Source organism: Ambystoma mexicanum, chromosome 2q, assembly GCF_040938575.1.
Source record: "Ambystoma mexicanum isolate Mex_15411 chromosome 2q, UKY_AmexF1_1, whole genome shotgun sequence".
Lineage (NCBI taxonomy): Eukaryota > Metazoa > Chordata > Amphibia > Caudata > Ambystomatidae > Ambystoma > Ambystoma mexicanum.
In genome coordinates this window covers 1,177,560,113-1,178,713,545 of record NC_090924.1, presented here as the reverse complement: position 1 = coordinate 1,178,713,545, position 1,153,433 = coordinate 1,177,560,113, and the positions used below count along the sequence as shown (strand labels likewise).

Sequence of the window (1,153,433 nt, the reverse complement as noted above, 5' to 3'; positions counted from 1 at the left end):
AGGTAAAGCTGGGATTCATACCCACTCTGCAATTTCTGCTCTTTACCAATTTATTTTCTATTTTTTTCCCTGAACTAAAATAATCCCATTTAACAGAACTGACGTGGAAAATATGAAAATCACATAACCCAATATAAACATTTTAAAAAACAAAACGTTATAGAAACATATTATGCAAAATGGGAACGATTCTAGCTTGATTGTCTCCATCATCAAGGAAAGTGTATAATTGCCAGCATACTAATAGTGTGATCTTAAAAGATTTCAGATAGGTTTCTCTTTTGTATTTTAAAGCTTTAAATACACCCCAAACACAGGTTTGGGCAATGGTATTTAGAAATGTGCAGAAATACCTTTGAATTGAACAAAAAGCAAACAGTTTTGTTGTCACATAAGCAGACCTTAAAATATGCTTGTAAGAAGGCTGCAATATCTGGTCTGCTCTCTACTGTCTAGAACTCCTTCCACTCAAATGGCCTACATGATAGGAAAGATCAGATAATTGGCCAAACAATGCCACCAGTATGTGAGAAGAAAACCTTCTCATAGAAGGCAGTGCAGCTCTGTCAGTGATATAAGATTTGTCCAGGATCACTTTATCATCTGCTGGCAAAGGCAGGATGCAAGCATGAACGCTTTGGTTCGACAGTCTGAAATTTGGATACATAAACTCCTCTAACACTTTATTGTCATCATTGGGGGTGTCTGCCTAGGTTTTACAACTCCCCATCTAAATAAACCAATTTCTAGACCTTCACCATACTGACGCTGTGTTAGTTTCTATAGCAACCACTATCTGGTGCAGGTACATTAGTGATGATAACACCTCGAGTGCTATAAAACAAAGTACATATACATACAGGCTTAACAACTTCATACATTCGAAACGCCGAGTCGAGATTGCTGGAATTTGGTATTGTAATCTTGCATATGAACGCATATCTCTGCAATGAGTGCTTAACACACTGAGCTATCCTCTGAACCATCAGGGCACTCAAATGTATCAATATGTATTACAACTCTGGCTATTGCACATGATCAATATAACCCCCACGGAAAGGTGAGAATGCTACAGGTGTTGTGCCACGCAAACTATGTATACCACATTGAACATAGCATTACAGGATGAAAAGATCAGAATAAAATGTACTTGTCAACAACAGACCGAAAATAGGTTTATCCTCAGCAGCACACCAAAGAAAATCCTGATGTGTGATACTTCATTTTCTTGACTTAGGGAAACTGACTTTTTTTTTTTTAATAAGGCTCCTTCTTGGGGTCCCCTCCAGGGTAGGGGCCCGGGGCAAGTGCCCCTTCCGCCCTCCTATAAAGACGTCTCTGGCCATGTGACCATCAAAAGGGAATACTATTGGACAGTAGTGAAATGAGTGTCAAGAAGGTGAGAGAACAGTGAATCAGAGGACACGATTCTACTAATGAAGATGACAAGAAATACGCCACATTGAAAGTTATTTTTTTTTCTGCACCATTATATTAATTTAAACCAATACAGAAACTGGGGCAAAATGAGACAAGCCAGATTGCAGAAACTATGCACCAGTGCAAGTGCACGTTTGCATGGTACTAGCACTAAGGTAAAGTTTGCCCTGCTTCTGAAAACACTGAGACATATTAGAAAACCATTCCACCATGAAAGGTGCAGTTTGGCATGGTATAAGCACCAGGGCAAAAGTTGGCCTTGTGCAAAAAAGATCAATTTTCAATACATTTGTGCACCAGGGCAAGGTTACCCCTAGTGCTAATACAGAATGGTATTAGCACTAGGGCAAACTTTGCCCTGTTGAAAAAATGCATTGAAAATTGATCTTTACGGAATACTATTAGCACTAGGGCAAACGAATGAGCACCAGGCCTTAATAAATGGATTAAGCATATATGCTGATGTCATGAGCAAATCAGGATGACTTTTAATCACATTTATTAATTAAGACAAATGATGCAAATGTTTTTATGTTTATGTAATTGTAAGTCAGTGATGAATGTATTTTCTTTTTTTGTTTACATACCATTGTGTTAAAACTTTATGTTAACCCATTGACACAGATGAATACATACAAAATAAAAACATCTATATGATGCATTGTTGCTGTACTACTAAGAGACCAAAATGAGTTATTTCACAAAGATCATTACACTACAATTACTTTTATTTAATCTTTGGTTAACTTTGGTTGTGAAAAGGTGGAGAGCTAATAATAAGCATCATTTCTAATATTCTCAAGAGCAGCTATATAGGAGTGGTTCTGTGCACCATGCATTATGTACAGGCCATGAGATAAGCTGCACACAAGCCACTTTTACTCCATAAAGCAGGAAAATATTTCCAACAAATTCTCAACGAAGCATATACCTTTAGAGTTTAAATATATGTTACATTTTCTGAATAATACCTCTATTGGGAATGGGAATTACATTTTTAGTGCCAAAACATCCATTTACTCCCAAATTCCAAACATGGGAATCAAAATACTCCCTTTTACAAAATCTTATCTGGGGCCCTAATTAGGTGCTATTAAAGGTGACACTGATATGGTCTAACTTACAGGAACTAAGAGGTTTCCTTCTGAAATGGTTCTGGCAAATGAGTATATAATGACATTTAGCACCCTGCAGGGTGCCAATCAGATGGCTAGGAACTCAGGCTTGAACCGCCAGTGCAAACCCGCGTTCCATGTCGTCTAACGGCTGGCTCCCCGTCATCTTCTTCCCCCCACCCTCCGTCCCTGTTTATTTTATTTGTTGAATCCCCCCAAATTACCTTATTCCGGCTGCAGCGGCACTCGCCGCTGCATCCACACCTTACACTCTGCTCCCAATGGCCGCCAAGGAAAGGAAAGAGGGGCTCTGCAGGGAGCCGGCCTTCCCTTTCCATGGCGGCCATCTTTGTAAAGGATTTTCCTTCCTTCAGCGGTGAAAAATCAGTTTCTGGCCAAGAGTCAGCGGTCATTAAACGTGTGTATTAACTTAGGCTGGAAAACCCTTAAAGTCAAATTCAATAGTTATAAGTATAAGAATAATTGGTAATTTATAACATGATTAATACCGAAGAGGTTTCTAAGCACGGACCCGGGAATAGGCTATAGGGATAGAATATAATCATTCGTCCATTTAGCACGTATCAGGATTCATCACTGATCAATTACCCAATTCTCAATTGATTTGATATTAGAAGATTGTTTGGAATTTTTCTGGTTGTTCTGTTTTGAAATGAAAAATATTGTCAACAAATTATAATTGTATTTAAAAGACACACAGCCAGTGCCGATTGGGGAATACGTAATAACACTGACAAACGAAATAGCCGAAGAGGAAAAACATAATTTGAGAGGCCTACTATATCTAGGTAATATTTTAGCAGTTGGTACGGAGCATGAATGCTTCGTGTAATATGCATCGAATGCCCTCAACGGCTTTACAGAAATAACAGAAAGAAGAGAAAACATTGTAACATCCTTTATACATAAGATCTGATTTACCGAATCACAGGAAACATTTGTATTAGTTAGGTCTGATGTTATTGTAATGACACATTACAAATGCATTATAGCTGAGAAAAGATAATTTAATTAAGATCCCCTTAAATAAATGCAATACGTGGCTTCAATGGACGAAAAAGAAAGACAGCAATGGCCACTGCTCGTATTAACGAAATGTATGAATATTCGGGGTAGCCCTTGCTGACACAGTGAAGTGTGTTTTTATCCCTCTGGTCACAGAGGCAGTGTCACCAGACTTTGCCACATTGAGATTTCTGCGGACTTCACCAAGGGATTGACCATGCCGCAGTGTTGCCAGTGAACAACTAGAAATGAGCAACTGGCTTCCAGGCATCCATTTTGAACATTGATTGAAGCAAGCAAGAGCTGGGTCTCACTGTGCTGTAATTAGAGTCGGGGGCAACTCAATTGTATGTTTCATTTTTAGTTTTGGCTATTAGTTTTAATTTAAGTCCCACACATATGTGGAAATAATTGCATTGGAGGAAAGCTAAGAGAGAGGCGACATGTAAAAAGGAACACCCGGTTTATGGGTATTGTTCGGTTATTTAACCACTCACTCACTACTTGCCCGTTCCTACGCAAAACACATCCACCTGGGATTTGTTTAAACCTGCTCTTCTAAACAGTGACACCAAACCTTAGACTGCCAGTGGTATTTCTAGTCTGCTGCGACTCAATGTCTTACTTGCAGCTGTAAATAATCTACTGTTCTAATTAAAATGTCTTAACAAAGGGTGCCTTCAGCCATTCGATGTATGTCTCTTCCCTGCACTGAGGTCCAAGCATTGACAAAGCAAACGTTTTTACTTGTGTGTAGGTATTTGATAGGCATTTGCTAGGCTTTGATAATCACACCATTTCCCAGTTGTCGCCATTGAATGGCCACGTATTATTGTTTAGGCAGTACCTGGCAAATGAGCATCCCATGACCACACAAAAACTACTGCCTTTGACAATGCTTGTTTTGCAATGTTCTGTGCCTTTGTGCAGAGGTACAGACAATGATGGCGTTGTGGCATTGTGAGGCTCTCCTCAGCCCCCGTCCGCAAGAAACATAATATTACTACATTGCTTTGAGCGTCGCCAGCAGCACAGTCTCTTGCTCCAATCCACTTTAATCAAGTTCTCTTTAACTGGGCCAGACTCAGCCTGCCGCTGCAGCATGGCGCCAACTGCCAAGCACACAGCAAAATGTTTGGCAGGTACATTATAACTTCAGACTTCAGGAAATGGTGGCACTGTGTGTGAGATTACATGCTGAAGCTGGAGCAAGAAGCGAGGCAATAGGGGAGGGAGAGAGAAGATAGTGGGGGTGCAATACGCCATGGGAACAGTGTAGGCTATTTATTTATTGTATTTGTAGAGCGTGTCAAACCCATAGGTATCAGGGTGCTTAGTAGGTAAGGGAGGGGTAATGGGAGGAAGACAGGGGGAGAAAGGAAAAGGGGAGTTACAAAGTAAAGTATCAGTGATTAGAGTACAGTATCAGTGATTAGAGGCAGCAGTGAGTCAGTCCGCTGAACAAGGTCGTTTTGAGATGTTTTGCTGAAAGGCCAATAGGAGAGTTCAGAAAGTAGGCGCGAAGGTAAGTTGTTCCACAGGAGAGCAACAATGGCTGGCAAGCTTGAGCCCCAAATCTGACGCATTTGAAAGACAGGACAGTGAGTCTGTGGATGTAGGAGAGTCTGGATTGTCTGGTTGAGGTGATTTGGGATATCCTCTGCGACAGGTAAGGTGGAGTGTCAATCCAACACAACCAGGGGGAATGACTGCCTTGCCCTGATCTTGGTTACCAGGAGAATGACTTCCTTGTCATGGTATTTTGGCTTAAGAATTTGTACAACGTTGGTTACTAGTAGAATGCCTCCCTTGCCTTAGTACCTTGATAGTTCCACACAACCAGGGAGAATGACTCCCTTCCCCTGGTCTTTTCTCACAGTTCACCACACCAGGGAAAATGCCTCCCTTCCCCAGGCCTTTTCTCAGCTGTATTTCACAGTTCACAATACCAGGGGGGATGTCCTCCTTCCCCTGTCCTTGTCCCAGGATTATTTTTCAGTTCACAACACAAGCGAGAATGTCTTCCTTCACCTGGCCTTTTCACAGACTTATTTCATAGTTCACAACACCAGGAGGAATGAGTCCTTTCCCCATGTCCTTGTCTCATGTAGCTTCAAATACATAGTTCTCAAATGTTAGAAGAACTCCTTGACCCCAGCTTCTCTCTCTGTTTGGCTGGATCCACTTGGTTCACTCTCCTGCCAAGTATGACCCTGAGGAAGATGCCTTGCTTCCTGGTTTGTGTCCCAGACCCTTGTTTTTCGCTTTCTCTTTGGCTCAGCTCGCTTGGTGCACACTCTCACCAAGTTCTGATACAAGGAAGATGCCTCACTCTTTGATGTGGGTCCCTGACCCCTGTGTCTCTCACTATCTGGTTCAGCTTACTTGGCTTACTTTCACCGCAAGTACATGAGGAAGGTGTCTTGTTCCTTGATGGGGTTCCCCGACCCATGTGACTCTCACTCTCTAGTAGTCAGTGATTTTCGTTAGGCCACTTCTACGAGGAAGTGTTCCTTTGATGCAGGACGGCTTTGCCACCTGTCCTGCATCCCTCCTGGGCCTTCTGAACTTCCCCGTACCTGCAGTTGGGATCAGATCGCTCTCTGGTTCTTCCTGGGATTGGGTGTCCTTGCGGCAGCACCAGCGTTCCTTCACCCTTGGCTCGTCGGCTGCTCGGGTCTGCGGTCTGCTTCTCACTGCCTCGCCACTGCATAGTTTGTCAGGACTGGTGGGGAGGTTGCTTCCTTCTCAGCTGCTTTAGATGTGATTCAAAACTTCCAGGTTTTTTATGGGCTTGGTACAGCAAGTCCTTCTTTGGGTTCACTTTTGTTATGTGGGCTCCACCCTGGTGCAATGTCTACAGCTGCATAAGTGGCTGTCATGTCAGTCCTTATTCCTCCTATGGGCTACCATGTCCCAGTACTTGGGTCAGGCACACCCGCAGGGCTCTCAATAATCTTCTTCATTTCAGTACTTTTGGTTAGGTTAACCTCACAGATTTAACATAAATCTATTCTCTATCTATGGCAGTCTGTATTGGAAGAGGGGGTCTAAGGACTGTAGGAGTGTATAGGGCATGGGTGGAGGATGGGGATACCGTGTTCTCCCGAGATGGCCGCTAGTCTCCAGACGGGAGGTCTCTTCCTATGAGATTCTCCCGCTGAGTGCCACCCCCAGACTACTATTGGGTTGTGGTCTCACCACTCTGGCCTCATGGGAAGGGGCTCCCCCCTCAGGGAGTAGTGACGAAATCTCTGGATGTGTCACACTTTATTGTTAGAGTTTATCCTGCCACCATCATGGGCTATTTATTATTTTCATAGTTTTGGTACAAGGGTGCATCTTAAATGCAGCTCCTGCACTGCGGAGACACCTTTTACAGCACCTGCATTACCAGTGGCACAGCAAAGGTTCAAATCACAGGTGCCCTTTTGACAGATGCAGTGACAGTCAAGTATCTGCAGCACAGAGGCTGAATTTAAGATAAGCACCCCTGTCCCAAAACAACCTGCATAACTCTGAGGAATATGTCCTTATGGCACATTAAACTGTAAATATAGGCCATACTTGAGTTAGGGTGTGGTGGCCAACATCTGTCATAGTTATCCCAGTCACATTAAATTAATATCACACATGTGTCTTCCCAGTGGGACTAATTCAGCTGTAGAAGGGTTATGTGTATTCGTTCCAGTCAAGGCTTCACCTGCACACTAGCACAACTGTAGCCTTGGGGACTGCCTCTATTTGTTCCTTTCTAAGGGATGGTAACACCTTTTCCCCAGGGACAGTCAATCCACAGAAGGCTGGACTGGGCACAGGAATCAAAGGGCACACCCATTCACAAAGGGCTAGGCCTCACAGCAGGGATCTGCATTCCTAAAGCCCTTTGATTCTATTGAAAAGGAGGGGGTGGGGTTAGTGTAGCCAGGGAGATATCTGTATAGTTGAGGAAGATTTCCACCATCTTGTTCCTCTCTCCCTCTCTCTCACTCTCTCTCTCTATCTCTCTCTCTCTATCTCTCTCTCTCACTCCTTCCTGCCTCCTCCACTTACTATAGAACAAAGCACGTTCGGTGTGATGTAAGAAAGTCAAAGCCCACGTCTATGAAGAGCAGATATTGGACCCCTAAAGCAGGCTAGCTTTAGTACAATCACTGGTGGAATTTTACCTTTGAAATAAGGGGGTCTCACACCACTTCTTTAAATCATCTCCAGAATCTAACCCTGGAAGACGATTTTGCTGGACCCTGCTGAGAGAGCAGTCCTTTCTAAAGGCCTCCATTTGTGAGGTGAATGTAGGGGTTCCAAGGCAGAGGATAGCTCTGTCCCTAACCATCCTGAGGGACCATTCAATTCGCCCAGGGACTATTCAATTTGGGATGAATTCTGCTGCTGGACAAAGACCTGCATCCCTGCCAGCTACAATGTTGCCTAGGACCTCATTGTGTTACAGAACCCCTGAAGTACTGTGCTAGCCTCCCCTGTGTTTGGGAGCCCGGGAAAAAGACTAACCTTGAGACCATGTAGTGGGACTCACACTCATAAAGCCCGAACAGACAAAATCCCTGTGTTTTTGACACTGACCAGCTGTGAGCCATGATTCATGTGTGATGAATGCCGAGCCAACCTCCAGGACTCTTCGAAAATGCATTTAGCGTTCATCGCTCTCTGTACCACCATTTGCTGTTCAAATACATTTGCCACCTCACCTCACCAGCTCAAGGACGCCATTGCCTCAGAACAACCAAATACTACAGCCTTGCATTTCTTCACAGTTGCCCATGTAGTTCGATCATCCCAACCCTGCTGTCTCCCAAACAGAAACCTCCGAGCCTCCTCTTTGAATTTACTTGCTTGAACATCCTGGAACAAGCTTGACTGCTGTAGATCCTTGACCACAGAACCAAACTTGGTGTCCGCCCAATCCACACAGCTCTAGTAGACACTTTGAGACCGCAGCAACCTTCCGCTCAGCCCTGACTCAACTTCAGCTTGCCATCTCGAATATAATGATAATAATTTGCATTTATATAGCGCTACAAACCCTTGGGCATCTGAGCGCTGCTTATTACCCATGGTGTGTGTTAGGCAGAATCATATGCAATACCTTTTGGGAACACCACACACAATTAAGACTACAAGTCACAGTACAAATTCACCTTTGGTACAAGCCTGCACTACACAGTAAAGGGGTAGCGAGGGCTGAGCAGCCAGACTTATCTCAAGAGTAAGGTGAGCAGTATCAATAGTTACACAAAGGACAGCAATTACTATGGTTCAAACAAACACTGACTCAAGGTTTCTGAGTAAAAGAATATACATTTATTTACACATCAGTTGTAAAACAATTCACTAAATTAAAGCAGCAGAAAAATCACATTCTTAATATACTACACACCACCTAATAGATTCCGGACAAGTTAAGCTCAAAATGAAGTGTGAGCAAAATGGCACTCCAGCAATTTAAAAGGGAGGGAAAGACAAGGTTAGACAAAATTTAAGCAGCACCAACAAGTAAGCAGGGCTATCTAGAAAAGGCTACTACAGTGACGAAATCAAATCAAGAGGTCTGAGCCAAAGTCAATGGACCAGAGTCTTTGCAGAGGATCACACAGTTCAGAGTAGTTTGCATATAACTCTTTGCCAAGAGTTTTGGAGTAAGTTGGTCGGAAGAAAAGTTACTCTAAAGAATAGAGAAGGACAAGCCCTCGGATTGGCAAAAGATTTCAAATACTTTCACTGCGTTCAGACGGAACGAACAACCAGGTTAGAACAGTACCTTAAATGAAGGAGAAGGCTGTAGCTGAGGCAGAAGTTCCTGCCAGGTCCTGCAGGCTCACGGTTCCTGAAGCAACTGTTGGACTGGCACGAAGTAGGAAGACTGGAGGGTCCTGCACTGCCCAGGGAAGAAACCAGCAGCAGAGCAAAGCAACAAATAAAAGGTCCGCTCCTTAAAACCCAAGCAGGGTCCGATCCTCCTGGCTATCCGGTTCACTGTAGCTGTGCACAGCAAATTCGACCAGAGGAGGGAGGCCTGGCTTGTAGTTTGGTGAGGTTAGTCCCACCAGCTCAAGGGGAGATGATTCCTTGCAGATCTTTCCTGTCATCGAAGTTTGGAGATTCGGACCTGCAGCAGGGCTTCACCAGGAGGTTCAGTTATAGAAGAGGTCCTCTTCTGTCAGCTTCTCTTCGGTTCTCTCGATCCAGTGGCGACTCTGCCTTCTCACTCCCAGAGACCTGCTTTTTATGCAGTTTTCCCCCATTCACACAGCCTGGCTGTCAATCACACAGCAGGGTGGCTGTCCCGGCGGGACTGTTACCTCAGCCAATCATACAGAGTGTGACATGGGTCTCCAAGGAGACCCTGTGCAGAGAGTCTCAAACCCCTCCCTCACATCCTGGCCCCCTCAGACATTCAGGCGCATAAGGAGGGCTTCTGTGCAGAAGCCCGCCAAAGGACGTCGAACAAAGGAACCAAACCTAGTTTGGCGTGCAGAGTAAAACACGAGAAAGATCTTTACAAAAAGAAATGGCAAATAAACCCTGCCGGAACCAAATAAAAGTAAATGGGGTCCAGCGGATTTAAGTTCGAGGCTACTAACTTAGCCTAAAACAGTACCAAGGCTATTTAAATAGACCGCAGTAGAAAAAATAGGGTAGATACAACTGCCACCAGCCAAATCTTAAAGAAACGGGAACAAAATAATGTTCTATGAGAAACAGACAAAAAGGGATAACAATTAATCCTTTCCAGAACTCTATGTAAGATAGTTTGTACTGGGTCTGTGAATTTAAAAAGACTTATAAAGTCAATGGCAACTTTACATGTTCTGGGGGACAGTAGTCAGTCCCAGAAAATGGAGTTTAAAGTGGGAAGTCTGAAAAAGACAACCCTGTGTCACTGCACTAAAGGTGCTGTGCAACACAAAGTAAAAAGATGATGCCTATTGAGTAGATGAAGCTCCACAGTCTATGAACACAAACATGTTAAACACACACTGCAAAACACATGTAAGAGTGGGAAAAAAGGCTCACACTCTTACCAGGTGAAAAAAATAAATCCTAGAAATCCAGCAAAGCTGCGGAGGGACTCAGTAGGTAAGGGAAATTAGCCATTCTGGAGAATTTTCCCTAACACTGTATGGTGCTCATTTATCGACCTCTGAAGGACGAAAGGCTGATTTTGGCCCTGCCGGGTTACGAACCTGCACCAGCAGGCTCTGCACGGATGTCAAAGCAAGAACTCTACTTGCTGTGCTATCATATACTCAAACTGAAACAAACCCACGAACGAAACCAAGAAACCTGGTACGACATCATCAAATCACTGAGACATTTACAAAGGTATTCCTGACTGATATCTGCCCCCTTGTTCATTTTTGGGACCTGGAGACTGGCTGGGTAATTTTTATTCCTTTTTGCAACCTCAAGAAATATCCTTTTTGTACATTGTGGTTTTTTAATTGCCTTTTCCTCTGCCTGTCTCATTACCTAGAGTGCTGCATCTCTTCTATCTTTACATATTCTATGTTACGCTTACAGGGGTGGGGTTTTACAGTGTTTTCTAGTTCGTTATTATTGATCATCATGATGTGTTTGACTAAAGTAATATATATATATATTTATAGAACCTTGATTGGACATTTCTTTATTTCTGACTTTTATACTTCGCTATTTGTGTTGCTACTGAACCACATGTACACCCCTCTTGAGAATATAGGCTTCGCTCAGGCCATATTACCACAAAAGGTGAAGGAAGTATATCTTTTAACTGTGCTTATTTTGCCTTTATGATTGTGTTGGCTCTTGGTTCGTAGAGGGGTAAGGTCTGAGTGGGCACTTTAGCCTCTGATCATCCTTGTACTCCTGAAGAGTAGAAGTGAATTCATCACATTTTCGAATTCAGAGTAAGTATCTATGGCCTTCACAGATCACAAGTTATCAAGTACATCTTCATTAATCTATGGCAGCGACGTTTTCATATCATAGTTCAATGATAACTATAACCGTTAAAAATGCTTTGAGTACAATTAATGAGATTATTATTTTCAAAGGGCTGCATGCAGACTGCATAGAAATGCTATTGGTGTCACACTACGCACACAACCCCGAAATATATTTTTGGGTTGGATTGTAATGGCATCTCACTTGATTGTACATGCAGTGAGAATTTACTTTTTATTTCTCATTTAAAACAAATGTATTTTGGTATCACCTTTCTTGACCACTCCCTTTCCGGGGCTTAGAAGAAAAATGATTCTAAAGTGCATTTATCATTTCTTTTCATTTCTCATGCCCGCTTTGAAATGATCCTTTCAGATTTGGGGATCAGAAGATACACTGTCAGATTGGAAATCATCCAGTCAGATAAGCCCCTGGAACAGGAATTAGCCTTCAACAACCCTTATGGAAGCTACACTCTTCAGTTAGTCTCTCTTATTAATCCATCCCCTTTGGAACATGCTTTTTCCTTTCCTGCAGCTTTTAATTCAAGAGTCATAGTCTTATTCCCTATGCATTCCTGCTTTCTAAAATGTGCAATATTCCCATACTTATGTCATGAAAATGTCACAATATATAATTGGTAGAGTTTCTCCATTGTCTTATCTAATAGTCAACACTCCATCCTAAAAACAGCCTTCAATCTCCATTTGATGTTCTTCGATCTGAATAAGTAAAGGTGGCGGGCAACTTTCTTACAGTGATATGGAATTCTACATAGTTGTGTTATATGATATGCTTTCTTAATTGTTCTTATACCATGCACTGTTGCCACCTGTGTGGTTTCTTGGCACACTGACGGATCTGTAAGGAAAGGAGGGATGTGGGAAAGTTAGTAGGACTGAGTGGGATAAAAAGAGCAAGAGACGTTTGATGTGTTGTTGGTGGCTTCAGTTCAGTGTCACTATTCAATGAGCATAGGTGTTTTTTGGTTGGAATCCCCAATGTAGTGTTGGTCGACATTTTGGACCTCATTACGACAATACTGGGTCCGGATTCCCTGAATGGGGAAATATCGGGCCATTCCGACCTTGGAGGGCCCGGTATTTCCCCATTCAGGGACCCCGGACCTGGTACATCCCCATTCTCATTTGAGCCCCCGTAGGGCTCAATGGGAATGGGGAGGATGCTAACAACTGGCCCGTTAATGATGAGCCCGTTGTTAGCATCCTGGTCTGCTAGCGGGTCCCGCTAAGGACTGCTGGTTTTACCATACCTCCATTGCGGGACCCGTGAGCAGACCTCGTAATGAGGCATTAGAGGGTTAACGGCGCCGGCAGCTCTACCGGTGCCGTTAACCCTCTACCGCCTTCCTCGTAATGAGACCCTATGTGTGGTTTGTATCATTGTGGTGGTGTTGTGAAGTGCGTATGGTTTGTTGTGCTGTAGAGGTCTGGTTTAATTCAGAGTTTGACGAGCGTATCCAGAAAGGTGAGATTTTAAGTAGGGTTAGTTAGTGGCATTACCTTTCCTACCCTTGCTGTTCTGACGGAAGCCGTTCAACATTTCAGAAAAAAATGGTTGCATGGTAGAATTGTTTGCTTATCAGTTGTACTAAAATTACGTACCAGCAAAAATGTCTAACAATTATACCATATGATATGATATATGATATGATATGGCATTTATAACAAGCCTATATACAAGTGTTTCAAGGCGCGACGAGGCAAAGGGGGGGAACAGAGGGAAGACAGACAACAATCCTACTAGGCCAGGTGTCATTCAGATCGCTAAAGTGCATGGGTGGGGGAAGGGGAAAGTGCAGGGGGAAGGGGAGGGGACAGTGCAGTACATAGGATAATAGAATAAATAAGCAATAAGTGAAAGGGTGGCCAGCATGTGGCAAGTGCAATGGTAAGCACAGACATCAGTGTCAAGTGCTAGTAGTGGGACTGTGGGGATACAGAAACAGTCTCCAAGTGCGGGGGTTGCAAGGAAGGCAGTGCAGTGTGAGTGACTGGAGGTGGGGGGACGTGGGCCCAAGATCAGAGGGTGTCCAGGTAACCAGTGCAGTTTTAATTTCAGCCACAAGGTCAGCAGGGGAGAGGAGGAAAAAAAGCAGAAGCAAAGAGAAAGATTTGGAGGTGCTTCCGGAACTGGAGATGATTCTCTTCAAGTTTCAGAGAGGCAGGGAGGCTGTTCCAGAGGGAGGCACCAGCCGAAGAAAGAGATCTGCCACCAGCTTGGAGAAGCGACTGACCCTGAGGGAGTTGGAGGCGGCTGAGCGAAGAGCTAGAGAAGGAAGATATTTAGGAAGAGAGAGTTGAAGGTATTGAGGCCCCAGGTCCCAGAAGGCCTTTTGGACAATGCAGAGGGTTTTGAACTTAATCCTTGCAGCCACTGGGAGCCAGTGCAGAGATTTCAGTCCTGGAGAGAGACGATCCCTGGGTCTCGCAGTCGTGTTCTTGATGAGTTGTAGAGGGCGGAGAGTAGTAGCAGGCAGATTTAGAAAGAGGATGTTGCAATAGTCCAGCCTAGAGAGAACCAGCGCTCTGGAGACAGTGAGCTTCTGAGAGAAGCAGAGGAAAGGAAGAATACCTCTGAGGTGACTTCTTAGAGATGTCAGAGATGTGAGGAGCGAAGGAGAGTGTGGAGTCGAAGATGACCCTGAGGTTTTTGGCCTCACAGGTGGGGGCAGGAAGGGTGCCAAGAGAGGCCGGCCAAAGAGAGTGACAGGAAAGGAGGGAGTGGGTGTGCAGATGAGGAGAATCTCGGTCTTACTGGCATTAAGGCAGAGATCATTGGCGGCACACCACTCCTGGATAGCAGACAGACATTCACGGTCCCATTATAAAGAACAAGGTGAGCGGGGATTGCAGGGGTGTCGCCTGCACCTTTGTTGTCTATAATGGGTATAATGGGATTGGGGTTGTTGGGAGGGACTCCCAGGTATGCCAGAGTATGGCTGGGGGTCTGTCTGACTTAGAGGGCCCAACACCCTCCCCAGAATAAATGGTGGACTCAGCCAACCACAAGTTAGTACTGTGGTTTATTGCAAATAAAACCAACAGGGATCAATTCAAGAAAATGGGAATTCTCTGGTATATCTCAGCTCTCCGTGGCATGCAGCACAGTTTTGTACATGGATGTCATCATCACTTGGGCCCCTCCCCGAAAAACCTATCATTACAAGGTATTTAGAGTACTATTACCTATAGGAGAACCCTATACGTGTTAGTCTACTTGTCCTTACATGTCCTTGGGGCCTGTCCCTAGTCTATTACATTGTTGAAGAGTAGTGTGCTTACTATTGGTCCGTACCCTTTGCCATCCACCTCTGGCGTTCTAAGCTGTAATTGGTTAAAGCTGATCTCCACAGGCCTGGGACTCGATTGAGTTCTCAGCCCTCTGTGCACCTCTTCAAGGTGATGTGAATGATTATGTGTCTGTATTGTAACTTGTGCGTACCACCTTTACCTATGAGAATGCGCTCCTCACGTTGCAACACTTGCCTTTGCATCTGACTTGCTGGGATCGGCTCTGCTTTCCCACCACGGATGACTGTCCACTGTCATTTGGCTGTCATTTGGCTGTACCACGTGTACCAAGCACGTGGCTGTACCACGTGCTTGGAGACCACAGCATTGATCTCTTCAGCTTACATTTATGAGGATTTATTCCACTTCTCCGCATCTGGTTCTCTTGTCATCTGGAGATTGGAATGTGTCTGCATGTCTCTGACCTTGGCTGTGAGTATGTCTTGTATGTCTTGCTCTCTGTGAAGCCTGAATCAGCTTTGCTCATCTCATGTTCCATGAGTTGATGCCTGCTGTAATATTCCTAACCCTTATAATGCGGTTTATACATTTTCCATGTTTTGCTAGGTTCCCTATAGGTTAGTGATACATGGTTCTACCAGGCTCCATATATACTCCTGTATGTCCACTCAATCATTGTCATAAGCATCTGCAAGCTCGCTCAGGATATCTCGTGGCTTGCGGTTTTGCGTTACTGCATTTGACTAGTGTGAAAAACAATTGACAGTATGAATATGTATCTGTCCTCTAGCTATAGAACTGGGTAAGCATGTTCTTCATGTATAGGTATGTATGTTTGTGTGATGCGGTGCAAGAATGCAAAGGTGCTTTATGTCTAATGCTGCTACGTCGTGGTGTCAAAAATGTAAGCATTGTGGCTTCTTGGTGCTTTACTCGAGACTGTCCATAAGGGTATTTCCGTCCACAATCTCTGTCTCTTCCCCTATACCTGTGAAGATGTGTACAGGATTCGGTCTGAATGGCTGGCTGAGAGGATACCTTTATGTGTACTTGCCAAGCATTGGTGCACTCGATATTCGTCCAAAATAGGATGGGTGCCTGGGAGCATTTCTGGCTCTTCGCCTTAAAACGAATCTGGGGGGTGATGAGGAGCAATTAGTATTCTGAAGGGTACCTGGTTACTGCCTTGCTCTGCCCAAGTTGGTACAATAATATCAAAAAACGAATGAGCAAGGTCAGGTCAATCTCTGCTGAAGAGTAACCACTGCTACACCCTGAGTGGGTGACCCCCTGTGTGGGTGGTCACAGAATTCTCATGAAACTGTTCTTCTGCACAAAAGGGTTTTATTTTGAAGTGCAGTGGTGTAATAATACACTGGTATTTTTCAAAAAACATAGGACATTCACATTTGAGGACATACAAAGTGTAGTACCTAAGTACGAATGATCAAGTAGTCAATATTTGAGACATCTACTTGTACAGTTTGTTCATTCTCTATAGGTTCCTTGGGAAGGAAGCTGAGAGAATTCAGTGGAATCATAAAGAGGTGGGGGGCCCATAGAGTGTGGGCACAATCAAGAGTTGAACAACAACATATAATACATGTCAACACGACAGTGTTTCGGCCATTTTGCGTGGAGCTAGGTGAGCTCTAATGGTGTAGGCCTTCATCAGGACAGGAGTGTCTTTACGAGTGGAGGGTCCTATGTGGTTTGTAGGAGTGAAACAGACAAAGAACGTGTCAGGATGTACGTGGTCAGCAAAGATCTAGCAGAGAAAAGTTATGAATACTATGTAGGGCGGATGCCGATGCTTACCGAATCCGAGGAGCTTAGTGGCTCAGATTAAGAGGTGGAAGGATCCACTTCTTTAGGATGCAGTCGTCATCTTGTCAACAGGCGTGGTCACGTCTGTAAGGGGATGAGGAAGTAGGATTACTAAATGGTACCCCAGGGGTGCGGTTCCTCTCTAGCCCATAGTTAGTGTGTGACTAGGGAGGTGGTGGTGTAGGTCTTACCTAGTGGTGGTCCCACTGAACGTGGAGTGCGCTTAAATGGGATAAAAAGGGCTTTGTGGAAGTGCACAGAAAACTTAGTGCAAATCTGTATTTAATGTGATTAAAAAGAGTGCCCCTTCTCATCAGCCCTGGGAGAAGGGTGGACCGTGATCTATGTGGGCTGTGCAAGTTCTGGATTACGGTGCCACAACACGTGTCATGCAGCATATGGTGTAGGTGGCATGAAGGGCTATGGGTGTTTAAATGTGCAGACTCATGCTGTTTAGAAATTCCTTACAGTGAGGGTAGGCCTACCAGTTTCTGTGCATGAAGCCGCGTGCAGTAAAGCTTACCTATTGTCAGTGCATTCAGCTGCCAAGATCGTTGAAGCAGCAGTGTGACGTCTCAGATGTCGAGGATGCAAGTGTGTTAAGTGCAGGCCAGGGCCATGTTAAAGAACAGGGACCCTGTGGTGGGGTTACTACCTAAATGCCTGTTTGGAGTTGATGCAGGCAGTCAGTTGGGCCAAAATGCAAGTCATGCAAGGTGACTATCTAAATGCCTGTTTAGAATTGATGCAGGCAGTCAGTTGGGCCAAAATGCAAGTCATGCAAGTTGTGGCGCATGATGATGATGTCAGCCACTGTCAATCCCATTGGGTGTCAGCTGTCATGTAGTATAGAATAAGGCCTGTGTTACTTCATTCCCACATGTTGTTCATGACAGGTATATGACATCAATGATTTATATCAATTTACAGATGTAATTACTTTAAATAAAGATTTGACAGACAATCAAAAAACAAATTGTTACACAGTGCAAATTCTTGTTTTTAGAAAATGGAAAGTATCTGTATGAAAGTCTGGCCAGATGCAAGGTGGATGTGGTTTCTCAGAGAGCATCTGCAGCCATATTGTATAAAACACATTGCTGTAGACGGGTGTTCTGTCATAGGACATACAAACTGTCGCCATGTTTTACAGGAAATGCTTCCACTCTACAGTTATGTTCAAACCTTCTTTGACAGTTCGTAGTTTGTGGACCCATTTCTGTTCTAGTCTGGTCAGGGTTTTGTCAACGTCTTCACCTCTATGCGTGATGTTCACTTTCTGTAAGACACACCACTTTATATCCATGTTGGTGTGGTTCTTCTTAACATAGTATTCCACTAGTGGTTTGTCTGGTACCTTGTTTTTTATACAAGACCGGTGCTCGCCAATTCGGGTCTTCACAGCTCTCATGGTTTTCCCAACATATAGAAGTCCACATGGGCATTCAATGGTGTAAATAACTTGTTTGGTATTACAGTTTGTGTGATCCTCTAAGGTCCACGAGATCTCTTTGTGTGTGAATACTTTGGTTGTCTCAGTGAACTGGCAGGCCATGCATTTGCCACATCGGTAGTGTCCTTGGACAGGTGGTAAGTTCCATAGAGTATTGGGTTGTTTTGGAGTTTCAAGAAACGTATGGACAAGTGACTCTTTGATGTTGCGGTTTTTCTTGAAGGCAAAAAGGGGCACTTTGAGATCCAGTGTTCTTGATCAGTGGCCAGTGCTGCTTGATTGTCTTTTTTATCAAATTGCTGAGGGGACTGTAGATTGTCACGCATACCAGTCTGTCCAGTTCTTTTTTGGTGGTTTTGGTCAGGCAGATAGTACGGTCCGTGTTTGCTGCTCGTTTACTTGCGTGTTTCACGGATTTCCTCGAGTTGCCTCTGTTGAGATGGCGGTTTTGTAGATCTATGGCGTGTTTCTCAAATGTGTCACGGTTGGTGCAATTCCTCCTAATTCTCAAGAACTGTCCGTAGGGCAGGTTATATTTCAGACCTTGAGGGTGATAGCTTCGAAAGTGTAGTAAGGTGTTCCGCTCTGTAGGTTTCCGAAATAGTTCTGTGTGTAGATCGTCTCCTGACCTGTAGACGTGGATGTCTAGGAAGTCAATCCCGTGGAAGTCCCAGTGCATCGTGAAGTTGATGTGAGGATTGAATAGATTGAGCCATTACTGGAATGCAGTTAGGTCTTGTTGGTTCCCATAAAAAAAACAAGGAGGGTTGTCCTGACTGAAACAGTCAAAGCTAATTGCAATTTGTTTGGATGCAAATAAAATCTGATGTGTATCTGATCCCCTGTTATAACTCTTATTTGTACATATCCAGGGGATAGGTGTGAAAGCACCAAGGAGAAAAAATATACCACATGCACTTAGTTAGTATAAAACTTGGAGTCTTTTTTATTTACTCTCCTCAGTCAAGTGTTCACTTTTAGACAAACAGAAATTGCATAAACCCATATGGAATAGTACAGGAATTGCATTATACAATACTTCAATTGCTCCGCATATTCAGAAAACCAATGATGTATGAAGAATTATGCGGTCAGCATTAAACAGAGCAGAAACAGATTGATGCATGAATATACCATCAGGTGACATTCTTAGAGGAAAACCTATGTACAAGCAGATTTCTTCTCATATTTAGTACATTTCATGTTCTTCTCATTAATCACCTTAGATAGACAACAGGTAAGTAACACGTTTACCTCAATTTAGTAAGACCAACAGAACATTTTGTTGCTCTAAACACAGAACCTTGGATAGGTCTGACAGAAGCCAGGCTAGAGGGTGACCAAAGTGGATCGACGTCACTGACATAAATCAAAACCAAGTTGTAAAGGGAGACCTAACAACCCAAAGGGGTGGAAGGGTCCCAGGATGTTTCGGCTAAACAGTGCGCCACAGCCTTCTTCATGGAGCCAAGGTTTGGAGAACCCCTGTGAAAGAGGAAGGGGTGCTATGGTTAAAACACCTTATGTGATGGCAAGGCATGGTATATAAGGAATAGTATATAACAACTCCATATATAGAGCTAGTATTTTACTAGCTCTATATATGGAGTTTTTATATACCATGCCTTGCCATCACATAAGGTGTTTTAACCATAGCACCCCTTCCTCTTTCACAGGGGTTCACCCCTTTGGGTTGTTAGGTCCCCCTTTACAACTTGGTTTTGATTTATGTCAGTGACGTCGATCCACTTTGGTCACCCTCTAGCCTGGCTTCTGTCAGACCTATCCAAGGTTCTGTGTTTAGAGCAACAAAATATTCTGTTGGTCTTACTAAATTGAGGTAAACGTGTTACTTACCTGTTGTCTATCTAAGGTGATTAATCAGAAGAACATGAAATGTACTAAATATGAGAAGAAATCTGCTTGTACATAGGTTTTCCTCTAAGAATGTCACCTGGTGGTATATTCATGCATCAATCTGTTTCTGCTCTGTTTAATGCTGACCGCATAATTCTTCATACATCATTGGTTTTCTGAATATGCGGAGCAATTGAAGTATTGGATAATGTAATTCCTGTACTATTCCATATGGGTTTATGCAATTTCTGTTTGTCTAAAAGTGAACACTTAACTGAGGAGAGTAAATAAAAAAGACTCCCAGTTTTATACTAAGTGCACGTGGTATATTTGTTCTCCTTGGTGCTTTCACACCTATCCCCTGGATATGTACAAATAAGAGTTATAACAGGGGATCAGATACACATCAGATTTTATTTGCATCCAAACAAATTGCAATTAGCTTTGACTGTTTCAGTCAGGACAACCCTCCTTGGTTTTTTTCTCACTGATAGCCCTTTGTCCTGAGCTTATTTTGGGCTTTCCCTCCCGTGTACCCTTGTTGGTTCCCATGCCAGATGAGGAGCACATCGTGAATGTACCTTTTCCACAGCTTGATGTTGTTTCTGTAGGGATTAGTGTCTGCCATGTCACCCATAGCCCTTGTTTCTGTAGGGATTAGTGTCTGCCATGTCACCCATAGCCCTTCAGGCCACCTACACCATAGGCTGCATGACACGTGTTGTGGCACCGTAATCCAGAACTTGCACAGCCCACATAGATCACGGTCCACCCTTCCCCCAGGACAGATGAGAAGGGGCACTCTTTTTAATCACATTAAATACAGATTTGCACTAAGTTTTCCGTGCACTTGATAAATGGCATTTTGTTATTCCACAGAAGCCCTTTTTATCCCATTTAAGCACACTCCACGTGCAGTGGGACCACCACTAGGTCTACTCTCACCAAATCTGCTAAGACCTACACCACCACCTCCCTAGTCACACATTAACTATGGGCTAGAGAGGAACCGCACCCCTGGGGCGCCATTTAGTAATCCTACTTCCTCATCCCCTTACAGACGTGACCACGCCTGTTGACAAGATAACGATTGCATCCTAAAGAAGTGGATCCTTCCACCTCTTAATCTGAGCCACTAAGCTCCTCGGATTTGGTAAGCACCGGCATCCGCCCTACATAGTATTCATAACTTTTCTCTGCTAGATCTTTGCTGACCACGTACATCCTGACACGTTCTTTGTCTGTTTCACTCCTACAGACCACATAGGACCCTCCACTCATAAAGACACTCCTGTCCTGATGAAGGCCTACACCATTAGAGCTCACCTAGCTCCACGCAAAATGGCCGAAACACTGTCGTGTTGACATGTATTATATGTTGTTGTTCAACTCTTGATTGTGCCCACACTCTATGGGCCCCCCACCTGTTTATGATTCCACTGAATTCTCTAAGCTTCCTTCCCAAGGAACCTATAGAGAATGAACAAACTGTACAAGTAGATGTCTCAAATATTGACTACTTGATCATTCGTACTTAGGTACTACACTTTGTATGTCCTCAAATGTGAATGTCCTATGTTTTTTGAAAAATACCAGTGTATTACTACACCACTGCACCTCAAAATAAAACCCTTTTGTGCAGAAGAACAGTTTCATGAGAATTCTGTGACCACCCACACAAGGGGTCACCCACTCAGGGTGTAGCAGTGGTTACTCTTCAGTAGAGATTGACCTGACCTTGCTCATTCGTTTTTTTATATTATTGTACCAACCTGGGCAGAGCAAGGCAGTAACCAGGTACCCTTCAGAATACTAGTTTATAGTACAGCCCGCGGCTGTGGGTTTTTGTTGCACTCCCCTGGAAACCCAGGGTTGCACCTAAGAGACTATCCAGTCTACAAACTCTGTCTCAACAACATCAAGATGGATAAAGTGAACATTGTGTCATACACAGACGATTACTTCAAGAAACTCCTGGGCACTACATCCACCCTGAGTAATGAAGACGGCATCCTCACACAGGGTGTGGCCAAGGACGGACTTGAAAACATTAACCAGAAAAAGAAGAAACTCATACGGACCGAAATGCATGGCAAGTTTATGCTGGAGTACCTCAAGGCTGGTATTATCCCGGAAGGACTACAGGTAAAGAATATCCCACGGGTATTCACAGACAATCCTAAATTCACTAAAAAATTTAGCAGGGTCGGAAACAAATGCAGCCGCGATTGGCTAATCCTTGTCATAGACACAGCAGACGAAGAATGCAAAAAACAAGGATCAGAAGTTCTAGAAATAGAGAGGAAATCCCAAGACGATGCCACAATATAAGACGCAAAGGCCAAGCTAGAAAAACTAGAAGCCGATGTCGTGAAATTCAAAACAATAACCATTGAGAGAAAAGCCCAAAAATTCAAGAAGGACCTCCAAAATTACGCAGAAGAAAAGACATATCCTTACCTGCGTGATAACTACTATACTGAACTACAGCAACAAGGAAACTACAACAGAAGAAACAGAGGAGTAACCTTCTTGGGCACCTCGTCAAGCAGAAGTGGTAGGGCATCGGGAGGTTCAGGCAACCAACAACAGCCACAACAACCTTTTTTTCCCAGGGGCATGCAACGAGGGCGACCCAGAAGAAGACCACCAGCCCAGGGACAGCAAATGAGGACCAGGCAGTGGTACTAAAACCAACCACAACAGAGAGGATACCAATCTTAAACCTATCCGACCATATAATTTCCGCCGCCGAACAAAACCCGTTGGAAAAAGGGTTGTCCTTCGTACCGGCAGCAAAAGCTCATGCTTTCAACACTGAAGTCGAACTGAAACGCTTTTTCCGGAACATTTGCTTGAAATACTTCTTTGAGGTTTACTTACCAGAACACTCAAATACTATCATGGAACTGCCCGAAAGAGGTAGAGACAACACCACAGGCCTCAAAATGAAATCAACATTTATGCCTCCTCCCCACACTTTCCCTTGTGAATTCGAAGCATATGAGAAAATGGTCACCAAAGCTGTCCAGAAGGGACTCACACAGCACAACTTCTACGCAGAAAACCCACAAACAGATGAAAGAACAGAGTTAAGTTCCCTTAAAGACAACCATGACATCACCATCAAACCCGCGGATAAAGGCGGTGGCATCATCATCCAAAACACCAAGGACTACGACCTGGAATGCCCGCGCCTACTGAGTGACATCAACGCCTACCGCCCTTTACAAGTGGACCCCGCCAAGAGTCTACAGGATAAGATTCGCAGCCTAACAGACCACGCACTTCGAGAAACTTGGATCTGCGAAGATGAGCATCTTTTCCTCAATAAAGCTCACCCGTGAATCCCGGCGTTCTACATACTGCCAAAGTAACAAACATCGCAAACACTGAATCCTCAATGTAACCAAAGGGCATCCATTTTGTGAACTATCCGCCATTTGCTTTTTTCTTTCTGTAAAAAGACACTTCGCAAAATGTATTCTATGTTTCAAACTCATGCACGGTGCAAGGCCACGGCCTGCATGTTGAAAGACCAACCCAGACAGGAATGCCAGACGATACCGAAATACATTGTTTTCCTCCCTCACAAAGTCCTTGGAGGCGAGCAGAAACTGCATCTAATCAGCGTACCAGGTGCCGGCCTGTCTTACAAACACTATATCAATAGGCAGTTAAAGCATGAATTATATTCTTATAGCGGTACTCATTCACAGAGAACGGTATTTTCTGCCTCAGAATTGTCTGACCATTGGTTCATGAATAGAAACACATAGATAATGTACTAAGGAATGTTTCTCTCCTATGAACATGATATCCTTGCTGAACTAAGAGCTTTATGTTCTCCATAACAAAAAACTGTCTCTGCTACTGTTGCTAGAGTAAGTATATTTAGACTGAATAGAGACTTGTCATAATGTGTCATAATTGTCATGATTGTCAATCACCGAACCCTAGCCTAAGAAGATACATTATGGGCGGTCTGAATTGCCTTCAAAGATTACATGTTATTTATATATATTGTTGCTTGACCGTTGCTTGCTCTCTTGCATCTCACAAGGTCTGGGTACACATGTTGCGAGACGTTAGACCCCAGTCGGCCAACTGAGCATACTTTGAAATAAACCAGACTTGTTTGGAAATCGAACCCTGTGTATGTCATGTCCCTAGTATATGGTTATTGTGCCTAGGTTTCCATATGAGGGGTCTTTTGGCCTAGCAAAGATGGCGCCCGATTAGGGACCCTCCCCCTTTTTGCTCCATCATATACGTTGAATTTGAAGAAGGTAAAAACGAGTCGAGGACGAAGCCGTTAAGCCAGGATTGAGAGGTGTTCAGGACGCCCCTGTGGAAGAGATGAGAGTCTCTTTTGCAGATCTGTACACAGCCGATCCCTGATCGACGAGCAGCACCCAGAGAGCATCGAGGCGAGGGTCCTGAAACGAGGCAGATTGAGCCAGACACGCAGTCACACCGATTCTTGGGTGCGCCTGTATACGGACAAATTGTGTCCTGAGGGACGAATTGATTGATCAGGTGAGCCATGCCCTGATTCTTAAACGTCCTGATATTGATTGAGTGTTGCTCTTGCAAGATCAAACGCCCAGGGTAAGAAAAGGGTAAGGATTACCGATGCCTGGGAAATTGTCTTCCTGCTTAGTGGGATTTTTTCACTGCGATAGACAATCTTTGGAAACTGGCCAGGCCGCGCCACCTGCAGGGTCGCCGGCATATAAAATGTATATAAAATACAGTATAGGGGCAATAGTGTTTAATGCGATTTGGCATAGGCAAACCAGACATGTAGCAGACTAACAGTGCCTAATGATGGGAGCTTTGAATTAGAACGTATAGAACACCTAGAATCAGTATTGTTACATAAAAAGGCCAGACCAGCGGTGTTCAACGTCGTGAGAGACTGGAGGAAGGAAGCTAATCTCCGTTTGAGAAGTAGAGAGAAACACGCACGCAGACATAAAACGAACGCAGAGAAAGCGCTAGAGCTTGATCAGCATCAACATACAGAGGACCTTAGGCACATGGATAGGGCGTTCCAATTAGGAGTACAAAAAATATATACACAAGATTTGCGTACATCAGATGAGCTAATAAATAAAATATTGGAACAATGAAGAAATTAACATCAAAATACTGACCCAGTTGCATCTCCTCCTTATGTAACTCCCATTCCTGTTGTCCCGTCTGCACCAGTGGCACCTCCACCTGAGCTAATGACACCATTCCCTCCACCGCCTTCAGGGCATGAGTTAGCCGCTTTGATAGGCAGTTCTACAGAGGTGGGGACAGTGCAAGGAAGCAGTAGAGTGACTCGTAGTAAGGTTAGTAATGACAGGAAAGAGGAGTTGAGAAATTGGGCAGAAACATATATTGAAGATGGCGATGAAGCAGCCGTGCAAAGTTCCATCTCTGACCATAGAGGCCTCGGTCAACAGCAGGTATTGCTAGAATGCATGGGGAATTATCTTGTGAAAAAATGGAGTAATTTGACTGACACATTGGCACTGCAACGGTTGCGTGATTTGTTCTCTCTCAATTGCGGGATAATGCGTCGAAAGTACGAGAACATATAGGCCGAATATTTGTGTTTAAGCACGAGCTTGATCAATTGTGTAGAGAAATAATGAAGAAAGATAAACAGTATATGTCAGATTTCCAGCAATGATTTTTTTCCACCGTTGAAAGGAGATGAGAATTTGTACGCGAGATGCGCTTGGATGGATTTCAGATGCCGCCATCTCCCCAATTGAAGTGCATGTTACGTTTAGTGAGTATACACCAGAAATGCAGAGAAAGGTATTACAGGTTATGGTAGATTATTTGCAAGATGAATGTATGAAGAATAAGACATGTCCCACTAATTTAATGATGATTTATAAAAGAGCTTTTTAGCCTGAAACTGGAGTGAATGCATTTTCTCTTGATTTAGCTTTATTGCTTAGTAAACGAGTAAATGTAGAAACACCTAGTTTGCAATTACCCATGAGGGAAGTGCCTCCCACATTTATCCCGAAAGTAGAAGTTGCTGCCACTGGAACGGTTGTAGCACACATGATAGAAGCACATTATATTGCACAGTTTTTACATGTCCCTTTTTCCAGACAAGAGATAAATAATATCAGGCAGACGATCCCTGACATTAGAAAATAATCATCAGGGTTCTATAAAGAAATTGAATCTGTTTTGAATTCATCTGTTTTTACATTAAGTGACATTGATTTATGGTTTCCCGTGATTCTTCCTTTAGACATATGGAAAAAGGTTAGAAATGTAAATGACACTACGATGTTAGGTGACACATGGGAGAATTTTATTAGAATTGAGGGTGAGAGAAAGGCTGGAGAAAAACCGCCGCAAATCATGTTGGTTTTACAATTGCGAATAATAGCGAAATTAAAAACTTTGGTGCCTGAGAAGAGAATAGTTTGGGATAAATTGACTGCTTGTTTACAGGTCAAAGATGAAGGAGCGACAGATTATTTTAATCGATTTGAAGAAGTATTTGCAGATTTTAGTGGTCAAGACTTGAGTACTGAACCCGGGAAAAGATTGTTTGTTGATAAGTTTGTGCGAGGGTTGTTACTGAAAATTCAAAATTTAATGATGACATCTGAAAGTGCATGGTAAGCAAAAACACAAAGTGAGGTATTACACATGGCCCAGTATTACGAGAACAGAGTAAATGCAGAGAAGGACAAGGAAATAAGGGACAAAGGGAATTTGAAAATGAGAGTATTGGTGCAGCAAGTAGCAAACAATAATGGAGGTGGCAGGAACACACAATCCAGAGCCCAATTTTCCAACATGCAAGGTGGTCCAATAGGGATTAAACAGTGCGCCTATTGTAGACAAGAAGGCCGTTGGCGAGCACAGTGCCTGCAGATACAGTATTGAAATGTGGTTTTCCCGAGAAGACAGAATAGAGGTGCCTGGGAACACAAGGACATATAGAAACCAAAGAGCGCCACAATTTCAGAATAACCAGGGGAATCAGAATCAGAATCAGAATCAACAGCGAAACTGCGCAAGAGATGGAAATGTTTTTGACAATCAGTCCAATGCATATTACACTGGCGGTTTTACATCTGACGATGTATTGTTTTACTAGGACAGCCCAAGACAGGGGTTGGAACCAGTATTTATTCCAGTAGACCAGAAAGGACCCTATGTAGAAATTAAGGTTGGGAATAGGGAACACATTTTTCTAGAGGACACAGGTGCACAAAAATGGTTGATTGACCATCAACAGGTTCAAGATATACCACTGTCAGGGCATGACAATGTCTCAGTAGGGTTCTCAGGTACACCAGTAATTTGTCCAGTGTCACAATCAGTACCTTTAACACTAGGTCCATTCACTGAGTCTTTCCCATTCCTTTTGACAAAAAAATTGCGGTGAACATTTGTTGGGATTAAATTTGCTGAAGAAGTTGAATGCGGTTATTTATTGTTCCCCTGATGGAGTGTATTTGACGATAGCGCCACAAAAGAGACCTATATCACAATTTTTGTCTAAACCATTACTGACTGAATTGAGTAAAGTACCGGCTTGCATATATATATTTGTTTATTTATTTGGATTTATAAAGCGCTCACGGCCCAGGGGCATCATGGCGCTGTTCCAAGGGAGTTTGCTTGCAGATTCAGTTGTTTATACATAGACGATACATTTCTGGGTCTAGAGCAATCATGTCTATACAGGGTACAGTTGTTTATACATAGACGTACATCTCTGGGTCTAGTGAAGTCATGTCTATACAGGGTATAGTCGTATCTATACAGGGATAGGTTTACATAGTGGTTTAGTAGGCATAGTATTCATGAGATGGATTAGTATACGGAGTACAGGATAGTATGAGGTATTGATAACTAAGACATTCTCTAAGCCTATGTGCCATAGTGGCATGTGTTCATTAGAGTGTTATTGGAAAAGTTGCGTTTTGAGGGCCTTATGGAAGGTGGTGATGGAGGGTTCTTTTCTGAGGGCCGGAGGTAGAGCGTTCCAGCTTTTTGGGTGCGAGCACTGTGAAGCTGGATCCGCCAGCTTTTTGTCTTTTGAAGGTCGGGACGAGAGTCGGTTTCAGTGTTGGGTACGTTTGGGTCTGGTGGAGCTGTCTCTGTGTATGGTTTCTGAGAGGTATGGTGGTGCTGTTAGTGTGAGTCAGGCGTGGGTGATGGAGAGTGATTTGAAGAGTGTATGCTCTCTAACAGAGAGCCAGTGAGCATTTCGTCTTCCTTGGGATATGTGTTCTCTTTTAGGGATGCTGAGGGCGGTCATCAGAGCGTTGCTTTGTGTGGTTTGAAGTTTTTTTAGGTTTTTGGTGGAGTTGCCTAGAAATAGGACGCTACAGTAGTCAAGCTTAGCTCCTACAGTGGCTCTTGTGATGGTAAGGCAGTTTTTTGGGGAGAGGTAAGGCTTAACAGCATTTATGACCTTGGTCGCTAGGGCCGCGGAGGATGCAATAGCATTGACTTGGCAGGACATGGAGAGCGAGGCATCTAGGTATACTCCTAGGGTTTTAGCCGCGGCTGTGGTGGTGATGTTTGTGTTGTCTATGTTGAAGGAGGCGTATTTGCTGTCAGGTTTGCTGAGGACTTGTTTGGGGCCTACTACGAGTATTTCTGTCTTGTCTCCGTTTACTGCCATCCATGCCTGGATAATGGCGTAGATCTTGTTGAGGGTGGCTGCGTCCCTGTCGTAAGAGCGAGTGAGTGGGAGGAGGACCTGAGTGTCATCAGAGCAGTTGGTGTAGGCTATGTTGTGATCATCGAGGTCGTTGAAGAGGGGGAAGGTGAAAATGTTATAGAGGGTGGGAGAGGTGCACAATCCCTGTGGGACTCCGCAGTGGATGGGAGTGGGGGATGCGCTGTCCTGATCGGAGAAGACTCTCATGAGCCTGTCTTCGAGGAAGGATGTGACCCAGGTGGTGGCTTGCTGGGAGAATTGTGCTGCGTTTTTGAGGTGTTTGCATAGTATCTTATGGTCTACGAGGTTGAAGGCGGCGGATAGGTCCAGGAATAGGAGTAGAGCATGCTTGCCCTGGTCCATGCTTTGTTGGAACTGTATCTTTAAGTCAAGTAGGGCTGTCTCGGTTCCATGGTGAGGCTGGAAACCAGATTGTCTTTTGCCTAGGATGTTACTGGTTTCCAAGTGTTGTTGGATCTGTAAGTAAGCTGCTGCTATGTCTAATATTTTTATCAGGAAAGGTATGGTTGTTATGGCTCTGTAGTTGTTGGGTTGATCAGGGTCGAGCGAGGGTTTTTTCAGAAGCAGGCGTACCCAGGATTCCTTCAGGGAGGGTGGCACAACTCCAGAGGAAAGGGATGCGTTGATGAAGGCTGTTAGGAATGGGGCTAAGGTTTCAGCGCATTCTTTGATCAGTGATGCTGGGCAGGTGTCCCCCTTGCAAGAGGAGGATTTAATATTTTTCATGAGCGCTATGACTTCTGATTTGGTCACATCATGGTAGGAGAATGGAAGGTAGTTGTTAGTGTGATTGTTGTTTTGATCTTTGGCTTTGAGGGGAGAGTTGGTTGTGGAGATGGCTTTGCAGTGGGTTTTTATTTTTTCTTGTAGAGTCTTAAGTTTGTTTAACATGGCTGTTTGGATGGAGTTGCACCAGGCTTGGTCTTTGACTGTTTTTTGGGTATTGGTAGGCAGGGATGCCAGTTCTTTGTAGATGGCAAATAGTTCCTTGGATTCTGATTTGGCGTTGTCTATTCTGGAGTTATAGGAGGCTGATTTGGCAGTGGTAATTTCTTTTTTGTACTGGGAGGCAAGGGTTTTGTAGGCTTCCAGTGAGGAGGGAGAGGGGTGAGATTTCCACAGGGAAAGGGCTTCTCTTTTTTTGGCTCTGAGTTTGAGTAGCTCTTGTGAGAACCATGAGTTGGCATGTTTTTTGTATTTGGCTTTTTTAGGCAGGAGGGGAGTGATGGAGTCTATGGCTGAGGTAATGGTTTTTTTGTAGAGGTCTGCTAATTCTACTGGGTTAGCAAAGAAGGGTGGTCTAAAGGCTGTGGCTGCTTCTAGATAGGAATTAGTCTTTCTTTGGTAAGTTGTCTGGAGGACCTAGCCATGGCTGGTGGGCAGGGTTTAGTGGGTTGAGGCTTGATTTCTGTGGGGATGTAGAAATGTATTAGGTGGTGATTAGTCCACGGGCATGGGGTGTTGGAGCTGATGTCGATGGAGCAGTTGTGGTCGGCTATCCAGTTGAGGGTGTGACTTTTGTTGTGTGTGGGATTGGTTACTCTCTGGGTCAAACCCATGTCAAGGAGGGATTTGTTCAGGGGTTTGCTTTGCTAATCTTTGGGGTTGTTTAGCCTTAGGACGAGGTCGCCTAGGATTATGGCTCTGGTGTTGGTTTTCAGGTTGTCTCCAACTAGATGGACAAGGTTGGCTTGGAAGTCTAGAGGTGGGTCGGGGGGCGGTAGATAATGTGAAGGGTGATGATATTATTCAGTGAGAGGGCTAGTTTGACTGAGAGTGAATCGGTGTGGTCATCGATAGTGGCGTTGATTAATCTGACAGCGATAGTGTCTCTTGTGATGAGGGCTACTCCTCCGCCTTTGCTGGAGGATCTGTCTTTGTGAAACAGGGAGTATCCAGGAGGGAGGGAGAGGTTGATGGAAGGGCCTGAGACATCATGGAGCCAGGTTTCGGTGAGTGCAAGAATGTTAGGGTCGAGGTTAGTGATTAGGTCATGGATTTCGGTGGCATGGGCAAGAAGGGAGCGTGCGTTGATCAGAGCGCAGTTGAGTTGAGTGTGGGTGAGTGGGGGTTTTTGGTTTGTTTGTGTGTGAGGGTGTGTGGTGTGGGGGGTGAGTATGGTAGGCATGAGTGTGGTAGTGTGGGTGTGGGTGGTGCATGTGCTGAGGAGTAGGTTTCTGAGAAAGGTGGGCCTGGGGAGTGTGGTGGGTATGGTGGTAGGTACAGGAGGAGAGGGAGAGTCGCTGGAGGGTGTGTAGTTGAGTGAGGTGGTCGGGTGGGGGTGTGCCGGGGCGAACTTGTGTGGAGCGGGCGGGGGCATGCAAATGGGGGCAGGAAGAGTGTGGGAGGTATGCTGGTAGGCATGTTGCAGAGGCTTTTAGATAGGCGAACAGGGCAGAATCGAAATTGCTAGGTAGGGTAACAGGCAACCGGCATGTAGCACAGGGCAGATTTTGAAATTGCTAGGCAGGGCAGCAGGCAACAGGCATGTAGCACAGGGCAGATTCGAAATTGCTAGGCAGGGCAGCATGCAACAGGCATGTAGCACAGGGCAGATTCTAAATTGCTTGGCAGGGCATCAGGCAACAGGCATGTAGTACAGGGAAGATTCATAATTGCTAGGCAGAGCAGCAGGCAACATGCATGTAGCACAGGGAAGATTCTAAATTGCTAGGCAGGGCAACAGGCATGTAGTACAGAGCAGATTTGAAATTGCTAAGTAGGGCAACAGGCATGTAGCACAGGGCAGATTTGAAATTGCTAAGTAGGGCAATAGGAAAAAGGCATGTAGCACAGGGCAGATTTGAAATTGCTAAGTAGGGCAACAGGCAACAGGCATGTAGCACAGGGCAGATTTGAAATTGCTAGATAGGGCAACAGGCAACAGGCATGTAGCGCAGAGCAGATTTGAAATTGCTAAGTAGGGCAACAGGCAACAGGCATGTAGCACAGGGCAGATTTGAAATTGCTAAGTAGGGCAACCGGCATGTAACACAGGGCAGATTTGAAATTGCTGAGTAGGGCAACAGGCAACAGGCATGTAGCACAGGACAGATTTGAAATTGCTGGATAGGGCAACAGGCAACAGGCATGTAGCACAGGGCAGATTCGACATTGCTAGGTAGGGCAACAGGCAACAAGCATGTAGCACAGGGCAGATTTGAAATTGCTAGGTAGGGCAACAGGCATGTAGCACAGGGCAGATTTGAAATTGCTATGTAGGGCAACAAGCAACAGGTGATTCAAAATTGTTAGGTAGGGCAACAGGCAGGTGTCCAAGGATGACGTTGCTGGGTAGTTGGTACAGAGGTGGTTGAGCGGGTTTCCTGAGGGTTGGGCGTGGGGCCACAGGAGTGGATTAGCAGATGGTGGGTATGCAATCACATCTGGAAAAGTCAGGGGGCGGGATTGCACTTACCCATGACTGGCGGCACAACGAGGAACTGTTTTGTCCTGCCCGGTCCGGCCAGAACCAGACAGGTGATGGCCTTGGCTTGAAGGGCCTTTGATTGTGGGGGCGTGGCTCACACCTGCCGGTTTCCTGTGGCTCGTAAAATAGGCGTGTGGAGGATTGGTTGCTAGGCAATTGGACGCGATGATGCGGCGGCCATTTTGCAGCAGCTGATCGCGTGTGTAATGGCGCCGGTGGATCATGCTCAGGTATTGAGCTGTGGCTGCTCTTTCTGCGGGGGGTGCAGGCTTCTTGGAGCTGCAGAAGCGTGAGGGGCGGTGCGCGAGGCTTCAGATTCTGTGTGTAGCTGCTCCTGCAGCGTACATGTGCCAGTCTGAGGAGGAGGTACAGCTGCTCCTGCAGCGTACAAGTGGCGAGGGCTCCTGCCCTGTGGGTGCATCTGATGTGAGGTCCAGAAAGGTGATGGCCTTGGCTTTAAGGGCCTTCACTCGTGGGGGCGCAGCTCATGCCTGCCGGTTTCATGTGGCTCATAAAATAGGCGTGTGGAGGATTGGTTGCTAGGCAATTGGACGCGATGATGCAGCGGCCGTTTTGCAGCAGCTGATCTCATGTGTAATGGCGCCGGTGGATCATGCTCAGGTATTGTGCTGTGGCTGCTCTTGCTGTATGGGGTGCAGGCTTCTAAGAGCTGCAGAAGCATGAGGGCTGGTGAGCGATGGTTCAGATTCTGTGTGTAGCTGCTCCTGCAGCGTACGTGTGCCGGTCTGAGGAGGAGGTACAGCTGCTCATGCAGCATATGTGTGCTGGTCTGAGGAGGAGGTACAGCTGCTCCTGCAGCGTACGAGTGGCGAGGGCTCCTGCCCTGTGGGTGTGTCTGGTGTGAACGACAATGATGTTGGTTGTTTAAAAGTAGAGCCAGTGAAAATTGTTTTGAAAGAAGGAATTACTTTGCCCCGTAATCCACAATATAAAATTTCGGCCGAAGAGAAAAAGCATTGAAATGCATTGTGTCGGATTTGAATAAAAGAAACGTAATTGAAGACATTTCTGGTAGCACTTGCAATAGCCCGATTCTTCCAGTATGTAAGAAAGGAGGTAATGACATACTGTACCATTTCATAATTGATTTGCGGGGAGTGAATAAAGTTGTTGATCCACAATTTCCATTAGTCCCGGATGTGATTACAATTTTGACTATGATCACAGTATCTGCATCATACATTAGTGTTGTAGATTTGAAGAATGCATTTTTCAGATAGCAGATATTTATTTGCTTTTACTTTAGGAGGACGTTCATTCACATTCACACGAATTCCGCAGGGTTACACTGAAAGTCTGAGTATTTACAATAGAGCATTAAAAGAACAATTAGATATGCTAGAACTACCAGCAGGTTGTGTTCTGTTACAATTCATAGACGATTTATTGATAGCAGCAGACACAGAAGAAATTTGTAAACAAAGTACTGTTGCACTATTGACACATTTAGCAGAAGATGGACATAAAGCTTCATTAAAGAAATTCCAGTATTGTCGAAAGGAAGTAGCCTACTTGGGCTACCTCCTTTCGAAGGAGGGAAGAAGATTGACACCAGAAAGGATAGAAAGCATCTCTGATATGCCTATTCCAAATATGCAGAAAGAAGTCAGGGCTTTAATTGGCATGGCTTCACATTGTAGGCAGTGGCTTTCCAATTTCTTTATGATTGTGAAACCAATAGTGACATTGACCAGGAAAGATATTTCCTTACCTATGCCATGGAACATGGAATGTCAGGATTTAATTTGACCTGCTCAAAGCTGCATTATGTTCAGCTCCAGTTTTTGGCACACCAAATTATGACAAGAGTTTTAAGTTATTTGTGCATAAAAATAATGGTTGTGCTTTGGCTGTTTTGACTCAGGAACAAGGAGGGAGAAATAGACCATGCGGCTACTACTCTTCCACGCTGGATCCTGTTGCATCTGCTTTGTCCCACTGCTTGCAAGCTGTTGCTGCAGCTGCTGTGTTAGTAAAACAAACAGAGGGTATTGTTTTAGGTCACGCTTTAACCGTCATGGTGCCCCACTCAGTGGACGTTCTTTTAAATAGAACGCAGACGCAACACCTTACATCAGTTAGATTAACAAGGTATGAAATTGTCCTGTTTGCACCGCATATACAAATTAAGAGGTGTAGCGCTTTAAATCTGGCCGAGTTAATGCCCCCACACAATGAAAAAGGGGACAAAAAAGAATTCCTCCATGATTGTTTAATGGTTACTGAACAAGAGACAAAATGAAGAATTGACTTAACTGATACGCCACAGAAAGAGCCAGATGGAGAATTGTTTTGTGACGGTTCTTGTTTCAAATTACCCGATGGTACATCAACTGCTTCATATGCCATTACTATACTGATAAGTGTTGTGGAAAGCAAGAGAATCCCATACAACTCAGCTGCAGAGATAATAGCGTTAACCAGAGCATGTGAAATTTCTGCAAACCTAAATGTAAACATATATACTGACAGTCAACATGCATTTGGGGTGGTACACAATTTTGGTCGATTATGGGCTGAAAGGGGTCTCCTGACATCACACGAAGCAAAAATCCAACATGGCACTTTGATAGTGAGACTGTTGTCTGCACTTGCGCTTCCCAAACGATTAGCAATAATGAAATGTGAAGCGCATAAAAAGGTAACATGTAACGTTGGAAAGGGAAACATATTTGCAGACAGAATTGCAAAACAAACTGCCACTGATTTACACACAAAAATGTACGTTGAAAAAATGAAAGACGTACCCTGCATGATAGAGAATGGGATTGGCACAGTTAAGGAAATGCAAGCAGAAGCTACTTTAGATGAAATAAAAGCATGGTCTGAAGGTCCGGCAGAATTAGACGTTGAGGGTTGTTGGGTGGACAAGGAGAACAAAAGATGGATGTTGCCAAACGCCTATGTAACAGCGCTGGTCACTATGACCCACAGCCCAACACACATATTTGCTAAGAAAATGGTTCAATATCTAGATTCTCTATGGCAGAATCCACATATTAGAAAGACTGCTGACAGACTGGTCCAAAATTGTATGACTTGTTTATAACACAACATTGGAAAAGGGACAGCAACGCCAACAGGAAGTTTTGGCCCCACCACTATGCCATTTGAAGTCATCCATTTTGATTTCATAGAAATGGAAAGATGGCACAACTATAAGTATATCCGTGTGGTGGTCTGTGCATTCAGCAAATGGGTATAGGCATATCCCCTGAAAGATTGTATAGCTATCTCCAAAGCTAAAGTTATGCTGAAAGAGTACTTTTCCCATTTTGGCCTACCCGCTTTATTAGGTCAGATATCGGCCCACACTTTATTGCAGCCGTGATAATACAGATATGTGCAGGCCTCCAAATTGACAAACAATTCCATTCGGCCAGACACCCGATGAGTGCCGGTTTGGTGGAGCGACCGGAACGGTATTTTGAAAAATAAGATCAGTAAAATCTGTGAGGGAAGTAATTTGAAATGGCCCGATGCATTGCCTCTAGCTTTGTTGTGCATGCATACCTCTGTACAAGCAAGGACTGGACTCTCCCCCTATGAAATAATCATGGGGAGACCAGCAAATATTCGAAATGCCCCGCAGCCAAAACGTCTGCGAGACGTAGCGCACCCTTTGCTTATTAATTACTCTAAACAGTTAACTCAAAACATGTGTTTGATTCATCAGCAGGTGCAGGAGGCTCTTCCTGTCAGATATACTGGCCCAGGACATTGTCTGCAGCCTGGTGACTGGACACTCATTAAAGATTTTGAGAGAAAATCTTCACTCGCACCGTCAGTCAGAGTGGACGCTGCAAGTCCTGGATCCACGCAACACACACAAAAAGAATTCTGTTTCCTTTGAAAGAGCTGCATGATCCTGACATCGAAAGAAATACAGCCGCACTTGATCACAAAGATACAATTGCCAGTTCTTTACCGAAAGTGCTTCCCAAACCCGAGAAAGGGCCTGGGGAGATTGCAACAAAGATTGAAGGACAAAAAGTGCCTCAACTTCGTTCGAGTACTACCGCGTCATCACTCATTGCATCGCAAGCTGACACGGATTCTGCATCTGCAAATGAGAATGCATTGTTCATCGATCACGCTGTACCTGGAGCAATAAGGTACAATCTGCATTCACAAAATCGGAAGTGATCTGTTTTGTTTTGCCTCTATTCCCAATATGGATGAAGTGGGAAATGGAGGCCTCGAGAAAAGGAGTGTATGAGCTGTATCAAGCTGCATCAAATTGAAAGCTCTGACATGCGGTTTCCCGGTGCTACCATTGAAAAGGAGAAGGACCAGTGCGACCTTGTAAGGACAAGCGAGGGGCATATGGTGCCGACACAATTGATGCTTGCTCCTGCCTTTTTGGAGCCCTGTGCGAAATCACATCAGCTTGCTGTCATTCATTAATCAGGCTAGCCTGAACTGGCCTCAACGCTTTGCTGCAACTTGGACGCTTTGCTTTTAACGTGTGTTGCTGTGGAGAACATTTCCACGACGAACATTGAAACTTTTCCTGAGGTAAGCGTTACAGATAATGCCTACATTCACTCCTGCTCCCTCCTGCACCAATGCTGATGATATTATAGAAATAGAGACAAAGCTTGGTCCTGGAAAAAATTGGTCTGGAAAGAATATGCCAATAATTATGATACTGCTTTGCATTTTGATTATACAGGTCCCTATCCCTATATTCTGGTATCTGGAAACTGTGCATCCTTTGAAGTCTCTTTTGCCTGCTATCAATTCTCCTACTACAAGCAGCCCAGTACACGTGCTCTCTTACACTCTCCCGTCACAAGAAGTGAAACATAGAAAAGGTTATATCAATAATACACTGTTATTGATTATGAATATGACACATGCTATCTTGAACAGGTCCAACTGTTGGGTCTGCTCTCATTTACCCCAGCATGGTGGAAAAGGAATGGGTTGGCATATAGAGCCTTTACCACTTAATACTGCATGTTATGCATCATTACGAGCACTATTTTATGGAAAATGGATCGACAGTGATACTGGTCAGTTGGATGGAAAAAACATATATGAGTTTGAAAGGGTGGTATTGGAACCGGTGGGTTGTTCCATATTTAAAGGTGCAAGCAAAACAAATATGGTATCAACGAAACAAGTAGATAGACTTTTTGGGCCTCACAAATTGGTAATCACTTTTAACATGGCTCCAGTAGGGAATAAGGATGCTGTGCCTCCCTCCTATACTATTAATTACAGTCCACGTTCAGTCACGTTTTGCTTATGGAAAAAGGGTTCTTATCCCGTGGGAACATTTACTAGATGCATGAATACTGCAGTACTAAAAAAGGAAGGGGAACCATTATATATAGGAGATTCTGTTTATTTTATATGTGGAGATCAGGCCTATCTATGGTTACCTAGGAATTGGGGAGGGATGTGTTATTTGGGTATACTTTTCCCTGGTGTATTTCTCTCCAAAACTTCAGAAATATCACAACGCTCCAGATCTAGGCCACAGCAAGATGATGCAGCAGGATTGATTGCAAGCGATATAGCAAAGTCATTCATACCATTTTTGGGACAAGCAATAAATTCATGGAATATAAGGAAACTGTCCAGGGTGTTAGAACAAATTCTAAATTAAACTACACATATACTTTATAATATGACGCTGGAAGAAAAAGCTGTCAGATTAATGACACTTCAGAATAGAATGGTCCTTGACATAATTTTGGCTGATCGTGGGGGGTATGCAAAATCATGGGATCAGCGTGCTGTGTATTCGTAAGTGACTCCTCCCCCACGATATTTGAAGCAATCAAGAAATTGTATGTCCTGAGTTCTGATATTCATGTCCCCACAGGTGGTTGGAATCTGAATATAAGTTTATGGTATTGGAAACTGCTGCAATCATGGGGATGGAAACTAATCACAATTTTAATCATGGTATTTGGAATTGCTATGTTCTGCTTTTGTTGCATACAATGCCTGCCAATCCTCTGCTCTCAAGTTGCAAATGAATGTGTACATGCAATCAAAATGAAACCCCTTTGCATGGTGGGTGAAGGTGCCCAACACGAAAATGAAACAAAGAGTTCATGACAATTAATATTTCAGATGATGATTACAGTAGTATGGGTAGTTCAGAATTAGACACATGGTCAGATGAAGATGTGATGTATGGATGATGCTCTGGGTTTACGGCCAAAAGGAGGGTTTGTTCTACCAGAAACAACCCTATAGTATGTATAGTATGTATATTATGTTGGCCAAAAACCAATTGCATCATGTGATAAACATCGCAAACACAGAATCCTCAATGTAACCAAAGGGCATCCATTTTTGTATTCTATGTTTCAAACTCATGCACGGTGCGAGGCCACAGCCTACATGCTGAAAGATCAACCCAGACAGGAATGCCAGACTAAACCGAAATACATTGTTTTCCTTCCTCAAAAAGTCCTTGGAGGCGAGCAGAAACTGTTTCTAATCAGCGGCCCAGGTGCCAGCCTGTCTTACAAACGTTATAGCATTAGGGAGTTAAAGCATGAATTATATTCTTATAATGGTACTCCTTCACGGAGCTGGTATTTTCTGCCTCAGAACTGTCTGACCCTTGGTTCATGAATAGAAACACGTAGATAACGTACTAAGGAATGTTTCTCTCCTACGAACATGATATCCTTGCTGAACTAAGAGCTTTATGTTCTCCATAACAAAAAACTGTCTCTGCTACTGTTGCTAGAATAAGTATATTTAGACTGAATAGAGACTTGTCATAACGTGTCATAATTGTCATGATACTCAATCACCGAACCCTAGCCTAAGAAGATACATTATGGGCGGTCTTAATTGCCTTCAAAGATTACAAGTTATGTATATATATGGTTGCTTGAGCGTTGCTCGCTCTCTTGCGTCTCACAAGATCTGGGTACACACGTTGTGAGACGTTAGACCCCAGTCGGCCGACTGAGCATATTTTGAAATAAACCAGACTTGTTTGGAAATCGAACCTCGTGTCTGTCGTGTCACTAGTATATGGTTATTGTGCCTAGGTTTCCACATGCAGGGTCTTTTGGCCTAGCACCGTGGTATAATCATGTATATCCGTTCCGACTAAGTTCCGCCCATATCCCTTCATGTTTAGTATATTCTGGCGTTCAGCAATTACCAACCCCACAAGTTCCTTCAGGGGGGAACCGTTCCCTCTGCCCTGCATTACATCCGTGTGAGAGCAAGACACCTCATATTAGGCATGTGTGAAAACCTTACATACAATCTCTCCCATACCATGTTCTACAACCAAGTATATTTTCTTTACAGAAAAAGAAACACATGTTCTGTTACCATGTCCAACTAAGCGAACTATTGCACCCATTGCCAGCAACCACAGTGATGTAGATATTCGACCCAAATTAAACATACTAATAGCCAGTGGTCAGATTGTTTGAGGAGAGAAGAAAACATTACTTAGCCCTGGTAATGTTCTTTTGACGGGATGTCCCATGCATTTCCCATCCCCATCTGACCAGGATGTCTTTACCCACTCGGTTGTAGCATTCTCACATGCAAAGGATATTCCAGTGGGACAAGGTCTGCTTGGTTAAAGCAAAACCTAGCTTGACTGGCATAACCCACAAAAAGCTGGTAGTCTTGCCTAAGATTTGCCATTCTAGGGATGTAAAAGCTTAAGGCACTCTAAGGATCAAAACTAAGTCTGTCCTCCTTGGAGGGATGTGGTGGCAGTTAAAAGATAGGAAGAGCAATATTGTGCTAGATGAAATTATGAAACTACCTTTAAAAGAAAGCAAGGGCGGACACTCAACACAATCCTCTCCTTGTAAAAAGTGGTAAATGGAGACTTAGAAGAGTCTCTAATTCACTAACTCTACAAGCCAAGGCAATGGCTGTTAAGACAGTTTTGGGGCTCAGCATCCTTTAAGGACATGATTAAAGGGGTACAAACGGAGTGCCCATGAGAAATTTTAACACCAGGTTCAGATCCCATACAGGAACAATGAACAGAACAGAAGGGAAAACATTAGTTAGTCCATTCAGAAATTGGACCACAATAGGGATCTTGAAGAACAATCCCTGCTCTGGCGAACATTTAAAAATAGATAGCACTGCCAGGTAGCCTTTTGCAGTCGCAACATGCAGCCCCTTATTGGTCAAATGAAGTTAAAAAGACAGCACCACCAGGGTGTCGTAGGTGAAAGAGTTTACATTCTTAGCTCTGCACTAACTGCAACATTTGTTCCAACAGCAGCGGTACAGAGACTTTGTTGCTGGTCTTATGGCTGAAAGCAACTCCTCCATTACATCTTGTGGAAGGTCCCAATCTGTATCTTAACCTCTCATACACTAGGCATGAAGGTTCAGTGTCCTGATTTCTGGATGAAGAATGCAACTCCTCTCTTGCGATAATAGGTCCTCTCTTTGGGGAAGATGAATTGGAGCGCAGATGGACATGTCTAGAAAATCCAGGTACAACGCCCTCCTGGCCTAATATGGAGCAATTAGGAACATGGTTTTTCCTAACTTCCTCAAACTCCTGATGGTGAAAGGAATGACGGGGACCAGAGGAAACTTGTTTAGGAGTGGAAAGTCCCAGTCCACTACAATATCGTCTCCTAGAGCTCCTTTGAGGAAAATCCCTTGAGCAGAACACGTAGCTCTTCTCGTTGACACTGGATGTCGACAGATCCACTTGAGGGGTTCCCCAAAGAGAAAAGATCTATTGAAGGATTTCATGAGCTATCTCTCATTCGTAAGAGACTGTGCTCTGCCTGCTCACAGCGTCTGCCCCTGTTTTCTCCTCTCTGTCCAAGTGAAAGGTGAGAATCCTGCTTGCAATGCCCAAAACCACAGCTGCATTGCCTCTCTGCACAGTGGTAGTGACCCTACACCCCTCTTTTTTTGAGGTAACGCATGGTCACTGTGTTGTCAATCATTATCAGGACATTCTTTCCGTATCAGGTAATATTATCCCCACCAATAATATCACCATATATTTGGTTGTGGGGTAAGGCCATAGGCGATAATATTAGTGGGTATAATTTATGGGGTTATTGGGACCGGGGGTGGGGTGTCCCCCGCTCCATTAAAAAATTATGGGGTTTGCATGGGTGTCTTCCGCAGGTTCCATGACTTAATATCGCCACAAAAATATGGCGATATTCTTGTATGGCGATATTATTGCGGGGATATTAACACATGGAACCATTCTTTCCCCGTACATAGGGCAGACAGGCCATCATCACCAGTCTGATTGTCCTCAGCTCAAATAGGTTGATGTGTAGTTCGAACAATGGCCACTGATTGCCAGATTGCTGGTGTGGGCTCCAATGCTGTGAGGGATATTCTCTGCTACTGCCAGAGAAAACCCTCTTGGCCAAGGTGTCAAATCTTTTGTCATCCCTGTCGGTGGTATAGTCGGGTAGGCGGCAGCCCTAGATGATGAGGTGGCAGCCTACACTAGCAAACTTTCAGGGAGGGATGCTCCGACAGTAAGTCAGGATCCACACTAGAAGGCTTATACTTCGTCGTGAGATGTTTACGACCTGCAGAGTTAGTATCTGGGTCTTCCCAATTGCTCATCACTGTACTCTTTAGAGCAGTATGAAAAGGTAGGATGGGATCTCTGAGGACTTTAATCAAAAATATCAGTCAGGTAATCCTGCTCATAAACTGCAGCAGGCCACCCCCAACCTAGATATTCTGTCACCCTACTCGTAAGTGCTCTGTAAGAGGCATCTGCATGAGCAGAGGGCTCTGGACTGGCAACCTCCACCTCAGGAGAGGTGTCATGGCCACTTGCATCCCTCGAGGAGGGATTTAAAAGTGAGAAGGGTCAGACATCTTACCCAGAGCACAGAAGACAAACCAGAAGCTCCAGGCAGAAAATAAGTGTGACAAAAGATGTTACATCAAAGCTTTTATTTGTCCTTATAATGGAAGCATCTAGATGTGATGACAGATCTGTAAGGTTATCAGGTGCTGCAGGTACCCTCCATCGTCAATCATTCTGGTAACACATGAGATAAAGTGTACTTTCAGTTTTTACAAATCGTACTTCAGCAATAAGCAGTCTTTGCGTTATTTAATAAACCCCTGTTTTCATTGACATGTGTTCCCATCTGCAAGCCCTCGTAGGTTTGTGAAGCTTGGGTGTGTGTGCATGTTTTATGTTTGTGTGTGTGTGTGTGTGTGTGTGTCAGTATTACTTTGGGTCTGTGGCATGGTGTGACTGTGTGGTGTTTTCTGTGGATGGCTTCTTATATGTATTTGTTTGTTTGTTTGTTTTATTTATTTGTATAGCACTCCAAAACCGGAGGTAGAAGGGCGCTTAAAGAAGACGGTTACATAGTGTGATGTATACAATTTCAATATACAACAATTTACAGAGTGCACAAACATAGTTAAGCAGAGGGAGGTGTACTCACATGTCTGGAGGGGCACTTCAGTTTCAATATACAACTGTTTGCAGAGTTCACAAACATAGTTAAACAGAAGGAGGTATACCCACATATCTGTGGTGCTACTCTTTAGTCAGGAGCCAACCGATAACATGTTTCCTGAAGATCTAGAAAGACTCAACAGTTTTAATGTCGAGTGGTAAGGTGTTCCAGAGTTGGGAGGCAAGTACTGTGAAGCTGGCACCTCCAGTTCTTTTTAAGGAGAATCTAGGCACTGTCAAGCATAAAGTGTTGGAGGGTCTAGTGGTTCTGGTGGCTGGTTTCATGGTAAATTTATTAGTGAGATATGGTGGGGCTAGGTGGTTTAATGCCTTGTATGTGAGGCAGATGGTTTGCAAATAATTTTTTTGTCATATGTAGAGCCATTTGCAGGATTTCCTAGCAGTGGAGATGTGCTCTCGCCTGGGGATGTTAAGTGCTGCACGTAGTGCGTTGTTTTGAAGTACCTGCAATTTGGTAATTATAGATTGGTTAGCACCTAGGTACAGGCTATTGCAATAGTCCAGTTTGGACTGTATGATGGCTCTAGCAAGAGTGAGGCAGCTATTAGATGATAGAACGGGTCTACTGGCCCTTATAAGCTTGCTGGTGTAGGCGGAGGCTAAGGCAATCATGTAAGTTTGTTTGGAGAGGTTAGAGTTGGTATAAAGGTAAACGCCGAGAGTTTTCACGCTTTTGGCAATAGGGATGATGTGACCATCGATGATGATGTTGTTGTAATTAGGATTAAGTTTAGACAGGTTACTGGGAGAGCCGACAAGGAGGAGCTCCGTCTTCTCAATATTCAGGCAGAGGCCATAAGAGGCCATCCATGCCTGAATGATGGAGAATATCTCATTAATCCGGGTGGCGACTGCATGGTAGGTGCCTGTGATGGTGAGGAGTATCTGGGTGTCATCTGTATAATTCGTGTAGGTGACACCCAGACGGTCCAGCTGGTCAAATAGTGGCTTTGTAAATATGTTATACAAAGTGGGGGAGACACAGAAGCCTTGTGGGACCCTGTATGAGATAGGGATGGGGTCTGCTGCAGCTGTTGTAGAGAAAACCCACATGGTTCTGTTTGTCAAAAAGGATTGTATCCATGTGACGGCAGAGGAGGAGAAGTGAGCTGCAGTGCCTAGTTGGCTGCAGAGGATTTTGTGATCGACCAGATTGAAGGCCGCTGAAAGGTCTAAGAGGAGTAGGATCGCGGCGTTACCTTTGTCTTTGATTTCATCAATCTGACTTTTGAGGAAAACAAGGGCAGTTTCTGTTCCATGTTGAGGTCTGAAGCCAGATTGATGTATTGCTAGCAGTGGTTGGATTCCAGATATTCCTGAATTTGGAGGTAGGCGACTCTGTCCAGGATTTTTAATAGGAATGGGACTGTGGTGATGGGTCGGGTCTGTAGTTGGTGGGTATGGCTGGGTCTAGTGATTGTTTTTTTCAGAGTGGGAGAACCCATGATTGTTTTAGGTTGCTGGGGACTGAGTCATTGCTGAATGATAGGTTGATAAGTTTAGTGATGAAGAGGGACAGATCTCTAGCTGCGTCTTTTATGATCTGGGCGGACAGCTGTCCCCTTTGCAGTTCGACGGTTTTAAGGAGGTGATAATTTTTTGAACTTCTACTGTAGTTACTTTCTTGAATGTGAAGACCGATTTGGTATCGATGGGTGTTAGTGAGCTAGGGTTGGTAAGCTTGTTGTTGGAGAGTTGTTGACGTTTGTCCTCAATTTTAGTTTGGAATCCTGTGATTTTTTTGTTAAGGGCGTTTTGGGTGCTGGTTCACCAAGGTTTGTCTTTCAAGCAGGTTTCTGTAGGTGGATTGGGATTTTCTAGTTCTTTTAGAATTTTAAATAATTCTTTAGTGCAGGACCCTGCCTGATCAATCCTGACGTTGTATGCATCTTTTTTGGTGCGAATTATCTCACTTTAATATAAAGAAGATATATTCAGAAGATTTGATTTATTTTCCACAGAGGGGTTGGTTTTCCATAGGAGTTGTGCCTTAGTTTTCTTTTTTTCTGAGTAACTTAAGTTCGGGGTGTACCACGAGTTCAGATGAGCTCTTGGTTTATCTTTGCGCAATTTCAGAGGGGCAATGGTATCCATTGCATTGGCCATGGAGTCATTGAAGGTGTCAATCAGTAGGTTTAGATCAGCATTGGCTGGAAGTGCGTTGAGGGTGGGTAGGACCAGGTGTAGTAAGGCCTCAGCAGTAATGTTGCGTTTGTTTCTGGTAGGTCAGGCTGGTGCCATGGGTCACTTTTTGGGTGCTACATGATTAATGTTAACTTCAAGAAGGATGAGATAGTGATCCGTCCATGCAAGAGGTTGGGGGTCCTTACAGATTGTGTTGCAATTGTAGGTCGCTACCCAGTCGATAATTCTGCCTTTCTGGTGGGTGGGGGGGACATTAAGTTGTGCAAAGCCATGTTCTGTTAGGGCATTAGCTAAGGATGCAGCAGGGGCATCATTAGGGTCGTGTTAACCAAGGTTAAGGTCTCCAAGCATAATAATTTGTGCTGATGGCTTGGAGTTTTCAGCAATGAGAGATGTGATGTCTTCTTCAAAGACCCCAGGGAGGCCTGGGGGTCTATATATGAGGTGAAAGGTGATTGTGCTTGTGGGGGAGGTTTGCAACTTGACTGTAAGTAGCTTGCAAGACTTGAGTGACACTGAGGAGACTGATCTAAAGTCTAAGGAGGATTTGGACATGATCGCTACGCCTCCTTCCCTGGCGTTGGGTCTATCAGCTCTGAGGATAGTGTATTTGTCAGGGATGGCTAGCGATAAGTATGGTCCGGACGATTCATGAAGCCAGGTACTGTTAAGGCTAGGAAGTCAAGATCATTAGTTAGAATGATGTTGGCGATTTCTGTAGGGTGGGCAGCAAGTGATCTGACATTAAGTAAGGCTCCGTTTATTGTGAGTAGTTTGGGGCTATTGGGTGCCTTGTGCTTCTTGTTAGTTTTGGTGTTGGATTTGGCAGTAGGCCTGCTAGTTGTAGCGGGGAGCCTAGTGCCTAGTCTATTGTTGCGGGCTGTGAGGTTAGGAGTGATAGTGGGGGTAGGTCCAGGAGGCTTGGGTGGGGCAGGGGGTTTAGTGTTCAGTTTGGTGTGGTTAGGCTTAGTAATGGGTGAAGCGCTGCCTGGAACACTGGGTCTAAGGTGGCTGTGGGTTTTGTCAGCGTTCGCTGGGAGGCCAGTGTTTATGGGGGAGGTAGAAGGCAAGTGGTAAATGGGTGGGAAGGGGGGCAGAGGTGGTAGGAAGGGCGTGGGGCAGGGGATGGGGTAGTGTCTTGGACATCCAAGTTTGGCTAGGCCGTCCTTGAAGGCTATGTAGTTATTACCGCTACAAGGTACGTTGTCCAGCGTGACACTGAAGGGGAACATGATAAGAACGAACCAGGTGATCATGGTCTGGCTACAAGGATACGCAGTGCTGGTGGCCTGAGTTGTAGAACAAGTTGAATGAGCAACAGAGGCTGTGGCTTGCAGATAGCTAGTTTGACCTGGGAAGGGGGCAGGCCTATAGGGCTGCACCTAGATTCAAAATAATACACTTAATCTAAAATGCAGTGGGGCAACACCTAGAATCAAGTAAAACACTTACACTAAGATGCAATGGGGCAACAGTTATGGCAGCAGACTCTGTCTAGATTCGAAATGCACAATATGGTTTAAAATGCAGAAGAATAAAGTACAGTATGCAGTCATGTATGAACAGTTATGGCAGCAGGGTCTGTCTAGATTCGAAATACACAAACTGGTCTAAGATGCTGAGGAGTAAAAAACAGTGTGCAGCCAAGTAGGTACAGTTATGGCAACAGGGTCTGACTGTTAAAAAGGGGTAGGCAGACAGGTATGAGCGATTGCAGTCACGTTTAAAATTAGGGGCAACAGATATAGAGCCTGACTTTAGCATCCTAATGTGCGCTTGTTAATGATTGGGAGGTCACACGTGGACAGCACAGTGCGGGGAGCACAGCGCCTAAGTACAGGAGGTCGGGTCACCTAGATTCAGAAATCACAGTGTGAGTTAAAAATGCCTGAAAATGCAGTATCCAGACAGGCGGGTATAAAATCAACAATTCGGGTTCACTTAGATTCAGGCGTTGCAATATGGCTAATAATAATATAGGAGGTGCAATATCAATAGTAAACGTTCACCAAGGTTCCAAAACACAATATGAGCTGTGTGTAATGAGTACAGTTTCAATTACCGTAGTGTGGTCTACGGGTTGTATGTGTATTCGGGTTGCGTGAGTACTCTCCCTAGCGAGTGCAGACCACTGTTAGTTTGTTATTCCAGCGAGTCAAGCAGATTGTGATCAATAGCAGCCATGGACATGGTGACAGGGGTGGTAAGTGAAGCGTACAACATGCAGTACCGAAAAGTAGCAGGCAGAGGCGTCTTAGGTAGGACAGTAGTCTAGGAGTGTGCATACCGTCCCAGGCTCATGTAGTTTATAGAGGGCGACAGTGCAAGGTGACTGGATTAACATTGATTGGCTATGGGGCTGTTAGGGCAGCGTGACAGGTCGACGGTCCGGACGGCTCAGGACAGACTGGGGCAGGTGATGGCCTTGCAGAAGCAGGCCTTTCGTGAGGCGGGCCGGCTCTCACCTCCGGTGCTTGATTGGCTACAAGAAAGCAGCTGTAGCCAATCAGAAGGCGCTGTGGGCTGGCTGTTTGTGCATTTGTGTGTATGCGGTTTGTGTGTTTGGTTGTCTGTTTATATGTGCATGTGTGGGTTCTCTGTCTAAGAGTCTGTGTGTATGTACATCTGTGAGCACGCCTGCATATTTGTACGACATAAGTATGCTACATGACAGGATACACCATGTTTGGGCTGGTGTCGTTGTACTACATGTCTGCCCCAGATCTCTTCTTTGCAGGGAGCAGAAGATTGCATATATTCCACATCCTCAAATTCTCACAACAGATCTCAAGTTACGTGTTCTCATCTCACATGTGGCCAGAATGCACTTCAGGTTCGAGTCTCCAGCACTGTCAAATCTGCTTTTCATCCTTCCAAGTTTGATAAATAGAGCATTATTAACTAGGGTAATAATAACACTTGTCATTACAACGCAAGTAGGAAGGACTACGGAATAAAGCATTGTGTAACAACTTTCATTGCTATTAAGAGTAAATGACAGATCTGAAAGATATGCAATGTGTTTCAGCAGCCTGGGCAACAGGTACTTTAAATAAACCCAGTAGTCGTTTTTGCCAGTGATCGATATCTGGAATTTTGCAAATATCATGTTTCATGTGTCACCATGTACCAGTAAAATAATAAAATATGCTGACAGCTTGCCGATATTTCCTGACAGGTTTTGATATAAAGAAATCTAAGCTGTATTAGTTTTCAGTGTTATGAAAATGTACGTGGACAGTATAGTAATGTTTCATCAGGTGTGCATGTTTTTTTCAGTAAAATGAAAATTACCATCCAGTTCTTGGGGCGAGTGCATTTCTCTAAGGTTGAGTAGATAATCTATGTTGCTCGACCTGCAGCTCTAGGTTTTTTAAGATCGAGGCCTGCATACTCCAGGTATGTTTTGATTTTCAAAAGTAATATTTTATACCATGTTTTTTTATAATATACCTTTTATCAAGTGCAAAACATACTTCAATGAGGCAACTATCAAAATACTTAATGCTTTAAAATTATTTCCCCATACATAGTGACTCACATGTACTAATCTCTGTACCTCTATAAAGTGCTCTGTTGTGCATCTGTATTGTTGTAACCTCTGTAAAGTACTGCGTCGGTTCCCGAAGCTAGGTCCGTGCTCAATAAATACCATAATAATAATATATTTTCCTGAGCAACATTCCACATCAATAGAACATGTTTTACTCTAATCTTCTGGCCCCCACCCACACATCTGGGTATGTGGCACACATGTTGTCATATTTATTCATATACACATGGTTATTAATAATTATATTAATTTTAATAAACATAGACCATTCTAATGTATACCGATTAGATGGAGAAAGCATATTGTCATAACGTGTCATAAGACCATAGACCATTCTAATGTATACCGATTAGATAGAGAAAGCATATTGTCATAATGTGTCATAAGCATATTGTCTTTTTAAACCACTCTAGCAAATGCCATGCAGTGCAGAATTCATCACCTGCTCAGCTCACATGAAGCAGCAAACAATTACAATTCTCTGCATTTCAAAATGTTTCTTTTTACAAGCATTTTGATGAAAGTTGAAAAATGCATATGTGCATCTACAGCAGCACTGTGTCACTTGTCCATAAAATAAGGGAATAACAAATCAAATAGAACTGTACACCATTTTGAAATGCCACTTAGTGTCTCACAGTTTAATATCTTGGCCGCACATGCATACTTCCCAGCATCGCCCATTCCAATGTATTGGTGCGCTTCTAGTCTTTCTTTTTTCCTTTGCATTCTGTCAGTTCCAATTGACTTCAATCATTATAAAATGACAAGTCCCAAAATGCATAGAAAAAACATGAATAAACTTCACAATTCTAAACTGTGACATGTATATCAATATATATGTCACTTTTTCATAAAACAAAGGAAAAGCACAAAACATTCATTTGTACACCACTTGTAATTAGAGCTCAGTTTCATATATTAACAGTCCATGCATACTTCCCAACAGGACCCAAAACAATCCTCAGCTGCTTATGCAGTCCTACTTTTTTCTCTGCATTCTGTGAATTGTACTCCAACTTTCACAATGGCAAACGTGGAACTATAAGTCCCATAATGCAAACAAAAACTACATAAGCACCTACAGATTAGAATGCATCATGTTGGCAAGTATGCATATACTCCTAACACACTAAACGTATACACCAACTGCCATTTAATAGTGCACTACAACTCTTTTCCATGAACGTTTCTTTGCTTTTACAAAATGTTGTATAGCTTCCACAATACACATATAGATTTCTTAAATTTCCTGAAAATGCCTTTAAATGCCAAAAACTTTCACAATCCACCAATTTTATTAACATTTTCCCCACCACTCCTCCTTCCATTGTAAATATGAACTTTGATTCTTAACAGTACTTTGCCATTAAAGCATATCCTCACTATCTTTCTTTTACAATTAGAGGAAAGGAACACATCACTGCAATAAAGAACCGAAAAATGAATAGCCTTCGTATCTGACAAAGTAAGTGCATTAATGGAACAGGTATATGTATGTTATTTACTCAGCACAGTGCCACTATGTATATTTTACACCAGGCTACTTTTTTCAAACCAACATTTCTTTCACTATACCCATTATATTCCACCATTCACACTCCTACTATTCCCATCTACACACCATTGAAACACCCACTCTCTTTCTCAAAACAGCACAATCACCATACAGATTCCATCGCACTACCACTACCTACCTCACTAACTCAACACCTTCACACCTCACAACCTTTCCAACCACACCTAATATACCACCACATAATCAAACAGTACTCTATTCATCTCTAAAATCACACCCATGCACCATACATGCATATACATTGCACAACTTTCCAATACAACCTTTCTCTTTTCCCAACAGACACAACACAATGCATACTAAACAGCAATTGCATAGAAAAGAAAGAAAAAGTAGAGCTGATATGACTAAAAGTACACCACATAGTCATCCACCTCTAAAACAATTTATAGAAAACATTAAAATGAAAGAGCTAGTAACCTCACTCAAAAAAACTAAACCAACCATGACTAAAAAAGGTAAGGCCCCTCTTGCAAAAACAAAAAGTAAAACAATATATACAATGAAAAGCAGACCTACTAACAAACCCAATACTCTATCAACCAGTGTTAACATGGTCACATTGAAACAATCCAAACAAATGATGTTACAAAAAATGTCCACTGTAGAGTTCTTCAAAATCTAATCCTGCAAGCTCTAATTGACAGCGCTTTTCTACTGGAGAGAATATTGTTTATATTGATTTTAAACAGAATGAAACCACTCACTAAATTAATCAATAAAATACTAAAAGTACTTCTAATCATGCGCAGTCTCAGTATAGAGACCTTTTCAAACTTCTCTGATGGTGAATGGATTCACACAAGCAGCACATAACCAGACTTCAATGAAGAAACTTCTTAACAAGAACAACAACAATCAACTGTCATAGACAATAATGGTTAAGAGTATGACATGGTGGAACAAACCATTATGGCAAAAGAAACCCCTATAGAAAAAAATCCCCACCAAACTTTGAACCAAATGCTCCTTTCACCCAAACAAACTATCCAGTGTACAAATGGACATGCAGCTCAATGTGTAATGTATGCCAACAAAATCATTATGACAATTCCTCAATCACTATGTGAAACTAAAAGACAAAAGTCAAATGAAAACTTTACAAACCATATACTCCTTTCCAGTGTGCAGCCACACTGGTTTGCAAGGACATGCATTAGCCTGCATTTCAGGAACTGCTTGCAAAACCACTTTCCATCACATCAAAATGTTAGTGACATACAATTTTACTATACGAAATCTTGTGCATCGACTATACTATGTAAAAAGTCCTGCTCTACAACTGGAAAATTTAAATAAAATTCTCCTACATGGACCAGCCAACAAACTCCTTCAAGAAATAGAGCTCTTCCAATGTAAATACTTAGAGAATTATGTACCTTCCAAAAACATTACCGAAAACTTCATAAACACCAACCTTCTAATAACAGCATACAAAAAAGAAATAGCCAATTTTCAGAACACATCTGGTGGAATACCAGACCAAATATGTGTCTGTTGCTGCAGAACTTTTTTTTATAAAAAAGAACACACAAATAGCAGATCTAGTCTATAAAATAGAAGAAAAAGAAGAATCCCAATGGTTCCAATTAGCTTTATATCTAACAGTAGAAGCTAAACACAAAAGAACTAACCCCTCAAGAGTGTGCACGTACTGCAACACAAAACTTGACAATAACCAAATGCCATTACGTGCTGTCACTAATAACTTAGAAATATTTCCACTTCCGAAAGCTCTCCAACAGCTTAACTTGTACGAGAGAATTATGATACAAACAGTGCACCCATTTCAAGCTACGATACGCCTTCAGTCAAAATCAGACCAATTACCTTCATCCGAGCTAATAAAGGGCATCCGTGGCAAAGTAGTATATTTACAATTGGATCTAAAAGAAAAAGTTCAACCTCTAGGACTACAACAGACAATAGATCAATCTTTTATTGTACTAATTAATGTGTGTCAACAAAAGGCAAACAAATCTGGCAACAACTAGTAGACTTAAACAAAGTTAGACAAGCCCTACAATACCTAAAAGAAAACAATGAGTACTACAAAGATACAAACATAGAGGAAAACTTAAGAGAAACCACCCACATTATTCAAGAGTCACCAGAAACTGGCCAATTTCAATGTGTAGATCCTTTTACAGTGGGCAACATTTTAAACCAGTATATCATTCACCCACTGCACTCCAAATAAACAATTGATTATGCATTAGAAACATTTGGTTGAGGACGGAAGGTAAGATCAGTGCGCAGATCCCAAAGTTCTTATTAGAAAGTCTGTAAGACAAAGTGTAGATTTGGCTTCAAGTCCCAATTTATTGGTCATTAAACAGCCGACACGTGTTTCGACCTTTCAGGTCATTCTCAAGCCTGTAAATTAGTCCACACATAATATATTCATGTATTGGGATAAAGGACCAAAAACAATAATTACAAGCAAGGTGAAACAAATAACAAAAGAAAAAATCACATACCAATATTTCAATGCAAGGTTGAGGCCATTGGAAAAACAAAATAATAATCCAAAATGAGACAAAAAGAAATCAAAATTAGAATAAGCTATTTTAGCATAAGAAAGAGTATTGCACTCTAGTAAATAATGTACATGTGGGAAGTTACAACATACCGTGATTCCAATGTCGTAGTGCATAGAATGGTATGTCAAGCAATAAAGTTGTTGCCTGAAATAATGATAAGGTAGCCCTTAATAATAAAATCTCTGATATTGATCAAATAACAATGGATAAATATAGAGTCAAGGCAAGGATGCCTATTGTATGATTAGGTAAAACTGACTTACCCTCCAATGGGTATGTATCTTTGTAATGATATAAAGTATCTAAAAAGTAAAATGAATTCCAGATGTAAATACTGATAAAAGTATTCTTTAAATCTGTAAAGGCTCAATTAACCCAAAAGCGAAATGTACCTGATCTAGGTAGCTCCGAGATGATAGAGGGGTTAAATCCCCATCTCCAGGTAGTATTTTGTAAATTAACACCGGCGCCGTGCGGCAAGCACAGTGTAAAATGGCATTGCAAATGGGATTTGTGGCTGCGCGCGTGACGTCATGCGCACATTTGCAAATGATGTCACGCGCGCATGCAACCGCACTGACGTCATTTCGTGTCATCTGGTGCGCCCCGGATCTCTCCTAAAGCTGAATATTAATATTAAAATTATGAAGCCCTCATTTTCATATCGTGTGGTACACATCAAAGTTGAGTGAATACAATCCATGTGGTCAAATGTACTCGTGATATACTCTGTGTTATAATGGTGAAATGCTAAATGCACATTGCGTAACTTATTAAACTGTTATGTAGCAAGCTCATTCTCATGACTGGTTAAGTTAGCATGCTGAAAGTTAAATAAAATCAAGAGAGATGAAAATGCTTTCCAAGGTGGATGTGCAAGTTCCCCCAGCACATTATAATTTGTTGAGAAAATTCTCAATACAGCATTTGCACAGGTTAATTTATAGCAAGGTAAGCAGGGGCTGCTAAGGCATTTCCTTAGATCTGAAAATAGTATTAGATTAATGGCAAGTAACTAATAATAGGTTCTAATGCTAAACACTGCAAATATATATAAAATAATCAGAGAAGGACTTCTAATGTGACATCATTACATCATTGCCCCGTTGCCGTAATAGGTGCTAATGCCTGGTGATACAAATATATATCTTCAACATTGACAAAATTGAAAAGCTTGAATGCAAATATATAAATTATACAGAATTGATAATATTGAAAATCAAAGCATATAACATCAGTTGGCAAGGCAAACAAAGTATGCAAAGAGATAACAAAAATAATCTCAAAACAGTAACAACCGATAGATCTTCATAAAAAGACTTCCATTTCATGGTCCAAATTCAATCCAACTGTGGTACATCTAAAATGGCAAATACGTTTACACTCAAGTCTCCTAAGTTTCATGCAAAGATTGCCACCGCGTTTACCAGTGGATGCCTTGGCCAGACCCAAAAACCATATGCCTGATTTATTGGCTAATTGATTTTCTGTTTGCCAATCCAAGGCTAATGGCAAGTTAGCACCAGTTTTGTTAAGACTTGTCAGGTGTTCTCTTATACGGATTCTCAATTGCCTAATAGTGCTTCCTATGTAAAGCTTATCGCAGACACATATGATTGCGTAAACCACAAATTTGGTTTTACAATTGATGAAGTCTCTAATTTCAGTTTGAATCCCATTAAGTTCTACAAAAGTCTGACAACTCTGATATGCATATTCTATATTTAGCTTATTCTAATTTTGATTTCTTTTTGTCCCATTTTGGATTATTATTTTGTTTTTCCAATGGCTTCAACCTTGCATTGAAATACTGGTATGTGATTTTTTTCTTTTGTTATTTGTTTCACCTTGCTTGTAATTATTGTTTTTGGTCCTTTATCCCAATACATGAATATATTATGTGTGGACTAATTTACAGCCTTGAGAATGACCTGAAAGGTCGAAACACGTGTCGGCTGTTTAATGACCAGTAAATTGGGACTTGAAGCCAAATCTGCACTTTGTCTTATAGACTTTCTAATAAGAACCAGTGTGCAAAAAATGACAAGTACATAGTTTGATGTCTTCTGTTAGACACAGCATAAAAGGCAAATCCCCTAAAAATACATGCAACATTAAAAGGGAAGAAGTATCCAATACATAAATGATTACTATGCAATCATTGCCTTCTTGTAGAATAAAAACTTAGAGATACATTACATTGCAGGCAATTCCACTGCAGTTGCACGATTGTCACAGCCTAGATCGCCAAAGCTGAGAAAACAGAGCTAGACGACCTCTAAGATGACGTATCATCTGACAAAATCCTATCACAGAAATTGTACAGCTTTGGTATAAAAATGCTCTCCCATAGAGAATGCGGGTCCTACGAAGCTTCAGACCGTTTAACAGGTAACGCATTATATGGCAAATCTGAGCACATTGTCTGGCTGAACCTTAGACCAGCCTCTAACCGAAAAAGAGTACCAAAATCCTACCAAGAATACATCGCTGCAAATGATCCCAACAGCCAGGACATTTTAAAAAATGATGTACTTGACACGTACTACCCAAACAGAAGTACTGCTTTGGAAAACATGTGTCTGTATGATATTGCCCAAAACTACACCTACAAAAACAATGCCACACCATATGAGACAACTGGCAAATATTCAGTTTCAACTTGTGAAGGAAGCCTAACCAAACCCAGTCTAATTAATCATGTAAATGTCTCATTTAAAACTCCACAACATAGAGAACTGTATTACCTGGCCCAGCTCGAACTTTTTAAACCTTGGAGAAAAGAAAAATAATTATTAGATGACTGTGACTCATTTGAAGCTACATTTAAAGCAATGAAAGCAGTATAGCACATGGCAATTTCAAACAATACAAACAAATGTTGGACAACGAACGCCACCAAGAGGAAGAACTTGAAGCTCAACTAGACAAAGACACTCCTGAGGATAGTCAAACTTCCCTTACAGGAAGCCAAGACCCACCTGGAAAACCACTAATTCTAAATAAAGCAGAAATAGCCATGACTGAGGTAGAAAATACCATGTATCAATATAAACAATCTGAGGAAGACTTGTCAGTACTGGAATCTGAGCTAAATGATGAACAACACACTATTTATCTAGAAGTCACTCAAGAAATTGAGCATGGTTTTAAACATGAAACTAAAACCTGCACCTGTAAAAATGATAAACCTCTGCTCCTGTATGTAAGCAGTGAAGCTGGTTCAGGGAAAACATTCTTAATTAAATTAATCGGCAGATTTCTACAAAACTTAACAGCCCCCACAGGTTTAGCTGCTTACAACACAAGTGGTGGCACTTTACACCGACTACAACTCCTCCCTATAGAATACCAAAACAAATTAGAATACTACAAATTGTCAGCAGAAGCTGCTACTGAGGTACTCAGAATTCTAAAACAAATGAAAGTGCTCCTGATATATGGAGTAAGCATGGTGTCCAACATAATGTTGGCTTTATTTAATCTCAGAATGCAAGAAGTCCTAAAAACCAACTACGAGGAACTGTTTGGAGGAAAACATGTTGTTTTTGGAGATCTCATCCAGTTAACGCCAGTGAATGGGCAACCTATTTTCACAACATTAGGACACAAGAATGCCGTAATGCTCTCGGCAGCAATGGAAATGTTCACTACAGAAACATGCGTCAGTCTGCAGACCTAACATATGTTAACATTTTAATAAGCATTAGAACTGGGCTGCTTACTAAAGATGCAAAATCCATCTTAAATAGTAGACTAGTCCATGAACTATTTGGGCGAAGAGCATCTACTCCTGATGTCATGGCACAATTAACTCAACAAAATCTAAAATGTATCTCCTTAAGGCCAACCCTTGCAAGCTGCAGTCAATTCAATGAGACAATTTTGGAAAAAGAAATGGAACCTATACTGTATATCAGCTCCAGAGACAAACTAGAAGTGCATGGCATGACACTTCCTATGTGTCAACACGCAACAGCAAGACTAAATACCTCAGAAGAATGTATCTCCAACACAGCCGGATTGGAGAAAATATTAACATTGTGTCTGAACTGCAGAGTAATTCTAAAACGTAACTTTGACTTAGAACAGGGCTTAGGCAATGGAGCAATTGGAACCGTTGTTGGCTTCCAAACATATCCGCATGACAACAACATTCAATTCATCAATATCCACTTTGACAAACTTGCAGAAGTTAAAATAATTGTACCCGAACAATAGGACATTTCCTTCTTTTCTAAGACATGTACGCACGCATAGAGCAATTTTCTCTGTCACTTGTAATATGCTGTGACTATTCACAAATCACAACGTCTAACCCTAGATCAAGCATTGATTGACATTGGCAGCACAGTCTTTAAAGAAGGTATGAGTTGCGTAGCATGCTCACGTTTGTGTACACTCAATGGTGTATTCCTAGTTCACTTTGATGCAAACCAAGTCAATGCTGACATTCTTTGCATCCTAGAATACAACAGGCTACAGGCACTATATACCCCCATCTAGATATGTATCATGTACTTCAAAAAAAGAAACCTTTTAAAAGACAAATAATAGAAACAGAAGATGTTGCAGATTTCACAACAATACCACAAAAAAATTACCAAATCCTGCATCAAAGAATCCAACCACAAAACTGTCTAGTGTCTAGTACAAAGTCAACTTCACATACATCAGAAAAGAAAGACACAAATGTCTCTTCTGCAGAAAGATCTGCGGGCCCATCTAATGATCCACAAACAGAACTCTCTGGTCCATTTAAATTCAGAAACCCAACTGGAGTAAATTGTTATGCTAATGTGACAATGAATGTTCTCTTTCAATTGCCACCAATTGTTCACAACATTTACTTAAACAGCTCAGACCAGTTGTGTTTGCAAATGCTCGCCCTTCACAGAAATGCCACAAATAATCCTGACAACACTTGCAGTGTCTCAGGTATAAGGCAACAATTAGACTACTGTGCAGGAATGGTAAAATGTAGCATAAGCACACAAGAAGATCCACAATAATTCTTAATGTACTTACTACAAGCACTGGAAACCAAACACATCCCTATTAATGAAATCTTCCAGATTCCATACACGTGGAAGCATAGATGCAGTCGCTGCAACCATGTTTCACAAGACCACATCCCTAATGAATGATTTCTATATGTATCCATACCAAATTGTCATCTATTCATTTCAACAGCTTCTGAAGAATGCAAATTGTGGCATATTATGCCCTTTTTGCAATTCAGACAATCGTTCCACCATACAAATAAACTCACATAGCCAATATATCATACTAATGCTTCTAAGGTACAATGCAAATGGTGACAAAAATAACTGTAAGCTTACTAGCTTCACACACAGCCAAGTATCTCTTGGAAAGAAAACCTTCACAACAGTAGGTATAATATACCATGCAAGTCCCGCAACTACATCAGAGCACTACACTGTGTATGTGAAAAACAAAAGTCATTGGTTTGAATGTAACAATACCTCCATTACCCCAAAATATAGATTGACAGCAAATTTAACAAATGCCTGCTTAATATTCCTTCAACCCAAATTTAGTCACTAAATTATAGCACAATTAACAGTTAGAATATGCCAGCAGGTATCTAACTACTGAAAGTGAGCATCCCCCAAAAAGGCATTTAAAACTCCACAATGAGAGTCAATAATGGACACACCCAGCAGGGAATGAGACCAAGACCAAGTGCAAGTGAGATTAAAGAGGTTTATCCAAACCAATATAGGGCAAGCAGAGAACTCTGCAAACTCTGAGAGCGCTCTACCATACAATTGCAAACTTTCACATTTTGTTACAAATCCACGTCTTCTATGATGTGGGAGCTACGGATTACATGAATTGATGTGATTGGGCAAAAGAGAAGGTTCAGTATAGAATATGTAGGGTCGGCGCTCCTGGTTGGTGAGACTCTGCATGGTGTCGTAATGATGCTTCTGGGTCAGCTGGGCTCATCAGGGTGGAGTGTCAGGTCAGGAGCTGTCCGAGTTGATACATCTTGACTGAACTAACATTTGCCCTTGTGGCCACACATACCCGCTCAACAAACATTATAGTTTATGCTGTCCTGTAAAAAATATGGGTTGTTAATCTAACATCACACAAGAAATAGCACATAACTCTAAGTGCTCTCAAGTCACCATTATAAAGACGTTTTTCTAAATGGCAGTATTATGAGTCCAGGTGCCTTATCAGGGGGCGCGTGTCAGGATACCTTTATCATTCCGCTGTGTTAGATTTAGGGGGAGACCTCATTATAGTATGTTAGTACAAGAGAGAATAAACTGCCACCATGACCAGTTAAGGTTGGGGTGAACTGGACTACCATTGGGTCAGGGGGCACATAGCTGGTACATCAAAAGGCAGCGGAATGTGGGGCCTTGCTGACCATGATTCTTTTAACCAGAGCATGGAGGCGCACAGTGGTTTTATGGTGGCATGTTGTGTCAGGGGGATGAGCGGGGCAAATACTTTGTGCGGGTTCAGCAGGAAAGCAAGGAGGTGTACCTGTGTTATTTTAACATGCATAAACCAAGGACCTTCAATCACCAGCCGGGCCTTGGATGGAGGAAGGTGGGGCTGAGTATGCAGCTCTCCAGGGGAAGGGAGAGATGGCCTTGTAACTTTGCATGCGTCTACGTTACAGGGTTGCATGCACATCATTATAAATGAACAGCGGTATACAACAGTATAATTGCATGTATATATATATATATATACTACATGGCCGCGGTAGCGGCCATGTAGTTATGGTTCAGTTGGTGTTTCCATAGGAAGAGCACTTTTTGGGTGGCTTATAACTTCGCTCCCCCTAGACGGATCCTCACCAAACTTTGCAAAAAAAGTATATGGCCCACTCTGATTTCTTTTGCAAAGTTTGGTGAGGATTCGTCCAAGGGGGGGAAAGTTATAGGGGGGGTCCCAAAACTTTTTTTTTTCCCATAGACTGGATGGGAAAAAACTTTGCGCACGGCTACAGCCCGAACCGCTGGACGGATTTACACCAAATTTGCGGCAGGAGCGGCGGCCTGGTCCCGAAAGCGTGCTTTTGCAAATTTGGTGTAAATCCATCCAGTAGTTTTTTTAAAAATGACCAAAATGTAAGGCAAAAAAATGAGTGATATCTGTGTTCGCTTCGCGGACGGACTTCCCTGTTCGCGCCGCGGACAGCACCCTGATTGGCCCAGCGGCTTGCATCATGTCCGCGGACATGCGACGTGTTCGCTGATTGGGCGGCGTGGTGCGTGATGCGCGTCAGATTTTCTGTCGCACCCGCCATCTTGCATTTGCGGACGTCCGCGGACAGCGCAGTGAAAGTTTGTTCAAAATGTGTATTTAGTAGAGTGTGTTGGTGTGTAGAAGTCTTTGGGGAGGATGGGGAGTATGCGATAGGTTTAAAGTTGTATTTTATTTATGTGCTAGATGTTTTTGTTGCATTCGATTTGTCCGCGGAGAACACGGCTGTTCTGACATTTTGTAAATAAACTAAATGGTGGGGTGTTTAGAGGACGGAGTATGTGTCATTTTTGTTCGCAAGGAAGGTAAAAATGAGCTATGAACACTCGCGGTGTACTTAATTGTTCGTAAATACACAAACTGGGGGTGTCCTCAAGACGCTGTCCGTATTGTAATCTGTCTGGTTGAATGTGTTCTAAGAACACTAGCGGTGTCTCGAAATGGTTGCAATTACACAAAGTGGGGATGTTCTGAGAACGTTGTTTGTATTGTTCGTTGTCAGGGTGAAAGTGTTTTAAGACCACTCCTTTTGTCCGCTAATAGTACAATTTCCTATGGGCGTCAACCGACTTTTTGTCCACTTAAGAAACGATAAATCCGGCTGGTGTGTGCCAACATTATGTGATAATCCTATGACTGGCGCTATTGACCTGGCTGACTTGCTTTTGCGACACTAAATCATATCTCCCGCCCCTAAACCTGAGATTATCAAAGCATTCATATTCCCCGCCTCTCTCCGTGACGTTACAGAGTGCGTCATCAAACGCGCCCAGTCCTCTCCAGTCCTAAGTGACTTTACACAGAACCCGGAAGACAACACATATCATGTCACAACACAGCGCGCCACAAATCAATTCGGAATATGAAACAGTGATTTAAAAGCAAACAGCAAGATTGTAAATTTTGTAAAGTACATTTATTTGACAGCAAATGTTTAGAGAATATTCAGCAATTTGCATTTGTCTTTGTTGTCGATCCGCAAAAGTTCATGTTGAGGCACGCGATGTTCCTTTGCGGTACAGAGGGTGTTAGATCAGCTTACAACTCCATGCGCCACAATTCGGAATATGAAACTGTGGTTTAAAAGTAAACAGCAGGATTGTACATTTGATAAAGTACATATATTTCACATGAAATGTTTAGTGAATATTCAGCGATTTGCTATTGTCTCTGCTGTCGATCAGCAAAAGTTTATTTGGAGCCACGCGTTGTTCCTTTGCGGTAGATAGGCTGTTGGTTTATGATAAAAGCAGTAAATGGTCGCTCTGATAATCGGAAGGTTGCTGCAAAAACGAGCCATTAGACCACCCTATTGGTTGGTATGTTGTTTGTAGCCGCTAGTACTGCGTAAGGGCATATTGGTCCTTGGCGATTGTCCCATAAAATGGTGAGGGTCATGAAGTTGCATATTTGGACCTGCACCTGGCAGTTGAAGACCCCATCCGCTGGAGTCTGTAAATCGTGACATAGGCAAAATGGGGCCACATACCTGTTTTAAAAAACATAAATTAGTCTCACCAGCCGATCTTCATTAAAAATCATAATTTTATTTATTAGGGCATGAAACTATTTGCTATCGAAGATAGTGCAACGGAGTATGTTAATAATAAAATAATAATATTTTCCCATTCATATAGCGCTAAGAACCGTGAGGTATCTAAGCGATGCTTATTATTAACCATGGTGGTGGTGCTCATTTATCGACCACGGAAGGATGAAAGGCTGAGTTTGGCCTTGCTGGGATTCGAACTTGCGTTAGCAAGCTGTGCACGGATGTCAAAGCGAGCGTTGTACTCTCTGTGCCATTTGACAGGCTACAGTGAAGTGGCACAGCGGGTAGAGCGCTTGACCGCCTATAGACCGGTTACATTATTTGTATTAACCCACCCTGTGTCGTCTGCCTTTTTCAGAGCCCTCTAAACAACCGTGTATCAATTCGGCGGTGATAGTGCGCGGTAGAAAACATTATGCCACTTTCAACGAACAAGTTCAACTTGAGCGGTCTTTAATGCTACGCTATTGTAATTATATTTGGTATAAAATAATCTAAAGGGTTACTTACAGTACAATTACAATTTCCATTGTCTACGAGTGGTGCAGTCCCAAAATACGACTCTGCTTGTGCCAACGATCTTTCGCATAGTGATATAATATATAAAAGTGGTTTCGTTTCATAAATTTCATCCTTATCTTCTCTTACGTTTTAGCAACACTCCTTCAAGAGAAGTCTTTCATCACAATCTCTGTCTGTCAAGGTCAAAACACAATACAACCTTATAGTCCGCTTCTTGAGCCTCTCCGGGGCCCGAGAAAAAAATGGAAGCAGCTGACCTTCACTGTGAACGAGCATAAATTCTTACTTTGCAACATTCTGTGTAAAGCCATCTGTGAGAAGTTGGTTTTTGCATGCCATGTTTGTATATTTTTTGCGTGATATTAAAAAAAGTTTGTTTAAAGGAAGTTATGGTTTTAAGTACAGCCGAAAGACCCGTGAAAATCGCAAGTTATGGTAAGCTATGAAAAATAACTCGCGCCACCACCGTGCACTGCTAAGACTAACACCCAGGACATCAAAGATGACATCGCAAATGTCATTGATGAAATCACTGATGACATCACATGTGTATGTACTTTTCATGGAATTTGTGTACTAGGGATTTTTATTATAATGTTGCGAAAAAAGATTCAAGGATATTGCAATAAATATCATACCGTTATTAGTGCTTTGAACGATGAATTGATATAAATAGCATTGTATTATGGGATTCTATCTAGTATACTGAGCTACTAATGGAGAAACATAGCATTGTGTGCAGAGTACAAGGTGAAAGTATAATATTTGTAATGTTAATATGTTGAATAAAGAAATGATAATTGTCCTGAAATGTTCGAAAATTCACAAAATGGGGGTGTTCTGAGGACGTTATTCGTATTGTGTGATTGCTTAGCTGTATGCAATGAGGGAATGGCACAGAAAGTAAAGTGGACGCCGTCCGCGGACACCGCGGCTGTTCGTGGACAGGGCGTGTTACATCTGGGTTTTTCCAGGAAATCCAACATGGAAAGAAGACTGTACGGATAAGCCAATCAGATGTCGAGGTTGCGGATTTGTGTTGAAAGAGACTGTGTGTGGTGAAGATGGCAGAAGTGGAGAAAGTCAGGGTGTTGGTGCTCGGAGATATGTTTGTGCAAGGTTTACAGCAGTACGCTGAATGCAGGCATGTTGCAAAGAACTTTGATGTGAAAGGAGTGGAGGTGGTGTGGCGCACTGTGCCTGATTGCAATGTACAGGGAATTGTACAAGTTTGTGAGGATATAGCCACGATGAACAGTCCGCATGTGGTAGTTTTGCACTATGGTGCTTTCCATTTGGGCAACGTCAGTGCCCCTACTTGTTGGCTGATTTGGAACGCTTGGTTGAAGCCGTAATGAAGATCCTTCCAAATGCGAAAGTAATTTTTTATGGATTACTACCTAGGGCAATATGGGACAACAGTTCAGTTTTTTGTCCTCAGCAAAACATTGCTAGGTGTGTCATCAACCGAGGTATGTGTGCCTTCATGCTTAGAGCTGGTATGTTCTTCTGTAACAATGAGAATATTGATGCCAGTAATGCTGTTAATTTTATAGAAGATGGCATTTCTTTATCTTTTATGGGAAATGCCTTTCTATTTTGGAATGTAAGGGTTGCTTTGGAGAAGTTTATGTAAAGATTTTAGGAGTAAAGTAAGAAAAAAAAACAAGAAAAAAAATACAAAATAACAGGTGTCTGTCAAGCATCTGTAAAAAAAAAAATATTGTGCCCCATTTCCCCTTTGAAGTTGGCTCTGAAAAAAGCCGTTTTTTTCAGAGCCAACTTCAAAGGGGAAATGGGGCACAATATTTAAATTTACATTCGCCACGCCCAGATTTTCGATGTGCCCGCGGACATGGCGGTAGTCCGCGGACATGAAAATCACTACGAGGGGCTTAGTATGTTCTATGTTACATGTATATGAAGTCAGAGATATTATGGTTAAGTTGTGCTACTAAAAACCTATGAAATTCAGTAAAAAAAACTTTGTTAAAGGGACGTTATGGTTAAGTTGCGTTACTAAAAATCTATGAAATTCAGTGAAAAAACTTTGTTAAAGGGACGTTATGGTTAAGTTGCGCTACTAAAAAGCTATGAAATTCAGTAAAAAAAACTTTGTTAAAGGGACGTTATGGTTAAGTTGCGTTACTAAAAATCTATGAAATTCAGTGAAAAAACTTTGTTAAAGGGACGTTATGGTTCAAAGTAAAACCGAAAACCCCCTGAAATTCGGCAGTTATGGTAAGATAAGCAACCATAACTCGCGCCGCCACCGTGCACTGCTAAAACTAACACCCAGGACATCAAAGATGACATCACAAATGGAGCCTAGGTGTACCATAAAATGGGGTCGGTATCATGCTACAGGGTGAGCCGTGCAGTCCCATGCGTCGGCCCACAGCCATCCCACATCCCGGGCCCAGGTGCATAGATGGCTGATTGCGAGACATAGGCCCCATGTAGGTGAGAAATGTAGGGGTGGGGGGTTCTAAAGACCTTTCCTCCCATACACTAAATCCATAATACTGCAAGAACACTTTTGAAAGTCAATCTAGTTAGACTATGCCAACAGGTATCTAACTACTTCAAAAACACCCTTCATTGCAAAGCACTTGAAATACGCCATCTCAATTCGTATATTACAAAACATCTTCTAACATCTAATGTACTTAGAATTTGCCAACAGGTATGTAACTATTTCAAGCATTCCCTTAATTTCAACATACTTCAAACAAACATACTATCACCTTTACACTCACTTGTACTCAGTACAGATTTCTTTCTCAATGTCCCAATGATTATATAATAGCAAAACAACAGAAGTGTGTCATACACTAATGTTGTACCAAACATAGAACTTATGAGGGTCTTAAAAAAGAAAATGCATATTGAAAACTGTATAACACTACAGCTGTTGAACGATCATGCTTAAACAATTGTAATGTTTATTTTCCACAGAAAAGAAACCAGAGATTGCATCTGCATGATACTACAACACTAGGAAGCCACTGCAATCTTAATCAACTACATATTCTGTAAGCACAATCCTCAATTGTTCTACAATCAGCAGTACTGTATACAGTTCAATTACATAATTCCTCCATATTACAAACACGTTGTACTACCACCACATTACTACTGTGGTGATTGTGCCCAGTGCACATATGAATGTGGCCACTGACCACAACTCAATTAACTGTATAACAAGTATGTGTCATACACGGTCAACTAATAAAACTCACCCCCACGCAATCTAAATAATGTCGACGGACACCGAAATTGATGGCAGAATTTCCAAAACCCTTTTAAACTATAAAACAGCTCCACATTACATTCATTCCACTTCCCTACCTATTCTACACCCTCTTCCAGCCATCAAGTAACCCCAAATGTCTTTTCCAAGCCATCCATTCACTGTGTTGCCCTCAAATTACTGCGGTATCCGCGGACAGCTGCAGCACCTGTCCAGCCTTTTCAACCTACAAAAATACCCCCATATCATCATTTTTTCCACTCCCCCACTCTTCCCAGCCCCTCTTTCCACCACCAAAATGTATTTTCCAGACTTTTTCCCCACCGCTCCATCCGTGGTCACCTGTGGCGTCCGCGGATCCAACATGGCGGGTGTTTCCAAAAATGTGACGCACCTCATGTTTTGTATTGACCAATCAGTGAGCGCAGCCAATGTCCGCAGACACCACATCGCCCCCTATGCCAATCAGAAGCACGTCCGCGGACTGAACAGGGAAGTGAATCTGCAGACCAAACCCAGATCAGATATCACTAATTTATTTTTACCAACTTTTTGGCCGTTTTAAAAATAAACACTGGACGGATTTACACCAAATTTACAAAAGCACGCTTTCAGTACCAAGCCACTGCCCGTGCAGCAAAACTGGTGAAAATCCATCCAGCGGTTTGGGCTGTAGGCATGAGCAACATTATTTTTCCATTGCATCCATGGGAAAAACCACTCATTTTGGGACCCCCCACTATAACTTTGCCCACCCCCCCCTTGATGAAACCACACCGAGCTTTGCAGGATCGATCTGACAGGGCCATATACTGTTTTTGCAAAGTTTTGTGAGGATTCGTCGGAGGCGAAGTTATAAGCCGCCCAAAAAGTGCTCTTCCTATGAGTTGAGAAATGTAACCAAAATTACAGGACTGCTACCGCAGGCCCTGTAATATCAAGGAAAACACTTTACTTGCAGGGACTATAAGGTGGGAACTTAATGCAACAAAACCCCCGAAATTCATCTGAAGCCAACTTAACTTTGCACCCCCTGTTGAGCAGCCTATGACCACATTGATGACATCACTGATGACATCACTGATGACTTCACTGATGACATCACTAATTACATGTTTAGAAGATCACTGATGACATCAGAAAATACTTCACTCGTGACAACACTAATTACATTGTACATAAAAGATTACATCAATAATGACATTAGAGATAACATCATAAATTAGCCATTAAAAAATGTGATCATCTTAATAATAATTTAGGCCAAGGACTTGACCATGACGAAGGATTTGGTCACTGGCCATTGTTAGGTGGAAACCTGTGCAGTTCCCTCTGGGACCACTGCAAAAGATTTAGGACTACAGGTGTTGCGATGAACCCACTTGGTAGCAGTCTGTACCACACAGATTCAATTGGTAGCTGTGGCTGAGCAGTCAGACTTCTCTCAAGAAAAGTTGGTCAGTATAGGGAGCATACAAGATAGGGTAATTCTCTGCAGCAAAACGAGTAAACACGCAACCAGGCTTTAGTATAAAGATAGTAAGTTATTTATTGATAACAGCACATCTATGAAAAATACTAAAGCGGAACACGGCAAATAATTCAAAATACAATTACTCTGCAGAATGGAATAAGCTCAATCCCCTGAACCACACTATCGACAACTCTAGGTTCTACGGCACCACTTATTTTCAGACAGAGGTGTATACCTCAACCCAGATGACACTCGAATATTTAGTGAGGAAGGGAGAGAAGAGAAAGGCAAGTAACGAAGTCAACACGGTTCGCACTGAAGCGGGTAAAAATGCACGGCAAGAAAGCATTAATCACACTAGATCATACAGTTCGGCGGCCAGGCCCACTCGGTGAGAGGCAAGGCACGATGTCCTGGAAAGTCTCTACGGGTGATGCATTCAAGTCTCGTTTAGCAAATTGGTTAGCGACAAGTGGAACCAGTTCAGAACAAAGAGTGAATAAAGCTTGGAGGCAACCCAACGGAACGGAGAGGAATCAGATACCTCACACGAACCGATCGAAAAGGGAAGCCAGGCGGTTACGGTACCTTGTTGTGGAAGACAGCTCCGACGGGGGCAGTTGTTCCTGGTGGTGGATGCACGACGGGTCTTGGCCAAGAGAAGAGATGCTCTCATCGTCGAAGAGAAGATGTCCGGTGCACCACCAGGGAAGAAACCAGCCGCGGAGTGCTTCGTCACAAGGCACCACCTTTCGATCACGGTGCAGGAGTAGTGGCTATTCGGTTGCCGGGTGCTCTACACGGGCAATTCGACCACTGCGTCCTGGGCGACCAAAAAGCACAAAGAAGAAGAAGACTGGTTGTTCCCACCAGCCAGGGAAAGAGCCTCTCCGGCAGGGAGATCTCTTCTGTCGTCGGGAGATTGTGAGACGATTCCGCAGGGCTCCACCGGAGGTGTCGTCGTGCAGGTCGAGTCAACGTTACCCTCGTCGGATTCTTTAGGTCCAGTGGCGACTTCCTGAAGATCCAGTCCCAAAGGCCCTGCTTTTATGCAGACGTCCCCCTTTCATTCAGCCTAGCTTGTCAATCAACACATGCTAAGTGGTGAGCGGGAAGGCTCACCACCTGGGCCAATCACTTCAGAGTGCGACCTGAGTTGGCAAGGCAACTCGGTCCAGGGTGTCTAAACCCCCTCCCACACCCCTGAGGTAACCCAGACAGAATGGCGCCACCTTCGCGGGTCTCTGTCCAGAGGCCCGCCAAAAGTGGAACAAAGGGCTCAACCTTTGGTTTAGGAGTCACAGAGAAAAACACAGACGCCATTTTACAACCCGAGTTCTGGCAGAAAATACCACTCGATAAACCTATTTAAGATAAGTAGATCGGTGGTACGTTGGAGATTAACGAAAAACAGTATCAATCTTCAACAATGGGACGAATCCCATAGGGTTATGCTCGGGGTCGAACATAACAAGTAGTTTCCACTGCCACCAGCCAAAACTCGACGAGGAGGGACGGGACAGTGCCCCCTCGAGTAACAGATCCAGGAGTAATCGTATTACCCCTACTAGCACGTCCACAATAAGATGGTTGGTACTAGTTCTGTTAGTAAATTTAGGTCTAGTAAAGCCAATGGTGACTTTACATGCCCGGGGAGACAGTAGTCAGTCCCCGGGTATGGAGTCTATGGTGGGGGGACCCACTAGGGCGCCCCCGTGTCACGACACGTAGGGTGCAGAGTGACACACATAAAAAAACTTATGAGACCCTATGGAGTAAAAGACCCCATAGCCCATCGAACACATTGACATCTCAAAGGAATTACACACATTCATGTCCAAGAGTGAGAGGAAAAGGGTCACACTCTTGGCAGGATGGGAAAAACAAACTCCAGAAATCCAGCAAAGCTACTGGGGGACTCACTAGGTTAGGAAATTCAGCCTAAACAGAGAATTCTCCCTAACACTCGCCCCCCCCCAGACTAAGGGACAGGAGGATTTAATCCACTCCTGGATGAATCTCATACCTCTAGTCGATGATATACATCCTAGAGAGACCATCAGCATTTTGGTGGTGACATCCTGACCTGTGCTCAATGGTGAAATCGAACCCTTGCAGGCAGATCGACCATCTCAGTAGTTTTGGGTTTTCCCCTTTCATTTGCATTAACCATCTCAAGGGTTGGTGGTCCGTCTGAATAACAAAAGTAGAACCATACAAGTACGGCCTAAACTTCTTCAGAGCCCACACGATAGCAAAGCATTCTCTTTCGATTGTTGCCCACCTTGTTTCAGGATCCTTCAGCTTGTGGCTGATGTAGCAAACGGGGTGCTCCCTACCTTTCCCATCCAGTTGACGGCACCTATCCCTACATTGGAAGCGTCTGTCTGCACAATGAAGTGTTGGCGGTAATCAGGAGCTCTGAGTACTGGGTGTTTGGCAAAGAGCCTTTTTCAGGTTTTCAAAATCCTGATTGCACTCCTCGTTCCATTTAACCTTTTTAGGGAATTTGGGCGAGGAGATGACATTCAGTGGAGAAGCTATGGTCCCATAGTTCTCTATGAAATTCCTGTAATACCCGGTGAGGCCTAGGAAGGCTCTCACCTGAGTCTGAGTAGTCGGTGTTGTCCAATTTTGCACAGCTTCAATCTTACTGAGCAAAGGCCTTATTTCGCCACCGCCTACCTCATGCCCAAGGTAGACTACCTTACTCTGTCCAATTTGGCATTTACTCGCCTTTATGGTCAGATTGGCTCGTCTAAGAGCCTGCAAAACATCTCTCAGGTGGGTTACATGTTCGTCCCAGGAATTGCTGAACACTGCTATGTCATCCAAGTATGCCATGCAGAAGTCCCCATCCCGGTTAGAACTTGGTTTACCATCCGTTGAAACGTAGCAGGTGCATTTTTTAGTCCGAAAGGCATTACCGTAAATTGGTATAAACCAACGGGGGTAGAAAATGCAGTTTTCTCCTTGGCATGGTTGGTCAAGGCTATTTGCCAATAGCCTGACGTCAAGTCAAATGTGCTGAGGAACTTGGCGGCGCCAAGTTTATCCACCAACTCATCTGTTCTTGGCAAAGGGTGGGCATCAGTCGTGGTGACTGCGTTAAGAGCTCTATAATCCACGCAGAATCTAAGTTCTTTAGATCCGGCCTTTGGTACTAACACAACTGGGCTAGACCATGGACTAGTAGAGGGCTCTATTACCCCGAGATCAAGCATCTTGCTGACCTCACCTTTGATGTGGGTTCTTACGTTTTCTGACATGCGATATCCTCTGCTTTTGACAGGCAGACAGTCACCAGTGAGTATCTCGTGCTGGCCCCAAGGGGTCAAGCCTGGTGAGAGCGAGAACAGAGAGGCAAACTGATTCAACATAGACTTGCACTCTTCTTGTTGCTCGGGTGTCAGATTGGAGGAGAGATTTACTCCTTCAATGTTTTCATCTAAAGGTAAGCCTCTGAGGAGATCCGGAAGAGCTTCACTCTCTTCTTCTTCCTCGGCCGATGCTAGAAGCAACGCTCCTACATCAGGTCGTGAGACATACGCTTTAAGTCGGTTGGTGTGAAAGACTGTCGGAGCCTCCTTGGGGTTACCCAAGTCCACCAGATAGTTCACCTCGCCGAGCTTACCCACTACTCGGTAGGGTCCCATCCATTTATCTTGCAAGGCCCTCTGCCTTGTGGGGATCATAACAAGAACAAGCTGGTTTTGAGCGAACTCAACCATGTTAGCCTTTTGATCGTGCCAGTGCTTGACCAATGCTTGTCCAGCTTTCAAGTTATCGCTTGCTTCTGTCATCAGGTGCGACATTCTCCTCCGGAGACCTATCACGTAGCCAGTCACTCTGACTGGCTTGGGGGAAGGAGCACTCTCCAACCCCTCCTTAATCAGGGCCAACGGACCTCTGACGGGATGACCATAGAGTAGTTCGAAGGGAGAGTAGCCTACTCCCTCCTGAGGGACTTCTCTATAAGCAAAAAGAAGGCATGGTAATAGAAGGTCCCACTTACGCTTAAGGGGTTCTTCTAGAGCACCTATCATGCTCTTCATGGTTCGGTTGAACCGTTCTACCAACCCATTTGTTTGTGGGTGGTAAGCCGTTGAGAACTTGTAAGTTACTCCGCAGGTTTTCCACATGGCTTTCATGTAGTGGGACATAAAATTTGACCCCCTGTCAGAGATAACTTCCTTAGGAAATCCGACCCTAGTAAAAATACCAAGGAGGGCCTTAGCCACAGCCGGAGCTGTAACAGTCCTCATAGGAATTGCCTCAGGATACCTAGTAGCATGGTCTACTACAACAAGTATAAACCTGTTGCCTGAGGAGGTTGGAGGATCAAGGGGACCAACGATATCAATCCCTACTCTCTCAAATGGGACTCCCACAACGGGAAGAGGCACTAACGGTGCCACATTCTTGGACCCAACCTTACCAGAGATTTGGCAGGTATGGCAGCTTCTGCAGTGTTTTTCTACTTCGGCCCCCATTTTTGGCCAATAGAAGTAGAGTGAGAGCCTTTCCTTAGTCTTCTTGAAACTCAAGTGACCAGCCAAAGGAATCTCGTGGGCTAACTGCAAGAACTGTGGTCTGTTCTCTTGGGGTACTACAAGGCGTTTGTAGTCTCCAGGTGCAGACTCGGTTGGTTCACTATAGAAGAGGCCATCTTCCCAGTGTAACCTATGTTTCCCAGGCTCTTGCCCTTCAGCCTGAGTTTTTGCCTGACGGCGAAGACCTTCCAGAGTTGGACATTCTCTCTGTCCCTTACTGAAGTCTGCCCTGCTGGGTCCACCTTCTGCCAGTAACGACTGCAGCTCAGGATGGTCAACAGGATCCAGATCTCCAATGAGTTCCTGGCCTTCCATTAGCTCTTCTTCAGAGTCTAATTCTACCATACAGGGTTGTACTTCCCCCTCAGCCGCAGCTGGAGGTGGAATTACGGGTGTGACGTTGAACAACCGCGGGGAAGTCCGTGTCGGCTGCATCGGAATGTGGGCTGTTGGTTTCGGTTTGGAAGTTTTAGGTTTCCCTTTTACTTCTGTGTTCCTAGAGACAGCGGCCGCCATTTCCAATGGAGCAGGAGTGATTTCTTTCTTCATCATCTCCCCGAGAGTACCGCGCAGGGTCCTCTCTCTTGCAGGTCTGGTTAGCTCCTGTAACCGTTTACTAGGAGGTCTGGGAGTATGCGATACAACTCCGAGAGTTTTCAAATCGTTACCCAACAGTACGCGTCCTGGTACCTCACTCTGTATGCTGACAGGTATCTTTACAGTCATGTCGTTACACTGGATGAGAACTGGTAATTGGGGAAGCATCTGCACAGGCCCTCCAGCTAACTTGGTGAGGCGTTTGGGTGCCTTAGCAACATCCTCAGCCTGAAAAAACGATTTATCCACCACAGTTATGCTGGCCCCAGTGTCCCTAATGGCAGGCGTCTCCTGACCATTCACCTGGACACTGTCCTTATAATACTCTTTAGTATTATCGGGGATAGAATTATAGACATCTAAATTCTGTTGTTCCCACAACCCCAGAGATACTAAAGAAACACTGGCTGAGACTCCAATGGGTTCGTCAGCTAGCAGTAGAAAGTTTCCACTTGCCATTTGGACTTCCTCCTCTGGAGCGAAGGCTAAGGAGACAAGCTGGACCCCTGAAGGTTTACCCTTACATCTGGGATCTCCTTTCACGTGATCAGTCGAGCCACAAACAAAGCATTTCCCGAATGCTTTCTGGAATGGTGGCTTGTTCTGACCTCCTTCCGGTTTGGCACCAGAAGACACACTATTCTGCTGTGGTTTTCCCGGTGGCTTACCCTTCTGGTTTTGTTTGGGGCCCTCTTTGGAATGTGAGTTATTCAAATTCTCTTTTGAGTCTTTTTTAGGCTGTTTTCCCTCGTCCTTTTTCTGAGTTGCCCCAGAATCCTTGTGAGTAGCCCTGTTGGCAACCCACAAGTCAGCAGCCTTAGCTAGAGCCCTGGAATCTAATTCCTTCGAATCAGCCAAGTGCTGTCTGAGCTCAGGAGAACAGGCATCATAAATCGACTCCAACATAAAAAGATTTTGCATACCCTCGTAAGTGTCAACTTTGTAACCCTTAATCCATCCCTCTAAGTTTTTCAACCCTTCACTCACCCAGGTAGCCCAAGGGGTACCATCATGCTTTTTGAGGGTTCTAAACCTCTTAAGATACTGGGAAGGGGTCTTCCCGAATCTAGCTATCAAAGCTAGTTTCACACTTTCGTAATCCGTCTTATCCACCTCCCCCAATTCCATTACCACATCAGTCGCAACAGGAGGAAGCCTAGAGAACAACCAGGGAAGCAACGCATTCCCGGTGATGTCCTGGAGCCCATGATTGTATTCAAACAGTTTCAACCAATCCAACACATCCAATCTCGGTTCGTACATACCCACTAATTCCTTCGGCATCCGGGGTCTTTTGGGACTGGAGCTCCTAGAGGAACCAGAGGAGAGAGAAGCATTTTCCATAGACAACTTTTTCATTTGTAACTCATGATTAAGCTCTATTTCCCTGAGTCTTAACTCAGCTTGTTTCTGCTCAGCCTGGGCATTCATTCGTCTGAACTCGAGCTCTTGGTTTCGTTCAGCTTGAGTCAAGAACCGTTTATATTCTAATTCGAGCTTCATTTTTTCAAGTTCAAAATAAGCAGAATTACTCGTGGGACCTGGTATTGGCCCCGTAGGCACAGTTGGTAAGGCAGGTAGAGGAACAGGTGAGACAGTTTCGTTAGCCTCGCCGTCCTCGTCAGCCTCTTCATCGCTATCATCAGAATTACGATTCAGATCAACACCATTACTGTTATCTACAGTTGCTGGAGAGTTTGGTTCCTCTGAACCAGTACCCAGACTTTGGTTCGCCAGCAATCTCTCTATCAGTTCTAACTTCTTGCCTTTTACAGGAAGATTCTCTTGTCTACAGAGAGCTCGCAGACTCTCAGTATTTTTATCCGACAAAGACTCTTGGCTGTAAATTTCCATTGTAGACATGTTTTTTGAAAGTTGCTTTTGTAACGTTTTGTGGTTAGTCGTTCTACAGCGTCGAAAAACACTCTAAACTGTATACTCAATACTAATCCCACCGCTGTACACCAGTGTTAGGCGGAAACCTGTGCAGTTCCCTCTGGGACCACTGCAAAAGATTTAGGACTACAGGTGTTGCGATGAACCCACTTGGTAGCAGTCTGTACCACACAGATTCAATTGGTAGCTGTGGCTGAGCAGTCAGACTTCTCTCAAGAAAAGTTGGTCAGTATAGGGAGCATACAAGATAGGGTAATTCTCTGCAGCAAAACGAGTAAACACGCAACCAGGCTTTAGTATAAAGATAGTACGTTATTTATTGATAACAGCACATCTATGAAAAATACTAAAGCGGAACACGGCAAATAATTCAAAATACAATTACTCTGCAGAATGGAATAAGCTCAATCCCCTGAACCACACTATCGACAACTCTAGGTTCTACGGCACCACTTATTTTCAGACAGAGGTGTATACCTCAACCCAGATGACACTCGAATATTTAGTGAGGAAGGGAGAGAAGAGAAAGGCAGGTAACGAAGTCAACACGGTTCGCACTGAAGCGGGTAAAAATGCACGGCAAGAAAGCATTAATCACACTAGATCATACAGTTCGGCGGCCAGGCCCACTCGGTGAGAGGCAAGGCACGATGTCCTGGAAAGTCTCTACGGGTGATGCATTCAAGTCTCGTTTAGCAAATTGGTTAGCGACAAGTGGAACCAGTTCAGAACAAAGAGTGAATAAAGCTTGGAGGCAACCCAACGGAACGGAGAGGAATCAGATACCTCACACGAACCGATCGAAAAGGGAAGCCAGGCGGTTACGGTACCTTGTTGTGGAAGACAGCTCCGACGGGGGCAGTTGTTCCTGGTGGTGGATGCACGACGGGTCTTGGCCAAGAGAAGAGATGCTCTCGTCGTCGAAGAGAAGATGTCCGGTGCACCACCAGGGAAGAAACCAGCCGCGGAGTGCTTCGTCACAAGGCACCACCTTTCGATCACGGTGCAGGAGTAGTGGCTATCCGGTTGCCGGGTGCTCTGCACGGGCAATTCGACCACTGCGTCCTGGGTGACCAAAAAGCACAAAGAAGAAGAAGACTGGTTGTTCCCACCAGCCAGGGAAAGAGCCTCTCCGGCAGGGAGATCTCTTCTGTCGTCGGGAGATTGTGAGACGATTCCGCAGGGCTCCACCGGAGGTGTCGTCGTGCAGGTCGAGTCAACGTTACCCTCGTCGGATTCTTTAGGTCCAGTGGCGACTTCCTGAAGATCCAGGCCCAAAGGCCCTGCTTTTATGCAGACGTCCCCCATTCATTCAGCCTAGCTTGTCAATCAACACATGCTAAGTGGTGAGCGGGAAGGCTCACCACCTGGGCCAATCACTTCAGAGTGCGACCTGAGTTGGCAAGGCAACTCGGTCCAGGGTGTCTAAACCCCCTCCCACACCCCTGAAGTAACCCAGACAGAATGGCGCCACCTTCGCGGGTCTCTGTCCAGAGGCCCGCCAAAAGTGGAACAAAGGGCTCAACCTTTGGTTTAGGAGTCACAGAGAAAAACACACACGCCATTTTACAACCCGAGTTCTGGCAGAAAATACCACTCGATAAACCTATTTAAGATAAGTAGATCGGTGGTACGTTGGAGATTAACGAAAAACAGTATCAATCTTCAACAATGGAACGAATCCCATAGGGTTATGCTCGGGGTCGAACATAACAAGTAGTTTCCACTGCCACCAGCCAAAACTCGAGGAGGAGGGACGGGACAGTGCCCCCTCGAGTAACAGATTCAGGAGTAATCGTATTACCCCTACTAGCACGTCCACAATAAGATGGTTGGTACTAGTTCTGTTAGTAAATTTAGGTCTAGTAAAGCCAATGGTGACTTTACATGCCCGGGGAGACAGTAGTCAGTCCCCGGGTATGGAGTCTATGGTGGGGGGACCCGCTAGGGCGCCCCCGTGTCACGACACGTAGGGTGCAGAGTGACACACATAGAAAAACTTATGAGACCCTCTGGAGTAAAAGACCCCATAGCCCATCGAACACATTGACATCTCAAAGGAATTACACACATTCATGTCCAAGAGTGAGAGGAAAAGGGTCACACTCTTGGCAGGATGGGAAAAACAAACTCCAGAAATCCAGCAAAGCTGCTGGGGGACTCACTAGGTTAGGAAATTCAGCCTAAACAGAGAATTCTCCATAACAGCCATCACCAAAGGCCATTGCTGGTGGCTGGTTAGTGTTGTAAAATATACAGTGGGCATGACTGAAAGCCATGCTTAGTGGGCCGTTACTGTTTTAAAATACTTAGTGGGCAAGGTCGAAAGTCGTAGCCACTGGCCATTGCTAAAGTCAATGGCTAGTGGCCCATTAATATGTTAGAATATACAGTCAGCATGGCCAAATGCCATGGTTAATGACTGGTTAGTGTTGTAAAATATACAGTGGGTACGGATGAAGTCAATGCCCACAGGCCAATATCGAATGCCATGGCGTGTCACACGTTCGCATTTTAAAATATACAGTGGGCACGTCCGAAGGCCGTGGCCCATGGCCATGGCCAAAGGCAATGGCTAGTGGATGGTTAGTATTGTATAATATACAGTGGTAATAGTGGCAAGTCACTATTTTAAAATATACAGTGGGCATGGCTGAACACTGTAGCCACTGACTACAGTCAAAAGCCATGGCTAGTGTCCCATTTGTATGTTAGAATATACATTGGGCACGACAGAAAGATGTGGCCACTGTTCAATATTGTGCTGAAGGCCGTGGCTAGTGGATGGTTTGTGTATATAATATACAGTGGAAATGGCTGAAGGCCGTAGACACTGGTGAAGGTCAAAGGCTATGGTTGGTGCTCTGTTAGTGTTTTAAAATATACAGGAGGCATTGTTAAAGGCTCTGGCCAGAGTGCATGACCTTAGGCCATGACTAGTGGGCCATTAATATGTTAAAACATATTTGAGCATGCCCACTGACCATGGTTGAAGGCCATGCTTAGTGCTGGTTTCTGTTGTTATGTAATTAGTGACATCATCATTGTGGTCATAGGCTGTGCAACAGGGGGTGCAATGTTAAGGTGGCTCTGGTTGAATTTCAGCAGGGGTTTTGTTGCATTAAGATCTCACCTTAACAACCATGCAACTAAATGTATTCCTTCAATTGCAGGGTTTTGTTACAATGTATTGCTCACCTTAACGTCTCTGCAACTAACGCTCATTCCTACAATTTCAAGGGTTTTCTTATTCCATATATTTTTTATAGACAGGGCTGAGCACCGGCACTCATGACACTTCTGTATTCTGCATTGTGTGAGGTATGCAGTGCAAGCTGTCCTATCTGCCACTTCTAAGCCTTTGGGCCTGTATCCTGCTTACATGAACTCATGCCCCATCTTTGCTCCTTTCCTTTTTCAGTACACAGGACTCTTTTCTACTTGAAGGAATGTATTAATACTAAGGCTGATGCTGACTTGGTCTGTGCAACTGAACCTTGCAACACTGGAGCCCATGGTGACATGTTTGTGAGGGAAACATTCACTTGTACTACCCATGTTGATGTGCACTATTTGTACAAACTTGCTCGGCTGTGTCCTGTTCTGTACCTGTTCTGTTTGGGAAAATATTGTTCTACTGAGCACTATTGTGACTCATGCTATTAAGGTACCTATGTTGACCTAGTATGTTTTTGTGTGTGTGAAAAAATGAGAAGCACAGTTCTTCTGCTCATGCAAAGCTTATGTTGCTGTGGTACAAGCTATGTCTGGTTGTATCAATGAAAGTTGAAGTACTGCAGCTCACAATGTCCCTGCTCTATGTGTGATAAATAATCTTGCGTTGCTACCCCACCAAACTCACAAGATTACAAACTAAATGTAATAAACCCTTTCTTCACCTCTTGCCAGTAGATCAGCCTTAACACTGCTGAGGTCGAGCCTGCAACCATTCTATGTGATGGACCATTACACTGCTGATTCAATCTATTCTATATGATGAATGTTTGCACTTCCATGGCTCATGGTTACATAGTCTGTGTTGAGGGAAAGTTATGTTATGTTAATTGTGTTTATATAGCGCTTTACGTCTTGACCAGTGCAGCCACTTGGGGAAATGTCTCAATGCACAAATTAAGCAATAGAACCCGAGCGTTGGGGGCATTACCGTCCCAGGTAATGCCCCGGGGCCCATAGGTAATGCTCCGCTCTGAGTCTCCACACGGCTGGAGTTTCCCTCTTCCCCCGCCGGACCAAGAAGGTAAGTTTTAGGGAGGGAAGGGATTTTTAAAAAAAAGAAAAAAGATTTACCCGAGTCCCCGAAGGGGGGCGAAGGCAGCCTCTCAGCCGCGGAGAGGCTCGGAGTGGGGATGGCCCTGCTTCGAGCCTCCTCATTGGCTGAAGGGCTGCCACGCCCCCCGCTGGGGACAAAGGCCGTGGAATCCCAACGGAGGGATTCCCGGCCAGGTAGGGACCTGGCGAGAGCCAATCAGAATGCTTGTTGCATTCTGCTTCGCTCTTGCCGGGTTACTAATAAAAAATGTTGACCCCGGCAGATATATTTTGTACATATTAAGCAAATTTAGCAAAACAATAACAAAGAACAAATGAATGCAATCCATTTCTCTCATAGATAACCATACGGTAACATGCACCTCAGCATAAAATCTCTTTTTAAAACACAGACATTTTCAGATTACCACTCAAAACTCTTTTAAAAACACTAGAAATAGTTACAAAACCATTGTGAAAAAAACACATTTTGACTGCTCGGGATCATTTATTTTCCACTTGCATATGTATGCTCAGTGTTTCTATACCACGCACCTCAATGTACAGCCTAGTTATTCAAAGTGAAATCTGTTTTCTTTCCTAATCAACAACTTCTAGTGATTCTTGCCACACATTGTTTTGATATGCAGCAGTATCAGTGTATTTTTAACAATTTCAGCAAGATACAAAAGAGAATTTCTCAAAGCCTCATTAAAGCATATTATTAAAAGAAACATTCAGCAAAACAGTAAGAAAAAACTTATAAATGCTAAATAATTTCTATCACAGATAACCATAGCTTTAACAGCACTGATGCTTGATCACTTTCCTTAAAAGACCAAGGCCCTCATTACGACCCTGGCGGAAAGGGGTTTACGCCGGCGTAACCCATGGCGTACCTCTCCGCCCGACTACGAGTTCCCGTAGCGCCATGGTGATTTTTACGCCTGCTTTTTGCAGGCGGAAAAATCCATGGCGCTACGGGACTTGTCGTTAATTACGCCACCGTAAATTACAGTGGCGTAATTAACGCCTTCCCCACTCCCATTATACCCTATGGGGCAAAAATGGGAATGGGGAAGGGTAAATGGGGATTGGGGACTTACCGCCCCGCCAAGGTCGGAATGGGGCGGTAAGTCTGCCAACCCCCATGGCGGAGTTGGCAGCTCTGCGCCATGGACCATGGTGCAAATTGCACCATGGTTCTCCGCCAGGGTCGTAATGAGGCCCCAAGTAAACAAGAAAAGCCCTGCTTTAAAAATCAAAGTGATAACCTTACTAAATAAACTTACTTAATATACCTTAAATAAAGCACAGTGCAAATAAAGCATCACATTTATTAAAATGTACGGTCACTCACCTTCAACTAATCCAAAAGATCATCATATCAGCCGCAGACTCAATGTCTGCATAGTGTGGGTTCTGCAATCAGATTGTCAAAAGTTTATAAAAGGGTGTATATGATACTTTAAAAAAATCCATGGCACAAAAACAGGGCTGAAGAAAGCAAACTAGTAAAATGGCTGACCCATGTTCACTGCAACCTATCAAAGGCAAATACACAATTCCAATAGCAACACCAACCAATTGCAAACACCAAAATACACATATCATGCATCCCCCACTCCTACTATTAGTACACTTTCAAACTAAGAATCATTTTCCTAGAAACTGAGAAGGAGAACAGATATCATGGCTGGTTTTAAAAATGCGGGGCTGATCGGAGATAGTTGGCTCATTTGGTTACTGACTTTTTATGAGAAACCAAATGTTATTAGCACAGGGCGGGGTAACAGCACTGATGCTTGTTACAAGCAAGCTCATTGGCCCTCACCTGGGCCTTACCTTGCTGAGAAGGCTCTGAAGCCTCTGTTTCACCACCGTGGCTCTGGGGTTCCTTCCGTGGCGGGCCGCCATGGAATGGGACAAGGAACTAAATGTAGTTCCTTCTCCCTGTTCCATGGCAGCAATTATTTTTGTTTACTTTTTTTCCATTCAACTGAATGAATGCCATGGAAAAAGAGAAGGGACTATGTGGGGACCCTTCTCCTGATCCCCGGCAGCCATTTTTGTAACAGTTTTTTTCTCAACTCGAGAAACGGTGACAGCGCCATTTCATTGACTTGAGAAAAATTGCAATTAGTACCCCAGTACAACCTGCTGTACTAATGTCAATATAACCCTCGGATGGGTGCCATTACCAATCAGGTAATGCCCCTAGGGCTCCGTTAAAGCCCCTGATATGCTCCAGCTTCTAACTATTGCCCCCCGGGGCATTGACCGACTGGTAAAGCCCCCCTCCTTAGGTCATATTGCCTAAACATGGACCTTGGATTGACTGATTTTAGAAATAAATGGTTTTGATTGTAGGGAATGCAGTGATCCCACATTTTTCATAATTTATTCAGTCTGAGAAGTACAGGGCAGCCACACATCATACTGATTCATTTTGGAGGCAATGATTTGGGTAATGTGCAAGGTATGCCTCTTGATTTAATGATGAAACAGGACCAAACACAATTATGCATATCAAACAACAACATCCGGTTCTGCATGTCTAATCTGTGTAGAGATGACAGAGTACAACTAACTGATAAATGAAATACAGTGTTCCTTTATAATATCAAAGCAGTACACCAAATGTGCTAAAATACTACACTCAATGTACCCCAACACAGTCCTTTTAAGGACTACCTGTTACATACATAGGCATACATATAATAACATTAACAAAGTTTTTTTTTTTTAAATAAATATTTTTGATACCGCGGCTATGCTATGCTACTCGAGGCTATGAACAATCCCTTGTAGCTGCTGCTACACGTATATTATTTAGGGTAGAGGTGAGGACATGAGATCTGAAAGATCAGAAAATGGTGTGGTGCAAGATCCACATAATAACATGATTACTGCACAGAAATGCCTGTGGCTACAAGAAGGCATTCATACCCGCAACTACACAAACCCACCAAAATACACTGTGTTCCATTGGCTTGATGATAGCAACTGGTATGAAATGGCGCTTGTAGCCTTCAGCTGAACCTACATTTTCCACATACTCAAAAAAAACATATTAATTAGGTTTCAAAGTTCAGATGACACAAGGGTACAGTTGGGGGCATAAAATCAGACAGACATGTAAATATGTGTGCTGTAACATCCATGAAATAATATGATTACTGCACAGAAATGTGCATTAAAATAGCCGCGGCCAGTGGTGGCTGATGAATTTGAGGGGTGTAAACATTTTAATTTTCTCTGATTTGGGCTGAGCGAGCAAGAGCAGCAAACAAGCTTTTTAGGATGGTTTGGGATTTAGGAGGGTTTGGGAGGCGAGGGGGTAAACCCCTACAAAGAATGATTTCATAATGGGATAAAATTGTGCATTTTACAGCATACATTGCAGAAAAATAGGATCAAAAGCCATATAATTTACAATGGGTTCTGTAGGGGAACACATGAAATACGCAATAGGAGATGTGATCTGAAGCAGTCATAGGAGCATTTCACAATATATGTCTTATAATGGTTAGGTCCAGAGAGACAGCATGAGGCTTATCTTGAGAGTAGCTGTCTGCATTGTATTGTAAAACAAATGTTCATGCTGCAAGTGCTGAAAATGATATGCCAGTGCTGCCCTGAAAAACACATTTTTTATAGTCTGCGTGTGCACATATATGCCAGTATGGCTACGAAAAAATACAATTTGTGTGGCCTGTGCCTAATATATTGCAGATTTGTATGGGTAAAAACACATTTTCCTGCTGCTTGCAACCAAAGCTAAACATGAGGCACAACGGTACTATATGCCAGGACTACACCACTTTCGTGCTGCCACTCCACTGAGCTATAAGGTAACTGAGGCAATTAAAGAAGGCATCAGTGGAGATGTATGCATAGCAAACACTGAACCAAATCACTGCTGTCCGATCCCTTCATGGTAGCTAAAGGAAAGGTGCAGTGAGGTCAAGTGGGTTTTCCAAGAGCACACTGTTTAGTCAAGTGTGTGAGTTGGGATTTGATGCGGATTTCTTGGCCATATAGTATTTTCAATCCCTTCCTCCCCTCACACCAAGCAATATTCAGTCTTTCACCAACGTACGCTTCCTGAAACCGCACAGTTGTTTCAGAAGTTCTTTTTAGTTATGTCACTTTAATCAATGAATTGAACATACAAAACGCCAAACAGCATGGTAAGGCAACCTGAGAAATTACCACTAATCTTCTCGAAACATGTTAGCCACAACTAAAGTGATTCACTCTCATAAGAGAATGAGCACAACAGAGAATGCATACCTGCCAACGAGACAACTTCCTGGATTAAACGTTCATCTCTGTTGCTCACTATATGGTAATCGTATAGAGAACAACAGTGATGGATGTGCTATTTTTGTTTTAAGCCAGGTAGTTTGCTGATGTAAAATCTTTTCTGTGTAGCGAATACACCTTTCAGAGTATTCATGTATGCTGACTTTTTCCCTGATCTGCGCCTGTTGTCGAATGTCGACACAGTACGCATCCCTTTGCGTCCCCAAGTTGGGTGAAAACACCCGATTTTTCCTTTCTCGGGCGGGTGAGAGCCCTTTGAAGTGAAAGGGCATATATGGGGCTTGGCTATTGATTGCAAGGTGGGAAAGACCCACCAAAAGCGTGATAGTAGAGAGTTATGAGCAAATATTAGTTCACAGTTTCCCCTTACCTATTAACTAATAAAAAATGTCAGCCTCGGACTAGCAATCAAGGAGCAGAATTAAAGAAGAGCTAGACCTGTCACGATTAGGGCCGATTAGCTTTGCTTCCAGTAATCCTCTAACAAGGGCCCCCCTCTAAGCCGCCTGGATGCTTTAATAAAACTGCACCATTACAAATGATGCGCCCTACTTTGTAATTTACAGATTCCCATGGCCCCAAAACTAATACGGTTGCTGCCAAACTCCGAGAACGCTAGTTGTCGATATACAAAATAGGAATCCGTTTTTTAAACCCGGCGGCCTAATTTGAAAGCATTCAGGCAGAGGGACCCGGCAAACCTCCTTTTGCAATTTGAATAAGACAGATTTTCTTTTTAATTAATTTGCTTCTGTGAATTTCGCCTTATACTAGATTTCCCTCCGTATAAAACAAACTGAAGTAAAACCTACTCATGTCGCAGTTAATAAAAACCAAAACCTGTCGTCTACACTACACACCTTCTTTAAGCAAATTTTAGCGTTATTATGTTTGCAGGCCTGACAGATTTATTGAGCACAAATGTATCGCCAGGTCCTCTGATAAACGAAAAACCCTGGGCTGGTGCTGCTGAGAGCTCTAACAAGGACTTGAAATGATCTACCAGTTAAGCTGAGACAGAGGGGGCGATCTAGCATCTGAAGGGCTATCAATAGGATTGACCGATTATATAAACACACCAAACTACTCACATCTTTCCACAGCTTCCTACTTAGCGGCCTGAGCTGGCTCTGACCTGTCATCTATCTTCCTAAAGTGGCTGGATTGACATTCAAATATGCTCTGCACACTCCTGAGAATGGTGTAACAGATTTGTGGATTTCCAGGTCCGTCTACGCACAGCAACAGAAGAGGGAGGCCATAGGTGGGGTCGCAGCTTGAAACACAGAAGTGAATGTCATTTCCCTTGGCCTCACCCCCATTACAGGGAGGTAGGTCAGGGGCCGATTAATGGCAAGCTATGCCTGGGGCGCTAACATTTCACTGCCTCTGGCAACCTTTTGAGCCCCGCCTGGGGGGCCTGTGCTCCTCCACCAAGCTGGCAGTCCGAACTGTGCATGTATGATGCGGATGGTTCAGACGTGAGCGCCCAATTTCACATCCACCATTCCTCCACCATATCTATAAGTGAGAGAGGCCGAGTTCAGGGGCATCAGTCACTGACAGACATAGCAGGATGTGGCCCAACTGATGGGGCACTGCACCCAACGCTCCAATAGACCAGCCGCCTTTGGGCGCGACTCTGCTGGCAGTTATACCCGCGGATGCAGAGAAGTTTACACTACAATAGCCATGGCTCTGGTGACAGTTATAACCGCAGTTACACAAGCCGCCAAAATACATGATGTGTGGCTCTTAAAAGGTCCTTTATGGCAATATATAACCCAAACATATCCTTTCATTCAAACAAACACTCCTCTCCTCTATTACAATTTCCAAAATCTAGCAACATTTCTCTGTGACTTACTAATTTTCATTCCCAAAGACAAAATATTGTGTGCTACCAGTCTTAATTATTTTTCCACAACTTGAACACATACCTCTCATTTCAAATGCTCCATCTAAAGTAATATTATAGAATGGCGGAGTGGCGGCGAGTGGCAGTCCTGCAGGTTACTGTGCAAGCAGATTCTGTCCTCCCTGCCTCTCATTGTTGGAGGAGGAGCTTTTCACCTAATCTACCTACAAGAACCCCCGCGGAACGCGGACGCGGAGTGGCGGCGAGTGGCAGTCCTGCAGGTTACTGTGCAAGCAGAGTCGGCCCTCCCTGCCTCTCATTGTTGGAGGAGGAGCTTTTCACCTAATCTACCTACAAGAACCCCCGCGGGACGCAGAGCGGACGCGGAGTGGCGGCGAGTGGCAGTCCTGCAGTCATGGCAGTCGTGTCTGCAGGAGTTGCGTTCGCCGCCAACTCCCCCCCATTGAGGAAAAGCGCAGGTTGCGCAGTACACGTCCCAACTGGGACTCTGATGAACCGCTGCCTTTGGATTTGCCAAACATCAAAAGAATTGTAGGCGTGAACAGCCCAAAAGGGAAACGAGGAAGACCCACTAAGCATGATATGCTTAAATCCCCAAATGACATTTTAACTGAAATTCACCTTAATTCTCTACCGGCAACTGTCTTGACCTCGGCCGAGGCCAAAAACGAGTTAAGGAAGAGTTTCGAATCTCCTTTAAGAATAACGACGAACTCGTGCATTTCAAATATGGAAACGCCAACAACAACCATGACGAACTTGGGAAACTCCCACCCTTTGTCCCGCTTATCTGGTGCCCCCGGTGGGGGACCGGGTTGGCCTTGTCTGGTGGTGTGGTTCCCGGTTTGGCTGGTTCGGCCGGCGGAGGCCCTGGTCCGCCGGAGATCTTGGGAAGTGCTGTGCTCACGACATCGGCCGCCGTCGCGGGGGACGGCGGGGGTCGGCCGCTGGAGGGAGATGCGGTGGAAGCGGGGGAGGGGCGGGTAGTGGAGGACCCATCCCCCTTGGTTGCCATGCAGGCACAGGCACAGATCCATGGCTGCATGGGAGTTGAGCAGATGGAGCTGCCGGAGGTGTGCCCGGTCCTGCCCGGGGGCGGGGAGGAGTCGGGCCAGTCGAGAGAGGCGGGCCAAGGAGTCGGCGTGGACGCTGGGCCTCTGAGATCAGTAACTCCAACTGAAACTGACTCGGCGGCCCCATGTAATGCAAAAAAAAGACCAAGGGCGTCCGTCCCCGCACCCAGAGCAGAATAAACATTTTTCGAGGAAAGAAACACCTCATAAAGAAGGGACGACCATTGACAAATTAGATCCTCAAAGAAAGTACTGGCAGAGAGACTGAAGCCTTGAACATGAAAAAGGGGAAAGAGAATGAAAAACCCCCCTCTCAGCCGTCTTTAATGAGCTTCTTCAAAGGCATTAGTGTCGGCCGCTTCTCCCCTGACATTGAAATAACTGATTTGGAAATATTGGAAGCCATCAAAGATTATCCGCCCTTATCAAAACATAGGAGGTTGGAACGACAAGCGGCATTTGACCCGCCATCAACTTCTCAAAGCTCGCTAGCCCCGGAAGCTTTGCCAAAAGAGTCAATCAACTTGGGGGCAAAGGAGCAACAGATCTCCTCGAACACGAAGAAATTGCAGGACAGAAGGAATATAGGCCCGCCCACACAAGAGCAGGAAAGTGAAACATCGCCCTTAGCGGCAGAGAAAATGCAAAACATGGAACAAGTTTGTGAATCCCAAAAAGAGCCCAAAACGTTAGCAACTAGCTCTAAATGCGACAGAGACTGGAGACAAACTGATGAGTATGTCCCCTCCACAGCGATAACGAAACAACCTCCAGATCCTGCTCTTAAAATCATTGATCCCAGTTTAATAGCTAGGCAAGCATCCAACAGCTCCCTACCTACCAGACCACCCAGTAGGAAATGGGCGCCATTAAACCTGTTGGAAAAGGGGACGGCTGGAGCAATTGCAAGAGAGGCTACCGGGTTCTCTCCCATACTTGACTCTTTACCCATAATGGTCCCAACCACATGTCGCACAGGGCATATAAGATGCAAAGGTCTGGAAGAAGGACCGGTTGGCATGCATCAGCGACCCCTACATAGAGGCCTCTCACTTGATAATTCTTTGAACAATCCGCAACAAAAACCATCGAGCACGACAAACTCTCTCTTTCTTACACCAAGGAAGATTCCCGCCCAGGGCTTACTCCCAGCGAAGGAGACCCCGACGAAAAAGCCCGACATGACTACCATCATGTCAGCCATCACAATTGCACTAGCTCCTTTCATAAAACTCTACGAGTCCATGAATGATACCTTAAAGGACCACACGTCACTGCAGGCCACGATACTTACAAAATTGACGTATTTGGAAGGATATGTAATGGCCCAGACCGACCGGCAAAAACAGCTTGAAGAAAATCTTCACTGCAATTTACCTACTAGTTCTTCAGCCGCGTTACCACTTTTATTGAATGATGGTTGTCCGGCAGACAAATTAGTAAAGGATAAGTCCCATGAACAAATGTCACAAATTGATCTAACAACCTCAAGTCATCGAACTTTATCTTGTAAGACAAAGTCTTCATTAACAGCAAAAAAATTTGTAACAGCAGCAGAAAATTGTAGAAGCACAGAAGTTCTTATAATTATAGACGAAAACAACACTACACAATCTGCCACTACGGCCCAGCTATTTAAAATCTTTACAAAAAAGACTCCTGACCTAGCAAAAGCATCATCAACAGAGAGGAATTCCCCTGGTACAAAAAAGACTCAAGTTCCCACTACGGGCACAAAGAAGAAACTGTCTGATCCTCAGCCACTAAGACTGGGACCGCAAGAAAGCAATTCTCCCAAGCAGCTCTCAGGTAAAGCCCAAGATCCAGTTACACACTCACCGAAGGCAGTGGATGAATTTATGAGAAATGAAAGCCTAATGAACTTATCTCAACACTTAGAAGATTTGGACGGCTGACCTTTTTAGGCGAGCCTTATCTTTCACCAATTCGAAAAGTGACTTTTGGAGTTTCCCCCGATAGCCCAACAACGACTTCTTTCATCAACAACAGGGTCCAAAGCCCTGAAGTTTTCTTGACACTTGAAGAATGTCGTAAAAAAAACGTTAAGAACAGAGGCGGCTGAAAAAGAAGGAGTTAGAACGGAGAATAAGCCTTGCAACGTCCAACAGTCCGCAGAAAAAAGACAACGATCGTCTATGCTGGGAAGTCCAACGAAGAAAGCTCGATGGTCAAATTATAATACTGAATCGCCTAGACATTCATCGAAGCAACGAAAAAAGACAAGAAATTCGCCATCTAACTCACATACGCAAAAGCCCTATGCTCCAGACCATCGATACCTCTCACAGACAGATAAATATCATAAAGATCAAAAACTAAAAACGGAATGGCGATGGCAATTAAAGCTGGAACAAATTAAAGGAAACTTTGATGACATAATTCTGAATAGGAGATCAGTGCTAACTTTGCTCCACCATGTTCGCAGCTTGAGAGTAATAACAACTGATGACCTGAAGATTGTGGACCCTAGCCATAAAAGGGCAGAGCACAAACTTACCTCTACATCTCATCGGAAACGATAAAAAATCTTTTGATTAACGAAGCCGACGAGTTGCTCCGACTAGGATACGATCTCACCATTCCGAAAGAAAGCAGAAAATTGTCCAAATCAGAGAACGTGGAACGACAAACCTCTGAGTTCCTACGACCTCGGCATAGACAGCATGAACTGCCAACAACTTCAAAGAGCCACATGATAAAAAGTGAAAAGTCTTGTTTAAAAACAAATAAGACAACTACGCAACGATTGGCCGAAACGGTGCCACTTCCCTCTGGTTTGGGGAAAAATATTAGAGAAGAAGTGCAACATGGTTCCAGGGACGAAAAGTTAAAACCTAAATCTACGTCTGTTTCGAGTCTCTGGGCCTGGCTGCCAAAAGCTCTTATAGAAAAAAAATCCTCATAGCAACAAAGGCCCCCTCTAGATGTCAGCGAGGAGCGGCAATTACCTACTGTAACTAACTTAAGACTTGGCTCATGGAACACCAGAGGCTTCCACCATCTAACTGTTTCAGGAGACGTAAATTTGGGCGATTTTGACATCCTGTGTCTACAAGAAACATGGCTCACCAAACCACTGAGACTAGATGGTTATGAAATAACTCTAGCCCCGGCGAAAAAGATCATCAAGGGCCGCCCATCGTCTGGTCTATTGACGGCAATCCGTATAGGCCATGGATTAAAGCTGGAAAAAATACTAACGGCAAACCAGTCTTTACTAACTGTGCTCCTAACATGGACACATAAGCTAGCCACTGACGACGAAACGCACACATCGCCGGTGGCAATCTTAAACACCTACTGGAATCTGGCCAAAACTTAAAAGAAACCGTACGCCAGCGGATCAGAGAGGAAGGCTATGGCAGAATTTAATGAACTCTAGAGAATTACACAATTCTCGAACTGGTCTTCCCTAATTCGGATTGCATCGCAACATGGTCAAATGGAATGATGGAATCAACAATTGATCATATATTTACCTCGAGAGCCTTTTTGGATCTGATTTCAACCTTCGAGGTAATTAAAACAAAATACAGCGATCATAACTTGTTGACAGTTACTTGGAAAACCTCAACCGATCCTGTGGAGATCTTGGATTTTCAATTGGAAACGAATAGGCAAGAAAACAGACTCCGTCTCCCAGCAGCAAACATCAAGGAGCTGACGGATAATTACAAAATTCTTGAACTTGAAAAACAGTCCAACAAGACCGACTATGGACCTTTACTCACATTGTACAAGAAGGCCTGTACTAAGATCTATTCATCACCAAAGTCAAAAAACCATAGTTACGATATCCAGGCTTATCCATCGAAAAGCGACGGATCTATCGGAAAACTGTGAGAAATGCATCAAAACAAACTTCCGCCAATGCTGAAAATCTAAAGAGTGACGCAAAAATCGCTTATCGTTCATGGCTGCAAACTCAGCGATTGAACATGCATCAACAAGACGCTGAGGCAATTATCAAATCTATCTGTTCAAATAACTCAAAAGAAATCTGGTCCCTGTTAAACGCTACATCATCGACGTCTTCCAGAAGTATCCAAAACACAATAGGAGAAAGTGCATGGAGAATACATATAGAAAAAACCTTCAAATCTCCTCTTGATAGACAACCTACCAACTCTATGGAAAGTGTTCATATGTGGGATAGATTGGATGGCAAAGATGAAATTTTCAAACTAATAACGTTGTTAAAAGATTCGAGAGCACCGGGGCCGGAGGGCATTACCAACATTGACCTGAAAGCTCACCCGGCGGCTTGGACAACATTTCTCAGTGAAGTCTTCGCAAGATGCTCGGATTCCAGAACGATTCCTGTTTCGTGGACGTCGGCTATCATAGTGCCCATCTACAAAAAAGGAGACCCAAATAATCCCGCAAACTATCGGCCAATAGCCTTATTGAACCCAATTGGAAAGGTTTACGGTTCTCTACTTCTGAAACGATTTCAAACTTGGGCCAACGAGGCTCTGTGTAATGACCACTTTCAATCTGGATTCAAGAAGAACACGGGAGCCACAGTTAACATCTTGTCTCTGAGCCTTCTCAAAAGTAGAATGATGGAAGGAGGTTCTGGGCTATATCTGGCGTTTATCGATTTTACTCAAGCTTTTGACAGAGTCGATAGATTACTCCTATGGAAAAAACTTGAAGCATGGGCATGTCCAAAAGAAATCTTGGACCCCATTAAAGCTCTCCACACGAACACCACGGTCAGAATTCAATTAAATTGTAAAGGATCCCTCTCTACAGCTATCGCGACACACAGAGGAGTTAAACAAGGATGCCCCCTGGCACCTTCAATTTTTTTGGCATATATTGGAGATTTTCAGTTAACAGAATCTTCGGTAAGATCTTTCCCACCAAAATTGGGGGTGCAAAAAATAAGTAGACTCCTTTATGCGGATGATTTAATCCTGATAGATCAGACTCCAGTGGGCTTGCAACGCCAGTTGGATAACCTCGACTCCTATGTGACAGCAAATAACCTGGAAGTAAACAAGGAAAAGACAAAAATCCTTGTTTTTGAAAGAACAGTGAAGAAATCTGACAACAACAAATGGTACTACCGTTCGTCTCCGATTGAAAAAGTTCAGAGCTTCAAATATCGAGGTGTGATATTGGATAGTACAAAAAAAGAACTAGCCATGCAGGAAGCGCTTCATTCAAAAATGAGGAAACTAGCTACAAAAGGCAAAGCAATCGATAGAAAATGTGGACGATTCTCGATGATCCCAGCTTTGAACTTTTATAAATCTAAAGTAGTGCTTTCTGTAACATATGGAGTGGAGGCTATGTTACAGCTTCCTACCATTATCTGGCACAAACTCGAAGCCTACTACTGGAGAACCGTCCTGGGATTGCCCCCCTCTACGCCTGTTGCCTCGATCCGCAGGGAGCTGAGCTTGCTGTCCCTGCTAGGGTCAGTAAACTGTAGCTCTCTAAGACTGTACAGAAAATGCTTGATACCAACGATTCCCAGCTTGTTTAAACTAATAAAGATAGAACTGGACTTGGGCACCAACAAATCGCTACAGTTTTGGAAAGAAAGGATGCTGACACTACTTGAATCAATCGAGAGTAACGAAGAGGAATTGCGGTCAAACCCATCGAGGATCCTAAGAAAACTAAAAGATCTTGACCTGATTGAGACATTGGACAAAACCTCAGAAAATAAATTAACGCTTCATCTGCCTCCAAATATAAAATAATTGAATGATCTCCAGGGTTACGTAAAACAATTCCCGAACAGGCAAGCACAAAACTGCCTTCTGAGAGCTAGGCTAAATCTACTTCCAACAAACGAGATCAATGTTATCAGAGGCTTATCAGTTACCAGCGACTGTAGACTTTGTAAAAAGCCAAGCGTAAAGGAAACAGTAAGGCACCTTCTCCTCAACTGCACAGAAATTGGGAAAGTTAGGTCTAGCTACATGCAATATTTTGCATCTGATCTAACGCTTGAATCCGAACTATGTTGGTGGTCAAGGATGATTAGTGGAGATAGATCAACCTGGCTAACTGCGACTACTAAAATACTTCAGTATGCTCTGAGTAAACGAGAAACCAACTCAGCATAAGACGGCAAATTCAAAGGGCCACTAGTTGACTGAAGATTCTAGTGAATTCGAATAAAAAAACTTTTAAATCTTAAAACACAGAAGATAACTTGACACATCGACAAATGAAAAAGTTTTGTAAAAATCATTTGTTTGATTAAAACAAAATAAAAAAATATATATATATTATAGAACCAGAAAAACATACTAAGCCAATGCTTTGAAAAGACATCACCTATGTTCTCATCTTCACTATTAGTCTCATTCTCAAAATTCTGTATTGCTCCACAATCCTCTGAGCAATGAGATTCACCATCTGACAGTCCGCATAATGTATCGACACAATGGGCCTCATTAGGACCCTGGCGGAGAGGGTGTTACGCCAGCGTAGTGCATGGCGTACCTCTCCGCCATACTACGAGTTCCCGTAGCGCCATGGCGGCCTTTTCCGCCTGGTTTTACCAGGCGGAGAAAACCATGGCGCTACGGGACCTCGTTGTTAATTACGCCACCGTATTTTACGGTGGCGTAATTAACTCCTTCCCCACTCCCATTATACCCTATGGGGCAAAAATGGGAATGGGGAAGGGCAGAATGGGGATTGGGGATTTACCGCTCCGCCGAGGTCGGAATGGGGCGGTAAATCCGCCAACCCCCATGGCGCTATCGGCGGCTTTCCGCCATGCTTCGCGGTGCATTTAGCACCGCGAAGTCCGCCTGGGTCCTAATGAGGCCCAATCTCCTTTAACTCCACAATCTCCTAAATCACACCTCTCTCTCAGGAAATATCACCTCACTATATAGAAAAACACTTAAGGTTATGAGACAATAGAACCTCCAGTTTAATTGGTACACATAAACCTCCATTAATAAAATGAAATTGCCTTATAGGTTCAACAGCTAAACAGCAGCTGAGGTACTGGTGTCCTATTACCAACTGCAAACCATAGAAACAATAAAGACCCAATTAGAAGGTAAATGCAGAGAAACCCACCTTCCTTCGTCATGTCATGTTTCTCCATTGTTGAATCTAACAAATGAGAGGATAGACACTGTTTTTTACTCTCGTCCTACAATGGACAACTACAAGGAGTTTCTAGAAGAAAATTATTCCACAGAGGTGAAAATGCTGGAGAAAGATGCTGAAGAGAAGCAGCCACAAAAAAGTGCAGGATACTCTGAAATGTGTGAGTTTGTTCTTTATGTTCATGTAACATGTGAAAAACAATAATATTTGTGAGTAATGGATACCATTCAGCATATATATATATATATATATATATATATATATATATATATATATATATATATATATATATATATATATATATATATAATTTCAATTTTTTCTGCGCCGACTTGTCGGCGTAGTCCTGAGCCGCACTCCCGGAGTGAAATTCCAGTCCAAGTTCCAGTGTGTTCCACAAATTGCACCGCAATCCAGTAGATTTAAAATATCCTTTAATGTTCAAACAAATGGTTTTAAAAACATGAGTACTTCCAACCCTCACCCAGCCGGAAAGGATGACGTGTTTCGCTACTGCTCGTAGCTTGGTCATTACACAGCCACAGAAGTGGCTGTGTAGTTATGGTTAAGTTGCTGTTTCCATAGGAAGAACCCTTTTTGGGCAGCTTATAACTCTGCTCTCCCTAGACGAATCCTCACCAAACTTTGCAAAAACAGTATATGGGTCACTCTGAATTATTTTGGTCTGGTAAGATTTGATCGGGGGGCAAAGCTATGGGGGGGGGTCCCAAAACTTCTTTTTTCCCATAGACTGAATGGGGAAAAAACTTTGCGCACGCCTACAGCCCAAACCGTTGGACGGATTTTCACCAAATTTGGACCAGGAGCAGCGGCTTGGTCCCGAAAGCGTGCTTTTGGTCCAGTAGTTTTTTTAAAAAATGACCAAAAAATAGGTCACAAAACATTAGTGATATCTATGTTCAGTTGGTGGACACACTTCCCTGTTCGCTCGGCGGACAGTGTCCTGAATGGCCAATCGGCTTGCGTCATGTCCGCGGACATGCAATGTGTTCGCTGATTGGACGGTGAAGAGCGTGAAGTGCGTCAGATTTTTGGAAACGCCCACCATCTTGGATTCGCGGACGACCGTGGACAGCGCGGTGTAACTTGGTGGAAAAATACTATTTAGTAAAGTGTTTTGGTGTGTAAGACTGCTTGGGGAGGGTGGGGGAATAAGAGATGGGTTAAATGTTGTATTTATTTAGGTGTCAGGCACCCCTGTTGTGCTCGTTCTGACCACGGACAATACGGGTGTCCTGAAATGTTCGTAAATAAACGAAATGGGGGTGTCCTGAGGACACTACGCCTGTCCGTATGGTTCGTAGGCAAGTTGAAACTGTTCTAACAGCACATCAAGTGTCCTGGGTTGTTCTAAATAAATGAAATGGGGGTGTCCTGAGGACGGTATACCTGTCTGTACTGTTTGTAGGCAAGTTGAAACTGTTCTAAGAATACATCAAGTGTTCTGGGATGTTCGTCAATGAACAAAATGGGGTTGTCCTGAGGACGCTATGCCTGTCCGTGCTGTTCGCAGGCAAGTTGATATTGTTCTAAGAGCACATCAACTGTCCTGGGATGTTCGTAAATAAACAAAATGGGGATGTTCTGAGGATGCTAGAACTGTCTGAATTGTTTGCAAGCGCGCTGAAACTGTCCTAACAACACACGCGGTGTCCTGAAATGTTCGTAAATAAACGAAAGGGGTGTGTCCTGAGGATGCTATGACTGTCCGTATTGTTCACAGGCAAGTTGAAACTGTTCTAAGAATACAAACGATGTCCTGAAATGTTTGTAAATAAATGAAATGGGGGTGTCCTGAGGACGCTGTCCGTATTGTTCATAGGCAAGTTGAAATTGTTCTAAGAACATGTGTCCTGGGATGTACGTAAATAAACAAAATGGGGGGGTCTTGAGTACGCTATACCTGACCGTACTGTTTGTAGGCAAGTTGAAATTGTTCTAAGAACACATCAAGTGTCCTGGGATGTTTGTAAATAAACAAAATGGGGGTGTTCTGAGGATGCTATGAAATTGTTCTAAGAGCACATCAAGTGTCCTGGGATGTTTGTAAATAAACAAAAGGGGGTCGATCTGAGGACGCTAGAACTGTCCGAATTGTTCGCAAGCTAGCTGAAACTGTCCTAAGAACACACGCGGTGTCCTGAAATGTTCGTAAATAGACGAAATGGGTGTGTCCTGAGGATGCTATGACTGTCCGTATTGTTTGCAGGCAAGCTGAAACTGTTCTAAGAATACAGATGATGTCCTGAAATGTTCATAAATAAAAGAAATGGCGGTGTCCTGAGGACGCTGTCCGTATTGTTAGTAGGCAAGTTGAAATTGTTCTACAAACATGTGTCCTTAATGTTTGTAAATAAACAAAATGGGGGTGTCCTGAGTACTCTATACCTGTCCGTACTGTTTGTAGGCAAGTTGAAATTGTTCTAAGAACACATCAAGTGTCCTGGGATGTTTGTAAATAAACAAAATGGGGGTGTTCTGAGGATGCTAGACCTGTCCGAATTGTTCGCAAGCAAGCTGAAACTGTCCTAAGAACACACGCGGTGTCCTGAAATGTTCATAAATAAACAAAATGGGTGTGTCCTGAGGATGCTATGACTGTCCGTATTGTTCGCAGGCAAGTTGAAACTGTTCTAAGAATACAGACGATGTCCTGAAATGTTCATAAATAAACAAAATGGGGTTGTCCTGAGGACACTGTATGTATTGTCCGTAGGCAAGTAGAAATTGTTCTAAGAACACATTATGTGTCCTGGGATGTTCGTAAATAAACAAAATGGGGGTGTCCTGAGGACGCTATACCTGTCCGTACTGTTCGTAGGCAAGTTGAAACTGTTCTAAGAACACACCAAGTGTCCTGGGTTGTTCATAAATAAATTAAATAGGTGTGTCCTGAGGACGCTATGCATGTCCGTACTGTTCGCAGGCCAGTTGAAACTGTTCTAAGAACACGTGCAGTGTTCTGAAATGTTCGTAAGTAAACGAAATGGGGATGTCCTGAGGATGCTATACCTGTCCGTACTGTTCATGGGCAAGTTGAAACTGTTCTAAGAACACTCGTCTTGTTCGCGGACATTAAAAGTGCCCAAATGGCATAGTTAAAATGTTTGACTCTATGGGTGTGATATGCTGTGGTGGTTGTGGCCAGGGCATAGAGTCTTGGGAGCATGGCTGTATGGCCATGCACCCAAGAATCTATGCCCTGGCAACAGCCACCGCAGCATATCACACCCATAGTGGCTTATCCAGTCTTAGGTGTATGGACAAGACCAAATTTATAAGCACCGAAGTTATAAGCTATTATGGGTGTGGTATGCTGCGGTGGTTGTGGCCAGGGCCTAGAGTCTTGGGTGCATGAGCAAGACCAAATTTATAAACACTGAAGTTTTAAGTCACTATGGGTGTGATTTGCTGCGATGGTTATACTTGTTATAATATACTTACTGTTTGGTTTAGTAACTGGAGTACATGTATTCCTTGTTAATTTCTGTGATAAAAGAAAAGATCAAGTTAGTATTGGTATTTTGTAACAATTTATAACATTGAATAATCAACATTTTTTTTTACCCTCATATTTAGTACATTACAAACCAGTGTACTGTGCAATTTGCTCAGTTTCTGTGTTTGTTGCTAAAATCATTGGGTCTGTGGGAAAAAACAAATCCATGTTGGATTAAAAAAAAACTTTTTTTGTTATGCTACAGTCTATTTGTTTGTTTGTTTGTTTGTTTTCAGTGTGCACTTGTTGTTTCTGGCTAATATTCTATATGTTGGCTTGTTGCAGATTTTTGGAGCGGTTAGATACCTATTGACATATTGTAACTGTCTATTTTTTGTTATAATGAAGTGGTATTGATTTATCTGTTTGGATATTGTAAAATCTTTGGGCAGTTAGATACCAATTGGTGTATTCTAACTGTCTATGTTTTGTTATAATGTTGTGGTATTGATTTATCTGTTTGGTTATTGAAAATCTTGGGGCAGTTAAATACCAGTTGGCGTATTCTAACTGTTTATTTTTTGATATAATTCAGTGGTATTCATTTATATTTTTAGTTGTTGTAGAATGTTGGGGCAGTTACATACCTGTTGACATATTGTAACTGTCTATTTTTTGTTATAATGAAGTGTGTTGATTTATCTGTTTGGATATTGTAAAATCTTGGGGCAGTTAGATACCAGTTGGTGTATTCTAACTGTCTATTTTTTGTTATAATGTAGTGGTATTGATTTATCTGTTTGGTTATTGAACATCTTGGGGCAGTTAGATACCAGTTGGCGTATTCTAACTGTCTATTTTATGATATAATTTAGTGGTATTCATTTATCTGTTTAGTTGTTGTAGAATCTTGGGGCAGTTAGATAGATGTTGGCATATTCTGACAGTTATAGTTTTTTAATAGAAGTTTTGTTAATGTTTAAGTACAGTTTAGTTAATACATTTTGGTTTTAAGAAGATTCAATAAGCGTTTGTAAGATTTGCTGGTAATCTCTGCTTTAGAGCAATGGTACTATCATTACATTCGAAACATCCTTTTTTTATATATATATGTAGTATAGTGACCTGCATTGGTTGTGATTCCTGTGTGGTAGATTATACCTATTGTTGTGAAGGTTTTCAAGTGATACTTGACCATGTGTGAATCCAGTCAGCTTGCAGTTGTTTTTAGAACCATCTGCATTGTAACGTAGAAGCATTAGTATTACGTATTTACTATGTGTTTGTATTAGTAAGGTGGAGCGATTATCCGAATTGCAGGTAGTACATAATCTACCATGGTTTGTATTTTGTAAAAGTTGCTGAAATGGAACGGATTCACAATTAGGTATTGATACATAAACAAAGTGCTCATTGGGGATTTGTTCTTGTGTCACATTGTTGCAGAGAGTGCATGTATGTTTCCACATGTATGAAATCTGGAAGATTTCATTTATAGGTATGGTTTTGTTTTCCAGTACGTGTAGTAAGTACATTAGAAATTCTTGTGGATCTTCCCATGAGTTTATAGTGAATTTCACCAGTCCAGCACAGTAGTCCAATTGTTGTCTTATTCCATAAACACTATACGTGTTGTCAGGATTGTTTGTTGCGTTTTTATGAAGTACTAACATTTGCAAACACAATTGGTCTGTACTGTGTAAGTAAATGTTGTCAATAATTGGTGGTAATTGAAATAGAATATTCATTGCTACATTTGCGCAGCAACTTACACCAATTACATTTGAAAGTTTAAATGGACCAGGTAGTTCTGTATCTGAGTGCTTTTTTTTAGTTTGTCTTCCTTTTTTGAAGAAGTACCTGGTGTACTTTCCCTAATAGTTTCTTTTTTGCTTGTGGTACTTGATGAAGTATTAGTTTTTTTTTTACTCTCTTTGGAGGATTTGCAGTGACATCCTGTTGCATTTCTGTTTGATCTAGTTTTATTTTACAACATTTTACTTTTTTTGGAACAGTATATGTTTTTAGATGGGGGTGTATAGTGAACGAAGTCTATTGTATTCTAAAATGCAAGAAATATCAGCGTTTACTTTACTTGCATCAAAGTTCATTAGAAATAGACCGTCAAGTGTAAGTAAGCGTGATAGTGCTACGTAGCTCATGCCTTCTTTAAAGGCTGTGTTACCAATGTCTAACAATGCTTTGTCTACGGTAAGACCTTGTGATTTATGAATGGTGACTGCGTATGCAAGAGTTAGAGAAAATTGTTCTCTGCGTACATACATGTCTTTAAAGAGAAGGATTTGAGCTGTTGAGCGTCATATCCTTTTCACTTCTGAACGTTTGTCAAAGAGAATAGTGACAAACTGAATGTTGTTGTCACGTGGGTATGTTTGAAAGCCAACAACTGCTGTGTTGGAGATTGAATTTTCTAAACTATTTAAGGGGGTAATTCATAGAATTAAGTGCACAAGTGGCGCACGCGGCACTGTGTGCGCGTGCAATAGTCTGCGCCAGCCGCATGTGCCAAAATCCATTTCGGCGCACAGCGTATTCATGGATTGTAGCCACCAAAAGCAGCCGCGGCGCAGAGTGGCGCAGCGACCTTGCAGCAGCGCCAGGAACGCCCCCAAGAAAGCCCCTCGCGCAAGGAAAAGCCATCAAAATCCCCAATCCAGTGCAAAGTGCTGGGCTAACCCTGGACCAGTATACTGGGCCGCCACACAGCACACGACAAGCGGGGAACGTGTATTGCTGGGGTTTGCGGGAAGTTTCACCCGCGATTTCAGCAGGGTACGTGTATTTCTGGGGTGCGGGCAAGTTTAACATGCAATTTCAGCAGGGTATGTGTATTCCTGGGGTGCGGGGAAGTCTAACACGCGATTTCAGCAGGGTACGTGTATTTCTGGCGTGCGCAGGAAGTTCCACACGCGATTGCATCAGGGTACGTGTATTTCTGGGGTGCGGGCAAGTTTAACACGCGATTTCAGCAGGGTATGTGTATTCCTGGGGTGCGGGCAAGTTTACCACGCGATTTCTGCAGGGTACGTGTATTTTTGGGGTGCGGGGAAGTTCCACACGCGATAGGCCCTGTGGGAGTGGGGTATGTGTATTTTGGGGGTGCAGGGGATTCCTACACGTGAATTGGTAGTGTGGGTCCTCCCAGGTGTTCCCTCTACACCCTCCACGGCCCCTGAAGGCAGACCACACCACAGGAGACTACCCTGCACCCCTGGTCATGTCCCGCAGGCAGCCCATCCACCATGGGCATGCCCCCCCAGCCAAGCCACATGTCACCTTGCACTAGTGATCACCTACGCATTACCCCCTTGGCCACCCACCCCCCAGCAGTGCGGGGCACCTGCCTGCAGGCCCCCACTCATATCCCCCAGCACCCCCACCCCCCAGCAGTCAGGGGCACCTGCCAGCAGGCCCCCACTCATGTCCCCCTGCAGCCCCACCCCCCAGCAGTGCAGGGCACCTGCCAGCAGGCCCCCACTCATGTCCCCTTGCACACCCACCCCCCAGCAGTGTGGGGCACCTGCCAGCAGGCCCCCACTCATGTCCCACTCATGTCCCCCTGCAGCCCCACCCCCCAGCAGTGCAGGGCACCTGCCAGCAGGCCCCCACTCATGTCCCCTTGCACACCCACCCCCCAGCAGTGTGGGTCACCTGCCAACAGGCCCCCACTCATGTCCCCTTGCACTCCCAGCACTGAGGGGCACCTGCCAGCAGGCCCCCACTCATGACCCCTTGCACCCCCAGCACTGAGGGGCACCTGCCAGCAGGCCCCCACTCATGTCCCCTTGCACCCCCACCCCCCAGCACTGAGGGGCACCTGCCAGCAGGCCCCCACTCATGTCCCCTTGCACACCCATCCCCCAGCAGTGCGGGGCACCTGCCAGCAGGCACCCACTCACGTCCCACTAATGTCCCCTTGCACCCCCACCCCCCAGCAGTGTGGGGCACCTGCCAACAGGCCCCGACACATGTCCCCCAGCACCCCCACCCCCCAGCAGTCAGGGGCACCTGCCTGCAGGCCCTCACTCATGTCCCCTTGCACACCCACCCCCCAGCAGTGTGGGGCACCTGCCAGCAGGCCCCCACTCATGTCCCCTTGCACCCCCAGCACTGAGGGGCACCTGCCAACAGGCCCCCACTCATGTCCCCTTGCACCCCCAGCACTGAGGGGCACCTGCCAGCAGGCCCACACTCATGTCCCATTGCACCCCCACCCCCCAGCACTGAGGGGCACCTGCCAGCAGGCCCCCACTCATGTCCCCTTGCACACCCACCCCCCAGCAGTGCGGAGCACCTGTGAGCAGGCACCCACTCATGTCCCACTAACGTCCCCTTACACCCCCACCCTCCAGCAGTGCGGTGCACCTGCCAACAGGCCCGACACATGTCCCCCAGCCAACACATCATCACAATCTCGATCCCTGGCCCTTATCGGCAGCCTCCACAAGCCAAACACCCACCCAAGTATTGCATCCACCCACATAGAAGTGCCAATTACATGATACAACCTCAATGCCAATTATGTAAATGAAGACATGTCCCTCACACACACAAAATGGGTGCAAGTGAATCTCAAAACCCATATCATGACATGCATGAAACCAATGAGATAATACCACACATCGAAGTTGGAAGAAAAAAATGTATTAAAAGCAACATGAATGGAATTTAAATCAAACAACCGGCAATGGAAATTAAGAAAGAAAAGCTGCATGTCTGTAAAATAATGAAAAACAACAAATCATAATCCAAAGGAAAGGTGTCCAAAGTCACAGTTTCAAAAATGAAATCCAAGGGCAAAACAAAAGTGAAAACCATTGCTCCATGGGGAAATCCAAACAAAAAAGTAGAATCCAAAAGTTAACTATATACAGATGAACAATCCAGGGTCCATGATCCCAACTGAAGAAATGAAACCTATAAAAAACTCCTACCTAATAAAAAAAACTATATACAAAAATGTGGTCCATTGTCCAAAAGGTCCAAAATAAAGAAAAAACCAAAGGAAACCTAATACTAACCAAATAACTATTTACAAGGGCAGCGGGCAAGTCCAACGGCTCACATGTTGATGTCCTGGGCCAGGGCATCATCGAACTCCTGCTCGATGTCCCGGAGGCGGTCCTCTTCCATGGCTCCGAGGGTTCGCAGGGACGATGACATCTGGAACTCCAGGTCCCTGCGAATGGCCTCGAGACACTCGGCCCGCCTCAGGGCCCTATGCATGGAGTTCTCCGCCCTGACCATTGTGAGCCGTGCCTCTTCCGCCCGCTGACGCTCCGCATCTATCGCATGGCCCAACCGCTGCCACACGGAAGACACTTCCCGTCCAGGGTCCTCCTGCCCTCCGGCCGATGCCTGACCCTCCGATGATGAAGGCCCCGAGCCATCATGTTTCCCACCTTGTTGCTGCTGCTGCTGTGCCGCTGCCTGTGCCCTGGCTCCTGCTGCCTGCACATCCTCCTTCAGCTGGGGTGCAGTTGTTGAGGTGGCCACCCCTGCTGGACGTCCGACTCCCGAATGTGGCAGGGATCTGTTGTCCACCAGCCTGGCCGCAGGGTCAGAGGCAGCTCCACAGGGCACCCAGGTGATACATGGGTGGGAAGATGGCATGGAGGACGACTTGGGCATAGGGGGTTCAGTTGAGGAGGGGGTCGGAACAAGGTCCAGAAAACTAAGGAATCCGCCCCTGGTGAGCTGTCCCAGTGGGTCACCGCGGTCAATGAGCCATGCAAGAAGATGTGCAGTCTCCTCATGAAAAGACTGCTGGTCACCTCGCATGGCACGTTGACGCAACGCCACCCCACCCAGGACAGGCTCAACCCAGTGCCAGATAGCCACATCCAGAGGGAGAGGAAGGCCAGTTGGTGTAAGCCACTCCCCTCCCTGAGAACGGGTCTGGACTTAGGCATCCCTGCTGGTGCAAGATGATGCAGTGACAGGATCAGGGACAGGATTGCACACAGGCACCTCCACGGCGGCCTGTGATGCCTCCTGTCCCTGGTCCTGCACTGCACCACTAGCACCAGTGGAATCCCCACCTCCAGACCCCGTCTCTGTCCCTTGCACGGCCTCCTCCTCCACCAAACCCCCCACCAACCTGGATGACTCCATGCCATCTTCCTCCGTTGGGCCCTGTGGGGTCTCAGCTGCCCCTTCTGCGGCCGAGGAGACCAACTCCGACCTCTGCCTCTTGGACCTCCCCTCAGCAGCTGCAGCCTGGGTTGCGGCACCAGACTCCTCACTCCCCGACGAGATGAAAACCTGGGAGGTGAGCAGGGCCTTGCGTCTCCGACTGGCGGTGCGATCCGTGCCGCTGTGCTCCACAGCACCTTCTCCGCCCTATTCATCAGTTGACACTGCAGACAGGGAGAAATAATAAAACACAGGCATCGGGGCACTGTACAATGGACTCATACACACATGACAGTTGTACATGAGTGGCATTGTCAAACTTCAGACATGGCATCACAATCCCCAACACACATGTCATTTCGACTCACACACATGAGCTATTCCACAGCCATATTGCAACAGCCAGCACCATCCATACACATACAACAGCATGAGCAGCCAAAGGTGAGCCAGACATCACATGAAACACAGGGAGTGCACTACACATGCACACACGCCACCATACTTGCATGCATGTGTACACCTCTGCCAACTGTCGCAGTGTTGAGATCGGCATCCATGTCACATCTGCCAATCAGTCTTCCACATATCAGTGTCACATGCATCCATGTTGCATCACTGTTGCACCCTTGTCAAATAGACACACATGCACATGTACACGGTGCAGATACATGCAGCTGGAGCCAACATCCATGTGTGACACCACAACCATGCCAACTGACATACACAGTAATCCAAACATGTGTGCTCACACATCTGCATTTGGCTTGCATGCTTACCCACACATACACCATCCATGTGTCTCACACATGAAAGGACTTGCATGTGTCTGCCTCACAGCCCTGTCCATACACATCCATACATGGCCCTAGAAAACCATATGTACAACCTGCACACTACTGGCACACCACCACACGCACAGCTTCAAATCAGTATGCATGTACACTTACCGCTCGACTCCAGACGGGTCTGCCTCTCAATGACCTGGATGTGGCGCTGGGCATATGCGTTCCAAGACCCTCATCTGATGTTCCGACAGGTGGCCCCGGCGCCCCTTAGCATCCACTGCCTTCAAGAGGCGCCGGGCCTTGTTGAGGGTCCTGGACCTGAAGTCCTCCCAGCGCTTCTTGACATGTTGGAAGTCGCGGACTGCCACCCCCTCCGCGTTGATGGCAGTCACAATGTCCGTCCAGATCTGAGTCTGTCCTTCCTTTTTGGCGCGTCTTGTTCCGAAGAGGGCATCATACTGCCCCAGGACTTGCTCCACCAGGACACCAACTTCGGTGGCAGTGAAGCTGGTGGCCCTCTGCCTCTCTGGCTGGGGGTTGCCAGTGGTGCCAGATGGTGTAGTGCCCGACATGGCAACCCCAGAGGCAGGAGTGGGTGGGCAACTGGGTCCTGGGGCTGGGCTGTGGAGCGATGGTATCCCAGTCGGGAGTCTTTTGTTCCAGCAGGGGTGGACACAGCAACTGCACCCCTGCTGATGTGCAGGCAGCAAATAGCAGGGCACGTGGTCAGCATGCAGTCAGGCAGCAGCAGATGGCAGGTGGGAGCGTGCTCTGGGTTCTGGGGGGCAGTGATTTGGCCTTTTGGGCAGGAGCGTGGTCTTCCGTGTGTTTTCGTGTGGCCAGCTTGATACGGAGTGATTTGGCACGTGAAAAATGTGCACGTCAGCGTGTGATTCGAGGAAAGGCCCCTAGTACATAAGCGCGTCGGCACTCGTACGCGCTTTCATTGGACCAAAGGCCCTTCAAGCGTAAGCGCCTCTGTGACGTGACGCGCGCGGGCGTGCGCGGGTGTTTCCCTCGTGACGTTAGCATAGTGGTTCAGCGCGCATGAAAAAACTGCACGTCCGCGTGTGAATGCGTGTAATCCGAGGAAAGGGCCCATGCGCGTAAGTGACGTGACGCGCGTGGGCGTTTCCCTCAGCACGGGTTAAAGGTGAGCGGGGGCAGCAGTTCGCTGTACGTGCCTTTCATGGAGACCGACGTGTGTGGCTGCTTCCTGTTGTTTCGCGCGCCATCACAACTTCCCAGCTATCAAGGACGTATCTCTTCTTTTGGCAAGGGTATTGGCTACGCGTGTTTTTCTGCATCGCGCTAGTCAGACGGTGAGTCGCACACGCTATTTTTCCCACTGCGGGTGCCCCTGTGTATCGCACCCATCTTCGAGGTCATAGTAGCCTGTGTGTCCCACGCGTACGCGTTATTCTTGTTACTGGGTGCCACCATGTACTGCGGGAGGTTGATTCCACGCACGTAGGCAGCAGGGTTGTGTGCACAGTTTTGCTGCAGTTTTGGGGTGCATGAGCGTTGCCTGACCCATTACTACATCACCGGGGTCACATACAGCCTTGCAGGTGCAGGGGGGCTGTTAACATCTTGCTTCCCACCCCCTTCACCCCAATTGCCCAAGTCAATTGTGCTGTACACCTCCCATTGGCACTACTCCATCTGTGCCGGCACTACTACATCTGTGCCATGGTTGGGAGGCCAGCAAAGGTGAGGGGCGCCTCAGATGGGCGTACTCCTCGTGGCGGGCGTGGTCGCGGACGTGGCCAAGGTGACCAGAGAGAAGGGGGACTCCAGGGTGTCCAGGGCGGCCACAGAGGGGGAAGAGGCAGGGGTGCGCCACTTGAGCACAATGTTGTGCCATGTGTCGGTGCAGTCATGCCACCACCCCCTGTGGTTCCGGGAGATGCGGCTTCTGCATCTGGCACTGGCAACCGTGTGACCTGGCAGTCCATTCCATCGACTGCCACAGGCCCAAGGGTAGTGGTAGCTGCAGGTGCAGCTGTGGACACCGCCACCCAGGATCAGGGTCTGCCAGCTCATGCTGCGTTTGTCACTTGAGGAGCCCTTGGAAGATTTACAACAGGCCAGGAGGGAAACCGTAGGGGCATGCAGGGCTGCTCTGACCAAGACATGTGTCCATGGGGCAGTTATGTCATCTGCTGCCCCGAACAGCCGGGTGTTGGCAAGTGCAGGGTCAGATGCACCCAACAACACCCCGGTTGTGAGTCTGCCAACCAGGATCGTTGCGGTCAATGACCCTGCCACAGCGGATGTTGCTGCGCAGGGTCCATTAGAGGGCACCCAGCTGCCACTGACACAAGTCAGGCCTTTGGTCGCCCGTCCACCTGCCACTCCCTTGGCTCAATCAACCGAACCCATTGGCCATACTGGTCAGGGCGGCATTAGCCAGCCAGGGTCTGCGCCACAGTCCAAGAGGAGGAAGGTTGCACCTGCAGCACATGCTGGGACCCCACACACAGCCACGACCTCCTGCACGTCGAGGAAGAAGCCTTTCTGCAAGCAGGAACTAGACTTCCTCGTGGACTACGTGCTGTGGACACCACCACCCAGGATCAGGGTCTGCCAGCTCATGCTGCGTTATTCACTTGAGGAGCCCTTGGAAGATTTACAACAGGCCAGGAGGGAAACCGTAGGGGCATGCAGGGCTGCTCTGACCAAGACATGTGTCCATGGGGCAGTTATGTCATCTGCTGCCCCGAACAGCCGGGTGTTGGCAAGTGCAGGGTCAGATGCACCCAACAACACCCCGGTTGTGAGTCTGCCAACCAGGATCGTTGCGGTCAATGACCCTGCCACAGCGGATGTTGCTGCGCAGGGTCCATTAGAGGGCACCCAGCTGCCACTGACACAAGTCAGGCCTTTGGTCGCCCGTCCACCTGCCACTCCCTTGGCTCAATCAACCGAACCCATTGGCCATACTGGTCAGGGCGGCATTAGCCAGCCAGGGTCTGCGCCACAGTCCAAGAGGAGGAAGGTTGCACCTGCAGCACAGGCTGGGACCCCACACACAGCCACGACCTCCTGCACGTCGAGGAAGAAGCCTTTCTGCAAGCAGGAACTGGACTTCCTCGTGGACTACGTGCGGGGCCACAGCCGTGACATGCTAGTGGGTGCCAATAGTCAGACTACGGCTGCCCACCGTGACATCCACTGGAAGCAAGTTGCGGAACATGTCAGTTCATTCGGCCATGAGGTGCGCACGGCGCAAGAGTGCAAAAAGCGTTGGAATTACCTCAAATGCAGCGCTAAGGCTAAGCGTGCCTCAAATTACAAGTTGACTCTTCTGGTGACTGGCGGTGGGCCTGCACCAGAGAAGGAAGAGCTCACTCCGCATGAGTCACTCGTTGAGGAGTTCATACCACCTGAATCGGTCGAAGGAGTGGGAGAGATGCTGGACTTTGATGCCCAGTCCAGTGAGTGTTGTTGCGTGTTTGTTGAGGACGTGTGTGTTTTACTTGTGGGATGTGTTGTGCATGATTGCCACTACATGTGACGTGTACATGGTTCTGATGTGCAAGTAATGCAATGCTTCGGTGATGCATGTCTGCTCTGCTGGATGGTGGACATGTGGAGCAGACAGGGACTGTCCGCATCACCACTATTCGACCCTACTCACATGCTGGTTACCAGTATACCCCTGCGGTCCATGTTCCAGCTCACTGGCCCTTCTGAATGTGGCGTGGGGTGACCTTCCTCTCAGCCCAGGCACAATGTCATAGCATGACTGACGTGCATGTGTCCTCTGCCTGCATGCGGGTACTCCATGTAGGCATGCTCCCTTGCCCCTCCTCTGCCACTCTGCACCCCAGTTCCACCTTTGCACTGGTCTGCTTCAATCTTGCCATTGGGTACTTTCCTGTTCATGCGTCCTGTGTACATGCTAACTTCCAGTGGACAATCTGCCAGACATATGCTGTGTGGTACAACCTTAGTACTTGATGCAGGGTATCTCACTTGCACTGTGCATAGGTCAGATGCCCCGCAGGGACATGAGTGCCCACTCATGGTCCATGTGCATTGCACGCATTCCCCTATGTGTCCTTGACTGGATGATCACTGTAATACAAGTCCTGGGAGACATACAGTGCATGGCATCTCATCAGCCTTCCCATGTCAACTGTGGCTCAGTACTGCGTTGCACACATGTTTAGGGTCTGACAATCTGTGTGGGTCACAGGCCTCAGCCTGTTTAATGGCCAATGACTCTGGTCGACTGTTGTAGTGTCTTCTTCACACGTGGGCAGCCTCCAGTGTTTTCATCATGTGTCCTGCTTACTGTCCCATCATCATTTGCAGTGTTGTCACTTGAATCACATTAAGCTGTTGATGCCAGTCAACACTGCCTGTCAATACACAGGTCTATGGTCAGCCTTTTGTTACCATGCTAGGCATCCCTGCTTTTGCACTTGGGAGGAGGGGTGCTTTGCTTGTAGATATGCTACCCATTGAATGCACATTGCATGTAATGCCTGAATTTGACCTTGCAATGCCTTCACATTTCCTGACACACACCATGGAGTCCTTGTACATGTAGGTAGTGAGTGACATACACATTTGCTGCACTGCATTGACCCACTTCTATGCAAAATGCCACCTTTCAACAGGTCTGATCACAGAAGCAATTCAAAGTTGACCCAGCATGCATGCCAGGTTCTATTTTGTGTGTCACATGTCTGCCTGATGTGTTTGTTGTCAGTGTGTGTGTGTGTTGTGTGCTTCTGACATGTGTAGTGACCTTTTTTCTCTCTATTTTTCGGGTGATGACGCAATGGAGCCGGAGGATGGTGTTGTCATGCCAGACACAGGGTTGTTACCACTACATCAACCCGGCACAAGTGGGGGTTGTGGGGTGGTAGGCCATGAAAACCCCCAAGTGCTACAGTCCATCTTGTCTCTGGCTGCCTATGAGTCCAGCCCTGATGACGACTCTGACGTCCATGTCGAGTTGGATGAGCATCAAGTCCATGTGTCAGGGGTGAGTGATTCTGATGTGGACACTCCTCTGTCCGCGACACCTGCAGTGAGGGGTCAGACAGTCTTGGTACCTCCGCCCATGGTGGATCGGGATGCAGGGTCACCCTCCACATCAGTCACTGATGTGGCTGGGACATCACGTCGACGGGGGCATGTAGTCGTGCAGCCGCGGGCGGTGCCAACTCAGCGAGGACACCCGGTCCTTGGGTCCCGCAGGGGTCAACCGCAGTATACTGAGTGGGAGCAAGACATGACTGCCAATTCAGAACGGCAGGGGGCAGCAATGGAGAACATCGCTGAGAGCATGGAGCGTGTGGCCCGATCTGTGCTCCCCCTTGCTAGGCAGGTGCTTCTCCAGCAGCAGGCGGCACGGTCCACGGCCCGCTCGCTCAGGCTGGGCATGATGGCCTCAGACAGGGCACGCCAGGCTGAAATGTCGTCTCTGCGTCAAGCAATTGCTGCTCACGCAGAGGCGCACATGGATGCACTGAGGGAGGAGTATGCTTCCCTCATATCCACTCTGGGTGTCCTTCTGATGTCCCAGAGGCAGCGGGCAGAGGAGAGGTTTGCACAGCTTGAGCGTACCATCTCGGCTGAGGCTGAGCTACAGGCTTGCCGGGAGGTGCAGCTGTTGTCCAGCCAGGCCTTGCAGGAGGAACTCCGTGTTACATGTGCTACCTTGCAAGAGGAAGCACGTGTATCACGTGAGGTTCTGCATGCAGACCTACGTCACATCGCCACACAGAACCAGGCTCACCCATCTGGCAGACTTGCTGCCGTCGAGGGGCAAGCTGCGGCTAGGCATGGCCAGGCTACTGTGCCACATCCTCCTTTCCAGGATGAGCCAGACTCGGACGACCATCTATCTCCCACATAGGTCGGGCTGTGCAGGCGTTGAGCCCATGGAGGTTTTTTTTTTGGCTCAGCATCATCGCATGTGGGTGTTGAGCAGCACCCTGTACCTCCCCCCTCCTTGGTGTCTCCCGCCCGGGTCGTATGTGGCCATTTTTGATTTTTCTTTTAGTTTAGTTAGTTAAGTTTCTGTTTGATAGTTATTTTAATTAGGTAACATAGGTTTTTCATAGTTAGTGTAATTAGTTAATATAGTTTAAAATTGCTTGTCTATTGTGCTTTCATGTGACGGTGCGGTGCTTTGTGGCTTTTGAAAGCATCCACTGTCTGTTCCAGCTGGGCCCTTCAGGCTTGTCTTGTGTATGTGTTTGCTGCTTGGGGTCCTTGACTCACAAATGCCACTCCTGCTTCCCTTATCCATGGGCTCGCAAGGATGGTTCGGTGTAACAGCCTATTACACAAGGGCTTTGGACTGTCATATCTGTGGCATGTCTGGTGCTGTGTAACTTGTGTTAACACCCCTAGTGGGGATGATTGTGGTGTTATTGACCACTGTTCTGCTTTTGCTAGATGGGGTGTTTCATGATTAATGTGTACATTCATTGCTATGCATTGTGTAGTATGTTTCTTATCTTTACTGTACACATGCTTGTTGCAATTCATGCCGCAGATAGTGTGTTCCACACTTTGGATGTGAAAGACGGACTGATGGTGTGATTTCTGATGTACGTCTCTGACATGGTCCAGTAATGAGATGCCTGAAGAGACACACACAGATGACTCTAAAGCATTAATCATGTGTTTCATGCCCTTTCTGCAGGGGGATGAGCCTCCAGACCACCTTTGCCAGCAGACATGGCCCATTGGACGTCTGGATTCTGGACACGTTTCTTGGTGCCCACATGCACATGTGTGCGCAAGCAGAGGCACAGGGATTGCAGACATACATCCTAGAACTGCTGACGTGTTTCAAGGAACTCCAGGCAAGGTGAGCAGCACAGGGGGGCCACAACACAGCAAAGCTTCCACCAGGCCAGTTGCACATGCAGGCTTAGTAGCAGCACTGACGGTGAGCTTGGGCGAATATTGGTGTTGAAGCACACAATACAGCTCAGATGTGTTGGTGGACCGATGGCTAGTTGATTGTAAGGTTGTCTGGGGCACCTGCATGGGCAGTGGCACATACCCTCCGGTCCACCATAGGCCATTGAGGCACTTGTATCACCCATGTTGCCTTCCGAGACATGGAAAGGAGCAGCTCACAGTGACATACAGCAAGGGACAGACTCAGGTGCAGTGCATTTCATTTCCATGTACATTTTGAAACATGCACTGCCTATTTTTTTACGGTTTTTCTGAAGTCATACCTTGCTATATGCGTCTGTCTGCTTACCCAGGGAACATTGCATGTTGTGTGAATCGTGACACATTGGTGTTCCATTTCCACGCACCCACCGGCGCCTGACTTACTGCATTGACTGTGTATGAACCATCACAGGGGGAATGTTACGTATGGGTACGAAGCATCCAGACCAGATTGTCTCTTTATAGAGTAGTTTGTTGCTATGGGGCATATTTGGTGGTGTGTTTGTGTGTTATGGGCACACACAGATTATTAACTGTTGATCTCTTTGCAACATTGAAGTGCTCCTGTAACCGGACCTGAGAGTGCGCAGGCAGGAGGCCAGCACTCAAAACCAGAGCTATGTGTCTTGTTGTTTTTCTTTCAAACTGCTCTACATAGGCTTGCTGGGGGGTGCACTGATGCATGGATGAATGTGTAATTCAATTTGGTATGTTTTTTTTTCCATAATCACCCCGAGTCCTATCCAATTCTAAACCCGGTACCCTCTACACGGTGTTCCTGCTTCCTGTACCTATCCTACCAACGTTCCCTAACCCTCTTTCCCCGCTGGGGTTGCGGATTCCTGTGTAAGCCCCAAGCTTGCAGGCGCCAAAACCCTAGAGGGGGTGGTTGGTTCGTGCCACTCCTGCGCCTGGACTCCGGAAGGCCCTGACAATGATGTACAAGTTTGTTACGATTGCGTATGTGTTAATTCAAGTACTCCATTTTAGTGCATTCCCTACTTTCACGTGTCATTCCTACTCCCCTCTCCTGCCCCTCATTCCAGTTATCCAGTATGCCACCGGCTGTCCCAACTGCATATCCCTGACCCTCCTTCCCCACCAGGGTCTCAGAGGCCTGTGTGAGTTTGACCTTGCAGGCACCCAGGCCACGGTGGGGGTGGTTGTTTCGTGCCACTCCTGCGCCTGTACACGGGAGTTGTGACAGTACACATCCGTTCGTAGTGCATCATTCTATGTTATGTACCACACATGGTTCACATCCTGTTGTGACATTGTTTTACTGTGCTACCTTGGTTGTTACATCATTGTGGTAGTACTTGGACTTTGTGAGGTACTGCTACTTCAAGTCATCTACTGGAGGCTGTTCTGGTTTGTTTTTCTGCCTTGGATTTTGTGTCTTTGCAAATGAAGGTGGACTCTGAGGGTGCAGGCAACTTTTAACACACAAGGTGGGAGATAGTGACGAAGGGGAAGGGTGATCCTGTGGCCAGGTGAAATTGAGGGTTGAAGGCTCCATGACCCAGGTGCAGTTGTTCAGTGGGTCATGGTTATTTGTGAGGGGGGGTGTTTTGTTGTTGATAGTTGGCTTGCCCTGCAGTGTGATGGGAACCCTGACATTGTAATTGTGGTATCCTATGTACATGATGTGTTCTGCTGATCAATGCATGTTCATGTGTTGTGTTTACCTTTCAGGTGTGAGGGGATAGTTGTGGTTTGACATGCTGGGGTGTACACATGGTGAATGCTCACATGTGATGTGTAGAGGACACTGATGGTCAATTGATTGCACAAGCATATGTTGAGTGCATGTCCTTGCTGACCCGCACACTCACACTATGATGCACTACATGTACAACCACCCTTCGATATCCACATGTACACTCTGTTTGCCTTCTGCTGCCCACTGTGTCACTGCAGCACATGTTCTGTGACCAATTATGGATCCTGTACATGCCTATTTTGCTTTTTGATGTGGTTTGTCGCTTAGATGTGATGCTCAGGGTGTGCATCACACACAATGGCTGTTCACTGTGCTGTGCGCTGAGCAGTGTGTTGCAGGAGTTGGACACAGCACACAGAAGCTGCAGTGTTGATTTTGCAATGCACAATGTGCATGTAGACAGGCATTCTTTGTTATGATGCGGCTACTACTTTTGTGATGCATTTGGGAATTACTTATTTTGGGTGGGAGGTTGTTGGTCAGTCATTTCATCTGATTCCATGTTAGACATCATTGTCTGATGCCAATTTACATTTTTCACATGGCAATGTGTACCTTATTGGTACTGTGTTGGTGTATGGCTATTGCTTGCCATGTCATGTTATGGTTTGGGAGGGTTTGAGTGACATAACAGTGATGGTCATGGCCTGTTTTGCAGGTGTGTGTGATTCACACCTTGCATGTCAGGGTCAGCCGCTTCTCGAAGCAACGAGCTGGGGGTAGATCTATCTCCGCGGCAGGGGCCTCCCTCTGGAACAGCTTTCCTGCCTCCCTGAAACTTGAGGAGAACCACCTCCGGTTCAGGAAGCACCTCAACACCTTCCTCTTTGCTTCTGCTTTCTCTCTCCCTCTCCCTTGCTAATTTCTTCACTGAAACTGCACTGAATCTGCAACTGGGCCACTCTCACCGACCTCAGTCCCTGGCCCAGCCACTCTCCATTTGTACTGCCTCCCTGGCAACCCCTGCACTGCGGGACTGTCTCTGTATCCCTACAGCCCCCCCTTCCCAGCACTTGTCTGCACTTACCTATGCACTTGCCACCAGCTGGCCTATTTATTTATTTTTTATTCTACTTACCCTGTACTGCACTCCACTCCCTCCCCTTCCCCTTGCACTTTTCCCTTCCACCTACCCCTGCACTTGCGCGATCTAAATGACACCTGGCCTAGTAGGATCGTTGTCTGTCTTCCCTTGTTCCCCCCTCCCTGCCTCGTCGCGCCTTGCAGCACTTGTGTATAGGCTCATTACAAATGCCATATCATATCATATCATATATCATATGTGTGCCTTTTGGTCACACAGGATAGCTTGTGTTTAAGTAGCTAGGGATGCACACAATGTGGCACTTCCATGGCAACAATCTCAGGGTGGTAAGGTTGTGACAGTTGACTGTCTCTTTGTCATCATCGATTGTCACCTGGTATGTACCAGGCCTGTGTGCACTCCGCAGGGGTGGGAGTTTAGGTGAAACATGTGGCCACAAGCTGGGTCCGGGCTTCCTCGCCACGTGCCCTATCCCCTCCCATGGGCAGCGCCTGTGCCTGTGGTTGGAGATGTGGGGGCACCACCATGTCCACCGGTATGTCCTGCAGTGTTACAACATTGTGCAGGACACATGCTGCCACAATGATCCTGCACACTACTGGGGGTGCATAGAGTAGCTGCCCGCCAGAGCGGTCAAGGGAGCGGAAGCGTGACTTGAGCACTCCGAATGTGCGCTCCACTATGGCCCTGGTTGCAATATGGGTGCGTTGTATCTTACCTGGGGTGGTGTGGTGGGGTTCCGGATTGGCGTCATCATGTGGTTGCTCAGAGGGTAGGCACTGTCCCCTGGGGAGGTGATAATAGTTGAGATTATTAGGGTTTGGGTATTTGTCTGTGTGTGACTTGCATGCATGTGCACAGGCATTTGTACTCACCTAGGAGCCATGTGTCGCCATGCTGCCCAGCTTCCAGGGCCCGGCTCAGGGCGGACATTCTGTATATGAAACTGTCATGGGTGGAGCCAGGGTAGTTTGCATAGACAGAGTTGATGATTCCCTTTGCATTGCATACCACCTGTACATTGATGGAATGCCAGTGCTTGCGGTTTCGGTAGATGTGCTCAGTGGCCCTAGGTGGACGTAGGGCCACATGGGTGCAATCTATGGCACCAAGCACTTTGGGGAAGTGTGCCACACTGTGAAAATCCAGAACAACGGCCTGCCTTTCTGCGGGTGTTCTGGGCATGTATATGTGCCTGCGGACTGAGGGGCGCGCTGTCATGATTGCCAAGACCTGGTGTAGGCAGCGTGACTGCGTGGCCTGTGAGACTCCCCCCCACTATGGCAGTGGTCCGCTGAAATGACCCAGTGGCCAAAAAATGCAGGACATTGAGCACCTTCTCCAAGGGGCTCAATGCTTGGGAGCAAAGGGTGGGGGATGTAAGGTCATCTTCCCACTCCCTGACCAGGTCTAGGATGACATGGGGTGGAAACCTATAGCTGCCGTAGACCTGGTCGTCAGGCATCCCAAAAAGGCTTGTCCGTGGTGAGAAAAGGCGTGCCCTGGCTATTCTCCTCCTCCTACGGTGTCCCACGATCAGTGCTGTGACAAATGGGGCATTCATCGTAGCTGTATATACGTGTTTGTTGTTTGCGCGCACTTTTATACTGTGCACGGGGACGCTTCCGCCTGCCTTCGTGTGGCGGACGCGTTGACGCCTGTGCGCGTCTTTTGCCGTGTGCGTGTTTCCCGTATTCGAATCCATGAATATGGGTTGTTCGCGTGCGTGTGGGCGTTCCGTGTAGTTCCCTGCAGTACTTCCCCAGTTACACCTTCTTTTTCACGCGTTGTTCCCCATTCCGCGTGTTACGTCCACTGTTCCGCCCACTTTTGTTCTGTGTGCCGCGCTATGTGCGCTTTTGCTGTGCGCGTAGTGCACGCCGTTCAATGACATGTGTGCCCGTGTGCGACATGCATGGATTTGGCGCACGACCAGTGGGAAACTAGCACAGCGCCTTCCTTGTATCGCACGCGTGCGCGTGTGCTTGATTTCTTACGCTTGCGCAACCTTGCGCCTGCTTGCGCTGGGATTTTCGGCGCACGTTTGTTCCATTAATCGACCCCTTAGTCTTGTTGTGGCTCGTTCACACAAGGGTAGTGTCATACCATGTATGTCTAGTTTGTCTGTGGCGCTAATTTCAATTATTGGTTGCATTTCTTTTTTTAACATTGTTTCATTGAATTTGAAACAGCTTGCAAGAGTTGGCATTAAGGCCATACAATTGACATTTTTGTGGGCTAATTGTTCCATAACATCTGTAGCACATGCATTATTGCCATAAAGTCCATGAATGTGCTTGGTTTTCAATATTGCTTGTACTACTTGAGATAGTATACCAACTCTAATACTTTATAAGATGTTGGCATAAGTGAGCTCTGCAGATTGCTGCATGTTTTCTGTTAATTCTCTATATTGGAAATGTTGCCAAAGTTTGACATTTCCCATGCTGCCACCAGTTTTACGGCAGAGTTTGTGTCCTAAGGTTTTAAAAATAGGCTCACCTTTCACTGGTGTCAATTGAAGAAGATCTCCGAAAACAATAATGTGTTTTCCTCCAAAGAGCTCTTCGTAGTTTGTTTTGAGTACTTCTTGTAATCTGAGGTGAATCAAAGCCAACATTAGGTTGGAGACCATGCTCACTTCATCTATTAGTAGCATTTTCATTTGTTTTAATACTCTGCGTAGTTCCATTGCAGCTTCTGTAGAAAGTTTGTAATAGTCTAATTTGTTTTGGTGTTCTACTGGCAGGAGTAGTAATCGGTGTAAAATGTTGTAGGCAGTTGAACCTGTGGGGGCAGTGACAACAGCTGACAGTTTGTTGTTTGCCAGTTGTTGAAGGAATTTGTTGATGATTTTGATTAAGAATGTTTTGCCAGAACCAGCTTCACCACTGACGTACAGTAGTATAGGTTTGTAAATTTGGCAGGTGCATTCTTTGTTTTCATGTTGTACACCATGTGCAATTTCTTTTGTTACTTCTTGAAAAATGCTACATTGCTCATTGTTTAGTTTTGATTGTAGTATAGTTAAGTCTTCTTTATCTTCATACTGACACATGGTGTTTTCTACTTCCGTCATAGCTAATTCTGCCTCATTTTTTATTAGTGGCTGTCCCAGTGGTTCTTGGCTTCCTGGTACAGAAGGTTGACTACTGTCAGGAGTGTCCTTATCTAGTTGGGCCTGGAGTTCTTCTTCGTGTTGCTGTTCATTGTGCAACATTGTTTTGTAGTGTGTAAAGTTTACATCAGTTATAGTGCTTTCATTTGCTTTCAAAGCGTCTTCGTAGGAGTCATAGTTATCTAGTATTTCTTCTTTTCTCCATGGTTTAGAGTTGTAGCAGGGACATGTAATATAGTTCTTTATGTTGAGGAGTCTTTAATGACAATTTGATATGATTAATTAAATTTGCTTTGGTGATTTTTACTAATCTGCCTTCACAATTTGACTCTCTGTATCTACCTTTTTTTTCATCTGGTTTTATCTTATTTTTCTATGTGAAGTTTTGGGCTGTGTGGCATAGACACTTGGTTTCCAAAGTGGTACTTCTGTTTGGGCAGTATGTGCCCAGCAAATAGTTTTTTAAAATGTCTTGGCTGTTGGGATCATGTTTGGCAATTGTTTCTATGTCATCGTATGATTTCAGAACTCTTTTTCTAGATTTAGCAGGACCAAGACTTAGCCATACTATATTTTCAGATTTTCCATACAAAACAGTACCGGTTAAACGAATTGCTGCTTCATAGGAGCCACATTCTCTATGGGAGAGCATTTTTATGCCCAAGCTGTATAATTTCTGAGACAGTGTTTTGTCTGATGACAGGTCATTTCAGAGGTCTTGGAGCTCTGTTTTTTTTACTTTGGTTAAGTATGCTGTAACATATCGTGCAACTGCAGTGGAATTGTCTGCAATGTACTGCACATCTATGTTTGCATTCCATAAGTGGGCAATGATTGCATTGTAATCATTATTATATTTTTCTTCTTCTGTTCATTTCATGTAATATGTATTTTTAGGTGATATACCTTTAACACTATGGGCCTCATTACGACTCAGGCGGTAAGGGTTTTACGACGGTGTAAACAGCGCCGACCCTTACCGCCTGAGTACGAGGTCCCTTAGCGCCATGGCGTATTTAACACCTGCTTCTAGCAGGTGTTAAAATCCATGGCGCTAAGGGACCATGGAGTTAATTAGGCCACCGTAATTTACGGTGGCGTAATTAACGCCTTCCCCACTCCCATTATGCCCTATGGGGCAAACATGGGAATGGGGAAGGGTAAATGGGGATTGGGGACTTACCGCCCCGCCAAGGTCGGAATGGGGCGGTAAGTCCGCCAACCACCATGGCGTAAACATAGTTTACGCCATGGTGGTAAAGTCACGGCCCAGGCGGTAACTTACCGCCTGGGTCGTAATGAGGCCCTATGTCTAACTGAGGACATGAAGTTGTTTACTTGATCTGTTTTTGTAACTGGTCTAGGGAAACCAAAGCAGCATTTGGTGTAGTATTTCCCTTTGTTTTTGTATTTGTGATGACAATATTTGCCACATTTGTGTCTTTGAAATTGTAAAATTTGTGCATGAAGATCACTATTTGTTGCTTCCGATGGAATTTCACAAGTGACATATTTTTCGATAAACTGTAACACAGTGGCATCATTGTCTTGACCAAATTTAGGAGCATCTTTAATACATAAAAGCATGTGGATATGTGGTGCTCCTCTGGATTGGTATTCTTTTCTCCAAAAGAAGTGTTGCACTTCTCCGAGGGGAGAAACAGTTTTATTACAAATAAAGTGTAGCCTAGCAATGAAGCGATGGTGAAAATATCTTGAAACATTAACAGGATCGAGAGAACAAAGTTCTCCAGGTGTTAGTATATCTATGCTTGTTTTCTTTTTGTTTGATATGCGTAGGAAATCATGTAAATCTTTCCATGCATATTCTGCACAACTTAATGCAACAAACCAAGTGGGTGGGCCAAGGTTTCTTATCATACAACGTACATCTCCATGACATCAGAACCAGTACTCTTTAGTACCACGCATGTTTGCTAATAGATTTGTAATACTTGATTGTAAAACCTCATCCTTTTGTTGCACTTTTTGTAATAATTGTGTAGCTGACATATTTTGAAAGTGGGTTCCTGATTTTAATGTGTGTGCAACTCTGTAACAGAGAGTTGCTAGTTCACTTTCAAAGAGTAGGTGGAATATGTATTCCACATTTTGTCTAAATCTGGGATCTTCAGGATACATCCGTATCGAGCAGTAGTCTGATGCTGTTTTTTTAACAGATCTATCACGTGCTTCTATACTTTTTATCCCATATGCTGATTGGTGATCCTTTGGTTTGTCGCATTTGGTACGTTTCTAGTGCATCTTCTATGGTGTCATTAGAGTGCAATGGATGAATTGTATAATGGTCTAAAGTATTGGATAGTGTAGCAGGATCTAGAAGCTCAAATTGACCAACTTCTGATGACTCTTGAATTATTTCAGTGGTTTCCTTCAAGTTTTCTTCAATATTAATTTCTTTGTAGTATTCATTATTGTCTTTTAGATATTGCAAGGCTTGTCTAACTTTATGTAAATCTGCCAGTTGTTGCCAATTTATTTTCTCTTTTGCAGGTACACCATTTACTAAGATAATTAAAGATTGCTCCATTGGACGTTGCACTCCCAGAGTGTGCAGATTTTGTTTTAGATGCAATGGTAAATACACTACTTTTCCACAAATGCCTTTCACCAATTCAGAGGGAGGTAATTTTGCTGTTTTTGGTGGAAGGCGTATTATTGCTTGAAAGGGGTGCACTGTTTGAATTATGATGCTCTCATATAAATTGAGTTGTTGTAGGGGTTTTGGTAGTGGAAATAATTCAAAATTATTTGTGATAGCACGTGTTGGTTGTTGTCAAGTTTTGTAGTGCAGTAACTGCAAAGTATTAAGGGGTCAGTTATTTTGTATTTGTTTTCTGCTATAAGGTAGAGAGCTAATTCAAATCATTTAGAATCTTCATTGTCTTCTATTTTGTATGTTAGGTCTACAGTTTTTGTGTTACTTTTATACAAAGTTCTGCGGCAACATACACACACATGGTTTGGTACTTCAGCAGATGTACTTTTAAATTTCAGTATTTCTTTTTTGTATGTGTGTAGTAGAAGGTTGCCATGCATATAATTGTTGCTAATTTGTTTTAAAGCTATTTCATTCTGTAAGTGGCTTTCACTTCCAAAATATTTTTTCTGGATATAGTCGATTTCTTCAAGTAGGTCTTTTGCTGTACCATGTAGAAGAATGCTATTTATATTGGCTAGTGCTAAAGCAGGACTTTTAGCATAGTACAGTTTATAGACTACATTTCTTATAGTTGAATGATGTGTTGATATCATTTTGATATGATGGAAGGTGGTTTTGCAAGTAGGTTCTGAAATGCAGGCCAATGAATGTCCTTGTAGTCCTGTGTACTTGCGCACTGGACAGGTATCCATATTTTGCAGTAGTTTAATTTTGATTTTGTCTTTGCCTTTCACATACTGATTGAGGAATTGGCGTAAAGACTTGAAAGATTTTTTGGGAATGTTATACATTGACGTGCATGGCCATTTGTATACTAGACGTTCTGATTCAGTTGAATGGAGAGGTAATTCTAAGTTTTATGGGGGTATTTTTGTAAGCAGTATTTCTTGTTCCATTATGGTATTATTAACCTTTTCATAACCTCGTCCACTGCTATGCATGGCAATTGTATTTGTTTGCTTTTGTTTGTATGCTTCTTCATTAAAATATGGTTCTGTGCTTGTAGTGTGACTCCACTCACCTCTACAGATATTTAAGAAGTTATTTTTGATGACATTTCGTTCATTGAGAAGTCTTTTTTGTAATTTAGTCATTAGTTTTGTTAGTGGTTTCATTTTGTTTAACTCTAAAATAAATAACTTTCTTTTGAGAAGGATTGCACTGTCTATCAAAGCTTCTAAGATTAATTTCCTACGGTAGGTTTTAAGGGTTGTGCATGATTTCTCTTCTGTTTTTGTAGGATTTTGAAGGACTCTGTGGCAGAACATGTTTGCTAAAATGATTTTTTTGGTATGCTTACTTGGCACTATATCAAAATTTATAGGAGCAGTTTTATCAGTAGTGGTAGCTGAATTCTAGTTCATTTTTTCTGTTTCGTTTTACATTTTGATAGAGGAGGCAAAGTTTCTGTACTTGAAGCTTGTTTTGTTTCGCTAAATTACTGTATTAGCTGTTTCGTTTGAACTTACAAATTCTGCTACATATGGATGCTTATTTTGGACACTTCTATTTTCATTTGCTCTACTTCTGTGTTGCTTTCTACGGACTTGATCTTTGTTAGGCATTCTTTAGGGTCTGTTGAAAAAAATAAAGAAGGTATGGGTTGGGGTGTTCTGCAATGTATGTGTGCTGTGTGCATGAGTGTCTGAGTATGATGATAACGATGTATGTGATGGTGTGTGATTGTGCATTAGGCAACTACAACTAGTTGGGATGGGTATTCTTGAATTTATGTGCTACTAAACTGGGGTTCAGATGACAGTAGAAAGTAAGCTAGTGGTGAGGAGAAGCACAAATAGTAACTCTAATAGTATACAACTAAGACAGTTGTTTGTTCTATAATATACAAATTCTAGGGGCTGAGTTGTGTCATTTGTGCGCTGAAAAATGGGAATTTGTGCGCCATTCTGCCTGTAAATCTCTGTTTAAAAAATGGGGATTTGAGGACAGAATGGTGCACAATCTCTGTTTTTAGGTGCAGAAATAGCATGAATTAACTCTACAGGGTGTTTGAGTAATAGTACAAATATTATGGTGGTATTTAACTTACTTTTTTGTGGAATGGGCAGGTTTCTTCTTAGTTGTTGTTTGTACTTCAACTTCTGCTGCTACTTTTCAGGAGAGTGGTCTTCACTGCAATTGTAAAGGAAACAAATTAGTAATTTTGTTTGTATATAGCACTGATGTTAATTTAGACATTGAGTTTTATGTTTTTGTACATGTATTGTTGTTTGATATTTGAACATAGTGTGTGCATGCAATTTTGTTTGACTTTGTGCACTCTTTATATTTTACTTTAAATATGTTAGACCAACATGCTTTACAAATGTGTGTGTAAAAAGAAATTAAATAGCAGATAGGTTTGGAAGTGACAGTTGATTATAGAAGATGGGAAAAATGACAGTAAATTCATTTTATAGGTTATACAAGCTAAAAGTCAGTAAGCCTGTTTATATGAATGTATGAGAATTGTACATGTAACATATAGACAATATGCATACCTGTAGTTTGCGTTCATGCATATGGATATGCATGCAGCTGCAAGTAGAAATCATGGAGACTTGTACAGTATTTCTTGTAGAAGATGGTTTCCAATGATATGACACTTGTACTCAGAGTGATTAACAGTACATTTAAATTACTGATCTATGATGATGGAGTTAGATGTAGAGGTCTTGGATGTGATTGGTGGATGGTTGTGTGACTGCTCAGCTATATCCAATGAGGGAATGGCACAGAGAGTGAAATGGAAATGGTAGAAGGACTGTCCATGTTACGATATGTCCGCGGACATGGCGGTAGTCTGCGGACATCACGTGTTACATCCGGGGATTTTGGGGTGGGGGGGCATGCAAATGAGGATGAGCAGAGCAAGGGATTGGTCAGTAACGTTTAGTGGGTGTGTTGTGCCAGGAGAGAGTTTGTCAGATACTCTTTTTCCTGAGAGAAGAACAGATAGCTATGGCTGTGTGTTTCAGAAAACAGATTGTTTGGATTTTGGGAGACTCCTGGATACATTGGTTGAAGGTGCATGCAGAAAGCTGTGGAGTAGCTGTAGATCTTGGATTCCCACATGTGGAAGTGCACTGGCATGGAGTACGTGGAATGAAGTGGTTGGACTTGCTACCTCTCTGTGCTACTTTGGAGACGGAGCATCATCCAAACATTATTGTAATTCTTTGTGGAGGGAACAGTTTAGGACATGTGTCTGGAATTTCTTTGCAATTTGCAATGAAAGAAGGACTTGGGAAGGTCATGGACATGTTTCCAAATTCTCAAGTAATTTTTTGTCGGATTGCGCAGAGACAAATGTGGCTGCATTCTTCTTCATTTGGTCCACAAATGGAGAAAGCGAGGCGCAATGTCAATAAGGCTGTTTGTGCCTTTCTAAGAGATGTTGGCATGTCCTCTTTTCACAATGAAAATATTATGTTTCGTAGCTCATACATTTTTCGCAGAGATGGAGTCCATCTTACTTATACTGGCAATCAGATTTTTCTGAGAAATGTACAAAATGCATCGCAACCTTTTTTGGAATTACAGCATCCATTTTGTAGTAGGTGTTGACCATTTCAAGTTTTTCAAACACAAACAAACACCACCAAAAGGCTCTTTTCAGAGCCACCACTTCCTCCCAGACAAAACTGCAATGGTAATGATAGGGCAGCACCCCAAAATTTTGATGTTCTCGGACTCTCTGCGGACTTCTACAAAATACACAAGGCCTTACTTCATTTATTTTCACTTCTATTTTTAAACTGTGAAAGGTGGCTCTGAAAAGAGCCATTTTGTTTGGGATTTTTGTTTTTTTATATTTTCTTTTGGTTTTTTACACACGACACACTAGGAGAGGAGGGAAAAGGAGGGTAAGGGGGACACACCAACCACAGGGATGAGAAACGGCGAGTGGAGAGAGGAAGATGTAGGGTGGGCCTTACTTAGGTAGTGAGCAGGTCTTCTCGTGCTCTGAGACCAGAGTCTCAAAAGCACTTCAAAGTCTCTCCCCCCTGCTGAGTACTGCATCACAGTACATACACAAAACTGTGTCCCTCGAAAGGTAAGGGTCATCAGCATTGCGAATGGCCTGTGAGGCAGCTGGAGGAATACGCTGACCCACAGGAGTGTTCCTTGTGGTGACAGGATTGGAAACGGAGGATGTAGTAGAGGAAGTCAACCTACTACGCTCTTCGCAAGGTGAATATCCCCAGCGTGGAACGACCTTAGGTGTCGCGTCATAGTAGTCATACCAAAGCTGTATGAACCAAGCCTCCCGCGACTGAGCACCATTTTGCTCTCTTTGAAGGTGACTTGGTTCACACGCGCCTTAGGTACGTTACCATGAATGGTAAATAACCGCTACACCCAAGACTCACGGCGAGTGCTGGTAGTAGGGACTTCCACTACCTCATTCTTGTCATCCTCTTCATCCTCCTCTGCATCCTCACTTCTGTTCCCCTCTTCAGGCCCTTGGGGAGGTGGTGGTGGTGGAGGAGTTGGGGGTGGTGCTGACGCAGGTGTAGCACCAGGTAGCAGTAGTGCAGCCATGGATGCCATCAGGTTTCAGAAATAAATCTGGAAAATTGGCAGCAGCATGCACTGTGTTCTGTAAGATAGTTAGAAACACAATGAGGATGAGCTCTGGGGTGTGGCCTTTTATAGGGGTTCTTGTGCGCAGTTCGCAGACACACGCGCTGTCCACGGACAGATCAAACACCAAAAAAAGGTTCAAAAAGTCCCAAAAAGTATGTAGAAAGTCAGGAATGCTGTCTGGGACTTGTGCTATGGTGATTTCTTATTGAAAAATATTGTGGATTGCCTGAAAAGATAGTTTTAAATTGTTCTGGGACACGAACAGTGTCCGCAGTCAGAACACACGCTCAGAGTGGGCGCCGTCACATGATAGCTTCTCATGATAGAACACTGTTCGGGTCCTGAAACTAATTAAAAGTGCGACACAAGCGAAATGAACAGTTACGAACAGGCGTTTGTTCTTAGAACAGTTTCAATCCGCTTGCGGACAATACGGACAGGCATAGCGTCCTAAGGACACCCCCATTTTGTTTATTTACGAACATGTCAGGACACCACCTGTGTTCTTAGAACAGTTTCAACTCACCTGTGAACAATACGGACAACGTCCTCAGGACACCCCCATTTTGATTATTTACAAACATTTCGGGATATTGCCTGTGTTCTTAGAACAGTTTCAACTCGCCTGCAAACAATACGGACAGACATAGTGTCCTGAGGACACCCCCATTTTGTTTATTTACGAACATCCCGGAACACTTGATGTGTTCTTAGAACAGTTTCAACTTGCCTACGGACAACACAGACAGGTCTAGCGTCCTCAGGACACCCCCATTTTGTTTATTTACGAACTTTTCAGGACGCCGCGTCTGTTAGTTTGATTACGGACATCCTGGACACCGAATGTGTCCTTAGAACAGTTTGGACTTGTTTGCGAACATTACAGACAGGCATAATGTTCTTAGAACATGTCCATTCTGGTTAATTGCGAATATCCCGGACATCTTGTGCGTTCTTAGAACACTTTCAACTTGCTAGCGTAAAGTACAGGCAGGTATAGTCTTCTTAGGACACCTCCATTTTCGTTTCTTTACGGACATACCAGACACCCGCGCTGTCCACGGACCCCTCAACTGCTTTTAAAAAAAAAACAAGAAATGAATAATGACACAATATAATAATTTTACTTTATTATATATGGATGTTAAATTTATGACAGAGAAGGTGAAGCGGAAACTGAGACAAACACAGGAGAATTGGGGGTTTCAAGAGGATTCATATGAGGTGAAGAAGGGATGGAAGTCTCAACAAAACGTTTTTTCATGGAGAGGGTTTGGGGATAATTGACTGGGATATGGTGAGGGGGGACAGGTACATGTGGGACAATGGTATCTAGTTTTTTGTTTCAAGTGATCCTCCACAAAGTTTTTTGAATTGTTGAAATTTTCCATCAGTAGGTCCATTTTTTCTTCCATGTGCTGCATAGTCTTATCCAATATTTCTTTTTTTTACTATTCTCAATGTCTGTATGGTCTGTACAAAAAAAATGTATATGTTAGATGTATATAAAATAATAGTTATTCATTGGTTTATATAGAAAAGTGTCTACCATTAGGTTCACTATCTTCAGACATTTGCTCACGTGGGAAATGCTCCTCTAGCCACTCCAGAGTACTAGACATTTCTGTGAGAAAAATAAAATATCACTTTTTTTGTATCTAATACAGACATTTTAGAAATATATGAGTAAAATGAAGTACACTTGCTAGCTTCTGGTAAGGTGTGTTCTTACTGGTCTGTAGATCTGCTGTTGCTCTTAGTTGTGGAGTTTCTGTGAGGTAATCATGTTGGAAGCCTATCTTTCTTCTTTTGGTATATTCCATTTTAGAACATATTGTATTTAAATGAATGGTTGATGTGTTATATATATATGGGTTACACTTCTTATTTATTACTACATAAATGTGTATGTGTGCTGGTTTGTGAATGTGTGCAGTGTTCATATGTTATGATATAACAATTTAAGATACCCCCAGACTTTTTGGGTAGTCCTGCTGTTGTCCGCACATGTCCCCGGACATTAGAAGAGTTCACGGACATCAAATTTAGTAGAGGGGGTTCAGTATGTTCCATGTTACATGTACATAAAGTCAGAGATATTATTGTTAAACTGTGCTGCTAAAAACCTATGCAATTCAGTAAAAAAACTGTGTTAAAGGGACGTTATGGTTAAGTTGCGCTACTAAAAACCTATCAAATTCAGTAAAAAACTTTGATAAAGGGAAGTTATGGTTAAGTTGCGCTACTAAAAATCTATGAAATTCAGTAAAAAAACTTTGTTAAAGGGACGTTATGGTTCCAAGTAAAACTGAAAAACCCCTGAAATTCGCCAGTTATGGTAAGTTAAACAACCATAACGCGCGCCACCACTGTGCACTGCTAAGACTAACACCCAGGACATCAAAGATGACATCACAAATGTCATTGATGACATCACTGATGGCATCACATGTGCATTTTCTTTTCATAAAAAGTCTGCATTCTTATTATAATGTTCACAATACTGAAATGATAACTACTTTCTTATTACAGTTTTGCATAATGTTACACATGTAATAAGTAGCTAATAAAACCTATAGACAAAACACAAATAAATAACAACACATACAAACATGAGTATATACATGGAAAGTGAAATAAGCAAAAAAACAATAGCAGTAGCAGAAAGTGTTCATAACCTAACTAATTATCTTTTTGTAGAGAAATGATTATTCGGTTTCAAAGGTGCAACTTACCCTATGTATCACATGATGTAACTGCACCCTAAAGTAAGTAGTGTGAGTAAAATGTGTACAAATATGAATATATACAGGGAAAGTATAGTAATAAAAAAAATATCAAAAGTGCTGATAACCCTAATGATTCTCTTAATGCACAGAAATAATTGCTGTCTTTCAAGCCTATGTCTTCCATTATGTATATGTTTCATATGATATTACTGGACCCTAAGAGAATTACTGTAAAAAAAACCTTGAGGGATAACTCTACTAATATAGTACCTTTTCAATTGTTATTTCCTGCCTCCTACTGAAGAAAACCATGTGCCCTAGATATGTCAGTAAAAAGGAATAAAGGGGGAGCCAGACATGTGATGTCATCAGTGATGTCATCAATGACATTTGTGATGTCATCTTTGATGTCCTGGGTGTAGTCTTAGCAGTGCACAGTGGTGGCGTGAGTTGAGGTTGTTTAACTTACCATAACTGGTGAATTTCAGGGATTTTTCGGTTTTACTTGGAACCATAACGTCCCTTTAACAAAGTATTTTTTCTGACTATATATATACCTTAGCTCACTTTTTAAATGTCTTTTATACCAGCAAAAATACTTTAAAGTCAATGATGTCTTCAATTGTTTAAAAATATTTGAAATATTTTCAAACTGATGAAGAAGAAGTAATTCAAGTATCTAGAAGGATTAAGCACCAGCCACCGGAGGAATTCCCTACACATACAACCATGGATACTTTAAAAGAAATGGAAGACAGTTTCATTGATTTTCAAAATGAGATGCAATCAATGAAAAAGGACGTTTAAGACCTTAAAGACCTGAAAAGAAAAATGGACAGTACAAATGAAGAAAATTTGGCAGATGAAAATTACATATTTTGCGTGAATACTAAAAGAAAAAAAATCCCACGACCACTTCCCCTCTGAATAAATATTTTGTAAAAAAACGTTCTTTCCATACTTATTTACCTTTTTAAAATGTTTAGAGATATGTGTTTTTGGTGAAGAGAAAGTCTTTAAAGTGCTACTATAACTTTGCACAATTATACTCAATGTACCTGAAAAGAGAACTTTCCAGGAATACCTTCTACACACATATATATATATATATATATTTTTTTTAAAACATGTTTTTATAATCGTGGTTTAAAACATCCAATGCGGGCAAACCGAACCGTATGCTTGATTAATCTCAGTAACAATTGGAGGATTCGTAAACACAACTATTAAAATAATCACCAAACATTATACCTGGGGCTACAAAGAGAAATTCGATAAAATATATTTCATCATCACATACTGAATAAAATAGATCACCTAAGACGTAGTGATCTATTTTTTCTGTTTCTGTTTTATTTTGTCTATTTTTACAGGGGACCCTGGGGAGTTTTGAGGGACAGGGAAGTAGGAGGTTGAAACTGGGAAGGGAAGAACATTAGGGTTCACATATTTAACTATGGGTAAAAAAAAGGGAACTTTTTTGTATTTGTTAGTTTTTTGATTTATTTTAGTGTTTTTCATTTTTTTTTTAAATGGGGTACAAAATTCCCACTTAAAAGTGTATATATGTTCCTAGTGGCAGCAATTGACCTAATGTTCTAAAATGGCCCTTCTTAAACACCTGGGGTGGCATGTTCCACCACAATACAGTTTTGACATTCCAAACATATTACCTTGCAGTCCTTCAGATCGGGTGCAGGCAGTATGGCATGAGGTTGTGTGGTGGTGGATGGAACTGTGGAAGCAACAGAACTGGAAGACAGCTGTGCATGTTTGCATTCGTCAGGCAGATACCTTGGGATTTCACCTTATGATGCAAATGAACCTTCATATAGGGTTCCACCACATCATCCCAATGTACCCGGACGAGGTGCGAATCATAGTGCAGTTTCCCAAACTTTGTGATGGTTTATTGGAAGGTCCCCTCTGTAACACCTTCCACTGAAAACACACTGAACTTCCTCAACCTCCTTCTTACTCCATTGCTCCTTGCCATGAGCAACAGTTTTCTGGACACACTGCTTCTTCCATGGAGGTATGGAAGTACACTCCTGAACAACTTCTTATCACTGCTGGTCGCAGACATACTTAAACGAGGCACCGGGGAGGGAAAAACAAAACCGTAAAAACCCTCAATACAAAAAGGACTCTGCCACGTAAAATGGAAAAAATAAAAACAATATAACAAGCTAAAATAACATAAACTACAAATGACTGGGCAAAGGACAACGGAATAGGAACATGAGTGGTCAAAAGGGAATGGAAAAATGAGGATACTGCTCTTTAAACGTTTCTGGAGGTTCACATGCAAGGTCAGCCATCAAGAGTCAAAAAGCAATGAGAAAAAACGAGAGGTGTCTTTGGGTGTGATAAATAGCCACTGCTACACCAACAAGCCAATCAGAGTGTGACTTTCATACATGCAGATATGTATTCGTGCCTGAACCATCGACCAATCAGATTACAAGCTGCGCTTATGCACATACACATGACTCGTAGCTGCGTCAATGGGATGTCCCGATCCGGTGGCATGGTTCATTAAGGTGGCTACACGGATATGTGCCTCCCATGCCAGCCAATCAGATTGCGTGCACTATATATCTGTGTAAATGAGAAGGCCCAATCAATCAGCATAGTTTATTGACAAAGCTATCCGGTATCCACACGTATGTCAGTGGTTAATCATACTACACGCTGTGCTTCCATGCCTACACATGACACATAGCCGCATGTACAAAATCAGCCAATCAGGTGATGCAGTGCATTAATGCAGCTACGCCCAGGCCCAATGCCATATTGGCTTGTGCTTCATTGACTGCGCTGGGGTAACACAGGGACACATGACTCATAGCCCCGTCTATGCACCCATAATTGGCAGGTGGGCATAGCCGCAGTTGTTCACCACACCCAAACACAACTCCTTTACTTTTCCTTATTGCTATTTCTTCAAACTACTGAGCAGGTTGTCTGTGAAGTATAATGTGATTTTGAGCAATCTCCTCATTTTTTCCCCATCCTTTTTGCCCTCCCTTATCCATGTATCTCTTTCCTTTGTCCTGTCACTTGTTCTGTTTGTTCCTTATTTTAGTTAGTTATTTTCCTTTTTAAATATATTTATTTTTAGTGGTACAATCCTTTTGTCATGTCTTTTCTGATTTTATACATTTTCCTCCCAGATCAGACATTGTCCAACATTTCTGAACATGACAGTAGCAGCAATCAGGTCATTTGGGATCCAAATTCATCCCCCCACAAAAAAATATGAGACATGAAATAAAATGCAGACAGCTGGAGGTACTTCATGGTGGTGCAGCATCACTCGCTAGAAGAGTTAGAAAAAGTGCAGTGCAAGTTTAGCTAAATCAGCTACACTGCGGACCTTCAGATGTGCTATCACAGAATTTGGGGACTTTGCTCCTAATACAGCACTTAGTCTGCGTACACTGGCATGATGTTGATGACGACTATCGCAAGGCCCATGAACACCACAACATAAAAGCACATGGAATGAACTCTGTATGTCGTCGAACAGCTGCTGAAGCATCAACCTCTACACCAGCAACCACCACAGCAAGCCCCACACCATCCACCTTCACCCCCATACCTCCCATGACCTCCACCAGGACCCAACCTGCCCTACTGCTGCCCACATTGCACCAGAAAGACCGCAACATTTTGTGCTGTCAATGTCACAATTGGGTCACCGTGCTGAGTGCAAATAGGACTATATTATTTTGTTTTAATACAAAAACATACAAACCCCAAAAATACAAACAAAAAGAAATGTTCCCTTTTTTACCCATTGTTAAATGTTTGAACCTTATTGTTCTTCCCTTCCTAGATCCACCCTCCTCCTTCCCTCTCCCCCAAAATGGCCCTTTTCAAGTTATAAAAATAGACAAAAAAAAACACAAACTGCACTAAAAGATCAATCCATCTCAGATTATCTATTTTATGCAGTTTGCATTGCTGAAATGTATTTCTCAAAATTGTTCTTTGTAGCCACGGGTATGCTGTTCATTGACTAGCTGCGGTTACAGGATGATAGTTAAATAAATCAAGTTTTATATGTTTTTATACATATGTACATATTTATTTAATAGTTTGTCCTTAAAAGATCAATTTTGAGGTACACTAAGTGTAGTATTTCAGCACATTTGGAGTACTGCTTTTTTTTATTTTTAAAATAGATCACTATGAGGTCCATTTGAGGATTCCAAAAACAAATTCCATGTGTCTCTGTACACTCTCCTTAAATGCTGTATTAAATGCCTTTTCCCAAAAATAAAATATCTTGTACTACCTAGCAAAAATTGCTCTCCACAAATCATACATCCATCTAATCTTCCAACATCGCCAACCTCAAACCAAAAAAATGAATTTAGCCAATGCTTTTCAAGATGTTCCACAATTTCTTCCACATCACTTTTTAATGTTAAGTCAAAATCACCTATTGCTCCACAATCTTCTGTAAATGATTTAGGACCTGAGAAATCAGTAGAAGAAATGTCAGTGTCTTCTTCAATATTTCTATTAATTTCAACCTATAAAGATGTTACACAAATAGCCACTCAAATATCAAATGTTATGATATGATATGATATGATAAGGCATTTGTAACGCGCCTATACACAAGTGTTTCAAGGCGCGACGAGGCGGGGGGGGGGACAAGGGGAGACAGACAACGATCTTACTAGGCCAGGTGTCATTCAGATCGCGCAAGTGCAAGGGTAGAGGGGAAGGGAAAAGTGCATGGGGGAAAGGGAGAGGGGAAAGTGCAGTACAGGGTTATAAGCATACAGCATACAGGATAAATAACAAGGGCCAGCTGGTGGCAAGTGCGAGGTAAGTGCAGACAAGTGCTGGGAAGGGGGGCTGTATGGATACAGACACAGTCCCGTAGTGCAGGGGTTGCCGTGGAGGCAGTGCAGGGGAGAGTGGCTGGGCCGAGAACGGTGAATGGCCCAGTTGCAGATTCAGTGCAGTTTCAGTAGTATTAGCAGGGGAGAGGGGGAGAGAAAGCGGAGGCAAAGAGGAAGGTTTTGAGGTGCTTCCGGAACCGGAGGTGGTTTTCCTCAAGTTTCAGGGAGGTAGGAAGGCTGTTCCAGAGGGAGGCCCCTGCAGTGGAAAGAGATCTGCCCCCAACTCGTTGTTTGGAGAAGCGGCTGACCCTGAGGGAGTTGGAGGCGGATGAGCGAAGAGCTTGAGAAGGAAGATATTTAGGAAGAGAGAGTTGAAGGTATTTTGGCCCAAGGCCCCAGACGGCCTTGTGGACAATGCAGAGGGTTTTGAACTTGATCCTCGCTGTCACTGGGAGCCAGTGTAGTGATTTCAGTCCTGGAGAGATACGGTCCCTGGGCTTGAGGCCAAGGACAAGCCTTGCAGTCCTGTTCTGGATGAGTTGCAAAGGGCGGAGAGTAGAGGCGGGCAGATTAAGATAGAGGCTGTTACAGTAGTCCAGCTTAGAGAGAACCAGGGCTCTAGAGACAGTGAGCTTCTGGGGGAAGGAGAGGAAAGGAAGGATACCTCTGAGGAGGTGTAGCTGGTAGTGTGACTTCTTAGATACGTCGGATATGTGAGGAGAGAAGGAGAGTGTGGAGTCGAAGATGACCCCAAGGTTTTTTGCCTTGCAGGTAGGAGTAGGAAGAGGGCCCAGAGAGGCCGGCCAGAGAGCAGCAGGGAAGGAGGGAGTGGGAGTGCCGATGAGTAGAATCTCAATCTTACTGGCATTAAGGCAGAGGTCGTTGGCGGCACACCATTCCTGGATAGCAGAAAGACAGTCAGAGATGAGGGAAGGAGAAGAGGAGGCCGAGGGTAGCCTGAAAATGAGTTGGGTATCATCCGCATAGCACTGAAGGTAGGGGCAAAGAGCGGCGATGTGGTGGGCGAGAAGTGCCAGATACTGGTTGAACAGCCAGGGAGAGAGGTTAGATCCCTGGGGGACACCACAGGTAGAGAAGAAGATGTCAGAGAGGAAAGACCCCAGTTGGACCTGGGAGGGTCGATTTGAGAGGAAAGAGGTCAGCCACGCCAGAGCCTGACCAGTGATACCGAGGTTATCACGGAGACGGTTGAGCAGGATGGTATGGTTGACAGTATCAAAGGCAGAAGAGAGATCAAGCAAAATGAGAACACATGGAATGTTAGAGTCAAGGTTCGAGAGCAGGTCCTCATGGATGTTCAGGAGAGCAGTTTCCGTGCTTCTGGCAGCTCTGAAGCCAGACTGATGGTCATGAAGACTACCAACACATTCAGCATGGAGATTAAGCTGGGAGATGGCCAGTTTCTCCAGGAGCTTGCCCAGGAAGGGAGTGATAGAGATTGGGCGATAGTTATGTAATGGTACTTGGCGCACTTGGCGTTTATATAGTGCCTTATGTATCATTGGTATGGTCTCAAAGCGCTGGTAGGTTGAACGCCCTCCAGAAGTCAATAGTGAGAGATAGAGTCATAAGGAGCATGTGTGCACCCGATGTGTGCAGCCGGTCGGGCAGTTGCATGATAGCTGCTTCTTAGCGGTAGGTGTAGCGGTTGGGAGGTCAGGCATATGTGTTCATTCTGGAGTGATGACGCCCAGATTGTTTTGTGGCTGCGTTAGGCCTGAAGAGACGCTGAAGCTGGTGGTGTGCTCCGCTGGTGTTTAGTTAGGATGATGGGGAGTATGTGGCGGATGTTAGCATGAGAACAGCTATACCGAATGTGTCATAGTATCGCTGTGTTCTAGATGAGTGTTGGTGTATAGGAGAGAGAAAGTGTGGTGGTGTAATATGGTGGTTATCAGTTATGTGCTTGAGGTCGAGCACTCCATCTATACCGTCCACTCCATCTGTTCCATCCACTCCATCCGGTCCGTCCACTCCATCCGTTCTGTCCACTCCATCCGTTCCATCCACTCTACAAGTTCTGTCCACACTACAAGTGCCATCCACTCTACCTGTTCACTCTACCTGCTCCCGTCCTATGGCCTTTGAAAGCGATGCCGCCACCACCACCTCGAGGGAGGGTGAAGGTTTCACCTGTTGCACCTTGGCCTTCACTGTGAGGCTGGGTGCCTTGTCTTTCCTGGCCTTTTTTAAGGCTGAATCAGAGGTCTTGTCCTGTTTTGGCCTTCTCCTTAAGGGCTGCATAGGACCCTTTTCCCTTGGTCTTCTCCACCGCGGGTAGGCTGGACACCGTACCCTTCTCCGTTGGCCTTCTCCAGGTTATCCCGTAGTTTACCCAAGTTATCCTACTTTCTCTTGAATGAGGAACCAGAGCGTTGACAGGAGATTGATGTAGATTGAGATGATGGGCATGCCCTAACGGTCACGGGACCTGCATCAGTGGCGACTCCGACGGATTTGGGCCTTCTTGTGTAGTCTGGCTTTCTTCTCCTCCATTCGTGGATTCTCAGTGTTCTCCCGCAGCTTGGCTGGGTTGGACGAATTCCTTTGAGGAGGAGCTCGATTTCCGGCTGGCAATGGAGGTGAATGGAGCTTTTGATCGCGCCCTGCCTACCGCAAGACCCTGCTTGCACGGCTACCAGGTGGACCCGGACTTGCGGTTCTTGGCCTTGTCTTGGGCCCCCATGGATGAGGTGCCCTCAAAGGACTTAGAAGACCGCTCCTTGGACCGGCCGGTCCTGGGTGAGGCATGACGCTGCTCCGAACACAGGGCAGAGGTCTTGGCATTCAGCCATGCCACCAATCTACTGTGCCTATCCTTCGTCGTGTTGGAGAAACCAGTGCATATCTCGCATTCTCCTTGTGGTCTGGATGCAGACAGTAGAGGCATTGCAGATGCTTGTCCTCAACAAACATTCCGTAGCCCGCACTTGGTGCAGGACTTTAAGAGGGATCTTCCTTCTCCTTTGTTAGGCAAGATTGTATGTGGTACCCTGTGGGGACTGCACCAGCCTTGTCCTCCTGGCAATAGTTAACCCAACCTTTGATAGAAGCATGTACTACACAAGTTGGTAGAGTGACTGAGCAGCCAGGCTTATCTCAAGAGGGGTCAACGTGAGCTGTTGGGTTATAACAGAGATTCACAGTGACAAGTATCCAAATAAACACTTACAGTCAAGGTTTCTTGATTAAACAATGATTTATTAATTTAACAGTCAGTTGAATAAGCCTCTTTAGAAGGGAGCAAATATATGTAACAAAAATATACTTCTAAATACACACTCAGTTTCTTTAAATCAGTAGATACCCATTTGGGATGAGACACTCCCAAATGCCGTTGTTTGTTTCATAGCCACAGCTAACCGGAAAAACAATGAAAAAGAAAATGTTTTCCTGCTCTCCCAAGTCCTCACCAAGTGTCCCCAACATCTATGCCAGCTCACCCTCTCACCCGATGGCCTCCTCACCTCCCCTGCCATCTCCCATTACCCCTATAACACTTGTTTCTGTGACAAACCTTCAGTAGAGATGTCGGAAAGCTGTGGCTATTCTTTCTGATAGCAGAGGCTACTGAAAAGCTGTGTGTTGCAAACTCAGTCCCTACACCCTCTCCAACTCCCAAATTTCACTTGGTGTCCGCGTCCCACCTCTAGACTGTTGGCATGTGCATGTTTTTTGATCTGCAAATTACTTTTCACCAGCGTTTCCTTTTCCGATACCCTCAGCTATAACTGCGACTATCTCTCCCATCAAGAAACAAAAGATGACAGCTCTTATAAACACTGGCTTCTTGGCAATTTACCTTTTCATCAAATATTTAAAAAAAAACTACTGGACAGAATAACCCCAAACCACAAAAGGATTGTGAGTCAGTGCTTCAGGCTGAAGTTGTTTTGGACCAGGTCCATATCCGTCCAGCCGTTTGAGCAGTGCGGTGGAGCAAAAAATGGTCATTTTTAGTCTATGGGGTAAACGAATGGGGAGTATACCACATCTTGCTTCTTTTTTTTATTAATAACTTTCTGATTTTTTCACAGATCTTTCCCACGTTATGCAGTCTGCGAGGGCCTGTGCGTCCCTAATTGTGTTCAGAATTTCGACCAAATCCGTTGCACGAGTTAAAGGTTATTAGCAATTATTTTTTGGGGGTTTTCTATGGGAGTCCGACACACCTTATCTATAGATCGGCAACAGAAACACACGCAACAAATTGGCAACACAATAAAACGTTATTGCAATACGTGTTGATTTTTAATTGAGGCAGTCTCCATTTGTCTTTGAGTCTCAACTACAGATAATAAGAAAGTTCTGCATAATGCACAGATACTTGTAAAATATAAAACATAAATGTTCTTGGCATGTTACACAATATATACTACTGGCGCTCAAGTGACTAACACACAGTTTAGTTAATTGAAGGACCGACTTGCACACTGAGAGACGTGCATGATACTGGATTCAACTGATCAACTGATTGTACTAATTGAGTGCGAGTTAAGTGCTTGCTCTTGGAAACTGTTTCAAGCATTTAGGTCATGGTTTCAATTGGATGCATCACTAATGCAGCAGCTCACCTTTTCTGAGCTTATTACATTAATTATCGCTTCATATTTAAGAGATCACCTATTATTTACTTGACAGAAAACACTCTTTCAGCAAGCATTTTAAAGTAACACGTTTTTTTTAATTGAGTCTGAAGATTTATTGTGCAAGTGATTTTGTAAAATCTGTGTGGAAAGGATATACACATACATGTCGACAGATTCAGTAGTGAGGTCAAGGATCGAGAGGCCTTCAGGTCTCAATTCCTCCTTAACCTCCGGAGCCAATGATAATCCAAACGGGTGTGAAAGCCTCGACAAACTCTTCAACGACTGACATGCGGTAACAGAGTTTTTTAACAGGTTTTTGGCACGGACGAATTCTGGATGAACATACAGAGGACTACCCTGTCTTATACTATTAGGGTGTTTATTGAGTATGGACCTAGTTTCCGGAAGAAACAGAGTGATTCTCAAGTGCTGGGGGAAGTAAACAATGAAGGAAGCAGAGATACAAAGGAGTGGAGAACTAGAAAAAGGGGACATCTATGTCTCTCGTCTCTTACCTGTCCCTCGCCGTGAATTATTGTTCAATCAGGACCCATGGATCTAGGAAAGAATAATTGCCTTATTTGTCAGATTTTATCTAGATACCCCTTGGGAGAGTCATTGAATTTGCTCAAAGTTGTTCATTCAATCAGCCCACACATCTCCTAATGGAAATGTAAGCCCCTACACAAGGCTTCCCTCAGTTCCGTTTCCGTTTTCACTGCGGAGTACTGTGTAAGTTCCCCATATAAAAAGAAAAAACGTGATCATTTCGTCTTATGCCTTTCCTCTTTTGTGTCTCCTTATAACTTTTAAAAAGCCCAAACCTGTTCTTACGCCGAATTGTCTCAACAAAAAAACGAAAACATTAGTTACCCTTTCCACATTTTCTGCCTGAGAGTTTGTAGTATACTCGTTTGTACAGTACTGTATTAGAGTAGTATTGTAATAGTTGCATTTTTTATTTTAATTTTAGTAAAATTGGTTGTTCACTTGATTGTTCAAAACAAGAGGTTGTTCTCCGGTTCTCTTTGGTTTGTCTCTTAGCTTCCTGTAATACACATTTTTACGTTCTCGGGTTATGTACATCATTTTGGGAAATTTATTATGGCACACATGCAATGCTGGGATGGGAATGAGTAAAAGGGTGTGAGGAGAAGGAGGAGTTCCATTTCCTCTCATAGGAGGAGGATACTTTCTGATGGATGCTGTTTATTGGCAACTGTTCATGGACTAGGCTACACCGCATCACCGACCCTCTAAATCTGTGGGGGAGGCTCAGGCATTGGGAGAGTCCTGAGTAGGGTGGGAAGAGGCAGGCCATCAGATGAGGCTCTGATCACAAGTAGCAGAGAGGCAGAGTTGTCATGACCTCTTGTCATCACCGCCTTGGATTCAGTGGTTGCAGGGTTGGCAGGGCCTCTTGTGGATGGCCCTCACAGAGGCACAGAAGTATATACCCATGATGTCATTTCCTGTGATGTAGTTGCACTTCCAGGAAGGGGCCACAGGCAAACATAGGGGGCCACCTATAAATGGATGTGAATGTTTTTCCCAAATTGACATGGGCAAAGTAGTCCAAAGTGAACCTGGGGAGGTAAACATGGTGCATTTCTACAGTGGAATGTTTGAGAAAAGTTGGATTAAAAGACATCTATAAGCACATTTGCAGGAACAATTACATAGTTGAATACCTCTGATGCCACGGTGTGAACTGTAAGCACATTGACAATTATGTATCATAGGTCAGTACAGATGACACCAGTTTTAATACTGTGTCAGGATATCATGCAGCGCAGAGCATTGACCCGGTAAATACCAAAACTTAGCAGATTTAGTTGTAAGGTGTTACCAACAAAATGCCAGGTTACTTCAAAGGATACCTTAGTGTTGCCCAAATGCTGTAGTCAGTTCAGGGTGAACCGTGTTGCTCTATTGCATGGAGTGGCATCCTGACTGAGGTAATGTTTAACTACAGTATGGTTCCCTTAAAAACTGCAATGTTCAATGCAATGTGCCAACCTGCCTGTTAAGCATAGCATTGCCAATTTCAAGCAAGTCTACTAAATCTCAGTCAACATAATGTCAGTTCCAACAGTATCATGCCATCCTAGCCTAAGCCTGCCCCATGTTCTTATATAAGTGAAGCCTCAAATCCACCAATAATGCCATCATATGCCTGATCAGTCACCATATGTAATGTATTGCCTTGTTGCAATAATATGGCAAGTGCAGCTGCAAATGCCCCAATAATACCATGATATGGTTGGTAGAGCCACCATATGCAAGACAGAGCCCCACAAGACCAAACTCAAATGCCCTAACACCACCACACCCAGAACACAAGCCTCATACCTGCCATCCTGCCCCACCACACAGAGCACAGGCTCCATACCTGGCATCCTGCCCCCACCACCCAGGGCACAGGCCCCATACCCAGCATCCTGCCTCAACACCACCAGAGCACATGCACAATACCTGCTATCGGGCCTCCACCACCATCAGAGCACAAGATCCATACCTGGCATTCTGCCCCCACCACCATCACAACACAAGCCCCATAGCCGTCATCTCTCCTCTTACCACCCAGAGCACAAGCCCCACACCTGACATCCTATTCCCAGCACCCAGAGCACAGACCCCCTCTCGGGCATCCTGCCCCCACCACCCAGAGCACAAACCTCATACCTGGCATCCTGCTCTACCACAACTGAGACCATAAGCCCATACCTGGAATCCTGACCCCTACCACCAACACTACAAGCCCCATACGAGGCACCCTGCCCCTACCACCCAGATCAAAAGCCCCATATCATAGCTTGTATCCTTCCCCCTATGACCCACAGCACAAACCCCATACCTGCCCCAACACTACCAAAGCACAAACCTCATACCTAGCACCCTGTCCCCCGCCACCCAGAGAAAATGTCTTATGCCTGGAATCCTACCCCACCACCAGAGAACAAGCCCCATACCTGGCGACCTGTCCCCTACCACCCAGAGCATAAGCCCCATGCCATACCTGGCATCCTGCCCCCTACCACCCAGAGCACAAACCCTACACCTGCAACCTGCCCCATCACCACCAGAGAACAAGCCCCATACATAGCACCCCATCCGCTGCCACCCAGCGCAAACACCCTATACCTGGAACCTGCCCCACCACCAGAGCACAAGCTCCATAGCTGGCATCCTGCCCACACCACCCAGAGCACTTACCCCATGCCTGACACTGTGCCCTGACCACCCAAAGCACAAGCCCCCATTCCTGGCACCCTGCCTCACTATCCAGACCACAAGCTCCATACCTGGCATTCTGCACTCCACCATCCAGAGCACAAGCCCCCATGCCTGACCTCCTGCCCTGACTACCCAAGGCACAAGCCCCCATTCCTGGCACCCTGCCCCACTATCCAGAGCACAAGCCCCATGCTTTGCATCCTACTCAACCACAACCGAGACCACAAGACCCATACATGGCATTCTGCCCCTCTCCACCATGATTGCAATCCCCATACCTGGTATCCTGCCACTCTACCACCTAGTATCCAGGCCCCATATCTGGCACCCTGACTCCATCTCCCAGAACACAAGCCCCATACGTGGCATCCTGCCTCCTACTACCAGAGCACAAGCCCCATACCCGACATCCTTCCTCCACCCAATGCACAAGCCCCACACCAGGCATCTTGCCCCCATCACCAGAGCAAAAGCCCTATATATATGGCATCCTGGCCCTCCACCACCCAGAGCACAAACCTAATACCTGGCATCCTGCCCTCACCACACAATGCACAAGTCCTACACCTGGCATCATGCCCCCACCAATGAGATTGCAAGCCCCATGCCTGGCATCCTGTCCCCCACTTCCCAGAACACAAAACCAATACCTGCATTCTGCCCCCTCCACCAAGAGTACAAGCCATATACCTGCCATTAAGCCTGCTACCACCAAGACTACAAGCCCCATGCCCAGCATCCTGCCCCCCAAAAAGTCAGAGCAGGAGCCTCATACCTGGCTCCTGTTGGTCCTGAAGCTTCAGTCCAGAAGTGTATTCCTCTTCTGTTCTATGCTGGTTCTCTCCATAGAGATGCAACAAGCACAGCAACCCAAGCCCTCACCTGTCTCCTATGGAGGGGGATGCAATGGGGGGGACAACATTTTGTAGGGGAAGCAGGTGCCCCCTATTCCCGGCCCTAGCAACACCACTGCTGTGATGTCATTGTAGCCCACATTTGCGTGAAATCTTATGTAACTTCCACTACTCCTGGCATTTTGGTGAATTGATGTTCCTGATAAAGAATGCAGGCGACAGGCTCTTAAAGGAAGAACATTTTTTTAAATAAATACAGTTCAACATGTAAAAGGTTGTTTTTTTGTATTTTATATGACATGCCCCTGAGAACCAAGGGGAGAAGGGAATTGGCACTCAGAGGTGATTGTAATTTGTAGTGAGAGAATACGGTTTCAAGCAGAAACACGTATAGAATACAACAGAGGGCTGAGCAATCCCACAGAGGGTGCTACACAAAAGAAGGTTAGAAGTTAAGAATGAACAAGTTAAGTGATGGGGTACTGATCAGGCATGACCAGCATACATGGTATAGCAAGCCAGATGGGGGTGGGAGGGGCGGTGCCCGACCGACAATGCGACCATCCTTCCCACTATGTCCACAAGTAACAGAAAAATCCTGTCACCGTTATAAACGGTGCCGGTGCAACCATGCTCCCAACCCCCATTCTGCCCTATGGGGCAGAATGTGGATCGAGAGGCCGGCCATACCGGCACCCGCAAATGTGCAATTACCGGCCCATTCATCTCGTAATGGGCCGGTAATGGCCCATTCGCGGGTGCCGGGGCCAGTAGCGAGTTTGGAGTAGCCGTGCCCTTTATAAGGGCACGGCTACCGCCAAACCCGTAATAAGGCCCATAGCCCTCTGTACTTTGCAGACCCCACCCCAGGCTGCAAGAGATAGGACGAGGGTGGGGAGCTGAGAGAGGGGTCAGTTCTCCGAATCAGTTCCAGCCTCTGAGCATTGCTCCTCCTCTAATGAGGAGGGTCAATGCCCAGAGACTGGGGAGGAGGGTGTGATGTCACTGGGGCCCCACCAACATGCGGGAACTTGTGAAAGCCAAACAAAACCAAAGCTCTGTTTGGTTTTCTTTCCCTTTCTCAACAACACACTCTACAGACAGAGACACACACATGAGGAGGAGCACCAGAAGGAAGGAGGCCGCTGTCCAACTGCACGCCATTTAGGTAAGATATGTTTTAATTATTAATCTAATCGCCTTTTCTAATTAGTTTGAAAGACTTAGCTTTGCAGGCTAATTGACAAAGATGTGCCTTTATTAACTATCCAGCGAGGCTAAGTCTGACAAACTAATTAAAAAAGGCATTGCCATTTCGAATGCCTTTTTTTAATTAGCCACAGTATGTCAGCCTTGCAGGCTAATTATTAACAAAGGCACTGCTGATCTGGCAAAGCCTGTTAATTAACCTGGGTCACTCTGACACAGGTTAACTAACAGACAGTTGCCGAATCCGCAGTGCCTTTGTTAATAATTAGCCTGGAAGGCTGACAGTCAGGCTAATTTAAAAAAAAAGCATTGCCATTATGGCAAATGCTTTTGTTAATTACCTGAGTAAGAGACTCAGAGTGCCCCCTATGTTACTCTGGAACAACTACTCTAGTAGTATGTAGAGTAATGCAGGCTGCACTCTCAGGCATCATCTGTTAGGACTAGAAGCCTCTACGAGGGTCTGGACTCCCAACCCTGCTAGAGGCTAGATGCATTCTACATCGTTATCCCTGAAGACAGTGAAGATGTGCCATCTTATGGGATAATATGAATATAATGCAAGCACCTGGTATGTGCCCCCTTCATCACACTAGCCATGCACACTGCGAGGCTTGCAGTGTCCAGGAGAAGGTGATGAAGAAGTGTGAGCAGTGCCGGTTTAGGCATTGGTACCAAAATACTATGCGTTACATAAGCACCATAACTCTGCCACATCAGGAGAGAGAAGCCTTTAAAAAGCCCACATGTGCTGCCGCGACAGTGGCTGTGACACCTATGTAAAATAAAAGGTTCCTTATACTAGTGCTCCAGTGGTGCTCTACAGAGGAGAAAAGTCCTCCCCGCCCCCGCCCACGTGAGAGGACCTATTCACTTGTATTGTACGCTGATGCTGTGCCAGCATGTGAAGTGAAATTTCTATTTCAAAGAGTGCCACAGCCATGCCAGCTAAGTGCATCCCCAAGCTGGCGTGGTGGTGGCGCCCTATTAAAGTGAAAAGCTCCCTGCTCCCGTGTTGGAGTGGGAAGCTTTTCACTTTAATAGGGCGCTGCTGCCAATGCCAGCACACGGCAGCGTTTGAAAGACTTCCCCGTGCTGGCATGGTGGAGCCACCCTATTTAAGTGAAAAGGTCCCATCTACCATGCTGGTGCCAGCCGTGCCTTCAGTGGGGCAAAACACATTTTTTGCCTGGTGCGCTGCCAAAGTTAAGGCCGGTCCTGGTGCAAAGTAAATCTTGTTTAATTTCTGAACAGGAATGAAGCAACATTTGCTGCAGTGACTGTTCACATGCCTGCCAGTGCCATGGTCTGCACAGTGTTGCTGCTGTGCGGATACACCATGAAACGTTGCTGTGAATTTCAGAGCACAGCAATGTGTCATGGGATGACAGCACAGCAGCAACAGTGTGCAGGCTCAGTGGCACTGGCAGGAAATGGCGAGTCAAGGCAATAGGGCTAGGGTGATGAAGGAGGGACAGGGTCAAACCGCTTTGGGAAATTGGGAAATGAGTTTCACGTTGCTTGCAGCAACTGCTTTCCCAATTTCCCAACGACCCTGTCCCTCTTCATCATGCTGCTAGGTAAATCTTGTTGCATTCCTATAAGGAATGAAGAAAGATTTACTGCAGCTACTGGCCACCTGTCTGCCAGAGCCACTGTCTGCACAGTGCTCAGGCCCTATTGCAGTGGCATAGCACATAATCTGGGAGGTGCCCCGCACGCCATGCTGAGGGCCCCTCCCCCCAGATCGGCAACAAATCACAGGCCACACTCTGGGCCGGCCTAGATTAGCACGCTTGCTCAATACGCATGAACGTGCTGCTTCAGGGGTACGCCGCACACTGTATTCGGAGAAGGATATATGAGTTTTAAAGCATTAAACTGCACACTTTCTGAGAAAAACTGGCTAAAAAGCCACAGTGTTTACAATTGTTTTGTAGTGTAACACCAGTCCAAAAATTCAATGCATTATAGACCAGTCTAGACACGTAATATCATATTACAGTAAAGCATGCCAGGCCACATTTAGACATACCCAGACTAGTTGCACCAAAATGCCAGTCAAAGAAATAACACTTATCATGGTTGTTTTATCACAGATGCCCAAAGAAATATACAATTCCACAGTATGAAATGGCTAGACTGGCAGCACTAAAATGCCAGTATAGCCAGGTAATTACACTTAGAAGGACTTCTTTATCAGAGATGCCCAGTTTAAAAAAGTGAAGCCAAACTAAGATATTACTAGACTGACTCCAACAAAATGCCTCTCTAGCCACTAATACCACATATCATGCCTGTTTACCCTGGAGATGGATTACCATTATGATTTATTACACAATCTCACTCCCTCCACACAGCCCCTCTCCCTCAAACCCCCTGCCCAATCCCTGAAATCAGCAGCTCGACCCAGAATTACCTCCACGTCCCCCTTCCTTGTCCGAGTGCTTATGTATGAGGCACCTTGCCTCATAGGTAAGTATTAGGGCAAAGAAGAGGCGGGCTAGGAGTAATGCAGATTACAGGTAACTAAACCATGCATTACCTCATGCCCCGTTTCGTCATCCCAGTACTTGTGTATGAGGCAAAGTGCCACATACACAAATTCTGGGATGAGGGAGAATGGGGCCATGAGTAATGAAGATCAACAATAAATAATCATGGCATTAAACACATGCAGTGACACAACACCATTGATCTGACTGGGCTTCAGTCTTCTCCCCACCCCCTGACATTTTCGGCTATGTTGACTCGGCCTGGCTGACCTACAAAACCATTGCCGGATGTAACAGGACACAGATGTTAAACGGCGCCTGGGTTTCACCATTAACAAAGGCCCGGTAATTACTAACGTAAAGCATTTCACTGTTAGTTATTAGGCAGTTGAAATTGTGATGTGGGTTTAGTACTTCCATGCCAGGGGAGTGATTGGAAGGGTAGAAAGGGGACAGTCCATAGGTGGGTGCTTTCAGACTTAAAGGAGAGAGTTAAGTGCTTGTAACATTGAAGTTGCACTAGAATAGTCTCATTAGAATGTGTAAAGAAGTTTGATGCCCACACACAAATATGTTTGCCCCGCCCCCTCCGACCGTGAAGTCGCACCTCTCCCGACATTTGAATGGTTAACCTCCAGGGCATGTAGATTTTGGTCAGCCCCTGAACACAAGCGTACACCATTCACCATACACCAGCCACCCATGCATTTAAGTGAGTACCCTTTCACCATACAGGCACACCCAGGCATCCACCCATACATTTAAGTGTGCATCCTTTCACCATCCAAGCACATCCAGGCATCCACCCATACATTTAAGTGTGCACCCTTTCACCATACAGGCACACCCAGGCATCCGCCCATACATTTAATTGTGCACCCTTTCACCATACACTCACACATGCACACCGAGCCAGCCATACATTTGTGTGTGCACCCTCTCACCCTCCCTCATTGATACACACACACAAATATATATATATATATATATATATATATATATATATATATATATATATATATATATATATATATATATATATTACACTTACACAGCCCGCGTTAGCGGCTGTGCAGTTATGGTTAAGTTGCTAAACTCATAGGAAGAGCACCTTTTCGGCACCTTATAACTTTGCTCCCCCTGGCCTGGACGAATCCTCACCAAACTTTGCTAAAAAAGTATATGGCAGGCTCTGATATTTTTTGCCAAGTTGGGCGAGGTTTGATGTGGGGGGGGCAAAGTTATAGGGGGGACCCACATTTTTTCTTTACATAGCCTGAAAGGGGAAAGCTTGCGTCAGAAAGTGTGCTTTTGTGTGTTTGGTGGAAATTCGACCAGTACTTTTGTTGCAAAGGATGAAATGCATGTCCCGAAAATAATTAGTGATATCTGGGTCCGTTACTCTGACCCATTTCTCTGTTCGCTCCACGGACAGAAGTGTCATTGGCTTGTGGTACGGCGTGCTGTCGGGGAAGGTTTGACGCGGCTGGTTGTTGGCTGGAGGGAAGCGTGGTGTGCATCAACAATTTTTGGGAAAGACACCATGGTGTATTGGAGGACAGTGCAGCAGCAATAAGGGAGGAAACTGGTGGGGGTGTGAGAAGTGGTTCATGTGACATATGTAGGTGAGAACTTTGTGTGGTGATTGGAGGCAGCTGTCCTAATGGCACCATAGCTTCTGCCATGAGCTGTTTGCGGCAACCTCTTTTCGTGGTGAGTGGTGGCAGGTGAATTTCAGAAGGGGACTGAATTGCACATGACATAGGTTGGGTGGGAGCGCCGGTGGCTCTGCGCTGCAGATGGAATGGACACATGGTGGCATGCATGGGTGAATGAAGGTGCTTTGGGTCTGTGGAAGTATTAGACTATTGGGTGCATGGCCGAAGGCCGTAGGCCATAGGATGTAGGGCATGCACTCAAGAGCGTAGAGCTGCAAAATACCCACCGCAGGAACGCATGTTTGACTCTGCATTCGGTAGAGGGTGGTGCTTGCATAGTGTGGTGTGTTCAGATTGATTGCAGTAGGGCCAGTGTTGCGAAGAGAATGTGGGTAGGTTGGCAGTGACATAGTACTTTTTGAAGGGAAGTGAGTCCACCCATAGTATGTGAATGAAAGTGCAGAGCGGTGCAGGAGAGATTGTATTTTTTGTGCATTACGTTAACTGTTGCAATTTGTTGCCGCATAGCTGCATGGCGGTGGGCAGGTTGGGTAGGAGTGCTGGTGAAAGTGGTGTGTATGTGGATGGTCGTAGTTGGTGACATGCTGATATGCATGATGACATTACATTGCTGTGGGTGTGTTCAAGGCCTATGCTGTGTGCAGATGTGTTGGAGTAGGCCCAATGTTATGAACATGTTGTGGTTAGTGACACACTACTTTGTGAATGGCTGTGGGTAGGGGTGGTGGAGGCTGTGGTATGTTTGTGGATTCTGCTAATTGCAACCTGTTTTTGTGAATGGGTGTTTAAGTGCTGCTACCTACGTATGTTAGGTTTGTGCATAATGTTAGCTGCCCACATGTGGGTTATGTTAACTATTGCAATTTGTTGCTGCATAGCGCCATGGCGGTGTACAGGTTGGGTAGGAGTGCTGGTGGCATTGGTGTGTATGTGGAGTGTCGTAGTTGCTGACATGGTGACATGCATGGTGGCATTACGTTGATGTGGGTGTGTTCAAGGCCTAGACTATTGGGTGCATGGCTGAAGGCCGTAAGCCATAGGGCATGCACTCAAGAGCCTAGGCCTTGAGGACACCCACGGCAGTAATGCATTTTTTATTGTGCATCAGTTAAAGGGTGGTGACATGTAAGGAATGGTTGTGGAGCACAGGCCAGTGTTGCAAACAGAATGTGGGTAGGTTGGCAGTGGCACAATACTTTGTGAATGGAAGTGGGTACACCCATAGTATGTGATTGAAAGTGCACAGGGATGCAGGAGAGAGTGTTTTGTTTGTACATTATGGTAACTGTTGCAATTTGTTGCTGCATAGCTCCATGGCAGTGCGCTGTGGTTGGAGATGCTGCAGTGCTGCAGTGAAAAGTCACGGAGTGTGGGCACTGGGCACAGTGTTTGCATACCGTCAGTATGGTTGAGTGTATGGTTGAAGGGCAGCTTTTATGTCCTTGGATAGTGTGCTGTGTGCATAATGCTTGCAGTATGGGCAATGTTGTAAACATTTTGTGGTTAAGTTGCCAGTGACAAAATACTTTCTGAGTGGAAGTGGGTAAGACAATAGTATGTGAATGAAAGGGCATAGGGGTGCCAGAGACAGTGTAATTTTTTATACATTATGGTAACTGTTGCATGTAACGCTGTGCATGTCCATTGCGCTGTGGAGGTTGGTTAGGAGTGCTGGTGCCAGTGGTGCGTATGTGTATAGTGGTAATTGGTGACATGCTAACATGCATGGTTGCATTACAGTGTGGGGAAGGTGTGCAAGGAGAATACCCACTGGAGCAATGTAGGTTTGACAGTGCATGAGGCACAGGGTGGTGATCTTTAGAGAATGGTTGTGGAGCACATTGTTGACGTGTTACAGCACCATAAGTGAGTTGCAAAACGTGTATTGTGCATTCCATGGTTGTGGTGATATTTGCAACATGCTACAGTATTTGGTGTGCGTCAGGAGATGGTGCAGTGAGAAGTTGTGTAGTGTGGCCACAGGGTGCAGTGTGTACTTGTTTAATGTGAGTATGGAAGTGGGTATGGTTAAAGTGCAGCTTATATGTGGTTGGTTACTCTGCTGTGTGAGGATATATTGAAGTAGGCCCAATGTTGTGCAGCTGTTGTGCATAGGTTGCCAGTGACACAATACTTTATGAATGGCAGTGCCTAGGGGTGGTGCAGGCTGTGGTATGTTTGTGGATTCTGCTAAATGAGACATGTTTTTGTGAATGGGTATTTTATGGTGTGGGGGAGTTGGGTAGAAGTGCTGATAAGTATGTTACGTTTGTGCACAATGTCAGGTGCCCACATTGTCGCTTGCTTGGATGTATAGTGTTGTGGTGGGTGTGGAAAGGGCTGCAATGTTGTGTTCATGGCCAAAGGTGTGCTTGGTGCATCTTAGGATCTTTGTGGATGCTGCAATCGTGCATTATTTAGTAGATGTTTCTGCTGGAGGGGCTTTGCAATCAAACGGCACATGCACTGAGAGTATTTAACAGTAAATATGGAGTGGTGTATAGAAATGAGAGTGTGCAATGCAGAGGTTTTGTATGTCATTGCTGCATGCATGCTTGAACATTTGACAGCACCCAATGGGGGAGTGGGCAAAAAGTGACTGTGCAAAGGGAATAAATATTGTCTGATCTTTACTGGGCCGTGGCCCTCACTGTAGATGGGAAAGCACATGTGCCCATCCTGCCATTATGAGCAGGGTGGAAAGGGAAATGGAATTGTGGGAAATAGGCAATTAGGAGTTTAGGGCGTGGTTCACAGGAAGGGACGGTACCATTTCATCCCAATACTGTGTCATGAGGGTGGTCGAGAGGGAGAGACGCACAGTGCTTATCATCGGTGATACCTTTGTGTGCCATCTGCACAGGTAATATGTGCAAAGAGATATTGCTGGTAATTTCGGGCTGGAAGGAGTGAACGCTTTCTGGGCATGTCAGGGTGACTGCAGTTTCGGTGGGATTGTTCACCTTTGCAGATATGTGGTGCCCATCACAAATGTTGACTTTGTCTTGGTGCACTATGGAAGTCTACATTTGGGTTACATGTCGTGTGGATGAATAATCCGTCACCTGAAGAGGTTGCTGACCGCAGTGATGCATATTTTTCCTACTTGCAAGGTCGTTTTCTCATGCATAACACCAAGAGGATTATGTGTCCATGATGGTGTAATTTGTCCCCAGCCAGAGGTCGGAAGGTGTGCTATAAACAGAATTATGTGTGAGTTTATGCAGACTGCTGGCATGTTCTCCACCCACTATGAGATCATGAGGTTGGAAAATATGCAGTGGTTCCGTAGAAATGACATTTATTTGAGCGCCATTGCCAATGCCCTTTTCTTTTACACTGTGCAAGAAGCATTGACCAGAATGTGGTAAAAATGTGAGGAGAGGCAAACAGAAATGCATATAAAGAGAAAATACAAAAAAAGGTTCTCGCACACATGTCAAAAAAACAAAACCAAAAAAGAAACTTTATACATATACGATGGAAGACTGAATCCCCTACGAAGTTTGATATTGTTTACACTATCACGAAAAGGTAGTGGATTATGCGGTACTTTCAGGATTACACATGTCACATCCTGGGTGGCTATGTGGATGTATGCGGATGGAGAGATTGTTCATACTTTCATTGAACTTTGTAGTGGACGTGCTTTGGTATGGCACGACATGTGTACTGTAAATGTGTAACTGTACATTTCAAGTGTTGTACAGGAGTGACAGTGTTGGATGACGGTGGCTTCAATGCGATTGCTGGATGCGTGTGTACCCATTTACGTGTAACACAATGAAGTATAACTGCAGAGGGAAGAAGGACTGCTCCAGCTTTACAGGAGTGCGGCCCTTGCGCTACTTTGGGGGCGCATGTGCCAAAATCTGCCCTTTAAACCACCTTGCCCAATTGCCATGGCAGCGTGGGGATTCGCCTATCATGTAGTGTAGGTGTGGTTAACAGGAAGGGGAGGTGAAACTGTTGTACATTATACTCTGCGTACTAAGGGTGGCTGACATGGCGAAACACATTCTGTTAACTGTAGGTGATCCCTTTGTCATAGATTTGCACAACTATGCCCTGCAAAGACACTTTGACAGCAATTTTGGTTTGGAAGGAGTGGACGCATTGTGGCACACTGTGTATAAGTGCAATTTCACTGATATGCATGCACTTTGCAAAGACCTCGCCACTTTCCAGTAGTAGATGTTATCGTCATCCATCACGGCGACATGCATATGGATTACCTGGCTTGCTTAGATTTGTTCTGTAGACTGAGGAGATTGCTGGATGTCGTGAGGACGCTTTTTCCAACCGCCAAGGTGCTTTTCTCATCCATAATACCATGAAGAGTATGGCCCACTGCTCATGGATGTTGTTCCGAGCCAGACGCAGGAAGGTGTCTCATCAACAGAAGCATGCATAATTTTTTGTCCGCTGGTGGAATGTTAGTTGTGGAAATGCAGAGTTTTTCCAAGAAAATGGCATTCTGTTGTCACCCATTGGCAATGCAGTTTTGTTTGCTAGTCTACAGGATGTAGTGAAGAGTTTACTGTACTGATGTGAGCACAAGAAAACACAAAAAGCTAATAAAAACCAAAACAAAAGATGTTTGTGTAGAAGCATCTAAACAAAAAAAACCAACAGGATCTTTTAAGAGTTGCCCCATACCACAAAGTCCCTCTACCCTGGTTGCAAGTTATTCCCCAATGCCCGCACGCAGCACAAAAGCTACATCTGGGGATTTTGTGGGTGGCAGCCACGAAAATGGAACTGTAGGGATTGTCCAATCAGATGATTAGGGTGTGCGGCAATAGGAAGAGGGACTCCTGCTTCACTCGTGCCCGGCCCTCAACGTACTTGGGGACTCGCACATGCCATATTTGGCGCTTCTCACCATGCTGGCCTATGGAAATGGGACTGTAGCGATTGTCCTATCAGGTGGTGCTCAGGGTGTGCGTCACAGGAAAGTGTGCCAATAGGGAGACGGAGTCCTTCTGCTTCACCGGGGCGTGGCCCTCGTGGTACCTGGAGAAAGGTACGTGGCACATTTTGCGCTTCTTACCATGCTGGCCAATGGGAATGGAACTATGGCCTTTGGCCAAACAGGTGTGTGTGTCACAGGAAAGGGCGGCATTCACTTTTTCCATTACTTTGTGTACTGCGGCTGGCAAACATGGCAAGACGTAAGTTTTTGTTGTGGGGGATGGCTTTGTGGAAGATCTGTGCGTGTATACCCCCCAAGAAGACTTGTCTGGCAATTTTGGTTTGGAGGGAATGGACGCTTTGTGGTGTAGTGACGAATTGTGCTGTTTTGGCGGACTGCTTGTAGAATTTCGACGCGTGGCCTTTTTGGCAACTGTACATTTTGTGATTGCGCACTTTGGAGCCTTCCTTTTGGGTTACATGTCTTGTTCCCGTGTGTTCTGTCAACTGAAGATTATGATGAAAGCAGTGCAGCGTATTTTTCCTACTGCCAAGGTGCTTTTCCCATGTATACCCCTGAGAATAGTGTGGAAGTATTCAAATGATTCCTGTCGCCAACCAGAGATCGGAAGAGGTCTCATCAACAGAAGCATGTGTGACTTCTTGAGTGCTGCTGGGATGTTCTCCAGTGAGAATGAGAACATTGGTTCGCGATACATACACCTTTTCAAGGCAAATGACATGTCTTTGTCACCCAGTGGCAATGAAATGTTCTTTCACAATCTACAAACTGCACTGAAGACCCTATTGTAAGAATGTGAGTTGACGTTGAAAACCCACCTTTACGTATGAAAACCGAAAAAAGGTCTTTCTAGGGAAGCACCTTTAAAAAAGAAAAAATAGGCCCCCAAAGGCGCTTTTAAGAGCCACCACAACTAACACCGTCAGTAGAAATGGGCCTGCAGAGGCAACAGGATTGGGCAATAGAGTGTGTGGGTGTGGTGTGTATGGACAGATTGTGCTACACAGTGCATTTGTCGACAGAAATGCACAGAGTGCGGTTATGGCTGTGTGTTTCACCAGGCACAGCGTGCAGGTTTTAGTGGTTTCCGACATACATTGGGCCTCATTACCAGGTGGGCGCAAAGGGATACCGGGCACCATTAAGGACATCGGTGCCGGTAATCCCTTTGCGCCCTATTCCAAGGTCCCTTTGTGGGTCCCGCTAAGGCCGCCTGGTATTACCAGGTGGCCTTAGTGGGAGCCGCAAAGGGTCCAGGGAGCAAATAATGGTACCACAAATTGCGGTACTGTTATTTGCACCTTCCCTATTCCCATTGAGCCCTATGGGGGCTGAAATGGGAATGGGGAATGGTATTTTCAATGGGGACTTACCGGTCCCGCAAAGGTCCGACTAGACCAGTAAATCCCCATTGAATGAAGGCGGACTCGGTACCGTTATTGGAGGCAGCCATGGCGCTATTAGCGTCATGGCTGCCTCCAATCTCGGAATGAGGCCAATTGACTGAAAGCGAATGGAAAACACTGTGCAGTGGTTACTCATTTTGCAATCTATCATATGCATGTGTTGTGCCATGGAGTAGCTACAAGGAAGTGCCTTATTTTGATTTCTCTGTGTGACACCTTGGTGACACGCAATCATGCTGATATTATTGTTGTTCATTGTTGTTCATTGTGGAGGGAATATTGCACAGCATGTTACACAAGTTTCAGTGCCGTTTGCGATGAAGGGGGAACTTGCCCAGTTCATGCATTTGTTTCTGATCTCTTGCATACGTTTCTATCGCATTATGCAGCCTCCAATGTGGCAACGTAGTTTTCTATTTGGTCTGTGAATGAAGATAGCGCGGTACATTGCAAAGAAGTATAGCTCTCAACTCACATGCTTTTGGCTGACTCACCTACTAAGCCTCCTGCACGCTCATGTATTTCAATGGGCTCTCACCCGCCAAAAACTAAATCGGGTGTTTTCACCCGTCTGTGCGACAGAAATGGTTGAGAGCTATGAAAGAAGTGTATTTGTGCCTTTTTTCGACATGTGCCTATGGCATACTGTGCCCATCTGAATATGACGTTTCACACCACGGATACTTTTCCCCAGCTATAGTGTTCATCTTACTATGCCAGCAATCCTGATATCTGCACACCCCATCTAAATTGGCTTGGTGCCCTTCTTGAAAGTAGTGATTTTTTTTTGTAGTACGTTTTGCGCACTGACTCTCTTGAAAACGCTCTGCAACACATGAAGAAACCTCTTTGTACAGCGACCCCCTTTCTAACCGATTGAACTACAGTGTTTACCACACTGACACGCCTCCTGCACTGCATGCGTGCACTGGCAATTCAGTTGTTGATCTGTGAAAGCTGCTTTCTTTATTTACCTTTTTTCCTTTCCCAGTTCATTTTAATTTATTATGGTGTTCTCACACATGCCCCAGAAGGAACGGCAGGAAAGGTCAGGTACAGAAGGGGCAGTACTTGTATGGATACTATAGGGGACATGCCGGGAGACAGAATTATTGGGTGTCCCTCACCTACATAGGCGGCAGTAATTGTAATGGTCCCATAAGGACTGTTCCCACCCACTTCCAAGTACCTTCCCTCTGCAAAGTAGCGTGTTCCAGTATATGCGCAATACAATGCCCTTTGCTGGGTAAGGGTCTGTAGCAGAGCATGTGGTTTGCAAAGGTTGTTTTACACCTCTGCTGCTCTGCAGGAGTGCCCCTCTTGTTGTCTGCAGCAGATGTGGCAAATGCTGTACATGAAAGTACCCTACATAATTGTTGGGAGGGTGGTAGCCTACCTACTGGTCCCTTGTGCTTTCACTTCAGTTGTCGTGACATGCAGTACAAACACTTTATGCTACGCCATTAGTCTTAGGGGTAGCATTCACGGATATACATACATTGTGGAATACAAGAATGTTTACAACAATGCCAAATAGAGCTTTATTACGTCCAGCAGGAAACCATTTATTGTGTGCGACCCATGCAGCTACAGCACTTTTCTAACCACCACTAAGATTGTTTGCGCTCTGCATATTCTGCTGTTTCCTTACTTGCCATTTTGCAGACTTACTACAAACTGTCCCACCTGCAGTCACATGTTTTCTTCAACTGAACGATCAGGAAGGCAACCTCTTTATACTTTCCGTCAGAGTGCTGAGTGCAGACAAAATGTATCTGTTTCACATGTCATGGAAAGACAAGCAGCAGATAAATCAAAGTAATGCGACTTTTAACACGCCCACCTGCCACTGCAGGTTGCTGTTCCTTGATTACCAGTGGCCGTTATACAGTTAGGAGTGCTTTAGCCACACATTGGTAACTTTGCAGAGCCACCCACAAAGTCGGCAGCAGTTCCTTAAAAGCAGTAGCCTACTGCATGAATCTGTAGAGTTAGCAACAGGGGCGGTGTTACCAGCATACAGTGGAGGACCTATGCATGGGTCTAAGTGTGGAACGGAAACATGTGCGCTTCCACAACTACTTAAAAGTGCATTCGAAGATGCGGACATGCGGTCACTAAAGGAGTCCTACGGATACTTGCAGTGGGATTGCACATATGCCAACCAGGTGCAGTCTCCCTAGGAAACGTCCATATTGCTCATCTGTAGTCATCTCAGTCAGTAGGGTGCGGCACAGATTTACCATGCACTGTTAACACAAAAAGAGAGCCTACTGACACACTAAACAACGTTTACTATGTACATCTGTAATTGCTACGATACACCAACACTATTTAGAAAAGTAAGGGGTAGCGCAAATGATTAAATACACCAGACAATTTGCCCTTTCTGCACGTTTATCATGAGGGCAGCCAAGGAATCAGTAACAAACCATTGTTAACGGGACGCTATGGTTATGTTGCAGTACCAAATAACTATCCTCTTTACAGAAAACACTATGCTAAAGGAACGTTCTGCTTGCAGTGCCCTACTTAAAACCTACGAAATTCACTAACAAAAACATGGTTAAAGGGACATTATGGTTAAGTTGCACTAGCAAAAACCTATGAAATTCAATGGAAAAACATTGTTACAGGGATGATATGGTTACTGGTAAAACCAAATAAAACTGAAATTCATCAGCTATGGTAAGCTAAGTAACCATAACTCGCGCCACCAGTGTGCACTGCAAGGACTAACACCCATGACATTAAAAATTCCATCAGAAATCTCATTCATGACATCACTGACCTGATGACCTGGTGGGCAGAAAGCACAACTCGTAGTTTGCCGGTCCGGGAACTACGGTACCGGCATGCTTACCGGTACCATAGTTCCCGGAATGGCAAATTATAATGAGGCCCAATGTGTTTTGCTGGGGTTGACACTGACATACCATTGTTTTCGGGGCACAAGGTGGATACCAACATGCCAGTGTGCTACAAGGGTCAACATTGGCATGCATGGCATTGCTGGAATTGCATGGCAATGCTTAACTAACTGGGCTAACACTAATATGGGAGCACGGTTTCAAATGGTATGGCTTTAACAATGTGTTATTAACTGGACTGGGAAAGCTTAAACTGGCTTGGCAATGTAAAAAGGTGCACAGCATTTCTTTTAGGGCAAAGCTGGTGTATTGAGCAGGTTACAGGCACATTTGGGAGTACTCTCTCTCTTCCTAAATATCTACCTTCTCGAGCTATTCGCTCATCCGCCTCCAAATCCCTCAGGGTCAGCCACTTCTCCAAGCAACAAGTTGGGGGTAGATCTCTCTCCGCGGCAGGGGCCTCCCTCTGGAACAGCCTTCCTGCCTCCCTGAAACTTGAGGAGAACCATCTCCAGTTCTGGAACCACCTCAAAACCTTCCTATTTGCTTCTGCTTTCTCTCCCCCTCTCCCCTGCTAAATTCCTGATTGAAACTGCACTGAATCTGCACTGGGCCACTCTCACTGATCTCGGTCCCTGGCCCAGCCACTTGCCCCTAGCACTGCCTCCCTGGCAACCCCTGCACCGCGGGACTGTCTCTGTATCCCTACAGCCCTCCCTCCCAGCACTTGTCTGCACTTACCTTGCACTTTCCACCAGCTGGCCCTTTATTTATTTATCTTATTATTCTACTACCCCATGTACTGCACTTTCCCCTCTCCCTTGCCCCTCGCACTTTCCCTTCCCCTCTTCCCATGCACTTGCGTGATCTGAATGACACCTGGCCTAGTAAGATCGCTATCTGTCTTCCCTTTGTCCCCCCTCCCTGCCTCGTCGCGCCTTGAAACACTTGTGTATAGGCGCGTTATAAATGCCCTATCATATCATATCATACTTTGGTATATTTAAGCATCATCCAAGGGAATTGGCACATTACATATCCTATTAGGAACTGACCGACTATGTGAGCAAGACTGGAATATACTTTATGCTCTATCGGGAGTTGTGTGGTATCCTGGTGGTAAATCCGCCGGGATACCGCCCAATGCAATTAGCATGACCGCAACTTGGTCCGGTGCTATTAGTGTCGGATCACAAGTTGCGGTGGTGGGGTAAATCCCCATTTTTTCAGAGTCAATTACTGCGCTGGTAATTGCATTACGGTAATTGCGCCAAAAATTGGGAGAAGGTAGACACATTCACCTCCATCTCAGAGCTGAGGTGAATGCTCCGAGTTTCCCCCAAGCTCGGGATTGGGCGATGCTGTAATGCAGTGATAAAAGTGTTACCGGTGCATTTTTACTGCTCCGTCCAACTCCTGATGAGACCCTTTGTGTGGTATCCTGATGAGTTGCAGCAAATTCGGATTGTATTTTTTAAAACCAAAACCAGGAAGAGTCATGTGCATTATGACATCTTCTGCCACATTATTTAAGATGTAATTCCTGCAGGAAAACTATATAAGTAGGAATATTCTTAAGCTATGGCAGTGGCAAACTTTATCCAGCACTTGCCTTAATGATGGACGCATATTCATACCCTATATGTATGCCTCTTAGTAGGAGATGGGCACATAAGTGATTTACTGCTGGAAAATGGCCCTCTATACGCTTTACGGTTGGCAGCCTGGCAACTGTGGTAGTAGAATACTGTGTGGGTTCTCCTCTGACAACTGCTTGTATCCCAGGTCTTTTTGTACAACGTTTTTTAAAAATTGTGCTGTAAAATGTACCCCTTCCACTACTCATTTCAAAACAATTTTGCAGGGGACAATTCCCCAGCATCCTCGTTTTAAGAGTCATCTCACTCGTGATTCTCTGGAACGTATGTTTAAACCCCACCACTTTAAAAGTTCATCAGATGCCAGTGCATCCAGGAATATTTAAAGGAGTAGGTGAAATGTAATACTTAGTGGGTAGCAGGGGAGGGGTGGCTCATGTGTGGGGACGATTTTCTCTGACATTTCAGGGACCAGTTGAAGGAGGAGGAGGTGGCACTTAATGACCTTGAAGCAAAATTAACCTGAACTTTGGGTCAAACGGTTGAAAAAAGATGAATGGTTGGTTGGGACTGTAATGAAGGAATGTAAGCATGGTTAAACATGTTTAGCACCCCAGCACTACGATAATCAGGTCAAAATGGGATAGATGATTGTATTGGTGGCAATAAAAGGGAAGTATTATGCAGGGCTGAATCGGACTTATACACATAATCATAGGAAAAAAGAAAAGACGAGCAGACACAATGTTGAGGGACAAATATCACAAGGAAACCTAATAAAGAAAATGAAACCCATGTATGATAAGATTAACAAATTAACAGTTATATGAATTTCCTTATCAGCTTTCTTACACAGGCAGAGAAAAATATCAAACGTGAACAATTCACTCCTCATCAAAGACAGTTAATCAAGTAATTTGTCATTGAATGTTTTCTTCATGCTAATAGAGAACTGGACATGCCTCACATCTTTGGTAAATACCAATGAAGAAAAAACGAAACTTTTCGCTAGCAGTGAGAAGGATGCTATTTGTGGTTAGCCAGTTGATGCTAACTGGTGAATTTACTTCTACCCCATCAAATATTTGATGATTTATTAATGTCAAAAGACCATGGCACAGCCTAACAATGTTATCAGATCTCTGGTTCAACATGTGAGCATACTGTAGTCAGAATTCCAGATCCTTGTAATGTAAACTTCTAGGCAAAGTGGCTATTTTATGGACTTTATAAATCAATTTTTCAATTTTCTCTAGCTCAAAGGCATAATTGGCGGGGACTCATTGACGAAGAGAGATGATCATGCATTCATATTTGACTGCCTAAGATTCTGGACTCATGTGCAGATGATATTGGAAGTTAGCAAGGAATGTGTACTCCCTCGTGCAGAGATTGTGAGGCCAAATCTCAGCCATTCTTCCTATTCATTGTATTGTGATATATTGGTATAATGAGGGTGATGATGTTGTATCAGTATTATAGGTTAAAACAAATCATATTATACTTATAATTAATACCAAAACATATACCACAGAGGTTCCTTAAATCTCATCCTCCAAGTGCTTGATATTATATTTGAGATGTGTTTAATTAGAAATATTTCAATATTACTTGATGGGGTCTGCAATGGTTTGGGTAAGTTCTCACCTGTCCCGACTAAATTAGGGAAATCAAAAAACGACCAAACCCTATGTGCTCCCTAATTGACATAAAGACAGACACTAAATAAATGATTTAAAAAAGACAAATGTTTTAAGAAGTAGATTCTCAATGTTCATCACATCAAAGTTACTGTATCTCTTTTGGGACAAGGGTCATGACAAACAGAACTAATTCACAGAGTGAAATATTTTAAAAGTTAATGAATTTGTGTTGCTCAAACTCGAGTCCTAACACTTGCTTCTTAGAACCAACATGTGTTTTGCATAGGCTTCACGTGCAGTATTGTGGAGATTGGTGAGCTTCTTCCAGGCCAAATGAATACTTGCTTATGTTCAAGCTGTATACAAAATAGCATAAATGCTGAAATTATTTTTTCCATTGTTTGCTTCCTTGTTATTACCAATAGAGTATATTACAGTATTTTGCATTTGTCTATTGCTAAATAGAAGAGCCTTTTGATGGACAGTTTCCAATAACCACAATTTTTCTTTTATAGAGACTGCATTGTTCTCCAAAATTATTAACAGAACATCAGTGCCAAGTCCATATTTCATGGGAAGCGTGCATAGCACCCTGACCATACCATGGTCAGCGTGTAAATAAACCAAATACCTTCTTCAATTAAAAATCTTTATATCTATAGACAATCACCAATTATTGTGAAGTGCTTGCGGCCCAATTTCTTGAATCAACGAACTTAATGTATTGATGAAACAAAGTAGTTCACTCAATCTGGAACAACAACATATTTTCTGCTATATTTCTAATTTTAACTCTGTTAACTTGATGTACCTCATCCTAAATTAGTCAAACTGTGCATTCACTGATTCCTTCGGTCATACCTATCTTCTGTGGATCTCTTTGTTACACAGTAGCCCTCCAGTGCCTCATCAGTGGGGCGTCATTATTTCCGTTTCTAATCATTATATATTTCTGACAGTGTTCTTCAACCAACGAAAATATATAGACATAAACTCAGTCCCAAATGTAGGTAATGACAGAGAGTGTGTGTAAACATATCCACAACTTCCTTAGTGTCCTCCAGTAGATGCCTGTCTTTCAGGCTATCATTTTCGAGCACAGCAGCATTTCGGCGTTCTGCGTGAACTGCGCAACGTTCATTAGTGAGCTTTAAATGCTATGTGTATCTTAGGAAAGCTTAGCAATGGAATCTGCCATCTTAAGACGGTAAAACACCCATGTTTCTTCAATCTTTTCGAACCAGTTACTTTTCAAAAACCGCTTGTGTCGCTCTCACTGAATGTAATCTTATTTACTAGTCATTGTTTTGCTGTAACATTTATTGTAATGATACTTTATCCAAGAAACATATTTCCACAGTGATAACGTTCATGACGAAGATTTAATTATGTCTTTTTGGATAATCGGCCCGCCATATTTGTATTTGCTCGTATCGGCTTCCACCGGTCTACATATTAAACTAATAGTTGTAAATTACATCATTAGATTTATCAATACAATTGTGTGCTAACTGTTTTTGCTATTACATTATTGAAAAATGCATTATCTTATATGTGATTGACAAATATTTAGTTGTCTTATCTTTATTTATGTATTTATTTTCTTATATATCAACTATTGATTTCTTCAGATTTGTATGCTTCTCCTCACTTGCCAATGTGGTTTTTCAAATGCTCACAAACGTAGCAAAACTATTCTCTTGAATATCTCAGCGAATAGCTCACATGTACAAGGTCTTGCCTTAAGTGCCAACCTTAACATTTTTGTATTTAAAGTTCTTGTTCTAAGGCATACAATTAAGTGTATAAGGATTCCATTAAATGTCCAATTTTCCCCACCTACAATATTGCCTTTTAGGTACTGAATGATGGCGTATAAATCTGCACATACATGTTTCCAGTTTTAAGTGGTCCCCTGTATGGCTGGATGTGGGTCGCAGATATAGTTCAGTGATGAAGTCTGTCATGAGTGACATGACCTATCTGTTGAACTGGCTTTATCCTAGATTTAGACTGTTTTGCACATTTTGTTCTTCTCTAATGGAAGAGATTAATTAAAGAAAACAATGGCAAAAATCTGCTCAGAGTAATACCCAATGATTACGTTGATTACAAACCTTTCCATCCATCAGCTTTTGGTTGTTCCAGAGAGTATAGTTTCTCAGCCCAACCGTGTGGTAACGAAAAAAATGTCAGTCACAAAAGAGAGCACCTGACGTTCATGCTGCGGTAACAGAATGAGTATTCCACTAGCCTCTCAATGACAGATTGGGCAGCAGATCACCAGGAAGAAAAAATGCCAGGAAAATGAGATTCCAAATCCGTGAACGGTGAACGTTTAAGGAGATAACAAGATCCCCACTGTATTCTGGATTGATTCCTGTAGGATTTAGGGTTTTTGAGTATTAGGCAAAAGGTATGGTGTACATATTGTGTAGGCCGACGGATGAGTTCCCGGAATCCCAATTGCCTATCCCCGCTGTTGTACTAATGCTGATTCTACACTTTGGAAGGCCTTCAATTTGTGTCCAGAATATAATATCACTGTGAGTAATGTGCAGCATGGTGTGTTATGCTCCTTTCTCTCATACATCTCATGACAATTGGTAACAAAACATAACCCACCACTGCTTCTTCTCAGAATGGGTGCAGAAGCACCCTTTCACAATGGCTGAGAATGAGTCGTTTACACAGATGGTACACATTATGGCTTTTGGTGGTGTATATTGCCAAAACATTTCTAATGTAAAGAACTGTAAAGGGGAGTTTGGAGCAGTGTACGGCGTTGGCATGGCAACTTGCCGATGAAAGGGCTGAAGCACCATTTGGGCCAGCATCCTCTCGCTCACGTCTGGCGGGATGCTGCTGTTCTTTTGGAAGCTGTGCAAACTCCGAAGTAGAATCAAAATTACTGCGCATATGCCATCTTTTTTTCTCATTTGTATGCGACCATTTTTTTTTACTTAATCTCTTGTCGGACTATGTTTAAAGATGGCGGAGTGATCTAGTTCTTGCAAGTAGATGGTGGCGCTGGCATACGCGCTGTAGTCGTGGGTTGGCGCGCTGAGATGTATTGCACAGTTTATCTGTGCAAGTGTTTGTATCGCAGGGGTCCGATGTGAATTTAAGTGACGGTAGGGATCTGGCAACTGTGGGCAGAGGTTGTTTGAGCCAGTACTTTTTTTCTTCTTTGCCATTGTACTTTTACCTATAGAAAGCTAGTTGTTGAATTCTTGGAAGGAGCGGCAAGCAGATTGGCTACCCACATGACTCTCATTCATTGAATTGGTTCATTTACTCCTGTGCCCTCTTACTAGAAGAGAGGCTAATTGATTGGCCGCCCACATGACACTTATTCATTCCATTGGTCGACCAAACTTCGAGCCCTCCCTCTGGAGGAGCAAGCAGATAGGCTGCTGATACGATATTCCTATGTTTGCCTCTCAGCACTGTCAGGCCAGCCTGCACAGTTGGGAGCCAAAGGCCAGCCGTCCCTGTAGTGCTGGTGTTTACGCCCCACTTCAGCCTGGGAAGGGTGTGTGGCCTCCGTGTCCTCCATATACTGTACAATAAGGTGGCAGACGACAGTCCACCTCTCGCTGTTCTGCCACATTACCATTTAACGTCTCTGAAAAATGTGCAATAAATATATATATATATATATTTTAATTTATTTATAGTGCAAATTGGTTAATTAAAACCTTTTACATTTAACATCTAAACATGTCAAGCATTATTAAACCAATCAGAATTAAAGTTAAAAACATTAATTAACAACATTACATTTGCAAAGAACCATGTCAATCATTACATTACGTTACATTCTCGTAATACCCATAAGATCATTTTACTAATTTCACAGATTTTTTTCATTCATATTTCATAAATAAAAGATACATATAAAATGATCATATAAAAATCATGAGAGGCATATTTTCCAACCAACAACCGCCTACTGGTTAAATGCAGTAGCCTTAGGTTTTTTATAATAGGGAGATACCTCACCAAGAAATCTTATCCACGCTTTTATTATTAAAGCTGACTGGCTTACTATTCAGCGTTTCTACTCGCAAGATCCTCCGGTTGAGTTGGAGGCAGCTTTTTTTCAATTTCTTCCCAGATATAATATGCCGCACACACATATACTATCGTTTCAGCTGTATATATTGCATCCCAAAATTGGTCCAATGGTACCATTCTTGGGTCGCTCACCAGATCTCTGTACCCTTTATTATAGTATTCTTGGCAGTTTATACAGTTGGTCAGCAGGTGTCTGCTGGTTTCCACCTCCTTTTGGCACAGCTGACACAGCCTATCCTGGTACGGTACTGCCTTCCAGCTCCCCAGGTGTTCAAAACAAGGAAGTACATTAAACCGGAGCAGTAGTATAAAGCGCAACAAGCCAGGATTACAGATTTTTGTAATATATCTCTCTGGTATCCCAATTTCATACCCCATCAAAGTATATTGAATATGCCTTTTTTTCCTACTGAGTATACTCAAGTTATTACACATATCCCACTCCATACTTCTCTTTTTAAGGTGTTGGTGGAATGTAACAACCTCAGTATCGTCCCCAGGCATCGGTATCCCGATGTCTTGCATAAACACTGTCAGATTTATTTGCAACCCGGTTACGAATTCATTCATGTTTTTATCGTCCATGTTTGTGGCAATGATGCTCATTAGACTTTCACCATTCTGTGCCAACAATTTTACTCTTACAAGCAATTTACAGCACCGTATTTTCCATAGGGGGTTTAGGGAGATCAAACATAATTCACATTTTATGGCTTCGATAGGAATCGTATTGGTGATCTTATGTACAGGGCGCCATATTTTCCCTTCTAGTTTATCAATCCATGACAGGTGTTACAGCTCTACAGCTCTATTGTCTCTAGAGCATATACAATCCCAGGCACCATACTACTTTTGTAAAGTTGTATGAATCTCTCAAGGGAATAACCCCCCTTTTTGGCCATATACTGTTTGATAACGTTCCATCTGCCCAGCATTGTATTCTTTAATGAGCATTCATATAATTTTTTTATGGGAGCATTCATAATTGGGATGACCAAATAAGGGTGCATGTTCACCACTTCGATCACCTCATCAGTTTCCAAGTGTATCTTTGCTTCTTGTTCCAGTTCGACCTGGAGCCCATGATCATAATTTTGGTTTTCTTTACATTTATCTGCAATGTATTTGTTTTAGAAAACCTTTCCAAAGCATTTAGCAAACTAGAAGCATGAGCTGCAGGCCTGCTGTGGTTTTGTCCATGATGACCGTGTCATCCGCATTGGATAGCCAGCCTACTTTAAAGTCACTGATTTCTGAATATACAAAGGCAAACGCATGCAAAGGAAAGAAAAGTGGCAAGCCATTCTGTAGACAAAGTTCTATTTCAGAAGATGCAAAATCAAATGATGTTGTCTTTTAATTAAAAAAAACCTTTGATCTATCATGTGTGGTTTTAAAGTTTTTACCACAGCTTCACAACTCATCCCACTAGATAGGCTTGTAAATAAAAGCAGGGGTATATCATTGCTATCCCCAAGAAAACAATTGCTAAAGTGTGAGGTGTGATGATGTGCCATTGTAAGGTGTTTTATTCTGCTGTGATGTGCTCAAAGGATCAATCATCAGAAATGAATGCGAGCGTGGATCTAGCATAGTAAGTGAGATCCAGGTATCACCTCTGAGCCTGCGTTCTCTCTCTAGCTCACTTATATCTAAAACGTTTGCAACGATGACGAAAATGATGGGACTGCCTCCTGGGAATTCGTTTTGTTCTATAATGATGTAGCTGCAATTGTGAGGCATCTGGGATGCGTGTTTATTGTTTTTAAAAGACGGCATTCGGAGGGAGTGCTTTGCGCAACGGAATGCTTTTTAAATTGGTTATGTCTCCTGTTTGTGTTTGGAAAGAGATATATTTTCTATTTTATGTTTAATGAATGGCTGATTTTTTAACTTGCAATGCGTTGTCTAAAGTAATGAAAAGAGATGTTCAGCTCGCCTCTTGCCCGAAATATATTTAAAAAACTGTGTTCCTTAAACACTGAGCCTTTAAATTAATCTTCCAGAAGGGTATAGGAGTGGCAAAAATAATCTGTTGATTTAAATGATAGTTTGAGCTCATTGTAGACACAGATTAAGCATGAGTGAGGGATGTCTGTAAAACATAGCTTCTATATAGTACAACTTGTTTGTAAAAGGTGATGCATTCTTTTGCCTATTTTCAGGCCAGCATTGTGGGAGAAAAGGGCTTAATTTTAGGAAGTTGCCAGGCTGCTCGTGGAAAGCACCCATGTTTGTGTTGTGACGTTGCTCGTCGATTTAAGGTTGCTCGCCTTTTAATAATATGGTTACTACGTGCAGAGTGTGCACAGGAGAAGCCTGGTATTGGGTGTTGCATATCATTTTGTCAATTTGGCTGACTGTGTTAGTTAATCAGTCCCTTTCTGTGTTGGAGTTTGTGGTGTTTGTAACAGGAAAGGCCTGGGTTCAGGTGGGGCCATACAAATGGCAAAAGACGCTATAAAAATGACCAATACAATACTATACCCTAGCTCCACCAACCACCCTGCCCCTTCTGTTTTCGCACCCATCCTGCCTCTCACACTCTCGCTTTATTTCTTGCCCTCTCACTCTCACCATCTCGCTCAAATATTCTGTTACTCATTAATGCCATCCTCTGGCAATGGCGTCCTCGTTTGCTCTATTCCATTTCTCATTATCAATCCATTGCACACATACAGCCCGTACTGCAGTCTCCTTTGAAACGTTGCGCTTTCCTCCTTACACCCATGTGCCAATAAATGCAACATGCAAAGAACAGCATTAAACGCCAAAACTATTGGCATTGCCAATGCTTGTTTACATTTGTGTGCGCTTCTGAGTCTTAGTCCTATTGATGATTCTAAGACAGGCGGAAGGCAAGCTAAATGCACGAGTCTAGCCATGCAACAAGGATCTTTCATTAAATGTTAATTATTTTACATAATTTCAACCTACATCCAAATTAAGAAACATGACATTTCAGTACATTGTAGTTTCTCCTATTCAAACTCTTCACTTTATATGGAAACCCTGCTAACTCTTTAAATTTAAAAGACATGATATCCCCTCTCCCTATCTACATTTAAAACTGTCCTCTCACCCGGAAATGTTTGTTTGCCCATTTTCATGATTACAGCCACCATGCCGCAGATTGGGAATGTCTGACTTAGTCCAACTTCACCTGTTGTTGACATTTTAATACAGCAATACAAACATTCCTATGCCATGTAATGCCCTTTGAACTGGAAAGTTCTCTTATTCTTGTTCACAACCGAGGAGACCACAGTGGTTTTGAAATGTATGTATCATGTATCTTCGAGGTGGAAGAGAGGCGTTATATACTGGGCAAAGTGAATAAGGATGTCCCTAGCGGAAAGAGCCAGGACTGTGGAGGTCTGACATTCCTTGGGTGAGCTCTTTCAGACACGCTGAGTTCCTTCAATGTTTGCTAAACTAGCTGGCGGTCTTTCACTCTCCCTCAGTTCCTTACCATGTGAGATATGTGACAAGGGTCCGTGGTAAAATGGGCAGATGTCCCAGCTACTCTTCTCTCAAATCCTTGCCCCAGGCATTCAGAGTAACCCCTCATCTGCAATGTTTTGTGGGTCTTTAAAAAATAAAGGGTACCTGGTAAATATCTAAGGTCCTCCAGGTGAGTATACACATGTAACAAAAAATGGACCAATAGATCAAAGATGACAGAGCACAACTTTTTTAGCAATTTAACAGCAACATATTTATTTCATTTCATATCCATATGCAATTTATAAAAACGTAGCTCAAAAATGTAACCCATCAATCATACTCATCTATTCTAATTCACACAAATCAATTCACTCAAATCTTCAAAAAACATGGTATCTAATGTTACCATATCAAACAATCTAGTACAAATTTACACTTGAACTCATACTATTTTACAGATGTGTCCCTCTGTATCTATTAAAGGAGGTCCAACTGTCGACACATGTTTCGGTTGATATTCAATAGGGCAGTAGATCTCTTTCCCATGCAATTCTGCCAACCTTCATCAGGACAGAGGTCAACTACCAGCTGTGTGTTGCCTCGCAAATGGATAGGGTGAGCAACATAATCTAAAAAACAATAGTAAACTAATTACTCTCTTTTTAAAACAATGTAATCTTAGCCAGTTTACAAAACATACTCGATGTGAACACGGTAACACCTTCTAATGTTACCAATATCTCACTCACCTCCACTACACAAATGTGGGGGGCGAGTATTGATATTCTGGGATAAATCCCTTTTAAAGCACAATCTTGGTATACATCAAATTATAGATGCTCCTGCAGAGAAAGAAACAAGCAAACAGAGGGCTTGGTATGTAAATATACGTATGGTCCAATGCCAGTAGCCTCTCATATATAACTTGAAGCCGAGGGTAATGCATACTCACTATGTGCATTTTATGTAGAAAGCCAATAGCCATTAGGCATCATCTGCGCTGATTAATAAGGAATCACCAACATAATGCTAAATGACCTAAAACACAAATAAATGCCTGTTTTAGTACAATGTGGTTCCTATTCCTAGTATCTAGGCTATTCTTCTAGTGCAACTGTCAAGCGTTTCTTACCAAGCACAGAAGTAAATAAGCACTGGTAATCTGTGTGTATGTGGTAGCCCCGCCACTTGGGAAATAATTACTTTCGTCTCAGCGAGCGTGATGTAATCACTGAAACACAAAATAGAAAACCTCTTATGTTTCAAATTCCAATCTCCAGAGTGGTCATTTAAATAATCCAGAATCATCTGGCTGCGCATCAACTTGCCACAAAATAATTATGTGTATATCTCATCCGGGACCAAATCCACTGTTCTTAAATGGCCTGTCCCGCTGTGCTCACTTCATTTGTCAGGCTAGTTAGTGTTGCGCTCTCAACCATAAAAATATTTCTTGTTCTCAAAACGTGCGTGCTAAGGTCTCAGAGTTTGCCTAAGCTCGCAGCAACTGATGCTCTGTAGTAACTAGCTTATCTCGTGCATTTTTTTTACATTCTAGAATTGTAAGAGGATTCAATTCAACACTACAGCTAAGTCAACGCCTAGTCTATAATACTGAATGAAAACCCTTATTGATATATCTTTATGTCCAGTTCATGCGTTCTGGATGACTACCCCTATATAACACCCCTCTCTTGGAATCCCCCTGACCCCACTGAGCCAAGAAGTAGTTCTGTTTTGCAAGTTAAAAGGTTTATTTGATAATTTAAACAATAGATATATATATGTCACACCTTATAATAAATTAATAATTGAATATCACACTTAATCTGATATGATAAAGATTAACAACGGAGAATCTGGCACTAACGCACTTCTCTATAATCAATAAGGAGTTGACATGAAATGGATAATGTAGCACAGTGGTAAATAGGTACAGAAGTATAATGTGGTAGAGAATGCTTTATAGAGTTCAAATGGATGGAATGTTGAATGAATGAAATGCAGTATAGAAAATACTCAATATGATTTCAACAAAACAATGTAATCACTTTTCTCTGGCAATCCCCTCCCCCCTTGATGCAATGCAAGGAAATGGAAGGAAGCACACAGTTCTCAGAAATGCAATCAACTGTAATTCAGTTCACCCCAGCAAGCTTAGACAACAGAAGTTTAAAACACAGGCAAATGCTTTTATATGTGCTAGCAATGGATGAGAAATATGCTGGAAATGCTTTTAATTCCCTTTCAGAGGTTCAGGGTGAGTGGTATCTAGTTAATATTAGTCCAGGCTCACACTAGCAATGATGCAGTGATAGTTAGCAGGTTAAACGAATTTCTGGCAAATGGAAGGCAAGCAGCAGCAGTTTTTACATGTGAAGAAATTTGCAAATCGCGGTAAAATTCGCGAATGCGTGTTCTGCGATTGCAGTAAAACTATAAGGGGTAGTAATGCAGTTCCAGGTTCGTAGGAAAGCCACGATTCTAACCTTTCAGATGAAAGTTATTGCAAGTCTCTAGCACAAACGGTTGCAGAGATATGAGCGATTTTGTGAAGGTCGTTTTTCAGATTTGAAATTTTAAAGTTCAAAAAGACAAGTGCAGCTTGCAACTAGGAAATGACAAGTGACAGCTTTACAAATGACAGGTGACAGTTAGGAGGCAGTTCTACTTAGGTTAAATAGATTGAATTATATTATTTTAACTAGGAGATTGGTTCTGCACAGTTTTCTAGGTACTCACACTATATTCTTGAGTGAAATGGGCCTCATCACGGATCTGGTCAGGGTTTTAGACTCGCCTCTGGTCTCTGCACTTCACAGTGATCTGGGTCTCTCTCTTTCTGGATCTCTGGTCTGGGTCTCTAGTTCTGGATAGATTGAAGTCTCTAGTTTGGCTCTCTGGAGGTTTGATGGAGGTAAATATGGATTTTTCCGGCAGAGCGTCCCGCTGCAGATGGAATTGAAGGTCCCTATCTGTCCTGTCTGTCTGCTTTTATGTGTTTAGAATGTGGGTGTGTTCTAGCATCACTGACCCTACCTCTCTCTCAGCTTCTAATTGGTCAAACTTCCATTTATCATTTGATTGGGGAATGAACTGTGAGTCAGAGGGATGTCATTTTATGGCTTGCAGATAGGACACTCCTCTGTCAGATTGCACACATTCTATATTTGATAATAAAAGACATATTTCACAGTTACACAGTTGCTTGAAATTACATATACATGGTGTGGCTGAATTTAGCCATGTCTCTGTCCAAATCTGTTGTTTCTAAGAGCTTGCATTCAGAAATGGCACATAATTGACTTTTTAACTGATTTTTCAATTTCTGACATTGACCCAACTTTACATACATGTGCGCAGGGAGTATGGACATTAACTGATGAAGTTTCAGATTTTTAACATGCATACATTTAGAGTAATATCCACTTTTCCGCTAAAACCCCCCTGAACACGCCACCGGGTCGAAAAACCTCTTAAAATGTGGGCAGAAAAATCACAAGAATTATGGTATCATTTATAAAATTTTCACATGTCCGCTCTATGAATGATCCATCTTTTTAAAGTTATGTTCTGGCTCCAAAGGGGTGTGGTTTCCTCTCAGCACAAGGTAGAAATACTGGTTTATCCAGTTCTGCCAAGCCAGCTTGCTCTCACAGGCAGTGCTCCTCCCAGCTTCTGCCAAGAGGAAGCTACATTTTACGACTGCTGTAATAAAACCTTTGCCTGAGTCAGGAGAGGCTCATTGTTCAAGAGGAAGCCATTTATGATCTTCTCAATAAACCCTCTGCCTGGGTGAAGGGAGTTGCATTGTTCACTCTCCTGCAGAGCACAGGTAATTCAATTATCAGATAGATGGCATATCCTTAGTGTGAGCAGCAAAAGGGCAGCTAGGCCTGGGAACACAGCTGTGACTCAAGTTTCACTCCTGATGGGGGTAGTTGCCAGGCAAATTGGAATCTCTTTAAGCTGTCATTTCTGTTCCCCAGTTTCTGCATTCAACTAAAACTAAACATTTTCACATATGCAGCTAGAAGGCTGATTCTAAGTGCAAAACTATGACATTTCAACAGTTACAAAGGCATGTGACACCAAACATAGGTCACTCATTTAATCTAAACATTTTCGATTTTAGTGTCTTTAAATCCAGTGCAATTTAAACTGCTGCAATCCACAGCTCAGCCAGTCTTGTTATAAACCTTCAAGTCACTTCAGAATATCACTTTACATTGTATCCACCTCTCAGTAAGTCTTTCTTTAGCCTGCTTTGGGTTCATTCAGTTTTACACAAAAAAGTAAAATCTGGTGTGGTTTTAAAATGCCGGCTTTTGGATAGTGGTGAGTACTGGTACTGCACCCATTTTTGGGATTTAAGAAAATGAATTCCCAACAGTTATGGGTTTGCTTTTGGCAATCAGCATTGCCATTCCCAATGGTTTCAGACTACTGTGCGGGTAGTCCAATGGTGATTTTAAAGCGCTTTGAAGCTAACCGGTGCTACTGTTTTTCCTTTGGCAACCCATTTCCCTCATGGCAACCCGGCCTTTCATTCTCGCACTGGTGGGTGGCAAGTGAGGCAACCATTTCGGTGTGCGCACAAACTGCGCAGCTTTCCTGGATTTCGGCGCACATGTGGGTTTTCCGCCATCTTGAATTTTCTAAGCCCACAGCACCAAATGTTGTGGCATGATAGCTTAAACGTGGGTCAGGACACCCAACAAGCCCCCCCACGTGACTGCACTTTGAATTTGAGTCGATGGGGAGTCGCGTGCCCAAGGGTTTTGACCCACGCACCGGTCTGTCCGCATAATCTTCTTCCTCTTCTGTAGATGGCATAGTTCAGCATCCTCTTCTCCATCCGGTACTGATCGATCGGTTCTCCTCGCCGGTCCTGATGGGAATATTGGGCGGTCCACTGGGCCCATTGGATCTTCGTTCCCGGTCTCCGGATCGCCCTCCTTGGCCCGTCTTCAGGTTTTCTTTCTCCTAGGACGACAAAGGAAGAGCGGCAATACCTACTCATAGACGTTTTTCCACCACTGTTGAGATAGTGGGGCAGCATATGCATTTCATCATAACGAAACATTACATTCTTATTTTGAAAAAAAAACAGTATAACTAAGAGACAGTTTCATGCAAATCACAATATTTTAGAGACTAGATGTGGTATGTTTTATGATTGGAACAGAGTTAGTCTGAGACAGTACCCGCTAGGATTCCAGAGGATTCCTCCAGTTGTTGCAGTGTGTGCCTGGGATGGCAACATTTCAACTGGTTTATGTGGACCCACTTGTCTTCTCCCTCTGCCAAAGGACCTTTGGGGATGTGTATTTTGTAGGCCACAGGGGAGATCTTGTCGATGATCTCAAAGGGTCCCTTCCATGTAGGCAAAAATTTGCGCTCCTTGGCCTGGTTCCTTTGGAAGTTGTATAGATAGACCCGGTCCCCCACCTGATATTCCTTCCTGGAAGTTTTCAGGTCATAGTGGGTCTTCATGCTATCAGCTGATCTTTCTAGATTCCGCTGAGCATAAGCAAAAGCATGTTGGAGGTGTTTCCTTAAATTCTCTACATACTCATGAGTAGTGGAGGCATTTATCAGTGTCTGCTCTTGGGTCCTATAGAGAAAATGCTGAGGAAGCACCATCTTGCGCCCAGTCATCAACTCAAATGGTGACATTTTGGTTGCAGATGAAGGGGTAGATCTGATAGCCATTAGGACCAGAGGTAATCGGATATCCCAACTTGGCCCAGAATCTGACACAAACTTCTTTAATATGCTCACAATGGTTCGGTTATATCTCTACTGCCCCAGAAGAAGCTGGCCGATAAGCAATATGCAGCTTTCTCTTGACCCCCAGTATCTCCCACATCTTTGTCATTACTTCACTGGTGAAGTGGCTACCTCTGTCTGACTCAATCCTTTGAGGTAGACCAAAACGGGAAAAGATGTGGTTAATCATCAAGGCAGCTGCAGTTTCTGCCTTGCAATTTGGGGCTGGGAGACATTCCACCCACTTGGTAAACAAGCATGTCACAGTCAACATGTACTTATTCCCCCTAGCCGAGTGAATCACAGGGCCTACAAAGTCGATTTGTAAATCTGACCATGGCAGTGTCATCCCCCTCTTTTGGAGAGGCGCACGGTGCGTGAGGGATGATGGCTGAAATTGTGCACACACAAGACACCCCTTCAAGTATTGGTCGAGGTCCTGCCCCATGTGTGGCCAGTTTGCAACCTCTCTTAAGATTTCCAATGTTGTGTGAAACCCCCTATGACCGGCAGTGGCCGCATCATGGGCGTGACTTAACATCAGGCTTCGGAATGAGGTAGGAACCACCCACTGATCGTGGCCAGCTTTGGATTTCCTTACCAACAAACCGTCTTGGATCCGGAACATTTTTGGACATTTCATCAACACTCTTAGGTCCTCTTTCCCAATGTAATCGGTATCCGTCAGGGGAAAGTTCTCAGGGTCCTCAAGGTGCTGGTAAAATTTACCAATTATTGGATCCCCCTTCTGAGCTGTAATCAAATCAGCATCAGGGGTCTCCTTACTCCATTGTGCAATTGAAAGGTCGTTGTGAGCATTTGTCTGGGACCTAGTGATGGCAGTGACCTGGATTTCCCCCAACAGGGACTCAATCTCAATTAGACCCCCTTGGATGGCCCCAGTTTTGGCCAGCTGATCAGCTAAGTCATTTCCAGTTTTGTCTGGTTCCTCTACTTTGGAATGACCCTTGATCTTTTTCCAGTAGATGGTCATCCCATTCGATGTGACCAGATCATCAATGTTTTGGATCAACTTCCCATGTTTCAAGGGTTTGTTGTTAGCACATAACATGCCTCTGGTTTTCCAATTAACCAGGTGCTCCACGAACCCGTTCCGTACATAATCCGAATCTGTGATTATGACCAGTTCGTGGAGTTGATGCTGGACAGCAGTGAGGATGGCCTGATGCACAGCCATCAATTCTGCCACCTGACTACTTCGGGGACCAATTTTGTATCCAGCGGAGGGTTCTGGGGACTCATTCACCCATGCATTCCCTACGCCAGCCACCAGTTCTTTCTCCCCGTCGTTGTCAACATGGTAAGAGCATCCATCCACATAGACAGTGGGCATTCCCTCACACTTGTCTTCTTCAAAGACTTTGTGTGGGGAATTAAGGTATGCCTCCATGTTGTCCTTTATTTTTAGACTTTCGTCCTCGAGACAGTTTTCTCTGGCACAATCATGCAAGTCAGCCAGACCTTGCACGAGGGGACTCTTCTTGTTTTGGCCATATCTGACCTCCACAGGAAAGCCTTGCATTGACAGAATCCAGGAAGTAATTCGGGAATTACTCACATTTCCGGCCCGGATTCTGTCACTTTGGAGATATTGCAGAGGCTGGTGTGGAGTCTCCACTATGATGTGTTCCCCCTGGATAAGCGGGCGGTAATTCTTCAATGCCCACACCGTTGCCAGGAGTGCCTTCTCACAATCGTTGAATTTTTCCTCCACAGAGGATAAAGTTTTGCTCGCATAGGAGATTACTTTATTGACCTTGTCATGCTTTTGATATAATACTGCCGTCAAGCACGTATTAGAGAACCCTGTCTCCAGGAAGAACTCCTTGTTTCTGACCGGGTAAGCTAGGCAAGGCGCTTGTGAGAGGCTTCTTTTGAGTTGTTTTACTGCCTCGGCTTGTTCTGGACCCCATTCCCACTTGACCCCCCCCTTCAGGAGATGAATCAGGGGTCTGGTGATCTCTGCGTAGCCCTCAATGAACTTTCTGCTGTAATTAGTCAGTCCAAGGAGGCTCCTTAGTTCCCGCAGAGTTGTGGGGTCTTTCAGTTTCTGAAGTGCTTCCACTTTCTTTTCCTGGGGACAAAGACCCTGAGGAGTAATCTCATGCCCCAAGAAGTTAACACGGGTTTTACACCACTGTGCTTTCTGAAAGGAAAGTTTTGCTCCGGCGGCCCTCAACTGGGTCAGAACATAACGGATCTCCGCTATGTGTTCCTCCACAGATGAACTTTTGATGAGGACATCATCTACATAAGCCAGGTTACCCCTCGCACCCAGGTCGGGCATGGCCTTATGTAGGAAAATGTTGAATTCATTGCCGGAGTTGAGGTATCCGAAAGGAGTCCGGGTCCATGTGTACTGCTGTCCCCCAAAGGTAAAAGCCAGTTTGTATTGGTCTTCCCTACTGACAGGCACGGTCCAGTATCCATTGGTCAGGTCTATTGCAGTGAATACCTGTGACCCCTGAATCTGGGCCAGCCCTTGGTCAATGTAGGGCAGAGGCCATCGGGAAGTATGGACCCGTTTGTTGAGCTCCCTAAGGTCGGCGCAGAGTCTCCACTGGCCGTTTGGCTTCAATATTCCCAGCACCGGATTATTGAAGGTGCTGTGGACGGGACGGATTATTCCCAGGGACTCAAGGTTCTTAATTATTTCGGTAAGGGACTCCATTGATGCGAGAGGCAAGCGATATTGCTTCACAAACACAGGAGTCATGCCAGGGTCCGTGGGGATTGTTGTTGTGTGGATGTCAGTGCGACCACAGTCATATGAGTCTACCGCAAAGAGATCTTGGTAATCCAAGAAAACTTGTTTCAACTTTTGCTTTTGTTCCAGAGTCACACAGGCATCAGCTAGGTTGACTCTCTCTTCCACCATCTGCCTGAAGCCTGGAAAGACTTCTGGTTTGGCTATCTCCGCGGCCTCCTCCAGCTGGGTGGAGAAGTCCCTGGTCAGAGTGCTGATTTGGACCGGAGGCTTCAGGTGGGCAAGGCAGCCTTCATGAACCTGGAAAATCACCTCATCCCTCCTGAATTCACAAGTCACATCTTCCTTACCATAAGGGCAGGAAGTGTACACCAGGAAGTTCCCCCCATGCCGGGTAAAAAACCTGTCTGGTGTTGTATTGTCCTCACTGTCACTGTCAAAACAGTCCTTGGGGATTGGTCCTAACAGTTCATTTCTAAGATCAATGGAGAAATGTCGGTCATCAACCGCCATTCCAATAATGGTGCCTGCGGCTAGAGTAATACTCTTTAAGTCGCTGTTATCCACCTCTATTGGAATGGTGTCATGTTCTATGTTGACTAATGGTGTTGGGTTTACCCCCAACCCTTGCTGTTGGAGAGAAGCATTTAGATGTATGTAAGCATCAGGGTTTTTCAACTCTTGTCCCCTTTTAACTCTCACTTCCAGGGAGAATTGTCGGGTCCTTTCTGGGATGGTGACTTCCTCTTTAACCTGAATTTCAACTGCATAAGGTAGCAATTGAGCTGACCTAAATGCTTTTTCTGGATCATCAAAGCCCATGGGATTATCCGCTAATCGAGACCAAGCTTTGAAGTTTATTAGGTCCAAACTAATGGCAAAGCGATTGAGAATGTCACTGCCTAAGTAAAAGGCGGCAGGGACGTCTCGCACGACCCAACAATTGTGGACTATGCTCTTGTTGCCAATGGAGATGTTGAGCATACACCTGCTTGGCAGGAGATGTTTGGAATTAGGTGCTTCCAGGTCCATTTCCCATTTGTCTATCAGTTTGAAGGTGGGAATGGCTGGATCTTTTGGGAGTTGGCGAAACATGGCTTCGCTGATGAAGCTCTTACCGTTGTTCACACACACTCGAGCGAGAACAGAGTCCTTCCCATCATTTAACTGAACAGGGATGAACAACTGCTCTCCAATTTGCTGAATATCAGCCAGGCTCTGAGCTGATTTCACATCTTTCTGGACTATAGGAGTGGGAGTTTCTGATTGTGGATTAGTATAGAATCTCAGAGTGTTTCCTTCCAGCGTGGAGTACCACTTTAGACTGGAAGGAAGGTTGATTTTCAGAAATAGAGAGGACCCCCCATCACCAGTCTGTTGTCCTACTGCTATGACTGTCACGTCTGGAATTTGGTTGTTCTGGAAGTGAAATTCTACTTGGTCAGATTTTTGTTCAACCATGTGGCAGGTGCCGTTTAAACTAACATGGTTGACACTCTGTTTTAATTTTATCGGTCGGCTAGTCTGGGTCCAGAGGACCTTGTTTACGCAATCTATTAGGGGTGACAACCTTCTCAGGAGGTCATTCCCTAGTAAACAAGGGGTGCCCTCTGGGGTCACAACTATGACCGGGTGTTTCAACTTATGTCACCCAATTTTAATGTCCAAATCTGCCGTCCCCTCGACGGGAATTTCCTTCCCGTCAAAGTTCTGTAATTGTCCAGGAAGAGAGGTGAGAGGAATTTGGTAATTCTCTCCCCTTCCTGCATTCAGTTCGTCAAAGGCCCTTCTGTTCAGAAGGGTAGCTTGAGATCCCGTGTCCACCAGTGCCGAGATTGTACCCTGCCCCTGTACTTGTACCGGGGCATAATATCTTCCCTCCTTCTCCTCAAGGGGGCACAGATAATGCACATTTTTGGACAACTGGTGGGCTAAATTTCTGGTTTTGGACATCGATAGCGAAGAGATTTGGGCAGAATTCTGTGGAGAGTCTTGGGAATCTGAAAGAAAAAGTTGGCAACTGGAGATCAGAGCCATTGTGGGTTCCCCTGGTTCCGGTTCTGGGCTGCCCCCCCCTTTTTGGAGGCAGTCCCCAGGATGGGTTTGAACCAGGGGATTTTCTTGCTGTTGGTTCTGGGATGAGATGGTGGGCGGCGGTAGCTCAGTCTCCACATCTCCCCAGTCTGGATTTGCATCCCTAGGGACCCATTTTTCTTTGGGGGGAGTTCCCCCCTCTCTGAAGGAGAAGATCCTTTTCCCAGGATCCTCTGAGGATCCCTCTCCCTCAAATTGGAAGATCTGTACCTCCTCCTCAAACTGAGTCTGTTTGGGTCTTTTGTTTCTCCTACCCCCCCTCTGCTCCTTAGGAGGCAGACTTTCAGGGGCAAGAGATTTCGTTTCCGGTTCCTGGGTTTCCAGGGGCTGTTTACAAGTGAGGAAGGAAGCTTCCTCCAAGGCTTTACACCCCCCTTCCCTTTGTGCCTCCTCCCTGGGAACCGGTGAGTTATCGGGGTGCTGCCCCTGTCATTGTTCTGGAGCACCAGGTCCAGAGTTGGGTGCGTTCTGCGCCGGCACGCCCATCTGAGGGTTCTGCTGAGCCCTCAGTATGTGACCCAGATCCCGCGCCATGTTTTGAACCTGGCGCTCTAACTGGGAAACCCGCTCAGGCTGATACGGGGCCCTGTTTTCTCCCCTGGGCTGATCCCGGGAAGGGTAGCTGTCCCTCCTCTGGTAATACCCCGGGTTGGGAAGATTTGGGTACCCCTCCACCCTTGGCCTCCCCTCTCCCGGATTCAGTGGTCTGGGCTCAGGGAATTGGGGAAAGAAGGATGGATGGTTTTGGGGCTGGAAGTCGGGTGGATATCTGGGGAAAAAGTTCTGCCCAGGGTTTGGTAAATTTCTGCCCTCCTGTGGGAAGTTTGGAGGGAAGTTCCCTGGGTTAGGTGCTTGTCTGGATCCCCCTCCTTGGGCTGGAGGAGTCCACACATAACCCAGGATGGGTCGATTTCCCTTGTAACGGGGACTTACATAATCAGGAGAGCGAGGGACCCCATTTGTGGGGCTGCCTCCTTGGCTCCCTGTCTGTGACTGGCCCGAGGACCTTCTGGGCCTAGCATTATTAGGTGCAGGTAGGTTTTTAGGCCCCCCCATCTCCAAATCTAAAACGGGGGTGACCTTTACCTCTGCCACCTTGGCAGCAGCAGGGGTGGTGTTGGCTTTGGGGTTTTTCTGGGCATTACTTTTGCTATCTACCGGTTTCTGCACCTCATAGATCCGGGTAGCCTGTTCAATGACCCAGTCTAAAGATCTTTTCTCGTGAAAATCCCTCACGAGCTGGGTCATGATATATTTGGGCAAGGCATGGAAAACGTATTAATAAATTCCCTGCTATCCGTGCGCACCCTTCTTGTGGTCTGTGCAAAAGCACGCTTTAACTCCTGCACAAATTCTTGTGGGGCCTGATCCTCCCCACATTGCAAATTGTAGGCTGCCTTGCGAGCCTCTTGAGGATTTCTGTGAACAGAAAAATGTTTCAAGATGGCCGCCTTATAGGTGGACCATCTTACATGATTTTGGTCCTCCAGCCCCGCAAAGAAACTGGAGTATTCCGGGGAGAAGGTCCACTTTACATATTGAATACAGCTTTGGCTGTCCTTCAAATGGAAAGTCTCCATCATTTGTTCAAACAACTCTAAGTGCTCCCAAACAGAATACTTAGCGTTCTTATGGTAAGGCGTGATGACGCTCCTGATCGCCTTAATCTGCTTTAAGGGGTCCTTAAGCAAGGCCCTTTTTGCCTTATTGGCCTTTTTGGTTCGGGTAACCCTTGTCCATTCTTCCTCAGACTCAGAGGCACTGCTCCCAGAGGTTCCCGTCTGTTCTTCCAGGTTTTCCCGGATTCTGCGAGCCTGGGAATGGCTGGCAGAATGTGGGGACCTGGTCTCCTGTGTCCTGCACAGTTCAGAGGAGTCTTCAGATTCCTCCTTGCTGCCAGGATTTGATGGGTACCCCCTCCACTGACCTAACTGGGCAGAGGTTTTCAGGATGCCCTTAATGGGCCTACTCTCCTGGGGTTCCCCATTGAACTGTACTGTACTTGGGTGCCCATACCCGGATGCCCACCCCTCCATTCCTGAGTGGTACTGGCCTATGAGCCCCATACTCTTAGCTGGATAGTAATCTGCCATCCCTGTGGCCCTGTGCTCCTGTGCGCCAGGGGACATGGGGGTGGTAGAGTCCAGGGACTGGGGGAGATGAAGGCCCCTGGTGGTAGGGCTCCTGCGGTTATGGTCAGGAATCTCTCTTTCCCAGCGGACCTCATCTCTATCCGCCCCTCCTCCCTGTTGCAATGCAAGAGCCTGCATTTGTGCTTTCAGTTCCTCTGTTAAGGCCTTACTCGACTCTATCAGTCTCTCCTGCATCGCTACCTGTTGTTGGAGCCTATCATTGTGTTGACAGAGGGCCTCATTTTCCCTCTGTGCTTCCTGGTTGGTCCTGGAGAACTGGGCCAGTCTTTGCTGCAGGAGGGTTGCCTCCTGATTCCCATCCCTACTGGCCTGCTCCTTTCTTGCCAGAGCATCTTCCACCCTTCTGGTGTGCTCTAACAAGTTTGCATGCTCTTTTTGGAGATCACCCAGCCCCTGGAGGGCCAAGTGATTTTCTTCCATTTTTCTTTTTAAATGGCAGACTTCCTGGCCTAAGGTATCCCTTTCCTGACTGAGAGCCTGCATCTGTGCTGCCAGGTCGTCCCTTTGCCTTTGGAAGGCACCAGCATTCTGGCGCTCCTGATCAAACTCTGCCTGGATATCCAGATCTTTCAGAATTAGTTTGTTGCTCTCTGCCTTCACTCTATCTAGGTGGCCTTGCAGGGTGACTACCTGCTCAGCACATACCCTGTTGAAGTCCAGTTGTTGCTCCAGCTTTTTCTGGTTTTGCAGTAGGGAGTCCAAACCTTCTTGGTATTCCTTCTGCAAGGCCAGAAATCTGGTATCCTGTTCTACCTTTTCCTGTTGCAGCACATCCATATCCTTCTTTATTTTAATGATGTGCTGCCTACTATCATCTTCTGACTCCTGGCTCCTCTGCAGCCTCTGCTCAGAAGAGACCAGGTCAGATTGGACCTTCTCTAACGCCATCTTTTGCCTATTTGCCAGATTTTGGCTTTCAGCACATCTATCCTGCATGTCTCCCATATATAGGTACAGGTATGCCGCTATCCTAACAATCTTGTCGTGTTCATCTTTGGCCTTAGGAGCAATATATAGTTCACTCAGGGCCACATGTAATGGACCCTGATCTCTCCATAAGTCTGACCCTGTTTCAGTGACCTGTCGCGTGATGGCCTGCAACCAGGCATCCTGGCCCTGTTCGGTCCATTCACCTCTCACAAATAGCTTATGCAAGAGGTGCTCTCTGGCTATTTTCATATCTACCAAGGTCGTCATTCTAGAGATTGGTCTCTGTCCTGACTTACAGAAGTTAGTATTTTATTTTTGCAGAACAGAACTTTTCTTGGAGTGTCCCTTTTGAGGAATGCTTCACAGCGTAATGCAGCGTGGTGATCCGACCGGATGTATGTATCCCGTCAGTTAGCACACTGTATTAAGCTGCACAAGTGGTAAATCTAACCCAACGTCCCGGACGAGCCCCCAATTTGTAAGAGGATTCAATTCAACACTACAGCTAAGTCAACGCCTAGTCTATAATACTGAATGAAAACCCTTATTGATATATCTTTATGTCCAGTTCATGCGTTCTGGATGACTACCCCTATATAACACCCCTCTCTTGGAATCCCCCTGACCCCACTGAGCCAAGAAGTAGTTCTGTTTTGCAAGTTAAAAGGTTTATTTGATAATTTAAACAATAGATATATATATGTCACACCTTATAATAAATTAATAATTGAATATCACACTTAATCTGATATGATAAAGATTAACAACGGAGAATCTGGCACTAACGCACTTCTCTATAATCAATAAGGAGTTGACATGAAATGGATAAGGTAGCACAGTGGTAAATAGGTACAGAAGTATAATGTGGTAGAGAATGCTTTATAGAGTTCAAATGGATGGAATGTTGAATGAATGAAATGCAGTATAGAAAATACTCAATATGATTTCAACAAAACAATGTAATCACTTTTCTCTGGCAATCCCCTCCCCCCCTTGATGCAATGCAAGGAAATGGAAGGAAGCACACAGTTCTCAGAAATGCAATCAACTGTAATTCAGTTCACCCCAGCAAGCTTAGACAACAGAAGTTTAAAACACAGGCAAATGCTTTTATATGTGCTAGCAATGGATGAGAAATATGCTGGAAATGCTTTTAATTCCCTTTCAGAGGTTCAGGGTGAGTGGTATCTAGTTAATATTAGTCCAGGCTCACACTAGCAATGATGCAGGGATAGTTAGCAGGTTAAACGAATTTCTGGCAAATGGAAGGCAAGCAGCAGCAGTTTTTACATGTGAAGAAATTTGCAAATCGCGGTAAAATTCGCGAATGCGTGTTCCGCGATTGCGGTAAAACTATAAGGGGTAGGAATGCGGTTCCAGGTTCGTATTAAAGCCACGATTCTAACCTTTCAGATGAAAGTTATTGCAAGTCTCTAGCACAAACGGTTGCGGAGATATGAGCGATTTTGTGAAGGTCGTTTTTCAGATTTGAAATTTTAAAGTTCAAAAAGACAAGTGCAGCTTGCAACTAGGAAATGACAAGTGACAGCTTTACAAATGACAGGTGACAGTTAGGAGGCAGTTCTACTTAGATTAAATAGATTGAATTATATTATTTTAACTAGGAGATTGGTTCTGCACAGTTTTCTAGGTACTCACACTATATTCTTGAGTGAAATGGGCCTCATCACGGATCTGGTCAGGGTTTTAGACTCGCCTCTGGTCTCTGCACTTCACAGTGATCTGGGTCTCTCTCTTTCTGGATCTCTGGTCTGGGTCTCTAGTTCTGGATAGATTGAAGTCTCTAGTTTGGCTCTCTGAAGGTTTGATGGAGGTAAATATGGATTTTTCCGGCAGAGCGTCCCGCTGCAGATGGAATTGAAGGTCCCTATCTGTCCTGTCTGTCTGCTTTTATGTGTTTAGAATGTGGGTGTGTTCTAGCATCACTGACCCTACCTCTCTCTCAGCTTCTAATTGGTCAAACTTCCATTTATCATTTGATTGGGGAATGAACTGTGAGTCAGAGGGATGTCATTTTATGGCTTGCAGATAGGACACTCCTCTGTCAGATTGCACACATTCTATATTTGATAATAAAAGACATATTTCACAGTTACACAGTTGCTTGAAATTACATATACATGGTGTGGCTGAATTTAGCCATGTCTCTGTCCAAATCTGTTGTTTCTAAGAGCTTGCATTCAGAAATGGCACATAATTGACTTTTTAACTGATTTTTCAATTTCTGACATTGACCCAACTTTACATACATGTGCGCAGGGAGTATGGACATTAACTGATGAAGTTTCAGATTTTTAACATGCATACATTTAGAGTAATATCCACTTTTCCGCTAAAACCCCCCTGAACACGCCACCGGGTCGAAAAACCTCTTAAAATGTGGGCAGAAAAATCACAAGAATTATGGTATCATTTATAAAATTTTCACATGTCCGCTCTATGAATGATCCATCTTTTTAAAGTTATGTTCTGGCTCCAAAGGGGTGTGGTTTCCTCTCAGCACAAGGTAGAAATACTGGTTTATCCAGTTCTGCCAAGCCAGCTTGCTCTCACAGGCAGTGCTCCTCCCAGCTTCTGCCAAGAGGAAGCTACATTTTACGACTGCTGTAATAAAACCTTTGCCTGAGTCAGGAGAGGCTCATTGTTCAAGAGGAAGCCATTTATGATCTTCTCAATAAACCCTCTGCCTGGGTGAAGGGAGTTGCATTGTTCACTCTCCTGCAGAGCACAGGTAATTCAATTATCAGATAGATGGCATATCCTTAGTGTGAGCAGCAAAAGGGCAGCTAGGCCTGGGAACACAGCTGTGACTCAAGTTTCACTCCTGATGGGGGTAGTTGCCAGGCAAATTGGAATCTCTTTAAGCTGTCATTTCTGTTCCCCAGTTTCTGCATTCAACTAAAACTAAACATTTTCACATATGCAGCTAGAAGGCTGATTCTAAGTGCAAAACTATGACATTTCAACAGTTACAAAGGCATGTGACACCAAACATAGGTCACTCATTTAATCTAAACATTTTCGATTTTAGTGTCTTTAAATCCAGTGCAACTTAAACTGCTGCAATCCACAGCTCAGCCAGTCTTGTTATAAACCTTCAAGTCACTTCAGAATATCACTTTACATTGTATCCACCTCTCAGTAAGTCTTTCTTTAGCCTGCTTTGGGTTCATTCAGTTTTACACAAAAAAGTAAAATCTGGTGTGGTTTTAAAATGCCGGCTTTTGGATAGTGGTGAGTACTGGTACTGCACCCATTTTTGGGATTTAAGAAAATGAATTCCCAACAGTTATGGGTTTGCTTTTGGCAATCAGCATTGCCATTCCCAATGGTTTCAGACTACTGTGCGGGTAGTCCAATGGTGATTTTAAAGCGCTTTGAAGCTAACCGGCGCTACTGTTTTTCCTTTGGCAACCCATTTCCCTCATGGCAACCCGGCCTTTCATTCTCGCACTGGTGGGTGGCAAGTGAGGCAACCATTTCGGTGTGCGCACAAACTGCGCAGCTTTCCTGGATTTCGGCGCACATGTGGGTTTTCCGCCATCTTGAATTTTCTAAGCCCACAGCACCAAATGTTGTGGCATGATAGCTTAAACGTGGGTCAGGACACCCAACAGAATTAAAGAATACGCCTTCCAAAAACCCTTCTATCATTCTAGTTTGTGTTGTGCTTTGAACCATAAAAAATATTTCTTATTCTCAGTGCATGCATGCTAAGGTCTCAGTATTGGCCTAAGATCGCAGCAGCTAATGCGTTCTAGTCACGACATCATTGTAATAAAGATGAAGTGAGGAAATATAATGATTTACTAGTATCAAGTTTATTCGTAGAGCCCCCGGAGCTAGCAGCCACCACGGATGCCTCAATCAACTCAATGGTTCTGGAATACAGGCATTCCAAAACCATTCAAAACAGTGACGCGATTGTAACATGAAATCCCATATAACATCTTTCCCCCATAAACAATAAAACAACAAAAGATCATGGGGAAAGAACAGGGATGGATGAACAAAAGATGAAAGAATATATGTATGGCATAAACAAATATGAATCATGCAATCCAAGCAGATTAATAATAAATAACATCTTTATCAAAGTTATGAATCACTCTGCGGTTCCTCCCTGACAGCGTGTTTCCAGGACTAACACTTTTTATTTTAGAACCTTCAATCCTTGTGCTAACTCCACATTCCTGTGATTTACTTCCACCGTGACTTGTCAACTCCTGCATGTTTGAGTTACTAGTACTCTCTCCCATTCTCATCACGTCATCACAAGACCACCTTTTTCCACCATTCAATAATACTGATTTTTCTGAACAGCTTATTACTTTTTATGGAGACCAAAATCTGGACTCCCCTTTCATTACTTTACTTGGCTCCTTTATACAAACCATATCCCCTTCTTTGATCTTACTTTTCACCACTCAATTTCTGTGATCATAGTACTCTTTATACTTGTTTTGTTTCTCTCTCACTTTTCTTGAAAACTCCCCCATGTCAATATCCATCACAAGCATTGGTGAACATACACGCTGGTCTCAAGTGATTTGATGCTAATCTACCCTGTATCATGGTAAATGGCTCCACTTCTGTCAGAGAATGTGGGGTTGTCCTGTATGTGCTCAAAGCTTCCTTCAAAGTGTCCCTCCATGGAAGCGTATTCGCCAAAGCCAATTGTATGATATTCTTTATAAGACTATTCATTCTTTCAACAAGGCCATTGGCCATGGGATGATATAGTGATGTGATTATGTGTTCAACTGCACTCTCCCTTAAAAATGAAATTCTTTAGATATAAATTGAGCTGCATTGTCAGACACAACTTCTTTGGAATCACCTTCTCTGTTAAATATTTCACTCAAAAAACATATTATCTTCCTGTGACATTCTCTTCAACAACACCCCACTCCACCCATTTTGAGGTGTAATCCATCAGCACAACAATGTAAATGTTATCAGCACCCAGATTCTCATAGGGCCCCATTACATCAAATGCTAATTTGGACCAAACTTCACTTGGTAATTCTACAGGCTGTAAAGGGGTCTTTCTCACTTTCTTCACTTTGTCGCTGGCAGCACACGTAACACAGTTCTTAACACTTTCTTCCATAGCATCCCACATACTTGGCCACCAAAAACTGTTTCTCACCCTCCTTTTAGTAAGGCTTCTGCCCACATGCCCCTCATTAGCCAAAGATATTATCTTCTCTCTTAAACGTGTAGGAGGAATAACTCGGTCACCTCTACATACGTATGATGAATCCATTGAAATTTCATCCTTTTTCTGTAAATAACCTTCCACACTTTGCTCAATATCACTTCACTCACTACTTATAGCCCACCTGAGACATGCTTGTTCTGGATCGCCCTCAGCGACATTACACCATTGCTCCTTTGTTATACCTGGATTCACCATAGCTACAATGTCAATTGACCTAGAATCCACACTACACTCATTGTCACATTCTGCACAGTCCCAAGGCAATCTTGAGAAACAATCAGCCACCATGTTTAATTTTCCTGGTGTGTAACTTATATATATGTTATATTGCATGATGTCTAACATCCATCGCCGTATTCTTGGTGAAATTAAGGGGGTAATTCATAGAATTCAGCGCACAAGTGGCGCACGCGGCTGGCGCACAGTGTGCGTGTGCGAATCCCTGCGCCAGCCGCGTGCGCTGAAATCCATTTCCGCGCACAGCGTATTCATGGATTCCAGCCACCAAAACCAGCCGTGGCGCACAGTGGCGCAGCGACCCTGCAGGAGCGCCAGTTACGCCCCCAAGAACGCCTCCCGCGCAGGGAAAAGCCATCAACATACCCAATCCAGCGCAAAGGGCTGCGCTAACCCTGTACCAGCACAGCAAGCGGGCTACGTGTATCACTGGGGTGCGCAGGAAGTACCTCACGCGATTGGCCCCGTGCGAGCAGGGTACGCGTATTTCAGGGGTGCACGGGAAGTTCCACACGCGATATCAGCAGGGTACGTGTATTTCAGGGTGCAGGGGAAGTTTTACACGTGATTCCAGCACGGTACGTGTATTTCAGGGGTGCGCGGGAAGTTCCACACGCGAATAGCCTGGGCGCGTGTATTTCAGGGGTGCGCGGGAAGTTCCACACGCGAATAGCCTGGGCGCGTGTATTTCAGGGGTGCGCGGGAAGTTCCACACGCGAATAGCCTGGGCGCGTGTATTTCAGGGGTGCGTGGGAAGTTCCACACGCGAATAGCCTGGGCGCGTGTATTTCAGGGGTGCGCGGGAAGTTCCACACGCGAATAGCCTGGGCGCGTGTATTTCAGGGGTGCACGGGAAGTTCCACACGCGAATAGCCTGGGCGCGTGTATTTCAGGGGTGCGCGGGAAGTTCCACACGCGAATAGCTTGGGCGCGTGTATTTCAGGGGTGCGCGGGAAGTTCCACACGCGAATAGCCTGGGCGCGTGTATTTCAGGGGTGCGCGGGAAGTTCCACACGCAAATAGCCTGGGCGCGTGTATTTCAGGGGTGCGCGGGAAGTTCACACGCGAATAGCCTGGGCGTGTGTATTTCAGGGGTGCGCGGGAAGTTTTACACGCGATTTCAGCAGGGTACGTGTATTTCAGGGGTGCGCGGGAAGTTTTACACGCGATTTCAGCAGGGTACGTGTATTTCAGGGGTGCCGGGGAGTCCTACATGTGATTTGACAGTGTGGGTCCTCCCAGGTGTTCCCTGTACACCCTCCACGGCCCCTGCAGGCAGCCCACACCACAGGGGACTACCCTGCATCCCTGGTCATGTCCCGCAGGCAGCCCACCCAACATGGGCATGCCCCCCAGCAAAGGCACATGTCTCCTTGAACTAATGAACACCAACTCATGTCCCCCACCACCCCTACCCCCCAGCACTGTGGGGCACCTGCCAGCAGGCCCCCACCCATGTCCAACTCATGTCCCCCACCACCCCCACCCCCTAGCACTGTGGGGCACCTGCCAGCAGGCCCCCACCCATGTCCAACTCATGTCCCCCACCACCCCCACCCCCCAGCACTGTGGGGCACCTGCCAGCAGGCCCCCACCCATGTCCAACTCATGTCCCCCACCACCCCCACCCCCCAGCACTGTGGGGCTCCTGCCAGCAGGCCCCCACCCATGTCCAACTCATGTCCCCCACCACCCCCACCCCCCAGCACTGTGGGGCACCTGCCAGCAGGCCCCCACCCATGTCCAACTCATGTCCCCCACCACCCCCACCCCCCAGCATTGCGGGGCACCCTCCACCAGGCCCTCGCCCATGTCCCATCCATGCCCCCCTGCACCTGGGTCCCCACAATCCCCAATCATGTCCGTAATGGCCATCCTCCCCTGCCAAAAGGCCCAACCAACTATCACATCCACCCACATATCAAAGGCAATTACATGTTACACACCCAATGTAAATAATGCAAATGAACACATGTCTGTCACACACAATGGCTGCAAGTGAATGTTAAAACACCCAACATGACATGCATGAAAGTAATGAGATGATACGACCCATTGAAGGATGAAAATGAAAATGTATTGAAAATCAACTAGAATGGAAATGAAATTAGAAAAACCACAAAGCAAAACAACAAAAAGAAGATGAATGTCCATGAAAAAAATCCAAAAAATCAAAAAATCCATAGAAGAACTATATACAAGACAATCCCGGGTCCATGAGCCCAACCAAATGAAACCTAACTATGTCAACTAACTAAAAACTGAACTATATACAAAAAAGTGGCGCATTGTCCAATCGCAACCAAATAAAAAAAATAAATAATTCAAAGGAAACCTACCACTAACTATATAACTATATACAATGGCAGCGGGCAAGTCCTGCGGCTCACTCTTTGATGTTGCCGGCCAGGGCATCATCGAACTCCATGTCGATGTCCTGGAGGCGGGACTCTGTCCTGGCCCCGAGGTCTCGCAGGGATAACCCCATGTTCACCTCAAACTCCCTGCGAGCTTCCTCGAGGCACTCGGGCCGCCTCAACGCCCGACGCATGGAGAACTCCGCCCTGACCATGGTGAGCCACTCCTCTTTCGCCCGCTGCCGCTCCGCACCTATCCGCTGGACCAACTGCTCCCACACGGAAGACACTACCATCCCAGGGTTCTCCTGCCCTCCGGCCGATGCCTGCCCCTCTGATCTTGATGGCCCGAGCAATGATGCCTCCCACGTCGAGCCTGCTGCTGCCTCCGACGCCACTGCCTCTGCCAGCACGACGGCATCCAGGATGATGGAAACCACCGACGCCGTCGTGCACGTGCCCTGCCCGATGATGCCGTCACATCCTCCATCTGCTGGGGTCCAGTTGCTGTGTTGTCCACCCCTGCTGGACCTCTGACTCCCGACTGTGGCAGGGATGGGATCCCCACCGAGCTGGCTGCATTGGTCAGGGCAGGTCCACAGGGGGCCCTGGTGGCATCTGGGCCGGAAGACGGCAAGGAGAACGACTGGCGTATAGTCTCCACAGAGGAGGAGAGGGCCGCCAGATTGGCCGACACATGCAGGAAACCCCCGAACATGGCCGATCCCAATTGGGCCACGTCGGCACGGTGTTCTTCGTGATGACGTGCGTGCTCCTCCTGGAAAGCACGCACGGCATCACGAATCACAGCCGTGCGCATCGCGACCCCAATCAGGACCTTCTCCACACGGCCAGGGGTCCCCTCGTCCGCAGGTGGAGGGGAGTCAGATGACATGGACATCCCCTCTACCTGCGGACGGGCCTGGGACGGGGCATCCCTGCTGGTGCAAGGTGGTGCACCCACAGGTTCAGGGACAGCGACATGCACAGGCCCCTCCACGGTGACCTGTGCTGTCTCCTGCCCCTGCCCCTGGACTGCACCACTTGCACCAGCAGGGATGCCCCCACCAGGCCCCATGTGCGCCTCAGTGGCGGCCTCCTCCTCCTCTGTGGAAACCACCAACCTGGATGGCTCCTCGCCGTCTACCGCCGTAGCAGGCCCCTGTGGGGGCTCACCCACCCCTTCCGCTGCAGCTGTGGGGGCATCCCCGCCGCCTTGCTCCACAGCGCCGTCTCCGCCCTCTCCTTCTCTAGCCGCTGCGTAGAGGGAGACATAGAACACAAGCATCAGGGTACTGTACAATGGTCCCCTAGACAGGAAGCAATAGCAGATGAGTGCCACTGTCAAAGTACACTTCCATCATGTCACACCACAACACATGTGTCAGTCCAGGCAAAACACACACAGTGACAGTCATGGTGCGTGCCATGGACATTTCAATGCATGTCCAATGGACTCTCGAATCATACAATGTAATGGGACTCACATGCATCATGGGTCATGCCTATCACATGCACACACTTCACCTCAGTCACATCCATCTGGCCCCGTACACCCCAATCACAGTGCATACAAGGATGACTAGGCTGCATCAGTGAATCTGTACATTGTCACAGACATGTGTCATGCATCCATGGCACTCACAAGTCACAGACACGCAGGTCAGGCACACAGACATGTGTGTTCCTGCGCCTGTGCCCCATTCCTGCAAGCCTCGCCGAGGGTAGAGGGCAGGAGCCCCCCCTCCCATCCCTGAAGCTGCCCACGCACACGGAGTGCATGCAGCACCATCGCCGAAGGGCCTGCCTGACCCTGTCTCTAAAGGTGCCTGACTCCCACATGCCGGGCGCCGCGCGGCACGAAAGCGAGGCTGATCCTCGCTTGATGCAGTTTAAACCTGCATCCATCCGCCGGTAGGCGGAACCGCCGGTGGCCAGCACTAAGGCCACACAAAGGCCTGTTCCTGCGCCTGTTACGCGCACAGGAGCGCGGCGTGGCCACCCCCCCTGCACAATTTTTCCACTCTCCAACCGATAGACTACCACCCGGACAATGAAAACGTACTGTAAGTACATGCTAGCACCGGAGACACTACTGTATGATTATAATCCTAACCGATTCTATTGAAATGTGCTCCCAGTCTCTAACACTGGTCGTCTACAGACCATTAGACTGCTGTATTGTGCCCCTTGGTCGCCTACAGACCACCTAGACTGCTGTATTGTGCCCTTTGGTCGTCTACAGACCATTTAGACTGCTGTATTGTGCCCTTTGGTCGTCTACAGACCATTTAGACTGCTGTATTGTGCCCTTTGGTCGTCTACAGACCATTTAGACTGCTGTATTGTGCCCTTTGGTCGCCTACAGACCATTTAGACTGCTGTATTGTGCCCTTTGGTCGTCTACAGACCATCTAGACTGTTGTATTGTGCCCTTTGGTCGTCTACAGACCATCTAGACTGTTGTATTGTGCCCTTTGGTCGCCTACAGACCATTTAGACTGCTGTATTGTGCCCTTTGGTCGTCTACAGACCATCTAGACTGTTGTATTGTGCCCTTTGGTCGTCTACAGACCATCTAGACTGTTGTATTGTGCCCTTTGGTCGTCTATAGACCATCTAGACTGCTGTATTGTGCCCTTTGGTCGTCTACAGACCAAATTAGACTGCTGTATTGTGCCCTTTGGTCGCCTACAGACCATTTAGACTGCTGTATTGTGCCCTTTGGTCGCCTACAGACCATTAGACTGCTGTATTGTGCCCCTTGGTCGCCTACAGACCATTAGACTGCTGTATTGTGCCCCTTGGTCGCCTACAGACCACTTTGAGGAGCTAGCGCGGCACCTTATGGTCGCAGCTCGCCCTGACACTAATCCAATATGCAAATTTGGTTGCCCCTCATCATGTTCCCGTTTTGCATTCTCCCCAGCCTCACACCTTGCTTGGGCCACTACTACCGGCCCCATAATAACGGTCTCAGCAAGCCGGCTTGCCCCCGGCATCACCCTATCCCTTGTCCTACACCATTCCTTCCCTCTACTCCCCCATTCCCAAATAACGCAAGTCTCACCCCCAGGACCTATCAGAATACAAGTTCACACGTATTGCCCATCTCAGAGTCACCTCACCACAGCCATACTGAAAAATTCTCTAACCCCGTGATAGGTGTAGCAAGACACTACCGATTAAGGTCTCGTACCTTCAACCACCCCAACCCAGTCAAATATGAACACACACCTCCCAAACAAACTAGGCCCAGAGCTCTTCCCCCTCATCAAAACCATACTCCTAGCCAGAAACCCAATACTACTTCCAAACCAGCTCCAGACACCCCCAACAAATCACTATCCACCTTCAAAGGAGCGCTCATCAATGCCCGCTCCTTAGGGGCACATGCTATAGAAGTGCACGACCTCATTATGGAATCACAGCTCGACATACTAGTAATCACAGAGTCCTGGCTCCATCAAGCATCAGGTCCCCTACTAACTCTGGCAATCCCACCCGACTACACCATATTTAGAACAGATAGGACCCACTCACAAGGAGGAGGTGTCGCTATTATAGCCAAGACTAAATTACAGCTTAGATCATGTCCCATCGAAAGTATAGAAGGGTATGAAACACTACTCGTAAAATTTCCCATAAATGCTAAAACTACTATTAATTTAATAGTAATTTATAGAGCACCTAGCCCTAACAACCACCCAGAGACTGAAATTCCGTTGCTATTAGCTCCACTAATAAAACCTAGCTCGAAATACATCATCCTGGGTGACCTCAACCTAGGTTTCAATGATAGCCAAGATGCCAAAGCAGAATCACTTCATTCCGCCCTGAAGGACATGGGTTTCAGCCAACTAGTTAATGCACCCACACATATCAAAGGCAGGACCCTTGACTGGATTCTCTCCCTTAATACACCCATAACCATTGACGCCATCTCCCCTCTCACTTGGTCCGATCACCATAATATTGTATTTACTATCAATCCCTCCGAACCCATACAAAAGAAACCTAAAACCATGATTACCTATGAAACTAGAAACGCCCGCAAACTCACGCCAGAAAACCTCACGCCTCCTCTTTCAAAAATCCTAGATTCCACCTCGATCACTAGTGACAACCCCTGTCTCCTAGCTGACATATATCACAACTGCCTCACTGAAACCATTAATGCCATAGCACCGCTCACCACCAAGGCAAAACGCTCAGACAAGCGATCTAGCTTCTGGTTCAATGAGGATCTTATCGCCCTCAGAAGAACCAAACGCGCGCGTGAACATACCTACAGAAAGCATCCTACTGCAGAGGCAGAAAAAGCCTACCAAGAAATAAACAAAACCTATAAAACAGCTACTATTACTTATAAATCTAATGCGTACAACAATAGGATCAACAATGCCACCTCAGACACCAAGGAATTATTTGCCATTTTAAAAGAATTGGAAAACCCCACCCCAGCCATAAACCCAACCATCCCCAGCAAGGAATGGTGCACCACTATTCAAGACGCACTAACAGCCAAAATTGAACTACTCCAAATAAAAATCACATCTAAAAAACAATCACTAGCCGATAAACCTGCCCTCCTTAATCTAAATCGACCACACCAGGAATTCACCAGCTCCCCATTCCAGTTCACACCAGTATCCCAAAACGTAGTGTTTGACACCATCGCCAAACTCAAAGCCTCCAATTGCAGAGGCGATTCTGTCCCCGCATCAGTAGTCAAATCCTGTGCCCACACCCTCACCCCTATTATCACCAACTTCGTGAACGCTTCCTTCAATGCCAACCTAGTACCAGCTAGCATCAAAGAAGCCTGGGTCACCCCTCTCCTGAAAAAACCTACCCTAGACCCTACGGTGCCCACTAATTACAGGCCAATAACAACTGTCCCATTTCTCCTCAAAATATTGGACAAACTAGCATACAACCAAGTCCAAACTCACCTCGAACAAAACCACCTCCTTGGCACGAGGCAATCAGGTTTCCGCCCCAACCATAGCACAGAAACGGCGCTCCTTGACTTAAAAATCCAGATGGATACCATCAGAGACTCAGGAAAACTCTGCATCCTCCTCCTACTCGATCTCTCCGCAGCGTTTGATTTAGTAGACCATAATAAACTGTGTGCCACACTAGCGAAAGACTTTAACTTCTCCACCGAAGCTACTACCTGGATCAAATCTTTTCTTGCTGACCGCACCTCCAGGGTCGCCATAGGTAAAGAAGCCGCCAACCCAATCATAGTACCCATTGGTGTCCCCCAAGGGTCCTGTCTCTCACCAACATTATACAATGCATACACTAAACTCCTCTTCTCAGCGCTAGACGACATGGGTGTCATCTACACCAACTTTGCAGATGACACCCAGATCCTCATCCCTTTATCGGGAGATTACACTGAAGACACCGACACTATCAATAAAATATATGCCATAATCCAAAATTGGATGGCACTAAACAGCCTCTGCCTCAATGATGAGAAGACTGAGGTTCTCATTGTGGGCTCCCAATCCAAAATAGAAGCCTTACACCCTGATTACTCATCCATCAACATTGATGGCACAAACATATCAGTACTCAAACAAGTCAAAACACTAGGTGTCTACCTTGATGCCAACCTCACCATGACCAAGCACATTAACGCCCTTTCCTCCTCTACTTCCTACACCGCTAAACTTATTGCTCTCAGTCGCCAATTCTTGACACCCACTAACTGTATCACGCTGGCAAGAGCTTTAATCTTATCCAGACTCGACTACTGCAACGTACTCTACCTGGGCACCTCAAAAGCCAATCTAAACAAACTACAGCTTATTCAGAATAAAGCCCTTCGGGCGGCCCTTGGAATAAGGAAGTCAGATCATATCTCAAATATTAGAAGAAACCATCACTGGCTCCCCATCAAAGCCAGGGTCACATTCAAAGCCCTGTGCGTCACATACAAATGCATCCACTCATGTGTCCCCATCTACCTCAACCACGCCATCACCAAAAAAGTATCAAAGAGAACCCTCAGATCTAACAGTCAACTACTCCTAGCCATCCCCCGATACAAGACTACCAAGGCAGGAGGCAGTAGTTTCCAATATCTCGCACCCACATATTGGAACACTCTTCCCCTCCCCATCAAAAATGAGCAAACGTTCGCAGGCTTCAAGAAATCTCTGAAAACGTGGCTATTTAACCAAGACTAAAAGCCTCTTCCATGCTTCAGGAAATATCACTGTATTTAAGCCCTGCATTTAAAGTTTTCATGTATGATTATTTTGTATTCACATGCACTGCGCCCGACTGGCAATTTCCAAGAAATGTTTTAACTAAGCTGTCTGTAACATCGCCGTGGTACCTAAGGGTTTGGGCGAGTAACAAATGCAATAAATAAATAAATAAAATAAATACCACATATGTATCTGGCATCAGCACCCATCCCTCGCCCCCACCCATGTCCAGGAACAGAGACTGCCATGCTCTCATCTGCACAGGGCTCCCCATGTCGCATTCAAACACATGCAACAACCGTGCGGTTCACACATTACAGGTCGCACATGCATTCCCATGATGTCCCTGCACACATACATGCGTACATGGCCTATGTCACACATGCAGGCAAGTATCAGACAACCAGCACACTGCAACATGCCGTGTCTCACACAGCAATGCTTGGCCACTTACCGCTCAACTCCAGACGGGTCTCCCTCTCAAGGACCTGGGCGTGGAGCGCTGGTTGTGCGCGTTCCAGGACCCTCAACTGGATGGAACTCATGCGGCCCCGGCCCCCCTCCACGAGGCGCCGGGCCTTCGTGAGGGTCCTGGACCTCAAGTCCTCCCAGCGCTTCTTGACCTTCTGGATGGTGCGGGTTGCCACCCCCTCTGCGTTGATGGCAACCACACAGTCGGCCCAGATCCTATCCCGTCCTTCCCTGTTGGCGCGGGACGATCCGAAGAGGGCATCATACTGCCCCAGGACTTGCTCCACCAGGACACCAAATTCGGTGGCAGTGAAGCTGGTGCCCCTCTGCCCCTCTGGCCGGGGGTTGCCACTGGGGTCAGATGTGGATGTGCCCGACATGGCAACCCCAGGGGCAGGAGTGGGTGGGCAACTGGGTCCTGGGGCTGGGCTGTGGAGCGATGTTATTCGAGTCGGGAGTCTTCTGTACCAGCAGGGGTGGACACAGCAACTGGACCCCTGCAGATGGCTGATGTGCAGGCACCAAATGGCAGGGCACGGTGGCAGCAGGCAGGCAGGTAGGCAGGCAGCAGCAGATGGCACGTGGGAGGCTGCTCGGGGCACTGGGGGGCAGTGATTCGGCCTTCTGGGCAGGAGCGTGGTCTTCCGTGTGTTTTCGCGTGGCCAGCTTGATACGGAGTGATTTGGCACGTGAAAAATCTGCACGTCAGCGTGTAATTCGAGGAAAGGCCCTTAGCGCGTAAGCGCGTCAGCACGCGTACGTGATTTCATTGGACCAAAGGCCCTTACAGCGTAAGCGCGTCTGTGACATTTTGCGCACGGGCGTTGCCCTGGCAGGGCTTGGAGATCCCGCGTGCCTTTATGTTCTGTACGTGCTTTTCGTGCGGTGCATGTGTTTTCCATCCGTTGGGGTTCACACGCTATTACTTCACAGCGGGTGTTGGCTACGCGTTCTACTACACGCAAGGCAGACGGTGAGTGGTACCCCGCTCCCCCAGGCCCGATCGCGTGAGAAACTTCACGCGAACCCCTGAAATACACGTAGCCCGCTCCCCCAGGCCCGATCGCGTGAGAAACTTCACGCGAACCCCTGAAATACATGTAGCCCGCTCCCCCAGGCCCGATCGCTTGAGAAACTTCACGCGAACCCCTGAAATGCACGTAGCACGCTCCCCCAGGCCCGATCGCGTGAGAAAGTTCACGCGAACCCCTGAAATGCACGTAGCACGCTCCCCCAGGCCCGATCGCGTGAGAAAGTTCACGCGAACCCCTGGAATACACGTAGCCCGCTCCCCCAGGCCCGATCGCGTGAGAAACTTCACGCGAACCCCTGAAATACACGTAGCCCGCTCCCCCAGGCCCGATCGCGTGAGAAACTTCACGCGAACCCCTGAAATGCACGTAGCACGCTCCCCCAGGCCCGATCGCGTGAGAAAGTTCACGCGAACCCCTGAAATGCACGTAGCACGCTCCCCCAGGCCCGATCGTGTGAGAAAGTTCACGCGAACCCCTGGAATACACGTAGCCCGCTCCCCCAGGCCCGATCGCGTGAGAAACTTCACGAGAACCCCTGAAATGCACGTAGCCCGCTCCCCCAGGCCCGATCGCGTGAGAAATTTCACGCGAACCTCTGGAATACACGTAGCCCGCTCAATCGCGTGTGTAACTTCCCGCGCAACCCCGAAATACACGTGCCCCGCTCGCACAGGCACTATTGATGTATGTTGCCACTTTTGTAATGCGCAGGGACGCTACCGCCTGCCTTCGTGTGGCGGACGTGTTTGGGCTTGTGCGTGTCTTTCGCTGTGCGTGGCTTTGCCCTATTCGATTCCATGAATACGTGTGGTTCGGATGCGTGTGGGCGTTCCGTCTGCTTCCCTGCAGTACATCCCCAGTTACGCCCTTGTTTTCGCGAGTTGTTCCCCATTCCGCGCGTTATGCCCCGTGTTCCGCCCACTTTCTAGTGTATGCGCAGAGGTTGTGCGCTTTCACTGTGTGCGTCGCGCACGTCTTTCGGGATGTTGCAGTGACGTGTGCGCCATGCACAGGTTTAGCGCACATCCCGAGGAAGACACGCGCAGGGACTTCCATGAATCGCACGCGTGCGCGTGCGCCTCTTTTTTTCCGCTTGCGCCTGCTTGCGCCTGCTTGCGCGTAGATTTTCGGCGCACGTTTGTTCCATGAATCGGCCCCTAAATGTGGTGTCTTGGACTGCAACACATGTACCAGGGTTTTATGATCAGTTTTTAGTAAAATGGGCAACCCCAACACAAGATTCCTAAAATGTTCTAAAATCCATTTTACTCCCAGCGCCTCCCTCTGGATCGTGGAATAATTTAATTCTGCATCTTTCAATGTCCTTGATGCGAATGCAATGGGAACTGGCCCTTTGTCTTGAAATTGTTCCAATACACCTCCCAAACCAATCTTGCTGGCATCCACAGAGATTACAGTCTTAGCTTTACAATCAAACATTCTCAATGTGGGAGCATTATAATCTCTCTTTTCATTTGTTCTAATTCCAGTTTACACTCATTCGACCATGTACATTTTGCACATTTCTTCATCGACTCTCTCATACATTTGGTCTTATCTGTGTAATTTGGCAAAAATTTGGAATAATACTCAGTCAAAAACTCCTTCACTGATCCTTGTTACCAGGTTCTGGAATGTTCATTATGGAGTTCCCTCTTAGGATGTATTCCCTTGGCACTTATAAAATGGCCAAGATATGACACTTCTTCTTTCTGAATCTTACACTTTTCCAGTTTTAATGTCAGCCCCCTTTCTTGAATAATTTGTAACACTCCTACCAACTTGGCGTCAAGCTCCTCCTCCATCTCAACTGATACTAAGATATCATCTTGGAAGCAAATACTCCCTTTAGGCCACCAAATAAATGTAACAAAAGTCTCTGGAAGACTGCTGCAGCCGAGGCAAGACCAAAAGGCATTCTCTTGAACATAAAATCACCAAGTGGAGTGACAAACGATGTTAGGTATTTGGATTCTTCCTCCAATTCTATCTGATGGTATGCTGAAGACAGTCTAATGTAGTGAAATATCTTGCCGGAGCCATGGTTGTCAATAATTCCCCATTATCCTTCAACACACTCAGGATCGGGACTTCCTCACCAGGATGGATTCTAACTCGCAGAGTGGCTTGCTCCTCCCATCCGACTACTGATGACCCATTTTTCACTACATATAACTTACAGAAAATCTCTCTATCTTTAAAGTGCAGTTTTATCCATGTGTGGCCAATAATGTCTATAGGTGTTTTACCATATCCTGTTGCTCTCACACTGGTACATCGAAGTTCATCAAGTTTGCTTGCCAATTCCTCAGTAAATGTACCAATGTCATCATAGTGTACGGCGAACCAGTATCTACCATGATAGGTATAGATATCCCATTTATTTGCATGCATACCCAGGGTCCTTTATTGCTTTCTTTGGCAGTAACTGTAAGAATCTGTACATGCTGCGCACCCTTGCTGTTAATGGACAACATGTTCCTCTGCACTCTACTTTCCTAGACCATATTAATCATATTCTTTGGTGGTCTGTTCATCATCTGTTGTCCATATCTGCCTCGCCCACGAACATTTTTACACGCCTTTGCAAAATGTCCCATATGGCCACATCTGTAGCATTCAACTGCTGCTGCTGGACATTCTTTTTCTATGTTGGCATGTTTGTACCATCCACATTTCGTACAACGATTCTGGAACTGTCCTTTGTAAATCGTTTCCTTCCCTTTTTTAGGGTTAGTTCTACTGTTGCTGGTGGTCACTCTTCTTATCAATAGCACTAAAGATTCATCACCATCTTCTTTTTCTTCTTCATGGAGGGATTTGATTTCTTTTATATAATTTTTCTCAAGTCTTTTCTTCACACAACGTTCTCCCATCTCCATTGTCCTAGCAATCTTCAGTGCCTGTTCCAACGATGGGTCTTTGGCTTGCCATAGCCGATGTTGGATGCGAGAGTCAGCTACATTAAGTACCAGTTGGTCTCTCAAATACTCATCAGCGATACCTGTAACCTTACACGTGGTACATGTGGATATAAGGCTCCTTAATGCAGCCATGTATGTGTCTATAGATTCTTCTTTCATTTGTCACTGTGAGAAAAAACGATATCCCTCCAAGACAACATTTACTTTGTTTCCAAAATGTTTGATAACTTCCCTAGGGCATGTTCAAATTTCCTGGTATTATCTACCGAACCACTTTCAGTGCCATCCAGGTCAGGTAAAGCTCTAAATATCCTTAATGCCTCTGCTCCTATGCAATTTAATAAAGTCTCCTCCTTAAGATCATCATTGTACTTGGCTCCTCCAATGGCCCTTAAGTATACCTGGAACCCATCTATCCACTGTTCACATGGACATATGGGGTTCCCTGGTTGAGGAAGGAACTGTATTGGAGCAGTCACATGTTGCATGGCCATGATACCTGTGTAATTATTATAGTATTTTTTTTAATTGGACTAAAATAGTGTATAATCTGTTTCTTATTGTTTGGCCAGCAACGTTTTGTGTTTCCGTGTGTTTCCTGTAGTACCAAAAGTTCACTTTCCTTCAGCAAATGATTTATCTTTGTACAGTTTTATTATTTCCAGTTCCATACGCGATTGCCATGGTAACCTTTAAACAATGTCCAAAATGACTGCCACGCTTGGGCACGTTGAGAGGTCCTGTCCTCTAATTTGCAAGCGTGCGCAATGGCTTATCCTGTTCATAATATGCAGCTGCTGCCTGCTGTGTGGCTTCTCGTACTCGCGTGCCTTCCCCAATTCAGCTTGAAAAGGTACTTGCCGTTTTCTGCTTGTGTTCGAAGCTCTTCCTCTTTCACCTGCGACTTTCTAATGTATTGGCGCTTCTATGGGCAGCTGTATAACACAGTGGCTCTTCCGCACACCATTGACAATCTTCTGCACGCCGTTGACACTCAAGCTGATCAGTGCGACATGAGTTTCTTCCTCCATGGGGCTCACTTGATCATCGTCGCCAAATGTAATAAAGATGAAGTGAGGCAATGTATTGATTTACTGGTATCAAGTTTATTAGTAGAGCCCCCGGAGCTAGCAGCCACCAGGGATGCCTCAATCAACTCAATGGTTCTGGAATACAGGCATTCCAGAACCATTCAAAACAGTGAGGGAATTGTAACATGAAATCCCATATATCTTGTGTATTTTTTACATTCTAGAATGAAAGAATACGCTTTCAAACAACCCTTCTTTCACGCTAGTTTGTGTTGTGCTTTGAACCATAAAAAATAGTTCATATTCTCAGTACAAGCATGCTAAGGTCTCAGTATTGGCTTAAGATCGCAGCAGCTAATGCGTTCTAGTCACAAACTCATCTCTTGTATTTTTTACCTTCAAGAATGAAAGAATACAGTTTTAGGAGTCTATTCCATTATGGTTTCAGCAGTAAATGCTGCCAGGTTCTCGGGGCGTAATGGTGACCACTTCTCATTACGGCACCTGTTGAACTCAAACCTTAATGGTAACGAAAAGGGACTGGTATTACAACTGCCCGTGTCACATTGGAAAGAGTGTAAAGAACATCGGGTATAAATTGCATATTTCTATGCAATGCAAATACTGTTGCTGTTAAATTGCTAAAAAAGTTGTGCTCTATCATCTTTGATCTATTGGTCCATTTTTTGTTACATGTTTTGTGGGACAACAGTTTGTTCTTACAGCCACCCACCTCCCACTGCTGAGTGCAGGTGTTGCTACTGTTGGCCCCCAGCTTTTCTGAACCTGCTATCTAAAATGATGTGTCATCATCACTGTGCTAATGTGGTTCTTTAATTATGTTGATATTTTTTATATCTACATACTAGAGAAACAAATCCCCTCCAAACCCAGACCCAACAAGCTTGGAGCTGGAGTGGCCCTCATTTTCACTGCGTGGGTCCCTGCCACTATCATACCTACTCAATCTTACTCCTCTTTTGAATGTCTCATCTTTAGGCTCGGGGTCTCGCCTACTCTCTCCCTCACCATCACTACCATCTACAGGCCCCTTGGCCCTATCTCTCTCTTGTGCTCTGAATGGGCCGACCTTCCCTCCTCACTCTCAACCTCTTCTTCCAAACTTCTCCTCCCTGGTGTCTTCGTCATTCATCTTGACTCCCTTGAATCGGCCACTTCACAGTTCCATGTCCTCTGTGAGTCCCTCTCTCTCACTGTTATTTCTTCCAGGCCGACCCACTCAACCAGACACACTCGGGATGCCCTTGTCACTGGGGACATCCCTATCTCTAACCCGGTCACCACCCCCTCTCGTGGTCTGACCACTCTATGCTCTTCTGCCGCTTGGGGGCCCTTGGCCCTCTATCTAAGCCACCCTAGCACTGCCAGCCTTCTTTTCCGTCATTCGACCGATGAAGCTAGTGTCAGTCGCTGCCTTTGCTTCCACTGTCATCCTCCCTCCAACCCCTGCCTCTGCCTTCCCTCTGACACTGTCCTTACTTACCTGCACCTCTCTATCTCTCACACCCTCGATATCCTTGCCCCTGCCATGAGGATCTGCCTAAAACCTGGCTCCAAGCACAATGGATCGTGTGATTCTGATCTAAAATACCCAAAACATAAGTGCACAGTTGCTGAAAGGAAGAGGCAGACCTGGTGTTCATCCTCAACAAACTGACCTTCCACCTGCTCCAAAGGCAATATCGCTCTTCTATCCGTTCCAAGACGAGGGCCCACACCCAAGCCCGTATCTCTGGAGCTACTAGCAACATGGATGAACTCTTCAAAACCTTCAAGGAACTTGCCAACCCAACTGCAGTCTCTACCTCTCCCCTTCCTTCTGAGGTTCTCTGTACTGTATTTGCCTTCCATTTCACATCTAAACTCAGGACATCCTGTCCTCACGCTCCTCCACCCCATCTCTCCTCTTGTTCCTGCTCTCCTGCCTCCCTTGGCTCCCCTCGTTCCACCCCCGCACTCTCCCCCCTTCTGACAATAGCACCAGATGACATCTCTAAGGTTTGTAAGTGACTCCAATCAAGCAATCCCACTAAGTCAGTGCCTTGTCTGGGATGCCCAAGGGAAGCCCTTATTTATATATTTTTATGGCAAGTTAGAATCTGGATGATGAACCCTTGTATAACACCCCTCTGTCAGAATCCCCTGACCCCGCCAAGAAGTAGGTTTGTTTTGCAAATTTAAAGGGTTTATTTGAAAAATTAAACAATATATATTTATCACACTTTTATAATAAATGAATAATTGATATCACACTTATGAATATAATGTTGATAAACAATGGGTAATCTGACACTAGCACACCTCTTTACAATCAATGAGGAGTTGGTATAGGATGGATAAGGCAGCAAAAATACTTTTATGGTTTCAAGGGAAAAGCAATGAGGAATGAAATGCAGAACAGAAATAACTTGATATGATTTTAGCAAAAGGTAATATAGTCACTTTTTCTCTGGCAATTCACCCCCCCCCATGCAATGTAAGAAATGGAAGGAGGAGCACACAGTTCTCAGGAATGCAATCAAATACAATACAAAATTCAGTTCCCCCACCAGCAAGCTTAGAGGAAAACAGGTAGAAGTTTGAAACACAGGCCCACAAATGCTTTGAATGTGATGACAATGAAGTGAGAAATGTGCTAAAAATGCTTTTAATTCCCTCTAGAGGTTCAGGGTGGGTGATATCTAGTTTATATTAGTTCAGGCTCACTTTAGCAATGTTCTATGAGTAACTAGCAGGTTAAAACGAATTTTAGCAAAGGAAAGCAAGGAGCTGCTGATTTTTACACGTGGCTGAAATTGTGCAAAATGTCAAATCATGGCAAATTTAATCGCGCGCGTCGAGCGTAATTACGGAGGCACTATAAGGATAAATTTCGCTCCTAGCACAAACGGTTCCGGAGATACGGCCGATTTAGTCAAGGTAGTTTTTCGGATTTGAAATTTTAAAGCTCAGAATGACAGATGACAGTTTTCAGTTTTAAAGATGACAGAAATACACGATTCTAGGAGGCAGTTCTAATAGGCTAAAATAGTTTGGATTAGATTATTTTAAACTAAGAGATTGGTTTTGACACAGTGAGTACTCACACTATATTTTTGAAATAAGCCGTCAAGGTCTGGTCAGGTTGGACGGGACTTCCGGCGGGTGGTTCTGAAGTCCCGGCTAGCTGGGTCAGCTCTGCTCTCTGGGTCTGTCAAGCACCGGTTCTGCTCACAATGGTCTGGTCTCTGGTCCTGCTCTCAGCACTGCACAATTCTGGTCTCTCTGGATCTCTGGTCTCTCTGGATCTCTGTATCTCTGGTCTCTCTGGTCTCTGGAGGTTGATGGATTTGAAGTCTGGAGTCTCCCGGCAAAGCGTCCCACAAGAAAGTGGAAAGTGAATGTCCCTACCTGTCCTGCACTGTCTGCTTTTATGTGTTTAGAAAGTGGGTGTGTGCGTGGCATAACTGAGCCTGCCTCTCTCTACTTGTCATTGGCCCAATTCTCCCCTCTCCCATGATTGGGGGAAGGAAATGGATTGTCATCATGATGAGGTCTGTTTATGGGTCAGAGGATCCTCCCCTGGTCAATTTACCCACAAATCTATATTTGATTCAAATACATATTTCCCAGATACACAAGTGGTTGACATTACATGTACATATTACAGATGAATTAAGACAGGTCTCTGTTCAACCCCCATGTTCCTGCGAGCTGGGATTCAGAAATGACAACATTTTGCGCTTTTTGGTCGGTTTACCAATATCGGACATTTATCAAAAATTACACAAATGTACGCAAGGAGTATGGACATTAATTGATGAAGTGTCAGATTTTTAACATGCAGACATTTGGAGTAATAACCTTATTTTTGCTACTACTCCCTAGAACATACCACAGGATCCCAACACCTCTTAAAATGTGCACCGAAAATTCACAAGAATAATGGTATTAATTATATAATTTTGACAGGCCCGTACTATGAATTATCCATCTTTTTAAAATGATGCTCTGGCCCAGATGGGCGTGGTTTAGGTTCCAAAGCACATGGGGGAGGCTTCTGTCTGTCCCCGCCTCCAGCTCAGGTGGCTCCCAGAGGCACTGACCCTCCCAGTTTCTCCCAAGAGGAAGCCATTTTATGACCCCCCCCAAATATAACATTTGCCTGAGTCCAGGACAGGGCTTTGTTCAACTTCCTGCAGTCCCCAGGTGCCCCTCCCCTAACCCAATCAGAGAGGTGTCATCTCCTTTTGGTGGGGCAGCAGGATGCAGCCAGGCCTGGGAAGAGTGGCTGAAGAGGTTTCTCCTGTCGGGGGTAGTTGTCAGGCAGAATTCAGCTAAATGTCACTTTAGTTCCCAGTTTTCTACATTCAAATCCAACTTACATGCAGCTATTTTTTATATATACATTAAATAATTACTTCCTTCAAGTCATTTCAGAATATAGTTTTACATTGTATCCACCTCTTAGGTAGTCTTTCCTTGGCCTGGTTTCGGTTCATTTGTTCAGTTTTACACAAAAGTCTGGTGGTTTTAAAACGCCGGCTTTCTGATAGTGGTGAGCACCAGTACTGCATCCATTTTTGACATTAAGAAAATGAATTCCCCACAGTTCTGGGTTGCTTTTTGCAATCAGCATTGCCATTCCCAATGGTTCCAGGTTACTGCGTGTGTAGCCCAATGGTGGTTTTAGGCAGTGCCCTCCTGTGCTCACAACATAGGCAAAAATGGGTGGCAGCCTATTCTTCATGTTTTCCCTGTGCACTCTCTGGGGAGTTCTGGCCACCATGATGTTTTCAAAGCCAGTAATGCACAGTTTTATGGTAGGCCTTGGATGCATGGGTAAAAACATCCCACAGGTTGTCTGCTCTTTGAAGGTGCTTCCCTGTTCTCCAAAAACTATTGAGGACAACATTTCCTCTATCTGCCCGGCTCTAGCTGACTTCTGTAACCACTCCTTTGCCTCTGGCACTTTCACTCAATCCCTAAAGAACTCCTTTGTGCACCTGCTCTTAAAAAAGTCATCTACTGACCCCTCCTGCCCAGCTAATTACTTCCCTATCTCCACTAGCACCTTCCTGGGTAAACTCCTGGAGAAGTTGGTCCTCCCCCAATTGACCCTACACACTAAACTTGTTGGTTGCCTCCATGACCATCAATCTGGATTCTGGTCATCTAGAGGCACGGAAGCTGCTCCCCTGAACACCTGTGAAGACATGCTTGCTAATCTTGACTCTTACTCTCATGCTGTTCTTATTCTTTTTGATCTCTCCTCTGCCTTTGACATGGTCAACCATTCTATCCTCATAAAACGACTCTGTGATACCCTTGGCATCAGGGACCGGGGCACTGGATTCGCTGACCTCCTTCCTCACTAACCATCCTTCCCAGTTTCAACTGGTCCCTTTTTCCTCCACCAACACACTTTCTACCCGCGGCGTCCCCCAGGACTCTATCCTATCTCCTTGGCGCTTCAATATCTATCTCACCTCTTTTACTCACCTGATCTCCTCCTCCTTCTCTCCTCATTTCCAGTGTTATGCTGCTGACACACAGCTTTCCTTCAAACCTCCCTCTACTACCTCCTCGCTCAGCCCTGATTGTCTGACTGCCATCCAGGCCTGGTGTGCGGCTAACGATCTCTGCTCCAATGTCAGCAAGATGGCGATCCTTGTCATCGGGACATCTGCACCCTGTTTTCCTCATACCCCCTGGCCGACTTCCCTTGGCACTCCACCGTCTCCATCCTGTGAGGCCAGAAACCTCAGGGTCATCTTTGACTGTTTTCTCTCCTTCTCCCCTGACATCTTGCACCTTGCCAAGAAAGCCCACTTCCAGCTTCACCTCCTTTGAGGCATTCTCCCTTTCCTCACCTTCGCCCAGAAGCTCCATGTCTCCAGAGCTCTGTTCCTCTCCAGGCTGGGCTACTGCAACAGCCTGTTCCTCAATCTCCCACATTCCTCCCTACAGCCCCTCCAACTAATCCAGAATAGGGCTGCAAGACTTATCCTTGGTCTCAAGTCCAGGCACTGTATCTCTCCAGCCCTGAAATCTCACCACTGGTGACTACTAGGATCAAATTCAAGACCCTCTGCATCATCCACAAGGCTTTCTGGGGCCTGGTACCACCCTATCACCAACTTTCCCTACAAAATACTCCCCTGCTAGAGCCCTCCCCTCCTCCAACTCTAACTCTCTGCTGGTCAAACGCTTCTTCAAGCAGTGAATGGGGGCATGTCTATCTCTTCGGCTGGTCCCTCCCTTTGGAACAGCCTTCCTGCCCATCTCAAACTTGAGCCAGACCTCCTTAAATTCTGGAAACTCCTCAAAAATCTGCTTCTCACCTCCTCTTTCTCTTCTTTTCTTTCGTGCTAATCACTCTACTGCCGCTGAGACTGGAGGCCTGGTCCTTATGATTCACCGAGATTTCCAGGCCCTCTACCCAGTTGACACCAGCACTCTCCATCCCCACAGCACTCACCCTGTGGTATCCCTGTCTGGTGGCTGCACATCCCTCCTGGGGTTCATCCACCCTAGCACTTAGCCGGATGCCTCCTTCCTAGCTCCCCTTGGCACTTCCCTTCTCCGGGCCCAACAGCACTTGTCAGTTGCTTCCCCCCTTTCCCTCTCCCAACCCTATTTCCTGTACTTCTCACAACTGCACTTGCACGTCCAAATGCCACAAGGCCTAGTAGAGCCATCATTGTATTTACTGATTTTGCCAATGTTATTTACTCCCATTGTTCCCTCCCCATTGGGCCTTGCAGCACTTGGAAACACTATTCAGTTGTATAAGTGCCTAACAGATGCTCAATAAATACAAATTCAAATCCAAATTTTTTAAAACCTTGTTTCTGGGTTTCTTTGACTTTGAAATGTGGTGGCTGAAAATCTGTCCCACTGCTTTCATTCTCCCACTCCACTGGGCAAATGCAGCAATGAGTACTTCTCAATAGTATAAAAGTCACTGTTAGACATGGGATAACTGATCAGTGACTTTAGTGCACTTTGTCTACTCTAGCTCTGAGCTCAGATGTATCAGTTGATAGATTGGCTGGCTACTTAAACCACCACACACTGACTACCTTGTAATCTCCTGTGTTTTGTCATTTTGGGAGGAGTCCTGCGCCCGCTCAATACTGTGTATTGACCTGCTACTTTTATGTAATTTACTCTGTAATCCATGTATAATCCTATGTATCATCATGTAACCTTTGCATTCCTCCTAAATCATGCACCCAGATGCCTTAGGGCAAGGTGCGCTATACTCATAAAATAAATACAAATAAAAAATACAAATATTTATGGCATATTTATATTGGTGAATCTGTGTAAAATACCCTCTCCAGATATCATATAGTTACACTTACATGTGCTATACTGTTTCCAGGCTCCTCGGATATTATATAGATTGGCAAAGGTTTGATGAGACATCTCATGTTGGATAGTGTTGGGTTACCGATGCATGGAACTACTACTCATTTGGAATTCCTGCACGTTTTTGCCAAATTTCCATTTCAATTGCAAGCGAGGAAGCTTCTTAAAATGTAAGAAAGGGTAGACTCTGACATGGACAGCTGGGCTAGGGTGGGAAGGGGGTAGAGTAGAAGAAGGGCGTTGGGAGGCACATTAGAAAATTGACCTCTTTGTTGTTTACTAACCAATCGGGACCTCACATCACATTATCATGCTCTATGAAGTCCTTAAAAATGTTCCCATATTCTTCATTATTGTTCGTGTGACTTGTGTGGGCTTTTATTTAATCGACAATATTTTTCTAGAGCTACGAATCCAAATAATTCCACTTATCACATTTCAACTTCTGGTTAGCTTTCAGATTTCCAAAGCATCAGTATGCCTCTTGTAGAACACGTCATTTCCGGAAGAAGGTATTGAGTTGTGTCCCCTGGGATGTATATGAGCACACGCATTGCTTCAGTGATTGCATTGAATTGATTGAGGATTGCATTTTTTCAATCGCCATGTTGTTGCCTTAGTTCAACAACATTTGTGTAATGTTGTCCTTGAGGACCCACAATTTCAAAAGCAGTCATAAATTCGTCATGCCCACTTTAAATACATTCTTTGATGACCAGTAAAATAGAAAAAGAGATGTGTGTCCCACCAGTCTGCTATTGGGCTCACATGAACAACTCCTGTGATGTTTTCCCACTTTTCTTTTAAGTAAATCATGGCCTATTCTTGGGCCATCATCAACAGCTTCCTTAAGCATCATTTTCTAAGTACTCTGATGCTTAAACTCGGCACAATCAGGAGAAGTGCCAGATTCGATCGGGGGTTCACATTATATGTGTTGTATTCTTTCCCAGTGGGTTACTCCAGAGTATAGAAACAGGTGTTCAAGGGATGGGGGACCCCTGAGAGCTCCAACAGTTCTCGCTTTGTTCACCTAAGTTTCAAGTTCTTTTCTTCAGTATAGGGACATTATTTTTCAGATGTGGGTCTCCTTATATTGTCTCGCCGTTGAGTCTCATTCTTTTTTTTAATTGTAAACAGGTTGACTATCAGTACTTTTAAGTGTATAGCAATTGTGCCTTCTTGTGTGTGTGTTTGTGTGTATATGAGTCATTTTAGTAAGAAATACATGTGTTGAAAGTATTGCTCAAATGTCTTACCTTGTTGGTTGCAGGTAAAAACAACACGTCTTTACCACATTTTTTGCAGCAAAGAGGTAAATGGGAGTATTGGGGTTAGGTATATCAAAGTGAGGTAGGGGTAGGTGAGGTGGGCGCAGGTGGGCTCTCCTTGCATTTTGTGGTAAAAAAATGGTTAAAAAAAATCCTTGTTTTTATCCGTGATTATAAAATTACATCTGTCCATTTAAAATGTATGGATTTCCGCATTTTCAACAGAGCTATGTTTTTATAACTTCCTGTTGTTCAAATAAACTGTCCATCCTTCAAAAGTAGTTATCAGTGTATAATCAGCTTGTTCTGAGGCATTAATCACCGTGGAGGTAGTTCTAAGGGTTTTGATCAGGCTGCACTTTATCCGGAGTGGGACCCACTCATCTCTGACTCTTTATCAGTATTTTGTAGTACTTCTGGGGCCAGATTACAGAAACGTTGCACTGGTGCAAGTGCAAGACTTGCACGGTATTAGCACTAGGGCAACGTTTGCCCTATGTTTAAAAACACTGGGACACACTAAAAAACAATTGCACCTCGACAAGTGCAGTTTGGAATATTAAAAGCACCAGGGCTAAAATTGCCCTAGTGCGAAAAAGATACATTTTTGATGCATTCTTGCATCAGGGCAAATATTGCCCTAGTGCTAATACTATTGCGTATTAGCACTAGGGCAAACTTTGTCCTGGTGCACAAAAATATGATTTAATCCAAAAATCCTATACATTTATTTATACTAGGTCTTTCGAAAGCAATGTTTCATGTTTCCATTTATGAATTGCTGCAAAATTAAATAAGTAGCAAAATCAGTTAAAATTTAATGAAATATGACCTTCCACTTCACTGCAATCCAATAAAATAAGACACTTTTTTCTTACAATAATTGCTTTATATAGCATAACATGCTCACAAACCTTTTAAAACGTACACCTCTGCTTAATGAAGTTAGAAATATTCAGAAACAATGTATTTCTTTAAATGATGCACATTTCATGAAGATCAAACAATTATGGGAAAGATGTCTGACAAACAAATTCGTCATAGCATGAGTAGAATGATGAATGGTTCCTTTAACAGGAATGTCTTTAATGCAATGGTCCTTAACCTCGATAATGCTCAAGGTTTTGCAACAGGCTGAGCATCAATGTGCAATTCTCACACCTTGTTTCAGTTGTTGAGAGGCTGTGGCTCTGTCATGGCACAGGTAATATTACAGTCACTGAAGAAGACTGTGTGTAATCAGCTAAACGGAGTTCAATAAATACAAAATACAAATATATGGCAGTATTTATAATAGAGGACAGCATGCAGCATACTTTAAAATGGAGTTAACGCATCCCTTAGGAAATAGTAGGATATGGAGACAAGGGTCACCATTATAGAATCTTTGAACCAGTACAAGTGCCATTTTGTGCGCATTGGAACTAGGTCAAAAATTGCCCTAGCACAAAAACGTATTATTTCAATGTATTTTTGCATCAGAGCATGATTTGTCCAAGTGCTGATACGGAATGTGTTAGCACTAAGGCGAACTTTGCCCTATTACAAAATGCATTACTACAATACATATTTTCTTATTTGCATATTCGCAGTAGGGTCATTTCTGCCCTCGTGCAAATACCATGGAAACGTGCACATGCAAAGGTGCAATGGTTCTGCAATGAGGCCCCTAAAGCAATCTTGGAGACATCTTGTGAGGAATGCAACTGACTTTAGCCCCATTGTATTACTCGCCCATCAGTGTTGATATTACAAAACGGCCTACGGCTACTTTTAAGCCTGCTTCTGTAAATAGGAATGTGTAGTGTTAGAAAGTTTACACCAATGCATTTCACAAAGAGGTCCTTTGTTTGGATAGGGGCATTTTTCGGGCAAGCATGGAGATCTACCTTTGAACTTCCATGTGCTGGAACTACAGAAGCATGTAGACGTGTAGAGAGGTCCAAATGAGAAGTTCTAAACATCGAACCCCCACTGCCTGGATGCCATTTTTCAGCCCTCCCCCTAGGGAATTTAGAAATAGAGCCAGAGGATCCCAAGGCCCATACACTCCCTCAAAATGGCGGTGTGCCGCTTACCACAGCCCTGATGACGCTGGTGCCCTGCCTGCTTTCTCACTGAAGGCAGGGCCTACATGTCCAAATACTGTAGAGACTTGCGCATGTGCTCCCGGAGTGCCGCCGCAGGACTTCACAAGGGTGTGCAAAGTTCCAGGCTCGACACACCCTTGAGGAGTTCTTCAGGCATTCCCACATATATCTGGCAACCACCTATATGTTTTTTTGAAGTGGTTGGGGAACCTGTTGCTCCATAATGATACTTTGGCCAACCCATCAAGTCGACTTTATTGCTTTGCGGCAGACTGTGCTATTTTCACACAACGCTCCGTTTGGCCTATATCGTCTGCAATCGGCTGTCTCTTGGCAGCTTGTCTAATCTGGATCTTCGTTTGTAAAGATCAAAAGTATGGTGAGAAAAAAAGGCCACGATGGAAGGAAATGTAGTCAAGGACTTTGATTCCTGCTTAACCACTTCAGTGCCCTTAGGTTGTAAAACAACTTTTGGAAAAGGGGTGGCTGATTGGTGGAGGCTTGCTCCATATGCCCCAAGCACGCCAGTGGGCAATACAGTACTGAAAAAGGCCCAGCACTGGGAGGTTTCACAAGCTCGATCTATTAACTTTCTTATAATGGTTTATGTTGATTTCTTGATATGTGCATAGTGTTTTCCTATGTGAACTGAAAACAGATTGACTCCATGCAAGGTCCTATGTGTACAAATGCAGCACGTTTTGTATTCACAATTCCACATTACAGATTCCTAAATGCTCCTCTGCTGAGCAAACAGCATATATGGGCACATGGACTGCATGCATGGCCATCCGGTACCCTACAAAAGACCATGGCCCTCATTACGACCCTGGCGGAGGTCCATGGTGCAATTTGCACCATGGACCATGGCGCAGAGCTGCCAACACCGCCATGGGGGTTGGCGGACTTACCGCCCCATTCCGAGGTTGGCGGGGCGGTAAGTCCCCAATCCCCATTTACCCTTCCCCATTCCCATTTTTGCCCCATAGGGTATAATGGGAGTGGGGAAGGCGTTAATTACGCCACCGTAAATTACGGTGGCGTAATTAACAACAAGTCCCGTAGCGCCATGGATTTTTCCGCCTGCAAAAAGCAGGCGTAAAAATCTCCATGGCGCTACGGAATGTCGTAGTCTGGCGGAGAGGTACGCCATGCATTACGCTGGCGTAAACCCCTCTCCGCCAGGGTCGTAATGAGGGCCCATGTGATGTTTGTAACAGAGAGGAAATGATACATATTACATCCATAGCTGGAAAAGAAGAAGGCCACTGGAAATCATGCAATGCTTATTAGGTTGCAGTTTACTTTCTATAATTTGATTTTATGTTCATAAATAGCCAGAAGCAGTAGAGAGAGCCATCCCAGTACTAGTCCAATGTTTTGTAGAAAAAACATCAGCCATGGTCTTCGTGTCTGTATATGAGTCATTTCAGGCAGCTGAAAAAAAAGCAAGACATGTGAGTTCAAAAAGACACAGCACAACTCATCCTAACTCAGACTGAAAAGGGTACTGGTGGCCATGACATTGGATAAAACAGTGAATTCCATTATTTGCCCTCAGAGTTTTCGTTTCATAGCATTGCTCACTGATAAATTGATATTGATATTTTATTTGCATCGCGCTCATACACAAGTGTTTCAGAGCGCGACGAGGAACAAGGGAGAACCAAAAACAACTATCTTACTAGGCCCAGTGACATTGAGAACACGCAAGTAATGGGAGAGGGAAAGGGGGAAGTGCATGGGAAGGGGGGAGAAGTGGAAAGTGCTGAGCAAAAGCATACAAATAAATAAAAATAAAAATAGATTATAAATAAGTAAATAATAAAAGCAACACACAATGGTAGTGCAGGCAGCAAGTGGCAAGTGCTAGCTTTAAGGCAACAGAAAGGGTGTGTCTGTAAAGTGCAGAAAGAAAAGAAAGGGGAGGGGAATTATAGGGTTACAGATCCAGACCCCAGTGTAAGGTATTGCCAGGAGGCAGTGCAGGTGTTTGGCAGGGTGAGCAGGTAACCATGTCCGAAAGTCAGAGGGTGATCAGGTGCACGATGCCCAGACAGGACAAATCAGCAGGGGAGAGGAGGAGCAAAGGCAGAAGCAAAGAGGAAGGTCTTGAGGTGCTTCCGGAGATGGTTCTCCTCCCATTTCAGAGTGGCAGGGAGGCTGTTCCAGAGGGAGGTCCCCGCCGAAGTCCGAGATCTACCCCCAGCTCATTTCTTAGGAAAGCGACTGACCCTGAGGGAGTTAGATGTGGAGGAGCGAAAAGCTCAGAAGGAAAGGTATTTACGGAGGGAAATCCTAAGGTATTTTGGACCCAGGCCCCAGAAAGCCTTAAGAACAATGCAAAGGGTCTTGACTTTATTTTATCCTTGCAGCCACTGGTAGCCAATGGAGAGATATCAGGGTTGGAGGGGTACGATCCCAGGGCTTGAGGCCAAGGACACGTCTCTAAGTCCTGTTCTGGATAAGTTGCAAAGTGGGGAGAGTAGAAGCAGGTAGATTTAGAAAGAGGTTGTTGCAATAATCCAACCTAGAGAGAACCAAGGCTCGAGAGACAGTGAGCTTCGGGGGGAAGGAGTGGAAAGGCAGAATACCTCTGAGGAGGTGCAGTAGGAAGTTTGACTTTTTAGAGACGTCGGAGATGTGGGCAGAGAAGGAAAGCGTGGAGTCTCAGGAGGAAAGCTCAGGGGCAACGTGCTCGCCTTGGAAGCAAGAAGACATGGATCAACACAGGTTCTATCCCCGGGTCCGCACTTAGAAACCTCTGGGCATTAAGCGCGTTATAAATAACCTATCATATACATATATCACATATTGAGTCAAAGATGACCCAGAGGTTCTTAGCCTCGCAGGTGGGGGAAGAATGAGGGCCAAGGGAGGCCGGCCAGAGTGTGACAGGAAAGGAGGGTGAAGGTGTGCCAATGAGGAGGATCTCTGTCTTGCTGGCGTTCAGGCAGAGATCGTTGGCAGCACACCAATCCTGAATGGCAGATAGGCAATCGGATATGAGAGAAGGAGAGGAGGTGGCTGAGGAAAGCCTGAAAATGAGTTGAGTGTCATCAGCATAGCACTGAAAATTGGAGCAGAAAATGGCGATGCGCTGGGCGAGAGTTGTCAGGTATTGGTTGAAAAGCCAGGGTGAGAGATTAGACCCTTGGGGAACACCGCTGGTAGATTGGGAGATAGATGAAAGGAAGGATCCAATTTGGACCAGGGAGCATCGATCATAGAGGAAAGAAGTCGGCCAGGCCAGCGCCTGATCAGTGATACCCCGGTTGTCACAGAGATGGTGGAGCAGGATGGTATGGTTGACTGTGTGGAAGGCAGAAGAGAGATTGAGAAGAATGAGGACTGAGGGGATGTTAGAATCAAGGTTGGAGAGCAGATCTTCGCGGATCTTCAGGAGAGCAGTTTCTTTGCTTCTGGCAGCTCTAAAGCCAGACTGATGGTTGTGGAGACAATCAACAGAATCAGAGTGAAGGTTAAGCTGCGAGATGACAAGCTTTTCCAGAATTTGCCCAGAAAAGGAGTGATGGAGATTGGGCGATAGTTAGCCAGGCAAGAGTGGTCAGCAGTGGGTTTCTTGAGAAGAGGGTGCACCACAGAGTGTTTCAGAGGGGAGAGGAAGGTTCCTGAGGCGAAGGAGAGGTTACAGAAGTCAGCCAGGGTAGGAGTGAGGGTGTCAATGCGGTCCTTGATGGTTTTGGAAGAACAGGGAAGAACCTGTTTTGACAAGACTTTCATAGATCGGACTTGTCTAGCGACCTCATCAGGGGAGAAAAGACAAAAGGATGAGAAGAAGGGCTGACAGGGTGGCTGTAGGAAGACCAGAGTTCACAGAAGGAGAGGGGAGAAGAGGGAGAGGGGATGAGAGGGTGGACAGGATATCCTGCTTTTGTTTGATGAAGTGAGAGGCAAGGGCCAGGCAAAGGGGCTGGGAGGCGACAGGAGAGGTAGAGAATGCAGCAGGGTTGGTGAGTTCCTTGCAGATTTTGAAATTTCGGCTGAGTTGTTAGATGCTGCAGAGACACAGATTTAGATGCGGGCTATCTTCTTAGTGTGGACAGAGAGTCGGTATTGCCTTTGGAGCAGGCGACAGGCCAGTTTGTCAGAGGATGAGCAAGAAGTCCTCCATCTCCTCTCAGCCACCCTACACTTACGTTTAAGTGTAGCTAGGTCAGAGTCATACCAGGAATTGCACTTAGCTTTGGGCATTCAAACATATCCTCATGGCAAGGGCAAGAGCATCAAGAGCATCATAGATAGCAGAGTAGAGCATAGACAGGGCTGTGTCAGCATGAGAGTCAGCCAGAGGTGGAGGGGGAAGAAGGAGGCGTGAAAGCCTCAACTGACAGATACTTCATGGGCTGTATGTGTGAGAAGGTAGGTGGCAGTATTGGGGTAAGCTTGGCCTGGGGGGAAGAGAGGGAGAGATGAGAGGAGTGGAGGGAGTGATCACTCCAGGAGAGAGGAGTGGTCAGAGGGATGGAGAGGGGGGGGTCAGCAGAGATCAACACATCTAGTGTGTGCCCAACAGAGTGAGTCGGGACAGAGGGGAGGATAGAAAGGGAGAGGGAATCACAGAGGTCATGGACGAGTACAGAGGAGGAACAAGGAGAGTCTAGATGGATATTGAGGTCACCAAGAAGGAGGAGTTGAGTCGTTGAGGCCTGGAGGGAGGAGGAAAGGTCTTCTCACTCAGAAAGAAATTAGGTGATCTGACCAGGAGGCTGGTAGATAGTAGCCACGGTAAGAGAGTGGCTTGGAGAGAGAGAGAGCCTGAAGACAAGGTACTGGAAAGAGGAGTATGTCTGCGTGGGAATGATAGAGGCGGTAATCCACTCAGGAAAGATCAGGACTACACAAAGCTGGCCGTGAACCATGTCTCGGTGAGACTGAGGACATCGAGGTCGAGTTCTTCCAGGAGGTGGCAGACATCAGAGGAGTGTTTGACAGCAGAGCGAGAGATGAGAGTGACAAGATGAAGAAGGTTTCCAGCCTCAAAGGCCTCCCGGGGAGGGGTACAAATCAGAGGTACGCTCTCTGGAGGTGAAGAAGGAACACGGGGTGGGGTAGAAGAGGAGGGAAGAGGGAACAAGGTAGCCAAGGAGGTTTGAGGGGGCAGCAGTAGATGAAAGGAAATATATGAGGTAGGGGAAACGCCTATCAAAGAGGAGGATATTGACCTGAGGACCTTGGACCATGACTGTGCCATTAAGGTAGACATTAATGATGACTCTAGAGCTATCGAAGGGAGCAATGCGAACTTCCCAGCGGGTGCCACATTAATGGGAGAGGAGGAGACTGGACAGAGCACAGAGATCATATGAAGAGTTCATAGATCTGGCGAAAGAACGACACAGAGGAAGTCAGTGAGTGTCTGTCTGGACGAAGCACTGGAATAGGTGTCAGCGATAGGGAGACCAGGGTTGGAGGCCAAGATATACTTTCTGAACTTCTTCCTTCCAGACTCAGTGAGAAGGGAAGGCTAGTCAATGGAGAAGCAGTTGGAGAAGATAGGAGAAACTGAAAGCGCCATGGGTGTGCTAGCCAGAGAAAAAGGGGGGAAGAAGCAGGGGGAGAGGGGAAAGCAGGTAAGAGTGGGTCAAGGAAAACAGTGAAGTCACTGGGCCAGCAAGTTACAGAGAAGCAACAATACAAGCAGAGTGCAGAGCAAGTTAGCAAAGCAAAGCAGGATTTGACTTTTAACCAAAAAGCAAAAACAGCAGGATTTGAAAAGAAGTGTTCATAATTTCAACAGTTGAAATTACTACTGACAAGCTGTACATGGCTTTCCGTGGGTGCAACTTAAGTCTATGGGCCTGATTTACAAAGCATGTTCCAATGGGAATTACCCATTCACACGCTTTGTAAATCAGGCTCTCTTGGTATTTGGATATCGCACCATATATGACCAGAAGAAATTGCAAGGAAATATTACGTCAGGAGTATGGAAATGAAATGTTAACCTGTTGGCGTTCCATTATAATCAGTAAACAATAGTACAACATCAGCTAAAGTTACCTCTGCAGTGAATTCAGGAGAGGTTAATCCAACTGTGTACCAGAAACAGGCTCCCGGAGAACGTTTAAATGGAATTACCATTAGGCTCCTCAATAATGTACATTCGTAAATAAAGAGACAAATCTACACTATGTTTCCCAAATCTTTGTAGTCCCTACTTGTACATTTATCATCTGTGCTACATAAAGAGGAACTGATCTAGGGCATCAGGGCATTAATTGCCGACATGTCTTCTAAATTACCCAAACAGACATTGCGCACATTCTTGTCTGCTGTGTTCAAATAACTTAATCCCAAATGTATTTATTTATTTATTTATTTATTTATTTGGGTCCAGCTTTATAGTACACCATATGCAGAAGACATCATGCTTCTGAGTCCTGACACTTCAACCAATAATCGACACGAGTTTACCACTAGAAGCAAAACAATCATGGCTGGTAACATGGTTCAGTGCAACCTGGAGGAGCCAGATCAACAAAGCATTTTTATGGCCGCAAATGCATTGGGGTGGTGAAAGAAATGCACACTTTGTGAAATGAAAAGTGACTACCTGTGGCTCACCAGGTATGTGATGCAAATGAGGATCACGGATGGCACAATCCAATTAAGCAAAACGTACAAAAAGAAGGTCACAAGGCACTTCACCACTGGAGTATGTCAGATTTGGGACGCACACAAATCAAAGGGCGAGAACTTGACTTTTTTAAAATTATTCTCTGAAAGTGATTAACTTTCTGAAAAGTTTGAACCACTGTCATTGTGACCTCCAGGAATTTGTGGTTATTTTGCTTAAGAACCAAATCAATTTGCAGGTACAAAATGCATTATTCTTTAATTGACACAATGATTCTGTGTGAATCACCATGCATGTGCAAATTACGCCGGTCGGAGTCGCAATTTGCATCCATTGCACCTTTCACATGCAATTTCTTCCTTTTGGGAGGGGTGGTATTTGTAGGGATTTAAGAGTAGTGGGCAATGCTTGTTGGGTGAGTGATGTCTGGGTAATGGAGGTCATCAGAGTAGGAGTTAGCTTGAGAGGACACTAGGATGTTATTCGTGGCCTTAATTTGATAGTTGGCCTCTTTTCTGTTTCATAATGTGGGATGAATGTGCAATGTGGTTGGCGTCACTGTTTGGGTCAATCTTGTAGATCGTGTCAATAAAAAGGTTGTTGATGATTACTTGATGGAATGTGGCATTGTCGGGTTGGGGAGAGTGTTGATACACCCTTAAGAATACTTTGTTTTCCTTGCTGTCTCTGGGTGTGGTTATCTGGCAGGAGGAGATCTTCTGCTGTGCTCATCAGTTGTCTGTGCACAGTGCATAGTTCTTTAAGTCAGGTTAAAATCAGATAGGTTTTTGGACTTGCACCAGGTTTTCTCTTGATTTCTGATGACTCAGTTGCTGAATTTAAATTCTTGCATGCACCAGGGGGCTGATGGCTTATGTCTGATAGCTTGTTGTTTCTTTGGGGCATGTATATTGATGGTGCTCTTCAGGATTTTGTTGAGAGCCTCTAGTCTGCCATTCACGGCCTTGCACTGGGGTCCAGATAGGGAGGGGATGAGGTTGGTGAGGTCATTAAAGAGTGGTTTGAAACGGAATCCTTAAAGTAATGGAATGTCTGTGTGATAGGCTTAGGATGTGTGCAGTGTGCGGTTGGAGCAGCTCAGTCGATGGTGAAAGGAATGGCAAGGTGATTAGTTTATTCAAAGGTTATAGGTGTCTTATAATGCATGGTTGGCATGGCAAAGATGATGACATCTAGGATGTTGCCTTATTTTCTGGTTGGGTAATTTGTGTACTGGGTGAGGTTCAGTGATTCTAATAGGCTGTTGCTTCCATCATCACTTTGATAGCTTTGACACCAGGTAGGTTGAGGTCCCCAAGGAAGATGTCACAGTGGTGAACAAGTTGGTGAAGCTGCAATGAAGAAGGTCCTAGGTTTCAGTGACCTATCGGTAAGGGTAACAGTGACTTTATAAATGTGTGAAAGGGAGGAAGTGGCTGGAGAGTGCTTTGAAGTAGCTGGTAGTGGTTATTTTTGGCCTGGTGCAGGGCCAGGAACATTTGTGGATTATGGTGTGTACTCCACCAGTCTTGTTCGGTCTGTCCCTGAGTTGAAAACTCGAGGCTTCCATGGTGAGGCTATCTGAGCTGTGGGTTTGGAAGGGGGTTAGCCAGGTTTTAGACGTGACTAGTGCTTGCAGGACATGGCTTTTTATGGTGTCTGCAGTGTCAGCTTCATTTACAATTGCTAAGTGCACATTGAAGAGCTGCAGCTTCTGTGTGTTGGCAGCAGATGCTGTGTATGTTTTTTGAGGGGAATGTGGATGAGGGTGATTTGATGTGGAGTCCATGATGGCGAGTGGTGGGATCTGTGCCATTTGTATTATTTGATAAGAGTCGGGGTGGGCTCTGAAAAATGGGGAGTTAGAGACATAGTTTGTGGCTTCCCTGGTGTCTGTGTGTACTCCAGGCACAAGCAGGGTCAAACAAGTGGCACCCTTGTGAGCTTAAGGCCCTTTAGGAACATGCATATGCAATGGATGGGAACATACAGAATAATTCTGAGTCCAAATAACCAAACCTACGCTGGAAGATGGCAAAGTAATGTTTTATTAACAGTTATCTAAAACTGGGAGTTTACAACGAACATCAACGGACGGATGCTCAGTCTCTCAGCGTTCTTTTCACAAAGCATAGACTTTATACCAAAAATATGTCAAAGGTGACATCATACTACGTGGCAATAATGAAAAACCTGTCAAGGGTCGGGATTGGCTAAGGGGAACATCTAAGTACACTATCAGGTGGACAACATATGCCTACCTCTAAAGCATGGTTTCACCAATTCTTGGCTATGTTGGTCCGGTCTAACATGGCGACATGTTCATTCAAGTGTGTATTTTGGTTCAACTTAGTTTTTTTCTCTATGGTCGCGTCTCACTGGGTTTGTGGTTTAGCCAAGAAAATACCACATATAAACATAAAGTGAGAAAAGAGAGACCCAGGATGAGACTGGGCCCAGTTTTTCAAAAAGTAGTTTAATATATAGAAATGCCCCTTCTGATGACAGGTGTTTCGGTCCTCTAGACATTTGGCTGCACGCGATTGAACGCGAGACAACTACTCAAGGGGATCTAACCCGATATTGGAAGAGTGGATACTTTCTGCTATACCTAATAAGGGGCATTAGAGAAACCAAGTGATATACTTTAATTAGCCCTGATTTTAGGAAGGTCTCTAAGGGGACCGAAACATGTGTCATCAGAAGGGGCATTTCTATGTATTAAACTTCTTTTTGAAAAACTGGGCGCAGTGTCATCCTGGGTCTCTCTTTTCTTACCGCTAAAGCATGTCAGCTTCAGAACCATTAGATACACAGTTTCTCATTATTCGTATTCTAAGTATAAGGTCCTTCATTATATGGACTAATACAATTGATTGGCACGCTTGTGCCAGGTCTGGAGCATTGCGTTCACTTAGCACAACGTAAGCCCAGATCCAGGTGCAAGGAGATGTGGCATGACGCTACCCTACCACCCAATTAGCCCAGCATCTCTCATCGCCCATGCCTTCTGCAATGAAGATTGTCTTTGAACTTGGCCTTGCAAAGTATTGTTTCTTTTAGAATACACAGGAGTGAGAGCACTCACTATCGTATTCTGGGACTCCAAATTCGAACTCTATTTTCAATCTTGGCACACATGACAGGAGACCGTGATTTGGTCCATTTTGCAACTTTTAAATGTTTTAAATGAATTAAACTTGACACTCTTGGTGTTCTTCCTTTGTACCTTAACAAGGGATGATTCATCCTCCACACGTTCGCTCATTTCCAGAATATATAGCTGACCTTGGCTGCTCCAGTCTTGATTCTAGGCCAGACAGCCTCTTCTTGCAGCTCCATGATTCTGCTTATTCTTGCTGCAACCCAGTTTTCCCTTCCCGTTTGATGGGCCCTGGCTTACTAAATTCATGATACCAATGTCCAGATTCTATATAATGGCGGCTTCGCCTGATTCTATTCCCTACGTATGGCCAGCTACTATGATGACTTGGTCTACCATGCATCTGTACATTTATTGATCAGTTGATTTTCTGAAGCACTTTGTGCTCATGTAATCTTCTTTTTCGTATTTAAAAGTTCACTTGATTCTTTACTTCGTCATTCGTTTCTTTAGGATCTATACATCCTCTTCAGTCAGTATCCTGGGAGGTTGTGTATACTTTTTGTGACATCACTAGCTGCTTTTCATTTTCTCATATTCCTTCAGTGAGTTCATCCCTTAGGGTGTCATCACTTTGGGGTTACATTTGGTAGGGTTGTCTCAACGGGTATCTTATTTCGAACACACGCTGCAGTATTAGCACAAAGGCTGGTGTCAAACACGGCACTGTCTCATCTCTCCATGGGGGGCAGGGTTTCCCGCAGAGGTATGCAGCTGCTCCTCTATACTTGTCTTTGTCAGCCTTTTTGTTTCTAACACCCATAAGCAGGAAGGATTAAGAGAAGGGAGAAGAGAGAAGCTGCATAGAGGGTGGGAGGAACATGGTGGAAGAAAATATAACAGAAGACAAGCAAAATCAGTAACAGAGAGGGGAGAGCTGCATCATGTGCTGGAGGCAGAAAGATAACACAACAGAAAAGGACCGCCAGAAAAGTGGAAGGGTTGAGGGGAGGATCTGCATAGAGGTTTGGAGGTGGGTTAGGAAGAAAACAAAGAAAGAAACACCAGACAATTGGGAAGGGTAAGGGGTGTCGCTATACAGGGTGCTAGAGGACAACAGAGACCTTTCAGGCAACAGTGGGCCAGCAGCCTATTGCTAATGATCCCAGGTCGGCGATAGAGAAGGCACAATAAAAGTAGGGTGTGAAGGGGTTGGAGTTACCGAAAGGGCAGGAGGGAGGTGGGGGAAGGAAACATAAAAACACCAGAACAGCTGGAAGTGGGTGGGTGGAACCGACGGTGGACAGGGCACAAAATTCTGCATTAGTGGGGCCAGTACAGAGGCCAAAAGATCTGTTACTACTTAGCCCAGGAGGCATACGAGGCACAGATAAAGGTGGGGAGAGAAGGAAGCAGCATGCTCTAAGGTGTGGGAAGTTGGTGGAGCAGAAAACAGAGAAATAAAACAACCAGAAATGTGGGAAGAGAGAGAGGAGGAGCTGCACACAGGGCTGGTGGTGGGTTAGGTAAGAAATAGAAAAAGAATACCTCCACAAACGCAGTAAGGGAGAGGGGAGAAACTGCACAGATGGCTAGAGGCAGCTGGGGGACCATAACATAAAAAACCAGGCCACAGTGGCACAGTAGCAGAGGTCAGGTGTACTGTTGCAGAGGAGGCAGAGGCAAAAGTGGGTAATGGAGGGGGAGTCGCCTAGCGAATGTGAACCGGGTGTTGGAAGACAACTGAATAAAAACACCAGAAAATCTGTTAGGGACAGGAGGCCTGTGGTGGAAGGAAATACAGAAAAAACACCAGAAAAGCAGGTAGTGGGTATGGAAGCCGCACTGAAGGTTGGATGAGGGTGAAGAAAACAAATGAAAAAAAACACCAGAAAAGTGACAAGGGAGAGGGAGGAGCTTCAAGGATGGCGGGAGACTTGAGGGGAAGAACACATAGAAACACATTATAAAAGTGGGAAGCGAGAGTGAAGGAGCTGAACACATTCATGGAGACTGGAGGGGAAGAACACACAGAAACATATCAGAAAAATGGGAAGGAAGAGACGTGGAGATTCATAGAGTGCTGAAGGTGGGGAAGATAAAACAGGCAAAAGCGTGGTAGAGGTTATGTGACCTGTTGTTGATGAATGGAGGAAGCAGCAGAAGCACAGATAAAGGTGAAGTGTGAAAGGGACGCAGTCACAGAGGGTAGGAGGTGGGTGTGGAAGAAAACAGAGAAAATCGATGCTGCAGTGGGCTAGTAGCAGATGCCACGTGACCTATTGCTACTAAGCGGTGGGATGTGGGTGGGAGAGAAGACAGAGAAATGAAACTGCCATAAATGTAGGAAGGGAGAGAAGAGGAGCATCAGAAATGCCTGGATGCAGGTAGGGAGAAGAAAACAGCAAGATGCAAAACATGTGGGGAGGGAAGGAATAGTACACAGTGCTGGAGGTGGGTAAATGATGGAAACAGTAAGAAACAGGCAGTAGTGGGCCCGTAAAAAACAGGCAGTACTAGGCCTGCAGCAGAGGTCATGTGAACTGCTGCTACTGAGCCCGAGAGGCAAAGGAGGTACAGATAAAGCTGGGGATGGGAGGGTGTGCTGTCTGCCACAGGGTGAGATATGGCTGGGGGAAGACACCAGAGACCATTAACGACCAAAAAAGCAGGCAGGGAGAATGCAGGATCTGTACAGAGGCAAGAGGTGAGCGAGGAAGAACACAGAGAACAAATCGCAGAAAGGCAGAAAGGGAGACGGACGGGGGTTGCACAGCTTGCTGGTGGCAGGTGTGGGTTGAAACAGAAAAGAGCCTGGCAGCAAGCAGTAGGTCAGTTGCTGAGGTCAAAAGTCCTTTTGCTCTTGTGACCTGTTGCCGTTTCAAAACTTTCAAATAGATCTAAGGGTGCTTCTTTGGAATCTGTGAACATAAGAATGAATGAAAGGAAGAAGGAAGATTGATTCATTTGTAAGGAAATGTCTGACACTGGGGAAGATCCACAGTCCTAGAGGCTTTGTGAGTGATTAGATGGTGGATTCACATATGTGGTGCATCCCACTTTGCAGGATTTACTGGGAATACTTTCATTAAATATTGGGAGACTTAGTTAATAATATAAACATATCACTGAAAAAACCTTAGTTAAGGTGCAGTTAAGTTGCGCAGATTTAATGCAACAAAACTCTTCAAATTCCACTAATGCAGGAAGTCATGACTAGCTTAACTCGGCACGCAACCTTGATGTTCCCCATAATGCCATTTTGTGTGTCATTGTGACTCCCTTCTCTTATAATATGTATGTGCTCATGGGCTTTGCAATGGGAACGCATTGAGTTAAGCTGTTGATGACTTCCCACATCAGCGTGAGCCCATCTCCCCTCACTGTATCTGTTAAAACTGCTAAAAACGTTTTTTTAATTACTTCAGACCAATCAAAGCTTGGACTGGTGGGCTGTTAAAGCCCATGTCTGCCCACCAGCTGTGGCATGAAAGCGATGATAGTTGCTAAAAGAACATTCATTGGCACTATTCTCGACTCGAAGTATGGATAGACTGCTAAGGATGACCCTCTCATCTGGACCGATATAGACCCTCAATGCAGACTGTTTACAGTGTTGTAATGGCTTTGTGAAGTGACATTTGAAACCACCGTATTGAGTGAAGAGTGGCCACCCAACAAATGAGGGCTAGCTACACAGAGAGACTGCGCTCTTTGCCTCATGCTTCAGGAATAGGTAACCAATGGCATGGCAGGATCATGGAAGATATTTAACTAGTTGCATGACAGCAGATTTTGCCCAGGGAATGAGAAAGGTTGAGTGTGATATTACACATTGCTGTACCTGGGTCCATCTTTTTGTCAGATTTGAATTCTAAGAGGACTTTCTCGACCAAGGATGCCCTGAAAATTGCTCCAATATACCTCTCTCCCTAGACAACACAGGAGATGACCTGGCTAAATTTAAGCGAACATCATATTTCTGCAAGTGACACTGGGGGTCATTACGACCCAGGCGCTAATTGCGCCAACTTTACCACCATGGTGTAAACTACGATTTACCGCCCCATTCCAAGGTGAGTGGGGCGGTAAATCCCCATTTCCCATTTTCCCTTCCCCATTCTCATTTTTGCCCCATAGGGCATAATGGGAGTGGGGAAGGCGCTAATTACGCCACCGTAAATTACGGTGGCGTAATTAGCATCATGGCAGGTTAGCGCCATGGATTTTAACGGCTGCTAAGAGCAGCCGTTAAAATCAGAATAGGCGTTAAGGGTTAACGACGGCGTTAACCCTTAACGCCTGGGTCGTAATGAGGCCCACTGTCTCTGCTTATGTTGAGGGGGCTGAAAGACACTTATCTAGACATAGGTGTACTATAGTGTCCTCTTCATTCATAATGCTCACCAATGGAGCCAAGTTTGGACACATTAGATGAGTAAGAATGATTGGATCCAAAAGATGGCATCCTGCATGTGCAATGCAGAAATTACTTTCCAGGACAGATAAGGGGAATTAGTACCCGGCGAGGGCGCAATCAGGATGAAAGAGCCATTTGATTGGCCCTTGCCGAGTCATTACCAGGCAGAGAATCCCTCTTTCGGGATTCCACGGCCTTTGTCCCTGGCGGAGGGCGTGGCAGCCCCTCATCCAATGAGGATGCTCGAAGCGGGGCCATCCCTGCTCCGAGCCTCCCCACGGCTGAGAGGCTACCTTTGCCCCCCGCCGGGGACCGAAGAAAGGCTTTTTTTCCCTCCCCTTTCCTCCCTCCTCCCAGCCCTCCCGACCCCACTTACCTTCTATGCCTTGGTCCCCGGCGGGGGAAGATGGCAGCCTCCTGCTGTGTGGAGACTCGGAGCGGAGCCATCCCCGCTCCGAGCCTCCACATGGCTGGAGGCTTCCACCTTCCCCCGCCGGGGACACAGGTACGTATTTTTTTTTTTTCATTTTTTTCCCCTTTCTCTCCCTTCCGCCCTCCCAACCACACATACCTTCTTTTTTTTGGGAGCGGACGCGCTGGAAACGCTTCTGTTCCCAGCGCTTCTGCTCCCGATGGCTGCCATCTAAAGGGAAAACGGACTCCGTTTTCCCTTTCCCGGCGGCCATTTTCTTTGTCATTTCTTTGCCGCAGCGTTTCGGGGCAAAAAAAAACCTTTTAGTGCACCGGTCACGCCGTTTTTGTGGGCCAGGTTACTAATAGGTAATCCCCCCGCCGCTCGGGGCATATTGCTTTATTATGTGATGCAGAAAATACATTTGAAATAAAAGGCTACAAATAAACCAGTTCACACTCTACAGCTTTAGATTCAGACAATAGTCCCCCAAGCCTGTCAGGAGCAGCAACACAGGTGAGGAAATATCTTTGGAACATTTTGACTGTGGGACTGGAGTTAATGCATTTTTGGCAAGTTGAATTTGTATGCTGTCCTTGCAACTGTTTTTATTTAGCAGATCTTTGTGCTAGAGACTGACACATGGATCAGAATCCATGGAAATGCAAAGAAGCACTATCACACTTTCACTCATTATTCCAAGAGGGATATAGGTAATTTATTATCAATTTCTTGTGACTCGCATCATTCACCTAGAAAATGAATCTTGAAATTGACACAGCTGTGAGTTTAATATTACTGTTAGTGGAATTAGTGTGAGTATAAGAGGAGTATTAAAATGCAAATCTCAGCACTGTGATTCTTTAGAAGAAAGTAGCAAACTCCTCAGACTTACAAGAAGACACTCTTCCCCCGTGTTGAGACTCAGGATGATGAAAATTTGTATAATGTGCAGGAAGGTGGATTGCAGAGTCAGAGAAGTTTTAAAGTTGGGGAGCATCTCATACATAAATGTGGCTCCTGCCAGTGGTGGGCTTGACATGTTACCCAAAATGCATTGAAATGAATTCTCAATTTGACTGGTAGCTAATAAAGTAACCAGAGAACAGCTTTCATGTGCCCCTGGTGGGAATGTTTCAGAAGTAAATTCTTTTCTACTTGTAGGCTTACAGTGGAATCTTTGAGACCATCACATTAGACTTCACTAGAGTGATGTAAGAATAAATATACAACCTCATTGATACCTGTTGGGCGATGAGAGGAAATGATGTACTCCTAAAACGCATCTCAAATGAAACCATCACCTATTTAGCATAAGGGTAGAAATAGATTAGAGACATAATCAATATTGAGTCTATCATTATGGCACTGTTAGTGGGTGTGTGTTAAGCTGTGCGTCCCATGGACGATGTGTACCTGAGTCTCCAGGAATCTTGCGTACTAGGGTAGCCAGGTCGTTGTAGGCGTAGGCTGACAGCAGGCGGTGGAGTAATCAGCTGGACGAAGAAATGTGGAGCAAAGAACCGGCCCGGCTCTGTCCTGATAACACAGGATTGAATGGGGACCAGCTCCTGATGCCACAGATGACACCTCCCTTATTTTAACGTGGTGCCAGAACAGTGCAAGCACTGGTAGGGAAGGTCTATGGTGTAAACCAGCAGGCTGTGAGCGAGATGTCCAAGGCAGCAATGCAGGCAGAATTGCAGATGTAGATCTTCACAACAGCTGGAAAATAGAGTTCCAAGGATTCCGGTACCCAAGCAAGAAGGCAGTCAAGGAGCAGGAGGGAGATCAAGGAAGGAGAAAAGGACCAGGAAGGGGCAAGCGGAGGGGAGCCTGACAGAACTGGGCAAGCGGGCTGCCGTCTGACAGAACAGGGCAAGCGGGCTGCAGCCTGACAGAACAGGGCGAAGGGGCTGCAGACCAAGGCAGGGACCAGCAAGGGGAGACCAGGTCAGGACAGGACCCAGCCCAGGAAAGGACAAGGGAGGAAAACCCTACCTCAGAAATAGGCACCAGGATGGGGAACCAGGAGACAGCAACAAGAAGCAGAAGGTTGGAGCGAAGCGGAAGAAAACACCAAACTGCGTTGAGACGTGGCGATTCCTAAGACCGGATCACTAAAATAGCGATCCGGCACGAAAATGAGGTTTGAGGCATAAGCAGGTGAGCGCATGTGCAAAACGGGTGACGCAGTGAGAACGAGGCTTGGAACACAAGCTTGTTCTCAATGAATGTTGAAGTGGGAGAATGGAAGAACAGGCTCCCACCCTTCCCCTCTCGCGCTTGGCCTAGAGGATCACGGCCTAGACACCCGCCACAAGAGGAGTTTGCCTATCTACCAGACGACCAAATACCCTGGTACAGGAACATACGGATGTGCCCATCTACCTGCCCAGCAGCCCGCCCTGTCCATGCCGACACCTGCGGCATGGATCAACTCGACTAAACCTACACGTCGTTAGAGATGCCATGACGACCTAGCCAACGGTCAGCACACCTCTGCAAACATGCACACCGGACACTCCCACACCAATCCACACGAAGAACATACTCAGTGCTATGACGTAGGCGACAGACATACCCACGGACGTGCATCTTTATTATTTTCCACATAGGCTCTCAAAATGCAGAAACTCAAGACGCATAATGAACTTATCTAATAAGGCTTGCTCACGCTTCTTCTAAGAACCATGTACCATAATGAAGAATATAACGGAGACACGATACTGAGGATAGAGCACTATGATACCGTAACCTAAAGCGCTCTGCATCAAATGGTTCCACCTATGCACCAGGCCCAAGTAGGCCGCAAGCAAAAGCTTCCATGAACATTGAATGAGCAAGAGCTCGGTTGCTGACCCTGCAGAATGAGCCCGGCGAAAACACACCGCCAAGGGCACGATGTTGCAATCTCGCACACTGCAAGCCGACGCCAAGGTCGCACCTGCAAGATAAACAAGGCACACAGTGGGAAAAACAATATTAATTGTGCTGAATTTCGCCTCAAACACGGTCCCACCTCACGTGACAAAGCCAACCCTGACAGGATGCCAAGCCCAGAAGGAAGAAGACGCCCGAATCCCACGTTTCAAGACACAGGCAGATACAATTAAAAGACTCATTGGACATCTGCAGCAGTGGGAGTAGTCGACCTCCAAACATATGAATAAATCCTCACATTGTTTACACCTACCCATAGTAAAACATTGTTGCAAATGACAGGTGCACCGCGAGCTGGGAACAGCGATAGTCTCAGACTGGGAGGCTCGCGAGCGGACCAATCAGAACATGGGGCGCTTATCACTGACGCCATTAACATTGACCAATCCTCAGAGGTCTTCATGTAACAATTTTCATGTATCAAATTTAAGGGACAGCCCAGGTATACCACCTGACTAACCCTTAACCACTAACATCGTTCTCTATATGTATGCTATACTAACCCTACCACTCGAGTATCCAATCCAGAGTGGAAATAGGTTTTTTGCTAAACTTTCTAAGGTGACGCAGGTAGCGGGTCATACTAAGGTAAAAAGGGCCTGCGAGCCCCACGATTGTGTGTGTGTCAGGACGGACGCGTACGATCCTTGACCCATCCCTGCCGTTTTGTCTAATAAACAGCAGAGTCACCTTGCTTCTTGCGTGTGTCTCATACTCTATCTCTTTTGGGATATACGGGAGGAGTTGGGGCCTCCCTGCCCGGAGGTCTACGGACGGCCCGGCCGACCCCGGCAGAATTTCCCCCCGACAAGTTGGAGGCACTGCTGAGATCTGTTTAAGATCTGCTTTTTTATTTTTATTTTTTCCAGGTACTCCCGTTGCGAGGAGGCCCGGCGGCGCGGCCCCCTCTGTCGTTGCCCCCTTCTGAGGACTACAGGACCATCGCGGAACTGCGAGAAGACCGGACAGCGCAATCCAGATATTGGCCTTCGGGAGCCGGTTGAGAAGTATCCCGCCCGCGGTTGGCGAGTGTCCAGACGTGGTCCAGACGAGGGGAGGTGGCGAGCCGCTTGGAGGGGTGCACGCAGTCGAGCGGCCCCGCATCAAGAGAACTTGGTTAGCTTGCCACGCACAACAAGCAATGTGAAATTGTGAGGGAGGGGGGAGGAATTAAATACGGGAGGTGGGAGGTGTTGCACAGGTGCGCGGCGAAGGTTTGACAATTTAGTGTAGGCAATGAAATGAATGGTAGCCGAACGAGTGCGAGAGCAGTCGGCTACGTTACGCGAGAGAGGGAGGTGGAGCACGAAAACATCACGTGCGGCCGCTCGTAGACACTGATTGGCCTAGGTCGCGACTACGTGTAAGGGTGTGTGTGTGTGGTTTCCTATGATTTGGCATTTATTGATCAATGAGTAGATGAGGATCCCTATTGTTCGAGCAAGAAACTCGATAGGTAGATGACGTTTCCCTGTAGACGGTAGCTAGCTAGTTGCCCAATACGGAAGATAATTGGCTGGTTAAGCCCTCCTGTCGAGGGGCGTATCACACGCAAGGCGACGCAGCGTGCGCAGTCCGATTATATTATTGATTACCTTGTTCCAGGAGTGACAGGAAGACAGCTGTGGGGTTAACGGGGGTAGATTGCAAGTGTATTTTGGACTTAAAGAATATATGAAGAACTTACCAGTAGTTCGAAGAGATCGGTGACGTCAACAGCAGGGCTTACATAGGACATCTCCAGAACCAGGCATCTTTATTTGAGAGTGGTGGGGAAGAGAACTGTGGTAAGGGAGTGGAAACGGAGATAAACGGTAATGAGTTGATCGGGGAAAGGCGAAACGGGGGACGTGGCTGCGCACGGAGAACGCCGGCCACGGCAAGTGTAGAAGAAGGAGGAGGAGCAAATGAAAATAGGACGACTGTATAAGAATGTCACAAGGGGTACGCAGCCGCAGGGGGCTACGTGTGCCTCGGCCACAGGGGGCCGTAAGGGTGTTGTGTAAAGGAAGAAAGAAAGAAGAAAATAAGAAAATATACAAATGTAAATACTATATTTTACTAATTTTTCCTTAGTGGACTATCGCAAGTCCCCAAACTTACGGGGCCAGGTAAAGATATAAGGCTGTATATTGTAAACTGCTAGTGAGATAACCGCTACCAAATAGGGGAAGGGTAACAAGTGGAGCGCTACTATGTCACACGGGACAGGATCGGGAGGGTGGGGGAACACCCTCACTACCCCACTACAACACATATGTACAACACTGTCACCCCATAGGGAGAAACTGATCAAGTATAGCATAGAATGGACACAGGGGAAGGACAACAAAATGATAACACCATGGCCGCCTAATGGTAGCTTCGATCCATATACCCAACATTCACTATTAAACCATCTGCATAATACATACAAAGGGAAGAAGTTGACAAACCACGTGGAGGTGTTTAACTTATGGAGGATGTTCCAAGGGTCCCGACCAGGACCAAATGGAATGTTCACTGTGGGGGAAATACCGGAAGAAAAAGAGATTAAGGAGGAAGGAGAGAATGGGAAGAAGGGGAGTGAAGACCCAAAGAACACGGGGAACGGACAAGAGGGAGGAAAAAGAATAATAACTCGAAAGAAAATGAAATAAAAAAGGAACAGAGCAACGATATACCCCTAGCAAAGGTAGTGAAAACAGAGGGAGGGGGGTTGTACCCTTTAAGAGAATTAGGAGAAATAGAAAGAGGACAGTTAAGGCAGCTGAGGGGTACTCGAACCCGGCATACAGCCCGCCACCATATGTGGCTCATAGGAAGATGCCAGCAGGGGAGGGGAGGACTGGAGAAGAACAAACTGTGGAAATAGGACCTGATGAGTGGGTAGCTGCGCAGATACTATTAAAATTACGAGGTTCATTAACAGGAGAAGAGAAGGAGGTAGCAAGGAAAATAGACGAGGATAATACCAGGGAGAGTGGAATGAGAGGGGAAGAGCTGCTACGACAAAAGGAAGAGATTTTGGAGGAACGACTAGCAGAGTTAAGGGATGAGCAGAATGAATTGATCAAACAGCTCGAGAGGGAGGAAAGAGAGAGAGCGAGGGAAAGGAAAGAGGGTAAGAACGAATTGGAAAAAATAAGGGAACGAACTGAGGAGCAAAGGAGAGAAGCTGAAAGGGTAAAAGCAGCAGCAGAAAGGGTATCAAGAGCAGTGCTACGAGAGAGGAAAAGGGAAGAAGAAGAGAAAGAAAAAGAAATGGCAATGTGGAAGAAGAGATTACTATCAGAAACGACTAAGAAATACGAAGAAGGGAGGGTGATAGAGAGTATATTAGAAAGGGAGAGGGTGAGATGGGAAAAGAAGAAAGAGGATGAAAGGATATTGGAAAAGGTGAGTAGTGAAGTAATGGAGGAATTAAAAAGGAAAAGGGAGGAAATTGGTAGAGAGATGGAGGAGAGAAATGAAGGGGAAAGAGAAGATAGGAGAAGGGAGAGTGAAGTAAGGGGGTATGTATATGGAGACACAGAAGTAGCAACAACATCAGCGCAAAGGGGAGCGGGTGGTAAAGGAGAAAAGGGAGAACCGGACCTAATAGACTTAAAAACAGTAAAAATCAAGGGAAAAAAGACAGAGTGGGGGCTGCCGTTTATGACTGACTTTTGCAGTGGGAGATGTAAAGGGCCTTCTAATATCGATATTAGGGGATGCAGCGGATGACATTTGGAAGAGAGCGGGATTCCCTGGGGTAACAATAGCAAACACATCGCACGATGGGGCACCATTCGCAAACTGCAGACATGCACTATGGCAGGCACTGAGGGTACAGTACCCGGACACATCAGACATAGGAGCAATTACCTCACGCAAGATGCGTGAGAACGAAGATCCTGTTGATTATATCCAGGAAATCCAAGAGAAGTGGCGCATGGAAACTAGAGAACGATGGGACAAAACACCAGCAATATTTTATCATATACTAGTACAAGGGCTCCCAGAAGGAGTTCAGAAACAACTGAAGAAAGTAGTGGGAATGGAAGCAAAAGCATGGCCAGAAATACAACTGAAAATAGTGCATCATTGCAGGACATGGAAAGGAAAAATGAAACAAAAGGAAGAGGACAGGAAAACGGAAGAGGCTAAACTAGTACAGAAAAAACTTACTAAATACACAATGGAAGGGGCACTAATAACTACACCTACAACAATGACACAAGTAGTGGCTGCACAAGATCCCTCCCAAATACCACCCTCACAGACTATAACACAACAGGTGCCGCCACTCCAACCATACACGACCAAAATGGGAGGAGGATACTCAATGCCAGGAGCTGGGTATTATAATTACAACAGGGGAAGAGGAGGAATTATGAGAGGGAGAGAATACGGATATAACACACAACAACAGGTGGGAGGACTTAGAAATTCCTACCCCACCGGGCAACCAGTATACCAGGACAACACAGGAAGCTTTCCATGGCAGAGTAGGGAACCACCGATGTGTTGGAGTTGTGGATTAGTAGGGCACATGTCACGCACGTGTAGAGTAAGACCAGGAATACCATCATGGAGCGAACAGGGACAACCAAGGCCCACACAGGAACAGCAGGGCATACAGCAGCAGCAGACGTTGCAACAGGGAAATGAACAGCAACAACTGATAACACAACAACAGCCACAGACATATTCACTGCCACAACAACAGGTAGCGATAACACAACAACCCCAAGCACAACAAACACAACTGGGTAGGGTGACGGTCCTAGGACACAACCCTTACACAGGAAATGGTCAATCATTGTACCCTCAATAGGACAGCCCACAGACGGCCTTGGTGTGTCCCATCCTGTCGGTAACACCTAATAGTGCGGAGGAACCACGCATAGAGGTAACGATAGGTGACAAAAAATTATCATTCCTTGTTGACACCGGGGCGACCCGGTCTTGCATAAGGGAAGGTAAATTTAAGATGTCGGGCGAAGCCATGAACACCCAAGGGTTCTCTGGGGCTAGAGGATTGGTTCCTTTTACTGATAACATTCCCTTATCTATAGGAGATTATGACATGTCAGTCCCACTTTTATGTTATAGTGCCTCACCAGTAAATATACTGGGGAGAGACATAATGAACAGGTTGAATATGACGATCTCCTTTACGGAGGACGGCATAATTTGCTCTACTCCAGGAATTAACATGCTCACAGCATGACAGATTATGCAAGCATATTGCGGACAGACAGCGATTAGGGCTGAGCCAGTAGATGGCAAACTCTTCCAGTACGGGACAGACATGGCATTTGCATGAATGCCAGGGATAGAGGGAAAGATCTGGAGGAGGCCAGCAGCCTATTTGTTCAGACCAGAAACACCAGTCAATGAACCAGAAGGAAAGGTGGTTCCAGTGGACATTGAGAGCATTATAGCAACAGCTGATTACATTGCTGTACATGCCCAAGACAGAGAAGGAAGAGCATGGAGGGCAGTGATAGCACTAGCAGAAGGATGTAGACTCACCCAGGTGTCAGATGAGGAGCTGTTCTCAGAAGAAAAGGAGGAAGGTGAAATGGTGTTTATGATGAGTGTGGAAATATGGCTAAGAGTGGCGTACAAACAAGTAGCACAGAAAATTGCAATGGCACTTGAGGCACCCACATCCACCCCAGTTCCCTTCTTTGAGGAGGATATGACAAAAGTACCCACATCATTATGGACTACTAGCCCCTATGACGTGGGGTGCATAAAAAGTATAGGGGGAGTAAGGATAAAATTGAAGAAAGGTGCAATACTCCCCAGAGTGAAACAGTACCCACTATCAAAAGAGGCAGATGAGGGCATATATGAAACCATAACGGCCCTTATAGATAATGGCATATTGGTCCCCTCAGAATCACCATGTAACACGGCTGTATACCCAGTGCGCAAGACTAGAGGGGGGTCTTGGCGCTTCATACAGGATCTCAGGCCCTTGAACAACATAGTAGAAGCAGAATACCCCATAGCCGCAAACCCGGCCACAATATTGTGTGGCATTCTAGCAGAAGCATCACGATTTACAGTGATCGACCTTAAAAATGCTTTTTTCTCAATACCATTGCACCCAGACTCACAAGATTTGACAAGCTTCACTTACAGAAACACAAAGTGGAAACACACCAGATTGCCACAAGGGTATTGCGAATCACCCTCAATTTTCAACAGAGTAATACAGATGGATTTGGGTAACATTGAAGTGGAAAGCACAGTGTTGCAGTATGTTGACGACATAATAATTTGCAGTACAAATGAAAGAACATGCAGAGAGGACTCAGTAAAGATGCTGACAATATTGGCTGAAAAAGGTTACAAGGTAGACATGGAAAAGTTACAGTACTGTCAAGAACAGGTACTTTACATTGGTCAGCTCATATCCCAACATGGAAGAAAGATTGCACCACAAAGAGCACAGGCCATTTCAAAAACACCAGTGCCACAAACAGTGAGGGAACTGCAGCAGTTCCTGGGTCTGTGCAACTACTGTAGAGCATGGGTATTTGATTACAGTTCATACATAGGACCCCTGCTTGAGGCGTTAAAGGAAGCTAATAAAGGGGAGAAAAAGTTGGGGTGGACAATGGAAATGAACGAGGCTTTTTATGAACTGAAAGATGCGATATCAACTGCTCCGGTACAGGCAACCCCAGACTATGAGCGACAATTCTTTATATTTTCACATTGCGACTCAGCAGTAATGAAAGCAGTGTTGGCTCAAAAAACAAGCATGGGCTACAAACCAGTAGCATTTTACAGCGGCCACTTAGATCCTGTGATGTTAGGTCATTTCCCTTGCGAACAAGGTCTCGCCGCAGCTGCCTTTGCGGTAGAGAAAGCATCAGCAATCACCATGAGGTGCCCAACTACACTGTTTGTGGAACATGCACTATTTGCAATATTGAATAAACCTAAGTCCACCCTAACCACACAAAGGGCATCAGGTTATGAGATCATTTTATCCAGAGCTGAACTATCAATTGTTAGATGTAGCACGGTCAACCCTGCAAGGTTCCTAGCAGAAGTAATTGAGGAAGGAGATTATGCCCACGACTGTACGCAAAGAACTGAAATGTACTCATGTACTAGAAAGATTGAAGAGAACGCATTAGAGGGAGGTGAGCTCCTGTTCATTGATGGGTCATCAACTATCGACCAAAGGGATGGTATAAGGAGGACTGGGGCAGCAGTGGTAAAAATGATGGAGGTACCGGTGTGTGTGGCAATGAAATGTGTACAACTACCACAGCATTATTCCGCTCAAGCAGCAGAATTAATTGCACTAATATTGGCGTTGAAGGAAAGCTTTGACAAACGAGTGACCATATATTCCGACAGCGCATATGTTACGTCCACTGTCCACTCAGGGCTGTCGAAATGGAGAAGAAGAGGGTTTAGAAGAGCTGATGGCACTCCAGTGCAACATGCCCTCCTATTGGCTGAACTAATTGAAGCAATAAATGACCCCCAAGAATTAGCTTTGGTCAAATGCACCGCACACACCAATGGTGAAGACCACATTTCAAAAGGGAATGCAGCAGCAGACGCACATGCGAAGTATGCTGCATATTTTGGTGAGATATGGAACCCCCCAGAGTCAAAGAGAGGGGGAGGAAGGGGAATGGCTAAGGAGATGTTGATAAGAGAAGGGTACACCCATCTCCCAGCCACACAGATAATGGAGCTACAAGCGGCTGCACCAATGGCAGAAAAAGAAATATGGGTAAAAAGAGGATGCACAATGTCACCAACTGACGCACTATGGCGCCAGGGTGACACTGGAAAGATTGTAATACCACTGGCACTATTGAACACCGCCCTGAGCCAACTGCACCACCCAGCCCACACAGGCAAGGAAGTAATTGCAGCACGAATTAGGGAAGACTGGTTCTGCCCCGAGTTAAATTCTCATGTGTCAAATTTTATCAGCAATTGTCTCACATGTCAACAGTTTACGGCCGGTCACACTCTGAAGGTGATAAGAGGTACTATACCCCGGCCAGAGGGACCCTTCCGACATCTCCATATTGACTATGGTGATATGATCAACGTATGTCAAGGAAATAGGTATATGATTGTAGTAGTATGCCCATTCTCGAGGTGGATTGAAGCAGGGCCCTGTTCTCACCCAGATGCATTCAGAGCAGCTAAATTCCTAGTGAGGGAGGTCTTCCCCAGGTGGGGAGTGTGCGAGGTACTGCGGTCAGATAATGGCCCACATTTCGCAAACAAAATGTTCCAGCACATCACATCCTTACTGAACATCAAGCATAAATTTGCATGTGCATACCACCCACAGGCCAACGGTATATGTGAACGCCTGAATGGCCTATACAAGGAGGCAATTGTAAAAATACAGCAAACAACAAAGAAGAGTTGGTTGTATTGCCTTCCACTAGCCCTATTTGAGCTAAGGAATAGACCAGGTTCTGACCACCACCTCACCCCTCACGAGGTGGTTACCGGACGTCAAATGTGCCTTCCCCTAACGCCAACATCAAGAGCATTTACCGACCACGAGAGTACTGCAAATGTCCTTGGCGATGAAATGTACCAATATGTGTCTTCTTTGATTACTAGTGTAGTGTTTGTGTCTCAACAGCTCGAGCGCACGCGGGGCGGGTCTAACAGCGATCAACAAGAAGACGCGGATAAAGAATTGGAAAAGGAAAGACTGTGCAAAGTTGCTAAAGGTGACCACGTGCTACTTCGCAATTTCAACAGAAAGTGGAACAGCCCACGCTTCACTGGCCCCCATCTGGTAGAGGAGGTATCAACGAGAGCAGTAAAGCTACAGGACAAACGTGCCTGGAACCACCTACACGACGTAAAGATCTACAAACCCCAGACCCGCCCCAGCGCCACCGACAGAGCCACTGGAAGAACAACAACAGCGTCACCAACGGAGGAAGAGACTTCTACCACAACTAACGGCCTAAGTGTCCCCATACCCTGCCACCCCTCAGATTCCCCAGAGACAACTACTAGAAAAGAAAGGGGTGATCCCCATACCGCCCACCCCATGGTTACACGATCAAAGAGTAAAGAGACTTCCGCCAGTTGAGCCCCAAACCCTCTGCCCATTGACCCCCTACCCACTGTAGTAATAACTGAATTGAAGGACATTGTCTTACACATATACACATGTAAACACCTGAATGTTCTCTTTCTTTTCTCTCGCACATGCAGGTACAGCGTATTATTGTACTACTAAGAAAGTAGATAACTAACCAATTCACTGCCCAGGAGTAGATGGTACCCTCAGACGATAATTACCTGGAAGAATTGTCACACCAATTTGTATATGAAATAAAAAGGCCAACGTACCTGAAAAGAAGGAGGGTACGTGTCTACTACACAGCATTCCTCTTGGCCATAGAACATTCAATGCCCCACCTCCAACCATACTTGCCTGCCCTGAGAGATAGATCGCTTAGATTGGCGTGGGAACAGCTCTTCGCCTGGGCACTGAATGACCACTTGATAGGGAGAGCTTAAAAACGACAACTAACACTAATAACAAGCATATTAAGAATTTTCAGGCGGGCAACTGTAACGTTGCAAGAATAAGCTGCCGGACTGCAGCAAGGTAAGAGCAAAATGCCGGTGAAATTAGCATCTGTAATAAAATTGATAGGGATTTTAATGATCACCGGGTTCTTGGCTGCCTCTGTATGGCAGTACAGCTATGCTATCAATATTATTGCTGTACCCAAACCTAATACACCCCCACCCCCAGCTGCAACAGGTGTTACGTCAGGTGGTACTAGTAAAATCCCACACAAGGAAAATAGAGTTAAACGCAGCACATACTCAGATAATAAAGGTATTGACAACTACATACAAGATTCAGCACACATCTCAAACAACATATGGTACCAACACATGACCCACATAGGTAAGCAGACAACAGAAGACAGCTGCTACGTTTGCTCATTAATCCCATACGCTATGAGCGCTTCTCGAACCTTTGTTGCCACGGAGATAGATGAAAAAATAGCACAATGTATAATATACCTGGCACTGTTCCAGACGAAAGGAAGATTTCAAGGGACAGTGGTGCAACTGGTGTGGAAAACACGAGATACATATCCATATGAAAACAACTTCCTCAAGACTTATTTGAGTTACCACAAGAGCAGTTTACATGCTGAAGCATTCAGATACATAACAAGTGGCCGTGAAAAAGGAGAAACAAAGAAAGTAACACTACAGTACCTACCATGTGATTGGTACGCCACTGAAGTTCCTGGTAAAAACGGATGTTGGGAAAGACCACTGGTGATAATAACAGGGAAGGTGTACATGAACAACAAATGGGACATAGGAGTGGTTGGCAGCAACATGGTAACAAGAGAAAATATTTCAACTATTGATGGACACAGCCATAGATGTTGGATGACTTGGGTCAAGTACGTACCCATGCTCACGTGGATGGAGAAGGATGAAGACCCAATAACAATACTGCCGCTAACTGCGCCTAAGGTATGCTACCAACATAAAGAGGAGGTGGACGTAGGATACAACACCAACTGTGAAAGCGTGATGGAGTAACCTGAGGGGGGAGCAGGAACAGCAGTAGTAATGGACCATTACTGGGCCTGTGGAGACAAGGCATACCACACACTGCCCCCTTTGTGGAATGGTATATGCTCAATGGTGCACGTTAATGTACCATCACTAGTGGTGCCCCAGAAACATGTGAATATGGCGAATTTCCCCAAAATGGATGAAGGAAACAAGAGGAAGAAGAGATCTGCACAGCTTCAGAAGGGGCCAGAGAACAGGAACAACGGCAACAACACTGTCCTGAATAGGAAGAAAAGAAAAGGAGAACCTCTGACAGGAAATTACCTGTGGGGAAGATCGGAAACAGCACTCACTTCAATTCCGCCAGAACACAGACTATTCAGCAGAGCAGCAATGTTCTTCTCTTCAATAATACATCCGGGACTACAGGCTTACGCAAACGCAAAATGGCTCCAGATAACTAGATGGGAACTAATGATGACAATTAACTCTACAGTAAATGGATTCAACGCAATAAAAGAGGAACTGCGAGCTGTGAGGATGGTGGCACTACAGAACAGATATGTACTTGACCTCCTCACAGCAATGGAAGGAGGAGTTTGCGCTAAGATAGGACAATCATGCTGCACATTCATCCCTGCCAACGATGCTGACAATGGTACACTGACAGAAGCAGTTTTACAATTGGCCCAGATGCACTCAAAAATGATGGATGAAAGTAAAGGTGTGAAAAAGGATGAGAGCTGGTTTTCAATATTATGGTCATGGATGCCATCTTGGCTGTCAGATGGACTGAAGATTATAGTTGGATGTACTATTTTGGCTGGAGCTACACTGATCATAATAAGATTTTGGAAGGTCCGGAAGACACGCACCACAGACGAGATGATCGAAATGGTTGGTATGCACCTCTTGATGCCAACAGATGACGGCAAACACACAGGCACAATCATAAAAGAGAGAGAGAAGTTGCGTAACCAGATCATCACCAACCACCTGGACCCACCATCTGTGAAGCTCGAAAACCCAAGAAACCCAAGGAGCTACATAGGGAAATGGGTATACTGCACTCCTGGAGGAACCTGTGCATATATGTATTGGTCATTTGAAGACCATGTTAGCCACTATGGACATTTGGGAGGAATAACTAAAATATGGAGAGTAAGAGGAGATAAAGAAAAGGATATCTTTGTGGTCGACCAGAGGGGGGACTGAAGTGGGAGAATGGAAGAACAGGCTCCCACCCTTCCCCTCTCGCGCTTGGCCTAGAGGATCACGGCCTAGACACCCGCCACAAGAGGAGTTTGCCTATCTACCAGATGACCAAATACCCTGGTACAGGAACATACGGATGTGCCCATCTACCTGCCCAGCAGCCCGCCCTGTCCATGCCGACACCTTCGGCATGGATCAACTCGACTAAACCTACACGTCGTTAGAGATGCCATGACGACCTAGCCAACGGTCAGCACACCTGTGCAAACATGCACACCGGACACTCCCACACCAATCCACACGAAGAACATACTCAGTGCTATGACGTAGGCGACAGACATACCCACGGACGTGCATCTTTATTATTTTCCACATAGGCTCTCAAAATGCAGAAACGCAAGACGCATAATGAACTTATCTAAAAAGGCTTGCTCACGCTTCTTCTAAGAACCATGTACCATAATGAAGAATATAACGGAGACACGATACTGAGGATAGAGCACTATGATACCGTAACCTAAAGCGTTCTGCATCAAATGGTTCCACCTATGCACCAGGCCCAAGTAGGCTGCAAGCAAAAGCTTCCATGAACATTGAATGAGCAAGAGCTCGGTTGCTGACCCTGCAGAATGAGCCTGGCGAAAACACACCGCCAAGGGCACGATGTTGCAATCTCGCACGCTGCAAGCCGACGCCAAGGTCGCACCTGCAAGATAAACCAGGCACACAGTGGGAAAAACAATATTAATTGTGCTGAATTTCGCCTCAAACACGGTCCCACCTCACGTGAAAAAGCCAACCCTGACAGGATGCCAAGCCCAGAAGGAAGGAGACGCCTGAATCCCACGTTTCAAGACACAGGCAGATACAATTAAAAGACTCATTGGACATCTGCAGCAGTGGGAGTAGTCGACCTCCAAACATATGAATAAATCCTCACATTGTTTACACCTACCCATAGTAAAACATTGTTGCAAATGACAGGTGCACCGCAAGCTGGGAACAGTGATAGTCTCAGACTGGCAGGCTCGCGAGCGGACCAATCAGAACATGGGGCTCTTATCACTGATGCCATTAACATTGACCAATCCTCAGAGGTCTTCATGTAACAATTTTCATGTATCAAATTGAAGGGACAGCCCAGGTATACCACCTGACTAACCCTTAACCACTAACATCGTTCTCTATATGTATGCTATACTAACCCTACCACTCGAGTAACCAATCCAGAGTGGAAATAGGTTTTTTGCTAAACTTTCTAAGGTGACGCAGGTAGCGCATCATACTAAGGTAAAAAGGGCCTGCGAGCCCCACGATTGTGTGTGTGTCAGGACGGACGCGTACGATCCTTGACCCATCCCTGCCGTTTTGTCTAATAAACAGCAGAGTCACCTTGCTTCTTGCGTGTGTCTCATACTCTATCTCTTTTGGGATATACGGGAGGAGTTGGGGCCTCCCTGCCCGGAGGTCTACGGACGGCCCGGCCGACCCCGGCAGAATTTCCCCACGACAATGTGCTCACCGCACCCGTGCCCCGCTTTACACAGGACAGATGGTACACCCGAAGAGAGTGTGCCCAGAAGAGTGCATCTCCTCCATACCCTGAAGCGGGGATATATCCGCCAAGAACGAGTCCACCCTATAGGACCCAACTGTCGCCCTGTACAGGTAGGTGTCATAACACTGTGCTATGTCATCTTGCCAGAAGGGTAAAGACCAAATTATGTGAAGGTAATCGGTTGTTAGACCTTTTTTGTGATTGACTGTAACTGTAGCCTTTTCCTATTCAGCTATGGTCTACATTTATTGTTATTTATTGTTATTTGTATTATTGTTATTTCTATTATTAATAGAAAATGTGACAGTTGATGACTGGAAGGAAGGTACAGTGATAGATTGATCCACGAGGAGTAATGATATTCTTTGTCTAGAAACACCACTTTTCAACCATGGCCTTTATTATGCATAAGCTTTCTTGTCTGCTGCACACCTGTCTTGAAACTCTTTGCCCTTTCAAATCCTTCTTTTGACTTATCTTCTCAGGTTTAGAAAAGCACTTACAACCTATTTGTTAAAAATGTTTTATTTTTAAAATATTCTGTACAGTGATGAGTGGCATGCCACTTCATTCCGTCAGTGGTGGGCAGTATAGTCCTCTGTGTGCTTTATTTGCATGAGGGACTGTGTTGCCTGCATCTGAGCCTTTTGGCTCCTCAACAAATTTAGCACATAATAATGGAAGACTGTCCCTACCACCTCTCATTATTGTGCTATCAGTACAGACACGCTGACTGACAGCCAAGGAGTCCTCTCCTGTCAGTAGCCATGTTCACGTTGGAGAAACGCGAAGATCCAAAACTTGAACACAATGACTGCCAGTCAGCATGTTTAAACTGTGGAGAGGAGGGGAGAGCCATCCAGTCCTCCCTGTGGATGTGTGGGCATGCATGGAGGGTGAATGCAGGTAAGGTAGGTTTTTGTTTATGTACTGTGTATGTATGTATGCTTGCATGTAAGTTGGCATTTTTGTTTATGAATGCGTGCATGCAAGGAGTTATATGAATGATGTGTGAACACGTGGGTGAATGTGTTTGTGTGTGTATTTGTGTCAGCCAACACACCTAAATTCAGGAACCTCTCTCTATGGTACCTAAATGTAGGTTTGGAATCAGCTTGGGACATGGCATCCTTTTTGCTTTACCCTTGATCCAAGTGAAGTGTTATTACAAGGCTAGACTGGCCTACACTGAGTGTAGGCCTGTCTAGCCAAGTAGTAATAGTTAGGTGTGTTTTGCCCTTGATGCACAGTGTGCATGAAGGGTTTAGCAAAAATAAGTGTTATGGGGATAGGCTGGCTTACATTGAATGCAGGTCTGTCTACCCAGGTAATACCACTTATCTTTGATTTACCTTTGTTGGATATTTACTGTGAATTAATGGCAAAGCAGACATGACACGTGTTATCACTGCCTTACATTCAATGTATTTCAGTCCAGCCAGGTATTAACATATACTGTTGCTTTAACCTTGATGCACAGTTGTTATGCACCAAGGGTAAAGCAAACACGATAAGTCTTATTACCTGGCTAGACTGACCTACAATGAATGTAAATCTAGCCAGGTAATAACATTTATCATGTTTGCTTTACCCTTGATGAACAGTTACTGTGCATAAATGGTAAAGCAAACATGACAAGTGTTGTCACCAGCTTACATTCGATGTAGGCCAGTCTAGCATGGTAATAACATGATATTCCTTGGTATAGCCAGTCTGGATATACATGAATTCTGTGGCATGGCATTTTTGTACTGGCTGGGAGCCCTTTTATGATAATACTGGCATATACTGGTGCAGCACGCATGGCCATGAATGGGCACAGCTAGCGTGAACATTTGGTATATACTGGCATATGTTGTGGGCAAAGGGTAATGCAAATGCATTGGGAAATGGTTCTGTGCACTGTTGGTGACTTGCATATATTGGTTTTCATCATGTGCTACCATACACACTGGTTGCAAACTGTGTGGCCTTTTACCCAGAAAGTGATCTAAAATGCACAATTGTAACCCATTATTATAAAACCCCCCTAATGCCCTCTTGTTTATTTTGGGCTCACTTGCTGTGCTCGCTCACTCCTCCATATAAAATACATACATTTAGACCCCCCCAGTTCAACAATTCAGCATTCACCACTGGTCAGTATTATTTTTAGATGATGTACAGTTGTATCTATGTTCTTTCTTATTGTGTGTTAATAATTAATTTTGTAATTGTATGTATATGTTGTTAACAAGGTTTTATTGTACAGCACACCATTGCTTTCAGGCCAGGGTTCTTATGTGCTTAATAAAATTAAGAATATATATATATATAATCAAAAAATTATATATTTAAGAGGTATACACTGTTAACTAGGGTGCATTGTATTGGAAGCTAACGAATGGTGATCTTTTGAGAAGAATTGAGGGGTTGACTTTGTCGAAGGGTGCTGTAAATTGTAGAAGTACCTAGACCCCAGAGTTGACGTCTTGCATCAATCTCTGGATGCCATCCATAATTGACCCTTTGTCACTGCCCAAAAGAAGGGCTAGGTGAACAATGTGTGGGAAGTTATTGTACTCGAAAAGAGCCTGCAACATCCTAAGGCTACCCTACCTATCCAGCGTTTTGACTGGGTCAGTCAATATATTTTATTCAACTTTTACAATTATCAAAATTAAAAATGTTAAATGGCTCATAATTTCCATAAATCACTCAAGTAATAAAAGATTCGGCCAATTAGCACTCATTGGGGAACGCTATGGAGCACTGCTTGGCACAGTAGCTGAATTAGCCTGTGGTTGATAATAACTTGCTGAGGCCATTCCAACATTTGGTTTCATGCAAGATACAGCACTGAGATTGATTTTCTTCAGGTTCTTGATAATTCCAGGACAATGATGAATTAGAGCATTGTCATTCTACTGTGGTGCCGACTCTGGAAGTTGCTTTTTCACACAGTGAATGATTCTTTAAAAATACTCTGTAGACCCATATGGAGTTGTGAGTATGGGGCTGTCATAGTTTGTAACCTAATTTGCAGGAAAACAGGTAGTGACGGCTGGAGGCCAGGTTTCAGTGTCCCACCCAAATCCCTTCAGCATTTCAGAAGCACCAATGTGGTAACCTTGCCTCGTCAGTCTGTACTTGGAACCACTAAGCATCACTATTCTACTCCAGCTGCATAAGCGCTTCACTTAGAAGGAAATAAGGGAGTGCATCATGCTTGTGTGAGTTTGTCATTCGGCTAATGAGGACAAGATTACTTGCCATCACCTAAGACCAATCGTTTGTTTCTCTTCCTCCACTTGTTCAGCTCCGGTTCAGCAGTGGGTAGGGAACTTGGCAGCCAATGGAATTAATCCAGTGTTTGTCCCTCATTCCAGTTTTTACTTTCGATAACATACTTCCAAGTGTATTTCCAATATCACTTTCCATTGAGAATTTAGAAAAAAGGGCCCATGTTTTCGTCATTTCCGTTCTGGGTAACAGAAACTCTGTGTTGCTTATTGTTGCCAAGTCTGTAATGACTTCTCTGAGATCTGTTCTGTACTCTGATGTTCACCTTGTGCTGGAAAAACCTTGATCATAGCTTTAGCCTGTTCCCTTTTGTCTCTACATGGAGTAGAGATGATTGTTACTTAAGCAATGTTGCTGATTCTTTAAAGCTAGACATCTGACACAAAGTACACATAACCTGTGTAAAGGGAACATTTCAGGCGAGTAAAGGACATCCAAAAGTCACCAGACCGGCCAGTTAGGGACCCTTTGCTTCAGATAAAGTAAATCCCTGAAGCAGTCCTTCTCTTGTAACACAACTGCACTGTGAAACTGCCTGCCAACTAGGGTCCCACAGATATATACCTATCCTGTTGTAGGAAAGGTTGAATGCCCCTTTTATACTATGGTACTGTCTATGTAATATAGTTCCTTTATGTTCTGGTCTTATTGTTACTAATTGTAGACTTGTATGTGTATGATTTTCATATATTGTTTGGTTAAAACATTCTGTTCATTGCTCAGCTACCAATGGCCTAGTTTGCACTATAGAATGATGGCTACACAACTAAAACACATCTAATGTAAAACTATTTGTGTTTGTTTCCATCTCGATAATGGCACACTTCATGTTCTACCTGGCTGTTTTAACTCATGTTTCATGAAATGTGAGATTGACGATCGCGAAGCAGCCCCAATCATTCATTGCAAACCTAGTTTGAGTCTTAATGTGTCTGCAGAGGTGCCTTAGCTCCAGCACAGAACTCATTAATTTCTTCTGGTTCGTACATGGCTCTAAACGATATTGCTGTAAACTACCTGTACTACCTGGGTCACCAAGAATAGGTGTAATCATTTCTTTCTCTCAGCCTGATTAAAAAAAATATATATTATTATCCAAGGACACTCTGTGAAACAGCCATGTTCAATTTTCTGGCTTTAAAAAATTGAGACTGCTGTTAGTGCTGAAGAAAGCAGAATCGTGACTCCAGCAAAATGGTGATGGGTAAGGCTTTATTGAAACAGGAGCAGCACAGTATGACTGTGGCCACTCTCCACACAGTTCTTCCTCATCTCACTCTAGGATTCTCTCCATCAAGTCGTCACAAGTTGAGCCACATGAAGAATATGAAATCACTGCATTCCAACCTAGTCACAGCTAATCTATGTACAAGATAACAAACTGTGCCAACTATGTAAACAATGAATATTTATGCAGCACCTAACATTCAAGAGGCAGAATAGGATTTAACATTACAACACACCTCCTTTACTCTGCAATGTTGAAAAAGGTAAAATAGAAATCACCTAAACGTAGCCACCCGTTCTTTGTTCCACACTTCACCACTGCATACTCTCACAGCACTGCCATAATCCCTTTAAAACACTTCCTAGGTGGAAAAGCTCAAATCACATTTCCTTTCTTTTCTTGGTAGCAAAACCTCCCCTTTGTTACCCCTTGCAAACTTTATGTGCAAGCAACCCTGCATCAGGTCATACCTCTCCTTTGTCAACTCCCCACACCTGACACTGCAATCTCTTCTCCTCTCGGAATCTAACTTTATCAATCTTGATCTATAGAGCCATCCAGGTGTTAAAAGCATATAAGGCATCTGTCCACTAAAAGGTACCCCTGTCGTCTCATGCGGGGTAACCCTATATTGGAACACCCTCTGCAACAAAGCATACTTCCTGACTTCATTATTGGCAACTGCAATCCTCACACCATCCCTGATGGTCCTATTAAATCTTTTGATGCATCCATTACTCTGTGGATGGTACAAAGAGGTTCTTTTGTGCTCTATACCCAGAGTTGAGCCACTCCTCAAATTCTAGTTGTGAACTGAGCTCCATTGTCACTGACAATCCTGGAAGGGAAACCTTCCCACAGTAATACTCCTTCAAAAAACCTAATCACAGTTGTAGTGATTTCCTTCCAAACCCCCAACTCAGGCCGTTTGGATAACATGTCTACAACCACGATGACATAGTTGTCCCTAAAATTTGGTAAATTCAAAGGTCCTAACAAATCAATGGCAATGACCTCCCACGGAACACATGGTATGGTTGGCACCAAAATGGGAGGCACTTTCGTTTTCAACACCTTGTCACTATCCTTACAAACTTTGCAGTCCCTAACTTGTTATTCAATGTCAGAATCCATTTGTGACCCCTGCAAATGTGGCCTTATGACCGACTTGATCTTAGAGATCCCCAGGTGACCTTTGTGTCCAAGCTCTACAACAGCATCCCTCATGCCTTCCGGCACTAATAATCGTTCTCCTCTGCAAACCAACTCCCCTATTATGCTTAGCTCATCCTTAATGCATTTCATATACTTTATGTCAGGGATGACTCACTACGCCACTTCTCCTAAATAAGGTGTTTAATAAGGTGTTTAATGCATTGATATACCTCGTCTTCTTCACACGCTTTGGACCATTTGTCTTCAGCTAAGCATTCATTGACATCAAACATATCTTTGATATGTTCATCAACCCTATCATCACCACTAGAGTCTTCATCTAAAACAGCATTGCGGGAGAACATGTCAGCAACTACATTTCTCCTTCCTCCAAATGTTCAACTAAGAAATCCAAACCTTGAAATCATGTCACCCACTTCATAATACAACTAGAGACGTAATCCAACCCTACTTTGTTAAAGATGTTAACAAGAGGTGTGTGATCTCTTCTCAATGTGAACAATCTATCATATAGATAAACGTTGAATTTCATAATGGCCCAATTCATGGTCAACACTTCCTGATCCATTACAGAGTACTGTTACATTACAACAATTGCCATTCAGCAAAGTCTAATATATGAATCCCTAATTACATATAGTCGACAAGCAGTTCCACAACTTCCCTGCTCCTCTTTCCCTAAGGCACAGCAGAATGTATGTCAACCACTTTTAAAATGCAGTATCTTTGTTTTTTGGCAAGTTTAAGATTTCTTTTATCAGACAAGTCTTGGTGATTAATATTCAGAATTGAAGGACGCAGATTGATTTGAGTTTCATTGAAGGAGAGAATTTCATCGGTTTTTATGCAGTTATCAGCATAAAGTAGGGTGCTGTAATATCACTGTGTCAGAATTTGGTAATTTTCACCCTTTTTGTCATTAATAAAATCAGACAATTGAAAAATAAGAGGGGAGGTAATAAGCAGCCATAAATTCGCTCTTCACTCGATTTTAGCTCACAGTTTTAGCTATCATCACCATTGCCTTTTACAGCTCCTTACTCAAATTCTCGCCCCTAAACCCCCTGACCCCTTCCTCTCCCCTTCAGCAACTCAGTTTACTAACTCCTTTATCTCTAAAATTACTAATTTCTGCTCCTCGTTCTCTGAGTCACCCTGTCTTCCACTCCACCCTCTGCACCGGCTCTCTCTTCTTTTCCTCTACTCTCAGACTCAGACACAGCCACCTACCTGCATCATACTCATACTACTGCTTCACCTTTTGACCCTCTCCCCTTATCTCTGATACCTTTCATCTATCTGCACATCGTTCCCTATAGGTCCCGATCTCATTTGTCTCTTCAATTTCTCTTTTCTGCTCTTGTCCCTTACTCATTCAAACATACTATTATTAGTCTAATTCTTTAAAAGAACACAATTTAACCCTCCTCTTGTTCTAACTATCACTCTATCTCTCTCCTTCCTTTTCTCTTCAAACTACTGGATTGTTTATGCTCAAGTCTTTTCCTACCTCAACATCTATTCCTTGATCCATCCTCTGCAATCTAGCTTTGATCCGGCCCACTCCATGGAAATGGCTCTTCTTCACGTTACCAACTTTACTCATTACAACCGACACAGCAATCATTCTTCAGTTCTTATCCTTCTCGATCTGTCAGAGGCATTTGACATTGTGGGGCACCCCACCCTCCTATCTTACCTTACTTCACTTGATCTTTCTGGCACTGTCCTTCATTGGATCACCTCCTATTTTTCTAATCACTCCTTCGCTGTCTCTTGGGCCTGCTCTACCTCTGACACTTGTTCTCTTGAATTTGGTGTTCACAGGGTTCAGTTCTCTGCCTTCTTCCCTTCTCTCTCTATACCATCCCTCTCTCAAAATGTATGTCTTCCTTTAATCTGTCTCCCCATTTCTACTCAGGTGATACTCAACTATTTTTCTATTTCTCTACTTTTTCTGACTTCCTGCAGGTTATGTTTCCAATTGCCTCTCAACCATTAAACATTGGATGCATGCAGGCTTTTTTCATTTAACTCCCTCCAAAACTGAACTTTCTTTCCCGGCTCCACCGTCCCATTCTATGCCTACCCCTCTGGTGTCTGTTTCTGTCCTGCCTTCCTCCTCTTTTCACCCTCAGCTAGAAATCTTGGCATCATATTTGACTCTCCCCTCTCCTTTAACACTAACATTACCACTACTGCTTGTGCCTACCGCCATCACCTTTATAACATTCAGTGTGCCTGTCCCTGTCTATCCCATCATGTTACTGAACTTCTTATCTTCTCTCTTGTCTTTTACCAACTGGATTACTGCTCCTCCCTTCTGGCAGCCGTCCGGCTTCCCATCTCGTCCCCCTCCACTCTGGTTTCAACATTGCTATCCATCTTATTTTCTTTCTACCTGCTTGCGCCTCTATTACTGCCTCATCTATGTTCTGCTTCTCTTCTATCATTTGGCAACCACCTTCTTTTTCACTTTCTCTGCACTATCAATAAAAGACTCCTCGGTCCTTCCCCTTCCTAGATTGCATGTTTAATCTCTCTCTCTCTACAACTCCACCCGTTCCCTCAATTCTGGGCACCTTCAACTTCCCTCTGTCCCCAAACCCCCATGTGCCACATCATGATTCCATTAATTTTCGATACTTGCTCTGAAATTCTTTAACTCACTCTCTCTGCCTATCTGCTCCACTCCCTCTTTCCATCTTTTCCATGCTGCCCTGAAAAATTATTCACTCTCAATACTGTAATGTTCGATCACTGTCTACCTTACACCAGTCGTATTACAATGTTATACCATTGTTGTTATTGTTCAGCGTTTTGACGAAAACGCCATACAAATTAAATTAAATACAAATGCATCTACAAATAAGTGGAACTTTAGTGCCCCCTGTGCCATTGTAATCATTATGCAGTCTAGATAAGGGGGGCACATTCCTGGCAACGCAATGTGTTGCTAGCAGAGTGAGCATGGGTATGGGGGTGTGTGTAGGTCTATCTGAAGAAAGCTTTGCCTCTCTGCTAGAGCACTCAGAGAATTATCTCTAAGGTTCCTGGTGTCAGACGACCTCTGAATAATACTTTCGTGGCTTCTATCTTGGAAAGCAACAACATGACTGTTAATTACATTTTTTGCAGTGCTTATATTGTGCTAACAAAAAGAAACTAAAACTAGCCTGTTTTACTTGAGTTTGTTCCAACGTCCCTGTACTCAGTAGCTCACAGCTTGCATCAATGCATTTTAGCCAGTGGATCTCTTCATTATTCTTCACAGAACATTTTGCTTACAAAAGTAATGTGTTTGCTTGCATTAAGTTTTGGAAAGCTGCTGGGTGGAGGTATGTGGCATGAATCGCTTCTGTAAGGCAGTTGGTATTATTTCTTGACAGCCTGTTGTTTTGAACAAGCATTTCTAAGGTAGAACACATTTGCATGAATAGCACTGCCTAGCATGTCGATAGTCCACAGAGTAGAACTGTGTCTTTACAGGCTCTTTGATAGTTCACATAGGGCAGTGATGTCTCTTGAAAAGTTCTTGCAAAGTGCAAAAAGAGACAGAGAGGACACTACTTTTATTTGTATTAGTATTTTATTGTTGACAGTGCAGAACTAATTCGAGAGCAGCAAAGGGTGGTACAGAGTGTGGGTAGCCAGCATTTGGACTGGCATCTTTTAACAGTAGCCCAGTACTGTGAGTTAGGGTCTGTGCGTTGGTATGTGCGTCCATTGGAATTAGACCTTGATTAGGTCTCTTGAGCTTTTGTATTGTGCTCACAAGAAGAACTCTTGCAGTGTTATTCTCTATTGTAAACTGCGCTGGGATGTCTTGTGAAATGTCTTTAACTGTACAAGCAGAAGTAAGTGTCTCGGGAGGATAGCTCAAGGGCAACATGGTTGCTTGGAAGCAAGACGACACAGAGCACCACAAGTTGGATCCCTAGGTCCGCGCTTAGAAACCTCTGGGTATTAAGCGCGTTATAAATAACCTATCATATCATATCAAAGATGCCTCTTGCAAGGACCTAATTTACAAAAATGTTTTAACATGGGTTAAGTCCCATTTAAAACATTTCTGTAAATCAGGACGAAAATGTTTCTTGTCAGGCTCTTAGATAATGAAAACAACAGAGAAGACTTTCCCGTTGCAATCATTTACAGTAATACTTCCAGAGCAGAGGTTTATCTTGCATATCTCTTTGACCGTGCCCACAGAAGAGAAATGCCTCTTTAAGGGCTCTAATAATACAGCTAGAACAGTGATATCTCTTCATATGCTGTTGGAATGTGAGCAGATATGTAAACTATTATTCATAGCCCAGAAATTTCTCTTGAAAAGGAAGGTATGTCTCCTGCAAGGTTCTTCAATAGAGTAGTGAGTCACAGCTCAGATATCCCTTCTTGTTGATCTCTACTAGTCTACAAGGGGCAGAGAAGTCACCTCTGCTTTGAATGGTCCATTGCATCGCAATAGAAAAGTCTGCTCTGTGTTTTCATTTTCTAAGAACCTGATGGGAGACAATGTATCTACAATGTCAAAAAAAACGTGCAAGAGACATTTTCTGCGTGCACAATTAAAGATAATTCACAAGGCATACCAGCTCTATATAAAATAACTGCAATAGTTCTGCTTTTGAGCACAGTACAATATCTCTTCAAGAGACCTGATCAAGGGATCATTCCACTGGAAACACATACCGGTGCACAGACCCTAACTCACAGTACTGTACTACTGTTAAAGGATGCCAGTCCAAATGCTGGCTACCCACACTCTGTTTAGGATCTGCTGCTCTGGAGCTAGGTCTGCGCTTTAAAGAATAAAATACAAATGAAATTGGGGTCCTCTCTGTCTCTCTTTGCGCTTTGCAAGAGCTTTTCAAGAGGCATCTCTGTTCTCTGTGAACTATCAAAGAGCCCTGCAAGAGACAGGTCTTCATTTTGTGGATTATCAACAAGCTATGCAGTGCTATATATGCAAATTCTTTCTACCTTTGAAATGCTTGTTCAAAAAAACAGGCTGACAAGAAATAATACCAACTGCCTTACAGAAGTAATTCATTCCACACCCAGCAGCATTCCAAAACTTAATAGAAACAAGCGCATTACTTATGTTTGTAAGCACAATGTTCCCAGAAGAATAATGAACAGATCCACTAGCTAGAATGCACTGGTGCATGCTGTGAGCTAGTGAGTACATGGACGGTGACTCAAACTCAAGTAAAACAGGTTAGTTCAAGTTTCTTTTTGTCAGCACAATATACGCACTGCACAAAAGCCTTAATTAACAGTCCTTTTGTTGCCGTCCAGGATGCAGCCATGAAAGTAGTATTTAGGTGCGATCTGACACCAGGAGCTCTGGCATAGGGGAAACTTCCTCTTTAGCTAGACAACAGCCTGTCACACATGCTCACCCGGCTAGCAACAAATTACATTGCCAGGAATGTGTAAAGGCTGAAGTGCCTTCCTTCCCTTTCTACACTACACACCACAGGGGGCACTAAAGTCCCACTGATTTGTAGCGTTATTTGTATTTTATTGAATTAGAAAAGTGCTTTGCCCAAAGCTCTGAACAATTATAATTGTTCTTTTATAACGTGCTTAACAGCAGAGATTAGTTTCTAAGAGCAGGATTCGGATTCAAACCTGTGTTGTGCTACATTGTCTTTCTTCCGAGATAAACACATTGCCCCTGAGCAATTCCCCCTCACTAATGTTACAATAACAAAAATGGTACAGCAAAATTGTAATATGACAGGTATAAGGTAGATAGCGATTGAACATTAGGGTATTGAGAGTAATACATGTTTTAGGGCAGCACAGAAAACATGGAAGTGAAGTGGAGCAGATAGGCAGAGGAAGTGAGTTCCAGAATTTAGGAGCAAGGTCCAAAAATGAATGGAAACATGATGTGGTACATGGGGCTTTGGGGACAGAGGGATGTTGAAGATGCACAGAATTGAGGGAATGGTGGAGCGGTAGAGAGAGATTATACAGGCAAGATAGGAAGGGGCAAAACCATGGAGGGATTCATTGACAGTGCAGAGAAAGTGAAAAAGAAGGTGGTTGTCAAATGAGAGACGTTAAGCAGAACGTAGATGGGGGTAATAGAGGCATGGGCAGGTAGGGAAAAAATACGAGATGGGCAAGATGGAAGGCCACCAATGCCATAAGGGAGGAGCAGTGTCAAGTTGGGAAAAGACAACAGAGAAAATAACCTCAAACGTGTCCTTGTGTATAGAACACAGACATATGATGCAACCTTCATGGATACCTTCACTGAAGCCATCACCAACCTAGCCATCGAGCAGGACACCTGATAATCCCCAGATACTTCAACATCTGGTTTGACGAAGAAACCGCTAACACACAAAAATCACTAGCCAAACAACTGAAGACAATGAATCAACATCAGCTAGTCAAAGGAGCAACTCTCGCTGCAGGACCTCATCACCACGGCACCACCAATACAGATCCTCTGGAGTGACCACCTCATCATCCCCTTCGTGATCATGCTAGCCAAATCAACAGGCAAACAACGCGAAAACTGCCGCCTAGCATGAAAAGAAACTGGAGGACCATCAAAAATAGCAACTTAGTAGAACTACTGGAAATCAACAAACCACCGGCAATGACTCTGGATGAAGTTGACCTTGACAGAAAAACAGAACTACTGAACACATGGATCACCAGAACAACAGACAAGATATCCAAGGAAAAATCTTTCACCCCCTCACGCAAAAGAGTGACAGCAAAATGGTTTACCCCGATACTCAGCGCCATGAAAAGAAAAACCAGGAAGCTTGAACCAGAAAGGAGAAAAAAAAATGACCAGGTGAATAAATTACAATTCCAACAACAAATCCGCTCATACAAAAATGAAATCCATAAGGCTGTAGAGGAGCAGCCAAATGCCTCTGCAGGAAGTCCCACCTCCCCTCCCACCTGTATGTTGGAGACCTGAGATTGTGCCATGCTTGACACCAGCAGTTGTGACCATTCTGCAGCAAATCTTTGAGAAAAGGTATCAATTAAGAAAACCCTATCAGATGTACTCTTGAAGAGATGACAATCTAATGGAGGAAATCCATAAAGGAATATGAAAAGAGTAAGACAAGGAGCGGGTGATGTCACAAGAAGCGAAACATGACGCATAGAGAAGACAGGCTGAAGAAGGTGCAGGACCCTTACAGAAACTAATGACGAAATAAAGAATCATAAAGAGTGCACGTGTGAAGAGCACTGCAGAAAATACAGGCTGTTTAATAACTGTACAGATGCAGCAACACAAGTAGACTAAGTGATCATAGATGCTGGATATACGTAATGAATAGACTGCAGGTGGAGCTTGCATTCTATAGAATCTGGACATCGGTGTCACACATTTAGTAAGCCCAGACCCATGGAGAGAAGGTCGAGAGCTGTGTTGCAGTAAGAATTAGCTGGGATCGTGAAAATGAATGGCAAAGCTGCCTGGTCTGGTGTCAAGGGTGAAGCAGCCAAGACTGGTTATCTATTCTTGAAAGTGGTGAATGTGAGATGCTGAATAATCCCTTGTTAAGGTGCAAAAAAGAACACCATGTGTGCCAAGTAGTATTCATTTAAGACAATTAAATGCACCAAAATAGACCCAAGGATAGACATTTTTTGGGCAAGGAGTTCTAGACGATGATAGTGCGTGTCCGCACTATCATCGTCTAGATATTCCCAGAGACAAGAACACACTCCAAGGCCAAGTTCAAAGACAATCTTCCTGACAGAAGGCATGGGTGATGAGAGACTTTGGGCTAATTGGGTGGGAGGTACAGTCAAGTCCACCTCCTGGCACCTGGGGTATGAGTTTACGTGCTGCTAGTGAGCCGAATGTTCCAGACTAGCATGAGTGTGCCAACCAACTGTAGTGGGCCATATAATGAAGGAGTTTATAGTTTGAGAGACAATGATATACTGTGTACTTAATAAAGTTGAAGATGACTTGGACTAGAAGATGTCAACCTAACAGTAGAGACCCAATCACAACCCTACCCCTTACAGAAAGTATAATTAGATGTTCCCCTTGAGCCTAACACAACTTGTTGCAGGTTTCTTGTATTTTCCACATAGTATGACATCACATATTATGATTCTTTCTATATAAATGTGATTTTATGTGAAATGCAATCAGAGCTCGAGCGAATGTCCGTTGATGTCTGTTGTAACTCCCCGTTTTAGACAATTGATAAAAAAACAGACATTTTTGCCATCTTCATGAGTTGGTTCAATTATTTGGTGTCAGAGTTATTATGCATCCCATCAATTGCATGCGTGTTACCAAAAGGACTCTAAAAGCTCACGGCCAAAAAGAAATACTACAACAACAGAATCACCAAAGCCGCACACACCCAGAAATAACTTTCTAAAACCATAAATGAAATGAGAAACCTCCTTGGCTACAACAACACACCAATACCTTCACTGAAATTATGCAACGACCTTGCAGACCACTTCAAAACAAAATCAGCACCGTGCAACAAATCATACAAAGCAGACCAAGCAACTACAACATGCAACCCAACCAGCCATCCCAGGATCACCAGCACAAACTCTGAAGCTTCCCCCAAATATCAGCACAGACATTCATCAAGATGGTAAGTTAAAGCAACAAAGCAGGCTCCCCCATGGATCCCTGCCCCCCAGACATAGACAAATCAATCCTCACACAAGGAACACCCATGGAATAGTACAGAAACCTTTTCAACCAGTCACTTTCAACAGGGAAAGTACTGATATCATTCAAATCGGCAATACATCAAGAAACTCCTCAAGGACACAGCAGGAAACGTGGAGGAACTCTCCAACTACAGACCCATCTCCAACATACCATAACCAGCGAAACTATTTGAAATATACGTCTATAGAATAACACAAGAATTCATAGAATAACACCTATTCCTGGATCAAGCACAAGTAGGCTTCAGACTGATGAGAGGAATGGAAACAACACTACTTTCAATCTGGGATGATCTAAAGGCTAATGCAGACTCAGACAAAACCACAGCTTTAATAATTCTGGATCTCTCTGCAGCATTTGACACATTCAACCATGACATCCTCAATGGGAGATTCGAACAAATAGGAAACTCTGATCTAGCCCAACTATGGATTCAATTCTTCCTAATAAACAGAACAGAAATCATATGGATCATAACTTCCAAATCCACTCCAAGGGAATCCACCTGTGGAGTACCACAAGGATCCTCCTTATCCCCATTTGTTTTCAACATATACCTGATGCCACTAATCAAGCTCATTAAAAAAACACAACCTCACTTGCTACAACTATGCTGATGACACACAGTTCATCTACAAAATACAAGATACACAGGAAGGAAACACAACGTGGAAGGCTGACTACAAGAACTCTACAGCTGGATGAACACTAAAAGCCTCCAACTCAACCCGGGAAAAACAGAAATAATGAACATATACAAAAGCAGGGAAAACAATCACTACATCCCATGGCCGATGGAACTAGGAACAGCACTGAGTCCATCAATGATAGTAAAGAACCTGGGAGTATTGATGGACAACAAACTAACACTTGAGCCACAAGTAAACGCTATAATCAAGAAATGTTTCTTCCTCCTACATGTGGTAAAAAGGATCCTATCATTCCTCTCTTTCACCCACAAAACACTCACTATCACTGCACTCATTATGTCCAGAGTAGACTATGCCAACAGCCTTTACCTAGGAATGCCGGAACGCCTAATAAAGAAATTTGTGCACATCCAAAAGGCTGCAGCCTGTTACGCTCACTTGGTATCCACGGGGACGCCACCCAGCCCTGGTTGGATGATTTGCACTCTCGAACCCTCTCCCGGTCCCTTGGTAAGGCCTCTGGTTAAAGATGGGTCTGCAATATAGGAGATCTGGATTCAATACCAGATTGTCTTTATGATTTCCCACCTCCCTTGGCATCAACTCCTTCCTCCCCCTTGGGCCCTCTCCTCACCTTAATATTGCAAAAGGTGGATTCTCCGACCTGCTCCCTGTGGCAGGGGCATGTAGATGTGGGGGGCGAGTAGCGACCAAGTTACTTCACTGGTGCAAGCCGACCCTGTGGGAATCCAGGCCTGCTGCGACTCCGTAGGTTTGCTGCTTTACAGTCTTTATATGAAGTTCTTATGCTCCTCTTAGTTTAAATAATAATGTCTTGCTTCTTTCCTTTTAGGTATGGAAAGGTATTTTGGTGTTGTCATGCAGTTTGAAGATGAGCATGGGCCGGTAGGCGAAAGCGTTGGGTGCGCGATGCTGTCCGGTGAGTAATGTGCGATGCGCGGCTCTGTTTCACCTTTTATATTGCTAACCTGTGTCTTTTCTATCCTTGAAGGTTGCGATGTTCCTCGCCGAGCGCCGTAGTGCTTCAACAATGATACTGACCAGGAGATGAATTGTGTGACTTTCTTCATTCGGGAGGAAACGTGAGTAAACGCTTACTAATGCTGTCTTTCTTTCTCCTCTTTCCAGGTTATGGTATTCCAGGATGCATGCGGTGCCGGATGATAGAGTTCGTACCTTCAGGTGAGGGGAACTGAAGTCGGCGATGGACTGAAGATAGGATACTGTTCCAGGTAGGTTTCGTAGTGTTCTTTCTCTCTCTGGAGGTTCTTGGTTTCAGGTAAGCTGGCATCAAAGAACTGGACACGGTGAGTGTTACGCTGCCCACAGCAGAATAACGCAAAGCATGTTCTGCTGTTTGGGTGCGGTTTAAATAGTTTCAGGTAAAGTAGTCCAGGTAAAATAGTCCCAGGCCTGCCACACCCAAAGTAGTCCACTAGACCGCATAGCTCAGTTCCTTGTAACTGAGCTATGTGTGTGCCTCCATGTTGGCTGAACCCACCCAAGTTAAATAGTCCCAAGTAAATAGTCCCATTCTAATGTTGGTCTTCATGATGGTTATGAGCCTGGCACCAAAGGTGCCAGGACTGACTCCAAGAGAGTCTTGGATGAGGCTTTAAGGCCTGTGACCTGGCCCTAACTGGAAGACCGACTTGCCAGTGAGGGCCAGGGGCAAGGGTCATGACACAACCAGACTCCTGCTCAAGCTACCACGAAGAGAACACATTACCCCAGCGCTGATGAAGCTACACTGGCTACCAATAAAACAGCAGATACCTTTGGGTCTGGTGAGCATTATAAATGAATAAACAAAAAACAAACAAACAGCAAATAAATTAATAAACGATGTGCATAACGTAAAGAGCAATCCACGGCCAAGGAGCAGAGTTCCTAAATGAGAAAATAACCCCCTACCATCTGACTAGACTACTTAGATCATGCACTTAGATTTGCTTAGAACCAAAACCATACAATAAAAGAAAATGTCTTTCAGCTGGCAGGAATAACCTGGAAGGACCTACCAAAAAACATATTCACCACAAGGGATCATCTAGAATTCAGAAAGCTACTCAAAACTCTCTTTGCTCCAGAACCAGAAGGAAACAAATAGGAAGCATAGACACAGCGGGAAACAAGAATCCAAAGGAGTAACCCATGACCCCTAACTTAATATTCCCCAACCGGAGGGCCGGGGGAGGATGCCCCAACCACCCATGTCCACATACAGCTAGTGCACAGAGGAAACCTAGGTAGGTAAGGACCCCACACAGGACGGGCAGTGAGTGACCAAAACCCTCTAGCCCAAACATCGCCAGCCCGGTGTGGGGGAACACGTCTGCATCAGCCAGATAAACACACCACAAGAGTAACACAGAAGAAAACTGGCAGCCCTCAAAGTGCCTGCCAACTAGGCAGACAAAATACAATCACACAGGATAATCATAGATGTTGAGAGCAGAAATGCAAAGTTAAAGAGGAAAGAAAACCGCTGCTAACTCAACTCTAAAACCTCAACTTTCCACATACACTTCTCATACAGAAACTCACAGAACCACAGCTCTGCACAGCAATCTGCACATATTTCACCATTTTGCAACAACAGATAAACAACAAATAACTCGCCACAATAGTACACTGGGAAGATGGACCGACCGGAAAACCGCACTTAAGCTCATCCAATGGTGCAAACCGAACTGAAGCTGCCAACAGGACATCAAAACTCTCACTTTCCTATTCCCACTACACCCTACTAACCCCTCCCCCCCCGTACATTTCAGATCTGCCAGAGCACCTGGGGACCACTCCGGTGGTGGCAGTGCATGGTACAAATACCTTTAACATTAACATAAGAAGATGCGTTTATTAGCATGAGGGGACAGGAAGGGATGGGAACATCGAATGTTATAAAGGTTACGGTGGCAGGCACAAGCAAGAGTGGAAATGTTAGTAGTAACGGAAAGGGGAGAGTCGAGGATGACACCAAGATTTCTAGCTGAGGGTGAATGACGGGAGAAAAGCAGGAGGGAAAGAGATACCGGATATATAGACAGAGGGAGAGAGGGTGGAAGCAGGAAAGAAAGGAAGCTCTGTTTTTTGGATGGGTTTAAATGAAACAGTGTGTACGCATCCAATGTTTAACAGTTGAGAGGCAAACCGAGATATTAACATGAAGCAGAAAAAGTAGATAAAAAGAAAAATAGTTGAGTTTTATCTGTGTAGAAATGGGAAGAAAGATTAAAGAAAGATATACGTTTTTAGAGAGAGATTGTATAGGGAGAGAAGACAGGAAGGCAGAGAACCCTGGAGAACACCAAATTCAAGAGGACGAGAGTTATAGGTAGAGCTGGCCCAAGAGACTGATAAGGTGGGATTAGAAAGATAGGAACTGAACCAATGAAGGACAGTGCAAGAAAGATCAAGTGTAGTAAGGTAACATAGGAGGATGGGGTGCCCCACAGTGTCAAATGCCTCTGACACATCAAGAAGGATATGAACTGAAGAATATTTGCTGTGCTGGGTGGAATGAATTTGGTGACGTGAAGAAGAGCCATTTTGGTGGAGTGGGGCTGGTCGGAATCTGGATTGTAGAGGAGGGAGGAATAGATGCTGAGGTAGGAAGAGACTTTATCACAAACAATCCACTCCATTAGTTTGAAGAGAAAAGGCAGGAGAGAGATAGGGTGATAGTGAGAACAAGGAAAGGGGTCAAGGGTGTTTTTTAAAGAATTGGACTAATGATTTTATGTTTAAAAGAGGAAGGACAATGGCAGAAGAGAGAGACTGAAGAGACAATTGAGATGGGGAACAATGTGAGGATAAATGAAAGGTATCGGTGATGAGGGGAAAGGATCAAAAGGTGAAGATGTAGGGTGAGCACGATGCAGATAGGTGACTGTCTTAGTCTGAGAGTAGAGGAAAAGAGGAGAGAGCAGGTGCGGAGGGGAAGGTGGGAAGACAGGTTGACTCAGAGAACGTGAGGCAGGTTCGTAATTTTAGAGATTAAGAAGTCAGTAAACTGAGTTGCTGAAAGGGGAAAGGAAGGTATTAGGGGGGTTAGTGGAGATAATTTGAGTAAGGAGCTGGAAAAGGCAACAGTGATGATAGCTAAACATAGAAGCTAAAACTACTGAAGAGTGACCTTAGGGCTGCCTATCAACTTCTATCTTATTTTCAAACTGTCTAATTTTGATAATGACAAAAAGGGTTAAAATTACCAAAATTTGATACATTGATATTACAGCACCTTACCTAATGCTGATGACGGAGTAAAAACTGATGGCACCCTGTCCTTCAATCAAACTGAAATCAATTTGTGTCTTTCAATTCTGAATATTAATAACCAAGACTTATCTGACAATGTTGACATACATTCTGCTGGGCCTTGGGGAAAGAGGAGTGGGGAAGTTGTAGAAATGGTTGTCTACTACATGCGATTAGGGATCCATATATTGGACTCTGCTGGGTGGCAGTCTCACTTTTTGGAAGCCAAAAATTAGATCATGACTGTTTCACAGAGTGTCCTTGTATAATTCTTTTTTTTTTTTAAATCAGGGTGTGAGAAAAAAATTATTACACATACTCTTTAATGAGTTCTGTGCTTGAGCTACCCCAAGTCATCTCAGCAGACACATTAAGACTCAAATTAGGTTTGCAATGAATGACTGGGGCTGCTTTGTGAGTGTTGATCTCATGCTCCATGAAGAATACGTTAAAACAACCATGGGAGAACATGAAGTGTGCCATTATCGTGCAAGAAGCCTCCACAGGCAAACACGAATATTGGCACAGAATGTTAGCAGAGAATCAACACACCTTTAACAGTGGATAAGGCCCTCTGCTGAACTATTACTTACACTACTTCACCAGCATTCAAGTTTGGACAGGCTCATACACAGAAAGTGCCTTTAAAAGGTCTTTACCAACTAGAATGGCCCAGAGGGGCATTGATTATAGCCATTAGCACCATGGCATAATGCCTGGGGCGTGAAATGCTTTTATGCCAAAAAAGGAATAACTGGTGCAGTGAGAGTGAACCACTTTGTACCTAAAAAAGGCCACCATAGGAATAGAGAAGGGCAATCCAAGAGACTCTTGTACATTTCAACGGCAGGGCCCATGGCAGAGAAGGAAAACAGTGAGGAAGGAGATGTTGCCAGCAGATAAGTTGGTAATATAGGAATATAGGGTAAGGAATCAGTGGGAATTGTGTTTAGCCTGACAGGGGAGCTTAGGGGAAGTCTGAGTGGGTACCAAGCAGATGGGGTAAAGTTATAGGAAGCACAAGGAGATTTCTTGCAGTGCAGATATATTGGCCTCATCACCAGTTGGAGTGGTAGCCCTTAAATGCAGCGGTAACGTTATTACTGCCTTTACCTCTAGCTTTTTACTAGAGGTGAAAATCCCATTTAGCGCTCTGTTTTTGGCGCAATTACCACCGGCTGTATTAGTGCACGGTATTTACGCCAAAAATGCCCCATTGAGTTCAATGGACCCAATGGGGAATGGGGATTTACGGTTAACTCCCAACGCATGATCCGCTGCTGATAGTGCCAGACCGGTTGTCTCTAATGCAATTACAGTTGGACGGTATTACATCCGGGATAACGCCCAACTCGTGATAAGGCCCTTTTGTTCGTGAAAAGAGCGTGTGCCCTTAATCAGATGAATGGTTAATGTTATTCTCAGGGATACCGATGAAGATTAAGGGCCTTAATCACTGCAAAAAGTTGTGCTGATTTTCTACCAACATTCTGAATCCTGTAGCTGATATTCCAACTCAACAATGCTACCAGCAAGGATCTAGGCACGTCCTCCAATTGTTTTCTTTGGTTTCTTTATGTAATAATGCTGCATTGTGAGGGTATTAGCAGGTGGTAATGAGCCTTGACGCAAGTTAACAGGCCCAAACAACAAGGGTCTTTAACGAGAGCCATGGTTCGTTACCTGCATGTAATGTCCTGAGGAGGGGTGATTCTTTGCTATGAGAATGTTTTAATCAATGAGTGGTAGAATGTTCTGTTTAAAACAGGCAAGGTTAAGGGAGAAAAATAGGAATGCTGGGACAGAAGCCCTATTTCACATATCATTTTTTTACCTTCTGCCACTGCATTGTCTGCATTGAAACTGACAACATTGCAATGTTCCAACACCTACTTACTGTCTTGATGTAGCCATATTATAACATCATTACACTCATTGGTGACCTAGGCAATCACATCGCCCCCAGTGTCACCTGATTCGCTATAAGCCGTCTGCCCCTCTGCTACCCGTCACCCTGTACAGCTGTCCCTCTCCTCTGTAACCTTCTGTATCCTACACCCTAAGTATATCTGTTCTGTTGTTACCTCTGAACAGCACTCCGTTATGCATCTGTACTGTTGTATACCTTTGTAAATCACTCTGTTGTGTATCTGTATTGTTTTATACCTCTCTAAAATGTTGTGTCACGAAGCTAGGTCCTCGTTCAATAAATACAAGATTAATAATAATAATAATAATAATAATAATAATAATAATAATAATAATAATAATGTAAGGCTTTAACAGGTTTTATTTATTTGTATGTTTATTTATTTATTTATTTTAATGTGTGCTTAGCGCTATCCCTACCCAGAGGGTCTCGGAGCACCTTACATGGTTTAAATATTGAACAGGTGGGACTGAATAAAGAAGTGACAAAATGTTTTCAGGAAAGTATAAGAAGTTTAGGATAGACAAGTGATAGCAGCTGAGGAGGGCAGGGTTATGAGTGGGGAAACAGGTATGTTTTGAGCCGTTTTCTGTCATGATCACTTACCTTCATGCTGTGCCCTCGACTTCATCACTGAACATAAACTGGGTGTGGGCCAAGAATACAAGTGACAGCTTGCCCTGGGATTTAATGACACATGAAATAGCGCATATGCATGAAATACTCTCATATAGGTACTTTTCTTAATGCCTTTTTGTGTTCTGAATCCTGTACATCTCATATTCTACAAAACTATTTGAGCGCTAGGAAGAGAATTATATGAATGCAAACTGCTCACCATTTCAACCAATGACAGGTACAAGAACATTCCCGCAGTGACAGTAAAAATCCAGTTTTGTACACTGGGATCTGTTGATACTGAAAGCCCAATGTATAGTCCAACAAAGGCAGTAAGTGCACTCAGAAAATTAAATAGGAAGGCAATCTTTGCAGAGAGTCCTGTATTTAGAAGCACTGCAAAATCTCCTGTTGATATAAAAAAAAATAAGATTAAGGTTAACAATAAGGTCTCATAAAAACATTTACATTAATAAGATGTTGTAACCGGTCAGGAAAAACCGCCTATGCATGCACCCTCATTCTGTCACATTTTCAGGGTAAACGCTCTAAAAAGGTTGGTGCATTTTCTCTGCATTACTGCTAACATGATGTGGGTGACTGGAGAGAACCTGCATTTTGCATGAACCCTATGCGGAAATGCCACACCAGAGATCCCGCACAGGATTCACATCCTGTGCAGGAACTTCTCATGACTGCACTTAGGATCAGCGTTCTGGCAGGCAGGATTCCAATTGATTGTTCCTATTTTTCCTTCATTAGAAAAGTAGGTGCAATCTGTTGAAATCGGCATAACTATATTAGCCTTTATGTTTGCCATGGCGGCCACCACTGCAGAAGTACCTTAGTGTGCCTTTGTGCATTGCACATTTCAAATCAGACTCACAGCGAAAGTCGGACGGGGCAGGGCATACATTGGATCAGGCACCAGTGAAAAAGTGTCTCACAATATCAAATGGCAGGTCATTCCTTTTGTAACAAACTGTTTGAGTAGTGGAGTTTGTGGGGAAAATGTGGTACAAATGAAAGAACATTTGTTCAATTAGAGTGTACATGGCCAGTCTGATTTTGCTCACAACATGTATGCCAAAACACGTGTGCGTGTGTATGTATGTACACAGCACACACCCGTTTAGTTATGGTGCATTTAAAAAAGGATGGAGAACCCTTCCACCTGAAATGTGAAAGTTGCATATTCTATTTGAGACTAGTGACACGTGCCACAACCCCACCTAGTAACCATCGCTGGAAGTTCACCTCCAGTTCTGAGCCACATCAGCAATGTATTGTGGTTATGCAAATTACCTAAAAAGCAAGCCCTTTGCACAGACAATTGCATTTTTCTCATAGACCAGTGCTACTTTATAACTAGCTTAATCAACCCAAGACAGACTTTTCTGACATCTAGGTGGCGCTATGACATGTGTTACTTGGCTCAAATGGAACATGCTACTGTCACATTCCAGGTACAAGTTTTTTTTTCAAGCCTTTTTAATCCTGTGCGTTTGTTAAATATACCCCAACGCTCCAACAATAAGACGGTCGGCTATGATACACTGATGATCCCTAATAATTGTAGATATTCTTTGATCAACAAAAGACAGGTTTCTGGTCACCAAACGAAAATGCGGTGCAGAGTTATATCCAATTTCCCATTTGCAAGTGCAATACAGTGTCTGGTGGGACTATAAAGCATTAATCAGTCGAGATATGTACGTCTCATCAAAGTCTGAAACACAAACCCATAACTTTGTGTTTCTTTCCCTATTTTTGTTGTTGATTTCAGGAGTTTGGCGAATGCCACAACGTTTTTTCTTACCCATTTCATGTGGTATTTCATGACACAGGATTGCCACCGTGGTTGCCACTCCAGTTTCTGTTGAGGATGAAAAAGCTGCCCCAAGAACCAGTCCATCAGCAAAGTTGTGCAGACTGTCTCCGACCAAAACCATAATCGCTAACAAACTAATTCCTTTCCCTGAAAGTATAAAACAATGGGCACATTGAACTGAAGTCAGGCACTGATTACTGAAACATGTTAATGGCTTATTGTGTAGGTAGAAATACTAGAACACTTCCAAGTTTGAACCCGCTGCAACAACAAGATGAAATTCAGCTCTAGAATAAAGCTTTATAGATCTGGCCCTGAAGTCCAAGTTAAAGGCCCAAGTGCACAAAGGGCATTTAACAAGATCATCAGGGACCATAATTCCCAGGACGGCCAAAGAGAGTGGCCCATAAGGCTATTATGCACTGAAAAATGGAACCCACGTTCCCAGCAAACACTTAACAACATGATGAGGTTGGCAGAACTTAGAAAGTGGCCCGGCCGCTGCTAGGTGCGGCCCAGCAAAGCAGCAGCAGGGATTATTATGAATGATGTTCATCTTCCAGGTGTGGCCCAGTGAACATTTTATCTAGTGAGGGGAAGGGCAGAGCCATCTGCCCCTCACCTCATGAAGGCAAAGAGAGGGGGGAGGGCTGCTTTTGTTTCTGAACTGCATCTGTCAGGTGCAGCCCAGGGGAGGAGCACCATGCCGCTCCCCTCAGACCTCTCATCGCTGCAATCCCTCCGCAGCTGGGGGGCTCTTAATGCGGCACTCCCTCTCATCAAGGGCACACCGTACTGACAGCCATGTCGCTGTTCTGGTGGCAGGGCTCCTGAGTGCCCTTACACCAGTGCAGCACCACTGGGGGAACAATGCGGCTTCCACTAATTGGCCATTCTCTGGGCCAGATGAAATTTCCGAGCCATAATTGATCACATGGCCTGGAAATTGGCCAATGGGGCAGTGCCATGTCACTCCCCCAGGACATAATGTGAATTAAACACTTGGAAAACAGAGACAATGTTTGTACCCTGCAAAGAGAGACAGTTAAAGCTCTGTGCCGCAATACTGTTAACACCTATTTCTACTGTAATTGAAGGACTATGTTAGTGCTCTTTTCCAGAGACTCCTAAATTCTCAACATGCAGCAGATAAGGACTTGTGACACACTGAACTCATTGCAGGACCTCAGTCATCAGAGTGAAGCTCATTTATCTGATGAAGCCATTGCAGGCTCCTTTAAAAAATGTATACTAAATATAAAACCAAGTGACCCAATACATTATATTGGGCATGACATTAGTACTGTAAAAGGAATTCTAAACATTATTTGTGGTGCTTTCTAGGCTTTAGATTGGTGGTAACAACCTTATTGTTTCTAAATTGTTTTCCAATCATCGGGTCTCACTACGAGTTTTCCGGTAATGTGCTGGTGATTCGGTGAAACCGGTGGCAGCATTTCCCGCAACCTCAACCACGGAATCAATGGCACATCACATCCCTGCAGGAGCATACAATCCATCATGCCTGTAGCATTGCGATAGCAGAACGGAAAAACCGCCATTAACCACTGCATTCGGTGTAACCGTCACCAGAAATGTCACTGGCACCGTTACCGGCATGTATCTGATGGAAACACTGGCAACAGAAACACCGGGACTGGAAACAACATCCTCGCAGAAACTGGAAGCTTGCCTGCGGCCACTTTGAGGGTCTGCAACCTGCTCTCAGCTCACAGGAGGGAATATATGGCCACTGGAGGTGGGACAGCCTCCCCAACCAAGCTGATGGCCTGGGAAGAGAAATGCAGCAGTGTACTGCAATTCAAAAGAATCGAAGGAGTGGGAGCGGCAGAGGCCGGTGCAGGAACACATGCAGATGGCTCTGAGTACAAAGTGCCACACCAAAATAACAATACACAGTGGACAGGGAAATGCAGCACACACTACATGGAGACATGTCCAAATGCATGCTACCAAACCACATCCAACCCATGGAATGGCCAAAATACCATGGCCATTACCTAGGGGTACCCAGGCATTGCCCCCAAAACATCCAAACACATATATCTCTACATGAGTACATGTCATGAGCACAAAGTGACAACATGAGAAGCAACACATGTACAAGGCATACACCTGACCAAGGTAGCGTGCATGCACCATGGGCAATGTGCTCCCTTACCACATACACATGCATGCATCAAAGCCATCCTGATGTCATGACTCAATGCACAGCCATCATGTCACATAAAGTTAAAACTGTATTTTGCAAGGCATAGGATGTCACAGAGGTGACATGTCATGCCCATCTCACCCCCAGAGGCACCATACCCCGCAACACTGCTGCCAAGGCCACACCAGCCCCACCGATGTAAACTGCGGGCCCTGTGACCAAGCCATATGCCCCTGCAGCTGGCCCTGCACCCATGGAGGCACAGCTAGCTGCCCCTGCAGCTGCATGTGCACCCGGGGGGGCAAAGCCAGATGCCCCTTCAGCCGCAGCTGCACCTATGAAGGGACAGCAGGGTTCCACAGACACACAGCTGACTGGCCAACCAAGATGGCTGCTTCCTCCCCACCAGCCTCCCAGATACCTTGCCACATCCAGAGACGACAATGCCATGCAGGAAGGCGGGACAGCGCAGAGGGGTCACCGGACCACACCCCATACCTGCACAGACCACCACCACCGATCCCCAATATCCGGGAAATGGATGCGTGCATCATGAGGATTGAATCAAGGCACAAGGAGATGGCTGGACACGTGACAATGCAGTTTGAGGAAACACGCCTGATGCGTGAAAGTGTGCAAGCCACCAGCCGGCATTGTGCCCATGACCTGGGCCGCTCTACTTCTGCAACAGTCCTGCTGGCACAGAGGGGACAAGAGGGGAACAAAGCCATCTCTGCACTAGCAGAGTCCCTTACCCGTTCCCTCCGGCTGGTTCTGACCCTCCACCCCTTCTACCATCACCACGCCTGCCAGCGCCCAACAAAGCAGCCCAAGGCGCTGCACCCTGCGCCTATCAGGGTCACCAAGGAAGGGCAAGTCGGGTGACAAGAAGCCACAGAAGTAACCCTGAACAACTACATCCTAGGGAGTGTGTTTGGGAGGGTTTGTTTGGTAGTGTTAGTTGGGGAGGGGGTGGTCAGGAGGGTTAGTTCGGGAGAGGGTGGTGGGATGGTTAGTTGGGGAGGCTGTGGTGGGGAGGGGATGATGGGTCACACATTTTGTGATGTTGTTTCCTTCAAAATACATATAGTTGTGAAAAGGCATTTATGTCTGGACATTCCTTTTGTGAAGTGGTCTGCTTTAGCATTGCACTGTATCACATGCAATGTGTGCCATGGGTTATGTCCAGTGGATGGGTGTCCAAAGGTAGTTCTCAATTAGATCCTGGTCGGCTCTTCCCCATCCCTGACATCCCTACGTTGGTGTTGTTGCATATCTACAACTGCATCCCCCTCACCATCATCATCAGTGTCCGCTAGAGGCATGCCCATGTCCGGGGAAAGGGGTATGTTCCGCCTGATGCACATTTTGTGCAACATTGCACAAGCCAGGACTATCTTCGCCACCTTCGCTGGCCGTACATTAGTGCCCAACCAGAATGGTGAAGGCACCAGAAATGTGTCTGCCGACTGTGTTCGGATGTGAGCACGATTGTCGGCTTTCTCCTGCTGCATCTGGGGATCTCTCACAGGGGTCATCAGCCATGGTAGAAATGGATAACAGGAATCACCTGCAAGGAATGGGACATAGGGAGTGCCAATACATGCAAGTAACTGGACAGCGCATATATCTGGGAATGTGAGTGTGTGACAGATGCATCTGGGTCTGTGCACTTGCAGACCCTCATTCGCCCTGATGCGCCCTGTGAAAGGCATTGCTGGTCAGGCCATGTGTAGGGTCTGTCTCCCTAAGATTGGTAGATAGGGGGGTAGGCAACTGAGTTGGGATTTGCTGGGTATTGTGACATGGCACTGATGCATTCTGGTACCTGTAGTGCATTGCATTTGCCTGTCCATCAATGTTCAGATTGTGATGGTGTGTCCATCCATTGACACATGTGGTAGATGCCAGTTGTGGTCACCCACTTTTGCATGCTGATTGTGTCCCTGCATTGGCATGGTGACTGTGGGACATGCACTGATGCCAGGCAAGGAACACTTGTGCCCTGTTTCCCAATCAACTAGGTGTGTGTGTTTATGCTTTCACTCACCCCATAGCCAGGTCCGTTGTCCCCATTAACGCACCATGTACGCAGGGAGGGTGATGTTCTGCAGGACCATGAAGTTGTGGGTTGATCCCGGGAAGCGGGTGCAGGAGTGGGTGATTGTTAGGTCTGCATCACAGACCACCTGCACATTCAATGAGTGATACTGCCAACGGTTTCCATACACCTCCTCTGTGTTGTGAACAGCCACATGCTCTATATGTGTGCAGTACACTGCTCCCAATAGATTAGGTATGCCTGCATGGAAGCAGACCTTGGTGGCGTTGACCTGTGTCTGGATGGTAGCTAGGGTGATGTGCTAGGACACATGGCGCAGGAGGGCATCCAGGACCTGCACCAGCAAAGTTGAAAATGCAGGCTGCGTGATGCCATGCAGCTCGCCGACTGAGTGCTGGAATGTGCCCGTGACAAGAAAGTGCAGCACTGATGCCACCTTCAAAAGTGGTGGTATGGCAGTCCGGATGTCTATGATCCTCAGGATGTCATCCTGGATAAGTTCAGGCAGTTTAGGGTGTGGATCTGCCTGTCAGTCAGGGCCCAGGGTGTGGTCCTTGTGCGTGAATTGGTGCACACCTCAGGGGCACCACTTGCATGCCATTGTTCATCAGCATTCACCTATTCATCCTCCTCCTCCTCCACTCCCTGTCGTCCTGTTGCCACTGATGCAGATCCAGAAACATGGGGCCGGAACGGGAAACAGCACGCCGTACACCTATAAAATCAGAATCCCAACACAACCATCAAAAATCCGACCCTGAGACACATCCCAACCCGTTAGCCACCCTAGTTAAAACAATCAAAATGGGAAAAGTTGCTAAAAAAGCGTGCGACCGCAAGCGGCAGGTCCACTTCTCCCATGAGGAACTCACCGTGCTCACAGAGACCCTCCAGGAGAATGCTGCCGTCGTCTTCTCGACGCAAATGACCAGGACGGCACTTGCGAACAAGAAGGCCATATGGGCCCTGGTGGCACAGCGGGTAAGTGCGGTGGGGACCACACCCCGCAACCCACAGCAATGCAGAAAGCGATGGGACGACTTGCTGATACGCGTACGGAGCATACTATCAGCCAACCGTAACATTGCCACAGCTACCGGGGGAGGATCGGAATCACCCATCAAGTTGACCCCCTGGGAAGAAATCTGTGCCTCCACCATTGGAATGGAGAGTATAGAGGGAGTCGGAGGGATGGAGAAAGGTTTGCAGACAACCGAAGAATCAGGTAGGTGGGCCAAATAAAACAATGCTAAATCCACAATGTCCAATCATGTGAAGTGCCATGTGTCCACATAGTGCAACAGAAACACATGTCCAGGAGAACGTCCACATACATTGGCCTGATAGCGCACTCTAAAAGTCACATAAAATACATAAATAATTAAAAATCCTAAAAACACCCTCTACACGTGCAGCATGCACACCCTAACTGCAGGCTGCAAAACAACTGCATCCTCAATCCACACAAAAATGAAACCACCTCCAAGGCCCTGACCCAAATCACCCTCAGGTACCACCCCAATGCATGTGATACATTGCCATTCCAATTTCCACAGACCCATAAATAACGCTCGCCCTCCTTTACTCCACCACAGGGTCCAATTCAAACGACGAGCTTCAGGACACCCCTACCAGCACACCTGCAAAGAGGGCCAAGACCAACGGACAAAGACCCTCCACCTCAGCTGCACGGACCAAGACACGGCAGCAGCACAAATCAAGTGGCAGCACACAGGAGGGGTCTCCAACAGGCACCACAGCAGCCAGCATGCCCACAACAGCAGCACCACAGGTCCCCCCAATGGATGCCACAGAAGGCACTGCTTCTAGTGGCAGCAGCACCATAGGTGACACTGCATTAATGGCAGCATGCTCCGACACAGAAAACGGTGCTGTCGATGTAGGACCCATCCATGACCTGTCTCAATCCCCCTGTTTGTTCCATCCCGTACACCATGAGGATACCACGCAGGGGCACCCACAAGACGACGACTGGCCATCCCCCACAAGCCCTGTGGCAAGGCAACATGAGGTGATCAGCCCCTCTGTGACACCACCGCAAATGGGCATGGCCCAGCAGAGGCAACAGTCCCTCGACCAGGTGATCGTGCAACAGCAGCAACTGGCCACGCTCCTCAAGGAGCATGCTGATGAATGTGGGGGTACTAAGGCAGCCATAGAAACATCTACTGAGACACTTAGGGCACAAATGGAGCGAAGTACAGAGACACTAAGGGTACAAATGGAGAGAAGCACCGAGAGCCTGAGGGGGGAACTGCATGCGACGTCCAAAGACGTATGTGGTGAACTTGCCGCTGTGCGCCGTGTGCTCACTGAGCTCTCACAAACCCTTAGGGACATGCATGGACGTGAGCAGGCAGAGACATCATCCGTTGCAAGTTCCGTCCAGGGCAGCCCCCAACGTACATCTGGGAGGAACCTGCGCTCCACAGGCAGGGGTGCCCCTGATACCCGGAGAGGGGGCTTGCAATAGCGTCTGCCCACTGACAATGAGCATCTTTGGACACTGGTGTTCGGGGGGGAGGTAGGAGGGTGGAAGGGGGGTGTTGGGCTTTCTTGGGTGCGGGTCGATGGGGTGTGTAACATAATTTAACATATGCAATGAACATTTCATAATCACCCAATGAGACGTGTGGACATTGATCATTGTGTACGAGGCCTTTATAGGCGTACAGTCCATATTGTGCATGTTCCAGACACACACAGTGCCACAAGTCCCGTGTCCATGTATCAGCCACCAGGCGTGAGTGCTAGAAGCATGAATCTATGATATTCTGACGAATTTCACGGGCCTCCTGTGCCTCGCGGACTCCTTGAGGTGCTGCCACATCCCCACCCTCATCATGACCATCTTCAGGTGCTTCCAGTTCTGCGTCAGGGGGCATGGGCACATTTCTACGTACGCACATGTTGTGTAGCATGACACATGCCATGACCATCTTTGCAACCTTCTCATGGCGGTACAGGAGTGCCCCGCCAGACCTGCTGAGGCAGCGGAAACGAGCCTTCAGTAGGCCGAATGCCTGTTCTATGACTACACGGGTACGTGAGTGGGCATGGTTGTAGTCCTCCTCATGCTGGTTCTGTGGGTTCCGGAGTGGTGTAAGGAGCCATCTCTTCAGTGGATACCCGGCATCACCTGTATGTGGACAATAAAGGATGTTTGTGGAATGACATTGCTACGTACGCATCCCCCCCCCCTTCCTGCCAGGTCATTGCCGCATCACATACCCCACATCATCATGCATGAAATGAGACTCACCGAGTAGCCAGGATCTGTTCCCTGCGTGTCGCTCCATGTAGCGTGGTATTGTGGAGTTCCTCAAGACCATAGAATCATGGGTTGAACCAGGTAATCGGGCACAACAATGTGTAAAGATCCTGTTGGAGTCACACACCATTTGTACATTAAGGGAATGATATTGTTTCCGGTTGCGGTACTGGACCTCCATGGCATGTGGGACAACCAATTCCACATGGGTGCAGTCGATGGCACCAATGCAACCCGGTATGCCGGCAAGTGCATGGAATCCCACTTTTGTGTTTGTGATCTCATGCTCCGAGCGTGGTAAAGAGATGTAGTCGTCTGCGTGCTTCAGGAGGGCATCGAGCACTTGCATTAGTGTCCGTGACAACAGTGGCTGTGAAATGCCATGCAACTGTCCGACTGTGTGCTGGTAGGTGCCTGTGGCCAGGAAGTGGATTACAGACACCACCTTCAGTAGGGGTGGGATGGCGGTTGGGCTATCTATCATGCTGACAAGGTCAGCGTGTGTCATGTCCACAATGGCGATTATGGTGTCCCGGTCCAAACGGTAGAGGGTGTGGATCTGCTCAGCAGTGAGGTTGAACGGATGAGCTCGGAGGCGTGGGATTGCGGGCTGCCTGCGTGGTGGTAGTGGCTGTGCTGGTGGGCCTTGCTGGCCCTGCCTTGCCCTCCTCCTCCTCCTGCGTCTCCTCTGTGCGGCCGGTTGTTGTAGTAGTTGGTGTTCGTCTTCTTCTTGAAGTTGGAGTACTTGCAGTGCTATCAGGTCCCCCAGGCCCAACATCGCTAGTCCCGCCGGTAGCATTTTGGAGTGAGTGTGGTTGTGGGAGGGGGTTGGGTGTGCAATTTATGTGTTTTCAGGCTGTATTGCCTCCACCTGTGGTGATTCATTCCACCTGTGCCAGCTGCAATCCCCTTTGGGCGAGCACGTCCCGCACACAACGCTGCAGTGTGACGCATGGCATCTTGCTATTACAATCATGTATTTGACCCCGATGGCAGTGTAATATTGGTTTATATGTTCATTCTGCTATGGTCCCATTGTTTCACATACAATCTTTGCAGTCGTGAACAAACTTGTGAAGGGTCAGTGGAATGTAGTACTCGATTAACGGTGGACCCTCATGCAGCACTGTACCGAGGTTCACCGACGGGCGGGGCGTCCCATTTGTGAGTGAAGCCAGTTGCCATTTTCACACACTGCCGCACTACATGGATGAATTTGTGATTTCGAGCGGTCACGGATGCCTTTTCGACGTGATGTTGCAAATGAGGAATTCGAAGGACAGCGCTTTCGGTTTTCAGCTAGCGGCGAGGGGACGCCCACAGGTCTGACTGCAAATATAACGTTCTATTGTTTAATGTCCTTGGGACAGGGGCCATGGCGAGAATGCAATGATTGATATGAATAGTATGGGATGCGCAATAGCGTAGTGGACGATAAGGCAGGACGTTCCCAAATACATGTTGATTCACATCACTAGAATTCCGGGCTGGAGCACAGTGGATTTTGCAGACTGCATTACGCACAGACTCAATGGAAATTTCAAATGTTATGTGAGTAAATAATCAGGCGTTTTCATACCGGGATGAGGGAATGATGTATGGATGCATGGACAGATGATTTAATTGAGAGTTTGCCATGTACATGGCTTTTTGGTATCTATCCCCTTCCCCTGCGCTATGTGATGCAGAGCTGCCATAGTGGGACCATCGTCTATCTGCCCTTGTTGAACCCTCCCTGTCTCGACGCGCCTTCATACACTTGTGTCTATGCACGTTACTAATCCCATCTAATGGATTCTGTTTTAACAGACGCATGCACACAAACACTCGTTTGTAATAGTGTTTTCACCTCGATTTATATGGTTATGAATCGCAAGTGATTTTTGGGTGGAATTAATCCTTTTGAGTGGGCTAGCATGCATATGCCTGTAGATTTAGTGTGATCATTGAAGTGAGTAATACAAATGGAGTTCTGATGCCCATACTATTCTTTTTCATTTCATTTGGGTGACAGGTATCTCCTACCCTTTTGCCGCTGCCATCTGTATGCCACTCCTGCAGATGGCTTTTACTCCCGACACCTGCTGCTTCGAGTTAATCAGTGGAGCACCATTACGATCTTATGGGGCGATCGCCAATGGGCCACATGCCCTTACGCTGTACTAGTGGCTAGGAGCAACATATCAACCTTTCAGCTGGACTAGTGCCTACCTAATGGGACGGCCCTGCGGTTCTAGGCGCTTCCATGTTGCCTTTTTGAACGTGGATGTAGCCCCTGTGTACCATGAAGGAACAGGGCATCACACAAGAAGAAGCTGGTCATTAATTGCGGATGCAGCCCACAGTAATGAATAATATTTTGGAGTTTATGACCTAATAGCTGTATGGGCTTGGTGAATTTGATGTGCATTAATATTTTATTCAGATATTAACCGTGTAGCGTTATTCTTTGCAAGTAATGTAGCATATTCCTATTTGTGGAGCGATGTATTGTGAGAAGATCTGCATTGGGTTCCGGCTTCTGAGTATAGTTGCGTGGTACTGTACTGGCCGCGTTTGCCTACGATGCCCAGTAAGGTCAGGGATAGGGGCAGCCATTTTGACTGTTTTCATGATGTCATGCTCAGGGGCGGGGGATTAGCTTTTGTGTGCCAGATGCCGGTCAGCCAGGTGGATTGGTGGATTGATGTGATTGTCAGAATATGGCTGGTCACAGGTGCCTGTGTTTGCGTGCGTTTCTTGGAGGGAGACTGAGGTCATGTCCATTGGAATAGCTTCTGTATTCGTGCCATCTGTGCCCTGCAGCTCCCATTGGCCCCTCTTGGGGTGGGCCTGGCTGCTCAGTCACTCTGCCAACTTGTGTGGTACATGCTTGTGCTGATGGTTGGTTTGTTTACTGGCAAGAGTACAGGGCTGGTGCAGTCTCCCTCAGGATACTGCTTTGAATGTTGCCTTACACTGGTGTCAAGCGATGGGGGCCTGTTGTTGTTTTGTCTCATATTTCAGTTCATATTGCTGTACTTGTACCTTCACATGCCTGTGCTGCATCGGTACGGCAATGGTGACATGCCAGATATGGATGGCCACTCACAAGGCACTTGGAGCCCCTACATTCATTTGTTCGTTGGCATGCATGGGTGACTTGTACATTTGACTGGTTGCATTGTGTGACTTCATTGCACCTACGGGGAGTTGTGCAATGTGGGCAGGGAGTGGTGTACAGGCACTCAGTAGGGCCATTTACGGTTGGTTCACGATGCCGTAATTCTCACCATGGCGGAATGGTACTTTCTGCCATGCTTGATGGCGTTATGTAAATGTCCGCTAGGGTCAGAATTCGCGTACCGTTGCGCCATGGTGGTAATTACGGTTTTGCATGGCGCGCGTCCGCGTACTTGGTGCAGTTAGCGTTGGCGTTCACTACGGTGTCGCTAATGGCATCGTACTTTGCGGTGACGGGTCATAATCGCACCGAGCGGTATTTGATGGCGGTATTACATTTCCGCCATCGTTTTTCGATTTCCGCCAGGGTCGTAATGAGGGCCAATAACTGTTGCAATCAATACGTGTGCACTAGGCACTGGGCGTCGTCTGCTTGTCCAATCCATTTATAACCAATCCATCTGATTGTATAAAATGTAAATGGTTCTTGCGGGAATTTGCACACTATATTGTGGCTCTTGTGCCTGAACAAAACTCTCAGCACAGTCTGGAAACAAGAGCCTAGCCTACCGGGCACAGGGTGTTGTATGTGGTGCTCTGCTAGACTTTACAAGTAGGCATGTTCTCTGATTGAAGTGAGCTGAAGACATGGGCTCTGCCTGCCCCAAGGCCCACCTGATCTTACTTTGATAGAGTTCCAGATACCCAACACCAATGGTTTGACTAATTGCATTCCTTGACCCTGGGGTCACCTGGAGGGAATATGGGACCCTTCCGGCTATTTGCCAAAACATCACACAAAGGTGGATTCAAACTTTGCTGTGTTCTCGAGCAACATTTCCCACTGGCAAAAGTTCGCCGTGCCCCCACAATATTATGAGTACCTGACTATGGAGGAAACAGAGATGCTCTGCATACCATGTCTTGACACAGTGAAAGTGAATTCTGCTGAGGCAAAGGGGAAGCAGCGTTCACAAAAGAAGGTCCACTGCTAGAGGAATATGCACAATCTCCTTTAACAGTTCCCGAAGGCGTATGCATCAGAAGTGTCGGTCTAAATCTAAACCTTCTACACGTTTTCAGTTGATAAAGGAGCAGTGGAAGTTGTTGGAAGTTTATCTGCTGCGCCCAATGAACTCAATGTGATTTACAGCCGCAGAATTGTTTTCAGCCAGTGACAACGGGCTCCCCACCCAAAGTGACAACATGAGAAGCAACACATGTACAAGGCATACACCTGACCAAGGTAGCGTGCATGCACCATGGGCAATGTGCTCCCTTACCACATACACATGCATGCATCAAAGCCATCCTGATGTCATGACTCAATGCACAGCCATCATGTCACATAAAGTTAAAACTGTATTTTGCAAGGCATAGGATGTCACAGAGGTGACATGTCATGCCCATCTCACCCCCAGAGGCACCATACCCCGCAACACTGCTGCCAAGGCCACACCAGCCCCACCGATGTAAACTGCGGGCCCTGTGACCAAGCCATATGCCCCTGCAGCTGGCCCTGCACCCATGGAGGCACAGCTAGCTGCCCCTGCAGCTGCATGTGCACCCGGGGGGGCAAAGCCAGATGCCCCTTCAGCCGCAGCTGCACCTATGAAGGGACAGCAGGGTTCCACAGACACACAGCTGACTGGCCAACCAAGATGGCTGCTTCCTCCCCACCAGCCTCCCAGATACCTTGCCACATCCAGAGACGACAATGCCATGCAGGAAGGCGGGACAGCGCAGAGGGGTCACCGGACCACACCCCATACCTGCACAGACCACCACCACCGATCCCCAATATCCGGGAAATGGATGCGTGCATCATGAGGATTGAATCAAGGCACAAGGAGATGGCTGGACACGTGACAATGCAGTTTGCGGAAACACGCCTGATGCGTGAAAGTGTGCAAGCCACCAGCCGGCATTGTGCCCATGACCTGGGCCGCTCTACTTCTGCAACAGTCCTGCTGGCACAGAGGGGACAAGAGGGGAACAAAGCCATCTCTGCACTAGCAGAGTCCCTTACCCGTTCCCTCCGGCTGGTTCTGACCCTCCACCCCTTCTACCATCACCACGCCTGCCAGCGCCCAACAAAGCAGCCCAAGGCGCTGCACCCTGCGCCTATCAGGGTCACCAAGGAAGGGCAAGTCGGGTGACAAGAAGCCACAGAAGTGACCCTGAACAACTACATCCTAGGGAGTGTGTTTGGGAGGGTTTGTTTGGTAGTGTTAGTTGGGGAGGGGGTGGTCAGGAGGGTTAGTTCGGGAGAGGGTGGTGGGATGGTTAGTTGGGGAGGCTGTGGTGGGGAGGGGATGATGGGTCACACATTTTGTGATGTTGTTTCCTTCAAAATACATATAGTTGTGAAAAGGCATTTATGTCTGGACATTCCTTTTGTGAAGTGGTCTGCTTTATCATTGCACTGTATCACATGCAATGTGTGCCATGGGTTATGTCCAGTGGATGGGTGTCCAAAGGTAGTTCTCAATTAGATCCTGGTCGGCTGCACGCCCATCCCTGACATCCCTACGTTGGTGTTGTTGCATATCTACAACTGCATCCCCCTCACCATCATCATCAGTGTCCGCTAGAGGCATGCCCATGTCCGGGGAAAGGGGTATGTTCCGCCTGATGCACATATTGTGCAACATTGCACAAGCCAGGACTATCTTCGCCACCTTCGCTGGCCGTACATTAGTGCCCAACCAGAATGGTGAAGGCACCAGAAATGTGTCTGCCGACTGTGTTCGGATGTGAGCACGATTGTCGGCTTTCTCCTGCTGCATCTGGGGATCTCTCACAGGGGTCATCAGCCATGGTAGTAATGGATAACAGGAATCACCTGCAAGGAATGGGACATAGGGAGGGCCAATACATGCAAGTAACTGGACAGCGCATATATCTGGGAATGTGAGTGTGTGACAGATGCATCTGGGTCTGTGCACTTGCAGACCCTCATTCGCCCTGATGCGCCCTGTGAAAGGCATTGCTGGTCAGGCCATGTGTAGGGTCTGTCTCCCTAAGATTGGTAGATAGGGGGGTAGGCAACTGAGTTGGGATTTGCTGGGTATTGTGACATGGCACTGATGCATTCTGGTACCTGTAGTGCATTGCATTTGCCTGTCCATCAATGTTCAGATTGTGATGGTGTGTCCATCCATTGACACATGTGGTAGATGCCAGTTGTGGTCACCCACTTTTGCATGCTGATTGTGTCCCTGCATTGGCATGGTGACTGTGGGACATGCACTGATGCCAGGCAAGGAACACTCGTGCCCTGTTTCCCAATCAACTAGGTGTGTGTGTTTATGCTTTCACTCACCCCATAGCCAGGTCCGTTGTCCCCATTAACGCACCATGTACGCAGGGAGGGTGATGTTCTGCAGGACCATGAAGTTGTGGGTTGATCCCGGGAAGCGGGTGCAGGAGTGGGTGATTGTTAGGTCTGCATCACAGACCACCTGCACATTCAATGAGTGATACTGCCAACGGTTTCCATACACCTCCTCTGTGTTGTGAACAGCCACATGCTCTATATGTGTGCAGTACACTGCTCCCAATAGATTAGGTATGCCTGCATGGAAGCAGACCTTGGTGGCGTTGACCTGTGTCTGGATGGTAGCTAGGGTGATGTGCTAGGACACATGGCGCAGGAGGGCATCCAGGACCTGCACCAGCAAAGTTGAAAATGCAGGCTGCGTGATGCCATGCAGCTCGCCGACTGAGTGCTGGAATGTGCCCGTGACAAGAAAGTGCAGCACTGATGCCACCTTCAAAAGTGGTGGTATGACAGTCCGGATGTCTATGATCCTCAGGATGTCATCCTGGATAAGTTCAGGCAGTTTAGGGTGTGGATCTGCCTGTCAGTCAGGGCCCAGGGTGTGGTCCTTGTGCGTGAATTGGTGCACACCTCAGGGGCACCACTTGCATGCCATTGTTCATCAGCATTCACCTTCTCATCCTCCTCCTCCTCCACTCCCTGTCGTCCTGTTGCCACTGATGCAGATCCAGAAACATGGGGCCGGAACGGGAAACAGCACGCCGTACACCTATAAAATCAGAATCCCAACACAACCATCAAAAATCCGACCCTGAGACACATCCCAACCCGTTAGCCACCCTAGTTAAAACAATCAAAATGGGAAAAGTTGCTAAAAAAGCGTGCGACCGCAAGCGGCAGGTCCACTTCTCCCATGAGGAACTCACCGTGCTCACAGAGACCCTCCAGGAGAATGCTGCCGTCGTCTTCTCGACGCAAATGACCAGGACGGCACTTGCGAACAAGAAGGCCATATGGGCCCTGGCGGCACAGCGGGTAAGTGCGGTGGGGACCACACCCCGCAACCCACAGCAATGCAGAAAGCGATGGGACGACTTGCGGATATGCGTACGGAGCATACTATCAGCCAACCGTAACATTGCCACAGCTACCGGGGGAGGATCGGAATCACCCATCAAGTTGACCCCCTGGGAAGAAATCTGTGCCTCCACCATTGGAATGGAGAGTATAGAGGGAGTCGGAGGGATGGAGAAAGGTTTGCAGACAACCGAAGAATCAGGTAGGTGGGCCAAATAAAACAATGCTAAATCCACAATGTCCAATCATGTGAAGTACCATGTGTCCACATAGTGCAACAGAAACACATGTCCAGGAGAACGTCCACATACATTGGCCTGATAGCGCACTCTAAAAGTCACATAAAATACATAAATAATTAAAAATCCTAAAAACACCCTCTACACGTGCAGCATGCACACCCTAACTGCAGGCTGCAAAACAACTGCATCCTCAATCCACACAAAAATGAAACCACCTCCAAGGCCCTGACCCAAATCACCCTCAGGTACCACCCCAATGCATGTGATACATTGCCATTCCAATTTCCACAGACCCATAAATAACGCTCGCCCTCCTTTACTCCACCACAGGGTCCAATTCAAACGACGAGCTTCAGGACACCCCTACCAGCACACCTGCAAAGAGGGCCAAGACCAACGGACAAAGACCCTCCACCTCAGCTGCACGGACCAAGACACGGCAGCAGCACAAATCAAGTGGCAGCACACAGGAGGGGTCTCCAACAGGCACCACAGCAGCCAGCATGCCCACAACAGCAGCACCACAGGTCCCCCCAATGGATGCCACAGAAGGCACTGCTTCTGGTGGCAGCAGCACCATAGGTGACACTGCATTAATGGCAGCATGCTCCGACACAGAAAACGGTGCTGTCGATGTAGGACCCATCCATGACCTGTCTCAATCCCCCTGTTTGTTCCATCCCGTACACCATGAGGATACCACGCAGGGGCACCCACAAGACGACGACTGGCCATCCCCCACAAGCCCTGTGGCAAGGCAACATGAGGTGATCAGCCCCTCTGTGACACCACCGCAAATGGGCATGGCCCAGCAGAGGCAACAGTCCCTCGACCAGGTGATCGTGCAACAGCAGCAACTGGCCACGCTCCTCAAGGAGCATGCTGATGAATGTGGGGGTACTAAGGCAGCCATAGAAACATCTACTGAGACACTTAGGGCACAAATGGAGCGAAGTACAGAGACACTAAGGGTACAAATGGAGAGAAGCACCGAGAGCCTGAGGGGGGAACTGCATGCGACGTCCAAAGACGTATGTGGTGAACTTGCCGCTGTGCGCCGTGTGCTCACTGAGCTCTCACAAACCCTTAGGGACATGCATGGACGTGAGCAGGCAGAGACATCATCCGTTGCAAGTTCCGTCCAGGGCAGCCCCCAACGTACATCTGGGAGGAACCTGCGCTCCACAGGCAGGGGTGCCCCTGATACCCGGAGAGGGGGCTTGCAATAGCGTCTGCCCACTGACAATGAGCATCTTTGGACACTGGTGTTCGGGGGGGAGGTAGGAGGGTGGAAGGGGGGTGTTGGGCTTTCTTGGGTGGCGGGTCGATGGGGTGTGTAACATAATTTCACATATGCAATGAACATTTCATAATCACCCAATGAGACGTGTGGACATTGATCATTGTGTACGAGGCCTTTATAGGCGTACAGTCCATATTGTGCATGTTCCAGACACACACAGTGCCACAAGTCCCGTGTCCATGCATCAGCCACCAGGCGTGAGTGCTAGAAGCATGAATCTATGATATTCTGACGAATTTCACGGGCCTCCTGTGCCTCGCGGACTCCTTGAGGTGCTGCCACATCCCCACCCTCATCATGACCATCTTCAGGTGCTTGCAGTTCTGCGTCAGGGGGCATGGGCACATTTCTACGTACGCACATGTTGTGTAGCATGACACATGCCATGACCATCTTTGCAACCTTCTCATGGCGGTACAGGAGTGCCCCGCCAGACCTGCTGAGGCAGCGGAAACGAGCCTTCAGTAGGCCGAATGCCTGTTCTATGACTACACGGGTACGTGAGTGGGCATGGTTGTAGTCCTCCTCATGCTGGTTCTGTGGGTTCCGGAGTGGTGTAAGGAGCCATCTCTTCAGTGGATACCCGGCATCACCTGTATGTGGACAATAAAGGATGTTTGTGGAATGACATTGCTACGTACGCATCCCCCCCCCCTTCCTGCCAGGTCATTGCCGCATCACATACCCCACATCATCATGCATGAAATGAGACTCACCGAGTAGCCAGGATCTGTTCCCTGCGTGTCGCTCCATGTAGCGTGGTATTGTGGAGTTCCTCAAGACCATAGAATCATGGGTTGAACCAGGAAATCGGGCACAACAATGTGTAAAGATCCTGTTGGAGTCACACACCATTTGTACATTAAGGGAATGATATTGTTTCCGGTTGCGGTACTGGACCTCCATGGCATGTGGGACAACCAATTCCACATGGGTGCAGTCGATGGCACCAATGCAACCCGGTATGCCGGCAAGTGCATGGAATCCCACTTTTGTGTTTGTGATCTCATGCTCCGAGCATGGTAAAGAGATGTAGTCGTCTGCGTGCTTCAGGAGGGCATCGAGCACTTGCATTAGTGTCCGTGACAACAGTGGCTGTGAAATGCCATGCAACTGTCCGACTGTGTGCTGGTAGGTGCCTGTGGCCAGGAAGTGGAGTACAGACACCACCTTCAGTAGGGGTGGGATGGCGGTTGGGCTATCTATCATGCTGACAAGGTCAGCGTGTGTCATGTCCACAATGGCGATTATGGTGTCCCGGTCCAAACGGTAGAGGGTGTGGATCTGCTCAGCAGTGAGGTTGAACGGATGAGCTCGGAGGCGTGGGATTGCGGGCTGCCTGCGTGGTGGTAGTGGCTGTGCTGGTGGGCCTTGCTGGCCCTGCCTTGCCCTCCTCCTCCTCCTGCGTCTCCTCTGTGCGGCCGGTTGTTGTAGTAGTTGGTGTTCGTCTTCTTCTTGAAGTTGGAGTACTTGCAGTGCTATCAGGTCCCCCAGGCCCAACATCGCTAGTCCTGCCGGTAGCATTTTGGAGTGAGTGTGGTTGTGGGAGGGGGTTGGGTGTGCAATTTATGTGTTTTCAGGCTGTATTGCCTCCACCTGTGGTGATTCATTCCACCTGTGCCAGCTGCAATCCCCTTTGGGCGAGCACGTCCCGCACACAACGCTGCAGTGTGACGCATGGCATCTTGCTATTACAATCATGTATTTGACCCCGATGGCAGTGTAATATTGGTTTATATGTTCATTCTGCTATGGTCCCATTGTTTCACATACAATCTTTGCAGTCGCGAACAAACTTGTGAAGGGTCAGTGGAATGTAGTACTCGATTAACGGTGGACCCTCATGCAGCACTGTACCGAGGTTCACCGACGGGCGGGGCGTCCCATTTGTGAGTGAAGCCAGTTGCCATTTTCACACACTGCCGCACTACATGGATGAATTTGTGATTTCGAGCGGTCACGGATGCCTTTTCGACGTGATGTTGCAAATGAGGAATTCGAAGGACAGCGCTTTCGGTTTTCAGCTAGCGGCGAGGGGACGCCCACAGGTCTGACTGCAAATATAACGTTCTATTGTTTAATGTCCTTGGGACAGGGGCCATGGCGAGAATGCAATGATTGATATGAATAGTATGGGATGCGCAATAGCGTAGTGGACGATAAGGCAGGACGTTCCCAAATACATGTTGCTTCACATCACTAGAATTCCGGGCTGGAGCACAGTGGATTTTGCAGACTGCATTACGCACAGACTCAATGGAAATTTCAAATGTTATGTGAGTAAATAATCAGGCGTTTTCATACCGGGATGAGGGAATGATGTATGGATGCATGGACAGATGATTTAATTGAGAGTTTGCCATGTACATGGCTTTTTGGTATCTATCCCCTTCCCCTGCGCTATGTGATGCAGAGCTGCCATAGTGGGACCATCGTCTATCTGCCCTTGTTGAACCCTCCCTGTCTCGACGCGCCTTCATACACTTGTGTCTATGCACGTTACTAATCCCATCTAATGGATTCTGTTTTAACAGACGCATGCACACAAACACTCGTTTGTAATAGTGTTTTCACCTCGATTTATATGGTTATGAATCGCAAGTGATTTTTGGGTGGAATTAATCCTTTTGAGTGGGCTAGCATGCATATGCCTGTAGATTTAGTGTGATCATTGAAGTGAGTAATACAAATGGAGTTCTGATGCCCATACTATTCTTTTTCATTTCATTTGGGTGACAGGTATCTCCTACCCTTTTGCCGCTGCCATCTGTATGCCACTCCTGCAGATGGCTTTTACTCCCGACACCTGCTGCTTCGAGTTAATCAGTGGAGCACCATTACGATCTTATGGGGCGATCGCCAATGGGCCACATGCCCTTACGCTGTACTAGTGGCTAGGAGCAACATATCAACCTTTCAGCTGGACTAGTGCCTACCTAATGGGACGGCCCTGCGGTTCTAGGCGCTTCCATGTTGCCTTTTTGAACGTGGATGTAGCCCCTGTGTACCATGAAGGAACAGGGCGTCACACAAGAAGAAGCTGGTCATTAATTGCGGATGCAGCCCACAGTAATGAATAATATTTTGGAGTTTATGACCTAATAGCTGTATGGGCTTGGTGAATTTGATGTGCATTAATATTTTATTCAGATATTAACCGTGTAGCGTTATTCTTTGCAAGTAATGTAGCATATTCCTATTTGTGGAGCGATGTATTGTGAGAAGATCTGCATTGGGTTCCGGCTTCTGAGTATAGTTGCGTGGTACTGTACTGGCCGCGTTTGCCTACGATGCCCAGTAAGGTCAGGGATAGGGGCAGCCATTTTGACTGTTTTCATGATGTCATGCTCAGGGGCGGGGGATTAGCTTTTGTGTGCCAGATGCCGGTCAGCCAGGTGGATTGGTGGATTGATGTGATTGTCAGAATATGGCTGGTCACAGGTGCCTGTGTTTGCGTGCGTTTCTTGGAGGGAGACTGAGGTCATGTCCATTGGAATAGCTTCTGTATTCGTGCCATCTGTGCCCTGCAGCTCCCATTGGCCCCTCTTGGGGTGGGCCTGGCTGCTCAGTCACTCTGCCAACTTGTGTGGTACATGCTTGTGCTGATGGTTGGTTTGTTTACTGGCAAGAGTACAGGGCTGGTGCAGTCTCCCTCAGGATACTGCTTTGAATGTTGCCTTACACTGGTGTCAAGCGATGGGGGCCTGTTGTTGTTTTGTCTCATATTTCAGTTCATATTGCTGTACTTGTACCTTCACATGCCTGTGCTGCATCTGTACGGCAATGGTGACATGCCAGATATGGATGGCCACTCACAAGGCACTTGGAGCCCCTACATTCATTTGTTCGTTGGCATGCATGGGTGACTTGTACATTTGACTGGTTGCATTGTGTGACTTCATTGCACCTACGGGGAGTTGTGCAATGTGGGCAGGGAGTGGTGTACAGGCACTCAGTAGGGCCATTTACGGTTGGTTCACGATGCCGTAATTCTCACCATGGCGGAATGGTACTTTCCGCCATGCTTGATGGCGTTATGTAAATGTCCGCTAGGGTCAGAATTCGCGTACCGTTGCGCCATGGTGGTAATTACGGTTTTGCATGGCGCGCGTCCGCGTACTTGGTGCAGTTAGCGTTGGCGTTCACTACGGTGTCGCTAATGGCATCGTACTTTGCGGTGACGGGTCATAATCGCTCCGAGCGGTATTCGATGGCGGTATTACATTTCCGCCATCGTTTTTCGATTTCCGCCAGGGTCGTAATGAGGGCCAATAACTGGTGCAATCAATACGTGTGCACTAGGCACTGGGCGTCGTCTGCTTGTCCAATCCATTTATAACCAATCCATCTGATTGTATAAAATGTAAATGGTTCTTGCGGGAATTTGCACACTATATTGTGGCTCTTGTGCCTGAACAAAACTCACAGCACAGTCTGGAAACAAGAGCCTAGCCTACCGGGCACAGGGTGTTGTATGTGGTGCTCTGCTAGACTTTACAAGTAGGCATGTTCTCTGATTGAAGTGAGCTGAAGACATGGGCTCTGCCTGCCCCAAGGCCCACCTGATCTTACTTTGATAGAGTTCCAGATACCCAACACCAATGGTTTGACTAATTGCATTCCTTGACCCTGGGGTCACCTGGAGGGAATATGGGACCCTTCCGGCTATTTGCCAAAACATCACACAAAGGTGGATTCAAACTTTGCTGTGTTCTCGAGCAACATTTCCCACTGGCAAAAGTTCGCCGTGCCCCCACAATATTATGAGTACCTGACTATGGAGGAAACAGAGATGCTCTGCATACCATGTCTTGACACAGTGAAAGTGAATTCTGCTGAGGCAAAGGGGAAGCAGCGTTCACAAAAGAAGGTCCACTGCTAGAGGAATATGCACAATCTCCTTTAACAGTTCCCGAAGGCGTATGCATCAGAAGTGTCGGTCTAAATCTAAACCTTCTACACGTTTTCAGTTGATAAAGGAGCAGTGGAAGTTGTTGGAAGTTTATCTGCTGCACCCAATGAACTCAATGTGATTTACAGCCGCAGAATTGTTTTCAGCCAGTGACAACGGGCTCCCCACCCCATTTCCAGTGGACCAGACCATCACAATTCTGCTTAGAAAGGTGAACAATCTCTCAACACCAACCTGGTCTATGGAACATTGATGTTACATTATTTTGAGGCTCCTTTTATCAAACTGTGGTCCATTTATATGTTATCAAACTGCGGTCCATTTATCCATGACTTACATTTATCATCAGGAGATTGGGAGGGTCTATGTGGGCTGAAAAAATAGCATGAATTGATCCTGAGGAAACTTTCCAGCTCACCATTTAATTATCCATCAGTGCTCATGAACAAAATGTTCATACATATTGTATTCTTTTGACAAAATAATCCCCAACCTGCCTGCTTACTACTCAGAACCACAATGCAGAGTATTGATGCACCTGGTCCGGGTGTTACATCGGTTCTGTGTAAAACGTGAATTCATGACATATCTTGAATGTAATGACTAGGAAGCTATACCTGCAGTAAAGAAGAAAGCAACTTTCCAGCACTTATTTAAGCCTGATGGGCTGGATACATGTACGCACCGCCCATCCATGGATGTGGCTGTGGTTGTTTTGGAAACTATGGTTCCTTTAATGGACTGTTTGCCCCCAATTAAAGTAGCCATGCAGAGGCACTAATACTACATTAAAGGGCAACAACAAGGAGAACATATCGCCGCACATCACACCATAGCTACAACTTGTAACTTCAATTGATTTCTAGATAAAGTTCTCAGGGGACAGCTAGACAGTTTTCAAAGCACACAACCCCATGGTTGGGATTGGATTCTTCACTTGTGTGATAGTCTTGCACCAACCCATCATCCAACTCTTTAGCTATGTTAATGACCTGTTGCAACTTTGGATTCAAGGAAGACCATACATGTTTTGATCACAAACAATTGTGTCCACTTGATCTCACATGAGTTTGGAAGTTGGGCATCAAGCTGCTGTTTTATGTCATCTGCAAGGTAATGGGCATGTGGAACATACAAAAAGAGGTCAGGGCGCCCCTCCGCAAGAAAGAACATGGCATGATAATCTGTTCTGTGGGAATGTTCCTTTTCATAGTCCACAGCCACTGTTTTAGCTGACTGTACCTTTCACAAAGGAGGAATTTCCATTTGCATCTCAGTCTTTGTCCTGCCCACTTGAGCAGTCCAGTACTGGTATGCCTGTGGGATGTTTTTACCCATGCATCCAAGCCCTACAATAAAACTGTGCAGTACTGGCATGGAAAACATCATGATGGCCAGAACTCCCCAGAGAGTGCACAGGGAAAACATGAAGAATAGGCTGCCACCCATTTTTGCCTACGTTGTGAGCACAGGAGGGCACTGCCTAAAACCACCATTGGGCTACACACACAGTAGACTGAAACCATTGGGAATGGCAATGCTGATTGCCAAAAAAGCAACTCAGAACTGTGGGGAATTCATTTTCTTAATCCCAAAAATGGTTGCATTACCAGTACTCACCACTATCAGAAAGCCGGCGTTTTAAAACCACCAGACATTTGTGTAAAACTGCACAAATGAAACAAAAACAGACCAAGGAAAGACTTGCTAAGAGGTGGATACAATGTAAAACTATATTCTGAAATGACTTGAAGGAAGTAATTATTTAATGTATATGTAAAAATTGTAAGTGATTTAAACTGGGAACAAAAAGTGACATTTAGCTGAAACCTGGCTTAGTGAAACGGGATTCTGCCTGACAACTACCCCCGACAGGAGAAACCTGTTCAGCCACTCTTCCCAGGCCTAGCTGCATCCTGCTGCCCCTGGCCAAAAGGAGTTGTCACCTCTCTGATTAGATTAGGGGTGGAGCAGCTGGGGACTACAGGGAGTTGAACAAAGGCCTGTCCTGGACTCAGGCAAATGTTTTATTGGGGGCGTCGTAAAAGTGGCTTCCTCTTAGGGGAAACTGGGAGGGGCAGTGCCTCTGCTAGCAGCTGAGCTTGGGGAAGTGGATAAACCAGTTATTCCACCCAGTGATGTGGGAAGCCACACCCCTTTTTGACCAGGGCATAATTTTAAAAAGATAGATAACTCATAGTGCGGACTTGTCAGAATTATATAAGTAATATCATTATTTTTGTGATTTTTCTGTGAGCATTTTAAGAGGCGTTAGGACCCTGTGGTGTATTCTGGGGGGTTGCTAGCGGAAAATAGGGTCTCACTCCAAATGTATGCATGTTAAAAATCTGACACTTTATCATCTGTAACCCATATCCCTGGTGCACATTTGTGTAAAATCTGGAAAGGTTTAGAAGTTGTTATCTGGATGAAAAGGGGAGAATTCTGTCATCAGTGGACACTACATCGTACAAAGACAGGGATCGGATGGTTTGGTGCTACAGAAAATATGTTAACTGGACCTATAATATTAGAAAAATGGTGCATAGATAAATATGTATTTGGGTCAGAAATAGATTTGTGTGCAATCTGACAAGGGGAGGTTCCTCTGACCATAAAACCTACAACATCACTCTGACTCACATTTCCTTCCCCCAATCATGGGAGAGGGGAGAATTGGGCCAATGACAAGTGAGAGGGGCAGGCTTAGCTAGGCCCAGGCACACACCCATTTTCAAAACACATAAAAAGAGACTGGGACAGGTAGAGAAATTCAATTCCATTTGCTGCGGAGCATGCTGACCGACGACTTCACATCCAGAGATCCAACACTTAGACTTCCAAGCTAAACAGAGACTACAGAACTTTGAACCAAGAAGGCCCACTGCAAGCAAAAGTATTTGTCAGCAGGCCTCAAAATCATTTGCAAACTCTTCCACAGCCGAGCGAGCTGTTTGAATTCTTTTGCCAAGAACAATTGCCAGAGACCAGACCAGAGATCCAGAGTGACCCAGACCGCTGTGAGCAGAACCAGAGAGCTGACCCTTATACTTTTGCCGTAATCACGATTCACGCACTCGCGAATTTTGCCGCGATTTGCGATTTGGCCTGATTTCTTTACCTGTAAAAAGATAGCAGCTTTTTGCTTTCCTTTGCTAAAAATTTGTTTGCCTCTTAATAACCATCCCTGAATCATTGCTAAAGTGAGCCTGAGCTCATCCCAAGTATCTCTCACTCACCCTGAACCCTGAACCTCCTAAAGGGAATTAAAAGAATTTTCAGCATATTTCTCACTTCATTGCCACCACATTCAAAGCACTTGGGCCTGTGTTTTAAAACTCATACCTGTTTTCTCTAAGCTTGCTGGGGTGGGAATTGAATTTCGTATTGTATTTGATTGCAGTCCTGTGAACTGTGTGTGTTACTTCCATCTCCTTCTATTTCTTACATTGCATAGGGGAGTGGGGTGAATTGCCAGAGAAAAAGAGATTATCTTATCTTTTGCTAAAATCATATCAAGTATTTCTGTACTGCATTTTATTCCCCATTGCTTTTCCCTTGAAATCATAAAAGTATTTTTGCTACTGTATCCATCCTATACTAACTCTTCATTGATTGTCAAGAAGTGTGCTAGTGTCAGATTACCCATTGTTGATTAAAATTATATTTATAAGGGCGATATCGATTATTAATTTATTATAAAAGCGTGGTATCTATATTTTGTTTTATTTCTCAAATAAACCTTTAAACTTGCAAAACAGAACTACTTCTTGGCTCAGTGGGGTCAGGGGGATTCTAAGAGAGGGGTGTTATATAGGGGTAGTCATCCAGAACTCATGAACTGGACATAAAGATATATCCATAAGGGTTTCCATTCAGTATCCCAGACTAGACATTGACTTAGCTGTAGTGTTGAATTGAATCCTCTTACAAAGTGGGGCCTCGTAGCCGGGGATTCCGGATTAGATCTATCACTTGTGCAGATTAATACAGTGTGCTAACTGACAGGAGACATACATCCGGTCGGATCACCACGCTGTGTTACGCTGTAAAGCACTCCTCAAAGGAACGCTCTAAGGAAACGGTCTGTTTTGCAAAAAAATAAAATACAAACTTCTGTAAGTCAGGAAGGAACTCAAATTCCAGAATGACGACCTTGGTAGATATGAAAATAGCTAGAGAGCACTTCTTACATAAGCTATTTGTGAGAGGTGAGTGGACTCATCAGGAGCAAACGGTCTGGTTGCAGGCAATCGCGCAACAGGTCACTGAAACAGGGTCAGATATATGGGGAGATCAGAGTCCCCTACATGTGGCCCTGAGTGAACTATATATGGCCCCTAAAGCCAAAGATGAACATAATAAGATTGCCAGGATAGCGGCATATTTGTATCTATATATGGGAGCCATGCAGGACAAATGTGCTGAAGGCCAAGATCTGGCAAATAGGCAATAGATGGCGTTAGAGAAGGCCCAATCTGATCTGGACTCTTCTGAGCAGAGGCTGCTCAGGAGCCAGGAGTCAGAAAAGGACAGCAGACAGTACATCACTAAAATAAAGGAGGATATTGATGTGCTGCAACAGGAAAAGGCGGACCAGGATACCAGATTTCTGGCCTTGCAGAAGGAGTACCAAGAAGGTTTGGACTCCCTACTGCAGAGCCAGAAAAAGCTGGAGCAACAATTAGATTTCAATAGGGCATGTGCCGAGCAGGTAGTCACCCTGCAAAGCCACCTAGATAGGGAGAAGGCAGAGAGCAATAAACTGATTTTGAAAGACCTGGATACCCAGGCAGAGTTTGACCAGGAGCGCCAGAAAGCTGGTGCCTTCCAAAGGCAAAGGGACGACCTGGCGGCACAGATGCAGGCTCTTAGTCAGGAAAGGGATACCTTAGGCCAGGAAGCCTGCCACTTACAAAGGAAAATGGAAGAAAATCACCTGGCCCTCCAGGGACTGGGTGACCTCCAAAAAGAACACCAGAACTTGTTAGAGCACACCAGGAGGGTGGAGAATTCTCTGGCAAGAAAGGAGCAGGCCAGTAGGGATGGGACTGAGGAGGTAACCCTCCTGCAGCAGAGACTGGCCCAGTACTCCAGGACCAATCAGGAGGCACAGAGAGAAAATGAGGCTCTCTGTCAGCACAATGATAGGCTCCAGCAACAGGTAGCGATGCAGGAGAGACTGATAGAGTCTAGTAAGGCCTTAACTGAGGAACTGAAAGTGCAGGCTCTTGCATTGCAACAGGGAGCAGGGGCTGATAGAGATGAGGTTCGCTGGGAAAGAGAAACTCCTGAGCATAACCTCAGGAGCCCTAGTACCAGAGGCCTTCATCTCTCCCAGTCCCTGGACTCTGCCACCCCCATGTCCCCTCGCGCACATGAGCCCAGGGCCACGGGGATGGCAGATTACTATCCAGCTAGAAGTATGGGGCTCATAGGCCAGTACCTCCCAGGAATGCATGGGCGGGCATCCGGGTATGGGCACTCAAGCATAGTGCAATTTAGTGGGGAACCCCAGGAGAGTAGGCCCATTAAGGGCATCCTGAAAACCTCTGTCCAGTTAGGTCAGTGGGGGGGGGGTACCCATCAAATCCTGGCAGCAAAGAGGGGTCTGAAGACTCCTCTGAGCATTACAGGAAACAGGAGACCAGGTCCCCACATTCTGCCAGCCATTCCCAGGCTCGCAGAATCCGGGAAAACCTGGAAGATCAGACGGGCACCTCTGGGAGCAGCGCTTCTGAGTCGGAGAATGAATGGACCAGGGTTACCCGAACCAAAAAGGCCAATAAGGCAAAAAGTGCCTTGCTTAAGGACCCATTGAAACAAATAAAGGCAATAAGGAGTGTCATCACGCCTTATCATAAGAACGCTAAGTATTCTGTTTGGGAACACTTGGAGCTCTATGAGCAAATGATGGAGACTTTCCATTTGAAGGAGAGCCAAAGCTGTATTCAATATGTAAAGTGGACCTTCTCACCAGAATACTCCAGTTTCTTTGCGATGCTGGAGGAGCAAAATCATTCAAGGTGGTCCACATACAGGGCGGCCATCTTGAAACATTTTTCTGTGCACAGAAATCCTCAAGAGGCTCGCAAGGCAGCCTACAATTTGCAAGGTGGGGAGGATCAGGCCCCACAAGAGTTTGTGCAAGAATTAAAGCGTGCTTTTGCGCAGACCACCAGAAGGGTGTGCACGGATAGCAGAGAATTTATCAATACGTTTTTCCATGCCTTACCCAAATACATAATGACCCAGCTCGTGAGAGATTTTCATGAGAAAAGATCTTTAGACTGGGTCATTGAACAGGCTACCCGGATCTATGAGGTGCAGAAGCCCATCGAAAATAAAAATAATGCGCCGAAAAACCCCAAAACCAACAGCACCCCTGCTGCTGCCAAGGTGGCAGAGGTAAAGGTTGCCCCCGTTTTAGATTTGGAGATGGGGGGCCTAAAAACCTGCCTGCACCAAATAATTCACAGCCCAGAAGGCCCTCGGGCCAGTCACAGACAGGGAATCGAGGAGGTAGTCCCACAAATGGGGTCCCCCGCTCCCCTGACTATGTAAGTCCCCGCTACAAGGGAAAACGACCAATCCTGGGTTATGTGTGGACTCCTCCAGCCCAAAGGGGGGGATCCAGCCAAGCACCTAACCCAGGGAACTTCCCTCCTAACTTCCCCCAGGAGGGCAGAAATTCTCCAAATCCTGGGCAGAACTTTTTCCCCAGGTATCCGCCCAATTTCCAGCCCCAAAATCATCCATCCTTCTTTCCCCAATTCCTTGAGCCCAGACAACCTAATCCGGGAGAGGGGAGGCCAAGGGTGGAGGGGTACCAAAATCTTCCCAACCAGGGGTACTACCAGAGAAGGGATAGCTACCCTTCCCGGGATCAGCCCAGGGGAGAAAATAGAGCCCCGTATCAGCCTGAGCGGGTTTCACAACTTGAGCGCCAGGTCCAAAATATGGCACGAGATCTGGGTCACATACTGAGGGCTCAACAGAACCCTCAGATGAGCATGCCACCGCAGAATGCCCCAAACTCTGGACCTGGTGCTCCAGAACAATGACGGGGGCAGCACCCCGATAACCCACCGGTTCCCAGGGAGGAGGCACACGGGGAAGGGGGGTGTAAAGCCTTGGAGGAAGCTTCCTTCCCAACTTGTAAACAGCCCCTGGAAAACCAGGAACCGGAAACAAAATCTCCCGCCCCTGAAAGCCTGCCTCCCAAGGAGCAGAGGGGGGATAGGAGAAACAAAGGACCCAAACAGACCCACTTTGTGGAGGAGGTACAGGTCTTCCCATTTGAGGGAGAGGGTTCCTCAGAAGATCCTGGGAAAAGGATCTTCTCCTTCAGAGATGGGGGAACTCCTCCCAAGGAAAAATGGGTCCCCAGGAATGCCAATTCAGACTGGGGAGATGTGGAGACTGAGCTACCGCCGCCCATCATCTCATCCCAGAACCCACAATACCGAAATCCCCTGGTTCAAACCCATCCTGGTGACTGCCTCCAAAAAGGGGGGGGCGGCCCAGAACCGGAACCAGGGGAACCCACAATGGCTCTGATCTCCAGTTGCCAACTTTCTTTTTCAGATTCCCAAGGCTCTCCACAGAATTCTGCCCAAATCTCTTCGCTAGCAATGTCCAAAACCAGAAAGTTAGCCCACCAGTTGTCCAAAAATGTGCATTATCTGTGCCCCCTTGAGGAGAAGGAGGGCAGATACTATGCCCCGGTACAAGTACAGGGGCAGGGTACAATTTTGGCACTGGTGGACACTGGATCCCAAGCTACCCTTCTGTCCAAAAGGGCCTTTGAGGAACTAAATGCAGGAAGGGGGGAGAATTACCGAATTTCTCTCACCTCTCTTCCTGGACAACTGCAGAACTTTGACGGGAAGGAAATTCCTGTCGAGGGGACTGCAGATCTGGTCATCAAAATTGGGCGACACAAGGTGAAACACCGGTCATAGTAGTGACTCCAGAGGGCACCCCTTGTTTACTAGGGAATGACCTCCTGAGAAGGTTGTCACCCCTAATAGATTGTGTAAACAAGGTCCTCTGGACCCTGACTAGCCGACCAATAAAATTAAAACAGAGTGTCAACCATGTTAGTTTAAACGGCACCTGGCACATGGTTGAACAAAAATCTGACCAAGTAGAATTTCACTTCCAGAACAACCAAACTCCAGACGTGACAGTAATAGCAGTAGGACAACAGACTGGTGATGGGGGGTCCTCTCTATTTCTGAAAATCAACCTTCCTTCCAGTTTAAGGTGGTATTCCACACTGGAAGGAAACACCCTGAAATACTTTACTAATCCACAATCAGAAACTCCCACTCCTATAGTCCAGAAAGATGTGAAATCAGCTCAGAGCCTTGCTGATATTCAGCAAATTGGAGAGCAGTTGTTCATCCCTGTTCAGTTAAATGATGGGAAGGACTCTGTTCTCGCTCGAGTGTGTGTGAAAAACGGTAAGAGCTTCATCAGCGAAGCCATGTTCCGCCAACTCCCAAAAGATCCAGCCATTCCCACATTCAAACTGATAGACAAATGGGAAATGGACCTGGAAGCACCTAATTCCAAACATCTCCTGCCAAGCAGGTGTATGCTCAAAATCTCCATTGGCAACAAGAGCATAGTCCATAATTGTTGGGTCGTGCGAGACGTCACTGCCGCCTTTTACTTAGGCAGTGACATTCTCAATCGCTTTGCCATTAGTTTGGACCTAATAAACTTCAAAGCTTGGTCCCGATTAGCGGATAATCCCATGGGCTTTGATGATCCAGAAAAAGCATTTAGGTCAGCTCAATTGCTACCTTATGCAGTTGAAATTCAGCTCAAAGAGGAAGTCACCATCCCAGAAAGGACCCGACAATTCTCCCTGGAAGAGAAAGTTAAAAGAGGACAAAAATTGCAAAACCCTGATGCTTATATTCATCTAAATGCTTCTCTCCAACAGCAAGGGTTAGGGGTAAACCCAACACCATTAGTCAACATAGAACATGACACCATTCCAATAGAGGTGGATAACAGCGACTTACAGAATATTACTCTAGCCGCAGGCACCACTATTGGAATGGCGGTTGATGACCGACATTTCTCCATTGATTTAGGAAATGAACTGTTAGGACCGATCCCCAAGGACTGTTTTGACAGTGACAGTGAGGACAATACAACACCAGACAGGATTTTCACAGGTCCATGAGGGCTGCCTTTCCCACCTGAAGCCTCCAGTCCAAATCAGCACTCTGACCAGGGACTTCTCCACCCAGCTGGAGGAGGCCGCTGAGATAGCCAAACCAGAAGTCTTTCCAGGCTTCAGGCAGATGGTGGAAGAGAGAGTCAACCTAGCGGATGCCTGTGTGACTCTGGAACAGAAGCAAAAGTTGAAACAAGTTTTCTTGGATTTCCAAGATCTCTTTGCGGTAGACTCATACGACTGTGGTCGCACCGACATCCACACCACAACAATTCCCACGGACCCTGGAATGACTCCAGTGTTTGTGAAGCAATATCGCTTGCCTCTCGCATCCATGGAGTCCCTTACTGAAATAATTAAGAACCTTGAGTCCCGGGGAATAATCTGTCCAGTCTACAGCACTTTCAATAATCCAGTGCTGGGAATATTGAAGCCAAACGGCCAGTGGAGACTCTGCGCCGACCTTAGGGAGCTCAACAAACGGGTCCATACTTCCCGATGGCCTCTGCCCTACATTGACCAAGGGCTGGCCCAGATTCAGGGGTCACAGGTATTCACAGCAATAGACCTGACCAATGGATACTGGACCGTGCCTGTCAGTAGGGAGGACCAGTACAAACTGGCTTTTACCTTTGGGGGCCAGCAGTACACATGTACCCGGACTCCCTTCAGATACCTCAACTCCGGCAATGAATTCAACATTTTCCTACATAAGGCCATGCCCGACCTGGGTGCGAGGGGTAACCTGGCTTATGTAGGTGATGTCCTCATTAAAAGTTCATCTGTGGAGGAACACATAGCGGAGATCCGTTGTGTTCTGACACAGTTGAGGGCCGCCGAGCAAAACTTTCCTTTCAGAAAGCACAGTGGTGTAGAACCCGTGTTAATTTCTTGGGGCATGAGATTACTCCTCAGGGTCTCTGTCCCCAAGAAAAGAAAGTGGAAGCACTCCAGAAACTAAAAGACCCCACAACTCTGCGGGAACTAAGGAGCCTCCTTGGACTGACTAATTACAGCAGAAAGTTCATTGATGGCTACGCAGAGATCACTAGACCCCTGATTCATCTCTTGAAGCGGGGGGTCAAGTGGGAATGGGGTCCAGAACAATCCGAGGCGGTAAGACAACTCAAAAGAAGTCTCTCACAAGCGCCTTGCCTAGCTTACCCTGTCAGAAACAAGGAGTTCTTACTGGAGACGGGGTTCTCTAATACGTGCTTGACGGCAGTATTATACCAAAAGCATGACAAGGTCAATAAAGTAATCTCCTATTCGAGCAAAACTTTATTCTCCGTGGAGGAAAAATTCAACGATTGTGAGAAGGCACTCCTGGCAACAGTGTGGGCATTGAAGAATTACGGCCCGTTTATCCAGGAGGAACATATCATAGTGGAGACTCCACACCAGCCTCTGCAATATCTCCAAAGTGACAGAATCCGGGCCGGAAATGTGAGTAATTCCCGAATTACTTCCTGGATTCTGTCAATGCAAGGCTTTCCTGTAGAGGTCAGATATGGCCAAAACAAGAAGAGTCCCCTCGCGCAAGGTCTGGCTGACTTGCATGATTGTGCCAGAAAAAACTGTCTCGAGGACGAAAGTCTAAAAATCAAGGACAACATGGAGGCATACCTTAATTCCCCACACAAAGTCTTTGAAGAAGACAAGTGTGAGGGAATGCCCACTGTCTATGTGGATGGATGCTCGTACCATGTTGACGACAACGGGGAGAAAGAACTGGTGGCCGGCGTAGGGAATGCATGGGTGAATGAGTCACCAGAACCCTCCGCTGGATACAAAATTGGTCCCCGAAGTAGGCAGGTGGCAGAATTGATGGCTGTGCATCAGGCCATCCTCTCTGCTGTCCAACATCAACTCCAGGAACTGGTCATAATCACAGATTCGGATTATGTACGGAACGGGTTCGTGGAGCACCTGTTTAATTGGAAAACCAGAGGCATGTTATGTGCTAATAACAAACCCTTGAAACATGGGAAGTTAATCCAAAACATTGATGATCTGGTCACATCGAATGGGATGACCATCTACTGGAAAAAGATCAAGGGTCATTCTAAAGTAGAGGGACCAGACAAAACTGGAAATGACTTAGCTGATCAGCTGGCCAAAACCGGGGCCATCCAAGGGGATCTACTAGAAATAGAGTCCCTATTGGGGGAAATCAAGGTCACTGCTATCACTAGGTCCCAGACAAATGCTCACAATGATCTTTCAACTGCACAATGGATTAAGGAGACACCTGATGCTGATTTAATTACAGCTCAGAAGGGGGATCCAATTATTGGTAAGTTTTACCAACACCTTGAGGACCCTGAGAACTTTCCCCTGACGGATACCGATTACATTGGGAAAGAGGACCTAAGAGTGTTGATGAAATGTCCAAAAATGTTCCGAATCCAAGACCGTTTGCTGGTAAGGAAATCCAAAGCTGGCCACGATCAGTGGGTGGTTCCTACCTCATTCCGAAGCCTGATGTTAAGTCACGCCCATGATGCGGCCACCGCCGGTCATAGGGGGTTTCACACAACACTGGAAATCTTAAGAGAGGTTGCATACTGGCCACACATGGGGCAGGACCTCGACCAATACTTGAAAGGGTGTCTTGTGTGTGCACAATTTCAGCCATCATCCCTCACACACCGTGCGCCTCTCCAAAAGAGGGGGATGACACTGCCATGGTCAGATTTGCAAATCGACTTTGTAGGCCCTGTAATCCGCTCGTCTAGACGAAACAAGTACATGTTGACCGTTACATGCTTGTTTACCAAGTGGTTGGAATGTCTCCCAGCCCCAAACTGCAAGGCAGAAACAGCAGCTGCCCTGATGATTAACCACATCTTTTCCGGTTTTGGTCTACCTCAAAGGATTGAGTCAGACAGAGGTAGCCACTTCACCAGTGAAGTAATGACAAAGATGTGGGAGATACTGGGGGTTAAAAGGAAGCTACACATTGCTTACAGGCCAGCTTCTTCTGGAGCAGTGGAGAGATATAACCGAACCATTGTGAGCATATTAAAAAAGTTTGTGGCAGATTCTGGGCCAAGTTGGGATATCCGATTACCTCTGGTCCTAATGGCCATCAGATCTACCCCTTCATCTGCAACCGAAATGTCACCATTTGAGTTGATGACGGGACGCAAGATGGTGCTTCCCCAGCATTTGCTCTACAGGACCCAAGAGCAGACAATGATAAATGCCTCCACAACTCATGAGTATGTGGAGAATTTAAGGAAACACCTTCAACATGCTTTTGTCTATGCTCAGCAGAATCTAGAAAGATCAGCCGAGAGCATGAAGACCCACTATGATTTAAAAACTACCCAAAAGGAATATAAGGTGGGTGATCGGGTCTATCTATACAATTTCCAAAGGAACCAGGCCAAACAGCGAAAATTCTTGCCTACATGGAAGGGACCGTTTGAAATTATAGACAAGATCTCCCCTGTTTCATACAAGATCCACATACCCAAAGGCAGTTTGGCGGAAGGGAAAGACCAGTTGGTACATATAAATCAGCTTAAGTGTTGCCATCCCAGGCACACTCTGCAGCAACTGGAGGAGTCCTCTGCAATACCAGAAAGGACCGCTCCAGATTAATTCAGTTTCCAACCCTATAATATTCCACATATCAAAAATATAGTAACGTAATGCAAATGTGCCCTGTTATATATTGTTTTTAAAATCAGACTGCAAAATGCATTTGGATGTATAAAATGTACATGTTCGCCACACCATTAATAGTGGTGGAAAAATGTCTAGGAATGTGTATTGCCGCTTTGCTTTATCATCCCAGGAGAGACGAAACCATGGAGACTGACCAAGGAGGACGACCGGGGACCTGGAGCAGAGACCCGAGGGGCCCAGGGTACCGCCCAATCCTCCCATCAGGACCAGCAAGGAGAACTGATTGATCGACTGGAGGGAGGAAAAGATGCTGAACTGTGCCATCCATGGAATTGGAAGAAGAGGAGGTGAACATCCCAGATCTTGCGAGTTCCATCAGTGAAAGGACAGAATGGCCATCGCAAGAGGGGGGGCTTGTGGGATGTTTTTACCCATGCATCCAAGCCCTACAACAAAACTGTGCAGTACTGGCATGGAAAACATCATGATGGCCAGAACTCCCCAGAGAGTGCACAGGGAAAACATGAAGAATAGGCTGCCACCCATTTTTGCCTATGTTGTGAGCACAGGAGGGCACTGCCTAAAACCACCATTGGGCTACACACACAGTAGCCTGAAACCATTGGGAATGGCAATGCTGATTGCCAAAAAAGCAACTCAGAACTGTGGGGAATTCATTTTCTTAATCCCAAAAATGGTTGCATTACCAGTACTCACCACTATCAGAAGGCCGGCGTTTTAAAACCACCAAACTTTTGTGTAAAACTGCACAAGTGAAACAAAAACAGACCAAGGAAAGACTTGATAAGAGGTGGATACAATGTAAAACTATATTCTGAAATGACTTGAAGGAAGTAATTATTTAATGTATATGTAAAAATTGTAAGTGATTTAAACTGGGAACAAAAAGTGACATTTAGCTGAAACCTGGCTTAGTGAAACTGGATTCTGCCTGACAACTACCCCCGACAGGAGAAACCTGTTCAGCCACTCTTTCCAGGCATAGCTGCATCCTGCTGCCCCTGGCCAAAAGGAGTTGTCACCTCTCTGGTTAGATTATGGGTGGAGCAGCTGGGGACTACAGGGAGTTGAACAAAGGCCTGTCCTGGACTCAGGCAAATGTTATATTGGGGGTGTCGTAAAAGTGGCTTCCTCTTAGGGGAAACTGGGAGGGGCAGTGCCTCTGCTAGCAGCTGAGCTTGGGGGAAGTGGATAAACCAGTTATTCCACCCTGTGATGTGGGAAGCCACACCCCTTTTTGACCAGGGCATAATTTAAAAAAGATAGATAACTCATAGTGCGGACTTGTCAGAATTATATAAGTAATATCATTATTTTTGTGATTTTTCTGTGAACATTTTAAGAGGCGTTAGGACCCTCTGGTGTATTCTGGGGGGTTGCTAGCAGAAAATAGGGTCTCACTCCAAATGTATGCATGTTAAAAATCTGACACTTTATCATCTGTAACCCATATCCCTAGTGCACATTTGTGTAAAATCTGGAAAGGTTTAGAGGTCGTTATCTGGATGAAAAGGGGAGAATTCTGTCATCAGTGGACACGACATCGTACAAAGACAGGGATCGGATGGTTTGGTGCTACAGAAAATATGTTAACTGGACCTATAATATTAGAGAAATGGTGCATAGATAAATATGTATTTGGGTCAGAAATAGATTTGTGTGCAATCTGACAAGGGGAGGTTCCTCTGACCATAAAACCTACAACATCACTCTGACTCACATTTCCTTCCCCCAATCATGGGAGAGGGGAGAATTGGGCCAATGACAAGTGAGAGGGGCAGGCTTAGCTAGGCCCAGGCACACACCCATTTTCAAAACACATAAAAAGAGACTGCTGGGACAGGTAGACAAATTCAATTCCATTTGCTGCGGAGCATGCTGACCGACGACTTCACATCCAGAGATCCAACACTTAGACTTCCAAGCTAAACAGAGACTACAGAACTTTGAACCAAGAAGGCCCACTGCAAGCAAAAGTATTTGTCAGCAGGCCTCAAAATCATTTGCAAACTCTTCCACAGCCGGGCGAGCTGTTTGAATTCTTTTGCCAAGAACAATTGCCAGAGACCAGACCAGAGATCCAGAGTGACCCAGACCGCTGTGAGCAGAACCAGAGAGCTGACCCAGATCACTGTGAAGTGCCTAGACCAGAACCGGAGTCCAGTCCAAAACCTGACCAGATCCGTGGCGAGGCCTATTTCAAATTAATATTGTGAGTACTTAGCAGAACTGTGCAGAACCAATCTCTTAGTTAAAATAATCTAATACAAACTATTTTAACCTAAGTAGAACAGCCTCCTAGAAATCGTGTCATCTGTCATTTGTAAAGCTGCACAACTGTCACCTGTCAATTCTGAAGCTGCAAGCTGTCACCTGTCATTTTGAGTTTTACTTTAAATCCGAAAATCTACCTTTATTTAATCGTCCGTATCTCTGGAACCGTTTGGGCTAGGAACGAAATTTAACTTTCATCTGAAAGCTTAGAATCTCAGCTTTCCAACGAACCTAGAACCGACTTATACTTTTGCCATAGTCACGATTCACGCACTTGCGAATTTTGCCGCGATTTGCGATTTGGCCTGATTTCTTTACCTGTAAAAAGATAGCAGCTTTTTGCTTTCCTTTGCTAAAAATGTGTTTGCCTCTTAATAACCATCCCTGAATCATTGCTAAAGTGAGCCTGAGCTCATCCCAAGTATCTCTCACTCACCCTGTACCTCCTAAAGGGAATTAAAAGCATTTTCAGCATATTTCTCACTTCATTGCCACCACATTATAAGCAATTGGGCCTGTGTTTTAAAACTCATACCTGTTTTCTCTAAGCTTGCTGGGGTGGGAATTGAATTTCGTATTGTATTTGATTGCATTCCTGAGAACTGTGTGTGTTACTTCCATCTCCTTCCATTTCTTACATTGCATGGGGGGGGGGGTGAATTGCCAGAGAAAAAGTGATTATCTTATCTTTTGCTAAAATCATATCAAGTATTTCTGTACTGCATTTTATTCCCCATTGCTTTTCCCTGGAAATCATAAAAGTATTTTTGCTACTGTATCCATCCTATACTAACTCCTCATTGATTGTCAATAAGTGTGCTAGTGTCAGATTACCCATTGTTGATTAACATTATATTTATAAGGGCGATATCGATTATTAATTTATTATAAAAGCGTGGTATCTATATTTTGTTTTATTTCTCAAATAAACATTTTAAACTTGCAAAACATAACTACTTCTTGGCTCAGTGGGGTCAGGGGGATTCTAAGAGAGGGGTGTTAGTCATCCAGAACTCATGAACTGGACATAAAGATATATCCATAAGGGTTTCCATTCAGTATCCCAGACTAGGCATTGACTTAGCTGTAGTGTTGAATTGAATCCTCTTACATGCCAGGCAATCCTCCTTTGAGCAAGTGTACCAAGAGCGACCTCAGACAAGTGTGTTGGCCTAGTCGGGCCTCATCAGTGAGCTGGAACTGTCCCTCTCTTAGCACAGTGAGAAAGGGGTCCATAACTGGAAAACCCTAGATAATTTAGGGTGACCAACCCCAAGTTCCTTTTACATACAAAAAGAGGGCAGGGTGTTCCTCCTTTGAGCAAGAGTACCAACAGCAACCACAGACACGTCTTTCGGCCTACTCGGGCCTCATCTTAGAGTTGGAGCTGTGCCTCTCTGAGCACAGTGAGCAAGGGATGCATGTCTGGATAACCCTAGCGAATTTAAACACGGCATGATAACCTGTTATGTGAGAATGTACACACTCAGAGTTCACAGCCACATGTTCCAGCTCACTGTACCTTTCACAAAGGAGGAATATCCATTTGCATATCAGTCTTTGTCCTGCCCACTTGAGCAGTCCAACACCGAAATGCTAGGCAATCCTATTGGCGGGGCAGGCACACCATAATTCATGTATGGAAGCTCACTTAAATTTTATGTGCACTTATTTGGCAGGTTCACATCTATGCCATCAAATCCATCAAATGGGGTTTCTGTGATATTGCCGAATTTCGAAACATCATAGGTGCCTTGGACTTCACACATTGTCGATTGGTGCCAGAAAGCTGCTCTACAGAAACCAATAGCAACAGAATACCCTGAATGTGCAGATGCCTGCAATGCCAACTTCACTATCAGCCACTGATTTACACAGTGTCCACGTTCCCCACTTAACGACATGATACTACACAACATAAACCTATCAGCTTACACAGCTACCCACAGATGGACGTAGCAACTATGTAGGTCTAAAGGAACATTCACAAGGGTGTGTGTGTGATGTAGTGATTCCACAGCCTCGTCGTCTGAGCGAGAGGGCAGGAGCCCTCTCCCCCACAGGACCGCCACCACTACAATCCACATGCCCTCTACAGCATCCACCACGTTATTGCATGGCATGATATTACAGAACGGCGAAGTTCCTCATTTGTGCTTGCACCTTTATCTAACTTCACGACAGAGAGCGAAGAAGCTACAACAGCGCTCAGTCTGCCCCCAGCACTCACCTTATTTCGGTGCTTTACAGCCGATGTCCCCGATTCCCCTCATTGTTTGGCCTAGTTGCTAGGGGACGCCAGTAATGGCAAACACGACCGTAGCATTGCCTCGTTTCTTCCTGCTTCCTGTTTTTTGAAATATTGCCTGCTGATTGTCCCAACCGTAGCTATTTCACCCAATCACCTGGACCAACAGGCGGAAACCGGCAGAACGATGAAGGGCCGCAGAATAAGGGACAGTCTGTGCCTGTCGCTCATTCCACAGCCTCATCATCTAAGCGAGAGGGCAGGAGCCCTCTCCCCCACAGGACCGCCACCACTACAATCCACAAGCCCTCTACTGCATCCGCCACATTATTGCATGGCACGATATTACGGAACAGCGAAGTTCCTCATCAGTGCTCGCATCTTTAACTTCACATTGGTGACTGGAGAAGCTACAGCAGCACTCAGTCTGCCGCCAGCCCCATATCTCGGTGCTTTACAGCCGTTGTCCCTGATTCCCCTCATTGTTTAGCTTAGTTGCTAGGGAGCAACAGTAATGGCGAACACAACCGTAGCATTGCTTTGATTCTTTCCGCTTACTTTGAAAGACTGCCTGATGATTGACCCAACCATAGCTATTTCACCCAATCACCTAGACCGACTGACGAAAGCCGGCCAAATGATGAAGCGCCACAGATTAAAGGCTGGTCTGTGCCTGTCCGGGCTGAACTGCGGCCGCAGGACGCCCTACCCTGCTCACTTCACAAACGACTTGCCCTCCGATTTGATCACAGCAAGCCACATCAACATAGGGGTAAGCAAATATTGCACGCCTGGCTCCCTGTACCTAACCCTAAATTCTCTACAACATTCCCCACCGGGAATCTCACATGTGCTGTAACAAACTGTACCTCGCTGTATATGCCGCTCCACTCGCCTAGAGCGCTATGCGCTCTGCACTGACTTTGATACCCACGTCAGCTTCACCTACCTGTCACATACTATAACTCTAGCGAAGTGTATACTCACAAGCCATTGCTGACTGCCATTGCAATCTTGCAACTGTACAGTTGCACAGGTACGCCGATTACTACTATGCACAGTAAGATTGCCATATCACTGAGCTAAACAACAGCAGCCACTTGCAAATGTTAACCTGCTTAAAGCCGGACTATAACGCTGCCTAGTACTCTTCAGGAACACACTAGCTTATCTTTACCAGCCAGTAAAACAGCTGCAGCCTCGCAAATTGCCTCGTTTGATTTCCCATGCTCAAGTAGACTGTCAAAGTGCCATATTTTAAAATATTTGTAGCCTCGTGAATTGCCTCCTTTGATTTCCCATGCTCAGCTAGACTGTCAAATTGCCATATTTTAAAACAGTTGTAGCCTCGTTAATTGCCACAGCTATGCTCATTAGATTGTAAAATTGTGCCACGTCTAAAACAACAGGAGCCTGCCTGTTATGTCTATATGCATTAATTCACTCTGACTACCAAGCCTCGACATTAACCCTAGCTTATTACCACATGCACTACACCATGTATTTGCACTCCATAATATATTACAGACCGTGATGGTTCAGTGATTTCTTACAGCCCAATATGGCCATGAATGACACTAGGAACCACTCATCACAGCCCATCAGTATTTCAAACAATACACCCAGAATCCCCAGAATTTCTCTAGCCATGAGCAGAAGGCTCCCTTCATCGGATAGTGTAGCGCCATCAGCTTTACTACCTTCCTGCCTTCACCTTGCCTCCAAACCTATACCAATCATAATAACCTCACCTAGCAATCCCTACCAAACACACCAGCCCTTTGGGTCAAACAATTTGCCACAAGACCTACACCTAATCAACCTTGTTCACTCAAATACAGGAATGATAGACTAGGCTCTAGATTCCTGCCAATCCACTCAGCACCTAAATCCAAAACCTTCACCATTACCAAAGGCCATACTACCATAACTAAGTCAGCGGACCGCCCCAAGAACATAGCGAATAAGTGCACCTCGCCTAGGAAAAACACCATCCGTGGAAACAATAAATGCAGTAACGACAAGGCCGCCCCACCTATCAAGGGTGCTCTGATCAACACCAGATCACTACCAGCCCATCCCTTAGAAATCGCTGATTACATAACGGCACAAGACCTTGACTTCCTAGCTATCACAGAGAGCTGGCTCCATACTGCAGTTGGGCCTTTACTTTCCCTCGTTATCCCAAATGATTACTCCATCATCAGACTTGATAAAGACTCTAGCCAGACCAAAGGTGGGGGCATCGCCTTCATTTCCAAAACCTCTTTAGTCCTCAGACTCATACCCAGACAACCTTTCCTCTCAGCAGAATTACTGTCTGTCAAGCTAGTGGTCTCAGCCGCCCAAACAATCACCATGCACCATACAGGCCACCTTGGCCGGCATCCACCTTTTAAGAAGATGTTACTATCCTCCTCACCACTAACCGCAAGCTAAGATCTCAAATTATTCTATTGGGCGACCTCATCCTTGGTTATCAAGACACAAAGGATGCCAAGGATCTGGAAATTGCCAACACGATAACAGAACTTGGTTTTCTTAATCACATCTGTGAACCTACCCATAACAAAGGTAGGACTCTAGATTGGCTGGCAGACCTCAATTGCAACATTAACATCCTATCCAACACACCCTGCGCCTGGTTAGATCATCACCTGGTCTCTTTAACTATCAGGAATGATAACCAGCGCACCAAGCAGAACCTCTCCCCACCCATATGCATGAGGAATAATCGGGACATAACAATGTCAAAATTGCTCCTGTTGATTCTACCCATCATCAACACCACTATCGAGTTGCACAAAGACCCCACTGTGTTAGTGGACCTTTACAAACAAACCCTCCTCAATGCTATTAATACTCTTGCCCCACTTAAACTACATAAACCTAAACCTTGCACACACCCAAACTCTTGGTTTATGCCGTACCTCAGAGCCCTATGCAAGACAAAAAGAAATGCAGAGGCCCCTTGGAAAAGCCTCCCCATAGCATCTAAAAAGGATAACTTCGTCATAGCATCCCTCAACTACAAAGAGGCGATACTACAGACAAAAAAAGACACGTATAACAACGAGATCATCCAAGCAAAATCGAGTACCAAAGATCTCTTCAATATACTCAGAGAACTAAAGTCCTCATCAGCTCCTCCTGACACCTGCAGCAAAGCCAGCACTTGGTGCTCCAACATCCAGAAAGCGCTTCTAGATAAAATAACTACCCTTCATGACAAAACAGAATCCCAAAAAACTAGTCTCTCCATTGCCACACCACATCACACCCCTCGCGCTCCACATCGGAATACCTGCAAGTTATTTAACTTCTCTCCACTCTCTACCAAAGATGTAGAAGACCTAATCAATAAGCTGAAACCATCAAAATGCTAGGTAGACATCTGCCCGGCCCCCATCATCAAGGAGGCAACTAAGGAAATGGCTCCTTTTATCACCTTCATAACAAACGCCTCATTCAATACAAGTATAGCCCCAATAACCTAAAAGACGCCCAAACTTAAGAAACCGTCACTAGACTCTAACATCCTCATCAATTACAGACCCATCACTACGGTCCCCTTTCTATTGAAAAGCCTGGATAGAGCAGCCTACCTGCAGATTCAGGAGCATCTAGAAACAAACAACCTCCTCGGCCTCAGGCAATCAGGCTTTAGACAGAGACATGGTACAGAGATGACTTTCATTGACCTCAAAGCACAAATGGAAGAACTAATAGACAATGGCAATCTCGCCCTCCTTTTACTGCTAGATCTGTCGGTGGCATTCGACTTGGTAAATCACAAAGTGCTATGTAACCACCTAAACTCCGAAGCACATTTCTCAGACAAAGCTTCTACATGGATCCAGAAATTTCTAGAGAATAGATCAATGAGGGTCTTTTCCCCATCAGCCTCTGCCGAGCCTGCACCAGTCACGTGTGGAGTCCCCCAAGACTCCTGCGTGCCTCCAACTGTATATAATTTGTTCACAAATGCTCTCTTTGATGACCTTGACCATTTGTGGGTCACCTACACTAACTACGTGGATGACACCCAAATACTCATCCCCATCACTGGAGACCATGAAGTAGACGCCAAAGCACTCAATGACATCTACCTTGTCATACAGGCCTGGATGGCAAAACATGGCTCTGTCGTAAAACAACAATAATACAAAGCTACTCCTCCTAGGATCTCAATTCAAACCGCGGCCGCAGGACGCCCTACCCTGCTCACTTCACAAACGACTTGCCCTCCGATTTGATCACAGCAAGCCACATCAACATAGGGGTAAGCAAATATTGCACGCCTGCCTCCCTGTACCTAACCCTCAATTCTCTACAACATTCCCCACCGGGAATCTCACATGTGCCATAACAAACTGTACCTCGCTGTATATGCCGCTCCACTCGCCTAGAGCACTATGCGCTCTGCACTGACTTTGATACCCACGTCAGCTTCACCTACCTGTTACATACTATAACTCTAGCGAAGTGTATACCCACAGGCCATTGCTGACTGCCATTGCAATCTTGCAACTGTACAGTTGCACAGGTTCGCCGATTACTGCTATGCGCAGTAAGATTGCCATATCACTGAGCTAAACAACAGCAGCCACTTGCAAATGTTAACCTGCTTAAAGCCGGACTATAACGCTGCCTAGTACTCTTCAGGAACACACTAGCTTATCTTTACCAGCCAGTTAAACAGCTGCAGCCTCGCAAATTGCCTCGTTTGATTTCCCATGCTCAAGTAGACTGTCAAAGTGCCATATTTTAAAACAGTTGTAGCCTCGTGAATTGCCTCCTTTGATTTCCCATGCTCAGCTAGACTGTCAAATTGCCATATTTTAAAACAGTTGTAGCCTCGTTAATTGCCACAGCTATGCTCATTAGATTGTAAAATTGTGCCACGTCTAAAACAGCAGGAGCCTGCCTGTTATGTCTATATGCATTAATTCACTCTGACTACCAAGCCTCGACATTAACCCTAGCTTATTACCACATGCACTACACCATGTATTTGCACTCCATAATATATTACAGACCGTGATGGTTCAGTCATTTCTTACAGCCCAATATGGCCATGAATGATACTAGGAACCACTCATCACAGCCCATCAGTATTTCAAACAGTACACCCAGAATCCTCAGCATTTCTCTAGCCATGAGCAGAAGGCTCCCTTCATCGGATAGTGTAGCGCCATCAGCTTTACTACCTTCCTGCCTTCACGTTGCCTCCAAACCTATACCAATCATAATAACCTCACCTAGCAATCCCTACCAAACACACCAGCCCTTTGGGTCAAACAATTTACCACAAGACCTACACCTAATCAACCTTGTTCACTCAAATACAGGAATGATAGACTAGGCTCTAGATTCCTGCCAATCCACTCAGCACCTAAATCCAAAACCTTCACCATTACCAAAGGCCATACTACCATAACTAAGTCAGCGGACCGCCCCAAGAACATAGCGAATAAGAGCACCTCGCCTAGGAAAAACACCATCCCTGGAAACAATAAATGCAGTAATGACAAGGCCGCCCCACCTATCAAGGGTGCTCTGATCAACACCAGATCACTACCAGCCCATCCCTTAGATATCGCTGATTACATAACGGCGCAAGACCTTGACTTCCTAGCTATCACAGAGAGCTGGCTCCATACTGCAGTTGGGCCTTTACTTTCCCTCGTTATCCCAAACGATTACTCCATCATCAGAGTTGATAAAGACTCTAGCCAGACCAAAGGTGGGGGCATCGCCTTCATTTCCAAAACCTGTTTAGTCCTCAGACTCATACCCAGACAACCTTTCCTCTCAGAAAAATTACTGTCTGTCAAGCTAGCGGTCTCAGCCGCCCAAACAATCACCATGCACCATACAGGCCACCTGGGCCGGCATCCACCTTTTAAGAAGATGTTACTATCCTCCTCACCACTAACCTCAAACTAAGATCTCAAATTATTCTATTGGGCAACCTCAACCTTGGTTATCAAGACACAAAGGATGCCAAGGATCTGGAAATTGCCAACACGATAACAGAACTTGGTTTTCTTAATCACATCTGTGAACCTACCCATAACAAAGGTAGGACTCTAGATTGGCTGGCAGACCTCAATTGCAACATTAACATCCTATCCAACACACCCTGCGCCTGGTTAGATCATCACCTGGATTCACTATCAGGAATGATAACCAGCACACCAAGCAGAACCTCTCCCCACCCATATGCATGAGGAACAATCGGGACATAACAATGGCGAAATTGCTCCTGTTGATTCTACCCATCATCGACACCACTATCGAGTTGCACAAAGACCCCACTGTGTTAGTGGACCTTTACAAACAAACCCTCCTCAATGCTATTAATACACTTGCCCCACGATAAACTACATAAACCTAAACCTTGCACACACCCAAACTCTTAGTTTATGTCGTACCTCAGAGCCCTACGCAAGACAAAAAGAAATGCAGAGGCCCCTTGGAAGACCCTCCCCATAGCATCTAAAAAGGATAACTCTGTCATAGCATCCCTCAACTACAAAGAGGCGATACTACAGACAAAAAAAGACACGTATAACAACCAGATCATCCAAGCAAAATCGAGTACCAAAGAACTGTTCAATATACTCAGAGAACTAAAGTCCCCGTCAGCTCCTCCTGACACCTGCAGCAAAGCCAGCACTTGGTGCTCCAACATCCAGAAAGCGCTTCTAGATAAAATAACTACCCTTCAAGACAAAACAGAATCCCAAAAAACTAGTCTCTCCATTGCCACACCACAGCACACCCCTCCACATCAGAATTCCTGCAAGTTATTTAACTTCTCTCCACTCTCTACCAAAGATGTAGAAGACCTAATCAATAAGCTGAAACCATCAAAATGCCAGGTAGACATCTGCCCGGCCCCCATCATCAAGGAGGCAACTAAGGAAATGGCTCCTTTTATCACCTCCATAACAAACGCCTCATTCAATACAAGTATAGCCCCCAATAATCTAAAAGATGCCCAAACTTAAGAAACCGTCACGAGACTCTAACATCCTCATCAATTACAGACCCATCACTACGGTCCCCTTTCTATTGAAAAGCCTGGATAGAGCAGCCTACCTGCAGATTCAGGAGCATCTAGAAACAAACAACCTCCTCGGCCTCAGGCAATCAGGCTTTAGACAGAGACACAGTACAGAGACGGCCTTGATTGACCTCAAAACACAAATGGAAGAACTAAAAGACAATGGCAATCTCGCCCTCCTTTTACTGCTAGATCTGTCGGTGGCATTCGACTTGGTAAACCACAAAGTGCTATGTAACCACCTAAACTCTGAAGCACATTTCTCAGACAAAGCTTCTACATGGATCCAGAAATTTCTAGAGAATAGATCAATGAGGGTCTTTTCCCCATCAGCCTCTGGCAAGCCTGCACCAGTCACGTGTGGAGTCCCCCAAGACTCCTGCGTGTCTCCAACTGTATATAATTTGTTCACGAAGGCTCTCTTTGATGACCTTGACCATTTGTAGGTCACCTACACTAACTACGCGGATGACAACCAAATACTCATCCCCATCATTGGAGACCATGAAGTAGACGCCAAAGCACTCAATGACATCTACCTTGTCATACAGGCCTGGATGGCAAAACACGGCTCTGTCGTAAAACAACAATAATACAAAGCTACTCCTCCTAAGATCTCAATTCAAACTATCAGGATAGATGCCAAGTTTGACTCCTTCATTATAGATGGTAATTCTATTAGGGTCTCTAAGGACGTGAAAACCCTTGGCATCCATATAAACTCCACCCTAACCTTATCCAGACAAATCAACGCAATAACCTCCTCAACGGCCTACACATGCAAATTAATAACTGCATGTAGACCCTTCCTAACAACAAATAATTGCACTGCCATAGCCAAAGCTTTAGTCTTATCTAAACTAAACTATTGCAATGCGCCATATCTAGGGACTACTCAACAGAGTACAAAAAAGGTGCAAGTCCTACAAAACAATGCCATCAGGGCAGCGATGAACATCCTCAGAGCCCAACATATCTCGGAATTCAGACAGAGCCTAAACTGGCTATCGGTCACCAAAGGATTGCCTTTAAATCACTGTCCCTCACACATAAGAGCCTCGCAAACTTTGCACCAAGATACCTGACCAACCTATTCTCACACAACACTTCTGATTGCCCCGCTAGAGCTTCCCAAGCACACTGCCTTAAGATCCAGAGGTTCAAGCTTCAGAAGGCGGGAGGTAGCAGCTTCCCTGTGCTTGCCGCAAAACCTTGGAACACACTACCTACTTCACTAAGAACAGAACCCTCCTACCACTCTTTCAGAAACAAAGTAAAAAACTGGCTCTTAGTGTAAGAGCAATAGTCTGCCCAATCTAGGCCAGCAAGTATGCACACCACTAACGCTGTTGTCCCTTTCTACCTGCTTGTTAATTATGCAACCCATATGTATCTATGTAACTATGTATCTAGGCTTAATGAATACCCTATGTAACATGTGCGAAATGTATGCATGTAACTTAAATGTGTAACATCAAGAAATGCGCCGAGATGCCTCAGGGCTTGGTGCGCTTTACAAATAAACTAAATAAAATTGTAATCCTGCTTTGATGGGTTGTTTAATGAAGAGAGACCAGGGGCCCGGATTAGCAAAGGCAGCAGGGGCGCACAACACATTTGAGCTGTGTTGTGCGCATGGTTGTGCGCCCTCTTTTATTAAGGAGTGAGGCTGCGGGTAGCGAAACACAGGGCAGAGGCGCGCACTAGAGATGTGCAGCAGGGCCAGTGTTAATTGGGGCCCATGCACAGTGTGAGAAGGGGCCCGGAGTGGAGGGGGTGCCGGGAGGGGTAGCGGGACTCCGCGGGATCGCGGCCTGGGGCCGCGATCCAGAGAACGCAGCCCCGTCCCGCCCGCTATCCCCGGGACTCTACGGGATCGCAGCAACGAGCCGCGACATGAAAGGAGCGGCCCCCTCCCGTCCAGCCTTACCTGAACCCGCCAAGGGTAACGCCGCCGCGGCCTGCAGCCCGGGAGAGGGGTTGTGACGGCGAACCCGCAGGAGGTACAGGCGGTTGCGGGGAGCCGGCCCACACGGCCCGCCGAGCGTCTCTCCCCACCAGGAAGGGAGAGAAGGGAGAGACGGCTTGCTCGGCGGGGCGGGCCTCTCTGGGACGGCCACGGAGACAGACACACATGGCGAGAGGGAGAGACTTCAAAGGGGGGGAGGGACTTGCAGGATGGAATGGCCTGGGAGCGGGACTCTTCGGGCAGGCAGCAGAAGCAGCCACTCTGGGAAACCACGGCAGCCTTTAAAGGAGGCGGGACATGGCAATACCAGCCAATGAGAAGTCTGATTGACAGGGAAGCTTTCCATTGGGGGGGAAGCAAGTCACTCACATCCTATAAAAGCCCGGGAACTAATCCAGCGTTTGTTGTTGATTTTCCTAGTCATACGAAGAGGACGAGGAGAGAAGGAACAACTGGTGGGCCTATCCGGACAACAAGGAGACTTAGGAGGGCTTAATCCTATACCTGGAAGACTACCTAAGAGTGGAGTAACTCTCAAGGAGTTCATGGACTATATTTTCATTAGTTTAAAATCACATGAGAAAAGTATAATTTCAGCAACCCATCCCTGGTCCGGGTCTTGATTTCTACATTGGCGACGAAGGTGGGATCAGCGACAACGCAATGGATAACCTAATTAAAACCCTGACGGATGGCCAACAGCAGCTGCAGCAATTAATACAGCTACAAACACAACAGGCAGAGGCTGATCGCCAGGCGTTCCAGCAAGCCATCCAGTTACAGGGCGCCCTACAGACCACGGCCCAGGACAAACAGCATGAGAATATTATCAGGCTCACAGATGCAGTAACCAGCACGAGGAACCAACCCATGGTACCGTCCACCCTGCTCCAGAAATATAAGGAGGGAGAGGATCCAGCCTTTTTCTTCACAAGTTTTGAGAGGATTGCAAGAAATGCGCAATGGCCGCCTGAACGCTGGGGACAGTATGTGGCTCCCTTGTTATCTGGGGTAATGCAGGGTGCATATCAGGCTGTGAACCCCAATGGTATCACTCCATATGGGGAAATTAAAGCAGCTGTACTGGACCGTCTAGGCCTGGATGAGGAGGCCTATCGCCTTCAGCTAAGGGACACCAAGTTGAAAAACGGGGAGAGTCCCAGGCAGTTATATTACCGCATTAAAGACCTGACGGAGAAGTGGATGCAATCCCCTACCCCAGCCAACCAACCCCTCCTAGATAAAATAATCCTGGAACAGTTCGTAGAAGCCTTGCCAAGCCCAATGCAAAGATGGGTTAGGCAACACCACAGGCCTACATTGGCGGAAGCCGTGGACATTGCATCGGCTTATCAAAAGGCCGGGTACAGTCGCTTCCCCTCAACAAGTATACCAGGAAGGATGACGTTGCCGAACTTTGAACATCAGATACAAAAAGGCCCAAAAGTGGCACATACCAGATGGAGGCAACCGGAGGAGGTCTTCAGGAAACTAGAAGAAAGGAAGACTGGATATGAGGAGAGACAGCCACCCATAATCCCGGGAGTTCGACAACCCCAGTGCTTTGAGTGTGGTGAATGGGGTCACATTGCCTGGTTTTGCCCCAGAAGGAAGACCACAGAACCTATGGAAATCGGCTACATGAAGCCACACCCGGAAGTACGTAACCCTGGTCCATACATAGTGGATATAAGAGTGGATGGACGACCGACCCGGGCGCTGCTGGATAGCGGAAGTCGACAAACAGCCATATCTCCCACCGTGAGTAATAACCCTAATTTACCTAACCTTTCTGTACCGATAAAGTGTATACATGGGGACATTAAAACATACCCGATGAGAGAGGTACAGATAGAGGTAAACCATGAAACCACCCAATTAAAGGCTGCCGTCCTTCCTACTCTACCCACCCCAGTGGTCCTGGGAACTGACCTACCCCACTTTAGTAAAGCACTGGATGAAGAAAGAGCAAAGAGCAACAGAACCTCGAACATAGGTGACTCTAGAAACCCCCCCGGACATAAAAGACGGAACAGGCTAGAGTGGTGCCAAGCCAGTTACATGACCCGACCCATTAACTGGCAACCCGAGGATCATGAGGACTCCCTGAGGGGGGAAACCCTAACTGATCCCACCCTTCGGGTAGCCCGTGAGAGAGCGGCCAATGAGAATGATCCAGACGTAACAAAAGGACCTGGCTTCCTGTTCCGTCATGGACTATTGTACATAAAATATAAGGCGGACGATGGGACTGTAAAGGAACAATTGATATTACCAAAACCCCATAGAATGGTCATAATGCAACTGGCACACAACCACCCCTGCGGCGGACATATGGCCTCCCTGAAAACGCAGCAGAACATACTGAGACGGTTCTACTGGCCAGGCATATACGGTGAAGTATCCCAGTTCTGTAAGGCGTGTCCCACTTGCCAGCTAACAAGTGGCGTCTTACCAGCAAAAGCCCCTTTGCAGAAAATGCCCCTCATTAACGTTCCTTTCCAGCGGATAGGCATGGACATCGTTGGCCCTATAGAACCCGCATCCCGTGGATACAAGTATCTACTAGTCATCGTTGACTATGCTACGCGGTATCCAGAGGCTTTTCCCTTGAAGGGAACATCAGCCCGACAACTATGCGACCAGCTCATTCCCTTCTTCGCAAGAGTAGGCTTACCCTCGGAAGTTATCACAGACCAAGGGACCAATTTTATGTCCACCTTACTTCGGCAGGTATGCGAAAGACTGCAGATACATCAGTTACGCACCTCGGTATACCATCCCCAGACCGATGGCCTTGTCGAAAGGTATAACAAAACGATCAAGAAAATGATACGGAGAGTGACCGGGTCCGATGGGAAGAACTGGGACCGTATATTACCCTTGGTCTTGATGGTATTACGCGACACCCCACAGTCGTCTACCGGTTTTTCTCCATTCGAGCTCCTTTTCGGAAGACAACCCCAAACCATCTTGGACCTTGTAAAAGAAGAATGGGAGACTTCGGATGAGATTTCTTTAACAGAGTACACCGAAGAGTTGAAGGAACATTTGACAGCACTCCGCTCGATGGCCGAGACGAATCTGGGACACGCACAGACAAACCAGGAGAAAAACTATAACAAAGGAAGTCGGATGAGAACTTTCCGAATAGGAGACCAAGTACTAATCCTACTACCCACCAGTACTAACAAGCTATTGGCCAGATGGAGAGGTCCTTATGAGGTTAAGGAGGTACTTAGCCCTGTGACGTATCGGATCCACCAACCCGATCGTGCCACACCAGACAAGGTATACCATGTGAACCTGCTAAAAGCATGGAACGCGCCTGTATTGGTAGCCACAATGGATGCTGGTGAGGATACCTCAGAACAAAACGTGAATCATGAACAGGGCAAGCTAGAAGACGTGCAATGGGGAACCATCTTGACTCCTTCCATGAGGTCAGAACTTTTGACCAGGCTGTCTCCCTTTGGAGAAGCGTTCTCGGCCTTACCAGGGAGGACCTATTTAATCGAACACGAGATCAAAACCGATCCCGGACAGATTGTTAGACTAAGACCCTATCGTATTCCAGAAGCACGAAGGATGGTTATCCGAAACGAAGTAGAAGAGATGCTCCGTATGGACATAATTCAACCCTCAACCAGCCCGTGGTCATCCCCGATAGTGTTGGTACCAAAGCCCGATGGTAGTGTTAGATTTTGTATGGACTACCGACAATTAAATACGATCTCCAATTATGAAGCCTATCCTATGCCACGAATGGACGAGCTGTTGGAAAGGCTAGGATCTGCCAACTTCCTAAGCACGCTTGACCTAACTAAGGGTTATTGGCAGATTCCCTTGAAATCCACGGACCGGGAAAAGACTGCCTTTACCACTCCCCAAGGTCTATACCAATTCAAGGTTTTGCCATTCGGGCTACACGGTGCACCAGCCACATTCCAGAGACTGATGGATGTCATACTACGTCCCCATGAGAGTTATGCTGCGGCTTACTTAGACGACATTGTCGTGTATAGCACGACCTGGACAGAACATGTACGCCACTTGGAACAGGTGGTGTCTCAGTTGTTTAAGGCAGGCCTACACATTAATCCGAAGAAAACAGTGATAGGGGCACACGAGACGAAATATCTGGGACACTTGGTAGGCGGAGGCACGATACGACCGCAATTCTCGAAAATCCAGGCCATCCACGAGATACCTACTCCATCCACGAAGAAACAGATCCGTGCCTTTTTGGGTTTCATATGCTACTACCGTAGATTTATCCCAGATTTCTCCTCGGTGGCAGCTCCACTAACTGACGCTTTAAGGAACAAAGGGTCTCCCGATTTGACCAAAAACACTGCTGCTTTGGAAGCCATCGATGTCCTGAAGCAGAGGATCACCTCAAATCCAATACTCCGGTGCCCCGACTTCCATAGACAATTTTTCCTTCAGACGGACGCGTCAAATCAGGGGCTGGGAGCAGTTCTTTCACAGGAACAAGGGGGCGAACTTCAGCCCATCTGTTTTGTGAGCAGGAAGCTCGTACCTCACGAGGAGGCCTATTCCACTATTGAGAAGGAGTGTTTGGCCATCAAATGGGCGGTAGAGACCCTCAGGTATTTTCTCTTGGGTCGCTGCTTTACGTTGTATACTGACCATGCCCCCTTACAGTGGCTCGCAAGGCATAAAGATACCAACGAGCGGGTACTCAGATGGTTCCTGTCTCTTCAACCGTTCGATTTCATTACCTTACACAGACCTGCGGGTTTCCAGCTGGTGGCCGACTATCTGTCCCGGAATCCTCCCTTGCCCGATCGGCCAGGGTTTGTGATGGGGAGATGTGAGAAGGGGCCCGGAGTGGAGGGGGTGCCGGGAGGGGTAGCGGGACTCCGCGGGATCGCGGCATGGGGCCGCGATCCAGAGAACGCAGCCCCGTCCCGCCCGCTATCCCCGGGACTCTACGGGATCGCGGCAACGAGCCGCGACATGAAAGGAGCGGCCCCCTCCCGTCCAGCCTTACCTGAACCCGCCAAGGGTAACACCGCCGCGGCCTGCAGCCCGGGAGACGGGTTGGTGACGGCGAACCCGCGGGAGGTACAGGCGGTCGCGGGGAGCCGGCCCACACGGCCCGCCGAGCATCTCTCCCCACCAGGAAGGGAGAGAAGGGAGAGATGGCTTGCTCGGCGGGGCGGGCCTCTCTGGGACGGCCACGGAGACAGACACACATGGCGAGAGGGAGAGACTTCAAAGGGGGGAGGGACTTGCAGGATGGAATGGCCTGGGAGCGGGACTCTTCGGGCAGGCAGCAGAAGCAGCCACTCTGGGAAACCACGGCAGCCTTTAAAGGAGGCGGGACATGGCAATACCAGCCAATGAGAAGTCTGATTGACAGGGAAGCTTTCCATTGGGGGGGAAGCAAGTCACTCACATCCTATAAAAGCCCGGGAACTAATCCAGCGTTTGTTGTTGATTTTCCTAGTCATACGAAGAGGACGAGGAGAGAAGGAACAACTGGTGGGCCTATCCGGACAACAAGGAGACTTAGGAGGGCTTAATCCTATACCTGGAAGACTACCTAAGAGTGGAGTAACTCTCAAGGAGTTCATGGACTATATTTTCATTAGTTTAAAATCACATGAGTAAAAGTATAATTTCAGCAACCCAACCCTGGTCCGGGTCTTGATTTCTACACACAGTAATCGTATTAGCGTGTGCGCAGAGGATGTATGCGCACACGCTAATACAGGAAATGGAGCGCTGGAGGCGTTTGCAATTAGGCACTTAGCTTTACGACGGACACGCACACCAAACGGCGGCTGTGCTTTTCGCCAGCATGAAGGAGGCGCAAAGTCTTGCCGACATGTAGAAATGAAAGGTACGCAGCCGTAATAATGTTTTTCATTTAGACTGGGAGTGTTTTTCAGGCATGCCTAATGTTTCTTTGTTTTGAGCAGCTGGGAAGCCCGATTTACAAAGAGTTCCTTTAAATGGGATTTTCCCATTGAAGAAATGCATTTCTAAATCAGGCCCAAATATGTGTGCCCGTTTGTACAGGGCTTAGTATTGTGACAGTGAAATGTTCTGCACTCATCACGTGTTAGGGTTGATGAGCTTGCTGTCAGTGTAGCATCATTCGGGGGACACATGTAGGCAGACTTGAGGAGAACGTGGAGAAGGCACGATGTAGTTGCTGTGCATTTTACTGTAGTGTGTTTTTGTAGCAGGCAGTCATGTTTTAAAGTGAGCTAACTATTTTCTTACAATGCAACATTTTTTTTGTAATGTGTTGATGCAGCGTGATCTTCAGGGAAGATAGTAAGGGGACAGCTCCAACAGCCAGTGCCACATGTCCCTCTCAACGTGTATGGGATACACTCAGAAATACACCCGCCCCTTTGCGGAGGAAATACTGGGATGCTGGTAATAGGCGAACATCACAAGTTACGCGGGCATGCATTTACCGGCATCCCAAAGGCAGTAATTAGGGCCTGCACAACAGCGGCTATACAGGCATCGCGGACCACCCGTAAATAGCAACCTGCAATGAAGGCAACTGCCACAGGTGCACACAATCACCACAGGTGGAGTCAATGGAGACTGTCCCAGTATAAAAGAAGCACAATACACCCCTTCCCACACCAAAATGATACCACTAGCTGCTGCAATCATGGGGCTGGAGGACATGCCTGTACTGCTACAACTACAGCAACAACAGCAGCAACAACAACAACCACAGCCACAGCAATAGGCAGCACAGAGGAGACGCAGGAGGGGAAGGAGGGTGAGTCAGGGCCAGCTATTACCACCAGTCCATCCAGTAATACCTCGTAGGCAGCCACCAATCCCTCGCATCAGACCCAGTCCATTCAATCTAACCCCTGAGCAGATCCACACCCTGTACCGGTTGGACCGGGACACCATCACCGCCATTGTGGACATGATACATGACGACATCGTCAGCCTCATTGAAATACGCACTGCCATCCCCCCGCTACTAAAGATGGTGTCTGTGCTCGACTTCCTGGCCACAGGCACCTACAAGCACACAGTGGGCCAGCTGCATGGTATATCACAACCACTCGTTTCACGGATGCTGAGCCAAGTGCTGGAAGCCCTCTTGAAGCACGCTAGCACCCACATATCACTACCACAGACTGCCCAGGAGCTTGCCGACACTAAAGTAGGCTTCCATGCACTGGCAGGCATGCTTAATTGCGTCGGTGCCCTCGACTGCACCCATGTCAAATTGGTAGTCCCTCATGCCATCGAGGCGGTGTACCGCAATCGCAAACAATACCAGTCCATCAATGTGCAGATGGTATGTGACTCCAGCAACATCATCACACATTGTTGAGCCCGATATCCCGGATTGACACATGATGCCATGGTGCTGCATAACTCCACACTACCCCTTCACATGGAGCGACATGCTGGACGAAGTGCCTGGCTGCTTGGTGAGTTGCCTGACTGGCCCATGGCAGTTCATCGTGGTTGTGATGTGGGGGGATGCATACTCCACCAGGGTGGGAATGGGAGGGGATGCTGCTCCACCAGGGTGGGAATGGGGAGATGCATACTCCACCTGGGTGGGACTGGGGGGATGCATACTCCACCAGGGTGGGAATGGGGGGCTGCATACTCCACCTGGGTGGGACTGGGGGGATGCATACTCCACCTGGGTGGGAATGGGGGGGGATGCATACTCCACCTGGGTGGGAATTGGGGGGTGGGGGGATGCATACTCCACCTGGGTGGGAATGGGTGTTGAGTGGACAATGCACTCAGAGGTAAACACTTCTGACCTGAACCTCACAACCCGAACATGACACATCAATGCCACACATTAGACCAATGCCGTACCTCAATGACAACATGCAAGACTCACAACCAGGCCACCATGGGTATGTCAAGTGATGCATGACTAAACATGATTACAACTGTGCCAATGTCGCTAGTGTGATTAGGCACAGAGTTACATACACTGCAATTATGGGAGGCAAGACATTGTTCTGCATCCACAGTACATCCGCATCAACATGCAAGTGAACACCCTGCATCATCTGTGCAACGCTATCCAGACTAGCAGACAATATTGCAGTGCACAATGCATCCAATTAATCTGTGTGCATACGTACAGGGACATGTTCATATCAACACCAAATAGCTGCAGCCATGGCCGCGAATCCTAAAGGTGGCAGCTCAGAATGACTCACACAGACCTTTTTGTACTCCCATGCAGGTGACGGAGGCTATCCCTTGAAGCCGTGGCTACTTACCCCTGTGCGGAACCTGCGGAACAGGCACGAAGAGGAGTACAATCGGGTTCATACCGTGTCATGATTGAGCAGACCTTTGGCCTGTTGAAGGCGCAGTTCCGCTGCCTAAGCAGGTCTGGTGGAGCACTCCTTTATGGGTCTCAGAAAGTGGCAAAGATCACCATGGCCTGTGTCATGCTGCACAACATGTGCATCCGTAGAAATGTACCACTGCCACCTGACATTGACATGCATGCACTGGGTGAGGATGATGAGGATGGTGATGGAGGAGAAGCAGCACCCCTGCCAGAACGTGATGTACAAGATGACTGTGCTGTATGCCAATCACTGACTGATGAATACTTCTGAACCACAGGGCACTGTCATGAATGAAATTAATACACACAAAATGAACAATGTCCAGGCATTAAATGATTTTTCACACAACAGGTGTATTAATGAAAACTAAAGAAAAGTGCCTCCTCTCTCCACCACTCACACACCCTCCCCCCTCCCACAACACACCCAAACTCCCCATACCCCCAAGGAACTCCCCATACCCCCAATAAACTCCCCCTTACCCCAATGAACTCCTCCTTACCCCAATGAACTCCCCATTACCCCCCAATGAACGCCCCCTTAACCCCCAATGAACTCCCCATTACCCCCAATGAACACCCCCTTATTCCCCTATACACCACCAACACCACCTCCCCTCACTTCCATTGTTGTCCCGCACTATTTGTGGGCCTTCTTTGTGTACGGGGGCAGCATTTCGGACTGCCTTGAACTCTGCCTTGTCAGTTGCACAGGGCTGGAGGGTGCGGAGGATGCGGGTGAGGCGGATGGGGTGGATGCCGTAGGGATTGGCATGGCTGGTGCAGGTTGTTGTTGCTGCATGTGTTGCAGTATGTTGGTCAGGACCTGCATGACCGCCCCCAAACTGTCACGGATCATTACAGCACAGGCATTGATTGCGGCAGTGTTCCCAGCAATGGCCTGACGGATCTCCCGCCTTGTCTCCTCCCCGTCAGCCACATATTGGCGCACAATGTCAATCATGGTGTCCTGCCTTGCTTCCACCCTTGACAGCCGTGCCTCCAAGTCAGTGGGAGCAGCAGAGGTTGAGGGCGCTGCGGCAGGGCGTGCCATTGCAGGGCTGGCCTCTGGGGTGGTACTGAGTTCGGGGCTGTGCAGCTGAACTGCAGAATCCAGCATGGGGCTGGAGAGTGAGGCCTGAGTGGCGTGTTGGGGTGTGGACAGGGGGCTTGGGATGTGTGGACATGCCACATGGATTGTACCTTCTTGGTCCACGTACTCCTCCGCTCCTATGTGAACGTCACTGAATGGGGCTGTGGCTGCTGCCTCACACACTGAACTTGTTGCAGCAGAATGGGTTCCACTGGCCTCCCCTTCCACTGTTGTTGGCAGCTCTGTGGTTGCAGTCTGATCCCTCATTTTTCTTCCTGCACTTATCAGACCTACCCTGTCTGCTGCCTTAAACCTAGCACTTGCAAATTGCTGGCTGCATTACAACTGTTTGTTGCCTTTATTATTTATTTATTGTTATTTATCTGTTTCTCCTCTGCTTCGCACTTTCCACCTCTCCCCCCTTCCATGCACTTTCCCCTTCCCCCCTCTCCCATGCACTTGAGCGTTCTCAATGTCACTGGGCCTAGTAAGATCGCTGTTTTTGTTCTCCCCTGTTCCCCTCCCTTGCCTTGTCGCGCTCTGAAACACTTGTGTACAAGCACGATAGAAATAAAATATCAATCAATCAATCAATCAATCCGCTGCTGTGGGCCCTCATGTGCCAGCATGGCCTGTGCACTCCCCCTGGCTTGTACTGTGGGCTGTGATGCTGCCGCGGAGGTGGTTTTGCCAGTGCCAGGTGGTGGGACGTGGATGGCCTTGTGGCTGGGTCCTGACTTCCATCTTCTCCATCGGTGCCTGGGGGGGGAGAAGAGATGCAGGGCATCAGTGATGGTGTTACATGCAAGATGTTGCGGTGGAGTTTTTCATTTCTCATGCATTGATAACTTACAGGTGTTTCACACAGAGTAGTTTGAAGGGGGGGCATATTGGCATTAGCCGTGACGTCTCAATTTGGCAATGATGCATGCCAGGTGGTATGACGTTGTATTGGGGTTTGTGTGATGCATGACATGGGAATGGTCCCTGTGTATTGGGTGTATGTTGGTAATGGGATTGGCCCTCAGCATGCATTTCAGTGTGGCAGGGTTTGGGCCTCCATCTGGACATGGCTATGTTAATGTGTGTATGATAGGCCATACATTGCCTTGCCTAGGCTCTATTCCATATCACTTGTGCTACGTCATGGTTTGCCCTACTGGGGTTTGCAGGGTCACTCACCTCGATCTCCAGATGTTGCGGCACCCGTCTCCATCTCCCCAAAGCCCTCTATCGACTGCTTCTGGATGGATGTGCTGCATGTTTCCTCCCAGCGCATGAGTTTGACCGGGGAGTGGGCACCCCTGCATGTGGCCATAGCCTAAAGACGTTTGCAGGCCAGGATGTTCCGGACCCTGAGGTGGAGGTCGTCCCATCTTTTTTTGCAGTCTTTGACTGTGTGTGTGGTGGTGCCAACTGCAGACACCTTGCGTTCTACCTCCTTCTATATCTCCTTCTTCCTCTGCTGCACCTCCCTTTTGAGGTTATGGGTAATGACCTCATCGGCATGGGCAGCAAGGGTATCTGCCAACATATTCAATTCCTCAACTGAGAAGCGCTTCTTGCGCAGGCGGGGGTTGGTTTTTCGGGTAGCCTTGGACATGTTCTATTCAATGGCCCTGGTCTCTCCTATGCAGCACTGATGATTGGGAGGATTGCAATGGATTGTGTTTTTAAAGATGTCCGCCGGCGCATTTCCTGTTCCGACGCGATGACGTTACTTCTGGGTCCGGTATTACAAGCACAGTATTTGCATGATGTTATTACCGGGTCGGTATTAAGGGGTGCCTCCTAGGCGGAGGCGGTATTGGGGGGTCCCATGATGCCGCTTTAGCCGCATGGAGGTATGGCCATTACCGGCATGGGGGTTCGCGCGTGCTTGGGCACTCGTAATCAGCTGCTATTAGCGGCGTCAAATGAGCACGGACCCGCTGCTTCCTCCATGCCGGTAATGGGCCCGTTTTTAGCGGGATTCTTATAATGAGGCCATATGTGTCTGTAATCTGATGAAGTCACACCCATTGCGATTGCGCAGCTGCCACAGCGTGTCTTTTGTTTTTGCTGCGCTAAATGCTTTGTTAATCCGGCCCCTGGTTGTGAAATCAAGTGAGCCCAGAGAGGGTTGTGTAACGAAGGGAGCCAGGGGAGCTGTTGTATAAGGAAGCCACCTCGGGGGCTCGACATTGATGAATCACAACAGACCGCTCCACCAAACCTATGCAGCACTGAATATGTGCCCATGCGCATTGGTCATAAAAAATGATGTACTACTCCATGCATACATGTGATATCCCCTTCTGTTGTAGCTCTACCCCACAAATGCCTGGAGGAAACGACAACCATTGAGAGGGCCTTTGGACTTCTCAAGGCCAGATTACATACTGTTGGTACGCTTATGTATGTACTGCAAAAGGTTGGACATATCATGATTGTGTGCTGCATGTTGCATTACAATTGCAAGCCAGCATCATGTATCAATTACCATGCAGCAGAAGAACGCACCAGAGAGTAAGGCTGATGATGGTGGTCATGATGATAGTAGACATGGCAAATAACACATACGAGATGAACACTTGGTGGACACCTTTTGATATTAACTTTGAGGGTGTGCTGGCTCCTATAAGTGCTCTTTGGCATTCCATTTTTTGCACCTGTTACCACTGTGAACATTTGAAATCTAGACTTTTTTAAAACTGTTGTGGTTTTGTTTATGAATTTTAAACTACGAATACATTGTTAATGAATTTGTATCATTTTTGGATAATTCTTAGTATTATTGTATTTCTTGGATTCTAATACTGTGTGTTTATATGAATTTTAAACTATTTATGAATTGTTAATGAACTTGGTTAGTTTTTAGTAACATTGTATTCTTGAATTTTAGAATTATGCTTGTTATATTCTCCTTTGAGTACCTGCAGCTAAATTTTTGATTTTAGACCCTTATACTTTATAATACCCCCTCACTCTCTATTGCTGTATTTAGATATGAACTGTGAGAACACGGGTAATATATCTGTGTAAAGGTGTTTTATTTGCGCTGGGTTTGGGGTTTCTTTAAGAGGCTTGATTTGTGATTTCGTTATGGATTTCTTCTCCCGTGAGAGGTCATTCATTTTATTCAGTGATCCCCTGTTGGACGATTTTTTCTCCTTCTTCTGTTCTTTCTGTATGCATATCGAATTATTATGCTGCGTAAAGGTCTTAGGAGCCAATTAAATGCTGATGATTCAAGTCAATATATTAAGGATATCGCAGTTAAAAGTATTATTGAGAAGGATATGATGTTGCAAGGAAAAACAGACGTAGGAGAACCTATTGTAGCTACCAAGGCGCTCTCGTTTGAGAATATTGCCCGACCTAATGAGAAAGCCTCTTCTCAGGATGCAGTTAAAGCATATCCTCTCAAACTAGGTACTGTTATAGTTTTAATTCATAATGTAGAGGAAAAGGTTATGGCTGCGTACACCCTTGTCTCCCAATTAGGGGAGGCAATTATGGAGCAGGAAAAAGATGTAAGTTGAAAGGTTGATGTTCCTGTTACCAATTGTGACATTGGTGTTGTGGAGAGTGAAATGCCTATTGAATTACAGGAAGATAGACTAGTGGCAGCTCTTGAATATAATTTTTGGGAGTAGGTGTTGGCAGCTCTTGAATACAATTTGGGGGAGTAGGTGTCTCAACATGTGGAAGTGCATAAAAAAGGAGATTATTATTGTGTCCAACCCCTCTGAAATGAATGACGGCTATACGCCCTACAGGGAAAGATACTCTCTGATGCTGACGTTATTGGGGATAATCCCTTTAAAGGGAATGAAGGCTTAATTGCTCCAAATGTGAGCATTCCCCACAAAAAACTGTAGCAGCTTACACTTCTTAATGGTGAATTTTTGGGGTCAGTTACAGGAGGTGCACCGGGTAAAGATGAGTCTTTACTAATCCCTAAAGTAAGCCTTTTGAACAGAAAAAGTGTCAAAGGCAGCCTAAAGTTAACCCCCGCCCACCCATTGCAGGTGTGCAAATTAAAAATAATTTAGAGAAAAACATACTTCTACAAGCACCAAAATTGGTATTGCAAGACTTGACCACTCTACAGAGGTTGCTAGGAAGTTGGGAGACAATGAGGCATAAGATAATGCAATTCATGATTTAAGTATTATTGAATTTGCAGACCGTGCAGTGGAAGATAATTTGAAGGCTCATCTGGAGGGCTGTTCCAATAGCGTGATACAGCAGACTTTTGATGCATCACGTGTAGGGTCCCCAACCGAATTAATGCATTTTATTGATGAATATACAGAAAAGCTAAATTGTTTAAGAGAGAGAGGCATCCTGCCGGAGGTCCCATGAGAACTGTCAGAAGACCCCTGATGCATCACACATTAAGAGAGATAGATGATAGAATTAGACTTACACAACCCACTGTCTCTGCTTTAAATATGGTTCTGAGCTCCTTTATAAACCTCTATGATAACATATGGGTAGAAGTTAGTTCTCATTCGGAACTCCTAGTCGAAATTTATAATAGACTGGAGGGAATTAAAAAAATCTTGTGGGATGGGTTGCAGCAGAAGTAATGTGAGGGTATGGGGAAGCCCTCTGTTGCCCCCTAGAAGCTACCCGAATCAAGTTCTGAAAAATTGATTCAACCAGGTTTAGGGTTAGGCCCCTATCAGGCAAGGGGGGTGTGGTCCCTGAAGTGATTACTATGATGGTGGTCCTGGTCGAGGATTGCAATGAGAATGGATTGAGAATTCCGATGTGCAACCCTCCACCAGAGCAAGCTGTTAGCGATCAGGGTTGTATTATTATAGATCTAATAACAGATCAAACGCCTAAGAAAGGAGTGGTAACAAAAAAATGAAAGAAACACCAATAAACAAAATGTAATGTCATGAAAATATCTCCAGAATCTTACTATTCCAGATACCTTGTTGAAAAAAGGAGTCGTGGGCAAATGCCAGAGTAAAAGAATCGTACCGGCCCAAGAAGATAGAGTTGACATTTCAATATTGGTCGAGGATAGAATAGCTGACGAAATTAGCCCTATGTACAATACTGGACGAACAATTGATCGGGGTGATTCTACACATTGTAAGAAAATAATATTAGAGAAAGAACTAAGCTCTACAAAAGCAGATATGTGTATTCAGATTGACCATGTGGAGAATTCAGCCATGATACCTGATGAAGTTAAAAAGACTGGAGTAGCCACTAATTTGGAAGTGATTGGAATTGAGGGACATAACAACCCAGTTGATCTGGGAATTACAATATATGGGGATATAAGATCAGTCCTAAAATTACATATAAATGGATTTGATCCATCTGAAACTACTGCTGTTATAGTAAAGAAGTCAGTGCTGAGTAACAAACCAATCCTCATGGAAGAGCCTCTGACATTCATTAATATTGAAACAGCTAGAAGACTGTTTGAAAATGTACAATCTACTTTGCCCAATCTGGTAATTGATCCACCCAAGGGGGCTATTGAGGTTCTCTGTGATCCCCCTCCCATGCTAAATTACTGGGGGATATGTATGCTCCAAAACCTATACAAAAGCAAGGGCCTGATGATCGCCCAATAAATTCTTTCATGCCCCAAGATAGAAGACCGGTGGGCTTGGGGAGGCTGGCCTCTAATAGTATCCTAGGTGCATCAAGGAAATTGAAATCCAATTTATGAAGGAGGCTAACTATAGACTTGGGGGTTAGTAAATGATCTTTGTGAAAATCCTAGAAGGGAACACTCCAACTTTAAAATTATACAAATAAGGAGCCTCTGGGGACAAAGTATTCCAATAAGTCTAAATTAGGGGGATGTCTTGAAAATCTTTTCAGAAATACCGAATTTTGGGCTTCTCGCCACATGTGATCTGGATAGGATACAATTCCCAGAAAGAGATTGTTGGAAGATATGCAATGTACACCTATAGCTTTTAAACCCGCCCCCACGTACACGTCAGATACGCGTGTACGCGGGCGCTTTCCTCCAATTACACGCGATGACACTCAGACGTGCAGTTTTTCCACGTGTGCTCTGTCATCACATGCTATGAGGGAAACGCCAGCGTGCGTAATGTAACTTATGCGCTTACGCGCTAAGAGCCTTATGTCCAATGAAATTGCGTGCGTGTGCTGACGCGCTTATGCGCTAAGGCCCTTTCCTCAAATTACACACTGACGTGCAATTTTTTAACGTGCCAAATCACTCCGTATCAAGCTGGCCACGCGAAAACACACGGAAGACCACGCTCCTGCCCAGAAGGCCGAATTACTGCCCCCTAGAGCCCCGTGCACGCTCCCACCTGCCATCTGCTGCTGCCTGACTGCCTGCTGCCCACGTGTCCTGCCATTTGCTGCCTGCACGTCAGCCAGGGGTGTAGCTGCTGTGACCACCCCTGCTGGAACCGAAGACTCCCGACTGGGATTCCATTGCTCCACAGCCCAGGCCCAGGACCCAGTTGCCCACCCACTCCTGCCTCGGGGGTTGCCATGTCCAGCACAACACCATCTGGCAGCACTGGCAACCCCCAGCCAGAGAGACAGAGGTCCACCAGCTTCACCGCCACCAAAGTTGGTGTCCTGGTGGAGCAAGTCCTGGGGCAGTATGATGCCCTCTTTGGAAGTTTACGCGCCGACAATGAAGGACGCACCATCCTCTGGATGGACATTGTGACTGCCATCAACGCAGAGGGGGTGGCAGTCCGCGACTTACATCATGTCAAGAAGCGCTGGGAGGACTTCAGGTCCAGGACCCTCAACAAGGCCCGGCGCCTCGCTAAGGCAGCAGATGCCAAGGGGCGCTGGGGCCAGCTGTCGAACCATCAAATGAGGGTCCTGGAACGCATATGCCCAGCGCTCTGCGTCCAGATCCTTGAGAGGCAGACCCGTCTGGAGTCGAGCGGTAAGTGTACATGCATGTTGATAGTACGCTGTGCGTGTCGTGGTGTGCCAGTTGTGTGCAGGTTGCACATGTGTTTATGTAGGGCCATGTAGGGATGTGTATGAACATGGGCGTGAGGCTGCCACATGAGTCCTCTCAGTTGTGAGACACATTGATGGTGTATGTGTTGGTAAGCATGCTGGGCAAATGCAGGTGTAGGAGCACGCATGTTTGAATTTCTGTGTATGTACATTGGCATGGTTGTGGCATGGATGGTGGTTCATAATGCATGTATCTGCACTGTGTACATGTGCATGTATGTGTATCTGACAAGTGTGCAACTTTGATGCAACATGGATGCACGTGACACTGATATGTAGAAGGATGAATGGCAGATGTGACATGTATGGCGATCTCATCACGGCAACAGTTGGAGGAGATGTCGACATGCATGTAAGTGTGGTGGCGTGTGTGCATGTCTAGTGCACTCCTTGTGTTTCATGTGATGTCAGGATCACCTTTGGCTGTTCATGCTGTTGTATGTGTATGGATGGTGCTGCCTGGTGCAATATTGCTGTTGAAATGTTCATGTGTGTGAGTTAAAATGACATGTGTGTCATGGAGTGTGATGCCGTGTCTGAAGTTAAACATTGCCACTCATGTGCAACTGTCATGTGTGTATCAGTCCATTGTACAGTACAGTGCCCTGATGCCTGTGTTTTATCTCTCCCTGTCTGCAGCATCAACTGAAGAAGAGGGCGGAGAGGGTGCTGTGGAGCACAGCGGCAGGGATCGTCCCACCAGCCAGAGAAGAAAGGCCCGGCTCCCCTCCCAGATTGTCATCTCGTCGGTGAGTGAGGAGTCTGCTGCCGTGTCCCAGACCGCAGCTGCCGAGGGTAGGTCCAAGAGGCGGAGGTTGGAGGTGGACTCCTCGGCAGCTGAAGGGCAGCTGAGACCCCACAGGGCCCGACAGAGGAAGATGTCATGGAGTCATCCAGGTTGGTGGGGGGTTTGGTGGAGGAGGAGGCCGTGGAAGGGACACACACGGGGTCTGGAGGTGGGGATTCCACTGGTGCTAGTGGTGCAGTGCAGGACCAGGGACAGGAGGCAGCACAGGCCGCCGCGGAGGTGCCTGTGTGCAATCCTGTCCCTGATTCTGTCACTGCATTATCTGGCACCAGCAGGGTTGCCTACGTCCAGACCCGTTTTCAGGGAGGGGATGAGCGCACAACAACTGGCCTTCCTCTCCCTGCGGACGTGGCTATCCGGGACCATGTTGAGCCTGTCCTGGCCGGGATAGCGTTGCGTCAATGAGGCATGCAAGGTGACGTGCAGTCTTTCCGTGAAGAGACTGCAAGTCATCTCGGGTGCCTCTTTGACCGCGTTGACCTGCTGGGACGGGTCACCAGTGCTGGATTCCTCGGTGTGCTGGACCTCCTTGCGACCCCCTCCTCACCTGAACCCCCTACGCGCCAGTCGTCCTCCATGCCATCTTCCCACCCATTTATCACCTGGGTACCCTGTGGAGCTGCCTCTGACCCTGCATCCAGGCTGGTGGAGGAAACATCCCTGCCACAGTCGGGAGTCGGACGTCCAACAGGGGTGGCCACCTCAACAACTGCACCCCGGCTGGAGGAGGATGTGCAGGCAGCAAGAGCCAGGGCACAGGCAGAGGCACAGCAGCAGCAGCAACAAGGTGGGAGCCATTATGGCTCAGGGCCTTCGACATCGGAGGGGTAGGCATCAGCCAGAGGGCAGGAGGACCCAGGACTGGAAGTGTCTTCCATGTGGCAGCGGTTAGGCCATGCTATAGATGCGGAGCGGCAGTGGGCAGAAGAGGCACGGCTCACGATGGTCAGGGCGGAGAACTCCATGCAGAAGGCCCTAAGGCGGGCCGAGTGCCTCGAGGCAATTCGCAGGGAGTTGGAGGAGAACATGTCGTCGTCCCTGCGAACCCTCGGTGCCATGGAAGAGGACCGTCTCGAGGACATTGAGCAGGAGTTCGATGATGCCCGGGACATCCAAAAGTGAGCCGTCGGACTAGCCCGCTGCCCTTGCAAATAGTTTTTAGAGTTGGGTTTCCTTTTCGTTTTCCTTTTATTTGTGGTCAATGGACAATGCCACACAAATTTGTATATAGTTATATTTTTAGGTAGTTTGTTAGGTAGGTTTCATTTGTTTGGTTGGGATCATGGACCCTTTACATCCTTGGACAATGGATTGTATATAGTTTCATCATGTATTCATTTTTGATTTTTTTTTGCATTATGGACATGGAGCAATGGATTTATTTTTTCCGGACAATGGATTGTAAATAGTTGGACTATGGATTGATTTCTCTTTTTTTTTATTATGAACATGAAGCAATGGAGATTTTATTTTACATTTCCTTTGGATTTGCGTTGTTGGAGGGTGACTTTGGACTGTTTTACTTTCTGATTTTTTTGGATTGGTTATCATTTTAATTCCGTCATCTTTTTCACATGCTTTTCATTTCATGTTTCATATTTTGGTATGCTTTTTTTATGTACATAATACATTTTCATTTTTTAGTTCCATGTGTGGGATTCGCTCATTGGGTTCATGCATGTGAAAATGTGGGTTTAATGCCAACCAGTGCATGTGTGTGACGGACATGTGTTGATGTACATAGTGGACTTTTGGTTTGTGTCATGAGATCAGCATTTCACAGCTGGGGGGTGGGGGTGCAGGAGGACATGATTGGGGGCCTGCTGGCAGGTGCCCCTAAGTGCTGGGGGTTGGGGGTGCAAGGGGACATGAGTGGGGGCCTGCTGGCAGGTGCCCCTCAGTGCTGGGGGGTGGGGGTGCAGGTGGACATGAGTGGGGGCCTGCTGGCAGATGTCCCTCAGTGCTGGGGGGTAGGGGTGCAGGGGGATATGAGTGGGACATGAGTGAGGTCCAGCTGGCAGGTGCCCCTCAGTGCTGGGGGGTGGGGGTGCAGCGGGACATGAGTGGGGGCCTGCTGGCAGGTGCCCCTCAGTGCTGGGGGCTGGGGGTGCAGCGGGACATGAGTGGGGGCCTTCTGGCAGGTGCCTGTCAGTGCTGGGGGGTGGGAGTGAAAGGGGACATGAGTTGGTGATCAGTAGTGCAAGGTGACATGTGGCTTGGCTGGGGGGCATGCCCATGGTGGATGGGCTGCCTGCGGGACATGACCAGGGGTGCAGGGTAGTCCCCTGTGGTGTGGGCTGCCTGCAGGGGCCGTGGAGGGTGTAGAGGGAACACCTGGGAGGTCCCACACTGCCAATTCACGTGTAGGACTCCCCGCGCACCCCCGAAATTCACGTACCCCGCTCTGACAGCAAAATCGCGTGTGAAACTTCCCGCGCACCCCACAAATACACATACCCGGCTCCAATCGCGTGTGAGACTTCCCGCGAACCCCAGTTATACACGTACCCCACTCGCACAGGGCCAATCGCGTGTGAAACTTCCCGCGCACCCCCGAAATACACGTATCCTGCTCCAATCACGTGTGAGACTTCCCGCGAACCCCAGTAATACTCGTACCCCACGCGCACAGGGCCAATCGCATGTGAAACTTCCCATGCACCCCCGAAATAAACGTACCCTGCTCCAATCACATGTGAGACTTCTCGCGAACCCCAGTCATACACGTACCCCACTCGCACAGGGTCTATCGCGTGTGAAACTTCCCACAAACCCCAGTAATACACGTATACCACACGCACAGGGCCAATCGCGTGTGAAACTTCCCGCGCACCCCAGGAATACACGTACCCAGCTCCAATCGCGTGTGAGCCTTCCTGCGAACCCCAGGAATACACGTAACCGGCTCCAATCGCGTGTGAGACTTCCCGCGAACCCCAGTTATACACGTACCCCACTCGTAGAGGGCCAATCGCGTGTGAAACTTCCCGCGCACCCCCGAAATACACGTACCCTGCTCCAATCGCGTGTGAGACTTCCCGCAAACCCCAGTAATACACGTACCCCACTCGCACAGGGCCAATCGCATGTGAAACTTCCCACGCACCCCTGAAATACACGTACACTGCTCCAATCACGTGTGAGACTTCCCGCGAACCCCAGTAATACACGTACCCCACTCGCAAAGGGCCTATCGCGTGTGAAACTTCCCGCAAACCCCAGTAATACACGTACCCCACTCGCACAGGGCAAATCACATGTGCAACTTCCCGCGCACCCCCAAAATACACGTACCCTGCTCCAATCGTGTGTGAGACTTCCTGCGAACCCCAGTAATACAAGTACCCCACTCGCACAGGGCCAATCGCGTGTGAAACTTCTGGCGCACCCCCGAAATGCACGTACCCTACTCCAATCGCGTGTGAGATTTCCCGCAAACCCCAGTAATACATGCACCCCACTCGCGCAGGGCCTATCGCGTGTGAAACTACCCGCGAACCCCAGTAATACACGTACCCCACTCGCACAGGGCCAATCGCGTGTAAAACTTCCCGTGCACCCCAAAATACACGTACCCTGCTCCAATCGCGTGTGAGACTTCCCGCAAACCCCAGTGATACACGTACCCCACTCACACAGGGCCTATCGCGTGTGATACTTTCCGCGAACCCCAGTAATACACATACCCCACTCGCACAGGGCCAATCGCGTGTGAAACTTCCTGTGCACCCCCGAAATACACGTACCCTGCCCCAATCGTGTGTGAGACTTCCCGCGAACCCCAGTAATACAGGTACCTCACTCGCACAGGGCCTATCGCGTGTGAAACTTCCCGCGAACCCCAGTAATACATGTACCCCACTCGCACAGGGCCAATCGCGTGAGAAACTTCCCGCGCACCCCCGAAATACACGTACCCTGCTCCAATCGCATGTGAGACTTCCCGCGAACCCCAGTTATACACGTATCCAACTCGCACCGGGCCAATCGCGTGTGAAACTTCCCATGCACCCCAGAAATACAAGTATCCTGCTCCAATCGCGCGTGAGACTTCCCACGAACCCCAGTAATACACGTACCCCACTCGCACAGGGCCTATCGCGTGTGAAAATTCCTGCGAACCCCAGTAATACACGTACCCCACTCGCACAGGGCCAATCGCGTGTGAAACTTCCCGCGTACCCCCGAAAAACACGTACCCTGATCCAATCGCATTTGAGATTTCCCAGGAACCCCAGTAATACACGTACCCCACTCGCACAGGGCCTATCGCGTGTGAAACTTCCTGCGAACCCCAGTAAAACACGTTCCCCGCTTGCTGTGCTGGTACAGGGTTAGCGCAGCCCTTTGTGCTGGATTGTGGATTTTGATGGCTTTTCCATGCGCGAGGGGCGTTCTTGGGGGCGTAACTGGTGCTGCTGCAGGGTCGCTGCGCCACTGTGTGCCACGGCTGGTTTTGGTAGCTAAAATCCATGAATACGCTGTGCGCGGATATGGATTTTAGCGCACGCAGCTGGCGCAGAGATTCGCACGCACACACTGTGCGCCAGCCGCATGCACCACTTGTGCGTGAATTTCTATGAATAACCCCCTAGATCAAAAGCGGCCAAACAAAGGTTTAAAAATTACTGACACTCTAGAAAGGCATCTATGATGCATAAGGATGCAGAATTGATGTTGCGTATCCTGGTGAAAAGAGATCTATGGGCTTTTTGGGAGTTGATTAACCATCAAGACCTCCCGGTTATAGTTGGCCAGTTGAACGTGGTTTCTGAGGCTCAATGGGTTACTTTTTTTCAGACTTGTATGGGGTATCGGCACCAGTGAAATTAGAGAACCATAGAGACCCGTCTACCAATAAGGTGAAACCATGGCAGCCGATCATTGATTACGAGGATGTATTCAAATTAATAAAAATTGCTAAGAACTCCCGGGTGGCGGGACAAAATGGCTTGACCAGTAATACCTTTAAGGGACCTCGCTGCCTGGGGCCAGACCCTTACTACTCTTCATAGGAGCATTGTAAAAGATGCCGTTATTCTCAACAGTTGGAAAATGGCTTACTTAGTACCCATTTTTAAGCGGGTGAGAAAGACCAAGCCAGCAATTACTGACCAATATCATTAACAGATGCAGACTGCAAGAGGTTTGCGTCTATTTTGTTAAAACATGCGAATAAATGCATGGCTGGCTCCCACTGTCTTAACAAACTTCCGACAGGATTCAGAATAGGCCATTCAACTAACTTGAATGCGTTGGTAATGAGGGCCCTGCAATAATCTGACAAAGACTGATATGCAAATAGTTATTTCCCATCTGTGAAAGGTTCGGTGAGCAAAAAGCGATGGTTGCGAATTCTCAAAGTGGGAGAAAAAACACTGACAGGTTATCATGCCATGTTCTTTCTGGAGAGGGACGCCTGCTACCTTTTTTTGAACATTTTTCGCAAGGAACTTGGGGTTGGTCACCCTGAGTTATCTGGGGGAATCCAGACGTGGACTCCCTGCTCACTGTGCTCAGAGAGGAACAGCTCCACCGCTCTGATGAGTCCCAACAAGTCTGAAACATGTGTATGAGGTTGCCGTTGTTACTCTTGTTCAGAAGGGAATTGCCATAGCATTTCGGTGCTGGACTGCCCATGTGGGCGGGACAAAGACTGATCTCCAGATTGATATTTCCCATCTGTGAAAGGTACAGTGAGCAAAAAGCGATGGTTGCGAACTCTCAAAGTGGGAAAAAAAAACACTGAACATGTTATCATGCATTTGTTCTTTCTGGAGAGGGGCCCCTGCTACCTTTTTTGAAAATTCCCTGCAGTAATCTGCCTGGGACAGTTTTGGAGGCGAAATATATGCAGCCTCAATAGATTTGTCAACAGCATTTGATTGTGTTATTCATGGATGTCTTTGGGCTAAATTAACAAAATGGGGAATGCCAGGTGGCCTGTTGAATCTGATTATGGCTCTCTATGAAAATGCGGGAATTTGTGTCTGAATTAACCTTGAGGGCAATTTATCCTGGCGTATTGAAACATATGTAAGTTTAAGACAGGGATGCTCTTTAGCCCCCTGTCTCTTTAACCTATATGTATCGGACATTGGGGAGTTTTTAGAGGAGGCCGGCCTGGTGATGCTGAAACTCGGGAATCTTCGTATTCCATGGTTGGCCTATGCCGATGACTTCCTGCTACTAGATCGCACCAGGGTAGGTCTTATAGGTCAGATTATGAGTTTACGAACGGATTGACTGTGAATCCAAGGAAGACCCGTATTATGGTGCTCTCAAGAGGCACTTGCCTTGATGTGCAAAGACCCACCCTGTCACCCAGGTCATCCTGCAGAACAAGACCCCTCAGCCCTGTACCTCATAAAATTCCTAATGAAGGATGATGTAGTCATGTGTATACAATGTATAGGTTTTCAAGATTTACTCAAAAGGTATAATAATGATTGTTGTTTATTATATGTCTAGTGGTAGTTTCTCATACCAGCTTAGTCAGTGTCAACTCTACCTCGCCATGACCTAACCCTCACCCCTCCCGGACACAGGCAGCTGGACCTTGTGATGCTCACCCTCCTGCCATCTGGGCAACTTATCCGGAAGAAGCAGCGCCTACAACGACAAATGTGCCGTCACTACCCAGCCAATCCTACACTGTTGTAGTACCCCATGTTAGTTGCGTCATTTATGACGCTGTTTTACTTTATAACTCCTTGTAACTGTATTGCTTGTCAGAGTGCCCTCGAGGCAGCAGAGTTCTCTGGATGCCAACTTTATATAAACTTACTAAATCTTGCAACCTGTTCTCCTAGTCTCATTCCCCACTGGGGCGTGTTGCATTTTATTATTCTATACTGGTAAGTCGGGGAGTGGGCTTTTACAGAGGTCTGGGTTGAATGGCGACTGATGGCATTGTTATGAAACATGATTGCATCTTTAAAGAACACTCTTTATGTAGACCTGGGAAAACTAGTCCCATTGGGCGCAATGGGGAATTCCCCCAGTATATACATGGCTACTATTCGGGATATCTGTGATCAGTCGTTGCTACACTTGGGTTCAGACAGGATGACTTTGATAAACAATCCTTAGAAAGTAAAACAGCTGCTTTATGAAAGGGATTGGATCGTAACAACAGAGCAATTCCATTCATACCCCTCCCTAAGCTATCTATAGTGTGACCATAAAAGACATGGCTCTACATCACACTTACTCACCCAGTTTCAGAATCGACACTATGGAACTTTACTCCTTAAACTACGTTGGAATATTAAGCCAGCAGGGGAGGTCCTCTGGAGAAGGAAAACCATAGGTTTGGCAAAGCCCTGGTGTTGATTTTGTGAGAAAACTGTGGAAATAGAAACAATGAAGCAATACCTGTCCAGGATCACAGGCAAGGAGATTGAGTTACTTTGAGAAGTTTGTAAAGTGGGGAAAGAGGGGTGATGATAATTATATCTCGTCCAGATGTATTTCCATTCAGAATAATTTATTAAATCCCTAAACCATTTTATGGACCAGGATTTTGAGTTGTCGATTGGCACTTTCCACACTTGTGGGAGACCTATAGGTCTCTATATAGAGAACACATTTTATTGATATCTAGGACTTATATTGCTGATAATTGAGTGAGGTAAATATTTGGCTTAATATTAACTCCTACCGATTTTTAGTACGGGCATAATGTATGTATTTCTGAAAATCTGCAGTATATCTATTTATTGTGGACCAAGAATCAATTTATTAAGTAAATCTATTCTTTTTTTTTTTTTTAGTTCTTGTGTATTTTTAATGCTATCTTCAAATGAATTTGTTTTTGGGTTGTAGGTGTTTAAAACGAGGAAAATCCGGTTTTAACTGATCAAATGAATTTTGTGAAATGTTAATTATTTTTTTCATTTGTTTTGCTGTGTAATTATTGTGGTACACTGTTAAATTGTGGAAATTATGCGAATTTTAATTGTTTTAGCAGATTTATCTGTATTAACTGAATGTTTGAGCTGTAAAGGTTTCTTTGTAAACCGTATACAATAAAAAAAATAATGTGGCACTTACGTTCTTGTTGCAGACTTATTAGTGCTTAAATATATGTTACCCAATGACATTAGAGCTACTGTTAGCACCCTAACAGGAATTAAGACTAGGGCTACAATTCTGCTTAGTGTGACAGCACTGGCTTTACTGGTCCTCCCCTCTTACATCCTCTCTCCTCTTAGGTATTCCTAATGGAAGACTAATATTTGCGTTTTTACGGATGTTCCCCTTCAGAAGAAGGGGCTATCATGTGAACACAAAACATAAGCACCGATAGTTGCCTTCTTTCCTGGGCATGGCCTTCTGTGGAATAACTGCCTTTGGACCCAGCATCATAAAGGTCACGTTCAAAACTACAAATCCCAGAATCCTAAATGCTGTTTGTTAAAAGGCCAGGACTAGCTGTAGGTGGCACTCGTGACATAGGGCCAGTTGGCAGGTAAAGGCCAGTAAGATTTACTACAGTTCTCGCTGAAATGTATCTGGCTCTGTTAGAGGACAGTGTTTGTTTGAAAAGAGAGAACACTATAAAATGGACTGCTCTCAGATTAAAGCTCGTGGCTGACTTTCTGTCAGACACAATGACAACGGGATTGTAAAAACGAACGCGGAGATGGATGCCTAATGAGAATTCCCCAGCAGTACAGTGTGTGCTTTCATTTTCCTAAAGTCAACGGGCCAGGCTTGAAGCCTTCCAGCTCATTAAAGGCGTCACGTGGTGCAGGCAAAGCCTTCCAAATTGCTTGCAACCCCTGCTCTTTCAGAGATTTTGGCAAACGCCTCCTCTTCAGTGGACTCTGCTTTGCATCTCCTGTTTTCAGCCACGGTTTTAACACTGTAGTATATTTCATGTAATTTACGTAATACGCGACGCAGCTGGGTGTTCGGCAGAGCTCTTTTTAGATCAAGTCAAAAGGAAGCTGCACTCTGCTGCTTTATTAAAGTCAATAGTCGTGCATGACCATTGCACACATTAGTTACAGTCCAGGTGTTTTAGTAACAATGTAGTGGCCAATTACTGCCTGCATCTGTCCTAACTAAAATCTTCATATTACAATGCGTAAAATGCACAATAGTTTTATGACAATAATTGAAAGGTTAAGTTTTATGACAATATAGGAAAGGTTAAGGCTATGTCTTAAAAAAACAGCAAGAGGTGCATTGGGCAAGCAATGTTTCTGGGGCTAAAGTACTAATCTGCCGAGATAAGCCCTCTACCACTGTGATTCGAAATATGTTAACTCACCACCAGCATGGGAAGCATGCTTTGGGTTTAAAAGGTGAAAGCGTGGTATGACTACTCTTAAGAGGGATATCCAGAAACAGCCATATGGGAGGGTTCTGAGAGGCCAACCGAGGTGGTAAACCTAGCATTGGACACTTAGTCTAGGCAAACTCAGGCAAGGTAGTATAGCTGGGCGGTAAAATTCATAAAGAGCTATAGGTATAGTGTGTAAGTAGTTAACCACACAAAGACACAGTAAAGTAAGAGTCCCACAAGGATGAGTAAAAATATACAATGTTATTAGGCCTGAAAACACTAAGCAAGTAAAACTCAAGAAAAACATACATCAAAGCGCACACATTACATGGCCTGTGGTAGGGGCCCTAAAGTTATGGTTCAGTTGTTCACCTCATAGAAAGAGCACTTTTTGGGTGGCTTATAACTTCACCCACCCCCGGGATGAATCCTCATCAATATTTGCAAAATAAAAGTGTATGCCCCCCTCGTAATGATTCTGTGATGATTGGTACAGCTTTTTCAAGGGAGGGAAATGTTATAGGGGGGGTCCCAACATTTGAGGAAAATCCTCATAGACGCAATAGAAAAAATAATTTGCTCACGCGTAGAGCCCAAACCGCTGGACAGATTTACAGCAAATTTGCACCAGGAGCGGTCACTTGGTCCCGAAAAGCATTGTTTTGTAAAGTTGTTGTTTTTAAACGGCCAAAAAGTAGGTTAAAAAAATGTGTGATATCTGGGTCCGGTCTGCGGACTCATTTCCCTATTCGGGGCCAATCACGGTCTGGCATGATGTCCACAGACATTGGACACGCCCACTGATTGGACATTGAAAAGCGTGAGGTGCATCATGTTTTTTGAAACAGTGGCCATGTTGGATCCGCGGACAGCCGGCGGTGTCCGCGGATAGCGTGGTGGGGAAAAAGTCTGGGTTATTTGGTGGTGGAAAGAGGAGCTGAAGGCGATGGGGATGGGGGGGTAGAATAAAGATGATATGGAGCTTTTTTATAGGTAAAAAAAGTGGGTGCGGGTGCCGCCCAGTCCACGGACACTGCGATAGGCTACGGATGCCTTGAACAAACAGTTTGGAAAACACATTTTGTGTTATTTTATGGCTGAAAGAGGGTGTGGAAAGGGTGGGGGAGTGGAATGAAGGTAATATGGAGCTGTTTCTATAAGTGAAAAAGGGGTATTCAGGTGCCGCCGAGTCTGCATCATGAGGCCTTTAAACCTATTTTTTCCACAGAACGCGGAGCAGACATGTAGTGCGGCAAAAATGATCTGTGGTGGCGGATTTCTACAGTGTTTATTGGAAGGAGGTGTGGCTTAAGCCTGTGTGCTGCCTTTGATGACATTAAACCCCATTTTTCTGCAGAACACCGAGCGGACAAGATGTGCAGCAAAAGTGGTCTGTGGTGGTCCGTGGGGGCAGGTGGAGCAGTGGGGGTGAACCCCTGATTCACTATTGAGGTATTTTGGCACAGTGACTTTCTTTTGGTACATCTCATCAATTTCATGTTAAATGCTAAACTATCGATGTTCACGTGGCAAACCAATGCATTGGAGGCCGCTGTAAGCTCCTTCTTGTGTGAAGGAGTGAAAGAGTCACAGTGGTTAAGAAAATACTGAGGCGACTGCAGGGGTTGTCCCTTTGAGCCTTGGCATTGTATTACACTCTACGGAGTGTGGCGGGAGTGCTTACAGTGTTCATGGTGGCTTGGTGGCCTGTAGTTTAATACGCCTGGTATTACACCTGGTAATTATTGCTCAGGAGGATAGCTCAGGGGCAACATGCTGGCCTTGGATGCAAGACGATGTGGAGTAACACAGGTTTGATCCCTGGGTCCGCGCTTAGAAAACTCTGGGTATTAAACACGTTCTAAATAACCAATTACCAATTACACCGCGCTATGTAAGTGAGTCGCAGGAAGCGGGTGAGACCGATGTCTTCCTTGAACATTTGAACATCTTGCGCTCCTGATCCCCCGCCTGGAGGGAATCGGGTAGGAAGATCAGCTATTTACAAACCCACTTCCTTTTCTGTCCATTGATTAATATCGTTTGAACTTTTCTAACTGGTGCAATGCACTCGGGTGTTCTTGAATGTGTAGATTCAACAATGCCTGTAAAATTAAGGCCTAGGGTGAATAATTACAATTTGAGAAAAAATGCACCGTATAGAAAAGAAAAACCTGTTTCTTGAACACGTGAACTCTAGAAGGACAAGAAAAGTGTGAATGTGACTCAATTATCTACAAGCTCACCCCAGGGGAAACATATGAATGAGGGCGGTGTGGAAAAAATTAAGGCATACTTCCACCCAGTAGTATCCACTTTGCACACTGTGCCATTTGAACCTGGGACTGACATTTTACCATCTATCTATGGTGAGGAGCAAGTTGTTAATAACACTGACCTCTCATTTTCTGCTATCGATAATAACAACTTCCTCCTAGATTTGTGCTATACGCTACGCAACACCCTGACATCTGAAACCGCCCCAGGCTCGGCTATATCAGCGTGATATCTGAAAGATTTATACATGAGCCACTTCCTGAGGAGTTAGCAGCAGTTTCAGTTGAAGGATCTGAGAAGAGACACTCTGCGTCCCCCAATATGTGCCCCCTTGAAACTGCCTCAGAATCGGCTGTAGAGGCATTAGTCTCATTAACAGACAAAATGACGCAAGATGGAGAGACGCAGGCACAATTATCAGTCCTGCAATTTTCCATGAAGGTCCTGTTGCGCATGAGTGGGAAGATTATGAAGGATGTAAAAAGTCTGATTAAAACTAAACGCTAGTTCCGTCCCACTGAGGAAACGCTGCTGCGTCTAACCAACTCGGCTCATACATGGCTTACATATATGCTTGGAAAAGAATACTGAACTGAGAAACAAAATGACACAGATGATGTGAACACAGAACCCCAACAACACAAAAGTGTATTTACCCAATTTGAGACTCACTGAAGTTTTCTCTCAGGAACAAGGAATAAAACGGAAATAGTCTGATGTATATATGTACAAGTCTATACAACTTTGTATCACTGAATTGAAATGTATGCACTGAAATGTAAAGTTTAAACACAAAACGGACACAATACCAAGTAAAGTATGTGCCTTGACAAAGCCCAAGTAAGGGCCGAAACAGTAGCACATGCAGAGTAATTGGCCCAAATGGTTTTTGTAAATAAACAAAGAAATAACGCATCAACCACCAGAAAAGTCACAAGTTATTGTCACAAAAGAATGCACAAAGTGAAATAATTTGTGTGATACTGATATCTGTTGAATGTAAAAAAAGTAAAAACTAAGTGAATTTACTTATGTGGATAATATGATTGAGAAATATAAGAAATAAAGTGTTTAAACTATATTCAAACACTAAAAAGTGTGTACCTCACAAAATATTATATAACTCAGAAACCTGGGGGACACCTAAAATACAAGCGCAAAGGCTCAATAGAAAAATACCCTATCCTTTTTAAAACTAAACCAGAGCTGGAGGCTGGCGATAATGACCTAGAGGCCCTTATTGCAGAAGTAGAACTGGAAGCTGACATTAGTGCCGAGCAACGAGTAAGGCAAGAACAATTGGGGGCTATTAACATAGAGGGTGAAGATCACGCGGGAAGCGTTGATTTAACAAGTGATACCTCGACCATACATTTATCCAGGAAACAACATAGGAAAGTTCTATAAATATAGGATACTTTAATTACATTAATAATACAAACACTCTAATAATATCACTATAACCCGCCACTGTTAGAGAAGAACCAAAACATGCAGAATTGTAATGTAAGGGGACATTCTGGGACTGAAGACGGAGGTGCACACAGCGGTGTGACACAAAATGAGGGTCCCCCCTGAGAGCTGTGCTGAGGGGCCCTCCACCCTTAAGTTCCTTGAAAAAGAGTATTCTGCACCACAGGCTTGCGGGCTGGCCTGTGCCACCACTTATACCTACTAATTTAAATGATAATGCTGCAACAATGGCATGATCCGGACTATACTAAATGAAAGATATAAGGTTTTGAATACAATCTCACATCTTACTTACACCTAACATAGAAACAATGGTGTAGTGCCTGGTCCCTGGAACTCAATTGTTCAAGTGACGTTTTTGTGTGACTAGTAACATTATTATGCCAATGGCAGTGACAGAGGCAACTTTTGGAGCCAGGTGATTGGGCGACTCCTGAGGCAATACTGGAATTGTAAATGACTCAAGAGCAGTGGTGAATATCTTTAGTGCAGGGGCTTTACGAACTTCCACAAATTAGCACAAGAGAACAAGCATAGCAAGAGAGCCCTAAATAATGTAGGGGAAATGGGGTGTTTCTCCAGAGAACATTTTTAAATAATGTGTTGAAATAGTGCATTTTGCCATAGCATATTGTTTGAGGAAAATGTGTTGGAAAGTCATACAATGTACAGTTGGTACTGTAGGGTAATGCATGAAAAAATGAGTAGATGCAATGTAACTTCTGTTAGTTCTCTTTTTTGTCATTTGGTCACATGCTGCGCTAGATGTTTAGCATGTTTAGCAGGTACTGCGGTGAAGACTGAAAATACCTTACCCTGTGACTTTTATCATTAAAGGGATAGCCTGGCAGAATAAAAGGTTCATAGTCATAATGTCGAATTCAATAATTTCGAAAGTCAAAAAGTCGAATCCAAAAAGTCAAAAACAAAAATGTTTTCCCCTCCAACCCCCTTTTTTTCATTATTTTTTTTGTTTTACCCCTTTTTTTTACCATCGGAACCCAAAAAAAAAAATATAAATAAAAAAATAAAAAATTTGACATTTTTGTTTTCGACTTTTTTGTAATTCGACTAATTTCATTCGACATTATGACTGGACACCAGAATAAAAATACCGGCCCCTGTGTACATGACCAAAATAATAATGGTGGGTAAGAATATTGGAACAACTAAAAGCCCCGAAGGAGAATTCAGAAGGGGATATATATAGTGATGTAAGATATGTTTGATGTCTCCCACTACAGGTTTGACACAGAAGAGATATGACTTCTGGCATACATAGAGAAGAAGCTTGACTAAACCTTCTGTTTTAGAAAAAACAACTTTAGGCTGTTTTTGGTCCTGAAGAATGCGGCAAGACTTTTGCATAATCCGCTGAAAAAGGAAGACCGAACATAAGTGTTCAGGTGGTTTCTCTGAACCCCCAAGACACTCAGATTTACTGAGTACCAGGGCTAGAAAAATCATTAGTAGAACAAATGCAGAGAAATCTGCAATTTTAACACACTGCAGAGTGTTTGGGTTTTTTAGCAAACCGAAAGTAGGAGGAAAGTAGTGAGCTAGATTAGGGTCAGGTTCTTATCTATCCTCTTTCTTAAATAGACGGCACATCAACGTCACCTAGGAACAGAATATTATTCGGGACAGGGATAGATAGACTTTCCAATAGGGCAATTTAGCGAGCTGTAGGTCACTGCCCTAATAGAAGTTATGAATAGAACCTCAACAAAAACTTTCATCTGCAAGAAGTACATATCTAGACGAATTATTTTAATTGGAGTAAGAATCCTTCTTTCCTTATACACTGAAGACCTAATGATCTATGTCAGAAATCTCCCTGAAAATATCTCCCCGATAATTGCAGAGGTCTCTAACTTTGGGTATGTATCAGATTTGCGAGAAAACACAGCCAAATCTGAGGTGTTCGCTAACACAGACTGTACTTATGATGATGGCCATTTATTACTTCAGCAAACATCTATATGTTATTTGGGTATAAATATTTCTCAAACACAGGAGCAGCTGTTGACCTTGAACCACTTCGCTTTAAAGAAGCAGCTAGGAGAAAAGAGGTGGGCTGGTGGCTTTTGGTGGACAAGACCCGGCTCACGTGGGAAGTAGGTGGCTCTGGGGGGTTCGTAGGCTGCACTTGGCCACCTCTGTGAGTTGCTGCATACTATATATAGCTGGGTTGCTGGTGAATGGTCTGTCTTAGGCTCCCAGCCGGTCTGTACCCCTGTTGTGACATCTGGGCAGGCTCCTCAGGCTTGGCCTCTTCTTACATCTCTGATCCAAATATGTAGACGGACAAACTTCAGAAAAATCTCTTATTTGAGGGAGGCTTGTCTGCCAAGATGCCACGAATCTCGTTTCAGCAGAATGATGGGCCTGATGGGGCTGATCGGGGAGAACTGACCCTGGAGCAGGATACAGACATCAAGGAGATCCTATTGCAGCTCAAGGTCGGAAAAGGCAGACTGTATCCAAGTTTGACTCTCTTTCCTCCAAAGAGGATATGTTTCAACACTGCCTGGATAAACACAGTGACCGCCTGGACAATGTGGAGCACAGAGTCTCCGGTCTTGAGACATCACTACATCATTGGTAACCATGGTGTCAGCTTTGGAGACTCAGCTCAAGGTAGTCTCAGCTATAAATAGAGATTTGGATGGTCGAGCTCGCATGAATAATATCCGGCTAGACAGGATAAGAGAATGACAGGTTAAATCCTGGATGGACGTTTTGTGGAATCCCTCTGCGAAACAACCTTTGCTGGAGATTAACTATCCTCCCTGTTTGTAGTCGAGAGGGTGCACCAATTCCAGAGGCAAGGCCGGTGCCCGGAGTTCCCTCACATCCCATCATAGCGCTCCTCTTGAACTGTAAAGATTGTGATACCATCCTTTGATTGGCATGGCAAAAGGGGAACTGCATTATGACAGAGACAAGTTCCAGGTTTTCCCTGACTTTTCAGTGAATGTGCCGACATCCAGGAGATCTTTTGTGGGGGGGGTCAAACACAGACTCTGTGACAAGGATATAAAGTATTCCATGCTCTTCCCTGCTAAGCTTCGAGTCCAGTTTGAAGGGCAAATGCTTTTCGTTACCTATTCATAGCTTGCTACCTCCTTCCTTGACAAGATCGACAGAATGGCTCGAAAACAAAACTTGCGGCCTGGTAGTGGAGTCCGAAACCACGGCCTAGAAGGTCAGCAGGTCCTCTGAGAACCTAGTGGAGCCAAACTAGGTCGCACCATGGATGCTGATCTGCTTGATCCTATAATGATGGCAGCCTTTATCCTACTGACCTGTCCACTCAGTGTCTGCTTTGGTTGCCTGATTATCGGTTTTGGTTTGGGCTGGTCTACATAGGGTCGGGCACTAACGCCCAAGCACAGAATATGTTTTATGTTGGTACCTGGGGGAGGTTGAAGGGGTATATTCTGGGTGGATTGGGGTTGCCTGTGGCATGGTGGTGGGGGAATTTATTGGGGGAAGGGGCATTGTTTTGGCATCCAAGATCTATCACAGTGACTTACCTGTGTATTGGCTCAGGAGACTTCCTGGCACAAGAGCTAGTGCTGTTGCTCTTCCATACAGTGATTCCCTAACTCTATGGGATGGCCTTCAAGGTAGATACATGGAAAATTAGGGGGGGCAATCAGCCATCTAAAACCAGGAAGATTCCACAATACTTGCATAGACATGGGATTGATGTGGCATTTATTCAACAGACACACCTCACCTCCTCCACAGAGTCTCACTGGGCCTCTCCCTGGTGCTGCCACAGGTATTACTCCTCCTATTTGACTTATTCCAAGGGAGTGGTGAATCCGTTGGACAGGGATCCTTGCCGCCTTTGCTGTGTGAAGCAACCATTACCTTGTTACATAAAAAGTGAAGCCAAGTGAAGATTGTGCTTTCTACCGGCCGATATTGTTAATGAATCTTAAATTAAAGGTTCTGGCCAATCAGCTCCTCCTGTTGATGCCCGGGCTGGTATTAGCAGATCAATTGGGTTTCATAACTGAAAAAAATACGACATGCAGCTTGCATCATTTCTTTCATATCCGTTCAGCGTTGGAGCCGACCCCCAGGCAATAACAGTATTAGTGGATGCCGAAAAGGCATTCGACTCTGTTGAATGGCCCTACCTTCATTTGGTCCTCCAGAAGTTAGGCCTGGGTGAACGATTCATCTCACTGGTTTCACTTTTTATACTGCTCCAGTGCCAAGGATTGTAGGGGGGTGACACCAATCCGAAGCTATAGAGATGGGACGAAGGATGAGACAAGGATGCCCTCTGTCCTCGCTTCCCTTTGCTCTTGCAATGGAACCCCCGACAGCTATCCTGCAGAAGCAACATATACAGCAGGGTTTACAACTTGGTCCTCATAGGTTGATTATTTCTTTATATGCTGACGATGTGGTTTTATTTCTTAGTGACCCCACCCATAACCTGCCACTGGTGATGTGCCTGGTGTTGAAATTCTAGAGGTTACACGTTAACCAAATTAAATCTGTGGTTTTCTCACTCACCAGCGAGGTGGTGGCATTCAATGATAATTTTGGGTTTGCATGGGAGTTTGCTAGTATGCAATACCTTTGAATTGAGTTCTCACGGGGCCCACCCACCCACATTGTTTCATAAAAACTATGATGAGTCATCGACTCTCTTCGGGGCTGGGTGGCGAGATGGCAGGCTCTTCCTGTCTCCCTGATGGGCCGCATGTTAATAGTTAACATTATTGTTTTGCCTACATTCCTTTGTTTGTTTCTTATTATTCCCCTATTCCTTTCTACAAGCTTCTTTCTCTGTTTGGGGTGGATCATTATAAATGTAATCTGGACTGGGAAACAGGCCAGGGTGGCCTAACGCACGCTGGCACAGACTTATGAAAAAGGGGGTCTGGCAGTGCCATATTTGGAATGGTATTACTGGGCGGTACAGGCCCATTCGTTTCTGGTACACCACATGCTTCGTTCAACCACATTTTCAAGTGGATAGGGCGTTGGCTGCCCCAATCCCATGCGATCTGTGATCCTGGGTGCCTCAAGTTTGGTATTGTGATCTGTACATATTGTGAATGTCACTTGTGCAATTTGGCGCAAGATGGCTCGTAAGATGAGTGTTGATATTCCATATTTACTGTAACCTCCGGTTGGTCATGTAGCTGGAATGGAGATTAAGGGGGAGCAGGTCTATATATGGTGGGTGGAGAAAGTTAGCATACAAATCTTTGGGGATTACTTTGTGGATGACACATTCATGTAATTGCAACAAGTGAAGGGCAGGGTTGGGACCACTTCATTAGATTTGTTCATCTATTTTCGAGTAGAGAATGCTCTAAAGGCTGCTTTTTCCTTGTCCCCGAATCAGCCATGTACATGGGCGCTCCTGCATGGACAGATTCGTGTGCAGGGGAGGTCTGCTTGGTCTCCCGATTATCCTGCAGTTTCATGTCTGATATTCCTTGGGAGGGTGACATTTCTAAGCCACGCTGGGAAAAGGCTTTAAATAGGGAGATTGAAAATGACGATTGGAACTATGTGGTGTTTCAAACCCAAAAGGTCTCCCTGAAAAATGTTGTGCACCAAACATACCATACCCTGGCAAGACCCCTTAAAGACCCCTTAAACACTTCCATTTACTCCGTACAGTTGCACCAGATGTGGTTTTAGTCCTGCTGATTTCATACACTTAGCCTGGGACTGTCTTAGTGTATCTCAGTACTGGGGGGATGTGATGTCTAGGGTCTCACGTATTGTTGGTGAGAACATCGATCTGGATGCCATGTTGGCTTTGTAGGGTTGGAAGAGACACATACCCCGTTTGGTCCGGATGATGACCGGCCTTCTCTTGGTGTTGACCTGTAGAAGGGTAGCTATGTCATGGTGGAAGGGTCCTCCACCCAGTATGCAGGCTTGGCTGGAAGATGTGGCATGCTATCATGATATGGAAACGGCATTCATGCGCACCACGTCCTTGCATGTCCGTCCGCCTGAAGTATGGGTGCCATATGTACAACATTTACTTAATGTCTAGTGACTACCTTAAGCTGTAATTGAATGCTCACTGCCTCTCTTGGTCTAAACAATGCTGTCAGGATTTGTTTCATGATTACTGTGGATTGCTGTGTGTTCTGGATGCCTAGGTTGTTGGATGTTGTTATTTTAAAATCAATAAACAAATTGTTTAAAAAAGAAAAAAGAAGAATATGGCAGTATTATCCCTATAATACTGCCAAAGTGTTTTCTAATATCTGCTTGCTTGGGCTGTTGCTATGGCACCCGAAGCATCGTGAAATAGGGGGTGTTGACTCAATCATTAGTAAAGGGCAATATTAGGATTCCAGATTTAGAAGTCTAGTATTCAGTAGCACAGTTTGCATTTGCTCAATATTGGTATACATCGAAACAAATGCCACAACACACTCACCCGGAAAAATCTCTACACTGTCCACATTGTCTGAATAGTGTGCTGATTGGAAAGCTGCCAGGTTCTCTCATGAGATAGATGCTTCAGAGATGATTGTGTGGGCTTATTGGAGTCTACACAAAAGTTTAGAATGAAATAGATCCTTCGAAACCAAATAATCCTTTGCAGAGAATCCATGGGATACCAATTAACTTTGAACCCTCATTCTGTAGAGGCTTTGCGATCCTGGGCCGGATTCAGTTTATATATATTTGCAGGGGGAGTTTATCACTTATAATTATATCAGAGAACTGGAGAGCTCCCCAACTATGTATACTCTCTGGTATAATAGTCTTCGTGAAGCTCTGAAGAAGTTTATTGATGGCTTTTCTGAAATGGCACCAGATAGTCCCATAATTAGCTTAGTGCTAAAGTCAGCGGAATACAATCATGTTGTATCACAGTTATGTAAACGTGCTATATCTTTGCGCAAACAAACTATGCCGCTCAGGGATAGATGGGAAAAGTAATTTTCAAAAGTGCTGATGCATTCACAGGGGTCTAGGGCTATGAAACATGTATGCACTGTGTCTACGTGCTGCTCCCATAAGCTTATTCAGTTCAAATATGTACAGCAATACTACTGTACCCCCTACAATTGGTTTAGCTACAATGTGTAATATACGGTTGAATTTTTGAGGTGCCAGGCCCCTTCCCCCTCTGTTTACTCATTTAGGGAAGGGATTTGCTGACTGTGCTAAAGTCCTTGACTCGGATATGGAAATGTCTACTGAGATCTGTCTATTGGGGTGCATTGTTAGGCTCAGTACAAAAAGAAGCTAGATTTATCGGTATGGGCTGTTTGATTGCTTAATCACTCATTTCTTAATCTTAGTTTAAAGGCCCCATACCAACATTTGGGCATTGGTTTAGAACATTACTTTGGTGTAATGACCATTCATTCATATTGAGGAATGTTTTGTCAGACGGTGCACACCACAGAGACTATTGGACTAGACTTCACTCTTATTTAGATAGAAGAGGATAAAAGTAGAAGAAGATAACATTGATGAGTAGACTTCTATTGCACCACTCTTATCTCCGAAAGAACAATTTGTAGATGTTTCTTTAATTACTGAAGTATGTTGTGCATACTATGATTCCTGGATCTGTTATGAAATGTGAATTGTGATCTCAACTGTGTTTACATTTATTTGTTAATTTTAATTAAAATAAGCTCAAAACACTGCTATGCATGCTGGGGGCAGTCCCTGCCTCTCTGGGTGGTGATTATAATTTCCAGGGAAAAGACATACTTTTTTTTTTAGACCCATCTCCACTGGTTTGTTTTGGCTGCAAGTCAGTCCCAGACAGTGATACACAAGACACCCTCCCTGACCAGGAAGGTCACAAGTAGCCAAGCTGATAATAACATGATTTCAACATGGGTTATATTTAGATTTCTCATCTGCCACCAGGTCCTCGTGCCCAAAATAATATAGTTTAATTTAGGCTCAATATTGCTCAGAGTTAAAGGCAGATGCTGGCTGCTGGACTTTTGGTTCGAAAAGTTGCTGGCAGGAATGCGCATGTCACTCTGTGACTGTCATGTTGCCATCCCACAAAGCAGCTGCTCAGAGTCAGTAGACAACCTCAGCAAAGTCACATGTGGGCACTCTACTTTTCTATCATGGAGGAGACAGAGCTTTATGCATTGGGTTATTACTAAAAATAAAAATAAAAATCTCTGTTTATTCTACCCTGCAAATGAAATTCTGTCACAAGTACCTACCATTTCACGAAAAATGCAGGGAGTACTAATTGTCCTTAATAGATCCCAAGTCCAACTAAGACGATAAGTCGATTGCCGCATAACGAAAATAAAGGTTTCATCAATGGTTCTTTCCTGGAAGAGCTGTCTTATTTTAGAGTGACTTAAAGAATGGATGATGCTTTTCAGCCATAGGATTATTTTGGCAATCAAGAGCATTACAATCCTTTCCATCATACTCAAAATTTTATTTGCCATTAGCCATCAAAATTTCTGAATAAAATTCGCAAAAGAGTTTAATTCTTGTTCTGAACAACAACTCACTGCACCGAGTGTCAAAATCCAGATATACTAAGGCCTCTGATAACTGAACTAGTTCCAGGTGTCTTATTTGCGATTTCTATCTGTCCGGAGACTCTCTATGTGCCTACTCTCGCAGTAATAACCCCTGTATCAATGTGCTCGACTATGGCTGTCACTCATTATCGTAGCAGATTCAAATCTAAAAGGCAACTTGTTGGACTACGAGGCAAGACATGATGATTGATTTCTTATAGAAGTGGAGCGTAGCCTGAACATCTTATGATAACTCTTCAAATGGTAAATATTTGAGTGCTGAAACAAAGCCCTCAAACCCATTGGGTGTTAACCCCATTAACAGTCTCCTGGTTATTAAGATATTTCTTCTATAGTGATGAACCTGAATGTATTCAAACTTGGCCATTTTAACACACCCTCTCTTTATAGCACTGTAAAGACGGTCCACATTCCATCTGAATGGTTTGGATTGAACCTTTTGATTTGTTTACAACTATGGTCGCTCAAGTACACTTGACCTGTGGTCTTCCAGGTTCATGGGCAACATGAGTGACAAGTACAATAATATATACAAATACCTTGATTAAAGAATTAATCAGAATTGAAAGGCTACCATTTATCAAATACAACCAACCTCATCACACTTTTTGATCTAATTTGTAGTCACAGTGAAGCTTAAGTAGTAACAATTATTACACATAGTGCCAGGCAAATGCTGCAGATGTTGGGCATGTTTATGTTACATGCCCATCAAAGAAGTGTGTGCCGCTTGGAGATGTTTTCATTTGGGTCTCTTCTCTTTGAGCTTTTCTCAGTAATTGCAAATGTTATGGCGCCGTTCAGTACTGTTATGGTTAACCGACTGGTTGTGATTGCTCTTTGTACCCAATATGATATTACAGTCCATATCTACCAAACTGTAAGAATGTATGGGCAGATGTTTTGCTAAGGAGCTACCAGAAAAGGCTAATTGTGAGAGTTCACCAACTTTAAAGATTGTTTCATGTGGAATCTTGATCTGGCATGCTCTTATTCGGTGCGAGACAAGGTGAGCTGGCTTTTCATATTAAGGTATCATCTTTTGTCCTGTCCTTTCAAGGTTTACCAAGATAGTCTAGCTCTTTCAATTAGGATATTTTCTTTTGTGCCAGGTCCGCTACTTTAGTAATATGTGCTGGAGATGTGCCATAAAATGACAACTACCTGTTGCTTATTTTGCAAGATACATGTTTGTCCACCATTCATTCTGGTGGTATATATTGGGAGCTGGCATTCAATGGCCTGTTTAGGATTGCCTGCTCTGTGTCCAGAGTACATTTTTTCACAGCCTCCTGTGATACGATTAGGACCTCTGAAAGTTTCTCCAGTGCCTTGGCCACTGACTAGTTCAGAATCGCTATTGTAGAAATGTTATGCAACTATATATGTAACCATAAAAGATATTTCTAAGATGCTTCTTCATCCCACTGAAGGGTTTTTTAAATGCTATTCACCTGGCTCGAATTCGCAACTTTTAGAATATCAGCTAAAGGAGGCCCAGAAGTATGTACTGCCTGATAGTAAGTTGGACCTAACTGTTTAGCCAGATATTATTTTCCTTCATAGTATGGATCCTAAGTAAAGTTTTGATCAGGATTCAAATTATGTTTACAAGATATGTCAAGCTTTTTGTAAGGATGTGCACTATGAAGGCACCCTTTATTCTGGTTATCATCCGCAAAGCAAAGGTCAGACAGAAGGAGTTAATCAAATGATGAAACTGTATTTACTTTGTTGTGTAAATGCCTCATAGACTAATGGGATTTTTTGTTGTCTTGGCGGGAATCGCATATGATAAATATAACCATTCTGCTACTCACGTAACAGCTTTCTTATACTGAAATGACATGCACCCATGAGTTTATCAAGGTGGCATTATAACCCAAAACCTCATTAACCTGCTGAAGGCCATGAAGCCCATGAAACATTTTGTCATCATTTTTCATTGATCTACCAAATGTGGTAGTTGCTAAGGTTAGGTTTTCTGTGCCATTTTGTGCTATCTGTTTTTTGCAGGTTAAACATTAGCTCTTTTTTTATCGATTTTTTTGCTGGATCGCATTTATTTGCCAGTACTTGGACATTTAAAGTGTTTAATTGGTGGAACATGATGCTTTGGGCCATTGCCATTAACCTGAATCTGTGGTGTGGATTGAATGATGTGCTTGAGCTGCCTCAGATTATGTGTAGGAAGTTACAGTATCTAGAGTACTTACAGGAATAATCATTAAGTGATTGGTTCTAGAACCAGATTAATTTGTGGATTCCATGTTGTAGGTGCAATGGTTTTACTACCTATTTTCTGACAAACCAACAACTCCTTAGACAGGTGGACGTATACTGCTATACGACTGGGTCATCATCATGGTCTTAGATATCAAGGTGGCCTGGTGGTGGTTAGGATTTGGGTCCCGGTAGGGGGAATCATGGCATCAATTGTGTCCCTCAGCATGTGTAATGGGGTGCTGCAGTGAGCCATACCTATTATTGTGGTAGGAACTGTCATCTTCATAGGAGGCGCAAACCAATGTTATGGTGGCATTACAATTGCCATTCTAGGATATGTAAGCTCACTGCTGATATTCATAAGTGTTCCTTCCCTTACAAGTTGGATAGTTGAAAGCTTTCCCAAACATTCTTCCTAACAAGTAATTGCAAGCTAGTATATACAGACTGTGCATTGCATTTGTTCTGGGTGCCTGGCCTCCATGAGAACTGTTGGTGTCATTGTAACTTGCTCTTCTTAAAAGGCTAATATGAATGGAGTCTTCTAGTTGGTATTTAATTTCTTTCTGGTATGTTTTACCCATAAAGTCTTGTCTCCAATGAGCAACACTGTACATCTGTGGGTCTAATAACAAGATGGTACAGTGGCTCCGGGAAGCACACCCTTTATTTTGTTAGCACGATTATGAAGGACCTGTATTACCTAAACCAGACAAAGCACACCTTAGAATAAAAGAGAACAATTCTCTGTTCACGGTTTTGATATTGTGAGCACGGCCACATATCCCACCCCATCCCATCCCATCCCTGACTAGAAAGCTTTCAAGGTTTAGTAATGTTTTTCAGTTATCTGCCTATTGGAATTCTGTCTAGGAGTTCTCATCGCTCTCTACAATTATTAACCCAATACCTTCTACTGAACTTGACACCTTTAGCAAAGAATTGCTTAGAACGGCAGTCAGTCATGGGTTCATGCTGCTTTGAGATATTGTCTGCAATACTGAAGATGTATTAGTTATTTCTATGCATTCAGTTATTTCTATTACTTTGGACTCTGTGGCTAGATAGTTTGTCCTAGCTTCAGCTGAACACCTGAACACATATTATTCTTTGTATCTATATCTATATTCCATCTAGACATATCTAATGTATCTATATTGTTAATTTCTTTTTCTTTTTATATTTTATCTACTGGTTGCTCAAATACAGATGCCATATTGTCGAATTCATTACATTTTCTTTGTCGACTGTCTATATGACACTTTAAACGTCTGTTGGTGTCCTTTAGATATCATACTTGTTTATGTATTTAGACCCCCTACAATATCCTTCATCTGAGAGGAGGCAGTAACATATACTATCTTAAATGTTCCCTGAAACATCACGCTGTCATTTATTAGTGAATTCCCAGTGAACACAGAATCTGATGACCTTTGGTTGTTGAACCTTCCACACCTTGAGGAAGCTGATCTAAATAATGCTGATCTCATTGAGCATGTATCAATGTATCAATCAATTCTATGAGCATGGGGCTAATATATATATATATATAGTTTCATTTTACACCCTAAGCCAGTAGGGAGGAGGTTATTTACATCATACGGTCCTTCACAAGTAGAAACCCTCCCCCTATAAAAAGCTCACACTTTTCAAATGCAGACACCTTAGTGAAAACAGTGTGAACAAAGTCAGTCTTCCCAGAATTAGGAGTGTATAACAATATGACTATTATTTCTACTCCTCCTATGCATCCCCTGGTCATTACACAACTATCCTTAGGTCACTCACTCTTAATTGTAAGTTATTGTGCAAATAAAAGTGAAATCTTTCTTATTTTGAGTTTTGAATTTGTAGTGACCCTACCTAGTCTATATTTCCTGTGAAGGCACATTTTCTACCTACAGGCAGACTTTCACGTCTTATGGTGCAAAGACGTTGCAATAACCTGACCCTCTTATTAGGAGAATTGAATCCTGTAACATTCTTGTTTAGTAATTTCAACTTTATCAATAATCAAGTGAATTTCAGCAATCAGCCCTCTGTGTAAATTCTTTAATACTCCTGTTCCACTGGAGGTAGACAAATTTGACAATTTGCCCCAAGGGAGCCAACCACTATTATGCAGCAGATCGACACAGCTCTGAGCACATTGCAACACTCAGGTGAAGCTGCCATGCCCCACCACGTCAAATGGGCACCTGCTATGTTAGGAGTTTACACCCATCAATGTAAGAAAGCACCCTTAAAAAGGAGAACAACCTCTGGCCCCTTTAAAATGCATCATATGAATATCTACAACAAAACTGAAATTAGTCAGAAACACAGGGGGATATGATTAAGTATAGAAAGGGGGTGAAATAAAATGGACTTCTAGGTTATGTGGGGGGAATAAAGGCAAAGAGAAGGCATGCTGTATTACAATAACAAAACATAGAGAAGGGACAGCCTTCTTGAAGGCACCATGTTAGGTAGCTCGGCAACTGTAGAACCTTGTGACTAATGGAATCCATCACTATACAGTGCTTGTTCATAGCACCAGACAGAACCTGGTTCTACTACCATTCTATCTAGATGAAGTAACAGAAGTGGATGACCAGCATGAGATGAAAGCCTCCAGATGGGTTTGATAGGTTAAAACCCAATACAAACGTTTTAAATGCTTTTATTTATGCAGGAAGAGAGTTGGGCACAGGTGCCTAAGAGTGGAAGGCAGTTCAATACAAGTACATTTAATGCAGAATGTGTGCTTGAAAGAAAGAGGTATACAGTAAATAGCATGCCAGTGAGGGTTCTACAGAGAGACGTAGTGAGCACAAGCTACACACTATAAAGAGAAGATACTAGGTATAGGTCATGCGATGTAGAGTCAAATTGGACACATAAGGCGCTATGCTGAAAGTGTACAGAATGCATACACAGGCAAATAAAACAGGAGCAATGTGCAGAGTAATCTGGGTGAACAGTGATGCATACCCAGTACAGAGGGTGCTATTCAGGATTGTTTTTTTCACACACAGATGATATTCATAGTGGAGGATTTAAATTCTAACATTGGCTGATGGTGACTCCACAACATTATAGAAAGTGGGTACTGGGCTCAATTGCATATTGTTGAGACAGCATGCAGAACACACAGAGTAAATGCTAGCCCCAACAACTCTGACCCTTATACATTAGTTGATACATTTAACATCTCCATGTCTAAAGCCTTGGATAACATTGCCCCTATCAAATTACGTAAAAGCAAAAAAGAATCACACCTCAACTCCTGGTTCACCCCCCATCTCAAAGAACTACGAAAAACGCAAACTCCAAGCTATCTGAATGCACTCACCCTCAGCTGAGAATAAAACTCTACTTACCAATTTTGCTAACAATTACAAGAAAGAAATAATCCAAACCAAACAAAAATACATTCAATGAGAGTTTTAGTAAAGCCAACTCTAATTCCAAAGAACTCTTCTCCATCCTCCGAGAAACGGAAAACCCAATAGCTCCCATGGATAATATCCCCAAGGACAAACAATGGTGCATTAGCATCCAAAATGCATTAGCAAATAAAATAATAACTTTACAATCCAAAATCACAAAGAAGAAGGCTACCTTGAGTTCCACAGAAACTTAAACCACAACTCTGACAAATGCATCAAGTACAGATGTACCTAGCAGCTGTAAACTATTTAAGTTTACCAACATTTCCATACTGGAAACTGAAAAGGTTATCTTATCACTGAAACCATTGAACTGCCGGGGCGACAGCTGCCCGGCACAAGTAATTAAGGATGCAGCTAGAGATTTAGCACCCTTCATTGCTAAGTTAATTAATGTCTCCTTCAGATCTAGCATTGTGCCCTCTAACCTCTAAGAATCATGGGTACTGCCTCTCCTCAAAAAACAGACCCTTGACCCAGCTATCCCCACTAATTACAGGCCCATTACCACGTTCCCGTTCCTTCTTAAAATCATTGACAGAGTAGCCTACCTCTAGATCCAAAATTACCTGGAGACGAATCAACTATTAGGATCACGCCAATCTGGATTTAGACCACAACATGGCACTGAAACAGCTTTAATTGACCTGAAAACACAAATCGATGATTTGAAGGATAAAGATAAAACAGTTATGCTCCTTCTCCTTGACCTATCGGCGGCCTTCGACCTGGTTGACCATGCAGTGTTATGTAAGAATCTAGTGTCTGCTGCCCATTTCTCAAGGGAAGCCATAGCCTGGGTACAATCCTTCCTAGCCAACCGTACGATGAGAGTGTTCTCCCCTTCAGCCTCAGCGGACCCAATACAAAGCACCTGTGGTGTTCCACAAGGTTCATGTGTCTCCCCAACAATGTACAACAGCTTCACTAAGCCGCTCTTCGACAAACTTGACAGATTGGGGGTAACTTATACAAACTACGCGGACGACACGCAGATCCTCATACCACTATCTGGCAACTTTGTCGCAGATACAGCTCTAGTAAACAAGATTTACCTCCTCATTCAAGCATGGATGGCCTCCCACGGACTCTGTCTGAATGACGAGAAAACAGAGATACTGATCCTGGGCGCCGAATCTAACCTAAAAAAACTCAGCCCTAGCTACACAGCCTTTAATATAGATGGTAATGTAATTAAGGTGGTAACCGAGGTGAAAACACTAGGTTTCTACCTTGATTCCACACTATCTCTCAAAAAACAAGTCAACTCTTTGGCCTCATCTACAGCCTATACCTGCAAATTAATTAGGGCTTGCAGACCCTACCTTTCCAAAACTAACTGCATCACTCTTCCCAACGCCTTAATAATGTCTAATTTCGATTACTGCAATGCCCTATATGCAGGTGCCAATAAAACCATCATAAACAAAATGCAAATACTACAGAACAATGCTCTTAGAGCAGCCTTGGACATACCCTGAAGAGAACATATATCTAATATCAGGAAAAACCACCACTGGCTAAAAATAAGTGACATAATTCTCCTCAAGACGCTCTCTATCACCTACAAAGGACTGAACAATACCGCGCCACCATATATCTCGGCTAGACTGACTAGAAAATCTTCCAGTCACCATACCAGAGCCGCCAACCATTTCCTACTAGAAACCCCCAGATTCAGACTCACAAAATCGGGCGATGCGAGCTTCCCTGTTAGAGCTGCCCACGCCTGGAACGCACTCCCTTCTGCACTAAGAGATGATCAGCCATACGCTAGATTCAGATGTAAAGTGAAAAGGTGGCTCTGGACTACCGACACCCACCAAACTGCTCTCCGGTACTAGACACTGGACTTCTGCATGTAAATACCTTTGAAACCTGTAATACTTTAAAACCTGCACTAGTGGAAGGGATGTACTGTCAACCTGTATATTTGTACTGTAAATACTGTAATAACATGTAATGTATTCTCTGTATGTAACCAAGCTTAAGTATTCTCGTTACTGCTGTGCCCGGCTACCCCAAGGTTTTGAGTGCATTATCAAATAATAAACTAAACTAAACTAAGGAACACAAGAACGGATTTCACTGAGAGGACTGATATGCACAGTGGATGCTTGACCCTAAAAAATGGCTGGGCCCAACAATGTGATTCTAATCACACACAAATATTATGCAGATAGTGAGCATGCTTTGTTAAAAGGGTGTTGGGTATATGGGCATACTAAAGAGAGGCATAGTACAGAGAGAGGTTTCTTGTCACACTGAGATTCCCTGGAGAAACAGAGACACCAGGGTGAAATTCAGAATAGATGTCAGGTGCTGTGCACATAGGTATCCTGCACTAAGAGCAGCTCGGCTACAAGCAGATGTTACAAATAAAGGGTGCAGGGTATACGGGGTGCTATGAAATGTGTACGAGAGTATTAGGGAGTCGCTGTCCCATTCATAATTCAATAAAAGCCCTTTCAGAGACAGAATTGTGCAAACAGCAAAGGTTTTATTTTCAGCTAGCAGGGAGCAGTTACACAAGCCATAGTTGGTCAATTAGCAAGGCAAGGACTCAAAGCCTGCCCATTTTGAACACATTTTTATAGATTATACAGCATTGCACAATTAGTTTATGCTAATCTGAATCCTATGTTTCAATAGAATTGTCATTGGTAATTTTACGTAAATGTCAAATACATCAATTGATTTCTGCTGACATAAATACTTCCTGAAACAAATGGCTTCCTATGCACATTAGCATGACTCGGTGCTTTCAACATTTTCTGAATCATCGACATATGTCGCATCCTTAAAGCCGGACAAAAATAAGTTTCCAGAAATGACGTCTTCAGACTTTTCAGCACACTGTTTAAGACATAAAAAACTGTTTGGTTTTCTATTGGTTAATGTCCCTACCTTATCTTTTCTGACTGTAAGCCAGTTTCGTTTTATGAATCACACCACTGAAAATCACATATTCTGCTATTTGATGTTCCTTCTCACTGTACCTTGGCTTTTTGCCCAACATACCCCCTTTTCTGCACACAGCACCTTTTCTTTGCTTCCAGCACTTTTAAATACTTGTAAACTTCTATCAGACTTGAAGCCTTTATTAATTTGCAAGGCAAAATGTGGAGTCCATTTTAAGATAATGGACGTCTGCTGTGGTCATTTTTCTGTTGTCAAGGAATTACTTTCCTGCATATATTTGAGCACTATCAGTTTACTAATGTCTAATGTCTATTGAGTTTGAGTGACATCCTTCATATTTAAACACAATGGGCCTCATTACGACCCAGGCGGTAAGTTACCGCCTGGGCCGTACCTTTACCGCCATGGCGTAAACTACGTTTAAGCCATGGTGGTTGGCGGACTTACCACCCCATTCCGAGGTTGGCGGGGCGGTAAGTCCCCATTAACCCATTTACCCTTCTCCATTCCCATTTTTGCCCCATAGGGCATAATGGGAGTGGGGAAGGCGTTAATTACGCCACCGTAAATTACGGTGGCGTAATTAACAACATGGTCCCTTAGCGCCATGGATTTTAACACCTGCTAAAAGCAGGTGTTAAATCCTCCATGGCGCTAAGGGACCTCGGAATCAGGCGGTAAGGGTCGGCGCTGTTTACGCCGCCGTAAACCCCTTACCGCCTGGGTCCTAATGAGGCCCAATGTGGCCTAATGTCTGTGCTATTCTATTCTAAATGCATGTTTACCCTGTCTCTTATGCAACTATATGATGTCATAGATGAAATGACATCACTTCTATCATCCTTGGACCACCTCATGTTTGTCCTTACTATTTCTGCTTATGGTATGGATAATATAGTTGGCTGAGTGTACAATTCTTCTCATATCTGCACTATTGGACCAGGGGGCGGGACACAGCCCCTAAATGGCATAGTCACCTGTCTGTTTATCAGAGAGTGGTGGAGAGGCTGCTCCTCTACAATAGCACTGACCCTCTCTTTGAAAGTTGATTCCTTACATGGTGTGTGATGTTCTTCCTCCTCCGATTTTGAATTCTGGGCCTCTATTATCTACTTAAGCTTTGCTTCCACTTGCAGCTGGCCTCCAGCCCCCGTATAACTTATGTCTGCTATTCAGGTCTGGCTGCATCACTTGTACAACACTGTATCCTGCAGAAAATATGGTTGCCTAATTACTCTCATAGAGCATATCTGGAAAGGAGTTATTATCTCAGCCACACAAGTGAGTTCCCATGTCTTCCAACACTGATTGCTTCAAAGACAAGAGTTTCCTATTCTGCTTTTTCTTGGTCATCTCTCCAGGTTGTGTCTTCACCTCTGGTCTACTTCCTCTAAGTCTCTAGACTCCATGCTCTCTACTTGCCCATAACAGGTACCTTTCCTGCAGTATTCTTTCCCATGGTCATGCACGGATCACTTACTCTCTGCCTCTCGCATGGCATGTTTTTCACCCTCGCTCCAGCCTGCCTTCCTCTGTGTGCATTGTTCTCTCTCATATTGCCTACACCAGAGGTATCACCTCTTCCTGCATCATACAGTAATGCTCTGTTCCCCTTTCTATAGCCTTTGTACACCCTTTTCCTATCTGTATTTTCAGCCTTCTTCTCTGCTCTGGGACCCTTCCACTCAGTGTCTGCTCTTTGGAAAGATACTAGTCAATAGTACCTGGTGCTGGTCTTAACGGCTCGACAACAGCAAACCAGGCTTCAATGTGGTGTTTGTTTGGATCGAATGCAGCAGTCATATTGTTCTAGATAGAGAGCGGAGTCAAGCAGGGTTCAAACTAGAGCTCTTTGCTGTTTGAAGCAATGCTTGATGAAAGGCAGATTGTGAGAGCCACCAGGGTCTGTTCGATGGTCAGTTTCACTGTGAAGATGCTGGTGACTGCATGTGCTGTTCTATGTGATCGGTTCAATGAGGAGCTCGAGGGAGTGCAGATCTTGAGGGCCACCATGGTCGATTGGGCAGTCAGTTCAATGGCAAAGATGCTAGTGATTGGATGTGCAGTTTGAGTCGAGCGGTAAGATGCAGCGTCAAATGCTTGTGGTTCAATGAGCCACCAGACTCGGTTTGACTGGTGATGAAGATTGGCACCGAAGATGCTGGTGTGTCGAGTGGCAGTAGATGCAACATGGAGCTTCGAGTTTGAGCTGAAACAATGATGCACACAGTGGGCACAGTACATTACCAGACAGGTTTGAATGTGTAGTTAAATGCAATCGAACAGGCTCGTATTCAGGCCTGAAGCAGTACCATGGTGGGAAATGCAAGGATCCTGGCTGTCTCGGTTCCCAGGAGCTGTTAGTCACTCTCAAGGTTCACGTGTGCTCCTTTTTCTCCAGGTGATTGGATAAGCAAGCCTTCTTTAAGGGTCCAATCCCTTTTACAGGAATAAGTGGACTTTGTCTTCTGACATTACTCCCAAAATGCTTTGCGTTAAAGGAAGTGGAGGAAACAGGGATGAAGAGAGATAAATAGAGAAAACTAGATGGTGGAACTTTGCTCCAGTTGGCCTGAGATCCCTTTGTCTAAACTAATCCTGCTGCCTTCCATTGTCATTAGCATCAAAGGCCATTTTGGTATACAACATACTGGTGTAAGGCTAGTCCTTTTAGGAAGATTGTGCCCTTTGATTCCTGTTCCCAGGACCGTTTCCTGTGTAGTGGCTGTCTCTCTGGAAAGGGAGTTACCTGCCCTCACAAAGAATCAACCAGAGGCAACTCCAGGGCTACCGTGTTGCTGGGAGCAGCAGAGGCAGCCTGGCTGGGGGAAATGCACATAACCCTTCACAGCTGATATGGGCTCACAGTGCGGACACATGTGTGATATGAAATCGAGGTGGTTTGAAGAATTTTGAAAGATGCTATCCACATAGTCTAACTCAGATATGGCTTATATTTAAAATTGAACATGCCACCAGGACAGTAATACTCATAATTATGGGGTTTTGGAACAGAGGAGCCTATCTTAAATGCAACTCCGGTTCTGTGGTGACTTAGCTGTCACTGCAACTGTCAAGAGGGCTTCTTTGACCTAAACCTGCTCTGTGACACGGGAGGGAGAAAAGGCAGCACACCAGGCTACTGTTTCAGTCGACACCGGTGTACACTGGGCATTTGGCATGGAGCTTTGGGGGAGGGGGTCGGGTCAGCAAAACGGATTCTCTCAGAGACCATTACCTGCATCATTTTATATTTAAGAAAAATCAAAAGAAGCCAGGGCTTCTACAACCTTTCCTGATGGCAATCCTTCACATTCCCACATTACAGGTCTATGCAACCATCCCTGGGAGACAAATGGCTGTGGCACTGACATTGAGGGGAGGGAATTCAGATTAAGATTATTTGCAGTCTCCCAGTTAACTTCAAAATACCATTCTCTGAAGCCTATACTGCACTTACTCTGGAAGCAAAAACATATGATTGATTTTACATGACTAGTACAACTTTCAAACATAGTATTGATCTAAACCACTAAGGGTTTTATGAATGGATGTGTTTCAATGTACCGGTAAATGAAATTGCATTCAATTCCCTCACTTATGTTCATTCATAACATAACAGATATTTAGATTGTATGACACAACAGGGTAAGAAGGATACCTGAGAGGATCGGTGCAACTAGTAAGGACAAGGGGGTACCCAGAGGAAAATGAAAGAAGGTCACCCAAAGTTGAGATGATAGGAAGGTGGGACGAGGTGATATGGCCATGTATGCAGGAGGGAAAGATGAAATGGATTGGAAGGCAGCCAACATATAAGGGACACATAAAGGGCAGCATTTCAACACTGACTGGTGAGACACAGTGCAAGAGCTGATTAGAGAGAACATGGAGTGCCTGCTGATGAGTCTCCAGAGGGAATGCATGCAGGCAGAGAAGTGAAAATCAATTAGGGACACCCCTGGAGTGACCTCATTCAGCAACCCAACCATCAGATGGCAGTTTTGTCTTCCTTTCTACTTCAAAGGGCTACCTCTTCTGAAACATGCCAGATCACATTAAGGCTCCTGCTTTGGACATGCACAATGTGGGATGCACAGATTGGTGCTCAAGAAATCTGTTTATTTCCCATGAAGATAAATGCAATGCAATTGAACTTTATCATTAACATTTCATAGTGATCTGCAGTGAAGTGCTCTGTGTGACAAGGCCTGTGACCCGGCCATGTCAAGAGGGGGATAGAGAGATCTGCTGCATACTAACCCAGACCCGCTCCTGGCCCTAACGGTGGATGCAACAGTAGAAAGGACCCCAATACTGCCCCCTTGTGCTAGAATGCTTGCTTGCAGACATTTGACGCCAACATAGCCTGCACCTTTTGATGTTTGTCAGAATTTCTATTTAAAGGATTTTCCAACTCCAGCAGCAGAATACACCCAGGAAAAGAAGCAGCATCCATACCTCAAGTCTCCAGTATAGCCGAGAGATGGAGCAAAAACCTCCAGGCACTTCAGAAGTGAAGAAGAAGGCAGGGCAGAGCTACCCAGCAATCGAGAGAATAAGAGAGAGCTGCTGGGGAAACCACAAGTCAGCATGGGAACCTTGAAGCGAGCGCTGTCCTGGTGAATAACACCTGTAGAGGCCAATGCATGAAAAGAGAACCAATAAACCAATAGGGATGTCATATAATACTTACCGGGGTCCACAAGGAGGCATCAGCACGGAGCAGGAATGGTCCCCATGAACTGCCTGCGATGCCACAAGCTGGGCTTGATGAGCCCATGCAGAATGAGGGGGCTGGGTATAAGCATCTTTTAAAATCTCTCACCCATACATAGCCTTCCCATGGGGTAGCAAGTCGCCTAAATTGAACTGTGGAAGATGGCCATTATAAAACAAAGGGGGAGTATTTAGAAGATGAACAGGAAACACGTTTTTTAGGTTAGCAGGGTGAGATCGGAGGAGGACATCAGGGCAGACCAAGAGACCAACAAGAGGATGGAAAAACAAGTGGATCATGGCAGCTTTTTGAAAAGGTGAGCTATTGGTTGAGGAGTGATAGCGGTAGTGTAGTATTTGTATTTTATTTGTATTTTATTTATTTGTATAGTGCACCAGGCCCGAGGGCAACCGGGCGCATATCTTAGGTCCACAGGTACAAAGAAGGTTTACATCAGTCAATTATATTTACAGTACGAATAAGTTACATCAATCAGAGAACATTCAAAGGTGAAGTACATGACATTGTAGGAGGGATTAGGTAGCTGGTGCTGGCAATTGTTTGCATGTAGCGGATAGCCAAGATTTGACTTTGTGTTTGAATACGATGGGAGATGGTAGGGTTCTAATGGTGAACCATTAGGGTTCTAGTGTGTGTGATACAAATGTGTATGAAGACAGGATAGTGTGAATGTGAGAACAATGGTGCAGAGTGAAAATAGGGTGTTATGTGGGAGAGTAATAGTAGTGGTGGAGGAAGAGTAGTAGTTGCGGTGGGAGGAGAGTAGAGGAAGCATGGGTATTGGCAGAATGAGAATAGTGGTTTGAAGGTGGAGAAAAGGATGGAAGTGGCAGTAGTAGTTTGAAGAAGAAGAGTAGAGGAGAAAGATGAGGTAACAGCAGAGGGTGAGGTGAGATACGAAGCATGAAACATAGTAGGGACAGGGAAAGGAGACTGGCAGGAGGAGTAAGAGAAGGGGTTATTATAGAGAGAAAGTGGTAAACATGAGCGTGATTAATCTAGCTTACGTCCAGCAGAGTGAGTTCAAGGCACAATACAGAACCCTACTAGAACACTAACCTATGGTTAGGTTAGGGAAAGATAGCAAGTCCTGAATGTATTCAAACAGCTGGCACTTAGGGAGCCACCATTAGCAACAACAAAAGGAATACAGCAGTAAGGGTTACCAATCAATATAATTAACTTGTAAAATTACATAAGCCTGGTTTAGGGAGGATATTCCACGGGGGACAATAGAGACAGGGGAGGCCATGGAGCCCACCTTTATTTAAATGAAAACCCTTGGACCTTCCTTGAGTCTCTGGTTTTTGTGCCATCTGAGACATTTGACTGCTAATGCATTGGTCCTTTCTTACTGATTATGCCACCACAAAGTGTCAGCAAGGTGAGAGGGTCTGCACAATCCCAGATGAATCCTGTACTTTCCCACAGAGAGAAATACAGCCAATGTACAAATTAACGCAGCAGACATGCAATGTCATCAGATGAAAGTGGGAAGGAAGGAGTGGGGCATGCATAGCAGGCCACTGTATATTTCCTAGTGGAAGGCCCATAGAAGTAAATAGCAACAAACATGCCTTTCCTTCATGTGGCATTTTATAAAGCTCCATTCTAAAGTGCAGACAGGCACTCACAGTTGTGCTCTTGCTTCCTGGTTGTTGAGCTAAATGTTGCATCTGTCAGCTTCTCATTGTTGATCAATAGGTGAAATCTGCTCTACATGTTGAAATTTTTTGTGATATTTGTGTAGGTGCTGCTTTCAAGCAAACAACAAACAACTGCTATTCAAGCAAACAGCAAACGACATGACTAGCTCACAGTGTAAATCAGCACGGCGGAAGAGGACCACCAATGAAACAGAAGACGGACGAATTGGTGTGTAACCAAGTGCTCATATCGTAGTCCACAAACAATGGCATGTCCCCATTTTGTTATGCCATTCATGGCAAACATGTACACCATATCAGAATGGCAAAAGATCATCGTATTGCTATGGACGCACTGTCCAAGGACCCAGTAAACTTCAGGGGGAATGCAAGGAAACACACACAGCAAATCAACTTGAGAGCAACCTGGAGATGTTGCCACTGAATCAACAAAACACTAACTCAAACAACTACAGGTCTGAGCGTCAAAGGTTTCAGGCCTGTCCTTATGATTCATGATCTCACAGTTGCATGACCTTGTGTGCAAAATGTACTGCTGTGTACTTATGCATGCTCATTCATGATCCTACACTTGTGATAGCTTCACTAACAAAGCGCCAATATATGGTGCTGCAAATGTTCTGTTTCACCAATGCCTGCACGGCGTAAGTGTGGAGAGAGCTTGGTACAGAGCCAGAGCACCATCCCTCCACAGATGGCACCCGTCGCGCACCACTCTGTATACCTTAGTTCTTGCTTACACAAGTGGTACTGACACCACATCTATGAGACACATTTTTGAAAAAATATATTTATTGCAATTATTCTGTTCCATTAGTCACACCTTTGAGCCAAGACTAAATCATTATTTGTGTGAATGGTCAGTTTTATTTAGTATGTCTCACTTTTATATAAAAAGGTATAGGGGTTGTTATGAGTTTGCGGTATAATGATTATGATAAGAGTCATGCAGATCCTTATGTTAGTCCCCATTTTGGATACCAATGGACTCCATTAAGGACATCGGGTGTTACGATAGTGCAATACTGCATTTTACATGGTATGGTTTTTGTGTGTAGGAACTTTCCTCAAAACAAAAGCAGGCAGAAAAGAAAAGTGTTGGTACAAAATTGCGAATTTGGTGGTGTGGTAAAACATGCAGTATTTCCAAATGAAAGATATTTTAACACTACCACCAACCTCGCCATGACCCCTAATGCAGAGCATTTGATTTAAAAAGTGCTTATTCTCAGGGCAGTTCCTAAAAGCAGTTCTTAAAACTTGTATGTTTAGTTTTAAAATGGGTACTGTAATATCTGCGTGAGCAAAGAACATGTTAAAGTCAATAAGGTTGTCATGCTCTATAAAGGTTCTTATTTTGTAGGGAGCACAAAATCAGAAGAACATTGAATTTATTGTGCCAAGGAACTAATGTCTCCAGAACTAGAATTTCAATCAATATCACAGTATGGAAGGGCTTCAGAAAGTGATGTTTCACAGCACATCTTGCATTAGACTAGATGTGAAGTGGGTCCTCTCTCATCTTGAGCCATGTAAAGAGGGAGGTGATGGATCCTGTGGTGTGTGTAAAAGAAAAGAGAAATGGAGACTGATTGAATCTAAATCTCCAATTTTGCAAATCTCTCTAAACATGGCTCTTTCAACAACACCTGATAAAGGACTAATTCCAATGGACACACATACCGATGCACAGACCTCACAGTACTGCGCTACTGTTAAAAGATGCTAGCCGAAATGCCAGCCATCCACAATCTGAACAGTGCTCTGCAGTGCTTTAATCAATAAAATTAAAAAGTGAGCCAGAATGGTGCCTTGCTGTGCTTATACATGGTGTTCTTTTATCTCTAACCATGAGCAGAAAAAGTGACACTTTACTGCTTTAAAACCTTACCGAAGTCTCCAAACAAGACATATGTAAACTGTAAAACCAGAGCAACATGTTAGATAAATCAATAGTAACACCATCCCCTGCAAATAATGTGTGGCCAATACACAAGAAGACCCAAAGACTGGGTTCTAATAAATGTTTAAGTTAACAACAAGAAATGCTGAAAACCTTTTTTCTAAACAGCACTTTCTGCATTTAATTGGCACGAGTATGCCCTGTAATTTCAAATCAAGCATCACATTGTACAAGGCTTTGCTTTAATGTTGTAGTCCATTTAAATCAGAGCTTGTCAAATGATGTTCAAAATACAATTATGCCAATAATCATAGAGAGAAAGCTACCTTAAATGTACTGAATGTCCATAATTACATAATACACTTTTAGGTAATACAGGGGATAAATTACTGGTTAAATATGCATGGATAGAGAGAAGGTATGTCTTTTGTTTGGCCAATGCTTGTTGTTGATAATTCTACAGGGAGTGTGATAAGCTCAATAACTGTCCAATATATATGAACAATTTCAGATGGGGGAAGGTCTATAGCGTCATTGGGATTAGCTCAGGCAACTTGAAACCAGATCCTCTGATTCAGCAGTCAAAGGAATGTATTGAGCCCAGCACTAGCATAACATGATGTGCTTTAGCTTACCAAAAATGCAGTAAAGAACTGAGAGAGAACTCTGGGATTGAGAAGGCTGCAGAAAGGCAAACATCTGCCGACTGGGTGAGTGCTGCGCTTGAAAAATGTCGAGATGTGCCTTCTCCAGGCGGAAGCTTGAAGCAGATTTTACCTGAGTCAGACCTGATTTCTTAGAAGCGGGTGCATTGGCCTAACTCACTGAGGAGAAATGCCCGGAAACCATTATCCAAGCTGGCTCTTTGACTTAAAATAATTATCCAAGGTATAAATATTGCTCAATGCAATTAGTCCCCTAGAATAGCATGTATCCTGCTAACTGTCTGTAACATACTAAGCTGTAACCAGTGCCTAGACTCCAAAGGGGTAAGTGCACTATACAAATGTATAAATAAATGTACAAAAAAAAAAATAATGTCCTTGCTAAGTCCCTGGAGTGGGAAGAACTGGGGATGGCAAGGAGTGATGGTATTCCATTAGTGGCAACTGATATCAAATAGAATGCTTTAACAGTTTAGTGTGAAATGCAACATTGCTTTCACACTCTATTTAAGCCCAAGAAAGATCCAATTGAATGCAGAACAAAAAGGATGTTACTGTGCACAGTGTGCAGTGTCTGACAAATTACAACTAATAGAATGCAAATAAAATATTGCAGCATGCTAGTGTCAAATGCCCTTGGCCTTCTCATGTAGTCAAAGCCATGTGGGATTACATTTAAATAAAAAGAAAACACATTTTTCAGCATTCCTCTGTGCCATGTGTGCATTATAGAACAGATCGCATTTCATAGCACAGAGAGTGCAGCATTTTGTAAATCCTAGCCAAATAAATTGAAACGTATGTGTTTTGACAGGTTTAGGCTGACACTGGATTTGTGGCATGCCTGCAGTTGTAAAATGTATTCATAAATTGTGACCTGGGAAAGCCATGGATATTTAATAAAAACTTTACATTAAACTTTAATAAAAAAGTTTAGCTTGGCCATTTCCAAACCAAAGAAAATATGCGATTTCAAATGAACAGTATAATTTCACCTATGACATTGTGTTGAAGTGAGAGGATCCTGAATTAGATGTGCATATTATCATCCAGGGGAGTTGGGGAGTTAGTTGTCCTTCAGAAAATCATTATTTTGAGTTGATACATAGTCTAGATAAGTCAACAGTTTGTGCCTTAATAATTGACAGCACAGCTTTCCTAAACTTATGCATGGACATTGTGATGCAACCCATCAGAGCTTGTATTTCTTTTACATGCATGTGCTAGAAAAAAGCACACCACATTGAACAATCGGATCACATTGCTATACTCTAGCGAATGCATTTTTCTGTGTACCTTTCTCTGAAACCAATACTTTGTTTTTTGATTTAGGAGAAAATAAATTATTCTATTGCATCTGTTATTCATTAAAATACATGTGTTTTTATGTATATGTTGTACGAAGTATTTAAAAAACATTAGTTGATAAGGGGTGATGTAAGAATTTAATTAGATTGTGTTTTTTACAAAAAATAGTGATTTTCCTATTAGAGTTAGAAATTTAGAATTATAATTAGTTGATTAATGGAATGACAGTATGTGTATTGGACCTTAGTGAGATTTTCATAGGCAGGTTGATTTTCATCTGTAGACAAGCTGCCTATGTTATGTATAAATACATATATGTACTGTGTTCACTTCCCCAGCATAAAGGAGGGGACCAACTTTGAATTGATTTTTACTTTAATAAATAAAAATAAATATTCCTAACACAGCCTGTTTTTGTCCCAGAATTGTGAGGTGGAATTGTCTACTAAAGTCTTTTGAATCAGAGGTTACCACTTAGTGAAGAACAATTATGACACACCAAGATATTGGAACACATGGCAATGCTGCAGGGTGGATGGGTGAAACATAATATGTATTTTAATATGTGTTTTAACATCAACCATCAGAATAAAACACACATCATAATGAGGTTCATCATTATGAGTATGCTGGTAATGGCAAAACCAGAAATCATTTGCAAATGTTGCCTGTTTTTCACCACGTGTCATGCTACAGTCCATGGGGTGTTGACAACATGACGTCGGGAGGAATAACGCATGTAGCAAATACTGCCGTATTGATACCTCACATATCTTACTGCAATTTGTACCTCGATTCAAGAGGAGGAAAACATTTTAACATTTCTCCTGAAGTTGAAACATGTTTTAATGAAGTGAATAGAAGTTCAAGTGCTTCCCTTTAAAAGAAAAAAAGTTCAGTTCTGCATGGGAAGAAACAAAGAGAAGGTGGCTATCTCTGAGCGCTTTAGGGGTGACAACTTCCTTGCCACCTTTGTATACTGAAGAGAAGGGTAAGAAAATTATCCTGTTTTTATGCATTATAAAGAATTATAGAGTGGAAGTGTGATCCCCTACTATAAGTAATCGATTACCATCCTCCAAATGAGGGATACGATGAATGAAAAAAAAGTTGAAAATAAATCATGCAGAATTTGAGAAATATTGCATACGGTATTTCTGGAAATCTGTTTCTGTTAGCGCCAACGCGGCAGACTTCCCTTCATCAGACAGATTTCAAGAATTACTGAATGAGGTAACAGAAAATACAACATGCAGTAATTGTTAAAAACAACCATGCACACAATGAAGTGTTTAGTATTTTATATCACAATATTGGGTTTTTTTTTCTTTTTATTTTAAGAGTTACTTTCTATTTTCTTCTCTTCTATAGCGCAGCATTGACACAATGGTGACGTACCGAAGAGCAGAATATACTATCCTGGTGTGTGGTCCGGCGGAAGTAGACTGACCTGCAGTGATCAGATTGCATTTGACGGTGACCGCAACGTGTTCGGCCCTATCTCAACCCTAATCATAACAGATTGGGTTGGAATGCAATCATGGGTGTGGATGGAAACCCTATAAGAGGTGGAGGAACCAGTGCGATACCTGAATGCATTTCAAAATCCTTGTGTATAGTTATATATTCAAAAAGACACACTTTGCTAATCTTAGGTAACAATAAATGCTTCAAAACAGGTTCATCCCTGTTCCCCCAAAATCATCAAGGACCACATTGACTCCCTGGCTCCTGCCCTCGCCGACTGGATTGAAACATTATTTCATTTATTGTTTAATTCATGCTGATACTTGTTTACCCAATGGTACTTCACCTGCTGTGATAAATCGTAGGTTCCTAGGTGCTGAAAACATTTGCAACATGAAGAGAATACTAACTTGCAGGGCAAGGTATACGAGGCACAAACGTGGTTCATACGAAAATGCTGATACGATAGGCTCAGTATAATCATAACCATATTCATTAACAAAAAGTATTCAAGCATTTTTTGGAGCATTGACTGAGACCTCAAGATATCATCAAGGGGCCGTATTTTGAAAACACTTCCCGTGTACGGGAAACAATGGATAACTAAGTGGGAAAATGTGTTGCTCTGCTAAACAAATCTGAATAGTATGGTACATGTGAATGTGTCCCCAAAGCTCTGGAATCTGCCCCCACCCCCATTTACCATGGATATCCAGCCTGCTGGAATGCCAGGCAGTTGACCACACCACACAAACAACCAGGAGAATAACCAGTATATTACACACCAAACACATTAATGCACTGCAATGTAATCCAAATATTCCGGGTCCCTGACATCCCCAACAGTACATAAATGTAAACAATTAAAATGGAGTAATTTGATGGAAAAGACTATTAACAATATAACACATAATATGCACCAACTATTAGTCACAATATTAGTACGTAGAGCAGGCACAGCAGCCAATTAGATTTCTCAGATCGCAAGCTAAATCCCTTGATCCAAGCTTGTATAGCAGGCAAGCTGAAAGCTGCTTTCACCCGCCCCACCAGCTTCTCCCTTATAAACCACTGGCCTCCGGTCCCTTTGCATATCCGTAACAAATCCCTCCCACTCCCCCTCCCACCTGTTCCTTCAGCAGGGCACTGCCACGCCGCTCCTAAACAGTCCAGATAGAGCACCTCTTCCACTTCAATGGCATCCACCTTAGATGACTATTTGTTTGAATGAGCGGGTCTCAGCGATTGAGCAACCTGCTCTTGGTTTGAAAACCTGCGATGCTAATTTAATAATAACACCCCATTTGGACTTCAGAGGTTGATAATGGATCCGGGCCCTGATGTTAACTTGGCTCCTGGGCTGGTACAGCCCTGTGAAGCTTGTGGGAGGGAGGGTAGGCGTTATGATTTATATATTCAATATATTGCATGTTTCATCAATAATAAAGAATAGAAAGCTTCAAATATTAAGGAATGGCAGGTAGGACAAAGAAATTAGAGGGGCACATGGGATAAAATAAATCAAGAGACACCATGTCCCCAGATGCCTGGCACAACATGGGTTTTGGCAGTGTCACCAAACAGTGATAATGAACACAAGTTGGTATGATCCTAATAATTTCAAATATTAAATAGTGATTAATTCATGCAGTGACTTTGCCTGCAGAAATGTAAATGTGTGCATGACTGTTCATTCTTGGGTGTAATTTGAACACATGCTCTTTGCCGCTATCACTTTACTTACTTTCTCTTATGGCTGCAATGTTTGCTGGTGTAATATTAGCTACAGGAATGTCTCCAACTTCTGAATCTTCAGGGCTTCTCTGATATAAAATAGATATAAAATGTACATTAGAACAGTTTTTCACATTTTCACATTTTGTGATATAATCAAGTAAATATTTAGGTAAGTCGATTTTAGACTTATGTGAGCCATTGAATTGAGAGTAGTTTTCATATGAGACAACCTTAAAATATCCACAGACGAAAACATCACAACCCACTCATACTCCTTGACATCTCAGTAGCTTTGATACTGTCAACAACAGTACATAAAGTTGAGGAATCGAAGAAGCAAGACTCCCTAACACCCCTCCGCAGTGAATGGAATCCTGCTTACATGACAGACTGAACTAACCTGACTTCCTCCTTTCAGCTCAAATCCATGGACCATAACTTGTGGGGTCCCTCAAGGATCATGGCAATCACCTCTTCCTCTTCAACATCTATATGGCATGACTGATGAAGATCATAGAATAATAAGGGTTCATCTGTTACAACTATGTGGATGACACTCAAGCCATATACAAAATGACCATCAAGAAAACCTGCAGCACCACCCTCAGCAACTGCCTCAAACAAGAAGGGAAATGGATGATAGGCAAAAATATAAAAATCACCCAGGTAAAACAGAAATAATGATAGTCTCAAGATATGTTGCCCCAGAAAGACCTTTAAAATGAAAATAGTAACTGCATTGGAGCCTGTCCAGTCATCAAGAACATTGGCATATTAATGGACAATGCTCTCACTATGGTATCGAAAGTCATTGTAATAGTCAATTACTTCTATCATCTACAGAGGGATTATTCCCAATCTCACTTTCCCGCACAGAACGTTAGCTGTCATTTCCCTGGTTTTCTCACAAATTGAGTATGCCAACAGCATCTACCTAGGTATGCTGACTACAAAACAAAAGAACATAAAAGTATCCAAAACACTGCAGCTACTCTGCGTTAATACGAAGGGACACAGAACACCAGCTCTTACAGATTTGCACTGGTTACCAGTTAAAAAAAAGAATCCACTTCAAGACCCTCTGCGTTATCCTCAGAGCCCTCCAAAGTCAAGGAGCAGAATGTATCCAAAGTAAAATCTCACTTTACCAACCAACTAGAGATCTAAGATCCATCATCGACATATGCTATAATATGGCATTTATAACGCGCCTATACACACACAAGTGTTTCAAGGCGTGATGAGTCAAGGGAGGGGAAACAGAGGGAAGACAGACAATGATCCTACTAGGCCAGGTGTCATTAGGATCGCGCAAGTGCATGGGAAGGGGAAAGGGGGAGAGTGCGAGGGAAGAGAGAGGGGACAGTGCACTACATGGGAAAAAAGAATAAATAACAATAAGTAAAAGTACGGCCAGCAGGTGGAAAGTGCAAGGGTATGTGCAGACAACAGGTGTCAAGTGCTGGTAGTGGGACTGCAGGGATACAGAAACAATCCCCATGTGCGGGGGTGAAAGCAGTGCAGGTGTGCAACTGGCAGAGGAGGGGACCTGGGCTCGAGATCAGAGGGTGCCAAGGTAACCAGTGCAGTTTTGGTTTCATCCAGGAAGTCAGCAGGGGAGAGGAGGAGAAAAAGCAGAAGCAACAAGAAAGGTTTTGAGGTGCTTCCAGAACCGGAGATGATTCTTCTCAAGTTTCAGGGCGGCAGGGAGGCTGTTCCAGAGGGAGGGCCCAGACGAAGAAAGAGATCTACCACCAACTCGTTGCTTGGAGAAGCGACTGACCCTGAGGGAGTTGGAGGCGGATGAGCAAAATGCTTGAGAAGGAAGACATTTTGGAAGAGAGAGTTGAAGGTATTGAGGCCTTATGCCCCAGAAGGCCTTGTGGACAATGCAGAGGGTTTTGAACTTAATCCTCGCAGTTACTGGGAGCCATTGCAGAGAATTCAGTCCTGGAGAGATATAATCCCTGGGTTTGAGGCCAAGGACAAGTCTTGCAGTCCTGTTTTGGATGAGTTGCAGGGGGAAGAGAGTAAACGCAGGGATACTCAGAAAGAGGCTGTTGCAGTAGTCCAGCCTAAAGAGAACCAGAGCTCTGGAGACAGTGAGCTTCTGAGGGAAAGAGACAAAAGGAAGAATACCTCTGAGGAGATGCAGCTGGTAGTGTGACTTCTTAGAGACATCGGAGATGTGAGGAGAGAAGGAGAGTGTGGAATCGAAGATGACCCCATGGTTTTTAGCCGGACAGGTGGGAGCAGGAAGAGGGTCAAGAGAGGCCGACCAGAGAGTGACAGGAAAGGAGGCAGTGGGTGTGCCGATGAGGAGAATCTCAGTCTTACTGGCATTAAGGCAGAGATCATTGGCGGCACACCAGGGTAGCCTGGAAATGAGCAGAGTGTCATCCGCATAGCACTGGAAGTTGGGGCATAGCGCAGCAATGCAGTGGGCAAGAAGGGCCATGTATTGGTTGAACAACCTGGGAGAGAGGTTACACCCCTGGGGAACACCACGGGTAGAGATAGAGGTGAGGAAGGACCCTAGTTGAACATGGGAGGCTCAATCAGAGAGGAAAGAAGTCAGCCACACCGGGGCCTGACTGGTGATCCCAGGTTATCACAGAGACAGTTGAGCAGGATGGCATGGTTGACTGTGTCAAAGGCAGACGAGAGATCAAGTAAGGTAAGATGAAGACACAGGGGGTGTTGGAATCAAAGTTGGAGAGCAGGTCTTCATGGATGTTCAGGAGAGCAGTTTCCATTCTTCTGGCAGCTCTGAAGGCAGACTGATGATCATGGAGACAGCAGACAGATTGAGTGTTGAAGATTTTCCAAGAGTTTGCCCAGGAAAGGAGTGATGGAGATTTTCCAAGAGTTTGCCCAGGAAAGGAGTGATGGAGATTGGGCGATTGTTAGCTAGGCAGGATGGGTCAGCAGAGGGTTTCTTAAGAAGAGGGTGCACAAGGGAGTGCTTCAGGGGGGAAGGGAAGACTCCAGTGGTGAAGGAGTGGTTGCAGAAGTCGGAGAGGGCAGGAGCCAGGGAGTCAATGTGGTCCTTGATGGTTTTGGGGGAACAGGGATGAACCTGTTTTGACGAGACTTTCATATATCAGACTTGTCTAGAAACCTCGTCTGGGGAGAACAGGGGAAAGTCAGAGAAGGAGTAAGGAGCAGTGGCCAAAGAAGGGCCAGAGGAAGAGCGGGGAGTAGAGGGAGGAAGAGGAGAGGAGGAGAGAGAGGACAGGATGTCCTGAGTTTTTGACATGAAATGAGAAGCCAGTGCCCTGCTGAGGGCCTGGGAAGGGACAAGAGAGGTAGAGACTGTGTCAAGATTGGCCAGTTCCTTGTAGATTTTAAAGAGATCTGACCAGGTGGCTGATAGATAGTAGCCACAGTAAGGGAATGGCTGTGGGAGGGAGAGAGCCTGCAGACAAGGCATTCGAAAGCGGAGTATGCCTGCGTAGGAATGACAGAGGCAGGAATCCACTTGGATAAGATCAGGGCTACACCGCCTCCGGAGCGGTTGGACCTGGACACAGAGAGGATCTTGTAGCCATCAGGGAGGAGAGTGTCAAAGCTTGTGACAGAGCTGGCCGTGAACCATGTCTCGGTGAGACCGAGGACAATGAGATCAAGTTCCTCCAGAAGGTGGCAAATATCGGAGGAGTGTTTTACAGCCAAGCGAGAGTTTAGAGTGGCAATATGGAGAAGGTTGCCATCCTTGAAAGGCTTCCTGGGAGGGGTACAAATCAGAGGTATGTCCTGCTGCGGTGTAGAAGAAGGCCGATGGGGGGGGCAAAAAGGGAAGAAGGAGAGGGCAAGGTATCCAAGGAGGAGGCAGCAGGGGGAGGCGAGGAAGCCGTGGAGGGGGGGAGAGGGGACAGCAGGAGAAGAAAGTAAATTGATGAGGCACAGGAAGCGTCTATCAAAGAGGAGAAGGTTGGCCTGAGGGCCTTGGACCAAGACAATACCATTCACATAAACTTTAATGATGACCTTAGAGCAGTGGAAGTAGGCAAGGAGAGCCTCCCACCGTGTGCCGCCATTAATGGGAGAGGAAGAGAAGGGAGAGAGCAGAGACCATATGTAGAGTCCATAGGTCTGGCGAGGGAACGACAAAGAGGATGTGACTGAATGTTTGCATGGAGGAGGCACTAGTATAGGTGTCAGCGATAGAGGGGCCTGGGTTGGAGACCAGGACATCCTTTTTAAACTTCTTCCTACCAGATTTTGTGAGGAGAGCAGGATAGTCGATAGAGAAGCAGTTAGAGAAGATAGGAGAGACAGGGAGCACCATAGAGTAGGTAGGGAGAGGAGAGAAGAGGAAGGAAGAGGGAAGGGGAGAACACTACCGAAGGACACTGGGCAGGGTGCAAGCAGGCGAGAGAGGTGAGACAAGTTGAACAATTGGACAAGACGACAGACACTCAGATTTAAAATACTGACACAATGTAATTTTTAAACAGGAGAAAAAATACACCTAGGTTTGAGAGTCCTGAATAGTGGGAAAAAGGCCTAGGTTTCACAATGCAATTTTAAATACTGTCACAATGCAACTTTTTAAACAGGAGAAAAACACACCTAGGTTTGAGAGTCCTGAATAGTGGAATGCTAATAGGAAACAGGTGGTTCAGCAGAGAAAGACACAGGGGTGTTTCTGCTCTGGTGGTCAAATTTTGGAACATGCTAAGAAGGGAAATCTGCACACTACAGGCAACATCTAACAACCTGGCTTTTCAATGTGTAGTCAACAGTAGTCAGACAACACTAAACAGTAGAAACATCACCTATCCATGGACCATTTCCCACATACAGACACAGCCTAAGGAAATTCCATAACAGCTCCCTACTCTCCGCATCTAAACCTGCTCATGGCACTCAGACAACAATACAAATATGACAATAGCTACGGGCACCTCTAAAACTCCAAGAGAACTCCACCACTTTTTTCTTTAATTTCAAAAACACAACACAAGACATGAACCCACTAAAACTACAAAGAAGCGCAACACCTTTCACTACAACGCAACCAACAATGGTGTCATGAGCTCGCACTACATATGGAAAACATGAAGAACCAGGCCCTACCTTGTAAACTAACCCTAACCTTTGCCAACGTACTCACCATACGTAAAATCAACTATCCCCCAAAGCATGGCATTTTACTTTAAAATGCCTTCTCCCTAGACTCTGAAAAACACACCACTACACCCCTAGAACCAATTGACACACCCATCCCCTCACCAAAGCATGCCAATGCTGCAAACACGAGATCTTCTCTCTGGCCACAAAGCTCCTGGTGTCCCTAATACATCATAACTAGAAAGTTGTCATGGTACTTCTGTTCTGCACCACTGACACAAAGCAGCACCATCCTGCTTTTCCTCTCTTCCCGCTAACTAACCAAACGCGCCCACTCTCTTCCAAATCTGCCAGAGTGCCTGGGGTCGATGCAAATGGCAGCAGTGCATGGTACACATCCTAATAACATAACCAAACATAAAATGCACAAGCCTCTCATATCATTTTCATAATTCACTTTCAACTTTCAGTTACAATCCAGGTCGAAATATGATGCAGAATCATTATAATGTCGGAAGAATGGATAATGCATGTTTCTGAGCGAAAAGCAAAGGTGTGAAAATGGTGTGTAGCATAAATAATATACGGCCCTTTATACAAGATCGTCAGTGATGGAAAAAACGAATTGCCACCGTTTTTCCCACTGCACCAAATTTTGAATTTGCAGGTAAAGAGGAGGATTAACGCCAGCAGAAATCTGCCACTTAACCTCCAAAAATCGGTGGATTTACAGCATTGTAAATCTGTCGGCAGTAAATATGTCAAGCATCCCATGGCGCCCTATGGGACCAGTGGAGAAATCTTGAAATGGGCAATTATCACCACTTGTAATCCTGTGGTAAACCCATGGGTCCATTGAGCCTCATTACAAGTTCTTCGATGCAGGAAGAAATGGGTGGTAATTCCATTACCCCCAGTTTTTTGGGTGGTTACTGAATTACTGTCATTTTTACAGCACTGGTGCATTTGGAATTCGGAGGTTAAGTGGAGGACTCAACTCCAGCAAGAAGCTCCAAATTCAGATTTACCACTGAATTACCAACACACCCGTAATGATGCTGGAAGTGGCAGTAACGCTAATAGAGTTTGGGGGTCATTTTCCTGAATGTACCACCAAACTCTTAATGAGTCCCTTTACCTTCAAAAATTGGCAGATTCACGTCATGGCAATCTGCCATCGGCAAATTCACCAAAAATCCCTACGTATTCCTGTGGACTCCAGAAATATGGAATTACTCCATCCTACCACTACTTGTAATCCTGTGGCAAACTCACAAGACCTAGTGGAGGTACAGTAATCGAGATTTCGAGTTTGGTGGTAATTCAGCAAATTTACTGCTGAATTACCACCAAACCCACAATGAGGCCCATATTGCTCAGAGACACAAACATGTGGTTCAGACAATATATCATTATTGATGATCCAAGAAATAATACTTCTGTGTGTTTCATGAATTTTTGAGCGTTTTCTGTAAATCAAATCATATCAAATGCATTCCAAATAAAACTAGCACACAATCTGATCTGATCTGCACTACAAAACAAGGAGCGTGTCATTTCGGATCTCATCCTATATTGCACATACAGGGTCAGACACGTTTTTTGCAGTCCATTTCGTGCAATATTGCTGTTTGAACATTGAGGTGGCAATCCCATACAAAGAAATCCAGGCAGACCCAGGTTTGCTGGCATGTTTACACCTCAATTAGCAAACAATCGTAAATATATGTACATGCAAGGTGGGGACATTTATATGGATTGCACTTGCTTTTTGCAGGTGAAAAAACATGCAGAATCTATAGAAATGCAAATAACTCAGATGCAGGCAGAAATGTCAGGTTGTTAACACTAACTGGATTGGTGGAGTCAGTAATACCCATTTGAGCCCCTGCTCCATAATACAAATGCCGGCAAATGGCATGGTGCATACATCCTATTTGCGAATTCTTGATTTTGTAGTATGTGGTGGCATTTTAGAGCCACTATGTTGGCCACAACACATATACAGAGTAGGAATAAATAAGGCAGGGTGGGGGTGAGAAGAAGTGTGAGTTTGCATGGCATCAGGAAATGCGTGTGGCATGCATTTTCCAGTGTGCCTGTTAGAATTATTTTGTGTATTTCTGCAATATATCCACCCTAGCTCACTGCAGCCTACCTAACCTCACCCTGTCTACCAGCACCCATAAATCCATGCTTAGACTTGCCTATCTCCACCCGCCCACTGTAGCTCACCTTTGCCTATCCCCACACACCCAGCACATGCCTGCCTGCAACCCTGCTTCCAACCATAACCCACACCTGCCTTTAGGTCACCCAACCCTTTCCCACCCATCCTCCCTAAATCACCCCGGCTTAGCATCAAAACTCACCCTGCTTGACCCTGTATACCCGCCAACACTATTCCTGCCTGCACCCAAATTCACTCCTGCTACCTCAGCCCCGCATATCCTCATTCACCCTAGTTTAACCCTGCCTATCCACACCCAGCACAGAACACTCTTGTGTTCTTCCAAACAAGCGACTGAAACTTTCTCATGCCTGCCCATCCACATCCAACCCCCAGCCACCATACATTAATGTCTTGCTCCACTTACCCAACATAGTGCTCCACTACCTAACCCCACTGTCATTCATGCTTTCTAACACACACACATCCCATAGAATACCTGTCTACTCTAATACACCTTCGTCTTAATACCACCCTCAAATCGTATCTCCTCTACCCACCCATAGAAATCTTAGCTTTCCCTTGTCTACCGCATTCACCCTAACTCACTCATGCCTAATAACACCCACCCTAGCTCTCCCTAAGCCCGCCCATCCAGCAAGCTCACCCCCTGCCTTCCCATGCCAATCACTCTAGATCACACCTGCCTACCGTAACTCAGACACCCTAGCTCAACCCTGCATATTCCCATGCACTCACCTTAGCTCACCCTTTCATAAGAACGCTCGCTGACCCTATCTCACCCCAGCTCACCACCACTGACTAACACCAACACTATCTCACCAGCAACCCCAAACACCCACCATTGATTACCCTTGACCATCCCCACTGGCATACCCTTGCTTGTGCATAAAAATCACCATGATTACATAACAACTACTTTAAACGTGGCAAATGTCTTGAAGTTAATGCTCGTAAACGCATACAATTAGTAATTGATATAGTGAAAGGGCTCTGTGCACCGCGGTAAACAGATGTCTTTCTACCACGTCATTCTTGGCATGTGTCTGTGGAAAAGATCATGCAGACATGTTTGGGATTACTGTAGACAGAGGGCCAAAGTATTTACCGCATTTTTTCATATACATGTAAAATTCAATGAAGAGCTTAGAACACCAACACCATTGCCTATTCCAATGCCTGTTATCCCAATCCTGGGTGCTTGAAGCTGTGCGTGGTGCATGTTGAGGGTGATTGAGGTCGGCCTGATTTAATCTCTAGAAAGTCATTATGGCTATCTGTTCCTCAAAGAGTGTTTTACAAAGGGATACTGCTAACATGTTTCTTTTTATGATGGGTACTGTGCACCATAGATGTGAATAAGTTACCTGCAGTGTGGTCACTCGAGGATTAAACAATGTTTATGTTATGTTATTTTTATGTCTATTGTGTTTATATTGCGCTTTACGCCAAAGCGCTTTACATTATAACAACCACAAGGATACAAAAAAATGATAACATTAGAAGAAATTCCAAAATATGAATCAAACCAGTAACACAGTAATTAAAACAATTTACCAATGAAAAAACAAGAACGGGGGGGATGGAGAAGGGGAGGGAAGTGGAAGACAGGAAGAGGAATAGACTGAGGATGAGAGAGGGGGAGAGGGGACCAAGAGGAACAGAGCAGGAAGAGAAAGGTGTGAAGGGGACGGTATAAGGAGGAGAGAAGAAGGTGAAAGGAGGGGATAGGAGTGTCAGGGTCGGGAGTGGAGAAGAAGAGATTTCAGGGAAACTGGAAAGCAGGAATAGATGGGGAAGGAATAGATAGAGAGAGGTAAGGAGTTCCAGTGTAGAGGGGCAAGGAGCTGAAAGGAACAGAAATGAGAGGAGAGACATGAGGACAGGGGGAACAGAGAGAAGGAAGATAATAGCGGATAAGAGAAAGTGGGTGGGAGTGTAGAATGAAATGAGAGAGGAGAGATATTGGGGGAGCAAGATCATGAAGAGATTTAAAGACAAGACATAGGAAGTGGAATTTAAGTTGGGAGTGAAAGGAAAGCCAGCCAAGATGAGAAAGCAAGGAGGAGATGGAGTTGTGAGGAGAGAGAAGACAGAGGATACGGATGGCAGAGTGGTAGAGGGATTTGAGGGGGGCGAGGTGGGAAGCTGGGAGTCCAAAGAGTAGAGAAGAGCAGTAGAAAAGACGAGAGAAGACGAGGGAGGAGGTTCAAAGTTTAGTGGCATGGAAGGTGAGAGAGGAGCAGACTTTACAAAATTTGAAAAGGTGGTAGCGACATGCGAGAGAAGTAAGAGAAATATGGTGGGTAAAGGAGAGGGAAGAGTCAAAGTAAATGCCTAGATTACGAGTGTGGGCAGAGAAAGGAAGATTAGAGGGGGGGGGAAATGAACAAGGAGGGGGAGGCAGAGGGGGGAGAGTGTTTCAGGGGAAGAATAAGATTTCAGTCTTTTCTGTGTTGAGAGAGAGAAAGTGGGATGACGTCCAGTTTTTAATGGCAGTAAGACAAGAAGAGAGATTAAGATGGAGGTTAAGAGTGATGGGAGAATAGGAGAGGAAAAGCTGGGTGTCATTGGTGTAGAAATGCTGAGAAATGCCAAAGGAAGACATGGTAGGGGCGAGAAGGGAGGTGTAAAGAGAGAATAGAAAAGGGCCAAGAACAGAGCCTTGGGGTACATCGTAGTCCAAGGGAAGAGTAGAGGAGGTACGACTGCCCCAGGAGATGGTAAAAGAGCGGTAGGAAAGGTAGGAGGAGAGCCAGTTGAAAACAGAGCCTTTGAAACCAAAAGAGGAAAGAGTGTTGAGAAGTAAAGGGTGATCAACAGTGTCAAAGGCAGCAGAGTGGTCGAGGAGGATGAGGAATGAGGATTGCTTAAAGTAGCGAGCAGTGAGGAGGGAGTTGAGAACATGAGTGAGAGCGGTCTGGGGAGAGTGTTTTGGGCGAAAGGCAGATTGAAAGGGGGAAGGAGCGAAACGTTAGCAACAAAAGCAGAGAGCTGAGAATAGACTAAGCGTTCAAGCATTTTAGAAAGGAATGGGAGAAGTGAGATTGGATGGAATTTGGATGCAAGATGGGTATTAGCAGAAGGTTTATTCGGAATAGGGATGATAGTAGCGTGCTTGAAGGCAGAGGGGAAGGTAGCAGAGGAGAGACAGATATTGAAGAAGGAGGTTAAGTAAGGAATGACAAGAGGGTAAATCTTAGGAATAAGGGAGAGGATCAGAAGGGGCATCAGTAGGATGAGATTTGGACAGGAGAATGGAAACATCAGAGGGAGTGACAAGAGAGAAGTCAGACATACAAGCTGAGGGGAAGTGGGGGAAAGGGGTGGGAGTGTAATAAGAAGGGGAACAATTTATGTTTTGGCGAAGAGAAAACATTTTGGAGGAGAAGTCAGAAAAATCAGGGTGTTCTGATATGTTTTTAAATGGGCCTGTGCGCTAATACATACTGGCTTTGATGTCATTGAAAGACAGAGTGCAGTTGGGGGTTGCCACACATGTGTAACGTTGATTGCAGTGGCAAATAAAACATAGGTTAACTGGCAATTCAAATGTGTGGTAAACCTAGGCATGAGCTCTATCTTTCAAATATGTCAGCTTTACTATTCACCTTTGCACATGCACACTGCAAAGATGGGTTTGATTTCCTTGGTGTGAAGCACAGTCTGTAAATCGAATGTATTGCCTGCCTTAGTTGGTGATGTGGGCCCATGACAGGGGCCGCGCCTTGTCCTTGTGAAGGTGGCAGCGCACTTAAAGCACCCACCACAAAAGAATACAATAAATGGTCCCATTGATTGAATTGTGTATTATGCAATGCACATTCCATGTTTCATCAGGAAATGCATTACTATGGACACCATAAATTGGCTGTGCCAGTAGAGGATTTTGATTCCTGTTTGCTACATATTTTTAAGTAATCACATCACAGGCTTGCTTAATCCATTTATTGTATGTGTTTCTTAGAGAGTATTTTATTTCACGTGGTATGCGTGTTCCGGAGTCTGGATGGCATTCCATTCAATTACTTCAAAGAATGATACTATTGTGACATGTTTAAGAGATACACATTATTTTTAGTAGAAGAATTCTAACCGGGAGGGAGATTAGGGCTCTGCATTCCTACATTAACAACGGTGCAGGTGCTTCCGAGTCCCCACTCCCATAGAGTCCTATGCGATTGTATGGGAATGGGGACTTACATTTTACTGGCGTCTGACTTCCCGACCCATCGGATATGTAATCTCCCAGTGGCACTGGGAAGTCAGTCGCTGGTAAAATATTACGAGTCTGGAGGCAACCTGCCGGTAGTGGGTTTGGGGTTATATCATAGCACCTTCTCCCACTTTTCATGTAACTTTTTGTTACACTGTCTAACTTAAATGGCAGGTGGTAATGGTTACTTTTTACTACCTTTTGTGAAGGTTACTAGCTGGCTGTTTTCTCAGCTGCAGTACAACACCCATCGGTGACCATTTTCTCAAAATGGCCGTGTCTTCTTTTTTCCACATTTGTTAATTTGTCAGTTCCTTTTGGGCTTTTCTTCTATCGTTCACAGTAGATTTGAGTCCTTTATGAGTTTTGCCATTGGCGGGCTACAGCCCTGAAGCCCAACCAGGCTCCAGTGTGTCTAGAAAGGCATGAAGTGAGGGAGGAGCCTGACAAATAACTGTCCTTTCTTTGTAGATATGCCTGGCTGAAACCAGTTCTAACTGGGTGGCTGGCTGTCCTGGAGCACAGCCAACCTCCAGGTGATTGACTGCTCTATGAGTGTGAACGAATGGGTTCCAGCATATAAGGTGAGGATTTTGGGACCACAGACAGAGTCGACCACTGGAAAAAGGAATCCACAGCAGAAGATGAGCAGAAACACCAGCTGTACCTGCCAGGACTACAGAAGCACCAGTGAAGCCCTGCAGCTAAACTGACCCTGTTTTCACATTACCAGGAAAGACCAGCCAAGGATGACTTCCTCCCTTAGTGTAGTGGGACCAACTAGCCTCAAGACCTTCTTCATGTCGGGCCATCCCCCAATGTCCTATGACTTTCCCGGGCTGCAGAACACCAATACCCGGGGCACCTGGACTGTTTTTGAGTGCATCATCTTCTGAAGATCGGATCTGGCTGAACCTTTGAAGGCATATGTGTGGACCTCCAGAGGCAGGAATTATTCATCAAAAGTCTCCTCACCATAGTTCAGTACCGATTAATTGAAGAGAACCCAACCAGCAATATTTGTTTCTTCTTAGCACTGAGAAAAAGGCACCAGCACCACAAAGAGCCAATGAAGTGACCTGCATCCATTGCTGGCTACCCCTTCTCCTGAGCGTTGATGCAAAAGCCTGCCAAAGGTCCCCCTTTACTCACCATAACCAAGGAACAGGAATCAGGGTCTGCAACGTTGCATCTAGAAGGAAGCTAGCAATTTTTTCTTTATCTTTAAGGTACTGTGGGCTTTGGGTTGTAATTACCTTGTGCCATTTCCAGTGCTTCCTGGCTAGGGCTAGAGAAGTGCTGAGTTATTCATGTGAGAGTTGATCTCAACACCTCTGTGCAAGCCTTACAGCCTGTGTGTATTCAGGAAGGCTCCTCTTGGGCTCCTGTGTTTTCTTCATGAACCACTGACTGATTACTAATCTTTCCTCTGAAGATCTTCATCTGAACTGGAACTGTCCATTTGTCTTTGGCTATGCTGGTTTCCCAAAGGTCCATATTCTTGATCGTACTGGCTTTGGCAATGCTGGGTCCTCCATAGGCTATACTTTTATTGCTAGGAAACTGACTGACTATATCCCTCTGGGAGAGGGCACTTGTTATTAACAGTTGCTAGCTGTATTCTGTCTTACTTTTAACTTTCCCTCCAATTCAATGTTGCAAAGGTGATACATATAAATGCTGATACTGACCTTAACTGACGTCACTCTGTGTGCTGGATATGTAAAGCATAGAAAGGTTACACACCTGAATTATTGTTCCTGTAATCATTTGATTCAATTTCTAATTGCATGTTAATAATAATAATAATAATTAGGCTTTTATATAGCGCTACAAACCCTCAGGTATCCGAGCGCTGCTTATTATTACCCACGGTGTGTGGTGCTCATTTATCGACCTCGGAAGGATGAAAGGCTGAGTTTGGCCCCGCCGGGATTCGAACCTGCGTTAACAGGCTCTGCACGGGTGTCAAAGCGAGCGCTCTACTCGCTGTGCCACTTGACCTTACTGTTAGTTGCTGCATTTTAGATTTACAGGTGTGCCTTGTGTGTATATATAAATAAATATATTTTAATATAACGTTAAGTGAGTGTTTTCTTGGGTCTATGTATGTACTGATTTCTTTGTACTGCTCTACAGCTCACATAATTCCCTCCTAGGATAAGCCTGGCAGCTCAGCCACTCTACCGACGTGTGTAGTACAGGCCTATATTAAGATTCGGGTGCTTAATACCAAGAGAGAAGTCTTATGAAGTCCTACACCAGTTGGACTTTAGAAAAGCACACCTAACACATAGAGACCCAATACTCCTGAGGGACCACTCAATTCTGTGGAGCCTAAGGAGTAGATGGTCAACTAAAACATCATATGTATGCTGTCCTGCTCTATAACATAGCAACCAGAAATCCTGCTGAGTACGATTTGAAATTAATAAGCCCATAAACCCTATCACCACCCTATTACTCACAAAACATGTACTCCTTCAAAAAGAAACATTACTAATTATATTTGCATAGGGGCTAACTGCAGGTGGTTTGGAATCAACTATGTATTAACATATATTACTTCTATCATCGGGAACCAAAAGAAATGTATGCTGTAATTGTGGCTAAGCTCTGACATATTCAGGGCGTGCTAAAAATCAGTTTAGTCACTGAGGTCTGGACTTCTCACTGGTCTAGGGCTAATGTCACAGCTTGCCCAATGCCGAAATATCACAGGGTGGCCTGGCCAGAACCCCACCAGCATCAATGCCAGCCTCTTCATACACCAACTTTGCAATAGGCAAACCACTGGCAGCACCAGCACTGGGCCCTCTCAACCTCCTCCTCAAAATGAAGCACAGTCCCCAGCACTCAAAGTGCTCCTTGAATCCTCAGACCAGATCACCACAACAGTCACAGTCAGGATACATGACACGGTAGCCCAACAGCAGATGTGCAATCTACAGTAGCAGATGCAGTCATAACTATCCACTGAGCCTTAGGTCTGGGAGCAGTGTCCAGAACAGAATCACTCACAGCACATGGGTTGCAGCCCAACCACACATCAACCCAACTGTAGCCAAGAACCCCAAGACTCAGAGGTGCTGATAGTGGGTGTCAGCTAATTTGCAAGAATGTAATTTCACTAGATTAATGTCAGCACCAGATGGGGCATTAAGGCTATGCAGCCATCTGGCATGGCTGCTCAGCAGCGCCACCCAGTAAACTGATGTTTTTTTACCATTTTTGCTTTGGGAATCCAATAATTAACTAAACGTTGTTACTTTTTAAAAAAAACACTCAATAAAATAAAACACATATTAAGTGGAACATATCATAAAGTATACTTCAGTTTGTATAGTTTTCAGGTATGAAAAGGTCTAAATGCCCACTAGAAGTTAGTGCTGACCTTGCTTCTGACTTTCGTTTTAATGCAGGAAATCATGTGCCGCAAAGTCAGCGCTCCCATCTAGTGGATATTTTTGGAAACACCCTTGAAAGGGAACATTATTTCCTGGGGCGGTTGAGGGGCAGGAATCAGATTAACTTGGATTTGACTGAAATCCAAAAAGCCTCATTACAAGTATGGCGGTAAGGCAACAACCTATTGGGCTCAAATGGGAATGGGGATGTACCGGGCCCGGCATCCGCAAAAGGGCAATTACTGGGTCCAGCTTGGCCGGAATAGCCCAGTAATTGCCCATTCATGGGTGCCGGACCCGGATGCGAGTTTGGAGGTAGCCTTGCCAGTTTTACCGGCAAGGCTACCTCCAACCTCGTAATGAGGCCCACTGTGATTTGAACATGGAGTAAAAATGGGTCATTGAATGCTTCAGCCAGCACAGCCAGCACAGTAGGCAACATATAATATGATGGAATACTTTAAAAATCTAAATAAAAAATGATCCAGTCTAATTCAACCTTTTCTAAGGTAAGATACGTTATGTGTGAGGAAATTAAGCATTGGCAGAACTATTTACTGTTGTAATGGCTCCTGCCTTACTATCCTTTCAAGGTTCAGGACACTGAACATGGAAAATTTGCATGACAAATGCTTCCCTATTGAACTTTTGGTGTATAAACATATATTGCATTGACAAAGACTTCTTTGAATGCATCGTCTATAGCTCAAATATTCCTAAGAAATTACTGAATGTTCTTCAAGAACAGTGTACCCTTCTCTGCTCTTATGTGGCCAATAATGCCATCTCAGTTGCTTTGTGATAAGTTGTTCACTTTTTTCAGACAAAATCTGTAAGATATAATCAATATTTATCCTTGCTTCTTGGTTTGGTGACCCTGGTGCAATCATCCATATTGCTAATGATAATCATAGCTCTAACACTGGTCCAAATTCATCCTGGTTTCAGAAAAAGAACCCTATCTTTTAAAATGAATGGTTTCTCACCATGTGAGTTGATTGCCACACAACACTTGCCCTCCTCAAATTTTATAGATGCTTAATCATTGGTGGTATAAGATCTCTGTACCCTTATTAATGCCTCAATTTCCCGTGGATAATGTCGCCTCAGGTGACAGCAACAGCGGCAATTCATTTGAAAAAAGTCTTCTCTGGACTCTAATATTCCCTCTAATTTTCAAACATTCTCTCAGCTCATTTTTGTTGTAAAGATGATGCAGACGTCCATACCAACAAACTTCAGGCATATGTGGAGGCCTTTCATCTCTATTAAACTGTTTAAAATGATGTAAATATAAAGTCTTATGCTGAATGGCGAAAGGAGGTTTGAAAAACTGAATATAGATCCAATAGCGAAAGTTTGCAACTGACCCAAGAGGTCTAGAACTTGCATCCATCTCGGGCTGGGCAGTGGTTCAAGGGAGGTTGGCCTCAAAGGTTTTCATTATCAGTCTTATAGCAAAAGGAACATGAGAAAGTTGCTAGGATAGTTGAGAAAGAAGTTCAACACTGAAAGTTCATTTAAATGTAAACAATGGCCAGCTTACACCTGGCTCCTGCAGGTTTGAATAAGAGATCAATATTTTCAATCTTTCTTGCACTTTGTTTGACATGCTTGTGCAGTCTCTTCCGACTATGCATGTGCAGCTGTGAATACATGTGTGTGTGTGTGTGCACTGATTTCAATCTATCTACTTCTGCAACCGTCAATCTATGTATCCCTTTACAGCTTTTAATGAGCCTGTGTGAAGGTTTTTGCCTGCATGTGTTTTTGTGTTGGGTATAAACATTTCTCCAGTAACATGTACAATGTTAACTCCCTCACCCTTCCACATTACATGAACGTCTATTTGTGCATTCAACACTTGACACAATTGTTATTGAATAGAAGTAATTCCATATACTAATTTCTGTTGCACAAACATCTAATGTATGACTAGTGTGCTGAATTGCGGGATTCAGTCAATTCTCCCCAAGTGGAGCCTTTCCATGTGAGGCTATAGAGGTGAGCCCACTAGGCAATACCTTCCCTAGGGGTAGAGGCAAGCAGGACCTCACTGGGAGAACCTCCCACCTTGGGAACAAGGACCTCTGTTCTGAAGAGGAACTTCCTAAGTTACTCACCCACAATCTTCCAATAAAAGCCAAACTGCAAAGAAGCCAATAAGAACAGGCTACTGTCTGCTATTGTGATATAAAACTAGTGGTTTAGTATGAAGAAACCTTTGTTGTTAATACTGAGAAGAGGAAGAGTTCTCGAGGGATACAGAATGCTCAAGCAACAGAAGGAATGGACTTTGATCCTATGCTAGGGAAGTCCCAGCTACAGGTCATTAAAACAGAAGGAGGTGCCCTAGGGACGAGAGAAGCCCGGGAGCTTCAATTCAGCATTGCCACGAAAGCTGAAATAAGCCAGGAAGTGCAGCACATGGACTGGGAGTACAGCTAGTTTATGAAACTGACATGAGAGAAGGTAGAACAGGGAGACATTGGGGAAAGAGAGTCCCAACAAAGAAACCGACCAGTGAGTAGTGGCATGATTGAGACTAATTGGACTGTTCAGCTCAGCAATGACGCCGAAACCACAAACCCTCTCACATCACGGAACGATTGCCGTGGGAGTGAGCAGACAAGTAGCAAGACCGAAGCCAATGGGACAGAGTGAGAAGAATTTCCAGTCCTGCAGATAGGCCCGGTAATGCTAACCATAAAGAAAGAAGGTAATGGGGACAGCAGGAGACAAGGGAGCGATAATGAAAATAATGAGCATATGAACCATACTACTCTCAGTAAGAGTAAAGAGTGGAAATTAAGTTATAATCATTACTGGCACAATCATACTCATCCTAGTAAGGGTGAAGAGTTGAAATTAAGTGATAATCATTACAAGCAAAATCAAACTCATCACAATAAGAGTGAAGAGTGGACATCAGGTTTTAATCATTACTGGCAAAATCATACTCATCCCAAAAAGAGTGAAGAGTGGCAATCAAGGGATAATCATTACTGGCACAATCATACTTGTCCCAGTAAGGGTGAAGAGTGGATATCAGGTGATAATACTGTAACAATCCTGCTCATCCCAGTAAAGGTGCAGAGTGGAAACCAAGTGAGAATCATTACTGGAACCTCCATACTCATCCCAGTAATAGAGGCGAGAGGAAGCAAATTGAGAAACCTGATGAAAGTGTTATTACCTGGCCCAGCCAGGGAAGAGGGTGGACATTAAGTAAAGAAAGAGCAATAAACATATTAACTCAAGAAAGAGAGAGAGGGAACCCAGAAGGGAAAGCAAGGTGTTAAAGAAACATCGAGAAGCGGCAGAATCATATTTCTGAACTGTTTGAACTGATAAATGTAGTTTCCAAGAACTGCCTATGAATAAACTACTAAAGTGACGTTGCTGAGAAGCAGAACAAAGGAGAAAGGAGTCATTCTCCTGTACCTTAGTTATTTGTGACTACGGGTAGGGACAGACGAGATTAGATTTGGACAGAGGACAGTTCTTTCTTTTGTACTGGCGAGCATCGTAGTTAGTTTTGTGTTAGGCAGGGACAATTAGGAGTTTACATCTTTTCTTTTTGCAAAATAAAACACTTGACATGGAAATGCTCTTATCTGTCCTTCTCCTGATCCACCACACCAGTCATACACTCTCTACTTTGATGCATCATATGAAGGGTAAGGACCACAAATCAGTAAATACAAATATTCAAATGAGCCAATAAAGTGCAGGGAATCAAGGAACGTTTATTACATGCAACCACAGCTGGGTCCAATTTACAAATCATTGAACATTACTTCATTAAATGGCGCTATATATAGTAAGAAGCGGAGTTGATTCTTACACAATGTTTCAAGATGCATGGAAAAAAATATTCGCTTCTTGGACAGTGTCGGTTGTGCTAAAGGTGATTCTATACAATAGCGAGCCCCTGATTGGACAGTTGATACGTTAAAATGCTTTACGTTAAAATGCTTCACATAGAACTTCGTTGCTCATTGGCTTTGTCTCTTCGAATGTCCTGGGGTGGGTTGTATCCATCATAATTAGTCAATCATAGTGTGAGGTGTACACAGTGTGGCAACAAAAAGGAATACTTTGCATCCTTTCTCATGGGACTCAATGGTTGGCACTGACTTACTATCCTCACCCTTATGACTGTTCAACTGAAAGCTAGTATTGCAAATTCTCATTCGAAACATCTTACCCTACGCCATCCTTTCTCATGATGTGTCTACATGACTTCATGTGGCATGCTTCTGGGTCTCTTGCTCCGGGACCATGTGCACATCTAAATTATGTATTTGTACATGCGTGAAGGTGAATGGCCCTGTTACTTATGAACAACTATAATTCAGGGGTTGTCAGGAATCAATATGTAACTGTTAATATATTCCCTATTATGTACAAGGACCTCTTGGCTTCTCTTGGTCCTGCATACAGATATCTCCCTTGTTTGGGGTGCTCACATTGTTCTGTATTTCTGTAATTCTACTCCTCGGTGGATTATTTTGTACAGGGGCAGGCAGTGTCTTCTCCCTGATCTACTTGTCTAATGCACCCTTCTGCACACTTTTGAAGCTGTGACCTTTGTCTAAAGCACTGGATACACATATCACTCCAGGCCTGGTAACCAGCTGCCTTTCTGCTCGTAGCCCATCCCCTGTGAATCTCTTACATCCTCATGTGCTCTTGGCAAAGTTTTAACACCTGATTAAGTCACTGCTCCTCGTCCGGAGCCTGGGAATGAGCTTTGCCGCTCTGCTCTGACCAATCGCAATGCGACTTTACACCCTGTCTGAGGCTGCTGACCTTGTGTGTGCGTCTTTCTAGTGCAAGCTGAAACTGGATGCGTTTTGCTGTGGGGAATGACCATGTATTTCCGAGGCCTATTAAACCTAAATGGCCTATGCAACTACCGCTATTCGGAGGCCTACTCTATTTGTTACGCACCTAAAGGATGTTAGATATACTTATGTCGTGCTTTATGTTTGCTACCTTTTAGTGTTTCTAATGGGTGCTTAAATTACCCCAGTGTATTTTCCTGCTCACCTGTGTGTGTGTGTGTGTGATTAGACCTAATGTTTTCTTACACATTATTCATCTTTGCCATCATTCTACATGAACTAGATTCATAGTGCATGTGTGTGTATTGCTGGTTACTGTCTCTCTTATGTCAAGGAGGGTTCTCGGAAATGAGTCTATTTTAATGTCGACTTCAGCTTGTGTGTTATGCATGCTGTCTGGGCCTCTGGCCTTCAGTGTGGTTTCAGACTCGTGTTTATGGGTGAATTCTCAAGAATGGCTAATTTCCCTTATCTACTGAGTCCCTCAGCAGCTTTGCTGGATTTCTAGGATTTTTTTGTTTCACCTGCTTAGAGTGTGAGCCTTTTTTCCCACTCTTACATGTGTTTTGCTGTGTGTGTTTAACATTTTCTTGTGTTCATAGACTGTGGAGCCTCACCTACTCCATAGGCATCATCTTTTTATTGTGTGTTACACAGCACCTTCAGTGCAGTGACACAGAGTTGTCTTTTAGACTTCCCAACTCAGACTCCATTTTCTGGGGCTGACTACTGTCTCCCAGAACATGTAAAGTTGCCATTAACTTTATTAGTCTTTTAAATCCATAGACCCAGTACACCCTATCTTACATAGAGTACTGGAAAGGGTTAATACTTATCCCTTTTTGTCTGTTTAGCTTGGAGCATTGTTTCGCTCCCTTTTCATCAAGACTTAGGGCCTCATTACACGGTAGGCGGAGAACCATGGCGCTATTAGCGCCATGGTTCATGCCGGTAAAATACCGGCACCGCCTTGGTGGAAAGGGAAATTACCGCCCCATTCCAAGGTTGGCAGGGCGGTAATTCCCCCTTCCACCATTGCCCTTCCCCATTCCCATTTTTGCCCCATAGGGCATAATGGGAATGGGGAAGGTGCTAATTACTGCAGCGCAAATTTGCGGTACCGTAATTAGCACACTGGTCCCTTTGCGGGTTGGTTTTTAACGCCTGCAAAAAGCAGGCGTTAAATTCCCCAACCCGCAAAGGGACCTCGTAGTAAGGCGGTAAGGGTTTACAGGTACCGATGCCCTTACCGGTACCGGTTAACCCTCACCACCGTCCGTGTAATGAGGCCCTTACAGTGATAACTACCCTATTTTTCCTACCACGGTTATCTTAAATAACCTTGGTATTGTTTTAGGCTATCTTGGTAGCCTCGAACTTAAATCCGCTGGACCAGATATGTTTTATATGGTACCGGCTGGGTTAATTCACCATTTCTTTTTGAAAATGTCTTTCTCGTGTTTTACTCTGCTCGTCAAACCAGGTTTGGTTCCTTTGCTCACCGTCTTTTTTCGCGGGCTTGCCCACAGAAGCCCTCCTTAGGCACCTGAAAGTCTGGGTAGGCAGGATGTGAGGGAGGGGTTTTATGACCCCTGCCATGGGTTCCCTTAGTAACCAAAGTCACCCCTGTTTGATTGGCTATGTGACTGTCTCGGCGGGACAGCCACCCTGCTGTGTGATTGACAGCCAGGCTGTGTGAATGGAGGAAAACTGCATAAAAAGCAGGTCTCTGGGATTGGAAAGGCAGAGTCGCCACTGGAACAAAAGAACCGATGAGGAGCTGACAGAAGAGGACCCCGACAACGACTGAAGTGCCCGGTGAAGCCCTGCTGCAGGTCCGAATCTTCAAACTCCAACGACAGAGGAGATCCTCCAGGAATCTTCTTCCACTGAGCTGGTGGGACCAACCAGTTCGCCCAAACTGCAATCCCGGACTCCCTCCTCTGGTCGAATTCGCTGTACAGAGCTACAGTGGGCTGGATAGCCAGGAAGGTCGGACCCTGCTTGGGTTTTAAGGAGCGCACCTTTTATTTGTTGCTTTGCTCTGCTGCTGGTTTCTTCCCTGGGCAGTGCAGGACCCTCCAGTCTTCCTAATTCATGTCAGTCCGTCAGTCGCTTCAGGAACCGTGAGCCTGCAGGAACTGCCAAGATCGTCCACCTCAGCTACAGCTTCTTCTCTATTTAAAGGTAATGTGCAAATCGGATGTTAATTTCGTCCAGGGCGGTGAAGGTGTTGCGAAACCTTTTGCCAATCCGAGGGCTTGTCCTTCTCCACTCTTTAAACTAACTTTTATGCCGACCAACTTCATCCGGAACTCTTGGCAAAGACTTAATGGCAAACTACCCTGAACTGTGTGATCTTGAGCAAAAGACTTTTGTCCTATTGACTTTGGCCCTAAGCCTTTTTGATTTGATTCCATCACTGTAGTTCCTCTTTCTAGATTGACCTGATTACTTACCTGTTGGTGCTGCTCAATGTTAACCTAACTTTATTTTTCCCTCCCTTTTTAAATCGCTGTAGTGCCATTTTGCCCTTACTTCATTTTGAGTTTAAACTTGTCCAGAATTTGTTGGGAGTGGTGTGGTGTATTGGTAATGTGATTTTTCAACTGCTTGACTTTAGTGAAATGTTAAACAACTGATGTGTAAATAAATGTATATTCTTTTATTCAGAAACCTTGAGTCAGTGTTTGTTTGAATCATAGTAATTGCTGTCCTTTGTGTAACTATTTGATACTGCTCACTTGCTCTTGAGGTAGGTCTGGCTGCTCAGCCATCACTACCATTTCACTGTGTAGTACAGGCTTGTACCAAAGGTGAATTTGTACTGTCACTTGTAGTCTTAATTGTGCGCGGTGTTCCCAAAGGGTACTGCATATAATTCTGCCTAACATGGGCTTCCTTAATTTGTATTTTCTCTCACGCTTGGGACGTTGGACGTTCATCCCAACAGATATTTCTCAGACAATAGTGTGTCATGTCTATATTATGATGCAAAGAATACTACACCGGTTGCAGCCACATATTGTTTTATAAATGGTACTTAATTTTACAAAGGCAATTGTGTATTAAAGTGGCACCAAAATTAATTCAGTTTTAAATGTTGTCTCTCAAGACAAAATACATTGGGCATTAAGGAAATAACATATCACTTTGTGTTAAATATAAATGGGAGAACATGGGGTTTAATACACTGCACCTGTGTTCCTGATCTAAAATTGCATTCCCCTGTATTCCCAGCCCTCTAGTCCTACAGATTGACTGTGGTCAATCTATAGGGACAGTTTCCTATTTATTGGGTGTTAATTCACCTTTTTATGTGGTGTTTTATTTTAGAGAACATCATCTTGTACCCTCTCAAGATGGAGCTGCTACACCCAGCAAGGTCCTTGTTCTTCTCATCTGTCTCTCTCCAGATTGACTTAGGTCAGTCCTTCAAAATGGTGTCAGTTCTAGACTCGCATCTTGAGTTGGTTCCAAAATCATCAATATTCATCTCCTCGTATTCCATCATTTATCATTCTACGAGCATGAAAATATATATTGTTTAACTCCCAGAACTTGTCACAGAGGTGTGGTTTCCAATCGTCCTATGACCTGGAAGGGAGCAGTGAATCTAATCCAAATGGAAAATAGCAATTTCGTTTGGGGTCTTTAGTTTGAATGTTAGCTTGTGAGATTATAAAAACGTACATAATCAGTTTCTGTATATCGATGCATACAATTAGATGTGTGAATGATCCGTCGGTGATAAAATTTGCAGGAGTGACGTGTTTTTGCTTTTTTCCCCTAATGATTATTATTATTATTTTTTGTATTTATTTAGTGCATGTAGTTATATAACAACTTTAGCACATAAGAACAAGTAAAACCATTAACAGATCAATAAACTTTATATTTGACAATTGTTAAAGGGTAAGATGATAAAACATGTTACAAAACCAATCTTAAGATTACAATTCATTATTAATAAAAATGTAATTTGTTACAAGGATCATGAATTAGCCCTAAAATGGATAGACAAGATGCAACTATCCCCACGCTAAGAAAGACCAAATAACTTCATGAAACCAAATTTGATTAAATTAAGATAAGTGCTTTTTTCCATACATGGAAGGCAGCTCCTGTGATCAGGATGGATTCAGCACCATGGAGGCCACTCCAGAATTGGTCGGTCTCAATGAAATCCATAGGGGGCACAATCGATGCATAACCCTTGAAAATAGGCACTGTACAATACAAGGCATGCCATTAGAATGTGGTGAACAGTTTCAACCTCTATTTCACAAAGACAACACTTACGATCATCATATGCGATACCAGACCAACTACCAACGCACTCCAGGGTGGGGAGGATGTTAAAACACACACCGGTAGTGAATCTTCTTAATTGCCCATTGAAAACCTTTGAGAGATATTTACATTATAAATTACGGCAAAAACCTTGAAAGATATATTCTTTATAATGTTTCTTGTGATGCAATGCATTCAAGCTATTGTTCACATCCGATGCCCTGGTTTTACCCTTTAATATGGCTGATGTATTAGGAAGGGTGGTCAAATGTGTCATTGTTGTCCCAAGATTTTCCAAATGAGCAGCAACTGTGTCCTGTAGTTCAGCAATAAAATGATTAGTTTGCTCAGAATTGCATTGTCATGCAATAAGTCCCAGCAGCAAATCTGGGTTCAATAGAGGAGAGACCAAAGACAATACAAAATTGCAGCGTAGCAGCATCTAAGAGGATCTCAAGGATGGTAAGCCAAGTTCTAATCATAGTGCTTTAACTGGGACTGATGAAGAACTCCCAGGTCGAAGCAAAGGAGTTTACCCTCTAATCGATCAATCCACCTCATTTTTTGTTCTGGGAGCACCACAAGACTGTACAAGATGCTTGGTACAAAAGCTCTTCTTATAAATATTGACATGGCCTTTAATATTGTAAATTATTTCATAACCAACCATTTCCTTAAAACTATAGGGACTATGGTGTTGCCATAGTAATCGCATATAGGGCTCAGTTTCATAGGGACACCGCGATACATATAAGATTCAACCACATCAAGAGGTTTATGGTTGATCTTTCAGGTATAGCATAATTTCATTCTGGAGCGATGTCCAATAATTAAAATGTTAGTATTTCAGATGTTAATGCACAGACAATTGTGTTTGGTGTTTGCTGCCTAATCATTATGTGTCATGATATGGCACAATATATAAATGTTAACATGGTTTGGTAGATCTAATTTATAGCTACAAAATGCAATGTGTTTCGTGTTGATCAGAGTTACAATGCATCACAGAGTTACAATGTTTTAAAGATTAAACTAGTGGTTAAAATAAAAAATAAATTGCACCTATGTCATTTTCTGTTCGTTTTTTAAGTCTGAAGTTGCTGACTTTGGTCACTAGAGGTTACTGCTGACCCTTCCCGAGTACATTCTCCTTCTCAAAATGAATACATGTAAATTCAAGGATTCTTCAATGTTTGCATTAAAGTCAACAACCTCTCCCCTGACCCGTGCCTTATGAGTTTTTAGGAGGTCTGGAATTTGATTGATCTTGACAATCCCTTTGAAGTCCAGGGCCCAAACCTCTTAGTTGCTAAATGGCAACCGGTTTACAGGGATGTCTCCTTAGAAGCCACCTTCAGCACAATAGCTCAATGGTTCTGTGTGAGTTCATGGAATTCCTGAGCTGGGTTAGGTCCGGAAAGGTGAATCTTGAGAGGGTTTCAAATTCACCTTTGAGTAGTTTTGAATTCCCTTTAGCAATGGAAATATGGATGTGCCAGAATTCACAGTAAATTTTTTCATTCACAATTGCATTTGACCAAAAACAAGAGAGTGATCCACCTTAAACAGCAGATACATGTTCTTGAAATATGGAATCCGAATGATAAGCACATGTTCGTCCCGGGAGGAGAGGCAATGTGCTCGCCTTGGAAACAAGATGACACGAAGCAACACAGGTTTGAACAACGGGTTTGCACTTAGAAACCTGTGGGTATTAAGCACGTTATAAATATGCAACTAAGACATATTCCTATAACAGCGCCTCGATGCCCCCGGGCTGTGTGAGCACTTTAAAATGCAAATAAATAAATAAAATAAATAAATGTTAACACATCCAGTTCTTTTTAAGCTTCACAATTGTGGGAATTCATCTTTTGTCACACAGGCTGGGTTCTTATGTTGATAGCATGAGTTTTGGGCCTTCCCTTTAGTATTTCCAATCACTGTATTGAAAATGAACTTCAAAATTCTCACAGCTGATAACGTTCTGTTGCTTTGTTGAACAACATGTCCACAGGAGCACACATATTTTACACTTTGCAAGGGCATCCTATTTAAATATGGCAGTGAGCAAAACGTGCAATTCAATAGGAATTATACTTTTGTGAATAGCACATCACTCATGCCTTCAGAGGGGCTTTCTCAGTTCAGTTTATTTTAGGCCGTCATCCTTCACTCCAAAGTTCTTACAGATGTTATAAAACGTGGGAAACAAACGGGAGCCAAACCAAACAGAAAACATGCGTATGAGAAAGAGGTGATGTTTTGATGTGCTTGCATTGCTGAATAGACCTCTATCTGTTTCTTTCCCTTTGGGGATGAGCACTAGTGTCATACACAAACGGAGCACATTCAAGGCATTTATGGGTATTTCCTTGTATGTTTCCCACAACCTGGCCACCTAGCACACTCCACAGGAATGGAGCTCCCTGCACCAGCATGGTCAGCTTTCTCACCCTCCGTATCTGCTGCACCTTCTTCTTCTCCCCACATCTGTATCCTCTCCTCCTCCTCCTTTGCATCTGCATCCGTGTGCCCTACCTCCTGTTACCCGGCCTCCTGCCCTTATCCACCTTCTAATGGTACAGCTATTGGCTGTACTATTCCTGCCATGCATTCCCTCTCCAAGCTGCATAATACTCTGTCCTTATATTCCTCCCGCTTCACCATTCACCTTCTTTGTTCCCTCTCCTGCTTCCTGTCCACCTCTGCATTCTCACTGTTCAACCTATTGCTCCTTATCTCATCTTGCCCTGCATCAGCATTATTATCAGCTTTCTATTGTTTCTCCTCACTATCAGCTTCCCACTGCAACAACTCCTCAATTGCTTTTTCCTCCCTTCCCCCACAACGACCTCCAACATTGTGTAATTGTGTGGTAGGTTTATTTTCTTCCATATTAAACGTTGAGAAATGATGGCAGAATCTTGCCAATTTGCCTTTGTTAGAATTTCAGAAATTAAATGTCCTTTGGATCGATGTATGATTATTTAGCAAATTCGATAACATTGGAGCAGGAATAGCTAAAGGCATAGATACAGATATCCAAATGGACAGGTGCACATTTCTAGTGTGTTGCACAAGAGGCATAAGGTAGCCCATGAAGAGTGTGGAGAAGTGGTGTGGTCATTGGATTACGCAATTATGCATTGTGCTACATCAGTTTATGGCTCTATATGTGCGCTCTGGAGTATCTTATAAGCAAGTCTACCGTTATCTAGTTTTCACATCACACATTTGCACTTTAATAATTTCCACATAAGAAATTACTCCCTCCTTGACCTCAGCAAACAGGCGGGTGATGTTGATGATATCTGTGATTTGCTGCTGATTGACACATCAATTGCTTTTGACCCTGCCCACCATCGGATTTTACGAGGCAAATCCTTGGCTTCAACACATTAGCCTCAGCCTGTGGTGTCCCCCGTGCTCTGCCCTGTCCCCCACTCTACAATCACTGCCCCCTGCCCACAAATTACATAATGTCTTTCTGTTTATTCAACATTTACATGTAAGCTGACAACACGCAAATTCTACGTTGCATGCATAACATTTACTACCTCAGTGATGCCCCTCCCTGCATCCTTTGCCTCCTATTTTCATACTGTGAACTCCTGGATGCGATCCAATTGGCAGATGCTGAAACCGTCAAAATCTATAATCCGAGTCACAGATGAAGGTCCTAAAAATAGTAACCTTACGGTCCTCCTTTAACATTGACGAAAGACTTTGGAACTTTCGCAACATCGCACTTCAACTGGAACTCAATCTCCTCAGATTTAGGAAGTGTTACAAAAAGGTTCTCATCATCATCTAATTTACTAGTCTGACTCCTGCCCCATAGTGTTCTTCTACCTTCTGCTCTAGCTCTGGAGCATGTACGAAGGATGGACATAATTAAATAATTAAGTTAGCCTGCTTACATACCGGGAAAAAGGCTCTATCTTAGTCAATACGTTGTGCGTTTGCAGTTGGAAAGTGCACCCAGAATTTTGTTGGACCCTCTGGTCACCCAGGACAAGTGAGGAAATCAGTGACTTCACCTCATCACAGTGGTCCAGTACATACACATTTAGTAGGATCTGCATCTGTTAATAGGTGTTAACATGACCTGCAATTGGCTTGGAGCATGGCGGCCCACAAGGGGGTAGAGCGCAAGGGGCGTAGCTAAAGAGTTCCCAGAGCTCCGTGAAGCACACCTTTTAAGAAAACTCAGATTGATTGTGAACATCTGCTGGATTGGGGAGGAGCTTAGTCTTTGATTTGTGTACTTTAATGACATGTTTGTCATGAGCAGCAGGAAGGTCCACATTTGAATGGGAAATGCATCCTTTTGAGGGCAGCATTGATCCTAGGCAACTTTATATTAGTATTAAAAAGGGGCACCCATGTGTCTCTATGGAACACGCAGATGCTAACGCGGATAATAGATAGCAAACTACTATTCTTAACTAGGCATGACGTGCTGCTAATCGCTGCGACTACCCACATTGCCAGGGATTTGCCCATCAATAAGCTCACATTGTGTGATCTTTGGTGTTTGCATCAGATTTGCAATCGATTAAATATTGAGTGAATCACTTCAATACAAAAGATATCATGTGCTTTCCGAGTCTGAACCACAGATCACAAGCCTCCAAGATCCACTTCTCAATTAGCATAGACACAGGACAAATGATTTGAGAAAGGAGTCGATTAAATAGCTTACCAGTTGTATTGTCGATGTTGATTTTCCCCTCCCAGCTTGACCGCTTAATTCAGATTCTAGCACCATGTCATGTGAATGGTCTAGGTGGCCATTGACAAAAGACAGTCCCTGGAAAACAAAATGTAGGTTGTTATCATTAAGAATACTACCAGTGTATTTTTTAAGTGCTCCAGTAGCTCATATTTCATTGAAAATGCTATTTTGCTTTCATACAACAAACAAGAAATGTGCAAAATTAATCATAGGTCATGTGAATAGCATAAGGGCAAAGATGTCTGTGCTTTATTTTACGCACCAACATTTGGTGGGTAGCGTTAGCGCCTGAAGTCAGTAGTTGGAGTCTGAACATGCTCTGGAGTGTAAAGCATATCCTGAAGCATATGTTGTGTTGCTGTTATCTGGTTTGTAGGTCTACATTGATCTTGCTATCATCTGTTTATAGTGCCTCCTCCTTCCATTGGCTAAGACATAAATCCTTCTGCCAACCCAGCCTCTTCTTTTCAAAGCCCTTTCCATTTTCTATCCTGAATATCTTCAATGAGATCTTGATCCTGCTCAAGGTACCTTTCAATAGCAATTCATCTGCTGATTCCATGTGTTCTTCGTCAGTGGAGAATCTGGGGCTTGCATCCTGAGTCCCTTCAACTTTAAATACTTCCAGACATCTTCTATCGCCTAGCTGAGTTTTCCCATTAAAATGGAGAAAGACCCCACCTTCTGCAATAGCTTCAATATCCACTGGGTCCCAAGTAACGTTTTTCATTTACCAATTACATGGGGATTCAGTCATATTCTTGCATTTATTGACGTATAATAAAGATTTGGATTCGAACATTGCTAAACTCATTTGTAAGTCCAGGTAGGTTTTGTCCTGACATTTTAATACCTGTCTAACTATGATGCTAGGGGGCAAAAACACTAATAATGATTGTCCTGTTTACTTTTCCAAAACATTTCTGGCATGACATTGTTACATCAAACAGTTTTCCATGCCCTAGAATTGAACCTGAACCCCTGTGTGTCATCATGAGGGCTCTAGCTCTTAAAACACCAATGTGGATGGAATATCAGAATCATTTTCGCGCTTTGAAACACTTGTGTATGAGCGCGATATAAATAAAATATATCATATTTTAGCTTTTGTGTTGAATGTAGGGATTTGTATACTTCATTGTTTATACGAAGGTTCAGTGTCCTCTCATATTGCTGTATTAACACCACTGCTCAGCTGCGCCTATGTGCCTCACTGCACACTTGCATAATCTCCTAGACCATGCCAAAGGAGATTTGCACTGGAAATGTTGCACATCATTTGCGCCAGGTCAACAATTACTCTTGCAAATGCATATTGTCTCAATGCATGTTTGACTTGGGCAATTTTCTAGACTGCTGAATATACTCACACAAATGCACTGCGCTGGTGCAAATGTCCCGTTACAAATATGGCTGTACTATCCCGTTGACACCCTGATCAGAAATGGATATGCTCTTTCATTACATTTTGTTTGTTCTCAAGACATTTCCGGTATTCTATCAATAGAAAGTAAAAGGTGCTGTAGGCCAAAGATGTATATGTCTGCATTTAAACCATGTATTTATGGGATTTAGAATGGTTACCTTTCTGTGTATTTCCCTTCAGCTACTCCAGGAACATTATAGATTGGCATTTACATCTTATCATGTAAGGACTAACATAATGGCATGGCTGTTTTGCAATGGTTTACAGTGCACACTCTTCAGCTTGCCTAGTAGATGTATGCGTGCCAAGCAGCTGGAAAAGGGTGATGCACAGGGCAAATGGCAGTCGTGTGGATATTTGGGCAACATCATAATGCGCAGAATTTCCAGTTCCATCAGCCCCACATTTTTCGATTTTGACTCCTTGCTGTTACAAAGGAATCTAACATGTATAGAAAAGGGACTCATGCGAGTGTGAAGAGAGAAGAATGGCATTCTCAGATGGATACATTATGCCAGTTAGTTGGTCTTGTCTCTCCACCTCCACACTTATTCTGTGAGGGCAACAATGGCCAACGTCACAAGACACCTGCAACATCATTCATTGGCTGCTTCATGCTGCCATTCAGATTTTGCAAGCGTACAGCTATTGAGCAAAGCTGTGTGGTTGACATGTACCTCTTCTTATTTAACATCTGAGCTCATCCAAATTATGTGTGTGAAGCTAATTAAGTGTGCAAGTGGGAGCAGTTTATTTTGGACGGTGATCTAATAATACTTTCCCCTTTTAATTTTACATCCAATATAATTCACTTTGTTGCCCGAACTGATTCTTTCATGTTCCTATTCTTGTCAGTGTTAAGCAGGGGCGTTGCTAGGGGGGGGCTAAGGGGGCTATAGCCCCTGATCTTTTGGTTGTAGCCCCGGATAGAATCTCAGGAGCTACAGCCAAAAGACTAGCTAGCCCCCAGTCCCAACAGTTCCGACATCAGCTTAGCCCCGGGTCTTTTCCAGACCTAGCAACTCCCCTGGTGTTAAGAAAGGCGAAACATGCCTAACGGGTGCCTATCCATCTTCTGTTTCACAAACAAATAAGTTGTTGTCTGTTCCACCACAGTGAGCATTATGTAAGTATTTATTTATTTATTTGCAGAGCTTAAATAGCACATTTATCCAAAGAGCTTTACAGGGGAAAACTAATTGCAGTAGAGTACAATGTATACAGGGCAACCAAGCATAATCCAGAAATGTTGTTCAAATGACAATTCAGGGAAAAGGAATTCTGTAAAAGATGATTTTTAAGCCTTTTTTGGGAAAGACAAGAGAAGATATTTATAGGTAGAGCATTTCAGAGTTTAGGAGCAATGAGTTAAAAGGAGAAAAAGTGAGAAGTAGCACAAGGAAACTGAAAAAACTCTGAAGCAGAACGAAGATTATGAGTAGGCTGTCTAAGAGAAAATAAAGGGGCAAAGAAAGGCCATGGCCAGAGCTTGAATATATTTGAAAACTAATGAAAGTGGAATTCACAACACTGATGAACAGGTAACCAGTGGAGACAAGCAAGATAAGTGGAAACATAAAAAGTAAAATGTAGACAGGAAAGAATCCTAACTGCAGATTGTAAAATTGAACATAAGGGAAGAAAGGCATATATTGTAAGACCTACTTAAAGTGAGCAACAGTAATGGAGATGGGAAAGAGCCAGATATTGAAGAAGAGTTTTAGCAGAAGAAAAAGTAAGCACATGACACATTTTCTAAATATTAAAAATAATGATAATGACAAGAATGAACAACATTTACAATTTGCGCCCCAGATTATGTGCCTGTGTAGAAAGAAGAAGCTGGAGTAGTGGAAAGGAAATAGCTTAAGGGGAGGAAACCCTTGATGATGCTGTAAAAATTAAATACATTTTTTATTTTGCATTAAGACAGAGAAAGCTGGAAGACATCCAAGAAGTAATAGCAGAAAGACAGGAGGAAAGACTACAATTAATAGTATCTTTAAAAGAGGGGAATGACAGCAGAATCAGATGGACCTGAAAGCTAAAATCTGACATTAAGGAGGAATGAGAAGAAGTATAAAGAGTAAATAATACAGGAACAAAGACTGTCCCTTTGGAACACTGTAATAAGGAGGAAAGTGCAAGAAGTAGATCCCTTCTATGGAACAGTAGAGGGACTATTAGAGAGAAGGGAAGATAAGCAACAGAAAATCCCAGAGAAGAGAGAATTGCAAGTAAGGTGCGATGATCGACAGTGTTGAATGTTGCACTGAGATCAGGCAAGATCAAAATAGAGAGAAGTTTAAGATGACAGGCATGATGAATAGAGTTAGCTACAGACAGAAGTGCCGTTTCGGTGGAAAAACCAGAACGAAAAACTGATTGAGTATTGAGATAAGAAGAAGGTTGGACGTGTACTAATCATTTCAAACATTTAGCTGGATAAGGAAGAAGGTAAATTGTCCAAAAATTAGATGTATCATAAGGATCAAGAAAGGGCTTTTTAAGCAATGGAACCACAGTTGCTGTTTTAAAAGCCTAAGGGAAAGATCCTGAAAATAAGGAGAGATTAATCAAGATAGTTAGGATCACAGCAAAAAGAGGAAAAATAGACTTCACTGAGCAGGCCGGAAGAGGATCAAAGGGTAGCAGCAGTGGGGTGAGCTTGAGAGATCATAAAAGTGACACCCTCAGAAATTGGTGAACAAGAAAGATAAAGAGGATTGATCCAACAGAGAAGAAGGACCAGAAGTAGAATCTGAAAAGACCAAAGAAGCATAATTATTTAATGAAGATCTAATGCTTTCAAACTTAGCAAGAACGAAGTTACCAAAATCTTCTTGAGAAAATCTAGAAGACATTGCAGGATCAACAAGGGGAGGAGCAAGACTCTTATTAAGAGTACTGAACAGTATTGGGGAGTTAGCCTGAGATTCAATATGTGTTTGAAAGCTATTGGCTTTAGTCTGTTTAAGAGAAAATAATACAAATGAGATGTATAGTTGGTAGCTGTAACTGGATTTATTTTTTAACCAAAGTAGCTTGGCTCTACAAGCTTGAATCCTTAGAGATTTAAAAAGGGGGAAAACCAGGGGCCACCCTAAGAGGAGAAGACGTACCCTTAGGCAAGAACGGTAGCAGGCACCCCTCTCTCAGAAGAACATGGCATGATAACCTGTTCTGTGGTTTTTACCCACTGTGAGAGTCTGCAGCTTCAAGAGAGGGGCGCCGGCTACCTTTTTTGCATGGTTGCTCAGTTAGAGAGGCTAATTTGAAGAGAAATCAGAGGCTCCATGCTCCTACATTGGCGCGATATTATAAAGCTCAATGCATACACAGGGATACGTATAAATATAGAACCAACGTTATTTAAAGATGTTCCCGCATTTATTAAGCTATGCTGGCATATTTTAAACAATATTTTAAACAAAGGCTCCCTTGACTTTATAATCTTCAGTTTAGAGGAGTTGTAGAAATCTTTGAGTACCATTGAAGAAGATATCAAACACAAAATCGTCTTTAACATCCATGCTAAAAAAGAACAAATTACAACAGTATTGGAAGATATCAATACAAAACGTATAAGAAATTGAGTCTAACAAAATCAGAAAGTAAGATGAGACACCTGAGATTATAAACTAAATATGGTCTATATTTGGAAAGAATATTTTCATCTAAAAGATAACTAGAATAACCAGAATAATCAAAGAAACCCGCGCAGAGGTGCCAAAACGTGCGAATCGCAGTGCAAGTGCGAAAATCGCAGGGAAACCAGCGCACATCAATTCATGGAAGTCTGTGCGCGAGAAAAACATTGGATGTGCGCTAGAAATGTGCGCCGCGCACGCCGGCGCACAGGTCATCCAACAGCGTGCGCCACGGGCAATGCGAAATCGCACATAGCGCGGCGCACATCACAAAAGTAGGCGTAACACGGGGCGTAACACTCGGAATGGGGAACAACACGTGAAAATATGGGCGTCACGGGGGAAGTACAGGAGGCAAGTGCGCGGAACGCCCACACGCTCGCCTACAACCCGTATTCATGGAATTGAATAGGGCAAACCAGCGCACGGTCAAAGACGCGCACAGGGCCAAACAAGTACGCCACAAGAAAGCAGGCGGTAGCGCCCCTGCGACTGAAAAAAATGTGCGCCAAAATGTGTGCTAACAAAAAGCATCCATATACAGCCATGATGAATGGGCCATACAGTGGCTCTCTAGGAAAAATGAGGTGCAAAGGGGCACCGACAAACACGGACACCCGCTGTGTGAAAAATAGCGTGTGCGCGTGTTCCTTGGTGCGCGGGAAGTTCCACATGCGATTGGCCTGGGTACGTGTACTTCGGGGTGCGCGGGAAGTTCCACACGCGATTAGCCTGGGTACGTGTACTACGGGGTGCGTGGGAAGTTCCACACGCGATTGGCCTGGGTAGGTGTACTTCGGGGTGCGCGGGAAGTTCCACATGCGATTGGCCTGGGTACGTGTATTCCGAGGTGCGCAGGAAGATTCACAAGCGATTTCAGCAGGGTACGTGTATTTCGGTGGTGCCGGGGAATGCTACACGTGATTTGGCCATGTGGGTCCTCCCAGGTGTTCCCTCTACACCCTCCACGGCCCCTGCAGGCAGCCCACACCACAGGGTACTACCCTGCACCCCTGCTCATGTCCCAAAGGCAACCCATCCACCATGGCCATGCCCACCAGCCAACCCACATGTCACCTTGCACTGCTGATCACCAACACATGTCTCCCATCACCCCCACCCCCAGCAGTGCAGAGGCAGCCTCCACCAGGCCCCCACTCATGTCTCCCATCACCCCCACCCCACAGCAGTGCAGGGGCAGCCTCCACCAGGCTCCCACCCATGTCCCACTGCACCCCCACCACCCAGCAGTGCAGGGGCAGCCTGCACCAGGCTCCCACTCATGTCTCCCATCACCCCCACCCCCCAGCAGTGCAGGGGCAGCCTCCACCAGGCCCCCATCCATGTCTACCACCACCCCCACCCCCCAGCCACCAGGGGCAGCCTCCACCAGACCCCCACTCATGTCTACCACCACCCCCACCCCCCAGCCACCAGGGGCAGCATCCACCAGGCCCCCACTCATGTCTCTCATCACCCCCACCCCCAGCCACCAGGGGCAGCCTCCACCAGGCCCCCACCCATGTCTACCACCACCCCCACCCCCCAGGGGCAGCCTTCACCAGGCCCCCACTCATGTCTCCCATCACCCCCACCCCCCAGCAGTACAGGGGCAGCCTCCACGAGGCTCCCACCCATGTCTACCACCACCCCCGCCCCCCAGCAGTGCAGGGGCAGCCTCCACCAGGCTCCCACACATGTCCCCCTGCACCCCCACCCCCCAGCCACCAGGGGCAGCCTCCACCAGGCCCCCACTCATGTCTCCCATCACCCCAACCCCCCAGCAGTGCAGGGGCAGCCTCCACCAGGCCCCCACTCATGTCTCCCATCACCCCCACCCCCAGCAGTGCAGGGTCAGCCTCCACCAGGCCCCCACCCATGTCTACCATCACCCCCACCCCCCAGTCACCAGGAGCAGCCTCCACCAGGCCCCCACTCATGTCTACCACCACCCCCGCCCCCCAGCCACCAGGGGCAGCCTCCACCAGGCCCCCACCCATGTCTACCACCACCCCCACCCCCCAGCCACCAGGGGCAGCCTCCACCAGGCCCCCATTCATGTCTCCCATCACCCCCACTCCCCAGCAGTGCAGGGGCAGCCTCCACCTGGCTCCCACACATGTCCCCCTGCACTCCGCCCCCCACCCACCAGGGGAAGCCTCCACCAGGGCCACACCCATGTCTCCCATCACCCCCACCCCCCACCCACCACGGGCAGCCTCCACCAGGCCCCCACTCATGTCCCCTATCACCCCCACCCCCCAGAAGTGCAGGGGCAGCCACCACCCAGCCCCCACTCATGTCTCCCACCACCCCCACCCCCCAGGAGTGCAGGGGCTCCTGGTGGCTGGGGGGTGGGGGTGCAGGGAGACTTGAGTGGGGGCCTGGTGGAGGCTACCCCTGCACTGCTGGGGGGTGGGGGTGGTGGTAGACATGGTTGGGGGCCTGGTGGAGGCTGCCCCTGGAGGGTGGGGGTTGGGGGTGATAGGGGACATGAGTGGGGGACTGGTGGAGGCTGCACCTGGTGGCTGGGGGGTGGGGGTAATAGGGGACATGAGTGGGGGCCTGGTGGAGGCTGCCACTGCACTGCTGGGGGGTGGGGGTGGTGGTAGACATGGGTGGGGGCCTGGTGGAGGCTGCCCCTGGTGGCTGGGGGTGCAGGGAGACATGAGTGGGGGCCTGGTGGAGGCTGCCCCTGCACTGCTGGGGGGTGGGGGTGATGGGAGACATGAGTGGGGGCCTGGTGGAGGCTGCCCCTGGTGGCTGGGGGGTGGGGGTGCAGGGGGACATGTGTGGGAGCCTGGTGGAGGCTGCCCCTGCATTGCTGGGGGGTGGGGGTGATGGGTGACATGAGTGGGGGCCTGGTGGAGGGTGCCCCTGGTGGCTGGGGGGTGGGGGTGCAGGGGGACATGAGTGGGGACCTGGTGGAGGCTACTCCTGGTGGCTGGGGGGGTGGGGGTGCAGGGAGACATGAGTGGGGGCCTGGTGGAGGCTGCCCCTGCACTGCTGGGGGGTGGGGGTGGCGGGAAACATGAGTGGGGGCCTGGTGGAGGCTGCCCCTGGTGGCTGGGGGGTGGGGGTGATAGGGGACATGAGTGGGGGCCTGGTGGAGGCTGCCCCTGGTGGCTGGGGGTGATAGGGGACATGAGTGGGGGCCTGGTGGAGGCTGCCCCTGCACTGCTGGGGGTGGTGGTAGACATGGGTGGGGGCCTGGTGGAGGCTGCCCCTGGTGGCTGGGGGGTGGGGGTGCAGGGAGACATGAGTGGGGGCCTGGTGGAGGCTGCCCCTGCACTGCTGGGGGGTGAGGGTGGTGGTAGACATGGGTGGGGGCCTGGTGGAGGCTGCCCCTGGTGGCTGGGGGGTGGAGGTGCAGGGAGGCATGAGTGGGGGCCTGTTGGAGGCTGCCCCTGCACTGCTGGGGGGTGGGGGTGGTGGGAGACATGAGTGGGGGGCTGGTGGAGGCTGCCCCTGGTGGCTGGGGGGTGGGGGTGATAGGGGCCATGAGTGGGGGCCTGGTGGAGGCTGCCCCTGGTGGCTGGGGGGTGGGGGTGATAGGGGACATGAGTGGGGGCCTGGTGGAGGCTGCCCCTGCACTGCTGGGGGTGGTGGTAGACATGGGTGGGGGCCTGGTGGAGGCTGCCCCTGGTGGCTGGGGGGTGGGGTGCAGGGAGACATGAGTGGGGGCCTGGTGGAGGCTGCCCTTGCACTGCTGGGGGGTGGGGGTGGTGGTCGACATGGGTGGGGGCCTGGTGGAGGCTGCCCCTGGTGGCTGGGGGGTGGGGGTGTAGGGAGACATGGGTGGGGGCCTGGTGGAGGCTGCCCCTGGTGGCTGGGGGTGCTGGGAGACATGAGTGGGGGCCTGGTGGAGGCTGCCCCTGCACTGCTGGGGGGTGGGGGTGCAGGGAGACATGAGTGGGGGCCTGGTGGAGGCTGCCCCTGCACTGCTGAGGGGTGGGGGTGGTGGGAGACATGAGTGGGGGCCTGGTGGAGGCTGCCCCTGGTGGCTGGGGGGTGGGGGTGATAGGGGACATGAGTGGGGGCCTGGTGGAGGCTGCGCCTGGTGGCTGGGTGGTGGGGGTGAGAGGGGACATGAGTGGGGGCCTGGTGGAGGCTGCCCCTGGTGGCTGGGGGTGCAGGGAGACATGAGTGGGGGCCTGGTGGAGGTTGCCCCTGCACTGCTGGGGGGGTGGGGGTGGTGGTAGACATGGGTGGGGGCCTGGTGGAGGCTGCCCCTGGTGGCTGGGGGTGCAGGGAGACATGAGTGGGGGCCTGGTGGAGGCTGCCCCTGCACTGCTGGGGGGTGGGGGTGGTGGTAGACATGGGTGGGGGTGCAGGGAGACATGAGTGGGGGCCTGGTGGAGGCTGCCCCTGCACTGCTGGGGGTTGGGGGTGCAGGGAGACATGAGTGGGGGCCTGGTGGAGGCTGCCCCTGGTGGCTGGGGGGTGGGGGTGATAGGGGACATGAGTGGGGGCCTGGTGAAGGCTGCCCCTGGTGGCTGGGGGGTGGGGGTGCAGGGAGACATGAGTGGGGGCCTGGTGGAGGCTGCCCCTGCACTGCTGGGGGGTGGGGGTGGTGGTAGACATGGGTGGGGGCCTGGTGGAGGCTGCCCCTGGTGGCTGGGGGGTGGGGGTGCAGGGAGACATGGGTGGGGGCCTGGTGGAGGCTGCCCCTGGTGGCTGGGGGGTGGGGTGCAGGGAGACATGAGTGGGGGCCTGGTGGAGGCTGCCCCTGAACTGCTGGGAGGTGGGGGTGGTGGGAGACATGGGTGGGGGCCTGGTGGAGGCTGCCCCTGGTGGCTGGGGGGTGGGGGTGCAGGGAGACATGGGTGGGGGCCTGGTGGAGGCTGCCCCTGGTGGCTGGGGGGTGGGGGTGCAGGGAGACATGAGTGGGGGCCTGGTGGAGGCTGCCCTTGCACTGCTGGGGGGTGGGGGTGCAGGGAGACATGAGTGGGGGCCTGGTGGAGGTTGCCCCTGCACTGCTGGGGGGGTGGGGGTGGTGGTAGACATGGGTGGGGGCCTGGTGGAGGCTGCCCCTGGTGGCTGGGGGTGCAGGGAGACATGAGTGGGGGCGTGGAGGCTGCCCCTGCACTGCTGGGGGTTGGGGGTGCAGGGAGACATGAGTGGGGGCCTGGTGGAGGCTGCCCCTGGTGGCTGGGGGGTGGGGGTGATAGGGGACATGAGTGGGGGCCTGGTGGAGGCTGCCCCTGGTGGCTGGGGGGTGGGGGTGATAGGGGACATGAGTGGGGGCCTGGTGGAGGCTGCCCCTGCACTGCTGGGGGGTGGTGGTAGACATGGGTGGGGGCCTGGTGGAGGCTGCCCCTGGTGGCTGGGGGGTGGGGGTGCAGGGAGACATGAGTGGGGGCCTGGTGGAGGCTGCCCCTGCACTGCTGGGGGGTGGGGGTGGTGGTAGACATGGGTGGGGGCCTGGTGGAGGCTGCCCCTGGTGGCTGGGGGGTGGGGGTGCAGGGAGACATGGGTGGGGGCCTGGTGGAGGCTGCCCCTGGTGGCTGGGGGGTGGGGTGCAGGGAGACATGAGTGGGGGCCTGGTGGAGGCTGCCCCTGAACTGCTGGGAGGTGGGGGTGGTGGGAGACATGGGTGGGGGCCTGGTGGAGGCTGCCCCTGGTGGCTGGGGGGTGGGGGTGCAGGGAGACATGGGTGGGGGCCTGGTGGAGGCTGCCCCTGGTGGCTGGGGGGTGGGGGTGCAGGGAGACATGAGTGGGGGCCTGGTGGAGGCTGCCCCTGCACTGCTGGGGGGTGGGGGTGCAGGGAGACATGAGTGGGGGCCTGGTGGAGGCTGCCCCTGCACTGCTGGGGGGTGGGGGTGGTGGGAGACATGAGTGGGGGCCTGGTGGAGGCTGCCCCTGGTGGCTGGGGGGTGGGGGTGATAGGGGACATGAGTGGGGGCCTGGTGGAGACTGTGCCTGGTGGCTGGGTGGTGGGGGTGATAGGGGACATGAGTGGGGGCCTGGTGGAGGCTGCCCCTGCACTGCTGGGGGTGGTGGTAGACATGGGTGGGGGCCTGGTGGAGGCTGCCCCTGGTGGCTGGGGGGTGGGGGTGCAGGGAGACATGAGTGGGGGCCTGGTGGAGGTTGCCCCTGCACTGCTGGGGGGTGGGGGTGGTGGTAGACATGGGTGGGGGCCTGGTGGAGGCTGCCCCTGGTGGCTGGGGGTGCAGGGAGACATGAGTGGGGGCCTGGTGGAGGCTGCCCCTGAACTGCCGGGGGGTGGGGGTGGTGGTAGACATGGGTGGGGGTGCAGGGAGACATGAGTGGGGGTGCAGGGAGACATGAGTGGGGGCCTGGTGGAGGCTGCCCCTGGTGGCTGGGGGGTGGGGGTGATAGGGAACATGAGTGGGGGCCTGGTGGAGGCTGCCACTGGTGGCTGGGGGGTGGGGGTGTTAGGGGACATGAGTGGGGGCCTGGTATAGGCAGCCCCTGCACTGCTGGGGGGTGGGGGTGGTGGTAGACATGGGTGGGGCCTGGTGGAGGCTGCCCCTGGTGGCTGGGGAGTGGGGGTGCAGGGAGACATGAGTGGGGGCCTGGTGGAGGCTGCCCCTGCACTGCTGGGGGGTGGGGTGGTGGTAGACATGGGTGGGGGCCTGGTGGAGGCTGCCCCTGGTGGCTGGGGGGTGGAGGTGCAGGGAGACATGAGTGGGGGCCTGGTGGAGGCTGCCCCTGCACTGCTGGGGGGTGGGGTGTTGGGAGACATGAGTGGGGGCCTGGTGGAGGCTGCCCCTGCACTGCTGGGGGGTGGGGTGGTGGTAGACATGGGTGGGGGCCTGGTGGAGGCTGCCCCTGGTAGCTGGGGGTTGGGGGTGGTGGGAGACTTGAGTGGGGGCCTGGTGGAGGCTGCCCCTGCACTGCTGGGGGGTGGGGGTGATAGGGGACATGAGTGGGGGCCTGGTGGAGGCTGCCCCTGGTGGGTGCGGGGTGGGGGTGATAGGGGACATGAGTGGGGGCCTGGTGGAGGCTGCCCCTGGTGGCTGGGGGGTGGGGTGCAGGGAGACATGAGTGGGTCCTGTTGGAGGCTGCCCCTGCACTGCTGGGGGGTGGGGGTGGTGGTAGACATGGGTGGGGGCCTGGTGCAGGCTGCCCCTGGTGGCTGGGGGGTGGGGGTGCAGGAAGACATGAGTGGGGGCCTGGTGGAGGCTGCCCCTGCACTGCTGGGGGTGGGGGTGGTGGGAGACATGAGTGGGGGCCTGGTGGAGGCTGCCCCTGCACTGCTGGGGGGTGGGGGTGGTGGTAGACATGGGTGGGGGCCTCATGGAGGCTGCCCCTTGTGGCTGGGGGGTGGGGGTGGTGGTAGACATGGGTGGGGGCCTGGTGGAGGCTGCCCCTGGTGGCTGGGGGGTGAGGGTGCAGGGAGACATGAGTGGGGGCCTGGTGGAGGCTGCCCCTGCACTGCTGGGGGGTGGGGGTGGTGGGAGACATGAGAGGGGGCCTGGTGGAGGCTGCCCCTGCACTGCTGGGGGATGGGGGTGGTGGTAGACATGGTTGGGGGCCTGGTGGAGGCTGCCCCTGGGGGGTGGGGGTGGGGGTGCAGGGATACATGAGTGGGGGCCTGGTGGAGGCTGCCCCTGCACTGCTTGGGTGTGGGGGTGATGGGAGACATGGGTGGGGGCCTGGTGGAGGCTGCCCCTGGTGGCTGGGGGTACAGGGGGACATGCGTTGGTGGGCAGTAGTGCAAGGTGACATGTGGGTTGGCTGGGGGGCATGGCCATGGTGGATGGGGTGCCTGCAGGACATGTGCAGGGTAGGCCCCTGTGGTGTGGGCCGTGGAGGGTGTAGAGGGAACACCTGGGAGGACCCACACGTGTAATTAACGTGTGTTGCTCCCCGCGCATCCCTGTAATACACGTACCCTGATGGAATCGCGTGTGATACTTCCCGCCCACCCCTGAGATACACGTACCCTGCTGCTTTTGCGTGTGATACTTCCCGCGCACCCCTGAAATACACGTACCCTGCTGTTTTTGCGTGTGATACTTCCCGCGCACCCCTGAGATACACATAGCCTGCTGCTTTTGCGTGTGATACTTCCCGCGCACCCCTGAAACACATGTACCCTGCTGCTTTTGCGTGTGATACTTCCTGCGCACCCCTGAAATACACGTACCCTGCTGTTTTTGCGTGTGATACTTCCCGCGCACCCCTGGAATACACGTACCCTGATGGAATCGCGTGTGATACTTCCCGCGCACCCCTGAGATACACGTACCCTGCTGCTTTTGCGTGTGATACTTCCTGTGCACCCCTGAAATACACATACCCTGCTGCTTTTGCGTTTTTTACTTCCCACGCACCCCTGATGCACACGTACACAGGACAATCGCGTGTGGAACTTCCCGCGAACCACTGAAATACACGTTCCCCGCTTGGCATTTGCTGTTTGCCAGCCCTGTGAACTGGTCCAGGGTTAGCGCAGCCCTTTGCGATTATTTGGGGATTTTGAAGGCTTTTCCTTGCGCGAGGGCGTTCTTGGGGGCGTAACTGGCGCTGCTGCAGGGTCACTGCGCCACGCTGCGCCACGGCTGGTTTTGGATGCGAAAATCCATGAATACGCTGTGCGTGGAAATCGATTTTAGCGCACGTGGCTGGCGCAGACATTCACACGGGCACGCTGTGCACCAGCCGCGTGCGCCACTTTTGTGCGAATTTCTATGAATTACACTGTAAGTGATTAACATCTCTAAATAGCATTTGTCTGCATTTGAACATAAAACATGAACCACAATACAGTAGTACTTTGTTGAAAGAAAAAATTGACTTTTTCTGCTTTACCCAGAAAATGAAACGTAAACTATTTTTGGAAACCATTGAACATTCAGAATCCCCAGAAGAATATGACTATTTGGAAATGAGGCCTAAAAGTAATTATCATGACTATGGGATTATTCTGAAACCAGACAATGAAGGAGTAGCCTTGGTAATAATGGACAAAGATAAATATCATCAAGAGATAGAAACACAGCTAGCTGATGAAGACACTTACATGGAAATCTAAGTTGATCCCACAGAACAAGTATGATCTTAAATAAAGACACTCCTCAATGATGCTGAGGTTAATGGTTATGTTTCAACCCACAAAAAGGCATTTTTAACAAAACTTCTTCCAACAATGCCAGTGATGTATGCAATATCGAAAGTCTGTAAAAATCTCCAGAATCCACCTTGAAATGCAATTATTGCAACCAGTAATAGTTTACTGGAGCCTCTTGAACAATATGTAGATAAAGTGGTTCAATCCTTCATACAGTCTTCAAAAGCATGCATCAAGGATACTACTTATTTTTTTTTTAAATATCAAGCGGCTTCCTTGATGAAAATCACGACATCCTGTTTGCAATAGATGTTTCCAGCTTAGATACAAACATCAAGCTGGCTCGGATGCCATTGAATGGTTATTTTTGTTTAATAATCGATGGATTGCAGATAGAATTTGTGTACTGAGTGTATTTAAAATTCTACAAGCAAAAACTTTTTTAAGATTTGAAGATAGATTTTTTTTATTCAAATTTCGGGAACATCCATCGGGGCAGTTAAGGCGCGAAGTTACGCAAATACTTACATGGCGTACCTAGAAGAGAAACATGTTTTGAATTGTAAGAGATGGGCTTGACACCTTAAAATGTTTCTACAGATACATAAATTATGTATTTGTGATATGGAATGGTACACTTGAACAATTGATTAACTTCTTACATGAATAACTTCGCACCAAGGATTACATTCATGACTAAATTCAGCACAACCAAAATAGTCTAGATGTGGAGATGTATAACAAAATGTGGTATTACATACTACGGTTTATTATAAACCAACTGACAAAAATAGTATTATATTTGCATCGAACTTTCATCCAAGGAGAACGATTGAAAGCATACGATTCAGTCAGTTTCTGCGATATAAGAGCATTTTTTCAGAAGATAAAGAATACAAGGAAAAGTATGATGAATTACAGGACACATTCTTGAAGGGGGATATTCTCAAGAATTAGTGAGGACATGTGCTGACAAAGCCACAGTGGTTACATATGAGGTAGCTTTAAAATCGACACATAAATAATCTTTGTCTAATTTAGTTTATGTGACAACCTACTCACAACATAGTCTAAAGATTGCAAAATTTTTGAAACGCAATTGGAACATGTCACAGCTAGATCAATTTCTTGCTAAGTTTTTTCATGAGCCTCCAGTCTTTGCATATCGTAAAAGTACATATTTAAAGGACTGTTTAATCAGGGCACATTTCTGCCCCAAAAAACATCAAAACATCACATATAATGGCACACACCCATGCAAACACGCCAACACTATCATTATGTCATTAAAGGGAATTTTGTTAACCATCCATATAGTGGAAACCAGATTCCATTGAGACATTCTACAACATGTGATTCTCCCAACGTTGTCTACAGCATAAGGTGTCCTTGTGGAATTATTTATGTCTGTATGAACACCAGAAAGGCTAAAACACATTGGATGGAACACAAATTAAATGTGATGACTAGATCGGAGAGGTCCACAATTGAAAAGCATTTCACACAAGCCCCACATTCTGTGGCTCAAATGCAGTTTATAATATTGGAACAGGCTTTAACTTCAAGGAGTGGGGGAGATTTAAATACAATACTTTTACAGAAAGAGATTTGTTGGATAGAACCTCTAGATGCATTGGTACTTCGTGGAATGAACACAGAATGGGATCTTGCTTGTGGTCTGTAATTCAAATACATTCTAGTGATTTAGAATTAAAGCACTTATATTCTTCTGTCACCTGAAAACAAGCATGGTAACCTTATGAGTGAGTGCATTATGTAGGTTTAAATTCTTTGATGCATTTGTAAACTGAGGAATTTGGCTTTTGAATATATTGTACTGTGAACAGAATATGTTTAATTGAGGAATTGAAACCTTACTGTCAAATGAAAACAAGTATGGAAATGTTATGAGGGAATGTGCCAATGCTGTTTGAGTTTTTTAATGTGTTGGCAAATCTGAGTAATCCAGTTGTTGAACATGTTGTATTGTGAACATCTATTTAGACTGATCTACTGTGTATTGTTAATTTTTCATGTATCAAGTGACACGATTGGCATGTGTAGTATTCATTAAAATAACAATGTTAAAGGCATGATTGTTGAATTGGGAAAGGTGATATGTTTATTTATTGATTAACCATATATGAAATAACAATGTTGTGTCTGTAAATTCACCTATTTATCTTGAAATTGAATGCTTACGAGATGTCACATGAAAAAAATGAGGATCTTCTTTATATAATATTTTAAATGACATTGTGATAAATGAGATAATGAGAAGATTTCCCCATTAATCTGATTATTTATTTTAGAGAGGATAGGGATATTTTAATTTGCTGTACTGAGCCATTTCACTAGGAGTTTTCATATATTAGTACTTGACTTTTTTAAGCACTGTTACAATGAGACTTTATAAGTAGGTTTAATCGATATACTTGAGTTTGCATACAACAGGTTTTGGATTTCCAAGATGGTGATCAAGTTTGTTGTAGGACCTGCCTTATGGCGCCTGGTCATCATGGGACCGAGCTTAGTGATATTTACTTTATGTAAACCTTCTAATGACATCATAATGCCTCTGGGCGTGTGATACATCATGTGACCCATTTTAGCAGTACAAATGCGGGCACGAGTCTGGAGGTATGACAATAACTATGCATTTGTTCTGTGGTTTTTGTCAGTCAACTGGTGATTTCCTTTCCAGGTCTCAGAGATTCAAAATATTGAAATATTGTCTTACGTTATCACTCTGCTGCCTATTTTCAACTTGGGTTTCAGTTTATGCTGCACATTCCATGGGATTAGCATGTGCAGGGTTTATATCCATGTCCAATCCCTCACGACTGATACTATGATCACCTGCTGTTCCTCTTTCAGAAAAAAAGTTGTTCATTTGAGGATTGATCAGATTCTGATCCTCTCTCCCTCTCTTCTGTGGTTTCAGACATTGCTACATGTTTAGTTTGCAATTTATCAGTAATGGGAACCGCTTCTTTGGTTGTTATTTGTCTTACAGCACTATTACGTATAGGCCTCTCATTTACAGATGACCCAATTGTTGCAGAAATGCTCTTGACACCTACTACGCCAACAGTGAAAGAGCCTTCTAAACACATGTTCACAAGAGCATGTTAAGCGTTTAGTTCATCTGACATACCTTTAGCAACTTGCTTAGGCACACGTGCTGTCTTCTGCAACCGGTTAATGCCCTTCTGTTTACCAACAGCTCATGATTCTGTCAGACCAGCTCTTCAACAAATGTGGATTTTGTAAAGCTCTCTCTCACAGAAAAGGAAATCCCGTAAGAATTGTTAATCATTTTGAGATTAACAGTAAAGCCTCTCTCTGTTGAACAATGTGCTCTTGTGCTCCCTCACAGAACAGCAGCGGGAATGGCTCTCCTTTCGAGAAAAGCCACTCTGTGAAAAGTTATAATGCCCACCCCTTACAGAAAAGCTGCACTCTCAAAAGTAATATCGACACTCCGATGCAGAAATGCTGCTCTCTCAAAAATATGAATGCTTTTCCATCCCTTTCTTTTACACTTTTCTTGCCAGTACCAATCTTTGGAATTATATTTTTTGTTCAAGCAGCATGGGACTAGGTCACAAAATAAAAGAAAATAGATGGTACAAGGAAATAAACTGCCAAATTAATAAAAAATGTTAACTGAAAAACGACTGTACTGCTTATACAGAAAACTGCAATAAATTGATATTTCCATGAAAAAAGGAAAATGCAATAAAAAAAGAAATTAAAATTGAAATCACTATTCTAGACAGCTGGAAGGTATTCAGTCACAAAACAATGGCTTGCATACACAATTCACTATATTTGAGAATACATCAATATATATACAAATGGCTACAAAATAAACAATTAAAACACATTGAACAAATGGACAAAAAATCATGTATTTTTAGAAAACAGTTAAACAAATCACAGTTGGAAGTAGATTAAACAAAATGTTATATAATTCTAAAGTGTCATGAAAATAAAGGAACTGAAAGCAGAAATTATGCATATTGTTCAAAGAAGCTATGAAACAAAGTGTGTTATGTTAGAAAATAAGGCATTGACTCATCCAGCAGGTTCCTGCCTGCAAACTGGTTAAATGTTCTAGGGCCTGGTTTATTTTCTTTTTTTTATAACTTTAAAGTACACCAGTGTAATCCAAAAAAACTGGGCTCTTTGCATTAAATGATGGCCATGTTGTATAATTTTCTTAGGGACTAGTATCCCAGAATCCGGTGCCACAGACCAGAGTTTTAGTTGAGCTGAGTTCAACCATCACATGATCAGATCTAAATTAGATTAATTCATGTTGGCAGGAAAATGTATTTATGGCGATGTTTAAAATTCCTGGGACCACATCTCGGCATAGGGTTGACATGTAGCTGGGTACTTGTTTAGTGAACTGACAATAGGAAAAAGGAAATACAGGTTAGAAGAGCAAACCCATGATATATGGTTTGTTGTATCCTTGAAAAGAGCAAATCATATAATAAATACATTCCCAAATTGTTATCTAATCCAGCAGGCAATTGCAATGGTTTCAGATAAGAGGATACATGTATTTATTGTTTTGAGCGTTCCATGCATTACACTTTGGGATATCATTTCAGAAATTGATTTGGTTAAGTGATATATGTAAGCCAAATCTGATTAAAATTGTTCAATGGGTGGTGGGTTGATAACCATCGATAGGATTACTTCCCTGTGCAGCTCGATCAAAGATAGTAGTTCTTCTAAAAAGAAATTATTTCTGAGTCTCGGGAGCCCAAAAAGTCAATTGCTCCAAAATCCAGGCAGAAAAGGGGAGTGATCCCCCTCCTCTCTCCATAGCGCATAACGGAGGGAGCATTTACACCCTGCTTCTGGTCCTCCATCTCTGCTATCCGGTCAGACAGTATTCCTCTAGGCTTCTCGAACAGCATTGCCTGGTCCCTCCTAGAAACTTGGCTTTTATAGCCATAGCACAGTTGTTTACCAGCAACCTGGAGCTTTTTTATCCCTAAAAGCCTGAAGCTTTTTAAAATCTCCAAGCCATCAGTCAACAATCTCCCTTACATCTGAACCAGCCTGGAAGCCTTGTAGTCCATTGTAGTTTTTCAGGAATTAGTTATTGTTTATCAGAACATTGGGTACTATTTAACAAAACAAAAAGAACTATTGGAACATTTCCCAGACCATTGGATTGCAGCCCAAAATCTATGTTAGCTATGGTGTACCCAGGTTTTCCAAAACAACTGATTAACCTAGCTCGAAGCCCAGACGTTCACAGTAAATGGAAAATCTATACATACTTGTTGAATTGTGTTCAATGCATGAATACATAATAAGTAATTGTACTCATTAAATGCTAAAGGGCCTCCAAACGACTACACAGCTTGAGATCATGCTCAATCTCCTGCATGGCTAAGATACACAAGAGGGCTCTCTAGCATTGGATACCCCTTTGGGTACCTCCCGATCAGCATATTCGCGCATCCCTTTATGATGACAAATCTCTGAACTGCCTTTCAAAGCAGCCAAGCTGTCCTTGGGGTTAAGCTGATGAGGACAAAGTCTTCCTCGCAGTCCAGAACCCAGGATTGCTACAAGTGTGTGACACACAAGCACTACTATGCAAATTGTAACTCTAGGGGATAGTGTTTGTTCAATCCTGGCTAACTATAAACTCATGTCTCCACATACTTAGCTACTCTATGTCCTCACTTCTTTTACTTGGATGCTACACCCCTAAACAAAAAAGGCAATGACTTTCAGTCAGTGGAAAGAGGTTCTCGCAGTGACAGTCTCTTCCCAAAAGGGAAACCATCTGCACAGGAAGTGGTGAAACATACTTTGAGTGAATCTAATCCGGTTTGGCTTCGTGGGGGAACAATACAGCATAGATGTGAATGGTGTAACACGTCCATCCCTGAATGGAGAGAGTTCTTGTACTTTAATGTTGTTCTTCCCGACATTTATAGCCTCTATCCTTTTCTGGTTAGTAATCAAAACTCTTTTTAAAAAACTTGTTTTTTCACTGATTATCTCTTTGTTAAAATGTTTGTTTTTCTCTGTTCATACTGAATGGCATGTCTGTGTATGGTGGGTCCATGTTTTTGAAATTCTTGTCTAGGGTTGATGTGCTGCCTGCTATTCTGCACACAGTGTGGGTCCAAACGTTCATTCTTAGCTGTTTATTTGTACCTTGGTTGTCCTTACTCTGTATTTTTGCTTGTGGTATTTCAAAGTATATCATAGTTATAAAGAGTGTATTTACTGGTTCTTTTTGGTCTGTTTGTGTGGGCATACTTCAACTGTCAGGCCCATAGTTGGGATGTTGGTCTTCAAGTGGATATATTTATTGGTTAATCACTTTTTCCCAATTGTAAAGTGTGTGTATTGATGGCTCCCGACCTACTTTGGATTTGCTTTGTATTTCTCCAAAACACTTGTGATGGTGACATTGGACCTTCTTGTGCAGTTATGAATATCTCAATGAATTGTTTTTTCTTGAAAAGTAAATAAATTGAATGTTTGTAGAGTGTTTGTCCATATGTTCATTCTGCACATGTTTTTTCTGCAAAGTTTTTGTTTTTTTCCATGCATATTGTGCATTAGAACGTGTACTGGTGACTCTGAACATAGAGTGCATCTGAAAAAATATCAAATAAACCAATTTTGGCTGATTCAATTTTCCCAAAAAAAACATTACTGAATGCCAAGGTTTCAAGTAAGGGCTAGTAGTATACCGAAAATCTTGAAAATCTTGAAAATAGACGTGGACAATTTGGAACCATTTGTTGGCTCCAGGCCTACACTGGATGAATTTGTGGATGCCTTGTATTCCTCCACAACACGTGTGATAGTTTTTTTTCTAGAAAAGTGCATATATCAGTGTTTGTGGAGTGTTTGACCATATATTCACTCTACACATGTCCTTTCTGCATAGTTTATGGTGGATGGGAAGTTTGTTCTGCGTGGGGTTTTGTTAGTGATGGTTAATGTGTGGACATGCTTCATCCACAAAAAAAAGCACATTCGTGACTCTGAACCTACTGTGCATCTGAAGATATATTGAATATCTCGAGTGTGGCTGAACCCTATTTTGTGAGGTTTAAGGATAAAGGTTAGTAGTATAATAAACATCTCGAAAATAGATGTGGGCAATTTTGATACATTTTAATAGTCTATGGAAAACTCAATAAAAGTAACACTTTTTTGTCAACATTATTTTTTCGCCTTGAAAACGTTCATGAAACTATACCATATCCTGCCTGAGATTTCGGGTGCAGACAGATAAAATACTTGTCAATCCTTTTGAACTTCCATGGACAAGATTAAAAGGTAAAGGCGCCAATTTATTCTCGTAACCTTAACTACATTTTGCTTACCCACCACTATAATGTCCTTAAAATGCATAACAGATACCCATAGATCACAGCCCTGAAATGCCATGAAAGAAAGAGCCATAATGATGACCTAGACGTCAAGCCTCCCTGGCCTCACTTCAGCAATTGTATTCTACTTAACTCACATTACATTTAAGAGCGTACTATATTTAATGAGGCATGTATTATAATGTCCTAAAACTGTACAACATATATCCATAGATTATGGCCCTGAAATGTCGTGAAAGGAAGAGCCATAGTGATAACCTAGAATCCAAACCTCCCTAGTCTCACTTCATCAAAAGTATGCTACTTAACTTGGACTACATACAAGAGTTGGTTAGATTGAATGGGGAATACACAGATGACACAGGCATCTAGGCGATGGTTACAGGACAGAAAAGACATAATATGCAAGAGGTGAGGCAGTAGGGATAGGAGGTTAGTTGAACAGAGTTTTTTATTTTTATTTTTTTCATGTTTTTATTGGAATTTGTCAAATATACAAATCAAACAGATTCATAGCATTAGCATTGTAATATCATTGCCTTCTTTTTCTTTTAAACTGTCAACAATTAAACAACAACAAACATTAACTGTCTTCGTTCCTCCAGTTATGCCTTCAGTTTTTCCTTTGCGTGTGGGGGAGTGGGTCTAGATCAACCTCTTGCAACGTAGGGGTAGTAACATGTAAAGGTTTTCTGTCCTATGCCCTCTTCTGATATATTAAACATATATATTTCTCATACATTATCAGGGTGGCATATCATCAGTTGGGAGAAACATGTCTCTTATCAGTGCTTTCCATTCCTCATATGTGATGCTTATCTCTCCCTCCGCTCCAGTGAGGCCTGCTCCCCAGGTTTCTGTTTCTGCTGCAGCCCAGCGCTCCATTTACCTGCTCCATCCAGCAAATTGCGGGCCTGCCTTTGATTTCCATGCCTTTGCGACCACACCATGGGCATATTAGCATTGCCTGCTTGTTGAAGCCTGCCACCCGGAGTGGGGTCATATATGTTCTGTATAGGACGTTTATCTGTATCAATCAGAACCTGATGTTAGGGTGCATCAGTGCCCTCTCCCATTCTTTGTCCGTAATAGCTTCTCCTAGGTCTTTTCCCCAACTAGTCTTGAGTGTGGGGTTGGACCAGGGGCGTTGGTAGGTTTGTAAAAGATCCGGGGCTAAAGCCCATTGCAAGTTTGTACTTCACATAACTACATGATCTGAACGTACGCGCCATGTTGCGATTTCAAGTGTTAATATTGCACACTATACTGCTCTAACTGCTCATGCTCATTTGGAAGATTTTTCACTCCAAAACCTGAACATTCATGCAGTAGTGCTATACTTTATGAGGTTATATAAGACAAAGAAAAGCCTTTGGACAGGACAGCCAAAGACTTGGCATAGTTTGAGAAATTGTATTTAAGCAGCAACTGGAGAGATACCTGTTTGCTACATTAACCATACAGTCACCTACTGCTGTTGTTGCACTGACGGGATAGCTAGTGGGCTTACGAAGTGGTGGGACATAACAAATGTAATTATGTCGCGAGCGAGCCTCAACTTGACCTGGGTGGTACAGGGGTGGGGGGTTCATTCTTATTGATCATGTCTCAGCTCTGCAGGCCTACACATCACCAACTTTCCACAGTGGAGCTTTTAGGAAAGAAAAGAAAAGGAAACAACGGAGAATGTTGCAGAAAAAAGCACTATTTGGCACACTGGCACTTTTCGGATTCTGCACGTATAACCACTAAAAATAAAAGTGAAGACCCACAATTGTACTTCCGAAAATCTCCCTTGGAATGGTAGAAGCATATTGATGCCAAAACGCCACCCTACATTGTTATCAGTTGTCCCGTCCGACACCAAAAAGAAAGGTCTGACATTTTCCTCAAAAGAAATAGCAGTGATTTTAATGTGGCTTTTCATCTGTCGGGTTGTGTACAGGCGCGTTATAAATGCCACATCATATTATAAAACACATGAACAAAACGGAAGATGGTGGTCATTGCATCAGGACTAAGGAGCTCGCAGACTGCAAGGCCACACATCAGCAGATACTGGCGGGGTCATGCTGGAGCTGGGGGGGCATCAGAAAGAGGCTGCACACATTACAAACAGGCACACATGGTGACACCGATCATGGCAGTTCCACCGAGTCTCAGCCAATCAGAAAGGGTGGAAATACTACATGCTTTGACTCCGAGTGCGAGTACCTACCTGGAACATACTGGGAAAGTCACACCAGCACGAAACCATGTATGACCAAGCCACCCGGACCAAAACACTGTGCTAGTGGGACTCAGAGTGAGAGTACCTGGCAGGAACCTCCAGTTCCAACAGAGCGAGTAGCCAACAACAATTACAAGGAACAACTGTGTACGTTTGGCATACAAAACCAAAAACACAGATCAGCATGTGTCTAGACACGATCAGCAGTACCACGTAGGTTTTTTGAATGTTCGCTGCAGTCGACTCCACCCATCACACTTTTTTCTCTTTCTTTTTTCTTTTTAATTGAAAGGATATGTCAAAGAACTGCAGGAGAAGAGACGTGTTTCAATGTTGAGGGGTGGGCTATGGCTAAGGAAGAAAGTGTGGTAGGGCGGTGATGACGCAGCGAAGTGATGTGACTGGGCCCGAGTGAGGGTATTCTATGATGGACACGTTTTGCAACAAACATTCTAAATGCAGGTCAGCATGGTTCATTTAATGTTTAAACGATTGTGCAGCAAATACACATGCGCCTGCAGGCAGAGGTGCTGGAATCCATTGAGATTCACATAATGGCCCCCTCGTGTGCTCATTCCACTCCCTGTCCTCCTGGCTTTTCAGAGCACTCGCCTTTCTGCTCTTCCGGGGAAGAGCATCCTTGTGAGGAGATGGTTCTAGCTTCTGCATGTACACACGAGCCCTTTGAACTGATGTGTGTCGGATTGGCAGCCAACACGTTTAAATAGAAATCCAGCTCTTTGGGCAGGAGCAGGGACTATGTGTTACCCCCACGGGGCCCACAGGTCTCGCTTTATGTGTCAAGTAAGTTATTATTGACATTTAGTTAACAAGCTGAGCTACCTTAAATCACACCCAGGACACGATATCCTGTATCACTTCTGCCTTTAATCCCCCCCCCCCCACCACCACCCCGTCACGCCTCTGCACCGGCTTCCCGCACTGCCCCACAATGACTGCAAAGTGTCACTGTTGCAATAACGAGCAGCAGCGTGGCTGCGACCGTCTGAGCTGTCCTTGCAGCCTGTCTTTTTCTGATGACAACAGCTAGTTTGAAACCAAAGACTCGGCAGGCCTGGTGCTCTGAAACACGGTTCCCAGGAAAGCACCTGCAGCTACTGGAGAAAGAAAGAATATCGCTCAAAACACAGACTTTTTACACGTTTATGTTACTTGATATCATAGTGCCTCCCTGCCATCATTATAACTTCAAAGCGGTTTGAGCTGAGTAGTTTCGGCAGGCGAAACTGTAATCGTAAACATAAACAGGGCATTGCATTGCATGAGATTGGAGCATTTACAATAGCAGGCAGGCGTCCAGTTATTAGCAGATGTCTGTGTGCGCGAACCGTCCATCCGACATTATTTTAGACAGTTCACTTGACTCAACTGTCTAAAATAATGTTGGTTCGGTTCCAAACTTTATGGCTGATTCACATTGAATAGACTGGCAGGTTTTCTGCAGCTTTGCTGTTAGTTGACAGTGCCCACCCTACAGGGCTTGTTCTGTCTTCCAGGGACAAAAGGCATGGAGGGTCGGTGCCCCAACACCATTAGCAGAGGCGCTTGGATGTAGAACCTGCAACCTTTGGCTCTCCAGGTGTCTTGGACTACCACTCCCATCAGCCCTAGTCGGCATGATGAATGAGGGATGATGGGAGTCGGAGTCCAGAACTTCTGGCGAGGTGCAGGTTGCAAAACTGTGACCTAGAATATATAGAGCATCTGAAGGGCCTCCGCATGGGGTCTTTGACTCCATGGTAATTCACTTCGATGCATTTGCGTCCCATTTTTTTCCGGGTGTTTCTAATGGAGCAATCCTCCCATTGGACAAAGCTCTGTGGATTGGGCCTTTAATGTATAAGGAACACATATAACCACAGCGGTTTTAGGTGTTTTGAAAGACTTTCAAGTGAAGCATCAGTTACCATCCACATGACACACTGCTGCTGAGAACTAAAACCCTTCCAGTTGCAAACTCCAATTGGCATCTTGGCGCTACACAAAACGCAGAGAACCAATCAAAGAACCCATCAAAGCAAAGCGATTGCCGTTTGCGTGTTTGTTTACCTGTAAACCAAAGAATGTGTAAGCGGACCCCTGCGTCTGTGAAATACTTTGGTGGACCTTGCCAGAGAAGAGCCTGAATTCATATGTTAATTGCTACACAGCGAGCCCCCAACCCTCACCTACGGTAAGTTCCGGGGTAGACGTGGATCAGCACCCCCTTGTTATGGGTACCCCTGTCTCCATGTGCATCCAACTGCCTCCGGCTGCTTCCTCCCAGAACTGGGCCATTAACCGGCGCGTGCGCACTGAGGCCATACCGAGACCCCTTTACCATAGCCTGCCCTTGGACTCCTTCTGCCCCCGTTTGTAGGAGGACAAGCCTATTATACAACCAGTAAGCAGCGAGGAGGAGGGACTTAGTTCCGCTTATTTCTGGCTACTAACGCATTGCCGAGACATTGTGTAAATGGCTTTTTTTTATTTATTAGTGGTAACTGAATAATTGCAAACGAGAACGTAGGCCGCGGCTATTACCGACCTACCTTAGCTGGCGCCGGTGCACCTGCCGTCGCTGGCATGGGGCTCGGGCCCGGCACTGCAGCTTTATAGGGGGACAGGTAGGTGACGCAACAGGGGGGTCACAGTAGATGGTGGCGTCATCGTGGCAGCTCGAGTTACTCGCAGCAGGGGCTGGGAGCACATGCATCAGTGTCTGCAGGCACGGGGCCGGGCGTGACCTGCTACTGGCTTCTGCGGAAGTGCGCATGCTGGGAAAGACCCTGGGCATGTGCGTTTGTGCCTGGGCGGTGGCTTGGCTCCCTGCGCAAGCGCAGACTGTTCATCCCCATGAGTCAGCACGAGTAGCAGCCCAGCAGGCAGCAATGTTCGTGTCACTCACCATTTTGTATACAAATCACAAACGTTGCTGCTGCCTCCTGGGCTGCATGCTGCATCTAACTGTGCCGCCCACCCGCCTTTCTAGCACTGCAGGTGGCAGCAAATAATGTTCGGCTGTTCGGAGCTAGCCTTTGCTTGTAGCCCCGTGTTCTTCATCCGGGGCTACAAGCAAAGGATCCAGGGCTATAGCCCCTTTAGCCCCCCCCAGCGACGTCCCTGGGTTGGTCCTATCAGTTAGCTGACGATACAGCCTGGAGACAGGCTTCCATCCATCACTCAAGCTATATAATTCTGACAACAGGGGGGTCACCTCTGGTTCTTCCGGCCACTCATCCCATTTCCCTTTGGCCATTTGCCTTATTCTCTGGTACCATGAAAATTGCCCTTTTGGTAGCCCTGCCTTTTCATGCAGTGATTCCAATTCTCTGAACGTTCCCTCCTCGTACATGTCTAGCCAGGTATATGCTTGCTGAAGACATTGTAGGAGGATTGGCCTCTCAGGTGTGGAGAAATCTTGTTCGATAGTGACGGAGCCCAGACTGGGAAGCTGAATATGATAACTTAATTTTTGTAAAAATAAGTCAGATTACTGAAATCACATGATGCCACGTGGACACATTTTTAAATGTGTACCACCCATGGTAGAGAGTCAATTCAGGCACCTTGTCGTATGGTGGCATGGCGTGAAAGTCCATTCCTTCATGGAATCTCTTTGGCTTTGGAGAGCCTCCTGCATTGTGATTTAACTGGGAGCAAACGCAGGACCACATGAGGCTAAGCTCCATGCAACGCTGTCCTTGCAGTTGTTAACTTGAAGACTCCAAAGGTGCACACTAGCATTTCTCCTGCCCCTGGAGGCATGGGTGTGTATCCCATCCTCGTGCCCAAGTGTTCTATTCCCTCAGGCCTACGTCCATTCACTACTGAAGTTGTGCTCTTTATGATAAGCTGATAAGATCATCTGGTTTCATGGACATTTTGCTCAGCTGAAACACCCATGCTTCCATGCTTGGCACCATTCCATCTCATACTCCCGGGACCCACTCAGATTTCATACATTCAAGAAACAAAACAGCTCCTCCTTACGCTACACCAAAAACACACTGCTTCTTGCAGACTTATGCCTACCCTAGTCTAATAACATGGCATCTACCCGTGTCCACCTGTGCAGAACCGTGATACCTTCCTCGCTCCTTGAACTAAGCAAACAGATCTCCAAAGAATGCTGCTTGGTACTTGCAGCCATGATCCAGTCCTGCAACGGTTTCTAAAAGATGTTGCTACCGAGCCACCCAGCGTCTCAGGCCATCCACCAATGAGGGCCATTTCGAGGGCGGATGCCTCCATATTCAGTGATCTCAGCACTCCCTCTGGATGCTTGTTTGTGATTGCATCACAGTACCTGCAAATTGATTAATGCGGCTTTACTTGACTACATTCACAACTGAAAACACATTTGCTGCTTGGCGGGGAGGGGCAGTGTAATATGGCTACATAGCCGATGATTTGCAGTATTTTTTATGAGCCTAGAGCTCGGATGGCTTATGAGCTCTCCTCCAAAAGGCCCCATCCCTGCTTCCACCTCCACCAATATTTTATAAGAAGTGTTGCACCGCTCAATGGAGAAATCAGTGTTTTTGAAGAGAACACAAAAATATGGCACGTAGTAAATTATTTTCAAAACCATGTGAAAATGACCTTTCATTTTCCCAATGTTTCAGAATGCTACGCCTAAAGTCACGCGCTGGGAAGATAATCGCAATGCACACCATGGGTTCTTTTCTCACTTGTTTTGATAAATGTCTCCCAATTCAACTTCATTTGAAAGGAAAAACACCAAGTAAAGCTCTTGCCTTTGCCATTACTTCTAATAGCACTGCCTGCTCATGTCTCTGGACTGTTATCAACCATTGTGACTAACAAATACTACTGGGAAATGAAGAAGCCTACAGTGTGGTAAATGGGTGTATGTGTACAGGTAATGCAGCTGCAGGTGGCTTCCACGCTGCGGTAATGGATGAGAGTTTTCACCGAGTTGCACGAACACCCATTGATCCCACGAAAAATGCACAATAGCTGCAAACATGAGAGTTAATGGGTTTACAGGAAACATATGAACAGGCTTTAAAGCAAGCCACACAGTTGAGCTAAAATACGGATTTACACTTGTTTTAACATTCCTTTGAGATAAGCCACTGCAGGCAATTTGGTGGTTTGTTAAAAACCTTTTCATAAATGTTTAGCTGGACAGTGTGTCTTACAGTGTTTTGGAATGTACCGAGGGTTCTAAATAGTTACCTTACAATTGTCCTAGCGAATCTATGCGAAAATGTGAACATCCTCCATAAGTTCAACACATATGTGAATTGTTTCTTGTGTGCAGTATTACACACCAATCTTAATATGTTTGGTATAGTATCCTTAGATGGCATGTGTACACAATAAAAGAGGCTGTGGTAAAAGAAATGGGGTTTCTTAATTGTAGACAAAGATGCAAGTATAATTGCACATTTTAGGAGGGACCTCGTTTGTATGTTGGCAGGTTATTTAACAACTGAGTTGTTGATCTCAGAGTCAGTGAGGGCTTTACATATTGTTTTACTTACATAGCTCCAAAAATGTTGAACAATGTCATCGTATCTAAAATATGTGTGATCTCCTCCTGTACTTTGTGACAGTGAAATGTTTAGATCAGAGTAGCATTTATAGTGTCTCTCAAACGTGGCAAACAAATGCCATAGGTGAGGTTTGTGCATTTGTTATATGCCCTAGTGCTTACTACTGATGTTTCTTTCTTGTTTATTACTCAACCAATCAGGTTTGATTCTGACCATGAAATGGCTGTCACCAACACAACCTGAATGGGAAAAAGCTTAATGGCTCAACTGTCAGAGCAGTGCTTTGACTTGCTTTCTTCCTAAGGTGTGTGTGAAGGGCTCAGACATGCTGTATATGATGCTAATAGTGTGAGGACCTGTGCTTTCAACGGCAATACATGGTATAAGGCAGGAATACACGACATATGTTGTGCACACGGCAAAATATCATACCGGCCATGGCAAATGATGGCATATGATTTCAGTGGTCTGCAAATGGTTTATTGTATTGAACTGCAATGTATTTGTATTGAGGGGGCAATCAATGTGCTTTGCACAGAAAGAAAAACAGCAGTCATTGGGTACACCTCTTTCAGGTGCCACACATTAGACGGAAAGGTAGAGAGCAACTGACTGGTAGATGCGGGGGATACTTGGCACATGCCAAAACATCTAACAGATAGACGCCCAAGGGAACTAAGTATTTACAATCCTGTGTTTACACTGGAGTAAGGGTCAGGGTATATAAGTATCTAGGCAAAAATATTGTCTAGGTCACCAGCAGGTGCCCCGTCTTGCTTGAGGAGGCAGGATTGAAGATGAAGGGAGGTCTTGTGATGGAGGCTACTCAGTGAAAGGGTGAGGAAGCCCAGAATGGTTGTGGCACACAGAGATTCGGGAGGGTACTAGAAAAGACCTTGGGCCTCATTACGAGTTTGGAGGTAGCCATGCCGTCATTACCGGCATGGCTACCCCCAAACCCGGGTCCGGGCCCGCAAAAGGGGACTTACTGGGCCATTCCGACGTTGGAGTGCCCGTTAATTCCCTTTAGCGTGACCCGGATCCGGTACGTTCCCATTCCCATTGAGCCACTATAGGGCTCAATGGGAATGGGGAGGATGCTAATAACGGGCCTGTTAACAACGGGCCCGTTGTTAGCATCCTGATCTGCAAGCGGGTCCCGCTCTGCACGTCTGGTCTGGCCAGGCATACAGAGTGGGAAACGTTGCAGAACCCGTAATGTGTCTCCCCGGAATGTACGGTGCCGGTCCCTTCCAGGCACCCTTCATTCCATGGCCGCCACAGTCCTAATGAGGCCCGTTGTGTGGAGGGGAATAGTTGGAGGTATAGAGGGCTGGCCAGGTATGCAAACATGGATTTGAAAACAAGCAGAACAAATTTCAAGAGGGGCTGGTTTTTTATGGCAAGTCATCTAAGATACAGCCGGTGTTTAGAGATGGGAGAAGAGTGGAGAATAATGTAGATGGTATGAGTGGTGGCATTGAGCATTTTGCCATGCAGGGAGAAGGAGCAGAGGGCTAAGCTAGATGGAGGCTGGCACAGTAGCCAAGGTGACTTAGTCTTAGGGTAAATCTGATGTTTTGGTAGAATTGTGAGGAGAAGGCAGGCTTTCCTGATACCATGCAGGTTAATCATGGCTGCAAAAGAGATAATACTAATAAAGCTGTGCATGTTGAGATTGCTATCAAGAAGGACCACACGTTTGTATGTTTTAGGGAAATGTAGAGTAAATCAAGTGCAAATGAGATGGGTGAAAAAGGGAAGGGCTACTGGAAGCAGGAAGTTATCAGACTTTTATCTTGGTGGAGTAATGCATTAGGAACTGACGTGCCATCCAGTGCCACATTACTGAAAGGTCAGCAACAATGCGTTTATTGTGATAAGGTATAAGTAGAGGGGAGAAGAAAAAGATGTGTGTGTTGTCCACAAAGAGGTGGTAGGAGAAAGCACTGGTGAAAATCAGCTGACCAAGGAAGTGCATGTAGAGGATTATTAGTAAGGAAGGTAGAAGGCAACCCAGTCAGTCGCAGTGTCCTTGATTTGATGTTTTTCATGCGTTAGAAGGCAAGTGTTACAAGAGGAAAGGAGTGGTCCACCATATCAGGCTGAGAGTTCCAGGAGGATGAGGAGAGAAAATTATTTTAGATGGCGAGCAGAAAGTTGGAGAAGTGGGAGAGGGTGTTCCTTAGAATTATAGTTACGTAGTCCAGATTGAAGAGGTTATTAGTGTTCAGGTAAAAGGAGATTCTATTGACGGTAAGTTCAAGGATTTTAGAATAATGAGAGTGAAGGGATACAGGCCGTTAGTTGGCAGGATTATTGGTTCAACCAAGGTTTGGTTGCACAGTGGCTCCTTTGAAGCAGGCAGGAAAGATGCCAAATGAAAGATAGAAATTGAAAAGGGAAATGACATATGAGCAGGTGAGAGGTGCATGTTCCTTGACCATCTCTGGGGCAAAAGGAAAACAAGTGGCACATGAGGGAGTAGAAGTTCTAAGGATGGGTGTCGATTCAGAGGGTAAAGTAGGGGGGAAGTAGTTTAGGTGCGAGGTGGTGGAAATAGGCGAGGTGCAAGTGACAAGGGGGAGAGAGGGAGTGGCGGGCAGTGTGGGTGTCACACATGTTTTATATCGTATGTGATAAGTAGTAAACAAAGTCGTTAGCATTAAGGGTGGAAGCGATTGCATGTGTACACGGTGGATCCGGCAATGGATTGTTATGTGGAGGAGATTTGAATTGGGGTAGCAGGATAAATTGAAAAGCTAAGAGAGGTGGATTTGTCATTCAAGCGCCTAAGATTAAGAATAGTGAGAGATGGTGGAGGGAAGGAATGAGTACTAGTGGAGGGGAGAGGGATAGATACAAATTAAAATAGATGGGTCGTACTAGATACCGTTCACGTGTCAGGTGAATGACAAGGAAATTAAATGAAGAGGGGAGAATGGGGAGGAAGAGATGAGGGATGCAACCACTGGTTCTCCAGATGTTTTGGTCTACAACTCCTATCAGATCTAGCATGGACAGTAAATAGTGAATGATCATGAGATACAAAGTCCAAAACATCTGGAGTGCCACAGGTTGTACACCCCTGCTGTAAAATGTATCACAACATTTCTGAGGGACATTGTTAGCTCACATTGTTTGCCGATCATTATCATTACAGATTCAGGTTAGTAGTTTATTGTTTGCTCTTGTTCAGCATTCTGAACGCATTGTGTGTGGCTGGTCACAAGTGATCAATTGCCACTCAGAGTTTCAGGGTCAAACAGAATTGCAAATGAAATCCTGAAGCAAAATATTTGTTTTCTTCTCGGGCATAAAGTAAAATGATGACTTGGCTCCCCATGACACACGAATGTACAATAACTTGGTGCACTCGTCTAAATTCATCTCATAATATTCCTCCACATAGAATTCACCCTAATATATCTCCTCCGAACTTGGCCGCTGTTATGATTCCTGCAGTGTACACTTTAGTGTGTTGCTTACATGTAATCTAACAATGAGAGATGTTGAACTCCTTTGTTGATAAAGCAACATACAAGATATTGTTTGATTATCAGTGCGGCTCACTACAAAATCCTTGCTTGCTTCTTAAGTATTTCATATGAGGGTTGTTGCATTGTTTGGTGAGCTCATTCAAGATAACTGAAGTCATTGAAAGGGTGGCGTTGCAATGTGGAGTCTGTGAAGGCTTAGATCCTCTCTATCCTACACCTTCTCTCTACTATGCCCCCTCTCCCCTCCAAAGTAAATATGTTTGTGAATGGTGCCTTACTAAATAACAGTACATACATAAATACATAAATAAATAGGTTCCTCAATATGCATACTTTCCTTGATTAATCCTGGCTTCTGCAAGCAAGTGCATACTATGTAATGCAACAACAAACAAACCACACATAGCCTACACAACAGCACACGATGGATACCGACCGTATACCACACCAAGAAGCTCAGCGAATGGTGTTAACCGAACTGGAGCCGCCAACAGCACATCACAGCTCTCTTGCTCTTTCTCCAAACTTTGTCCTACTAACGTACCCCAACCAATCCCCTTTTTTTCAGATCCACCAGAGCGCCCGGGGAACACACTGCTGGTGATAGTGCGCAATATAAATATCCTTTAACATTATCATTACTTCAAACAAACTCATATTTTTTTTCTCTTCAATGTAGTTAGATCATTCAATCAAGATTATGAAGTCAGGCACTCCTGCAGGCACAGGCAGAACACGTTCACAGCCTCTTGAAGAAGCCAGCTTCAAGACACTTTTCACTAAGGCTACCATTCCTTTGCACATTTGTAAAATGGGATGCTGGCCAAAATGTTGGCAATTCTTCTGCCCTAAAGTTCGGCGGACACTAAAGAATTTGATGACGCTATTTGTTAGAAATATTAGATAGGTAGCTGCACATATTGCTTCACAGTTGCTATTCCTGGTCTATATAGAACCCTCCTACATAAAAATAACAAATCACTGTTGGAGATTGCTATTAAAAGACACCTTAACAAGCTTGAATCATCCAATGCCTTGCTGCAAGAAACTTGCTTGAATTTTAAGTAGCCTAACTCAAACTAACGTGGGTTAAGGATGTTATTGTCGCCACTACCTCTAATAAGGAGAGAGTGGTGATCTTTGTAAAAAAAATCCTTTGATTTACTCTTTGGTTGACTTGGAGTTGGATGGCAATGGGAGTTGGGTGATCAACCCAGAATAAGCTATGGCCATGCTTAAGTAGAAGTTAATAGGGCATGATAGAAACAAGTTAATAGTAGCTGGGAATTGCAATCAGCCAGTCAGTTTATTCTTAGACAACAGCCCAGGGCAATGCGTTATCAATGTAGGATGATGAAGTTCTGGCCTATGTGGGTGACGCCCAGAATACCTAGCACAACTTTATCGAGTAAGTCTCAAATATTCCCCATTTATGGGTATCAATTGAATGTAGACAAGATGAAGATCATGCCCTCTACTAAATAGTGCTCTAACCTGGAGTGGTTTAGAATCCTAAAAAGATCAAATACCTTGGTTGTGCCGATGATCTCACAGACAGTTCAGATGACTACTGGACACATATTGGAAACATTTGGCAAGTTACTTCAGGAATGGGGAGGATAGGTCAGGGGCAACGGGCTTGCTTGGAAGTAAGATGACACGGAGCACCACAGGTTCGCTCCTCAGGTCCTTGCTTAGAAACCGCTGGGATTTAAAGGCATGGTCTAGTAAAACATTTTATTGTCCCTACGGGTCGGCCATGTTTTTTTAAGCCTAAGTGGCTCGATTTTAGAAAACTTTCCTATGGACCTTTCCCGAGTTTTCGCCCATTGAACGCACGTGAAAACAAGCACCAGGGAGCCGCCATTTTCTGATAATCCTATCTTTTCCCCGATCGCCCTGGCTGACCTGCTTTTGCGGCACTAAATCAATTCCCCCGCCCCTGAGCCTGTCATCAGCAGACTCGTACTGCCCATTTCCCAACGCCAAAGCACGTCTCGTGTCAACATTCGCTGCGCTTCAGCTAATGACGTGTCGCCATGGAAATGGCAGGACGCCTCTCTCCTCAATAAGTATAAACAGACCGTTTCACAACACACAGCAGCTGAATTTCGATTCCATTCCTCTCTCTGTGTTAATTTGAGTATCCTGTGACTCGTTTCAGTGCTCTGGTCAGCTACCTTCGCCGCTTGTAGCCCCATTTGAACAGATACCAGTACCACCGCTATAAATTATTTTAGTTTGTTTAACACACAATGGCTACAATAATGCCCTACATGTACGAGCCCGAGTATACCGAGGAGGAACTACTGGAAAGGGAAGCACGCGAAAACGATGGGGATTCGGACGGCAGTTGGCAGGACGAATCAACAGATGAAGAGCCTGGGCCTAGTCGAATGGACGGCGTCTTCACCTGGTGCAGATGCAATCGGTGCGAGCTAATGCCAACCGAGGACGAGAACTGCTGCTGCCGAGAAAACTCGGGATGCCTGGCCTACATTTCGGAAGGCGAGCCACGACCGCAATGCATCACCAAGCTGCCAGACTTCAGGGCAGCCTGCCTCACACGGGCCGTGTTGAGAATAATGATGGTGCTTATGCACGAACTTTGAGCAACTGTTCGTCTTCGTAATCCGAGTAACGAGTAAGTATACTCTGCTTGTCATGCCACTCCTATTTCATGGTCTTCTACTATATCCAAAATTACATCTACATATCATTGTAACGCATGTAAGTCGTTGAATAGTGTGTATTGTCTAGACAGCATTTGTCCGTGTAAAATGCCATTAGTTACAAGAATTGTCATTGACAAAAAACGTTTATTAAACTTATCTTGGTAATTTAAAAACAGTTTGTTTCATTCCTTTTCACAGGTGGTACAGGCTGGTGGCCTATCGTTCCTTTACATGGTGGCTTCATGGGAGGCTTGGACACCGCGTTCGAAGAGTGATACCCGCCTGTGCCGTTCGTGCCATTAGAGAAACGTTCCCGAGTGACAGCAGTCAGTACAGGGGATTTTCTCTCGCTGTGCTGCAACCTGACCTGTATAATCTTTAAAGTCTTGTATTTTTGTGTCATGAAAATAAAACACCACATATATTTTAACAACGGTTGTCTCGATTTTTTAAATGAATCAAGTGTATCTCCATTCAAGGATGGACGTCAGACATCTGTGCTCCGAATGGGTGAAGGTCTGGTTGCTGTGAAGCAGGGTGGTCACTATCTATCTAAGCTAACATAACATATTCTCGATAATGCATGCACTAAAACACACTTGTTCAAAGTCTTTCAGTAGGTTATGTCTCTATAAAAGTCACACATATATCTATACTAACATTTACGTTTGGATTATACAGTCTTGACCACTATAATACACCGGTTGAAGTGTGGGTCTGTGCTCACAAGAATCTCCGGTATGTGGCATTTGTTATTTATAAGCAACGATATACTATCATTGATATAAAGGCAATATACTGTATATTGATATAAAGGCGGTTCGCGCCGGTGGATGCGCGTTGGCATGGGGGGCTGTGACGGGCGCAAACGGCCAAGGTGCCAAACTACATGTAAACTTCAAAAGGTGGCCCACGCCAAGGGGCCATTGTTCACATGGTCTCCTCAGACCCCGTGTCTCCAGGCAGGCCTCCCCTGAGGCAGGTCGCCCCCCTGCAATCCACATAAGTGTGTCTCCATTCAGCAGTCTTCCTGTGCCTTATCTGCACGCCCTAGGGCCATCCATCCCACCCCCTTGTATCAAAGGCGATTCACACCCGGGGATGAGCGCTGGCATGGGGGGCTGTCAGGGGCGCGAAAGGCCAAGGTGCCAAACTGCATGTACACTTCAAAAGGTGTCCCACGCCAAGGGGCCATCGGTCACATGGCCTCCTCAGACCCCGTGTATCCAGGCAGGCCTCCCCTTCAACCAGGCCGCCCCCCTAATACCACGACATACATACGTCATTCATTCACAAACACACCCCAGTTTCTAATACTTTAAAAACCACTCGATATGTCTCATGAGAATAGTTTTACAAAGGTAGCGGGCGCCCCTCTCTCGCAAGAACAGACATGATAACCTGTTCAGTGGTTATTAACCACTTGAGAGTCCGCAGCCACTGCTTTTACTCACTGTGCCTTTCACAGATGGGAAATATCCATTTGCATATCAGTCTTTGTCCTGCCCAGGGGCAGTCCAGCACCGAAATACAATGGCAATTCCAATCTGAACGAGAGTACCACCAGCAACCCCATACACGTGTTTCACCCTTGTTGGGGATCATCAGTGAGGTGAAGCTGATGCCTCTCTAAGCACAGTGAGAGGGAGACCACGTCTGGTTGCCCCCAGGAGACCTAGGGTTACCAATTCCAGGTTCCTTAAAAAATAGTTTTACAAAGGTAGCGGGCGCCCCTCTCTCGCAAGAACAGACATGATAACCTGTTCAGTGGTTATTAACCACTTGAGAGTCCGCAGCCACTGCTTTTACTCACTGTGCCTTTCACAGATGGGAAATATCCATTTGCATATCAGTCTTTATCCTGCCCAGGGGCAGTCCAGCACCGAAATACAATGGCAATTCCAATCTGAACGAGAGTACCACCAACAACCCCATACAAGTGTTTCACCCTTGTTGGGAATCATCAGTGAGGTGAAGCTGATGCCTCTCTAAGCACAGTGAGAGGGAGACCACGTCTGGTTGCCCCCAGGAGACCTAGGGTTACCAATCCCAGGTTCCTTAAAAAATAGTTTTACAAAGGTAGCGGGCGCCCCTCTCTCGCAAGAACAGACATGATAACCTGTTCAGTGGTTATTAACCACTTGAGAGTCCGCAGCCACTGCTTTTACTCACTGTGCCTTTCACAGATGGGAAATATCCATTTGCATATCAGTCTTTGTCCTGCCCAGGGGCAGTCCAGCACCGAAATACAATGGCAATTCCAATCTGAACGAGAGTACCACCAGCAACCCCATACACGTGTTTCACCCTTGTTGGGGATCATCAGTGAGGTGAAGCTGATGCCTCTCTAAGCACAGTGAGAGGGAGACCACGTCTGGTTGCCCCCAGGAGACCTAGGGTTACCAATCCCAGGTTCCTTAAAAATAGTTTTACAAAGGTAGCGGGCGCCCCTCTCTCGCAAGAACAGACATGATAACCTGTTCAGTGGTTATTAACCACTTGAGAGTCCGCAGCCACTGCTTTTACTCACTGTGCCTTTCACAGATGGGAAATATCCATTTGCATATCAGTCTTTGTCCTGCCCAGGGGCAGTCCAGCACCGAAATACAATGGCAATTCCAATCTGAACGAGAGTACCACCAGCAACCCCATACACGTGTTTCACCCTTGTTGGGGATCATCAGTGAGGTGAAGCTGATGCCTCTCTAAGCACAGTGAGAGGGAGACCACGTCTGGTTGCCCCCAGGAGACCTAGGGTTACCAATCCCAGGTTCCTTAAAAAATAGTTTTACAAAGGTAGCGGGCGCCCCTCTCTCGCAAGAACAGACATGATAACCTGTTCAGTGGTTATTAACCACTTGAGAGTCCGCAGCCACTGCTTTTACTCACTGTGCCTTTCACAGATGGGAAATATCCATTTGCATATCAGTCTTTGTCCTGCCCAGGGGCAGTCCAGCACCGAAATACAATGGCAATTCCAATCTGAACGAGAGTACCACCAGCAACCCCATACACGTGTTTCACCCTTGTTGGGGATCATCAGTGAGGTGAAGCTGATGCCTCTCTAAGCACAGTGAGAGGGAGACCACGTCTGGTTGCCCCCAGGAGACCTAGGGTTACCAATCCCAGGTTCCTTAAAAAATAGTTTTACAAAGGTAGCGGGCGCCCCTCTCTCGCAAGAACAGACATGATAACCTGTTCAGTGGTTATTAACCACTTGAGAGTCCGCAGCCACTGCTTTTACTCACTGTGCCTTTCACAGATGGGAAATATCCATTTGCATATAAGTCTTTGTCCTGCCCAGGGGCAGTCCAGCACCGAAATACAATGGCAATTCCAATCTGAACGAGAGTACCACCAGCAACCCCATACACGTGTTTCACCCTTGTTGGGGATCATCAGTGAGGTGAAGCTGATGCCTCTCTAAGCACAGTGAGAGGGAGACCACGTCTGGTTGCCCCCAGGATACCTAGGGTTACCAATCCCAGGTTCCTTAAAAAATAGTTTTACAAAGGTAGCGGGCGCCCCTCTCTCGCAAGAACAGACATGATAACCTGTTCAGTGGTTATTAACCACTTGAGAGTCCGCAGCCACTGCTTTTACTCCCTGTGCCTTTCACAGATGGGAAATATCCATTTGCATATCAGTCTTTGTCCTGCCCAGGGGGAGTCCAGCACCGAAATACAATGGCAATTCCAATCTGAACGAGAGTACCACCAGCAACCCCATACACGTGTTTCACCCTTGTTGGGGATCATCAGTGAGGTGAAGCTGATGCCTCTCTAAGCACAGTGAGAGGGAGACCACGTCTGGCTGCCCCCAGGAGACCTAGGGTTACCAATCCCAGGTTCCCTAAAAAATAGTTTTACAAAGGTAGCGGGCGCCCCTCTCTCGCAAGAACAGACATGATAACCTGTTCAGTGGTTATTAACCACTTGAGAGTCCGCAGCCACTGCTTTTACTCACTGTGCCTTTCACAGATGGGAAATATCCATTTGCATATCAGTCTTTGTCCTGCCCAGGGGCAGTCCAGCACCGAAATACAATGGCAATTCCAATCTGAACGAGAGTACCACCAGCAACCCCATACACGTGTTTCACCCTTGTTGGGGATCATCAGTGAGGTGAAGCTGATGCCTCTCTAAGCACAGTGAGAGGGAGACCACGTCTGGTTGCCCCCAGGAGACCTAGGGTTACCAATCCCAGGTTCCTTAAAAAATAGTTTTACAAAGGTAGCGGGCGCCCCTCTCTCGCAAGAACAGACATGATAACCTGTTCAGTGGTTATTAACCACTTGAGAGTCCGCAGCCACTGCTTTTACTCACTGTGCCTTTCACAGATGGGAAATATCCATTTGCATATCAGTCTCATGAGAACATCTTTGTGCTTTGCAAGTCAACTCCTGAACGTGCTACCTGGGAACCACTGAGATCTATGCTAATCTGCTCGTCGTCGTGCTATCCGTTAACTTCTGTGACCGCTTCGAGCATACCCATCAGTGCGCTACCTGTGGCCATCCACCTATTCTCCTGCAACATACTGCTCTGCTTGCTGAATCCAACTGTTTGTTGGTCAAGGTAAGGCCATGTATCCTGGTCATATTTCGCAGATTTTTAAATTTCTATCTATTTTCGAGTAGAGTACACAATAGTGCTATGTTCATTGGTCTCATTGGTATTGACTTGAGTTTCCATTGCTATGCTATCAATAGATCTATTTATTTTCATCTGTGTCTATTGTCATTGAATTGCATCCTTCGGGGGTCCAGTCAATAATGTAAGCATGTTTCCTTCTCGTGCAAGACAGAACATCCAAGGGACGAGTCACATGTTCAGATTTCAGTCACATCAATTATACATTTCTGCAACTTATGCAAATACTAAGCAGCACATAATGAACTGGTATAGTTCCTGCGACCAAAACAAACCTTGCATTGATCATTGTATGATTCATTTACTTTTGTATCAAATCTTTACTCTTGAAGATTGTATAATAATGTCAATATTTACTTTTCAGATTTATCAACAATGCCTGCCTGTTCGATTAGCGGTTGCCCTTCGAAGACCCATGCGAAATCTGAAGGAACTACAATGCATGTATTCCCGAAAACTGTTGATCGAATAAGAGAATGGGTCAGACATTGCGGATATCCACTGGATGAGCTGCAAAGTAGAGTCCAACAAGTCTTAGAGGACAAGAGGGGTGATCGATACCACATCTGCAGCCGGCACTTTTCCTTGAACATGTACACAACTTCTTGGGTAACAAAGAAGAATAAACGGCGAACGACACGGAAATTGCGCGAAAACGCTATTCCCACTCTATTCGTCCACATTCCGCCACCGGTGAGTCAAGTGTACGGATTTAGCTTTCGGCCTTGCGGTAGTGTGTAGCCGAACTGATTAATAGATATTGTAGGTGTTCTATCCCTTGTAATAATTTCGATATTGATATGAGTGTATAGTTTTTTGAATAATGACATTTATCAATATATTCTTTTTCGATTTCATAACCCACAAACGCAATGTATATATATATGGGGACAGGGAACTGTGCTGTATTGAGCATTTTTCAAGTATTCTGTCGGCTTACATGGCTATTTTTAATATTGGCATTTCATTATCAATCATTAATTGACCTTTACAACTTCTTGACTATCCCTTGAATCTGAAGCAAGAACATTCTACATCCTTGACGTGGTCGCAGTTATCAACCACTTCTAGCGCGTATCAGGTAATCTTACTAGGCTAATCCGCTACATACTTGTTTTATGCATGTCAAGTAATAGTTTTATTCTATCGTGTAATTATTTAACCGAATGTTTGGTTACTGCTTTCCAATTGATATACCTTAGTTATCGTCCACTGGTGTTTGTTTTCAGTTATAATTAGTGTTATCCATACTAATGCAAGTACTGTCTTTCAGGGAGATGCTGAAGCGTCCGCCACATCATCTACAACATTTGTAGATGTTTTTCAACATCAGGAGGTATGGATACTGACAGCTCCATCGAGCATCATCATCAGAGCTGGAATTCTTGTTGTTTGATTGTTCTACACAATGTTTCATTCGTGGTTAGCCGTTGATATGTACCTGTGCTGTCGACCCCAGGTGTGTGTTATGTTTTCACAATTGTAATCCTCACTAATGCAAGTACTATGTTTCAGGCAGTTGATGGAGCGTCAACCCCTGCACTTGATGCAGAGCCTGACATTCAAGTATACGAATCGGTGCAACAGCTTTCGGAAGTGCGCACTACATTTGCAACATCCATAGATATTCTTCAGCAGCACGAGGTATGGATAATGACAGCTCCATCATGCGTGATCATATAACGTGATTCCATTTGCTATACTTTCTTCCCTATTAACGCAAGTGCTGTGTTTCAGGGAGACGACGAAGCTTCCACCACAATCACAACATCTCATTTAGATGATGCAGATGTAAAGGAATCATTGAAATAAGTCGATGAAATGTGATCATATTTGGATTTTCCTTGATTCTTTTGGACAATGCATCTTTCACGGTTATCTCTTTATATGTACCTGTGCGTTCGACCCCAAGTGTGTGTTATGTTTCCAATATTGAAAACCATACTAATCCAAGTACTGTGTTTCAGGGAGACGACGGAGCTTCCACCACAATCACAAAATCTCATTTAGATGATGCATATGTAAAGGAATCGTTGAAATAAGTCGATGAAATGTGATCATATTTGGATTTTCCTTTATTCTTTTGGACAATGCATCATTTGCGGTTATCTCTTTATATGTACCTGTGCCGTCAACCCCAAGTGTGTGTTGTGTTTCCAATATTGAAAAGCATACTAATGCAAGTACTGTGTTTCAGGGAGATGCGGATGCCTCCTCTCCAATACAACCATTCATGGCAGTCCATGCAGAGCCAGAGGTATGGATACTGACAGTTCCATCGAAATAGATCATCACTGGTCGAATACTTGTCGTTTGATTGTTGCACACAATGTTTAAATCGTATTTGGCTATTCAGATGTACCTGTGTGTGCGTCCTCACGTGTGTTTTATGCTAACAATATTTTGATACATAGTAATGAAAGTCCTATGTTTCAGGTAGACGATGGAGCCTCATTCCGTGCTGTCTATGCGGATACAGAAAATATAGTCGTTGCAGCGCAAGAGGAAGGGAGGACATGCGGAAACGAATCGGAGCTACAGCGTGCAGATGTTGAAGGTCCAGTCAAAAAAGTTGCAAAGAAAAAAAAACAAAAAAAGGTTAGTTACAAACAGTTCATAACTTTAAAAAAATGTTTGTGCTGGGGACTATTTTATGTTTTTTTCCAGTCAATTCTACTACACTCCATCTTGTGTTTAAACTGAACATCCCTTTTCCAATATCTCCTCCAGTTACCCGTGGGTGTCAGAACTATACACACACAGACAGTGAAGCGAATGAGAGATGTGGCTTGCCAGACCGTGTACACTATGGAGGAACTATTAATTGAGGCGAGGCGTGTTCAGGCTCGAGATGCTCATGTCCAATGGCCAGAACATGAATTAATTGTGTTTGGAGACTACAGCAAAGTTGCATTGGACCATAGCTACAGTGCGACCGCACCACCACAAGAAGATGTTATTGAATGTATTGAAGATAGCTCTGAAGTAGTTGCAGATCAATTTACACAATCTACACCCGCCAAAAATTTGCCACCAAAAAACCTGTCGACATTGTTGTGTTCTCCCATCAATGTAGAAGTAATAGATGTTGAAATGACAGAGAATGAACCAGCCGCAGCATCCATAGATGCATCAGAACTTGATATCAGCGATATTACTTACCAATGTGTTGAAACCTCCACAACGTCAAAGGCCGAAACAACGTTGGCGCAGAATGACAGTCTAATGAAAGAGAGCAAATACATTGTATTCGACAGTTGTTTGATGGAAATTATAAGTATGCTGAAATGTGTGCATTCCATTAGAGGGAAAGTATGTGGGAAGCCATTGATTAATGTAACTCGTCAAATAAAAGGCAGTAACGTCAAAATAAATGCCGCCTGTAGATTAAATCATAGGTTCTCATGGTCTGCACAACCGATGCTGGGGAAACTGCCAGCAGGCAATCTACTGTGTGCAGCTGCATCACTTTTTAGTGGCTCCAGTTTTAGAAAGTTAGAGGCTTTCTTTCAGTTTGTGGGACTCCATTTCATTTCTAAAGCGCTGTACTACACATACCAGCGTGATTATCTGTTTATGGCCATTAGTGATGCTTGGAAAATTGAACAATTGTCTCCAGCAAGTACATTCGAAGGCAAACGATTCAGGCTAGCCGGCGATGGACAGTGCGACAGCCCTGGATTTTCTGCCAAGTACTGCACCTACCACTTTCAGGACATGGATAGTAAGAAAATTGTGAGTTCGGTGGTCGTGCAGGTAACACAATGTACATCCTCAGTGGCCATGGAGAAACTAGGTTTTATAAAATCAGTGGAATATCTACAATCGAGGGGAATGCACATCGACCTCATAGCCACGGATAGACACGTTTCAATTGCCAAGACAATGAGAGAGCAGTTCCCACATATTAAACATCAATTTGACGTATGGCATCTTGCTAAATCAATCAATAGGAAAATCTCGGCTGCAGGGAAAAAAAAAGGTTTTGAAAGTATTTTGCAGTGGTCACATTCTATCACCAACCATCTTTGGTGGAGCTCAAAAACCTGTGAGGGGTCAGTGGAAATACTACTTGAAAAATGGCGGTCACTGATGCACCACTGTACCAACGTTCACCGCTGGACAGCAAATGAACATTTCCACCAATGTGAACATGGCCCTTTGTCCCCAGAGGAGGCACGGAAGAAGAAGTGGTTGATTCCATCTTCACCGGCACACAAAGCCATTGAGAATATTGTTTTCGACAAAACTCTATCAAGAGATTTGAGAGGACTGACAGAATTCTGTCACACAGGAGATTTGGAGGTGTTCCACAATATGTTCCTAAAGTACAGGCCAAAGCGCTTGCATTTTAGCTTTCGGGGCATGAAACATCGCACTCTGCTAGCGGTCTTGGCCCATAACAGCAATGTCGGACGTGAACAATCTAGGACTAGGGGTAAAGTAAGGATGCCTCGCTACACTAAGGTGTTTTCAAAACGAAGTAAGCAATAGGTGATCAAACCAGTCTATGATGAAATGCAGTTCGACTTTGTGAAAGGCCTTATTGTTGCTGTGTTAGAGAAGCACAGATAAGGAATTTTGGACGTTTCTGTGCAGAGCAGTGATCCATTGCCACCGAACATTGCGACTGTGCCATGCCCACCCGAAGCACAGTTTAAATAATTGCAATACAATTGTCTTTTTGTAAATAAATGTTATTGTACAGTGTACCTGTAACCCTAACCCCTACCTTCACCATCATGGGTGGCGAACAAGCTGGGTGTCATCTTTGAATTCTCTCTATTCACCTCATATATGTGTGTGTATATATTTTTCTCATGTCTCATCTCATGTAAATGTAAATGCTGCACACTGTTAACGGAGTGGAGGCTTGCGTATTGCAAATAATAAAACAAACAAACAATAAATCTCACTTTTAACTCAACTCCTGTGGTACTTTATACTTTCCCTGACCTTCCGCCAAAAATTAAATGTCTCAATTTGGGCTGCAAAGCTCGCAGACAACGGGGACAAAATTGGGGCACTTAGAACGCCCCAGCCAAGCGGCCCGTGGCATTTGGGAGAGAAGCCAGTTTGCATTTGCACATTGAGGCGCACTACATAGACGGATTCTAAACTTCATGTTCTCACAGATGCCTATACTACGTGATGTTGCAAATAAAGAATGCGAAGGACAGCGCCCAGATGAGGCCCACAAGTCGCACTGGAAGTATAAGGGTCTATTGTTTTTTGACCTTGAGACAGGGACCATGCCGAAAGAACTACATTTGAAGGGAGTGCGCAAAAACATAAGAGACGATAAGGCAGAAAATTCAGAAACTAGACCGAGTTTCAGTTTTAGGTCAGTATACGAAAAATCATTGTCAAGAGCACGGTCCGTTTTACAGACTGCATTACGAAGAGACAGAATGGAAATTTCAAATATAATGTAAGTAAATCTTTACACGCTTTTATACTGGAATGAAGATTTAATGAATGGATGCATGAATAAATGAATGAATGAAGAGCTAGGAAAAGCAAGTAAAACTGTTCGTAGTGGGCACATGGGCATGCAGGTCCATTGGTCTCACCGATCTCGGTCCTTGGCCCAGCCACTTTTCCCTGCACTACGGGACTGTCTCTGTATCCTTCAGCCACTTCTCCCGGCACTTACCTTGCACTTGCCACCAGCTGGCCCTATTATTTAATTTGTATTCAACTAACCATGTACAGCCCTTCCCCATGCGCGATCAGAAAGACACCTGGCCTAGTAGGATCGTTGTCTGTCTGCCCTTGTTCCCCACCTGCCTCGTCACGCCTAGAAACACTTGAGTATAGGCGCGTTACAAATGCCATATCATATATCATATCATTCCTCACGGATGTAGACTGTCGTTTATCATTGTGTGTTGGCCTCGATTTATCTCGTTACTTTTCGCATTGATTTTAGAGACGAACATACTCCATTGAACTATCCTTGCAAGCAAATAGTTTCTGATCGGCCGTAATAAATAAAATGAGTAATATTAATGAAGTTCGGCTAGCGAGACTAATTATCATTTTTTTGTTTTCATAACAGGTATTTGATCCCTTTCTGCCACTGCCACCTATTTGAGACACCGGCGGATGGATTCTTCAGCAGACACCTGCAGCTTCGTGTCAACAACTGGAGCACGATCACCATATTATGGGACGATCGCCAAGGGCCCACATGCCCTTACGCTGTACTAGTGGCTAGAAGCAACATATTAACCTTTAGGCTGGACTAGTGCCTAGTTGATGGAACAGCCTTGCGGTTCACCGTGCTTCCAAAGTGATTCTTTTTACGAAAATGAACACCCTGTGTACCATAAAGGAACAGCGCGTGACTCAAGATGAAACGGAACAGTTATTGCGGATACAGATAAAAGAAAATAAATGGCTTCCGGAGTTCATATGTCAATTGCTGAATATTCTCTAAACATTTAATGTCAAATAAATGTACTTTATCAAAAGTACTGTGTTGCTGTTTCATTTTAAAGTACAGTTTCATATTCCGAATTGTGGCGCGCTGTGTTGTGAGTTGATCTGTGTTGGTTTCCGGGTTCTGTGTGGGGTCGCGCAGAAGACGACTGGGCGCGTTTGCCTACGCAGCACAGTAACGTCACGGAGAGAGGCGGGGAATATGAATGTTTTGATAATGTCAGGCTCGGGGGCTGGGGAATTGATTTAGTGCCGCAAAAGCAGGTCAGCCAGGGCGATCAGGGAAAAGATAGGATTATCAGAAAATGGTGGCTCCCTGGTGCTTGTTTTCGCGTGCGTTCAATGGACGAAAACTCGGGTAAGGTCCATAGGAAAGTTTTCTAAAATCGAGCCACTTAGGCTTAAAAAAACATGGCCAACCCGTAGGGACAATAAAAATGTTTACTAGACCATGCCTTTAAGCGTGTCATAAATACCGTATCATATCATATCATGGTTTCGCTATTGCTGACGTAGTGGAGTAGGATAAACACAGTAAAAAGACATTGGTGGCCTCAATTATATTATATACTTCATGGGCATTAACAGGCAAATTCAGAAAACAAAAAGAACACAAAAATGTGCACATAAAAGATGCAAGTAATGGCATATCAATGCAATGTGCATGTTTGTGATGCATGTTGTAAGATGTGCAAAAAACAGGCTCAAATGATGGGGACTGTCCAAAATGTGTGTATCATGCAACATACAGCAACACTAGTTGCAAATGCCTATACAAAATTGAGGAAACCAGCAAGTTCACAGAAATAGAGAAACACAGAGGGACACTGGCCATCAATGAGCATCCTCTTTCATCCTGCACATTGACATGGTATCCAGGAAGAGGAATGCTGATGATAAAGGTGCCAAACCGCGGCAGGACACATATTCAATAGTGGTAGAGGTCATGATGAATTATTTTGTTGTTGAGATTTTTTTAAATCACAGTTCATTATAATTCCATAACCAAAGTGAACATAGCCAGCACAATTAAAAGAAGCTAACAAATCATCAATTAATGTATGAAATTGTCAATAATCAAAGACCCAATGCCCCCTCCTAACGCCCTCTGTGCATATGTAAAATCGTCCAAGATAGCTCATTGCAACTGTGCCCTTATCAAAGTCCAGGTCTGCAGGGCTACAAAAAGGCATTTTTTTTTTAATGAGAAGTTTATGGTACAACTGTTACTGGAATTATAATACAGTGATTACCAGGAGCCGGGAGCCATAGAAGGCTTATTATGTGCTATTTAGGATTGTATTTAGGATTGTAGTGATCTTTTCCATGGCAATCAGTGACCAAATCCTAACCCACCATTGTGCGATAACCGGGTCCTCATGAACCTCCCATGAGTGTGCCAGCATCAATCTGGCCGCCATCAGAAGGTGTGTGACCACTTTTCTTCTTGGCCCTCGTAATGGATATATGCCTTCCTAGTCTGAGTCGTCCAAAACTATTACCTTAGGATCCCATGGTAGAGTTATCTTTGTTAGCTCTTTTATGTGTTAGAGCACCTCTTTCCAGTAGATTTGTGACACCATGACTGACCACCACAGATGACCAATCGTACCCCTCTGCCTGCAGCCTCGCCAACAGTCTGCCAAGATGCTCTTGTCTATTCCATTTAGCCTACTCAGGGTCATGTACCATCTGAGGAGGATTTTTTAAGCACACTCCTTTATATTAGAGCAACGTGATGATTTATGCGCCCCTTCCCAAATATGATCCGACGATGTTCTCTGCATTTTAATCCCTAAATCTCTTTCCCATTACTTTGCCATTTCTTCATGTATGGCTGTTTATCAGCATTGTCTGTAGGATCTAATAATGTATAGCACTGTGCCATCCACCCTTTTGTTGTCCCCTCTCCTAGAGATAGCTCTAACCCTTTGGGAGCCCTTGTAACCCTTTTCTTAAATTCGGGGTTAGTGATCCAGTGCCAGATCTGCCTTTATTTGTATCTCTCATTCTCTGATAGCAAGCATGTATTTTTGCACACCTAATTTTACCTCTTGCTTCCCATCCGTTGAAGGCCTGCACTTCTTTTCCTGCTGAGAATGCTGGGTTCCCGGTGATTGGCGAGAGTGGGCCTAGCCCTGCAGGGATCTTTAACAAGCCACACCCTCTTTCCCAATATAGGAGGGAGATATAAAGGTAGGTTGTTTAGAGGTAGCATAGTAGCTCACTTCCACCCACTTCTTCCTATCAGATTGGAACCAATCAAATATCATGCTGATTTGGGCTGCTATCAGGTATCTTTTGACTGAGGGACCCCCAGACCAAATAGCTTTTTCCTGGAGACACTTGGGTGCTTTTTGCCCCAAATAAACACTGATATTTTATCCTGTAGCAATTCTTTGCCTTTCATAGAAACCTGAACTGAGAGAGCTTGGAAGGCATAACGCAATTTTGGGATTTGTGACATGTTTTCTGCTGTAATCCTACCCAGCCATGAAATACATTGATGGTGCTACCTCTCTAAATCTTCTTTCCATTCCTTAAATAGGGACGGGAAATTGGCCTTAATTTGGTCGAAGTTAAGGACACACCTAGGTAATTCAGTTTATCATTGGTTCATCTGATTTGTGAAGTGGATTGGATTGACCTCAGAGTGTGCTCAGATTTGCTAATGGCCACCCCTACAGATTTACCATAGTTTATTGAGAATCCCGAGGGCTCCCCAAATCTGTCTATTACTGTAATCGTCCTTGGTATAGATTTCTTGACATTACCCAGGAACAGGATAATGTCATCCGCATATAGAGCAATTTTATGCTGCATTTTCTGGAATAATATACCCGTAATGGTGTCATCGTTCCTAATCTTGTGTGTCAGGGATTCAAGAGATAGAGCAAATATAAGCACTGACATTGAGCACCATGATGTGTTCCTCTTCCAATTCTAATCGTTTTTGTGTAGTTTTGATTTACCTTGATTTTTGTGAATGGGGATTGAAAATTAGAGAGAACCCACCTCGTGAATTTAGGACCAAACCCATATGCTGATAACACCTTCGCTATGTAGGCCCAGTTTACACTATTCAATGCTTTGCTCACGTCGAGTGATAGAAGGACCGTTTTCTGCTGTTTGTGGGCACTCCAATCTATTAGATTAATTGTATGCTGAATGTTGTCAAATGTAGATCACCCCTATATGAAATCTGTTTGATTAATTAAGGGCTAACCTCCATCAAATGGTTGGCAAGGAGTTTAGTGAATATTTTCACATTGCTAGTTAGAAGTGCAATGGGCTTATACGAGTTGCTCTCTAATGGGTCCTTTCTGGGCTTTAATATGAGTGTAGTCCTCTATTCTATCATGGATTCTGGAATTGTCCCAGATTCCAGAAACAAGCTAAATACCTTTGTCTTTTGGGGTGTTACTTTGGAGAGAAATGTTTTCTAGAATGAGTTAGGGAACCCTTCGGGTCCCGGTGCCTTGTTGTGCGCGAGTGCATGGATGATGCTGTCTACCTCCTGGGGACAGTTTGTGCCCTCCAGAAACACCCGATCAACATCTGAGAGTTGTGGGATGTGTGCGGGGCTACTGAAATCACTGGGGTCCACTCGAAACTCCCCTCCTCCTTTTATAAACCCAGTTAAAAGGATTCTATGATTTTGGTTTTAACCCTTCCACATGTTGTATTGTTCTCAGAGGATCTCGCCGTGCCTCAATGTGGTTGCGTGATTTGATCTGTTTTAGTGTGGCCACCAGTATTCTATTCGCTTTATCCTCTTTTGAATAATAGAATTGCCTAGCATGTAGGACTACTTGTGCCAATTGACCCGCATGTAGCACATCCAGCGTTAATGGAGTTATTTGTAGGTGTCAGAGCGTTTTCAAGGAGTTTTGAAATGTGTGTTCTTTCTCTTTATCCTTGACTCCCTGTTCAAGGTCTTTGCATATTTGGTCTTTAGCTCTCGTTAGTGCAGCAGTCTGCCGAATCAACTCCCCCTCTAAATATGGTTTTAGCCACATCCCAGATCAGACCCGATTCCGGCAATCCCAGGTAATTTTCTTTAAAGTAATTGTATATCACCTCTGCTATATGTTGCGCAGTCACCTGGTCTCTCAGTGCTACACTATTCAATTGCAATTGTGTGCATTTCGGGTGGGGTGCGCTAGATCCACTATAGTCAGTGTGCTTCTTGCATGGTCTGCAATCGCCATAGGCTCTTGTGACAAATCAAGCCAACCCCTTTGAGGCTAGCGAGGTGAGCCTGCTCAAGTGGGACCTCACTGGGAGTGACACCCCTTAGGGGAATAAGACAAGGACTCTAATTCCCACGAGGAACTCCCTAAACTGTGCCCTCCTCCTATTTGACTTCAGGCAATGTTGAATCAAACACGTCATCTGCAGAAAAAGGGAATACTTCTTGACGATTGGATTACAGAGGAGGAGAGAGTATGGTGTGCAGGGGAAGCCCCCTGACGTAATTACGCTTTGGAGAGATGTATGTTTATTGTTATATAAAAGTGTTGCTCACCCTGCCCCTGCGACTGCGGCTTGGTGGGCACTTGTAGGGATACCCCACCAAGGGCTTGCTTCATTCGTACTCCCCCTTTGGGGAACTGGGAAGTTGGACAGTATACCAGAAAACTTGGAGGAATGTGGGATGGAATGACAGCAGACCCATATCTTGAGGGCATACAATGACCCCAAGTCAAAGCGTCACGGTACCGTCACTTACACATGTACATCACACAACGTAATCAGTCAATATCAGTCAATTGCAGTTTGGACAGTACACCATCCAAATGGGTGAAATATGGAACGGGATGACACCAGACCCATGTCTGTAGGATGTACAATTACCCCCCCAAGTGAAAACGTTCCAAAATAGTGTTACAGAAAATTGTCACTCATACATAACTTCAGCAGTGAATTCACTCCATATGACTTAGGAATGGCAGAGTTGGACAGGATACCATTGAAGTGAGCTAGATTTGGAATGGAATGACACCAGTCCCAAGTCTGTAGGACATATGTTGACCTCAATTTCAAGTGTTACATAAAACACTACAGGAAAACGTTACGTGAAACCTTCACTTATGATTTTATGTTATAGGGTAGATTACAATAATCATATGTATTACGCCAATATATTAGTTACAATTTGACCATGAAAACTCTAGGTTAGTGTTACTTGCTTGGATATTCATGGCAATCTTCAGGCCTTGATGTTTTTCTGCCTAAATGATGACTGTATACATTGTTTAGTGTATTTTCAAGATTTGACGACCAGCTGATGTTTTTGAACATAATGCACTACATTATTGTGGAGAGCCGACCAATTGTCATCCTTGTCCAAGTAGAAGGGTCTCTCTCACCTTGCATTAGAATTCCAGCAAGTTGCAGAGACTGTGGGCCTGATTAACAAAAGTGTTTTATAATGGTGTAATCTCACTGAAAAACGATTTCTAAATCATGCCCTTTAAAACGGATCAAGGTTATATTTTCTTACTATTTTTCTAGTAGTTTCCTCTGGATCGTTCTGTGATTAATCTCAATAAGGAGAATGGACTCACTCATGACTACTGCATACAAGAAAGCCTGTGATATGAGGTCAATGGCTAACATCAGCATCATCAAACGCTTTTGAAGATTTCAGTTGCTACTATAAGTTATATTGGACACAAGGGGCAATTCTAATTTGACTTCCACTAGAGCTAGAGGAATCCATGTTGGCTACTGCATTGTGTGTTACAAATTCAACACAAATTATTTGTAATAAAATAAGATGCATGAATGAGACACATATTTCGCAATTCACCTCAATAAAACTTAGGCTCCTGTCAGGGAAAGCTACCAAAAAAGAAGCACACAACTCCTAGGTACAGCACTTTTTAATTTTATTTTATTGTGCACTTGTAAGGCACTTATACTAAAAGAAATTGTGTTTCAAAGCGCCCACAGGGCAAACGGGGAGGGAACATGGGGGCAAACAGATATAAGACTGATGAACAGGAAAGAGGCGGTCCTACTAGGCCTTGTGAGCATTCAGAACGTGCAAGTGCAGAGAGAGGTGAGCAAGTGCAGCATGAGATCGGGAGTAGCCAAGCTGATCCGAGACACACATGTTGTGTACATGCCTGGATCATGAACTAAAATAATAAAAAAAAAACCCGTACATGTAGGAATGCAGCTTTTGAAATTATGATAAATGTGATTTAGCCAATAATAAACCAAAACATTGTTTTCATTTTTACTGAGTGTACTTTAGCAACAGGAAACTGTGCAAATGAGGTGTGCATCTAAATTCTTCAGCACCGTTTTTTTGTGAACTGCCCCACACAATCACATAAGGCACATACTATTTAGGTTTAAAGAGATTTGGCCGGCTATTTCATCCTCTACATAAATGGTGAGCGCCAAATCTTTGCTGTTGATGTAAGCGGACATTTTTTGGGACAAATTGCATTACTTGTTGGGGGGGAACGTTGCACACAACCCTGAGCTCAATGCATCTAAAGATACACCAGTTTATCCCCCAAAGAATTTTGGTGTTCTCAATTGTTCTTTAACATTTTTTGTGTATTACAGCCTGCCTGTCTGTGAGTGGAGCCGACTTATGTAAAGGACTTATGTAAAGGAGACATACTAAAGCTCCTTCTCATAGAGGTTTCAAAAGCTGGTTGGAGCCCAGCCAAGAGTTCCTATGCTCTCCAATAGAACAATTATCTTCCTTCCCTCCCGTGTGAATCATAGAATTCCAAGAGCTGAGCTATCCAAGGCCACATTATCAAAGAAATTGCTCACAACGCTTTTTGGCACTGATTTGCATGTGGTCACTTTTTTGCAATTGTCGCACTTAGCGCTGTTTGTAGCACACTGTGACCGCAATGGAAATGCAAAAATCAAAGAGGCGCTAAGTACTGTTTTCATAATTGGCAAACTTAGCACCTCTTTGATAATGAGAAGGGCAGCTGACCCCTTGCAGCGTGGCAAAAGCTCACTGCAGTGCATTTGGCCAGTGAAACTTTTTTTTTCTTAACAACTGACACTGAATGTCAGCATGCTTAAAGCTTTTTGAGGGCATTGTTATACTTTGGCTACAAACATCATCAAAACGAGTGCAATATTCTTCCCATCTCTCTCCTCGTTCAGTTACTTACAGTAAAGGCTGGTCTGGCTTCTGTGTACTGTGCATTGGCAGCGTGTCTCTCAGCGTAAAAACAAGAGCAAAGAAGGCATGTGGCCCTTTCTCACATAGAAGGCATGTGGCACTTTCTCACAAAGAAGGCATGTGGCACTTTCTCACATGGAAGACATGTGGCACTTTCTCACATCGAAGGCATGTGGCACTTTCTCACATCTAAAACCGATTTGCAGCCCAAATGTTGGCAATGTGTTCTGTGTTTACCTATGCTGTAGGCTGGCCACTTATTAGCAGGCGGCATTACAGTTTTTCTCTACAAATTTAAGAGAGTGCACACGACCCAAACGCGTTTACATTCAGTGACCTACGAACACAGGTTTTCCTATAACATTTATGGCTAAGTATAAAAGGTGCACACCTTTTATATCTTTCAAAATTCTATAACAAAACATGTTGCTTTTAACAGAATGTCAATAAGCTGTTTCCCCCTTTCTGGAATAGATATTCCTGTGGTAAGTCCCAGGCGTCACTGCGAAGTGATAAGTGTTCGAATCCTCGTCCTTGTGCATTAAGTAACATGGGCCTCATTCGAAGTTTGCCGGTCCGGAAACATATAATAAAGTGTTTGGCCATTGGGGGTTGGTGAGCAGGGGGTGATTAGACGTGGGAAACATTTCCAATCAGAGTTTCTTTGTTCTCTATGGGCAGGACATTGAGCAGCATGGGATTCCCTGATGAGGAACGAGATTTTCCATCATTTTGTAATCCTCCCAGCAAGCTTTGCGTTTTCACCAAAGCAACTCCTCTAGCAGCAAGGTTCTCAGGACAATGCTGTGAAAGAGGGAGGACACTCTACTTAGAGCACTCCACATTACATTCTAGAAGATTCTTGAAAGCCACCAATCCCCTGCTAGGATTTAGCTTTGCATGGAGCAGGCTCTCCGTAATCTGTTGATTACTGAGCCAAAGAGGGTGAGAGACCCTTCCCTTAATGCCCTTGAGAAACAGAAAGACACTGCGGAAAAATGTTTAGATCTTGCCTGCACTGCTGACCCCTTGCCCACGACAGTTAGGCACTGCGATTTGAGGAAATGTACCTGTAGGGCACTCAACATAACACCTCCTGTGATGGAAGTGCAATGCAGGTCCTCCAGCTCTAAAGGGTTCTTTTTGATATACACTCCAGTGTTGAGGCATTGCCGATGGCACATGCTGCATCTCAGCAGACAGAGACATCGAGCTTCCATTGAGCATTTGTGAACCAGCACTTCTTCATGCTTCATGCAGCAAACCCACTGACTGAGTCCACAAGCCATTTTGCCTCTTCAAACCAACTAATCAAGCTTAACTGAACCCACCCTTTTAGTCAAGCCACAGTGATGATCCTGCTGAGCTGTATTCTCAACTTTGAGATACTAACCCAAAACGTATGTTTCCTCCAATAAATGCTACCGATCAGCACCATCAGGCCATGTCGAAGCAGTGACTTGTAACTTGAAATGAAGGTTGAACCATCAGAAAGTGTCTAGAAAACCTACTCACCAATGTTGATCCTTTTAAAGAGACTAAAATAGATATTTTGTGGGGTAGGCATACTTTCCCAGGCATTGTGGGAACAGTGACTTTCCCCAGGCCTTGCCTGGGGTCCCAAAGACTGTTCAGGGCCCAATTTTCCGGCTTAAGCCAAAGACATTTAGGTAATTATTTTCAGTTTGTGTTTCCATTCTTCTGTCAACTGTTTGCCTACTTTTGATATCTGTGGCAGATAAACAAAGCATGAGATATCAAGGTTAAACATGCTTTATTTACAAGTGATGAGTGGTTGGGATAAACGTTGGCGAGTTAAAGGAATTTAGCTACAACAGAACTTAGGATTGCTCTGTGCAAAGAGGATCAGAATGAGTCAAGTCATAAAGGATCTATGTTTTCCTATTAGGTGCTGCTCTTCTATAGCTTTGCTACATCACAACAAGGTCTCAGGGCTAAATTGACCCGAAGCTTCTGGGCACCTATAGATAGTGGATGGATGGCGTGAATGCCTCTGTGGTCTAAGGGATTCACCTGCAATAGCTGAGGGGTGGTTCAAGACAGCAAAACAGTGTCTCCCTCCTTGGGACTGGTCTAACAGATGAATATAAGGATGGCCCAAATATGAGATTTCCATAACTACGGGGATACTGGTAGATCCTGGTAGATACCAGGTTTAATAAAGCATACACAGTCTCAGGGCTGTAGTCCACAGTCGCTCTTTGGCTAGGAACTCAGTCACACTGAGCCACTTCTCTCAGCTCACAGCACAGGGAGACAGCATAGTGCCCAGCCATTTCATTACCATGCATCCTTTTCACAGGGCTATAGTGCCCTGCTTCCTATTTGTAAGCTCCACCATGAGGGTAGTGTCTGTTTCTCTTCTTTCCTCACTTCACTATAAATGATCTACCCTTCTCACCTATAAGGGTGTGGTGTCCTTATCACTGCTACGGGATTGCTCAACCCTCTCTGTAGTAAAGTGATATAGCATCCTTTCAGGTATAAGCAAGGTAGTCATAAGCCTGTTATCCTTGTATAGTGCTCTCCACCTTCTCCCAGGGTTCTCTTCCCCTCACTCTTGCACACTCCACCTTCATTCTCAAGCACTCCAGCCTCCAACCTCCTTCTACGCCCACACCTACTTTTCCCTGGTCCACAAATAACCGACTTCAAAGGCATTGCCTGTTTCCTGCTTGGTGAGTAGTCCATTATGACGTTCCTATGTTGGAGGTGATTATAATGGTGGAGCTCAATGTCAACCTCAACATGGCCTCTCTCTTTCGGTCCACAGCGCTGTGAAGTAGTGTGAGGTTGCTGGCTGTAAAAGAGGCCAACAAAATCTTAACTTCCTTTAAAGTGGTGGAAACAGCTTTGGTCTCAGACCCGGGAGCATTGGTGCCTTCGACCATTATGGACGAGGAAATGCTGGTAATTCAAGGGGATCAAATGGGTCAAGTTAATTTGCCCATAATCTTCTAGGGCCATAGCTCAGGGGATGACAGTTTTTCTATTTCATCATATGCCTCTACTCCTCATCCGGGGAGGCACAACCAACCTTTACCCCCAAAAGCAGACTTAAATGTGGACAATGATAGAAATGCTCAAACTGCTCTAGTCGCATTAAATGATATCCTGTCCTCTTTTGTTTCACTTTATGACAACATAAAGGTTGAGGTTACAACGCAAACCATTATCGTGAAATCCATTTTGTCCAAGTTGGAAAATTCCAACAAGGAAGCCGAGTTGCGTGAATTGTTAAACATGGACCAAAACCCAAAGTTTCCATCCAGCAAAATGCTACTAGCCAACAAATGGGTATGGGTCAGGATAACCTTAATTGCCGTCAGCTGTCAGCAGTTCATGAAGATGTTGCAATTGTATCGGGAAAACAAGCAGATGATGGGGGTAAAGGGAGAGTTGAAATTTAGTCAGTACTATCATGTGCAGACAGGTGACACAAAAAAGGAAACATTTTGTACCAATGCATGTGCAAATAAATCAAAATGCAAAAGGGTGGAATAATAACAAGACCTCCTCTCGTAAATGTATGTGTAATCTCACAATTCGAGAGGCCGTCTCTTCCTCTAAACCAAAGGTTTTGACTACAATGCTCACTGCTTCTGGGCCCCCCAAAATTTTAATAATGGACAGCTTCTCAGAAAGCGATTATAGTTTTTCAGAAACGGCTGTCTCAATGAGCTCCCTTCAACTGTGCAACAGTAACTCTTTGCTAGCCCAGAACAAAGAGAGAACCACCTCGACATCAAGGTGTGTTAATAACGTTAGTTGTGTGCCTAAGTCTACTAAAACTGTGAATTCGTCGGTTCCAACAGATCTTAACCCACTGAGAGTAGAAACAAGTCCATTTCTGGGTTGCTCTGTCCAACTCCTGTGGAAAAATGAATAAAATCCTCTGGAGCACTTGATTCCAAACCTCTGATCACCATGGCAACACAAACATAGGCATCAGTATATTGGATGGAGTCTTCTTCGGGGTGTAATGATACCCTGTCACGAAGATGGGCGGACTCAAATAGAGATACGCCTACAGAGGCCCATGAAGTCCCCAACGAGTGGAAGCTTTTGGAAAAATTGAGTAAACCTCTTAGGGTATGTGGGAGCTTTAAGACTGACATTAAAAATAAGTGGAGACAATTTCACCTACAGTATCCTGAGAGGCACTAGCAACAAGAACCCCCTCCGTTTTAAGGACGAAAAACGCCCCTCACCAAAAACATATGAGGCAAAAGAGGTGGTTAATCCAGCCATGAAGCAGCTTTTGCAGATTCAAATGGGTTCATTTAAGATCATTGTGAAGAGCCTCTTTAACGACGATCAGTGCATAATGTTGAACAAAGTAAATATTCCTTTCTCAGAGATTCCCAATCTGTGCTTAATTTCGACAATGGACATTGACTGGGTCGAATTTTATGATAAAGATCAAACAGAGAGAGTTGTTTTACATTTTAACTCTAGAATTGTGTTAGAAATTATTATGCGAGAAGTTCATTCATTGAGGTAATTGGGCAGTGTTTTCAGGTAATATGACTTAATGTCCAGTAAAGGTGGGGAAAGGTACAGTTGGGAGGAAGTCACGGCCGAAGATATACTGGAAATAGTGAATAACGATGGCTCCAAAATGAGGAGTGTACATTTCGTTTTGGAGAAGGACGATGCCTCTATGGAAGTACAAGAATAGTCGTGGTTGGCACTGCCTCTCCATGACAATAAGAGGACTCTGTGTGGCCCTGGAAACCTCTATCCTTGAAAGTACATTTGTCCATTGTTTGCAGGAATCCGGGGGCGGGAGGCTTCCCTTCAACTAAAATCAAATGCAGAGGTATCTCACACATTGAGACAGTTTGATTTTATATGTATCCAGGAAACGTGGTTGGTATCATGTCCATGATTGGATGGTTGCACTTCTCACTTTCAGGCAGCCTGTAAAGGTAGTGATGGATGCCCAACAGGTGGCTGGTTACTTTGATTAAATCAGGGGGAGGTACCTCTTCCATCAAGGAACTCCCTATACATCCAGGTGTTCTTGCCTGGAATTAGTTATAAGTGACAGTCGGAAATCATATTGCTTCAAAGTAATTAATATTTACTGGCATAAGGGAGTTTCCCTGTTCGATGGGTTCGCGGATGGATTAACGCGGATGGATTAACCTCATTCCTCGCCGACTGGAATGGAAACAATATAATGGGTTACGTGGTTGTATTTTGAGACTTTATCTCCACATGCCCTGATAAAGAGGTAATGGCTGATGGTAACATGCATCTGCCCGTAAGCAGGGGAATCAAGAGAAAAGACAAACATGATGTTAAATGGTCCTCTTCTCTGAAATCCATAAACCTGGTTATGTTGAACGGTGCGGTTGATGGTGATATAGCCGGCCAATTAAACTGGCAGCGAGGTTCGAGTATGTCCACATTGGATTACATATTCGTGGACACTGCCCTGTTTAGCACATGTATTCAGATGCGAGTAGCAAACAACATGGGGAGTGATCATAACATGTTGCAATCTTGATTTGTCTGGGGTCCCTTTATTAATTCTGGATTTGCACAGATGGACTTTGAAGTGACTAAGAGCAGGTGTAAAATATCAAGGAACCTTAGTTACATGAAGAAATTCAATGACAAATTACTCATATTATGACCTCTACACATTTTTTGGGGAAAAGGAACACATTTATGGTTGACCTCATTGAAAGCTTTATTGGTTATAAAGTTGAGGACCCCTTCCCACAGAAAAAGCCTTATATCTCGAAAAATCATTCTAAAAATCATAGATATGATTTAGAATTGGTCATAAAGAAAAGAGATATGAGGGCTGAAATACAGCCTCTTGGGAAACAGAACTTGGATGCAGGAGAATTTAAGAGTTTGACTCAAAGGCTGAGGTTGAAATATAAGAAATGGACTAAACGGCACTGTGCAAAGTTACAGCAATGAGATGCTGAAGCCATGCTTGAATTTCTGAGGACTTGAGATGCTGACAAGTTTTGGCATATATTAAAAGATACTGTGGTCAGCATCAAACACAGTTAAGTACTATTTCTGAGGGGGACTGGGTTAGTCATATGAAAAATCTGTACTGCCCAGCAAGATTTAATAGCACTTCCTTTTTTGAGGAGTTAGCCACTCCTCTTAATGTCGGTAAAATTGTATTTATCCTTGAGAACGTTTACAACACCATCAGAGGTGCCAGCAAATCTAGGGCATGCAGGCCAAATAATCTTTCCAACAGCCTCTTCAGGGGGAGTCCGTTTACTTGGGCAGGACCTTTTATTTTTCCTGTTTAATGATATATTGTGAGGAGGGTGTTTTCCCCTGACTTGGGATACTGTTTATATTAGTCCAATGTACAAGAAAGTTCCTAGATCAGATCCTAAAAAGTATCTGCCCATTTCTATACTGGACGCGGATGGCAAGATATTCACATCTCTCCTCCTTGGTCATCTGGAGAACTGAGCATGTGGTATCCGTCCCCTAAAACCAACCCAAACACGTTTTAGAAAACATCAAAGCACTAACACTAACTGATTTGTCTTGAGATGCTGTCAGGAACTTGCATGGGCAAATCATTCACTCCAATTCATGTGGCAACAACGGACTTAACAGAGAGAAGAGAACTAGAAGGGATTCTAGTTCAGGGAATGCTCACGCTTTGCTCTTATAGAAAGTTGCCACTGATATTTATGTTCACTTATCATATGTACTTCAGATTTGAAAACGTGAAACATATCTGGAAAGAAGTGCTCGTCCTTTAAACGGTTTACATCTTTCACCTTAACGATGAACACTTCGATATGTTGAAAGGCTTTCCAGCCAGCATATTATTTAGTGTCCAAGCCTTCGTTCCGAAATGCATTGGAACACAAAATTGTGACACCTGACATCCGGATGCATTTTGCCTTTTTCATCCAATTAAATAACCGAAAAACTATTCGAATCTCATATTTTGAAACCTGAATTACATCTGATAAGTGAATATAAATATCAGTGGCAACTTTCTGTAAGAGCACAGCATGAACATTCCTTGAACTAGAATCCCTTCTAGTTCAATTCTCACTGTGGTTTACGCAACCTTGTGCCAAGGCTGTAAGGTATGCTCTGATTATCTGCTTTATCTATGTAACAACCATACACCTGACTTCGGTGGCCACCATCCTAATCATCCCAACAATAGACTTAACCTCAGCCTTTGACTTTCTAGAAATGTACTATGGTATAAACTCCAAAAACGCGTATCCCAGAAGATCTGCTCATGCTAATAATTGGTATTCATGAAAATTCATATGTCCAGGTACGACTAAACCTAGTAGTCAAGATAACCAGGAAAATCAAACTGAAAATGGCTTGAGACAGAGGTGTATTTTGGCCCCTGTTTTATTTCTGATATTGTGGATTTTATGAAACAAGCCTCATTTGTTTCACTTAGATTGAGTGCTTGGTGACCGATATGGATGGCATATGCCAATGTTTCTTTAATTGCTAGATTGTACCATGGTGGGCTTAAAGCGCCCTCTAAGTTCTTTTCATGAATACGCCTTATCCAACCGCCTCAAAATAAATACAGCAAACACAAAACTCTTGACCCTCTCGAAATCTAAGAAGAAAGATGTAGGATTTCAGTGGTATCTTGAAGGTTCGAAACTGGATAAGGTGGATAATAAAATTTACATTGGTTTCCTGATTATTGGATGTCCTAGAAAAGCACCTAGGTGTGCTTACCTACGCCAAAGGGCTGTTTCTCTCATCTATCAGATGAGATTTATTAAGAACAAATACTTTTGATATTTATTGTCACATGGCTAATTTTCAAACCTTTGACACATAACATTGAAAAGGATATAAAACATATAGAAACATATCTTATAAACATGGAATAAGAACAGCATACATTAATTACATTTGTAAAATACAGCATCAAGTAATGCATTCAGGAAGTTTGTTTGTAGAATAGTACACATGTGTATCTTTAATTTTGATTCAAGCTTCAATGAAAATAGAACCCCACAACAGCTTTCAAAGTGATAAACACAGATGCCAAAAGGAATGGTTGCCCTCAAAATCTCAAAGTGATATATAGTTCTTGAAGTACACCTTGCTCTTTCTGTCAGATTCTGGGCCGTATACAATCAGGTGTTCTAGAGTTTCTACCCTTAACGGATGATTGCAAAAATGATAAGAGTTGACAATTGAGAGCAGTCATTAAAGTGGGCCAGTAGTTCACGTGTCAGGATCGAATTCCATCTGAAATGGATGAACATTCGCCTGACTGCTGCTGGGTAGGGATAGAGTGTTAAAAAAGGAGCAGCAATTCTAACTTTTTTGTGATCAATCTTTAAATGACTCAGGGATGGATAAGAGTGCATTGTGTCCACTGTAGAAGCCCAATCATGTCTATATAAAAGACATTTGACTTTTATGGAATTTTCATGCAAATCTGTAACCGTCAATTATAGGCCGAAGAGAATAGAAGCACATGCCTCACAGTGTGCGTTAAAAAAAGGATCCCAAGCATTTGCTATGATCATCTTCAAATCAGTGTATAGGCAGGGCTCAATTTCCGATGAGAGAATTTTATAGTAAAGAGCCAAGAGCATCCACTGAGCTCTACATTTCAAAGAACAAATACTGTACATTCTCATGCGTCCCTCTGATTAGGTTCTACAGAGCAAAAGTCATCCCAAAGTTGATTTACGGTATTGAAGTCTTGGACTGTGGGTGTTGGAATTTCTGACCAAACATGAGAGCCTTATCTGGCGTAGAGTTTGAACATTCCTAATGCTGTTCCTACAATCGCAATACATTACGAGTTTGGGCTCAGTTCTTAATGCGTCTTGGCCATTTGGAAACACATGGCCTAATACTCTGTTTAAAAAGCCTAATGGGATAGTGTCTTCTTGAATGGTCAAGTCTATGAATGAGCTTAAGGAATTCTGCATAAAAGCACTAATGGATATTGAACTAATCTTAGCTGTGTATGAACATGGGGTGTAGAGCACTAGAATAAACAGATCACAGCGCTGATCATGGTAGTTAGAAGTGCATCCTGCTGCCGGTGAGGGTTTCTTAGGAAATGGTGCTCTTCCATCTCGGCGAGTAATATGGTGGTTTGTTTTTAAGAACCACGTTGACTTGGGCGCTGGAGCCCAAATAATGCAGTTTGTAGAATCAGCTCAAGCGTATCAAGCAATAAATGAGAGGTCTTGTCACTTGGGTTTGGAGTTTAATGGTGATTTATTACACACAAAAGCAAACACATATTTTGACCCAACAGGGGTCGTTTTCAAGACTGTGGTGATTTAAACATGGTGAGGTCTTTATTGTTACAACATTATTAGGGCTCCAGCGCCCAGGTGAACATGGCTCTTAAAAACAAACCACTAATAACCTTTGCTGATCTGAGGAAATGTCCACAAAAGATAAAGGTGGCACTGTTTAAAAGGGATTGGTGTGTCACAGTTGATAGCTTCCACGAGTCGGGCTCTATGAAACAATTGTCAAAAGAACATACACAGTTAGGGGTAGTGGCACCTCATTTTCTCTGTTTCCCTTCCCCAGAGGCCAGGCTTAACCTTAGTAGGCTAATATGGAACTAATTACCTACCAAGGAGACACCGTTGAGGTACAAAGAAAATCCTTCCCCACTTAGCATTGTGTATGTTATGCAAGAAAGTAGATGACTTGAGTCTCTGCAGCATATTGTTACATTGTGTCCTGCTCTGTCTGAACTTAGGACCCTTCATCTTGGCCAACATCTTTATAATCTAGAGATGTATGATTCTGTGCTCTTTTGGAGGGCCTGGTTGGGTGGGGATTCCACTTCACTCACTTTGGCAGATCGTTGTTTTATTAACTGTTTGAACTTGGAAGAAATGTAATCTCTCTATATCAGTGAAAAAACTTTGTTAAAGGGACGTTATGATTAAGTTGTACTATTAAAACCTATCAAATTCAGTGGAAAAACTGTGTTAAAGAGATATTATGGTTACAAGTAAAATATTCATCCACCTCTAGCAGAGTTTATAGCAAATGTTCAGACAAAACAGCTAATAGAGTCACTCAACAAAACTGAACAAGCTAGCAGTAAAAAAGGTATGGCCCCTATTCCAAAAAGTAAAAATAAAAAGAAGTGCATTAAGAAGAATAAAATGTCCAATAGTGCAAGCACTGCATCTACCAATGTTAAAATAGCCACAGTTAAGCATTCCAAAAAATTAATTTTACAAAAACTATTACACCGTAGAATACTTCACAATCTTATAAAAACAGCAGAAAATCACACTCAACCCTTAAAAATTACTGCAGAAAACTAATCCTGGAAGCCCTCATTGACAGTGCAATGCTCCTCAAAAGAACATTGTTTATATTAAATTTAAACAGAATGAAACCACTAACAAAATGAATGAGTAAAATACAGAAAGTAATTTTGCAACATGCACAATGTCAACATAGATACCTTTGCAAAATTCTGTGCAGGTGAATGGATTCACACAACCAGCACAGAACCATAGTTCAATGAAGAGCCATATAAACAAGTGGTGAAAAACTCAATTGCCATACATAGCAGTGGCCAAGGGTATGAAATGGTAGACCGCGCCATTATTGACCAAGAAACTCTCATTGAACAAATTTCCCCAACAAACTTACAATCAACTCTCCATTCCACCGAACCAATCCAGTCTACAAATGGCCCTGCACCTCAATGTGCAACGTATGGAAACAATCCTTCAAATCTTTACGGCAATTCCTTAATCACTATGTGACAGTAAAAAAGAAAATTAGAATAAAAACTTTGCAAACCATGGACTCCTGTCAAGTGCGCAATTACACTGGACTGTGAGGACATTCATTAGCCTGCATTTCAGGACCTGCTTGCAAAAGCACCTTCTTCCACATCAAAATGTTAGCAACACACCATTCCACTATATGGAATCTTGCCAGAGACTGTAGCATGCAAAATGTTCTGCTTTGGAACTGGAACATTTTAATAACATTCTTCTACATGGCACAACCAAATAGCTCCTTCAAGAAATAGACCAAATTCAAAGAAAATATTTTGGAAGTGAAGATCACTGTTACGCTCACCTGGCTCCCACATGGGCGTCGATCTGAACTGGACAGCTGCGGTCTCCACCAATGTGGCGCATAATGCCGAGATGACAGACTGGACTGGCCCACCTAGCTTTGTTTGCTTGGCCCGTAGGAGTATTCTTCTGCAAATGGAGAAAGGGAATTAACCACCCGTGGAGTTGAGTGTTAACCCCCATCCCTGCTGTTCCCCCCACTGATCACCTTTAATGTCCCCTCTTATAGTCTCACCTGATGGTTTGGAAAGATGAGCTCTCCATCCTGCATTGAGCGCAGGGGCGCGTAGATAACCAGTTGCTTCACTGGTTCGAAGGAATTGGTGAGTTCCAGAACAATATTGACTCTGAGATTTCCGGCGAGACATCATAAGTATATAGTTCATAAGAGTTCAAATGTCTGACTTTCACTCTTGTCCGATTCCTTGCAGGTTGCAGCTTGACCCTAGCGAAGAGTTCCTCATGGCAACCGGTAACATTCAGGTAAGGATTTGTTTTATCCAACACTGTTCGATAAAATAATGTCAGTATGTAACCTGTTGCTTTCTCCCTTATTCAGGTGCTGAGAGAAATTATGATGTCTCGGGGAATAATGCCTCCGGCGGTAAAATTAGGTAAGTCTATTGTGGTGAGAAGGATTCCCCTTGTTTTGTCCCTTTGTTTCACCTTGCTGTCCTTTTGTTCCCCTTAGGGGCCGGGGTACGGCGAAAATGCGGTGGAGGCTGCGCCGACCCGTGAAGAGGAATAGTCCCCCCGGCGGTAAAATCAGGTAAGTCTATGGGGGGTAACTAATATTGCCTCTGTTTATTCCCTTGGCTCACCTTGCTGTTCTTGTGTTCCCCTTAGGTTCCGCAGTGCGGCGGGAACATGCAGAAGGATGCAGTGGGTAGTGAAGATGCTGAGAAGGCCGGCGAGTTCAGCGTGGCGCTGCAGCAGGCTAGGCGACGCGCATAAAATAACTTCTTTCTTCCAGCTCGAAGGTGCGGTGGATCGTAATTCAGGTAAGGATCAAAGGTATTGCTCTTGTTCTAACCTTTTCTCCTTCTTTCTCCCTTTTCTAGGAGCTCCAGACTCGAGGCGGGTGTGGCAGAAGACTGGATGCAGACTTGCAGGCACGGTGAGCGTTACGCTGCTGGATGCAGAATAACGCAAAGCGTGTGCTGCTCTTTTTTCTAGGAGCTCCAGACTCGAGGCGGGTGTGGCAGAAGACTGGATGCAGACTTGCAGGCACGGTGAGCGTTACGCTGCTGGATGCAGAATAATGCAAAGCGTGTGCTGCTCTTCAGGCGTGGTTTAAATAGCCTCCAAAGTAGTCCCAGGTAAGTATTCCTCCCCGACCCCACCCGAGTAAAAAAATAGTCCCTAGGTAAAGTAGTCCCTTCCAAGCCTCTTTTGGCTTGGAGCTCTTGCAGCATGGTCTGCATCAGGTAAGTTTGCAGCATGGTCTGCATCAGGTAAGTTTTTATCTATGAGCCTGACGCCTATGGCGCCAGGACTGACTCTCCATATGAGCCTGGCGCCATAGATGCCAGGACTGCACCCAAATAGCCCCTAGCAGGGGTTGTTGGGCTTGCTTGGAATAACTTGATGCCTGCTTCCGGGGTTGCTGGACTTGGTCTGGATCCCGGGGGGTAGGCATCATGACAATCACTTAGAAAATCCAGTGACTTTAGAGAAGAGTAGTGAAAACCTTACAAATGCCAACCTTCTAATAAACATGTACAAAAAAGAAATAGCAAAGTTTAAAAGTACATCTGCTGAAGTACCAAACCAAATATGTGTGTGTTGTCGCAGAACTTTTTTATAGAAAGAGCACCAAAACTGTAGATATAACGTAAATAGAAGACAATGAGGAATCCCAATGTTTCACATTAGCTCTCTATCTTATAGCAGAAAACAAATACAACATTACTAACCCCTCAATACTTTACAGATACTGCAATACAAAGCTTGATAATAACCAAATGCCTTCACGGGCTACCACAAATAACGTGGAAATATTCCCACTTCCAAAACCTCTCCAACAGCTTAATTTGTATGAGAGCATTATAATCCAAACAGTACACCCAGTTCAAGCAATAATACGCCTTGAACCCAAAATAACCAAACTACCTCCTTCTGAATTACTTTAAGACATCTGTGGCAAAGTCGTTTATGCTATCTATCTACCTCAAGCACAAAATGTTTTTAATATTTTTTTTTATTTTTATTTTTTCTACCATCACACTTGATTTTAAACCCTGACTCATCTACTAGGATACCAATGGTAGGGACTACACACCCCACTTACATACAGTCTTTTCTTTCTTTCGCACAATGAACACCTTTTTACTTCATTTTTCTTGCAGAACTCACCAGCCCTGATGAAGGTGGAATATTAAAACTGGTCCTCAGCCGTTAAGGGACCGGCCCCCGCCGAAACGCAAGAACGTGAGGGGAGTGTGGGGATCACTTCAGCCACACACACATCCTTTTAAATCCATTGGAATAGATTCCCCCACTGCATTGGCAAACCTTGGTAACAGAGACATACCTGAACGGTATTGTCAGGATTTTTTCTGTTTGATTTAACCCTTCCAGACCTCCATACTGGGAATATTAAGGACACACTCCCTGACTAGAGCAGCACAACAAAAGGTTGTTTGTCTTGGAAGTCTTTCCCCGAGACCGTGGCAGGACAGGCAGACGCATCCAGGTCCTACCACTCTGCTGCTAACACTAAACCGCATTTCCGGTTATACTTTTTCAACCTATCACTCCCTTACTTCTTTTTTCTTTTCTGCATATCTGTCGCCTTTTGGACACCACCGCTTTGACTTAAATGCATCTTTTTCTGTGATGAAATAACAGATTAAGTTTTGGTGTGTGTCACACCACACCAATGTGTTTTATATGGTTTGAGACTTATATGTTTTTATTGTTGTTTCTTCACTGTTTTTTCCCTGTTGATTCATCACTTGTTGATTGCTTTACATACAATAAAAAAAACGCTTGTTATGTGATATTTGCTTCCTTTTGGTATCTTACATATTGGGTCAAGAGGATTTATTTTCTCAAAATACATTTCTGCAGCATTTACTGCTTAAACATTGAGCTACCTAGGGGAGCCATGGGAATCAAATGACCCCCATTTCAGCTCTAAACCCCTGGCACAGCGACACTTCCCTTCTCCATGATTTAAAGTCGTTTATTTGCCATTAGATCTTAAAGAAAATGTAGACACTCTAGGAGTGCAACGGCCAATAGATCAATCTTTGATTGTCCTAGTGAATGGTGTACCAACAAAAGACAGAACCATTTGGCAAAAACTAGTAGACTTAAACAAAGTTAGAGAAGCCCTACAATATCTTAAAGAGAACAATGAGTACTACAAAGAAATAAACATTGAGCAAAACCTAAGGGAAATCACCAAAATAATTCAGGATTGCTCATCAACTGGCTAATTTGAGCATCTAGATCATATTAGACCAGAATACAATTCACCCACTGCACTCCAAACACGCCATAGAAGATGCACTAATCAGCATATGGGAAAAAAGTGTAGAAGCACAAGCATTTCCTCTTCTCTTTCCTACTGGAAAAGAGGGAAGATATGATGGAAGATGCAGACAAATAACAGCATCAGAAAACTGCTCTTTACGAATGTATTCTGAAGACCCCAGATTCCGAGAAAAATTTGAATACATATTCATCCTCCTGTTTGAAAGTGAACTAGCATCTCTATATTACAGAGTTGCACACACATTGAAAACAGGTTCCAATGTTTGTAAACATGTCTGCTACCCAACTACTTAAAAAGATAAAAGATAAAGATGAAGATTTGCTGTCAAGTATCACAAATCTCTGGGCAAACATGCGTGGTACAAAAGAAGACTGGTTCTAAAGTCACGCTGATGTACGGTGCATGCTACGAAACCTTGGCCCACCCACATGGTTTGTCACTTTAAGTTGTGCAGAATATGCATGGGAGGACTTGCACAACTTCCTACGCACAGAAAACCAAAACAAAGAAAGGATAGGCATAAAAACACCAGGAGAACTCTGCTCTCTTGACCCTGTAAATGTATCAAGATACTTCCACCACTGCTTTCTTTCAATGCTGCACTTCATCTGTAATAAAATAATTCCTCTCCTTGGAGAAGTGGAACACTTCTTTTGGAGAAAATAATATCAATCTAGAGGAGCACCACATATCCACATGCTTTTGTGGATAGAAGAAGCTCTTAAATTTGGTCATGACAGTGATGTCACTCTTTTGCAGTTTATTGACAAATATGTAACTATTAGGGAGAATTCTCTTATAAGGCTAATTTCCCAAACCTAGTGAGTCCCCCAGCAGCTTGGCTGGATTTTTGGGGTTTGTTTTTTTCTCCTGCTAAGAGTGAGACTCTTTTACTCCCACTCTTAGGCATGATTTGAGGTATGTCTTTGGCTTGTTATGTGCTTATGGGCTATGGGGTTTCTTTTACTCCATAGAGTATCATCTGTTTTTCTGTATGTGTGGTACACAGCACCCTCAGTGCAGTACCACAGGGGTGTCACAGTGACCCCCAAACATAGACTCCATACCTTGGGACTGACTACTGTCTCCCAGGGCATGTAAAGTCACCATTGGCTTTACTAGTCCAAAATCGTGAACAGAACCAGTACAAACCATCATATTGTGGAAGTACTGGTAAGGGGAAATTCGATTGCCCCTGGGTCTGTTTTCGAGGGGGCACTGTCCCGTCCCCCCTCATCGAGTTTCTGGCTGGTGGCAGTGGTCTATGGGATTTTCCCATTCATTTTAAACGCACCACTTTTTGGTGCAATGTTAAAGATACCGCTGGTTTATTTATTTAATATTAAATCACGGGTTGGGTCTTTTTGCCAGAACTCGATTCTAAAATGGCGTTTGTGTCCGTCTCTGTAACTCTGACCAAGGTCGAGCCCTTTGTTCCACTATTTTGGCGGGCTTCTCCACAGAAGCCCTCCAAGTGGTGCCACTCTGTATGGGTTCCACAGGAAGGGTGGAGGAGGGAATTGGCACCCTGGACTGTGCTGCCTTAGCAACCCAAGTCGCATTCTACTCTGATTGGCCCAGTGGTGAGCCGCCCGGCTCACCACTTAGCATGTGTGATTGACAGTTAGGCTGATGAATGGGTTTTTTTCTGCATAAAAGCAGGGCCTTTGGGACTGGAACTTCAGAAGTCGCCACAGGACCTAAGAATCCGAAGAGGGACGAAGCTGAGACATCTGCAACGACGACACCACCGGTGAAGCCCTGCTGCAGCTACCTCACCACTTTCCCGACGACAAGAGAAGATCTCCTGCTGGACGAGTCTTCTTCCTCTGAGCTAGTGGGACCAACCAGTTCACCCTTTTTCACCTTTCAAAGACGGCCCTTGGTCGAATCACCCGTGCCAAGCGTCCCGGCGGCCGGATAGCCAAGCTCACCACTTTTACCGCGAATAAAAGGACTGCACCTTTTAATCAGGAACTCCGCGGCTGGTTTCATCCCTGTGCAGTGCAACATCTCCAAGTTTCCTCCTCGACGAGATCCTCTCTTCCCCTGGTCGGAACAACAAACTGCAATCACTGCCAGGAACAACTGCCCCCGCTGGAGCTTCATTTCTCTTTAAGGTACTGTGTCCTGCCTGGCCTCCCTTTCTACAGATTGCTAAAGGTGACCCTTAAATCCTTGGCTTCAATACTGGGTTGGCTCCAGACCTCTAACTATGGGCCTCATTACACGGTAGGCGGTGAGCCATGGCGCTATTAGCGCCATGGCTCATGCCGGTAAAATACCGGCACCGCCTTGGCGGAAAGGGGATTTACCGCCCCATCCCAAGGTTGGAGGGGCGGTAAATCCCCCTTCCGCCATTGCCCTTCCCCATTCCCATTTCTGCCCCATAGGGCTCAATGGAAATGGGGAAGGCGCTAATTACGGCACCGCAATTTAGCGGTGCCGTAATTAGCTCCGAGGTCCCTTAGCGGGTTGGTATTTAATGCCTGCAAAAAGCAGGCGTTAAAACTCCAACCCGCTAAGGGACCTCGTAGTAAGGCGGCAGGGATTTACCGGTACCGGTATTTTACCGATACCGGTAAATCCCTACCGCCTACCGTGTAATGAGGCCCTATATCTTTTGAATCACCCCAACCTCTTTTGAACACTCTGCAAAGACTTTCAGTGCATTTTAAACCGTGTGATCCTGGGCACATTTCGCTTTGCTCCATTTAAAGTGGGCCTGGCCTATGAACTTTGGCTCTACAGTATAAACTGCCTTTCTCCCCTTGCTATGAACTCTTAAAAGTGTTGGAAACTGTTTTATTTTATGCTCTGCCTTTTCTCTCCCTTTTTAACCTAAACTATTAGAGTGCCATGTAGGTTAAGCGCTCGCTTCTGTCTTAACAAATAGTTGTGCTTTAACCCTAACTTGTCTGATAGTTATCAAGGGAGGTGTAGATACTTACCTGACTGTGTTTTAGATTACTTTTCATTGAGAGTGCTAGTGTATTACCTAAAGTGTGTTTTAAATAAATAACTATATACTTTTTATACAAAGCTCTGGTCAGTGTTTGTTTGCTCTACTGTGTTTTGACCCTATTGTGTATACTCTGCATACTGCGCTACTCTTCTTGAGAGAAGTCTGACTGCTCAGCCACAGCTACCAGGTAAATCTGGGTGGTACCAACTGCTACCAATTGGGTTTACTGCTGATCCTGTAGTCTTAATTTTTTTGCATTGTTCCCCAAGCGAACTGCACAGGATTCTGCCTAACAACGGTGTACAGCGGTGGGATTTGTATTGAGTATACATTTTAGAGTGTCTAAATACCTTAGTGCAACTAACCACAAAGCTTAGCACTAAAAAAAAAAAGCTATTTCTTTAACAAATCAACTATGGAAAGTTACAGCCACGAGTCCCTTTCTGCAAAAACTGCTGATTGTTTAAGAGTTCTTTGTAGACATAAGGATCTTCCTGTTAAAGGCAAGAAAATGGAACTAATAGAAAGATTGTTAGAAAACTAAAGTCTGGGCAGTGTTTCAGAGGAACCTACCTCCCCAGCAAATGTAGACAACAGTAATGATGGTAATATGGATCAAAGTATTGATAATATTGTTGTAGATTCAGAAGAGGAAAGTGAGACTAATGTAACTGTCCCCACTGCCCCTCTGCCTGCTCTAGCACCTCAAGCTATGTCTACTGGACCTGTGTCAGGTCCCACATTAAGTCCTGAATTCATTGAACTAGAAAAAATGAGACTTGAATTAGAATTCAAAAGAATTAGTGCCCAATCCGAACAAAAACACCAAGAACTAAGGCTCAGAGACATGGAGCTCAAGCATGAGCTAGAGATGAAGAAATTGTCTGTTGAAAATACTTCTCTATCCGGATCCTCTAGGAGTTCCAGTCCCAAAAGACCCCGGATGCATAAAGAGATTCTGGGTATGTATGAACCTAAGTTGGATGTGTTAGATTGGTTGGCTATGTTTGAGTATAATCATGGGCTACAGGACATCACAGGGAATCAGTTGCTTCCTTGGCTGTTCTCTATGCTCCCCCTGTTGCATCTGATGTAGTAATGGAGTTGGGGGAGGTGGATAGGATGGATTATGAGTGTGTGAAGCTAGCTTTAATAGCTAGATTTGGGAAGACCCCTTCCCAGTACCTTAAGAGGTTTAGGACCCTCAAAAAGCATGATGGTACCCCTTGGGCTACCTGGGTGAATGAAAGTTTGAAGAACTTAGAGGGATGGAGTAAGGGTTACAGAGTGAACACTTATGAGGGAATGAGAAATCTTGTGATGTTGGAGTCAATATATGATGCCTGCTCTCCTGAGCTCAGACAGCACTTAGCTGATTCAAAGGAAATAGATCCTAGAAAGCTAGCTAAGGCTGCTGACTTGTGGGTTGACAACAGGGCTACTCACAAGGATTCAGGGGTCACTCAGAAAAAGGATGAGGGAAAGCAGCCAACAAAAGTGCATCCAGAGATTTCTAATACCTCACCATACCAAAGAGGGCCACCAACAACTGAATAACCAGGGTAAGCCACCAGGGAAACCCCATCAGGCTAGTGTACCCTCTGGTCACAAACCGAAAGGAGGTCAGAACAAGCCACCATTCCAGAGAGCATTTGGAAAATGCTATCTCTGTGGGGCAACTGACCACATCAAAGGAGATCCCAGATGTAAGGGTAAACCTGCAGGGATCAGCACAGTCTCCTCAGCCTTCACTCCTGTGGAGGAAGTCCAAATGGCTAGTGCTCACTTTGAAGTCTTTGCTGAAGAACCTTTGGGTCTTCAAGCAAGTGTATCCTTAGGGTCCATGGGTCTGGTTAGTAATCAGAATAGGAGTGTGTATGACTCCATACCAGAAAACTCTAAAGTTTATTACATGGACAGTGTTCTTGTCAATGGCCAGGATACTCCTGCCAGGCAAGACTCTGGGGCCAGCAGAACAGTAGTGGATGAAAGATTTTTCAGGCCTTGAGGATGTTGCTAAGGCACCCAAAGGTCCCACTAAGATGTCTGGAGGCCCTGTCCAAATGGTTCCTATTCTACCAGCCCTCATACAGTGTAACAACATGACAGTGATGATTCCTGTCAGTGTTCATACTGAGGTGCCTGGGAGAGTCCTGGTGGGGAATGATCTAAAACCTGTAGGAGTAGTATCCAGTACCCCCAGGCCTCCCAGTATGGAGACACAGAACCTAACCAAATTGGCTAGAGAGGCCACCTTAAGGGACCACTCTAAGCCTGTGGGAACCTCTACTGAGGAACCCACTACAAGCCCTGGTGTTGGTAAATTGACCTCTGACCCAGGCACATTTCAGGCTAACATGTTAGGGAAATGGGAGCCCGAACCAGGCTCCATCATTGTTCCCCCAGTTTTAGAGTCTCTGACTCCCCCTGCTTCTGAGGAAGAGGTGGATACACCAACTGGACCCCTACCTAGGCCTAAGAGAACTGGTAATTCTCAGTGCTGGTGGAAAACCAGAAAAGAAAAGTCTAAGGCCAAAACCTCCAGACTGTTGGACCTTCTACTGAAGACTCCAACTCAAATCCTAGTATTGGGAGTGAAACTCCTAAAGTAGGTAAGGATAGATCTAAGAGGAATGGGAAGCAGGTAGATTGCCTAAACCCAACCCCTCCAACCAAGAGGCCTGAGACCCATCCTGCTCCCAACAGAGAGGTAGTGAGGAACCTTGGAGGCCCCTCTAGATCTAAGGGAATCCTTTATAAGGACCCCTTGAAAAAGCCTAACACAGGTTCAAAAGTTGTACCAACTTCCGAGGGACTGGTCAACCAGATCCCCTATACATCTAACAAGAAAGATGTTCCTCAAAGGGTTTATAGGCCATATAGCTTACAAAGGAAAACCTTTGATTTATCCATTGAACACAGGTCAAGGTGTCACCACCAAAATGCTGATGGTCTCTCTTGGATGTTCATAACCGACTAGAGGTATGAGATTCATCCAGGAGTGGATTCAATCCTTCTGTCGCTTAGTCTGGGGCCGGGGGGGAGAGTGTTGGGGAGAATCTCTTATAAGGCTAATTTCCCAAACCCAGTGAGTCCCCCAGCAGCTTTGCTGGATTTTTGGGGTTTGTTTTTTTCTCCATCTAAGAGTGAGACTCTTTTACTCCCACTCTTAGGGATGATTTGAGGTATGTCTTTGACTTTTTATGTGCTTATGGGCTATTGGATTTCTTTTACTCCATAGGGTATCATCTGTTTTTCTGTATGTGTGGTACACAGCACCCTCAGTGCAGTACCACAGGGGTGTCACAGTGACCCCCAAACATAGACTCCATACCCTGGGACTGACTACTGTCTCCCAGAGCATGTAAAGTCACCATTGGCTTTACTAGTCCAAAATTGTGAACAGAACCAGTACAAACCATCATATTGTGGAAATACTGGTGAGGGGTAATTCTATTGCCCCTGGGTCTGTTTTCGAGGGGGCACTGTCCCATCCCCCCTCGTCGAGTTTCTGGCTGGTGGCAGTGGTTACCACGCAAAATATTCCACCGGAATATTCTCTATGGGATTTTCCCATTCTTTTTAAACGCACCACTTTTTGGTGCAATGTTAAGATACCGCCGGTTTATTTATTTAATATTAAATCACCGGTTGGGTCTTTTTGCCAGAACTCGATTCTAAAATGGCGTTTGTGTCCGTCTCTGTAACTCTGACCAAGGTCGAGCCCTTTGTTCCACTATTTTGGCGGGCTTCTCCACAGAAGCCCTCCAAGTGCTGCCACTCTGTCTAGGTTCCACAGGAAGGGTGGAGGGGGGAATTGGCACCCTGGACTGTGTTGCCTCAGCAACCCAAGTCACACTCTACTCTGATTGGCCCAGTGGTGAGCCGCCCGGCTTACCACTTAGCATGTGTGATTGACAGCTAGGCTGATGAATGGGGTTTTTTCTGCATAAAAGCAGGGCCTTTGGGACTGGAACTTCATATGTCGCCACAGGACCTAAGAATCCGAAGAGGGACGAAGCTGAGCCATCAGCAACGATGACACCACCGGTGAAACCCTACTGCAGCTACCTCACCACTTTCCCGACGACAAGAGTAGATCTCCTGCTGGACGAGTCTTCTTCATCTGAGCTGGTGGGTCCAACCAGTTCACCCTTTTTCGCCTTCCAAAGACGGCCCTTGGTCGAATCGCCTGTGCAAGCACCCCGGCGGCCGGATAGCCAAGCTCACCACTTTTGACCGCGAATAAAAGGACCGCACCTTTTAATCAGGAACTCTGCGGTTGGTTTCATCCCTGTGCAGTGCAACGACTCCAAGTTTCCTCCTCGACGAGATCCTCTCTTCCCCTGGTCGGAACAATGAACTGCAATCACTGCCAGGAACAACTGCCCCCGCTGGAACTTCCTTTCTCTTTAAGGTACTGTGTCCTGCCTGGCCTCCCTTTCTACAGATTGCTAAAGGTGACCCTTAAATCCTTGGCTTCTATACTGGGTTGGCTCCAGACCTCTAACTATATCTTTTGAATCACCCCAACCTCTTTTGAAAACTCTGCAAAGACTTTCAGTACATTTTAAACCGTGTGATCCTGGACATATTTTGCTTTCCTCCATTAAAAGTGGGCCTGGCCTATGAACATTATCTCTACAGTATAACCTGCCTTTCTCCCCTGGCTATGAACTCTTAAAAGTGTTGGGAACTGTTTTATTTTATGCTCTGCCTTTTCCCTCCCTTTTTAACCTAAACTATTGGAGTGCCTAGTAGGTTAAGCGCTCACTTCTGTCTTAACAAATAGTTGTGCTTTAACCCTGACTTGTCTGATAGTTATCAAGGGAGGTGTAGATACTTACCTGACTGTGTTTTAGATTACTTTTCATTGAGAGTGCTAGTGTATTACCTAAAGTGTGTTTTAAATAAATAACTATATACTTTTTATACAAAGCTCGGGTCAGTGTTTGTTTGCTCTACTGCGTATACTCTGCATACTGCCCTACTCTTCTTGAGAGAAGTCTGACTGCTCAGCCACAGCTACCAGGTAAATCTGGGTGGTGCAGACTGCTACCAATTGGGTTTACTGCTGCTCCTGTAGTCTTAATCTTTTTGCAGTGTTCCCCAAGGGAACTGCACAGGATTCTGCCTAACAGTAACCTGCAGCATTCCTTCAGAAAGCACGCATAGTGAGCTACAGACACACATGTTACGCTTCCAAAGAAATAAATGTGGCAAATATTGTTGCTGCAGATATAAAAACAAAGGCAAATACTATAACAAATGCTGCTTTGGTTTCCCTAGTCCAGTTTCAGCAAAAGGACAAGTAAACAGCTTCATGTCTTCTGTTAGACACAGTGTAAAAGGCAAATCGCCTAAAAACACATACTGCATTAAAAGAAACAAAGCTTCAAAGTACATCAATGATTACAATGCAATCATTGCCCTCTTTTGGAATGCAAACATAGATATACAATACATTGCAGACAATTCCGCTGCTGTTGTAAGATATGTTACAGCCTACCTAACAAAAGCTGAAAAAACAGAGCTAAAATACCTCTGGGATAACATATCATCTGACAAAACACTATCACAAAAATTGTACAGCTTCGGCATAATGCTCTCTCATAGAGAATGTGGATGCTATGAAGCTGCAGACTGTATAAAAGGCACAGCCTTATATGGCAAATCTGAACACATAGGGGGTCATTACGACCTTGGCGGTAAGGGGTTAACGGCTCCGGTAATGGTGCTGGAGCCGTCAACCCCTACCGCCCCATTAAGAGTCTGCTCGTGGACCTGCAACTGCTCACGGGACCTGCAAAGGTCACCTGGTAAAACCAGGCGCCCTTTGTGGGTCTTGCTAGCAGACCAGGGAGATAACAACGGGCCCATTATTAATGGGCCCGTTGATAGCTCCCTTCCCATTCCCATTGAGCCCTATCGGGGCTCGAATGGGAATGGGGATGTACCAGGTTTGGGTTCCTTGAATGAGGAATTACTGGGTCCTCCAAGGTTGGAATGGCCCGGTAATTCCTCATTCAAGGAACCCGGACCCGGTACCCGGTAAGGGTGTAACCATGCCGCAAATTGCGGTATGGTTACCTCCAAGGTCTTAATGACCCCCATAGTCTGGCTAAGCCATGGTCTTGCTGCATCCATAAAAAGAGTTCTGAAATCGTATGAACACATAGAAACAATAGCTAAAAATGATCCCAACAGCTAGGATATTTTGAAAAACTATTTATTAGACACATACTACCCAAACAGAAGCAGGGCTTTGGAAAACATGCGCCTATACCACCCAAAGTTTCTCATACAAGAATAATATTAAACCAGATGAAAAAAAGGAAAATACATAGGGCCTCATCACGAGTTGGGCGGTAACGCTGGCGCTATTAGCGCCGGTGCTAATATCCCTACCGCCAAACCCCCCGGCGCTATTAGCCGGATCATGGGTTTGGCGGAAGGGTTATTGCCCATTCCCCATTGGGCTCCTTCGGGAATTCCTCATTCCCCATTGGGCCCAATGGGGAAAATTCGCGCCGTTGAAAATCGGCAAATTTGCTGCGATTTCCCCCCAGCTCAGAGCTGGGGGGAAATCCGCCAAAGCCATGATCTGACGGACCCTTAAATGCGGCAGTGATATCGCTACTGCCGCATTTAAGGGTTACCGCCAAACTCGTGATGAGGCCCATAGTCTAAACTTGTGAAGGCAGCCTTGTCAAACTTACCAAACCCAGCCTTATTAATCATATGAAGCTATCATTGAAAACTCCTCAACCTAGAGAACTGTACTACAACTTTTTAAACTATGGTTAAAAGAAGAAGATTCATTAGGCACCTGTAGAGGAGGAGCCAAGTTCCTCTACTGGAAGTCCCGCCCCATTTTGCCTATATGTTGGAAACTGGAAATTGCGGTTTGCATGACACCAATAATGTTCCCTGTACCGCGAAGAGTCCTCGAAACAAGGTATCAATTGAGAAAACCCTATATGATGTACCCGCTGACAAATGGCAGTCTTTTAAAGGAGGTTCTGGAAGAAGTGTGAAGATGAATAAAAGAGAAGACTGGTGACGTCACATGAAGGCAAAATGACGCACCCAGAAGAGATGCCAGTGAAGAGAGCATATAAAACGTATAGAACCATATAGGCAAAGTAAAGAATTGAACAACATTTCATGTGCGGAATGAAGATTGCACATGGGGAGAAAACTGAAGAAAATGCAATCCGTTTTATAACTGTACAGGTGCTGAAATTCAAGTAGACTAAGTAATCATGAGGCTGGCAATACATAGTGAATAGACTGCAGGCGATGCCGCCAATATATATATGTGTATAGAATCTGGATGTTCCACAATGTGTTTTAGCAAACTAGGACCCCATGACCAGAAGGGCTGAAAGTGTGGCGCAGTAGAAGAAAACAGCTGACGACGAGGGAATATTCGAGAAAGGTTGTCTGGCCCAGTGTCAAGAGTTGGGGGAGCCAAGAAACTCATCATCTATTCGAGAAGAAACAATGAACGTGAGAAGCAAGACAAGTTCCTGTTGAGGTGTAATGGAAAAACACTAGAAATGCCAGGTTTTATACATATAATATTGTTAAATGCGAAGATGGAGCTCAAAGCACGGTCTCCTGTCACATGGTCAAGATAAAAATAGACTTTGGGTGAGCTACACCAAGACCAGAAGATAAGACCATGCTCACACTCCCTTCTATTCTCTGGCGCAATGATACTTGGAAGGCCGAGTTCAAAGACTAATTCGAATGGAAGACAGTAGGAGTGATGATAGCTGTTGGGCTAATTGGATGGGGAGGCATGGTCAAGTCCAACCCTCTAGCACATAGGGAAGCAACTTGCGTGCTGCTAGCGAGTGGAATATTCGAGAAGGGTACAAGCATGCCAACCAATCATGGAGGGCCACATAGTGAAGAGCCCTATAGTTTGAAATTCGATGAAATGTTGTGTATTTCACGACAGCGAAGATGACTTACACTAGGTTCACTAGGGATTACTTGCACTTCAACACATCTGCTACTACTTGCATCTAGGAGCTGCTCCCACCCGTGAGTGCCGTATCCCGTGGTATCATATTTATCACGCAGTTGTCTTTGGACAGGCTTGCATAGTGTTTTGGGAGTGGACTCTCTTTTGAGGCTTTATAAGCAGTTTTCCACTTAGCTCATCTTGCTCTTTTTGGACTACGGCTTTTCCATTACACCTTCACATATTTGGTGTGATTGTTTTTAAATGTTACTAGCGCACATGTCCTGTTGTGCTATTATGGGCATTTTGGAAGTTCTGGAGGTTATAAATGCAGCACGCCGGAAACTTGAAGCTAACAGCGTCTCTCCTGTTCATCCAAGGAGTTATACTCCTTTAGAAAAATCTCCTATGACTACGCCTATTGCTGTAGGGAGTAGCATGCGCAGTGCTTGTTTCTTGAGTCCGTGCATTGAATCTCCTAATGATAGTATATGTTCTAATGTTGTCAGTAAGCACAGTGCGTTGCATAGCCATACTCATATACATCCGCCGCTATCGCACCCACTAGCCCTGGACAGGAGGTTGCTTTTAAGGCCCATGTGAAGGGTTGGGTGGAACACTCTGCAGTGGAGGCTGATATAACCCCAAATAGCCAGAAGCATAATTCTCTTAGTGTCTTGGTGAACAGCCCAACTGATCCCCTAAGTATGTGGAGGAAGCAAGATGACGAGTGCAGTCATACAGCTCAGGGGTATGAAAGATCGGGTTTGGACCAAACGTCTCTGATTCTGCCTCTTGAGGTAAGCATACTCTCCTCCCCAACATTTTTACATCCACCAGTTGTGATAAACTGGATATGACATGTACTGTAACTAAGAAGTGTATTGTGCGGGGTAAAGTGAAGTGCATGCTGATAAACACTAGGTCTTTGGTTAGGCATGCTACAGAGGTTGCAGATTATATCCTGGACCATCAAGTAGTTCGTTGTGGCTCCATGATGCAGCTGGACCTTCTCTTACTTTGACGGTCCTCATTGGTTACAATATCCTTAGACAAGATCGCATGAATGCTGGGGGAGGGGGTGTTGCGCTAATCTATAACCAATCTTTCAATATTCGTAAAATCGAAACACTGCAGATTTTGATTGTGAGAAACTTTGGGTTAAGTACCAAGTTAACCACAATTCAACCATTAATGTTGTGATTGTCTATTGGCTGCCCCATAGTTCTGAGGATTTTGTCACACGTTTTGGTGATTTCATAGCACCAATGTTGAAATTCAATAGCAAAACTATAATCTTGGGGACTTCAATTGTGGTCATTTTAATCTACTGGATGCTCCAGCTATGTTGCTGAAGTCGTTGTTATCATACTTAGGATTTGAGCAACATGTTACATCATCTACACATAAAAAAGGTAGAGCCCTGGATTGGGTCCTATCACAAAACATCTGTATTGAGGATGTACATAACCGTCAATGTCCATGGTCTGATCACCACCTTTTGGATTGGAAAGTGACTATCCTTCCAGTCCAAAAAAAAGTCTCCAACGAAAGATGCCGGGCAACTTTCAGAAATACCTGTGAGCTTACCCCGACAGCCATGGCCCCTTTTCTCGCATCCATGGCAAATGACCTGGCTGCCCTTAATTCAGCAGAAGAAGTTTCCAACACCTTTGGTAAAACATTGCAATTAGCTGTGGAAAGTCTAGCGACAGAAACATTGTGCGTAACTATAAAACCACCTGATAAAAAATGGTTTACGCCTGATATATGACTCTTGAGAAAAAATGCACAGATGGCACTAAAACATTGGGATAAAACTAAGACTGATGAGGATGAACTCATTTATGTGCAAGCCGCTAAGGCCTATAAGTTGGCCATTTTTCGAGCCAAGAGAAACTATTATGACCGCTGTATCTCTAGGCAGCCTCCAGCTCTAAGGAGCTTTTCTGGATCCTCAGGGAGCTGGAAATGCCTGTTTCACCACCCGGTCAGGTGGTTAAGGATGCTGCTTGGTGCAATAATATCCAGGAAGGTTTTCTGGATAAGCTTGAAAAAATAAAGAAAACATCAGGCAGGAAAATATTGATCACCCACTGGACGGGATAATCACTTCAGGTGAAGCTGCCCCCAAATCTTTTCCAGAGTTTTCTTTTAAGCCTATCTCTGAGCAGGATTTGTCTGAGATTCTGGCCAAACTCAATCCTACAAATTGCAGGGGTGATATCTGCCCGGCAAGCACCATCATGACTTGTGCTTCATATTTGGTACCGTTGATTACCAAGTTTATTAATGCGTTGTTCAGGGAAAATGTTGTTCCTAAAAACATAAAGCAAGCATGGATTTCTCCATTTATCAAGAAGCCATCTCTTGACACTGGTATAGGAGGCAATTATCGCCCTATCACGAATGTGCCCTATCTGCAGAAGATCTTAGATAAGGTGGCACATCTACAGATTGAAACATTTCTGGCCACTCATGATATCCTGGGGGTCAAACAATCAGACTTCAGAAAATCCCACAGTCTGAATCCACTCTGCTTGAGCTCAAGATGACTATAATGCAAACAATGGCAGAAGGCAACACCACAATGCTTATGCTGTTAGATCCCTCTGCAGCGTTTGATCTTGTGGATCACTCTGTGTTGCCAGAGAGATTACGGATATCCGTGCATTTTTCTAAGCCAGTGATGGAATGGGTAAAATCCTTTCTCGCGGTTCGCAGGGCAAGGGTATTTTCCGATAATATTACAACTGAGGAGTTCTCTGTCCTATGTGGGGTTCCTCAGGGTTCATGCGTGGCACCCACCCTGTTTCATTTTTTTATGATTCTGCTTTTTGAAGAACTTGACAAACTAGGTGTGGTGTATGCAAATTATGCAGACGATACTCAGTGTCTGGTGCCCTTGACTGGTGACCATGCATGCAACGCTGTTTCTCTTAATTCCATCTATGAAATATTTCAGACCTGATGCAAGTAAACAAATTACCATTAAACAGCTTTAAGACTGACATTTTGATACTGGGTACTGTAAAGCACCTAAAAAAAACGATTTCAAAATTGCAGATTGTGTCATTCATACTCAAAAACAAGGTCAAGACCCTTGAGGGTGTTCTTGGACCAGAAATTGCACATGAAAAATCAGGTCAATTTCATTGTGTCCAGCACTTGTTATCACCTTAAACTGCTAGCACAGTTACAGCCCTTTCTATCTTCAGAAAACTGTGCCACTGTGGCGCGTGCCACTGTAGGTGCCAAGATCAATTATTGTTCAAAACCCTCTGCATTGTCCACAAAGCCTTCTGGGGCCTGGGGCCTAAATACCTTCAACTCTCTCTTCCTAAATATCTTCCTTCCCGAGCCCTTCGCTCATCCATCTCCAACTCCCTCAGGGTCAGCCGCTTCTCGAAGCAACGAGCTGGGGGTAGATCTCTCGCCGTGGCAGGGGCCTCCCTCTGGAACAGCCTTCCTGCCTCCCTGAAACTTGAGGAGAACCATCTCCGGTTCAGGAAGCACCTCAAAACCTTCCTCTTTGCTTCTGCTTTCTCTCTCCCTCTCCCCTGCTAATTCTCGACTGAATCTGCACCTAATCTGCAACTGGGCCACTCTCACCAACCTCGGTCCTGGGAACAGCCACTCTCCTCTTGCACTGCCTCCCTGGTAACCCCTGCACTGAGGGACTGTTTCTGTATCCCTACAGCCCCCCCCCCTTTCCCAGCACTTGTCTGCACTTACCTTGCACTTGCCACCAGCTGGCCCTATTTATTTACTTTATTCTACTTACTTGTACTGCACTTCCCCCCTCACCTTCCCCTTGCACTTTTCCCTTCCCCCTCCCCCTGCACTTGCGCGGTCTGAATGACACCTGGCCTAGTAGGATCGTTGTCTGTCTTCCCCTTGTTCCCCCCTCCCTGCCTCGTCGCGCCTTGAAACACTTGTGTATAGGCGCGTTACTAATGCCATATCATATCATATCATATCATATCATGTCTGCTCCTGTCTATCTCTAAGCAGGCTATGACCCGGCTGCAAGTGATCCAAGATAAGGCTGTGCGCATTATGGCAGGGCTCTAGAGGAGAGACTATGTTACATCAGCAAGGAGAGCTTTACATTGTCTCCCTATTCACAGCCGGATCATTTATCGTGCAATGTGTATTACGCACAATTGTCTCTCGGGGCAAGTCCCAAGTATCTGGCTGGTCGTATTTCGCACCTGTCGGCACGTAGAGTATTAAGGTCTAACTCTAGTAGCCTTTTGGAAACGCCAAAAACATGGCTGGTCTACGTGGATTGCAGATCTTTCCCACATGGAGCTCCACGGTTGTGGAACATGCTTCCACTAAACGTGAGGTCATGTACCAATCTTCAAGTTTCAAGAGTAGACTGAAAACACATCTCTTTGAATAATGTCTGACGCTTATCTGACTATGCTCCTCTGGCCTTGAACCCTTCCTTCTGTCGCTCTTTGCTGCACAGTCTTTCTATGTTTCCTCCATGTCTGTTTGCTCATGTTATGTGCTATTATGCCTTTGGGCGCGTCTGCCAGCGTGGTAGAAATAAACTAAACTAAACTAAACTAAAATACGGGTGGGCATAACTGTCCACCTGACCTTAGAGACGCAATCACAATCCCGTTCCCCATAGAAAGTATACCTAGATGTTCTGCCTAAGCCTATTACAACCCCAAGTAGGTTTATTTATTTTGCCACGTAGTATGATGTCACGTATGATGAGTTTTTGCTATAAAAGCAATGTTTTCTATGAAATGCCTTGAGACCTATGCCGTTGACACCTGTTGTACTCCCTGTTTTAGACAATTGCAATTGAAAAGAGTTATGTTTTGCCAACTTCCTGAGTCGGTCTGATTATTGGTGTCAGAGTAAAATCTGCATCCCCATCCATCCCAGATAGCGCTGCCTCGCTTAAAGGGCCTACGGTTTCACACCCATGACTCATTTGAAGATGCTTTCAATGCAAATGATGGTTTCAATGCCAATGCAAGTGGTCTTAATTCTTCTAAAAAATAACAAGCGTTTTTAAAGCGGTCTGCAATGCTTTGATATGTTTGTGTGCCTGTTTGAAAAGCTCAGCATACTGTCCAACATGCTACAAACCTGACATTTGGCATGTGGGTAGGTTCCATGGTGTAGACAATGTAACAAGTATAAAATATCCCTTTTTCGGATTTGTATTTTTTTAAGTGGTCTGCAATGCTTACCCCTGCCATATGGCTCTTCGCGCCATAGTTCTGCCGTAGTCCCATGTTCATGTTTCTTAAATTCAGCAGTTCATGAAAACCTTAGCAGTCATTGGGCCTCATTACGAGTCCGGCAGTAACCGTGCATGAAATTCCGGCAGGTTACCGCCAGACTCGTATTACCATTCCGCCTCCGTGATTCCCGGAATTACCGGGGCATTACGACCCCGGTGACCTGGGAATTCCGGAGGCGGAATTCGGTAAATCCCCATTCCCATTGAGTCCCATAGGACCCATAGGACTCAATGGGAATGGGGAAGTGGAAACACCGGCACCATCTCGTGATGGTGCCGGTGTTTCCACGTCCGCCTGAAGGCGGGTGGTGTTAAACCTGCCTGGTCAGACCTGGCGGGAATGACACCTCCCGCCTGTAGAACTCGAGATCACCCGGTCGGAAACAACTGTGGCGGCGGGTTTACCGCCACCGTTATTTCCAGACCGGGTGACTCGTAATGAGGCCCATTGTTCCTAAACCTTCAACACTATCAGCATTCTAGCTGACATTAGCAGCACTCACTTTTGAAATCATGCGGGTGACAGGAAACTGCATGTCTCTTCAATAGTGTCCGCAATGACATCGTCTGTCACATCATTGCAAACCTCTCATGATAATTACAGAAACTTCATTTCCTACAAAAGTTGATGAATGTATGCCATCTCAACAGTACAAACTTACATGCTTCAGCCGTATAAGTATGGTAACACTGCAAGCTTACAAGCTTCAGCCCTACACGTATGGAACTTATGGTGAGGTCGTTGCTGCTTCGGCTGTGGATCGGGACACCAATTATTTTGCTGCGCAATCTCAACGCTCCAACTCAAAATAGCTGGAACAGATTTACGGAATTCATGCTTTTCTCATGGTCAGCTTTATGTGGTTTGCTCCAGAGTTGGAACTAAAGGCAATTTGTACACACTAGCTCCTACAGGAAAGACTAGCAATATTGCCTACAAAGAAGCATTGGTTTAGTTCATTAAATAAATTTTAAACTAGGACTGAAGTAGGGATTACTGTGCAAAGCACGGGTACACCAGCTAGTATAATATAATGGATGTGATTATTCCAATTGATGCATTTTTTTTAAACAGTTTTAAGCTATTTGGTATTTGAAATACTGTTTTAGTGATTGATTTTTTGTGTTCTTATTGTCTTTTTCTTTTTTTTTTAAATCTCCTATTCTTCTCCTCTAACAGGACGAAATGTATGATGTGTTTTACGTTTTTCTTTTTATTTTGACATTATTGATGTTAAATAGTTTTGTTTAGCCAATAAACAAATATTTTTAAAAAAAACCTGAGGATTCACTGGACCTTTTTTGGGAGAGTTGTACTTTCCAAAGCCCTCAACCAGTGAGGTGAAATAAAAAGCAGTGCAAGGCAGGGCAGAGCTCTGCCCTCTACCCACTCCCAGGGCACATTGCGGGTGACATTTTCTGTGAACCAGGGTCTGTCATTCTGAGCCAGAATCACCATAGGCTTGGAGAGCGGACCCTCAAAGGACTCACCCTGTCCTCAAGCCCCTGATTTGGGTCTCACAGCACCTGGAGGACCAGATCTGCTAGGGCTTTCTATTCTGCTGCCTCAAACCGGTTGGACAGCAATCAAAGCAAACTTGACTCAGAGGAATCTTGCGGGGGCTACTTTTTGGGACCCTGCAGAACCTTTGAACAAATTCTTGCACATTGAGCCCACTCAGCGCCCCGTTGTGGCCTTGCTGATCCTATCACCTGCTAGGTTCGATATGAGCGCTCCATACCGGGAACCGACTCGAACCGCTGCAAACTTGAACCACGGATTACGCCATGACTCGACCCGACCCACCCCTTGAAACTGCTGCTTTGCCGAACTGCACCTTGGAGCAACAGGATCAACATTTTGACCACCGTCGCCCACCGACTTGAACCGCTGGAGCCTCACACATCGACCCTCCCTGGCAGTCACACCCGACTCGGCTCAACCTCAAAGAGATCCTGGTAAACGCCCTGGCCTGCATTGCAGAAAGCTGCCTTCAAGAGGCACAGAACTACTGCATTTGAACCATTCTGATGGCTATTTGCTGTGTGGGCCCACACGATCCCCCATGTCCAAACTAAGCTTGATCTGCTGGCATTACTGCTCAAGGCTTGGTTGGATGCCATCAACCACCGAAAGACCCGAAATTAAGTATTGTCGGCAAATTACTGTACCCTTGGTCCATTTGGGCAGTTGTAGGTCACTTTTGCACTATTTTTCACCAAAAGACATATCCTTTTTGTGCTTAATAATTTGCCTATCACCCCTTTATTCATACTCAGAAGGCTACATTTTGCATCTTCTCTGTTCTTTCCACAGGGGTGAATATTGTATAGTGTTTTCTGGATAGCTCTATTGCAGATGATGGGCCTCATTACAACCTTGGTGCTAAGTGCACCAACTTTACCACCATGGTGTAAACTCCGTTTACACCATGGTGGATGGCGGATTTACCGCCCCATTCAAAGGTGAGTGGGGCGGTAAATCCCCATTTCCCATTTTCCCTTCCCCATTCCCATTTTTGCCCCATAGGGCATAATGGGAGTGGGGAAGGCGCTAATTACGCCGCCGTAAATTACGGCGGCGTAATTAGCACCATGGCAGGTTAGCGCCATGGATTTTAACGCCTGCTAAAAGCAGGCGTTAAAATCAGAATCAGGCGTTAAGGGTTAACGGTGGCGTTAACCCTTAACGCCTGAGTTGTAATGAGGCCCGATGTGTTTGATTAAAGTATGCATATTTTTATAGAACCTGCACATTCCCTTTATTTTGGAGTGCATTACCGTGTTCATACCCCTCACATTCACACCCCTCTTATGAACATAGCCTTCCCTCTGGCCACGTTAGCACAAAAAGTGAAAGAGGTATATCTCTTAACTGTGCCTTTTTTATCTTTATGATTGTGTTGGCTCTTGGTTTGTAGAAGTGTGAGGGCTAAGTGGACATTTTCGCGGTCTACTCATCGTTGTACTCCTGCAGAGCAGAATCAATGTTTTCACACCGTTCCTACACCTACTCAACATGTCCCAAGCTCAACCACCAGTTCAATCTAATTTTGTGTGTTCACCCCTCTTTTTGCCATTGTTCATGGCCTGTGAATGTACTGAGAATCTTTGGTAGGCCCACTATTGTATTGATGAGAGGTTGCATTAATTTTCTCTGTGGAGGACAGGCCATGTTGTCCCACACATTATTTGCTGATGATCTGCAAGATTCCTACCACAGCAGTATCTGTAGGGAGCCAGTAGGACCAGCATTCACAGCAGGTGTAGGTTCTAATTGTAGAAAGGCTGCAGGGGACATCCCAAAACCACCACTTCTATATCGAATAGTGCTATTGCATATGATATGATATGGCATTCATAACGCACCTATACACAAGTGTTTTAAGGCACAACGAGGCAAGGGAGGGGGACCAGAGGGAAGACAGACAATGATCCTACTAGGCCAGGTGTAATTCAGATCACGCAAGTGCATGGGAAGGGGAAGGAGGAAAGTGCAGAGGGGGAAGGGTGAGGGGACAGTGCAGTACATGGGATAATAAGATAAATAACAAAGTAAAAGTACAGCCAGCAGGTGGCAAGTTCAAGGGTAAGTGGAGACAACAGGTGTCAAGTGCTGGTAATGCGACTGTAGGGATACAGAAAACAGTCCCCAAGTGCAGGGGTTGCCAGGAGGGCAGTGCAGGAGTGCGACTGGTGGGGGAGGGGGCCTGGGCCCGAGATCAGAGGGTGGCCAGTGTAAGAGGATTCAATTCAGCACTATAGCTAAGTTAACGCCTAGTCTAGAATACTGAATGAAAACACTTATTGATATATCTTTAGGTCCAGTTCATGCGTTCTGGATGACTACCCCTATATAACACCCCTCTCTTGGAATCCCCCTGACCCCACTGAGCCAAGAAGTAGTTCTGTTTTGCAAGTTTAAAAGGTTTATTTGATAACTTAAACAATAGATATATATATGATACTTTATAATAAATTAATAATTGAATAGCACACTTAATCTGATATGATAAAGATCAACAACGGAGAATCTGGCACTAGCACGCTTCTCTATAATCAATAAGGAGTTGACATAAAATGAATAAAGTAGCACACTGGTGAATAGGAACAAAAGTATAAGGTGGTACAGAATGCTTTATGTAAGCTCAGGTGGATGCAATATTCAATGAATGCAGTACAGAAAATACTCAATATGATTTCAACCAAACAATGTAATCACTTTTCTCTGGCAATCCACTCCCCCCCTCTTTATGCAATGCAAGGGAATGGGAGGAAAGCACGCAGTTCTCAAAAATGCAATCAAATGTGATTCAGTTCAATCCAGCAAGCTTAGACAACAGAAAACAGATAGGAGTTTTGAAATCACAGGCCCAAATTGCTTTGATATGTGCTGGCAATGAATTAAAAAAATATGCTTAACGCTTTTAATTCCCTTACAGAGGTTCAGGGTGAGTGGTATCTAGTTAATATTAGTCCAGGCTCACACTAGCAATGATGCAGGGATAGTTAACAGGTTAAACGAATTTCTGGCAAATGGAAGCAAACAGCAGAAGTTTTTACATGTGAAGAAATTGCAAATCGTGGTAAAACTATAAGGGGTAGGAATGCGGTTCTTGGTGCGATTCAAAGCTACTATTCTAAGCTATCAGAGGAAAGTTACTGCAAGTCTCTAGCCCAAACGGTCGCGGAGATATGAGCGATTTAATAAAGGTCGTTTTTGGGTTTGCAAATTTCAAAAGCTCAAAATGACAAGTGCAGCTTGCAACTAGCAAATCACAGGTGACAGCTTTACAAGTGACAGGTGACAGTTAGGAGACAGTTCTACTTAGATTAAATAGATTGAATTAGATGAATTTAAACTAAGAGATTGGTTCTACACAGTTCTGCTGGGTACTCACACTATATTCTTGAATTAAATGGGCCTCATCACGGATCTGGTCAGGGTTTTAGACTGGACTCTGGTCTCTGCACTTCACAGTGATCTGGGTCAGCTCTCTCTGCTGGTCTGGGTCTCTCTGGGTACAGCACTGCTTTCTCTCTGGTTCTCTTAGTTCTGGATAGATTGAAGTCTCTAGTTTGGCTTTCTGGAGGTTGATGGAGGTAAGTATGGATTTTTCCGGCAGAGCGTCCCGCTGCAGATGGATTTGGAAAGTCCCCTATCTGTCCTGTCTGTCTGCTTTTATGTGTTTAGAATGTGGGTGTGTTCTAGCATCACTGACCCTACCTCTCTCTCAGCTTCTAATTGGTCAAACTTCCATTTATCATTTGATTGGGGAATGAACTGTGAGTCAGAGTGATGTCATTTTACAGCCTGCAGAAAGTCCACTCCTCCTGTCAAATTACACACATATCTAGATTTGAAACAAATACATATTTGCAGAGGTACATATTGTTTTAAAATCATATGCACCCATCATGCATTACAGGAGGTATACCCTGTTCAAACTCTGCTCTTCCTGGGAGCTTGCATTCAGAAATGGCACATATTTCACTTTTTAACTGATTTTGCAATTTCTGACATTGACCCAACTTTACATACATGTGTGCAGGGAGTAGGGACATTAACTGATGAAGTTTCAGATTTTTAACATGCATACAGTTAGAGTAATATCCACTTTTCCGCTAAAACCCCCCTGAACATGCCACCGGGTCGAAAAACCTCTTAAAATGTGGGCAGAAAAATCACAAGAATTATGGTATCATTTATAAAATTTTCACATGTCCGCTCTATGAGTTATTCATCTTTTTAAAGTTATGTTCTGGCTCCAAAGGGGTGTGGTTTCCCAGGTCACATGGTATAGAAACCAGTCTTTCCAGTTTCTGCCAAGCCAGCTTGCTCTCACAGGCAGTGCCCCTCCCAGCTCCTGCCAAGAGGAAGCTACATTTTACGACTGCGTAATAAAAACCTTTGCCTGAGTGAAGAGGGCTTTGTTCACTCTCTTGCAGAGCACAGATAATTCAATTATCAGATAGATGGCATATCCTTAGTGTGGGCAGCAAAAGGAAGGTTGGCCTGGGAACACAGTGGTGACTCAAGTTTCCCTCCTGATGGGGGTAGTTGCCAGGCAGAATCAAGTTCCTTAAGCCAGACTTTCAGCTACTGTCATGATATTTGTTGCTTTTTAAATTAACTTGCAATTTTACACATGCAGCTAGAATGCTGATTATAAGTGCAAAACTATGACATTTAAACAATTGCAACCTATGTGACACTCAAAAGTAGGTCACTCAGTCAATTTAAACATTTAGATTTTAGTGTCTTTAAATCCAGTGCAACTTAAACTGCTGACTCCATAGCTCAGCTAGTTTTGTTATAAGCATTGTTCTGGGCTCTTCATTTCCCAGATTTTGTAGGCACACAAAACTCCATTCTACCAAATGTCTGCTGGTGTTCAGTGAATATTTTGCACATATTGCAATGTTTGAAAATAGGCATTTTGACTTGCCTTCAGGGAAACAGAGTGGTTTTAAACTGCCGGCTTTTGGATAGTGGTGAGTACTGGTACTGCACCCATTTTTGGGATTTAAGAAAATGAATTCCCAACAGTTATGGGTTTGCTTTTGGCAATCAGCATTGCCACTCCCAATGGTTTCAGACTACTGTGCGGGTAGTCCAATGGTGGTTTTAAAGCGCTTTGAAGCTAACCGGCGCTACTGTTTTTCCTTTGGCAACCCATTTCCCTCATGGCAACCCAGCCTTTCATTCTCGCACTGGTGGGTGGCAAGTGAGGCAACCATTTTAGTGTGCGCACAAACTGCGCAGCTTTCCTGGATTTCAGCGCACATGTGGGTTTTCCGCCATCTTGAATTTTCTAAGCCCACAGCACCAAATGTTGCAGCATGATAGCTTAAACGTGGGTCAGGACACCCAACAAGCCCCCCCCACGCGACTGCACTTTGAATTTGAGTCGATGGGGAGTCGCGTGCCCATGGGTTTTGACCCACGCACCGGTCTGTCCGCATAATCTTCTTCCTCTTCTGTAGATGGCACAGTTCAGCATCTTCTTCTCCATCCGGTACTGATCGATCGGTTCTCCTCGCCAGTCCTGATGGGAGTATTGGGCGGTCCACTGGGCCCATTGGATCTTCGTTCCCGGTCTCCGGATCATCCTCCTTGGCCAGTCTCAAGGTCTTCTTTCTCCTAGGACGACAAAGGAAGAGCGGCAATACCTACTCATAGACGTTTTTCCACCACTGTTGAGATGGTGGGACAGCATATGCATTTCATCATGACGAAACATTACATTCTTACTTTGATAAAAAAAAACAGTATAACTAAGAGACAGTTTCATGCAAATCACAATATTTTAGAGACTAGATGTGGTATGTTTTATGATTGGAACTGAATTAGTCTGAGACAGTACCCGCTAGGATTCCAGAGGATTCCTCCAGTTGTTGCAGAGTGTGCCTGGGATGGCAACATTTCAACTGGTTTATGTGGACCCACTTGTCTTCCCCCTCTGCCGAACCGCCTTTGGGGATGCGGATCTTGTAGGCCACAGGGGAGATTTTGTCGATGATCTCAAATGGTCCTTTCCATGTAGGCAAAAATTTGCGCTGCTTGGCCTGGTTCCTTTGGAAGTTGTATAGATAGACCCGGTCCCCCACCTGATATTCCTTCCTGGAAGTTTTCAGGTCATAGTGGGTCTTCATGCTATCAGCTGATCTTTCTAGATTCCGCTGAGCATAAGCAAAAGCATGTTGGAGGTGTTTCCTTAAATTCTCTACATACTCATGAGTAGTGGAGGCATTTATCAGTGTCTGCTCTTGGGTCCTGTAGAGCAAATGCTGAGGAAGCACCATCTTGCGCCCAGTCATCAACTCAAATGGTGACATTTTGGTTGCAGATGAAGGGGTAGATCTGATGGCCATTAGGACCAGAGGTAATCGGATATCCCAACTTGGCCCAGAATCTGCCACAAACTTCTTTAATATGCTCACAATTGTCCGGTTATATCTCTCTACTGCCCCAGAAGAAGCTGGTCTATAAGCAATATGCAGCTTTCTCTTGACCCCCAGTATCTCCCACATCTTTGTCATTACTTCACTGGTGAAGTGGCTACCTCTGTCTGACTCAATCCTTTGAGGTAGACCAAAACGGGAAAAGATGTGGTTAATCATCAAGGCAGCTGCAGTTTCTGCCTTGCAATTTGGGGCTGGGAGACATTCCACCCACTTGGTAAACAAGCATGTCACAGTCAACATGTACTTATTCCCCCTAGCCGAGCGAATCACAGGGCCTACAAAGTCGATTTGTAAATCTGACCATGGCAGTGTCATTCCCCTCTTTTGTAAAGGCGCCTGGTGTGTGAGGGATGTTGGCTGAAATTGTGCACACACAAGACAACCCTTCAAATATTGGTTGAGGTCCTGGCCCATGTGTGGCCAGTATGCAACCTCTCTTAAGATTTCCAGTGTTGTGTGAAACCCCCTATGACCGGCGGTGGCCGCATCATGGGCGTGACTTAACATCAGGCTTCGGAATGAGGTAGGAACCACCCACTGATCGTGGCCAGCTTTGGATTTCCTTACCAGCAAACCGTCTTGGATCCGGAACATTTTTGGACATTTCATCAACACTCTTAGGTCCTCTTTCCCAATGTAATCGGTATCCGTCAGGGGAAAGTTCTCAGGGTCCTCAAGGTGCTGGTAAAATTTACCAATTATTGGATCCCCCTTCTGAGCAGTAATCAAATCAGCATCAGGGGTCTCCTTACTCCATTGTGCAATTGAAAGGTCGTTGTGAGCATTTGTCTGGGACCTAGTGATAGCAGTGACCTGGATTCCCCCCAATAGGGACTCAATCTCAATTAGATCCCCTTGGATGGCCCCGGTTTTGGCCAGCTGATCAGCTAAGTCATTTCCAGTTTTGTCTGGTCCCTCTACTTTAGAATGACCCTTGATCTTTTTCCAATAGATGGTCATCTCATTCGAGGTGACCAGATCATCAATGTTTTGGATCAACTTCCCATGTTTCAAGGGTTTGTTGTTAGCACATAACATGCCTCTGGTTTTCCAATTAACCAGGTGCTCCACGAACCCGTTCCGTACATAATCCGAATCTGTGATTATGACCAGTTCGCGGATTTGATGCTGGACAGCAGTGAGGATGGCCTGATGCACAGCCATCAATTCTGCCACCTGACTACTTCGGGGACCAATTTTGTATCCAGCGGAGGGTTCTGGGGACTCATTCACCCATGCATTCCCTACGCCAGCCACCAGTTCTTTCTCCCCGTTGTTGTCAACATGGTAAGAGCATCCATCCACATAGACAGTGGGCATTCCCTCACACTTGTCTTCTTCAAAGACTTTGTGTGGGGAATTAAGGTATGCCTCCATGTTGTCCTTGATTTTTAGACTTTCGTCCTCGAGGCAGTTTTCTCTGGCACAATCATGCAAGTCAGCCAGACCTTGCGCGAGGGGACTCTTCTTGTTTTGGCCATATCTGACCTCCACAGGAAAGCCTTGCATTGACAGAATCCAGGAAGTAATTCGGGAATTACTCACATTTCCGGCCCGGATTCTGTCACTTTGGAGATATTGCAGAGGCTGGTGTGGAGTCTCCACTATGATGTGTTCCCCCTGGATAAACGGGCGGTAATTCTTCAATGCCCACACCGTTGCCAGGAGTGCCTTCTCACAATCGTTGAATTTTTCCTCCACAGAGGATAAAGTTTTGCTCGCATAGGAGATTACTTTATTGACCTTGTCATGCTTTTGGTATAATACGGCCGTCAAGCACGTATTAGAGAACCCTGTCTCCAGGAAGAACTCCTTGTTTCTGACAGGGTAAGCTAGGCAAGGCGCTTGTGAGAGGCTTCTCTTGAGTTGTCTTACTGCCTCGGATTGTTCTGGACCCCATTCCCACTTGACCCCCCCCTTTAGGAGATGAATCAGGGGTCGGGTGATCTCTGCGTAGCCCTCAATGAACTTTCTGCTGTAATTAGTCAGTCCAAGGAGGCTCCTTAGTTCCCGCAGAGTTGTGGGGTCTTTCAGTTTCTGAAGTGCTTCCACTTTCTTTTCCTGGGGACAAAGACCCTGAGGAGTAATCTCATGCCCCAAGAAGTTAACACGGGTTTTACACCACTGTGCTTTCTGAAAGGAAAGTTTTGCTCCGGCGGCCCTCAACTGTGTCAGAACATAACGGATCTCCGCTATGTGTTCCTCAACAGTTGAGCTTTTGATGAGGACATCATCTACATAAGCCAGGTTACCCCTTGCACCCAAGTCGGGCATGGCCTTGTGTAGAAAAATGTTGAATTCATTGCCGGAGTTGAGGTATCCGAAGGGAGTCCGGGTCCATGTGTACTGCTGGCCCCCAAAGGTAAAAGCCAGTTTGTATTGGTCCTCCCTACTGACAGGCACGGTCCAGTACCCATTGGTCAGGTCTATTGCAGTGAATACCTGTGACCCCTGGATCTGGGCCAGCCCTTGGTCAATGTAGGGCAGAGGCCATCGGGAAGTATGGACCCGTTTGTTGAGCTCCCTGAGGTCGGCACAGAGTCTCCACTGGCCGTTTGGCTTCAATATCCCCAGCACCGGATTATTGAAGGTGCTGTGGACTGGACGGATTATTCCCCGGGACTCAAGGTTCTTAATTATTTCAGTAAGGGACTCCATGGATGCGAGAGGCAAACGATATTGCTTCACAAACACAGGAGTCATGCCAGGGTCCGTGGGTATCGTTGTTGTGTGGATGTCAGTGCGACCACAGTCATATGAGTCTACCGCAAAGAGATCTTGGAAATCCAAGAAAACTTGTTTCAACTTTTGCTTTTGTTCCAGAGTCACACAGGCATCAGCTAGGTTGACTCTCTCTTCCACCATCTGCCTGAAGCCTGGAAAGACTTCTGGTTTGGCTATCTCCGCGGCCTCCTCCAGCTGGGTGGAGAAGTCCCTGGTCAGAGTGCTGATTTGGACTGGAGGCTTCAGGTGGGAAAGGCAGTCCTCATGGACCTGGAAAATCACCTCATCCCTCCTGAAATCACAAGTCACATCTTCCTTACCATAAGGGCAGGAAGTGTACACCAGGAAGTTCCCCCCCTGCCGGGTAAAAATCCTGTCTGGTGTTATATTGTCCTCACTGTCACTGTCAAAACAGTCCTTGGGGATTGGTCCTAACAGTTCGTTACCTAAATCCATGGAAAAATGTCGGTCATCAACCGCCATTCCAATAATGGTGCCTGCGGCTAGAGTAACACTCTTTAAGTCGCTGTTATCCACCTCTATTGGAATGGTGTCATGTTCTATGTTGACTAATGGGGTTGGGTTTACCCCCAACCCTTGCTGCTGGAGAGAAGCATTTAGATGTATGTAAGCATCAGGGTTTTTCAACTCTTGTCCTCTTTTAACTTTCACTTCCAGGGAGAATTGTCGGGTCCTTTCTGGGATGGTGACTTCCTCTTTGATCTGAATTTCAACTGCATAAGGTAGCAATTGAGCTGACCTAAATGCTTTTTCTGGATCATCAAAGCCCATGGGATTATCCGCTAATCGGGACCAAGCTTTGAAGTTTATTAGGTCCAAACTAATGGCAAAGCGATTGAGAATGTCACTGCCTAAGTAAAAGGCGGCAGTGACGTCTCGCACGACCCAACAATTATGGACTATGCTCTTGTTGCCAATGGAGATTTTGAGCATACACCTGCTTGGCAGGAGATGTTTTGAATTGGGTGCTTCCAGGTCCATTTCCCACTTGTCTATCAGTTTGAAGGTGGGAATGGCTGGATCTTTTGGGAGTTGGCGAAACATGGCTTCACTGATGAAGCTCTTACCGTTGTTCACACACACTCGAGCGAGAACAGAGTCCTTCCCATCATTTAACTGAACAGGGATGAACAACTGCTCTCCAATTTGCTGAATATCAGCCAGGCTCTGAGCTGATTTCACATCTTTCTGGACTATAGGAGTGTGAGTTTCTGATTGTGGATTAGTATAGAATCTCAGAGTGTTTCCTTCCAGCGTGGAATACCACCTTAAATTGGAAGGAAGGTTGATTTTCAGAAATAGAGAGGACCCCCCATCACCAGTCTGTTGTCCTACCGCTATTACTGTCACGTCTGGAATCTGGTTGTTCTGGAAGTGAAATTCTACTTGGTCAGATTTTTGTTCAACCATGTGGCATGTGCCGTTTAAACTAACATGGTTGACACTCTGTTTTAATTTTATTGGTCGGCTAGTCTGGGTCCAGAGGACCTTGTTTACACAATCTATTAGGGGTGACAACCTTCTCAGGAGGTCATTCCCTAGTAAACAAGGGGTGCCCTCTGGGGTCACAACTATGACCGGGTGTTTCAACTTATGTCGCCCAATTTTAATGTCAAAATCTGCAGTCCCCTCAACGGGAATTTCCTTCCCGTCAAAGTTCTGGAGTTGTCCAGGAAGAGAGGTGAGAGGAATTTGGTAATCCTCTCCCCTTCCTGCATTCAGTTCATCAAAGGCCCTTCTGGACAGAAGGGTAGCTTGAGATCCAGTGTCCACCAGTGCCGAGATTGTACCCTGCCCCTGTACTTGTACCGGGGCATAGTATCTTCCCTCCTTCTCCTCAAGGGGGCACATATAATGTACATTTTTGGACAACTGGTGGGCTAATTTTCTGGTTTTGGACATTGCAAGAGAAGAGATTTGGGCAGAATTCTGTGGAGAGCCTTGGGAATCTGAAAGAAAAAGTTGGCAACTGGAGATCAGAGCCATTGTGGGTTCCCCTGGTTCCGGTTCTGGGCTGCCCCCCGCTTTTTGGAGGCAGTCCCCAGGATGGGTTTGAACCAGGGGATTTTCTTGCTGTTGGTTCTGGGATGAGATGGTGGGCGGCGGTAGCTCAGTCTCCACATCTCCCCAGTCTGGATTTGCATCCCTAGGGACCCATTTTTCTTTGGGAGGAGTTCCCCCCTCTCTGAAGGAGAAGATCCTTTTCCCAGGATCCTCTGAGGATCCCTCTCCCTCAAATTGGAAGATCTGTACCTCCTCCTCAAACTGAGTCTGTTTGGGTCTTTTGTTTCTCCTACCCCCCCTCTGCTCCTTAGGAGGCAGACTTTCAGGGGCAAGAGATTTCGTTTCCGGTTCCTGGGTTTCCAGGGGCTGTTTACAAGTGAGGAAGGAAGCTTCCTCCAAGGCTTTACACCCCCCTTCCCTTTGTGCCTCCTCCCTGGGAACCGGTGTGTTATCGGGGTGCTGCCCCCGTCATTGTTCTGGAGCACCAGGTCCAGAGTTGGGTGCGTTCTGCGCCGGCACGCCCATCTGAGGGTTCTGCTGAGCCCTCAGTATGTGACCCAGGTCCCGCGCCATGTTTTGAACCTGGCGCTCTAACTGGGAAACCCGCTCAGGCTGATACGGGGCCCTGTTTTCTCCCCTGGGCTGATCCCGGGAAGGGTAGCTGTCCCTCCTCTAGTAATACCCCGGGTTGGGAAGATTTGGGTACCCCTCCACGCTTGGCCTCCCCTCTCCCGGATTCAGTGGTCTGGGCTCAGGGAATTGGGGAAAGAAGGATGGATGGTTTTGGGGCTGAAAGTCGGGTGGATATCTGGGGAAAAAGTTCTGCCCAGGGTTTGGTAAATTTGTGCCCTCCTGTGGGAAGTTTGGAGGGAAGTTCCCTGGGTTAGGTGCTTGTCTGGATCCCCCCCCTTGGGCTGGAGGAGTCCACACATAACCCAGGATGGGTCGATTTCCCTTGTAACGGGGATTTACATAATCAGGAGAGCGAGGGACCCCATTTGTGGGGCTGCCTCCCTGGCTCCCTGTCTGTGACTGACCCGAGGACCTCCTGGGCCTAGCATTATTAGGTGCAGGCAGGTTTTTAGGCCCCCCCATCTCCAAATCTAAAACGGGGGTGACCTTTACCTCTGCCACCTTGGCAGCAGCAGGGGTGCTGTTGGCTTTGGGGTTTTTCTGGGCATTACTTTTGCTATCTATCGGTTTCTGTACCTCATAGATCCGGGTAGCCTGTTCAATGACCCAGTCTAAAGATCTTTTCTCGTGAAAATCCCTCACGAGCTGGGTCATGATATATTTGGGCAAGGCATGAAAAAATGTATTAACGAATTCTCGACTGTCTGTGCGCACCCTTCTTGTGGTCTGTGCAAAAGCACGCTTTAACTCCTGCACAAATTCTTGTGGGGCCTGATCCTCCCCACATTGCAAATTGTAGGCTGCCTTGCGAGCCTCTTGAGGATTTCTGTGAACAGAAAAATGTTTCAGGATGGCCGCCTTATAGGTGGACCATCTTAAATGATTTTGGTCCTCCAGCCCCGCAAAGAAACTGGAGTATTCCGGGGAGAAGGTCCACTTTACATATTGAATACAGCTTTGGCTGTCCTTCATATGGAAAGTCTCCATCATTTGCTCAAACAACTCTAAGTGCTCCCAAACAGAATACTTAGCGTTCTTATGGTAAGGCGTGATGACGCTCCTGATCGCCTTAATCTGCTTTAAAGGGTCCTTAAGCAAGGCCCTTTTTGCCTTATTGGCCTTTTTGGTTCGGGTAACCCTTGTCCATTCTTCCTCGGACTCAGAGGCACTGCTCCCAGAGGTTCCCGTCTGTTCTTCCAGGTTTTCCCAGATTCTGCGAGCCTGGGAATGGCTGGCAGAATGTGGGGACCTGGTCTCCTGTGTCCTGCGCAGTTCAGAGGGGTCTTCAGATTCCTCCTTGCTGCCAGGATTTGATGGGTACCCCCTCCACTGACCTAACTGGGCAGAGGTTTTCAGGATGCCCTTAATGGGCCTACTCTCCTGGGGTTCCCCATTGAACTGTACTGTACTTGGGTGCCCATACCCGGATGCCCACCCCTCCATTCCTGAGTGGTTCTGGCCTATGAGCCCCATACTCTTAGCTGGATAGTAATCTGCCATCCCTGTGGCCCTGTGCTCATGTGCGCCAGGGAACATGGGGGTGGCAGAGTCCAGGGACTGAGAGGTATGAGGGCCTCTGGTACTAGGGCTCCTGAGGTTATGCTCCGGAGTTTCCCTTTCCCAGCGAACCTCATCTCTATCCGCCCCTGCTCCCTGTTGCAATGCAAGAGCCTGCATTTGTGCCTTCAGTTCTTCAGTTAAGGCCTTACTGGACTCTATCAGTCTCTCCTGCATCGCTACCTGTTGTTGGAGCCTATCATTGTGTTCACAGAGGGCCTCGTTTTCCCTCTGTGCTTCCTGGTTGGTCCTGGAGAACTGGGCCAGTCTTTGCTGCAGGAGGGTTACCTCCTGAGCTGTGTCCCTATTGGCCTGCTCCTTTCTTGCTAGAGCATCCTCCACCCTCCTGGTGTGCTCTAACAAGTTCTGGTGTTCTTTTTGGAGATCACCCAGTCCCTGGTGGGCCAGGTGATTTTCTTCCATTTTTCTTTTTAAATGGCAGACTTCCTGGCCTAAGGCGTCTCTTTCCTGACTAAGAGCCTGCATTTGTGCCGCCAGGTCGTCCCTTTGCCGTTGAAGGGCACCAGCTTTTTGGCGCTCCTCATCAAACTCTGCCTGGGTATCCAGGTCTTTCAAGATCAGCTTGTTGCTCTCTACCTTCACTCTATCTAGATGACTTTGCAGGGTGGCTACCTGCTCCGTGCATGCCCTGTTAAAGTCTAATTGTTGCTCCAGCTTTTTCTGGCTCTGCAGTAAGGAGTCCAAACTATCTTGGTGCTCCTTCTGCAGGGCCAGAAATCTGGTATCCTGTTCTGACTTTTCCTTTTGCAGCACATCCATATCCTCCCTCATTTTAGTGATGTACAGTCTGCTGTCATTTTCTGACTCCTGGCTCCTCTGCAGCCTCTGCTCAGAAGAGACCAGGTCAGATTGGACCTTCTGTAATGCCAGCAGTTGCCTACTCGCCAGATCTTGGCCTTCAGCACATTTGTCCTGCACGGCTCCCATATGTAAATATAAATACGCCGCTACCCTGGCAATCTTATTGTGTTCATCTTTGGCTTTAGGAGCCATATATAGTTCACTCAGGGCCACATGTAAGGGACCCTGATCTCTATATATATCTGACCCTGTTTCAGTGACCTGTTGTGTGATGGCCTGCAACCACGCATCCTGGCCCTGTTCGGTCCATTCACCTCTCACAAATAGCTTATGCAAGAGGTGCTCTCTGGCTATTTTCATGTCTACTAAGGTCGTCATTCTAGAGATTGGTCTCTGTCCTGACTTACAGAAGTTTGTATTTTATTTTTGCAGAACAGAACTTTTCTTGGAGTGTCCCTTTTGAGGAATGCTTCACAGCGTAATGCAGCGTGGTGATCCGACCGGATGTATGTATCCCGTCAGTTAGCACACTGTATTAAGCTGCACAAGTGGTAAATCTAACCCAACGTCTCGGCTCGAGCCCCAATTTGTAAGAGGATTCAATTCAGCACTACAGCTAAGTTAACGCCTAGTCTAGAATACTGAATGAAAACCCTTATTGATATATCTTTAGGTCCAGTTCATGCGTTCTGGATGACTACCCCTATATAACACCCCTCTCTTGGAATCCCCCTGACCCCACTGAGCCAAGAAGTAGTTCTGTTTTGCAAGTTTAAAAGGTTTATTTGATAACTTAAACAATAGATATATATATGATACTTTATAATAAATTAATAATTGAATAGCACACTTAATCTGATATGATAAAGATCAACAACGGAGAATCTGGCACTAGCACGCTTCTCTATAATCAATAAGGAGTTGACATGAAATGAATAAAGTAGCACACTGGTGAATAGGAACAAAAGTATAAGGTGGTACAGAATGCTTTATGTAAGCTCAGGTGGATGCAATATTCAATGAATGCAGTACAGAAAATACTCAATATGATTTCAACCAAACAATGTAATCACTTTTCTCTGGCAATCCACTCCCCCCCCTCTTTATGCAATGCAAGGGAATGGGAGGAAAGCACGCAGTTCTCAAAAATGCAATCAAATGTGATTCAGTTCAATCCAGCAAGCTTAGACAACAGAAAACAGATAGGAGTTTTGAAATCACAGGCCCAAATTGCTTTGATATGTGCTGGCAATGAATTAAAAAAATATGCTTAACGCTTTTAATTCCCTTACAGAGGTTCAGGGTGAGTGGTATCTAGTTAATATTAGTCCAGGCTCACACTAGCAATGATGCAGGGATAGTTAACAGGTTAAACGAATTTCTGGCAAATGGAAGCAAACAGCAGAAGTTTTTACATGTGAAGAAATTGCAAATCGCGGTAAAATTCGCGGATGCGTGTTCCGCGATTGCGGTAAAACTATAAGGGGTAGGAATGCGGTTCTTGGTGCGATTCAAAGCTACGATTCTAAGCTATCAGAGGAAAGTTACTGCAAGTCTCTAGCCCAAACGGTCGCGGAGATATGAGCGATTTAATAAAGGTCGTTTTTGGGTTTGCAAATTTCAAAAGCTCAAAATGACAAGTGCAGCTTGCAACTAGCAAATCACAGGTGACAGCTTTACAAGTGACAGGTGACAGTTAGGAGACAGTTCTACTTAGATTAAATAGATTGAATTAGATGAATTTAAACTAAGAGATTGGTTCTACACAGTTCTGCTGGGTACTCACACTATATTCTTGAATTAAATGGGCCTCATCACGGATCTGGTCAGGGTTTTAGACTGGACTCTGGTCTCTGCACTTCACAGTGATCTGGGTCAGCTCTCTCTGCTGGTCTGGGTCTCTCTGGGTACAGCACTGCTTTCTCTCTGGTTCTCTTAGTTCTGGATAGATTGAAGTCTCTAGTTTGGCTTTCTGGAGGTTGATGGAGGTAAGTATGGATTTTTCCGGCAGAGCGTCCCGCTGCAGATGGATTTGGAAAGTCCCCTATCTGTCCTGTCTGTCTGCTTTTATGTGTTTAGAATGTGGGTGTGTTCTAGCATCACTGACCCTACCTCTCTCTCAGCTTCTAATTGGTCAAACTTCCATTTATCATTTGATTGGGGAATGAACTGTGAGTCAGAGTGATGTCATTTTACAGCCTGCAGAAAGTCCACTCCTCCTGTCAACTTACACACAAATCTAGATTTGAAACAAATACATATTTGCAGAGGTACATATTGTTTTAAAATCATATGCACCCATCATGCATTACAGGAGGTATACCCTGTTCAAACTCTGCTCTTCCTGGGAGCTTGCATTCAGAAATGGCACATATTTCACTTTTTAACTGATTTTGCAATTTCTGACATTGACCCAACTTTACATACATGTGTGCAGGGAGTAGGGACATTAACTGATGAAGTTTCAGATTTTTAACATGCATACAGTTAGAGTAATATCCACCTTTCCGCTAAAACCCCCCTGAACATGCCACCGGGTCGAAAAACCTCTTAAAATGTGGGCAGAAAAATCACAAGAATTATGGTATCATTTATAAAATGTTCACATGTCCGCTCTATGAGTTATTCATCTTTTTAAAGTTATGTTCTGGCTCCAAAGGGGTGTGGTTTCCCAGGTCACATGGTATAGAAACCAGTCTTTCCAGTTTCTGCCAAGCCAGCTTGCTCTCACAGGCAGTGCCCCTCCCAGCTCCTGCCAAGAGGAAGCTACATTTTACGACTGCGTAATAAAAACCTTTGCCTGAGTGAAGAGGGCTTTGTTCACTCTCTTGCAGAGCACAGATAATTCAATTATCAGATAGATGGCATATCCTTAGTGTGGGCAGCAAAAGGAAGGTTGGCCTGGGAACACAGTGGTGACTCAAGTTTCCCTCCTGATGGGGGTAGTTGCCAGGCAGAATCAAGTTCCTTAAGCCAGACTTTCAGCTACTGTCATGTTATTTGTTGCTTTTTAAATTAACTTGCAATTTTACACATGCAGCTAGAATGCTGATTCTAAGTGCAAAACTATGACATTTAAACAATTGCAACCTATGTGACACTCAAAAGTAGGTCACTCAGTCAATTTAAACATTTAGATTTTAGTGTCTTTAAATCCAGTGCAACTTAAACTGCTGACTCCATAGCTCAGCTAGTTTTGTTATAAGCATTGTTCTGGGCTCTTCATTTCCCAGATTTTGTAGGCACACAAAACTCCATTCTACCAAATGTCTGCTGGTGTTCAGTGAATATTTTGCACATATTGCAATGTTTGAAAATAGGCATTTTGACTTGCCTTCAGGGAAACAGAGTGGTTTTAAACTGCCGGCTTTTGGATAGTGGTGAGTACTGGTACTGCACCCATTTTTGGGATTTAAGAAAATGAATTCCCAACAGTTATGGGTTTGCTTTTGGCAATCAGCATTGCCACTCCCAATGGTTTCAGACTACTGTGCGGGTAGTCCAATGGTGGTTTTAAAGCGCTTTGAAGCTAACCGGCGCTACTGTTTTTCCTTTGGCAACCCATTTCCCTCATGGCAACCCAGCCTTTCATTCTCGCACTGGTGGGTGGCAAGTGAGGCAACCATTTTAGTGTGCGCACAAACTGCGCAGCTTTCCTGGATTTCAGCGCACATGTGGGTTTTCCGCCATCTTGAATTTTCTAAGCCCACAGCACCAAATGTTGCAGCATGATAGCTTAAACGTGGGTCAGGACACCCAACACCAGGTAACCAGTGCAGTTTCACTATCAGCCATGAAGTCAGCAGGGGAGAGGAGGAGAAAAAGCAGAAGCAAAGAGAAAGGTTTTGAGGTGGTACCTGAACCGGAGATGATTCTCCTCAAGTTTCAGGGAAGCAGGGAGGCTGTTCCAGAGGGAAGCCCCAGCCGAAGAAAGAGTTCTACCAACAACTCGTTGCTTGGCGAAGCGTCTGACCTGGAGAGAGTTGGAGATTGATGAGCGAAGAGCTCGAGAAGGAAGATATTTAGGAAGGGAGAGTTGAAGGTATTGAGGCCCTAGGCCGAAGAAGGCCTTATAGACAATGCAGAGGATGTTGAACTTAATCCTTGCAGCCACTGGGAGCCAATGCAGAGATTTCAGTCCTGGAGAGACACAATCCCTGGGCTTGAGGCCAAGGGCAAGTCTCGCAGTCCTGTTTTGGATGAGTTGCAGAGGGCGGAGAGTAGAAGCAGGCAGATTTAGAAAGAGGCTGTTGCAATAGTCCAGCCTAGAGAGAACCACAGCTCTGGAGACAGTAAGCCTCTGGGGGAAGGAGAGGAAAGGAAGAATACCTCTGAGGAGGTGCAACTGGTAGTGAGATATCTTCGAGACATCAGAGATGTGAGGAGAGAAGGAGAGTGTGGAGTCGAAGATGACCCCGAGGTTTTTGGACTCACAGGTGGGAGAAGGGAGAAGGCCAAGAGAGGCCGGCCAGAGAGAGACAGGAAAGGAGGGAGCGGGTGTGCAGATGAGGGGAATCTCAGTCTTACTGGCATTAAGGCAGAGCTCATTGGCGGCACACCACTCCTGGATGGGGAAAAAAAAGTCAGAGTTGAGAGAGGGAGAAGAGGTGGCTGAGGGTAGCCTGAAAACGAGCTGAGTGTAATCCGCATTCCACTGGAAGTTAGGGCAGAGCGTGATAATGCGGTGGGCAAGAAGTGCAAGTTATTGGTTGAACAGCCAGGGAGAGAGGTTAGACTGATGGGGAACACACAGGTAGAGATAGAGATAGAGGAGAGGAAGGACCCAAGTTGAACCTGGGAGGGTCGATCAGAGAGGAAAGAAGCCATGCCAGGGCCTGACCGGTGATCCCCAGGTTATCACAGAGATGGCATGGTTGACCATGTTAAAGGCAGAAGAGAGATCAAGTAAGATGAGGGCGCAGGGGGTGTTGGAATCAAGGTTGGAGAGCAGGAGAGCAGTTTCCGTGCTTCTGGCAACTCTGAAGCCGGACTGATGATCATGGAGACAACCAATGGAGACAACCAACAGATTCAGTGTGGAGATTGATCTGGGAGATGGCCAGCTTTTCCAAGAGTTTGCCCAGGAAAGGAGTGATGGAGATTGGGCAATAGTTAGCCAGGCAAGACGGGTCGGCAGAGGGTTTCTTAAGGAGAGGGTGCACAAGGGAGTGCTTCAGGGGGGAAGGGAAGACTCCAGTGGCAAAGGAGTGGTTACAGAAGTCGACCAGGGCAGGAGGCAGGGAGTCAATGTGGTCCTTGATGGTTTTGGAGGAACAGGGATGAACTTGTTTTGACAAGACTTTCATAGATCGGACTTGTATAGAAACCTCGTCTGGGGAGAACAGAGGAAATGCAGAGAAGGAGGGGGAAGAGGTGGCCGAAGAAGGGCCAAAGGAAGAGCAGGGAGTAGAGGGAGGAAGGGGATAGGAGGAGAGAAAGGACAGGATGTCCTGAGTTTTGGAGATGAAATGAGAAGCTAGTGCCCTGCTGAGGGCCTGGGAAGGGACAGGAGAGGTAGAGACTGTGACAGGATTGGCCAGTTCCTTGCAGATTTTGAAGCGTTCAGCTGAGTTGTTAGATGCCGCAGAGACACAGGCTTGGATGTGAGCTCTCTTCTTGGTGCGGACAGAGATCCGGTATTGCCTTTGGAGCAGGCGGCAGGCCAGTTTGTCAGAGGATGTACATGAAGCATGCCATTTCCTCTCAGCCACCCTGCAATTGCGTTTAAGGGTGACGAGTTCTGAGTCGTACCAGAAGTTGCACTTGACTTTGGGGTTAAGGCGGATCCTCATGACAGGGGCAGGAACATCGAGAATATCAGATATAGCAGAGTGGAGCATGGTAAGGGCTGTGTTAAGGTGTGAGTCAGCCAAAGGGCAGGGAGAAAGTAGCGGCGAAAGCCTCAACTGACACGCGCTTCATGGGTCAGATGACCGAAAAGGTGGGTGGCAGTGATGGAGTTGGCTTGGCCTTAGGGGTAGAGAGGGAGAGCTGGGAAGAAAGGAGAAAGTGATCACTCCAGGAGAGAGGAGTGGTGTGGGGGTAGAAAGGGGAAGGTCTGAGGAGTTCAGAACATCCAGAGTGTGCCCTGAAGAGTGAGTCGGGCCAGAGGGGAGAATAGAGAGTGAGAAAGAGCCGCAAAGGTCGCGAAACAGTTCGGAGGAAGGTCTGGAAGCCTTCGGGTGGATGTTGAAGTCTGCAAGAAAGAGGAGTTGCGTGGTTGAGACTAGGAGGGAGCAGGAGAGATCCACCCACTCAGAGAGGAAGGAGGAGATCTGACCAGGTGGCTGGTAGATAGTAGCCACAGTAAGAGAATGGCTAGGAGAGAGAGAAACCCTGCAGACGAGGCAATCGAAAGCGGAGTAGGCCTGCATAGGAATGACAGAGGCAGGAATCCACTCGGGGAAGATCAGGGCTACACCCCTTCCGGAATGGTTGGACCTGGGAGCGGAGAGGATCTTGTAGCCGTCAGGGAGGAGAGTGTCAAAGCTACTTACAGAGCTGGCCGTGAACCATGTCTCGGTGAGACCGAGGACATCGAGATCAAGTTCCTCCAGAAGGAGGCAGATGTCAGAGGAGTGTTTGACAGCTGAGCAAGAGTTCAGAGTGGCAATATGGAGAAGGTTGCTGTCCTTGAAAGACTTCCAGGGAGGGGTACAAATCAGAGGTACGCACTGCGGAGGTGTAGATGAAGCCTGAGGGGTTGGCAGAAAGGGAAGGAGCAGAGGGCAAGGTAGCCAAGGAGGAGGCAGCAGGGGGAGGCAAGGAAGCCGTCAAGGGGGGAGAAGGGACAGCAGGAGAAGAAAGGAAATTGATGAGGCATGGGAAGCGTCTATCAAAGAGGAGAAGGTTGGCTTGAGGGCCTTGGACCAAGACGGTACCATTCACATAAACATTAATGATGACCTTAGAGGAGTGGAAGGAGGGCAGGAGGGCCTCCCACCGTGTGCCACCATTAATGGGAGAAGAAGAGAAAGGAGAAAGCATGGAGACCATGGGCCTCATTACGAGTTTGGAGGTAGCCATGCCGTTTTTACTGGCATGGCTACCCTCAAACTCGGGTCTGGGGCCCGAAACATGGGAATTACGGGCCATTCCGACCTTTGTGGGCCCGGTATTTCCCATTCGCGGGACCCGGACCCGGTACGTCCCCATTCGCATTTGTGCCCCCATAGGGCTCAATGGGAATGGGGAGGATGGTAACAATGGACCCGTTAACAACGAGACTGTTGCTACCCTCCTGTTCTGCTAGCGGGTGCCGTTCTGCACGTCTAGTCTGACCAGGCATACAGAGCGGCCCAGCAAGCAGAACTCGTAATGTGGTGGTAGAGTGATAACGGCGCCGGCAGCACTACCGGCGCTGTTATCACTCTACCGTCCGGGTCGTAATGAGGCCCCATATGTAGGGTCCATAGATCTGGTGGGGGAACGACAAAGAGGATGCTGGTGAAACTTTTCCTGGAGGAGGCACTGGTATAGCTGTCAGCGATAGAGAGGACTGGGTAGGAGACCAGGATGTCCCTTTTAAACTTCTTCCTACCAGATTTAGTGAGGAGAGCAGGATAGTCGATAGAGAAGCAGTTAGAGAAAATAGGAGAGACAGAGAGCTACATAGAGTAGGTAGGAGAGGAGAGGAAGGGAAGGGGAGAACACTAGGGAAGGACACAGGGCAGGGTGCAAGCAGACGAGACAAAGAGAGGCGAGACAAGTTGAACAATTGGAAAGAACGACAGACACTTAGATTAAAAGGACAATCACAGTGCAATTTGAAAACAGGAGAAAAACACACCTAAGTTTGAGAGTCCTGAATAGAGGGAAAAGGCCTAGGTTTCACAATGCAATTTGAAATACTTTCACAGTGCAATTTGAAAACAAAAGAAATACACACCTAAATTTTAAACTTTGCTAAATGGTCAAGTTTGCCGGACACTCTTACTTTCCATAGTCGCAGATGGTTGACGGCTGGCAACTGGCTCCCCCTGCGGACACCTGCAGACACCTGAGGGAGCCGCCTCTGTGGGAGCTGCCGTTTGCCTAGGGGCCCTTCGCAGCAGGGGCTGCCGGGCAGAGGGATGCCCTAGGGAAAGAGGGTTAGGGAACAAGGAAGGCCAATCTGGGGGAAGGAGGCAGGCAGGGAGGTGGGAGATACGTGGAAAGAATCAGGAAGTGGATCACAGGGTCAGGAAGCGGGCACTTGGCAGGGGGACACAAACAACAATTGCTGAAAAAACAAAGGCCCACAAAGGGTCAGTAGCAACCTCAATCACTGTGCAGCTGGATGTCATAAATGTACAGTTCCCTGAAACTGCATGTAAGTACTACTAAAGGGGGTTCAGCCATATAACAGAAGTCTAATCCTCCCCTCAGTGTCTGTCAGAGATCATTCCTAAAGCTGGAGCAGGTGTTTGCTACTTCCACCCTTTACTTCCATTGATACCACTTTTTTATGAACTTGACAGACTAGGTGTGGTGTATGCAAATTATGCAGAAGACACTCAGGGGGTAATTCATAGAATCCAGCGCACAAGTGGAGCACGCGGCTGGCGCACAGTGTGCACGTGCGACAGTCTGCGCCAGCCGCGTTCGCTAAAATCCATTTCCACGCACAGCGTATTCATGGATTTCAACATCCAAAACCAGCCATGGTGCAGAGTGGTGGAGCGACCCTGCAGCAGCACCAGTTACACCCCCAACCCCTCCCCGTGCGCCATGCACAGCGCACAAATTCCGTACATGGCGCACAAGCCCCCAACCATGAAAACGCCTGTAAAACTCCCTGCGCACCCCTCCTGATAAATGTACACCCCGGTGCGGGGAGTTTCACACGCGATTGGCCCTGTGCGAAAGGAGTATGTGTATAACTGGGGTTTACAGGAAGTTTCACACACGATTGGCCCTGTGCGAGCGGGGTACGTGTATTACTGGGGTTCGCGGGAAGTTTCACACGCGATTGGCCCTGTGCGAGTGGGTCACATGTATTACTGGGGTTTGTGGGAAGTTTCACACGCGATTAGCCCTGTGTGAGCGGGTTACGTGTATTACTGGGGTTCGCGGGAAGTGTCACACGCGATTGGCCCTGTGTGAGCGGATTACGTGTATTACTGGGGTTCGCGGGAAGTGTCACACGCGATTGGCCCTGTGCGAGCGGGGTACGTGTATTACTGGGGTTCGCGGGAAGTTTCACACGTGATTTCGCTGTCAGAGCGGGGTACGTGTATTTCGGGGGTGCGCGTGAAGTTTCACATGCGATTTCGCTGTCAGAAGTTTCACACGCGATTTCGCTGTCAGAGCGAAGTACGTGTATTTCGGGGGTGCGTGTGAAGTTTCACACGTGATTTCGCTGTCAGAGCGGGGTAGGTGTATCCAGTGGGGTGCGCGGGGAGTCCCACATGTGAATTGGCAGTGTGGGTCCTCCCAGGTGTCCCCTCTACCCCCTCCACGGTCCCTGCAGGCAGCCCACACCACAGGGACTACCCTGCACCCCTGGCCATGTCCCGCAGCCAGCCCATCCACCATGGGCATGCCCCCCAGCCAAGCCACATGTCACGTTGCAATATGATCACCAACCCATGTCTCCCAGCACCCCCACCTCCCAGCAGAGAGGGGCACCTGCCAGCAGGCCCCCACTCATGTCCCCCTGCACCACCACCCCCCAGCAGTGAGGGGCACCTGCCAGCAGGCCCCCATTCATGTCCCACTCATGTCCCACTCATGCCCACTCATGTCCCACTGCACCCCCACCCCCCAGCAGTGAGGGGCACCTGCCAGCAGGCCCACAATCATGTCCCCCTGCATCCCCACCCCCCAGCAGTGAGGGGCACCTGCCAGCAGGCCCCCACTCATGTCCCCCTGCACCTTCACCCCCCAGCCATGAAGGGCACCTGCCAGCAGGCCCCAATCATGTCCCCTGCACCCCCACCCCCAGCAGTGAGGGGCACCTGCCAACAGGCCCCCACTCATGTCCCACTCATGTCCCCCTGTGCCCCCACCCGCCAGCAGTGAGGGGCACCTGCCAGCAGGCCCCCACTCATGTCCCCCTGCAACCCCACGCCCCAGCAGTGAGGGGCACCTGCTTGCAGGCCCGCACTCATGTCCCCCCCTACATGAAATAAAGATGCACAATCATGGCCCACTTCTACACCAAAATACCACAGCATGCCACCCCATTCTTGAGACGCAATGATTTCCCAATCCACCCCACACTAATATGCCTATCTCAAGACACAAACCAAAAGTCAACTATGTACATCAACACATGTCCGGCACACACACACACACTAGTTGGCATTGATTGTGTAAACCCACATTTTCACATGCACTAACCCAATGAGCGAATCCCACACATGGAACTAAAATATCAAAATGTATTATGTACAAAAATAAAGCAATGAAATGAAAGCATAACAAAATAGCAAACATGAAATGAAAAGCATGTGCAAAAGATGAGTAAATGAAAAGTATAACCAATCCAAAGAAATCCGAAAGAAAAATAGTCCAAACTCTCCCTCCACCAACGCAAATCCAAAGGAAACGTAAAAAGAAAAATCCATTTATCCATGGTGAAATCAAAGGAAAACGTTCAAGAAAATCCATTGTCCAAAAGAAAAATCCATTCATCCATGTTCAAAATCAAAGAAAAAGTTCAAATAAATCAATTTCCAACAATGTACAATCCATTGTTAAGGGTCCATGAGCCCAACAAAAGAAATTAAACCTACCTAAGAAACTACCTAATAAAAAAACTATATACAAATGTGTGTGGCATAGTCCGTTCACCACAAATGAAAGGAAAGGAAACCTAACTCTAAAAACTATTTACAATGGCAGCGGGCTAGTCCGACGGCTCTCTTCCCGATTTCCAGGGCCAGGGCATCATCGAACTCCTGCTCAATGTCCCGGAGGCGGTCCTCTTCCATGGCCCGAGAGTTCACAGGGACGATGACATGTAGACCTCTAACTCCCTGCGAATCGCCTTGAGGCACTCAGCCCGCCTCAGAGCCCTCCACATGGAGTTCTCCACCCTGACCATTGTGAGCCGTGCTTCTTCCCCCCGCTGCCGCTCCGCATCTATGGCCTGGCCCAACCGCTGCCACACGGAAGACACTTCCAATCCTGGGTCCTCCTGCCCTCTGGCCGATGCATGCCCCTCCGATGTTGAAGGCCCCGAGCCATCATGGCTCCCACCTTGTTGCTGCTGCTGTGCCTGTGCCTGTGCCCTGGCTCTTGCTGCCTGCACGTCCTCCTCTGGCTGGGGTGCAGTTGTTGAGGTGGCCACCCCTGCTGGACGTCCGACTCCCGACTGTGGCAGGGATGTGTCCTCCACTAGCCTGGCCGCAGGGTCAGAGGCAGCTCCACAGGGTACCCAGGTGATACATGGGTGGGAAGATGGCATGGAGGACAACTGGCATAGGGGGTTCAGGTGAGGAGGGGGTCGGAACAAGGTCCAGCAAACGGAGGAATCCGGCCCTGGTGACCCGTCCCAGTAGGTCAACGCGGTCAACGAGGCATTCGAGATGACGTGCAGTGACCTCACGAAAACACTGCAGGTCAACTAGCATGCCCCGTTGATGCAACGCCATCCCACTCAGGACAGGCTCAACCCGGTCCCGGATAGCCACGTCCGCAGGGAGAGGAAGGCCAGTTGTTGTAAGCGGATCCCCTCCCTGAAAACGGGTCTGGACGTAGGCATCCCTGCTGGTGCAGGATGATGCAGTCACAGGATCGGGGACAGGATTACACACAGGCACCTCCGCGGCGGCCTGTGCTGCCTCCTGCCCCTGCCCCTGCACTGCACCACTAGCATCAGTGGAATCCCCACCTCCAGACCCCGTGTCTGTCCCTTCCACGGCCTCCTCCTCCACCAAACCCCCCACCAACCTGGATGACTCCGTGCCATCTTCCTCCGTCGGACCCTGTGGGGTCTCAGCTGCAACTTCTGCTGCCGAGGAGTCCAACTCCGACCTCCGCCTCTTGGACCTACCCTCGGCAGCTTTGGCCTGGGATGCGGCACCGGACTCCTCACTCCCTGACGAGATGACAACCTGGGAGGGGAGCCGGGCCTTGCGTCTCCGGCTGGCGGTGTGATCCCTGCCGCCTTGCTCCACAGCACCCTCTCCGCCGTCTTCATAAGTTTACACTGCAGACAGGGAGAGATAGGACACAGGCATCAGGGCACTGTACAATGGACTGATACACACATGACAGTTGCACATGAGTGGCAGTGTCACACTTCAGACATGGCATCACAATCCCCAACACACATGTCATTTCATCTCACACACATGAGCAATTCCACAGCAATATTGCTCCAGGCAGCACCATCCATACACATACAACAGCATGAGCAGCCGAAGGTGAGCCTTACATTACATGAAACACGTGGAGTGCACAAGACATGCACACATGCCACCACACTATCATGCATGTGTACATCTCCACCAACTGTCGCAGTGATGAGATCGCCATCCATGTCACATCTGGCATTCAGCCTTCTACATATCAGTGTCACATGCATCCATGTTGCATCACAGTTGCACACTTGTCAAATACACACACATGCACATGTACACAGTGCAGATACATGCAGCTGGAATCAACATCCATGTGTGACACCAAAACCATGCCAACGTACATACACAGTAATTCAAACATGTGTGCTCCCACATCTGCATTTGGCCTACATGCTTACCCACACATACACCATCCATGTGTCTCACACATGAGAGGACGCGCATGTGTCAGCCTCACGCCCCTGTACATACACATCCATACATCGCCCTACAAAAACACATGTGCAACCTGCACACTATTGGCACACCACGACACGCACAGCGTCCAATCAGTATGCATGTACACTTACCGCTCGACTCCAGACGGGTCTGCCTCTCAAGGACCTGGAGGTGGAGCCCTGGGCATATGCGTTCCAGGACCCTCATTTGGTGGTCGGACAGGTGGCCCCGGCGCCCCTTGGCATCAGCTGCCTTCAAGAGGCGCCGGGCCTTGTCGAGGGTCCTGGACCTGAAGTCCTCCCAGCGCTTCTTGACATGTTTGATGTTGCGGACTGCCACCCAGTCCTCGTTGTTGGCAGTCACGATGTCCATCCAGATCCTGGTCCGTCCTTCATAGTCGGCGTGAGAACTTCCAAAGAGGGCATCATACTGACCCAGTACTTGCTCCACCAGGACACCAACTTCCCTGGCACTGAAGCTGGTGGCCCTCTGCCTCTCTGGCTGGGGGTTGCCAGTGGTGCCAGATGGTGGTGTGCCCGACATGGCAACCCCAGAGGCAGGTGTGGATGGGCAACTGGGTCCTGGGGCTGGGCTGTGGAGCGATGGTATCCCAGTCGGGAGTCTTCAGTTCCAGCAGGGGTAGTCACAACAACTCCACCCCTGCAGATGGCTGATGTGCAGGCAGCAAATAGCAGGGCACGTGGGCAGCAGGCAGGCAGGCAGCAGCAGATGGCAGGTGGGAACGTGCTCGGGGCTCTGGCGGGCAGTAATTCGGCCTTCTGGGCAGGAGTGTGGTCTTCCGTCTGTTGTTGTGTGGCCAGCTTGATACGGAGTGATTTGGCACGTGATAAATTGCACGTTTGTGTGTAATTCGAGGAAAGGACCTTAGCGCGTAAGCCCGTCTGTGATGTTACACGCGTGAGCCTTTCCCTCGTGATGTGGGCATAGTGGTTCAGCGCGCGTGAAAAAACTGCATGTCCGCGTGTGAATGCGTGTAATCTGAGGAAAGGGCCTACGCGTAAGTGACGTGACGCGTGCGGGCATTTCCCTCAGCGCGGGTTAAAGGTGAGCGTGGCCAGCAGTTCGCTGAACGTGCCTTTCGTGGAGACCGACGTGTGTTGCAGCTTCGTGTTGTTTCGCGCGCCATCACAACTTCGCAGCGGATCGAGGACGTATCTCTTCTTTTGGCGGGGGTATTGGCTACACATGTTTTTCATTATCACGCTAGTCAGACGGTGAGTCGCGCATGCTATTTTTCCCACTGCGGGTGCCCCTGTGTATCGCACCTGTTTTCGAGGTCATAGTAGCCTGCGTGTCCCATGCGTACGCGTTCTTCGTGTTACTGGGTGCCACTGCGTACTGCGGGAGGTTGATTCCACGCACGTAGGCTGCAGGGTTGCGTGCACGGTTTTACTGCAGTTTTGGGGTGCCTGAGCGTTGCGTGACCCGCCACTACATCACCGGGGTCACATAGAGCGCTGCAGGTGCAGGGGGGCTGTTAACATCTTGCATCCCACCCCCTTCTCCCCAATTGCCCAGGACAATTGTGGTGTACACCTCCCATTGGCACTCCTCCATCTGTGCCGGCACTACTCCATCTGTGCCATGGTTGGAGGCCACCAAAGGTGAGGCGCGCCTCAGCTGGGCGTCCTCCTCATGGCGGGCGTGGTCAGGGACGTGGCTGGGGTGACCAGGGAGTAGGGGGACTCCAGGGTGTCCAGGGTGGTCGCAGAGGGGGAAGAGGCAGGGGTGTGCCACTTGAGCACGATGTTGTGCCATGTGTCGGTGCAGTCTTGCCACCACCCCCTGTGGTTCCGGGAGATGCAGCTTCTGCATCTGGCACTGGTGCCCGTGTGACCCGGCAGTCTGTTTCATTGACTGCCAGGGGCTCAAGGGTAGTGGTAGCTGCAGGTGCAGCTGTGGACACCACCACCCAGGCTCAGGGTCTGCCAACGCAGGCTGCCCTGACCAAGACACGTGTCCCTGGGGCAGTAATGTCATCTGCTGCCCCGACCAGCCGGGTGTTGGCAAGTGCAGGGGCAGATGCAGCCAACAACACTCCGGTTGTGAGTCTGCCAACCAGGACAGACCTTACTCCGCATGAGTCACTCGTTGCGGAGTTCATACCATCTGAATCGGTTGAAGGAGTGGGAGAGATGCCGGACTTTGATGCCCAGTCCAGTGAGTGTTGCTGCGTGTTTGTTGTGGACATGTGTGTTTCACTTGTGTGATGTGCGGTGCATGACTGCCACTACATGTCACGTGTACATGGTTCTGATGTGCAAGTAATGCAATGCTTCCCTGATGCATGTCTGCTCTGCTGGATGGTGGACATGTGGAGCGGACGGGGACTGTCCGGATCACCACTATTGCACCCTACTCACATGCTGGTCAACAGGATGCCCCTCAAGTCCATGTTCCAGCTCACTGGCCCTTCAGCATGTAGCGAGGGGTGACCTTCCTCTCAGCCCAGGTACCATGTCATAGCATGACTGACGTGCATGTGTCCTGTGCCTGCATGCGAGTACTCCATGTAGGCATGCCCCTTGCCCCACCACCCCCCCTCACCCCAATTCCACCTTAACACTGGTATGCTTCAATTTTGCCGTTGAGTACGTCCCTGTTCATGCGCCCTGTGTACATGCTGACTTCCAGCAGCCAATCTGCCAGACATATACTGTGTGGTACATCCTTTGTACTTGATGAAGGGTGTCTCACTTGGACTGTGCAGAGGTCAGATGCCCAGCAGGGACATGAGTGTCCATTCATGCTCCATGTGTATTCCACTCATGCCCCTATGTGTCCTTGACTGGATAATCATTGTAGTAGGAGTCCAGGGGGACCTACATTGCATGGCATTTCATCAGCCTTCCCATTTCCACTGTGGCTCAGTTCTGTGTCACACACATGTTTAGGGTGTGATGGTCTGTGTGGGTCACAGGCCTCAGCCTGTTTAATGGCCAATGACTCTGTCCAACTGGTGTAGTGTCTTCTTCACACGTGGGTGTACTCCAAAGGTTTCATCATGTGTCCTGCTTACTGTCCCATCATCATTTGCTGTGTTGTCACTTGACTCACATGATGCAGTTGATGCTAGTCAACACTGTCTGTCAATACACAGGTCTATGTTCAGCCTTTTGATACCATGCTAGGCATCCCTGCATTTGCACTTGGGGGGAGGGGTGGTTTACTTGTAGACATGCTACCTATTGAATGTACATTGCACGTGATGCCTGAAGTTGACCTTGCACTGCCTTCACATTTTCTGACACACATCATGAAGTTTTTGTACATGTAGATAGTGAGTAACGTACATATTTGCTGCACTGCATCGACCCACTTCAGTGCCAACTGACACCTTTCAACATGCCTAATCACAGAAGCAATTTCAAATTGACCCAGCATGCATGGCAGGTTCTATTTTGTGTGTGACATGTCTGCTTGATGTGTTCGGTGTCTGTGTGTGTCTGTGTTGCGTGATTCTAACATGTGTAGTGACCTTTTTTCTCTCTACTTTTCAGATGATGACGGAATGGAGCCAGAGGATGGTGTTGTCATGCCAGGCACAGGGTTGTCATCACTACAGAAACCCGGCACAAGTGGGGGTCGTGGGGTGGTAGGCCACGAAAACCCACATGTGCTACAGTCCATCTTGCCTCTGGCTGGCAATGAGTCCAGCCCTGATGACCACTCTGACGTCCATGTCGAGTTGGATGAGCATCAGGTCCATATGTCAGGGGTGAGTGATTCTGAGGTGGACACTCCTCTGTCTGCGACACCTGCACTGAGGTGTCAGACAGTCTTGGAACCTCCGCCTGTGGTGGACCGCGAAGCAGGGTCACCCTCCACACCAGTCACTGATGTGCCTGGGCCATCACACCGACGGGGGCATGTAGTCGTGCAGCTGCGGGCGGTGCCAACACAACAAGGACACCCAGTCCTTGGGTCCCGCAGGGGTCAAGCCCAGTAATGCGGTCGCCGCACGCAACCGCAGTATACTGAGTGGGAGCAAGGCATGACTGCCAATTCTGAACGGCAGGGGGCAGCAATGGAGAACATCGCTGAGAGCATGGAGCGTGTGGCCCAATCCGTGCTCCCCCCTGCTAGGCAGGTGCTTCTCCAGCAGCAGGCAGCATGGTCCACGGCCCGCTTGCTCAGGCTGGGCAGGGCGGCCTCAGACAGGGCACGCCAGGCTGAAATGTCGTCTCTGCGTAAAGAAATTGCTGCTCACACAGAGGCACACATGGAGGCCAAGAATATGCTTCCCTCAGATCCACTCTGGGTGTCCTTCTGATGTCCCAGAGGGAGTGGGCAGAGGAGAGGTTTGTGCAGCTTGAGCGTACCATCTCGGCAGAGATACATGCTTGCCGGGAGGTGCAGCAGCTGTCCAGCCAGGCCTTGCAGGATGAACTCTGTGTTACACGTGCTACCTTGCAAGAGGAAGCACGTGTATCACGGGAGGTTCTGCATGCAGACCTACGTTGATCGCCGCACAGAACCAGGCTCACCCGTCCGGCAGACTTGCTGCCGACGAGGGGCAAGCTGCAGCTAGGCGTGGTCAGACTCCTGTGCCACGTCCTCCTTTCCAGGAAGAGCCAGACTCGGAGGACAATCTATCTCCCACATACGTCGGGCTGTGCAGGCGTTGAGCCCATGGAGGTTTTTTTTTCCTCAACATCATTGCATGTGGGTGTTGAGCAGCACCCTGTACCTCCCCCCTCCTGGGTGCCCCCCCGGATCGTATGTGGCCATTTTTTATTTTTATTTTAGTTTAGTTAGTTTAGTTTCATTTTGATAGTTAGTTTAAATAGGTAATGTAGGTTTTTCATAGTTAGTGTAATTATTTAATATAGTTTGAAATTGTTTGTCTATTGTGCTTTCATGTGATGGTGGTGTGCTTTGTGGCTTTTGAGAGCATCCACTGTCTGTTCCAGCTGGGCCCTTCAAGCTTGTCTTGTGTATGTGTTTGCAGCTTGGGGTCCTTGACTCACATATGCCACTCCTGCTCTCCTTATCCATGGGCTCGCAAGGATGGTTCGGTGTAACTGCCTATTACACAAGGGCTCTGGACTGTCATATCTGTGGCATGTCTGCTGCTGTGAAACTTGTGTTAACACCCCTAGTGGGCATGATAGGGGTGTTATTGGCCACTGTTCTTCATTTGCTAGATGGGGGGTTTCATGATTGATGTGTACATTCATTGCTATTCATTGTGTAGTATGTTTATTATCTATATTGTACATGTGCTTGTTGCAATTAATGGCGTAGATGGTGTGTTCAACAGTTTGCCTGTGAAAGACGGACTGATGGTGTGATTTGTGTTGTACGTCTCTGATATGGTCCAGTCATGTAATGCCTGAAGAGACACACACAGATGATTTTAAAGCATTAATCATGTGTTTCATGCCCTTTCTGCAGGGGGATGAGCCTCCAGACCACCTTTGCCAGCAGACATGGGCCATTGGACGTCTGAAAGCTGGACACGTTTGGTGGTGCCGACATGCGCATGTGTGCACAGGCAGAGGCACAGGGATTGCGCTCATACATCCAAAAACAGCTGACATTTTCAAGGGACTCCAGGCAAGGTGAGCAAGACAGGGGGGCCACAACGTAGCAGACCTTCCACCTGGCCAGTTGCACATGCATGCTTAGTAGCAGCACTGACGGTGAGCTTGGACAAATTTTGGTGTTGAAGCGCACAATACAGCTGAGATGCGTTGGTGGACTAATGGCTAGTTGATGGGAAAGTTGTCTGGGGCACCTGCAGGGCCAGTGGCACATACCCTCCGGTCCACCATGGTCCATTGGGGCACTTGTATTAGCCATGTAGCATTCCGAGACATGGAAAGAAGCAGCTCATAGGGACAGACAGCAAGGGACAGACTCGTGTGCAGTGCATTTCATTACCATGTAGAATTTGACACATGCACTACCTACTTTTTTTGGGTCATGGTGGAACACAACTTGTTCTGAAGTCATTCCTTGCTATATGCGTCTGGCTGCTTACCCAGGGAACATTGCATGTTGTGTGATTCGTGACACATTGGTCTTCCATTTGCAACGCACCCAGCGGAGCATGACTTACTGCATTGACTGTGTATGAACCATCACAGGGGTAATGTTACGTATGGGTATGAAGCATCCACACCAGATTGTTTGTTAGTTTGTGGTGCATTATTCTGTGTTATGTACCACACATGGTACACATCCTGTTGTGACATTGTTTTACTATGTTGTTACGTCATTGTGGTAGTACTTTGGTTTTGTGACGTACTGCTACTTCAAGACATCTACTGGAGGGTCTTCTGGTTTGTTTTGCTGCCTGCAGGCTTTTTGCTTGGCTTCTGTGTTGGCCTGCTTTGAGTTCTCTTTGATGTGGTGTTTTTGCAAGTCAAGGTGGCCTCTGAGGGTGCTGGACACTTTTTGCACACAAGGTGGGAGATGGTGACAAAGGGGAAGGGTGATCCTGTGGCCAGGTGAACTTCAAGGATGAAGGCTAGATAACCCAGGTGCAGTTGTTCAGTGGGTCATGGTGATTTGTGAGAGAGGGGGGGTGTTTTGTTGTTGACAGTTGCCTTGCCCTACAGTGTGATGCACACCCTGACATTGTAATTGCAGTATCCTATGTACATGATGTATTATGCTGATCAATGCTTGTTCATGTGTTGTGTTTACCTTTCAGGTGTGAGGGAGTAGTTGTGGCTTGACATGCTGGAGTGTACACATGGTGAATGTTCACATGTGATGTGTAGAGGAAATTGATGGTCACTTCATTGCACATGCATATATTGAGTGCATGTCCCTACTGACCCACACACTCGCTCTATGATCCACTACATGTACAACCACCCTTTCATGTCCACATGTACACTCTGTTTGCCTTCTGGTGCCCACTGTGTCCCTGCAGCACATGATCTATGACCAACTGTGGATCCTGTACATGCGTAATTTGATTTTTGATGTAGTTTGTCGCTTGGATGTGATGCTCAGGGTGTGCGTCACACACAATGGCTGTTCACTATGCTGTGCGCTGAGCAGTGTGTTGCATGAGGTGGGCACGGCACACAGAAGCTGCAGTGTTGATTTTGCAATGCACAATGTGCATGTAGACAGGCATTCATTGTTATGTTACAACAACAACTTTGGAATGCATTTGGGTATGACCTCTTTTGGGTGGGAGGTTGTTGGTCAGTCATTTCATCTGATTCCATGTCAGGCATCATTGTGTGATGCCACTTTACATTTTGCACATGTCAATGTATACCTTATTGGTACTGTGTTGGTGTATAGTTATTGCTTGCCATGTCATGTTGTGGTTTGGGAAGGTTTGGGCGACATACCAGTGATAGTCATGGCCTGTTCTGCAGGTCTGTGTGATTCACACCTTGCATGTGTTCCTTTTGGTCAACCAGGATTGCTTATGTTTAAGTAGCTAGGGATGCACATAATGTGGCACTTCCATGGCAACATTCTCAGGGTGGTAAGGTTGTGACAGTTGACTGTCTCTTTGTCATCATCGATTGTCACCTGGTATGTGCCAGGCCTGTGTGCACTCCACAGGGGTGGGAGTTTAGGTGAAAAATGTGGCCACAAGCTGGGTCCGGGCTGCCTCACCACGTGCCCTGTCCCCTCCCATGGGCAGCACCTGTGCCTGTGGTTGGGGATGTGGGGGCACAACCATGTCCACCGGTACGCCCTGCCGTGTTGCAACATTGTGCAGGACACATGCTGCCACAATGTTCCTGCACACTACTAGGGGTTCATAGAGTAGCTGCCCGCCAGAATGGTCAAGGGAGCAGAAGCGTGACTTGAGCACTCTGAATATGCGCTCCACTATGGCCCTGGGTGCAATATGGGCAGCGTTGTATCTTACCTGGGGTGGTGTGGTGGGGTTCCGGATTGGCATCATCATGTGGTTGCTCAGAGGGAGGCACTGTCTCCTGGAGAGGTGATGATGGTTGTAATTATTGGGGTTTGTGTATTTGTGTGTGTGTGACATGCATGCATGTGCACAGGCATTTGTACTCACCTAGGAGCCATGTGTCGCCATGCTGCCCAGCTTCCAGGGCCCGGCTCAGTGCAGACATTCTGTATATGAAACTGTTGTGGGTGGAGCCAGGGTAGTTTGCATAGACAGAGGTGGTGATTCCCTTTGCATCGCATACCACCTGCACGTTGATGGAATGCCAGTGCTTGCGGTTTCGGTAGATGTGCTCAGTGGCCCTAGGTGGACGTAGGGCCACATGGGTGCAATCTATGGCACCGAGCACTTTGGGGAAGTGTGCCACCCTGTAAAAGTCCTGGACAACGGCCTGCCTTTACGTGGGTGTTCTGGGCATGTATATGCACCTGTGGACTGAAGGGCGTGCTGTCATGATTGACAAGACCTGGTGTAGGCAGCGTGACTGCGTGGCCTGTGAGACCCTCCCCACTATGGCAGTAGTCCACTGAAATGACCCAGTGGCCAAAAAATGCAGGACATTGAGCACCTTCTCCAAGGGGCTCAATGCTTGGGAGCAGAGGGTGGGGGTTGTAAGGTCATCTTCCCACTCCCTGACCAGGTCTAGGATGATACGAGGTGGAAACCTATACCTGCCGTAGACCTGATCGTCAGGCATCCCAAAAAGGCTTGTCTGGGGTGAAATAATGCATGCCCTGGCTTATTCTCCTCCTCCTGCGGTGTCCCACGATCAGTGCTGCGACAAATGGGGCATTCATCGTAGCGGTATATACGTGTTTGTTGTTTGCGGGCACTTTTATACTGTGCGCGGAGACGCTTCCGCCTGCCTTCCTGTGGCGGACGCGTTGACGCCTATCCGCGTCTTTTACCGTGCGCAGGTTTCCCATATTCGGATCCATGAATACGGGTTGTTCGTGTGCGTGTGGGCGATCCATGTAGTTCCCTGCAGTACTTCCCCTGTTACGCCTTCTTTTTCACACATTATTCCCCATGTTACGCCCACTGTTCTGCCCACTTTTGTTGTGTGCGCCGCGCTGTGTGCGCTTTCACTGTGCGCGTAGCGCACGCCGTTTGATGACGTGTGCGCTCGCGTGCGCCACGCATGGATTTGGCGCACAACCAATGGTATACACGCGCAGCGCCATCCTTGAATCGCACACGTGTGCATGCGCTTGCTTTCTCACGCTTGCGCCACCTTGCGCCTGCTTGCGGTGGGATTTTCGGCGCACGTTTGTTCCATGAATCGGCCCCTCAGTGTCTGGTGCCCTTGACTGGCTACCATGCAGGCAACACTGTTTCTCTTAATTCCATCTATGAAATATTTCATGCCTGATGCAAGTAAACAAATTAGCATTAAACAGCACTAAGACAGACATTTTGATACTGGGTAAAAACGTTCTGCTGATTATGCTTCTTTCAAAATTGCAGATTGTGTCATTCATACTCAAAACAAGGTCAAGACCCTTGGGGTGTTCTTGGACCAGAAATTGGACATGAAAAATCTGGTCAATTTCATTGTGTCTAGCACTTGTTATCACCTTAAACTGCTAGCACAGTTACAGCCCTTTCTCTCTTCAGAAAACTGTGCCACTATAGGTGCCAAGATCAATTATTGTTCAAGTCTGCTACTGTGTATCTCTAAGCAGGATATGACCCGGCTGCAAGTGATCCAAAATAAGGCTGGCAGGGCTCCAGAGGAGAGACCATGTTACGTCAGCAAGGAGAGCTTTACACTGGCTCCCTATTCACCGCCATATCATTTATTGTGCAATGTGCATTACGCACAATTGTCTCATGGGGCAAGTCCAAAGAATCTGGCTGGTCGTATTTCGCACCTGTCGGCACATAGAGTATTAAGGTCTAACTCTAGTAGCCTTTTGGAAACGCCAAGAACATGGCTGGCCTACGTGGATTGCAGATCTTTCCCACATGCAGTCCACGGTTGTGGAACATGCTTCCACTAAAAGTGAGGTCATGTACCAATCTTCAACTTTTCAAGAGTAGACTGAAAACACATCTCTTCGAATAATGTCTGACGGTTATCCAACTATGCTCCCCTGGCCTTAAACTCTTCCTTCTGTCGCTCTTTGTTGCAGTCTTTCTATGTTTCCTGCAAGTCTGTTTGCTCATGTGGTGTGCTATTATGCCTTCGGGCAAGTCTGCCAGCGCGGTAGAAATAAACTAAACTAAACTAAACTACACTAAACTAAACTAGGGGTAGGCATAACTGTCCACCTGACCTTAGAGACCCAATCACAATCCCGTTCCCCATAGAAAGTATACCTAGATGTTCTGCTTAAGCCTATCGCAACCCCAAGTAGGTTTATTTATTTTGCCACGTAGTATGATGTCACCTATGATGAGTTTTTACTATAAAAGCGATGTTTTTTATGAAATGCCTTGAGACTTATGCTGCGGGTCGTCCGTTGACACCTGTTGTACTCCCTGTTTTAGACAATTGCAATTAAAAACAGTTATGTTTTTCCAACTTCCTGAGTCGGTCTCATTATTGGTGTCAGAGTAAATTCTGCATCCCCATCCATCCCAGATAGCGCTACCTCGCTTAAAGGGCCTACCGGTTCACACCCATGACTCATTTGAAGATGCTTTCAATGCAAATTATGCTTTCAATGCCAATGCAAGTGGTCTAAGGGCCTCATTACACGGTAGGCGGTGGACCAAGGTGCTATTAGCACCTTGGTCCATGCCGGTAAAATACCGGCACCGCCTTGGAGAAAAGGGGGATTACCGCCCTATTCCAAGGCTGGCAGGGAGGTAATTCCCCCTTCCCCCATTGCCCTTCCCCATTCCCATTTTTGCCCCATAGGGCTCTATGGGAATGGGGAAGGCGCTAATTACGGTGCCGCAAATTGCGGTACCGTAATTAGCACTCTGGTCCCTTTGCGGGTTGGTTTTTAACGCCTGCTAAACAGCTGGCGTTAAAGTACCAACCCGCAAAGGGACCTCGTAGTAAGGCGGTAAGGGTTTACCGGTACCGGTAAAATACCGGTACCGGTAAAGCCTTACCGCCTACCGTGTAATGAGGCCCTAAATCTTCTAAAAATAACAAGTGTTTTGAAAGTGGTCTGCAATGCTTTGATATGTTTGTGTGCCTGTTCAAAATGTTCACCATACTTTCCAACATGCTACAAACCTGACATTTGTCATGTGGGTAGGTTCCATATTGTAGACAATGTAAATAGTATGCAATATACATTTTGCTAATTTGTGCTGTCTGCTTTGCTTGAATATGTGTGTGTGTGTCTGATGGAAATGTTCAGCATACTTCCCAACATACTACAAACCTAAAACCTGGCATGTGGGTAGGTTCCATGCTGTAGACAATGTAACAAGTATAAAATATACCTTTTTCTGATTTTTTTTTATGTGGTCTGCAAGGGTGGATAATAATGTATTCAGCTGTTGTGTGTTGTTAATAAGACCTCATCTGTTTATAGAGCGTTGCATGGACATTCCATTTATGTTGATACTTGCTGCACTGTTCTTTGGTAGTGTTCGCTACTGTTGCTTGTTTCTGGAGAATGTGGTTCACCTGCTGCCCATGCTTCCAATATAGAGGGATAGGTGGTATGCTAGTCTCTTTTTTGACTCAATCACCTCTGATCTAAGTCGTGGCACAGATTTTGGCATAGCACTTAGAAACGTTAGCTCCCCCTTGTGCTTCTTCTGGCCAGAATAGAATTTAGTCACAGAGCGAAAGTCACAAAGGGGTGGGAATAAGATAGAGTTGTTATAATTTTTCCTTTTAGTAGCTTGGGCAAGTCCAAGTTTTAACCCATTGAAAAGTGCTAAATTATGTGGGACACACACATGCGCAATGGAAATCCGTTAAGAGGTAAAGATGGGAAAGTCTGGACTAGGGATATTATAGTACATAATGCAACCCTTCTAGGGGAACATGGGTAAGGTATAAGCAAAACAAATATAAACTAGAGTTAGCACAAACTGTAAAAAATACCAATGTAATGTTTTTCAAATGTGTCTCAGTGAAGTTTACTGGGAGGTGAAATACATGGCTATAAAATCCTCTTTGTGTCATACAGAGCAGTAGATTGCGACCAAAATCAATGGCCAGTGTTGGCTCTTACTGGATCTGATGTGTCTTCCAAGAATTGTCTGAGCTCATGTGATTGAAGCAGAGGCTGGACCAGCTGGGAAAATGCTTTGAGAAAATGATCTTATTTACAATTCATGATGGCAGCATCGGCTCAAACATAAATGGTTCAGAAAACTGAAATATTTGGGATCCCAAAACGCAGGGAGAGATTTCACACAGTCCCATGCGGTTTGTGTGAACGCAAAGAGTATGATGAATTACACACGCATGCAGGCATGCACATTTGCCACATAAACATTGACGATCTGGATTATTACATAAAAATGTGTGTGAATTTCCTGGACGTTTCTGAAGATCTGATACACCTCTCATTAAAAGTATCTCAAGTGTTATTAGACATTGTGAAAGCAAGATCCAGTTCTTACAATACATGCTTTTTTGAGATTGTACATACTTTGAAAACTTCCTTAAATGTGACAATCATTTTCACAATTTCTTTAAGAACTTGCCCATGAATACCCAGCGCAGATAACAGCTACATTGGGTGCATTGTGAAGTCCTTTCCTATTTACAAGAATCCTGGAGGGAGTTTTCTGGCCTCTCATTGACCAAAATACGATTGCCGCATCATGGTGCTGTTCACCATAGATCAAGCACTAACGTCTCCCCGGCAGGGCAGTGTGGAGCGTGTCTAGCACCAAAGAAGAGTGTGAACTTGTATGCCAGGTGTTTCAAAATATATAAAGATGGGCATATGATGCCGGAAGGGATTTGCATAGTCGCATTTATGGGAGTTCACATAGCACATAGACTGCTGATCATGGTCACATTGATTGGTAAGGTGGCAGCATGGAGAATTGTTACATTGTGGCACATGCCCCTGTGTATACACCCACTCTATATATGTTGTGTTCTTACTTCTGTAAAGCGCTCCGTTGCTTCTCGAAGTTAGGTCCGCGCTCAATACATACCATAATAATGTGAGTTGTGACAAAAGCAAATGAACTCTTTCATTCTAAACTTAACCAAGTCTTAATCACTCGGCTGCACTATCTGCTCCACTGGACACCAATACACATGCATGTTAAATAGCATATCGCTACATTTCACAAGTTTAAAAAAGAGAAGTCTACAACTTTGCCAGTAAAAATGAAAATGTGGGATGAAAATTAAACCTGTTATCTACCTTTCCTGTAGAAGCGAGAAGAAAGAAAAGTTTTTCTATCAGAAAAAATGCATGTATTCCTCCAATCATTCCCAGGAGTTTCCAGACATAGTCCTTCTCTTCATTCAGGTGGCCATCCTCTGAGGTGTTGTGTTCATGCAGGCCAAGAATCTAAACAATACATGGAGTACAGTTTAGGAGAATCTACCCCAAATGATAGTGTCTTAGCATGACTGTTCGTTAATGCCATGAGTTCATCATGACACACTGTCGCTAGACCAGGACATTTTTATTGCAACTTTATTTCATTAGCAATTTGACTCATAATAACATGCTTTAGTCCATGCATGCAATGGGTGTACACAGTCATAAAAATAAAGAAGGGTACCAATGCATATACACATTAAAAAAGAAAAATGCTCAATTGCACCATTAGTCAGCTATTAAAATGTCAATAAAAACATATATTTAAAGATCTGTCAAGCAACCGATTTACATATTTAACAGATGTTCTCCAAATTCTAATGTGTCCAATCGTTTTTTCCATTATACTTCTGTGGGTTTCCACCTAGAAAAGAATAGTGTCCAATTTACCAATGACCCAATGAAGATCATTAACCCATCTCTGAAATCATATTTAACTGTTGAGGAAGGTCTCTGAGCAAAATCATAGGGCCCGATTAACAAAGCCTTTTTCAATGGGATGCACCACTTAAAAAAAAATCTGTTAATTGGGCCCATAGGCAGTTAAACAATTTGCTTTAGTTTAGTTTATTATTTGATAATGCACTCCAACCCCAGGGGTAGCCAGGCGCAGCAGTCACAAGAATGCTTAAGCTTAGGTTGCAGATATAGGATACATACAAAGGATATAATAGATACGTTACATGTGTTATTAAGGAATTTGCAATACAGGTATACAAAATATACGAGCTGTGAATACAGTATAGAATATACAGGTTCCTGAATGAAATGGGCTGATGTCAAGTTTCAGAGGTATCATGGTCATTAAATGAGATAATAGATCCGGGCATAGCACAAAGGCACAGATTGTAGGTCATCATTAGTCCAGAGGCAACTTCTCACATTGCATCTAAATGTTGTGTAGGGTAAGTTGGCTCTCAGTGCTGTAGGGAGTGCATTCCAGTAACGGGCAGCTCTGACAGGGAAACTTGCTCCACCTGCTTTAGTTAGTCTAAATTTGGGTATTTCAAGTAGGAGGTGGTTAGAAGCTCTAGTGTGGTGAGAAGAAGATTTTCTGGTCAGTCTGGCCGAGATATAAGGGGGTGCAGTGTTGTTCAGACCTTTATGGGTGAGGGATAACGTCTTAACGAGAATTCTATCACTGATTTTTAACCAGTGCTGGTCTTTCCTAATGTTGAATATGTGAGCTCTGTGGGATATGTCTAAAGCTGCTCTAAGAGCATTGTTCTGCAGTATTGGCATTTTATTTATGACAGTTTTGCTAGCGCCTGCATAAAGGGCGTTACAATAGTCCAGTTTGGACATTACTAAGGCATTGGCTAACGTAATACAATTAGTTTTGGAGAGGTAGGGTCTGCAAGCCCTGATTAATTTGCAGGTGTAAGCTGTGGAGGAGGCTATGGAAGTAACTTGTTTTTGAGGGATAATGTAGAGTCGAGGTAGAAACCTAGAGTTTTTATCTCGTTTGCCACTTTAATTATATTGCCATCTATGTTGAAGGCAAGATAATTAGGGCTAAGTTTTTTAAGGTTAGAGTCAGAACCCAGGATCAGTATCTCTGTTTTGTCATCATTCAGGCATAGGCCGTGGGTGGCCATCCATGCCTGAATGAGGAGGTAAATCTTGTTTACTAGAGCTGTGTCTTCGACAAAGTTGCCAGAAAGTGGTATGAGGATCTGCGTATCATCTGCATAATTAGTGTAGTTACCCCCAGTCTGTCAAGTTTGTCGAAGAGTGGCTTAGTGAAGATGTTGTACATTGTAGGGGAGACACATGAACCTTGTGGAACGCCACAGGTGATTTGTATTGGGTCCGCTGATGCTAAGGGGGAGAACACTCTCATCGTACGGTTGGCTTTCATGTATTTGTACCCGAATTACACTCCTGGCCTGAATGCCTAATTAATCAGGCAGAGAACAATATGTGTTCCAATTTTCTGGCCCCATACTTACATACTCAACAGATAGGATTGGCTTCCTCGAACATCTTATCATTCTTGGAGGGAGTGTTCTCCGTAGAGATAGTGTGAGAAGTGATCCTATGCACTCCCAACTATTTCCATGTTATTTAAATTCTGGAAGATATTATTTTGTGACTTCCTATAATATCAGTCTCATTTAATACCCTAAGTATTTTAGAAATATTTCCTTCAGCCCCCTTAAATATTCAGCCACGCAAATATCTTTGAGGGGGCAAATGTTTTGTTCAGACTTTTTCAGATTCATTTGAAAGGAAACCTTTGGTTGCATTCTGAAGTTATGCACTCCCAAGTCAACAGGTATGTTTTCTGGTATTTGTTTCCATAAATCAAAGGCCCTCCTGTCAGAGTATATCCATGACAGAAGAGATTGCGATCCATATATATACACTGCTGTGGAATCTTAAAGGTGTTCCATGTTTCCAAGGTGATTGCACAACAAGTTTATTATAATTTGTGAATAGAATGGCAACAACAGCAAATGCACATTTCAATAGATACTTGTGATCATAACATGTTTGCAATAGCTTTTAGAGGGGAAATCATAACATGTTTGTGTACTGTAGTTACACAAAGTATTTAGCTCCATATAAGGCATTGGTAACCATAACATGTTTATTACAGTTGTTGTTGTTGTACATGGATACAAAAGATTAAATATACTCAACTGATAAGGCAAATACAATGCTTAATGATAAAATAACTTGAATACCAAATAAGTGAGAATTCACAGCATACATAGACTGACCTGCCTCTGGCAGATTACAAATGTTCTCTATAATCCTTTGAAAAATTTTTGTCACGCCCCTTAAGTATGTTCCATGTGTACATAGAACCTCTTTTTCTAAAGCGTTTAACATGCAAACACACCATAGGTTTTAGCCGCAATGTCTAAACTGATTAAAGTAGGTGATATGGAGTTTGCTCAGAACTTCCTCCCTCCATACTGCGAGATGGTTGGAAACTAGCTCAAACTGTACTATATTTAAAATGTTTGTCTGGTGTAACCTAAGGAGGAAGCCATACGCTTTTTGTGATTCACTTGTATTGTCCGATATTGAACCCATAAAAGTTAACTTGTGATGGATCGAGTAACCCTTTCAGATATGGCAGTGCTGCTTCTAAACAATACACAAATTATTATCCCCATGTGTTAGTACCTAGCCACCATTTTCTAAACCATTTTTTTATTTTTATTTTATTTTGTATTGTTGTATATGAGTAACATTAACCTTTTAGAACTATTTCATCATGTTTCCAAATCTTTCATAATATCATACTGAAAAACATTATTTAAAACAAAATAAAATATACATGCATTCCAATTCAAAGTTAAAAGAAAATACTTTCCCACCAAAAACAGGAGAAGACAATACCCTGATAACATATAATCTCCTTTTGCTATCGGTCTGGGGCAAACACTTGCAGTGATTTTGAGCGAAGTTCTGAGTCATTTTCTCAAGCAAATTCTATTTTCTAAAGGTAACATTCTTCTAATTTTACCGTAATATGACAAAACTACAGTTCTTGAAAAAACGTGTTTTGTGAAATTTGCCAGGGCGCATTTAACAAAAAGATTGAGGAGGGTGTGAAACCCATAATTTCAATGAGGTTGATTCATCGCACCGATGTTAAAGGCAGGCATATCGATTAAAACAACTGTCTACAAAATATTTTTAAGAGTGGCTTCAAATGTTGACTAAATAATTCCCTGTTTTTATTTGAAACAATCATTCCAGAGTCACTTTTCAGAGAAGCTACTACAGGGTATTTCCTTCAAATGACAAGGTGCGTGGGCAGGGCTCTGTGCCCCTTGTCTAGTATGAATTTATGTGTGCGTGTGGATAGTGTGTTGTGCTGAAAGCAGGAATGGAAGAGAGACGCTTTGGGCACAATGTATGAAAGTTGCACCACAGTTTAATGATTCCCGTGAGAGGGAGGAACAGTGAGTGATTACTACTAGGCACAGCACACACGGTCACTGGGTTAGTGGTGGTCATTCTGTTTCTGCTTTGAGTTTTATGAAGTACCTGCACATCGTGGCATCCGTCGGATGGCTAGGCAGGTAGCGGGACGGTGTACGTGATTACATCCCAATGCCATTCATGAGTTTAACTTTGTAATGCATGTCATGCAGATTGAATTCGAAATATCTGTGAATTGCAATTAAAGAGATTGAAGTTACAATTACACAATGCGTGTTATTTCAAGCTTTGTCCTGCTAAGTGGTTGCACCTAGACCCTGGAGTTTGGCTGATCTGCCTGCTTTATTTTGACTGTTCCACTTCTAGCCAATGTAGCCAGGGACCAGGGTACATACATCTCGCCATAATTCCATGTGCAAGGTGGGAAGCCATTTGTGGAGTGCGTTCAGCCAGCAAATATACTTTGCAATAACTTAAACCTAACAAGTATGTTGTGAACCTGGATAAAAATGTACAGAAACATGCTCACTGCACATTTGTGTGGTGTAAGTGGGAGACAATAGGCCTGATTTACAATGGGCCTCATTAGGACCCTGGCGGAGTGGGTTTCTGCCAGCGCTAATCGCGGCGGACCCGTCCGCCGTACTACGAGTTCCCTTAGCGCCATGGAGGTTTTCTCCGCCTGGTTTTACCGGGCGGAGAAAACCATGGCGCTAAGGGACCTCGTTGTTAATTACGCCGCCGTACTTTACGGCGGCGTAATTAACTCCTTCCCCACTCCCATTATACCCTATGGGGCAAGAATGGGAATGGGGAAGGGTAAAATGGGGATTGGGGATTTACCGCTCCGCCAAGGTCGGCATGGGGTGGTAAATCCGCCAACCCCCATGGCGCTATCGGCGGGTTTATGCACCGCGGATTCCGCCAGGGTCGTAATGAGGGCCAATGTGTTTAACAATGGGGATTCCACATTCAAAAACGCTTTTGAAAATTGGGTACAATGTGCTAGGAAAGATTTCCCTTAGGTGCACTTTTCCCTCCATTTATGATTCCACAAATGTTTTGTTTTTGTTTGGCTAACCTAACCTGACATTTTCCAGTGGAGAACGATCTTCAGCTGCGCTCCTCTGGACTTTTGCTCATTTGGTATGGGGAAACTGACACGTCCTTCAGGCTGTCAGTACTGGGCAACTATGTTTCCCTTATTCTTTTTCTATGTTGACATTTCTTGGTTTGTTTGTTTTGTTTGTTTATTTATTTGTATGGCGCACCCGAGCTGGAGTATCTGGGCGCCTTTGAACACATGAGTTACAGATATGCTTTCGGCTTAGTTAAAGTAGTTACAATGGAAGAAATAACAATAGTAATCAGAGGAATACATCAAGAAATACAAAATCAAAGAAAAGAGCACACATACAGGAGGGTGTGTACATATGTACAGGAAGAGGCAACATACTTCATTGTCAGCGTGGGAGGTTAGGTGGTAACTTTATATCTCTGTGCCAAGTACCTTACAGTACCATGTATAAGGGTCCTTTTGTTTTATGGCCCTAGCCACCCTCTAAGGGTTTATGGGTGATTGTACAAGTGTGCCTAGGCTAAACTCGTGGCAGCACTTTACTTTTAATGCATTTCTACTTCGTTGTACTGAACCAAAACGCATTTACTGTGATAGTCTGAAGACTGTGGCTAGAGCCGAAAATGGCCGTGCCACAAAGTCTTATGTTCTGTCCTTTGGCCATTTTGTCCCTTTGCCTTCCCACAGGTCGAGTAACCCAGGTATTCCTCATTTGGGCATGCAACCTCTCACAAAAGATGCCTTTCGCGGCTCCTGCAGGTCACGTATGCTAGTGCCCAGGATGAGGGTTGGGAAAGTCTGGTCCCAATCCACACTACTAGTCCAGTATGTCTGGTATGCTTGAATGAGTGGAACCACCGTGGGTCATGATTGGCATAGGCCTGGCGTGAATACAAGAAAGCAGATCTTTCATTGGCTATCAAATATTTGGGCACAAAACGAATCTTGGATAAGGGGGTCTGCATCCATTCCAAGTCGATCAATTGAAGTTCACAGCGAATTACAGAATATGCCAAGTATCATGAAATGAAAGAGCAGACCTGTGGAACTGCCAGAGATGTGCTGGAAGGTTTGGCACCCTGACCCCGCTGTTGTCCCATTGGACCTCTGTTTTTGTATCTATCACAGAAGGCCTGCAAGGATGCTTTAACCCTTTGGAGTAGTGGGACCAACTACTCTCGACACCTCTTGCTTACCATCAAAAAGAGCCTCTTCGGAAGTGTTCCTGGGCCATCCAGGGAACTGACCAGCTTTAACCCGGGGTATCGTATAGGGACGCTGCTGTCCTGAGTTGACACTCAAGACTTTGGGAATCCCTAACTTGTGATCCTGCCCCCTCTGCCACCAATACTCGTTGTCCTAGCTCCTCCGGTTCATGATGTATAAGAGTGCGCCACACCGTGAGCATGTGTAGCCCGTTTGTTGCCCTTCTATGGTGACGGCTATTGTAGGAGTCCTGCCTGCCTGCCCCCCTGTGCCCTGAGACAGCTGCACTGGAACTGTCTTCTTTTCTTCACGAGAGCTGTGAAAAGGCTACTCTCCCACCAGAGATGATCGTCCCGTCCCGCAGCCGCTGCGAGCCGGAGCGATGTGCAACTTCAGGGGTTAAACCTACAAGCGACATGGAATAGACTGGCAAAGTTTGGCCCAGACTGTGTCGAGGGTCGGTGAGTACTTGCATCACATACCGGTGGCCCCATGGCACAGCCATTTTTCTTTACGCACGAGAATCCCTGAAAAGATACTCACCTTTGCTGGGCTAGCATGCTCTCCCTAGCTATTCCTGAAACTCGAAAGTGGCCCTACCTGTAAGGGTAGACCCTCCTCTAATAATAGGGCACTGTTCATCATCACCTCAAGCCCCTTGCTGAACTACTACAGCTCCCTGAAGAGGACCCGTTTTCGCTTTTATGCACGACCGTGCATTGTTAATGCACTGCTGTACTTTTGAGCACAAGGCTCCCCACTTCATAGGGCTGGGCTGTATAAGTTAGGGATTGACTCTGAAGATCTGCCTAATGCAATATCTGTGTTAACTTACCTCTTCCGTTGCAGGTTGTCGATTTGTTCCCTCTAGTATCTGCATTAGGCAAATGCATTTGTATGTGTAGTAAATAGTGTAAGCATGTGCGGTAAGTGTTTATTATTACTGTGGTTTATTTGTGTTTAGTTATAGGGCCGATAATAAATGGATTTTTGATATACAATAGTCTACGAGTATTCTGTGTAGTTTTACTGTGTGTGCTCAGGGGCGTGGCCAGCGTGCATGGCATAAGGACGGAACCCTGAGGAGCTCCTGTCCATGATCCTGTAACGGAAAGCATAGCAGCGTTAAAACAACGCGCACAGTTATAAAACTCGGTTCCAGGAACAGAAGAACCCTTTTCCTACACACGACTTTATTGCCAAGAAAATTCGGAAGCCACAACCTAGAAAACGGAGCAGTTAAAAGCGAGCCCCTGTAGCATCTAAGATGGCGGCGCTCGTCGTGAGATAGAACGTTACTGAAAGGAGGTACGCCGGAACAAGGAATCAGCAGGTCCAGCCACGAAACACCTACTACAGCCACTGCACCGGTCCTCACCTGACACCGCCGCAGCCAGAGACGACTCCCTACTGAGCTCAAAGTGGCTGGCTCCGTGTGTCGAGAGCGGGACACTGGGACCAGAGGCAGCCCCAGATCACCTGAAGGGGGCGGGCGCAGAAGTTGCGGAGCGCCGCCGACTGGATGAAGGCCTGTATGTAGATCCACGGACGAGCCCTGTGGTCGAGGTCGAACGGCTTGGAAAGACGGTGAAAGAACGCAGCCCCTCCCACTGGCACTGCTGCGGACTAGGCGACGGAAGTAGAAACCCGAGAAGGCGCAACCCAGGAGGAAGGAGGCTGCGGCACCCGGACCAGCTGACCAGGGTACCGTGATCACCATACCGCTGGGTGCCGCACCCCACTGCCATGCCTGAATAACCCTGACACAGTTAACAAATGGGAGAAACAGAAGCGGACCAGTGCGGAGGGGCTGGCTGAAGGCTTGGGATGAACAGCGACGTAGACAGAGCATTCCAGCAAGTTGTGCGCTAGCAGCAAGGGCACTAGGACACGGTGCCCACACAGGGACAACATTACACAAAGCACAGAGCCAGAAGCAAGCTGTGGGTCGAAGTTGCTGGACCCTGAGGCAAGTGCTAGACCAGCGTAAGCCTGCACTGTGCATGAGAACAGACGCGTGAGGGCCAGTGCACCACACTGAGTAGAAGCGCGAAAAGGAGGCGCCAAAGACGGCTGCTTGGCCCACATGAGCTGATAGAGGCCCCAGCCGAGCTGAACGAACATAGGCCCAACACCTGGAGAGAACAGTGAGTGAGAAGGAGTGTGTGTTGGACCCCCTCATATCGCCAATAATAAAGACACAAGACTGTGGCGGGCCCTAGCCCACACGGTCATCCAACTCGGGGAGAGGCCAATTGAACCTACTGGCCCCGGGCTGGGTTGGGGCGCCCAGGGGATAACACGAGCGAGGCACCACGAGCTGACCGCAGGCCTGAGAAAAGCACTGGGCCTGCCCGAAGACGGACGGACGCTCGGCCTAAACCCCAAGTGCGAACTGGCCAGCACCTTGAACAACAGTGCCAACTAAGGCACCTGCTGCGCCTCAACACTAGCAAAAGGAGGAGCAGCCGTCCCTGGGAGAGGACCCTAAGGACATGAAAGTCCTACAAGCAATAGCAGCACTCCGCACATTCATTGACAATAAAATAGAGGAGGTCAAGTCGGACATGCAGTTCATGCGCCAGGACGCCCGTAACTTAACAGAAAGGGTGACTGTAACAGAAACCACCTTGCAGGACAATGTCGAGAGTACCTGTAACGCTCACCTGATTCCCGCAGAGGCGCCGGTCTTGACTGGGCGAATACCGTATCTTCAAAGGTGATGTGTAACACACGGTTGGCTCTTTGGGCTGGACCTCTGTGCACTGTATGTCTGACTCGAAGAGTAAGATGTCTGCAGATAGAAAATATGGGATTAATGAACTGGGGTTATTGGGTGTCTCTCTCTTCTTCCCTTTCTCTTCTCCTGTAGAACCCCAAAGGTTAACGCCCTCACCTTAGGTAAGTGAACGCCGAGCTCTCCATCTGCCTCGGGGCAGGGTGCCGTAACCAGTTTCTTCACTGGATAAGGGTGCAGGCCTCTTGACCTCAGAGGACTGCTGTCCGTCGTTTACTGCACGAACGGTAAATTCCGAGTATTTCAAATGTCTTTAAAAGTCTTTTGTAATGATGTCTCTTGTTTTGCAGGGTTCCGGCGATGGCGGATGACGGGCTGAGGTGAGTTGAGGATGGAACCCGTGTGAGGAATAGAAGCGCCTGGAAGCACGTAAGTAAGCGCTTGTTGCCTGCTTCACGATGCGCACTAACTGTCCTTTTATCTTGCAGGTACAAGTTCGGAGCTGCTGAAGGGTGCCGGAATACCCACTGGGTTCGGCGTGGGAAGGAGTAATGGCACGTGAGTAATAAAGTTACCCAATGTCTTTAAACGCACCTTCTTTTGTCTTTCAGATGCGGGATGCAGCGCCGAAGGCCTCCGGAGCGTGCGAAGAGTTGGTAAGCTTTTGTCTTTCAGATGCCGGAATGCAGTGCGAAGACCTCCGGAGCACGCGAAGAGTAGGTAAGCCTTTGTCTTTCAGATGCCGGAATGCAGCGCGAGGCGTTGGTGACAGCCGATGGACCAGGTAAGAGAAGCGCTGTCACTGAAGGCCGTAGTGCTAACCTGTTCTTTCTTGTCTTTATAGGTGTTGCTGAAGACTTGATTCAGGATGGTAAGCCTTTTTCCCTTAGGCCCAGGATCAGATGCAGAAGACACGATGAGCGTTCTGCTGCAGAGGATGCAGAATAACGCAAAGCAAGATTCATCCATCGGGTGTGGTTTAAATAGCCTCCTGTAGTGCTTAGGTGTCTCCTTCCACAGCCTCGCCTAGGTAAGAAAAGAGTTCCTGCTTTCCAGAAGAGTTCCAGTGTTCTGAACCTAGGGAGTGGCTCCTGCCCCACCCAACAGGAAAAGTAGTCCCAAACAGAAGAGGATTAGAGGCTCAACTGGCAGGTAAGTAAGCAGCATGGTCTGCTGCAGGTAAGTCCACCCAAGCATTATGAGCCCGGCGCTTCCAGCGCTGGGACTGGGCATATTTATGAGCCTGGTGGGCGCCAGGACAGGGTCCAAAAGGTCCCAATTGGGACTGGTTGGCACTCAGAACCTGGTTTATGGGTCGGCTTCCAAGGGAGTTGGGTAAGTCCTGACCTTTTGGAAGCAGAGATCATGACAGTACCCAAGACTTAAAGATAAGAGTCTAAGACCTGGAACAAAAAGTGGCGAGACTGGAAGTGCGCCCTGAAGACACCGAGGGACGTGCCCGTCAGAATAACATCCGCATCCTAGGTGTCCCGGAGGACTTGGAAGGCACAGACCCAACGGAATTCATTGAACCAATGCTACAACAAGAGATAGGACCAGGGAAACTCTCCCATGGGTTTTCTGTAGAGCGAGCCCACAGATCGTTACAGAAGCGTCCCCCACCGGGGTCCCACCCACGCCCAATAATAGCAAAAATGTTAAAATTCTGCGACAGAGAAACAATGCTGAGGTACTCGAGAGAGGGCGGAGAGATCAGGAGAAAGGACTCTACGATAGTCATGTACCCCAACTATACCTCCACAGTGCACTTAGCAAGGAACTCTTTCATTCCAATAAAAGCAAGGCTACGGAAACTCAACCTGAAGTACATGCTGCTCGAACATAATAACCTCGCGGATTATGAAGAGCAACCAATAAAGGCAGACATGAGATAATCAAGCACCAATCACTGCAATAAAAGGGAAATCGGACTCTTCTACAACATGCATGGAACAGACAATTATATCGCACTTGTAACTCACCAAAAGTAGAGCAACATTGGACAGGAGCTCAAAGGACCACGCGTGAAAACGAAAAGTGACCCACCCCACCAGAAATTGGGCAGGTGGCCTGCCTGCACACCACCCGTTCCGAAAGGCTTAGAGTGGTCCAGAAGGCTCGGGACCCTCTGAGCGCTGCAAGTTGGGAGCAACTACTAGGGGCAGTTCAAGTTGTTTTTTTTTTTTTCCTCATTCATCAGAATGAGAGTTATAACAGTTAATGGGCCTCATTACAACTCAGGCGGTAAGGGGTTTACGGCGCCGTAAACAGCGCCGACCCTTACCGCCTGAGTACGAGGTCCCTTAGCGCCATGGCGGATTTAACACCTGCTTTTAGCAGGTGTTAATATCCATGGCGCTAAGGGACCATGTTGTTAATTACGCCACCGTAATCTACGGTGGCGTAATTAACGCCTTCCCCACTCCCATTATGCCCTATGGGGCAAAAATGGGAATGGGGAAGGGTAAATGGGGATTGGGGACTTACCGCCCCGCCGACCTCGGAATGGGGCGGTAAGTCCGCCTACCACCATGGCGTAAACGTAGTTTACGCCATGGTGGTAAAGTCACGGCCCAGGCGGTAACTTACCGCCTGGGTCGTAATGAGGCCCAATAAGTCTCCAAATTGTACCACTGCAGGGGCGAGGGGAATGGGATAAGAGGCAAACTTGCTGAAGCTAGGAAAGCAAGCAGTAAAAGTCGACAGTGGCCTGGCTGAAGCTGCAGTCAACCCCACCAGGGAACTAGAACACCAGAACGACCCCCCCTAAACCACCATGGCAACTATAATAAAAATGATGACATGGAATGTGAGGGGCTTAGGAACTTATTTTAGGAGGAACAGAATCCAGTCCTACCTACACAGAAAAGGGGTGCAAATAGCACTACTACAGGAAACGCAGTGCACGGCAGAATCTATGGCCAAATAAGTGAACATTGGGTTGGACAAGGAGTCGTAACCCCCTACTCCAGGTACGCCAGAGGGGTATACACCTGGATTCATCCTCAACTCCCATTCCACTTACTTAAGTCGGAAAAGGACCCGAAGGGCAGGTTTGTGATAATATGGGGTCAGGTGGAGCAAATGGAGATATGCATAGTGAACTCTCATCTCCCCAATAACAACACCCCGGCACATCTGAACACAATGTACGCCAAAGACACGCCATTTAAAAATGGTCTTTTGTTTTGTGTTGGAGACTTTAACTGTGTGCATGATCTAGAACTGGACAGATCCCAGTCCCACCCAAAAAGCACATCTGCAGCGACAACAGCCCTAACCCTACAGGCTAGACCTTGCAGATACATGGAGGGAATTGCACCCTGACACACGGGGCTACTCATACTTCTCGTCCCCACACGGCCTGCATACGAGATTAGATTATTTCTTCATAAGCAAGGAACACCTATCACAAATAGATGGGGCACAATACTTGGGGAGAATCATCTCAGATCATTCGCCACTTCTGGTGGAATGGAACCACACTGGCCCCAGACCCCCTATCCCTGTATGGAGAATGCCTGTGGAGGCCCTGAGTGACCTAGCGTTCAAAGAAGAGCTGCAAGATTTCATAGACAACTTCATAGAAGTAAACATGGGAAGTGTCCACCACATGAGCACAATGTGGGATGCCCTAAAAGTAGTAATAAGGGGAGAAATTATAACAAAAGCGGGAGGCATCTGAAAACAGCTGAGGGAGGAACTGGAACAGTGGGAGTGAGAGGTTGATAGATTTGAAGCCACCCCAATAAATACCCACCAGAGAGAAGCCAAACTTAAAACACTCATTGATAAAAGCATGACAGCTTGGAATAGGCTGGCCAAATTTGACTATACTACCAAAACAAACAGAGCGCACACAGAAGCAACAGGCCGAGAAGACTACTGATCTGGTTATGCAAAAAAGAACACCCCAGACACACAATCACAGCACTACAAGACACGGATGGCAACATGCATAAAACGCAACAGGGCATAAATGACACCTTCAAGCATTTTTACGAACATCTATATTCCCACAAGGATCAGGTTCCCCGGGAACAAATGACAGATACACTAGAAGAGATAGGACTGCCCAGGCTCGCCTGCACAATCTGAGACCCTAGATGCGGACATCACAGCCGAAGATATAGCTGAAGCAGTTAAATCCCTGGCCACCGGCAAGGCTCCCGGGAGCGATGGGTTACCCACAGAGTTCTATAAAGCATACGAGACTTCCCTGACACCCATATTACATGAGGTTTTCCAAGAGGCACACGAAAGAGGGATACTACCTAAGAGCATGAGAGAGACCCTTGTGATCCCGATTATCAAGCCCAACAAACCCACTGACAAATGTGACACTTACCGCTCACTAGCCATGCTCAATTATGACGTGAAAATACTGACCACAATTCTAGCTAAGTGGCTATCCAAGCTAATAGGTGATATTGTGCACACGGATCAGTGTGGCTTTTTACCGGGCCGAAACACTACCATGAATTTACGCCGACTGCAACATGTCATGAAGCAAACTGACACATACACAGCGCCATATGCACTGTTATCCCAAGATGCCAGTAAGGCATTTGATTCCATATATTGGAAATGGCTGGTGGCCGTTCTTGAAGGTTTTGGCTTTGGCCCGGGGTTTATTAGATGGATCAAAATACTTTACACCGAACCAAGAGCACGGGTAAAGACCAGGAAGCGAGTATCGGAGGCATGGGACATATGCAGGGGCACCAGGCAGGGCTGTCAACTGTCCCCCATGCTTTATATACTGGGACTGGAACCCTTCGCCATTTACTTTAGAAAGCAATTATTCGATGCGGGGATACGCCTGGGTGGAGTGGAACACATCATCTCGCTCTATGCGGATGATGTACTGTTGTATATTAGAGACCCACATGTCAACGTGCCCACCATGCTTGACGTTCTGGATAACTACTCTAAGGTCTCAGGCATACAATTCAGCAAGGTAAAATCCTGCGTCTTCCGCTTGGCGGTCTTACGGGGAAAGAGCATAGAAGAACTTCCCTCTGTGGGGATATAGTGGGCGCCCACCTCATTCAGATATCTGGGAATTCAAATAATGCACACCCCTGAACTAATGCATGAGCACAACACAAAGGCAGCAATCCCTGCACTGCGCAAATCAATGGCATTCTGGGCAAAACTCCCCCTGTCAATGATGGGCAGAGCCTCAATAAATAAAATTATAGTCCTCCCCAGATTCTTATACGGGTTCCAAAAAGTGCACTACTACATCAGTGCTCCTTTCTTTCGCCTACTGGAGGCGATAATTCGTGAATTCCTGTGGGGGAAGGGCAGACACAAGATAGCGCTTTCCACATTGGTCCTACCATACAAGCAGGGGGGAATCCAACTGCCAAACCTAGAAAAATATTACCTGGCAGCACAGCTCAGCTTCGTGACCAAGTGGTTAGCGGATGACGGCACATCTGAGACACCCCTACTGCAGTCCATGATTTCCCCGATACATCTAAAAGAACTCATTTGGGCCCCCCACCAACTGCTGCGTAATGCACCCTTCTTAGCAGACCTGGGACGGAAAATATGGCACAGAGTGAAGGCACTGGCCCACTTACAGAACCCATATTCCCCAGAAATACCAATGATCTCAGATCTGGGCAAGACAGACATTGACCTGCAGCATGTCAGACACTGGGAAAAGAAAGGAGTCTACACTTGGGGGGGGGCTTGTACGCTGATGGCACCTTCAAGGAATTTGTGACACTACAGGAAGAGGATGGCATCCACACAGGCCAATTCCTATGGTACCAAAGGCTACGCTCCATAGTGCGAAACAAATGGACAACATGGCCAGAGGAACCTGAATCAGACCCCTTAATTACATTGCTGTATAACTTAGGCGAGGGATGGAAACCAGTGTTCCAGATCTATTGCCACCTAAGTGACATTTCTAACCCACGTAGTGCGGAACTGAAGAGTAAATGGGAGGCTGATGTGGGGTGAGAAATAACAGAAGGAGAGTGGGACCGAGCACTATCGTTCCCCAAAGCAGTATCCAGAAACCATAGATTCAGGCTGATACAGTTAAAAATGCTGCACCGAACATATCTAACCCCACCTCGAATGGTGAAACTCAATAAGCAAACACTATCTAACTGTGTCTGGTGCGGGGCAAATAGAGCGGATCTGCTCCACATGTTCTGGCCATGTGCCAAGACGCAGTTCCTCTGGGACAAAATAAAATGGACAAGTGAAGAGGCAGGTTTGACCAGGTACAAATGGACCCCGGATGAATGCCTCCTTGGAACATACCCCAGACCAGCAAAATTAATGGACATAATGTCCATACTGGCGAAAAGAACTGTTGCAACGTCCTGGAAGAAGCCCGCTGGTCCACAATATAAAGTGTGGTACACAGAACTAGAACGGTGGGTGAACGCCGAAACAAAGGCATGGGAAGACAGCGTAGCCAGATCTACAGACGCTTCCAGCATGACACTAGAAGCATGGAAGGGAATCACAGGAAATATATTTCACCCCTCAGACGATAAGCCTCCATGAACATAAACAGTCCAAAGAACATTGATCTGAGACCAAAATTACAACGCCCCAGAGGTGACTCGATGCAACCCTAACGGGACCCTGCTATCCCAAGCCCCCTTTGCCCCCCCTGCCCGGCCATCCTCCTTATGCTAAGTGACATGGAGCCACCTCACCGGGACCAAACGTGGAGACAGTTAAAGTTGTTTATTGTTTAAAATGTTAATGTTTTTATTATGTGATGCTTACAATATTTTAACTGATGACAAGCAGAACGCCATGAAACATGTAAAATGATAAATGCCAATAAACACATTTTTACTGTGTGTGCTCATTGTGGGCTTTCCGATCACTCTCACCCCTCCGGAGACTTTGGGGGTCATTCCGAGGTGGGCGGTAAGGGATACCGGGCACTGTTAAGGAGACCGGTGCCGGTAATCCCTTACAGCCCAATTCCGAGATCCCTTAGCGGGAGCCTCAAAGAACGTGTGGTCTGACCACACGTCCTTTACGGGTTCCGCTAAGGGACCAGGGCGCTAATAACGGGCTTGCTAGTCGCGAGCCCGTTATTAGCGCCCTCCCCATTTCCATTGAGCCCTATGGGGGCTCAAATGGGAATGGGGAATGGTTTGTGCAATGGGGACTTACCCGTCCCGCCAGGGTCGGACTAGAACTGTAAGTCCCCATTGCACAGGCACGGTATGGGAGGCAGCCATGGAGCTAATAGCGCCATGGCTACTACCCATCTCGGAATGACCCCCTTCGTCTTGTTTTGTTTGTCCAGAAGGTGCCCCTGTTCCACTAAACTAGGGTGGCCTCCTAAACTTCTGCCCACCAGCTCAGAGTTTAGAAATCCATTTTAAGAGAATGTACGGTCTTGAGATTTATTATACTAGTGAGTCTTGTGTGACGCCTTGATAATGCCACTCATGTAACACAGGTTAACTTGGGAGATCCAAGTTATCAAAATGCAGGGGTAGCGAAAGTGGCATCACATGAACTTCAACCCAGATTACTCCCCAAGAAGTGACATTGGAAAAGTAACAGAAGGCAGAAGAAACCCAGCAGGACCAACACAAGGAAGGGGCACTACCATGTTGCCAGTTATAGTTTTACATATCATGCCTAGTCATTACATCCTGCAGATGGCCCCGCATTCTCATATTCTGCCATAATATTCCAAGGGGAATGTGCCCATTCAGGTAAAAAAAGGCTATGTATGCCACAGCGCAGCCTGGATGCCGTGAGTGACAGCCTGTTTACTGTTGCAAGAAGCATGCAAAGTGCAACCACCTGCATTTTGCGCTTTTAGTCGTTTAGCAGTTTCAATGCAAGCACACACTAAGTTGTGCACATTTTAGGATTCCATCCACTCCTGGCACAGGGGACAATATTGGAATTTGCTGCTGCTGCTGCTGATACAGGGGGAATGTACCTGTCTTACATTTATTTTCACAGTAGCGCTTGGATTGTTCCGTGCATTGCTGTAACGTTGTTGTAGCGTGTGGACATTTTTGCAAGATGCCTAAACTTGCAGTGAGGCGTGAGTGTGTCACTCGCTCTAAATCTAAATCTCCATCTCGACAGGGTGACGAGTCGAGACAACAGAAGGTGGTGCTTCTCAGTGCCTCGTGAGTGACAACGCACCTCAGTGCAAGTAAACACAGCTAGTTTGGATGTCATGGCGCCAAAAGTAAACGCTCTTCAGGGGGATTGTACTGTGGCGGAAGCCTTTTTTTATTCCTAAATGTGGTAGAAAGGCCTTGAGGTAAATCTTATCTCACCAGATTCCCTCTCCATTAACGCTGAATCCCCCCCAGACTGCCCTGCTCATCCCACGATGTCGGATGCATCTTTGACCCGGGATAACAGCATTGCTTGTCTCTCAAACCATAACCGCATCATACCATGTCATGCATTTTGCTGTGTGTCGTGTGATTTCCGGTGCGGGTGCATTCAGATACTTGTAATATTCCGTTCTGGATGGGAAACACAAAAGCTACAATCATACACATTTTGTTTAAAATCAAATTGTATATACTTGGTTGGTTTAGAATGTGCTTGTGTATGTTTCAGTTCGTCTCCTTCAAGCTGCATCCGCACACTTGTTAGCTAGGGCTGAGCTGAAGTGCGCTCAAGTGACACTCTAGAGTGCAAACTGGGCTAAAATTCCAGATTCCCCTCCGAACCGACGTCTGTGATACTGGGCAGATTCCTTCATCTCATTGTGCTGTGTCTGCCAACATGGGGATGCCACACATGGGTTGTGTGTGGTGGAAGGCAGGACTGCAGGTATGCGTTTATGCCAGGGGTAGGTGCACGGCAGGTGCAGGTCTCCTTTAGTTAGGAAGAAGGATGCCAGGCATGGAATTGTGTGTCGTGGAGAGTGGACTGAAATGACACCTGTTAGGCCCCTTTATAGGGCTGTTTCATGCACATTCAATAACTGCACAGGAGCCATTATGCACTTCCAACCTTCCCTTTATTCCTCCATTCCCTTACTGCCTTTCCCCTTCCCTTGCTCCTCCCTTTCCTCTCGCCTCCCGCTCCCTCCCATAGTCTTGAGCTTCCCTCTTAAAGGGGCTCTGTCCTTTTTCCACTTACACCAAGTTTAAGAAAAATGGCTCCTTAGCACCCTTTTTGTCCATATGTAAAAAAAAATGTTTAGGAGATTCCCCGCTCGCCCCTTGCAGTGGTTGGAACTAGCTTTCTACATTCGCTTGCTCAGTGCAGTATGTGGTCACTTTGAAAACGTTGTTGTCATTTTTGGAGATGGTGAGGGCGTAAAGCAGGCTTCCCGCACAGGGTGCTGGCTGTATCACTTGCGTCTCCTGCATACTTATGTGGTATCCGCTGACTTCAGGAAAGCCTGTAAATACTTTAAGGGTGACTCCCAAAGTATCGGCAGTAAGCTGTAGATAACCTTCTATGTTGTCAGTGTGTATAGCAAATTTAGAGTTCAGAAAACACTGCACAATATATGTACTCTTGATATGCATTGCCTGTGCACTCTATAACGATGCATCAATAACATGTTCTCTGTGCAGGAGATTGCATCAGCTCCCTGATGGAGAAATGGATTTGGACTCTGTAATACATGACCCTAATTGCAGCAAGTAACTGAGCGAGAACATTGTGTTTGATAACAATGCCTAGAATAATTCACAGCTCAGCAGGCTCAGGCGATTTCTCAGCATTGTAAAGCAATATTGCAGCAGTTGCCCAAGAGCCTATGCCGTTTTGCCTGCAGCAAATACCTCCCGTTTGGTTGGTTTCGCTGAGATAATTAAATATCCCAGCCACTCATATCACCATGATACTCAGCAATATGTTGCAATCAGCAGAGTGATTGGGTGTTAGGCAAACATTTATTTGTACCCTTTTCAGGTTTCTGACAAATTGTGATTTTATTCTTGCCAAAAAGAATCTCAAACTTTGCCATCTGAAAGTATGATGTAATTGAATTGAATTAATATTGCACATAATTAATGTTCATATTTCTTGCATACCTAACACCCATTGCATTCCATGTTTAGGTTAGTCGGCCTGTAGAGTAGCGCAGTCCAGATTGTGCTGCTGTGAGACAAAACAGCATCCTCAATCTTGAACCTTGAAAAATGAGCAGGTCTTCCTCTGTGGAGAAGAGTTTCCGCATAAGGTATATACCAGCCTTTCTGTTTTCCACTATAATATTTATTACATCACATTTTCTGCAATTTTTATTACATCACATTTCCTGCCATTTTTGATCCATGAATATTTTCAAATGACTATCTCTGGCCACAATAAATGGAATAAATAAATACATAAATAAATAGTTATTTTGTATTTCCGTTTGAAAGCCTTCTAAAACATTCTTCTTTTTACCAAGGTACAGATCCAAGGCAGATTCTGACCACCTTTTACTCTCCTAAACCTCCCACCACAAACTCGCCATTCACCACACAACATTTTGTAAAATCTCACTCCTCCATGTAAGAATGATAACTACTCGGGACCCCAGATACCACATCTGCAAAAAGCAGACATGTAGACGGGGAAATCAATGAGTCACGTAGGGAGACTCCAAGGAAGCACTGAGCAAGCACAGAAAGGACTCCCGCAGAGCGGCATGACAGGACATGCACTCCGTCAATGAAGCATGTAATCAGTCATGACTAACGGGTCCGTTTCACACTCCATCATGATGGAAAATAGCTGTATCCCTCCGAAGGAACGGCCACAAACCCACACACATCTGCAGTCATCCACCACTTGAAGACACGCAGCACAACACCTATGCCATTATAATGCAGCTAAGTCCCATGACAGCCACTCACGGGTCCGTTTCTATCAACAATGCTTGACGCGAGGGGCATATCAACAGGGTTATCCATTATATCGTCCACCCCACTCGAACCCTGAGAGTCTTCAAGCTCCCCTTCCTACTCACCTGATGATGATGAGAAATCCAACTTCTTCCCGCGGGACCGATGAGTAGGAGTCCTCCTCTGCTTGTGTAGATAGGGTCCGCCTCGGGAGGAAGCCACCGTGACCCTTTGGGAATGAATCAACGGTGACTCCCCCCCGCGACAGACAAGCGGGCAAGGGGAAAAGCCTTGCGGCACAAAACCCCCTTCGGAGCGTAGGAAACCGATGAAACGGAAACAAGATGAGGATCCGAATCAGCTGGATATGGAGACCGGCGAACCTGGCAGGTATGGGCTCCGCAAGGTATGTTGAGAGAACGGAACAGATGGAAAGCAATGGGGAGGGGGAGAGCCAGGGCGAAAGAGAGAAACTCAAGAAGGGCAAAGGCAGGAGAGAAGAGAAGGGAGAGCGAGCCAACCAAGCACCCCAGGGAATATGGGGGCGCAGCGAGAGAGGAGAGAGAACTACGGAACGAGAGAGGCAAAAGGGGAAAAAAGGACAGAGACGGAACACCGCCAAGCGAAAGAACAACGGAGCGCTAGCAACAATGAGGAATCAGAAGTTGCAATGCGCCGAACCGCGGAGCGTAAACAGGTAAATACACTCGGCGGCGGCCATGATGGAAAAGACTAGACCGCTAACAACGTTTGGGAACACAGCGTGGAGGCACAGTCTGACGGCCGCCATGTTTCCACCTCTTCCACACTCCATCACGATGGAAGATAGTCATATCCCTCCGAAGGAATGGCCACAGACCCACACGCATCTGCAGTCATCCACCACTTGAAGATACGCAGCACAAAACCTCTGCCATTAGAATGCAGCTAAGTCCCATGACAGCCACAAGCCATCTCTACACGTGTCTCTAGCAGTGACTTAGCCACCCCTACCTACCTTCGCACTGGCTAAAATGCACACATGCATTCTAAAGGCCTCTGACCAAGCTCTCATACCTTGAACTTCTGTCCTCCAAGGGCGTTCACCTACAGCAGTTTGAAGCCATACCAATGGGAATAGGTGCTAAACAAATTCCATATTACATTACATTACATCTATCAAAGTGCCTCATGGACTTAAACAACTCACTGAATATCACACGGCATGTCCAAAAGCACTACTCTTCACCAGGCCAATTGTCTTAGTCATGTCCTGATCCCTGTACACAGTATAACTCAGCTGTTTTAAACTGGACTGGCTTGACCACGCTGGCATCCTCATTGATCTCACCTGCTAAGAGCACCCCCTGGAAGCCCCTATCACAGCAGCTCCTTAAAGAACTTTCCAACTAAAGACATGGAAGGGAATATCTACACCCTATCACACACTATGCGTGCTTTCAAGTATATCAACACCCTCTTTCTCACTTTTGACCTCCGTGCATCACTGAAACATTGCAGTCAGAACTAAAAAAACTAACCAGTTGGTGCTTCCCTTCCTCACTGAACTCAAGAGCACCATCCGACAAGCAGAGAAAATCACTTGCTGACCTCACAAATAACTGTGCTACATGTGCTGCCCCATCAGCAAAAACTACTACGGCTACGGCAGCTAACAAAATCGGGTCCCTCCCCCTGGGAATATTTCTGAAACCCCCTACTGGATGACCTTGTCCCTCATCACTTGAACATGTGGTGCTTTAAACTTGTCCCTTTTCTGCAAAATCTCAAACATCAAGACACACTGACTGCAACACTATCCTCAACTAACCCCTTGACTGACTGGCCCCCACAAAAACATGGTACAAGAATAGTGGAACTTCAGACCAATCCCAACCATTGAAGTGACTAACATTCTCTCGATCATCAAACCCGCCACATAGGAGGATGCTGTTCTCCCTTCCTCCATCATAAAATCCATCAAGGACCAAGAATGCTTGTCGCTCGTACAGATCATCAATGCATCGCTATTACAAACAGGGTTAATAGCCCAACTTCTCAAAAAAAAGAAAATCTGGACTAGATGACTTTGCAAAAGAACACCCAATCATAAACCTCACCAAGTAACATGATTAAAAAGGTTGTGTCCCTTCAATTACATGAAAAAATAGAACAACCTAGCCTCCTGCAGGACTAACAGTCTGGTTTCAAAGTCAGGTGCAGAAATGGAACAGTACAAAAAAGGTAGCAGGCGCCCCTCTCTCGAAAGAACACAGCATGATAACCTGTTCAGTGGTTATTAACCACTTTGAGAGTTCGCAGCCATCTGCTTTTTGCTCACTGTACCTTTCACAGATGGAAAATATCCATTTGCATATCAGTCTTTGTCACACCCACATGGGCAGTCCAGCACCGAAATGCTAAGGCAATTCCTTTCTGAACAAGAGTACCAAGCGCAACCCCATACACGTGTTTCAGCCTTGTTGGGCCTCATCAGTGAGGTGAAGCTGTGCCTCTCTGAGCACAATGAGCAGGGTGTCCACGTCTGGTTGCCACCAGGTAACTTAGGGTGACCAACCCCAAGTTCCTTCCAAAAATACAAAAAAGGTAGCAGGCCTAAGGTTTTTCGTTTTTACTTGTAACCATAACTGCCCTTTAGGCAAATGGGCAGGGCAAAGGAAGCCAGAGAGGACACTGCGCTTGCAAAATGACACAGCTAATAATACGAGCCCACCAAATCAGACCTTCTTAATACAAGCCTCAGGTGAAGAGCAAGCACTGCTCGAAACACGTGTCAGGGTGTTTCCTGTTTTTATTAAATATACTCTGCAACTAAAGCAGTCTCCACAACTTTTTTCTTGGTGGCCCAGTGAGGCTGGAAAATATGTTAATGACTGCCCTTTAACAACGTTTTTTTCAGTGAATTTCATAGATTTTCATTAGTGCAACTTAACCATAATGTCCCTTTAATAAAGTTTTTTCAGGGAATTGTATAGGTTTTTATTGGTGCAACTTAACGATAACATCTCTTTAACAATGTTTTTTTCTGAGAATTTCATGGGTTTTACCAGTGCATGCTATTTTCCTACAACTTACTAATATCATACTTACCCCAATATAGCAACATGTTTGTCCAATTTACAGAGTTTCACCTGAAAACTCTGCCATTTCCCACCTTCTAGCATCATTTTTAACAATTCTATACATTTTCCACTGTTTTTGCTTCCGTCGACGTCCGCAAACATCTGACGTCATTGCGGACCTTCCAGACTGTGCCACGTGACCATGGCTTGCGCGTGGCATGATGACGTGTCCATGGCCGCGTTTGCACTTCACGTTCGGGTCCTTGCTTGGAGGACAGTTCGGAACTGCATTTTCTACTGATCTAGGAGCTTTCAAGCTCAAAATGTACCCTTTCACAGCTCCTACACCTATTCTTACTCATTATCCATTCACAATCTAGTACAAAGCACAAACTTGGAAGAATAGTAGCAAAACTGCTATTTATCTTAAAAACGGCATCAGCTAATGCCATCCCTGCTCCCCAAGAGCCACCACCAGCTGGAGGACCCACACAACAAAAAATGTGCAGTATTTCGAAAGACAATGAAGAGGACAAAAAAGAGGAGGTAGAGGAAGTGTTTCCTCAAGCACCCAGATAGAATCAAGGGTGTGGCAGTTATTTACCTCTGTTGAGAATGTACCAAAGGCTAAAACTACCAAAGTGAAATGCACTGAATGCAACTTTGTACTGAGTCACGGACTACCTGGACATTACTCCTATGAGACCACCTTCACGTGCCGCCAAATTAAATCCAACTACCACAATGCTCTCAGAAAGATTGTTCCTTTCTTAGTAAATAGTAGGCTGTCTTCCTCCACATCATCTTCCTCAACCAATACTGTAACCACACAGCCTACTTCTGTGGGACACAAAATCCCACCAGATACCTTACAAGCAATAAAAGAGGCTGTTGATCCATATCTATGGAAAACAACAGTCCTCCATATATACTGCACACCACTCTGCAGGGAGAAGCAATTTTGAAGAGCGTTGAAAGCTCTACTCTAGGAGCATGGGAAACACTGCCCACTACCTTAGAAGTAACACACGTGCAACATCTTCCCCTGTTCACCTGCCCCTCCATATTAGTGCTTGGTGCCACTTCCCACATTTCCTTCCTCACCTTACGTTCAAAACTCTCCTGCAAACATTTTTTTTTAAACAATAAAAGAAAGGTTTCTCAGTAAAGTACATAGACTGACTATGTTTTTCCAACATTTCCATTAGCATTTTGTGTAATGCTAATGGGAATAATTTGGCATTCATCCCCCGTTCCAGGGACTGAAACGGGGGATAACGGGCCGGCAGCATTATTGGCCCAAGTGAAGTGTCTGTGTGCGCCCTGATGCCTACGGGCGTCGACGAATTATAAATAAATAAATAACGAGGGCTCAAGCAAATTATCCTCCATTGCAGCCCCTGCAATGGGGGATAAAGGCCATTAGCACCCCTGGTTCTCAAAGCTGGAACCCAGGGTGCTAAAAAGTAGATTTTTCTTCCTACAGCGGGATGCCACCGGCATCCCAATGTATGAAGGAAAATCCTTTTCCAAGATGGCCACCATGGACTGGGAAAGCAGGTCTCCATACAGAGCCCCTCTTCCCTTTCCATGGCAGAGAAAGGGCCCTATGACCATATTACCACAGCATTTTTTGTTCCCTTTCAAAACTATCCCACTTTCAACTAACTTTACCACAAGAGACAGTCCAAGGTAGACATGGTGACTTTAACCCCATTCTTCATCCCTCGCGGTCATGGACAGTAGTCATATCATCCGGGTCAAGACCTTTTACCATGTGCCGGACAATCTGTCCACTGCCCATGGCCACAGGCTATATCTCAGTCACCAAAGGTATATCACTATTTTCTATACCTACATTATGACACTTGTCAAAAAATAAAACACTGGCACATTTGCAAAACCATGCTTTAAGGTCCTTGCCAATGCTGCACGAGTTTGCTTGAAATCCGCCCATGTTTTATTTTTTCAAAAGTGTCCAAATGTATGTACATACAATAGTCATATAACTTAGCCCCCACTTGACAAAACCCATTCAGACTTTACACAAACATTGAAGGTTAGGTCTATAATCTTTCTGAAAACTTGTGTCCACATTCGTCAAATGGCAACTAAAAATGTTGAGACTCCCCTCTAATTTAGCTGCTTCCTGACAAAATCCCACCAAACTTTACAAAAACATGTATATCTGGATCTAAAATCTTTTTGCAAACATTTGGGTGGATTTGTCAAATGGCACCACATTTATATGCTTTTACGATATTTTGGGACCCCCACTCTAAATGTGTTCCCTCTTGACAAAACAGCTCCACACTTTCCAGACCATTCAGAATCAAGTCTAGAATAACATTTCAAAATGTCATGCAGTTTCACTGAGTGGCACCAAAGTTATAAGCCATTCAAGAACTGCTTTTCACCAACCCTGTAATGCAGAAATAGGCACAGATGTCCCCGAACATCTGAAGTGTTCACGAACACCACAGGACTGCCCCCAAACATCCGGACTTTTGTGGTGAAAAATCCCTGTTTTTTTGCTTCTTATGGCCATATCCCATCCCATCCTCATCACCCCTCACCTCCCCAGAGATTGTTTTGTGTTTTTTTAATATGTTTTTACCACGGTGTTCCCGGACATAGGTGGCTATCGGTGAATCCAACATGGTGTGCGTTTCCAAAAATCGGACGCACTTCACACTTTTCACCATTCAATCAGGGATCGCGTCAGAAGTCCGCGGACATCACGTCACTCTCTAGGCCAAACGCATGCCTGTGCGCCTACCGAACAGGCAAATGGGTCCACAGAGCGGAGCCAGATATCACTAATTTCGTTTACCTACTTTTCACTCATTTGAAAAAAAACTACTAGACGGATTTCCACCAAATTTACAAAAGCACGCTTTCGATACCAACCCGCCGCTCCTGCCTCAAATTTGGTGAAAATGCGTCCAACGGTTTGGGCAGTAGGCGTGAGCAAATTCTTTTTCCATTCAGTCTATGGAACAAAACAGATTTTTGGGACCACCCTACAACTTTGCAACCATTGGCGAAACCTCATCAAACTTGCCAAACAAATTCAGAGCGGGCCATATAGTTTCTTTGCAATGTTTGGTGAGGATTCGTCTAGGGGCAGCGGAGTTATGAGCCGCCCAAAAAATGCTCTTCCTATGAGTTGAACAACTTAACCATAACTACATGGCCACTACTGCAGACCGTGTAATATCCATCATCTCAATATGAATCAGTTTAATGATATCATACTTTCATCTATGCAATTTATTGAGGCTCTCTTTATCACTGGTGGGAACAACATTTTATTTTTAAATTACCTAATTGTAGTTTCAAGACTAATGACTTATTTCACATCGGCATTTTTTGCAAACCACACTTAGCTATTTATAATTCTCTTAGAGATGCCTTATAGGTGGACCTATTATTTTATGGCGCTGTAGCAACGGGATTATAAGGGGCTGGAATTCTAAAAACTGTGCAGTCAGCAAGCATTTAATCTATGCAAACAAGACCATGATCGGGTCAACCATCCAATCTCTACTTTTGTTATGTGGGTCCTCCCAATCAAATACAGTCACTGTAGAAGCATGGTTTGAGATTTGACAAATCACAATATTGTATTTCAGTAAAGGTGAGGCTGCAGGCAATTCAAACTGAGTAAGGTGCAGATTAGAAAATATGTCAATTCCAAATCATCCAGCTGTGGAAAGTCATCCAGCTTTCAGTCAGGTTCAGTGATCTAAGAGATGAGAGTTTTGTCACTTCTAAATTTGGAAGCACATGCTGAGAATTTTAAATCAGTGATTTATGGGCTTCTTGTGTATCTGTAGCTTTCTGTTTTCTAACTCCATCCAGAAGGACAGTATATATGTGTTGGGGCATACATATCTTGGCCCTGTATCTTGGCTATCCCAGGCAACCATCTTCCTTCAGGATCTGCCTCAGTTTTAAGGGTTTGGGCATCCTTTGCCTTATTTAGGAGTATGCATATGCCTTTCCTCCAGCTAGTCAGTGGAACGCGTAGAAGCAGAGTACAGACTTTCTATTCAATTTGAGGGGGTCACTGAGAATAAGGTGAACATCTTGTCTGAATGCTATATCACATTTCTCCCTTTTCAATAACAGTTTCTCAGTTTCTTTGATTGAATTTACAGAGCCCTACACATTTCAGGATATCATTTTAAGGAAATCCACTTCACAAAGGTGCTGCAGGTGTTGTTAATTTTAAGACCGCAACTGAGACATATCTAAGCTCCAATGTGGATAACAATTACCAATAATTATTGTGAGATGTGGAAGGAATAGATATATGGGGAAATCGGGTGTAGGTTGAGCTGGTCTCTCGCATAGAACAAAGAATAGACAATTATGAGGATGTATGAATTGCATAAGGACTCCTATTGATAATGACAATGAGATCTATTGTCACCTTTTTAAGTCAAATATCAAATGTCTTAGACGTTAACAATAGTGAAAACACTTAACAACAAATGGAAAATGCATTTTAGTGTTACACTCTTCAATACAGCATATCCTTATATTCATTATACAGATGCATTGTCATTTATAGATTCCCTATTTTTAGACCAGTGTAAAACAGTTCCTGAATTCCTGGCATGGCATCCAGGGGCACCCGTTGAAGTAGTATCAATTTCTTTTTCTTTTTCTTTTCTTTATGAAACATGTTTTAATAAGGATTTAGAAATTATATTGTCAGGTTAGTATATCGTCTATTGTGTGCTAAATTCCAAAGCCACGTCTATAAAACAACATACAGTGTTAATTCTTCAAATCCAATTATATTCCAATTATTGTATCTTGATGTACAAAAATGTTGTGAAACAATTGAGAGTTTTCATTTCTGAGCTCAAATTCCAGCTTCAGCACCTTTTTTAACAAAAAAAGGTAGCAGGGACTCTTCTGATAACCACAGAACAGGTTATCATGCCATATTCTTTCTAGAGAGGGGCGCCTGCTAACATTTTTGTATTTTTGTAAGAAACTTGGGGTTGGTCACCCCAAGTTACCTGGGGGAACCCACCCGTGGACCCCTTGCTCACTCTGCTCATAGAGACACAGCTTCACCTCACTGTTGAGGCCCAACCAGGTTGAAACACGTGTCTGGGGTTGCTGTTGGTACTTTTGCTCAAAGGAGGTTTGCCTGGTATTTCGGTGCTGGACTGCCCTTGTGGGTGGGACAAAGACTAATATGCAAATGGAAATTCCTCCTTTGTGAAAAGTACAGTAAGCAAAAAGCGATGGCTGCGGACTCTCAAAGTGGGAAAAGAACCACAGAACAGGTTATCATGCCACCTTCTTTCTAGAGAGTTGAGCCTGCTACCTTTTCTGTGTTTTTGCAAGGAACATGGGTTTGGTCACCCTAGGTTACTTCGGGGAACCCAGACGTGGACCCATTTCTCACTGTGCTCTGAGAGGCACAGCTCCACCTCACTGATGAGGCCCAAGAAGGCTGAAACACATGTCTGGGGTTGCTGTTGGTACCCTTTTTCAAAGGAGGTTTGCCTGGCATTTTGGTGCTAGACTCCCTTGTGGGTGGGACAAACACTGATATGCAAATGGATATTCCGTCTTTGTGAAAAGTACAGTGAGCTAAAAGCGATGACTGCGGACTCTTTAAGTGTGAAAAAAAACCACTGAATAGGTTATCATGCCACGTTCTTTCTAGAGAGAGGCGCCTGCTTCATGTTTGTACTGTGGGATGTTTTTACCCATGCATCCAAGCCCTACCATAAAACTGTGCAGTACTGGCATGGAAAACATCATGATGGCCAGAACTCCCCAGAGAGTGCACAGGGAAAACATGAAGAATAGGCTGCTACCCCTATGTTGTGAGCACAGGAGGGCACTGCCTTAAACCACCATTGGGCTACACACCCAGTAGCCTGAAACCATTCGGAATGGCAATGCGAGATTTCCAAAAAAGCAACTCAGAACTGTGGGGAATTCATTTTCTTAATCCCAAAAATGGTTGCATTACTAGTACTCACCACTATCAGAAAGCCGGCGTTTTAAAACCACCAGACTTTTGTGTAAAACTGAACAAATGAAACAAAACCAGACCAAGGAAAGACTTGCTAAGAGGTGGATACAATGTAAAACTATATTCTGAAATGAATTGAAGGAAGTAATTTTTTAATGTATATGTAAAAATTGTAAGTGATTTAAACTGGGAACAAAAAGTGACATTTAGCTCAAACCTGGCTTAATGAAACTGAATTCTGCCTGACAACTACCCCCGACAGGAGTTGAAACGGGATCAACAGCTGTGTTCCCAGGCCTGGCTGCCAGGCCTGGCTGCATCCTGAGGTCACATGGCCCTGTTGATTGAAAGGGGAGTGGCAGCTGGGGACTACAGGGAGTTGAACAAGGCCTGTCCTTGACTCAGGCAAATGTTATATTGGGGGTGTCGTAAAATAGCTTCCTCTTAGGGGAAACTGGGAGGGGCAGTGCCTCTGCAAGCCAGCTGAGCTTGGGGGAAGTGGATAAACCAGTTATTCCACCCTGTGATGTGGGAAGCCACACCCCTGTTTGACCAGGGCATCATTTTAAAAAGATAGATAACTCATAGTGCGGACTTGTCAGAATTATATAAGTAATATCATTATTTTTGTGATTTTTCTGTGAACATTTTAAGAGGCGTTAGGACTCTGTGGTGTATTCTGAACCTGCAAGAATTATACTTACCATTCCTGTATCCAGTCAACATCAGCACCTGCAAAAGACAAGAAACAACAGGTTAGCAAGACAAACTTTACACACAGTGCTTTCTCACCTGATCCATCAGCAGCGGCCGTGTCTTCATGCTGCACCTTCGCCTGCAAAGACAAAAGCATTGTTATACTTACCGGCACGCCGTGAATTCCGGATTTCTTCATTCTGCATCGCCGCCTGTGAAGACAAAGTTTAGTTAAAACTTACTAGCATTCCGCTGACTCCGGCGCTGCAAAGCAACATCTGAAAGACAAAAGAAAAAGACATTAAGCAGGTATTTACTCACGCCCATCGCGCTCGTCGCAATAAATCGCCTGCGAATACTCCGGCGTCTTTTTAACACGAACTAAGCTGCAAGGAAAGAGACAGTTAGAGCGCTTGCCATACTTACGAATTTCCAGGCGCTTCACTCCATCTACATCCCAAGAGTCCTGCAATATATAAGGGAAAAGCATTATACAGAGTCTTCTATATTAACGTGCCACGCATTTAAAGACTATAAAGACAAAAGGTGTCCAGAAACTCACCGCTCGTGCAGATAACGACGGTAACCATCCTCTGAATTCAAGAGGCCAATGTTTCACCAGTGAAGGAACTGGCAACGGCACCCTGCACCAGACGCAGATGGAGAGCCCAGCATTCACCTATCTAAGGTACGTTCACCTGGGGGGCTCTAAAGAAAAGCTGGGAAGAGAGAGAGAGAGAGAGGGGGACATTCAACAACCCAGGCCATTAACCCCCATATTCTTTCACCTGCAGAAACCTCACTCTTCGAGTTCGACACACAGTGCGAAGAGGTTCGACCCCAGAAGCCAATCGAGTCCTGCACATCACTTTTCGAGTCACAGACACCCTCCTGCCAAGACCCGCGCCTCCGTGGGAATCAGGTGAGCGTTACAGAACGCAAAGCCCACCACAAAACTCCTACCCAGGCGCAATGGAAACCTCAGACACTGATCAACTAGCCCAGTTGCTCGGAGAATTAAGAGCAGAAGTACACGCAGCTCGTCCGGAAACGAACTCTCTAAGAAGAGAACTGATAATTTCCAAGGAGCGAACTGAGGACCTCGCTAGGCAGTTGCTACAAACGCAGGCAGGACAGACACCTTTGCCCGCTCCAGGAGGAAGTTATCCTTCTGCATCATCTTTAAATCCTGTGCAAGTCAATCTGCCCGGTAATGTGCCCTTGGCTCCGCCCGAACGCTTTTCTGGTGATCCAAAGAAATTCGTGGTGTTCATCAACCAGTGCCGCTTACACTTCTTATGTCGACCAGCTGCTTTCCCAACAGACCAGACCAAGGTGGCTTTCGTGCTTTCTTATCTCAGTGGCAGCGCCGCAGATTGGTCGATCCCTTTAGTCACCCAGGATGATCCGGTTTTACATGATTTCCAGGCCTTCCAGTCCAGCATGGAGAAACTGTTCGCAAGACATGCACAAGGGCAGGCCTTGGACAATGAACTTCTTTCATTACGACAGGGTAATCAAGACCTCTTGACTTATATAGCCTCATTCAACAGACTTATAGTGGAAACTCAATGGCCCGAGGATAAGAGAATAACGCTTTTCTACAGAGGCCTGCGTGGAGAGCTCAAGGATGTATTAGCTCAAGTTGTGAATCCTCCACAAGAATGCTCAGACTATATTGACTTAGTTGTCCAATTGGACCACAGACTACAGAACAGGAAGGCAGATCGTTCCAAATTTGATACCCGAGTGTTTTCTAAACCACAAACCTCTACTAGGGGAGTTGACATGGTGGAACCCATGCAAATAGGGGGCATGAAAGGACCTTTAACCCAGAAAGAGCGGGAAAGAAGAAGGCAGCTGCAATTATGCCTCTATTGCGGAAACTCAGGACACTTTCTTCGGGACTGTCCAGTGAAACCAGCTAAGAAGGCTGTAGGAGCCGCAGATACCTGTACCACAAATTCTGAGCAGGGAAACGACCTAGCCCGACAAGAGTAGAGGTCCTCTTGCCGAGCGTTAAGATTTGTCCTGTGACCTCGCATTTCGTGGTACCCATGGTCCTCATTAGCCCTGAACGTCCGGATCGTTTGCATGCAATTGAAGCTTACATCGACAGTGGAGCAATCGGTAATTATGTGGACCGTGAAATGGTATCAAGGATGAATCTACCCCTTGTCCCTAAGGCTGTAAAAGACGCCATTACTACTGTGGATGGCACGGAGATAGCCTCCGGACCAGTAACGCATGCCACCCAAGAAGTGACGCTAGTGAGTCAAGATGGACACCGGGAGAGAATCGTGTTTGATGTGATCAAGGCTCCTCAGTTCCAGATCATTCTGGGAATCCCTTGGTTAGAGAAGCACAATCCTCAGATCGATTGGCGAGCAAAGACGGTTCAGTTTCCCGAATGGTTTACCACTTGTTATCCTAGGCCTGATGTTTCACTGGCGGCAATCTCTTCGGAGGAGGTTCCCAAATTACCTCCCGAATACCAGGAATTCCAAGACGTCTTCCGGAAGGATCAAGCTAACACCCTGCCTCCTCATAGGTCTTACGACTGTCAAATAGATTTGATACCCGGAACAACTCCTCCTTGCAGCAGGATTTATGCTCTCACCGAGCCTGAGAATCTTCACCTCAGACAATATTTGGACCAATACCTAGCTAACGGGTTTATCCGTCCTTCAAAATCTCCAGCTTCATCGGCTTTGTTCTTCGTTCGGAAAAAGGAAGGAGACCTTAGGACTTGCATAGATTATCGCGCCCTGAATCAAATCACCGTTAAAAACAGATACCCGTTACCTTTGATCCCTGAACTCCTGGACCAAGTCAAAGACGCATGTATATATACAAAATTGGATCTCAGAGGATCCCACCACTTGGTACGAATAAAAGAGGGCGATGAATGGAAAACGGCCTTCCGCACCAAGTACGGGCTATTCGAATATCAAGTGATGCCCTTTGGACTTTGTAATGCCCCTGCCGCTTTCCAATATTTTATGAACGATGTCCTTAGAGAACTCATAGACGTGTGTGTTGTTGTCTACATTGATGACATCCTTGTCTATTCATCATCCAAAGAGGAACACCAGAGACACGTTAAAAAGGTTCTCGAGAGATTGCGTCAACATAATCTTTTTGCTAAGCTTGAAAAATGCGTTTTCAACGTAACTGAAGTCGAGTTCCTGGGATTCATATTGTCACCTAACGGAGTCCATATGGATTCAAAGAAAGTCGATGCAATCATCAAGTGGCCATCACCAACCTCTGTAAAAGGAGTTCAAAGCATGTTAGGCTTTGCTAACTTTTACTGCAGATTTATTCCTGAATTTTCTCGGATAGTCCAGCCCATCACCGCTCTGTTAAAAAAGAACAAATGTTTTCAGTGGTCTTCTGAAGCAGAACAAGCTTTTCAGGACTTAAAAGCTAAATTCATTTCTGCACCTGTTCTAAAACATCCTCGCCCAGAACTCCCCTACATCATGGAAACAGATGCTTCTAGTCTTGCTATGGGGGCAGTTTTATCACAAAGAGATCCGGTCACACACCAGTTACACCCTGTAGCCTTTTGGTCCCGCAAGTTTTCGGCTCCCGAGATCAACTATTCAATTACAGACAAGGAACTTTTAGCTATCAGATCGGCCTTTAAAGCATGGCGGCATTATCTTTTAGGAGCCAGACACACAGTCACCGTAATGACTGATCACCGCAATTTACAATATCTAAAGACGGCCAAAGCTCAGTCTTCCAGACAGCTTCGCTGGGCTCTGTTTCTGGCTGAATTTGACTTTATAATTACTTATCGACCAGGCAGTAAGAACGGAAAAGCAGATGCCCTCTCCCGGATGGGAGTAGATGAACATTTGACCACTCCAGAACCAATACCCATAATCCCAGAACAAAGGATTTTGGGTTTGGTCAGCACTCAATCTTTTGAAGACATCAAGACCACGGTTAAATCACTCCTAACTCCGGCCGATTTGCAGGACTGGCAATTAAAGGGAAAAGAATTCTCAGTGGATCAAGACCTACCATATTTCCGAGGACGATTGCACTTGCCCTGTGAGAAAATACAAAAACAAGTAATCTCCTGTTATCACGACTCTCTAATGGAGGGTCACCCTGGCATTACCAAAACCATGGAAAAGATTAAAAGACATTTCTGGTGGCCATCATGGAAAAAGGATATTAGAGACTTTGTAATCTCCAGCGGTGTGTGTGCCCAGAATAAAAGTCAGAAGCAGAAACCAGCCGGCCTATTACAGCCACTAGACATCCCTCCCTGTCCATGGCATACCTTGTCCATGGATTTTATCACGGACTTACCTCCATGCTCGGGGTATACTACCATCTTAGTAGTCGTGGATCTATTCTCCAAGATGGCTCACTTCATTCCCCTGAAGGGTCTACCTTCAGCCTCAGTATTGGCCCGAGAATTCTTGGAAAACATCGTTCGCTTACACGGTTTTCCCTCGGTTTTAGTCTCCGATAGGGGAAGTCAATTCATCTCCCACTTCTGGCGCAGTTGCTGTCGTCTAGCCCAAATTGATGTAAGACTTTCGACCAGTCACCATCCCCAAACTGACGGACAAACCGAAAGGACAAATCAGACACTAGAACAATATCTACGTTGCATGCTCCAACAAACTGAAAACCCCTGGAAGGATATTCTTTGGATCGCTGAATACGCTTACAACAATTCGACTCATTCTGGAACCGGGAAGACTCCTTTTTTCCTATTATACGGACGCCATCCTAGAACCTCCAACCTGGATCCTCCCCAAGAATTTGAAGCACCTGCTGTGGATCACTTGCACTCGGAGATCACCCGTGCTTTTAAGGAAGCCACTGCCCATCTGCAAAGAGCTAAAGCTCAATTAAAAAAAGGAGCAGATCGACACCGTAAAGAGGCCCCTCACTACGCTGTAGGAGATCAGGTCTGGTTATCCACTAAGCACCTGCCTCTAAAAGGACCCCGCACCTTCATCCCGAGATACCTTGGACCCTACCTCATATCTGCCATAATTAATCCGGTGGCTGTCAAATTGGAATTACCTACGCATATGAAAATACATCCAGTATTCCATGTCTCCTTATTAAAACCAGTACAACCAGAAACCCGATTGACTGAACTTCCAGAACCGGTTTTAGTAGATGGAGAACTTGAATTCGAAGTAAAGAACATCCTAGACTCCAAAATCTCCAAATCTAAGTTATATTATCTGGTTGATTGAAAAGGATACGGCCCCCAGGAGAGGTCTTGGGAACCCTCAGAATATGTCCACGCACCTCGTCTGATCAAGAAATTCCATCTGAATCACCCCAACAAGCCAAAACCCCCAGAGAAGACACGTTTAGGAGGGGCCTTGAGGGGGCGGTGCTGTCATGATCACTGTTTCCAAGGAGCCAGGACCAGCCCAACGTCCTTGGAAGCAGGCCCCTAACCCTAAGCACCAGCCGGTCCCTACTGGGACCTTTTGGACCCTGTCCTGGCGCCGGTGGCACCAGGCTTATCAAAACCATCGGTCCCGGCACTGGAAGCGCCGGGCTCATAATTGGTGTGAAGGTGCTTGGGTGGACTTACCTGCGGCAGACCATGCTGCTTACTTACCAGCCACTTAGAAGCCCTCTGTGAACAGGAACTACTTTCTTACCTGGGTGGGGCAGCTCCACTCCCTGGATACAGCACTGGAACTCTTCTGGAAACTGGAACTCTTTTCTTACCTAGGCGGGGCCGTGGAAGAAGACGCCTCATCACTCCAAGGCTATTTAAACCACACCCGATAGATGAAACGTGCTTCGCGTTATTCTGCATCTGCAGCAGAACGCTCACCAAGTCTGTTCCAGCCTTTTCTCTTTCGATCCTGAACCTGCAAGAATTATACTTACCATTCCTGTATCCAGTCAACATCAGCACCTGCAAAAGACAAGAAACAACAGGTTAGCAAGACAAACTTTACACACAGTGCTTTCTCACCTGATCCATCAGCAGCGGCCGTGTCTTCATGCTGCACCTTCGCCTGCAAAGACAAAAGCATTGTTATACTTACCGGCACGCCGTGAATTCCGGATTTCTTCATTCTGCATCGCCGCCTGTGAAGACAAAGTTTAGTTAAAACTTACTAGCATTCCGCTGACTCCGGCGCTGCAAACCAACATCTGAAAGACAAAAGAAAAAGACATTAAGCAGGTATTTACTCACGCCCATCGCGCTCGTCGCAATAAAACGCCTGCAAATACTCCGGCGTCTTTTTAACACGAACTAAGCTGCAAGGAAAGAGACAGTTAGAGCGCTTGCCATACTTACGAATTTCCAGGCGCTTCACTCCATCTTCATCCCAAGAGTCCTGCAATATATAAGGGAAAAGCATTATACAGAGTCTTCTATATTAACGTGCCACGCATTTAAAGACTATAAAGACAAAAGGTGTCCAGAAACTCACCGCTCGTGCAGATAACAACGGTAACCATCTGAATTCAAGAGGCCAATGTTTCACCAGTGAAGGAACTGGCAACGGCACCTTGCACCAGACGCAGATGGAGAGCCCAGCATTCACCTATCTAAGGTGAGCATGTTGACCTGGGGGGCTCTACAGAAAAGCTGGGAAGAGAGAGAGAGAGAGAGGGGGACATTCAACAACCCAGGCCATTAACCCCCATATTCTTTCACCTGCAGAAACCTCACTCTTCGAGTTCGACACACAGTGCGAAGAGGTTCGACCCCAGAAGCCAATCGAGTCCTGCACATCACTTTTCGAGTCACAGACACCCTCCTGCCAAGACCCGCGCCTCCGTGGGAATCAGGTGAGTGTTACAGGCACCTCTGGGAACAGGGCTTCTGAGTCGGAGGATGAATGGACCAGGGTTACCCGAACCAAAAACGCCAATAAGGCAAAAAAGGGCCTTGCTTAAGGACCCCTTAAAGCAGATCAAGGCAATCAGGAGTGTCATCACTCCTTATCATAAGAACGCCAAGTATTCCGTTTGGGAACACTTGGAGCTCTATGAGCAAATGATGGAGACTTTCCATTTGAAGGACAGCAGTAACTGCATCCAGTACGTCAAATGGACATTCTCCCCAGAATACTCCAGTTTCTTTGCGGGGCTGGAGGACCAAAATCATTTAAGATGGTCCACCTATAAGGCGGCCATCTTGAAACATTTTTCTGTTCACAGAAATCCTCAAGAGGCTCGCAAAGGCAGCCTACAATTTGCAATGTGGGGAGGATCAGGCCCCACAAGAGTTTGTGCAAGAATTAAAGCGTGCTTTTGCGCAGACCACCAGAAGGGTGCGCACGGATAGCAGAGAATTTATCAATACGTTTTTCCATGCCTTACCCAAATACATAATGACCCAGCTCGTGAGAGATTTTCATGAGAAAAGATCTTTAGACTGGGTCATTGAACAGGCTACCCGGATCTATGAGGTGCAGAAGCCCATCGAAAATAAAAATAATGCGCCGAAAAACCCCAAAACCAACAGCACCCCTGCTGCTGCCAAGGTGGCAGAGGTAAAGGTTGCCCCCGTTTTAGATTTGGAGATGGGGGGCCTAAAAACCTGCCTGCACCAAATAATTCACAGCCCAGAAGGCCCTCGGGCCAGTCACAGACAGGGAGTCGAGGAGGTAGTCCCACAAATGGGGTCCCCTGCCCCCCTGACTATATAAGTCCCCGCTACAAGGGAAACCGACTAACCCTGGGTTATGTGTGGACTCTTCCAGCCCAAGGGGGGGATCCAGCCAAGCACCTGACCCGGGGAACTTCCCTCCTAACTTCCCCCAGGAGGGCAGAAATTCACCAAATCCTGGGCAGAACTTTTCCCTCAGGTATCCACCCAATTTCCAGCCCCAAAATCATCCATCCTTCTTTCCCCAATTCCCTGAGCCCAGACAACCTAATCCGGGAGAGGGGAGGCCAAGGGTGGAGGGGTACCAAAATCTTCCCAACCAGGGGTACTACCAGAGAAGGGAAAGCTACCCTTCCCGGGATCAGCCCAGGGGAGAAAATAGAGCCGCGTATCAGCCTGAGCGGGTTTCACAACTTGAGCGCCAGGTCCAAAATATGGCACGGGATCTGGGTCACATACTGAGGGCTCAACAGAACCCTCAGATGAGCATGCCACCGCAGAATGCCCCAAACTCTGGACCTGGTGCTCCAGAACAATGACTGGGGCAGCACCCCGATAACCCACCGGTTCCCAGGGAGGAGGCACAAGGGGAAGGGGGGTGTAAAGCCTTGGAGGAAGCTTCCTTCCCAACTTGTAAACAGCCCCTGGAAAACCAGGAACCGGAAACAAAATCTCCTGCCCCTGAAAGCCTGCCTCCCAAGGAGCAGAGGGGGGGCAGGAGAAACAAAGGACCCAAACAGACCCACTTTGTGGAGGAGGTACAGGTCTTCCAATTTGAGGGAGAGGGATCCTCAGAAGATCCTGGGAAAAGGATCTTCTCCTTCAGAGATGGGGGAACTCCTCCCAAGGAAAAATGGGTCCCAAGGGATTCCAATCCAGACTGGGGAGATGTGGAGACTGAGCTACCGCCGCCCATCATCTCATCCCAGAACCGACAATACCAAAATCCCAAGGGTCAAACCCATCCTGATGACTGCCTCCAAAAAGGGCGGGGCGGCCCAGAACCGGAACCAGGGGAACCCACAATGGCTCTGATCTCCAGTTGCCAACTTTTTCTTTCAGATTCCCAAGGCTCTCCACAGAATTCTGCCCAAATCTCTTCGCTAGCAATGTCCAAAACCAGAAAGTTAGCCCACCAGTTGTCCAAAAATGTGCATTATCTGTGCCCCCTTGAGGAGAAGGAGGGAAGATACTATGCCCCGGTACAAGTACAGGGGCAGGGTACAATTTTGGCACTTGTGGACACTGGATCCCAAGCTACCCTTCTGTCCAAAAGGGCCTTTGAGGAACTAAATGCAGGAAGGAGGGAGAATTACCGAATTCCTCTCACCTCTCTTCCTGGACAACTGCAGAACTTTGATGGGAAGGAAATTCCCATTGAGGGGACTGCAGACTTGGACATTAAAATTGGGCGACACAAAGTGAAACACCCGGTCATAGTAGTGATTCCAGAGGGCACCCCTTGTTTACTAGGGAATGACCTCCTGAGAAGGTTGTCACCACTAATAGCTTGTGTAAACAAGGTCCTCTGGACCCAGACTAGTCGACCAATAAAATTAAAACAGAGTGTCAACCATGTTAGTTTAAATGGCACCTGCCACATGGTTGAACAAAAATCTGACCAACTAGAATTTCACTTCCAGAACAACCAAATTCCAGACGTGACAGTAATAGCAGTAGGACAACAGACTGGTGATGGGGGGTCCTCTCTATTTCTGAAAATCAACCTTCCTTCCAGTTTAAGGTGGTATTCCACACTGGAAGGAAACACTCTGAAATTCTTTACCAATCCACAATCAGACACTTCCACTCCTATAGTCCAGAAAGAGGTGAAATCAGCTCAGAGCCTGGCTGATATTCAGCAAATTGGAGAGCAGTTGTTCATCCCTGTTCAGTTAAATGATGGGAAGGACTCGCTCGAGTGTGGGTGAACAACGGTAAGAGCTTCATCAGCTAAGCCATGTTCCGCCAACTCCCAAAAGATCCAGCCATTCCCACATTCAAACTGAAAGACAAATGGGAAATGGACCTGGAAGCACCTAATTCCAAACATCTCCTGCCAAGCAGGTGTATGCTCAAAATCTCCATTGGCAAGAAGAGCATAGTCCATAATTGTTGGGTCGTTCGAGACGTCACTGCCGCCTTTTACTTAGGCAGTGACGTTCTCAATCGCTTTGCCATTAGTTTGGACCTAATAAACTTCAAAGCTTGGTCCCGATTAGCGGATAATCCCATGGGCTTTGATGATCCAGAAAAAGCATTTAGGTCAGCTCAATTGCTACCTTATGCAGTTGAAATTCAGATCAAAGAGGAAGTCACCATCCCAGAAAGGACCCGACAATTCTCCCTGGAAGTGAAAGTTAAAAGAGGACAAAAATTGAAAAACCCTGATACTTATATCCATCTAAATGCTTCTCTCCAACAGCAAGGGTTAGGGGTAAACCCAACACCATTAGTCAACATAGAACATGACACCATTCCAATAGAGGTGGATAACAGCGACTTAAAGAGTATCACTCTAGCCGCAGGCACCATTATTGGAATGGCGATTGATGACCGACATTTCTCCATTGATTTAGGAAATTAACTGTTAGGACCAATCCCCAAGGACTGTTTTGACAGTGACAGTGAGGACAATACAACACCAGACAGGATTTTCACCCGGCGTGGGGGGAACTTCCTGGTGTACACTTCTTGCCCTTATGGTAAGGAAGATGTGACTTGTGACTTCAGGAGGGATGAAGTGATTTTCCAGGTCCATGAGGGCTGCCTTTCCCACCTGAAGCCTCCAGTCCAAATCAGCACTCTGACCAGGGACTTCTCCACCCAGCTGGAGGAGGCCGCTGAGATAGCCAAACCAGAAGTCTTTCCAGGCTTCAGGAAGATGGTGGAAGAGAGAGTCAACCTAGCTGATGCCTGTGTGACTCTGGAACAGAAGCAAAAGTTGAAACAAGTTTTCTTTGATTTCCAAGATCTATTTGCGGTAGACTCATATGACTGTGGTTGCACCGACATCCACACCACAACAATTCCAACGGACCCTGGAATGACTCCAGTGTTTTTGAAGCAATATCGCTTGCCTCTCGCATCCATGGAGTCCCTTACTGAAGTATTGAAGAACCTTGAGTCCCGGGGAATAATCCGTCCAGTCCACAGCACTTTCAATAATACGGTGCTGGGAATATTGAAGCCAAACGGCCAGTGGAGACTCTGCGCATACCTTAGGGAGCTCAACAAACGGGTCCATACTTCCCGATGGCCTCTGCCCTACATTGACCAAGGGCTGGCCCAGATTCAGGGGTCACAGGTATTCACAGCAATAGACCTGACCAATGGATACTGGACCGTGCCTGTCAGTAGGGAGGACCTATACGAACTGGCTTTTACCTTTCGGGACCAGCAGTACACATGGACCCGGACTCCCTTCGGATACCTCAACTCCAGCAATGAATTCAACATTTTCCTACACAAGGCCATGCCCGACCTGGATGCAAGGGGTAACCTGGTTTATGTAGATGATGTCCTCATCAAAAGTTCATCTGTGGAAGAACACATAGCGGAGATCCGTTTTGTTCTGACGCAGTTGAGGACCGCCGGAGCAAAACCTTCCTTCCAGAAAGCACAGTGGTGTAGAACCCGTGTTAATTTCTTGGGGCATGGGATTACTCCTCAGGGTCTCTGTCCCCAAGAAAAGAAAGTGGAAGCACTCCAGAAACTGAAGGACCCCACAACTCTGCAGGAACTAAGGAGCCTCCTTGGACTGACTAATTACAGCAGAAAGTTCATTGAAGGCTACGCAGAGATCACTAGACCCCTGATTCATCTCTTGAAGGGGGGGGGTCAAGTGGGAATGGGGTCCAGAACAATCCGAGGCGGTAAGACAACTCAAAAGAAGCCTCTCACAAGCGCCTTGCCTAGCTTACCCTGTCAGAAACAAGGAGTTCTTCCTGGAGACGGGGTTCTCTAATACGTGCTTGACGGCAGTATTATACCAAAAGCATGACAAGGTCAATAAAGTAATCTCCTATGCGAGCAAAACTTTATCCTCTGTGGAGGAAAAATTTAACGATTGTGAGAAGGCACTCCTGGCAATGGTGTGGGCATTGAAGAATTACCGCCCGTTTATCCAGGGGGAACACATCATAGTGGAGACTCCACACCAGCCTCTGCAATATCTCCAAAGTGACAGAATCCGGGCCGGAAATGTGATTAATTCCCAAATTACTTCCTGGATTCTGTCAATGCAAGGCTTTCCTGTGGAGGTCAGATATGGCCAAAACAAGAAGAGTCCCCTCGCGCAAGGTCTGGCTGACTTGCATGATTGTGCCAGAGAAAACTGTCTCGAGGACGAAAGTCTAAAAATCAAGGACAACATGGAGGGATACCTTAATTCCTCACACAAAGTCTTTGAAGAAGACAAGTGTGAGGGAATGCCCACTGTCTATGTGGATGGATGCTCTTACCATGTTGACAACGATGGGGAGAAAGAACTGGTGGCTGGCATAGGGAATGCATGGGTGAAGGAGTTCCCAGAACCCTCCGCTGGATACAAAATTGGTCCCCGAAGTAGTCAGGTGGCAGAATTGATGGCTGTGCATCAGGCCATCCTCACTACTGTCCAGCATCAAGTCCACGAACTGGTCATAATCACAGATTCAGATTATGTACGGAACTGGTTCGTGGAGCACCTGGTCAACTGGAAAACCAGAGGCATGTTATGCGCTAATAACAAACCCCTGAAACATGGGAAGTTAATCCAAAATATTGATGATCTGGTCACATCGAATGGGATGACCATCTACTGGAAAAAGATCAAGGGTCATTCCAAAGTAGAGGGACCAGACAAAACTGGAAATGACTTAGCTGATCAGCTGGCCAAAACCGGGGCCATCCAAGGGGATCTAATAGAAATAGAGTTCCTGTTGGGGGAAATCCAGGTCACTGGGATCACTAGGTCCCAGACAAATGCTCACAATGATCTTTCAACTGCCCAATGGAGCAAGGAGACCCCTGATGCTGATTTGATTACAGCTCAGAAGGGGGATTCAATCATTGGTTAGTTTTACCAACACCTTGAGGACCCTGAGAACTTTCCCCTGACGGACACAGATTACATTGGGAAAGAGGACCTAAGAGTGTTGATGAAATGTCCAAAAATGTTCTGAATCCAAGACGGTTTGTTGGTAAGAAAATCCCAAGCTGGCCATGATCAGTCGGTGGTTCCTACCTCATTCCGAAGCCTGATGTTAAGTCACGCCCATGATGCGGCCACCGCCGGTCATAGGGGGTTTCATACAAAACTGGAAATCTTAAGAGAGGTTGCATACTGGCCACACATGGGGCAGCACCTCGACCAATACTTGAAGGGGTGTCTTGTGTGTGCACAATTTCAGCCATCATCCCTCACACACCGTGCGCCTCTCCAAAAGAGGGGGATGACACTGCCATGGTCAGATTTGCAAATCGACTTTGTAGGCCCTGTAATCCGCTTGTCTAGAGGAAACAAGTACATGTTGACCGTTACGTGCTTGTTTACCAAGTGGGTGGAATGTCTCCCGGCCCCAAATTGCAAGGCAGAAACAGCAGCTGCCCTGATGATTAACCACATCTTTTCCCGTTTTGGTCTACCTCAAAGGATTGAGTCAGACAGAGGTAGCCACTTCACCAGTGAAGTAATGACAAAGATGTGGGAGATACTGGGGGTTAAAAGGAAGCTACACATTGCTTACAGGCCAGCTTCTTCTGGAGCAGTGGAGAGATATAACCAAACCATTGTGGGCATCTTAAAAAAGTTTGTGGCAGATTCTGGGCCAAGTTGGGATATCCGATTACCTCTGGTCCTAATGGCCATCAGATCTACCCCTTCATCTGCAACCAAAATGTCACCATTTGAGTTGATGACTGGACGCAAGATGGTGCTTCCCCAGCATTTGCTCTACAGAACCCAAGAGCAAACGTTGATAAATGCCTCCACAACTCATGAGTATGTGGAGAATTTAAGGAAACACCTTCAGCATGCTTTTGCCTATGCTCAGCGGAATCTAGAAAGATCAGCTGAGATTATGAAAACCCACTATGATTTGAAAACTACTCGAAAGGAATATAAGGTGGGTGATCGGGTCTATCTATACAATTTCCAAAGGAACCAGGCCAAACAGCGAAAATTCTTGCCTACATGGAAGGGACCGTTTGAAATTATAGACAAGATCTCCCCTGTTGCCTATAAAATCTGCATCCCCAAAGGCAGTCTGGCGGAAGGGGAAGACAAGTGGGTACATATAAATCAGCTAAAGTGTTGCCATCCCAGGCACACTCTGCAACAACTGGAGGAATCCACTGGAATCCCAGAGGGGGCCGCTCCAGAGTAATTCAGTTCCAACCCTAAAATATTCCACATATAGCATATAAAATTCTGTGATCCTTGTATATATATATATATATATGTTCTTGTCTCCTAATTTAAAATAGAAAATGTATATGTTCATATCTTCTGATTCATAAAATGTATATGTTCGCCACACCATTAATAGTGGTGAAGAAATGTCTACGAATAGGTATTGCCGCTTTGCTTTATCATCCTAGGAGAGATGAAACCATGGAGACTGACCAAGGGGGACGACCGGGGACCGGGAGCAGAGACCCGAGGGGCCCGAGGTACCGCCCAATCCTCCCATCAGGACCAGCAAGGAGAACTGATTGATCGACTGGAGGGAGGAAAAGATGCTGAACTGTGCCATCCATGGAATTGGAAGAAGAAGGACGAACATCCCAGATCTTGCGAGTTCCATCAGCGAAAGGACAGAATGGCCATCGCAAGAGGGGGGGCTTGTGGGATGTTTTTACCCATGCATCCAAGCCCTACCATAAAACTGTGCAGTACTGGCATGGAAAACATCATGATGACCAGAACTCCCCAGAGAGTGCACAGGGAAAACATGAAGAATAGGCTGCCACCCATTTTTGCCTATGTTGTGAGCACAGGAGGGCACTGCCTAAAACCACCATTGGGCTACACACCCAGTAGCCTGAAACCATTGGGAATGGCAATGCTGATTGCCAAAAAAGCAACTCAGAACTGTGGGGAATTAATTTTCTTAATCCCAAAAATGGTTGCATTACCAGTACTCACCACTATCAGAAAGCCGGCGTTTTAAAACCACCAGACTTTTGTGTAAAACTGAACAAATGAAACAAAAACCAGACCAAGGAAAGACTTGCTAAGAGGTGGATACAATGTAAAACTATATTCTGAAATGACTTGAAGGAAGTAATTTTTTAATGTATATGTAAAAATTGTAAGTGATTTAAACTGGGAACAAAAAGTGACATTTAGCTGAAACCTGGCTTAATGAAACTGAATTCTGCCTGACAACTACCCCCGACAGGAGTTGAAACGGGATCAACAGCTGTGTTCCCAGGCCTGGCTGCCAGGCCTGGCTGCATCCTGAGGTCACATGGCCCTGTTGAGTGGCAGCTGGTGACTACAGGGAGTTGAACAAAGGCCTGTCCTTGACTCAGGCAAATGTTATATTGGGGGCGTCGTAAAATAGCTTCCTCTTAGGGGAAACTGGGAGGGGCAGTGCCTCTGCAAGCCAGCTGAGCTTGGGGGAAGTGGATAAACCAGTTATTCCACCCTGTGATGTGGGAAGCCACACTCCTGTTTGACCAGGGCATAATTTTAAAAAGATAGATAACTCATAGTGCGGACTTGTCAGAATTATATAAGTAATATCATTATTTTTGTGATTTTTCTGTGAACATTTTAAGAGGCGTTAGGACCCTGTGGTGTATTCTGGGGGGTTGCTAGCGGAAAATAGGGTCTCACTCCAAATGTATGCATGTTAAAAACCTGACACTTTATCATCTGTAACCCATATCCCTGGTGCACATTTGTGTAAAATCTGGAAAGGTTTAGAGGTCGTTATCTGGATGAAAAGGGGAGAATTCTGTCATCAGTGGACACGACATCGTACAAAGACAGGGATTGGATGGTTTGGTGCTACAGAAAATATGTTAACTGGACCTATATTAGAAAAATGGTACATAGATAAATATGTATTTGGGTCAGAAATAGATTTGTGTGCAATCTGACAAGGGGAGGTTCCTCTGACCATAAAACCTACAGCATCACTCTGACTCACATTTCCTTCCCCCAATCAAGGGAGAGAGGAGGAATTGGCCAATGATAAGTGAGAGGGGCAGGTTTAGTTATGACCAACGCACACACCCACTTTCCAAAACACATAAAAAGAGACTGCTGGGACAGGTAGAGACAGACAATTCCATTTGCTGCGGAGCATGCTGACTGACAACTTCACATCCAGAGATCCAGACTTCAAATCCATCAATCTCCAGAACCTGTAGCAGAAATTAACTCCAGAATTTGTAGCAGAGAGGCCTGAATCCACCAGCTGAATCCTCTTCAGCAGGCCTCAAAACTAACCAAACTATTCAACAGCCGGGCGAGCTGTTTGAAGTTTTTCCGAGTATTTTTGCAAGAACCTGTAGCAGTACCCAGAAAGCAGTGTTACATCCAGAATCCAGAGAGGCTAGACCAGCAGAGCAGAGCTGACCCAGATCGCTGTGAGCAGAACCGGTGCCTGATTGACCCGCCGAGCAGACAGAACTGCAGCCGGACGTGTTGACCAGATCCGTGACGAGGTCTAGTTCAAATTTATATTGTGAGTACCTAGCAGAACTGTGCAGAACCAATCTCTTAGTTAAAATAATCTAATCCCAACTATTTTAACCTAAGTAGAACTGCCTCCTAGAAATCATGTCCTCTGTCATTTTTAAAGCTGCACAACTGTCACCTGTCAATTCTGCAGCTGTAAGCTGTCACCTGTCATTTTGAGTTTACTTTAAATCCGAAAAACTACCTTTATTTAATCGTCCGTATCTCTGGAACCGTTTGTCCTAGGAACGAGATTTAACTTTCCTCTGAAATCTACTCCTTATACTTTTTCCGCAATCACGATTTACGCACTCGCGAAATTTACCGCGATTTGCGACTTTGGCTCAATTTCTCCACTTGTCAAAATAGCAGCTCCATTCTTTCTTTTGTTAAAATCCATTTGCAACTTGGTAATAACTCATAAAGCATTGCTAAAGTGAGCCTGAACTAATACCAACACGCATCTCCCACTCACCCTGAATCTCTAGAGGGAATTAAAATCAGTTGGCACATTTTCCCATCCATTGCCATCACATTTCAAAAGCATTTTGGGCCTGTGTTTCAAACTCCTACCTGTTTCCTCTAAGCTTGCTGGGGGGGAACTGAATTTCGTATTGTATTTGATTGCATTCCTGAGAACTGTGTGCTCCTCTTTCCATCTCCTTCCATTTCTTACATTGCATAGGGGAGGGGGGTGAATTGCTAGAGAAAAAGTGATTATCTTATCTTTTGCTAAAATCATATCAAGTATTTCTGTACTGCATTTTATTCCTCATTGCTTTTCCCTTGAAATCATAAAAGTATTTTTGCTACTTTATCCATCCTATACTAACTCCTTATTGATTGTACAGAAGTGTGCTAGTGCCAGATTACCCATTGTTGATCAACATCATATGTCTAAGTGTACTATCAGATATTAATTTATTATAAAGTGTGATATATATATATATAGTTTAAATTCTCAAATAAACCTTTTAATTTGCAAAACAAACCTACTTCTTGGCTCAGTGGGGTCAGGGGGATTCTAAGAGGGGGTTGTTATACAAGGGTTGTCATCCAGAGTACTGAACTGTATATAAAAATACATCAATAAGGGTTTTCCTCAGCATCCCAGACTAGGCATTGACTTAGCTGTAGTGTTGATTAAATATCGCTTACAGTACTTTATTTTATTAAGCTGTCTTTATTATTTTCATAATGCAGAGGTCAACAAACAACAACCACAGAACTCGACCCCTACCATAACCCCCACAAATAACAAAAGGAAGCACAATACAGTTGAAAAAATACCCATAAGCGAAAAGCAACTGCGCAGGCAAACTTATCACAAGATAGACCCCCAGCCGCTCTGCCCAACCCCCGCATCCCATTACATGCCCGCTAAGAATCAATACACCCACTGCAGTAGGAACACTGGTCATTCAAGGACCCTCTTTCCGCACACAGTCCCGTTAAAATGAGGATAGCTAGTCATTATTGACGCTGTCTCCACTGGGAGGTGAGGTTGAATCTGAGTCTCCCATACCACCAGCCAAATAAGATCTGAGGGTGCTCCAACCAGGCAAAGATGCTGCGTAATGAGTCTCTCTCCTCTCGCACAGATTCATAAAGTTCAGCCACTCCTGAAAGCACGTTGCCGTGCGCTTGCCCCAGGTCCTAGCAATCAAAGTTCTAGCCAGTACAGATGTCATTCCCAACAGTTTCTTCTCAGCCTGAGTCCCTCCCTCAATCAATGACAGCAGCCACAGCTCTGGGGAGTATTGCCTTTGACTTTGTAGCATCTGAGACATGACTTCCTCTATTTTGTCCCACAGTGGATGAATTTGTGTGCAGCCAATGAAACATGTCGAAAAACAACTGGGTCATACTCACACTTAAGGCACTAGGAGGATCTATCGGGGTAATGCCTGGGCAGATGAGCTGGAGAATAATAAACCTGATGTAAGACTTTAAAGTGGGTTACACAGAAACGGGTATTCGAGGACAGGTTGCGAGACTGCATTTAGATCAATTGCCACTGTTCCTCGAACAATTCCCTTACCATAACCGTCTCCCATTTGACAATGTAAGTAACTGCCTTATCTATTTTCTGTTACTTAGTAACCCTGTAGAAGGAAGGTACATGTTTCTTCCAGCCCAGTGGTGTGATGACAAATTTGAGTACTGGGCAGATAGGTGGTGCGTGTGGTACATTCGGCCACTTTGCCTTGAGTACCTCCTGCATTCTCAAATACAGCAGCATGGCCACTGCGGTCCATTAGTCCCCCCCACCTTAAAAGCCTCCCAGGTGATACATGTCCCCTCCTGTGTGGACCCCACAGCCTTGCAAAGTGAATTCAAAATATTCTTTTAAAAGTAATTGCCACTCCTTTCACCCTGTAAATGGGGAACACAGTGTAATAAAGCGCCCCCACCAAGTGCTTCAGTTGGTCCCAGTCCCTACAAGTGGATTCCACCGGTTAGATCTCAGATCTTCCCACCTTCACCAGGTCTCACTACAAAAAGCCATTAAAATCATTTGGGTATTTGGTCGCCTTTTCAAACAAAACATGTGGGAGCTCTGTGGATGGGGACCACCACCAAACGGAGTATTGTATCTGTGCCGCACAGTAATACACATACAAATCTGGGTATTCTAAGCCCCCTTTCGCGTAGGGTTTGGTCAGAATGTCATACAATATCCTAGCTTGTTTGGCACCCCCTACTAGACAAACCATCAGGCTCTTAAGAGGGGTCCAGAAGCCGGCAGGAGGCCAGATACGTGCATTATTCAAAATACATAGAAGTTTCGGGAGAATCACACTTTTGGCAAGTGATATTTGGGCTGTTTCTGCCATGTGCTCCATGTGCTCCAAATTCTCAAGAGCTGCTACATAATCCTCTGTGTAGATCTCCACTGGAGATGGAATGACCAAAATCCCCAGATATTGTATGCCCTGTGGATACCACTTGAAGGAGTCCCCCATGTCAGCCTGTTCCTCTACAGGGGTTAATGGAAGGACCTCTGACTTAGACCAATTTATCTTTAGGCCAGAGAGGTCTCCAAACTGGCAAATCTCTCGTACCAGTGGTTGTAGATTTTGCTGGGGATGTTTCACATACAATCGCATGTTGTCTGCATACAGAGATATTATAGAAATGTGGGAATAGATCTTGACCCCCTGTGAGCATGGTATTCCCTGAGGCAGCTGACCAACGGCTCAGTTGCGAGGGCAAAAAGAATGGGAGAAAGGGGACAAACCTGCATCGTGCCCTATGTCAGAAGGATGTAGTCTGATATAATTTGATTGGTATACTCCACTGCCCTGGGTGCCGTATATAGCATCCAGACCTGATGGAGGTAAAACAGCCCAATCACTGGCCTCCGAAGGATCTCAAACAGGAATGTCATTCCACAGAGTCAAAGGCCTTCTCGGCATCGAAAGAGGCTACGACAATCAGGACCTCAGGGTTCACATTATGCATGAGAGAGAACAGACGCCTGAAATGGTTTTGGGTGGACCTCCCTGAGATAAAGCCTGCTTGGTCTGGGAGGACCAAGACAGGCATATTTGGTAGAAGTCTTTGAGCCAGCAGCTTGACCAGGATTTTATTGTCAGTGTTAATTACCATCAGTGGTCTATACGAGGAGCACTTTAGGTGATCCTTGGCTGGTTTCAATAATACTATTACTAGGGCAGTTCTAGTGGATTCGGGTAGGATACCTGAGGACAAAGTGGATTCATACATATTACACAGGTGCGGTAAAAGGAGATATTATGCATACAGCTCAGCTGTGATCCTGTCCAGGCCGGGGCCTTACCATTAGGAGGAGAGTGGGGGTCACCCAACAACTTTTCTCATGAGAGGGGGGGCTCATTTAAACTATCACCCTGTTCTGGGTCTAACCAGCCCAGTGCTACCTTATCTAAGTGTTGCACAATTAATTGCATTGCGCCAAGCTTTTTTTTGGGATGCATACAACCGCTCATCAAAGTCGCCGAAAAATATAATTGATCTCTTTAAGATCCCTGGTGAGAGTCCCATCCGGGCCCTCGACTTCTAATATATAGCCCCCAGTTGGCGCTCACACTTAATGGCCCAAGCCAGTGTCCGACTGGGGCGATCACCCTCACCATATGCAGCGGCTGCAATAGGGTCCCTAATAAAACGCTCCTACTTCCCAGCCAGGAGGGCAAAGTCCTCCCTTTTCACCCAGAGCTGGGTGCGGACAGCCGTAGTGTCGTGGCGTCCGGGATGAAGCTCCAAACCCTTAATTTCCTCCTCAAGTAATGCTATTGATCTGCACAGTGCTTTTAGGACTCGCCCCTCCATTGATATACAGCACCCTCTAATGTACACCTTAAAGGTTTCCCATACCACCCCCAGCTCTTAGACAGAGCCCATATTAGTCTGGAAAAAGGCCTGTATGCCTGTGCAAGCTCATCATGGAAGACAGTGTCTACCAGCATACGGGCCCTAAAATGCCAGCGCAAGTGCCTAGGACACTGAGTCAGTCCACAAAAGTAAACCAGCACCTGGGAGTAATCGGATAGAGTTTGGGGTAGTATCTTAGCTTCTACAATATTCCTGGGAATCTCTGCTGAAACCATAATGTAATCTATCCTGGATGAACTGCCATGTACACCAGAAATAAAAGGAGTATTACCTGGCAATGGGGTGCATAGATCGCCAGGCGTCGTAGGGTTTATATACAGTGTTGGAGCATTGGAGGCGGCCGTGTTAGGCGGTGCGGCTTGACACTGATACAGTGTAGGGTCCTTTCCTCGGATCCACGCGATGGCGGAGCACTGAGCATGGAGCCATTGGTGAAGAGGCTGCTGGTGAGAGGACATCTGTCCGCGTGGCTCCTAGGATCTGTTTTATGAGGTAGTTTCTTTCCTCAGTTCGTCATTGTGTGCTTTTGACAGTCGGGCTGGTTGTCGGGTATCTGATCCACGGCCCCTGGCCTCAGCCCCATTGTACCTCCCTCTTTGTCGGTTGGCTGTTCAGCCTGCTACTCGTCGTAGCAAGTTTTACCGAATCATTTACCTTGGGCGGAGAGCCTGGCTGTGCTATTTTGTAGCTACAGGTTTTGCTCAGCCTCTCTGTATTACATATTGGCAGCCTTTCGACCCCTAAAGGGGGTCTTGCTTTTAACAGTGCCTAGCTGAGTACTCAGCAGGTTTTTAGACAGTTGACTAGGGGAAAGTGAGCACTGTCTCTAAAGGTAGAGCCTCTGCTTCACTTCCTGTTTCCATATCCAGCCATATCCAACCACTTATAATTATGCCAGTTATGAGGCTGCAAGAACTGCAAACTTTGTCCAGCAGGTACATAGAAACAGTCTCCCACTCTGAACTGTCCACTGCTACTAGGTTTGGAGCAGGACCTGTGGACAAACAGCCTGCTACTAGGAGTATGGGTAACCCCTTTGGTCAGTCACCACCTAGAGCTCCACGCAGGAGTGGGAGCAGTTTTTCAGAAGTTTTGGCTTTGAGTGCCAAAAGAAGACAGAATTTACAGAAGGAGCATCTTCTGCTAACAGACTTTCTTCTCAGAAACAAATGCTCAATGAGTGCTGACAGCACTGCTGGTTCCCCTTTGAGTATGCATATGCAACCATCGGTTAAGGTCTTGGACTCATACAATGCTCATTGAGGGATAACTGAAGCCTTACTCGAAGATAAGGCATTTGACAAAGTAGAAAGTCTGGTGTTAATGAGATTTTAGGAGTTGTTAGGCCAGCATGAGGAAATTGAAGAGCAGCCGGAAGAAGCCATCATAAAAAAAGTGCTGAGAGGGTTTGGATGTTATTAGAACACCTAAAAACGGTCTGCTTTTCAAGGACCTCATGCTTCAGGACCTGGCAATATGTTCTAGTTTTGAAGACTTTCCTTCTTGGGCAGGCACTGTAGGTTTGAAGCTGCCCCTGCCATTCCCACTTCCTCCACAGAAGTCCACCCATGTTGAGCCACTAAGAGTGGACACGATCTCTCAAATACCTGTTACTCAGTCTCTAGTTCACTTGGGTAGTCAAACCGAACCCAGTGAGCCTCCACACACTGATTTGCTTCTGCAAGTAAAATCAATTCCCACAACACCATGTTCAGGGAGCACAGTTCCATTGGAGGGTATTCTGCCCTCCGCGTTAACTGGTACTAAGCCTGCTTTCACCTTGGCCTCCCGTAGTCTAAATGTCATTCACCAAAGAAAATCCTCCATGTCGAGAATTGGGGATCCCAAAGTGAGGAGTTTTGTCCTAGACTCAAGAAACCTCATTTTAACAAATGTGGCTAAGCCCAGCCAAGAGGAATCAAGGGAATCACTCAAAGACAAAATCCTAGTGTGGCTCAATCCCAGAGTAGGCCAAATGTACATTAGATCTCAGGACTTGAAAGTCCTTCGCAGACTGCAGATCTGCAACTGGTGTACGGAAGAGAACACAGACTGCATTCCTATTGGATGTGTGTCTAGCAGTTTGCCTGCTTTCATAAACAGACTCAGAAATGTGCAGGACATGTTTCCACCTACAAAAATAAGAATTGTTTTGAACTAAGTTTCCCAGCCTTTGTATGTTTTGTAAATATGTTCTTGCTTTAGAGCATATTGTCAATGAGATCTTGGTTAGACAGTTGAGGTTAAATTGAGGTTTGTTGTTTGTTCTTGTTGTATGTTATGTTGTATGTCATGCGCCCTGATGCCTGCGGGCGTTAGGTGCTTTATAAGTGTATACATAAAAATAATAATAATGATAATAATAAATAATAATAATATTCAGCTATTTCTCCCCACCTAGGACCGGCTTTAGGCAGAGCGAGTTGAGTTGTGGAGGATCTGTCTAGATCTAAGGATAGCGCAACATTGAAGTCGCCCATCCTTATGGCCTCATTATTCAGGAATTTATGTAGGTGGTTGGTGCAGTGCTGGAAGAAAGCGGGGCTGTCTACGTTTGGGGTGTATATACTAACAAGGAGAATCTGCAGCCCTGCACATTCCCCAGCCAGTGAACCCCCGTATATTCCAAGTAGCCAGTGTAATGTTATCTCCAGACATCTTATCTGAAGTCGGCATCCCCATACATTAGCAGCCATTTAAACTCTCCATGGGCCCCAAAGTGTTGCTCTCAATCCCCTACTGCGTCCCACCAAGGGAGACGTGTCACCTGAGTTCAAAAGATGATACAATAGTAACAGTTGGTGCTGCCACCCACACCACACCAACTTCTCAATAAACAACCCCCGCCCACCCCAGAAGCACTAACATACAGGTCAGTTTACCCATAAAACACCCCTACCCCAAACAACGCCAAAACTCAACATTTTCAACAGACGCAGTGACTGTGGAAATGGGGGAGCTGCCGGCAGTTGCATCGGCTCATGAAGATGACAGGCTCACGTCAACAAAATTGGCTTTCCTGTTGCAAGGCTAGTGAGGTGCTCTGACACCCTGGGGTCTCAAAATCAAAGGTGCTGACCCTCCATAAATGTTATGTTCAGAATGGGACCGCAAGGTAATCAGCGTGGCGAACAGTGTTGAGAGTTTCTTGAATCAGGAGGTTCCAGAGGAAAGCGCTCAGCGGCCTCAGGTGACGTAAAGATCACAGCTTTGCCTTTATGTAGCATTCCGGGATATAGCATTGCATACCGAACTTCCTTCCTTCCTTCTCCGGATATTCTTTACAGCTTGGAATGTTTTTTTTTGTTCTTGCACTTGAGGGCTAAAATCTGGAAAGAGATGGATCGTTGCTGAACCCAATCATAGTTCACCTCTATCTCTGGCAGCTTTAAGCAGCACATCCCTTTCTCGGTAGTCAAAAATCTGTGCAATGATGGCTCACTCGGGAGCACCAGGGGGGTGGGGGTTGCTTGGCAGCCAGGGAGTGATGTGCACGTTCCACGACAAACATACTTGATACCGGGGGACCCTCCAAAACCTCTAGGAGCAACTTCTCAACAAACTTTTCCATATTATCAATGGAAGTAGATTCAGGCACCCCTAAAATATGCAGGTTATTTCTCCTCAACCTGCCCTCTAAATCGTCATTATTAGCCACAACCTACCTGACTGTTTGCTGAAGGAGTGCAACCTCTCGTTGGAGAACGGCCACTTTGTCCTCCCCGCCGCTGATCCTCTGCCATCCGGTGGCCACCCAGCTTCTCAATTTATATAGCACAGATGTCGACCTTACAAGTAAGGATATCCATTTTTAGCCCAAGGTTGTCCGTACTATTTTTGAGTGCCAGTGGGCCATCCATCTTTTTTCTAAAGCAAATGCCATTAATTTGGGAGTTAAATCCCCAGCCTTCCTCCAACTCTGTTCCGCTTATCTTGCAGGCCCTGAGTCCCACAGAGAAAGCAAAACAATGAGCGCCGTAAAATGAAACAGACAGGTAGTCCTAGGCTTTATTGCAAGCATTGTGACTATTATGCTGCTTCTCAATCAATTAAAAAATCATGTTCACGATTCACTCATGATATACAATGAGTGTAATTGACTGCGTTTTGTGTCAATAAAACGTTGTTCTTTAGACTCGTATATGTTGCCATTCCTACCTTTGACTGGGAATAAGACATTTAAAACAATCAACTAGAAGTGTTATTTCCTGCAAATTATGTCAATGAACACTATCAAACATACACAAATTTTCTTTAAATTAAAATCCTTTACAAGTTTCGATTCCTCACAGTTACTGGAGGTTCTTCAGGTACAAACATAAAAACAAATCATTAATGTTCTCAATTATTTTCAGAAATACACTTTTGTCAATAGTGTAAACACAGATCACATTCTCTGCATTTCCCTCATCACTCAATGGCATGTGTGCATGTCATCCATGTTCTAGCTCACGGTTACCTTTTTAAAACTAAACCATTCCCTTCAGCCCAAATCGTAAACTTTAACCGAGTGATCATTTATGACTGCTTTCAAATTCGTTGTCATTAAAAAAGGGTCAGTACATGCATATATCTCATTGGTCTCATAAATAATTACATTAGAGATTGGTTTTATGTTTTGTCGCATTAGCTGTCAGTTTGGCATGCCATTCTAGCACTTTACCTGGGGAATTAGATGCAGCAGTGCATCTCCAGAAAGAGTCCCAACAGCTAAGCCCACAAACATCTGCAGTATAAGTTTGTAGTTTTCTTCACAAGAACTGAACAGTAAAAGAGTGGTGCCAAACATGGAACCCACTGTAAGAATGATTACTGCAATAGTGCTGTAGCCATACCCTGCAACAAGAAAAAGACACACATTAAGCATGCATTGTTTTAAAAATGCATTAATTCATCATATGCTTGCAAAACCTGTACTGTCCACATATTTGGAATGGTGTTTATTACAATATGAGCATCACATACTTTATTACATGCACTCTGTTGATCCATTTTGTACCACAAGTGTTAGTACTTCTTTGAAGAACAATTTTAATATGCAGGTACATATTTTAGGAAGGCATGCTGAAATCCTTATGTCAGTCATATAATGTGAAAAAGTATTTTCACCAGATTTGCCTATGATATGTGCTGCATCTGTTTTCATGAGTCTTTAGGCATGTTCGATATTTTTACCAAGAATGCATTGTATGATATGATATGATATGATATGGCATTTATAACGCGCCTATACACAGGTGTTTCAAGGCGCGACGAGGCAGGGAGGGGAGGAACAAGGGGAGACAGACAACGATCCTACTAGGCCAGGTGTCATTCAGATCGCGCAAGTGCAGGGGTGGGGGAGGGGGAAAAGTGCAAGGGGAAGGGGAGGGGGGGAAGTGCAGTACAAGGTAAGTGGCGTAAAGTAATACATAAATAGGGCCAGCTGGTGGCAAGTGCAAGGTAAGTGCAGAACAAGTGCTGGAAAGGGGGGGGGGCTGTAGGGATACAGAGACAGTCCCGCAGTGCAGAGGGGATTCCAGGGCATCAGTGCAAGTGGAGAGTGGCTGGGCCCAGGACCGAGGCCGTTAAGAATGGTCCAGTTGCAGAATCAGTGCAGTTTCAGTGAAGAATAATAGCTATATTGTTGAGAACACATAATTCCTTCCTGTCTCACTGGAGATTTAAGTTGAGAGTAAGATTTGAAAAATTAAGATAAGCATTGAAAATATGTTAAACCACTAATCAAGCTCTGCTGCTCACACAACATCCAGATCCATTCAAATGTGGAAAATATGCAAATGTACCTTCGAGTCATTGTACAGAAAGATCAGTTTCCTAAGTTGTTCATGGGTTCGGCCGCTCTCAAAGAAGGGATGCACCACAACAGCCTTAAGCTTAATGGTGACCAAACCAATTTCCTTTATCTTGGACCCAAACATCCTGAGCAAAAGAACACACCACCACCCACCACTCACCGTCTGTTGCTCTAGTCCCTCGCCTGCAGTCATTACATCCACTAAAGCTCAGACTTTGATCTTAAGCGCAAAATTACAAATTAGGAAAAGAAAGAATTTGTGTTCCTTCCACGATAAGACTCTCCAGATAATCCTTTCCGGCATCCTTCAAGAAAATCCTACTACAGTTATTACGATTATTGGGACATTCTCAACTTTCTTCTCATCAATGGAATCACCCTCTATGATCATCTTCCATCCCAACAAACCAAGGTTGCAGTCGGTTCAAAATGAAGCCTGGCGACTCCTCACTCACAAACGGAAATATCTACTAATGTCACATTTTCTGAACTATCTATACTGGCTACCCGAATCACTCTATTTATATCACTGTGCCATGGAGTATAGTTGCTGTTACCATTCCCCCCTCTACACTGGCTATGGTGTACAGTGTATGCCATGATTATGATTAAACGGAACACTCATGTTCAGAATGATGACTCCCGTTAATTGATAGCCAAACAATGAGGAGGACGTAATGGGAGAATGAACATAATATAATACTGTCACATTGAAATCAATATTGGATTTAGAATAATTAAATCAAAAATTCATTCTGATATTAAAGCCTCGCATATCTACTCTAGGTCAATGTTCATTTTCTTTGGTCTTTTTAGCCCTCAAGCTCTCTGAAGAAGACTTTGTTTTTGTGATGAACTGTATATTTTCCTTGGCCTTATGTCACATATTGGACAGAGAGATGGGTTCATGTCCTCTTGGGTTCGCTCCACTGCTTCACTAGGCAATACCTGTACTTCCCCCTCTTGCCCTGGGGGCCATTTATTGGCTTTTTATAGATACCTATTCTTCCCCAGCAGGTTGGAATCCCCCCATCTTGGTTCTTCATATGTTAGAATGAGTTATTTATTTGTGCTGGTGGTCTTGATAATCCTGCCAGGGTCTGGGGTAGCGCTCCAATCTAGGTCCACTGGTATTGTATCAGAGATTTCAGGAGGTAGTCCTTGCCTATCTCTGGGTCCTGGAAATAAGGCATCTCAGTATAGCCATTTTCTTCAACTTGTGTTCTCCTACGATTTGACTGCACTGGTCCTCTCTCCCTATCCGACACGGGTGGACCCTCATGACTTGGGTTACACTGATTCTGTTTGTTTGATTGTTTCTTATCTTGTTTGTCTTTCTCTTACTATCCGGTCCCTTTAGCTTTGCAAACTCATGTTTTGTGTTGCTGCCTTTTCTGTTTGTCTTTCTCTAGCTATCTGCCCTCTTGAGGCTTCTCCTAGTTGGTTTACTCTATCTGGCCTCATTGGCTTGACTATCTCAGGCTTTCCACTACTTGCCCACCTTTCCTGTTCTGTGGCATATTCTGGCCCTATTTGCTATGCTGCATAGGTTCTGCATTGTTGAATATCTTCTCCCTCCTCTGGCTGCAACAACACTCTCCCTCAGCAATGCCTTCCTAACACCCACCATGAAACCTCCCCAGTAAGGAGGTGTTGCCTCCTTTTGTACCATTGCTGACTGGTTAACTGGGATAATAAGATCTCTGATTTGTGGCTGTGTTTCTCCCTTGTTTTCATGAGTTGGAATTAGCATTTACCCCTGGTTTCACTTTCTCCCCATATGCGTGTGCCTCACTCCTCCTTATTCCCAGTAGTGGAATGCGTTTGGATTAGTCCCTGTACAGTCCCTGTACAGGCCTGCCATGCTATGGTCAGGCAGAATGGTCATGGCGGCTTCCTGGGCCAATACACTAACAGCCAAGCTCACTGGAACGTAGCCCAATGGTCTATGAGCAAAAGGAGTTCCAAAACCTTACCCTGAATCCTCTCCTCTATTCATTAGCGTCCATATATTTCTTTGGGGCAGGTCTGAATTTTCCCCTTAATTGGACACCTACTGACCCCCACATTGTCTGAACATTTTGCCTTGTAACACATTTTTTCTCCTATCACCTTACATTTCCCTGGTAATCAAACTAAAAGGCTGCAGCTGATCATCCACTCTCCGCTGGTATTCACAAATTACTATTAAAAACTCTTTCCTGAGAGATTTACTTAGGCTCTCCATAAAACATCTATTTTAAATTCATATGCCGATGAATTGCAAATTATCTTTCCTTAGCCTGTGTCCCACTGGATGTATAATGCTGCCTCCCTTCTCTAATCTGCTGTGGAACAGTGCCTACGTTCTCCCCATCACACTGAATTATACACCAGTGCCTCTATTCCCGTGCCCCATTAGTTCCAGGGCACAGCCTGCATTTCCCTTGTCACCTCCTATGGCAGCTTTAGAGTGTAACATCTAACTGTGAAGCTTAGTCTCTCCTTTTTTCATGGATATCACACTGACATCTTTTTCCACTCCTATTTTGTCCCCTATCATATTGTATGCAACTGCGGGCATCCATACCCTTCTTCCCATCATGGAAGTTGTGATGCCGAGCTTCCTTTCCCCCTCCCCTGTCACAATGAATGTAGAGGGCAACCTCTCTTCTACCTTGTGACACCACTGGGTGTAAGCAATGGACTCCTTGTTTTCCCACCTGACACAAATGCTACAATGGTTAGCTCGCCTTCTCTTCACCACGGTTTATTGGGTACAGATCTCTTTATATCCATCATTCTCCTTATGTGCCTTTAATCGTATTATGCCTTGCTCACAATGCAAATTGTGTTTTATAAAAATATACAAGATTTCAATGAATTTACCAAGGATGCCTATTGCAATGCACTTGCAATTCCAAAGTTCAGTTGACGTCATATGCCATATTAAGTGAAAATGATTGCCATCATGCCCAGGGTTGCTGCAATATGACATTTGATGGTGCTAACTGGTGTCACACTATGACATTAAGGAATGACTATTTTCAGTTTACTGGATGGGACAGAAAATGAAAAGACATGAGTCTTCCAATGGTTGGGACCAAGGGCTGGACAGGGGCAATTCCAGATTGTAGCAACCCCCTTGCCGACACATTAAGCAGTCAACTGTATTCTAGTTTTCAGAATAGCCACATAATATTCATTTCATATATCCTGCATTCATTAAAAAGATACTTGTAGTAAGTCCGGTCCCTCGTAATGGATGGCACCCGTGTCTTGTTATTGAGGACCCCTGAGTAAATGGCAAAATGTTCCAGTTGCGCAGCCTGGAAGTTGATGGGACCGCTGTGCAGGGCAGCAGTCCTCCTGTGCCAGCACGAGGAGTGTATGCCCCTTGGCGCTCCTGTGTGTTGGGGTGCAGTGTTTGCCTAACCACTGTCTTTGCTGGCAGTAGGTTGCACGATAGTGCATGGCCCATAGTAGAACTGTGGGTTGCTGTAACTTTACAGTGCCAGGAATCCCTGCAGCTATGACATTATCTATCACATTCCCTTCTATAACTCCAATGTTGCCCCAGCAAAACAACGTAACATGAAAGTGACTATATTATCCCGAGGAAGCGATGCTGCCAGGCTGACATGACAATGTGCTTTATTGGGGCAGCAGTAGTGCTGGATTGTTTAATTTGACTTCACAAATTTCTGCCGGCAATGCATAGACACGCATGTTAATGTATTTTACTGCAGGGACATTGGCATGCGTTCTTTGTTGAAATTGTAATTATATTTTTCATATACAATTAACTGGAGTAGTATGAAATTTGCTTGAAATAAATAAAATGTAATTATTATATGTAACTGCTTAGTATGCTGGGTATACATGCCACCATTCAGAAGGCATGCAGGAAGCACACTGAAGGAACAAGTTACTTAACCTGTAACCCCTGTTATCTAGCATGGATATCTTTCATGGATTCACATGATTATGAATATTCCCCATTGTCAGGCTGGGAATCCTCTGTAACAATAAAGCAGTTTTTCTTTTTTTCTCTTTTTTTATTATTGTTTTGGTTTATTTAAACCTATTCAAAAAAATGAATGTTACAGAAAATACAGATTTACTTACAAAATCGATCTTAAAACCAATTAATTTCATAGAATACATTTATTACAATTAAACAGAACAAAATATGTAGTACGAAAATTAGATTAAACAAAGAATGCTACAATAAAAGAAGAAAACACATTATTTTTTTCAAGTAGTCAAGGTAGAACCTAATCATGTTACATCACATACATTTTTTTTAAAAGCAATCACTCAAATGTTTAAAACAATTGAATCTCCGTGTAACATTGATAACCATAGTTGTTCAGTAAATACTTGATGAATGCTATGTACAAACTGCGAGAAATAGTAAATGTGTTCTGAACATATGAACAGTACATGAAAAAGAGATTCCTCCACCCCAGTTTTTAAACAGAATTGACAATATTTCTAAGTAGAAAGATCTGGACTACGTACATTAAAAATGTCTTGAGTACTGTAGACATTAAATCGAAATCTCATTGTTTTATTCCTGATTGCTCTAGCAGGATATTTTTTTAGATAACATTCTAAATCCGGATAACATTTAAATGGAGAAACAACCTGCGGATAGAGTTTGGTACTAAAAATAGCAGCATTATTTTTGCACCAATCATTAGCTATAATAAGCTTCTTTATCTTATTTGGGCTCTGAATTAATATTTGTAATGACGATCCCAAATTTGAGAGAACGAGTTCACCCTCTTTTTTGAGTTGAGAAATAAACACTTCCGAGTCGTTTTCGCCCAACAAATAATGCAAGCTTACATTTGAAGAAACAGGAATACATTTTCTCAGTAAGGATAGCATTTTCCACTGTTTGGCACTTTTTAAAGATTGTAAACCCAATTCATAACACAATGCCTCGATAGAAACACATTTTGGAATGAAAGAAAGAACTCTATGCCAAACAAGAGCCTCTACAACCAGGAACTATCCATAATGCAAAGAATTCCAAGCCGTAAAGCAGTCCGGGAAGCACCTTCATGCGATAAAATTCTCTACCCAGAATCATGGTGTATTTGCTGTATTTCCTCCCAATAGGTCTTAGCTGCCTAGAGACAGACATGGCCTTTGCCTTAAGACAGTTCATGTACAAACAATTAGATTGTGAGCCCGATATTGAATAGCTTTGATACTGCAAAACATTTCGGCTTATTAGAGTTTTGTCTTCGCATTTCCATCTGAAGTTTGAGTGGCATTTATTACCCTTACCAAGATGAAGGATCTTCATGTCTAATTAAATCATCAGCATAAGCTATCCATTGTAATCGCAAAGGATCCAATTTCGGTGAAATCAAACCAGCGGATTCTAGTGCTTTACCTGCCCTGGAGTCATATAAATTAAATCGCGTAGGAGCTAAAATACAGCCCTGACATAGCCCGTTTTCTGTTGGAATACCCTGAAACATTAAGCCATCGGAATTCAGTTGTTCCCTCATCTTGGTATTCGTATGCAGATGGATAATTATATTTAGCAGTCCCTCATGTAGGCCCATTTCTGACAGATTTTGCCACAAAATTGACCTATTGACCATATCAAAGACCATTGATCAGTCCATTGATGCAACATACACAGATAAGGCACTCTTAGTCCATGTTCTCCTCTTTAGGCTAGTTAATATAAGACCCCCGCAGTCAGTACCTACGTTTCCTGAAACTAATGTGTCTCTGATCCAAAATATTGTTGTCATCTATCCATGCTTGTAAGTGTTCCAGGACTATGGATGCAAAGATGTTCGAATTGGCATCCATCGAAGCAATTGGCCGGTAATTCATAGGCCAGGTACGGCTCCCCTTTTTAAAAATTAGGATGACATAGGATGTCTGCCAGGACAAAGCAATTTTGCTGCTCTCAATCGAATTAGTGAAGTCGATGTTCAATATTCTGGGCCACAGAAATACATTCTGTTTGAGGATGTTAGAATATTAGGTCCTGGAGTTTGAGGCCTTGGATTTGACTATGTGTCTAGAAATATTCTGAATAGAGACTTCAAGAGGTAATTTGTGCAAACTGTCCATAGGAAGTATGCAACATAAATCTGGTGCTTTGTATGTACGACCCAGATATGTTCAGGTATCGGATTTATCACCTAGGTCGCCTCAGTACTATTTATTAACAGCCAGAAATGATGTGAGTTATAACCTTTCGAAGATGACAGCATTCTTTCACCGTCTTTCTGGTGCAGAGTGGACTTATAAGCTATTGTGTGATTTTTATAACTTTGTCTGATACGTCTGATCTGACTTGTCTGCAGGGATTTTACGCCACCACTTTTATGTACGTTTCTGATTTTTTTACGTAGGGAGGTTTTTCTTTCTTAACACCAAGAGATCAGGGGGGTAATTCACAGAATATAGTGCAGTAGTAGCGTACGTGGCTGGCGCACAGAGGGAACGTGCACCAGCGTGCGCCAGCCGCATGCGCCAAACACATTTCCATGCACCGCGCATTCATGGATTACAACATCCAAAACCAGCTGTGGCGCACCGACCCTGCAACAGCGCCAGTTACGCCCCCAACCCTGCCCCTTGCACCAAAAACAGCCGCACAAATCCCCTACATTGCGCAAAGCCCAGTGCCCCAGCACAAAGCCCCAACAACGAAATTGCACCAAAAACGCCACTCACCCCTCGCGCGCCACCCAAATCGCGTATGAAGTCCTCGCGCACCCCTCAGAATACGTGTACCCCGCTCACGCCAGCCCAATCGCATGTAAAACTCTATGCGCACCCCTCGGAATACGCGTACCCTGCTCGCACCAGCCCAATCGCGTTTAAAACTCCTTGCGCACCCCTCAGAGTACGCTTACCCTGCTTGCAGCAGCCTAACCGCGTGTAAAACTCCACACGGACCGCTTGTACTATGCGTACCCCACTCGTGTCAGCCCAATCACATGTAAAAGTCCTTGCGCACCCCTCAGGCTATGTATACCATACTCGCGCCAGCTCAATCGCATGTAAAACTCCACGCGCACCCCTCAGAATACGCATACTCTGCATTCGCGTCAGCCTAATCGTGTGTAAAACTCCATGCGTACCCCTTGGAATACGCATACCCCGCTCGCGCCAGCCCAATCGCATGTAAAACTCAACATGTACCCCTCTTACTATGCATACCGCGCTCTTGCCAGGCCAAATCGCGTGTAAATGTCCTTGCACGCCCCTCGGACTACGCGTACCCCACTCGTGTGTGCTCGGATCGCCCGCAAAGGCACCTCGCAAGCAGGCCACACCATAACAGAGCCCTCTCACCCCCTGTGAGCATGCCAGCAGGCAGCCAACACCACAACGGAGCCCCCCACCACCTGTGAGCATGCCAGCAGGCAACCCACACCACAACGAAGCCCCTCATCACATGTGAGCATGCCAGCAGGCAGCCCACACCACAACGGAGCCCTCACCGCCTGTGAGCATGCCAGCAGGCAGCCCACACCACAGCGGAGCCCCTCACCATATGTGAGCATGCCAGCAGGCAGCCCATGCCACAAAGGAGCCCCCCCACCACCCGTGAGCATGCCAGCCGGCATGCCTTGAATCATGGAACACAGCAAGCCCCGACTCATGTCCCCGCACCCCCATTGACTGCAACCTGCCAGCAGGCCCCGACTCATGTCCGCCACCCCACCCCAATTGACAGCAACCTGCCAGCAGGCCCCAACATGTGTCCCCCCACCCCACTCCCAGTGACAGCAACCTGCCAGCAGGCCCCGACTCATGTCCCCCCATCCCACCCCCATTGTCGGCAACCTGCCAGCAGGCCCCGACTCATGTCCCCCCACCTCACCCCTATTAACAGTAACCTGCCAGCAGGCCCTGACTCATGTGTCCCCACCTCCATTGACGGCAACCTGCCAGCAGGCCCCGACTTATGTGTCCCCATCCCCATTGACAGCAACCTGCCAGCAGGCCCTGACTCATGTGTCCCCACCCCAACCCCATTGACGGCAACCTGCCAGCAGGCCCCGACACATGTGTCCCCAATAAACATGTTGTCACAACATAAGACCATGGGCCTCATTACGACCCTGGCGGTAGGGGGTTAATGGAGCTGGTAGAGCTGGCGGCACCGGTAACTTGCTACCGCCTCATTACGAGGTCTGCTCGCGGGTTACGCTAAGGACCCCTGGTAAAACACCACCATTAACGGGCCCGTTGTAAGCATCCTCCCCATTCCGATTGAGCCCTAGGGGGGCTCAAATGGGCCCATCCCCATGGATGAACCGGGTCCGAGTTCCTTGAATGGGGAAATACCGGGCCCTCCAAGGTCGGAATGGCCCAGTATTTCCCCATTCAGGGAAGCCGGACCGGGTACCCGGTATGGGGATAGCAATGCCGCTAAAAGCGGCATGGCTACCTCCATAGTCGTAATGAGGTCCCATGTCAAAAATGCCAATTGAAATCCCACCCCACGCCGCACCACCCCAGTGCAAACATACAACCATCCATTGTACCCATAAAATGCCCCATTGTATGACATTCACAATAGCACACATGCATGCACCCAAAGACATGTGCAACAGAGCCACACAGCAGTGACACATGACTGAGCCAATGCTGACTGACACAAAAAATAATGAGTGTACACCACACCAATAATGAACAGTTGTGAAAAGTATTAAAAAATCATAAATGAGAAAATGTAAAGAAAATATGAAAATGAAAAAGTCATGACCGTCCAGTGAAAAGAAATGCAAAATCCCAGAAGAATGAAAATCCAAAAAAAATGTTAACTGAATAGTGGTCCATTTCCAAAGTCCAATAATCGAAATCTAAAACGAAAACCATCAAAAACCATTCCTTCATGGGATAAAAAAAAATTATGTACAGGTCCTGAACTATTTACACTGAAAGTCTGAAGGGTCCATGATCCCAAAACAAAATGAAACTACATAAAAACCTATAAAAAACACAACTATATACAAAAAGTGGAGCAAAGTCTGTGGACTCCAAATCATAACAAAAACCAAAATCAAACCTAACCCTAAATAACTATATACAAAGGCGGCAGGCTAGTCCGACCGCTCACTTCTAGTTCCGGGCCAGGGCATCATCGAACTCCACGTCGATGTCCCGGAGGCGGGCAAGTTCCGTGGCCTCGAGGGCTAGCAGGGATCTTGCCATAGACTCCCCCAACTCCATGCGAGTTGCCATGAGGCACTCAGCCCGTCTCAACTCCCAGTGCATGGAGTTCTCCATCATGACCATCGTGAGCCGTGCCCTCTCCGCCCGCAACCGCTCTGCATCGATTTGCTGGCCCAACCGCTGCTACACGGCAGACACTCCCAGTCCTTGGTCCTCCTGCCCGTCGGCCGATGCCTGCCCCCAGGATGTTGTTGGCCCCGAGTGATGATGCCTCCCACGCTGAGCCTGCTGCTGCCTCAATGCCAAATTGCCAAATTCCTCTGCCACCACGACAGCCTCCTGGATGATGGTATCCCTCGGCGCCGTCATGCACGTGCCCTGCTCGATGATGCCTGCACAACCATCATTTTCTGGGGTCCAGTTGGTGGTGTGACCACCCCTGCTGTACCTCCAACTACCGACTGTGGCAGGGATGTGTTCTCCACCAGCTTGGCCGCGGGCTCAGGGGCAGCTCCACAGGGGGCCCAGGAGATACATGGGTGGGAAGACGGCACAGAGGACAACTGGCGCATAGGGGGTGCAGTTGAGGAGGGGGTTGCAAGAGCATCCAGCCCACAGAGGATCCCTGTGCCGGTGACCTGTCCTAGCAAGTCGAGGCAGGCACACAGGTATGCAAAATGACACGCATTGTCCTGCCTAGAACCCTGCATGTCATCCAGAATACCACGTGTGTGCAACGTGACACTGGCTAGGACAGGCTAAACACGGTCACGGATTGCCACGTCCGCAGGGAGAGGAAGGCCAGTTGTTGTAGACGCATCCCCTCCTTGCGAAGGGGTCTGGACGTAGGCATCCCTGCTGGTGCAGGATGATACAGTCACATTATCAGGGACAGGATTACACACAGGCACCTCCACAGTGACCTGTGCTGCCTCCTGCCCGTGGACTGCTAGACCACCTGCAGCAGTGGAACCACCCCCTCCAGGCCCTGTGCATGGGGCTGATATGGCCTCCTCCTCAACCACACCCCCACCAACATGGATGACTCCATGCCGTCTTCCTCAGTATGCTCCTGTGGAGGCTCAGCTGCCCCTTCTGCTGCTGAGGAGTCCACTTCCAACCTTGGCCTCTTGGACCTTCCCTCCACAGCTGCGGCCATGGACGCGGCACCAGACTCCTCACTCCCGGAAGATATTGTTACCTGGGGTGGGAGCTGGGCCTTGCGTTTCTGTCTGGCGGTGGCATCCATGCCGCTGGGCTCCACAGCACCGTCTCCGCCCTCTTCATCAGTCAACGCTGCAGACAGGGAGAGACAGAACGCAGGTATCAGGGCACCGTACAATGGTAAAATAGGCACATGACAATTGCACATGAGTGTCAGTGTCAGACATCACAGACGGCATTACACTTCCCAACACTCAATTGAACACACACAAATGCACAAACATGCAGGGAACGTGCAACAGTCATCAGCATCCATACACATGTAACTGCATGAACATCCAAAGGGTGGCATGATGCCACAAGCAACATGGGGAGTGCCGATCACATGCACACATGCCATCAGACAGATATGCATCTGGACATCTTCACCTCCTGTCACAGTGCAATCATCGGCAACTATGTCACATCTGCCAATCAGGTACCCAGATTTCTGTGTCACATGCATCCATGGTGACACACATACCAAACAGACACATGCACATATACACTGTTAAGTACATGAAGTTGGGATCAGCATCCATGTGTCACACACCAACCATGACATACTCAGACATGCAAATATGTGTGCATCTCCACATGCAGTTGGGCATCATGCATCTGAACACATACACCATTGATGTGCATCACACATGAATGGACTCACATGCAGCACGGTCATGTCCCTGCACACACACATCCATAAATCGGCCATGTCACACATATGTCCAAGCTGCACACTTCTGCCACACCTCAACATGCACTCTGTGGAATGAGAACGCACAGACACTTATTGCTCGACTCCAGAAGGGTCTGCACCTTGAGGACCTGGTGATGAAGCACTGGGCATATGCGTTCCAGGACCCTCATCTGGTTGATGGCAAGTTGGACCTGGCACCTCCCTGCATCCACTGCACGAAGGAGGCGCTGGTTCTTCTTGAGGGTCCTGGACTTGAAGTCCTCCCAGCGCTTCTTGATGTGTTTTAAGTCACGAGTTGCCACCCCCTCCGCGTTGATGGCAACCATGATGTCCAACCAGATCCTCCTCCTGTAACGCTCACCTGATTCCCGTAGAGGCGCCGGTCTTGACTGGGCGTATACCGTATCTTCAAAGGTGATGTGTAACACACGGCTGGCTCTTTGGGCTGGACCTCTGTGCACTGTATGTCTGGCTCGAAGGGTAAGATGTCTGCAGATAGAAAATGTGGGATTAATGAACTGGGTTTTTGAATGCCTCTCTCTTCTTCCCTTTCTCTTCTCCTGTAGAACCCCAAAGGTTAACGCTCTCACCTTAGGTAAGTGAACGCCGTGCTCTCCATCTGCCTCGAGGCAGGGTGCTGTAACCAGTTTCTTCACTGGATAAGGGGAGCAGGCCTCTTGACTTCAGAGGACTGCTGTCCGTCGTTTACTGCACGAACGGTAAGTTTCGAGTAATTCTAATGTCTTTAAAGTCTTTAGTAATGATGTCTCTTGTTTTGCAGGGTTCCGGCGATGGCGGATGGCGGGCTGAAGTGAGTTGAAGATGTAGCCCGTTTGATGAATAGAAGCGCCTGGAAGCACGTAAGTAAGCGCTTGTTGCCTGCTTCACGATGCGCTCTAACTGTCTTTTTATTTTGCAGGTACAAGTTCGGGGCGGCTGCAGGGTGCCGGAATACCCACTGGGTTAGATGTGGAAAGGAGTAATGGCACGTGAGTATTAAAGTTCCCCAATGTCTTTAAACGCACCTTGTTTTGTCTTTCAGATGCGGGATGCAGCGCCGAAGGCCTCCGGAGCGTGCGAAGAGTTGGTAAGCTTTTGTCTTTCAGATGCCGGAATGCAGTGTGAAGACCTCCGGAGCGCACGAAGAGTAGGTAAGCCTTTGTCTTTCAGATGCCGGAATGCAGCGCGAGACGTTGGTGACAGCCGATGGACCAGGTAAGTGAAGAGCTGTCACTGAAGACCGTAATGCTAACCTGTTCTTTCTTGTCTTTATAGGTGTTGCTGAAGACTGGATTCAGGATGGTAAGCCTTTTTCCTTAGGCCCAGGATCAGATGCAGAAGACACGATGAGCGTTCTGCTGCTGAGGATGCAGAATAACACAAAGCAAGATTCATCCATCGGGTGTGGTTTAAATAGCCTCCTGTAGTGCTTAGGTGTCTCATTCCACAGCCACGCCTAGGTAAGAAAAGAGTTCCTGCTTTCCAGAAGAGTTCCAGTGTTCTGAATCTAGGGAGTGGCTCCTGCCCCACCCAACAGGAAAAGTAGTTCCAAACAGAAGAGGATCAGAGACTCAACTGGCAGGCAAGTAAGCAGCAAGGTCTGCTGCAGGTAAGTCCACCCAAGCATTATGTGCCCGGCGCTTCCAGCGCTGGGACTGGGCATATTTATGAGCCTGGTGCCACTGGCGCCAGGACTGGGTCCAAAAGGTCCCAATTAGGACTGGTTGGCACTCGGAACCTGGGTTATGGATCTGCTTCCAAGGGAGTTGGGAAAACCCTGACCTTTTGGAAGCAGAGATCATGACAGTACCCCCCCTCAAGGCCCCTCCCAAACCGGGCTTCTCCGGGGGTTTTGGCTTGTCAGGAAATGTTCGGTGAAATCTTTTGATTAGGCGAGGAGCGTGGACATATTCAGCAGGTTCCCAGGATCTCTCTTGGGGGCCGTAGCCTTTCCAGTCAATTAGGTAGAATAGTTTAGATTTGGAGAGCTTGGAGTCCAGAATGCTTTTGACTTCAAACTCGAGTTCTCCATCAACTAGGATAGGTTTTGGAGATTTGGTTAGTCAGGTTTGAGGTTGCACGGGTTTTAATAGAGAGACGTGGAAGACCGGATGTATCTTCATGTGCAGGGGCAAGTCCAACTTGACCGCTACTGGGTTTACTATGGTAGTGATGGAATAGGGACCAAGGTATCTTGGGTTGAATGTGCGTGGCCCTTTTAGAGGTAGATATTTGGTGGATAACCAGACTTGATCCCCTACTTGATATTGAGGGGCTTCCTTCCGATGTTGATCTGCTCCTTTCTTGTATTGTTCTTTAGCCCTTTGAAGGTGAGAAACAGCTTCCTTAAAGGCTTGGGTGATTGTAGAATGCAGGTAGTCTACTGCTGGTGTTTCAAGATCTTGGAGGGGATCAAACTCCGAGGTTCGAGGGTGACTGCCGTACAAAAGAAAAAACGGGGTTTTCCCAGTTCCCGAATGGACAGAGTTATTGTAGGCATATTCGGCTATCCAAAGGATGTCTTTCCAAGTTTTTTCAGTTTGTTGCAGCATGCAGCGTAGATACTGTTCCAGAGTTTGATTGGTCCTCTCGGTTTGTCCGTCGGTCTGAGGGTGGTGACTGGTCGATAGTCTCACATCAATTTGAGCCGACCGACAGCAACTTCACCAAAAATGAGAAATAAATTGACTACCTCGATCCGAAATTAGAACCGAAGGAAAACCGTGCAGTCGGACGATGTTTTCGAGAAATTCTCGGGCCAGAGTTGCTGCTGTTGGCAAGCCTTTGAACGGAATGAAATGCGCCATCTTGGAGAATAAGTCCACGATTACTTGAATCGTATTGTATCCGGAGTATGGAGGTAGATCGGTGATGAAGTCCATAGAAAGCGTATGCCAAGGGCGAGGTGGGATGTCAATAGGGCGTAAGAGGCCTGCTGGTCTTTCATTTTGACTCTTGTTTTGGGCGCATACTCCACAGGACATTATAAAGTCTCTGATATCTTTTTTCCAAGACGCCCACCAGAAGTAGCGCTTGATCTTTTCTGAGGTCTTGGCCATACCGGGATGTCCTTCCATTAAAGAATCGTGATAACAAGAGATTACTTTTTTCTGTAAATCTGTGCTGGGTAGGTATAATCGTTCTTGGAAATACAATAAGTTGTCCTTTACTGCAAAGTCCTTTCCCTGCAGATGCCAATTCTGTATGTCTGCTGGAGTTACAAGTTGCCTGGCTTTATCCTTAACTTCCTCTATGGATTCTGTGGCGATTACACCCAGAATTCTTTGTTCGGGAATGATTGGTACAGGTTTAGGGTTGATCAAGTGTTCTTCCACTCCCATCCGAGAAAGGGCATCAGCTTTACCGTTTTTTGTACCAGGTCGATAGGTAATTATGAAGTCAAACTCGGCAAAGAATAATGCCCAACGGAGTTGTCTAGAGGTTTGGGCTTTTGCGGTTTTCAAATATTGCAGGTTTCGGTGATCCGTAATCACAGTAACGGTGTGTCGGGCCCCCAGCAGATAATGCCGCCAAGCCTTAAAGGCAGACTTGATAGCCAGAGGTTCCTTGTCAGTAATCGTATAATTGATTTCAGGAGGCGAGAATTTGCGGGACCAAAATGCCACGGGATGCAACTGATTGGTTACCGGGTCCTTTTGTGATAGAACTGCCCCCATGGCAAGGCTTGAAGCATCAGTTTCCACGATGTAGGGGAGTTCGGGGCGAGGGTGTTTTAAGATTGGTGCAGAGATAAATTTAGTCTTCAAATCCTAGAAAGCTTGTTCCGCCTCGGTAGACCATTCAAAACGTTTGTTTTTCTTTAACAAGGCAGTGATGGGCTGGACTATTCGAGAGAATTCGGGGTTAAACCTGCGGTAAAAGTTAGCGAAGCCTAACATGCTTTGCACACCTTTTACGGAGGATGGTGATGGCCATTTGAGAACTGCATCGACCTTCTTTGAATCCATACGCACTCCGCCAGGTGATAATATGAATCCCAAGAATTCAACTTCAGTCACATTGAAAACACATTTTTCCAACTTAGCGAAAAGTTTGTGTTGACGCAATCTTTCGAGGACCATTTTCACGTGTTTCCGATGTTCAGATTCCGATGAAGAATAAACGAGGATGTCGTCAATGTAAACAACAACACACACATCTATGAGCTCTCTGAGGACATTGTTCATAAAATATTGAAAGGCGACCGGGGCATTACAAAGTCCGAAGGGCATGACCTGATATTCAAATAGCCCATACTTGGTGCGGAAGGCCGTCTTCCATTCACCGCCCTCTTTTACTCGTACCAAGTGGTAAGCTCCTCTAAGATCCAGCTTTGTATATATGCATGCTTTTCTGACTTGGTCCAGGAGTTCAGGGATCAAAGGTAACGGATATCTATTCTTAACGGTGATCTGGTTCAGGGAGCGATAATCTATACAAGTTCTAAGGTCTCCTTCCTTTTTTGGAACGAAGAACAAAGCTGAAGAAGCAGGGGACTTGGAAGGACGAATAAACCCATTTGCCAGGTATTGATCCAGGTATTGTCGAAGGTGAAGGTTCTCAGGCTCGGTGAGGGCATACATTCTACTACAAGGAGGAGTAGATCCAGGTATCAGGTCGATCTGGCAGTCATAAAACCTATGAGGAGGTAGAGAGTTAGCCTGATCCTTCCGGAAAACATCTTGGTATTCTAGGTATTCGGGAGGTAACTGGGGAGTCTCTGAAGAAATTGCTGCCAGTGCAACACCAGGCGGAGGGTGACAAGTAGAGACACATTCTGGAAACTGGACCGTTCTTGCTCGCCAATCGATCAGAGGATTGTGTTTCTCTAACCAAGGTATTCCTAGAATAATCTGAAACTGAGGGGCCTTGATCACATCGAACACGATCTTCTCATGGTGTCCATCTTGACTTACTAGCGTCACTTCTTGAGTGGTATGCGTTACTGGCCCGGAGGCTATCTCCGTACCATCCACCGTAGTAATGACGTCCTTCACAGCCTTGGGACAAAGAGTTAGATTCATCCTCAAAACCATTTCATGATCCACATAATTGCCGATGGCACCGCTGTCGACATAATCTTCAATTGCATGTAATCGATCCGGATTATCAGGGCTAATGAGGACCATAGGTATCACGAAATGCAAGGTCACGGAACTGGTTTTCACGCTCGGCAAGAGGACCTCTATTCTTGTCGGGCGAGTTTGTTTCCCTGCTCAGAGTTTGTAACTTTGGTAACTGCAGCTCCTACTGCCTTCTTGGCAGGTTTCACCGGACAGTCTCGAAGAAAGTGCCCTGAGTTTCCGAAATAGAGGCATAATTGATAAGCTAGGTGAGCTATGGTGGTGTAGGCCTTCATCAGGACGGGAGTTTCTTATGGGTGGAGTATCCCATGTGGTCTGTTGGAGTAAACAGACGGAGAGTACGTCAGGAGTCAGTTGATTCAAAATAGTCTAGCAGTATAGATGTAAGTAAATACAGGTAGGAAACAAGTGGATGCCGGTTCTTACCGGATCCGGAGAGCACATTGGCTCAAAGCGTCTTAGTGTCCGTGTACACTGAGAAGAGATAGAGCATTCATCTTCTGAAACGCGGTCACTCCTGTCAAAAGGAGATTGTCACATGTGTGCACCTTACATGCGGGACCCTTGTCCGTATTACGCTAGTTCACATTAAGGCAACACAAACAGTAATTATTATTGCTCGATTGTGTTCCCGCACTCTTGTGAGTGGTATACACATTCTGACTTTAATTATTTCAAGCAAAATATGTCAGGACTTGACACCGGCACTTGTCCAGACTGCTTCCCACTGCAGCCTTCCAAAATGGCCGCTGTGTATATAAACATCACCATTTCCATGGTAACGGCACGCACTAGAAGCCGCGCTGAAGCAGACACACTGCACTGCCGGCAGCTTTCTCATAGCTTTCTCATAGCGGTCCCCGGATCTCCCACAGGAGGTTAGTTCAGACAGGCGATATTACGCCTAAGGTCTGCACCTCCCTCCCCGCACGCCCACCTCGCACCTATTTACACTGTAAGGGCACGATCACTGCGGGATGCCTTTATTCGTATCTGGCAAGCGCCGCGCATGTCGCGCTGATGCACTCTATGATGTATGCCATCCCCTTAGCACACCGCATCCATTTCCTCTGCCATGCACCTCGAGGGCACTATTACCACCACCAGCCTTTCACTTCTCTCTAGTGGGTGATGCTTCCTGTGGTCCACCTACACGGGCAGCACTAGCACCTTTGTAGCGCCTCACACGCCACTGATTGCCCTTGTAGTCATCGATTGGGTATGAACACTATTACTCAGCTCGAGTGCACAGCACCACCTCACTCACCACCAAGATTGACACCGTTGGTTCTCCATTGAGTCCTTTCCTTTTTGTGTATCCGCAGCGAGGATTCCATTTTGGCCGCTCCTTGCACACTTACCACAGCCTGTGTTTAGAAATTGTCCATTCAACAGGCCTCTAGAGGTAAGATACTGGTCCTAGACCACCTAATTATTCAATTATAGCAAGACACAGCCTAATTGACCATTCCTTGATCTCCTTTTGACAGGAGTGACTGCGTTTCAGAAGATGAATGCGCCATCTCTTCTCAGTGTACACGGACACTAAGACGCCTTGAGCCAATGTGCTCTCCGGATCCGGTAAGCACCGGCATCCACTTGTTTCCTACCTGTATTTACTTACATCTATACTTCTAGACTTTTTTGAATCAACTGACTCCTGACGTACTCTCTGTCTGTTTACTCCAACAGACCATATAGGATACTCCACCCATAAGAAACTCCCGTCCCGATGAAGGCCCTACCCACCATAGCTCACTTAGCTTATCATAAAATGGCTGAAACACTGTTGTGTTGACTTGTTGTCTATGTTGTTGTTCAACTCTTGATTGTTTCCACACAAATGTGCTGATTATCTGATTATGACTGCACTAAGATCTCTAGCTTCCTTCCCAAGGAACCTTTAGAGAATTTACAAACATAAGAAATTGGTTTTTCAAATACTTACCATTTAATCATTTAACTCAGGTACTATACTGTGTATGTTTTAAATGTTGATTATCCTATGGCCCTAAAAGTCAAGTGTATTGTGACACTTACTGCACTTAAATTAAATCTGAACTGCAGTATACAGATGTTTTCACAATTCTGTGTCTACCAAATCGTGAGGTGACAAATCCAGAACGCAGTTGCTCTATTTTCAGCAGGTAGATCTCCATGACCTTGCTCAATTGTGTTTTTTTATCTACCTGGGCAGAGCAAGGCATTAACCAGGTGCCCCGTTTAATATTAATATATCATCTGTGTCATGGTTGGGAGGCCACCAAAGGTACAGGGCGGCAGAGTTGGGCGTCCTCCCAGGGTTGTGCATGGTCGGGGACGTGGCTGGGCTGACCAGGGGGAACAGGGTGGCCAGGGTGGCCGCAGAGGGGGAAGAGGCAGGGGTGCACCACTAGGGCAGGATGTCCGGCTATGTGTTGGGGCAGCCATGCCACCACCCCCTGCAGCTCCGGGAGATGCAGCTATTGCATTCGAAGCAGGCGCCCGCATGACCCGACAGTCAGTAACATCTGCTGTCACGGGCCCACCGGTAGTGGTAGCTGCAGGTGCAGCTGTGGCAACCACCACCCAGGCTCAGGATCGGCTAGCACATAATGAGTTGGAACCTGAGGACTCCCAGACAAAATTTCAGGTGGCCAGAAAGCACAGGCCACGTGTGTCCAGGGTTGCTGTGACCGATGCATACGTATCCAGGGCAGTCGTAACATCTGCTGCCCCAAGAAGCCAGGTGGTGGTAACTGCATGTGCAGATGCAGCCAACACCACCCCGGCTGTAAGTCTGCCAGCCAGGACTGTGTCGGTCACAGACCTTGGCACTGAGGCAGATGTGGCACTGGGTCCTGGCAACAGCACCCAGCAGCCACTGACTCAAACCAGGCCTTCCGTCCTGGTTCCACCGACCACTCCTTCTGTCAGTTCACCAGCGCACACTGCCCCTACTGATCAGGGCAACATTGGACACTCAGGGTCCATACCACCGGCCAAGAGGAAGATGCGTGCTCCTGCGCAAGAGGCTGGGACCCCAGACACGGCTCAGGCCTCTAGCACGTCGAGGAAGAAGCCTTTCAACAAGCAGGAACTGGACCTCCCTGTAGGCCACGTGTCGACACACGAACGTGATATACTGGTGGGTCCACAGTGCCATACTACGCCTGCCCAGCTTTAGGTCCACTGGCAGCATATTGTGGATGGTGTGAATGCCATGGAATTCTAGGTGCGGACAGCTCAAGACTGCTACAAGCATTGGAATTACCTCCGACGCTGTGCAAAACAAAAGCGTGCCTCCAATTATGCCATGACTCAGGTTACTGGCAGTGGGCTACCACCAGAGGATGATGCACTCACTCAGCACGAGGAGATCGCTGCAGAGTTCATCGAGTCAGAACTAATCCGTGGAGTGGGAGAGAGGATGGATTATCCAGTGAGTGTCGATGCGTGTTTGTCCAGAACATGTGTGTTTGGCTTGTGTGATGTGTTGTGCTTGACTGCCACTACATGCTATGTATACATGGTTGTCATGTGTGAGTCATGCACTGCTTCACTGATGCGTGCCTGTTGTGATGCATGCAGGATATGTGATGCACACAGGAACTGTCCTCATCACCACACATGCACCCTACTCACATGCAAGTCACTCGGCTGCCCCTCTGGTACATGTTCTGCTCTCCAACCTTGACTCTTACACTCCCTCTGTCATCATCCTACTTGTTCGCTCTTCTGCTTTTGACACAGTCAAACATTCCACCTTGCTAACTCATCTCCGTGACAACCTGGGCATCACCTATCTGGCTCTAACCTGGCTGACTACTTTGTGCTCTGATCGATCTTCCCGGGTACAACTTGGGTCCTTCTATCCTCTATCTCCCTCCCTACCTACGGTGTTCCCCAGGGGTCTGACCTTTCACACAGGCTTTTCAATCAATACCGGGCAACTCTCACCTACTGCATTTCCATTTTCTACTAATATTTCCAGTGCTGTACTGACGAAACCCAACTCATTTTCAGGCTTCCCTCAGCCACCTCCTCTCCTTCTCTCATCTCTGACTGCCTAATCACCATTCAAAATTGGTGTGCCGCAAATTATCCTTGTTTAAACGCCAACAAGACTGATATCCCCCTCATTGGTACACCCCCACCATCCTTTCCCCTCACACTCTGGCTGGCCTCCCTTGGCCTTCCTCCTGCCCCTACCAGCGAAGCTAAGGACCTCGGGGCCATCTTTGACTCCACACTTTTTTTCTCCGCACACATCTCTGATGTCACCAAAGAGTCAAACCTCTTACTGCACTTTCTTAAAGGCACTCTTCATTTCCTTTCCTTTTCACAGAAGCTCCTTCTCTCCCAAGCTCAGATTCTCTCGAGGATGGACTACTCTAACAGCCTGTTTACAAATCTACCTTCCTCCTCTCACCGCCCTTTACAACTAATCCAGAACGGGACTGCAAGACTTGTCCTGGGCCTCAAACCCTGGCATTGTATCTGTTTGGCTCTGGAATCCCTTCATTGTCTCCCTGTGGTTGCAAGGATTACATTTGAAACCCTTTGTATTGTCCACAGGGCTTTCTGGGGCATGGGTCCTGATTACCTAAATTCCTCCCCTCTAGAGCCCTTCGCTCCTCCACCTCAAACTCCCTCAGGGTCAGCCGTTTTTCAAAGGAACAAGCTGGTGGTAGATCCTTATCTTCTGAAGGGGCCCGCCTTCTCCCCTGCTGATCTGCTTTCTCTCTCAGCAATGCTGCACCTGGCCACCATCTGCCCTTCGGGCCCAGGTACCTGCTCACCCTGCCACCCTCCTGCACTGCCTCCTGGCAACCCCTCGCACTGGGGCCTGTATCAGTATCCATACAGGCCCCCTCTTCTTCTGCACTTATCTGATGCTCCCTTTCTGACTAACCTTCACTTGGCCACTCACAGGCTACACTTCCACTGTTTTGGATCACCATGTTTCTTTGCTTGTTAACTTATTGTTGATGTTATCATATCATATGCTCTGCACTCTCCTTGTTCCACCCTCCAAAGCACTTACTCCCCTTTCACTCCCCATGCACTTGTGCATTCCCAATGTCACTGGGCCCAGTGAGATAGTTGTTTTATTTTTTCCCATGTCCCCCTCCCTTTGCCTGGTGGAGATCTCAAACTGTATATTGTTGAAACACCATATGACTAGTAATATGGTGCCAACAAAAAATGTAAGCTTTATAACAAATGTTTTACATGCTACAGTGTGTAGCCCAAATAGTGGGTCTCTTTTAACAATATGATGACAAATAAAATTGTGTTTTTTCTTAATCTGAGGGATCTGTCTTTAAATGAAAAATACAGACCAATGTTAGGTGTCTGTTAAAACGGAGTGGTTTTTGCATACCTTCAGGTGAAGAAGGAAGGGATAGCCTACATCCTTTTGCATCTATATATTTGGGTGTTCCGCCATGCTTATGCTATGTGCCATCTCTTTGTTGCCATCTCTCATTTCTGCCTTGGATCTGTTCCTGCCAGAGGTTGTGTGTAATGCAGGTGATATGCAACATGCAGTTCACGTGTAGGCTTCACATTTTACACACATCAATTTCTGCTTTTGGGATACCCTTGCATTGCAATGCCACTGGATGCACGTCAGAGTTTGTGTTGTGTGTGACATGTCTGCTTCATGTGTTGGCTGTCGATGTTGTGATGTGTATGTGTGTGGTATGTGCTGCCGACGTGTGTGCTCATGTTTCTTTTGTTTATGTTACCGATGATGAGGCACTGGAAGCAGAGGATGAGGATGTGATTCCAGACACGGTGGTGGGTTTACGTCACCAACCTAGCACAAGTGGTGCTCGGGGGGTGGAAGACCACGAAAACCTATTTGTGCTCCAGGCCATCGTGTCCAGGGCTGACTCTGAGTCAAGCTCTGATGAACTCTCTGACCACCATGTTGAGTTGGATGTGCATCATGACGTGTCGTCACCGGTGAGTGACCCTGCAGTGGATGATCTTCTGTCCGTGACACCTGCAGTGATGGGCCAGGCAGTGTTGGAATGTCTGCCTGTGGTGGTTACTGACGCACGGTCACACACCACATCAGTTGCTCATGTTCAGGTCGACGGAGGGATGCAGTCCACGGCTCCTTGGGCCCGGCAGGTGTAGAGTCCGACAACGCTGTGGCCGTGCGCCACCGTGGACCACTGAGTGGGAGCATACCATGGATGCCATCATGCAGCAACAGGGGGGAGCAGTTTAGATGATGGCTCAAGGCATGGAGAGTGTGGCCCGTTCCATCCTCACCCCCGCGAGGAAGGTGCAGCTCCAACAGCAGGCAATGCGGTCCACGTGCCGCTCACTCAGGCTGGGCATGGCGGCCTCCAACAGGGCACGCCGAGCTGAAATGGTGGCTCTGCGCCAAGCAATTGCTGCTCAGGCAGAGGCACACAGGGAGGCCCTGTGGGAAGAACACCAATCCCTCAGATCTACTCTGGGTGTGCTCTTGATGATCCAGAGAACGCGGTCAGAAGAGAGGATGGAGCAGCTTGAAAACACCATCTCAGCTGAACTCTGTGCTACCCGGGATGTTCTCCCTATGTCATGTGAGGCCATGCAGGCAGAACTCTGTCATACACGTGAGACTTTGCACGAGGAAGCACGTGTATCACGTGATGTGATTCATGCAGACCTATGTGCCATAGCCACGCAGGACCGGGTTTACCAGACCCGCATGCTTGCTGCGGATAGGCGTGGTGAGGAAACTGTGCCATGTCCACCATCTGATTTACATCCAGAGCGTGACGACAACGACTTATCTCTCACACAGGTCGGGCCGTGCAGGTGTTGAGCCTATGGAGGCTTTTTTACATCTCAACATCAACACATGTGGGTGTTGAGGTGCACCCTGTAGTTCCCCCCTTTGCATGGGCTCGGTGTGACAGCATGTTACACAGGGGCATTGGGCTTCCGTCATATCTGTGGCCAGTCTGCAGTCCTACTTGTGTATACACCCTTAGTGGGTATTCCGGAAGGTTTCTCCAATGCATGTCTGCACTTCATTTTGGTGAGTATTTTGTTGACTATGCATTTCATCATATTGCTTGTGATGTTTTTTATGACTTGCCTGTCTATGTTGTTGAGGCAATTCCTGCTGTAGGCGGTACCATGCACCCTTTGGCTGTGCAACACACCCTGATGATGGGAGGGGTCCTTGAGGTGACAATGTCACATTGGGAGACTTGGGATACAGTGATTGGTCACTGTCTGACATTGTTGGGTACTCTGTACATGATGTATTCTGCTGGTCAATGGATTATCCTGTGTTGTGTTTGCTTTTGAGGTGTCAGGGGATTGGTGCGGTTTGACCCACTGGGGGGTACACGGGGGCAATGTTCACATGTGCTGTGTACAGAACACTGAGGGTCACTTCTTTTCACATGCATGTATTGAGTGCATGTCCCTACTGACACAAACACTTAGACAACACACCCCAACACCAACAACGACAACAACGTGCACCCAGATTGCCGATTGCCTTCTCAAGCATGCTGTGTCCCTGCAGTGCATGATCACTTTCAATTCCTTGATTATGTACATGCATCACAGGGTGCTTTTGGTTGATTGTACTATTTTTTCATGGTGCTCAAGGGGTTTCTGCTGTTTGGTGAGTGGTGTGTTGCAGGGGACACACACGCAACACACAGTGTTTTCATTGGCAAATTTGTATTGGCCGATGTGCATGGCAACAGGCTTTTGCTCTTTTATTGTTTGTACCGCTGGTGGCATGCATTTATGCCCCATGTTTTATGGGTGGGAGGTTTGGGTCAGTCATTTCATCAGATTGCATGTCAGGTGTAATTGTCTCGTGCCTGTTTACATTTCTCACGTGGCACTTCATGGCTATTGTGTCATGTGTTGTGCATTTGGTTTGCTGTTTTGCAGTTGCATGCCATGGCATGGTGTGGCGGACGGGGGTCATGGGAGTTGGGAGGTTTTAGGTGACATACCAGTAATTTCATGCCCTGTTTTGCAGGGGTTGGTGGGATATGCACCTTGCATGTGTTCCTTTTGGTCACACGTGATTGGTTATGTTTAAGTAGCTAGGGATGCACACAATGCAGCACTTCCATGGACACATTCTCAGGGTGGTAAGGTTGTGACAGTTGACTGTCCATTTGTCATCATCGATTGTCACCTGGTATGTGCCGGGCCTGTGTGCACTCCGCAGGGGTGGGTGTTTAGGTGAAGAATGTGGCCACAAGCTGGGTACGGGCTGCCTTACCACGTGCCCTTTCCCCTCCCATGTGCAGTGCCTGTGCGTGTCGTTGGGGGTGTGGGGGCACCACCATGTCCTCCGGCACGCCCCGCCATGTTGAAACGTTGTGCAGGACACATGCTGCACACTATCAGGGGTGCATATAGTAGCTACCCGCCAGAGCGGTCAAGGGAGCGGAAGCGTGACTTGAGCACTCCGAATGTGCGCTCCACTATGACCCTGGTTGCTATATGGGCTGCATTGTATCTTATCTGGGGTGGTGTGGTGGGGTTCCGTATTGGCATCATCGTGTAGGTGCTCAGAGGGTGGGCACTGTCCCCTGGGGAGGTGATAAGGGTTGTCATTTGTTGGCTTGGTGTATTTGTCTGTGTGTGATATACATGCATGTACATAGAGATTTGTACTCACCAATGAGCCATGTGTTTCCATGCTTCCCAGCTTCCAGGTCCCGGCTCACGACGTACATTCTGTATATGAATCTGTCATGGGTGGACCATGGATAGTTTGCAAAGACAGAGGTGATGATTCCCTTGGCATCGCATACAACCTGCACGTTGATGGAATGCCAGCGCTTGCGGTTGCGGTCGATGTTCTCAGTGGCCCTAGGTGGATGTAGGGCCACATGGGTGCAATCTATGGCACCAAGCACTTTGGAGAAGTGTGCATCCTGTAGAAGTCCTGGACCAAGGCTTGACTTTCTGCGGGTGTTCTGGGCTTGTATATGTGCCTGCGGACGTATATGTGTTCTACAGGGCCATTTCAAAGTCATTCTAAGCATAGAATGATCACCGAGGACAGACGGATGTATGTCAAACTCAGTCATACATTCAGCCAGATGCAAGGATATAAAAATATAGTTTATGACAAAAGAGACACCTCTAGCATGCCAGGTAGGAATGCTATTTGACACGAGCTCCAGTCCCCAGCTTTTGGCAAAGGTCAACCACAGGGCATCATGGAATAATTTTCTCCCTCCCGGCAAAAGATATTTTCCCATTAAAGACAGCGACTCTTCAGTAATATTTGGTTCCTGATTGCAATTAGAAGACTGCATTGCTTTGTATAGAGCTAGTCATCAAGTATCTCACTTAATATGCTCAATGCCTTCTTCAATTGATTGTCATCTAATTCTAGAGCGTTCCAGTATGTGTTAATTACCATCAAATCCATTTGTTCCACAGGCAATTCAACGAAGAAAGTAACAATCAGAAAAGCATTAAGAATAGTCCATTCAGACACTTTATATAAATTAGATCCCTGCCTGTTGGAAATTAATAGACCCCCTTTTGAATGGCCCTTGGGACCCCACTTACTTGCAGACAAAAGACTTCATACCCGTCCCAAAGAAGGTGCTCCCCGCCCCTGTCTCTTGCAGTAGTATCAGATCAAACGTAGGTAACTCCTGTATCAGCTATCCATTGGTTATCAAATGAGAGTTATCTCTTGAATTCCAAGAGGCAACTCGTAGATCACTTATTAAGCTAAAGGGGTTGACTTAAGGTTTTCAGTTGTGCAATAGAGTCATGAGGCGTAATTGCCAACCATCTCCAATCTTGACTATCAGTTGTTTTATAATCGTGACTATAAGGCAGACCAACATTACCCTCTTTACAAATCTCACCATCAAGGGAGGGACGAGAATGAGAACTTGTGGTTTTCGGGATTAGCAAAGTATTTATTTAGTATATATTTTTAGTGTTCCTAAAGTTACGTAGTTGTACCTAAGTGGGCGAATTAAATCGTCAAGCTTGAAATTAACCTAATGTCTGGTGTTTCAGAGAATAAGGAAAAAATGCTGGCTCGGTTTAATGATGAAGGTCCTCTCTCCTCAAATAGATAATTCAAGATTAGACTTACTTCATCAGGAAAGACAGGATCTCTAAGAGATACATCAAGATCCTGGATGACACTTCCCTCCAGCATTCTGTCACTAGTCCCCAGTCTTTCCGCACGTTTTCTCACGCTTTCTGTGTTATAAGATGAGGAAGTGTCTCTTTAATTATCTGCAACTTTAGTATTGCAGTAATCTTGAATAGGTAAAGTATCCTCCAATCCTAGTTTAACACCAGTAGCATGGGGGTCATTGAGCTGAGAGGCCTGAACTGCTTGAATGCCAACTCGAGAGTGCCTCTCTTGGCGCATCACAGTGTCAAACATCTGTCTCACTGACTCTTCATTCATGAACGTTTCGGGCTGAGCCTCCCTCATGGGAGGAGTATCAGCATTTGTGTGCAAAGTATGTCTCCCTATCTGACTCCCTGATAACAACTCTTCCCCTACCCAAAGTATTGGGTAGTCTCCTTGAAAGTATTTTGTCCTTCTCCATAGTATTGTTTAGAGAGTGCAGTCGAGAATTTGAAAAGATGTTAATGTTTTTACCTTCCATAGGCCATTTATTAATGTCCAGAGCACCTTCCGAATTGGGTGGTGGAGCATTATGAGGAGCCCACCTCCCGTCCAGATTAACCGGATCAATTGACCTTGAAGCAGTTGTACCTTCTGGATGGGGCATAGTAAATCGCACTGTGGATGTTTGATTTTTTAAAATATCAAAAAAATCATTCACTCCAGATTTCTTAGATTTCAAATTAAGGTCTAGTCTGACAGAATCCATATTGTTTTTCAATGCATCTGATAGGGGAATGGTGCAATCGATGTATTCTCACAGTAGATCTATTCGCACAAGATATTGTTACATTAGATTGTGTCACATTTGGTCGCATAGGTAATACATCTCTGGTCCCCCCGGAGTCTGAGATCAGAAGCACATTGTCCTCTACCTCTGTTGCCTCCAAGATGTCCCGAAGCCCATTGGCTCGAAGGAACTTTCATGATATCTTGTTAATTGCACATTGAGACAGTGCTAATTTGCGCTTGTTTTTTTCACGCTTTTTTAGAAATATTTAACGTAAATATAGTTGAATCAACAGGAAGCAAAGGCGGATCTTCTGAATTACAAATCACAGATGATTCAACTGTAGAGGGGAATGCAGCGTTTTCAAGCTAATTTTGCAACAATGCACCTTCCTTTTCACTTACTTTTTGGTTTGCATTGGTCTTTACACATTCATCTGTATTACCCATGAGCTTATAAAGGTTCCCTGGGAGTGCGGCCACGGCCTTCAATACTTCACTCATTGTTGATGTCTGAACTCTCATTTCTACCAGGATTTCGTCCTTAAGTAGTCCAAGTAGGAGAGCCAGGTCCACTGTACCCTTAGAAAACATGACATTTTTATATTTTGCATTATGTTGATTTTTGTCTACGTAACCTTCATTTACATTCAGGTGTTCCTAGAGAGCGAGTAAGGATATGTCCCCTGATAGAAAAATCGGAGGAGAGTCCAAAAAAGAGTGGTCCAAGGTCTGACCCCTTACAGGTATTTCACAAACCTCCCCAGGTTCCCCTTTTTTTAGGTTCCCATCAAATTTGTTGTCTTGATCCTCACAAAATAGAGGTTGTGATGAATCTGGACCTGCAACAGTGTGAATATTAAGGGGTTGAGGGAGTCTTAATAAGATTGCAACACATTTGAAAGCAGTCCAGCAAATCAGGGTCATATTCGGGAGACAAAGGCAGCGGCATCGCCGCGGCCCTTGAGATGCTGGTCCTGTGCGTGGATAGATGACCAGGTCCAAGCACAATATCTTTTTTTATACAGGAGCTTTTTTTGACATTTTAATGAATATTGAAACGCAAAAGGCGCAAGGTAGTAGCAACAATTTTTGCACACTTCGTAAGGGAAAGAAACCCAAATTGATAATAAGTGTTTTGGCTCACCATAGCAATTTTAAGTGAAGTTCTAGATAAAGTAGGGTGCCTAAAGCCCAAGCCCCAGGCCTCTCATGCGTATCAGGCACTCTGGTGGCACTCTGGGTGCATGCGGGCCGATTCCTATATTGAGAAAGGCATCAAAAAAAGGGTGTGACTTCATGCCGGAAAATAAAAAAGCTGCATATCTATAAATATAGAAATGTATGTGTCAGTATCAAGAATAAAGAGTATATGGCTTTAACGTCCATAACGTTCTTCTTTACCACGTACTTAAAGTCCGAGAAGTAACACTAGTACGTTGCAGCAGCTGCCAGAATGGATCCTCTGTGTGCCTGCAGGTGGTGTGTCCAGGTGTATCAGGCACTCTGGTGGCACTCTTCACATTTTCAAACTGCTTGGACTTGTGTAGCCCATTGCTGTCACTTTGGTTCATACTGCCCCAGCCAATGACAGTGGTCCTCCTTAGTTCCATAAAACAACCATGAGAGGCTAGAGGGAACAGACATCAACAAGCGATCCCTCAAGACAGGTTGGACACATTTAAAGTAGCAAACAACAAAACGCTTGTGGCCATACTGCCAGTTATTAGAGAAAGATGCTCACTACTTTCAGCCCTGAAAGAACTATTGAGCAGTCTAAACACATACTAGTATTTTTGTATCCCAGCCTGTGGCAACTATGGCGAGTTTCCTTGTAGTTACGAAGGTTTTAAGCTTTTCTTTAAATGTTTGCAGCACCCGGACTCTGTATCACTGCGACTGGCCAGTGCTGAATTACTTAATAAAAATAAACCACAGAGACTTTTAGGTGCACTCCAAAAAATGTTTTATATTTCTTTGTCATTATTCCAAAAAAGATAACTGTAAGTCATCAATTAATATTGTTCCTTCTTCAATTAATATTTACATAACGAACTTCAATGTCCGTGTGCTCTATATTTTTCCACTTCTTCTTTTGCACAAAATTATAAAGGATCTTAAGTTTCCTACAACTCCGTATTATTTTCATACAGAGTATAGTTATTTGTTTTTTACACTAAAAATAAAAAAAATTCTCTCAAGTTGAACACCCAATTCCTTTGAGTATAGTATGTGCAGTAAGCACTAAATTATCCCTTTCTTTTTTGATTATGTCTCCCTCAACATGTGTTTCTCCGTCCTCTCAGACGGTTCATCAGGAGGGTTATATTAAGAATTTGGTATAAATCATTCTTCTATTCCATCATGCAGGTTGATTCACTTTCTTTCCAAAACTTCTGTTTTTAGCAATTCTGCTTATTAATGGATTTCCAATGTACCAATTTAGGGTTCTCATTGCATCTCTTGTTTTATCTTGTAGGACTCATTTTCTAGCTGGTGCTGCTTAATTGGGCTGTTTTTCTATACAGGATGCTGTCCTGAATCCCGCATGGTCCATCCGATCGTGGTCGCCAATCAACAACCATGAGATACTAGAGGAAACAGACACCAACAACCGATCCCTCAAGACAGGTTGGACACCTTTAATGTAGCAAACACCAAAACACTTGTGGCCATATTTCCAGTTATTAGAGGAACATACTCACTACTCCAACCCTGACCAAACAATTGATCAGTCTAAACGCATACTAGATTTGTAAAAATACATATTTTAATATATTTATAACAGTAATTAAAATCATAGTGAATCTTGTAAAATCATCATTGCAATTGACGTTGATACAGTGCAGAAAAAACAGATAGTACAATAACTAGGAAAAACAAAATCTTTTGGATTTTCTAAACAGTAAAGTGACTAGTGGTGTGCAAAACTCACATCTATATTGGTTGATTCAGAAACACTACTCATCTCTCATACCATTCACACCATTCTGATCATACACAATTCATAACAAATGCATCAAAAAACAACATGTTTCTTTCCTAATACTCTTAGTCCATTAATGTGTGGAAATTCATCAGGGGCTATCCGTTTTGCCAAAAGCACTGTACAATTAATACAAATTGAACTTCTACAGTAAATGTTGTTCATCAGTGTGGAACACTGCAGTTTTAAATTGCAGTCTGTAAGCTTCAGTCTTCAGACAAAACACTGACTCGCTCTACCCACAGAGTCCATCTTCAGATTTAAAGCGCCCGTAAACTGGCAGTAGGAACAAAGAAGAGAGCCATAGAGGGGTAGGAGGGAGGGTTGCATGTGAATCCATGAAAGATACCCATGCTGGAGAACATGAGTTACAGGTAAGTAACTTGTTCCATCTCCATCCTGAGATCGTCATGGATTCACACGCTTATGTTATGTTATGTTACTTGGCATTTATATTGCGCCTTATGTATCATTGGTATGATCTCAAAGCGCTGGTAGGTTGTACAACCTCGGGAACCGTAGTTCAAGTCAGTAGAGAGAAGGAGTGTGGTATGGTGCATGGGTGCACTGGATATGTGTGCAGCTGGTGTGGTTGTTGGATGATAGCTGATTTCTAGCGATAGGTGTGGTTCTGATGAAATCAGTTGGATGTGTTACCTATGTCTAATGGGTGGAGACCAAGACTGGGTTCTGGCTGCGTTAGGCCTGAGGAACATCTAAGCTAGCTGGAATGTGCTCAGCTAGCTGTGTTTTATTAGGGTGATGAGGTGTTCATGGGGGTCGTGTTCGTATGAGAACAGCTAGGCTGAATCATCATGGTATAGCTGTGTTCTAGTGGAATGACGGTGTGTAGCAGAGAGTAAGCATAGTGGTGTGATATGGTGGATATCAGTGACCAGGACAGTGGGGGCGAACATAGCGACATACATAAATATATAGCGACAGGATGGATAGTGGTATATATGGGATAGAGTTGCCTAAGGGGATACTGGTGCATGGCATATATAGGCAATACAGGTATTAGGTAGCATCGAAACCGAACAAAGTGAGACAATTAGGGCTCACTCAATGATATTTGAGCACGCTGTCAACATGTGAAACTCAACACAGTAAAACAATTTGGTTATCTTCGTGATATTTGGGCGCACTATCTAGAAGTGAGACCCAACACAGTGGAAACAGATAGGGTACACTCAGTGCTATTTGTGTACACAGTCTAGATGTTAGGCTCGGCACAATGAAATAGGTGGGTGCACTCAATAATATCCCTTGCTCAATGTTGTTGGGCACACTTTCTAAAATCAGATTTTAACACAGTGGCGTTATTTGGCATACTTTCTAAGTTCAACTTTAACACAGTGACGCTGTTGGGCACACTCAATGATGCTGGGAATACCTTCTAAATTCAGCTTAGACACACTGACATTTTAGGGCACACTCAGTGATGTTTGGAATACCTTCTACACTTAATGCTATTTGGGCAACTATCAAACTGTGAAACTCGGCACTGTAAAACACTTGGGGTGCATTCAGTGATATTTGGGCACACTATCTAGAAGTGAGACTCAGCACGGTTGGAACAGTTAGGGTACACTCAGTGCTATTTGGGTACACCATCTAGATGTGAAACTCAACACAGGGAAAAAGTTGGGTACACTCAATGATATCCCTTGCTCAATGTTGAAGGGCACACTTTCTAAGAACAGATTTTAACACAATGACGCTAATAGGCACACTTTCTAAGTTCAACTTAACCACAGTGATGCTATTAGGGCATACTTAATGATGTTGGGAATACCTTCTAGATTCAGTTTTAACAAAGTGATGCTATTAGGCGCACTCAATGATGATGGGAGCACTTACTAAATTCAACTTTACCACAGTGATGCTATTAAGGCACACTCAATGATGATGGGAACACTTTCTAAATTCAACTTTAACACAGTGACGCTATTAGGCATACTCAATGATGATGGGAACACTTTCTAAGTTCAACTTTACCACAGTGATGCTATTAGGGCATACTCAATGATGTTGGGAATATCTTCTAGATTCAGTTTTAACACATTGATACTATTAGGCACACTTTCTAAATTCAACTTTACCAGAGTGACGCAATTTAGGCACATTCAATGATGAAAGGAACACTTTCTAAAATCAACTTTAACACAGTGAACGCTATTAGGCACACTTAATGATGATGGGAACACTTTCTAAATTCAACTTTAATACAGTGAACGCTATTAGGCACACTTAAGGATGATGGGAACACTTTCTAAATTCAACTTTAACACAGTGATGCTATTAGGCACACTCAATGATGAAAGGGAACACTTTCTAAGTTTGACTTTACCACAGTGACGCTATTAGGGCATACTCAATGATGTTGGGAATACCTTCTAGATTTAGTTTTAACACAGTGATGCTATTAGGCACACTTTCTAAAATCAACTTTAACACAGTGACACTATTTAGACACACTCAATGATGATGGGAACACTTTCTAAATTCAACTTTACCACAGTGATGCTATTAGGTATACTCAATGATGTTGGGAATACCTTCTAGATTCAGTTTTAATACAGTGATGCTATTAGGCACACTTTCTAAAATCAACTTTAACACAGTGACGCTATTAGGACATACACAATGATGATGAAAACACTTTCAAAATTCAATTTTAACACAGTGGCACTATTAGGCACATTCAATGATGATGGGGACACTTTCTAAATTCAACTTTACCACAGTGACGCTATTAGGGCGCACTCAATGATGTTGGGAATACCTTCTAGATTCAGTTTTAACAAAGTGATGCTATTAGGTGCACTCAATGATGATGGGAGCACTTTCTAAATTCAACTTTACCACAGTGATGCTATTAAGGCACACTCAATGATGATGGGAACACTTTCTAAATTCAACTTTACCACAGTGACGCAATTTAGGCACATTCAATGATGAAGGGAACACTTTCTAAAATCAACTTTAACACAGTGAACGCTATTAGGCACACTTAATGATGATGGGAACACTTTCTAAATTCAACTTTAACACAGTGATGCTATTAGGCACACTCAATGATGAAAGGGAACACTTTCTAAGTTTGACTTTACCACAGTGACGCTATTAGGGCATACTCAATGATGTTGGGAATACCTTCTAGATTTAGTTTTAACACATTGATGCGATTAGGCACACTTTTTAAAATCAACTTTAACACAGTGACGCTATTTAGACACACTCAATGATGATGGGAACACTTTCTAAATTCAACTTTACCTCAGTGATGCTATTAGGCATACTGAATGATGTTGGGAATACCTTCTAGATTCAGTTTTAATACAGTGATGTATTAGGCACACTTTCTAAAATCAACTTTAACACAGTGACGCTATTAGGACATACATAATGATGTTGGCAATACCTTCTAGATTCAGTTTTAACACAGTGATGCTATTAGGCACACTTTCTAAAATCAACTTTAACACAGTGACGCTATTAGGCACACTCAATGATGATGAGAACACTTTCTAAATTCAATTTTAACACAGTGACGCTGTTAGGCACATTCAATGATGATGGGGACACTTTCTAAATTCAACTTTACCACAATGACGCTATTAGGGCATACTCAATGATGGTGGGAACACTTTCTAAATTCAACTTTAACACAGTGACGCTATTAGGCACACTCAATGATGTTGGGAACACTTTCTAAATTCAATTTTAACACACTAACACTATTTAGGCACACTCAATGATGATGGGAACACTTTCTAAATTCAATTTTAACACAGTGACGCTATTTAGGCACACTCAGTGATGATGGAACACTTTCTAAATTCAAGTTTAACACAGTGACGCTATTAGGCACACTCAATGATGATGTGAACACTTTCTAAATTCAACTTTAACACAGTGACGCTATTAGGCACACTCAATGATGATGTGAACACTTTCTAAATTCAACTTTAACACAGTGACGCCATTTAGGCAGACTCAATGATGATGGGAACACTTTCTAAATTAAATTTTAACATAGTGACGCTGTTAGGCACACTCAATCATGATGAGAGCACAGTCTAGCTGCAAGGTTCAATATAGTGATGCTATTAGGGTACGAATAATGGTTTGACCTTGAAACGTGACTGTATGATGTAACACAGTAAATGTTTTAAGTTTTCTAAGTAAGAGTGGCAGGGGTTTCTGGCGTGAAGTAATTGCTTCAGTCCCCACCCTTGCCACACTTACTTTTTGGTTGGTGCTGGTTGACGGCAGGCTACTGGCTTCTTGCTTCTCCTGCGGATACCTGCAGATACGATCTGGAGCTGCCTCTGGAGGAGCCGCCCTTTGCCTTGGGCCCTTAGCCGCAGGGGCTGCACGGGCAGAGGGCTACCCTGGAGGCGTCAGTTATGTCTTGGGGACATGGACTATGTGGACCATTGGGAGTGGGGGGGCTGGACGGGAGGCAGGAGGGAACGGAAAGCAGGAAGAGGACGTGGGGTGGGAGCGGGATGAGATGGGGATATCAAGGGGCTCGGGGCCAGCACAATTTGGACAAAATCACTGTAAAACACGGATGCAGCACAACACACGCCACACTAAGGATCCAAATGGGGCAGGTGAGAGTCGGCGAGTCGCTAGACTCAGTTCCACATGGTCCTAAGGGCCAATGGAAACGGGGGCGGGACGGGAGGTGGGAGGGAACGGAAAGCAGGAAGAGGGCGTGGAGTGGGAATGGGATGAGATGGGGATATCAAGGGGCTCAGGGCCAACACAATTTGGACAAAATCACTCTAAAAACACAGATGCAGCACAACACTCACCGCACTAAGGATCCAAATAAGATTACACAACAGTACATAGACACAGCCAATAGGAGGCGGTATAGCTCTACAGAAGCAATTGAACTCACATTTGGAACACTCACCTCATGCAAATAGGTTGCAGAGTGCTGCTTGGCCGACACCGGATCCTCCCTGGAATCGCTGTCAATGCGGTAACATTTTGTTAATGTGTGGACAGACTTCCATGTAGCAGCCCTGCAGCTGTTGAGCAAGGGAACACCAGACAAGAATGCTGTAGTAGAAGTCAAGGCTTTGGTGGAATAAGCCCTTGGTCTACCAGGCACTGGTCTGTTCGCCAACCGATAACAATGTGAAATGCAGCCAGATTGCCACCTGGAAATGGAAGCCTTGGACAGGGCTTTCCCTTGTTCAACAGGTCCAGTTGTCAGAGACAGTTGAGAAGTTCTGCAAAATGATTGAGTACGTGCAATATAAAACTTCTAAGCATGGGCAATGTACAGAGAATGCAATGCCCTCTCTGCTGTAGAGGTGGGAGAACGAAATACACAGGCAGGACCAGAGGTTTGTTGAGGTGGAACGATGATGGATCCTTCAGCATGAATAAAGGATGAGCGTGCACCACCACCCTGGAGTAATGAAAAGTCAAATACGGCGACTTGCAGGAGAGAGCTTGAAACTCTCACACACGTCAGGCCGATGTAATAGTCACCAGAAAAGCAGTCTAAAAAGCACATTACGCTCGCACGCTGGAGATGGAAGCCTCCACTGTAGGGAATGTATGGATCAGAACCTTGAGAAACTCTTTCACTAGCCTCAGGGAAGGTTTTCCAGATGGGCAAGTATATCGAAAGATTGAGTCAAGATGGACTATAATGGATGTGTGAGCCAGTCCCGATTGTGCCAGTGATAGAAGATATGGCAGTATTTGATCAGCTTTGATTCAAAGAGGGTCGAGCTGCTGCGAACGAGATCATATAGTGAAACACTTCCACTTGTGCTTGTAGCAGGGGATGGTGCACACAGCTTTAGCCTTTGCTCTGCCTTTGTGAGAAATGTTCTGCATTCTAAATGCAATGCAAATTGTCCAAATTCTGGGTGTGCAGAAGCCAAGCCATTAAATTCAGCGACGCTGGGCTGTGGTGTAGAATGGATCCTCTGTCTCTGGAGAGCAGGTCTGGGAGAGATGGCAGTCTGTTGCAGGGTGCTATTGACAGATGAAGAAGGCCGGAGTACCAAATTTGGCACAGCCAACCTGAGGCCACCAGAATCATCCTGCACCAACTCTGTTTGAGTGCATTGATCACACGTAGTGGAAGCAGGATTTGAAGGAATGAGCACATGAACCGGTCCTCCAAGGAAATGGAGAAAGCGCCCCCCAGGCTAGTTGATCTGCGGGTGGCCTCACTTTGAGAAAAGATGTCCAAATTCTGGGTGTGCAGGAGCCAAGCCATTAAATTCAGCGACGCTGGGCTGTGGTGTAGAATGGATCCTCTGTCTCTGGAGAGCAGATCTGGGAGAGGTGGCCGCCTGTTGCAGGGTGCTATTGACAGATGAAGCAGGCCGGAGTACCAAATTTGGCACAGCCAACCTGGGGCCACCAGAATCATCCTGCACCAACTCTGTTTGAGTGCATTGATCACAAGCAGAGGAAGCAGGATTTGAAGGAATGTGCACATGAACCGGTCCTCCAAGGAAATGGAGAAAGCATCCCCCAGAATAGTTGATCTGCGGGTGGCCTCACTTTCAGAAAAGATGAAGGACTTGACCTTGATAGAGTTCCCATTCTTGGCATGACGGGCAGTCCCTGCTGAAGGACGCTAGAATGGTGTTTTGGCCCACTGCCAGTTGAAAAGGAATGAGGAACATGCCCCGGGACAGGGCCCAGTGCCACAGTGTCTGTGCTTCCTTAGACATAATGGGAGAGCAGGCCCACCCTATGCTTCCTAGTACAGTACATTGTGGTAGTGTATTCTGTGAAGATGCAAACCAGTTTACCCTGGGGTTGGAAAGACCAGAGGGCCCAGAACACAGCTCAGAGCTCTAACACATTGATTTGTAGTATCTTGTCTTCCTGCTGCCAGAGATCCCAGGGGTAGAATTCTCCAACCTTCCAGGGAAGTGTCTGTTGTTACTGTCGCCTGATATGTCGGTGGGAGGAAAGGAGTGCCTTGCGTAAGGTGTTCACGATGATTCCACCAATGAATGATTCGACGAAAACACTGGGGTCAGCATGATCTTGTTTTTCCAGGATCCGACACCTGTTTCCAACTGGCATCCAGGAACTTCTGGAGAGGACTCATATGCAGTCTGCAGTGAGGAACTAACAGGATACATGAGGACAATATCCCCAGTATTGACTTGAGTGAGCAAACTGACATCAGCCGGTGAAAGGACAGCTGCTGAATCTTGAGGAGTGTGATCTTAACCCTCTTTGCAAACTGGGTTACCCCCAAAGTGTATTCATGCGCCCATTCATTTGAAAAAGGAATCACACAAAGTTTGTTTTTGATTCAACAGTGTAGATTTATGTAGAGATTCAGTGCCCTTCAGGGATAACACATGTTTTGATGTATGCAAAGTCTTTTTCAAATCAGGGCTCCAAAATCAAATTTAAGTATTACCAAAAATCCCCAAAAGTAAAGTAAGACATTTTAAGACATTCAGAATTCCGAAAAATAACAATTCCAGTGACCATTGTCAAATAATAAGGAAAACAAAAAAATAATAAATAAAAAGCATCATAGCAAACATTATTTTGAAACGACATCCAGTTTTCAATGATTGTTGGTGTTAAAGAAAAAGAATGGCCATGTTCGGGAGGGGGAGAAGGGGCAGGAGGTTTGCGGAAGTTAGAGAAGAGAAAAAGAAAATACAATGCAAAAAGAAGAACAAATATTATTTGTGAAAAATCCGTATTTAAAAAGAAAAAAAAATACTGTATTAAAAGTACAGTCTAATAATGTGTCTTACCCAATGTGAAACTTCGCTTTGATCTTAACCCTTTCCTCCAATGACCAGACATTGTAGCGTGTCCAATTGTGAGCAGAGGAACGAAGCGTTCTGAGATGGCGACAAGGATGACTTTGGAAAGATGATTGAGAATCCCAGAGAAGTCAGCCACTGGATGGTCTGCTCATTGTGCAGTAGGGATATCGGGTGAGACTGTGCATGGATCAGCCAGTCATCCTGGTAAGAGTACACATAGATTCCTGTGCAACCCAGATGGGCAGCTAGCGGTAACAGGCATTTGGTGAATACCTTTGGAACTGAATTTAACCCAAATGGCACAGCTTTGAACTGGTAGATTGGCCGCTGCACCACAAAGTGAAAGAAGCACCTGTGCTTCCGATGGAGGGGAATGTGGCAGTAGGCATCCTCCAAATCCAGACACAAAAGGAAATCTCCTTGGTCCCATTGTTCTAGCACGTGATAGAGAGTGACCTTGAGGAACTTCTGCGATTTGAGGAACTTGTTGAGTGCCCTAAGGTCCAGGATGGGTCGCCATCCACCAGACTTTTTTCTTACCAGGAAATACCTGGAGTACACTCCAGAGCCCCAGAGGTGCCATGGAATGGCTTCTAACACCCCCTTTTGTAGTAGAGACTGAACTTCTTGTAGTGGTGGATTGGAGGGGCACTTGTCTTGAAATTCCAGCCTGTGACCCTTCCAGATGATGTTGAGCATCCATTTGTCAGTGGTAATGTTTAGTCACTGTTCAACAAACTGTGAAAGCCGGCCTCCCAGTTAGGTTCTCACGTGGAGCTCGGGACCCGGCTCTGGTAAGGCCTGCTTTGGGGTTTGCATGCAGGTGGAAGCACTACATTGTCATTACTTATGTGTATAAGCTTGAGGCCTCCCTTTGTAACCCTCCTACGAGCTGGTGCAGGAAGGTTGACGAAAGGAAAGTTGATCATCTCTAGAGGTCCTGGAGAATCTGCACTTACTGGACTGAAAGAACTGCCTACTCTGTTGCCGGGTTCCCAGGGAATGTGCAGTATCTGTGTTCGTCTTGATGACTAAAAGTGTCTTTATTTATTTATTTATTTACATTTATATAGCGCACAAGCAGCCCAGGGGCATTGAGGCGCTGTTACTTGCAATGAACTTAGTTACATGGTAAAGGTAAAATAGCGGATGTTGACACATTGTAAATGTTGCAGGATGACGTACTGTTGTTACAAGTATTGCTTTTGAACATATGATACGATATACATGGGATAATCGTGCTAGTATGTCTAACCTTAAGTGAACAGGGTAGTCTTCAGCGTTTTGCGGAAGGTGGTGAGGGAGGCCTCTCTACGGATAGTGTGTGGTAGGGCATTCCAGTGCGAGGGCGCAAGGTAAGGGAAGCTGGATCCGCCCGCTTTTACTTTTTTTACTAGAGGCACTGAGAGCATGTTGGTGTAGGGTGATCTGGTTGGCCTGGTGGAGGAGACAGGGTGTATCCTTTGTGAGAGGTATGCAGGTGCAGTGAGGTGGATGCACTTGTGGGTCAATGTCAGGGCTTTGAATAATATCCTTTCTTTTATTGGGAGCCAGTGGGCTAGTTTTCTGGCCTCAGAGATGTGTTCTCTTTTTGCAATACCTTGGGCTGCCCGGAGCGCGTTGTTCTGTATTACTTGTAGTCTCTCTAGGTTTTTTTTAGAGGTTCCTATAAAGAGTACGTTACAGTAGTCTAGCCTAGAGCCGGTGATGGCTCTGGCTATGTTAGTGCAGTTCTCTTTGGAGAGAAATGGTCTTGACTGCATTGATAAGTTTGGCATGATATGCCGCTGCAGAGGCAATTGCATTGATTTGTCTGTCCATGGATAGGCTAGAATCCAGATAAACTCCCAGGGTTTTGACAGATTTGGAGACTGGAATTTTAATGTCTTTTCAACCTTCTTACCAAAGAGGTCAACCCCATCAAAGGGAATGTCTCTTACCTTAGATTGCACGTCAGGGTGAAAGTTTGTGGGTTTAACTCACCCCTGGCAGTTTAGGACCAGTCCGCAATGTCCAGAGCCACCTTGGTCTGGTGATCTGATGCCACCTCCCCTTTGCATAGCAAAGCCAGAGCCTCCTCTCACTTACCATCAGGAAGAAAGTCTAAGATTGGACCCATCTTGTACCATAATTCCCTGTCAGACCTGGAGAGGATAACTAGGGAATTGGCCACTGTAATGGTGGTTGTGGTTGTTGTGATGATATGCTTTCCAAAAGCGTCCCACTGCTTGCCGTCGTCTGGGGGCACCATGCAAGATAAGGACAGGTTTTGCGGCATTTTTCTTGTCGCCATGGACACCACAGAGTGAGGACCTGGCTGAGTGCAAAGACACTTGGGAACAGAGTCTGTGACATTATATTTCTTGTCCAGTTGGTCTTTCTTTGGCAGTGCAGAGGAAGGGTTCCTCATAGCCAGTAGACCATCCTCCCGGATGTTGACAAGCATTGGGATGGCTTCCACCGATTTCCTTGAGGCTTCCCGCCTCTGAAATAGGAAACCTTCATTCTGCTGTTTCTCAGGAGCAAGGTCAAAGAGTTTCACCGCTCATTTCGTCAGAGCATGAAAAGAGCCTATTTCATCCGGAGGTGAATCTCTTGAATGCATGTCTGGGAGCTCCCCATCCACTGGGACCAAGTCGTCATGCTCGTTTGTAGCAGTATGCATGTCCAGAGATGCATCCGTGTCTGGACCAGTATCTGTATTGGTGAGGGTAGCCACAGGGCCAGCCAACAATTGAGAAGATGTAGCTGGTCTCGGAGGGCAGGGTTGTGGAGCCTCTGGTGGGGCTACTGCCTCATGTGAGTGCCCACTACGGGAGTATCTTAAGGGGAAGGAACCCTGAGGGATTGGAGGAGGCATCCTGTGTTGTAGTTCACTGACTAAAGTCTGAAAAGTAGACAGAATGTCTAGCGCCAGGTCCCTGGGCACCATAGGAACTTTAGGCACAGCGGCTGGTGGAACATCTGAAGCAGGTGCACAGACTGGTTTGTGAGGAAGTGGCAGAATTGGGTCTGGTTTGTCCTCTATTTCTTCCTGCTCAGAGAATAAAGCCTCCAGAGGCTCTTCATCTCCTGAGAAATCACAATAGCTGAGCAGGCGGTGCTGCTTCAGTTGACCTAGGTACCAGGGTGAAGAGCTGTTTAGTCTTAATAGGTTGTGATAGAAAGGGGAGTGCTGGAGATATCTTTCTGTCAACATTCGAGCTCCTTGGAAACATAGCGAGCCATGGTGCTTGCGCAGTGGACAACGTTGATGTAGCTGCTGATGCTGGCCTTGGAGGCAGAGCAATCCTTGCGATCATGGTCGTTACCATCGATGGCATGGGCGACAAAGCGCTTGTCGATGGAGCAGTTGTTAACAAAGAGGCTGACTTCACCTTATGGACCATCGACGGGACCATTGTCATAGACAAAGTAATTGATGTTGATAATGATTTTCTGTGGCTGGTCGACTAAGTCTGGCTGGCCGACGGGGTCGCTGATGTCGTAGTGGCAGCTGATGAGCGTCTCTTCTTCCGAAGAGTGGGAGGCATGCTTCCTCGCCATAGGCATAGACAACACGGATGTAGACAGTGCCATTAACGTGAATGTGGTTGACAGGGGTTAGTGGAAGCATGCAATGCATGACCCCATTTAGGTTTCTTCCCCAGAGAAGTGTCCTCATGTGATTGCAACCTCTTTTTAATGGGAGTCCATTCTGTGGGTCTGCCAACAGAGGCATTACTGTTGGACCGAGGCCGAGTCAGAGACCCTGGCACCCTTCTCCAGAAAAGCCACCAACCTTCTTTGATGATCATTTAGATTTTTCATGGAGAAGGACTGGGAAATGGATCAGTTGTCCACATCATGGTTCGGGTGCAGGCAATAAATGCATTTTTCGTGTCGATCATCAACAAAAAAGTTCTTGAGGTGACACTTAGAGCAGGACCTGAAGAGGCTTTTCTTGCTGGCATACTCCATGGTCACATAGAGAATGCCTGAAAGTTGACAAGAAAGCCTTGTGAGATGAGAAGATCTTTGGATGTTCAGATCTTGACCCGCAATGGATCCCTGCTACCAACAGTCACAATGATAGCCGATGATGAAGAAAAATTGAAAGACATCTTCAAAGAAATACCAACATTTTTGAGGAGCGCATCACGAGGACTCCCAACATGTAAATTTGCAGTAAACATCTGAAGATGGCCTCTGGGGGTGGCGCTAAGGTGGACCACTGTCAGTAGCTGGAGCAATATGACCCAAAGTGACAGCAATGGGCTATACAAGTCTAAGCAGTTTTAAAGTGAAAAGGAATACTTCTTTATTGCTACTGAAGATTCCCAGCCTGATGACGGGGAAAATTCATAAGCATGTGAATCCATGAAAGATCCCATGCTAGAGTCATGGGTACTGCAGGATGGGCAGAGATACCACAATGACGTGGGCAGGAAGAGATGGTGCAGCAGGAGGTGTAGCGAACCAACAAAAGGTAAGTATCCAGTGTCCAGAGACTTGGGTGGGAGGGTAGGGTGTGTCAAGAAGAACATGGTGCGCCTGGTGGTGCCATTAAAACGAAACATCACTCTTTGAGCACCATTGAAATAGAAATCTGGTGGCATTTGGCACAGAACTGAACGTAAATGCCATTTAGAATGATGGCAGAATGGTGTCAGACTTGTAGAGCGGTGACGTTATTTCTCCTGCATTCCCACCCCCAATCTATAAACTAACAGGCTGATACATGTGTCTGCACTTTTACAAATGTGATAACCTTTTTTCTCGCTGTTATCCGACACTCCAACTCCTGCTGTTGATTCTCTTTAATTTCAGGATCACTCAACATAGGCCATGCATTATATGAGGATCACAATAGCATTTGTCATTCAGCACAGCTCTGTAGAGCATTGTTTACTGATAAGAATATTAGAACCAGCTTTAGACTCTAATGTACATCGAAATAATTCTGAGTGTGAGTCCTTGTTGGCCTTTTGTAAGAATGGCGGCACCTTTAAGGTCAGGAATGTTTTAATGGGTTATATATGTGTCTTGTTTCCTTTTCCCTAATGCATGCATTTCCCTATCCTTTAGCTAGACCATATAATATTTTTTTCAACATGTAAAATCAATGCTTGCATATTATCCAATAAATGAATGTATCCAATGAATTCCAAAAAGATTACCCTAGTTCTTAGTTCGCTGAGCCTTACCATGCAGATATGTTGTGTGCATGGTTAAGTCCTGTTTCATATGGCAGGAATTATGGTCACTGTAGTTACCATAGATCACCAAGATACAAAGTTCATCCTCAGTGGAGGGGGTATTCAGCAGCATGGAGCTCTATAATGAGGTATGGATCACATCAGGGTGGCCCCTCTTGAGCCCAAAGCTCCAACACAAGTTTCTGTCTGTGGGGGTTGAGGGACACACTCAAGTTCCCAGATCTCTCAACCTAACAGTACAACAATGTTCTCCTCCAGGCACGTCCATGATGCTTGCAATCATCAGGGGGACATTTCAACTCAGGTGTGCATGTTTAAATGCAGTTCATTCTGCAAGGATTTCTGGTTGTTATAGTTTATCATAGGCAGCCACGAAAGAACGCTCCCCAATAGCATAATATCTGAACCTCAGTGTGAGGGAGGGGGTTATTCAGAAGTGTGGTATGCCAGCAATGGATCTTCTTGGTGCAGCCCCTCCAGAATGTGATGTTCCAAAAGAATGTTTTATTTTGTGGAGGTGAGGAACCCACTCTGGTTCCCAGCTCTCTCAGACCTTACATCCTAGCACGTTCATTCCTCTTGCAATCATAGGCAGATGAAGTCAGAAGTAAATGGTTACATCAAATTGATTCTGCAAGGAATTCTGGTCATTGTAATTTATCATACACACCAGGAACCAACACTCCCCCATTAAATAATGTCTCCACCTGAGTGGAGAGAGGGAGAATTCATCAATGTGACATACATTGTAAAGAATAGATCACCTGGGTTACACCCCCTCCAAATTTTAGAACACAATGTTTTGTTCTGTGGGCAGCAAGGCTATGGGGCACACTCTCATCCACAGCTCTTTCAGACTTGCAGCCCAGCAATAATGTCCTCCAAGCTGTTTCATGACTCTTGCAGTCATCAGGGATGAAGTTCAATTCAGGTGTGTATGGTTAAATCTAGTTCATACTGGTCACTGCAGTTTATTACAGGCAGCCCCTTCAGTAGTGGGGAATGTTTGGCAGTATGGTTCTCCATAGTGAGGTATGGATCACAACGGAGAAGCCCCTCCAGTGTCTGGATTTCCAAAGCAATGTTTTCATCTGTGGGGGCTGAGGGATCCACTCTGGTTCTCAGCTCCCTCCGACCACTTGCCAGCAATGTTCTCCTAGATACACTTTCATACCTCTTGCAATCATCAGGAAGGCAGTTCAATTATGGTGTGCATTTTTAAATCCAGTTAATTCTGCAAGGCATTATGGCAATCTAACGCGGAGCACATGATGCAACTGGTTGTATCCAATAATTCAAGTGAAATTTGGCAAATCTTCAACATATTGGATGGCCCTCAGCAAAGTCTTATTACCAACCCCATTTCAGCAAAGGATTGGATGGATCACTTTTCCGGGCTCTTCTCAAAGCCCAACTCACAAGATACAAAGCCTGTAGGGAACTTGCGCTTGAGATGGGAGTTTGGGACAGAAAGGGAGCATATTCTTGCCTTAATCAAAACCTCCAGCAACTCCAGATCCGTAGGCCCTGATGGCCTTACGAATTTGACTTTAAAACAGCACCCTGAGGAATGGGCAACTTTTTTACATCACCAATTTCTCTTGGTGATATCAAAACATACTATTCGGGCCACATGGACAAAATCTATAATTGTACCAATCTTCAAGAAAGGAGATAGGTCTGTGGCAACAAACTACAGACCTATCGCCCTCTTGGATGTTATAGAGGGTCTCTTTTGGAGAGCTGTACTCAATCGCCCTAATTGCATGCCGATGGCGGTGATAAGGAGAGTTTGGACTTACTTCTCTAATCACCTATGTTAGTTGGAAATCTCTATCCTTCTACCGTAAATGCCTGTTGCCTCCACTGGATAGTGGCTTTGGGTTGTTGGGACAGGCGCTCAAAACAGGAAAAGAGCAATTACTCGCCGAATGGAGTATTAAATGCGTGGGACTTTTGGACTCAATAGACACTTCAGAAACACTACTCATCGAAAATCCTGATCTTGTGAAAAAACTTCTTTATGAGTATGACTGGATTGAATCGTCCAAGTCAGCACAGTCGTCTAAACTCTATGGGAAATACTGTGTAGCCTGAATAAGCGTGGCTCAACTCCAATGTATCTGAGTAAGTTTCCTTTGGCTGTGCTGCAACAACAATTTCTTAAATTGCGCCTCAACATTTTCCCGACAAAAGAAATTCTTGAAGCCAGGAAGCCGAAGGGTATTAGAAATTAAAAATGTAGGCTCTGTGGTCATAAAATGGAAACGCTCCGCCATCTTATTATGAGCTGTCAGGGCGTCATGGATATCCAAAGTAACCTATTAGTCAGATTTATCATGAACAATCGAACCTTAAAGAAGAAACACATTTGGTTACAACTGCTACAGGGTTCAAGGTTATCTGTAACATTTGCCTTGCTAGAGATGGTATCAATCATTTTCAAAAAGCTTTAAGATAACAAGTGAATTTAGATTGACAAGAGCTTATTTTGCATGATGTGACAATAAGAGCTGCTGATTATTTTTGGTTTGTCAGTTTTCATTATTCTTACTCCTTTTCTTTTGTTCTGTTTTGACTGTTTCTCTTTTCTTTTTTCTCGTATTTACTAGATGAATTGTCTGCATTATGTGTTTTTACTGTCATGGAATTATTTTAAACTTAAACTGTAAATGGTAAAAAGCTTCTTTTGAAGCTAAATGCTGATAAAAAAATAAAAGAATTATAGTCATTGTAGTTTATAATAGCCAGCGGAGACCCAACTCCCCCCGGATGAACTGCCTCTCTGATGATTGCACAAAGCCTCAAAGCCCTTTTAGGAGAAGATTGCTGGGATGCAAGGTTGTGAGAGCTGGGAAAATTAACGTCTCTGCTCTGTCTATAGTAGATTAGTATCGAGGATCACGTGTCATGCATCAATAACACATTGACGACTGATGGTTAACATCCAAATAACCTGTATCCATGAACTCCTGTAGCTCAATAGAGGATCAGTGTAGCACCTCATTTCATTAAAGTTAAAAACTACTTCATAACAAAAATTAAACTCAAGTGTCATCTGTTCACCTCATGTGGTAAAGAATATGTGACAAATGAAACCGAATCTCCAATTCTAGGTTGTATAAAGAACCTTGGCAGTACCGGTTCATTTGTGTTTTACTGCATCAAAGTTTGCTTGACTTCTCAGAGTGCTAAACTGAAGCCCTCTTCATCTAACTTTCCGTCACCTGTGAGTAAAGGTTTCTAAACTCCACCTGAGCCCTGCACTACTCTGGGGAAACAGGCACAACATGAACGGTACATCTCATTCACCTCTTAGGTTAGCCGGGGAATAGGGCAGACAAGAGGGTTGTGAGGCAGTAAGGAAGCATCTAAAACAACAATAGTACAACAGATAACAAAATAAAACAAATGCAAACTAAAAGGAGAAACAATCAATTAGAAACACAATCAACCCACAAATATAAAGGAATATACAGATGCAAATGTTTTTTAGTGAAAAGGCCCACTCTGTATATGAAGTCAGGGGTATGCAGGCAATTGTCTTTGCATCACTATTCATCTTTAAATATATGTCCTTTAAAAAGTTTTTGAGTGGAATCTTGATTGTCACTATGGCTCTTAAAACTAGGCCAGGGGGACAGAATCACTGTGGTATGAAGTGTATTCTTCTTCTGTAGGCTCAAAAGCTTCAAGCCTGGTTTCTGTATGCTTTCTGCTGGGTCGAGTTAGTGTTGAGGCTGTCAAGCAGGTTCGATAGGAGGCATGAAACATTGCACTTCAACTAGAGGCAATCAGCTCAATGCTTAAAGGAAGCTTGGGACAGGCTGCGATGTGAAGAGACTGATGGTCCGACAACTCACATCGGTCTCAACATGGTGATTTCTCTTCATCCGTGAGACAGCTTGACTGGGCTCATCGATGTAAGGTGGTTCTATAGCAGTGATCATCTCAAAGACGCTGGAGAACAGGCTGTTGATGTTGTGTCGGTGGCTTGATGCAGTTTCAAACATAGAATGTCAAAATCAGTTCCACTGGGTTTTGGAGCGGCTTAAAATGGTTACAGAGTGCTTAATCTGCCTAAACGCAGTTTGAAAAATTAGACAGAGTCCAAAGCTGCTCCTTTTGTTCCTAGGGTGCTGTGGAAAACCATCCACGTTCTCTGAGGAAAGGCAAGCACTCTTATGCCCATCCCAGCCAGGAAGGTTACCAGAGTACACTTGAAGGTGTGCCACTTACAATACACAAAAACCTGAGTATCAGTATTCCAGAGGAAGGCTGGCTTTCCAGCATCAGGTTGGTTCACATGTTCCACTGAAGTGAGTCGGGGAAGGCCTTGCTCTCTCCTTGGAGATTCATATCTGCAACCCAGTGGTTGTGGACTTTGGGCAGTCTCATCCAAACCCCAAAACCCTTAAAAGATTTTAGTGAAAGAGGTTTTTGAATTCAGGGAGAGGGCTCTTACCTCCTTATACAGTCAATTTGCCACAGAGGATTGGTCCATTCCAAATCTTCTTCCAGCAGTCAATTTGTGATGCTATAAGAAGGGTTGGTCTTCTGACATCAGCACCAACAGTGACTTGTCTGCAGGAGTAACAGAAAGGAATAGTAGCCTAGGCATTTTCAAGATGGCAGGACCCTTCTGCTGGGCTCAGATACTCTCCTGAAATAATCCATACTTCCCCCGCTCTCCTTTCAGCCTAACATTAAAAAAAAAACTCCCGTAACTTTCCCCCTGGTGTGACTTACTCATTGAAGTGGCAAAGCTTCCTTTGGAGCACCAGTTCTCACTCTACTCTGGGAGTATACCCTTTCCTCCTTGGTAGATGTCAAGCCTTTCGAGCCAAGACTAAAGTCGACAGTCAGGCCTGGGACCAACATCAGTTTTTGGTGAAACTGCAAACTCCAGACAGCAATACACAAAATCTCTGATAGCTGCATGAGTCACAAGAAACTGACATCAGATTGGTTTTTGGAACATATAACTATCTTCTCACAGGCCAATACATATCAAACCAGATATTGCTCTATATTACACGGCCACGGTAGTGGCCATTAGTTATGGTTTTGCTGTTTCTGTAGGAAGAGCACTTTTTGGGTGGCTTATAACTCCGCTCCCCCTGGACGAATCCTCACCAAACTTTGCAAAAAAAGTATATGGCTCGCTCTGAATTTTAAAAGTTTGGTGAGGTTTGGTCGAGGGGGGGAAAGTTATAGGGGGGTCCCAAAATGTCTTTTTTTCCCATAGACTGAATGGGGGAAAAACATTGCGCACGCCTACAGCCCAAACCGCTGGATGGATTTTCACCACATTTGCGGCAGGAGCAGTGGCTTGGTTCAGAAAGTGTGCTTTTGTAAATTTGATGAAAATCCGTCCAGTAATTTTAAAAAACGACCAAAAAGTGGGTCTCAAAAAATTAGTGATATCTATGTCCGCTCCGTGGACACACTTCCCTGTACGCTCCACGGACAGGACATCGATTGGGTACTCGGCTTGCATCAAGTCCGAAAACATGTGACGCGTTCCCTCATTGGATGGTGAAGAGCGTGAAGTGCGTCAGATTGTTCCGATGCGCCCGCCATCTTTCAACCGTGTTTTGGTGTCCGCGGACATCTCCAAAAAAACATGCAACAATACACCACATTGCACTTGTTAACCTTATCAAATACTGTTTCGAAAGGTGAGGGTTGATGAGGATGTGATGGGATGTGGCAGCAAGAAGCAAACAAATTGTGTTTTTTTATCACGAAAGTCATACGGTACATTTGCAGGTGTTCCTTATTACAGTGTGCGTAAATTACATGTGAAGGACTAATGTGTCTGTTTTACAATGTATTTAAAATAATAATCAAGTCAGACTGGCGCCCCCTAGAGTCTGGCATCTGAGGCAGCCACCTGCAGTGTTTGATGGAAACAGCGGCACTGCACGTGTATGCGACTACAAGTTCTCATGAACGCGTTGAGCCATGTTGTTGCAAAGTGAGAATGTATTTAGATTCTGAGTGAAGGTCACCAGCTTTGATTTTTTGGTTGCGAGCTGAGGAGGCCCAGTCATGGGCCAGAAACTATATGGGTCAATTGTTTTTTGACCTTGAGAGAAAGGGAATATTTTGTGAGAAATGCAGTGAGAGGAGGTTTGTATTAATGAACATTTGATAAGGTTATGCATTCCAAAAGTGTGTAAGGAGCATGTAAAATCTGAAAGAATCTATGGTCCGAGCACATTGAGCTTCACGGTCTGAGTTACGCGAAAAGAATGGAGATGGTGAATTTCATGTAAGTTTGCTTTTGACAACTGTAAACCGGAACGAGCATTAACTTATTATTAGCTGAACAATTATTTTGGCAATGTAAGTCATGTACTATCTTTATGTGTGGTTGTTTTTTATGTAGCTATGGGGAGTGCAGAATGTAGGTGTATGTAGTCTATCACTACATTTACCCAGGTTGAACGCTAATATTTCTTTAAAATGTCATGTATGACCATATCCAATTGTGTATCAGTTTCCATGTTCTTTTTGTCTTTTTTGACATTGTTTGATGTGTATGCTAATCGTTACTTTAAACTATATGCCAAATTAAGAAATCAATACATATAATGTGATAAAGGTCAGGTATTGATACTTATTTTCTGTTATGTTTTCAAAATAGCTACATCCTGCCTTACTGCGATTGCCATGGATTCCAGATGCCAATTGATGGATTTTCCATTCGCCAGGTGAACCTCGTCGTCAACGTCTGGCTCACTGTGACTGTTTTGTGGGACGATCGCGCAGGACCCATGTGCCCATACGCTGCACTGGCGATTAGGAGTAACAAAACATCTTTTATGGTACTCTAGGCCAAAGTTGATGCAGACGCCCTGGAATTCACTCTGCGACCCAAGCGTTGCTCTATTGAAAACAAACACTTTGTGTATGCAAAACGAACGTTTGCATCATGATTACCATTTTCGATCACGAGCGAAGAAAACATTTCACAATTTGATTGCATATGAGAATAGTCGGATGTTCTCTGAGACTTCAGTGTGAAATAAAAGTAATTTACAAATTGTACAGTCTTATTGATTTCTTTTAAAGACCGGTTTAATAATTCCAATTCTGACAAGGTATGTTGTTACTCTATGTGTGTTGCTTTTCGAGTTCAGCGTCACGTCACGTAGGTGATTATGGGTGCATTTGCCTACACTGAAGAGGAACGTCACCGAGAAAGGTGTTGAATATCACTAGGGTTGGTTATGTGAGGGTCAGGTGCGGAGCATATGATTTAGTAACGTCACAGCAGTTTACCTTAGGCAGATGCAGCAATGGATGAGAATAGCACAAGATGGACGCGCCCTGCTGCCAGATTTCGTATGTTTCCAAAAGAGGCGACATGAGGTAAGGTGATTTGGAAATGTTTCTGATAGATCAACGTATGTATAAAAACATTTGTGATGTCATCTTTGATGTCCTGGGTGTTAGTTTTAGGAGTGCACGGTGGTGGCGCGAGTTATGGTTGCTTAGCTTACCATAACTGGCGAATTACAGGGGGTTTTCGGTTTTACTTGTAACCATAACGTCCCTGTAACAACGTTTTTTTAGAATTTCATAGGTTTTTATTAGTGCAACTTAACCATAAAGTCCCTTTAACAACGTTTTTTCATTGAATTTGATAGGTTTTTATTAGTCCAACTTAACCATAACATCCCCTTAACAATGTTTTTTCATTGAATTTATATATACCCAAACTTCCAGGCGACCTTGCGGGTACACAGTTATATATCATTTTTAATTATAGGTGCTTGCTGGCAAAGGCAGCCCATGGCTGTTGGAGTTCATGTAATTCCAGCAGGCTGTTTCAGGGATGCACATATTACCCTGGAGCTGCAATGTTGCCACACTACACTACACTACTGCTGTTGTGTCAGTGTACAGAGCCAATGCAACAGAACAAATGTGTACTATGTTCTTTGGGCATGCAGCATTTGTGATTGGAGCCTGATTAAAAGGACTCACTTGCTCAGAGTGAAATCCAAGATCACTTTGCATTAACAACAATCAAAAATGGTCGGGTACCCGCATAGATGGCATTCTGTGACACTAGCAAAGTGCCCTTTTAATCCTTTCAAAAGGATAATACTTGAAGTTTCAAAGATAATATGGTGGCTCCAGTGCCCCTCTAGGAATGAGGACCTAGATGGCAGCCTGGAGTTACCTTTTGTAACATCAGCCCCAGGTCCAGCTATCATCAACTCAAAGTAATGCCTAACCTCTTCCCTGGTGGACATCTTAACTGGACACTTTCCCAGAACTGGAAGAAAACTGTATCAGGGATCACTTTTAGAGCGATCTCTGTCTAAATTGTTCTTCTGTGCCCCAGGAACTCACCTGTGGCAGGGGGCCAAAGTAGCTTGTGTTTCTTTAGTGACATAACTCCTACCAAAACCTAGAGTTCCTCAAAGGATATTTTTTTCCTCTCCCTATGTAGTGTTCTAAACTACTATGATGGCCACAGAGGGATTTTCTCAAGGAGCTTTGGAAAGGCAATGAAAGTTTAAGTGTACAGCAGTCATAACTTGAAAGGACATAAATCCCACATACGTCTTCCTCACCACAGTCCTTCCAAAGTGAGGCGGATCCTACTTCAAAAAATGGAGCCCCTGATGCTTAAAAAACATTCAAAACCTTTTAAGAACTGCCTCTCCCACAATTTCAGGTTAGTTATATAGGAACATGTATTAACTAGGGACCTCTTGTTTGTTTCCTACGCCCTCCAGTTGAGAAATTCTTTTGTTTTGTTTTAGGTGGAAGCTCCCACTGGGCGTGAGTTTTGTCTATTGTTTTAAAGAGCAGTCAAACCTCCCCAAAAGGCAGTCACGACACTGTAAGGAACAGCAAGAGGGCATACAAAATGACATCATAAAGCACGAGAAAGATAAAAAGAATAAAAAAGGACTCAAACTGAAATATTTGTTAGTGTAAAGCTCATGGTGAAGAAAACACACAGGGACTTCCAGAGTGGTTAGGTAGAATTCAGACCACAACAGTCTGGGTACCAATGAAGATCAGCCAGGACTAGGAGCAAATCTGGGGATACACAAAGTTCTGCTGAAGAAAAATTCCATATCCTAATGGCTATCAAGTGCTTTAAAATAATCCTAAATGGGAAGAGAGCCTTAGTTTAAGATGTGCGTAGAAATGATGTTGTTGCCCCTAACTTCAATGAAGCAAATCTGGTCAGTGGGAGAAAGATAGGTGAACAAGAGCCAAAACTCTGGACTGATGAAAAGCTCTAATGAGTTAGAGGTCATGCAGAGCAGGGAAATCCAAGACAGCTAGATTAAGGGTCAAAAAGGAGAAAGTACCACAAGAAAATGAGTTCAAACAAATGATGGTCCCTTCCTGATGTCACAGAGGGAGGGTGGATTCATCATGACTGAAAAGTCAAGAGGACAAAGGCTGCGCTTATTGCCTACAGATGGGCATGGATAAAATCAGATGACAGCCATGCCACCCATAACTTGCACTGTACAGTAGGTCAGTTTCTGCATTCATTCTAAGGCCATTTGTATTCCACTGAACCCCTAATGTCCTGCAAGGTAACCCACCACTGACATTCCCTGAAACCTGGTTATCTGCATATCCTCACACAACTGCCTTTTCAGCATCGCACCACCCAGGGACTAACATCATTGGCCATCTGCTGTTTCAATGCCAAAACTAGCCCTGACATGTTCCGCTGTCCACTGCTCTTCTTTCTTCGTGCACCAGTGTTGAATTTGTTTCACAGCCAGTTCAACAGGTGTTCCTCAATATCAGAGCACCGCCTAACCATGCCTTCCATTCTGATCTGTGTGCCACACACCACTTGTTGCTACGCAGATACACAGACACCAAAGTCTGTTATCTCCTTCACTGCAGTTTCTTAGCCCTCAACCACTGGAGCTTCCCAACCCCATAAAAATCACATCCCACACTCTAAGGATTGAAACTTTCCCCAAAGACAAACCTACCTCCTGGACTGGGATAATGCATCCCTGCCATCACCGACCAATATTACCCACCGTTTATCCTCCCTGCCAAATATATCTTTCTGTAAATAATATACATTACTTTGCATTTTGCCTAGCAATTTATCTTCTAGGCTATTTAAGCCCAATTCTATGTAGCATTATACCTCTTCACTCACTCAACTGATCCTCTCACTAAAATAAGCTTACCTCTATCTACATAAAGCCTCATCATGGGAATGTGTCATTCTGTCTGGTTACTATTACAAAGTGTTTCTGGTAGAAACCCTCTTACCCTATCTCAAATAGAAGAAAGAGAAAAGGAAAATGAAATCACCCTTAATACTTCTAATAATTACTACTTGATGTCATTACATCAACTAAGAACCCACACTACATAAGTAACGCACATGCTAGGATCAGAGCTAAGGAAGACGATTGTAGCATTGTGGCTATTGGAGGCCTCTAATAAGGTACTGAGTCACATGTAGGTCTTGCCACAGTCATATTGAAAACTCAGGGATTTGAACATATCTCACTTACTCTCTGAAGACTTCACTGGCTAATTAGGGCCAGAGTGAAGTTCAAGGTGATTACCCTGATATAATATGCTATGATTTGGTATTTATAACTGTTGGGTGTTCTGACCTACGTTTGGACTATTATGCTGCAACATTTGGTGCTGTGGGCTTAGGAAATCCAAGATGGCGGAAAAGCCCACATTTGTGCCAGGATCCAGGAAAACCGCGCAGTTTTTGCACACACCAAAATGGTCGCCTGACCTACCACCCACCAGAGCGAGTGTGATGGGCCAGGAGTGCCATGAGTGGAATGCGTGCCAAAGGAAAAACAGCAGTGCCTGTTAGCTCAAAAAGCACTTTGAAATCACCTTTGTTTCTCTGAAATGCAAGCTAAAAATGCCTATTTCAAACATTGCAAGATATTCAAAAATCTCACTGAACACCAGCAGACATTTGGCAGAAGGTAGACTTCTGTGCATACAAAATCTGGAAAGAGAAAGAGCCTAAAATAATGTTCATAATGAAACTGGCTGAGCTGTGGATGTCAGCAGCCTAAGTTCAATTGGACTGAAAGACACTAAAATCTAAATGTTTAAAATAAATGAGTGACCTACTGTTGAGTGTCACTTAGTTTTCAACTGTTAAATGTCATAGTTTTGAACTTAGAATCAGCGTTCTAGCTGCATGTGTAAAAATTGTAAGTTTGATTTGGATGAAGTAAAACTGGGAACAAAAGTGACATTTAGCTGAAGCCTGGCTTAAAGAGATTGAATTCTGCCTGACAACTACCCCCGACGGGAGTTGAAACTTGCTCAACAAATGTTCCCAGGCCTGGCCTGCATTCTCCTGCCCCCACCAAAAGGAGATGACACCTCGCCGATTGAATCAGGGTAGGAGCACATAGGACTGGAGGGAAACAGAACAATGAGCCTTCCTTTGCTCAGGCAAATGTTAAATTAGGGGGGGGGTCGTAATTGGCTTCCTCTTGAGAGAAACGGGGAGGGGCAGTGCCTCTGTGACAACTTGAGTTGGAGGAAGTGGACAAAACAGAAATTCCACCATGTGCTTTGGGAAACCACACCCCTCTGGGCCAGAGCATAATTTTAAAAAGATGGATAATTCATAGTACGGATTTGTCAAAATTATATAATTAATATCATTATTCTTATGATTTTTCTGTGCACATTTTAAGAGGTGTTAGGACTCTGTACCATGTTCTGAGGCAAAACCCCATGAATTATGGAGATTGCAGACACAGGGTTCACGCTAGAAAAATGAAAATTTACTGGAATATGTGTAGAGAGATGGTGTACATCTGTGTAATTTTTGGTAAAAATCCAATATTGGTAAACCAACTAAAAACGAAAATAAGTTGCCATTTTTGAACCCTGGCTCTTAGAAACATCAGAGTTGGAACAGAGACCTACCCGAAGTAATATATGATATGTACATGTAATGTCAACCACTTGTGTATTTGGGAAATATGTTTAGTTATGAAAATGATTTTCTAAGGTAAAAGCAAAGGGGAGTGTTCTTTCTTTGGAGCCATAAACATGACACCTGATGACATAGGATGACTCACTGCTCCCTTCTCAAATCAGGTCAAAGAGAAATCCTTGACCTATCAAATCATGAGTGGGTTGGGCATAGAAGTTAGCATTCACACCCATTTTCAAAAGACATAAAAAGAGCCACTGGAAGCCAGACAGGGACATTCATTTTCCAACCTTCAACTGAATCCCTGCGCAGCACGCTGAGGGAGAACTCCAGAATCCAGAATCCACTTGATCCAGAACAGCAGAACCAGAGACCCAGACCAGACCGGTGTGAACAGAACCGGTGCCTGATTGACCCGCCGAGCAGAGAGAACCGCAGCTAAACTTGTTGACCAGATCTGTGACAAGGGCATTCCTTTCAAATTGATAGTGTGAGTACCCAGCTAGAACTGTGCAGAACCCATATCTTAGCTAACATTTGAACCTGTTTAGAACTGCATCATAAGAAATCGTGTGTTCCTCCTGTTGATTCAAACCTTTCAGAGCGCATCTGTCATTCCGAAACTGTAATTTCATTTCTGAAAATCTACCTTTACAAAATCGTCTGTATCTTTGGAACCGTGCATCCTAGGAACGGAATTTAACTTTTATTTTAGAGCTAAGATTCCCAGCTTGCTACTCCTTATAGCGCCTCCGTAATTGCGCTTGACACACTCGAAAAAAAGTGCTGCGATTTGACATTTTGCTTCATTTCAACCACGTGTAGATAGATCTGTCCTTTGCTTCCATTACTGAAATCCGTTTTCAACCTGATAATCCCTCATTAATCATTGTTAGTGTGGACCTGAACTGATTTAAAGTATCTCTCATTCACCCTGAACCTCTAGAGGGAATTAAAGTCAATTTTAGCATATTTCACTCCCTTGCAAATCACCTGAAAGTCTTTTGCCTGTGTTTCAAAATCATCCCTGGTGCTATAAGCTTGCTAGGGGGGAACTGAATTCGTATTGTACTGTGATTGTATTCCTGAAGACTGTGTGTGTTACTTCCATCTCCTTACATTGCAGAGGGGGGGAGTGAATTGTCAGAGAAAAAGTGATCATATTATCTTTTGCTGAAATCATATCAAGTTTATTTCTGTACTGCCTTTTATTCATCTTTGCATCTCCTTCAAACCATAAAGCATTCTCAGCTACCTTATCCTCTATACTACTCCTAAGTAATTAAACCAGTGTGCTAGTATAACATCATCCATTGTTGATCACTGTCATATGTCTAAGTGTGATATCAAATATTAATTTATTATAAAAGTGTGATATATATCTATTGTTTAATTTTTCAAATAAACCTTTTTAATTTGCAAACCAAACCTACTTCTTAGCTCAGTGGGGTCAGGGGGATTCTAAGAGAGGGGTGTTATACAAGGGTTCATCATCCAGATTATAACTTGTCATAAAAATATATAAATAAGGGCTTCCCTTGAGCAATCCCAGAAAAGGCACTGACTTAGTGGGAATGCTTGATTGGAGTCATTAACATAACGCGACTTTACACAAGTGTTTCTAGGCGCCTGACACATACATATATCTGGGAGTCAGCTCCAATGTACCAGGAGAATAATGTAAAATTGTGCACACCTTGCATACCTGCACAGCCACTTCAATCCAGCAATTGGGGACTAATTGATTCCTGAATTCATCAGAAACAAACCATGGGAATTTCGTTCCAGGCCAGAGGAGTCAACCTGAAGAATCAATTTCTGGAAGAAGTCTGTCCAACATCTGATTTGTCCTTTAGAGACAAAGTTAAAATGGGACAGTTTTAACCTTTTTCTTGAATCGCCTTGAGCCCCATCACCTTGTTGCCCATTGTGAACTGTAGCACTACACAAATGTGATATATAGAAAAGGTAGATTTTGAATTAAGGAAATTGTGCACAATCCTTAAAGGTATATTGGTGCATTCAATTTGAAATATAGAACTACTTAGGTGGGGACATATGGATGGTTCCTGAACTTTCCCCAGTTTTGTAATTTGAGTGATATGCTGCAATGACTACATATTTGCATTCTCTAAATAATGTAAAACATAATTATTGTTTTGTTGAGGGTTGTGTTGACACATTTGTGCCTTTCACATTAGAATGTGTTCATTCTTAAGAATTCAATCATGAAAGACCAGAATCAATGAATTTTGATATTCCTCTTGAAATATTTGATAAATGAACATAAATGATTATATAAAGTAATTAGCCCTCGACAACACCTGTTCTGCCCCTGAGTCAATAGTGCAACTGTTCTGGTATATTTTACATTTAATAATAAACAAAATAGTCAATCAAAGTGATCACAGAAACCTCTGTCAATGGCAAAGGTATTTTCTTTTAATAAAGTACAATTGTACAGATGTGGGAGAAAAGGAAGAGAAAGAATACAATGAAGGTAGTTGGTGTCAAAAACCCCCATTGTTGAGTCATGGTTGATCAGTGTTAAAATTATTGTGATACTCTTCAGGGCCTGCATTTCCCCAAAGTGACATGTTACTGGGGGAGTTGCAGGTAATTAGAAATATGTGTTTTGATTTGATTATTTGTCTGCTGTTATTTGTATAACGTATACTATTGTTGATCCAAGTAATATTGTTTTAATCTGCTGATAATATTGGAAACAATATGAATTATTCATTGCATATGTTTATTGCACCAATTTCTGATTACAGAAACAATAATTCAATAGTCGTATGTCTTATCAACTGGAGTAGGTCTCGGGCAGAGACAGAACTTACACATTCTTGTTTATCTGTGTTAAGATTGAAGGGTGAAATGAGCTGAAAGGTAGAGATCAGTAATTTAAGTAGGTTCCATGTAATTTCAACAAATGAAATTACTTTGTTGTAATGTACTTTGTGGGTATTACTTTGACATTTTACTGCAATTTTCTTTTTTGGGGCTCCCAGACCCCCCATTTCCCTTTTCCCCCTTCCCCTTGACTACCACCACACATCAAAGCCCTCCCCACCCCCCTTTTACGCCTTACCCCACAAATACATATAAAAATTCAAAGTATTTTGAAGTAATACTGACAAAGTATATTACAATAAAGTAATTTACTTCATGGAAACAACGGGATACCCTTAAGTAAATACTGGATTGAAGTAACTATATGTTTCGATAGTTGAATATCTGTGTCTAGCTGTGTAGGATATCACTCACCAATTGTGTTCTATTGGAGGTATCCAGTGTTTTCAAAGATTTTCTTTTGAAGGTCTACAGTTTTCTTGTGTACTTTTGGTCGAATCGACCATTATATATACATGTGCACGTATAATCAAAAAATCAATGGACACTAACGTGCCTTGGACTACACTCAGGTCCCCAGAGAAAATACACCCAGGATGCCAAGGATTGTTACCACAGCTTTCTATTGGTACATATCCAGCAGGTAACAATGAAGCAGACTCAACGACGGTGCTTCATCGGGCTGGTACGAAACACATCATTGAGTCGACTTCCTTGGTACCTTCTTGATATGTACTAATAAAATGATGTGTAACAATCTGTGGCATCCTGAGTGTATTTTCTCTGGGAACCTGAGTGTGGTCCAAGGCACGTTGGAGTCCATCGCTTTTTGACTATATATAAGTGGAGGCCTACCAAGTTGTGACCGGCACCAACACATGGAACAACGCGCATGGAATCCTGCTGTTTATGCTGACCCGCTTTTTCCTTTGTACATATGCATGTATATGTACAAGTTAATGTGGGGGTGGGAGTAGGGGTTGCGGATAGGGAGTGGGAGTGTGTGGTAGGAGAGGAATGGAAGGACCCCTATAACAAAAAAACCTATTCAAATTCAGGTTGAACAAAAGTGCACAACCAATATACAGACGTTCAAAAGAAAGCCTTTACAAACACGTAGAAATGTTGTTGGATTGAAATATTATTGTAAAGGTGGCAAAGTTGCTACTGCTGGGAGTGTTTCTGTACTTGTTACTCTATAAAAATGCTAACATGATGCATATTGTTGATGTACAACTTTAGGTTGCCATATACAGGGGAGGACTGGAAAGGGAAGCAACGGGGCAAATGACTCCCAGGCATGTTGGCTGCTGCCAATGGGCCAGAGGTCCTAAATGTAAAAAAACAAATTGAAAAAGACAAAATCCTTCAGAATCTAGTCTACCACAAAGGAGCACAGTGCTTCAAAGCCTGCTCAGATGCTGTGTAAATGGGGTGAAGCATTTTTCTTGATTTCAGCAATATTGTAGATGGGCCTGGATGGCCCCACACATGAGCCTCCACAGTTAGTGGGAGAGAGAGGAGTCTAGTCTGCAGGGACATGTTCAAACTGCACATTGGCAATGTATGAATTAAATTACAGATTCTGTGACCCTGGGTGGTAATTTTGGCACCACTGCTCCCCATACACCGTGGGTTTGCTACAATCCTCAGCATTTTATCATAATGCCTTCTTGCCAAGGGAGTAATGTTCCATATCTTATTAGATTTTGTCCTTCATTGATTCTGTACGAATGCTTCCCCTATGTTGTGGTGAATTGCTTCATTACCAGTGTGTTCATATTAAAAGAGTTTAATAGCGCCCTGAATAGCACTGATGGATGTTACTTATATAGTGGTTATTGAAATGGCTGTTGGGCTGCTTGTGGTACTTAATTTTGCACATAGTTGAAAAACACACATAGAAAGATGTCATATTCAGGTATTAAGTATTAGAAGACTGTAAACTAAGGGGGTAATTCAGAGTTGGGCAGATTTTTTACTACCGCTGAAGAAAGTTATCAGCTCCAACCGTGGTATTTATGGAAATCCGCCCAACTCAAAGTGTACCACCAGCAGAGGTGTTATTTCGGGAACAACTCCAGTGCTATTTCAGAAATATTACCTCCGATGGAGGTAATGTAAAAACGTTATTTAAACATGTTTCCAGCCTTTTTCAGCATCAAAGTCCAGGCAGAAGTAGATTATGTAAAGACTCATATCACTACTGATCACTACTGTTGATTTTCTTTATGCACAAACTGGTCAATTCAGGCACGTTTATGCATTGTGCTGAGAGGAGGCAATCAGAGATGCCCACCTTTTTACACCCCCTCAACATGTTCATTTCTAAAAAACGTTTTCACTCTATTGACGGGAATCACCTATGCTTCCGTCTGTGCAGTAAAAAGAAAGATTTTTAAAAATTGGGGCCAATTTGGATTTTTACCTCCACCTTCAAGGCATAGGTAAAAATAGATGGATTTAGGTCCACCAAAAATACCACTACGAGTATTCCCATGGAATACCACTGATGGTATTTGATCAAACCCTGAATTGGGTGGATGGTAAAATCAAATGTATTTGTCAAATACTGATGATGTTACTGTTACCACCAAACTCTGAATGACCCCCTAAATCTGTGATTGTTTTTCATTGTCTTGACCAGAACAGTCTTCTCTCATGTGACCAACAAAAGAAACACATGTAAAACAACACCATATTCAGATATGCAGATACAAGGTCACATGAACACAGAGACATCCTACCACCTATACTTTACACTGTCAGAAATACACTCAAACACATTAAACCAGTCACAGAAACTGAAACACACACACGCTCCACCTTATTTGAAAACACTTATAAATATAATAGGCGGCTCTTGCACCCTCTCCATCACCATCGCCAAGCATATTCCCTGCGGAGTTCTTTCTCCTTCCGTGAGCTGATATATGCAGCTGATTTTCCAAGAAAGTGCAATTTAGGAGCAAAAAAAACCCATGTTCCCATGCTGTCTTTTGCTTTACATTATCCAAGTGCAGACCCCATAGCCACAATTACCAGCAAGACGTCTTGGCTTCTTGTCATGTCTGGCAGAGGATGACTGGTAAATCAAGGTGGTCTACTGTCTAACTTTAAGCCAGGGCAAGTATAAGGCAGAGTTTGTATGCAGTACCATTTGGGACCACTACACACAACTAGGACTACAGGTGTAAGCAAAACCAACCTTTGGTATAAGTCTGTACCACACAGTTTTTGGTAGCGAGCTGAGCAGCCAGGCTCATCTCAAGAGGGAATGTGAGCTTGTAAGGGTGTTACACAAAGGTCTACAATGACAGTATTCAGATAGACACTTATACTCAAGGTTTCTTGGTAAAAATACTTATTAATTTATTACACAATCATTTATAAAGCATTCACTAAATGAGGCAACCAATATCACACAAAAAGTATACTACAATACTGATTACTAAGCAGTTGAGCTCCCTTGAAGTCAGAGCAAAATAGCATTGAAGTAGGACCAAAAAGGCAGAAGATAATAAAACAAATTGTGCAGTTACTCTAAAACAGTGCAAATAGTTTGAGTTCAACTGAGGATTTGATTCAGTGCAATAGGTAGGCCAAAATCAATGGGCTAGTGTCTTGTATAAGTAAAAACGGTTCTGGTATTTAAACGGAAAAGTCTTTGCCACCGTTCTTAGAAGTAGTTCACGGAAGAAAAGTTCATATGTTGGGTCAAAAATTGACTAGGCCTGCAAGTTCTCTCAGTCGGGTTTACACAGTACCTTATTTTGAAGAAAAAGATGCAGCTGAAGACTTCTGTTCCTGGCAGTTCCTGCAGATCTCTCTGTTCCTGAGCCTCAGTCGTGGGGACAGCGGGTGGATGTCGGGGGACTCTTGCACTGCACAGGAACTGGTCGCAAAGCTGACAAATTTACAAATCTTTGATTCCGGTTGCTGTTGTTCAAGCACACAAACTAGTGTCCTTCCCCCTGGTTAATCCTAACCAGCTCCGAGAATGGTATCCAGGTGGCTTACAAGTTGATTGGTCCTACCAACTCAAAGGAAGAAGTCGTCCTTGAAGGGCTTCTCTGTTCGATGAACTTGGCGATTCGGACCTGCAGCAGGGCTCCACCGGGCAAACCAACGATCCAGTAGTTGCAGCAGCCATCCTCTTCCAGCTTGTCTTTGGTTATTTCGTTCCAGTGGTCGACTCTGCTTTCCAGTCCAAGAGACTCACCTTTTAAACAGTTTTCTCCCATTAATTCCAGCCTAGCTGCCACTCACCCAGCAGGGTGGCTGTCCTTGCCGGACATTCAGCCAGCCAATCATGCCAAAGTGCATTTAGGTCTCTGAGGTGACTAAGCACGGGGAGTTTCGGGCACCTCCCTCACTTCCTGCCCACCCCAGACACTCAGGCGGCAGAGGTCCTGAAGCCCACCAAAGGCATAGAAAGAAAGGGACCAAACCTAGTTTGGCACGCAGAGACAAACTCTAGAAGGACCTTTCCAAAAGGAAATGGCGAAAAAAGAAGACCGTGACCCGTTTAAACAAAGAAGCCTCAGATGCCAGCTTGAAAAACATGGCTCCCGCGATTTAACGCTACCGGTGTTCGCGGTCGGCAAATATCATGGTTGTTTGTTGTAAAACCACTGCCACCAGCCATTTCAATAGGAAAGGGTAGCATTTGACTGCTACATTAGTTTCTAGACACAGGGGATACTAAGTAATCCCTCCAGCACTCTATTGTAAGATAGTGTGTGCTGGGTCTAGGAATTTAAAAAGACTAGTAAAGTCAATTTAACTTTACATTCTCTGGGAAACAGGAGTTTATCCCAGAGAAAACATTTAAACCGACAGACAGCCTAGAAAGGCTTTCCTGTGTTACTGCAGTGAGAGTGCTGTGTAACACACATGAAAAGATGAGGCCTATGGATTTATCTAAAACTCCATAATCAGAACACAAGAGTAAAACACACTTCAAAATACATGAGATTGTTGGAAAAAAAGGCTCACACTCTCTCCAGGTAAATAAATCAAGTCTGCAAAATCCTGCCAAGTTGCTCGGGGCCTCTAGGTGAAGTGAATTAGAACATTTATGAGAATTATCCCTAACACTCGTCACCCTCAGACTAATGGTCATGAGGATTTAATCCACCCCTGGATGATTCTCCTTAAAACAGAGGTCTGTCTGAATCACAAAAGTAGATCCATACAAGTATGGTCTAAACTTCTTCAGAGACCACACAATGGCAAAAAACTCTCGTTCTATGGTTGCCCACCTTGTCTCAGGTTCCTTCACCTTCCTGATGATGAAACAGATTGGGTGTTCCCTACCTTTCCCATCCAGCTGACTCAGAACTGCACCTATACCTGTATTGGAAGCATCTGTTTGCACAATGAAGGTTTGGCTGTAGTCAGGAGCTCTTAAGACTGGAGCTTGACAAAGGGCTTTCTTAAGTCCTTCAAATGCCTTGGTGCACTCATCATTTCACCTGACCTCCTTGGGGAATTTAGGTGAGGAGACCACTTTCAAGGGAGAAGCTATGTTCTCTATGAAGTTCCTATAATAACCAGTGAGACTAAGAAGGCTCTCACTTGGGTTTGGGTAGTAGAGGTGGCCCATTCTTGTACAGCTTGTACTTTACTAGGCAATAGCCATATTTCACCTCCTCCTACCTCATGTCCAATGTAGGCCACTTTGCTCTGACCAATTTGACATTTACTTTACTTTATGGCCAGAAGGGCCTGCTCAAGAGCCTGCAAAACATACACTAAGTGGTCAACATGTTCTTTCCAAGTAGGGCTGAACACTGCAATGTCATCTAAGTATGCCATGCAGATTTCCTCCCTCCCATTCAGAACTTGATTAACCATCCTTTGGAATGTAGCATGTGCATTCATTAATCCAAAAGGCATTACCTTAAACTGGTAGAGGCCTTCTGGGGTTGCACATGCAGTTTTCTCCTTGGTATGGTCTGTCAGGGCTATTTGCCAATAGCCTGACGTTAGGTCAAATGTACTGAGGTACTTGGCTGAACCAAGTTTGTCCACCAGCTCATCTGTCCTAGGTAAAGGATGGGCATCAGTCTCAGTCTTGGTGACTGCATTTAGAGCTCTATAGTCCACACAGAATCTCAACTCCTTGGATCCTGCCTTCCGGCACTAGTACAACTGGACTAGACCATGAACTTATAGAGGGCTCTATTTCCCCGAGATCAAGCATCTTGTTAACCTCTTCCTTTATATGGGTTATTACATGATCTGACATCCTGTAACCTCTGCTTTTAACAGGTAAACAGTCACCAGTGAGAATATCATGTTGGCCCCAAGGGGTCAAGCTTGGTGATAGTGAAAACAGGGAGGCAAGCTGATTTAACAGAAACTTGCACTCCTCCTGTTGTTCCAGTGTCAGATTAGAAGAGAGACTAACATCTTCTATTTTCTCATGTAAAGGTTGTCCCATGAGGAGATCAGGTAGAGGTTCACTATCTTCCTCCTCCTGAGCTGAAGTTAGAAGCAAAGCTCTGACTTCTGGTCTTGAGACATGGGCTTTTAGACGGTTGGTGTGAAAGACCCTGGGGGACTCCTTAGGATTGCCTAAGTCCACCAGATAATTGACCGCTCCATGTTTTCCCACAACCATGAAGGGCCCAATCCATTTGTCCTGTAAGGCCCTCTGCCTTGTAGTTAACATAACTAAAACTTGCTGGTCTTGAGTAAACTCAACCATGTTGGCCTTCTGGTCATGCTAATGCTTCACCAGAGCCTGACCTGCTTTTAAGTTATCAGATGCTTCTGTCATCATGTGTGTCATTCTCCTCCGGAGACCTAACACATAGTCAGTGACTCTCACTGGCTTGGGGGAAGGAGCACTCCCCAACCCCTCCTTAATTAGGGCGAATGGACCCTTAACTGGATGACCATAGAGAAGCTCAAAGGGACTAAATACAACTCCCTCCTGAGGGACTTCTCTATAAGCAAAATGAAGGCCTGGCAGTAAAAGGTCCCACATTCTTCTAAGGGGTTCTTCTAAAGCATGTAAGAAGATTCAATTCAACACTACAGCTAAGTCAATGCCTAGTCTGGGATACTGAATGGAAACCCTTATTGATATATCTTTATGTCCAGTTCATGAGTTCTGGATGACTACCCCTATATAACACCCCTCTCTTAGAATCCCCCTGACCCCACTGAGCCAAGAAGTAGTTCCGTTTTGCAAGTTTAAAAGGTTTATTTGAAAAAAAATTAACAGTATATATATATATATATATATATCACACTTTTATAATGAATTAATAATTAATATCACACTTAAAACATGAGCAGTGATCAACAGTGAATAATGTCCTACTAGTAAACTGATTTGGTTACCCAGGAGTAGTATAAGGATGAGGTAGCACACTTGTGAATAGGAACAGAAGAATAAGGTGGTAGAGAATGCTTTATATAAGTTCAGATGGATGCAATGTTGAATGAAAATGCAGTACAGAAAATACTCAATATGATTTCAACAAAACAATGTAATCACTTTTCTCTGGCAATCCACCCCCCCCCTTATGCAATGTAAGCAAATGAAGAGTAACACACAGTTCTCAGACATGCAATCAAATGTAATTCAGTTCACCCCAGCAAGCTTAGACTACAGATAGAAGTTGAAACACAGGCCCAAAATGCTTTTATATGTGCTGGCAATGAAGTGAGGAATATGCTGAAAATGGTTTTAATTCCCTTTAGGAGGTTCAGGGTGAGTGAAAGATACTTGGGATGAGCTCAGGCTCCCTTTAACAATGCTCTAGGAGTAACTAGCAGGTTAAACGAATTTTTGGCAAAGGAAAGCAAGGAAGCTGCTGTTTTCACACGTGGCTGGATTTTTAACCAAATCGCGAATCGCGGCAAAATTCGCGAATAAGTATAAGGAGTAGCAAGTTGATTCTAGATTCGTCGAAAAGCTATGATTCTAAACTTTCAGAGGAAAGTTAGACCAAGTTTCTAGCCCAAACGGTTCTAAAGATATGAACGATTTTGTAAAGGTCGTTTTTCGAATTTAAAGTAACTCAAATTGACAGGTGACAGCTTTTAAAAATGACAGGTGACAGCTATGCGGCTGCAGAATTGACAAGTGACAGTTAGGAGGCAGTTCTACTTAGATTAAATAGATTGAATTATATCACTGGAAACTAAGAGATTTGGTTTCACACCGTCCTAGCTGTACTCACAATGTATTTGGAAGGTCTAGGTCTCACGGATCGGGTCAAGATGGTTTCGATTCTGGTTTCGCCCCGGACGGTCTCTGCGCACAGCGTCTGGTCTCTGCTCTGCTGGTCTGGTCTGACACTGCTCCTGGCCCGGCTCCTGGATCTCTGGGTACAGCGTCTGTGCACAGCTCCTGGATCTTTCTGCACAGCTTTCTCTGGACACAGCGCTGATCTGCACGGCTCCTGGATGCTGCTACCGCTGTTAGGTTTGCTGGATGCCGAGGCCTGCTGAGAAGAGTTCTCAGTTTGTGGGTTTAGGCCCTTGCTTTGAGTTCTGAATCAAGTTCTTTGGAGTTTTAAAGTCTAAGTGTTGGATCTGGTATCTTCTGGATGTTGTGTGGTCCGGCAGAGCGCGTTGCAGCAACTGGATTTTATCTCTCTACTTGTCCCAGCAGTCTCTTTTTATGTGTTTTGAAAATGGCTGTGTGCCTGGGCCTGGCTAAGCCTGCCCCTCTCTACTTATCATTGGCCCAATTCTCCCCTCTCCCATGATTGGGGGAAGGAAATGAGAGTCAGAGTGATGCTGTAGGTTTTATGGGTCAGAGGATCCTCCCCTGGTCAGTTTGCCCACAAATCTATATTTGATTCAAATGCATATTGCACAGATACACAGTTGTTTACAATTACATGCACCCATCACATATCATATACTCTGTTCAAACTCTGCTCTTCCTGGGGGCTTGCATTCAGAAATGGCAACATTTTGTGCTTTTTAACTGGTTTTGCAATATCGGACATTTACCCAAATTTACACATATGCGCGCAAGGAGTATGGACATTAATTGATGAAGTGTCAGATTTTTAACATGCAGACATTTGGAGTGAAACCCTATTTTCCGCTAGCAACCCCCCAGATCATACCACCGGGTCTTAAAACCTCTTAAAATGTGGGCAGAAAAATCACAAGAATTATGGTATCATTTAGCTAATTTTGACAAGTCCGCACCATGAGTTATACATCTTTCTTAAAATCATATTCTGGCCAACAGGGGTGTGTCTTTTCAGGTCACATGGTGTAGAAACCAGTTTATCCAGTTTCTGCCAAGCTCAGAGACCCTGCCCCTCCCAGCTTCTGCCAAGAGGAAGCTATTTTACGCACCCCCCCCAATAAACCATCTGCCTGAGTCAAGGAAGGGCTTTGTTCAAAAGGAAGCCATTTACGATCCCCCCAATAAACCATCTGCCTGGGCCCAGGACAGGCCTTTGTTCAACTCCCTGTAGCTGCTCCACCCCTAATCTAATCAGAGAGGTGACAACTCCTTTTGGCAAGGGGAAGAGTGGCTGAGCAGGTTTTAACTCCTGTGGGGGTAGATGTCAGGCAGAATTCAGTTTCATTAAGCCAGGTTTCAACTAAATGTCACTTTTTGTCCCCCAGTTTAAGTCTATTACGATTTTTACATACACATTAAATAATTACTTCCTTCAAGTCATTTCAGAGTATAGTTTTACATTGTATCCACCTCTTAGCAAGTCTTTCCTTGGTCTGGTTTTGTTTCATTTGTTCAGTTTTACACAAAAGTCTGGTGGTTTTAAAACGCCGGCTTTCTGATAGTGGTGAGTACTGGTAATGCAACCATTTTTGGGATTTAAGAAAATGAATTCCCCACAGTACTAGGTTGCTTTTGGCAATCAGCATTGCCATTCCCAATGGTTTCAGGCTACTGTGTGGGTAGCCCAATGGTGGTTTTAGGCAGTGCCCTCCTGTGCTCACAACCTAGGCAAAAATGGGTGGCAGCCTATTCTTCATGCATTTCCCTGTGCATTTTCTGGGAAGTTCTGGCCATCATGATGTTTTCCATGCCAGTACTGCACAGTTTCCCTATTTTGGCGTACATGTGGGCTTCTTGGTCATCTTGGATTTTCTAAGCCCACAGCACCAAATGTTGCAGCATGATAGCTCAAACGTGGGTCAGGACACCTAACAAGCACCTATCATGCTCTTCATAGTTCCATTAAACCTCTATACCAATCCATTTGTCTGGGGATGGTAGGCAGTTGAGAACTTGTAAGTCACTCCATAGTTTTTCCACATGGCCTGCATGTAGTGGGACATCAAATATGATGCCCTGTCAGAGATTACTTCCTTAGGAAAATCTACCCTTATAAAAATACCAAGTAGGGCCTTAGCAACAGTCCTCACAGGTATAGCTTCAGGATACCTAGTAGCATGATCTACTACAACCAATTTAAATCGATTGTCTGAAGAGGTTGGAGGGTCTAAGGGACCAACAATGTTGATTCCTACCCTCTCAAAAGGGACTCCCACCACTGGAAGAGGCACTAAAGGTGCCACATTCTTGGCTCTGCTCTTGCCAGATGTCTGACAAGTGTGACAGCTCCTACAGAATGTATATGCCTCAGACCTCAACTTAGGCCCGTAGAAATACAGAGAAAGCCAAGAGACTCGCCTTTTAAACAGTTTTCTCCCATTCATTCCAGCCTAGCTGCCACTCACCCAGCAGGGTGGCTGCCCTTGCCGGACAGTCAGCCAGCCAATCACGCCAGAGTGCATTTGGGTCTCCTAGGAGACTACGCACAGGGGGTTTCAGGCACCTCCCTCACTTCCTGCCCACCTCAGACACTCTGGCACCAGAGGCGGTCTTCAGTCCTGAAGCCCACCAAAGGCATAGAAACAAAGGGACCAAACCTAGTTTGGCGCACAGAGACAAACTCTAGAAGGACCTTTCCAAAAAGAAATGTCAAATAAAGAAGAACAGGACCCGTTTAAACAAAGGAGGCTCAGACGTCCTCATAATCCAGCAAAGTTGCTGGGGGTCTCTAAAATGAAGGGAATTAGCACATTTATGAAAATTCTCCCTAACAGCAATGGAAGGTGGTGAGGGGCGAAGAATGGGCTTGGTGTGATGGACACATAAAGGGCGACTGAGCAATGTGGGCAAGGGAAGGAGGTGTGTGCAAGGTAAGAGAAGGGAATTAATGAATAGTTGAAGGATGGCATAAAAGGAGAAACTGAGGTCCGAAAGTGAATTGTAAGAAATACCAGCATTGCGAATGTTGTTCAAGGGAAGGATACAGGTTGACTGTTCCTGAGATCTTTGTCTGACCTGCATGCCACTGCACTAGATTGTGGGACTGGCTTGACACTCTTTCTTTTTTCTGACTAACTGATGCATTCTTGGTTTATGAACATATGTTTCAATAACTACTTCTCTTCCTGTTTTCAGGTTGCTTTATTGTGTGATATAGTTCTTTGAAAGCATACCCAATTGTACAGACTAAGATAATAATTTTAGTACATTTTTACTATAATTATAATCTTAGTCTGTTTCTCAGATGTATTTGCCTTAGGATACAGACTATTAATAGGCTTCCCCCTTGTACATATATCAATGCTTTGAAAACCAGAATTATTGAACGGTATACTAGTTTAGCCCTTGAATAACACATTTGCAGAAAGCATTTTTTGGTTTCTAATATTGAAGGTGGAACCAGAGAGGATTTAGCCTCCCATGCTTTCTGAGTTGGAAACTGTGGAACCAGGAAGACAGGGCTGAAATCCCCACCTTCTACACTTCATACATGTTGTGATCGTGAGCAAATTACTTTCCATCACTCTGCATTATTTTCTTTAACTATCCGTAAGAACGTCTAACTCATATTCATTTAAATTCTACATAGTGTTACTCTATAAATCGTTTTAACAATGTATCTTAAGCATGCTGGTGAAGAGGCAGGATGAGAAGTGAGGGTTTTATGTTGTGTGGGTGGGTACAGAGGGTGCAGGTATGGGGTTTGTGTTATGGGCCGGGGAGGCAGGAAACCAGGTATGGGTATTTTGCCATGACAGCTCATGTTTGACTCTGAGAGCAAACCCAGACCCCCTGGTTCTGAAATAGCTCAGCTACAACTCATTTCTTTAGCTTTGCCACCTCTTTAAATTGTTCTAAAACTAAAGGTGGCATGGGAGGGGATGTAGCCTGCTGTCAAATTGCAAACGGTCACATATTGTAAACTGGGTTCAAATCCCAGCGTTCCCATTTCACCAATTGTATTATCCTGGTGAAATAACGTAATACTTATAATTCACTATGTTTGGTAAGTGGGAGAATGTCCAGGGGTCTGGATCTCTAAGACACCATAAACATAATTGAAAAAATGTGGCATAAGATGAAAGTCATGTCAATAATATCTACTATATATACTTGAGAATGTGTGGGAGGTGGAGAGGTTGGTATTGAGATTACTTTGTGAAGTTGGGGCCGCTGCACTGTGGGCTTGGGTTATTGCACTATGGACCAGCAAAGTAAACTTGCCCCCTAGGCCAAATGTTGGCAGTCCTCCCCTTGCCATATTAATACTGCTGATATAGAGTCATTAATATTCTGATAAATTAATGTATTGGAATATAATTGCACTCCGTTTTGGCGGTTCTGGCTATTCCAACAGTGTTATGTCCATAATTAATATAAGTTGGTCATATAACATTGACAAACGGAATGATATTGAGCATGTGTAAGCGCTGCTGTGAGGAGTTTGCTAGCGCCATCTTTGTTATTAAGCACGGAAACTGCTCTCCTGAATATCCGTGAAGATCTGCTCTCCAACCTGGACTCCAACATTCCCTCTGTCCTCATCCTTCTTGATCTCTCTTCTGCCTTCGACACAGTCAACCACACCATCCTGCTCAACCGTCTCTGTGATAACCTGTGTATCACTGATCAGGCTCTGGCCTGGCTGACCTCTTTCCTCTCTGATCGACCCTCCCAGGTCCAACTGGGGTCCTTCCTATCATCTATCTTCCTCTCTACCTGTGGGGTTCTCCAGGGGTCTAACCTCTCACCCTGGGTCTTCAACCAATAACTGGCAACTCTCGCCCACTGCATTGCCATTTTCTGCTCAAATTTCCAGTGCTACGCTGATGACAGTCAACTCATTTTCCGGCTGCCCTCGGCCACCTCCTCTCCCTCTCTCATCATTGACTGCCTTACTGCCATTCAAGATTGGTGTGCCGCCCATTATCTTTGTCTGAATGCCAGAAAGACTGAGATCCTCCTCATCGGCACACCATCTCCACCCTTCTCCCTCACCCTCTGGCCAGCCTGCCTTGGCCCCCCTCCTACCCCTACCTGCGAGGCTAAGAACCTTGGGGTTATCTTTGACTCCACACTTTACTTCTCCACCCATATCTCTGAGGTCTCTAAAAAGTCAAACTTCCTACTGCACCTCCTCAGAGGTACTCTGCCTTTCCTCTCCTTCTCTCAGAAGCTCACTGTCTCCCAAGCTCTGGTTCTTTCTAGGTTGGACTATTGTAACAGCCTCTTTCTAAATCTACCTGCTTCTACTCTCCGCCCTCTGCAACTTATCCAGAACAGGACTGCAAGACTTATCCTTGGTTTCAAACACTGGAATCGTATCTCTCCAGACCTGAAATCTCTCCATTGCCTCCCAGTGGATGCAAGAATTAAATTCAAAACACTCTGCATTGTCCACAAGGCTTTCTTGGGCCTGGCTCCAAAATACCTTCAGCTATGCCTCCGCAAATACCTCACCTCTCAAGCTCTTCGCTCCTCTCCCTCTAATTCCCTCCGGGTCAATCGTTTTTCAAAGAAACGAGCTGGGGGTAGATCTTTAGCTTCAGCTCGGGCCTCCCTCTGGAACAGCCTCCCTACCAATCTAAAACTTGAGGAGAACCATCTCCGGTTCCGGAAGAACCTCAAGACCTTCCTCTTTGCTTCTGCCTTCGCTCCCCCTCTCCCCTGCTTATCTGCTCTCTCTTGGCACTGTGCACCCGGCCACCCTCTGTCCCCTGGGCCAGGTACCTGCTCACCCTGCCACCCTCCTACACTGCCTTCTGGCCACTCCTTGCACTGGGGACTGTATCTGTACCCTTACAGCCGCCCCCCCATTTTTTCTTCTTTTTCTGCATTTATCAGACTTACCCAGTCTGCTGCCTTAAACACTGCAATTACCACTTGCTGGCTGCACTACCACTGTTTATTGCCCCCATTTTCTATTTATTTTTATTTATTATTATTTATCTGCTCTCCTCTGCGCCGCACTTTCCACTCTCCCCCTTCCATGCACATTTTCCCGTTTCCCATTCCCATGCACTTGCGTGTTCTCAATGTCACTGGACCTAGTAAGATCGTTGTTGTTGTTGTGTTGTGTTCTCCCCTGTTCCCTTTCCTAGTCGCGCTCTGAAACACTTGTGTACAAGCGCAATGTTAATGTTAATGTTAAAGGACATTTGTACCGCGCACTATCACCACCGAAGTGCTCCCCTAGCGCTCTGGTGGCTCTGAAAAGGGAAGGGAGGGGGGTTAGTGGGAAGGAGCTGGAAAAGCGCAAGAAAGCAGTGATGTGCTGTTGGCGGCCTCAGCCCGGTGGGTCCATTGGCTGGCCCTGGGGTGTTTTGCGGCCGGTAGTCGTTGTGTACTGTTGTGCGAGTCTATGTGTATTTTTTGTTTTGTTGTTGCCATGTAGTGAAGTTTGTGCGGTTTGTTGTGCTGTAGGTTTGGGGTTGTGTTTGGTTTGGAGTTTGAGAGATGTATGCAGAGGGGGAAATTGTTAGTGCAGTTGATTAGTTGGCATCTCTATCCTGACTTGAGGCGGTGGGTCTCTGTATTCTCCCCAGATGGGTTTCGGTAGCACCCCTATGCCTCTGTCATGATCTGGGTCCATCCAGCCTTCAAAGTCCCTTTCACATCTGGCACCCTCCTCCCCCTGCCTGCCTCGCAGCGCTACTTATCTTCCCTTCCCACTCATACAGCCAGTGCACTTGCCTACGTCCACAGCTCAGCTGTTGTGGTGATTGCCAATATCCTGACAATTCCAAACACTGTGGTACCTGGTGGCAACTAAGGGGCGAGTGCGTATGTTGGGTGGGATTAGGGTAGGGTTGTACAAATAAAATATCATATCATATCATATCATTTGTTACTGTAAACTCTCCTTTAATTGTGTGCGGTGGTAAACACAAAAACTGCAATACTGTAAACGTTGGGGTGAACCTCTGTGTCAGAAATTCGTCATTTTGCCCATACTAAGTAAATAGTGATGGCTGCAGTAGAGGTCATTAGGAGGTCCAAAGCGATAATTTTATGAATTAAAGAAATTTAATTCTTAAAATGTGTAAAGTTTCTCTCTCTTTTTTGTTTTTAAGACAATGGTCAGTGAGCTCTAAAATGTGATATTTTCATTTTTCAAAAAGCTAACCCTTGTTAGCTTGCATTATTAAGTCTTTGGAATTGGACAACAGGCTCTTTGTTTCTGATGACCAGCTCGATATTTATGATCTGTCATGTGCCAACGTGAGTTCATGTTAATTCTGGTAGATTGCAGTTGTTCTCTTCTATGGTATACTGTGCTAGCATAGTTTTTGTTCTCATCTACTCCGAATAAAGATTGTCACGCATAGGTTTCTGAGGAAATTATGAATGAATGTGTTTGTCTGACTGGTGATGCCAGTCTTGACTGTTCAGACCAGGAAATGCCAACTAGGGTCACAGAACTACAGCACTACAGAGGGAGTGATTAAACTGGAGGCATATGCAAAATCGGCGTTTCTGCAAACATAGGAAACCCATACTCTGAAGGCTTCTAACATTCCCACAGAGTCCACATTTGCTGCTTTGCGACACTCGCAGGCAGGTTTTAAGTTGATATGTCACTCAAATAGAAGCCAATGAAATTGCTTCAAGGGCGAAAAGACAAACTCAGAACTCTTGGCTTTCATCATCAGCATAGCAGTGACTAGAAGGCCAAAAAACAGCAATTTCAAAAGTGACCATGATATTGGCCAGGACACATACATCTCTGGTTGGCATATATGCTTGAATCAGGCGATGACTCCCTCTGCAATGGGCTGCACTCGCTAATTTCAACCCACCGACCAAGGTAACAGGCCCAGGTGTAGTATTTAACAACTGCTGTAGATGGGGATTATTCAAAAAGAAAAGTGTAAAACTGGCTTCTATTAGCATTATAAAAATATGTTAGTCACTTTGTTAATGTACATTTATGGACAAATAGTTGGACAGGGAGGGCACATCTTTTTGTTAGATCCTTTTCAAATATGGGTGTCTTTGAATACCATTGTTTTTCAAGAGCCTCATCAAGGAAGTTGTGGCCTCTGTTCAATTTTCACTGCAGAGGCCAACAATTGGCTTTACAAAAGGAATCTTCTGTAATAATGAAAGTGTGCATTCCCACAAAAGCAGCAGAAATCATTGCAATTGGAGCTTTCCCTTATTCGCTTGGGGACATGCCCAATGGAAATGAGGAAATCATTATTTCCTGGGCACCTGCTTTATAATACAATGCATTAACACAAGCTATCAGGGCATGAGCATGTGTGCCACAACGGAGCTCTGTCTATTTCAACTTAACCAGCTTTCTTCCCAATGTGGATGGGGTTTGTAAAATGCAGGTCTACCATCCTGGACCTGCAAGAGTCGTGCATGCCTGCCGGAGCGCACACTCTGAGCATTATGAGTGGGGCCTTCAGCACCCTTGTCTGCGCCGGGCTACCTAGTCTACTCTGGCAAGCTTCTGTGTGTTATCAGAAGGGATCAGACACTGCAGGTCTGGTGTTACAGAGCCTGCTGTTTTCAATTCATAGGAACATATTCATATTGGCCCATTCCTCACATCACATAGTTGTTGGCCAGCCCAGTCCATTGAGTTGCACCCACACACATCTTAGTGCCAAGCAGGGCACACCATCACATACGTCTACCACTCTTAGTTCTAGCCCCCTGGTGTGTGTATAGAATAGCGACTAAAGAAGTCTATGTTTTCTTTTGAATGTTTTGAATGTTGCTCTCAGTGGAATACAGCAAAGGTGTAGAAGAGCCAGGACCCAATGTTTGACCTGAGTATTTATTTTATTTTGGGGCTAGCCCATCTAGAATACCATTTGCTGTTGCTAGTACACAGTTCTTCCATTTAGTAATTTATGGCTTCCATGGCTTACATGATGACTAAACATTCTAGTTCTAGGGTTACATATTTGAGTTCTTGGAGATATAGTTTGCGACTGATGAACACAATAGGGTGTTCTGACCCATTAACATCATAGGAGAGAACTTCCCCAAACCTAGGAATTAAGAGAAGATATGCAGCATAATGTTTTCATTAAAATGTGGCCTTATGAGGATGGGTCGAATGGCAAAGGGATCAGTTTGCCTTCTTAAAAGCTGGCCCTTCTTCAGCAGTCCAATTGAGTTGATTTAGCTTGTCGCTTTTAGTTGTACAGAGAGCTCAGCGGAGTAGAGGAATCTTCTATGACAGCCAACTTATCCCAGAAAGGATCACCAATATTTCTGAGATGGGAGCATGGCTCAGGGACAACACGCTTGTCTTGAGAACAAGATAACACTGAGTAACATGGGTTTGATACCTGGTACCACACTTAAAGGCTGGAGTCAGGCATGAAGCGCAATATAAGAAAACAATTTCATTTTGTTTAAGTAATTATTTTCATATGGTTTCCTCCAACTTGACTTCCTGAGGTTGAACGGTTATTTTCCCAACTTTACCCCAAGAACATGGGCAGTTGACACTTCTTGGGATTTGCTTACAGGCATGAATGCCGCAGACTTTGGAAACCACAGTACAGGGGATGCCCCTTAATAAGGGCATGGCTACCCCCAAACTCGTGTCCGGCAAAAGGGGACTTACCAGGCGTCCAGTGCGACACCCTTAAGCAAACTAAAAATGTTGCGGCGAGGTAACAACGGCGCCGGTAGCACTACCAGCAACGTTGGTGCCTTACCGCAACACTTCTAATGAGGCCCAATGTCTTCTGGCTCTTCCTCATACACCAGTTCAAAATAAGAGAACCCGTTAAAGCCTGATTGGGTCTTCTGTACTGCAAAGGGAGCCCAACGTACCAGGTCATCCCAGTTCCGGATGTCTTTGTCAACAAGCTTGTGGAGTTTATTCTTGAGGGTTTGGTTAAAACTTTACACTAAGCCATCCATTTGTGAATGATAGATTGAATCATTAAAGGCATCTATAGAGCCAAAATTCTTTTGGCCTGCCATAAGTTTCAACATAAATGTGATTCCTGGGTCAGTTAAAATCACTTCACGAAACCGCTCCTGGAGAAATACGGTACATACTTTTTCAGAATGTATTGGATCGTATTGTTTTTGATAAGGCTCTAGGATATCTGCATAATCTACAACCATTAAGATGTACTTATTCACATTTTTTAAGGGGCTTAGGGACCCTATGAAATCCTCGGCAAAGCTGGAGAAAGGGGCATCAAAATAAGAAGGGTTGTAGCGGGACTATGGGGGTCATTACTTGATTGGAGGTAATGGAAAAACAATGCCAGTAAAGGCTTACCTGCACCGCATATCGCTCCGGGCTATTCTGTTGCCGCTAATAGCGGTATGGGCGCGGGCACGCGGTCCCTCAGGCCGGCAATACCGGGATGCCGCTAACAGGAGGACATCACAAGTCAGGTGGACATGCAAATACCGGCATCATGAAGGCGCTAATACGGGATACCGGCATGCCGGCAATACCGGCATCGCGAAACACCCGTAAACTGCTATGTGCAGTATTCTCAACTGCCACAGGTGCACACAATTGGCACAGGTGGGGGCAATGGAGTCTGGGCCAGCACAAAAGGAGCACACCCACACACCACACCCCTTCCCACACCAAAATGATTCCACTAGTAGTAGCCATACTGGGGCTGGAGGACATGTTTGCATTGCCACACCAGCAACAACAACTACAACAGCAGGCACCACAGAGGAGACGCAGGAGGAGAAGGAGGGTGCGACAGGCCCAGCATGCCCCACCAGTGCAGCCAGAGGTATCACGCAGCCAGCACCCAATCTCTCACATCAGAGCCAGTCCATTCAACCTAACCCCTGAGCAGATCCACAACCTGTACCGTCTGGATCGGGACACCATCACCACCATTGTGGACATGATACACAACAACATTGTCAGCCTCACTGAAATACACACCGCCATCCCCCCTCTACTGAAGGTAGTGTCGTTGCTCCACTGCCTTGCCACAGGCACCTACCAGCACACAGTGGGGCACATGCATGGCATATCACAACTCTTATTTTCTTGCATACTGAACCAGGTGCTGGATGCCCTCCCGAAGCACACAAGGGACTACATATCCCTACCACGGATCCCCAGGAGATTTTTGATGCAAAAGTTGGCTTCCATGCACTGGCAGGCATGCCACATTGTATAGGTGCCCTCGACTGCACCCATGTGGAGTTGGTGGTTCCGCATGTCATGGAGGTGGTGTAGCGCAATCGCAAGCAATACCACTCCATCAATGTGCAAATGGTATGTGACGCCAGCAAGATCATCACACGTTGTGCCCGATATCCTGGATCAACTCATGACTCAATGGTCCTGCGGAACTCCACGCTACCACACTACATGGAGCGACATACAGGACAATGTGCCTGGCTGGTTGGTAAGTTGCATGACAGGCACATGGCAGTGAAATGGGGGGATAGATGCACACACCACCATGGTGTCATTGTTGTTGTGACAGCATGATATGCACATCACAAAACACTGTCCCCTAAACCATCCCAAACTGAACATGACAACCAAATCCCATAGCAATGAAGTAGGCTGCACACCTATCGCAACATGCCAAACTTAAAACCACCCCACATCCCACAACACGTGCATCACCCTTCCTCGCACCTCACCCTCAGTAACACAATCTAGCAATATGCTGTGAATATTCACTATGTAGCTGGCTGAAGCAAATCACCACACAGGACAACTATCCATGGGAGTGTACTGAACAAAACCACCAAGGGAATCCACTGCATGTCACAGGGCCGCCACCACCACAGAAGTACAGCATGTCATGGGAATAATCAGTGCTGAAAGGCAAATAATGCAGAGATTACCGGCAACGCTGCCAGTTAGAAAATCATACAGAACATTACACATCACATATTCAATACAAACACAGCGGTATGCGTCCACAATGCATGACCAACATCAAGGCAGTGTACACCGTGTATCATCTTGAAGATGCAACACACACCATAAGTCCATGGCACAGAACCCATTGAGGGCATGAGAAATGTGTGCATACAACCATGGACATGTGCATGTGACCATCAAATATCTGCAGGCATGTGTGACAAATACAGCTGTCCATCATGAATCGACTAACATATACCTTTAATTTCGTCTCATGCAGGTGATAGTGGCTATCCCTTGAAGCCATGGCTCCTCACCCCTGTCCGAAGCCCGCAGAACAGGCACGAGGAGGACTACAATTGTTCCCATACCCGAACCCATGTGGTCATCGAGCAGACACTTGGCCTGTTGAAGGCACGGTTTCGCTGCCTTAGCCGGTCGGGTGGGGCACTCCTTTACATGCCTGAGAAGGTGGCCAAGATCATCATGGCATGTGTCATGCTGCACAGCATGTGTATCCGACGGAACGTGCCCCTGCCCCCTGACATTGAACTGCAACCACCTGGTGATGATGAAGGCGATGAAGAAGATGTGGGCGCACATCATTGCGGTGCCGATGACCAGGAGGGACGTGCTCTGCATCAGTCAGTGATTGCACAATATTTCTAACACACATGGGTGCAGAGGGTGACATGAAAGTGGGACAGAGGGCACTGGGTGTGGGAGTTCATGTACACTATGCACTGTATATCAATAAATGACGCATATGCAATAAGGAATGTCCACTCAGGATTTGTTTTCACACAACGGGTCCAAAAATAATTAAGTGCTCAAACCCTCCACCTCACAAACCCTTGCCCCCTCCCCCCACAACTCCCCCAACTACTCCCACACACACCCTCTTCCCCCTCCCACTCCCCCCACAACTCCCCCACACACCCTCTCCCCCACCCCCCACAACTCCCCCACATACCCTCTCCCCTTCACCTCCCACCACAACTCCCCCACACACCCTCTCCCCTTCCCCCTCCCCCAACTCCTCCACACCCTCTCCCCCTCCCCCCACAACTCCCCCACACATGGTGTTCAAGCAAATGCTTCATGTGTCTGCATTTATTGCCTTAATCAGGCTGCCCCATCTACATCCTTCCACTTCCTGCACCTGGTGGCCGCATGTCCGAGCAACGCAAGGTGCGCGCTGACCTGCTTAGGGGGCTGGTTTGGGTGGAGGTGGATGAAGAAGGGGTGGTCACTTGCTTCTGTCTGGGGGCCGGACGCTCAGCCTCCATGGAATCCGCAATGCGGGAGAGGACCTGCCTCAGTGCAGACACCTCCTCGCATAGTCTTGTGGTGCTTGCCTCTATGGCCTGTCTCAGGAAAGCAGTGTTGTTGCGCCTCTCCTGCCTTGACTGGGCACTGTCTGCGACATACTGCCTCACTAGGGCTGTGAGCTCCTCCTAGCACTGCACTGCGTGTCCTATCTGCTGCACCCCGGCCTGTACACCAGTGGAGGTGGAGGGTGCATGTGTGACATCCCCAAATCCATGTGGGTCCTCTGTGAGACTCATGCTCCCTTGTACGACCTCCCATCCAGACTGCTCCGTTGTGGTGTCGTGGTAGGAGTAGACATGTGTGACCTGGGGGGATGGTGCGGGACTGGGTGTTGCAGGAAGGTCTGGGGAGCCGTCCTCGACAGGTACTCACACCTGGCCCTGCACATCATCATCTGTCTGGGGTGCCGTAGCTGCCGCCTCCCCAACAGAGCTGTTCTCTGCTGATTGTTCCCCATCGCCCACTGTCTCATGTGCAGGTGACACAGGTGTTGTGGGGACTGTGGTAATGGGCCTTAGCGGCACCAGTGCCATGACATCCTGTGCTGTTTTTGACTTCAGTGCCTGTCATGGCTTGTCTGGGACTTTCGAAGTGGAAGGCCTGTTGCCTTCATCCCTGCCCCTCTTCCGGGGTTTAGTTGCCTGTGGGGGTGAGTCCCGGGTCTCGCTGTCAGGATCTGAGCCTGTGAGGGACCAAGAGAGGGACGGCATGAGTGATGGTTTGACAAGCATCATGCATACATTTGTATTATTGCTCTTCTACACATTAGAGGGGATTAGGCAGTGAAGTTTTGATGATCACGTTGCTTGCTATATGGGTGGAGCATGCAGGCATCCGTCGGGGTCACTCATGTTGGGGCTGGCGTATGCTATGTGACATGCTTTTCTGTTGTGGACTGCGTGCAGTGTGACTTTTCATATTTGTGTGGTGTGTGTCAGGTATGGCATTGCCATGCTGCATGCATGTGCATGTGTCTGTGCTGCGGACGGCATCTAGGTAGGGATGTGTCAATGTGGATCTATGGGGCCATTCATTGCCTCTTTGGACAGACAAATTGGTGGACTATCATCATACTTAGCATTACAGTGTTTTCTTAGGACAGTAACCTCTTTCCGTCGATGAGATGGCACCGCGCTCCATCTCGCCCACAACTTCTATGGCCTCTATGCCAATCATGCTGGCGCAGATCTCCTCCCACATGCTTAGCTTTATGGGTGAGCTAGGACCACCGCCAGTAGCCATGTCCTGGCTCCGGTTTGTGGACAGAATGTTCCTGACCATCAGGCGCAGGTCGTCCCATCGCTTGCGGACATCCTTGATGGTGCGGGGGGTGTTGCCTACGGCACTTACTTTCTGGGCAACAAGTTGCCAGATCTCTTTCTTTTTTATCTGTACCTCCCTCTTGAGGCTGTTTGCAAAAACAACCTCTGCATTGTCTGCAAGTGTCTCAGCCAGCATAGTAAGTTCATCCTCATTGAAGCACTCTTTGCGCTGCCAGGAAGCGCCTTTCCTTTCTGCCTTGGGCATGATGCTGTGGGTTGATTTCTGTAGTCAGAAAAAGGATCCAGATCCTACGTGATGAGGATGGCAATGGATTGTGTTTTTCAAGATGGCCGCCGTGCTCTTTCCTGTTCCTGTGCGATGACGCTGATTCCGGTTCCGCTTATTTACGGGCACTGCTGATAGCGGTGTCCGCTAATGCCGTATCCATTGTTGCCGGTAGTGCTGTCTGCGCTTTCCATGATGCCGCTAAGGGGCATTTTTAGGGCTTTAGCAGAATGCCAGTAATGTCGTTACCGGCATGCCGCTAAGCTCGTGCACACGAACTCGTAATTGCCCTCTATTAGCGGGCTCTTTACTACACGGACACCATATTTGCTCCATGCCGGTAAGGACAGTTACTTACCTCCAACCTCGTAATGACCCCCTATGTCTACATCACTGCAAGAGATCTTTTGACAGATTGGACAGTCTTTGCAGTTATGTGTAATGCAATTGCGCACTGCAGCCCATATGGGGGAAGCACAATGGTCACTGGATTTATGGAAAAAAAGCTATGCTTACCCCAAATGCAAGCAGCAGTTGGCGTGGAAACAGGTAAGTGTCATTGGAGGGAACTGCTAGGTGTCATTTGAGGAGCACCGAAAGGGGCCACCAAGCAGAATGAGACACGGGGTGACCCCCAAAAACGTGCAGTAGCAGGGTGCACATGGGGAGCACGGCCTTGGAGAGAATAGCCTTCCAATGTCAGTCTTTTGAGAGTGATTTTTACTTATAGATCCACTTAATAAGTGTATGTATTTCATGCAAAAAGAAACAACTTAAGACATGATTTTGTGTATGGTGCTCAAGTGGAAATGGGCAGGATTTAAAACTGCTTCTCTAATGGATGGAACGACCTACAACCAGAAATGTATTTGCCCATTTCCAGTAAAGTTATGTTGTACCCTGTACAATAGCAAACTTCATTTGCTAAAATGTAAGGGCTTGTCTTATATAGACCTTGCTCCTTTGAGATTACTTCCTTGCATTTGGGCCATAGTAAATTATAATTTCTTGAGCTGCTTCAAATGAAGGGCTAAGAGGTACTTATTCACTGTCCTGACCAATATTTCCCTGGGAATTCTGATGAATAGGCAGATATGGGGACAGGTTATCCTAACCCTGTTTTCTTAGTAAATGGTTTGTGGAACCCTCTCGGTTGGGCTGATGTCTTTCGTTTCCTTTACCAGACTTGGGCTGAATCTCCCAAAGATCACTCATGCAACCAGTTCCTCTTTTGCATGCTGGAGGTCTTGTTCCTATGATCAAAAACCAACACCTTAACCACCCCTGATAGTCATAGTCTGTGACACCTGTTCTCAAATAACGGTCATATTTCAGAGATAACCCTGGTATGGACGCAATTCATCATTATGTTCCCTCAGGAAACTTTGTCTTCAACCCTGTAGGCTCTAATCCTCATCCTCTGGAAGGAATGTCAATATCTTCTATGATAAAGAGATCAATACCAGCAGCTCCCATGGTAGATTGAAACATCTGCTGGGCCATGCATATTGAACACCCTTAGAATGATGTATAGAAACAAACATTGTGGACCCATATTTCGCAAAGCCAAGAGAATACCATAAAGGACACAGCTCAGTGGTTCATTTCCAAAGGTGTATTTAAGACTATGTACAATGATGAGTAACTAAAAAAGAGTCACAATGTCAAAAGGTCTTCTTATTTCAAAATGGTTCTCTTAACGGCAATCTGGTGTCACTCACGTTGAATAATGTCTTGGTGGGCCAGTGGCCTTTCACCATGAAGCATCTCCAAGATATCTCAGGAACTCTAGCTGTATCTCTAGGTACTTCTTGAGTCAGTTGCCCAGCATCTACCAGAGGTGAGATGGCCCAGGATGGTTTCCTGGTGCCTGATTCAATTCTGATTCCTCTGTCTACCTTAGGAACGTATGACAATGCAATACTCCCCTACTCACCAAGTCAATGCTCACACATGCTTATGGCTTAGTTGCTATAGATCATCACTAGCCCTTAAACTGGTTGTAGTCTTCCCTCCATGACATTGTGTCAGATACTTGTTCCTCCTCTAACTTCTACCAGACAGAAGATATGGTTTTGTTTTCTTATACTCCATCCAGCATGCTCCCTATGCCTCCAAATGACTTTGCACAGTCCTGCTGTTGCACTTCATGCTTCTTCACAACTCCTCCAGCTAACTCATGTTCCTCCTTTCAACTTCTTCCACTTCTTCTCTTCCCCATTTTTCACCTCTTACAACTTTGTCTTCATTTTCTCTTCTTTTTGTTCGCTTCAACCAGCCTTTCTTGCTTTCTCCCCTCCACTTGCTCAACCAACTCCCCTGAACCTTCAACTCCTCCTGCACTTTCAACTCGCCTTGTTCCCCAACTCCTTTGCCACAACCAACTACTCCACCTCCAACTACTCTAGCCCCTACAAGATCTCTGCTCCCCTACTCCAAACACCCACACTACTATTTACCTGCATTGGTTTGTACAACATCTCAATTGCTCCCCTGTTTCAGGTTTCCCATATTAACTTGCAGCTGGGTATGATGATTTTTACTTTCAGGGATTAAGGGATTGAGTGAGCAACCAGGGATTCACGTTTCCATGTGTGACTACATTAACTAAATTAACTTTAATGGATGTTCTCCCAACATTGGCCATCACAGGTCTCTGGTAAGCATAGTTTAAGCTCTGCTCATTTCACTAAAAAACGTTGTGTTCTTTTGTATACAATACAAAGGTTTTTCTGCAAATCTATAAATAACAATTTCACAAGTAGGTGTTTTTCGGCATATTTAAAGCTTTAAAATACAAAAGATTAAGCAAGATAAAATCTATTAAGATCACATAATTTAGAAGGCTGGTACTTATATACTTTCCTTGTTGATGGAGACAATGGGCCTCATTCTAAGTTTGCAGGTCCAGTAAAAATGGTACTGGTAAGCTTGCCGGTACCCTTGTTACCGGACTGGCAAACTATGAGTGCTGCTCGCGGGTGCCTTTTCGGCTGCATGGCTGACTTGGCGGGCGGACCGGCACCCGCGAGCAGACCATGTTGAATGCACCGGCATTATTCATGAATGGTGCTGGTGCATCCGACCTCCCCATTTCCATTGAGTCCAATGGGACTCATATGGGAATGGGGACTAATATTTACTGGCGCCCGGGAATGCGCAATTACCGGGTCCGCCAGGGCTATAATGCCCCGGTAATTGCCCATTCTTGGGTGCCGGTAAATTCATGACATGAATTCTAGTCTTCAGAAAACTCATGGTTTTGCTGACTATAATGTTGTTTCCTCTACAATGATAGGGTGCATTTGCTCACTAATGGTAACATTACTTGTAAACCATGACCCTCTTCTAATCTCGGAATGCCGGGATATGGGCACGTTCCTGGTAGCTTCTAATCCTCATGCACTATTTATGCTTTGTGATGTGTAGCATTCTACTTGCTTCCAATTGGTCGTCTGTATCCATTTTTGAGCATTGTTGCATTCTGTGAGAGAGCTAATCTGAGTTGTCTGTCTATTCTGAATTATGTGCACCTTTTTCATACGATATGTGTTGTACATTCACACTATGGCCGGTCTACCTTCCTCCTGATTGCTATTGTTAAAGCGTATCCTGTGCCTATGCTAGAAGACAAGAACCCATGTAGTGGACCAATAATGGTGTCCTTGAAATGCAACTTATTTATCACTCTGATTACAGCAAGAATGAAGAGGGTAATGGGACTTCCCATGTTTATTTTGAACTATTTGAAGCAGCATATCAAGATATGGGTTGTGATCGCAATGAGGGGGGGCAAAACCGGATGTTCTGGATCCCTTAAATACCTTGTTTAGCTGGAAGGGGGCCCGAAAAGTGCCCGTGTCCCAGGCCCCAAAATTGTTTAAGGTGGCCCTGGGTGTAGGTTGTATGATTATTCTCCGGAATGTTCACTGAACTCCCTGCAAAGCAACTGTTCTTCCCTTAAGGTGATTTAACATGAGTGCAATGTCCAGAAGTCTATGCAGCCTGGCAGATAGCCACGCAAACACGTGCCAACCATGAAAGGCGTGTTCAGCTGGGAAGAAAGGATCACAAGCTCTTTCCCCTGGAACAGCAAGCCCAACCAAATTGAGGGGAGGGGAGATACAGAAGCGTTGGCAGAAGAGCTGTGCGCTGTAGGGCTTTAATGTTGTAGCTCTTTCAGCCCTCTCCATATCACGCTGTGTGGAAGTGCTTCCAGCTCGCACTGTGTCATTAATGTGTGGTGATGCAGTAAGGGTGAGAAAAGCAGGAGCCAACTCTTGTACTTAGTTTACTTCCTGAGAAGCCTACAGGAGGCTTCTGAGGGACTACAAAAGGTACAAAATCGTCACCTGAAGGGCTGTGTTTTGCGTTCAGTTTCAGGGGCTGGCCCTGTGACTTCTAGCCAAGCAGTCACACGCACAGTGCCACGAGTACAATGGGGGCTACTAGGGGTAGCAGATTACAATTCTGGCATCCTGCAAATGATGTCCCAGACAATATATACTGTTTTAAGAGAATGTTATTTATAAAATGGACAGTAATGGAAAAAAAAGTGTGACACTATTCAGAAATGAAATTTCTTGTCAATAAGGCTGGGCGAAAATTGACTTGCAATGTTTTGCTGGTCGAGGATCCAGTTTGATCAGTGACCCACTAATATTCGCTGATTACTTTTTGGGTACAAACAAATGCGCCCACCACGCCACATGAAAGGGTCTCTATATCCTTCCCCCATCCCCACTGCTCCACCTGGCCATCCTCATCCCCAGCACGTGTGTGCTGGAAACAGAAAAGAAGTTCCACATGCCCCGCTGCCGTGCAGAGGCATGATGCAATACCTTAAAGGGGGGCATCAGCCTCCACTCCCTTCCAGGTCCTCCATTTTGTACTTCTGGTAGCCCTCAAAACCTCCGACGAACCTCTGGGGAGCTGTGAGAATTTCATGGGACACCCACTCAGACGATTTGTCGACTGCTGAGACATGTTCACCAAAGCTTACTTGAGAATAATGAGAAAAGGTCGAAAAAGGGACAAACAAAACATATAGTGCTCCGACTTTAAAACAAGAAGATAAACGTCTGTGTGAAACTGAACAAATTAGGAAAGGTACACAGGTACACAACCACTCCAAGAAATAAAAATGGCAATACAAAATGAGGACCACATCACAAGAGGTACTAAATAGCGACTGCAAATTGAAATCAGAACACAAGAAATGTCAAAGTGACTGTGGACACTACATACGTTGCTATTTCTACGACAATAAAAAAAAGTCTAAGAAATAATAACAACTGCAGAGTACAAAGCCGGTAAAAGAGAGCATCAAACTAAAGACTCTCTCCAGACATCTGTGTTCATCGGACACAAGTTCGAAACACGGCAGGGTCAACTCAGCCCTGATGTACTGACTACCATTAAATATGGTAATAATGACACCTATTATTACAGTGCTTAGAAGTGGAGTTATTCAGTCCAAGATGTGCTACATACAAACATGATGATATTATAAAAGACAATAACTTACGTTCTAGAGTAGAAGGTGGAAGTTGTGCATGGCTGTGCTTGGGGATCTCACAGGAACAGCTAAGTTGCTGCTGAATTATTGCGGGACTCATTCTGAGAAAGTCATCTTTAGAGATGGAAGAATTGCTTTTATGTAAGACAATCCTGACAAGTTCGCTGGCAGAGAAGCATGCCTGTGGGGAAAGGGAGGACGTGTATTACACATTTAATTCCCACACAGTAAATCATCAGCATCGGTTTATGTCTAACTTCATCTGCTCCTTTCTGGCGTTCATTATCAAGCAACAATCATCACGTAGAAAGACCTCTTCATCCCAATAAAATCACCACCTTGCTGCTGGGTAACAATCAGTATCCTCGCGTGCTTGCTTTAATGGTGTGCAAATAGGACACGAGTGAGACCGATCCAAGGTTTTTGGATATGATTGTATAGTTAGCAGGATCTATTTGCATTGCGGGAAAGGTTCCCGGTAGGACTATAGAAACCTGGCGTTGCTAATTCATGCTGAGTCATATTACCGCTTCTAATTTTTAATGAACGAAACAGTTCGATATTATTTGTATCCTTTTGGGTAATAAGGAACACCTACTGATCTGCTTTCACCAATGTTGATCAACACTTCCTAACTAAATACAATCACTGCTGAAATCTCTGGGCAACCGTAATGTTGCAGGCTACACTCGCACTGGATCCACTGAGCACATACACCTTCTGTGTAATGGGAAATAATACCATCAAATAGCAAAATGCTATGAGAAACCTGTTCCACTTTTCAAACTGTGTCCCAATGATCGTGTACATGAGTAGCCGCCAGGCTCCATTGAGTAGGTGCTACATGGGAAGTGAGGGAAAGTGGGCACCAGTATTGCTATAGAGAATGTAAACCACCTGAATATATAAGGTCCAGACCATCAATAAGAAAAAACGAATAAGTACGTTTTAAGATAATACGTAAGAACAAAATAAACCTGCAGTACTGACCCGTCTAGCGAAAGGTACAGCACCTTAGGCATATTCCCAACGATTTAGACCTTTGAACTAGAATGATTGTGACCTCTGATACTTGTCAATATTACATGTTAATGCAATATGAAGGACATTTAAACGTTAATAGAGACATCTTGTACTTACAGAACTCATACCAAACATTTGTAAAGTATTCTTCGTTCTGAGTGTGCCACCCCATGGACTAACAAGGCCCACTGGAATTCTCCTTATGATGTCAGTAGCAATGGATGATGGTCAATAGCAAATCAGTGCTAAGGACATTCCAAAAGTCTATTGATTTGACCTGAGCAAGGCATCAGAGTTAGGCAGAAGATGAGGTGAGGTTACAACGGATAGGAAATCAGACTTGATGGGAAACAGTGAGCTTCTTACAATGGGGTGAGTTTCAGGGACATTCTGACCAGGTTGTGGAGGGGAGTAAATGGAACAGGCACCGGGGACAATACATAAGTGGACATGTATAAATTAAGGACAACCAACATTGGACATTTTTAAGCGCAGTGTGTTAAATTAAGGACAACAAACATTGGACATTTTTAAGCGCAGCTAGGCGGTGCGGCCAGCTGTGCTCGGGACGTGACAATAATGGGTGAAGTGCTAGGGTTGAGGCAGAGGAAGTGAGGGACAGAGGCAGGTTAAAGGCAAGGGAAACATGTTAGCTAGCAGGCAAATGAGAGGTAGGTTAAGTGGGTAACTCAGAGGTGAGGAGGTAGGCTTTTAGTTTGTTTTTGGACAAATCCTTGTGGACTGTTTCTCGGATGTCCAACAGAAGAGAATTCCATGCAAGTGCAACAAGAAGACAGAAAGAGCGGAAGTGAGAGGGAGCGCAGCTAGGTTGAGGAGCCACATGGGTAGTCAAGGAGGCAGAGCGAAGATTATGAGAAGGCTTATAGATTTGAATAGAGGATAGATAAAGTGGTGCTTTACCATGGAGAGATTTGTGAACCAGGAGAAGACATTTAAATCTGGCCCTGTTTTGCATCATCAGCCATCCAGCCTGATGATGGTAAGAGGGAATAGCTGTGAAGTGAGGGTGTTCAAAGAGAGTCCTGGTAGCGAAGTTTATGATCGTTGTTAGAGGACAAAAAGCATAGTTGAGGAGACCAAAGAGGATGCTGGCACAATAGTCCAGTTTACAGTATACACGAGTGGTTAAGAGATGCTTGGCAGTGTTGAAAGGAAGGAGGTGCCTGACTTTCCAAATATTTAGAAGGTTGAGGCAAGCTCCTGTTCCCGTTTTGGAGATGAAAGTATAGAAGTTGTGAGAAGGGTCATAGATCATGCTGAGGTTTGTAGTTGAAGAGGAGAAGGGGAGAGTGTCAGGTGGGAACTGGATAGGTAGAGTAAGAGATGAGTGGGAACCTTTGGCAGGGATGAAGAGTACTTCTGTTTTTGTACAGTTTAACATCAGAGAGTGCAAAGCCATCCAATATTTAATGGCAGAGAGACAGTTGGAAATGATGATAACGAGATCAGAGGAGAGTTCAGTAAAATAGACGATGATTTGGGTGTTGTCTGTGAAGAGTTGGTGCGAGAACGCAAAGGAGGAGATTAGTGCCCCAAGAACAGAAGTGTAGAGTGTAGAGAGATGCTGACCCAAGACAGAGCCTTATAGAACATCAACAGTAAGAAGAGTGAGTTGAGAGGTGTTGTTGCTCCAAGAGACAGAGAATTGACGAGATGCAAGGTAGGATTCAACCTAGGTAAGGGCTTGATTGCCATTGACAAAAAGAAAGAGAGATTTAAGGAGATCATTGTGATCAACAGTGTCAAAGACAGCATAAGGACAAGGAGAATTAAGATAGGAGATATGCTTCAGTGCTTAGCAGAGGTGAAGAAGTTGGACACATCATGAGAGTATTTTCAATAGAGTGACAGGAGCTGAAACCTGCTTGTAGGGGGGTGTTAAAGGTTGGGGATGTCTCTGAAATTGGTAAGATGGTTGAACGCAACCCTTTAGAGCACTTTAGAGTAGTGCGGAAGGAGAGATATAGGTGAAGGTTAGCCGGTAGGTACGGGTTAGCCCCTTGCTTTTTTAGGAGAGGGATGATGGTGGCTGTTTTGAAAACAGAGGGAAAGCAAGCAGTGTTGAAGGACAGGTTGAAGAGTTCAGCGAGGTGAGAGGCCACTATAAGGGCAATAGGCTTGACTAGCTGAGGACCAAGAGGGTCTGATGGGACACAAGAGGGGTTAGCCTTCATCAATAGAGATAGCACTAAATCAGTACTAGTGTGAATAAAGTTAGAGATGGAGGAAGAGGATGATGGTAGAGTAGGCGGAGTGTAAAATGTAGGGGGACGTAGTGTGAGAAAGGTCAGGAGAGAGTCTCTAATTTTGAAAATGTTTGCAGCAAAGTATTCAGCTAGGTGATTATCTGTGAGAGTGGGGTTGATAGTCATAGACTTAGGAGGAGTGAGGCGTGAGTTTAAAGTGACCTGTAGCCAGGGAGGATGGTTGGAGTGAGAGCCTATGAGGGCTAGCTAGAATTACCTTTTAGCACTATCAAGAGTGGATGTGAGAGAATTCAGGGCAGAGTGGTAGAGTTTCAGGTCATCAGGCGAGTGGGTACACCTCCATTTGTGCAGCAGCCGACACATGTCTGTGTGGAGCTGACCTATTCATACACTCAAGGCTAAAAATGGAACATGTGTCTCAGGATACACATCTTTACAAGTAACAGTGGACATTTCAGCTGATTATCTGTGCTCTATCATGCCATAGCTCGAGGAACCAATATTTTGTGATTGCTTGATATGATCAGTCAGGAGATATTTCTCTCATATTGTATGCTTTATACCATTGAAGAAATGGAGCATACCAAGTCTTCCTGTATTTTTCTACTTTTAGATTTTGTTTTATTGTATTTGTATAGCCGCAAAATGCAATTCTTTCTAAGCGCTTGAGTAGTGTGTTTAAGTTCTATTTGCTTCCAGATTTCAGTGAAGGCCTTGATGAAGATGTTTTTGAGCCTAACCTTATAGTCCTGAGGCGGCTCGTGGATCAAGTAATCTGAGGAGCTGTTCCATAGGTGGGGAGCCATGGCCGTGAAATGCATGTCAGCATAGCTTTTGCATCTAAATTTGAGGACAGCCATTTTTCGGTGGGGGTATGACCATTTTTGACAGCACGAGGGAGATGTTTAGTCCAGGCATGTGGATGTGAGGAGTAGGGTTCTAAAGCAGGTCCTCACATGCATGGGCAGACAGTGGTTGTTTATATTCTTCTGACGGCAATTCATATTTTCTCAGTCCAGATTTGAGTCTGCCAGAAGCTTGTTGGACTTTTTGTGGTCTTTGTACTTAGTATACATGATGTATATTTAGAAAACACTGCTATACCTAGTGGGCTAACCTGTGAGTTAGAGATGAGGTCCGCGTCTGAGATGACTCCCTGATTTCGTATTTTAGTTTTGATAGGTACAATTTCTTTGGAGAAGGAGAGGCTCAGTGGTTGGCTTTTTCCTTGAGAATTTCGAGAGGACAGGCAAAGACTAGGATTTCTGCTTTGGATCTATTGAGGTTTTAGGCTGTTTTGCCCCTTTTATTGCCTGACGGTTTAAAGTGATTATGTTGCTTGTTGAACTGGTCTTGGCATCCTCTGAAAGGCAGCTATATGTGTGTGCCGTTTGAGAGCTGTAGTACAGATTTTGCTCATGTGTTGTAGCTGGTTGGGAACAGTTTTGACATCCACAATGTTGAGCATGTTAGGCATGCTGAGGGATCCAGGTTTTGCTCTGCCTAGTTATTCATACCATACTGAGGCCATGGCAGTTTCTCTCCCAGGCTTTGGCCAGAACCCTGATCGACATGTTTCTAAGAGGTTGTTCGCTTCTATGTGTTCTTGAAGTTGTGACTTAAAATGTTTTTCCAGGCTTTATGAGTGAGAGTGAAATACAGCGACTGGGCAGTAGTTGTATTGCTGGGACATTTGGCCCAGTTTAAATGGAGCTGTTGATGATGATGAGGAAGGTGGTGGGGCTGCATGATGTGTCAAAATGGCTGCCCCAATGGTAGTGGGACAGGGATCATTTGGACCCTTGCCAGCTAGGATAGAGATTCCGTTTTTGCAGTATCGGTGAAAGCAAAGCTGTTTGTTTGGTTGGGTGATGTGCCTCTGGGCTGGATTGGAGGAGATTCTCATATCATGATTGCCTTAATAATTGATGCTCTAATTATTTGCAACTTTCATCTGAATAAGGCTGATACTGCACTGCAAAGTTCTTCCACTGGACCATTGGTGCAAGAAAGGATGTTCTTGCGGCTGTGAGTGGTTCCCTGTTGGTCGTTCTATTTCTGTGATTCAGCATCCTGCTTGCCACATGTTTTTTAAATTATGTAGTTTAACTGTGTACCATGGATTTCTGTGGGAGCCGTTGGTTCCACACCTGCAGTGTCCCCTCAAGTTAAGAGGGGTTTGAAAACGTCTCATGCTACTTTGCCAGCAAGTGGGGTAAATGAGAAAATTCTATCAGCCAAACCATGTCCAAGGGGGTTTAACCCTGATACATTATTACAAAAAGGTCTTCCATGGTGCATTTGACCCTTTTTAATTCCAACTCCTGAGAAACCTATTGTTATTGTTGAAGTAAATGATGTCCCATACATCTTTTCGACAAGGGGCTAGGTAAATATATTTCTTACCCTGATGCCAAATTAGGGCATATATGTATCATCTTTGGGCAAAATCTTCCACTTTAGTATGTTATGTTATGTTATTGGGCACTTACCATTAGTATGATTCCAAAGCGCTGTGGGTTGGACACCCTTAGGGCCATAGTCTAGGTCAGTGGAGAGAGTAGATTAGTAAAGTGCTTGGGTGCACTCAACATGTGTACAGCCAGAGCAGATTAGGTGGTGTGTAGCTGCATTCTAGTGCTAGGTGTGGTGCAGTGGTGGTGTGAGATCAGTAGAATTTGTGCAGCAAGGCCAGGTGGACTTAAGTAGCTGCATTGTGGTGGCAGTGGAGATTGCGAATGGGATTATGTGTGCAGCTAGACTGATTTTTGTGGGGTATAGCTGCGATCTAAAGACTGTTGAGGTGTGTAATTATGTGTGCAGCTAGGCCAAATTAATCGAGTGGTATAGCTGCATTCTTTTGTTTGTTGGTGTAGAGTGAAGAATTAGCATATTGTTGTGTTATACGGTTTGGGGTGACCTTGTTCCTGATACGTTTCTAGTGCCTGTCGAGGGGATGGTATCTCTCATAGGGTTCAGCCTTTAGGATGGGTCCTCCCTGTGTTTTGTTGGATTTATAATTTAGTGTTATCTGTTGGAAGATGACAGCCAGATCTCAGCCGAAACCTATTGTTTAAATATAGGAGCTGGAGAGGCCCTCGGTCGGCAGTTCGGTTAGATATATTCCCAGATAGGTAGGATTGGCGAAGATAATATCCAGGAATCATATCTACTGGACTAATACGTAGTGAATATCTGACTGGAGTAAGGATCAAGCTCTGACATCACATTGCTACATAAGTGCTATTAGTGCTTTACGATTCTAGCACAGTCATTCCAGATAGTTGGAGACCAATATCTCTTGGCCTCATAGTGCAGAGTTTACCTGGTGGACGAAGGAGAAGAGTCAACTCCATCAAGGCGAAGGTACAAAAGTGCTGCTACTATTTCCAGATGGGTAAGATTATCGAAAACGAGCATCACTGATAGCGTGGTGTGTATCAGGAGGGGCTGATGAACAAGGTCCATCAAGGCGCAGGTACATAAGTGCTATTAGTGCTTGGGTTATGAGTCTATCACAGCTGGTTTCAGATACTTGGAGATAGATATCTCTTGGCCTCAGAGTGTAGTATATGCCTGATGCAAGGAGGCAATGATTCAACTCTGTCATGGCGTGGGTACATAACTGCTACTACGATTCGGATTTTACGTCTAGGAAACTGGCTCCAGATAGTTGGAGTTATATATCTCCTGGCCTGAGAGCCTATTGAGGGCCCATATTGAAGGGCTATCAGGTCCATATTTGGACGTGCTGGTAAGAAGGGAGGTCAGGTGGTCCCTTGAGTTTTAGGGAAAGAGACAGTTTTTGAGTCACTTCCGGAAAGCCATTTAATCTTGGCTATGTCTAATGCATGGAGGCAGTGAGTTCCACCAATTTGGCGCCAGAGTTGAGTAGGCAGACCCGTGATTCTGGCTGAGTTGGAGGCGGGGACCACTGGGAGGATGGCTGTGCTTGACCTAAGGGTGCAGGCTGGGTGGTAAGGCATAATTATTATTGTAGGTATTTGGGGTCTGCTTTCTGCACCGCTTAGTGAATAATACACATGGTTTTGAAGGTGGCTCTACTTCCAATTGGGAGTCAGTGAAGGGTGTGCAGAGCGGGTGAGATGTGGTCCCTTTAACCCAAGGCGAGTAACAGTCTGTCAGCGGAGTTTTTAACTCTTTGGTGTTTGTTTAGTTGACAGGCCGGTGCAGCCAGGTAGAGGGAGTTCACATAATCAAGTCTGGACATGGCGATGGACATAATTTTAGCAAGTCTATTGGATTAGGTGAGGTAGGGGAAGATGTGTTACAGAAGCCTTAGTTGGAAGTGACAGGATTTGGATGCAATCTTGATGTGGTGAGACAGAGTTAGGTCTGAGTCCATTGTGCAGCCAAGGTTTTTGACAATGGCGGGGTCGGGGGGAAGGACTGAGTGAAGGTGGCCAGGGAGTCAGTTGGAGGAATAAAGCGGATTTTCTGCATACCATGATTTATGTTTTCCCTGGGTTTAGTAGATGGTTAGTCGTCACCGGCGGTCCATGTCAGTGAGACATGCTGCTAGGTCAGGGTGGGGGTCAGATGTCAATTTAGAAATTCTCAAGATGATTTGTGTGTCGTCCGCATAGTTATAGCATGTGAGGTTGTGTGAGTGGGTGATCTTGGGCAGCAGGGTCATGTAAAGGTGGAAGAGAAGGGGTGAGATGCAGGAGCCTTGGGGTACTCCAGTGTTTACAGGGCATGTAGTGGAGTGGAAAGCGGGGAGACGAGTGATTTTCTGTCTGTTAGTGAGAAATAAGCCAATCCGGGTGAGGGTTGAATCTCATATTCCAAGCGAGTGCAGTCTGTCAAGGAGGATCATGTGGTTAATGGTGCCAACCGCTGCCTAGAGGTCAAGAAGAACAAGTGCTGCACATCCTTCAGAGTCTGCTGTGACTTTGAGGTCATCCGAGATAGAGATCAGTGTAGTTTCTTGTCCGTGGCATGGACGGAACCCTGATTGCTTGGGGTCTAGGGAATTGTTTGATTGCACAAAACCATTGAGCTGTGAGTACGCAGTGCGGTCAATGATCTTTGCCAAAAATCGGGTGATGGAAATGGGCCTGTAGTTGATTGGTAGGAAACTGCTGAGATGTTTTTTTGAGAAGAGGTTTTACATAGGCATTTTCTAAAGTTTCTTGGAAGTTGTCAGAGGTGACCGAGTCAATTACGAATGGACCTCGCCAGTTCTCCTGCATAGGTGAAGGTGAAGATTACTTTAAGGAGAGAGGCGTGACAAGGGTTGAGGGGGCAGCGGAAGGGTCAGCTGACCGATAGTCGTTTGACGAACTCCTCGCACGAGATGGGGTTGTAAGAGCAGAATTAAGGATTCCTGGGGAAGAGGAGGGTTGATTCTTGTAGAGTTGGTGTTGGGCGGCCAAACAGTTTGGAGAGTTTATCATTGAGGGTGATTGTCCTGTCTGGGGCTGTTTTGTGGAAATGTTCAGAGAGACAATTGCAGAGCGTTGGTAAGGATGCAGGCGGGGCAGCGGTGCAGGATGTGTTCAGGAATTCTATGATGATCCTGTGGGGCTCTTTGCTGATGGTACTGCAGTTCAGGATCCTTTTATCGTAATAAGCTTTTTTGGCTTTTCGGATCTCTGATTTGTAATTTTGGTGGCGGTGGGAGAGTACTAATTTGCTTTGTGGGGTTCTGGAGGCTCGCCATTTGTGCTCAAGTGAGCGGGTATTCATTTTTAGACTCTTCAGGTGGGAGGTGAACCATTTGCGGGTGGGTCCATTGTGGGAGGGAGCAGACTTAGAAGGGATTATGGGAATAGAGTGAGTCATCTAGCCAGGAGTCAAAGAGCTCTATGGGTAAGGGTCTATCTGTGGTCGGGAGTGAGGGGAGGACACGTAGCAACACCTCGGCCAGGTCCAGTAGTACCCTGACCTTGTTCCAGCACTTGAAGTGAGAATTAGGGAAAGAAGAGCTGAAGGGGGATGGCAGCGGTGTGAGGAGAGAGAAAGGTATGGCAGAGTGGTGTGTCCAGATGAGGAGTTTAGGGGTGGATGTGGAGATGAGGTCGGAAGAGCTGAAAGTGGCATTGAGGGTGTGGCCAGCAGTATACATGGGTTCTGTCATGTATTGTGTGAGATTGGGTGTGTCTAGGCTATCGACTAGGGACAGAGTCGTTGAGTTGTTGGGCACATCGAACTAGATGTTGAAGTCTGCCAGCAGGGTGAGTGCAGAGTTGGTTGACTAGAATGTCTGCTAATGAGTCACATAGGGTATTGGCTAAGTGACCGGTGTTTCCTGGTGGCCTGTAGACAAGTAGGAAGCTGTGTCAGAGAGTAGGCAGGAAAGAGAGTTTCACTAGAAGGGATTCGCAGTTAGCTGTGTTGGGTTGTGTTGCAGTGGAGGTGATAGCGATGTGTGGTTTGTGGCGGATGGCTGATGCGCCTCCTCGAGAAGGTCTGTTTTGGGTGATGAGTGAGTAGTCGGGGGGAATGCTTCATGAGCGATAGGCTTGATGTCGCCCAAGAACCGGGTTTCCATGATGAAGATAAGATCGGGATTCTCTGAGGCTAGGAGATGGTAGATGCTGTGTCTGTTTTTGGCCACGGAGCAGGCATTGAAAAGGAGGCAGGTGACTTTAGAAGTAGCAGGTGCAGTGTTTTTCTAGGTGTCCGAGGTTGGCAGGGCTGCGATGGTCAGAGTCGCCGGTGCGTTGGTGGTGGTGGTTAGGAGAGGATGGGTCTGACAGTGTAATTGGATGGAGGGAGTTGATCAAGGGGGGCAATACTGTTATTGGGTGCAAAGAGGGTCGATGTTGGTTCAGGACCGGGAAGATAGGGTGGGTGGTGGCAGGTATTTGACAGAGTGGTGGCAAAGGTGGGCGGTTCGGTTGGTAGCGAGTGGTTCGGAGGATTGAGGTGAGGTGGTGGGATGTGCAGGGTCATTCAAAGATATCTGGCTTGGTGCTGTTACGGGATGGTGCATGGGGGATAGGAAATGGGTAGAAGGTGAGGGTTGAGGGTGAGGGTTGATAAAGAGGGAAGGGGGAGAGGTTGTCTTCAAGGAGGTGGAGGGATGCAGGGTTGACAGAGGGGACATGGTAGTGGGGCTAGGCGAAGATAGGTGGATTGAGAGATGCAGGTCTGGTGAGGCATGCAGAGTTGAGGGTGAGGGACGCTGTCTACCTCAGAGTTCTCTGCATCTGGGTGCTGAAGGATTGTGTGAGGGTCGGGGGTACGCAGGGAAGGGGGTTGAGGTGATGATTCAAGAAAGGGCAAGACATGCCAAGCTGAGAGAAGGGAAGGAGTGGACGGGGTGGTCATCTGGTAGAGGTTGGTGTGATGGGGGGTTTAGGGGTTAGTGAGTGGAGCTTGATGAGGGAGGTGATGTCAGGTTAGGGGTGGTGGAGATAGCACCAGAGTTGGCAGGGGTGGTAGGCCTAGGGAGGGACGGGTTAAGAGTAGGTTGTTGCAGTTGTATTCCTCTGGAGTGGATTCAGAGAGTGTTGGAAATGTCTAAATGTGTGTGAGGGAGGATGTGGGAGAAGTAGTTGGGCATTTGGGCTGAGGGGGGTTGCCCCCGAGAGTGATGTGTGGTGGTCCTTGGGGTAGAATCTGTGAGGGCAGAGTATAGGGGCAGGCGAGAGAGGTGCAGGGTGTGCTCCCAAAGGTAGGTGCAGGGGTTGAGCTTGTGGTGGGACAATGTTTTTAAGAGTGTCAGTGGGCTCCCCTGGTCTTAGAGTTGGATGCTGGGTGGTCGGAAGCTTTGCGATGGGGAGGTGGGAGAGTGGGAGGGGGTTGGCAGGGGTAGCTGAAAGCGGTGCATGGATTGGTTGTTTCTGGGTGCACCAGGGTGCCCATCTGGTCTGAGAGTTGGAGGGTGGGCACTGGGAGGAAGAGGGAGGCTGAGAGTTCTCTGGGAGGGTGCGTTGGGGAGAGGGTTTGGAAATGAGAAGGGGGGCAGTGGAGGTAGTTATGAGGGGGGCAGCCAATGGGTTAATCAAGGTGGGCCAGAGAGCTCCTCAGGACTGAGAGTTGGAGGGTGTGTGGCCCATGGTGGTGGCGTTGGGTCAGTATGTGTGTGGGGTTCCAGTGATGGGGACAGGGGTGGAAAGGTTTTGCAGGGTGTAAGCTGGGTTCAGGAATGAGGGTGCAAGGGTGAAGGATGTAGGGCAAAAGGGGTGTATTCTGGAATGTCTGAGAGCTTGTGTATGTGAGTAGGGTAGTGCGTGGTGAGAGGTGGTGTGTGTGTGTGAGGGTTTCTGGGGAGTGTCATACTGGGTTCATAGGGAGTGTGTGGGTGATGGTTGTAGGGCAGATGGGGTGTGTTCCGGAATGTTTGCGAGCTCCTCCTGAATGTGAGTAGTGAGGTGTGTAGTGAAAGGCGTTGTGTGTGTGCTTGATTCCGGGTGAGTGAGGTATGGGGTTAAGGAATGAGGGTGAGGTGTGGGTGGGTGTGTTGTTTTTCAGAATATTTGAGAGCTGCTCTTGTATGTGAGTGGGGAGGTGGGTGGTCAGTGGCAGTGTGTGTGTGAGTAAGTCTGGGTGAGTGTGGTACTGATGAACTGAAAACTGGTATGAGGTGTAGGGATCTTGATTGACGGTGTGTCTGGCTTGAATGTGTGCTAATAGCCATGGTCAAGTAAGTGTGAGGCTTGAAGGTGGGCAGTTTGGAGGGACTGGGAGCGTATGAGGTTGAGATACAACCATAGATGGGAATGGCTACATTTGAAAGCGTCTGGCCAGTGTGTGAAGACACCCTGACTTGAGACAGCTACGGCTAGTATAAGCAGCTAGATTAGACACCACCTCAGTAAATTAGATGGTTTTGTTGAGATACTTGCAGCAACACCTAGATTTGGGACACCTGGGCAGAGGGAGAAAGCCCAAAATGGAGAGGAGGTCAATGGTAAATACAGTAGCACCTAGGCTTGGGACACTTGATTAGCGGGAGACATGGTTAAAATGGGGGCCCATTAGTAAATGCAGTAACACCTAGATTTGGGATACCTGGATAGAGGGGAAACATCTAAAAAGGCAACACAACAGTAAATACAGTAAGACCCAGATTTGCAATTCCTGGATAGAGGGAGACAACGCCTAAAATGGGGGCACAATAGTAAATGCAGTAACACCTAGATATGGGATACCTGTATAGAGGGAGAAACAACTAAAATGGGGGTAGGACAGTAAATACTGTAACACCTAGATTTGGAATACCTGAATAGAGAGAGAAATGCCTAAAATGGGGGCACGACCATAAATGCAGTAACACCTAGATTTGGGATACCTGGATAGAGGGAGCAAAGCCTAAAAATGGGGGCTCAACAGTAAATACAGTAACACCCAAATTTGGGATACCTGGATAGAGGGAGAAATTCCTAAAAAGGGGGCACACCAGTAAATACAGTAACACCAACATTTGGGAAACCCGGATAGAGGGAGAAATCACCTAAAATGGGGGCACAACAGTAAAGGTAGTAACACCTAGATGTGCGATACCTGGATAGAGGGAGGAACGCCTACACATTGGGGCTCAAAAGTAAATACAGTAACATCCAGATTTGGGATACCAGGATAGAGGGAGAAATGCATAAAAAGGGGGCATAACAGTAAATACAGTAACACACAAATTTGCCTGGATAGGGCGAAAAAATGCCTAAAATGGGGGAATAATAGTAAATGCAGTAACACCTAGATGAGATAAAAGCGTCTAAGATGGGGGACCCAAAGCATTAATGCAATGGTACTTAATGATTGGAGTGCAATAGTTCAATAGTGATACGATTATTGCTTACTAGCTAGCAGACCTTGGTAAACTGTGTTATGGAGGTGAGAGGGGGGTTGTAGGGCTTTCCAGAATACAGTAATTGCTGTATTCCCCATCCAGACCACTCTTACATTGTCTGGAGCTTCTGGTTGGTGGCAGCAGGCTTCACAGGTGAACACGGGCTACCACGGTATGGAGTTGCTTCTTCTCGAGCTGTCCTTTGCCTTGGGGCTTTTTGCCGAAGGGGCTGCACAGGCAGGGGCTGTCCTACGGTGTCGACTAAAAAAAGGGGCACAGGGCCAATCAGTGTCAGGATGGGTGGGAGGCAGGCTGGGTGAGGAGGCCAGGAGAGGAGAAATACAGACAAGGGGTTGTAGCTGGGAGCTGGGCTACTCACGCCGCACGCGGCGAAAAATTACAACTTACAAATTAGAAAAAGTTCAAATCAATCATTATACCAGGCCAAGAGAAGGGGCTTAGATGGGTACAAACACACCTTCTTTCCACGAGGAGGCTGCAGATGGAAATGCATGCTTGTCCTAAGCAAAGCCAATACACTTGCTCTGTGGAATACAGTCAGGGGCATCACAGCCAATCACAGGTCCGGGGTGGGTGGGGAGGCGGGTTGGAAGAGGGAAACACGATAGAGGGCTGGGAGTTCGGCTATGCACACAAAATGCATCGAAAATTACAACTTAAATTAGCAAAAGTTAAAATCAACCACTATACCAGGCCAAGGGCAGTATCTCAGATCGGTACAAATACACGTTCTTTCCAATAGGAGCGCGCAGATGGAAATGCGCACCGGTCCTCAGCAAAGCCGGTACACTTGGTCTGTGGAATACAGTCAGGGGTACCAGGGCCAATCACTGGTCAGGGGCCGGCTGGGAGGCGGGCCGGGAGAGGGGAAACATGAAAGAGGGCTCGGGGCTGGGAGCTGGACTTCTCAGGCCACATGCAGCAAAAATTACAATTTAAATTTAAATTAGCAAAAGTTTAAATCAACCAACATACCAGGGCAAGAGCAGGGGCTCAGATGAGTACAACACAGAAAAAAACTGTCATCAGAAATCATTTTGCAAATTTGCCTTCATGAATACTATGAGACGTGTTGTCCAGATTAAACTGAGCTGCACCAGAGGCAATAGCAATTATAAAGCACTACCATGAGAAACAACGTCCTTCGGTAATACCATACTCTTGTTTTTGTTTTATTTTAAACACAAGTAATCCTGTGGCAGGAAAACATTGCAGTGAAGAGTATTGTGCTCTCATTAGGAATATTGCACCTTGGTGGAACTGTTCAATAGATCAATGTATGACTACAAAATACTGCTCAGCATAGCAGGCCCAGACAATGGCCACAGGATACAGTGCAAGAGAATATGGCCCCAGTATATGGTGTAGTGAACCAAATTATTCATCATAATGATCTGCTGAAGCATCATTTGTTTGATCTTTCTATGCCATTGAATTTTTCAATGTAGGGTAAGGGTATGCCATTTGATAGGAGTTTACGCTGTGTCCTTCTCTTAAACAGGGCACATCAGTAGTAGACTGTGTGTTACAGGACTAGAGCACCTGCAAGACGCCAAGCCTTGGGTGTGAGAGCCATAGAGGGAGGTGCAGACATGCTAAAATGAAAATCAGCCTGGCATGTTTATCCATCGTAGTGGAAGAACAATCCATTGCTCGTTCAGATGATAGCCACATGATGCCAAATAGAAACATATATGTGCAGCAACGTACAACATATTTCTGGGTCAATGCCTATTAAATTCAGGCATGAGCTAGAAAGAGGTTGTTAAAGATATGGTGTGCACGCCATAAAGTGTGTGTCCACCTGACTTGGGAGGTTAAGACTCCATGCTCATTCAGTCATTGGCTTCTCTGCTGAGGATGAAAATGAGCACGTTGTACTGTACTACTGAATGTAAAAAAGGCATATTTAGCGGTCCCGGCGCAGACACCTCAAACCTGTTGCGGCTCAGGAATTAATTTGAACTACAGTACTGTTAATGGAAGGTATAGCCGCCCTGTTGAGACATGCTGGTCCTGTAACAGTATAGCAGCGGAGACCCCAAATCTGAGTCCCAGTGCAATCCAATTATATCAGAAGTGGCCATGCTGAGTAGGTCGTATACTGTCATTCAAAACTATATCCGTCCTGGCGAGGAGCATCAGCAGTGGCTGTTAGGGAGAATTCTCAATATGTGCTAATTTCCCTTACCTTTTGAGAACTACAGCAACTTTGCTGGATTTCTAGGATTTGATTTTTTTATCTGGAAAGAGTGTCAGCCTTTTCTCCCACTCTTTCATGTATTTTGATGTGTGTTTTACTTTTGTGTTCTTTGGTTATGGATTTTTTAAACACATCCATAGGCATCATCTTTTTCTGTGTGTCACACAGCACCTTCAGTGCAGTGGCACAGGGGTGTCTTTCAGACTCCCCAAGGTTTAAATGCCTTCTCTGGGACTGACTACCATTTCCCAGAGCATGTACATTTAAATTGACTTTATTAGTCTCTTTAAATTTACCGACCCAGCACACACTATCTTCTTATAAGTGCTGGAGGGGTTGCCTAGCTTCCCCTGAGTCAAAACACTCATGTAACAGTAACATGTTACCCTTTCCTACTTTAAATGGCTGGTGGCAGTGGTTTAGAGCAAACTACCATGATTTTTCCCGACCACCAACAACGGTAGCTAAAAATCGGGTCAGCCATGTTTTTCAATATGGCTCCCAAGACCTATCTGTAAAAACAGACTCTGGTCATCTTTTTTCGCCATTTCTTTTAGGAAAGGTCCTTCTTGTGTTTGTCTCCGCGTGCCAAACCAGGTTCGGTCCCTTCGTTCGTTGGCCTTTGGCGGGCTTCAGTGCTGAAGCCCTCCTCTGGAGCCAGGATGTCTGGGGTGGACAGGATGTGAGGGAGGTGCCTGAAACTCCCTGTTCTGAGTCTCCTAGGAGACCTGAATGCACTCTGGCGTGATTGGCTGGCTGCTGTCCGGCAAAGACTGCCATCCTGCTGTGTGAGTACCAGCCAGGCTGGAATGAATGGGGCGAACTATTTAAAAGCAGGTCTCTGGGACTTGGAAAGCAGAGTCGACCACTGGAATGAAAAAAACGAAAACGAGCTGAAGGAAGAGGACTGCTGCAACGACTGAACGACCGGTGAAGCCCTGCTGTAGGTCCGAATTGCCTGAAACTTACTCGACAGAGAATCCCTTCAAGGTTAACCTCTTCCCTTGAGTTTAGCGGGAACAACCAACTCGCAAGCCACCTGGACACCGTCCCTATCTGGACGAATTTTAATCAGAGTGCTGTTGAAAACCAGATAGACAGAGGGAAGGAAACCAGCTCGTGCACTTTAAGGCACTCACACCTTAAACCAACGTCTTGCTAAAGCTTTTGGCCTCATCCCTGGGCAGTGCAGGAACCTCCCAACGTCCTCTTTCTTGTCCCCACGACTGATGCCCAGGAACAGCGAGATCTGCTCAAACTGCCAGGGACAACTGTCTCAGCTACAGCTCTTCTTCATTAACCAGGTACTGTGCAAACGCGGTCCCGAAATCCTTTCGGCCATCGAGAAAGTGCGTGAAACTTTCCCCAACTACGAAGGCTTGTCCTTCCCTTAACATTCGTCAAACTTTTCACTGAACCAAATTCTTCTAATATCTGTGGCAAAGACTTAACCGTTATCTACCAGAACTGTGCTATCCTATGTGGGATGTTCTGACCCACTAGGCTCTGCCCTGTAACATCACTGTCTGATGCTTTCATCAGAAACAACAGGATGGCCGTCAAAAAGCCTGATGTGCGCTAAAAATCTCTGAGAAGTGCGCAAGGGAAACCGGAAAAATAGGCTGCCAATCCATTTTACCTACTTCAGTGGTAAAACAGGAAACCACACTGCCAAAACCTGTCATTGGGCTGCCCATAGAGGGAAATAGAACTGCTTCAAAAGACAGGGCTGCATTGCCAGGAAAACCCAGAAGTGCTTTAAAATCCATTTTTCCTTGGCTGTTGTTGAAAATGCAAAATCATGGATCCTAAACACCAGAAAAGATCCAACATCCTTGTTGGGTGTTAAACATCACTTTATTTAAATAATCCACCTAAGCACAATGTCGGGAGAAGCCCATTTCATCATAAGAAAATCCACATTAAAAAAGGTGCTTGCCTGGAAAAATATGTCAGAATATGGGCACAGGACCACCGCTCGCCTGTGTCAGAGCTGTCATGTACTTATACTGTTAGTTAAACTTGGACATTAAAATCAAATTGTGGAAAAGAAGAGACCTGCCATCAAAAGCAATATAGGTTGCTACAATTGAATTTCTATGTTTGCAAAAGACTGGAATTATGAGATCTGTGGTTATATTTGTTGAAAATGTAAGTTTATTTAGAAAAGACAATTTTAAACAAGTGGTTTTAAAAGTGAACTAATGTTATCCATCGTACTTCAAAGGCACATTCTACAGTTTGCCCCAAACAAAGGTATCTTCCCCCTGCTCACTTCTCAGGAACTGTCATTGACTTGCTAATGGAGGTGGGAGGAGATTTTGGCCTGTTGCTCAGAGGAGAGACAAAAGACTCCCTTGATTGAAAAGATATGCAGATTCAACTGTCAACAGAAAACAACTGCCAGCAGGAAGGGAGCCTGGGAGTGCTCTGGACCCAGCAAACCGTGGAGGCGGGACCAGACAGATTTGTGTATCTGGAACTGTAGAAAATATCTTTTTGGCAAAAGACTCATAGAGAACTGTGCAAAACTGGTTAAAATCTGTAATTAGGTTGTTAATATGAAAATGCTGCTCACAGTTTGAGACTACTCTGTGCGATGTTCAGAGACAGGAGTACCAAAATGTGGATGTTGTAGCAATTGTGATAATGTTAGAAATATGAAACTTCACAGGATTATGCCCAGATGTCCTGCGCATGTATGGAGAAATATGTGGACAGATCTGACACTGGGTACCCCACCAAAATGGCGAAAAACTGTCAGTTTTGAACCAAAGCTCGCACTAAAATGAAACTCGGACGGATACGTGCTCTAATAAATCTGTAATGTGAATATGTATTATTAACAAGTTGGTGATATTGTGAATATGGTTTATGTGAAAAATAGATTTACTGTACTGAAACAAAGGGGAGGTACTCCCTGGATTGTAAAATGCAGCATCACTACGACACTAGATTTCATTCATAAATCAGGAGAGGGGAAATACTCTAATGAATAGGATTCCTAGAGGGTGTGTTTAGTATAATTCAGCCTACCCACCCCTTTGGGAAATACATAAATAGGGACAGTTTAGGACCTAGAGACACACACAGATTCACCCATCAACTGATTTACTGGCAAAGTGCTCTGCAAGACTCCAGAACTCTGAAAGCAGAAGGCCCAATTCCAAAGCTGAACCCTTCTCAGCATGGCCTTTAAAATCTTGAAGCCTGATTTTAACCCCAGACTTCCAAGGGGCACACCAAAAATGGAACAGCCTGGCTGTGCTGTTTCTGCTTTCTTGCCAATAACTCTTGCTGGAACCGAGAGATCCAAATCAGTAGAGCAGAGCTGTAACCAGATAGCTGTAACCCAGAACCAACCCGTCAGATCCAGTCCAGAGGCCGTGCAGAGACCAGAGTGCCATGCTGAGTGCAGAACTGGGTGCCTGAATTCTGTCCGCAGGGCTAGCAGAATTCCAGTCCAGAACCCTTTGACCAGATCCTGATGGGCATATTCCAAAACCATAGTTGTGAGTATCTAGCATAGAATTGTCACTAGCCAATCTCTTATGCTTAAGTAATCCAATCCAAAACCATTATATCATATCCAGAACTGAATTGTAGAACCTTTCTTGTTTTTCTGAATCTTTCCCTCATCCATATAGTCCTTTGTTAATTGTAGTCATAAATTCATCTTTGCGCTAGTATATTTGCTGTAGAAAGACAAGTGTCTTGGCGGGCAAAAGTCAAAGCAGAGGCGCCGCTGTTCTGGTGGCTGTCCGTTGGGTATCTTGCATCTTCATAGCCTCCCTAGTGTAAAGAAATCCTTGTTTGTAATTTCAAAAGCGCATCTTTCATTTGAAAATCTTGACTCTTTCAGAAAAAAAATGACCTCTACTAAAACCTACATAACTTCTGAACCGTACATCCTCAGCTATCAAACGAACCTAATACCCCATTCCAACTCCTTGTAGTTTTTCTGTAATCGCGTTTCTCGTGCGCTGAAAAGTTTGCTGCGGATTTGCTTTTGGCTCAATTTCCACACGTGTAAAACAGCTTTTCTTTGCATCTGACCTCAGAATTCAGTTTCCAATCTGCTAGTTATTCAATCATCATTGCTAGTGTTTATCTGGAACTATACATAGGGGCTCCCACTAGTTTTGAATACAATTTAGAGAATTAAATCAAATTTTCAGTGTTTTTCCCATTCATTCAAAACCACACTCAAAAGCATTTGACCTGTTTTGAAATAATTCCTGTTTCTCTCTATGCTTGCTAGGAGGAATTGGGATTGAAACTGTATTGATTGAGATTGTATATTCCTGAAGCCTGTTTTCTCTCTCCATCTCTATATTGCATATTAGCGGGGATTGAGTAGTATCAAAGGGAAAGAGTGACATTGCATTTGATTGAACACACAAAAGTATTATTTCTGTGCTGCGTTAATTTCTTATCATTGCATTTGACTGAACCCACACAAAGTTTTATTCTATGCTACATTATTTTTCTTCTCCATACTCATTCTGATTAAAGTGATTGTTGATTCTCATGACATCGCCCTAAGGCTGATCATTGTATAAATATTAATAGTGTGATATCTAGATATTGTTCAAATTCATAAAAGTGTGACATATATCTTGTTCAAATCCATAAAATAAATCTTTTAACTTTGCAAAACAACCTGCTTGTTGGTTCAGTGAGACCAGGGGGGGGGGATTCAAAGAGAGGGGCGTGATATAAGGGTACATCATTTAGAAATAAAAGAACTTATAGACAAAAATATATAATTAAGGGCTCCAGCTGTGCATCACACACTAGGCATTGACTTAGGTGGATTGCTAGGTTGAAATCACTTACACCTATACAAAAGACTCTGAACCACTGACTTTGGTCCAGGCCTATTGAGAGGAATTGCTGTCTATTCTTATAACCTTGTCTTTTTACCCCTTTATTAAGTATCTGAAGTGCCATTTTGCTCCCACTTCGGGGGGGCTAAACTTGTTCATTTGCTTACCGGTTGTGTAACTGTTGTTTATTAGTGTGTGATATTGAGCTGCTTATGCTAGTGTAATGTTTTCTAACTGACTGAGTAAATAAATGTATATTCTTTTACCAAGAAACCTTAAGTGTTTGTTTGAACCACTGTATTTGTTAGGCCTTTGTGTCACTTCTTCTACTGCTCACTTCAACTCTTGAGATAAGTCTGCCTGCTCAGCCATCGCTATCACTTTACTGTGTAGCATGGGCTTGTACCAAAGGTGAAATTGTGCTTACACTTCTAGTCCTAATTGTAGTGTTCCCAAAGGGTACTGCAGGTGATTCTGCCTAACAGTGGCCCAGACAGGCTGTGCAATGACGGGGGAGGCTGGCCCTCCGCTAACCTGCGGCAGCCTGCACATTGCATGCAGGGGAGGGGATGAGTGTGAAGCAAGTGGCTCTGTTCACAGCATTCACATGCACACATGTAAAAGAGACCACCATAATCGCACAGCGAACAGGCAGTGGAGGAGGAAAATAAACCAGGCCTCCTTCAGTCACAGGGATCTGAAGACCAGTGTCCTGCATTAGATAACATAACATCATCTCACATATTTCCCTTCTGTAACTGCAGGGTCTCAGATGTTCATTCTGCAATGCACATGTGCACAGAGGAGCTGTGCATCTACATTGAGAGCTCTTAAACACATTGAGGCTCTGCTATAATGTAAACGTCCCAGCTGCTAAAAGCAACACAGAGCACAGGCTCTCTGTTTCAGTGTATTTGTGAGAAAGAGGAGTGTGCATGGAATGGTGCTGTGATGTGAGAGGTGTAGACGGTGGTTTCTCAACGTTGCCACAGTCAGCCAGCTTTAAAATGTGAATATTCAGCATTTTACTGGTGTGAGGCAAAAGGGGAACCCAGAGTCTGTTCGAATTCTGACAAGCCTGCCTCCTTCTAGTGCGTGTCATCATGCAGTTGATACAATGAATGTCATTCAGCTGGGTAATAAATGCATGCCTGTGTTATTGGTACTCATTGTGATGCAGTGCTTGCGTTTTCCAAGTAAGTGTGAGTGTGTGAGTGACCTACACTGAAATGAGTGCATCAGGCCTCAAAGACCCAACATACCCCAGTGAGTAATGTCATCTTTCAAGACAACAAACTGGATCACAAAGCAAGCCTCATTTCCTTTCAGGTCTAAGACATTGCTGTCATAGTGTCTTCTTTTTAGACGTGCAAACACAGGTTGATTTGTGCAGCACTTCCACTCTTATTTTCAAGCTGCATGGCCCTGTCAACGAGTACAAGCGAGGGCCATTATCAAACCGTTTCCCTAGTCTGTCCTGAAAGTGCCGTAGTATAACGCAGGCAACTGTTTGGGCTCTCATCACTTTGTGTTCTGGTACAAAACAAGGGGGCATTTGCTCGAATTGCAATCCAATTTCTTATTTATAAATATATACTAGCCTATAATAGTTCAAACTTTGGCCTGGTCTGTGGGAGAGTATTAAATAAAATGCTCTGAAAGATTAAGTATCTCCTTTGCTTGGCTGGAGGAGGGCCCTGCCCTAGGCTCAGGAGTATAATGTGCAAGCCCACCCTATCCAGAAACCCTGGCTCCACCACTCCTGGCTCCTGGCGCTGCTGCCAAGCTCCATTACACAAAGAACAGACTGACTGAAACATGCTTTGTCATTAAAGCTATATCAGCCATGCTGGGGAGTGCCACATCTTCATATCAGCAGTATAGAGGCAAATTCAGAAGTGCCGGCACTGCTCATCAAACTCACCAAAGCTTTTCTGAGACCCTCATGTAGTTAGTTTAAAGTGGATCTTCTACATTTTAAAAGTATCTTTTTTTCTCTTTTCTTTGTTTTGTAATATGTGTTAAAAGTTTGATTGAAATATTTACACAATAAATACAAATAAATAAAAAAAGCGGATCTTCACAGTACCTATACACAACACCGCTGTCTCTCTCTCGAAGGGACATGGGTGATGTACCTGACTTACAACTGGCATTTACAAGGTTTTTAGAGAGGTCAATTTCTTTCTGTAGGTCTGCTATTGTCTTTGTAGGGCATGGTGGAGTTTAGCTAAGGCGACTGATGGTCGGGTATATCTAAGGTATATGTTTTCCATGTTTAAGTTCATGATGAACCTCCTGGGCAGATCTGCAGATGCCAAGCAGCATCCGCAACTTTTCAGAGACATGTGCCAACCGCAGGGGGACACATGGCTACGTACCATGCCTTTTACAAACTCACTGGAACTTTCATTCAGATGGAACGCTGCTTTTGGCTAGCCAGTTTACCTAGCCTTCCACAGAGCACTTAAAACCCACTTGTTCTAATTCAGTATCCCACAGGTTTGCAGTAGGAGACGTCTTTCACATCTCCGCTGCCACTAGCGCCTAGACGCCCTTGGGCCTTAGTTGAGCTTTATAAATCTTTAAATAACTAAGTTCCGTAGGAAGCTGTTCTCTAGAACGCTGTTGGTGTATGCTGTTACTGCCTATACAATGTTGGTGTTGTGTGTTCTCTTTCCCGCCAAGTTATGCATGAGCACAGAGTGCAGGGCATAAGACTAATTACATATTACATATGGCCTTCAAGCGGTATGATATGAAAGGTTATTTATAACCCGCTTAATACCCAAAGGTTTCTAGGCACGGACCCGGGGATCGAACCTGTGTTGCTTCATGTAGTCTTGCTTCCAAGGTGAGCACGTTGCCCCTGAGCTATCCTCCCGAGACAAGAAACCTTTAGATCGTAGCTATCCCCTTCAGAACCTTTGGCCTCACATCCCCAAATGAATCTGGTGATTTCATCAGTTTGGTGCTTTGCATAAAAAGGTATCGAGAAGGGTGGATAACTAGAGATAATATTACCTGCGTAAACAGGAAGGCCATTTTTCATATGTCAATGAATTCTACTAAGGAACAGAGCAGTTGTGATAAGTCAGGGGTTGAGCCAAGTGGTTTTGAAAACGATTTTCCACTTGATATGTGGGTACACATTATTCTTCACATGTATATCTAAGTGTAGTTCATGAAAACATATCTGACCTGTCCCCAGTCTGAATGTGGACCTTCATGCTCCTTATTATCATTGAACTGGTGCCCATCATTCTGCTGTTGTGGACTGCTTGAAAGGCTGAGATCTCTGCGCTCCCTCCTGCTGCTGTGCGCATGTCCAGCTTCTTCACAGCCGCTTCCAATTTTCAGCTTTCTTAGGAGCATTTCTATTTCTGGAATATAAGTAAAGTCAGAGTATCTGTAATAATATCAAAACAATTACTGATAATGACACATTCTACAAGGTAGTGGCGAAATAGTGTGTTTAATTAAGTCAAAGGTCCAACCATTTGAATGTGAAAGATAAATAGAACCCTAAGTCAGCATAGCATGACCCATGCTTGCTGTGCAAAACCATGTGGGGAACCTGGGGGTCCATGCAATGACTGGTGGATGAGAGCAACAGTACTGAGCTACTGTATAAAATGCTGGCACAGTCCCCGTCTGGGGCACTTTGCTGCTCTTTAGCTAGGCTCACGCTATAAGTAATTAAATATATAAATGAATACATAACTAAATATCTGCACAATTGGCCCCCTTTCTGTTCTTTCAGCTGGGAAGCAAGCCATCATGGTCAGTCTACTATGGAGATCGATGTGCCGTTCCCTGTGTGCCTGTTAGGCAGAGTTTGTATGCAGTGCCCTTTGGGACCACTACACACAACTATGACTAAAGGTGTAAGCAAAAGCAACCTTTGGTATAAGTCTGTACTGCACAGTTTTTGGTAGCGGAGCTGAGCAGCCAGGCTTATCTCAAGAGGGCATGTGAGCTGTAAGAATGTTACACAGAGATCTACAATCACAAGTATTCAAATAAACTCTTACACTCAAGGTTTCTTGGTTAAACACTTATTAATTTATTCAACAGTCAGTTATAAAACATTCACTAGAAGGAGGCAATATCACACAAAAATATACTTCAGTACTTTACACTGTACGTTTCTGAGGCATTTAAACGACTTTGAAGGAGGATCAAAATGGCATTCAGAGTACTTTGAAGTAGGAGCAAAAAGGCATAGGTTAATAAAAAGAAGATAACAGTTACTCTTAGGCAGTGCAAATACTTTGTGTTCACCAGAGGAGACAATCCAATGCAATCGGTTAGGCCAAAGTCAATGGGCTAAAGTCTTGTATAGGATAAAAGAGTTCTGGTAGTTAAACAGAAAAGTCTTTGCCACAGTTCTCAGAAGTAGTTTGTAAAAGAAAGATTCATATATTGGGTCACAAGCTGACTAGGCCTGCAAGTTGCCAAAGTTCCAAGCACTTTAGCAGTGAAAGGTAAGTTCCCTTGGTCGGATTTTTACAGTACCTTACAATGAAGAAAAAGATGCAGGTGAAGACTTCTGCTCCTGGCAGTTCCTGCAGATGTCGCTGTTCCTGAGCCTCAGTCGTGGGGACAAGAGGGAGGATGTCGGGGGACTCCTGCACTGCACTGGGACTGGTCAAAGCTGGCATTTGGCAAATTTTCAATTCCGGTAGCTGTAGACAAGCACACAAACTGGTGTCCCTCTCCCTGGTTTCACTCTGAGAAAAATCCATCCAGCTCCGAGAATGGTATCCAGGTGGCTTTCAAGTTGATTGGTCCCACCTACGCAAAGGGAGAAGTCGTCCTTGCAGGGCTTCTCTGTCGAGTTGAACTTGGCGATTCAGACCTGCAGCAGGGCTTCACCGGGCAAACCAACGGTCCAGGAGTTGCAGCAGCCGTCCTCTTCAAGCTCGTCGTCGGTTCTTTCGTTCCAGTGGTTGACTCTGCCTTCCAAGCCAAGAGACTCGCCTTTTATCCAGTTTCCTCCCATCATTGCAGCCTAGCTGCCATTCAACGAGCAGGGTGGCTGTCCTTGCCGGACAGTCAGCAAGCCAATCACGCCAGAGTGCATTCGGGTCTACTAGGAGACTAAACACAGGGAGTTTCGGGCACCTCCCTCACTTCCTGCCCACCCCAGACACTCGGGCGCCAGAGGCTTCAGACCTGAAGCCTGCCAAAGGCGATGAAACAAAGGGACCAAACCTGGTTTGGCGCGCAGAGCAAAAGTCTAGAAGGACCTTTCCACAAAGAAATGGTGAAAAAAGAAGACCGGGACCTGTTTAAACAAGGGGGGGCTCAGATGCCATCTTGAAAAACATGGCTCCTGCGATTTAACGCTACCAGTGTTTGCAGTCGGGAAAAGTCATAGTAGTTCATTTTAAAACCACTGCCACCAGCCATTTCGAGAGGAAAGGGTAGCATTTGACTGCTACATGAGTTTCTAGATACAGGGAATACTAGGTAGCCCCTCCAGCACTCTATTGTAAGATAGTGTGCTGGGTCTAGGAATTTGAAAAGACTAGTAAAGTCAATTTCACTTTACTTTCTATGGGAAAGAGTAGATTATCCCAGATAAGTTATTTAAACCTTAGGAAAGCCTGAAAGGCTTCCCTGTGTCACTGCACTGAGGGTGCAGTGTGACACACATGAAAATATGATGCCTATGGAGTTGTCTAAAACTCCATAACCAAAGAAAACACAAGAGTAAAACACACAGATTTAAAAGTTCAAAGTCCCAAAATTTAGCAAAAGCGCTGGAGGGCTGTAAGGTAGGAGGAATTGGCACATTTATGAGAATTCTCCCTAACAGTCCCCCTACATGGGATGACAAATATCCATGTGGTGTTGGATATTGTGCACCTCCATCATGGCAGAACTCTGCCAACAACAACATGCCATAATGTGAATATGTAGCGGTGCACGCATGTTAGGGAACGTCCCCTTTTGTATGGGTAGATGCTTTAGAAAAGCAAATGTATTTACCATTCCATAAAGGGCCTTATGGCACCCTCTTGTCAGGAATCAAGCTTGCCAAAGCCATAGCTTTAAGGATGCATGTACTTCTAACCTTGCTATAGGTCCCTACCCATGAATATCAGCATACACCCACTTCCAAGAGTTCTGCGACTCTGGCTGATCTTCCCCAGACGAGATCTCCTTCTGATTCTGAGCAGTCTGGTTACACGCACCGGACTGACTGTCTAGCGGAGCACTTCACAGTGGACGTGTATTGCAGGAGGACCACCTCACCTAAGGTCCTCGACACTGAACAGCATAGCATATAGGGGTCTGGTTGCGACCAGATTAAAGACAAACTGAATGTCTATACAAGAAAGGTTGGAAGAGCTGGAACCTGTAATTAGTTCACCACTTAATGAAACACTCTAAAATACGTTTGTAATGATGTGCATTATGAAAATGGACAATTTACGAATAGGAATGCAAGGTGACTTGCCATCAATCAGATGTTACTTGGTAAAGAATCCAAGCTATGGAAAGATTCCAGTTCCCTGAATTCCAAGGTAAGAAATTCACCTAGTGATCCACATCTGCTTCCATTCTTTGCAAACTATTTCCCGCATCCAGAGCATGTCGTGGTTACTGGCTCTCTCTGACTTGTGTTTCCAGCTGCATGCCAGAATCTCGGCACATTGTGGATGATCTGAATCAAAGCCTCTGTTCTGAGGACGTTCCTCACGCCAAGAATGGGCACAAACAAGAGGACCGCCTCAATGTCATGGGCCAAACCCCCTGCAGAATGCATAGCCGGAAAGGTAGCATCCTCTCACGTGTCTTCTGAAGGGGTCTTTGGCTTCTTCACAAATACCAGTAGGCGTCCAACCCAGTCTAAATGCAAGGCTCATGTGCTCCTCTCCATTAAACCAGCCTGGTGCTTCCCCTGCCTCGGGCACTGGACTGGCCCCATGAAACTCTTTCAGCCCACGACTAGATTCTTCCAAAAGGACCCCATAGACAACCCATGGCAAGAATTGCCAGCAAGCATTATTCAGAAATGTTAATACGGAGTGGACAAAAGAGGAAGCATCCCAATAATTGCAAGGACTACATATTCACAATCAATGCACTCCCAGATTATAAAATTATGAATTACATTACAATGTTTACAGATCAGTAGATAGAAAAATATATGGCATCATATTGCATAGATCATATCTCTAAAATATAATTATATCCATAGTGCAATAGGCAATCTGATTCCCCCGATAATCCCTGTGATGACATCATCAGAGTATTCGGAATTGTTACTTATGGCCAACTAATTCTCACCTCTACTAAATCATCAAACATAGGAGCATGGCAGATATGAAAAAGGTTCTAGAGTTCAACCTGATGACTACAAACTAACAAGATCGATGGAATCGCCAAGAACTACGATTTCATATTCATTCATGGGCGTTGCCGTGTATCTGTTCTCTGTAATCTCAGGCATTCTAATCCCATCAGGCGGGAACCACAATTTGTCCATCTGACCCAAATAGTTTCCTACCAACTTTGTGTGTGTGGAAATGCTTCCTGTCATTACCTGCATTAGCTTACAGCGTTAATAGGATATACCATGCTCTCAAGCATGTTCAGGTCCCGGTGCTGTGTGCTGTTCACGCATGTGGGTATTTAGGCAACATTACACTTTCAGTTAGTGTTTGAGAAGATGGCAGAACACACCATTGAAAAGTGGGGTTCTCCTTTAATTCCCTTATAAATGAATGGAGTCATTCAGTTAGTGACAGGGATGTATGATCCCTGTTCTCCACCAATCACACATTCTGTTTTCAGATAGTAAAATGTGAGTGGCACATGAACAGGACCATCACTTCCTTTCATGGGCCTGGGCCCTGCATAGTTCATCTGTAGTATATTAATAAACACAGTCAATATTGCCTGCTGGGATTCTGAAATGAACCCTGGCAGATGCACTGCAGAAGATTTTCCCAGAGTATGTCAAAAGACACGGATGCGGAGGCACTTTCTAGGGATCATCACTCCTCAAATGCTGCATACTACTACTTTTGTGTGTTTATGAAATTGGTAATGCAGGGATATTCCTTTTCACCTGCAAGGTAATTTGATAAACCATACCAGCTAGGGTGCAGTCCTCTCAACGGCACTGTGATGGCAAACATCCTACAAGTTGGTGTGCCATCCGTATGACACGCATAAGCAAAGTCTGTGAAAGGTCTGCTTTTGATGACCCAGCACCCGTCTCCTCATACCACCCAAGTCTGACCATATGGGATCCAGCAGATGTCCTGGAATGCTTCACAGCATTCCTCTGATGTAGCCAGCAAGTGGTGTCAATTATGAAATGCAGATCTCCCCATTCACCCCCAACAGCACATTGTGTTGGTCCACAGGAGGTTACATTAACAAAAATGATTTCTAAGCTCTACATTCAGTGAATACAAATATTGCTCTCCAAAGTAACTTCCTATCCACCAGTATGTCCAAAACCCACAATTCAAATCTCAGAGTGTCATCAGTAGACGACATGCACGGAGTAAAAGCTTGCCTCATCAGTAGACAAAGCAAGATGTCCACATCTTTCTGTAAATATATCCCACCAACAGAGTCACTGGTTTTCGAGCCCTTTGCAATTTAAGTAACAAGGTGATTGGGAGCTTTGTACCGATGGAATTGGAATATTCTAGATGGGGCATTACTACTGCTTGAGCTAACAGCATTCCTTGAGGGAAGAACAGGCGTGGACGAATCCGCCATACAATGAAGATGTGATGAGAAGTTTAGTTATACAATATAGTCAACGATTTATTTTAAAGCAAGTGTTTTAATAATGACATTGACATGTGGGACGAAGGAAACAAAGGTTTCAAAAAGGACTCCTAAGTAATACATTAGACGATTGCTTAAAGGGTGGTCCCAGGCTTGAAGGCCACTTGAGTGTTGAAATATAGTCATGGAATTTTCGAAACCAATGATCATAACATTGTATTTATCAGTATTAATGCATAGACCGTTGTGTGAGTGAGTCTGACATTTTATTGCAAAGAGACAGTACCCTTATATATCTTGATGTAGGACTCCATGTGACAATCATGCATACCTCATCCTAATTTCTGTGAGTCCAGAATCTTTGCTAGTGTGGCTTTGTAGGTGTGGAAAATGATCATGGATGAAGATGACTCTTGAGTGGCTCCGCTGGAGATGTTAGCAGTAAGGGAACGAAAATAAGGATAGTTTAACCTGGTGAGCACATGAAGAAAGAAAGCACTTTACAAATGGTGAATGTGATTGCATGGGCGGTGGTGTCGAAGACAACAGAGAGGTCAAGAACGATCAAAGCCCTTCTGAGCATTGGTCTCTGAAAATAAGCAGTTCCTAAATGTTATGGCCAGTGGTTTCAGTGGTCCCACAACTCAGAACAAAAGTCTCTGTGGAGTAAGCATTGTTTCAGATGTACATGGACTATTTTTTTTATTGTTTAAGGGACTTGGGTTTAGTCATCCTAAGTTTCCTAGGGTCATCCAGATGTGGACCCCTTGCTCACTGTGCTTAGGGAGACGCAAATCCACCTCACTGATGAGGCCCAACAAGGCTAAACACGTGCATGGGGTTCCTGTTGGTACTCTTCTTCAGAAGAGAATTGCCACAGCATTTCGGTGCTGGACTGCCCATGTGGGTGTGACAAAGACTGATATGCAAATGGATATTTCCCTTCTGTGAAAGGTACAGTGAGATAAAGTGTGGCTGCGGACTCTCGAGTGGGTACCTTCCCACAGAGCAGGTCACTTAGCCTTGTTAGTTCTCACAGAGGGGCGCCTATGGACTATTTTTTGATTGTTTCAGATGTATGCTTTATTGGGTGGTTGCCACATATTCGAGGGCCAGGGTCGAAGGATTGAGATGTTTCGGGACCTGGGCAGGATGTGTGTCTTTGCATTTGTTTTCTGCAATATGCGGGGTGAGGATGGAATGTCTAGGTTGTTGTGGCATGATTCATGATCTGGGGGAAGTGTTACTCTGTTGAGCGATGGAAGGCAAGGACAGGTAGTCCCCAGTGTATCTTGGTGTCGTGGATATCACTGGTAAAATTGATGATTTCAGGATTTAATCATTTTAGTTACCCTCATCGCATCTACTTGGATGAACGCTCAGAAGGATGACATTTGCATGGACTCATCTGCATTTATCCCAGAGCTGGCGAGGTTGAAAGGGCTAGGTTGGCACATTGTGTGTTGGTCAGTTCACAGGACTTGACATGAGGTCAATACAAATATATTGTGATGGCATCTCAGAACACATTTCGTGTATGTGGTTTTCTCCAGCAGGATCATAAAGGAAGAAAAAAAAACGAACCGTATCGGTATACACACTAAGGAGTTCAATTCCCAAGACCCGGAATGCTAAAGTGAGGTGTAACAGCAAAGCATTAGCCATGTAAACGTGACTTTTGCACTTCCAGGCATTTTACAGCCATTGGAGTGGGAGAAGGAACGCATGATTTTCGCCATCTATGATGCCTCCTATGCCTGGATGGGAATTCCTCACAGGCTGAAAGGGAATAGATTCTATTGAGATCCACCTGTTTGTGATACTTCCTAATAGCAGGCAGATTCCATAGGAATCCAATGTAAATGCTGTCTGTAAAGCCTCATTCGCAGGCAGAATTAACGCAGAGAGTACAAGCAAAGGTTCCATGTGATTTGATTGCAGGCCCATTTTCCTGCATCCTTTTTATTCAAAAGCTATTCCTGACTATTCATGTTTGCCTATCCAGACTCCAATGAGGGGGAAACCGCCTATACACCTGGAAGTGCCCTGCCCCACTTTCCCAACTCAATTCCCCTGTCTCTTGCTGGGGACATGCCCCCGCAAGCCTCAGCTTTCCCAGTGATCCATGCTCCACCGCACCTGTCCCCTAAATCCCCTCCCTCACTCCCCTTCCATCTTTCACTCCACCTCACCTTCCTTAGCCTTCCTTCACCCCCCACACACTGGCCTGCTCCTTAACTTTTCGGGCCAGCACTGTCACTTCCAGGTGCACGCAAGCGTGTGCGAATGCTGGCATGTGCTGTTCCCGACATGTCATCATTCAGGAAAGTTGGCATGCCAAAAACATTTTCTGAAGAAAATTAGTAGGACGCAATTGTGCAAAGTTCAACATTGCATGAAGGGCCCCAACAGCAGGTAAGTGCTAAGGAAACACCATTTACAAAATGACTCCCTAGCTCTCTAAAGAATACAGCAATTTCGGAATAAATTTAAAGCGAACCTTTTCACTTAATAACTCACACTTGTCCTGTAACTGCTTGGTTGCTTGTCTTGTAACAATCAACATGCTCTATTATGTAACCTTTTGTCACGTAACTCACCGAGGCTGATATAGAACGTTCTTTGTTTCTCCTAGCTAGCGGGTATGTCTGCTACACAATGTTTCTAGAAGTCTGGATCCTCTAAAGCCCTTATTAGGATTGTGAAGGCTCGCAATGCCTATGTGAAGCCTGTGTGTGCATTTTCATTGGTGACACAGTGAGCAGTGCTTCCCTCCCTCTGCATCAGTGGTAAGGTATTCATTATGTTTTCTAGTTTCCAATAATCTTTGTTCTGGAACTCTTAACGGCAATCACTAATGGGAACAGAAATGTGGATTGTTTAAAAGCGGTTCTCCCAAAATGATGGAAAAGACCTCTTCCAAGACACACTGTACACACAGAGGCAGAAGAGAGCCTATAATATTATAGGTTATTTTGCAGGTGCGCAGTCAGCTTGGAATTCGAGCAAGACATTCAATTTCTCAGAGACTTGACTGGCTTAATTGAATTGCAATCCTCACCACCCTAGTCCCAGACAATTACACTAGTATATCCTTCCACAGGGATCAGTACTTTTGAATTTCCTAGGGGCTGCTGGGTTTTGGCGCAACTCTTGACCAATTATTGTCGCAAAAATTGACATCACAGGAAGTAGTGGATGCTGTCAGAATAATATAAAAAAGACATGTGGATCTTACTTGCCATTTTATAGTTTTGGTAAAGCACTAAAACATCAAGAGGGGAGCAATAAGAGAGCCACATAGGCGGTGACTAGAAAGGCATAAATCAGAATGTTAAAGGCTTAACATGCCATATCCGAGCACAAGCCCAAGACCTGGACGGGAGAGTGATAATGGGTCATTTAAATGAGCAGTAGAAATGATTTTCAGGAGCTCAATGCCCTTCCCACAATCCCTCCACAGCACCGTGTGTGGGGAACAGTTTGCCGGCAGATATTTACACATACCCTTCAACATGGGAGCACCCAAAAAAGTACACTTGAAATTTGAGGTGGATCACCACCCTCTACACCCTTCCATAAGCACCCCTATTCCCAAGAGATGTCCAGGAAGGAAATGTCTTGAAATATACATTTGGGGATTGTAGTAAGTCAATGTATTCTTATGTATGCAGTGGAGGAGGCAGATTTTGGTGGCTCCTGGAAGTGCACCAGGATTGTAAGTGATTCACGGACAGTCACAGCTGATGAAAAACCTTACAGTGTGCAATTGGTTCTGTAGGGTAGCACATGAAATAATCCAGTAAATGATATGCCAACTACGGCACACAAGAGCATTTTAGAATGTGTTCATGCAGCTGCAGCCACAATCTATCTGTGCCAGTAGTGGATAGACTAAATCATTTGCACAGGCTGCAGCCACAACCAATCTATATCTATACAAGTAATATTTGCTGTAAATCTCTTAATTGTGGCTGCAGCCATAACCTATGCATGCCAGTAATGGTCACTGTAAATCACTTGCATGAGTCTGCAAGCACCTCTTAACTATGCTGTGATTGGTTACGATCTGGTGAGGGTTTAAAGTCCAGGCTTTTTTTTCTCTTATTAATAATTAGTACCCGGTGAGGGTCAATCAGAATGTAATATACAATCTGATTCAGCACTCCCTTTTAGGAAAAGCTCCATGCCAAAAGCATAGTGCATCCATGTACCTTCACTGCATCAATCCCCTACATCTGTAGTCCCTGCTTTTGAGTGGCACAGGGCAGGTTCAGTGTTAACATGGGCATTACTGACAGATGCTGCAGCATCAAGTCTCTGGAGACAGAGGTAGCATTTAATACCTTCTGTATCACTGTATTAAAAAGTAATAATGGTTGCCTTATCAGTCTGGTGGCAAGGTAATCTCTAAGAATAAGCCACATCTTACCAGGGTGTGGTCATTAATAAGAGCACACCATTATTAAAGCAGGTCCAGCTAAATATTATGCATTTGTTGCCCCTTTGAGTCCTTGTTAGTGATGTATATTGATTGCCAGCCTGGCTATGTCCACTAATCCAAGTGAGAGAATATTGAGAATGCTGTCTTCCTTTGATTTCTGGGCATGAAATGTAACAGCTCCTCTCAGTGCACTGGAACTCTCACCTGTAGATCTCCTGGGAGCCCTGTGTCAAGTGGCACGTAGATAACAAAGACAAGCCTCGTACAGGGTCTTGCACACCAAAAGGCCATTGCTAGAATATCATGTTAGAATTTGATGCGCTGAGGGCTAAATGATTTCATGTCTTGTTCACAACTACTTGACACTTACTTTGCATTCAAGAAACTAAGAGAAAAAATATAAAGCGCTGGTGCAGACATTTTGAATGCAACTCGTGTGGAGCTTTTCATGTAAATAATATTTTGTTTTAACTGTTGACCATTTCTAGACCACATGAGGTCACAACAGTTCATGTAAAACCAAAAAGCACTGTTAGAAAGGGGTACGAAGAAAGGCCACAAAGCTGCACCCTTACTTCAAAGTCAAGTGTTTGATCTTCTGCAATACCAATGCCATGTTAGGAAAGCATGTACATGCGTAAATCAGATTTAGAACTGCACAGTACATTACTATGTAGCAATATCCATCTTGAGGGTGGCACTGAGTATCTACACTGCAGGACAGTAGATAATGGGACATATTGAGAAAAGCTAAAACCTTGCAAAACAGAAGTGTGATTTGCATCTACCCCACACTAAAGGGAAAGGGAAAAGGGGAGGTTAATTTGCTTATGGGAATATGGACGATAGGGAACAAATAAGTCAATGGGCAGTAGGCATCTCGCTAAGGCACAGTGGACATGATTTACAAAATGTTGTTCAATAGGATTTTCCCATTGAAAAACATGTTTGTAAATCAGGCGCTGTGCATTGTATCACGGAAGAGGGGACAGCGTATGTCGGCTAGTAAGCACAGTAGGTTGACTGTACAACTCAGAAAATGACCCATGGCAAAGTGCATTTGTAATTATCTGAGAACATGTACTCTTCTGGCACTCCCATTTAGAGTCTATTTGTTTAACTTCATTCAGGATGGATACTAAAGCTGCAGGTACTTTGCTCTCATGGCAACAACTATGTGGAATTCCTTAGCAATTAACGTTCCCAGAGAGGAACATTTTGAGAAATTCAAAAAGCTATTCATGTTCGATTTGCTTACTATTAAAGATGAGTGTTTACTAGTGCCTTAGAGCCTTGACTTCATAGAGATTGGATAAATCACAAATGATATGATATGATAAGGTATCTATAACGCGCCTCTACACAAGTGTTTCTAGGCGCAACAAGACAAGGAAGGGTAGACAGAAGGAGGACAAAACAGACGATCTTACGAGGCTTTGTGTCATTGAGATCGCGCAAGTGCAAGGTGGAGGGAAGAGGAGAAGTGCCAAGGGGAGAGGTGGGGCTAGTGCAATGGCAAGACATGATAAGTGCTGCCCGGGGGGTGGCTCAAGTAAGAGCACAGGCAGGGGACTGTAGGGTTGCAGATACAGCCCTCTTACTGGGTAGGTGGCCCGGAGACGGTGCAATGGGCTACTGGTAGTGCAGGAGCCTGGTGCCCGTGAGGTTCAGTGGGTGGCCAGGTAACCAGTTAGTGCAGCAGACAGGAGCATCAATAGGGGAGAGAGAGATAGAAAGCAGAAGTGAAAAGGAAGGACTTGGGTTGCTCCCCGGAAGCTTAGGTGGTCCTGCATAAGTTTGAAAGAGTCGGGGAGGCTGTTCCAGAAGGAGGCCCCAGCCAAGGACAGAGATCTACCTCCCACTCTCTGCCTGGAGAAGTGTGCGACCCTCAGAGAGTTGGAGGTGGATGAGCAGAGGGCTCAAGAAGGAAGATGCTTAGGAAGAGAGAGTTGGATGTAGCGTTGTCTCCGGCCCCAGAAAACCTTGTGGACAATGCAAAGGGTCTTGAACTTCATCCTCGCAGCCACCGTGAGCCAGTGGAGAGATTTCAGGGCTGGAGAGATACAATCCCTAGGCTTGAGGCCAAGGACAAGTATTGCAGTCCTGTTCTGGATTAGTTGCAAAGGGCGAAGTGTGGAGGCAGGCAGATTCAGAAAGAGGCTATTGCAAAAGTCCAGGTTAGAGACAGAGAACTAGGGCTCAGGAGACAGTGAGCTTCTGGGGGAAAGTGAGAAAAGGAAGAATACCTTTGAGGTGGAACAGCTGTTAGTGTGACTTTTTACAGATGTCAGAGTTGTGAGGAGAGAAGGAGAGGGTGGAGTCGAAGGTGACACCAAGGTGCTTTACCTCACAGGAAGGTGGCGGTGGAGGTCTCAGGGTGGGCGACCAGAAAGCAAGAGGGAAAGCGGGAGCAGGGGTGCCAATGAGAAGGATCTCCGTCTTACTGGCATTAAGGCAGAGATTGTTGGAGGCACACCATTCCTGAATCGCAGACAATCAGGAATGAGCAAGAGATTAGAGGAGGTTAGAAGGGGAGCCTGAAGGAGAGCTGAGTGTCATCCGCATAACACTGAAAATTAGAACAGAAGGTAGAGATGAGGTGGGCCAGAGGAACCAAGTAATGGTTGAAAAGACGAGGCTAAGAAGTTAGAACCCTGGGAACACCAAATGTAGAGAGAAAGTGGGGAGAGAGAAAGGACCCAAGTTGGACCTGGGAGAGTCAATCGGATAGAAAGGAAGTCAACCATGCTAGGGCTTGACCCGTGAAGCCCAGGTTGTCCCAGAGATGATTGATCAGGATGGCGTGGTTGACTGTATTGAAAGCAGAGGATATATCAAGAAGAATAAGGACAGATCAAGATTTGAGAGCATGTCTTCACAGGTGTTCAGGAGAGCAGTTTCCGTGCTTCTGGCTGCTCTAAAGCCAGACTGGTGGTCATGGAAACAACCAAAATATTCAGTATGGAGAGTAAACTGGGAGAGATGGGCAGCTTTCCAGGAGTTTGCCCAGGAAAGGAGTGATAGAGAATGAGCAGTAGTTTGCCAGAGAGGAGGGATCTGCAGAGGGCTTCTTAAGAAGGGGGTGCACAAGGGAGTGCTTTAGGGGGAAGGGAAGGTTCCAGTGGCAAAAGGGTGATTGCAGAAATTGGCCAAGGCTGGAGCGAGGGTTACACTGTTGTCCTTGATGGTTCTGGAGGAACAGGATAGCACCTGCTTTGATGAGACGTTCATAGATCAGACTCATCTAGCAACATCATTGGGAGTGAACAAGGTGAAGGAGGAGAAAGGAGGAGGAGAGACGGCCGTAGAGGGGCCAGGAGTGGTAGAGGGAGAGGAAGATGAGGGAGTGGACAGGATCTCCTGAGTTTTAGTGGTGAAGTGTAGGCTCTCTTCTTGGACAGGACAGAGAGTCTATATTGCGTTTTGGGCAGGCTGCCAGCCAGTTTGTCGGAGGATGAACCTGATGCCCTCCACTTCCTCTCAGCCACCCTACACTTGCCTTTAAGTGTGGTGAGGTTGGAATCATACCAAGAAATGCATTCATACAATCAACGATAACTCCAAATTAGCAACTTTGTGGTGGCTGGGTGCTTGGGCTCTAACAGCACATTTACAGGACAGGTACTGAGGATTCTCTTCACATGGGATAGGAAACTAGTTAATTAAACAGGAGGAGAACAATTTAGCATAGTGGAACAGTGAGCACACATCAAAAACCAAAACAAAAATTACTGTTAGTAGCATTCAACAATTGTGGCGTGATGGTTACTAAAGAAGTAGGCTATTACTTGAAGTAGGATTTTCCATTTGACGAGAATCTTCTGTTTGTTTTGGTTATGTAAATAAACTGATACAAATCTAGCACTGATATTTAAAACAAAAAGACTGACATAATTCATTGCTACATATATATGTACAATCCAAAATGTACTGACACATAACTGATTTCATTATGACCCGATGGTGATGTTGCCTTTTCGATAGCAAATCAGCTTCATTGCCATGTGTGAAATAGCTGCCAGCAATTGCCCTCAATTCCAAGAACGTTACAGGTACTACTTGGCATGTTTGAACTCACTTTTTTTCACGGCATTTCTATATAAAATGTTAGTTACTCTTTTCTCCTTATTAAACATTATAGCTTTCTTAAGTGCCTTCATGTGCCCTGTGTAATTCGTATGTCCCTGTTGACTCCGGTTGAGAGATGTTAGCAACTCGTATTGCACACACATACAGGAAATAACGGTATTTGCGCATGTATGTAAATGACTGATGATATTAAATGTTTCGCTGCTACTTTTCTCAGACCAAGGATACAGTTAATAAAAATCGATGCGGCATATGTTTTCCTGCGCACCCCTCTGCACTGTCCCTTTATTGAACTCCAGCTTGGTAGCGTTCACCGTGGTTATCGTTTAATCTTGCTGATCACGTGACCGAGATTATCCTTTCATTCTTGTTTAATTCATCATGTTTTAGTCATACTGCTGAACCCCAGCTAAACATTGATCTCTTTGTTCCACAATTTCCTCAAGTCCTGGACGATGCACTCTGCTTGCCAGGCCGACATTTTAGGAAGCCAACATTGGCACAAAAAGTTCAACAACATTTCAGACTGTCCTACCTGTTGCGTGAAGGTCATTCGTCCTGTTCAAAGTATGAAAAATGTACTGAGTAAAGAAATCCAGAGATGGCAAGTGTGACTGACTGACGCAGACACCTTTGAGAGATAATGTCAGAATCGCTGCAGACAGCTGCGGAAGAGTGTTTTCATCTGCGCCATTACTGGTCAGTACGCCGGATTCTTGCTGTAAGTCACGGACATCAACACACTACAAGAAAAAAGAGACACATCGTCTTAAAATCACTCTATACCTAGGCTAAGCACTTTAACTATGGTCGTATCGCCAATCACCATCCATTTATACATGTGCATTTATAGTCCAGCCTTTCCATGTGTTTGATAAACAGAGCGTTGAGGTTGGAAATATGATGATGACTGTGCAACCACACATACTACGCATTTAAATTGTTGGGTTGAGTGTGCCTTGAAACATAACAGTGCTGGAGACGGTGCTCTCTTGGTGCAATGCTGAACACTCCAGTTTGCGCCACTCTTGATCTCTCCCCAGAATATCTGAGGAGACTGCTGGGTCAGCGTAAATCCCGTCAATCCCATCTATAGGGAGATTATTTATTTATTTATTTATTTAACTGGTCTTTCATAACACACCTAGTACCTACCTGAATTCGGTTTTTAAGTTCGAATCCAGGATTCAAACCTCGGTTGCTCTGCATGCTCTTGCTTCCAAGACCAGCGCGTTGCCCCTGTGCTATCCTCTGTTCTGCAAGTCATTGACAGATCGTTCTGATGATGTGAATCACTGCAGGAAGGATCCTTCAGTTACTCTACAACAGGGGTATGCAACCATTGACTCTCAGAATGAGTTGGACTACAATTCCGACAGCCCTAACCGGTATAGTCAATGGTGTGGGATAATGGAAGTCAAAGTCCAAAACATCTGGAGGGATGCAGGTTGAGTAACCCTGCTGTAGAGGTAGTCTCACCATCTGCAATTACCGCCACACACCAAATTATATATAAGAAAATTAGACAGGAAAATATATTTTAAACCACTTTTTTAAATCACGCACTATTATTCGGATTGCTTTTAATATTGTTGTGTGTATTTGAAATATATTGTTCTAGTGGTCTCACGTAGTTAAAGGCATGGTCTAGTAAACATGTTTATTGTCCCTACGGGTCAGCCATGTTTTTTTAAGCCTAAGTGGCTCGATTTTAGAAAACTTTCCTATGGACCTTACCCGAGTTTTCGTCCATTAAACGCACGCGAAAACAAGCACCAGGGAGCTGCCATTTTCTGATAATCCTATCTTTTCCCCCATCGCCCTGGCTGACCTGCTTTTGTGGCACTAAATCAATTCCCCCGCTCCTGAGCCTGTCATCAGCAGACTCGTACCGCCCATTTCCCAACGCCAAAGCACGTCTCGTGTCAACATTCGCTGCGCTTCAGCTAATGACGTGTCGCCATGGAAATGGCAGGACGCCTCTTTCCTCAATAAGTATAAACAGACCGTCTCACAACACACAGCAGCAGATTTTCGATTCCATTCCTCTCTCTGTGTTACTTTGATTATTCTGTGACTTGTTTCAGTGCTACAGCTACCTTCGCCGCATGTAGCCCGTGTGAACAAATACCAGTACCACCGCTATACATTATTTTAGTTTGTTTAACACACAATGGCTACAATAATGCCCTACAAGTACGAGCCCGAGTATACCGAGGAGGAACTACTGGAAAGGGAAGCACGCGAAAACGATGGGGATTCGGACGGCAGTTGGCAGGACGAATCAACAGATGAAGAGCCTGGGCCTAGTCGAATGGACGGCGTCTCCACCTGGTGCACATGCAATCTGTGCAAGCTAATGCCAACTGAGGACGAGAACTGCTGCTGTCGAGAAAACTCGGGATGCCTGGCCTACATTTCGGAAGGCGAGCCACGACCGCAATGCATCACCGAGCTGCCAGACTTCAGGGCAGCCTGCCTCACACGGGGCGTGTTGAGAATAATGATGGTGCTTATGCACGATCTTCGCGCAACTGTTCGTCCTCGTAATCCGAGTAACGAGTAAGTATACTCTGCTTGTCATGCCACTCCTATTTCATGTTCTTCTACTATATCCGAAATTACATCTACATATCATTGTAACGCATGGAAGTCGTTCAATAGTGTGCATTGTCTAGATAGCATTTGTCCGTGCAGAATGCCATTAGTTACAAGATTTGTCATTGACAATAAACGTTTATTAAACTTATCTTGGTCATTTAAAAACAGTTTGTTTCATTCCTTTTCACAGGTGGTACAGGCTGGTGGCCTATCGTTCCTTTACATATTGGCTCCACGGGAGGCTTGGGCATCGCGTTCGAAGAGTGATACCCGCCTGTGCCGTTCGTGCCATTAGAGAAACGTTCCCGAGTGACAGCGGTCAGTACAGGGGATTTTCTCTCGCTGTGCTGCAACCTGAACTGTACAATGTTTAAAGTCTTGTATTTTTGTGTCATCAAAATAAGATACAAAATAAAACAACACATATATTTTAACAATGGTTGTTTCGATTTTTTAAATGAATCAAGTGTGTCTCCATTCAAGGATGGACGTCAGACATCTGTGCTCCGAATGGGTGAAGGTCTGGTCGCTGTGAAGCAGGGTGGTCACTATCTATCTAAGCTAACATAACATATTCTCGATAATGCATGCACTAAATAACACTTGTTCAAAGTCTTTCAGTGGGTTATGTCTCTATAAAAGTCACGCATATGTCTATACTAACAATTACCATTGGATTATACAGGCCTTGGGTCTTGACCACTATAATACACCGGTTGAAGTGTGGGTCTGTGCTCACAAGAATCTCCGGTATGTGGCATTTGTTATTGATAAGCAACAATATACTATCATTGATTTAAAGACGATATACTATATATTGATATAAAGGCGGTTCGCGCCGGTGGATGTGCGCTGGCATGGGGGGCTGTCAGGGGCGCGAAAGGCCAAGGTGCCAAACTACATGTACACTTCAAAAGGTGTCCCACGCCAAGGGGCCATCGGTCACATGGCCTCCTCAGACCCCGTGTCTCCAGCCAGGCCTCCCCTTGAAGCAGGCCGCCCCCCTGCAATCCACATAAGTGTGTCTCCATTCAGCAGTCTTCCTGTGCCTTATCTGCACGCCCCAGGCCCATCCATCCCACCCCCTCTATCAAAGGCGGTTCGCACCCGGGGATGAGCGCTGGCATGGGGGGCTGTGACGGGCGCAAACGGCCAAGGTGCCAAACAGCATGTACACTTCAAAAGGTGTCCCACACCAAGGGGCCATCGGTCACATGGCCTCCTCAGACCCCGTGTCTCCAGCCAGGCCTCCCCTTGAAGCAGGCCACCCCCCTGCAATCCACATAAGTGTGTCTCCATTCAGCAGTCTTCCTGTGCCTTATCTGCACGCCCCAGGCCCATCCATCCCACCCCCCTGTATCAAAGGCGGTTCGCGCCAGTGGATGAGTGCTGGCATGGGGGGCTGTCAGGGGCGCGAAAGGCCAAGGTGCCAAACTACATGTGCACTTCAAAAGGTGTCCCACGCCAAGGGGCCATCGGTCACATGGCCTCCTCAGACCCCGTGTCTCCAGCCAGGCCTCCCCTTGAAGCAGGCCGCCCCCCTTCAATCCACATAAGTGTGTCTCCATTCAGCAGTCTTCCTGTGCCTTATCTGCACGCCCCAGGCCCATCCATCCCACCCCCCTGTATCAAAGGCGGTTTGCGCCGGTGGATGCGCGCTGGCATGGGGGGCTGTCAGGGGCGCGAAAGGCCAAGGTGCCAAACTACATGTACACTTCAAAAGGTATCCCACGCCAAGGGGCCATCGGTCACATGGCCTCCTCAGACCCTGTGTCTCCAGCCAGGCCTCCCCTTGAAGCAGGCCGCCCCCCTAAAACCACGACATACATACGTCATTCATTCACAAACACACCCCTGTTTCTAATACTTTATAAACCACTTGATATGTCTCATGAGAACATCTTTGTGCTTTGCAGGTCAACTCCTGAACGTGTTACCTGGCAACCACTGAGATCTACGCTGATCTGCTCGTCGTCGTGCTATCCGTGAACTTCTGTGACCGCTTAGAGCAAACCCATCAGTGTGCTACCTGTGGCCACCCACCTATTCTCCTGCAACATACTGCTCTGCTTGCTGAATCCAACTGTTTGTTGGTCAAGGTAAGGCCATGTATCCTAGTCATATTTCGCCGATTTTAAAATTTCTATCTATTTGCGAGTTGAGTACACAATAGTGCTAGGTTCATTGGTCTCATTGCTATTGACTTGAGTTTCCATTGCTATGCTATCAATAGATCTATTTATTTTCATCTGTTTCTATTGTCATCGAATTGCACCCTTCGGGGGTCCAGTCTATAATGTAAGCATGTTTCCTTCTCGTGCAATACAGAACATCCAAGGGATGAGTCACATGTTCAGTTTTTAGTCACATCATTTATATATTTCTGCAATTTATGCAAATACTAAGCCGCACATAATGAACTGGTATAGTTCCTGCGACCAGAACAAACCTTGCATTGATCATTGTATGATTCATTTACTTTTGTATCAAATCTTTATTCTTGAAGATTGTATAATAATGTCGATATTTACTTTTCAGATTTATCAACAATGCCTGCCTGTTCGATTAGCGGTTGCCCTTCGAAGACCCATGCTAAATCTGAAGGCACTACAATGCATGTATTTTTCCGAAAACTGTTGATCGAATAAGAGAATGGGTCAGACATTGCGGATATCAACTGGATGAGCTGGAAAGTAGAGTCCAACAAGTCTTACAGGACAAGAGGGGTGATCAATACCGCATCTGCAGCCAGCACTTTTCCTTGGGCATGTACACAACATCTTGGGTAACAAAGAAGAATAAACGGCGAACGACACGGAAATTGCTCGAAAACGCTATTCCCACTCTATTCGTCCACATTCCGCCACCGGTGAGTCAAGTGTCCGGATTTAGCTTTAGGCCTTGCGGTAGTGTGTAGGTATCTGAACTGATTAATTGATATTGTAGGTGTTCTATCCCTCGTAATAATTTCGATATTGATATGAGTGTATAGTTTTTTGAATAATGACATTTACCAATATATTCTTTTTCGATTTCATAACCCACAAACGCAATGTATATATATATATGGGGACAGGGAACTGTGCTGTATTGAGCATTTAACAAGTATTCTGTCGCCTTACATGGCTATTTTTAATATTGGCATTTCATTATCAATCATTAATTTACCTTTACAACTTCTTGACTATCCCATGAATCTGAAGCAAGAACATTCTACATCCTTGACGTGGTCGCAGTTATCAACCACTTCTAGCGCATATCAGGTAATCTTACTAGGCTAATCCGCTACAGACTTGTTTTATGCATGTCAAGTAATATTTTTATTTTATCGTGTAATCATTTTACCGAATGTTTGGTTAGTGCTTTCCAATTGATATACACCTTAGTTATCGTCCACTGGTGTTTGTTTTCAGTTATAATTAGTGTTATCCATACTAATGCAAGTACTGTCTTTCAGGGAGATGCTGAAGCGTCCACCACATCTACAACATTTCTAGATGTTCTTCACCAGCAGGAGGTATGGATACTGACAGCTCCATCGAGCGTCATCATCAGAGCTGGAATTCTTGTTGTTTGATTGTTCTACACAATGTTTCATTCGTGGTTAGCCGTTGATATGTACCTGTGCTGTCGACCCCAGGTGTGTGTTATGTTTTCACTATTGTAATCCTCACTAATGCAAGTACTATGTTTCAGGCAGTTGATGGAGCGTCAACCCCTGCACTTGATGCAGAGCCTGACATTCAAGTAAATCCAGGGGAAAAGGAACAGCTTTCGGAAGTGTGCCCTACATTTGCAACATCCATAGACATTCTTCAGCAGCACGAGGTATGGATAATGACAGCTCCATCATGCGTGATCATATAACGTGATTCCATTTGCTATACTTTCTTCCCTATTAACGCAAGTGCTGTGTTTCAGGGAGACGACGAAGTTTCCACTACAATCACAACATCCAATTTAGATGATGCAGATGTAAATAAATCGGAGAAATAAGTCGATGAAATGTGATCATATTTAGATTTTCCTTGATTCTTTTGGACAATGCATCATTTGCGGTTATCTCTTTATATGTACCTGTGCGTTCGACCCCAAGTGTGTGTTATGTTTCCAATATTGAAAACCATACTAATCCAAGTACTGTGTTTCAGGGAGACGACGGAGCTTCCACCACAATCACAACATCTCATTTATATGATGCAGATGTAAAGGAATCGTTGAAATAAGTCGATGAAATGTGATCATATTTGGATTTTCCTTGATTCTTTTGGACAATGCATCATTTGTGGTTATCTCTTTATATGTACCTGTGCCGTCGACCCCAAGTGTGTGTTGTGTTTCCAATATTGAAAAGCATACTAATGCAAGTACTGTGTTTCGGGAGACGCGGATGCCTCCTCTCCAATACAACCATTCATGGCAGTCCATGCAGAGCCTGAGGTATGGATACTGACAGTTCCATCGAAATAGATCATCACTGGTCGAATACTTGTCGTTTGATTGTTGCACACAATGTTTAAATCGTGTTTGGCTATTGAGATGTACCTGTGTGTTCGTTCTCACGTGTGTTTTATGCTAACAATATTTGGATACATAGTAATGAAAGTACTATGTTTCAGGGAGACGATGGAGTCCCATTCCGTGCTGTCTAAGAGGATACAGAAAATATAGTCGTTGCAGCGCAAGAGGAAGGGAGGACATGCGGAAACGAATCGGAGCTACAGCGTGCAGATGTTGAAGGTCGAGTCAAACAAGTTGCAAAGAAAAAAAACCAAAAAAAAGGTTAGTTACAAACAGTTCATAACTTTAAAAAAAATGTTTGTGCTGGGGACTATTTTATGTTTTTTCCAGTCAATTCTTCTACACTCAATCTTGTGTTTAAACTGAACATCCCTTTTCCAATCTCTCCTCCAGTTACCCGTGGGTGTCAGAACTATACACACACAGACAGTGAAGCGAATGAGAGATGTGGCTTGCCAGACCGTGTACACTATGGAGGAACTATTAATTGAGGCGAGGCCTGTTCAGGCTCGAGATGCTCATGTCCAATGGCCAGAACATGAATTAAATGTGTTTGAAGACCACAGCAAAGTTGCATTGGACCATAGCTACAGTGCGACCGCACCACTACAAGAAGATGTTATTGAATGTATTGAAGATAGCTCTGAAGTAGTTGCAGATCAATTTACACAATCTACACCCGCCAAAAATTTGCCAACAAAAAACCTGTCGACATTGTTGTGTTCTCCCATCAATGTTGAAGTAATAGATGTCGAAATGACAGAGAATGAACCAGCCGCAGCATCCATAGACGCATCAGAACTTCATATCAGCGATATTACTTTCCAATGTGTTGAAATCTCCACAACGTCACAGGCCGAAACAACGTTGACGCAGGATGACAGTCTAATGAAAGAGAGCAAATACATTGTATTCGACAGTTGTTTGATGGAAATGATTAATGTGACTCGTCAAATAAAAGACAGTAACGTCAAAATAAATGCCGCCTGTAGATTAAATCATAGGTTCTCCTGGTCTGCACAACCGATGCTGGGGAAATTGCCAGCAGGCAATCTACTGTGTGCAGCTGCATCACTTTTTAGTGGCTCCAGTTTTAGAAAGTTAGAGGCTTTCTTTCAGTTTGTGGGACTCCATTTCATTTCTAAAGCGCTGTACTACATATACCAACGTGATTATCTGTTTCCGGCCATTAGTGATGCTTGGAAAATTGAACAATTGTCTCTAGCAAGTACATTCGAAGGCAAACGATTCAGGCTAGCTGGCGATGGACAGTGCGACAGCCATGGATTTTCTTCCAAGTACTGCACCTACCACTTTCAGGACATGGATAGTAAGAAAATTGTGAGTTTGGTGGTCGTGCAGTTAACACAATGTACATCGTCAGTGGCGATGGAGAAACTAGGATTTATAAAATCAGTAGAATATCTACAATCAAGGGGAATGCACATCGACCTCATAGCCACGGATAGACATGTTTCAATTGCCAAGACAATGAGAGAGCAGTTCCCACATATTAAACATCAATTTGACGTATGGCATCTTGCTAAATCAATCAATAAGAAAATCTCGGCTGCAGGGAAAAAAAAAGGTTTTGAAAGTATTTTGCAGTGGTCACATTCTATCACCAACCATCTTTGGTGGAGCTCAAAAACTTGTGAGGGGTCAGTGGAAATACTACTTGAAAAATGGCGGTCACTGATGCACCACTGTACCAACGTTCACCACTGGACAGCAAATGAACATTTCCACCAATGTGAACATGGCCCTTTGTCCCCAGAGGAGGCACGGAAGAAGAAGTGGTTGATTCCATCTTCACCGACACACAAAGCCATTGAGAAGATTGTTTTCGACAAAACTCTATCAAGAGATTTGAGAGGACTGACAGAATTCTGTCACACAGGAGATTTGGAGGTGTTCCACAATATGTGCCTAAAGTACAGGCCAAAGCGCTTGCATTTTAGCTTTCAGGGCATGAAACATCGCACTCTACTAGCGGTCTTGGCCCATAACAGCAATGTCGGACGTGAACAATCTATGACTAGGGGTAAAGTAAGGATGCCTCGCTACACTAAGGTGTTTTCAAAAGGAAGTAAGCAATGGGTGATCAAACCAGTCTATGATGAAATGCAGTTCGACTTTGTGAAAGGCCTTATTGTTGCTGTGTTAGAGAAGCACAGATATGGAATTTTGGACGTTTCTGTGCAGAGCAGTGATCCATTGCCACTGAACATTGCGACTGTGCCATGCCCACCCGAAGCACAGCTGATTGTGAAGTACAAATCCCGGTTTAAATAATTGCAATACGATTGTCTTTTTGTAAATAAATGTTATTGTACAGTGTACCTGTAAACCTAACCCCTACCTTCACCATCATGGGTGGCGAACAAGCAGGGTGTCATCTTTGAATTCTCTCTATTCACCTCACATATGTGTATGTATATATTTTTCTCATGTCTCATCTCATGTAAATGTAAATGCTGCGCACTGTTAACGGAGGGGAGGCTTGCGTATTGCAAATAATAAAACAAACAAACAAACAATAAATCTCACTTTTAACTCAACTCCTGTGGTACTTTATACTTTCTCTGACCTTCCACCAAAAATTAAATGTCTCAATTTGGGCTGCAAAGCTCGCAGACAACGGGGACGAAATTGGGGCACTTAGAACGCGCCAGCCAAGCGGGCCGTGGCATTTGGGAGAGAAGCCATTTCGCATTTGCACATTGAGGCGCACTACATAGACGGATTCTAAACTTCAAGTTCTCACAGATGCCTATACTACGTGATGTTGCAAATAAAGAATGCAAAGGACAGCGCCCAGATGAGGCCCTCAAGTCGCACTGGAAGTATAAGGGTCTATTGTTTTTTGACCTTGGGACAGGGACCATGCCGAAAGAACTACATTTGAAGGGAGTGCGCAATAACGTAAGAGACGATAAGGCAGAAAATTCAGAAACTAGACCGAGTTTCATTTTAGTTCAGTATACGAAAAATCGTTGTCAAGAGCACGGTCCGTTTTACAGACTGCATTACGAAGAGACACAATGGAAATATCAAATATAATGTAAGTAAATCTTTACACGCTTTTATACCGGAATGAAGATTTAAACTTCAATTTTTTATTATTCAGGTTTACAAAGAAAAAAAAAACAGTCTCCCCTTGTCCCCCCCACCCCGCACCCCCACCGCCCCAACATGTACCCACCCCCCCTGTCCAATGCCAAGCCCAGTCTGTTGTGTCGGGAGACTCCCGGTGGGAACTCCCTCCGCGTGTGATGTAGCTGATGCCCTTAATACCGTCCAGACTGAAGCCATTTCGCCCCGGGTACTGGGCTTCCCCGACTGCTGAAGTGCCCACCTCCTCCTGGGTGCCCCTTTGGGGCCAAGATCTCTCGTCGGAAGGATTAGTGGAGCTCCCATCCCCAGGTTTGTTGTATTCCATACCAATTTGTAAGGAACGTGCTAGTATCGTTGTTCACCATGGCAGTCAGTTTGTCCATTATAAACATGTTTTTAACCTTTTTCATCCACTCTTCCTTGGAGGGTGGTTCCGGGCTTTTCCATTTTTGTGCGAGGGCTACCCTGCCCGCAACATCGTCTCCCACATCCTCGGATACCTGTGAACTTCCGTTTCCTCCGGGGGGAGGCCCAACAGCATCGTCAGAGGGTTGAGAGGTGGGAGTTCCTCTGTTACCTCCGCCATCCAGCCCCTCACCTTCCCCCAGTACACCTGAGCCTTTGGACAGTGCCACCACATATGGCTCCTGGAGCCCGTCTGCCCACAACCCCTCGGACACAGTGGGGACACCCCCGAGAACATCTTCGACAGTTTCACTGGGTCCCTATGCCACCCTTGTAGAACTTTAAAATTGTGTTCCATGTCGGCCGTGAAAAGGTTCCCATGGAAGGCGATTTTGAAAATTCTCGACCAGGAGTCCTCTGAGATCTCCTCTCCTGCCAGCTCCTCCCAGAATTTGCGGAAGGATCTCCTTCCTTGGAGGTCATACGTATTGAGGATTTTGTATATGCTAGAAACCGCCCCCTTCCTTGAGGTCGCTGTGTCTATCAGCTTTTCGAAGGGGGTTAGGTGCCTACTCAGACTGGTGCCCCACGACTGATCGCACAATATACCTTTCAAACGGAGGTACTCAAAGACGGATAGGGAACCCTGGCCGAGTGTGTCTCTCAGTTCTTCATAGGGCAAGAATTCGCCTTCCCTGAACAGCTGGCCCGCCCATTCCAGACCTTTATCCGACCAGGTTTGTGAGAATCTGAACCCTTTGCTACCCAGGTTAAGGGGGTGGCCCCAGAGGGAAGACATCGGGGATGGCCATGTAGTGAGATGCGCCGTCTGAGGGCCCTCCTTCCAGATGTCCCACAGGACTCCCAAGGTCGGGTGGGCCCTCAGGTGTCCCGGGATCGCTCTCCGCGGGGCCCACAGGAGGTCTCGCACCTTCAGGGGATGGGTGTCCATGTCCTCCAGATACGACCAGTATGTCCCCATTCCCTCCTTCATGTGCTCCAGGAGCACTCTCAGCTGGGCCGCCCGAAAGTACAGGCCGAAGTCCGGCAGACCGAACCCTCCCTCCTCCCTGGGCAGCGTCAGCGTAGTCCTCCGGGTCCTCGGGGTTTTCCCCTGCCAAATAAAGTCCCTGGTGGAGTTCTGTAACACCCTGAAAGTCTGCTGCGGGACGCCAGTTGGGAGTGCCGTGAAGAGGTACAGGAGCCGTGGCAGTACATTCATTTTAACCGCCGTCATCCTGCCATACCAGGAGAGGATCATCCTTCCCCACCTCCTTAAATCTGATGTGATCCCTTCTATTATGGGGTCATAGTTCGCGGTGGCCAGTCTAGTTAAATCCCTTGTAAGGAGAACCCCCAGGTATCGAATTTCAGCCTTCCCCACTGCAATCCCATGGAGTCTATTCAGGGGGTCTAGCCCCGGGTCTCGGGGTCTCATGGGGAGCAGGACCGATTTCGAGGCGTTAATCTTCAGGCCCGAAAAGCGACCAAATTCCGTTATCAGGTCCAGCAGGGGGGGGAGTGAGGAGCAGGGGTCCACCAGGTAGACCAAAATATCATCTGCAAACAAGGAAAGTTTAAACTCCACCTCCCCCCTGCTGATCCCCCTAATTCCTGGGTGGGCTCTGATGGCTATGGCCAGGGCTTCTATCGTGAGGACATATATCAGAGGGGAGAGAGGGCACCCCTGTCTTGTCCCTCGAGAGAGGGGGAAGGTGGCGGTCAACTCCCCATTTACTTGGACTCTTGCCGTGGGAGCTCGGTAAAGGGCCGTTACCCAGCTCATAATGTGGGCCCCAAAACCCATCCTCCTCAGGAGGAGGTCCATGTACCGCCACTCGACTCTGTCGAACGCCTTCTCTGAATCCAGAGAGAGGACACTTGCGTTAAGGTCCGACTGTTGTGCAAAGTGAAGCAGGTCTATGGTCTTGCGTATGTTATCCGAACCCTGTCTCCCCCTGATGAAGCCCACCTGGTCCCCATGGATTAGTTTCGGCAGCACCCCCTCTATCCGCTTCCCCACCACCTTGGCCAGTATCTTAACATCAGTGTTGAGCAGTGATATAGGGCGGTAGGAGGCGCATTCCTTGGGGTCCCTCCCCTCCTTAGGTAATACCGCAATGATAGCCCCCATCATGGAGTCTGGTAGGGCTCCCCCCTCTAGCACCGAGTTGAAAACCCTCACCAAGTACGGGATTAAGGAGGACCGGAATTTTTTGTAAAAAAAGACAGAGAACCCGTCTTCCCTGGGGGAGGTGCCCGCTTTCATCCCACCTATGGCCTTATCCACTTCATCTTCGGTCACTGGCCCTTCCAGCCCTTCGGATGCTTCCCTGGATAGAGCCGGGAGCCGAATGGAGCTCAAAAAATTCTCTATCGGGGAGTTACCCTCGTTGTATTCGGATGAGTACAGGGTCTTATAATATTGGCGGAAGGCTCCTCCGATATGGGAGGATTCGCAGCCCAAGGTTCCCTGGGCGTCCCTCACTTCCTTCACCATCCTGCTCCTCTGGACCTCCCTCAGTTTCCATGCCAGGATCCTGTCAGCTTTGTCCCCCTTCTCATAATACTTCTGCTTTACCATCTGAAGACTTCTCTCCGTTTTGTGGATAAGTAAGTCCCTCAACTGGAGTCTACAATCCTCCAGGGCGGCCACTCGATCGCGGTCAGGGGACCGATCTAGGGACCCCCTTAGTTGGAGTTGGGCAATTTTATCCCGCAGGGACCTTTCCTGGGCCTCTCTTTCTCTTTTTACCCTGGCACCTTTTTGGATGAGGATACCACGAAGAGTCGCCTTGAAGGCGTCCCAGAGCGTGTGCGTGGCCACTTCCCCATTGTCATTTAACTCAAAAAATTCTGTAATGGCATCTGCAATCTCCTGGGCAAGAGCCTCGTCCTTCAGTAGGGCATCGTTGCATCTCCAACGGCCCCTACGCTCCTCACCCCAACCCCCCGATATTGTCACTCTTACCATGTCATGATCGGACCAGGGAACAGGATCGACCCTATAGCCCGTAACTTATGAGCGAAGGGTTTCATCCACCAATATATAGTCTATCCTCGAGAACGAGGCGTGGATGGCCGAGTAATACGTGTAAGAGGGGACACCTGTTCTAGGGATCGGGATCGAGTCTACAAGGCCCAGCTCCTCATTTACTCTCCGAAAGGATCGCGCCGTGGGTTCCTCCGATGGTCTGGGGTTCTGGGGACCCACCCTCTTCCTGTCCATGGACGGGACCAACACCATGTTAAAGTCTCCTCCCACCACTAGTGTGCCCCTCACGAACAATTTAAGCTTCTCCTTGACCTCTTCCCAAAACTGGGCCTGGCCATCGTTCGGACCATACACCACGGCCAGCGTCAGGGGGGCTCCCTGTAGGGTACCCCTCACCAGTAGGAAGCGGCCCTCGGGGTCCTGCATGGTAGCCTCATTTGTGAAGCGGAGACCCCTGGCGACCAGGATAGCCACCCCTCTTTTCTTCCCCTTATGGGATGCGTGAAAGACTTCCCCTATGCCTCCCCCTCTCATTTTGGGTTCCTTCCCTTTCGCCCAATGTGTCTCTTGTAAGAACAGAAGGTCCAGCTGCGCCCTCCTGAATTCGCGACAGACCAGGGACCTCTTGGTGGGTGTGTTCAAGCCCCGTACGTTCAGAGAGCCCACTCCCAGGGCCGGTCGGCCGTCAGCCATAGTCTAAGTCATCAAAGCTGTTGGGCATCGGCTTAACATCACTGATCGTTGTCTGTTCCCGTAATCGCACTGGTCGGGCATTATTCGGACCTTCCCTCAACTTATCCCCTAACCCCATCCCCCAACAACAACCCCCTAATAACTTCTTTCCCCCCTCCCCCCTACCCGGCGTCCAGCCAATTAGTCCCGCCATTCCTGGCTTTAGGCCGGACCACCAGTCTGCTCCGCCCGGCCGGGCACGCTGAGCTAAGCTCTTTGTCGTGAGCCCCCGCCTCCCCCCCTTTTTTTTTTTTTTTTTTTTTTTCTCCCCCCTTCTTCGATCCCACCTTACTTGTTGTCCTGGGGGAGTGTGTGATCAACCGGACCATCATCGCATCGACTCTCCAGAGGGCCAGTCGCCCCTGTTCTCAGTCATCTGTGTCGTTGCGTTCTCCCTCCCTCGCAGCCGGGGGGGTATTTAACTTCCTGTATTTTCTCGATCCGGTTTTCCTCCTCCTGGGCCCAGGGTGGTTTTGGGACCCCTCCCCCAGACCCGCCGGGCCTGTCGGGCCTCTCCCGGTGGTGGGCCCAGTCACATAGTCCTGAATGGCCCCTCTTATGTCCTCTTCCGAGGTTAACGACGTTTTCTGGCCCATGTATTCAAAAACCAGGGAGAATGGGTACCCGCACCTGTAGCGTACTCCTTTGTCTTTCAGCAATTGCGTTAAGGGGCGGCACATTCTCCGCTTCGCCAGGGTGTAGGCTGAAAGGTCTTGGAATATCGAGATCTCTGCGCCGTTGTAGGAAATCTTCCCTGCTTTCCTTGCCTCCTCCAGGACTTTTGCCTTATCCGTATAGTAATGGAATCGTGCAAGGATCGATCGGGGGCTTCCCGCCCTGCCGCCAGCCCTGTGCACGCGGTCGAATGTCAATTCCGTTGTCATTTCTTTGGCAAAGAGAAGGGTGATTATATCACGGACCACCCGAATTAGGTCCCTCTCCGTTTCCCCCTCCACCTCCGGGACCCCGAAAAATCTAAGGTTATTCCTCCTTTCCCTGTTTTCGTAGTCATCCATTTGTCTGGCCCTTTCCTCGTCCCTCTTTTCCAAAGCAGCCAACCGCATTTCCATTTGCACTTCCTGGATGGCTGAGGACGACTGATCGGCCTCCACCCGCAGGAGCCTGTCTTCCATCTTATCCACCCTGTTGTCCATTTTTTCCAGCTTTTGCGCGATGTCTGATCGCATATCCCGAATTTCTTGAAGTATGGATGCAAACCCCTTCTCCATGGCTGTGGTGGAGAGCGTTGGGGATTCCGGGTGGGCCATGGCCCCGTGGATTGTGGGGTTCTCGCTATTTTTCCCAACCCCTTCGTATCGAAAAGTTTGCAAGGCCTCCTGCCAGTTCATGCGGGCCTTCCCCGCTCCTGTTTCGTTGTTAGCCACTTGCTCAGGGCCGCGGGAGTCTTTTCTTCGGGCCCCGTCAATGGGGGCCCGGGAGGTTGATGAGAGCCTGCAGGCGGGCACACGCCCCACGAGAGATAAGTGGGGGCCTCGCACCTGGTTCCATTTCCTGGTTCTGGCCGCTCCTGGGGGGGCCTCCACCTACCGGGGCCGAGTGACAGATGGTTCCGTCGGTGTAGCTGTGCTGTACCTCTGGGTCCGGAGGGGGGGGGGGTTGGGCCTCGTGTTTCTTCGGGCCCCGTCAGTGGGAGCCCGGGAGGTTGATGAGAGCCTGCAGGCGGGCACACGCCCCACGAGAGATAAGTGGGGGCCTCGCGCCTGGGTCCGTTTCCTGGTTCTGGCTGCTCCTGGGGGGCTGTTAGCGGGCACACGCCCTGCAAGTTAGTGCAGGGGCCTCCACCTACCGGGGCCGGGTGACAGATGGTTCCGTCGGCGTAGTTGTGCTATACCTCTGGGTCCGGAGGGGGGGGGGGTCGGGCCTCGTGCCCCGACAACGTCGTTCGTCTCTCCCTCAGTTACAGGCCTCGGGAGGGCCAGGGGGGGTCTCGCTGGGGAAGGGGGCTACCTCGAGGCCTCGCCACATTCGCCCCGAGCTCCCGCCGAGCAGCGGGGACCGCCTTCCACGCGCCGCACCGCGGGGGATGGCGGAGCGCTCGCCCGAATTTCGCTGCTATGGGGAGGTCGTCTGCGGCTGCCCCCTCTGCGCCTGAGCCCGCCCGGGGGCGTAGGCACTGGTATCCTTGTCCCGCTCGGGACTTACGTCTCTGGTTCTCGCAACCTCCCGCGGGGCAGGCCGATGGTTCCCCGGGAGGGCCTCGCCTTCCGGGCCCTGTCGCCTGCGATGTTTCCGCCGAGGGAGTCCGCGGGCTCGCTCGGCACGCCCTCGTCCCGGGCCGCAAAGTCTGTTCTCTGGCCCCTCGTGGACCCCGGAGTCCGCTCTTTCGCGCCGGGGGCGCAGGGGAGGGTCCGGTTGCCGATCCTGCTCTGCGTTGCCGCCGGGGGGGTCCGAGGGGGGGCTCAATCCCCGTTAATCGGCCTCGGACGGCGGGAGAGCGACGCTCAGGCAGCCATCACCTACGCGCCCCCTGGTGGCCTCCCGGAATGAAGATTTAATGAATGGATGCATGAATAAATGAATGAATGAAGAGCTAGGAAAAGCAAGTAAAACGTGTTCGTAGTGGGCACATGGGTATGCAGGTCCACTGGTCTCACCGATCTCAGTCCTTGGCCCAGCCACTTTTCCCTGCACTGCCTACCTGCACTACGGGACTGTCTCTGTATCCTTCAGCCCCTTCTCCCGGCATTTACCTTGCACTTGCCACCAGCTGGCCCTATTATTTAATTTGTATTCAACTAACCATGTACAGCCCTTCCCCATGCGCGACCTGGCCTAGTAGGATCGTTGTCTGTCTGCCCTTGTTCCCCACCTGCCTCGTCACACCTAGAAACACTTGAGTATAGGCGCGTTACAAATGCCATATCATATATCATATCATTCCTCACGCATGTATACTAACTGTCGTTTATCATTGTGTGTTGGCCTCAATTTATTTTGTTACTTTTCGCATTGATTTTAGAGCCGAACATACTCCATTGAACTATCCTTGCAAGCAAATAGTTTCTGATCGGCTGTAATAAATAAAATAAGTAATATTAATGAATATCGGCTGGCGAGACTAATTATAATTTTTTTGTTTTCATAACAGGTATTTGCTCCCCTTCTGCTACTGCCATCGGTTTGAGACACCAGCAGATGGCTTTTACAGTAGACACCTGCAGCTTCGTGTGAACAACTGGAGCACACTGACAATTTTATGGGACGATCGCCAAGGGCCCACATGCCCTTACGCTGTACTAGTGGCTAGAAGCAACATATCAACCTTTACGATGGACTAGTGCCTAGTTGATGGAACAGCCTTGCGGTTCACCGTGCTTCCAAAGTGCTTCTTTTAACGAAAAACAACACCCTGTGTACCATGGCGGATACAGATAAAATAAAATAAATGGCTTTCGGAGTTCATATGGCAATTGCTGAATATTCTCTAAACATTTAATGTAAAATAAATGTACTTTACCAAATGTACCGTGTTGCTGTTTGATTTTAAAGTAAAGTTTCATATTCCGAATTGTGGCACGCTGTGTTGTGAGATGGTCTGTGTTGGTTTCCGGGTTCTGTGTGGAGTCGCGTAGAAGACGACTGGGCGCGTTTGCCTACGCAGCACAGTAACGTCACGGAGAGAGGCGGGGAATATGAATGTTTTGATAATGTCAGGCTCAGGGGTGGGGGAATTGATTTAGTGCCGCAAAAGCAGGTCAGCCAGGGCGATGGGGGAAAAGATAGGATTATCAGAAAATGGCGGCGCCCTGGTGCTTGTTTTCGCGTGCGTTTAATGGACGAAAACACGGGTAAGGTCCATAGGAAAGTTTTCTAAAATCGAGCCACTTAGGCTTAAAAAAACATGGCCGACCCGTAGGGACAATAAACATTTTTACTAGACCATGCCTTTAACATTACTGTGGCAACTTGCATAGGCTACTAGGAGCTGTATTTTAGTACTTTTTAACAATCAGAGGTGTTGAATCAGAGATTTGATTTGATTCATTGGAGCTCTACTCCCCTGCACGCACTCTAGCTAATCGGAAATTAAAATCCCCTGCAGGATTGTAGTTTCCGGAAATCAACTAAACTAGAAACCCGGCGTGGAACGCACCGGCATGGACGTTAGGGGCAGTCTGTGCAGTCCGCCAGCAGGACGTGCAGGTTAGCCACTGGGCGCCAAACTATGGGCTTATGAAACATCCTGGCACTTATTGAAGCTGAAAGGATTAAATCCTTAGAGTGGTCCGCAATGTCAACACAAAAGATCACAGACGGCATGGTCCCCTTGCCTAATCAGACATCACTTTTCTTAAAGAGGGTACATCATAACCCCTTGCTGCAGCCAGAGGTCTCTGGCACCAAGCAGGATCAAGCACTCCCCTCCAATGATAATCTGAGTGAGATTTGCTGCATTCCAAACAGGGATAGCTTAGTTACGCACTCTAGAAACCATTTAGATGTTCAAAATATAAAGTATGAAACCAAACAAGGTATGGGTTACCTCAAGACTTGCCTGCTCCTTACTCATATAAAACGCCTATTTTACACATCCTTTGTTATGGAAATTGTACAAATCAAACATGATTTATTTCAGTCTACCCCCATTAGCAATTTACCAGACCCTACACCACTTGTCCACTTCATCCCACCGCCGCAAAGATGGAAGACACTATATGTCCCACCAAATACAAAGAGACTACTTTAGCTAACACTACACTAGGCATTTTACCACCACTTGGTACCGCTCCACCCAATCCAGATATAGCCCAAACAGGGGACAAAGTTGTTAAACCCCCTGATATTAAGATAAGACTTCTCAACACTGTGGGGTAAATTTACCAGCCCAGCAAAACTCCCCTACATCACCAAACTACATCTGAGCAGTCACCAGCAGAATGGCTGTGCTGGCTCTGTTGCGCACAATGGCTTTGCATCAAAACTGCATTTTGCAGTCACCAAAATAATGGTTGTGCTGTTTCTACTAAGCACATATGGGGAGAGATGAAACACAGAATACCTCAAGAATTGCTGCCCATAAATTTCTTCATTTGCACCAGGGAAAAGAAGTGCTGCTATTCCTCCAGCTCAGAATTTCCCATTGAAAAAAGAAAGCGTTCTGCATTTAAAAATGACTGCGCACTGATGCACTGTCCATCCTTTCAACTGTACACAATTTGGTTAGAATAAGAGCCAGCTATGTTCATCCATATTCAGGTTGTGCTCCAGCAAATGTGGGCATTCCTCATTGAATTACAGGCTGTGTCAGGCAAGATCTGTGAAATAGCAAAGAACTCACTCCAAGCCATGCAGCGAGCATTTTACTATTTTGCAACAGAATATCCACAGGCAAACTCTTCCAAAAAGCCCTCTCTCTCTCCTAGCTCAGGTCAGTTTCAAAGGACCTTTTATTTGAACAAATGCCTGTGCATTAGAAACATGACTAGGGCTTTGGAAAGGTTTAGAAAATGGATGCGAGGAAGGCCGCATTGTAAAGGCACAGCCCGGGAACATTAACCCACGTGTAAAATGGTGTTTTTTACAAACAGAACAATGGCGATTTAAAAGTGAAATGTTGAATTAAGGCCCTGTCCTTGCATAGAAATGTGAAGGGTGTTTGTTTTAAAACATGTATAGGATATTTAATTCCAACAAGCTTGCTTTCTGGTTCAGGAAAGAAAAATAAATAAATAAATGTGCTGTGGGGCCATCAGAACAGGTTTTTTTGCAGGCCCTAGCTTCAAAGCTCTGAAAACCTCCCTATTTAAGTGAGTCCCGCTTATAATATTACTGCCTGCAACAATGTCTGTAAATTACAACTGTACCACGCTCACTGTTCCCATGTAACCTTGTAACTGTAGCCATGCCTGTAACCATGTCTCCATTTGTGTTCTCGCTGTATTTCACCATGCCAAGTAAACTTTCTTGTAACAGCGCCAGGATGCCCGAGGGCAGCTGTGCGCTTTAAAAGTGCAAATAAAATAAAAAATAAAATAAAAGGACCTTGCTTCCTGGGAACAGGATCTACCTCTCCCCAAGTGTACCAGCCCCTGTGGCATATGAATAGGCAAGGGTGGAGGATCTTGCACCCTCGTCAGACAAAGCGGCAGTGGCAAACTGAAGAACTTCAAAGGCAAATCCATGGCAACACTGGACTAAGGACTAAGGATGACTAGAGATGACATTTGGCTGTGGGTTGGAAAAATGCCCTTATTTGGAAGACAAAGCTAGCCCATCCGGGGCAAAAGACTTTTCTTATGTAATAAACTTTAGGACTTTTAACAGTTCGAATGTAATTTTTGTGCCATTAAAATAAGACATTGTAGCTTTCCCTAGCATGTTGTGGACGCAAACGGCAGGAATATGTAATTCATGGGAAAAGTATACATAATACAACTTTGGAAATTAATGCAAACATGCTCTATGATAACATTTACACATATATAAAATTGTAGAATTTTAGGTGAAATGGTTCCCACTAGAAATTGCAAAAGATTATTAGAAGGACTAAACAAAATTGTACAAACTTGGGGATTGGAATGTCAGGATCTGTGTAAAATATCGCCTTTGTCTATGTGATTTGTAAAAATGCCACAACTGTAAAAATGTGTAATTTATGTCATAACTGATTTTGGCAAAAATAACTGTTGGAGTGCCATGTGCATTGTATGCACACACCATGCAACCGGTGACAGCCACCCCTAACCAATCCAGTTGTTAAAGGCATGTCCAGGCAAAGTCTGCCCCCATAGTATAATCCTGTGGTGTCATACTCCTTATGAAAGGTGGAGGTTCAGAGAGACAAAGGACTGACTCTCCCGATTTCCAGTTTCAGCATTTCCAGAGATCCAGAGATTCAGACATTTCATACTCACCCTGCAGATTCCAGATTCCTTTTCCAGGATAGCTGTTCCAGACCCTCCTATCCAGGCAGAACCACCCTTCAGAATTAAACCCCACAACAATCCCACTAATTCAGGGAGAAAGGTGGCTGGATGCTCATTGGGATTATCCAGCGCTACTTGCTTGCCCTGCTACCTGCTTTATCCAGCTGATGTGCTGCTGTGCCATGACCAGATCCTTAGCCCGCTGTTCATATACCCGGTTGGTGGTCCAGAATTCCATATTCAAGTGCTTATTGTAAGTATCACCCCATCCCATTGCAAAACGTAGGATATCCCATTCTGATACCTTGCCCTTTGTTCAAACGCTATAAGTAATCCTGAAAGTACACTAGTAACTGTTTAAAATTATCAGAACTCTCTGTGTATCCTGTTCCTTGATTTCCAAGTATTAGCATAATTTTTCCCATCCTCATAGTCCATTGCATAAATCCTTAGTAATATTTGGAATAAACAAACTAATTCCCCCTAAGGAGATGCGCTGCATGAAGGGGGTCAAGAATGCAGCTTGACCTTTCCCACAGGCAGTATTTCTCTTCTTGATAATCTAGTTGCGAATTATAGTGGTAATAGTACTAGTCATTTCCTTTCCAAACCGATTTTCCCTGTCTACGGCTGTCACTTTTAAAACCACATTTCCTTTCCCATTGATAATATCCTACTGTCATTCATTTAGAGTTCACCTTTCACTTTCTTATTATTCCTGTGATGTGTATCTGTCCCTTAGCATCAAAACAGTGTTCCAATTTTGTCTGTTGAACCCGTTTTTCAAGCTGTTTTGACATTTAAACTCATGAAAATAAGAAAATGCTATTTCTCCATGTGTGATTTGGCTGCCCTGTGTTTTTCCTTCCCAAGTCGATTTTCTGAACTGTATTCCTGTTGGTCGGACGTTGCTTTGTAGTTTGCTAGTGTTCTTACATCTCTGACGCTGTTATACTAATGTCTACGTCATCCATTGAACCGTGCATGTAAAATAACCATTTAGTAATTTTGCCGCCTGTTTGGCTCAGTTTTCAGGGGAGCTAAATCATTTTTTTTGCCTCCTATTCAGTGGGGGTAAGTCGGGTTTTTAAATACGATTGTTGCATAGTGTACCAGCCTCCTTGCTACACCTCCCCATCCACGCAACGTTTGATTAATAGGGATTTGAGGGAGTGTTGCAGGGGGAATTATTAACTGTGATACCATTTAAAAATCCAATTAAGAGTTTATTATGCTTTCTTTATATTGTGTAGTGTTTATCGGACATGAAAAGGTCTAACTAAGTGCATTCCATCCATTTTCTGTGTAATTATCACCCCACTGGTGATTGCTGCCCAATAATAAATTTGTGTGATTTCATTTGGATTTTAAAATAAATACATATTATATTACCACCCACCGGCCTGGTTCATGGTCCATTGTGGTCCGGTGTATTTGTAAAAGGGGGTGTGAGATGGGTTGGGTGCCATCTGAATCTAAATTCTTAGTAATAAAGTAAAAGTGTTTTAATTGTGCGCTGCAGCCTAGGCCAGTATCAACAGTCCTGGTCTGGTGTGTGACGCCCCATCAGAATCCTTAACAACATGAGATATTTGAGCAAACACGCACAGGATATTCACGATTACATTACCATTGACAATCTTGATATATTGTTTCTCACGGAAACATGGATTGGTAAGGGAGGAGGAGCGGCTATAATAGCCAAACAAGATCTGGCTCTCTTTCCCTCACTCATACACTGCAATGGTTGTGAAATAATCATGTTAAAAATGACACCAACAAATAACAGCAGTATCAATTTAATTGCCATCAACAGACCACCCTCTTTGATATCCGACTTCAACGAAGAGTTAGTCCACCTCCTAAACTCTCTAAAAGGACCCAACACAGGGACAATTCAACTGTGGACCTCAATAGGTGGAGAGGAAGTCCACAAGACAAAGAGGCAATTTTTCTCGAGAAATAACTTAATGCTATCGACTTTCAGGTAGTCAACTCAGAACCCACTTCTACTTGACCGGGCAATATCTAACAATGTTAACATCACAGCTCTGGTACATATCCCTGCATCTGGTCCGATCACTACAAAATTAAACTAAGTCTCACACTCAACGACATTGTCAAGAAATTGAATAACACCCCCAAATCCATGCAAAGTAGAAATATCAAAAAAATGTCATTATCAAAAAAATTTCACTAGTCATTCTCCAACTTGGCATCTCAAATATCATGAATGCCACGAGCGAGGATGATCTCTGTCAAAAAATAATAACCACTTTCAATGACCACTTTAAAAAAATCCTCAACCAACATGCCCCACTTCAACAGAAATTAGCAAGACCCAATAAAAAACACCAAAACTGGTTCACTGTGGAAACTTAGAGACTTAAAAAAGAAAAGCAGAAAGAAAATGGCAAAAATATCCATCCATTATCAACAAGGAAATCTGGAAAAAGTTCAACCACACTTATAAAGAAAAGTTGACATTAGCTAAACAAAATTACTACAATGACCAGATTACCTCCGCACCTAACTCTACAGGCAAACTGTTTCAAATTCTTAAATCAGTCAAAAAGCCAGCAACATTATCTCCCCCATTCCAACCCTCTCAAAGAGACTGTGAGATTGTCCAATCTGCCTTTTCCAACAAAATTCTAAAGACTGGAGAAAATATGAAATCCTGCATTACAGTTAATCACCCACTAGCTTGCTCCGACTCGTTATAGAACCGGATCATTCTGAGACGGGCAAAATTCAACTTCTCCCCAATCTCTGTTGATGAGATGATGAAAATCTTATCATCTACTAAATGTACCTCATGCTCAGAAAATATCCTACCACCCAAGTTGATTCTTGACAATGCTGAGTTGTTCGCCCCTTTTTCTCTGTCGTATCTTTTAGAGACCTCAAAGTGCCTACTTCCATCAAAACGGTAACTGTGACACCTTTAGTAAAACAAAACGGCCTAGATCAACGTGACCCAGTAAACCTCCGTCCCATTACTAACTGCAACTTTTTGTTAAAGATCTTGGATAAAGTTGCCACAGGCCAGTTACAAAAATACATAGACCAAAACAACCTCTTGCATACCCAAAAATACGGCTCCAGAGAGAGACCTCCAGACCAAAATGCTGGGGATAATGGATAAGAGAAAATCTGGACTGCTCATCTTATTGGACCTCTCGGCAGCTTTTGAACTGTTAGACCATCAGAAGCTCCGAGAGGCCCTGGATAAGGCAGGTTCCTGCTCGCAAGAGGCCATTGACTGGATCTCCTCGTTCCTTGGTAACAGGAGTTCCAGGATACAATGGGGCGACTACTCATCAGTATTCCAGCCAGTAGATTGTGGTGTGCCCCAAGGAGCCAGTTTTTCCCCTCTCCTTTTTAATATCTACATGCGTTGTCTCTGCACCCTCCTCACCAACATGGGTATATTTTTTACCAATTTTGCAGATGAAACACAGCTTGTTATTGAGTTAACAGGCTGCCACACCACCGATAATGGCAAGCACAACACCATCTACAACTCTGTTGAGGCATGGATGAAGTCCAACTGGATGTGACTCAATGGAGGGAAAACTGAACTCATGATATTTGGCTCAACTCAATCTAGAGCCAAACTTGATTTGGCCTATGCGGCGTTTGAAATAAAAAATACCACAGTCAAGTTATTGGATAAAGTAGAGACCCTTGGCGTTTACCAGCAGGCCTCTTTGGGAGCAGATATGCATGTTGCATATCTGAAACAAACCTGTCGGTACAACCAAAAACTGTTAAATCGAATTAGACCACACCTGAATCAAGAACATAGTTCCATCATTGCTAGAGCTATTATTTTATCTAGATTTGATTATGGGAACTCTCGCATGATTGGAGCCAGCACTAAATGCATTAAGCAAGGCCAAATTGTCCAAAACAATGTGGTTAGGACTATCACCGGCAAAACCAAAATGGATCACATTACAAACGAGAGGAAAGCCCTTCACTGGCTATCGATTCAAGAACGCATTACCTTTAACGCAATGACCTTAATCCACCACTAACTATATGGAACCGCCCCTGATTATGTGAAAAAGCAAATCAGCCCATACATTCCTAGATGGAATCTAAGGTCTGAAAATAAAGGTCTAATTCAATCAGGAATTACAAAAAAAGCAAATGGAGTGGGACAAGCATTTCCCGCCAGAGCTACCATGAAATAGAATGAACTCCCACTCTCTCTTAGATGGGAACCAAATTATCTCCAAGTTCATAAAGAACCTGTTAACAGTCCTTTTCAGATAAGCTCGTACCCTAGAACCCCTAACCTTTCTGATCCATAGGGCCTGAACATCCCGTCTTCCTATCTGTTGTCCTTGTCTTCATGTTAAGTGACCTGATGCCCAAGGGCTGCGGCTCTATATAACCAAATAAACATAAACATATGAAACCAGACTGCATGTGCAGTAAAAGTTTGCATTGGAACGGGCAGGATTTACCTGACACCAAAGTCCTGTTGGTAACTGAACTACCATGTAGGTCTGGGGGCTACTAGGAGTTTGAAAACTCAGTGAAGGCCCAACACCTTCTCCCAAAAGGAAGGCAGTCCCAGCCAGAAAGCAAGTTCAAACTGCGGTTTATTACAGCCAAAACGAACAGGGATCATTACAAGAATAGTCAGCAATCCTGGAACATCTCAGTGAGCTCTGGCCAGTTTTGATGGAATCGTACATCATGAAAACTCACAACCTGGGCCCTTCTTCAGGAAACCTATCTCCCTTCCAGATTGGGTGTTGAGTGGTAGTCCACCTATAGTGGACCCTATATGTGTTAGTTTACTGGCTCTCCCATGTCAGATGTCAGGCCTGGCCCATCCAAATATCGCTGTCATTGAACAATGTTTCAGTATCCGATCATTGATCCTTGCCCATTGCTACTCATCCCTAGGGTCCTGGACTGTAATTTGCTAGAGCTGGTACCCCAGGCCTGGGACACAAAATGATTCCCAGCTTGAGGTGTAACTCTTAACTATGTGTCTGCATTGTATCATGTGTGCACCACCAAAGTCTGTGAGAGTTCCCGTTCACATCATGTAAATCTTGTCTCTTGCTGTAATGACTTTATTCCAAGCTTCTATCTGGAGGCGTGAGATCGTTCCTCTTTTCCCAGTGCCGGGTTTCAATTCATCATCCAAGCATGCCGAGTCACGTGTTCAGACACTATGCTTTGGACTTCTGGAGTTCCGAATTACTCCGATTTATGTGGATTTATTCGCATTTATTGCAGCTGGTTTTAGTACAGTTCAGGGAATGGAATGTCACTTGTATCTTGGTGGCCTTGGCAGCCGGCCCAGTCCCACACCGTTGCTCCTCTGTTCAGCCTGAATTCAGCTCAGCTCTTACTGAGACGGTTGTGGCCTATTGTGGTTTTCCTAAGCCATAGCATGGCTTTAGTGTGTTTGTGTTATTCTATAGTTCTCAATAGGTCATGTCCCATAGGTACTCCTGCAGTTCCATAATTAGTTGCATGTAAGCATCTGCAAGCTAGCTCAGGATCTCTTCCTTCTTGCGGTTCTCAGCGCTGCTGTGGTTAAGCTAATGACACAAAATAATAAACGCGAAGGCAGTATGTATATGTGTCTGTCCTCTAACTTTTAGAACTGTTCCACATGTGTTCTTCGTGTAATCGGCTGTGTGTTTTTATGTTCCGGTGTGCGGATGCCATATGTGCTTCCTGTCTAACGCTACTATGTCATGGTGTCTCTAACAACGTCAGACATGGCTTCTTGGCACTTCAGGTGATACTGTCAATTGAGGTCTCCTTGGTTGCATCTGGAGGCTCCTCGTCCACTCTGGGCAGGGGTTGCACTGCTCCTGGGCTGTATGGTTGACTGAGTGGGTACCTCTCGACATACTTCTCTATCATAGGAGCACTAGGAATCGGTCAGAAATGGTAGGAGCGAACATGGTACCTTCGGTTATTCTTCCGGGCCATGTGTTTAATGGGAGGGGTAGTATTTGACCATCCCCTTTCTGCACCCCCTCTAGTCGACTTGTCGACCACATCTTGAAATGTCCAATTATATTCTCTGAGCCACCATATCTTCGTTACTCCTCCAAGGTGTCCATAATAGTCTGTGTGACCATCAAAGGACCAATACATGTAACAGCATACTCCTTCAGGGTTGCACGAAACCCACTTTCCTTCATAGGCCCTTGGATCACAGGGATTATCCACTTTTACTGTTCCAGATGGAAACAAGTCACACTGCATGATTCTCTCCCTCAGTCTGTCTCTTTCGCTCACACTGTCCGGTCTCGGGAGGATAGCTCAGCAATGAACGTGCTTGCCTTGGAAGCAAGACGACACAGAGGAACACAGGTTTGATCCCCGGGTCCGCGCTTAGAAACCTCTGGGTATTAAGTGCGTTATAAATAACCTATCATATCATACTATGTTCACATCCATCAAGATCTGCATCCTGGTTGCTTCTTCGGCTGTTTTCTTGCAGCTTCCAATGCATATCTTTATCCCACATATTGATGTTGTTCCCAAGATTAGTCCTCCAGCTATCACCTTCAATCCATCTGCCAACCATGATGCCATCCATGACCATAGATATCCTAACCAGCTCTTGTCCTTCCCTGTCCCTCGTGCTTCATCTTCCATCTTTGCATGCATTTGTGCCAACTGTGCAACTGCATCTGAGATTATTCCGTTATCTTCGTCGTTAGCTGGTGTGAATATGCAACATGAACTCCCTATTTTTGCGCAAACTTCTCCTTCCATCGCTGTGAGGAGATCCAGAACGTATCTATTCTGTAGCACCACCAGCCATTCTTTTACAGCGTTAAACCCATTCACTGTTGAATTAATTGTTACTATCAGCTCCCAACGAGTGATCTGTAACCACTTGCCATTTGCATAGGTCTGTACTCCTGGTATCAGTAATGCAAAGAACATTTGTGTTCAGCTAAAGAGTGGGTGCTCTGCTGGTATTTCGTCCAATGCTGTTTCTGATTTGCCTGAGAAGTAATTCCCCCCTCTTTTCACCCTGCTTAGTCCTCATTGCTTCTCTGTCCTCTCTATATGGACAGGCAGTGCTACCTCCAGGGACCTCTTCTTTTGTCTGTTAGTGTCCATGTTGGGGAATTCATCGAGCTTCACATCTTTCTTGGTTAGCACCAATGAAGGCATGTTGATGTGTACCAGGAAGCATGCCACTCCCCAATCAGGTGGCAGTTTCTCATAAACTTTAGGTTCACATGCCCACTAGTGGTCCATCAGTACAGCTGTTTCCGCTCTCATTGCTGGGATATTCTCAATCATCTTACATCCCAGGTTCTCCCCAACCTCCACATCATCCCCGTTCTGGTAGCACAGAGCCGGTGTATTCAGGGGAATTATTGGCATTGGTCCAGTTTCATTCTCCACCCATGTAAGCAAGTTTGCGCTCGTATCCCATTCTACTAGGCCTTTGTCATTCTCATCTTGTACCTTGTTCACCGCTGCGTGGCCAAGGTCAGTGCTTTGCTTCCCACTACTTCATATTCCTATCCATCGTTCGTGTACAGTAATCCATAGATCAGTATCTGTGGTCTTTCGCAGCATCCAGGCTCTCCACCCATCTCGTTTACTCTTGTCCAAGGACATGGTAAGTCATTCAGTGTGATAGTCTTTCTTTCGCCCTTCTCAGGTCTGTCAGTGATGTACTGCAAACCTTCATGTAGCCTCCAGTGATTGTTCATCATATCCAATGTCTTTGTGTAGTTATCTTCATAGGGGAACGTCCCTTTGGGCAACCATCTCAATGTGGCTGTCTTCGCTTGCAATCTTCCTCGCGTCTGGACCATCGCGAGATACATCAGGCATTGTGCTCTTGCAGCGGGTATTTCAGTTGCAATGAATGTGCGAGAAGCACTCATGGCGTAGGGGATTAAGGAGCCGACATATCAGCTCTCCTCAGTGGTTTCCTTACCTATTTTGGGCATGTCTTTATACCACATGTTTGTGACCCGTGTTGTGTCTGTAAAATACACGTCAACTCCCTTCATGTCTGTATCAACACTGCGCTTACCTCTCCTTGCCTTATCAGCAGTGTCTTCTCTTCCACCTGACATGGTAGTTCCACCTTCTTGGGTTGGGGTAATGTTAGAGGGTACAGCGGTAGCACTCAGTACTCCAGTGGGAATTAATAAACACACCACAGTTAAGACATTCTTTATTGTTTCTGACATGACTACTTATGCTGTTTGATCCATGCAGCCTGTTGAGGTGATCAAGTTGCCCGCCTGGAAATCGCAAGAAAGGCGATACTGTGTTAGTGTTGGTCAGTACCCTCAAGCTCCACAAACTAGATAATCGCTAATAGCAAAAGCAAATACCTCCTTCCCAACTTGTCTTATTGAGGAATTGCTCAGTGTGGGCAGAATGGGGTAAGCGCTGTGTTCAAGCTATAGCTATGCTTGGTCCAAATATTCTACAAATACGAGGTAATATACTGCCAGGGATGGGGCTCTGAATCTTCTCGGTCTTCTTACATAGTGCACAAATTGGTTGGAAAGTGCTTCAGGGTGATCAAGGGGAGGTAACATCAGGACAATTCCCTATGCAAGTCTATCAACATTCAGATCAACCTGCATGTGCGGACAAAACGAGAAACAACAACAGTGGTTCAGCTGTCAATGTGCTCAAGTGATCCATTTGCTACTTCAGCTGCTTGAGATCGTCGGACCATAGCATGGCCAGGTCTCCCTAAATCTGTGAGCTCCACACGCACTTGTAGTCAATCAAGATCCTCAACACTGGCCCTGTAGATCACGGTTGCCCTGTTGCCAGGAGAGGTCACTGCTTTGTAGGGCTTGATGTCCTGAGATGATTCCAGACTGTTTTTCCTTCAAGCCGCACAGCTCTGTCTTGACGGCTTCAACCACATGGGGTCCTGCAAATCTGGTGAGTTCCAGCGGCAGAAAAGTTTCTTTAGCAATACCAGGTCCCCCACCTTTACTGAATGTTTGCAATGAGTATCTTATGTATGTATGTATCATTGGAGTCTGTGGTTTCAATGTCTTCAGGCATGTCCTGGGTCCTCTGTATCTGGCAAGAGATAAAAGAAGCACTAGAAACCAGAGAAGTGATATATTCAAAAATGTCTTGCCCTAACACATATGCACTGTTCTCACAATCCTTCAATGCCCTAGTGGGAGGAGCCCGGGGAAGATGTATGCATCGTCCTGTTACCATCTCGTGTGGCGTTAAATGGTGGTCGGATCCTGGCTTGTTGCGTAATTCAAAGAGTGCCAAAGGCAAACAGTGAAGCTAGTTTTTCTTGGTGCTCGGTTGAGTTTTGGCAATGCACTCCTTCAGGAGGCCATTGAAGCATTCACACATCCCGTTTGCTTGCAGGTGGTACGCACAGGTGAATTTGTGTTTGATTCCTAGCAGGGTTGTGATCTGCTGAAACATTTCATTGGTGAAATGAGTGCCATTGTCAGACCACAGGACCTCACACATGCCCCATCGTGGGAAAACTTCCCAGACCAGGAATTTCACAGCCCAGAGGGCTTCAGCATGTGAACGGGGCCCAGCCTCTATCCAACTTGAGAATGGGCAGACAAACACTATCATGTAGCAGTATCCTTGACACACTTGGATCATGTCCACATAATCCACGTGGAGATGCAGAAATGGGCCTTCAGGTCTCGGTATGGCTCCTCTCACAACTCTCAGACTATGTCCTCCAGTGAACTTCTGGCAAGTTAAGCAGTTACTAATGAAATTGGCTACATGTTTTTTCAAATTCGAGCAAAAACACGTTTCTTCAATACGTGTAGCAATGACTTCCTTCCCTGTGCTGGATAATGCAATTTTGCCAGTGCTGTTTTCAATGATGGTAGTGGCATAACCACCTTCCCTGTGTTGTTCTGTCACCATAGGGTGTCTGTTGGAGACATGGAGCATCATCTCTTTACCCATAGTTCCCATTCCTCCTGTGGTGCAGCTCCCTGCAATTCCATGATTTGCCTTTCTAGTATGTTATTGTAACCCTCCCTCATCACCATGTTTCTCACCCCTTCTTCGATCTTAGGCCTTTCCTCCAGTTCCCATAGCTGCCCAAAGTATGCTGCACACTTTGCCTCGTAGTCTGCTGCCTTGTTTCCTCTTCAGATAGCATCTTCCCCTTTTGTGTGGGCCTGGCACTTCACCAGTACCAACTGCCTTGGATATGCAATTACTTCAATCAATTTGCCTAACAAGTGCGCATGCTGTACTGGGGTCCCATCTGCCCTTCTGAACCCCTTCCTCAGTCATCGTGTCAGTCCTGAATGTACTGTTGATGTGATGTAAGCACTGTCCGAATAAATTGCCACACTTTCATCTACGCTGTGTTCTAGTGCTAATATAACAGCCACTAGTTCTGCAGCTTGTGCTGAGTAATGCAGTGATAATTGTGCACTCACAACTACCTCACTTGTCCAGTCCTCTTTCAGTCTCACTACAGCAGTTCCAGTCCTTCTGATCCCATCAGTCTGGTCAATAGTCAATGAACGATCAATGTACAGCACATCTCCCCCCTCAAGTGCATCTTCCTCCATCTTGTGTGTCTCACTGAACAGCTTCATTTTCTTTGTGCAGTAGTGGGCACAGTCCCCTGGCTTGTAGACGTCTGCCAAAAATAATGCTGGGTTCACCGTCCTGCATCTCACTACCCTCAGTCCAGCATTTGACAGTATGACCTCATAGCCTGATGGTCACTGTTTAGTCAGTGCTCTTTGGCTTGTACAGTATCGCAAACAGGGCATCCTCCACGTAACGAGTGGCGGTGCACCCCATTATTACTGCTGATGACTTCTCCACTGCGAAGGCTGCAGCAACCAATGGTTGTTCGCACAGATAATGTCCTCTCATCGATGGGTCAAGCTGTCCACTGTAGTAGGCAATTGGCTTATGGCCCATGCTTGTTTTCTGAGTCAATACTGCTTTCGTCACTACACCGTCAGTGTGCGAGAAAAGGAGGAATTCCCTTTTGTAGCCTGGGGTCCCTAGTATTGGCGCTGTGCCTATCACTTGTTTCAGTTCCTCAAAAGCTGCAGTCATCTCTGTGGTCCATGCCAGTGTCTTTCTTCCCCTGTGGGTCTCTTTCAATGCCGTCAGTAATGGCCTGGTGCATGTGCTACAGTCAAAAACACATGCTCTGCAATAATTGCACAAGCCCAGGAACTGTTGCATTTCCCTCCCTGTTTTGGGTTGGGGAACGTTGCGCATTGCCTCGGCTCTCTTTTAGCCAATGTACCTGCCATCCTTAGATATCATATGTCCAATGTAGAGCAACTCCGTATGACAGTATTGTAGTTTTGCCTTGTCTACCGTGTACCCCTTGTCAACTAGCACTGTCGGCATGCGCGCATGTCTCTCCTGCACTCACCTTCTGTCTCACTGCAAATCAAAATGTCATCAACATACTGGATAACCAAGCTTTCTGTCTCTGTTTCCTAGATCCATCTGGATCACTCTGTTAAAGAGGGATGGTGACTCACAGTACCCTTGTGGCAAGCAAGTGTGTTTGCACTTCTGATTTCGGTACATAAAGCTGGTTAGATCTTATGAGTCTGGATATAGTGGCACTGGAATGCCACAAAAAATTGTCACTGGATTGGCTGCTACTGGATACTCTGCTTCTACAATGTGGTTAAGAGGTCTTAAATCATGACTGAAATGCCACGACCCCCCCATTTTCCTTGCGCACAGGGTCCACTGCCGTGTTGCATGGAGATTCTGATGGCACCAAAATGCCTCTTTCAATGAGAGCATTGATCGTTTCATATATGCCCTTGTCTTCTTCTTTGGTTAGGGGATACTGTTTTACTCTTGGCAAGATTGCTCCTGATTTTAATTTGGTCTTCACTCCCCCTATGCTCTCTATGCACCCCACGTCATAAGGACTTGTGGTCAATAAGTTATCTGGTACTTTGGCAATGTTCTCCTCCCAGAATGAGTGCAGCGCCTCCAGCGCCATAGCCATTCTCTGCGGCACCTGTCTGTAATGATTCTGTAACCAGAATGTTACACTCATTTCAAACATCATCTCCATCTCCAGTCTTTCTTCCCAAAAGAGTTCCTCATTTGTCACTGTTCTTCACCTGCACCCTTCTGCAACTGCAATTATTGCTCTCCATGCCCTCCCAGTGTCATCTGTTGCATGCACTGCGATCTAATCTTCTTTTGCCAGTACTGCTCAATCTCTATGGACACTATTGTTCCCTCTGGCTCACCCAATGGTGTCTCTGGCCTGAACAGATACTCGCTTGGTACTCACCACACCTTTCCTGTGATGCCTGGCATCCTTGCAATGGGGATGTCTGTCCCATATTGGAAAATCTCTGGGTCAACTTCTACCCCTCTCTGAAAGGTGTTCTCACAATATGCTTGGACAATCTGTTTTACATTTAACATATGTATGCCTGGTGTAGAGCACCCTATGCCTTTGTGAATGAAATGGTCATGTTTAGTCTGCTTATGATGTCACGTCCCAGTATGTTTACAAGTGTCTGTCGAGAGTAAAGTAAAGGTAGTTTTAAGTCTTGATCTCCTATAGATAGTGAAATGTTATCAGTAAAAGGAACCACTTCCCGAGCCCCAGAGAATCCTTGAGTGTTCATGGCATCGCCTGACAACGCAAATGTCCCTTCCCGGATGCATGACCTAGTCGCCCCAGTGTCAACAAGAAAGGAAAATGTTTTGTCACCTATCGCCACCCCTATTCAATGTTCCTCTACAGGATTGGGTGTGACCGACAGTATGGGCGACAGTATGGGACATATCAAGTTCATCTGTGGGCTGTTCTATTGGGGATACATTGATAACCAGTTTTCTGTCAAGGGGTTATTCCCAATCATGGTAACTCCTCCCAGTCTTCTAACTGGCACTGTTGCCATTGTGTCCATGAGGTCAAGTATGTCGTCATTCTGTAGTTTTGCTAGCTGTTGCATGTTCCCCTGATCTGTGGTGTTTGCAAATACTGTGGTGATGGTGCTGCCATTTGTGGTGCCTGTGTCTGTATCTGTGCTGGTGCCTGTGTTTGTGCTAGTGGCATCTGCTGATATGTGCCTTGTATCTGTCCTTGTTGCTGCTGGCCCTGAGTGTAATAATCGCCCTGCCCCCTTTGATAGTTCTGCTGCCCCTGATTTCCCCAATTTTGTTGTGTCCCTCTGAATCGGCATGCTCTTGAAATGTGTCCTAGCTGCTTGCAGGTTCTGCACTGATGTGGTTCCCTCCCCTGTACTTGGAAACACCTGAAATGTCCCCTTTGTTCTGTGGCACTTTCCGCAATGCCTAGGGAATCCCCCTTGATTGTGATGTGCCTGTGGTCTGAAACCACGGCCCCTTTGAAATCCTCCCCTTCCTCGGATCCCTTGCGAGAAACCTGCCCGCCCAATGTACCCTCCTCTCATGGGCGGTGGAAATTGTTGTGGTTGCTGTCACTGCTGCTGTGGTGCTGGTGCTTGTGGGGTGAGGCTGGTTATGACCGCCCATTCCATCGCATACTTCGATAGCTTCTTTTGCACGAGTTTGGCCTCATCTGCCTTCCTCTCCTCTGCCCTTTGTTTGACCTTCTCCTGCCACAATCTGCAATGGTGTACTATTGTGAGCTGTATTTCTGGCCATCCTTTTGCCTCCATCCCCACTAATTTCTTCAAACTTTTTTGTACTGGTTATGGTAATCCCTGCACTAAAATATGATAGAATATAACTATAGTTTTGTCCCAAGTGTCTCAAGTTTCAAGGCGTCAAAGCTCTTGAATCTCCATAATGTACTGAACAGGGTATTCATCCTCGCGCATGACATAATCGCCCCGATGTCTGACATGTCTGGGTAATGTGTTCGCAATGCTTGCCAAACTGCTGCTCTGCAATTTGCAAATGGCAACCCATCATGCGCTGTGTTCTGTGTTGTCACCCCTGGGAACTCCGCACTCTTCCACATGTCATCAGCTGCGTCACCCAGTATCGAAAATAATAGTCCCTTTATGTCACCCACTGCCAGCCTGCATTTCATAAATCAATTTCCAAGATCCCGCACTTAAGGAGGACAATATGCACTTGACATTCTCCTTGTCGGTGTGCTTCCAGGGCACATACTGAGGTCTCGACCCTCTCCTTTCTAGTAATGGCATCTGTGAGTATACTACCCTCTCTTCCGGTGTTCTTCGGTACTGTCTGATTTGTATAGGTCCCCTCTCCTCTTCAATGTCTGCACATATGTCTACTAGTTCTAGGGTAGGTACTCGTTTGCCTTCATCAAAGGCCCTAGACAATCGTCCTCTTGAACATGCTATCGCTGTTTCCTCCCTCCTGCGTCCTGGGAGGTCCCTTAGTCTATTGACATAGCTGCTATGTGTTGTGCACCTGTTTTTAACATGCTGTGTTTGCTCCTCTACATGGCCCCCCCTTCTCCCTGTCCCAGTGATCCACACTCCAATTTTGCACATTGGTCTGTCCCCACAGCTTGTGACCCATTTCGCTCCCCCCTCTCATCTCCACTGTGTCTGTCAACATTGTCAGAACCTGTGTCCATGTTGCTACAGAAGTCATCGGAAAAGGTCAACCTGCTCGATGTCAAATCGGTGTTGGGCTTCTTACTGAGATCAATGCCTACTAGGGTATACCTGTTGCCTCCTGCCCAAGCCCATAGGCCTGATCAACAGCCTCCTGCCACACTCCTGTCTTGCAAATGTGTGCTATCTGGTTCCACTCACATTTCCTCCTAACGTTTATTCCTTTTCTAGTCCATTGCTACTTTTGTTTTTACAGCTCTTATTGCCTGCTCCTCTTCCTCCTTATGTGCCCTCTCTGTCACCAATCTATCCAATTGCAACATTCTCTGTTCCTTCTCTGCTAACTAGTGTTTCTCTAGCTCAGCTTTCCTCTTTTTTCTCCATCTCTCTCTCTTTTTTCTCCCTCATTTCCCTTTCCACTCTCTTCCTCTCCTTGAGATCCCTTTCTATCCTTTCTTCATGTTCTTTCTCCTCCTCCTTCCTTCGCTCCCTGTCTTCCCGCTCCAGTTTCTCCTGTCTTCTCCACTGTCTGTCCTCCCATTCTAACCTCACTTCTCCATCCTTCTCCCTTCTATCCTCCTCCACCATTATTTCTTCCCAGTCAGGTGTATTGCAATCCCTTTCCAGGCTCTCGATTACCTTAGTTGCCCCTTCTGCCTCCCCTATTGTCTTCCCCTTGACTTTCAAGAGTATCTGTGCTGCTATCCACTTGTCCGTGCTTATGCCGTTCGCATGCTGTAGCCCCTCCTCACTCGCTCTCACGCCACTACCTGGCTGTCCTGTACCTTTCACCCTGTCTTCTCTAGTGTATGGTGGTGGTTTATATGTCAGATTTGAATACCCTTCTGCTGCCCTCAATTCCCTTATTTGGTACATACCTTGTTCATCGTCTGTGTCATCAGGTACTATGCTTGGAGGGGTTGGGGGAGGTGCGGAGTGATGATCCCCTTCCTCCTTCACCTCGAGCTGATTCAGCATACACTGGTGCTTCGCCGTTTCCCCCTCTCCCTTCTGAAACATGCGTCATAACTTGAATACTCCCACGTGGTTGGTCAATTTCTTCCCGTTATAAGTGCCCTGTATGTGTGTCAACAGTGATTGCTGCACATCTTTGGAGAAACTCCCACATGGTGACCATGGTTTTGTTAATTTACCTGTGTTTTTGGACTATTCTATACTGTATTTACAGATCTTTTGTCTTACATAAATGCTGAAGGGGAGTGACTCCCCTACTATTCCCTTCATACATGATAGTACCTCTTTTACCTAACCTCAAATCGAGGCTTTCGGTAATCTGCTGTTAAGGAAAAAGGTCAGAATACAATGATAATACGTTTCAATTTCTACAAGCCTCTCTGGCTCTGCACCTTACCAGGTGTGCTCCGTGCACCACCCCTCCTTCACAATCACTGCCTTCTTTTTTTTTTATTGTGCATTTTAGCCAAAACAAATTTCAACTTGCTACACGGAATACAAAATCGTAAAAACATGTAATAATTTTAATCATTAAAAAAAAGGAAAAAGAAGAAAACAAAATAAGAAATAAAATTAGATTTCCAATCTCTATAGAGAAGAGAAAAAAAGATAAAAGAAGAAAAAGGAGAAGAAAAGAAAGAAAAACAAACAATAGCCCAACATTCACTTACATCACCAATTAGATAAGCAGATGGTCAACAAGTTTTAAATCATAAAGAAGTTTAACCACTTCCATTGTAAGGAATACTTCATTCCCTGAAATAATTCTCTCAGATCGATCATCAGAGTCCAGGTATTCCTCCCTAGCGAAGAACCTCTGCAGTCTCCCCAGTCGCAGGTTCCTTGTCCCAGGATAGGCTAAAAGTAGATGTTTTACTGTATGTTTGGTATTCATCTCACAGTCCTGGCATACGTCAGAGGGGAAACTTGTCTTATCCCGAATGTGTAGAATTTCCAGGCAGGTGAGGATGTTTAATTTAAATCGAAGGAAGTTCATCCTGGCCTTTGGATCAGGGAATTTTAGTACATAGATTGGTAAAACAGCTCTAGGTTTATCGTATACTGAAAAATGTGTGGATAGCTTTGCTTGACGTAGCCTATCTATGGTCCTAATCCAATCTCTCCTCTTGATAAATTCCTTAGATCTCAGTGGATTGGTATTAAGGGTATCTATATCTGAATCCGCTGAAACCAGGATATCAGAGCATTTGGATTTAAGTGTTTCCAGAGAGACATTGTCCCCTTTAAGCATTTGGTTTCGAACATCCTCATAGAGAGAGTCAGTTTGAGGGACATTGATCAGTCTATACAAAGAGATCCATCTCAGTTCCATCCATGATAGAAGCGAGGCAAGACCCAGTTCGTACCGAATAAGGGCCATGGGAACTGAGTTGGGTAGGATCAATACTGTTTTCCAAATCCTAGCTTCGACGCGTTCCCAGTTTATCTCAAAACTTTGGATATTGCACTCCAGACCAAACAACATGGTTGGTATAACTTTCCCCACAGAGTATTTTATCAGCGGTACAAGTGAAAATGTACAACATTTTAAATGGATCCTAATCATATGAGATCCTAACTTTATTGTTTCCAAATCTAAAACATGATTCAGATCCATCCCGGTTGGACATGGAGTGATTTTAGAGCCAAGATACCTAAGTTCCCCCACCAAAGGAACAGCCATCGATTTTCCACGAGAATGGCTTTATTTTTGTCAGTGGGTGCTTAAAAATGAAGACTTGGATTTGTCTGGGCTAATTTTCAAACCGTTAGATTTTGCAAACTCTCCCAGAGCCATCAGAAGCCTTTGAATGCCCAATTGCGTATAATCCAGGACGATAATATCATTTGCATAGGGAAGCCACGATATCCTGGTCTTTCCAATCTCAGGACTAGCCAGCAGGAGGGTCAAAAAGCAATGAAACAGATCCGGTAGGTACAGATTAAAGAGAAACTGAGCCACCAGGCAACCCTGGTGGACCCCTCTCTCAATACGAATCGGCTGCGATAAATCGCCCGAACTTTGAGAGCCTCACTCGTAGGATGGAATTGTGGTGAAGTTCTATGAGGATAGCTAAAATGGGCCCCGGAATCCCCCACTTCTTCAGCTTCTCGCACAAACGCTCTTTATTGACAGTGTCAAAGGCCTGGGATAAATCCACCCAGGCCCCAAAGAGAGGTCTCCCTCCCTTCAGAACACTCCCAGAGCTCAAACAGGAAAGGATGAGGTTGTTTAGTGTGGTAGATAGACCTCTACGAAATCCTGTCTGGAATTTAGAGAGAATTCCCTTAGCTGTGGCCCAATTTTCCAAGTCTCTAAGGACCAGACCAGCAGAAATCTTGCTGTCTGCATCCAATAGATAAATCGGGCGATAATTAGCCACTACCAGGCGATCACCATGCTTAAAGATCGGGATGATCTCAGAACTTCTCCAAGAGTTGGGATAATAGTTTTCTAATGATGTTGTCAAATAGAGCCTTTAACATCCTTGACCAAAGTTCCGGGTTAACAACGTCAATTACTGCCTTCTCCGGCAGATACCACAATCCTGCACATGCGCCTGCTGCACACTGCCACTGGTTCACCTCGTCTGCCATTCCCAAGTTCTTAACACTAGCTCCTCACCATCTCAAAAGTATGTGTCCTACATGCAAACCTACTGGTTACATCAGCAAGCTAAGAGCACAACCTAGGTAAATTGAATATCGCGCGTACACAAGACAGCCCGTTACTCCCAAACCCACACAAAGACCCCCCACAGCTGTCTTCCCGCTCTCCAGGCAGAGTATACTAAAATTCTTGTACTAAAAAAAGTTGCGTCGCCTAACGTGTGAAATGCCTCTCTCCAGGAGACTTAACCAGTCAATTCACCTTCCGCAATCTAGGATACCTCCAGCTTCCCCTCACGGGAATACCGTCATCTATGATCCGAGCTAAAATGCCCAACTCACAGGAATACCTTTATTCCGAACTTCTCATCATCCAAGCCCTCTAAAACCAACTGTGACCTACACATGGACAAGGGTACTTATACCTCTGCTCCAGTCCTTCCTAAAGTACTAGACAATACTCTGACAAAACACAACACTAATACACAGTCCTTCCCAGTATTCAACACCCTCTCTCACACCCACAATTGCTGTTGGTCTGGATCAATAATTACGTTCCGTTTTATCCTGATGCTGACTCTGCTCCCCGTCAAGGCGCTCGCCTCCCCGTCGTGGTCTCCCTGGACACCTCACAGTTTCGAGGCAGGATGATTTCAAAATGACTCCCGACAGCCTTTAAACGGGTATGTGTTTCCCATTGTTCTCGAAATCCACACGAGGGTTCCACAGCCTCAAGGTTCACCGGCAAACGTGTCGGCTTAGTGCAGGACTGGCACAGGTAATCATCCTCGGCTTACCAAGTTGTTGGGAACTAAACTCCCAGGTAGGTCAGGGCGCTACTAGGAGTTCGCAAACTCAGTGAAGACCCAACACCTTGTCCCAAAAGGAAGGCAGTCCCAGCCAGAAAGCAAGTTCAAACTGCGGTTTATTACAGCCACAACCAACAGGGATCAGTACAAGGAAAGTCAGGAATCCTGGAACATCTCAGTGAGCTTTGGCTCGTGAGACAGTTTTGATGGAATCTTACGTCATGAAAACGTCACAACCTGGGCCCTTCTCCAGGAAACCTATCTCCCTTCAGGATTTGGTGTTGAGTTGTAGTCCACTTATAGTTGACCATATACATGTTAGTTTACTGTCCCTCCCATGTCAGATGTCGGGCCTGGCCCATCCCGATATCACTGTTACTAAACAATGCTTCAGTATGAGGGTCCGATCTTTGATCCTTATCCATTGCTACCCACCCCTAGGGTCCTGGACTGTGATTGACCATGACTGGCTCCTGAAATGATTCCCAGCTCAAGGTGTCCCTCTTCAAGTTAATAAGAAAAACTATGTGTCTGCATTGTATCGTGTGTGCACAGCCAAAGTCTATGCGAGTGCCTGTTCACATCATGTATATCTTGTTGCTTGCTGTAACGACATTGTTGCAAGCTTCTGTCTGGAGGTGTGAGATTGTTCCTCTTTTCCCAGTGCCGGTTTCGAATCATGATCCAAGCAGCCGAGTCGCATGTTCAGAGACCGTGTTTTGGGCTTCTGGATTTATTTACATTTATTGCAGCTGGTGTTACAGCTGTTCAGGGAATAGAATGTCACTTGTATCTTGGTGGCCTTGGCAGCCGGCCCTGGCTCACACGGTTACTCCTCTGTTCAGCCTGAATTCAAACGGTTGTGGTCTACTGTGGATTTCCTAAACCATGGCATGGCTTCTGTGTGTTCGTGTTATTCTATAGTTCTCCATATGTTAGTAACACACTAGTTCTATCAAGCCCCATAGGTGCTCCAGCAGTTCCACACATTAGTTGCATGTAAGCATCTGGAAGCTAGCTCAGGATCACTTGCTTCTTGTGGATCTCAGCATTGCTGTGGTTAAGCTAAGGACACAAAATAATAAACACGAAGGCAGTATGTATATGTGTCTGTCCTTTAATTTATAGAACTCTTCTGCATGTGTTCTTCGTCTATTCGGGTGCATATTTTTATTTCCCGATGTGCGGATGGCACGTGTGCTTCCTGTCTAACGCTACTATGTCATGGTGTCTCTAACAATGTCAAACATGGCTTCTTGGCGCTTTAGTCAATACTGTCAATTGAGGTCTCCTTGGTTGCGTCTTGAGGATCTGCGTCGACTCTGGGCAGGGGGTTGCACTGCTCCTGGGCTTTGTGGTTGACTGAGTGGGTACCCCTCGACAGACATGACTATCATAGCAGCACTAGAAATTGGTCGGTTCTTCTTCCGGGCCATATGTTAAATGGGGGGGGGATCTGGGGTAGTATGGTAGTATTTGACCATCCCTCTTCAGCCCTTTGTTGAGGTCCCAATAGATTTTGGTGAAAGTGATCACACAAGGAAATAGTCACTGCAAGAAAACCTAGGGCATTTGTGTTTAGGTAGAAAAACACTTACACCCTGAAAATAAAAAATCTCTGATGAGAAGCAGGAAGGGCATGAAACAAAATGCAAACCTGTGTAACGAAACATAACAGTTTTAGTGCTGGTAAAGCATTTATCACAAAAAACATTGTCTAAGGTGTATGAATCAAGAATCCTCTGAGACAAAGGGTAAGATAAATGTCCCCCTTATAGAGAAAATACACTCTGTCCTCTCTTGCAAAAATACTCACTGCTGTAAACCAAGAGACACTTGCAAATGAGGTACACATTTACAGAGCCTAGAACCAGAAGCCATTGGTTCTTCACGATATGTTAACTCTAACTGCTTCACTCACTACCAATGAGTTATCAATGCTGCCTTCGCTAAAGAAAGAAATGAGCCTTTGACATCTCTTATTCAGCCAGCAGCCACCTTTCCTCTGAGAAGCTTCTATAGGCATAGAGGGGCAGCGTGAGCACTGGGTAATGATTACCCTAGTGACACAAAAACCTAGTTTGGCACATGCACATAGAGGAAAGCACGTGAGAGGAGTAGGGGGCCCACCCTGCACAAGACACTGAATGACATGAGACTTTATAGCGATGAAGGAAGGGAGAATGAGGAGTCACTAGGAGATGGGGTCAGGGATAAGCAGTACTTGGAGTGATAGTGCCACACCCATTCAACGACTTCAGGACAAGATCGGAGTACCCTAGCATTTACCAGTAGAGGGATTTGGAAGACAATGAAGCGTTTTATTAGAGGAAAGTGATTCGATGTTCATGCCACAGGTGGTGAGGACAGTCTCGGGAGGATTGTTCAGGGGCAACACGCTCACCTTGGAAGCAAGACAGCGCAGAGCAACACAGGTTTGGTCCCCGGGTCCGCTTTTATAAACCTCTGGGTATTCATCGCATTATAAATAACCAATTACAGCCGTCAAACGTGATGGCATAGCAGTACTTCATAACAGCAAATCCCAGTCTAGCCCCAGGCGGATGCACACGGCCACACACAGCCAGCGGGCCGATAAGAATCGTGCGATTCTTGCATAAACCGTTGCCATCATTTGAAGAGACTGAACTATTAAAGAATAAACTAAGATGAGAAAGAGATACAACTGAAATTGAAACTTACTTTAAACGTGCCTTTCTCCCTTAATTTCATTCATATTTCTGTCACATTCCTTGTTCTCATAATCCCTGGCTGTCTGGCCAATGACACACAATGGATATTGTTGACAGAGGTACTCAGAATAAGGACAGAAGGAGGAAGGGTAGGGAAATAGTGAGATGGAATTGCTGTGGTGTATTGCTTGGAAGGTTAATGGCCTGAGGCAATGCTATCAGAAGGAGGTAGGGTAGGGAAATAGTGAGATGGAATTGATGTGGTGTATTACTTGGAAGGTTAATGGCCTGAGGCAATGCTATCAGAAGGAGGTAGGGTAGGGAAATAGTGAGATGGAATTGCTGTGGTGTATTGCTTGGAAGGTTAATGGCCTGAGGCAATGCTATCAGAAGGAGGTAGGGTAGGGAAATAGTGAGATGGAATTGATGTGGTGTATTACTTGGAAGGTTAATGGCCTGAGGCAATGCTGTCAGAAGGAGGTAGGGTAGGGAAATAGTGAGATGGAATTGATGTGGTGTATTGCTTGGAAGGTTAATGGCCTGAGGCAATGCTGTCAGAAGGAGGTAGGGTAGGGAAATAATGAGATGGAATTGATGTGGTGTATTACTTGGAAGGTTAATGGCCTGAGGCAATGCTGTCACATGGAAACATGTTTACTGTTCTTTAAAAAAAGCTCTAGATGTAGCATGTTATTCCAGCAGGAACCACATTTATTGGACAAGCTGGATAGAAGGAACCACATTTATTGGACAAGATGGATAGTAAACTACTACTCGACAATGGCTATGCAGGGAGTTCCATAAGTGCTACACTTCTTCGGCCATGGGGCTGAAAATCCTGAACATATAGGTGCATCGTACGGGTTGATAAGGAAACCGTGGATATTTGATGGAAAAGACTCTGCCCTGCTGGCAAAAAAGGGATTACAAAGCTACTTTAATAGAGTCTATTTGCAGAATATTAACTCTCACGTGGTGCTTCAGTCTAGACCTTGATCACAAGTCACAAGGGCAAAGCGGTAACAGTTGGGGGGGACCTCAACGTTTCACCTGGCACAATATTAGAAAGGAGCGTCACAAGCAGAACTAAACACAAAAGGCAGGGTTGGGCACTTAAATGTTTAAAAAAGGACAAGTGGCTTGTAGACATCCGGATAGTAATACATCCAAGGGAGAGAGAGACTTTACTTACTAATCCAGTGCACAAATAGCCTCTCATGTACAGACTATTGTGTGTGCTCAAAGTATTTAAGGATTGAAGTCCCTGTGACAGAATGCCACCTGTGAGATGGAATATCCTGAACATTTTGGAGTATTCACTAATAAAATGAAGGAGGTAGCTCTGTTTCTGAAAGTGAGGTCTGATAATCAGACTCCTCCTTTCATAAATGGTGCATACTGAAATTCATATTGCGAGCATGCCACCCTCCTCGGCTCCTTTGCAGTTAGACCCTATATGGCAGAACAAAGTGACATGTGCTTTCTTGTTAGCACTGTGACCAAAAGCCTAACAGAGGGGATTTGCTTTAACCATGGGAAATCATGCATTTCCATTTTTTTATTTCACTGTGGGCCTCAAGAGATTTTGGCAGATGACACATCTAAATGATGCCCATGTCTGGATATGACCTGGTGATATCTGGTACTCCACAAGTGCACTGGCCAAAGTCATTTGATGGCATTTTATCATCAGCCTGGGTTCTAGAGACTGTACAGCTCGGCCCCTCATGTCTGGATGGACTGAGTTTCACCTAAAACACAACCGTTTGGGCTCAGTCCCAGCAAAAGACTTTGTCTTCCATCGGAATGGGTTCTTACCTTCTAGGAAGACAGGCACTGCCTCCAGGATGAATGGAGATGTTCAGCACCTTAAATGCCAAGCTCTGGTACACTAAAGGAGCTCACGCCATGGTGTTAAATAACAGACATTCTTTGAGGTAGGTGGACAGGGGAAGGTGCAGTTGTATGAGTAGCCAAGAGAGAAGCATCAGTGCACAGCATGGTCCAACCATCTTGGATTCTCACTGGGCTCTCCAACATGATGTAATACCCTCCCCACTCCCTGCAGACAATGAATTATCGATATGGCATCAATAAGCAGAAGATTATGAAATAGCATCCTGTATTGTACCCCTCAAAGAAGGATAGATGGGAACCAATCTACTGTAGAAGATGCCTGTTTAAGGGCAGAAACCTCCACTTAATTTATACATCTTTGCACACTTGAAGAAAAATGAAATCTGAACCGTGGTTGGTGATACAGTCTGCTCCAATGCCATCTGCCAAAGAGAAGAAGTGAAGTTCAAGATGTACAAGGAAGCTTATACCCCAACCATCAAAGGAGAATATTTGGATGATCAGCTGGCTGGTCAAAGCATGCTGCAGCTCAGTCCACTGCTACCCAGGAACCTGCTCACTGGAGGTGACAGAATCCTACAAGTGCTGTCAAAAAACATGCTGGCTGGAAAGTGAAGAAACAAATAGTTACCTTGCCACTGGGGACCCTGGAAGGAATTCAAGGTTATCCCCAGATCTCTAAACTGCCGTTACACCAGTGTGTGCACCACCTACTCCATCCAAGCTGCTGTAAAAGAACTGCCAAAGTCATCTTCTATGCTCAATCGCCTCACGCATCTCAAATTCCACTCAATACTGATGCTGAATATGTGCTGTCTCTACATCCAAGACCCACCAAATCTTCTAGTATCCCTAACTTAACAGCACCCACCGTGCTACCACCCTCTTCAAACCTCAAATCATCACTGCTGCAATAGCGCAGTGCTGCGTTGAGCCATTTGAATCCATGCGCTGCCAAAGGCAGGTCCTTGCTTCTCTGTACCTGATGTTCCTGAGTCGTTGAGCCGCATCAACTAGACATCACCTACCATTTTCAAGAGTCTTCGACCTGTAAGCCATCACCATTAGATCAAATCAACACAGCTTCTCGATTTTACCCCAGCTTGGCACCAAAAGTGCCCAGCCCCCTGGTTCGATGCTGAAAATACTGCAAATCTAAAATAAAGGAATTTATAGTGGTTATGTTACCCTGGCCTGCTTTGAAGGTCCCTAGTGACTACTAAGACCCCACTCTCTAACATTCTTAAAGACATCTTCAGTAACTTTGGCATTGCTGCTGAAAATATTGCCTGTACAACCTATCTTCAAACCAAGAGTGCCCTTTTATTGCAAAGTCTACTTTCTCTGTGTTTGCCATACAGAAATGGGTCATTAGTGTTTTTATTCGTTGTGTGTATTTTCTAGTTTCATTAAAGTATCCTGTTTTCATAGAAATTTGGCTGGACATACTTTCATTATGGTACCTCAGTACTATTGTCGTTTAGATTGCTTCTATGCCAGCTCATGTCCCCCATCAAGAGTACAGCCTGCCCTCAGACCACGCGCCACTAAGAAATGAAGAAGGAATACCGGTTTAGTAGTAGTGTGGGGCAGAGTAGGAATTGTATTCGCTACTCATCCCTATGCTCCTGCAGAGCCACAGTCGCCACTTCCAGAATATCCATATATATAGACTATCCAGAACATCTAGTAGACACATGCACTTGTGAAGTTTGGTAGAAACCTAAAAAGACCAAAGCAAGGCACCAATACATTGATAAGCAATAGTTCCTACCTATAGGATAATACTGTGGCAGGAATTATCAGAAAAGACTTGTGTTTGTTCAGCTCAGCAAGCACGAAGGGTCCACATTTGGAACAGTATGGCAAGCCCAAAAAGACACAAAAGGGGGAATGGAATCTCACACACTCCAAAGAGAAATAGGAAAATGCCCTAGAGTTTGACATGCTGGAGAAGGAACTGAAATACATGGGAAAGGAATAAGTGTGCCATAGACTCCATTAAAGGCAAGACAGGGAAAGTGTCTACTGAGGATGTTCAAACAGCAAATATATACAAAGGATTCAACAAACAACTGCATGCCGGGGAGAAGAAGACTTTTGTAGATATTAGCACGTTCCTAAGCTCAGTTAATCTACTTAAACGATAGGAACTGATGGACCAAGAGATGGCCAGTGAGGAAATAAGCGGTATGCAGTAATAAAATCGCGGCACAAATGTCGCCTTTACAAAAAATTGCGGCAGAAATGTCATGGTTTGACCTGGTAAAGGTGTACCCATTATACCATTTTACCCCTTAAATGGTATAATGGGTCAGGGGGTTGCGGGGGTGTCCCCCGCATCCTTTACATGGATTTCAGTGGCAAAACCATAGCCTTTTTGCCACAAATGTTTGTGTAAACGGCCATTTTTGCTGCAATTTTAACACATGGAACAAAATAAGCTGAGCCATAGGGGAGATGAAAGCTGGGAAGTCCCTGTCCTTGGACAGGTTCCTCAGAAACTGTTATTAAATAACTCAAATCAAGTTGATTCTGCTGGTGAAGTATCCATATAGTGAAAGCTGACTTAATACAAATGAATGAAAGGACTCAAAGAACTGACCAAAGGTCACACACTTCAGTTCAGCCTTTCAAATTGATGTTATCAAAAGTCTCTACTGCATCTGTGGAAATGACTGAGGCCTCTGGGTTCCTCCTGCTTGCATGCTGCATAAAGTTAGCAAGGATCTGTGCGTTATCACCAGCACTAAAGCTAACCCTGCTGTTGAGAATTAATCTAATATAAATGATAAAGTAAGTTCAAACAATATTGGAATACACATACCAAGCATCAGACAGCACAAATGGTGAGATAAGGTCAGTGGCAAGAATGACTAGGATGACCATCCCGCAAACTACCCTCATTCTGATATGGAACCAAGGGGTGCTCAAAGATACACAAAGCAGGCTCCTGTAGGCAAAATGTATGGGAAAGGGCAAGGAGACACATGATAGGAAAAGTGTTGCATTCTCTCATTGTATGACCTAGGTAGGAGACAATAAGGTATTGAGTTACCTGGGATTAAAGAAGATTAAAGAAAGAATTCCACAGGATACATCAAGAATTGGTATGATTTGACCTTTGCATAATTGTGGCAGCGGAATTGACCATAGTCAATTTTGTTGTAAACCCAATTTTGCCACTGGCAAAATCATACCGGTCCATCCCTCCTCAGTCCCCCCAATACATCCCCGCCTCCCTCCCCACGACTTACCTTTCACCGTCTGCTTTCCATCTGACCCTGTGGCATCAGTTCTGTCCCTGCAACTGCAACACGGATCAGAACTGACTTTGCAGGGTCACTTACTCTGGTTTATTATTTTTTTTAAAGTCCCCCGCTTCCAATGTCCCAGAAGAGGAGGACACCCCTGCAACCCTCATTCCCAATATAGCGAGCAAATGGAGCAGGGGTCACTCCCGCATCCCTCATTCCCCTTGTTCGCTATAATGAAACCGTATGGCCCATTTGACTGAATTTTTGGTTGTATGATCCTTTTGTACAGCCTAAATTCGGTCAATTGGGCCATACGATAAAACATATTCAGCCAAATTGACCAATACCTACATCTCAAGGCGATAAACCCTTCTCAACCTCAGTTGATCACAAAATAAAAGGTAGATATACAAGACGAGGGGTACGTCAAATAAATGTGGATCTGCAGTGACCAAGCATTGACCGGTTAAAAAAAAAACCTAGAAATGTATCGGAATGAACTGGGTAAAGAGGTATCTACTGAAGTCTGTCCTAGAGTCCTGGGGGAAAATCGAAGTTGCACATAGGCATGACTGTTTGACTAAGAATAAGAAAATATGCTACCACTTATACTGACCCAGAGCAAACATGACAAATCTGCATCTCTCAAACACTGACCTCTGCTGGAAATGTGGGGTTGGAACAGGAACATAAACATGCCTCGTTTTGACCTGCCCCAAAGTGGAGACTCATTGGAAAGAAATCTTTTAAAGAGATAAAATAGTAGCAGATCACAAGGTGTGAGAAGAGACACAACTACGCGTCTCTTCAACCAATGCAAAAGCTACAAACACAGAGACTTTATAGGTCATTAAATCAATCTGAACTGGAAAAACAAATAGGCCCTCATTACGACCCTGGCGGAAAGTGACTGACCGGACCGCCACAGCGTAACTAGCGTTTCCGCCATTGCACGAAGGAGCAAAGTGCGGCCCATTCCGACCCATCGGCACGAGCACCACGGCATGGCGGAAGTGCAAAGTCCGCGATGGCGGAAATGACCCCAAAACGGCCCACACCGCCGCCGTACGGCGCCCTAGGTGCAATACCGCCACCCATCTCAGCGGACACCGCAGTGTGCGCCTACCGGAAAGTACGGTGACCGGAAATATACGGAAACGGAAGTTAAAACATGGGCCCGGAACGGGAAACATCCCGCCGTACACCCATAAAACCACGAAATCCACACAACCACTATAAACACTACCCTGAGACACACCCCAACCCGTCATCCACCCTAGCGAAACCAAGAAAAATGGGAAAAGTAGCGAAGAAAGCGTGCGACCGCAAGCGGCAGGTCCACTTCTCCCGTGAGGAACTCACAGTGCTCACAGAGACCCTCCAGGAGAATGCCGCCGCCGTCTTCTCCACGCAAATGACCAGGACGGCACTTGCGAACAAGAAGGCCATATGGGCTCTGGTGGCACAGCGGGTAAGTGCGGTGGGGACCGCACCCCGCACCCCACAGCAATGCCGTAAGCGATGGGACGACCTGCGGATACGCGTCCGCAGCATACTCTCTGCCAACCGCAACATTGCCACAGCCACCGGGGGAGGTCCTGAATCACCCATCAAGTTGACCCCCTGGGAAGAAATCTGTGCCTCCACCATCGGAATGGAGAGCATAGAGGGAGTCGGAGGGATGGAGAAAGGAGTGCAGACATCCGAAGATTCAGGTAGGTGGGCCAAATAAAACAATGCTAAATCCACAATGTCCAATCATGTGAAGTACCATGCGTCCACATAGTGCAACAGAAACACATGTCCAGGAGAACGTCCACACACATCGGCCTGATAGCGCACGTTAAAACCCACAATAAATACATAAATAATTAAAAACCCCTAATACACGCACTACACGTGCAGCAGGCACACCCTAACTGCAGGCTGCCACACAACTGCACCCTCACTCCACACACAAATGAAACCACCTCCAAGGCCCCGACCCAAATCACCCTCAGGTACCACCCCAATGCATGTGATACAATGCCATTCCAATTCCCACAGACCCATCAATAACCCTCGCCCTCCTTTACTCCACCACAGGGTCCGATCCAAACGACGAGCTCCAGGACACCCCTACCAGCACACCTGCAAAGAGGGCCAAGACCAACGGCCAAAGACCCTCCACCTCAGCTGCACGCATCAAGACACGGCAGCAGCACAAATCAGGTGGCAGCACACAGGAGGGAACATCAACAGGCACCCCAGCAGCCAGCATGCCCACACCACCACCACCACAGGTCCCCCCAACGGATGCCACAGAAGGCACTGGCTCCGGTGGCAGCAGCACCATAGGTGACACCCCATTGATGGCAGCATGCTCCGACACAGAAGACGGGGATGTCGAAGTCAGATCCATCCATGACCTCTCCCAATCCCCCTGTCTGTCCGATCCCGTACAACCTGAGGATACCACGCAGGGGCACCCACAAGACGACGACCGGCCATCCCCCACAAGCCCTGTGGCAAGGCAACATGAGGACAACAGCCCCTCTGTGACACCCCCGCAAATGGCCATGGCCCAGCAGAGGCAACAGTCCCTCGACCAGTTAATCGTGCAACAGCAGCAACTGGCCACGCTCCTCAAGGATCATGCCGATGAATGTGGGGGCACTAAGGCAGACATAGAAACATCAACTGAGACACTTAGGGCACAAATGGAGAGTAGCACCGAGAGCCTGAGAGTCCAAATGGAGAGTAGCACCGAGAGCCTGAGAGTCCAAATGGAGAGAAGCACCGAGAGCCTGAGGGGGGAACTGCATGCGACGTCCAAAGACGTATGTGCCGAACTAGCCGCAGTGCGCCGTGTGCTCACTGAGCTCTCACAAACCCTTAGGGACATGCATGGACGTGAGCAGGCAGAGACATCATCCGTTGCAAGTTCCGTCCAGGGCAGCCCCCAACGTAGATCTGGGAGGAACCTGCGCTCCACAGGCAGGGGTGCCCCTGATACCCGCAGAGGGGGCTTGCAATAGCGACTGCCCACTGACAATGAGCATCTTTGGACACTGGTGTTCGGGGGGGAGGTAGGAGGGTGGAGGGGGTGTGTTGGGCTCACTTGGGTGGCGGGTCGATAGGGTGTTCAACATGATATCACATATGCCATAAACAGTGCACGATCAACCAATGAGATGTGTGGACATTGATCTTTGTGTACTAGGCCATCATAGGCGTACAGTCCATATTGTGCATGTCCCAGACACACACAGTGCCACGAGTCCCGTGTCCATGTATCAGCCACCAGGCGTGAGTGCTAGAAGCATACATCAATGAGATGCTGACGAATTTCACGGGCCTCCTGTGCCTCGCCGACTCCTTGAGGTGCTGCCACATCCCCACCCTCATCCTGACCATCTTCAGGTGCATGCAGTTCTGCGTCAGGGGGCATGGGCACATTTCTACGTACGCACATGTTGTGGAGCATGACACATGCCATGACCATCTTTGCAACCTTCTCATGGCGGTACAGGAGTGCCCCGCCAGACCTGCTGAGGCAGCGGAAACGACCCTTCAGTAGGCCGAATGCCTGTTCAATGACTACACGGGTACGTGAGTGGGCATGGTTGTAGTCCTCCTCATGCTGGTCCCGTGGGTTCCGGACTGGTGTGAGGAGCCATCTCTTCAGTGGATATCCAGCATCACCTGTATGTGGATGAGAAACGTATGATGTGGAATGCCATTGCTACGTACGCACACCCCCCCCCTTCCTGCCAGGTCATTGCCGAATCACATAGCCCACATTATCATGCATGTAATGAGACTCACCGAGTAGCCAGGATCTGTTCCCTGCGTGTCGCTCCATGTAGCGTGGTATTGTAGAGTTCCTCAAGACCATAGAATCATGGGTTGATCCAGGGAATCGGGCACAACAATGTGTAATGATCCTGTTGGAGTCACACACCATTTGTACATTCAGGGAATGAAATTGTTTTCGGTTGCGGTACTTGGCCTCCATGGCATGTGGGACGACCAATTCCACATGGGTGCAGTCGATGGCACCAATGCAACCCGGTATGCCGGCAAGTGCATGGAATCCCACTTTTGTGTTCGTAATTTCCTGCTCCGAGCGTGGTAGGGAGATGTAGTCGTCTGCGTGCTGCAGGAGGGCATCGAGCACTTGCAATAGTGTCCGTGAGAACAGTGGCTGAGAAATGCCATGCAACTGTCCGACTGTGTGCTGGTAGGTGCCTGTGGCCAGGAAGTGTAGTACAGACACCACCTTCAGTAGGGGTGGGATGGCGGTTGGGCTATCTATCATGCTGACAAGGTCAGCCTGTGTCATGTCCACAATGGCGGCTATGGTGTCCTGGTCCAGACGGTAGAGGGTGTGGATCTGCTCATCAGTGAGGTTGAACGGATGTGCTCGGAGGCGTGGGATTGCGGGCTGCCTGCGTGGTGGTAGTGGCTGTGCTGGCGGCCCTTGCTGGCCCTGCCTTGGCCTCCTCCTCCTCCTGCGTCTCCACCGTGCGGCCGGTTGTAGTTGGTGTTCGTCTTCTTCTTGGAGTTGGAGTACTTGCAGTGCTATCAGGTCCCCCAGGGCCAACATCGCGAGTCCTGCCGGTAGCATTTCGGTGTGGTTGTGGGAGGAGACTGGGTGTGCAATTTATGTGTTTTCAGGCTGTATGGCCTCCACCTGTGGTGATTCATTCCACCTGTGCAAACTGCTCTCCCCTTTGGCCGAGCACGTCCCGCGCACAACGCTGCAATTCGGGGAATGGCATCTTGCTATTGCAATCATGTATTTGTACCCGATGGCCGTGTAACATTGGTTGACATGTTCATTCTGCTGTGGTCCCATTGTTTCACATACTATCTGTGCAGTCGCGAACAGACTTGTGAAGGGTCAGTGGAACGTAGTACTCGAGTAACGGTGGGCCCTCATGCATCACTGTACCGAGTTGCAACGACGGGCGGGGCGTCCCATTTGTGGGTGAAGGCAGTTGCCATTTTCACACACAGCCGCACTCGATGGATTAATTAGTGATTTCAAGCGGCCACAGATGCCTTTTTTCGCCGTGATGTTGCAAATGAGGAATTCGAAGGGCGGCGCTTTCGGTTATCAGCTAGCGGTGAGGAGATGCCCACAGGTCTGACTGCAAATATAACATTCTATTGTTCAATGTCCTTGAGACAGGGGCCATGGCGAGGATGCAATGATTGATATGAATAGTTTGGGATGCGCAATAGCGACGTGGGCGATGAGGCCGGCCGTTCCCAAATACATGTTACTTCACAACACTGGAATTACGGGCTGGGGCACTGTGGATTTTGCAGGCTGCATAACGCACAGACTCAATGGATGTTTCTAATGTTATGTGAGTAATTATTCAGGCGTTTTGATCCCGGGATGAGGGAATGATGAATGGATGCATGGGCAGGTGATTTGATACAGAGTTTGCCATGTACAGGGCTTCTTGGGATCTATCCGCCTCCCCTACGCTATGTGATGCAGGGCTGCCATAGTGGGACCATCGTCTATCTGGCCTTGTTGAGCCCTCCCTGTCTCGACGCGCCCTCAGACACTTGTGTCCATGCACGTCAACATTCCCATCTGATGGATTCTGTTTTGACAGACGCATGCACAGGTACACTCGTTTGTGATGGTGTTTGCACCTCGATATAGATGGTTATGAGTCGCTAGTGGTTTTGGGGTGGTGATGATCCTTTGGAGTGGGCTAGCATGCATATGGCTGTGGATTTAGTGTGATCATTGAAGTGAGTTGTTGGAATGTAGTTCTGATGGCCATTCTGTTCTTTTTCTTTTCTTTTGGTTGACAGGTATCTCCTCCCCTTTTGCCACTGCCATCTGTATGCCACTCCTGCAGATGGGTTTTACTCCCGACACCTGCTGCTTCGTGTTAATCAGTGGAGCAGCATTACGATCTTATGGGACGATCGCCAATGGGCCACATGCCCTTACGCAGTACTGGTGGCTCGGAGCAACATTTCGGCCTTTCAGCTGGACTAGTGCCTCCCCATTGGGACGGCCCTGCGGTTCTGTGCGCTTCCATGTTGCCTTTTCGTACGTGAATGTGGCTCTGTGTACCATGAGGGAACAGGGCGTCACACAAGTAGTGGCTGGTCATTTCTTGCGGATGCAGCCCACAATGGTGAAAAGTGTTTTGGAGTTCATGGCCTGATGGCTGTATGGGCTTGGTGATTTTGATGTGCATTAAATTTCTATTCTGATTTGGCCCGTGTAGCGTTCTTCTTTGCAAGTGATGTGGCATATGCCTATTTGGGGGGCGATGTATTGTGAGGAGATCTGCATTGGGTTCCAGCTTCGGAGTTTAGTTGCGTGGTACTGTACTGGGCGCGTTTGCCTACGAAGCCCGTGAGGTCAGGGATGGGGGCTGCCAATATGACAGTTTGAATGTTGTCATGCTCAGGGGCGGGGGATTGGGTTTTGTGTAACAGATGCCGGTCAGCCAGGTGGACTGGTGGAGTGATGTGATTCTCGGAATATTGCTGGTCACAGGTGCCTGTGTTTGCGTGCGTTTCTTGGTGGGGGACTGTGGTCATGTCCATTGGGATGGCTTCTGTATTCGTGCCATCTGTGCCCTGCAGCTCCCATTGGCCCCTCTTGTGTTTCTTTTGTTCGTTGCCATGCATGGGTGACTTGTACATTTCAATGGTTGCATTGTGACTTCATTGCACCTACGGGGAGTTGTACTTTGTGGGCAGGGAGCGGTGTACAGGCACTCAGTGGGGCCGTTTACGGTTGATTCGCGATGCCGTACTTCTCACCATGGCGGTATGGTACATTCCGCCATGCTTGATGGCGTTAGGTACATGTCCGCTAGGGTCGGAATTGGCGTACCCTTGCACCATGGTGGTTTTTGCGGTTTGGCATGGCGCGCGCGCGCGTACTTGGTGCAGTTAGCGTTGGCGTTCACTACGGTGTCGCTAATGGCTTCGTACTTTGCGGTGACGGGTCATAATCGCACCGAGCGCTATTCGATGGCGGTCTTGCATTTCCGCCATCGTTTTTCGATTTCCGCCAGGGTCGTAATGAGGGCCATAGTCTTTTAACACTGAAAGGAACAACCTTCAAATAGAAGACTGGCAAAGTGAGATGTAGAAAAGGCAGACCATGATTATTCCAGACCAAGTGGATTTGTTCAAGGCCAGGTCAGGGAAGTTTATTAAATATTATGACTGAGGGCATAGGATATAGGTCAGAATATTAACCACATGGACCACAGTGAAGCTATGTCTAAAGTAATAATGACAAGGATCCAGGAGGAATGTGACATGGATATATAATTTTCTGTGTGTTTTCCATTGACATTTATTTTTTAAGTAAGACAATTTAGTAAATTGTAAAAGAGAACCTTACATAGAATGTTAAAGTAACTGACAACACAGACAAATATGGATTCCTCTGCTTTCCTTCCACCATAGCATCTAGGATTTTGACCGTGGTGTTGTGTTGAAATCTCTGTACCGTGACCTTGGATCATAATCATTAACAGTTATGTGGAAGAGGTGTAGTGCTGGCACTATATGAACTAGTCATAACATTTCACCCTATCAAATTTGGAGAGTGAGTAATGCTTTCTAAAATTACCTTTGCATTTGAGAGTTTAACTGAGAATATGTTCTCATGTCAGGACACTTAAACAAAAAAGGAAATACAGACACTGCAATAGGAGGAAAACTGGGGATCATTTGGAAGTACAATACTTCAATGCCCTGAATGATGGCGTCAAGAAATATTTTGGCTAGCCCTAATAACAGGAAATATGCAATTTGGATCTTGCTCAATCTATTAGGACCACAGATATTGACAGTGGATTCAAGGTCCAGTTGGGACAAATATCATAAAACTATATCCAACCCATTGCTCTAGGAACTTGAAGCATAGAATAGGCATGACTACTCGAGCATTCAGAAAAGGTGTAATACAGCACAGAGCTTGGATAAGGAACAGTATTATGTTGTCAAAGCTGGTGTTGTTTAAGCCTACAAATTAAACAAGCATTGGCAATGGCAACAGTTTGGGCTCGTGTCTAGGCATGCACAAGGCACTTGCCAGGGACAACAATAGTGGTATTAACTGCCCATTGATGATGCCTGGTGCAAAATGGTGCAAATATCTTTACATCTAACAGCAGCACCTGGTAAATGCCTAATACTTATATACAAGCCAAACTGCTTTGCCAATGCTCGTTTTTAATAGGAGTTCCGTGAAGGACATGCGTAGTGCTTATAAATGGAGCAGCTGAAGCCAGACCTGGTTAAGACATTTTTATTACACCGGTAGTGCCTTTACAACTCCAATGAAGAAATTAACTCTCAGAGCACTGCTTTGAAAAACACTGGCATGCACTTGGAGTTCAAAGTTTGATGGAAGGCTTGGCTAAAGCGAGGTCAAACAGTTCCCAAGGAGAGGTGTTTTGGGTGGGGGTTTGCAGGAACTGGGTGGGAATGGCCACAGGGATTAGCATGGCCATGGGCAGTCAATAGGTGGGCAAATAACCAACCAACACCAACAAGCTGTATGTCCCTCCTAATATGCCATCTCTCCCTATCGGTACCATAGTGTGTTTGTTTTGGCTCAAGCATCACCTAATAGACCAAACTAAAAATGGCGCATACCATGCTCAACAGCACATGTGTTTTCCAAGTCAAGGGTTCGTTTTGTTTCTTTTTTTTTACCATGAACTGGGTCATTTATGATTTCCCCAAGGAAAGCTCAATGTTGGTCTGCCTGAATTACCAAATTATGCACAATACTTTCAGATAAAAAAGGTAAACAAACAATCCATTTAATGTAGAGTTGAATGCTTACACGTCATGCTTGAGACAGTTTTGCTCAATGAAAATGGGTAAGCTTAAAGATCACATTTTACAGCACGCTCGAGCTCTGTCACACACTCGCCAGGATTTCTTCAAGCTTGTGCAATAAAGAGCACTGGCCTAATAAATACTTTATTTTGCGCTTAATTAATAGATTTTTTCCAAATATGAATCTAGTACCATGTAATTTACTGGACACATAGAATAAACTTTTATTTGTTTTAATTATTAAACTCTTTTTATTTGTGCAATTTCCTTTATCTATTCAATACTTACCTCCTGATAGGCCTTGAGGTTGGCCAAGCTACCCGGTGGTCTGCCAGGAAAGTATTAAGGAAACTGTGGGATGTATTTACCCATGCATCCGAGCCCTACCTCAAAACTGTGCAGTACTGACATGAAAACATCATGATGGCCAGAGCTTCCCAGAAAATGCACAGGGAAATGCAGGAAGAATAGGCTGCGACCCATTTTTGCCGATGTTATGGGCACAGAAGGACACTGCCTAAAACCACCATTGGACTACCCACACAGTAGTCTGAAACCATTGGGAATGGCAATGCTGATTGCCAAATGCAACCTAGAATTGTGGGGAATTCATTTTCTTAAATCCCAAAAATGGGTGCAGTACCAGTACTCACCACTATCCAAAAGCCGGCAGTTTAAAACCACCCTGTGTTTCTCTGAAGGCAAGCCAAATTGTCTATTTTAAACATTGCAACACATCTAAAAACTCACTGGACACCAGCAGACATTTGGTAGAATGGAGTGTTGTGTGCCTACAAAATCTGGGAAATGAAGAGCCCAGAACAATGCTTATAACAAAACTGGCTGAGCTATGGAGTCAGCAGTTTAAGTTGCACTGGATTTAAAGACACTAAAATCGAAAATGTTTAGATTAAATGAGTGACCTATGTTTGGTGTCACATGCCTTTGTAACTGTTGAAATGTCATAGTTTTGCACTTAGAATCAGCATTCTAGCTGCATATGTAAAAATGTTTAGTTTTATTTGAATGCAGGAACTGGGGAACAAAAAGTGACATTTTATCTGAAACCTGGCTTAAGGAACTGAATTCTGCCTGGCAACTACCCCCATCAGGAGTGAAACTTGAGTCACAGCTGTGTTCCCAGGCCTAGCTGCCCTTTTGCTGCTCACACTAAGGATATGCCATCTATCTGATAATTGAATTACCTGTGCTCTGCAGGAAAGTGAACAAAGCCCTGTCCTGGCTCAGGCAAAGGTTTTATTGGCAGGAGTCGTAAATGGTCGTAAAAAGTGGCTTCCTCCTGAGGAAAGGGGAGGGGCACTGCCTGTGAGAGCAAGCTGGCTTGGCAGAACTGGAAAAACCAGAAATTCAACCTTGTGCTGAGGGTAAACCACACCCCTTTGGAGCCAGAACATAACTTTAAAAAGATGAATAACTCATAGAGCGGACATGTGAAAATTTTATAAATGATACCATAATTCTTGTGATTTTTCTGCCCACAGTTTAAGAGGTTTTTAGAACCGGTGGTATGTTCAGGGGGGTGTCAGCGGAAAAGTGGGGATAACTCTAAATGTATGCATGTTAAAAATCTGAAACTTCATCAGTTAATGTCCGTACTCCCTGCGCACATGTATGTAAAGTTGGGTCAATGTCAGAAATTGCAAAATCAGTTAAAAAGTGAAATATGTGCCATTTCTGAATGCAAGCTCCCAGGAAGAGCAGAGTTTGAACAGGGGATACCTCCTGTAATGCATGATGGGTGCATATGATTTTAAAACAATATGTACCTCTGCAAATATGTATTTGTTTCAAATCTAGATTTGTGTGTAAGTTGACAGGAGGAGTGGACTTTCTGCAGGCTGTAAAATGACATCACTCTGACTCACAGTTCATTCCCCAATCAAATGATAAATGGAAGTTTGACCAATTAGAAGCTGAGAGAGAGGTAGGGTCAGTGAGGCTAGAACACACCCACATTCTAAACACATAAAAGCAGACAGACAGGACAGATAGGGACTTTTCAATTCCATCTGCAGCGGGACGCTCTGCCGGAAAAATCCATGCTTTACCTCCATCAAACCTCCAGAGAGCCAAACTAGAGACTTCAATCTATCCAGAACTAGAGACCCAGACCAGAGAACCAGAGAGAGCTGACCCAGATCACTGTGAAGTGCAGAGACCAGAGGCGAGTTTAAAACCTGACCAGATCCATGGCGAGGCCCATTTCACTCAAGAATATAGTGTGAGTACCTAGAAAACTGTGCAGAACCAATCTCTTAGTTAAAATAATATAATTCAATCCTATTTTAATCTAAGTAGAACTGTCTCCTAACTGTCACCTGTCATTTGTAAAGCTGCACTTGTCTTTTGGAACTTTAGAATTTCAAATCTGAAAAACGACCTTTATTCAATCACTCATATCTCCGCAACCGTTTGTGCTAGAGACTTGCAGTAACTTTTATTTGGAAGCTGAGATCCTAGGCTTTCCTAGGACCCCAAAACGATAGAGATAGTCCTTGTGGTTCCTCTGTAATAGCGCTCGGCGCATCCGCGAATTTTGCCGCGATTTGCAAATTTCTTCACATGTAAAAACTGCTGCTGCTTGCCTTCCATTTGCCAGAAATTCGTTTAACCTGCTAACTATCCCTGCATCATTGCTAGTGTGAGCCTGGACTAATATTAACTAGATACCACTCACCCTGAACCTCTGAAAAGGGAATTAAAAGCATTTTAGCATATTTTTTAATTCATTGCCAGCACATATCAAAGCAATTTGGGCCTGTGTTTTCAAACTTCTGTAGTCTAAGCTTGCTGGGGTGAACTGAATCACATTTGATTGCATTTCTGAGAACTGTGTGTTTTCCTTCCATTTCCTTGCCTTGCATCAAGGGGGGGAGGGGATTGCCAGAGAAAAGTGATTACATTGTTTGGTTGAAATCATATTGAGTATTTTCTGTACTGCATTCATTGAATATTGCATCCACCTGAGCTTACATAAAGCATTCTGTACCACCTTCTTCTTTTGTTCCTATTCACCTGTGTGCTATCTTATCCATTTCATCTCAACTCATTAGTGATTATAAAGAAGCGTGCTAGTGCCAGATTCTCCGTTGTTAATATTTATCATATCAGATTAAGTGTGATATTCAATTATTAATTTACTATAAGGGGTGATATATATCTATTGTTTAAATTATCAAATAAACCTTTTAAACTTGCAAAACAGAACTACTTCTTGGCTCAGTGGGGTCAGGGGGATTCCAAGAGAGGGGTGTTATATAGGGGTAGTCATCCAGAACGCATGAACTGGACCTAAAGATATATCAATAAGGGTTTTCATTCAGTATTATAGACTAGGCGTTGACTTAGCTGTAGTGTTGAATTGAATCCTCTTACAAATTGGGGGCTCGAGCCGAGACGTTGGGTTAGATTTACCATTTGTGCAGCTTAATACAGTGTGCGAACTGACGGGATACATACATCCGGTCGGATCACCACGCTGCATTACGCTGTGAAACATTCCTCAAAAGGGACACTCCAAGAAAAGTTCTGTTCTGCAAAAATAAAATACAAACTTCTGTAAGTCAGGACAGAGACCAATCTCTAGAATGACGACCTTGGTAGATATGAAAATAGCCAGAGAGCACTTCTTACATAAACTATTTGTGAGAGGTGAATGGGCTGAGCAGGGCCAGGATGCGTGGTTGCAGGCCATCACACAACAGGTCACTGAAACAGGGTCAGATATATATAGAGATCAGGGTCCCTTACATGTGGCCCTGAGTGAACTATATATGGCTCCTAAAGCCAAAGAGGAACACAATAAGATTGCCAGGATAGCGGCATACCTGTACCTATATATGGGAGACATGCAGGATAGATGTGCTGAAAGCCAAAATCTGGCAAATAGGCAACAGATGGCGTTAGAGAAGGTCCAATCTGACCTGGTCTCTTCTGAGCAGAGGCTGCAGAGGAGCCAGGAGTCAGAAGATGATAGTAGGCAGCACATCATTAAAATAAAGAAGGATATGGATGTGCTGCAACAGGAAAAGGTAGAACAGGATACCAGATTTCTGGCCTTGCAGAAGGAATACCAAGAAGGTTTGGACTCCCTACTGCAAAACCAGAAAAAGCTGGAGCAACAACTGGACTTCAACAGGGTATGTGCTGAGCAGGTAGTCACCCTGCAAGGCCACCTAGATAGAGTGAAGGCAGAGAGCAACAAACTAATTCTGAAAGACCTGGATACCCAGGCAGAGTTTGATCAGGAGCGCCAGAATGCTGGTGCCTTCCAAAGGCAAAGGGACGACCTGGCGGCACAGATGCAGGCTCTTAGTCAGGAAAGGGATACCTTAGGCCAGGAAGTCTGCCATTTAAAAAGAAAAATGGAAGAAAATCACCTGGCCCACCAGGGACTGGGTGACCTCCAAAAAGAACACCAGAACTTGCTACAGCACACCAGGAGGGTGGAGGATGCTCTAGCAAGAAAGGAGCAGGCCAATAGGGACATTGCCCAGGAGGTAAACCTCCTGCAGCAAAGACTGGCCCAGTTCTCCAGGACCAACCAGGAAGTACAGAGGGAAAATGAGGCTCTCTGCCAGCACAATGAGAGGCTCCAGCAACAGGTAGCGATGCAGGAGAAACTGATAGAGTCGAGTAAGGCCTTAACAGAGGAACTGAAAGCACAAATGCAGGCTCTTGCATTGCAACAGGGAGCAGGGGCGGATAGAGATGAGGTTCGCTGGGAAATGGAAACTCCGGAGCATAACCTCAGGAGCCCTAGTACCAGAGGCCCTCATACTTCTCAGTCCCTGGACTCTGCCACCCCCATGTCCCCTGGTGCACATGAGCACAGGGCCACAGGGATGGCAGATTACTATCCAGCTAAAAGTATGGGGCTCATAGGCCAGTACCACTCAGGAATGGAGGGGTGGGCATCCGGGTATGGGCACCCAAGTACAGTACAGTTCAGTGGGGAACCCCAGGAGAGTAGGCCCATTAAGGGCATCCTGAAAACCTCTGCCCAGTTAGGTCAGTGGAGGGGGTACCCATCAAATCCTGGCAGCAAGGAGGAATCTGAAGACTCCTCTGAACTGCGCAGGACACAGGAGACCAGGTCCCCACATTCTGCCAGCCATTCCCAGGCTCGCAGAATCCGGGAAAACCTGGAAGATCAGACGGGAACCTCTGGGAGCAGTGCCTCTGAGTCCGAGGATGAATGGACAAGGGTTACCCGAACCAAAAAGGCCAATAAGGCAAAAAGGGCCTTGCTTAAGGACCCCTTAAAGCAGATTAAGGCGATCAGGAGCGTCATCACGCCTTACCATAAGAACGCTAAGTATTCTGTTTGGGAGCACTTAGAGTTGTTTGAACAAATGATGGAGACTTTCCATTTGAAGGACAGCCAAAGCTGTATTCAATATGTAAAGTGGACATTCTCCCCGGAATACTCCAGTTTCTTTGCGGGGCTGGAGGACCAAAATCATTTAAGATGGTCCACATATAAGGCGGCCATCCTGAAACATTTTTCTGTTCACAGAAATCCTCAAGAGGCTCGCAAGGCAGCCTACAATTTGCAATGTGGGGAGGATCAGGCCCCACAAGAATTTGTGCAGGAGTTAAAGCGTGCTTTTGCACAGACCACAAGAAGGGTGCGCACAGATAGTAGAGAGTTCATAAATACGTTTTTCCATGCCTTGCCCAAATACATCATGACCCAGCTCGTGAGGGATTTTCACTAGAAAAGATCCTTAGATTGGGTCATTGAACAGGCTACCTGGATCTATGAGGTGCAGAAACCGATAGATAGCAAAAGTAATGCCCAGAAAAACCCCAAAGCCAACAGCACCCCTGCTGCTGCCAAGGTGGCAGAGGTAAAGGTCACCCCCGTTTTGGATTTGGAGATGGGGGGGCCTAAAAACCCACCTGCACCTAATAATGCTAGGCCCAGGAGGTCCTCGGGTCAGTCACAGACAGGGAGCCAGGGAGGCAGCCCCACAAATGGGGTCCCTCGCTCTCCTGACTATGTAAGTCCTCGCTACAAAGGTAACAGACCCATCCTGGGTTATGTGTGGACTCCTCCAGCCCAAGGGGGGGGATCCAGCCAAGCACCTAACCCAGGGAACTTCCCTCCAAACTTCCCACAGGAGGGCAGAAATTTACCAAACCCTGGGCAGAACTTTTTTCCCAGATATCCACCCGACTTCCAACCCCAAAATCATCCATCCTTCTTTCCCCAATTCCCTGAGCCCAGACCACTGAATCCGGGAGAGGGGAGGCCAAGGGTGGAGGGGTACCCAAATCTTCCCAACCAGGGGTACTACCAAAGAAGGGACAGCTACCCTTCCCGGGATCAGCCCAGGGGAGAAAACAGGGTCCCGTATCAGCCTGAGCGGGTTTCCCAGTTAGAGCGCCAGGTTCAAAACATGGCGCGGGATATGGGTCACATACTGAGGGCTCAGCAGAACCCTCAGATCGGCATGCCGGCGCAGAACGTACCCAACTCTGGACCTGGTGCTCCAGAACAATGACGGGGGCAGCACCCGGATAACTCACCGGTTCCCAGGGAGGAGGCACGAAGGGAAGGGGGGTGTAAAGCCTTGGAGGAAGCTTCCTTCCTCACTTGTAAACAGCCCCTGGAAACCCAGGAACCGGAAACAAAATCTCTTGCCCCTGAAAGTCTGCCTCCTAAGGAGCAGAGGGGGGGTAGGAGAAACAAAAGACCCAAACAGACTCAGTTTGAGGAGGAGGTACAGATCTTCCAATTTGAGGGAGAGGGATCCTCAGAGGATCCTGGGAAAAGGATCTTCTCCTTCAGAGAGGGGGGAACTCCTCCCAAAGAAAAATGGGTCCCTAGGGATGCAAATCCAGACTGGGGAGATGTGGAGACTGAGCTACCGCCGCCCACCATCTCATCCCAGAACCAACAGCAAGAAAATCCCCTGGTTCAAACCCATCCTGGTGACTGCCTCCAAAAAGGGGGGGGCGGCCCAGAACCGGAGCCAGGGGAACCCACAATGGCTCTGATCTCCAGTTGCCAACTTTTTCTTTCAGATTCCCAAGGCTCTCCACAGAATTCTGCCCAAAATTCCTCTCTCGCGATGTCCAAAACCAGAAAATTAGCCCACCAGTTGTCCAAAAATGTACATTACCTGTGCCCCCTTGAGGAGAAGGAGGGAAGATATTATGCCCCGGTACAAGTACAGGGGCAGGGTACAATCTCGGCACTGGTGGACACTGGATCTCAAGCTACCCTTCTGTCCAGAAGGGCCTTTGACGAACTGAATGCAGGAAGGGGAGAATTACCAAATTCCTCTCACCTCTCTTCCGGGACAACTACAGAACTTTGACGGGAAGGAAATTCCCGTTGAGGGGACTGCAGACTTGGACATTAAAATTGGGCGACATAAGTTGAAACACCCGGTCATAGTTGTGACCCCGGAGGGCACCCCTTGTTTACTAGGGAATGACCTCCTGAGAAGGTTGTCACCCCTAATTGATTGCGTAAACAAGGTCCTCTGGACCCAGACTAGTCGACCCATAAAATTAAAACAGAGTGTCAACCATGTTAGTTTAAATGGCACATGCCACATGGTTGAACAAAAATCTGACCAAGTAGAATTTCACTTCCAGAACAACCAGATTCCAGACGTGACAGTAATAGCAGTAGGACAACAGACTAGTGATGGGGGGTCCTCTCTATTTCTGAAAATCAACCTTCCTTCCAGTTTAAGGTGGTATTCCACGCTGGAAGGAAACACTCTGAAATTCTATACCAATCCACAATCTGAAACTCCCACTCCTATAGTCCAGAAAGATGTGAAATCAGCTCAAAGCCTGGCTGATATTCAGCAAATTGGAGAGCAGTTGTTCATCCCTGTTCAGTTAAATGATGGGAAGGACTCTGTTCTCGCTCGAGTGTGTGTGAACAACGGTAAGAGCTTCATCAGCGAAGCCATGTTTCGCCAACACCCAAAAGATCCAGCCATTCCCACCTTCAAACTGATAGACAAATGGGAAATGGACCTGGAAGCACCTAATTCCAAACATCTCCTGCCAAGCAGGTGTATGCTCAAAATCTCCATTGGCAACAAGAGCATAGTCCACAATTGTTGGGTCGTGCGAGACGTCCCTGCCGCCTTTTACTTAGGCAGTGACATTCTCAATCGCTTTGCCATTAGTTTGGACCTAATAAACTTCAAAGCTTGGTCCCGATTAGCGGATAATCCCATGGGCTTTGATGATCCAGAAAAAGCATTTAGGTCAGCTCAATTGCTACCTTATGCAGTTGAAATTCAGGTTAAAGAGGAAGTCACCATCCCAGAAAGGACCCGACAATTCTCCCTGGAAGTGAAAGTTAAAAGGGGACAAGAGTTGAAAAACCCTGATGCTTACATACATCTAAATGCTTCTCTCCAACAGCAAGGGTTGGGGGTAAACCCAACTCCATTAGTCAACATAGAACATGACACCATTCCAATAGAGGTGGATAACAGCGACTTAAAGAGTATTACTCTAGCCGCAGGCACCATTATTGGAATGGCGGTTGATGACCGACATTTCTCCATTGATCTTAGAAATGAACTGTTAGGACCAATCCCCAAGGACTGTTTTGACAGTGACAGTGAGGACAATACAACACCAGACAGGATTTTTACCCGGCATGGGGGGAACTTCCTGGTGTACACTTCCTGCCCCTATGGTAAGGAAGATGTGACTTGTGACTTCAGGAGGGATGAGGTGATTTTCCAGGTCCATGAGGGCTGCCTTTCCCACCTGAAGCCTCCGGTCCAAATCAGCACTCTGACCAGGGACTTCTCCACCCAGCTGGAGGAGGCCGCGGAAATAGCCAAACCAGAAGTCTTTCCAGGCTTCAGGCAGATGGTGGAAGAGAGAGTCAACCTAGCTGATGCCTGTGTGACTCTGGAACAAAAGCAAAAGTTGAAACAAGTTTTCTTGGATTTCCAAGATCTCTTTGCGGTAGACTCATATGACTGTGGTCGCACTGACATCCACACAACAACAATCCCCACGGACCCTGGCATGACTCCTGTGTTTGTGAAGCAATATCGCTTGCCTCTCGCATCAATGGAGTCCCTTACTGAAATAATTAAGAACCTTGAGTCCCGGGGAATAATCCGTCCAGTCCACAGCACCTTCAATAATCCGGTGCTGGGGATATTGAAGCCAAACGGCCAGTGGAGACTCTGCGCCGACGTCAGGGAGCTCAACAAACGGGTCCATACTTCCCGATGGCCTCTGCCCTACATTGACCAAGGGCTGGCCCAGATCCAGGGGTCACAGGTATTCACTGCAATAGACCTGACCAATGGATACTGGACCGTGCCTGTCAGCAGGGAGGACCAATACAAACTGGCTTTTACCTTCGGGGGCCAGCAGTACACCTGGACCCGGACTCCCTTCGGATACCTCAACTCTGGTAATGAGTTCAATATTTTCCTACATAAGGCCATGCCCGACCTGGGTGCAAGGGGTAACCTGGCTTATGTAGATGATGTCCTCATCAAAAGTTCATCTGTGGAGGAACACATAGCGGAGATCCGTTATGTTCTGACCCAGTTGAGAGCCGCCGGAGCAAAAATTTCCTTTCATAAAGCACAGTGGTGTAGAACCTGTGTTAATTTCTTGGGGCATGAGATTACTCCTCAGGGTCTCTGTCCCCAGGAAAAGAAAGTGGAAGCACTTCAGAAACTGAAAGACCCCACAACTCTGCGGGAACTAAGGAGCCTCCTTGGACTGACTAATTACAGCAGAAAGTTCATTGAGGGCTACGCAGAGATCACCAGACCCCTGATTCATCTCCTGAAGGGGGGGGTCAAGTGGGAATGGGGTCCAGAACAAGCCGAGGCAGTAAAACAACTCAAAAGAAGCCTCTCACAAGCGCCTTGCCTAGCTTACCCGGTCAGAAACAAGGAGTTCTTCCTGGAGACAGGGTTCTCTAATACGTGCTTGACGGCAGTATTATATCAAAAGCATGACAAGGTCAATAAAGTAATCTCCTATGCGAGCAAAAAAACTTTATCCTCTGTGGAGGAAAAATTCAACGATTGTGAGAAGGCACTCCTGGCAACGGTGTGGGCATTGAAGAATTACCGCCCGTTTATCCAGGGGGAACACATCATAGTGGAGACTCCACACCAGCCTCTGCAATATCTCCAAAGTGACAGAATCCGGGCCGGAAATGTGAGTAATTCCCGAATTACTTCCTGGATTCTGTCAATGCAAGGCTTTCCTGTGGAGGTCCGATATGGCCAAAACAAGAAGAGTCCCCTCGCGCAAGGTCTGGCTGACTTGCATGATTGTGCCAGAGAAAACTGTCTCGAGGACGAAAGTCTTAAAATAAAGGACAACATGGAGGCATACCTTAATTCCCCCCACAAAGTCTTTGAAGAAGACAAGTGTGAGGGAATGCCCACTGTGTATGTGGATGGATGCTCTTACCATGTTGACAACAACGGGGAGAAAGAACTGGTGGCTGGCGTAGGGAATGCATGGGTGAATGAGTCCCCAGAACCCTCCGCTGGATACAAAATTGGTCCCCGAAGTAGTCAGGTGGCAGAATTGATGGCTGTGCATCAGGCCATCCTCACTGCTATCCAGCATCAACTCCACGAACTGGTCATGATCACAGATTCGGATTATGTACGGAACGGGTTCGTGGAGCACCTGGTTAATTGGAAAACCAGAGGCATGTTATGTGCTAACAACAAACCCTTGAAACATGGGAAGTTGATCCAAAACATTGATGATTTGGTCACCTCGAATGAGATGACCATCTATTGGAAAAAGATCAAGGGTCATTCCAAAGTAGAGGGACCAGACAAAACTGGAAACGACTTAGCTGATCAGCTGGCCAAAACCAGGGCCATCCAAGGGGATCTAATTGAGATTGAGTCCCTGTTGGGGGAAATCCAGGTCACTGCTATCACTAGGTCCCAGACAAATGCTCACAACGACCTTTCAATTGCACAATGGAGTAAGGAGACCCCTGATGCTGATTTGATTACAGCTCAAAAGGGGGATCCAATTATTGGTAAATTTTACCAGCACCTTGAGGACCCTGAGAACTTTCCCCTGACGGATACCGATTACATTGGGAAAGAGGACCTAAGAGTGTTGATGAAATGTCCAAAAATGTTCCGAATCCAAGACGGTTTGTTGGTAAGGAAATCCAAAGCTGGCCACGATCAGTGGGTGGTTCCTACCTCATTCCGAAGCCTGATGTTAAGTCACGCCCATGATGCGGCCACTGCCGGTCATAGGGGGTTTCACACAACATTGGAAATCTTAAGAGAGGTTGCATACTGGCCACACATGGGGCAGGACCTCGACCAATACTTGAAGGGGTGTCTTGTGTGTGCACAATTTCAGCCATCATCCCTCAAGCACCGGGCGCCTTTACAAAAGAGGGGAATGACACTGCCATGGTCAGATTTGCAAATCGACTTTGTAGGCCCTGTGATTCGCTCGGCTAGGGGGAATAAGTACATGTTGACTGTGACATGCTTGTTTACCAAGTGGGTGGAATGTCTCCCAGCCCCAAACTGCAAGGCAGAAACGGCAGCTGCCTTGATGATTAACCACATCTTTTCCCGTTTTGGTCTACCTCAAAGGATTGAGTCAGACAGAGGTAGCCACTTCACCAGTGAAGTAATGACAAAGATGTGGGAGATACTGGGGGTCAAGAGAAAGCTGCATATTGCTTATAGACCAGCTTCTTCTGGGGCAGTAGAGAGATATAACCGGACAATTGTGAGCATATTAAAGAAGTTTGTGGCAGATTCTGGGCCAAGTTGGGATATCCGATTACCTCTGGTCCTAATGGCCATCAGATCTACCCCTTCATCTGCAACCAAAATGTCACCATTTGAGTTGATGACTGGGCGCAAGATGGTGCTTCCTCAGCATTTGCTCTACAGGACCCAAGAGCAGACACTGATAAATGCCTCCACTACTCATGAGTATGTAGAGAATTTAAGGAAACACCTCCAACATGCTTTTGCTTATGCTCAGCGGAATCTAGAAAGATCGGCTGATAGCATGAAGACCCACTATGACCTGGAAACTTCCAGGAAGGAATATCAGGTGGGGGACTGGGTCTATCTATACAACTTCCAAAGGAACCAGGCCAAGCAGCGCAAATTTTTGCCTACATGGAAGGGACCCTTTGAGATCATCGACAAGATCTCCCCTGTGGCCTACAAAATCCACATCCCCAAAGGTCCTTCGGCAGAGGGGGAAGACAAGTGGGTCCACATAAACCAGTTGAAATGTTGCCATCCCAGGCACACTCTGCAACAACTGGAGGAATCCTCTGGAATCCTAGCGGGTACTGTCTCAGACTAATTCTGTTCCAATCATAAAACATACCACATCTAGTCTCTAAAATATTGTGATTTGCATGAAACTGTCTCTTAGTTATACTGTTTTTTTTTTTCAAAATAAGAATGTAATGTTTCGTGATGATGAAATGCATATGCTGCCCCACTATCTCAACGGTGGTGGAAAAACGTCTATGAATAGGTATTGCCGCTCTTCCTTTGTCGTCCTAGGAGAAAGAAAACCTTGAGACGGGCCAAGGAGGACGATCCGGAGACCGGGAGCTGAGACGCAACGGGCTCGGGGTACCGCCCAATATTCCCATCAGGACCGGCGAGGAGAACCGATCGATCCGACCGGATGGAGGAAAAGATGCTGAACTGTGCCATCTATTGGAAGAAGATGAGGAAACATCCCAGATCTTGCGAGTCCCATCAGTGAAACCGAATGGCCATCGCAAGAGGGGGGCTTGTGGGATGTATTTACCCATGCATCCGAGCCCTACCTCAAAACTGTGCAGTACTGACATGAAAACATCATGATGGCCAGAGCTTCCCAAAAAATGCACAGGGAAATGCAGGAAGAATAGGCTGCCACCCATTTTTGCCGATGTTATGGGCACAGAAGGACACTGCCTAAAACCACCATTGGACTACCCGCACAGTAGTCTGAAACCATTGGGAATGGCAATGCTGATTGCCAAATGCAACCTAGAATTGTGGGGAATTCATTTTCTTAAATCCCAAAAATGGGTGCAGTACCAGTACTCACCACTATCCAAAAGCCGGCAGTTTAAAACCACCCTGTGTTTCTCTGAAGGCAAGCCAAACTGTCTATTTTAAACATTGCAACACATCTAAAAACTCACTGGACACCAGCAGACATTTGGTAGAATGGAGTGTTGTGTGCCTACAAAATCTGGGAAATGAAGAGCCCAGAACAATGCTTATAACAAAACTGGCTGAGCTATGGAGTCAGCAGTTTAAGTTGCACTGGATTTAAAGACACTAAAATCGAAAATGTTTAGATTAAATGAGTGACCTATGTTTGGTGTCACATGCCTTTGTAACTGTTGAAATGTCATAGTTTTGCACTTAGAATCAGCATTCTAGCTGCATATGTAAAAATGTTTAGTTTTATTTTAATGCAGGAACTGGGGAACAAAAAGTGACATTTTATCTGAAACCTGGCTTAAGGAACTGAATTCTGCCTGGCAACTACCCCCATCAGGAGTGAAACTTGAGTCACAGCTGTGTTCCCAGGCCTAGCTGCCCTTTTGCTGCTCACACTAAGGATATGCCATCTATCTGATAATTGAATTACCTGTGCTCTGCAGGAAAGTGAACAAAGCCCTGTCCTGGCTCAGGCAAAGGTTTTATTGGCAGGAGTCGTAAATGGTCGTAAAAAGTGGCTTCCTCCTGAGGAAAGGGGAGGGGCACTGCCTGTGAGAGCAAGCTGGCTTGGCAGAACTGGAAAAACCAGAAATTCAACCTTGTGCTGAGGGTAAACCACACCCCTTTGGAGCCAGAACATAACTTTAAAAAGATGAATAACTCATAGAGCGGACATGTGAAAATTTTATAAATGATACCATAATTCTTGTGATTTTTCTGCCCACAGTTTAAGAGGTTTTTAGAACCGGTGGTATGTTCAGGGGGGTGTCAGCGGAAAAGTGGGGATAACTCTAAATGTATGCATGTTAAAAATCTGAAACTTCATCAGTTAATGTCCGTACTCCCTGCGCACATGTATGTAAAGTTGGGTCAATGTCAGAAATTGCAAAATCAGTTAAAAAGTGAAATATGTGCCATTTCTGAATGCAAGCTCCCAGGAAGAGCAGAGTTTGAACAGGGGATACCTCCTGTAATGCATGATGGGTGCATATGATTTTAAAACAATATGTACCTCTGCAAATATGTATTTGTTTCAAATCTAGATTTGTGTGTAAGTTGACAGGAGGAGTGGACTTTCTGCAGGCTGTAAAATGACATCACTCTGACTCACCGTTCATTCCCCAATCAAATGATAAATGGAAGTTTGACCAATTAGAAGCTGAGAGAGAGGTAGGGTCAGTGAGGCTAGAACACACCCACATTCTAAACACATAAAAGCAGACAGACAGGACAGATAGGGACTTTTCAATTCCATCTGCAGCGGGACGCTCTGCCGGAACAATCCATGCTTTACCTCCATCAAACCTCCAGAGAGCCAAACTAGAGACTTCAATCTATCCAGAACTAGAGACCCAGACCAGAGAACCAGAGAGAGCTGACCCAGATCACTGTGAAGTGCAGAGACCAGAGGCGAGTTTAAAACCTGACCAGATCCATGGCGAGGCCCATTTCACTCAAGAATATAGTGTGAGTACCTAGAAAACTGTGCAGAACCAATCTCTTAGTTAAAATAATATAATTCAATCCTATTTTAATCTAAGTAGAACTGTCTCCTAACTGTCACCTGTCATTTGTAAAGCTGCACTTGTCTTTTGGAACTTTAGAATTTCAAATCTGAAAAACGACCTTTATTCAATCACTCATATCTCCGCAACCGTTTGTGCTAGAGACTTGCAGTAATAGCGCTCGGCGCATCCGCGAATTTTGCCGCGATTTGCAAATTTCTTCACATGTAAAAACTGCTGCTGCTTGCCTTCCATTTGCCAGAAATTCGTTTAACCTGCTAACTATCCCTGCATCATTGCTAGTGTGAGCCTGGACTAATATTAACTAGATACCACTCACCCTGAACCTCTGAAAAGGGAATTAAAAGCATTTTAGCATATTTTTTAATTCATTGCCAGCACATATCAAAGCAATTTGGGCCAGTGTTTTCAAACTTCTGTAGTCTAAGCTTGCTGGGGTGAACTGAATCACATTTGATTGCATTTCTGAGAACTGTGTGTTTTCCTTCCATTTCCTTGCCTTGCATCAAGGGGGGGAGGGGATTGCCAGAGAAAAGTGATTACATTGTTTGGTTGAAATCATATTGAGTATTTTCTGTACTGCATTCATTGAATATTGCATCCACCTGAGCTTACATAAAGCATTCTGTACCACCTTCTTCTTTTGTTCCTATTCACCTGTGTGCTATCTTATCCATTTCATCTCAACTCATTAGTGATTATAAAGAAGCGTGCTAGTGCCAGATTCTCCGTTGTTAATATTTATCATATCAGATTAAGTGTGATATTCAATTATTAATTTACTATAAGGGGTGATATATATCTATTGTTTAAATTATCAAATAAACCTTTTAAACTTGCAAAACAGAACTACTTCTTGGCTCAGTGGGGTCAGGGGGATTCCAAGAGAGGGGTGTTATATAGGGGTAGTCATCCAGAACGCATGAACTGGACCTAAAGATATATCAATAAGGGTTTTCATTCAGTATTATAGACTAGGCGTTGACTTAGCTGTAGTGTTGAATTGAATCCTCTTACAAAACACTGCTTAATTTATAACAATGTGGGTAAATAATATTACGCCTCTACACCCTCTCTCACTGTAGCAAGCCACCAATCAATCAAAAGCTATCCCAGGGTGGTAACATACAAAGTACTTATTGTTTTTTCAGGTACTCCAAACATAGAGCATTGTATTGTCATGTTTCATGCAGCAATGCACTGTTGTAAGAAAATTGTTAGACTGAAAGTATGTTAGCCAGAAAACCACCTAAAGATTGGCCCACTATTTTAGGAAAGACTGTACACTATAAATTACTCAATGATGAGATTGGATTTAAAACTGTTTTGGGCCTATGTTAATTGGGGCGCAGAATCATTATCATCTATAAAAGTAGTCCTCACCATTCCCTGATTTTATTTCAGAACATGTCAGCATCAGGGTCGGAGTGGCAGTCTTCAGAAATTCCCATAACAGTCTAACTGGTGGTTTGACTTTAACTTTTTTAAAGATCTTGCAGCCTTAGCAACTTTTAGATTGTTTATATGCACCCCAAGTTGCATCATGTCATTCTTATTGGTGGATGGTGACTCCCAGCATGCTAATGAGGCGAGATTAACCGCTGAGGTTAATATCGCCATTAGCACCCGTGTAAGTTTCTTTTTTCTTTTTTCCTTTGTGGTGCAGCTCGGCTCTGGTAGTGTTGGCAGGGAAGTCCATTTTCCATGTTGATGACTGTGACATCATCAACATGGACAACAGACTTTGCGAAGAACAGCACTGCTGTAGCCAAGCCGCACCACAAAAGTACGTTTCCTTTTTTTCCTTTTTAAAAAACAGACATTATTAGCACCCGTGTAGGAAGCTACACGTGTGCTAAATGGTGAAGTGGGAGTGGTAAAGAGAAGCACCCGTCACCTATGAGAACACTCGGGACGTGAGCTTTCCTTATTGAATACAGCCCGCGTTCTGCACATTCTTATTGGTGGATTGCGCTTCCCAGGGTGCTAATATTTAATGTGAGATGATTGACAAACCCTTTGCTACAAAGGAGAGACCCGAAGTATATCGATTTTTTTAGAAGTCACCAGATGTGACATCTTTGGATAGTAAAGTAATCATTGTTTGTTTCACTTGAAATCCTATCTAACTATTTTTGAATGTTAAGCACCAGGCAGTAGCATACGCAACTTAATGTCTCTGTGAGAAAATGTGACTTGTGATTTCCACATTCATAGGCAATTTTGTATTATATTCTCTTTTTTTGTTGCAATTTCTCCTGTGAAATACCGACATATCTACCCAACGGGAATATGCATGATTTTCTGGGGTTCAACGCTATGCCTGACAGCGCCGTAAATCGTTCCATTACTTCCAGAACATAATGGAGGTTTTCTTCTGGATATTGTAAATACAGCAGCATGTCGTCAGTGTACAAGCAAATCCCTTTATGTTTATACCTATCATGTCATACTGTTGCCTTAGATATATCGCCAGAGTCTCTAGTGCTAATATATACAGCATGGGAGACCACGGGCATCCTTGTCTAGTGCCTCTGCTAAGTTGCCATCTTTCCGATATTATCGCTCCAATTTTGACTCTGGCTAATGGTGCGCTGTACAGCAATTTGACCCATTTAAGGTTACCAGGTCCTATCCAATAAGTGGACAGGGCTGTTATCAGCCATGGCCATTTAACTGAGTCAAATGCTTTTATTGCGTCTAGTGATACGATAGCAATTTCCGAAGTTTCCCCTTTTGTATAATAATAATAATAATAATAATTAGGCTTTTATATAGCGCTACAAACCCTCAGGTATCTGAGCGCTGCTTATTATTACCCACGGTGTGTGGTGCTCATTTATCGACCTCGGAAGGATGAAAGGCTGAGATTGGCCCCGCCGGGATTCGAACCTGCGTCAGCAGGCTCTGCACAGATGTCAAAGCGAGCGCTCTACTCGCTGTGCCACTTGACCAACATTATGGGGCAGGCGGTGATCTGTTCTATGACTCGGTGTAGTCGCCTAAGGATGTTAGTTAAGTTTCTATGTGGGACGTACCCAGTCTGGTCAGGGTGTATTAGTTTGTCAATGATCCGTTTCATCCTATTTGCCAGTACCGCAGTGAGCATTTTAGTATCCTGATTAAGCATTGACAACGGCCTAAATGATCTGCAATCCTTGCCCGGCTTATTGGGTTTAGAGAGTGGTATGATAATCGCCTCTCTCAAGGCCTCCGGGAATCTGCCTGTTTCGTATGCATCATTCAACATGGCCAAAAGCGGGGGGAGCACCTCCTTTCTGTACAGTTTATAAAATTCACTGGGGAGACCATCGACCCAAGGGGCCTTGCAAGTGGGTAGCCACACCACCACCTCCTCTAGTTCTTCTAGGGTGATCAGGGCGTCTAGGTCCACTTGTTCCTCCGCACTAATTCTTGGCATACCTATGTTTTCCAGTATTTCTCTTATGTCCCTGTGGTCACTTCCTCCTACATCCTCATACAATCGTTGATAATACTTTACGAATTCTCTATTCACACCCTCTTGAGTATCCACTACCTGCCCGTCCTCCTTCTCTATTGCCCTGATTATTGATCTTGGGGTCTCACTTTTGTACAACCATGCTAACACCCTACCTGGTTTATCTCCTCCCGCATGTTGTCTTTCTACGTATCTCTTGTAATTTAGGTTACACAGTCTCTCCCAGTGTCCCGCACATTCCTGTTGCAGCCTGCTTATGGTTTTGGTGTCCTCTTTAGTATTGCTTCCGCTTCTCATCATTTTCTTCAGCTCCCTTTCTGCCTCCTGCAGTGCTATCAATATCCCTCCTTGCAATCCTTTAGTCTTAGCTATAGCTATACCCCTCACTACCACTTTGAAGGCTTCCCACAGCGTTCTCAAAATAACTGTCTATCTCTTCTCTCAAATCCTCCCTGAACATAACATCTTTTAACGCTTCAGCTCTCAAGCGCCACGTTGGTATCCTTGCTCTTGGGGGTCTGTATTGCCATGTGAGGGCCAGAGGGAGTGGTCCGCTAAGACCCTTGCCTTGTATTCTATCTGTACTATTTCTGCCATCAGTTCCTGTGTAACAAACATGTAGTCTAGCCTAGTATGTAGGTTTTGTGGGGCTGAATAATGTGAGTACTGTCTGTTTTGCAGATGGCGCATTCTCCAGTCGTCTTCCAGCCAGAAGTCCTTTAGTAATGACTGCAGTACCCTAGCAGCTGGGACGGGTTTATCTATTTTGTTATCCGATCTATCTACTCTTGGGTTTAACATACAGTTAAAATCTCCCCCCAGATCACCGCCTGCCCCAGGTACGTGCTCAGTTTGGTGTACAGGGTCCTAAAATATGAGACTGTGTCCTGATTTGGGGCGTAAGTATTTATGATGCATATTTCTTTATTTTCCACCAGCCCTCTCACCGCAACCATCCTCCCGTCTGTTTCCACGGTGGATTGTAATACCGTGACGAAACATGCGGCGCCACCCAGATGATCACCCCTCTTGCATAAACCGAATATGTCGCGCCAACCACCATCCCCTTCCATTTCTTCTGGATGACCTCTAGTTTCTCTTTTGTTAGGTGTGTCTCTTGTAGCAGGGCTATGTCTATTTTCTGCCTGCGCAGGTACATCATAACTTTGTTTCTTTTCTGGTAACTATTGAGCCCCCTAACATTCCAAGTTAGTACTCTGAGTTCCCCCATTATCCAATGCCTTCCCGCCCCTCCTTGCGGGTCTGCAGGTTTGTCTTGTAAATCATTGTTCATATCTGTGGGCTCTTTCCCAAACTTTACCACCCCCCTCCTTTCGCAGCCCCAACTTGCTTCCCACCTTCCTACCCTCCCTCCCTTCCTCTACAAACTCCCCAACACCCCCCTTTTGCCCTACCCCTCACCCACCCTCACCAACCCCAACTGGTGCCCAGTTCCATCCCTGGACCTCAGGCCTACCCGCATTTAGTACCTCTTCGGCAATCATGGCTGCATGGGCGCTTGCTACACTACCACCTATATGTCCCTCCACAGTTTAACTACGGGACCAACCGCCACCTTTGACTTACACACCCTCTGTATGTGCCTCATCACCACTGTGTTGCATGTCGCCTGCCCACCATTACGCTACCCATGCTCGGCATCAGTCAAATTGTGTTGGTATCCAAAAACCATTGTCCCACTCAAATGCGACTGGCGCCATTCCATGCTTAGGCTTGCACACAATCTAATGCACTATCTTGCGCCAAGACGTGTATGACTCAGTTGCTAACCTAGCTCGCTTGTCCCATTATCGCATACCCTCTCTCTGCCTGCTCACCACCACCTGAGTCGGCACTTGCACGTAATGCTTTCCCTGACCACTGCCATCACAACAAATGCCTGCTGTTCGGTGCATCTATTCTGCGTGTACTTGCCTGCCATGACTGACTGTGACCAATTGCTTGTTGCTCAATGCATATATTCTGCATGTATTTGCCTGCCATACCTGACTGTGGCCATTGAACCAATTGGTTGTTGCTCTGTGCATCTATCCTGCATGTATTTGCCTGCCATACCTGACTGTGGCCATTGAACCAATTGCTTGTTGCTCTGTGTATCTATTCTGCGTGTATTTGCCTGCCATACCTGACTGTGGCCATTGAACCAATTGCTTGCTGTTCTGTGCACCTACTCTGCATATATTTGCCTGATATACCTGATCAAGGCCTTCGCAACAATTGTCCAGCCATTGTGAAGCTCCTATAAGCTACCCAATTCCGACCTGCCCACCTTGGTCTATTTGCTAATTCCATTCACTACACTGAACCATCAGCCCTCTTGATACGTCATGCTGCTATGGTTCGCCGTTAGTATCACCTACCTCACCTACCTCATCACTACAGGGTATCTTGCCAATACCCCCTATGTCCACACTATCAGCACCGCCAGAACATTCCACGACCACCTCACCACACACATTCACACTATGTCCTACGGGACCTTACCACTAACCTGTCCCGTCTCCTCTCCCACACCTAATTCCACACCTAACCCCTCGAACCTCACCACCAACCCCTACCTGAATGTTCGGGCCTTGTGGCTTCAACACTTCGCCTCTAAACGTACACCGAATCAGCCATGCACTCTCCAACGGCGGAATGCTAGACTTAGATCCAGGCTGCCCCGTGCACCATGCACCCAGCGGCACCCCACTTCCAGCCTTCAGCCCACTATGCAGCCAATACCAACCAATCTTCATGTGACTCCTCCTACCAAAGATCTAAAAGGGGCTCTCATCAATGCCAGATCCCTCACCGCCCACGCCCTCGATATCAACGACCTCATCACTGTCCATAACCTCGACTTTCTTGCCATCACGGAAACATGGCTACATGATGCCTCAGGCCCACTTCTCGCCCTCGCCATCCCCAATGGCTATTCTATCCTTAGAAATGACCGACAGTCCACCTTATCCAAAGGAGGTGGAGTCGCAATCATACATAGGGTCAATATCACTATCAGAATTTTCCCCAACACCCAACTTAGTTCAGCAGAGTCACTCTCTGTGAAACTATCCCTCTCACCGACTAACACAGCGACACTACACCTCATCTACAGACCACCAGGTCCTCTCGCCTCCTTCACAGACGATATCACCACCATCCTGACCGACAACACTAAGCCTAACTCACAGGTGTTGTTTCTAGGCGATATCAACCTTGGCCTATCTGACCCAAAGGATCCCATGGCCACTGAGACCGCCAGCATCCTCGCCAACTTAGGCTTCCAGCAACGCATCCTCGAACCTACTCACAACAAGGGCAGGACGCTTGATTGGATTGCAGACCTAAATTGTAATATAACGATAAATTCCAACTCTGCATGCGTCTGGTCCGACCACCACATCATTATCTTCCAAGTACCAGCCACCAACCCCCACCCTAAACCGATTATAGCCCCAGCCATACCTACCAGAAACAAAAAAGACATTACTAGGGACAAATTACTCCCACTTATCCTACCCATTCTAAACAACTGCGCCTCACAGCACAATGGCCCTACTATCTTAGTTGACACACTTAACCAAACCCTCCTCAAAGCTATTGAAACCATAGCACTGCTCAAACTACGAAAAGCCAATCAACGAGCACATCTGAACTTGTCGTTTACACCACAACTTAAAGTCCTGCGCAAAGAAAAACGTAAGGCTGAAGCATTATGGAAAAGCCATCACTGTGACGCCCACAAAGACCTCCTACTCATCACGACCCTTAACTACAAGGAAGCAATCAAATAAGCTAAAAAAGAGACCTCCAACCAGCGTATTTCACTAGCCGAATCAAACACGAAGGAGCTATTTAAAATTCTCAAAGAATTAGAATCGCCTGTACCTATCCCTGATACCTGCAGTAAAGATAGCACGTGGTGCAACAACATTCAAAATGCACTCCTCTCCAAAATAGCTACCTTACAAACTAAAATCAATGCCAAACAAAACTCCCTCCCCACATCCCCACCAACTAAGCGACCTGCGCCTAAAACGACTACCACACCTTCCCCCACCCCATTTAACTTTGTACCTCTTACCATCCTTGAGGTCGAAAAAATCATCAGCAACCTTAAACCCTCTAATTGCCAAGGTGATTCCTGTCCTGCACCTATCATCAAGGAAGCAGCCCATGACCTTGCTCCTTTCATAACCACCTTCATTAACTCCTCGTTTCAATCAGGAATTGTCCCTAATAATTTGAAGGACGCGTTGGTTACACCTTTGCTAAAAAAAACGGCATTAGATCCAGAGATACCTTCCAATTATAGACCCATCACCACAGTCCCCTTCTTGTTAAAAATACTAGATAGAGCAGCCTACCTACAGATACAGAACTATCTGGAAACTAATAATCTCCTTGGCACTAGACAATCCAGCTTTAGACCCAAGCACGGGACTGAAACTGCACTCCTTGACCTCTAAACCCAAATTGAGGATCTTAAAGACAACGGTAAACTGGCCCTTCAACTTCTCTTGGACCTCTCTGCAGCTTTTGATTTGGTCAGTCACCAAATCCTCTGCCACCTTCTCAAATCAGCTGCCCCCTTTTCCGGCAATGCCACCAATTGGATCAGATCCTTCCTCGACAATAGACACATGAGAGTATTCTCTCCTACCTCATCGGCTAACCCCACTCCCGTCACCTGCGGTGTCCCACAGGGGTCGTGTGTATCCCCCACTCTTTACAATGTTTTCACCAAACCTTTGTTTGATGTGCTTGACTATCTGGGTGTCACCTATACTAACTACTCGGGTGACACCCAGATACTCATCCCTATCACTGGTGATTACATTGAAGATTCCAAAGCTTTGAATGACATCTACCAAGTCATCCAAGCCTAGATGGCTCAACATGAGCTCTGTCTCAATGACGACAAGACAGAGCTCCTCATCCTGGGCACACAACAAAGACTTAATAAGTTGAACCCTTTGTTCAGCTCGTTTAATATCGATGGCAACACCATCAAAGTCTCCAAAGACGCAAAAACCTTGGGAATCTACCTTGATTCTACACTCTCCCTAAACAGGCAAACTAACGCAGTCATCGCAGCCTCAGCCTACACATGCAAGCTGATCACAGCCTGCCGCCCATTCCTCACCACTCAGAACTGTCTAATCCTTGCCAGGACACTGGTTATGTCCAAACTGGATTATTGTAATGTACTCTACCAAGGCACGAACCAACGCAACCTCAACAAACTTCAGATTACCCAAAACAATGCTATTAGAGCTGCCCTTAACATACCTAGATCTGCTCACATCTCTGATACTAGGAAGAGCGAGCCTACACTGGCTCTCAGTCGCCCAAAGGATATCACTGAAATCCTTGGTCCTTACCTATAAATGTATACATAACCTAGCCCCCATTTACCTAGCTTCACGCTTCTTTCAGCACACCCCAACACGGACACTCCGTTCTGCCCAAGCACAATGCCTCTTGGTCCCCAGATACAAACTGCAGACAGCTGGAGGCGCTAGCTTCCCAGTCTTGGCAGCCCAACTTTGGAACAATCTGCCTCTCACCATCAAAACACTGCCCTCACTTAACAGATTCAAACACAATGCCATGCTCTGGTTAGCTACCTCACCCTTGGCCAATTACCACCTTCTCTCCTAAAGACCTTCAGCTGCATTGCCCGTTGTTGGCCCATACTTATGTAAGTCAAGTGAACAACTGTAATTGTAACTGAACCCTGCGGTAATTCTGTTTTTTATTATGTAAGTCGAATGAACAACTGTCATTTATTATTGCAACTGACACTTATGTAACTGTGCTGTTTAAGATAGGCGCCCGGTTGCCTTCGTGCCTGGTGCGCTATACAAATAAATAAAATACAAATACAAATACAAATGCCGATACTAGGATCCAGCAGGGGGTTGCCACCCTACCGGCAACCTAACTTCCTAATTATTGGGGTCTAAGAGCGCTTCCCTTGTGTCTCCTGTTATCTTACACATCATGTTATGCCCTTCCGCACTACATTCTTAGTCTATCACCCCCTAGTCGCCACACAATCCAACTCTGTCTTATATTCAAGTCCCAAAGTCACAATATATACAGCACCTCGGTCTCGGGATCAGGCTTCACTCGTCCGTGCCGTCCTTTTGCTGTCTGTCCATTCCCTCCGGACAATTTTGGGTGTCCAACCATTCTGTTGCGTCTTCCGGAGTATCAAAGAACAGAGCTTTGTTTTTAGGGAACACTTTCAACTTTGCAGGGTACATCAGCATATATCATAGGCCCACAGCTCGCAATCTCTTTTTGACTGTGCCATAGTTCAGTCTCCGCCTCTGGACTTGGAGAGTGTAATCAGAATATGCCAAGATATTTGAAGATCCTCTCTTTATGGTGCCCCCTTTCCGGAAATATTCCAATATCTTCTCTCTGTCTTGACAGTTCAATATCTTGGCAATGATTGGCCTTGGGGGGGCTCCCGGAGGGGATCGCCTCATGAGCGCTCTATGCGCTCTCTCCACCGCAAATCCTTGCGTAAGGGCCCCGCCTCCTATTTCCTGCGGCAGCATGTTTTCAACGTAATCCGTCGGGTTAGGGCCTTTTTGCTCTTCCGGAAGACCTACAATGAATACATTGTTCCTTCGGGCACGCCCTTCGGCTTCCTCTGCTCTGTTCTCTGGATTGCTGACTTGTTGTTTCAAAATGTGGATCTCCGAGGCATGGGATGTTCGGGCTGTCGTGTTTGTGGTCATTTCATTCTCCAGCTCATCTGTACGTTCTGCTATTTTTCGTACGTCCTGTCTAAGCAGATTGACTTCCTCCTGTACTGCGCCCACATTGAGCTCCATTGCTGCTTTAAGTTCAGTGGTGGCTGCTTCCAGCTTGCTCTCCCACGTAGCCTTTAGGTCTGCAATTGCTTCCAGGATCTGTCGGTCAGCGCGCGCTGGCGTCCATTTGTGTGTTTTTGTCCTTAGGTCTCGCACCCTCCGTCTGTTGTGGGGTTTTCGTGAAGTCCTCCATCGTGGGCTGCTTCCCCCTGGTTTTGGGAAGTTTGAATGTCATCTTGTTGCCTGGATTCAACCGTCTTTTAGCCACCTGGAGCGCGGCTAGGTGTCTTTTGCTCGGTGTTGTGATGTTTCTGGATTTATTCTTCGGGGGGCTGGGAATCCCCGGTTATTACCCCTCTAGGGTGAGCCGCCCATCATTCGGGTGGATTGTGTCCTCCCACATCTTGGTCGCCACTCGTTCACTTTCGTCATGTTGTCCCGGCTCTGGTTAGGTCCCCCTTGCATCCCAGTGCCTGTGGGTCTAACATGGTTCTATTGCAGGTCGCTATAGCCTGCCGCGTGGGAGCGTGGTGTGCAGATGCCTGCATGTGGTGGCGCCACCTTTTGCATCCTTTCCTGGGGTATTCTGCGTTTAGGTAAGATCCGGTCAGTTATTCTGGTCACATTCAGTGTTCATTTGCAGTGGGCCTGATTTGGAGAGTTAGTTATCAGGTTCATGTTATTGAGCAGGTTCTGCATACCCGACCCAGGGTGGGGGATTCCCCCGTCAGGTTCCTCCCCGGACCCGTGACACTTGTCCGGTATAAAGAAAGATTTGTGGGCTTCTCATTCATTTAAATGAGCCGGTCCCGCAGATGCAGTGTGGAAAGGGGGTTGTGGGCCACTGATACCCCACCGTACCTGTGCACTGCGAGCTTGATGTGGGCAAGTTATGTTTGAGCCACCAATTCCGTTGACTTGGGCTGGCCCTGCTAACTTCGTATTGAAAAGGCGTTTGTGGGCACCTATTCCTCTAAATAGACTCACGTTGCGGGCGCAATGGGGAGGCACCAATTCTGTTTGAGGAGGTAATTCCCGTGGGGAGGCGCTACAGGCCCGATGCAGGGAAGCAGTCTGCAAGCATCAGGTCCCTCAGTTGCCCCCGTATTGCGGGCGCCAAGCAGATAGTAATTTCTCAGCAACCGGGAAATATAGAAGGAGCTGCACTGCTGGCGCAAGTGTGGAGACCTTGTTTAAGTCACCTTTCATCCCGTATTTGCTACAATGGAGCTTCCACTGCCTGCTTGACAACATTACATCCAATGCCGGTGGGCTCTTTGCACAGAGTCCTGTGTTTTCACAGAATGTTGCCGTTTCAATGGAAACCCCAGCGTTCCAGTCCTTATCATGCTCACTCCGCCCCTTCATTCAAAGCAGCACCCGCTATGTGATCGTGCGGGCATCCAGGTGCAAATCTACTGTTGGTGTACCATTTCAACTTACACTGTCCATTCTTTCATCCGTCACCGAGTTTACCCCTCCTCCGTAGCGTGCCGTTCATATGCTCGGCGCTGCTCACTCTGCAACAGCTTCGGAAGTGGGCTTTTCTCCTTCGATGTGCTCACTCGGCACCAGCTTCTCCATGTCCTCGAAGGGCAGCGTATCTGCAGTGCCCGCCAGTCGGGTCTACAACCCGCTCCTGGTCTCTGCCGGCTGTTCCCAGCTGAGCTCCTTTTCGTCCCGGCATGCTGCTGTTACCGTTGCCTGTGTCAGCCTCCGTTCCGGCAAGGTGGGTGCAGAATCAGTGCTCCAGCTGCAAACGTGTCGTGCTGTGCTCCATTGCAGCCCCTCCGCCGCACAGTCTTCACTGTACGCCGTTATGTTAAACAGTCTCTTCGTGGTCCAGGTCCGCCATTTTGTTTCCTTTGTCCGTTCATGGCTGCATCTCGCAAGGTTCAATAACTTGCAGATCTCGGTTCCAGTGCACGCGGCAACCTCAGTGCTCATGCAGTAAACCTCCCGACATCCGTGTCTTCAGTTGCAGAGAATGTAGGCCTTGTTAAGCATCTGTAAATACGGATCGATGACGGAACTGCAGGAGCTACCAAAGAAGGCACGTCCTACTCCATGGCGAGTTAGCCACGCCCCCATTTTGTATTGTATTCAGATTCAATTTACGATAAATTAAGTGACCTATCTGAGTTTTCTAACCATTTATAACCAAAATCAGTATGTTTTCCTTAGATTTAAAACTGATTAGTAAAATCCATTGCAGTCATGATCAGGGGTATCATGGCGAAGTACTTAAGATGAACAATCACAGCAGGGTTAACCACTATCTACATTATGTGGGATATCCTGAAAACATGGAAGGGAGATGGCTCTCAAACGAGGATTCACAGCCAGATCTAGATGATTGTGCTACCATATGACATTGCTACTATATAACATTGACCCCAGGTTCACTATATGACGAGCTTAGAGCTCGGAAACTATCTTGAGCAGAGTAATTTCAGGACATGAAACAAGCATGACAACCTTGTTGATCAGTAAAGGCAGTGCACCCATGAGCTGGAAATAATACAGCAATGCTGTATGCTTTAGTTATATGCAATTTACCATTTTACTTTAAATAGAAAATACAAAAACTTACCACATTTTTCTGAGGGATTTGAAAATGTTGCCTTGTAACTGTCAGTACATCCTCCATTTCACTTTGAGAAAGATGATTAAAGTCTTCAAATGGGTGCAAATTTAGTAGACTGTGAACGTAGAAAGTATAGTGATAATAAACGCCATTTGTTTTAGAGGAGCACATTTCTTTCTGATTTAGGATGTAGTAGAGCAGGACAATAGAAATCCTATAATACGTTTCTTCTTTGAGATATTCATCCATATCCAAACCAGCAATTAATGTCAAATCATCAGCTTCGAGGCACTGCAAAATAAAAATAGCATACATTGTTTGTCAGAATGATGCGGTTTTATTTACTCCTCTTAAAATGGGCATACAAGTTGAATATGTAGGCCAGGTCTGGCTTGTCCATCCAAGGAACACTAAAAAGGCAAGTTCTAAGAATCACCATCATAAGGTTATCCATCTCCACGGCCATTTGGAAAAGTTCCTCTACATATTCATTGCAGCCATCCTGGGAAGAGGACTGTAATGAACTATTCAATGTGCTGACAATCACAGACCTTGCTTAAGCTAAGGAATACACACGTTTTAGGGAAGAAAACAAAATGAAAGAAGCTCTCAAGAAAAAACTATCAAAAGCCATATTCTCCTGTTGAATGGACTTCAGCCCATTCATGTCTTAGCTCTAACTACAGTGCCCAGGAGAAAATATTCTTTGTCTATCAGTCAGATCACACCCTCAATGGCAGTCTAGATCCAACATGCTAGGCAATCTTCCTTGAACATGTAGGAGTTATGGGAAACAGCGTGCAATATAAATGTAAGGAACCACAAAATCAGAGTATAAGTAGAGGAGTGCATGAGGTATGCCCTTGCAATGAAATGGTGGCACATGTGGAACCTTTGCACCCTAAAAATTGAACTGTCATCTCTTTAACCAACAGAAATTGCAAAGACACTTTTTAGTTATTAAATGCCATATTCTAAATGGCTCCTGTGGCTGATGAAGCTATATTTGGGAAAGTTTTCCCCAAGAGATACAATCCCAGGGGTTTCTCAATCGAGTATAGCCCCCATCATATTTGTGGAGAGTACATACTATTGCTTACTAGATCTCTCTCTTTGGCTGGGGCCTCCTTGCCTCCCTGAAACTTGAAGAGAACCATCTTCGATTCCGGAAGCACCTTAAAACCTTCCTCTTTGCTTCTGCTTTGTCTCCACCTCTCCCATGCTGAAGTCCTGCTGATACTGAGACTGCAGGGTTACCTGGCCACTTTCACGTCTGTTCCTCCTTCCCGGGAACCCCCGGCACCTGGGGACTGTTTTCTGTGTCCCTACAGTCCCCCACCAGCACTTATGTCTGCACTCACCTTGAACTTGCCACCAGTTGCCGCTCTTTCATTTATCTTGTTATTTATTATCCCATGTACTGCACTTTCTCCTCTCCCTCTCCCCCCACACTTTCATTTCCCCCCTCCCTTGCACTTGCGCGATCTGAATGACACCTGGCCTAGTAAGACCATTGTCTGTTTTCCTTCTGTTCCCCTTCCCTTGCCTCGTCACAGGAATGCGGGGAATACCCTGTTATTTGCCCTTTTGTATAGGCCATCACATCCAATTTAAAATGACCCTCATTTTATTGATTACTTTTTATTTAAATTTTTACCCAGAGGGTCTCGGAGTGCCTTACATGGTTCAAAGTTTGAAAAGATGGGAGTTGAAAAAAGAAACTACAACATGCTTTCAGGAAAGGATAGGAATATTAGGATAGACAAGAGATAGCAGTGGAGGAAGGCTGGGCTATGCGTGGGGAAACAGGTATGTTTTGAGGCTCTAGCTGAAAGTGGGGATGGAGCGGGGTGCAGTGCTTATGTGAAGAGGTAGGGTGTTCCATGGCATGGGTGCCCAGTGGGTAGATGCTTGTTTTTGTGTGCATGTGAGTTTGCAGAGTGGAATGTGTTGAAGGTGTTGGCCGGTTTGTCTGGTGTTTGTGTGGGTGATGGGTTTGAGATTGTTTTGAAGGTAACATGGAGTTTTGAGGTGGATTGCTTTTAGTGTATCAGGGCAAGAGCGGGGATGATGTGTGAATGTTTGTGTAGGTGCATGATGAGTCTGGCTGCTGCATTTTGTATGGCTTGCAGGGGGGGTATGAGGGCTGTTGTGAAGTCCAGTGAGGGGAGCATTGCCATAGTCCAGCCTACAGAGAACCAGTGCTTGGATTGCCGTTCAGAAGTCATCAGGAAGAAGGATATTTCTGATTTGGCATAGGTAGTGTAGAGGTGGTGTAGTTGGTAGATTGCATATTCTGGTGACAGAGTGGCTATGTGATATGTGATGGAAAGGTGGGCGTCAATGGTGAAGCCAAGGGATTTGAAAGGAGTGGAGAGGGAAATGTGTTGGTTGTCCATGGCTAGTTCATTGATCTAGGGGGTGAGGTTGGGTTTGTACCTATGGGGCAGGTGAGGTGATATTCTGTTGAGTTTGAGGAAGTGGGTGGCCATTCAGTTGGTGAGGGAGGATAGACAGGTTTTGAGGGTGTAGAGTAGTGAAGAGGATGAAATTTGGAAGTGTACTTTTGTGTTGTTTGGGTATTGGCAAAAATGGATGTTGTGTTTGCTGAGGGTCTGTCCAAGGTATTTATCATATAGGTTGTAGATGAGTGGAGATAGGGAGGAGACTTGTGGGACAGCATACTTGACAGGGTTGGGGTCTGATTGATAAGGGAGCATGGAGGCAGAGAGTGTCCTGTCAGTGAGAAAAAATATGACCCAGTTGAGTACAATGCCAGAGTGATTCACCTTTGGGCTAGGATGTCTAGGAGAATGGTGTGGTTGATGGCGTTAAAGGCTGCAGGTTGAGGAGTGCAAGTAGTGCTGGGTGTCCTTTGTCTTTGATGTTGTGGAGGTCATAAAGCATGTGCAGTAGCAGTCTCAGTGCTGGGTCCAAGTTGAAAGGCAAATTGGAAGGGATCGAGTAGGTTGTTTGTGGTGATGGTGTAGAGGTGGAGCCGAGTACCCCCACCCAAAGCTCCTCCCCCATGCTGCCTATATGTTGGGAGCCAGAGTGTGAGACACACGCATTACAAGTGAGAATACCTATACCAAAGAGAATCCTGGAAGTAAGATTCCCATTGAGAAAGCCATACATAAACAAGAGACACACTTTTCAAGGCATTGTCAATATTTAGGAGCTTTAGACATGCAACAATGTTGGTCATTGATTTTGTGCTCATCATACATGCCAATTGAAATAGCAATGAAACATTTTTTGAAAAGTCTGAAATTGGAAGGAACAGTGGCCTGATATCAATGATGTATTTGATCATAATCCGTATAAACTGTTATGTATATAGCTATAATAACTAAAAATTAATTTATCTTAATTTAGGTGCTATGTCAGAGAAAAGAAGAAATTAATTGATTCATTTTTTTCTGAAGATGTATGGTTTTTATATGCATGTATGTAAGAATTTTATTTGATTATTTGTGTATTTTAAGTGTAATTTTTGAACGGTTGATTCAAATCAGCTGGATTCACCGGGAATCCCAACCGGCCCATAGAGCAGGGGTTTCCCCAATAGCACTTTAAGATAAGATAGCAGCACCCGTGAGATGGATGGAGTGCAGATTAATACTCCAACACCAAATCAATAATGACAACTCAACGGTTTGGCAAAGGGAGTCCATTTAATGACAAGTACAAAAAATGGGGAGTCTCATGAATATCAGCGGATGCGTGATATTCCCTCTCACTTCACAACTCTGACAAACTTCATAAAAAACACTTCATTTATACTAAAAACTCATAATCACTGACATTTAGTGCTTAAAAGATGGCATGCAATTCTATTGGTTCTAGAAAGGTAACTTTAATATAGGTACTATATCTGTATATGGTAACGGAGTAAGGGGATTGGGTAAACACTGTCAGCCCTACCTTAAGCCCTACCTTAAAAATGGCTACTGTGGACATCACTGCAAATACGACGTCCCATTGGTTCTACTAAATATAGGACCCTAGATTACTTGGCCCACTATGATTGGGTTGGCATCAACCCCACTCTTACATTTCCATGTTGCCTAGCTGCATGCAGAATGGTCGGCCAGGTACAGGGTGCCCCTCAGCTCCCCCTGCCTTCCTCCAATTATTGTTACAATTAATCATCACTTTAGTGGCCATGTGTCAATTATTTCACTGTGGTTGGCCTCGAGAGTGCATCTCTGTCTGGAAAAGTTCTGATTTCTTCGCCTGGCCCACTGCCATGCGTAGGTGTGAAAGTCTCACTTCTTCTCGCTCGGCTGGTCACGTGCTCCAGACTCCGTGAATTTGCCTCTTCTTTGTGTAATTCGTATATTTGATTTTCAATTTACCCAACACCTGCCTTCGGTTTCTTATCTCGATCTTTCAGAGCAGGATATTCTGTTCCTTGCTTCATTAGTTGTAGCTACTGTTCATCTATTTTAGCTGATATGTCCTTGTTTTTTCTGGCACGATTTGCCTCTGCTGAGTTTCATTCTTCCTTTTATTCTCAATTTGTTAAATATGAAGCTCTCCTTGTGTGGCCTTTAGTAACCTTTGTTTAAATCTGCTTCTTGTGCAAAGTGGAAGTATACTTATATAGCGTGTTTCTCTTGAGGTAGATATGTATAGGTGGCGCTTGCTGCACTATTTTTCTACTAAGCATAGCAAGCCACACGATTTTCTTAGCTTTCTTGCGGTTCCAATCATATGTACATGCGTAAACTGGTTAAATATCTTCGCCATGCTCATGGTATAAGCTTCTTACATTTGACATTGTCCTTTCACTTTAGGTTCACAATGTCCCTTATCCATGGTGTTTTTCGTCTATTTACGTCATTCTCAGGTCGTCATCTCTTCTATATGTGAATCAGTCCGCATGCTTGTGGCATCACCATTCGTCTTCCATTAAGACCTTTTTGGCTTCTTCAGGGACTGTACTCAGACGATCTTCATTTCATTTCATTTGTTGATATGGTTTTCTCAATGGGTACCTTACTTTCCATGTTTTCTGGGTGTCGTTACTTCAATAGGTGCTGTTCTTCTGATAGGTACTGGACAGAGCCCCACTGCAGCTCTCTGCTGGTTTATTTGCTCATCATGTGGCACATATTTCGGCGTGAACGTTCCTGGTACTTCAAAATGGACGGTTGGAGGGCAGGCTCTATTTGGGACCTCCCCTACACAAATAAAAAAAAAAGAAAGCCATACATGCATGCACACACGACAGTATGATGGCCATTTGAATGAAATCCCAGAAGAAGTATGAAAACTGAGCAAAAGAGAAGATTGGTGATGTCAAAAAGAGCAGGGCTGACGCACCCAGAGGAGATGCAGAGACGGGAGAACATAAATATTCTATAGGTCTAAAGAAGGAGGAGTTAAAGATGAGCAACATTTTGGGCTGGAGATGTAGATGTTGATGCCACAGAAATAATGAAGACGTTATCAAGTCATTTTTATAAATGTATATAAGTAGTAATGCAAGTAGACAAAATATTATTAAAGGCTAGCTAGAATAGATTGGGCGATGTGCCACATATATTCATAGGAAATGTAAGGACTATGGATGATTCCACAACACACTTTAGCAGAGATGGATCCCCTGAGCAGAAATACTTTTTCAGTGTGTTGCAGTTAGAAATTGAAAACTTAACCATGGAGGTGAATTCAAAGAAAGACTTGTCTGGATCAACACCAAGAAGTCAAGGCCACCGTGGGCCTGAATGTGCATACAACAGTTACAGAACGTGTGAAAAGAACAAAACTCCTGACTTAGGTGAGGGGCGAGAACATTAAAGATGTCAGAGGATCCTCATTTAATAGCATTTTAACTACAGCAAAACTCAAAAACATGGTCTGCAGTCACATGGTCAGATGGTAATAGACAGTGGGACGAGCTGTATCGAAACCAAGAAGACAGAGTATGCTATACTCCTTCGTATTCTCCAGAGCAAAGAACATTTCCAAGGCTGAGTTCAAAGCCTTAATTGACTAGCAGACTGCAAGTGTGATGATTGATGATGGGCTAATTGGTGGGAAGCTGTGGTTATGACCAGTCCACCAGCACCTGTGTGCCAGCTTGTGTGCTGCTTGCGTACGTGGAATATTACAGAGGGGTACAAAGGTACCAACTAATTATAGAGGGACACGTAATAGAGAGCCCTATAGTTTGTATAACAAATGGGACGTTGTGTATTTGATGATGTTCGTAGAAACCTTCACCAGAGGAGTGCTTAGTTGCCCCACCTGATGTTAGAGACCCACCTTCCCTGACAAGTATGGAACGTATACCTAGATGTTCCCAGTAAGCCTATCACCTTCCCAAGTAGGTTTTTGTAGTATGCAATGTAGATTGACATCAATAATGAAGAGTTTTTAGTACATAACCTGTTTTTTTATGTGTTGCATTGAGTGTGAAGATCGAGCGAACGCGCTGATGTTTGTTGTAACTCCCTATTTTAGATAATGATATTAAAACAGTCGCACTTTGCCAACTTCCTGAGTCAGTTTGATGATTTATGTTTGAGTATATTCTGCATCCCCATCTGTCTCTAAGTATTGCTGCCTCGTCTTAAAGGGCTGGGTTGGGTACCTCAGTTGAATGGGTTGTTCCAGTTGGGAAGAGACAAAGTGTTCTATGATTCTGGCGAGGTATGGTAGGATGGTAATGCAGTGGTAAATTTCAAGAATCATGATGTTGAGGGATCGTTTTTTGAGGAGGGGTGAGATTTGTCAATTTTTAAGTGCAGCAGGGATAGTACCATGTGAGAGACATGAGTTGATGTTGTTGATCCAGGGGGAGCTAGGGTGGAGGTGCAACTGGATGCGTATTGATGTGGGCATTCATAATCCAGGAAGTATGCAGGTTTTGGTTTTGGCAAGGAGGGTGATAAGGGCGTTGGTGTCGATGGGGTGAAAGACGTCCCATGTGTTAGAATGTTTGGGAGTGGGGGTATAATAGGGAGAGTTGAGAAATTAAATAGTTCATGAGGGAGCTGCATACTGTACTGAAGTGGATGGGGGGTGGAAGGTGTGAATGGTAGTTTAGAAAGGGACTTGACAATATTGAATAGTGTCTGGATGGCAGTTTGGAGTTCTTGGAGGTAATGGAGACAGTTTGAGTGTCCATCCTTATCTTAAATTGTGTTTTATTCTTCAACTTATAGTTGTTCTACTTTGATGATGACTAGTGAAGGTTGTTTCACCATGAAAGTAATGCAGATATAGTTTCTTTAGAAACCCCGATGGCAATTTTATTTGGGTTTTGTTTTTTATTTTGTTGTTTTGCGCTGCATCCATACCATCACTTTAAGAACATTTTCTCACTGAAATTAAATAGATTTATGAATGGAAATTTTACCATAACGTTCCTTTAGCCAATGTTATTTCTGTGATTTGTATTTTGTTTTATTGCTATACAGTATTATCACAAGAGTAGCTAAGCCCAGTAGACACGGTGCTCTTCAACAATGCCCTGTGAATAGATGGAAAGATTACTATTGTTAATAGTCCATGTCTTTTGGTTTTTCCTGTTTTGGATTCTGTCTGGGCGGTTAGCTTGACGTACATCATTGAGGCCATTAATGAATTTAAAGGCTCAAAGAGATGCAGCCTGTTTTGTAGTTGTACATAATGTTATGGCTGTATAACCTACATTTAATTTAATATAAAGGTACCAATTACACAATAAATCAGTAGTTGGTCATCTATGTGGTCAGTTGGAGTTTGTATTAATTGATGACCACGCGTTTTACAGGGTCACTTTTGGCATCCACAGCAGCTGTTTATGTACATAGTAGGTGGAGACACTTTTCACAAACTATATTTAAATCCATAGGTAAAAATATAGGTAAATATTTACTTCCTATCTGAAGAGTCAGGTGAATTATGATATGCCCCTCTAATGGTCACCAGTAGGTTAGAACATTGAAGCCGCTCATGTCCTCGGGGAGCCTTCATACCATAAATAAGCAACCACAATAGAGCGGTTACACCATGCGTGTGGGTTATTAACCTCAACAGACCTTTCACAAAACAGACTCCAAATTTAGGAGAAGATAAATGCAATTAAGAACTCTGATGCATATTATCCAGTGGTCATACACGTTATAGATAAGAATATCAGTGATTATACATTGTTGAAATTTGTGGTCATTTGAAGATTTGGCCATAATGATCTTACCATTTTAACATTTATCGCAGAGCCGAATCTTGATGAATTATGCAATAGAAGACAGTTTACCCTGGAGGTCAAAATACTGCAGAAGGACTTCAAATTTTTCTTCTGAAATGGTTCTTGAATGTCCTCCATAAAACTGTTAACAATAATAATAATGTGCAATTCAGATACCATTCCACGCAGGATTTCTCCAGCCTCTAAAGACTGATAGTCTTTCTCACTATTGTTACCATTCGTGGTGCTCAATATCTCAATCTGGAGTGACATGCGAGTTAAGGCTGTGTCTGCATTGCTACTGATGCCATGATAAACAGAATTGTCTGTTCCAAAGGCATGCCCATTGTGCTTGAGCTGTCCTCCTGGCTTTCATTGTTAGCTATAACAGATGATATTATTGTGAATTGTATTTACGGTATAATTGGATTAATTTAATTAGAACTATTATAATGGGGAAATAACGGTTTATATGATGCAATTGTTTCAATTAGAACAGGCTGAATTAATGTTTTATTTTATTTATTTATTAGTATAATATAACCCATTCATTTTTTTAACATAATACATTCCTCAGTTTGACAATTACATATCATCAAAATCACGGAACATATCTATTCAAACTCATCCTGTAAGCTAAAGCATTTGAGGTCAGTTTAAAATATAAACAATAAAAATATAACAAAAGATATATATCACATTTGATTAAAGATATATTGTAGTTCTCCCATAATAATAAAATGTAAAACACAGGAAACCAGAAAAAACATAGAACTTGAGGGACTTCCTGATTTCATATCCATACTTTAACAATATAGTTAAAAACTAAAAACAAAAAATGTGTGCAACCACCAGTTAGAGTTCTAATCACTAAATACTTGGCCAAAATTCCTTAGGATGGAGTTACAAACGTGATTCAGAGCCACACACTCAATCAACCAATGTCTGCATGATTCAGGCACGTGGTGGCCACAAAGCCTACAACCATTTCAGTAAACCTCCCCCATAGTGCTCTGGTGTTGCAAGAATGTATGAATGTTTAAATTGTATTTGCATATGTGACTGTCTCGGTGTCACCTACACTATGCAGGTGACACCCAGATTCTCATCCCACTTACAGGGGATTACAATCAGTATTTGGCCTTTGGTGAATAGAATATACCTCATCATCCAGGCATGGATGGCACTCCATGGTCTATGCCTGAATGATGACAAAACGGAACTCATAATTCTGGGGACCTCACCCAACATTAACAAACTTGGCCATAATTATACCTCCTTTGATATTGATGGCAACAAGATTAAGGTTGCCTCCACCATGGCGAAACAGCTGAATGCAATGGCATCATCTACAATGCTGATCAGATCGGCCAAACCCTTCCTCTAAACAAGCAGTTGCACCACACTGGCAAGATCACTTATGCTGTCCAAGTTGGACTACTGCAACGCACTATACCTTGGGTCCAATAAACACATCACCAGTAAAATTCAAATACTTCAAAATAACTCCCTGAGAGCAGCGTTAGGAATTACCAAAAGAGAACATATCTCGACAGAAAGGTGACAGTCGAGCTGGCTTTCCACTAAAGACAGAATTAGACTAAAAACTGCCTCACTTACATTCAAGTGCCTTAATAACGCAGCACCTCGCTACTTGACAGAGAGGTTCAATAGAAGACTTACGCTCCGACCTACCAGAGCAGCCTACACCATCTGTCTGACAGTCCCCTCCTTCAAACGGATGACAATCGGTGGCAATAGCTTCCCTGTCAAAACAGCTCAACTTTGGAATTCCCTCCCACCCATCATTCCAGCAGAACAAACCTACCCTCATTTTAGACTAAATATCATCAACTGGTTTAAAGCTAATGATCTTTAACACTAGACCTGCTAATTCCTTACACTTCTCTATCACAAAAACTACCTAGCTCTTATGCACTGTTTATAGCTATACCTGAGATAACTTGTATTCCACCTGCTGAATCTCCCCCGACCGTGCACTTGGTATCTCACATTCTGGATCTCATGCTTATGATGACCACTATTGTAACCTACTTTGTACTTCTGTATTGTATCTATGTAACCCTATAAATCACGCTATATTTTGTATCTCACCAGTAACTATGTAAGCTGAAAATGTCCTTGTCCTTCGTGCCCTGATACCTTTGGGTCTGGTGTGTGTTACAAATAAATAAACAAACAAAGATATGTACCTTGACAATATAAATTGTGGGAATAAGCATTCAGATAACCCTTGCTCCCAGAGCCTAGAGATGGACTATATACTCCTCAGTGAAGCTCTTAGCTGCATGATCGTATATGATTATTCCAAATTAATATCACAGATATCTCTTTTGTCTATCAGCCTCAGTCTTGAACAGGGATAACTATCAAGTCAGATAGTTGATTCCAATTACTAACTTCTCAATTCAGTTTACATACAGCTAGGAACTGAACATGTGAGATATCCATGGCCAGAAGATTACCATTCAAATGTAACCAAGTCTCCTCACAAGAGCTTACAATCTTCAAATACAAATTGAGCCGACTAATATTGAGCGTGCAATGTATGGAGTTTAGTTTTGTTTCAAGATAGCTGTATTCTATTGGGATGGAATTTAGCAAGCTTTGTAGGGTTAAAAGCACGCCTTTCAATTAGTTCAAGTTCGTTAATCTGCTTAGTGGCCCAAATCTCTGCTCCGTATATTAAAACTGGTTGAATTATTAATTTATATAGCTCAACCAGACTGATGAGAGTGTAGCCAGCATGTGACCTAGCGAATTGTCTAAGCACTTCAGTAAGCATCTTGCTCTTGCACTCCAATTTAGATAGTTGTATAGCCCATGTTAATTGTGACACCAAAATAATTATATAAATCAACCTGCTCAATATGCAATGTCCCCAATTTCAGAACAAGTTTGTGCCTAGGTTTGTGTGTGCTTAGTTTGAAGGGCATAGCTTTTTTCTTGGTAACATTGATACTTATAAAATGTTCAGAAGAATGCAGCAATAGATTATTCAACAAGCTGTGGAGTCCCTTAGGAGTACGATCAAAAATGACTAGATCATCTGCATAACCGAGCCAGATGATTTCTGCAAGGTCCAGCCTTGGTGGAAATGTAGCATTCCGGTACAAATAAGTTGGCAAATCACTTAGATATACCTTAAACAATATTTGGGGCCAGAATACAGCCTTGTTTCACACCCACATATGTATTGATATCATCAATAGTTTCCTCAGTATTTGAAATTCTGACCTTCATTTTAGTATCTGACTAGAGTCCCACTATCATCTTTAATAAACTATGCAGGGTTCCCCAGAAAAGCAGCTTTTCCCACAGTCTCTTCCGACAGAATAAGTTTAAAGCGGTACTGTAGTCCACAAAAACAGCATACACAGTGCTCCCCCATACATACCAGGTGTACTCTATGGTAACCAGGGTCAGTAAGTAAGTAGGACTAGCAGCCCCTTTACAAAAGCCTGTCTGACAAGCAGGGATACTATTAGACTCAGTCGCCCTATTAGTTAGCTCCTGCAATAACACTCCAGCTAAAATCTTTGCTGGAGTGCCCAGAATAGCTAATAGTTTATAGTTCCCAGATGTGGCAATCCTTTTTGTGGATGGGAACAATTATACTTTCATTTCAAGTAGTTGGCAAGATACCCATGACTGAAATACATTTGAATAACTGGCGGAGCAATTCACTCCACCATATAGGGTTCAGTTTCAGTATTGAGTTACTCAGTCCGTCTGGGCCAGGCGCCGTTGATTGTTTTAGAGTAATGATGACCTGGCATATATCACGCTGCATTCAATTGTATTACCAAGACTCCATTAATAGCTCCCTATTGAAATAGTCACTGAGAATACCCCCAATCCCTTGACTTAAATGGAATTTCCAGGCTTAGTTGCTCACATTTGCAATGTGATGAGAAGGCACCTATTATTCACTAACTGCCAAATAGTTCTCCAGTAACGCCCCAGTCAATTCCCGCCTTTGTTCTTTGAGTTTGGCTTTTTATGGAATTTGAACACGCGGCATATCTCTTTTTGTGCTCCTTAACTGATACTGCCAGCTGGTCAGGACAACTGTCTGTAAACCTAAACTTCTAATATCTCTCTGCAGTTCTCTTTTAGCATCCTTATGACTTTGTTGTAATGACCTGTGGCGGGTGCCTAGGTCTGCCTTTTCTTGTTATTGGTAGCTAGCAGTGAAGATACAATTTGTGATAAGATTCCTGGATAAGCCGTGATAATTAAACTATAGAAAAACGTCTTATCCACCCCTCTGTACTGCGCGCTCTATGAAGGGTCGGCAGCCACCCACCGCTGAACATGAATTCCTTAATTCGCCAGCCTCAAGTGGGGGCAAAACTAAGCATAGAATCTGGGCAAGCAATTGACTCCATCTGAGTCATTCCACCTGATCCTATTTGTACTCCCATTGTTGGAAAGTGAACCCACCAGATCCAACTGCAAAGTGGGAAACATAATTCCATCACAAACAACAGGGGAGTATGGTCACTCTCTTCACACTGCGAAATGTACAAATCAATATTTGAATGAAACAATGCAGAAGTCCCAAAAATATAGTCAATAAGAGAACAGAAGTTACCACTGATCCTAGTGTAGTTAGCAGGACCGTCATGCTCACACCTGCCATTGAACATGTGTAAATCCAGTGTTCTCAGAGTGTAAGCCCAATCTTGACCTTTTTATCATATGCGGTCTTGTTTTGATTGGTCAGTGCTAAAGGAATCATATACTTTTCAAAATAGGTGACCTTTGTATTAAAATCGCCTAAAGGAACCACCCAACAGTTATGGATAGACCTACCAATAAGAGAGATCGCCGGAGAGCGCATACCACTCGAGACCTTCAAAACTGGCGGGCTCATAGATATGTATGCTCAAACATTAAATAATGTTCTCCCCAATAGATCACCTCAATTTCTGGTTTTCAGCTTCACATTCTTTCTAGAACTTGACTCCAAGGTGCCATCTTGGATTGGCCACTGACGCCATCTTGAATCTGTGACATCACTTCCTGTGGCCATCTTGGATCCTTGTCATCACTTCCTGTGGCCATTTTGGACCAAACCCATCTCACGCCGAAAGCCACAAGAGGCTCCTCTTGCAACACCAATCAGGAAGAAATCGCCTCTTCCCAGCAACAGCAGGTACAATATCAGAGAGACCAATCACTGATGGACTAGGTTATCAGGTGACAAGAGTGTGTGTCATCCCTTCTGAACTCCATTGCAGCGCCCAGCTAGGGGTGTCTTAGTGAAGGGTGGAACAGTGAAGAGTGAAGATCAGCCCATGACCAGCTTCTTTGCCTCTTAGCCTACAAGCCTTTGCCAATCTCCCTGTTTCACCTGTGAGTACCCAGAACTTCCAAATTACTGTGCTGTCTCTCCACACTGTGTTACTAACCTATAATGCATTCCCTCCTGCTCCTCATGCTGCTCCTACTCACCTCTCTCCAATCATGCTACAACTTCCTTCTTTCCTATCCCTATTATAAAACGAAAAACTCAAATTTCCCACTACCCCATGTCTCTTACACCTCCTACCAACAAACAAAAATGATGCGCTTACCATACCTTCTTTAACACATATCCTCCTCGCCTCTCTTCCTCTAAGACTCACCGTCTCTTCTCTTCCTTACCTCATCAACTGAACATTGCACTCTGAAATGCTCAGTCTGTATGCAACAAAACATCCTTTATCACTGACTACTTTCACTCCAGCTCTCCTCCCCCACACCTTCTTGCTACCACAAAAACCTGGATTTCTCCATCTGACACTGAAACTCTGGCAGCCCACATGACTCCAAACAATCCTTCATTCACTCTCCTTGTCTGACTGGCAGAGGTGGAGGCATCAAACACCTACTCTCTTCCCACCTCAATGCCTCACAAATCCTCAATGCTGTGTCCTCTCCTACATCCTTTGAATTCACCATCCCTACAATTGCTCTGCCTCAATCGGTTCACATCATCTCCATCTATCGCCCTCCTGGTCCCACTGGACTATTATTTGATGACCATGGGCAACTCCTTGATTCTTTTTCCACTAAGCATCTCCTCATTCTCCTAGGTGACTTTAATTTTCCCTCTCCAACTGCTTCTCAGAATATGAACTTCAGTCTTTTCTTTGTGGCCACACTCTCCACTCTATCCTTTACCTACCTACTCACACTCTTTGTATCTCTTATTCATCTCCAACTCTCTCCCAGCCACTTATACTACTGTCACACCATCCATATCTGACCACTCAATTGTTTCCACCACCATCTCCTTTTCACCCTCTGACCTTTCCTCACCAATTGCTTCACCTATTACCAAAAGGAAATGTAATCCTTCTGCCATTCATCCTTTCTCTCTGAGCAACAGTTTTCACTCTTCTCCCTTACACCCAATACCTCTTCCACAAACACTGCCTTTCCAGCTTCCAATACCAACTATATGACTCATTCTCCTCTCACTTCCCACTACTTACTTTCACCCCTAAGTCTCAGCATCCTCAACCATGGGTCACCCCATTCATGTGCTCTCTCTGCACAGACATACATTGGCTGCTGCGCGAATGGAGTTGTACCCACTCAGATGAGGACCTTCATCTCTACCTTTCTGCCCTGAATGCTATCGAGTATACTCTTGATAAAGCTAAAAGGGAATTCTACCTTACCCTCAGTGACTCTCACTCCAACCATCCTCGCCTGCTAAAGGGCACCCTAAACTCACTCCTTGCTCCTCCTAAGTCTATGACTATCAACTCTACTGTCACAGCTAATAACTTAGGTGAATACTTTGCTGCAAAAATTACCAATATTAGAGACTCTCTCCTTACCTTCCTCACACTCCCTCCTCCTACATTTTACACTCTCTCCTCCTACATTTTACACTCTGCCTCCTCTATCATCATCATCTCCCTATATCTCCCACTTTAGTCACACTAGTTCAATCTCTAGTGATAAAGGCTAGCTCCTCAGTTAGTCAAGCCTATTACCCCTTTAGTGGCCTCTCACTTCGCTGAACTTTTCGACCTGTTCTTTGCCTCTGCTTGCTTTCCCTCTGTTTCAAAACAGTTACAGTCATCCCACTCATAAAAACAACAAGGGGCTGACCCGAACCTACCGGCTAACTTTTGCCCAAATAATGCTAACCATAAACACCTGCCGCTTTTTAACACTCCCTGTCAGGATAAAAGGTGGTGCGAACAGGCACACTCTAAGCAAAGCTGGGTACGAGAAGGAGCAGCTCTTTCGGGGCTGAGGTGAACCAGGCTACGGAAGTTGGAAGGCCAAGGGGCTGATCGGCAGTTGCGAAGAACGAGAGAGAGCCAGATGAGAGTTCCACACTTTCAGGAAGCTGTAAGCATTCCAAGACTGAAATCGAGTGGGTGGAATGGAGAAACCTTCAAGGTGCTTCAAAGCAGCCAACTTCCCTCCTGGGTGAACGGCAGTGTTGGGGAAGAGCAGAGGAGGCATTGTAAACGGCCTTGACTGCTGCCAGAAAGGCGTTGAACAAAGAAGACCAATTAACACTAGCAGCGAGTTATCGAAGGCAGCAAAAGCCTGGTTTGTGTTCAAAGCAAAAGTAACTGTAACTGAAAGTTGAAGGCTGCATGTGTGCCAATAAAAAATGTAAAGGAAAGGACAATTGCTGAATTATAAAGAAAGTATATTAAGTAACAGAGTGATCCTGCGAGGCGGAATCACACATTTGAAATTCTCTGTGAAATGTTATGAGTACGTTGTAACGAGAACCGTAGGCAAGAAAGTAACCGCGATCCTGAAAGAAAGTTGAATAAGTGAAAAGCAAAGTATCTGAACTCTGAATATGCCAAGAGGGCAAAGTAAAGTGAATAAGAAACTAAAAGTACCAAGAGGTATTGGTGTAAAAAGAATAAGAAACTACAAATACCAAGAAGTATTGGTGTTGCATATGAACTTTGAAAGAAACTACAAGTACCAAATAGCATTGGTGTAAAGGGAATAAGAAACTACAAATACCAAGAAGTATTTGTGTTGCATATTAACTTTGAAAGAGGCCAAGAGAGCAAAGTAAATGAATAAGAAATTACAAGTACCAAGAAGCATTGGTGTTGTGAGGTGAGGAAGATTGTTGATTATTGAAGTGTTTAAAGAAGAAGTGGAAGTGGTCATGCAGAAGTCTTTGTGAAATCCTTGCAGTTTCACATGCCTTTGACGTTAAAGAGATAGAAAGACAACACGTGTGCAAGGGAACCCTCATGAAGATTAAGACAGGCTGGAGCCCGGCAGAGGGAAACCTGTGAAGTGAGAAGGAAAGTAGGGAAGCGAACCCCACAAAGAGAAAGACAGGCTTGAGCCTTCGTAGAGGGAAGCCTGTGCTGAAATGTAATAAAGTTAAAAGGTGAATGAGGAAAGAAAGGTAGGCTCGAGCCCGGCAGAGGGAAACTGGTGTTGAATTGTGGCAAAGTAAAGGTCAAGAGTAGAACTGTGCATTTATGACTTAGCGGACAAAGCCTAAGGAACTGATTTGAACTACCGACAGCTTGAATCCCAAGCCTGAACTGTAGTATTGTACCAGTAAGCCAAAGTGTGCAAGACTGTGCCATCCACCTATCCTATTTTAGAAACTCCCGAGACCCCATGCTTCTGAACATGGGGACGGGTGTTTTTACCTAAGCCATTCTGACATTTCTTTTGAGACACTAGTTTTCCTTTTGTATTCCCTTAACACATTTGTCATTTCAGAAGGAGAGCAAGGGCAGTTTTGTTTTAGTATAGACCTTTTTATTTTGACTAGACTGACTAACACTTCTTTTTTATTTATTTAATGGTTGAGAGTTAGGGCCAGATAGGAATTCTACCAACCCACAAATACCAAAAGGAACAAGTTACTTACCTGTAACTGTTGTTCTCCAGCATGGGTCTGGCCATGTGCAGAGTCCTTTCAGCCGGCGACGAAGGAGACGGGAAGAAAACTGGCAACACCAAGGGTTTATAAGAGAATACATAGCAGTACACACATGCACAACCAGGGGAGGTGGCAACAGGCTCAACATTAAGCAATACAACAACTCAACATTAAGCATCTCTTACCTCCTCACCAGGCTCACCTTAAGTGAACAGGTTGCGCAGCACTTCTTGGCCGACCCTGGACTCCTCCCTGGAGCCCTGATCGACGCAGTAGAATCTTGTGAAGGTGTGCGTCGACCTCCACGTCGCAGCCCTGCAGATGTCCAGCAGGGGCACACCAGACAGGAACGCCGTGGTAGCAGCGATCGCTCTGGTCGAATGGGCTCTCGGACGGTCGGGCAGTGGTCGGTTTGCCAACCGGTGACAGTGCATGATGCAACCGGAGAGCCATCTGGAAATGGAAGTCTTCGAGAGAGCATTCCCTTGATTCACAGTCCCAAAGTTCACAAACAGCTGTGATGTCTTCTGAAAACTCTTTGTGCGGTCCACGTAGAACTTCAGCGCTCTAGCTACGTCCAGCGAGTGCAGAGTCCTTTCAGCCGGCGACGAAGGAGACGGGAAGAAAACTGGCAACACCAAGGGTTTGTTGAGGTGGAAGTCCGATGGCACCTTGGGCATGAAGGAGGGGTGCGTCCTCAGCACCACCCTTGTATCGTGAAACGTCAAGTATGGCGGCTTGCAAGATAGGGCCTGGATCTCTCCCACTCGTCGTGCGGAGGTGATGGCCACGAGAAACGCTGTCTTCCACGACAGAAACTTCAACGATGCCGAATGCATAGGCTCGAATGGGGGCCCCATGAGCCTGGTTAGCACCACGTTGAGCCCCCACGCCGGGGCAGGGGCCTTCACCGGCGGGAATGATCGGAACAATCCTTTAATAAATTCCTTCACCAGTCGATGAGACCACAAGGACGCCCGTCCCGTAGTTCTGGTGTATCGTGAGATGGCGGCCAGATGTATCTTGATGGAAGCGTGAGCTAGTCCAGCCTTGGCCAATGACAGTAGGTACGGCAATACTTGGGGGGCCGTAATCCGCAGAGGGTTAATCTTCTGTGCACGGCACCAGACAGAGAACCTCTTCCATTTATGTCTGTAGCACTTGAGAGTTGAGGACGCCCTAGCCTTTGCAAGAACCTCTCTGCAGTCGGCTGGGATGTCGTACCCTCCAAACTCTAGTGCTGCAGGAGCCAGGCCTACAAGTTCAGTGACTCCGGGTTGTGGTGAAGAATGGCGCCTCCTTCTCTGGAGAGAAGGTCTGCGTCCGTCGGCAGCTTGACTGGTGTGGAAGTTTACAAGTCCAGAAGGTCCTGGAACCAGATCTGTCTCGGCCACGCCGGTGCGACGAGGATCATCCTGCACCGGGACCTCTTGAGCTGGTTGATGAGCCGGAGCAGCAACGGCAGCGGAGGGAACGCATAAAGAAATAGGCCATCCCAGGGGAACGAGAAAGCATCGCCCATGCTCCTCGGCTGGGGGAACCTGCTGGCGAACCTCCGGCACTTGGAATTTGTCGCCTTCGCGAAGAGATCGATTTGGGGTTCGCCCCATCGTCGGAAGAGTTGATCCACTTGATCCTGGCGTAGTTCCCACTCGTGGCACGAGCGCAGCTCTCTGCTGAGTGAGTCAGCGATCGTGTTTTTTATTCCTGCCAGATGAAGAGGCACCAGAAACATCCCTTGGGCAACGGCCCAATGCCACAGATCCTGGGCTTCCTTGGATAGGGCCGGGGATCTGGTTCCGCCCTGCTTCCGGATGTAGAACATTGTGGTTGTGTTGTCGGTGAAGATCCTCACCACCTTGCCCTTGAGGGACGGAAGAAAGGACTTGAGGGCCCAGAACACTGCGCGGAGCTCCAAGATGTTGATGTGGAGAACTTCTCCTCCAGGAGCCAAAGGCCTCTCGCGTGAAGATCTCCGGAGTGCGCTCCCCAACATTCCAGGGAGGCGTCCGTCGTCACTGTCAACTGGTGAGCTGGGGTCTGAAAGTCCGTACCCGCCGACAGATGAGAGCGGGTACCCCACCACCGGATCGCCTGACGGGACGTCTCGTTGAGAGGGATCCTGTCCTCGAAGCTGCCCGTCGACTGGACCCAGCCGGCGTTGAGGAACTCTTGTAAGGGGTGCATCCAAAGCCTGCAAAGGCTCACCAGATAAATGCAGGAGGACATCATCCCGAGGAGGGACTTGATAGATCTTACCCTGGCCATGTCCGTGGCCAGCAGACGCTGCACCTTGCCCAGAATGGTCCTGGTCCTTTCCTCCGACAGCGAGGCCAGCCGCGCCACTGTGTCGAGCTTGGCTCCCAGAAACAGGGCGACTTGCGATGGAACCAGGTGGGATTTTGGAAAGTTGATGGAGAATCCCAGGTCCGTGAGCAGCTGGACGGTCTTCGCAGTGTACTCCACGGCGAGCTCCCTTGTCCTTGCCCGGATGAGCCAGTCGTCCAGGTAGGGGTAGACATGGATCCCCTGTAGGCGCAGCCGCGCCGCCACCTGTGCGAAGCACTTGGTGAACACCCTGGGTGCCGACTTCAATCCGAACGGGAGGGCCTTGAACTGGTAGTGCCGCCCTTGGACCACGAACCTGAGGAACTTTCGGTGTCTTTTTAGAATGGGGATGTGGAAGTACGCATCCTCCAAGTCCAACGACGACAGGAAATCGCCCTCCTCCAGCTGTCCCAGCACGTGCTGGAGGGTGACCATCCGGAACTTTTGTGCCTTGATGTACTTGTCAGTCGTCGCAGGTCCAGGATGGGCCGCCATCCTCCTGTCTTCTTTTTTACGAGGAAGTACCTTGAGTAAACTCCAGAGCCCTGAAGCCTCTTTGGGACAAGCTCGATGGCACCCTTCTTGAGCATCGCCCTTACTTCCAACAGTAGTTGAGGGACGTGATTTTCCTTCCTGGCCATGGGTGGAACGCGAGGGCACTTCTTCTGAAACTCGAGGGCGTGCCCTTGGGCCAGGGCGTCCAGCACCCAACGGTCAGTGGAGATGGACTCCCACACGCTGACGAACCTCGCCAGCCGGCCTCCCACCGGGGTGTTTCGGCGGGGGCCCGACCCCACGGTCGGTTCAATCTTGTTTGGATGCCGCCTTGCGTCCTTGACCTCCCTGTCGACGACGACAGGCACCACCTGACTTGCCGCGTCCCCTGTAGGCTTCCTGGGACGAAGATCTTGCCGCTTGGCGGTACGTGGAGGAGCCACTGCCGGATCCCTTGGAGGCACCTTGTCTGCCTCCGGAGCTCCGAAAGGACGGCTGTCATTGTTGGAGCACTCCCAGTGCCCGGGCAGTCTCCGTGTCTGTCTTGATGGCCTGAAGGGACTCATCAACCGCCTTCCCAAACAGGTTGTTCCCGTCGAAGGGCATGTCCAAAACCTTGGTTTGTACGTCCTGGCGGAAATCTGTCGCCTTGAGCCATCCTCGTCGTCTCAGGCAAACGCTGTTGCCCAACTGACGGAAACCGGTGTCGGCGATGTCCGTTGCCACCGTGATGGCGTGGTCCGAAGCAATCTCACCTTCCTGTAGGATTTCAAGGGCCTCAGCCCTTTTGGCGTCTGGAAGGAAGTCCAACAGAGGGGCGATTTTGAACCACAACTCCCTGTCGTAGCGGGCTACGATAGCCAGGGCGTTGGCCGCCTTGATAGCCGTCGCTGCGGATGAGATGACCCGTCGTCCCATCGTGTCCAGCTTCCTACCCTCGCCGTCCGGCAGGGAAGTTGATGTCGAGGCCGATGCCCCCCCAGCTTTCTTCTTTGCCGCCGCCGAGACGACCGAATCCGGGGTAGGTTGCGCCCGAAGGCAAAAGGGGGCAGCGTCGGGGACCCGGTACTTCTTCTCGTACCGGTCCCTCTTTGCCAGCACCGTGGCAGGGTTCTTGAGGAGGGCGAGCCCCTCATCCCAGATGTCATCAAGAAGTGGTACGGCGAGGACCGTCTTCCTTTTAGCCTCGTGTCGTTGGTAAAGGAACCCTTCCTTCTTCTTCTCTTCTGGGCAGAGCTGGAAGAGCTTGGATGCCCTGGAAATCATGGCATGAAAGGATCCAATCTCGTCAGGCGGGGACGCCCGAGCAGGGGGCGACGGGGGACACGTCCCATCGACGCCTCCGTCATCATCTGTACCTGTCATAGCCGTGCCTGTATCATCCCCGTGGGTAGTAGACCGGAGGGGAAGGCAGAGCAGGCCGCAGAGGTGGGAGAGGTGGCGTAGGATGCGTCCTACTCCTTTTATGCGGTGGACTTTCCGAAGGTCCTGGCTCCGGTTCCCCCGTCGGGTCTGGCTCAGGTACCTCCTTCAGGGGGAGGGGCAACCTTGTCCTTATCTCCGAGCATAAGGACTGAATCGCTGACAAAATGGCCGCAGAAGTGTCCTGCGGCGCCGGAAACGACGGGCGCGAGGGCTCTTGAGGAACCTTGTCAGCGACACCGTCGCTCTCGTTGTCGCCCTCGTCGGGATCCCTCCCGATGGGCTGGGCCTCTTCCACGACTTCGATGAGCTCTTCTTCAGAGGTCGTGTCCGTATCCACGATGGCCACCTGCCCCTCCCCCACCTTTTCCAACGAGGACTTCGTGGGGGTCTTCTCAATGGGCCTGAAAGACGACTCCCTCCGCGGTGGCTGGGAGACTCTGGGTCCTGAGGTCGCCTCCACTGGCGTAGCCTCCACAGGCTGAGCCAGGGCCGCTGCAACATCCTCAATCGAGGTCTTAGCAGGGTGAATTAAGGCCATCGTCACCTTCTGTATGCCTGGGGCCTTCACCTTGGGTGGAGGGTCCGAGCCTCGCTCCCCCTCTGCCGGGCCTCTCCAGAATCTTTGCCAGGTTCTCGGACTTCCTCGTACCCGAGCCAGAGCATTGGCTCGTGGTTGATGGTGCCGGGGAGGATGCGCCCTGCCTGGCAGCCAAGAAGCCGGACCGTTCGGCACTCGCGGTGCCCGCGGACTCGCGGTGCTTGGCCTTTTGTTGGGCCCCCATCGCCGGGGCGCCCTCACAGGACTTAGAAGACCGCTCGGACTTCTTTTTCTTCTTCTCGTCTGACGGGCTCTTCCCTTCCAGCCAGTTGGCGAGACGGAGGTGGCGATCCTTCATGGTCCGCTCCGACATGTTCCCACAAAACGCACAGTCCTTCTCCGTGTGCGTCTTTTCCTCATGGAGACAGTAGAGGCATAACGAATGCTCGTCCTCCTTGAAAACATTCTGAAGCTGGCATCCAGGGCAGGTCCTGAACAGCTTCCCGGGCGTCGAGCTTCCTTTCTCCTGGGCCATGTCCGGGGTAGGCCTCGGAACTTCTGGAATCCACCAAAAGCGCAGCTCGACGAAATCTTCACCCTTGAGGGGCGTAGAAAACTCCGAAACGGATCCCCGTTGATCGGATGTAGAAACGGTGGAGCTTGAGGCTCTATTTAACCAAAAAATGAGAAAAATCTCCTGAAAAAGCACGAATAACGCAGCGAAAGCTCGAGAGCTGCAGCACGAGGACTCCCAACACTTGAACGTGCGGTAAAAATCTGAGGATGGCTGCCAGAGGCAGGGCTTAGGGAGAGGGCAGTCATTGGCTGGGGGCAGTATAACCCAGAGACCAGTGATTGGTTACTACTAAGAAAGACAGATCAGAAACGAAACTGATACTGATTTTTTTCTATACCGAGGATTCCCAGCCTGACGACGGGGATTATTCATGAGCATGTGAATCCATGCCAGACCCCATGCTGAAGAACAAAGGTTTTCAAAACCTGTGTCTATTATGTCTGGGTCTACTATTGATACCATGCCTTCCTTAAAAGTAGGAGAGCGAGAACTGTAGGTCTGAGAAAAAGGGAAGAATGTCAGAAGGTTTACATTTCCTTTTAGTAATAGGTGAAGCAAGCGGTAAGGAGAGGTCAAAGGGTGGAAAGGATATGTTGGTGGACAATGGAGTAATCAGACAGACATGTTGTGACAGTAGAATTAGTGGCTGAAAGAGTTTGAGATGAATAAGAGATCCAAAGAGTTACCCCTGGTGTGGGCAGGTAGGTTATTCATAGAGAGGAGAGCGTGGCCACAAACAAAAGACGGACGTTCAGATTTCTGAGAAGTGGTTGGAGAGGGATGGTTAATGTGGTGATGATTAGTGTAAAGAGAATCAAGGAGTTGCCCAAGTTCATCAAAGAATGTTATAGTGGGACCAGGAGTGCGTTAGATGGAGATCATGTGAACCGAGTGAGGTGGGGCAGTATCAGTAATGATGAATTCAAAAGAGGTAGGAGAGGATGTGGCATTGGAGATTTGTGAGGCATTCAGGTGGGAAGAGAGTAGGTGTCCGACGCCTTCACCTCTGCCAGTCAGACAAGGAGAGTGAATGAAGGATCGTTTGGAGTCGTGTAGGTCCGTCAGGTTTCAGTGACAGGAAGGAGTTCTAGGGGGGGGAGAGCTGGCTTGCAAGTAGTGAGTGATATTTTGTTGCATACAGACTTAGCATTCCAGAGTGCAATATTCAGTCGATGTGGTAAGGAAGAGTAGAAACATTGAGTTTCAGAGGAAGGGAGTCGAGGGGGATAGGTTTTAGGGGAGTTATAGTTAGAACATCAGCTTTGTTTCTTTGAAGTAGGAGGTACAAGAGAGATTGAGTATTAGAGGTTTGGAGTTGTGAGTTTTATGCTAGTGGTAGGAAAGGAAAAAGTTGTGGCGTGATTGGAGAATGCATAGGAAGCGGTGAGTAGGAGGAGCAGAAGGAACAGGAGCAATGTCAGGTGTTATTTGCATGAAGACCCAATGCACCTTATATTGTCCCTCTAAAGTGAACTTTTGAAAGGCACTATTGTCCTAAAAAACCTGAAAACATGATAGAAGTCATTGAGTAAATGCACACACTCAGATAGAAGGGCAGTGATGTATGCAATGTTAGGATCAATACACTTCTTCTTGACAATATTGAATTTTCAAGTAACATACTTTCTAAATTGTTCAACAGGAGTAGCAATAAATTTGGTACATCAGAAGGTCATACTGATGGTTAAAACAGGAAGAAGATATATGTATTTTATGTATTTATTTATTGTTTATTTCAGAAATGGTTAAACACATTAACATCACAATACAACAGTATTTACAACAATTCATAATCAATTAAATTCGTGAACAATTAACATAGAAACCAAACGTTAAAAGGAACACTCTTGCTCACTAAAAATAAGTTCAACATATTAAGTTAAAAAGACATATATACTAAAAATGGTGGGGATCAGCACACAACCCTGCCTTAAACCAATGTCTACCGAGACTTCCCTTGAAAGCAAATCTTCTGATTTAAGACTCACCCATAATTTATTGTTGTTATAAAACAGGAGACGCATATTCTGTAGGCTTGAAGGAATGCCCCAGTTTATCAAGTTACACAACAGCTGACCGCTATCTACTTCATTGAATGCTGAGGACATATCCAGACAAACAATGTAGAGAGGTTTCTTCCTGTCAATGTTTAAAATAGGGATTAGATTAAACAATTCAGGGAGGTGCCCAGACCCCTTTTGAAATCTGTCTGGAAGATGCTGAGTCCATTAAACACTTCCATCGATTGCACTAAATCTTTTAAAACAAAACTGGACAAAACTTTACAAGAGGAATATATCAGGGAAATTGGCCTATAGTTACTGGGAGATGGCCAATCCCCTTTTTTTGTAAATAGAGACCACTATTCAAACTGACAACGATTTAGGCATTTCTAACTTCGAAGCAACCAGTACGAAAAGACTCCAAAGAATTTCTGCCCACAGATCAACAGTGCTCTTTAATACAACATTTAAGAGTCTGTCATGACCACCAGCCCTTAAATGCATTCGTTTTTCTATGGCCAAATAAGCATAAGCATAAGCATCACTTCACAGCACCTGGAGTTATCTACTATGCATCAAGAGTGCCATTTTTCTTTTCGCCTCACTTTCAACTGAATTCACAAACAAGTAAGTGAATTAGAGAGTAGCTCTCTTTAACAGCACCATTTGTTTTCTATTTAAGAAACTTACCCATACCATTGTTTGTATATTAGGAGGGATTAGGGAGCCTTACCATCCCTCACAACCTTGTCAACCAGAAAATAGTGGTCTTTTCCACACAAAGTAGGACATCCTTGGAGAATACAATTCCCCTTTCTTATTTTTAAGTAAGTAAGCTATCTGCACATGCAGCTACTTTAACAAGTGTTTATTATAGGAACTCAGATTGATCGTTGATCAATACTCAACTCATCTAGAGTCCTCTGATTTCTACCTTTTACAGATTTCTACAGAAATGGTTACAAACCATTGAACTGATATAATTAAAGTATGTGATGAGTCATTAGACTTATGAATATTAACTGATATAGTTAAGAAAATGGAGACATGTTTGTCATTTACCCAATACGATATTAACTAACTGTGTACAGCGTTCACGCTTCTCTTTTGGTTAATAATAACCTTGAGTTATTAGGATGAAGTAATGTTGAAATTAATATACATATGAAAACTAATATGTATTGAAATGTATTACTAATATTGGATTATTATTTCTTTTCTCCATAGATTTTGTTTTTTTTGTGTAAGAAAAAGAATGTTTGCCCCTGATGAAGAGTGCAGTAAAACTCGAAACGTGTCGGGCCAGATCAGAATTGAATGTTGTTCTAATATGAATAAATATTTGTTTTACACTAACAAATGAATTGTCAAATATTAATTGGGTCATCTCAGAGAAACAAGGATAACAATATTTAAAAATTGTAAATTGTCTAGAAAACCAGGAGGTTGTATCTGTACTTCTCTTCCACTGTTGAGAATAGGAGTACAGACCTAAACCTCTACTATCTTAAAAACTATACAGGCTTTGGTCTTTTAGCTAGTGTGCAGGGGACGCAGGTGTCCTAAATTAGGAAACCATTTGTTCCTTTAGATACTCTTTTGAAGTCATGAGGGGCAAGAGACCTCAGAGGTTCATCATGGAATGATAAAGAAACCAAAGGGGTGCGCTCAACTGTAATGTCCACAGATATTGATGCATATAGGGATAATAAAAGAGCTGTGAAATACAGGGCATGTTTTCACAGAAGCAAATGGGATATGAGTGACAGAATAAAGGTTGGAGACCAGGTCATAATAGGATGGGGTCATCCCTGCATAGGTAAGGGAGAAACCACATATACAGCAGACTCATCTTAGTCACAAAGGTTTTCTGAACAGTTGATGGCAGTGTATGGGATTTGGAGAGAATGGCACTTTATGGAAGGCCTGCAAACCAAGGAGCCTCTTTGGAGCGGCAAAGTAGAAGATGTTTTGTAACCTGGCGCATCTAATGTAGAATCCTTGTGGAATGATGTAAGCACAGCTGAGCACTGATTGCAGGAGGTGGCAGCAGTGGAAGGACGTGAATAAAGAGTTATAAAGTGGATGCCCCAGGGTCTTCATTGATTGACATTGCTTTTCTTGAAGCATTATCATTTGGTAGAAAGGTACTGCCATAAATTAGTCTGGGGTATGGTCTGTTCTTTGAAACAACCTTCCTGAATAACGTTTGGCGAGCCACTCTTTTTGAAAGTATTGTTTTCTGATTGCTGAACTGTATTTTGTATTGTGAAGTATTGTGCTGCTGTACAATTCTGTAGAAATTCAATAACAATTGATTTGAAAAATAAAATGAAGTACAGCACTTCTTCACTTATAATGGATAGTGATGCAACTGCATTTGCCAAGACAATATGTAACAATATTTTGGCAAATAACTAGGAAAGAACACTCGTACTACTGACGCTAACAACTACCTAGATGAACAATTTAAAAGAAACACTTCACTATTAACTAGAAACTGGTGGGGTGTGTTCCTGTTGCAAAGCCCATGCACACATTCATAACAGATGGGATTCACAATTACAAAGTTAGAGGTCAGCAAGAGAGCTCAGTGGGTTGAGCGTTTGCTGCTGCAATTTGTGGGTGAACACATCATTAGATTCTAGGGGTCATCAACGCCAAGTTATGATCATCACTTCCCACATCTGCTGAATTTCAAGGGTATCATTACGTTAAATCTGATCACCTTAAATGTCCCTTAACTAATGTTTATTCGGGGAATAAATATATATATACATATATATATATATATATATATATATATATATATATATATATATATATATATATATATTTCTGTTTATGTTGTCCCGTGTATATGTCACACTTTTCTTATTTACACCCTACAACTTGTTCTTAGTGTTTTAGTGTAAGTCATTTCTGATGGTAATTGACATTGTTGTTCTTCAAGTAAGTACAAATACAAAATTAACTACCAAATTACAACTTTTGTGCCCAACCGAAACAATGGATACTTAACAGAGGGCCTCATCACGACTTTGGCGGTAACCCTTAAATCCGGCTGTTGCGCTATTACAGCCGGATTTAAGGGTCCGCCAAATCAGGAATTCGGCGGATTTCGCCCCAGCTCTTAGCTGGGGGGAAATCTGCCGGAAATTCGCGCTATTACCGCGGCGGGAATCCGCTGGCGGTAAGAGCGTAAATTTTCCCCATTGAGGCCCAATGGGAAATGGGGCATTCCTGAATGGGCTCAATGGGGAATGGGGAATTACTTTACCGCCGAACTCGTGATCCGGCGCTATTAGCGCCGGGGAGTTCGGAGGTAGGGCTAATACCGCCGGCGATTCAATGTCAGTTTGTTATGTGAAGCAATATGCTCACATGCTAGTGAGTTCCATCCATTGCCATGTCAATTTCAAACTTTTTAAATTCGCCAATTCTTTAGTTTGCATTTGACCTAGAAAATTATTACAGCAGTCTTAAAAAAGTAATCCAAGTGCTGACCTAGTAAAACACATGATCACACCAGCCGTGCGGAGAAGGCCGGAGGAAAAGGCCTTCTCCACTCTCTGCTGCTCCGCTGCGCCCCAGGCATCAGCTGGCCAAGAATCCAGCCGAAACAACGAAGCCGGGTTCAGCAGCGAAGCACTGTCACCATGGAAACCAGCAATGTTATTTCTGAAGCAGGAAGCCCTGTGTTTCACTCATCAGGCCAGGATTGGCCCATCTGCCCTGCCAGCGCCTCCCCTCCTGCCTTAAAAGGAGAGGGAGTGCACCGGCAGGCGAAGCTGTGCAGAGAAGACCGGAGGAAAAGGCCTTCTCCACTCTCTGCTGCTCCGCTGTGCCCTAGGCATCAGCTGGCCAAGAATCCAGCCGACACAACAAAGCCGGGATCAGCAGCGAAGCACCGTGCCTCCATTAAGTCTGCCCTGCCCTCCGCATTCCACAAGGACCCCACAGGCCACGAAATAGCCGCTCCGGTCGCCATGGAGACCAGCAATGTTATTGCTGAAGCAGGAAGCCCTGTGTTTCACTCATCAGGCCAGGATTGGCCCATCTGCCCTGCCAGCGCCTCCCCTCCTGCCTTAAAAGGAGAGGGAGTGCACCGGCAGGCAAAGCCATGCGGAGACGCCCGGAGGAAAGGGCCTTCTCCACTCTCCGCTGCTTGACGGCATTGGACGGCGCCGCTAGCCACGTACTTCAAGGTAAGGCTGCAAAAATAAGCCTCGGTGCACCCATCTGTGCCACGCGCTGCCTTAAACCACCACCACCCTTTATGAGGAACCTGCGGCTGTGCTCGCGCACCGCCCCCTCCCCTCCTGCCTCGTACATTCCCTCCGTACACATACAGAACGAATGACTGGGAGAAACAATTTCCAGTCATGCCCGTTGTCCCAAGAGGCGCATGTTCGGCCACATTAAGCATTATTCCTATGCCTCCTACACTGCATTGGCCGTCGCTCCAGTAGCGCTTCCTTGCCCCCCTCAAGGAACATTCATCAAACAATCTGCGGCCCATAAATGCGAGCTTGACGCCACTATCCCGGCTACATCCCTTGCACCAAGCTCCACACAGGGCATAGTGCCGAGCTGCTACCCTAAGCCCGCCCAAACATCCACTACCTGTTGCCGCTTTCGCTGATGCTTACAACCCAATGCCCACAACACATGCTGCATCCTTATTGCCTGCTGCCCCTCACATTTATACAAGGCAAATGCCAGATGCCCCCACCATCAAGCTCACACCTGTTGCACTCAATGCCTTTCCTATGCCTGATTGTAAGTTGGTGCCTGATGCACTCAATGCCATTCCTATGCCTGCTTGGAAATCGGTGCCTGATGCACTCAATGCCATTCCTATGCCTGATTGTAAGCTGGTGCCTGATGCACTCAATGCCATTCCTATGCCTGATTGTAAGTTGGTGCCTGATGCACACAATGCCATTCCTATGCCTGATTGTAAGTTGGTGCCTGATGCACTCAATGCCATTCCTATGCCTGATTGTAAATTGGTGCCTGATGCACTGAATGCCATTCCTATGCCTGATTTAAGTTGGTGGCTGATGCACTCAATGCCATTCCTATGCCTGATTGTAAGTTGGTGTCTGATGCACTCAATGCCATTCCTATGCCTGATTGTAAGTTGGTGCCTGATGCACTCAAAGCCATTCCTATGCCTGATTGTAAGTTGGTGTCTGATGCACTCAATGCCATTCCTATGCCTGATTGTAAGTTGGTGCCTGATGCACTCAATGCCATTCCTATGCCTGATTGTAAATTGGTGCCTGATGCACACAATGCCACTACTGCACCTGCTGATACCATCCCTGCAGCCCCCATTGCCCATGACACCCCCCTACCCTCCCAAGGCCCCAACACTGGCCCCATAGCAGGCCATAGAGCTGCACCGACCACCTTGTTGAAATGTGGCTTGGTCAATGCACGCTCTGTAGGAGAATGGAAGGGAACCTTGTTCACAGCTGCGACCACCTCCCACTCAAAATCAACCTCTCCCTTAACGTTACCCTGGCCCTTCACATCATCTACCGACCATTGGGCCCGGTCACGGATTTCCATGATGCCCTCCTCCACTCTCTCTCAGACAACCTTAAAAAGACCTCAAAAGTCCTACTCACAGGAGACCTTAATTTAGGCCTCCATGATCCCTCTGACACCCACGCAGCCACCTTAAACAAAGCCCTAGCTACTCTACGCTGGATTGGGTTACCCACCATAATTGCCCAGTAGCTATCACTGAGAACTCTCCCATCCCATGGTCGGACCACCACTACATCCAATTTGACCTCAACACCTCCAAAGATCCTCCTAACCCCTCCTTCCCTCTCCCCCAAGGCTTCACCAGAAGTTCGCACCAACTCACGGTGGAAAGGATCACTCCTTTCCTCAAGGTTCCCACCCTTCAGGCCCCCTTTTCACCTGACCCTGAAATTCTAGGTAAAGCGTTTAAGTCTGCAATCACCCACAGGAAAGCCAAAAAAACTAAGCATACTAATGTCTGGTTCTCACAGGAACTCCTCCAGCTGCGCGCAAAAAAACAAGCCACCCTAGCAGCGTGGAAAGCAAAACCTTATGACACAACCAAACTAGCTTTCAAAGCCATCTCAAAAGAATACAAATCAGGAATAATCATCGCCAAAGCCAATTCCTTCAACACAAGGATAGCCAATTCGAAATCAGGCACCAAAGAAATCTTTGCTATCTTCAGGGAGCTGGAAACCCCGTCCACCCAGCCACCGACCATCCTGAAGGATGAAAACTGGTGCAATAAGATCCAATCGGCCATGCTCAACAAACTTAACACCTTGCAAACCAAAATCCTAGCCCACCAAAAGACCCTCACTTGTCTAATTGCCTCGCAGAATTACAACCAGGAGAAGCACACTAAATTCAACTCCTACCCGTTATTCAATTTCAAGGACATGACCGAATCCGAAGTCATCTCTCTTTTAAAAACTATCAAACCCTCCAACTGTAAGGGCAACATATGCCCTGCTCAGCTCATCAAAGACTGTGGCTCGACTCTTGCCCCATTTCTGACAGCATTCGTTAATGCTTCTTTTCAGTCTGGCCATGTCCCTACTGACCTCAAAGAGGCCTGGGTACGACCACTCCTCAAAAAGCCTTCCCTTGACCCATCGGCACCAGGGAACTATAGACCCATCACTACTGTCCCCTTCCTGCTCAAAATTCTGGACAAAGGAGCCTACCTGCAGGTCCAAAAATTCCTCGAGGACCACCACTTTCTTGGCCTTCGGCAGTCTGGCTTCAGACCATGACATCGGACCGAAACTGCCCTCCTCGACTTAAAAAATCAGATGGATGACATTAGAGACGCTGGCAAACCTGCGTTCCTGCTGCTCCTCGACTTATCGGCCACATTTGACCTTGTGGACCACAATACCCTCTGCCATCACCTCTCTATTGCAGCCAACTTCTCTCCCAAAGCCTGTGAGTGGATCACCTCGTTTCTACAGGAAAGGGCCATGAAAGTTTTCTCAGACTCAGCCTGTGCCACACCAAGTCACATCACATGTGGAGTGCCGCAGGGCTCCTGCATCGCGCCTACCCTCTACAACCTCTTCACCAGACCCCTTTTCAACCTTCTTGACTCCTTGCATCTCATACACTAACTATGATGATGACGCCCAGGTGCTCATTCCCCTCACGGGTGATTACAAAGTAGACAAGACCACCCTTAACTCCATCTATAGCACCAATCAAGCATGGATGGCAGAAAAAGCAACAAAACTGAGCTTTTGCTGATCGGCTCACCTACTATCTTGGGTAACCTTGACAAGAACTACTGCTCCTTCACCATGAACAATATTCCCATAGCGGTGTCCCATACAGTCAAAACCCTGGGAGTCTACTTAGGCTCCAATCTCACCATGGACAGGCAGGTCACGCCATTGCCTCATCATCTGCCTATTTCACAAAACTGCTCAATGCAGCAAAACCCTACCTAACTACTCAGAATTGCCTCACCATTGCCAGGGCTACTATCGGCCCGAGAGTGGACTATTGCAATGCTCTCCTCGGAGGGACTTCAGGCAAAAACATTGCCAAACTCCAACTTGTCCAGAACAATGCCCTCAGGGCTGCTACATGATTCGCCAGAAAGAACCACATATCAGACCTTAGGAGACAAGTCCACTGGCTTCCCGTAAAACAGAGAATCACTTTCAAAATCCTATCCCTCACACACAAATGCCTACATGATCTGCCCCCCCCCTACTTGGCTAGCGCGTGGCCATGCCCACATCCGCCAGGCCGTCCAGACTAGCCTATACCAACATGATCACCAAGCCCAGAACATGTAGAGTGCGTGCAGGTGGCTCCAGCTTCCCAGCCATCGCTGCTGCCCACTGGAACGCCCTACCTTCGCACATCAGGGGAATTGACTCCCGCCTAGCGTTCCGCAAAGCCATCAAAACAACGCTATTTGCCTAACTGCTTTCGTCAACTCCCAAGCAAGCCATTATCTTGTAAACTTATGTAACCAAAAATGAACACCCTAACTGTTCGTTGTAAACTTGCTCATATGCTGTAACTAAGTAACCACTGCTTGTTTTGTAATCTTGCTTACGTACACTTTCTTGCAACAAGCGCCTCAATGCCTTTGGGCTGCAGTGCGCTCTACAAATGTAAAAATAAAATAAACATTATACTGGGGAAGCAATGGCGTGGCATTTTTAAAATGACATCGTAATGTTCTAATGACAATGCAGACACAGCTACATTGACCCAAGAAAATGTTGACAGCAGCCTCCACAATACCATATCTGTGTCCCCTCAAATAAGCACGTGGTCTTGCAGGCATGCACGTTGCCCACAGAATTGCTACATGCCACATCAGAGTTCTCATTGAATTGTCCATGTCACGACCCATTAACTTCTGATTTACCGCATTGCATTTGCCTTGCTCCTAGAACTTCCCCAAGTCGCTTCCCGCTTCCTCCTGATTTGATCGTCACCCTCATTGCTGCAAAAACGACCTCATTTCACTCCGTTTTGACTTATTTCACTCTCACTGCAATCAGAGCTGCCTCACTGTCTCCCGATGGTTTGTTAAGTGCTTTATGACATTGTAAATTTCAGATGTGTCAATTTCCCCCACTGATGCTCATGTTATCCTCTGCATAAGTATGAAAAGCAGAGACATACGCTCAGAGTTCCAACATATAAAAACACCTTGCATTGAGATCTTTGAAGACCTACATATATGTATTCTTGGCCCCATGGAACGAATACATGTTATTGGTAGAAGAAAATGTGATCTGTTCTCCTGCAGAGCAGTAACCTGCATACAAAGTAACTGCTGAGTATGAAGATTCTAAAGCCCACTTAAGCTAATAATGTAGAGAAAACACTTCCCATTTGCTTTCTAAGAAAGTTTTTTCCTCAGAGTAGTGTCTCCAGGCAGATTCATTTTGCGAAAACAGAGCACTCAAATCATGATTTGTAAAACCTGGCATTTTAACCACATTAAAGTTTTCAACCCTGCACATATTATAAATGCCGACCTTAAGGTCGGAATGGGACAAGAAAATAGGCCGTGGCACCCCAAAGAAATGTGATCCAACTAAAATTTGGATAATTACTGAGTGGAAAATATTTTTTAAGACAGTCTTGTAGCCAGACTCAAATTCTGATACACAATAGAAAGCTGCTTGTTTCCCTTATTGCCTCACGTGAAGACAGTGCCAATATGTCAACATTATTTTCTTGACAAAGGTAACAACATCCCAGAAACTGAAGCTTTCTGCTGCTGACTCGTCCTTCGCTCTTTGGTCTTTCATTGGACATCTCTTCTTTTCGGGAGTTCAACTGAACTGAGTCAGTGAGATGAACTTGAGGCTACTCGGAGTGTTTGATGGGCATCTGGGCACGTCTCAACTAAGTGTGCCATCAGGCACTTGATTTATATACGGTGGGTGTGTCCTTGCATCTGTACATTGCACTAAATTCCTGCTAATGACAAGCATTGGCAAATGCAATATTTTTTTTCTTCTCTTGTATAGGCATTACATAGGTATTTTCCTGTCACTGTCATGATATACCAAAGTGCCAACAACATTTCTCAGCTGTTGTCATCTTACTGACGGACAGTACCATTGTGGCAGTGCCTGGGGAATTCTTCTATCCTGCCTATACAAAAGCCAAAACTGTTGACTTTGGCAATGCTTATTTAAACTGCTGTTCAGTATGTATGCGGCACCCTGAAAAATGGGGTGGAGTTTTGCCCTGTATTTACTGAGGCAAACAATTTATCAAAACATGTTTTACCCACAGTATAATTTTACAAATGGATGTCTCCTATTACTCGTGAAATCTTGGCAAATAATGTGATGATCTACAATGCAACATGAACATTTTTTAACTGTTCTTGGTGAGCAGTGGTTGTGCACTTACTAAATTTTGCTAATGCTTATCTTTGAGGCCACTTGAGTCAGATACAATCAAATTTAAAGGCGGAAAGGGGGAGGGGTGAGAGGGGCGACAGACACGGGTTTCTTGACTTTGGATGGGTGGACGAATCGAGTATGTGTATGCATGGAGTTCGACAGAAGATGGAGAGTGTGTGTGTGTGTGTGTGTGTGTGTGTGTGTGTGTGTGTGTGTGTGTGTGTGTGTGTGTGTGTGTGTGTGTGTGTGTGTGTGTGTGTGTGTGTGTGTGTGTGTGTGTGTGTGTGTGTGTGTGTGTGTGTGTGTGTGTGTGTGTGTGTGTGTGTGTGTGTGTGTGTGTGTGTGTGTGTGTGTGTGTGTGTGTGTGTGTGTGTGTGTGTGTGTGTGTGTGTGTGTGTGTGTGTGTGTGTGTGTGTGTGTGTGTGTGTGTGTGACCAGATGTGCAATTCGACAGGCACAGTAGGGTTTAGTTGCTGCTGCATGTGAGTGAGCTTCATTGGTGCACATTGGACAGAAGGGGAGCAGCTAGGCAGGGAGCATGAGGGGAGCGACCTGCTAGGCTGCTGCAACAGTGATTTTCTCGACTAACACTGTTGTTCTAGTGTGTGATAACTCTCATCCCACGAGCCACAACACACAGGCAGGTTGCATTCGACTTCAGGTGGTTCTAGCCCCCCCAATCCCTCTTTTCTTGGGGCTCTCCGGTTACTTCCCACCCCCATCTGTACAACTGCATGGTCTACCTCCTCTGATTTGTCTCCTTTTATCTATCAGATCTTATCCCATGACCCTCTCCTAGTATCTATCCCGCCTCCTCTGTACAGACTGTGATATCTAGGGTTTCTGACTGCCCTGTGCTGCAGGCTGACCTTTCCATCTAATTCTCACTCTGCAGGCAGCCTTTCTACATTGCCTACCAACCCCGCCTCAGCTCCCCTGGCATTTCCTCTCCTTCCCAATGTCCCTCCCTCCTTCCTTTTTCTCAACTGACCTGACTTCGAACTGTGTCACTGCAAAAAGGATGGTCACAATCTGATCAGTAGTGTAGCTGTGGCTCCTCCTCCCGGTACCAGAAGATCATGTGTACAGCAGGGGCTCTCCTTAGTTCCACAGCCTCGCCCACGTATGCGCACCACTAGCAAACTAATCTAGAGGAGCAGGTAGATTCTTCCTCTCTAGTCCTCGCCCCTTGCCAACGTCTTATTCGAGTAGCAGACTAAGAGCTACAATTGGGAACCCATAACCCATGCAAAGGTTCATGCAACATGTCCATACCACGTCGATTGTAAGAAAACAAAATGCACTCAGACAGCCATTCAGAAGATACCCTCACTGTGAAACAGTGGAAGGAAGTTACCAAGAAGGAAGCCCACTGCTAAAGTGCCAGAATGCAGACATGGGAATTATCGATGAACGCTAAGTAAAAGTCTGATGACAACAGAATGATGTCATGAAGAAGATATATAAACCTATGTTGAAACGATATGAAAATACTTAAGACTGATGATGTAACTAAAGTATGAAAAGAAACATCTACCTAAAAATGAAGTAATCATGCAAATAAGAAGATGAAGTAACATGCTGACCAATAACTGTAAATACGCTGTAACGCAAGGTACAAAAAGCAAATAGAAGCTTGCTAAAAATAGGTATATACATAAAGTTTAGGACTGCCATTGGAAGAAAATGGACGACGACCCATATTAAAGAATAAACCCAGCTACCTCAAAAGATGAGCCTAGGACTGCACATTGAAGAAATAATGAAGAAGCTGTTTTCATGTGTAGAGTAAGGGAGTACGTTAGTCTGAAGTCAAAGAGGCTATTTCTTGAGATGGGTGCCAGGCACAAAGGTAGTCGAATGAACAGACCATGTGCTTCGGATATATTTCTGCTAAAATGAGGAGGGACAAGGGCATTTGTAAATGCCAAGTGTTGGACAAATACGAAGGCAAAAGTCTATGGGACTCATTACGAGTCCGGCAGTAACCGGACTCGTATTACCATTCCGCCTCCGTGATTCCCGGAATTACCGGGGCATTACAACCCCGGTTTTCCGGGAATCACGGAGGCGGAATCGTGTTAATCCCCATTAGCATCTCCTAATGCTGCCGGTGTTTCCTCGTCCGCCTGCAGGCGGGCGGTGTTAAACCCGCCAGGTCAAACCTGGTGGGAACATCACCTCCCACCTGCAGGAGTCGGGATCAGGGGGTCCGGAAACAACGGTGGCGACGGGTTTACCGCCACCGTTATTTCCGGTCCGCCTGATTTGTAATGAGGCCCTATGTGATGTGGAATGAGCAAGTCTCTAAAGGCTAGAAGGGGTAACGACACCCTGTTTAATAAGCCGTAATTGAGAGGCTGAAATGGACAAAATCATGGTCTCCTAACACATGATGAAGAAGTCAAAACAACGACTATTCATTAGAGCTTGAGTTAAGATAGTTGTTTGCTCACATTCTCTTGAATGTCCCAGAACAGCTGAGCAGACTACGAGGTCAACAACAAATGATAGCCCTTGGTTAAGGATCAGGTCGATGAAATGCAATGTACTAATTGAAAAAACAAAGAATAAGTGGCCGCAGCTTGAACACCAAGGTTTCATTCTGTTAACATGCTGCTAGGGAGACGAAAGTCCAAGGTTGGATAGGGTTGCCAACCAATCAAAAGGCCTACCATGCACTTTCATACAACATGTTGCAGTCATTAGCTCCCTGCAATATTCTCTGCTATAATCAGTATGTGGCATATTTAGAAGTAGCTCATGGCATGTTCTACAGGCAAGGGGCAGACAATGAGATATTAACCCGTATATAATTCTATAAGTAGATATGTTCCCCTAATCCAATCCCTCCCAGCAATAGGTTTTATGAAATGCCACATAGGAAACATCTTCAGTGACGTAAGTGAAAGTATTTGTACAAGCAACATTATGTGTGAATATTGAGCATCTACTTTGATAACTGTCATATCACCCTGCTTTCATTCATTGAGAATAAAAGATTTTTTTACCATCTTGCTTCGGCCTATCCGATTATTTGGTCTGTGATATTCAGTGTTAATTCCATCTAGAACATAGAAGAAGCTTCAAGGTGCTAGAGCACATTTGGTAGCGGTGCGGATGGTTCTGCTCTAGCAACCTAGATGTAGGCCCAAATCCAGACCCCGGACAATCGCCGGCTCCTACCATTAGCCAGACGATCACAGAGTTTCCTGCAGAGAGCGGAACGTAAAAAAAGAGCATGCGTTCAAGATCTGGTTTGGCAGGTCCCCCTTTGATGAAATTCCTGTCCGGTCTCCGCAGGCACGCCACGGGCTGAAAGAGAACTGGTCGATGCCGAGGGACTCGAGCTGAATAGCAGATGTGAGTAGACCATCGAATATAGTCAAAGATAAAGGGGGGACGGATTGTATTATGGTGTGTTGAATATATATATAGAAACAGTAACTGGATTTTTAGGGATTATAAAGAAGACAAGGGATACCTTGATTTCACGGGCCCATGAGGGACGGAATGAATATACGCCATAACTCCATAAAGGAGTGTTAAGGGGTTCCTGAGGCATAAAGCCAATAAGGAGGGTGGGTATTTAACTCTGTGCCAGAGTAAATAAGAGATGAGATACATTTACTAAGAATAGTAATGGAAGGAGTACGTAGGAGAAAAAATTGAAAGTGGACATTTGTAGAGAGTATAATATGTCTTTATAAAGTTTTCTGCATGTTTAAACTGATAGATATAAAACGACAGTAAAAAGAAATAAAACAATTTTTAATACACTTTTAAAACAAAGTATTGACGTCAATCAAAAGGGTAAAATTAAATTAATTTGATATACAAATAACAAATAGAACCTTAATATACTAAAAAACGAAGAACAATATCAAAATAATTGATATAAAGTGTAAACAAAGGAATAAGAAAACAGTGGGTCTAAAAAGGTTTTCAAAATATTTGGATTCATAGATTATGAGTGGCGATTGATGGTGCTTGCTCAAAAAGATGAAAACCACATATTTAATAAACCTAGAAAGAGGAAGAGTAGATTGGGTAAGTATTAACAGTCTGAATTGACTTGTCACCATGGAAGACACATCACTTTTATACCTATGCAGGACATTGCCAAGATATACAACCAAAATTAGGTACCATTCCGAGTGAATCAAGAAGGGCGCGACTAATAAAGAACTTATGTCATGGACTCAAGAGGGTTGATTATCAAAACCGGTATTATGTCACATGACGACATACTTACATGCCACTGTTATGTTATGTTATCTAATTTATGAGGCACACATACACCGAAGCATCTTGGCAGTACAAGAAGTACAACAGGATTCAGGAGCAATACTAAAACAAGTAGGTCTTTAACGCACGTCAGAAGGCAAAGTGGTCTCTCGTGACACGAAGGTGGGGTAGAATAAAATTCCATAATTTGGCTCATAAGGAGCCACCCATAAAAGTAAGAAGTTAGAGAAAACGGTTGGCAGTTTTAGAACTCTGGAAAATGTACCAGAGTGAGAAAGAAGATGCAGCAGAGATAGAGCAGATGCTTAATCAGAATAAAGGAGAAGATGTAACACCTTCACCTCCTATTTTACTCCTGAAAAAGAAGGTGTAAAAGTTGAAGAAAAGGGATTTTATCCTTTAAAGGAATTAAAGGGAGCAGCGGGGTAGGTTAATCCACCGTACAAGCCCACTGCTTATTACAGTAAAGGCACTTCAGAAGAGTGTGGGAATAGAGAACGCAACATATCAAAAGATGATAAAGATAAACAACGTGATGAGAGAAAAGACAGACAAGACAAACATACAGAAATAGAGGAAAAGGCAGAAAGACAGAAGGGAGCAAATGATGTAGCTAAGGGCATGACAATAATACAGAATGAATGGATGGGAGGATAAATATTACTCAACTAGATGAAAAGGGCATTGATGGAGTACGGAAAAAGAGAGGAAAGGGAAGAGTGAGAAAGGAGAGAGAAAGAGAATGATGAAGCGAGAATATATAGAGAAGCAAGGGGCAAATGAAGGAACGAAAAAGGTGTAAGATGAGAAAAGGGAAGAACAGATAGGAAGAGGAGAAACAAAAAAGGCAGAAGCCCAAAGATTGAAAGTACGTAGGTTGCAATGAAGGCGAGAGGAAGGAGAAGAAAGTAAGAAATGAGTAGGGGATTAAAAGACCATAAAATGGAATATTTATGCCACAGAAGCATAGTACATATAGAAACACAAGAACGATTGGAAGAAGAAAGAGGGCCACAACAGCCCGAAGGGAGCTGCAAGGAATGCCGCGATCAGCATGGGCTCGTGGGCAGAATACAGAAGACATAGAGCAAATGATATAGGCGAATGAGGGACAGAGAAAGGTATGGAACTAAAGGGTGCGTCATAACAGACAGTCATACACTGATGTCCTTAAGCAAGCTAGATCTTGACGATGTAGAAAAAGATAACAGCAACATGAGCTGGGGCATAATGATGTCAGATGAAGTAAGAGCAGAGAATGAGAGGTCGCAGAGAGGGGGTGCATGCATATTTTCAAGGGAATTCAGCAAAGATAAAGTGATACAATTGTCAGATTTAGAAGACCCCTTAGAAAAAACACCAGAACCCAAACCATGAACTGAATGACCGCACAATTGCGTAGTGCAGGGGATATATTCCCACCTTATATAAGCAGATCAAGGGCATTGCCAGGACGGAAACAAACGTGCGAGAACAACACTGATTTGAAAACAAGGAGTGTCGGTTGGTATGATTATGAATTAGGATTGTCACAATTCTCCCTATTAGAGAAAAGGGGGGTTGATCACAAAAAATACGTTGCAGACTATCAAGTTTAACTTTCAGTGTGGGAAAATTGATTTCTGAACTAGAGAAAAAACATCAGGAGCAGGATATCCGAAAGTCACTGCACAAAACACAGTGCATGATGGAGCGTCATTTAATAATTGCAGAGCATATGTATGGCGATCAATTAGAGTACAATATCCTGATACATTGGATATTGGGGCAATAATGACTAGTAAACTGGGAGAGACTGAAGACCCCAATGTGTTGATTTAGAATCATGGGACAAGACAGTAGCAATTTTTACCATATTTTATGTCAAGGGCTGCCAGAGCCGGTGTAACGTCAGCTAAAAAATCAGTTAGGAATGGAAGCAAAGCCATGGCCAGAGAAACAATTGCCAATTGTACATTACTGTAGAATGTAAAGGTGCAAAGACAGAATCAAAGAACAGGGTATAAAACAGGAAGAAGTGATGTTGGTGCAGAAGAAATTATCAAAATACGCCCTAGTAGGAGCAGTATTGACAAACAATGAGGGAGCAAGGGCACAAATAGTGCAGTTACTACAGCAGAATAATGCGGCATATGCCATGGATCAGAACGGGTATCAGTTCATGCCAAGAGCAGAGGGAATGGCCTCGAGGAGAAAGACAAAGTGGATTTCAAATCCTTCAAGGAACAGTAGGATTTAATGGCGGATAGCCACCGCAATGTTGGAGTTGCAGCTTAATCAGGACATTTAGCTAGAGTATGCAGAAGTAGGGGAGGCATGTAGCAACACAACTGGCAATCGCCAAGAGGGGGATGGGATATGCTCCACAGTATAATACAGATTCACAAGGATATTATGCCCAAGATCACACGCAAACACAGACATATTTACAGCAAGCACAGCAAATACAGAAAGCCCAACGTTGCTGCAACTGCCACAAGGGCAACAACAGCAAACACCTATGCAGACGCAATTGGCACTGACACAGCAAGTACAATATATTCCAATGAAACAGACATGCATCAAAATGGCACATGGATACGGGAGCAATGCAAGTAGCCACATCCAAAACAGGGAATATGATTGTGGTGGGAGAAAATGGTATAGGGATGGATTTATATCCACAATAGGATGGCCCACAGAAGGACCTGATCTGTTCAGTGTTATCTGTAACACTGGACTCCAGAGAGGAACCACGGGTCAAGGTGACGATAGGAGGCAAGAAGTTTTCATTTCTTGTGGACACTGGAGCAACTCATTCCTGTGTCCGTGAGGGAAATTATCCAATGTCAGGCATTGTCATGAATGTGCAGGGATTTTGTAGTGCAATGAATTTAGTTCAATTTACAGACAAATTACCAATTTCTATAGGTGAACACGACAAACGGTGGTACACATACTAGGGTGTGATTTGATGATGAAATGTAACATGAAGATATCTTTTACTGATAAAGGCATAGTGTGTTCTAATCCAGGAATACATTATGTAAAGGTGGGGAGCTCATATTAGCAGTTACAGGAAAGAAAGCCCTATGAGCTTACCTCTAGATGAAGAAATGTTTATGTATGGATTGACCATCTTATTATCATGGTTGCCTAAATTGATAGGCAAGCTATTGAGGATACCTGATACATTTTTGTTCAAGCCAGAGATTGATATGGATGACAAGGGAGGGCAAATGATCCCTTTGGTACTAGAAGCAGCAATAATAAGAGAGAAGAACAGGTGATGCTTCATGGGATAGACGATGAGGGAAGGGGGTGGAGAACATTGATAGCCCTCGATGAAGGATACAGGTTGACAGATTTGACGGACGAGGTGCTATTTAGGGATGACTATTTGAATCAGGAGGTAGTATTTATCATACATTTTACTCATTGGATTAAAGTAAAGAATGTAGAAATACAGCAGAAAATGGCATTGGTAAAAAGCAAACCACCATTTTTTCAGGAAGACTTGGAAAAAGTACCAAGTGTCTTATGGACTACAAGCCCAAATGAAGTGAGTTTAATTAAAGGAGTGGGAGCCGTCAAATGCAATGTATGTTACTGTTGATGAATTGTCATGTAGAACAATTCATCTGAAACATGCTTGTTTGTCTCAGGGGTACTGGGGTCCCCATCAATTTTTAATAGAGTCCTTCAGATGGACTTGGGTAATGTTCAACTTGAAAGTACCATAATTCAATGTGTTGATGACATTTTAGTGTGCAGTGAGGCAGAGGAAAGATGCATAGAAGACTCTGTCAAACTTATGACTATACTGGCAGAGAATGGGTACAAAGTGTATAAGAAGAAATTACAATATTGCCAAGAAGAAATACTGTGTGTATAAGGCCGTTGATCTCACACGGAGGGAGAAATTTGAAACCTGAAAGGGCAGAGGCTATTATGAGGACTGAATAGCCAAAAACAGTGAGGCGAATGCAACAATGTTTAGCCCTATGCAACAATTGCATGGCCTGGGTCTTTGACTACAGTACATATATTCAACCACTTTAAAAGGACTTAAAGAGGCACATATGACTAAATATATATGATTATGGCCAGAAGGTTTCATGAATTCAAAAAGGTGATCAGCACAGCCCCTGTGTTATTGATTCCAAATTACAGTGAAGGATTTTACTTATTCTTTCATTCAAATGGAGAAGTCATAACAGCAGTGCTCACACAGAAAACACCATTAGGACATGGCCATAAGCCATTGGCGTATAGTGGAATCTTAGATCCAGTCATGAAAGGACATTATCCCTTTGAGCAATTTTTGGCAGCAGCTGCCTTGCAATCAAAAGCCTCAAGCATAACCATGGGGTGTTCAGTAACTTTATTCATGGAACATGCAGTATTTGCAATTTTGGAAAAAACCAAAAGCACATTGACCACACAAAGAGCGTCAGGATATGAGGTAATTATCTCAAATCCTGCAATTAAAATGGTCAGGTATATCACAGAGAATCCAGCAATGTTTATAGCTGAACCAGTGGGAGAAGAGAATAATATGCATGAGTGTACAACGTATATTGAGTGTTATGATGATATCCCCAAGTTAGAGAAAATGCTCTAGGGAAGGGGGAAGTGGTCTTCATTGATGGGTTATCGAAAATTGACCAAAAGAGTGGGCTGGGACATTCAGGATCAGCAGTGGTAAAGCTGAACAAAGAGGGTAAATTTAAGGTAATGATTAGAAGGAGATTGTTCCTAAATTATTCAGCACAGGCTGCAGAATTAGCCGCGCTTATCGATGCGCTGCAAAGCTTTGAGGATGAGGAAGTGATGGTGTACTCTGACTCCGCCTATGTGACGTCAACTGTAGACACAGGCTTGTCATGTTGGAAAAAGGAGGGGTTTCCTTGGTGCAGAAGGCACTCCAGTGCAACATGCAGGGTTATTAGTAAAACAATGTATGGAAGCATTTAGTTTCACAGACATAGCCATTGTAAAAGGCACAGCCCATTCAAAAATAACAGGTTTAATGTCTCGTGGATAGAGGCCAAAAAGTGTGCATATTACCCAACTATATTTGAGACTGACGTAAAGAATATAAAGCAGGCAAAAGGGTGATGCATATTGGTTAAGGAATGACTTAATATGATGTCCATTATGCAATGAATTAAAATACAAGGACAAGCATCGCAGGAAGAAATATTTATGGAAAAAACAGGGATGGTCTTAATCCCCTACTGAGGCAATTTGGAGATAGGATAGCACTGGAAAGCTTATGCCTCTAGCATTATTGAGAATAGCGTTGGAACAGCTTCACTACCCAGTGCATGTGACGACAGAGAGAGAGAGAGATCTAGAGTGTAACTACTATTGTACAAAAATGGTTCATACCAAACCTATATGAACATGTGGCACAGTTCATTATCAACTGTATTGTGTGCCAAAAATGTACTGCCGGACACACTTTTCAAACAGTGAGAGGAGTAATTCCCACACCAAATGGACCCTTAAAGCATCTGCACATCGATTATGTATATATGCTGCAGACTTGCAATGGTAATAGGTATATTTATTTGTAGTATGTCCCTTTTCAAGATCGATCAAGGCAGATCCATGCACGCGCCCTGATGCTTTGTGTGCCACCAAATTCCTAGTGCGCAAAGTATTTCCAAGATGGGGTGTGTGCAGAGGTTTGCGATCCGATAATGGACCGCACTTTGTAAATGAGCTATTTGAAAACATAGTTGTGCTATTAGGGATTAAACACAAGTTTGCTTCAATTTATCATCCGCAAGCAAACAGACTGTGTGAGGAAATAAATGGCATTTTGAAAGAAAAGATAGCAAAACTAAAAGCCACATTAAAGAACGGATTGCTTAATTTGCTAGGCCTTGTGCTATATGCTCTGTGGAACCAGCCAGGCTCAGATCATCATCTGACGCCCCATGAGTTGGTGACTGGATGCCACATGAGAACTTCTCTCACTCCCCAACAAGGGCAAATACAGATGCCCATAGTGTAGCAAGGGCTTTAGGTGACGAAAGACATGATTATTTTAAAACGATGACTGAAAGTGTTCCTTTTATGTCCCAACAGCTCTGGAACTTACGGGAGAGGTCAAGAGAAAACAAAAAAGACAATCAGCCCATTGATTCGTAAGAGACGCTCAAGCTCCTTTGTTTATTCCCAGGGAACCAGGTGCTGGTGCATACATTTGTGCGTACCTGGAGTACCTCTCATTTTGAAGATCCACACGAAGCAGAGGAAGTAAGCCCTACCGCAGTAAAGTCACAAGATAGAAGAGCATGGATACGTTTGCATGATGTGAAACCATACAAACGAGAAACCTTGACCTCTCCTGCAGCTACCCCTACTGAAGCAAGTGAAGAATGTCAATGAATACAGACAAGGTCCAGGACTAAATGGCAAGACAAGATAAATGAAGAAAAGGCAAAACTTTTAGATTAGGGTTTCTTAAGAACTGATGGACATACAGTGACCTTGGAACACCTTCCCTAGACTAGGAGAAAAGAGACAATGGTACAGAAGCAGTAGTGGTCAGAACAAAAGGTGAATACTTTATTTTCTTATGCTACCAATTGTACATGTTCTTACTTGCAGTGTTTTCATACATATTACAGTCTTCCCAGCTTTGATAAGAAGACATACCCATATAGTGACGTTTCCTGGAAATCCTAAAAATAACAATATTGTTTTGAGAATTATATTGGTGATTATTTTGCAGTTTCTGCTATAAATTCATAAATCATCAATAATTGACACATTTGATATATGTCAAACATAATCAGAGTGATGTAAATGTTCCAAGAGGTAAGAACTATCAATCCACGAAAAAGATGTACTATATGTATAATATTATTGGAGCTTTTGGTGGTATTTTGATTTTAATTGCTATCCTTATTACATTGGCATTCACACACATTATAGACAGTGATGAAAAATAAAACAAGACATCTCCCGTTGTTCCCATTATCCCCATTGTCCCTATTAAGAATCCACCCCACTGATTCCTGACATTAAAAGACATTTTTCTCGAATAAGGAGAGAATCTGAAGAAGACAATGAAATTATCCAATATATTGTCTCATCTAGCTAATAATCTATGATACCAGCTCATGAAAGAGGTGGGGAAAGAACCTTGCAAGAGAGTTGTTATGTCTGCTCATTGATACCATGTACTATGAATGCTATAAGAACATTTATTGTGAGGTTAATGTCTTCAAGCAATGTAAAATTTCTTAGTCATCTAGCAGCATGTACCACCAGAGAACAATTCGAAGGAAAATAGACAACTCTGAGATGGTGATCCAGACATACTTTTCCATACGAAGATACATACGTGACGACAAAAAGAATGGAGACTGGACTAGGATGGGCAAACAAAAAACATATGTATCCATCCCAGTATGAGAAAATACAAAACTGTCCAAATGAAAAGAATGAACTGCATAGGCATGACTGAAAGATTAGGAGAGGCAGGATGCTGGGAGAGAGCACAGCTGTTGGTATATGGACATGTAGCAACCAGTAATGGATGGGAAGATGGACTAATATCATGCCCTGCACATTTACTGAAGAAAGAAACAGTCTACAAGGTGCAAACAGTGAAGGATGAATGCAATGCCTGGAATCATGGACCAAGCATGCAAAACTACTAACCTGGGTTGATAACGAAGCAGGACCAGTGCATATGTATAAATTGAAGAACGTCACAACCTGCTTCAAGAAATATGGCAAGATCTATGTTGGAAGGAATAAAGGTTGTGGAGAAATAATTGAAATGCCAGGAATGAATGGAGAACTGTAGTACTAATGGACCAATATTGGGCCTGTGGATCCATAACCTACATGCAGTTGCCTAAAGATTCAGGAGGCATGTGCTCCATTGTAAACGTACATGTCTCAGTCTTGATAATTGCCCAAAGTTATCTCCATATTGAGGAGTTCCCAAAAATGAATGAATACAACAGAAGGAAGAGATAATTTCATCTTCGTCGACGAAAAAGAGAGCATTATTTCTCATCAAAATCAATAAAGGATTATAAAGACATTCCTGATTAACACAAATTGTTCAGTAACACTGCCATGATAATGACATCTATATATACACCGGGACTTCAAGCTGCAGTAAATGTTAAGTGATTGCAGATCACAAGGTGGGAATTGCTGCAGACAATGAATGCAACGATAAAAGGATTCAATGAAATCAAAGAAGAATTGAGAGCCATCAGGCTGATGAACCAGTCAGGTTATCTTCAGAAGAGCTATATTCTGGATCTGATAATAGCAATGGAAAGAGGTGTCTGTACCAAGGTTGGGCCTTCTTGCTGTACATTTATATCATCTCATGATGGAGAAAATGGAACCCTGACAGTGGAAATAACAACCCTGCGTACAAAAATGGAAGATGAAAATGATGAGACAGCAGGAGACAATTGGCTCTCATCTCTGTTTTCATGCATTCCATCTTGGCTAGCAAATACTTTCAAATCACTTGGAGCAATACAAGTGTTAGGGCCTCATTTTCTGTGTCCGCAATGTTGCGGAAAGACCAGCCGATTATGTGCGGAAATGGTGTAACCGCCGCCACGGAAACACCCACGGAAAATGGACATAGCGGCACCACAAGTAGCGTAAAACCCATGTCCCCCGCCGTCACCACGGACACGGAACCGGAAATACCATGATCGGCAAAACAGGAAACAGAGAGGCGGCCATCATATAAAGCACAATCCATTGCCATCCAGAGTCAGCACAAGCAGAATCCACACTGTGAGAAGCCAAAAGGGACCACCAGCATGTCTGCCAGGATTCCAGCCCAGAGGCAGCGCAAACAGCACTTTAGTGAGGTGGAGTTAACTGTTCTGGTCAAGCACATAGTGGAGCATGCTGAGATGCTGTTCAGTGCTGATCAACGGCGTGCTACACAGCAGCGGAGGAAGGAAGTGTGGGCGGAAGCAGCACGCAAGTGCACTGCTGTGGATGTGACTGTGAGGAGCGTAAAGGACTGCCACAAGCGGTGGCACGACCTCAGTCTGAGGATGCAGAACCTGATCTCCACACACCGCCAACGCAACAGTGGGACAGGTGGAGGACCCACTTCCCCAATGAAGCTGCAAACATGGGAGGAGCACTGCAGCAGTGTCCTCCACCTTGAGGGCATCCATGGGATCGGGGATGCTGAGGCAGGAGTGAGTCCACCTGCAGATGCAGGTAAGTGCGCAAATATGAATGCCATATGAGTATATGTTGAGGTCAGGAGTGGGCCAAAGGACCCATTAACAACCCCCCCAAGGCAGTGCATGACTGGCCCAAAGGACTCATTAACAACCCCCTCCCCAGGCAGTGCATGATTGGCCCAAAGGACACCATCATGATCCAGATGGTGACCCATATCACTACAATGCATTTCCGGCAACAAGCAGATGCATGTAAATGCTACTATTAAATGATCAACCTGCATGATGCATGTGATGCACCCATCATGCACCACCACATAACTAATTGCATGCCCTCTGTGTCCCCACAGCCGTATCAAGTGACAGTGATACTGCACACAAGCCCAGGCAATCTGCTCCAGCACGTGCGCAAGCCAGCGCCCCTGCCCAGGAGGATGCTGCCAGCAGTTCTGCATCTCGGCCCCCACTTGCATCTGCCACACATGTGCCGGCCACCATCTCCACGCTGCCTGAAGCAACACAGGTGCCACGGGCACCCATCATGCCCATCCAACCCTCCACAGAAAGCATCTGCACTGCAGAGGAGGCAGCATGTAGCGACAACAGTGCCCCGGCACTGCAGTCTGATACTGGGCCACAGGGGGAGGTGCCCACCCTGGATGAGTTGGCATCGTTCCATGAGCTGATGTTCAGCCCCACATCAATCCACAGTCCTATGAGGTCAGCTATCCCCTCAATGGTAGAGCTCAATTCCCACATGCAGCAGATGGAGGAGCAGCAGGCTACCCTCACCCAGCTGGTGGAAAGGCAGCTTGAGGAATCCAGGCTGCAGCGGGAGTGTTACAGCGCATCTGTACGTCGCCTCTCAAGGTCCATTGGATGTTTTGCCAGCACAATAGTGAACGTGGCACGCCATGTGTGGGAGGGCAATGACAACACCTCGAGGATTCTTGAGTCCATGTTGATCGGCCAACAGGCATATCTTGCACATTTGCCACCAATCCCAGCTTCAGTGCCATCCACTGCATCCACCTCATCCAGCTCCACCTCAACCAGTCCACGGAGGCGCTCGAGTCGGCTAACAGGGCCCTCGGGCAAGGATGCAAAAGCGCCGAAGTGCACACGGAAATGATGGCATGTGTGTCAGGCACTGCAGGACACATGGGGACTCGACGGGTGTGAGGGGGTGGGTACATTTGGGTGGTGGGGGTGGTCCATTAGGGGTTTTGTGCCTTGGGGCCTGGTAGGGGGTGGGTACGTTTGGGTGGTGGGCAGGCACGGGTCTACAGCTTTCCTAACCATTGAACCTCCACCCCTGTTGTGATTTCATTAATATATCTTCATTTGAAAAAACACTAACATGAGTGAACATTCATCATTTCATTTGCAGTTCAGCAATTTATTTACTGTCATCACCATATCCATGCAATGCTGTGAATGTGCAGTATCTCAGAAGTAAATGTGAATCAGTACATCCCGTGTTCGTTGTCCATCTAGTGGACCCCTAGGAGAAGGTTGAGCCATCCCATCCCCATCCGCATCCCCATCTCCATCCCCATCTCCATCCCCATCTCCATCCCCATCCCCATCTCCATCCCCATCCCCATCTTTATCATCTGCGTCTGGGGGCATCTGAACATTCCTGTGCAGGCACAGATTGTGCAGCATGCCATTTTACCCGTCTTCACTGGGCTGTACAGCAGTGATCCGTCAGATCTGCTTAGACAGCGGAAACGGGCCTTCAGTATTCCAAATGTCCTCTCAATCATGCCACGTGTGCGGACATGTGCCCTGTTGTACGCCTCTTCATACCTGTTCCTTGGCCTCCGTACAGGATTCATCATCCATGGCGTGAGTGCATATCCAGCATCACCTACTAGGGATGTAGATGTGGGGGACATGTCAGTGTTTGTTGTATCATGTCTTCATCAGATGCAGTGAAATCTTGTGTCATTGTTCATTCATGAAAAAGTGGCATGCAGGGATTGGACCGCTGGGTGTTACCGTTCTTTGGTCATTGTAGTGGATGTTGGCAACTGGACATTGACCAACGCATTGGTGTGCCTGCGGATGACATTGGCTTGTAAGTATGGCATTGTGCAGTGATGTGCACACAGGGCAGAGTCAGTCTGCTGTGATGATGTAGTCAATGCAGGATGTCTCATGTACAGGCATCATGTGCATTGGAAGGGCAGTGCTGCATTTTGTGGGTGGGGATATGCAGCGGCTCCAGGTGTGTGTGCCAGCAGCAGTTCAGGCTGTGTGTATCATGTGGCAGGGGGTGTATGGGGAAACTGTGGCAACCTGTCATGTGTTGCTTTGTGATGTTTGAGTTGTGCTGTCTATTCAGTTGATGGGCGGGGGGTGCATGTGCAGTCGCATCAGCACACTCACATTGCTCATTTATTTTATTTTATTTTATTTTATTTTATTTTATTTTATTACATTTGTTATACGCCCAGACCCGGGGGTATCACGGCGTAGTTACAGACAATGGGAGAATGCAATCTTAGAAAGAACTCAGAGGTCCACAGGAATAGCAATCAGTAATATACAATAATATACAAAGCAGTCAGGTATAAGCAGTTAATTGGAGGGGATTAGTGCTCTGGTTCAGTTAGAACTTATTGAAGAGCCAAGTCTTCAAGAAGCTTTTGAATTTAGGGAAGGAGGTTTCATTCATAATGTGGAAAGGTAGCGCATTCCAATGTCTTGGGGCCAGTGTTTTGAAGCTACTCCCCTCTGCTTTCTCTCTTTTGTATCTGGGGGTTTCAAGGTATGCGTTTTTGTTGGACCTGAGGAGTCTGGTCTGGGGCTTCATGATGACTGTGTTGTTGAGGTATTTGGGAGCTTTGTTAGCCCTGCATTTGTGGGTGATGCTCAGCGTTTTAAATAGAATTCTGGCTTGGATGGGGAGCCAGTGGTGGTCTCTTCTGGTGTTAGAGATATGTTCGGATTTTTTGATGCCTAGAGCTGCTCTGAGGGCTTTGTTCCGCATTAGTTGAAGTTTGGCTATGTTGGCTTTGGAGGTGCCAAGGAATAGGATATTACAGTAGTCTAGTTTAGACAGTATGCATGCTCTGGCTAGGGTAACACAGTTGTTGGCTGAGAGGAATTTACGGCTGAGGGAAATGAGTTTGGAGGTGTAGGAAGTGGACGAGGCTAATGTGTTTACTTGTTTAGACATGGATAGTGTTGCATCTAAGTAGACGCCAAGGGTCTTGACTTGTTTAAGAACAGGGATTATGGTTCCATCGATGGTGAATGATTTGAAGGCAGGCTCAAGGGTGTTGCATTTGCTGGAGGAGCCTAGTATGAGGAGCTCGGTTTTGTCGTCGTTGAGACAAAGGCTGTTATTAGCCATCCAGTTTTGGATGAGTGAGTAAATTTGGTTAACCAGGAGGGAGTCTTGTTCATGATTGCCTGAGAGAGGAATGAGGATTTGGGTGTCATTGGTGAAGTTGGTATAGATGACACCCATGGCATCCAACGCTGCAAATAATAGCTTGGTGTAGGCATTATACAGAGTGGGGGGTAGGCAGGAACCTTGCGGCACACCTGCAGGGACAGGCACTGGGTCTGCTGATTCTTTGCCGATGGATACTCTGGAAGTCCTATCAGCCAAGAATGATTTGATCCAGTTGGTAGCGTTCTGAGCTAGGTTGAAATTGTTTGCTAGAGTGTTGCAGAGTTTATCGTGGTCAACCAGATCGAAGGCCGCTGAGAGTTCCAGGAGCATCAGTAGACAGAGTTTGCCTGCTTCTCTAGTGGCATCCATTTGGATCTTCAGATCAAGAAGGGCTGGCTCTGTGCTATGGTTGGGACGGAATCCTGACTGGTGGTCTCCTAGTAATTGATGTTGTTCCAATTGGTTTTGAATTTGGCAGTAGGCTATTTTGTCAATTATTTTTAGGAGAAATGGGACCGTTGTAATAGGACGGTAATTAGTGGGTATTGTTGGGTCCAGGGATGGTTTTTTTAGAAGTGGTGTCGCCCAAGCTTTTTTGATACTGGTGGGGACTGTGTTTGTGCGGAAAGAGGCATTGATGAATTCGGTGATGATAGGTGTGAGGGTGGGGGCACATAGTTTCACTAGGTGGGAGGGGAATTGGTCTTCTTTACAGTTGGAAGCTTTGAGTTTCATTATGGTGTCAAATACTACTTTGTTAGTCACTGGTGTGAATTGAAATGGGGGGCCAGTAGTGGCATTTGATGTGGTCATTGATATGGTGGATGGAGTTTTGTCAGCTAGGAGCGTTTTTTTACTATCGATTTTATTTTGCAGTAGGAGGATTTTAGATGAGAGTGCGTTTTGAATAGTGGTGCACCAGTCTTTGCTAGCGTTAGAAGGAGCTGAGATTTGACAAGGGTTTTCGAGCTCTCTAAGGATGGTAAACAGTTCTTTGCTGTCTGAGGACGCATTAGTAATGCGGAGGATGAAGGCATTGGCTTTTTGGGTGATTATTGCTGATTTATAAGTATTGTTGGCTTCAGCGAAGGCTAATGCCATTTCTGGGGTATTGCTTTTCTTATGGGGGTGTTCAAGTGATCTTTTTGTGCGTCTTAAGGCTACAAGTTCCTCATTAAACCAAAAACAGGAGCGTTTGTCAGGTCTACGGGTTTTAGTGGTGATGGGAGCAAGTAGGTCAATAGTTTGGGTAAGGCATTGTTGGTATTGTTCTGCTAGATAGGAGGGGTTGTTGGTGCCTAGAGCCGTATGGGTAAGGGCAGCACTCAGGGCTGGGGTGAGTTTGTCGGAAGAGAGCATTTTGATATTTCTAGTTTCAAATGTTTCTAGGTTTTTGGGAGTGATGTGTTCTGCACTGGCATTTTCTATAGTGAAGTTAATTACATAGTGATCTGACCAATTGACTGGGAGGATGGAGTCAATGGTGACTAGAGAGTTAAGAGTGAGAAGCCAGTCTAAGGTTCTTCCTTTTGAGTGGGTGGGTTTATCTATCAGTTGTACGAAGTTCATTTCTGACATGGCTGTATAGAATGTAGATGCTTCTGAGTCCAGGGGGTCATTGTATCATAGGTTAAAGTCACCAAGGACTATGCATTTAGTTTTAGGCTTGATGAGGGGCGTTAGGAGTAGTGGGATGTCCAAGTCGGGGTGGGTAATTTTATTGGGTGATCTGTTCACCACTAGTAAATTAGTAGTGGTTTTGGGGTTGGAAGTATACTTAACTAGTAGGAGTTCATAACCTTCTGTTCTATTGGGCAAGCTCTGATTTCCAGAGTGGTTTTGGCTATTATGGCAACTCCACCTCCTTGGGTATTTGTCCTGTCTGTTCTAAGGATGCTGAATCCTGGGGGAATGGCAAGGGCTAGAAGTGGTCCTGCTGCTGGGTGAAGCCAGGTTTCAGTGACCACCAGCATATCAAGGTGTTGGTCCTCAATGAGGTCATGGATATCTATAGCATGGGCACCTAGTGAGCGGGCATTGATGAGTGCACTTTTGAGGGTGGAGGTGGGGCAGGGGGTGGTGTGTTACCTGAACTGGGGGAAGAATCAGTGGTGTTGTTATTGGTTTGGTGTTTGAGTGGTGCGTTGTGGAGGCTTTTTTGTTGGAGATTAGTGGGCGTGGTGTTTAATTTGGTCGGTGTGTTGGGTGTGGTGATGAGTGAGGTAGCTCGTAGGGACATTTTAGTTCTAGACATGAGGCTGTTCAGTCTTTCAATACCCAGGATGGGTGTGGTCCTATCATTAATGCTAATAGGTGTAGTGTGTTTGTATATAGACGGGTTGGGACTAAGGTTCGGGATGTCTGAGGTTGCTACATTCTTGATGGTGGTAGGTGTAATGTGGGATTGAGGAAATGGTATGGGGAAAGGGGGGTGTGTGGGGAGGGAAGGAGTGGGGCAGGGGATGGGGAAGTGGCGTGAACAGCCTAGTCTAGCTAATCCTTCGCCAACCTTGATGAAATGTCCTCTGGTGCATGGTGTAGCATTAGGGACTATACAAAAAGGGAACATGATAATGGTGAGGAGTGCCAGCATTATATTGGTGGGGGCTGAGTGGGCAGAGATAGAGTTCAATGAACTATTTAGGCACATGGTCTGGGTGCAATAATCCAGCGCAGGCAGGCAATGCACTAATACAGTCACAGCATCAGCCTGGGTAGCTAGTAGGGTGCACAGGCAATGGGTCACCTAAATTAGATTTCAGCAATCAAGGCAGAAAAGCATAGGTCACTAGCAGGGTGCACAGGCAATGGGTCACCTAAATTCGATTTTTTCCAACCTGGCACAAAAGCATAGGTCACTAGCAGGGTGCACAGGCAATGGGTCACCTAAATTCGATTTCAGCAATCAAGGCAGCCCTGGACACACACACATACCTTCCAGAGGGCCGGTGCATTGGCAGCTGTACTCACCCAATGGCCATGTGCTTTGTCCAGCATAGCGTTCCATGTACCGTGGCAATGTGGAATTCCGCAGGACCATTGAGTCATGTGTTGAGACGGGAAACGTGCGCAGCAATGTGTTATCACTTGTGTGGCATCACATACCATCTGTACATTCAGTGAGTGGTACTGTTTTCTATTGCAGAACACCATCTCGATTGCACGTGGTACTGTCAGCTCGATGTGGGTGCTGTCAACTGCACCTATGCAGTTTCGCATGCTTGCAATGGCATGGAAGGCCAACTTGGTGGCAATGACCTGGGGGAGGGTACGGGGTAGGGCAATCTGTTCAGACACATGGCGCAACAGGGCATCCAGTATCTGTACCAGTATTTTGGAGAAACAGGGTTGTGATAGGCCGTGCAGCTCACCAACTGTGTGTTGATAGGAACCAGTGCCAAGAAAATGCATTACAAATACTACCTTCAGCAGGGGGGGATGGCGGTGGGGGTGTCTATGTGGCTGCTGATGTCATCCTCTATCATCGCGGTGATGTACAGGATTGTTGGACGGTCTGCCGGTATAATGTGTGGATCTGTCCTGGGGTTAGGTTCCAGGGTGAGGCCCTGATGCGTGGTATTGCAGGCTGCCTGCGGGGTGGTGCCAGCTGAAAAATGGGGTTTGCCATGGGTACAGGGTTGGCTGGTTGGCGCCTGTGCCTCCTAAGCCTCTGCCTCCTCCTCTGCACCATTACTGCCATCATGTGCAGTGCTGCCTGTTGATTGAGTAGGCCCAGTGCCAATGCTACTAGAGCTGCTGCCTGCATGGCTCTGTTTTGAGTTGGTCTGGGTGTGGTCCTTTTGTAGGCTCCCAGTGGCCTGCTGGGTCCATCTGGGCTGATTTGTTGCACCTGTGCCCTGATTCAGGTCACCAGGCACTGTTTAACATCCTGTTCGCAGTGGCGGCGGTACCACCACTGTGGTCACGGTTTTAGTGCCATTTTTATGGCGCTGTTTCCATGTCTGTGCTATTTGTGATGCTCGCAGTGTTTAGTATTGCCGGTAACGGAGGGGTTTCCGTGCAGGTGGAGTTTACGGGTGCTTAAACTCGGCGGTGGTGGTTTATGGTGGTGCTATTTCCGGGTCCACAGGTCATGATTGGACGGACGCGGATACGGTGCCGGTATGGTCATACCGGCAGCGTTAAGTCCGACCGGAGTAGTTGTAATGGGGCTCTTAGTGTTGCTAGGATTCTGCCTCTAAAAGATCATCTTGGGACAATGCCAAAATACAGCCAAGAAAGCTATTGGAATGAAGATAATGATTGACATTAACAGTGGCACTGGAGAGAAAATGCAGATTGAAGAGAGTACTTGAGAAAACATCAAGGAGAGTTCTCTTACACCTCCACGAACAAGGTTTTACTATCCCCAAGATGGGAAGAGATATGTGGGACGATGGATATTCTACCAGCAGGGGATTGTCAATATATGACCTGGAGTGTGGATGAACACATAAACAATGCGGGTCACCTGAGGAGGGTGACGAAGATATGGGTCCCAAAGAAAAGAAAATAAGATAAGATGATAGAAGATGAAGCAGGAATTGCAGAAGAAGAAGTAAAGTAAAGAAGGGTATGGTTGATTATTTGACCAGAGGGGGAATGTAGAGGAGCAGGTGGATGCCTCTTCTCTAGTCTCTGCCCACTCACCACCCTCTTATTGAGTAGCAGACGAAGAACCACAATTGGGAACCCATGCACACATTTTTGCAACATATCCATACTGCGTCGATAGTATGAAAGACGATGTGCACTCAGACAGCCATTTCGAAGATACCCTTACGTTGAGGCAATGGAAGGAAGTTGCCAAGAAGGATACCCACTGCCAAAGTGCCTTGTATGTGGCTATGGGAATTATGGATGAATACTAAGTAAAAGTCTGACGACAACAGAATGATGTCATAAAGAAGATATATAAACCTATGTTGAAACAATATGAAAATACTTAAGACAGATGATATAACTAAAGCACAAAGAGAAACATGTACCTAAAAATGAAGTAATTGTGCAAATAAGATGAAGTAACTTGTTAACCAATAACTGTAAATACGCTGTAACTGAAGGTAGAAAAAGCATATAGAAGTTTGCTAAAACAGCTATATAAATAACGTTTAGGATGGCCCTTAGAAGAAAATGGATGGCCACTTGTGTTAAAGAATAAACCCAGCTACCCCAAAATACGAGCCTAGGCTTGCACATTGAAGAATTAATGAAGAAGCTGGTTTCATGTGCAGAATAAGGGAATAAGTTAGCCCGAAGTTAATGAGGCTATTTCGAGAGATGTGTGCACGGCACAAAGGGAGTTCCATGAACAGGCCATATGTGCCAGATATATTTCTGCTAAGATTAGGAGGGACAAAGACCTTTAAAATGCCAAGTCTTGGACAAATATGAAGGCAAAAGCCTATGTGAGGTGGAGCGAGCAAAGGCGATGACACTGTGTTTAGTAAAAATTAATTTATCAGTAATTGAGAGGTGGACATGGACAAAATTGTGCAGACTATGAGGTCAACTACAAAAGATAGACCTTGGCTAAGGATCAGAGCGATGAAATGCAATGGACTAATTGGGGAACCAAGGAATAAATTGACGGAACTTGAGCACCTAGGTTTCATTCTTTTCACGTGCTGCTAGGGAACCGAAAGTCCAAGGTTGGATAGGGTTGCCAACCAATCAAAAGGCCTGCCAAATACTTTCATACAAAATGTTGCAGTTATTAGTCTGCTTTCATATTCTCTGCTATAATCTGTATGTGACGTACGTAGAAATAGCTCAGGGTGTGTCCTACAGACAAGGGGCAGCCAAGGACATATTAACCCGTTTATAATTCTATAAGTAGATATTTTCCTCTAATACAATCTCTGCCGGTGATAGGTTTTATGAAATGCCACATAGGAGATGTCATAAATTATGTATGTGAAAGTATATACACTTTGTGCAAGCAAACATATGTGTGAACATTGAGAATCTACTTTGATAGCTGTCTTACCGCCCTGCTTTCTTTCATTGAGATTAAAGCAGTATTTGGCCATCATCCTTTGGTCTGTCTGGTTATTTAGAGTGTGATATTTACTGGTAATTCCATCTAGCACATAGAAAATGCTTCAAGGTGCTAGACTGTGAAAGTCATTACTATGGATGTATGTATGGGGCCTTCCTCTTGCTTGTTTTATGGGCTCCCAGAACTGGCAACGCTGCTAGCCTTGCCTAGGCTGATGGCTCCACATGGAATGCAAACACACATTATCTGCCGTTGAGTGCCCCACTCTCTCTGTCAGGGTTTGTGCTGTGGATGGAGGAAAGAAGTGAATGAACAGAGAACAACAAAACCCCTTTTCTAATGTTGTCATCATCAGTTCAAAATGTACATAATAATGGGTAGACTTTTCGGCCTAGTCTTTACCTTATCAGACCAGCCCAATTAAGCTGAAATACAATTGGGCCATCGGGCGAATTGCCCAAATGGCCATTCCAAGCCTGACGCCCTATAAGTACATGAATGCAATATGATGTGATCCAAACGGCCAGGGCTAATTATTTCACACCCGACATAGGAAAAGATTTCTGCAAACGTCTTGTGGATTATACTATCTTTGAGACAAAAGGCGTAATTCCAAGTTTGACGCTAAAAGTAAAAGAAGTTTTAGTGCACCACACAATTGCAAGACCCTCACCGCATGCAGAAGTGCCATAAGTGAAGTATCCAAACCTAATGCATGCGGTAACTGTGGTTTACCAAATTTTTAGAATACCAGATGTGGAGAACCAGAAATACCAGATTTGGTAAATACTGCACCATTCAGATACCAGCAATGGAAGAAGTAACACATACATCTCCTCGAAAAATAACACCAAGTAAACAGGAGGTGATTAGTGAGTGGCACGTGAAACAAAATCAAACACAGGTGTATGCCATTCATCTCCCACGGATAGAAAAGGTCCACCTAACCTCACGCAACAGTCGGTCCAGCATGCAGCCAGGCAGATGGAGCATTTCTGCTCTTCCTTCAGGAGCTGTACCTACTGTTTGAGGGCATGATGAATGAAGCAATCCTGCAACAGAGGGCCCTACAAGGAGGGGGGTCAGTGGGCGGGCCACTCATACCCAGGGTCAGCACTTCACTGTGGGTACTTACTGCAGCACAAATCTTGAAGATTGTGTTGCTTGGACAGGCCAACCATCTACAGACACCAGTTCATTAAAGAGATCCTCAAAGCCAAATAACTATACACACTGCCATACCCATGCTATTGGAATTGGTGGCCATCCTCATTTTCTTCACCACAGACATAAACTAACATGTTGGCATGGTGCATGGCTTGGCACAGCTAAAATGTTCATGCTTTGGTCTTCCTACGTCAGGCAAAAACACACATTGCTCTACCCACAACACAGAACACCATACACGCATCCAAAGGGTGGTGTAATATGGTAGCACAATTCCCAACATCATCAGCTGGACTGCACAAATGTGCCATTGGCACCACCCCATGGGAGGTAGCAGGTGTATCATAACTGTAAAGAATGAAACACCCTGAATATACAGATAACCAGTGAAGCATACTTGACCTTCATCACTACTGTGTCAGGCTCGCAGGGTTCACACATGACTCTATAGTACTGAGCAACAATATCCCTCCTGCATACATGACCACACCAGGGGACAATGTATGTGGCTCATAGGTAAGCTGAACAGAGAGAGTGAATGTGGCTATTGGTGGTTGCCAGAGGGAGTTCCTGGAGACATGGAGCTATAACCTTGGAAGCTGGAGGTTGCCAGAGGGAGAGCCTTAGGACACAGGGTGAGGACAGACACCATACAACACCATTAGGTTGCACAGCCTCCCCCATCCAACATATCGTGCATCAACCATACACTAAATATATGTGCCCAGATAATGAAATATCACACATGCAATTACTCTAAACTTACTCAAATCTGAAAAGGGCAAACAGGTATAGTGGGCTATCCTCTCCTGACAAGGGTCTGGAAACCATTCTGAAACCCACAGAGGCTGTAGGAGAAGTGGTAAAATGTGGCCCACAAAAGATTCCCCTGCACCATCAAAAGGACATTTGGACTTCACATAGCCAGGTTCTGTTGCCTCCAGAGAATAGGTGGATCCCTGATGTATGCATCACTGACGTTTTGGCAAATGGTGCTTATGTGTTGTATGCTACATAATCTGTGCATAAAGCACCATGTGCCCATGCCCTACTATGTCATCATCCCACCTAACAGTGACGAAGAAGAAGAGCAAGAAGCACTGGCTGTACGTTCCCAATTGGACATGATGGAGGGACCATTTGGTTGACTTATACTTCTAGGTGCAGGCCCAGATCTAACAAAATCATTGTGGGTGTGTCTCGGTATGGCCCACGTTCTCCTACACATGGGAGTGAACCAATAGGAAATGTGTTTTCTGAATTCGCAAAATCATTAGGATGTGGGCCATGACATGCGTTGAGTTACTGATGCCATCACTGGGTTGGGGTGGTAAGTTGTGTACTTCAGTCAGTGGCCTGTCCATGGAAACAATGCACATAAATTCCCATGATGTTTTCCAGTCAGAAATCCTAAAGAGCTAGGTACATGCGCACTGAATAAATACACTTTAGGAACATGGGAAACACAATGGCGGGTATGCCATAGACATATGGACCATCACCCAGCATCAACAGAACATGCATATTAAAGCACAAGACTATGTTCGGCCCAATGAAGGACATTATGTGCCCAGCAGGATATAAAGCCCAATGTGGCAATAATCTAGCAAATACTGTGCTAACACCATGCACTTAATGCCTGATACCATTAAAAATGGTATCACTCCACTGTGATGCCATAGATGAAATTTGTGAGAAAAGACCTTCAATCCAACATATTCCAGACGTGTGTGTGTGTGTGTGTGTGTGTGCCTCTGTACTCCTCCTTTTCTCTATGTAAATATTAATCCAGAACAGCCCTCAATATCCAAACATCGCCCAAATACACTGCGGCAACCCCTCCCCTCGCCAAACATCACCTCAACATACCCTACAATCAAATAGTGGTGATGGTCAGTGTCATGTCAAGCCATCACTTATTGTGTGATTTCTTCATTTTTACAGGTGGTCTGGAAAGTATTTAATGAAAATGTCTCATTGGGTTTCATAGAGAGTTTTCAACCACTGGCTCATAAGTGGTGTGGCAGTGTAGGGAATCACTAACTGCAACCACACATGGGGCTGCTCTATCATGTCCCCAATTCCTGACAGTAACTGTGAGCCCTGGTTCATGGCCTTTGTACTCTCCCTCATGCTCTGGCTCTGAACTGTTAGGGCAGTCACCAGGCTGTTATACTAGCCACAGAGATGGGAAGTATGCTTGACAATTTTCTTACCATGCCGGATGATGTCATTATGTATGTCTCACAATACAGCCAGGTGTTCGTCTAAAAGGTTCTCCTGGATCTGAAGACTGGTCTGCACCTCCCAGAAGTGCATGATGATGGTCTGTTTTTGGGTCTCACTGATATCATCCTGGCTGGATGCATGTCCATTACAAGGGGTAGTATGTGGTTGCATGCGATTTGCAACCTGCTGTGCATGACATATGGCATGGTAGATGCCATGTGGGTGGTGTTCATATGGGAATCAATCTCCTTAATCCTCTGTGTCTCCATGTGACCCATCCATTCTGCCTCCTGTTGGTGTGTCAACTGGTGTTGCAGTGTAGCCCACAGTCACATCACCAATGGCCACTGACATGAGTTTGCATGGGAGATTAGGTGAAGGACATTATTTCTGACCGCCACAGTCATATGGGATGTCGCCAATCGATAGGCAACCACGAGCAGTGGTTCTGCCTGTGCTTGCTTTTCAGTTTGGGTGGGGATGCACTTGCTGCACATGAGTGGGACAGGCTGTGGTAACTGCAGGGGTGGGGCAGGCAGAGCTGGCTGGGTAGTGATCTTTGCCCCCACTGTTTCCCTTTATCAGCAGAGGTGGTTGTGATTTTGATAGTGGCCCTTATGTCTGTTGGTGCAGATGGTTGTGTGGTGGTTGTAGACGTGATACAGGCACTGATGTCTCATGCAGGAAGTGAGGTTGCAGTTGTTTGGGAGGAGCACAATGATACATCTTCATCGCTGGAAGTGTCCTCTCTGGATACAAATAAGTAACATTTGGTCAGCTGTTGTTCACCAAATGGCTGCAATAGTGAGTATACTACAGTCAACAGCATTCCTGACATGTCAGGCACTACATCGCCTATTCATACAAGTGTGGCCATATACGTAACGTTCACATGACACATCCTTCTCTGTGTATTGTTGTGTCATGTACTTGGCCACTTCATCAGTGCCATAATTTGGACTGGCTGCTGGTGGGGTATTTGGCAATCATTGGCATGATTCTTGGAGGTGCTTTGCGTGACAGTACAAGGGCTTTAGGAGTTTTACTACCTTTACTTGTTCTCTGTGGAGTCACTTGATGTGTGATTGTTTGGGTTTACATTGTGTCTTTCTGTTTGACTGAATCATGATTGTCTGTCTATGCTGTATTGGTATTGACAAGGTGGCCCTCCACTTCATGCTTCATGTGGGTTTCCCAGACCTATTGTGGGCAGTGCATACCTACCCATCGCATTGGGAATTTACTATATATATGCAATATTTACCAGTAGCAACCTCTGCATGGCCGGATATGGTTATTCTGTTGATGGTAACAATGTTGGCAACTTCCATCTCTCATTTGTGCATGTACGGGACTGGCACTTATCTGCCTCCAATTGCAATGCAATCCTGTTTGTGTTCAGATATGCTGGTGCAGACCTGCCCTTTGAAGTTGTTCCACTTGCTCAGCCATAACTATCATATCTTGTCCCAAAGCTGGCTGTCCTTGTTGGACCAGTTTGGCTGCCATGTGGCCCATCAGCCTGGTTGCCTTCTTTGTCACTTTCCCTAGCTAACAAATGAGCTCCTGCTCATGACCTTTGGTTTCTGATGCCATCTCCTGTTTCCTGTGGGATTCCCAGATGCATGGTTGCTTGCCAATTTTGTTGGCTGGCTTTCTTAGAGGGTGATATTCACTGGATTGTGATCCTGTAATAGCCACCAGGTGAGGGGTTTTGTTATCCATTTGTTGAATATCTGCTTCCAGTAATGGTATTACTTAATGCAGTGCTTTGATTTCAGTATTATCAGATGTGGTTTTGTTGTATCTTCCAGAGGACCTCCGATGAGGGTAGAGGGCAGGAGCCCCCCCTCCTCTCCAGCAGACCACCCACGCAGCAACTGCAGACCCGTTGCAGAGCACACGGCGGCCTGCCTGACTGTGTCCCTCCCGCTTGCCTGACTCCTCGTTGCCGGGCGCGACGCGGCACCACAGCGAGGCTGAGCCTCGTTCCGGGCACTTCAAAGCCCCTTGCTTCCGCCGGTAGGCGGATACGCCGGCCTGCACGAAGGCCGTACAAAGGCCCTGTTTGCGCCTGTTAGCGCAATGGTAGCGCACAGGCGCTGCACCTTATCTACCCTTCCGGCTCCACTGAGACTCTCACGGTAAGGCCCTAGGGGCATTTACTGCAGGACTCATATCATTATATTGTACCTGACCCGCAACTTTTGTAATATTGCATCTGCCATTCCAAGTCAGTTGCTGTTGACGCTATGCCTAAAACCAGCTTTCATTGATAACCTGAAATGCTTGTCCTACTGATCACTGCATTCCAGCCCCGCTAACTAACTACTGCTCTGCCCACTAATGATAACTATGCAATGACACTTGAACTATGCCTGTATACGTTGCACTGTCCATTACCTATCAGGCCCACATCTGACGCTAACATTAGGATATCTGTATAGCCGAACTCTGTTGTGCCTCACAACTTGAACTTGAGTCTGTTCGCCCACAATTGCTACCAGCCTTAGCACATATGTATTGCCTAATTTTGTACCTACTTGCCTGTGCCTTACATTTGCCTCATACATGACACTCCTTTTGTGCCCTGATTGCTAAAATCAAATTCAGATGACCCTTTGCCTATGCACCCTGCTAGTGACCTATGCTTTTGTGCCCTGATTGCTAAAACTGAATTCAGATGACCCTCTGCCTATGCACCCTGCTAGTGACCTATACTTTTGTGTCCTGATTGCTAAAATCGAATTCAGATGACCCTTTGCCTATGCACCCTGCTAGTGACCTATGCTTTTGTGCCCTGATTGCTAAAATCGAATTCAGGTGACCCTTTGCCTATGCACCCTGCTAGTGACCTATGCTTTTGTGCCTTGATTGCTAAAATCGAATTCAGGTGACCCATTGCCTATGCACCCTGCTAGTGACCTATGCTTTTGTGCCTTGATTGCTAAAATCGAATTTAGGTGACCCATTGCCTATGCACCCTGCTAGTGACCTATGCTTTGCCTATGCACCCTGCTAGTGACCTATGCTTTTGTGTCCTGATTGCTAAAATCGAATTTAAGTGACCCATTAGACTAGACCTTACACTACCTGACAACAACTACACTGCACTAGCCCTATCTTGCCCAATATCACAATGTATCTCCATGCGCTTTATACAGTGTTACTGAGATCAATACTGCACATCTTGAACAGCCAATACCTAACCATGCTACCCAATTTACCAGCACTTGAGCCCACATATAACCCATACACATTAACTGAAATGACCTCCACACCTTGCCCTGTTCTCATGAGGAACCTTAGATTACGTGCCAGGCTCCCAAGGCTCTATGACCCTCTATCTAAAGCAGCCCACAATAAGGTGACTAGGAATCCATCCCTACACCCTCTTCAATTTAACAGTAGACTCCACCGTGAGCCCATCCGTGACCAGAAAAGTACGCACAGATCTGTGCCACCACCCCTAAACCCAGTAGATCTCGGGACCAAGGGTGCACTAATAAATGCCCGCTCCATGGTAGCCCATGCATCAGACATTGCCGACCGGCTACACAACGAAGACCTGGACTTCTTAGCGGTCACCGAATCTTGGCTTCACCCCACGGCAGGCCCTGCAATTATGCTAGCGGTACCAGATGACTACACACTATTAAGACTTGATCGTACCACCTCTAGAGGCGGAGGTCTTGCCATCATAGCCAAAACTAAATTCCCTATTACAATTGAATCACCCACCAATGTTAGCTCCTATGAATCTCTAACCGCCAAGTTAACACTATCTAATACTCAATCCATCTCCATTCACCTTATCTACCGACCACCGGGCCCTCTAGGGTCATTTGAAGAAGACCTCACAGACATCTTATCAAACAATCTTAAAAACTCCTCACAACGCGTCTTACTAGGAGACTTTAACCTATGATTTAGCGACCCCGCAGACGCCAATGCCAGTACAATCAATAACACCCTAGAGGAACTGGGCTTCACCCAGAAGATCACTGAGCCCACCCATATCAAAGGGAGGACTCTGGACTGGCTAGCTGTGCACAACTGCCCGGTCCTAGTCTCTGCCATACTCCTGCAGCCCTGGACATACCATTACTTGATCTCGTTCACCCTAGAGGCAACCCCAGCACAAGCTAACAGCACAGCTCCAGCTGTCCAATCCCGAAATAAAAAAACATCACCCCCGAAAACTTGATCCCGCTAATCACACCAACCTTGAATGCCATCCCGGATCATACAGATCCATTCACGATGGTGGACATCTATAATAAAATCATGCTCTCATCCCTTGATGCCATAGCCCCTTTGAAACTAAAAAAGAGCAAGCCCCGGAAACACATCACATTTTCGCCTCATCTTGAAGCCCTTAGACAGGAAAAGCGACGCTGTGAAAAAATCTGGCGAGCTTACCCATCAGAAAATAACAAAAAAAACTTGAGCAGTCTAGCTTCCCAATATAAAAAAGAAATTATATTGGCCAAACAAACGTCTTATAGTACGCAAATCTCACAAGCTAAATCTAACACTAGAGAGCTTTTCACAATACTTAAAGAGGTTGAATCCCTGATCCAAGTGCCCGACTCGTGTATCAAAGATAAAAACTGGTGCACAGGCATACAAAATGCCCTAGCGAACAAAATCTCCTCCCTTAAGACTAAGATAAGCATTAAAAAAGAATCTCTGCTCTCCTCTACTAAGCCGAGTACCGCCTCCCATAAAAAGGTTCACCTGACTCAATCATCCCTCCCAGCGCACAACCCCCCCTTTAATTTCCATAAAGTATCCACCAAAGAGGTAGAAAATACTATTCTCACCCTCAAACCTTGAAATTGCCACGGAGACCTATGCCCCGCTCAACTGATTAAGGATGCAGCCCGTGATCTCGCACCATTTATTACCAAACTAATAAATGCGTCTTTCACATCAGGCACCGTACCTAATAATTTAAAACAGTCCTGGGTCCTCCCTCTGCTTAAAAAAACCGAATTTAGACCCATCCACTTCAACTAACTACCGCCCCATTACCACAGTACCGTTCCTTATTAAAATCATCGACAAAATAGCATACCAACAGATACAACATTACCTTGAGCACTTCCATCTCCTAGGCGTCCGACAATCAGGCTTCAGGCCACAGCATGGAACCGAAACTGCACTTATAGATCTCAAGGCACAGATAGACGAGCTGAGAGACCAGGGTAAGACAGCACTATTGCTACTCCTTGATCTCTCTGCGGCCTTCGATTTGGTCGACCATGAGATCTTGTGCAACCATCTACAAAAAGCTGCCCACTTCTCTCAAGAAGCAACCAATTGGATCCAATCCTTCCTTAATAACCACACGATGAGAGTCTTCTCATTGTCAGCAGCAGCCGACCCTACACCTATCACTTGCGGCGTGCCTCAAGGATCTTGCGTCTCCCCTACACTTTATAACATCTTCACGAAGCCCCTTTTCGATGATCTAGACGGTCTGGGTATCACCTACACTAATTACGCCGATGATACCCAGATCCTCATCCCGTTGTCGGGGGATTACGACAAGGATTTGGCCTTCGTTAATAAAGTGTACCTCATCATCCAGGCATGGATGGCCTCACACGGTCTATGCCTGAATGATGACAAGACGGAACTCCTTATTCTAGGCTCTACACACTACCTCAAGAAGCTGGGCCACAAATACTCATCGTTCATAATTGACGATAACAAGATCAAGGTAGCTAAGGAGGTTAAAACCCTCGGCTTCTACCTAGATTCCACCCTTACCTTCAACAAACAAGTGAATGCAATGGCCTCCGCCACCTCCTACACTTGCAAACTCATTAGGGCAGCCAAACCCTTTCTCTCCCCCACCAACTGTACCACCTTGGCCAGGGCGCTGATCCTGTCCAAGTTGGACTATTGCAACGCTCTATATGTAGGTTGTAACAAATATATCTCAAATAAAATCCAAATCCGCCAAAATAATGCCCTTAGAGGGGACCTCAGTATCCAGAAGAAAGCCCATATCTCAGATTCCAGAAGATCTGTCAACTGGCTATCCACCAAGGACAAGATATTCCTTAAATCGGTATCTCTGATTCATAAATGCCTCCACCAAGCAGCAACTCAATACCTCAACGCCAGATTTACTAGACCCACCCTCTCTCGCCCCTCGAGAACGGCCAATTCCAACCTTCTTCTGGTGCCCAGGTTCAAACGTACAATGTCTGGAGGCAATAGCTTTCCAGTAAAAGCAGCGCAATTCTGGAACTCCCTTCCTCCTACCTGCAGGGAGGACCTACCCTACCACCAGTTCAGAGCCAGGACTATTCACTGGCTCAAATCTCTCGACTCATAACGACCTTCCGATGCCCAGATGCGCCACTACCATGTGGCTCCTTACCTCATTGAATGTAAATATGAATATAGTATTGCCTATAGTGTATATGTTCTACCCTTCCTATTTGGCGTGATACGTCCGGCACTGTAACCGCAGCTGGACCTCACCCTACTGTATGTAACTAAGTTTTGCAACCCTCTTGCTGCCTTTGCGCCTGGCTACCCCTGGGTTAGGTGCGCATTATAAATAAATACAATACATCTGTATTTGCCATTACTGCATGCATGATGGAATTGGGGGGGTTGTCCAGAACACCTTGCTTTGGCTCATCTTATAATGATTATATCTTGACTGCCTTTTTCTGGGTGTTTCAAAGTGAACTTGGTAATCACTCCCTTAGACACTTCCCAAAACAGCCAACATGTGAATATGTTAAATTCTCCTGCTTGTAGTCAGGGGTGATTACAAGTTTGCTGGTATCCCGCTGGTAATTCCGGCGGGATACCGGCAAACTGACCGCCGTTTCTGCCACCTGATATCCTGGTATTACAGTCGGCAGAAAGGGCAGTACATCCCCATTCCATGGTGTCTTTGCTGGAAGTATATCATTGACCCTCACCGTTAAACCTGTAGTTTGCAGGTCCAGGAAAAGTGCCAGTCATAGAATTACTGGAACATTTACCAGCATTTTATCCCAGACCGGCAAACATGTAATGAGGGCCACTGTTTGACACATGACTGTAACTTGTCGGCATGTATAATGTGCATTCACATATTATACATGCCAACAAATTGTTGCAACACATTGCAACAAACAGGCAGATATTATGAGCCAGGCAGCTTTATAAAGCTTACAAAAACCAGACAATTATCACAGTTATTCCAAACTCCAAATTAACATGTGTAGAAAATATTCCAGTCAATGAGAAGAGGCTCTCCTTACCAAATAGAACATAATCGCAAACAAAATGAAAAACCTATTCACTCGCTGCACATTGAAGAGTGGCTGTCCTGTTTGTTCTTAGGTTGTGTGCATTATAGACCAACTAGAGCAAAAAGTGAAAACTAAAGTGCGCTGACTAACACCAATGCAACAGTCCAAAACATTCCAAAGCCATAAGACAATGGTAAACTAATGTAAACAATGAATTGTGTCAATCCAAAATTGTGTGTGGAAAATTGTAACAAAGCAATTGCAACAAAACAACTTTCAGTGAATTTTGCAGTGAACACATTGATAGTAAAATAAGATTGTTCTTGTTTCTTAAATCTTTGTGGCAATTTCCGGATATTCATTACAATACATTTGTTCATTGTTTTTTTACGGACACTTGACGTGTGGATCACAGAAACAAAAAGGGCCTCATTATAAGTTTGCCGGTCCGGAAACAAAGGTGCCAGTAAGCTCACCGGCACCCTTGCTTCCGGACCGGCAAACTGCATGTCTGCCTGCCGTGGCCGCTGTGCCCAACAAGTCTGACTGTGCAGATGATCTTTCCAGGTCTCCCAGAGCTTTTGGGTGAACGGAGGCCAGTGAATACGCAATAGGGGCTAGAGGAGGCTACAGGGGGAGGGGAATGTTGCTAGAGGCCATAGTATGGGAAGGGAGGTGCACGTTTATAGCCTAGTATGAATGGGGAATTAAACAGCATCTTAGATAGTAGGAGCCATAATGGAATCAAGGCTTAGTTTTGCGCTGAAGCCAGTGCCGCAGGCCCGAGTCGCACATATAGAAATAAAGTTTATGCAGGCGGTAATAGAGTGTAGCTTGGGCCCCGGTGAAGAAGGCCAGAGCTGCAGAGATCCTTGAGACCATTCATTGTCTCATGTTTCCAACATTTCGTAATCCCAGAAGGAATGTGCCCTGCAAGGCCACAAGAGGGCTGAGAGCTCACTGGGAAAGTGATCCCAGAAGGAGGAGGGCACGGGCCTCCTATCCTTTTTGTGCCAGCTCTAACTAATAGCACACGAAAGTCCAAGCCCCAAAACCCCCAGAATTCCAAGATACTAGTCAGTCCGAGACCACCAATCACAAAACTGTTAAAACCCCAATCGATCAGAAAAGATCTGAAAACAGGCATCCGTCGTCTTCGTCATAGGTTGTGTGATTTGTGCTGCGAGGTGTCGGGAGGGGTAAAACAACATAGCTAAAATGATGGTGCAGAACCTTGGTAGGACGCCAACATGTCTGGAATCGAGCTGTAGTATGTCAGAAGGGGTGGCCTCGAAGTATCCTCTTAGCCCCTGTCTGCAGTACCAGGTGCACATCAGGTTAGAGACAGAGCCTGTATTGTTTTTCTTCATATAATTGCCATTCAGTGGTAGCTGCACGCCTGATGAAGCGAAAGGAGGAACCCACATGGAAGAAGATGGACAGACGGCATGGGGACCAATGGCATGGCATCCCTTATGGGGCAGGTAGCCTATGTTTAGGGTCTCGTCTAACCAGCGATGCGGGTTCGCACATTATGTAATTTTCGTCACAGATGATGTTGTCTCCCTTCATAAAGTGTTGTTCGTACCAATTTTACCAGAACGTTCCGTGGCAGCAGAGTTCTTTACTGGTGCATTTCTATTCTTGTGGAAATAAAACTTTGTTTCCTCGCAAGAGGTGTGCTGGGCCTTTTCCCCTAGTGGGTTGTATTTTTCTGGTGTGAGCATTGAGTCACTTCTCTACAGGGTATATGTCTAAATGTCAATGCAGAAAGTGCTTTTAATGACAGTTACCAATATCACAGAACCTTAAGGCAGGGATTTTGTACACCTTGGAAGAATGACAAGTTGGGTGATGCTGCTAGTATTCAACCATTTGACCTGCATGTAAATCTGAATTGTGTCATCATTGGGCAAAAAACACACTGTGATTGGTTGGAAGCTTCACGCTCCTCAGGGAATTGTTTAGGGTGGCTAAAGAGCTGACTGCCTGTCCTGCCAAGAGACAGGACAGGCAACCAGATGCACAATCACAGTGTTATACAATCAGTATGTTTTTCTCAGATGAAATCAGGGATATTCGTCAGGCAATCACAAATGGACAAGCAGCCGGTGGGTAGGATGGGCCGTGGAGTCCCCTCTTAAGTGGTACTGCTGCAGCTGCACCTGCCGTGGTGAACTCTTTTTGCTTTGATCCTATTGATGATGATGCTGTATGGAGGGCCCTGAATGGGCTGAAATCTGCAGCATGTTTTGATGCAGTACCACTCCATATTCTAAAGGCTTTCCCGCAGTGAAACGTTTGCCTGTTTATGGCGGCCATACAGTGTGTTTTTAGTTCTGGGGTAATGCCAGCCGCTCTGAAGCATGCAGTGGTTACTCCTCTTCTGAAAAAAACTAATTTAGACCGTCAGTCGGTGGCCAGTTATAGGCCCATTTCCTTATTACCGGCTATAATGAAGCTCATGGAGGCCGTCATCACACTATAGTTTTCAAAATTTCTGGAAAATAACAACTGCATGCATCCTTTTCAGTCTGGATTGCACCCAGCAAGGGGTATGGAATCCGTTATGATATCTCTGCTGGATGATTTAGCCCTTCTCCAGGACCACAGGGAGGTTGGAGTGCTAATCCTCCTGGATCTCTCTGCGGTTTTCGATACTGTCAATCACAGTATTTTACTGACCTGCCTTGAGCAAGCAGGTGTTACAGGGTCTTTATTGGCATGGTTTGAGTCATTCCCTGAGGGATGGATGCAGACCGTCCCTTTTCAGGCTTGCCAATCTATGCCCAATGGTTTGATCTGTGGGGATCTCCAGGGGTCTGCCTTGTCCCTTCTTCTTTTTAATCTTTATATGCATCTGTGGCTGATTTCATTGCTCACTGTGGAGTCCATTTTTATACCTATGCCAATGGCACTCAGTGTTTCGGCTTGACTCACCTCAATCTGAAACTGCTGGCAAACTTCGGGACAGCTTGGATAATATAGGCAAGTGGATGTCGGCCAATTGTGTAAAGCCGAATGGGGATAAAACTGAGGTGTTGGTGTTTAGTCCCCAATCGGCCGGTAGTCTGTGGAATTCTCAATTTTGGCCCAACTCGCTTGGCCCATGTCCAGCAAACTGCCCATATGTAAAGGGCCTAGGGGTGAGACTCCTCCCCAGTGGGTCACGAGAAACTCTGATTTCAGCAGTGTGTAGTGCAGGGTTTGGGAAACGTAAAATCCTAGGGAAGATACTGCCTCTCTTGCCCTTGGATAGCCGAACTATGCTGGTTACATATACGATAATGGGTTCACTAGTCTACTGCAACAGGATCTACTTGGGACAACCAAAGTATAAGATACAACGTATGCAGGTACTCCAGAATGAAGCAGCAAGGTTGGTGCTTAATGCGCCCCATTCTACTCTGTCTGTAGGTCTCCTGCGGTGCCTGCATTCGCTCCCAGTGGCGGCACAGATAGAGTTTAAGATACTCTGTGTCACTCACTGAGCTCTGTACAATGTAGGCCTGGAGTATCTGAAAGATAAGATAGAGCGCTATCATTCAGCTAGGCAGCTGCGTTCATCTGTTCAGTCGCTACTTAAAGTGCCTAGATATCAGCGTGCGTGTTTTGGAGGCTGCTCCTTCTCAGTCATGGCTCCTACCTTGGTGAATCTTCTCCCTCTGGCTCTGTGAGTGAAAGAGGACTACCCTCCCTTCCGAAGGGCACTTAAATACTTTTTATTTTAATCTGTCTGCATGCATCCCTGTTTAATACGTTTTTTTCTCCGTACTGCCAATAAAAGCGCCTAGACACTTTCGGGCCGTAGTTGTGCTTTATACATATTTAATAAATAATAAATAAATACATCTAGTGATATGCTGAACCATGGTATGCCTTGACTATATTTACATGATCGAACATATGAAGCATAAACCACGAAAGTCCAAACACAATCTGGCACATTTCTCCAGATAGCGCTGAAGTGTTCTCTGCTGCTAATTTCTTTCTCATATTCTTCTTAGGACAACAGTTTGTTTGTTTGTTTGTTTATTTATTTGTATAGCGCTCTTGACCCAGGGGTATATGTGCGCTTTGAACATCAGTGTATGTGACTATTCTGTTATACTCATCCTCTTTATAATGAGGACCTCTGAGTCAAATAACACATTACACAAATTGAAAAAAAATATTTTAAAAGACAGCTGTTCTGTTATCTTTGAGCTGCTTGATATGTTTGCTGCAAGTATCTTGAAATCTCGTGCGTTATTGAGGCAGTTTCTAGGCCGGTTTAAAGGAATCTCGGGGGTTATTTGGAAAGCTCCCATGCCACTTGCTTAGAACAATGATCTCTTCCATACTACAATGTGCTTATTAGTGTGGTGCATTCTGTAACTTACCATAGAGAAATCTGTATGACCTTAAAATAAAGGAGTACATGTACAATCCTCATCAAATTGATGCTGACAGAATAGAATTAAACTGCAATGACCTCTCAATAATTGTATAGTATAAGTAATAGTTGGGGCCTTCACATGTTTTTTTTTAGATCTTTCATAACATTTGGCAATAAAAGATTTGGTTTGAAAAGTCTGATGCCCAATTAAGCAGATTGATCAATAATTGCAAATCCTCCATCTACAGCACCCTTGGGATGTTTGTGCATTAGGAACTGAGCATTTGCACAGCCACCCTTACCCTGTGACCAGTTTTAAACGGTGCATGGTTGGCACTTAGACCACAAATGATGTTGCAGCCAGTCTGTCATCACATCCAAATCATGACACTTTTTTTAAATCCGCATATAGGGTTCAATATTACAAACATTTTAATGTTTGTGTGAAAGAAGCACAACATTAATTGCACACCAAACACAGTGTGCATTATGTACTTAGTGAGTCAAGCATAAAAACGTTTTTATAGCAGAGATATTTGTCAAATATTAAGAATGCTGTCATTCTTATCTTGCCGAAATGCTCTATGATGTTAGGCAAAGCAGGCTGGAACCCTCACTGGTGTTATTTGCTCTTGCCCCTTCTCATAAGAGTAGTTCGAAAAAGCACCGTAGGAGTGCGGACTGTTCATCTGGAAATAATAAACATTGATCAGAAACATATGGTTATTCAATTATTTGATCATGTGCTTTGCTCAATAAGACAAGAGCTGCCTTCAATTTATAACTTAAATATATACCGGAAGTGATCATTAGAAATCAACATTGTGACATTTTGAAAAGAGCCTTTTTGCAAAGTCAGTACAATTAAATCATGTCCTTAGCGACAGAGCCGCCGCAACCCCTCAGGTTATGTGTTTTTATCTGGTCATGGAACTGTCAGCAATCTCTGGGGTGGCTTTAAGAAATGTGCACGCGACAACGCGGTGTCAGCTACATAGAAAGAGAGAGAGACTCAGAGAGAGGGAGAAAGAAAGAGTTATGGAGAGAGAGGGCGAGCGAGCATTAGATTGGCTCATGATACGCCGGGTGCAGCTAGCTGGTTCAAATTATATTAGACAAAACCATGCCCCTTGGCATCATGGAGATGCTCATATGACAAAATTCCGTTCTTTGTGTTCAGGGGCTTGTAATTCAAGAGCTATAATTGGAAACACAAAACTAAAACTGCTAGAATGCAACAAAAAAACAGACTGTAGTTCCCAAAGAACCTGGGGCATGCTGGCATATGTGATGAAGCTTAAAAAACATGTCTTTTGTGATTCCATTTACTTAGCATAGGCAAAGATTTAGAGGCCAACTAGGGGGATTCAAACACAGATGGCCCTGCTGAGTGCTTATTAACAAAACATTCACTCACCAGGAGATGTAACTTGTCAGAGAAGAGGAACACTCACACAGGCTTTGTGGTGCCCGCTGCAGCTGCTAATGGAAGGGACGCTTATTAGAAATACTGAACTTAAAACAAAGATGGTGTAAAAACAAGAGAAAGTGCACGAAGTGCGTACACCTCATGACAGCTCTGCTCTCTGTGAGGCACCAACTGTCCAGAATCTCGTCCCAGGCTACCCAAAAGGAGACCCCCTGTCCACCGGTCGGTATGCCAGTGCCCTCTGTGTTTTCTCTCTCTCACACATACATATATAGAATATAACAAATGCAGTCCTACATCTATATGCAGTCCCACAAACCTTCACATACATGCAGCGCGCACAACACACACACACACACACACACAAACACGCTGCATCATAGAGGCTAAGTCGCAGCTGCTGGCTTACTGTTTCTGATATCATTTATGTTGTGGACATGGGGGGGGTGCTGGATCCAGAGAGTAACCCAACCACCCCACCCCCCCCCACCCACAGCAGACACAGACACAGGTGCTTGCTTGTGTGCCAACGCGGACATGCCTCTTTAAGTGTCTTAAAGTGACACCACCAGACTCATCCTTTTTCATAACAACAAACAGCAGATTGCAACAGGCACATTAACAATACTGGCTGTCTGCCTCCCCCCCCAACTCTGTAAGTCCTACAGGACAACTGGGCTATGCACAGCACTCAAACATCAGCACATTATAATTGAGACGGGATGGTCTCTTCCTCGCTTCTCGCTGGGGGAACCGTTTTGTCCCACCGTCTATCAGTGTTTCCTCCCTTACTGGTCCTGGGTCACCTGGCTCCTGGGGAGTCCATCTGACCTCTCCTTCTTGCTGGTTTCTCGAAATCTCCTGAAGAAACTCGAGTTCCAGGTCACTGTGCCCCTTTCATCAGCGGCAGACACCATAGAGTCGTTTAAACCCCACACCACCACCATGGATCGAGGTTCGTAGGTCAGTGATAGTTTGCCCTCAGGATATCTGTTTCTCACTAGCACCTCATCTTCCAGGGATAGATCATGTTGCTGCAGCCCCCTCCTCACGTTCTCCCATCATCTGTTTCTCCAGGTGGCCTTCCTTCCTGCAGAAGACCTTCAGGGCACCACCTGAACAGATCCTCTGAGGTGTTGATCTGTACTCCCTCAAAAACTGACAGAGAGCCCTTTTAAAACACTGGCCCTGGCCATGGGCTATTCTAAACACTTTGTTAAGTGTCCATATGAAGCGCTCTACTTCCCCATTCGCCCTTGGCCATACAGCCGAAATCTTGCGGTGTCGTATTCCACAGTACACCAGAAATTGTACAAAATATTCCCCTTTGAATGGAGGGCCATTGTACGAGCATATCCCCCTTGGGAAACCATGCAATGCAAATATCTTCTCCATGGTTGGTAATATGTGATAAAATTAAGTCTACTCCACGAACTCCACCTCAGGATACCATTGGTCGATGAGTATCAGAAAATGTGTTCTTCTTCCCCTGGACCCGAAGTCTACATGAACAGTGTCCCACAGATGATTGCTCCTGAGCATGGAGTCTATATAAGGCTCCCTTTGTACTGGAGCAGCCGCCTGGCACTACACACAGTTTCTCAGAAACTCGTCGGCATAATGCTCCAAATTCAGGAACCATACTTTTAATCGCAATCGTGCCTTGATTTAGGCTGATCCTTGGTGTCTTTGATGGGCTAAATCCACCACTTTGGACCAGCGTCAATGGGACAACCATTCTCTTGCCCCTCAGTAGCAGCCCATCCTCCATAAATTATAGTTCATGTCGGACCCTCCACAGCTGTTCAAGTTTCATTCGAGCCTCTTGGGTCCGCTTGTTCAGTCACATCAGGACCTCCTTCTATTCACCTTTGTGTAGTGTCTCCCGGAGGAGACAGAAGCACTGATCTCTGAATAATCTGTACACCAGATCTTGCACAGACATATAGATCGGAGTGGTAGTATCCACAACCAGGTCGTCCAACTCTGATCGACCCTCCCAGGTCCAACTTGGGTCCTTCCTCTCCTCTATCTCTATCTCTATCTCAATATCTATCTCTAGCTCTATCTCTATCTCTACTTGGTGGTGTTCCCGAGGGGTCTAACCTCTCTCCCTGGCTGTTCAATGAATACCTGGCACTTCTTGCCCACCGCATTGCCACTCTCTGCTCCAAACTTCAATGCTATGAGGATGAAACTCAGCTCATTTTCTGGCTCCCTTCCACCACTGCTTCTCCTTCTCTCATGTCTGACTGTCTGTCCGCTATCCAGGAGTGGTTTGCCGCCAATGATCTCTGCCTTAATGCCAGTTGAGATTCTCCTCATCAGCACACCTGCTCCCTACTTTCAAATCTTCTCCCACCTGTGAGGCTAAAAACCATGGGGTCATCTTCGAATCCACTCATTCCTTCTCTCTGCACATCTCTGACGTCTCTAAGAAGTCATACTACTAGCTGCTCCTCCTCAGAGGTATTCTTCCATTCCTCTACTTCCCCCAGAAGCTCACTGTCTCCAGAGCTCTGGTTCTCTCTAGGCTGGACTACTGCAACAGCCTCTTTCTAAATCTGCCTGCGTCTACTCTCCGCCCTCTGCAATACATCCGGAACAGGACTGCAAGACTTGTCCTTGGCTTCAAGCCCAGGGATCGTATCTCTCCAGGACTGAAATCTCTGCACTGGCTCCCAGTGGCTGCGAGGATTAAGTTTTACACCCTCTGCATTGTCCACAAGGCCTTCTGGAGCCTGGGGCCGCAATACCTCCAACTCTCTCTTCCTAAATATCTTCCTTCTCGAGCTCCCTCAGGGTCAGTCACTTCTCCAAGCAACGAGTTGGTGGTAGATCTCTTTCTTCAGATGGGGCATCCCTCTGGAACAGCCTCCCTGCCTCCCTGAAACTTGAGGAGAACCATATCTGGTTCCAAAAGCACCTCAAGGCCTTCCTATTTGCTTCTGCTTTCTCTCCTCCTCTCCCCTGCTGAACTCCTGACTGAAACGGCACTGGTCAACTGGCTACCCTCTGATTTAGGGCCCAGGTCCCCTCCCCCATCAGCTGCACACCTGCACTGCCTCACGGGCAACCCCTGCACTTAGGGGCTGTTTCGGTATCCCTACAGTCCCCACCCACTCTTGAGACTTGATGTCTGCACTTACCCCTGCACTTCCCACTAGCTGGCTGCACTTTTACCTACTGTTTTTATTGATTCTATTTATTTTTTACTGTTGATCCTTTGTATTGCACTGCCCATTCCCCCACCCGCACATTTCGTTTCCCCCCTCCCCTGCACTTGCGCTATCTCAATGTCACCCAGCCTAGTAAGATCGCTGTCTCCCAACATCCATCGTTCTATGTGGGGTAGCATTTTTGACGATGATCCTGTCATGATCGGCAACAGAGGCTTGTGATCAGTGACCACCATCACTGGCCTTCCTAGAATGTACAGGAGAAAATGCTGGCACACCCACAGTACAGCTTAGGCCTCTCATTCAATCTGTGAGTAGCGCTGATCCATCTTGGACAGGGCCACGCTCGCAAACACTACCAGTTTAACGTGTCTATTGGGGTCACACTGCGTCAGCAGTGCACCCAATTCAAATGGGCTTGCATCCACCATGATTTCACACTCTAGGCTGGGGTTGAAAAATGCCATGGTGGTCTCAGTTGCAAGTGCTTTCTTGATCTCTTCAAACGCTTCTTGTTCGAGTGGACTCCACTTCCAGGCCATCTCCATCTTCGTCAAATTCTGCAATGGCTCTGAAATGGTCGCTAGATTCTGAATGAAATATCTGCAATAAGTCACCATGCTGAGGAAGCTGCATACCTCTGGCACGTTCCCCAGGGGTTTCGCCTACTTTGTGTCCTTCACCTTCACTGGGTCTGGCAAACTGCCTCCTTCATGAAATAGAATTCCAAAGAATTCAATTCTTCTTTGGAGAAACTCAGACTTTTCCTTGTGGAGCATAAGTCCCAGTGACTTTATCCTTTCTAGAGCCTTTTCTAGCCTCGCCATATGCTCAACCTCGGACTTCACAAAAACAAGAAAATCGTCACTGATATGCAGCTCTCCTTCTAGGTCTGCCAGCACTCCTCTTATAATATTCTGAAATACCTCTGCCGCCAACAAGACCCCAAAGCTGAGCCTCTTGTATCTGTACAAACCCCTGTGCATTGTGAAGTTGTTTATGTACCTTGGCTAAGGGTGGAAGGCCACTTGATGATACTGGCCCTTAGATCAAGCTTGGAAAAGAATCAAGCCCCTCAAAGGTCTCCATGATATCATCAATGGTAGGGGTCAAATTACGTTCATGTTTAATGGCCTTGTTTGGTAGCCGCATGTCTATGCAAATGCATACTAAATCTGGCTGCTTAGGTTTTCATGCCAACACAATTGGAGATATCCCCGGTGTTGGCCCCTCTACCTTCTCAATAATGTCCAGTTGTACTTGGTGGTCCAGTTTCTTGTCAACTTGGTCCAGTAGTTGGAATGGGATTATCCTGTGTTTCAGAGCTACTGGACAAATGGAGTCATCTATGTGCAGCTTCACCGGCTCGCCCACCAGTCTGCCGATACCAAGAAAGACCTCTGCAAACTTTTTCAGTACTACATTTATGACTTCAGCATATACGCCATATGCAAAGTTCAGCTAAGTAGTGTGTCTTTGCTGACATTCATCCCAAAAAAGTGCTTTGATCGTTATACTTCCATGATCATGATTCCCAGATAACGGTATCAATTCCACTCCTTCAAATGTGAATATCCACACTTTTGCTTGTGCCAGCATCAGGGGGCTAAGTAGCGACTCATAGTGGTCTAGTGCCATTACATTTACTGAGGCTCCCGTATCTATCAACACCGGTACTTCAGAACCATTCATGCTGACCATGCACCTCAGCTGTCTTCGTTTCTTGATGTTCAGAGCACAGATACTGGAGATGAAAAACACCTCACCTTCTAAATCATCTTCCTCCTCCAGAACCTGACCATCATGATCATCTTCCTGGTCCACCTTGGCCACCCTCTGGGGTCATCTCAGTATTGCTATGCCCAACTTTTCAGGGCCTCTTGGTACTAGTACCGGCACCAGAGCTCTGCACATTCTTTTAAAATGGTTAGGCGTCCCGCATCTTCCACACTCACTCCCCTTCTTAGGACATTGCGCAGTGTGTGGGAGGTCATATGCACACCTCAAACATGACGGTGGTGGTACCTCAGGTCCCTATTCTTTCTGAGGACTTGTACCGTTCTTGACAAGTCTCGTCCCTTGTTGACACCCCACCGTGCACACTTCATCAATTTTGAGGGTGCGTATTGCTGCATCAATCTATGAGGCACTTGTGTCAGTTAACTCGTATTAGAGTCCCATTTCTAGAATTCACACTAGACTGAAACCTCATTTTCCCTGAACTTTCCCCCTAAATTATCTGTTGGCACACCATGCACTCTTCATTGTCCTAAGCACAAGTGGACGCCAGATGCCTGAGATGGCTTTGGATGCTGTCCAGTGACTCATCGTCTCTCTGTTTTGCCACACACATCACACATTTCTCATAGTCTAGGTTTACCAGCGGCATAAATGTTCAGCAAGACATTCTTTTTCTGCTTGATAGGAATCATCGAGTGGCCTCATTGTCTTGAATATTTTGTGCACTTCAGGGCCAGCTGCGTATATCAGGGTCGACATCTTATTTCTCGTTCACTTCCCCAATGGCGCTAAAGTACTTTTCCAAATGCTCTAGACGTAGGGCCTCATTACGAGTCCGGCGGTAACATGCCTGTTTTTCCAGCTCGTTTACCGTCGGACTCATTTTACCATTCCGCCTCCGTGATTCCCGAAATTACCGGGGTATTATGACCCTGGTGTCCCGTGAATTCCGGAGGCAGAATTCGGTAAATCCCCATTCCCATTGAGTCCCCTAGGACTCAATGGGAATGGGGAAGTGGAAACACCGGCACCATCTTCTGATGGTGCCGGTGTTTCCACGTCCGCCTGCAGGCGGGCGGTGTTAAACTCCCCAGGTCAGACCTGGCTGGAACGCCACCTCCTGCCTGCAGGAATCGAGATCGGGCGGTCTGGAATTAACAGTGGCGGTGGGTTTACCGCCACTGTTATTTCCAGACCGCCCGACTCGTAATGAGGCCCATTGATTCCATTTTCGATGCCAGGCTGAATGGTGCCCCAGATATGGCAAATTCTGGCATTGGCACCAGGGACCCTTGCTGTCTGGGCCCTTGCATGCCTCCCATGGCAGCTGCAGCCGCTGGAGCATTCCCTTCCGCTGCCGCTGGCGTGTTTGCCTGATTGATGTCTTATCCAACCAGGAAAGAGAATTCAAAACTGAATGGGGGCCGCAACCCAGCAGTTCAGAAAAAAAAAAATATTCAGCCCTCCTTGATATAAGTGGATGACAATATTTCCCACAAACTTCATTCATTCAAGTGGATAATTGTGCCCCTTGTTCCTAATTAGTAACCCTGAATCTCTCACCTCAACAGCCTGCTCTCCACTGCCTCGGCATCGAAATTAACTCATGCGCCCAACCGGCACTTCCAAAAATTGACCCTGGAGTCACACAAGCACTCTTAAAAGAGCTGCAACCTCTTGGTTAGTTGGCAGTTCAGTATGTGCCTCACCATTAGGCAAGCAAAATTAATTCCCGTTCAACGTTGAGTCCCTCAGGAGGCATCGGAATCACTTCCTTGCTCGAGCGCCTAGGTCCATTCAGGCAGACCCCCTCGTCACCATTGTTGTGGCCTCGGGGCAGACGCAGAGCCGTAGGGTAAACCCCCCCCCACAGAGAACACACACACAGGTGCTTGCTGTCACATCCCTTTTATTCACATGGCAGACTTATGTCACTCCGTCTCGTGTCTTAAAGTGACTCCACCATAATGTATTCTCCTTGTTGCTTTTCCCTCCATGTGTTGGTTGTCTGGCATACTGAGATTCCATAGTTCTTGAGGCCGAATGGAACTGTCCTGTCTGTGCTCTGGGGCTGTGGTGATTCTTGATTCAATGCACCTCATCCAAAAAATGCCCAGGCCTGTTCCTCCTGCAAAACCTGTCACAGTTCACACAGCACCTGTTTCGAAGACTGCGCATTTCAACACATGCCCACAGTGCAAGCTGAAATTGTACATAATGTCCCATTTGTTATTGCCTTACTGTACAAGCCATTCATTTGTGCCAATAACATAAGAAGTCCCCAATGTCAGTGTCAGGACTGCAGGGGATGAGCCCTGCCGCACTTAAGAAATTAGCTATCACTGCAATTTAGGGTGGACACAAGATGCCAATTTCGAAATTGGTTCAGCGCAACTGCAAATTTGGAGTATAAACTTTGTAGAAATGATTTCTAAAATCAAATAGTGATGCATAGTAAATGTGTATTTGTTTGCTTCCTTTGCAATGTGAAATCTTCTGGGGTGTATTAGACCTACTAGCAGGAAAGCTACATCAAATGAAAGACACATTGGACATCTTTACAAGTGTGGCAGTCTGAAATAATGCTGGTAATTACAGCATGTTTTCTGGACCGGCACACTTCAAGTTTGCCGGTGGGGGCCACAAATCTCCCAGCAGGTCTGACCTGCCAATAGATCAAGCCCCTACTGGCAAAGAAATACCAAATCACTGACACCGGTAATACCGGTGCCGGTGATTCAGGCAATCCAATCCCATGAAGTCCTATGGGACTCCACAGAAATGGAAACTTACCGGCTGTCTGTCACACCATGATATTGGGCAGCGGAGAACGAAAGAGAATTTTGCCAGTATTAACGGCAGGATACCGGCAAACTCTTAATGAGGGCCAATTGTCTCCAACAATGTTATCTGTGGGTCAGACAGCTTGATCGTTTCTTGGGATACAAAGCCTCTTAGGTGCCTTGTTTGGGAAGATTCCTTAAGAAGTCTAAAGAAGAGCTGCTATAGAGCGCCTGCCTACTCCGGACCAATCACCAAGAATAGCGTGACTTTCTGGAATTATCTTCGGATCCATTAAACCACTTCTATTTACTTGAAACTCTCTGCCTAGCAGACATATGATGCAGTGCATAGTAGATTTGCTGCACTAGCACAACAAATCAAGGGGGAATGTGTATATATTTCCTAGGTCTAGTTGGATAACATGTTGCAGTGTTCCATGGAATACTGACTGGCATGCCAAGACACTATTTAGAAATACAAGAAGAGCAGCAAAGTGTCATCAAGCACGGTGGGCACCCAGACAACTAATATTTTGTAGTTTGTGAATTGTTGACATTGTCTGTTCTACTGATGATTGGTGGGTATATGTAATCTGGTCCAAACTCTGAATAGTCTGAGTTGACTATTGCAGGTCCTTGTGTCTTGGGGAAGCCAACTATCCAGAATCTGTCTAAGATCTACGTACAAAGATCCCTCTCTGCAAGAAATGTATGGCTGTATGGCTTCCAGCTGCCAACCCTACAGTGAAATGCAATGTAATGTAAAGGTGTCTTCCATACTGCACTTTTGACATTTTGGTGAACTTGCTGCATATGGCACTGCACATAGAAAGAGGGGGATTGTTAGTGAGATTGATGGAAAAGCAGATGGTAATTGTGACAGGGTCAAAGACTTGACTCTGTCAAGAGGGCACAGAAACCCCTGTCGACCTGGGGCAGGGGACCTACCAGGGTATTTACCAGAGCCAATCCTGGGCCAGAGTTGGAGTGTGGAGTTGCCCCATACCTGTGATGCACAATACTGGCTAATATTTTTCTTTTCATCCCAAGATAGACTGGTTTGGGTGTGTTTGACCGATTTATTTTTTTGTTTGCATCAAACTTACTGTAATTTATCTATTTAAACACTGTAGTATCTCATTGTTATAGTTTATTATTTATGTATCAATCATATGGTATATATATATTTTTTTATTTTTTATTTTTATTGGTTTGTTTCAAACCTTTAAAAATGTAAAAAGAATACAAGGCAAGTCATCAAACAAAACAAGTACGTCTTATTGCGTCCTGTTCCATATTAGTCACCACATTCGTCGTTAGGTCACTGGTCAACCTTTCACCTCTATTGAGTAGCCGACTTAGTATATAAACGGTCTTTAACGGCTTGGAGAAAGGAGACCAGGGCATATAGCACAGGTCTGTTCGACCCATCGAACAGGGCTTTCCACCAGTCCTCCCGGGATGCGAACTGAAATTTCTTTGTGACTGGGCCAAAAGTTCTGTTTCTTTCTTGTTCTAGCCCAGAGCATGTCATTGTCAGGTGTTTAAGGGTCTCGTTTGTGGTGTTACAAAAACGACACGTCAGATCTAAGTCAGTTGATTGTGACCAGAAACAGAGACGCTCTTTAGTTGGCAGGAAGTTGAGCCTGAATTTCAGATAACGAGATCTCGACCACTGGTCCGGAAAACAGGGCAGGTAACCCGGAGGATGGCCATAAGCTCGTGCCTCAGTCGGGAAGTCTTGCGCTGATCTTGATGCCGATTTTAAGTTGCAAGTATGGATCCAGTCAAGTCTCCAAAGCTTCAGTTTTGCGGCGTCAGGGTTTTCAATCAGCATTTGAGTTTTGATGTTATGTTCTTTCAGAACCTCGTGACATAACACATTCCATTGATACAGGATTGTGTCAGGTTGTTCAGACTCTAGGTTGTGGAGAATTGCGATTTGAGGCACCTGGTTTGTTAGTAAAGTTTTCCTGAGAAGGCTTAAGAGGTTCCAAGTAACCCTTGCGTGAATGGAAATGTAGCCAAGTTCATATCTTACGCAAGCTGTAGGAGTCCCCTTAGGGAGGTGTAAGACTTTGGTCCAAAAGATGTTTTCAAACGAGTTCCATACATCATTCCCACAACCAAACACATTTTCTCCAGCATAAATCAGAGATGGAACCACTTTTTGCTGAAAGCAATTAAGCGTAGGTTTTAGGGAAAATTTCCCGAATTTTTTGTTGATTAAAGAAGCCTGACATGCCAGCTGATGGCATTTCATCCTTGCGGATTCTACCCAGGGTGCGTCATTCCTGCTAGCACTTATACGCATCCCTATGGTATATAGTGTTTGTCTATTCATAGGTACAGATGGCTATAGATCTGGAACATGGAAGTTTGTAGGAAGAGAGGATGCTTGAATGTAGGGGATGGAAGAATGATGCACTGTAAAGGATCAGTTATGTTCTGTAGTTATGACCGGTGGGTTTTAATCCTCATACATGAATAAAGCTTTTCAATCATCAAATCCGTGTGAGAGGATACTTCAGTGTCAACGAGGATGGGATTAAGAAGGAACGGCAACCCACCGAGTAGCCATTATTTGTGACATGTTTTTCATTTGATGAAGATCGCCCAGATTAGGAAGGGCAAACGTGTTTGTGAAGAATTTGAACCAGGCAAAGAAACAATGCGAAAGAAAGGCTCCTCTGTGAGAAAGTAAGTCAGGCGCTTTCCTGCGATTACAAGCCCTTTTTTGATTAAGTGAGCCCATGTGCTTTAAAGGTTGGAAAAGCACAAAAGTGTGTCAGTTGCTTTGTTTAGGCGTATCAGCCACAGCCGCAAGCTTAGATACATTGCCCGCGACATTATTGTTTACATAAGCGAAGGCGTTAAAAGTGTGGCTTTCTAACAACGGCATGATTAGTTGCACTGTCAAAGGACATCAGCCGCAACAGCAAGTTTAAGTATACTGCCCGCGATACTATCGTTGCACAGCAAAGGCGATCATCATGAGAGGGGTGCGTGAATAACAACATGACTGAAGGTTGCATTGAACTTTACCAAAACTCATAATTGTCAAGAGTTCTAAAGTATATATACAGTACCATTTCATTCTGCATTGTTTGAAGTTGCATCATTTAAAGCAACATTTGCTTACCGGCACGGCACGAGCCACAACATTCCACGCTGGCTGTACATTGAAATAAGACAAAGTTACGTGTCCCGTCGGAGGAAAGGACCTAAAAATGTAAACAAACGTGCCTCCATTTTGTATCAATCACCATAGTAAAACCGTGTATGAAACAAAAGCAATCGCATTACACAAAATCAATACGAATAAAGTAGTATATGGATCTGATGTAAATTCAGAGCGGAACAACTTTATTTACAGTATTTATAACAATTGACCCTTGTGATAAGTATTCACGTCACAAAACAACTTACATATTAAGTGAGACATTTTGAGAACTATATATGAACGTGTTATTTCACATAATTACTATGCAAGAGACAACAAGATATATTGCAGGAATTGTACATGTTACAAGAAATAAAAATAAAACGAAAATAAACAGAACAGATACTTTTCAAAGTACAGTTGTTGAAATAAACAGACAGAACATACATTCAAGTACATTAAAGAAATTTGAGAAAGTCATAAAAAAAATCACAAAGTATATATTGAAAGACAAAGGCCAAGAGGAAAGGAATATAGCCAGTCACTATGCAGGGCATACCACCTCCTGACTATTTCTTGAATACAAATGGTGAACCAAATAGTCCATGGAAGCGATGGAAAAAAAGGTTTGATCATTATGTCCTTGCTGCCCATGGACTGAATTTTTCCAATGAAAGAGAAAAGTGCCTTTTGATATATTATTGTTTTGGAAATTATGGGCAGGAACAATTCGTGAATTTAGCAGCACTTTCTGAGGAAGATGCGTTTGGTTTTTACAGAGTATGAAAAATGCATTAAGGTATAAGATCGCCATTATGAAAAAACAGTGAGCATTATTTTAGAAAGATATCATTAAGGCAAGCGCAAGTAGGAAGAAAATGAAACTATGGAACAATTTATCACAGTGCTGTATGGTTTGGTCACATCATGTGAATTTGGGAATACACTTGATGAGAGACTTCATGATCCGTTCATGCTGGAGTGTAGAGACAGCAAAATAAGGGAAGCTCTTTGGTCCAAAGGGAATCCTTCTTTAGAAGAAGCAATCAGAGTTGCGAAGGGGGTGGAGCACACCAATAAGTGTGTGAAGGAACTCAAAAGGAGAACCGATGATGAGAATAAAAAAGAGTGAATGTCACAAATTCCAGAAGTATTGGCTATACAAGGAAATAACTAAACATGTAAGAAAAGTTTGGTCAAGAAAGATATGTCACATGTGAAGAAGAAATATCCAAAGGGTAAGGAGAAAGGAGAGGCAAGTGATAAACGTCAATTTTACAGATGTGATAGCTTATTTCATTTAGCCACCAGTGATAAATGTCCGGCTATAAAGGAGTTATGCAAAAGATGCAATAGGAGAGAACATCTCACTAGTTGTTGCAGAAAAAAAAAAGAAAACATACATTGGAAGAACTATGTGAAAGTTCTGAAGAGTGTACATTTGCGGTTGAGGATTTTGTGTCCTGTGAAAACAGCATTGATGATGATGCCGACATGTAAAAGCCCATGGCTATGTTAGAATTAAATAGTAAGCAAATCGACATGGTAATTGACTCTGGTGCGAAATATACCCTGCTGCCCAAGTTTCTGTTTGATAAATACTTTGAAACTAGCATCAACCTAAATGTGATTGATATCAAACCAGTTGCGTATGGAGGAAAACTAATTAAACTAATTAGTTTGTTTTGGGCAGTAATGAAGTTTAAAGACAGATCAGCTAAGGGAAAAGTATATGTCACAGTGAAAGGAATGCAACCTCTTTTGAGTTGGTCTCAGCAAGCCAGATTGAAGATAAAACTGGATCCCAGTGCAGAGGAGTCAGTCTACGCTGTGTATCAGGAAGCAGACAAAAGAACTTTTGATGAACATATAGTATTCAGGGAAGTACTGTGTGTTTTAGATTTTCAGCTACAAAATCAAATTAAAGCATGATGTTGTTCCTGTGGTACAAAAATTGAGGCCAGTACCTTTGAACGTAAAGTCAGCTGTAAAAGATGAACTTGAAAGTGTGGTGTTTGATGGTGTGATTAAAAGAATTGAGTCATCGGAATGGGTGTCACCTTTGGTAATAGTGTAAAAGCCAAATGGAAAATTGAGGTTGTGCATAGACCTTAGATGTGTAAATAAATGTGTAATTCCTGATAGACACCCTTTGCCGAATATAGCTGAAATGTTGGGTACTATTAGAGGTACAAAAACTATGAGTACGTTGGATCCGAGGTCTGCTTACCATCAGGTAATGTTACATCCTATATCAAGAGATATCACTGCATTTATTACCACTGAGGGATTATTTTGTTGCAAAAGAATGCCTTTTGGTCTTGTTTCTGCTGTGTCAGTTTTCCAACGAGTGATATATCAGCTTTTTCATCAAATGCAGGGCATTTTATGTTTTCAGGATGATGTATAAAAATATGGTATGGATCAAATGGAACATGATTATAGACTATATAAGGTTCTAAATATATTTAAGAATGCTGGACTCACTTTGAGTAAGGATAAATGTAAGTTCAATAGGTCTACCGTATCGTATTTAGGCTGTGAGATATCAGAGAAACGTATCAGACCTAAAAAGGAATTAGTAAACAACATTTTGGATTTTGCTAGCCCAGATATCAAAGAGAAGTTAAATTCATTTTTAGGGATGGCTGAGTTTTATGCAAAGTTTATTCCCGATCTAGCGGGTAAGACATTTCACATGAGGAAACTGGTGGAAAAGAATGTGAGATTTGATTAGAATGAGGTGTGTGAAGATGAGTTCAACAAAATTAAACTTGATTTGAGTGATGCACATACACTCAAATCTTTTAATCCAAACATCACTAGCAATATTACCACGGATGCTAGCAACCATGGTTTTGGGGCTGTTTTATCGCAAGTGGAATCTGGAAGTGAATATCCAATTGCGTTTGCTTCAAGACTTTTAAAACAAGCTGAGACCAATTATTCAACTATTGAGAAAGAGCTACTGGCTGTTAAATGGGTTGTTGAGAAGTTTAGGTCATTTATCTGGGGAACAAAGTTTGTTGTGAGGTCTGATCACAAACCTCTTACAGAGATTCTCACCACCAAAGGATTTGATAAAACGTCATCTAGGATTAGAAAATGGGTATTTTTAATGTAGAATTCATACAGGGGGTTAAGAATAAATCTGCTGATTGTCTATCAAGATTAACCAATGTGGTTGAAAATGTGGATGATGATGAGAGTGGGGATGGGGAACAAATTTGAAGTATATATCGGGATATTGTATCTGAGAATGAATGGCTGCAAGCAATGGATTTGAATGAAACTCTCACAAAGGTGAGGGAGTTACTCAATAGTGGTGTGAAAGGTAATGAGATCAGAAAAGGTGTTTTGCCGGATGAAGTGAGATACATATTCGATGAGTTATATTTGCATAAGAGTTTGGTTTTGAGAAATGGAAAACTTTATCCGCCTGTAGGGGTGAGGAAAAAGATATTACAGATAGCTCACGAGGGACATCAAGGAATGACCAAAACAAAACAAAGAGTCAGACAGGATTTTTGGTGGCCTGCTGTTGATCTGAAGTAGAAAGACTCATCCGTGACTTTTGTAGTTGTGAAGATTCAGCTAAAGGATATGTGGCTAGGCAGATGCCAGTGACCATAACTTCAATTCCCACCATACCTTGGGACCGAGTTGGTTTAGATATTGTAGGTCCCATAATAAGTCAAGGTAATTTAAAATATTGTATGGTGCTTATTGACATATTATCCAGGTGGGTAGAAGTTGTGTGGGTTGAAAACATTTGTTCAAAAGATGTTATTGTATTTTTGGACAACATTTTCAACCATGAAGGGTATCAAACCACTATAATCACTGACCCCAGACTAACAGAATTGTAGAGAGATTCAACAAGGTCATTAAAAATAGTATCAGGTGTGCATTGGCTGACAATAATGATTGGAGGGAAGCGGTTGAAAATACCATTATTGCACATAGATTTACGCCACATTCCACTACTGGAATTTCTCCCTTTGAAATAATAAGGGGTAGGGAACCTAATATAGGACTATGTCCTGCATAGTTGAGCAGAGCATGTGTTAAGAATGTTGATTGTGAAGAAGTGAGCAAAAAATAAGTGTTACAAAGACAAGAGCATAACAAACCGCTGTTTGATGCGATGAATGCGGTTAGAGAGACTCAAAACAAAGTAGGTGATTGGGTGAGAATAAAACTCCCAGGGGTCAATGCCAGGGGTTCGATTACATGGTCAGATCCCATTTAAACAGTTAAAGATACCATGGGGCCATCAAAGTATCAGATGAAAGAGTTTGGAATCTTAACAGAGTATGCAGATGTTCAAAACAAGAGCGTGGTAGGAAAAACCATGTTAGTAATGGGAAGGAGGTAAAACGAGACAGCGAGAGGCACATTTCTAAGAATGGTCGAATAAACGAGTATGTACAAGACCCTTGTCTCTCAAACGTTATATAAGTTGAAACTGTATTTCCTGTGTACTGCACATTTTTTAGAAATTCATTCCAGATATTGCAACTGGTATTCATATTCTTTTTAATTTTGTTATGTAATGTGTAGATATGAGAATTAAGAATATATATATATGTTCAATTCAGTTTCTTTCAGTTTTTCACTGCAAAGGGAGGAGGTGTGTAGTATTCTATTGGTTAGCATTTCTTTGTATTAGTTTCTCAATATATCTTATTGGCTTATCATTTATTTGGGTCACTGTAAAGAAGGGAGGTGTGTAGTATCTCATTGTTATAGTTTATTATTTATGTATCAATGTATGAATCCATCCAGGCCTCAGGTAAGCGTGGGCCTCTGGGGTGCTCCTGGCCCCCTTTTTACCATAATATGGCCCCGCACCCGCAGCATGTCCCTCGCGGCCTCCCTGCTCCAGCCGCTGTTTCCCCCAGCCTTGTCCCGCCTCCCTCGCCCTCCCCCAGGCTCCTATTGGCCAATCTCACACAGATGCAGGCGTGGGATAGCCCGTTGCACCATCGCTTCCTGAGCCTTTCCATCCAGGCCCCAGGTAAGCGCGGGCCTCTGGGGTGCTCCTGACCCCCTTTTTACCATAATATGGCCCGCACTCGCAGCATGTCCCTCGCGGCCTCCCTGCTCCAGTTGTGCTTCCCCCAGCCTTGTCCCGCCTCCCTCGCCCTCCCCCAGGCTCCTATTGGCCCACCCCTCCCTAAACTGGACGTCTCCTGGTAGCCCTCTGCCCGGCAGCCCACGCAATCACTTTCCACGAGGCTGCCCACGGTGAGTTTACCCCCCAGATGGCCCCACAACTATTGAAAACACTGTAAAAGGGTTTTTTGAATGGCTTTTTAGCGTGCTCAGCGCTGCAGTCCCCTTCCTCCTTCCCCCCTCCTTCCCCAGCCCAATCCCGCCTCCCAACCCTCCCCCAGCACCCAGATTGGTCTCTTGGCCACATATCATAAACCCTCCCAGGGCAGCCCTCTGCCTGGCAGCCCCTGTGGCTAAGGGCGGCTTCGACTTTGGCGGCTCCAAGATGTGTCTGCAGGTGTCAGCCGGGGAAGCCAATGAAGCCGCCAGACACCGACAAAACTGTAAGTGCTGGCATGCTTGGGGGTAGAGCAATTACTCTACTCCAGAAAGCTCCTGCCACTCTAACTTACCTTTCAATGGCCTAGACTGCTACAGACCTACACCATGCATCATTAGAGCGATATGTGACCACCAGCCTAAACACTGCCTGCAGTACATTGTTAACTAGTACCATACCCGAGAGAAACACAAAGATTAGCCTGTGCCAAATCTAGACAGAATTGTGACTATTAACATTTGTGATTCTTAGCATGCACCACATTTAGAATTCGGAACCTAGCTTGCATCAAATCTAGATAGAAATATGACTATTAGCATGGACCACACTCAGTATTCTGAACCCTAGCTTGCGTCACATCTAGATAGAATGTGACTGTTAACATATGCCACACTCAGATGGAATTCTCAAGTTGAGTATGCGTCGCATCTAGACAGAAATGTGATTGTTAGCGTATGCCACACCGAGATGAATTCTCAAGTTTAGTCTGCGCCAAATCTAGACAGAAATGTGATTGTTAGCATATGCCACACTTAGATGGAATTTCAGAAATGTGACTGTTAGCATATGTGATTCTTAGCATGCATCACACTTAGAATTCTGAACCTAGCTTGCATCTAATCTAGATAGAAATATGACTATTAGCATGCACCACACTCAGGATTCTGAACCCTAGCTTGCGTCGCATCTAGATGGAATGTGATTGTTAGCGTATGCCACACTTAGATGGAATTTCAGAAATGTGACTGTTAGCATATGTGATTCTTTGCATGCACCACACTTAGAATTCTGAACCTAGCTTGCATCAAATCTAGATAGAAATATGACTATTATCATGCACCACACTCAGGATTCTGAACCCTAGCTTGCGTCGCATCTAGATAGAATGTGATTGTTAGCGTATGCCACACTTAAATGGAATTTCAGAAATGTGACTGTTAGCATATGTGATTCTTAGCATGCACCACACTTAGAATTCTGAACCTAGCTTGCATCAAATCTAGATAGAAATGTGACTATTATCATGCACCACACTCAGGATTCTGAACCCTAGCTTGCGTCGCATCTAGATAGAATGTGACTGTTAGTACTTGCCACACTTAGATGGAATTTTCAAGTTGAGTATGCGTCGCATCTAGACAGAAATGTGATTGTTAGCGTATGCCACACCGAGATGAATTCTCAAGTTTAGTCTGCGCCAAATCAAGACAGAAATTTGATTGTTAGCATATGCCACACTTAGATGGAACTCTCAAGTTTAGTCTGTGCCAAATCTAGACAGAAATGTGATTGTTAGCATGTGCCACACTTAGATGGAATTCTCAAGCTTGGCCCGCGTTGCACCTACATAGAAATATGATTGTTAGCATGTGCCACACTTAGAATTCTGAACCTAGCTTGCGTCGCATCTAGACAGAAATGTGACTGTTAGCATGTGTCACACTAGTATGGAATTCTGAACTTTAGCTTGCGCGACATCTAGATAGAAGTGTGACTGTTAGCATGTACCGCACCTAGATGGAATCCCACAATTGCAAGGACAGCAATGCCAACTAACCAACCAACTAACAATTCCATCCCTCTGCATACACCTCTGAAACTATAACCAAACACAACCACAAGCCTAAAATGCAGCAATCCGTACAAACTTCACAACAATGCAAGAACAAAGCAAACCACACATAGACTTGCACAACAGCACACGATGACTACGGACCATAAAACACCCCAAGCCCAGCCAACGGACCCACCGGGCTGAGGCTGTCAACACCACATCACTGCTCTCTTGCATTTTTCCAGCTTATTCCCACTAACCCACCCCCTCTCGTCCCCTTTTTCAGAGCCACCAGAGCGTCAGGGGACCACTTCGGTGGTGATAGTGCGCGGTACAAATGTCCTTTAACATTAACATTAACATATGGTATATATTATTTGTTTATTCATATGTGCAGATGGCTATATATATGGAACATGGAACGTTGTAGGAAGAGAGGATGCTAAAATGTAGGGGATGGAAGAATGATGCACTGTAAAGGATCAGTTATGTTCTGTAGTTTGTTACGACTGGTGGGTTTTAATCCTCATACATGAATAAACCTTTTCAATCATCAAATCCATGTGAGAGAATATTCCAAATGCATATGTATTTTTTTTCCGCCTCCAATTTTAAGGAAGCGGGGGACACCCCTGCACCCACAAAATAAAAAAATATCAAACATGGGGAGTACGGGACTCCCCCGCAACTCCATGCTTTCCAGGGTTGGTATTTTGCCAAATATGCGACCACATTGTTCCGAAGGCCAAATCAGCCATACAAAAATACAATCTAATTGGTCATTAGGTCAAATAGTCTAATAGCGGGAGACTACATCGTCCAAAAGGCCCAACAGGAGAGAAAAGAGCAAGCAACTCAACAGGGAGAGAGGCAGCAATCCTGATACTCTATGTGAAATGGACTGTGAAATTGATCATATCTTCAGCGCAATGGCAGAGTGGGGAGCAGAGCAAACTGGAAGTCCAACGCTCTGTGTAGTCCTGGTATGAATGATGGAAATGACTCAACATTTAGCGAGACGGCATCAGCAAACACCAGCAGATGCGCAAACTCTGAAATTAACTATACTGTGTGGGTCACCATTACCATATGCTGCTGGAAGCGTTTACGGAAATGGGGGTGGGGCTTAAAGCGTGTCATATGTGTTTTTATACCTTTAACCCAGCCCCTGGGGAAAAAGAAGCCAGTGGTTGGCCTGGTGAGGGAAAGAAGCAAGGAAAGAGGAAGGGGGTGGATACAAACGGGCACAGGAAACAGACTGTGTGGGCTGTTCCGATGAGATAAAGTGAGGAGAAGGAGGACTAAAATGCACATTTGAGGAAGGATATGCAGATGGACATGAAGGATAATTGCTGAATGTGTGTGCCAGGTGAGGTATTGGTTGGTGGGAGAAAGTGAGACAAATATAGAGAGAGTAGGGGGGTGAATGAGCCTGAATGGGAAGGTGACTGGGAGAGTGAAAGGTGGGTGACTGTTGAAGAAGGTGTTGGTGACTGTAGAGTAATAAAGTGGATAGGGTGCAGAAGTAGATTGAAGGAGGGAGAGTAATAGATTTGAGAGGAAAGAGCATTAGAGCGGAGAGTGGACAGTAGTAGGGTGGAGAGGCAAGAGTAGCATAGTGGACAGGGGAGAGTAGTAGAGTCGAGAGGGAAGAGTAACAGAGCAAAGAGGGCTGAGTAGTGCCAGAGAGCGAAGGAAGGAGAACTTTGAAGAGACAGTAAAAGCAAGAGAGAGGAATAGAGTAGGAAAGTGGGAGGAAAAGACAGGAGAGAGTAGATAGGGAGAGGTGGGGTAGAAGACCAGCATGAGGAGTACTACGCTTCCAAGGGAAGGACCAAATGAGACCTTGGTGATAGGAAGGATCTTCTACTTGGTAACATTATTATTGTAGAACCAGGGTTAGGCTTCACCTACTTGTTCCCAGATAAAGTGACAAAGATAAGATGCTTTCCTTTAAGCCAATCAGTCAGTCACTTACTAGACAGTAGGGGTTACCAAACTCTAGTTAACATTTTGGGGAATAGGAACACCTGAGCTAGGGAGGGAACTGCCATGGGGAGATGAGAGAGAGAGTGCCAGCCCACAGGGTGTCCCTTCGCCATCATTTCAATAAAAACCCTTACACTTTGGAGAGTTGGTGTTTTCTTGAGGCCATCTGTGACAGAGCCCTGTGAAGTTCAGTATTGTAGGCTAGAAGTACCTGAGTGGCAGTGTCATTGCAGGTCTGTAGTGGCTGAGGAACCTTGGGTGTGTTTTTCATCCAAATTGGAGAGACCAGGAATAATCAGTTGCAGTTAGAACTTTGCTTTTGTCTCTGTTAGGGAAGGTTCTTGCTGCTGTGATTTATTTAAAGAGCACAAGGAAACTGACCCAAATGAGTCAATCTCAAACCATTTCTGTGCTGCCCCATTGTATACTGGACCATTGCATGTTCATGATTGCATCAGTCTTATTATATTTTATATTCATTGAGAAAAAGCCAGAAGACTCGATCACCTGTACTGCGTGGGTGACGCATTGAATATTGGGACATTGCATGTTTGTGAGTGTCGGTCTGTTTACATTAAAAAGGTTTGAAGGACGATTAACCTCAAAGAGTCAAATCTCTCGTACTCCTTGGCTGATATGCTGTGTACTGATCCATTATATATTCTTGAGAGCTCAGTCATTAAAAAAGTTTGCTGCAAGACTTGCCCGAAAGAGTTTGAATTTTCAGTTGAAAGGTAAATTGTCTGTTGAATAGCCTGGTCTTCAGGGATTTTGTAAAAGTGTGTAACTGTCCTGTCATATAATTCCAGAGTTTGGTTGAGAGGACGGAGAGGAAACATCCTCTTAGGAATTTCTGATTACAGCGTGGAATCTTTACCAACGCCACATTACTGGATTGGCATGTTCTGTGGACTGTAGTGGATTCCATGTCCCTGTTGTATATGGCATGTTGGGCTATGAATATAGTTGCGAAGTGAATCCTCTGGTTGATTTGGAGACAGTTAGATGGCTGTGGTGATGTGTATGTGTCTTTAAATACTAGAAGAAGTCTAGCTGCTGCATGTTGACTCTGCAGCCTGTTTGGGAATGCCAGGTAGAGGTTGTCAGCATAGTCAAATCTTAAGAGTAATAGTACAGTCACGGCTATGGTTCTATGCATAAAGGTCAGGTAAGGCAGAATGTGCCAGATCATTTAGAGTTAGAAGAAGCAGTACCTTATGATGGTCACACACCAACCCTTTGCAACTTGTCCCCAATATCATGTCGAAATGCCCCCACAATTCACTAATTTCACAAATCTCTCAAAATGTGGCTTTTTTAAGAACAGCTGACCAACGATAATTCCCAATGGATTTGCAGACCGACACACAGATCATAACTCACAGTACTGCACTACTGTTAAAAGATGCCAGCCCATACACTGGTTACCCACACCCTGTACAGGATCTGCTGCTCTCAATCTAGGTCCATGCATTAAACAATAAAATAAAATAATGTCTATAACATCCAGTCTGAGTGTGAGTTTGCAGTCCATCAAAACTGCAAGGTTTTTGACCATTGTTCAAGGCAGAGGGGAAGTTTGCATTTCTCTGGGACAGGGTATTCGTTTGGGATAGGTGTGAGATAGGTAGAGTTGTGGCAAACTCGTTTTATTCTGTTTGGCATCCTTAAGTCACCAAATGCTGTTTAGTTGAAACAAGCAATGCCTAAGGTATTGATAAATTCAAGCCGTGGGGTCAGGAGTTGCAAACATACCTTAATATACTCCACACTCGACCTGTGACATTGCAGGGACATGACCTGGAAAGGGCCATGTGTATTGTTTGGCGAGAATGTATGTGATCCAGCTGAGGTCAGCCCCTTTCAATCCGAAGTTATATGTATTACAGGGTTAACGATAGTGACCCTGTAGTTATGGTGAATTGGCCGTTCCCATAGGAAGAGCAGTTTGTGTGTGGATATAACTTTGGCGCCGTTTCACTAACTCATACAAAACTTTGTCAAACAAGTAAAGACCCAATTGTGAATGTATCTGTAAAGTGTCATGCAGATTTGTCAAGGGGGGGCAAAGTTATAGTGGGGGTCCCAAACTTTTTGAAATCTGGATAGACTTGAATGGGAAAATATATATATATTACATGGCCTGCGGTAGCGGCAATGTAGTTATGGTTAAGTTGCTTAACCCGTAGGAAGAGCACTTTTTGGGCGGCTTATAACTTCGCTCCCCATGGACGAATCCTCACCAAACTTTGCAAAAAAAGTATATGGTACACTCTGAATTTCTGGTGAGATTTGGTCAAGAGGGTGCAAAGTTATAGGGGGGTCCCAAAATTTCTTTTTTTCCCATAGACATAATGGGAAAAAACTTTTCTCACGCCTACAGCCCAAACCGCTGTACTGATTTTCACCAAATTCGTGGCAGGAGCGGCGGCTTGGTCCCAAAAGCGTTCTTTTGTTAATTTGGTGTAAATCTGTCCAGTAGTTATTTTTTTAAATGACCAAAACGTAAGGCAAAAAAAATAGTGATATTTATGTCCTCTCCGCAGACACACTTCCCTGTTCGCTCCGCGGACAGGACACCGATTGGCTAATAGGCTTGCGTCATGTCCGCGGACACACAACGTGTTCGCTGATTGGTTGGCGTGAAGGGTGAGGTGCGTCAGAATTTTGGAAACGCCCGCCATCTTGGATTTGCGGACATCGGCCGGTGTCCGCGGACATCGCGGTAAAAACAGATTAAAAAACACAACATTGCACTTGTCAAACTTATCAAATAATCTTTGAGGGAGGTTAGGGGTTATGAGGATGGGATGGAATATGGCTGCAAGAAGCAAACAAAACTGTTTTTTTTGCTGCGAAAGTCCGCAAATAGTTCGGATGTTCGCGAGCAGTCCTGAGAAGTTCGGGGACACTTCAGATGTTTGGGGGGGGTTTTTGGATGGCACCACTCAATGAAACCGCATGAAAATTTGCAATTATATTCCTGTCCTGATTCAGAATGTGTTTACAAAGTTTGGTGGGATTCTGTCAAGAGGGGGCAAAATTAGAGGGGGGTCCCAATATAATGTAAAGGTTTATAAATGAGGTGCAATTTGACGAATCTACACTTATTTTGGCAAACTGATAATAAATCTAGATATAAATGTTTTTGTGAAGTTTGGTGGGATTTTGTCAAGAGGGGCAACATTAGAGGGGGGTCCCAAAATATTGTAAAGGCTTTTAAATGTGGTGCCATTTGACAAATCTACACAAATGTTTGCAAAATGATTATAGATCTAGATATAAATGTTTTCGTAAAGTCTGAATGGATTTTGTTTTTTGAAATGTGTCATAATGTAGGTACAAAAAATAGATTTACCTTTGGTGACTGAGGTGTAGCCTATGGCCATGGGCAGTGGCCAGACTGTCCGGGTCATGGAATAAGGTTATGATCCGGACAATCAGGCTACTGGCCATGACCACAAGGGACAACACATGGGGTAAAAGTGGCCATGACTGGCTTTGTGGTAAAGTTATTCGAAATTGGGATAGGTTTGAAAGGGAAGAAAAATGTGCTTGTGGTAATATGGTCATAGGGTTCTCTTTTCGCCTTCTGCAGGCGGCCATGGAAAGTGAAGAGGGGCCATGTACGGAACTCTGCCTTCCCTTTCCATGGTGGCCATCTTGGAAAAGGATTTTCCTTCCTACACCGGGACGCTGCAGCCGTCCCGGTGTATGAAGAAACATCCTTTTTTTAGCAGCCCGGTTCCCACTTTGGGAACCTGGGGTGCTAATGGCCTTCATCCTCCATTACAGGGGCTAGAATGGGGGGATAATGGTCCGGAGACCTTGTTATCCACTTGGGCTGATAACTTGGGCTGACAGGTTGGTATCCACCGTTCCATCCCTGGAACGGGGGATAAACGCCACAATATCGCCATTAGCATAACACAAAATGCAAATGGAAATGTTGGAAAATCTTATTGAGTCTATGTACTTTACTGAGCAATATAAAGTAGATGGCGTCTACGTTTTTTTTTAGTTCTATTTTTTAACTGTGAAAGGTGGTTCCTAAAGGAACATTTCTTTTATTGTTTTTGGATGCATTTTTTTTGGCAGGTGAGCTTAGAACTAAAGGTGGGTAGGGAAATGAGGGAAGAGGCACCAAACACTAATATGGAGGGGCAGGTGGACAGGGGAAAATGTTGCACGTGTGTTATTTCTAAGGTAGGGGGCAGTGTTTCTCATGCTCCTTGATTACAGCAGTGGTGGTGTCTCTTGGGGAGGAGGGATGGCATAAGCTGATTCCATTTTAAGATAAATAGCAGTTTTGCTAAAAGTATGTACTGTGTACTAGATTGTTAATGGATAAGTAGGAATAGGTGTTGGAGCTGTGCAAGGGAAATTTTGAAGGTGAAAGTTCCTAGATCAGTAGAAAATGCAGTTCCGAATTGTCCGCAAAGCACGGATCTTATTGTGAAGTGCGGATGGGTTCTCGGACACGCCATCATGGCGCGCACCAGCATATGGTCATGTGGCACTGTCCAGAAGGTCCGCAATGAAGTCAGATGTTCGTATACGTTCTGGTTAAGTTGCACTATTAAAACCTATGAAATTCAATGAAAAAACTTTGTTAAAGGGACATTATGGTTAAGTTATGCTACTAAAAACCTATACAATTCAGTGAAAAAACTTTGTTAAAGGGACGTTATGGTTACAAGTAAAACCGAAAAACCCATGAAATTCGCCAGTTATGGTAAGCTAAGCAACCATAACTCGCGCCACCACCTTAGCCTCAAGCCCAGGAAATGCATCCCTCTAGCCCTTCATTCTCTCCACTGGCTCCTGGTTGCTGCAAGGATCAGGTTCAAGACCTTCTGCATCATCCATAAGGCTTTCTGGGGCCTTGGGCCTCTCTACATCCAACTCCCTCTCCCTAAATAGCTCCCTGCTAGAGCCGTTCTGTCTTCTAGTTCCAACTCTCTGCAGATCAGAAGTTTAGCCAAGCAGTGAGTGGGGGGTTGATCTCTCTCCTCTGCAGGTGCCTCCCTCTGGATTGACCTCCCTGCCCATCTCAGACTTGAGCCGGATCTCCTTAAGTTCCAGAAGCTTCTCAAGACCCTCCTTTTCTATTCCTCCTTCCCTCTCCCCAACCCCTACTAATATCCCCCTCTGCCTCTTTTTGACTGGCTGCCTCACTCCTTATGAGTCTTACAGGGCACCATGCCGTCCTCGACCAGTCAACCCCTGCACTTGTTCTCCCTCACCCTGCCCAACCTACACTTACCCTTCTGGGTCCCCTCCATCAGCACTAGCCTGGCGGGGCCTGCACCCCATTGAGCACTTCCAGCTCCGTCCCTTGCACTTAGCACGTGGTGTTCTTTCCCCTGCACTCTCTGCATTCCCCTGGCACTTGTCCGCTTGGCCTCCCTTAGCACTCGCCTAACCCATGGGTCCTTTTTCTGCCCTGACCAGCACTTCCACCCTCCCCTCTCACCACACTTTTTTTACTGCACTTGAACCATCCGAATGATACTTGGCCTAGAAGGGCTGTTTTGTTTTTCTTCTTCCCTGCACCCACCCCATCTTTTGTCAGGTTGCACGTTAAAACACCTTTTGGTGCATAGGCGCATTATGAATACCCAATAAATAAAATAAAATAAACCTCAAAGGGAGTGGCTCTCCCTTGGGGAGAAGGGACAAAGTGTCCAGATTCGTCAGAGGGGATGGTAGTATATGCCAAGTTTCAAAATGGGAATAAAGGCAAACACTCTAGATAGATTCAAACTGAACATAAACTTTTAACTGCAGGGTCTGATAATACCTTGCCCCACAAAATATGCTAGGTATTTAGTATGAAAATTGGCCACATGTGTTTTCTTAGGATTGATATGTAAGCCTGCCGGTTGTAGGGTCATCAATACTCGCTCTAAATGTGTCTGGTGTTCTACCCAAGACTGACTATAAACAATAATATCATCTAAGTAGGTTCCTACATATTGCTCACGTCCTTTGATTAAGGAGTTCATTAACCTTTGAAAGGTAGCTCGTGCGCCATGGAGCCCAAAGGGGAGAACTGTGAATTGATAAAGGCCTGTTGGCGTTGCAAACGCTGTCTTCTCTTTATCTGAATGCCAAAGAGGAATTTGCCAGTATCCCTTCGTAAGGTTGATGGTAGTTAAGAATTTTGCTTTCCCCAATTTATCCAACAAGTTTTCAATTCATGGCATTGGTAATGCATCAAACTTAGACACTTCATTCAATTTCCTGAAATCCATACAGAATCTTGAACTCCTATCCGGTTTAGGTACTAATACCATGGGGGAACACCAAGCATGTGTGAAGGTTCAATGACTCCCAACCTAAGCATTTCTTTTACTTCCACGTCAATGGTTTGTATCCGAGCTTCAGGTATCCTATAAGGTCGAAGACGTACTGTAACTCCTGGAGAAATATTTATGTGATGATATGTTAAAGTGGTTCTCCCAGGAATGGATGAAAATATTTCAGCGTATTTGTCAATTAACTTGGAAAGATCTGATTTTTGCAGTAGAGACAATTCTGGGTTGATCTTTAAGGCTTCTTTCCCCAGTTCTTCTGATTCTTGTGGTAAGTGTTCAGTTGCCACCTCTTCAGTATTAATTATGGATACTATAGGTAAAGGTTCGATCCACTTCTTTAACAGGTTCACGTGGTAAGTTTGTAGAGGCATTCTCCTATCTGATTGGTGTATTTTATAGGTCAGTGGTCCTTGTACTTCTTCTACCGTATAGGGGCCTCTACATGTGGCCAAAACTTTATTCTCAGAAGTTGGAAGAAGAACCAGTACTTTGTCCCCTACTTGAAACTTCTGCATTCGGGATTGCTAATTATAATATCTTTCTTGATTCCCTTGAGCTTGTAACAGGTTATCTAGGGCTACTGAGCAGAGATTTTCTACTCTATCTCTTAGTTGCGAAGCATATTCAGTCAGACTTATTTCTTGATCTGTTTGTTCCTCCCATCCTTTTTTTAATATATCAAGCAGTGTACGGACTGGTATACCAAAAAAAAGTTCAAAAGGGGCAAAGCGACTGTGGTGTATTTCTGAGAGTCATCAAAATCCAAGGTAATAAGCTATCCCAATTTCTTTCTCCTGGAGTGGTAGTTTTTCTTAACATTTGTTTGATTGTTTGATTATATCTCTCGACTAATCCAATCCGTCTGTCGGTGATAGACGGTGGTCTTGAGATGTTCAATCTTTAACGTTTCACACACAGGAGACTAGCTTAGATAAAAGCACCTACAAAGTTAATCTCTTTTCCCATTCGCCAGTTAAAATGTCCTTTATCATGTATATGTCCCGCCCTCGTTCACTCCTTCCTTCATATTCAGAATAATTATGTGAGGTGCTGTGAGGCCCAATGCTATCAGATAACATCCCCTGGTTTCATATACTTCAACCCCTCATGTGATTGACCCTTTTACAGTATAGTAGTAGTAGTCACAGAACATATTGTTGTGGCCGTTACCAGTGGCCACAACAGTATGATTACAACAACAATCTGGCCATTGGTCCATGGTGAGAACAGTATTTTTTTCTTGGGGGTAATAGTTATGTACTTTGAACAATTCCTGGCTAGAAGCAGTTTAGGACCTTTGTAGTGCAGTATAGTAGTAGCAGTAGTCAGAGTACATATTGTTGTGTCTATGGACAGTGACTAGATTGTCAGCCATGGCCCAAACAATCTGGCCACTGGCCATGGCCATGGCCACAACAGCATGCCTGCTTTGGGTTTGATGCCTCCAAAAATATGATCACTGGCCATGTCCAGGACAGTACTCTTACTTTTTGTTAACTAGTTATGTAGCTTGGACAATGTGAACTCTGCAAATGTACTGTTAATAAAATGTACATGTTGTTTTAACATTTTCAACTTGTAACTTGGGTAGGAAGATAAGAATTGGTTCAGAATAAGTGTCCATTGATTGCAGGCTTTTTACTATATAAGTAAATACTCTTAGTTGCATTGGTTCAAATGCTTATTAAAGTCCTATCTGTTTTGTCTGATGAGCCACAACATGTTCATGTAATGTTTTGAGGGCATACATGGGTGCTAGTTTGTTTTCATGTATTTTATAGCAATCCCTTTTTTAAATCACACAGGGTAGGAGCCCCTTTGACTTAACTAGACATTGGTAAATTACTATTAAGTAATTATCAAAACAGGCCTGGTCTTCGGTAACTATGAAACAAATGACTTTCAGTTATTAAAAAGAGTAGCTCTTGAATTCTCCATTAAGAAGAAAGATTTCTACTACACTCGACTGTATGCCCAAAATAAATATTTTAGGAATGGTAGGTCTCAGATAAAAACTAAAAGATGTTTATTCTTAGAAATAGATAATAGAATTTCTGAAAACACTGCTAACGTTTCTTCTCCTATAGTTACGTATATACACCTACATGCAATGAACCACAGATGGTTCAATTTGTTTGGAAACATGCCTCTGTTGGCCTAAATAATTCCACAATACGTACATTGCACATGTTTGCACATTTACATAACAGACTGACATTTTTCAAAATAAAATGGGACACTTATTACAAAGATTTAAAGGAGATAAGACATGATACCATTATTTGCTGCGCAAATTAAGTCTTGTTATCAGAAAAATATAATGGGGCCGATTCATGGAACAAATGTGCACTGAAAATCGTGGCGCAAGCTGGCGCAAGCGTGAAAAAGCAAGCGCACGCGCATGCGTGCGATTCATGGAAGGGCCTGCGTGTGTTTACCCCGGAATGTGCACCAAATCCGTGCATGGCGCACATGGGTGCACACGGCAAAGGGCTACCAGCTTCAGTGAAAAGGAAGTTGGTATGCTGGTGGAGCAAGATCTGGGGCATTATGATGCCCTCTTCACACCATCGCGCGCCGACAATGAAGGACGGAAGAGGATCTGGAAGAACATAGTTGGTGCCATCAACGCGGAGGGGCAGGCACCCCGCGACTTGAAACACGTCCAGAAGCGCTTGGAGGACTACAGGTCCAGGACCCTCAAGAAGGCCCGGCGCCTCTTGGAGGCAGCGGATGCAGTGGGGTGCCGAGCCGCGCTTAACACCCAGCAGATGAGGGTCCTGGAGCACATTGGCCCAGTGCTTCACCACCAGAACCTCAGGATGCAGGCCCGTCTGGAGTCGAGCTGTAAGTGGCCATGCATTCACGTTTAAAACAGTGCATGTTGCAGTGTGCTGGTAGTTAGCTACTTGGTTGCATGTGTGACATGGGTCATGTATGGATGTGTGTGAGCAGGGACACGATGATGCTGCATGTGAGTTCAGTCAGGCGTGACCCACATGGATGGTGTATGTGTTACAATGCATCATGCGGAGCAGCATGCAGAATGCACACATGTATGCATGCCTGTGCAAGGCATAATTTAGTTTTCAAAAATTGATTAGCAGAGTTTGCTAATTAAATGTTTTTTGATTAGTAAGCAGACCCATTTGATTAGCAATTTTTTACTAATATTTGTAATGTCACAAGACGTGATTTGTACCCAACACATGAAATGAGCAACAGTACAGCAGTTATGAGTACCGCTGAAATAAGACATTAGTGAGAGGAGTCGGGCCATGCCAATTCTTTAAATTTCAGCTAGACCTATAGGTTGGGAAAATTTGTTTACCTATTCAGCCTAAGAGAAATGCACTCGACCCATAAGAACGGAGGACAACAAATTTAAAATGCTATTTCTGTCAAATGATGCATGTTACTACAAGCCCACTTTGTTTGGCACACTGCTGCCCCCCAGAGGCCAGCCATGACAATTAAACTTTTGTTTGAGATTTACTGCAAACAAAGTAAATGTTAAATAAGTTTCAAACTTCTCTTGTGAATGCTACTCGCCCTTCAAAAAATCTACTCAGCTATGCGAGTGGGCGAAAATACTTTGCAAGCCATAGATGAGTCTTTAAAATGTAAAAGGTTGGCTGCATGAAAGGACACAAAAAGCTATGATTAAAAAAGGCTCTGAAAACAGTTTGGCCAGTTGTCTCCCACAGGTGGTTAAATATAATACAATCCTAAGCATAAAGCAACGTAAGAGCTCTGGAGGCTAACTACAGTGTTCGGTATTGTAGTAGATCTGTAGATGTACTGACTGGATGGAACTACTGATCATTAATTTGCCTATGCATCTAGTTTGCTTTGTGTATTCATTATGTAAGGGAGACTAAGCAGGGTGGATTGCATAGCAGGCACAGAACTCGGCAAACTAGGTGGAATATTGTAGTTTGTGGACATCTTATGTTTAGGGTACTTGGTATAAAGCAACAGTGGGATAATATAGAACGTCAAGGAGTATGGGTTTGCTCATGGGGTGAGCACCAGTTGCAGGGTTGGTCATCAAAAGCATTTGACCATGTACATTTTCAAAAGTGTTCACTCGTCAATATGATGCATCTTTCCCAACAAAATGAAATATAGTGGGTTCTATGTATTTAGATACACTAACCTAAACATTACTGAAAGGCATGGAGATGATGCAGTGTTTTACAGTATCAGTACTGTAATTATGCATTATGTAACAACTTATATTTTAGGACTGGCATTGCACGACTATCTTCTATCTTTAAAAAAAATATAAAGTTGACACATCTTTTTGCCAGACAGGATATATAAAGCTTAATAAAAGTATCATCCTGATTACTTCTGGATTGCAATTATTTGAAAGACATTTCTGCCTAGCACACCCACACATGCCTTTGGCACTCAAGAGTGGAGGAGACGATTACTTCTGCACTTTCTCTCCATTAGCGCTTGTGAACAGAAAAAAGAGGGTGAAAAGGGCACTGAGGGTAAGAGAGGAATGTAGGGCGAGCTGTGCCTTCATTGAAGAGGGCAACCTAAATAGCTAACTTTGCTACACAAGTGTCCATTTGATTAGCAAACCTACAGAATTGCATAGCAAATTGCTATGTGACACCGCTTATTTTATGCCTTGCTGTGTCTGTACTTTGACATGTTTGGGGTGTGAGAGATGTGTGCTGCTGTCATGGACATGCATGATGTACATGTCTGTGTGTCTGAGTAGTGTGTGCGCCATGGATGCATGACACATGTCTGTGACGATGTGTTGAATTACTGATACAGCCTACTCATCCTTGTATCCACTGTGTATGTGGGCATACGGGCCAGATGCATGACCCTCGGTGATGTGTGTGCATGAGATCAGCATGTCCCATGATGCATGTGAGTTTCAGCCCACCATTGGATGTTTCTACGGTGCGGTGGACATGGATGCAAATGTTTGTTGCATGTGCCATGCCGGTTCCTGCATGTGTGTTGCCTGCACTAACCGATGTGTTGTTGGGAGACATGATGGAAGTGACGTTTGACAGTGCCACTCATGTGCTATTGCTTTCTGTCTAGGGGACTATTGTACAGTACCCTGATGCTTGTGTTCAATGTCTCCCTTTACACAACGGCGAGTGAAGAAGAGGGCGGAGACGGCGCTGTGGAGGAAAGCAGCGGGGATGCCTCCACCGGCCGGCGACGCAAGGCCTAGTCACCCTCCCAGGAAATTCCATCATCTGGGAGCGAGGGGACTGGTGCCGCGTCTGCCACTACGGCTGCAGCAGAAGGAACGGATGAGCCCCCACAGGGGCTTGCAACGGCGGAAGACGGTGCAGAGCCATCCAGGTTGGTGGTGTCTATAGAGGAGGAGGGGGCCGCTAGAGAGCCGCACATGGGGCCTGGTGGGGATGGTACCACTGGTGCAAGTGTTGCAGTCCAGGGGCAGGGGCAGGAGGCAGCATAGGTCACCGCATGCGCATGTCTCTGTCCCTGACATTGTGACTGCATCACCATGCACCAGCAGGGATGGCCCGTCCCAGGCCCGTCCGCAGGTAGGGGGGAGGTCCACGTCATCTGGCACTCCTCTACCTGCAGACGATGGGACCCGTGACTGGATGGAGTCCGTCCTGATTGGTGTCGCGTTGCGCACATGTGACATTCGTGATGACGTGCGTGCTTACTGAGGGGACCACGCACGTCATCACGAAGAGCTGTGTTCCAATGTGGCCCAGTTGGGAGGGTCCATGGTCAGGGGTTTCCTGCATGTGTCAGCCAGTCTTGCAGCCCTCTCCTCCTCTGTGCACACTATACGCCAGGCATTCTCCGTGCTGTCTTCTGGCCCAGATGCCACCAGGGCCCCCTGTGGATCTGCCCCAACCAATGCTGCCAGTCAGCTGGAGATCCCATCCCTGCCGAAGTCGGGAGTCAGACGTCCAGCAGGGGTGGCCACCCCACCAACTGGACCCCAGCGGATGGAGAATGTGCCGGCATCATCGAGCAGGGCATATGCACGACGGTGCCGGGGGATTCCATCAGCCCGGATGCCGTTGTGGTGGCAGAGGCAGTTGCATCGGAGGCAGCAGCAGGTTCAGCGTGGGAGGCATCATGGCTCGGGCCATCAACACCCCGGGGGCAGGCATCAGCCGAGGGGTAGGAGAACCCCGCCTGGGAGTGTCTTCTGTGTGGCAGCGGTTGGGCTGGCAAATAGATGCAGAGAGGCAGCGAGCGGAGAGGGCACGGCTCAGGATGGTCAGGGAGGAGAACTCCATGCATTAGGCTTTGAAGTGGGTGGAGGGTCTCGAGGAAACTCGCAGGGAGTTGAGGGATTCCATGGCTGCATCCCTGCGCGACCTCGAGTCCAGGGAACAGGTCCGCCTCCGGAACATCGACATGGAGTTCAATGATGCCCTGGGCCGGAACATCAGACAGTGAGCCGTGGGACTAGCCCGCCGTCTTTGTAAATAGTTATGTAGTTGTAGGTTTCCTTTATTTATTTTTTCCTTTGGGGCGCATGGACTATGCCCCGCCTTTTTGTTAATAGTTATTTGTTAGGTAGGTTTTTTCTTAGGTTTTCTTTGGATTGTTGGGCACATGGACCCTTGATTTTTACATTGTATATGGTTATGGATCTGATTTTACATATTTTTTTTTACCATGGAGGAATGTTTTGTTTTTATTTTGACTTTGGATTTGGTGTTATGGACGGACACTTTGGAGGCATTTTTCTTTTCATTTTATTCATTTCACCTTTAATAATTTTTCCTTCATTTCGGACATCATTTTATTTAGCATTTTATTCTTGTGTAATTTCGTTTAATTCATTCATTTTTGTATATAACACATTTTTATTTTTTACTTCATTTGTGTGGTCTTCTCTCATTGGTTTTGTGCATGTCACAATGTGGGTATTCTCAGTCATGTGTCGCCATTGTGCGGGTCTGGCGGACTTGTACTCATGCGCATACTGGTTATTTGGGATATATCATGACATGGGGATTTCAATTTGGAGTGGATGGAATGCTTGGTTGGGTGTTTGGACTGGGGTGGCATGGGGTGGGATTTAGGTGGCCATAAGGGCCATGGATCTGGATTGCGATGACGTGTTGGGTGGGGGAGATAAGTCGGGGCCTGCTGGCAGGTGCTTGTCACTGGTGGGTGGGTGGGGGACATGAGTCGGGGCCTGCTGGCAGGTGCCCGTCACTGGTGGGTGGGTGGGGGACATGAGTCGGGACCTGCTGGCAGGTGCCCGTCACTGGTGGGTGGATGGGGGGCATGAGTCGGGGCCTGCTGGTAGGTGCCCGTCACTGGTGGGTGGGTGGATTGGGGACATGAGTCGGGGCCTGCTGGCAGGTGCCTGTCACTGGTGGATGGGTGGGGGACATGAGTCGGGGCCTGCTGCCATGTGCTCATCACTGGTGGGTGGGTGGGGGACATGAGTCTGGGCCTGCTGGCAGGTGCCCGTCACTGGTGGGTGGGTGGGGGACATGAGTCGGGGCTCCCAAGTGCATGGTGCCATGTGGCCTGCCTGCGGGGCATGCCCAGGGGTGATGGGATGGCTTCGGGCTATGGACTGGGGTGATGGGCTGCCTGCGGGGCATGACCAGGGGTGATGGGATGCATGCGGTCTATGGACTGGGGTTATGGGCTGCCTGAAGGGCATGGGGAGGGGGGTCACACCCGGGAGGGAACACACTGCCAAATCGCGTGTAAAACTTCACACGCACTCCTCGAAATACACATACACCCCTCACGCCAGCCCTATTGTGTGTGAAACTCCACGTGCACCCCTGGAATACGTGCAGGCAGCCCATCCACCTTCCACATGCCCCGCAGGCAGCCCACCACCCCAGTCCACAGCCCGCAGGCAGCCCATCACCCCTGGGCATGCACCGCAGGCAGCCCATCACCCCAGTCCATAGTCCGCTGGCAGCCCATCACCCCAGGGCATGCCCATCAGGCAGCCCATCACCCCTGGGCATGCCCTGCAGGCAGTCCACTCCACAGGGGGGACTTTTTCCACGTGTTTTCGCTGGCGCAAGCGGGGTACGTGTATTCCGGGGGGTGCGTGTGGAGTTTTACATGCAATAGGCCAGGCTTGAGCGGCGTACGTGTATTCCGAGGGGTGCGTGTGAAGTTTTACACGCGATTTCGCTGGCACGAGCGGGGTACATGTATTCCGAGGGGTGCGCAGGGAGTTTTACACGCGATTTCGCTGGCGCGAGCGGGGTACGTGTATTCCGAAGGGTGCGCAGGAAGTTTTACAAGCGTTTTCACTGGCGCAAGCGGGGTACGTGTATTCCGAGGGGTGCACAGGGAGTTTTACATGTGTTTTCGTGGTTGGCGGCTGTATGCTGGTCCACTGGTCTTTGCACCATGTACTGGATTTGTGCAATGTTTTCAGCGCACAGGGCGGGGTTGGGGGCCTAACTGGCACTGCTGCAGGGTCGCTGTGCCACTCTGCACCACGGCTGCTTATAGATGTATAAATCCATGAATACGCTGTGCACCTAAATGGGTTTTGGCACACACGGCTGGCGCAGACTGCCGCACGTGAACTCTGTGCGCCAGCCGCATGCGCCACTTGTGCGCCGAATTACCCCCAATGTATTGCTTACTTTAAATTGTGTTCAAGCATTTGACAGTATATCACTCTCAGCTTCAACTATATTTCTTCTGTATAAGAGTTGGCACAAATGTACAGTATTTTGTCCTGTATGTACTCTCTTCTAATTATTTGCATGCTATCAAGTGCATAGGGGTGGTAAACACATTGATTCAGTACTTTTTTGGTTTCGATCAATTTTGCCCATATTCAGTGCAGAGTTTTCTGCAGATTGTCAGGTTGTGTCTTTATTCCTGTTGAGAAAATGATAAACATTCAACTCTAATATGAAGCAGAGATGTATAGGTATGTGGCACAAAAGATTTGTATAGATGTTGTAGAACTCTGGTGTAGTGGGACAAGAAACAGGTGTGTTCGGTAAATTATATGGATCGTAATTGGAAATTGGTTTGTGGAAGAAGGATGTATAAGTGATGGTAATTGTGTGATAAAATGTTTGTATTGTCATGAGTTATAGAGTGGTGGAGATGTAGGATGAGGAAGGGTGGGGTGGCTGTAATGGAAAGAGTGGATTGCAGCATTGGAATGAGGAAGTGGGAGTATAGTATGAATGTATAGTTTTATAAGATGAAAATAGATTATGATAATACACAGTATGGTTATGTTATCAAATTGTAATCACATATGTGTCACATTAATATACTTACTTTTTAGAAAGGAGTTTTTTTTCTTGAGTAGGTTTCTTTGGTAATCTTTTTTTTTTGGAAATGTAAAAGAAAGATCGTTGGCATCTTTGAAAATTGTGCACTGCTGTAAATAGTAGGACATGGCATTAGCTATGGAAGCAGAAGTACTTTTAAAAGCACTAATGAACTACTGGGATGGGTGCTGCATTGAGGCATGTTTTGCAGCACAGAACACCACTTATATTTTAAGTTAAGTACAAGGGAGGGTTGTATAATACATTGTAATATGAAGATCTGCTATATTTATGAAAGAGGGTATGATATTTCGAAAACTATTGTCATTGGGCCTCATTACAAATTTGGCAGTAGCCTTGCTGGTAAAACCGGCAGGCTACTGTCAAACTTGCACATTTTTCCAGTGCCCAGGAATGGGCAATTACCAGGTCATTACGGCCTTGCCGGACCAGGTAATCGCCCATTCCCGGGCGCCGGAAAATATTCTTCCCCATCCCAATGGGAATGGGGAAGCCGGACTCACCGGCACCATTCGTGAATGGTGCCGGTGCATCCGACATGCTGGGCTTGCGAGTGCCTGTCTGCCCGCCAGGTCAGACCGGCACCTGCAAGCACAACTCGTAGTTTGCCGGTGCAGTAGTAATGGCGCTGGAAGCTTACCGGTGCCGTTGCTACCGGACCGGCAAACTTGTAATGAGGCCCATTGTGTTGTACTCTAGCTTGATAATTGATAATTGAGGTATTTTTTACTATGGATTTGTGCATTGCTATAGGTAGTAGCACTTGTATCAGTTAACATGCAAGCAGAGGTACTTTTAAAAGCACCAATTAGCTATTGGGATGGGTACTGCATTGAGGCATGTTTTGCAGTACAGAAAACCAGTTACTGTTGAAGTGAAGTTAAAAGCAAGGTTACAAAATACAATGTAATATGAAGGTCTGGTATAGTTTTGACAGAAGGCAAAAAAAAAAAAAAAAGATGTCATTATTTGTTGCTACCGGAACCGGCAAACTTGTAATGAGGCCCATTGTGTTGTACTCTAGCTTGATAATTGAGGTATTTTTAATTATGGAATTGTGCACTGCTGTTATAAGTAGTAGCACATATAGCCATCACTATGCGAGCAGAAGTACTTTTAAAAGCAGTAATGAACTGTTGGGATCAGCGTTGCATTAAAACTTGTTTTGCAGCACAGAAAATCAGTTATTTTTAAAGTTAGATTATAAAAAGTTGGCATAGAATATTTTTTTTAAAAAATATACCTGTAGTATGTCTTCTTAGATGTAGAAATTGGAATGCAGATCCAGTAGGTTCTGGAAATAGAAATCTGTAAAATTTGTAATGTAGGTTTTGATATAGCAGACTCTGAATCGCAGCACAAAGGAACTCTCAGAGTTGAAACATATACCTGAACTGTTGAACTAATGTGGGAGGGTTAGATGTAGGGTTTTTGGATGTGATTGCTGGATAAGTGCAGCCACCGGGAGCCAGTGGAAAGGGTTTCAGGGCTGGAGAGATACGGTCCCTGTGCTTGAGGCCAAGGATAAGTCTTGCAGTCCTGTTCTGGATTAGTTGCAGAGGGCAGATAGTAGAGGAAGGCAGATTGAAAAAGAGGTTGTTACAGTAGTCCAACCTAGAGAGAACCAGAGCTCTGGAGACAACGAGTTTCTGGGAGAAAGGGAAAAAAGACCATATCTTCTAAGAGATTACAGATATCAACTGCATGCTTAGAAGCCGACCCAGCAATAGCGGTGCCAATGCTGATAGTTTTGGGCAGGCATTATGGAGGTCATTTTGTCTCTCGGGCTCTTTCAAACCTCCATCTATATCACTAGATTTATTGTCCACCATCCCCATATTTGGAATCTGACATTGGCCCCCACAACCGGGATGCTGGTAGGATCCTTTACTTGGACAGGACCAGAGATTTCCAAACATCTGGCCAGCTCTTTGTGTTCTTCAGTGGTACCTCTCAGGGGAAGCAGGCATTCCAAAGTGACTACTGCCCATTGGATAGGTTCTTTCATCTCAAATGGAGCGATTAATTGCAAAACATTTTGCCTCCAGGGGCCTTCAACAATGTGTGAGAGCCAAGGCGGCCTCACCGGGCTTCCAAAGGCATATCCACTAGGAAGCCATTATCGGGACTTTAACCGTCTCACACCATGCCACCTTCCCCACAAAAGCTTAGACATCAGTCAGTCACAGCCTTGGCACATGGAAAGGAGCTGGTGGGGCAAGGTGTGCGAGATTAATGTATGCTGGAAAAATGGCTCTGGTCCCCATCTCCTGCAGATGGATCGCTCAAGAGAAGGAAGACCTAAAGATTATGACAGTAGTCACTACAGTGAGGAACTTTGACTAAATCTAACAAAAAGTAATGAATTACACCAGATCATGCTTGATGTTATTAAGACCTAACTCTTTACATTAGGTTCTCGTTCAGAAAATCATACTTAGCTCATTATTTCAAATCATGAATTCCAAAAAAGAATTAAACTAGTCCTAAAAGAAATATTAAACTGTTGAAAATTAAAAAAAACTTGAAAAGGAGTCTCATATATTCCCGCATCTTCTCATGGTCTCCTCATTCAAATCTCTGGTTGGTCACAAATATTCACGTGACTCTAGGTGTGCGATTCCCTACACAAAAGGGAAAGGTTTCATGAATAGGGGCTATCCTTTAGGAACCATTACTACCACGTATGCTTAAGCAAATTCCCCAAATCCCCAAAATCATTATGAAACATTGAATAAGAATGACACACAGGAACCTATAAGAGCCATTACCAAATTCAATTGTCAGGCTAAAGCTATTAGTCACATTCTAGCCAAGCATTGGATCATTCTTCCGAGTGATAAAGACCTTTGCAACCATTTGAAAAATCACCCTGAAATTACTTTTTTGAAAGCACCAACACTGAAAGAGATTATAGCTACCAGTATGTTGCAGTATGTTGCAAGATTAACAATCAAGAAGCCAATTGGCTATCAAAATTTAAACGGCCCTATGGTTTTTACAGATGTAATCAATGCAAACTTTGTGAACTGACTAAAGAAACTAATCAATTTAAATATGAAAACTCTAGAATTTGGTATATAAATAATATAATTACATGTATCATATTATATGTGTTGCATTTGAAATCTCTTGTTCATGTGGTCATACTTATATAGGCTCTACCATATGTCCTTTGAAAACCCAGATTCTACAACATTTTATAGTGATTAAAAATAAAGATACAATCTATCCACTAGCTGTGCATCTTATGGAACACCAGGGAAGTAATCAATCCTTCATGAGATGTTGTAGTATAGCTTTTGTTCCAGAACACATTCAGAATTATAATCAAACCTTAAAACTATGCCAAATGGAATCAAAATTGATCATTGAATCTAGAACTTTGAAACCCAATGGCAACAATTCTGGTTATGTTATGTTACTTGGCATGGTAGATTGAATGCCCTCCGGAACCGCAGTTCTGGTCAGTAGAGAGAGATAGAGTCGTAGGGTGCATGGGTGCACCAGATATGTGTGCAGCTGATGTAATTGCTGGATAGTAGCTGCATCCTAGCGTTAGGTGTGGTGATGAATATATCAGTTGGATGTGTGCAGTCTGGTGGGTGGACACCCAGACTGGGTTCTGGCTGCGTTAGGCCTGAATGATACTTATGTGAGCAACTGCACCGGAATGTCATCGGCTAGCTGTGTTTTATTAGGGTGATGAGGTGTTCATGAGGTTGTATTTGTATGTGAACAGCTAGGCCGAATTTGTCAGGGGTATAGCTGTGTTCTAGTTGTGTGATGGAGTATAGAGTGTAAGCGTAGTGATGTGATATGATGGTTATCTTTATGGAGTCGGAGACCAGGCACCTGTACAGGATGGCAGGGAACACAGCGACACACGGACACACAGTGACAGGGGGCTGGGTTTACAGCGACAGGAGGGGGCATACGTATATATAGCAACAGCATGGGGGACAGTGACACACGTGTGGGTCATGATAACATTTACATTTGCATTTCTATCTAGATGCGATTCAGGCTAATGTTCACGCTTTCATCCAAGGGTGGCACATGCTACCATCTACAATTCTACCCAGGTGTGGGACATGCTAACATTTGCATTTACGTCTAGATGCGACTCAGGCTAATGTTTGCAACTTCATCTGATGGATACCTTCAGGCAATTTTGGAGTGAAATTCTGTTGCTTTGATATTGTCTGCCGCTTCTATTTATGATGTATTTGATTAAAGTATACTGCTACTGATATGACATCACACATGAATATGCCCGCTTTGGTTCTATGTTGTTAAATGCTTTTTTACCATATTTCAATGTTGAACCATTATGCACTTTCTTCTGGATGACTCTAATATGCCTAGAAACTGTCACATATGACATTCTGCTTTGTTGATATGTGATTCAGAGGATATTTTCATGCACTTGCACTCTGGCTCTCGATTACAACCAATAATTCTTTTGATAGCATTTCTGCCATGTTTCAACTCCCTAATAAATCACTCTTCTTGAGTTATTTGACATGGGTAGTACAGCTCAATGGCATTGCACTCATCTTGGAAGGAAGATGAAGCAGAGCAACACAATTTCCAATCCCGGATCCGCGCTTAGAAACATCTTCGGTATTAAGCGTGTTATGAATAACCACTTATAATTATATTCTTCATCTCTTCTATTTCAGCATTGCACTGTTTTCCAGTTGTTTTTATCTTTCTCATGTCATGTGATGAGGGTCTCACATGGGGTTGCCTAAAGCAGAAATGCTTAATAAAATGATGAGCCAATAGTTTACCTATGTAATTGCCTGAGGAAGTCCCAGCAAGGGACGGAATGCGTGGCATCATCACTGGATGGCTAATTTGATGATTGTTATTATCAAATAAAGCACTTATTTGCATGTTTTACACTTTAGAACATGGGCCTGGGCTTTCCTTAACTTGTTCAGTGGTTACATGTATTTAGGTAAAGCTGTGCCCATTTGGTTTGTTTTCTATACATATTACAGAGTCTGCAGTAGCAACCCTGTAGGTATGGTTAAGTTGCTCAACTCATAGGAAGAGCAGATTGTGGACGGTGTATAACTTTGGCACATTCAACAAATCCTCATGAAACTTTGCAAATTAAACTATAGAGCTACTTCTGAACTATCTTGCTTAGTTTTGTGCAATTTTGTCAAGTGGCTGGAAAGTTATGGGGGACCCCAAAACCTTTGGAATCCGGATAGACATGAATGAAAAACATTTTTGCTTGTAGATATGCTACAAACCGCTGGACGGATTTGAGCCAAAATTGCACGAGCAGCGGTGGCCTGTTCCGGAACTGTGTTTTTGCAAATTTGGTGTTAATCCATCCAGTACATTTTTTTTTTAAATGCCAAAAAGTGGGTCACAAAAAATGTGTGATATCTCCGTCTGGCCTGTGGACTCACTTCCTGGTTCGGTGTCCATGGACACCTCTGAGCCAATCAGACAGCCACGTAACATTCGTGGACATACATGCCCGCTGATTGATCAATGGAAAACGTGAGGTGCATCAAAACTTTTTTAAACGGCTGCTATATTGGATCTGTAGCCCAGAGCCTTAGTCTGCGACCATTGCAGTCTAAATGTGCTGTGAAAAATACAGTTTGGGTTATTTTGAGGTTGAAGGGTGTCTGGGTAGGGAAGTGGAGAGATACAATATCAAAATGGAAACTTTTTTATTCTCAAATAATGGCCGTAGCGATACAGAAACACCTCTGCGGATGTGCTTTGGGGTGCGGACACAAACATATATACAAATACTTCTTTGGGCATGGAAATGTCATGTGCTATGTGATTATTTTCTGATTTTATAGATATGTAATAAAAGTAGAGAGTGTGAGTAATATCTATGTGTATTTGTAATACAAATATATATGTTAGTGGCTATTGAAGTGTCTACCATATTTGTGATATGATCAAAGTATATAGTTGTGGCCATGGCCAGTGCCCAGATTCTTGGGGTCAGGTTATGCCCCCAAGAATCTGGACTCTGGCCATAGCCACAGTAATATGTGCACTGTAATTATGGCCACAGTGATATGCGCACAGTAATTATGTAATGGACACTGGCCATATCACTGTGGCCATAATTACAGTAATATGACTACAGTAATTATGGCTATAGTGACCCTAGCCATAGCCAGAGCACGATGACAGTAATAATGGCTAAAACAATATGCTCACAGTAATAATGTAATGGAGACTGGCCATGGCCACAGTAAAATGCCCATATTTTAGTGGCTATTGAAGTGTTTACAGTGTTTGTGACGTGGTTCAAGTCTATTGTTGCAGCCATGGATATGCACATAGTAATTACGTAATGGATATGAATATTGTGAAATGAATAATGTGGTTATTGAGTTTACAAATTGTCAAAAGATTGACACTCGGCATGGACATTTGGTTGCAGGTGATAAGGAGGTTATCATTTGTGCTTCTTTAAGAAAATATAATTAGTTGCAGAACATAGTTTGTGAAATACTATTAGTTACAGTTTTACAGATATATTTACTTTTTGACCGTCATAAATAGTACATCGCATATACTATGTTTGGTGCAACACTTGTGGGTGGTACACTGTTGTTGTATTTACATGTAGTAATCATTGGGTCAGTGGTAAAAAATCAAAGGTGGATTGAAAAAAAACATTTTGTACATTTACAGTTTGTGAAATGTACATGGTTTAAAGGTAGCTTGTTACATTTATGAAAGTGACATGGTTTGTATGTGTTGAAAGTAGAACAGTAGCAGTGTGGAAGTGGTAAGTGATTAAACAGTTGATATTGTAAGGGTAGTGCACTTAGGGAATATTTGTTTACTATATTTGCTTATGTTTGAAGTAGTTAAATACCCATTGGCATATTCTAACTGTATTGGATTTTAAAAGTACTATTGTTGTACTATGGATGTATTATGTAATGATAACCGTCATGAAATGTTTTAAGTGTATTGTAATTAAGCCATGGCACTTTTGTATGTTTCTAATGTTTAACGTAGTTAGCCATTGGCGTAGTCTAAATTCATATTACTGTAATTGTGATTTCTTAGTGTAATTTAATGAGAACATTTGGGTTTAAGGAATATTAAGTAGGTGTAACGCTCACCTGGCTCCCACGGAGGCGCTGACCTGGTCTGGATTGCTGTGACCTCTTCAAGCGTGATGCGCAGGATTCGAAACACCGACTGAACTGGACCCCCAAATCTGGCTTGTCTGGCCCGTAGAAATATCTTTCTGTAGGTGGAGAAAGGGGATTAACTGACTGCAGAGTATTGTGATTGCTTCCCACCTCCCCTTTGCTCTTCTCTGACCACCTCCGAAATCCCCAATCAAGGCTCACCTTAATGTTTGAATGGATGAGCTCTCCATCCTGCTTCTGGTGCAGGGGTGCGTATTTGACCAGTTACTTCACTGGTTTCGGAAGGCGAAATGCCGTAAGTATGCAGTTTAAAAAGTTCCAGAGTAGAGTCTTCTCTTTGTTTGCTTTTCTTAACCTGCGATCTGTCCTTATTTTCAGGTGCAGAGTGGAAGTGATGCTTCGAGGGATATTGCCGGAGATAAACTCAGGTGAGTTCGTGATGAAATGATCCCTTTAAATGTCTTTGAATCCCTCTAGTAATGTCTTTCTTTTTTCCCCTTAGGGGCTGGGGTGCGGTACCAGGCCAAGAAGTGGCGCCGACCCGAAATGAGGAGTGGTTCCGTCAAATATGGCCAGGTAAGTCTTGTGACGGAAAATCAGGCTTTCCTCATTTGTTCCTCCTGCTCACCTTTTGTCTCTTCTTCTCCCCTGCAGGTGCAGAGATGTGGCGGAATGCCCAGAAGGTCACGGTGGATAGTGAAGAGCTCACGAGGCAGGTGAGTGATGCGCGGCGCTGCAACAAGTAGCGCAATGCTTTTAAAGAATGTCTATCTTCAGGATCGCTGGTGTGATGGTTCCGGACACAGGTAGGAAATTAGATTAAGTTCTTGGTTTTCACCTTTTCTCTTCCCTTCCTTCCTTTCAGGTATCCCAAGATCGAGGCGGGCGTGGCTGGAGGCAAGATGCAGGAGCAGGCATGGTGAGCGTTCAGCTGCTAGATGCAGAGCAACGCGAAGCACGTGTGGCAGTCCAGGTGTGGTTTAAATAGCCTTGGAAGAAGTTCCAGGTAAGTATTCTTCCACGGTCCCCAACCAAGTAAAATAGTTCCTTTGATAAAATAGTCCCTCCTAAGCCTCATTTGGCTTGAGGCTTCATGCAGCATGGTCTGCGTCAGGTAAGTGCACCAAACACCCTCTTTTATGAGCCTGGCGCCTATGGCTGATGTCCAACATGAGCCTGGCGCCAAAGGCGCCAGGACAAAGTCCAAAGAGCCCCTACTAAGGGCCGCTGGGCTTTTACCCGAGGGCATGATGCCTGCTCCCGGGGGTGCTGGGCCTGTCCTGGTGCTCCGGGGGTAGGCATCATGACAGCACTCCCCCTCAAGGCCCCTCCCAAGGTCATTCCCTCTGGAGGTTTTGGTTTGTTTGGGAAATCCCGATGGAACTTCTTTACCAGCCGAGGTGCATGTACATGGTCGCTGGGTTCCCAAGACCTTTCCTGAGGCCCGTACCCTTTCCAATCAATTAGATAGAAAAGTTTTGATTTTGAAATTTTAGAATCCAAAATGTTCTTCACCTCGAATTCAGGTTCCCATCTATCTGAATTGGTTCTGGTGGCTTTATTAATCTGGTTCCTGGTTGCACTGGTTTCAAAAGTGACACATGAAAAACAGGATGAATCCGCATGTTAGCTGGCAGATCGAGCTTGACTGCCACTGGATTAATGATAGCTTTGATCGAATAAGGGCCCAAATACCTTGGATTAAAAGTTCGAGGTCCCTTGAGCAATAAATGTTTGGTAGCCAACCATACTTGGTCTCCTATTTGGTATGAAGGCGCCTCCTTCCGATGCAGATCTGCATTTTTCTTGTATTTTTCTTTCGCTTGTTGCAAATGGGCAGTTGCATTCTTGAATGCTTGAGTTATAGTGGAATGCAAATGGTCTACTGCGGGCATTTCAAGGCTCAGAGGAGAATCCAGGTCTGAAGTACGAGGGTGATGTCCATATAGGGTGTAAAAGGGGCTTTGTCCAGTTCCAGAGTGCACCGAGTTATTGTATGCATATTCGGCCACCCATAACAAATCCTTCCAATTACCCTCCGATTGGTGCAACATACACCGTAGGTATTGTTCAAGGGTCTGGTTCGTTCTCTCCGTCTGACCATCGGTCTGTGGGTGATGGCTGGTTGAGAGTCTTACGTCGATTTGTGCCAGTTGACAACACCTTTTCCAAAAATGTGAAATAAACTGGCTTCCCCGGTCGGAGACTAATATGGACGGGAATCCATGCAAGCGGATGATATTTTCGAGGAATTCCTTAGCAAGGACAGAAGCTGAAGGTAATCCTTTCAACGGAATAAAATGAGCCATTTTGGAAAATAGATCCACCACAACCAGAATAGTATTGTATCCATTACAAGGGGGCAGGTCCGTAATACAATCTAGTGACAAGGTGTGCCAAGGCGCTGGTGGAATGTCTAAAGGCTGAAGAAGACCGGCGGGTTTTGTCTTTTGGCCATTGTTTTGGGCGCTAACTCCACAGGACATCACGAAAGATTTAGAGGGTAATTCATAGAATTTCGCAGAAAAGTGTCGCAAGCGGCTGGCGCAGAGTGTCCGCGTGCGATTGACTGCGCCAGGCACGTGCGCTAAAACCGATTTCCGCGCACAGCGTATTCATGGATTTTAGGCTCCCAAACCAGCCGTGGCGCAGAGAATCGCAGCGACCCTGCAGCAGCGCCAGTTACGCCCCCAAGAACGCCCTCGCGCAAGGAAAAGCCATCAAAATCGCTAAATCATCGCAAAGGGCTGCGCTAACCCTGGACCAGTTCACCGGGCTGGCAAACAGCAAACGCCAAGCGGGGAACGTGTATTTCAGGGGTGCGCGGGAAGTTCCACACGCGATTGGCCCAGTGTGAGCAAGGTATGTGTATTTCAGGGGTGCGCGGGAAGTTCCACACGCGATTTCAGCAGGGTATGTGTATTCCAGGGGTGCGCGGGAAGTTCCACACGCGATTTCTGCAGGGTATGTGTATTTCAGGGGTTCTGGGGAGTACTACACGTGAATTGGCCGTGTGGGTCCTCCCAGGTGTATGCTCCACAACCTCCACGGCCCCGGCAGGCAGCCCACACCACGGGGGACTACCCTGCACCCCTGCTCATGTCCCGCAGGCAGCCCATCCACCATGGGCATGCCCCCCAGCCAACCCACATGTCACCTTGCACTACTGATCAACAATGCATGTCTCCCACCACCCCCACCCCCCAGCAGTGCAGGGGCAGCCTCCACCAGGCCCCCACTCATGTCTCCCACCACCCCCACCCCTCAGCCACCAGGGGCACCCTCCACCAGGCCCCCACTCATGTCTCCCACCACCCCCACCCCCCAGCCACCAGGGGCACCCTCCACCAGACCCCCACTCATGTCTCCCACCACCCCCACCCCCCAGCCACCAGGGGCACCCTCCACCAGGCCCCCACTCTTGTCTCCCACCACCCCCACCCCCCAGCCACCAGGGGCACCCTCCACCAGGCCCCCACTCATGTCTCCCACCACCCCCACCCCCCAGCCACCAGGGGCACCCTCCACCAGGCCCCCACTCATGTCTCCCACCACCCCCACCCCCCAGCCACCAGGGGCACCCTCCACCAGACCCCCACTCATGTCTCCCACCACCCCCACCCCCCAGCCACCAGGGGCATCCTCCACCAGGCCCCCACTCATGTCTCCAACCACCACCACCCCCCAGCCACCAGGGGCACCCTCCACCAGGCCCCCACCCATGTCTCCCACCACCCCCACCCCCCAGCCACCAGGGGCAGCCTCTACCAGGCCCCCACCCATGTCCCCCTGCACCACCACCCCCCAGCAGTGCATGGGCACCCTCCACCAGGCCCCCACTCATGTCTCCCACCACCCCCACCCCCCAGCCACCAGGGGCACCCTCCACCAGGCCCCCACTCATGTCTCCCACCACCCCCACCCCCCATCCACCAGGGGCACCCTCCACCAGACCCCCACTCATGTCTCCCACCACCCCCACCCCCCAGCCACCAGGGGCACCCTCCACCAGACCCCCACTCATGTCTCCCACCACCCCCACCCCCCAGCCACCAGGGGCATCCTCCACCAGGCCCCCACTAATGTCTCCCACCACCCCCACCCCCCAGCCACCAGGGGCACCCTCCACCAGGCCCCCACCCATGTCTCCCACCACCCCCACCCCCCAGCCACCAGGGGCAGCCTCTACCAGGCCCCCACCCATGTCCCCCTGCACCACCACCCCCCAGCAGTGCATGGGCACCCTCCACCTGGCCCCCACTCATGTCTCCCACCACCCCCACCCCCCAGCCACCAGGGGCACCCTCCACCAGGCCCCCACTCATGTCTCCCACCACCCCCACCCCCCAGCCACCAGGGGCACCCTCCACCAGACCCCCACTCATGTCTCCCACCACCCCCAACCCCCAGTTACCAGGGGCACCCTCCACCAGGCCCCCACTCATGTCTCCCACCACCCCCACCCCCCAGCCACCAGGGGCACCCTCCACCAGACCCCCACTCATGTCTCCCACCACCCCCACCCCCCAGCCACCAGGGGCACCCTCCACCAGGCCCCCACTCATGTCTCCCACCACCCCCACCCCCCAGCCACCAGGGGCACCCTCCACCAGACCCCCACTCATGTCTCCCACCACCCCCACCCCCCAGCCACCAGGGGCATCCTCCACCAGGCCCCCACTAATGTCTCCCACCATCACCACCCCCCAGCCACCAGGGGCACCCTCCACCAGGCCCCCACCCATGTCTCCCACCACCCCCACCCCCCAGCCACCAGGGGCAGCCTCTACCAGGCCCCCACCCATGTCCCCCTGCACCACCACCCCCCAGCAGTGCATGGGCACCCTCCACCAGGCCCCCACTCATGTCTCCCACCACCCCCACCCCCCAGCCACCAGGGGCACCCTCCACCAGGCCCCCACTCATGTCTCCCACCACCCCCACCCCCCAGCCACCAGGGGCACCCTCCACCAGACCCCCACTCATGTCTCCCACCACCCCCACCCCCTAGCCACCAGGGGCACCCTCCACCAGACCCCCACTCATGTCTCCCACCACCCCCACCCCCCAGCCACCAGGGGCATCCTCCACCAGGCCCCCACTAATGTCTCCCACCACCCCCACCCCCCAGCCACCAGGGGCACCCTCCACCAGACCCCCACTCATGTCTCCCACCACCCCCCCCCAGCCACCAGGGGCATCCTCCACCAGGCCCCCACTAATGTCTCCCACCACCACCACCCCCCAGCCACCAGGGGCACCCTCCACCAGGCCCCCACCCATGTCTCCCACCACCCCCACCCCCCAGCCACCAGGGGCAGCCTCTAACAGGCCCCCACCCATGTCCCCCTGCACCACCACCCCCCAGCAGTGCATGGGCACCCTCCACCAGGCCCCCACTCATGTCTCCCACCACCCCCACCCCCCAGCCACCAGGGGCATCCTCCACCAGGCCCCCAATCATGTCTCCCACCACCCCCCACCGCCCTGCCATCATGGGCAGCCCCCACCAGGTCCTCACAATCCCCAATCATGTGCGTAATGGTCAGCCTCCGCAGCCAAAAAGCCCTACCAAGTAACACATTCACCCACATGGAAATGGAAATCACATGTTACACCCCCAATGTTCATGAAGCTAATGAAGCCATGTCCGTCACACACAATGGTTGCAATTGAATGGGAAAACACACAACATGACATGCATGAAACCAATGAGATGATACCACACAGTGAAGTATGCAAACAAAATTGTATTGAAAAAAAATAAGAATGCTAAAGAAAGAAAACTAACTACAATGTGAAAGAGAAAAAAGTAAGGTGCATGTCCGTATGAAAAAATGAAACTTGAAATCCAAATCGAAACAAATTTTGTCCAAAGTCAAATGTAAAAAAATCTCCATGCAATAAAGAACTATGTACAAAAATAACAAGGGTCCATGAGCCCAACTGAACAAAGGAAACCTACTAAAAAATCTACCTAAAAATCAACTATATACAAAAAGTGGAGCAGTGTCCGTCGACTCCAAATCATAATACGAAAGAAAGGAAACCTAAAACTAAAGAACTATATACAAAGGCGGCGGGCAAGTCCAGCGGCTCACTCTGTAGTGTCCCGGGCCAGGGCATCATCGAACTCCTGTTCGATGTCCCGGAGGCGGTCCAGTTCCATGGCCCCGAGGGTCCGCAGGGACGACGCTGTGTCCTCCTCCAACCCCCTGCGGATTGCCTCGAGGCACTCGGCCCGCCTCAGGGCCCTCCGCATGGAGTTCTCCGCCCTGACCATTGTGAGCCGCGCCTCTTCCGCCCGCCGCCGCTCCGCACCTATGGCGTGGCCCAACCGCTGCCACACGGAAGACACTCTCTGTCCTGGGTCCCCCTGCCCTCCGGCCGATGCCTGCCCCTCCGATGTCGAAAGCCCCGAGCCTTCGTGGCTCCCACCATGTTGCTGCTGCTGCTGCTCTGCCTCTGCCCGTGCACTGCCTCCTGCTGCCTGCACATCCTCCGCCGGCTGGGGTGCACTTGTTGATGTGGCCACCCCTGCTGGACCACCGACTCCCGACTGTGGCAGGGATGCCTCCTCCACCAGCCTGGCCGCACCGTCAGAGGCAGCTCCACAGGGCACCCAGGTGACTGATGGGTGGGAAGATGGCACAGAGGACGACTGGCGCGTAGGGGGTCCAGTTGAGGAGGGGGTCGAAGCAAGCACCATCAGACGGAGGAATCCGGCCTGGGTGACCTGTCCCAGCAGGCTGACGTGGTCAACGAGCCATTCGAGATGACGTGCAGTCTCTCCATGAAAAGACTGCAGGTCACCTTGCATGGCCCGTTGACGCAACGCCACACCAGCCAGGACAGGCTCAACCCGGACCTGGATAGCCACGTTCGCAGGCAGAGGAAGGCCAGTTGACGTCAGCTCATCCCCTGCCTGGAAACGGGTCTGGACATAGGCATCCCTGCTGGTGCAAGATGATGCAGGGACAGGATCGGGGACAGGATTGCACGCAGGCACCTCCGCGGCGGCCTGTGCTGCCTCCTGTCCCTGGTCCTGGACTGCACCACTAGCACCAGTGGGATCCCCACCTCCAGACCCCGTCTCTGGTGCTTGCACGGCCTCCTCCTCCACCAGACCCCCCACCAACCTGGATGACTCCGTGCCATCTTCCCCTGTTGGGCCCTGTGGGGTCCCAGCTGCCCCTTCTGCTGCCGAGGAGTCCAACTCCAACCTCCGCCTCTTGGACCTCCCCCCGGCAGCTGCGGCCTGGGACGCGGCACCGGACTCCTCACTCCCCGACGAGATGACAACACGGGAGGGGAGCCGGGCCTTGCGTCTCCGGCTGGCGGTCGGATCCCCGCCGCTGTGCTCCACAGCACCTTCTCCGCCCTCTTCATCAGTTGACGCTGCAGACAGGGAGAAACAAAACACAGGCATCAGGGCACTGTACAATGGACACATACACACATGACAGTTGCACATGAGTGGCATTGGCAAACCTCAGACATGTCATCACAATCCCCAACACACATGTCATTGCAACTCGCACACATGAGCCATACCACAGCCATATCGCAACTGCCACCACCATCCATACACATACAACAGCATGAGCAGCCAAAGTTGACCCAGACATCACATGCAACACAGGAAGTGCACCACACATGTACACACACCACCACACTTGCATGCATGTGTACACCTCGGCCAAGTGTCGCACTGTTCAGACGGGCATCCATGTCACATCTGCCAATCAGGCTTACACATACCGCAGTCACATGCATCCATGTTGCATCACTGTTGCACCCTTGTCAAATACACACACATGCACATGTACACAGTGCTCATACATGCAGCCCAATACAACATACATGCGTGACATCACGGACATGTCTACTTACATACACATACATACAAACATGTGTGCACGCACAACTGCATTTGCCATGCAAGCCTACACACACAAGCACCATCCATGTCTCACACATTACAGCCCTCGCATGTGTCAGCCCCACGGCCATGTCCACCCCCACCCATACTCGACCCCATACAAACAGATGTGCAACCTGCACAATACCGAATAATCACCACACGCACTGCTCACAATCAGGATGCATGTACACTCACCGCTCGACTCCAGACGGGTCTGCTTCTCCAGGACCTGGACGTGGAGCGCTGGGGATATGCGTTCCAGGACCCCCATCTGTTCTTCCGACAAGTGGCCCCGGCGCCCCTTGGCATCCGCTGCCTTCAAGAGGCGCCGGGCCTTGTTCAGGGTCCTGGACCTGAAGTCCTCCCAGCGCTTCCTGACATGTTGTAAGTCCCGGACTGCCACCCCCTCCGCGTTGATGCCAGTCACGATGTCAGTCCAGATCCGAGTCCGTCCTTCCTTGTCGGCGCGGGAACTTCCGAAGAGGGCATCATACTGCCCCAGGACTTGCTCCACCAGGACACCAACTTCGGTGGCACTGAAGCTGGTGCCCCTCTGCCTCTCTGGCCGGGGGTTGTCAGTGGTCACAGATGGTGTTTGCCCCGACATGACAACCCCAGAGGCAGGAGTGGGTGGGCAACTGGGTCCTGGGGCTGGGCTGTGGAGCGATGGAATTCCAGTCGGGAGTCTTCGGTACCAGCAGGGGTGGTCACAGCAACAGCACCCCTGGCTGATGTGCAGGCAGCAAATGGCAGTGCACGTGGGCAGCAGGCAGTCAGGCAGCAGCAGATGGTAGGTGGGAGCGTGCTCGGGGCTCTGGGGGGCAGTAGTTCGGCCTTCTGGGCAGGAGCGTGGTCTTCCGTGTGCTTATGCGTGGCCAGCTTGGTACGGAGTGATTTGGCACGTGAAAATCCTGCACGTCAGCGTGAAAATCGAGGAAAGGCCCTTAGCGCGTAAGCGCGTCAGCACGCATACGCGATTCTATTGGACCAAAGGCCCTCAGCGCATAAGCGCGTCTGTGACGTGACCCGCACGGGTGTTTCCCACACAGCACGTGATGACAGAGCACACGTGGAAAGACTGCACGTCACAGTCTCATCACGTGTGATTGGTGGAAATGGCCCTACACGCAGAAGTGACAAAGCGTGTAATAGGAGGAAATGTCCCTACACGCAGAAGTGACAAAGCGTGTAATTGGAGGAAATGTCCCTACACGCAGAAGTGACAAAGCGTGTAATTGGAGGAAATGTCCGTACACGCAGAAGTGACAAAGCGTGTAATTGGAGGAAATGGCCCTAGCGCGTACACGCCGCGTAAGTGACGCTGGACGTGTGGGCCTGTATAAAAGGTACGCGTAGAACACCACTTCCTTGTACGTGCTTTTCGTGGAGAGCGAGTGGGTGAATTCTGTACTTCTTGTCGTTTCACACGCGATTTACTTCACGGCGTTTCAAGTTCGTATTCCCTGTTACCTCTGACAGATTTTTCTCTTCTTACGCTTTTACTGGTTTACCTGGGCCTGTTCCCTCAAACAGTGTTCCCTTCTACTGTTGTCCTGTCTCCTCAGACAGCGTACAAATCTTCTTTTGGCGGGGGTGTTGCCAACCAAACGTGCTCCTTTTACACGCTCGTTTACCAGGCAGACGGTGAGTCACGCACGTATCTAACATCTGTGCTTGCCCCGTGTGTAGCCTACCCCTTCAGAGGTCATTCTAGGCTGTGTGTGACACGCATACGTTCATTCTTGTGTTTCTGGGTGCCACAGCGTAGTGCAGGTTTTTCTTTCTGCACACGTGGTCTAGGAGGGGTTGCGTGCACGTCATCTCCCTTTTTTGGGCCTCCTGTGCGTTGCGTGACCCGTCATCTTTCCCCAGGGGTTACATTCAGCCTTGCTAGAGCACTAGGGTATGTGATAAAAATGGAGCAGATTCTATAACAAAGACACCAGCTGGCTCAGGCTCTGTTAATACTAGGCAGAAAGACCATATGAAGGGTTAATGGAGGAGATCTGATGGAAGGGAGTAATTGACAGCTCCTTAGACCAATCACAGAGAAGAGTTGATGGAGATGAAGTTTTCTGATTACAGTTGTCCCTTCTTTGTTTTTGTTGTTTTTTTTTGGTTGCCAGGAGACAGAGGAGGAGGACTTGAAGAGCGACGGTTTGAACTGGGCTTACTGAGTTAGAGGAAGAAAAAAAAAAAAAAGCGAAGTTGTGCCGTTGCACCAAGTTAACCAGAAGTTAAAGGAATTAAAATTATAGGCGATCGTTAAAAATCGCTATTTAGATTGTTCGTTGTAAGAGTGAGAGAAGCCGAAGAGGGGGAGAGGCCGCAGGAGACGGAACAGCTGATCCGCCGAAGGAAGGAGGCGCGGTCATCGAAAGCCGCGAAAGACGAGCAGCTGATCACACGGTGAGCCCTCCGGAGAGAGAGGCTTCGTTCAAGGGAGGCCGTCAAGACGAACAGCTGATCACCTGGTGAGCCTTCCGGGGATAGAAGTTTCGTTCAGCGGAGCCCGTCAATACGAACAGTTGATCCATCTCGAAAACGCCGAAGGAAGGAAACGCGGTCATCGAGAGCCGCGAAGAAGAGCAGCTGATACAATACAGAGAGCGCAGTGGGGAGGAGTTTCGATCAGTCGAGGTCGAGTGGAGCCATTCAGAAGAAAACATCTGAAGCCGGTAAGAGAGAGAAAAGGAGCGTATTTTAAAATGGGAATGAGTCGAAATTAACGGGAGTTGTTAACTCGGAAAGACTAATACAGTCACTATATAACTGAGAAAAAAAGGGGAAGAGTGGACACCAGAGGAACCAAAGATACATGATGAGAAGTGAAAATAAAATAGAATAAGAAGAAGAAAGGTAATCATTTACCTCTTGTGTAATCTCCGACAATGAAGTTACAGAAATAAGTAAATATGGAGATCTGAACTATATTCCCCTAAAGACTTTAATGAATACAAAGAGGCTTGGTCAGTTAAATCCAATAAGGAGCTCTTGAAAGAATAAAGACTCTATTGTTAAAAAAATCCGATAAAAGGCAGTCACCTCTATTCCTGGTAAGAGAAAGAGTGATCAACAGAGACGGTAAAACCACCTAGAAGAGAAGTGAAACTGAGCATATGCTAGGAGAGAAGACCACAAACAATAATATAATCTTCATAGAAAAGAAGACTCACCAAGACTTACTTGAAATCTTCTATCCCGCTTGAACAAGAAAAGTCTGTCTTCACCAGAAGACGCATCGAGAGACCACCTGTATCCTTTTATTTGATTTCTGAAAGAGACTATAAAAAAAATTAGAAGAGTTATATGTTGGTAATAAAAGTTACATTGCGAACAAGTTAAAATACAATCTCCGCTTAGCTGTGTTTATTTACCATCATTGTGTATAAACCTCACAATTTGGTATCAGAAGTGGGATTTAAAAGACGAACACCATGGAGGAACTCATTAAAACGCTAAGTGAGGGGCAACAATTGCTTCAACAGGCGTTACAGTTACAGAACCAACAAGCTCAAGCAGATAGACAAGCATTTCAACAGGCCATACAACTACAACAAGCTCAATTAATGGAGGTGACTACTGTACGACGACATTCCCAGGTTCCAGCATCAGTCTTACAAAAATACGCAATGGGAGAGGACCCAGCTCACTTCTTTGTGAACTTCGAGAGAGTGGCTAGGAACGCTCAATGGCCAAACGATAGCTGGTGTCACTACATAGCACCCCTCATGACAGGTGAGATGCAGAGTGCTTACCAAGCAGCCAATCCAACTGGCGAAACACCGTATGCGGATATGAAACGAGTAGTACTGGAACGCTTGGGACATGATGAAGAAGCGTATAGGATAAAATTTAGAGAAGTCAAGCTACACGCCGAAGAGACCCCGAGGCAGCTGTTTTATAGAGTTAAAGAGTTAGGAGAGAAATGGTTGCAGTCTAACTCCAGTACCGCTCATGAGATGTCAGAGAAAATTGTTATGGAACAGTTTGTTGAAGCCTTACCTTTACCAATGCAACGTTGGGTGCGCCAACATCACCGACCCAGCCTGGTGGAAGCTGTTAACATCGCTTCCGCCTATCAAAAGGCTGGACAAGGCAGGACCATGTCATATGCGGTAAACAACAAACCAACCTCCACACCCAGTTGGAATAACCATTCTCTCAAAACAACCACTGTTACAAGATGGCCGAACTCGATGTTACGTAAGCCAGAGTGGGAGGCTCCTAGAGGGAGACCAACGAGTGAGAGCCCTGTAGGCATCAGGCCCGCTAGTATGGTACCAAAGGGCATACAATGTTTTGAATGTGGTGAGTGGGGACACCTAGCAAGAATGTGTCCCAAAAGAGCTAAAGCTGAACCTATGGACGTGGGAAACATGGAGGCTCTCCGAGAAGGAGAATATCAAGAAGGAACAGCAATACCAAAACCATCGTATTCGTATATTTGCGAAGCAGAAGTTGATGGGAAACCTACAAGAGCCATGGTGGATACCGGCAGTTTGCAAACAGTAGTAAGTACAGAACTTGTGGGGAATACTGGGGACCCGAATACACTAATCCCCATACGTTGTGTCCATGGAGATGTCAAACCTTACCCAACCAAAGAGATTAGTTTAAAGGTAGCCGGGGAACAGATGGAGGTGAGGGCAGCCCTAATGCCAGTATTGCCAGAGCCTCTGCTTATTGGTTCAGATGTTCCCAATTTTTCACGGATCATAAAGTCGATAGAAGAAAGTTGGTTAAGAAATGCACCTTTCGCCCACGAGACAATTACACAGCCTTCAAATAAAGAAAGGAAAGCGAAATCTGAGTTAAGAAAGTTAAAGAAAGTTTGGGCCGAGAAAAATGTTTGTCCCATTGCAATTGACTGGAAAATTGATGAAGCGGGAGATACCTTCAGAATGGCACAAGAAATAGATCCATTATTAGGAAATGCTAGGGCTGCAGTTAACTTAGGGGTATCGGGAAATGATCCCTCTTTTGTTAAAGAAAAAGGATTATACTATCGAACTAGCAAGGATGTCAGTGGAAAAATTCTGAAACAGTTGCTAGTACCCAAGAAATATTATCAAACGGTGTTGGAAGTGGCACATCTACAAATTGGTGAAGGTCATTTGGGAACAGAGAAGACCACCAAGAAAATCCTTGCCAGGTTTTATTGGCCGGGGCTATATGCTCAGGTGGCGCGTTTCTGCCAAGCCTGTCCAGAATGCCAGAAGAAAAATAAAGCCAATGTGAGAAAAGCACCTTTACAGCCAATGCCAGTCGTCCTGGAACCTTTTCATCGGATTGGATTAGATATTATTGGCCCCTTGGAGCCCTCATCCAGAGGTCATAAATATATCTTAGTAATTGTCGACTATGCTACCAGGTATCCGGAGGCCTTTCCTCTTAGGTCTACTAGTGCCCAAAATATATGTGATGCCTTGATACCCTTTATCAGCCGAGTGGGAATACCGAAGGAGTTTGTTACGGACAGAGGATCCAACTTTATGTCATCGGTGATGGAACAAGTGTGTAAGATTCTACAAATGAAGCATTTAAAAACCGCGGTCTATCATCCTCAAACTGATGGCCTTGTAGAGAGGTACAATCAAACCATAAAACAAATGCTGCGTAAAACAGGAGAGCCAGGAGGAAAGAATTGGGACAGGTTGTTACCCTGGATACTCCTTACCTTAAGGAATACCCCACAGTCATCGACAGGATTTTCACCCTTTGAACTTCTGTTTGGAAGATCAGTGAGAACGCTACTCGATGTTTTGAAGGAAAACTGGGAAGAGGAGCCGAGTCAAGAGATCTCCCTTACTGAATATGCCTACCAACTTAAAGAGAGGATAGAAAAGTTACAGAACATTGCCAGAGAAAATCTGTTACAAGCACAAACCAAACAGGAATATTACTATAATCGGAACACTCAATTGAGAACATTTGACAAGGGAGATAAAGTGTTAGTCTTACTCCCGACGTCTGAGAACAAGATGCTGGCAGCATGGAGAGGTCCATATGAGATTGAAGAGGTCCTAGGTCCACTAACATATAAGGTGAGACAAAATGACCGAAGATTCCCAACACAGACATATCATGTGAATCTACTAAAGAAATGGGTGGAACCTATAACGACGGTGGCAGTGATTAATACCAAGGAGACATCTTTCGAACCTTTTCCAAGGTTAAAAGAAGATCTAGGACTGGAAGAGTTAAACATAAATCAAGATCTATCTGAGTTACAGAAGAAAGAACTCCTCGAGTTGGTAAGGAGATTTGCAAATATTTTTTCTTCCTTACCGGGGAGAACGAACATGGTGTGTCATCGTATCGTAACTCAGCCAGGAGAAGTGGTAAGAATTAGACCCTATAGAATTCCAGAGACAAAACTCCAATCTATCAACAAGGAGATCAAAGAAATGTTAGAGATGGGAGTAATAGAACCCTCTCATAGTGAATGGTCATCGCCTGTAGTAATGGTGCCGAAGCCTGACGGGACAGTTCGTTTTTGCATGGATTTTAGGAAATTGAATGAAATTTCCAAGTTCGACGCCTACCCTATGCCGCGAATAGAAGATTTACTAGACAAGCTAGGAAAAGCTAAATTTTTAACAACTATAGATTTAACAAAAGGCTATTGGCAAATACCATTACTCCCCGACGATAAAGAAAAAACTGCTTTTGCCACTCCAGCGGGATTATTCCAATTTACAGTCTTACCTTTTGGGTTGCATGGGGCACCAGCAACATTTCAAAGGCTCATGAATTCAATTCTCAGAGGACAGGAAGAATATGTAGGAGCATACCTTGACGATATTATTGTCTTCAGTCAAAATTGGGACGATCATTTAACCCATTTGGGAAATGTACTTAGTCTATTACAAGAATCCGGTCTACACATAAACCCAAAGAAAACGTTCATGGCTAATTTCTATACTAGATATTTAGGATACTTTGTAGGACAGGGGATGATTAAACCCCAAGAAGACAAGCTGAAAGCCATAAAAGACTTACAATTTCCTACAAATCTCCGACAAGTGCGAGCCTTTCTTGGTTTTATTGGGTACTATAGAAGGTTCATCCCGCATTTTTCAACAATAGCCACACCTCTAACAGATCTGTTGAAAAACACGTCCAGTAAGAAGAAGGACTGGTATACAACAGAGACAAGGAATGCATTTAATAACCTAAAGAATGCTTTATCTGAAAAAGCCGTTTTAAAATGTCCGGATTTCTCAGCTCCGTTCTTCCTACACACAGATGCCTCTGGAACAGGGCTTGGAGCGGTATTGTTTCAGGGGCAAGATGAATCAGAAAGACCCATACTTTTCATAAGCAGGAAGCTCTTACCGCATGAACAACACTATGCTACAATTGAAAAGGAATGTCTTGCAGTGAAATGGGCCATAGAGACCTTACGCTATTACTTGTTAGGAAGAGAGTTTACACTGGTGACTGATCATGCCCCTCTGGTTTGGTTGGCACGTAACAAAGATACTAATCCCCGAGTACTGAGATGGTTTTTATCACTACAACCTTTTACGTTCAAGACAGTTCATCGTCCAGGAAAATTAATGGCCCAGGCCGATTTCTTGTCCCGGAACAATTCCCTTACCAAGCGTAAGGGACTAGAGGGGAGGGTATGTGATAAAAATGGAGCAGATTCTATAACAAAGACACCAGCTGGCTCAGGCTCTGTTAATACTAGGCAGAAAGACCATATGAAGGGTTAATGGAGGAGATCTGATGGAAGGGAGTAATTGACAGCTCCTTAGACCAATCACAGAGAAGAGTTGATGGAGATGAAGTTTTCTGATTACAGTTGTCCCTTCTTTGTTTTTGTTGTTTTTTTTTGGTTGCCAGGAGACAGAGGAGGAGGACTTGAAGAGCGACGGTTTGAACTGGGCTTACTGAGTTAGAGGAAGAAAAAAAAAAAAAAGCGAAGTTGTGCCGTTGCACCAAGTTAACCAGAAGTTAAAGGAATTAAAATTATAGGCGATCGTTAAAAATCGCTATTTAGATTGTTCGTTGTAAGAGTGAGAGAAGCCGAAGAGGGGGAGAGGCCGCAGGAGACGGAACAGCTGATCCGCCGAAGGAAGGAGGCGCGGTCATCGAAAGCCGCGAAAGACGAGCAGCTGATCACACGGTGAGCCCTCCGGAGAGAGAGGCTTCGTTCAAGGGAGGCCGTCAAGACGAACAGCTGATCACCTGGTGAGCCTTCCGGGGATAGAAGTTTCGTTCAGCGGAGCCCGTCAATACGAACAGTTGATCCATCTCGAAAACGCCGAAGGAAGGAAACGCGGTCATCGAGAGCCGCGAAGAAGAGCAGCTGATACAATACAGAGAGCGCAGTGGGGAGGAGTTTCGATCAGTCGAGGTCGAGTGGAGCCATTCAGAAGAAAACATCTGAAGCCGGTAAGAGAGAGAAAAGGAGCGTATTTTAAAATGGGAATGAGTCGAAATTAACGGGAGTTGTTAACTCGGAAAGACTAATACAGTCACTATATAACTGAGAAAAAAAGGGGAAGAGTGGACACCAGAGGAACCAAAGATACATGATGAGAAGTGAAAATAAAATAGAATAAGAAGAAGAAAGGTAATCATTTACCTCTTGTGTAATCTCCGACAATGAAGTTACAGAAATAAGTAAATATGGAGATCTGAACTATATTCCCCTAAAGACTTTAATGAATACAAAGAGGCTTGGTCAGTTAAATCCAATAAGGAGCTCTTGAAAGAATAAAGACTCTATTGTTAAAAAAATCCGATAAAAGGCAGTCACCTCTATTCCTGGTAAGAGAAAGAGTGATCAACAGAGACGGTAAAACCACCTAGAAGAGAAGTGAAACTGAGCATATGCTAGGAGAGAAGACCACAAACAATAATATAATCTTCATAGAAAAGAAGACTCACCAAGACTTACTTGAAATCTTCTATCCCGCTTGAACAAGAAAAGTCTGTCTTCACCAGAAGACGCATCGAGAGACCACCTGTATCCTTTTATTTGATTTCTGAAAGAGACTATAAAAAAAATTAGAAGAGTTATATGTTGGTAATAAAAGTTACATTGCGAACAAGTTAAAATACAATCTCCGCTTAGCTGTGTTTATTTACCATCATTGTGTATAAACCTCACAGGGTACAATTACCATCTGGTACCCAACCCCTTTGACCCCCAATTGCCCAGGACAATAGTCTACATCCACTCCCATACGCACATTAACATCAGTGCCATGGCTGGGAGGCGAGGATTCCGTAAGGGTGGCAAAGGTGGAAGAGCCACAAGTGGTGGCCGTGGTGGATCCGGTAGGGGACGTGGTCGTAACTTGCAGGGTGAGCCTGTCCCCCCATGTGTGGAGGACCAGTCACGGGCACCCATAATCCCCCCCCTTCCCCCCTTCCATTGAGGCTGATGTGGCTGACACCATCCATGCTCAGCCCTTGTTGGACCAGCCCATTGTGGCACCAGACCTGGCTGACTCCATGGCTGACTTCCAGGTCAGCAGGGCTACGACACGTGCGCTGGTGCACGTTGATGCCATCATGCCACGTGGATCTGGGGCAGCAAGGTCATCTGCTGCACCAAGGAGGCAGGGCGGAGAGGCTGCAGGGGCAGCTGCGGCTCCATCCACCCCAGCCCTCACACACCCAGCCAGGACAGTGTCGGTCCTAGTCCATGCTGCTGACATTCCCCCTGACACCATCACACTAGACCCAATGCCTGCACCAACTCCCATGCTGAGTGTGCAATCCCACACTCCTGATACAGAGTCCACCAGGGCTCCTGCCCCTAGTGTCCAGAGCGGCGCAGGACACTCAGGATCACCACCACCTTCCAAGCGGAAGAGGAAGAGTGCTCGTCCGGCACAGGCTGATTCCCCAGACACGGCTACACAATCCGGCCCGTCCAGGAAGCCCAGCTTCACGGATGACGAACTGAATGCACTTGTCGAGTATGTGTCCGGACATGACAACGAGATGGTCATTGTTGCAGGATCCAAGACCACACCTGCACAACGCCAGGCACACTGGCAGACCGTTGCGGACATCGTAAGTGCCCTTGGAATTGTGAGGCGCACAGCCAATGATTGCTATAAGCGCTGGAATGACCTAAAGCGCAGGGCAAAGAGTAAGCTGGCCTCAAGTCATGCCGCAACTCTAGTGACTGGAGGTGGGTCTCCAGTAGTAGACATGGAACTCACTCCACATGAGTCAGTCGCTGGGACCTACGTCACGGAGGAACAGATCCAAGGCGTGGGAGATCTGGCTGATTACGAGGCATTGTCCGGTGAGTGCACATGCATGTGTGTGTCATCCATGTGCATGGTGTGTGTGTGAGGGCTTCTGTTTGTGTGCCAGGTGAGAGTGTGTACGCCTGAGTCGTATGGGTCAGCCATGTGCTTCATGCAATCCTTCCTGCGCAGCTGCATTTGGCCATAGCAGTATCCCTTCTGCCAACAGTAGACATCTAGGCCAACTGCACGCCAGTTGCCCTTGAAGTGTCACCTTGCCACAACATAATTGCTTATTTTTCACTGTTCATTCAGTCAGTTTGTTTGCATTCCACCACTTTCACTAGGCATGTCGCTGTCCACTAGTCACATGTCTGACATGGGTATGGTAAAGTGGAGTGACTTTGTTACCTGGATATCATTTGTACACACATGTCCCTGTGCAATTGGACCATTTCAGACTGGCAGCTCCAGGTGAAAAATCTGACCTGTTAGAATTAGAAAAGCAATTACATGCAGGAACTGGACTGAATGAATAGGTGCTGCCCTCCTCTCCATCTTCACTCAATTGCAATGGTGCATGCCATCTGTGTGATGGCATGTGTGTTTCACCTGGCAATCACAGGCCAATGTGTGATGCCACTGCCAGGCAGCATGCAGAAAATGTGTTCATCTTCCATCTTGGTGTCATCAGTGTGTGCCTTTTGCCTGCACTTCATACGCAGTGAGGGTGCATGCATGGGAGGGTTTTAGTCATGTGGGACATGTGTCAATCAAGTACTGGTTCTCTTGCTTCTCAGCCCTCATTGTGTGCCATGGTGCTAATGCCTGTTTCCATTTCTTTGTTTTCATGTCTTTGCAGGGGAAGACGCACCTGATACTGCTGGGGTTGTGGAGATGGTGCAGACCCAGGAGGGGTCCGAGGGCCGACCAACCACCAGTGAGGGACGTGGTGTGGTGGTGGGGGAGAACCCACAAGTGCTGCAGGTCGTGCTCTCAAGGGGTGTCTCTGGCTGCACCTCCCCCGAGCTGTACTCAGGTGTTGATTCGGATGAGACCTACGTGCCGTCGCAGGTGAGTGTTCCAGGGAGGGATTCTGTTCTGTCTCACCCACCTGCACCAGGGTCAGGACCCTCCATGGGGATGTCAGTGTTGGCAGCTACGCCTTCGGTGGTTACGGATGCAGGGTCACACTCCGTGACATCTGATCCTGTTCCTGGGCCAGCAGATCAGAGGGGGAATGCAGTCCTGCAGCCTCAGGCAGTGCCGGCACAGCAAGGCGCAGTTCGCCTTGCCCCAGACAGGTGTGGTGCCCGCCGACGTGGTGGCCGTACGCCACCCGGCAATACCGCATGTGAGCAATCCATTTACGGTATGGCAACCCAACAGGCTGCATCATCCGAGATGATGGCTCAGGCCATGGATAGGGTGGCCACTTCCATTGTCCCCCCAGAAAGGCTGATGGAGCGACTAGAGCAGGCAACCGACTCCATCTGCCAGTCACACAGGGAGGACATGTTGGGGTCCAACAGGGACAGGAGGGCGGCACTGGCGACTCTGCAGGAGGCCATCTCCATTGAGTCCCAGGGCCACAGGGAAGCCCTGAGGCAGGAGCTCCTTCACCTCAGGACGACTCTTGTTGAGCTTGAGGCTTCAACACACCAAAGGACAGAACAGCAGCTGGAGCGTCTCACCCGTACGCTCTCAGCTGAGATGCAGGCAACGAGGGCGGAGGTCCGGGCATCCCGTGAGTTGTTGCATGGGAACCTCCGCACACTCATCCTCCAGAACCAGACCTACCACACCCGCATGCTTGCAGCCATGGAGGAGCAGACTAGGGCCTTGCGTGGGCTGCCTCCCATAGTGCAACCACCTCCGGATGCAGCTGCACAGGGTGATAATAGCGACAGCAGTGATACTCCCACAATAGGGTAGCCGTGTGGGCCATGAGCCCATGGAGGTGTTTTATCTTCCCAGGATCCACGCAGGTGGGTTCTGGTGTGCATCCTGTCCTCGGACCTCCTGGGTGGCCTCCACAACCCCCCCGGGCCCATCAATGCCCATTTTTGATTGTTTCTTATTTTTATTTTGATTTTGATTTCTTTTATTCCCAATTTTTTTGGGACGATCTGTTGGCTTCGATCTGTTGGCTTCCGTGGTTCCTGTGGACATACGCTGCATTGTGGCTGGGCACATGCAGGCTTGTAATGTATTTGGTTCAGATGCTTGGGTTTGAGTCACACACACCCCTCCTGCTTCCCGTTTCCATGGGCTTGCAAAGGGTGTGCCCAAGTGACAGTGAATTACACAGTGACGTTGGACTCCCATGAGCTGTGTGGCCAGTCTGTAGTCAATACTGTGTATACATTCATAGTGCATATTGCTGTTGTGTTGTACACTGCATGTTGCATTGATGTGTAACTCTTCTTCTGTGTCTACCTCCCAATTTGCAGGTCCCTTCCTCATGTCCACACAAGGACCTCTAGTCTGGAGATGGGGACCATGTTGGCAGCAGTGCACCTACAACTCTACATGGCGACAACACTGCACAGTTGGTAGTGGTGGGAGTGCAGGCATTTCCAGGTGGTGAGACTACTAATATGTAACATTTGTGATGTCATGTTAATGGTACTACGTGCTCAAGTATGTTGTTGGTCCGGCATTGCTGTGAGCATTTCAGGTGTTGCAGGTTTCTAATAGTGCCACTGTACATAGTGAGACTGATGTCATGTTGTGGGGATTACTTTGTTTACCTGCAATTAGCATGACATGGCACGGTGTGTCGTGTGGCGGTGCTGGGGTTGGGTTGGCTGACATGGCACTGTCCTCTTGTTGCATTTTGCAAGTGGGTATTCATTTTAGCTGCTTCCATGTGTAACTTCACAAAACTGCATTGGTGGTGTCTGTGTGGGTAGGGATGCACACATTTTGACACTTCCAGGTGAACAATCTCAGGCTGACATGGTATTCCCGGTTCATTCTCCAGACATTCAGGATCAGTGTCAGGTTGAGTCATCATTGATTGTCAGATGGAATGTGCCAGGGCAGTGTGCACTCCACAGGGGTGTGATTTCTATGTGAAGTAATTAGCCACTAGCTGTGTACGGGCTGCCTCCCCCCGTGCCCTTTCCCCTCCCATGCGCAGCGGCTGTGCATGTGGTTGGGGATGTGGGGCCACCACCATGTCCACGGCCAGGCCCTGGCGTGTTGCAACGTTGTGCAGGACACATGCTGCCACTATGATCCTGCACACTACTGGGGGAGCGTATAACAGCTGCCCGCCAGAACGGTCAAGGGAGCGAAAGCGTGACTTTAGCACTCCGAATGTGCGCTCCACTATGCCCCTGGTTGTAATGTGGGCTGTGTTATATCTTACCTGGGGTGGCGTGGTGGGGTTCCGAATTGGCGTCATCATGTGGGGGCTGAGAGGGTAGGCACTGTCCCCTGTGGAGGTGGTGATTGGTATCATTGGTGGGGTTGTGACCTTGCTCAGTATCCAACATGCATGCATGTGCAGTGGCATACATACTCACCAAGCAGCCATGTATTGCCATGCCGCCCAGCTTCTAGGTCCCGGCTTAGGGTGGACATTCAGTAAATGAAGCTGTCGTGGGTGGAGCCGGGATAGTTGGCATATACTGAGGTGATGATTCCCTTGGCATTACATGCTACCTGCACGTTGATGGAATGCCAGTCCTTGCGGTTCCTATAGATGTGCTCAGATGCCCTGGGGGGACGTAGAGCCACATGGGTGCAGTCGATGGCACCTAGCACTTTGGGGAATCGTGCCACAGCGTAAAAATCCAGGGCGGCAGCATGCCTTTCTGCAGGTGTTCTGGGCAGGTATATGTGCCTGCGGACTGATGGGCGTGCAGTGATGATGTTCAAGACCTGGTGTAGGCAGCGTGACTGGGTGGCCTGTGACACCCCACCCACTATGGCACTTGTCCGCTGAAATGATCCAGTGGCTAAGAAGTGAAGTACATTGAGGACCTTCTCCAGGGGGCTGAGTGCTTGGGAGCACAGGGTGGGTGATGTGAGGTCATCCTCCCACTCACTCACCAGGTCCAGTATGATGTGTGGTGGAAACCTGTACCTCCCATACACCTGGTCATCAGGCATCCCGAAAAGGCTGGTTCTGGGTGTGAATATTCTGGCCCTGACTATCCTCCTCCTCCTCCTTTGGTAGCCCACTGCCACTGCTGCTAGGAACGGTATGTTCATCCTGCCGTCTGAGCTTGTAATTGTTAAAGTCCGCAAATGTATGCTTTGCGCGTGTTCTAGGCGAGCGTGTGACCCGCGCACCCCTGGAATCCAGTTCCCAGTCCAATAGCGTGTGGAAATTCACACGCACCACGGGATACAGGTTCGCTGACGTACTTGCGTGTGTAAGTGCCCGCGCACCCATTAAATACACGTACATAGGCCAATCGCGTGTACGCGCACTTTTGTCCAATTACACGCGATGACACTCTGACGTGCAGTATCTCCACGTGTGCCCCGTCATCACGTGCTGAGTGGGGAACACCCGTGCGGGTCACGTCACAGACGCGCTTACGCGCTGAGGGACTCTGGTCCAATAGAATCGCGTATGCGTGCTGACGCGCTTACGCGCTAAGGGCCTTTCCTCGGATTTCACGCTGACGTGCAGGATTTTCACGTGCCAAATCACTCCGTATCAAGCTGGCCACGCGAAAACACACGGAAGCCCACGCTCCTGCCCAGAAGGCCGAGTTACTGCCCCCCAGTGCCCCGAGCAGCCCACCACGTGCCATCTGCTGCTGCCTGCCTGCCTGCCTGCTGCCACCGTGCCCTGCCATTTGGTGCCTGCACATCAGCCATCTGCAGGGGTCCAGTTGCTGTGTCCACCCCTGCTGGAACTGAAGACTCCCGACTGGGATTACATCGCTCCACAGCCCAGCCCCAGGACCCAGTTGCCCACCCACACCTGCCTCTGGGGTTGCCATGTCGGGCACTTCCACATCTGGCACCAGTGGCAACCCCAGGCCAGAGGGGCAGAGGGGCACCAGCTTCACTGTCACCGAAGTTGGTGTCCTGGTGGAGCATGTCCTGGGGCAGTATGATGCCCTCTTTGGATCGTCCTGCGCCAGCAAGGAAGGACGGCAGAGGATCTGGGCCGACTGTGTGGTTGCCATCAACGCGGAGGGGGTGGCAACCCGCGACGTCCTGAAGATCAAGAAGCGCTGGGAGGACTTGAGGTCCAGGACCCTTGTGAAGGCCCGGCGCCTCGTGGAGGGGGGCCGGGGCCGCATGAGTTACATCCAGATGAGGGTCCTGGAACGCGTACGCCCAGCGCTCCACGCCCAGATCCTTGAGAGGGAGGCCCGTCTGGAGTTGAGCGGTAAGTGTCCATGCATTACTGTGTGAGACAGGGCATGTTGCGGTGTGCTGGTTCTATGATACTTGCCTGTATGTGTGCCATAGGCCATGTATGCATGTATGTGTGCAGGGACATCATGGTAATGCATGTGCGACCAGTGATGTGTGATGCACATGGTTGTTGCATGTGTTGAAATGCCGCATGGGGAGCCCTATGCAGATTTTGAACATGAGAGCATGCCAGTCTCTGTACCTGGACATGGGTGGGGGTGAGGGATGGGTGCTGATGCCAGGTACATATATGGTAGCCATGTCTGTGTGCCTGACCTGCGTGTCTGTGACTTGTGCATGCCATGGATGCATGACACATGTGTGTGACAATGCACAGATTCAGTAAAGCAGCCAAATTACCCTTGTATCCGCTGTGTTTGCTGTGTTTGGGGCCAGATGGATGTGACTGAGGTGAAGTGTGTGCATGTGATGGGCATGAGCCATGATGCATGTGAGTTACATATCATTGAATGTTTCAAGAGTCCATTGGACATGCATGGAAATGTCCATGGCATGCACCATGCCTGTTACTGTGTGTGTTTTGCCTGGACTGACCCATGTGTTGTGGAGCGACATGATGGAAGTGTACTTTGACAGTGGTGCTCATCTGCTATTGCTTCCTGTCTAGGGGACCATTGTACAGTGCCCTGATGCTTGTGTTCTTTGTCTCCCTCTACGCAGCGGCTAGTGAAGAAGAGGGCGGAGACGGCGCTGTGGAGCAAGGCGGCGGGGATGCCCCCACGGCTGCAGCGGAAGGGGTGGGTGAGCCCCCACAGGGGCCTGCTACGGTGGGAGACGGTGAGGAGCCATCCAGGTTGGTGGTTTGCACAGAGGAGGAGGAGGCCGCCACTGGGGCACACATGGGGCCTGGTGGGGGCATCCCTGCTGGTGCAAGTGGTGCAGTCCAGGGCCAGGGGCAGGAGGCAGCACAGGTCACCGTGGAGGGGCCTGTGCATGTCGCTGTCCCTGACCCTGTGAGTGCACCACCATGCACCAGCAGGGATGCCCCGTCCCAGGCCTGTCCGCAGGTAGAGGGGATGTCCATGTCACCTGACTCCCCTCCACCTGCGGACGTGGGAACCCCTGGCCGTGCGGAGAAGGTCATGATTGGGGTCGCGATGCGCACGGCTGTGATTCGTGATGCCGTGCGTGCTTCCCGGGAGGAGCACGCACGTCATCACGAAGTGCACCGTGCCGACGTGGCCCAATTGGGATCGGCCATGTTCGGGGGTTTCCTGCATGTGTTGGCCAATGTGGCGGCCCTCTCCTCCTCTGTGCAGGCTATCCACCAGTCGTTCTCCTTGCCGTCTTCCAGCCCAGATGCCACCAGGGCCCCCTGTGGACCTGCCCCGACCAATGCAGCCAGCTCGGTGGGGATCCCATCCCTGCCACAGTCGGGAGTCAGAGATCCAGCAGGGGTGGACACCAGAGCAACTGGACCCCAGCAGATGGAGGATGTGACGGCATCATCGGGCAGGGCACGTGCACGACAGCGTCGGTGGTTTCCATCAGCCTGGATGCCGTCGTGCTGGCACAGGCAGTTGCGTCGGAGGCAGCAGCAGGCTCAACGTGGGAGGCATCATGGCTCGGGGCCATCAACATCAGGGGTGCAGGCATCGGCCGGAGGGCAGGAGAACCCTGGAATGGGAGTGGCTTCCGTGTGGGAGCGGTTGTGCCAGCGGATAGGTGCGGAGCGGCAGCGGGCAGAGGAGGAACGGCTCACGATGGTCAGGGCGGAGGACTCCATGCGGAGGGCGCTGAGGCGGGCTGGGTGCCTCGAGGGTCTTCGCAGGGAGTGTGAGCTTGACACTGCGTTATCCCTGCGGGACCTCGGGGCCAGGGAACATGCCCGCCTCCAAGCCATTGACCAGGAGTTCGATGATGCCCTGGCCCATGACAACAACCAGTGAGCCGTCCGAATAGCCCGCTGCCTTTGTATATAGTTGTATAGTTAGGGTTAGGTTTCCTTTGTTTTTTTGATTTTTCTTTTGGTTGCGATTGGACAATGCACCACTTTTTTGTATATAGTTCCGTTTTTAGTTAGTAGTCATAGTTAGGTTTAATTTGGTTGGGCTCATGGACCCAGGATGATCTTCTTCATGGTTCTTCATTGGCTTATTTTAATTTTTCAGATTATTTTCTTGGACATTCATCTTGTTTTGTTTGATTTGCTTTGTGTTTTTTCTTATTTCATTTCCATTCTACTTGCTGTTCAATACATATTATTATTTTAATCTTCAATGTGTCGTATCATCTCATTGCTTTCAGGCATGTCATGTTGGGTGTTTTGTCATTCACTTGCAGCCATTGTGTGTGACAGACATGTGTTGAATTGCATTATTTAAATTGGGGTTGTAACATGTAATTGCCTTTGATATGTGGGTGGGTGTGATAGTTGGTTGGGCCTTTTGGCAGGGGAGGATGGGCATTACGGACATGATTGGGGAATGTTGGGACCCAGGTGCAGGGGGGCATGGATTGGACATGGGTGGGGGCCTGCTGGCAGGTGCCCCACAGTGCTGGGGGGGTGGGGGTGGTGGGAGACATGAGTGGGGGCCTGGTGGAGGGTGCCCCTGGTGGCTGGGGGGTGGGGGTGGTGGGAGACATGAGTGGGGGCCTGGTGGAGGGTGACCCTGCACTGCTGGGGTGTGGGGGTGATGGGAGACATGAGTGGGGGCCTGGTGGAGGGTGCCCCTGGTGGCTGGGGGGTGGGGGTGGTGGGAGACATGAGTCGGGGCCTGGTGGAGGGTGCCCCTGCACTGCTGGGGTGTGGGGGTGATGGGAGACATGAGTGGGGGCCTGGTGGAGGGTGACCCTGCACTGCTGAGGTGTGGGGGTGGTGGGAGACATGAGTGGGGGCCTGGTGGAGGGTGCCCCTGCAATGCTGGGGTGTGGGGGGGGTGGGTGACATGAGTGGGGGCCTGGTGGAGGGTGACCCTGGTGGCTGGGGTGTGGGGGTGATGGGAGACATGAGTGGGGGCCTGGTGGAGGCTGCCCCTGCACTGCTGGGGGGTGGGGGTGGTGGGTGACATGAGTGGGGGCCTGGTGGAGGGTGCCCCTGGTGGCTGGGGGGTGGGGGTGGTGGGAGACATGAGTGGGGGCCTGGTGGAGGGTGACCCTGGTGGCTGGGGGGTGGGGGTGGTGGGAGACATGAGTGGGGGCCTGGTGGAGGGTCACCCTGCACTGCTGGGGTGTGGGGGTGATGGGAGACATGAGTGGGGGCCTGGTGGAGGGTGACCCTGGTGGCTGGGGTGTGGGGGTGATGGGAGACATGAGTGGGGGCCTGGTGGAGGCTGCCCCTGCACTGCTGGGGGTGGGGGTGGTGGGTGACATGAATGGGGGCCTGGTGGAGGGTGACCCTGCACTGCTGGGGTGTGGGGGTGGTTGGAGACATGAGTGGGGGCCTGGTGGAGGGTGCCCCTGCACTGCTGGGGTGTGGGGGTGGTGGGTGACATGAGTGGGGGCCTGGTGGAGGGTGACCCTGGTGGCTGGGGTGTGGGGGTGATGGGAGACATGAGTGGGGGCCTGGTGGAGGGTGCCCCTGCACTGCTGGGGTGTGGGGGTGATGGGAGACATGAGTGGGGGCCTGGTGGAGGGTGCCCCTGGTGGCTGGGGGGTGGGGGTGGTGGGAGACATGAGTGGGGGCCTGGTGGAGGGTGACCCTGCACTGCTGGGGTGTGGGGGTGGTGGGAGACATGAGTGGGGGCCTGGTGGAGGGTGCCCCTGGTGGCTGGGGGGTGGGGGTGGTGGGAGACATGAGTGGGGGCCTGGTGGAGGGTGCCTCTGGTGGCTGGGGGGTGGGGGTGGTGGGAGACATGAGTGGGGGCCTGGTGGAGGGTGACCCTGCACTGCTGGGGTGTGGGGGTGGTGGGGGACATGAGTTGGACATGGGTGGGGGCCTGCTGGCAGGTGCCCCACAGTGCTGGGGGGTGGGGGTGGTGGGAGACATGAGTTGGACATGGGTGGGGGCCTGCTGGCAGGTGCCCCACAGTGCTGGGGGGTGGGGGTGCAGGGGGACATGAGTTGGTGGTCATTAGTTCAAGGAGACATGTGCCTTTGCTGGGGGGCATGCCCATGGTGGGTGGGCTGCCTGCGGGACATGACCAGGGATGCAGGGTAGTCCCCTGTGGTGTGGGCTGCCTGCAGGGGCCGTGGAGGGTGTACAGGGTACACCTGGGAGGACCCACACTGTCAAATCACATGTGGAACTTCCCGCGCACCCCTGATATACACGCGCCCAGGCTATTCGCGTGTGGAACTTCCCGCGCACCCCTGAAATACACGCGCCCAGGCTATTCGCGTGTGGAACTTCCCGCGCACCCCTGAAATACACGCGCCCAGGCTATTCGCGTGTGGAACTTCCCGCGCACCCCTTAAATACACGCGCCCAGGCTCTTTGCGTGTGGAACTTCCCGCGCACCCCTGAAATACACGCGCCCCCAGGCTATTCGCGTGTGGAACTTCCCGCGCACCCCTGAAATACACGCGCCCAGGCTATTCGCGTGTGGAACTTCCCGCGCACCCCTGAAATACACGCGCCCAGGCTATTCGCGTGTGGAACTTCCCGCGCACCCCTGAAATACACGCGCCCAGGCTATTCGCGTGTGGAACTTCCCGCGCACCCCTTAAATACACGCGCCCAGGCTATTCGCGTGTGGAACTTCCCGCGCACCCCTCAAATACACGCGCCCCCAGGCTATTCGCGTGTGGAACTTCCCGCGCACCCCTGAAATACACGCGCCCAGGCTATTCGCGTGTGGAACTTCCCGCGCACCCCTGAAATACACGCGCCCAGGCTATTCGCGTGTGGAACTTCCCGCGCACCCCTGAAATACACGCGCCCAGGCTATTCGCGTGTGGAACTTCCCGCGCACCCCTGGAATACACGCGCCCAGGCTATTCGCGTGTGGAACTTCCCACGCACCCCTGGAATACACGCGCCCCCAGGCTATTCGCGTGTGGAACTTCCCGCGCACCCCTGGAATACACGTAGCCCGCTCCCCCAGGCCCGATCGCGTGAGGAACTTCACGCGAACCCCTGTAATACACGTAGCCCGCTCCCCCAGGCCCGATTGCGTGTGAAACTTCACGCGAACCCCTGATATACACGTAGCACGCTCCCCCAGGCCCGATCGCGTGAGGAACTTCACGCGAACCCCTGTAATACACGTAGCCCGCTCCCCCAGGCCCGATCGCGTGTGAAACTTCACGCGAACCCCTGATATACACGTAGCACGCTCCCCCAGGCCCGATCGCGTGAGGAACTTCACGCGAACCCCTGATATACACGTAGCCCGCTACCCCAGGGCCGATCGCGTGAGGAACTTCACGCGAACCCCTGTAATACACGTAGCCCGCTCCCCCAGGCCCGATCGCGTGTGAAACTTCACGCGAACCCCTGATATACACGTAGCACGCTCCCCCAGGCCCGATCGCGTGAGGAACTTCACGCGAACCCCTGTAATACACGTAGCCCGCTCCACCAGACCCGATCGCGTGTGAAACTTCACGCGAACCCCTGAAATACACGTAGCCCGCTCCCCCAGGCCCGATCGCGTGAATAACTTCACGCAAACCCCTGTGATGCACGTACCCTGCTGAAATCGCGTATTAGACTTCCCGCGCACCCCGGTATACACGCACACGTATTTTTTGTCAGCGGGTGTCCGTGTTTGTGGGTACCCCTTTGCACGTCATTTTTCCTGGAGGGCCACAGTATGGGACATTCATCATGGCAGTATATAGGTGCTATTTGTTGGCGCACCTTTTGGCGCACATTTCTTACAGCCGCAGAGACGCTACCGCCTGCTTTCTTGTGGCGGTCGTGTTTGTGCCTGTGCGCTGGTTTGAGCGTGCGCTTTTTTGCCCTATTCTATTCCATGAATACGTGTTGTAGGCGAGCGTGTGGGCGTTCCGCGCACTTGTGCCCTGTACTTCCCCCGTGACGCCCACGTTTTGGCAAGTTGTTCCCCATTCCGAGTGTTACGCCCGTGTTCCGCCTACTTTTGTTGCGTGCGCCGCGCTATGTGCGAATTTCGCTGTGGCCTGTGCGATTTTCGCTGTGACCTGGCGCACGCTGTTAGATGGCCTGTGCGCCAACGTGCGCTGCGCACTTTTTTATCGCACATCCGCTGGTTTTCTCGCGCACGGCCTTCCATGAATCGACGTGCGCTGCTTTTCGTGCGATTTTCGCAATTGCACTGCGATTTTCGCTATTCCACTGCGATTCGCACGTTTTTGCCCACTTGCGCCGCGCTAATTATTCCATGAATCGGCCTGTTAATATCCTTTCACCAGGAAGGCCACCAGAATTGTCGTTTAATTTTTTCCTCAGTTTTGGCAATTCCAGGATGTCCTTCCATCAGGGTATCATGATGACGGGAAATAACCAGTTCTTGTAATTCCTTTTCTGGCAGAAATAAGCGTCCTTGGAAGTAAGGTAGGCCATCGTTGACCGAAAAGTAAGACCCCCTTTGGATCCAATCCTGCAAGGCGGTAGAGTCCAGGAGTTGTTTTACTCATGCTTGAATGTCTTCAAAGGTTTGTAAGGAGGTTAATCCCAAAATTCTTTGTTCGGGAATGATCGGCACAGGTTCTGAATTAGTGTCTATTTCTCCCATTCCTATTCTAGATAGTGCGTCTGCTTTGCCATTCTTACAGCCGGGACGGTAAGTGATTACGAAATCAAACTCAGCAAAGAACAAAGCCCATCGGAGCTGACGTGATGATTGAGCCTTGGCAGTCTTTAAATATTGTAAATTTCGGTGATCAGTGATCACGGTGATGGTGTGCCTGGCGCCAAGAAGATAATGCCGACAAGCCTTAAAGGCGGACTTAATGGCTAATAATTCCTTATCGGTAATTGCATAATTTACCTCAGGCGGTGAGAACTTTCTGGACCAAAATGCTACAGGATGCAGTTGGTTGGTTTCAGGGTCTCTCTGAGACAGGACAGCTCCCATGGCTAAACTAAACGCGTCAGTTTCGACTATGTATGGGAGATCGGGACGCGGGTGCTTCAAAATAGGTGCAGACGTGAATTTAGCTTTCAATTCCTGAAAGGCCTGTTCGGCTTCCTTGGTCCATTCGAAACGTTTATTTTTCCGCAAAAGTGCAGTGATGGGTTGTACTACACGTGAAAATTCCGGAATAAATCTGCGATAAAAATTGGCAAAACCAAGCATGCTTTGGACCCCTTTTACCGAGCTAGGAGATGGCCATTTGAGGATGGCCTCCACTTTCCGTGAGTCCATTCGGACCCCATTAGGTGTCAGGATGAATTCAAGAAACTCCACCTCGGTGGTATGGAAAACACACTTTTCCAGCTTAGCAAACAGTTTGTGCTGGCGCAATTTCTCAAGGACGGCCCGGACATGCTTTCTGTGATCAGATTCCGAAGAGGAGTACACAAGAATGTCATCAATATATATACGACAACACAAACATCGATAAGTTCCCGAAGGACATCGTTCATGAAGAATTGGAAGGCAGCAGGTGCGTTGCACAACCCAAAAGGCATCACCTGGTATTCGAATAAACCATATTTTGTACGGAAGGCCGTTTTCCATTCGTCGCCTTCTTTTACTCGCACCAGATGATAAGCCCCCCAGAGATCTAACTTGGTGTATACGCAAGCGTCCTTCACCTGGTCAAGGAGTTCAGGGATCAAAGGCAGAGGGTTACGGTTTTTAACCGTTATCTGGTTCAATGCGCGGTAGTCGATACAAGTTCTAAGGTCGCCTTCTTTTTTGCGCACGAAGAACAAAGCCAAGGATGCCGGGGACTTTGACGGGCGAATGAAACCATTGGCTAGGTATTGATCTAAATATTGTCTCAAATGCCGGTTCTCAGGTTCAGTAAGGGCATAAATCCTGCTACAAGGGGGTTGTGCACCGGGCACCAGATCGATTTGGCAATCGTACGATCTGTGGGGGGGTAACGTGTTGGCCTGTTCCTTTTGGAAGAAGTCCTGAAAGTCTTGGTATTCCGGAGGTAGTTGCATGGAGACAGAGGTTACAGATGCTAGACTAATCTTCAGATTTTCTGGGTAGCAGGTTTGTGCACAATCCGGGAAGGTTATTCTCTTTGCTCGCCAATTAATTCAAGGATTATGTGTCTCTAACCAAGGAATTCCAAGAATAACCTGAAACTGTGGGGCCTTGATTACGTCAAACACAACTGCCTCCCGATGGCCGTCCGGACCAATAAGAGTCACCTCAGTAGTGGAATGTGTTACCGGTCCTGAGGCAATTTCAGTTCCATCGACTGTGGTGATGACATCTTTGCTGGTTTTTGGACGCAGTGGGAGGTTAATCCTAGAGACCAATTCACGATCCACATAGTTTCCTATAGCCCCACTATCGATGTATGCCATTATTGCATGCAACCACTTAGGCTGTTCCGGATCTACGAGAACCATTGGCACAATGAAATGCGAGGTCTGAGAGTTAGTTTTCAAGCTCGGCAAGCGGACCCCTACGCTTGTCGGGCAGAGTCGTTTCCCGAAACAGAGTCTTCATGGTTTTTATCAGCGGCTCCTACCACCTTCTTGGGCGGTTTTGCCGGGCAATCTCGTAGAAAGTGTCCAGAGTTCCCACAATAAAGACATAATTTTAACTGCCGCCTCCTTTCACGTTCCTTTTGGGTTAAAGGTCCTCTAACCCCTCCAATTTGCATAGGCTCGGAGACATCGGCACCCTTGGGAGTGACGTGGGTCTTGACCAACACCCGGGTTTCAAACTTAGACCGATCCGCTTTTCGGTTTTGGAGCCTGTGATCCAATTGGACCACTAAGTCTATATATTCTGTGCATTCTTGGGGCGGATTTACAACTTGGGCCAAGACATCTTTAAGTTCTCTGCGTAGACCCCGATAGAATAATGTGATTCTTTTATCCTCTGGCCACCCAGTTTCCACGATTAGTCTGTTAAAGGTTGCTATGTAGAAGAGGAGGTCTTGGTTGCCCTGTCGGAGGGAAAGAAGTTCATCATCCAGAGCTTGTCCCTGAGAATGTCGAGCAAATAATCTCTCCATGCTTGCTTGAAATCCTTGGAAATCCCGGAGGATTGGGTCATCTTGAGTAACCAGTGGTACTGACCAATCGGCAGCACAGCCGCTAAGGTATGACAACACAAAAGCTACCTTGGTCTGGTCATTAGGGAAGGCCCCAGGTCTGCATAGGAAGTGCAAACGACATTGATTCATGAATACAGCGAACCGTTTGGGGTCCCCAGCAAAGCGTTCAGGTGGGGCCAGCAGCATATTTCCAGGTAGATTGATTTGCACAGGGTTACTTGAAGCCACAGGAACAGAATTCCCCCCGGAACCAGGTAGAGGGGTTTGCCCAGCTTGACCTTGCAATACCTGCCTAGCCAGTTCATCAGTTTGTTCCTTAGATACGATTAGTTCCCTCCTGAGGGCATTAGTCTCTTGACGAGCGGCATGTACTTCGGCCCGTAATTCCCCCAGTAATTGGGCCAACATATCACTCTCAGAAGTTTCCATAACGCCTGGGTGGGAATTTGTAGGAAGGCTTCGCGTTCTGTAACCCTCACCTGGCTCCCACGGAGGCGCTGACCTGGTCTGGATTGCTGTGACCTCTTCAAGCGTGATGCGCAGGATTCGAAACACTGACTGAACTGGACCCCCAAATCTGGCTTGTCTGGCCCGTAGAAAAATCTTTCTGTAGGTGGAGAAAGGGGATTAACTGACTGCAGAGTATTGTGATTGCTTCCCACCTCTCCTTTGCTCTTCTCTGACCAACTCCGAAATCCCCAATCAAGGCTCACCTTAATGTTTGAATGGATGAGCTCTCCATCCTGCTTCTGGTGCAGGGGCGCGTATTTGACCAGTTACTTCACTGGTTTCGGAAGGCGAAATGCCGTAAGTATGCAGTTTAAAAAGTTCCAGAGTAGAGTCTTCTCTTTGTTTGCTTTTCTTAACCTGTGATCTGTCCTTATTTTCAGGTGCAGAGTGGAAGTGATGCTTCGAGGGATATTGCCGGAGATAAACTCAGGTGAGTTTGTGATAAAATGATCCCTTTAAATGTCTTTGCATCCCTCTAGTAATGTCTTTCTTTTTTCCCCTTAGGGGCCGGGGTGCGGTACCAGGCCAAGAAGTGGCGCCGACCCGAAATGAGGAGTGGTTCCATCAAATATGGCCAGGTAAGTCTTGTGACGGAAAATCAGGCTTTCCTCATTTGTTCCTCCTGCTCACCTTTTGTCTCTTCTTCTCCCCTGCAGGTGCAGAGATGTGGCGGAATGCCCAGAAGGTCGCGGTGGATAGTGAAGAGCCCACGAGGCAGGTGAGTGATGCACGGCGCTGCAACAAGTAGCACGATGCTTTTAAAAAATGTCTATCTTCAGGATTGCTGGCGTGATGGTTCCGTGATGGTTCCGGATACAGGTAGGAAATTAGATTAAGTTCTTGGTTTTCACCTTTTCTCTTCCCTTCCTTCCTTTCAGGTATCCCAAGATCGAGGCGGGCGTGGCTGGAGGTAAGATGCAGGAGCAGGCATGGTGAGCGTTCAGCTGCTAGATGCAGAGCAACGCGAAGCACGTGTGGCAGTCCGGACGTGGTTTAAATAGCCTTGAAGAAGTTCCAGGTAAGTATTCTTCCACGGTCCCCACCCAAGTAAAATAGTTCCTTTGATCAAATAGTCCCTTCTAAGCCTCATTTGGCTTGAGGCTTCATGCAGCATGGTCTGCGTCAGGTAAGTGCACCAAACACCCCCTTTTATGAGCCTGCCGCCTATGGCGCCAGGACTGATGTCCAACATGAGCCTGGCGCCTTTAAGTCCAAAGAGCCCCTATTAGGGGCCGCTGGGCTTTTACCCGAGGGCATGATGCCTGCTCCCGGGGGTGCTGGGCCTGTCCTGGTGCTCCGGGGGTAGGCATCAAGACAGTAGGCATGTGTTACATGTACTGGTCACCTATATTTGTGAGTAATGGAAATGTTGTTACATTCAAACCAACCACTTCTTTTTTCACATTTTCAGTATAGTGGCCTGAAGTGGTTATGGCACCAGTGTGGTATATTATGCTACTGTTGTGAAAGCTTACTTGCAAAAAGATACCTGGCTGTGTGTAATGTTAGTGAGCTTACAGTTATTGTTGGTACCATTTGCATTGTACCTTAAAAGCATTACTATGGCATATTGACTATGTGAATTTATTTGTATGCTGGACCGATGGTGTCAAGTCAAAGTTACGAATACAAAATTTCGAATTGCAATATGTTCGAAACAAAAAGATTAAAAAAAAAATGTTCGAATGCCCTTTTCTTAATGTATTTTTTTTTTTGGTTTTGTATAGGAAAAATTAGTAGTATTTCCCCAAAAAAACACAGGCATTCTTTTTTTTTTTTAGATCCTTTTAGTTCGAAAGTATTGCATTCGATCGTTTTGTATTCGAACTTTGACTATAAACTGGACCTATTATCTGAGTTCAAAAAGAGCATAATATACCATGATTTGCATTTTGCACAGTAGTCCAATTCCTGCCTTATACCTAAGACACTGTAGGTATTGTTTGGGTTACTAGTGGCATGTCTGTGTCGATGAAGGATTTTCAAGCACAACTGGTCTGAGTCGTTTATGTAAATATTGTGCACAACTGGTGGAAATTGAAAGAGAAGATTCATTGCTACATTTGCATAGCAATTTATCCCAGTTGTGTTACTGATTTTAAAAGGACCAGAGACTTTGGCTCTGTTTCGCTTGATGGTCTTGCCGTTATGTTTTCATTCTTTATTGGGATTACGGGCAGATGTGCTACGGGTTCTGTTTTTCAAAGGTTTCTTTTTCCAGGTACATGGTACATATCCAGATGTTAAGTGTACAGTGCCAACAGCCTGTTGTATTATAGGATGCAAAGAATGTCATCATTGACTTTCTTTGCATCAAAGTTAACTAAGAATGGACCATTGAGTGTACGACAACGTAACAGTGCTATGTAAATCATACTTTCTTTAAGGACTGTGCTGCCAATGCCAATTAGTCTGTGGTCGAGGGTTCGACCTGGTGGCTTGTGAATAGTGACAGCATATGCAATAGACAGAGAGAATTGTTCTTTGCGTACATAAATGTCTTTGAAAAGAAGGAAAGGTTTGGTTGTGCAGGGGTTTCTGTACGTTTGTCATCATTGATGTTGACAAACTAGATACTGTTTTTGCGTGGTTATGTTTGGAAGCCAACACATGTACAAATTGCTCCATCGACTAAACCTTGTTCTATGTCAAGGTTTGTTTTAGTATCACTCTACAGTTCAGAGAGTTAAGAGTTTTTCTAGTCCAGCTGTGTTCAAGATACATTTCTGTAGGATATTAAGTCATGCTCTTGCTAGTGAGTATCATGCAATACACTTCTAGTTTGTCTATGAAGCTGATGTGTACTATGGGTTGCATTTCATTTTTCAACATGGTTTCATTGAATTGGCTACTGCTTGCAAGGGTTGGCATTACGCATGTGCATTTTAGATTTTGTTGACTTCATTGTTCCATCACATCCCAGGAGAATAGCTCAGGGGCAAAGGGCTTGCCTTGGAAGCAAGACGACGTGAAGCAACATGGGTTCAAACCCCGGGTCCGTGCTTAGAAAACTCTGGGTATTAAGCACGTTACAAATAAACAATCACATTCAATTTACATTACATCAGGGACAGATGTGCTTTGTACATACAGCTCATGTATTAGTCTAGTTTCTAAGCTGCATTTTGCATGTTCAGTAAACAAACCAATTCTTATGCTTTTTAGATATGCAGACTGTTGCATGTTTTGGGTTAGTTCTCTGTAGAGAAAATGACACCACAGACTGACATTGACAATGCTGCTGAGTGTATTACAGCATTATTTGTGTCCTAATGTTTTGAATATGGGTTGGTCTTTCACTGGTGTTAACTGTAGGAAGTCTCCAAACAAATTAACATGTTTTCTTCCAAACATGCATTCTTAGATGAATTAAAGCCAGCATGAGGTTGAAAACCATACCTACTTCATTTACAAAAAGCGTGTGTTGCAAACTCTCATCTCAGAACAGGTTATCATGCCATGTTCTTTCTGGAGAGGAGTGCCTGCTACCTTTTTTGAAATACTTCATCTACTAGGAGGAATTACATTTGTTGTAGAATTCTGTGTACTTCAGTTGCAGCTTCTGGTGACAATTTGCAATAATCAAATGTGTTTTGGTGCTCTACTGGGAGGATAAGTAGTCAGTGTAAAGTTACACCTCCAATGGTGTAAGCAACTAGACCTGTGGGGGCCATTCCAACAGTTGAAAGTCTGTTCTTTGTCAGTCCTTCTAGACATGTCCTGATTGTTTCAATTAAGACGGTTTTGCAAGAACCAGCTTTACCACTAACATTCAAGAGCAGAGGTTTGTAATTTGCATAACTGCAAGTTATTTTAGTCCGTGTTCAATTTCTTCTTTGGTGAGTTGTTCATCAATTAGCTATGATTTGAGGACTGAAAAATCTTCTTCAGATTGTTTAGATTGATACATAGCTCCTGATTCGTGGATTATTTGCGCCAAAAAAAACGGGATTTGTGTGCCATTCTGCCGGCAAATCCCTGTTTAACTAATGGGGATTTGCGGGCAGAATGGCGCACAAATTCCGTTTATTTTTGTGCAAATAATCCATGAATCAGGCCCATAGTGTTTTCTACCTCATTCATCACTATAACTGCTTCATTTTGAATCAGTGGTTCTGCAAGTGGTTCTTGGCTTCCCATAAGAGAAGGTTGGATGCCTTCATGAGTGTCTTTCTGTAGTATGGTTTCTATTTCTTCTTCTTGTTGGTGTTCATTGTCCAACATTTCTTTGTACTGTTTAAAATTGCCATTTGCTATATTTCTTTCATTTGCCTTGAATAAATGCAGCTTCAAATGTGTCATTGTCACCTAACAAGTCTTCCTCTTTTCTCCACGGTTTGAATAGTTGTAATAGGACCATGTATTAAAGTTCTGTATGATGAGGAGATTAAAAGGATAATTTTACATGGTTAATAAGGGTGTTTAGTTACAAGTTTTCCAAAGCAGTACTTCTGTTTAGATAGTATGTGTCAATCAAATTGTCTTTTAAAATGTCTTGGCTGTTGGGATCATTTGTAGCTATATTTCAATTTCCTGATAGGATTTAGGTACACTTTTTTGTGATGAAGCTGGATCAAGGTTCAGCCAGAGAATGTTTTCAGTTTTCCCATTTAAGGCTGTAACTGTTAATGATCTGCAGCTTTGTAGGACCCGCATTCCCGATGTGATAGCATTATTATACCAAACCTGCACAATTTTTGTGACAGTTTTATCGGATGAAATGTCACCCCAAAGGTCATTTAGCTCAGTCTTCTCAGCTTTGGTGACATACCTTGCAATAGCAGTTAAATGGTCTGAAATGTATTGCCATTACACAAGAGGGTGTTGATAGGGTTGTAATCATTGAGGTAATTGGATGCCTCATTTCTTTTAATGTTGTATGTGTCTTTGGGACATGAAACTACTTGACCTTTGCTGCAAACCTGGTTTAGGGAAGTATTTCCCTTTGTTTCTATATCGATGTTGGCAGAATTTGACACACTTTTGTCTTTGGAAGTGCAAGATTTGTGTCTGCAGGTCGCTATGTGTATCTTCTGAAGGGATGTCACAGGTAATGTAGTGTTCAATAAATTGTAAAACAATGTCATCAATGCCATGGCCAAATTTGGGGGCATCTTATCGCAGCATGGAAATGAAACGATGGTGAAAGTATCCTGTGACATTGACAGGATCAAGGAACAGTGTTCTCCTGGATTTGCTATGTCTATTCGCTCTTTATTTTGGTTTGCAGTGTGTAGGAAGTCATGCAAGTCATCTCATGCTTATTCTGCACAACTTAAAGTGACACACCATGTGGGTGGTCCTAGGTTCCTTAACATACAACATACATCAGCATCACTTTGGAACAAGCATTCTTTTATACTACACAAACTTCATCCGTGTCTTTTTTCTCTTGAATTAGATGGGTCGCTGACATTTTTAAGAAATGATTTATTGTGCATGCAACTCCATAACAAAGAGTTGCCAGTTTGCTTTCAAAGAAGAGGTGGGAAATTCTACATTTTGCCGATATCTCGCATCTTCAGAATACATTCCTAAAGGACAAATGTCTGATGCACTGTTTTTTGTGGGTCTTCCATTGTATCTTCCTCCTTTTCCTGTATAGGAAAGAGTAGTGGAAAACAAAATTCTTCTATACTTGTCTCCCATGTGCTCATTGGAGACCCTTTGGCTTGATACATTCAACATTTTTCTAATGCATCTTCCATGGTGTCTCTGGAATGTAGCGGGTGATTTGTATACTGGTCTAAAATATTGTCTCCAACAATAGGATCAACACATTAAAATTGGGCAGTTTGTGGTGCATCCTCAAAGTTTTGGGTGCTTTCTTTTAAGTTTTACTCTATTTTTATACTCTGTAGTATTCATTCTTTTCCTTAAGATATTCTAGGGCTTGTTTAACTTTGTTTAAGTCAGCTAGTTGTTGCCAAATTTTTTGGTATTTTGTTAGCACACCATTCACGAGTACAATCAAAAATGTTTGCAGTGGTAGACCTACTCCTAGAGTTTCTACATTTTCATTATGGTCTAATGGTAAATATACTACAGTGCCACAAATGCCCTTTAGTAATTCTGAGGGGGGCAATTTAGAGGTTTTGGGTTAGAGACATATTATATCTTGGAATGGGTGTACTGTTTGAATTAGGATGCTCTCTTGCAGGTTAAGTTGTTGAAAAGATTTTGGAAGTGGGAATACGTTATTATTGATTGCTTGTGATGTCATTTGCTTATGATGAAGCTTAGTATTGCAGTATGTGCAAACTAGTAAGGGGTTAGTGATATTGTATTTATTTTCTGCTGTTAGATATAAAGCTAATTGGAACCGTTGGAGTCCTTATTAGCTCCTAATTTGTAGGCCATATCTGCTATGTTTTACTATTTTTATTTTTATAAAATGTTCTGCGACAACAGACACATACTTTGTCTGGAATTTCAGCAGATGTGTTTTGAAACATTGCTATTTATTTCTTGTAAGTATATGTAAGGAGGTTACTGTTGTTAAATTGTTGGTTGATGTTTTCTAAAGTTACTATATTTTCTCACTCTACTTCAGTTCCAACATATTCTTTTTGTATTTGTTCGATTTATCTAAGGAGTTCTTTGGCCATTTAGGAGATTGTTATTTAATTGTTGGATTTCTAAAGCAGGACGTTTTGCATTATCTATTGCTAACATATTTTTTAAAAACTTTATTAAACTTGCTTGACATTACAACACAGAGCAACAAGCATTGTATGGACCATCGCCATCCGACATAGAAAGTACATAATCAGGCAATGTGACCACGCAAGGTCGTTACAGAGGAACTTATAAGCTGTACCTCCTGAAGATATGGACCAAACATACATGTAGACTTTTAGGAGGGGCTTAGGTCTGGGGACAACAGGTTATCACTGTCTTCCCCATCCTCGCAGACAAGGAGTATAAATAGGAATGAAAGAGGGTCCAGATGTTCCTAGGTCTACTTGGTGCCGGCTGCATGGCGGACCAGCGCTCCTCCACATCGGAGGCCCAAGTGACAGTGTGAAGCCATTGGTGGAAGGCAGGGGCACCAGGGCGCAACCAAAGCAATAACACACAGTGGGTGGCAAGCAACATACAGAGATGGCCAGCCTCCTAAGGTCTCAGCCGGTGCGGGGGAACTTGTGAAACAAAAATGTCATTGGGGACGGTGTAATAGTGCAATCTAGTATTCAAGATACAGTCTCACAAACCTCCTCCCAGAACAAAGTGAGTTTTGGACAGGACCAGAGCATGTGTATATAATCTGCGTTGTCCGATCTGTATCGCGGACTCTCAGAGGGACGATCACCTCACATACGATGAAGCTTAGCCGGGGTATGGTAGTATCTGTGAAGTATTTTAAACTGGATCAATTTGAATCTAGAATTAAGGGAGACTTCCTGTGTAAGGGTGCACATGAACTCCCATTTTTGGTCGGTTATCTCTATGCCCAAGTCCCTGGTCAAAACACCCCAAAGTCTATCCCATGAAAGGCCTATCCTTCCCTGAAGGAGCCCATACAGCCTGGCGACCCTCCCACAGGTTGCGGTGCCCAGCATAATCTTGGAAAGTAGTGAATCATCTGGGAGAATCGAGAGGAATTCATGCCACCTGCCCTTGAGCTCCCGGCACAGACCAGTGTATTGTAGACATCTGGGAGACATCCCCTCAGTAGGTCCTGCCATTCCATAAAGAATTCCATAGTGAAGACATCCCATATAGTGTCAAAGCCCTTCCCGAACCAGTAGCGAACAGTTGCACCATCCACTTGAGGAGTCTCGGGAGAATGTTCCAGTGGGGGAAATCACCATGAAATGGATGTGGGGTGTCTACCTGTTTCCACAGTCTACCCCATGCCATCATCGTGACACCGGTGGGATTGATGGGGTCTAGTTTCAGATTTGAAGAAGGGAGAACAAGGGAGCGAACATCTATCCCACCAGCTGCTAGGCGCTCAAGATTAACGTGGGGCGGAATCTATCAGATTCAAACCAAAACACAGCGAAATAGGCCTGAGCAGCAATCCAATATCACTCAAAATTAGGGGCCACAAACCCACCCTGCGCAAACGGGGTAGCCAACGTGTTATCTTTAGGTGGACGGCACCAGTATGCCACAACAAGGCATTAACTGTCTGGGTCAGTGATTTAAAGATTTAATTTCCAGGCCAAAGCTGGATGTTCTGAAATCTGTATAGAAGTTGTGGGAGTATAACCATTTTGAGAAGGCCAACCCTTCCAGCTAGTGTGATCAGCAATCTAGCCCAAACTTCAGTCTTTGGGGCTAGGGAGATAAGGTTATTTCCATAGTTGTGGTTGTATAATGGGGTCCGGTGATGCGTGACCACTACCCCAAGGTATTTCATCGCTGACTGAGCCGAGGTAAACCCACGAAGGTCCTGAGGGGCTGTAGTGGCATCCGTCAACGGGAATAATGTGGACTTAGTGCAGTTAACCTTTAGCCCGGATAACTGCCCAAAGAGAATAACGTCTCCTAATATTGGTGCCAGATTAACCTCAGGAGAGCGGATGTATAGCAGAGCATCGTCCGCATAGAGTGAGATGATCTCTGGGTCCCCTGTTAGTCTTATACCCCTATGGAAATTCCACTGACGAATCCTGCTTGCTAAAGACTCACTGGCCAGTGCAAATATCAATGGCAAGAATGGGCAGCCCTGTCTGGTGCCCCTGGCTATCTTAAATTGGGTAGAGCACCGATATACCATGTGAAACCTAGCAACATGGGATGCATATAGTATGTTCTCCCCAGGACAGGAAACGGGGGCCAACACTTTGGCAAATATTTTGACATCGCAATTAATCGTAAGAGCCGTATTGCGAGGCCGGCTTGTCAGGTTTCAATAATACCAAAATAAATGCCCCACGAAGTACAGGGGGGGTATACCGACTGTGCACTCCTCATTCCATTACGCTGCCAGCCGGGGAAAGAGTCAACCCTTGTTACGTTTATAAAACTCGGTAGTAAGCCCATCGGCACTGGGGGCCCTCCCCGACGATAGTGAGTCTATTGCCCTGGATAATTCTTCCGTTGACTTTGGGCAATCCGACAGTGGAAGGTTATAAAGAAAGGAGGCGATATCTGCCATAGGGGTGGCATCAGTATTAGCATAGAGCGATTCATAAATAGAGCAAAACTTGTTGTTTATTTCTTGAGATAAGAGAGCCAAGGTACCGTCCGTTCTCTCAGTTGCTGGGAAATGGGGTGCCCCCCTCGCCTGGTGTATCAATCTAGCCAAATGATGGCCATGGTGTTCCCCCTCTCTGTAATTCCTGGCGGTCTGAGGATCATCCAAGAATTTGCGTTCACCATCCGCCTGGACTCGGACGTTATCTAGCATCGTCCCTATCTCACCGAGTGTGGCCGCGGTCTGGGATGAGGCATATTCCATCTCCAGTCCGGCAAGCAAGAGCTCACTCTCCCCGATGGATTTACCAATCGCCATAAGGATCCCTGCCTCTTTTGCCAGGACGACTCCCCGAATGTGAACTTTAAAAGTCTCCCAGAGAGTGTCTTGACTCTCTACCGACACTGCATTGAACTAAAAAGTCATCAATACTGGTCCCTGGTTCGGATTTGAATACTGGTTCCAACAAAGCGTTTGTTTTCAACCTCCATGAACATGCCACTCCACTACTTTCCCCCACCTTAATGTGGCAGTGACCGGAGAATGATCTGAAAAGGTCCTAGGTAGGATGGTCATTTGCTCTATATTTCTGATAAGTATTTCAGAGACTAGCCATCTATCAATACGAGAATGCGAGTTGTGTACAGATGAGTAGAAGGAGAAACACAGGACCCAGGGTATATCAGTCTCCATGCATCAACAACTCTCACCAAGGCCTGCACTTCTATAATGGTTTTAGCAGCTTTGGAGAGCTGGCGGTCTTTCTTGCCGGACTTGTCCAGGTCAATGTCAACTATAGTGTTGAAATCCCTGCCCCACAGTATGGGAATGAGGGGAAGCCCAGCCAACAGCGAGGAGAGATGAGACTAAAAATTGAGATTGTCAGTGTTAGGACCATAATCAATTAGTAAAACCACCCCTGCCCCTCCTTACTACAATGAATCCCAAATACATTATCGGAGACCTAGAGAAACAACATGTTTTTGTATTGGCCGTAAGGCCCGCTTTTCTTAGTGCCCTGGTGACCTGATACAAATGTGACATATGTTCGGGCCATGTTTCACTATATATGATGATGTCATCAATATAAGCCCCAGAAAAAGATGACAAAGGACTTTATTCTTGATCCATCAGTCTCTAGAAAGTAGCAGGAGCCCCATGTAATCCAAAAGGGAATACTTTAAAATGGAATAACCCAAGGGGAGTGGAAAAGGCATTCTTGGGTTTACATCTGCATTCATTGGTACTTGCCTTACCTTTAGTAAGGTCAAAGTTAGAAAAGTATTCAGCATCTCCTAATCTTTCAATTAAGGTATCTACCCTGGTCAGTGGATAACAGTCAAACTGGGACACTTCATTAAGTTTTCTGAAATCTATACAGAACCTCCAAGTGGTATCTGGTTTGGCAACTAAAACAATAGGAGGAGACCAAGGGCTTTGTGATGGTTCAATAATATCTGCCTTAAACATAGTCTCTATTCTTTCCTGGATGATCTATTTTGTACTTTCAGGGATCCCATAGGCTGTTTGGTGAACTACTTGTGCAGGGAGAATACATATATAATGATATACTCCTTTTACTCTTCCTGGTTCACGTCTAAGTAGATCAAGAAATTGTTGTAATATGGCTAACCGATCTTGCTTCCGATTTTGAGATAACTTGGAGATTAACTGATTAATATAATTTCCTTCCTATTGTAGGCTTGTTAGCATGGTCTGGAGTTTCCTTCCACTCTTTGAGTAGATTGACATGGTAAATATCGGTTTTAATTTTCCGATCAGGTGGTGAGATCTTATAATTGTAGGGTCCCATTTGTTTGAGTACTTCATATGGTCGATGCCATCTCAAAAGCATCTTATTATCAGACGAGGGAAGAAGTACCAATACCTTTTAACCTATGGAAAAATATAACAATACTGCCTTCTTATAATTTCTGATGTTCCGAGCTTTAATCATATTAAGTTGGACTATATTTCTAACTGCTGTCAATCTTTGGGCAGTGTGGTATAATGTAATAGTTTCCCTCGCTCTTTCTTGCTAGGTTTCAGATAACATATCCAGCACATCCCTTGTTTCTCTTCCATACCATAGTTAAAATGGAGAAACTCCAGTAGATGACTGAGGAGTTTTCCGATTGGCAAAGATGGTCCAAGGTATTATAACATCTCAATTCTTTCCATCTGCCTCAACTCATTTCTATAAGATATGTTTCAAAGTTTGATGAAATCTTTCAACCAATCCATCCTATGATAAATAGAAGTTCTTAGAGTTATAATCTGAAGAATAGCTTTCATCTCAGCCATGAGTTTACTTATAAAGGTAGACCCTTGATCAGTAAAAATGATTTTGGAAACCCAATTCAGGAAAGAAATGGAAGTAAATGTTTCAAAATCTGCCATGAAGTATTTCTCGACAAGGGGAAAGCTCAAGGGTACCGGGATACATAATCTAGAGTGACTAATATGTACTTATTACCCAATTTTGAAGTTTCTAATGGTCCTACTATATCCAACCGAATTCTGGAAAAAGGAACATCAATAATAGGCAACAGTTGTAAGGGAGCAGGAGATGCCATTTTAGTACTGGTCTTCTGACATAAATCAAATGTACTTATGAATTTCTTGATATCAGCACAAATACTTGGCCGGTAGAATCTATTCACAATTGGAGCTAGTGTTTTAGCTGTTCGTAAATGTCCCTTGATCAAAAGAACATGCACCTTTTCCAGTACAATAGTTTTGTGACTTCTAGGGATGACAATCTGTATTCTTGGTTTATCCAATGGATCTACATCCCCTCTATACAACAACTCATTCTTTTGGAGAGAAAAAATTGACCACTTTTCTTCCTTCCCGCTTTCTCACGTGTTACCTGATTAAAGGTTTCTGCTAGCAAAGGATCATTATCCTGTGCAAAAGCTAAATCAGGAATAATCTATTCCTCTCTTCCTATTTGAACTGGGACTATTGGGTCAAGATCAGCCTCTCCAAAACCCTGAGTTCCTCTTCCAGTTTGCTCACAATTCTTAACCTCTTCTGGTTTTGGAAATATAGCTTGTTCCAATAAGACTTGTGATATCCTTTCCCCAGCTTTAATTTGGTATGCCTTCTTTCCATTACTTTGCATCAACACTTAACATCTCCTCTACAGTGCAGATCAATCACTCCTGCCAATATGTCCAGAATATAATGCCAGGCTAGGTTGAATTAATTCTACTCTACTGGTGTATCTGTCAAAACCAATTGATTGTTCAGTATGTAGCTATAATGGGAGTTGAGGCACTTTTGCTAGGTTTCTCAAACTTAAGGGTCCTCCTGTTTGCATCACTTGATTCTGATGCCACTCCTGATACCATAAGTGAGGGGTCAAAAATAGGAGGTGGACAACTTTTAGATGATTTCTAAAACAATGCCATTTTATCAAATCATATGTTTCAATAAACTCCTCACTATCTCTACCCTGGCAACGGTTTCCCCTGCCTAAAATAAACTAAAGGAAACACTCTAACAAAGGATATCTAGCCCTGTACAGAAGGCACCGAAGCAGGTTTCAGATCTTAGATGAAACGGTAGGGCATTCCAGTATTCAGCTGCCACCAATGGGACACGGCAGCCTCCTGCTTTTTGGAGTCTGAATCTGGGCATAGAAAGAAGGTGGGAGTGAGAGGCCCTTGTTGGTCTGTTAGTTTGGGATTTGTTGATTTTATTCAACAAATATTTGTGGACAGTATGTGCCAGGCATTTTTAAGTCAGGCTAAGAGTTTTAAAATTAATTTGGTCATGAATAGGGAGCCAGTGAATATTTCTTCTAGCTGAGGAAATAGGATATTTTTCAGAATATTCTGTGCTGCACTGAGGTCATAGTTTTGAATGACTTGTAATTTTTTTATATTACCAATAGTGGTTCCTGCAAAGAGTGAATTACAGTAGTCTAATCTGGAGAAAATGAGGGCTCTGGCTAGTGTGATGCAGCTGTCTGTAGAGAGGAAGGGTCTACCGGCATTGATCAGCCTGGATGAGTAGGCCAAGGGAGAGGCGATGGCATTAACCTGCCTGGTTAACGTGAGGGAAGAGTACAGATAAACACTGAGGGTTTTAACTTCATTAGAGACCTGGATAGAGTTGCCATCAATGGTGAAGGATTTGTAGGCACTGTTGAGTATATTTAGGAGGTTTTGGGAGCCGATAAGCAACAGCTCAGTTTTCTAATCATTCAGGCACGGGGAGTGCACAGCCATCCAGGCCTGGATACTTTGGTAGATTGAATTCCGTGAGTTAGAGCCAGTGACAGATTTGCCTGTTATGGGTAAGGAGATTTGGGTATTATCCGTATAGTTAGTTTAGAAGATACCCAGAGAGTCGTGGAGGTCGAAGAGCAACACCAACTTTACGAGGAAAGCACGTAATATCACTCCTGCCAACATCCTTCTACTACTTAAGTCCCTCACTTCCTTCCAACCTTCCGGCATTGATGTCTCAGCCATGGTCATCTTGTACAACGAGTGAGGGACTTAAGTAGTAGAAGGATGTTGGCAGGAGTGATATTACGTGCTTTCCTCGTAAAGTTGGTAGGAAGCGACGGAACAGTTGGCGAACGTGGGTTCCTCTCAGGGATAGTGAAGGAGATCACGTTATGATCTGACCGAGGGCATGGCATATTAGAAAATATCTTGGTGTTGCTATTGCATTCTGCAAGTCAATCTAGGGTGAGGCCTTTGTTGTGAGTGGGCTTGAGAATACATTGAGAGAGGTGTAGTGCCTCTATATATTTGGCTAGTGAGAGTGCATGGACATCTGAGGGGTCATTGAGGCCTAAGTTAAAGTCCCCTAGGAGAGCAATTCTGTAGGAGGGTTTGGCCTCTAGGGAAAGGAGTAGTAAGATGTCTTCCTTGAATGAGAGAATTGGGCCAGGGGGACTGTAGATGAGGTGACGCTTTTGTGTAGCTGTATGGGAGAGGGTCAGTTTGATGGATAGAAGTTCACCAGATTGGAACACTGGGCTGCTAATTTCTCTAACAGCAAGCATTTTATTGATTATTAAAGTCTTTATATTTAAGACATGAGGCTCTTGTGTTTATACAGTCCATCATGTACAGTTTTTTCTTGGCTCGGTCTGGATTTGAAACTAGAGTATCAACGGTAATATCAGCATTTGCCATTTCAGAGACAATTTATTTGGACCAGAATTTTGGAAACGCATGATGGGAAGACAGCATGTACTGGGAGACAATCGCTAGCGTAGAGTCATTCGAAGCTGAGAGCAAACATTGCCGAAAGAGGCTACACAAATGCCAATTGTACATATCCGTCAATGATATTAACCCCAGTTCATATCGCAGCCAAGGTACTGGTGTCCCCTGTGGTAAATGAAGGGTCGATCGCCAGAATTTGGATTCTAATTGATTCAAAAAGGTAGATTGAATAACTTTTTGTGTTTCCAAACCATACAAAAGTGTTGATGTTACATTTTGAATCCAGAACATTACCGCTGATTTAATGGAAAATGTGCCATATTTGTGTAGAATGAGTCTTGTCTGTGATATGGCTAAGGTAAATTTTTGTTCAATCTTTCGTATTTGAGAGTGGGCAGATGGAAGGCCAGGAAAAATGAGGCCCAAGTATATGTAATTTGGTACCACCTCAATAGTGATGTTCTCGATTATCCACTCTGACTTATTTCTTCTCGATACTCTTGGTACGTAAAGTACAATTTCAGTTTTTTTATATTAACAATCAGTTCATTGATGCTGAAATAATCACAGAGTGCTGTTAACAGAATCTGATGCCGAATAGGTGATTTGGAGACTAGTACCAGATCGTCAGCGTACCATAAAGCTTTTATTTCAACGCCATTCAGTTTAGGGGAGTATGCCCTCACACTCTCAAAGATCCATTTAACATCATTAATGAAGGAGTTGAAGAGGGCTGAAGCAATAATACATCCCTGCTTCAGCCTTCTTGCGGTCACGATGGCAGTCGACAGCAGCCCCATAGCTGTCAGCCTTATCTGCACAGAGGTATTTGAATGTAGGGCATAAATAATATCGCACAACGATGCCGGGCATTCCGCCTCGATAAGCTTTGCCATAAGTTTAGTTCTAGAAACTGAATCGAAAGCGGAATGCAGATCAACAAAGGCAAAATAAATGGGCTGTTTGGTTACTTGGGCTTGGCTTTTGATGGCATTGAGAGTGATAAGATTTACTGCAGTTCCCATCCCAGCAACAAATCCCGTCTGTTTTGGATCTCGCTGATTTTCCTGGATGGTCCATGTATTAAAGTCCCTTAGCACTAATCGTGAGAATATTTTGACAGGTGCGTCAAGCAATGCAATTGGACAGTAACTTCTAAGGTCCTTGCGGTCTCCCTTTTTAAATATAAGGACGATCAGCGAGGAGCGTCAAAACATGGGCAGATGCTTGGTGAGTAAGATATGTTTGAAGGTGTTGTTAAGAATGGCAGCCCACTGTTTAGGGATTTCTTTGAACATGTAATTACCCATCCGGGCCTGCCGCTCGTGAGGGTGATGATGGGCACATTTTTCACAGGTGAGTCGACACTAACCCACAAATCATCGGTCTTTCCATTCACATCTTCCATACACTTCACTGGTCTTATCACCTTAGGAAACATGGGTATAGCCGATGTCAGAGAAACGTGGGAGTAGGAGTTAATGTGTTCTAAATTTTGTTCTATAGATTTGATTCTCTCTAACATATTCTTATTAATGTCTAGCTTCTGGGGGTCAGCTGAAACATTTCTCATCCATTCTGTAATTTGATCCATTTTCACAGATTGTTGAGTGATCTTTCTATCTAAAGCTTCAAAGAGTTTATAGAGGCTTGCCACAGTTGTGTCGACTGACCCTAAAGTGATCTCTATAAGGGCTAAATTATCAGCAGAGTCACCAACCTTCCCAATTGTCAGACATTGCTGAGGTGTGGGCTGAATGTAAGAATCATCTACTACCTGCCTAGTAGAGTCCAAAGAACACGGGAGATTGTAACCAGTTACATTTGTCAACCAAGAGATTTCAAGATCCCCAATGCTAGCATGCAAAGAAATATCGACCTTGGAAATACCATTCACACTTTCATCAATGACTTCTACAGCGCTCTCAGTTTGAACTATGGTTTCAACACCAATAGGTGCTTCTGCTTGAGCTGTAGAAAGTGTCCTTTTGCGCTGATTATTTTTCATAGGAGTCTGTGGAATAGTCAAGATGGTTTGATCCGATATAGCAATGCTGGGAACCTCAACTTTAGTATTGCAGTTAGTCATGTTTGTGCTCCCTGTTGTCTCTGTTTTAGAGAGTGACAGGTCAGCATGCTCTAATTGCGAAATAATTTTACCATCTATCACTGCTTTGCACTTTGTTTCACACAAAAAATCAGAATCCTCAATTAATTGGTGGGGTCGGATTTACTGCCGTGAGAGTAATATTTTTTCGTGAAGTTCATGTGGCACGTTTGGGTTTTTCTGTACTTTGTGACAACGAGCCACTTATAGGGGTCCCACAAGCATTACTTGAAGAAATGGGTATGTCAGGTGTATTCGGCATACCAGATTTTAAAGTATATATAACACGAGACATTCCAAAAATCAGGGCTACCGACAAACAAGAGAGATTGAATAGAATGCACAGGCAATCGATGGCACAGTTAACAACTTCCACGTACACTTCCACTTACGCGCAAGAAATCCTGGCACCCAAGAATGAGGTCTATTGCGGTTCAGTTTGTTATTGGAATCAGGGCCCACCGAGTCACTGCATTGCCGTGTCTAAGCGGCCAAGCAGGACTTCTTGGGACTTGTTTCGGTGCATGTGCGTGGTGCGCATGCGCCTCTGCTTAAGTAGGCGGTGTACGTATGGTGTGCAGATTAGCCTAAACAAAACAAAACATAATGCAAATACATGTTGGATGGTAAATAATGTTAGAGAGTCCTCAAGTCTTTAAGTCCTTAGCACTATTAGTGCAAAGTTCACCTTCTGGGCAATGTAGCTGAAAGCTGTAAAAACACGGCAAATCTTCAGTAAAAGAAGCATGAACTCGGGCCAAGCGGGACTTCTTGGGACTTGCTTCAGTGTAGTTGTCTGGTATAGCCAAGAATAGCATAGGAACAGCAGCTGGGTGTAGCCAAGTTTCTGTAATGGCCAGGACGTCTATGTGGTTAGAGGTGATGAGGTCAGAGATGTCTAGTGCATGGGCCGGTCTAGCATTAAATAATGCTCCCATGAGGGGTGCCAGTGTGACAGAGTCAGGGCTAGGGAGTTCAGTTCTCTTGATTGCAGATCTAGTCATAGTATCAAATGCAGGGCTAACATAGGTATTACACAAGGCAGGAGTAACGTGGTTAGCAATAGTGTCCCTCGCAGGGCTAACAGAAGTATTACACAAGGCAGGAGTAGCATGGTGAGCAATAGTGTCTCTCGCAGGGCTAGCATAAGTATTACACAAGGCATCATGGAACTGTTACAGAAGATTCAAGCAGGATTCACTTAAGGTAAACACAGAGATAACAGCATGGTATAGAATAACAACAGGGCTGAGACATTGTACAGACATTTACAAGATAAGGAATGGTGCGTTCCTGGTGTTACAAAGGAACTGCCTGAAGGAGGTGCCTAGTTGAACAGCTTGGTTATCAGTGCTTTGCGGAAGGCAGTGAGGGAGGTTTCCTTCCTGATTGAGAGTGGCAGGGCGTTCCAGTTTTTGGGAGCTAGCACAGGAAAGCTCGCTCCTCCGACTTTGGCTCTTTTAAAGGTTGGGACCGTGAGCTGGTGGGAGTATTGGGCCCAATAAAAATTAGAGGGAAATCAGGTAAAGCTAAAGGTTCCGAGGGAGCAAACTTGACATATCTTGAATAAGAACAAAAACAAAAAGGCTCCCACAACTGTAATCGGTTTATGCAAGTAATTCTCTGGATAATGTTAGGGTTATCACAGTTGCAAGAACAGTTCAAGCAGTAGCAAGTCGAAGTTCAAAGAAAATACAACCTGACTTCAAAAATAATGCTGTTAAAATGGGTAAATTTTAATAGACAAAGTAAGCTTTAAAAACAAGTACATAAAAACTGACATATAAAAACTAACAAAGTGACTAGTGCTCAAGAAAGTGCTAAGTGTTAGTCACCAACAATGGCAAATGTGCAAAATGTGCTGTAAATCTTTATCTCTCTCTTATAGATACTTTGTTTACATCAAGTGTATATATATATATACAAAATTACATCAGGTTATTGATACCTTGTTTTTTTGTTGTTGTTTAAACAGGCCAGACAATTACAAAATCTGAGACCTTCATTAGCAGATGACTCAAATCTAGATGCCTTAGTCATAAAAGTACCGAAAGTGCACCTTTTCCAGTATTCTTGATATTCCTTGAGATACTTTACTTTAATATCTATAAATGCCCTAGGGAGTATCGGGCCCGCTTTGGTCTAAGTGAGTTTTCCCTGTGAATTATTTCTGACAGATACAGGGGTGCAGAGTAGGATAAGCATATATGGGTGATAGTGAGGATCTTGAAGATAATTTGCTCTTAAACTGGGAGCCAGTGGGCGTCTGGTCTGGCCTGGGAGATGTGCTCCCTCCTAGGAATGCTTAGTGCCGCTCTGAGGGAATTTTTTTGTGTGATTTACAGTTTATTTAGGTGTTTCGATTAGGGGCCTAGGAACAGTATGTAACAGTAGTCCAACTTTGCACAGATGCCGGCTCTGGCAATGGTAAGGCAGTTTTCTGAAGAGAGGTATGGTTTGACTGCATTAATGATTTTGGTCATAAGTGCAGCTGATGAGGAGATGGTGCTGACTTGACGTTTCATTGAGGGGGTGGAGTCAAAGTATACACCCAGAGCTTTAACCGCAGCAGAGGCCTTGATTTCAGTATCTTCAATGCTGAATTACCTGTATTGGCTGTCTAGTTTGTTAAGAATTTCCTTAGGACCTACCAGTAGGATTTCTGTTTTGTCTCCATTGAGACACAAACCGTTGGCCGCCATCCAGGCCTGGATGAGGGCATATGTTTTGCTGAGGGTGGCTGAATCTTGTTCATAGGAGCCACTGAGGGGGATAATGACTTGAGTATTGTCGGCATAGTTTGTAAATGCTATGCCGTGCTCATCTAGATCATTGAAGAGGGGTAAGGGGAAAATGTTGTAGAGGGTAGGCGAGGTACATGAGCCCTGTGGGCAGTGGATGGGGGACAGGACAGCACAGGCCTGATCTGAAAAATCTCTCATAACCCTACCTTCCAGGAGGGAGGTGATCCAGGCTGTGGCTTCCTGGAAAAAATGGGCAGCTTTTCTGAGGTGTCTGCAAAGGATCTTGTAGTCCATTAGATTGAACGCTGCAGACAGGTCAAGGAGAAGGAGCAGAGCAGGCTTGCCTTTGTCCATTGTTTCCTGCAATTGGTTCTTAAGGTCAAGTAATGCTGATTCGGTACCATGACGTGGACGGAATCCGGATTGCCTTTCCCCAAGATATTGTTAGTTTTCAGATAGTTCTGGATTTGCAAATATGCGGCTTTATCTAGACTTTGTAACAAGAAAGGCACGGTTGTCATGGGCCTGTAATTATTGGGTGAGTCATGGTCAAGGGAAGCTTTTTTTTAGTAGCGCTCTCACCCATGACTCCTTAAGGGAGGGAGCAACAAAGCCTGAGGCGAAGGATGCATTGATAAATGCTGTGTAAAACGGGTCTAGGTTGCCTGGACAGATATCGCCTTTACACAGAGAAAGCATACTATGTTTCATAATAGTCATGACGTCTGACTCGGTCACTTCTCTGCAGGCAAAGGGCTCTATGTTCTTGTTATCCTGAGTGACGATTGGCACCAAGGGCACTTTAGCTTTGGGCAAGGCGTTGTATTGGAAGGTGATTTTATTCTGGAGGGTGTTTATTTTGTTGAGCAGGGCAGTTTGCTTCATCTTTCACTGTTTTCTGTGTGTTAGTTGGGGGTACGGCCAATTCCCTGAATATTGCAAACAGCTCTTTTGACTCAGATTTGGCGTTAGAGATTCTGAGATTGCAGGCTGAGGATTTTGCTAATGTGATGGTTTTTTTGTATTGTTTGGCAATCGTTCTATAGGCCTCTAGTGTGGAGTAAGTAGGGCAGGATTGCCATTTTGTGAAAGCCGAGCGCTTGATGGACCATAGGTCGCTTAACTCTTGGGTAAACCATGAGTTGGAGTGTTTATTGGTTTTGGCTTTTTTTCTCTCTAATGGGGAAATAGCTTCTATTGCTTCTTTACAAGTGGGGTTGTAGAGTTCTACCAGTTCCAATGGGTTGTGGGAGAAGGGTCTTAAGGCTCGGGCCTCTAGAAATGGCAGGAGCCTATCTTTGGTAAGGGGATGTGAAGATCTGGCCATGGCGAGCGCGCAGGTGAGGTAGGTTTAGTGAGGTTTCTAGTAGGGATGTGGAAGTGTAAGAGATGGTGATCGGTCCATGGGCATGGGGTATTAGAGCTGATGTCTGCTGTACAGTTGTGATCAGTAATCCAGTCTAATATGCAACCTTTTGTGTGCGTTGGGTTGGTGACTCTTTCGATAAAGCCCATATCAAGGAGTACTTTGGCAAAGGTTTTGCCTTGCTTGTCATTTGAGTCATTGAAGCCCAGGTTGAAGTCTCCCAGCAGGAGTGGTCTGGTGTTATTATTTAGGTTATCTCCCAAGAGGTGCTGGAGATTACCTTGGAAGTCTAGCAGCGGGCCAGGGGGGCAGTAGATGATATGGAGAGTTATTGCATTGTTAGGTGATAGGGATAGTTTAACAGATACGGCATCACAGTTATCAGCTAGCAAGGATTTTATTTGTCTGGCGTCGTTTCCTTGAGGGTGAGGGCAACACCCCTTCCTTTGTTGGTGGCTCTGTCCTGGTGGAGTATGGTGAAGCCAGGTGGGAGGGCAATAGAGATGGTGGGACCAGACGCTTCATGTAGCCAAGTTTCCATGATGGCGAGCACCTCAAGGTCCAGGTCTGTAATTAAGTCGTGGATCTCGATGGCATGCGCTGCTAGGGAGTGTGCATTAATAAAAACACATTGGAGTTGGTTGGGAGAAGTTTTGGTGGTATTTTGCTTATGTATGTGGTTTGGTGGTGTAGTGTCCTTGTCGCCGGTTGGTGGGACAGTCGGCCTGTGTCTGGGTGTAGGCAGAGATGTTTGGCTTTGTTGCTTCAGTTTGTGAGAGGAAGTGCTGTGTCTAGAGCAGGTTCCAAGCAGTTGATTTCTTATGTGAGTATTTGTATTTGTATTTATTTATTATTTATATCGCGCACCGAACCCTGAGGTAACTGGGCACTTGAAAACTTGGGTGTTATATACATAGAGGAGAAGAAAAACAGCAACAGTAAAGAAGACCAGTGGTTACAGGTAGGGCTGATGTCAAACATGTACAGGTAAGTGCAGGCGATTTAGGCAACATAGGCTGGATAATTAGAGAGAGAGGATGGAGCTTCATTGGATAGGCTTATTGCTAAGCCAACTTTGTATGCCGGATTTGAAAGTCAGGAAGGATGGTTCTTGTCTATAGGAGAGAGGAATGGAGTTCCAACACTTCGCTGCTTGGACTGGGAAGCTGGCTCCCCCCGCAGTTTTTATGTTAAACCTAGGTACTGAGAATGCGCAGATCTGGTGGGTCGAGAAGGTTGGTACTTGCCGAATTTGTTTGACAAATATTTGGGTGCTGTGTTTGAAAGGCATTTGTGGGTTATTGCCAGGGTGCGAACTGTAATTCTGTCTCGAACTGACAGCCAGCTGGTGTCCCGTCTGATAGTAGAGATGTGGCTGGATCTAGAAAGGTTTAGTGCTGCTCTCAATTAATTATTTTGTAGGACCTGAAGCCTAATTAGAATCAGTTCAGAGGATCCTAAGAAGAGTGTGTTACAGTAGTCGATTTTAGACAGTGCTAGAGCTCTGGCAAGAGTTAAGCAACTGCTAGTGGAGGGATAGGATTTGCAACTGTAGATTAGCTTGTTGGTGTAAGCTGTGGAAGATGCCACGGAACTGACTTGTTTCTTTAGGGATAGTGTTGAGTCGAGGTAGACCTCCAGGGTTTTTTATTTCCTTGGCTACTTTGATCGTGTTACCATCAATATTGAAAGATGTATACCGCTGGTCTAGTTAATTCAGACGTGCCTGAGTGCCTACAATCAGGAGCTCGGTCTCATCGTCATTAAGACACAGACTGTTAGAGGCTCTCTAGGTCTGGATTTCTTGATAGATTTTAGTTGATTAGCATAGAGTCCTCATCATAGCGTCCAGTGAGCGGGATAAGCCTGGGAGCAGAGAGGAGCTGGGGTGTTCTGATGGGCTATGTGAACTATGGGCCTCATTACGACCCTGGCGCTAAGTGAAAAACGATGGCGGTAAATGGTTACCGCCATCGTTTTCCGCCAGGTCCGATCATGACCCGTGACCGTTAACTACGATGCCATTAGCGGCATCGTAGTTAACGCTGCCGCTAACTGCGCTAAGGGTGCGCGCACGCGACCGGCCACACCGTACTTAGCGCCATGGCGGAAAGGTACGCAAATGCCGACCCAAGCGGACATGCACCTAACGCCATCACCCAGCCCGTTAAGTACCTTACCGCCATGGTGCTAATTACGCCATCGCGAACCAACCGTAAAGGGCCATGTAAAGTGAATGCAGCTGCCACAGGTACACAGAAACAGCACAGGTGAAGGCAATACAGACTCAGGAAGTACAAAAAGAGCACACCCCACCCCTTCCCACACCCAGTCACACTCCACAATGATACCAATACGACTAGCAATGTTGGGGCTGGAGGACCTGATAGCAATGCATGTGCTACAACAGCAACAACAACAACAGGCAGCACAGAGGAGAGGCAGGAGGAGAAGGAGGGCAAGGCAGGCCCAGCAAGCCCCACCAGCACAGCCAGTGCCACCACGCAGGCAGCCCCCAATCCCACGCATCAGAGCCAATCCATTCAACCTCACTGCTGAGCAGATCCACACCGTGTACCGTTTGGACTGGGACACCATCACCGCCATCGTAGACATGATACACAACGACATCGTCAGCATGATAGAAACTCCAACCGCCATCCCCCCCTACTGAAGGTAGTGTCTGTACTCCACTTCCTGGCCACAGGCACCTACCAGCACACAGTGGGGCACTTGCATGGCATTTCACAACCATTATTCTCACGAACACTCATCCAAGTGCTCGATGCCCTCCTCAAGCACACAAACGACCACATCTCATTACCACGGACTGCCCAGGACATTGCAGACACCAAAGTGGGTTTCCATGCACTAGCCGGCATACCCGGTTGCATTGGTGCCATCGACTGCACCCATGTGGAATTGGTGGTTCCACGTGCCATGGAGGTACCGTACCGCAACCGGAAACAGTTCCACTCAATCAACGTGCAAATGGTCTGTGACTCCAACAAGATCATCACACATTGTTGTGCCCGATTCCCCGGATCAACCCATGATTCTATGGTCCTGAGGAACTCCACAATACCACGCTACATGGAGCGACATGCAGGCCCAAGATCCTGGCTACTCGGTGAGTCCAATGTCATGGAAGTGGGCAGGTGAATGACGTACCGATGCATACTCAACCTGGCTGAAAGGGGGGGATGATGCATACTCCACCTGGCTGAAAGGGGGGGGGAGAATGATGCATACTCCACCTGGCTGAAAGGGGGGGATGATGCATACTCCACCTGGCTGAAAGGAGGGGGGAATGATGCATACTCCACCTGGCTGAAAGGGGGGGGGAATGATGCATACTCCACTTGGCAGTGAGTAACACAGAGAACGGAGACAGAGGATGGGCACTCACAATGCACTCAACCCCTCTGCATACATTGGGTGATGGCATGCAAAACAGGCCATGGGAGCCATGAGCATATACTGGTTTCATTGTGTGAATCAAATAGTGCATGTAGAAGTGAACCGAAGTAACAGTTGGATGCAAGCCATGGTGGCACATCATGTTCTTGATCAGACGACATGACTGACACATACATTCTCGCCTACATACAGGTGATACAGGCTATCCCCTGAAGAGGTGGCTCCTTACACCAGTCCGGAACCCGCAGAACCAGCACGAGGAGGACTTCAACCGTGCACATACACGTACTTGTGTGGTCATAGAGCAGACATTCGGCCTATTGAAGGCACGGTTCCGAAGCCTCAGCAGGTCTGGTGGGGCACTCCTGTACCACCATGAGAAGGTGGCAAAGATCGTCATGGCATGTGTCATGCTACACAATATGTGCGTCAGACGGAATGTGCCCCTGACGCAGAACTGCAACCACCTGACGATGAGGATGAAGAGGGTGCAGATGGGGCGGCACCCCATGGAGGAGGCGATGCACAGGAGGGGCGTGCAATGCGCCAAAGTATCATCGACCACTGCTTCTAGCACACACGGCTGGTGTGAATCACATGGAGACTGCACTTGGGGCACTGTGTGTCTCTGGGACATGCACACTGTGGACTGTACACCAATAAAGCACACATACGCAATGAAAATGTCCACACATTTCATTTTGGGAAAGAAAAAAGTGTATTTAAACTATGAAACGTCGTGACACACCCCCTCCCCCCTGCACACCCCAACACACCCCTTTCCCCCTCCCCCCTGCACACCCCAACACACCCCCTCCTCCCTCCCCCCTGCACACCCCAACACACCCCCTCCCCCTCCCCCCTTCACACCCCAACACACCCCCTTCCCCCTCCCCCTGCACACCCCACCACACCCCATGTAGGTGTCAACAGATGCCTGTGACAGTGGCCACAGGCTGTTACAAGCCCCCTCTCCCGGCCCCCGGGGCACCCCTGGCTGTGGAGCGCATGTTACGTCCGGAACGTCGGACGGGGCTGCTCTGTGCAGAACTGGCAGTGGAGGATGTCCCTGCCTGCCCCCGTGCATGCACGTCCTGTAGGGTGTGGGTGAGCTCAGTGAGCGCACAACGCAAGCCGGCAAGTTCAGCACAGATGTCCCTGGACATTGCCTGCATGGCATCCCTCAGGGTGGCAGTGCTCTGCGCTACTTCGGCCCTTAGGGTCTCCGTGGCCTGTTCCATGGTTGCCCTAGCCCCCACACATTCCGCGGCATGCTCAGCCAGCATCGTGGACAGTTGTTGCTGCCGTTCTGTGATGTCCTCGAGGGACTGCTGCCCCTGCTGGCCCATGGCCAGTGCTGGTGGTGTGATGGAGGGGCTGCTCCCCTCCTGTGGACTGAGGACTGGGCATGGGGTAGAAGGCCACTCCTCTACCTCTGTGTGCCCCTGTGTGTGATCCTCATGGGGGCTGGCGTCTGACAAAAAGGGGGAATGTATTAGGTCAGTGGGGCTTCTGACTTCGTGCTCCTCAATGCCTGAGTCTGAACACGCAGCTATTGCAGCTGTCTCACCCATGTTGCTGCTGGCCGCTGACCCGGTGCCTTCTGTGGCAGGCAATGTTGGTAGAGGTGGAGCAGCTGCTGCTGGCCTGCTGACTACAGGGGTGCTTGCCGGTGGGACGTCCGGTATGCTTGCAGTGGGTCCTGCTTGTTGTGGGGTCTGCCTCACTGCAGCTGAGGTTGAGGGTGCGGGGACGGAATTATTGGCCTCTTGGCTCTCTTCGTCGCAGGGGTGTCCTGGTCCTCGGGGTGTGAATCTGTGCCTGTGGTGGAGCAAAGGAGGGAGGGCGTTATTGATGGGTCTGCGGACTTTGGAATGACAATGATAGACATTATTCTGGTCAGTAGATGAGGCAGATTTCAGGCAGGGCCATGCAGGTTGTCTCCTTTTAGTGTGGAATGTGGATGCAGGTATGCGGGTGCCAGCAGTGTATACAGGGTGGTGCTCGCATGTGGCTATGGGCAGTGTGGAAATGTGTTGCATTTACACTCTAGGGCAACCTTGTGCTACACATGAATGGACTGCAGTGACTATGGCATGTCTTGTTTGAGGCACCTACCTTCATCGCCTGATGTCGGAGCTCCCCTTTCCATCCCTCCGACGCCTTCAATAGCTTCCATGCCAATCGTGGTTGCACAAATCTCCTCCCACGGTTGGAGTTTTAGTGGGGATTCCGACCCTCCACCGGTACCCAGGGCAAGGTTGCGGTTCGCAGAGATGACGGCTCTGACCCGTATGCGGAGGTCGTCCCAGCGCTTCCTGCACTGCTGTGGGGTGCGGGGTACGGTCCCCACCGCGCTGACACGCTCGGCTCCCAGGGCCCAGATGGCCTTCTTTTTCCCTATCGCTGTCCTGGTCATTTCCGGGGAGAAAACGACAGCTGCGTTGTCTTGCAGGGTCTCCGCAAGCATGCGGAGTTCCTCCCGGCTGAATCTTTCCTGGCGCTGGCGGTCATATGCCTTCTTAACAGCTTTAGGCATTTTTGGGTAGTTGGATGGGTGGGTGATTGGTTGGGACAGGTGTCAGTGTTGGATCTGGTGTTGTTCGGTAGGATGGCAATGGATTGTGTTTTTAAAGATGGCCGACGTGCTGTTTCCCGTTCCGGCGCGATGACGCTATTTCCGGTTCTGCTTTTTACGGCCACCGCAAATTACGATGGCCGCTAATTACGGTGGCCGCTAATTACGGTGCCCGCTACTTACGGTGGCGGAAGTGCACCTTGCTCGCTTTACGATGCCGGTAGGGGCCTTTTCCGCCAATGCGTTAATTGCATTACTGCCATGGCGTAATGCTCTTGCGAGATGGGTCGTAATGTGGCACTCTTTACGCCATCGGCCCACGGCGTAAACGCTCATTACGCCATGGCGGTAATGACGGAAGATTACCGCCTGGGTCGTAATGAGGCCCAATGTGTGGTGTTGGGTAGAGGGTGGGTGAGGTTGTGGGATACTGTTGGTGTTCTGGCATTTAGGGCTGCCGTGGGGCTGAGGAGAGGTGGCAGGAAGTGCGTAGGGGAAACATCCTTTGAATTAGGCAGTTTGAAATGCATGTTAGAGAACATACACCTAGACAAGTGATATAAAGGACAGTGCTGAGGGAGTTCATGTAAAGCACAATCCAGCAGATAGATAGGCTTTTAGAAACAGTGAAACAAACTTGTGGGTTACATAGTATCATGTGGGCAGGTTCATGGTGATAACAAGAAATACAGGTAGGCACAGCTGGATGGGCCAGGCAGGGCGATTATTTGCAGATACACGATTATATGTGGACCGCAACACGAGGGCCACAGCGAGGTGAGGTAATGCAGTTCAGCACAGCATTTGTCATATGGTACAGGTAAAGAAATTAAGCACAGCAATTACAGTAGGGTATGAGTTAGGCAATCAGACACTTTGGTCACTGTGGTGAGTCACAGTGAGGTACAAGTAGAGCGTTTAGGGCAACAGTCATTATACATAGTATAGTTAGGTGCATGGTGTGATTATTATTAACGAGGGTGCAATAAAGAAAGCTACCCTGTGCACAATAACAAGGTACAAGAAGGCTGTTGGGCACACACCAATCACAATGAGGTCGCAGTAGTGCAAATAGATACTGTGTTTGTAGTGAGGTGCAGTGGGAGCGCAACACTGGGAAGGGAGCTTGGGCAGTAGGGCAAGTAAGGTACCATAGTCCAAGTGTTTTGAATGGACGTCGGCAGGGGACAGTTGGCAGTTGTGATCTTGGTGGTGGTAGGGCTAGCCATTTTGGCGTTAATGATAAAAGTATTGCTTGAGATGGGAGGAAAATGTGTTGCCAGTGCAGGCCTAGTCATAGTGGCCTTGTGCATTCTGGTGGTGGTAGAATTAACTAATAGAGCATAAGCATTGCCGTTAGGCAGCGGGTGGCATGTGAGTACAGTAATGAGTGGGTGGCCAACCGGTTTAAGAGTCAAGGCGACATGTGCACGGTTGGCATGAAAGTTCTTTGGGTCCCCAGCCAGTAGGCTTACGGAGGGAGTTGCCGGCCAGAATGAAGTACAAACGACTGATGTGATTGGGCAAGATGTGTAGTTCCTGGGAATCACGTGTGTTGTGCTGTCAATCGTAGGCCCAGATTGTGTGGAGGTGAGGCCTGTATGAGTACCTATCGAGTTGGTAGTGGGGCTGTAGTAGGCTGAGACTGGCGAGGGGCAGAACTGAAGTCGGCAGTAAGGGGCCTGCCTTGTATAAGGAGCAGCAGCCCGGGTGCCAAGCTGACCATTTCTCTGGTGAGGAGGCATAGGAATAGCAGCGCCCAGATTAAGGCTCACGATACACGTGAGAAGGCGCTTGTTGTGAGCCCCAAGAGTACAAGGAGTATTGAGCATAACTTTGCACGTGGGCATTAGGGGATTCATTTTGGAGAGTGAGTGGCTCAGTACAGGAAGCACAGAGGGTAGGAAGACAGAGGGAGGGATGATCGTGTGATCAAGCATCTTGTGAACCATACTGATGTTCCCAGGTTTTAACTTGAATTCAGTTCCAATGTTCAACAAAAAGAAACAAGGAAATACTGTTTTGTAACAAATTCCAATACAGTTCTTTGCACCTTTAACTTGTTAAACGAAAGTTCTATTAATCCAATGTTCAACAAAAGAAAGATGTATCTTCTTCCTTAAATACATATTTTCAGTACATCAACTAACATCAATGATATTCTTGGTCAAGGTGATTTTCTACAACTTATAAGATTCAAAGAAACACAGCTTCTTAATATCAGCGTTTCTCAGTTCTCCTTTCAACACCATAAATCACTATTTGTCAGGATAACTTCACAAAGCTTCCACTTCCACCTGGTTTACTCTGATACCAGGCCTACTTCTACAAGGATTCACCATGCGGGTCTACTTGCCTGCCCGATAGCTTTCCAAAATCAACAGTGCTTCTGAAGTTCTAGATCTACTGACAACCAACGTTCACAACAGCTTGAGTAGTTTGCTGTTTTATGACATTAAGCAACTTTTTAGAAAATACAAGATTCACATTAGTGTTCTTTAACACTTAGAGGAAAGCAATGCACTTCTTCTGAACATTCACCTTCCAGAAGGGCGGCCTCTTTGCCACTCTTGTCTTTCTGCCACACCAGTAACCAAATACCCTTAAATATGTGATTCTACCTTTCCAACTTTTGGCTTTGGCAATGTGAGTTCGTATACCAGCTTTTATTCCATGGAACAATCAAAATCAACAAGCTTCATCTTTGAAAAAATTGCATTTGCCTCTTCTCTTCCTGTTGGCCACATTCGCCTAATTATATGCCTTGTTGTTAATCTCTTTTGGCTTTGGGCAATGCTGGTACCACTCTTGGCTTTGAGCAATGTGTGTTTGTTCACTGGAACTCACAATCATTAAAGTGCAGTCACTTGGGTTCAATGCTACAATGTTTTCTGCTGATTTACAAATGATTCTTCAGTTCGCCTTCACTTTAAAATCACTTTTAGGCATATGCAATCAGTATTTCAGCTGTTTTCAGTTTAGTAATCAACAGGTGTTATTCAAGCAGTTTCACTCATACACGAGTGCTACTTTTGTTACATACATTGTCCAACAATCAATGGTTGAGTTTACAGCAATTTAACTCACGTGTGAGTGGTTCTTCTATGCAACTGTTGCCTGACTTTGTTACGCGCAAGGCATTCGAATTCTTGGTAACACTCACTGGCTTCCGTCTTTGATACCTTTGCATGCTGCAGGACTTCCACTGCTTTGGCTTCTTCCGAAATGACACACTCCCTCGCTGAAGTTGCCTTCTTTCCCGCCCATTGAGTATGGAGCTCGACTTGCTCCTGAGACCCTCTGATGTAGACCAGCCCCCAGTCACGGTCTCCTGCATACTTCCAGTTCACATGGGGGAAAGCCTTCTTCCTTCACCCTTCCCGCAAGGACCCTCTCAGGACAAGCAGCTGGAATTCACACTGCAGTTGTCCCTGCGCCCTCTCTTTCCTCCAACTTCCGTTTGGACTGCCAACAATGAGCTTGCTGCTGCGCCCTCCTTCTGCTGCTATGCTACTGCTGCTCCACCTCCACCTAATGACCTGCACTTGAGGGGGCCTTTTAAGCCTTTCTGCCTCCCTCAGATGTGGCCTTAACAATCTGACCAATTCTGTTGTATAACTCCAGAGCCCTCTTCCTCTTCCCAGTAGAATTATGGGACTTGAAGTCCACAACAGCAAAATCAGGTTTTCTTATTTCTTCTATTCGACAAGAAGAGGGATTTCAGGGGAAATTAAATAGGAGGGTTTCGCAGTCTTCCTGACCTGTTTCTCCCCATGTGATCCTCCCACAGAACGCCACACCCAGGGTCGGGATCTGGAAGTGTCTGCCCTTCCCTGGCCACATGAGAAGGACCCAAGGCCAGGTTTTCTGGAGGAATCATTGATAATAATAAAATAATAATTTGGCATTTATATAGCGCTACGAACCCTCAGGTATCTGGGCGCTGCTTATTAGTACCCACGGTATGTGGTGCTCATTTATTGACCTTGGAAGGATGAAAGGCTGAGTTTGGCCCCGCCAGGATTCGAACCTGTGTTAGCAGGCTCTGCACGGATGTCAAAGCGAGCGCTCTACTCGCTGTGCCACTTGACCGGCTTCATCACAACTCCCTGACGCTAAACTCTTCAAAAATGCACCTTTCTACTGGCTTCCAATGTCAACTATACCTACCATATCCTATCAACTTCCTACATGACCTTCTGTATCTCTCTCCCAAGGTTTGCAATCTTGGAGTTCCCTTTGATAGGGACTAAGGACTGCAACAATGTATCACTACCACTGCCTCTGCTGCTCATAGTAACTGCCTCAACATTCTGAAAATCTATCCTTTTCTTACTAACGACTCTACAAAACTCAAATCTCCACTCTCATGCTCAGCAAACTGGAGACTGCTTAAGACTAGTCCTTGGCATTCCCCTCTACTTATTTCTCCCTCTAGACAAAGGCCTAAACTTTGCTATCCGCACTCTTTACAACCTACCCAGATTCTCCCCCACTTTTACCTATCAACAACATGCTCAACATACACTCACCATACACAACCGCTCTCTTTTCAAGTTCCTTGTCCTAATCCACAATTCTGTCAATGGTCTTGCTCCTCAGTACCTGTCTGATTGTATCTCAGTTTAGTCCCCATCTTGTACCCTCTGATCCTTCTCGCCATTTCATACCCGTCCTGTGCGTTTGCTCTGTTCTGCTCTTTCTCCCTACTCGACCGCTCCAATGGAAACCACTGCCAATAACAACACCAGCCCAAATATGGATCTCTTCAAAGTTTGGCTTAAACTTTAAACTCACTTATTTTCTAATGAGCAAGTTTCCCTCGACCTCTCCCACACCCGCCCTATGTGGACCACACCAGTGCCTCAGGTGAGGCTTAATAATATAATTTATTATATTTAAATAATACTCCTCTTTAGTTTGAAGCACTTGCCCTCTTAGGTTAATACTACTTATGTAAGTCACCTGTTTCTTATATACTTTTCTTTTGTTTTGTACCTGGTATATTTCACCTTTCTTTAGCCTCATGAACTGGCTCACCACTTGCTCTCATCTTTCTGCTATTGTATGGGCAACCTTCATGGGAATGCCTCCACCATCTGTATATGTGTTATTGCAAGTCATTTCTGATTCAAATTGACATCCTTGTTCGTCAAATAAACAGAAATACAAAATAAAATACATTACCAGATCAATAAGGTAATCTCCTGGGCAAGTCAAACAATGACAGCTGTAGAGGAAACATTTCCTAAAAGTGAAAAAGGATTCATGGCAAAGGTATGGCAATGATTCATAGAGAACATAGTGGAGGCATCTCATCACTGCTTCAATATTTTCGGTTTGATCGCATACAAGCTGTGAATTTCTCCAATTTGAAAATAACATCCTGGATGCTTTCTGTGGAGAGCTATCTGGTAGAGATCAGGTAAGGTCAAAATAAAAGGAGTCTAATGTCCCAAGGATTGTCAGATCGACATGATTGTGCCAAAGATCACTCTAGAAGATTTAAAAACAATTAATTTTATGGAGTAATATATGGCTTCCCTTTTTTGGATAAAGTGCATGAACAAAGCAAGTTACAGGGAATGCCCACAGTTTATATAGGTGGATGTTCCGACCATATTACTGAAAATTGTGAGAAGGAATTATGGGTTGGGTTGGCAATGGAAACAATTGGGTGTATAATACTGATGAACCTTAAACTGGTTACAAAACTGGTCCCCTGAGTATTAAGGTGGTAGGCCTGATGGCCCTTGATCATGCGGTCCTCACTGCTCGAAATCAACAGCTCCAGGAACCTCTCATTATTTCCAATTCTTATTATGTCAGAAATGCATTTGTTCAGCATCTAATAAATTGGCACGTCAGCTTTGTGCATACAACAAGACATTGAAACATGGTCGACTAATCCAAATCACTGATGATATAGTGATGTAGTGATGTCAGTGTGACAAAATATTGGGAAAAATTGAGGTTCTTTCTAAATATACCATGAAATAATTTGGCTGATCAGGTAGCCATAACAGTAGCTCTACAGGGGGATTACAGTGATCCAAATAACAGTAATGATTATGGCAATAACAACCAATCTGGTAGGTCTGATTGGATGGGAACGGACATAGGGCCCAATTTATAGGCTTGTTCATTCAAAGAAATTACTGACTTAAGATGGCCACCATGGAGACAGATGGCAGGGCTCTATGTGGTGCCCCTCTTCCATTTCCACAGCAGCCCAGGACAGAGGCTGGAGCAGCAGTGGTGGGGAGCAAATGGGGACCAGAGTGGAGGGGAGTTTGGGGGCAAATGGCCGGGTGGGGAAGCAGCCATAAGACTGCTTCTAACACGGGCTGATATCATGTGATTCAGCCCATGATCCAAGCAACCTGATTGGTTGGCTCCCCTGCCCCATGTGCTAATAGATCATAATCTTCTGCTGACATTGAACTCAGGTGGCTCAGAGAAGTCAAGATATTCTAGATGCAAATTTAATCGCTGTTCAAAAGGCAGGTCCTATTTTTGAACAATATTATCAATACTTACAAGATCCTTTCAACTTTCTCCTTAATAAAGAAGTTTATCAGGGGACTGAAGATTTGTGAGTGTTCAGAAAATTTCAAACAACGTTTCAAATCTAAGATGGTCTGTCGGAAAGGAAACCCCAATCTGGTTATGACAAGTGGGTGCTACTTACTCAGAACTGTAATATTAAATCATGCCCACATTTCATCAACGGATGACCATAGGGGATTTTAAAAGACCCTAGAGATCCTACGTGAGGTTGCATATCTGCCACACAATGGTCATGATTTAAATATCTAATGGACTGTCTGGTGTGTGCCACACACCAGACAGTCCATTAGACTGTCTCCCACACACCAGGCTCCCCTACAAGAAGGAGGAATGGCATTACTTTGGTCCGATCTCCAGTTCAATTTCATTGGGCCCCTAATTCATCCTGACAGAGGGAATAAGTGCATGCTGATTGTAACATGCCTATTTACAAAATGGATTGAATGATTCCCAGGCCTGGAATGTAAGGTGGAAATTGTGGCCACATTGATTATTAACTACATCTGTTCTCATTTTGGAGTTCTCACTCCCACTAGCAAGAAGATAAAAAATATGTGGGAAAATGTAGGTGTAAAAAGAAAACTCAGCATTGCCTACCAACCTGCATATGGCAGAGGTGAAGAGCCATACAAAACAACAATTGTGGGAGTGCTTAAGAGGTTTGTAATTGCTTCTGGGCCTAGATGAGACTTACAACTGCCCTAGTTCTGATTGTTCTGTTGGGTGTCTTGACCCACGTTCAAGTTATTATGCTGCCACATTTGGTGCGGTGGGCTTAGAAAATCCAAGATGGCCAAAAAGCCCACATTTGTGCCAGAATCCTGGAAACCTGCGCAGTTTTACGCACACCAAAATGGTCGCCTAACCTGCCACCCATCAGTGTGAGCGTGATGGGCCAGAAGCGCCATGAGTGAAACGTGGTGCCAAAGGAAAAACAGCAGTGCCGGTTAGCTCAAAAAGAGCCTTGAGATCACCCTTGTTTCTCTGAAATGCAAGCTAAAAATGCCTATTTTAAACATTGCAAGATATTCAAAAATCTCACTGAACACCAGCAGACATTTGGCAGAATGTGGTCTTGTGTGCATACAAAATCTGGAAAGATGAAGAGCCCAAAACAATGTTTATAACAAAACTGGCTGAGCTATGGGTGTCAGCAGCTTAACTGAAATTGGATTTAAAACCACTAAAATCGAAATGTTTAAAATAAATGGGTGACCTACTTGTGAGTGTCACATAAGTTGCAACTGTTTAAATGTCATAGTTGTGAACTTAGAATCAGCGTTCTAGCTGCATGTGTAAAAATTGTAAGTTTGATTTGAATGAAGAAAACTGGAACAAAAGTGACATTTAGCTGAAGCCTGGCTTGAAGAGATTGAATTCTTCCCGGCAACTACCCCCAACAGGAGTTGAAACTTGCCCTGCCACTGCATTCGCAGGCCTGGCTACGTTCTGCTGTTCGCACCAAAAGAAGATTACACCTCTCTGATTGAATCAGGGAGGAGCACCTGGGAGCAGGGAAACAGAACAATGAGCTTTCCTTGGCTCAGGCAAATGTTAAATTAGGGGGGGGGTCGTAAATGGCTTCCTCTTGGGAGAAACAGGGAGAAGCAGTGCCTCTGTGAGCAACCTGAGTTGGAGGAAGTGGACAAACCAGAAATTCCACCATGAGCTTTGGGAAATCACACCTCTCTGGGCCAGAGCATAATTTTAAAAAGATGGATAATTCATAGTACGGACTTGTCAAAATTATATAATTAATATCATTATTCTTGTGATTTTTCTGTGCACATTTTAAGAGGTGTTAGGACTCTGTGGTATGTTATGGGGGGTAGTAGCGGAAAATAAGGTATTACTCTGAATGTCTGTATGTTAAAAATCTGACACTTTATCATCTGATGGCCATATTCCTTGTGCAGGTTTGTGTAAATTCTGGAAAAGGTTAGAGGTTGTGTTCTTGATGAAAAGGGCAGAATTCTGTCATAAGTGGACACGGCATCTTACAAAGACAGGGATCGGATGGTTTGGTGCTACAGAAAATATGTTAACTGGATATAAAATATTAGAAAAATGGTACATAGATAAATATGTATTTGGATCAAAAATAGATTTGTGTGCAAATTGACAAGGGGAGTGTTCTTTCTGTATGCCATAAAATTAATGCCTGATGACACTCCATTCCTTCCCCAAATCAAGGGAGAGAGGAGAGCTTGGCCAATGATAAGTTGTGAGAGGCAGGCTTAGTTATGCCCACGCACACACCCATTTTCAAAACACATAAAAAGAGACTGCTTTGGACAGGCAACACACTCACTTTCCACTTTCTTGCGAAGCATTTTGCCGGACGACTTCAAAATCCAGAACTCAACTCCAGATAGATCCAGAACTTAAAGCAGGGGCCAATCCACAAGCTGAATCCTCTTCAGCAGGCCTCCAAATCTTTTGCAACCAAATTATTTAAGCAGCCAGGCCAAGCTGTTTGATTCTGGCCTAGAACCCTGTGCCAGTACCCAGAAAACAGTGCTGTATCCAGAATCCACGTGATCCAGACCAGACCGCAGTGCCGCTAGCAGATCCAGACCAGACTGCTGTGAGCAGTACCAGAAGCCGCCAGAAGTCCAGTCCAATCCTGACCCGATCCGTGACGAAGTCGCATTCCTGTCCAAAATTAGCAGTGAGTATCCAGCCAGAACTGTGTAGAACCCATCTCTTAGTTTAAAATAATCTGATTCAAAACATTTGAACCTGTCCAGAACTGCATCATAGGAATTGTGTGTTCATTCTGTCATTTCAAAGCTGTGAAAGTGTAATTTTGTCATTCTGAAGTTTACTTTCATTTTGAGAAACTACCTTCACTAAATTGTCCGTATCTTTTGAATCGTAGGTGCTAGGAACGAGATTTAACTTTCATTTTAAAGCTAAGATTCTAGGCTTTCCAACAAGCCTAACGCTTTCTATTCCTTATAGTTATTCCGTAATCGCGCTCAACGCATTCGATAAAATTGCAGCGAATTGAAAAATTAGCTCCTGTCAAAAATAGCGCTATTGCTTGAACTGCTAAAATTCGTTTTCAACCTGCTAATCCCTCATTGAGCATCGCAAGTGTGACTTGAACTAATGTTAAATAGCTATCACCTATCCTGAACCTCCTATAGGGAATTAAAAGCATTTTTAGCATATTTTAAATCATTGCCACCACATTTAAAACGATTTGCCTGCTTTGAAATCATACCTGTTTTCCTCTAAGCACGCTGGGGGGAACTGGAACTTTGTATTGCATTTTGTTTGTATTCCTGAAAATTGTGTGCTCCCCTTCCATCTCCTTATAACGCATAGGGGGTGAGTGAATTGCCACCAGGGGAAAAGGGAACATATTATCTCTTGTGAAACCCTATCAGTTTATTTCTGTACGGCATTCTTTCCATCATTGTTTTTCCTTGAGACCATAAAAGCATTCTCAGTTACCTTTTCCTTCCTATACCAACTCCTAAGTAATTAAATAAGCGTACAATTGTAATATTATCCATTGTTGATCACTGTCATATTCTTAAGTGTGATATCAAATATTAATTTATTATAAAAGTGTGATATATATATATATATATATATATATATATATATATATATATATATATATATATATATATATATATATATATTGTTTACTTTCTCAATAAACCTTTTAAATTGCAAAACAAACCTACTTCTTGGCTCAGTGAGGTCAGGGGGATTCCAAGAGAGGGGCGTTATATAAGGGTTTATCATCCAGAGTATATCTTGTCATAAAAATATATAAATAAGGGCTCCCAAACGAGGCACTGACTTAGTGGGATTGCTGAATCGAAGTCACTTAACAGATTTACCCCTTTATCTGCTACCCCGATATGGCCATTTCAACTCATGACTAGAAGACAGATGGTGCTACCCGAAAAACTTGTTATACTGAGCAGAAATTGATCAATGCCACTACCACTTAGAGAATGCTTCTGCATATGCCCAATGAAATCTTTAAAGGTGTTCTGTGCGTACATAACTTTCTATGACCACAAGGATTCGACAAGGGAGTATGAGGTGGGTTATAATGTCTATGTCTATGTCTATAACTTCCAAATGAACCAATCCAAGGAGAAGACATTCCTTCCTTTGGGGAGAGGATTTTTTTAAAATTAAAGGCAAAACCACTCGTGTTGCATTCAGGATCTGAATTCGAAAAATAGGATCAGACAGAAGAATGATGGGTCCCCATCAACCAGCTGAAAAGCTTTAACCCCAGATTCACTGTAATAGAAATAGAGGGACCATCTCCCTTAAGGGTTGACCCGGTGACCTCAGAATTAACATCAAGAAAAACACTCCCTCCAATTACCACCTTCCTGAGAGTGGGTGATCTCCCACTGTTTCCTCCCCTGGTTGTTTTTAGATCCCTTTGTGCCAAATTGTCCTTCCCCCATTATTAGCTCCCCGTCCCTTGTATTTCTGCTTCCCTCACCGCGTCCCTCCCCTTATGACTTGCAATGCACTCTGTTGCCACCCAAAGACTTGTCAGCACTCAATAAATACCTAATACTATTATTCTAGTAATAATAGGAAATGTCTTAAAGAGTAAGTAAATATGTTGTCAGTGTGCGCCTTTAATCACCTTAACCCAAAGCAGGCCCACCACTTAAGAAGCTAGTGCACGTTTTGTACGTAAAGCAAGTCTATTGTACAATAGTCCGAGGAGGGGCTAGATGATGCTGTAGAGTGAAACTACCCGAGTCTCCCTGAACCACACAAGTTGACATATTATATATATTTTCGTTACAGTTAAAACACTCCCATATATTTTATTACAATCCACCTCACATGGGATTGCTCAAGACATATACAAAAGAAATCTAATCTTTCTCCATTTACACTGTTCTCATTGGTCGCAGCAATCTTAACTACCATCTTCAGCTCATGTGTACAACACACCCTCATTTAGGATTTGTCTGTGGCAGGTCGTGACATCATCACATAGTTACACATTCATATGGAAACATATTTTAATACAAGTCGCAGCTGGTCTGAGACATCCTAACCCTGCCCCTAAACATAATTGCACATGGTTTGCATGAGAACTTCAAACAACATGAGGAAAAGAAGAATAAACTGGTTCCCTTCAAACTGTTGATACCCATTTCACACACCCCAACCTGTTGGTGTCTCCAGAACATTCTAATTTAAAGGACTACCAATTCAGCACGCATGGCACATCCTGAGAAAACAATGAAACCCATGAGTATCGGTCACTCTGGAATCGAGCGTCTCTTCACCCCGTGTTCATTTTTGGTGAAAAGCAAATGGCCAGATCCCTCTACAAGCTCCAATGAGCTCAAAGGTTTACATCTGCTTTTTGCAAAACTACCAGGCCATAAAACCATGGCCGGTTTGTTGGTTGACCAAGTGCTCCGTTTATCATTACTTCTCCTTCAGCCTCTAAACCTGCAAAACGACATTTTCACAGTTACTTAAAATTCACCTTGCGAAACCCTGACTGCAGAGTTTAATATATCTATATAAATAAAAATGTAAATGTTAGTTTGTTCAAAATCTTAAATCTCCAAAGGTTCTGCACCAATTGCTTTGAAATGTTGACACAATGTGGCATTCGAATAGGCGCGTGTTTTTATATACCCACTATACATAGATGTCACACCTGTGACAGGTAAAAACATGCTTTTTCTGAAAAACAGATCCATCTGTTGGACGGAAAAGCAACAAACGCTATACTAAACATTTTACTGCAAACCAGCGCTATCTGTTGAATGTAAAAACAACACGCGCTGGCTCAAATACGTGCCGAGGAAGCAGCAGAGTGACGTGCAGCCAGACTTTAGGATACACGGTTGCGAGAACAGCAATCACGTTCTGCAGCTTCAGATTTGATTCGAAGCCCACAGGTTTAGAGTGGCTGAAAAACATCAACGAGAAACAGCAGATCAGCGTCAAACACGACTCTGTGCTCAGCAATCACGCGATTATAATCGCCTTGCATTCCGGTACAACCCAGCTGATGATTATAGTTTGAGCCGGCATGTTCTCATTGGAATCATGACTGAAGTGTGTCCTTATTGGAAGGCTCTGAAGTTTATTGGAGAAACTAAAGGAATGTGTTGCGCCGCCGGGAAAATTAAACTGCCTCAACTTGGAGAACTGCCAGAGCCATTAAAAACTACCCACAAGCATAGTGAAATTAAACATATTACAAACGTGCGCTTTCTCTTTTCTTTCTTTTCCATTTAACCAGAGTGAGCCACAGAAACCCATGGCCGGGGACAACTAGAACATTTATTAAAAAAAGAGCACATTTCATGTAGATTTGTAAATTCCCTATGTATGTATGTCAGTGTGCATGCATGCTTAATAACTACTGTATCACCATGGATTTTCCGTGACAAATCCCCTTCCTCGCATGCGCATTATGAAGCTCCCTGTTGCCCAGCTTCTAGGCACTTCATAGCACACCATATCCAGGTTGTGTTTACATTTCATTGGCGATTTTGATATTTGTCTCTCTGCGTGCATGCAAATATAATATGTATAAAATTGAAGACAAAGTAACACCTAAAACAACACATCCCATTCACATTACCTACGCTGAATACATACATTACAAGTCACAGCTGGTCTGAGACATCCTAACCCTACCCCTAAACGCAATTGTACATGGTTTGCACGAGAACTTCAAATGGCATGAGGAAAAGCAGAATAAACAGGTTCCCTTTAAACTGTGGATAACCATCTCACCCACCGCAACCTGTCTCCAGAACATTCTAATTTAAACGACTACCAATTCAGCATGCGTTGGCACATCCTGAGAAAACAATCAAACCCATGAGTATCGGTCACTCAGGAATCGAAGGTCACTTCACCCCATGTTTATTGTTGGTGAAAAGCAAATGGCCAGTTACCTCTGCAAGCTCCCATGCGCTAAAAGGTTTACATCTGCTTTTTGCAAAACTACCAGGCCATAAAACCATAGCCGGTTTGTTGGCTGACCAAGTGCTCAGTTTATCATTACTTCTCCTTCAGTCTCTAACCCTGCAAAACTACATTTTCACAGTCAGTAACACCTAAAACAACACATCCCATTCACATTAACTACGCTGAATACATACATTACAAGTCACAGCTGGTCTGAGACATCCTAACCCTACCCCCAAACGTAATTGTACATGGTTTGCACGAGAACTTCAAAGGGCATGAGGAAAAGCAGAATAAACAGGTTCCCTTTAAACTGTGGATAACCATCTCACCCACTGCAACCTGTTGGTGTCTCCAGAACATTCTAATTTAAACGACTACCAATTCAGCATGCGTTGGCACATCCTGAGAAAACAATCAAACCCAGGAGTATCGGTCACTCAGGAATCGAGCGTTACCTCACCCCATGTTTATTGTTGGTGAAAGGGAAATGGCCAGATCCCTCTGCAAGCTCCCATGCGCTAAAAGGTTTACATCTGCTTTTTGCAAAACTACCAGGCCATAAAACCATAGCCGGTTTGTTGGCTGACCAAGTGCTCAGTTTATCATTACTTCTCCTTCAGCCTCTAACCCTGCAAAACTACATTTTCACAGTCAGTAACACCTAAAACAACACATCCCATTCACATTAGCTACGCTGAATACATACATTACAAGTCACAGCTGGTCTGAGACATCCTAACCCTACCCCTAGATGTAATTGCACACGGTTTGCACAAGAACTTCAAGCAGCATGAGGAAAAGCAGAATAAACAGGCTCCCTTTACACTGTTGATAACCATCTCACCCACCCCAACCTGTTGGTGTCTCCATAACATTCTAATTCAAACGACTACCAATTCAGCTCGCGTTGGCACATCCTGAGAAAACAATGAAACCCATGAGTATCAGTCACTCTGGAATTGAGCGTCACTTTGCCCCATGTTTAATGTTGGTGAAAAGCAAATGGCCAGATCCCTCTGCAAGCTCCCATGTGCAAAAAGGTTTACATCTGCTTTTTACAAAACTACCAGGCCATAAAACCATAGCCGGTTTGTTGGCAGACCAAGTGCTCAGTTTATCATTACTTCTCCTTCAGCCGCTAACCCTGCAAACCTACATTTTCACAGTCACTTAAAATTCACCTTGCGAAATCCTGACTGCAGAGTTTAATATTCTATATAAATAAAAATGTAAATGTTTGTTTTGTTGAAAATCTTATATCTCTGAAAGTTCTTCACCAATTGCTTAGAAATTTTGACACAACCTTGCATTTGAATAGACGCGTGTTTTTATATGCCTAGGTATCACACCTCTGACAGGTAAAAACATACTTTTTATGAAAACAGCTCCATCTATTGGACATAAAAGCAACACACGCTATACTAAACATTTTACTGCAACCCAACGCCATCTGTTGGATGTAAAAGCAACACACGCTGGCTGAAATATGTGCCGAAGAAGCAGCAGACCAACGTGCAGCCTGACTTTAGGATGCACGGTTGCGAGGACAACGATTGCGTTCTGCAGCTTCAGATCTGCTTCGAACACAACAGGCTAAGAGTGGCTAAAAGACGTCAACAAGAAACAGCAGATCAGAGTCAAACACGACGCCATGCTCAGCAATCACGCGATTACAATCGCCTTGCATTCCGGTACAACCCAGCTGATGATTACAGTTTGAGCCGGCATGTTCTCATCGGCACCAAGACTGAAGTGTGTCTTTATAAGAAGGATCTGAAATGAAATGGACAAACGAAAGGAATGTGTTGCACCACCGGGAACATTAAACAGGCTCAACTTGGAGAACCACCAGAGCCATTAAAAACTATCCACAAGTATTGTGAAATTAGACATATTACAAACGTGCGCTTTCTCTTTTTTTTCTTTTCCATTTAACCAGACTGAGAAACAGCAACGCGTGGCCGGGGCCAGCTAGTACATTTGTAAAAAAAGAGCACATTACATGTAGATTTGTAAATTCCCAATGTATGTATGTCAGTGTGCATGCGTGCTTAATAACTACTGCATCACCATGGGTTTTCCGTGACAAATCCACTTCCTCGCATGTGCATTATGAAGCTCCCTGTTGCCCAACTTCTATGCACTTCGTAGCACACCATATACAGGTGGTGTTTATATTTCATTGGCGATTTTAACATTTGTCTTGCCGTGTGCATGCAAATATAATATGTATCCAATTGAAGACAAATTAACACCTAAAACAATACATCCAGTTCACATTAACTACGCTGAATACATACAGAATTGCTAAATCAGGCCAACTTCGATGCATCCCCAGTCACAAATATGGCTCACACAACGTGAACCCCTCTTCTCCATTTGGACCTTTTCGTGACCATCCTCACAATGTTTTGATGGAAAGATGGAATTTTTAAATGTAATTGTTAATAGGGCAGTGGTAGGCTGATTCGCGAGGCAGTCCATCACTGGTAGAACATCCCAGAAAAAGTCAATCATTGAGAGAAAGACCGATATTTGCCACAAATAAAATAACAAAATACCAAGGTCTGGACCTTACACTGGTACACAGTGGATGTAGAACTAATTGAAGACTTTAAATATTCTTTTTTAAGGCTTATTTACTTAAAGGGGATGTTTCCTACACAGTGGTATTGTTTATTTAAAAATGCTGGCTATAATATAAAACACATATACAAACCTTAAAAGCGAGTTCCAATGTCAAGTGCGCAGGCAATCATCTCGAAAGTCCTGCTTTTTTGGATCCGGTAGGCATCTATTTTATATACACAGGCAGTGTAAACTGTTTCTTTAATTCTTTGCTCTGGCAGCAATAATCAAGCATGAGCCCTTCCAGGTAGATTGCACTTGTTACTGATGTTAGGGCAAAGAATTGAACCACATATATGTTCACAGGACAACCAGTCCTACAAATCCATTCTAATGCAGCAAACAAGTCCGTTTTATTAGAATAGAGTAATTCTGCTGAAAAGGGCTTGTTTGCTGTATTTGGAAAGCATTCATAGGACTGTGATGACAAGTAAACAAGACAAATACATCCGGTTATTTAGTTAACCAGGGAGTGTATGCCTTGCTCTTTTAAAGGGACTTGTGTTATCCAGTGATGAAGGGTCTGCCCTTTCAGCCATGCAGCTGGGGTTTGAGTGTGAGCCCCCTCTTTTGCCGGCGCTTCAGATTTTGGTGTTTTTAAAAAAGAAATTGATGCAGCAGAAAAAAACAGAGTGGGTCTCAAACCCAGTTCGCGTGGCTGAAGGGGCTATCTCTTCACCACTGGACCACACAAGTACCTCGCAATCATCGGGATGTTTTCCGTATTGTTGTACAATAAGGCAAACAGATCAGGGAAAGGAACTTTGAAAGGGACTCATGTGGTCAGTGTTTTATAGCTGTGAAACGGCCATCACAGCGCTACAATTGCCATTGCACAGCTAAAGGACCTACTGAAACCAAACAAGGAAACTATCAGGACCAAAGGGATTTAAGAAGAGCAGCAAAGTGTCCTGCCCTGAGTTGTTAATTTACAAGTCAAAGTCATCCATTACTTTGGAGAGTTCTTCAGGCCACCCTGCTCTCCTACCTACATAACAAGCTGATGGGCTAGATGAAAAATACTTTGCTTAGTTCAAACTGTGATGTGCTATGTCGAGTGCTGTCCTCTGAATCGATCGGCTGCTGGGAAGCTTTCATCCCCTCTAACGGGGAACCATCTGACTGTTATATATTATTCATAGTTTGTTGCAGGGGTGGCGTGGAGGGGTGCTACAGCTAGAAGCTTTGTAATGGCAATCAGGTCCAGTGATAGCCGGCATTAGTTCTGAGCAATGTTGGCAAAAGCTCTAGTTCTGAAATGTTTTCTTTTTTGAGCGAGGTTGTTGTGGGATTAAAATTGGATGCAGAGCTGGTAGGGACATGTTAGCCTTTTTCCTTTACTGTTCTAAAATGTTCTATGTTGGCATGGTTGTGTCTTCAATTATGATTTCTTTGAGCTTGATAATGCAGTAGGTCTGGGCCTGTCCAGTTTTAGGGGGCGTACTCTCCATGTACTTTGTCCACCGAATGTTGGAAAGTTGCAAACAGGCTTGTCCCAATTCAATATGTGGCATCTAGCGGCTCCAAGCGTGCTTGGTCTGGGATACTGTTTCCCAAGCATATACCTTTTATGGAGCTGAAGGTGAAGCATGATCAAGGGAGGAGGTTTGTGGGGTCAAAGGCAGGTTGCTTGGGCACCTGTTTTCTATAGTTTCTCTTTATGCTCCAAATGAATGGCAGGATGTGTTCCTCTGTGATTTTCTGTCTAAACCGGTTCCCTTTATTGAAGGAGAAGTGATTGTTGGGGTGGGGTAGTATTTCAATTTGGTGCCTGACCCAGACTTAGAAAAGACCCACTCCCCTCCTTGTTTGACCTTAGACATGCCCTGGCTGTACGTAAGCTGTTCAGGGAAATGAACCTGGTTGATCATTGGAGGCTATTGCATGATGAGGAGCCCAACTATACACACTTCCCACATGTGCATAGGTCCTTCTCAAGGATTGCTGTCCTGCGTGTCTCTCCCTAATTGGTGCTCAACATCCCTGAGGTACAGATAACCACTTGGATCCTGTCAGACTATGCCCCAGTGGTACTGGTGTTGCTTGTGCATAGGCTTCCCCCTACCAGCAAACTGCCCTGGAAACTGTATGATCCTGGGGAACAATGCCCTGAGATACGCCATTGCTAAGGCGATTGTTGACCATTTCACAGAAAATAAGGATCTTGGGGTCCCTGAGGCGACTGTGTGTGACCCTATGAAAGCAGCCATTGGGGAGAGAATGCATAGCTCACACTTCTGCATTTATTAAAAAGCAAATAACTTTCTTGGAAACTCTTGAGGGGAAGGTTTGTAATGCCGAATTGAGCCATGTGCAGTCTGGCTCTGGAAAAGCCATGATACAACTATGTTTAGCTAGGAATAAGCTTGAGGCTCACTTGGCTGAGTGCACTGCTCAGGCGCTTGTCTGCGCTAAACAATCTTATTATGCCACAGGCAATAAGGCAAACAGGTGCTTGGTATGCAAATTAAATGTTGTGCAGATAAGGAACACTATCACGGGGCTGGCAGAAGGGAATGGGACCATGCCCGCGACTGCCCAGTCAAACACACTCATCCACACTGCACATCTAAACTGTCCAACCTTCAACATGATGTCATTCACGCCGCTGCAATTTCCAATATTTATTCAGCCAGTGAATGCTTTCATGTCCTTTTGAAACACCTGCATTGTTTCTTTGTATCTTACAACTGCGGCACCAGAAGACATTGGTAAATCCAATATAAATGAGTGACTTAGGGCCTCATTACGACCCAGGCGGTAAGTTACCGCCTGGGCCGTGACTTTACCACCATGGCGTAAACTACGTTTACGCCATGGTGGTTGGTGGACTTACCGCCCCATTCCGACCTTGGCGGGGCGGTAAGTCCCCAATCCCCATTTACCCTTCCCCATTCCCATTTTTGCCCCATAGGGCATAATGGGAGTGGGGAAGGCGTTAATTACGCCACCGTAAATTACGGTGGCGTAATTAACTCCATGGTCCCTTAGCGCCATGGATTTTAACACCTGCTAAAAGCAGGTGTTAAAAGCGCCATGGCGCTAAGGGACCTCGTAATTGGCGGTAAGGGGTCGGCGCAGCTAACGCTGGCGTAAACCCCTTACCGCCAGGGTCGTAATGAGGCCCTTAATCTATGAAGTATTTAGATAGGACTATGTCGAGCTTTTCATGGACTTTATCTGGTTGTTGTTTTTGTCACTTTCAGCTCTGTTTGGGTTGAGCTCTTAATTTGCTGTGAAGCAGTTACACCTGCTACACATGTTTCAATGATCTCTTATATGCACGGTTACTACCACTGATGGTATGATTTATATTTTTCAGAGGTTGTCCAGAGGTTTTTAGATGCGTTGTGTGTATATTTATGTTTTGTTCTGTATTATATTTGATCACTTTTTGAGTGACTGCATATAATTCTTGTCTTTTTTCTACACAACTTAGCCACTATTTGTAGCAAGACATCAGTACAGGTATGTGTCATGTTTGAAGATGAGTAAGATTTTGATTTGCAAACAGATCATTATATATAGTGATGTAGATAAGACCCTTATGTGTGTGGGGGATAGTACACATTGGGCCTCTATAAAAGTACAGAGGAGCTGGAGAAAAAGGTGATAATGCAGGGGGAACTTTGGCACGGGTAGTATAGCTCAGTGGCAACACACTCGTCTTGGAAGCAAGGCGACGCAGAGAAACAAAGGTGCGAATCCCGGTCCGCACTTAGAAACCTCTTCAGTATTAAGTGTGTTATAAATAACCAATTATAATTATACAAATGTTAATTATAATAATTACCACCATATTGCCACACCGCTGTCCTACAACTTTGATCGTAAGGTGGAGGATTTTCCTCCAGCTAAATGCTGGAGGTTAATCTTCCACCATATAGCCCAAAAACAGCACATTTCGGCAGAATTACCACCAGCAGTAATTAGGCCGAAAATCCATGGATTATGAATGTATAATATGGGGTTTTACACCACATACCACCAAATTTAATTCCGCTGTAAATCCGTGAGACCAAATGACAGTAATGGTAAATCTGTTTGAGGGTATTTCAGCAGATCTACCACCGAAATACCATCAAACTTGTAATGAGGCCCCCCTCTTACACTGCGCAGATCCCATCGCGCTCAACAGGACAGACCATGCAGCCATCCAATTCTCTTTATTACACTTCCTGACATCCCCAAATGGTTAGGATTAACGCTCTCCTGTGGCATGTCGCTCCTTCAAAAACCCTCCATTTGAGGCACTCAAAAACTGTTTCTCCTAATTTCCCATCTCTTCGAACGTTCACCTTGATTTATAAAAGCTTAAGCAAACCTTAAAGGAGTTAGTGGGTACATTGCTCAAGAAAGATTAGGCCATTTCAGACCTAAAAAATCCACCCCTGTATACTAAAGAGCTCTCTATTAACAGAAAGTCCATTAGAGCTCTTGAAGAATGCTTGGCCAATGCCCACAACCCAGAGGACGTTCTGCCTTATGTTCCAAATGCTGGATCCTGATATCTGCAGCCAAGAATATTTTTTACACCACTATGGCTGCCTCTAACAGGAGCAAAACCTTTTTGCAGCAGTCAAAGACAGCTAAAACCCCACATCAGACCCATCGGTGCCAGAATCATAGGAATTGTGAGACTATAAATAATGTATCTTTCAACAAGATTGATACCATCATGTTCCACATCGAGGCCTCAGATTTTCTGTCCCACTTCCCTATATACCGCCATGGCCCATTCAACCCTTTACCAAATTCTCTCCCCTCTTCCCTATGGACCTCCTGTTCTCGTTTGCATCCTAAAAAATGATTTCTTACACCAGTGACATCAATCCAGCCACCATCCTTACACAACGTACTACTTCAGTCCTTGCTGCTCTTCTTGGAAAGGTTGACTGCTCCCTCACTAAGTGTATGCTCCCACCCATCCTAAAAACAAGGCTAAATGCCCACTCCTGAACAATCTCACCCACGAACCGGAATAATTAGCAAACTATTGGCGATCATGAGAATCGTTCTTATCAGCAAAGTAATAGAGCATTTATTTGCTAACCAACTACTTACTAAAATCGAGCAACTCAGCCTGTTCCAGGATTAACAATCTGATTTCCACTCCCAGTGCAGCCCTGAAACAGCAACCATCCAAGTTGTCAACGACACACTTCAAATTATGGACAGAGGGGGCTCAAACCTGCTAGCTCCTGGGCATTCTGGCTGCGTTGAACATGGTCGACCATCACACACTACTCACCCTCCTTGCAAACAGGAGGATGGGCTTATCTGGCACCATCCTAAAATAATGGTTCACATCATACCTATCTGCAGCAACCAGGATATCCATCCTCAGGTACGGACGTTGCCCGATCACCTGTGGACTCCTGCAGAGATTAATTCTCCCTGGTCGTCTTTAGCCCGTATATGCACCCACTGGGCTTACTCCAAGATTACCCCAACATTGTTATACAACAGTATACACATGATATACATTTGGACCTAATGGTGTTTTTAGGCTTTCTGCTTCCCTAGGCCCAATCAAGTGCATACACCTTCCCCAACTTTACTCCACCTCTGCCAGACTCTGCACCTTCACCAGATTCTGCCCCTTCAACAAACTCTGTCCACGTTGTCCAAACAACGCCACTTCACCCCCATTTTGTCCCCCATTTTGGCTCCATAAAAGTGTAAGGATGTTTTTAAGGTTGCGGGGACTAGAAAGATATTGCTTCCTCTCTATTAATTCAAGCCTGTCATTTTATATGTTATGTTAGTTGAAAGAGTGTTTTCAGATCTATGCTGCCCAAGATTTTGGGAAGGCAGTGTGTTCCACAGTTCAGTGCACTAGAGGTAATTGTTACAGCTGATTGTCTACTTTCGGTTAGGTCTGAAAACAATCTTTAAGAGGGAGCAATAAGAACATAAACTATCTGCCAACTGGATACAAGTGAGAGACGGTTGGAATGAGGAATTTTGGTTTCAATGCTAATATCTGGTTTCTCCCACAAATTGCCTGCTGTCCCTCTATGACAGTGGTCTTCAAACTTTTTTGGCCAGGGCCCCCCTGAGCAAAATTTGGGCAGGTCGGGACCCCCCAGAAATGCCAAATGGACAGTATATATTGCGCGCCGTCACCTGCTCCCATCAAAGTCGCTGGGCTCCCTCATCCCACTCCTACCCAGTCGCTGGTCTCTCCCCACCCCATCACACACCCAGGGCTCTCCCCACTCTGCTCCCATCACTATCCCATGGTTCCCGCCCATTGTGCTCCCACCATAGTCCCTCGGTTCCCCCATCCCGTTCCCAACACAGTCTGAGGGCCAGTGGCGGCTGGTGAATCTTTTTTAAGTGGAGGGGCATTAAGGGGAGGTTCGGGGGGGTTTCCCCCTGTGAATTTTTTTTTAAATAATAGGTTAAAATGTTGCATTGTAGAGCATACTTTTAACAAAAAATGGGTAAATAGCCAAACAGTTTGCAATTGTTGCTGGGAGTCCAGGGGGCAGGCATTGATATTTTATTTCTATCGCGCTCGTACACAAGTGTTTCAGAGCGTGACAAGGCAAGGGAGGGGAACAGAGGAGAATAAAACAGCGATCTTACTAGGCCCAGTGACATTGAGAATGCGCAAGTGTGAGGGGAAAAGTGCATGGAAGGGGGGAGAAGTGGAAAGTGCGAAGCAGAGGAGAAACAGATAAATAACAATAAATAAATAATAAAGGCAACAAACAATGGTAGTGCAGCCAGCAATTTGCAAGTGCTACGTTTAAGGCAGCAGACAGGGTAGGTCTGATAAGTGCAGGAAGAAAGATGGTTCTCCTCAAGTTTTAGAGTGAAAGGGCGCTGTTCCAGAGGGAGGCCCCAGCCGAAGACGGAGATCTACCCCCAGCTCGTTTCTTTGATAAACGACTGACCCTGAGGGAGTTGGAGGTAGAGGAGTGAAGAGCTCGAGAGGGGAGGTATTTGCGGAGGAATAGCTGAAGGTATTTTGGACCCAGGCCCCAGAAAGCCTTGTGGACAAGGCAGAGGGTTTTGAATGATAGATGTCCGGTAAAAAGATACCATCCCTGTCCCCTGGGCCCCACTGGTCCTAACACAATGAACATGATTATGTGTATATGCAAGGCGCTGCACATTCATACAGCAATCACTCTATCATTCACATGAGCATCCATCACCATACACTCACTCATAACGCATCCATACACATGTTTAAATAAAAACAATGAACATAAACGTACCTTCTGCATTGGCCTGTGTGTGGGTGCTGAAACGGCCTGCTCCAGCTGCTCTGTCCGTATGTGCGAGGAGGCGCAGGAGCTCCCCCTCGGACATACAGACATGCAGTGCCCCAGCCAGCATTTCCAATGAGCTATGCAATGCTGGCGAAGCAAAACGCCCCAGCACTTGCATGGCTCAGTGAGCATGTGCGGCTGGGGAACTAAACTGAACTGTCAAAGGGAAACAGTGTTTCCCTTTGACAGTTCAGCCAGCCCAGGAGCACTCCATTAGCTGGATAAAGCAGCTGAGGGAGTGCTCACTGTTTCACTGGGCTGGCTCCTTAGCTCCTCCATAATGGGTGAGGAGCCACTGGGTGGGCGCCTCTTGCCATTATGGATGAGCCGCCAGGCTCGGACAGGCCTATAGGGCAATGCCTGTACCAAAAATGTAAAATGCTAGTTTGGGCCAATCAAAATGGGCCACCATTTTGGCCAATGTGGACCATTTTGATGAGTTACTTAACTATGCAGTTAGTAATGTTGACCATTGTTGCTGAATATATCACAATTTACTTACATTTTAACACAAAGCACCCCTTTGGGTACTATTGAAACAGTGGGCTTCATAACTACTCTGGCGGTAGCTGTGCCGGTAAAACCGGCACGGCTGCCACTGGAGTTGCATCCGGGTCTGGCACCCGCGAATGGGCAATTACTAGGTCATGCCGAGTTAGGCGGACATGATAATTGCCCTTTCGAAGGTGCCGGTAGATCCCCATTCCCATTTGAGCCCCATATGGCTCAAATGGGAATGGGGAGCTCGGATGCACCGGCACCGTTAATAACGGTGCTGGTGCATCCGACGAGCTGAGGTCAGACCTGGCGGGGGCTGTCAAGCACCCACGAGCACAACTCTTACTATGGCGGAACGGTAGCAACGGTGCCGGTAGCTTACCAGCACCGTTGTTACTGGTCCGCCATAGTAGTAATGAGGCCCAGTCTGTGACTAAAGGAATGAATATCCATTTACAACTGTGGGCCACTTTTTCATTGTTGCCTGAGACAGTTTCATGCTTCAGCCCGCCCATGTGGGCCACCCCTGCCCATTTCTTCCAATCTTAAAAAAAAAAAAAATCTTTTTTCATGCTGAGCTCTCAGGGCCCCCCTGGGATGCACCCGCGGACCCCTAGGGGGTCGCAACCCACAGTTTGAATACCACTGCTCTATGAGAAGCACCTAGACTGGTCTGTAATATTAATGCAACAGAACTAAATGTGTACATCTGGTCTTGTCAAAAGGTAAAATGTACATATGAAATATATGCAAGTGGTACAGGCACATCTTATAAAAATGTTGAATAGAAAGAACATGGTTACAGCTCTGGTGTTAGCTGGAGCAAAATAGAAATGAGGCAAGTTACCTGCTGCAGCCTACGTACCTATAATCCCTTGGGCTGGAACTCCATTAAAATATGGCAAAATCACAAGTGAAGTTTGTAAATTCTGCCTGTGCATAAAAACATCAGTACACTAAAGACAGTAGGAGAAGGTTCATGGAATTTTTGGTTGTGCATTTGCACAGTGGAATGTTGGATAAGGGTGACCCTGAACACTCATGTGTGGGAAGCAACAGCATTTCTCTTAGATGCACAATGCAAGCACATTTCACAACAAATTAAGTGGTACATACTGTTGACATCATTGCTGTTTGTGCAATTGTTCAAAATACCCAACCCTACAAGAGTAAAATTGAGAAATGGATCGGATGTTCCAGCACAATCTTACCTTTGTGGGTGTAGTTCAGGCTATGGGTCTTGCCAGCTTGCGTTTAAGATCACTTAAAATGTTTGTTCACTCTGAAGAGTTGGACTGTACAATACATAGGAACATTTTGAGATTAGTGGGTATAGATACAGATGTCCTGCTGTTGTTTGAAGTAGTTTCACTGTGAAAGTCCTACCTCGTATGTAAAATATAATTAATGTAAATATTACTTATAAACATCACAGTTATGCATTATGTTTGCAGTTGATTCTCCTGGTAGTACTGCGTGTGCAGCGGAATGTCATCAAAGACACATGATAAACCCAGCACAGATGACATTTGCCTGCTTAGCACTGAGCAGCATCTGTAAAGATGGCTGAATGGATATCTTTATGAGGCACATTTACAGCTGTGCAACACTGCGTACCTTTGGCAAACAGTTTGTGTTCTCACTCTTCTAAGGCTTCACAGGTTTCTTGATGAACTTGCACATTCCGATTTACTCTCCACCATTTTAACTTCTCTATGATCTATTTCCTGCTTGCACCTTTTGGGTGGCCATAGATCTCTGAAATGTGGGGCCAGGAAGGGATATTAATGTTTGCTTCTGCTTCTGAACATCATTTTAGTGCCACCTACTCTAGTGCCAGAACTCTGTGCTTGACCTAAGCATAGGCAATTGTTTAATATTGTAAAATGATGCACCATTTTTAACCTTTACTTTGCCGAAGGGAAAATCCTCTTTTTTGCTAAGGTTTAAAAAATGCATGTTGTGTGTTTGGATATAAACGTGATTGCTTAACAAATATGTGTGTATTGATTAGAAAGAACTTCAAAGATAATGTGAAGTGGCTCTAAAAAATGACCAAAGAGATGTATATCTGTCATATATGTCTGTGAGAGTTGTATGACTAAATCACGAAATACCTACGTATTTGGGCCTTTGGTACGCATTTCCTTTTTAAAAAAATGTTTAAAACAAAATCACCCTAACAATAAAACTTTTGTAAATATCAAGCATATATACACGTTTGTCCACCAAAAACGTTAGCTGTCAGAGTGGAATAACTGCTAACAGCTCATAATTACTCACAGTGTTGTGGATCAGCCAGACTGCGAGAAGATAAATTGGCTTAATGTTTTTAAAAAATGACAACCAGTACATTAAAAATAACAAAAATAAAATGATGCTCCTCTGCCAATCTGCTGCCCAGGTCATAGTTGGCCTTGTTGTAAATATGTCTATGGTTATAAAGAAAGGTTAAAGGCCCACAAGAAATCACGCAACTTTACGCATGCCTTACAAATATTCACATACCGATGGCCAGTTTTAAAACTTAACTGCACCAAGAACAAATGTGTATGATCCCTCCAAGCAGCAACCTTCACAAAGGTGGCTGAACGATGTGTGATTGGAGGGTTCATCCCCCACCTAGCTCAATCAGCAAAATCCTAAGGCTTCATTGTAGATAGAAATCTAGCCTTCCAGCAACACATTGCATAAAATATTGACATAGCTTGGTATCAAATCTCTCTGCCCTGCAAGATCCAGCCCTCCCTTCCACCCAAGAACTTCCAAACAGTGGTGCAGGCCCTAGTCATAACAGATATCAACGGTGGTAATGCCCTCCTTGCAGGACTCCCTACTACAGACGTGTCCCATGCCTGCCAAAGCGTCCCAAAATTCTGTGTCTCACCTCACCGCCAGTTCTAGCAAATTTGAAAACATCACCCCCACCTTGTGCGAATTACAGTGCTCCCCCAGCAAGGATCTGGTTTAAAACCGTATGCCTAACCTACAAGGAAAGTATACTGAAAAATTGTCCAGAGGACGTTGTTTCAAAAATAAGTATCAAAATGTATTTAGTATGATACAAAATGTGTACAAAATGAACAAATCATGCATTAATCAACACTTCAAATTTCATTTTCCTTGCAGGAAAGCATCAATTTTAAAAACATACCAATTAACCAAGATTGCAGTAAGTCATTCACTCATTCGTCCACATTCAATGCCAATCATCCATCCACGAAACACTAAAACATATGCCAAAGTACATTCGATGTGTAATAAGACATTCTAATAGTCACAACAGAAAACCATTGTTTGAAATAACAAAAATAATAAAAACATGTAATCAATTGATGTAGTGGATCTAATCCATATGATCACATCCCCAACTTTCTTCTGAACCTTCTAACCTACAAGGCAACCACAACCAGTATGATGGCCAACCTGATGGCCAAACTAAAAACACTAGGTGGAACATGGTCATCTCACGGTAAGAGCAGATTTAAAACCAGGCTGTCTCACAAGAAGAAAACTAGGGAACAGTCCTTCTCATGCTACGCTTAGGTCCTCTGGAACTCTTTCCCAGTGGCAATCTAGACTGCTCCATGCCTCTTCAGTTTTGGAACGAAAGGAAGACCTGACTCCTTGGTGTAACATAGATCCCAGCTATCTTGTGCACACCCCATCCGTATATTGTACTGTAATAATGATTACTATTGTTTACTTGATAATGTGTTAAAATCTTGCAACCAATGTTTTGCTCTGACCTGTACAGCGCGTTGTTGCTCCCGAGCTGTGTTCATGCTACACAAATATACAATATCATTATTATTATTATTATTAACAATAATAATAATAACAATAATAACAATAATAATGGATATTGGTGGCCATCATCCTAGCGCCACCCACTATCATTGCGGTGTATCACTGATGATGTTTTTCTATCTGGAGGTAAGCAGTTGGATGTCTGGAAGAACTAAGCAATGCAACTGCACATGGACTACAAATGATATCAAAGCAAAAGAGGAACAGAAGTACACATGAGAAGTGAAACGTGCCACTGGGTGTACTTTGCCATTACTCTAGCCCTGTGCAATTTAACAACAGTGGAGTAAAATACCACCGTTAATGAAATGTAACAGAACAGTCTTAATTTGTACTACAAAAGGTACTTAATATAATCTGGACGTAAAAGATTTTACATTCCAATTGATTTAATTGACTGCGCTATATAATGGCCCTTCGTGCAGACTTGTGTTGGCCACATGCAGAATTAAAACCTTGGAGAAGGAAGTGTTTGTAAAATATGATTTTCATGGTTCTGCAGTGATCCTCCCATGACCTAATTTCAGAGAGCCGGATTCACATAGCAGAACACAGATTTCTCCCAGGCCAACTATATTGAATACAGATACCAGGCTACCAGGAGCCATGTTTGGCTGCCTAGCTCAGCTGTTGCAATACACATATACCTCTCTGTACTTCGGTGCTTGGGAGCTACGAGGTGGTAATTCAGGACAGTTTAAAAGCAGAGTAGGAACTTGTACTCAAAAATCGAGCTGTGCATCCCTTTCATCAGAGTTTTACAGACGCCCTGTCCTTTGGTAAAAGCTGTATGTACTAACCCGCTGGCAGAGCTGTGTCCCACTCGACTTCTGCGGGCACACTGCTTCATCCAGTATCATTGGAATGAGGACCTGTGAATGGTTCTTCTGCAGGTCAGTGGCGTTGTCCTTTGTGAGGAAATGTATGACGTCCATGAGGTAACCTTGAGTCCGATTACTGCCCCGCTGGAGCTGGACCTCGGGAAGGAGCAGGCAGACAGCAAGGAGCGGTGTCAGGCCCCCGAGCGGGCCCCGAGTCCAAGGATGCATTTGGCTCTCTTACGGGGACAGGCTGCTTGGTGTCCTTGGTTGCAAACTTCCAGTTCAGGGCGCGACGGCTGGCAACCTGGAAAAGGGGGCAAGTTAAGGAAAAGGCATTAATTACTTGGACTTCAGCAAGCTTGAAAGGGTCTAGTAATTGGATGGCTAAGCTGATTTGCTGTGACAAGCTGATGCCGAACAACAGGGGCTCTGTGGTGTGTTCGACGCTTCAAACATTAGAATTTAAAATAACGAAGCACTTAAAAATAGCTGTTGCTGGAGTTGGAGCGGGGATTCTGAGGGTTTTTTTTCTACGAATACCTCTTAACAATCAAAAGCACAGGCGTGGACTGCATAAAACCCGAGTAGAGAGCCCAAGCCGTTGACACCTGTTAAGGTTTTTGTTTAATGTCGCAGAAACTAGCGGCATTTTTATAAAATTTGATTTGCATAACATGATAAAGAATCTCAAGTCGCAGGATTCCTCTGTGAGACATCGAAATCAAATCGATAAATGTCAAAATTAACGATGTACACAATTCGAGGACGCCTTCTCCTGCTAACGCCGAGTGTCCACGTCATCCATATATTAAGTCGGCCACTTAATGCACTTTCCCAACATGTGTATTTGTCCTTTGTGAGAAGCAAATTATTTAGCATTAAAATATAAAAAATGTAATCCCTAAAATATAAAATATGTAATCGTGTGCCTCTTAGGGTGATTAACGTATATTCTTTGTTCTGTCTTTGATATTTTTCGTGTCCTTTTTCTTGAAATGTGATGATCGTCCCTTTCGTATTTTAAGAACTGTTTTTCCCAAAGACCATCCACACTTATCGTGTGTGTGTGTGATGCATTGTTTTCGCTTAACATCCAGGCTCTTGTGTTTCTAAGCGTCTGTGTTTCGATATTAATGTCGTGAACTTCAATTAAAGGGCCCATATTACCGGCCGGAATAATGCAGTCGTAATTAGCATTCGGATCGGAGCACATGCACGCATTTCATAAAAGCATGCGGTCTGTGGCGGGATGCCGTATAGCGGTGCCTTTACACATGTCCCCGCTCCTGCATACCGCGACCACTTTACATGCCACCATTTTGTATTACACATGCCAGGGACACAGTAGGGGTAGGATGCGCACGTGTGCAGTCTACGATCTATTTTGGGACTGATTGTCTTACCTTGAGTTCCAGTCTGCAGATGTTGGAGTTCTGGTTACCAGCACGTCGTCGGGATGCTCACAGGGTGAAGTTTCTAAACTCCGCACTGGTGCTCTGGAAACTTGCAAGGATTAGCGCCTGCTGCATTAGCACAGCCTCCGTTGCTATGGAGAGGGCTGCTCTTGGGTTAACAATGGGGGTGGTGGGGGCAGTTGGGGGGCAAGGAAGCCCGTGCAAGTCCGCTCTGCTTTTGTTACTGGCAGTCGGTGGAGGTCTTTATGTTACTTTGAAACTCGTACAGCGCCGTGTGGGGGACAACAGACACACATGGCCTTGAATTCTGAAGCCATTTTACCAAGTCACCTCCAGTACGCCAGAAGGGAACATGTGTGCAAGTCAAATATGCTGAAATATGTTTCGATCCCTTTCAAATGATCACTTTGCAAGTTAAATGAAGAATAACAATAGCAAATTAGATTTTAGCTTTGCAGTAAAAAAAGTGACAGTTACAAGATTACCCCTTGTATTGCCAAATTCAGATTACAAATTATACTCAGTAAGCATTGCCAGGTTCTGTCTGCTATTATGACATGTGGTAATTAATGCCTGTGGTAATGACTGCATACAGTAATATGGAATCCCTAATAGAGTCTTCTGTGTCTCCAAAATGGGGAATTACAGAAGGCACTGAATCATATGGACCCTTCCCTTTGCCACATGCTTAGTGCATGCAGTAACTGTTTCTGTATACCACTAAACGCCGCCTGAGAGTTGGAGGATAATGCTCTGATTTCTTACCGGTAATCTTCATTACTCCTAGTCCCAATCTTCCTTGTCACAGCACTTACATCATGAGGCGTTGCCTCCGATGCAGGACCTTCATCCATTTCTTCTTTTCTGTATAACTGTATAACTCCTCCCCTTTACCCAAAACCCTCAGTTCATTATAACCAAGCCGGAGCATGGGAATCTCCCTGTAGGTCCTGAGAGGGCGCCAGTTGAGACTTCTGCCAGTTTACCAGAAACCCCCAGACTTGCAAGACCTGGCAAACCAGCTGGAGATGTGCCAGGACCATCTGCCGGTGAGCCGGCTTTACTAACCAGTAGTCTAGGTAGGAAAAAATCTGAATGCCCTTCAAGCGGAGATTTGCCACCGGGTGAGCCACCAGTCTGGTGAAAACCCTGGGAGCCGATCGCAACTCAAACGGAAGTACTCGGAATTGAAAGTGCTGAGTCCCCAAAGCAAACTGGAGAAACCTCATCTGACCGGGCATGATAAACACATGGTGATAATGTTCTGCAAAGTCTCCATTTTTAACCGTTCCTTCTGGAGGGAAACCGTGCAGGGCCTTGAGACCGAAGATGAGACGAAACTTCCCGAAGTTTTGGGCACCAAAAACACCCACAAGTAAAATCCCAGACCTCGCTGGGGACAAGGAACTGGCATGACAGTCTCCTTCGGTGCCAATTTCGGCAGGGCCATTGACATTACCAATTTCCTGGGCAGAGAGCAGGGGACAGCAGTTCGAACCATCGATCTTTGGACAGGAGTTGACAGGAAACATACTTGTCAACCCTCTTGGATAGTGTCCAGAGCCCAAGAATCAGAGCATCACTGGGCCCATACTGGAAAAGACTGCTGCAGCATGTCTCCCTGGAGTGGAGCACAGTCAGAGCCCCCCGTCCACAGCTCTCTGCAACTTCTCAAAGCCACCCAGCAACATTCCTGCTGTGTAGGAGCAATCAACAGTCACCCTGAGGGCCAGATGCACCCCAGCATTAACCTTCTTTAAGCTAGAATTCACCTTACCTTCCACTGGGTCCCAGACCGCCGCCTCCTCAGCTGACATAGAGGAGTGACCCACTAGACTAGCGAGGATATTGCTACCTCAACAGTATCTGAAAGAAACTTCTCACTACCCTTCAATGGGTAGAGCTTATCCATATAGCGAGACATGGTAATTATTTCCGGATCACGCGATGCCCGATGGATCTTTGTTTGGATGTCAGAGAGCAAGTTCAACCTTATGCGAGGGGTATATTTATATTGCCGAATGGTGGGGTCGGCCAATTTCCCCTGGACCAAGGGCTCTGAAAATCCCATACTGTGCCAGACTTGAGTCAGCACTTCATGCACCTCTTCCCTGTCCAGATATTTTCCCTTCGCTTCAGCTGTCGAGGAATGGGAACCAGTGGTGGAGACCTCCGTCTCTAAAGAGGAGGAAGACGATAAACACTGACGCTTGTGCCCATTTGTGCGCCCATGACCAGCTTGAAGGAGCAACCTTTGAACGTCTTTCTTGTTAAGGAATAATGCCTTGACTTCTTCCTCATCTCAGAATGACAATAGCTAGAAGAGTGCACAGAGGAAGTGGAAGAGGACATCTCAAAGTGCCTGAGCCTTCTGCTGTGTTTCCCCAGTGTGCTGCCAGGAGCCCTACTTCCACACCGGACTGGTGACTGGAAACCACTTTGTGAGCAAGTCATCACATAACAGGCCCAGGAGAGACTACCACCAATAGGGGAGAAAGAACACTGTATCCCCCTCGTAAACAGCAGCCACAGCAGTTTTTTATATTTTTTATTTTGTACAGTTTATGGTTTACAATTAAAACCTTTCACCAATTTCCAGATAAATAAAAACCAAGTAAGTAAGAATTCCAGACATATAAGTCCAATATACTACAATTGATCAAAAGATAAGGGAAAAGCCATCTGACTCATTTTAAAGTCTATCGTTACGAGACCTGATTTTGCAAACTCTCCAGCAAAGCAAATATTTCTTGTATGAAGCGTATCAAGGCTAGTGTCAGTGAGATTCGCTTTCCCTGCAACAGAATGATCCACCACTGTTCATCCCCAATCAACGGGTGCTCATTGACAAAGGATCCCAACCACTTAGTCCGGCTTTTGACCATTGCTGGACAGAAAAGTATCAAATGTTTCAAAGTCTCCCTGCAGTTTTGTTGCTTGCAGGTTCTACAGTTGAAGCCCATTTATTGCTCCATTGGCCTGACTCCTAGTATCTCCCTCATGGGGAATAGATTAAGTCAGAAGTGCAGAAATTGCTTCCAATAGTGTGAATTTGGGAATTTTTGAAGATACATTGGGAGCAAATTTAGGGAATTATTTTTCGGCCATTTTTTCCCATAACCTTTGAATTCTGTTCTTTCGTCCTGTGTCTTTATCCATTCTTGCTCAAAAAGTTGCCTCTTCACTTTTATGTGGTTAGTTAGGTGAAGGTCTTCAGAGGATTCCAGGCTCTTCAAAATGCATAAGCATATTATTCTCCATTCTACTAGTGTAGCCTGTTTCCCTTCTTTCAATGCTGCTTGCACCATTTTAAAGCCTAATAGGGGAACTGATGAGACACATTTTCAGTACAAACTCAAGGACTTTCAGACAACTGTGGCATAAAGGGATGTTAAGCCTAATTCCATTCTAATCGCCTGGATTGGTGTTCCTTTTCAGAAGGCCGAGAACTTTCTTCCGGAACAAACCCTCCAGTAAGGGCCATGTCATCGCCGGGAGGGAACAGAAGGCTTCAGCTCCGTAGGTAAGGATGGGGACCACCTTCATACGATAGAAAGTCAAAATGGGGGATATTGTGAATTTACAGAACCTTTTTAGCAGAATCCTTGCCTGAGCTGTACATTTACCACTTTACTTCGTAGGGTGATCAACCTTCGGGCATCAATGGTACTTGCATTTACGCATATCCCTAGATATATGATCAAATTCACCTTAAGAATTTTTTCTCCATTCAAGTGCCAACACGTTTTTTTTTTCTTTGCCCTTCTTTGGGAATGCTACAATTATCAAAACTCTATACTTTGTAGCATTTATCTTCAAGCCGTTGCTCTTTATATAAATCTGTAGCACGTCCAGTTGGTGTTGTAGCCCGATAGGTGTTTGGTCCACCAGGACCAAGTCGTCCAAGTAGAGCAATCTGCCCAAAGGTTCCCCTGCAATTTTAGGGGGGGAAACCTTACGGTGCTTAGGGCCTGTGCACATCTGATCTGAACAGGTTAAACAAAGCAGAAGCTAACGCACACCCCTTGCTTTAAGCCCTTTGACGTCTCAATTGTGTCAGACAGGGTGCCACTGATGTCAAGTCTGACTCTCAAGGATGTTCCAGTGTAGAGATCTTTAACGGTCTCTAATAGCTCCCCTGGTCCTTTCCATTGCTCCAGTTTTGTCCATAGTTTTGTTCTGTTTACTGTGTCAAAAGCTTGTGCCAGGTCTGTGAAGGCTAGGTAGATTTTTATGTTAGTTTTCTTTTTTTCTTGTACTCGTCCCTTGAGAATATTTATCAGGAAGACATTTAGGGCTCTCCCACACCTTTAATGAATCCGGCCTGTCTGATATCATTGATCTTAGTGTCGACACTTCACTGTGTAAGCGCATGCAGAATTAGGGCCACAAAGATCTTTCCATCTACATCAAGTAGTGCTATTGGCCTGTAATTTGCAAACAATGTTCGGTTCCCCTTTTTAAAGATGTGGACTATTATTGCCTTCTTCCATGACAAGGGTAATTAATCCACCTTTTTGATGTGGTTGAACAAGATCCAAAGAAAGGAGCCCCACAGCTTGGGTTTTATTTTAGTATCACATTCAACATCGCATCAGGTCCTGGCGCCATCGAGTTGCTAGCCAAATGTATTACAACTGAAATGTCTTCTGTGCTGGTATCGAAGGTCCATCCAGCAGTGTTCCTGTTTGTAGATGTTTCAGAAGAATATTCCAGGTCTTAAAGCAGAGACGTGAAGTGTTCATTCCAGGCGCTGGATGACACAGAGTTTATAAGAAGGGCTTCTTGGGGAGAGTTGCTTCTGTTTATCAGCTGGCAGATTTCACTAGTGTTTTTCATGGTGATGTTCCTTAAAAAGAAAACCGAGTTGTGATGTAACTTCTCAGACTTGTGCACCTCAAGCCAATTACGGTACACTTGTTTTAATTTCTTACCCCTTACGGCTACAGTCAGACACTTCTTCTTTTTTAAGCAGCTATGGTTAGCGTTTAGAGTCTTTTTCTTGATAATCAGCAGTTTATCATATGTGTGTCTTGGGCGGAGAGAGGAATAGTCTAAACCCTTGCACACTGAGCCTGACTCAGTTTCCCTAAATTGTCTGTTGAGTCAATCAGTCAAGCTCTTGACTCTCCCTGTGTTAAAACATAATCGGTTTCTAAACATCTTAAGATGTTATGATTGCTTTGTGGGGATTCTATTACCTCCAGATCTTTCACGTACTTCTGCATGTTTTTGGAGACAAAGATGTAATCTAGAATTTTTCCTCCATTTACATTTCTCCAGGTGATGTTTGGTGGGTGATCAATTTTTGTAGCCCCGTTAAGAATGTCAATGTCTCTAAGGAGCAGGTCTTGTCTCCGTATGAGACCTCTGGACTCTGTATCAGTTGCCCCTAAGTCAACAAAAATGACCAGTTCCTTGTTAGAGGTGAAGCAATTCATGTTGAGGTCCCCACAAATTATTATATAAGGGTTGAACCAATTGTCTCTTGCTCTATCAATGAAGTCTGGAACTATCACAGTCAAGCTGACGGCCTCAGGTGAGGCTGTGTTCCAATAAAGGTTGCACAGGAGCATCTTTTTGGGCTCAATCATATCTTGATTGCTAATTTCAATTGTGAGACTCTGTATGTATGGATTAGGATTCTACACTGATAATATGTGCCAATTCACTGAAAGTTTAAGGGCTGTTATAAGGCTTGACATTGGCCGTCCCTTTAAACCCTTTATCACTGGAATAAGGTAAATCGAATAGCCAGGTAGAAGCAGTGCACTTCGAAGCCAAGTTTCTTGCATACAAATTAGATCAAGATTTTCACAAGCCAAGAACTTCTCAGAAAACAAATGGGTGAAGCCCCGTGTATTCCAGATGCCTATTAGAAAGTTCTTCCCTTCAATCCTTCCTGGCTGTTATGATCTTTTGGGCTCTAACACCAGCGCCTCCACCAACCAGCTCCAATTTTGTTTGTCCACTGGTAGTGCACTAATGATTTTCTCTTCAACAGCCCCCAATGATTTCGCTGGATGCTTCGTCATAATAGTTACTGATAGCGTTTCCTTACCGACGATATGAATTCTTTTTCAAGGGTTTTGGGACTTGCAGTTTGTGCTGCCTCTCGTCTTCACCAACATTGGGTTTTATTTTATCTACGCTGAGTATTGGGGCCACTCTTTTTTAGCTTCTTTCCTCTTTTCTTTGTACTTCCAAACTGGTTAGCTTTCTGAGGTTGAATCCCATCCTCAGAAGCTGTGGGGCTTCGTTCAACAGTAACTTCTTAACAAGCTCCGATGGAAGGTGCAATATGACCATATCCATCGTCCTTCTTCGGGGAAGTCAACGATTTTGACATCATTAGTTGTTATTGACTTCAATGATAATAAATGATGTAATAGTCTGAGCACGTTCGCTTTGTTCTTTATTAAGCCATCTTTGATCTGTAAAATCTGCTCGAGAAGTAACGTAGGATCTTCTGGGTTACCCTCATTTATATAGTCACTAAGGATCTTCAAGCCAGGAGGCCGACTTTTGCTAGAAATTTCAGATTTCCTCTGGTTTTTTGATTGATGATGTTTGGCTCTTCTCTCTTCCATAGTCATGAATTCTTTAGAGTTGTCCCTTGATTTGTCTCTTGCATCGTTTTTTTGGTGATTTGCGGGTGATGACAATTCTGTTACTCGCTCTAGCCAGTGTCTTATGTCTTTTGCACGAGCGGGATTTATCGCCATAGTAGGACATGAAATCTGATTTTTCCATTTCAGAAAGTATTTGAATATCACACGCCTCGATCTCCATTCACTGGTTGCTCTTCATCCTTTCATCAGCATCTGTGGCACTTGATTGGCGTATTTTTCTTTTTGAAGCCCTTAAGGGAGGTGAGAGGTCTTCAACTCCCATTTGTTTTTCACTAATATTCCTGTGAGGTTTTCTACTTCTATTGTTGTCTGGCTCTTTTGAACCCTCGTCCACTACCGACTCCACTTTTGGGCCCTCTGCTGTGCTAGGACCTCAAGTGTTTTCACCAGGCATCGGACAAATCTCACCAGAAGGCTCCAAGCGCTCTTCCTCTGATTGTGAATTAGTAGTGAAGGAATTATCATCTTCGACTTCAATCACGGCAGGTATATCCCTTTCCCTCTGTATTGCAGTTTCGTCATCCGACAAGCTGTAACTTGTCAGTTCATTAAATCCTCTGTTGATTCTGTGCTGGGTGCTGGGGACAAGAGGTAGATTGCCGACTTCTCCCGGCTACTGCATGTTACTGTGTCACGCTTCACCTTGGTAGAGAGGGTTGAGTGTACTTTATTCCATTCTACCTTTCCTTGTAGGGAAGGTAAAATTAGATTTTTCACAAAGGATTTTCTCTCATTTGATTGAGCTTTGTTTGGTAATGTCATGTTCTTGTTTCTTTTTTGTTTTATGCGTGATTGAAGTGTATTCCTGCACTTTGGAGCTTTCCCTATAGCCCCAATTGTTTCCGGCTTAGTAAGATGTGTTCTTTTTCTGATCCTTGTACTGGTTTCTTAGAGAATATGTGGTAGAGTTTGTTAGAAGTCAAGCCCTCTTTTCTTGGCCACGGGGCTGGGAGAGAAGGAGCAGGGTTTTCAAGCTCCTGCACTATGCCTCTTGTGTTAAGATCTCTTGGCTCTCTTTCCCCTGATCTATTCTAATCTTCAGGAGGGATGATTTCCTGTTCAGGTGTAGGTCCCCCTTGCTTGTCTGCCACCCCAACTTTGTTATTTCTCGTGGATCGTGATCCATTTTTGCAGGGCTCTTCATCATGTTTCTTTCTAGAGTGTTATGATCACCATTACTCAGGGCCAAGTCAGCTCTGTCTTCTTGGAAGGTAGTGATTCCTGGTTCCATCAGAGTTCTGATAAGAACTGGTCTGAAGTGCTGATATTTCCCTACGTCATTTGTCCTTTTCCTCAATTATCAGATCTTAAATACTGTGGTTTGTATTGCACTTATCTCTAGGTTCTTCTGTAATGCCGTCACAACACCCTCCACAAATAGGACTTTGGCATGCAACATCAGCAGGACTGTGGTGTTGCCGTTTATTTGGTCGTTCAGGTCTCATGGAGTTTCATGAATGGTGCCAAGATAAGGCATAGAGTAGTTATAATATTGCTTTCAATTCCTTGGTTGCTTACCCCCATAGTATTATTGCTAACCTCATTCAAGGGGCCAATTCCATATGGTTCCATTGATGTTGATTTGTCTGAACTTCCCAGTTTGTCTCCCTCAGTAACATCCAGACAATGGGCCTCATTACGAGATGGGTGGTAGTCATGGCGCTATTTGTGCCATGACTGCCACCAATGATGTGTCCGGCACTTGTCTCGTTCAATGGGGACTTACCGGTGTAGTCCGACCTTTGCGGGACCAGTAAGTCCCCGTTGAAAAAGCCATTCCCCATTCCCATTTGAGCCCCCATAGGGCTCAATGGGAATGGGGAAGGCGCTAATAACGGTACCGCAAATTGCGGTACCGTTATTACCTCTGATTTCTCTTAACGGGTCCTGTCCATAACGCCTGGTCAGACCAGGCGTTAAAGGAGGGACCCGCTAAGGGAACTCATAGTAGGGCGGTATGGGATTACCGGCACCGGTCTCCTTATCAGTGCCCGGTATCCCTTACTGCCCTACTCGTAATGAGGCCCAATCAGTATCAAAGGTAGAAGACAAGCACGGTTTTTTAGACGATAGCTTGATATGGGCATGCTGAAATTGAGTAGAGTGATCCTGTATGGATGAGCCACTGAGCAATTGACTTGAGTTCTGCATGTTGGACTTTAAAGTGGCTTTCTGTTTTTCTTTAGTCGTGCACAATGATAAAGCAGCATCCATGTTACTTGAGTATGTCATCTGCTCCTTTTCTCTTTTCAATAATAAACTTGCAGAATAACCATTTGGCTATCATGCAGTTTGGGCCAGAAAACCTGCTTCTAGGTGCCCCAGATTTTCAGCATCCAATATTTCTCCACGAGGCCTCATTTAGGCGGTTGACTGGTTTGAGGCTATGACAATAGAGTTTGTCGCATTTGGCTCTCTATTTGAGGGCTTTTTCTAGTAATTAAAAGTGTGTTTGCTCAGTAAAGCTCCCTTAACCCTGTCGGATTCCAGGTTGCTCTCTGGGGGCAACCCTTTAGCTGGAGGTGGTCCAGTCCTTTGATTGAATTGAAAACAGACGAAGGGGCAGAGCAAACCACAAATGTCCTTGGGCCTGCCACTCCTCTGCTGGTGGTAGGGTTTCCTAGGGTGGCCCTGACATTGTTTAAAATTTGCGAAGTATTTCTGGGCTTGTCCTTCATTGTTAGTTCTGGGTTATTATCTCTTGTTTGCGTATCAATCCTCTCCTTAATCGGTGTCTTGTTTGAAAACAACCCCGGGCTTGTCGGGGGGGGGCTTGATTGAGATACTTCTGGTGCCCTAAGTTTAGAGACGCATCCATACTATTCGGGAGCACGCAAACCGCCACCTGGGTCTTTCCTCCACCATGTTGGGGAGTCGACGCTGGGGAGCAGTTCACAATCTTTATGCATTCTTGAATGGGTTTACTACTCTCTGCGGCTTCTGCATCCTGAGGGATTGCTTTAACCACAGCGGCCAAAGGGCAGGTCAGACCCCCCTGTGTTGATTTGTGTCAGAATTTGCTATTGAACATGCTGCATTTTGTGGGAGATCTGCCAGCTCCCCCGACTCCACCCCCTCTGCCCGAGCTGCACAAGCCGACCCCCCACTTGCTTCTGGGGCCGAAGCGTAATTGTTTCATCACCAGTCTTCTCTTGGTCCCCTGTTGGCTCCCTGGGGATATCAGCTCCCAAGCTATCCAAAAAAAGAGCCGTGCTGGCTGTAATCGTCACAGCAACATCAAAAGGGCAAGAGCCAGGACCAGGGAGCACTGACTCTGGGGAGAGAATGTCACAGTTAACAGGGGTCGCACAGTGCAAATAAAGTCAGGGGCTGAAGTTTTGGGGGGATCTTCTCCATTTCCTTCCTCGCTCACCTCCAATGCCCCCAAATGGCTCAGGTTGTTAGAAATCATTGTAAGCTGAGGGGACGACCCTCACAAAGATCCCGTGGACAGAGCTCGTCTCCCATATACAACGGGAGGAGACCCACTCTAGGCACGTCCTGCTGCCGACTACCAAGACTGCGGGCAAACTCAGCAAACTCTGCTACGCTCCGCTGGGCGACAGAGTTTTGTGGCTGGGCTCCTCCTCTTCACAATAGACGCAATAGAGAGACTGCCAACACTGCTGCTTTCACCACTCACGCTGCCAAGACTACCAGCAAACTCAGCAAACTCCACAGCAGTGCCCAAGCCTGCAATTCTGATGCACATGCAGACAGTCCCGACCCGCCTCTGGAAGCCTTCCAAACAGCTAAAGACAGCCTTGGGTGCCACGGCACAACGCTGAGGCATTCCCAAACCGGGCTGGCATGCAGGTAACCAAATTAAGGGCGATTTTGGGGCCCTATCCAACCCTCGCCATGCAGGGAGCAGACCCCCCTACTTACCTCCATCCCCCGGGCCCGACCGACCCGGGGCAGTGATGCTTCCCTCGCCGGGCCGCGATGCCCTGCATGCATCTAGGGAGAAAGCCTCCAAGCTCAACTGATTCCCAAGCCCTGCCAGGGAACAGGGAGCATGTTACACCTTAGGGAAAAACCGATGCCCTGCCAATCGGCTCCACAGGTGGCCAGCATACAGTGTTCCCCTGTGCCACAAACCCAGAATAGAAGACCCTGGCGGAGAAAGGAAAAACTTAACTGGGGGTTGTGGGTAAAGGGGAAAAGTTATAAAGAAAAGAAGAAATGGAAGAAGGTCCTGTGTGGGAGGCGGGGCCTCATGAGGTAAGTACTGGGACGAGGAAGAGGGACATGGAGGTAATGGTTACCTCCACAAATGCAGTGATGGGAAAAGCGATATATGGGTTATCTGGCATCCCCTACCCGAATTCTTCACAAAATGCTATACTGGACAATTAGGTATAGACAGACAGGGAGTGGGAAGAAAATATTGAATGGCAGGCACACTGGCCAGAAAACACATTCCAGGAAAAGTGAATGCCAAAAACAATACTGGACTTCACAAATGACTAATATGACACTTGAACAGAAATCAGAAGAACGTTTAGGGACATGCTTGCACAAAACAGCACAAGGGAAAATACCAGAACAGAGTGGGCAGGCTAGTATTTATATTCACAGCAGGGCTACCAAAACAGTAAATTGGTTTCTGCATGCAGCTCTAGTTCTTTGTGCTGAATGCTATGGATTTGACAAATAATACAACACATTTAATAGTCTATAACTCCAAGCTACTGAAAAACCTATGGTGCCTTTCAACTTAAGCTCCCTTTTGTAGGATTAAGCCAGGTTTTTCATCAAAATGACACTTTATGCACAATTTATGGGAGCCCAGAACTAGCTTCCCACTTCTCAAAACCACCGGGGCCAAGCCAACCCACAGTCCTCTGAAAGGCAGTTAATACTAGTGAGCTTCATGAGTCCAGGAAACGATTGACAACAGCGCAATTCAGCAGCACAATACATATATTTAGAGCATATTTACACACGAGAGAGTACACATGTCCTAAATGCAGGCTGAGCAGTCGCACAACTCAGTGGAACTGCCTAAAAAAAACTCTTAGAACTTTGGAAACGGGCCTACCTTCAGTGGAAAAAGATAGGGACCTCTAAATGTAGTTAGAGGTACTGACCTTAAACTAAATCACGGAAATAAATCACACAATGGAAATCAATGGGTAAGTGAACACAGCGCCTACTTTTAACTGATTGGGTTACTACACCAGGGTTGAGCAAAGCACATAACTCAAAGCATAGGCATATGCACATGGAAGAAATTGGAAAATGCAAGGTGTACACCAGCCAAGGCAGCTGACAACCCAGAGGGGCTGGGAACAGCAGTGAACTGAAGTCATCCCAGGAAATGGGAAATAATCAAAAGTGTATTTTGGTATTTTCCCAGCTGGATGGTGGCAATCCCCCTTTCGCGGGAGTCCCAGATGCCACCATGGCACATCTGAAGGCCATTCAGCATGCTGCAGCATACCTCACAAACGGACTAAGAAAATTCAACCACATCACCCCCATCATCAAGGCGATGCACTATCTACCCCTTCAAACATGCATCAGGCACAAGACATTCTGCAACACCCACAAAGTAGTCACCACAAAACAGTATTCTACTTGGCTGACAAACTCACAATGTCTGGAGGCCACTACACCACCACAAGCCACAACATCGCCAAGCTGGAAACAAAGAACTGCAAGAAGGAAAAACAAGTGAGCAGGCATTTTCTTGCAATTGTACCCTGTCTCTGGAACAAGTCACTGATGCATATAATACTGTCCGCACCATCCTACACTGCAGGAAGGGCCTGAAGACCCTTGTCTTCAAAGAGCATTTTGTCAATTGCTGACTGTTCAACTCAACGCAATTCTCTCCATATTGAGTTCCCTATGCTCTCCCTACCCATCCCAGCTCCTCTGCAGTGCATGCACCCTACTTGTAATCACCAGGTGTGTCCATGTTGCAAAGCAATCCATGGCGTCCCAATTAGGCTCATGCTTTATAAATCGGTTCTATGTGTTTTTACTAACTTTTTTTAAAGTGGTAATTTTGGTCATGCACTTTTGTTTTTCATTATGGGACCCCCTCACATACCGCCCTCACTACCCCATGCCCCCACATCTCCTCCTCTGACTCCTCAGCCCCCTACTTCCCTACCCCTTCATATACATTTACATACACATAAAAATGAAATGCCGGATTCTAGTAGTACAAAAGTGCAGGACCAAAATGACAACTTAAAAGAAGAACTCTGTAAGAGATGTGATATGTATGTAATGGGCATTTGAATAGCCAAGTCCCTGCTAGTCACCCATGTTGAGCAGGCAAGTGGGTGGGTGCAGAGAGGTAATCTGGAGAGTATGCGAGAGAGATGTTATGTGTGCAGATAGACCACATTTTATCATGGGGTATAGCTGCATTCTAATGGCAGAGGTGCTGTGAGATGTATGTGAGGTAGAAGACACAGCCTCATTATAAGGTTGGAGGTAGCCATGCCGGTTTTACCGGCAATTCGCCTTGCGTGGGAGCCAGAGCCGGTACGTCCCCATTCTCATTTGAGCCCCCATAGGGCTCACTGGGAATGGGGAGATGATAGGAGGATGGAGACGGTAGGGGAGGATGGTAGCAGCGACACCATTCATAACGGTACCCTTGCTACCATCCAGTTCTGCTTGCGGATGCCGGTACGGCCACCTGCACCCTTGAGCAGAACTCGTAATGTTCGGTATGTTAACAACGGTGCCGGTAGCACTACCAGCGCCGTTATTACTGTGCCGCCACAGTCGTAATGAGGCCCTTTTTTATGTGTACAGCTAGACCAAAATTTATTATGAGGGATAGCTGAGTTCCAATGGCAATGGTGCCGTGTAAAGAATGTGAAGCAGGAGAGACATTGGGCCTGATTCAGTGAAGCGTTTTATAAAGGCGCAATCCCGTTGCAAAACGCTCTGTGAATTTGGCCCCCTATGTGTACAGCTAGATGTGTCCATATGCATCTGATATGAAGCAGCAAAGAGTTTCAGATAGTGGGGGCTTGGACGGAGAAAGTGATATCTCCAATTTGGGTTGATTTGAAAGGGCGAATCACCAGAAGGCGAGCAGTGCCAGATCTCAGGTTTCTAGTGAGGTCATAATGAGTGATTTTCTGTTGAGGGTATTTTGGACCTGTCTTGTGTAATGCCCCGTGAGTGATGCACTTGACTTTAAAAGTGACCCACCATCCAATTGGGAGCCAGTGGAGGGTACAGAGGGTGGGATTGATGTGTTATCTTTGGCCAAAGGGTGAGGAGGAGCCTTGCTGCAGAGTTATGGACTCTTTGGAGCTTTTTGAGTTGGTAGGCAGGTGCACCCAGATAGAGAGATTTTGCGAAGTCTAGTCAAGAGAGGACAATGGACATGATTTTCATCACAGGAGAGGTAAGGAAAAATGTGTCTGAGTATGCAGAGGTATCAGGATTTTGACACAGTGTTAATGTGTTATGATAGAGTCAGGTCAGTGTCCATTGTGCAGCCCAGGGTTTTGAATGTGGCGGATGAAGCGGCGGGGGCCTTGGGAGGGAAGCCAAGGGTTAAGTTGCTTGAAGAGCACTGTTTTTACACAAATCATGATCTCTGTTTTCCCACCAGAGATTTTTGAAAGTCATCCAGAAAGGCTGGTTAGGCAGTGGAGATGGACTGAGCAATTCTAAAAATGATTTAAGTGTCGTCAGCATAGTGGTAGCGGGTGAAGCTGTGTGTGTGTATGGATAAGTGCAAGGAGAGGGCTCATGTCGAGGTTGAAGAGGAGAGGGGATAGGCAAGCGGATGAAGTGAAAGGATGGAGGAAGGTGATTTGGTGTCTGTTTGCAAGGAATGAGGAGATCCACTTCAGTGCTGGGTCCCTAATGCCAAGGGAGTGGAGCCTGTCAATGAGGATGCTGTGGATAATGGTGCCAAATGCGGATGAAAGGTCCAGTAGTATGAATGCGGCACAGCCCTCTGTGTCTGCTGTGTTTTTGAGGTCATCCCATACAGAGACAGGAAAGGTTCAGTTCCGTGAAGCGGGTCTAAAACTGAACTGGACTGGATGGGGTCGAGGAGGTGCTTGGTTTATGTGAAAGTACAGATTCAGGAGTAGGCAATGTGATCATCTCGGCCATCGCCTCCCACTTGATCACTGCTACTAACATCTGCTCCTGCAATCATCGAACTATGGTTACTCTCGCCGCCCACTCCGCCCATTGAGTGCATGAAAGTCGTTAGCTCACGGCACCCACAACCTGATTGGTCACGGCTCCCCCTCTACTACAAGGACCATTCTACTATCTCATAAGGGCATCTGTGAACATCCCCAGAGCTAAACCCTCCACGAACTATGCAAACAAGTGCTTCACTTTCTCTACCTGTACTGCAACTAACGGCTCCGGCTATGCCGCATGTGCTAACCTATTAATGACTATTGTGTTAGTGGCACAAACATATTACTCTGCCAAACCACGAGTGCTCATATGATTATTGTAACTCATATCACACGTGCACGCAAGCCCCTCTGTTTGGTCTGCCACGCTACTCACTCTGCCAAAACCACAGAAGCATTAAAAGATCAGTGTTTGTGACATACCCGCCTATTATTGATTCTTGGTACTGTACTGCATCCTTGTATTTACTGAAACTAACCTGGGGCATCAACCCATCCGCTCCTCACTACTAGCGTAATACTAGTGCTGCTTCCGGCAAGCCTGCCTAATCTCGTCTGTATATGCATAAATTAGCATCCTACCTGCATCCACATTGTACTGTCCTCCACTGCCTACCTGGGCGCGGCCTTTGGTTCCTACTCCTGATCACCTCACGGCCACATCAGCCGCCTGCACCGCCTTTCCTAACTACCTTGTTAATTTATTGCTAGCACTGTACTTTCGTTTATAGCCAGTGCCTCTCTGTGCCCCACCTCATTGCCCTTGAATTACCGGAGTCCATACTGCCAATTGCCTTGTTGATTTTATTGTTAGCACTGTGCTTTAACTTACAGCTAGTGCCCTCCTGTGCCGCTTATGCCTAATTGCCTTATTGATTTATTGGTGCCTAATTGCCGTTTATTCCTAATTGCCTCATTGATTTATTGTTAGCACTGTATTTTAACTTACAGCTAGTGCCTTTCTGTGCCCTACCTTACTGCCCTAGAATTATTGGAGTCTATACACTACTGCAATGACCCTGTATGCATTAGATTACTAGCACAAGGCTAGCGCACACACGCGCCTGCTCCCTTTATCCTATCTGTCTGTTATACATGGCCTACTCCTCTATGACTTAGACTTGCATATCTATTGTGTGCACCTCCTGCTGAACGAGGCTAGTACCCCCTCAAATGATTAATACTGTGCCACCCTAGTATCCTGTGTTCTCAGCCTACCTATCTCTACATCACAGCATATGCCATAACATACTCTACTCTAGCAGAATGCATTTCAGCACGACCCTATCAACACACGTCCCATTGCTATTACTACAATTAATATTGGTAACTATGGACCAATTCAAACAAGTACCCTGCCCTACTCTCCACAGAAATACTAGGCTTCGCACTAGACTTTCCACCATATACGAACTGCAGTTACCTAGTAACGCCTATCTGAATCATCATAATATTCCCAAAAACCAGACTAGGAACTCAACGCATCCCAACCCACAATTACCGGTAAACACCTTAACAAGAGAACCGACCCTGGTTCCCTCTAACATCAACTGTCTACCTAAAACAATGTCCATAACAGGAGCACTGATCAATGTAGATCAGTCATGGCCCACGCCACTGAAATTGCCGACCTCCTTACACTAAACAACCTCGACCTCCTAGCAGTCACAGAAACCTGGTTACACAATGCAGCAGGTCCAGCTCTCTCTCTAGCAATACCCAAAGATTACCAATTACTAAGACTAGACTGTCCGAACGCCAGAGGTGGTGGCTTAGCCATCATTGGCAAGTCTAACCTGAATGTAAGATTAACACACAACACTGCCCACCCTAAAATCCTGCAAACTCTTGACCGCTAAACTACCAATATCCCCATGCCAAACCGTAACTATTTATCCCATCTACAGGCCACCAGGGCCCCTAGGCATATTCGAAGAGGAATTATCCAGCCTCTTAGCAAGTAACACAAAAAAGCCATCTCAGACAATGATCCTTGGCGATCTTAACCTAGGTCTTAACAACCCAGATGACAAACAAGCGCAAGTTATTGCTACTATGCTTGAGGGACATGGACTCACTCAAAAAGTTCTCACCCCTACCCATGACAAAGGGAGAACATTAGACTGGGTAGCCACTGCCAACTGCCCCACTACTATTACCAAAGTTACACCCCAGCCTTGGACTGACCACTTCCTCATCAACTTCTATCTCACATTCAACAAGATGCCTAGAACTGAAAAAACTATGGCACCACCTGTCCCCACTAGATCCAAAAAAAACATCACGCCTGACAATATCTTACCCCTGCTCCTCCCCACCATCAATGCCCTGCCAACTGACTCTGACCCAGATACCATGATCAAAATATACAACGGCACTATGGCCACAGCCATGGATACTGTTGCCCCACTGAAGAACTGTAAAAGTAAACAACAATCCCACCTCAACACCTGGTTCACCCCCCACCTAAAAGAACTGAGATTGGAAAAAAGGAAGATTGAAAACATATGGCACCACACCCCTACAGCTGAAAACAAACTTAAACTCAAACTATGCGGTACTAACTACAAGAAAGCAATCATCCAAGCTAAAAAAGACGTCTATGATGACAGAATCTCCAAAGCATGCTCCAACACAAAGGAACTATTTGTAATCCTGCGAGAACTTGAACCTCCCATATCGCCACCCGACAACGTACCCAAAGACAAGCAATGGTGTACCAGCATCCAAAATGCCCTCACAAACAAAGTGAAAACTTTACAAGCTAAAATTACTACTAAAAAAGCTTTGCTCCCTCTTAGCGAAACCCCCAGCACGCCCACGCCCACGCCCACGCCCAAACCCAACCTAACACCATTCAAATTCACTAAAGTCTCCACTCTTGAAACCGAAAAAATCATTGCCTCACTTAAACCATCCAATTGCAAAGGCGATTCCTGTCCAGCCCAGATAATTAAGGATGCTGCCAGAGACCTTGCCCCCTTCGTCACTAAACTTATCAATGCCTCCTTCTCATCTAGCATTGTTCCAAGCAGTTTAAAAAGAGTCCTGGGTTCTCCCCCTGCTAAAAAAGCAAATCCTAGCCCACTCCATCCCCACCAACTACAGGCCCATTACTACTGTTCCTTTCCTCCTGAAAATAATCAACAGAGTGGCCTATCTCCAAATCCAAAAATACCTGGAGCCTAACCAACTCCTTGGCACTCGTCAATCGGGCTTCAGACCTCAGCACGGCACTGAGACCGCTATCATAGATCTTAAAGCTCAGGTTGACGAGCTCAACGACAAAGGAAACACAGCTATGCTACTCCTCCTTGATCTGTCGGCGGCTTTTACCCTAGTGGACCACGCAGTACTCTGCAAACATCTAGCGTCAGCCGCCCACTTTTCAAGTGCAGCTATAGCCTGGGTCCAATCTGTTCTTGACAACAGAAGTATGCAAGTCTTCTCCACCTTAGACGCTGCAGACCCTATGCAGACAACATGTGGAGTCCCACAGGGCTCCTGCATCTTGCCAACGATGTACAATGTCTTTACTAAACCTCTATTCAACAAATTGGACAGACTGCGTGTCACCTACACAAATTATGCAGACGATACCCAGATCCTCATCCCCCTTTCGGGCAATTTCACTGCGGATACAGCTTTAGTAAACAAAATTTACACACTCATTCAGGCATGGATGCAACCCATGGCTTCTGCCTGAATGATGAAAAAACAGAGATCCTTATCCTAGGCTCACCCAACAACTTAAAAAAACTTGATTCTGACTACAGCTCCTTCAATATCGAAGGCAATATAATCCCAGTCGCCAAAGATGTGAAGACCCTTGGATTCTACTTGGACTCCACTTTGTCCCTAAGGAAACAAGTGAACTCCCTAGCCTCATCTACCGCCTATACTGGCAAACCTATCAAAGCATGCAGACCCTTCCTTTCCCCAGGTAGTTGCATAATCCTAGCCAATGCACTGATCCTCTCAAAGCGGGATTACTGCAATGCACTTTATATAGGCGCAAATAAATATATCATCAATAAACTTCAAACCCTGCAAAACAACGCGGTCAGAACAGCCCTAAACCTCTCAGCTAGAGAGCACATTTCAAATGTGCGTAGAAATTACAACTGGCTACAAATTAGCAGCAGGGTCACCTTCAAAATTGTCACCCTAACATTGAAATGCCTGAACAATGCTGCCCCCATACCTCAGAGACAGAATAATAAGAAGAGCCACTGCACGACCAACCAGAACAGCCAACTCTTTCTGCCTTCAAATCCCTAGATTCCTACTAAAAAAACAGGAGGCAATAGCTTCCCTGTGCAAGCAGCTCAGTATTGGAACGCCCTTCCATTTGAATTAAGAAGGGACCAACCCTACAACAGCTTCAGACACCATACCCGTACCTGGCTTTGACGTAATGACCTCTGAAACCTTGCGACCATGCCTGCGACCATGCTTATTGTGATCTGATGCCACATGCACCCCTACTCTCACTTGTAAAATGTACATTATTGTATTTACTGTCTATAATATGATACCCTCCTTTTCTATATGTAAAGAATGTATATAATGTAATTCTGTATATAATCTATGATACCAATAACCTGTATTTTGAAACCTGTAACCAAGTTCTAAGTATTCTTGCCATTCTGTGTGCCCAGCTACCCAAGGGTTTTTTGGCGCCTTGTAAATAAACAATCAAACAAACAAACAAACAGCTCGATGTAATACAAGGCTAAAATCTAAATCACAGCTATATGCAATACAAGGCTCAAATCAAAATCACAGCTAAATGCAATACAAGGCTAACAATAAAATAACAGCTAGATGCAATACAGTGTAACGCTCACCTGGTTCCCACGGAGGCGCGGCGTCGAAGGCGCAGAACTCTGAAGATGGACAGGAAGGGCCCCTCTATTCTGGCTTCCCTGGCTCGTTGGATACCCTCCTGTACGTGAAAAGGGAGTATTACCAACTGTGGAACAATGCTCAAGCCTCCCACTCCCTTCCGACCCTCCACGATACCTCCTCCACGATTCCCCGTGAAGCCTCACCTTAGGGTTTGAAAGGATGAGCTCTCCATCCTGCTTCTGATGCAGGGGCGCGTTGAAACCCAGTTACTTCACTGGATTGAGGATTGATGGGAGTTCAGGTAAGCTTGACTGTTCAGGTAAGGCGCTGTAAAAGTTCTGTTCAAAAGTTCAAGCTTAATAATAATGTTCGTTGTCTAATTGCAGCAAGCGCTAATGCTTATGTCTTTTTCCACTTAGGGGCCGGGGTTCGGAGTGCCGGAGATATGGCGCCGACCCGAAGTGAAACAGTTCTGGATGAGCGCTCAGGTAATGTCTTTGCATTCGCTCATTCAATGTCTTTGTCTTTTTTCCCCATAGGGGCCGGGGTCCGGAGATGCCAGGAAGCGGCAGGACCCGAAATGCAGTGGGAATAATCCAACAGGTAAGACTTAAAAGGAAACTGAGCTTTCCTTATTCCTTTTCTCCCTCTCACCTTTGTTCGTGTCTTTTTTCCTCTAGGCGCCGGGGCGTAGCTGAATCCGGAAGATCGCTGCTGAAGATGGAAGCGCCTTGCAAAGGTGAGTAAAATGCAGCGCTGCAGCGATCGAAACGAAATGCCTTTAAAATGATGTCTTCCTTTTCAGGGCCGTTGGAGAAATGACTCCGGGATGCAGATTTAGCAGGTAAGGGCTTTTCTTCTCCTATTCTCTTCCTTTCTCCCCTTGCAGGTGTTCCAGGGTGCTGGCAGGCGTGGATGAAGTCAGGATGCAGGAGCTGACACGGTGAGCGTCCAGCTGCTAGGTGCAGAACAACGCGAAGCATGTGTGGCTGTTCGGGTGGGGTTTAAATAGCCTTGGAAGAAGTTCCTGGTATGTATCCTTCCACCAATCCGGTATGTATCCTTCCCCGACCACACCCGGGTGGTGAAGTAGTCCTACAGGTTAAGTAGTCCCATTCAGGCCTCAAGAGGGCCTGGATGAAGCAGCAAGGTCTGCATCAGGTAAGTGTGCACCCATGCACTTAAACACATATCCTCTTCTATGAGCCTGGCGCCTAAGGCGCCAGGACTGGGGTCCGCTATGAGCCTGGCGCCTTAGGCGCCAGGACTGAGTCCAAAGGGCCCCGACTTGGGCCCGCTGAGACTTCCCTGGGGAAAATGATATCTGCCTCTGGGGTTGCTGGGCCCGGCCTGGCTCCTTAGAGGTAGGCATCATGACAGTACCCCCCCTCAAGGCCCCTCCCAAGGTCTTTTCCTCCGGGGGTTTTGGTTTGTGCGGGAATCTTCGATGGAATCTTTGAATTAATCGTGGTGCGTGAACATAGTTACTGGGTTCCCAAGATCTTTCCTGAGGTCCATATCCTTTCCAATCAACAAGATAGAAGAGTTTCGACTTAACTATCTTGGAATCTAAAATGTCTTTCACTTCGAATTCTAATTCTCCATCAATTTGGACAGGGCCTGGGGGCTCAGACAGTCTGGTTCCAGGTTGTACTGGTTTTAGAAGAGATGCGTGAAAAACGGGATGAATCCGCATGTTGGATGGTAAATCGAGTTTAAAGGCCACTGGGTTGATAATAGCTTTGATGGGGTAAGGCCCAATGAATCTGGGATTAAAAGTTCGCTGACCCTTGAGGGGTAGATGTTTAGTTGCTAGCCATACCTGATCTCCTACTTGGTAAGGAGGAGTTTTACTTCGGTGCAAATCAGCGTTTTCTTTATACTTTTTCTTGGCTTGCTGTAAGTGGGTTGTAGCTTCTTTGAAGGCTTGGGTTATTGTGGAATGTAGGTGATTTACTGCAGGTATCTCCAGGGTCAGAGGTGGATCTAGGTCAGAGGTCCGAGGATGGTGACCATACAGGGTATAAAAAGGAGTCTGTCCGGTTCCAGAATGCACTGAATTGTTGTATGCATATTCTGCAATCCAAAGGATGTCCTTCCAATTCAACTCGGATTGGTGTAACATGCACTGCAGATATTGCTCGAGAGTCTGATTGGTTCTCTCGGTTTGTCCGTCGGTCTGGGGGTGGTGGCTGGTGGATAACCGCACGTCTATTTGTGCTAGTTGGCAACATTTCTTCCAAAAGTGGGAGATAAATTGACTTCCACGGTCTGAGACTAATGTGGAAGGGAAACCATGTAACCGCACTATGTTTTCCATAAATTCCTTGGCCAAGGTGGAAGCTGACGGCAATCCTTTTAAAGGGATAAAATGGGCCATTTTGGAGAATAGATCCACTATTACGAGAATCGTGTTGTAACCACCACAAGGAGGCAGGTCAGTTATAAAGTCCATTGACAAGGTGTGCCAAGGTGCTGGTGGAATGTCCAAAGGTTGAAGTAGGCCGGCTGGCCTTTTCTTTTGACTCTTATTTTGGGCACAGATTCCGCAAGACAACACAAATGACTTTATGTCTTTTCTCCAAGAAGGCCACCAGAAGTGGCGTTTGATCTTTTCTTCTGTTTTTGCGATACCGGGGTGTCCTTCCATTAATGATTCATGATGACGGGTAATGACAAGTTCCTGCAATTCTTTACTTGGCAGAAATAACCGCTCTTGGAAGTAGGGTAAATCATCCTTAACGGTGTAGTGAGGACCCTTTTGACTCCATTCCAGTAAGGCAGAAGAGCCAAAAAGCTGTTTTACTTGAGCTTGGATGTCCTCAATGGTTTGCAATGAAGTCAAGCCCAGAATTCTTTGTTCCGGTATGATTGGCACAGGTTCTAAACTCGAATTGGGTTCTTCCATGCCTATCTGGGATAAGGCATCTGCCTTACCATTCTTGCAGCCAGGGCGATAGGTAATTACAAAATCAAATTCCGCAAAGAATAAAGCCCATCGGAGTTGTCGCGAAGATTGAGCTTTGGCCGTCTTTAAATACTGCACATTTCTGTGGTCCGTAATTACGGTGATGGTGTGTCTTGCACCGAGAAGATAGTGACGCCAAGCCTTGAAAGCTGATTTAATAGCCAGTAGTTCTTTGTCGGTAATTGCGTAATTGAGTTCAGGTGGAGAGAATTTTCTGGACCAAAAGGCTACAGGGTGTAGTTGGTTAGTTTCTGGGTCTCTTTGCGACAGGACAGCTCCCATGGCCGAACTGGATGCATCGGTTTCCACGATGTAAGGGAGATCTGGGCGCGGGTGCTTCAATACAGGTGCAGAGGTGAATTTGGTTTTCAGGTCCTGAAAGGCTTGTTCAGCCTCAAGAGTCCATTCAAAGCGTTTGTTTTTCTTTAGGAGAGCTGTGATGGGTTGAACAGTTCGAGAAAATTCCGGGATGAACCTTCGATAGAAATTGGCAAAGCCAAGCATGCTTTGCACTCCCTTCACAGAGCTAGGAGATGGCCATTTGAGAATGGCGTCCACTTTCCGCGAGTCCATTCGGATTCCTTGAGGTGTCAGGATGAATCCGAGAAACTCCACTTCTGTGGTATGAAAAACGCATTTTTCGAGCTTGGCAAATAATTTGTGCTGGCGCAATTTCTCAAGAACTGCCCCAACATGGTTTCTGTGATCAGATTCTGAGGAGGAATACACCAGGATGTCGTCAATATAAACGATGACACAAACATCGATAAGTTCCCGAAGAACATCATTCATGAAGTACTGAAAGGCGGCAGGTGCGTTGCACAAACCGAAGGGCATTACTTGATATTCGAAGAGCCCAGATTTGGTGCGGAATGCTGTCTTCCACTCATCGCCCTCTTTTATACGTACCAGGTGGTAAGCTCCTCGGAGATCTAGCTTGGTGTACACACGAGCATCTTTTACTTGGTCGATAAGCTCGGGTATCAGGGGCAAAGGGTAGCGATTCTTAATCGTTATCTGATTTAGGGCGCAGTAGTCAATACAGGCCCTAAGGTCTCCTTCCTTTTTAGGTACGAAAAACAAAGCGGAAGAGACTGGTGACTTTGATGGGCGAATGAAACCATTGGCCAGGTATTGATCCAAATACTGGCGCAAATGCAGGTTCTCAGGTTCAGTAAGAGCATAAATCCTACTACAAGGTAGTTGTGCATTGGGTACCAAGTCGATTTGGCAATCGTAAGATCGATGGGGAGGTAAGGAGTTAGCCTGCTCTTTCTGAAAAACGTCTTGGAATTCTTGGTATTCAGATGGTAGCTGTACAGGGGTGGAAGTTAGAGAGGCTAGACCCATAGCTGGATTCCTTGGGTAACAGGTTGGTTCACAATCAGGAAAAGTTATCTTCTTTGCTCGCCAGTCTATTCTCGGATTATGTGTTTCTAACCAAGGGATTCCAAGAAGTACTTGAAATTGTGGGGCCTTGATCACATCAAACACGATTGCTTCCCGATGTCCGTCCTGACCCACCAGAGTGATTTCAACTGTGGAATGCGTTACAGGCCCTGAGGCTATTTCGGTTCCATCAACTGTAGTAATTACATCTTGGGTTACTTTCGGGCGGAGAGGAAGCTTAATGCTGGAAGCCAATTTGCATAGGTTCGGAAACGTTAGTACTCTTGGAGTTAACGTGGGTCTTGATAGGTACTCTGGTTTCATACTTGAGCCGATCTGCTTTTCTATTTTGAAGTCTGTGATCAAGTTGAACCACTAAGTCTATGTAGTCTGCGCAGGCCTGGGGTGGATCTACTATCTGAGCTATAACATCTTTAAGCTCTCCGCGCAGGCCTCGTGAAACAATGTGATCCTTTTGTTTTCAGGCCATCCGGTTTCCACAACTAGTCTATTAAAGGTGGCGATATGGGGCAAAAGATCCTGATTACCTTTTCGTAAGGATAGCAGTTCGTTGTCAAGGGCCTGTCCCTGCGAGTGTCGAGCGAACAATCTTTCCATGCTGGCCTGGAAGCCCTGGAAATCCCGGAGAATGGGATCATCCTGATTTACCAATGGAATAGACCAATCGGCAGCACAGCCACTGAGGTAAGATAGTACAAAGGCTACTTTGGTCTGGTCGTTGGGGAAGGCCCCGGGCCTACATAAAAAGTGTAAACGGCATTGGTTCATAAAAACGGCATATTTCTTGGGATCCCCCGCAAAACGTTCCGGCGGGGCCAAAGGCATGTGTCCAGGTAGATTGATTTGTACCGGGTTATTCGAACCCATTGTTGTAGAAATATCTCCGGAAACAGGTAAAGGAGTGTGCTCTGCCTGGCCCTGCAATAACCTTTTGGCCAGATCATCAGTTCTTTCCTTGGATAGGATTAGTTCCCTTCTGAGAGCATTAGTCTCCTGGCGGGCTGAGTGCACTTCTGCCCGTAATTCCCCTAAAAGATGGGCCAGCTGATCTGTCTCGGAAGTCTCCATAGCGCCCAGGTGGGAAATTGTGGTAAGGCTTTGCGTTCTGTAACGCTCACCTGGTTCCCACGGAGGCGCGGCGTCGAAGGCGCAGAACTCTGAAGATGGACAGGAAGGGCCCCTCTATTCTGGCTTCCCTGGCTCGTTGGATACCCTCCTGTACGTGAAAAGGGAGTATTACCAACTGTGGAACAATGCTCAAGCCTCCCACTCCCTTCCAACCCTCCACGATACCTCCTCCACGATTCCCCGTGAAGCCTCACCTTAGGGTTTGGAAGGATGAGCTCTCCATCCTGCTTCTGATGCAGGGGCGCGTTGAAACCCAGTTACTTCACTGGATTGAGGTTTGATGGGAGTTCAGGTAAGCTTGACTGTTCAGGTAAGGCACTGTAAAAGTTCTGTTCAAAAGTTCAAGCTTAATAATAATGTTCGTTGTCTAATTGCAGCAAGCACTAATGCTTATGTCTTTTTCCCCTTAGGGGCCGGGGTTCGGAGTGCCGGAGATATGGCGCCGACCCAAAGTGAAACAGTTCTGGATGAGCGCTCAGGTAATGTCTTTGCATTCGCTCATTCAATGTCTTTGTCTTTTTTCCCCATAGGGGCCGGGGTCCGGAGATGCCAGGAAGCGGCAGGACCCGAAATGCAGTGGGAATAATCCAACAGGTAAGACTTAAAAGGAAACTGAGCTTTCCTTATTCCTTTTCTCCCTCTCACCTTTGTTCTTGTCTTTTTTCCTCTAGGCGCCGGGGCGTAGCTGAATCCGGAAGATCGCTGCTGAAGATGGAAGCGCCTTGCAAAGGTGAGTAAAATGCAGCGCTGCAGCAATCGAAACGAAATGCCTTTAAAATGATGTCTTCCTTTTCAGGGCCGTTGGAGAAATGACTCCGGGATGCAGATTTAGCAGGTAAGGGCTTTTCTTCTCCTATTCTCTTCCTTTCTCCCCTTGCAGGTGTTCCAGGGTGCTGGCAGGCGTGGCTGAAGTCAGGATGCAGGAGCTGACACGGTGAGCGTCCAGCTGCTAGGTGCAGAACAACGCGAAGCATGTGTGGCTGTTCGGGTGGGGTTTAAATAGCCTTGGAAGAAGTTCCTGGTATGTATCCTTCCACCAATCCGGTATGTATCCTTCCCCGACCACACCCGGGTGATGAAGTAGTCCTACAGGTTAAGCAGTCCCATTCAGGCCTCAAGAGGGCCTGGATGAAGCAGCAAGGTCTGCATCAGGTAAGTGTGCACCCAAGCACTTAAACACATATCCTCTTCTATGAGCCTGGCGCCTAAGGCGCCAGGACTGGGGTCCGCTATGAGCCTGGCGCCTTAGGCGCCAGGACTGAGTCCAAAGGGCCCCGACTTGGGCCCGCTGAGACTTCCCTGGGGAAAATGATGTCTGCCTCTGGGGTTGCTGGGCCCGGCCTGGCTCCTTAGAGGTAGGCATCATGACATACAGGGCTCAATTTAAGAGTTACAGCTGTGAGATGAATGCATGGAGTAGGAAAAACAAAGTATTATGATGTCAATGGTCAACAGTAGCTCTAAAAGAGGAAGAGTGATACTTATTATATCGCTGCTGGTAGGCTGTGAGGCCTGGCTTTGGCTCTATATCATACCTACAAACATACATATACACAATTAGTCCTAACTTATCTCTGCACAAGCACAACCAATAAACAGCAAACCTTTTCAATTCAGATAATTGGGTCCCTCTTAGTTCTTCCCTTCTGCCCAAATAAGTTTAAGCGGGCCCGTTATGTTCATTTATGGTCGGTATACAAACATCTGAATGTCAAATTGAGATGTTAACACCACAGAGGACCTCAAGATGTTTTCCCAACATTGACACAAAATACACGGCCATTTTAAATGACCCATAATGAGTGAACATGCTGGATGCAATCACATCTTTGTTGAGATGTTCCTTCATGATGTCAGAAAATCACCCAAAAATAAAACCATTTCTTGGATGTCCACAAACGCCAGATCTTTACAAATCCACCTGGTTAAATCTTACCACATCCACACTACTTTCAAACATAGCTGAGGACTTCCGGTCCCGATATGCTGTTTTCATGATGTTTTTATAAGGAAGTGAAATCTTTTGTATCTCTAACCTCAACAATAAACAATGCAATTTTTAGATGGCGGACTTTTAAATCTAAAAAGCATCTAGTCCAGCATTGTATCGAGTGAAACATCTGGATGTTGCAAAACATGCACCAAACCTTTGCAATTAAGATCCGTGGCCCTTCTCAGTGCTTCCCTTCTGCCCAAATAAGTCTGCCCTAGCTCTTTATATGTTAGGTACTGTAACCATCTATCACCCACCCACTCAGCTCTCCCTTCATTACCATTTCTCAAGTTGCATCCTTTATCTTTGAATGCATTTTTTATCATGCATGTAAAACATGAAGGTGTCACATCGAGTTGCTGGAAAATCACTCAGAAAAAAGCAGGTTTTTCAAGCAACTACAGACCTTCACTAATCCACCACACTACCTTCAACCATACCTCAGGAAACCCAACATACCATTCTAAGAACATTGAGATGTTTTTTTTTCTCTCCCATTTAGGAAAAACACAGATTTTAAATGACAGATTTTCAAAACTTAAGAACATCCCAGGAAACATTTTGATGTGGTAAACATCTGGCGTTTCTGATGTTTGCCCAAATGTCCAAAATTATCCCTGCACAGACATTAACAATATACACCAAACCTCTGCAATTAAGATACTTCTCTCTTCTTCCCTTCTGCCCAAATAAGTCTAAAGTGGATCTTTGTATGTTTTTCATACATGTCATATATGTTGAAACCTTGATGGTGAGTTGTTTATGTATTTGCCATGATTGAACAATTGAGATTTGTACACTGTAAAGCCAAGATATTTTTGATTCTCTTGGCTTTATTTCCTGGCCATGCTTCACTTCATCCCCTTTACGTACAAAACTTAGATTTTGAGAGTAATTCCTATTTTTTTTCAAAATGTAGGAACACTTTCTAAGTATAATGAAAATATATGTATCACTGACTAATTAAGCTCTCTCGAATTTACTGTTTTTTTCTATCACGATCATAAAACATTGCAGAAAGAAAAAACGCTAGGCCACATGGTTAAATGGTGAGAGTGAGGTGAAATGGGGCTTACAGTGAGAAGTGGAAAGGGATGCAGTTGTCAGGTTCCCTTTTGATGTAAGCATAGAAGGAATGATGGGGTGGATAGTACAAAAAAGTAATCTGTGTGGCCTGATGTGGAGGGTTGGATGAAAATATGAGAGAACAAAAGAAGGAAAAAAAATCAGATAGGAATGTGGATAAAGATTTAGTCTGGCAAAAGGATGGAGGGAGTGGTCTAAGTAATAGATTGGATGGAGCAATGCATAGGTAAAAAAGGCAAAATGTGTAATCTAGGGAGAGGGCTGGGTGGATAGCTGGTGCCATGGGTGCATAAAGATAGCAAAGGTTGGGGGGAAGATGGCTTGTTCTATAACATGCATTAGTGATATTTAAATGGATTGTCAGAGCTAAAGCAAATAAGTGATACCAATGACCCTTCTCAAGGTCCCACCCGTATGCAACATCCAATGGATATAGCTTTGCCAAGAGGCAAAATGGCGGCCCCAAAATGCTCCGGGCGCTCAAAAGACATGCAATACCATGAGGTACAGGCTACCTTCCAAGCACCGTAATTAGATACAAGCTGCCATAGCATTTCCTCCCAGGTACTAGTTAACAACAGCAGCCGTTAAAAAATCACATAAACTTTATTACAACCAAATCTAAATGTATCTTCTTTTCTCCCAACAGATAAAAAAAATCCTAACCAAAATGCAACTCTGAAGACAACAATGAAAATGTCAACATGCAGGTAATAACATACACTCCATCTCCACTAAAAGAATTCATACAGAATGGGCCTCATTACGGGGCCGGCGGTAACCCTGCCGGTGCTACCGGCGGGTGATGCCGGACCTGTAAAAATGTACCGGCGCCTGACTATGGAAGTGGGGACACTGAAGCACTGGCACCATTGCTAATGGTACAGGTGCTTCCGTGAAGGGTTTGCATACTGTGACCGCTGCGACCGGCAGGGTCAGACCTGTCGGGCACAGTGTCTCTGACAGGCAAACACGTAGTTTGCCGGTCTGGAAACATGGGTGCCGGTGAGCTTACCAGCACCCTTGTTTCTGGACCGGCAACAATGCAGTGAGGCCCAATGTACAAGAAAGAGAAGAGACAACAATCACCTTGCAAAGTCCAAATTAACCAACTACTAAAATGGGCCTTCCTCCACCTCTATCAAAAAAATATCCAAACAATTAACCTCAAAATAATTTTACAAGCCACAAACATGGAAATCCTATCCTCCAATGCCCTCCAATTTCAATGTGGTACCAATATGAAATCAAAAACAAATTTTACAAAACAGTATCCATCATAGAGGCCTCACAGATCTCATTAAAAAAGACAACAATTATCAAAGACAACTGATTTTTGATGCAATAATTTGCTGCGCATTCAAAATAAAAAGAAAACTCTTGATATTATTCTTAAACAAAACAAAACCATTAACAAAAAGAGTAAAACAACTTGAACCTGTACAGGAGGGCGGAGCGACCTCTGACGGGCCCATGGGATCAGAGTTCACCCTCAAGTACTTTAAAACGAGATAGCTGAACCTTGAGGAGGATGGGGTGCAGGATTCTCTTACCCCAACACCAATCAATAAAGACAAGTCAATGGTTTGGCAAAGGGAAGTCCGTTTAATGACAAGTACAAAAAACAGGGAAAGAAATGGAAATCAGCAGTGATGCAATCGCCCATCTCGCTTCAACTTCCGAATTCTTCATTCAGACAGCAACAGTTATAGCAGTTTTTCGTTATCGTTGACGTGTTACACTCATAAGTTTGTCATGCAATTCTATTGGTCGGAAAAGGTAACTTAAGTATAGGTACTATATCTGTATATGGTAACAGAGTGTGGGGATTGGATAACTTTTATCGGGTGGACGTCTATGCCCATCCCTCTACATCACTCGTGATAGACGTCACTAAAAGACAACGTCTCATTGGTTCTACTAGCTATAGGACCCTAGATTATTTGGTCCATTGTGATTGGGTTGGTTACACCCGTAGGCATACATTTCCACATCAATTATCAGCATGCAGAATGGACACCCAGATGCTGTGTGCCCCAAGATTCACGCTGCCTCCCTTCCATCAATCAGCACTTTTTAGGGATATGTGTCAATTTGTTGGCAGGGGATGGCCTCGAAACTGTAGCTTCTTATCAGGAGAAGTTATGGCATCCTCTGGGTTTGGATGACATCAGACGTGGATACCTCTCCGTGCCAGGCTGTTCACGTGTCAGTACACCGTGAATCGGCTTAATTTTCCCTCTATTTGCGTATTTGATTCTTTGTTCGGCCTCGCCACGTGCCTGGGCCTCCTTATCTCGACCTTCACGGGGCAGGCTTCTATGCTCTTAAGTTTTGATTCTTCGGAGTTGCTACTCTCCTCCCTTCCTGGAGTTGACCTTGATTTCCCAGGCATGAGCTGCTTCTTACTGAGTTTCGATTCTGCTCTTTCGCCAGGCTTCGAGCTAGTATGTGAATCTTGGTCTGTTTGTCCTTCACCATCCAGGGCTTAATTCTGCTTTTATAAAATGGGTCTCACTTGTATAATGTGCTTCTTGAGGTAGATATATAGTTGGCGCTTGCCGCTCTATCCTTCTACTAAGCCTTGTAATCAGTACCCTTTCCTTAGCTTCTTGCGTTCCAAGCCTATTTACAGGCATTTAGCCAGTTGCATATTTCCATCCTGCTTTTAATGGCTACGTTTCTTTATATTTCAATATCGTCTCTTCTTCTATGTCCATTACATCCTTATTCATATCATTTTATCGTAAAGTGTTATCTTTTGATCATCATTTCATTCATCTGAACGTCTGTCCGGGCCAATGTGTCGTCACCATTCGCCTTCAATAAGGGCCCTTTGGGACTCTTCAGGGACAGTTTGTAAGTAGTCTTCATTTCGCGTCAGCTGCTGGTATGGTTGTCTCAATAGGTACAGTGCAGCCCATGGTTGTACGGTTATTGGCACTCCAATAGGTATAAAAGTTCTTCTGATGGGTACTGGAAAGAGCCCCACTGTGGCTCTTTGTTGGTTTATTTGCTCCTTATACGTCACATATCTTAGCAAGTAAGCTTCTGGTATCTCAAAATGGGTGGCTGGAGTGCAGGCCATATTTGGGACCTCCTCTACACAAACCCCTCTGGTCGGTTCATCGACCACTTCTGCTTCCTCCTTTGGATTAGTCTTACTTGGTTCTTCTGTTTCCACTTCTTCGTCTTCTGGGTTTGTACATGATAGTGTGAACGTGTGTTTCTTTGGAGTCCATATTTTGATCATTCCTTTCAGGCTTCCAGCTGTTTTTACATGTTCATCTTTGTTCCAGGTCATAAGCTGACACTGTCCATTTGGGCTGCAATAGATCAATGTTCCTTCATATCTTCTCCGGTTCCTGGGGTACACAAACTTTGTTCCTTCTGGCGCAAATTCGCTGGCCTTCACAAAGTCTCTTATTTCTTCATCTGTCAGGTCTCTCGGCTTCCATCCTGGTTTGACATCGATCATGATCTTCATCCCAATGGCTTTCTTTGCTGTTTTCTGGCATTGTTTGATGATTATCATGATAACACAAAACCCTATTAGTACCATCAATAGTTGGGCTCCCAGAAACTTGAATATATCTGCCATCCTTTGTGGGACCCATGAGAATAGAGTTCCAAACCAGCTTTCATCATCTACTTCTTCAGTTTCATCGATCATCTGGTCCTGTAGGTTTGTCAGCATACTTATGGCTTCTGTTAAGGTTCCATTTTCTTCATCATGCGAAGGTGTAAATGTGCAGCACGATTCTCCGATTTTTACGCAAACACCTCCATCCATTGCTGTGATCATGTCAAGTACATATCTGTTCTGGAAAGTCATCAGTCGGATGGCTCTGAACTCTTCCTTGATCACATTGAATCCTTTTATTGTCGAGTTGATGGTCTGTAATAATTCCCATCTGGTTATCTGCAACCATTTAGTATTTGATCCAACGTGGAATCTTGGCATGAGGATTGTTGCGAACACTGATGAGATGAGGCTGAACAGCCTGTGTTCATATGGAATTGCATGAAAGGCTTCTTCTGATTTGGCAGAGAAGTAATTCTCTCTCTTCATACGGGATACTAGCTCCACAGATCTCTTCTTCCTCAGATGGGCATCTGCCTTCGGGAAGTTGTCGATGTTCAGGTCATTTTCTGGGATCACTAGTGCTGGAACGTTGACGTTCACTATTGTGCAAATGCCTCCCCAATTCCTTGGCAGTCTTATGTATGCCTTGGACCCAGACGCCCAGTAATGGTCCATAATTACTGCAGTTCCGTGAGTCATTCCTGGAGCTTCGAAGATTCGCCCGCAGTTTTGATTCTCTCCCATCATCCTTGTGCCATTGTTCCTGATGCACAATTTTGGGCTTTCCAGTGGCACTATCTGCAACGGTCCTCCTCTGTCTTCGACCCATGTTAGTAACTTTACCAACTTTGGCCATACAAGCTCCAAGGACCATCCAGGCTCGGCATATCACTACTCCTGCTTCCCATCTGTCTGGTGAGAGCACTGTTCCCCAGATCTGCTTTTGGCTGCTGTTCTTCCAAATTTGAGCTTCTTCTGGAGTTTTTCCTTGGACGTTCAGTCTCGGGTTAATTTCCCATCTTGTTCCTGCTCCTTTCACTTCTGGATTTTCATACCTGATCACGTGATTCCTAGTATGAGCTCTGTTTCTTGTCTTAATGTCCTGGACATAATCATCTTCATTGGGATATGCTGTTTCAGTTGCCCATATCAGTGAGGCATCTTTTCCCATAAACTGTCCTCTGGTGTTGCACATTGCTACGTGTGACAAAGAGTGTGCTGTCGGGACATCGATTTCTACAGCCACAAAGATCTTGGATTTCCCCATGTTGTACGGTAGAAGTGCACAAACGAAGCATTCTCCTTCTGAATTTCATCTTCCAACTTCTTTCATGTGCTGGTACCAAATGTTCCCCAGATGCCATGTGCTGTCCAGGTAATTGTTCAGTTCATTGTTATCTTCATGTAGGCTTCTCTTGATTCTTAGTGTCTTCCTGTAGTTCGCTATGACTACATCCCTAAAAGCATCTGTATGGCTTTTTCTTGCTCGAGGACTCTTATGCATTTCAGTGATTGGTGCAGGCTGTTTGATCTGTGCCACTTGAGTAGACACGTTTCTGTCTGCTCTTTCCTGGTCCTCTTGCATATTTTCTTTCATGCCTGCAGGTGCCCATGCTATCCAGCCTGGCACTGGTCCTGTATATGGCTGTATGGTAGGTCTGATGCATGTCCCCTGGGTTGGAACCTGTGTGTTTGTCACTTTAGTTTCTGTGGTTTTGGTTCTCAGCTCCTCATGCCACTTCTTCGCTCTAGCTATGAACGGGAGTAAATGTTCTATTATCATTTGTGTCTTTGCAATGAATTCTCCAGTAGCTGCTTCTGTCTTCTCCAGGGCTGTTGCTATGTCCACTTTAGTTGGCCTTTCACTTAATTCCTTTCGATCCTTCTCATTGCTTACTGGGACTGATTGTCCGGTAGGCAGTCTTGTGCTCTCTGCTGCCTTTGCTTGAGGTTCTGCAGCCATTGACACTTGCCCAGGTTCGTGTGCATTTAGTGTGTGGGTGCGTGTAGTGGTCAGTGTTTTCATTCGTTCCGTGCTGACCCTGTCTCCAGCTTTTCTCTTCATTCGTTACCTCAGGTGTGTCTGTATCACTGCTAATAACGTTCCATTTTAATTTGTTTACCATACCATCGGATTTCCTTGGGACTGGAATGACTATATAGGGTCTGGGTGCCTTTGTGGGACTCATGTGTACATCATCAGGTGGATGCACTGCAATTGGACCGTTTCGTGCACCAAAAAAGAATGCAGTCCTGATTGTTAATGACAGAAAGACAATGATAATCACTATGCATATACATATAATCGTGCGGTATGACAGGTGACAGCATTTCCTTCCAGGGAAGCGGGGGCGCCCCTCTGCTCACGGGAGGACCAGGTTACTATTCTGGGCCCCCATTTTAATCATAACAATGGCAATGTTTTATTCTTTTCACTTAGTCCATTATTGTTTCTCAGAAAGTCTGTATCATAAAGTGTCTGGTGCTTCGCAACAGTCCCCCCTCTTGCGGGTGATGATTGTCTCTGGATACGGGATACAGTTCCCTTGCTAGACTATGGAAAATAGATTAGACTAACACCTTTGGTGAGTCACGCTCATAGTGCATATTCAAAATAGGTGAGTTCCCAGTCCACCCCCCGAATCTGCTTCAATTCTGAGGACATGCTGAAATCTGTGCAGTGTGATGCAAAATGGAAAAAATTGAAAAAATGGCAGTTAATCAAAAAATAAAAGGTGAAGTTCTTGTCTCTGTCCTCTCGAACTGTCCCTCGATGGAAAGATGACTTGGTTGGTTCTGCTCCTTTGATCTGTCCCTCAGCAGAAAGTTCACTGGAATCTCCTCAGATACTCTCTTTGAAAGTTGGACAGCTCCACTTGGAGCATGATGCCATTGAGGAGCGTTCCCATATGCGCAACATTAACTGGATCTCTGATGAAGGTGATGACATCAACCTCGGCAGGTCTCCCCACCATTTCTGGAAAGTCAGTGACTAGGCGAAACAGGACATTGTGCGCCAGTCGGCTGTCCTCGGGCGACAGGCACATTTGTCCTGTTTTGCTGGGTTCTGGATCACAGGCCCTTCTTTTGACGTGAACAGTCATTTCACTTTCCTGCCGCGTGGATTGCAACTACGTAGTTCAGTTTGACACACAGTTGGGTCAAATGTTCAGTGTTGGTTGGATCTCGAATGAATGTAAGAGTGTCTGCGGTTCTCCCGATAAGAGCTGGGCACTCTTCAATTATGCAAAATAAAAGTGTATAAGTAAGTTCATCTATAATCGCCTGTGGTGGACGCATTTGTGTCTTTATCACTGTATTCAGGCAGGGAAATGAAGGCATCTGCGATGATGGTAAGTAGTTGCCAGGTTACTTTCTTGTTGGCAGGATCTTGGAAAAAGTCTGTGACACTGGAGACTCTCCCTATAATTGACGGATATGTCTCTAGAACTAATGGAAACAGGACAGCACATCCCTTGTGATGTTTCTGCTAGGTGACACCATAAATGCTGCACAGTGACGTGTTGATCCTTAATGGTTCAGGATGCTATGTTTTAGCTCTTTAGGGTGAAAGTCTTTGATCACAATCTATTAGAGTCTTGTTTATCAACAACGCTTCAGTGTGATTGATTTACAAGTTTGTGTCAACAAACGTGTTGTGGCTTAGATGCGCACTTGTCTTCTTCACCCTACAACTGAGATGTATAGAGTGTCCGTTATGTCCTTATCTCCTTTTTTGCTTAGAGGAACTGTCCAGTTTAAGCCACAACTTGCAAACAGGTTCTTCGTCTTGGCTTTGCTGCTCATGCGTCCTTCTTCCTCATCATGGATCTCGTCTGCATGTGCTGAGGTTCTTCCCCATTGTCTGTAGTTTCTTCGCGGTGGGGTGCAGCGTGAGGGTTTCTGGTGTAGGGCTTAATGTCATTGAGAAAAATCCATGCTCTCCTGCCCTGCAATTTTACTGCTGATGGAGTGCAGTCTTCTACGATGAAAGGACCATTGAATCTTGGCTCGTCCCACCTTTTCCTCATATGGTTTTTGATTAGGACTGCGCCCCCAGGGAAAACGAGTGGAACACAAAGACCTTGAGCTGGGTCTGTTGCAGTGTCTTCTGCAATGCGTTGTGCTCTGCTGCACGCTTTTCGTCGCCGCTGCAGCTGGACTGAAATTACAGTAAGGCTGGATGTCATACAGTTCAGGTACTTTGACAATTCGGTTCCCACGACCTCTCGGGTTGGCTGGGTATCACATCTAGCTCTATCTCCTTGGGTAAGGGGAGTATTCATTCTTCTTCCTGTGCAGTGTGAGATGATGGTTGGAGCCTGGTTGGGTCTGAAGAGCATACAATGCCAATGGAAGGCAGTGCAGCCATCCCCTCTTTAGCGTAAGCTTCAACTTGGCTATCCTTTCCTTTAACAAGCCGTTGAGCCTCTCGCATATGCCATTACCCTCCGGATGATACGCCGACGAGAACTTGTGCTTTATACTAAGCAACAAGCTGATCTGCTCAAAGACTGAGTTAACAAAATGAGCCCCGTTGTCTGACCTCATCACCTCACACACCCCCCATCCAGGGAACACTTCCCTCACCAGGAATTTGGCCGCACAGGTTGAGTCTGGGTGTGTACAAGGACCTGCTTCTATCCATCTAGAGAATGGACACACCACTACAATTAAGTACCTGTTCCCGTTACACACTTGGATCATGTCGACGTAGTCGATATGTAAGTGCTGGAAAGGCCCATTTGGCCAGGGGGGTTTTCCTCTCACTACTTTTAATGTGTGCCCAGCAGTGAATTGCTGGCAGATTATGCAGTTCACCATAAAGAATGCAACATGCTCTGCTAAATTCGGTACAAACCAGTCTTCCGTGAGCATTGCCACCAGATTCTCTTTTGACATATGTAATGGGTAATGAAATTGCTCTAATGCTATTCTTAGTATGGCTACAGGCATGACTGGTTTACCAGTGCTGTCTTGCTGCCACAATCCATCAGAGGGGTTTAAAGAACACCCTTGACGTTTCCAAAGGTTCTTTTCATCTTGCGGTGCCACCCCTTGAAGCTCCATTAGTTGTGTCTGGCCCATATTACTATAGGCTTCTTGTGTGGTTTGAGCTACCATCATTCTTTCCTGAGTGCACGCCACTTCTACTTCCATGATCGTCTCTCTTGGATGCCATACGCTTGGCTTCCGTGTCTGCTGCGTGATTTCCGCGCGACACAAAATCTGTCCCATGAGTATGGGCAGCGCATTTCACGACTGCTATGTCCACTGGGAGCTGTAGTGCCTTTATCAGTCTGTCCAATAAGGCTGCGTGCTGCACTGGCATGCCGTCCGCTCGGAGGTAGTCCCTCCTTTTCCAGCGCGCTAGGCCTGCGTGCACTGTGGATGTCACATAGGTGGAGTCACTGTACACCGTTACTTCCTAGTCTGCGTGATTCGCAATGGCGAGTATCAATGCCAATAACTCTGCATCCTGTGCTGAGTAATGAGATGGTATTCGTGCACTGACGAGTACTCAAAATTCTCCGTTTGCTATGTGTTTCATCACAGCAACGCCTGTGCATCTGTGTCCGTCTTCTTGGTCGATTCTCGAAGAACCGTCAATGAAAACGATCTCTCCTCCTGCTAGGGCATTTTCTTTTACCCTGGGGATTTCATAATAGAATTCTTCGTAGTTTGCACAGACATGTATCGGTTCTCCTTCAGTGACTGGCTCGGCTATGAATCTAGCTGGGTTTTCTGTTTTATATTAAACTATTTTGATCGATGGATTAGATATGATCACATCATAGGCAGAAGTTCTTTGAGATGTCACCGTACCCTTTGGTTTTTCTAAGATGGCAAATAATGAGTGCTCGACGTATAACGTCATAGAACATCCCTTTACAATGGTTGTCGCTTTCTCTATGGCGAACGCTGTGGCAGCTAAGCTTTGTTTGCATGGGAACTGTCCTCTCATTACTGGGTCCAGATTCCCACTGTAATACGCCAGGGGCTTGTACCCCAACAAGGTTCTTTGAGCGAGCACTGGCATCATAACGCTGCCATTCGTGTGCGCGAACAGGTGGAATTACTCAGCATAATTAGGAATTCCAAGAACTGGAGCCTTACAAATCGCTCTCTTGAGTTCTGTAAACCCCTTTTCCATTGTCTCAGTCCATTCAATCTTTTCCTTTGTCACCTGGGCCTTCTTTAGGGCCTGGAGCAAGGGCTTGGTATATGAGATGTGATCGAAGACCCATGCTCTAACATAATTGCACAGGCCTAAAAAGCTCTGCATTTGCTTTACCGTGAGGGGCTTTGCCATGTTCATGATAGCGTCAGCCCTTTCTGGGGTTACCTTTTTCCCCTCATGCAAAATTAACTGGCCTATGTACAGCACCTCCTGTTGACAATATTGCAGTTTTTCCTTGTCAACCTTATAGCCTTTCTCAGCCAGTATAGTCAGTAGCTGGACAGAATCGCGCTTGCATTGTTCTTCTGTTGTGCAGCAGATTAGAATTTCATCCACATACTGCAAGACAACACTTTCTACTGCAATATTGCTCAGGTCCATCATTAAGTTGGACGGGGACTCACAGTACCCCTGTGGCAACCTCATGCTTTTCAGATGCATTTGTCTGAATATGAACAACGTCAGATCTTGTGAATCACGGTTCAGCGGTATTGAGAAAAAGGCATTTTTCAAGTAAATCACCGTGAAATATTTTGCCTCAACGGGTATGTTACATAGGATTGCAGATGGATTAGGGACTAGAGGGAACTCGGCTTCAACAATATCGTTTAATGCTCTTAAATCTTGGATTAAACGCCAAGACCCTCCCTTTGATTTCTTGACAGGATAAATCACTGTATTACACGGTGACTCTGACGTCACTAGGATGCCCTGTTCCATCATGGCGTAAATAGTCTTTGCGATCCCTTCATGCGCCTCTCTGGACATGGGATATTGTCGCGCTCGTGGTAAAATTGCTCCTGGTTTCAGTTTAATTTTCACTTCTCCCACCCCCTTCAGGAGGCCTACGTCATATTGTCCTGTAGTCCATACTAAGGCAGGCACTTGGGCCATGTCATCATCAAAGTATTCTGGAAGTACCAGTGCCAACATCATTGTCTGGGCACTTCTCTTTTGATCTTTTTTACCCAAAATATGAGACTCACTTCTACCCTCGTCTCTTCTGAGTCAGGCTGTTCTTCAAACAGATCATCATCGGTGACGTCAGTCACTCGATACCCTTCTTCAATGGCAATAATCGCACACCATTGTCTGCCTTCATCATCGTAGCCTTCAACTAATGCTATCCTACCTCGCACTGCTGCAGCATGTATCATCAAGGGAAATATTTGTCTCTCCTCTTCATGCATTTGTATTCTCGGCCTGAACAGAAATTCGTCAGGTGTTCTCCTGACCTTGTCCCCAAGGCCTGGTAATCCCACCATAAGTACTCGTATGCCATATGCGAAAACCTCAGGTTCCAGTGGTATAGCTCTCATGGCTCTGTGTCCTGAATAGGCTATGATCATAGCGCACACGTTCGAATAATGCATTCCCAGAATAGAGCATACTATGCCCTCCTCTGTAAACGAGATGGTCATATTCAATTTTGTCATTAACTCTCGACCCAAAATGTTTACTGGGGTCTGACGCGAATACAACAAAGGTACATTAATTTTGCACTCCCCTCTGGAGACTGGGAGTGCCTCTGTAAAGGGAACTCGACTGTGAGCTCCTCTAAAACTCTGAGTATCTATAGCCTCGCCGGGCAAGGAAAACTTGCCTTCTCGTATGCACGAGCGTGTTGCCCCCGTATCAACTAAGAAGGAATATTCTTTACCCCCTGTTGCGACATTCACCCTAGGTTCCCTATTAGGGTCTGGTGTCACTGATAAAATAGAGCACATCAGGGTTCCCAGTGAGCTGTCCTAGATCATGTATAAGTTCGGTCCACTGTACACTTGTGGATTTTCTCCATTCCCAGGGTTGCCTCCTCTAGCAGAGTTTGTGCCCTGAGACATTTGCGGTGGTGCCTGTTGAAATTGCCCTTATGGTAAATTCCCAATGCTTGGGGGTTGAACCCCTTGCTGCGCACCCTGCTGCATGCCTAGTGCTTGCTGCTGCACTGTGTGATTCTGTGCACAACCCTATTGGGAGATTGCAGGCGGATTCACAGTGCCTGCTCCCATTCCTTGGCAATTTTGCCACGCGCCTTGGCTTCTGCACGAGCGCGCCAGATGCACACAGCCAACACACTGGCGGTGGTCGGGCTATTTGTCCATTTGCCATATCTGTATTGCCCATTTGCACGTTTTGAAAGCCTCCTCGATTACTTTGAAACCTCCCTATTTACTCTGCCATCCTCTTCCTCTAAATCCCCTTCCCCTTGCGTATTGTCCTACAATAGCCTGGGTATTCTGCTGTGGGATAGCCACCTGTTGTGCGTTCTGTTCAGCTGGGCTAGTTAGCATGGCTCCTTCAAGAGCGTACTTGGATAATTTCTTTTGCACTAGCTTTGCTTCCTCACCTTTTCGAGTTGCTTCCTTTTTCCGATTCTTTTCTTGCAACAATCAACAGTAGTGTGCGATGGTTAGCTGTATTTCAGCCCAAGGTTTGGCATCAACTCCTACCAATTTCTTGAGTTGTTTCTGCACTGGTTCTGGCAACCCTTGGCATAAAATGTGGTAAAACACAGGTATGGATTGTGTCCAAGATTCATGCATTTTGTGAGTCATGATAGCTCCCATATCGGAAGTGTCTGGGTAAAGCACTCATAGCACTTTCCATACTGCTGGTCTGCAATTGTTGAATGGTGCTCCGTCGTGGGCAGTGTTAATTATGGTAACACCAGGCTACCCAGCCCATGCCCATACATCGTCTGCTCTCTCACCGAGTATGGCAATCAGGAGAACTTTAATGTCCACTATAGCTAACGTGACACCCCCTGTCATCTTTTCTAACTCGTGTATCCACTTGCCAGCTCCTGATGTCAGCATTGGAAGCTTGTTTTTCAAGTTCTCTCGATCTATGTGTGGCCATGGAATATATTGCGGTCTTGCTCCCCCCTTTTCTAGAAGCGGAAATTGGAATGCGCAGACTCTCTTCTCTTTCCCCATAGCTCTCTTGTCTACCTCTGACCATGGGGTGTTCCTTCGTGTCGGTCAGACTGTGACGTAGATTCTGATGCCCTTGGTGCGGACTCGCTAGCATCTGACCATCTCACCCCTTTGTCCCTTCGAAGCCGGTTTTCGAGCTGTCTCCCTTCTTCATTTGTCTCACACTCTGTATCCTCTCCGGAGTCGGACATCGATCGTTCGCAATTCATGCAACTTCTTGCGTCATCATCAGTTTTACTGATTTCTAGTCTGTCCAAGGACAGTCTCCTGCTCCCACTGCTTCGGGTGACATCCTCCGCGTCATACCGTTGAGTGCTTTCCAAGCGCTTGTCTTCCCCTTGGGGTATTGGTTCTAACCCCATTTCATCATATATTTTATCGATCGTTTCCCCGATGCTTCTGGTGTCGAAGTCATCCTCAATATTCGCCCCACTAGTGCCTGGTACTGAATTGTACGCAGGGAAAAATTCTTCAATGTCTTCCCATTCTACAACAGGATTAGGTTTTTAACTTCCCGCTCCAGATATTCGAGATCGCGTGCTCTCTGTCTACGCTTAAGTTCAATGTCCTCATCAAATTCTTTGCGCTTCCTTGCTTCTTCTCTGACCTTATCTTCTTCCCTTTCCCTTTCATTTCTACGTTCATTTGCCCTTCAAACTTCCTCATCTTCTTGTCTCTTTATCCTTTTTTCACGTACTCTTAGCTCTTCTTCCAATCATTTCTGATTCTGTCTGTACTGGTCATAGGCTGCTTTCTGCTTGCGATTGAGCTGCTTTTCTTGCTCCTCGCAATATAACTGTTCTCGCCTCAGCCTATCTTTCCTTCTTATTCTCTTGTCTCTCAACTCCCTTTCTTTCTCCTTCTCCCTTCTCTGTGTCTCATCAGACCTCTCCCTTGGTCTCACATCATCACTTCCTTTTCCATCGAGTTTAAACAATATCTGTCCTCCCATCCATTCGTCATTCGCAAATGCTATCTCATCAGTTCTGTCTTCACTTCCTTTCCATTTCGTTCCCTCTCTCTCCTTATCGAGAGGCGCACTTGCCTGTGCCTGATCCTTCCTCTCATCATCGCGCCTCTCCTTGTCCCTAGGGACTGTGGAGGTGAGATTTTTATCCTGATCCTTCCCCTTAATTTCGTCACTACTGTACATAGGTGACTCATATGCGGGGTTGCTGAACCTCGTAGCTGCCTTGTGCTCTCTTAATGAGTAGATTCACTCTGACTTACTTCCCTCGGTTTCTGTTTCAGGCGGGGCAGGTGGCGCAGTAGGTGTCTCACCCCCCTCCATGGATACATTTAATATCCAGTCTGCGGGTGGCTCTTCCTTTTTTGACTGTTCGAACATTTTCCAAAGTTCTAGAACAGCGAGGCGTTTCTCTAGTTTTTTGCCTGTATATGTGGCATGCAAATAAGTCATCATATGTTGTAAGACGGCTTTACATAGGGACCCGTTCTGTGTTCAGGGCATAAACATCTTGTAGGCAGTACCCTTAACCCACTCTGTACTGTATTTCTTAAGCTTGGGTGCATGTTTAGGCAATTGTTTACATAAGCGTGCTAGCGGAGTAATATCTTCCATGCTTAAATCTGTTCTAGAAATACTTTCATGCAACTTCACCACACCCAACAATATGAGCGAGCACCAAATATCGCAAACTGCAAATACAATCTTTTCCCGCCAAATTTTCTTTCTCACCAATTTACTCAAGGACATCAATTCTTGTGCGATTCCCTCTCAACTACAGAATCGCGTAAAACCCCTCATCAATTCCAAACATCAAGGAGACAAATTTCCTTACATGTGACACATCAACAGAACATGTATGACAAACGTTAAACAGACTAGACAGACACCAGCTGGACACAGATATATCTGCCTTCTAATTAATACGCCGACATGGAATTTAAACAAACTCCTTTTACGACGTCTTTAATCAATGTAGTAGCCTAGTCTTTCCCTATTATGTGGGACTATGAGTTCACGTTTCTTCTGACCGCTATATTAAAGTGCAGGAACAAGGCGTATCCTCTCTCTCGGGTGTCTATCCCGGAATCCTCTCTCTTTATCTCGGGTGTCCACCCCGGTATTCTCTCTCTTTTATCTCAGGTGTCCACCCCGGTATTCACTTATTTATTCAGTTATTCTCGAGTCATTATCCCCTTATATATATACAGTATTCTCTACTTCTGACTATTTTGTTTTCTCCACCTCCCTCCATTACCTCTCCCCTTAATTGTTCTATTGCCTAAGGACATTTGCCAAAGCATCAATTTTCATTTCACTCACCGCTCACATCGTTCCTCTCTGGACCCTTGGGATCACCACCTCCGTTACCGCCTTTTTTGGTCTTTTGTCTGATCCACTGCCCTAGGAATGGAAGGTTTTATGTTTGTAAAACAAGTGCCTTCAACAAACTGCAGTTTTTTGGACAGTATTAAGCTATCATTGTCCACGGGAAGCTTCACAGTCTACTCGGCCATATGGCAAAGGACTTGTAATATTGCCAAAGACCTAGAGTTACTTTGTGTCGACGGTCTATTGGTGTCTTATCAATAATCAAAATTCAATAGATGATGGACAAAACCATCCTCACCGCTACCAAGTGTACAGGAGGGTGGAGCGACCTCTGATGGGCCCCTGGGATCAGAGCTCACCCTCAAGTACGTTAAGACGAGATAGCTGCACCTTGAGGAGGATGGGGTGCAGGATTCTCTTACTCCAACACCAATCAACAAAGACAAGTCAATGGTTTGGCAAAGGGAAGTCCGTTTAATGACAAGTACAAAAAACAGGGAAACAAATGGAAATCAGCAGTGATGCGATCGCCCGTCTCGCTTCAACTTCCGAATTCTTCATTCAGAGAGCAACAGTTATAGCAGTTTTTCGTCATCGTTGACGTGTTACACTCATAAGTTTGTCATGCACTTCTATTGGTCGGAAAAGGTAACTTAAGTATAGGTACTATATCTGTATATGGTAACAGAGTGTGGGGATTGGATAACATTTATCGGGTGGGCGTCTATGCCCATCCCTCTATATCACTCATGATAGACTTCACTGAAAGTATGATGTCTCATTGGTTCTACTAGCTATAGGACCCTAGATCATTTGGTCCATTGTGATTGGGTTGGTTACACCCATAGGCATAAATCTACACTTTAATTAGCAGCATGCAGAATGGACACCAAGATGCGGTGTGCCCCAAGATTCACCCTGCCTCCCTTCCATCAATCAGCACTTTTTAGGGCTATGTGTCAATTAGTTGGCAGAGAATGGCCTCGAAACTGTAGCTTCTTATCAGGAGAAGTTATGGAATCCTCTGGGTTTGGATGACATCAGACGTGGGTACCTCTCTGCACCAGGCTGGTCATGTGTCAGTACACCGTGAATTGGCTTCATTTTCCCTCTATTTGTGTATTTGATTCTTTGTTCAGCCTCGCCACCTGCCTGGGCCTCCTTATCTTGACCTCCACGGGGCGGGCTTCTATGCTCTTAAGTTTCGATTCTTCAGAGTTGCTGCTCTCCTCCCTTCCTGAGTTGACCTTGATTTCCCAGGCATGAGCTGGTTCTTACTGAGTTTCGATTCTGCTCTTTCACCTGGCTTCGAGCTAGTATTCGAATCTTGGCCTGTTTGTCCTTCACCATCCAGGGCTTAATTCTGCTTTTATAAAATTGAATCGCACATGATTAATGTGCTTCTTGAGGTAAATATATAGTTGGCGCTTGCCGCTCTATCCTTCTACTAAGCCTTGCAAGCAGTACCGTTTCCTTGGATTCTTGCGTTCCAAGCCTATTTACAGGCATTTAGCCAGTTACATATTTCCATACTGCTTTTAATGGTTATGTTTCTTTATATTTCAATATCGTCTCTTCATCCATGTCCATTACATCCTTATTCATATCATTTCATCGTAAAGTGTCATCTTTTGATCATCATTTCTGTCCTGGCCAATGTGTCGTCACCATTCGCCTTCAATAAGGGCCCTTTGGGTCTCTTCAGGGACAGTTTGTAAGTAGTCCTCATTTCGCGTCAGGTCCAGCTCAATGGGTACGGTGCATCCCATGGTTGTACAGTTATTGGCGCTTCAATAGGCATACACGTTTATCTGATGAGTACAGGACAGAGCCCCACTGTGGCTCTCGGTTGGTTTATTTGCTCCTTATACGTCACATATCTTGGTGAGTATGCTTCTGGTATCTCAAAATGGGTGGCTGGAGTGCAGGCCATATTTGGGACGTCCTCTACAAACCTATACTGAGAAACATACGCATTGTCAATGTAGATATCTTGTGCACATTTTGTGAGGGCAATTGATATCAAAATACTAACAAAGAACCCTTTTTACCACCAGGGCGCCTACTGTCAAGAACAAAAAATATACATTTTCAATACCGTTCTTGCATAAAAAACAAGGTTCCTGACAAACCTTTAGTTGAACACTATGTGAAGAAAAATCACACCAACACGGACTTAAAGTGGTGTGTCCTACAGAAAGTCAACACCACCAAAAGAGGTGGAGACATTAACAAAACCCTGACCACGTAAGAACAGAAAAGGGTCAACAAACTCTGCACTGTCAAGGAGGGTTTAAACATAACTGTAGAATGGAAGCACTTTCTGTAAAGTAATGTGAATCTATGGAGGCGTGTTACAATAACACCCATCTACAGCATTATATGTCTTTTTCAGGTGCTATTTGAGCGACTGTATCCACTGAGCATCTGCCCACAGCAACGTACAGATTGTTCCTTTCCAATCGACAATTCTGATGGGAATCTGTTATATAAAGTAATTTGTTCTGTGTTTCTCTGCCTAGTCTTTCTGGATAGAAATTGCCTTTGTAAAGTAATGTAAACCATTTATGTCATGGTACAATACACTTGTCATGTGCAATATGTTGGTGCAACTAAACACGTGCCCATGGCACATTCACGCAATTTGATTAAGACTGACAGTGGCTGACATCATTATCAGGCACCGCTCTTACATGGAAAATGCGCCATACCCATGCATGACTTGCAGTTTAGTCCAACTGACTGCCTGCAAAGCCTACACGCATTAGTCACCAGGCTCAGACATTGCATGATGGTTTATGCCCCCACCACCATGGACAACCCCCCTTCCAAGATATTGTCCAGCAGATGACCGTTACCACATCCAAACAGGCACTAAGGTTGTCACCGCACTACAGGGCCCTGCCCTTAACATGGCACACGCCTGCACTTCACACACTTGCATCCCCAGCCTCGGATAGACCTCACCGCCGCAAGAACCATCTCGGCAGCACTACGTACTCGCGAGAGGTAAGCTTCTACCACACACGCTTAGCGCTCAGATCCTGATGTGCTATCTTGTTACGTCCACTTTGGGATTTTTAAACAGTGCCACTCCGCGTATTTAAACGCTCCTGGCTGCTTTACTCATCTCACTTAAGGTGGCATGATATGAGTTTGGCACATTAACCTAGACCTATCACAGCCCACACTAATCACGGGCATCTCATAACAACAACTGATGCTTCACAGTCCGGAGGGACACCCGCACTTTCTGGAGGACTTACAATAGGCTGTGTATTCACCACCCGCATCTGCAATTAGGTTGTCACCGTGCAGTTGTGTTTTGGCACATCGATACTCCACTGAGCCTTATCACGTGTAAGCACACGGCACCACTCTTGTACACCACAGTGGGTATGCCAGTAGGTCTATCCTCATCACTACTTTTAGGACCTACACCATCACCTCTTTCAGCCCTCTACTCACCGTAGGCTAGAGAGGCACCGCGCTAATTAGTAATCGTACCTTTCCTTATCCCCCCGACAGGCACAATTGCACATTTCACACAAGATGACGAATCCATCCTGTGGAAGTGGAACCGTCCACTTCAAAGTCTGAGCCACTGAGCTCCTCGGATTCGGTAAGCACCGGCATCCACCCTGCATAGTAATCACAACTTCTCTCTGCTGTACCTTGTCGACCATCTATATCCTGACACACTCTTTGTCTGTTTTATTTCTACAGACCACATAGGACACTTGACTCCTAAAGACACTCCTGTCCTGATGAAGGCCTACACCATTAGAGCTCACTTAGCTCCACGCAAAATGGCCGAAACGCTGTCGTGTTGACATGTATGATATGTTGTTGTTGCTCAACTCTTAATTGTGCCCACACCCTACGGGCTACCTTTTTGTCTATGATTCTACTAAGTTTCCTCCCAAGGAACCTATATAGAATGAACAAACTAAAGTATTAGATATCTCAAATATTGACTACTTGATTGTTCTAACTCAGGTACTACATTCTGTACGTCCTCATTGTTGAATGTCCTAAGTGTTTGAAAATACCAGTGTATTAATACACTAACTATACTTTAAATAAAACCTTTTTGCAGAAAAACAGTTTTATGAGAACTCTGTGTCCACCCACACATGGGGTAACCCACTCAGGGTTGTAGCAGTGGTCGCTCCACAGCAGACAGATCTACCTGGCCTTGCTCATTTGTTTGTTGATATTACTGTACCCACCTGGGCAGAGCAAGGCAGTAACCAGGCACCCTTTTGAATACCAGTCTACATATGATCATGCAGCTGAAACTGCAATTCACACCCACACTCGTTCAACGGTATGCAACTTTTTCTAAAACAACACATCAAATAAAGATAAAAGTTCAATCAAAACTTTTCAGAACCAGGGGGCATAGCCAACTGCACTCAAAATGGCCACTTGACCACCTAGCTTTGTGCTCCAATTCCGCACTCACATCACACACAGCGGGTCCCACCATTTGATGGATCCCATTCCTGCCGGGATCAATTGCTGAATGCACTGAGACCCCAACAGTGCCACCAGCAAGGGCTGAGTGCCGGTGGTGGTGACTGGTGTCAGCAGGGCTTCAGACACTGCCTCAACACGCAGCCCACAAGGCAGGGTGAGTTGGCAAACCAAAGCAGGAATACTTCGATCCCCACGGAAGCTCAGCGATCATTAGAGCTGTGGGGCAAGTGGATGTGGGTGAGGAGTACAGCTCATGACAGATGCACTGACCAGGCCGCAGTGACATAGCGGAGAAGCACCAAAGCCAGCAGAGGCGCAAGGCTCTGAAGTTGTCCTTTCTTTGTTTCACCAGCAGCCTGTTTTGGAGCAACACAGTAAGCCATCTTGAAACAGGGTGCCACATAAAAAACACTTAGGGAACATCAGTTTTTAAGCAGTGCGCTGGCCAACTGAGCTCCAAATTTGGCACCTAGAAGAACTATCAAAATATTAAGTGGCTTGGTGTGTAACCCATGTAGATGTTGATCATTCCTGGCAGTCTATATGGTAAAACTGGGATGTTATGTCCTCAAAGAAAACCCTCATACTCAATTGACACAAAACATCATCGGTGCAAGCACCCTCAGACTACCCTGCACTTGCCAGCGTAGTGGAAGGGCTACAAGGGGATTTGAACTTGATTATGGCTGAACTGTCGTCTATACAAAAGACAGTGTTCTCATTAAATAGATGTACACAGGAGGTCTGGGACAACAGAAAACCATAAGGAACGATATGGGTGCCTTTGTAGGTCACATGTAGCATGCAGAAGAGAGAATATAGTCCTTGCAGGACAGATTTGAGGGCTTAGGACATATCCAAGGAAGTGTTTGTGAACTGGACTGGGCGGCATCACAGATGGAGTAGAGACACAGCAGGAACAATTTAAGGGTTTTTGGAATCGCAGAAAAAACTGCAGAACCAGACCCCAATCAGTGGATGGAAAAATGGATCACACAAATGATTCAAATGAACTTCTCCACTTACCTTGAAATCCAAAGGGCTCATAGAATGGGTATTGATACGAATACATGGAACAAGAAGCCCAGACCCATAATCACCTGTCTATTCTGCCATACCCAAGTGATCCAAATGCTGGAGGCAGTGAATAAAAGGCAGATCACTTCAGATACGAGGGGCATCAGGTCTATATATCGCAGGACCTTTTGAAGTGCACCGTGACTGAATGGAAGCACTTTCTACCCATGTGCCCCGAACTGCACTGACGAGGCATAAGGTACGGTCTCCTGGCCCCAGCAAAAATGGCGATCATCACCCCCTCTTGAATATCAAAGTGGTTTGATGAATGCAAGGATGTGAAGAATTTTACACAAATTTCAATGGCGAGAATCTACGCCAAAATGCTGGCCTTGAGACTAGACAATGTGCTCCCAAAGCTAGTCCATGAAGACCAAAGTTTTGTAAAAGGCAGACTCTCCTCACCTGTCTTTTCTGTGATGTGCTGGAGTTAGGAGAAAAAACAAACAGGCCTTGGGTCAGGGCCACATTAGATGCAGAGAAGGCGTTTCATAGGTTGTCCTGGTCAATTTTGAAGGAAGTCCTGCGGTGGCATGCGTTTGGTCCTAAAATAATAATACTGATAATGGTGTTGTAAAGCTCAAGTATATGTAAACATTATTTCTTTCTTATTATTTCCACCTTTTTAGAGGCACAAAACATGCTGCCCCTATCCCTACTAACTTTTGTTCTATTTCTCAAGCCCTTGCTCCAACAAATCCATGTAAACAATTATATCAAAGGGGTAGGCACCCCTTCCTGCACTGTCAAAGTCTCAGCATAAGCTGATGATGTCCTTGCGTATCTGGAGGACCCAGAGGACTCCCTTCCACCCTTCCTGGAAGAAAGAGAGCGGTACTCGAGTGTCTCCGGAAACAAAGTTACGCCTCTTAATAATCTATGCTTTAACGCACACATTAAGGGTCAGTGCCTTCAATAGCAACCAGAAAGTATCAAATACTTATGTATTGCCTTTTCCAACCAAACAAGGAATATTTTAAAAATGAATTGTGAAAGAATTATGTCTAAAGTAGAGACCTTAGTGAATAAATGGTCCCCCTTACTCTTCAACTGGTCAAGGCACTTGGAAATGATTAAGATTAACATGAGTGTCTCACCTGTGATCATGTATAGTCTGGAAGTAATGGTTCTATGTGATTATATCGTGAAAAATTACAGAGAGGTATTTCTCAGAGACACATTTACATCGAAAAAATGCCAAATTCTTTGTTTATTTAATTTTGGTGGTGCTCCCAAGGACCTGTTTCCTTATGTTTATAACCCCACCCCAGACCCCTTTCCCACCCATTTTAACCCCTTACCCCCCCATATACATGTTTTAAAAAAAAATGTTATTCTTTTGCTCTAATTCTTTCTCTGTAAATAACCTCTCTGTTTTTTTTTTCACTGAAATCATAGGATACCAGCAATGATATCCCTAGGACCATGAGTACATTCGTATGGAAAGGGAAGAAGGCCAGAAATGGCCTCAACAGACTTCAACTACATCTGACCCAGGGGGAGTGAAGTTCTCTAACTTTAGAAAGTGCTTGAACACATTTGGAATTAGTCAAGGAAAGGGGTGTTTTTTCAGAGGCAGGTCCCACCAACTCCCAGACTGCTACAAACTGGAAGCGTCCTTGGTAAACCTCTAGCAAAACAAGTGACACCCCCTTTATATTGGCCAAGCCATTTCTATGAGGGGTCAGACCTTTTAGCTTTACGTTTGCAGTATTACGGTCCTGCTGGAGGTTAAGTGCAGGGGCTGGCCATATCTACCAGAGACATACCTGCTATGGTCTAACGATTAGGTACAAATAAATTACACATTCTTAAATTGCCCCAAGTGGAAGGAGAAAGGCATTCAATATATGAATCAGATTTGGTCGGCCTCTGGGACACTCCCCTTCCCCTTCATGTAGGAGTTGTACGGGTTGCCGGATGGTGAATTCTTGGGATCTATTCAGCTATGTAGATGTGTGCGCAACCTGTTAGCCAATGGGTACGATACCTTATGCTCCTTTAAAAAAACAAACTGACGGCAGGCATTCATAGCATCCTCAGCCAAAAAAGTGAAACAAACCACAACAGGGGGGCATAGTTGGTCTAGAGCGATGACTGTGGAGTCAGTATTCAGGAAAATATGTGGTCAATAATATGGTAGATCAGGTATACATCACTTGCAGCCTCAACTACACAAAGCCTTTTCATGGTATATAATAGAGCCCTCTTCACACCTTCCCGACTAACCAAGGGAAGGAATAGTACAGATTGTGCACTGTGTTGCACGTGCAGGAAGGAAAAGGGAACATTGAAACATATGATGTTTTTCTGTATCAGTCCAAGTCCCTTTTGGGCCGCTGTCTGGCTGAAGAAACAGTGCATCTGCACTCCATCACCTTCACGCCAGGATCTTTTCGGCAGGGTTGTGCACACCCCTCGTTAATCAGAGGAGTGACTCAAAGGAGGCTACTGGATGTGCTGATAGCGATTGTGATTAAGATAAGAACCTTTCCCGTCCATAAGTAATGCAGCAATGGTGGAATCCAATGTGTTGTGGTGGAATCAGGTGGCCTACACTCACTGCATGTACACTTACATAATCGAGAAAATGTCAGGTTCTAGACCAAGTGACACTGAATGGCTGCATTTTGAAGAATTTCTCCACTCTAGATGCTGACATGTACCGGGGAGGAAGGGGGGTGGTGGGGGGACGGTGAAGGGGCTGGAGTATACAGCCAGGGTTTTGCTTGTGTTTAAATGCTCATGGGGAATGAGGCTTAATGTAAATGTCTCTAAATATCTTATACGTGCAGCGGCTACAGCTGTCCTGCAAGCACTTCTCAGCCACATATGACACAGATATTATGCTTTACCTTGTTTCACGGTATATTTATATCTCTATTATGTCCTTCCTCTCTCTTTCCTCAGTTTACATCCTCTCTGATTCTTCCGCTTATTGCTTACAATGTAAAAGTGTTAATTGCCAGAGATAGCAAAATATGGAATCAATTAACTTTTGGTCTCTGTTCAATTAATTGAATCTTGGTCAATTAGTTTAAGTATGCTAAACCTTGATTGCAGTTATTTGAATTGGCCCCATAGGGCCGAATGGGAATGGGGAGGTTGGATGCACCGGCACCCTTTATAACGGTGCTGGTGCATCCAACACGCTGTGAGCGAGTGGCGCTCTGCCCGCTAGGTCCGCCAAAGTAAAAACTTTTGTATTTATTTATTGTGTATTTTTAAAGCGCGCACACAGCCCGCGGGCATCAAGGCGCTGTTACAGGATTGTTTATATTTTTTTAGTTGCATAATTGTTTTTTTTTTTGTTAATCTTAGTTGCGTATTTATAATGCGCTTAAACACCCAGAGGTTTCTAAGCGCGGACCCAGGGATCGAACCTGTGTTGCTTTGTGTCGTCTTGCTTCCAGGGCGCACACGTTGCCGTTAAGCTATCCTCCCGGGAGCACTTTGTGAATTATTCTCTTCCAGAGATATATTTACCACATTAACTTATTTGCAAGTTAGTCCTTTACACTTATTATATATTTCAAGACAGAAGCCTTACCTTTTGTAGTCCTTCCCAATTTCAAGCCTGAGTGATTTCAGAGTTAGAAAAGGCACCCTGGTGGTCTAAGAGCAAAGCTTTAGACAAATCAGAATATAGGTACAGGAAAGTCTGAGTTTCGGAGGATATCTTCTTTAACAAGTATTAGCTTCAGAGTTAGTTAGAAGTGTTCAGGGACTTCACAGAAGGCTCCCTATATGTGTTCCAGTATTAGGCCTGTGAAAATGGTATGGGCAAACTCCCAACAAAACAAATGGCCCGATCAGCCTTACAGGATTCACACAAGACTTATTATAAGTATTACCCAAGCCAACACAGTACCTTAGGAGGAAAGAAGAGCTTTTGGGTGGATGCCTTCTGGATGCAGCATCAGAGGACCCGGTCCCTGGATTCTTGGTCTGCAGATGAAAGAATCGAACACTGGATGGGAACTTGTAGCAGCAGTCACCAGAGGAAGCTTCCAGCAATGGATTCTTCTCATGTTCTCGTCGCTCTGTGGATTTGGCACCTTTTTACAGGTGCCAGATGAAGACTGAATATCACCAGTTGGATTTCCTTCACTCTTCCGGTCCTACACTCTGGTGAGGGGACTTCAGGGATCTGAATCTTGCCTCTGGAGATCCAGCAGGAGTTCACCAAAGTTTCAGTGACATTTGCACTTCGGAAGACCATGCACTGCACTCAGGCTTGAGGTCCCCTGGAATTGGTGGTTTGCAGTCCAGGCAAGTCAGAGCATGTCAAAGGATGGCCTGTTTTTTAGGTCTTCTTGAGACTAGTGGATCTCATCAGACTCTGGATAGGAGTAATCACGTTTGGGACCCCAGGGTCAATTGGAAGGAAGGATTGCACCAGGCTCCGGTTACACAGCAGGCTCTCCGGACACTGGAAATAGCTACAGATGTGTGTTTGTTTGTTTGTTGGTTTTATTTATTTGTGTAGCGCTCCGGACCCGTGGGCAGAAGGGCGCTTAAGAATATGGTTACAGGCATGAGATATACAATTACATATTGCAACAAATTACTTGGTGCAACAAATTACATAAATACGTGCTATTCTTTGTTCAGTAACCAGCTCATAACATGTTTCCTAAATATCGGAAAGGATTCAATAGTTTTGATGTCAAGTGGTAGTGTGTTCCAGAGTTGGGCGGCTAGCACTGTGAAGCTGGCGCCTCCTGCTCTTTTTAGGGCAAATCTAGGCACTACCAGGCATAGGGAGTTGGATGATCTGGTGGTTCTGGTGGCGGTTTTTAAAGTAAATTTGTTAGTGAGGTAGGGTGGGGCTAGGTGGTTAAGGGACTTATACGTGAGGCAGATAGTTTTGAGGTCAATTTATTGCTGTATGGAGAGCCATTTGCACACTTTTCTAGTTGTGGAGATGTGCTCTCGCCTTGGGATGTTGAGTGCAGCGCGTAGAGCATTATTTTGGAGAACCTGGAGTTTGTTTATTATGGATTGATTGGCTCCTAAGTACAGGCTATTACAGTAGTCCAGTTTGGACTGGATGAGGGCTCTGGCCAGAGTAAGGCAGCTATTGGAAGATAGAAAGGGTCTGCTAGCCCTGATTATCTTACCTGTGTAGGCAGTAGCTGAGGCGGTTGAGTTAATTTGTTTGGTGAGGTTGATATTGGCATCAAAGTGGAAGCCTAGGGTTTTCACACTTTTGACAATGGGGATGGTGTTACCGTCTATGGTAATGTTATTGTAGCAAGGACTGAGTTTAGCCAGGTTATTGGGAGAGCCAACCAGGAGAAGCTCTGTCTTCTCATCATTCAGGCAGAGGCCGTGGTTGGCCATCCATGCCTGAATGATGGAGAAGATTTTGTTAATCCGGGTGACATCTGCATTGTAGTTGCCCAAGATGGTAAGGAGGATCTGGGTGTCATCTGCGTAGTTGGTGTAGGTGACACCCAGACGGTCCAGTTTGTCGAATAGCGGTTTTGTGAATATATTATACAAAGTGGGGGAGACACAGGAGCCTTGTGGGACTCCACATGCAATGGGGATGGGGTCAGCTGCTGCTGTTGTGGAGAAAACTTGCATAGTTCTATTCGCCAGGAAGGATTGTATCCATGCAGAGGCAGAGGCAGAGAAGTGGGCTGCAATAGATAGGTGGTTGCAGAGGATTTCGTGGTCGACTAAATCGAAGGCTGCTGAGAGGTCTAGCAGAAGTAGAATAGCAGCATTGCCTTTGTCTTTGATTTCATCAATCTGGCTTTTGAGGTCAACCAAAGCGGTTTCTGTTCCGTGTTGAGGTCTGAAGCCAGATTGACGTATACCTAGCAGTTGGTTGGATTCTAGGTACTCCTGAATCTGAATGTAGGCGACTCTGTCCAAGATTTTTAATAGGAAAGGGACAGTGGTGATGGGTCTATAATTGGTTGGTATGGCTGGGTCTAATGATTGCTTTTTTAGGAGAGGGAGAACCCAGGACTGTTTTAGGTTGCTGGGGACAGGGTTGTTAGTAAATGACAAGTTGATAGGTTTAGTGATGAATGGGGAAAGGTCTCTGGCTGGGTCTTTTATTATCATGCAGGACAACTGTCCCCTTTACGGTTGCATGGTTTTAAGGAGGTGATAATATTTTGGACTTCTAGAGTAGTTACTTTCTTAAAGGTGAAGGCTGTATTAACTTTGGCAGGCGTTGGTGCGTTAAGGGTTGGGTTTGTGGTCGAATTGTTGAAAAGTTGTTGACGTTTGTCCTCAATTTTTGTTTGGAGTCCAATGGTTTTGTTGTTAAGTGCATTCTGGATGCTGGTGCACCATGGTTTATCTTTTGAGCAGGTGTCTAGAGGTGGGCTGGGGTTTCTAGCTCCTTTAATATTTTGAATATTTCTTTAGTGGAGGAGCCTGCCTGATCTATCCTAACGTTGTAGGCCTCTTTTTTGGTGCTAATTATCTCACTTTTGTAGAGCGCTGAGATATTCTTGAGGGTGGATTTATTTTCAGAAGATGGGTTAGATTTCCATGAGAGTTCAGCTTTGGCCTTCTTTTTCCTAAGTAGTTTAAGTTCGGGGGTGTACCACGAATTTAAGTAGTTTATTGGCTTGCTTTTACGTAATTTCAAAGGGGCAATAGTGTCAATGGCAGTGGCCATAGAGTTGTTGAAGGTGTCAACAAGTAGGTTGAGGTCAGCATTGTCCGGTAGTGCGTTAAGGGTGGGTAGGACCAGAGGTACTAGGGCTTCAGCTGTAATGTTCGCTTGTTTCTAGTTGGGCAGGCAGGTGCCATGGGGCATTTTTTAGGAGCTGTGTGGTTGATGTGGATTTCGAGAGGGATAAGGTAATGATCCGTCCAAGTGAGAAGTTGGGGGTCCCTACATGTGGTGTTACAGTTAAGAGTAGCAACCCAGCCGATGATTCTACCTTTCTGGTGAGTAGGTGAGGTACTGAGTTGAGTAAATCCGTGCTCAGTTAGGGCGTTGGTTAGGGATGTGGCTGGGGCATCCTTAGGGTCGTTGTCTTTTTTCATCTTCCTCTTTGGATACAGCTCCAGTGGTCTACTTGTCAGCAGCTTCCAGGTTCTGAGTATTTATCAGGAGCTACAGCACAACCTCTGCAAACTCTCCCTGCAGTTTACACAAAGGGGCAGTCTGACTGTTCATTACGGGCAGCCAGCCCCCCAGTGGGAACTGGCTTCAATCAGGCCTGGTGAAAGACAAAGGGCTGCAGAGTTTTGGACTGCTACCTCGCTTTCTGCCTTCTCAGACACTCTGGAGCCTGTGCGTAAAACACAAAAGATTCCCACCAAAGATTACATTTCAGAAAAGGTCTTTCCCACCTCGAATGGCAGAAGAAGACCTCGGGAAACAACAAGCAAAAAAGAAATGGCAAAAAAAGACAGAGTGCACCATTCTAGCAGAAAAGTAGTTTCATTGCCACCTGCCATTCCAGTAAACTTGCAATTGTTAACAGAAAATGTTACCAGGTAAGTAAGAAAATGGGATACATTGTATCCCCCCGCACTCCACATAAGGTGGGGAGTCCTGGCTCTCTAAACTACATGTAAAGGGGATGATAATCCCCTTACATTAAAGAAAAATTAAAAGGAAGCCGCTGCATTTAAAATGCTTTGTGCTGCTATAGTACTTTACAGTCAGTCCAAAGTTATAGGAAACTATAACTTCAAATCACACTAAGGAGAGACATAAAAGGATCACCCATGAAAAGAATAAAAGACTAGGTGAGAGGGTAAAAAGATTCCCACTCACCTAGGGGCAACGTAAATAATTACCAAGTCCAAGCAAACCATTCTGGGGTTGACACAGGTCAGGAAGATTGTTCACATTTATGAAAATCTTACCTGACAACACTGTCTCATAAATAATAATGACTTATAAACTCAAATATTGTGCTTCCATTGATCTAATTGTGGCAAATATTGCTGACATACAGAAACAAAGACAAATATTACACCAAATTATTTTTCGGAATTTCCAGACCTGTCTGCACCCAAGGTCAGGAGGATAGTTGCATGTCTTCTGTTCGACATAACATCAAAAGAAAAACATATAATAGCAACAGAGATAAAGGCCCTCATTATGAGTGACCCGGTCCAGAAGAAAGTGTTGGTAACAACAGTTACCAGCACATTTTGCGGACTGGGTCACTCCGAGTCTGCTGGTAGAGGCTGTGAACTACCAGCAGATTTTTCACTGAAGCAGCAGCACCGTTAGTAACGATGCCGGTGCTTCAGTGTTTCCATTCCCATGGAGTCCCATGGAATCCTATCGGACTTCAGAGGAATGGCAACTTACTGTTCCTCCACCCCCGTAATATCCCGGTGTTACCAGGATATTGGGCGGTGAAAACAGTAAGCCGAGGTAGTGCTACCGGTGGCCTACCGGCAACCTTGTAATGAGGGCCAAAGTCTCTAAGTGCAGAAATTATTGCATTCCCATCATTGCATCCATGTGGTATGCCAATACAAATGTTCAATACATCACAGACAATTCGACTGCAGACAAAAAAGATCCTATTTCACTGAAGCTGAGAAAATAGAGTTAAACGATCTCTGGATGCCATTTATCCTTTCTCAAAAATATGCAGTTTTGGCATAAAGACACAGAGAACACAAATCATATGAGGCATCAGATTTTTCAAAATGCATAGCTTTTTATGGAGAATCAGAAAATATTCTCTGGCTAAACTTTGTCCAGCTTCATCTCGAAAAAGAGTACTTAAATCGTTCCAAGAAATGTAACATCTAGCTAAATTGGAGAAGCAAAAGATGCCGAAGGATATACTTGTGGCCTGTCAAATGCTACATGACAGTAACTCTGCATGGGTCAAACGGGACACTAGTGGTGAACTATCAACACAGTTTAACATTTCCAGGGGCATGAAGCAGGGGTGTATGTTAGCCCATGCTTTGCTTAATCTGTTTATGTCAGACTTAAGGCAAACTCTAAATAAAATACACAATTTTCCACCTAAGTTGGGAAACACAGAAATTCGATATTTGACATATGCTGAGAACCGGGCAAATTTCCACACCACTTATGTGGGCTATTGTAGAAGCACGAATGCCATGATTGAATATGCTAAAAATAACTATCAGTCTGTTAATTTAGACAAGTCAAAATTCATGCAGTTTGGCAAAGTTAAGGGGAATAAGTAAAGTATTGAGACAACAGGTGGAACACTACATCGTGTCTACCACTATTTTATGTAGGATGCAAGGTCGAGATGTGCCTAAAAGAGCTGCTGGGACTATGAAATGCCACATTAAACCAGTTGCAATAATGCTATCATTAAAGAATTTTTTAGCCTCAGTGAAGGTTTTAGCCTAATTGGGATAGTAACTCTATACCAACAAAAACTAGTATCAAGTATAGTGTGTGCATTGGAATGTTCATTTGTCCGCCATGAACAATGGGCCAATCGCCTAGAAGGATGCATCTCGCGCCAGACCCAAGGTCTCTTTAAGGCGACGCCAATACAGGCTATAAGGATTGAACTGGGTTTATCTTCCCTGTCCACGATTATTCATGTGAACAGACAAAAGTTATTTATAAAAATAAGGTGTGATGCGTCTTCATCAGTAGTAAATCCTCTGAGGGAGGACACGCTCAGGGGTACGTGCAGATCCTTATCTGAGTTGCAGAGTGAGAAACAAGGAATTTATCTTGAAATTGGGGTGGTGTCCTGACTAGTCAGAAGGTCTCGGTCCTCTGCTAAATTCATTTAAAAATAAAGCCCTGGCATGGGACTGGTGCTCTAACTAGGACCATCTAGGTGGGCTTCCCTATCAAATACATACACAAGATTATTTTGACCGTATTGTAAGGCCAAAAATTATATTTATCAATTCTCATCACCTAATACCAGTCAGGTATTTATGCAGATAGAGACATTCCTGGTTATGGAAGTAAAAGCAGCTTGGATGAACTTCCTCTGTGAAGCACGTGTTTGCCGGCTCTGTAAAAGAGCGGGAATTATTGAATCACTTCGACACGTACTTACGTCCTGCAGTAGTATGATTAAGTATTATGTTAAATACTACATGCATTATGCTGACCGTTTGATGCACCTACAGGGGGACGTGTTCTGGTTAAATAGTCTTTTGGGCTGCAATGTGACCAGATCAATTGCCATGGTAAGGGTATGGCAAGCATTGAATATGAACTTTCGGGACTGAATATGAACTGTTCTTGATTCATGTGATATATGTATGATGTTTAAACCAATGTCCCTAATTAAGGAATGGTAGACCCCTGTAATTGCATTTGTGGGTTGAATAATATTATTTTAATTATGAGATATAGGTGTGTATATGTCTACATGTTTTATTTTGTTTTATCTTATATGTGTATGAAATGAAATTTGAATTGTGTTTTTCTTTTGCTATATTTTATTTTGTTTCTTTTTTGTGAAAAGTTCATAATGAACTACAACACATTAAAAAATGACAAAATCATACATCCTAGACTAGCATTGTTAAAAAATATAATGGGCCTCATTACACGGTATGCGGTAACCATGGCGTTATTATCGCCATGGCTGTCGCCGGTATTTTACTGTGTCCGCCTTGGTGGATGACAGAATTACCGCCCTACTCCAAGGTGAGCGGGGGCGGTAATTCCACATTCACCAAGGCACTTCCCCATTCCCATTTTTGCCCCCATAGGGCTCAATGGGAATGGGGAAGGAGCTAATTACGGTACCACAAATTGCGGTACCGTAATTAGCACCAAGATCTCTTGGGGGCCCGTTCCTTAACGGCTGCTAAAACCAGCCGTTGAGGTTGGGTCCGGCAAAGGGACCTCGTAGTAAGGAGGTAAGGGTTTACCGGTACCGGTGCCCTTACCTGTACCGTTAAACCCTTACCGCGTTCCATGTAATGAGGCCCAATGTCTTGATGGCAAATGAATTAGGCATACCTGTGGGTACTGTCTACTTATGTAGATTCCTTATTAACTAAGTGTGAACCCTCTGTATTTGCAATCCCTATCAGACCTTCATCCCATTACCCACTAATAAGAAATATGTTAAGAGAACACCAATGTGCTACACCTAAATGCTGTGCATGTAATATGCTACCTATGAGGATTAAAAAAACGCTCATGTTTGTCAAGTTTTCTAAATCATATTCTACTTCTATTATGTTTTCTTTTCTTTACAAACATAGTGCAAAGTGCTCCAATAAGGTTGATCAATTTGTTATCATCAGTACCAGAGATCACTGGCCATGTATCTTGAAGGTGTACAGCGACACCAATCAGTACATCATCAGTGGCAGAAATAAAGTGAGTCCTACTTAAGAACTTCATGCATTTGCTCTTAATCAGTGACACGGAACATCGATCCTAGAGTTTCAACATTTTCAAAGACACTAATCAGGGCAACATCATTCCCAAAGGAAAGTGGACCCATGACTGGCCTGGACTACTTGCCAAATAATCACAGACATAAATCAGTCCCTCATTATATCCAGAGAAAGGTGGACCAGTGACCTTGACTGTGCCAGGTCTGCTGCCTACTTTTCAAATATTCATCGCCAGAAAGCACTGCATCATAAGTGCAAGGGAAAGTGGACCTGTGGCCTGATGATAAAGAAATCCCATAAACATGTTCCTAAAACTAGCAAACACAATTTACAGACAACAATGGTCTCAGGGCCTGCACTCTGGTACAACACAGGCCTGCATTTCAAATATTCACAATCAGCAAACAGTGCTTCATCGTCGACAAATAAAAGTAGACCCATGCTCTGGCTGTACCAGGCCCAGGACTACTTTTCAAATATTCACAGACATAACATACTTCATCATCACTGCCATGGCAAAGTGGACCTGAGGCCTGAATAATAACAAAACCCACTAACATATTTCTTAAACTAACTAAATTCAAGAACTTCCATCACTCCTATGCAGAAATTAGCCCATTGCCTCAAAATGTTCACAGGCAAAAACTACTGCTACAAAGCAAAACTACTGCTACAACACGTCCATAGACAACTGAAACCAAAGCCTCAAGATCTTCACAGACACCAATCACTACATTATCAGTAGCAGTACATTTTTCACAATCAGCAAACAGAGCATCATCTTTGAGCACTTAATCAGTGCCGTGCGTGCCCTGAGACCACCTCAACCAATGTATTCACAAAGCTGGAGGCTCACATCACTACTGCATCATTACTACCATGGCTTTATCATCAAACCTCCAACCGGGGCCATCGCTAGGCACCTCAGTAAGAGGGGCCACATGTATACCTACTAATACAATGTGTTTTGTAGAGGGCTGCTGCTGCTTCAGACATGAGGCCCTTTTCCATGCCTGTCTCTAGTGAGCTCTGATAAAGCATTCACTACTGCCTACATCATTGTTGGCTTAAGCTCACTGTACCATATCTGTCCATGACAGATGTAGATCATTGCAGACAAGGCGAGAGAAAAAATGCTTATTTTGTAACTTTTTGCCACATTTTCAAGTCCATTCTAAGTAACCCTCCCACACCCTTACAGCATAATAGTGTATAAGATTGTCATAGAAACTTGATTGCTAATTTTAAGTGTGTGGTGTCCGTGGTGCATCTCTCCAAAAGCCCAATAGGGAGGGCAAATGTAATGCCTTGAGTACTACCCACGACACAACTGACCTGAGCTCACTGTACCATATCTGTTGAGGGACAATGCAAAAGAAAAAAGCTGCTTATTTTTTACCTATTTGCCACATCTGCAAGTCAATAGTAAGAAGCCCTCACTGACAGCATAATACATTCTAAAACTGTCAAGGAAATGTCATTGCCAATTTAGATTTATTAATTTCAACAATTGTAAATATATACCACCAAATAATGACATTCCCTCAACCCCCCTGAACTTATACTTTACACAAACTCACTCAAATATTACATTTGTATAATTTTTCGATCATGCTGTCCATGGGCATCTTCCTTTATACCTCAATCCAACATGGCGTTGCAGTCAAATTGTTGATGTTCCTCATATTTCTCAATTGACCAATCAGCACCTTTGCATGAGGTCATTGAATGTTACATGGCTCCATGATTGGTCTAGAAGCGTCCGCAGACCTGACCGAGATATCAAACATTTTTTAGACCTACTTTTGACCCATTTCTAAAAGATCTGTTAGATGGATTAACACCAAATTTGCAAAAGTACACTTTGAGGACCAGGCTGGCACTTCTCGTGGAAGATTGCTGAAAATCTCTCCAGCGATTCAAGCCGTAGGTGCAACAGATATCTTTTCACCATTCTAGTCCCTCAGGATTCTTCACATTTTGGGACCCTTCCTATAACTTTGCCTCCCATTGACAAAACCATCCGTTCTCTTTTCTAACTTAGTATGGTGAACATTACTCAAAAGAACGGTATTCCCCAAGCTAAACTGCACTTTCAGGCAGAACTTAAAACTGACATAAAAACAGTAACACGTAATGTCAGCCTGATTTACTAAGATTTCTCACCAAAATGCAAGACTAATAACCTGCATTGGGTATTCCACCAGTATAAGTGATGCCGGAAGACACATTTGATTTCTAAATCTTCCAAATCATTTTTCTCACATAAATAAGTATATCTCCCAGACTTATGTACTTACTCTACCCATCCCACTTCCTCCATCAAATTTAAACCTTTACATTTCACACACTGCACTTACACCATCATCTTGCAGGTGTAACGTCTGGTACAAGAGGTTTTGGGAGCATCTGACAATTTTAGTGAATTCCAGCAAGGTTACATCTTGCGGCTGTGTCTCTCATCTACACTTAACCATCCCCTGACATGTTTCACAATTCCTTCAGACACCCACTGATATTGGAGAGGAGGTCCCAATTAAAGCCTGCACTCCCATCGCCCATTTTGAAGTACCAGGAACATTCGAACCAAAATATGTGACGTATGATGAGCAAATAAACCAGCAGCGAGCCGAAGTAGGGCTCTGCCCAGTATCCATCAGAAGAGCAACACCTAGTGAAGTACCAATAACCAGACAACCATGGACAGTAAGGTATCCATTGAGAAAACCCTACCAACAAATGAGACGAAATGAAGATTGCCTAAGTACCGTGGCGGAAGAAACCATAAAAGGTCTTAATGGAAGACGAATGGTGACGTCACGAGAGCCCGGACGGACTCACAGATAGAACAAATGACGAACCAAGAATGACACAAGGAGACGAAACACCATGAGAAAAGAGATTGTAAGCTTAAGGTGATAGAAAACTATCAAAGCGTAAGAGAGTTAAGCTGTAAGCAGGACGAAGATATTCAACCAGCTAACGCCTGTACATATGTGCCATTGTACATAATCTACCTCAAAACGAAGCACATTATTATAAGTATGATTCCACTTTACACGAAAAGCAGAATCAACTCAGGTTACTAGAGGCCAAACAAGACAAGATTCATATTCTAGCAAAATGAGAAGAGACGGCTGAATCAAACCTCAGCAGATGCAACTCATGCCAAGAGAGCCAAGGTCATACCAATAGAAGGAACGAACAGTAGATACATCTAATTGAAACTTAAGAACAGAATATCCTGTCTCTGAAAGGTCAAGATAAGGAAGCGTAGGCAGATGGCAAGCCGAATAAGAATTAAATGCACAAATTGAGAGAACCTAGGAAAATTCACGGTGTCCGCATCACGTGACCATCCGAGCGAGGAGAAGCACGAGTTCACACCTACGCTTGGCATCCGCCCAGATAGAGATATCAGAACGTTTCCAGATAGAAGATGCAGTTTCGAGGCCAACCACAGTAACATAATTGACACATTGGGGGTCATTCCAAATTGGGCGGTAGGGGTTTAACGGCACCGGTAAGGATGCTGGTGCCGTTAAACCCCCACCCCCCTATTCCGAGGTCCCTTAGTGGGACGCGCAAAGGACGTCTGGCCAGACCAGACGTCCTTAGCAGGTCCCGCTAAGGGACCAGGGCACGAATAACGGGCCTGTTATTTGCGGCCCATAATTAGCACCTTCCCTTTTCCCATTGAGCCCTATGGGGGCTCAAATGGGAATGAGGAATGGTTTTAGGAATGGGGACTTACCGGGTCCTCCAAGGTTGGAATGACCCGGAAAGTCCCCATTCTGCCTACCCGGACCCGGCCCCGGGTTTGGAGGCAGCCATGGTGCTAATAGCACCATGGCTGCCTCCAAACTCAGAATGACCCCCATTGTTGTTGAAGTGATGATTGATGGTAACCTTAAAAGTTGTGTAGCTGAGAGGGCACCCTGCACCTGGCTGACCATTCTGCATGCTGTTAGTAAAGTGGAAATTTATGCAAGGGGTTGGTGCCAACCCAATCACAATGGACCACACAATCTAGGCTCCTATAGTAGTAGAACCAATGGGACGTCATACTTTTAGTGATGTCTACAGTAGTCATTTTGAAGGAAGCGCTTAGACACCCACCTGACAGTTCTTACCCAATCCCCTCACTCTGTTACCATATACAGATATAGCACCTATATTAAAGTTACCTTTTCCGAACCAATAGAAATGCTTATTAACTTTTGAGTGTTACACGTCACTTATGACGAGTTTTGAGTATAGATGTATGATGTATGTATGTACTTGTATGAAGTTCATTGGAGTTGAAGCGAGACGGACTATCGCATCACTTCTGATTGCCATGACTCCCTGTTTTTTGTACTTGTCGTTAAAAGGACTCCCTTTGCCAAACCATTGAGTTGTCCTTATTGATTGGTGTTGGAGTAATAAATCTGCACCCCCATCTATCTCGTCTTAGAGTGCTCTCGGAGCAAACCGTGGCTATATGGGCCGGCTGGGGGTCTCCTGAGTACAATATACCTTCAAAATCTGTGCACACCCAGTGACACACACCACAGTTCTTGGACATATTCAATGACAGAACTACAAAAACATGACAGACCAACTTGCACACCCACTTTATGTTAGATCTACCCACACCTTTGCAGAAGTTCTGCCATAGAACTGTGGATGCAGATAATTAGCCAAGGAATACCAGAAAATCTGCCAGAAGACAGCAGAAGATCTGCAAACTCTACTCAAAACACCATTTCACAATGCCACAACACCAATGAAATACATTGCAACACACAATTCAAATTACTCTCAGTTAATGTCCATTTAGGAATCATAAAAAGAACTTGTGGGGAAGGCACCCGAACCTTGACAACTACAACAAGCCTATATATATTGAACTATTTGCAGCTGATTATGCGGACATTACACTTCAACAAAGCTTCAACACATATATCAAGCAGAGCCTGAATCAAACTTATAGGCACAATGCGGTGTCCCTCAAGGGTCCTGCATATCACCAACTCTCTAAAACCTCTTCACTAGGCCACTATTCCAATTTCTTGACGCCATGGGCATCTCATATACTTACTATGCTGATGACACAGAGGTGCTCATCCCTCTGACTGGTGACTACCCTACAGACATGAATACTCTCAATCACACCTATTCCACAATCCATTCCTGGATGGCTGAAAACTGGCTGTGCCTAAATAGCGAGAAAACAGAACTCCTGCTTATTGGATCCACAGCCACACTCAGTAAACTCGGTGCGCAGTACAGCGCATTCACAATAGATAACAACCCCATTACCGTGTCCCAAGCCATCGAGACTTTAGGTGTATACCTGAAACCTAGCATGACCATGGACGGACTGGTTAATGCCATCGCTTCCTCAGCTGCCTACTACTCCAAACTAATCAATGCCGTGAGGCCATTCCTGTCACAAGACAACTGCATCACCATTGCAAGGGCCATTATCGGATCTAGGTTAGACTACTGTAACATACTCTATGCCGGTACCTTCCAAAAGAACTTGTCAAATCTTCAAGTGGCTTTTAATAATGCCTTGAGGGCCGCAACTGGTACAGATCGCAGGGACAACATCTCTGGGGTGAGAAGGCAGGTCCATTGGCTGCCCGTCAAAGAAAGGATCCTTTTCAAAACTCTGGCCAATGCACACAAATGCATCCATGGACTGGCACCTACCTACTAAGCTCAGAGGATCACCAAAAACACACCCTATAGACCGTCCAGGTCTGCATATGCCAATCGCCTCATTGTCCCTCATACACGAAGAGTTAGAGCCGGTGGCTCCAGTATCCCTACCTTGGCTGCAACTCACGGGAATATCCTCCCTGCCCAACTCAGGATGATTGAATCACGCACAACCTTCCGTAAAGCCTTGAAGACTAAGCTTTTTGTCTGACTTGCCTCCCACTTTCGCCTCATTTGATGACCTGTCTCTGCTTACTTCACCTGACTTGTAACCTACTCTAATTGGTGTAACTGTATTATCCATTGTACTGGGCTGCTATCTTGTAACCCTTAAGCAAGCCTGCATACATATTCTTCTCAGCACCTCTATGCCCTTGGGTTGCAGCGCGCTATACAAATACTAAAATGAAAAAAAAATAAAGTTAGACATGAATTCAAACTCCCACTTATTATAGAGGCAAGGAGAAACAAGGCAGAAAGCCACACCCATCTCCATTATCAAGGAACACCTGCATCTTGTTACCGAAATGTTTATTTTAACATCCGCCAATGATGGCCCTGTAAACTGAGATCCCACAATAGCCAGTGAGCAGGCTTCCCAGAAGATCCCTTTTGCGGAATTAGAACTTCAGAGATCTCTCAACCTCAATTCTGTTCACTGTCTCAAATGTCAAGGCCATCCTCTCTCTTGCTCTCATGCTCTCCCTCTTTCTCTCTCTCTGAAAATGCACAACCATTCATTCGCCTCACTCTACTTCAACTCTCCCATATGTAACACATCTGCCCTTCTGAGATCCATATTAACCAGATCACTCTCACCCTCTCTATTGTTTTCTTCACTGACAAAACTGGCCCCTACATCATAGCCATGTACCCCAGTCCCACTGTATATGGGCAAACATACTTGAAATGCCTGACTGTATTATCCCTTCCATTCTGCAAGTTCCAAATGCAACATCACACCCAAACTGGTGTCAGAGAATAGGAAAGATAAGAAGAGGAAAGGATATATGTAAGAGAAATGTACAGGAAAGGACTAAATCTGAAGGCAACTCAAAGAGCGCACCATAAATATAAACATGATCTGATTCAGACACAATGGGCTTCATTACAAGTTTGGTGGTATCCCACCAGTAAATTCGGTGGGATACACCAAACGGCAATACCATTACCGGCACCTGGTTCTGCCGGAATTACCAGCAGATTATAAGTGTCAGTAAGGGTATGTTAATCCCCATTCCATGGAGTCCAATAGGACTCCATGAGGCGATTGCCAGTATTACCAGCACCGGTAATACCGGTGCCAGAAATATCAGCTGTTTTTTCTCTTGGCTGGAGGTAAATCAGGTCAGCCCACCAGCAAGCTGGTAGTTTGCCGGTCCGGAAAGGTGCCGGTAAATGGAATTACCGGCACATTAATTCCAGACCTGCATGCTTGTAATGAGGCCCAATGACTAAATGGAACATGTGACATTTTGAGCCTGATTCATGGAATTTCAAGCGCGGTGCAAAGTGACTTTGTACTGGTGCAAAATGACTTTGCGCTGCCAACAAACACTGTGATTCACAGAGCAGTGCAAAGTGTCTTTTTACAGTGCAAAGTCACTTTGCACTGCAAAAGTACTTTTTGCACTGTGCAAAATGAGCCTAATTGATGGTGCAACAAGTACTTTTGCAGTGCAAAGGGACATTGCACTGTAAAAATACATGTTGCACCGTTCTTTGTAACTGGGTGTTTATTGGCAGTGCAAAGTTACTTTGTGCCGGTGCAAGGTCACTTTGCACTGTGCTAAAAAATTCCATGAATCAGGCCCCTGTGCCTTGAGAGCCTGAGTATACTAGAGGCTTTTGGAATGCCTGACGGAATGTAGAATGGGTGAAACTATAGGTTGCAAGAATCACTCTTAGAAATCAGACTAACTACCTGCTTGTAACAAGTTCTTTTAATCTCCATTATTTGTTTTGTGGAAGGAAATATGGTTTGTTTTCTTTTGATTGGCTGGCTTTGATTGATGTGGTCCCTCTTTTGCTTCAGGTGTAGGAATTACCAGTAAGTAGTCTGTTTGGTTCCGTTTGGGATTCTAGGCCTGCCCCATCGATCCAGAATGAGTGTTCTCTTGTTGTTATGGTTGTGAATATTTTGTGGTGATTTGTGAGTGTCCCCCAAAGCCTTCATGTGTCATTGTTGCACACCTTATGCAGTGGTTCTCGCATTATGTGTGTATGATAATCCTTCTGTCTTTGGGACATTGGTACGTACATGGTGGTTCTGAGAGGGGTTGGTTTTGGTGTGATTGCTGGGCTTCTGGTGTTGTTGTTACATGGTAGTTGTCTTTAGTGTGGTCCCCTACCTTACTACTTGCTTATAATCTATAACTTAATAGAGACTGCCCTTTTCTACAATGCTTACTCCAGCTTTTTTCCTGTTTGTAACTTTCCACAACCTGCTGCCCAGGACACTACACAACACATATATAGATACTCCATATCAATCCACTGGCTCTGCATTTAGGTCACTTGGTTGTTTTGCCCCCACCTAGATGGATACATCTAGGGGGACTTGAAGGTGCACACACCTTTCTTCTAGAAGGCCGGAACGTCTTGAAGATCATGGTCAGAGGAAGGGTATATTTTCTTGGCTGTAGACTGGGGGTTGCTTGTGTTTCCATGCAGAGGGTACCTGGCCTAGCAGTTTGGGCTGGGCTGCTATCATTGGTGGCAGCACCTGACTGATTTTCATATGGCTGGACTCCTTTTGCAATGGCGCAGACAGGCTAAAAAACTGTGGTGTGGAAGGTTGCCCAGAGCAATGCCAGTGGCTCAGATTCATTCAAAACCTTCCACCCATCACGTTTGTGGTTATACTGACTGTCAGTGACCATCACATTGCCCTGGGGAGTCAATCACAGGTGCAACCTTGCAAGCACTCACTGCCTACTTGAGGCAATTATGTCTGGAGAGCACTATGTGGGATGATTCAACCCACTTTTGCTATGTCATGCGGCATCACTGTGTTCTGATGGTGACAGAAACATCAAAATAGCCGTAAAATCCTTGTGCGCGCCAAAACTTCTGAAAACCACGCTCTGCAAAGCACAAAAAGATGGCAGCCCAATCTACCATGCATGCTGTCAGTGGTGGAACAGAGATCTCACTCCTGAATATGTCACAGGGCTCCGCAACAAGTGAAAATGGAGTACAAAGGGAAAAGCAGTGCTCTGCTAAAAGAAATTCAAAAATCTTGCTTTAAATCTTTTTCTTTATTGCTGAAACTGCAGAATGCCGGTACAAAACACCCTTAAACATCCACAATTCTTGCTAGGTGCTACAATTCACTTAGTTCAAGATATCATTGTGAACTTACAATATCCTGAAAAGCTGAAAGTATCAAAGAAACAGCCACAGGAAAAGTTTCCTGCCGATGGAATCTGTCCAAATCTGGGCACAGTACCCTCGGCCACCTGAATGACAGCTGTCAGAAGCCTGCATGATAAACTTTAAAACATATGTAAACTGAAATGAAATGTGTACAATCTAAGTGTCCTGTTACTGAGAGTAATCTATGTTGTAATTATTTGAGCCCATGGTTTATAATCTGGAATAAGTATTCTAGCTGCTAGATGCACCTGGTATGTGCCAGGCCTGTGTGGACTCCGCAGGGGTAGGAGTTTATGTGAAAAATGTGGCCACAAGCTGTTTCAAACTAAGGAAAAATGCAACGGAGTTAAAATTTTAATTTAAGCCTGGCTAAAAGCCACCCAAACTGGAATAACAGCATTCCTCACAGAGGCATGGCCTCTCCCCCAGTCCTCTACAGCAGGAAATCACACCTAAGTGATGATTATTGGGTGGGGGAAGAATTTGGTCTGCAGGGGGAAGGAGACAAAGGACATCCTCCGGCTAAAGGAAATGTGAGGTGTGAAGGGTCGTAAATGGCCTCTGCCAAGCAACAAAAGGGAGGAGATGTTCCTGGGTCCCAGGGAGAGACCAAAGGGGTTGAGCTAAACAACCATTTGTTGCTTAACAAGGACAAAAGACATATTTTGAAAAGACTGATAACTTACTATGTAAAAGTTTTCATAAAATAGAAATAACAGCATTGTTAATGTAATTTCTGGCTGCACGGGTGAAAAGGCGCCAGACATGTTCTGGGAAGAAACGGCAGAAAATGTGATATTACACAAAATGTATTTCTGATAGAAGTATGAAACTTTATACACGTATGCCCATGTTCAACGCACACATTGGTAGACATTTGCTCCTAAATTGGACATTGTGTTCTGGATTAAAAGGGCAAAATTCTGTGAAAAGCAGACCCAAGATCCCACAGCGAAGGGGCTTGGAGGAGTATCTGCTACCCAAAATATGTAATCTGTATATATGATTGTTATAGAGGATGCACATGGGGAAATCTGTATTGTACCAAAAGTAGATTTTGTGTTCAAGAGGCTAGGGGTGGACTCTAGGCCTCGTAAACCCACACCATAAAGGTGACACACTGTTGTTCTCCTCCTATCAAGGCAGAGAGGAGACCTTGACCGATCCCTGTCAAAGGGGAGAGTTTAGGCTAAACCAGCAAACACACCCCTTTATCATAAGCATAAATAGAGGCAGCAGAGGGCAGGAAAGGACAGACAGATTCACCCACGATCCGAATGCTGGCGGAGCACCCTGTTGCAGAACTATCCATCTTACTTGCTCCAGACTCCAGAAACTTGGCAAATCAGAAAGGTCTACTGCATAGCTGAACCATTTTCAGCTAGGCCTTAAATTCCAGAACCAACCCCAGAAATCTAAGGGGAACCAAAAGACAGCCGGGCTGTGCTGTACTGCTTGCCGCTGAACTAATTATCATCAGATCAAAAGATCCAATCCAGTTCCGTGCCGTGCTGTGATCAGAGCCATTGCAGATCCGATCCAGTCCTGTGCCGTGCTGTGAACAGATCCAGTCCAATCCGAGGTGCCCAGCAGTCTGTCCTGGCCAGAATCCCTGACCGGAATCCCTAACCAGAAATCTTGGCGGACCAGAATCCTGACGGTTCTGTGTAAAAACATATCTAGTGAGTATCTATAGATAGAACTGTGTCACTAGCAAATGTGCTGTCCATAGTCAATCCCTATCTTAAACCCAACCTATCGTGTCCACAGAACCTGATATTGTTAGGAGTATTTTTTGAATTGTCTGAACTTTTCTTGTGCTTAGTTTCTCTTATTTGTATTTTAAAATCATAAGTCATTAGTGTTGTGAGTAAATAAAATGAATCCCAGAAAGAAACTGAGTATCCACCACGTGAAGGGTTCCCTGGCCAGGAACTGTGGAGATTCATGTGTGGCATTCTCGTGTTTCTATAGTCATAAGATAAGAAATTCCATTTGTCTTTTAAAAGTGCATTCCTGTTTCCCATTCTTGGGCCTGTCTAAAATAAAACCACCTCCACTAAAACGTCCATACCTCCCTAAATGTTCTAGAAACAAAATTTCAACTGCTGCTTGTAGCTAACATCCTCAGCTTTAATTTGCATCTAAAGCCGCATCCCAAATTCATACGGTTCTCCCGTAATCGCGATTATCGCGCAGTTAAAAGTTTGTCGTGAATTTCGTTTTAAGGAAATATGTACACCTGTAAAACAGCTTATGATTACTCCTGACCTTAATTTTAAGATTTCAAATTGTTTCTGGGTATTAAATCATTGCTAGTCTTTGTGTGCAACTATCCAAAGCGGCTCCCATAAGAATTTAAACAATTTCAGCAATTTAAACCATATTTAGTGTTTTTACCCATTTCATTCTCAGGATAACTTTTAAACCATTCTGACTGCTTGCCAATCAATTCTTTTTTTCTCTTGTGCTTGCTGGGGGAAAATTGGGATTGATAATAAAGTTTGAATTCTGCCATTCCTGAATACCTGCTCTCTCCTCCTATCTCTTTACATTGCCGGTTGGGGGTTGAAGGGTGTGCAGGGGGAACTAGTAACCACACTGCAATTTGATCTGAACACACACAAAAGTATTATTTCTGTGCTGAATTGTTTTGCTCAATATCACTCCTTGTGTATTAAAGAGATTATTTAGTGTTACATCACCCCTTTGGTGATTATTGTGTACCCATTAAAACATAGTGTGATTGAATTGTAAATACATAAATAAATAATTTAACTTTGCAAACCAGCCTGATTCCTGGTTCAGTGACCGGGAGGGTTCCAGGAGGGGGGCGTGATATGAGTGGTACATCGTTCAGAATAAAATAACTTTTAGACACAAATAAATAAGGATTTCAGTTGTGCATTACACGCTAGGAATTGACTTAGGTGTGTGCCGGATTGAAATCACTTACAACTACTAGCAGGTATGGCTGTATATTGCTGCCAACAAATGTCTGCCCGTTGCCATGCTAGCCAAGCCTCCAGACACTCCAACACACATATCCATGGGTTCTCTCACTCACAGTATCTCCTGCCTATATAAAACATGAAAGCATGGATCAGCCTCACTGAAACTACAGCACACCTCAAAGGTGACCCTTCATGTTGTGTCCACAAACCTAAACTATTACTTCTTCATTCAACAATAATCATTCTCCGGGCAACCATATCCGTTTATTACAGTACACCTTCAGTAAGGGCCTGATATGAACAATGCACATACCCAACCAACATTGGACATAGATGAAGGGCAGTACACAATGGACTGGCCAGTTTGGCACATAGTCATCATAACACATTACAGGCATCCCTAAAATCCATGGGATGCACAATGTCCCAGCACAACTCACATGTTATCCACAATGCAAGACACTGGGAGTACAAATACAAGGAACACTGTGTGCAAAATTTAATGGGGCCGATTCATGGAAGAAATGTGCGCCGGAAAACTCAGCGCAAGCTGGCGCAAGCGTGAAAAAGCAAGCGCACGCGCCTGTGTGCGATTCAAGGAAGGGCCTGCGCGTGTTTTCCCTAGGATGTGCACCAAATCCATGCGTGGCGCACACGGGCGCACACGTCATTGCAACATCCCGAACGCTGTGCTCCCTTGACCGCTCTGGCGGCCAGCTACTAAATGCACCCCCAGTAGTGTGCAGGATCATTGTGGCCGCATGTGTCCTGCACAATGTTGCAACACGGCTGGATGTACCGGTGGACATGGTGGTGCCCCCACATCCCCAACCACAGGCACAGGCGCTGCCCATGGGAGGGGAAAGGGCACGTGGCGAGGAAGCCCAGACCCAGCTTGTGGCCACATTTTTCACCTAAACTCCTACCCCTGCGGAGTGCACACAGGCCTGGCACATACCAGGTGACAATCGATGATGACAAAGAGACAGTCAACTGTCACAACCTTACCACCATGAGAATGTTTCCACGGTAGTGCTACATTGTGTGCATCCCTAGCTACTGAAACATAACCAATCCTGTGTGACCAAAAGGTACACATGCAAGGTGTGTATCACCCCACCCCCGGCAAAACAGGCCATCACAATCCCTGGTATGTCACCCAAACCCTCCCAACCCACATCACCCTTGTCTGCCACTCCATGATATGGCATGCAATAGCAAAAGGCCAACACATGACCAATAAGATACAAAGTGACATGTCATAAATGAGAACTGGCACGAGACAATGATGCCTGACATGGAATCAGATGAAATGACTGACCAACAACCTCCCACACATACAAAGTCAGACACAAATGCTTTCCACCAGTCGTAGCATGAACACAACACTGAATGCCTGTTCACATGCACATTGGGCATGGCAAAATCCCTACTCCCAAACCCGTGTGCTGTGTGTGTCTCCTGCAACACACTGCCCAGCACACAGCACATTGAGCAGCCATTGTGTTGCAGATACACCTTGAGCACATGACAAATCAAATCAATAACCAAATGACGCATTTACAGGATACCCACATGGTAATAGATCATGTGCTGCAGGGACACAGCGGGCCCGAGAATGCAATCTGTGTGCACCTGTGGCCATGGAAGGGTAGTTTTACATGTGGTGGATCATTGTGCAACTGTGTGTGTCATTAGGGACATGCACTCAATATATGCATGTGAAATAATGTGACCATCAGTGTCCTGTTCACATCACATGTGAACATTGCCCATGTAAACACCCCAGCATGTCAAACCACACCAATCTCCTGACACCTGAAAAGTAAAGACAACACAGGAACAGGCATTGACCAGCACAACACATCATGTACATAGTACCCCACAATTACAATGTCAGAGTGCCCAAAACACTCTAGCCCAAGCCAACTATCCAACAACAAAAGGCGCTCCCTCATTAACACATCACCGTGACCTTCTGAACAACTGTGTCTGGGGTATGTAGCCTTCAACCTTCAAGTCTACCTGGCTACAGGATCACCCTACCCCTTGGTCTCCATGTTCAAGCTTGCATGTAAATAGGGTCCAGCCCCCTCAGAGGCCACCTTGACTGGTAAAAATACCAAATCGCAGAGCCAAACCCACAAACAAGGGAAAAAGCCCATAGGCACCAAAAAACCCAGGAAGAATCTCCAGTAGATGACTTAAAGTAGCAGGAAATGTCAAAGCACATATACAAGCACAATGATAGAACAATCAAGGTAGCACAGTTGAACAATGGTCCTACAGGATGGGTACCATTTACGGTACATGACCTACAATGAGGATGCAACAACTGATGGGTAGTGTCACAGCTCCGGTGTACAGGCGCAGGAGTGGCACGAACCAACCACCCTCTCCGTGGTCTGGGTGCCTGCAAGGTCAAACTTACACATGTTTCTGAGAGCCCGGCAGGGAAGGAGGGTCAGGGATATGTTGTTTGGACAGGCATTGGTATGCAGGATAACGGGAAAGAGGGGCAGGATAGGGGAGTCGGATTGGCAAGGGAAAGTAGTCAAAGTACTAAAAACTTCTATTCACAATAACACATACTCAATCTGAGAAAACATGTTCATCATGCACATTGTACCAAATGAGTCAAATGCAAGCCAAAGAGAGACTTATCTCTGGGGTGAGTGCTGGCCTCCTGCCTGCGCATTCTCAGGTCTGGTAACAGGAGCAGTTCAATGCTGAAAAGAGAGCGTGAGTTACTAGTCTGAATGTGTGTTAACAACACACACACAACACCATCCATGCCCCAAAGTAAGTGACTCCTCCACAAACAAACACTCCTGCCTGCTGCTTTGTACCCATACGTTAGCTTGGCCTCCTCATGGTTCATACACTGTCAATGCAGTAAGGCAGGCGCATGTGGGCGCACTGGAAATGGAAGACCAATGCGTCAAGAATCACACATGATGCAATGGTCCCTGGGTGAGCTGCTACATGCGTTTAGCGAGGTGCAACTTCAGTACAAGTTGTGTTCTGGCAGCCACGGATTTCAATTGGTAGTGCAGGTGTCAATTTGCACATGCAAATGATATGCACTGCACATGACTCTATGCCTCGCAGGGTGTCCCTGTGCGCTTTATCAGTTTCTGGCTAGGAACGCTACTGCCCTAATAACTCTGCTTCAATGGAGCAGGGGGTACTCGAGGATATGTTCGATGGCCCCTGTGTGTGCCCCTGACAACTTGTAAAGCCACTTTGCATTTGGCCCTCAACGCATGTCAGCTGTACTGTGCGCTTCTCCAACAATGCCTGGCAAAGCTCCCCAGCACTGGTACTACTTAGCATGCATGTGCAAGTGGCCTGGTGGAAGTTTGGCTGTGGTGTGGGCCCTTGTGCTGCTCACCTTGCCGGGAGCTCCTGGAAACACTTCTGCTTCTGTCGGACGTCTGAGCACAATCCCTGTGCTTCTGCTTGCGCACACATGCACACGTCTGCACCACCGAATGTGGCCAGTCATCAGGATTACTCGTCCCTGTGTCTGCTGGCAAAGGTAGTGTGGAGGCTCATTTCCCTGCAGAAAGGGCATAAAAGATATTAATAAGGGTTGAAAGTTCCCTGTGTGTGTGTCTTCATGCTGGTTGTCACTCGGCCCGGTTACAGACCTACATCCAAACTCCTCCCACCATCAGTGTGACTTTGAGAGGCCAAGGGTGCAGGCTACTGTCTACAGCATGAAGGGCATCAAGCACATATACAGGCAAGAAAATAACATACATCACAATCTACATCAATTAATGGAGACATCAATCACGTACTCACCCAAATTGATTACAGACATGGCGTGGATAAAACGCTACAAATCCCCACTAGGGGTGTTAACACAAGTAGTACAGCAGCAGACAGGCCACAGTTATGACGAAAGTCCAAAGCCCTTGTGTAAATGTTTGTTACACCGAACCATCCTAGCAAGCCCATGGATAAGGGAAGCAGGAGTGGCCTATGTGAGTCAGGACCCCAAGCTGCAAACACATACACGAGACAAGCTTGAAGGGCCCAGCTGGAACAGACAGTGGATGCTTTCAAAAGCCACAAAGCACCACACCGTCACATGAATGCACAAGATACAAGCAATTTTAAACTATATGAACTAATTAAACTATCAATGAACAACCTACATAACCTAATTAAAATAACTATCAAATAGGCAATATTAACTAACTAAACTAAAATCAAAAATCAAAAATGGCCACATACGACCCGTGGGGGAGCCACCCAGGAGGGAGGAGGTACAGAGTGCACCTCAACACCCACATGCGATGATGTTGAGACAAAAAAAAAAGACCTCCATGGGCTCAATGCCTGCACAGCCCGACCTGTGTGGGAGATATCTCGTCGTCCGAGTCCGAGTGACCACGCCTAGCCACAGCTTGCCCCTCGTCGGCAGCAAGTCTGCCAGATGGGTGAGCCTGGTTCTGTGCGGTGATGACACGTAGGTCTGCATGCAGAACCTCCCGTGATACACGTGCTTCCTCTTGCAAGGTAACACGTGTAACACAGAGTTCTTCCTGCAAGGCCTGGCTGGACAACTGATGTTCCTCCCGGCGAACATGTAGCTCAGCCAAGATGGTACGCTCAAGCTGAGCAAACCTCTCTTCTGCCCGCTCCCTCTGGGTCATCATGAGCACACCCATAGTGGATCTGAGGGAAGCATACTCAACCTCCATGGCCTCCATGTGTGCCTCTGCGTGAGCAGCAATTGCTTGATGCAAAGACACCATTTCAGCCTGGCGTGCCCTGTCTTAGGCCGCCATGCCTAGCCTGAGCGAGCGGGCCATGGACTGTGCCGCCTGCTGCTGGAGAAGCACCTGCCTAGCAGGGGGGAGCAGGAATTGGGCCACACGTTCCATCCTCACAGCGATGTTATCAAGTGCTGCCCCCTGCCATTCTGAATTGGCATTCATGTCTTGCTCCCACTCAGTATACCTCGGTGGCGTGCAGCAAATGCGTTGCTGGGCTTGACACCTGCGGGACCCAAGGACCGGCCGCCCTCGTTGGGTTGGCACCGCCTGCAGCTGCACGACTACATGCCCCTGTCGATGTGATGGCCCAGGCAAATCAGCGACTGGTGTGGAGGGTGACCCTGCGTCCCGATCCACCACAGGCGGAGGTCCCACCACTGTCTAGCCCCTCAGTGCAGGTGTCACAGACAGAGGAGTGTCCACATCAGAATCACTCACCCCTGACGTATGGACCTGATGCACATCCAACTTGACATGGACCTCAGAGTGGTCATCTGGGCTGGACTCATTGCCAGCCAAAGACAAGATGGTCTGTAGCACATGTGGGTTCTCATGGTCTACCACCCCACAACTCCCACTTGTGCCGGGTTGCAGTTGTGATAACAACCCTGTGCCTGGCATGACAACACCATCCTCTGGCTCCATTGCGTCATCATCTGAAAAGTGGAGAGAAAAAAACATTAGTACACATGTTAGAAGCACATAACACACACACATACACATCATACAGACAGCCAACACATGAAGCAGACATGTCACACACAAAAGAGAACCTGCCATGCATGCCAGGCCAATTTGACATTGCATCAGTGAGTAGGCATGTAGAAGGGTGTTATACGGCCCAGAAGTAGGTCGATGCAGTGCAGAACATGTGTACGTTACTCACTATCTACATGTACAAGTACTTCATGATGTGTATCAAAAAACATGAAGGCAATTCAAGGGCAAGTTCAGGCATCACGTGCAATGTGCATGCAATGGGTTGCATGTCTACAAGCAAACTCCCCCCCCCCATAGCGAAAATGCAGGGATGCCTTGCATGGTAGCAAAAGGGTGAACAGAGACCTGTTTATTGGCAGACAGTGTTGACTAGCATCAATTGCATCATCTGAGTCAGATGACAACACAACAGATGATGATAGGACAGTAAGCAGGACACATGACGAGCCCTCAGTAGTACACCCATGCGTGCAGAAGCCACTACACCACCTGGACAGAGTCAGTGGGCCTGAAACAGGGGGATGACTGTGCCCCACACAGACCGTGGGCCTCGTTACAACCCAGGCGGTAAATTCCCTACTTTACCACCATGGTGTAAACTCTGTTTACACCATGGTGGATGGCGGATTTACCGCCCCATTCCAAGGTGAGTGGGGCGGTAAATCCCCATTCCCCATTTACCCTTCCCCATTCCCATTTTTGCCCCATAGGGCATAATGGGAGTGGGGAAGGCGCTAATTACGGCACCGTAAATTACGGTGCCGTAATTAGCACCAAGGCGGGTTAGCGCCTTGCATTTTAACGCCTGCTAAAAGCAGGTGTTAAAATGGTAACCAGGCGTTAAGGGTTAACGGCGCCGACGGTGCCGTTAAACCCTTAACGCCTGGGTTGTAATGAGGCCTAGTGACCCTAAACATGTGTGTGATGCAGGACTGAGCCAGAGTGGCCATGGGATGGCTGAAGAAATGCCATGAAATGCTGCTCATCCTGGACATGTACTACAATAATCATCCAGTCAAGGACACATAGGGGCATGCATGGAATGCACATGAAGCATGAATGGGCACTCATTTCCCTGTGGAGCATCTGCCATCTGCACAGTCCAAGTGAGACACCCTGCATGAAGGGCAGAGGATGTACCCCACTGCATGTGTCTGGCAGGTTGCCTGGTGGAAGTTAGCATGTTAGCCTGCTTCCCGCTCTTTTTCACCACTTAGCAAGCCACGCCCACCTGGTGCCTTCCTGCTTGCCACTCTGTTTCCCTACTTAAGGAGCCCTCCAGCTTCTTTTCCTTTGCAGATGGGGAGCAGGTGCAAGTGGATCTAGGTCACCTGGCCAAACCCCCGCCCATCTGGTGCATTCCTGCCTGCCGCTCTTCTTCACCACTTAGCAAGCCCCGCCCAACTGGTGCCTTCCTGCTTGCCGCTCTTTTTCACCACTTAGCAAGCCCTGCCCACCTGGTGCCTTCCTGCTCTTTTTCACCACTTAGCAAGCCACGCCCACCTGGTGCCTTCCTGCTTGCCGCTCTGTTTCCCTACTTAAGGAGCCCTCCAGCTTCTTTTCCTTTGCAGATGGGGAGCAGGTGCAAGTGGATCTAGGTCACCTGGCATAAGCCCCGCCTACCTGGTGCCTTCCTGCCTGCTGCTCTTTTTCACCACTTAGCAAGCCCCGCCCACCTGGTGCCTTCCTTCACCATCACCGTCTTGTGGCCAATGTTGGATTTCACTTTTATGGACTTCATTCATTCACGGTGCGTCACTCTTTCTCAACTCTCATGCTGGACTTCCTTTGCATCTTGTACTCATGGTGGCCCTGAATCATACTATTCCCATCTTCATCTTGTATCCTGGCTTGCAACATTATGTGTTACTGCTGACTTCTGCAATTGTATTCGCTCTCCACTCTTGCTTCTCCACTCTTTTTGACTGCTTTCTCTCTGTTCTCTCCTCCTTTCCCTTCTCCCTTTTCCTATCTCCTCCCCTTACTTTCTTCTATGCACTTACTCTATCAGAATTGTCCCTGGACCTAATATGATAGCAACCTCGTCTGTTTCCTCCACCCTCCCATTACTGTTTTTTTCCTTCCCACCACCCCTCCAGCACTATCTGAAATGTTGTCAGGCCTAGTATGATAGTCGCTTGTTTTGTTCCTCCCCTCCCTTTCTGCACCCCTCTCCCTCACCTTTTGTTTTTCTCCGGCTCTACCAGAAATGTCGTCAGGCCTAGTACGGTAGTTGCCTGTCTGTATCCATTTCCTTCCCACTCTCCCCCTCCCTTCCTTATCTATGTCTTAGCTCTTGCACTATCTGAAATGTCGTCAGGCCGAGTACAATAGTTAATTTCACATACTTACTGTTCATGGCCTGTAAGAATGTGGTTGTATTTTCCCTTGTTCCCTCCCTTGCCTTGAAGCGCTTTGAAACACATTGTGTATAGGCGCTATATAAATAGACTATCATATCATATCATATATCATATCATATCATATCATGTACACAGGAGGCTTGAACAGGCCATTGCAGTATGCCAAAATGATGCACACCAGTGCAATGTTGAAATTGGGGTGCTGGGGGGGTGGAGGGGCAAGGGGGCATGCCTACGTGGAGTACCCACATGCAGGCAGAGGACACATGCACGTCAGTCATGCAATGACATAGTCCCAGTGCGGAGAGGAAAGACAACCCTGGCTACATGCAGACGGGCCAGTGAGCTGGAACATGGACCGGAGGGGCATCTGGGTGACTAGCATGTGAGTAGGGTGCAAGTGTGGTGATGAGGACAGTCCCCGTCTGCTCTACATGTCCACCATCCTGCACAGCATGCACGCATCAGTGAAGCATTGCATGACTAGCACATGGGAACCATGTACACATAGCATGTAGTGGCAGTCAAGCACAACACATCACACAGGCAAACCACACATGGGCTGGACATACACGCAGCAACATTCAGTGGACGGGGCATCAAAGTCCTGCATCTCTCCCACTCCTTCGACCGATTCTGCCGGTATGAACTCCGCAATGAGTGACTCGTGTGGAGTGAGGTCATCCTCCTCAGGTGGTGGGCCACTGCCAGTCACCAGAGTCATGCTGTAATTAGAGGCACGCTTGGCCTTAGCACTGCGTTTGAGGTCATCCCAACGCTTCTTGCACTCGGCAGCTGTGCGCACCTCATGGCCGAATGCACTCACATTATCCGCAACATGCTTCCGGTGGGTATTCCGATGGGTAGCCGAAGTTTGACAATTTGGCCCCACTAGCATGTCACGGCTGTGTTCTCGCACGTAGTCCACAAGGGAGTCCAGTTTCTGTGCACAGAAAGGCTTCTTCCTTGATGTGCAGGAGGCTGTGTCTGGGGCCCCAGCCTGTGTTGCAGGTGCAACCTTCCCCCTCTTGGGTGGTGGTGCGGATCCTGGCTGGCAAATGCTGCCCTGATCAGTATGGCCAGTGGCACCGGTGGACTGAACCAAGGGAGTGGCAGGTGGAAGGACGACTGAAGGCCTGACTTGCGTCAGTGGCTGCTGGGTGCCCTGGAATGGACCCTGCGCAGCAACATCCGCTGTGCCAGGGTCATTGACCGCGACTATCCTGGTTGGTAGACTCACAACCAGGGTGTTGTTGGCTGCATCTGCCCCTGCACTTGCCAACACCCGGCTGGTCGGGGCAGCAGATGAAATTACTGCCCCAGAGACACCTGCCTCGGTCAGGGCAGCCCTGCGTGCACCTATGGTGTTCCTCCTGACCTGCTGGAAATCTTCCATGGACTCTTCAAGTGCCAATGCAGCCTGCGCTGGCAGACCCTGAGCCTGGGTGGTGGTGTCCACAGCTGCACCTGCAGCTACCACTGCCGTTGGGCCCGTGGCAGTCGATGAAACGGACTGCCGGGTCACATGGGCGCCAGTGCCAGATGCATGAACTGCATCTACCGGAGCCGCAGGGGGTGGTGGCATGACTGCACCAAAACGTGGCACAACATCGTCCCGAGCTGCCACACCCCTGCCTCTTCCCCCTCTGCAGCCACCCTGGACACCCTGGAGTCCCCCTACTCCCTGGTCACCCTGGCCACATCCCTGACCACACCGTCCACGAGGAGTACGCCCAGCTGAGGCAGCCCTCACCTTTTGTGGCCTCCCAACCCTGGCACAGATGGAGTAGTGCCGGCACAGATGGAGTAGTGCCAATGGGAGGTGTACACAACAATTGTCCTGGGCAATTGGGGTGAAGGTGGTGGGATACAAGATGTTAAAAGCACCCCTGCACCTGCAAGGCTGTATGTGACCCGGGGGATGAAGTTAGGGGTCACGCAACGCTCAGTCACCCAAAAACTGCAGTAAAACCGTGCACGCAACCCCCGGTAGCCCACGTGTGTGGAATTAACCTCCCGCAGTAGCGGTGGCACCCAGGGACATGAAAAACATATACGCGTGGGACACGCAGGCTGCTATGCCCTCAAAAATGGGTACGCCATACACAGGGGCACCCGCAGTGGGGAAAATAGCGTGCGCGACTCACTGTCAGACTAGCGTGATAATGAAAAACACACCAAAAGAAGAGATACGTCCTTGATCCGCGGTGAAGTTGTGATGGTGCGCGAAACAACACGAAGTAGCAACACACACGTCTGTCTCCGCGAAAGGCACGTACAGTGAACTGCTGGCCCCGCTCACCTTTAACCCGTGCTGAGGGAAACCCCCGCGCATCACATCACTTACGCACTTAGGCCCTTTCCTCGGATTACACGCATTAACACATGGACGTGCTGATTTTTCACGTGCTGAATCCCTATGCACCCGTCACAAGGGAAACGCCTGTGCGCTTAATGTCACAGACGCGCTTACGTGCTAAGGGCCTTTCCTCGAATTACATGCTGACATGCAGTTTTTTCACGTGCCAAATCACTCCGTATCAAGCTGGCCACGCAACAACACACGGAAGACCACGCTCCTGCCCAGAAGGCCATTTTCCTGCCCCCCAGAGTCCCGAGCACACTCCCACCTGCCATCTGCTGCTGCCTGCCTGCCTGCTGCCCATGTGCCCTGCTATTTGGTGCCTGCACGTCAGCCATCTGCAGGGTCCAGTTGCTGTGTCCACCCCTGCTGGAACAGAAGACTCCCAACTGGTATACCATCACTCCACATCCCAGCCCCAAACCCAGTTGCCCACCCACACCTGCCTCGGGGGTCGCCATGTCAGGGCAAACACCATCTGAGACCACTGGCGACCCCCAGCCAGAGAGGCAGAGGGCTACCAGCTTCAGCGATAAGGAAGTTGGTATCCTGGTGGAGCAAGTTCTGGGGAATTATGATGCCCTGTTCACACCATCGCGCGCCGACAAGGAAGGACGGGAGAGGATCTGGGAGAACGTAGTGGTTGCCATCAACACGGAGGGAGTGGCAACCCGCGCCATCAAACACATCCGGAATCGCTGGGTGGACTTCAGGTCCAGGACCCTCAGCAAGGCCCGGCGCCTCTTGAAGGCAGAGGATGCAGAGGGGTGCCGGGTCAGCCTGACCAACATCCAGATGAGGGTCCTGGAACGCATTAGCCCAGCGCTCCACGTCCAGATCCTTCAGAGGCAGTCCCGTCTGGAGTCGTGCGGTAAGTGGCCATGCATTGCTGTGTGAAACAGGGCATGTTGCAGTGTGCTGGTAGTCAGCTACTTGCCTGTATGTGTGACATAGGCCATGTGTGGATGTGTGTGTGCAGGGACATCATGGTGCTGCATGTGAGACCAGTCATGCGTGAACCACATGGATGGTGCATGTGTTCCAATGCACAATGCAACATGGGGAGCAGCTTGCGGAATGCACACATGAATACATGCCTGTCTCTGTTCTTGGACATGAATGGGGTGTGAGAGATGGGTGCTGCTGTCATGGACATGTATGGTGTACAAGTCTGTGTGTCTGAGTAGCGTGTGCATGACATTTAAACGCCATGGATGCATGACACATGTCCGTGATGATGTGTTGATTCACTGATGCAGTCTAGCCATCCCTGTATCCACTGTGTCTGTGGTGTACGAAGCCAGATGCATGCCCCTCCGGTGATATGTGTGCATGGGATCAGTATGACCCATGATGCATGTGAGTTTGAAGACAACATTTATGTCCATAGAGGCCCTTGTACATGGATGCTAATGTTGATCGCATGCGCCGTGCCTGTTTCTGCATGTGTGTTGCCTGCATTGACCCATGTGTTGTGGACGGACAGGATGGAAGTGACGTTTGACAGTGCCACTCATGTGCTATTGCTTCCTGTCTAGGGTCCTATTGTACAGTACCCTGATGCTTGTGTTCTATGTCTCCCTCTACACAGTGTCGAGTGAAGAAGAGGGCGGAGACGGCGCTGTGGAGCAAAGCGGCAGGGATGCCTCCACCGGCAGTCAACGCAAGGCCCAGCCACCCTCCCAGGAATTACCATCATCCAGGAGCGAGGGGACTGGTGCCGCGTCTGCCACTACGGCTGCAGTGGAAGAGCCGGGTGAGCCCCCACAGGGGCTTGCGATGGCAGAAGATGGTGCAGAGCCATCCAGGTTGGTGGTCTACACAGAGGAGGAGGAGGCCGCTACTGAGCCGCACATGGGGCCATGTGGGGATGGTACCACTGGTGCAAGTGGTGCAGTCCAGGGCCAGGGGCAGGAGGCAGCACAGGTCACCGTGAAGGGGCCTGTGCATGTCACTGTGCCTGACCCTGTGACTGCACAACCATGCATCAGCAGGGATGCCCTGTCCCAGGCCCGTACGCAGGTAGGGGGGAGGCCCACATCATCTGGCACTCCACTATCTGCGGACGAGGAGACCCATGACCGTATGGGGTCTGTCCTGATTGGTGTCACGTTGCGCACACGTGTCATTCGTGATGACGTGCGTGCTTCCTGGGGCGACCACGCACACCATCATGAAGAGCTGCGTGCCAACGTGGCACAGTTGGGAGGAGCCCTGGTCGGAGAGTTCCTACATGTGTCGGGCACTCAGGCGGCCCTCTCCTCCTCTGTGGAGACTATGCACCAGTCATTCTCCCTGCCAGCTTCCCTGTGAACCTGGCCCGACCAATGCAGCCAGCTTGGTGGAGATCACATCCCTGCCACAGTTGGGAGTCGGCGGTCCAGCAGGGGTGGACACCCCACCAACTGGAGACCAGCAGATGGAGGATGTGCCGGCATCATCGGGCAGGGCACATGGACAGCAGCATCAGGTTCAAGGTGGGAGCGATGATGGCTCGGGGCCATCAACATCAGTGGGGCAGACATCGGCCGGAGGGCAGGAGGACCTTGGAATGGGAGTGTCTTCCGTGTGGCAGCGGTTGGGCCAGCGGATAGATGCAGAGCGGTGGCGGGTGGAAGAGACACGGCTCACCATGGTCAGGGCGGAGTTCTCCATGCGCAGGGCGTTGAGGCAGGCTGAGCGCCTCGAGGCAACTCGCAGGGAGTTGGAACAGGCCATGACTGCATCCCTGCGAGACCTCGGGGCCAGGGAAGAAGCCCGCCTCCGGGACATCGACATGGAGTTCTATGATGCCCTGGCCCGGGACATTATTATTATTATTATTATTATCACAGAGTGAGCCGTAGGACTTGCCCGCCGCCATTGGATATAGTTAGTTAGTGTTAGGTTTCCTTTCTGTTTTTATTTATTTTTGGGGCGCTTGGACAATGCCCCGCCTTTTTGTATATATTTGTTCATTAGGTAGTGTTTTTTGTAGGTTTCCTTTCAATGGTTGGGCTCATGGACCCTAGATTTGTACTTTGTATATAAGTCAACACTGGATTTCACTTCTTTTTTTTTTGTTCCATGGATCAATGGTTTTGGATTGATTTGGAATTCTGCTTTCACACATTTTGATTTTATTTTTTGGACATGCAGCTTTTTCTTCATTGTTTCCATTATTGTGTGTTTCATTTCCTTCCCTTGCTTTTGTGTTTAATACATTTTTATTTCATACTTTAATGTGTGGTATTCTCTCTTTGGTTTATTGCATGTCACGATGTGTGTTTTCTCTATCACATGCACCCATTGTGTGTGTGTGACAGAAATGTGTTGATGTGCATACTTGCCATTTGGGATTTATCATGTGATGAGGATTTCAATGTGGGGTGGATGTAATACCTGGTTGTGTGTTTGGACTGGGGTGGTGTGGGGTGTGATTTGGGTGGCCATGAGGCCCATGATTGTGATCGTCATGACGTGTAGGGGGGACATGACTCGGGCCTGCTGGCAGGTGCCTGTCACTGCTGAGTGGGTGGGGGGACATGAGTCGGGGCCTGCTGGCAGGTGCCTGTCACTGCTGGGTGGGTCGGTGGGTGACGGGACATGAGTTGGGGCCTGCTGGCAGGTGCCTGTCACTGCTGGGTGGGTGGGTGGACATGAGTCGGGGCCTGCTGGCTGTCACTGCTGGGTGGGTGGGTGGACATGAGTCGGGGCCTGCTGGCAGGTGCCTGTCACTGCTTTGGGGGGACATGTGTCGGGGCCTGCTGGCAGGTGCCTGTCACTGCAGGGTGGGTGAGTGGGTGGGGGGACATGAGGCGGGGTCTGCTGGCAGGTGCCTGTCACTGCTGAGTGGGTGAGTGGGTGGGGGGACATGAGTTGGGGCCTGCTGGAAGGTGCCTGTCGCTGCTGGGTGGGTGGGGTTGCAGGGGGACATGTGTCGGTGCTCACTTGTGCATGGTGACATGTGGGCTGGCTGGGGGGCATGGCCATGGGTGGATGGGCTGCCTGCGGGGCATGGCCAGGGGTGCAGGGTAGTCCCCTGTGTTGTGGGCTGCCCCCAGGGCCTGGGAGGGGGGAGAGGGCACACCTGGGAGGACACACACTGCCAATTCGCGTTGGGGTACCCCACGAATACACGTACTCCTCCCGCGGCAGCGGAAACGCATGTTAAACTCCCCGCGCACCCCTCAGAATACACGTACCCCTCCCGCAGCAGCAAAAGTGCGTGTAAAACTCCCTGCGCATCCCTCAGAATACACGTGCCCCGCTCGGACTAGGCCTATCACATGTGATACTTCACGCGCACCCCCAAAATACACGTACCCTGCTCGCACTAGGCCTATCGTGTGTAACACGTCCCGCGCACCCCCAGAATCCATGTACCCCTCCTGCTCCAGCGAAAACACATGTAAAACTCCCCGCACACCCCTCAGAATAAACGTACCCCGCTCGCACAAGGCCTATCGTGTGTAAAACGTACCGTGCAACCCCAGAATACACATGCCCCTCCCGCAGCAGCGGAAACGCATGTAATACTCCCCGTGCACCGCTCAGAATACACGTACCCCGCTCGCACTAGGCCTATCGCATGTAAAACATCCCGCACACCCCCAGAATGCACGTACCCCTCCCATGGCAGCGAAAACGCGTGTGAAACTCCCCGCACACCACTCAGAATACACGTAACCCTCCTGCAGCAGTGGAAACAAGTGTAATACTCTCTGAGCACCCCTCAGAATAAACGTCCCACGCACCCCCAGAATACACGTACCCCTCCCGCGGCAGCGAAAATGCATGTGGAAATCCCTTTGCACCCCTCAGAATACACATACCCCACTCGCACAAGGCCTATCATGTGTAAAAACGTACCGCGCACCCCCAGAATACACGTCTCCCTTCTCAGCAGTGGAAACGTGTGTAATACTCTCCGAGCACCCCTCAGAATACACGCACCCCGCTCGCACAAGGCCTATCGCGTGTAAAACGTACCGCGCACCCCCAGAATACACGTACCCCTCCTGCAGCAGTGGAAACGCATGTAATACTCTCCGAGCACCCCTCAGAATACACGCCCCCCGCTAGTACTAGGCCTATCACGTGTAAAACGTCTCACGCACCCCCAGAATGCACGTACCCCTCCCGTGGCAGCGAAAACGCATGTGAAACTCCCCGTGCACCCCTCAGAATACACGTACCCCACTCGCACAAGGCCTATCGTGTGTAAAAACGTACCGTGCACCCCCAGAATACAAGTACCCCTCCCGCGGCAGCAAAAACGCATGTAAAACTCCCTGCACACCCCTCAGAATACACGTACCCCGCTCGCCCAAGGCCTATTGCGTGTGATATGTCACGCACACCCCCCAAATACACGCAGGCACCCCATCCACCCTTGGCATGCCCCACAGGCAGCCTACGCCACAGGGGGGTGATTTTTCTACGCTATTTACCTGCCGCGAGCGGGGTACGGGTATTCAGATGGGTGCGCGGGGAGTTTTACACGTGTTTTTGCTGCCGCGGGTGGGGTATGTGTATTCTGAGGGGTGCGCGGGGAGTTTTACATGCGTTTTCATGGTTGGGGGGCTGTATGCTGGGCCACTGGCCTTTGCACCATGTACTGGATTTGTGCGCTGGTCATGGCGCACAGGCGGGTTTGGGGGCGTAACTGGCGCTGCTGTAGGGTCGCTGCGCCACTCTGCACCACGGCTGCTTATGGATGTTGAAATCCATGAATATGCTGTGCGTTGAAATGGGTTTTGGCGCACGCGGCTGGCGTAGACTGCCATACGCGCACACTGTGCGCCAGCCGCGTGCGCCACTTGTGTGCCGAATTCTATGAATTACCCTGAATATTGTTTCTCTCCAAAGATATCCTCGATGTTGCAGATTTATAGCACCTGTAGCAACCCATCATGATCATCTGCAGTGCCACTACCCTACGTTTATGAAATAATTACGGGTCCAAGAGACTAGGCCAATGTAAGAGGTTTCATGTTTTAGGAATTCCAGAGTGTGCCTGTCCATGTTGCCATGCCTCAAATGGGAGAATTCGGGCGTGAATGGCAAGGGAATCTCCTGGGTCATGTTGCCAGAAATCAAGAGGGAATGCATGGCCATGTTGCCACTGATTACCAGCAGCACATGCAGGCAATTGTCAGACTGAGAAAATGCAAATGGTTTCCTGGAATATACCCTCAAGTAGATGCAGCCTAGAGAAATCAGACCATGATACTCCCTTAACCTTTATCTGTCATGTGGAAAGGTACACATTTGTATGTGGTTGAGCCAAACCGATGCGAGCCACACTCAGCGGTGTCCAGTCAAAGTTTCGAAACACTAGCTTCGAATGTCAATAGTTCTGACACAAAAGTGCAGAAAAAAAAGGTTTTTAATGTATTTTTTTATATTAAAGGGTTTATTTAAATTTTGTATTGTAAAATAAGTGTTTAAAAAAACGGGGGTTTGGGGAGGGATCCCCCCATAAAAAAAAAGAATTAAAAAAAAAATCAAAACTTTTTTTCCCGGCACTTTTGTGTCGGAACTTTTGGCATTCAAAACTTTGACTGTCGAAAATATCACTAGGAACCCACTCAGCTACCAGACTTTAATGCATACATCAGATGGCACACTACTGAATGAAATGTCATGTGCCCTCTGCTATATAGCACAAACCTTACTGCTTTATAACCGCAGGGTACCGCGCAGCCCGATGTCACATGGTGAACAGAGACTAACTCCCCTGTCTGCCAGCAAATTGAACTCAAGAGCCACACAAACAACAACCAGGAAATTCCATATCTCCCACATATTTTTTATAGCACCAACAGGCATGTATTTCTGGACCTTTCAATGAGAAGAGCATAAACATTGCTTTTCTGTCTTTGCTCTCTCCCCTTTCAGAGTACCACTGGCGTACTCCCCTACAGATGCCTCATTGGATCTACACAAGGTATACCTTGAGCCACCAGCTACCCCCACTCCTGGGAGCTTTTTAGAGAAATACTAACAAGGTCAGTATAATACTGGCGCACATCCATGAGAGGCATTCTCTCAGTTTACAGTCGTTTAATTCTAATTTTGGTTTGTTTTTCATTTTAAACACACTGTGCATACATATGTAGTCAAGATGAGTCCCTTATTAATTCAGCTTATGTATATGTTCCTCCTATAGGGAGACCTTTTCTATTTCCCAGAAGAAGGCAATTCTACTCTGCAGCCGAAACGTCATTGTACGCAGCACCGTGTGTGACTAGCAGTCCCCACCAACATCTCTTTTTGATCCAACTCCTGACATAGACCTATGGTTAGGTCACCCTTCAGTCCGGCATCTCTAAACTCAGAGAGGTTCAGAGAAACAAGTCTGCCACTGAGCACTCTCCTAATAAGCTAAGCTACGACTAGGCTTGTCTGTATGGGATGATGTAATGTTGCACTGCAATGGTATCCAGATATGTGAAATTTGAACATGTATGGCAACCTCTTTGTGTTTATATGTTGACACGCCAATCTATGTGTTGTTTGTTTTATGATATGTGTATAATGACAAAAGGAAAAAGGAAAATAGAAAAATGTTAAACAAGAAAATGACAAAAAACTGTTGATAAAAAGTTAAAAAGAAAAAGGTAAATTCACAAGCTAAATCATAAATGCTTTGTGTACTTGATCAAACACAGTGTTACTTCATGATGTTAGTAGTTGACTTAGAGATATTCTTGTCAAGACTAATGTGAAAATTAAAATATTTGCATGAATGAATGTGAATACACAAATATATGTGGCAGGCCGCCCCCTTTGTTTCAAAGTTTACTAAGCCCTTAGTCCTCCCAGAAACAGAGCTGTCCCTTCAGTTACCGCCCACTCCTGTAATGCGTAACAGGTGAATTCATATTACCAGTTCTGACATTGCTATTATGTTCGGTCCAACAAACCTTTACTTTACGAGTTGTCATCCCTACATACATAATCCCTCATGGACAGCGGGTACCGTAAATGACATTGCTTGTGTAGATCTTTTCACCTGTTTGTGGACGATAAATATGAAAGCCTTTGAATACATTGTTGTAGCTTGCACACATTAAGCATGGCACGGTTCCTTTTCTACAGCTTGTAACAACCCTTGATGAAGTCATATTCGCTCTAACTAGCATATTACGTAAATTCTGTTTACTGCTGAAGGCAAACATAGGTTCTTTAGGAAAATGTTTATGGAGTAACTCATCATGTTCAAACAACCCCCAATGCTTTTTAATGATACCTTTTTACAGAGCTGCTTTGACTAGAATAGTTCATCACATGTATTATGCCGGATCTCATTTCTTCACTACTTCCATTAACAATATATCTCTTGACACAAATAATGCTTTGTCTGTAGCTTGAGCTACTAAACGATTTGAATAGCCCCTCTCCAAAAATATATTTTGCATCTTCATTGCTTCCATCTCTACTAAGCCTGCCTCAGACCCTAATCTCTTTAGTCGATGAAATTGTGATTAGGATAGACTTTTCAAAACATGCAGAGGATGAAAACTCGCAGCCTGCAACATGTTGTTCCTGTCTGTTGGTTTTTGATAAACAGTAGTATATACATTATTTTCCCACCATTGAATTAGAACATTGGGATAATGTAGACCTTAACTCTATACCTCTGATGTAAGTTTAGTGCATGGATGGCTCGTATGCAAGAAGTTAAACTCTTGAAATTCGTCAATCTTCCCTGTCCAAATACCAAACACATAATCGATGTAGCAGCACAGCACCACATGTCAAGTTTTTTTTAACCACAAGAGATTTCTCAACACATGGGTAGTTTTGAAAGTGATCATAAAGGCATTTGCATAACTAGGGGTCATTCACACCACATTGATGTCCCTGATATCTGAAGAAAAAAATCTATTGTCAAATTGGAAGTAGTTATAATATAATACTACTGGTAGTAGTTGTAATAGAAACACTCTGTGTACTTGTAATTGATCTTCTTTCACAATGAGGCTTTCCACAGCCACGATTCCTTCAAAATGTGGTATCGATCGAGGTACAGAGGCTCTGTACATCCAATGTAAAAAGTATGTCACTAGTTGACACCAATGGTGTCAGATCGTCTAGAACATTCAAAAAAAGGTTTTGTATCTTTAATGTATGATTCTGACTTTTGTACAGTAGGTCGCAGAAAATACTGATCATACTGCCCCAAAGGCTCACATAACCCATTTGTGCTTGACATTATAAGCCATCCTGCGGGTGCTTCCAGTCCTTTATGGATCTTGGGAAGTGTGTGAAAGAGAGGAATTACTGGATGATATATTGAAAAGAAATCTCTTGGGTTTTTCAGAAATTGTCTCTTTCTCACATGCTTCTTTCAACAACTTGTCAATAGCAATTTTGAACTCATTGGTAGGGTCATAATCCAGTTGGAAATAAATAAATCCACTTTGTAACTGTCTATTGCACTCATTCATGTAGTCTTCCATGTTCATAATAACAAGGGCACCTCCTTTGTCTGTAGGTTATGTTATGATACCAGTTTTGCAAAGCACACGTTCACCAGTGGCACTAAGAAACCAACATGGGCTGAATGAGGGATCTACTGGATAACATAGAAGAGTTTTCAATAAAGGCTTAAACACCAAATGGTTCTTGATAGCCCTAACCAGAAATGCCAATGAGTTCCACAAGTTGGCAGCAACCACTGAGAAAGCTTGGCCCCCAATCCCAGCCAGCATAAAGAATGGTATTTAAATTAAAGAGCCATCCTGGGAATGCAAGTACTCAGCGCTGTGACCATAGGAAGTCTGATGCTCAATACATAATTATTTCAATTCAATCGCTACACTACTGAAAGCCAAAGCAGATTATGCAAAACAGGCGAGGTATGAGAGCCATATGGAGTGCCAGTAGCTACTCTGGCTGAAAGATTCTGCAAAGGTTGTAGCCAACGAATAAGATACTGAGGCTGAGCCAGATAAAGAGAGTTACAATATGGCTCAGCACCAGTGAAGCCACAACCGAAGTGTCAAGTTATGAAGGGAGGAACAGTAAAACCTTCTAAGAACCTTCAGATGAAAGTGACCTGATTGACAAGTAGCACTTACTTGAGCCTCCATAGAAAGCAAGGAGGACATTTTGACACCAAAACATTTAACAACAGATACAGGACAAGGAAAAGATCCAAGAGCTGTGGGCCAACACAAGGGTGTCCACAAAGAGGTGGGTGAAGGAGGGCCAACTACGAGGACCTCTGTCTTGTCCCCATTCAATCTGAGACAGCTGTCACCCATCCACTGCCCCACAGCCTCCAAGCAACCCCTTAATTGAGACAAGGTGTCAAGTTGCAAGAGATTAAGTTGCACTATAAACTGGGTGTCGTCAGCATAGGAGTAGAATCGAAGGCCATGGGAGTGGATGAGGACAACTAAAGGATGTATGTACAGATTGAATAGAATGAGCGACAAGGTGGAGCCCTGGGGGTCCTCACAGGACGGAAAAACAGAGTAAGAATGAAAAAGGGGATGACAGAGGATTTCTTCTCTGTCCAACAGAAAAGATATGAAACAGGACAGAACTGGGCCAGAGAGACCAGCTAAGGCTAGGCGGTCCAGCTGGATGGAGTAGTCAACCATATCAAAGGCTGCTGAAAGATATAACAAAATCAGCACCCCCACTCCACCCTGATTGGACAGTCATGCCAAATATTCCACAGCTGAAACAAGGATGTACCAAGGGAAGGATGGAAACCTGATTGAAAGGAATCGAAAAAATTAGAGTTCTCCTGAAAGGAGATAAGCAAACGAGAGATTCGGGATTTCAAAATCTTCATAGGAAAGGTGAGGAGACAAATTGGATAAAAATTACCAGGAGTAGAGGGGTCAAGTGATGGTTCCTTCAAAAGTGGCAAGACAAAAGCCTGCTTCAATTTCTTTGGAAGAGAACGCAAAGCGCAAGAAGAATTGACAGTCCGAGTGACCCAGGGAACCACATCAGACAAAGGGCCTCATTACGAGTTTGACCTCCAAACTCGGATCCGGGTTCCCTGAATGGGGAAATACCGGGCCATTCCGCCCTTGGAGGGCCTGGTATTTCCCCTTTCAGGGAACCCGGATCTGGACCTTCCCCATTCTCATTCGAGCCCCCATAGGGCTCAATGGGAATGGGGAGGGAGCTAACAACGGGCCCGTTAGTAACGGGCCCGTTGTTAGCTCCCTGGTCCCCTTGCAGGACCCGCTCTGGACATCTGGTAAAACCAGACATCCAGAGTGGGTCCCGCAAGGGAACCTCGTAATAGGGCGGAATGGGTTTAACGGCGCTCGCACCATTACCGGCACCATTAAACCCATTCCGCCCGCCTCGTAATGAGGCCCAAAATCTCTTTCAGGTCTCCAAGAGGAATGCGATCAAGAGGGAATACCGACTTGAGTCGAGCTGTGGCAGATAAAATGCTTTCAGTAGTGAACGAAGGAAAAGACAACCAAAAATGCAGAGGAGCAGAATTTGAGGTGGCAACCACACTTGTTCTAAGGTCAGAGGTAGAAATGTTCATGTGAATATCATCGATTTTTGTATAACATTTTGTGAGAAAGAATCGCATAAACCCTGGGAGGGAATGATGACAGCTATGGAATTCGCATTAGATGAAAGGGAGTGCACCCAAAAAAAATAATTCCTTGGGTTGGTTGAGAGCCTGTTCAACTTTATTTGTATAATAAATGCATTTAGCCTCAACAATAGATCTATGATATAACCCATTGATTTTCTGAAGCGCCACCTTATCATTCAGGCAGTACAAAGACTGCCATTAATGTTCTGCTTGCTTCTTTTTCAGGTGACGAGATTTAAGATTTTCATTGAATCACGGTTCAGATGGCCACTTACAAATTTTACACAAGCGGAGAGGAGCAAGATCATCTGCTGATGCAGTAAAGGTGTGTATGAACGTTTGCAAGTCGACCGCTTGGGCACAACCACATTGATCTTTAATAGAGCAAATGATGGCTTCGTTAGCCAAAAATCATCAGATGCATTTCAGAACATTAAATGGAGCAACTGTAGGACAGGCAACCTGAAATTTAATGGAAAAAGGAACAACCAAGTTACCGGACCAAGTGACCTGGAAAATGATGAAAACCCTAGCCAGTGAATGATTCAAATGCAAAAATGATATCCAATGTATTACCCACAAAATTGGTAGTGTGAGAAACCTGAGATGTTTCTCCCAAGCTATGTCCAAGGATACTTTGTCCAGGTGACCAGGGGAGGGCCATCGCTCTTGGATCCCAACCCTGGGAGCAGGTGAGCGAGGGAGGATTACCTTGTCAGGGGATCCTCTGGGACTATTAGAGACATGCCCTCGGGAGAGACATGGTATTCCTCCCCTTCCGATACACCCCTACCCGACATCACCTCAGATGGCATGGGATATTGTCAGCAGAGTCCCATCATACCTCAGTATCTTTCTGTAAGAAGAATTAGAAAACGACAAGGGAAATTGAAACCCAATAGAAATTCCATGTACCCATCACAATACATGTACCCCTTCATCCTGACAAAAACCTATATGGTTTGTCCATGATCTCCAGGAAAACCTACAACTCCCACAATACCTACTTCCATTCTAGACGTCCAACTACTACTGGGACGAAGAAGAGACAGATGGGAGTCATGAGGATTACCCATAGGAATCAATGGGCAATAAATTCATATGGGCAGTCTCCATGTTGTCCCAATAATGAGGTCAGGCAGAGTCAGGCAGGGAGCGACAACTACTCACCCCTGACTCCAATCAACTCTTTCAAAGAGAAGAAAAGGTCAGCCACCCAAGCACACTCTGAGCGAGCTGGGGATGCTGAAGGAACTGTGAAGGCCAGAAGGAGAAGTTAGCAGCTGGGAGAACCTTGGGAAGCCAGAAGGGGGGACAGACTGCCAAGACACTGATGCCTGTGAGTACAAAGGGGAATACAGTATGGTAGGGGAGCCATGCCCCAGGTAATCAAAACTCCAGCTACACATGTCTGTTAGTGTTGAAATCAATGCTTGTTCCCTGGGTGAGTTCCATAAACCCAGGTCGTTGAGGGGCAGGTGCTGGCAACTGACCTCAAGTGAATCCCCATTAAGGACCTGCTAACACCTCATAACTGAGGGTAAAAGATGGAGACCATGTGACTGCAGGGAAGCTAAGGTGGGATAACCTGTTATGTGAAGAACGTTGTGTAAATCCCAAAAGTGCCTGTAACTGGCGAAGTGGGAACAAAACCTTGAATGTGCATCCTGGGACTTGTAATCCAAAAGAGCAAAGCTGTGAGACAGAGTGGTCTGGCATTGCATGTGTGCCCAATCGAAGGTCTCTGTAAATTATCCAGCTGGGGAGTGGCAGAAGTGAGTTAAAGAGTTGTAAAGAATTGTAAATCAAAGTGGTCCTGTGACAGGTCAAGGAAAATCCTGTGCACAGTCCAAAGTCTATGATTCTGGGTTCAGAAGGCATCTGAGCCCGGATGAGGGAGATCCATGGTCTGAGCCTAGATGAGGGAGAACAAGTTGTGAATTGTGAACATTGTAGAAAAGGGGTCTGAGCCTGGACGAGGGGGACCCATGGTCTGAGCCCGAAGGAGGGAGACCAATCGTGAACTTATGAATGTGAGAATCTTGACAAAGGGAAGGAACTTTTGTGTTTGGTTTGCTACATCAGACCCTCTGCAGTAAGAGACTTTGAATGGCAAAAAGACTTTGACAAGGAAGGTCCAGATACTGAGATAATTGACTGTACGAGCAACAAAAGGAACTAGAAGTACCAGCAGTCACTGGGAAAGAAGGTAATACTGTATGTTTTTTCAAGTAAAGTGAACTTCTGCTTCAAGGCAGAGGAAGCCTGTATTCTGACAAAGGAAGCCTGTGCTTGACAAGAGATGTACTTTTGAAAATCCTTTTTGTTTCTTAAAGATTTTGTCAGAGTGGTGTGAGACCAGCTGAACCATTGAACTGTGTCCTGGTGCAGAGGAAGCCAGAGTGTGCACGAGGCTCAAGTGTGCTGCCTTATCCCGTGCTGAAGCGTGGGGAAGGGAGGCCAACTGCTCAACTGTCCTGACATATTGTTTCTTGAACACCTTTCTATTTTTGCATACACTACTGTCCCACACCATTTTGTATTTAGAAGAAAGGATTGGAAATAGGTTTATTAGCATAGGCCCTCTGATTTGGACAGACTTGACTAGGATTGCATTATTATTATTATTTGATGGTTGTAGCTTGCTCCCATCCTTAGATTTAGGTGTAGATAGGCGTTTAACCAACCATTTAAAATTCAATATACACCCTAGAACTGTGTCTCATTTGTGTCAGTCTTCATTGATGATACCAACCCTTTCCTTACAATAGGTTAACAAACAAGCTGTTTCAAACCTAGATCACTCACAGCATCTATGAGTTGAGCAATAGATCGAGCCGGAGGGGAATTAAATCTGAGGTTGAAATCTCCCACTATTATTAGATTAGTAGATTTAATTTGAAGATCTACAGTTAATTCCATGAATGTGTCACCAAAAAGTGAGTCAGAGCCCGGGGGACGATAGACAATTAGGATATGCATTGCCACAGATGCAGAGATAAACATACAAACCAATAAAGCTTCCATATTAATAACAAAGGCAACGGAAAGAGATGACAGCATAAACCGAGAGTTATAGATCAGCTCAATCCCGCCACCACGGTGAGTAGATAACCGGTCAAGATGGATAATATTGTAACTGTCCGGCAGCGATTATACCACCTCAGGGTGGTATAATGTAGCTTCCCCAAGCAAAGTTTCTTTTATACACAGAATTTCAGGCTGATAGTCAATAATCAAATCAAAGCACAACATAGAATGCAGAGCTAGAGAACGTGAATTAATGAGGAGACATTTATAGAAATCCCTAGTCGGGGCATCGGTAGAGGAACTTACTGTGGTGACGTGTAGTAAGCCCTGGGTAGTGCAGTGTCTAAAGGGGCCAGATGTAGTAGAAAGTCACGGGACAGAGGTCCATCTTTATTCGTTATGGGCATGCAAGGCAGTCCAGCCGTCCATGGCCCATCTTGCACCAGGACGAACACGGACGGGCTTCACTTGGGTGCAACTTCGGCACGGGAGACGTGAGCCCACTGTGCTCATCTGCTATGCTTCTGAGAATCTGCATCACGATATTGGCACATGACAGTGCCAAAACCAATCCGCTCAATCCTGCCGAACGGCAGAAAGTAAAGACGGTGCAGCTGGAGTGCGTGCAGCGAGAAAGTAATTAAACAGCGTTAGCCAGACGCGAGCCCCAGGGCGCTATGTGAGGCCAGGCAACCGCTCACCATAAGTAACAGCATACAAGGAACCAAGATACAATCAAAATAAGTAACTAAAATAATAAAGGCAACTGAAAAAAAGATAACTATTAAGATAAAAGGTGACCAGTAAAAAACTTAGGGACTTCACATAAATTGGTCATTTACAAGTGTACTCAGACAGGCACACTCCAAATACCACCACCTTATCTGATATTTGGAGTTTGTCTATCTGAATACACTGCTTGTTTTTGTTGCATGTAAAGTTATGTAAAGAATCTGTTAATCAAGATTTGTAAAGTCTATGTTTTAAACATTTTAAATGTTACTAACTGATTAACAAATTGAGCTATCAAATAAATTGTTGCATTGCACAAAACATCTAATTAACTATGAGTACTGACTTGCCTTACCAGCATATTGTAGGGCAATGTGCAACAATTGTTCAAACTGCGCAAGGGGTGTGACCACCTTTGTTGTTAATCTCATCAAATTGCTGGCTCTGTAGGATCGTATGATTGCGAACACACTCGATTTCAATTACAGCAGAGAGTAATTATAAAGGAGACCAAGGACATCACGTTCTTATAGGCTGCCAAGATACCCATCAAGAAGAAGGTGATGAATAGCACTGACATTGTTTCTGGGGGTGGAGTGGGCCGCCACTCCCACCAGGGCCCAGGAGAAATGTGCACCAGGGAAAAGCTTCCCACATCCCCCCCCCACTGCATCAGGACCACCACTGTGCATGTGCAGTAAGAGACGGGGAAGAGCAAAGGCCCTCCTGGCAGTGCTCTCTAGCTTCCGTAGAAGCTAGGACAAAAGCAAGAGGGGGAATATGGGGACATGTGATGGGTCATGAGTAACAGTCTGACACAGAGACATATTTTAATTGCTATAAACTTTTATTTGAGCAAAAGGCGTTGGAGGAAAACCTACATCTCCATATAGCTATGATGGGTTTCCCTGCCTCAACCAAAATAACGAGTGTCCAAGTCAGGGTGTCTAAAAGTAAAATTCTTCTGTCCTGTGTCCAAAACCTAAACTGATGCTCACATTCTAAATTAATCATAAAGTGAAAGGGTAAATGTTCTTTTGGCTGCCTCCTTGCAGCTGTACTTTGCAAGTTCAGCTTAAAGTTCCAAAATCGTGCAAAAGGGAAATAACAACCAATGTTCCACAAGGATATGACAGTGGTTCCTTTCCCCTAGAATTCTACAGCTCCTTAATGTCACACAGTCTCAAGAAATCACCAAGTTTTCTGCTTTTCCAATGTTGCCACAAAATAAATACATATCTTTTCCTCTTGTTCACAAGGCTCACAGTGTCAAGATATAGCTTCTCCACTCTTGACAAGCACAAGTTTCAATGCATCAGTTTATATGGCTCTCAACACCAAGAGATTACTCCTAATCTCTCAAAGAACACAACTTCCTCTCTCTTGTGTGCAGACTTCACAGGTTCAAGAGATTGCTTCAACTCTCTTGACAGAATGATTTCCAAACAGTCTACCTGGTATACTGTCCTGCCAGGTTTTATGTAAGCATCTCAATTCACAATTCCCAAAACAACACACCTGGTCTACTCTCCTGCCATGTTGTAGTCAAACATCTTTGTTTATAGTTCTGAAAACAATGTACCTGGTATACTCTCCTGCCAGTTATTACTCGAGTGTATTTGTATTATACTTTCCAGCCTTATATTTTCTTCACATGCCTGGTGTACTCTCCTATCAGGGCTTCTCATATGTGTATGTTTGTAAATCAGGGTGCACGTCACATACCCGCTTTCAATGTGCCTGGTATACTCTCCTGCCAGGACTTTCTCCAAACCTCATAGAGTTTTCCCTTCTGCCAATATTGGGTTCTTGCCCCTTCCCTGTTGGCTGTTGTCAACAGTTGTTTTGGTTCATTACTTCATCTGTTTAGGATTCCCTAGTATTCCATATTTCTTGCTTGTGATACAATTATTGCTTGTTTAAATGCTCCAGCTCCTTTGTTCACGTTCTCTGAATGGATCCCTCCCTTCTCACTTGCTGTGCGGTTCAGCCAATAAAGCACCCCAGTGTCCCCCTTTAGTTGTCTGGGATCACCGGTAGTTTCTGGGTGCTTTGGCATCCTCCACGGGTGGCGTTTGCTTAAGCAGTCTTCCTTCTCTTCACGTCAGTGTCTCCTGAACTCTCCGTACTTCTCACCGCTCTGGCATTCATGTCAGAGCTTCCACTGCTCTGTGTATTGTGAGAGCGGTCCTCCCCGTCTCAAGTCTCTCCTGCTAACGTCTTCCACACCGTCCTTCTGCTCTGCTGCATGCTATGACCCATCTGCTCGTCAAGCCGCATCAGAAAAGGAGATTCTCCATCTTTCATTATTGCCGTAGCTTTTAAACATTCCAGTATGGGTCATCTGAGCAAAATGACTAGATCACTTACCATGTTTCTCATTGTTAATCTGCATTGATCTTGTCCTCTTCCTGGTCCCAGTGGATTCATGGGAATCAAGATGTATTTGCCCGTGACTTTCCAAATCTTCTATTGCACAGAAGGCCATACAGGTTTAAGATGGACATAGAGCATTATTATTATCAGTTCCTTCAGGGTGGTTTATTATGTGTTTTCCATGGTAAACCGCCTCCACTCTCCTGAGGTTGGTCTCTCCCATGTGGTCCTCCCACAGATAGCCAGCCCCAGTGTTGGAGTCAGGTAGTTTCTGCCCTTCCCTGGCCACGTGGTGAAGACTTTCCCCGAGGGGAGTCAGTGACGGCTTTGTCAGATTCGTCACATACCCTTTGCCTAAAGTTGCTGGTTTCGTCTACCCCTATTGGGAAATGGGAAAGGAAATCTACATTCCCTTGTTCGTTTCCTTTCCTGTGTCCTATATTGAAGCAATAGGGTTGTAGGTCTAGAAACATGTGCATGACTTGGGTGTTGGTGTCCTTTCTAAGACTGATCCAGGTTATTGGGGAATGATCAGTGACTTACCGGAATGTTCTTCCTGTTAGATAATACTGCAAGTATGATGCAGCCCACTTGATGGCTAAGGCCTCTAGTTCAATTGTGACATAGTTTCTCTCTGAGGAAAGATTTTGCGACTGATATATATAATCAGTTGTTCAATGCCATCATATTCTTGGGAGAAAACTGCCCCTACACCAACTTGGGAAGCATCCGTTTGCAGTATAAATGTGTTGCTGAAATTTGCTACTTTCAGTACAGGCTCGCTACAAAGAATTGGCTTGCGAGTGATGAAACAAGCTTGATCTCTTGGGTTCCGTTTAATCTTTTGTGGTTCTGCATTTTAAAGTTTATCTGTCAGGGATGCTGTTATAGAAGAATAGTTAGGTATACATCTGAGATGTACCTGTACTAGGCAATGAGATACCTCTTCAAAAGGGGCTCATGAGGTTTGGATGGAGCGGCTGACCAGAATCAGTGGAGAGGAAGTGGGCATGCTTGCTCAGCTTGGACTAAGGGTGGCACGTTCACATTCACCTTTGTTGACGGCAACGCTGTTCATTTGGGCAAGTACACCGAGACCTGGTTCTGGAGTCTGAATAGAGGAGATTGAGAACTGCTGCAATACACATGATGCTGAGTTGCTGACAGTCATGCATGGAACCACCTAGTGGTATTTCAGTCATATCAGAATTTATTTATTTAATTATCTGAGTTTCGGTTTCTAAGCGCAAATCCAGGATTCGAACCTCTGTTGATCTGCATGGTCTTGCTTCCAAGACCAGCGCGTTATCCTTCGTTCACTGCTATATCCAGCGAGTGTCAGAGATGAAGTGGAGCCAAAGCAGTGGAGACGTGTTTGAGATGGCCGATTCAGCTGCAAAAATAGAGAGCTATGCACAAATATCACTATTAAGTTCAGTACAGCATAAGGGGTGAGGTGCAGCGATCAAACAGTGCGGCAATGATGGAGTGGTGTGGTCAATCAGCCCCAGTTGTTTAGTACCAACTGCTGCAAATGCATGGATTAGTTGGCAAAATATTTGTAGAATATTTAGTGCCTGATTTATGGAATTTTTAGCTCGATGCAAAGTCACTCTGTACTGGTGCAAAGTGACTATGCACTGCAAAAATACACTTTTTGCACTGTTCTGTAAATCAGGGTGTTTGTTGGCAGTACAAAGTAACATTTCACGTGCTGCAAAGTCCATTAATCACGGCCTTAGTTGGAACAATGGGACAGTCCAGCCCAAAGGTTCATTTGGTGGAAAATATGAGGCAGGGGTGTTCACCCAGAATGCCTGCATAAAAGGAGTAGTCAACCCCAGGCCCAAAAATGTAGTTAATGCAACAGTGGCAGTTGCCTACTGCAAAAGTGTACTTAATATCGACAATGCGTAGTGAGACCAGTGTTGGGAGGGAAGGAGACTTCCCCGCAACCCACTAGGCACAACCAAGGTTTATAGGTCCAGTGAGGCTAAGGGGGGAGGAGGCCCCTCCTCCCCCGTACGTGCACAAACCCCATAGTACATAGAAGAGACTCCATTTTGCATTAGGCCTGATGCCATTTTCAACGAGTCCCAAAACATTACCACTCTGAGGGGCTGCGGACACCACATCCCCGGCCTCTCAATTAAAGGAGCCAAGCTATTAGCACATTAGGCCGGCTCCACACGAGCCTTGTTCTCATGGCAGCCCATCTGATCCCTGTCCTCTTAATGTTGCAAATCTATAGTATCATTCTGTGCACTGGATGCGCTCTGCAAAGAGCGTGGGACAGAAACAGGCCACAGCACGAATGCCCATCCATCACCACTGGGTATCAATATATATTCTTCCAAATAGCAACACATGTCTGTTCATATTGTGAGGCACCAGGAAGATAGGCAGTAGCTCAAGTCCCCAGGGGAGACACCGGGGGCGGGGGGGTAGGTATCAATGAAGCCCTGCATGTGGAGGTCGGCATGCCAACATATTATCCCTTCTTTACAAAGGCTCCCCTTGAATGTGATGTTCAGGTAGCTGCCGTTATTCATGATTTATCAGTTCCTGTTGTGTAGCTTAGATGGTTAGGAATGTAACACCTCCTGACTTGACCTTCACCGCAGAGATGAGCCCAGCTGACCCACATGCACCAAGACTGACAGGGAAGAAGCAACCAATTAGGGCCTGGCATCCCCTATACAGCAGGCCATGCTATAATGTGTTGCCCGTGTCATTTTTAGCAGAGCACTCACAGGCAGCAGAGTTCTTTGCTGGCATTTTCTATATTATATAGTCTTTGCTATCCTTGCAACCGATCTCTTGGTCTCATTCCCTAACAGGGTGTGTTACTGTGGCAATAAGACCTGAGCGTAGCAAGGGCCTTAACGAAGCCCCGGGCATTACCGTGGGTGGAATTGGCCCGCCGCCGAGGGTCTTATTGTCATTAGTACCCCGACCCGTTGGACCGGGGTACTAATTGCTTTTTTTTTGTGTTCCGAAACGTTTCGGAACAGAAAAAAAAAATAAACGACCAAGAAAATGGCCACCGCCATGGAAAGGGAAAACAGAGTCTGTTTTCCCTTTCCATGGCGGCCATCGGGAGCGGAAGCGCTGGGAACACAAGTGTGCCCAGCGCGTCCGCTCCCGAAAAAGGATTAAAAAAAAAGGTAAGTGGGGTTGGGAAGGCGGGAGAGGGAAAAAAATACAAAAACGTACCTGCGTCCCCGGCGGGGACGAGGGAAGCCCCCAGCCGTGTGGAGGCGCAGAGCGGGGATGGCCCCGCTCCGAGTCTCCACACGGCCGAAGGCTTCCCTCATCCCCCGTTGGGGACGCAGGAACAAGAAGGTAAGTTGGGGGGGGCGGTGGGAGGGAAGGGAATAAAAAAAAGACTTACCCAAGTCCCCGGCGGGGGGGCGAAGGCAGCCACTCAGCCGCGTGGAGGCTCGGATCGGGGATGGCCCCGTTTTGAGCCTCCCCATTGGCTGAGGGGCTGCCACGCCCCTCGCCGGGAACAGAGTAGCCGGCACGCACGGTTTAACTGGGAATACCGTGTGGTATGGCTTGCAAATGAGCCAATCACCACACAGTATTCCCTTTGCGCCGCGCGTGCCGGGTACTAAAGCTATTTATTATTATTATTGGGACACGTGTACTGGGAGTGTGCCTTCACCAGCCTGGTGCAGATATGTATTTACTGGAAAAAGCAGTAGCAAGGCTAGTGTGCTGCAAAATGTGTATTCTAAGAAAAACAACAGCACGATTAGCCCGCTGCAAAATGTTTCTTTAAGCGAAAATATCAGAAAAATGTATTTTTTTAAATAGCATTGCATTGTGCATTTCTTTCAATAAACAGATTTATTATGAAAAGGTGTGGTGAGACCAACCCACTGCAAAACGTGTATATATTAAAAAGTGCAGGCAATTGCTACAAAAAGTTTAAATGAATGAAATTGTGGGGAATTTTCGGTCTAATTAAACTAAGTAGAAGGACCAGCCTTCTTCCTATTTCTTTATTGAAAAATGGCAGAGGGCACAACCAGCTGCCAATCTTTATTTGATGAAACAAACCAGAAATGTTTATTTAATGGAAGCATCTGCTACTGAACTTGCCACCTGCTGGCTGCACTAGTTGTTTTAATCCTGTATTCAGCACTTTCCACTCTTCCCCTCCCCCTTGCGCTTTCCCTCTCCCCTGCACTTGCGCTTTCTCAATGTCACCAGGACTAGTAAGATAGTTGTTTTGTCCTCCCTTGTCCCCTTCCCTTTGCCTCGTCGCCCTCAGAAACACTTGTGTATGAGCGCGATAGAAATAAAATATCATATATCATATGAACCGAACCAGTGCAAAATATGTATTTATGGGTAAGCAGAGGCTGAAGCAACGAGCTCAAAATCTTGAAAGGAAAATCTGGAAAGTGTCTATTTAAACAACTCAGATGTGTAATCAGCCACAAACCCAGACACAAACCCACACGTTTTCACTTTTATAATTATATAGATCAGGGATTTTCAACAATATCTATTCGGTTAATCCCCCAAAACATATTTTTTTCTTGTTTCAGAATGTATACATGTTTGCTTTCAACTATGATAGGTTTTGTATTTTTGGAAAATTGACTACATTTTGTTACATAAGTTACCTGTGTCCAATATTAGTATGTTATTATTGAGATGAATAACGGTCGTGGAAGGTGAGTCTGGTTTGCTTTTTTCTATGGCAAGTCATGATGATCTTTAACCACCAGATGGCGTCCACAGCTCACTTATTGTATTTGCATTACTATGAAATACAGAGTTTTTGTATTCTTGACAGTTTAACACAGGGGCCTTTAACCTGATGCTCTCCAGATGTTTTGTTCTGCTCTCTTGTGAGCCTCACCGTTTATTATGCTGGCCAATGCTGATGGGAGTTATAGTCCAAAACATCTGGCGAGTCAATGGGTGCAGGCCCCTTGTAACGAGAAGCCACTAAGCAATTATTGCAACAATAAAATAGATGATACACAGGGTAACTGATTTGGGAAAATGATATAAATGTGTCGACAAAATATTGTGGGAAATAATTATGACTGTACATTTTTGAGAAATAACATACGTCCTGAACACATTTATTGAGGCCTGAGGCCTGGGACCGTGATTTATGGATGGTAACTAAACACTATTTTTTTTTTTAAACGCCCAGCACAAAACGGAGGCAAAGTTTCTCAGATGGTTCTCTTGCACAGAATGACTAAGCACAAGCTGACTTTGCAAACAGGATCTGCAAAGATCCTTAATTCGCAGTGCTCTTTACCAATTCAGACAACAACCAGGGATGAGTTGTTAATTGTTCTCCCTGCTCCTAGTCTTTAAGTAATTAAACTGAACCTTTGTGGGGCTGCTATAGAAAAAAGGCTACGAACAACAACCCTGTGTCATCTCAGAAAGCAAAATGATATGATATGATAATTATAACGCGCCTGTAAGCAAGTGTTTCTAGGCACCACAAGACAATGGAGGGGAGACAGAGGGAGGACAAGACAAATGATCCTACTAGGCCTTGTGACATTCGGATCGTGCAAGTGCGACAACGAAAAGTGCAGAAGGAAAGGAGGGGTGGAAGTGCAGAGAGAAGGAAGGGGGAAGTGCGATCAGGGCAGCATGGCCCTGAGTAAGTGCAGCCAGGGCATTGTGGTATTGCCCGGAAATAGTGCGAACAATAAAAGCTGAATGCGCATTTACTGCGCATTCGGCTTGCGCAAAATAATCGGATCCCATAATGCCGAACAAGGAGAGCAGGGTTTGCGGGGGTGTCCCCCGCTCCCCATGTTCGGCATTATGGGCTTCAGGGGATGCAGGGGTGTGCCATGCTTTCATTCCATTGGAAGCGGTGCACAATAAAGAAAAAAAAGAACAACCGTGTTAGTGGGTCGGAACTGACGCTGCAAGGGATAGAGGAGAGTAAGCGGCACACTTCTGTCCATGCAGCCGGAAAGGTATGCAACGAGGAGGGGTAGGCTATGCGGGATGTCGGAGACCATGATCTATGTGGTCACTGAGCAGAGGGATTTTAGGATTTGATATTTTAAGATTTGCAATTTCCTGCTGTGAGGTAATCACGTAGGTCCGGGCTTCGCAACTCTAGGTAAGTGCAAAGATGCGGGGGCAGTAGGGGTTACAGTTACATCCCCTAAGTGTGTAATAGGCCAGGAGGCAGTGCAAGGATGACTGGTCATGGAGGAGCCTGGTACCCAGTGAGACTCTGAGGGTACCAAGCAAACAATCAGCGCCGCAGACAGAGAAGTTAGCAACGAAGTGGGGGGGGAGAAGGCAGAGGAGAAAAGGAAGGTATTGAGCCACTTGCAGAACTTCAGGTGGTCGGCTCCAGTTTGAGAGTGGCAGGAAGGCCGCTCCAGAGGGAGGCTCATACACAAAGAAACAGGGAGAGTCCCATAAGCAACAGTGGAATGGGACATAGAACTGAAACAAAAAAACGATAAATTCCACTGTGCTAAGAACAAAGTACAAAAGTTATTTATTTGACTTCAAATATTGTGTGTATCTTCTACGATATCACTGAATATAGTTAGAACCATCTTGGATTCTGAAAGCAATCAAAGTGATCATATCATATTGACTTTAGATTTATTTAAGTTCAAAGAGAAAATGCCGAACATAAAATTAAAAACCAAAGAGATTTTTCGCATAAAAATACATGTGTTGAAAAACAAGAAGACACATGTTAAGACACATTTTCAATAAAAGATGAAACAATGAGTAAAGAATAATCATGAAAATCAAATCAACAAAAAAACCTTTATGCAAAAGGTGAAGAAGCACGTTTCGAAAGTGCTTCCTAAATATGCCAATTTTTCTGATTTGTGAATTGGCTTATTGATCAAAGAGCAGGTATGCCAACGGGAGGCACCTGCAGAGGGGAGAGATCTACCTTCCAATCTCTGCTTGGAGAAGTGTCTGACCATCAGAGAGTTAGACATAGCTGAGCGAAGGGCGCTAGAAAGAAAGTAATTAGGCACAGAGAGTTGGATATAGGGAGAAGTGTCTGACCATCAGAGAGTTAGAGGTAGCTGAGCGAAGGGCTCTAGAAAGAAGGTATTTAGGCACAGAGAGTTGGATATAGGGAGAAGTGTCTGACCATCAGAGAGTTAGAGGTAGCTGAGCGAAGGGCTCTAGAAAGAAGCTATTTAGGCACAGAGAGTTGGATATATGGAGAAGTGTCTGACCATCAGAGAGTTAGAGGTAGCTGAGCGAAGGGCTCCAGAAAGAAGCTATTTACGCACAGAGAGTTGGATATATGGAGAAGTGTCTGACCATCAGAGAGTTAGAGGTATCTGAGCGAAGGGCTCCAGAAAGAAGCTATTTAGGCACAGAGAGTTGGATATATGGAGAAGTGTCTGACCATCAGAGAGTTAGAGGTAGCTGAGCGAAGGGCTCCAGAAAGAAGCTATTTACGCACAGAGAGTTGGATATATGGAGAAGTGTCTGACCATCAGAGAGTTAGAGGTAGCTGAGCGAAGGGCTCCAGAAAGAAGCTATTTAGGCACAGAGAGTTGGATATATGGAGAAGTGTCTGACCATCAGAGAGTTAGAGGTAGCTGAGCGAAGGGCTCTAGAAAGAAGCTATTAAGGCACAGAGAATATGGATATAGCGAGGTCCCCGACCCCAGAAAGCCTTGTGGACGATGCAGAGGGTCTTGAACTTGATCCTTGCCACCACTGGGAGCCAGTGGGAGAGATTTCAGGGCAGGAGAGATACGGTCCCTGGGCTTGTGGCCTTAATGGGACCTTCATCTTGAACGTTACATATATAAACTAAGGTATGCATAAAGAAATCATATCATAATAGAGATTTTTTAATTCTTCATTGCATTATACACATGTTATAAACTGAACAAGTAATTTACAGAAAGTTAAATAGTCAACATCGTGCTCATGTGTTTTCTCCCAGCGGGCTTTCTCAGCGCTAATACAAATGATTCCTATTTTTCAAATACTGTTCCAAAACCAAAGTTCATATAAATTCATTCACAGTCAACACCATTTCCATTATTTCGTTGTTTAAATATCATGAGCCCTTGGAGACCATGGATGTGTGGTATACATCAACATAACATAAAATAACAATATAAGGAAAACATAGGCTGAAAACAAAGACCGAATGCAGTAATAAATGAATTAAATATATTAAAATAGTTACCCATTGCATTATTAGCTCAAATGTGTCAAAATATGAGCATTCAAAATTTGCTTGCCTGCATGTGCAAAATTTAGATGTCAAATTTCACCTTACCAACCTCATCACCAAAAAACCCACTACCCGCAAGCAATGCAGCTCCTCCACATCCAACCTCTGCAACCTCAGATTCTCAAAAAAGAGAGCGTGAGGCTCTAGCTTCACTACCATTGCCCAAACCCTCTGGAATGCCCTGCCACAATGCCCCCAAAAGAACTTTTCTACCCACTTTTCCTAAAAAAAGTAAAAACATCTCTCTTCTATAAATATCTGTAACTGACTATACTGTAAGCTTAAATGTGCCTTAAACTGCATCATTCTACTTGTATGTAGTGGTCATTTTCCTAGCCCCGTGATACCTCTGAGAGTGGGCGCTACTCACAAATTCAATAAATAAATAAATAAATAAATAATGTATTGAATGCATTTAAAGTTTTGGGTAGTTACATTTCCAAATTTCATATTGTTCACTGTTTCATCTGTAAAGGTAGAATATCATAGGATGAAGTAATAGAATTCCTTGGAGACTTGGAGACGTTGTCGGAAGCGGCCTCCCCCTTGTGCTCTGCGTTCTTACGTTGTTACGTTGCTGCTGATACTGTGGGTGAAGGTGCGGCTTGACACGTCCACAGCTCTGGTCTCTGTGTTTCGCCATCAGAAGCCGACGTTTTGACGAGTTGCCGCTCCTCGCTGCTTGCAGCCAATGGTCCGCGGCTCTTCCCTTCATTCTTGTTGAGCCTTGGAGCCTCATACCCCAAGAATCCTGACGGCCGCCCCCGACAGCTTGGCCACCAGCATAGCCCCAGAGTGGAGTGGCGAGGCGTGACATGGAGCAAGTACGCCCGCCGCTGCTCGCTGCCGCTGTACAATCCTTTGATCACTGACGGTGAGAGGGGGGCCGAGTGGGGAGGATTGTGCCGTGTGCAGCGGGCGGAGAGCGGCGCCCGAGCTGTGCAGAGCGGCAATCTTTGAGCGGGACTGCTGGGCTGCCGGCTTTAATAACAACTGGACAGCAGCCTGCAGGGCCCTGGTGGCGTGTTGGGGGGCACGATATGGATTCCCTTGCTGTGGGTTACTATTGGGAGGTGTCATACATCACCTCTAATGGGGATACTGGGTGTTAATATGTGCATTTGGCGCCCATTATCTTGCATGCAGTTGTTTAACCCCTTTTCTGTACTGGGTTGGGAGTAATTGTACGATTTTGTTTAGACACTTCCTGAGCATTATTGTAGGAAGTGATTTGGCTGTATAAAATTGGCAGAGTACTACTTGGAGCAGTGGTTATCTACACTTCTTCTGTTAATAAAGAGCTGACACGCTGTGCGTAATTGTGGTCAGGAGACTGCCGGGACTTGTTCCCTTTGATCCTGACCACTGATACATCGAGGAGACGGTGGGGATTTGTTCCCTTTGATCCCATATCCTGCCATATACAGGTGACTGTGGGACCTAGTCTCATTGAGACTGATCTGCGACACAACCAAGGTGCGGAGGACTAGAGTTGGTTATAGCCAGAATGCCTTCAATGAAGAGATCTACGCAGCTTAAGTATAACCTTAGAAGAACTAAGGGGATCGAGAAAGCAAAGAGTCCTCCAAGTAATGATATAGCACGGGCAAAACCCAGGAAGAAAGCTAAGAAAGCTATACCTGCTGACCAGGGCATGATTAGTTGAGTTTTTTCCACAAAACCCTCTCCCTGAAATTAACTCATCGCTATCGAGTAGGCTATTGTTCCAGCGCCTTATAATGCTAGCTCGCTATGTGCCTCAAAGTACGATGACATAGACAATAATTTGTTATTGGAACTATGTCTAAGCATCCAAAGAAATATGACCCCTGCACCAGGATCAATACCTATCAACATTGATTGCACCCAAGTAAACAAGCAAGGAAATACTCCATATGACACTCCTGCCCCAGTGGAATCAATGGGCAGATTATCAGTATCTCCGAACCTGGCGATGGCTTCTATGGAAGATAGTCCTGAAGTCGAAAGCGAATGCCTGGCTAAGACCTACCCTGGGCCGGCTGAGATTGCTGAGATTCAGTCATCAGCGGCATCCCTGCAATTTGCCCTTAAAATCGTATTGAAAATGTCTGGGCGAATATTGGACAATTCTAATGCTCTAACCCTAGACATGATCCAAAGGGAAAAGCCGATGGAACTGCTGACGTTGACTGTTCTGCAGAATCCAACCTCTCGGAAGTTATACAACTGGTCGAAGAAATTGAAGAACAGCAAACTGAGGAACTACAAATCCCGGGGTCTGAGGCTGACAATGAAATCAATTAACCATTCTTCTCGCGTAAGCAACGTAGAATGGCGAGGAGGGCGGCTGAGAATAAAAGAACCAAAGCTATGGCTCCTTCCAGGCCCAATAAGGAATCCACTGGGCATCCCTCAAAGAAAGCCAAAAAAAGAGCGGCCAGAGCAAGGAAAAGGAGGAACAGTCGAGAGGGCTGCCTGACTAGTTGGCTAATACCTGAACAAGAAAAGATGATTGAGCCTGATGAGGAGGATGATAAACTGGAGGGGGATAACGTGAGTGAAGAGGATGCGGCTATGGATGTGGAGAGCCTTGAGAATATATCTGAGCTATTAGCTTCAACAACTAATGTAACTCCACTGACTGAAATTAAAGTTACCAAGGAAGGAAATTGCATATGCCTGATAAAGAATTTATACTTAAGCGAAGATCCAAAATGGCTCTCACGCTCAGAACTGCTAACTAGACTGAGCTACGTACTGCAACTGAGGGTCCTTAAATCAGATGATTTCCAATTTGTGGAACCACTAAAAGGCCCTAATCACCAGGTCACAGCGTTGCATTGCAAGTTCCTATCAACCGCAGAATTGCTAAGGAATTATAAGGTTGAATTGAAAGCTGTCGATGTGGAGGTTGATGTTGATCTGAATGACGTCGACTTAAGCTACCTGCCCAGAAAGGCAGATTTGCCAGTTGAGACCAGTGTCTGTCCTAATCTCCCTCAAGGGAAGAATGTGGACGTTTTGGACATCCAACAAGTATTAAAATGGTTGGCTGATTCGCTACCTGGAGTGCTGTCAAAACAATGAGATATTACAATTTTGTCATGGAACTGCAGGGGATTTGCTCATTTGCTGTCAACAGAGGGCTCTACCAAGATCTTGGACAAACACAGTTGTTTTTGTCTCCAAGAAACTTGGGCAATGGATCCATTGATTTTGGACGGTTTTGTCACTTACCAAATGGCAGCAAAAAAAGGTGTAAAGGGTAGACCTTATGATGGCCTTATTACAGGAGTAGCCAACACTCTTGATTCAAAACTAGTGGAAACCCAATTGGCCAGTAACATGATGGCGGTCGAATTCAACTATGACAATCAGGCAGGGAAGGATCACTTCCTATTAGTCAGCCTATATAACCCCCCTGGTGCATTATTAAGAGAACAACTGCAGGAGGCTCTTCACAACCTATTGGCTACCTGGCTGTTGAAACTTGGAAACACTGCGGTAATAGTTGTTGGCGACTTTAATTGCCACATGACCGGGATTAAAGGGAAGTCCCATAATCCTAAATTAAAATTTAAAAATCGCATGCAACACACTAAAAATAGTGATCCCGAAGGACGAGGGTGGCAACATTTGTTTGACTTATGGGACTTCGAAATGGTCAACGGTAAAACCATTAGTGATTACCCAGGACGCCATACTTGGTCCAATGGAATTTCCTGCAGCACTTTGGATTACATCTTTGTCTGCCCTAGATTGTATGTGATGGTGGAGGACATGCAAGTGATCCCGAATGAGTGGAGTGACCATGCCACACTTATATGCAAATTGAAATCTAGGGTAATAGACCCACCTACCACTAACATGGGTAACATTAAGCTAAACAAAGCAGGCTCACGGATTAGTTGGTCGGATAAAAATGTGGCCCACGCCGTTGCAGCTTTGACTAGTGACAATGTACTACTTCTGCCGAATTTTGGGGAGATGACGATTAATTCCATCAAAAATTGGATCTACTCCTTTGCTGAGAGTCATGCAGTCTGTCGCATAGGGGCCATGACCAGTTGGGGGGACAAGAAGCCACCTTTTGATAAAACAATCCGAGATGCCAAGAGAGAGTGTAGAGCAGAACTTTCGGCTTGCCAAGAGACAAGCATGTGCTCCTCACCTATATTATATTAAGGTAAGAAGTATCAAAAATAGATACAGAGCTATTATCAAGGCCAAAAGGAAATTTGACAAAATCTTGTCCTGGCAAAGACTAGTAAATACAATCTGCACAGGTAAAACCCGTAATATATGGTCTTTACTGAGTGAAGCGCGGGACACTGTACAAGGCCCATTAATTAACCCTATCAAGGCTGAAACATGGATAGCATTCCTTGAAAATCGAAATGCTAAGGAAGTTACAGAGGAATCCTGTCCATTGATTAATATCCTGTTAATTCCTCCTATTAATCCATCTTACGAAATGGTGGTAAATATAATCATGGAAATAAAATATTCATGTGCCCCAGGCCCCAATGGATTAGCAAATATTGTGATGAAGTCCCATCCTGAATTTTGGGCATCTTTACTAGTTACTATGTTTAAAAAGATCTTAAGTGAGGGGAAAATACCTCGATCCTGGCAAACGGTGGTTCTTATACCGGTCTTTAAAAAGGGCAATAAAGCGGACCCCAGTAACTATAGACTCCTTTCAATGTTAGATGCCACAGGGAAGATCTTTGCCTCACTCATGCTAAAGGAGCTACAGCTCTGGGTAGAGCAAGCTGATATACTTTGCAAATTCCAGAGCGGATTTAGGCAGGGCTATTCCACGGCGCATAACATCATGGTTATGGACCTCCTAAGGACACGAGCAAGATCAGGGGGGCAGCCCTCATTATATACCCTTTATATAGACTTCTCTGTGGCATTCGATTCTATTTCAAGAGATGGTCTTTGGCAGAAGCTAAAATCAATGGGCTGCCTGAGGGCCTGATCAACTATCTCAGATTGCTCCATCAGAACACCTCTGTAAAAGTAAAATTGGACCAGGAAGGTCATACCACCAGAAGCGTGCTCCAAAACAGGGGGGGTCAAACAAGGCTGTGTCACGGCTCCTTTAATATATAATTTATATGTACATGACATCCCCGAAGCCATTAGGGCTGCGACAAACTGCCCACCGAAAACAGGAGATTCCATCAGTCCTGTTCTTGCCTACGCAGACGACCTAGTAATACTTGACCACACTATCAGTGAGCTACGTAGGTCGGCCTTTGCCCTGTGGGATTATGCTGAGAGAAACGGACGTAAAATCAATCTGGAAAAAACTAATGCCATGAGATTCACCAAAAAGAATTCTTCTCGTGTACAGCTTAGAGTGGGCCTTGATAATATCGCCTACACTCCTCTTTATCGGTATTTGGGGATCGAATATGAGCCCGTTGGTGACTATGGAATATGCAAACAGTCACGCATTTCAAGAGTGGCACAACTTACCGCTCTGTTCCATAGATTCACAGTAAATCAGGGAGGGATCACTATCTGGGGCACACATCAACTTTACGTCCAAGTATTGTCCCCTTTGATCACCTATGGTCTGGAAGCTCACCTTAACACTGAGCTGAAATGGCTACAGGTGATAGAAGGGACATTTTGGTGCTCTATCCGGGGACTACCACCAGGAATTCCAATGGCAATAATAAAATTAGAATTGGGGCTGATCTCGTTGAAAGTTCTAGTTCTAAAAAAGCGAGCCCTACTCTACCTGAGAATGAGTGGTGAAACCAATAACGGGCTATTAAAGGCTGTCCATCAAGAGATCTCTAAGGCGTATCCCCCGTGTCCTTTGAAGGAGCAAATGTCCAAATTGTTGACGGCCATTGGGTGGCAAACTCGGGTGGGTAATGTTACAGAAGAAGTACAGAGGGCCCTAGGTAAACGTATAGATCTCTGGGACTGGCTCGAGAATTACGACCATCTCCGGAAGCTGAAAAGCTATCAGTTTGTCCAGTAAAAGACTGTACAACTTTAAAAAACCTCAGAGCTACCTCAACCAGACCCTGATGTGAGACTCAGACGCTTCATTTTACTCCTAAGGCTTGAACAACTACCTTCGTTAATGATTACCGGGAGAAGTGACATGATTGCTCCAGAACTACGACTTTGCCGATTATGCAAGGAGGTGAATCAGCCAGAGACAGCCAGACATTTGTTGACTGAATGCCACAACATGAATAGTGCCATAAACCTTGGTTTGGGCAATTTTGTACATAATCATGGATACTTCAAAGAGGAACTATTTTGGTATCATTGCATTAATTCTAACAGCATGAGGCTTCTGACAGCATTGTACAATATTTGGCTGAAGGTGGAAAGAAGCCTTAATATAACTATATAGGAAGACATAAAGATGAACCACTGAAGAGTTACTGTAGAGCCCTAAGTGATTCTGCAATTTGTCATGGGTTTGCACTTAAACAGGAACTGCTACAATTGTAAACCATTGTTGAGATGCTAATCAAATACTGGAAGCCTGTCCTGCAGAGTTGCCACCATTACGAGGCGTTGTATGGTTCTTGATCTTTTGCTAAAACGAGATTATTGTTATCTTAAAGCTTTATGATGATGACATGATGGTTTGTTTGCTTAGGGAATTTTATGTTTTTTCTTTTTTATTTATATTTCTGCAGTTAAAATTGTCATATGTTTTCTTCTTATGATAATTTTTATTCTCTGTAGGTTTCCTTTTTTTATATACAAAAGTTATATTAATGTGTAAAGTTTCAATGTAACCTAAATCACAATAAATATTAAATAAATATATCAAAGATATATTAATATGAATTCTAGATTATAAATCCTCCAAATGGAGACAGTGTATCCCCACAGCCCTTATATAAGACAGAAGAACATAGTGAAGGAGGTAGATACTGTTGATGTCATTAGCATGGACTCACTCAGAGGGGCTTCAACATCCCGGTAGGAGGAGATCTGAAGAGATTCTTTGTATATGACAGCAATCACTCCTTCTCTTTCTGTTCTGTTTTTTATAATGATGTTACAGACTACAGGATCCACATCCTGGACAATAGGGGGTGGCCATCTTTAATCTAGGTTTCTGGCAGGAACAACAAAGACGGTTCATGTTCCTTTGTGAAATGATTAACTCCATTGCCATTCTTGGCTTAAGAGCGAACATTAAGTTAGGGACAAATGAGTGATGGGTTGCTAGTTTAAGAAGCAGGTACAGCAGATATTGAAGGGTGCATAGTCTCTGCCTTATCATTATTATTCAGAGGTTCCAAGAAAAATACATCTGCTGGTGAAGAAGAGGTCCTTATGATGGTGATAATTGAAGAAGTTGGTATTGTGATGAAGGGATTTATCCTGATGGCTAGTTTAAAGATGTGTGTGGATGATGCCACACTGAAAGTAGAATTTGCAATTATATCGGGTGGTTCTCATAGCAGTCACGCATAGCGAACTAGCATTTCTTAGAAAGGTGGGTAGGTGGTATCCCATATGAATTGAGGATATTGAAGGGAATTCAGAAGAGGATATATGATGGCAAGTATCCTCCCAGGCTGTGATAAAGCCGAATCAGGAGAGGTTCAGTTGCCTGTGAAGCAGAAAGGGTTTCCAAAGAGGCAGATGTCATATGATGTCTTTGTATGGTGGAGTTGAGACATGTTGCCTTGGAAGACCATGCCCTGTGGTAAGAAGGCCATTCCAGGTGAAGTCCAGGGCAAATAATCATCCAGGAAAGTGTGTCCCCCTAGATTTACTGCTAAGAATATGTGCACCCCAAACACATACCTGCACAGTTCTTTTCCTGAGGAAATGTCTGTAGTGAAGCCAATGTATTTATTTCATTGTTTTTATAACACGCCTAATACCATACCTGAGTTTGGTTTCTAAGCACGGATCCGGGATTCAAACCTCTGTTGCTCTGTGTGGCCTGGCTCCAGGGTTGCCCCTGTGCTATCCTCAGTTCACTAACAGCTCCAAACATAAGAGGAGCTTCATGGGTGGGAATAGTGTGATGAGGAGTTGACCTCCTAAAAGTAGAAAGCACAAGGAGAGTGGACATGAGAAAGTCGAGGATTGGGAATACCATGGCGGGTGAAGTCATTGTGATCCTTTTGTCTTAGGTATTAGCGACAATTTTGAGGGAAGATGGGCAGGGAAGTGTAGAGAGACAGCATTGGCAGGGCACCGCTTCTGAGTGGGGTGAATGTTGTGCCAGGGTCAGAGAGCTCACCCTGTAAATGGGAACCTCTCTCAACCTGGGGTGGGAGGCCCACCAGGGTTCTCACCACAGCCAGTCCTGTCCCAGAGGTTGGGTGTGAGAGATGGGAGGGCCAGGGTCTCTGTTTCTTCTACCTGTGCCTGCCTGACTGAAATAAGTAGCACCTTTTCTGGCCCCATAACTTTATTGCACAATGCTCGCCAGTTGCTTTCTATTTTTCCCATTGAACTACGACACCCAGAAGGCCTGCCGGTGGAGGAGGGAGTGAGCAACCCAACTGGGAGAGAGGCAGCAAGGAACTGCGGGACTGCGGAGCAACTTGCACAGAATAATGACAATCTCGGCGCTCTATGCGACATGACTGTGAACAAATTCTTACATTCAGCACGGTTGCAGAGCGGTCTCCACATCAAACCAGCATTGCACACGCTCCGTTCCTCTCTGACACAAACTTGGATATTGATTGTGTTCAGAACTGCACATCATTCCCAGGTACGAACGGACCCAGGTATTTAAATGGTGTCCAGTGAAAAGGTTGCTGCCAAAAAGGCAGTTTTCAAAAAACATTGCGGCAAAAAGGCTGTGGTGTGACCCGGTAGAAGTGTCTCCATTATTCTGCACAAGGAGAGAGGGGGTTGCAGGTGTGTCCCCGGTTCCCCTTGAATGGTATAATGGGACAGGGGGTTGCAGGGATATACCCTGCATCCATTACATGGATCGTGGGGGCCACACTGCTGCCTTTTTGGCGTGTTTTTTTGTGAAAACTGCCTTTTTGACGGCAAGCTTTTCACATGGAACCATTTAAAGGGGGTAGAGCTTGAAACATATTATATGCATTTTCGTACCTGTGACCCAGCCAATGGGGAGACAAAAGCCAGTGGTCGGCCTGGGGAACTCACTGAGGGACAGAACCAATCGACTGGGGAGGAGAGGATAAAAAGGGGCACGGAAACCAGGAACGTGTAGGTTGTTTGGGTGAGGTCAAAGGAGGAGAAGCTTAGGATGTATGGTTCAGAGGAGCATGAAGAAGTATTGCTGAAAGGGTGTGCAAGGTGAGGTATTGATTGGTAGGAGAATGTGGTACTTGGGCGTGAGTGCGCATGCAGGGAGTGTGAGTGAGGTAAATACAGAGAAAGTAGTGGGGTTTTTGAGAGTGACTGGAAAGGGGAGTGTGCAGGATGGACCCCAGCCAGCCCATAGGACTGGGGGTTTCCAAACAGCATTTTAAGAGCATCCTTTAGATGGATGGGGATGCAGATTCATACTCCTGCAACAAATCAATAATGACAACTCAATAGTTTGGCAAAGGGAGTCAAAAAATATAACATTTATACCAAAAACTCATCATCACTGATGTGTAACTCTTTAAAACTTAGCATGCAACTTGATTGGTTCTAGGAAGGTAACTTTAATATAGGTACTATCTATGTATATGTAACGGGGAGAGGGGATTGGATAGACAAAGTCAGGTGAGGCTACTAAGATCTTCCTTCAAAATGGCTACTGTAAACGTCACTAAAAGTACGACGTCTCGTTGGTTCTACTAACTATAGGACCCTAGATTATATGGTCCACTATGATTGGGTTGGCATCAACCCCACTCATACTTTTCCACTTGCGCTTAGCAGCGTGCAGAATAGCCGGCCAGGCGCAGGGATTTCATCTGCACTCCAGCTTTCCTCCAATTATACTTACAATCAATCATCACCTCAGTGGTCATGTGTAAATTATTTCTTTGTGGTTGGCCTCAAGTCTGCTTCTTGGTCTGTGAAAGTTAAGGTGTCTGGGCATGGCAAAGGTGCATGTGTAGGTGTGAAAGTTTCATCCCTTCCTGCTTGTCTGGTCACGTGATTCCGACACTGTGAAATCGGCCTTTCCTTCATGCAATTTCGTATGTTTGATTTAATTCTGCCAGTCGTCTGCCATCTGTGGCTTATATTGACCTGCCCTGAACAGGATACTCTGTGCTTCTTCTCTTTAATTGTATCCATTGTTGGCCGATTTCAGACAATACGACTTTGGCTTCTTAGCATGGTTACCTTCGTCTGAGTTTCTCTCCGTCTTTAATTCTTGATTTGTTTGCTGCAAAACTCTCTTCTTGAGATCTTTAGTAACCTTTGGTTGATTCTGCTCTTGTGCGTAGTGGAAGTATACTTATATAAAGTGCTTTCTTGAGGTAGCTATATGTACAGGTGGTACTTGCCGCAATCTATCTTACTACTAAGCATAAGCAAGCCTCATGATTTCTGTGCTTCTTGCGGTTACTGTGCATATGTACACGTTTAAACTGACTGAATATCTTCATCGTGCTTCTGGCATACGTTTCTGACATCTTGACATCAATTGTTTCACTTTAGGCTTAGGATGTCACTTGTCCATGGTGTTTGTCTCGTTTGTCATCATTCTCAGGTTGTTATATCTTCTATATGTGAGTCAGTCTGGGTTCTTATGACGTCATCATTCGTCTTCCTTCAGTATCTTCTTAGCTTCTTCGGGTATTACATTCTGACGATCATCATTCTGTCTCACTTGTTGATATGGTTTTCTCAGTGGGAACCTTACTGTCCAGGTTTTCTTAGGTGTCAGTACTTCAATAGGTGCTGTTATTCTGATAGGTACTGGACAGAGACCCACTGCGGTTTATTTGCTCATCATACGTTACATATTTCGGCGTGAATGTTCCTGGTACTTCAAAATGGGTGGCAGGAGTGCGAATTGTCCTTGGCACTTCCTCTTCACTCCCCCCTTTGGGGGATTCATTGACCACTCTCACTTCTTCTTTTGTATCCACCTTTATTTCATCCTCTGGATCCAGACATAGAGGTCTGAAGAAATATCTCTTTGGGGTCCATATTTTTATGACTCCCTTCAAGCTTCCTGCTGTTCTCACATGCTCATCTTTGTTCCATGTCATTAGTTAACATTGGCAACTTGGACTGCAATAGATCCATCTTCCCACATAATTTCTGTGTTTCCTTGGATACCGAAACTTTGTTCCTTTTGGTGCATAAATGCTGGCTTTCACAAAGTCTCTTATTTCTTCATCAGTCAGGTCCTTGGGTTTCCATCCTGACCCAACCTCAATCATGAGCTTCATCCCTATGGCCTTTTTTGCAGTTTTCTGGCACTGAGATATTATTATCTTGATAACCCAGAATCCAAGCAATATCATCACTAGCAGGGCTCCTAGGAATTTGAATGCATCTGCCATCCATTGTGGAACCCATGAAAATAGTGATTCAAGCCAGCTGTCGTCATCAACTTCGTCAACTTCATCTGTCATCTGATTCTGTAGTTTTGTCAGAATACCTATGGCTTCTGTTAATGTTCAATTTTCGTCATCGTGCGAAGGTATGAAGGTGCAATATGATTCTCCAATATTTGCACAAGCACCTCCATCCATAGCTGTGATCTTGTCAAGGACATATCTGTTCTGGAGAGTCATTAGTCAAATCGCCCTTAACTCTTCCTTGATTGCATTGAATCCTTTTATGGTCATGTTGATGGTCTGCAGTAACTCCCATCTGGTTATCTGCAACCATTTAGTATTTGTTCCAACCTGAAATCTTGGCATCAAGATCAAGATGAACACTGAAGAAGTCTGACTGAACAGTCTATGGTCATATGGGATAGCATCGAAAGCTTTGATGGATTTTTCAGAGAAATACTTTTCCCTCTTCGTTCTCTTCATAAGCTCCATAGATCTTTTCTTTCTTAAGTGAGCATCTGCTTTTGGGAAACTGTCAATATTCAAATCACTTTTTGGAATCACCAACGCTGGAACATGGATATTCACCAATGTGCATATACCTCCCCAATTCTTCAGCAATCTCATATATGCTTTGGATCCACATGCCCAATAATGATCCATGATCACTGCAGTACCATGTACCATTCCTGGAGCGTCAAAGACTCGACCACAATTGTGATTCTCTCTCATTTTTCTTGTCCCATTAATTCTGAAACAGAATTTTGGGCTCTCCAATGGTATTATCTGCAAGGGTCCTCCTCTGTCCTCGACCCATGTCAATAGTTTAGCAAGCTTTGGCCATAATGGCTTGCATCCATTCTGTACTATGTGAATAGTAGCCTGGTAACGCCCAATCACTACCCATGCTCTGAAGGTCACTACTCTTTTCTCCCATCCGTCTGGCGAGAGCACTGTTCCCCAGATTGGCATTTGACCTCTGTTCTTCCAAATTCGAGCTTCTTCTGGAGTTTTCCCTTGAACGTTCAGTCTTTGGTTTGCCTCTCTTCTGATCTCTGCTCCTTTACTCCAGGCTTCTCATATCTGATCACAATGTTCTTTGTTTTTCCATTGTTTCTTGTCTTTATGTCCTGGACATAATCGTCTTCATTTGGATCAGTTGCTTCAGTTGCCCATTTGAGTGAAGCATCACTTCCCATGAACAGGCCTCTGGTCTTGCACATTGCTATATGCGACAGACAGTGTGCTGTCTTTACATCTATTTCAACAGCTACGAAGATTTTTGACTTCCCCATGCTGTAAGGTAGGAGTGCACAAACAAAGCATTCTTCCTCAGAAGTTCATCGTCCAACTTCTTTCATATGTTGGTACCATATGTTATTTCCCAAGTGTGCTGTGCTGTCCAGGTAGTCGTTTCGTTCATTGTGGTCTTCTTGTGTGTTTCTTCTGATTCTTAAGGTTTTTCTGTAGTTTTCTATAATCACATCCTTAACCGCATCCATATAGCTTCTTCTTGCTGGAGGATTCTCAGGTATCTCCATCCATGGTCCAGGCATTTTCATCTGTACCATTTGAGTAGGAGAAAGTCTGGTAATTCTTTCCTTTTCCTCTTGTATCTTTTTTGCTCTGGTTATGAATGTCAATATTGACTCTGCTACTGTTCTAGCATGTGGCTGTTTTGCAGTACTCATGCTTGACCCCTCCATCGCTGGATCAGGTGTGCTTGTGTTAATATGTAAATGACCACGCTTCACGCTGATGCTTGTCTTTATAGAGAGGCTTTATTTCTTTAGTTCATCCAAGAGAAAGGCCCCCAGCTGTGGCTGTCCTCCTGCTCTCAATCCTCTCTCTCTCTGCTGCTAGAATGTGGAACCTTTGCTTAATCATAACAACAAAGGTTCCTTGGTAACTAGGTTACATGGCAGCAGCTGAATTGATGTGATTGTAAACTCAATGAAGTAAATGTAACCACCTCCTAACACCTCCCTTCCTTTTACCAAAATATAAGTATTTGCCTAAACTAGATAATAGATTTCATTGAACATAAGTAGTTCATTATTTACATAGTATCTGATACACCGCTATATGAAGAAATAATTAAATTGCTTTAAATACCTTGCAGTGCAGTTACAAGTTGTTGTTTACCTTTTTGCAAATTGCTATCCTCTCCTTGTTCCAGACCCCACCCCCTTTAACAAGCACCGAAGATCCCAAATCTTTAACAACTTGTTTGGGCTGTGAAAATATGGATGCACCTTTGCGCACCTTGGTGGGAAGTTTGATCTTGATCCAATCACCTTCCTCAAGACTGAATTCTCTACAAGCATTCTTCCTGTCATATTGCTCCTTGGATCTGACCCCAGATTCAAATATCTTCTCTCTCACTCCCTCCAGATCTAGTCCTACGAATTTTGACCTTCCCATCCAGCCTGGACACATGTGTGAGTTAGGTTTCCTCCCTCTTAATAGTTCAAATGGGGATACACCCGTAACACTGTGTGGTGCTAGTCTATATTGGAAAGTTCTCTCCATTATGGTCCTGATCCAGTCACCTCCTGTTGCTACCGCAATTCTAATTGCATCCATGAGAGTGCGGTTGAAGCGTTCTACACACCCATTGGTCTGGGGATGATATAATGAAGTGGTTACTTGTTCTATTCCATGGTTACTCAGGAACTCTCTAAATTCCTTGGAAACCAATTGGGTCCCATTATCTGATAAACACTTTCTGGGGAATCCCTCTCTCCAAAATAATTGCTGCAAACATTTAATGATGCTACTGCTGGATATGTCTCTTAGTGTAAATATTTCGGGCCACTTGGATAATAAATCTATGACAACCAGTACATAGGTGTCTCTCCCACCCTTGATATTGAAAGGCCCTAGTAAGTCTAAAGCAACCTCATCCCATGGAACTGTGGATGGCTTTCTAACAGTCATGGGTACTTTTTGAATCCTGAGACCCTTATTACCTTCAATGCAATCACAACAATTTTTGACCACTTCTTCAGTGTCTTTGTCAAGATTAGGCCACCAAAATTCTGCTCTAACCAAGCCTTTGGTTCTAGGCAGTCCCAAATGCCCAACATGAGCTAGCTCAATTATTAAATTTCACATTTTAATAGGTACAACCATCTGATGTCCTCTATGTAAGTATCCTTTATCAATCCAGAGTTCTTCCTTAACTTTGGCAAACCCGCCTAAATCACCAATATAGTTTCTTATTCTGTTCTGCGTCACCAATGTTAAAACTCTCTGGTACAATTCATCCTCTGAACATGCATTGTCCCACTCCTCTTTCTTTACTGACTCATGAACCTGAAATATTTCAACACCTTTCTCACGAGTCAGAGGAAACTCCTCAGACACTGTTTCTCTCACTACTGATCTGGATAAGGCATCAGCAACTACGTTGGTTTCACCACTAATGTGAAGCATATCATATTGCAGGCCTTGTAGGGATGTCACCCACTTCATGATGCGTCTGGAGACTCCCTCCAGACCACCTTTGCTAAATATTCCTATTAGGGGTTTATGGTCTGTACATACTGTGAATTCTCTGCCCCACAAATATCTTTTGAACTTTTCCACTCCCCAGACACAAGCCAATGCTTCCTTTTCTACCACTGAATATCTGTTCTCAGGTCCTTTGAGAGATCTAGAGGCAAATGCTATGGTGTGTAAGCCCTCCTGATCTTCCTGCATTAGGACTGCCCCAATACCATAGTCACTTGCATCCACAAATAGTAATGAATGTCTACTTTCTTCAAACGTTTTCAAGATGGGTGCATTGACTATAGCATCTTTAATCTTACCAAACTCTTCCTCACAAGATTCATTCCACTTGAACGTAACACCTTTACGAGTCAACATCCTCATGTTCCTTGACAAATTTGCCAACCCTCTAACAAACTTGCCATAAAATTCAACCAGACCTAGAAAAGATAGTATATCTGCTTTGGATTTTGGTGCTTCCATCTTGCGAATAGCTTCTATGGCCTTTTCTTTGGGTTTGATCCCTTCACCTGTAATTTCATGACCTAGATATTCAACTTTGTCAGTTTTGAATATGCATTTCTCTAACGATACTGTAAGGCCAGCCTCTTTGAATATGTTCAACACTCTCTCTAACCTTTTATCATGTTCTGCTTCATTTTTCCCACATACTAGCACATCATCCTGGTAACACATGACACCTCTCTCTCCTCCCAGTAATCTGTACATGACGTTCTGAAATACACTAGCTGCTGAAATCAATCCAAATGGCATTCTTATACATCTGAAAAGGCCAATAGGGGTAATGAAAGCTGTGAGATCTCTCGAATCAGGGTGTAATTCTACTTGGTGATATGCAGATTTGAGGTCAATAAGAGAAAATACTTTGGAATCAGAAACCCCTGCCAATAAATCATCTATTCTGGGTAAAGGAAATTTGTCAGCCACTACATTTTTATTCAGGTGTCTAAGGTCTATGCATATCCGCAGAGATCCACTGCTCTTTCTCACTATTACAATAGGACTAACCCACTCTGAGGAATCAATTCTCTCTATCACCCCTTCACTTTCCATTTTATTCAATTCACTCTCTACATCTTTTCTCAGGGCCAAGGGAATGGTCCGTAATTTGGCAACTTTGGGAATGGCATCCCTTTTCAAACGAATTTTGTGCACAAATCCCTTCAAGCACCCTAACTTAGTGCCACTCATATGCCCTCTGGCCCCTTCCATAACAATGTTCGAGACCGATTTTCCACCGGATTTTCCACCTTCAACAGTCAAAACCTGTTTTGGGTGGCTTGCTTCAAGTCTTATCTTGAGCTCTGCCTGATCGCTCCAGGACAACAGCTCTCCACCTCTGTTGGCTACATGGATAGTCCCTAACGCCTTCCTGTCTTTGAATTGGAGCTCAGCTTCAAAGCACCCTAAAATTTCTATGGGCACATCTCCATAAGCATTTGCTCTGACTACATTCTCCCACAATGTACAACATCCAAATTTCTCCTTCCACACTTGCACACTTATCAAAGTATAATCTGCTCCACTGTCCATGAGCATTGATACTGGCACCCCTCCAACTAACACAGTTGCATATGGTTTCTTTTTCTTGACCTTCCCATCAATGGCATTGACTGAAAATATAACTTCTCTACCAGCATCATCAATTGATATAAATTCTTGATCTGCATTGACTTCATGTATTTGACTTGGGGCGGTATAAAAATTCCTACAGCATCTAGCCATGTGTCCTCTGACCCCACATTCATTACATATAATGTTTGATGCATAACATTCTTTGTCAGATGCTTTGTGATATAGACTCCCACATCTGAAACACCTCCTAATTGATGCACCTCTAGGATAACCAGAGTCCCTGCCACCCCTGAATGTAACATTCTCACTGGGCGACCCTCTGGTAGATGATCCTTGTCCCCATGCTCTGGTAAAGGGACCTTGGCGACCCTCAGGTCTCCTACCCATTTGCCAAGTGCGACGCGCAGTTGCCGCACCTCTCTGCATCACTCTCGAAACCTTATGTATGGCAGCTTCATTGTCATCAGTTTTGGGCTTATCTTGAGATGTATTATCCACTTGAAGCATTTGTATACATTTGTCTGTGTGTTCTATCATTTTCGCTATCTCAATTGCTCTATCAAGAGAAGGATTTCTTTCCTTCCATAACTCCTTCCTGATGTTATCATTAGAACACTTAATCATGAGTTGCTCCCTGACATGCTCATCTCGACAATGGTCAAATCTACATTTGATGGCTAAACCTCTAAGAGCGGTTACAAATTCCTCAATACTCTCTCCAGTTTTTTGAGTTCTCGTGGCAAATTTGTACCTTTCAAGAATTATATTTTCTTCAACACAGTAGTGTTTGTCTAATTTTGCTAATGTTTTCTCATATGGACCCCCAACAGGAATGTCTGGAGGTTCTGGTAGTTTTTTGACCACTTCCTGTCCTGCAGCACCTAAACAGTGAAATAGGAGCGCCTCTTTGCGCTCATTGGAGAAATTGGGTCCAAATGCTGCCAGTGCATATTTTTGAAAACCCTCTTTCCAGTCTATCCAACGCACTCTGGGCTCACCTGGTGTAGGCAGGAAGAAAATTGGGGCTGGGACGTTTGCCATGTTGTGAATTAATTAATGTCACCCCCAGGTAGGAAACCTTACACAGCCACACTGTCACTTACTTGTACTTAAATTTTATAAGGTGTGATTTCAGGTGGAACCTGTGCTGATATTGTCAGCGCTGTCTGTGGTAGTTGCAATTTGTGATCCACAGGTCAGCCTCCTCCATAATCCACAGGTGATCCAATTTGTGATCCACAGGTCATCCAACCTCCTCAATATTCGTGCTCAGCTCCAGTATGCTTTTATGGTTCTCTCCACTGCCAAGCACTGACTTCTTTCTTGGTGCTCTGCTCCAAAATGCGCTTTGCTGGTTTACTCCGCTCCAGGAGGATGGCCGTGTTTCTCGCCTGCTATTACACAACACATCTAGTGTAACACTCCGTCCATTTGCATTCAAACTGTAATCAATATTGCTGCAGTGTTGCTGCTGCTGGGGGCCTTTTCTCCTTGGCCCAATCCTCGTTGCCAATGTTAATATGTAAATGACCACGCTTCACGCTGATGCTTGTCTTTATAGAGAGGCTTTATTTCTTTAGTTCATCCAAGAGAAAGGCCCCCAGCTGTGGCTGTCCTCCTGCTCTCAATCCTCTCTCTCTCTGCTGCTAGAATGTGGAACCTTTGCTTAATCGTAACAACAAAGGTTCCTTGGTAACTAGGTTACATGGCAGCAGCTGAATTGATGTGATTGTAAACTCAATGAAGTAAATGTAACCACCTCCTAACAGCTTGTCAATGCTGTCTCTATTTGTTTATTCTCCAACTCCTTTTGTTTCTTTGAAAGTTCTGCTTTCTCCATTTGTCCTTTGGCTTCATTTGGTGTGGAACTTCTCATCGTTGGTTGTCCAAACTTGTCACATTCTTTGGGATGTGGTTCTGTAGCTATTGACACTAGACCAGGTGTATATGCATTCATTGTTTGCATGTGTGTGTTTTTCATTAACCCCATCTCATGCTTGCTCTGCCGACCCTGTCTCAGGTGGTTCAATTTGTTTGTTTCCACAAATATGTGTGTATATTGCTCATCACATCCATCTCAAGTTCACTCATTCCTCTTTCAGACATTTGTCACAAACTTTACCCCTGGCATGGGAACTCAGGGCCTCTGGCCCTCGCCCCGGTATTCCTGCAAGGCCCCTAGGGCCCAATCATGCCCCTCTCGGCTGTCCTGGAGCCAGTCCTGTCGCCTTTCGTACCAGGCTCATATGGCATGTGGAGTTTCTATTGGGGAATGGGCCAACATGGTTGCCCCCACAAGGATCGACGTGGAAATGCATCATGCAGTCTAGCATCCAGAGTGTTGTCCGCCCTGGAGGCACCTGGGATACCTGCTGGCTATTTAAGCCATGCCCAAGCTGAGGCACGCGGTTCGCGTTGTTCTGCACTTGCAGCGTGACGTTCACCATGACCTGCTTGCAGCATACTTGGCCTGCTTCGTCTGGGAGAAGAAGAACACTGTTATTCTTCCTTACCTGTTCTGCATCCAGCATCTCGCTCACTCCGGAGACTTCACTAGACCTCGTCTTCCTCCATGGGCCACATCTAGGAAGGAGAGACCAGAAGGGAAATAATTAGTGAGCGTTCGTCTTCCGATATCATCATCTCCAGACTCTGCTACTTACCGAAACTCTCCTGGAAGTTCACCTGCCGTCCAGACATCCTCCATCCTACGCTCTGCTTCCATCTGGCCCCACACCTTCCAGGACTTCTCTGCGACCTGTAAGGATGGACAGCACAGGTTAGCCTTATTCAAAGATGCTCACAGCACAGCGCTTTGCGCAATATTTTACCTTCTCGAGCACTGCCTTCTCCATCAGCTCGACGTCTCCATCACCCTTCTGCATCACCAAGAGAAGGAGAAGGTCAACAGGGCAATAGCAATTGCGGACACTCAATCTTCAAAGACTCAAGAATTACCTCAAGAGTGGAGTCGCAGCCGGCCTGGACTCCTGGGCCCACGCCAGTGAAGTAACTCGTCGAATGGTGCCCAACCACGACGCGCCCCTTCACAGGACGGAGAGCGCAGCTTAACGGAATACAAGATGAGAGAGGCTCTGAGGGGCTCGCAAGGGGACCACTTGGGAGGTTGGTCCCCGGAGGAGGTGATTGTAGCTAAAACCGACCTCCTGTCTTCCAGGATAAGCCCACAGCAGTGCGAGTCCCCGGGGAAGGCGAACCAGCTTCAGAAGCGCTCCGGACCAGTCGGGTGGCGTCCCTGTGGATACCAGGTGAGCATTACACATTCTAGGGACTGGAGTGACTATGTAAGGTCTGGGCACCTTTGTGGGTTTCATGAGTACATCATTAGGTGGGTGCACTGGAATCAGAACGCTTTATGCACCAATAAAAAATGCAGTTTGAATCGTCAGTGACAATAAAACAATAATGAACACTATGCATAGGTAAACGATTCCTCTATCGGTTAATTTACAACACTTATTTTCGGGCCAATACGAGCGCCTCTCCTGCTGAGGGAGGACAAGATTACTATTTTAGTTGCCCATCTTGATCATCTACAGAAGTAAGTCTCTTAATTTGCGTGTTCAATATAAACAACCTCCCAGTCGATGCCTCCTATTTGTTTCACTCCAGAGGACATGCTGTTTCGTCGTCAGCATATGCAGGATTGAAGTTCTCTGGCAACACTTTCGTGATTTGTCCCTCGACAGAAAGTTTACAATCTTCTCTGGTAATTCTGATGATGATTAGAATGTTCGACCTGCATTACAATACCATACAGGAGCATGCTCATCTTTGTAGAGTTTGCTGGGTCTCTGATGAAAGTGAGGACAGCAACACTGGCAGGTCTCCCTACGAGCTCTGGAAAGTCCTCCATTAGGCAGAAAAACACATTGCTTGCTAGTCTGCTATCTTCTGGTGACAGGGACATTGGTCTTGTCCTCGCTGTACTCTGGAAGTAAAAGGAACTGCTCGGCAATCACGATTAGCAGCCTCCTTATTGTCTTTTCGTTTTCATGATCTTAAAGAAATTAAGTGATGTTAGTGAGCCCTCCCACTAACGATGGGTATGACCTCAGTACTTACTCAAAATAGATAAAAACGTCCTTAGCGATGTCACTACTGCGTGACACCATAAGTGAGTCCAAATAAAGCTTCTGTGTTAAAAGAGTCAGAATACTGTATTCTCTTCCAATTTATGTGTCCTCGATCAAACTTTGGCATATCTTTTCTTATCAAGGCTTCAGTATGCCTCAGTCCAAAGTTCAAAGTCATCAGATTATGTTGTGGCTTATACGTGCAATTTTCTTCTTCACCCTGCAACTAGGATGCACATGTTGTACATTTTATTATGTCCTTTTTTTGTTTTTTTTATGGGTGGTTCCCCCCACCCCCTGTTTTCTTTATTAAAAACATTTTTCTACCAACCCAAAATAAAAAATATACCTAAATAAATAAATAAAAAATTCAACCTTTTTTTTCCGACCATTTGACTGTCGATCAAATGGTCATTCGATCCTTTGTTTTTGACCATTTGACTGGACACCGTCGTGCAGTTCAAGTAATTTTGCATTTCTGATCCTAACACTTCCCCTGTTGGCTGAGCATCATATCTAGCTCTATATCGGGGTGTTAGCAGCGTGTGCATCCTTCTGCCTGTCACAATTTCATGTGGCGTGAGATGGTGGTCAGAACCAGGCTGGTTTCTGAGCTCATACAGTGCCAGTGGAAGACAGTGTAGCCATCCCTTCTTTAGAGTAAGCTTCAACATGGCTATCCTTTCCTTTAACAAGCCGTTGAGCTTCTCGCATATCCCATTTCCTTGAGGATGAAATGCCGAAGAAAACGTGTGCTTTATACTAAGCAACAAGTTGATCTGTTCAAATACTGCGTTAACAAAGTGAGGTCCATTGTCTGAACTCATGACCTCACAAATTCCCCATCTGGAAAATACCTCCCTCACCAGAAATTTGGCCACACAGGTAGAGTCTGGGTGTGAACATGGATCTACTTCTATCCATCTAGAGAATGGACACACCACAACAATTAGGTACCTGCACCCATTACATACTTGAATAACATTGACATAATCGTCATGCAAGTGCTGAAAAGGTCCATTGGGCCTTGGGATGACTCCTCTAATTACTCGTAATGTATTCCCAGTCGTGAACTTTTTGCAGATTATACAGTTCACCATAAAAAATGCAACATGCTCTGCCAAGTTCGGTATGAACCAGTCTTCGGCAATTGTTGCTGCTAGATTCTCTTTTGTCATGTGCGCTGGATAGTGTAACTGTTCCAGTGCTATTTTCAATAAGGCTATAAGCATCACTGGTTTACCAGTGCTGTCTTGTCGCCACAAGCTCTCGGAGGGGTTTAAAGAACACCCTCGCCACTTCCAGAGGTTTTTCTCTTCCTGTGGTGCCTCCCTTTGGAACTCCATTAACTGGGTTTTCTCCATTTTGCTGTAACCTTCATGTTCACTCCATGAAGCAATCATTCTCTCATGCACATCAGTTATTTCCACATTCATTATTATTTCGTCTTTGGTTACCACCCACTTGGCTTCCATGTCTGCTGCTTGATTTCCTCGTAAGATAAAATCTGTCCTTTGCGTTTGGCCAGAGCATTTCATGACCGCTATGCCCACTGGGAGTTGTAGTGCCTTAATTAGCCTGTCCAATAAGGCTGTGTGCTGCACTGGCATGCCATCCGCTTGGAGGTAGCCCCTCCTTTTCCAGCGTGCTAGGCCTGCGTGCAATGTTGATGTCACATAGGCGGAGTCACTGTACACGTCACTTCCTGGTCTGCGTGATTCTCGAGTGCGAGTATCAATGCTAATAATTCTGCAGCTTGTGCTGAATAATGAGATGGTAATCGTGCACTAATGAGTACTCGAAATTCTCCATTTGCCGTGTGCTTCATCACAGCGGTGCCTAAATATCTCTGCCCATCATTTTGATCGATTCTCAGAGAACCGTCAATGAAGACAATTTCTTCTTCTGCCAATGCATTTTCTTTCACTCTGGGAATCTCATCATAAAATTCTTCATAGTTCGTGCAGTCATGTATTGGCTCTCCTTCAGTGACTGGCTCTGCTATAAACATAGTTGGGTTCACTATTTTACATCAAATTATTTTAATCGATGGATTTGATATGATCACTTCATAAGCAGAAGCTCTCTGAGATGTCAATGTGCCTTTTGGTTTCTCTAAAATGGCAAATAATGCGTGCTCGACGAATAACATCATTGAGCATCCCATCACAATGGTTGTAGCTTTCTCTATGGTGAACGTTGCCGCAGCTGTACTTTGTTCGAACAGAAAGTGACCTCTCATTACTGGGTCCAAATTCCCACTGTAGTATGCCAGGGGCTTGTACCCCAACGTGGTTCTCTGTGTGAGTAGTGCTGTCATAACACTGCCATTTGTGTGTGAAAACGGGTAGAATTCTTCTGCCTAATTGGGAATCCTTAAAACTGCTGCCGTGCAAATGGCCTTTTTTAGTTCGACAAACCCTTCTTCAATGGTTTCTGTCCACTCAATTTTTTTCGTTCGTCATCTGTGCCTTCTTTAGGGCTTGTAACAAGGGCGTGGTATAAGGACTGTAGTCAAAGACCCATGCCCTGACATAATTGCATAATCGTAGAAAGCTCTGCATTTGTTTTATCATGTGTGGCTTGGCTGTGTTTAATATGGCCTCAGCCCTTTCAGGGGTAACCCTCTTCCCCTCATGTGAGATCAGCTGGCCTATGTACAGCACTTCTTGTTGACAATACTGTTACTTCTCTTTGTCAACTTTATGTCCTTTCTCAGCCAATACAGTCAATAGCTGAATAGAATCGTGTCTGCATATTTCATCTGTCGTGCTGCAAATTAAGATGTCATCCACATGTTGCAAGACAACACTCTCTAATGCAATATTACATAAGTCCATCTGCAGGACTCTGTTGAAAATTGAAGGAGACTCACAGTATCCCTGAGGTAACCTTGTACTTTTCAGACGCATTTGTCTGAACGTGAATTATGTCAAATCTTGCGAGTCTTCGTGCAATGGGATTGAGAAAAATGAATTTTTCAAGTCAATCACCGTGAAATATTTTGCCTCAACAGGTATATTACATAGGATTGCGGACGGGTTAGGGACTAGAGGGAACTCAGCCTCTACAATATAATTAAATCCTGGATTAAATGCCAAGACCCTCCTTTGATTTTTTAATAGGGTAAACTGCGGTGTTGCATGACGACTCTGACGTCACCAAAATATCCTGTTCCATCAAAGCAGATATTGTTTTGAAAATCCCTTCATCTGCTTCCCTAGACATGGGATACTGTCGTGCTTTTGGTGAAATTGCTCCTGGTTTCAATTTAATCTTTACTTCTCCGACTCCTTTCAACAAGCCTGTGTCATAAGGGCCTGTAGACCACACTGAGACAGGCACCTTTGCCATGTCGTCGTCAAAATATTCATAACGTTTTTGTGCCAGCATCATTCTGTGGGGCACTTCTCTTTTGATCATTTTCACCCAATAAATGAGATTAACCTCAACTGTCATTCCATCTACACCTGTTTGCTCTTCAAACAGATCATCATCAATGACATCAGTCAGTCTGTGTCCTTCCTCAATGGCGATTACTGTGCAACATTGTCTGCCTTCATCATCACAACCGTCGATCAATCCCATTTTTCCACGCACTATGGCTGTGTGTATTGTCAAGGGAAACACTTGTCCCTTTTCCTCATGCATAGGTATTCTTGGCCTAAATAGAAATTCATCTGGGGTTCTCATTGGTTTGTCTGTAAGGCCTGGTAGCCATGACTTTAATATGCGTGCTCTATACGTGAATATTTCTGGTTCCAATGGAACAGCTCTCATATCCGTTTGTCCTGTGTATGCTCTATTCATTTTGCATACGTTCAAATAATGCATTCCTGGAGTTGAACATACTATGCCCTTCTCCGTGAACGAGATTGTCATGTTTAACTTTTTCATTAGGTCTCGTCCCAATATATTTACTGGGGTTTGCCTTGAATATAGCAGTGGCACATTCATGTCTCATTCTCCTATGGAAACTGGAAGTTCTTTTCTAAAACAAACACAACGTGTTGCTCCTTTGAAGGCCTGAGTATTTATGGCAAAGAAAACTTGCCTTCGCGTATACACAAGTGTGTTGCACCTGTGTCAACTAAGAAAGAATTCTCTTTATCCCATATTAGGAGATATACCCTTGGTTCCTCATGAGGGTTTGGTGTCAATGATAGGATAGAACACATCAGGTTTCCCAGTGAGCTGTCCTAGTCCATATATAACCTTGTCCCATGTTGAGTGAATGGACTTCCTCCATCACCAGTGCTATTTTTTATTCCAGAATTCAGTACCTGTCCTGTATCTGTTGTTTGTAACAGTTGCATCAGTGACTGTTACGACTGTCCTTGCTGTTGCACCGTGTGATTTTGTGCAACACCATTTCCACCCTGCTGTGAAAACACAGGTGGATGTACCATCCCTACTCTTGTTCCTTGGTCGTTTTGCACCATGCCTTGACTTCTGCATGTGCGTGCTAGATGCCCTGTCATTCCACACATCCAACATATTGGCGGTGGTCTGATTATTTGACATATCCTGATTGCTGTTTAGCATGTTTTGAAAACCTCCATGATTACTCTGGAAACCTCCGTGATTACTCTGCCATCCTTTTCCTCGAAAGCCTCTCCCTCTGTGGTAAAACCCGTTATTGCCTTGATCAACCTGCCTTTGATTATTGACCTGCTGTATGTTCGATCCATCTGTGCTAGTTAACATTGCTCCTTCAATGGCATATTTCGACAATTTATTCTGCAATAATTTTGCCTCTTCAGCTTTTCGTGCAGCCTCTTTTTTGTGATTTTTCTCTTTCAGCAGTCTGCAATAGTGAGCTATGGTCAACTGTATTTCAGATCATGGTTTGGCCTAAATTCCTACAAATTTCTTGATCTGCTTTTGCACCTGATCTGGCAGCCCTTGGCATAATATATGGTAAAACACGGGTATGGATTTCCCCAAGTTTCACAAGTTTCCAGCACCCAGGCATCTTGGAAATTCTGGATGTAAAGCAAAGGATCCTCTGACTCCTTCATTTTACGTGTCATTATAGCTCCCATGTCAGAAGTATCCGGGTATAGCAATCATAATGCTTTCCATACCACAGCTCTGCAATTTTTAAACGGAGCTCCATCATGCACAGTATTAACTGTAGTCATGCCAGGGTAACCCCCACATGTCCACACATCCTCAGCTCTATCACCAAGTATGGTGATTAAAAGACCTTTAATATGCCGATAGCTAACCTGCTCCCTCCCATCATCTTTTCTAGCTCATGTATCCATTTTCCAGCTCCTGATGTCAACATTGGAAGCTTATTTTTCAGATTTTCTCGATCCATGTGTGGCCAGGGTATATACTGTGGCGCCGTTCCTCCTTTTTTTCTGAGTAACGGGAATTGTAACACATGGCACTCCTTTTCCTCTCTCATCATTTTTCTATCCACTGCTGGGGTAATATTCCTGCATCGCCGTCTACCTGGCAATGTCCTTAGTCTGCTCACATATGGTGGTGTAGACACCCCCCTCTGACCGTAAGATACTCCTTTGTGTCGGTCTGATTGTGTGGCTGACTCTGATGCCTTAGGTGCAATCCCACTAGAATCTGACCATCTTATTCCCTTTCCTCTAGAGAAGCATTTTTTGTGTCTTCTCTCATCTTCTCTTTCCTCACGTTCCTCTCTTTCTGCATCCAATATTGTCTTTGCCCAACTCGTGCAACTCCTCTCATCTTCCTCATTCCTGTTTAGCGTCAACCTATCTAGGCACAGCTCTCTAATTATACTACTTCGGGAGGTGTCCTCAGTGTCGTACAACTGAGTGCTCTCAAGACTCTCGTCTTCTCTTCTCTCTTGGGGTACCTGTTCTAGCCCAATTTCATCATATATTCTATCGATCGTCTCTCGATCCTTCTGGTGTCGAAGTCATCTTCCATATTTGCCCTAGACGTGCCTGGTACTAAATCGGACTCAGGAAATAATTCTTCTATGTCTTCCCATTCTACTACTGCATCAGGTTTTTTAACCTCCCTTTCCAGATATTCAAGATCCCGTGCTCTCTGTCTTGCGTTCTATGTTGTCATCGAACTCTCAGCGCTTCTTCGCTTCCTCTCTGACTGTCCTGGCCACAGGCCCCAGAACACAAAAACCACACCATCTAGTGATGGGGGCAATGGGTCACTTGACTCACTTATGTCCCTTTGGGACCAATAAACACAGGGGACCTGGCTGAACTCGGTCCTGGTGCCTTTGGCACCAGGCTCATATAGAGATGTGAGCAGGAACACTTTATTTCAGTGCAGGAGTGCTTTTACTTTATTTCAGTGCAGGAGTGCTTTTATTTTACAAGATTAGCCATGAGCTGAAAGCCTTTATTCCAGAGAACATCCTCATGTGCTGACTCATCGGGTGTGGCTCCCTAGGCCTGGTCTTCATGTGCTGACTCATCGGGTGTGGTAGGATGTGGCAGGCATGCTGAACCTGGTGGGCATGGCTTCAGAAGCTCAGCTATATAAGCTGCTCCAACCTTAAGGGCGGTGCTTTGCGTTACTGTGCACTTGCGTGCAACGTGATGCTCACCGCTGCTTGGACCAGATTATTTACCTTTGAAACCAGGTGTTTTCCTGCATACTCACCTACAGGAAACCAGTGCTTCATCGCTTCATCTGCAGACTCATCTCCTATCATCCAGTGATCTTGATCCCGATGCCACAGCACCACGCTCCGCATCCACGAACTCGGACCATGTGAAGAAGAAGAAAGACAAGGTTAGAACATCCGTCATAGGGCCACGCTGCATTTGAACCATGTGCGCCCCCTAGTTAACAATTTACCAGCTACTGTACCTCTGCAGCTTCGTTCCTCGTTCCCTCTGGCTGCCGCCACAAGCTTTGCAGCTTCTGCCGGGCCGGCAACATCACCTGCAAGGGAAGAAAGCAAAAGAGCAAACATCAAAAATGGACCGAACAGCAATACAAGACAACAAACTTTAGAATACAACAGAAACAGATGAGGAAAGACAAAGGCAAACAGGAACCCTTACCTGAAGTATAGTGGCTTAGTCGCAGCAGGACTGGACTGAAAGGGACCAGTGAAGGAACTCGGTCCAGATCATACAAGTGCCCCTGCCAGAAGCAGCAGAATGGAGTGCTCGCCAAAACTAATCAACCGGTGAGATTTCCAGGGACAGTGCATCCCACGGGTACAACGGTTTGGGAGAAGAGGTCTGGAAGGGGATCAGGCGCACAAGCTGACATACTCACGCCCCCTATTCTCCACGCAGGAGCCATTCCAAGCAGCATCATCTATTACCACCAGTCACAACATAAGCCCAGATGGCGAAGTCGGACCTGAGCGACCTCACCCCTGGGAGGGCTGCAACTGTGCCCCAACGTCTACGCAGAGACCAGGTGAGCGTAACACTGACCCTATCTTCTTCTTGCTTTCTCGCATCTATTCTCTCATTTGTCCTTCATATTTCCTCATCCCTTTGTCTTTTTATTCTCTTCTCCCACACCTTTTGTTCTTCTTCTTCTATTCTCCTTTGTTCCTGCCTGTCCTGATCATTAGCTGTTCTTTGCTTATGATCACGCTTTCTTTGTTGCTCCTCAAAATATAACTGCTCTTGTTTCAGCCTATTTTTTTCTTAGTTCCTTCGTCTTACTAATACAAACACATAGTACATACGTAATACTAATGCTTCTACGTTACAATGCAGATGGTACCAAAAACAACTGCAAGCTGACTGGATTCACACATGGTCAAGTATCACTTGGTAAGAAAACCTTCACAACAATAGGTACAATCTACCACGCAGGAGCCACAACCAATGCAGGTCACTACACTGCATATATAAAAAAGAAATGTGGATGGTTTGAATGTAATGATAGTATCATTACTCTAAAGCAGAGATTACCAGCAAATCTTACAAATGCTTATTTAATCTTCTTAAAACCAAAATTTAATAACTAATCTGTACTTAAACATTAACAAAATTTCAATTAAAAACTATAAACAGTTAGAATACGCCAACAGTTATCTAACTGCCCCAAGATTCTATAACAACCAAACAGATAAATGAATACCACTAAATTATAACAATAAATAAACAGTTAGAATACGCCAACAGGTATCTAATTGCCCCAAGATTTTGCAACAACCAAACAGATAAATCAATACCACTAAATTATAACAAGAAATAAACAGTTAGAATACACCAACAGGTATCTAACTGCTCCAAAAATCTGCAACAAGCCAAAAGATAGAACATTAGCCAGAAACAACAAGTGAACACTGAAAACAAACAAACAAATAGACTGTAGCATAACAAAAAAAGGGTTTTTTAATCCAACATGGATTTTTTTTCCCACAGACCCAATGATTTGAAAAACAAACACAGAAAGTGAGCAAATTGCACAGTACACTGGTTTGTAAACTACTAAATATGAGGGTGGGAAAAAAGCTGAAATGTCTATTTTGCAATGTAATAAGTCTATATAAGAGACCTACACTAACATGATCTTTTCTTTTATCACAGAAATTGAAAAAGAATATGTGTTCCAGTTACCCAATTCATGAAAAAAAATATCCAATCTCAAAAAAGCAAACAGTAAGTATATTCTAATAGAACGCAGAAATACTACTGCATAACAGAACCATTGAAGCAAACATCTAACCATACACCACAATACAAAATGTTTACTTCAATGGATATGTTATACTGCAGTGCTTGTTACCAAACTCTACAATCTTAATGACATGCCGTAGCCAAAACTTCACATATAAACTATACAAATCAAACAGTACACAAAATGTAGATTTGCAAATATTTGATATCTATTCAATTCTATGGGTGTGATCTATGGGTGTGATGTGCTGCGGTGGTTGTGGCCAGGGGACTCCAGAACTCCATCGTCTCCCGTGTCCTCCGGTCCCGTAACCTCCAACCAAAGATTTGTTAGTGTTCTAAATCAAATAGAAAAGAAACAAATTAAGTATACAGCGCAATACTAATTTCACCCTTTTGCCAAAAAAAAATATCCATGTGCTTTTGCAAAACCTTTCGCCCTTTTCTTTTCACTTTCTGAAATTAAGCACAGAGAGAAAACAAACATACATGAAGCATCATTGATCATTTAACATATTTCAACTTTGTAAAAATAATATTACTAGTTTCAACCCTCTTTTAATGATCATCGAATATACATTTTGACATTTGTTTATTCACATCTATTCTATTACAACAATCACTTCTATTTTTATTTCTCTGTCATTGCCCTATGAATAGACTCATGTATCCTCTTTCATGTATTTAAGGGGCTTTATCTGTTTCTACCCGCTCAAGCATCTTTGCCTCATGTTTGGGGTGCCAGGATTTAATTTGATTTACGTGAACAAACTGTTCTGTTACTGTTTCACCTTCAGTTTTCAAACTTTTGTACCTATAATTTGAAATGGCCCCTGCCAGGCTGCCAGAAATTTAGAATTTTTCTCTTTACCTTTTCCAAAATGAAATGTATACACCTGATCCCCCACACAATATTATTTCACCAATGTCTTTTTATCATAATATGACTTTGCACTGTCAGCAGCCCTTTCTAGATTCCGCTGCACAAAAGCAAATGCATGTTGTAAATGCTTCCTCAGCTCATCCATGTATTCATGAACTGTAGAGGCGCTTATAAGTGTCTGCTCAAGTGTTCTGTATAGCAAGTGTTGCGGCAACACCATTTTCCTACCTGTCAATACTTCATGAGGGCTAATACCTGTTGCTTTGGCAGGAGTTGATCTGATTGCCATCAAAACCAAAGGTAAGCGCAAATCCCAGCTGGAACCTGCCTCTGCTACAAATTTCTTTAATATATCCACAACAGACCTATTACAGCGTTCAACTTCCCCAGAAGAAGCAGGTCTATATGCAAAGTGTAATTTTTTTTTCACTTCCAGCATTTGCCATACTCATTAGAGCGCTTGTGAAATGACTTCCTCTGTCTGATTCTATTGTTTGTGGTAACCCAAATCTTGAAAATACATGATTTACCAGTAATGTAGCTGCTGTTTGCGCACTACAATCTGGTGCCGGAATGCACTCTATCCATTTTGACATCAAACAGACCACACTCAAAATATACCGGTTCCCCCTGCTCGACCTCTTTACAGGCCCTACATAGTCTATTTGCAAATCTGACCATGGAATAGTTAAGCCTCTTTTCATTAATGAGGCTCTATGCATTGGTGAAGCAGGTTTAAATTGGGCACATACTAGACATCCTCTAGTATATAATTCCACATCTTGGGACATATGTGGCCAGTAAGTATAAACTTTCAGTATCTCCAATGTTTTTTGTGAACCTCTGTGGTCTGCAGTTATTGCATCATGTGCATGGTGTAGAATTAGCCCTCTGAATGAAAGGGGCACCACCCACTGTATTTGTCCTGTTATGGACTCTCTAATCATGAGCCCATCTTGCAGTCTAATTCGTTTCTTATTCTTTAATAGCACCCTCAACTCTTCTTTTCCCACACAAACATTTTCTGTTAAAGGGTTTTGCTCAGGGTCTATCAAATGATTATAAGATATTCCCCAAATTGGATCAATCTTTTGTGCCTTAATCAGATCTTGATCTGGTGTATCGTAACTCCATTGTACTACTGGTTGATCCACCTCTTTTGGTGCTTTAGAGCGTGTTACTGCATCAATTTGTATTTCACCAAGTACATTTTCAATAGGTAGCAACTCTCCCATCACAGCCCCAATTTTAGCTAAGTGATCTGGCTTATCAGTCCCCTCCTTATCCTCTCCTGGAGTTTTTAAAAGTCCACGAATATTTCTACAGTATATTGTCAAATCATTCTCTGACACCAATTTGTCTATGGCCTGTATCATTTTTCTATGTTTAAGGCGCTTCTTGTTATATGTAGTCATGCCTCTGGCTTTCCAGCCAGGTAAATATTCCACAAAGCTATTTCGTGCATAATCAGAATCAGTCACCAGGACAATTTCACAAAATGTATTATCAACTGCAGTAGTAATTGCTTTATAAATGGCTGCCAATTCCGCTACTTGACTGCTCTTAGCTCCAATTCTCATCCCTATACTGGGGATGTCTTCACATTTCAACCAGATATTTCCTATTCCTGACACCAATTGTTTATTGCTGTCATATTCAATGTGAAAAGCACAACCGTCAACATATACAGTCGGCAAATCCTTGCATGTCTTTTCATCAAAAGCTTTGTGTGGTGATTGCCCAAATTCCTGAAAACTAGATTCCACTTCTACTTCGTTTGATACATGTTCAGCTGCACAGTCATGTAGATCTGCCAAACCTTGAGCAACTGGGCTCTTTTTATTTTGGCCATATCTCACTTCTGCAGGAAACCCTGTAATGCCAGTGTCCATGAAGGGATTCTGGACTGTGCTAGGTTACCTGACCTAATTCTTTTACTCTCTAAAAACTGCAAAGGTTGATGATTTGTCTCAATAATCACCTTTTCTCCCTGAACAATGGGGCGGAAATGCTGTAGCGCCCACACAGTGGTCAAAAGGGCCTGTTCACATTCATTGAATTTAATTTCAACTTGGGAAAACGCCTTACTTGCATAGGCAATGGTTTTATGATTCAAATCATGTTTTTGTGATAACACTTTCTATAAAGAAATCCCTATCCTTTATGGGATATGCTAAACATGGTGCCTTTACAAGACATTCCGTTAATTTAGCCACTGCCTCAGACTGCTCTTTTTCCCATTTCCAGGGTGTATTCAGCTTTAACAGTTTAGTCAATGGTTGAATAATTTCAGCATCATTTCCAATGAACTTCCTGTTATAGCCCGTCATTCCTAATCAACATTTTACCCCTTTCACACTTTATGGTCTTTTAGTTTTTGTATGGCCGCTACTTTCTTCTTTTGTGGGTTTAGTCCATGTTCAGTCACTTCATGGCCTAGAAAATTCACTTTTTTCTTGCACCATTGTGCTTTTTGTAAAGATACTTTGGTGCCTGCTTTTTGCAATTGGCCAAGCACATGCCTTATTTCATCAAAATGGCTTTTCAAGCTTTCATTTTTTATCAGGACATCATCCACATAAACTATTGGTTCCCCTTTCCGCTGCATCAGGCATGGCCTTTCTCAAAAATATTCCAAATTCACTTCCACTATTGACATACCCAAAAGGGAACTCTAACCCATGCGTATTGGGTCTTATCAAATGAAAATGAAAATACATTCTGGATCCCCTCTGCCAATGTCACGCACCAATATCCAGAGGTGAGATCTAACGTGGTAAACACTTTTGAGCCATGCACCTGAGCCAGGCCTTGATCAATGAATGGCAGTGGCCATCTGGATACTGACACTTTTTTATTTAATTCCCTCAAATCTGCACCTAGCCGCTTTAAAGCCATTTGGCTTTAACACACCTAAAATAGGTGTGTTGGATGTGCTATGAATAGGCCTGATGATTCACTGAGACTCCACATTTTTAATTATTTCTGCTAATGACTCTAAACATGCCAGTGGTAACCTATACTGGCGCACAAATACTGGGCTTCTACTACATCCTTCCGGTAGCGTGGCCACATGTAAATCAGTTAGGCCGCAATCATAAGCATCTTTAGCAAAGACATCTTTAAATCCATAAATATTTTCCTCAATTCATTTCTATCCTCTTCGCTGCCGCATGCATCTGCTGATAAAATGTGCTCCTCTACCATTTTTGAAAATTCTGGGAAATCTTCTAGTGGAGGAATCTCTGTGTTTTCTTCTAACTGTGTGGCTGTGTCTCTCTGTAATGCTGCCACTTTTAAATATTTTGGTATATCAGCTTCCACTTTAATGGGCTGATTTTCTGTTTCATTTTCATTTAAGTCAAATATTATATAATCCTCTTGATGACAGCACTCTGTCTCATTTGAATCATAAGGGTACACAGAATTAATTTTAAATATTCCTTTTGGCTTAGAATCCAGGTATTCTGGCAACTCACCCCTGGCAGCCGCATACTTTTTAGGGATATTTCCAATCACCATGTTATTTAGATCTGCAGTATAATGTGATTTTTGTATAGTCATTAATAATGAAGAATTTTCCTCTAAATGAATATCTTGACACCCTTTATATTCACCATAATTTTTACAGACCCTTCACCAACATCTATCAATGGAATGTATTCATAATCCAGGCCTTGCTGTTTTATGGATTCATTCAAGCACACAAATGCATCAGAATCCTTCATCTGCTGTCCATTTTTGCACTTTAGCGTTATTGCAAACTGCTAGGTGAATGCAGGGATAATAGTATCCTTCCTCAGCTGTAATTCAATTGCATATGGGACAAGTTGTGCGCAATGATAAGCCCTTCTTTTGTCTTCAAATTCAGGTGCAGGCCCACCTAGGCGTGACCATATTTTTTGATTAAGGAAATCTAACACCATACACATTCTGTGCATGATATCCTTGCCCATGTAAAAGTCACTTTGTGTCCCCCTCACTATCCAAACATTATGGTGAATTGTTTTTTGTCCAATGCTAATCTTCAGCATGCATCTGCCTGCAATTCGGTTTTCAAAGTCTGGACTGTACAAACTAGAGATATATTGGTTTTTAATTCTAAATGTCGGGATCTCCTCCCTCTCCATTATTTTTTGCAGCAATTTCTCATTAATAAAGCTTCTTTCCTGTTCAAGCGCTAAAGTGGCTTTTATTATTTTAGAATAGTCATTTATACCAATATGAACCCATGGTTGCTCATCTTCCATGTGTATTTCAGCAAGAGTGGTGACGTGTTTTTCTGTATCTGTTTTAGGAGCAGTATTCTGTTTGCATATATTTTCTTTTAAATAAAACGTAATGTGTGCTCATCTATGGCAGTTTGCCATTTTTCCTTGGGTCTAAATATATTTGTACAGATTGTTTCTCATCTTCACTCTATATTTTATCTTGACACATCAAGATAACAGTGACGCTAGGTATAGAGCTATTCTGGAGATATACCTCTACTGCATCATTTGTTTTGGCAACGGTGTCATTTATATTGCTGTTTTGTCATTTTAGTTTCTTAGGTCTCAATGGTTTTTACTCCATTCACCCCATCTATGAGAGGAGACAATCTTTTCAGGCAATCTGTTCCCATCAGAAATGGAATTTCACAAATAGATGTGATCAATACCTCCTGTTTCATTCTGTGTTTTCTTATCTTTATGTCAACCTCGGTAACACCTATAATAGGCACCTCCTCCCCATTAAAATTATGCACTGGACCTTCATTTTGCTTTACTGTGATCTGACTCTGTGGGGATCTCCCTTCATTGATGCGCTTTACCAATTCTTTGGACATAATTGTGGCCTGTGCGCCAGTGTCAATCATTGCGAATGTACTGCATTTCTCTTCCACAGTGATGGGAGCATAATACCTGTCTTCAACTTCCTCTAACACAAATAAGAAGTGCAAATTCTTATTGATTTCAGAACTCACCTTTCTCATGCCTTTTTCACTTTTGGCTAAGCACATTGGTAAATGGAAAGATATTTTTCCCTCCTTACGGTCCATTTCTGTGTGAGAGACTTTATTAATTTCCCCATGTTCAGAGGTTTTTTGGAGTGTGGCCACTGTTCGCCCATCCATCCAGGTATCATCACAGGTCACATTACAATCCTCCAACTGAACATGTATAACAACATCACTTGGCAATTTGTCATTGTCTAATTCTGTGCATTTATAGTTACTTAGTATGGTACCAGTCCTTTTAACTTCTTCAAAAATATGTGGCTCAAAGAATTCTTCAGGTGATTTACCTGTACCCTCCTTTTGAGCATTTCTTTTTTCCACCTGTGTTTGGTTATTGTTCTGATTGCCCAGGGAAGGAGTTATAGCATCCCCACTTACTCCCTGTTCACTGGTATTCCCCATGCATGAGTCACTTTTCTTAAATCTGTCACTTTGTTCTTTTGGAATTTTAGGTTTTCCTGTTTCATTTGTATAAATCTCCAATGTTTGATTTTGCTCTAGGTTAAACCAAACTTCTTTCATAAAGGTATTTGCGCTTTCTGTCACATGTTCATTTACCGGTATCTTTATTTTTGAATCTTTAGACATCTCAGAGTCGTCATGGAAAATCACATCAGAACAATCTGTTTTCTTGGCACTGCAGGTATTATAAGTACTTAGTCACTTTTCAGAAAGGCTATGGCCTTCTGTCCCCTCCTTTGATGACTGTTTTTGTGCTGTACAGAGCTTTCCTATTTGCTCAGCTAACATTTTCACTTGGGCCTCGAGACACAGGAATCTTTCCATCTCTCTAGAATCCTCTCTCTGTGGCCTAGATCGATATTGGTTGTTTTCCCCCTGATTGGATCTATTCTGATACCTCTCAGGGGAATGATTTCTACTGGGATTGTTCCTGAACTCTTGATTCATATGTGGAGGGGAGCGGGGTGCACCCATCCTTTGATTGTAGTCACTTGGTGGGAAATCATTGTACTGACGGGGAGTGCAATTCATATTCTGCCTCATGTCTTGTCTCTCATGTTGTGGGTACTAACCCCTATGTAGATTCCCATTATCAGTAAATCGATCCACATATCGGGGTCTATCCTGATTACCATATATCATGGTGTTGGGATCATATCTGCTCTGTGTCCCCAATGTATGGTAGGGACCATTATTTCTTTGATCCTGATTTTGTCTCTGGTTATTGTTCATACCTGACATATCAGGCCGCTAGCCTGCCCGGGGACTATCTCCTAAGTACCTAGGGCTGATGTAGCCGATAGCCTCCCTTGGTACAGGAATGACGACCTTTGTTGATTACCCCTTTGTTCAGGTGTCAAATTATTTTTACCTGGACTTTGAACAGACTCAAGGGACATTTTGGCTGACCTGATTTCCATCACTGTTGCTGAGGGTTCTTTAGTTTTTGGTCTAGTGTCTTTCATTTTATCGCTTTCTCTACCCTGACAATAGAGTACTTCATATAGTTTTGCGCTTTGGTGTACAATCCACTCAAGGGACTTGTCACAATCACATTCACGGACCAACTGTGGTATGATGTCTTTCTGTAGCCCATAGAAGTAGGCAGTTTTAAATTCATTAGAATTGGGGTCAAAAGATACATCAAAGCGAGAAAATGCTTCTTTTAAGTCTTGTAAAAACTGGCGAGGGGATGTATTAAGCCCAGCAGTGATTGTGTAAGCAACTTTCTTTGCCTCCTGCAATGACTGGAAAGGAGAAAAATTATGCCTAATCTTTTTTTCAAACTCTGCCCATGTCATATTCTGCTGTTCATTCAATTCCCTTATGATACTGGCTGTGGGAGCATCTAGAGTTAAATGAAAATACTGTCTATATTGTTCCTTAAGTATTTGGAGGGCTTTAAATATGTCATGGACCAATTCTAAGTGATCTTCTATGCAGCATTCCCCTCCTTTTTTAAATGGTTTGATCAGGGCTTTGATGGATTTCGTTATTTTTATGGGGCTACGTGTTGCTATGCATGGAATTGCGCTACTTGGTGATTCAACCCTGGTTTAAGGTGTATGGGATTGGTGGTGGCCCCCAATGGGTATATCAAATCCCCCAAGGGAACTGCAACCAAGTTCAGTCACTGGCCCAATCACTGGGGCACTAGCTCTTTGGGTAGAAATAGGATTCACCTCAATTCCATTGAATGTGGTGCCCTGCCGTCTATCCTGGGACATGGGAATGGACATTTGCTGTTCCAATTCCTTACACTTCTTAAGTAGCCTATCTGCCTCTTTTTGCAAATAGTTGTTTTCATCACTCATTTTATTAATGACCTCCTGCATGTCGCTCATTTGCATTTGGCATTCATTGAATTCTTTGTTTCTCTTGTCTCTTTCTTGAAACATTTTAACCATTTCCTGTTCTGTATTTTGGAGATCACTTTCTTTTTCATAATGTTCTTTTTGTAAAATCTGCATTTCCGAAACAATCTCATCTTAATCTTGTCTAAGGTGGTCTACCAATGCTTTTAAGTGTACCAATTCTTGTTCACTGTCCTCAAACTGTTTCTTGCTTTTGGACAATTGAATATCAAGATCTCTACATTTTAACTGCATGTCTTTTTGACATCCTTCTAATTCTGCTCTTTACATTTCCTCCTTTTTACTTGCCCCATCTAGGTCGGCCTTTAACCTGTTAATCAGCTTAGTATCATTGTTTTGCATTCGCAGGGACCTATTCAAAATAAACCAACTCTTGGCGCATAGCCGTATGAGACAATCTTTCTCTGCATGTTTATCAGCTGCATTCAATAATCTTAGAAGGCAGACCTGAATTATGCTGCCTTCTGCAAAAATGTTGTCTAGAGGTTCTTTCTGCACGTCCCATGTGCATATAACTTTGCCTCTAAATATTGCACTGGTTCTGAGAATGTAGCTTCTATTTGAGACATTCTGAAATTCGTTTTTAGTGATACACTGCTATTATGAAATGGGTTCCCTCTAATGTACAGATGGTAGTGTGAGACACACTTGCCACGCCCAGTAGGTGCTCTATGATCACTTTCCCGGCCAACGTACCATAAATATGTTGGATATTTTGTGTAGATTTGGGGTCTGGTGGTATTTTCTTAACGCCAAAAATAATGGTAATTTGGTGATGACTACTCCTTGCATTTAGATTGGGTTTGGCCTTATTTCCTTTCAGTAACCATTCCTTATTACATTATATGGAATGATTTAGTGGTATACATTATTGTCAGGGGTTTAGTAGTGAGCATAATTTTTCTGTTTTATTTGATGCCCTAATATACACAAAACCCTTCTTATTCTTAGACTGTTCTTGTGATCTATAGAGGCCTCGGACCTCCATTCAGAAACACCACAGTTTCACATATAGCATTCTCAATAACATGTGGTATTATCACTAATTTATATATATTAGTGAACTATGTTTCCATAGGCCTCTTTGCTGGTTCATGGACCCCCAGCAATGTCTATTGTATTAAATTCCACTCAGGCACCATGCACTGAGTGGACACACGCACACAGCTATTTATCACTGCTAGTGCTATTATTCCATCTGCATGGGAAACATGGCACATGTATTACCTAAAAATCTTCCCCTTTTCCCGAGATATTATTCTAAATGCACCAAGAAAAGACAAAAGCAAAAACACTCTACATGATTTGTGTACATATCATTTGTATTATAAACAGTTGCATTTCAAAATAACATCTTCCCCTCTTTACTGCTGCATTATCTATAATAAACAGAAGAGAAAAAGAATACAGCAACAAGACGAAATTCACTCTGCATTATTTGTAACAAGAAGAAGAAAAAAATTACAGCGACAGAACAAACTTCACTTTGTCAATTAAACACAGGGGATTCCCTTGGCTACTCTCCCTGCCTGATATTAATAGAAGGTCATCCGGACAGCACACAATAACCTCAATCCACTTGGATAATTACCAATTTTCTGTCCCCCACGCGACCTCCCTTCGCTCGCCTCTGAGGAATGAGCCCAGGGTTGTCTTCGTAATCTTGAAAGCTTGAAGTGCACAGCAAGAACATGCAGTTATCTGCAGTTCTCAAGCCGCTGCTAAGTGGGAATGCCTCCTCACACCCCAGTCTCAGATGGTCCGTGTCAGCAGCTCAGCAAAAAGTAATCTGAACTTTTTTCTGTCAGACTTTTCCAGCAAACCTCTGTCTCGTCCCCCTCTGCTTACGTGGAAACATTGCAGATACTCTGCACCAATCAAATTAAAAAGACTGTATCACCCTTCCTTCCACAATAGCTCATTTTTTACAGTAAGACACTGTAGTGAAACTCATTTCCTGGCATGCAGATTCTGCTTTCTGCAAACACAGTGAACAAAGAGAGAAAAAATAAATCCAAGTGCACGTTTGAAAAACGAAATTCAGAACATGTATTTTTACCTCATTTTCCATATGGAGAGCACATTATAGTGTTAATGAGTTAGTACTAGTGATTAGTGTTTGTTAATTAAGTCAGTCAATTCGATAGCTAATGTAGTCTCCTGTGAATGAGGCCTTTCAAGTAAGAGAAACAAGAAAAAAAATATATATATATTCTGGTGTACTTTTAAACCTGCAGCCTGCCTCCATTTGCATACCCATATGTTATGCTAGCAACATAGGGCTGGCTATAGGTGTGCTACATTATTGCTGGCAATAGAATGTTATCACATTGAGTGAAGCGCTATAAATTATACTACACTCCCCAAACCTCCCCAAGCACTCTTGCACACCAAAACACTCCCCAAAACTGCCTTTTTCCCTCTGTTCATCGCCGCGCTGTCGGCGGATCCAAGATGGCAGGCGCATCGGAACAATCTGACGCACTTCACGCTCTTCACCATCCCATCAGCGAACATGTCACATGTCCGCGGACATGACGCGAGCCGATTAGCCAATCGGTGTCCTGTCCACTGAGCGAACAGGGAAGTGTGTCCGCGGAGCGGACATAGATATCACAAATTTTTTTAGACCTAATTTTTGATCATTTTAAAAAACACTACTGGACGGATTTTCACCAAATTTACAAAAGCACGGTTTCGGGACCAAGTCGCTGCTCCTGCCGCAAATTTGGTGAAAATCTGTCCAGCGGTTTGGGCTGTTGGCATGCGCAAAGTTTTTCCCCATTCAGTCTATGGGAAAAAATAAATGTTGGGTCCCCCCCTATAACTTTGCCCCCTCTGGACCAAACCTCATCAAACATCACCAAGGATTCGTCCAGAGGGAGCGAAGTTATAATCCACCCAAAAAGTGCTCTTCCTATGGGATTAGCAATTTAACCATAACTACACAGCCACTACCGTATATATATATATATATATTCACTAAAAAAACTTTGTTAAGGGGACGTTATGGTTAAGTTGCGCTACTAAAAACCAGTGAACTTCCCCAAAAACAACTTTCTAAACGTGACATTATGGTTCGAAGTAAAACCAAAAAACCGTTGAATTTCGCCAGTTATGGTAGGCTAAGCAGCCATAACTGCCCACACCCCTGTGCACTGCTAACACTAACACCCAGGACATCAAGGATGACATCACAAATATCATTGATGACATCACTGATGACATCACCTGTGTAGCCCCTTCTTTTTTTGAAATGATACACTGGATTTTACAAGAAAACGTTACCATTTCAGAATTTGCAAAATAGTTTTATTTCACAAGAAGCTGTCAGCGACCATCGGACTAATCCAATTTTCAATTACCTTTTACAGTGTAAATATATTTAAAACAAAAGAATTGCATACACTCCATGTACTTCATATTTTTCAGTAAAGCACATAGACAGTATTTGCCATTAGTAGTCTACATTCGCAAAGCAGTAAAGTGTGCTACTAAAAAATAGAATTTCTGGTTATAATCCGGACCGCCTGCGGCGGGCCAGATTACAAAACAAAATCCTTTTCCAAGATGGCCACTATAAAAAGGGAAGGCAGTTGTTACATACATGGCCCCTCTTCGCTTTTCATGACAGCCTGCAAAAAACAAAAGTATGTGCCGTGTCGCAGAACCTGTAAATGACCATACAGCGATGTACACCGTTGTACCTTACATTTTGAAATGATACACTGGATTTTAAAAGAAAACATTACCATTTTAGAATTTGCAAAGTACTTTTATTTCACAAGAAACTGTCAGAGACCATCGGCCTAATTCCATTTTGAATTAAATTGTAACAATGGTTCTGTGGGCGTAAATGAAAATGTTAATAGTGAGGCACACGTTGTTCTTTTCCCATACACAAAGTGAGAGTTTTTGCTAAAGCACCCGCTTTGTTTGTACAGTGATTTCCAAGACGGCGCCATGACCTTCGACCTTACAACACCATAAATGAATTTATGTTACTCCTAATGGCCAGTTCAGCGTATGGACACAGGGGGCATTGGGGGTCATCCCACAAAATTGTGATGGACAGGCAGCCGGTCATGAGCAGTTGCATTTGGCGTGCAAAGAAGCCGTCACTCGGCAGCTGGAAACCATGACACGCACAGTACGGCAAGATGTAGCTAGTTGGAAAACGTAAGAGAAAATATGTGTCAAAATCCAGCCTTTAGGGAAAAAATTCAAAAAAGGCACAAAGAATGTGGAAAGTAATATAGAAAAGGAAGTGGTCAAACATTACATTTTAAGGAGCGTTCACCATGGGTAAATATGGTGACAGCCTACCAACGCTAATAATCTGCACTCGCGGCACAGTTAAAAAAATTGCCAACTACACAGTAAGTTGGTAATTTAGTTATGAAGCCAAAATGAATGGGCAACTAAGAGAAAATGACATCTCGTGACGCACAAAGCGATGTGGTCAAACACAAAATTGCAAAGAAGAAATATTAACGCTCAACAAGGGTGAGTGTAGTCATAGCATGCAAATCCTGTGAATGTGCACTCTCCGTTGTTGGGGGAAAATTACAATTGCACACAAAGATAATACTTCAGTTGAATTGTCACAATTAGTGTATAGGTAATAAAAAATGTTAACGCGGTTCGCTGTAGAGTCGTCAAAATTCAACTTACATAATGTTGATTGCCTCCATTGTTTTTGCCCAAGTCAGACAGCAGTATTCGCACCAAGGAATCTTCGTGAACTGATATTGCATGTGCCTTATAAACGATTTTAAAACATAACTTTATCAAGTGGTATTTTTTCAAACTTTTCATTTCATTGCTCCAGAAGTTTCCCTTTCGCTCAAGGTCAAAAAACAATTGCCCCTTATGGATTGACTGGGATGCATGGGCCTACTCATCTCACAACCAAGAAAGGAAAAAGAAGTGACCTTCACTGAGAAGGCAAATGCATTCTCACTTTGTAACAACATATGGGAATTACAATCAAGTGAACCGCTACTCCCATATGCTTGCAGACCCGTTGTTTCCATCAAACAGGTGGTGGCCGCAGATTTCAAAACATAGGACGCCAGTCGGAATGCAATATTATTCTAAATTCTTTGTAACACAGACGCAGTAATTGGTGGACGTACATTGTATGGAAACAGCAACTTAACCATAACTACACAGCCACTACTGTGGCTGTGTAATATATATATATATATATATATATGTATATATATATATATGTTTTAATGCATTATACAGCACACTTTCTGAGACAAATTATTTTGTAGGGTAACACCAGTCCAAAAATCCAATACATGCAAGTCACCAACAGTGCACTGGAACTTTAATGCTTCCAATAATTGAATGCTTTGCTATTAAAAATGCCATGCGACAATGAAAACATGTTCGACTGGCTGTACAATGTAGACCAGTCTAGACACGTAATAACATATTACAGTAAAGCATGCCAAGCCACGTTTAGACATACCTAGACTGGTTGCACCAAAATAGCAGTCAAAGCAATAACACTTATCATGGTTTCATCACAGATGCCTCGAAAAATATACAATGCCACACTAAGAAATGGCGAGATTGGCAGCAACCAAATGCCAGTCTAGCCAGGTAATTACACTTAGCAGAACTGCTTTATCTGCCCAGTTAAAGAGCATCAAGCCATACTAAGAAATGACTAGAGTGGTTGCACCAAAATGCCTCTCTAGCCACTGATACCACATATGATGCCTGCTTAGCCTGGAGATGGATTGCCATTATGATTTATCCCACAATCGATGCCCCCCACATTCCCTCTCCCTGCAACACCCTGCTCCAACCTCCAAAATCAGCACATGAGCCCAGAATTAAATCCACGTCCCTCTTTCTTGTCCCAGTGCTGACGTATGAGACACCTTCCCTCAAAGGTAAGTACAAGGACATGGGAGAGTGGGCCTGGAAGTAATGAAGATTACAGGTAACTAAGCCAGACATTACCTCCATGCCCCGCTACCTCATCTCAGTACTTGTGTATGAGGCAAAGTGCCTCATACACAAGTACTGGGATGAGGAAGAATGGGGATAAAAGTAAAGAAGATTACCAATAAGTAATCATGTCATTAAACACAAGTAGTGGCACAACACAATTGATCTGACTGGGCTTCAGTCCTCTCCCTGAGCCCCTGAAATTTTGGGCTCTGTTGACTCGACCTGGCTGACCTACAATGCCGTTAGCAAACAGAACAGGACACAGATGTTAAACGGCACCTGTGTTTCTTTGTTAAGGCCCAGCAAATACTAACGTGAAGCATTTCAGTGTTCATTTTTTGGAATGTTGAAATCATGATGTGGGTTTAGTACTTGCATGACAGGGGAGTGATTGGAAGGGTAGAGAGGGGACAGGAGACCTCTCATTCTCACAGCAGTCCATAAGTGGGTGCTTTCAGACTTAAAGGAGAGTGTTAACTGCTTGTAAAATTGAAGCTGCTCATCAGAATGCATAATGAAGTTAGATTCCCCCATACAAATAGGTTTGCCCCTCCCCCATCACTTGTGAAGTTAGCACCTCCCCCAACATTTGAAGGGTTAGCGGTTTCATACATTTAAGTCTGCACCTTTTCACCATACACTCACACACCCAGCCACCCATACATTTGAGTGTGAATACTTTCACCATACACTCACACAGGGATACCCAGGCTGCATCATGCACTCACTCATTAATGCACATTACATTATATACATACATATACACATACTTACATGTATGCACACATAGCTTTAATCCGTTGGTACAGGGAACGAGACCTTCTGCTCCATGCAGTAGCCAGGAATGCTTGTTCCCGTCATCTGCAGACGAGAGGGAGGCCCCCGTCTCATTGGGTGGAGGGGAGACTGATTACTTAAAAATGAAATGGTTTCTTTTTGAAGTCACTCTGACTTCATAAAGAAATTATTTCCATTAAAGGACCAAACCGGAACAGAAATAAAAAAAATTTGAAGTCAGAGTGACTTCAAACTGAAACTATGGGCCTCATTATGAGTGTGAACCGCCACACTCAGAGCCTGCCTGCTGGGGCTGGTGTGCCTGAGAGGTCCGACCCTGGCAGGTGCAGCTGCCTCAGTAGGCAGACTCATCACGGAAGCACCAGCACCATTAGTGACAGTGCCGGTGCTTCCGTGTACCCAGGGGGAATGGACTAACATTTTCTGGCTCCTAGTTTCCCGGTCCGCCGGGACTTGTAATGTCCCGGTAGGACCGGGAAGCTAGGGTCCGAAATGGTGTTACCAGGTCGGTGGTAACCCGCCGGTCACAACAGCGGGTTACCGCCAACCTCGTAATGAGCCACTTTTTCTTTTTGAAGTCATTGGGCTCCCCGCCCCATGACTTCATAAACAAATAGAATCTTTTTTTTGTCACTCTGCCTTTATTAAGACATTATTTCTGTAGAAAAAATCTTTATGAAGGCAGACTACTCCAAAAAGAAACGTTTTTTTCTGTTTAAAAAGAATAGTAAATAAAAAGATTTTTTTTTTAATGTGAGGGGCGCCTCCCAGGCCATCGACGGGGCCCCCCGTCCCGCAGTGGGTGCTGGGGCCCCATTTACACCAGTGCCTGTAAGGAGCTTAACCCTTTGCCCTGAGCCGACTACACCGGAGGCCATCTTCACCACTGTAGCAATGCATAGCTCTCAACTCTCACGCTTTTGGCGGGTGTCACCCGCCTTGTAAACAGCTGACTCACCCGCCAAGCCTCCAGCACGCCCATTCATTTCAATGGGCGTCTCATCCGCCAAAACTAAAATCGGGTGTTTTCACCCGCCTTCGCGACCCAAATGGTTGAGAGCTATGAGCAATGCATCTTGTTATAGCCACCAGCACAGACTCCACCTTGTTGCTCCTCCGGGATAGGGTGAAAGGGTGTACGCCTGTCCCAAACCTTAGCTTGGGTGCCCCTATTTCAGAGGGCCATTTTGCGCACAAGCTCTAAAATGCTTTAGCTGTTATTCCACAGAATACGCTGGTAGCATTATCAGCTCGACACTTCCGGGTAATACCTCAAATCTCAGTACAGCACAGGTCGCAGCCTAACTCAAAACCTACCCTTGCCCCAATCTCCTTACTTTCTTGTTTTCATTTTGCATTTTCATACCAATTCTGAGTTGTTAACTTTACGAATATTTGTTTTCAGGTGTAAAGTAATTTTCAATTTCGGTACAGCAGTAAGTATTCAAACCATGTTTGGCAAAATGGCGGTATGCAATGGAAAGATGCTAAAAATGGCCTTCATGTTGCAATGAATCTGCTTTCTGTAAAGGAACCACTAGATGACGCTCTGGCATGAAGTGACATACATTTCAGCACAGAAAGTATTTAATATTCCTTTAACCTAACTTGGACACTGTAGGGCTTCAACTTGTTAATGGACATTTTCTTCTTTTTCCCATCAAACGTGCTTTTTGAGCTTTACACATTGGGAATTTCTCAGCTTCTAATTGGGATCACGTTTCTTAAACAGTGTTCAAATGTACTGCGTTTCCATTTATCACATATTATAACCGGGCAAAGCACCGAATTGAACTATCTGAACTATTAAGGACAACAAAATAGGAAATGAAATCATGTGATGACCGTCTGTTCTTTATATAGGGATCACTACTCCAGATGTGCTGTTTTATAGTGCTGTACATAACACTTGCTACAGTGGCGTAACACAAAATGCGGGGGCAGCCTTACAAGCTATGCTGAGGGCACTCCTCAAGCTCTGCAAAAAGCATGGACTGTACCACCTACCGGACCGGCCTGGACCAACACACATGCGCAATATGCATGATAATCATGCTGCTGCAGGGGCAGGCAGGCAGCGCACTGCACAAGGTGAAAGATATAAATATGCATTTTAATCAAACCTTAAATCTTTCACCTAGAGTAGAAAGAAGGTGGCTGTTCCTGGATCTGGTCTCATAAATTGATCAGCCAACTCTGTGCATGGCCAGTAATATTATGCACAGTAAAGATAACTTAAGAAAACATGCTCATGCTCGAGGAGGGAGGATATCTCAGAGGCAACGCAACGCGTTTGTCTTGGAAACAAGACAACTCAGCGCAGCACAGGTTTGAATCCCGATCCTGCGCTTAGAAATGACTCGCTGTTATGAAGCGTGTAATAAAGTTATAATAATGATAATCCCGATGTATGAAGATTATTCTCTTGTTGACTTTGCCCTTAATGCCAGTAAAATATCCTGCCACAGGAAGAAACCATGTTTTTGCTGCCTGCACAAATGCTTGCACAACTCCTGCACCACCATAATCTACCAGTTGGCTTTACCCTCAAAACCAGCAAAACATGCAATGCTACAGTGAGGAAACATTTCCTTGTTTGGCTGCAAAAGTTTCTCCACCCATCATGTTAGAACCACACATCATAGTGGTCTTGCCCATTATGTGAGTGCAAAAATGCCACGTCAAAGGAAATATCCAGTCTGTCTCCCCCATGCGCTATAAACCCCACTCCCCAATCTCCCTTCAATATTATATCATTCATCATGTTAGCTTTTCCCAGAAATGCCAGTAAAACATGTACGAAAACGTCCAGGTGCCAAGGCCCCTTGACTGAGCCCCAACCTTGCATGCACATATTCATACCCATTCACCCACCAGTCGCTCACCCCATTTTTTTATTGAAGGGTGTAAAATGTTCCACAAATAGGCCAGAGTGACCGAGCGTAGTGAGGAAGCCCAAATCCATAGCAGGAGATTTGAGGGCGTTTTCTCCCAAAGAAAAATGTTTGAATAATGGGTTAAAATGGTACATTATACAGCACACTTTCTGCGCTAAATTGGGTATAAAGCCAGACAGTTTGCAATTGGCTTTGAAGGGGTAATTCCAATCTAAAAATCCAATAGATGCAAGTCACCAACAGTGCACAGGCACATTAATACTTTAAATAATGTAATTGCCTTTCAAAATGCAATGCCACAATATGTCCAAAATAGCTAAACAATATAGGCCAGTCTAGACACATAATAATGCTTATCATGTTTGCTTTAGCTTTGACGAGACCCAGTAAAAAATGGCATGCCACTGTAAGACATTGTAAAGCCCCCCCATCTATACCTAGCTACTTTTGAATAAAGCCATTCGGAAGGACCCCCATATTAAGCTGCATTTTAGAGTACATCCACTGTGTCACCTTTAGCTGCACTTTTGAGTTAGCCACTGTGTTATACTAAGCTGCTGAATTATATTTATCCACATTCCAGCTTTATTTCTGAGTATAGCCACCAAGTTTAATTCAGCTGCAGTTGTGCATATAGCACTGTTTAGAACAAATCCCTGCTTTGAAATCGGCCCCTTCTAAAGTCAGCTGCATCTACGAAACCAAGAAACCAGCCAGGACAGACAGGTACGTATCACACTCATGCTTATGGCAGATAGCCAAAGGCACGGCCACCCACCTGCACGCATCTGCTATCCTACTCAACTCTAAGATACATTGCACAATATGTCTGCTATAAGAACAAAGCTATCCCCCACAACATAACTTTGGTCTACCTGCATACATGAGTCTCCTGCTCTTGCATGCTCTCCAGACTGAACATGAAGGTGTCTCACCCGCCAGTCCCTGTCGATCTGTCATCCAGGTGGCCAGGACATGGCCATCACTTTTGGATCCAGTTCCTGGGGGTGGACCAGTGCGGGAGGATCCCCTGGATGGGG

General features: G+C 45.5%; 1 protein-coding gene across 2 annotated transcripts; it reads right to left on the bottom strand.

Moving 5' to 3' along the window:
* Nucleotides 1-209,537: 209,537 nt before the first annotated feature.
* Nucleotides 209,538-997,058, bottom strand: SLC39A12 (solute carrier family 39 member 12). Of its 2 annotated transcripts, XM_069648576.1 has the most exons (14): nucleotides 996,947-997,045; nucleotides 995,523-995,847; nucleotides 790,876-791,160; nucleotides 706,942-707,149; nucleotides 692,312-692,493; nucleotides 669,053-669,224; nucleotides 581,587-581,759; nucleotides 526,545-526,694; nucleotides 400,311-400,418; nucleotides 371,577-371,655; nucleotides 262,740-262,898; nucleotides 261,141-261,328; nucleotides 260,909-260,982; nucleotides 209,538-209,694 (listed from the first exon to the last, which is right to left on the bottom strand). In XM_069648576.1, the coding sequence occupies exons 2-13, from the start codon at nucleotides 995,769-995,771 to the stop codon at nucleotides 260,911-260,913; spliced, it is 2,025 nt and encodes a 674-aa protein (XP_069504677.1). In that variant the 5' UTR covers nucleotides 995,772-995,847; nucleotides 996,947-997,045; the 3' UTR covers nucleotides 209,538-209,694; nucleotides 260,909-260,910. The 2 variants fall into 2 exon arrangements, with proteins under 2 accessions (XP_069504677.1, XP_069504679.1); XM_069648578.1 differs by lacking the exon at nucleotides 260,909-260,982 and having other exon boundaries at nucleotides 996,947-997,058.
* Nucleotides 997,059-1,153,433: the final 156,375 nt, after the last annotated feature.

Coding starts and splice junctions, on each gene's coding strand:
- SLC39A12 (XM_069648578.1), bottom strand. CDS start 995,771: ATGCATCCTTGGACTCGGGGCCCGCTCGGGGGCCTGACACCGCTCCTT. Junction 581,760..669,052: donor TCCACCTTCTACTCTAGAAC/GTAAGTTATTGT, acceptor TTCTTGTTGCAG/GGTATGGCTACAGCACTATT. Junction 400,419..526,544: donor TTCTCGCTTCTACAGGAAAG/GTAGATAACAGG, acceptor TTTGTTTTCCAG/GGACTGTCTTTTGTCAATGG.